Source organism: Bos grunniens, chromosome 8 (genome assembly GCF_055505025.1).
Source record: "Bos grunniens cultivar Pamir isolate PY7600 chromosome 8, Bosgru_T2T1.0, whole genome shotgun sequence".
NCBI classification, from domain to species: domain Eukaryota; kingdom Metazoa; phylum Chordata; class Mammalia; order Artiodactyla; family Bovidae; genus Bos; species Bos grunniens.
This window is the reverse complement of record NC_141172.1, coordinates 28,818,598-29,955,323: the sequence shown is the minus strand read 5'-3', so window position 1 is coordinate 29,955,323 and position 1,136,726 is coordinate 28,818,598. Positions and strand designations below refer to the sequence as shown.

Sequence of the window (1,136,726 nt, the reverse complement as noted above, 5' to 3'; positions counted from 1 at the left end):
ATAGCAGCAAAAAAGAATTGAGTGTCTGGTTGCCTTGTGGAAAAGGGATTTGCATAGTAACAGCCTTCTAGGAACGATATATTTGCCAGTTTTGAATAAGCAATAACATGTGATTATTTTCATATTGCTCTTCAATTATCTGAGAAGTATAAAAAACATTACTTGAGTCATTGAAGTTAAAATAAACATTAGGGAATTCATTCTAGGCAGAAAATGTTTCCATTGGCAAAATACTGAAACAATTGATCTCATAATTATGTAACTCTTCCTTTCTTTTTAGATAAACTTTATTTAAATTAATATGACTTTTGCCTGTTTCCTTGAAACACCAACCTCGAAAGACATTTGGTAGCTACACAGTGTAATCTAACAGAGCACTTACTAAATTTCTTTGTCTTCTGATTCTGCTTTTAGTCCAGGATGTGCTGACATAAATTTCTATAACTCCATCTCTGCTTTACTCTGGATCATAATAATCAGCAATTTCCAAAAATCTTTTTTCTAAATGGTAAGATAGGGGGCATTTCAACAGTAAGAGCAAGAAAAATAACAATGCCAGCAAGTTTACTTTCTCATGCTCTGTTTCTCATAACTGGAACCAAAGCATGATTCTAGTTGGAATACCTTAACAAATTACCTGCTTACTTTACGTTTATTAATAATAATGGCATACATGCCAGAACAGAGTTCTCAGGTCTGTCCTGCCTCACATTTACCCCTCATGGGAATACAATTTGTTAGCATACTGACATCAAAGTTGTACAATGACAAGCTGTCTGTATTGATATATTAGTAAGGATATAATTTGTTTTATAGCATTTTATCCTGAGGATAAAACTTGCTGAGGAAACAGAACTTGAATATATAACCTCAAAGAATGAAAGCGCATCAGAAGGGTAGTGGGGGCAGAGAGTCTGTCAAAAGGATAAAGGTAAGTCTTTCACTGCAAGGCAGTCAGAAATAAATAAGAAATATTTGCGTGATCCTCTGGACAGTAAATGTACACTCGGTGAAATATCAGGAAATCGAAGACCTTTCTGGAGATATTTTTTCATCACATTGGCAAAGAGGCAGAATCATGCTTACTTATATGGTGCTTGACAGTCCATGAAGCACTTTCACATAATTGTCTCCTTTGACCATAATGATGACCCCAGAGCATAAGAAGAATAGGGACAATTCCACCATATACAGATGGGAAAAGTGAAGCCAAACAACTTATCCAAAATGAAGTACTTACCAAGTGACAGCAGATTGGATATTGAGCCTGAGTCACCTCTTTCAAACTGCACTAATTTCACTTTCCCATACTCTCTCTGATTTTGAGTTAATCTAATTTACTTAAATTGTTAGTAGAAAAGGCATATCTTAGATTCTTTCCTGCTTATCCTTTGAGAAATAACTCTGGAAGGAATGATTTAGTGCTTTTGAATATGTCACTCTTTTCAAGATCAGAAACAAAACTGAATCAAAATCCCCAACTTAAAATGAAAACATCCACAGAGCATCATACCATTTATTTACTGTTTTCCCTAAATTCTGACTCTAATCATAATTTTTCAATACAGCTGGCTAGACTCATCAAAATTGTGTCACTAAAGACCACAAACCTAGACAGCATATTAAAAAGCAGAGACATTACTTTGCCAACAAAGGTCCATCTAGTCAAGGCTATGGTTTTTCCAGTAATCATGTATGGATGTGAGAGTTGGACTATAAAGAAAGCTGAGCACTGAAGACTTTATGCTTTTGAACTGTGGTGTTGGAGAAGACTCTGAGAGTCCCTTGGACAGCAAGGAGATCCAACCAGCAAGGAGATCAGTCCTGGGTTTTCATTGGAAAGACTGATGCTGAAGTTGAAACTCCAATACTTTGGCCACTTGATGTGAAGAACTAACTCATTGGAAAAGACCCTGATGCTGGGAAAGATTGAAGACAAGAGTGGAAGGGGACGACAGAGGATGAGATGGTTGGATAGCATCACCAACTCAATGGATGTGAGTTTGAGTCAACTCCAGGTGTTGGTGATGGACAGGGAGGCCTGGTGTGCTGCAGTCCATGCGATCACAAAGAGTCAGACACGACTGAGCGACTAAACTGAACAGATATGTGGCAACAAATATTAACTAAACTTATTGTGATAATAATTTCACAATATAGACATGTATCAAGTCATTAATTTGTACACCTAAAACTAATACAGTGTCAATTATATCTCAATTAAAAAGATGAAAACATCCCTAGGCCACTTCAGTTCTACCTATTTTCAAGAATATTAATCAAATCTCGTCTTTGAAACTTGCTCTGTTTTCATCTTATCTTCACTTCCCATAAGATCACTTGTGTTTGCATTGTATACAATACAAACTTTGACCCTCCATCTGGATAAAAGTTTCCACATTTGTATATAAGGGCTACAAAAATGCAACTTAAAGAAAGAGACAATGCTCTTGGTTTAAAAAAAAAAAAAATCATGGGCCTTAACTCTCACTGTATATGAGAATTATCTGGTGAAATTTTAAGAACACAATTGCCTAGGTTCTCAGTCTGCCCTCCCAGACTCTAACGCTAACAGATGGGGTCTAAGCATTTTCAAGAGCCCTCCACTTCACTTGATTCTAATGTACAGCCAAGTTTGGAGGCCACTACCTTATACATTTACATGTGCCTCCAATACACAATGAACAGAACGATCATTTAGAGAATGTGGTCAATGTAGATTCACAAGTCTTTGAATACATACACTTAGTCCATATAATTAGCATATAAAATATATTTAAGGTGCATATAAAAAGTACTAAAAATTGTACTTTGTTATATACATATTTAGTATACATTATAACACATACATTATATATGTAGTATTTAAAATACATAAACACATATACATATATATGATATTACACTGATGGCACCCAATTGCTCATCATCTATTCTAAATGGAAATTCAATATAACTAAGATACTAGAGAATCAGCCAAGATTATAAGGTGGCATTTAACAAATTATTGATCTGTGACACACTATCAGGACTGTTAGTATTGAGGAAGGGTGGAAGTAAAAGATGGCTTCATTCCTAGGGAAGGTGTTTAGCGTTAAGATGGACTATAAGAGGGTAGGGAATGCAAGCAGTCATATTAATATAGCTAAATAGTCCAGTATTTTATTTTCAGAATAAAATGTTAAGTATTAATAACCAAAAATGCTGCCAAACAGGAAAGAGTCCCTGCCCTCTAGGAGCTCAGCTTAGTGAAGGAAACAGTCATATAAAGCAAAACAAAAATTTAAATGCAATGTATTATATAAAAGTAACATTTCAGAAGATCCTAAAATTTAAAATGTGCATATCCTCCAAACTAGAAATTTGATTTAGTGAATTCTAATGAAATATAGTTCTATGTAAGAACATTTGTACATAAACATTTATCTGCACATTATTAACAGGGAGAGGATGTAGGAAAAAAATAGAAAAGAGAAAAACACAAATATCCACTAGTAAAGGAAGACTGAGTAAATAATGGAACATTTATCTACAGAAAGAATAATATTCATGAAAATCAAGTTGTAAAATAAAGCATATTGCATGACCATATTTTGTTTTAAAAAAAGAAATATGTTTTTAACTTATTTATATTAGCACAAAGATGGAAGAATTCAAAAATAATTGCCTTGTGTATACTGCATTATCTTTTTCAAGTACATATCTTTATAGTTTGGCTTTTGACAAAAGGTGTATTATTATTTATTATTTTTTAATTAATTAATTAATTAATTAACTTTACAATATTGTATTGGTTTTGCCATACATTGCCTTGAATGTGTTCCCCATCCTGAACCCTCCTCCCACCTCCCTCCCTATCCCATCCCTCTGGTTCATCCCAGTATTATTTTTGTAATTTAAATACTTAATACATGAAAATAAGAACATTAACCGTGATAGAAAGGTACTCTTACTGAGGTATGTACTATGAAAGAAATTATATTTTATGTAGTTATATTCTATTAATATTTCAAATTGATTGGGACTGTTGTATAGATACCAATAGGATCATATGTTTTTTTATCAATAATAGCTGAGATATATAGTAGCTAATAAAAGTGTAAAACACACTTTTCAAGGGAATTTGCATATGAGAGGAGATGTAAACTAGATTAAAAATATATTATTCTATAAATTGGTTATTTTCACTGAAGATTGAAATCATATGGGTCTCATTATTTTTTCTTCCAAAATACTTTTTACATGTCCATTTTCTTTATCATGACAAAACCACTCAATTTAGTATTGGTGTGAACATAATGCACTGATAACCAAACACATGAGTGAGATTTTTAAAAGCCAGAGATTTATACACATATTCTAATAATCTCCCTTGTTCCAGAAACTTCAGCCTCTTCTCAATTCTGAAAGCCAGGAGTGAGCCAAAGATAATCACCTGTGAGCATTAAACTGAGAAAGAAGAAGCAGGGAGAAAAACCTCCAATAATTGCTCCATGACACAGTTGTTTATTCTTTCAGAGGTTTTGCTGCCCCCCCCCACCCCCCGTCCTCCAAGAAGTTCTTAAGTGTATGTCAATTAGTATCTGACCAACATCCTTCAAGGAACGCCCATTCAATTATAGTATTTCAGTAACAAATTAAGAGAGTCCATTGTTCAGATTCAGAAGAGAAACCAGAAGTTTTACAGATAAGCAAAAAGCCAAGCAAATTCAGCACCATCAAACCAGGGTTACAACAGATTCTAAATGAACCTCTCGTGGAAAAGAAAAGGCCACAATTAGAATCAAGAAAATGACAAATGTGAAAGCTTACCAGGAAAGGTCAAAATCAGCAATAATGAGAAGTTCAGTTCAGTCGCTCAGACGTGTCCGACTCTTTGTGACCCTACGAAACGCAGCACACCAGGCCTCCCTGTCTATCACCAACTCCTGGAGCTTACCCAAACTCATGTCCATTGAATTGGTGGTGCCATCCAGCCATTTCATCCTCTGTCATCCCCTTCTCCTTCTGCCCTCAATCCCTCCCAGCATCAGGGTCTTTTCAAATGAGTCAGCTCTTCACATCAGGTGGCTAAAATATTGGAGTTTCAGCTTCAACATCAGTCCTTCAATGGACACCCAGGACTGATTTCCTTTAGGATGGACTGGTTGGATCTCCTTGCAATCCAAGAGACTCTCAAGAGCCTTCTTCAACACCACAGTTCAAAGGCATTAATGAGAAGAGGAGAGTACAAATGCAAGATACTGGCAATGTAACTTAAAACCCTCATACATATATATGTAGACTGAAAAATTAAAATTTCATAGGAACCACAACCAAAAATCTAGAATAGATACTGTAGGGTAAGGAAGTTAGAGAAGGTGAGCTTCAGAAAAAGAATGAGACCGGCACTTTACAGCAACAGATCACCTTTAATGAGGCAAAAAGGGGCAGCAGTCAGATTAGTGAGCTGCTGCACTAACCCAAGAAAAGAGTAAGTATATATAGGCATATATGTGGAGAGGTACTGTCTTAAGGGGGTGTGTTCTTCTCCAAGGTTGTTCTGAGTAGTTATCTCTTAAACAGCTGGGGCAAGGAATTCGGGAGATCTGCCAGAGGCTGGGTCGGGCTGGGAGCTGAGTGTAATGAACCTTAATGTGCATTATTTTTCTTCCGGTGAGAGAGTTCTTTGTTTTGCATTGAATGGTGGGGAGGACCCGGAACTGTGTTTTAACTCCAGGCTATTTTGAGCCGTGGAACTTTCCTTCAGATACACAAAAAAGAAAAAGCAACCCAAACACATCACTAAAAATAGACATCGAATCACAAGAGAACAAAAGAGGAAGGAAAGAAGAAAGACCTAGAAAATAAATCCAAAACAACAGACTGGCAAGAAGAACATCCATATCAATAATTACTTTAAATGCAAATAGATTAAATGCTCCAACCAAAAGATACAGACTGGCTAAATGAATATAAAAGTAAGAGCCATATACGTGCTGTCTAGAAGAGACCCATTTAGATGCAGGGACACATAAAGATAGAAAGTGAGGGAATGGAGAAAGGTATTCCATGCAAATAGAAATCAAATAAAGTTGAAGTGGATTTATCGAACAAAACAGACTTTAAGGAACATTACAAGACACAAAGAAAGTTATGACATAATGTTCAAGGAGTCAATCCAAGAAAAAGACATAACAATTATAAATACATATGTACCCAACATAGGAGCACCTTACTATGTAATGCAAATGCTAACATCCATAAAAGAAGAAATAGACAGCAACACAGTAATAGTGGGTGATTTTAACACCTTGCTTTCATCAATGGATAGAGTATCCAGACAGAAACTCAATAAGGAAACACAGGCCTTAAATGATACATTTCACCAAGTGGACTTAATGGATATTTATGGAACATTCCATTCTAAAGCAACAGGATACACTTTTTTCTCAAATGCACATGAAAAATTTTCCAGGATAGATCACATTTTGGGCCACAAATCAAGCCTTGATAAATTTAAGAAAACTGAATCTATATCAAACATATTTTCCAATCACAATGCTATGAGATTATAAATCAGTTACAGGGAAAAAACTGTAAAAAATACAAACATATAGATGTTAAACAATATGTTACTAAACAACCAATGGATGACTAAAGGAATCAAAAAGCAAAAAAAAAAGATACCTAGACACATGAAAACAAAAACACAACAGTCCAAAACCTCAGGGATGCAGCAAAAGCAACTCTAAGTTCATCAGTTCAGTACAGTTCAGTTGCTCAGTCGTGCCCAACTCTTTGCGACCCCATGAACTGCAGCATGCCAGGCCTCCCTGTCCATCACCATCTCCTGGAGTCTACCCAAACCCATGTCCATTGTGTCCGTGATGCCATCCAACCATCTTATCCTCTGTCGTTCCCTTCTCCTCCGGCCCTCAATCTTTCCCAGCATCAGGGTCTTTTCAAATGAGTCAGCTCTGCACGTCAGGGACGAAAGTACAGGAGTTTCAGCTTCAACATCAGTCCCTCCAATGAACACCCTAGACTGATCTCCTTTAGGATGGACTGGCTGGATCTCCTTGCAGTCCAAGGGACTCTCAAGAGTCTTCTCCAACACCACAGTTCAGAAGCATCAATTCTTCAGCGCTCAGCTTTCTTCACAGTCCAACTCTCACATCCATACATGACCACTGGAAAAACCATAGCCTTGACCAGATGGACCTTTGTTGGCAAAGTAATGTCTCTGCTTTTCAATATGCTGTCTAGGTTAGTGATAACTTTACTTCCAAGGAGCAAGCATCTTTTAATTTCATGGCTGCAATCACCATCCGCTGTGATTTTGGAGCCCAGAAAAATAAAGTCAGCAGCTGTGTCCACTGTTTCACCATCTATTTGCCATGAAGTGATGGGACCAGATGCCATGATCTTCGTTTTCTGAATGTTGAGCTTTAAGCCAACTTTTTCACTCTCCACTTTCACTTTCATCAAGAGGCTCTTTAGTTCCTCTTCACTTTCTGCCATAAGGGTGGTGTCATCTGCATATCTGAGGTTATTGATATTTCTCCCAGCAATCTTGATTCCAGCTTGTGCTTCTTCCAGCCCAGTGTTTCTCATGATGTACTCTGCATATAAGTTAAATAAGCAGGGTGACAATATACAGCTTTGACGTACTCCTTTTCCTATTTGGAACCAGTCTATTGTTCCATGTCCAGTTCTAACTGTTGCTTCCTGACCTGCATATAGGTTTCTCAAGAAGCAGGTCAGGTGGTCTGGTATTCCCATCTCTTTCAGAATTTTCCACAGTTTATTGGGATCCACACAGTCAAAGGCTTTGGCATAGTCAATAAAGCAGACATAGATGTTTTCTTCTGGAACTCTCTTGCTTTTTCGATGATCCAGCGGATGTTGGCAATTTGATCTCTGGTTCCTCTGCCTTTTCTAAAACCAGCTTGAACATCTTGAAGTTCACAGTTCACATATTGCTGAAGCCTGGCTTGGAGAATTTTGAGCATTACTTTACTAGCATGTGAGATGAGTGCAAGTGCGCGGTAGTTTGAACAATCTTTGGCATTGCCTTTCTTTAGGATTGGAATGAAAACTGACCTTTTTCCAGTCCTGTGGCCACTGCTGAGTTTTCCAAATTTGCTGGCATATTGAGTGCAGTACTTTCACAGCATCATCTTTTGGGATTTGAAATAGCTCAACTGGAATTCCATCACCTCCACTAGCTTTGTTCATAGTGATGCTTCCTAAGGCCCACCTGACTTCACATTCTAGGATGTCTGGCTCTAGGTGAGTGTGATGGATCACACCTAAGAGGGAAGTTTATAGCAATACAATCTTACTTCAGAAAACAAGAAAAATCTCAAATAAACAAGCTAACCTTATATCTAAAGCAAGTAAAGAAAGAGGAACAAAGAACCCAAAGTCAGGAGATGGAAAGAAATCAAAAAGATCAGAGCAGAAGTAAAACAGAGATTAAGAAAACAGTATTAAATAGAAAAGATCAATGAAACTAAGAGCTGGTTCTTGGAGAAGATAAACAAAATTGAAAAACCTTTAGCCAGACTTATTAAGAAAAAACTGAGAGTGCTCAAATCAATAATAATAATAAAAAAGAAACAGGAGAAAGTACAACAAACACCACAGAAATACAAAGCATCATAAGGGACTATTGCAAACAACTATGTGTCAATGAAATGGACAACCTAGAAGAAATGCATAATTTCCTAGAAAGGGAAAAACTTTCAAGACTGAACCAGGACAAAATGGAAAATATGAATAGACCAACTACAAGTACTGAAATTGCAACTGAGATGAATAGAATTCAGAAAAAATAAAAATCCAGGACTAGGTAACTTCACTGGTGAATTCTATCAAACATTTAAATAAGAGTTAACACCTATCATTATGAAACTCTTTTTAAAATTGCAGAGAAAAGAAAGACACACTTCCAAGCTCGTTCTATGAGGCCACCGTCACCCGAATACCAAAACCAGACAAAGATACCACAAAAAAAGAAAATTACAGGTCAATGTCACTGATGAACAGAGACACAAAAATCCTCAAAATACTAGCAAACCAATCCAACAATACATTAAAAGGATCATACACCATGATCAAGTGGCATGTATCCCAGGGATGCAAGGATTCTTCAATATTCACAAATAAATCAGTGTGATACACTACACTAAACTGAAGAATAAAAACCATATGGTCAACTCAATAGATGCAGAAAAAGCTATTGAAAAAATTCAAACACATTTAAGATTAAAAAAAAAAAAAAACCTCTCCAGAAAATGGAAATGGAATCTGTCTCAATATAATAAAGACCATATATGAAAAAAACACAGATAACATCATTTTCAATGGTGAAAATCTGAAAGCATTCTCTCTATGATTAGTAACAAGGCAAACATGTTCATTGCTGCCACTTTATTCAATATAGTTGAGGCATTCAAGTCCGAGGCATGGCAATCAGAGAAGAAAAAGAAATAAAAGAAATACAGATTGGAAAAGAAGTGAAATTGTCACTGCAGATGATATGACAGTGTACATAGAAAATCCTAAGATGCTACCAGAAAACACTACATCTCATCAATGACTTGGGTAAAATGGCAACCCACTCCAGTGTTTTTGCCTGGAGAATCCCATGGACACAGGAGTCTGGCGGGCTACAGTCCATGGGGCTGCAAAGAATCAGACACAACTGAAGCAACTGGACACACAAGCATGCACACAGAATACAAAATTAATACATAAAAATCTTTTGCATTCCTGTATACTAACAAAGAAAGAGCAGAAATAGAATTTAAGGAAACAGTCCCATTTATCATCTCATCAAAAAGAATACCCAGGAATAAATCTACCTAAGGAGGCAAAAGACCTGTACTCTGAAAACTGTAAGATGCTGATGAAGGAATCTGAAAATGACACAAATAGATAGAAAGATATAGCATGTGCTTGCATTAGAAGAATCAATACTGTGAAAATTACTATAATACCCAAGGCAATCTACAGATTCAATGCAATCTCTATGAAAAAACCAATGGCATTTTTCATAGAACTAGGACAAAAAATTTTTTAATTTGTATGGAGATTAAAAAAAAAAAAAGAAAGAAACAACCTCCTAATAACCGAAAACAATCTTGCAAAAGAAAAACAGAGCTGGAGGAATCAGATTTTCTGACTTCACACAATACTATAAAGCTCCAGTCATCAAAACACTCTAGCAATGGCACAAAAAGAGAAATATAGGTCAATGGAACAGGATACAAAACCTATAAATGAACCCATGCACATAAGGTCAATTGATCTACAACAAAAGAGGCAAGAATATTCAATGGAGAAAAGACAATCTCTTCAGTAAGTGGTGCTGGGAAAACTGGACAGTTACATGAAAAAGAAGGAAATTAGAACATTCTCTAACATCATACACAAAAATAAACTCAAAATGGACAGAAGACCAAATGAAATGCCATATACTAAAAACTCTTAGAGAAAAACACAGGCAGAAGACACTTTGACATTTATTGCAGCAATATCTTTTTGATTCACCTCCTAAAGTAATGAAAATAAAGACAAAAATTAAACAAATGGGACCTAATTAAACTAAAAGCTTCTGCACAGCAAAGGAAACCATAAATAATATGAAAAGACAACCCAGAAAATGGTAGAAAATATTTTTAAACAAAGCAAGCAATTAATCTCCTGATACAAGGGCAGAAGATCTAAATAGACATTTCTCCAAAGACATACAGATGGCCAAAAAGCACATGCAAAGATGCTCAACGTCACTAATTACCAGAGAAATGCAAGTTAAAACTACATGAGTTATCACCTCACACCAGTCAGAATTTGTAGTTGTTCGGTTGCTAATTCATTCTTTGCAACTCCATGAACTGCATCACACCACGCTCCCCTGTTCTTCACTAACTCCAAGAGTTTGCTCAGATTCATGTCCACTGAATGGGTGATGCTACCTAACCATCTCATCCTCTGCTCCGCCCACCTTCTCCTTTTTCCTTCAATCTTTCTCAGTAACGGGGTCTTTTCTAATGAGTCAGCTCTTCAAATCAGGTGGCCAAAGTATTAAAGCTTCAGCATAAGTCCAAATGAACACCAGTCAGAATGGCTGTCATCAAAAAGTTCACAAGCAATATATACCAGATAGTGTGTGGATAAAAGGAAACCCTCCTACACTGTTGGTAGAAATGTAAATAGGTACAGACACAATGGTATGGAATTTCCTTTAAAAACTAAAATAGAGCTACCATGCTGCTGCTGCTGCTGCTGCTAAGTTGCTTCAGTCGTGTCTGACTCTGCGACCCCATAGACGGCAGCCCACCAGGCTCCTCTTTCCCTGGGATTCTCCAAGCAAGAATACTGGAGTGGGTTGCCATTTCCTTCTCCAATGTATGCATGCTAAGTCGCTTTGGTCCTGTCTGACTCTGTGCAATCCTATGTACAGCAGCCCACCAGGCTCCTCTGTCCACAGGATTCTCTAGGCAAGAATACTGGAGTGGGGTGCCATTTCCTTCTCCAAGAGCTACCATGATTCAGCAAACTGTAAGAGAAAACCATATTCCGAAATGATACATGCACCCCAATGTTCACTGCAGGACTATTTACAATAGCCAAGTCATGGAAGCAACCTAAATGTCCACTGACAGAGCAATTGATAAAGAATATGTACATATATGCAATGGAATATTACTCAGCCATTAAAAAAGAATGAAATAATGTCATTTGCAGCAACATGGCTAAACCTAGAGATTACCGTTCTACGTGAAGAAAGAGAAAGACAATTATCGTATGATATCACTCGTGTGAAATCTAATTCAAAATGATACAAATGAACTTATTTTAAAAATAGAAACAGATTTACAGATATTGAAAATAAAATTCCAATTACCAAAGGGGAAATGTGGGGAGAGGGAAAAATCAGGATCTTGGGATAAATAGACAAACACTAAGATAAATACTACAGAGCACAGTGAACTGTATTCGATATTCTGTGATGACCTATAGGAGAAAATAGTCTAAACAAGAATGGGTATATGAATAACTCAATCACTTTTCTGTACACCTGAAAATACAGAACTTTCTAAATCAACTATACTTCAACAAAATTTAAAATTAAAGGGTCCATTGTTGCTTCAGTAAAACAGCTTTACAGTTCATAAAATTTGGGAAGCTGATCATTTACTATTAATTTTGTAACATCAATTCTTTATTAATGTGGTAAATAGAATTTAATCATATAAATTATTTACCATGCATTTTTGTAATAGTTGTACAATTTTAAATGGAAATACAGGAACAGAACACTCCTGGGTTATTGGACCTTCATTGACTGATTTCTGTTTGCTGCTGTTTATATTGCTGTTGCATGCTTCCTACTGGATCAGTTCTTATAATTCAGAAGACCTAAAATTAGAACTAAGTTATATGAATATGTACTAGAAACAGAAGAGATTAAAAAAATTTGGCAGGAATACATAGAACTATACATAAAAGGTGCTGCGTGCATGTAAGTTGATCAGTCATGCCCAACTCTTTGCAACCCTATGGACCGTAGTCTGCCTGTCTTCTCTGTCCATGGGATTCCCCAGGCAAAAATTTCAAAAAAGGCAATGCTAAAGAAAGTTCAAACTATTGTACAACTGAGCTCATTTTGCACGCCAGCAAGGTAATGCTCAAAATACTGCAAGCTAGGCTTCAACAGTCCATGAACCGAGAACTTCCAGATGGACAAGCTCGATTTAGAAAAGGCAGAGAAATCAGAGATCAAATTGCCAATATCTGCTGGATCATAGAAAAAGTAAGGGAATTCCAGAAAAACATCTACTTCTGCTTCATTGACTACACTAAAGCATTTGTGTGGATCACAACAAGCTGTGGAAAATTTTGAAAAAGATGCTAATACCAGACCACCTTACCTTTCTCCCGAGAAACCTGTAGGCAGGTCAAGAAGCAACAGTTAGAACTGGACATGGAACAACTGACAGGTTCAAAATTGGGAAAGGAATACATCAAGGCTGTATATTGTCACCCCACTTAATTTATATGCAGAGTGAGTGAATGAGTGAGTGAAGTCACTCAGTATTATCCGACTCTTTGCGACCCCATGGACTGTAGCCTACAAGGCTCCTCTGTCCGTAGAGTTTTCCAGGCAAGAGTACTGGAGTGGGTTGCCATCATTTCCTTCTCCAGGGGATCTTCCCGACTTAGGGACCAAACTCGGGTCTCCCTCATTGCAGGCAGACGCTTTACCATCTGAGCCACCAGGGAAGTCCCTTATACGCAGAGTACATCAAGCAAAATGCCAGGCTGGATGAATCACAAGCTGTAATCAAGATTGCTGGGAGAAATATCAACAACCTCAGATATGCAGATGATACCACTCTCACAGCAGAAAGTGAAGAGAAACTAAAGAGTCTCTTGATGAGTGTGAAAGAGTAGAGGGAAAAACCTGGCTTAAAACTCAACATTCAAAACATGAAGATCATGGCATCCAGTCCCATCACTTCATGGCAAATAGATGGGGAAAAGTACAAACAGTGACAGATTTTATTTTCTTGGGCTTCAAAATCACTGTGGACAGTGACTGTCACCATGAAATTAAAAGAAGCTTGCTCCTTGGAAGAAAAGCTATGACAAACCTAGACAGCATATTAAAAAGCAGAGACATCATTTTGCTGACAAAGGTCCATATTGTCAAAGCTATGGTTTTTCCAGTGGTCATGAATGAATGCGAGACTTGGACCATTAAGGCTGAGCACTGAAGAACTGATGCTTTCAAACTGTGGTGCTGGAGAAGACTCTTAAGATTCCCTTAGATAGCAAGGAGATCAAACCAATCAATCCTAAAAGAAATCAACCCTCCATATTCACTGGAAGGACTGATGCAGAAGCTGAAGCTCTAATACTTTGGCCACCTGATGTGAAGAGCCGACTCACTGGAAAAAGACCCTGATGCTGGGAAAGACTGAGGGAAGGAGGAGAAGAGGGCAGCGGTGGATGAGACAGTTGGATGGCATCACTGACTCAATGGACATGAATTTGAGCACACTCCAGGAGATTGTGAAGGATGGGAAAGCCTGGTACGCTACAATTCATGGGCTCACAAAGAATTGGACACAACTTAGTGCTTGAACAACAACTATTACAAATTAAAGTCCGTTTTTTATTTACCGTAGCAATCTCTCAATTTTTAACAACTAAATTACATTGCCTCCTCAGAAATTCCAGCCAGGAAGCAGAATAGAGTATTTCCAGGGAAATGAGGAACTTGCGTAAATATGGACTTGGCTTCCAAGTTGAAGCTAACACCAATTGCATGAATTTAATTTTTGTTTTCCAAGATCATGAACTTACAGTAAAACTAAGAACTAGTTTTCAAGCAACATTGAGCCTATATATGTATTTGGATGAAAACTGTGCAAAGGTGGAGGTGGGTGGTTTCAGCTGAATTACACTATGTTCAAGATGTGATAAAATCACTATTTTGGAACCTATTTCAATGGGTCTGCATCCATGAGGGCTAAATCAAATAAAGAATTCTGTCCAAATTCACATCGGGTGAGGCTGTCAGATTTCACAGTTTTCATTGCCAATGGCAAGCATTTCTCAGAGCAGATCATAAAGTTAGCATTTTTCAGAGTTGAAGCTCATTCTTATAAGAAATGTAACGTTGGAAAAAAATTCAAACACCTGTGTCCAAAACCAGCCCAAATATATGTTTCATATATACAATATATTAATTATAATCAAAGCCAATAAAGTAACACAAGTTTATATTGCTTTTTCTAGTAATGCTGAGGAATATTCCATGACTTTCCAAATATATTTATCATGTTATGAATCACACAATATTATGAAAAAGCTATGATTCTTATAGCTAAAACCAAAAAAACTACTAGTCAAAAGATATAAAATGTCAGTTACACAAATGAATAAGCCCACTGTAACTAGTACATATGGTTAACAGTAATGTACTAAATACTTAAAGATCTGCTAAGAGGATAGCTCCTATGTTAAATGCTTTTATCAAAAATTTAATAATAAACAGGAAATTTGGGGACATGATGGACATATTTATGGTATGCTTTGTGATGATAGTTTCATGGGTGCATATTTACCTCCAAATTCATCAAATTGTATACATTAAATATACACAGCTTTTTTAATGTCATTTGTCCCAATAAAACAGTTAAAAAAATAAAGCAGGAAAATCTCAGGTACTTTTAGAAAAAATACAGCAAAGCTGAGGTATAAAATGCAGAAGCATAACTTGACATCCTGTTTCTTTTAACTTTTTATAAATCTATGATTCTACCCTTTTTACTAAAATAAATAGAATTATGAAAACACCAGCTTAGGCCAAGTATACATGTTTTTAATCCACTTTAAATGAGGTGGCCTCTGGATGGAACACAGAGCCAAGTTTAATGAACAAGTAGATAAGAGTGAACATTAGAAATTCAATTACAAAATTGCATAAAATGTTAGCAGCAAATACCCACAAGGAGGGACTGTTCAGAAGGGGAAAATTCAGTTTTGGAAGAGATGGACTAGACTGGTTTGTATAAAACTTGATGATTTTCTTAAATTAAATATATGGCTCTCTGAGATCAAAAGAAAAAAATGATGAAAGAAACAGAATAAGTTAAACCCACATTCAAATAAAACCCAAGTTATTGTCTTATATCTATGTTTTATTAAAAATTAACGTGCCAATCTCCTTCCATAAAGTAAAAAAATAAAATGTGCATAATGTTCCATCTTTCCACAGGATAAAATTATATTCCATTATGTCACCCAAAGGATATTGTTATCCTGAAAAGTAATCTGGAGCTTAAAAAGACTTTAAAGGTCTTAACATTTGCAGCTATACTGCTTAATTGCTCAGTTAAATTAAATCTCTGAAATCCAAGATTTTTTAAGATTTAAGAAAAATAAAACTGGGTATGTCTGTGTGTGTTTCCTACTCATTGAGACCCCATGGACTGTTGCCCACCAATCTCCTCTGTCCATGGGATTTCCAAGGCAAGACTGCTGGAGTTGAGTTGCCATTTCCTTCTCCAAGGGATCTTCTCCACTCAGGGATCAGAATCCATGTCTCCTGCATTGGAAGGCATATTCTTTATCATTTAGCCAGTGGGGAAGCCCCATAAAATAGACGCCTGTCAACAAAATTCCCACATAGAAATAACCACTAATGTTTACTAATCAAGAACAGAATAGCAGCAGTGCGCTGGGTGGTCCCACAGATCTGTCTCTTCCATCAACAGTGCCTCCACGGAACAGACTCACGGATGCCCCCCACCCTACCCCCCACCCCTTGTGCCAGTCTCTGACCACCCTTCATTCTTTTTTTTCAGTGGCAATCTTGGGAACAAATCACTCAGCTCTCCTACATCACCCGAACCAGGCAACATCATTTTTTTTTTTTTTTTAGCGTAACTCTCTATTACTGATCAACCGTGAGCTCCCAGTTTCGTCAGAATTAGCCTGGTCAACCTAAAACTGCGGGCCTCCTACACCTACCTCTCTCTAGGTTCTATTTCCACCGCGATGCTGTGGTCCCAAGGGACTCTTGAAAATGTAAAACCACCATGCCCTCTTCCGGGACGTGCAGAAATCTCTCAAGATAAGTGGGATAAAACCAGGATGCTTTGGAAGCCGCCATTCTCGGGGTGAAGAACGTGAACCACGCCCTTTTGGATCTCCCTGCCCTGGGTTCTGCCTGCTGCATGCCCTACATCTCACTTCCAAGAGAGCTGCTTTCTGGGGAGCAGGTGAAACTCATCAAGAGAATGGTGACCACCTGACCAACTTACACAGGCTGGTAGCCCCACCATCACCCCCATGCTGGTATCTCTCTGAAAAGCTCACCCTCAAGCCTGACCCAGAGCTTCCAAAACCCAGCAGCCTTTGAGCCGCCCCTCTGGTTTCAGGGATTCTGCCTGAAGCTTCTCTGCAGCCCTAGGCCAGAGAAGGCAATGGCACTCCACTCCAGTACTCTTGCCTGGAAAATTCCATGGACAGAGGAACCTGGTAGGCTGCAGTCCAAGGGGTCGCTAGGAGTCGGACACGACTGAGCGACTTCACTTTCACTTTTCACTTTCATGCATTGGGGAAGGAAATGGCAACCCACTCCAGTGTTCTTGCCTGGAGAATCCCAGGTACCGGGGAGTCTGGTGGGCTGCCATCTATGGGGTCGCACAGAGTCGGACACAACTGAAGCAACTTAGCAGCAGCAGCAGCCCTGGGCAGTTTTTTACTGGACCCCTCTTCCATGCCTTGTAATAAATGGAAACAAAGTGTTTTGCAGCAAAAAAGAAAGAAAGAAAGAAAGAAAATCACTGGGAATAACAGCCTTGTAAACTTTCAACCCAAAAGAGACATATGAACACTTAGAATGGAATGGCTTTTAGATGAGACAGATTATGGTAACATTTTTTTCCCAATTCCCTTATAAATGAATCCAATACTTTACTCATACTACATTTTAATGGGAACATATCGCAGGAAAAGTATGTATTTCTTTTTCTGAAAATACTGTAGAATATGTAAAACTTACCATTCTTATTGTCCATTTGGGTCAATTCTAATTTTATAAGTCAAATATGAGCTACTCATAAAAATGAGAAAAATGGAAAACTGAAAATAACATGCAATAAACTGAAGTTGAAAAATGATAAGGATTAAGCAGTATTTATTCCCTCATCACTTAATATAATGTTAAAGTATGTAAGTTTGTTTGGAAAATGCATGTGGAATCATTTCATTTAAGGTGGAAGTGATCATGGCTATTTGTCTGGGGTGAGTAAAGATTCAGCTTTACTTATTACTTCATTCAGTAAACTGAATGAAGAAGCAGGAATCAGCAGAGCTGTATTCAAATACTTGAGAAACTATTTTTGCATAAGGAATTAGGCATTTCATAGAGCTCTAAGAAAATGGTACTCAAACTGTACATAAGAATACTCATAAATATTATTTGAAGTTCCTATTTCTATCGGAGAATCTGATTCCGAAGGTAAAAATGACTCCCAGGAACTGTCATTTTCAGAAGTACCAGAAATGACTGTGATGAATATGGTTGACTAATTCTAGAAAATCAATGGGCAAAAACTTTAGGATCACTTCCATATATGAAAAACAAACCATTATACAGTCTGCTCCTCATCAGAAATAAAAGTATGAATAGCCAACAAAACATCTTTTCTCTCATAATTGAAACCTTATTCATTTGGTCATCTGTATCCTCAACTAGAATCTTCAGTGGTTCCCAGAAAGTTGAGACCTGATAAAATACACATCTTATCACTTATATTTTCCAAACGAAAGTTTTAAAGCACTTTTGAACCGGCCTTTTCTGACTGGGAATTTACTGTCTTTTACACATGAATTCTCTCTTGCATTTATTTCACTATTCTCAGTGCCATGTTTTGTGATTTTTTTTTTTTGGTATGCTTATTGATGTGAAGGAAATTTCTTATTTTATTCTAGTACTAAGAGAATAGATATATCACAGAGCTCCTTTCTCAGTTTGCTTGAGAATTAACCCCAGAGATCCATTCATAAGACCATGGACTAAGTACATTCACCCAACAATTTCAAATAAACTGCCCTTGACCTCCATGTGATAATGGTGGTACTATTGCATATCACTGCAATCTAGAAAGCAGATTTCATAAGGACAGAGATTCCTGCCTGTTTTTGGTCACTACAGTATCCTCAGCAAATATCCTCAGCAAACAGGAGCTCAATAAATACTTGTTGAATGAGGAATATGGAATATGGGGGAAAAAAACTCAATTTTGAATCAACAAAAATTATGGATTAAAATATTTCTGCATGCATCTCTGAACAGTGAGACAACTGTTTTTGGTGATGGATTACTGCCAATCAGTTAGTTTTGTGTGTCATTGTAAAGGCTATTTCAGTTCAGTTCAGTTCAGTTGCTCAGTCGTGTCCAACTCTTTTCGACCCCATGAATGGCAGCAGGCCAGGCCTCCCTGTCCATCACCAACTCCCGGAGTTCACTCAAACTGAAGTGCATCGAGTCGGTGATGCCATCCAGCCATCTCATCCTCTGTCATCCCCTTCTCCTCCTGCCCAGACATAAAGGAATGAGACTATTTTACTTTAAGATATTATGTTTAAAGGCCTTTCCACAGTTAACATTTCTACCATCTCTATACACTATCCACCCAAGCAAATACACTGTCACACACTGATTAGCCACCTCCCTCTCCGTATATATACCACATCACTGTCCCCTTCTTCTACAGTATTTAAGTTAAACATGATCTCTTAGTTAAACACCCCAGTCTACACTTCCTAAACTCCTTTTCATTTTGATGTAACCCATGTGACTGAGGATGTGGGTGACTGTGTGCCTGAAGTCAAAAGTAGCCCTTAAAAGAAATGGATATACTTGTACATTTCTCTTTCCCATGTTTCACTGGCTAAAGGAAAGATATGAGGCAAGCATAGCTGGAAGATGGGAAGACCTGGACTTAGCAATTCCATTAAGCCACTAAATATATTACTCTGAACTGTTTTGAGAGAGATGAAGTAAATAAAACTCTCTCTTTTTAAGCCAATGTTTTTATTAGAGCAGCTTAAATTCTGGCCAAAATTTGAAATAATAAATAGCATTTTCATAGATAAAATAATCCTTAAAACTCTAAAAGAAATAAAAATCCCAATAATAAAGGCAAGGACATTGTGGCAGCAGCTCATCAGTTTATTTAGTGGAAATGTAACTTGAATTAACTATTTACTAAATGTAAGCCACAGTGCTAACATTGTATGTAAATTAATCTTTAATCTTTATAGTAACCTCCAAAGGTAGATGTTATTATAATATATGCATTTTACAAGTGAAATTGAAAGGGTTCAATATGTTTAGATTTTTTTTAAGGAAAGACTGAAAATAAGTGCTAGTGCATAAGAGTTTTTTTTTTTTTTTTTGAGAGTTTAAATCTAAGAGCATTCCTCAAAATATTCCTTTCCCATTCTCTGTTCTTGACTTTGACAATTCTTTCCCTCCAGAGGTCCTTGAAACTTTAAAATCAAAGTAGTTGATTTAATCACTTGACAAACACATCTCTACTTTCCCTGCTCCAAAATGAAATTCTGCAGAAGTAATGTGATTCAAAACTCTGAGCAGTGAATGGAATAACTATCAACTTGAGGTCTAATCCTCAACTTGTATTTGGATTTCCAGAGCAAGATACTCAACCAGTCTGGACCTGAACTCCAATAACTTGGTCTGCCTGAGTCAGCTACAAAAGCATTGGCATTAAGTGGAATCTGGTTACCCCAGACAGAATTCCCATTCATTTGAGGAGTCTGGAGTCAAAAGCAAGATCTGAATCCAAAAAACACATACACAGTTCAGATTCAATAATTCTACAGATGTGGTTACAAAGTGGATTTAAAATTTTAATGTCTTTTTTTCCTGGCTAGGAAGAAGGGAAGTTACTCAAGAAGATTAACAGAGAAAACTAAACTTAAAAGAGTTTCCAGGCACACACACACACACACACATAACCTGATAATTCTCTGCACCCAAGTAAACTGTGATTGCCCAGGCTGAAATGCATTGTAACAGAAAACCAGTGTACCACATGCTCAGCAGCCTTCAGACCTCAAAGACAACTCGACCACTCAGGGCACTTATCTTTTGAATCTGGAAGGCTTCCACACTGGCAAGAGCTCAGTCTCAGCCTGCTGAGGGTACTAATAAAGCATGTAAGACTTGACTTTCATATAGCCATAACAGCCAACACATTTGTTTGGCATCCAACTTAGAGTGGAGACTGTGGCCTTAATGTTTAGAGGTAAAAGAGAAAGAATACTTTTCTCTCTGAACTCTCTTATTCATCGTTATGGCCACTGTCAAGGCAAGCATTTTTTTCCAGGCCACTTTAAAAAGCTGTTACATCCTCCTCCCCATCTCTCCTCTTGTTTCTCTCTACTTTTCTTCCAACTTCTGTTAGCATTCTCAAAGGTTTTTCATTACATCTAGATCACACTAAACTAAGGAGTTATTTATGTGATAACCTGATGGGATAAATACAGAAGAATACTGAACACAATTTAAGTCTGAATTTGGCAATAAGGAGTTCATGATCTGAGCCACAGTCAGTTTCTGGTCTTGTTTTTGCTGACTGTATAGAGCTTCTCCATCTTTGGCTACAAAGAACATAATCAATCTGATTTCAGTATTGACAGTCTGGTGATGTCCATATGTAGAGTCTTCTCTTGTGTTGTTGAAGAAAGTAGGGAAAACCACTAGACCATTCAGATATGACCTAAATCAAATCCCTATGATTATACAGCGGAAGTGACAAATAGATTCAAGGGGTAAAATCTGATAGAGTGCCAGAAGAACTATGGACAGAGGTTTATAACATTGCACAGGAGGCAGGGACCAAGACCATCCCCAAGAAAAAGAAAAGCAAAAAGGCAAAATGGTTGTCTGATGAGGCCTTACTAATAGCTGTGATAGAAGAGAAAAGGCAAAGGAGAAAAGGAAAGATATACCCATTTGAATGTAGAGTTCCAAAGAATAGAAAGGAGAGATAAGAAAGCCTTCCTCAGCGATCAATGCAAAGAAATAGAGGGAAAAAATAGAACAGGAAAGACTAGAGATATCTTCAAGAAAATCAGAGATACCAAGGGAACATTTTGTGCAAAGATGTGCACAATAAAGGACAGAAATGGTATGGACCTAACAGAAGCAGAAGATATTAAGAAGAGGTGGCAAAAATATACAGAAGAACTATACAAAAAAAGAGACCTACATGACCCAGATAATCAGGATGGTGTGATCGCTCGCCTAGAGCCAGACATACTGGAATGTGAAGTCAAGTGGGTCTTAGGAAGCATCACTACAAACAAAGCTAGTGGAGGTGATGGCATTCCAGTTGAGCTATTCCAAATCCTACAAGATGATGCTGTGAAAGTACTGCACTCAATATGCCAGCAAATTTGGAAAACTCAGCAGTGGCCACAGGACTGGAAAAGGTCAGTTTTCATTCCAATCCCAAAGAAAGACAATATCAAAGAATGCTCAAACTACCGCACAATTGCACTCATCTCACATGCTAGCAAAGTAATGCTCAAAATTCTCCAAGTCAGGCTTCAACAGTAAATGAACCAAAAACTTCCAGATGTTCAAGCTGGATTTAGAAAAGGCAGAGGAACCAGAGATCAAATTGCCAACAACCACTGGATCATCAAAAAAGCAAGAGTTTCAGAAAAATATCTGCTTCTTATTGACTATGCCAAAGCCTTTGACTGTGTGGATCACAACAAACTGTGGAAAATTCTTAAAGAGATGGGAATGCTAGACCACCTGACCTGCCTGTTGAGGAATTGGTATGCAGGTCAGGAAGGCACAGTTAGAACTGGTCATGGAACAACAGACTGGTTCCAAATCGGGAAAGGAGTATGTCAAGGCTGTATATTGTCACCCTGCTTATTTAACTTTTATGCAGAGTACATCAAGGGAAATGTTGGACTGGATGAAGCACAAGTTGGAATCAAGATTACTGGGAGAAATATCAATAACCTCAGATATGCAGATAACACCTTCCTTATGGCAGAAAGCGAAGAAGAACTAAAGAGCCTCTTGATGAAAGTGAAAGAGGAGAGTGAAAATGTTGGCTTAAAACTCAATATTCAGAAAACTAAGATCATGGCATCCAGTCCCATCACTTCATGGGAAATAGATGGGGAAACAGTGGAAACAGTGACAGACTTTATTTTGGGGGCTCCAAAATCACTGTAGATGGTGACTGCAGCCATGAAATTAAAAGATGTTTGCTCCTTGGAAGAAAAGTTATGACAAAACTAGACTGCATATTAAAATGCAGAGACATTACTTTGCCAACAAAGGTCTGTCTAGTCAAGGTTATGGTTTTTCCAGTAGTCATGTATGGATGTGAAAGTTGGACTATAAAGAAAGCTGAGCACCAAAAAATTGATGTTTTTGAACTGTGGTTTTGGAGAAGATTCTTGAGAGTCACCTGGACAGCAAGGAGATCCAGCCAGTCCATCTAAAGGAATTAGTCCTAAATATTCATTGGAAGGACTGATGCTGAAGCTGAAATTCCAATACTTTGGCCACCTGATACGAAGAACTGACTCATTGGAAAAGGCCCTGATGTTGGGAAAGACTGAAGGAGGGAGGCAAAGGGGATGACAGAGGATGAGATGGCTGATGGCATCATTGACTAGATGGACATGAGTTTGAGTAAACTCCAGGAGTCGGTGATTGACAGGGAGGCCTGGCGTGCTGCCATCCATGGGGTGGCAAAGAGTCGACATTACTGAGCAACTGAACTTAACTGATTGAACACAATTTTCTTCCACTCACTGTAAATGATTAAAATATTTGCATCATCCTCCAAAGTACCTTATAGTATTTATCCGAAGAGTTTAGAAAATACAACCTACTACTTCATCTCCGTCCAGTGCTCTGTTCATTCTATACTGGCAATCTTCAAGGTACTCATGGTTATCTATTCGATCTGTGTCAGACAAAGCTGTAATCAATTATTTCATGTCTGATTCATTATGTGAGCTATTACAACTGTTTAGAGAAACCAAACTTTGCTAGAGGAAATTATCAAGATTCTCTGAAGATTGGTGACATTTACAAAAATCTATCCAGAGTCATTTTCTCTTTGGGAATTTTCTTTCATCTTGCTTTTTATATGCATGTGTCTAGGAAGTGAGAAAAAATTTTATGTGTACTACTAGAAATATTGTTAAAGGTGAGAAAAGATTACAGAGGATGTACAAAATAAATTAAAAGTTTTTTGAACATTTTCCTCTCATCTCTCAATGTAGTTTTCTTGACAAATTTAGGAGATATGGCTGGATAGGAGTCTTTCTCAAAATATAATAATAATAATAATAAACTTGTGGGAAATGTCCAGATAGATCTTAAGAATTTAGTTATGTTCGAGGCATAGAAGGAACATACCTCAACATAATAAAAGCCATATAAGATAAACCCACAGCAAACATTATCCTCAATGGTGAAAAATTGAAAGCATTTCCCCTAAAGTCAGGAACAAGACAAGGATGCCCACTCTCATCACTACTATTCAACATGGTTTTGGAAGCTTTAGCCACAGCAATCACAGAAGAAAAAGAAGTAAAAGGAGTCCAGATTGGAAAAGAAGTGAAACTCTCACTGTTTGCAGATGACATGATCCTCTACATAGAAAACCCTAAAGACTCTACCAGAAAATTACTAGAGCTAATCAATGAATATAGCAAAGTTGCAGGATATAAAATCAACACACAGAAATCCCTTGCATTCCTATACACTAAGAATGAGAAAACAGAAAGAGAAATTAAGGAAACAATTCCATTCACCACTGCAACAAAAAGAATAAAATACTTAGCAATAAATCTACCTAAAGAAACAAAAGACCTATATATAGAAAACTATAAAACACTGATGAAAGAAATCAAAGAGGACACAAATAGATGGAGAAATATACCATGCTCATGGATTGGAAGAATCAATATAGTGAAAATGAGTATATTACTCAAAACAATCTATAAATTCAATGCAATCCCTGTCAAGTTACCAACGGTATTTTTCAGAGAACTAGAACAAATAATTTCACAATTTGTATGGAAATACAAAAAAAACCTCGAATCGCCAAAGCAATCTTGAGAAAGAAGAATGGAACTGGAGGAATCAACCTGTCTGACTTCAGACTATACTACAAAGCCACAGTCATCAAGATAGTATGGTACTGGCACAAAGACAGAAACATAGATCAATGGAACAAAATAGAAAGCCCAGAGATAAATCCATGCACCTATGGACACCTCATCTTTGACAAAGGAGGCAAGAATATACAATCGAGAAAAGACAATCTCTTTAACAAGTGGTGCTGAAAACTGGTCAACCACTTGTAAAAGAATGAAACTAGAACATTTTCTAACACCATACACAAAAATAAACTCAAAATGGATTAAAGATCTAAATGTAAGACCAGAAACTATAAAACCCCTAGAGGAAAACATAGGCAAAACACTCTCTGACGTAAATCATAGCAGGATCCTCTATGACCCACCTCCCAGAGTAATGGAAATAAAAGCAACAATAAACAAATGGGACCTAATTAAACTTAAAAGCTTTTGCACAATGAAGAAAACTATAAGCAAGGTGAAAAGACAGCCTTCAGAATGGGAGAAAATTATAGCAAATGAAGCAACTGACAAAGAATTAATCTCAAAAATATCCAAGCAGCTTCTGCAGCTCAAATAAGTGACCCAATCAAAAAATAGGCCAAAGAACTAAACAGACATTTCTCCAAAGAAGACATACAGATGGCTGACAAACACATGGAAAGATGCTCAACATCACTCATTATCAGAGAAATATAAATCAAAACCACAATGAGGTACCATCTCATACTGGTCAAAACGGCTGCTATTAAAATGTCTACAAACAATAAATGCTGGAAAGGGTGTGGAGAAAAAGGAACCCTCTTACACTGTTGGTGGGATGCAAACTAGTACAGCCACTATGGAGAACAGTGTGGAGATTCCTTAAAAAACTGGAAATAGAACTGCCTTATGACCTAGCAATCCCACTGCTGGGCACACACACTGAGGAAACCAGAATTGAAAGAGATAAATGTACCCCAATGTTCATCACAGCACTGTTTACAATAGCCGGGACATGGAAGCAACCTGGATGTCTATTGGCAGACGAATGGATAAGAAAGCTGTGGTACATATACACAATGGAGTATTACTCAACTATTAAAAAGCATGCATTTGAATCAGTTCTAATGATGTGGCTGAAATTGGAGCCTTTTATACAGAGCGAAGTAAATCAGAAAGAAAAACACCAATACAGTATATTAACACATATATATGGAATTTAGAAAGATGCTAATGATGACCCTATATGCAAGACAGCAAAAAAGACACAGATATAAAGAACAGATTTTTGGACTCTGTGGGAGAAGACAAGGGTGGGATGATTTGAGAGACTAGCATTGAAACATGTATATTATCATATGTAAAACAGATCCCCAGTCCAGGTTCAATGCATGAGACGGTGCACAGGGCTGGTGCACTGGGATGACCCTGAGGGATGGGATGGGGAAGGAGGTAGGAGGGAGCGTCAGGATGGGGAACACATGTACACCCATGGATGATTCATGTGAATGTATGGCAAAAACCACCACAATATTAATAAAGAAAAAAGAAAAAAAATTCAGTAATGGTACTGCATAGATGCAGTGTCATACATTGGAAAGACTATCCTGTGTAAGGGTTAAATGTTAACATATACAAAATGTCCTGTGGACGGTATACCTTATATGGTGTATATTATTTTTAATTCATTTTAATTGAGGTATAATTGACATCATATGGATTCAGATGTACAACATAGTGATTCAATATATACATACATTACAAAATGATCATCAGAAGAAGCTTCTGTCACCATCTACTATTATTATTAGTTCGTCTCTTTTAAAAGTAGGTACAATTTGTTTTTGCTTCCCTAAGTTGTGTCCAACTCTGTGCAAATCCACGGACTGTAGTCTGTCAGGCTCCTCTGCCCATGGAATTCTCCAGGCAAGAATACTGGAGTGGGTTGCCATTTCCTTCTCCAGGGGATCTTCCCAACTGAGGATCCACCCTGTGTCTCCTGCACTGGCAAGCAGACTCTTAAACTATTTAGATCTTTGTATTCCTTAGCTGGGCTTACCAGATGGCACTTCTGGTAAAGAACCTGCCTGCCAATACAGGAGACATAAGAGATGTGGGTTCAATCTCTGGATATTGAACTACTCCAGTATTCTTGCCTGGAGCATCCCATGGACAGAGGAGCCTGGTGGGCTGCAGTTCAGAGAATCGCACAGAGCTGGACATGAAAGAAGCAACTTAGCACACATGCGTTATTTATCTACAGCTGAGTAATCACCCCAAAACTTAATGACTTAAAATACCAACCATTTTTTATTTTTCATGAGTCACTGGGCCAGCTGTGCTGTTCTGCTGACCTAAGCTGGGCGCATCTGATCTCAGCTGAGTTTTGTTCCTGCGTCAGCATTCCGCTCACAGGTTAGTTGGAGGCTTAATGCTCTAAGATGGCCTAAGCTACAAGACTGAACTCTACTCTACCATGGCAGTCTCTCTCGTGGCAAAAGCAAGGGTTGAAGAGGATGAGTAGAAACCTGCAAGGCCTCCTGGGACCTTAGTTCAGAACTGGAGTGTCATCATTTCCACCATACGCTTTGGCCTAAGGACCTGATGAGATTGGTCTAGAGTCAAGGAATGTGGAAATAGACCCCACCTTTGTATGGAAGAGCTACAAAGTTAAACTCCAAGTAACATAGATGTAGCAAAGGGTGGATTATTGGGGTCATTTTTGCCATCAATCTACCAATGCATTCCTAATACCAGACACCAAAAATTGTAATAAAGTTTGTGAAATTCCCATACGATGTTTTACACAGAACTTTTTTTTTTTAACCAAATTTCAAGATTCTTCAAGCTTTAAAGCTCTAGATAGACGTCAAAGTACCCTTGTGTTTCAAGTCCATTGTTTGCTTTCTTAAGACCAGTCCTTTTTTTTTAAGGAAAAAATATTTCTGAAAATGTCTTACTATAATTTAGCCTCCATATATAACTTACCATATACTTTTTTGATGATAACTCTCTGAAGTGTTTCATTTGTTGGACTTGGGGTAAGTCATACTGGAACTACTGGTTGCTTAAATGTATCTCATAAGCCAACAATGTATAGGTTAGAGATGAAATTTTAGAACATGAACAGGGAGTTCAAAGTATGGCATGGCCTTTTACATGGAAATATGTGTGCTATTTATATAACTCTTCACATTAACTTCCCTGGTGGCTTGGAGAATCTACTGGCAATGTGGGAGACCCAGTTTCAGTCCCTAGGTCAGGAAGATCCCCTGAAGAAGGAAATGGCAACCCACTCCAGTATTCTTGCCTGGAAAAATCCCATGGACAGAGGAGCCTGACACGCTATCATCCATGGGGTCACAGAGTCGGATACAACTTAACGGCTAACACTCCTCCTTACACTCTGTTAATCTTTTAAGTGGATGCCCAGAAGTCCCTAGGGTCTGGACCCACCAAAGGACATAAGAGCAAAGAAAAGTGGATCTCCTACAGTTCCCTTTCCTAGGAAGTGGATCTCCTATGGTTCCCTTTCCTAGCAAGGAAGACTGAATCAGGGGACTCCAGAATTCTTCAAGATCATGTGAACTAAATTAATTTTATTTGGCTTCAAATTACTGAGGCAAGGTCACTGCATATAGCTGAACACAATGCCCCTGCAATGAAGTCTTTCACAACATCTGCCCAACGTTCACATATCAGTGAGGGAGGAATGGAAATCCACATTTTGAACCTCAGGTCTTCTTGGCAGTTTTAAATCTCGAATGTGATGGCTGTTTCTAGATGTTGCCTATTTCTATAGGCAAAGAAATCAATAAGGCAGTGTTGCCCTCTGAGCCAGCCAAGGAAGTATATTCTCAGCACTGGAAATCCCTCACAATGGTCTTCTAATCTCTTTTCCCAGAAGGTCAGTCTAACAAAAGAGATCTGAGTGTTTCAGCAGCATTCATAAAACTGATTGTTGGGCTTTGAAACTGGAGCTGTATTTCTTTACTCATAAAAAAAAAAAAAAAATTGAATGAATGCATTCATGAGGCTGAATCTCTACATACACCACAGTTTGAATGAAATAATTCTTATCAAATTATTCAGAGGCATTTTGTGGGATTCAAAAAGCATGAGACTTATGCTCAGAGATCAGTGAAGCATATCAAGATACGACCTATGAGAAGTCAGTAAACATCTGTGAATTAGATAAAGACTGTTTATTTTGATCCTTCATTGAGAAGATGATGATTTATGGCCCCAGTTCTCACACTGTCAGCAACTTTCATGGAGGGATAAGAGTCCTATTTCAGATTGCTAGTGGTATTATTTTTATTATAATGTATCCTGATGTAGATTAGAAAAGACTTAAGTCACAATGGTGAGTAAAGCTTTTTTTCCTTCATCCAAGCCATGAAGAATAAAGGCTGCCAAGCCCTTTTGGTGCTACACCACGTGAGCAAGATACCAAGAGTTTCATACAGACAAAATTGTGCTTGGCAAATAAATTTTATACCATTTGAAGACCTTTGACTATTACCAATGAGATGCACAGAACAGGAATTCTTCCTTAATGACATGACTATACACATTGCAGATGAAAACCAGAAGCTGGCTTCCCCCAGAAACAAGAGCAGTCTCTTTCAGTTGTTGCCAATTCTTCTATGACATTCTTCTAAGTTATAAAAGAAATGTCACTAACTCTGGAGTTGATGACAATGGTTAACTAAGGCACTGCCTCCTAATTTCCTCTTGCTCCTGGTTACAAATCATCCACTAATTACCAAGTTCTTTCAGACTGTAGCTTCCTTTATTAAGGGATGCTCTGAGCTGCATTTAGAAGAAAGTCATATTACAACATATACGATTACTTTTCCAATTTCATTCATTTCAAGTTGAAAATTGTTCCCTTAGGGAAGTTAGGCCTAAGTCAATATATCTTCAAGGTGGAAAAATATCACATACATTCAACTTCATTGGCTCCTTTTTTCCACTGTCAAGAACCTTACTGTCTGTGAGCAGTGCCTCAACAGTGCTGCAGTGATATAATGTGTGAGAAACTCCATTTCTCTTTTAACACCTTCTAATTAAGCGGACCAAACGCAAAAGGAAGACAGATGTCCCCAAGCATCATATCAGGATATATTTTATTTAATTTCTATAAAGGAAAGTCTATTGTACACACCGTAAATCATTTTTTTTTCTAAGTAAAACTTGCATGCATGCTAAGTCACTTCAGTTGTGTCCAACTCTTTGAGACCTATGGACTGTAGCCTGCCAGTCTCCTCCATCCACAGGATTCTTCAGGCAAGAATACTGGAGTGGGTTGCCATGCCCACCTCCAGGGGATCTCCCTCATCTAGGGATAGAACCCACATCTCTTATATCTCCTGCATTGGCAGGCAGATTCTTTACCACTAGCGCTACCTGGGAGCATGACAATTTTTTGGTGTTCTGTCACTAAGTTGATTCCAATTCTTTGCAACCCATGGACTGTAGCCGGCCAGGTTCCTCTGTCCATGGGGATTCTCCAGGCAAGAATACTGGAGTGGGTTACCATTTCCTTCTCCAGGGAATCTTCCCGACCCAGGGATCAAACCATGTCTCCTGCTTAGCAGGTGGATTATTTACCACTGAATCACCTACTATTCAAATTAGAGAGGGTTCTCCTACCATACAAATTGTTTGGTGGGAAAGTTGCTTCCATAACATAATTTGTTACAAAAGTCATTTCTTTTAAAAAAAAAAAAGTCACTGCAACAAGAAAAATACCAAAGGAGAAAATAAGGATAACTGAATGTGGCTTGTGGACCTTGGAAGGAAAGTTATGACCAACCTAGATAGCATATTCAAAAGCAGAGACATTACTTTGCCAACAAAGGTCTGTCTAGTCAAGGCTATGGTTTTTCCAGTAGTCACACATGGATGTGAGAGTTGGACTGTGAAGACAGCTGAGTGCCGAAGAATTGACGCTTTTGAACTGTGGTGTTGGATAAGACTCTTGAGAGTCCCTTGGACTGCGAGGAGATCCAACCAGTCCATTCTGAAGGAGATCAGCCCTGGGATTTCTTTGGAAGTAATGATGCTAAAGCTGAAACTCCAGCACTTTGGCCACCTCACGCAAAGAGTTGACTCATTGGAAAAGACTGATGCTGGGAGGGATTGGGGGCAGGAGGAGAAGGGGACGACAGAGGATGAGATGGCTAGATGGCATCACCGACTCAATGGATGTGAGTTTGAGTGAACTCTGGGAGTTAGTGATGGACAGGGAGGCCTGGTGTGCTGCAGTAATGGGGTCACAAAGTTGAATACAACTGAGCAAATGAACTGAACTGTGGGCCTCTAATTAAAAACCTCTAGGACAGGCCTCCCATTCTTTTATTATCTAATTACTTTCAAACTTTCTGAAGCAAAAAAAGGCTTAAATTCTCATTTTAAGAGCTCCTGCTTCTGCATCCAGGGGCATGGAATACACCCTCTGTAATCCATGGGGAAAAGAATAATCCTTTTATTTTAACCTGGCTTACATCCACATACAGGAAACTGTTCAGTCTTTTCATAACTAACACACATTGTTAGCTCGGTCTTCAGAACACTGCTCTGTACTAATAATGATAATAAGGATAACAACTATGTGGTTCACAAAATTTATAAAAGGTCAGTGAATTGTCAAAAAGTTTGAATTATGGACAACGTATTTTTAGCTTGGGAACTTTGGGGATTTTAAGTACTCCTGGCACTTCCCATCAGCTAATGTCTTAACCAGCCAGGGCTGCCTCACCCTTTCTTCTCTAAGGACTACTTCTAGGAGACAGCACATAGGAAGCACTAGCTTTTATCTGTATTTCCTACAGATATGTGTTCTGCAAACATTTTGACCATGACACCAAGTAAGGAATATATCTTGTTTATATGTATAATACACATGTGTATATGTATATAATTTAAAGACATTAGCCATAAAACCCTTGTTGTCATTATTAAGTGAAATACATTCTAGTATTTTCTATTAAATACTAATCTATTACATTGCAGTCAATCTAATAGATTGACCAGTCAATCCTAAATGAAATCAGTTCTGAATATTCATTGGAAGGACTGATGCTGAAGCTGACACTCTAATACTTCGTCCACCTGATGCAAAGAACTGACTCATTGGAAAAAACCCTGATACTGGCAAAGATCGAAGGCGGGAGGAGAAGGAAACGACAGAGAATGGGAAGGTCGGATGGCATCACTGACTTGATGGATGTGAGTTTGAGCAAGCTCCGGAAGTTGGTGGTAGACAGGGAAGCCTGGCGTGCTGCAGTCCATGGGTCACAAAGAGTCGGACATAACTGAGCGATTGAACTGAATGACTGATTACACTGCGTGCTAAGCCACTTCAGTAATGTCTGACTCTTTGTGACCCTATGGATTGGAGCCCGCCAGGCTCCTCAGTCCATGGGATTCTCCAGGAAAGAACACTGGAGTGGGTTTCCATGCCCTCCTTCAGGGGATTTTCCTGACCCAGGGATTGAAGCTACATCTCTTATGTCTCCTGCACTGGCAGGTATTTTAGCTTGTAAAACACTGGCAGGTATTTTAGTTCTCTACCACTGGTGCCACCTGGGAAAACCATAATCTATTACATTATGTTACATTTATTATATTTCACAATGTTAGCTCCACATGAATTTATTTTACCAACCAAGAATGGGGTGCAACCTATAGTTCAGATGATACCAGCCCAAACCCAAAGAAATGTTTTTTTCGCCCTGTGAGATTAATCAGTTTACTTATTTCCATGTATTCCTAGAGCTTATCCTTTGAAACTGAGGAGCCTTTATTATATTCTCTTGAATGTTTATAATTCTTAATTAACAGGAACATTCTACTATCCTGAGCACAATATTCTTTAGGTAGTCAACTTTTTTGGACAAGATTAAAAGTTTATGTGAAATGAAGATTTTCATTGATAAATAAGAGACTACAAATGTACAAATTTGAAGCAGTTTTTTCCCACAAATCAGCTCTAATAATTGATGAGAATATTTTGTTGCTGTTGCTTACTATTCTTATGAATCAATACCTATTATACAAATTTATTCGAGTTCTTATATCTTGCTGTTCTTTGTATGTTTTACTCCAAAGAACAAAATTCACTTTTCCTTTCCTTTTGAAATACTTATCTTTTTTTAATTTTAATTTTTTAATTTTTTATATATATTTTTTTACTTTACAATATTGTATTGGTTTTGCCATACATCAACATGAACACGTGTACATCCGTGGCAGATGCATGTTGAAATACTTATCTTTAGGTTGGTCATGTTATCACATGAAAAGCACTGTTCATATGAGAATCATGGTATCAACTCTCTTCAAAATCCCTTCTCTTCCACTGGCAATGGATAACACAGTGTGAAATCTGAGATGGACAGGGAGGCCTGGTGTGCTGCGGTTCATGGGGTCGCAAAGAGTTGGACACGACTGAGCGACTGAACTGAATTACGTGTGCTTTCATTTTTTCTTATTTAGCAAACCAATTAATAATTTAAAGCTAACAGATGATCCACCATAGAGATGCTTACTACTGTGAAAATTACGGAATTTGTAAAAGAGAATTCTCTGTTCTTTCCACCTGAGTTAATTCTACTGTCTTTATCTTTGCTGCCCTCCTCTGGAGTTTTGTATCACCTGGTTCTCTCTTCCAAAGGGTACAAGCTTCTTACTTGCCTTGGGAATAGAACTACAGGGAGGCAGTCACAGTTTAAAATTTCTATTCAGCAGTGCATTTTTATCTAGTTTTCTAGCACAGCTTGGGGGAAATACTAGTGTAAATAATTACATAGGTTACAATGTAAATAATGTGTACATAGCTCTATAGTAATTGCAGGTTTCACATTTGAAAATAAGCTTTCAAATGCTAAGTCTTTCTTGTTCCAAAGATGTTTCTAAAGGCTGCCAGGAATCTGTTCTTTATTTTGTTTGGAATTTTTCTTTCTTCATTATTTCCATTTATCCAAATCCTATCAATTCTTTGAATCAAATTGTCACCTTTCCATGAATGCTTCCCTTATTTTCCCATGGAATTAATAGTGCATATCTCTAAAGCCTGTAACAATTGTTTCTTAGTAATTTAAAATACAATGTACAACTTTGTAACTTGTAATATTTGGGTTTATAGAATCTCTTCCTTAATGAATTATAAGCAATTGAATACAGAGTTTATATTTGATCTCTTTTTGAGTTATTGCACGATTTACCTAAACAGGATGAAATATATGAATAAGAGTGAAAATGTTAATATAATTTAGTATTACATTTAATATTGTGGCATACAGAGCTAAGTAAAGACAAAATTAAAGGCTGAGAGAATTTAAGAGATTAATTTAGGTACTTGTTGATTGTCTACCTTTAGACTTTTCAAAAATCAGTTCCATAGGTTAGGTGTGGTGGAACAGTTTCTCAGTAATTTATTGCAAATAACAACTGCATCTTAATTTCGGAATGATCTTAATTTCAGCAACAATCCTTTGCAACTCTTTGTTCTTATAAAGAGAGAATGTATCCTCTCTCTGATTCTTAATGGTATATTTAAATTATCTAAACACAGCAGCAGCTGAATGTAGAAAACTATCATTTTAGACTTGAGCCAAATGCAACATACAAAAAGATACAGAAAAATGCTGAAAACAAACATGCAAGATAGTGAGTATGATGCCTCCCATATACAAATTGCTTCGTCTTTTCTCTCTTTTGCAATACAAATATATTCCAAAGCATTATATTTTCATAGAAATCAATACCAAGTAATTCTTTAATGTCACTAAGATCTGCTTAATCATAAAAATTCCTCTAAAAAGAGATGATACCATTAAAGAAGAATGTCCCAATTCAGTTACACAACAAACTAGTCTTTGAGAGAAAGGAATCATGTTTATCCATTATCTATTGGATTAATTAGTTGTGACATCACTGAGGGACAACAGAACTGACACCTCTAAGCTACAGAGACCAGCTTTATACACACCTGAATTGCACAGACTCCTCTTCAGAAAGAGCTATAATATACATGAGACAGTAACAGGCATAAGTTTTCTCAAATAGGTATATCTATAGGCCCCTGGCAACTTGAAATCAACTCTTTCAGAAGATTATTGACTGGTTCCTTTTTTCACTGCCTAAAGATGTGTGCCAGCATTTCAAGAAAACTGCAATAAGAAAGGAGAAATAAGTATCCACATTCTAAGCAAGATAAAACCAAAACTGATGATTTAAGCAGAAGACTGTGAAGTCAAAAAGCATTTGAAATGTAATGAGGAGGGTTCAGGATGGGGAACACATGCATACTAATTAAATAATTTTCTATTAAAAAAAATAAATAAATAAAAAAGAAAAAAAAAAAAAAAGAAATGTAATGAGATGAGACCAGGTCACCCAAAGACCAGGAAGAAGAGTCCCTGGGCAGAAAAGGGCAGAGAGAGGACAAAAGGGCAGGATACATGAAGCCACTCAGAGGTGTGAACCTTCCTTTATCTCTTGAAATTGTGATCAATTCCTAAAGATCAGTTGAGACTAGATTGACAGTTCAGGATCTCTAGAAACCCTAGATACAACTGGAGTCCATATCCACTCGAGGTATTTTCCAAGGGCATCTACCAAGCACTGATAAAGACTGGAGGCAGGGCAGAGGACCTGTGTGCCTCCTATAGTAATACAAGTGTGTGAGGTTTACCAAAGATTGAGAATGAGTGGGAGTACCTGCAGAAGCCCATCTATTCTCTAGATGTTTTGAATATAAGGAAACGATTGGCACAAAACCTCCTGTGACTTGAATCCTTTTAAAATGCGAAGCAGAAGCCACGTGCCAATGGAGAAGGAGTAAGAAGCTTCTCTACGTCCCAGAGCTGACCTTTGTTTACCATGAGGCAAAGCTGAGTTGCTCTGATAGAGGACAGAAAACACTTTCATCCCCCATCCAGGGCAAAGATCAGCTACAACTGGAAGTGGCCAAAGTCCCGTTTGTGCAAAAGCAAAAAAAAAAAAAAAAAAAAAACCTGTCCCTTTCAAGGCCGTACTCAGCTGCCAAACAGGAGGGGAAAGATGTAATTGCACCCAAGATTGCCCACCTATATGTGGCAAAGTTTAACTGACACCAGGGGAAGAAGCAAGCAGCTTTGCCTGCACTCTCCATGTGCACTCGGAACCAGGTAGGGACGCTGAGAAAACCCTAGTCCTGAGGCTCAGGTGTACAGGACCTGCCTAAGACTGAGGGTGAAGCAGAAGTGAGAAACCACCTGTTACCTTCATAAGTCTTGCGCAAAATATCAAGAGACAAAGTTGTGCATTGTAGCATGGAGAAAGCACCCTTTAGTCATACAAGTGTGCAAGGCCTGCCAAAGGCTGGGGGTGGAGCAGAAACACTGAGAAATGTTCTCCTCTGGGACCTAAGCCCCATGTGTTAGGCCAGGATAATGGTAGTTCAACCTGGGAGGATATCCAATCGGAAAATGAATGAACCACACCCTTAGCTCATCATGTACAAAAAGTAACTCAAAATAGATTACACACTCAAGTAAAAGAATTAAAACTTTAAAACTTCTAGAAAAAAACATAAATAATTTTAAAAATTCAATAAGAAAAGAATCCAAAGAAGATATACAAATGGCAAATAAGCACATAAAAGATGCTCCTCATCTTTAATCATTTGGAAAATGCGATTTTAAAACCAGCATGATACTATTATCCAACTACTAGAATTAATACTATAAAAACACTGGTCTTAATAAGTTTTGGTAAAGAATTAGAAAAAAACTGAAACTCATTTATTGCTAGAGGGAATGCAAATGATACAGTCACTTTGAAGAACAGTTTGGCTTTTTAAAAAATAAAAGTAAACATACATTTACTATATAAATCAGGTGTATATACCCAAGAAAACTCAAAACATATGTCCACACAATAACCTGTATGTGACTCGTTGTAGCAGTTTAAAATGCAAATGCCCCAAACTGTAAACAATCCAGACGTCCTTCAACAGGTGAATGGATAAGCAAATTGTGAGTTATCCATAAATGAAATACTATTCAGAAATTAAAAAGAATAAACTAGTGATATATGCAACAAAATGGATGACTCTTAAAAGCACTATATTAATTTTAAAAGCTAGACTATGTAACAACATTATGTAACATTCTGCAAACCAATATTATGGGAACAGAAAACAGATGGGCAGTCTCTAGTGACTGGTGATGAATGAAGGAGCTTGACTTAAAAGGGCATGAAAAGAGCTTTTGGAGCGATGAGAATTCCATATCTTCATTTTGATGGCCATTATACAACTATAAGGGCTTCCCTGGTGGCTCAGACAGTAAAGAGTCTGCCTACAATGGAGGAGACCTGGGTTAGATCTCTGGGTCAGGAAGATACCCTGGAGAAGAGAATGGCAACCCACTCCAATATTCTTACATGGATAATTCCATGGACAGAGGACCCTGGTGGGCTATAATCCATGGGGTCACAAAGAGCTGAACACTACAAAGCCACTAACACCTTCACTTTACAACTGTAAACGTTTGTCAAACTTATAAACGGACTTTTGAATGTAAATTATGGCTCAAAAGAAATAGAGAAAAATGAAAAGCTTCCATATTTAACCCTGTATAGTCAGGGTTATGAGGCCCTCCCTGGTAGCTCAGCTGGTAATGAATCCGCCTGCAACGCAGGAGACCCCGTTTTGATTCCTGGTCGGGAAGATCCCCTGGAGAAGGGATAAGCTACCCACTCCAGTATTCTTGGGCTTCTCTGGTAGCTCAGGTGTAAAAGAATCTGCTTAAAATGCAGAAGATCTGGTTCAATCCCTGGGTTGAGAAGATCCCCTGGAGGGCACAGGAACCCACTCCAGTATTCTTGCCTGGAGAATCCCCATGGACAGAGGAGCCTGGTGGGCTACAGTCCATGGGGTCATAAAGAGTCAGACATGACTGAGCAACTAGGCACAGTCAGGGTTATAAACCGTTGCAATAGCCGAGCAAAAAATAGTGTTGCATTCATATGTAAGAAGTTGCTGACTGTCCAGCTGTACCTGAAATTTCTTGGTCAAAACTTGTTCTTACTGGAGATGGACCAGATGCATCCTGACTCCCAAAAGTCTATTTAATTCACGGAAGCAGGTGTGACTTATCTTACATGACTTTTTCCCCAAAGAAAGAATGAAGGAAATTATCACTACAGGATGTGCAATTGCTTAGAAAACTATAGAAACTAAAGTTTCTATAAAGGAACTACAGAAATAAAAGTTAGCAGAAAAACACGGAAGGCTGGTTTGTAAAGTTCTCAGAAAAAACATACACAAAGCTTAAAAGTAAACTTCCTTAGCTTTGTTTTCTTATTATCCTGGGTAAAAATAAATTTCACCCAGCCACCCAGCTTAATTTGGGTGGGTGGATGTGTGTGTTTTAGCAAAACAATTTTTCTAATGTATGTGTTTTCAAGTTCTGTAAAACCCCAAGAATGGAAAGAAGTTGGCCCTAAGGAATAGGTATTTTATTTTGTTTTATTTGTATTTATTAAAAATGTTTAATAATTTATAATCAGTTATGGAAGTGATAACTCAGAAAGACGCTGGGAAAGATTGAAGTTAGGAGGAGAAGGGTACAACAGAGGATGAGATGGTTGGATGGCATCACAGACTCGATTGTCATGAATTTGAGCAAGCTCTGGGAGTTGGTAATGGACAGGGAAGCCTGGTGTGCTGCAGTCCATGGGGTCTCAAAGAGCTGGACGCAACTGAGCAACTGAACTGAACTGATGGAACTGATAAAGATAAGTAATGTCCTGCATCAATAAAAATACTTGACTCAAAAAAAATGTTTAAAGAAGACTTGTAAGATAAGCCCTTACCTTTCCGGCGTCAGCCGCTCCTAGCAGGCTTGAGACTGGAAGCTGGGAGACAGAGCTCTGAGTAGCCTTTATAGTCTTTTCTAATGAGGAAGACCCTTCAGATCCTTAATTACAAAAGTACTTAAATGTTAATTAGCTGAGTTCCAATTAGAGTTGGTTCCAACAACACATTTACCATGGGAGGTGATATGGCTAGAGGTGACTGCCAGCAAGTGCTTCGGAGGCAGAATTTATTACGCATAGTTCATATTGTGAACTCCTTTTCAGTATTACCTGATGGACACTAAATACCACTTGCCAAGAAATGCTGATTTGAGCTTACAGATGCCTCATCACATCCCAGAATTAATTTCCAGTTCTCCTTTAACACACCTTCCAACTTCTTACATCTTTGCAGTGGTTTTTTTTTTTTTTTTTTTTTTGACAATATTATATTTGTCTTGTTGGCTTTAATATGAATTAAAACTCTAAACTCACTGAAGAGGCTCCTTCCAGATCTGAGAACCTTGAGTATATGAGATAAACTCTATTAAAATAAATATGCGCAATGACCAGGTACGAAAATCCACCCAAGTGTTAAGAATAAATCTTTCTGAAAAAAAAAAAAAAATCAACTTTCAAAAAGGCTTTAAAAAAAACTCTGAATGTACATTGGGTATGAAATACACATTTTAAATCATTTTGGAAAAATGATCACCTGAAGGAGATTTATATGCCTTTGATATTTTATTCAGGTTATTTTATTTTTTGTGTTTGTTAAACCCAGTAAATATATATCTGATAATATTTTGTAATATAAATGCCTGTTTTATAACAAGATGTTGTGTTTCTTTTTCTTGGTGGGCTCTTAATTTAGCATAGAATGACTTGTAATAAGGAAAAGAAATTACTGTATGAGAATTTATGTTTAGAAGTCATTACTAATAAACATAGCCATTATTTATCAATGTCATGGGATGTTTTAAAATGACTTATAGGTCTCTGACAGCCTCATTTTTAACAAATAACATCTTAAGTGGGACATTTAACTCATCCACAGTGGGATGTGAAATTCGCTCAATCATGTCCAACTCTTTACAACCTCATGGACTGTGGCCTGCCAGGCTCATCTGTCCATGGAATTCTCCAGGCCAGAATACTGGAGAAGATAGCCATTCCCTTCTCCAGGGTATCTTCCCAACCCAGGGATCAAACCCAGGTCTCCCATATTACAGGGAGATTCTTTACCAGCTGAGCCATCAAGAAAGCCCACTGGAGTGGGTAGCTGTTCTCTTCTCCAGGCAATCTTTCAAACCCAGGGATCAAACCCAGGTCTCCCACATTGTAGGTAGATTCTTTACCATCTGAGCCACCAGGGAAGCCCAAGAATACTGGAGTGAGTAGCCTATCCCTTCTTCAGGGAATCTTCCTGACCCAGGAATTGAATTGGGGTCTCCTGCATTGCAGACAGATTCTTTACCAGCTGAGCTACCAAGGAAGCTTCAATGGGAAAGTACTTTGATTATGCTATATTTAATTCTCTGAAATCAGTCATTGTGCAGTTATTGATAAAAGTTTCCATTTTTTTCTTTTGATATTTGTTACAGCTTTATTTATAATGCACAACATTGAAACAGATTAAGTGCTGACAGAGAGTAGCTTTAAAAGATTTGGTACATACACAAAATAGAATATACAAAGGTAGTGTATAAATCTATAACTAAAGATATGGCTATATGTTCATGATATATTGCCTAGTGAAACAATCAAAGTTATAAAGTAATATGTATAACAAAATACTATTTGGAGAGGAAAAATGTGTTTTTTGCACATGGAGGGATTCAGAGGAAGAATATTTAAAAGAAACAAACACTAAGTTAACAGTGGCCATCATCTGGTTATATTCTGGCCAATAGTTTCCTCTTTTATTTAAATTTTCTCATTTTTATGATGAATGTGAAATACTTATATAATCAAACAAATATATAAAACTCATTAAATCCTTCAATTCAGACTCTTGAGCAAAAGAAAATAATTGGAAACTAACATCCATTTAAAATAAATACCGAAAGCCATATTTTAAATCTGTAAGTGCTAAACACATGCCGAATGATTTATCAAGATAAGCCTGTTCTGCATAACTAATGGCAAAGTCAAGAACGAGGCACAGCAAATATGCTGATTGGAATAGCATATTTAGGTAAATTAGCATAAAAGGTAAATTAATTCCTATATCCGCGTAAGCACTCCATGACCTTCGGGTAGTTTCTTAGAAAGACTCACAGACTATTACCTGTGAGTTGAATCTTTTCTCCTAATGACCCAGAAAGCTATCTGTTGATCAAAAATAAGGTACAATTCCTACTGTGAAATACAAACCTGAAGCGTGTAATAGTAGTAATCATAAGAGCATGTTTTTAGTGTTTCACTCTGTCCCAGGCAATGTCCTAAATGAAAAAGCCATTTAATCCTCAAAACACTATGCTATAGTACTACTATTACCCTAGTTTTTAGATTAAGAAACTGAGAAGCAATTTATCCAAATATAGCTCACCCGTGGTACAGAGGATTTAAATTTAGGCAGCCAGAGCCTGTTTGTCAACCACTGTGACATACTACTTATCAGGAGAAAATGAATAGAATATTAACAGAAAAATATCCAGATGTATATATAACTTGGATTTCTATTAGGAACTATTTTGGTGACCTGTGTATAATTGCAGACTACTATCAGGCAACCTCATGTGTTAGTTCTTGGAAGCTTCTGTGCTGGATCTCGTAAGTTTTCTCTCTGCCCAATTACTTACCCAAGGCTCTCATGGGGCTTGCATGTCCCAAGGCTGGATAATCTCCAAGGTCTCCGTTTTGCTTACACTGTCCATGGATACTTTCCACTTTCTGGATATACTCAGCATATGTGGCTTAATGGAATAGTCTTGACAAGCAGAATAAGGAGAGGAAAGAAGAAAACAGTTCTGCCACATCTCTTCTGGAGAAGGTGTCATGAACGCTCTCAGTTCATTGACCATCTCCCATATTTTCTGGTCTTTGCACTGAACCGAGGAGATGAGGAGCATAATTCCCTCTATGGCCCCATATGTAAAGGAAATTCTTGAACTTGGCCAACACTTTCCCTGGAGAAAAGCTAATTAATCCTACCATATTTTTACTATTTAATAGGTTTCATATATTAGAGCTCAAGACCATGTCTGATTGATTTAAAATTGTAAGCCTGGTGAAGTCTGGTGAAGTCCAAGCAGCAATACTGATTTAAATAACTGAGATACTTAAAAGATTAAACAACAACACAACTTATATGTATTCTTTTCTCATTAATTATCTTAACCATTTTATAGTATTGGGGAAAATATGTATTTAATAATATGAAGAAACTGAAATTAACTTTTGGTATTACCTTTTGACCATTTGATTAATGGTTTGTAATGTCCTAGGACCAAATGTTTATAGTCCATGGGTATTCTTCAGGCAGGAATAATGGAGTGGGTTGTCATGCCCTCCTCCAGGGGATCTTCCCAACCAAAAGATCAAACCCAGGTCTCCCACACTGCAGGCAGATTCTTTACCATCTGAGCTACCAGGGAAGCCCTAAGCACACAATGTCCTAGCACCAAATGCTTATAGTATCATTCAGCTAATGGTTCTGATACATATTCTGTGAACATTCTGGAGACAACAGTTGGAGTGGGTTGCTATCCCCTCCTCCAGGGGATCTTCCCAATCCAGGAATCCAACCCAGGTCTCCCTCATTGTAGGCAGATTCTCTACTATCTGAGCCACTAGGGAAAGCCCATTCTTACCCATCAAATTCTCTGCCAATATGTGAGTAGATTCTGTAGCTGGGACAAACAGAACAAAGAGTTGGGGAAATGTAGCAGCTCAACCAAAGTCTTCCTGTTTCTATTTAATTCTGAACTTGCTATTGTATTAGGACCATGCTCAGTCACTGATTTCAAACCTGGGTAGAAGTCTCAGAGTCAGAATTATTCTTATTTAATCACTCAGTTGTGTCCAGCTCTTCTGCGATCCCATGGACTGCAGCCCACCTGGCTCCTCTGTCCATGGGATTTCCCAGGTAAAAAGACTGAAGTGACTTGCCATTTCCTTCTCCAGGAGATCTGTCTGACCCAGGGACCAAACTACATCTCCTGCAATGGCAGGTAGATTCTTTACCACTGAGCCATCAGGGAAGCCCAAGCGTCAGAATTACTAGTTCCCTATAGGCATCAACTAAAAAAAAAAAAAAAAAAAAGCACAACCTAAAAGCTGAGAAATATGTTTTATTCAGGGAATTACATCCACTGGATCATTGAAAAAGCAAGAGAGTTTCAGAAAAACATCTATTTCTGCTTTATTGGCTATGCCAAAGCCTTTGACTATATGGATCACAATAAACTGTGGAAAATTCTGAAAGAGATGGAAATACCAGACCCCCTGACCTGCCTCTTGAGAAACCTATATGCAAGTCAGAAAGCAACAGTTAGAACTGGACATGGAACAACAGACTGGTTCCAAATAGGAAAAGGAGCACATCAAGTCTGTATATTCTCACCCTGCTTATTTAACTTAAGCAGAGTACATCATGAGAAACACTGGGCTGGAGGAAGTACAAGCTGGAATCAAGATTGCCAGGAGAAATATCAATAACCTTAGATATGCAGATGACACCACCCTTATGGCAGAAAGTGAAGAGGAACTAAAAAGCCTCTTGATGAAAGTGAAAGTGGAGAGTGCAAAAGTTGGCTTAAAGCTCAACATTCAGAAAACTAAGATCATGGCATCTGGTCCCATCACTTTATGGGCAATAGATGGGGAAGCAGTGGAAACAGTGTCAGACTTTATTTTGGGGGGCTCCAAAATCACTGCAGATGGTGACTGCAGCCATGAAATTAAAAGACGCTTACTCCTTGGAAGGAAAGTTATAACCAACCTAGATAGCATATTCAAAAGCAGAGACATTACTTTGCCAACAAAGGTCTGTCTAGTCAAGGCTATGGTTTTTCCAGTAGTCATGTATGGATGTGAGAGTTGGACTGTGAAGAAGGCTGAGGGCCAAAGAATTGCTGCTTTTGAACTGTGGTGGTGGAGAAGACTCTTGAGAGTCCCTTGGACTGCAAGGAGATCCAACCGGTCCATTCTGAAGATCAGCCCTGGGATTTCTTTGGAAGGAATGATGCTGAGGCTGAAACTCTAGTACTTTGGCCACCTCATGCGAAGAATTGACTCATTGGAAAAGACTCTGATGCTGGGAGGGATTGGGGGCAGGATGAGAAGGGGATGACAGAGGATGAGATGGCTGGATGGCATCACCGACTCAATGGATGTGAGTCTGAGTGAACTCCGGGAGTTGGTGATGGACAGGGAGGCCTGGCGTGCTGCAATTCACGGGGTCGCAGAGAGTGGGACATGACTGAGTGACTGAAATGAACTGATAAATGAGGAAGGCAGCCTCTTAAGATAGTTCTGAGCAACTGTGCTGAAGTGGTAAGGGAGGAGCCAAGATATATAGGAGTTTTTGCTGGGGGTAAAAGAAAGTTTGAACATCAAAAGATAAGTGCTAATCACAAAAGCTAGACATTTCAAGTTAATGATTTTAGAGTTTTTCTATATATGGGAAGATGCAAGTGTCTAGGCTCACTGAAATTACTACTCTACCCTGTATTCCCTCAGGGTACATCCCTGGCAGCAGCAGCAGAGTTTGATGGTTTGGTGGCAGGCAGCATTCTTTGCTTACTGAAATGATAGTCAACGTTTTTTTGTTCACACAGATAAAATGCAAAATCTCTGAGGCAAGAGTTAGAGCACATTGTGGTGTTGTCTGTCTCAGCTCTCCCCTATGCCTTCAATTTTACTCCTTTCTCAAGGTCAGTATTCAACAAAATACTTAGCTTCAAAGGTATCACAAGAAATCTTTACGCCAATACCTAAGTGACTTGAGCTTTTTCTCTTTTTTAATGCATAAAAGCATTTGAAGTCTGCATTCTTTGATAGCCTTGTCCCTAGATGATTGAGCAAATTTGTTGATAAAGCAGAATACTTACATTTGAATATCTTATGGAATAAATATAGGACAGATCAAGTTTTTAAAAAGAAATTATGCTTTTTAAAGAATGTTTGAGATTTTCTCAATGACAAACACTCTTTGATCTTTGGGGTGGTAGAAATAGTCATTAAAAAGTGAAAGTAGGTTAATTCACACTGCAATAGTTCTCAGTTGACTGACTCACTCTTATTCAGTATGGGTAATGACTACAATTATATAATAATCCAAAATTTCCACCTCCAAGCTGTGCATTTGTCCTAAGGCTGTTGCTGAACAACAAAATTGCCTCAGGTGACTATGCCTTGTGCATGGAATTATTTTCAACAGCCTGAAGCATAACAGAATGTTTTATGTGACAAGTTCAAGAAATGTTTCTTATCAGACGTCACAGGAGTCACTGTTTACCTCTGTTGCCAATCTGATTTGTCTGGTATGAATTTTTGTAAAAAAAAAACTTTCATTATACATGCTCTGCTTCTTCCAGATACAGTGTCAGACTAACACACAAAGTTTCTTTTTAAAGCATGAACACCTTAATTTTCACGACCTCCATCCAATTGAGTCTTAGCCATTTACTAGCTTCTCCAGGATTATTATGCACTTTTGAAGAACTACAGAGCCAAACCTTGTCAAAGGACATGAACTAGTAACTAAAAATGACATTTTGTTAACTCCTGAAAAATACTGGTGTGATGCTTGGCAATATTCAGAAATACAGCAGCACAGTTCGGAAGAATCATTTAAATATTGACTGTGCTCTGGAGCTATAGAATGCCTTTCTTCAGAAATCTCTGAGTATATCCAAGTATAAACCTGTCCAAACTAGAATAACAATGGGGCTAACAACTGAGAATTAACAGAAGCCCAGGGGCATGTGTCCTGTTTCCTTCATTTGCAGGCAGGTGATTTACCTCGGGGACCATCAACCACACAGAGTACAGAAAGCAGTAGGCAGCATCATTTGAAAGAAACTGAGTTTGTTAAGCTCCCTGTTATGATTGGTGTCAACTAAACTATTTTAATCTTATCAATTCATCATGCATTTATTCAAATGCATACTGCAAAAATATCTACGAGGGAGTAATCTGGTTGACTTGGTAGTTTTCATTGTCCAAGTTTTCCATAGTGAGCTGGCATGTCAGCTCATGATAGCTAACAGTATACTTCCATAAGTTTTTCTAGCAGAAGTAAAAGTAGGAAACAAAAAATAATGAAAAGAAAAGGAAACATACAAAAATAAAATGGAGACGAGTTAGAATGGAAATTGGTACTAAATCCCAATGGAAATTGGTATTAAATTTGTGATGACACATTTGGAAATTTAAAAAACCAATTTACCTGGTTTCCTCAATGATTTTCACATTCAAACTCTGATTTTTTCCCTGTTTCTCTCTCTGTTCAATCTTTTTCATTGAATGAAGTCCATGTAATTTTAAACATTACGTGCAACCAAAAGTCACAGCAGGCTCCAAGGAGAAGGCATGAAGCATAGAGGTTACCTGAAGTTTGTGGGGAAAGGTGGGGAAAGGACTAAAATCAAGGATATAACAATAGATACTTTATCTGGTGAGCAAGGAAACCTTTTAGTAGCAACAGGTTCAGGTAGGAAAATGGTGGGCTATTTCATTAGGTAAATATGAGACAACTTTTAGAGCATTTGTTCCCTATAGGACGACTTAAACCTCTTCCACTATATTAGTTTTCCACTGTTGTTATAATAAATGACTACAAATGATGTGGCCTCGATGGACGTGAGTCTGAGAGAAGTCTGGGAAATGGTGATGGACAAGGAGGCCTGGCGTGCTGCTATTCATGGGGTTGCAAAGAGTCGGACGCGACTGAGCGACTGAACTGACTGACTGACTGAAAGCAACATCAATTTACTGTCTGACAATTCTGTAGGTCAGAAGTCCACATACACTGTGGCTCAATGAGGTCATCTGCTTAGTCTCAAAGCCCAAAATCAAGATGTGCACAAGACTGTGTTCTTTTCTGGAGACTCTGGGGATAAATGCAGGGTCATTTACATTGCTGGCGGAGTACAGTTCCATGTTAAGGAACTGAATTCCTGACCCTTGCTGCTGTCAGCAGCCTGTCTTTGCGCCTAGAGTGTACCCACATTTCTTCTCATGCCTTCCACTGACATCCTCTAAACACTGGCTGGAGGGCTTCTCAGGTGGCTCAGTGGTAAAGAATCCGCCTGCCAATGCAGGAGATGCAGGTTGAATCACTAGGTTGGGAAGATTTCCTGGAGAAGGAAATGGCAACCCACTCCAGTATTCTTGCCTGGGAAATCTCATGGACAGAGGAGCCTGGTGGGCTACAGTCCATGGATTGGACTTAGCAACTAAACAACAATTCTGGTAGGATGAGTCCTTCCCACATTTCAGATCTTTTTGACTCCTCTTGACAGATTCCTCTGAGTCCAGCCAGAGAACTTTACTTTTAAGAGCTCATGTGATTAGAATGGGTCGACCCAGATAATATAGGATAATCTATCTATTTTAAAACTCAAAACCTTACCTACATATGTAAATTCCCATTGCCATGCAATGTGACACATTCACAGGTCTCAGGGATTTGGCCAAGGCCATCTTTGGAACACAATTATCCAGCCTACCATATGCACCTTTGCAGATTCCCTTGCTTGCCTCCTTCTTTCTCTCTTTGTCAGTGTCCTTTCTATTCAGGCTGCCTTTCCCTGTTAGGACTAAAGTGAAACACCACCGCACAGCCATTGATGTCGGGCTTCCTGTGTGACTACTGAAAGCCCATATGATGTAATTTGAAATGTGAGGAAGTGTATTCCTCTAAGGCAACATCTTTCAGGGATGTACATGCTGATCTACCTGCTAAATGACTCCCTCAGTTTCTACCAGCCTCTTGGGAAGTGACAGCAGAATGGTAAAAGACCAAGTCACATTGCTTCATGTCTTTATTTGCTTCATAACCTTTTTTATTACATCCTTGCCACTCTGGGTTTCTACCTCCCAAATAAATCATTAGCTCTATAGTCTTTGCCTAAGGCTCTACTTCCCAAAGGACATTGATGAGACTTTAAAAAATACAACAACAAAAAAAAACTATTCCCTGCAGAAAAGTGAACTCTAGTAAGGCAGCATTTGACCAACTGACCAAAACTGACTGGAGGGAGCTTGATAGAATACCTTGCTCCCAGAAATATAAAATTGAGTTGATAAATACTCATCTCAGTCTCTGTTTACAGACAAAATTTAGGTGCTGCAGGTCATCATATGCACTGTAAAGCAGAGAAGGTCAGCCTGCTAAGAGTGAAAAATAAATAAAATAGAGAGGCAGAGATCAGAGACCAGATCTCAGAGAAATGAACTGACTCACAAACAAATGGAATGCTCACCTTTGTTCCTCATCAATTTTCAGTTTCTCTTTTCAAGCCCTTAGGATGAGATGCACTTGTATCCTCACCATGATTTCCTCCTCTTAGATGGTAATAGTCTGAAATATGGTTTTGCAAAGAGCATTCCAGTTGTTACTATGTACTAGACCATCCCAAACCTTCATGGTATGAAACAGCCATCTTATGATGCTCATAGATGCTGCAGGCCAGGCATTTGGACAGGGCACAGTGAGGACTGCTTACCTATGCTTCACAATGCCTGTGACCCAGCTTGGAGAACTTGAAAGCTAGAAGTGATTCAACAGGTGGAGGCAGGAATCATCTGCCAGTGTCACCCCCATGTATCTGAAGAAAGATGCCTAATGTTGGCTATGGCTGCAGAGAGGCTGTTACCTGGAATGTGTAAGCATAGGCTTTCCAAGCGTCCTCTCCACGTGGGCTAGTTGGGCTTCCTCACATCATGGCTAGAAGGTTACAAAAGAACAAGGAACTGCACTGCATTTTTATAATCTAACCTCAGGAGTCACATAATGTCAATTCTGCTATATCCTAATGGCCAAACTAGTTACAGAGGTCAGCCCAGTTTTCAGGGGAGGGGATACAGACCCCACCATTTCATAGAAGGAATGCCAAAGACAAATTTAATAATTACATGTGTGATGTGAAGTCTTGTTATAGGCATATTAAAAAAATTCAGTCTGACACAGGAAATGATCCTAGAACAGTAGGTAGGTTGGAGTCAGAGTCTAGAGGTATTGGTGCCAAGGGAGAGAGGTTTGGAGTCCATCTGGCAGTCAATGAAAAGTGGTGATTTTTTAAAGGAGGAAGTAAGATAGGTAAGAAGAGGAGGAGAAAGTGAAGATAGAATAAGAATTGCGGTCCCCTGAGGTTGTTCCATTTAATATAGCCAGAATTTCTACTATGTTTTGAAGGCAAGCCAGACTGACACTATCATTACCTGTACCAAAACCATTGGTCACTGGCTATCTATTTTACATATACTAATTTATATGTTTCCATGATACTCTCTCAATCCATCCCGTTCTCTCCTTCCCTCACTGTGGATTCTATGGCTGCATCTCCAATTAAAAAAAAAAAAGATTTCAATATATATATATATACACACAACTTTCATTTGTCAATGAAACCTCAATAAAGCTGGAAAAAGGCCAAGAAAAAAAAAAAAACACAACTTCCTAGTGCTTTTGTGTTACTCTGCCAGTATGGCTTCATTTGACCCTGTATTTCACAATAGGAGTGTGCAGAGTACCAGGTACCACCAGGTATCAGGGCTTACTAAATCAATTCAAGATTATGTTGTTTTATTCTATTGGGAGGAGGATTTTCATTGCTTATCACAGCACTGACTGCACACAAAGTGAGGACTGCTTCCCCCCTCCCCCATTTAAGCTTCACATTAAAGCGTTTCCACTCAGGAAATTTTAACTGAAGGGGAGAATTTTGAATATGTGACATTCTCTCTCTTTCACACACACACACTCTCTAACTGTAATTTCAGGTTTAGAATGAAAGCCTACAAGTCAGTAAGGAAAGGCAGTAACATAAATCTTTAGCAAGTTCTTAATCAAAGAAAATAGTACAAAATCCTTCACCAACAGCATTACCTTTTTTCTTTTTGTCATAAAGGTATTTTTTTCATACTACAAAAATATTCCCCCTAACATCACCAACCTATAGTACTGAATCTAAAGACTTTTAAAAGAATCTTTTAAAGTAACATGAATTAAAGACACTATGTAGACTTTTTTCAGATCCAAATATTTTCTACTACATTTATTTCATCAATTTTGAAAACTGTTGACCCAGCTCTTTCAATGTACTAGACATTTCTCTGCTTGTTTAAATTTCTGAATTGTATTTGTCCACTTTTTGCTTAATAGGAGGGTACAGAGATAAATTCAGCCTTTTTTTTTTTTTCCAAGTGGCTTCCTTAAAATATCACGGGGAATGATTCTGGAATAAAACAAAGGTTAAATGTACCTCTGATTGTCCTATTCAATACTTATATAAAAAGAGACTTATTGTTTCATGAAAAGTTATTGGTTAAATGAGCTACATGGAAGCAATATTTCATCTCTTAAAATAACTCTTCAGTTTTTAAAAGAGTTCCAGTTTTTGCACTCATAGTGTGCTCCATACTGGGGCAATCTGCCATTCCATAGGACCTGTTTGCACTGTCTCTTCTTCCTAAGCCAAGACACTGCACACAGGCACTCAGGAGAATAGTATGCCCTATTTGTTTCACATGTTAAATATTGTCTTTTCTTCTGGGTATTTTTTTTTAAACTAATGTCTGAGACAGTAATTTCATGAAGGCATTAAATAAGAATTTATTGAAATTTTTCATTTTCATTCAGCAAGATTTAACTAAGCTTACTGAAATCTATTGGGTTGGCCAAAAAGTTTGGATTTTTCAGTAACATCTTACAGAAAACCCCAAATGAACATTTTGGCCAAATAAATGATCAGATTGGCTATTTATATCATGTATGCTCCCTCTGTTATTAAATTTTTTGAAGGCTTGGCTAGAAAATCCCAAGTGTATGTGACGTTAGTATATGTATGATCTTTACTAGTCACATTAGAAGACATATTTTTAATCCTTAATTATGTTAGCAAGAGTCAGAAAATTTAATTCATCTTGAGTACACTGTGACATCTAATTTCATTAAATCACAAAGCAGGAAACTAAATTGTGAATAAGAATATCAGTATCTTCTCCTTTTATTAATATTGTTAAGAATCTATTTGACATATAATATAAGAACTCACTTGCCAACGCAGGAGAGTAAGAGGGAGATGTGGGTTTGATCCCTGGGTCGGGAAGATCACCGGGAGGAGAGCAGGGCAACCGACTCCAGTATTCTTGCCAGGAGAATCCCAAGGACAGAGGAGTCTGGTGGGCCACAGTCCTTGGGGTCACATGATGTGGACATGACTGAAGTGACTTAGCATGCATACACACATACGGCTCCAGATTCTTTGGCCTTCTTGAGTTTTTCATTTGTAATTCCTTACAAGTGCTGTACTTTTGAGAATTTGTTTGCAATGAGAAAAAAAAAAAACATAAATGAGCCAGTATTTGCAGCACAAAAGCAGCATGACCTGTGGGGAAAGTGTAGCTGGACTCATCTAACTATTCTCCTTCCTTTCTGGGAAATCTGAAGCAAACCACATATTCTTGCTTAACCCTACTTTTCTCAGCTAAAACGAGTATATGATATAACAGGCCACTCAAGATGGCTGTTCTCTTTGTCTCTGCACATCCCCTCCTGGCCCAGCCCCTGCTTCACCTACACCTGACTCACAGGACTTCCTACATATTTGACCCAGGCCCTAGCTTTTGACTGTTCTGACCTTTAGATCAGAACCTGTTGGCTTATCAAAGGGACGATGAGGGGTGTGCCCTTCTGCTGGTTTTCCTGGTAACCAATGAGCCAACTTGGTGTATTCCCCCAATAACTAGTAACCTCTCCCTGTCCCTGAGAATGAAGACTGCGGCCCTGTCCTGCCCCACCATCAACTGTACATGATTGGGTGTCATTCTAGGACCTTGCTTCAGATGTGCAAGCTCCCCAACTCATTAACCCGCTGATTCTCTGTGTCTGATTCTGGGCTCCTTCATTGGTTTTGAAGCTGGGCAAGCACAGGGCTTGCAGGCCTGCAGGGTGCAGTCCAACACCTCCATAGTTCTTTGAACAGTGTGTGAATTAAGTAAGACCTTCTCGCTACCTGTAAGGCTCCTAGCATAGTGCTTGAATGCTAATAAGTATTCAATAAATGATACCTGAGTCTGTGGGATTTATGGTTATGTTTACTAGGAAGAGATTTTATTCATTCATGGCAGAAAGCTTACAGATACCTACTTTTTAGGTGATGGGAGAGTCCCTTTATGGAGCTTACATTCCAAAGAGTGAGATAGAAAATGAATAGATAAATAACAAAAGGGCTTTTTCTGTCTTATTTTAATTTTTTTATTATTTTTTTTTATGATATCATACATGTTTTAATGCCATTCTCCCAGAGGCAGCAGTTAAACACCATAGTCTGTTCTCTGCTGCTGCTGCCTTCCTGACCTCAGCCACAGAACCACAGCTCTCCTCAATCCCAGGCCATGAGCTTACCCAGTTTTTCAATTTGCAACAAGACATCTTGGATAAGCTATGGAAATTAGTCACTCAGGCACTGGTTCGGGGGCAAAAACAGCAGAGACTTCTAAGGGCTCATGCACCAAGCACGCCAAAGGATGAGCCACTGCAACAAGAGACAAACTAGAAGCAGAAAAGCCATGTTGACCAGCCTGCCAGAAATGTGAGACAGAGGTTTAAGGAAGAACAGATGGGAATAAAGCCTGGCAGCTCCTCGTGTCCTCAGATGTGTCTCTGTTCCTCTGGGTGTTTGCACCACTTCTTACAAACTGATTAACTAGAGGATGCAGATGGGGGAGAAATGGGAGTCTCTATTTTCTGTTCCAATGATCTCAAAAATTGAAAACATAATGATTCAATTATCATTTGATTTCTGAGGTCAAAAATGTTCACTCATAATTTTCAAACTTGTATATTTCGCTGTGATACCTAGTGGCTACAAATAAATAACAACAAGGTTTAGCCCTGATTAAGAGTACACACAAGACAACTTGATTTTCCTCCCATTGCCACCTGCAGAACTCTGTGTGCTCCCCCTTCGCCACACCTCAAAGACACCACCTCTGTCTGTGAAACACTCATTCAGGTATTAAAATGTCCAGTCTGTTCCAATTTCATTCACAGCAGACTGTGTCTGTACATTGATTTTCCATCTGCTTTCATCCGTAGAATGAAAGAAATGTCACAGACATTCATACTGTGATAATTGGAGTAAGTGGGCTCTTTAGCATCCCTAACATGAGCAGTGCACTTCCTGGCTGACCTGTTCAAATCCTTCCTCCCATTGGGTCTATCTCTCCTTACAGCTAAGGACCTGCAGGCAGGATCCTCTCTGTGGCTCAAACACACATAGCATCTTTGTCACATCTAATGTGGATCTACAGTTTACTACTCGGCCCTCTGTCTCCACATATGTCTATTTCATCCAGCTACCCCTTCCCTAGCTAAAAACAGACACTGATTTAAGTCACGCTCCTAAATTCCTGGAGACACTGTTAGGTTCTTCTGAGAGAACCCTCACCAAGTTCTATCCCAGTGTCTTCCAGAGACTGGCCTGAGAGCTAAAGCTTACTCCTTCTCAGCTATCAGGAAGAAGGCAGATTCAACTTTTTACTAGCACCACATTTCTACACTGCATTCTTTTAGAATTTCCTTATTTTGACTTGAATGGGAGTGGGGATCAGCCAAACCTCTTCCTTTCCCTACCCCTGCAAGCAAAAAAGTCAAAACTCTCTCTTCCCCTAAAGATACCTTTCAAGGGATCCGCCTCTTGGGCTTCTAGACAATGTACCAGTCACTGGACCAGTTCTTCTCTTGTTAGTAAGTCCAGGATGCGTATATCTAACAGCCAGCTCTTTTGAGAATATGGATAAATTACCACCTATTGTCCTAAATTTGAGGCTTAACTGAAATTTCAAGATAGCAAGAGAATTCTATTCCATATTCTATTCTATATTTGTTGTTGTTGTTTATTCACTAAGTCATATTTGACTCTATGCGACCCCATGGACTGTAGTCCGCCAGGCTCCTCTGTCCATAGTATTTCCAAGCCAAGAGTACTGGAGTGGCTTGCCATTTCCTTCTCCAGAGGATCTTCCTGACCCAGGGATGAATCCCACACTTTCTGCATTGCCAGGCAGATTCTTTACCACTGAGCCACCTGAGAAGATCCTATTATATATTACCCAGTTTATTTGCACTATGATCTACATTCAGATGGCAATCAAGATTTCTAACTTTGGAACTCTAACAGAGGAGCCCACAAGACTTAATCAGATACTATCTTATCTTTAAAAAGGAATTTGTCTGAATAAAAGATCATCTTGGCAATGGGTTCCCATTTTCTTCTGTTAATTCTTTATTTGTAATATAAGGTTTTACCAGAGAGAGAAGCAGAGGCTCATAGGGAAAAAGTAGGAAAAGTCAAAGAAGAGAATGTTAATGAGTGAATCAGAATTTTTAGATGATCATTCTAGCCTCTTATTCTCAATTCTTCATGCCACTTGTTCCCCTAAAGAAAATAAAATAGCAGCTGATGTATAATGTTGCCCACTTTTTTGTGACATGGCCTGTATTTTTTGGTGGATGTGAGCTTCAGGAGTATTTTGGGAAGAACATATGTGCATTTATCCTGATAACAGCAGACATAATCTTCTCAGATGCTCTCATTCTATTCTGAGTATGGCAGGTTGTTCCCAGCTGAGCCTCAACTCCCTTGAAAATGCCTGGCTGACAGCTGACTGTTTGGGATGATGGCCTTCAGGCATTGTATTTGCAAAAGTTGATAAGCCAGGGGACGAGGAAACCTTCTAAGATTTTGCCAGGTACCTGGAGATTTTCAAAATACCTAAACTGAAGGATTAAAAAGCATCAATGTTTCAGCGGCTAGGTTAGATCCTCATCAGAGAGGTTTGGATTTCTTGGAGGATTTTCCTAACCACTTTGCAATTTCCTTCAATCCACTCACTAACCTTGAATCAGACAATGTGTCTGCATTTAATGGTCCTTTGACACACATATGCTCTACATTTGAGCTGGAAAGGCTATAAATATTTTTTCCTTGTCTTGAGCCAAATATCTTGCCTACTGTGGATAGCTACAGGGTATTTAAAACAATAACAAAAATGTTCATGTACTTAACTGTGAGATATAGCATGTTAAAATATTTACAGTTAATACAACAATGCTTCTGTACTTGTTTTATGAACTTGGCCTCAAAAGAGTAAGGGGAACAAAGTGTTAAACATGCATGAGCTATTATTGTATTTGTCTCCCTCAACAAGGAGTAATATTGACTATAGGACTTGAGAAACTATAACTAATCCCATGTCTAAGAAGAAAAATCTCTACTTATGTAGAGGCCATGTTCAAATGACCCAAATGTCCTCAGACCCCATAAATCATGAGATAAAATGAGTGAAAATTAAGTACTATTAACAATCACTACCTACATCTCACTACTCTTTGGCCTTTTCTGGCCTCACCACACAGCCTCAGTATCCCATCACCCACCCCCACCAATGTCCAGTGTCCTTTTTCCTCTTAAGAGCTTCCTTATTTTTTCATCACAGGCTTTTTTCTCCAATGTAGCAAAATATAAGGTCACTGAGAATTCCCACAGTTTGTATTTTATAGACTCAAGCACACAGACAGACTAGACCACCAATCTCCTGAGCCAAAGTGAAAACCCTAAAGGGACAGATGAACTGGTCTAATACAACCAATCCCTGGGTCAGTTAACTGCAGCCAGGGGGCTGAGCCACACTGGACATAGGCTGCTTTTGTTTCTGCGGCAGCCTGTGGAAAGTGAATAACATTTCAATAACAGTAGAACATCTTTCCTAGTGAAAAAATAGCAGCTTAAGTTTTCATCCTTACATCCATTTACTTATTGTTTGCCAGACATTTTACTAGATTCCAGGGATGTACCCATTAATAAGAAAGATAGCTCTTGTCAGTAGAACTTGTTAAATGTTATGGTAGAGAATGATAAACAAGAAACAAAAATTCAGTAAAGGAGTAGCTATCATGAATACTAAAAAACTCTTGTACCATGCTAAACAGTTTATATGCATTATCTCTTCTAATTTTCATAAAACTTAGTAGAGTCACTTGACAACGGAAGAAAACTGAGGCTTAGTTTGCAGTGTTACTTACTCCAAGTCATACAGCTAGGAAAGCACACACTGAAGATTCTGAGAGAGGTCAGCTTGACACCAAAATCTGCATCTATCTAAATGAAATCACACTGGTATTCTGATAGTAGAATCACACGGGAACACATTAAAAATGACTTCCACAGTCAAGGCAAGTTCTGTAGAGGAACTGAAGTATACACTGCAAACTCAAGGATGAATATAAATTAGCTCTCTAAACAGGAAGTGGTGTTTTCTAGGTTAAAAAAGAAAACACACAAGTAAAGAGACGGGAATGAGATGGTCATGGCTGAGCAAGAAGACGACCCACAGTACTGCTGACACAGAGGAAGGGAGAAATGTCAAAACAAAAGCTAGAGGAGAATCCATCCACACCAGTGCATGTATCAACAGTTCATTCCTTTTTATTGCTGAGTAATACTCACTGTATGGGTATACCAAAATTTGTTAACTCTGCCCATTGATGGGCAATTTGACTCTTTCCCACGTACAAATAAATCCGCTATAAACATTTTCATGTTCATATATCACTGTATAAACATATCTTTTATTTTCCTTCTGCTGCATCACTTCAGTCGTGTCCGACTCTGTGCGACCCCATAGACGGCAGCCCACCAGGGTCCCCCATCCCTGGGATTCTCCAGGCAAGAACACTGGAGTGGGATGCCATTTCCTTCTTCAATGCATGAAAGTGAGAAGTGAAAGTGAAGTCGCTCAGTCGTGTCTGACTCTGTGTGACCCCATAGATGGCAGCCCACTAGGCTCCTCTGTCCCTGGGATTCTCCAGGCAAGAACACTGGAGTGGGTTGCCATTTCCTTCTCCAATGCATGAAAGTGAGAAGTGAAAGTGAAGTCGCTCAGTCGTGTCCGACTCCTAGCGATCCCATGGACCGCAGCACACCAGGCTCCTCCATCCATGGGATTTTCCAGGCAAGAGTACTGGAGTGGGGTGCCATTGCCCACCTAGAAATATCATGACTGGATTATATGGTACTACATGCTTACATGTACAAAAAACTGCCTAATTGTTTTCCAAAGTGCCTATATCATTTTATATTCTTTCCAGAATATGAGAGTTGAGATTCTTCCATATCTTCACCGATACTTGCCTTGGGCAATCTTTTTAATTAGAAATTCTAATAGATACAAGGTAACATCTCCCTGTCGTTTTAATCTGTGGTTCCCTAAAATATGGAACATCTTTCCATGCTGTTATTTGCCATCTAGATGTTTTCTTTGATGAGGTATTTCTTAAAATAATTTTCTTATTTTTGGGGGGTTATCTTACTATTGAGTTTTGAGTGTTCTTTAACTCTCTGTAATTCAAGTTATTTATTAGACATATGATTCACAAGTATTTCTCTGAGTTGTGACTTTTCATTCTCTTACCAGTATATTTTAAAGAGCAGAAGTTCTTAATTTTGATAAAATCTAATTTATCTATGTTTACTTTTATGACTCGTGCTTTTGATATCATATGTAAAAGTTCTTTGCCTAAACATGCAATCACAAATATTTTCTCTTGGGTTTTATTTTAGAAGTTTTACAGTTTTAGGTTTTATATTTAGGTCTAGGATCCATAACTTTGAATCAGTTGTAAGTTAAAATAGCCAAAGTAAACTTGGGGAAAAAGGAACAAGGTCAGAGTACTACCTCACTCCAAGAGTTACTATGTAGCCACAGTAATCAAGAGTGTGACATTGGTCTAAATAGAGACATAAAAGAACAGAATAAAGAGTCCAGAAGCAGACTCATTCAAACAAGATCAACTGATTTTCAACAAAGTTTCATAGACAATTAACTGGCAAAGGATAGTCTTTTCAACAAATCAAGCTGGAAGAATGGAATGATCATATAGCTCATATACATAAATAAATAATAAAATTTGATCCATATTTCATGCTATCCAATATTGTTTTTAACTGTTAACAAACTATTTACAATAGCTAACAAAAATGTGATTAATAGAATCTTGATTGACATTGTAGAGAAAAGGGAACCCTACTATACTGTTGGTAGGAATATACTAACAAATTGGTACAACCACTATGGAGAACAGTATGAAGGTTTTTTTTAAAAATGAAAAATAGAACTACCATATGATCCAGCAATCCCACTCCTAGGCATGTATCTGGAGATAAACATAATTCAAAAATAGACATGCACCCCAATGTTCATTGCAGCACTATTTACAATACCATAGCCAAGACATGGAAGTAACCTAAATATCCATCAACAGAGGAATGGATAAAGACGATGCAGTATATATATACAATGAAATACTAGTCATAAAAAAAAAAGAAAGAATGCCATTTGTAGTAATTTGGCTGGACAAAGAGGTTATCACACTAAGTGAAGTAAGTCATACAAAGAAAGACAAATATCATGTGACATCACTTATACATGGAATGTTTAAAAAAGAAAAGATACAAATGAACTTATTTACCAAACAGAAACAGATTCGCAGACTTTGAAAACAAATGTATGGTTGCCAAAGGGGAAACGTGGCAGGGGGATAAACTAAAAGGTTGGGATTAAAATATATACACTACTACATATAAAATAGATAACTAACAAGGACCTACTATATAGCACAAGGAACTCTGCTCAATATTTTGTAGAAGAATCAGTTCAGTTCAGTTGCTCAGTTGTGTCCGACTCTTTGCGACCCCATGAACCACGCACAACAGGCCCCCCTGTCCATCACCAACTCCCAGAGTCCACCCAAACCCATGTCCATTGAGTCGGTGATTCCATCTAACCATCCCATCCTCTGTCATCCTCTTCTCCTCCTGCCTTCAATCTTTCCCAACATCAGGGTCATTTCAAATGAGTCATCTTCATATCCAGTCGCCAAAGTATTGGAGTTTCAACTTCAACATCAGTCCTTCCAATGAACACCCAGGACTGATCTCCTTTAGGATGGACTGGTTGGATCTCCTTGCAGTCTGACTCTCAAGAGTCTTCTCCAACACCACACTTCAAAAGCATCAATTCTTTGGCACTCAACTTTATAGTCCAACTCTCACATCCATACATGACTACTGGAAAAACAGCCTTGACTAGACGGACCTTTGTTGACAAAGTAATGTCTCTGCTTTTTAATATGCTGTCTAGGTTGGTCATAACTTTCCTTCCAAGGAGTAAGAGTCTTTTAATTTCATGGCTGCTATCACCATCTGCAGTGATTTTGGAGCCCCAGAAAAAAAAGTCAGCCACTGTTTCCACTGTTTCCCCATCTATTTGCCAGGAAGTGATGAGACCAGATGCCATAATCTTAGTTTTCTGAAATTTGAGCTTTAAGCCAACTTTTTCACTCTCCTCTTTCACTTTCATCAAGAGGCTCTTTAGTTCTTCTTCACTTTCTGCCATAAGGGTGGTGTCATCTGCATATCTGAAGTTATTGATATTTCTCCCAGCAATCTTGATTCCAGCTTGTGCTTCCTCCAGCCCAGCATTTCTCATGATGTACTCTGCATATAAGTTAAATAAGCAGGGTGACAATATACAGCCTTGACGTACTCCTTTTCCTATTTGAAACCAGTCTGTTGTTCCATGTCCAGTTCTAACTGTTGCTTCTGACCTGCATAAAGATTTCTCAAGAGGCAGGTCAGGTGGTCTGGTATTCTCATCTCTTTCAGAATTTTCCACAGTTTATTGTGATCCACACAGTCAAAGGCTTTGGCATAGTCAATAAAGCAGAAATAGATGTTTTTCTGGAACTCTCTTACTTTTTTGATGATCCAGAATATACATATATATATATATATATATACATATATATATATGTAAAACTGAACCATTTTGCTGTACATCTGAAACTGCTGCTGCTGCTACTGCTAAGTTGCTTCAGCTGTGTCCGACTCTGTGCGACCCCATAGATGGCAGCCCACCAGGCTCCCCCATCCCTGGGATTCTCCAGGCAACAACACTGAAACTAACACATTGTTAATCAAATGTAATGTTTACTAAATAAATAAATATAATGTTTACTAAAAAAGTAGAAATAAAAGTTAAAATAGCTAACAAATAAGTGATTAATAGAATCTTGATTCAAGCAATAGATACATTAGTACTACGAATTTGTCTTGAATAAAATGACTTATATAGGAGTAAAAATACCAGGAGAGAGAAAAGGCTTCACCAAATTATAACATGTATAATAAAAAGATAAAAGTACTTATACAAAAAGCAGGTGCAAATTAAAAAAGCTGTAAATTAGATCAAAGGGCTTATACAAAGGAAATGTCATCACTTTAGAAAATAACATTTTCTGATTCCAGTTCTTTTCAAGGTTATTGTTAGTGATGGAAGTCTTTATTTAAGGGAAATGTTAAACAAAACCAATAAACAAAGCTAAGGTGAGAGGCCAAAACCATATTAGCTCACTGCTCTTTACCCTCCTCTTTCTGTATGCATATAGCCATCTCTTATCAAGGTCCCTAGGATACTTCTATGGACACATCAGTTATTGCAGTCCATACATAACACATATGACCATCTCATATTCAGGTCCCTAGAATACTTCTGGCAAATCTTAGTTTGAACACTAGGTTCTTTGTGTGAATGCGTGAGAAAGGTAAGTAGGATTGGGGACTATCAATTGCACGTTGTCAGCTTTAGTAGATACATTTGTTTCTATGGCTATCAAATCAAGGTACTTGGAACTGGGGTGACTTAAAGCAACAGAAACATGTTGTTTTCCAATTCCGGAAGTTCTGAAATTCCAGGAAGTCTGAAATCAAAGTGTTAGCAGGGCCATACAATCAACAAAATCTCTAGAAGAGGACTCTTTCTAGCCACTTTCAGCTTCTGGTAGCCACAGACATTCTCTGGTTTGAGACAGCATAAATCTAATCTGCCTCCACATTCAAGTGATTCTCCTTGTATCTTGACATGGCCACCTTCATACAAGAGCATCATTCATGTTAGATTAGGTGCCCACTTTACTCAAGTATGACATCATCTTAACCAATTACATCTGCAATAATTCTATTTCCAAATTAAACCATATTGTGAGGTACCAGGTGTAAAGAATTCAAGACATCTTTTTTGGGTAGACACCCTTATGGCAGAAAGGGAAGAACTAAAGAGCCCCTTGATGAAAGTGAAAGAGGAGAGTGAAAAAGTTGGCTTAAAGCTGAATTTTCAGAAAACTAGGATTATGGCATCTGGTCCCATCACTTCCTGGCAAGTAGATGGGGAAACAGTGGAAATAGTGGCTGACTTTATTTTCTGGGGCTCCAAATCTCTGCAGATGGTGATTGCAGCCATGAAATTAAAAGACTCTTACTCCTTGGAAGGAAAGTTATGACCAACCTAGACAGCATATTAAAAAGCAGAGACATTACTTTGTCAACAAAGGTCCGTCTAGTCAAGGCTATGGTTTTTCCAGTGGTCATGCATGGATGTGAGAGTTGGACTATAAAGAAAGCTGAGTGCTGAAGAATTGATGCTTTTGAAGTGTGGTGTTGGAGAAGACTCTTGAGAATCCCTTGGACTGCATGGAGATCCAACCAGTCCATCCTAAAGGAGATCAGTCCTGGGTGTTCATTAGAAGGACTAACGTTGAAGCTGAAACTCCAGTACTTTGTCTACCTGTTGCGAAGAGCTGACTCTTTTGAAAAGATCCTGATGCTGGGAAAGATTTAGGGCGGGAGGAGAAGGGGATGCCAGAGGATGAGATGGTTGGATGGCATCACTAACTCAATGGACATGACTCTGGGTAAACCCTGGGAGTTGGTGATGGACAGGGAGGCCTGGCATGCTGCAGTTCATGGGGTCACAGAGTCAGACATGACTGAGCAACTGAACTGAACTGAACTGTTCAATCCATAACACTAAATAACTAGAAACCATTCTACCAATAATCAAACATTGATTCTATCATATTCACTTCTAGTAACAATTAGAATTTACTTTCTGACATGCTAATCATTATTATTAGATTTTATAATTATGTCTAGTTTTATGGCTACAAAATACTATTTATCTGTTGCATTCTCCTGATTACTAGTGAAATTGGACATCTTTTTATATGTATAATGGGTATCCTGATTTCCTCTTTTGTAAACTGCTTGTTCATATCCTTCTTCTATTTTCTTATGGGGCCATTTATCATTTTTTATTAATTTTCAAGATATCTCTATAGTTTTTGGATAGTAATAGTGGTGTCAGCTAGTGGTAAAGAACCCACCTGCAAATGCAGGAGGCATAAGAGACACGGGTTTGATCCTGGGTCAGGAAGATGCCCTGGAGGAGGAAACGGCAACCCACTCCAGTATTCTTGCCTGGAGAATCCCATGGATAGAGGAGCCTGGCGGGCTACAGTACCTGGGGTCACAAAGAGTCGGACACAACTGAAGAGATTTAACACTTAGCATGCACATGGTGGTTACTTTAATTAAAACAATATTTAATGCAACCAACTAACTCTATCAACCTAAAAAGACAGAAATGAAAAGCTGAGAATGGAGGAGCAATACATAACATTTGTGGTTCACCATCAGACACAGACATACCCGTAAACATCTCCACACTTTTTAACTATTCTCATTCCCAAGGTGAAATTGCTACTTCAGGTTAGTAGGAAAACTTCACATGTTACCAGGATCCACGGAGGGGTTTCCATGGCTTGAAATAACATTAAGGAAAGCACCAGAATAAGCCTCAATAACTGTTTTCAACAATTTTCTCCATTCTTCATATAAAGCACCATTCTACAGCTAAGGAGATCCAACCAGTCCATCCTAAAGGAGATCAGTCTTGGGTGTTCATTGGAAGGACTGATGTTGAAGCTGAAACTCCAATACTTTGGCCACCTGATGCGAAGAGCTGAGTCATCTGAAAAGACCCTGATGCTGGGAAAGATTGAGGGCTGGAGGAGAAGGAGATGACAGAGGATGAGATGGTTGGATGGCATCACTGACTCAATGGACATGAGTTTGGGTGAACTCCAGGAGTTGGTGATGGACAGGGAGGCCTAGCATGCTGAGGTTCATGGGGTCGCAAAGAGTCAGACATGACTGAGTGACTGAACTGAACTGAACAGCTAAGAAAACAACCTGGGTGTCAAAATGCTGGGAAATTCACATGTGTTTGAAGTAAAGACTGGAAGCATTTAAGGAACAACTTGGAAGAAGCCACCAATATGAAATCTGAACTCTGGCAATAGATAAATGCCAGCTTACTTTAGAGTATATTCTATTTGCAAAACATCTGGGAACAGAACCAGAAGACAGAACACAAAGATCTCTTGGAGTACAAAGCGGTTGTCTTCACTTCGCGCTCGATATGATTTTTTGAGATAACAATTTTTAAAGTAAAATTTGTCCATCCATGAAAGTAGTTTATGGATACAAACATATACAAATAAATTAGAAATATACAAATATAAAAAATACATGCAAAGTCACAGTACTGTTAGCCAAGTAAGTTTCTCTCCAGTTTTTTCTAAACATAAATTTTTGTTTGCCTATTTCTTTATTCAGTTGACTAGTACAGAATTAGTCAGTATAAACTGCAGGTTATACTATAGTAGCAAAGTAACGTAGCAAACTAACTCTGCTATCTAAGCATCTTAATACAACAAAGGCTATTTCTTGTTAACTCTGAATGTTCAATACAAGAGTACTTTTTTCTGCTCCACAAAATCTGTAGCTCATGGAAGCTCATTAAAAAATATATAGTTTCAGAACTCCTTTCAAGAGAATAGTAGACAACCACACAGAGGCTTTTCCAATCATATTTCATGAACAAGAATGAGTCAATGGCCTGACCTCATTGCCAGGGATCTGGGAAGGGTAGTCTGCCCTACACTCACAAAGGCGAGAAAACTGAATACTGGAAAGCATTACAATGTCTACCGGAGCTAATATGCTTTGTTTCCTTTTTCATTTGGAAGCAGCAGTGTTTTTCCTTGGCAAACACTGAAGAATTTGGCCTGATGTTTTTATCTTATACAACCCAAACTTGTCTCGGAATCATTAGGAATATCCATGTGTAATGTTTTGTTGGCACTTTTTAATCTAAGCATATTACTTAATAAATTCCTTTTTGGAAAGGGTCAGCTTAATATAGTAAGGATACAGATGACAGATTTGAGCAGAAAGCAGTCCTGGAAGGTAACAAGCAGGGAGTATTCCATGGCCATAGCCTGTGTGAGCTTACCTCTTACAGAATATCCAGCCTCAATATTCCAACTAAACAGGAGTTTCTCAGCCTTGTGAAGAGAGAGTAGTGAATTTTAATTTACTATGAATTTGAACTCTATTCCTCCTTCACTAATGTGGTCATTTACCATTGATCTTTTTTCAAATATATAGCCCTGTCTCCTTTCCTATAAAAAAGAAGCCATTAATCACCTAAAAGAAAAACTGAGATAATTCAGAAGGTAGATAGAGTGGGAAAAGTAATTTTCAGATTTAATACTGTCCAATGTACATTTTCAGGCTTCCCAGGTAGCACAGTGGTAAAGAATCCACCTGTCAAGGAGGAGACATGAGAGACACGAATTAGATCTTGGGTCGGGAAGATCCCCTAGAGGAGGAAATAGTAACCCACTCCAGTATTCTTGCCGGGAGAATCCCATGGACAGAGGAGCCTGGTGGGCTACAGTCCACAGGGTCACAAAGAGTTGGACATGACTGAGCGACTGAGCACAAATGCACAATGAGCACTTTTACACCTTTGGGAGGAAAAAAAGAGGATAAAGATAAAATAAAACTTTTTTTTAAAGATCTGACTTTTGATCTATTCTATAAATTTTGAGAATGCTTACTTTATGTTTTATAAATGGAGAAATTTGACAGAAATGCATACCTTTATCATTAGACAAAGTGATCTTTGCTCACAGGCCGGCCTAGCATCTTGTCAGGGATATTTCACTTACTTTCAGTCTGTTTTTTTTAATATGTTATTTTCACTGAGGAGAGAGGAAGATACAATGTATCAATCATGCACTTATGGGCTTTGTCACTTGAAATTTTAAAATATTCTCTAATTGTGTTTAACTTCAGGGCCCAGTTCTAAGGCTGTCTCTGTACTATGCTTAGTTGCTCAGTCATGTCTGACTCTTTGAGACCCCATGGACTGTAGCCCACCAGGCTCGTCCTGTCCATGGGGATTCTCCAGGCAAGAATACTGAAGTGGGTTGCCATGCCCTCCTCCAGGGAATATTCCCAACCCAGGGATTGAACCCAGGCCTCCCACACTGCAGGTGAATTCTTTACCGTCTGAGCCACCAGGGAAGCCCAAGAATACTGGAGTGGGATAGCCTATCCCTTCTCCAGGGGATCTTCTTGACCCAGGAATCAAACTGGGTTCTCCTGCATTGCAGGAGGATTCTTTACCAGTTGGGCTACCAGCTGTCTCTAGCACATATTTTAGAACACACTAGGTGAGATTATATATTCATTCTTCTGTCAATTTGTGGCCATTTGCTAACCAACCCTTTACATAAGGAATTTATTACTTTTTTTTTTTTTTTTTAAGTTAACTATGTGCTTGATTTTCCCATCTAATTGCTTTTTAACTACCTGGAAACAGAATGTTTCATTTTGTGCTAAGAAAATCCCTGTATTAGTTTCCTAAAGCTTCAGTAACAAATGACTACAAACCCGGTGGCTTAAGCCATCAGCAATCTATTCTCAGAGTTTTGGAGGCCAGAAATCTGAAGTTGATTTCATGAGACAAGATGGAAGAAGGGTCTGTCAGTAGCGCTGCATTTCCACTGGAGGCTCTAGGAGAGAAGTTGTCCTCTGATCCTTTCAGCTTCTGGGGGTTATCGGCACCCTTTGACTTGTGGCCACATCACTGCAATCTCTACCTCTCTTGTAACATTGCCTCATTCCCTTCTTTGTGTGTCTTATCTTCCTCTGCCTCTCTTTTACCAGGATGCTCATGATGGCATTTAGGACATACTCAGAAAAGCCAGGAAGATCTCTCCATCTTAAGATTCTCATCACATCTGTGAAGACCCATTTTCAAAATATGGTAGTATTTACAGATAGCAGGAATGAGGACATGGGCATGTCTTTGAGTGCCTCATTCACCTACCACACTCCCCAACTCTTGTCCAGCTTGGAGCTCAGTCCTCTGAACACAATACACACTCAGGAACATCTTGAGAGCAGTATCTGCCTGTTTCTGTCTCTGGTTGCAATGTTCCTTATCTCCACTTCACTTTTTGGGGGACTGACTTATTTGCACACCATCAAAGTCAATCTAAAATGGCAGCCTTCATCTGAGGGACTGCCTAAGTGTTCCCCGCCTTGGTCTCCACAGATTACTAATTCATTCTCTCAGTAGCCTCATTTCAAAACTCATGAGAGAGACTATCTAACCCCTTCTTTTTGTCTCATATTCACTATTTATGAAGACAGCTTAGGCCAGAAGGAAGAGCTCAGAATTACAGATGTTGCAGATTCTCTCTTAAAGAAGAGGGGATGGGAGAAGACATAACTCGAATATAGTGGAGGCATATGACAGGCACTTCTTTTACCTTTGGTTTGCAAGATTAACTTCAGTCTACAGGCTTGCTAATCAGAGTTTTAGGACCTAGATTAGAGGAGGTTTAATGAATAACATCCCTTTCTTTTATTTCCTACATACCGCCTTCAGAAATCTGGAAATTGTTTTTCATTTGCACATTTTGCTGGGCAACCCAAGGATCGAACCTTGGACTCCCTGTGTCCTCAGGGCAAGGTATGTGGTGTCTAACCCCAGCTTAATCTCTACTTCTCTATATGACATCTTTTGTCAAAATACATTCCTTCTAGTTCTGATTTTCTAGCATCAGTAGGGAAACACCGTATCTTAATATACCATTCTCCACTAACTTGAAAAACTCCAAACTAATGTAAATGTATACTTCTATATTATTGTTGTCCAGTCACTAAGTTGTGTCCAACTCTCTGCAGCCCCACAGACTGCAGCATGCCAGGCTTCCCTGTCCTCCTCAGTCTCATGGAATTTGCTCAAATTCATGTCCATTGAGTTGATGATGCTACCTAACCATCTCATAATATAAATTTCTAAATGACTGCATTTTATTGCTTCTCCAAAGAAAATCATATGGTACATTGTGAAATCCAATAATAGAAACAGAAACAAGGAGGAAAAAAACAGAAAAATTCTATTTTGTTGCTGCCAACAGCCTGGAAATTCCCTTTAAGAAATATTTTAAAATTAAGATAGCAGCTGGAAACATTTAGATATTCCAAAATACTTCAACATTCCTTATGGTCTGACATTTAAATAAAAATTTTGGTCATGTATTTTAAAAAGAAATAGAGTGGATTTCTTAGAAAAACAATTTTTAGAAAAATTAATTTCTTATTTCTTCTGCATCTTCAAGAAAATATCTCTGATTGTGCTTGCTCCTTCTCTTCTTCCCACTCCTGTTTGAAACGGGTAAAGGCAGAAGACAGGATATTAATCCCACAAACACTGAACCAGTGATTAAGTAAAAATGTTTATGGTATTTCCTCTTAACATTTTACATGTATTTTTGTCTGCTATTTTATAGTTTGGACTTTCTTCCCCCAGGAGACTCCTAAGCCTTTGCCTTAAAATGCTTCTATCCCTTTTGTTTTATTTTGCTCAAATTTTCCCAGGGCATTCTTTTGCTCTCTAAAAGCAGAGGCCTTAATTTTAGGAAGCTGGTTAGCTTTCCACATGTGAGAGTTGTCCTGGGTATTCAGCACAGAATACCTATCTATAGGAGATGGGGTCTAGTTTGAGGTCTGCATTACTTTAATGTCTGCTTGCCTACCACTAAATTGACCATAAAATACATGCTTAATGAAGCTTAATTATTGCTAATTAAGCATGCTCACATCCTCACATGAAAGATAATACTTAAAATTAAATTTTGACACTTATATAGCTATAAATATCCTTTACGATCGGAGAAGGCAATGGCACCCCACTCTAGTACTCCTGCCTGGAAAACCCCATGGATGGAGGAGCCTAGTGGGCTGAAGTCCATGGGGTCGCTAAGAGTCGGACAAGACTCAGTGACTTCGCTTTCACTTTTCACTTTCCTGCATTGGAGAAGGCAATGGCAACCCACTCCAGTGTTCTTGCCTGGAGAATCCCAGGGACGGGTGAGCCTCGTGGGCTGCCGTCTATGGGGTCACACAGAGTTGGACACGACTGAAGCGACTTAGCAGTAGCAGCAGTATACTTTACGAGGAAAGTACTATAAATTCTTGGAGAAATCTTCCCTGACACTATTTTCACTTTTCTCTCCAATTTAGAAACTTCACCAACAAAGACTGATGTGAGAGCAAGACAAAGAAAGATTAGAGTTTAAGAATTCTGATTAAGGAGAAGAAAGTCTGGATTTGACAAGAGATCTCTTTTTCTTTCTGTTCTGAAAATTCCAAGTTCCTAAAAGCTGAGAATTAGATTACTGTTAGGAAACCTTACACATGAACAGTAATCCTGGGCAATCAAAATGTACCTCTGTCAAGTGTGACTAGGGATGCCTCACTGTTAGTCTACATCAGGCTGGAATATACATGCACAGTAATTCTGTGTCCAGTTCATGCGTGCATATCCATTGTCACGCTGAAACAGTCCTAAGAATCCCAAGTCTGTCTGACTAGACAAAGTAAAAAATGGCCCTTAAGTTGCTAGTTTCCACCCTGTGATACTAGTGAAAAATTAAAATGAGCCTGCAAAAGCTTGAAATTAAATATATCATGTGTTAATCTTTTCTCTATAAAACGCAAATGTTCCTATCAAATTTAATAGAGCATATATTTTTAAATTTCTTTCAATGGTTTATGCCAGAAACTTGAAGGGACAATGAGCCAAGAGTACAGAGGCAGGAAGTCTTTAGTGTGTCCTTGAAAATTTCCTTGCCATTTGGCAAGAAAATAATCCGGAAAGAAATTTCTATATTATCTACATTTTGTACTAGAGAAGAGATAGGCATAAACTTCTAATTTGTCTTTACTGACTAAATACCTCCATTTCTCAACATTTTAGAGAGAGAGAAAGAAGGCAGAGCAGACAGAGAAGGAGGGGGAAAAAGCAGAGAGGAAAAGAAGGATCATAAGATCCTTCTTATCATAAGATCATAAGACTGAGTTGTGCTTCTTGTCTTCTACACTCTCCTCACAATACCAATTTAATGTTTGAGAGTAAAATTTTATAGAAAGCAATGGAATGAAAATAAGGTAAAAAAAAAAGCTCTCTAAAATGATATTAATGTATAACTATAAATGAAAGCCCCCGTTTCTTGTTATTATGGTGAATTCTATTTTACCTTTAAAACTAATATACAGAAATCTGTTATATTTGTATACAGTAACAATGAACTATTAGAAAGAGGAAGTAAAGAAATAAGCCTATTACCATTGTATCAAAAAGAATAAAATTCCTAGGAATAAACCTAATAAACCCATATCACAGTAATCCAAGTCTATGCCCCAACCAGTAATGCTGAAGAAGCTGAAGTTAAACGGTTCTATGAAGACCTACAAGACCTTTTAGAACTAACACCCAAAAAAGATGTTTTCATTATAGGGGACTGGAATGCAAAAGTAGAAAGTCAAGACACACCTGGAGTAACAGGCAAATTTGGCCTTGGAATATGGAATGAAGCAGGGCAAAGACTAATAGAGTTTTGCCAAGAAAATGCACTGGTCATAGCAAACACCCTTTTCCAACAACACAAGAGAAGACTCTACACGTGGACATCACCAGATGGTCAACACCGAAATCAGATTGATTATATTCTTTGCAGCCAAAGATGGAGAAGCTCTATACAGTTAACCAAAACAAGACCAGGAGCTGACTGTGGCTCAGATCATGAACTCCTTATTACCAAATTCAGACTGAAATTGAAGGAAGTAGGGAAAACCACTAGACCATTCAGGTATGACCTAAATCAAATCCCTTATGATTATATAGTGGAAGTGAGAAATAGATTTAAGGGCCTAGATCTGATAGATAGAGTGCCTGATGAACTATGGAATGAGGTTCGTGACATTGTACAGGAGAAAGGGATCAAGACCATCCCCATGGAAAAGAAATAAAAAAAAGCAAAATGGCTGTCTGGGGAGGCCTTACAAATAGCTGTGAAAAGAAGAGAAGCAAAAAGCAAAGGAGAAAAGGAAAAATATAAGCATCTGAATGCAGAGTTCCAAAGAATAGCAAGAAGAGACAAGAAAGCCTTCCTCAGTGATCAATGCAAAGAAATAGAGGAAAACAACAGAATGGGAAAGACTAGAGATCTCTTCAAGAAAATTAGAGATACCAAGGGGACATTTCATGCAAAGATGGGCTCGATAAAGGACAGAAATGGTATGGACCTAATAGAAGCAGAAGATATTAAGAAGAGATGGCAAGAATACACAGAAGAACTATACAAAAAAGATCTTCATGACCCAGATAATCATGATGAAGTGATCACTGACCTAGAGCCAGACATCCTGGAATGTGAAGTCAAGTGGGCCTTCAAAAGCATCACTACGAACAAAGCTAGTGGAGGTGATGGAATTCCAGTTGAGCTATTTCAAATCCTGAAAGATGATGCTGTGAAAGTGTTGCACTCAATATGCCAGCAAATATGGAAAACTCAGCAGTGGCCACAGGACTGGAAAAGGTCAGTTTTCATTCCAATCCCAAAGAAAGGCAATGCCAAAGAATGCTCAAACTACCACACAATTGCACTCATCTCACATGCTAGTAAAGTAATGCTCAAAATTCTCCAAGCCAGGCTTCAGCAATATGTGAACTGTGAACTTTCAGATGTTCAAGCTGGTTTTAGAAAAGGCAGAGGAACCAGAGATCAAATTGCCAACATCCACTGGATCATGGGAAAAACAAGAGAGTTCCAGAAAAACATCTATTTCTGCTTTATTGACTATGCCAAAGCCTTTGACTGTGTGGATCACAATAAACTGTGGAAAATTCTGAAAGAGATGGGAATACCAGACCACCTGACCTGCCTCCTGAGAATCCTGTATACAGGTCAGGAAGCAACAGTTAGAACTGGACATGGAACAACAGACTGGTTCCAAATAGGAAAAGGAGTACGTCAAGGCTGTATATTATCACCCTGCTTATTTAACTTATATGCAGAGTACATCACAAGAAACGCTGGACTGGAAGAAACACAAGCTGGAATCAAGATTGCCGGGAGAAATATCAATAACCTCAGATATGCGGATGACACCACCCTTATGGCAAAAAGTGAAGAGGAACTCAAAAGCCTCTTGATGAAAGTGAAAGTGGAGAATGAAAAAGTTGGCTTAAAGCTCAACATTCAGAAAACGAAGATCATGGCATCCGGTCCCATCACTTCATGGCAAATAGATGGGGAAACAGTGGAAACAATGTCAGACTTTATTTTTCTGGGCTCCAAAATCACTGCAGATGGTGACTGCAGCCATGAAATTAAAAGATGCTTACTCCTTGGAAGGAAAGTTACGACCAACCTAGATAGCATATTCAAAAGCAGAGACATTACTTTGCCAACAAAGGTCCGTCTAGTCAAGGCTATGGTTTTTCCTGTGGTCATGTGTGGATGTGAGAGTTGGACTGTGAAGAAGGCTGAGCGCTGAAGAATTTATGCTTTTGAACTGTGGTGTTGGAGAAGACTCTTGAGAGTCCCTTGGACTGCAAGGAGATCCAACCAGTCCATTCTGAAGGAGATCAGCCCCGGGATTTCTTTGGAGAGAATGATGCTGAAGCTGAAACTCCAGTACTTTGGCCACCTCATGCAAAGAGTTGACTCATTGGAAAAGACTCTGATGCTGGGAGGGATTGGGGGCAGGAGGAGAAGGGGATGACAGAGGGTGAGATGGCTGGATGGCATCACTGACTCAATGGATGTGGGTCTGGGTGAACTCTGGGAGTTGGTGATGGACAGGGAGGCCTGGTGTGCTGAGATTCATGGGGCCGCAAAGAGTTGGACAGGACTGAGTGACTGAACTGGACTGTCCTGAAGGAGGTAAAAGACTTGTACTCAGAAAACTTATAAGACATTGATGAAAGATATTGAAGATGACACAAAACAGAAAGATACACCATGTTCTTGGATTGATAGAATCAATATTGTTCAAATGAGTATTGTATCCAAGGAAATCTATAGAGTCAATGCAATCGCTATGAAATTACCAATGGCATTTTTCACAAAACCTGAACAAATAATTTTGATGTAATTTGTATGGAAACACAAAATACCCTAGCCAGAACAATCTTGAAAAAGACGAAAAAACTGGGGGTATCATATTCTCTGACTGCAGACAATGCTACAAAGCTAAGTAATCAAAACAGTATGGTACTGGCATAAAAACAAACACACAGATCAATGGAACAGGACAGGGATCCCAAAAATAAACTCACACTTATTGTTAATCAATCTATGACAAGGGAGGCAATAATATACAAAGGAGAAAAGACAGTCTCTTCGATAGTGGTGCTGAAAAAATTAGAGAGCTAAATGTAAAAGAATGAAAATAGAACATTCTCTAACACCATATATAAAAATAAACTTAAAATGGATTAAAGACCTAAATGTAGGAATGAATGCTCCTAGAGGGAAAATAGAGGCAGAATACTCTTTGACATAAACCACAGCAACATTTTTTAATCCATTTCCTAAAGTTAGGGGGGGGGAAAGCAAAAATAAATAAATAGGACCTAATTAAACTTAAAAGCTTTTGACAACAAAGTCATTGAAAAATAAGACAACATACTAAACAAGAGAAAATATTTGCACCAATATGACCAATAAAGGATTACTATCTAACATATATAAATAGTTCATACACTTCAACATCAAAAAGCAAACAACCCAATTTAAAAATAGGCAGAAAAATTTAAATAGACACTTTTCCAAAGAGGAAATGCAGAGGACCAACAGGCAATAAGAAGATGCTCAACATCACTAATAATCAGGGAAATGCAAATCAAAAGCACAATGAGATATCACCTTTTATCTGTCAGGATGGTATCATCAAAATAAACACAAATAACAAATTTTGGCACAGATGTGGAGTAAAAGGAACACTTGTACACTCTTGGTGGGAATGTAAATTGGTGCAGCCACTGTGGAAAACAGTATGAAGTTTTCTCAAAACATTAAAAACAGAACTACCATTTGATCTAGAAATTCCACTCCTGTGCATATATATTAAAAAAAATATTAAATTGAGAAGATACATGTACCCCAATGTTCCTAGGAGCATTATTCATAATTGCCAGTATGAAAGCAATCCAAGTGTCCATCAGTAGATGAATGGATAAAGAACATGTGTGTGTGTGTGTGTGTGTAGTCCATATAGCATATATAGTCTTCCCAGTTGGCACTAATGGTAAAGAACACTCCTGCCAATGTGGGAGACATAAGAGACACAAATTCCAACCCTGGGTCAGAAAGATCCCCTGGAGGAGGTCAAGGCAACCCACCCCAGTATTCTTGCCTGGAGAATCTCATGGACAGAGGAGCCTGGCAGGCAACAGTCCATAGGGTTGCAAAGAGACAGACACAACTAAAGGGACTTAGATAGCAATGGAATACTCTGTTGTGTGTGTGTGTGTGTATAAAACAGAATAGTACTAAGCCCTAAAAAAAAAAAAAAAGGAATTTTGCCATTTGCAACAACATAGATGGACTTGGAGGATATTATGCTAAATGAAATAAGTCAGACAGAGAAAGGCAAATGATACCACTTATATGTGGAATCTGAAAAATACAAAGGAGGCAACATAGGCATTGGGGCATGGGAGGTACAAACTATTTCCTATAAGATAGACTACAGAGGAATAAGATGGTGGAGGAGTAGGTGGACAGGAAATACATTTCTCTCCATGGATACATCAGGAATACACCTTCAGACACAGAAATGCATACAGAACACCAACTGAGAGCAGACAGGAGTACCTGACCAGCAGAAAAGAATATACAGACCCACACAAAACTTGGTAGGATGAAGGAACTAGGGGGAAAAATGGGAGTGTTAGCACCCCTGAACCTGCCCTCAGTGGGTGGGGGAACTGAAGCAGGGGTCTGATCCCCACATCGAGGCAATTGTCTGCGTCAGAGGAGAAACATTTAAGGCTGAGAGGGAAACAGCTGATCTGTGGCAGCCTAAATGGAATGAGAATCAGTCCTTGCCACAGCCATACATACCCTAGATGGCACAGTGGCTGGGAGCTGAAGTTGAGGGACTGTGGAGCAATCCCAGGGCGAGGGCTGCTGTTGACTGCGGAAAGACAGATCAAGGGGATGTAAGGGAGGAGACTGTGGTGGGAAATGCCTGTGGGGGTAAGCCAGGCAGCCAAGGAAGCAAGGCGATACTGCCGAGTCACGTGTAGAGGGTGGAGCCATCACCATAGCCCTTCTCCCCACCACACGCCAGCATTGGCAGCTGAACAATAGAGAGGCTGGCCCATCAAATGCCTGTTGCACTGAACTACAGAGTAGGACCCCACCCAGGGTGCCCCTTTAAGTGCTTGACAGGCCGATCTACAGAGTAGGACCCCAGGTGGGGGGGGGGCCTTCTGATGTGCCAAACAACAGAGAAGGACCCCAGGCAAAGAAGCCTTCTAAGTGCCCGAATGGGCAGAGCTATGGAGAAAGACTGGCCAAAGGGGCCTTCTGAGCGTCAGGTACAACAGACCACCAAAAAGACTCTGATAGGGCCATAACTCCTGTGGTGGTAGCAGTCTGTGTCTCTGCACACTTGGCACTGCCAGGGCCCTCGCAAGCCAAGCAGCTATGCTACCTTCACCCTCAATTCTCACTGGGGGCAGAGCTGCCACAGGCAAAAAAATTCTTGCATCTATGCTCACAGGGTCGCTTCGGTAGTGTCCGACTTTTTGTGACCCTGTTGACTGTGGCCTGCCAGACTTTTCTGTCAGGTACTGGGGTTCTCCAGGCAAGAATACTGGAGCACATTGGCCAATACTCGTTGTCATACTCTTCTAGAGCACTATATTTCCTGTTGCTCTAGCCACCAACCCCCCTGAGTACTGGGTGCTGCCAGAACCCCTGCGAACCAAGCAGCTGCACTACCTCCATATCTGGCCCCCACAGGGGCAAACCCAAGTCCTCCAGGGCAGCCTCAGGAGCAAACCCCAGTGGACGACCCATATCCAGAGGTGGAAATAAAGCCACAATTGAAACCCAGGGGCGGTGTGACTAAGGAAGAAGATCCAAAACCCTCCCACCAGTTGTACAAAATGCAGATTAAATCCACATGATCAACTAGGCAGACTCTGTGTCTGTGAATATATGAAGACACTGAGCGCTCCCACAAAAGAAAACACACTAGTTTTGATGCTGTGGACATTGGAGGCAAGAACACAGAGGAGTAGGAGCAGATTAGAACCTGAACTTCCCTCACAGCAGGTCCAGCGGGCATCCTAGGGAGATGAGGTAGACTGTGACTCTCAGCGAGGGAAAGGACTCTAACAGCAGTGACTCAAGAAAAACATTTATTATTCTTATGTTTTGACTTGTTCTGTAGATTCTTTTGGATTTCTTTCTTTTTTTCCCTTTTTTTCCTCCCCTCTGTGATAGTTGGGTTTTATTGGCACTATGATATCTAAGCTTTTGAGCTTTTTTTTTTTTCCTCAAAATTTTTATTGTTGTTATAAACCTCTGCTGCTATATTGGGCTTTTGCAGTTGTGGGGAGTTTTTTTTTCTCTCTCTCTCTTACTTTGATTTTTTAAACCTATTATTTTTTCTACATTTATTCTTTTTTTGCTTTTCCTACTGTTCTTTCCCCCTTTCAGTTAATCTTCAATATATATAAATCTTCTTTACCTACTTCCATTTACTTTGCATATCTATTCTTTCTTTTCCTCTCAAAATATTTGTTAGTTTTGTTTTCATTGCTTTATTCCCCACTTGGCATCTTGCTTAGATTTGATTTCCAGTTTATGCTTTAGTTAGTTTTGTTCCTGACTGGTAAATATAATTTTTAATTTCTTTTGTTCTCCAGGTCAATCTATTGTACTTTATTTTTGTTGGACTGTTTTGACTTTGCTCATGGGTGTATATGTATATGTGTATATTCCATTATTTTAATTATTATTTGCCTGATTTTGTAACTGCCATTTGTCTGGGGTTCATGTTTGGTTTCTCATTTTGGGGTATTTGTTTTAATCTCTCTTAATGCCATAACAAACTACTTGTGGTATCTTATTTCCTGATCAGAGATCAAGCCCTGAGCCTTTGGAGTGGGAACACTGACTCCAAGACCCTAGACTACCAAAGAACTAACCCTGCTGCTGCTGCTGCTGCTAAGTCACTTCAGTCGTGTCCAATTCTATGTGACCCCATAGACAGCAGCCCACCAGGCTTCCCCCTTCCCTGGGATTCTCCAGGCAAGAACACTGGAGTGGGTTGCCATTTCCTTCTCCAATGCATGAAAGTGAAAAGTGAAAGTGAAGTTGCTCAGTTGTGTCTGACTCTTAGTGACCCCATGGACTGCAGCCCACCAGGCTCCTCTGTCCATGGGGTTTCCCAAGCAAAAGAGTACTGGAGTGGGGTGCCATTGCCTTCTCCGGAACTAACCCTATGGGGTATCAAATAGTGAGAACTCACACAAAGGAAACCACTGTAATATAAGACCCAGCATCACCCAACCACCAATAGCACCCTGAGCAGGACACCTTATCTAAATAGCAAACAAAACAAAAATACAAACCCAATCATCAGCAGACAAGATTGCCACCTCATTCAGCCTTGCCCATCAGAGGAAAAACAAACAAACAAACAAAAATTCAGCACAAATCTCACATTATAAGAAGCTTACACAAACCACTGGACCAAACAGAGACCAAAAGGAAGAAAGAATTCAACCTTGATGCCTGGGAAAAGGACACCTCAAACATAATAAGTTAAAAAAAATAATAATGAAAAGGCAGAGAAATACTGCACAAATGAAGGAACAAACTGGAAACACAGAAGTCCAAACAAATGAAGAGGAAATAGGCAAACTACCTGAAAAGGAATTCAGAATAATGATAGTAAAGATGATCAAAAACCTTGAAGGCAAATGGAGAAAATGCAAGAATCAATTAACAGAGACCTAGAAGAATTAAAGAATAAACATGCAGAGACAAACAACAGAATTACTGAAATTAAAAATACTCTAGAAGGAGTCAATAGCAGAATATCTGAAGCAGAATAACAAATCAGTGAGCTGGAAGATAAAATGGTGGAAATAACTTCTGAAGAACAGAATAAATTGAAAAGAATGAAAAGAACTGAGGACACACTCAGAGACCTCTGGGATGATATCAATGCACCAACATTTGATTAAAAGGGGTCCCAGAAGAAGTAGAGAAAATGAAAGGTTATGAGAAGTTTTTTTGAAGAGATTATAGTTGAAAATTTTCCCAACATGGAAAAGGAAATAGTCCATCAAGTCCATGAGGCATAGAGTCAGATATAGGATAAACCCAAGGAGAAACACACAAAGACACACACTAATTAAACTAAAAAAGACTAAACCCAAAGAAATAATATTAAAAGCAACAAGGGAGAAGTAACCAGTAACATACACGGGAAACCCCATACACTTAACAGCTGATCTTTCAGCAGAAACTCTGCAGGCCAGAATGGAATGGGAGGATATATTTAAAGCACTGAAAGGGAAAAATCTACAACCAAGATTACTGTACCTGGCAAGGATCACATTCAAAATTGATGGAGAAATCAAAAGCTTTTCAGACAAGCAAAATTTAAGAGAATTCAGTACTACCAAACCATCTTTAAAATAAGAGTTGAATGGACTTATAAAGTCAAGAAATACAAGAGAAGAAAAAAGATTTACAAAATCAACCCCAAAGTTTTAAGAAAATGGCAATAGGAACATATATATTATATATATGTAATATATATAATATATATAATACCATATATATATATATATATATAATTACTTTAAATGTAAATGGATTAAATGCTTCAACCAAAAGACACAGACTGGCTGAATGGATACAAAAACAAGACCCATATATATGCTGTCTACAAGAAACCCACTTTAGACCTCAAGACACATATAGACTGAAAGTGAGAGAATGGAAAAATATATTCCATGCAAATGGGAAGTAAAAGAAAGCTGGAGTAGCAATCCTCATACCAGAAAAAACAGACCTTAAAATAAAAAATATTACATGAGATAAAGAAGGATACTACATAATGTTCAAGGGATCAATCCAAGAGGAAGACATAACAATTGTAAATATCTATGCAGCCAACATAGGAGCGCCTCAGTACAGAAGACAAACGCTAACAGACATAAAAGGAGAAACTGACAGTAACACAATAAGAGTAGGAGTCTTTAACACCCCACTCACACCAATGGACAGATCATCAAAACGGAAAATTAATAAGGAAACACAAGTCTTAAATGACACATTAGATGAGATGGATCTCATTGATAGCATCAGAACATTCCATCCAAAGGCAGAAGAATACACCTTCTTCTCAAGTGCACATGTAACATTCTCCAGGATAGACAAAATCTTGGGTCACATATCAAACCTCAATAAATTTAAGAAAATTGAAATCATATCAAGCATCTTCTCTGACCACAATGCTGAGACTAGATATCAATTACAAGAAAAAAACTGTAAGACACACAAACACATAAAGATTAAATAACATGTTTCTAAATGACCAACATATTACTGAAGAAATCAAAAGGGAAATAAAAAAATTTCTAGAAAAAAATGGCTATGAAAACACAACAACTCAAAACCTATAGGATGCAGCAAAAGCAGTTCTAAGAGGGAAGTTTATAGCAATACAATCCTATCTCATAAAACAAGAAAAACATTGAATAGACAGCCTAACTTTACACCCAAAACAACTGGAAAAAGAAGAACAAAATAAATCCAAAATTAGTAGAAGGAAAGAAATCATAAAGTTCAGAGCAGTAATAAGTGAAAAAGAAATGAAAGAAATAATAGTAGAGATTAATAAAACTGGTTCTTTTGAGACGATAAACAAAACTGACAAACCTTTAGCCAGACTCATCAAGAAAAATAGAGAGAAGAATCAAATCAACAAAATTAGAAATGAAAAAGGAGAGGCTACAACAGACAATGCAGAAATACAAAGGATTATAAGAGACTATTATGAACAACGATATGGGAATAAAATGGATAACCTGGAGGAAATGGACAGATTCTTAGAAAAGTTCAATCTTCCAAGACTGAACCAGGAATAAATATAAATTATGAACAACTCAGTTACAAGCACTAAAATTGAAGCTGTTATTAAAAATCTCTCTAAGAAACAAAAGCCCAGGACCAGATGGCCTCTCAGGAGAATTCTATCAAACATTTAGAGAAGAGCTAATGCCTATACTTCTAAAACTCTCAAAAAACTGCAGAGGAAGGAACACTTCCAAACTCACTCTATGAGGGCACTATCACCCTGGTACCAAAACCAAAGAAAGACAATATGAAAAAAGAAAACTACATGCCAATAACACTGATGAACACAGATGCAAAAATCCTCAGCAAATTTTTAGCAAACAGAATTCAGCAACACATCAAAAAGCTCATACACCATGATCAAGTTTGGTTTATTCCAGGAATGCAAGGATTCTTCAATATACACAAATCAACCAATGTGATACACAATATTGACAAATTGAAAGATAAAAACCAGATGTAAATCTCAATAGATGCTGAAAAAGCCTTTGACAAAATTCAGCACCCATTTATGATTAAAACTCTTCAAAAAATGGGCATAGAAGGAATCTACCTCAACATAGTAAAGGCCATATATGATAGGCCTACAGCAAACATTATTCTCAATGGTGAGAAACTGAAAGCATTCCCCCTAAGATCAGGAACAAGACAAGGGTGTCCACTTTCATCACTATTATTCAACATAGTTCTGGAAGTCCTAACTAAAGCAGTAAGAGAAGAAAAAGAAAGAAAAGGAATCCAGATGAGAAAAGTAGAAGTAAAGCTCTCACTGTTTGTAGATGATACATAGAAAACCCTACAGATAGTATCAGAAAATTGCTAGAGCTAATCAGTGAATTTAGCAAAGTTGCAGGATATAAATCAATACACAGAAATCACTTGCATTTCTATATACTAACAATGAAAAACCAGAAAGAGAAATTAAGGAATCAATCCCATTCACCACTACCACAAAAAGAATTAAATATCTAGGAATAAACTTACCTAAGGAGACAAAAGAACTATACACAGAAAATTATAAGACACTGATGAAAGAAATCAAAGATGACATAAACAGATGGAGAGATAGTCCATGTCCCTGAGTAGGAAGAATCAATATTGTGAAAATGACTGTACTACCAAACACAATCTACAGATTCAATGCAATCCCTATCAAATTATCAATGGCATTTTTCACAGAACTAGAACAAAAAACTTCACGATTCATATGGAAACACAAAAGACTGCAAATAGCCAAAGCAGTCTTGAGAAAGAAGAATGTACCTGGAGGAATCAACCTTCCTGACTTCAGATTATACTACAAAGCCACAGTCATCAAGACAGTATGGCACTGGCACAAAAATGGACATATAGACCAATGGAACAAGATAGAAAGCCCAGAAATGAACCCTTGCATGTATGGGTACCTTATTTTTGACAAAAGAGGCAAGAATATACAATGGGGCAAAGACAGCCTCTTCAATAAATGGTGCTGGGAAAACTGGACAGCTACATGTAAAAGAATGAAATTAGAACACTTTCTAACACCATACACAACGATCGACTCAAAATAGATTAAAGACCTAAATGTAGGACCAGAAAATATGAAACTCTTAGAGGAAAACATAGGCAGAACACTCAGTGACATAAATCAAAGCTGGATCCTCTATGACCCACCTTCCAGAGTAAAAGATATAAAACAAAAGTAAACAAATGGGACCTGTTGAATTTAAAGGCTTTCGCACAGCCGAGGAAACTATAATCAAGGTGAAAAGACAACCCTCGGAATAGGAGAAAATAATGGCAAATGGAACAACTGACAAAGGAATAATTTCCAAAATATACAAGCAGCTCATACAACTCAACACCAGGAAAGCAAACAACCCAATAAAATGTGGGGGAAAGACCTAAACAGACACTTCTCCAAAGAAGACATACAGATGGTTAACAAACACATGAAAAGATGCTCAACATTGCTCATTATTATTAAAGAAATGCAAATCAAAACCACAATGAGATATCACCTCACGGTAGTCAGAATGGCCATCCTCAAAAAGTCTACAAACAATAAACGCTGGAGTGGCTGTGGAGAAAAGGGAACACTCTTGTACTGTTGGTGGGAATGTAAATTGATACAACCACTATGGAAGACAGTATGCAGATTCCTTAAAAAACTAGGGATAAAACCACCATATGACCCAGCAATCCCACCCCTACGCATATACCCTGAGGAAACCAGGGTTGAAAAATACACATGTATCCTATCGTGCATTCCAGCGCTATTTACAATAGCTAGAACATGGAAGTAACTTAGATGCCCATCAACAGATGAATAGATAAAGAAGTTTTGGTACATATACACAATGGAATATTACTCGGCCATAAAAAGGAATGCATTTGACTCAGTTCTGATGATGTGGATGAAATTAGAACCTATTATACAGAGTGAAGTGAGTCAGAAAGAGAAAGATAAATATTGTATTCTAATGCACATATATGGAATCTAGAAAAATGGTTCTGAAGAATTTATTTACATGGTAGCAATGGAGAAACAGACATAGAGAAAAACTTATGCACATGAGGAGAGGGGAGGAGAGGGTGAGATGTGTGGAAAGAGTAACATGGAAACTTACAGTACCGTATGTAAAATAGATAGCCAATGGAAATTTGCTATATGGCTCAGGAAACTCAAACAGGGGCTCTGTTCAACCTAAGGGGTGGGATGGGGAGGGAGATGGGAGGGAGGTTCAAAAGGGGGGGAATATATGTATACCTATGGTTGATTCATTTTGAGGTTTGACAGAAAACAACAAAATTCTATAAAGAAATTATCCTTCAATAAAAGAAAAATTGAAAAAAAAAAGTAACTTAAAAAGCTGAACATATTAAGAAGAGGTGGCAAGAATACATAGAGGAACTATACAGAAAAGATCTTGATGACCCAGATAACCACAATGGTGTGATTGCTCACATAGAACCAGACATCCTGGAATGTGAAGTCAAGTGGGCATTAGGAAGCATCACTATGAACAAAGCTAGTGGAGGTGATGGAATTCCAGTTGAGCTGAAAGATGATGCTGTGAAAGTGCTGCACTCAATATGCCAGCAAATTTGGAGAACTCAGAAGTGGCCACAAGACTGGAAAAGGTCAGTTTTCATTCCAATCTTAAAGAAAGGCAACATCAAAGAATGCTCAAACTACTGCATAATTGCACTCATCTCACACACTAGTAAAGTAATGCTAAAAATTCTCCAAGCCAGACTTCAGCAATATGTGAACCGTGAACTTTTAGATGTTCAAGCTGGTTTTAGAAAAGGCAAAGGGACCAGAGATCAAATTGCCAAAATTCGCTGGATCATCGAAAGAACAAGATTTCCAGAAAAACATCTGTTTCTGCTTTATTGACTATGCCAAAGCCTTTGACTGCATGGATCACAACAAACTGTGGAAAATTCTGAAAGAGATAGGAAAACCAGACCACCTAACCTGCCTCTTGAGAAATCTGAATGCAGGTCAGGAATCAACAGTTAGAACTGGACATGGAACAACAGACTGATTCCAAATAGGAAAAGGAGTACGTCAAGGCTGTATATTGTCACCCTGCTTATTTAACTTATATGCAGAGTACATCGTGAGAAACACTGGGCTGGAGGAAACAGAAGCTGGAATCAATATTGCTGGGAGAAATATCAATAACCTCAGATATGCGGATGACACTACCCTTATGGCAGAAAGTGAAGAAGAACTAAAGAGCCTATTGATGAAAGAGGAGAGTGAAAAAGTTGGCTTAAAGGTCAACATTCAGAAAACTAAGATAATGGCCTCCCATCCCATCACTTCATGGCAAATAGATGGGGAAACAGTGGAAACAGTGGCTGATTCTATTTTGGGGGGCTCCAAAATCACTGCAGATGGTGACTGCAGCCATGAAATTAAAAGATGCTTACTCCTTGGAAGGAAAGTTATGACCAATCTAGACAGCATATTCAAAAGCAGAGACATTACTTTGCCAACAAAGGTCCATCTAGTCAAGGCTACGGTTTTTCCAGTAGTCATGTATGGATGTGAGTTGGACTATAAAGAAAGCTGAGTACCGAAGAATTGATGCTTTTGAACTGTGGTGTTGGAGAAGACTCTTGAGAGTCCCTTGGACTGCATGGAGATTCAACCAGTCCATCCTAAAGGAGAACAGCCTGAGTGTTCATTGAAAGGACTGATGTTGAAGCTGAAACCCCAACACTTGGGCCACCTAATGTGAAGAGCTGACTCATTTGAAAAGACCCTGATGCTGGGAATGATTGAAGGCAGGAGGAGAAGGGGACATCAGAGGATGATATGGTTGGATGGCATCACCAACTCAATGGACATGATTTTGAGTAAACATCAGGAGTTGGTGATGGACAGGGAGGTCTGGCATGCTGCAGTCCATGGGATTGCAAAGAGTCGGACACGAATGAGTGACTGAACTGAACTTAAAAGAATAATATAGACTATGGTGATTTATTTTATAACATGGGGAATATAGCCAATATTTTCATAACCATAAATGGGTATAACCTTTAAAATACATTAAAAATAAAATTTTTATTTAAAAAAGAATCTTTGTCAGTTTGTTAGGTGAAAGCTTGCATAATACTTAAAATTTGCTTTTCTAATTTTATAAACTCACATCTATTGTTCTCTAGAGGGAGGAAGGTATTTCTAAAAAGAAATTACACATCCATGTAGCTTTTTATGTTGAGAATGATATTCTAATATTTATCTTTGGTTACAATTTCAAATTCTACATTTTCATTTCTAATACAAAGAAAAGTGAATGATTTTTGTATATTAACCTTGTATATTGCACCCTTGCTGTAATTGCTCATTTGTTCCCAGAGTTATTTTGTCAGTTCTTTTGGATTTTTAACATAGGTGATCATATCATGTGTGAATAAAGACAATTTCATATCTTTCTTATTAATCTTGCCTTGTCTTATTGCATTAACTAGAGCTGAACTGATTTTAATGTAATCAAATAACAAAGTTTTTCCTTATAATATCTACATATATCATAAAGGAAAGGAAAAAATGTGGGAATGAAATAAATTCAAGTTTAATAGAATATAGCAATATAACATCTCTATTAAAAAAAAACTATATATATTCTAGCATATGTGTATGTTTACTGATGTATTTAGCTAACACCAGATTTGTTAAAAGAAATTATTTTAGGTCACAGCTCTGACCTTTGTGAGGTTACTCAGAGTCCAGCAACAGGTTTCTCAACTGTGCAGGTGGGAGACATTCATCGTTAGCTCATTCCAAAAGGATAAGGCTTAAGATGAATACCAATGAGACCTCCAACCAAATGTATTCACTTAAAATGGGAAAAAAATTCATAAGCAATCAGTTAATTGATCAGCTGTACACAGCACCCATCCCCTAATATAAGAGAGCTGTAAATAAGTGTAAGAAGTTCCTCGGAGATTGTAGAACTTAAGAAAAAAAGGAGTTTTGAATGGTTTATATAGTCTGTCACCTGCCCAGAAATGTATGGAGTGAGACATAGTCTTCAATAGGATCTGAACAGATTCTTTTGACTTAATTACCATAACTGAGTAAACTAATGATTTCCTTTCTCTTCTCATCATTATTATGACTTGGAGTAGTTTCTATCTGTGAATACAAGGCATACTGATGAGCTCCTTTTTGCATTTTTAAAGACCTCCAAGTCAAATGTAAGATTCAGGTTCTTCTCAACCTAAATGAATTGACTTGATAGTTTTGTGATTTAGTTGAGGGGGGGGTCCTGCATATCAAGCACCATGTTAAGCAAAATTTCCCCCTAAAGGGCAGCTTTGTGGGGCTGATGGATAGAATATACAGTCGTGTATAAATTGCAAAACTAACTGACAGATGACAAATGCTTCACTGCTCTGTCCTGGAGCCAAAGAACAGCAGGTAACTTATCTTTACTGTTTTGTTGTTTCCCTTTTCAATATTTTCTTTGTCAATAGTGAAATCTCATTATTCCCTATGCATTTATAGTTCGGTATTTAAAAATTTCCCTTATTCATTTCCAAAACCTCTTAAAATTTGTCACTTTTATTTCAACCTGTTACAAATACTGGCTCATGGTTGCAGCTTTATATAAAGTAGTAACTGGTTTTCAGATGAAGACAGTAAGTACATAAACACCAGTCCTAAGTAGAAATATTTCTTTACTGACAGCCAAGAGCCCACATGCATTATCAGGCCTGACCATAATCAGGTGAAGAATGAAGGTTAAAACTTTGCTTTCAGTATATCTTTCTAATTAATCAGCAGCAGCACTTATTATAGCAGGCATTAATTTTAGCAATTCCAGAAGAGAAACACAATTCCTACTTTCAAGAAGGAAATGGCAACTCACTCCAGTAATCTTGACTGCAAAACTCCACAGGCAGAGGAGCCTTGTGGGCTACAGTCCATGGTGTTACAAAGAGTTGGACATGACTGAGTGACTAAACAACAACAAAACCTTCAAGATGGTAATTAATTCTTTGAAAAGACAAAATATTCACACATGAAAAAGTGAACTATATGAAAGTTAGTCTGTTTAAAAAACAGCAGAATAGATGTGTGCAGGTATTATGCATGAATATGATACAGACAATAAATGCTATGGAATTCAGATGAATTCAGGGAGCCAACTCAGAGAATGTTTCATTGCTCGTCAGACTTGAAAGATAGGTAGGACTCACAAAAAACAGAGGACAAGGGTGGATGTCTGGATGGGTGAAGATTGAGTAAATGGTGTGAACAGCTATGTTGGCAAAAAGCATGCTGTATTAAAAGAATGACTTTATCAGTCTGAATAGATAAAGCAGTCAAAGATAGAATGCTCTCTTTCATGTCTTACAGAACATTTGAACACTTCTTCTTTTGTGTTCTTGGGTGCTGTGTTAACAACTTTACAACAAAGCATATCCTATTGCTTGAAGTTTTGTTGTAGAGATTTGTTCTTCAGCTCATCTGAGACCTCTGAGACAGAAGCTGTATTCTTTCTCTACCATGAGCATCTAGTACACACCTGGTACACGGAAGTCATTTACTAGAATTTAGGTGAATGAAAGAAAGCACGATAAATACCGAGAAATGTTTCTTTTAGTAAAGATTGTCGTGCATGCGTGCATTCTCAGTTGTGTCTGACTCTTTGCAACCCTATGGACCATAGCCTGCTAGGCTCCTCTGTCCATGGAATTTTCCAGTGAAGATCATTTTTCATTAATTACTGGAGTTTTAATTCTCAGTAAGAAAGGCATAAGATATTTGAAGGGTTTCTAGTTTCCAATGAAATTTTATCTAGCTTTCCACTAAAAATGGGATCAACTAAAAAACGTATTTGAAAATGTTGACTTAGACCCCACTAAACAGATTTATTTTTATGTATTCATTCACAAATATTTATTGAGTACCTACTATTTACAGGTCACTGTTCTATGTGAAAAAAAGTAAGGAGCTAAAAAAAAAAAAAAAAAACAGATTAAAAAAATGAAAACAAAACCCTTGCCTTTAAGGAGCTTATATTCTAGTAAAGGGAAACAAAAAATTTAAAGTTCCAACAGGTATAGTAGTTTACAAAAGGACCCTGAATTGCTCACCTCTTGCTATATCCACATTTTCTTTGTATGTATTTTTTAAATTTTGTTTATTTTATAATGGGTCCTCACTGTTTATCTGTTTTAAATATAGCAGTGTGTATGTGTCAATTCCAAACTACCAATCTATCCCTCTCTCAACCCTGCCCTCACCAACCATAAATTCATTCTCTAAGTCTGTGGGTCTGTTTCTTTTTTATAAATAAGTTCACTTGTATCATTTTTTTAGATTCCCCAGTGATATGATACGATATTTGTCTTTCTCTGTCTGACTTACTTCACTTAGTTTAAGGATTTGTAGCACTGAGTTCCTGCCTGCTCTGAGCTTGCGTCTAGCCAGGTGACCTGCTTTGGCCAATAGGACATTAGCAAACTGATACAAGCTCATAGAAAGGCTTGCTGGCTCTTGCATCTCTGTCCAGAGACTAGTCCTCTGCTAGTTGAGGAGTCAAGGCTGAGAGGCACATGCAACAGAGCTAAGATGCTCCCGTCATCCCACTGAGGCCCCCTGGAATACCTAGCATCCTGGAGACCCACAGATAGTGACTGTGCCCACCCCAGGGACGGACCCAGTGACTGTGCCTAACCCGTTTCAATGGAGTTGCCAGAGAGTGACAGAAAGACATGGGAGATGAAGATAGGAAAGTAAAGGGAATACGTCAGAGCCAATTTTGCAGAGCTCTAAAGTCCATAGTGTCACAAAGAGTCAGACATGACTGGACTGAGCACACACACAAGCACAGGAATTCTCAAAGCCTTAATATGCTAATATGTCTTATGAGTTTCCAAACAGGAGACTTAGAATTCTGCAATTCCTCAAATGTATCTGGTAACCCAACACATTTTCTCTTTTTCTCACAGAGCATCTCAAAGCTCTGCCAAATTCGTCAATGGGGGGTTTTCTTCTTTAGGTCCCAGGCTAGGCTGAAATGCAATGGTTGGAGACATGCTGAAACTAGCACCCTGACAACATTCCAGAAGATCCAAACACGTAGGTGGAGTCAGCTCCAAGTCGTGTCTCTCCCGGCTATGTAATTTGACATGCAGCAGATATACTGGCTTTTTTCATTAAAAAAGTTTCATATGTAGCATATTACATCATCACATAATGGTTCCAAATGAAATAAAGTTCTACCAAGAAAAAAATCAGATGTCATGTTAAAATACACAGAAGTTATAAATCACTAAGCCTTATAAGCTTTCCAGTAATTAAAAAAAAAAAAAAGGTTAGGTTCTCCAGATGTTCCTAATCCACAACACTTGGATGAAAACCCTACCTTAACCTGTCTCAGCAAAGAACATCTTATTCCTACATAAAAGAAATGGAATTGCTGTGATAATTTTAAAGATGGATTAACATTCAAGTGACTTACATATAAATGCACATGACTGTTGATTTGTTACAGGAAGTATTGTCTCAACCCAAGACCCTGATGCCAGGGAGGTTTGGCTCTCTCTGCTCCATTTAAGACCATGTATGTATACACAAGACAAGAATTTTCATTCATACTGTATTATTTGATCCCAAACTCTGCTCTTTCCCTAACTTGTTCATTATACCTTTTCACTCCAACTCCTTCCAATTACAGCTACTTTTTCTGAGAATACAAATATTAAAGGTGAGAATGTATAGCATCTCCACCCAAACAGTATCCCTTGTGTATATTATATTTAAACTGAAAAACTCTTGGCCATTACAAAACTATTTGATCAGTTATATTTTCCACAATTTCCCTCTGTCATATGGTATATGAAAAAATATATGCAGAAATAATATAAATTAAGCACTTTAAGGAAATGGATTCTCAAAACAACATATCATACACACTTTTAAAATTGTTGTTTAATGGCAAACTTCCTTTCTGTAAACTGAGAAGAGGCACCTTCTTTCTTTGCTCCCCTGAAAGGCCCATATTCCCTCTCTCTCTGACTGATCACACTCTGTCAGTTCCTTTTCTGTAGGCCAGAAGGGAGACTCTCCCCAACAGCCCCCCACTTCTGTTCCACGTTGCTAATGGCAGGGGAGACTTATCAAAAACGTGGAATTGCCAGAAAGCACATACAGGAGAACCCAAAGCAAGTTCCTAAGAGTCTCCCGCTGCAGAAACTCTGTTTCCTTCCCAACACAGGACATACTTCCTGCTAAGACGGAGTCCTCCCAGGGAATCCACATGTGAGCATGGCACTACATCCTTCAAGGGGACAGAAAAGAAATATCTACTCAATCAAGAAACATGTATTTATTACTTACCCGAGAAGCCATGTACTGGGTATTTTGGAGACATCCACTGTATAACACCAATCCTGGCCACAAGGCAAATTCCCTACAGTTGGGGGAATAAGGTAGCACTTTCTCTGTAAAAAGTATTAACTGTTCAAAATATATTGACTTATTCAGAGAATAACATTACAGAGTTCAGTGGAAGAGATACTATTTGGGATGAGTCAGGTCATCGGGAAGGAGAAAGTTTTATTTCAGTCACGCAACATAAGCCTCAATTCAGTTAGTTAGAGAAATACGGAGATGAACACAAGCAAGGCTTTTGGTAGGAACATATATTTCCTCCAGGGGAAACAAACAAACAAACAAACAAAGTTCATTAAGTGTATCAGGTAATATTCCAGGTGGAGAGACAGTAACACCAGACAAGGCTGGTTCCCTTGGCTCTTACGTGCTAGAGAAAAGATAAACGAAGCGACTAGCAGTAAGCACCATGACATCAAATCATGACAAACGTTGTGAAGAAAACAAAACCGGAGGATGGCACGGGGAGGGATGACGACTTCCAACAAGATGGTCAAGGAAGGCCGTTCTGAGGTGTCCTTGCACCTGGGCGATGAAAGGAGCAAAGGATGGGGGTTAGGGGTAGGATTTCCTAAACTCTAGGTCAGAGAACTCTGGGAAATACCAAAGAGCAACTGAGGAAAACAAAAACAATCCATTTCCATAGAGATTCTTTTTGAAGTTTCATAATACACATGGGAACACTGAAGACATCTGAAAGTCCTTGAGGAAAAAGAACCTATTAATATTTGGCCCAGTGCTTCCCCAGTACACTACAGAAAGCAGTGATCCTTCCTTTACTGGTGGTGGTGTCTGCATTGCAGGGGTTGGGAGAGGGCAGGGTGGTTCTAATACAATAATATTTTTAGTAATGGCTCTCAAAACACTGCTTAATGCTAAACTAAGAAGTCTGCAGACGCCAGTAGAATAAAACCTGAATAGGGTTCCCTGGAGTTATGCCATATGGAGACCTCTTTGGAATTTGATTTATAATAAAAAGGAAGTCCTTCTAACTTTTGAACAGAGAATTGATAAGGTAAAAGCATGTGTTTTGATGCTGTCACCCTAATACTGATAACGCTGAGTGAGTTTAATAAAGGAGAATGTAGAATGAGGTAGATTAGCTAGGAAACATTTTTCTAGCCTAAGTGAGAATTCTTGAACCAAGATTTAAAGTGGATGAAAGGGAAGGGAGAGAGATGAAAAATTAGGAAAGAAGACGTGGCCAAACAAGTGGACATCTCTCTAGAACTTGGGAGAGACAAGACACTCAGTAGTGAGTTGGAAGCAGTGGGCTGGTACTGCAATGGTGGATCAAACACAACAAAATCAAATTGATTAACATTTCACAAGCAAACAAAGGATATGCAAAGACAGAAGCATGAAATGGCAAGAAGGAAGCAAACAAGGATGAGGTTATGATATGAACGACCTACAGGGGAACGTTCAGGAGTTTACTATGCATTTTATCAGCAAACTACTAGGAATTTCTCAGAAAAAATGATTTGAAGTATGTTTTATTTAAGTTCCACTGAGTACAGTGTGTAGGATTCCCTGGAGAAGAGAGAATGAAGATAGAGCCACTCAAGGTCAATTTCAAAAGTCCAGGTGAAAGGTAAGCAGTTGCTTAGGAGAGAATGGAACCTGCGGATGGGGATGAGGAAAGAGATGCTAAAGGTGTCTCACAGGTAGAACATGGGAACTGAAAGACATCAAGTTTGGTGAGGCAGCATTGATGGGGATGGAAGAGATGACGGCATTTTCATCACAACTGAGGAGGTGAGTCAGCCAATTGAAGTCAAGGGTGGAGGCAGCAGGTACGTGGGAGCAGATCCTCCATTCCATCTGGAATGTGCTGAATTTGATGATCCAGGGGGCCGTTTGGGAAGAGATGTTCTGCAACCCAAGTTGGAGATGGAGGAGGAGTTCAGCCTACAGATGGGGATCCATTCAGCAGGAAGAGCAGGTGACAAGTCTCTGTCCTGACTCCACCACCTCCTCTCGTGATGACTCTGGATGTTACTCCTCCTTCCTTTGACTCAGTTTTCTCAATAAAATGGGAATAATAATACTACCAACCTTACAACACTGTCATAAGGGTTAATTAAGTCAGTATATGTGAGTTGCCTAAAACGGTATCTAGCACACAGTGTGACCACAGTAGTGTTATTATTTTATTGTGGTTATTGTTATTTTATTGTGTTATTAACAACATAGTTGAGGAACTTTTAAAGCAATGAACTAGAGCAATAATCTTTAAAATAACTTTCTGCTCTCAGTGTCCAATTATACAAACTTTCTTTTCCTTCATGAGAATGGGTACATAATGCTATTGCTATGCAGTTGGTATTTTGATTTTCAAACTCAGGCTCAGAAAAATAGCCTCATGAAAGCATAATCTACTATATCATTCACTGCCTTAGGTACAAAGCTATTATTTCCTTTGTTCTATTTGATTAATTAGACCCTTATAGTAACATAGAGACTAGACTTACATTTTGAAGGGATTTTAAAGACAATTCAAGACTCTGTAAGACTGGGATAGACCTGGGGGTTCAGGGGGATGAGTTGAGAAAGTGTGACTTTATTCCTGAAGATTCTATATCAACTGTTTACAGTACTGATGACCTTCATCAGACACCTCAGGTACCTTAGGGTTAGGCTGAGGGAAATTTTAAAGAAATAAGTTCTCCAAAAATGTATGACCATGAGAATACTAATTGTTTTCAATAGAAAAGTCTATTTATTTGACGTTAGAATATCACTAGTTACTGTTACAATAAAACTGCAAAGATTATAAATACTGTTTGATGAAGCTGGCTGTGAACCACCACCTTAAAAACGCATGCCTGTTAATCTGTCTCTCGAAGCAGCCCTTCACAAAGGAAAGGATTATCTCATCAGTACATTCTATTGTGCTGTGCAGTGAGGACACTTCATTGGTTCAACCAATGATGGTTTGCAGGATATCCTGAAGAAGCATGCTGGGATAAGAACAGCACAGTTTCTCTTCACAAAGGTAAAACAGCTCATTCATATGTCTTAAATGCGAAGACCTCAAAAATAAAATTGCAAGGCATGCTTTCAGGTGACTTTTTAAGGTCTGAAAAGTATTTAAAATATGCATTTGAAAATGAAGATGCAGTTCTCTTACTGGACTTATTTAATAGTCACCAGTAAAGAATTTGCTTGCCAACACAGGAGACTCAAGAGATGCGGGTTTGATCCCTGGGTCGGGAAGATCCTCTGGAGGAGGGTATGGCAACCCACTACAGTATTCTTGCCTGAAAAATTCCATGGACAGAGAGCCTGGTGGGCTACAGTCCATAAGGACACAAACAGTCAGACATGAGTGAGCAACTGAGCACAGCACAATAATACGTTTAAAATTCTGATGAAACATAACTGTTCTTATGTATAAGCATACATAGATCAGATTTATGTCCTTAAAGGTTAGAGTCAGAGATACACAGGAGAATTTTCCAATATTTCAGTTTAGTTATCAAAAGTATGTAGACAGTACCTATTTTAGCAACTGCAACCAATGTAAATATACAGAGATTTAGGCAAACGATATTTTCCATTGTTGATCACAAGTTTTTTTTCCAAAGATTTTGTTTTTTTCCTCTTGGATGGTACTGTGAATCCAAAGATATTTTCCTTGAAATTCATAAAGAGTGTAAGGTTGGTTTGGTGTTTAATGTTTGAAACCCCTAGAACTATAAGGAAGTTGCCAAAACATAGAATTTTCAATTATATTTTAAATGAAATAACACAGTCTATATTTGCTTCAGATTAAAAAAAAAAAAAAAAAAAAAAACAACTCTCTACAAATTTAAATAGAAGATTCTTTCCAAAGAAGCCAAATAGGAAGCTGAAAAGACTTACAGGTAGGAGGCACTGCGTGCGTGCTAAGTCACGTAAGTTGTGTCCTTTCTGTGCAACCCCATGGACTGCAGCCCACCAGGCTTCTCTGTCTAAGGAATTCTCCAGGCAAGCATACTGGGGTGAGTTGCCGTGCCCTCCTCCAAGGGATCTTCTCGACCTAGGAACCAAACTTGGGTCTCTTGTGTCTCCTGCATTGTAGGTGGGTTCTTTACCACTAGCACCATCTGGGAAGCCCCAAGAAAGCTGTGGCCCTGGGCTGTTTAACTTGGTGGGAAGGGTAGTTCAGTTTGAAGGGCTTCCTGGCCCTTACCTCTAGTGAGTTCCATATGATTATTTCAGTCTTCTTTCATGTCAGGTCACTAGAAGAGTTTCCCTTGCCTGCTCTGGCTCCCAAAGCTGGAGCAAATGGAAAGACAGCCTATTCTGTGTGTGACTAAGGGGCTGAAGCTGTGGTCCTCTCCCTGACAGCCGTGAGCGCAGGGGCTGGGGGTGTACGCAGAGTGCTGCCAGCTTCCTACAATTTGCTATTTCGATCATAAAATTCTGAGACTGTTCATGTTTATCACATGCCTGACCCTAAAGCAGCTGGGAGAAACTGACAGTAAACCTGACAAATGAAGCGTTTAATGGAACCAAGGTAGCAGCTTAACTGATAAATGAAACCCTTCTGAGCAACAGGAAGTGAAGTCAATTTCCCAGAACCCCTGAGAAAGAAGTCTTGATTTAACAGTTTAAATCAAAAATTTAAAAATCAAGCAGTTTGACTTAAAAATCTCAAACTAACCTGAAACAGTTTAGAATTAATTGTTCACAAGCTAGTAAGTGGGGAATGGATAACATGGGTGGGAAAGAGAAAATAAAAACAAAAAAATGGCCAAAAGTAAGAAAATAGCATATATATGTATATACATATATATACATGACATATAAATATTTTTTTCTTAATAGTTTACTCCTCAAACATAAGCTTAAAAAAAGAAATATTCCCTGTCTTTTCCCTTTGTATCTGCATCTCCTGGCACCTAACAATAATGCCTGGTATATAGTAGAATCTCAATAAATAATTATTGAATCAAACAATATATCAATCAATAATTATAGCTAGATTTTAAGGTCTATGGGAAAATGACACAAGCAATAGGATCAACACAGGCTTTTCAGGGAATAAGATTAGAACACCAAATATGGGGGGGCTTGGGGGTGTAACACAGCAAGTCTGGCAAATATTAAAAGCTTCCAGTTGGCTCATTTCAAAGGCACTGTCCCTCTCAGTCCTGCATTAGAGCATTTGTGTGATTGCTCTAATATTTTTATCACAGGTCTGTCTGCCCCATAAGACCATGATGCCTGCTTTCCTCCTGCTTAGTACCGTGTCTGGCACAGAGTGTTTAGTAAATGTTCCATGAATGAAGGAGCAAATAACAGATAACCAGATAGCAAACACGATTCCAGATGTGTTACTAATTTAGATGTCAAGAATTCCTTCGGTTTTTAAATGGAAAAGAATTATAGGGTGATATTCCTTTCAAGGTTTTTCAGACCCTTGGGATGACTTGGATTTTTTATTCCACTCTTCAAAGGTATTGAGGAAAGAATGCTTTTCGTCCTCTGAAATTCCACTGATGACCACATGATGGCGCTGGCACTGCACCATAAATACAGAAGCAGCTGAGCAACGCGGATTCCCTCCAGGGGCCTCCCTGTCTCTTCCTCCTGCCCCCACTTTTCTGCTGTGTTTCCCCTCAGGTCCTCTTTCCATCCAGTCGCACTTGATACATATAAAACTTGCCAAGAAGCTGTCAGACCGGAACTGGATACTGCCCACCTGAAGCTGGTATGTTCTTTGTTCTCAGACAGGCCAAATTCTGTCTGTTCCTCCCATCTGCAAATTGCCTTAGAACACTTCGAAGGTTATTTAAAGCTGTGCATTCTTAGTTTGCAGTACAGGTCTTTTTATTTCACATTTGACTAGCCCTTGAAAGTGACCTATGCCTTCCTAACAAACTAGCTAACATAGCAAATTATGTCCTGAATAATTATTAGAATTCTCTCAATTAAGGAGATTGAAATCTAAGGTTTTGCCAACATTTACAGAAGTGGACTCTGACAGAGGTTCATATATTCAAGGTATACTGGATAACTCAGAAAAGAAAAAGTAAATTACTTGATAATAACAGCTTTCAAAAACAGAACAGGGATAAACATTTTCATAAAATTAATCTCTCTTTAAATTGAGGGAAATATCATATGTGGTGAAATACTCCAAGATTTATGATTCTTTATAACATTTGTTGAGATATGAAAGTGGTGGAATTTGCTCAGTTGTATTTGACTGTTTGTGACCGCATGGACTATACAGTCCATGGAATTCTCCAGGCCAGAGTACTGGAGTGGGTTGCCTTTCCCTTCTCCAGGGGATCTTCCCAACCCAGGGATTGAACCCAGGTCTCCCCCATTGCAGGTGGATTCTTTACCAGCTGAGCCACAAGGTAAGTTGAGATATAATTTACATTTAATAAAATGAATCTACTTAAGTACCTAGCTCAGTGGCTTCTGATAAATGTCATATCAAATGTTATAAACTAACATAAACAACACCGCATGTCCAGAGTGGAGATACAGAACTTTCCCAGTACCTAAGATAGTTCCTTCAGGCCCTCTCAGGTCAACTGCCTCCCACACTGGTCTGATTTTTATTGCCTGAAAATAATTTAGCTTGACCTTAACCTTCATATAAATGGACTTATATACTCTTTTTATTTCTGGCTTCTTTTACTATCTTCTCTGGTTTGGTTTTTGATGATCAACCATGCTATAGACTTTATTCTTTTTTTATTGCTAAATAGTGTTTATTTTACACATTTGTTTCCAGTTTTGGCTATAACAATTAAAGCCACTATCAATCAGTTCAGTTCAGTCGCTCAGTCGTGTTCGACTCTTTGCAACCCCATGAACCACTGCACGCCAGGCCTCCCTGTCCATCACCAACTCCTGGAGTCCACCCAAAACCGTGTCCATTGAGTCGGTGATATCCTCCAACCGTCTCATCCTCTGTCGTCCCCTTCTCCTCCGGCCCTCAATCTTTCCCAGCATCAGGGTCTTTTCCAATGAGTCAGCTCTTCGCATAAGGTGGCCAAAGTACTGGAGTTTCAGCTTCAACATCAGTCCTTCCAATGAATATTCAGGACTGATCTTCTTTAGGATGGACTGGTTGGATCTCCTTGCAGTCCAACAGACTCTCAAGAGTCTTCTCCAGCACCACAGTCCAAAAGCATCAATTCTTTGGCGCTCAGCTTTCTTTATAGTCCAAGTCTCACATCCATACATGACCACTATCAATATTCTCATACAAATATTGTTGCACACAAATACTTTCATGTCTTTGTGGTTAAACACTAAGAAGTGGAATTGCTGAGTCATAAGATAGGTCTTCCCAGGCGGTGCGAGTGGTAAAGAACTCGCCTGCCAATACAGGAGACATGAGAGATTCAGATTTGATCCCTAGGTCGGGAAGGTCCCCTGGAGAAGGGAATGGCAACCCACTCCAGCATTCTTGCCTGGAGAATCCCATGGACAGAGGAGCCTGGCAGGCTACAGTCCATGGGGTCGCAGAGTCAGACATAACTGAGTGACTAACGCTTCACTTCAAAGCAGATATATATGTGTGTGTGTGTGTGTGTAAGGTTATCACTTAAGTTTCTAAGGTGGTTGTATTCATTTACTATGAGTGCCATAACAAAGTACCACAAACTGGGTAGATGAAAACAACAGAAATGCATTGTCTCAGAGTTTGGGAATCTAGAACTCCTGAAATCAGGTAGTGTGATATCAACGTGCTATCACAGACAAACTCCTTCCAAAGGTTCTGGGGAAGAATCTTTACTTGCCTCTTCTGGCTTCTGGTGGCTGCTGGCAGTTCTTGGCACTCCTCACCTTATGTCAGCATGAGTCCAATCTCTAGTCTTGACATGACCTTCTTCCCTGTATATCTCCTCTGTCTCTGTGATTCTATTTCCCACTTCTTACAAAAACACGAGTTATTAAATTTAGGATCCATCCTAATCCACGTTGGGAACTCCAGTTGCTCTGCATCCATACCAATCCTGGGTATGGCCAGTTTTTAAAGTTTTGGTCATTCTAGTGTATGCATAGCAGTACCTCATTTTGGTTTTATTTTGTAGTTCCTTGATGACTCCTGATGTTGAGCATCATTTCACATACTTACTGGTCAGTTAGGAATCTTCCTTGGTAAAGTTCTTTAAGATATTTCCCAATTTAAAAGTTAGGTCATCTTTCTTTTTTTTTTCTGATTTGTAGGAATTAGTTACATAATCTGAATATAAATCATTGGTCCAATATATATTTTGCAAATATCTTCTCCCTGTCTATGGCTATGCTTTTTATTGTCTACAGCGGTTTTCAATGAATGGAAGTGTAATTCTGATATAGTGCCCCCTCTAGGGAACTCCCCAAACACAAGGTTCTGAAGATGTTATGTATTTTCCAGGAGCTTTGTGACTTTAGCTTTTTTGTTTAGTTCTATGATTCATGTTGAATTAATTTCTACATACTGTGAGGTAAGAGTAAATGTTGATTTAGCCCCACGTTTATTTAATAGGCCTGACTACATTATTGAGAAGACTCTTGTTATTTAATTATAAAGCTCTGCCTGAAAATCAACTATTTTATGTTGGTACATGGTCAGTTCCAAGGATCTCTGCCTATTCTTGCCACATTAATTTAACTATGATAGTTTTATTGTTAAGTCTTAAAATAAGGTAGTTCAAGTGTTTCAGCTTTGTTCTTTTTCAGGATAATTTTGGTTATTCTAGGTACATTGCTTTTTCATATGAATTTCAGGGTTAGTGTTTCAATTTCCATCAAAAAATCTGTTTTGATTTTATTGGTTCAAGTCGAATATATAGTAACTAGGCTTTTAAACAGTTATTTTGTTAAGTCCATTTCTTGCTAAGAAAACCTCATTTTCTAAAATTTTTTATTTTTACCAAATTGCCTTGTCTTTGAAAAATATGTGTTAACAGTCTTAAGCTAGATCAGAACATATTTTTAAAAATCTTGGAAATTATCCAATCCATTTTAAGCTACTCTTCCTTGAAAATAAAATAAAAACTTCTCAATAATTCAAGTATGGGAAAGAATTTTTCTGACATTAGAAAAAAATGTACCTATTTATGATAAGTAAAAACCATAACTCCCCAAATGTTTTAGAAGCATTATTTAAAAACACACACACACACACACACACACATGAATTTCCGTTTCATTTAACTGTAGCGTCTAAATACATCTCCAGACTAGATTTGATAGAAAAGTATGTTGTCTATTTATTTTAATTCAGTATATTCAAATCATGGAAAGTTAAAACCACAGTTACTTTTCTTCACGTATCTCTCTTATTTTTCATTCCACTTTAATTGTATATTTCACAATCCAAGGGTATAGAATGTTGAGAAATCCACCACACAGAAGAAACACCTGGCACACTTTACTTTGCAAATGTTTTCAGCCTCAGGTTATTCCTGTTCTTGTTTGTGTTTCTTCGCACATGAAATATTTCAATGTTCAGAAAGTAAAAACTCAAAAACAAAGCCTTAATTATGACTGCCCCATATTCCTTTCAAAAATCTTGTTCCCTGGTACACTTTGAAGAAAGGAATCCAACTGCTACCCCTTCCCAGACATCTCTAAGCACTTTATCCCAACCTCACTTCAACTTTCAGTGCATGAAATATCTGGATTCTAACATGCTGTCCTTTATCTTTCCAAATTAAAAGTGACAAGAGCTGCAAAAGTAAGGAATTTTTCTGTCTACAGAATTACAATGATTCAATGAAAACTGCAGCTCTCCCAGGGTGCAATTTAAGTCTCCATGGTGAAGGCGCCATCTGCTGGGCGGGCCAGGTAGCACAGAACTGCTGCTCATCTCCCTCACTGATTCAAACAGGAGTGCTTCCTGTTTTTCTTCCATCATGAGATGTAGTATCCCCACAGTATAATATTTTCTAAAATTAAAATGCACTGGAAAATCTCCGTTAAAATTTAACCGGAGTAAGGAGTAACATCCCTCAATCAGAGAAATACATAACTGACTTTAAGCTGAAGTTAAACCAATACAACAAAGCTTTAAGATTAGATCTGTTTGGGGAATGCCTTGGAGATTACTTATAAAGAAGCTAATTTAATGAATTATGAAACATCCATATAATTAATGTTTAATAGTTATTAAAGATATTTGAAAATGTCTAATGAAAAATAAAATTATTTTTATTTTAATACTGCATTTTAATATTAATGGGAAAATAAAGATAATGAAATATATGTACCATTTAAGCCCCAACTAAGGCATTAGTATTTCCTAGTTCAGAATGAATCAGACCTGGGTTCCAATCCTATCTCTGACTTTATCTCCCACGTGACAGTGGGAAAATTAATGACTCTGAGCCTCTGTTTCCTCATCAAAAAAAGCTAAAAATTACAAAATTCATAGCATTGTGAAAATTAACTGAAGGTAATGCCCTTAGAATGATCCCAGGCAGAGATTACACTTTTATGGAAAGTATTTATGAGTTTATAGGAAAAATAAAATAATTCAGGTCAAAACTTAAAAGTTTGCTTATGAAAAACAATTTTAATTCTTCATTAAGTATGTTTGCTAGAGTCAGACATGACTGAAGCAACTTAGCATGCGTGTGTGCATTGCAGAAAGAAATGGCAACCCACTCCAGTGTTCTTGCCTGGAGAATGCCAGGGATGGAAGAGCCCGGTGGGCTGCTGTCTCTGGGGTCACACAGAGTCGGACACGACTGAAGCGACTTAACAGCATCAGCAAGTATGTTTGCTATTGTTGTTTAGTCACTAGTTTGTGTCTGACTCTTTTCTGACCCCATGGACTGCAATCTGCTAGGCTCCTCTGTCCATGGGATTTTCCAGGCAAGCATACTGGAGTGGATTGCCATGCCCATCTCCAGGGGATCTTCCCTGACCCAGGGACCAAACCCCAGTCTCCTGCATTGGCAGACGAATTCTTTACCACTGAGCCACCTGGGAAGCATCTAAATATTTTTCCACTTCCTAATTTTTTAAGAGTAAAAATATTTGCTTTCAACAATCAAGGAAATGAAGTAAAAATAAAAAATAAGAGATACCTATTAATATTAGTGTTTACAGGCCTATGGACCAATTACAAAAATAAGAAGAAAATAACTACTATCTGGTTCTAATGTAGGCTTCAAGAGTGGCAGGCCAACTGTCAGAAAAGCAGCTCTTTCCATGCAAATCTTACACTAGTCCTAACTATGTTAGAGCTGTCGGTAGCAAATGCAGTGCAGTGCATATAAGAGACTTGGGCACCTGGGACCATCAAGATGGACAGCCATCACTTCTTCTAGAATCTTATATACAGTTTTGGAAAAGCACAAAATAGTTAATATTAAAAGTGATGGGTCCATACCTTTATCAGCAAGAGATGATGTTCTTCATTTTTATAAGTACTAAGAACTGCACAAACCTAAAATTTCCCAAATGTATACCAAGTAGGTAGGTGCGAACAACTTTATTTCTTATCCTAGTAGTTCTTATTTCCCTTTAGATCCCATAAAAACAAATAATTCTTAATTATACAAAGATGAAAGGGAAAGTTATAATAAAGGCATTGTAAAGAAGGTATGAAGGAGCATTATAATGTTAAACCCTACACTGTGGCAGTTAGGAAATGCAGAGTGTATCAATTTTAACAATATGTAACTGTTCATGAGCTCCTTATTGCAAAATTCAGGCTTAAACTGAAGAAAGTTAAAGAGGGCAATTGCACCCTACTCCAGTACTCTTGCCTGGAAGGTCCCATGGATGGAGGAGCCTAGTGGGCTTCAGTCCATGGGGTTGCTGAGTGTGTCAGAGACGACTGAGCGATTTCACTTTCACTTTTCACTTTCCTGCATTGGAGAAGGAAATGGCAACCCACTCCAGTGTTCTTGCCTGGAGAATCCCAGGGACGGGGAAGCCTGGTGGGCTGCTGTCTGTGGGGTTGCACAGAGTCGGACACGACTGAAGCGACTTAGCAGCAGCAGCAGCAGCAGGGAAAACCACTAGGCCATTCAGGTATGACCTAAATCAAATCCTTTATGATTATATAATGGAGATGACAAATAGATTCAAGGGATAGATCGGGTACACAGAGTTCCTAAGAACTATGGACCAATGTTTGTAACCCTACAGGAGGTAGTGACCAAAACATCCCAAAGAAAAAGAAATGCAAGATGGCCGAGTGAGTGAGGAAGTTTTACAAACAGCTGAGAAAAGAAGAGAAGTGAAAAGCGAGGTAGAAAGGGGAAGATATAACTAACTGAATGCAGAGCTCCAGAAAAGAGTAAGGGGAGGTAAGAAAGCCTTCTTAAATAAACAATGCAAAAAAAAGAAAAGAAAAATAATAGAATAGGAAAAACGAGAGATCTCTTGCAGAAAACTGGAGATATCAAGGGAACATTTCATGCAAGGATGGGCATGATAAAGAACAGAAACGGTAAAGATCTAACAGAAGCAGAAGAGATTAAGAAGAGGTGGCAAGGATACAAAGAACTATACAAAAAAGGTCTTAATGACCCAGATAATGAATGTAGCCACTCATCTAGAGCTAGACATTCTGGAGTGTGAAGTCAAGTGGGCCTTAAGAAGCATGACTATGAACAAAGCTAGTGGAGGTAATGGAATTCCAGCTGAGCTATTTCAAGTCCTAAAAGATGATGTAATTAAAGTGCTGCACTCAATATGTCAGCAAATTTGGAAAATTCAGCAATGGCCAAAGGACTGGAAAAGGTCAGTTTTCATTCCAATCCCAAAGAAGGACAATGCCAAAGAATGTTCAAAGTACTGTGCAAGTGTGCTCATTTTACATGCTAGCAAGATTATACGCAAAATCTTTCAAGCTAGGCTTCAGCAGTACATCAACTGATGTACCAGCTAGGTTTAGAAAAGGCAGAGAAACCAGAGATCAAATTCACTGAGTTTGAGGAACCAGAGACAATATTCACTGGATCATGGAGAAAGTAAGGGAATTCCAGAAAAACATCCACTTGTATTTCACTGACTACGCTAAAGCCTTTGACTGTGTGGATCACAATCAACTGTGGAAAATTCTTAAAGAAATGGGAGTACCATACCACCTTACCTGTCTCCTAAGAAACCTGTATGCAGGTCAAGAAGCAACAGTTAGAACTGGGCAGGGAACAACAGATAGGTTCCAAATTGGGAAAGGAGTACGTCGAGGCTATATACTGTTGCCCTGTTTATTTAACTTTTATGCAGAGTAGATCATGCTAAATGCTGGACTGGATGAATCACAAACTGGAATTGAGGCTGCCATGAGAAATATCAACAACCTCAAATATGCAGATGACACCACTCTAAAGTAAAGAGGAACTAAAGAGCCTCTTAATGAGGGTAAATGAGGAGAGTGAAAAAACTTGGAACTCAAGTTTGGAACTCAAGTTTGGAACTTGGCTTGGAACTCAACATTAAAGAAGCTAAGATTATGACTTCTAGTCCCATTACTTCATGGCAAATAGATGGGGGAAAAAGTGGAAACAGTGACAGATTTTAGACAGTGTATTAAAACGAAGAGATGTTACTTTGCCTACAAAGGTCCACAGAGTCAAACCCATGGTTTTAGGTGTTATTGTTCAGTTGCTAAGTCGTCCAACTCTTGGAGACCCATGAACTGCAGCATGCCAGGCTTCCCTGTCCTTCACTCTCTCCCGGAGGTTGCTCAAACTCATGTCCATTAAGTTGGTGATACCATCCCACCATCTCATCCTCTGTCGCCCCCCTTCTCCTCTTGTCCTCTATCTTTCCCAGAAATCAGGGGTTATTCCAATGAGTTGGCTCTTCCCATCAGGTAGCCAAAGTACTGGAGCTTCAGCTTCAGCACCAGTCCTTCCACTGAATATTCAGGCATGATGTCCTTTAAGATTGATTGGTTTGATCTCCTTGCTTTCCAAGGGATTCTCAAGAGTCTTCACCAGTACCACAGTTTGAGAGCATAAATTCTTCAGTGTTCGGCTTTCTTTATAGTTCAACACTCACATCCATATCTGACTATTGGGAAAACCATAGCTTTGACTCTACGGACCTTTGTTGGCAAAGTGACATCTCTGCTTTTTAATACAATGTCTAGTCACGTAAGGATGTGAGAGTTGGACTATAAAGAAAGCTGAGCACCGAAGAATTGATGCTTTTGAACTGTGGTGTTGGAGAAGACTCTTGAGAGCCCCTTGGACTGCAAGGAGATCCAACCAGTCTATCCTAAAGGAGATCAGTCCTGGTTGTTCATTGGAAGGACTGATGTTGAAGCTGAAACTCCAATACTTTGGCCACCTTATGCGAAGAGCTGACTCATTTGAAAAGACCCTGATGCTGGGAAAGATTGAAGGCGGGAGAAGGGGACGACAGAGGATGTTTGGATGGCATCACCGACTCAATGGACATGAGTTTGGATAAACTCTGGGAGTTGGTGATGGACAGGGAGACCTGGCGTGCAGCAGTTCATGGGGTCGCAAAGAGTCAGACATGACTGAGCGACTCAACTGAACTAGGTTTGTTATAGCTATTTTCCAAGCAGCAAGCATTTTAATTTTGTGGCTGCAGTGATTTTTCCAGGAGTCCTGTACAGATGTGAGAATTGGACCATAAAGAAGGCTGAGCATCGAAGAATTGACGCTTTCAAACTGTGGTGCTAGAGAAGACTCTTGAGAGTCCCTTGGACTGCAAGGAGATCAAACCAGTCAATCCTAAAGGAAACCAATCCTGAATATTCACGGGAAGGACTGGTACTGAAGCTGAGGCCTCAATACTTTGGTACCTGATGTGAAGAGCCGACTCATTGAAAGGTTCCCTGATACTGGAAAAGACTGAAGGCAAAAGGAGAAGGCATTAGAGGATGAGATGGTGAGGTATCATCACCAATTCAATGGACATGAATTTGAGCAAATTCTGGGAGATAGTAGAGAACAGAAGAGCCTGGCATGCTTCAGTCCATGGTGTCACGAAAAGCCTTATAGCACTTAGCTACTGAACAACTGTTCACATATATTGCGGTTGTACAATTCCTACCAATATAAAAGTCTATTAAACTTACACATGAGGCAGGAATATAATGATGTGATTTCAGATATTTAAAATATTCAGATATTTACTCTGATAAGGGAATTAGCTTCTTGCAATGAAGATTATATCTTAATATTTCTATCTTCTTAGTACCAGACATTAGCTTTAGGCTATGCAGCAGGTATGAATTTGCAACCTCATATTTAGGTAACAGAAACAGCACACTTTATTTTCTTTAATTCACTTAAATTCAGCTCTGAGCACCATCCCAACAACAGGCTGTCAAGAAATCTAGTCTCAATCAGTATGGGGACTTCTGCTCCAAAGTCAAATACTGCAGCAAAGCTTGAGAGTTTTGTTTGGCAAGGGGTACAGGATGAGAGTAAATACTAGTCTTCTGGAAAAATAATGACAGCTGCTGAGATGCAGAATCCAGGCTCTCACGGTCATCACTGCCTCTATGTCATCCTCAGGGCATGTGAACTTGTGCCTTGCATGGGAACCTGAAGGCTGGGAGGACACGCTCCCCTTCAAGCCTCTCTCTCATATCTTGCTGTCACAATCCTTCAGGCTAGAAGGAGTTGGCCTTGGGCTTCCAACGTCCTTTACATAATTTTTATCCCACTTGGGCATAAGATAAAATTTTATGTTTTAATCAGGGAATGATAGAAAAATGGAGATACTTTTTTCTATCCTTTGTCAATCCTGACTATCTAATGCCTGGATAAGATGTCCAAATTTCTTATTGAAGGACAGAAACTTAAAAGACTCTGCCTGCCAAGGCAGGGACAGATTAAATGCCTGGTCCAAGAAGACCCCACATGCAGTTGAGAAATTAAGCTCATGTGCCCCAACTACTAGGGCCTAACGAGCTACAACTACCAAGCCGGTGTGCCTAGGGCCTGTGCTCTGAAACAAGAGAACCACAATGAGAACCCTGAGCACCACAGTGAAGAGCAGCCTCCACTTGACACAGCTACAGTATGTCCGCATGTGGCAATGAAGACCCAGCACAGCCAATAAACACATCAATAAATGGAAAGCAAAGAGGAGCAGAACACTTTCTTCCTGAGTGCTAGCCCATCCAATATGATTTCCCTCCTATTACCTCTGCTAAGACCAGTTACATAATTTGCAGAGTCAAGTGCAAAATTCTGGGTCCTTTTATTGAAAATTATTAAAAGTTTCAAGACAATGACAACAGAGCATGAAAGCTAGCCCCGGACCTTTCTAAGTGGGGGACCATGCTTATGTGACTGCACAGGTCACATGACCTTGAAGCTTGTCCCGACCTCTGTTTACTTCAGCCCTTCACCATCTTCAACAACCTCCTAACTGATATTCTTCAGACTTACTCCCTTGAGAATCATCCTGTACACATTATCCATATAAAATGCTAAAGCAGACATCTGGTTCTGTCACATCCTTATTTAAATCCTTCAATAACTCCCTGAAAGGGGGGAGTCCCTGCTGTAAATGTGAACTGCAGCACACTTCTCCGCCTGGCCTCTGATTGACTGGTCGTCTCCTATCTCTTTCCACTCTCTGCTTCACATGGGATGTTCCAACTAGAAGTCAAAATTCAGAGCCATCTATCAGATTCCATCCAAACCACCTGAGAAAGATGGTAAATCAACATGAGATTATGTTATATACAGGCCTTTGTTTCATGTTGATAGCAGTCTGTCCTTCCAGAAGAAACTGCTTCCAAAGATGTTATTTTGTCAGCATAAGAAAGATCAGGAACCATACAATTAAATGATTGAGATTTATAGACACTATCAATGTCATTATTTCTAATCCTGCTATAGTACAAATTCTCAAAGAGATTTCAGCTTTCATCTTTTTTTTTTTTTTGATCTTTTGAGCAAATATGTATTATACAATTGCTATGTGCCAGGATCTTTGCTAGGTCCTGAGGCCAGATTGATGAATGAGAAGAAATAAGATATAATCCCTTTTTCCAAGGAGGTCACTGTTTAAACAAGATGAGGAAGACAGTTAACAAAGCAATTAGGATGTAATCTATTGTGGCTGTTGTATGTTGAGCCCTTACAAGTATAGCATGGTGTATTTCATTACATGCTGTTTTTAATCCTGATAAAAATTAAGTATGCTTTTCCTTTTTGACAAATGAGAAAACTAGGTTTCCAAGAGTATAAATAACATGCTATGTAGGTTATAAACGGGGACTTAAGTTCAAGTTTGATTCCAAAGCCCCCTTCTTTCTAGTATGTTACGATGCTGTATCTCATATACATTAAGAGTGGTACTCTAAAAGCTGGCATGTGCAGAGAAGTGACCGGCAAACCCAGCCCAGGTTTATCTATAATAATAATCTAAAGAGAAAAGGATAAGAAGTGACTGGTCTGTGGACAAGAGTAAAGAATGGCATACAAAGAAGTACACGTTGCCCGGCACAAAAGAGTGTCATATTCTAGCAACTGCAAGTAGTCTGGAAGGAAAGGACCATATATGAAGTCAGGACACACGGAAGCAAAAAGTCACGCAAAGGGCCCTATCACAAGTGCTCGGCAGGACACCGAAAGAGCTCAGGCTTTGTTCATTAGGTGCAGGGAGTTCCTGGAGAAGACTGCAGTGGGAAATGATACATCAGATACAAATTTTAGAAAAACATACTGTTACCTATTTGGGGAACATACCAAAGGAACAGGAGACCACAGGCAGAAAGACTTTAGCAGGTCACTGAAGTCTAGACAAAAATGGAGACAGCCTGGACAAAGTCAGTGAGGAGAATAATAAGAGGAAGCCCATTTTATGACATAGATAACAAGAAGAGGGATTTGGTGATCAGTTAAATCAGGGCTTTGTGATAAATGTGAAAAAAAAAAACCCCAAAACCTACATAACTTGAAGGGTTCTAATTTAAATACTGGAGTGAACGGTTCTTAACCCAATTGCTCACCTAGATTGACAACCCCAAGCAGCAGACGTGTGAAGTTTTATCTTCTGTCATAACTTTCCATGTAAGAAACCATTACAGCCTTTATCTTCTTCATAATTGAAGCACATCTTCATTCCCACTTTCTTGAATCACACAACCTTGTTGCTGTGTCTCTTCTCAACAGAAGAGTCAGTGATTACTTAGGGATGTTGCCTTTCTTCTCAATTATTTTCTAAGAAACTGTTAACTGTTCCAGGATAAAGTGTTCCACAGCTTGTGTACTGGGACATCTTTACCCTGTTATACACTATACACTGCATTTTCATGAAAAGTTTCTGTTTGAATTCCCTGTGAGATGGGAAGGAATTGAATTTCCTATTTTCAAATATGGAAAAGGAAACTTCCAGAGAATCTGTGTCATTCCTGTTCAAACAGGGAACAGAACCTAGGTCAGGCTGGTTTTCTGAAAAGGTGGGCATTCATTGCCATGACTCCTCCCTCTAGCAGCCATGTCTGAATTTTACTGACCAGCAGCAAAGTCACTAGCATGTGCCCTGTAATTAAACATGAAATTTTATTTTTTTTTAATGTATAAGGAGCCAACAACTGTCAGGATGTGGGGAAGCTAAGGCTCAAGCCAGTTGCTGTTAAATAAGGATTCATCTGGTCACTTGAATTTCCTCCCCACCCTCCTGAGACATTACGCGTGACTGGATCCAGGCAGTTTGCACAATGCAGTGCATCAGCTAATTGCTCCTCCGCTTACGATAAGTACAATTGGCTACACGGGTTGGAAACCCAACCCAGGGAATAGGCTATGAAATTGGTATTGAAGCTTTGGCAGTGGACTGGCTGATCAGGATACTGAATGAAAAGCTGAAACACAAAGCACAGCTTGTTTTGTTTGGTTCGGTTTTTTTAACAGTAATTTCTAGTGGCGGAGACAGATGTTTCTTGAAGTGGCAAGAGATTTGCTAAGCAGAACGTTATAGCACTTACTGTAATTGCTTTATTAATATTGTATGCGTTTATGGCTTCTATCTGTTGGCTTGTGGCACCTCTTATTTCAAATGACTTTAGGTTTCCTGATGACTGGCAGTTAATCTTTACTCCAGAGATCCTTTGAGTCCCATATTCAGCTTTGTTCCTGCATAGTGAATTATTTCATATGAAGTCACATTTTCGTTTGCTTTTATTACACTTAGAAGCCCTCAGGGGGCACTGGAACACCATCAGAGATGGCAGTCCAGTATCTGCCAAGGAACCTCTAGTCTGCAGAGATATAAACAACCAGATGCAAGCCCATCCTTGCGAAAGAAATGACCTAGAACATCCTTAGCCAAGTCTCAGAGCTTAACATCAGCTACCATATCAGGTGAAGGGCCTAAGAAATTTTAGTCCAGGGTCTTGAAAATACTGGATTCATTTGGGAGGGTCAAGTTTGTAATAGGCATATTCTAAATAACCTGTTTTTTGGTGCATGGTTTACTCTGCTTGGAAAAACAGGGATGGTATATTGATTCTCTTTTAGTGTGTGACCAAAAAAAAAGGGGGGTGGGGTGGGGAGAAGGAATCGATATGGAAATTGACCAACAAATGCAAGTTAAATTTGGAGGTGATATTTTAAGAGAAGGTTGGTTGTTTTGTTCGATAGCTATTGTGTTTCCTTTCTTCCCTTCCCAGGCCCACCTGAGTGGCTCTGAGTGGGTCCTTCATCTTCTCTCAGTAGACTTCTGCTGTTTTCTGTGCTTACTCACTGGGCTTTCCTGGGTGAGGAGGGGAAAGGGGAATCCTTTGGGATGTTTTCCTCTGAGTTTCATGACTGATATCATTATTGTCGCAATTTGATTTAGAATTGCCCCCCATGGATCTGTGGGTTCAGTGCAGGCCCCACTCAAACAAAGGCCATAAAGGGCGCAAGGAAAGAGCAGCAGAGTTACAGAAAGATTCAGATCATCAAGTCCTTTCCAAGAGCTGCTGCTGCTACTAAGTCGCTTCGGTCATGTCCAACTCTGTGCGACCCCAGAGACGGCAGCTCTCCTTATAACACCAACCTGCGTGGAGGACGGGGCGGGGCATGGCGTCCTCCTTATAACACCAACCTGCGTGGAGGACGGGGCGGGGCATGGCGTCCTCCTTATAACACCAACCTGCGTGGAGGATGGAGTGGGGCATGGTGTCCTCCGCATAACACCAACCTGAGTGGAGGATGGAGTGGGGCATGGTGTCCTCCGCATAACACCAACCTGAGTGGAGGATGGAGTGGGGCATGGTGTCCTCCGCGTAACACCAACCTGCGTGGAGGACGGAGTGGGGCATGAAGTCCTCCGCATTCGATGCCATGTTGTGACAGTCATTCCTTTGTGAATCCTTTTGCAAAGACTCACAACAGGAAGCTTCCAGACTCACTGGTGATAAAGAAGCATCTTTCTTTGATTCATTTCTCTAGGAAGACGCCTGCTCAATATTTAATTTTAATCTAACATGTCACACTTTTTCCATGCCAAGAACTAACCCTCCGGTTATGCATAATTCATCGTAGTGGACAAGCCTGACAACAGCGCTCCTGCAGCGGATGCCGTCGGGAGGGGCGTGTGGTAGCCAGCACTGTCACCTTCCCGCAGACTTTCAGAAGGAGGCATTTCTAAAACCAATCAACACATACAGAAATTATCTGATGCAGAGAAGAAAACACTAAAATAGAGTAAAAACATGTAGATTTTTTTTAATACACTCTGAAAGACGCATAAATAAGTGCAGCTTAGAGCTAACCACTGCTCAGAGCTATACTTTCTGTGCTTCAGTTTCTCCATCTGTCCCAATGGCCCTTCTTTAAATAATGTGTGTGAGACAGACTTTAGAATAACTCAAGACAAAGAAAGAGGACAGCAGATATACTTCCATGGTGCTCCATTATTGCTGCCTTTCAGCTGTAACTAGTAAGAAATTCAGTCAGCCTTCTCATGGTGAAAAAATATAAAATAATAAGAATTAACTGGAGCCAACATCCAACCCTCACAACTACAGTCACGGTTGTTTTTATCTTCAACAATCATCATTCCTCGCCTCCAAATCTAATTCCTCTCCTTAAAAAAAGACATTAATGCTACTTCATTAATACAAATAAAAAATCAAATAAGGATACATATCTGTAGAAGTGACATTTCTGTACTTAAGCTAATACCATCTTGCAGGTAAACAAAGATGATTTATAAAGGCCAGGTTACCACATAATATTATTAAAATACTGCCATTCCCTCAAGCTGTTCCACAGCACAACCAATCTGACGCATTAACATACTGCATAGTGAAAAGGCTGCACTTGCAAAATCCCCAGATTTTGTTTCCTTTAAAATATTGTGTACAAAAAAAAAGTCATATTCAAGACATTGCTTATCCACAACATCCCTGAAGTGCTTTGACAGCTATGAGAGTTTTTTTAAGTAACTGAGCCATGTATACATGCATTTGTTCCTCCTTAATGCTTATTCTTTTTGTATCACTTACCAGCATTTAATTTCACTTTTCCTTATGGTTAGTTCTTAACGTTGTACATTTTTTTTCTGTGTGGTAACAAACTTTCCAAATGGATACTTCTGTGAGGAAGCTACTTTATCTGTATATTACATCTGATGCCTTCCTGGTGCACAGTTACAGTGTCTTAAATTGTTTCCTTTAAAAAAAAAAAAGAACAAGAAGCTCAGGTTAGTATTTTGTGATGACCTAGAGGGGTGGGCTTGAGTAAACTCCTGGAGTCGGTGATGGACAGGGAGGCCTGGCGTGCTGCAGTCCACAGGGTGGCAAAGAGCTGCACAAGACCAAGAGGGGTGGGATGCGGGATGCATGGGAGGGAGCCTCACAAGGGAGGGTATATATGTATACTTGTAGCTGATTCATGCTGTTGTGCAGCAGAAATTAACACAACATTGTAAAGCAATTATACTCCAATTTAAAAAAAAAAAAAAACAAGAAAAAGAGAAAGAACGAGTGGAGGGTAGTGAAGGAAGGAAGGAAGGAGAGAAAGAACCTCATGGATATTTTCCCTCCAATTTCTCATTTTCTTCAAATCCAAGATGTGCAATTCTCAAGAATATTATGTTCCCTGGGCTGATCAGTATTCTCTTTCAATAAAACCACAGGACATAGCTGTTGGGCACAGAAACTAAATGTCATGAATTCAGTGCCTGCTAGTTGGCAGGAAACTCTGGCTGCATGCTTTTTATGTAATGTTTTTTTCACCTTCACTCCTTTATTGTGCTTTCTTTCAACAAAAGTTAGACAGTAATAACGAGCACATTTACACACCGCAGTTAATGATTATAATAGTATAAAGTAAGAGGATAAATACTTATTAACACAAAAAAAATACAGTATAACCCTGCAATGAATAGAAAAAATTATTTCAGCAGTTAATGAAAACATGGATATATTTGACAGAATTACTTAGGGGAAGAAAATCGCTTACATGCCTCCTGGGGTCAAATTAACTGGGTGTGTATGTGTTTAATCCTTTCAGGACTATAAAATATAATTGTTGTAAACTGCCATCCTCCTTGCCTCCTACCCAAGTCTGAGTAGGCACCTCCCAGTTCTATCTCACCTTTCAGTAGCTAATCTGAGTTTCTCTTCCCAAGAAGCACCACAATGTCTGCAGGAAAGGAGGCCAATAATGCCTTCCTGGGAAATCCTATATTCTGTTCCCTGGGGTTAATTGTTGATCGAATAACAGACAATCAGAGCAGTAGCCACTTGGATGAAGAAGGAGGAAGGTGGGGAGCCATGGATAGAACAGGGGGGAAAAAAGGATACTTTCAAAAACATTCAAAAAATTATCAAAGTTAATTTTTCTTTATTAATTAGCATTTTTATGTCTTTTGATACTGCACTCTGTTAACTTGATGGCCCAGACTAATAAAATTAAATATTTAAATACATATTAATTAATGGTCTTTCTATAATCACCTCATTCCTTGTTAATCTAGGCATTAGCAAATAGCTTTCCCCCAGTATATATGGAATATATATCCCCAAGGAGAAGGCACTCATCATATATATACAGCCAGTCTATCAAGCCTTAGATGAGTAAAATAATCTTAAAGACATTAGCAAGTAATTGAACAAAATTAGTAAAGGAGCAGTCTAGGGTTAGGATCAATCCTTTCTGATTAGAAATGTCATGAAAGTGAAGAAATTCTCTTGAGACAATTCACTTATGATGGAAATTTTTTCTATAATTTTTGCAAGTTGAGATGAATCACTTAATTACTCTGGCTCTCAACTAAATCCTAGCATCTATAAAAGAGCACAGCTGGGCAAAATGGCTACAACTCTAGAGTTACTTGATTTATATAATGTTAAAAATTTGTGGTTATCATAACTAAAAGAGGTGTATATATATACTCCAATGTTCACTGCAGCACTATTTACAATAGCTGGGACATGGAAGCCAGAGAAGGCAATGGCACCCCACTCCAGTATTCTTGCCTGGAAAATCCCATGGACAGAGGAGCCTGGTAGGCTGCAGTCCATAGGGTCTCGAAGAGTCAGACACGACTGAGCGACTTCACTTTCACTTTTCTCTTTCATGCATTGGAGAAGGAAATGGCAACCCACTCCAGTGTTCTTGCCTGGAGAATCCCAGGGAAGGTGGAGCCTGGTGGGCTGCTGTCTATGGGGTCGCAGAGTCAGACACGACTGAAGCGACTTAGCAGCAGCAGTAGCAGGACATGGAAGAACCTAGATATCAACAGATGAGTGGATAAGGAAGTTGTGGCATATATACACAATGGAATATTACTCAGCTATAAAAAGGAATGCATTTGAGTCAGTTCTAATGAGGAGGATGAACCTAGAGCCTATTATACAGTGTGAACTAAGTCAGAAAAAGACAAATATCATATATTAACACTTGTGTATGGCATCTAGAAAGATAGTACTGGTGATCCTATGAGCAGGGCAGCAAAGGAGAAATAGAAATAGAGAATGAACTTTTGGACATGGTAAGGGAAGGAGAGTGTGGGATGATTTGAGAAAATAGCACTGAAACACACATATTACCATATGTAAAACAGATGGTCAGTGGGAGTTTGCTGTATGACACTGGAAACCCAAAGCCAGAGCTCTGTGACAACCTGGGGAGAGAGGTGGGAGGAGGCTACAAGAGGAAGGGGGCATATGTATATACCTATGTCGGACTCATGTTAAAATAAGGCAAAAACCATCACAATATTTAATTATCCTACAATTAAAATATAAATAAAAAAAAGAAAAAGAAAACATTTGTGGTTATTAGCAAAAAAGGAAGACTTCAGAATATGAGGACATGAATATATCACCTTAGATTTCTTGATAACATAAACCTTAGCAATGTAGATTTCAGTAAGTTGTGTGTAGAAATATGTGGCATTTTACTGCCAGAGAATCTAAAAACATCCCTAAGAAAGGATGGGAGACACTAAATATTTCAAGCAATCACAGAGCAGAATAAAAGGGAAACAACTCAAGGAACTGTGTCTCTTGGAAGCAGACATGAAAAGGGAATTTGGGGACAAGATGTTTAACAAGGGAGAAAGGGTGATGATGTCCATCGGGGACCGGAAGGAGCAGGAAGTAGGTGTGGGTAAGGAAAGGCATCAGGTGACAGTGCTGATGACCCTTGAGGAAGGAAAGCAGGGAGGGGGCAGGAGGGGCAAAGTTGCTGGAGGCAAATTCTCCACCAGCCCAAACAGGAACTATAGATGGAAAACTGATTAACCAGGTCCTGCCAAAATGGTCAGGTTCTAGAATCCCCCTGCCACCACATGCTCAGACATTGGCTGGGGACTTCCAGGCAAGTCTGAAGTCTTGATCCAAAGCAGAGGTGATGATGTCTCACTGTGGATTTGATTTGCATTTCCCTGATGATCAATGATGCTGAGCACCTTTTTATGTACCTGTTGGCCATTTGTATGTCTGTTTTGGAGAAGGATGGCTATTATCAAAAAGTCTCAATAGACAACAAGCATTAATGAGGATGTGGAGAAAAGCAAACAGTTGTGCTCTATTGGTGGAAACAGAAAGTGGTATAGCTACTATGGAAGACAGTGTGAGGATCCTCAAACAATTACAAATAGAATTACCTCTGGCTATATATTCAAGGGGATTGAAGTCAGGATCTAGAAGAGATATATGCCCATGTTTGTTATAAATTATTCACAATAGCCATGGAAACAACCTAACTATCCATCACTGCACAGTGCAAATTACTTTTCAATTTAATACCATTTCAGTCTTTCATTTTTCTCTATTGCATCTTATTAAATATTGAATTATACTGTATGTGAGGTATGAGTGCATCTTTTCAAGTATCAGATATAAGCACATGGCTTGTTATTGCCAATGAATTCAATTTTTTTTTTCTAGGCACCAATGCAATATTGTGATGTGTTATTTGACTATCTTAAGAAAACACCACAGATTATTATGATATCTATGTAATTTTAATTGATAATTAAATTGAATTTTACAATGATATTACAATGATATTATCAACTTATTTGTATGGAAAACATCATTTAAAATAAAGACTGAAAATGGTACAATTAGTATTGTAACTGAAGCAATAAAGAAAAAAGAAAGAAGAATATTTGCCACAAATACACTAAATGCAAAGTGAAATCTGCTGGGGCAAAAAGAAGAGCTGTTTATTGTATAAAATTTTTACAAATAAGATACATGACTATGCCTTTGCTAAAACCTATTCAGAGTGGATGTTGCTGTGAGGGTAGTTCTCCATAAGATTAACATTTAAATCAGTCCACTTGAATAAAGCACACGTTCTCTCATAATGTGGGTGGCCCTCATTTAATCAGTTAAAGGCCTGAATAGAATAAGAGACTGACCTCCCCTGAGCAAAAAGGAATTTTCCAGCAGATGGCCTTCAGACTTGAACTGCAACATCTGCCCTTCCCTGGGTCTCCAGCCCGCCAGGCCACCCTGTGGATCTCAGACTTGCCAGTCTCCATAATCACATGAGCCAGTTCCTTAAACAAATCTTTATATACACATCCCGTTGGTTCTGTTTCTCTGCATAACCCTGACTAGGGTACACTGCAACTCATACCACCGCTGAGTAGGCAAGCCCCATTGCCCAGCCCTATCATACTTTTAGTCCCATGTCTGACCAGAGCAGGAATCTAAGAACTTTAATTTCCTTCCCTTAGACTTCTCTTTTGATGGCTCTGTTTCTGAGAATGACTAACTCTAATGACTGACATCCTCAGAGACTGTCAACCTGGGTCCCCACAGAAAGACAGTTCAAGGTTAACCCTTGGGAAGCACAGAGTTGAAGGGGCAGAAACGCACCTGTTGAGTGTTCCATCTTCCTATCTTTGATCCTCTTCCTGGCCTTGTGGTGATGTGAAAGACAAAAAAAGGATGAGAGTTGGGAACTTCATGTCATTCCCCTCTATCTAGGCAAGATGAAGATATTCGTCAATCACAAATAAATGCTTTTCGGGATTGAATTCATTACAAGCATTCATTACAATCAGTTTCCCACTTCTGTTATTCATTTAAAGTGGATAAACTAGGACTTCCCTGGTGGCCCAGTGACTGAGATTCTATGCTCCCAGCAGAGGGGACCCAGGTTTGATCCCTGACCAGGGAGCTAGATCCCACAATCCCACATGCAGCAACTAAGACCTGGCACAGCAAATAAATCAAGTGGATGGAATAATTTTTCATTGTTTCTTCTCTGAAAAACTCAAGCAACAAAGGTTTCCTTGATGTGAGGCCTTCAATTGACGTGTCCTTGGCTGAAGAAGGCACAGATCCTCAGAAACATCTGTGCCTCGTTCAATGGGATTCTGTTCCCCACTGTCCTCCAGGTCAGCCCTCACACAGGAAGAAGATTATCCCAGAAACAGCTGAGGTAGAAGGCAGCTGATGAACGATGTAGAGAAATATCACCTTGGGTGTTATGAAATACCTTAGAAAGACAAATTATCACCACTGATTAATGGTGTTTGGGATTTTCCCTGGTAATTCTACCACGCCTGGGAAGATGGTCAGTGAATCTTGCATGGGAGTCTCCAACTCCACTCTGACCTCTTTCCTGCCCAGCTTTTTCCCCTAGAAGGATGGTGTCATATTACTTTCTGAGAGTTTTCATTCAAGTGTCTTTCTGCTCCTGGGAGCTGTTCCAAATTAAAGGAGACTAAAGAAACACTATAAGTAAAGGATCCAAAATATGTGATCCTTAATTGTATTTTGAACTAGAGGGAAAACGTGCTGCAAAGGTCATTGCTGGGTGGGTGAACTGATAATACTGAAATAAAAGTGGTAGATAAGACAGAGCAAATAGGACAAATTATAAACAATAAGTGGATCTGGGTACTGTCTTTACTAGTCTTGCAAATTTCTATGTTTCAAACTGATTCCTAATGAATGGTATTAAGAAACGGTCCAATGATCATTCCTGCTGAGTTTTAACAATGTGTGTTTGATACACACACATTGATGCCCACAGCTGTCAATACCACATCCGACTCTTCAAAGTGAGAAATTCAAACTTTAAAAAAGAGTATTTATTTATTTTTGGCTGTGCTGGGTCTTCATTGCTACACGCAGGCTTTCTCTAGTTGCGACAGGTGTGGCCTACTGTCCAGTCGAGGTGCATGGGCTGCTCATTGCTGTGGCTTCTCTCGTTGCAGAGCTTGGCCTCTAGAGCTCAGGTTTCGGTGGTTGTGGTTCCCTGGCTTAGATGCCCTGCAGCATGTGGAATCTTCCCTAAAGAGGGGTGGAATCCATATCCTTGTACTGGCAGGCAGATTCTTAACCACTTGACCACCAGGGAAGTCCAGAGATTGCAACTTTAAAGGAGTTTTATTAGATCCTGACTCAGACAAAAACACCAAGACATGATTGCAACTATGGTTCTAACATTTTCCACATGGATTTTAAAAATGACTGGAAAATGCAAATAAAAGAAAAATACATACATGTAAACATACAAAAAATAAAAGAATCATGTAAATATGATTTTAAACCTTTGCCCTGTAACATACCTGCGGTGTGGCCTGGGAAAAGTCATTTAACTGCTTCTCTCTCAGTTCCTTTATCTGGAAAATAGAGATAAAAATCCTTTTTCACAGAAATAGACTTATGATTAAGAATACTAACAGAACCAATAGAAGATTTTCTGGACCTAAAATGCCTCTCTTCAGAAGATTCCAATTTTTCTAAATGCACCTGGCACAGTTCCCAGTCCACTAATACATGGGACACAGTCCTACAAGCCGATAGATTGATTCTCCTCAACAAGATGAAGTGCTCCGTTCTTCAAACTTTTGCATGTTGATATCACTACCTCGTAATGCTGGTGTGTTGAGGACCAGCTCCAGGCAAACGTCCCCCCACTTCAGCCTTTTATGCGATTCTCCTGAGAGTTCTTTCCCCTCAGCCTTTCTCTTCCACTAAAACCCACTATTGGGTGAGCAGATTTCACTTCATTTCTATCTCTCTTCAAAGTGTTTCTACACTGGGGTAAAGCTGCCACATGTTCACTTTACCATGCCTCCTGTGACTTGTGGAACATCTCCCTTTTAATCTATAGTTGTCATTTTCTACCAACAGAAACATTTTGTTTCCAGCCTCTTACAGAAGAGAAATAAATATTCAGGTATAGGTATCCATGGCTTGCCCTCTGTGCATCACTGTACGTATCTAAAAAGAAATCTACCTCTAGAAAAAAGTCTATAATTGCATGGAGAGTATGAATGGTTATTTGAAAGCTGCAGCCTGCCAAACCTGCGGATGAAGGGTGTGTTTCACTAAATTCTTGAAATTCCCAATTTGAAAGCTTAAACCAATGAAACATAAGGCTCTATCGTGTATTCCAATGCAAAATATTATTAAACAGTTTTTATTAAAAAGGAAAGAATACAAAAGTTTTGGCACTTTTGCTTATGTAGTTTCAAATGCATACTAAAATATTGACATTTTTAAGATAAGTTTATTTTAAAGTAATTTTTTGCCTCAAACCCAACTTCTTTCCCAGGTGTTGCTTTTAAGAAATCCTATGGAGACTTAGCATTTGAGGGTTTCATATAATAAAATCACATTTGAGAAACAAGAAAAACTGCAAGTCATTCATGGCACAACTGAAGATAAAATGATAACCAATATTTCTGCTCTCTGCCTACGTTCCCCCAAAGAGAAAATAATTACCTTTATTTCTAGGGAGTTAGACAAGGGACTTCTGGAATGAAACATATGGATTACAAAAATGTACATTAGACTTAGGAAAGGATCTATGGGGTAAATTAGATTAAGGATTTAATATAATACAAAACTGAGTCCTAAAGAAGGTTTGTCCATGGCTCCACAGTTAGAAATGGCACCTCCACAACTACCTTGGTCTCCGTGCTCCCTGCCTTGTCCTATTTCATGGGCCTGCATGTTCTCCCAGTCCTATAGTCCTATCTCCAATATCCCTCCCCTTTAACAAGGTCCCCTTAGGCCTTCCTAGACAGGATGCTTCAGAATAACATCTTTAAAAGTCCTTATTTCCACCCTAGTTGCTTTCCTTCTGTAATATTGAGTCTTCGATTCTAACAGAAATACCCCATTTTTTGTTCACTGAAATGCAATTTGATAGCCTTCACATCACTTCCTTTTTTCTTCTACCTCCTTTTATCCAACATTATTCAACTACTGCTGAATGAGAGGAACCTTGACAGATGTGGAGGATGTAAAGTTAGACCAAGTCCCTGCCAGAAAGAACCCACAGTGTTCTTCGAGTTATTTCTACTATCATTATTGAGACTATCTACCAATTTGCAATTCTCTTGTTTCTTCCTGATTTTTTTCTATTTGACTGGGTGACATTTGTTTACATGAGTACTAATATTGCCTGCTCATCTATCCATCAGTTCATTCTTCTATCTGTCCACCCATCTATTTATCCCATCAGCTAAAGATACCACTCTTGCCGAGGGCACCAACCTGCCTGATTTATTAGTTGGCCTAGCATAGGCATGTTGAATTATATCACCTACTTCTCATAATGAATGGGCTTTTGTCCATAGGGGAAATAGTTTAGAGTTATGTAAGATGAAAATCTGTAATACAGTGGTTTTTACTCTTGTCCCCTCAGGATGATCATTTTGTTAAGGTTCTTCCTCTGTCATTTTTTAAGCTATAAAATGACATTTAAAAATAGTACCATATAATCAAAACTTCTCAAAATACCAGAAAAGAATCAGTAAACCTCTGGAAACCTGAGTCTTCATGTTCTTAATGGTTAGTCTCTTAATTAACAGCTTAGAGATCCCACCTGCTGTCAAAATAATTGTGCCATCTTTTCAGTTAATTTTTATATGACCTCAAAAGCCTCCCATTTTTTTCCTTCTTGGAGATTAACTTTAGTTTTTCATACTACTTTTCTCATAAAGTGTTTCAATACACATTCTAACTCAAAGGAAAACTGGAGAAAAAAAAGAAAAAAGAGTGTTTTCTTTGTTAAAATACAAGAGCCTTCTTGACAGGGAGGGGCTCTGAAATAAAGAGAACAGCCTTGTTAAAACTTTGAGCTGTGCTTGAACACATCCTACAATGTTTAAATTGTCTGTTCCGGGAATAAATTATAAGCTTGGTAGTTTAAAGCCAACTCCCATTGACTAATAAAATGGAAAATACTGGAGTAGGCCAGATACTAGTTTTTAGTGAACAGCTTCTCCATGAATTGCAATGAGAAATGTTCAGTACAAGCGACAGTAAACAAAAGTTAGATTTAAAAAATGCCTGGAGGATATGTGATTCATGAGAACTACAGAATTTGTTTCTGCTTCCCAATAAAGACGACTAATAAATTATAAGCACATCAAATGTAGCTGCTGATACAATAATAAATATTGATATAAAACAAAACTCAGAATACCTTCTTTTGCCGCCTGAATCTTGCAGTCCAGTCTGGCAGCTCTGTGTTACTCAGACTTTACTAAGGGAAATGTTTTCCTTGTTTTTCTTCAGATTAAACAGCAATAATAGAAAGCATTGTGTCTATCTAACAAGGCATTGCAGTTCACATGAGAGTAATAGTCTCCGGTAGATAAGATTTTATATAATGCTAAGTCCCCAAAGGTCAAATAATTGATACCTCGAAAAGAAACAATCACAATAGCAATAAAAGAAGGTGAGCTTATATGCTTTCATTCTTGGTGCTTCATGTAAACCACAAAATTTAAGAACCTATTTCTACTTTTCTTCACCAAACAATAATATCTGATCTTTAATTTTCAACTGGTTATTCCTACTCTTTGCTTTCCTCCTCAGCGTTCTTCCATTCTGAAAACTCCATGAAAAATATTTTGTGTGTGTGACTGGCTTTGAATTTCACTATACACTAAAATCTGGAAAGTGATATGTAAGAGGACCCCCAGTCTGGAAATTGGAAAATCTCCACTCTGGTTCAAGGCTTGCCTTGCATTAGCTGTGAGGCCACGGGGAATTCACTTCTCATCTCTGTACTTCTGTTTCCACTTATGACGTGATAAAACTGGCCTGGATGGCTGATACAATTCCTCCCAACTATAAATTGTGACTTAGGAAGCTCAGCTTTGCATATCCAAGAAAATGGACAAGTTTGAATCCATCCTATCTTTGACTTTTTTAAAGCTTACATTAGTTTCAGAGTGACTTCCCAGAGAAAACTAAAAATGGTGTGAGACATGTTCTAGCTTTTTGGACTAGGTCTTCATTCCATCTTCCTGACTGAGCCTGGTACAAAAGAGGATGTTTTTGAATCAGCTTTGCAAATTGCAGTTACTCTTTCTTCCATCCATCCTCAATTATGCCAGGCCATTTTCTTTAACACAGTTCTCCTTTTATCATTCTTCTATATCCAGTCTTTGCATACTCCCTGGTTGCTATCACTTCAAACCTAAGTATTCTCATCCACCTGAGGGACCTTCACTATCAACATCTCCCACCCTCCTCACATACTTTTATCACAAGTTCCCACTGCTCTCAGCAGCTAATCACTGCTCCCCACAGCCACTGATGTCACGCCTTCATTCATATTATGATGCACTTCTTCATTTATCTAGTTCACATTCCGATAGCATTTTTGGCAAAGATGGAAATGTTCTGTGCTGTCCAATTAGGTAATCACCAGGCTCAAATGATTATTGAGCACATGAAGTGTGGTGAGTCAACTGTGAACCTGACGTTTATTTCAATTAATTTCTAATGGTCACATGTGGCTAGTGGTGAACGTATTGGCTAGCACAGCTCTAGACAATACTATGATGTGACATCTAGCTCCAACCCCACTTCTTGCAGGATAGGGCTCATTAAACTTACCTCCAAAACATGAAAAAGAGAATTGTCTAAACTCCATCCATTAGATTCTCTAATCTAATGGGTCTGGGGTGTGATCTGGCCATGGATATTTTTGAAGGCTTCCAGACCAGGGGGCATCAAGTTCGGCCACTGCTGCTCCATGAAACTCACTCAGGCTTCCCATGTCTCAGTATTTATTGCTGGATGTCCCTTAAACTCTGCACAATAGTCTGATTCATTCAAACTGCCACTTTCAGTTTTCTTTAATTGGAAGCATCTTTCTCCTGTTTTGTCCACTAAATCTGCTGCCACTCATGACAGGTTCTGAATACATTTTTGAGTATTGAACACTTTTTACTTAGTTACACATAGCCTTGAAGTGAGAAATATTTATAGTTATTGGATTTAATAAACCCTAAATTAGGGTTTCTATCCTGCCTGAAAATCATTATCATGTACTGTACTGAGTGTATGAATGAGACTTGTGTGCTAGATGGTACACTCCATGAGAGGAGAGGCCACAGCCCTTCAGCAGTGTACCTCTAATGCCTAGTGCCTAGTCTGACACACAGAGGCACTGAATAAGGCATTGCTGAATGAGTCATTTAATGAAGTATTTGAATGAATGCTTTTAACATCAGTATATTGTCTTATTCATGGAAAGTGAGCATAGAGTCATCTGTACATTGAGGTGGTGTGTGTGTATGTGCATGCACATGAGTGTATACAGCATGTGTACACACATGCATGAATGTATGTACTTGCAGGCATGTGATACATTATGTGGTGCGTATGTGTGTGTTTCAGATGCACAATCAGTGTGAGCATCCATAAGGGGATCCGAAAGTTGCTGAGTATTCCAAAGGATCCCTTAGCACCTCTTGATTCTGCACAGCTGGTAGCTCTGCTCTCCATAGCTCTCGTCCTGGGAAATATGGTATTAATACTGAATGAACAGATGGTGCAGGGTGTGTTACTTAAGACAGTTTTGCCAGGAGGTAAATTTATGCTTTATAAATGTACTTCAAAACTATGCTATTTGATTTAATCACTTAATGCAAAGACAGCTGCATACTATATTTGCCTTAACTACAGTTATATGGGTTATCTGCCAATCTGTTAATTATAGTATTTTGAAAGGCTTCAGAAAAAAAAAAAAACAGTAATTACACAGATTGGGAAAGCGGGAGGAACATTTTTGAAGCCTAAATTCAGACATTCATTCCCAGTGAACACAAACTTATTGAAGATTTAGAAAACCTGTTAAGAAAGTGGGAGTAGATGTGATGGCTTTCCTTCGAAAGGGGCTTCTGTGCATGTTCAGTCTGCATTAGCCACTGTGGGTAACTGCCTGGGAGATGGGAACTGTGTGATGTTCCAACTGGGTAGAGCCCCAGCCCATTTGCCAAGGTCTTAGAACCACTGCTCGATTCTCTGAAATTAAAAAGAGGAGGAGGATGGTGATGAGGAGGAAGACCACGATTAGGAGGAAAAGAGGGAGTAAGAGGGGGAAGAGGAAAAGGAGGGGGAGGACAAGGATGGGGAGAAGGTTCAACTTTAATTGTAAACATGATTCTGTCCTTGCTGTTCTCATAATTTTCCACAATCTGCTTGCTCCCTGAGTTTTCTTGCCTAAATCTTCTTTGCTTAACAGTTGCAGAAATGATTAAGCAGATTTAATTAATATTATATCAGTGAAGAGGAATATTTCAAGTTTTAGTCTGACAACTTCCTTTTCTTGCCAAGGACTAAATGCCACCTACTTGAAGGAGAAGTCTGGCCCATTTCTCCTACCCTCTGGGGATTCATGTTCAATGAATTTCATTGTCATTTTAAGAACAAGATTTCTTCTGTGTGTACCAGGATGAAAGGACTGAATGGGATCCAGGCTGTAAATCAAAAATTGGGGCAAAAGTATTACAGGTTATCTGATCCACTTCTCTATTTTCACAGATGAGGAAACCAAAGACCCTTTAAACTGATTCAGTTTCCCAAATTAGTTAAGGAATAACGGGGCTTTGACCATGAACCCTCTTCTATCAGTTAAAGCTCTTTTGACACACTCCGACTCTCTATAAATTATAAAGTAACAGCAAGTAAACAGAAAGAGCAGAGAATTAATTTTCCTGTATTAGTCCATAGGCTGAACTGGCTGGAGCTGTCTTTGGGCAAAATTTAAAAGCAGCAATAATAACAGTCCCCATAACTGTCTGCCTAGGACCTCCATGTTCCACAGCTACCGGCGCCATTCACACCTGGAACGCTGCCCCGTGGGCATTGCAGCGTGAGTGCTGCCTACTCTGATCTAGGTTTTTTCCAAACATCATCTCAATTAAAACTGCCAAAAGCTGACAATGCAAATATCATCTCCTGCACTTCACAGACAGTGCTCTCAGAGCCTGAGTCACTTGCTTAAGTCACACAACTGATTTCTAGTAGGGTCTTATATTCAGACTTGGATTTACTGAATCAAAAAATACTATATTCACCATCCCAAGAAAATGTGCTTGTTTCTTGGCAACCTCCTTTCAAATATTCCCATTAATTCTCTGAGGCCCTTTACTATATCTGTTCTCCCTAGCCAAGAGCCATTTTGTGGCTTGTTACTCCTAGGAGTACCCTCTGCACCACAGTTCAACAGACAGACATCTCACCTGCACAGCCAGGCTATATGCAATGTTCAACGAGCCTCAAGTGATGAACTGATACATGCTTAGACAAGGGCACCAAAGCACACATTGAGAACTCACCTCCTTTTTTTGTTGTAAGTATACATTTCCATACAATATTATCAATGCTGATACATGGGTGTCCAGCTGACCTACTGGAGTAGAATTACTTCAACTTCTTGTGTTAGGCAGAAGGAGAGGATAATACCAGGACTGGCAGGTGAAGAGGAGTTAGAGGGGGCAGGCCTGGCTTTTTGTACTTCTCAAGTAATATTTAAATGAATATTGTACCGAATCTATGAAGAAGCTAGAAGGTACTTATTTCTTTAGTGGTCTCTAGTATTTCCATTTCTTTGAGATAAAAATTATGGACAATGCAATCTCTCTGAGCCTTCACATCTCTGCTTTGAACCCATGCCATATATTAAAAACAAGTGTCTCATTAAAATTTTAAATGTATGCCTACAACCACAATCTTCATGTTTTAGGGCAATATAGTCATCAATATTCTCTGGCTGCTCTGTTTTTTTTTTTTTTGTAATATCTCAAATTTTTCAAAGAAATATTAATCATCTTTGAATGAAGCAACTTTATCATCTACCAGTTAAAAAAATGGTTTGATTTCTGGTGTATTATAAATATTGATATTTTATCAACAGTTTTTTCTATAGCTTTTGAGATTATCATATTTCCCTTTATTCCAAGGGTAAGCAACATTTTCTAGAAAGGATCATACAGTATATATTTTTGGCTTTGTGAGCTATATTATCTTTGTTGCAACCAATCAACTCTGCTATTGTAGAATGGAAGCAATTACAGACCACAGGTAAAGGAGTGGGCATAACTGTTTCCCAATAATACTTTATTAACAAAAAAAGGAAGTAAAATGGATGAGAGACTAGCATTTCAAAATACGAAAAATTCTTTCTGGTTGATATTGAAGTACTTTATGTAACAGAGTTGAGTGTGAGAGAGAGTGTGTGTGTGTGTGTGTGTGTGCTTCTTTATAGTATAAAATTGCTTTCAGGAAAGTTGTGCAACCAACCCAATTACCAATTTCTGTTCTTCCAAAGAAGGAATTACTCCTAGGAAGTATATTGACTCTGGGGAATTCCGGCTGGTTAGATTCACAGCCCCACATAGAAAACCTAGGTGCCTCCTGGCATCGTTGTTTAACCAGTACGACTTCTCCCAATCCTTCTTCTGGATACTGTGATTTAGAGTTTAAAAAAATCTCCTCCAGTTAGCAAAGATAAAATCTGTGTCTGCCATTATCCTTATTGCTGTGGAGTGATTACTGAAACAAAGGACCAAAATTACCTTTATTCAATCATCTAACAAATGGAAGCCTTCTCTTTATAGATCATTTGTGTTTTTTTAATTATATTTCATTTTATTTTTTAAAATGTAGAAAAAACACCAGGTCCACTCAAATACAGTCATTTGCTTTGTCACCAAAAAAGCAAATTAATAGAAAAAAGATAAGTCTTTTCAACAAACGATGCTGGAACAATTGGCCATTCATATTGAAGACTATGAATTTAGACACAGATTTTATACTCCTCACAAAAAATAACTCAAAATGGATCATAACCCTAAATGTAAGATGCAAAACTACAAACCTGCTAGAAAATAACACAGGAGTACCTCTAGGGGACCTTGGGTCTGACAATGAGTTTGTAGATACAACAGCAAAAATATGGTAATTCATAAAAATTAAAAATTTTTGCTCTGTGAAAGAGAATGAGCAAGTAAAAGCACTCTAGACCAACTCGTGTATGCTAAGTCACTTCAGTTGTGTCCAGCCCTTTGTGATCCCATGGACTGTAGCCCGCCAGGCTCCCCTGTCCATGGGATTCTCCAGGCAAGAATACTGGATTGGGTTGCCATACCCTCCGCCAGGGGATCTTCCTGACCCAGGGACTGGACCTAAGTCTCTTATGTCTCCTGCATTTGCAGGTTGGTTCTTTGCCACTAGCACCACCTGGGACTGCTTAAACCCAGGATTGCTTTAGACCAAGACTGCTTAAAAGTAAGACTCTAAAAGTTCAAGATGATGTGTTAAGTTGATAAGTAACTAGCTGTCAGAACCAAGCTCACCACTATTTTAAGAAAAACAACAAATTCAAACATTCAATTCTATATAAACATGATCCTTGTGAAAACTACAATGTTGAGTGTCCAATATACAGTAAAATAATTACTAAACATGCAAAAGAACAAAACAATATATACTCATTAAGAGGACAGCAATCTTAAATATTCTAATAATATGACTTCAAAATACATGAAGCAAAAACTGATAAAACTATAAAGCAAAAGAGACAAAGCCATAATTTCAGTAAGAAATTGCAATAGCCTTCTCTCAAAATTAAAAGAACATATAAATAGATCATCATCACTATAGATACAGAGGATCTTACGCACTGTCAACCAACTTGACCTAATCAGCATTATAGACCACTCAACCCTATGAGAATGGAATGTGTATTAATATTAGTTCACAGCCCAGCCAATCCACAAAGAAAACTCCAAGCCCAGATCACTTCACTGATAATTTCAACCAAATACTTAAGGAAGAAATATTATCATTAAACATAAACTCTTTCAAAAAACTGAAAAGGACAGAATATTCCACAATTTATTTTATGAGAACCACATTACTCTGATATCAAAACATGAAGACATTAATAAGAAAACTAGATGCTAATATCCCCCATGAATGCAGATGTAAAAATTCTAAACAAAATTTTAGCAAGTTGAGTCAAATAAAATATTAAAACTATAACACATTACAACCAAATTTGTTTTTTTCTAGGAAGTCAGGGTTGGTTGAACATTTGGAAATAAAAATAAATGTATTTTAACATATTAATAAACTCAACAAAAATACCAATTTAAGGGAAACAAAAAAGTCACTGAACAAAATCTAACATACTTGGTATATATTCCTAGCAAACTAGAAAAAAAGGAATTTACTCAACTGGATAAAAGGCACAAACAAAAAACTCACAGTTAATTTCATACTACATAGTGAAAAACTAAACACTTTGAAATAAGACAAAGATTTCTAGTCAATATTATACTGGAGATTCTAGCTAATGAAATAAATCATGAAAAATAAATTGAAACCATTCAGATTGGAAAGGAAAAATAAAACTCTTTTATTCATAGATTACATGATTTTCTAGATGTAAAAGCTAACAGAATCTGCAAAGAATGCTGTCATCACTAATAAGTGGTTCAGTAAGTTTGCAGAACACAAGAACAATAAAACCAACTGTATTTCTATATAACAAGCAAAAAACCAGAATTTGACATTTAAAAAATATCAATTACAATAACAAGAATTTAAGAGTGATTAATAAAAGAGGCAAAAGACTTGTACGCTGAAAACTACAAAAGATTGGTTAGAGAAACCAAAGAAATCTAAATAAAGAAGAAACAGACTTTGCTCATGGTTCAAAAGACTCAGTGAGGTTAAGGGATCACTTCACCCCAAATTGATTTACATATTCAACATGCTGCTGCTGCTGCTAAGTCACTTCAGTCGTGTCCGACTCTGTGCGACCCTATAGACAGCAGCCCACCAGGCTCCCCCGTCCCTGGGATTCTTCAGGCAAGAGCACTGGAGTGGGTTGCCATTTCCTTCTCCAATGCAGGAAAGTGAAAAGTGAAAGTGAAGTTGCTCAGTCATGTCCAACTCTTAGCGACCCCATGGACTGCAGCCTACCAGGCTCCTCCATCCATGGGGTTTTCCAGGCAAGAGTACTGGAGTGGGTTGCCATCGCCTTCTCCAACATATTCAACATAATCCCATTCAAAATCTTCAAAGACTTGTTTTTCAGAAATTAAAAATCTGATTCTAAATCTCATGGAAATGCAAAATTCCCAGAATAGCCAAAAGCATTTTGAAAATTAAGATCACATTTGGAGGATTAACACTAAAAAAGTTTAAAGCTTAATTTAAAGCTAGAACAATAAAGACAGTGTGATATAAATGTAAAGACAGCAAAATAGATCAACAGAACATAAATAAGGTCACATGTAAATGAACAACTGATTTTCCAAAAAGTGCAAAGATAATTAATTCAGTGGAGAAAGGACAGTCTTTTTAACAAAGGTGCTGAATCAACTGAATATACACACACCAAAAAAAAAAAAACTCATTCATACCTCATCCAAAATATAAAAATTACATAAAAATTAACTGACAATAAGTCATTGACCGTAATAAAAACTTATATCTAATAAGCATGTAGTAAATTAGAAAAAAATCTTTGTGACTTTGAGTTAGGCAAAGATTTTTAGATATACAGAAAAATGGATGACCCATGAAAGAACAAATTAATAATTAGACTGCATCAAAATTAAAATTCTGCTTTTTGAAAGACATTGGGAAGAGAAGGAAAGGACAAATCAAAACTGGGAGGGAAATTACAGATAAAATAAAGGATCTCTTAAAACTCATTAATTAGAAAAATAAACATGCCATTTAAAAATCTGCATAAGAGATATGGAGAGACACATCTAAGAAGACATACAAATAGAAATGAAATAGAAAATAAACACAGGAAAAGTTGTCCAAATTGTTATTAGCGAGTTGTAAATTAAAACCACAATATAACATCACCACATGCCATTTAAATGACTACAATTAAAAAAGACTGATCATATCAAATTTTGGTGACTGTATCAACTAAAAGTAGAACTCATGCTTTGATGCAGGGAATACAAATATTTCCCTTATGACCCAACAATTCTATATAGGCCTTATCCAAGAGAAATAAAAGTGTTATATGGACACAAAAACTTTTTTAAGAATCTTCTTAGTATCTTTATTATAATAGTTGAAAACCTGAAACAAATGTCTATCCTAGTGGTATGAATAAGCAAACTGGACACCTCAATAGTGCACTACTACTCAGAAATGAAGTACGAAAACATACAGCATATATCTCACCAATGGGCTGAGCAAAAGACGTCAATACAAAGGTAACACATACTTCATGTAATTTTACTCATATGAAATTCTAATACAGAAAATTGGTTGTACAGAGAGCAAGTCAGTGGTTGTCTGTGACCAGGAGTGGTAACTTGCAAATGTGGAATTTGACTGAAAAGTGACACAACTAAACTTTTGGGGATATTGGAATGATTGGCATGAAGATTTATCAAAGCATATTAAAATCTACAGCTAAATCTGGTACATTTCACCGAATATAAATTATACCTTATTAAAGGTGATTTCAGCTACAGTTCATCTTATCTCCACGAAACATCCTGACCACAATACCCATTCGATAGTGAACAGTGACTCTACATAATTTTCTGTACTTAATGTAATTGAATTCACCTTTATTTCAAAAAAAGAATGGGCATCAAAGGAAAGTTTGAAAATAACCTTCTAGAAATGTACCGGCTTGTTTTCAAAACAATCATTTATGTAACTGAGATTAAAACGTAACTGGCCATTTCAGCTGAAGCAGATAAAAATCTGGGTTGCTGAAACTTGTTTAGCTGCTCTATAAAACAGCTGCAGTATCACTGGCACTTATTAGGCACGAATCGTGGTGCAACCTTCCTGTTTAAAGACATTAGCAGAACAGCTGCATCCCGACTTATAATGATGTGTTTGAGGACAGCATAAAGTCTGTAGGTGCAAGAAGGCTATGGGGGTTCATGCAATGGTTCCCATTAATAGCAATGACTCTTAACTTGGCTTTTGCTTTCAAAACCTCATTTAGTCCAGTTCATACCATTCTCCCTCCTTGGCATGGAACTACAGCTACAGTTTTGGCCAAAGCAAAAATGGAACTTGACATCAAAAGATGTGGCTTTGATTCTCACTCTTGCCCTTTAAACTGTGTGACCTTAGATTGATAATTGATTTATGTTTTTTTTTTTTTTATTTTCTTCATCTGTAAAATGGAGATCACTGTTCCCATCACATGAGTGTTTTAAATATTCAATTCTGTAATGTAAAGAGGGAATTAGTCATTATAAGCTCTGAGTAAACAATGGTTGGATAGGAAATCAGAGTCTGGTGTAAAAAGCTAAAATGTTGGCGGCCACTCAGAAATGATGCTACAGATACCAGGGGATGACTGAACTACGAGCCTAGAAGAGGATTAACTGAAGGTTGCTCTCCAGGGCAGGCTGGCTCTCAAGTCCAACAGAGGAAATATTAGCAAAGTGGTAGTCTAGGCTGCAATGTTAGCTGAACTGGATTAAATACTGGGTTAACTCAGGTTACCCTCTTTCCAGCTTAATCTGATCAAGTATCTCTTTTAACTGTAATCCAATCCACAGAGAGGAAGAAAAGGACCTCTCCCAACCCTCATAAAAAACCTTCCTCAGGAATAATTGCCAAATAAGAATGTCTTATTTAAACTGGGCAATTTCATGAGATAAACAGCAGCTCTGACAGGCTTCCATTTTCGGAAAAGTCACTTGACAAATGCAGGTCTTCATACCTGAAATACCAACGTTCTGCTTTAGGGTCTGAGGATTTCTATTCCACTCTGAGGAGAACAAAGTAGCATATTTGAGGTTAACCTGGATTTTTTTTTTTTTTTTAAGAAAGAAGTGTTAGAATCTATGGTGGCTGCCTCCCAAGAAATCTTGTTAAAAAATAAGACTGGATTCTTTTGATATGTGTGCACTGTTGCCTTAATATCATGTCCTCCTAGTTCCCTAAGAAGGGCCAATGTAAACTGAGCCACTGCGTGAGTAATAGACTTACACACCAAAGAGAAACTTAACCTGAACCAGGACAATTTTTGTCTACAAAGCTCTTACTGCAAAGCCTTTCCAGGAAGTTGCCTATCAAGCCCTAGGCCACATCCAGAACTAAATCTTTTGCAAATTTACAAAGTAAATTTGTGCAGGAGGGGCAAAGTACCAAAACTATGTATGGGAGTTACCAAAAAAAAAAAAAAATCCTGCTGACAACACACAGGGAAGTTGGAGAAAATTTATCACTTAGGCCAGTAATTGACAACACTGTCTTTGAGACACTGCAGTTTGCTTGCAGTAATAGTCTTAAAGTTTGTTTTACAATGCTCTGCAACAATAACCCAATTCATTTTCACTGGAAAAAAACTTATCCACTTATCATGGAGCACTTTTGTGAGGAGATTGGGAAACTTTAACCAAAATTAACAAATATAAGTTTTAAAATTAATTTATCCTAGAGTTAGCAATACAATGGCACCCCACTCCAGTACTCTTGCCTGGAAAATCCCATGGACAGAGGAGCCTGGTAGGCTGCAGTCCATGGGGTCGCTAAGGGTCGGACACGACTGAGCGACTTCACTTTCACTTTTCACTTTTCTGCATTGGAGAAGGAAATGGCAACCCACTCCAGTGTTCTTGCCTGGAGAATCTCAGGGACGGGGGAGCCTGGTGGGCTGCCGTCTATGGGGTCCCACAGAGTCGGACAGGACTGAAGTGACAGCAGCAGCAGCGGCAATATTGAACATTTATTACTCTAGAAACTATTAACTTCCATAAGGAAGGGCTAAGAATTCCCAGCACGTTTGGAATTTCGATACAATCAACAGATGCTAATTTTTCTTGAACAAATTGAGTATCTGCTCTATGCCCAATACTGTGTGGGGAATAAATAGTTGCTTAAGAGTATAGGTGAAGGTTTAACCATACTTAATCAAATTTTCTAAGGAAAGCTCATATTTCTCAAAAAATATTTCTCTATCGAATTCCATTCTTTGGCAAGTAAAACTACCAGTTCTGTAACTATGTTCATAGAAAAATTTAAATTAAAATTAAAAATTTAAGTATTTCTACTCCAAAGATCCTAGCTAAGTTTACTTTATTTTTTCCCCTGCGGAGGAAATTTTATGCACAAAATGTTGACAAATGCAGTGATGATCACTGATAGAAGTGGAAGCAGAAACCAAAGAAATTATTTTAACTTATCAGTGATGTATTAAAACATAATCTTTCTTTATTGGATAAAACACAAAGTACTCACACAATCAGTTTCAACTTGTCAAAGAACAATTTCGACTAAATCTTTTGTTTTGCCAAAGATAAAAGCTTTTGTTAGCAGAGAGAAAGATAAAGAAAACTGAAAAATAAATTTGAAAAAGCCTTTTTTCTCTTCCAAATTCTAGCAATTATATGCAATGATAACATCAATGAAAATCTAAGCTTATAAGTTTCAAGTATTTTGTGTGGTTATTATTTTATCTTCTTCATACAGAGTTTCTTATTAAGAATACAAAGAGCTTGGCTTTATCACTCTTGTATTTTCTCACTTTAAGTTAGCTTTTCAGGAATGGAAGATTTCTTAAGAATTGACTTAAGAATTAACTAATTTAGCATTTTATATTAATTTTTTCAATAGCTACAGAAAAGCCTGTGGATATGCTCCCTCCTTTTTTTGCCCCAAGTACTTACTTCAAAATAGAGCTAATTTTAATAGAAATAAAAAGAATATAATCACACCCTTAAATCTGGAAAAAGATGCATCTCATATTCTACTTGTATCTCAGATATGTTTCTACAAAATGTTATGCTCCAGTATTTTAGAAAGAAGAAACAGCCTCCTTTCTGAAAAATACATTTATCTATTCAGAAAGAGAAAGATGGGCTGAAGACAGAGTGGGGAAGGGGGTCTGAGGAATGGGGCAGGTAATGCCCATCAAAGTCAAAGTACCGTGGACTCTCCTGCCCTCTAGTGGCTGGATCCTGGGAAAAAAATTAAACTGTTCCATGGATTTCTTTTCTTCTCATGGGTTTATTTTCTCTTTGAAAATGTAAACTAAATACAAAGGTGTTTGGCCAATTGGCAACATTTTTTGGAGTATTATGAACAGCCTGATTTTATTCCATCAGGCATATTTATGATCTGGTCTGTATTTTTTCAGTCATTGAAGTAGCATTCCAAACACAAAGTCAGCACTTTGTAAAAGGCACTGGTGGAAAGTCATCCCCAGTTGTCCCCCAAATTCAACAGCATAGTTTCATAATCATCCACGCTTTACTCAGTTACCTCCATTTCTCTTAAACATCTAACTTGTTTTAATACCTTGAAACTTAAGAAGTAAGATAAGTCTGACCCAGTGGTGTCAGTGTTGCACCGTTATATACATACAGGAACCAGCGACGGCTGTCAAAACCAACACAGCTAATGTTTACGTCGTGAGCCTCATATTTAGGTGCGGGTGTAAGGTTAGTTCATCTGCTACACTTAGTATTGTATCTCTAAAAGTTGTATGCTAATCCTCAATGTATTTATCCTTAAATTTTCCCTTTAAATGGGACTTGTACTTGCAAAAACTTACCCTGAGATATCTTAATAGTGTTCATTGCTAATCTCAACCTGTAACGCATTTCCATATATTGAATGAGCTTTATAATCACATATGATTCCAACTGACTATACATGCACAAATGCTTTGAAACTTCTCAAAACATTAATTTACCACAAAATGGGTTTGTTCTATAACTTAATATTACAATCACTATCAAACAAACATAGACATTTAATCAAGCTTATGCAGGACTCTTGGCTCAGTAGTAAACAGAGTAATAATCAAAATGTAATTTTGTTAGGATTCCCTGGTGGTACGGGGCACGGGTCTTGAGTTTGATCTCTGGCAGGGAGCTAGATCCCACATGCCTCAACTAAGAGTCTGCATGCTGCAATGAAGATCAAAGATCCTGTGTGCCGCAACTAAGACTCAGCGCAAATAAAAAATACATATGCATGCTGCATGCTAAGTCACTTCAGTGTGTCCAACTCTGCAATTTCATGGACTGTAGCCCAACAGGCTCCTCTGTCCATGGGGATTCTACAGGTAGGAATACTAGAGCGGGTTACCATGCTCTCCTCCAGAGGAGCTTTCTGACCCAGGGATTGAACCCTCGTCTCTTATGTCTCCTGCCTTGGTAGGTGGGTTCTTAACCAGCAGCACCAGCTGGGAAGCCATATAGTATATATATGTGTGTAGATAGATATATATGTAACATTGCTTATTTTGTTTTTCCGTATCTGTCACAAAACTTAGTTGCTAGAATGATAGTATACTGATGGGAGGTTTGCCTTACATTTTAATGGAGAATGTAGATGAAAAGAAATTAACGCCAACTCACAGACACAATCTGAGAAACAATAAACTTCAACAGCAACTGAAAATGTTGTTCATCTGCAGCTTACTCCTGTCAAAGAACGAGCTGAATCCGAACGATCTTTCAGATAGCATTCTTCTAGAAATTTATACATAGTGATGATGATGAAGTCTCATGGTTTAATGTCTGAACTTTTCAAAGTACAGCTCAATAAGTTAATGACAATAATCAGCTATTATCCATTCATCTTCTTGGCTCCAATTTCAAATGTACAACATTAATACTTGGCTAATTCCCCTCAATGAAATTAATATGGGAAGATACTATTATTATAAATCATTTAAGTACTGAATTCTTTTAAAAAGAATTCAAATCACATTTAAATACTTGTGTTCAATGAAAAGAGTCACTCATTGTCAGGAAACCTGAGTTTTAGTCCCAGTTTAACCATAGATTGCTGGTAATTTTGAAGATGGTTCCTCTATAATATCAGTGGATTAGATTCTTCTATAATTTAACATTTTTAATCTTATGGAAAGTCAAGGATTTTCAGGCCTTTTATTTAGTATTCACTTTAGAATGACCACATGCCAGATCCATAATATGTGATCAAGGTTTTGGTCAAATTTAATAACCTAGAAAGATGTAGATATTGGAATACTAAAATATACCCATACATAAGAACTTACCAAGGAAGAGCAGCCAACTTGGAACCATATTTGACTGTAAAAGGACTGGCTTGTACTCTACAACCTAATCTTCTAATATCAGTTAAATTACTTTGTTGCAACTTTGTGGGCATGCCAAAAGCTGACCCAGTATTTCCCTGTCCAGCTCCATGCTCTCTGTGTGCTGGACAGGCACAGAGGGTTTCCTTTGTACCATTCACAACTCAATTAATTTCTTAAACATAATAAACACACGCTCTCTAACTTCCTTGCTTTCAACTCCTTTCCAGTTCCTTTAGGAAAAAAAAAAATCTTTCTCTCTCAAAAAGAAAATGTAATATGGCCTGCTATATGATACATGTAATATTTCATGGGGAAAAAAAATTTGATTCTGGCTGGATTGGTCCAGCCAGAAGCTTAAAATTTATTGGGGAAGAGAATATATAGCCAAATGACTTTATTAGATCAAAGTCTAATGGAGTAGAGATGTGCTTCCTTACAATGTATTCCTTGGAACTTCAGTCTCACCAGATATTTTTGGTCAATTTGGTTTGGAAAATGGTATCCCACACTCAGTGAAGATTTACAATATATTGCTGTATTTGACATTCTGAGAAGCCTGACATAAAACAAATCTCTTTAACTGAGTTTAACCAACGATCCAACAAATTATTTTTAGACCATACAAGATTTTTTTTAGTAGGTAATATGTAACACTCAAAAAATTCTATGCCAGAGATAAATTTTTTTTTAAGTTTTACCTGTTTATTGCTACCAACCCATCTCCATGGAGAATTCCATGGACAGAAGAGTGTGACAGGTTACAGTCCATGGGGTCACAAAGAGTCGGACACAACTGAGAGACTAACACTTTCACCATCACCCTTACCCCCCATCCCCTGCATACATGCGTGCTCACTCATATAATCCCATGGACTGCTGCCCACCAGGCTCTTCTGTCCATGGACTTTCCCAGGCAAGAAAAATGGAGTGGGTTTCCATTTCCTTCTTCACAGAGATGAAATTTTATGAGCATAAGAAGAAAGATGAGTTCTGATTAACAATAATCAGTGTTCTAAGTACTTGCCATGGGAAGCACTTTAACACATACTAGCTCAGTAAAGAGATAACTTGATGAAGAATAAATGATTTGAGCTAGGTCTCAAAGAATGAATCCAGGGACAGGTTAAAGAAAAGGTTATTTCAGAAAAAGGTAAGTGTTAATAGAATCATGGAGGCCAGCATATACCAATTATGTTTTGAAAATTATAAACAGAGTGATAGGACTAGCACTTCTCTGAAACAGAACTGGAGAATCAGATTGGAAAACTCAGGGCCAAGCTGTAGACTAAGCAAAGCATGGACATGTTTCTACACAGCGGAACACCTAAGATGCATCTGAGTAGAGTGGCATGATTGCACAACTAGTCCAAACGAGTAGTGTTAGTGACACAAGTGGATCAAAAAACTTAAAAAACACAGAAGTCTTACACTTGGAAGCAAAATCAGGACTCACAAAGAACCAGCTTGCATTTCACTTCCAGAGTTCTTGAGCACATCCAAGGCTTTCTTTGATCTCCACAAAAATGTTTGACTTATCTTCCTCCTCTAACAAAGTCTGAAAGTGAAAGTTGCTCAGTCATGTCTGACTCTTTGCGGCCCCATTGCACCCCACTCCAGTACTCTTGCCTAGAAAATCCCATGGATGGAGGAGCCTGGTAGGACACAACTGAGTGACTTCACTTTCACTTTTCACTTTCATGCGTTGGAGAAGGAAATGGCAACCCACTCCAGTGTTCTTGCCTGGAGAATCCCAGGGAGGGGAGAGCCTGGTGGCTGCCGTCTATGGGGTCACAGAGAGTCAGACACGACTGAAGTGACTTAGCAGCAGCAGCAGGACTATACAGTCCATGGAATTCTCCAAGCCAAAATACTGGAGTGGATAGCCTTTCCCTTCTCCCAGGATCTTCCCAACTCAGGGATAAAACCCAGGTCTCCCTCACTGCAGGAGGATTCTTTACCAGCTGAGCCACAGGGGAAGCCCCTTCAAACATGGTATTTAACACATACCAAACACTAGTTTTTCTAGGTCAATTGTTTAAAAATGTAACAGAATACAACATAAGTAGACGATCTAGGGGCTTTCCCGGTAGCTCAGATGGTAAAGAACCTGCCTGCAATGCGGGAGTTCTGGGTTTGATCTCTGGCTTGGGACGATCCCCTTGAGGAGGGGCATAGAAAGCCACTCCAGCATTCTTGCCTGGAGAATCCCCATGGAGAGAGGAGCCTGGTGGGCTACAGTCCATGGGGTTGCAAAGAGTTGGACATGTGTGAGCAACTCAGAACAGCACAATCTAGACCAAGGACAAAGACAAGAACAATAAAAGGTCTTCATAAGAGACAGGAAATGTGAAGTGGGGCTTTGAACCAAGGGCACGCTAGGAACCAAGATAACCATTTTGACCGGCTGATTGCAGAATGAAAGTAAACTCTTTCCCTTCTGGTCTCTGCTCAGGACACACCCTGACAAAACAGGGATGCTATGCTATGCTAAATCGCTTCAGTCATGTCTGACTCTGCGACCCCATAGACAGCAGCCCACCAGGCTTCCCCGACCCTGGGATTCTCCAGGCAAGAATACTGGAGTGGGTTGCCATTTCCTTCTCCAATGCATGAAAGTGAAAAGTGAAAGTGAAGTCGCTCAGTCATGTCCAACTCTTAGCGACCCCATGGACTGCAGCCTACCAGGCTCCTCTGTCCATGGGATTTTCCAGGCAAGAGCACTGGAGTGGGGTGCCATTGCCTTCTCCGGACAAAACAGGGATAGACACCCTCAGTGATCACAGAGCACTGCCTTGTGGGAGGACAGTGCTGCTAGGTTATATGAAGTTCAAGCAAGGGAAGTTTCTCCCTTTAACTAACCAGTCTGTGCCCAGGCTAACCATTAGCTAGAGCAGTGGTAAACCATGTCCCAAATGCTATTCTCAACCACCATCCTCTTCATCTCCAATTATTCTCCTTCTACAAAATTTTGAAATGCTAGCCACTCAGGAATTAGAGATACCCTTTGTATGGGGACTTCAATGTTTGCTTGTGAGAAACAGAAGTGCCATGGTCCTTGCTCCCCTCTTACAGAACTTTGTAACTGATAATGATATGCACTCTCCCTAACCAGGGAGGAAGACCTTTCCCTCATGTTGCCAAACCTACCCAAGTCCTTCAGTGCCCCTTCCTCCAGTTCCCCGACCTGGAGTGTCTGTCAGAATCAGGGCACTGCTGGTGGATCCAAGCAAACTGTCAATGGGAGACATTCACTCAAGGACAAGAGGGCCCCAAGCGCCCTCCCCTCAGCTTCTGGGTCTTACATCAGGCAATTCTTTCCCCTGCATCCCACTTTAAGGCCTTTAATTCCTTCTATTCCTTCTTCCTCAGCAGCCATATTCTGATATTGTTTGGGGAGATGAAAACACTGTGTATTAAAAACTTAAACTTCTTCCTCCAATACTTTTGCCAGCAGCTACTTTGAGAGTTTGCTTATATTTTACTGTGGGCTGGGGAGGGGGGAAAGTTGTTTGTTTGTTTGTTTGTTTGTTTAGGAGAGGGAAAGAAAGAAAGATAGGTGAGGGGCAGAAGGAGTGGAGTGAGAACTATGCAGTGCATAGAAAAACAGGTATTCCACAGTTCCAGATACAATCTCACTACATATTTATGCTATATTCACATAAGTCCACCTAACCTTCCCTATACATTCTTCCAAGACAAGATTTCTTTTCTTTCTTCTTTTTATCTTTTTTGCTTGCCATCATTTATGTATGTGCTGAAACCAGATAGATGATTTTGCCAAGAGAGGTGATCAGAGTTATCATTTCCTATGGGCTACTCTGCATTTCCCTCCATGACAGTCAAGGACTTTATGTAGAGTTTCTGAGTTAGCCAGAAGTCCTGGGTCAACCTGCCCCACTTGCCAGACATACGTGGCCATTCTAGCCTGAAGATGGAGCAAAGAAACGGCGCAGCACGTAGTATGGGAAAAAGACTAGGAAATGAGCAGGCGAGGGGATGGAATTTGCAATCCTTTCTTTGAGAGTGAAGACTGGAGTAAGATAGAGATCAGTCAAACGATATTTAAGAAAGTTTAATGAGCATAAACCTAAAGTTCCATAAATGAAATAAACACTTCAGTCTCCTTTCAGTTGCATATTTTAGTTGCCAGTCTGTGCTTCTTCCAATACAGCCCATTTATCATTAATTATAGTTCATCCACTGATCATGTTATGGAAATCAGCTTTAGACTTCAAGTCTACCATATAATATGTACTGGCAATCTGAAGAGGGCTGACAGGAAAGCAAAAGTGATTGAGAAGTTGATAAATAAGCTACGGACAGAAAAGACTGAGTTATCAGGGATGGCGCATTTTGCTATCAGAGAGTAAAGACAACGGGACTTCATGCAACTGTCTGATCCCTTAACTTCCACAAACTTCATTTCCTTCCTTTGTCAAAAAGGTGTTGAGAGCACTTCTAGATGAAGTATGACAACAATTCCGAGAATGAGCTGTGGTTCTTCAGTCTTTGTAGTAAAACAATGGGTTGGAACTGGGGTTCTCCCTGACAGTCACAGTCAGATGGCCCTTCCCTTCAGTTTACCTTAGCAATGAGCTCTCTTAGTCTCACTAACCAGAGTCCTTAAGGTTATGACATGTCTCGAGGAAATGTTTGTACTCACTGCTCCTTCTCTTTTTTTTTTTTTAATCCAAGGCAAAGATTAAAAGATTTCCAGGAATTTAGCTCTTATCTACTTTTTTAAGAGAGGCATCAAATCATCTTTGACAGTTGTGAACAACACTGGAGAGAATAACAAGGACATAAACAGCGTTGGTATTGCAAGGGAACTGCTACAATGGGGATAAATATTTTCACTAAAAGGAGAGGGTTGTTTGGTGGAGGGAGAAGGGAAGACTGGGGAAGATCCTACAGAGGCTGTCCTGACAGTCACTGAACCGCTAATCAATCATCTATTTCCAGGAAACATTCACTGTCTAAAGAGTTCATGCAGAACACAGGTGAAAAAAAAAAAATATTGGGCCAAAGAGTACTCTGGTTATCAACTCATACCTCATTTATCAAACATTACATCTATAACTCTAGGTGTTGAGTACTTTGTTAATACTTTGATTATACATCAAGCCAAATCTACACTCTATAAACTAAAATATCTAGATTATGGCTTTACTTCACTTTTTCATCATGCCACCTCTAAGGATGCTTCTTAAAGGATTTCAGATGGTTCACAGATTAAAGTACAGAGGAAATATTCTCTGCATGGTATCAACTGGTACCACTGGAACAGACTATTCTGATTATCATTAGTACTACCTAAGGTAGAAGTCAAAGAGATAAACAGGGCCTTAGTACTAACATTTATGAAGATTTACTGTTTGTCCAGTAGATGCTGTTCTCAGGTTGATATATTGTGGAAAGTGGGCTTGATTAAATAAGATACATATAATATATTCTTTTTTATAATAAAGACTATCTTGGGGAGTAACTTCAATTGAGTAAGAGGTAACTTTTCTTCAAGGACATTCTGGAAAGGTTAAAACCATTCTGCTAGCTTCTACCTAGATACCAAGCGTTCCTATGGAAACCATCCACTAGCCCTAAGTTTCAGCAATATCTACAGGAACAAACAGCAGCAGCATTCTGCCCTTCAACCCCTTGAAACCTTGTGTAATTTTCCTACTTCCTCAGAGAGTGAAAAACATCCATGATTTATCAAAATTCTCTTCAGTTCAGTTCAGTTCGGTCACTCAGTCATATCCGACTCTTTGCGACCCCGTGGACTGCAGCATGCCAGGCCTCCCTGTCCATCACCAACTCCAGAAGTTTACTCAGACTCATGTCCATCGAGTCGGTGATGCCATCCAGCCATCTCATCCTCTGTTGTCCCCTTCTCCTCCTGCCCCCAATCCTTCCCAGCATCAGGGTCTTTTCCAATGAGTCAACTCTTTGCATGAGGTGGCCAAAGTATTGGAGTTTCAGCTTCAGCATCAGTCCTTCCAATGAATACCCAGGACTGATCTCCTTTAGGAGGGACTGGTTGGATCTCCTTGTAGTCCAAGGGACTCTCAAGAGGCTTCTCCAACACCACAGTTCAAAAGCATTAATTCTTCAGCGCTCAGCTTTCTTCACAGTCCAACTCTTGCATCCATACATGACCACTGGAAAAACCATAGCCTTCACTAGATGGACCCTTGTTGGCAAAGTCAAAGTTAAATAAAAAGCCTGAAAAGAAGGAAAAGAGAAAAAAGTTGCAGAAGATGAAAACTAGCATTGGGCCCACTGGTATTATTTTTGGTTTCTTTTACCTTGATCTGGTCAAGTCTGTTCCAAAATGATTCTATCATTTATTTATTTGTAGTTACTAAGTACTTATAAAGGTCTTATTATTTATTTATATGTAGTATGTGAGCTTTTGTAAAATCTGCTTTTTTTCCCCCAAAGTGTAATTGGTCTTGTCTTTTTGTTTTCCATTGACTCTAAGGAAGAAAATATTTAACTTTCATATTCAATAGTAGAAATTTTATAATAGTCTTGGGGCTAAAGATCTTCTCCTTTTCTCTAAATCAACTTTTTCTTTCTTCCTGCCTTCTTTCCCTCACTCACCTCTCTCTACTTTGCTGAGTAACACTCCTGAGCTAATATTATTTCCCTCACCTCTGTATGGGATAACACTTCTAAGAGGGGACTAGAGAAAAGATATTGTATGACAATCCTAGAAAGCATTCATCATAGTCCTCCTTTTAGAAATGAGGGCACTGAAGTTCAGAGAAGTCACCTACTGGCACAAGGTCACAGGGCAACTAAAGAGCCTCTTGATAAAGGTGAAAGAGGAGAGAGAAAAAGCTAACTTAGAATTCAACATTCAAAAAACTAAGATCATGGCATCTGGTCCCATCACTTCATGGAAAATAGATGGGGAAACAGTGGAAACAGTGACAGACTTTATTTTCTTGGGCTACAAAATCACTACAGATGGTTACTGAAGCCATGAAATTAAAAGACGCTTGCTCCTTGGAACAAAAGCTGTGACAAACCTAGACAGCATATTAAAAAGCAGAGACATTACAATACCAACAAAGGCTGGTCTAGTCAAAGCTATGGTTTTTCCAGTAGTCATGTACGGATGTGAGAGTTGGACCATAAGGAAGGCTGAGCACTGAAGAACTGATAATTTTGAACTATGATGTTAGAGAAAACTCTTAAGAGTCCCTTGGACTGCAAGGAGATCCAACCAGTCCACCTAAAGGAAATCAGTCCTGAATAGTCATTGGAAGGACTGATGCTGAAGCTGAAGTTCCAATACTTTGGCCACCTGATGCAAAGCACTGACTCATTGGAAAAGACCCTGATGCTGGGAAAGATTGAAAGCAGGAGGAAAAGGGGACAACAGAGAATGAGATGGCTGGATGGCATCACCGACTCAATGGATATAAGTTTGAGCAAGCTCTAGGAGTTGGTGATGGACAGGGAAGCCTGGCGTGCTGCAGTCCATGGGATCACAAAGAGTCGGACATGACTGAGCTACTTAACTGAACTGAATAAAGCCCATAAGGTACAAAAATTAAAGCAACATGATTTAACTATCTGCTGTAAATGGTTATGTTCAAGACACATTAATGGGGGAAAGATCATGCTTGGGAATGAGTGTGGTTTTGCTCTTTAATGGATTTATCATTATTAATTTTTTAAAAATTACATAACACAAATTTTAAATACATACACCACCTAACACTTTTGGAAAAGAGTGGCATATATAAATGTTTCATTCATTAATAAAACATTGTATGAGTAGGAATATTTCTAGAGCTATGTAACAGGAAAATGACAAAATATATTATTTTGACAGGACTGGTCAATTTGATAACTTTTAATCAAAAAAGTCATAAATGTGTGGGTTAGCTAATAGATAATAATGATCTATGCTTTGAGCTATTTCAAATCCTAAAAGATGATGCTGTGAAAGTGCTGCACTCAATATGTCAGCAAATTTGGAAAACTCAGCAGTTGCCACAGGACTGGAAAATGCCGGTTTCATTCCAATCTCTAAGAAAAGCAATGCCAAAGATTGCTCAAACTACCAAACAATTGCACTCATCTCACATGCTACTAAAGTAATGCTCAAAATTCTCCAAGCTATACATGAACCATGAACTTCCAGATGTTCAAGCTAGTTTTAGAAAAGGTAGAGGAACCAGAGATCAAATTGCCAACATCCACCGGATCATCAAAAAATCAAGAGTTCCAGAAAAACATCTATTTCTGCTTTACTGACTACGCCAAAGCCTTTTGACTGTATGGATCACAATAAACTGTGGAAAATTCTGAAACAGATGGAAATACCAGAACACCTGACCTGCCTCTTGAGAAATCTATAGGCAGGTCAGGAAATAACAGTTAGAACTGGACATGGAACAGCAGACTGGTTCCAAATAGGAAAAGGAGTACATCAAAGCTGTATATTGTCACCCTGCTTATTTAACTTCTATGCAGAGTACATCATGAGAAATGCCGGGCTGGAAGAAGCACAAGCTGGAATCAAGATTGCTGGGAGAAATATCAATAACCTCAGATATGCAGATGACACCACCCTTATGGCAGAAAGTGAAGAGGAACTAAAGAGCGTCTTGATGAAAGTGAAAGAAGAGAGTGAAAAGGTTGGCTTAAAGCTCAACATTCACAAAACTAAGATCATGGCATCTAGTCCCATCACTTCATGGGAAATAAATGGGGAAACAGTATCAGACTTTATTTTTGGGGGCTCCAAAATCACTGCAGATGATGATTGCTGCCATGAAATTAAAAGATGCTTATTCCTTGGAAGGAAAGTTATGACCAACCTAGATAGCATATTAAAAAGCAGAGATATTACTTTGCCAACAAAGGTCTGTCTAGTCAAGGCTATGGTTTTTCCAGTGGTCATGTGTGGATGTGAGAGTTGGACTGTGAAGAAAGCTGAGCACCAAAGAATTGATGCTTTTGAACTGTGGTATTAGAGAAGACTCTTGAGAGTCTGTTGAACTGCAAGGGGATCCAACCAGTCCCTCCTAAAGGAGATCAGTCCTGGGTGTTTATTGGAAGGACTGATGTTGAAGCTGAAACTCCACTACTTTGGCCACCTGATGTAAAGAGCTGACACATTTGAAAAGACCCTGATGCTGGTGAAGATTGAGGGCAGGAGGAGAAGGGGATGACAGAGGATGAGATGGTTGGATGGCATCACCAACTCGATGGACATGAGTTTGGGTAAACTCCGGGAGTTGGTGATGGACAGAGAGGCCTGGCATGCTGCGGTTCGTGGGCTTGCAAAGAGTTGGACATGACTGAGCAACTGAACTGATGCTTTGGGACTAAAAACTTTCACATCTATTACCTATTTCGACTTTAAAAACCTTAGTTGGAAGATATTATCCCCATTAAGAAAAATAATTGTCAAAACCTAGTATCTGGCCTTAATAAAGGAAAGACTTATATCTCTAATTTCATTTTTTTCTCCTTCAAGTAGGGAACATTTTCCACAATCCCATTCAAATTCTTTAGCAACTAAACTATCTTCTCTAGTATTTAGAATCCCTGTATGGAAAGTTAAAGCTACTTTAATAATTTTTTCTTGTTTTCACTTGAAAAATAGTTAAGTTTTCTAAGTAACAACATCATCACAAGTGAAAGTTTCTCAGTTGTGTCTGACTCTTTGTGACCCTATGGCCTATACAGTCCATGGAATTCTGCAGTCCAGAATACTAAAGTGAGTAGCCTTTCCCTTCTCCAGGGGATCTTCCCAACCCAGGGATCAAACCCAGATCTCCCACACTGCAGGCAGATTCTTTACCAGCTGAGCTACCAGGGAAGCCCAACATTATCACAAAGTATGAAGAAATATGTGATCCATGGTCATCAGGGAAAACCTACCAACGTTTTTCCACTTTAGGACTTCCATTTCCAACTTTCTCAGGAGCTCATCTACCTGCAAAGGATCACTTCTGCACAGCTGGTGTAAACATATACATTCATTGGGATTTCAGTGCCTTATAAAGGTTTAAGATGATTCTCTGCTCTTAACTGACTTCTAATATTTAAGTAATTGAAAAGCATGATTTCTTTTGTAAATACCCATAAACCATTTTATTAACAAGTGGGGACTGAGAATGCTTTATAGGCTTACCCCTCCCAATGTCCAAACCTAGAAATTAGGCTTGCATGTACTAGTCATCTGCTCTCTAGTACGGAAAAACATCACCCTTCATCACACCTAAAGAAAAGCATGCTGCAGGATCCAAACAGAGGCCCTCACCTCAATCTTTTACAGTATGAACCATCAAGAGGCAGATCATACAACTTGAAGCTGATTTTATAATCAACTGTGATTGTCACTTGGGAGTAGTCCTCTTTAAAACCTAATAATGTTTCCTTAAATCCTTGGGCAGGGGGAGGGGTGGTGGAAGGGAAGGGACTAAAGCATTTAATCACTAGCAGTGCATACAATTTCCACCTTACATTTCCCCAACTTGTTCAGTATCAATCACTTGATAAATAATATCTAAGAAAGGAGGATCTGACAGTCTGATCTCACCAACTTCCTTCTAGATGACTGTTTAGTCTACCAAGCTCATGTCTTCATTCCCTCCCTTCTGAAAAGATTGTACCTAAAAAAGATGAAAATAAAGTTTACTTTTCCTATTAATTGAACACAGAGGACTAGGAGAGATTATGGGGTGATGAATATTGAACAACTTCCCATTTACTTTCAAAATTAGAAACTCTGCTTATTATGCAAGAGATGGGGCTCAGATTGATGATAAAGCCTCTCACTAGGCTTAAATAACTCCCATACCAAAATATCTTATTTAAAATGTTAAGGAGTGACACATTTGCTTCATCAACGAATGAGATTATGTCGTTCTCAGCTCTTCTGGAGTAATTTCTGACTTTGCTTTCCATTCTAACAGAAAGTATGAGGACATTTCTAGGATGAGAAACTAAGAGGACACTTGACAAGTTTATTTCAAAATTGGGATATAATTTAAGACTGGTGACAGCACATTCTACTCTAGATGAGCCCCACAATTTCACTACAGGTATCATAGCAGCCCTGAAGTTATACTAACTTAAGAAATACTAAAAATATATCTATCAATTTACCTAGTGCCACCAGGAGCAGATACATCACCTCATTTGACACTAATGAAGCTGAGAGGAAGACACTATTATTTCCCTTTTACAGTCAAGGAGGCAGAGACTCCAAGAGGTCAACTGCCCTTCAGTCTGGGACCAAGCCAGGAAATGAATCCAGGGCCTTGAGACCCAGAGGCCCACGATGGATTTCAGAGAAATCTAGAGCTCCTTCAGTGTAAGACATTCATCAGCTCTGACTTACATTCATTCAAGGCAGTCAAAGTGGGTGTTGAGACTTGATGACTTTGTTACATGAATACCTGTAACATACAGAAAAGAAAAGCTATAAAAAAATTAACTACTGAATAGGACTAATAGGTACTTAACAATAAATGTAGATGACTGAGTTGAACCTAATTCCTATTTTTTTATCCAAATGCCAAGAAACATTACAAATGTATATTTTAAAATGTATAATTCCTTTACTCATTAGCTCTAAGAACAAAAGATGAAGAAATTATATGCTCCCTAGCCCTGAATTTTTTTTTAAATGAGCCAGCATCCTTACCATAAAATGAACATCTGGCCTTAGATCTATTTTGATAAAAACTGTCTGAAGAAGAGTATTTTACTTGTCATTTTTTAAAATGTAGGCTATATAAATGGGCTTTCCAGGTGGCACTAGTAGTAAAGAACCTGCCTGCCAATACTGGAGTTGTAAGAGACAAGGGTTCAATCCTAGGTCGAGAAGATACCTGCAGGAGGGCATGGCTACCACTCCAATATTCTTGCCTAGAGAAACTGACAGAGGAGCCTGGTGGGCTACAGTCCGTAAGTTCACGGAGCTGGACACAAGTAAACTGACTCAGCATGCACACAGGTTACAGACATACATCTAATTATAAGAAAAATAAGGGATGTATATAAGAAGTATCATAAAAGCATTTAAAAAATCATTCTGAAGCTAAAACTTGGGAAGTTGCACTTTTAAATGCATAGGTATCCAACTGTAACAAAACAAAGCCAGAATTCACATTCCTTGAAGGAAGAAAATACATAAGTTTTATAAAGTTCAGTGACATCTCTGAAATACCGGTAGTAAAAAAAAAAAAAAAAGATTATCTAATTATTACATGTTATCTAGAGTAACTACTTCTTAAACAATTGAGCAAATTTATACATATCTGAGTGATATTTGGCCAGTCTAATTTGTACCTAGGGTAAGCAATCAGATGATTTAGGATTCTATTGTAAATTTATCTTTATAACTAGTGTATAGAAAGTAAAAATGTAAACTTAAACTACTTCCTAGCTCGTTTGAGAAAATCTTTTCCTAATGGAACTGACGTATATTCTAATATACACAGAAAGGACAAAGACTATGACTCTAAGAATGATTTACTTTAAAAACCAGGCAAATATTTAATCATTTAACTTACAGAATTGCATCAGAGAAGGCAATGGCACCCCACTCCAGTACTCTTGCCTGGAAAATCCCATGGACGGAGGAGCCTGGAAGGCTGCAGTCCATGGGGTTTCTAAGAGTCGGGCATGACAGAGAGACTTCACTTTCACTTTTATGCATTGGAGAAAGAAATGGCAACCCACTCCAGTGTTCTTGCCTGGAGAATCCCAGGGACGGGGGAGCCTGGTGGGCTGCCGTCTATGGGGTCGCACAGAGTCGGACACGACTGAAGCGACTTAGCAACAGCAGCACAGAATTGCATGTTTTCCTCAAAAAAATATATGTTAGGCTATGTTTTTTTATGTATTGTGCTTAATCAAATGTGTCTGGAGCCACTGAACGAACATATTTTATACTCAGCTGAGAGATTTTTATCAGTACACTTAAAGGCAGCAGGGTGCATAATTAGGTATGCCTACCATCTGCATCGCCCTCCAGGTGCAGGAGACATTAGCTTTATTTAATATTATCACAACATTAATTTTACTCCATTAATTTATGTCATTTGTCCTTTATTTCAAACTCAGATTGCCAATACTAAAGCATTGGAGGTGAGGACCCAATTCCGATTTCAGTGAAAGTCTTATACACAAAATCTTAACCTCATTAACTAATACTCTTAAAATAGGAATTGAATGGCTTCCTTTTACATTTTCAAAAGGAATCTACAAACAAAACCATTCAGAGTTTTTTCCAAACAGATAGTATATTGAGAGATCTTTTTTTGTAAGGCATAATGACAAGGCACTAGAAAAATCACATTATGAACAAGCTATTTTTCTTTCAGTTCTTTTAAGTCCAGGAGTGTCTCCACTGAGTCATTAACACCATTCTAGTATTTGTAACTCTCCCTCACAGAGCGTAGACTTCAAGTTTTCATCCTTGGTAGGCAATGGTATTTTGACAATTTAATAACATTGCTTTTGCTCATAGTTACCCTAAAATTTACAGCAAATAACATGGTTTTCCACTTAAAGTAGTGAGAAACAACTCTGCTGTTAAGCACACTTAAGTTAAATGGGAGTCTATTTTAATGATAAATATTTAGTAATTAATAGCAGAGTTGTCGGAGAAGGCAATGGCACCCCACTCCAGTACTCCTGCTTGGAAAATCTCATGGATGGATGAGCCTGGTGGGCTGCAGTCCATGGGTCGCTGAGGGTTGGACACGACTGAAGTGACTTAGCAGCAGCAGCAGCAGCAGCAGTTGTATGAGGACATGGTAAACACCATGAAGAGTCTATGCAAAACCACTCAAACTGTTTTGTTGTTTAGTTGCTAAGTTGTGTCCGACTCTTTGCGACCCCATGGACTGAGTGCACCAGGTTTCCCTGTCCTTCACTATCTGCCGGGGTTTGCTCAAACTCATGTCCATTGAATTGGTGATGTTATTTTGCATCCAACTTCAGAAGCAAAATGACATGGTTATATAAAAATGAAAACAAATCTATTTAAAGAAAGCTACTGAATTTATATTACTCTATGTCTTTCAGGATATACCACTACAATAAGCATCACATTCCTTGACAGCTTATCATAGGCATGGTTTAAACAGTTATCTAATTTTCCAAAACAAGGCAAATCTGTTAAGTTTTACTGAATGCATAAAAGACCTTTAGGGAAATGAAATTTAGAGAGTGGAATTTTGAATGCCAAATACTTCAGGGTAGACTCACGTGAAAAATCACAACTTCTAATACATCAATAAGAAAAAAAGAGAAAAAGCAGGTTTTCCAAGGGTAATTGTTTATTTCAGAAAATACACATGTGAGGAGGGGAAGGATGTCGGAAGGAGGGAGAAACGATCACGAAGAATCAGCAAATGACACAACTTTCCAAAAAATGTCCTTTATTAAATGAACAAGTTAAAGCACCCTCTTAGAAGCTGCCTTTTTGATGATGGTTGTAATTTTTTTTGAAACATCAAGAAACATTTTCAGTGAGAGAATTCTGAGGTCATTACCATTGTCTGTCACTGTCTTGAAAGAATTCCTTTGTAGGGCCTATGACTGAACTTACCAGTACTTGAATGCTAAATAAAATTCCTAGAAAAATGATAAAATTTTTTTTTCTAATTTACATAAAATGGAGGAACTATATTTTGAAGGCAAAAAGCTGCAAGGTCAATTATACAAAAATCATAGTAACCACATTTGCTTTCCTAGTCTCCACACACTTCATTTAGAAATGTTCCTGCCGCCAACATTTTTTCTTTACTTGAGGTAACAGAGTCCAATCCCGCCGTAAAAATAAAATAACTCCCTTTAGGAAGAGTCAAAGTTAAACATTACTTTTTGGTAGACAAAGTTGAGGAACATCTTTGCACAAATCAAATGCATTCCAGAATACTTGTCACTGACACGAAACAACACACCAGGGCTGCTGAAAGCAGGTGATGATAGTTTTGACATTTCCACACCTAGACCTCAAAAGCTTATTGATTCTCGTCTCCCTGCAGGCATCCTTTCAACTTCTCCACTCACCATAATGGAGATCTGAAGAAAGGCACTAAATCACCGTCTGGCATTCTCAGACAGTAAGCTAGATGGCCAGATCTAAGGCAGCTTGGCACAGTAATCTCAGAGCAGGGAAGAGCTTCCTTTGCTTCTTTGAATCAATCAAAATCTGCTTTATCAAGAGCCTTAAAATGGGAAAAAAAAATCTTTTTCTTGTCTTTCATGAATCTTAATCTTTCATGTTTCCAATTCCACCACTATTCTGATAAATGGGTTCTACTGACTTGCTACACCGCACTGCAACATCAGCTGCTATGTATCAGTAGATGTTGAAATTAAACACATCATCATTTTCACCATCATCATCATTCAGAAGATGTCACAAAGAAACCAGAAACGTCTGGCATTCATCGATGTGATTTAATCACACAAGCAAATATACTGAACCTATTACGGGCAAGCCACAATCGTGAGTTGTACATGGTCTTGAGTTGCATTTGGCATTAATACTATAATGTTCAAGTCTTCAAACTCTTTGCTCAAACACTTTCTTCCTTCCCCACTGAGAAATCTTAACGTTTCCAAGAAGGAATAATATAAGAAGCATAAGCCTCTGTCATTCTCCAATGCTGATGTATCTATATTCTTTTCCTCTCAAATCTTCTTTTCCTTCCTTTCTTCCCTCCTTCTCTTCATGTCCACATGCTTCGACTTTGTTAATTAACGGCAGTTCAGGAGGGACGCTTTCCCCTAGTATTCCACACCCCTAAGTGGCATTCCCACTGCTTTGTTTTGAATTCAATATAAAGGCCATAGCTAGCTTAACTAAAACAAGGTAATACCATGAAATTAACCACAACTTATAATTCAATCATCTACATACTGAATAAAAATGTATACAGTCTCTCGTATTTGCCAGGCACAGCAATGGTAGCTAAGAATATAAAAACATCCAAGATACTCTGTTCAGTGTGTCCTAGGGCTTCCATTGCAAACTACTACACATGAGGTGGTTTAAAACAGCAGGAATTGATTCTCAGTGTTCTGGAGGCCAGATGTCTGAAATTAAGGGACAAGGTGTCTCCGAAGACTCCAGGGAAAAATTCTTCCTAGTCTCATCGAGCTTCTGGTGGCTGCAGATATTTTTTGTTTGTTTTTTGTTCCCTATCTTTACATGGTCTTCTATGTCTTTCTGTCTCTGCCTGGCCTTCTCTTAAGGATTTTGGGCCTACTATAATCCGGCATGACTTCATTTTAACTGAACTGACTACATCTACAAATACCCTGTTTCTAAATAAGGTCACATTCTGAGGTTCCTGGGAGACATAATTTTGGGGGCAATGTTACACAGAATAGTACAGTTACCTGTTGGGCTGCTGTCACTGTAGCACTCTCACACACATACTCAAGCCAACATTCATTGGTTAACTTGCCTTCCTAGGGCATGCCACAGAGTGGCCTCCATAAGACCTTTGCTAGTTAAAACATAAAAGTGGGTGGCTCAGCTTCCAGCAGCCAACCATGAGAGGATCCTGACATGCCTTCATGCTGAAGGGCCATTCCTTGGCGACTAAGAAGTTGACTGTGTCACTGAGATCCTGAAATGTATTTTGCAGCATCAGGTATCTCAGTTTACAAGAGTTAGTTGGGAAGAATATCTCCTGAATTCTTGGAACATGTAGCTCTATCCATTCATTTTGTATATCTAAGAATCACAGAATTTTTATATTTTAGAACTTGACAATAAGATTTGGGATAAAATAACCTATCACTTCACACAGGAGATAAATCAGAGGGAATGCATATGTTCATTAGTTAATTAGGGAAAGAAGTGGCAGAACAAAGGTTCCCCAATTCCTTGTTCAGTGCTCAACTCATATTTCTCATGCTATTAAGAATAATTTTCATTATGACTTTTTCTATCTGAACATGCTTTAATTCTTGATCCCTCTAAAGAACAATTCAAAACATTGCTTCACTCATAGCATTTCAGAAAAGCACATACAGGCACAACACCTCTCTTTCTTCAATACTGTTTTCTTCCTCTATGCAGAGTTTATGAATCTTTAACATAAAAAATCTGGGCATAAAAAACATTGAGCTTTTCATAATGCAGTTGTCCAAAGTTCCTCTAACTGTAACTATGGACACCATATGTTCAGTTAGACATGATAAAAACCAATTTTAAATTGCAAATTTTGAACAATAAAGCTCTTTCCCAGTGAAAAGAACAAAAAATAATATGCCTGCCTTTTTTTTTTTGGTGTACCATGAAACTTATTTATTCACTTCAATTCTGCATTTACACAAAAGTGCTGTAATAAAATATCTGTACACTACTTTTGTTACAAATATAGATAATATTCAAAATGACTTTATATATTCTAATGTAGGAGTTTCACGCTCTAAAATGGGAATGAACACATGATAATTCCTCACCAGTTGTCTCAATAAACAGTTCCATCTGTTTCCCTTATTCTTAAACTATTGTATTACAAGATGTTAATATAAAGCAATGAAATTAAGTTATGTTAATCCCCTTAATTTTTCTATCAATTTACTAATGGCATACAACCAAAATAATTACTAACACATTGCTTTTTTCTCTGTCATTAAGATTAATACTAACTGAAAACCAATTGCACAGCACACAGACACATTTTCAGCAAAGCATCCCTTAATACCAGCACTGACAATTCAGAGACCCTTCCACGCTCCTGCATGGTTAGCATGGAGGCTTTCTAGAGAAACCACAGTCAATACAGGACAAGGCCATCATTTTACTTATAGAAAGGTGACGTAAAATATGAAAATGAACCTCAAGATGTGCAATAAATGGTTTCTTTACAAATTTAGGGACATTGATTCCTATTGCTGCTATTTTACTCAATCATGAAGCCCATTTTTGGAGAAAACTATATATGTATATATTAGAGCTAGGAGATGCAATGTTTTAATAAGTAATATTTAAAATAATTAAATATTGAAAGAATTTTTAAAGATTTCAGTACAACTTTTCTTAGTTAGAAGTGGGGAGAGAAGGTAGATTAACAAAATACATTTTTATAAAACTTGAGATTTTCTTCCTTATACTTTCATTTTTCACCTTAATTTCATGAAGCCACTTTTCCTCGGTTAGCTTTTGAGTGACTTTTTCTTTCTCTACTAACCACTGATCACACATTAAAATTTGCCCACCTGATTATAAAATGTCAGGTATCTTCAGGAAGAAAGACCAGCTTTATCTATGCAAACAAAGAGCCCTTCTCTTTGAGTTTGCATCACAAAATATAAAGAGAATGGGAATGTGATGCTAGGGTGTCAGTAAGAAAATCATTTCCATATGACAAAACAAACTTAAATATTATTTTTTTTCCTACAGTATTGAAGAGCCCAGTGAACACAGCCTGGGAAGAATGTGCAGGATCACTCTCTTTATAGTGTGGGATGAGAGGGAGAAGTTGTAGTGGCTCAATTCTGGCAGCAAATTCAGGAGAGCACCATCAAAGTGACAGTGCCTTTTGTCCGCTTAAGGATGGCAACGGCTTCTTCATGGGTTACGCCTTCCAGACTCTGCCCATTGACAGCAATGATCTGATCACCCCTCTTTAGACGGCCATCTTCGGAGGCTGCTCCCTGCAATTATAAAGTGGGCTTATTTACTACTCAAAAAAAAAAAAAAAAATGCTGCCTCACAGCTACACAACAGAAAAAGATCCAAACAAGAATGTAAATTGCTCTGCGTGTACACACACATTGCTCTCAGTGCTCCACGGGTGCTCCACAGCCATTAAGCAATGATGAACAGACACAAAGGAAGCCTTGCTCCTAAATGGCTTTAGCACTGAGATTCCAATTTGAGGGAGAATTTAGCAGTCAGTAGATTTGTTGGATGGTTTTTTGGCTGTTCGGCACAGCAGTTGGTGGGAACTCAAATTAATAAAGAATATTTGGGAATATGCCTAGTAGGAATGATTTCATAGAATCTAAGATTTTTTTATCCTGTAAAGAAGACCTACAGAAAGAAAACAAAGGATTAGCAGTTTTGTAGGACAAAAGCGATTTTATAGGACAATGACATGAGGGCCACTGAACCCAAAGTTCTGCAGAAGCACAAAAGCCCACATGTATGTTGACAAGCGCAGGATGAGGCCGAAGTCATGCAAACTCTAATCCTAATTCTTTCTGTGGCTTCAAAAAGGAAGCTTAAGCTGCTTGATTCTTTACTTCCCAAGCGTAGATGGAGTCTTCATATTCCTTATGGGCCCTAAATGATTAAGACTAAGCACAGACACTGCTGTTTGTAGAAGAACCCTATCTTAAGGCATACTTACAGTAGGCAATTATGCAATTAAATATAAGATAAAAAATATGGAAAAGTTAATGAGGAATCCATAATGATGAAATTCTTAAAATATGCACTAACTAGCATGCCTTAAATAAACTGTTCTGAGGCTGAGAAAAAGGATTGCATGACTCTTTTATTTACTGGCAAATGCTATTTGTGTTTTTGGACATACCAATGGCTTTAAAAAAATCTCACAAAATAGGCTTATTGTTAGATTGCTATAGATATAGCACTTTATATTGGTTAAAAATAATAACAGAATGAAACCTCCATAGGTAAGTACTCAAAAGAATGATACACTAATCTAAAGCCCCTAAATGAAATCTTTTAGTAGGTTAAACATATTGTTTCTTTGTGCTGCAAAATTTTGAGAATCTGAATTTTCTCCTGTAGGAAATTTCATCTAATTTTATAGTTCCTAAAAATTGTCTTCACAACAAATTACCAAATAATAATTATATGGGTTTAAATTATTTTAACAGCCTCACTAATGTTTTAATAACTTGTATCCTAAACATTCTTCCCATCCAACAGGATGCTATATGATTATAACTATATATAATGGTTTTCTTTTCTTCACTGAATCCACATACACTGAATACACATAGCTCATTTGTGGTAGGTGACAGGGCTGCTGGATACGCAAAAAATTTTAGCAGTTATTTTTCTATTCCATTTAATGAAATGAAACTTGCAAAATAAACACATCTTAGCTATTCTGCATATGTATTACATGTACTCTTCTGTGCCTATTTTATATTTCACAATAAAAAATGCAAAAAAAAAGAAATGCCAGAGCTCTTTAACATACACATTTAAAATGTCCTATTTTCAAAAGACATTCAACTATATGCATCTTGTTTGCAAAGGAAAACAATCAGGCCTGACTGTCTAACTCAAGTTCATGAATTTTATGTATATTGTTGAGAGCACCCATGGAACTTCAGTTTGAGCCTATATTCCTTTAAACATAACTAAACCTTAAATTGGACAAAAATACTTAATGACCTGTTCCTGTAGGGAGTTGTGCAAGAAAATAATCAAATGTTGACCATTTGGCATTACCTCAGGCCATAAACTAATAAGCCAGCTGCTGACCACTATTAGTGAACATTTTGGGGGGGAAAGGGTAGTTAAAATTTGAAAGCTTACCTTCGCAAACACTGTTTTAACGTAAATGGGTAAGTCTCCATGAGGACTGCCATATCCTCCTACTATACTGAAGCCTAAGCCATCTGGTCCTCGGTCTAGGGTAATAGACTTACACTGAGGAGGCCTACAGTAAAGGCAAGAAAACAAGAGCCATTAGATCTTCTATGTATATCAATGGGTTATCTGAGACCCACCTAAAGCTGATATAATTCTCTGTCACCAACAGTGAGAAAACCATGGGTATTCGGGGATGCTTCAATTGTCAGTGTCTGCTGTGCTACATATCTCAAATTTACATAATCTAATAAAGTCCTACTTAACTCCCTGATTCTATTACCCATGTATACTACCCTTAACCTAACATATTTATGGCAACTTCTCATTGTACACTGTAGCAGCTCTTTCTTTTTCCAGTTCATTTAAAGTGAGAGGAACAAGCACCGAAGACTAAGATGGAATAAGTCATAAACATCAGTATTCCCAAGCTCAGAGACAAAAATAGATAAAATAAAAGCAGCATCAAATAATTTAAAATTTCTAATATGCTCCTCTCTTCTCTCTCTATATTCTAATTCTTTTGTACTCAAGTTTTGGGTAATTGTCAAGTTTTTTTACTCAAAAGTATGATCTATTAAATGATTATGTAATATAGACATTTTTAAAAGGATAGACTGACCCCAAGACTAAAATGTTCCTTCAAAAAACTCAGGAGATGAAAATGTAGGAAGAGCAGTAGCACACATACATGCCTGTCTGTCATCTACCTACCTACCTGTCTTTGATAAACTAAATCCATACCAAACTTAAAGAGCTTAGACACACGTGGCTTTCAGATTTTATACTTTATCTCCCATCATTTCACCTTGATGTGGCTCATAGGGACATACAAATGATAGTATGTGAGCTCACCCTAAGTCATCCTGAAATATACTACTTGACGTCAGCCCAGTGAAAGAAAGACTAGAACTGGCAGGCTCCTGTTGATGACCTGTGACCACACTCACATCTCCTCCAGCAACCACCTGAACACAGAAGAAATATAAATAGAAAAACACGCTCATGTGGCTAGGAAGACATCAGTAATTCTTCTTCAAAAAGAGCACTGGGATTAAAAATGTGTATTTCATCATTCACTTAATCATTTTTGTTAACATAAATTTCATAAGGTCCAGAGGTATCTTTGACACTAAGGATATTCTACTGATTCCATTCTATCAAGTTCTTGATGCTTTCAAACATGGTATCACATGCAATTGATTTCTAAAGATCTTTAGAATACAAGCCACTCAATCACACCACTGAAAATTTCAGCAATTAATCATATTCTGCCAAGACTGAGAATCTTCCCCCTTAGATATAAAAACTATGAAATAATACATACATTAAGAAAAAAAATATGACAGAATGTATTTCCTATGTACTTTCTTGGAACTCTCAATGTAATCATTTCTGTTCAAGGGAAACAGTAAATAAAATACGAGCAGGAAATTTCACTTTATAGTTTTAACATCAAAGCTCATGTGTCCTCAAGCTACTCACAATCGGAAGAGTTGGGATAAAAATCTTACCTGCATTTCAATGGAGCCAGAGGCATTTTTCAGTAAGTTAACTGCCTGGGTGTGAGTCATCCCCTCAGTGGATGTGCCGCAGATAGTGACAATCCTATCCCCAACCTGTGATGGAGAGAAATAGCCATCTACTACAAAGCCATGGAGAGGGGGACCATTTGCTTCCCCAGCCTCCATGCGACACATATACTGCTAATCAGCACCAGAAATAGAACCAAGGAAACCTCCGATTCCTAGCAGCAGCAACCACAGAGAAGCTGCACATAATGGCTATGTTCTATCATCTCTGGGACCAGGGGCAGGGAACCAGACTTCCCTTCTCTGCATTTCTCCCGAAGAACACTGCATCTGTTATCATTTGTGAACAGGAATTCCTCTGGATATTGTTATTATATACACTATCTGTGACTATAAGTCAAGGGTTGGCAAACTGTGGCTGATAGGCCAAGACTGGCCCCCCATTTATTTTGGTAAGTAAAATGTGGTTGTAGGACAGGCACAATTATTTGGCTGCATTCACAGGGTAGAGTTGAGTAACTGCAATACAGACACATTAGCCCTGCAAAGTCTAAAATATTCATCTTTAGAGAAAAGTCCTTTAGAAAAAGTTTTCTAACCCCTGTGTTATCCGTACAATTAGTTCTAAAGTGCTAGTCAGAAATTCACATATCAAAGGGAGATTGAACCATTACTGATTTACATAGCATTTCCAAACAGTGGTCATTGTTTGAGACAATTTTAAGGCATGAGGCCATACAGATTTTACTGTGTAGAGACTGAGTTACTAATGGAATAGTCACATGATTTCAGAACTGGGCAGTTAGCATAAATTCTATCATAGTGCTCTACAAATGAAAAATCCCTCAATATTGAAGCAAGTTTTGTAGTTTCACATTATAAATCACATTTACATCAAACTTCTGCAAAACAGATAAATAAAATAAATGCAACATAAATGATAATTTGAAATTTAATAAAATACCAAAAAGACATGTAAATAAAAAATTTCACTTCAAAAAAATAATCTTACTTCACTCTGCCAATACTTTCTGAGAGTACTTTCTGCTTTCTTTTAACTTCTTCCACAGGATTTCAAGCAAATAAAAATATTAAAAAACAACTACAAATTATCCCATTTCATTTACTGACAAATTGCTTACAACAGCAAATTCTTCTTTTAAAATTTCTTCATTTTTTACTCAAAGCAACCCCTGTTGCAGCCAGATTAGCTGATTTAAAAGCTGATAGAGACACTTCAAACTACTTGCAACAGTTGGCCAGATGCAAAGGGTTTATAAAACCTATTGGCAGATTTGCTAAGGCTACCAGGGACTTTGTAGAACTTACTCTGAGTTTCTGCGTCTGAGCTGCAACTCCATTCGGGTGCATCATTGCAATAAATATAGGAACATCACCCAGTGGACTGCCCACTCCTCCAGCAATGCTGATACCCAATGAGTCAGTGGGCCCCTGCCACAGGACAGACAGAGTATTTTGGTCAAACTGTTATCTTTCATTGGCTTTTGTTCTCTTTGGCACAGAGTTCTATAGTTAATTCTGATCTAGACTTGAGGGAGGAAAAGGATGCCCAAGAAAACTGCATTAATTTATCTGATACAAGTCCTTAATGTGACAGAAAACTAAGCATCTGTTCGGGAGGTAAAAGAAACCACAACAGGCTAAATAAAAATCATGTTACAGGGAATGAGGACAACAGGGACCTGCATTCAAAGCCTCAAACCCACACTAACAAATGCTGGGACCTGGAACAAGTCCACTGCTTTCAATAAGTCTCTAGCTCTTCATGGACAAAATGGAAATAACCGGGCCTCTTACAAAGAGCTGCAGTGACTACTGAATGAAATGGCGATGGTATGAAGTGTCTACAAGCGTGCTCAGCACTTAAATTTGCTTTTCTTTTCTCTGTTGTACATAGCTGTCAGAAGAATCTGTTTCAGAAGAATGGGAAACTTCTGAAAGTCTGAAGAAGGCAAAGGTTTACTGATCCATAAAAGAAGTCAGAGAGGCCCGGCATATTTTGTGTGGGGCTGGGTTGATACCATTTTGGGCAAAAAAGGGTATACCAAAAATGATTTTTCAAACAAGGAAATTCAGCAGAGTCTAGATTGTGCTATTTTCACTGCATGTAATACATATTTTATCAGATGGTCCCATAAAGCAGTGAGGCAGCTAACAGGAAAACATGCAGACGACCTTGGAGCCATCAGCGTGTATACTATTTTCTCTCTCCCCATTACCTTTTTAATTTCAACAGTTCTTAATCCCTGTATTTCAGATGCCACTGTAAATGAAAAAAACAAGAGAAAAATATGATTATTAACACATTTTTAATGTTAATAATAGTTTAAATTTTAGTTGATTCTAAAACTAAATGGGACTAAGTACCTAAGTGAGGTACCCCAATGTTTTTGGAAATAGGGTGTTCAAAGTTACTAGCACACATGATTACATTTGTCTTACAGAGGGGCTCCCAACTGAAAAAATGGCACACCATCCCATATCTTCCTTCTTATTTCACGCACCGCTTATACAACTGCATAATCCACTCTGAATGAGGCAAGGACAGGATGTGTTTTGGACAGAGAGACACATGTGCACAGCTGAGAGGAATAAAGTCATGGAAACATTAACAAGAATCCATGGACTTAAGTGCCTAAACTTCTAGAATATTAGTCACACTGCACACAGAGACTGCCATATGGTTAGTTTCTTCAATTTGAACAACTTTCAACCAATGCTCCAAGCCAAAAAACCCTCTGCATCATGATTTCATGTAATTAAAACACAGGAGGATCATATTCATTTTCTCAATCAACATTTTTGCAATCTTATGAAAAATAGATGGCTTCAACTAATGGCATCTTCTGATTTATTGCTATTACATTAAATAGAGAACAGGGATAAAAATAAAACACACCAATCTTCTTCGTAAGAAAAAAATGACAGAATACTGATTCTAATGTTAGTAGGTCTCCCAGGGAAAACATCAATGGGACACACTGCCACAGGCATTGCTTCACGCTATTCTCAGTTTTTGCAGGCACTCACGTTTGCACCTATGTTAGAGTTTAGGATGATTTAGAGGGAAGAAAGCTTCAGAGGTAAAGTAAAACAGGGGGAAAAAACCAGTGTTGATGGCCAAAATTCAAGCCAGTAAATCATGCTCAACGTTTCAGTCCAATCTTACGTGCATTCTTCTTTGAACTACTTTCCAGTAACTCAGGTGTACCGGATCCCGAAAGTGGAAAAGTGAATGAGGACAGGCTGGCTTCACTCATCTACAAAGACATAACAGTTGTCTTAGAGAGTTTGGGAAGTAATAATACCCCTATGACTTATTTCATAATTACTTTAATGCACTTAGAAATACTTGTTAAGCAATAGTAGCATTTGATAATTAGAAAGGTAATCAATACACACAGTTTCCACTGAGTTTTGTTTTCTTTTTAAGGAAGAATGTGCCCAGCGACATAACTAATTAAAGGTAAAAGAATTTGATTCCAACATAATCTCACCCAAGCTAATCTTCTCTAAATTTAATCTAGTTGCACACAGATGTGAACTTACACAACTGCAGAAATAGAGCCAGGGGACAGGAAACAAATGGTAATCATTTAGGGGTGACTGTGAGGTCTTTAAGACAGGCTATCACTGTGTTTTATATGTAGTGGTGAGGTTGTACAGTTCACCTACACAAGATTCTTTTCAGTTGAATGCTGGCTGATAAATGTTTGCTATAAGAATAGTTTAAACATATGCTATCTTGGTAGGCTTTATAATGTATTAATTGGTTCACTTTTGAGATTATGCAAAAAGAATCATGTCAGAAAAGAAGAATGGTTGGGATTGTTTCTCAGAATGACTCACAAACTACTTAAGAGCTTCACCTTGCTTGCCTGTCCATTCCCATCTCTCAAACTCTGTACCCTAGCTGCTATGCCATGCTGCCAGGCCTGCGTACAGGACCTTGGACAGACTGACAGGAAAGGCCATCTTTGAACTCCTTTCGGCCTGTGAACTGCATCACCTTGATGAATTCCACAGCTACGTACCTGGCTGCTTTGAGAAGGTCTCCTCTCCGAATGGAATGGACCAGTTTTGACTCTTCCAACTTCCAAGGTTACTGTGCCTAGGGAACACTAGGGGGAGGTTGTTTGACAGAAACATTTAAATAAAATGCTACAGTCAGCTTTAGGATTACACTTTATTCTTTACGGCTGGGTTTTTGAAAGTCATGTTTCCTTTGGAATTTCTACAGGCAAGGATATCTCCCATCCTTTGTGGAAAGGTTTTTCTAAAACATTAAAACTAGTAAAAACTGTAACAACAAATCAGTAGTAGTCTGTCTTACTAGCTCATGATTTACATGGAGAGGGTGTCTGTCCAGGCAAAGAGAAATGGAGAATCAACCAATTCTCTCATGCAACACACTAATGTAGAGCCAAATGAGCTAAGGAATTTGGATTTTAAACAACATAACAAAAGCAATAAATAACCACTACTGCAACAAGTTGCTTTGCTTTCAATAGCAGAGGTACTCAGATAACATAAGCTCTCTACTGCCACACTGCACCTGAATAGACCTATTACGCAATATTTAAGCCATACTGCTGTAGACATCAAATGAGAATTGAGGAAAATTTCCCTGTTGCCCTTTACAAATAAATCACAGGCATGCAAGAAGTGCTATACAGTCTAATGTGGAAGCAGCAAAATGAGGTGGGTGAGAACCGGCTTTTTGGAGTCAGATACACTGGTTTAAATCCAGTCTGTGTGATTTACTCACTGTGTGAACTTAACAGACATCTACCTTGATAAGTCTTTTACTCTGCATTTTAAAAAACAGAGATCATTATAGGCTGCTGTGATAGAATAATCCACATACAATGCTCATCAAAATGTCAAACACATGCAGTATTGTCAACTGTGTTGCTTCCAGATTTTCCATTATAACAAACAGCACTGCAATGAACTTTACCTATGTAAAATTTTTTGTGTACTGAGGATTACTGATGCAAGACTTTAAAATGAAGAATTACTAAGTCAAAACAACAAAATGCAGCAGCAGTTACAAATAGCAAAGCTACAGGGATATTTAAGGCTCTCATCATATACTGGCAAACTGGTTTTTAAATGAGGATTTAACTGGTTCTAAAATTATCTGTGTTACATTATGGATGCCTCCTTCTGTATCTTTGAGAGGTTTTTGTCTCACAGAATTAACTATCATTTTCAATTTATCTCCTGAAGGAAGAGACTTTTCCTTAAAGAACTCTAATTACTTTATTTTTTGAAAATAACTCCAAGAAGAAATGATATTTTAAGTGTGCTTTATTAAAAACTAAATTTATATATACATACCAGGTCCTATGCAAACCAGAGGTTAACTACAATATGCTCACTTGAAATCCCTCTGTGAAGCTCAGCTTAACGACTGAAGAGGTTCTGACTAGAATCTGAGACCTCTGACATTATCCACTGCTGCTTAATAATATCATGAAGTTATATGCTCGTGTTACTGAATGTGTACCACACGACATGGATTCTGATGGCAATAGGTGTCTAGTCAACTTTGAACCACACTTCGGGTCATAAAAACACGTGTTAGGTAAAGGAAAACAATGAGATAAGAATTGAGAGGAAATACATCTAAATTTCCAAGAACTGTATTTTTAAGTGACCAGCCTGTATTTTATAACTCACTTTTTAAATTAGACTGGTGCTGCCTTTCCAATCAGCAAATGATTCTTCATGGAATTTACTTTGGAGGAAAGAGACTTCACAGCGTAAAACGAACGTATTTAAGGTTAGCAACTATACCTTGGGATGGAGGCCTTATAATTACTGAATTAACAACAGTGGTAACTGTTGAAGGAACTGCCAGGTAAATCTGCAAACACTCTTACACATTCTTCATCTCTGGGGAAATACTGGGTTGGCAAAAAAGTTCATCTGGGTTTTTCTATAAGATGGTACAAAAAAAACCTGAATGAAATTTTTGGCCAACTCAATATAAAGATGTCCAACTTAGTGTGCCCAGTAAAGGGTTAGGGCAGGGCGGGGCAGTCCAGAAAGCATGACTTTCAGAGGTACTCTGCTTGCCCCCTCTGATCTCCCGCCTTTCTGTGGGAGCATCCCCGCCAGTATGAGATTCTCCCCTTATGCCAGAGGTCGTAAGAATACATCCAGATATAAATATGGAGGCGGGGTGAATTGACATAAAGACATTTTTTCCTCTTTTGTGGCCTGAAGATGTGCTTTTCTTTCAAGAAAAGAACCACATAACAATCACTTTATGATAAAATATCTGCTAAGATCACAGATATTCAGTTCATAATTCTTCTTACTGTGTGTGCTCCCTCACTCAGTCGTGTCTGACTCTGCAACCCCACAGACTGCAGCCTGCCAGGCTCCACTGTCCATGGGATTTCCCAGGCAAGAATACTGGAGTGGTTTGCCATTTCCTTCTCCAGGGGAAAATACTTACTACTACTCTATAAATACATAACCATATAATAAAGAGCTGATCATAAGTGTAGAGATTTACCACTGAAGTATGTTGTCTAACATATGTCTTATTTGAGAGAACATATTAAATGAATACTTGTTGCATGTGGCAGCTCCTCCTTCTCCTACGCTATTACACATAACCATCTATGGCACTGGATTTCTACCTTCAGCAGAGCCGCAACGGCTTCCTGCGTTGCATGACGGACGTCCTCTCCATTCACCGTCAGTATCTGGTCTCCCTGTAGCAGTCGCCCATCAGCATCTGCAATGCCTCCTTTGACAACATCGGACACAAACACTCCAGTATCATTTCTGTAAGTGTGATTTTTAAATACCACCATTATTATTTTTTCCCAATTGGAATGCAATGCTTAAAAAGGCTAACATTTTAGAATTGAAAATTTTACTTCTATTTTTATGACTTTAAAAGTTTTATTGCTTTATCAACACTGGTGAAACTGAGAATTTGGTATAATAATAGTATCTTATGTCTTTATAATATTTTATAGATTAAACATATCTTCCATAAGCATATTTATTCAACACTTAAAAACTGTGAGTAGAAGTGGTTATTATACACATTTTATAGGTCACATAGCTACTAAATGGAAAAAAAGGGACTTAAGAGTCAGTCACAGGGAGAAAAATCTATTGTTCTTTCTACACCATATTGAAGCCTTGAATGGATATTGACCTGTGCCTATATAAATATGTTGCTATCATCAACAACATCATTAACATTACTTAAAAGAAACAACGGATGTGTCTCAAACTAAAACCATTTGTTACTCAAAATTACATACCTTTGCTGTGATGTCTCATTTAAATCATTACGGGTCTAACTTTCATACAAGATAGGTTTATGCAAAATGAACAACTATTAAGCTTATTCACAACCTTCTTTTCATAAAAGTAAAAATAACTCAATGACTTCCGGTTGAGATATAAAGACGACCATGTAGAAACATTTAGTAAGGTTTAATTGCATCACTTCTTCTTGCCAAGATCTTGACCTCAAACAAGTCATTTCATCATGTGATACGGTTTTCCCATCTTTAGAATAACTGTGTTGGAATTTACTAAATTATTTTTAACATTACCAATATATACATATTTAAATAAATTAGGTATTCAATTTATGTAAATTCACTGACCTACTACTCCAGGCCTCTTAATTTACACTCTCTGTTTCCTTCAGGTGGTGTGCTCTTGTCATGCTGATGCTTCTCTCTAGAATATCCTCCTTCTCCTTTTGTTAGATCACCTCTCACATATCACACTTTTCGCTTCCTCTCAGGCACTTTTTTTATAAAGCAGTTTTCCTAACCTACTTTCCTTAAATAAGGTCACATGATCCCTTTCTCCTTTGCTTCCATGGATTCCTCACAATATGTTTCTGTCTCTCATGAATAGATTCCTTTGTTGCAAGAATATATTTAATTCTCATTTACCAAACTGAGTTTTCAGATGTTAGCATTCATGCCTCTTTTAACTTTATTTCCCAGAACCTTAGAGATCTCTTGGCACCCAGCAGGTACTCAAAATTACCAAATGCCTTTTTGTCTTGTTGCTGTTGCTCAGTTGCTATGTCCTACTCGTTGAGACTCCATGAATTCCAGCATGCCAGCCTCCTCTGTCTTCCACTATTTCTCGGAGTTTGCTCAAATTTATGTCCATTGAGTTGGTGATGCTATCTAAACATCTCATCCTCTGTTGCCCCCATCTCCATTTGCCTTCAATCTTTCCCAGCATCAGGGTCTTTTTCAATGAGTTGGCTCTTCACATCATGTGGCCAAAGTATGGGAGCTTTAGCTTCAGCAACAGTCCTTCCAATGAATATTCAGGCTTGATTTCCTTCAGGATTGACTGGTTTGATCTCCTTGCAGTCCAAGGGACTTCCAAGAGTCTTCTCCAACAACACAATTCATCAAATCTTTGGCAATTAGCCTTCTTTCAGCCTTCTTTATGGTCCAACTCTCACATCTATTCACGACTACAGGAAAAACCACAACTTTGACTATACAGACCTTTAACAGCAAAGTGATGCCTCTTTTTAATATACTGCCTAGGTTGGTCATAGCTTTCCTTCCGAGGAGCAAGCATCTTTTAATACCGACTAAAAAAGTCTAAATTAGTATCTTCTGATGTTCTACTGCTGCATGGGCTGACAGTTCAGTTCAGTTCAGTTCAGTCACTCAGTCGTGTCCGACCCTTTGCGACCCCATGAATCACAGCACGCCAGGCCTCCCTGTCCATCACCAACTCCCAGAGTTCACTGAGACTCACGTCCATTGAGTCAGTGATGCCATCCAGCCATCTCATCCTCTGTCGTCCCCTTCTCCTCCTGCCCCCAGTCCCTCCCAGCATCAGCTGACAGTAGTTACCTACAGAACACAAGCAGGTGATAAAGATTCTACTACTACTAGTACTCTTCAAAGAAATTTAAGTTCAATCCTTTCCAGGAAATCACTGCCTTTGCCCTGATTAGTCATACCTTTTACCAACAATACTCAACCCCAGGCCTTTCCCTGGCTTCTTCTGCAGCTCGACGGTGAGAGTGTCGTACACGTCCTCCTCTTTGTATGGGGCCTCATCTCTGTACAGCGTCAGGCGCACCCTTTGTGGTGTCTGTCTTAGGACATTTATTGCTTCATCATGTGTGGCCTTCCTCAAGTCAATTCCATTTACCTGTACAGAAGAGGGACACAGATGGTGAGGAAGTAGATGAGTTGAGTAAAGTGAAGAAAGATGGAAAAGGGAAGGGGTGGGGAGAAAGAGAAAAGGAAGGGGCAGGGAGAGAAACAAAGACCACCCTCTCCACAGTTGCCTTTCCTTTGAGGTAAAGGTCAAATGCACAGCATTCTGTACCTCTAAAATCTGATCTCCAGCCCAGAGTCTTCCATCTTTACATGCTGCTCCTTCCTCGTAAACTTCATGGATAATAATGGCACCCTAAGGGCACAAACAAAACAAACCATGCTTTACCCCATCCTCCCTAGGAATGGTGAACAGAAATGCAGTCAAAGCACACTGTACTCTTAGAGACACTGATAAGGGTTATACACTGACTACATCTGTATGTGAGGCATGCACCAAAATTCAAAGAAAAGCATAACAAGACAAGTTGCTGTAAGTCTTAAAGAAATTTGTATTTCTTTCAAATGACAGGGAATTTTAAAGAAAAAATTTATAAAATACATAAATCACCCACACACTTATTTATAATAGATACACATCACCTTTCCTATCCACAAATGAAATTAACAGATATGCCTCACGTTTCCTATCTATAAGTGGAATGAATGGCTTTTAAATGCATTTTTTGACAATTAGAAATTTTTGTCTATAAATTATCCAATTTATCAAATGTTTTCTCAGTACGGGTCTAACCCAATGATATCCAGTCAGTAAAAAGACGATTAAAATATGGCAGGAACTGGTAAACTAACACAAACATTTTGAACCTAAAGGGCACAATCACAAGTATAAAGGAATATTACTAAGTCAGTGTTGACTTACTCAAAGTAAATGAGTAATTGCCCCACAAATTAAAGTAACAAGAAATGGTACACTGCCTAAGTCTTTGTATTTCATTTCATACAGCTGATGGAAATTTCCCTGCAGTGACCTCTCAGGGACCACTGAAGAGGCTGCATATGTGGAGCATCTCTGACTGCATCCTCACCAGCAGTGTGTCGGACCCCCCAACGATGCTCAGGCCCAGTCCTGTCCGCCCTTTGGAAATCTCAATAGTTGTTTCACAGCCTGGGATGATGGGGCAGGTTGCAGGATCAGAAGCAAAGATTGCTGGTGTTGACGACCTGCTTGTACCTAAAAGTAAGTTTAAAGTGAAATACAAATAAAAATTGATCAGAAGGCATATACATCAAACTCACCACACTGGTTGCCTTGGGGGATGGAGCAGAAACATGGGCCCGAGTTTGGGGACAAAGAAGACTTCAATTCCACCGTAATCTTTTAGTTGTGTTTAAAACCATCCAACAAATAATTACATCATCATTGTTACCTTAGTGTGGTGGGTACAAAATTACCTGTAAATTATTTTCTGCACTATTCTGTATTTTTCTTTAATTACTGGAGATAATAGGTAAAAGGAATGAGAACAGAGTTGAACTCAGCTGCTAGTTTCACTCTGATATTCTGTTTCATGGGAGCCAAACAAATCTCTTAAGAAATTTTGATTCGTAAAACTTAGAACTGAGATATGCAGTGGAGACCTAACTCACATTCAGGGAAGACAAAACATAAAGAACATCAGTAATTCTGGTCATGGTGCCTGCCACTCATGGCTTTTTAGGTTCCTGATTTGGTTTTCTCCTTATGTAATCGAATTTGTAATCAAATCATACATGCAACCAGATTTAATATCTGGGTTTATAACACATTAAGTGAGCCCCACCGGAAGTTTGTTTCTTAATGTCTCAATGTGTTATAAACTTGAATATTAAATACTGGTGCATATATGCTCAAAATTAAATAAGATTGGATTATGAAAAAATAAGGAGAATATAATCTCATACTCTGCTGTATGAGAGTCTTCATATTACGTTTAGTGATATACCAAAAAGCATATTCAAAGAAATATTCATAAGCAAATAGCATATTCAGAGAAAGTTGGTAGACTTGATAGATTAGCTTTAGAGAAAACGTTCTTTTTAGGAATCAGAGGCAGACTAGTTTCTTGCTCCTGAAATGGTAAGAAGAGGTGAAAGATATTTTCCTTTATGCTATGTTTCCATTTAGCATCTTATATGTTTATAGACACGCTATTTAGGGATCAACTTAATATTGAAAAATTACAAAATTACTATATTTTTTAACATTTTAGAGAATTATTCAGTCTTTCTAAATAAAGGATTACTTCCATTAGATGTTTATTACTTTAAGATTTTTTAGCAATAAAGTCCAACTGTATAGTACAGGGAACTATATTCAATGTACTGCTGCTGCAGGCGCTAAGTCGCTTCAGTCGTGTCCAACTCCATGCAACCCCATAGACGGCTGCCCACCAGGCTCCCCTGTCCCTGGGATTCTCCAGGCAAGAACACTGGAGTGGGTTGCCATTTCCTCTCCAATGCATGAAAGTGAAAAGTGAAAGTGAAGTCACTCAGTCATGTCCGACTGTTAGCACCCCCATGGACTGCAGCCAACCGGGCTCCTCCGTCCATGGGATTTTCCAGGCAAGAGTACTGGAGTGGGTTGCCATTTCCTTCTCCGATTCAATGTACTAGGATAAACTCTAATGGAAAGAATATAAAAGAATGCGTGTATATATATATGTACACACACACACACACACACACACACACATATATATATACAACTGAGTCAGCAGAAATTAACACATCATAAATCAACTATACTTCAATTTAAAAGCTGTGGTACATATACACAATGGAGTATTACGCAGCCATTAAAAAGAATACATTTGAATCAGTTCTAATGAGGTGGATGAAACTGGAGCCTATTATACAGAGTGAAGTAAGCCAGAAGGAAAAACATAAATACAGTATACTAACGCATATATATGGAATTTAGAAAGATGGTAACAATAACCCGGTGTACGAGACAGCAAAAGAGACACTGATGTATAGAACAGTCTTATGGACTCTGTGGGAGAGGGAGAGGGTGGGAAGATTTGGGAGAATGGCAATGAAACATGTAAAATATCATGTAGGAAACGAGTTGCCAGTCCAGGTTCGATGCACGATGCTGGATGCTTGGGGCTGGTGCACTGGGACGGCCCAGAGGGATGGTATGGGGAGGGAGGAGGGAGGAGGGTTCAGGATGGGGAACACATGTATACCTGTGGTGGATTCATTTTGATATTTGGCAAAACTAATACAATTATGTAAAGTTTAAAAATAAAATAAAATTAGAAAAAAAAATAAAAATAAAAACAGACTTTTAAACCAATTATATTACAAATGTTTTAAACTGCTGTTTCATTAAAAACCTGTCAAAAGAACTGAAAGTTTCAGTTTAGAAACTAAAAGAGCTTTTTTCTCCAAATGCAGAAAAAGTGTTTTTAACTACTTTTTTTAAATGCCACAAAGCTTGAAATGTATTCTTTTACTGAAAATCAGTGTGATTTTTCTGAAAAAGAACCTCAAAGGAATAATTTGCCTCAATGTACAAGACTGACATTTCAATGACATGTGAAATGGTCAGCCCAAGCTCCATATCCAACCATTTCATCTACTTCGTTCTCTTCAACAGTATCTGCTGTTTACACCCAAAGGAAGAACTCATATCCACTGTGTACATGTGGCAATGAGCAACATTTTAGGAGTTTGATATAGTGCCAGGCAAAGTTGATTCTACCAATGAAGTGGTATCATTGTATCCATATTAAAAATGAGAATACTGATGTTCCAAGAAGTTACATTACTTATTCAGTAGTATAAACAAGGAATGTACAAAATGAGATATCTCATGTATTAGTAAGATACCTGGAGTCACAGATACTCTTAGCAAAAGGTCCTTGGAGAGCAAAGAGTATCACTCCTTTGTCTTAGAGTTGGGTGAGCAGAGGCTTAGAGTGGCTGGATGGGTTCCCCAAGGTTCTATGGCTGGTTAATGTACAGCACCAGATCCCTTCTCTTTGTATCATCCTTTCACCAAAATGCTGTCGGACTACGGCCTATCAAGCAGTGGACTACATACAGGCAGATGGCTCCCAAGCAGGGACTTGATACCGAGTCTGAACATGCCATGTGTGAGAACCATCAGGAGACAAGCCCTTACTTCGCATGGGCTCTGGTTCCGGAGAGCTAGACGGTGGGGCCACTGGAGACTGGGGGCTGCTCTTTTTCTCTCCGTTGGCTGTACCAGTTCCTGAAGTAGTAGCCTGGGAGTCTGGATTCTCAGCACGAATCGTCAATTTCACTTTTGTCTTTGCAGTTTTCAGAAGGTTAATAAACTGGCAGGGGGTTGGGGTGGAGAAGAAATAAAATTAAAGGCAAGTTAGTAGACTTACACACAAAAAAAAGCCACTATGATAGCTGTAATTGGAAACATCTATGGTTGAGAGAAGAGTCAGAGGCAAACTTTTTCCCTGCCAGGACTCAAGAGGTCAAGAAAGAATGGCTGCAGTTTCTAGTTTTTTAAATTTCCTGATACTGATTAAGGCCAAAAAGTCTACTTCAGACTATATTCTTCATTATATAAGAAAGAGCTTTCACTTGTAACATTTCTAATTAATACTGTTCATTTCTCTGGATCCTTACAACCTTAGAAGAATATGGGGTGCTTTACCCACTTCTGATCATAGGAAACACCCTCTTCCAACGACACAAGAGAAGACACTACACAAGGACATCACCAGATGGTCAATACCGAAATCAGATTGATTATATTCTTTCCAGCCAAAGATGCAGAAGCTCTATACAATCAGCAAAAATAAGAATAGATGTGGCTCAGATCATGAACTCATTGCCAAATTCAGATTTAAACTGAAGAACCTGTAGTTTCCCTACCTGTAGTAGGGAAAATCACTAGAACATTCAGGTAAGACCTAAATCAAATCTCTTACAATTATACAATAGAATTGACAAAGAGATTCAAGGGATTAGATCTGATAGACAGAGTGCCTGAAAAACTATGGACAGAGGTTCCTTCCTGACATTGTACCAGAGGCAGTGATGAAGACCATACCCAAGAAAAAGAAATGGAAAAACGGTTGTCTGACAAGGCCTTATATATAGCTGAGAAAGAGACGCTAAAGGCAAAGGAGACAAGGAAAGACACACCCATTTGGATGCAGAGCTCCAAAGACAGCAAGGAGAGAGAAGAAAGCCTTCCTCAGTGATCAGTGCAAAGAAATAGAGGAAAACGATAGAATGGGAAAGACTAGAGGGCTCTTCAAGAAAATTAGAGATACTAAGAGAACATTTCACGCAAAAATGGGCAAAATAAAGGACAGAAATGGTATGGTAACAGAGCAGAAATATTAAGAAGAGGTGGCAAGAGTACACAGAAGAACTGTACAAAAAAGATCTTCACGACCCAGATAATCACGATGGTGTGATCACTCACCTAGAGCCAGACATCCTGGAATTTGAAGTCGAGTTGGCCTTAGGAAGCATCACTACGAACAAAGCTAGTGGAAATGATGGAATTCCAGTTAAGCTACTTCAAATCCTAAAAGACGATGCTATGAAAGTGCTACACTCAATATGCCAGCTAATTTGGAAAACTCACCAGCGGCCAAGGGCTGGAAAAGGTCAGTTTTCATTCCAATCCCAAAGAAAGGCAATGCCAGAGACTGTTTAAACTACCACACAACTGCACGCATTTCACATGCTAGCAAAGTAATACTCAAAATTTTCTAAGCCAGGCTTCAACAATATGTGAACCATGAACTTCAGATGTTCAAGCTGGACTTAGAAAAGGCAAAGAAACCAGAGATCAAATTGCCAACATCTGCTGGATCATCAAAAAAGCAAGAGAGTTCCAGAAAAACATCAACTTCTGCTTTACTGACTGTGCCAAACCCTTGACTGTGTGGATCACAACAAACTGTGGAAAATTCTGAAAGAGATGGGAATACCAGACCTCCTGACCTGCCTCCTGAGAAATCTGTATGCAGGTCAAGAAGTAACAGTTAGAACTGGACATGGAAAAACAGACTGGTTCTAAACAGGAACACGAGTAAATCAAGGCTGTATATTGTCACCCTGCTTATTAAACTTATATGCAGATACATTATGTGAAATGTCAGGCTAGATGAATCACAAGCTGGAATAAAGATTGCTGGGAGAAATATCAATAACTTCAGATATGCAGATGACACCACCCTTATGGCAGAAAGCAAAGAGGAATACAGATGACTAACAAACACATGAAAAGATGCTCAACATCACTCATTATCAGAGAAATGCAAATCAAAACCACTAAGAGGTACCATTTCACACCAGTCAGAATGGCTGCGATCCAAAAGTCTACAAGCAATAAATGCTGGAGAGGGTGTGGAGAAAAGGGAATCCTCTTACACTGTTGGTGGGAATGCAAACTAGTACAGCCACTATGGAGAACAGTGTGGAGATTCCTTAAAAAATTGGAAATTGAACTGCCTTATGATCCAGCAATCCCACTGCTAGGCATACACACTGAGGAAACCAGAAGGGAAAGAGACACGTGTACCCCAATGTTCATCACAGCACTGTTTATAATAGCCAGGACATGGAAGCAACCTAGATGTCCATCAGCAGATGAATGGATAAGAAAGCAGTGGTACATATACACAATGGAGTATTACTCAGCCATTAAAAAGAATACATTTGAATCAGTTCTAATGAGGTGGATGAAACTGAAGCCTATTATACAGAGTGAAGTGAGTCAGAAAGAAAAACACCAATACAGTATATATGGAATTTAGAAAGATGGTAACAATAACCCTGTATATGAGACAGCAAAAGAGACACTGATGTATAGAACAGTCTTTTGGACTCTGTGGGAGAGGGAGAGGGTGGGATGATTTGGGAGAATGGCATTGAAATACGTATAATATCATATATGGAATGAGTCGCTAGTCCAGGTTTGATGCACAATACTGGACGCTTGGGGCTGGTGCACTGGGACGACCCAGAGGGATGGTATGGGGAGGGAGGAGAGAGGAGGGTTCAGGATGGGGAACATGTGTATACCTGTGGCGGATTCATTTTGATATTTGGCAAAACCAATACAATATTGTAAAGTTTAAAAATAAAATAAAATTTAAAAAAAAAAGAAAAAAAATGTGGAAAAAAAATAGACTCTTGACGAAGGTAAAAGAGGAGTGAAAAAGTTGGCTTAAAGCTCAACATTCAGAAAACGAAGATCATGGCATCTGGTGCCATCACTTCATGGAAAATAGATGGGGAAATAATGGAAACAGTGACAGACTTTATTCCTTTGGGCTCCAAAATCACTGCAGATGGTGACTAAAGCCATGGAATTAGAAGATGTTTGCTTCTCAGAAGAAAAGCTGTGACCAACCTAGATAGCATATTAAAAAGCAGAGACATTACATTGCCAACAAAGGTCTGTCTAGTCAAAGCTATGGTTTTTTCAGTAGTCATGTATGGATGTGAGAGCTGGACTATCAAGAAAGCTGAGTGCTGAAGAATTGATGCTTTTGAACTGTGGTTTTGGAGAAGACTCCTGAGAGTCCCTTGGACTGCAAGGAGATCCAACCAGTCCATCCTAAAGGAAATCAGTCCTGAATATTCATTGGAAGGACTGATGCTGAAGCTGAAGCTCCAATACTTTGGCCCCCTGACGTGAAGGCCTGACTCATCTGAAATGACCCTGATGCTGGGAAAGATTGAAGGCAGGAGGAGAACGAGACAACAGAGTATAAGATGGTTGGATGGCATCACTGACTGGATGGACTGAGTTTCAGCAAGCTCCAGGATTTGGTGATACACAGGAAATCCTGGTGTGCTGTAGTCCACGTGGTCACAAAGAGTCGGACACGACCGAGTGATTGAAATGAACTACTTCTGTTTCTATAGACAACCTGAAGCAGCTTACATAAACATTTTTAATAAAACGGGAACATTTATGCTAAAAGCAAGATAAAGAAAACTATGCAAGAGAAGAATCAAGCCAAATGGAATGTTAAAAACATACACATGTGGGTTAAAGAATAAAACCTATACAATTATTAAAAGTGGTGCTGGAAAGAATGGACAGCTACGTGTGAAAGAATGAGAACACTTTCTAACACCATACACAAAAATAAACTCAAAATGCATTAGAGACTTAAATGTAAGGTCAGAAACCATAAAGCTCTTAAGAGGAAAATAGGCAGTGCACACTTTGACATAAATCACTGCAAGCTCCTCTTTGACCCACCTCCTAGAGTACTGGAAACAGAGAAAAATAAACAAACGGGGCCTAATTAAACTTAAAAGCTTTTATATAGCAAACTAAACTATTAATAATATAAAAAGACAAACCTCAGAATGGGAGAAAAAACTGCAAGCGAAACTGACAAAGGATTAATCCCAAAATACACAAGCAGCTCATACAGTTCAATAATACAAAAACAAAAACTGTCCAATCACACACTGGGCAGAAGACCTAAAGAAGAGATCTTCTTCTCCAAAGAAGATATATAAGAAGATGGCCAATAAATACATAAAAAGATGATCAATATAGCTCATTATTAGAGAAAAGAAAATCACAACTACAATGAGGTATCAACTCACACCAATCAGAATTGCCATTATTAAAAAAAAACAAAAACAAAAGAAACCACAAGCAAAAATGCTAGAGAATATGTGGAGAAAAGGAACCCTCTCGCACTGTCAGTGGACATGTAAACTGGTACAGCCATGAGGGAGAACAGTATGGAGAGTCCTTAACAAACTGGGAATAAAACTACCAGATAAAAACCCAGCAATAAAACCCAACGATCACACTACTGGGTTTATACCCTGAGAAAACCACAAGTCAAAAAGACACATGTACCCCAATGTTCAATGCAGCACTATTTACAAGAGCTAGGACAAGGAAGCAATCTAGACATCCTGACAGATGAATGGATAAAGAAATCGCACACATACACACAGGAATATTACTTACTCAGAAAAAGGAACAGATCAGTTGTAGTGAGGTGGATGAACCTGGAGTCTGTTATACAGAGTGATGTTAGAAAAACAAATATCATATATTAACGCATATATATGGGATGTAGAAAACTAGTACTGATGAACTTATTTAGAGGAAAGAAATAAAGACGCAAACATAGAGAACAGACTTGTGGACACAGTGGGTAAGGAGAGGCTAGGAGAAATTGAGAAAGTAGCACTGCCATATTTATACTATCCTGTATAAAATAGATAGCTAACAGGAAGTTGCTATATGACACAGGGAGCCCAGGCTGGCACTCTGTGATGACCTGGAGGGGTGGAATTGGGGGTGGGGAGGCTCAAGATGGAGGAGATACATATATAGTTATAACTGATTCACATTGATGTATGGCAGAGACCACCACAACACTGTGAAGCAATTTTCCTCCAAAATAACACAAACTGAATTTTAAAATGATTTAAGCACCTTGCTGGCCAATGTATAAATGGACACAGTGACACACCAAATCTCAAAGAAACACAGTTTGTTTGTTTGTTTGTTTTTCTAGCATTTACCAAAGGCTCAAGTGAAACTCCCAGTAAGTACAGTATTAAGATCACTTTTGAGAAGGAAGAAACTCAGGCATAAACAACTATTTATCCACTTAAAAGTTATAATAATTTAATGTCTGAGTTTTAAAATCTGTTTATAAAGCAATATAAATAGTGGATATTTATAGAAGCAAATCCATAGACAGTATATTAAAAAGCAGAGACATCACTTTGCTAACAAACGTTCTTATAGTCAAAGCTATGTTTTTTCCAGTAATCATGTACGGATGTGAGAATTGGACTATAAAGGAGGCTGAGTGTTAAAGAACTGATGCTTTCGAATTGCAGTGCTAGAGAAGACTCTTGAGAGTCCCTTAGACAACAAGCAGATCAAGCCAGTCAATCCTAAAGGAAATCAACCCTGAATATTCACTGGAAGAACTGATGCTGAAGCTGAAGTTCCAATACTTTGGCCACTAGATGTGAAGAGCCGACTCATCTGAATAGACCCTGACAATGGGAAAGATTGAGGGCAGGAGGTAAAGAGGGCAATAGTGCATAAGATGATTGGATGGTGTCAATACTGAAGGACAGGGAAGCCTGTGCTGTAGTTTACAGAGTCACAGAGACAGACACGACTTAGTTCCTGAACAAAAACAACACAGGAGCAAATATTCATTAAAAATATTCCTTTGGTTTTAATACTGAGTTGTCATTTGTTTAGAAGTTTGAAGTTTTCCTACAGGAAAACTGAAATGATATTTATCAAAAATGCCCACTGAATACTGAATTTATCAGGTAACAGGAAAAATATCATCTTAATTAGAAAACAGAAAGTAGAAATTAAGTACTTTTCAAATCTCCTCTCTTCCTTGCAGGTATCTAATACAGCTACACAGGTTTGATCCCATGACTGACCCCCACCCCCACACACTTAGCCATTTCCAAGGATGAGTTCACAGTACCATTTACTTTCTTTTGGATAACTACCTTTTCAACAGGATAGCCAACAACAACTTCATCATCTACAGCCAAGATCTGATCTCCAACTTTCAGCCGTCCATCCTAGATGGAAACATGGAAACTTTTGAGTGATTTTACAGACAGAATTCCCTTCCTCACCAGTTTCTGACTGTAAGAAGGGGGAGGCCTCACCTTGGCTGCTGCCCCGTGCTCTGTTAGACTCTTTATGATGACCCCACTGACTGTATCTTCTTCACTTATGGCAATGCCCAAACCCCCCTGATCCTACAGAAACAAAAACAGAAACACTTAGGAAATGTGAAACATGAAATTTATCCAAACAGAAAGGTATGTGACCGAAACTTCTGAACATTCAAAGGCTAGAAAAGCAATTAAAGGTGTTCTAAAATCCACTCTTCGAAATCCCCTTTTCTTAAGCAAACTTTGAATTACTTTAGTCGGATTAAATTTCTCCTCCATCAAATATTCAAATGTTCTCATTCCTCCCCTATGTCTAGTATCTCTAGTACTCAGTCGTGTCCGACTCTTTGCGACCCCATGGACTGCAGGACGCCAGCCTTCCCTGTTCATCACCAACTCCCAGACCTTGCTCAAACTCACGTCCATTGAGTCAGTGATGCCATCCAACCATCTTATCCTCTGTCGTCCCCTTCTCCTCCTGCCTTCAATCTTTCCCAGCATCAGGGTCTTTTCTTTTCAGCACATACACCAACTAACATATCTCTAGTCACTTTATCAGTAGATTCAGAAAATAAAAATGTATTCAACAACTTAATGAATGTACGTTTGAGAATTCAGTTCTGTGTAATTGGTTAAGTGACTCAAAACCAAAGCACACTCCTGCCTCCTTCTTCTGGCTTAGACATAACCACTAATACCGGTCCCTGCACGCCTGTTCCACTATCCCTTATCCTTCAGCAGACAGGCTGCCCTGACACATGCTCTGTGCTTTCTGGGGCTGAAAATCCACACTGGTTACTTCAAAGACTCGGGTTTTGGTTTGATACAGAGTGAAAATGCTCTCAACTCATGAGTCCAAAGACTTACCCTGAAAACCTGCCAAGGCTAGAAGAGCTACACTTACTTTAGCTATATTTTCCATACTTTCTTTTATCAAAACCAGGTGTTCCATAATGCTGGCTTTTACCTCTTCTTAGCATTTATATGAATAAAATCTACCATAGGGTAGTGAATATTTTCATTCTGGTTAGAGCAACTTCCCTTATTACAGTTTCCATCCAGGCAGACAGAAAGCAAGAGACAAAGGAGCTTACATGAGAGCCATGCTTGCCATGGACTTTCAGGATCATGGCATCGAGGTAAAGCTTCATCATCATTTTAAAGATTACGAATACCGCTGCTTTGCTGACAGAGACCATTAATGCTTGATGACATTCCAGACTGTCATTGCACGTCCTCCCTACCACCACTCTTTTCATGTGCGTAATACAGAGACAATTACACAGGTTTACAGTAAGCAGAACTCAGCTATAATATACTTTCGGGCTAGATTTGGAAATCTGGATATGTTACTTAACATCTCTAAACCTCTAAAATATCCTGTCCCCTCTCCCCTGCTGTCTCAAAGGACTCTCTCTGACATGGCAACAGAATGAGGGATGCTGGAATGGACATGTATGGACTTTTTGACAGAAAAGCTTTAATGACTTCTGTTCTTTTCCCTTTACCCACAACACAAACTGCCCATGACAATGTTTCTTAAAAGTATATGATAAGATCATAAAAAAAAATAATTAAATAAAAGTATATGATAAGATCAGAGCAATCCATTTTTGTACAGGGTTATTTATTAAAAAAAAAAATAAACCAAGAAGAATCAGTATTTTTTCCCACTAAGTGCTTAACAAATTTTGACCACATATCAGGCATTATGCCCACCAGTTTATAAACAACTCATTTAACCTTTCTAATTACAATATCAAAGGTAAGACTATCATCTCCAATTTACAGGTAAGAAAAATGGAGGCAAAGCAAGATCACAAAATGTGTTAAGTCTGTAACTGATGAAATAGGATTCAACCCAGTCAGACGGCCTTTGGTGCCCTGCCTTGGAGCTGGGAGTCTCGGAGGAAAGCACTCCTTTCTGCTGTAGCATTACACACAAAATCCCTCTGTCCCCCCATTCCACCTCCTCCGTTCCCCTCCTCTTCCCTGAGCATGTCACTGCTCTTTCTGTTTATTCTGTTCATCCACTGTCCACCTGCATTCCAGCATGAACCTGCAGCACCTAAAAGCATTTACAGGATTCTGTTCAACAAACCACCTCTTTCAAGTGGTCACTTGAATCCAAGGTTCAGATATTTTCAAAAGCAAATACCTCAACGATGCCTATCAGTGAGACTTCTAGGCATTTGGGCTTTCGGTCTGACAAAGGACAAAGCCTGTAACTTGTTTAATGTTTTACATCGTCCATAGCAAGTCCTTGTAAATAAATTAAACACAAGATCACTAAATATCATACCTTGGGATAATCATAAAAGCAGGAGAAGCTGGGCCCCTGCTCAAGTATCAATTAGCACAATGGTTATCAAACGTTAGTGTATGCTGGCATCATGGAGAAGGCTTATTAAAACATGAGCTGAAGGCACACCCCAGAGCTGCTCCTTCGGGAGATCAGGGTGGGCCAAGCACCTGCAGTTCTAACAAGCTCTCAGGTGATGCTGATGCTGCTGGTCTGTGGAGACTAGTTTTGGGAAACAGTGAATCAGAACACCAGTGTCACGGTCCTCACATCATTTCAGTCCAATTCTAAGCAGATTTACCTTAGGAAGTTCTAGGTGTTGCACGTTTGTCAACGAACTGAGGTCAACAACTGCCTCAGAAGTAGTAACACTCGGTTCAGCCTGGCAGAGGGAAAAAGGCGACAAAATAGGCAAATGTTATGTTGTTTTGCTTGACCAAATAGTTGTTTATTGTTGTCTAGTCACTAAGTTGTGTCCGACTTTTTGCAACCCCGTGGACTGTAGCCCACTAGGCTCCTATGTCCATGAGATTTTGTAGGTAAGGATACTGGAGCGGGCTGCCATTTCCTAACCTGGGGGATCTTCTTGATCCAGGGACTGAACCCATGTCCCCTGCATTGGCAGGTAGATTATTTACTGCTGAGCCACCAGGGAAGCCTCAAAGGGGCCGCTTAATTAACATTATTTCATATGCTATATTCCATCATTATAATTTTAATACTTCATGACGTTTATGAACATTATATCTTAAAGATATGAATGAGGTGTGATTAGACAGTAATTATTGGAGCACAGAAACATAAAATGCTTCACAAGACTGTATGGATTTACTCTACAATGATGCCTAATAGTTACCCAGCTCCGAACAGCACAAGCACTGACATATAGAACGCCAGCAGAGGCACCATTCACTATGTTTCACTGTGCTAGACATCAAGTGAATGTAGGAGCTGTTAAATGTTTTACCTGAAAGTTACTAAAATCCATTTTCTTGATGGACATTTTTGGTACAACTCACATGAAAATAAAATTTTCTCCTTTACAATCTTGAAAAACCACTTGATTCACTCAGTTCCCCATTATGATCAGTGAGTCCGTTCACCAGCATGAGACAAGTGATTTGTGCATCTTGCGTACAGAAAAGCCTAATGTTTAGATATTAATTTAGGGAAGAATGTTTCCAATTCATACCCTTTTCCACTGACAGTATCATACTTCCTCTAACTTTAAGTTTTCATTCTCTATCTCCTTTTAGTAATTCTAAACAAAGTAAACACAAAGCTTTCACCAAAACTCTCTTAAATTTGTGTCATCCTCTGGCCACTGCCTTCTCTTTCCTAAATTTCTTATCCACCATTTGCTTTATCAAAATCACTAATAATCATCTATTGGCAAATACAATGAACCCTCTTTATTCACCTTCTCGCAGGAGCCCTCCTCAGCTGCTGTGCGACCCACCCGCCTGATTCTTCATTTTGGACTTGTCAATTCTCCTTACAACTGATATCATACAATTCTGCCCTCGGCTCTCATCTTTTCTCAATATCCTCCACAGACAGAGCCTGAGCTCCCATGGCTCCCAAGCTGGCATCTATGGGGATTCATCTCTAAACTCGAGACCAAACATCCCTGTGAACACTTCTACCGAGCTTTCCAATAGACACTTCATTCTTAAGCTGCCTCAGAGAGAAAGTTCTCTATTTTTAAATAAATACCTGCTTTTCTTTTTTACTTTTTCTATTTTGATAAAAGATAACCATCTATTAAGTCACCAAATCAGACATCTGGAAACCTGGTACATCTCATCTGTTTCATTCTCCAGCCTATGCTCAGCCCCCAAATGGTACCTGGTGGTGGATGAATACATTCTCAACCAGTCATTTTTCCTCACTGAATATATTTAGTTAGGGATGAAGTAATATCTATTTGGGTTCTAAAGACCTGACACAACCATTTCTTCTCTCTCTCTCTTTTATTTTTGGGCATCAGTTCAGGTCCTCCATATCTATCCCGTGAATTACTTTAATTCTCTTGCTCCCTTCAACTTCTCTGTCCTGCAACCTGTGATTTTTCTCTGTACCATTTCCAGAGTTCTTAAAAATAATCATTCTTTGAGTCTGCAAAGATATAGCCTAAAAGACAAGGTCTGCATGGTGATCCTCATGATCCAACCCTACCTGTTCCCTGCCTCCCACTGTTCAACAGGGCTCTGCAGTTATCAATTCTCTGCATTTGCCAGAGCCTCCAGCCCATCCCTCAATCCATGTCCTCTGCTTGCAGTGTTTACGGGCCCAGACACCTACTCTCAATGTACATCTCATGTGCGACCTCCCCTATGTTTGCATTCTCTCCCCAGAGGTAACACTGTCAACTCCTTTTCTGCCTTCATTATTCCTTTGACAGGCTCTACTACTGGGCTTCATGTAAGCTGTGCTTATTTACATGAGTGTTCCATAAACTAGGCTATAAACATATTGGGGATCAAGAGGATCAAGAAATTCACTTCTCTCTTATATCCCTGAAAGGGCTCTATAATTGTTAGCTAAATTAATAAGTGATGCATAAACTAAGGCTTCCCAGAGAAACAAATATAAGCTACAAACCTCCTTGTTTTGAAGATTCTCTGAGGTAGCAGGCGAGGGTTCCACTGTATGTCCAGGACATACAGCCATCTGACTCACTGCATCTTTATTTCTAAAGGAAAAAAAGCACTAACCTGTAACATCATGACCATTCATACTATTTTCATTCTTTAGCTTGAAGACTCAGATAATTAGACAAAATTCTGTAGCCACAAAGGCTTGGAACTACAACACTTACACGTTCATATATGTTTCATTTTTATTCAAAAGAATCAGAATTGAACGGCTAAGGAAAAATATTTATAAACCAGGAAAAGAAAATGCTCACCTGATAAAAATTATTTTTACTTTAGAAGGGGCACATTTGATGATTGATGAAGCATTCTGATGACTTCTTCCATATAAAATTTGACCATTGATCTATGAGAAATAAATATCATTAATCGAGTCCAGAATTTTAATTTTACAAATTTTTATCTCCTTTCTAATGAAAAGGACTTCCCTGGTGGCGCAGTGGTAAAGAATATGCCTGCCAATGTTTGATCTTCTGGGTTGGGAAGATTTCCCCGAGAAGGAAATGGCAACCCACTTCAGTATTCTTGCCTGAAGAATCTCATGGACAGAGGAGCCTGGTGAGCTACAGTCCATGGGCTCACAAGAGTGAGCTAGGACTTGGCTACTAAACAACAACAATTTAATGAAAAGCATATTTTTTTTTATTCCTTTAAAATAGTACATACATTTTATTTCCCAGAACATGAACCTGGCTTTGATGCTGAGTTAAGAAAAAGCTCATGTTGAAAACCAACATTAAAATTCCATGGGTGTAGTCTGATCTCCATGGACTAATGAGGCATCACTTGGACTGACTACAGGAGAAGTATCCAGGCAGGCAACAAGCTTCTAGAATACTCTGCACAAGCAAGGGCTCTGCAGAGGCACCTGTGATCAGCACAGATCATCCTGGGAAGGCCTATCACAGTTCACAGTTAATGTCAGCACTGAAGGCCTGGGGGTGGGCCACTGGGAGAAGCAGTGCTGGTATACCCAGGCTTCAGGCAGTGGAAGGTGCTTAAGCAGCACACTACCTAGCGGAGACTGCCAGTCATCCTGTCAGTTAGCCGCTGCTGACTGAGCCTTCCTAGCGAAGAGGGAAACGCAGGAGGCATGGGAAAATGTGCTAAAGCAGTGTAAAGACACGTGGATCCCAGCCTATAGGAGGCAAGGACAAAAAAATCAAGCAAACACAATTCCAAACACTATAAAAGTATAGTCCGCAAGTTTATTCTGCTTGGTGGGCTGAATTACTGTTTTTGGTTTTTAGCCTTAAATTCAACCCCACAACAATCCACCCCCATCAAGTGTATCATGAGGGATTCAACTTCCAAAAGGTCCAGTGATCAGTCTCATTACAGGGGCATGATTGGTCATTTGGCTTTTCAAAAGCTCCTAATAAAAATGCAGCACACACTAAAAAATGTTTTTGAAGTGTGATCTTTATTACTGTCTTGGGGCAAAAATTTTTTCTGGTGCTACACAGTCACAACCTTTAATGGAAGTTAATGGGAACATGGGTGGTACTTAGTAGAGACTTGCTCTCGAGCCAAATTTGCTGCAGTACATCTTTGTTATTAGGTGAGTGATAGTTTTCTCAGTCACCATATGAGACCCAGGTGGGTTTTCTGGAAACTGATGGCTCTGTCACACCAATTCAGTGGGAGTAAATGCAGTGTTTGCCGTAAGAACTTACCTCTAGAAGCTCATCTGCAATCTGCAGTTGACCATCTTTCCCAGCTGCTCCATTTGGATCAATCCCCACTATAAAAACACTCATCCTCGATCGGTCTTTGTTCCCAGCAAGACTCAGACCCAAACCACTACGACCTTTCTCTAGTTCGATCATGTGGAGCTCGCCTGTGAGGGTTCCGTAACGTTCTCTGATATTTTCTGCACACAACAAGAACAAAAAACCACAGGGAGTAAGAGATAATTCACAGCCAAAGGCTTTACTCTGGAAGGTTATTGAGAATGGCATTATAAGGCCATGACTGTACCAAAAACTAATTCTTAGCGGTTAAGGAAAGCTAAACAGACTGGCCTCCTGGGCGTCAAGACTGGTTTCCTAGAGCACCCAAATTGTGAGTAGCTTTTCTGCCTCTAGGATGCAGAGTACGGTGTCTGACTCATCAGTTCACCTGAGGTGAGCAGACCCAAAGAAGTGAACCATGTGATCACGTGAATAAGCTCTCCAAAGACTGTGATTAGAACAGAAAGTTACTTTATCATTTGCAGAGAACAGAACATCCAGAGGATTTGTCTTCCCTGGTCAGGGGAAACTTTTCTCCCACAGCAACACGGACACTGCACATTGCATTATGCTGGGTGGTGCTTGGTACACAGATCCAGATTAGATGGAATGGGTTTTCTTATTGCACAGAGCTATCCAACCAAGACACATGGACGTAGCTGTTCTCATTAAATGAGACCTTTCCTATCTCCCATCTCCCATGTTCAAAAGGTAGCATTTATTCTGTAATCTGGTAGGTGTCCCAGGCCCAGATGACAACCAGCCAGCGGCTAACACTTACCACCAGGCACGTGAGGGAGCTAATAACCTGCTTTCTTGAGACATTAAGTTTTGGAGTGGCTTGGAATATGATAATAGGTAACTGAAACATTCCATTTCATGTTTTCCTCAGAGTACATTCTGGCCAGTTTGATGGATTAGCAAAATATTCTAATTTAATTAGAAATAAGACTAAGAAAACTGCAAACTTTACAAATCATCCCTTAGAAAATCTTACTAAAGTGTTAATGTCATGCATTCTGTATTAATTCTTAATTGCATCAATTTCATAAACTGCCATCTCCTGCTTCCTTCTAGAATCTAGCAGTACAAATTTTATACTTTGTACTTCCCCAAAGCACATACCACAGTATTCTTAAGGAAAACAATTATATTTTTTTAAACAAAACTTTTTAAAGCACTGACACATAACTTTGGTTTAACCTCTATAAAATGGCTTATTTTGTTAGGAAACAGAGACACTCCCATGATTCTATCAATAATTGCCCTCAAATGATTCCTGTGCATCAGGCATCATGCTCAGACATTATCTAATTAACCCTTAGCAACCTGAGGCAGAAAATGCATTCAAGTAGAAGCTTCAGAGGACAGCGATCAGGAGGTGGCAACAAAGGTAACAGATTTCAAAACAAAGGCCAGAAGCGAGTTTTAATAAAGCATTTGGACAGTAACCTGAAGTAGAGGATTTATTTGGCAAAAACAGAACTATGTTCAGCAATGTGGAACTGAACATTATTTTTCATACAAAGTTAAAGCACATTGTATTTCCTTCCTGACCACTTGCCCAGTCCCCATCTCTTTGAGAGAGAAAAGCTTCATCTAAATTATTTCATCTGATTGATGACTGTCATTTATAACTTTATTGCTACTTCCGTCTTGGGTATTCCTTTTGAAAAGGTGTATGGATTCATTACATATTCTAATGTATTGTTTATAGAGTATAAGATAAAGTGAAGCATGTATCTGCTGGAAAAAAAAAAGGGGGGGGGAATAACCACCATGCTACAACTTAAGAGGTCGTTAACCAACTTGCCAAATGCCCCAACTTTTTAATCTCAACACTATGTTACCGTGTTACCTAAATTCCAGGCTGTTTAAATAGCAACAACAAATGCATTTTATAATGAGGAATCTGAGGCCTAAAAGGGGTGATGCTCTGTTGGAGAGCATGAGAGAGCGGATCCAATAGAGCTTCTGAGAGAGTGCCCTGACCACCTCAACTTGCAGAAAAATGCAAAGCGTGCTTGAACAGGGTTGCAGATTTACAAAACAGAAGAATGTGATGTCAAGCCTCAGGAATGTGTGCTATACTCAACTACAACAAACATTAGTTTTTTTCTACACAAAACTGCATTATGTGTAACTGAAGATTAAATGTATTTACCCATCTGGGGCATAAGCCTTGAGAGAACCAGAGCTATGAACAGTTTGATACCTCTTACAAGTCAATGCATTTGAAACAGACAACTTACTCCAGCTGTAACCAAACTCATCCTCTTCATCCACATCTTCTGAGGTTTCATTTGCAGATGACAGAGCGTGATCCCCACTCATTTCTGCCAACACTGGAGGCTGGGGTGGAGGCGAGTGGCACAGAGGAGGCTTTTCTGGCTCTGATTCTGACTGACTGGGCACCTGTGGGAACAAGAAGAATGCAGTGGGTATGTGCAGTCTAAGGAAGGAAAACTCAAGGAAAAGAAATAAGACTGCAACATCAAAAACCAAACTACTAGCTTTAAAATATCTAATATATTAAATAATGGGGAAATACACATATATAAAAATGGCAGACAGGATTCAGGTAAAGCTTAAATACACTAAACAAATCAGTATGTTCAGAGCACAATCCATTAAACGATTACATGGTATTTTAAGGTGAAGAATTACTCAATTTGCAGGCTTAAATAACTGAAGATGGAAAGCTGTACAAATTTAGTGTTTTGGGAAAAAAAATCTCATTCAAAACTCATCTAGACAAGATTGTGGAAGTCTAAAAAAGTCTTCCAAGAAACTGGAAACAAAATAAAAATGGTAATCGAACAAAGCAGTTCAAAGCTTGTTAGTGAGATTATATATAAATACTTTTATTGCTACCTGAATCCTCTCTCCACATGACTCAACAAATTCATGAAAAAGCACTGCACATGCAGGATCCTCTACCAGAGTGACTGCTTGTTAGCAAAGAGCACACAAATTCAGATCTGAGGGGCTGGTTTTAAGGGACAAAACCACCATCCGCTTGCCAAGGTAGCCCTAAACATAAATGGAAAAACAGGGTTGAATACTTCATAAAAACCCAAAGCTTGATTGGTATGTTTGCTGTCACTTAAATCTACAAGTCTTAATTAAAAAAAAAAAAAGAAAAAGGGGGAGGGGGGGATTTGGTATCATCAGGTTCTTTCCTATTCTTAATTGAAACGTAGTGGGTCAAGGTTTGATATTATAGATTCTCAAGCAGATTACAGTTAGAAACATCTTTACGTCACTGAGTCCATTTTATTCATTTACAGATTAAACGCCAAGGCCACGAGAGGCGAAAGATTTTATTCAGAATAACCCTGCGAAACTAAACTTCTCTTTGCTTAATTTCTAACCTAACCCAATGCACTTTCCACTGTGTCATGTTTTCTCCTCCAGTTTCCACAGTAAGATACAGAGTACCTCAATCAAGGGTCACAGATGCCCAGCTAAAGTTCTAACCCGTTGTCAGGTTGTCCCTGATGCCTGGAGCCCACATTTCTCCTTCTTTGTCTATTTTACTGTTTGTTTGTTTGTTTTTTTTCCCTATACAAAAATCCCTCTGATATGCCTCATTTTATTCTACATGTGTATATCTGGAAAAAATGTGATTAAAAGTACTTCTTACATGAGACACATGAAAAGAATGTACAAATACTTAGAAATGATTCAATGGTGTTAAGAGTCAAAATACACCTAAAAATAAAACCACAGGGCGCTGAATATGATCTTTCTTTGATGATTCAGACACTACTTCAGGACTCTAAGCTGCCCTAAAAACGGTCCAGGTAAACATGAATTATTATTTTTCTGGCAAAGCACAGGTGAGCTGATTGACAGCCACTAATGGATGGGCAACAGATTTTCAAGTCACAGAATCTTCTGTATTTAAAATGCTTGGTTTACATACCATTGGTCAAACAGACAAAAATTATTAGTGCCAACAGAATCCTGTTATCTTCCCAAGTGCTGTGCCATAAAACTTTCAAAAAAGCAATGCACAAATACATAAGAACAAAAAAAAACTTCATTTGATCCAGAAAGGTCAGTAATGATACTAAACTAGGGAGAAACATGTAATTTAGAATTTTTCTCATTAAAATTCTTTTAAAAATTTACTAACAATGGAAAATTTGAAAAGCATGAATTAAGCCCATTTCATTTTCAAAAAGTAGAATCAAGTCTAACTTAAAATTGTCATAATTTTAATAAATTTACAGATGCAAATTTTATAGATCTTACTCTCTGCATAACTTTCCTGAGCTGTTATTTTCCTTAAAAAACAAATGAACAAACAAAACTTGCTTGCCTAAAAACTATTCATTATCTTACTTAGGCAGAACATTTTCATACTGTGAATAAACTCAAATGTTGCCCTAACATAGCTGGTTAATCATAAAGTCAATTTAAGCCTGCATTTACTAAAAAGGAAATAAGTGTTCTATTTTGTTATGCCTGATACTCTCATTCTTACTGAGATTGTAGAATTTAGCTTGCTGTTGACACTTCTAAAAATTTATCCACAAAAACACAATTCTTTAACGAAGACCATTCAGCCTTCACTGGCAAAAATGCAGTGTACTTGAAATCACTCCATGCCATGTATGCACACAAGTATAATGTACACGCATAGCACACTGTAACACACTCACTGACTCATGAGAACTTCACACTAAGACAAACCTTAAACGGTGTGGGAGCAAAAGGATTAGTTGGGGAACAACGGAAGAGAACTCTACTTGATTTCTGTAATGCCTATAGTAACAGAAAACATATTCCTTCAGATACAGTATCTTTGATTATCTATATTACAATAACATGAAAATCCAATGAATATTCATAAAAATGCTTCCTGAAAAAAATTAACAGCTTTTCTCCTTTCACAATCAAGTTATAGCGTACAAATTCTCGTCAGTTTTTCTTTCATTTTTGGATTTATAATTTCATCAGAATATGACAAATCCTAGTATAGATTTATAAACGTTGAAACAGTTCCCTGCTTCCTGATCAGGCATTTACATGGACATCCTTTATGAATATTCAACAGATTCTCACACATACACAATTATGTGCGGGCTGATTAAGGAAGAGCTTTTAGGACCACCTTGTATAAGTCTAAGAAGGACTTAAATCAATACAAGGTTTTTAGAGAAATTATGTATGAAAGTAGCTTATATGTTTTGCAACTAACAAAAATTTATATATCTGAAAATTCAATTCACACCAAAATATAAGAAGGGCAGTAGACTCACGATTTTCCCTTACTCTTCAGAAGGGCCATCTAATTTCAGCTATAAAAATGAATAGGTTCTGGCAAGAAAATGTGCTTAAGAAAGGATTTGCATGCCCACTCCAAACACACAGTTGTTTTTTGTCCTTGCCCAAATTCAGTCAACTCTGAACTGGGACAAATGCACACTAGCAACACAGAACAAAACATTGGCAAAAGGCAATGGCAAGACAACGGTCATTATCCAACCTTGTCAGCGTTGAACTGTAGAGAACCAGCAAATGGGTTAGTGCTGCTGAACTTGTACTTAGGGTAAAGGTTGTGCGGCAAGGAAGGCAAAGGGGATTTCTAAAAGGAAACATAAGAGGCGCTGAGCGCAAGAGAAATGTATTTAAAACAACTCCAATATAAGGATAAAGTAATTACTGATTTAAATAACTATGTGACACCAGATCCTATCAGATTTCATCATTAATAACAACATCTTATCAAATAGTCTAGAACTAAGTGTTTCCTAGAGCAACCTGAATCCACACTCAAATCTAAATCTGGCCACAAAACACATAAGGAAGCAAGTCTATCAAACTGGCCCCAAATTTCTTTCATTTTCACTGAATATTGTCACTATCATGGACAGATAAGCCTATATATTTCACCCACTTATATTAACATATGTTCCATGCATATCAGTAAACATGCTTCAGTATTAAAAACCATAAATGGCTTTTTATTTACACTTAGAAGCAAATTATGCTGTTTTGGTTAAAAAAAAAAAAAACACAAAAATAAGAGTCTATCAGTTGCAGAATGCAAATTAAACATGTGTCTTCTAGTCCACTGGTAATCTTCAGTGTTCTGTTATTTTGTTTCTCAGTTAGGAGTCTTTTTATACCTTGATTAGGTTTTAAGGTTGCTTCAATCAACAGTATTATTTAAACAAGGAAATCAATAATTTTTAAAGAAATGAACCACTTCCTACAGTGTTGTTCTCTATTTCTGCCCACTTTTTGTGGTGCTAGGAACACCACAAAATACAGACAGACAGCTATTTTTAATTTCCTATAAAAGTTCCCATCTTATTGGGGAATTTATGAGGTTTGGGTAATATCTGAGGTCCTGCCTTAGAGTGTTCACATAGGTTTTATGGCTCGCCTGATATGTCCTGAGCTTGAACTATTGGAGTTGAAATATACATATTACAGGCAGGATGACTGCCAAAGAGAATCTAGCATTTTCATAGTAAAAAAAAAAAAGTAATTTCCTTAGCACAATAAATTTTTTTTCACACTACTTTTTCTTTTATTGACCATATCTTTCAGAGGAAATTGCAGACATTTAAAATTCAGTTTGGCTCTAATTAACTGTTTGTGTTACTTCTCTCTATAAAAAAGCCCTACTGGCAAGCATCGAGAGTAGGAAGAGGTTGTCATGTGACACCACCCTGCACTCTACAAAGACCATCCTCACTCAGAACGGCTATACTGAAGCTTATGCCACATCACTCTTTCAATCTGCTCTTCCTACAAAGTTTTTTCCTACAGAAGGAAGATGGTCAAAAGAAATGGGCATGCTGACATTTCTGCTCATCTCAACTTTCCCTCTGCTTTTCAATTTAAAATGTCAACTCCTGCTTTACAAAAGGGAAGATCACAAATGCAAAAAAAAAAAAGACCATTTATTAAGGTGAAAGAAATGACCAGGCAGAGATTAAAAACACACCCTAGGCAAAATAATGTTACGGAAGGCAGATTATTTCTAATCCTCATACATGGAATTGTACGGTTTTACATTTCCTTTATAATTCTGTAGAACAAGATGAATCAAAATAATGACGACAAGAAATGGAATATTTGAAAAAAGCTCTGGTTTTTTTGTTTGGCTTTGCTTTTTGCATTTTCAACTTGCAGCTCACATAGGATTAGAATTTGGCCCTGAAAGGAGAGTATAAAAGTGCAGGATGAGCACAGCACATGAAATAGCAGAACATTCTATTATTAGGGAAGGATTTATAGGGAGAGTGTATTTCTCATTAAAAAATCAATGACAAAACTGTGTTTATAGTTCCAAGGGCTGATAAAAATAGAAGTGTTATTAACTAAGAAGCACAGGGATGACAAAATCATCCTCTGGCCCAAATTAGTGGGGCCCACTCCTTAATATGACAATGTGGTCAGACTGAATTGTGAACTGTCATATCAGTGGAATTATCAGGGTTAGTTCTGGGAACTTCTAATTCTTGAACAGTTGAAGAGCTAAAAAGACTGACTAGTTTTTAGTCTATGTACAATATTTTCTTGATGCTTTATTACATCCACAAATAAAACATTTACCATTAAGAGACTCTTGTTTGGTCGCTAAGTTGTGTCCAACTCTGAGACAGACCCAATGGACTGTAGCCTGCTGGGCCCTTCTGTCCATGGGACTCTCCAGGCAAGAACACTGGAGTTGGATACTATCTCCTCCTCCAGGGGATCTTCTCAACCCAGGGATTGAACCCATGTCTCCTACACTGGCAGGCAGATTCTTTACCACTGAGCCACCACGGAAGCCCAAAGAGACTCTGAAGTATTTAAGATATTTTTCCCTGTAGATTCCTGGAGACACGATTATTTCCACAGATAAGTAAATTACTAAAAACTAAGTATTACTATCTCATTTTGTTGTACTGAGCTAAGGTGTGCATGCTAAGTTGTGTCCAACTCTTATGACCCCATGAACTGTAGCCTGCCAGGTTCTCTGTCCATGGGATTTTTCAGGCAAGGATACTGGAGGGGGTAGCTGTTTCCTTCTCCAGAGGATCTTCCTAACCCAGGGATCAAACCACATCTACCTGCATTACAGGCAAATTCTTTATCCACTAAGCTATTGGGGAAGTCCTAAGTCACTATAGTCATATCCAACTCTTTGCAACCCTATGAACTAAAGCCTGCCAGGCTCCTCTGTCCATGGGATTCTCCAGGCAAGAATACTGGAGTGGTTGCCATGCCCTCCTCCATGAGATCTTCTGGACCCAGGGACTGCACCTGCATCTCTCATGTCTTCTGCATTTTCAGGTGGGTTCTTTACTACTAGCACCACCTGGGAAGCCCAATATCTCATTTTAAAAACAATTTTTTTTCTCATTTCCCAAAGCAAAATATTACTGTAGAGGAGGAGAGAGGTCTTTCCTGTACCCATCTTAAGACTCTTGGTTGGATCTCTGTAACAACAAATTAATGAGAAAAAAACATGCATATTGATGTAACCTAAGCTCTGTGTGACACAGAGCCTCCACTGGGAAATGAAGACCAGAAGAAATGGTTAAGTCTGAGTGCTTTTATAGGAGGTCTGATGAAGAGTAGAAAGTTGGGGGAAATATGACAGGACAAAACAGCATGAGCTAAGCATAGTTAACTGGGGAAAACTTAGCAAGGCCTGTTCATTCAGATTCCTCTCAGGGGTCCTCCTCATCTGGAGGTAAGGCTGCGCCTCTCCTGAAGATCTCTCAGGAGAGTCTTATGACCCGCTTCAGGGGGGAAAGGAGAGGTCAGAGTCCTTCTAGCACCTGCCTTTTCTCAAATAACTTCCATTAAATATTCAGTGTGCCAAGGTGTTTTGTTTTAGGGTATCAATCCTAAACCTTGTCACGTATCATTTGACTACACATGTCATTCTAAGCAAGATTTATTCTGGAATATTACTATAAATCAGGCGTCATTATACCTCAGATAATAAAATAGGGATATTTTCCAGGTGCATGAGAAAATATCTTCCTAGCACATTAGAAAATGCAGCTTGGCATTGAAAGAAATATTTGCAATTTAATATTTAAAAGTAATCTGAGAATCCGACTCAGCAGTTTGTAGCACTGTCCTAAATGATACAAAAGTTGGAAAGTAAAAATAGAAAAAGAATAAAACCCACCCACACACACAGAAAACAGCTTTAACTTAACTTAAACAGCCATTTACCAACATCATCCTGCTGTGTCTATGTTTAACACAACAAATGGAAACAAATGTAGAAAGACCTGTAGTTATTTAAACAAACTGAACAGCATTTGAAAAGAATGCAGGATGATCTGGTCCCATCATTTGGCAGATTTTCTTATCTGAATGTATAATTATCACCTAACAATAAATAACTGAATGATTAAAAACTGCAAATGTGAAGATAACTGCTTACATTAGGAACTACTAATTCATTTCTTAGCATGAACTCAGACCAGAGCTACACCTGTCTTGACAACAAAAGGAAAAACCAACAACATAAATCTGGTCACTTTGTTTCCTGGGGCACCGAATATTGAAAAGTTCCTTTTACTAATCACTAAGAACCTTTTCACTACGCTGCTTCCTCCGTAACTTGAGCATTACTATCTTAAATTTTAATTTTAAAAATTAAAATTAAATATATTGTATGAATAAAATTACACATTTTAAATTTCAGATGATCTTTTTCACTTTTCTTACATGTGTTAACATTGTCTTTTTAAAGACAACAAACACTAAAAGCTAATAAGCAGTTATTTCAAAAAGAATCAGTATGACAGAGATTCTTATATTCAGAAGTGGACCCTGTATGAGCCTCAGGACATCTAAGAAACTCCTGAAATGCTATGTTAACTTCTCAGTAAATCTCAAGAACTTTCTAAGGCCCAGTATGTTTAAGAGGTACTGAACAGGAAAAAAAAATTTTTTTTTCCATTGAGGCATAAAGAAGATATAGAAAAAATACTTTTAAACTACTGGCATAACGTTCATCTTTGGCGACATATCAAATATACAAAGCTTCTCTTAGTATCTTCATCAACAACATGCGCTGGATGTGCTTAGATTTCTAAAATATTTTTAAAGCCATTTCACTTGTAATAACCAACAGTAAAATGGATTAATAGGTCTCTGTCCACCAGTGGCTACACAGTGATCAGAGCTACTCAGTGATGGTGGCTGGGAAACAGCAGGTATGAAATTCTGAGTATATAAACGTACAGCTTAAACAAAAACAAACAAACAAAAAAATCCATCATATGGAAAGTTAATGTCCACTCGGATAGACAGATGCATTAAAGACCATGCACAGGAAATCACAGATTGCATACTGGAAATTCTAAATTTATAAAGAAAATGAACTCTCTCTAGTTTCTCAGAGACCTGACTAGATGTCACAGACTATCAACCTGAATAACTCCACCACATCCTTCTTAACAACTTACATATTTTATGACTATAGTGAAACTAATGATTATCTATCTAGATGCCTATGGGCCACCAGTCAATCCTACTTTTATGTGTTTTCAACAGACTTCAAGTGTCTGTTATACATGGTAGAAGGATTTTCAGGATAACTCAATGGGGGGGAAAAAGCAAAATAAACTTTTTAAGTCTCCTGAGATTTTCAGGCTTGATCTCGGGTCCTAGAAGCAACTTGGCCCTGGAGGCGGCAGATTCCAAGTTGAACGCTGTTGGATGCGCCTACCTTGCCCTTTGTTTTCGCTTACCCTTGGTCTGTTTATAATGCTCTGTACCAGAAAGACTACAGGGTTGCCTGCTTTCCGAATGGCTTCCACAGCTTGTTCATGGCTTGCATCTCTGAGGTCCATGCCATCCACCTGCAATGGAAGGCCTCAGCTTAACATTTTAAGAAGCTATAGAACAACAGAACAATTTGCCGATCTGGAGTTTTGAGAATCCTGGGTGAGGTTCCTAAAAAATCTTTTTCAGATTCAAAAATATTTGAGACTACTTGTGAGGCTCCAGAATTTTTCATCTGTCCAGCAGACTTCTGGTCCCTTTTCTTGGACACAGATTTATGTCTCCAAAAATCAACTGAAATAATAATCAATTAGAATGAAGGCCCTGCTTCTACTTCCCTTACACTGCCCAGTTGTTCCTTTAAATTGACAAATCAGCATCATCAAAGAAACAATACAAGGGAACTGCCTAGTAGCACTGTTTTCATCATAAAAGTCACTGTACAAATTTTCTTCCCAGTCATCACAGAGCGGTCTGGGAAGTGGCTATGTGATGCTTTGTGTTTTTCTATTAGGGAAGCTTGAAGTTAAAAACAAAATTCTAATGTACAGAAAAATCAGCTTATGGTAAGGTTTGTTTGGCAAAAGAATCTTTGCAATAGACATGACACGAGCTGGAAGCCAAGAAATTGTGCTTACTTGTTAGCAAATCTTGTATAAATAGCTTGAGAATAAAAGTTATTTTGGAATTTTTTATTGACCACGTCTTGCCTGGGTGATGATCAGCTTAGCTTACGCACTACATGAACAGGAAGGAAAACAGTCTGAGAGGCCAAATGCTAATCTTGCCGGAAAATTATAGGATACTGGTACACTTTTAACATTTCCAATTACCAGAGAATGATATATACAATAAAAATAGCAAAGTAAGAGTAGACACAATTCTGAAAAATAAAATTATTAGATCTCTGCAAAGAACCTTATCACCTTTAAAAGAATTATACACCGTATTTTATTGAAAACTTCCCTCAGGTTGATACTTAGATAAAATAGCAAAATCTCTTTCAGTGCATATTAAAAATGGCTTCTAACTTTTTGCAAAATAAAAGTATATATGTTTACTATATATTTCATTTGTGGGAAAATGTAATAGAAAATTAAATATCTTTGCTCAAGTCTAAAGAACTGTATACTTTCCACGGAATATTTCATAGGTCTCTAGTTTACACACACTGTCAGAGATTCTTAGCAGAGTCATGTTCTGGAATTCCAAGGATCACAGAGGTCTAAGGCTTTCTTATTTACTGAAAAAGGCCCCTGCACATAACTGAATTCAAGAAACTGCCACTGAGCAGTATTTTACCACATGGAAAAAAACCTTCATTCCAATTTCAAAGGCGTGTTTAACTCTACTGATACATTAAAACAACATTTTGGTGCAAAGTATGATTAATCCTTTCTCAAAATAATTATAAACATTTCTTAATTTTTCTACTTAGGTCAAAAGTATTCAGTAGTGAAGTACTCATAAAATAAATTGCCTTAGATAAACTTAAATTAGCAATTTTATGTAGTACTCTAATGAAAGACTTCTTTAACATGGGGCTAAGGTATCATTTAATGAAGAGCAAAGATATAGGAAGAGAGAAAAAAAAAACCCATAATTCTTTCTTATAAATGGTCAGAAGGAAAAAAAAAATGAAACATCAGACAGAGCCCTTGCTTTCTCGCAAATCTCAATCTTCTTTCTTCAGTTCTCAGTGTACATATACTTTAAACAATAAATCAATGCCCACAGTGTTCAAGTTGTGGCTGATTCTTACCAACTTCTTCTATAAAATTAAGGCATCTTAGTGTGTAAGTTATATGGATTTAGAAAATGAGAGACAATCACTTGTACAAAATAAAACTAATGGTTGCCAAAATAACAAAGTGATCATATGTTTTTTGTTTGGAAGTTGTCTCTCTTAATTGACTCTCTACCTCCTGACAACCCAGCAAATCTGGGTCAGGATTTGCTGGCCTTCCTCTACACATTTACTAAAACCATGCTTATGTTAATCAAATAATTCATCACACTATCCTGAAGTGACCTGATTACTTGTCAGGTCTGTCCCGCTTGACAGGCAGGCTGGATGTTTTATTTACCTGGGATGCCCAGAGCCTGTTACAGCACCTGGAATGCAACAGTTGCTCTAGGAATACTTTTTGAGTACATGAGTAGTGACTTGTGAGAAGAGTAGATATAAAATATTAAACTTAGCTTTGAATGAAGGGATTAGATACAATTTGACCAAATGCTTCTCTCTTACATATAATGAAATGTGTACACACAAGCACATACATACCAATACACACGTGCACACTCATACACACAGCCCTCTGTGATGAGTGGGGAATGGGCAAAGCCATGATATGGAGGAAAAGCCAAACTTGGGGTGGTGGGGGTGGTGGGGAGACCTTTCACAAAAGGTAATGAGGATATTAGCACTAAAAACTTTACCAAAAAGACTCATTTAAAAAAATCTTATCCAACAACATTTAGGTATTTCCTGAAATAACGTCTCATTTGAGGGTTCATCTGTGATGTGTACATTTTGTGTGTGCACACATACATTAAACAATTATTCCCCAAGAAATTTGCTTTGTTTTTTTAACTGAACTTAGTAATTTATCTCAGCACCGACATTTTTTAGAACAATTGGTTATACCTCCAAACACCTATCAATATATATATAATTTGTCATCATATACTGAAGATAAAAATTATGGATGAAAACAAAAAAATAAGAAAGAAATTCTTTAACAACAAACATATTTTACTCGAGTGTTGAGTCAGTGTAAAGATGATGATTCCCTTGGTAAAGAGGATGGCCCAGGTGAGTAATTTTAGCACAGAAAGCTAACTGGAGGGTACCTCTACTATTCTATCGCCAGGTTTCAGGGTTCCATTTTTGCCAGCTGGACTATCTTCAAGAACATGTTTGATGAAAATGCCCCTCATCACTTCACCATTGCTTAGACGACTCCCCATCCCTCGTCCACCAACAATGCTGATGCCCAAGGACTTGCTTGGTTCTCGCCAAAGTTCAACCCTATAAAAAATAAAGAAAATTTTAAAGTCTCATAAGAAAGTATAGGGAGAAAGCCTCGTAAAGTTGGGTTTGGCAATGATTTCTTGGCTATAACAACAAAGGCAAAGACGGCAAATTAAAAACGGACAAATTTGGTATCAGCAAAAGTAAAAGCTTTTTTTCATCAAAAAGTACTATCAAGTGAGTAAAACAGCAACCCAAAGAAAGGGAAAATATTTGCAAACCACAAATCTGATAAGGGATGAACATCCAGAATATATATAGAACCCCTAAAACTCAATGATAACAAAGAAAATAATCAAAATTGGGCAAAGAACTTGACTAGATATTTCTCTGGGGACGACAGACAAATGTCCTATAAGCACATAAAAAGATGCTCAATATCACTAACCATTATGTGTATCAACACTGCTATGAGCCCACGTGCTGCCACTACTGAAGCCCGTGCACCTAGAGCCCGTACTCTGCAACAAGAGAAGCCACTGCAAGGAGAAGCCCACACACCACATCTGGCGAGTGGCCCCCACTTGCTGTAACTAGAGAAAGCCCACGCGCAGCAATGAAGACCCAGGGCAACAACAAAAAACTACTAAGAAATACCCCCTCACACTCAGTAAGATGGCTAATGCAAAAAACCCCAAAAAAACAGAAAATAAGTTTGGCAGCGATAAATTGTACAAATTATGGGGAAATTAGAAGCCTTGTGCACTGTTTGTACCCATGTGAAATGTTACAGCTGCTATGGAAAAAGAGTATAGAAATTCCTCAAAAAATTAAAAAAAGAATTAACGTATGATCTGGCAATTCCACTCCTGGGTATATACCCAAAAGAATTCAAAGCAAGGTCTTGAAGACATACATGTATAGTATAGTTCATAGAAATATTTTTCACAATTCACAATAAGAAAATATTATTTACAAGCCAAAAGGTAGAAGCAACCCAAGTGCCCATGAATAGATGAATGAATCAACAAAAGGCATATAAATACAAAGGATAAAGTTTAAAAATAAAATAAAATTTTTAAAAAAAAGGAAGGAAATTCTGATGCATGCTAAGACATAGATCATCTCTGAGAACACTATGCTAAATGAAATAAAGGACAAATCCTATATGATTCCACTTATACAATGTACCTAGAATAGTCAAATTCACAGAGACTAATGGAGAACAGTGGTTGCTAGATGATGCAGGGAGGGGGAAATAAGAGGTTACTGTTTACTGGGCACAGAGTCTTAGTTCCGCAAGATCAAAAAAGTTCCAGAGATGGATGGCGGTGATGGTTACAAAGCAACGTGAACACACTTTATGCCACTAACCTACAAGATTAAAAGTGGTTCAAATGAGTAAAAATAATACTACTAAATACATTTTTAAAAATTCAAAGGAATAAGATATTATACTAAATTTTGTAAATATCATTTGCTCAATTTGTTAAAGTTTTACCCATATTAAGACAAAATCACTATAAATTAATTTTCCAATTAAGTGTTTTATAGAGTCTGATAAATACTATTAATAATGTATTTCTGAAACTGATTTGTTACAAGTTAATATTAGGCTCATACTCCAGGCTGAGGCACAAATAAATATAAAAGGGCCACCTTCCAGGGGCTCTAATACTGCAGACATTAAAAAATTCAGCTACTCTCAAACAGATGGTAGCTTCTAAGCTTAGCAACCCAGTTAAGAGAGAGAACATTTCTGAATATACTGAATGAGAAGCTTACCTCTGCAACAGTCTGCCTCGCCAACACAGAGCTAGAAACTAACAGTTGGGGCATGAAGAGCGGTTGCTAACACAGTCCTCTGTGACCTGAGCCCATCGCCATCTCCTAAATACATCCTCCTCAGCTCTCCACTCTGCTCTTTCCACTCGGCGACCACATCCTCCTGCTGTTGCTAAGGTTCATCTCCCGTCCTGGGGCCTTGGTGCTTGCTACTGCCTCTGTCCTAAATGCACTTCCTCCACCCACATAATAAGTGCATGAACTCATATCCAATACCTGTAGATAGAGGTCAGAACCATGGATGAACTGAAAGTACATGTCTTATGAAAAGGCCGGGACAAAGTGATTAGCACCAAGGTGTTCGGCCAAAATGAAGGGGCTCAGATGACTGGAAGCAAACAGGGATACCAAGTAGAAAGTTCTAAGACAGGTAATGAGACTCTGCATTCTACTCTAACCTGCAGGAAGGGAGCCGATGCTGGACATCAGATAGGACAAGAAAGCTTGGTTCAGCATACCCTCAACCTTGACATGTGAAGTGCTCCCAGAGGAAACCAAAGGTTGGAGGTAGGACTCCTGGGTGCTGAGGGAGGTCCTGGTAAGAAAAGACGGGGGTTAAAAAGCACCACGGTGAAGTGAGAGGAGGGACAACTGGTCACAGGAAGCAGATGAGGAAATACTTCTTTTCTCTGATCAGCACTTTTTTTCTTTATTAGAAATCTAAGACCTAAAGATCTGTGGTTTAGTTTAAAGGGATCTCACTATGATTCTTCATCTTAACAAATCTGTGAGAAAAGCTTAAACTAGTTAAAATTCTTTTCATCACTTTCTTTCATTCTAGGAATTCTGTGAAAGACAAGAACTAATTTCTTCCCACGTCTAAGGTAAAACAGCAAAGTAGTAAAGTCAGTAGAGTCAGCCACTGTCTTTAATATTTAAGAATCCAGAATATATAGGTGGGACTCATTCTCTCTTAAAAATAAAAAAAAAATAAAAGAACAAAAGAAAATGTCTCATAGATTCTTAGTAGTGGATATATGTTAGAGAATGGTTCTCATGATTCTCTGGACACTAAAAATAGCAGTTGCAGCAAAAACTCATTAAGGGCTTATGTACTCAGCCTTATTCTCCAAGTGAGTTCCATATACTTTGATTTTATTTTCAAGTCACTCCTGTGAGGTGGATGCTCTTGTCACTCTGTTTTACAAAGGGAAGAGGCACGGAGGTTAAACAGCCTTTGGATACCAGTACCCTGTGCCTCCTCAGGAGGTAGCATAGACAGCAAAGTGGTATTAGATCCAGTCCTAAGAGGAAATGCTGTAATTCTTCAAATCATCAGAGCAAATAACCAAAAACAGAGCTGCCAAAATGACCCCAGCACTGAGGAACCGACCCAGGATTCATGAAGCAGAACACGGTCAACATTCCATGTTAAGAAGAAAATAAGAGACCTATAAAAGAAAAACCGTGCAGAACACATGCAGAGCTGGTTTTACAGAAAAATGTCAGCCTTTTTGGAGAACACAGATTTTCAAAAAGTGAAATTAATAAAATCAAAGGTAAAATAGAGCTCTGAGGCCAGGTTGCCTGAACACTGAACCAAGAGTTCCTGGGCTTAATTCCTGCCCTTCTGCTACTTAACAACTGGGTGACCCTCTTTTAGTCCCTTAGTCTCTCTTTTCCTTACCTCAGCTGGAAAATGGATCAAACAAGAGCCCCAACATCAGAGAGTTGCTGTGAGGATTAAATTCATGAATGTATGTCATGTGCAAAACCATTTTACAAATCAATAAAGCAATCAATAAATCTGATTGCTCTTATTATGATGATGATAACTATGATTACTGAAGTAATGTCAACAAGGTATAATATTCAATTCATATGACAAATGAACAAACCTGTACACCAGCACCTCAATCTGTTATGCTTACACATTGTTTACTAAGAGTAACTGGGCTCAATGTACCATATTCTATCCATTGGGTTAATAAAAGCATTTTTAAAGATGATCATATGATGTGGTAACAAGGATATGGGGGAAAAAAGCTCTCATATATTGGAAATAAAACTAAAAATTGGTACACCCACCTTAAAAAGCAATTTGACAACTTCTAGTAAATAATAGAATTAAATCTACAAGTCAGCAATTTCCCTTTGGAATACATATCTAGACAAATTCTCCAAATGTGTAAGAAAATATACTTACTACACAAGATTATTATAATAATTAACTGTTAACTACTCAAATATCAATCTGAAAATAAACTGAGCTATATTCATATACTGAAAGGCACTGCCACAAGTAAACTGAATGAATTGGTATTTTTGTATCCACATGAGAGTGTACAGAAACATTCATTTAAGAGTAAGTAAGCTGGAAAATGATACATACAGTATGATATAATCCTGCACATGAAAATCACATGCAAAATAAAAGTGTAACACAGGTTATTTACAGATTTTTCTTGACTGCATGAAAGAATGTCCAGCAGGTTTCCAAAGCTGTAAAGCTTATTCATGACCATTGTTCCTTATTTACTAAAAGCTCTAATTATTTTGGTAAGCTTCCTCATGAACTTCTATGAACTTCTCCCCTAAAAAAAATTGAGGGATTCCATATGGTTAGTGAGGGCAGATTATCTTCTTTAAGATTTACAGAATCTGTAGACATACTGTCTCGGTAAACTAGTTACCACCATTAGAGACATCACTCAGTGTGATGTGAAGGTTAAAATTGAGAATTAAAGTATAAAAATCTTCTGGTCCAGAAGTTGTACGCAATTTCTCCTCATAAGAAAATTTCATAATGACTCCTGTGCTCAACAATTTTCACTTGCTCTGGTATGAGTAATAATGAAGAAGACGCTGGTGACTGCTAGGACCAACCACTGACTTGAGTCCTCACTGTGTACCAAGCATTGTACTAAGGACTTTAAGTGCATTATGATATTAAATTCTCTTCCAAATGTTAATGGTTCTACCTTTTTATTTTTAAATTAAGAATGTAATTACTCTTTCAAAAATATGTTATTTAAGTATACTGACACAGTACAGTGATTCAGTATTTTTACAGATTAACTCCATTAGAAATTATTACAAGATTATGGCCATAATTCCCTGTGCTATACAGTATATCCTTGTTACTTATTATTTTATACATAGTAGTCTATATCTCTTAATCTCTCACCCCTAATTTGCCCCTCCTGCCTTTTCTCTCCCCTTTGGTAATCACTAGTCCGTTTTCTGTATCTGTGAGTCCATCTCTGTCTTGTATAGACATTGGTTTATTTTTTAGAGCCCACATATATGTGACAAAATACAGGATTTCTCTATCTGACTTATTTCACCCTGTGGAAGAATATCAGTATTTTATGACTGAGTAATAGTATTCCATTGTATGTGTGTGTATATATACATATATTTCCATCTAGTATTGTAATTCCATCTGTATTTATAATTCCATCTAACTTACTTCTGCCTCTATCTTCAAATAAACAAAAAACCTAACATCTTATAATTGGAGTAGGAAATGGCAACCTACTCCAGTATTCTTGCCTGAAAAATTCCATGGACAGAGGAGCCTGGCAGGCTACAATCCATGGGGTTACAAAGAGTTAGACATGACCAAGCGACTGAGCACACTTACAATATTTTTTCTGCTACAAATCTAACACTTCTATTCTCAATGTGGGCAATAATGCAGAAAGACTTTGATTTTTAAAGCAGTCTGAATAATTTTTTAAAAATTGAAATCAAAAAGTCATTTTATTTGGCCTGAGATGCTGTTTCTTATGAAAGCAACATAAAAGGTTTCCTATACTTTGAACATGATTCAACCTAGAAATTGTTTAAAGGTTATGCAGCCTAAAGTTCATTTATGAGCTAGGCAAATCATCAAACTGTATTACACATCAGAAGAGTAGAAATTTTTCTATCTTGAGAATTTTATTTTTTCATTGTAGAATAAATAGTGAATAAATATGTAAAAGGCACCTCTCTGACATTCAACTTTAAATCTGTTTAGAGAAAGTGTCCACTGATTATATTTTACCCTTAATGCAAAATATCTTACATTTTTCTTTCATTATTTTGTGTCTCTCTACACCTTGCCTAACTCAATACACATCAGCTTCCATAAAGGCAGGATTTATGTCTTACACTTCCCTGTTATTTACAAACTATCTGCCTCTCATCTTGTCAATAATCAGGACTCAGTAAATTCCTACTAAACTGAATCTTCTACTCAGAACAGGAAAATACACCTTAGTGATATACAGAGGTATATATGAGTAGATTTAGGAAAGTCATCATTCCTATTATATATGAAATTCATTCTAGAAAAACCATGTGTTAAAATAACCACAGCCTATGATAATACGCTCACACATACATTTTGAATTTATATGTTTGAATATCTACTTTCTACAAATAATAGAAAAATTTCAAGTTAACATTTGGTTGTTTGCCTAAGATAATCTCCACAAAAAATATTCCAACTACCTATGCATAATTTTCTCTAGTCAATTTTATTTAGTCCCTGCTGCTGCTGCTGCTGCTGCTAAGTCGCTTCAGTCGTGTCCGACTCTGTGGACCCCACAGAAGGCAGCCCACCAGGCTTCCCTGTCCCTGGGATTCTCCAGGCAAGAACACTGGAGTGGGTTGCTATTTTCTTCTCCAATGCATGAAAGTGAAAAGTGAAAGTGAAGTCGCTCAGTCGTGTCCGACTCCTAGCGACCCCACTGACTGCAGCCTACCAGGCTCCTCCGTCCATGGGATTTTCCAGGCAAGAGTACTGGAGTGGGGTGCCATTTGTGCCAAATCCTCAAGTACATATTAGTGTTAAGCCTGTGTGATACATACTATCTTCTCCACTCTGTGGCCACAGAGAAATGGACGGTGAGCAATATTAAACAGCTTGCTCAAAGTCACAGTAGCAAGTTGTAATCTAGTACTTGAAACCACCCCTCTCTATCTTTAAACCCTGAGTAGGCAGAATACAGAAATAGTCCTTACCGCCTAGGCTGATTCCAGTTGCTGTAGGCTGCATTTTGAAGGTCACTTTCTTCCCCCTCTCCTTCTTCTCGCTCTGGTAGCTCCGGAATATCTCTGGTAAAGAGTTAGACAGTGAGTACTCCACAATCCTAGTAAAACCACACAGGCTGTCTTCTAGGTACTTTATTATTGGTTTGGCTAAAAATACAGAACTGCTTCATATTTTCATCACACTTGGCTAGTAAGTATATAATATTTTACATTAAAGGGAAAATAAAACCTGATTACATAAAATAAAAACCTCATACTGGAATCAATCTACTATACCTGAACAAACCCATGTGGGTTTGATCACTCAGTTGGAAAGATCCCCTGGAGAAGGGAATGGCAACCCACTCCAGTATTCTTGCCTGGGAAACCCTTGGACAGAGGAGCCTGGCTGGCTACAGTCCATGGGGTCACAAAGAGTCAGACACAACTGAGTGACTGAGCACCCAGCACTGTAACTGAGTCTGGAGATACAGCAGAACACAAAGTGTCTTGTCTAGTCTTTTTCTTTCCTAATGAAACATGGACAAAGGAAGGGAGGGAGTGAAAAGAATGGGGAAATGCCAGAATTTTTAAGAGCAACTATTCAAAAACTATTTCCTAAATTTTTCCCATGTGTGAGAAGGCAGACCCCCATGTGTGTTATAAGCTTGTACAGTCCCACTGGATCCCTGGCCTGACAGAATTGAACATCAAGTATGCCAGGAGTGCAGCATCTCTACCTCCTCAGGACGGACCAATGTTTTCCCTTCATCTTTTGAAGACAGACGGAAAATGCTTATGGTCCGCTTCTGCCCATCCAAAGGAGCCAGCCACGGTATTCTTACGGAAGCAGTGTACAGGCACTTGAGTCCAGGGTCAGTTGTCAATTTCTACAGGAATTCACATTTTGCCAAATGCCAAGCATGTAACAAAATGCGTCCAACTCTTAACTAACTATAAATATAACTGTAAGATAATAATCTTGTCCAAAAATATTTGGTTTTTACCAAAGGTACACTTTGCATCAATAAATGGTATTGTCAGGACAACAAAGAATGGTTAAATCAATTATGGCATGGTCTTATGCTATTAGGAAAAATTGGATTTCTAAAGAAAAATATTCTTCTTAAAATAGAGAAAGCTTTAAAAACTCTAATTCAATAAATACTTGCAACTGATACTTACAGAAATTAAAAAAAATCTGAAGACAGCATATGTTCAAATTATATCCATTCTCCCCCAACAGGAATACTGAACTCTGTCAAATTATATCATCTTCAGACCTTGAGATCAGAAGTCATCTAATCCAATAATCCACCTGTGCCTCAATGTGTTTCCCAACATTTCTGCCAAACAACTGTGCAGGCTCTCCCAGAATGTCTCACTCTCTTTGACCTGAAAGTTAGATCTTTGCTTTGTCAGAGGGAAATCCACCTGCCTGTGGTTCCTACCTATCGGTCGTGTGACGGAATTCTCCTTCTGTAATTGAGAAAGGAGACTCTGAATGAGGCTGGGCTCACAGAGACTAATCCTGACTGTGGGACAGGACTGTCAGGAATGGAGCCAAAGAAAGATTTTCAAAATGACGTTAAGAAGCTGACTGAGAATGAATAGTCTGAGTGAACCTCAATCTGAAAGATGCAAGGTAGTGGGGGGAAGCAGAGCCTAACCCTCTGGAAATACCACTGGGGAGAATATGACAGAAAAAGCAGGTACAGAATACAGAGAGGAATGGGAAGTAAGAAAGAGTCCTTCTCTAAAATATCCAGTTATTACCCTAAAGCCCAGGCAGGGGATGCTGCTCAGATGCAGTCACACAGAGCGCATCATACGCTCCTGGCTTGTGAGCTGTACGATGACAAACACCTGGAGTCTTCTCATACAAAAAGCTCCATTCTCTTCAGATGACTGTCCAGTCTCGAATCATTTCACTAACCCAGATACGTTCCTATAAATGTGCTGATTATTCTTTATCCATCTTCAGGCGAGGTTTACAGGACTCAAGCCGTGTGCACCTCAGCAGAATGAACCTGTTCTGTGTCCCCACACTCACTCAGCCAAGAATGAATTAGACTTCTCGGCACTCATGTTTGATTGTTGAATATCAAATAAGTTCCTGTCAGCTATAACAAGCAACACTCTATATGTGCATTAAGATTCCAGAAACTGGCACAAAGTCACACAGTAAAGGAACAGAGATGAGACTTTAATTGGGCCAGTTTACTACAAAACCTGAGCTCTTAAACTCCATGCTATGCGGCCCCATAATTTCATACAGGACTAGTATAATTCTTTTTTTGGATCCAATGGTTAAGAACATGGAGCCCAACCATGATTTAACCTTGATTCTTCCACCCATTAGTTATGAAACTTGAGGAAGTAACTTAATCTCTCTGGTGCCGATTCCTCCTGCATGCTTAAAGAGAAATCTGTTACTCAGTTGTTAATATAACTGAAAAAAATACAGGCCCACAACTGAAAACGTATTGTGCATTCTTTTCCGGATAGCAATTTGACATTATTTCTCTCCCTGTTCTGAACTCAGCAGCAGCATCAAAATCTAGTTTCTGCCTTTCCTAAGGGAGGAAAACAGGATGCACACTGTTTTTGTTTTGAGCATCCTTATATTAGCAGTAAATACACTTTTTTGCAGGGAAGCAGTTATTCACAGCACTGACAGCTCAGGTCCTTTTCCTTTGTGTGCTAGGAGAGCACCAGTGTGCTGAAACTGGCCTTTTTGTTTTAATATTAACATTTTGAGTGCTTTTAAGGCCTCAGAATTTAGTAAGAATATCATGTTATCTTGTCATATTCTCTAATTAAGCCATGTGAAATGGTATTTCAGAGGGACACTGGAAATTACTGCATCTAGCTTTTTAACAGGAAGTACCACGTAGTTGTAATCAATTCATGTCATTAGCCCTAAGATGGAAATTCTACAGAGAAGTATGGCTGAGCTTTGCAAAGGGTGGAATGAATAGTCTTTCCCATAAAATTCAAGGGGCCCTTTGGGCCATGACATTCCTTCCCTTTATTAAACACATAACAAACCTCTCCTTCTTTAACACTGTCTGCATAGCTGTAGCCACATACAATTTGCAGAGGAAAGAGTGATGTGATGTTACAATGCCTGCAGAGTCACTGGACACCAGAATATTATGGGTTGTTAGAACTGTTGTGAGCAGACCTCAGAATGTTTGCAAAGCTATTTCTTCTTTACAGCATGCTTAAGGAGAAATCTGTTACTCAGCTGCTAATGTAACTGGAAAAAAAACAGGCCCACAACTGAAAATGTATAGTGTATTCTTTCCAGAAAAGCAATTTGACATTATTTCTCTCCTTGTGCTAAACTCAGCAGCAATATCAAAATCTAGTTTCTCTCTTTCCTAAGGGAGGAAAAAACTATATTTCCTGTATATTCAAAGGTTCTCAATACACTGTGTATAAAGAGGCTTTAAAAAGCCAAACATTCTGTACCTAAAATGTATATACACAAAGACGTTCAGCTCAACATTCTCCAAAAGAGGAAAAACATAACCATTAAAAATGTTTGTGAATCTGTATGTATGTTAATGAGTAAATAAATAAAGTTTGAAAATGTTTATGACAGAGGAAAAGTGATACAATACCATAGAAATTGTAGGTTCCAGGGAGTGAATGAAACCATAGTCATATCTGAGGTAAATTCCCCAAAACTCAGTAAGTTGACAGTGGTATATGGACTGATACAACTAAAGACAGATTTAATTTCTTGCTTTTCATATTTTCCCCAAATTTCCCACAATATGTGATCACTCCTTAAGTAATATGGGTTGCTGTTGTTTAGTTGCTAAGGCACGTCCAGCTCTTTTGTGACCCCATGGACTGTTGCCCGCCAGGTTCCTCTGCCCATGGGATTTCCCAGGCAAGAATACTGCAGCAGATTGCCATTTCCTTCTCCAGGGGATCTTTCCAACCCAGGGATTGAACTTGCATCTCCTGCTTGGTAGGTGGATTCTTTACCATGGAGCCACTAGGGAAGCCCAGTAATATGGGAAAGGGGGGTGATTTTTTTTTTTTTTTTAATCTTGAAAGAGAGAAAAAGAATCCAGTCTTTTTCATTGCTAGGCCTCCCTGACACTGGATTCAAAACTCTTCTTTATAACTTGCTGTATTGATCATTCACACAGCAGACTTACCTGCCAGTGTAGGAAGCAAAAATATCCAGTGCCATTATTCCTCCAGATTGCTGCCCCAAGCTTATTTTGAACTCTTCCAAATATTCTGCGGGTACATAAGTAATTCTGGAACAAGACACAATCCATGAAAGCAAAGCTCGCTTATTGGGAGAATCTTCCAAAATATGAAATAAACTTATTTTGTCCCTCATCTCTACTTTTTCACACAACTCATTTAAATCAGCTTACTGAGTAGAGACTCTAAACTTCAAAAGAATCAAGTATTCTATAGGCAATAATAACAACAGAAATTAAAAATTTAAAGGCTGCTGATAATTATCTGTTTACTGATAATCATATGGGGAAGAAAACAGCATAATATATATTTCAAAATGAGAAGACTAACAGCAATTTTTTTTTTAATTAAAGAGATCTAGAAATCCTTTGAAAAGTAATTTTCAGTAATAACATTTATTTTCTCCAAATATTTTTGGGTGCCTTAGCAGAAACACACTGGGTAAACTCTACTAAACACTGGGCATTCAAAATTACATTCTCCCATAAGACACAATTAATTACGGACATTAACAAGTACTATCAGTAATCATATCCTAGCTTTATTAAAGTATTAACTCAAGTCTGAGTTAAACCATTATCAGTGCATAGAAAGATTTGCTTACTAATATGTAAAAATGTTTATGTTCATTTTGGTTCCAGAGAAGACTGACACTTGAATGGTCACGCACTAATTCAACACGTGCTGGCTGAACGCCTATATGTGGAAGGCACTGAGCAAGTTGCTGACTATAGTTATAATGCTTAGAAATGACATCTGAAAAGTCAAGTTTACTGCTGTCCTAAGAGGCGACACAACTGATAACACCTGTTGAAGTAGTCTGTTCCGGATCCTCAAACTAACACGTGGCATGGCAAGTGAAAGAAAGAACTTCAAGGCATTTCAGGATATTTGTGCAAAGAAACAAAAGCATGTATCAAAAATGCACAACACAAAAATCATGAAGACTGTTATGCCGGCTAACCATAGCTTACGCATGAAGATGGTAAGTAGCAAAATCTTAGCACTGGAGGGCAAAGATAAAGGATTACCTTTCTTGTTATAAGAATATAATATAATAATAGAAGTATACTAATGGCATAATTTATTGAATAAGGAGGATATATAATATATACCGGTGATTCCATAAAAGGCATTCACTCTGTGAGGTCGCTTATGTTTAGAGTCAGAGGACAGAGTACTGTTGCTTCTCTGGAGTGTTCTGGTAAGGTAAATCACCCACTAATGGATCTCCATATCCCCAATAATGAAAAGATGTCACTTTTGATGAGGCTGTTGTAAGTCAAGAAGCGCAACACACACGTAAAACAGTGCTCTAATAGAGCTTCAGCCAGCCTGGCCCCGACATCCGATCATTCTGGCAGAAACCGGCACCCTTATGACATTTTGTGACACCTTCGCCTCAAGGATCCAACTGAAGTGAAAAACACAATTCAGTGATTTAGGACTAGTGTGGGTGAGAGAGCTGTATTCTAATTCTGGCCCTACTTTATTTATTCATCTACAAAAACATCATTTCCACAGTGTAACAAAAATATATTGAATAGCAAATCTGCATTTATCCCTTCAAAAATAATGAGTCAAAAATGCAGAACACATTATACTTGGAAAGAAGACTGTCTTTTATACAAAGAAAAATAAATATAAATCATAAATTTGAAAAGTCTATTCAAGAAAATTATTTCTGAATTATATCTGAAAATTATTTCTGAAGGTTCAGTAAAGGTAAAACTCATATAAATATAACCTTAAGAAAAAGAAAAGCTCGGTGAGGTCAAAAAGGCTAGAAGACAAGAAAAATAAGAATAATCAGTTCAAAGTATTAAATTTTTTAATTAAATACTGGTTTGGTTTGAGAAAGAAATGATGCGTCTATCCGAGACACTGTTGAAAATGAATTCTTCTCTGTATTTGTTCAAAGGTGTTAAGGTTTACCAAGGAAGAGTTTTAGAAATGTTTTTCTGATATGTTAGGGGGCAGTGAGAAAGAAAGCAGTTTTCATATATTTAGCCTAATTCGGACAGCAAGGGCACTGGAACAAGCATCCCACAGCGCACTAGCCCATGCAGAGCAATTATAATACACGCCTGGTCACACGGCCATACAAAACCTCCAGACACCAACCGAGAACACCAAAACACACACCGAACTGCATAAACACACTAAAGCAGCTTCTCTGAGTGTTAAAAATTCTTAAAGGCAAAAACTAACCTTAGGTTATATACATGGAGTACAAGAAAACAGAGCAGCATTAGTGATGCTGAAACGTGACAGTTGTTAATCCAGAGGTGATCGCCCCCAACAAAAGAGCCAGAAAGCTTCAGTAGGAGGAAAACATGATTTTCAAATGAGTTCACAATCACCACTGCAATGTGAAAATGTAACCATCTCATAGCTCTGTTGGAAATATGCTCTTATATAAAGAAGAAAAAAAAAAAAAAACGGAAAATGTATATACACTGAATCTCTCTCTGGATCTAGCCCCGCATAGGGATGTTACAAAAGCATGAAGTGGTTTTCACAGACAAGTTGTAACACACAGCCATAATGAGCTTTTGAATCACCGATACTCACACATAAAAGGGGGCTCAATCGTCAGCAGGTGCTGCGGAGAATCTAGAATGTGAAGCATACGCCGTGGCATCTTTTTACAATGGTGTTAACAAATGTCAGTGTCTTGAGCTGAATGTGAGATGCATACATATGGAGTTAAAAGTGGGTGCTCCTGGTTGTTTCTTCCCCTTTCCACAGCCCTCCTATCTACACCTCCCCCAGAAAAGCATCTGCTCTTTACTGGTGTCTATAGCAGTAATTATTAACAAGCACAGAAAAATGTAACTGCAATCAATCTTTTATTCCTTGATCAGGAATTCATCCCACACTTTAGGTTAAGGCAGGTGAATTCAGATTCAGCTTGGTAATTATCTGGCAGATGTTACAAGCAGCTGCCGTGAAACACAGAACCCTGGCTATTATTACAGAAATATAAGCGCCCCTGGCAAGGTGGAGTGTGAAGTGAGACAGAATGCATTCTGGTGAGGCTTCACATCTGGTTTTCCATAGAAAATAATGAAACCTGGAACTTCAACTGGCTGTTTCTGAACTCTTGAAATGCAAATTATCTACCCAGGCATGCACGAAGGCACACATGTTCAGTTCCTAGCCACCTCTCTTAAACGGCAGTAAAGAAAGCCAGTTCACTGTCTCAATAAGCAATGCTTTACTAAAACCAATCAGTTATGTAATTGAAACAACCAAAGTACATTTTTATTAAGTACCTACAATATATTTCTCCACCACTACCCCAGATTAAGCCAGCTTCCTCATGAGAAATCAAGAAGAGGCATGGATGGAGCCTAGATCAAGGCAATGGCTACAACATTTGACTGGCACTTAGGTCGTGGTTTCATTCACAGTAATGGAAGGATTAGACGTTCTGTTTGGGAGAAATCACCCACATAGTTTTCAAAGTAATTTTAAATCTTTTGTTTGTGAAAGCAAGTGAAAGGGAGAAGAAAGGGCCAAAACTACTTAATGCAAAATGTATATGGAACACGCTGCTCGGCCCTGGTCAATCTAAATGGCTATTTGTTTTATCATCTGACAAATTTACTTGAAAAAGGATGCTATTATTCTCATTTCTTTTTATCATTTACCCAATGAGTCAAAACTATAGCTATGTAAATCACAGCTTTAACACTATGCCCGAGAAGGAATCAAGGTGATTTGTGGGTGTGTTTGTGAGAGTGTGTGTGTGTGTGTACGCACCCACGTGAACTTGTAAGAAAGACTGATTGATAGACTGATTTCCAGAGGAGAGAAGGTTGTAGGATTTTTATTTTCTCTTTCTAATGTAAGATACTACATTACATTTTGCTTCCTGGGATACGAAAGCAACTGTTTATGAATCTGTAGATATATATGGATTTCTAGATACCCTTTTGGAGAATGCAATGGTACCCCACTCCAGTACTCTTGCCTGGGAAAATCCCACGGACAGAGGAGCCTGGTAGGCTGCAGTCCATGGGGTCACTAGGAGTTGGACAAGACTGAGCGACTTCACTTTGACTTTTCACTTTCATGTATTGGAGGAGGAAATGGCAACCCACTCCAGTATTCTTGCCTGGAGAATCCCATGGACAGAGGAGCCTGGTGGGCTGCCGTCTATGGGGTCGCACAGAGTCGGACACGACTGAAGCGACTTAGCAGCAGTAGCAGCAGAGCAGATACCCTTTACAGTCATAATAAACCTGCTGAAGGCATAAATGGGTAAATTCTGGTGCTACACCAGAGGATGGGGAAAAAAAAAACAACAAAACAAATCAAAACAAAACAGGACAGGAGAAAAAGATTGTAGCCTGAATATGTGCTGGATAGCTTTTCAGCTCTTCTAGAGTTGACTAGGAACAAGATTTAAGCTAAATCATTGTCACAGTGGTCTTATTTTCTGGCCAGTTTTTAAATTCTGCAGGACATTTACAACTCGGAGGTAAAATTAAAACCAAGTACCAATTCTAGCGCTCAGAGTGCCAAAAAGTGAACAGGAGACTTGCATTAGGGTTCATGACATAAGACAAGCATTATCGCACAAAAAATCAAATGATCAGTCATGAGGTCATCTGTTTAGATTACCTCTAAAATAAAGAGCCTCTTGATGAAAGTGGAAGAGGAGGGTGAAAAAGTTGGCTTAAAGCTCAACATTCAGAAAACTTAGATCATGGCATCCCGTCCCATCACTTCATGGCAAATAGATGGAGAAACAGTGGAAACAGTGGCTGACTTTATTTTTCTGGGCTCCAAAATTACTGCAGATAGTGACTGCAGCCACAAATTAAAAGATACTTACTCCTTGGAAGGAAAGTTATGACCAACCTAGACAGCATATTAAAAAGCAGAGACATAACGTTGCCAACAAAGGTCCGTCTAGTCAAGGCTACAGTTTTTCCAGTGGTCATGTACGGATGTGAGAGTTGGACTATAAAGAAAGCTGAGCACCAAAGAATTGATGCTTTTGAACTGTGGTGTTGGAGAAGACTCTTGAGAATCCCTTGGACTGCAAGGAGATCCAACTAGTCCATCCTAAAGGAGATCAGTCCTGGGTGTTCACTGGAAGGACTGATGTTGAAGCTGAAACTCCAATACTTTGGCCACCTGATGCAAAGAGCTGACTCATTGGAAAAGACCCTGATGCTGGGAAAGACTGAGGGCAGGGGGAGAAGGGGACGACAGAGGATGAGACAGTTGGATGGCATTACCGACTTGATGGATGTGGGTTTGGGTGGACTCCGGGAGTTGGTGATGGACAGGGAGGCCTGGAATGCTGCAGTTCATGGGGTCATAAACAGTTGGACATGACTGAGCAACTGAACTGAACTGAACTGAAAATAAAGAGTTTGCATGTAGATCCTTATCGTTCATCTTTGAAGGAAAAGGAATGGACACTAGCCTGCAAGTGGTGAGGAAAGCACTTAATATTTCTCTTTCATTTACTGTAGAGGCACTGAAATTTTTAATGATCTTCACTCTTACTTGCATGATTAAAAAAATAATCATGAGAGTGTCACATGACCTGATGATCTGTTTATTATAAAATAAAAGCCAAAAAGGCATTAAAAATATGAACGCCCCTTAGTGAAATTCCACCCTAAAAATAAAAATCTCCTTTATATAAGACTACAGAACCTACTCTAAACAGCATGTATTTGTCTGCTTTTTATCAATGGAAAAATGAAAAACAGATTTTAAATACAATCTTTCTTACCTAAGCTCTACCAATATGTATTTTATAAAATAAAAATACAGAATGCAGTCAGTAAGATCATATTAATACAAAAAAGTCTTCCATACTAGTATTCATCACATCAATTTAAACAATCTTTCTTTGAATTCTTATTTTACTATTTTATCCCTTATACATTAAATGCAAATATTTAATTATTAATGATAGAGGGAAAAAAAGGCAAGCTATTACATTCTTCAGGTGTGACGATCTGACAATAAGGCTAAGTAGTGATTTTTATGCTGGCTCAAGAAATGTTTAATGATTTAAAAAACAAACCACATATATGACATGCTTTTAGTACATTATGAGATGATGAGATATTTAAAGTCTTCTTCACAAACTAGCCTGCATGAGCTACCATCAGACCATAACAGCATTTTTGTGAATTCTCTTATATGGGTTGAAAAGCAGTTCAACAAAGGGAAAATTATGGGTCAGATTGCTTCTATACAATCTTGGCTGACCCCTAAAGAACTGGCTTACTTGGGAATATTCATACAGATCATTAGGTAGTACAATTTGCTATACTGAGGCCAATCCAAACTTCTATGTAAGTTCCTAAGTGTGGACCATCCTGCTCAATAAAAGAGATCTCATATCTCATATAAAGATTTTTGCAGAAATCACTGGAAAATTAAAAATAATAATGGTAGGCAACATGGTTTTGAAATATTGTTGTCGTTAGGTATCTGCAGGGGATTGACTCCAGGTGCTTTGGATACCAAAAGCCATGGATGCTCAAATCCCTTATATATGAAATGCCAGAGTACAGCTGACCCTCTGTATCCACAAGTCTTACATCTACGGATTAAATCAATCTCAGATGGAAATTTGGATCCAAAGTTGGCTACAACTTAGGATATGAAACCCACAGAGAGCCAACTGTATATTTACTGAAACAAATCTATGCATATATGGACCTGAGAAATTCAAACCTGTGTTATTCAAGGGTCAACTTTTTTTCAGTACTCTTAGTATTAAGAAGGAGAAGGCAATGGCAATCCACCCTAATACTCTTGCCTAGAGAATCCCATGGACAGAGGAGCCTGGTAGGCTGCAGTCCATGGGGTCGCAAAGAGTCGGACACGACTGAGTGACTTCACTTTCATTTTTCACTTTCATGCATTGGAGAAAGAAATGGCAACCCACTCCATATTCTTGCCAGGAGAATTCCAGGGACAGAGGAGCCTGTTGGGCTGCCATCTATGCAGTTGCACAGAGTTGGACACAACTGATGAGACTTAGCAGCAGCAGCATTAAGAAGTTATTGACTGCAGATAAACTCTCCTAAAGTCTACAATCAATGCAATCAATAACTTTTCAGGAATAGTCAAATTCTTCAATGATTAGTATTAAATATATGATCATTTTTGTATATCAAACAGAAGTATGCACTGAGAAAATTCTGATTAATAGATTGAAATTCCTTTATTTCCCAAGCCAAACTATGGTCCAAATGATACTTACTTTATGTCAGGCCCAATAAGAGAATGTCTTCTCAACAGGGCTCGTGCCTGGGCATTGGTTAAACTGATAGTAGATTCTTCATTAATACACAAGATGCAGTCCCCAACAGCAATCCGACCATCTCGGCTAATGGCACCTCCGTGAATAATGCTTCGAACAATCACCCCCAAGCCATCTTTATTAGCACTTACTGTCATTCCTATGGAAAAGGAGGAACACATGTTAAATACATGACTTTCACAGTCCCCCACAGCAATAAAAATAAAAACAAAAATAAACAAATAAGATCTAATCAAACTTACAAGTTTTCTGCATACCAAAGGAAACCATAAACAAAAAGACAACCTATAGACTGGAAAAAAATATTTGCAACAAGAGCTTAATTTCCAAAATATACAAACAGCGCATATAACTATAACAACCAAAAAACCAACAACTCCATCAAAAAAAGAGCATAAGACCTAAATAGACATTTCTCCAAAGAAGACATACAGATGGACAACGTGCACATGAAAAGATCTCAACATTGCTAATTATTTAGAAATGCAAATGAAATGGGTACAATGAGGTACCACTTCATACTGGTCAGAACTGCCATCACTAAAAAGTCTACAAATAACAAATGCTGAAGGGAATGTGGAGAAAAAGGAACCCTCCACATTGATGACAGAAATGCAAATTGGTACAGCCCCTATGGAAAACAGTATGGAGAAACCTCAAAAAACAAAAAACAGAATTGTCATATGATCCAGTAATCCATTCCTGGATATATATCTAGAAAAAATTGTAACTCGAAAAGATTTACACACACCATCTATAATACACAGCAAACCACTTGCAATAAACAAGACACAGAAACAACTTAAATGTCCAAAGATAGATGAATGGATAAAGATGTGGTGTGTGTGTATATACATATATGTATATACATTATACACACATACATACACAAATACATACATACAATGGAACAGTACTCAGTCATAAAAAGAAATGAAATAACGCCATTTGCAGCAGCAAGGATAAACCGAGAGATCATCATACTAAATTAAGTCAGAAAGACAAAGACAAATACCATTTGATCCCACTTACATGTAGAATCCAAAATATGACAAAAATTAAGTTATTTACAAAAGAAACAGACCCACAGTAAGTACAGACTTGTGGTTGCCAAGCGGCTGGGGGGTGGGGCATGCGGATGAATTGGGAGTTTAGAATTAGTAAATGTAAACTATTATGTACATTTATAACTGAACCACTTTGCTGTAAACCAAAAACTAACACAAAATGGTAAATCGACTATACCTTAATAAAATATTTTTTAAAAAGCATGACTTTCAAATTCATTTAATTTGAACTTAATAATCTCTACAGATTCATATATAAAAGAACGAGAGTAACTTTTTAAGCTTTGGACCATAAAAAAGGCTGAGTGCTAAAGAACTGATGCCTTTAAAGTGTGATGCTGGAGAAGATTCTTGAGTCCCTTGGACTGCAAGGAGATCAAGCCAGTCAATTCTAAAGGAAATCAATCCTGAATATTCACTGGAGGGACTGATGCTGAAGCAAAAGCTTCAATACTTTGGTCACCTGATTTGAAGAGCCGACTCATTAGAAAAGACCCTGATGCTAGAAAAGATTGAAGGCAGGAGGAGAAGTGGACGAAACAGGATGAGATGGTGGATGGCATCACCAACTCAACAGACATGAGCTTGAGCAAGATGGTGAAGGACAGGGAAGCTGGGCATGCTGCAGTCCATGGGGTTGCAAAGTGTTGGACAAGACTGAGCAACTGAACAACAACAAAACTTTTTAAGCAGTAAAAACAATCAAAAGGAAAGGAAAACATGAGCTTCAAATATTTTTAAAGTCAATTTAGAAATGTTTCTGAGATTTTATCTAAAGACACTCTACATTAAATATGTTAGAGATGAAACAGGGTCTACACTGTACAGTGAATGTAGCTCAGCAATGGGATCATACTTATCAGTAATTACCTTAACGTAAATGGGTTGAATGCCCCAATCAAAAGACAAAGACTGGCTGAATGGATACAAAAACAAGACCCTTACATATGCTGTCTTCAAGAGACCCACCTCAAAACAGGGGACACATACAGACTGAAAGTGAAGGGCTGGGAAAAAATTTTCCATGCAAATAGGGACCAAAAGAAAGCAGGAGTAGCAATACTCATATCAGATAAAATAGACTTTAAAACAAAGGCTGTGAAAAGAGAAAAAGACGGTCACTACATAATGATCAAAGGATCAATCCAAGAAGAAGATATAACAATTATAAATATATATGCACCCAATACGGGAACACCACAATATGTAAGAAAAATGCTAACAAGTATGAAAGGAGAAATTAACAATAACACAATAATAGTGGGAGACTTTAATACCCCACTCACACCTATGGATAGATCAACTAAACAGAAAATTAACAAGGAAACACAAACTTTAAACGATACAATAGACCAGGTAGACCTAATTGATATCTATAGGACATTTCACCCCAAAACAATGAATTTCACCTTTTTCTCAAGCACACATGGAACCTTCTCCAGGACAGATCACATCCTGGGCCATAAATCTAGCCTTGGTAAATTCAAAAAAATAGAAATCATTCCAAGCATCTTTTCTGACCACAATGCAGTAAGATTAGATCTCAATCACAGGAGAAAAACTATTAAAAATTCCAACATATGGAGGCTGAACAACACGCTGCTGAATAACCAACAAATCACAGAAGAAATCAAAAAAGAAATCAAAATTTGCATAGAAACGAATGAAAATGAAAACACAACAACCCAAAACCTGTGGGACACTGTAAAAGCAGTCCTAAGGGGAAAGTTCATAGCAATACAGGCATACCTCAAGAAACAAGAAAAAAGTCAAATAAATAACCTAACTCTACACCTAAAGCAACTAGAAAAGGAAGAAATGAAGAACCCCAGGGTTAGTAGAAGGAAAGAAATCTTAAAAATTAGAGCAGAAATAAATGCAAAAGAAACAAAAGAGACCATAGCAAAAATCAACAAAGCCAAAAGCTGGTTCTTTGAAAGGATAAATAAAATTGACAAACCATTAGCCAGACTCATCAAGAAACAAAGGGAGAAAAATCAAATCAATAAAATTAGAAATGAAAATGCAGAGATCACAACAGAAAACACAGAAATACAAAGGATCATAAGAGACTACTATCAACAATTATATGCCAATAAAATGGACAACATGGAAGAAATGGACAAATTCTTAGAAAAGTACAACTTTCCAAAACTGGACCAGGAAGAAATAGAAAATCTTAACAGACCCATCACAAGCACAGAAATTGAAACTGTAATCAGAAATCTTCCAGCAAACAAAAGCCCAGGTCCAGACGGCTTCACAGCTGAATTCTACCAAAAATTTAGAGAAGAGCTAACACCTATCCTACTCAAACTCTTCCAGAAAATTGTAGAGGAAGGTAAACTTCCAAACTCATTCTATGAGGCCACCATCACCCTAATACCAAAACCTGACAAAGATGCCACAAAAAAAGAAAACTACAGGCCAATATCACTGATGAACATAGATGCAAAAATCCTTAACAAACTTCTAGCAATCAGAATCCAACAACACATTAAAAAGATCATACACCATGATCAAGTGGGCTTTATCCCATGGATGCAAGGATTCTTCAATATCCGCAATCAATCAATGTAATACACCACATTAACAAATTGAAAAATAAAAACCATATGATTATCTCAATAGATGCAGAGAAAGCCTTTGACAAAATTCAACACCCATTTATGATAAAAACTCTCCAGAAAGCAGGAATAGAAGGAACATACCTCAACATAATAAAAGTTATATATGACAAACCCACAGCAAACATTATCCTCAATGGTGAAAAATTGAAAGCATTTCCTCTAAAGTCAGGAACAAGACAAGGGTGCCCACTTTCACCATTACTATTCAACATAGTCTTGGAAGTTCTGGCCACAGCAATCAGAGCAGAAAGAGAAATAAATGGAATCCAAATTGGAAAAGAAGAAGTAAAACTCTCACTGTTTGCAGGTGACGTGATCCTCTACATAGAAAACCCTAAAGACTCCATCAGAAAATTACTAGAACTAATTAATGATTATAGTAAAGTTGCAGGATATAAAATCAACACACAGAAATCCCTTGCATTCCTATATACTAATAATGAGAAAACAGAAAGAGAAATTAAGGAAACAATTCCATTCACCATTGCAATGGAAAGAATAAAATACTTAGGAATATATCTACCTAAAGAAACTAAAGACCCATATATAGAAAACTATAAAACACTGGTGAAAGAAATCAAAGAGGACACTAATAGATGCAGAAATATACCATGTTCATGGATTGGAAGAATCAATATAGTGAAAATGAGTATACTACCCAAAACAATTTATAGATTCAATGCAATCCCTATCAAGCTACCAACGGTATTCTTCACAGAGCTAGAACAAATAATTTCACAATTTGTACGGAAATACAAAAAACCTCAAATAGCCAAAGGGATCTTGAGAAAGAAGAATGGAACTGGAGGAATCAACCTGCCTGACTTCAGGCTCTACTACAAAGCCACAGTCATCAAGACAGTATGGTACTGGCACAAAGACAGAAATATAGATCAATGGAACAAAACAGAAAGCCCAGAGATAAATCCACGCACCTATGGACACCTTATCCTTGACAAAGGAGGCAATAATATACAATGGATTAAAGACAATCTCTTTAACAAGTGGTGCTGGGAAAACTGGTCAACCACTTGTAAAAGTATGAAACTAGAGCACTTTCTAACACCATACACAAAAATAAACTCAAAGTGGATTAAAGATCTAAACGTAAGACCAGAAACTATAAAACTCCTAGAGGTGAACATAGGTAAAACACTCTCCGACATATATCACAGCAGGATCCTCTATGACCCACCTCCCAGAATACTGGAAACAAAAGCAAAAATAAACAAATGGAACCTAATTAAACTTAAAAGCTTCTGCACAACAAAGGAAACTATAAGCAAGGTGAAAAGACAGCCTTCAGAATGGGAGAAAATAATAGCGAATGAAGCAACTGACTAACAACTAATCTCAAAAATATACAAGCAACTCCTACAGCTCAATTCCAGAAAAATAAATGACCCAATCAAAAAATGGGCCAAAGAACTAAATAGACATTTCTCCAAAGAAGACATACAGATGGCTAACAAACACATGAAAAGATGCTCAACATCACTCATTATCAGAGAAATGCACATCAAAACCACTATGAGGTACCATTTCACGCCAGTCAGAATGGCTGCGATCCAAAAGCCTACAAGCAATAAATGCTGGAGAGGGTGTGGAGAAAAGGGAACCCTCTTACACTGTTGGTGGGAATGCAAACTAGTACAGCCACTATGGAGAACAGTGTGGAGATTCCTTAAAAAACTGGAACTAGAATTGCCTTATGATCCAGCAATCCCACTGCTGGGCATACACACTGAGGAAACCAGAACTGAAAGAGACATGTGTACCCCAATGTTCATCACAGCACTATTTATAATAGCCAGGACATGGAAGAAACCTAGATGTCCACCAGCAGATGAATGGATAAGAAAGCTGTGGTACATATACACAATGGAGTATTACTCAGCCACTAAAAGGAATACATTTGAATCAGTTCTAATGAAGTGGATGAAACTGGAGCCGATTATACAGAGTGAAGTAAGCCAGAAAGAAAAACACCAATACAGTATACTAACGCATATATATGGAATTTAGAAAGATGGTAACAATAACCCTGTATACGAGACAGCAAAAGAGACACTGATATAGACCAGTCTTTTGGACTCTGTGGGAGAGAGAGAAGGTGGGATGATTTGGGAGAATGGCATGGAAATACGTATAATATCATATTTGAAATGAGTCGCCAGTCCAGGTTCAATGCACGATACTGGATGCTTGGGGCTGGTGCACTGGGACGACCCAGGGGGATGGTATGGGGAGGGAGGAGGTAGGAGGGTTCAGGATGGGGAACACGTGTATACCGGTGGTGGATTCATTTAGATATTTGGCAAAACCAATACAATATTGTAAAGTTTAAAAATAAAATAAAATTAAAAACAAAAACAAAAAAAAATGAAATACATTTATACAGTAATGACTGGACAAATTCTTCAAAAAGTTATTTCTAAGTTGTTAACTAGCCTTTCGAGATTACTAATTAATAAAGCACAGTTACCTGGGTCTTTGGGTTAGCTATAAGTTGTGAATATGTATGTAGTACTGAAAAAAATCAAATATTTGGCATCTGATAATATAAAAATATGTTGATAATGCCACTTAAAAATAAATTTAAATATAAATATTCAAAAAAAAAAGGAAGAAATATGAGTCTGTAGTGAGGTAGATGAACCTAGAGCCTGTTATACAGAATGAGGTAATTCAGAGAAAAACAAAGATAGTATATTAAAGCATCTATATGGAGCCCAGGAAAATGGTACTGATGAACCTATGTGCAGGGAAGGAACAGAGACACAGACACAGAGAATGCACTTGTGGACACAGCACGTGGGACGAACTGAGAAAGTAGCATTGACATACATCTACTGCCGTGTGTGAAACAGATAGCTCTGGGAAGCTGATATATAACACAAGGAGCCAGCCTGGCACTCTGTGATGACCTGGAGGGGTGGAATTGGGTGGCGGCTCAAGATGGAGGGGATACATACATAGTTTTGATTCATTACACACACACACACACACACACACACAGAGTTATGACTGGTTCATGATGTTGTAAGGCAGAAACTAACACAATTATCCTCCAGGGGATATTGCCAACCCAAGGATTAAACATGGGTCTCCTGCATCACAGGCACATTCTTTACCATATGAGCCACCACAGAAGTGCAACAAAAATAAATAAAAATAATCTTTTTAAAAAAGCATAACAGAATTACTAAGAAGCTTGTATTCAAGTCTTATCTGCAGTGCCTATCACAGTGCCTAAATGTACAGTAGTCAGCTGAATTAAACTGATGTAAACAATAATCTATTACTGCATTATTTCCAAATCTGAACTTCAATAGCTCCAGATTTTGATATTCACTTGTGCTCTTGACATGGTCTCTGGATGATTCGTAAGAAATACAGCCCTAGTAAGTATAAAATTGAATTCCCTAGTCTCTATTTACCCTCATTTCTCCATCTGTCCTCCCGTTTTTGTTTACAGCACCACCATACTACTCTTCCTTTTTCACTACAGGAGAGTGAAAAACCTGGCTTAAAACTCAACATTCAAAAAACTAAGATGATGGAATCCAGTCCCATCACTTCATGGCAAATAGATGGAAAAACACTGACAGACTGTTTTCTTGGGCTCCAAAATCACTGCAGATGGTGACTGTAGCCATGAAATTAAAAGACGCTTGCTCCTTGGAAGAAAAGCTATGACCAACGTAGACAGCATATTAAAAAGCAGAGACATTACTTTGCCAACAAAGGTCCATCTAGTCAAAGCTACAGTTTTTCCAGTAGTCATGTATGGATGTGAAAGTAGACCATAAAGAAGGCTGAGCGCCAAGGAATTGATGCTTTTGAACTGTGGAGTTGAAGAGTCTTGAGAGTCCCCTGGACTGCAAGGAGATCCAACCAGTCAATCCTAAAGGAAACCAATTCTGAATATTCATTGGAAGGACCGGTGCTGGAGCTGAAGCTCCATTACTTTGGCCATCTGATGCGAAGAGCCGACTCATTAGAAAAGACCCTGATGCTGGGAAAGACTGAAGGCTGGAGAAGGGAACGACAGAGGATGACGTGGCTGGACGGCATCACCGACTTGATGGACATGAGTTTGAGCAAGCTCAGGGAGATGGTGAAGGACAGGGAAATCTGGCATGCTGCAGTCCGGGTGGTCGCAGAGTCAGACATGACTGATCGACTGAACAACAACACTACTCTCCATTATTCAAAGCAGTAATGTTGGTGTTCTGGATTCTTACCCCTCCCACTCCCAATATTTAATCCATCAGCAAGTTCCATCATCTCTATCCCCAAAACTTACCTTGAATTCGTTCACTTTTCTCCTTGTCCATACTAAACTAGACCAAGCCATCACTTCTCACCATCACGCCTCACCTTTTGAACCAGCATTGTAACTGGTCTCCCGACTTCCAAAGTTGTTCCTGCCATTTCATTCTTCTCACAGCAGATAGATCATATCACATCATTCTCTATGCTAAGAATATTTTTAACAGTTTCCTATTGTGCAAATAGTGGAGAAGGCAATGGCACCCCACTCCAGTACTTGCCTGGAAAATCCCATGGAGGGAGGAGCCTGGTAGGCTGCAGTCTACGGGGTCGCTAAGAGTCTGACACGACAGAGCGACTTCACTTTCACTTTTCACTTTCATACATTGGAGAAGGAAATGGCAACACACTCCAGTATTCTTGCCTGGAGAATCCCCGAGACATGGGAGCCTGGTAGGCTGCCGTCTATGGGGTTGCACAGAGTTGGACACGACTGAAGCGACTTAGCAGCAGCAGCATTGTGCAAATATACAACATACCTACAATACATGGCTCTGTCTATATGGAACTCCTGGCCTGGTCCTCCTGATGGGCACCCTTCTTCTGCGTCATGTCCTACTTGCCTCCCCACCACGTTCTAGTAACAATGCCTTTCAGAAATACACTAAGCCTCCCTTTTCAGAGTCCTTGCCTGATACCTCCTTTCTGTAGCTCTTGCACAGCTAACAACTTCTCATTCTTGAATATCACTTCTTCAGGAAAACATTCTCAACAATTCCATTTGAATTGTTCCTTCTCCCCCTACTCTCAACTACACCTTTAAAAATATCAAACCTACTGAAATTTTTGGCCACCTGATGCGAAAAACTGACTCATTGGAAAAGACCCTGATGATGGGGAAGTTTGAAGGCAGGAGGAGAAGGGTACAACAGAGGATGAGATGGTTGGAAGGCATCACCATCTTGAAGGACATGAGTTTGAGCAAGCTCTAGGAGATGGTAATGGACATGGAAGGCTGGCATGCTGCAGTCCACGGGGTAGCAGAGTTGGACACGACAGAGCGACGGAACTGAACTGAACTGATTGAAATTTTAAAATTTACATACAATAATATATAAATAATATAATTTCATTTAGAATCAAGTACTAAAATTTCCTTTCAAAACAAGATTATATGATTAAACAATATAAGGAGAGATATAAGTCGATAAAGACATTTACAAAGACTTTGAGAGAAGCCACTAACTCATTTTTAGGTTTTATAATTTTTAATAGAAAGAAATCCTCTCTAACAGTCACGTCTGACTCTTCGGGACCCCATGGACTGTTGTCCACCATGCTCCTCTGTCCATGGAATTCTTCAGGCAAGAATACTGGAGTGGGTTGCCATTCCCTTCTCCAGGGAATCCTCCCAATTCAGGGATCAAGCCCTGGTCTCTTGCAGATTCTTTAATATCTGAGCCACTAGAGAAGCCCATGTATTAACTGTAATTATACCACATTACACATGATATTTCAAATATTTTTAAAGAAATGATCCTGACTGCAATATGTTCCCAGCCTGATATTTCATGCCTGGAAAGGAGCCACCCAGACTTCTAGTTACCATATGCAGATAGACATGAGCTATTAATCAAATATACTTTAAAAGATTCTGTTAAGACTCATACAAATGAGTTTTAAGTATATTGTCATTAAGGAAACACCTCTGCTTATCATAAACCAATAAACAAGTTTAGACACATTTTCAAACGAGGTGGGTTTCTTTTGAGCAGAGAGGCTGGTTCTGAAATGTTTCAATAAGCACTTTGGTTTGCCCTAATGCTGCCACGTTAACTACCAAGTCCCGCGAGACAACTATAGTTTAAAAAAAAAAAAAAAATGCAAGACTACAAAACACAATTTAACTCAGTGGCCCATCCTGGGAATCTTGCCCACCATGGATCCTACAATAAAACAAGCCACAGACATGGGACAAGTTTTCACAAGCTATGGCCAACATGACCTCTAAATTCTTTCTTAACAGCATATTTAACTCATGACTCTACCAGTTATGAAAGCTGTCAGGTCATGTCAACAATATTAAAAAAAGAAGTTGACATCAGTTAGCTCAGCTTATACTTTCCTTTCACCAAATGATCACTTTTAGGTTTCAACAACTTCAAGGTAGTGCCTACTGACTGGATTTTGGTTGTAACTTGTAAGATCTCTCAATTTTGTCCTAAAAGATGTACAGGACAATACTGCAAACCATGTACTGCAGAAACAGAGAACTGGTTCCAAACCTGACTTGCAGCACTTCTCATCACTGTGGCTTTGGGCAACGGACTTAACCTCACACTGGTCTGCAGTTTACTCATCTAATCAATGGGGATAATGTCCACATTTGGGGTTATTCAAAGAATTTTTTGAGAAGAGCACATGCAATGTTCCTTTCAAAGTGCTCAACAAAGTACAAAAGAAAAACAGAAGAAAAGGCACAGAATATATTTTAAAAGGCATCTCTACTCATTTCTACAAATATATCGCTTTCTAAAGGCTAAATGCAAATTGTAATTCAGCTTCAAAATTACGCTTGCTATTACAACAGTGCTAACACAGCCTTGGGTGACTTGATGAGCAAAAATCAGAGACAGATTCCGGTGTGAGCTCTGGTTCCACCTTGTAAGGGCTGAGTTCTTCCAGAGAAATTCCTGAGTCTGTTTATGTTCTAGTACTTCATCGGTGAAGAAAAAGTAACACTTTCCTTCTTCCTGTTTTACCTTTGCTTTTACCTTTCAGATTCTAATACAACGTAACTAGCCAACGTACAACAGATCTATCAAAAACCATCAATTAAATTTTTAAATTAATTTTTCAAAGGTCATTACACCTATGTGTACATATAATACCCCCCGCCAACTAAATGTAACGAATTTTGTCACTCCTTCAGCTTCAGCTCTTGCTTTGCCTGCCACTGTGCCACACTTGATCCACACCAAACAAACCCACCGATGCTTTTCTCTGCCTTGGCTCTAGCAGCTTCCAATGTTTCCAATGCCCCAACGAGGTGGTAAAATCTATTTCTTTTTCCAGGATGAAATCAAACATCTTCTCTTCTTTAATATCTGTCTACACTCCTCCAAACTCAGAGAGGAGGGCTTGGCTACTCCTTCATTTACGTCTTCAGTGTTCTTGGTGTGAATGCCACTCATGGCAGGTATGATATGTTAATGCAATAAGGGATCTATACATCAGTCAGTCTACTCTCTTAAACTCATGCTCCTTGAAGAAAACAATTATATCATGGAGTCTAGAATAGTGGCCAGAATACAGAAATAATGTTTGAGAGTTGAGTCAATACATAAGCTAGAAGAGGGTTTCTCATACAGGCTCTGCAAAATTTCTGTCTTATGAGTTAATTTTAAAAATGGGTTCTGTGGCCAATGATGTGTGAGAAGTGCTGCATCTTGGAACATGTACTTACAGATACACAAGGCACAAGTGCAGAGCTACCGAGCGATGCTAACAGAAACACCTGTCTCCCTAAGTTTATCACATCCCAAGCTTGGAACCCAAGTATAACTCCTGTTAACATCCTACAGAACTAGTGTTCCAAGTAACATGCTCTCACAAACACTGCATTAGCAGATGAAATAATTCTGGCAGTTAGCTGTTTACAGCACGTATCCCATAATTAATGATTAGAGAAAGTTCTGTAGCTTAAGTTTTGTAACATTCTATTAAATGTAATATATAAGAGATATTATAACCAACGAGAAATTCTCTGCTACAATTCTCCTTTTAGCTACTGTTGGTAGGACCCAGCTACCACCAAATGGAAAAAAATCTAGGAGACAGATTGGAATCCCAATCATCAGCTACAGTGGTGTTGCCGCTCGACTCCTCTGCCAACTCCCAAATATAACAAGGAAACCAAATCCCACCATAGATACCAACATAAAGGGTACTGGCTGGTTACATCCTAAGAGAAAGAAGACCTCTGACACAGAGCTAACCAGAGTCTTAGACTGCAATCAGGCTTCTGGGGGAAATTATTCTTGACCCTATTTCAGTACTGAGCACTAAACACAGAGCTGAATCATGTCACTGCCTAAGTCAAAAGAAGTATAAATGTGAGCTGCCTTGAAATAATTTTAGCTAGTGTAATTAGGATTTTATTTCTACAGACAGTCTTTGCCCAAATCAGAAGATTTGAGATTTTTAATCAGTCACAATCTTTTATGGGTGGAAAACCCTCACACCTGGGAAGGACTGTTGAAGAATTGCATTAATGCTTTGGTAATGGCACACCTGTCTTTTTAGTCTTTATTTCAGTGAATGAAAGAAATTAAATACAAACTAACGCACACATAACTGGTACCATTCAAAGAAATTAATAATTTACTTTTCCAAAGAATTTAGAATTCCAAGTCGCTGACTTCTCATTTTCTAAAAGTACCTTCCCTTTCCTTACTTTCTGTCTAATACACAATTTGTATATCTTTCACTTGAATGGAAACAAGGCTTGTAATACTTTTAATTAATAAGAGAGTGACGGATTTAAGGTAGTCTGAAGTAAACCTGTTAACCATTTCAGATAACTGTAGTGAGTACAAAAAGAATTAACATTAAAATTATGGTAAATTTTATCACATCTATCTTCTTATCTACAGTTAAAAGTATTGACTCTATGTTCAACACTTCCTCTTGGCAAGGGGGTTAGGACAGAAGGTGTATGTGGAAAAGATACTTACCTAAGCTAGAATTGCCTTTTGCTATCACAATAGTCCTCTCGAAAGATTCTCTGGGTGTATTTTGGAGCATGACACACTCAGCAGCAGAGGCCAGGGAGCCTTGTGGAATTAAGAACTCGGAGCCCTGTCAGAAAATAAAAATAAGTCATGTGGAAAGGAAAACACTAGACTTTGGAGTGTGATTTCAACATCACCCATACTCTCTAGCTGGTTGTGCTTTACTCAGCAAGAACTTACACAACAAGTTCATAGGTTGTATTTTGAAAATCGGAGCTTCAGGAGAGCACTGGCTCCAAATGAGAGAGAAGCCAGAGTAACCAGAGTAACCAAAGCCTTCACTGCTCCCAACCTCACCATCGTACACAGACTGTATCTTTAGAATGTCACCTTTCCAGTCGAATCAGTCAGCACAGGAGAACTCAGCTCTGCACTTGACAGAACTTCATTTGGTAGGTGAGATTCAGTCCACGCTCTTAAGCCGTCACATTCGTACTGCTGTTCAATAGCATTTGCAGGTGTATAGTCGTTCACGGTAAACCCAGAAGCCGGCCCCATGCTCAAGTCCACTGAAGGCGCACTCTCGTCCTGTCTTTGCAAGAGATTTTGGGCATATAGCTCCTCCAAGGACATCTGCAGATCAAGTACTGAATCTGAGGAATTTTCAGCAATATCCTGATGATTAAAGAACAAAATTAAAAATTATGGCCAGAATTCTATCAGTGCATTTCCTATGATCTTAATGAACAACTATTTAGTAAAAAACAAACACAACACAATATTACTCAAAAAGTATTAGCAGATGTACAAACTCACTGCTCAGCTCATATGTTGCATATGTTTCTTTTTATAAATACATATACTCTTCCTGCAAAACATACATCTACTACTGAGTCATACTACTACAATATACTAGTACTTAATAAGCTTATTAAGATACAATATTTTGTTATACTCACAAATAAAATTATTCAGAGTTCCATAAACATAGGAAAGTAAATAACTTATATTTCTAAATATCATTTAAAAAGTAGTTCATTTCCAATCTATCTGAAATTCTTATTAGTTCTAAGATTCAGAATATAAAGAATATGACATTGATTGAGTAGTTTCTACTTACAAGAACCTCCAAGAAAAAATTATTTGGATAGGGATTTGTAGGTATTTATGTAGTCAAACAGAAAGTCATACAATCCACATTTTTACAGGGAATTTTTTCTTAAGTACTCTGAAAGTTGCAGCAGAAGGAATAGTACTAAGAAAAGTTGTCCTAAGATGTGGATTCCAATCCAGGCTCTTTATTAATAATAATATCACAGAATTTTTCTTTGTTGTTGTTGACAGTTGCTCAGTCATGTCCAACTCTTTGCGACCCCATGGACTGCAGTATGCCAGGCTTCCCTGTCCATCACCAACTCCCAGAGCTTGCTCAAACTCATGTCCATCGAGTTGGTGATGCCATCCAACCATCTCATCCTCTGTCGTCCCCTTCTCCTGCCTTCAATCTTTCCCAGGATCAGAGTCTTTTCTAATAGGTGGGCTCCTCGCATCAGGAGGCCAAAGTATTGGAGCTTCAGCTTCAGCATCAGTCCTTCTAGTGAATGTTCAGGACTGATTTCCTTTAGGATTGACTGGTTTGATCTCGGCTTTATGCAAAGTAATCTCTAGAATTCCATGAAATTCTAAAATTCTACAGCTCTACATAAATATATATTATCTACTTACAACACATATATTGTATCACTTCTGTGCTTTGGACAAGTAGTGTCCCACGAACTGCTGTTGAATAAATGTATCAACTGTTCTTTCAATCCTTTTACTGATGTTTTTAAAGTATAAAATCAGTGTATGAATATATTATTATCAAAAATAATTTGGACCATACTGCACACAGATTACAGTATGAAAGTCTTCCTTCACTGCTCATTCTGCCAGTCCTTTCCTCAGTAGAAATAAATGGCAATAAATGTATCAACTGTTCTTTCAATCCTTTTACTGATGTTTTTAAAGTATAAAATCAGTGTATGAATATATTATTATCAAAAATAATTTGGACCATACTGCACACAGATTACAGTATGAAAGTCTTCCTTCACTGCTCATTCTGCCAGTCCTTTCCTCAGTAGAAATAAATGGCTGGCATTAGTTGGGTGTTTATTCATCAGAGTTTTTTATGTATCTGTATAAGTACACATGCACACATATGCACATATTCATATCCATTTTTAAAAATTATACTAAATACTATATTCCTACTTGATTTTTTGAAGTATCTTTATACCTCAATATGAGAGATTTCCAATGTCAGTAAATATGTCATCATTGATATATTCTGAGTCACTGTGATATATACCGCAAGTACTTCCAAGGTTGTCAATTGTCTTTTAAGTCTGTATATGTCATATACATAAATGTGCAGAAGTTAATGCCTTATGTAATCAAGAATTATGTAATTCTTTATTAAAATTATTTATGCAATCAGACTGGTCAATTTCTTTATGCTTCTGGTTTTATAAGCTGCTTAATAAGTCCTCTTTCTGCACAGAATAAATGAAATACTTTTTAGTATTTTTCTCCAACTTTATAAATGGTTTGTTTTCCGATACGGTTTTAACCCATCTAGATTTATTTTTCTGGAGAAGGCAATGGCAACCTACTCCAGTACTCTTGCCTGGAAAATCCCATGGACGGAGGAGCCTGGTAGGCTGCAGTCCATGGGGTCGCTAAGAGTTGGATACGACTGAGCGACTTCACTTTCACTTTTCACTTTCACGCACTGGAGAAGGAAATGGCAACCCACTCCAGTGTTCTTGCCTGGAGAATCCCAGGGACGGGGAAGCCTGGTGGGCTGCCGTCTCTGGGGTCACACAGAGTCGGACACAACTGAAGTGACTTAGTAGTAGTAGTAGATTTATTTTTCAGAGTTTGATGTGAGATATGCATCCTTTTCATTTTTTTTTTTTCTAAATTGGCAATCAATCGCTTCAACACAATTTATTACACTAGTTCAATCAAGTGTCTGTCTCTTTGGAATTATCAAACATTCGTGGTATAAAGAATTGAGGCAAGTGGGAAAATCATGCAAGCAACTAACATCTTTAAAATCCTCAGAAACAAAGGATAGAAAAGTATCATCCTCCACAATCCCAAAACCTAAATAATAACCTGTTGGCTCATACAACCAATTTTTAGTCTTTTGGAAAAAAAAAAATACAAAGTACTTAATAGAATAGTGGTTAGCTTCTGTATTTCTACATTAATTATAATAATTAGCAGAGATCATCCTTACTGCTCCTCAAATAAAGGTGGCAATCAAAACTACTTTCCACCGGAAAAAGAGGTCAAGTTGCCCTTGTTAGCTGGGGTTTACTAGAAACCATGTAACAGAAATCTCCATGCATTATTCATGAAGGAGTTAACACTGCCACATATGAAAGAAAGAGCTCATCAACACAGCAGACAACACACGCCTACTTCAGAAACATTTCTGGTTGCTGAACAACAACTGAGTTTTATTTTTAAAAGTCTTATGGATCTAAAAGAAAAGCAGTTCTTCCCTCATAAGATGTCCAAAAATAACTACAATTTCCCAGTACAACTTGGTTATCTAAACTGGAATCTTTCAAAAATCCACCTTAATAGGTACTTCCACTTGATACATTTATGTTCTTAGGGAAAATGGGGGAAAAGTTAAATGAAAATGACAATTATACTTGAAAACATAGTGTAATGCATATTAATGTTATACTTAGGCACATTATTTACCCAGAGAACATATTTACATAGACAAGATTAAAAACTTGAGCATTCAGTGGACACAACCTGCTTTTTTTTTCAATAATCAGTCTACCACAGAAATCTTTCTATACTTTAGAAAAATATACCATAAGGACAGCTGCTCCAACTTGCATTGCACTCCCACTCTTTCTGAGATAAGGTACACTTCCTTTCCTATCTGTACTCTTACCCTACTGAGAGAGAAGGTAAGATCTTTAGTACCTTTGCTAGCTCATAGTTTTATCACTACGATTTCCACAATCACTATAATCATCTTGATTATAGTGATGTAATCAGTTTTTGAGATCCTTTCTCCACAAAGTAATAAAAACTGGTATCAAGATTTAAAACATAACTGTGAAGGTAGCAATATTTTATGCTACAGAATGACACTAGTGGAGATTTATTCCTACAAATAAGTAGATTTTTATTTTTTTTTTAAAGCATGGAATCCATTGGTTTTGTTTGATTTGTAAAGGTATGAAGAGGGGTTTCTATGGTGACAAACATGAAGCTCAACTTACACTAGAATCAATCGCATTTCCGGGGACCAGCATTCAAGAATGCAGGACATGCACCAAACTGGTAATCTTTTCATCGCTGGAGCAAGAAGAGAGACCATGGGTACACTAGGGAGTGTGGTGCATGGGCGTGTGGATAAGAAGAAGAGGAAATGCATTACACAGCTACTGAATCTTTACTGATTGGACTATTAAGTGAAAATAGAGAAAAAGTATCTTCTCCCACAAAACCATTATTGAGCTTTAAAACAAAAGTGTACAAGTATTTAGTAAGTTTCTAAAACAACTATTTCTGCATTCTATTATGTCTTTGGAGTTTAGAAGGAAACGAGGATAAAAACAGTAATGCAAAACCTAGAAGAATGAGAAAACCCACCAGCTTCTTGCCTTTAATGTCCACCTTTCAGTGACCTGACTCTATTAATCCAAATACCGCTGGAAATGGCCATATTTTTCAGATTCTTGAGTAATGTTTTTTCCCCTAAGTCCCTAAATGATTATTAATCAAATTAAGCAAACACAACTCCTTTATTAAAAAAAAAAAAAAAAGGCAGAATGATCCCCCAGATGGGAGAATTCTGTGCAGAGGAGCTTCAAGGTATGCCTACGGTGCTAAGCTAGGCAGTGAGTGGTCTAGGTCCAGGCTCTGCGCTTAGGAAGAAGGCCTCCCTCTATAATAAGACCCTGTTCTGGGTGATCAGCTCTTAGAGCTTCCAGCAGCATGCCTGGCAAAGGTCAAAGCCTTCTCATCAGGGTAAAGAAAACAGGTAAACTTATTTGTGCATTTCCAGTCACCATTTAAGGCTACGAGATTATTACATAATTAGCAAAGTCAAAAATTTGAGGAATCACTGAGATCCTCTCACTCTTTTATCCTTCTTTCAAATCTGTATGGAGGTTTCTCTTTTTCTTAAAGATCACATGTGGTATCATTTTATCAATTAAAGAATCCCCAAATGAGCTCACTTTTCTTTAAGAAAAATGGTAGGCTCTAAGTTCTATAACAAACTGCCGCTCTGTCTTTTAAAAATAAATTTAGTGCAAAGAAATAGGAAGATGAATGAATAATCTAACTTTTCAATTTTCCAGCAAAATATCTTAGTACTAAAAAAATGCCACAAAACAAATACAAACAAGCCAAAAAAGTGGCAAAGATGCACGACGATACACAAACAGTCCTACTTTCTAAGAAAACCGAAATCACACAGGAGTTTCACAATGTGTTTTAAAACACCCTCATTAGTGGTTCCTTTGTTGTTTTGTGGTTTAAATATTTCAGTTGATAGGCCAGCGTGCCAAAATTTGCTTCAACAAGAGAGTAAACTGCCTTGGACTTCAGTAAGCCAAAATGTTGTGCTGCGCATAGCCAGCATTTGCCCTGTAAAATATATGCTTCTCAGTATGCACATTGTGTAATCCCTTTAAGTAACAATTACTAAGTTAAACAATGCAATATGTCCCACTGGCAAGAAGGAGCGTGCTATGCAGCAGATTAGAAGATTCCATTAGGAGATGAACTCAGCTTTCAGCCTTGAGGCCACTAAAGAAGGAGTATGTTCCAGACAGGACTCAGTCAGATAGTCTCAGGTGTGGTGAGAGAGGAGCAGCTGCTCCATTCAAGATTATACCTTGCAAACCAATTCAAGGAGATTGCCCAGCATCGTTTGCAAGGATAACAGGTGCATCTTGAACATAAAAGAAAATGCTTTGAAAATGTTCTGGCCAAAAAATTTTTTGTTAATCAGAAAAGGAGGAAAATTGTCCAAGGCCTACTGAAATTCTACTTTCCAACCGACTCATAAATACAGATTTCCTTCCCACTGAATTTATGTGGAAAATATATACTTTATATATTTAAAAAAGAATTATTTTCCAATCTTTTACTGTAATGATTATGTTTATTTACAGTATACTTCCAACATGGAAAAATAAGGAAAATATATCCATATATGAACCTTTTGCCCAGATTTAACATACAGCAATATTTTGGCATATTTTCTTCAATTTCTCTTTCTTCTTAAAAGGATATAATGTACTGATATTACAGATACAACCATTTTCCCATGCTTTCATTTTTTCTCCAAGAATAACTTTCCTGAAGTTAAAAGGAATCATTCCTACACATTTTCAGATTTTCAAAATATACACACTCATAAATAAATACACACGAAATTGCTCTGTTTATTAAATTTCTAGGAAATATAAATGAGTCCAAGATATCAATAGAAAGATAAGCAACTCCATTATAAAATGACCAAAAGATATGAAGATGTCATTGCTGGATATGAAAAACAGATGGCCAATATATGAAAACCTGTTCCACTTCATAACCAATTAGAAATCCAAATTCAAACAGTGATATATCATCTCACACACAAAAGACTGAATAAGCTTTATAAAATGTTACTTATTAAAAATTACAGAAAAAAATTAAATAAAGAAAGGAAAAAAAATTATAGAGTGTGTCACCAAGAAAATGAATGGAGTTGGATGAGGCACTTACACCAGTAATCTATTTCTAAAATGTCCATGGCACAGACATATCATACAGTAGCTAAATTCTTCATTCACTTCCAGTGACTTAAACATTCTTTGCTATTCACTGTGGTTTTTACATAAAGTATTCTCTGGCATTATTTTATATAAAAATATATGACGGCATTAAGTTCAACTTAGATAATAAATAATAAACTAATGCAAGGACTATTTTACTAACCAACTTTCCATGGAAATCAGATTTAAAACCGTTCAGAAAATAAAGTTACTCTTGTAATTTTTCCAAAGTAGACACTACCAAAAACACAATTTAAGAAATACATTTCATTAAAATTTTTGTCTAATATGCAAATCCTAATCAAAGTTTTGAACTCTTGTATCTATCACACTGTATCACAGAACCCAGATTTAAATAGTACCTTGGAGTCTACAAGATACTCAGCTAACACTACCTAAAGGAAACTGCACTTTAAGAGTGAAGTCATCACTGCATAAACATAAGGTCTTTAACATGCCACTCCCACAAAATCCCATTAGCAATGATCTCTGGGCAATAAGTTCTCTCATAAATAAAATGGCATTTCCTTTGTACCTTGGGAGGAGAAGATGGAAGGGAGGGACCATAATTCAGGTTATCACTACAAGCACTGCCATGAAGAGATAAAAGAGAGGCTTGAGTAGAGTAGATACTGTCATTATCAGGAGAGTACTGTGACTCAAAGGCAGATTCATCTGCTAAGTCAGCATCATTTGCGTTCACCTAGGAATAAAAACAATAGTATCAGATGGGAATTCTGTTCTGTTACTAAGACTAAAGGGCATACTGGTATCATTCTCTGGTCTATTCTATTTTCTGCAGGACCTCTTCACTCTCTTCAACACATCAGAAACTAACCACTGTAATAGAACAAAGACAAACTGGAGCTAGCATAGAGGGTTATTCTGTCTCATCAATGAAAGGGCAAAAGGTAACAACCAAGGGCTTGGAGCAATTCTAAGTTTAAATATTTCTATAATTTAAAAAAATACTTTTTCCAGTTACCTGGAATTATAATGTGAAATAACTGTACTGATTACAATATATACCAAAACTCCAAATGGCTGATTCAGGAGCTGGCAATTGAAAAATAACTAATAAGAAGAACCATATCTTTCAACAATAGGATTATTAGAATCAAAGCAAGATGTGCACAATTAGTTATAAACACCTAACGGAGAATTTCACAGGTTTGAAACCTCTCTCTAGTCCAACACCACTAAGACAAGAATTTAAAATACTCCTTTCTAGTCACACTAAGGAATGCTGCCCAGCCCTCCAAAAAAATTTTAGGTCAGGAACCTGGCTTTAATGAAAGAAGTACTAGGAACAGGATGTGTAATTTTTACACTTGTATAAATGTCATATGCATATGCATATTTATATCTGGTATTTAGTTTTATACTTTATTAGGTATTAACATAGCACTGGCTCCTCTACCAGACCATAAGGTTCTCAGGAGCAAGAACCATGTATTCAGCCAACAAAGTTGGCCTCTAGTGGTCCCTAATGGTAAATCAATAATGTTAACAAACACGTATTCATAGAAAACAGGAACATTCCCTCTTTTGGAAGCTTTTGTACTCTTAATCCGTAAGCGAACCAATGTATGTGACTTTCATATTATTAATATCTAATGAAATAATATAACTGTTACATCATTAAAAGGAAGCTAAAATAACTGATCTATGAATACTGAAAACAGTTAAAGTATGCTTAGAGATACTCAAGTATGTATTTAGAGCAAACAAGTGCTTTAATAACTTTTGGTATGATGTAAAGATTAAATTTACATGTTGACATAATACACTGCTAACTGAATTTCTGCCACAAATCCAACATTTTTCAGGTATATAATGGTTTGCTTTTCTTCTCATTTTGAACTGTGAGAACTACTGAAGTTGAAAACAAAATGTTAAGTTTTCCAAAATATAATGAACAAAGAATACAGTAAGACTTCAGAATGTTTTGAAAAGCAAAAATAAGACATTTAAGATTTTGAAAGAAAGCTTGATAAGCCAGTGCACCACTAACCAGAGCCAAGTCAGCCCTGAAGAGGGCTTTATCAGCCAGCCCTTCCTCCTCGCAGGAATGTGGCGGGTAGAGAAAGGAATCCTCCTTAGCAGAAACATAACCCTCTTCTGGGGACAGCTGCAGGGAGAATGAAGCTCAGTGTTTGAGGATGAGTTCATGAAAAAGAGGAGGAACAGGAAAAAGGGAGGGAAGGGAAAACAGAGGAGAGGGGAGAAAAAAGTAAAGTGGGGAGGAAAAATTGGAAAGTTTTCAAATAATGTTTTCAAGTTATAAAGTCATCATAAACAAACAACTTTAACATAAATGATGAGCAAGAAATATAATAAATATTCATGTTGAACAGTTTTATATTTTAAGACACAGTAAGAATGTTTATCCCAATACCAACATCATCTGTTAGATGAGAATCCCTTTCTACAAATTTTTTCACCCTTCTTAAAAAGATTATCAAAATCAACAATTTTTTACATTATAATAATCTTCTGGTCACTTCTGGTCACCTACCAAATACTCAAGTTAAACAATGACTTCTGAATACAGAAATAAGGCGACTTTTAGGTGTTAAGATATAGAAGAATTTGCAGAAAAAGAAAACATTAAAAAGAAGGACAAATATCTCTCTGTCATTCCTTACTAGAATATTACTTTAAAGAATGTAATTTCTCTGACAAGGATAGTTAGTGAACTCTCAACGGAGTCTCTTAATTTAGGATGGCTCAAAATACAACCATCACCACCAACTCTGTATGTATACAATATACTTATACTGCACTCCTGATTATTTTAAAAAATGTTAATTTCTTTGACAAGGACCTTTAGTAAACTCTCAATGAAGTCTCTTAATTTAGCATGGCTTAAAATACACCACCAACTCTGTATGTATACGATACACTTATATTGCACTCTTGAGGAGTCAAATTATAACCATGATCACAGTGATGGAAAACCTAGCATTCTTCTTACAATATCAGGAAAAAACAGGCTAAAACATTTAGATTGTCTTGCCTACATCACCCTGTATCACCAATATGTGCAAAAGTATTTCAGAGAAAGAAAATCCTTATCTTCTATGCCCATACATATGAGCTTAATTTTTTGTAAAACTGACTTCATATAAATGAGATTTATCACAATTGCAATGCATATTCAATTTGAAATACTAAATACTCATATGAAAGAAACTTATTTTGGAACTAGCTAGGGAAAAAAAAAAGATTGCTTCAGAGTTAAGTGGCACAATTTTTCCTTAAGGGAAGTAAAACACGTGTATTGATCATGTTTGGCATTTTCTTTGTGTAACAGAAAGACCAGAACCAAATGTATGGTCAATATTAATAAATATGTAGAGTCCCATAATGCACTATCTTCATTCTTACACTCTTCATACTGAACCCTTGTTCTGATTCCTACAATCCTGGTTTAATTTAAGGTTTGCTTAATATTCCCTTTCTTCTTCCCTTTCTTCCTGTTTTCATAAATACATTTTCACAGCTTACCAAAATCTGTTATGGAATGAAAAGCAGAGCATAAAAAATCTACTCAATATTTTAAATACATCAACAAGCTTACAATCTAAATAAACTCTTTGACGTCAACAGACTTTTATTCGATGTTTATGCAAATATATCTATGTGTCTATGTTTATTTAAGAGAAAATATTATTTGTCTTTTCTACTTAAAATATATTTATACACTGAAAAAAAACACAAATATTGAGACTGTCTCTAATATTTCATTGCAATTCAATGATAAGTGCTACGTTGCAATCACTGTACCAAATAATCATACTGACATTACGTAGCATGAATTTATTAGTTGTTTTTATATTGCAGTAATTAATAACATGAATGCTATTCCCTCCCAGGAGGAGAACTACAGGCTGATGTACCTAAATTAGAAAGTTCAATTTCTTGCTCTGCAGTAATTATACAACAAATATTTTGAAGTCAACAGAATACCGGGACTTAATCCACTCTGACAGAGATTCTATTTCTTCCCCTATAACTGAAGATTCCACCGTTAGCTCTTGTTATTAATTTCTCTAATACGTCAACTTATTGGTATAGATATTTTAAAGCCTATTTCTTTGAAAACATTTCTTTGTATATTGATCATGACCTTATTTTTGAATTAAAAAAAGCTAAAAGTGAACCACAGAACATTAACTTTTAAATTTATTTCTGAACTTCCTGGCTGTTTCTTTCCTTTATCCTTTAAAAAAAAAATTACTCAAAACTAAATTTTTACACTCATGAAGCCAATAACCATGCTGATGAAAAGTATCAAAAGTCATGATTCAATCATGAAAATACCTGAAGCAAAAAGGCTGAAATTCACTTTTATTTGTAAATAAAAAGAAATCAATAAAATCTGAATTCTTACAGGCAAAGGCTTGGCAACTCCTATTCTCACAGTTCCTGATGGTGCACCCTTCAGGGCCTGGACAGCTTCTTCGAGACTGCTGTTTTCCAAGTTAACATCATTGACAAACATGAGTCGATCTCCAGGGAGAAGTCGTCCATCCTTTTCAGCAATTCCACCAGGCACCAAAGAACGAATGACGATCACAGTGCTTGCTGGATCGACTGGATCCTGAAAGGACGAGAAAGCAAAGAGCAGGCAACTCCTCTCTACACTTAAAAATGTTATTACAGGTTGCACTCTCTGCATTGTAATGGATGGGTAAATTTTTCAAAGTGTCTTTTACAAATTCCATACAACAATTCCAGTGAATTGTCTGGGTGAAGGCAATCTCCATTTTGAAGAGTTTAGGAAGAGTCCACCCTAAACAATGGCATCCCCACTTTCAATGGTTCCCAAGTAGATGTTTTAAATTTTATAGGTAAATTTAAAAGTGTGACTTCAGCTATTGATAAACTGTCCAACTTTATAACTATCATCTGAGATGAATGAATTATTAACAGCAGCATTTACTGACAGGCTGTTACTATTGTGGAACATTAGTAGATATGAGTGTTCTGAGGAAAGGGCTTGTTTTAGGAATGAAGAAATACAGAAGGAGGCCATATCGTAATTGATAATGCAGTTTTCTGATACACAGCAACCTTAATATTAGAATAAGACTCTAGAACCACGCCTGAGAAAGAATACAACTCTCTGGAGTCATCTGAGACAGCCTTCCAGCTCAGTATTAATTAATGAGGAGCAGCAGCTGCACCTCATCACCCAGCAGTAGCATCCCCTCAGTAACTCGGCACCGAGTGCAGCACGAGGATGCTGCTACACCTGACCTGACCTAATTTAAGATTATTCATCAAGTTTGGTCAAATAATATGAGAATTTACAATATATCCAAAATGATATATCTATCATTCACTTCAGACAAAAAAAGTATTGATAGTTTCTGTCTTACCAAATATGGTTCAAATATGAACCATCCATTAAGAGCAAGGAAATAAAAACAATTTAGATATATTCCCCAAAGAAACAGGAAAACTGTATTTCTATGATATTCCTAAAAAAGTATTCTGCATAGTCTTCAAATTTCCAAGAGCTGAAATATAAAAGAGCTCAAAAATCTCAATGTCAAAAAAATGCTTTATAATATTCATCTTATTATAAATTATTATTCTGAAAGATTAGAAACAAGAACACATATTTGATGACTCTAAAGTATTACCTACTTTTGCTCTGCCAGTAACAATATGCATTTAGCATCTGTTATCTTTTTTTTAAAAAATTTGTTAGAAGTAGGATATATTTACCTGGTAATCTAAAATGCTAAAACCAAGTCCTTGGCTCCCTTTCTCCAGCTCTATGTTCTGAATATCGGCTTCCCACATAGCCAAAGGTCCTTGAACTTCCTCTGCATTCCGACCCACATCAGTCATTGTCAGCACAGGATCCTCTGTCTCCGAGGACCCGATGAACTCACCTAGATCTATGTGAGGCTGGATAAACAGACCAGACAGCTCTTATTTCAGATGTACTAGATCTGCAGATGTACATACCAACACTATGAGGAAAAGGGAGATTCCCAGCATCTGTCCAGAATATAGCATTCACATATGAGCAGCAACAGTTTACCAAGAAATCTTTATGAATTAAGGTAGCAACTTAGAAATAACCTAACTTGTAATAGGCACTTAAAATGTATGTTTCAAAGAGCTTCCATAAAAATATATAGTGATTCTATCTTAGCAGCATAATATTGTCTAATTTTCACCTTTTTTCATCAGTGTCTGAATCACATCTGTTGTTAGAAAAAGAAATGTAAAGCTATTTTTGATATTAAAGAAAAAGAATGCTTATGATAAATTAGAACAATTCAAGAGGAAATGGCTGTATGTATAAGTTCTACACACTGAGCAAACAAGGTTTCTAAAATCCTGTGAGTTGTGCACATGATTATTTCATTAATAAATTAACAAGCACAGTGGCAGGATGATACTTGACACACTGGCCTTAGCTTGAAGACTTCCTCTATTATTTTTATTGTATCTGTGTTGCCTTGAGCTGCATTCTTAACCTGGGCTTCACAGTTACCCATCTCAAAGAATTTTTGTGGATTAAGTAAGGTAATATTTAAAAAGCACTTGGCACAAAAATAGGGGTTCAAACATTAGCATCTTTTAGTCAAATATATTACAGGGAATCTAGATTAATTCAGTTTTGTATATCTCTTGAAGACACTAGATAGGAAAAACATGTTTTTGACGATGAAATGTTACTTTAAATGTTATCTTTGCTTTTTTAACAATTACTGTACAGTAGGACCATGGATGCAAATCTGTCCACCTGGTTTATTGTAATAATTCCATTTATATCACATAAAATATATCTGGACACGTATGGTGCTAGATTGATTTCTACAGAATTTGGCATTATGTTTCTTATTTTCCCCTATTCTTAAGGCGAAGAAACCCAGCGCAGGGGAAGGCCCATCGTACTGGAAACTGGGACAGCGACAACCGAACTCAGCAGAAAGCTCACGCGGCCCAGTCTCAGATTCCAAAAGACCTCCGGTTAAGGTTAGAGGTCCTCGCTCCTATGGCTGTAGGGACCTTTACAATCTCTCATTTCTTGTTTCCTCGAACCTCCCGCGAACAGGCGGGCGGCAGGGGCACAACTGAGGGACTCTGGAGAGCCTACTCCGCAGCATGTCCCAAAGGTGCTGTCTGCTGAGCCCCAGTAGCTGTTACCCAAGCCGGTGGGGGTTCTTCTGTCCTTTCTCTTCTCTGTGCCGAGGATCAGACCAATGAAACTGTGAGCACCAGTCAGATATTTAGCAAATCTTCCGGTGGGCTATGAAGGGGATTCCTTGGCACATTTTTCCCACTGCTTTTTCCTCCTGTCCTTCAGCTCTCTCCCAGGACTCAAGCTCAGCCAAAACGAATGAAACTCAGGTTCTCATGTCTCATTGCAAAAATTCATTGAGAGACAAAGTGATAAGAGGTGGATTTATTAGGATCCAGAGAGAAGCCACTCTTCAGGGTGTGAACCACTGCCGAGGGCAAGGGCTAGGGCCAGGGCCATGGAATTAGGCCTGGCTAGGTTTTATGAGGACTTCCCTGGTGGCTCAGACGGTAAAGTGTCTGTCTACGATGCGGGAGACCCGGGTTCGATCCCTGGGTTGGGAAGATCCCTTGGAGAAGGAAATGACAATCCACTCCAGTACTATTGCCTGGAAAATCCCATGGACAGAGGAGCCTGGTAGGCTACAGTCCATGGGGTCGCAAAGAGTCGGGCACGACTGAGCGACTTCACGTTCACGTTTATTCTTATCACCCAAAGTATCTTTGACTAGATATGTACTATATATTCACTACTTTCATATTTCAATTTTCCCTCTGTTAAGGGGGACAAGTGTCTATTTCATAGGAATACTAAAAATAAATTATAGAAGCACCTATTTTGCAATAATACCTAATGACTGACACTTTACCTCAAGAAAAGTGAGATTCAGAAAGATGAAGTGACTTGCCCATGGTCACAGAGAGAGTAAGGGTCAAGCCTGATTCAAACCTATGTCTATCTGACTCCAAGATCTATCCTATACGCCACAGGATTTGTGAGGAAATCAGTACCAAGTAAGAGAAAAAAAGGCTTAAAGATTTTTAAATGCCATATAGCCTTCCCATTATACATTCAGATTAGTCTCCTGTATCTGCGTGTCTGATACCTTTTCTGTTAGTTCAATGTCACATAAGTCCAGGCTCTCCAACTCTGACGGGGCAGTAGGTGGTACCGTTCGACGACAGCACACCATTGTCACCTCTATAGGCAGCTCTTTTAAAATAGTCACCACATCCTGGTGATTCTCCCCAAGTAGAGTTATGCCATTCACCTGTGTAAAAAGAAAAGTTGACCAAGAAAGAACACTTCCTAACACTTCAAAGCAATTTTTTATGACATTAATATAAATTGTACTCAAGGGATGATCATAGCTATACTACGCTCAGAACTATGTCCGGATCTGTAGTAGTGTTGCCTAAAATAATTTACATACAACACTACACTCTTATTGGAACTAGACTGTCTAAAGTAGTCACAGAAAGATCACTAGCTTTCACCCATGTTTCATATGCCTGTGTAATAGTTTGGAAAGGGAGAATTAATAAAATTATTCCCAAAGAATAAAGCTTGTTTTAAAATGATATATTACCATTAAATGAAAAAATTCAAGATAAAAAATGGCATGTATTTTATTATATACTAATACCTTTTAAAAGTAGGATAAATTAATAAGTTCAAATTTCATACATATTCATTAAAAATATCTGGAAGATTGCATAGAACCAATAATAAGCAGTTACACCTAATGAAGGGTTGGGACAGAAAAAAAACACTTCTCACTGGAGTATATTTTTGTCTTATATGTGATTATGAAATGTGAATATATTACCTATTCTAAAATTTGAATGTTTAAAAAAATGTAAAGACAGTTTTTATATTCTTTGGACCTAAAACAAACAAAAACCATGCATGGAATTAGGTCTGATGATCAATGTACATACAGATTGGAAATTTCTGCTCTGTGTAAAGTTTTACTTGTGTATCTCTCTCAAGTACCCTTTGGAGGAGGAACTTAAAATAAGAACTTAATTGTTTACCACATTAAGCATCCCACAGCCTTTTCAGAATTTTATTTATGAAGAGGAAGATGGAATAGCTTGCTTACTTCCAACAGCTCATCTCCACTGAAAAGCTTCCCACTGTGTCCAACAGGACCTTCTGGGAGGACAGATCGAATAAAATGATGGCCTACTGTTGCTTCCAGACTTATTCCCAACCCGCTGTTCTCGCTGAACTTGCTCACATGAGCCACCTGAAAGGAGAAATATCATCAGGATTTTTAATATTCATTTTTTTTCTTTTTCTGTATATGTATTTTATGTTCACCCCCCAGAAGGTCAAATTTCTCACAAAACCTTCAAAAACCTTATTTTAAAGCTGCAAACCTTTAGCGTTTTGCCTAGGAAAGAGTACTGATGTCTATTAGTTCCCTGAACCAACACAAACCAAGAGGAAGCAGCCAGGTGCAAGCTTCCAAGACACTCTGTGTTATGGAAGATGCTGATACCAGACGGAGGGTAGTCAGAGGACCATTGATAAAACCAGAAGCCTGAGCTCAAACCACACACAGAAAGACACACCCTTACCACCTTCCATGTGCTAGGACTACACTAATCCCATTACGCAGATTATCTCACTTACTTTTCATAAATAGGTCCAATGTCTATCCCTGCTTCCAAACTTACAAAAATGAGGTTCTGAGAGGTCAGTTTCAATAGTCACGCAGCTAACAAAAGCGCTTTGAACCTCAGCAGTCTGAACCCATGGCCCAGGCTCTGGACCGTACACTGTATCAAGGGGACAACACTTGTCTTTAAAAGTGAATCAAAGCTTAAAACAGGAGAGTAAACTTTTTATTTTCTACTGTTACTCTAAATAACGAAGAACATTAGGAAATCACTATTTTTACAGACAGTGCAATCACTATAATATTAAAATCAGGAAGTATACTAAAGACGATCTGCTTTATCCCCTTTATAGTTAAGGGAATTGAGCGATAGAGAGACTGAGAAAAATACTGTTTAATTATAAAAGATCTTTTTCAAATCTTAATGATAATGAGCACAGAGTTAATACTGGAAGCTGCATTATCTGAGTTTTAAATCTGTTGTTGACAAAATCCTTCAATTCCTTATTTAGGTTATCACTTCCTCCATGCAGCCATCCATGTCCCCAAATACAACATCTATCAATGCTTCTCTCTACTACCCCACTCCTCCTATTACTTCATTTGTGCAGTGTAACTACATAGGAAGCAACTGTAAATCCAGACCTGTCATATTTTGCTGTGTTTGATAAGGGCCTATAAACAGCTTAGCCCTTTCTGACTTATAATAAATTTTCAACCTTGATACATTACTGGAAGTGCCACCAAAATAACACGTAGACAAAGGGCAGTTGAAAGTCCACTCTCCGTTCTGACCTCTGTGAGGAGTGGCTAGTGAAAGCGTCCTCTTACCACTCAAGAATGACCCAAAGGAGTGCAGTCTCCGCTGTGCGTGCCAGCCATGTTAACCCCACCCCACAGAGGAGCCTCCCGACTTTCGTTTCATGCTAAACTAACCATAATTAAGCTGGACTTTGTTGTATTCTTTCTTGACTCAATTTAAAATGGTAGTCACAGCTGTACTTACTCAAATCTTATTTGATACAAATTGATTAAAAAAAAAACTTTATAATGAGGATTAAAAGAAACACTGAGAATACTGCTTGACACAAAGTACTCAGTAAATGTTATTTTTATTAATATTATATGTAATTATCTCTTGGGTTTTATCACCTTTAATCTAGAGCTACTTGAACATCATAAGCAATACCAAATTTTTACCTAACCAAGTACTTTATTGTTCCTTTTGAAATTCCTGAAATTTGCTGGTACATACCTAAAGATTCATAATCAATGTCCACTTCATTAAAACACTTTTTAGAATAGCAGATTACAATAGGTATGCAAGTCATTAAATAAACATGAAATGGTTCACTATGGCCTAAGTAAAATGAAAAAAGCATGCAGACTAAAAACCCTCAAGAAGAGTAAGAGCATAAGAATGATAAAGAGTAAATAGGAAAAAGTTCTTTTTACAATTCTGTACTAAGTCATGATGATTTTTGTTTTATTTTCAAGTAAATTCTGTCATTCTATACAGATTATTTCCATAAATGCCAGGAATGAGAATCAGAAAAACTCTTCCTTTTACCTATATAATATACACTACAACCAGAAATAGTGATGAATTATAAGTCCTAAAACTTCCATTCCATGTACTTTAGCACCTTGGTTATTCACTATCCAACTTTCTCCAATTTGAATTTTTTAATATCTGAATAAGCACATATAGGTCTTTGAAAAAAACCCTGGTGTTTGCAACTTCTCTAGGACTATTTACAATAGACATCTTTGACTATTTGTAATAGTCACCTTTATTACTGTCAGAAACTCCCCGCTCAAATACAGTTCACAAGTTAGGAAGTTGGGGAGGGGAAGCTAACGTACCACAATTTCATAATTAATCCCCATAACCCTTTGCCACTTGGTCAGCAGGGCAGCTTCCTGTTGTTGAGCATCTTCTGTTTCTTCTGTCTCAGCTGACACTAATGGAAGAGGAGACACAATTAGTGACACACTACAAAACCTCCATGTTTCAATATTCTGTACCAGAGAGACAGGACGAGAACCTGTCTGTCATACTCTTAGGCAGGAAGTTAGGCATAAGCAATGAGGGTGGCCAGGCTGAAAAGGATGCAAGCTGATCTCTAAAGCCCATCCTAGACACACCCAGGGGAGCTCACAAATATGTTACAAAATAACCACAGATTTGTCCAACTCGGGCACATGCGCCCAAGGCACACTAACCACAGGAGCTCCTCCAGGAAACCTTGAGGTAGCTAGGAAGGAGCCCACTAAGGGTCCATAAATCCTCTACACACACACACACACACACACACACACATCTGACAAAAGACTGAATTATGGGAAGGCGTAAACAACATATCCTGCTGTTATATAACTTGCAGTTGTCAACAAGCTTTGAGAGGGTGCCCATTTGCATTCACTTTCACTAACCAGTGGTGAGTACAAGCCCTATTTTGCATTTTGCACAGGGCATAACCAAAAGGAGGAGACAGAAAGTATAAAGAGGGGGACACCAAGAGGACTCAGAAGGAGGATGACAACTCCTTTGGGGTTGGCCTGCTCCCATGTCTTCGGAGTGTCTGTCTGATAAAAGATCTGTCTGCTTGAGCTGAACTGAGCTGTAACTGTCTGTTGTTCTAAACCCTTCAGTCCGTCATACCAAATTTTTGTTGAAATGACACAAGAACTGAGGAAGAACCGACATGACAATAATAAGTTTGACTCTTCTAATATATGATTTACTCTTATTTCTCTACACATTTTAACAATTCACTTTAGAACTGTATATTCCAACACTATTCTCTTTTAAGAGATATCTTTTAGGTCTTAACTGTATTTCAATTAAAGTATCCATATATTATCTAACTTTTATTTGAAAGAATAAGGACTCTAAGTAGCTCTAGGATTCACTTGATGGCCCTCTAGTGCCTATTAAAAAACTATGCTGCCTTCTATGTTAATCTCTTTCATTTTCATTTGGTTCTGCACAGTACAGAAGGGAACATGCTATGACTCAGAAAAAAACAAACAAAAGAAATTAACAAATAATATATGCAACTCCATGTACTCCATGTACAATGAGAAAATATAAATAAAAAATAAGAAACAAATGGGAAATGTAGATTAAATTAAAACCCTATAATAGGAATCATACTAATTGGTTGAAAAAAAAAAAGGAAAGTGAAATCTATTTTGTGAAGAAAGTCACAAAATAATTATGTAAACAATACTGAATTAAAACAAAATAAACTGGTTGAGGATAATTTTCAAGTCATAGTCAAGGATTTCCTATGCCATCATATTTCTCACTCATAAATGCTGTCTTTTAAAAAAATCTTTACAAGGCACTACTCCCTAAATTAGATTTTCAACATCACTTTTAGCATTCAATTCTCAAATTTAAAGAGTATTCTAAAGTTCAGATGTCTCATTAACTGCCTGCTTGTTAGTGGAATGAATGGGCTTTCACTCCAGGCCTATTCAGGTTTTTTATGCTTTAAATTAATAATATTCAGCTTTCTCCTTGAGAAACTAGAAACAGTAAACTATGTATTTCTTTAAAAATCTGGAGACTAGCTGCCCAAAATAAGTATTTTTCTCTTCAAAAGCATATTCAGTGCTGAGAGGATACATGTGCAGGAGTGAACACAAATTATAGGAAACCTTTCAACCTGATGAGAGTTAAAAACAGGAGGGTCAGTTCAGTCCCACCTCCTCCCATAACCCATTTCTCTGATTCTGCAGTGGTTATGCAAGTGAGCAGTGATTCAAGGAGGGTGAGATTCTGAATAAAGAAAGTAGGAATCTGTAAGCTAATAATAAAAGATTTGTATTCATTCAACCAATCTACAGTCACAAAAACCCTCCATGTTCCCCCTTCCCCAAATGCCCCAAGATGAGATTCCAGGCATACTTAAAAAAACCTGGAAGTCCAATTCTGATGTTACTGAAAAGTCAAATGACTTGCCCAGGTTCACACAATGAGTTGAATTTCTGTGGAAGAGGCAACGATATCATATCCCTTGTCTGAGGACCAGCACTTGAGTAGAGGCACTAGAATCATTTAGATATTTTTTTCCTTTATTTTAAAAAGATTGTGGGACTCCTGATCCCAAGTCTAGACCCTCTCACTCTCAACGCACATCACCGAAGTAAAACAGACAGTTGAGCCTTTAAGGCCCTCCACTACACTCACTCCATCTACTATCTCGAGTTTCATTCTTTGAAACATTTTTTATCCTTTTCCAGAAACTGGTGCTAGAGAAGACTCTTGAGAGTACCTTGGACAGCAACGAGTCAATCCTAAAGGAAATTAACCCTGAATATTCATTGGAAGGACTGATGCTGAAGCTCCAATACTTTGACCACCTGATGCAAAGGGCCAACTCATTGGAAAAGACCCTAATGCTGGGAAAGATTGGGGGCAGGATGATAAAGAGGCAACAGAGGATGAGATGGTTGGATGGCATCGACTCAATGGACATGAGTTTGAGCAAACTACAAGAGATAGTGAAGGACAGGGAAACTGGCATGCTACAGTCTTTGTGGTCACAGAGTCGGACATGAAAGAGCGACTAAACAACAAAGTTCTTGCGATATTCACTTTATTCTAAATAATTCCTACACTTACTAGTGTAAAAATTGCAGACTGTGATTAACACCTGAGAATCCTACTCACTCTTGGGATATCACTGTGAAAACAAATATTCACTTAAACCAAAAAAGTTAAATCACAATTTTCAGCAAGAAAACTACTTAACAATGAAGGAGCAAATATTTTAATGAACTGCAGTGCTTTGATATAACTATTTAGTGAAGGGCAGAATTCCCATAAGGAAATCTGTCTTGGGCTTCATTCAGTGGATTTAGTATGCCAAACACCTAAAGCAATATGACAGGTAAAGGAAGCATGGACCACCCAGCCCAGAAAGATGGCAGCAACATGTTGACATAATTATGTGTAACAATGCTGCCTTAAAATGTCTTTAAGCAGCGTGAAAAAAATTTGGAGAAAAAGCCTGCAAAATAGTCATACTTTCATTTAAGAGTTTATACTTTAAAGATTCATTTTTTATGTTTATTTTTTAAATGCTTTAACCCTTTACTGTTGCTTGTTCAGTAAGAGACATATTGGTGCTATCTTAAGAAATAAGGGGAATGAAATAAAACCATGTAGGTAACAGAATGATTTCTAAAGGTTCTAGTTTTTAAAAAACGAAGAAGACTGATTCAGCAAGAAAATCGGCCAGTTATAAATAAACGATTTTAAACAACTAGAGCACTTAATCACATCTCTAAACAAGGATTTAATACTCTTTTTTGAAAGCTATTTTTCTAATAATTTATAATATATCCATAGAGGTTGAACCACATCTGTAAAAGTCATTTCTCTAAAAAAAGTAATAAATATCATAATAACCTGGCTCCATGTGTTTACCTTCTTCTTCAATTGGTAATATGCTGGTGTTTCTCCTCAGAGATAAAGAATCTTCATCTTCTTGATAATTATCTTAAAGATAAGAAGATTTTAGCACTTGGGCCTGTAATATAATCAAGCAACTTGACTTTTTCAAACTCCACTTTATTTGAACACCTAGGTGAGAGCTAACTTTTTGTATCTAAAGTTTTCAACAATCATAGGTACTTACAGGAAAGTTCTCCTGCTAATGTAACAAAGAGGTGATAAAATTCCCCTGGGATTTGCCTCCCTGTTTCCTGGTCTGCAATTAGTAGTGTGTGGAATAAATGGTCAACAGTTTGAGAAATGAAACACACTTTCAAACCAGCAGCCTGACTTCTACAAATAAATGCTTACATCAGAGGGCTACGTGGGAATTTTGGTAATTTTCAGAGATGTTCATGTACAAACACTTATGAATGACATTTCTAAATGTGGAAATGAGGGTCTCACGGTCTACTGACCGAGCTAGTCAAGCCTAGACACTGACTTAAAGCGGATTCCTTCGAGAAAAGGCTGGGCAATTTGGAAACATTACAGGGCTCACATACATAATCTAGGCAGAACAAACTTCCCCCTAAAGAGAAAATGTATCAATGACACCCCAAAGTAAGGCAAAAGCAGAAAGGGAAATGACTGTACATGATTCTAAATGAGAAGTGGTAACTGAGAAAACAGGACAGAAATCTGCTTTATTCAGAAGCTGTTTCTACAGTTAACAGACAAATCCCTGGTTGCAGTTAATCCCCATTGTATTAAAATCCCTTTTTACTTGGTTCCTAATGAATAGTCACAACAAAGATATTATTTAAATAATTTCAGAATTAGAAAAAAACTGATATGAGTCCAACCGAAAAATCAGACTCACGTGTCCTCACCTTTGCTAACATTTGCATTAACAGGAGACAAAACTGCGTCTTTTGTGACGTCCTCCCGTGACGCCAGTTCAGCATCCTGCTTAGTTCTTCTCATTAGCGTCAGGTGCACAGTCTGCCCCGTGTGTCGCAACACCTCCACTGCTTGTTGATTGGTAAAACCCTGAAGGTTTGTGCCATCTACCTATGGTATGGTTAGAACAAGACATGGTAAAAATAAAAGGATACCAACCCATGAGACACGTGGTTACTGCTGGTCAGTGAGAACAGAATTAGGAATGAGTACTCCCCTAGTTAGGGAACGGGCTAACACCTGTTTGGGGACCAGTACTAGCTCAGATGCACTGGAATCACACAGGGGTGTTTCATTTGTTTTAATATAAGTGATGGAGTCCCTTTTCTAGAAATTATAAGCCAGCGGGTCTCAGGGTAAGGCCCAGGATTCTCTATCTCTTAAAATATTCTTCTATATTTCTCAGATCAGATCAGATCATTCGCTCAGTCGTGTCCGACTCTTTGCGACCCCATGAAGAGCAGCACGCCAGGCCTCCCTGTCCATCACCAACTCCCGGAGTTCACTCAGACTCACATCCATCGAGTCGGTGGTGCCATCCAGCCATCTCATCCTCTGTTGTCCCCTTCTCCTCCTGCCCCCAATCCCTCCCAGCATCAGAATCTTTTCCAATGAGTCAACTCTTCGCATGAGGTGGCCAAAGTACTGGAGTTTCAGCTTTAGCATCATTCCTTCCAAAAAAATCCCAGGGCTGATCTCCTTCAGAATGGACTGGTTGGATCTCCTTGCAGTCCAAGGGACTCTCAAGAGTCTTCTCCAACACCACAGTTTAAAAGCATCAATTTTTCAGAGCTCAGCCTTCTTCACAGTCCAACTCTCACATCCATACATGACCACAGGAAAAACCATAGCCTTGACTAGACGAATCTTTGTTGGCAAAGTAATGTCTCTGCTTTTGAATATGCTATCTAGGTTGGTCATAACTTTCCTTCCAAGGAATAAGCATCTTTTAATTTCATGGCTGCAGTCACCAATCTGCAGTGATTTTGGAGCCCAGAAACACAAAGTCTGACACTGTTTCCACTGTTTCCCCATCTATTTCCCATGAAGTGATGGGACCGGATGCCATGATCTTCGTTTTCTGAATGTTGAGCTTTAAGCCAACTTTTTCACTCTCCACTTTCACTTTCATCAAGAGGCTTTTGAGTTCCTCTTCACTTTCTGCCATAAGGGTGGTGTCATCAGCATATCTGAGGTTTATTGATATTTCTCCCGGCAATCTTGATTCCAGCTTGTGTTTCTTTCAGTCCAGCGTTTCTCCTGATGTACTCTGCATATAAGTCAAATAAACAGGGTGACAATAAACAGCCTTGACGAACTCCTTTTCCTATTTGGAACCAGTCTGTTGTTCCATGTCCAGTTCTAACTGTTGCTTCCTGATCTGCATACAGATTTCTCAAGAGGCAGATCAGGTGGTCTGGTATTCCCATCTCTTTCAGAATTTTCCACAGTTTATTGTGATCCACACAGTCAAAGGCTTTGGCATAGTCAATAAAGCAGAAATAGATGTTTTTCTGGAACTCTCTTGCTTTTTCCATGATCCAGTGGATGTTGGCAATTTGATCTCTGGTTCCTCTGCCTTTTCTAAAAACAGCTTGAACATCAGGAAGTTCAAGAGATCCAAATACACAGTCAAGCTTGGAAACCAATACAAGGTAGGACATAGAGGTATAGATGATCGTAAAGAAAGTGGTCACTGAGAGTGCTGACAAATTCCAAAGAAAGATAACAAAACTACCTTCCTTTTTTATATCTTTGCCTCTTCAAAAAATATTTTCCCTTTTTCCTGTTCACAAATGACAAAACACTTGAGGATGCCCCAATGATCTTTGCAAACTACAGATATGATCCTATCACCCCACCCCGCCTTACATAGAACAATCCTTAAGATGTGCTCCCAATTCTCAGTGTGGCTTAGAATGGCCTGTGTCAACCCCACCTTGCATAATTGACCTTGTCCTGCAGCATCCTGTCTATTTCTCTGCCCTCCAGCTCCAGAGGATCCTTTCGCTTTCTCTGACTTGCAGCACTCCTTCCAGTCATGAGGTCTTTGCAAATTCAGTTCCCTCAGTCTAGATTCTCTGGACAGCCCTCTCCAGCCCACACTATTTCTAATTTATTCACTGAGGAAAAAGCCCATAACTGCTTAGTTCAATAGTTATTTCCACAATTAAGCTATTGATGCCCATGACTATAGTTAAAGCCCCCTTTACCAATTCTCCTTCATGGCATTTATCAGAAATTTAATTTTATGTTTTCCAGCATTATTTGGTCTATGACTGCATCCTCCAAGAGGACAGGTTCTGTGTGTCAGCAAAACAAAATGCTGGGAATTCCCTGGTGGTCCAGTGGTTAGGACTCTGTGTTCTCACTGCTGATGGCCCAGGTTCAGGCATCTCTGAGCGGGGAACACAACCCACAAGCCATGCGGCCACACACACACACACACACACACACACACACACACACACACAAACACAACAAAACCAGTGCTGTTTTCAGAGTAGATATTCACAAATGGGAAACTGGCTCATATAGCAAAGATTTACTTGTGAAGCAAATTATATTTCTGAATAAATAAATGCAGGTTATAACGCTTAATTTTTAAAATACATAAAATTTTAAAAGGAAAAATTTGGAAAGTTGAAAAAGTAGTACAATACAATTAATGCTGAAATTCAAAGTCACTGATACACTTTTTGAATTGTGAAATAACTGTAAAATGGCTATGCAAGTATCATGCTTTTCTGAGCACAGTCCTGACCATAGTAGGCATTCAAATATTTACCAAATGAATGAGAACTACAATAAGACCTCTTATCAGTGATCTCCAAGATGAAGTACCTTTACTGTAGAGGTTTCTGGAAGAATGTAATAAAATTCATAATTATATTTTTAAATCTCATTTAGTTCTATATACACATATATATAATTCATATATTAACTGTATATAAAATAATATATAATAAATATATAAAACAAGATGCATTATATATCATATAGCATATATAAATACATAGGAGAAAAAAGGAAGGAGAAAGGAATAGATTATAGATCGATTGATCGCTTGATAGACTGACATAGTTAGTTTTTTTTTAAACAATGAGGATATTCAATAAAAAATCAAGACCTCTGATTGAAATGATCAGTTTGATACTCTGCAAGTTAAGTTTTGTATGATACTTTTGTACTAAATGGCAACTTTAACATAGGTGTTTAACTCTCTCCTCTTTCCTCCCATCTCTATCTTATTGATCCCCTTTTAGAAAGATGAATTAAAATATAACAACAGAGAAAACACTAAAACAAAACTGGAAACCATGGAAGAAGACAAGTCCTTATACCAGTAACTTGGAGGAGCTTCTACGAGGAATGGTCTGAATATGACCAGATTGAAGGCAGGGCAGCTGCATCTACATGTGAGGGAACATCTTGTGTGGTCTGCCAGATGAAACATCCGTAAAATCCAACAACTGTCTTTCATTAACAGGAGCCAGTCAGAAGGTACATGTGCACTTCAACTGGTGATTCCAAAAACCAATCAAGTGCCAGGCATCACACCAAGCTGGGAGCATACGCCACACAGAACCATATACACGCAATGAAGTCACACTATGCACACACATGCATCCACACACGACCCCAACCAAGTCCACAACACGCACAGAAAACCACCCATCAGTACAGACACACCTTGCTCTTGATCCTGTTCTCCTGGTTTCCTCTACAGTCTATCAATCTACAAGTGAAACTGACTTGCAAATTTAAACTGTCTCCTTCCTTCTTGCTTTGCAATTCCTGAACTATTTATATAAAAATCCATCTCATCCCCCTTTTGCACAAGCATAGTTCTCACAGATCTATGAGGGAAAAAAAAGGTCACAGGAATAGAATACCACAGTCTGAAAGAAAATGTGTGCCCTGAAGTGTGAGTACAAATATCTTCCAATGAGACTGTCACTGCAGGGAACAGAATGATATTTTCTGAAGCTTCTTTTCAAAGAGATTCATTTTTCATTGTATTTATGGAAGTGGAGAGAATACATACAAAGAAGAAACAAGTATCTACCAAAAAAGAAAAAAGAAAACTATTGCAATGAAGGCATCAACAGCATTTTACATACTGTACAAAATCATGGAATGGAAGATAGGAATACGCAATTTTCCTATGTTTTCAGAGGATAAGAACAGGTAGATAAAAATGATCAGGGAAATAAGACTGAAGACATATTAAGGCTTATCTAGAAGGAAATGGCAACCCACTACAGTATTCTTGCCTGGAGAATCCCATGGATGGAAAAGCCTGGTAGGCTGCAGTCCACAGGGTCGCACAGAGTCGGACACGACTGAGGCGACTTAGTAGCAGCAGCAGCAGCAGAAAATCAATATAATTACAAAAAATTACATGGGAGAAGGAAATAACTAAGGAAAAATAATCAAGGAAATTATGAGGAGATAAAGAAATCTGCCTCTATAAATCAGAGGTATATGAAAAACTAGAAACAAGACTAACACTCAGACAAATCTTAATTAAATTCTTGGATTTCAAAAATCAAAAGAAAAAAGGCTATTACCTTCTAGGAAACAGAGTGAGCAGATAACTTGTGAAAGAAATTATGAACCCAAAATTTTATACTCAGTGTAACATATATGAAAATGGAAATTATGGTTGAGATGCTATGATGTTATCCTATAGTATCATAAGATAGCATCTGATAGCATCAATTATAGCATGAGATGTTATAATTATATCTTATACCAAAGTGTGTTATGAGAAGACCACAAAGCAGAAATTTAAGCAGTCTGGAATTATAATCTGTACACATTTAGGACATTAAAGGGCTGGGCTGTTAGAGATTAACAAAGACTTAAGAGGAGGTCGGAGAAGGCAATGGCATCCCACTCCAGTACTCTTGCCTGGAAAATCCCATGGACGGAGGAGCCTGGTAGACTGCAGTCCATGGGGTCGCTAAGAGTCAGATACGACTAAGCAACTTTCACTTTTCACTTTCATGCATTGGAGAAGGAAATGGCAGTCCACTCCAGTGTTCTTGCCTGGAGAATCCCAGGGACAGGGGAGCCTGGAGGGCTTCCGTCTATGGGGTCGCACAGAGTCGGACATGACTGAAGTGACTTAACAGCAAGTAAGAGGAGGTTGCTTTGCTTTTTTAGAGAAGAGTGCTATAAATCCCTACACAGATGTTCAACCTATGACCACAAGTCCAAAGAGCTGTGTCACATGTTGTAAGGAAGGATGCAGTAAGTACCTTGTGTTTAGCTCTATCAGGAGGTTAAGGGCGAGGCTCTTTAACTGCTCTGACAGTGAAACAAGAGAAAACTGCTATTATTATCGAGAACTGTTTGACAGCCTGACTCTGTCTGGGCACAGATCAGAAGGGGGCCACACACACACACAAACATGCATACACACACTCACACACACGAGAAAGCCAGGCTGGAGCCACCTTGAAACCTACCCAAAAGTACCCCTAGGGAATGATGGTGCCCCAAAATGAGAATTTATGGAGCAGAATGTTGAGAAACTGCAGCCAAAGGGAAGAAGAGTCAGTCAGATGAAAAATCCACCATCTGTCATGGAACGCTCGGTCAAATATCTCTAGTAGAGTCTCCCAGAAACCCAAGAAGGAACCCTAAGTGACTGTCACATTTAAGCATGAGCCAGGCTCACAGAGCAAAAAACCATGTTACGGAAGTGCCAGTCAGGGATGAAGTGCCTTGCTGTCTTTTACTCTCTTCCTTCACGCTGGTAAGGGTCAGCAGGCATAACAAGAAGGGGAGGGAGGAAAGGAAAAGCTCGGTATGGAAGACAGACTAGGAGTGCACTCTCTGTCTCTACCAGTTCACAGTAGGCTTCTGCCAGGCCAGGGTGGGGGTTGAAATTAGAATATCATTTAGGATGGGAAATCTTTAATTACTAAATTAGAGCTGTATTTGGTGATCCTGATTGGCCATAGGACATTTTACTCTGAGAATAATAACTTGACCAAGATTTCCTCCAGGGGAAAAGGAAGACCTTTGCCTATAGAAGACAGACATCTAAAGACAAATTTTAAAAAGCTGTTTAAGACTATCCCCCCAGGTCTTCTTTATGTGAAGTCTATGTTATTGCCAGCCAAACTGTCCAAGTGTGCAAAGACAACATAAAAGGTTCTCAGAGAGAAAAGCTTCTGAAAGTCTACCAACCATTCTCTTCCTATGAAATTTACTCAAAAAACACTCTAGCTGACTGAGCAATTAATCAGACTTAAAACTCCAAGTGAGAAAAATGTGACATACAAGGTTTAGTGCTGAGTAATAAGTAAAATTCAAATCCAAACAACACTATTACAGCAAACTTAGAAGTTTTAAGTCTTGGTCCATAAAAGATATACAAAATGGTATGTAACACAGTTATTTATAATAGCAAACCACTATAAACAATATATCTCTCCATGAATAAGAGGTGCTTAAGTATATTATGATAGATCCAACTGTGCTGATACAACTATACATACCAGGTATATTTCTAAACTAAATAAATAATAAAAAGGTATAAACTAATACAATCCTAAGTACAGATATATGGAAATTTTCTGAAATGTTAAATCATAAAGTATTAAGAGTGGTTTCTATTAGAAGAGCTTTTTAAGCCATGTTCAAATTTAATGTCCTTTAGACCTCAAAGATAAAAATTACTCTAAAAGAAATAAACATGTTATTTATTCTCAGGGTAACCATAGAGAAAAATCTCACAAAAATCTCAACTTTGAGGTGCCATAAAAATTCTTAAAATGCACATAACTTAGGCTGCAAGTTTTCATGTGCAATAGATTTCTACAGCTCAATCTTTTAAATATGTGGTTTAAGAAAAACCAAATGTATATGATTTTGTCTACTAAGTAGCAATAAAGTTCATTATGTAAAGAAAAAACATGTTTCCTTTTTCCCCTCAAAACCTGATGACCTGAATTTAAAAGTATATTCCTTACTCAAATCTCACAGATGGTAGGTACTAGCACAGAAGAAATTGCTATAATGGAATAATTACAGACTTTTAATCCTAGACTTTGGTTCAAAGTTTCTCAGTATCCTCATGTGTAATGTGCGAATAATGGTACGTACTTTTCCAAAATTATAGTGCATGGCGCTTTGTACTGAAAAGTTACTCAGAAACTTTTATTAATATTTGATTTAATAGCAGATTTCAAGAGGTACTATTATTAATAAAATGAAGAAGTGATTAATAAACATAAAAACCCCAAGCCTTATGGAAGCACTTTCTGCTCAACATAATTGCACACGTCATACATATGAGACAAGGCACTGAAACCTGAATGAGGGCTCAGGCCAGCTCTGGTTCCTCATTATCACAATAAGAGACCCAAGTGTCGCAGAGACAAAAGTGCTGTGGAACGAGGCACAATGACAGTAAACTGTCTGGGTGCCATCTTGAGGAGATGGCAGTGCAGTGTAGACACTGCTATGAATAATTATAAGGGAGAAATCCTAGTTAGAACAAACGGAAAAGCCAGCTCCTCAGTACACTCAATCTAGCTGGCCAAGCCCTCCTCCAACACGGCCTATAACTATACACACGTACAAAGAGGGAAATTGAGACTACTAACAAAGTCACAGAATAGCAAAGGCAACATCTGATACCTTTCCATATTTTCTTTTCATGATACATTTCCTGTGTAACATTTTTTAAATCAGATGCATAATTCTATACTGCTTTTATCAAAGATATCTGTATACCAATCTAAAAAAATGAATATATGACTTTTTGTCTAATGACAAGTTTGGTTGACTTTACAAAATAGAGTTGCCTTATTAAATTAATTCTTATGTAGTAAAGAAAAAGTCTCATTGGTTCTATTCCCTGCCCCTGTAATACCTACAGTGACACCCTAGGGGTTAAGAGAGCATAATTCATAAAACAGGAATCTTATAATAAAAGACTTTATTTTTTTAAACAATACATCCTTAAATAATAGAAAATAATTTCTTAATCCTCTCTCCACTTAAACAATTAAAAATAAAAACATTATAGTTCAAAATAGTTGCTGCCAAGACAAAATTGAAAAAAAAAAAAATTAAAGACAGCAGTCGTGAAAAACAACTAGTGTTAAGAACTTCCCTACCCATCTCTCAAAAGACTATATAAAATGATGGCATTTTACACAAAATTAATGGATGATCAAAGCACTGCATGATATTTCTTAAAAATCAAGGTGCTTCTAACTTTGAAGTAAGAGAATGTTGCTAAAAATAAAAAATCATAACACTGATGAGAGCAAAGGCAGTGACTTTATTGAAAGCAAGAAAATAATTCAGAAAAAAGGTGCTTCCACTTATGAGTCAACAATCTCCGTTAGCACTTGTCCAAGCAAACTTATATGAGATTCCAGTTATAAATCAATGCAAATAATCACAAATTTGAAGGGAAGATTTTGCGAGACTTACATGTGTAATCATTTCAGACTCTCAATAAATATCTGCTTAATTAACTAAACCATACTTATGTACGAAGTATACTATGTATTTTAAATAAATAACTCATTTGGTTTTCTTAAAAATCATACAAGGAAAGTTTCTTTATCTCAATATCATAGGTAAAGGAATCCTGCTTCTCACTAACTGGTTAAATATAGAGGTATATGATTTAGCAATTATACTCCCAAATATACACTCAGGAGAAATGAAAACATATATCCACACAAAATCTATACATGAATGTTTATAGTGGCATTGTCCATAATAGCCAAAAAGTAGAAACAACTCAAATGTCCATCAACTGATGAATGGATAAATAAAATATGGTGTGTTAATACAATAGAATATTATTCAACTAAAAAAATAAACTCAGAATTGATGATGCTACACATGGATGGACATTGTTCCACCCTACTTGAAAACATTATGCTAAGCAAAAGAAGCAAATCACAAAGCACCACTTATTGAATGAGTCTATTTACATGAAATGTCCAAAACAGGCTAAAAAGACAGAAAGTAGGTTGGTAGTTGTTCAGGGCAAGGAGGATCTAAGAACTAGGGAGTAACTGCTAACGAGACAGGATTTCTCTCAAAGGAAATGAAACTGTTCAAAAATTGACTGTGATCATGAAGACACAACTATAAACATACTAAGAGTTTCTGAATCATATACTTTAAATGAGTAAATTGTATGTTCTCCTGAGTTTTAGCTCAAGAATGCTGATTTTTAAGAAAGCATTCTATTGGTTTAAAATATATAGCCTGGGGGGCCAATTAGCTACGTATTCAATTTTTAATTCTTTATCACTTATATAGATTTAGAGTATGTATATATTATATTCACTCTCTCCTTCTCTTTTTCCTCCAAAATAAAAAAAAAAAAGTAGCGAATTTTCACTGTATGTTAAAACAGAGATACAACAGGAGAGCTCTTTTACAGAATACGGTCAGCTTATGTGACGTGCACAACTTGATCTTTAGAGCAGATTTCAAGAGGTGAACAGGTGTAGTTAGGAGTTTTATAGAACTAAGATGAAGCAAAGTCAGGGAATTGCGATGTAGAAGCAAAGGACACATACAGATAAAGGACATCTCTATCTTTTAGTTTAGTTGTGAAAGAAAACACAAAAACATAAAATTTACCATCCTTCCCATCTTTATGTGTATAGTTCAGTAGAGTGAAGTATATTCAGGTTGTCATACATTTCTGGAACATTTTCATCTTGCAAACTGAAACTTTAAACCGACTGAACAACAGCTCCCCGTCTCCTCCTCTAGGCCGCCCCTCACAGTAACTGTTCTACTTTCTGCTTCCATAAGCATGACTACTTCTGATACTGCATACAAGTGGAAGGACACAGCCTGGCTGATTTTACTCACCATAATGCTCTCGAGGTTTATCCATGTCATAGGATGTAACAGAAATGTCTTCTTTATAAGACTAAGTAATATTCTACTGTATGTATATAACACATTTTTATCCATTTATCTGCAGATGGAACTCTGGGAACTCTGGGTCACTTACTCATCTTAGCTCTTGTGAATAATGCTGCAGTGGGCAGGACTCTTCTATCTTAACATTCTATTTTCTTACTATTATTAAGACCTCAAGGGGAAAATCGAGACTTCATTAAAATATAAACAAATGCATATTAAGATAAATCAGCATTCCCCAAATCTACTACAGAGAATATTAATATATGTTTGGGGGAAGAAAAAACCCATGATTACAAAAGTTTAGGAACCTCTGAAATAAAAGAGTTAAACAAGATTCTTTATTGGAAAACTTCTCAGTTTTTTTATTTTTCAGTGTGTACTGTGAATCCCTAAGAAACTGTATCCCAGGAAGCTTTTCCTAAACTTATTTAACCAGAAAGCCCTTGATGCGGGGCTTCTTGGATTCATGTTCTGAAAAGTAGTTAGGGTAGGTCAGTTTACAACTAAACACAGAACTGAAAGCTGGATTCTTTTTACACCACCTTGAACAGCTATATGGTCAAACATACTAATGTTACTAGGAAAACAATGCTGCCTTGATCTAACTAAGAGGGTCTGACTCTCTTTATACTCTTATGGCTAAAGAAGCCTTGGTCATGGTGCCAACAAAATACTGTCATTCTGCTGATATTAAAAAATGCACACAACTCAAATTCAGATTCAAATACACTAAAAGTTATAATGTATGGTCTTTATCTTCAGAGTATCTGCAGCTAAAATACAAGAAAGATTATTAATGTACCAAGCTCATTAAAACCAGAAATCAGATCTATCAGAAGCTATTCAAGAAAGAGTCCCACTTTCAGAAATGACATCAATAAACCTTCTATCCAATGCTCTGATTTCCACCTAATAATATAATGAGTAATACTGACACCTAAAATCACAAAAGCAAGGTTAAATTAGTACAGAGCTACCTGTAAACCAGGTGTAAACCAGGAGAATGCATCTCTCAACCCTGAAAATTAACAAAGCTGTCATTAAACGTGTTACTTACTGCTATAATTTGGTCTCCAATTTGGATTCTTCCATCATGTTCCACAGCACTGCTCTTTGTAATGCTCTTAACAAAGATCCCTGAAGGTTCTAAGATTAGAAACAAGTTCGTTTTGTTTTACTATTTACGAAATGCACTCAAAGAATACCCATCCTCCATTCTCCTAAAAATAAAGTCCTAATTCTAAGTAGATATAAATCAACAAACCACACAAACAAAATCACTACTAGAAACCTCGGCTACAGAAAAAGACAATGGCTTTGTTTATGTGAAATAAAATATCACAGTAACCTGCACTATTCCAAAGAAAAACTTCCATCAGTTTATCATGAAAATACATCATCAGACACATGAAAATATATTATGTTGATTCAGTATTTCATAAGACAAAGACATTAGAGGCAATTGCCAAGATAAAAGAAACAGAATATTAATATTTAAAAACTACCTAATTTTTTATCTCCAATGTATCCAGCAATGGTAATTCCTAATCCTTGGACATTTTTAGTGAGTTCTACGTCAAATGTCTCACTTTCTTCACTTTTCTGAGTTGAAGCATCAACCTGAAATACAATTTAAAAAAAAAAAATACATATAAATAAACACACAAACAAAACAAGCTTTTTCAAGCCACACTCTTCATTTAGAAAAGGTATGATGTAATTAGTTCTTAAAGAACTCTGCTAAAGAATTATAGTTAGGGATTACTCCTTCAATCTTGACAACGTGGCCTCAGCATCACATTTTTTACTCAAAAGCAATGTCAGGAGCAAAGGTGAACACCCTCTTCAGAGAAATACATTATTGGTTTTTTGTGAAAATCATAAAAAAATTAGTTTCTTATTAACAGATTATATTTTCAGGAGTGGCTCAACTTCCTTTTTGAAGAAGTTAGAGGATATAATAGAGTTGAAATAAGGCTTTGAATGCACATTAACAAGCTCAAATCTAGCTTTGTCATTGACTTTTTCTAAGCATCACTTTGCTCAGCTGTCTATCAGGAATAAGAAAAAGTCCAGCTAACATTCATTGAGCAGTTTCTACATAATAGACATTTGATATGTCTCAATCAATTTACTCCTTAGAAGCCTATGAATCAAGTACAATTACTGTCAGTTTTTATCCAGGGGACATTTGATATGTCTCAATCAATTTACTCCTTAGAAGAAGCCTATGAATCAAGTACAATTACTGTCAGTTTTTATCCAGGGAAACTGAGGAACATAAACTTTTCCAAGGACTCACAGTGAACCATCTAATAGAGGAAGAATTCAAACGCAGAGGCGCTGGTTGCAGAGCCCCTGCTCTTAAAAGATGCACAGTATGCAAACCCCCTTAGAATGTAAGGGCCACATTGCCTGCTCAAGACATGCCATTATTCCTGTCTTAACTTAGAAGCTGATTCGAACATCATGAAGGTGAACCTGTCCTCCAGATAAAATATTAATAGACCGATGGTTATTTTGAAATCCAGTGAAAGGTACCAAATATTAATTAAAACTGTCTTTGTATTTGCTTTATAAATTCAAATTTCAACATGAAAAGCCCTTTAGAAGGAAAGCATGCCTTCCCATGCTGATTTCCTTCACCCTGGAATGATATTTGGAAGCAGCGTTCTCTAATATGTAGACTTGTTATTATATACTGGACTAAAGGGCAAGGCTCCCTGAATAAAGCATGAATGGATTAGTGTAGTAAGTCATCAACAAGTTGCTGGTATTATATACTGGTGTGGTGTCAGCAGATTCCAGAAAGTACCCTGGGAAGATCACAGAAGAAAGAAGGCTATGGTTTGAATAGACAGGCAGAATGGGGCTAGCTGGTAATGCTTTTTGATTTTCTTTAAGCATACTCTATATCTCACTGATATTCACCTAAATGAGATATAAAATTTTATAGTAAAGTTTGATTTATTTTTTCATTGCACATAATTATCCATGCAAACTTAGCAAAAGCTTAAAGTTTAGATAATTACAAGAAAATGACAGGATGAAATCTGCTTCAATTGTAACAAATGTGTTTTCTATTTTTAATAAGACTTATGCAAGTGCTATTTTAGAGGGTGGCAATTTGACTATCGAATGGTTTTAAAAGGGGCACAAGCTTCAGAAATGATGATATGCACAGAATAGATATTTTTCTAAGCTTTCAATTACATCAAGTGGTTTTCGGTATTGCATTCATTTATATATTGCTGAATAAAATGTTTTGTTTACCACAAAAGAATGCCACTTAAATACTTTCATAAACAGGCTTTCTTTACTTTTTTCTCCCTGCAAAAAATAGCAACCAAACACAATCCTAAAAACAACAGATTCATGGAAATTTCAAGTGTTCTAATAAAGTTTTAAAGGGCTTGTAGAGGAGGTTAGAATAATAAAAAAGGAATTGGTAGCAACTATTTGGAAAAAAAAAAAAACTGTAATAGAAAAAAAACCTGCTTTTAGATCTACAAGAAAGGAATGTAGAACTAGAATTTGCTAGAAAACATATAGAAAGTGAGTATAATTCTCTTCTTAAATATTCAAGAAATTTCTGGATAAAATCATGTTGTTGATATTTAATCCATGATACTGTGTGACTTTAACTATTTGAGATAACATTACACTATAATAATTTTGAAATATTCTAGCTTTTTGCAGATCAAGAACAAAGATGGAATGCTCTGTCTATGAATAAAGCTTTTGTTACCACCCTGAAAGCATAACTTGTGTCTAAAAAACTTATATAAGTAGGTCAAGAATAGCGACTTCTCATTACAAATCTTATAACAATTATATGACATACCTTAAAACAATAATATTGAAAGGTTTTATAAGTTTTATTCATCCACCTTGCCCTCCAAAAGACACTAAGAAGCAAGTTGTTGAAAGGGAAAGATTAGAACTTACAACCCACCTAACAGAAGACCTTCTAAATAAGAAAAATATAGAATAAAACATTTTAGGTATTAGTAGCATATAATTCATTTAAATTTATTCATACTTCAAAACACTTATCCTCATAAAAGTGTTGCTTAGAAAAAAATGTAAAACATTAATCAATCTATCCTTCATTTGTGAGATAGTAGTCCTATTCAATAAACTATTATTAGTGCTAAAACATTCTCTATTTGAATTTTGTTTCATTCTTTAGCAATAATACACTAACGTTAATAAATCTAGTTTCTAAACAAACATCACTGTCATCCAAGTGCTATAATCGATGACCTTCCCATTAACTTTTTATGTCCTTACCCGCATTTCTGGCATAGAAGCTGGGGATGAGGAAAGGGTGATGCCCAAAGAGGTAGGTGCTGTTGGTTCTTCAATGGCACCTCTTGCAATCATCAACTTCACTCTATTTCCACACTGTCTGAGGACTTGGGCTACCTGCTCACTGCTCATTCCTGCTAGATCTGTATCACCAATCTTTAGAATGTGGTCTCCACTGCATAATCGCCCATGCTAAATAAAAAGGAATTGGTTAATCAGCTTGTTGTTATTATTACTAACTTCATCAGAGAAACTCTAAATGAGAGAATGGGAATAACAAAAAAGAGCCATACTGTGAATTATTGGTACATTAAACATAGTGTAGTGTTAACTCTCTTTTGAAGCATTCTAACATCATTCAATGTGATATAAGTAACCAAAATATTTAAATAAATATTATTTAAATCAATAACTTATATGAGCTTTTCAATTTGATTTCAATACACTCGATGCAAGAAAGCACTTGCCCTTCTTTGAATTTTTTGAGAAAAATAAAAGAGAGAAAATGCCACTAGGTAAAGCTGAAACTCCAATACTTTGGCTACCTGATGTGAAGAACTGACTCATCTGAAAAGACCCTGATGCTGGGAAAGACTGAAGGCAGGAGAAGGGGACAACAGAGGATGAGATGGTTGGATGGCATCACTGACTCAATGGACATGAGTCTGAGTGAACTCCAGGAGTTGGTGATAGACAGGGAGGCCTGGCGTGCTGCAGTCCATGGGGCCGCAAAGAGTTGGAGCAACTGAACTGAACTGAACTGAAAGATGAGGTATAACTCACTATACAAACATATATTACTCAAAATGCAGTGTGAACCACAAAAAAAGCTCTGAGTTAATATCACAACTTTCTGCCTTGCCATTTCAAAGATAAATATCCCTAAAGGACTCGCTTGCAGATGAAATCTTTGCAAGATGTAAATTCAGATAGACCAGGGAAGTGAACACCGATCTGGTAAGCCTCCATACAAGCACTGTCCACAAGAACATTCTGCAGTCATTAAAATGTTCTGCAGTGTCCAATATGGCAGCTACAAGCAACATACTGCTCTAGAGTAGAGATCCCCAACTCCAGGCTGTGAACCGGTACCTCCTATCATATCAGCAGCAGCGTTAGATTAGAAATAAACTGCACATAAATGTAATGCACTTAAATCATCCTGAAACCATCTGCGTCACCCCAGTCTGTGGAAAAACCGTCCTCCACGAAATGGTCCCTGGTGTCAAAAAGGCTGGGGCCTGTTGTTCCAGAGCACTTGAAATATAGCTCATCTTATGGAAAAGCTGAGGTGGTAATATTATTTAATTTTAATAAATTCAAATTTGAACTTAAAAGTGGTATGTGGCAAGTACCTACAGTATTAGTGCAACTCTATACAGAAGAGAAAGCTTATTCATCACAAGTCTGTCAATTAGAGAGATTTCACTTGATACTGGCTAATATTTAAAAGTGAGAAAAGACACATGCTATTGAGTTACTCTCAATACCTCTACTAATAAGGTTGCCCATAAATTTGCCTTTTATTTACCAATATGAACAATATTTGATAACCCTGACTTCCTAAGTTCAAATACACATGCAAAAGCAAATAGCTTCATACACAAAACATTATTATCAAGGCAAAGACGACACGAGAACTTGTCAAATTAAAATATAAATCACAATTAGTAACTATTTTCTCACATATATTCCAACAATTTTATATAGCATAAATGGCAATGGCTTAATGAACTACTCTAAGTAATAAAAAATAAGCTGTACTCTTGTTTTTCCCCCTCAGTAATGAAATATTCTTTTTTTCCACAATACCTTGTAGCTATAAAATAGATAGATAGGCTTATAAAAATGACTTACAATCATAATAAAGAATATCTACCTTTAAAATGATCAAAATCACAACCTGGGCTTTCCTCTCTGATTTGAAAGTCTTAAGATCACTGGAACTGTAAATGAAAATCAAGGTCTCTTCTGAAATGCATTTCACCCCAAGTCAAAGAAAATAATTTTACAAACAAGCCCAGTGAAACAAAAGAATCCGACCTTATCTAAAGCCAAAGTCTCTTCTTTTTGACAGAAATATACAAGATGAAGCTGTATTATCATATAAAACATAAAGGAACTGCTGGAATAGCTTACCTGATCAGCTACACCTCCAGGCAGAATGGTCTTCACAATCACACCAGTTGCTTTTCCTCCTACGATGCCAAAGCCCAGACCAGAACCATCATTGACCAATTCAATGGTTTCCACATGCTGCCAGTGAACCTGAAAACAAAGTCCTCATGTGAATTTGAAAACTAAAATTTTATTGTAGTTGAGATTTCTATGAATATTATTTTGTGATTAGTATTAAATGAGTGAAACATAATAATGAGTTTTAACAGGGTCCCTTTTATTTAGTACACTTTTCTTTCAACAGGTTGTTACTACTGTTGATATAACCATTCTTTTTTTTTTTAATTTTATTTTATTTTTAAACTTTACAAATTGTATTAGTTTTGCTTCTTGAAATTATCAATATATCATTACAGTGGCTCCATTTAACCAGTTAAAGATACAGACTGGCAAGATCCTTTGTAGAATTTAAAAAAAGATGATCAAAGAAAAAGAGAAAAAAAAATGTTAGCTGTTAAAAATTTCTTCTACATAAATCTTGTTGCATGAGATTTCAAGTTAAGTGAGAAAGTGTTAATCACTCAGTCGTGTCCAACTCTTTGCGACCCTATGGATTTTAGCCCGCCAAGCTCCTCTGTCCAAGGAATTTCCCAGACAGAAACACTGGAGTGGGTAGCCATTCCCTTCTCCAGTGTATCTTCCTGACCCAGGGATTGAACCTAGGTCTCCTGCACTGTAGGGGGATTCTTTACTGTCTGAGCCACCTGGGATGCCCCCAAATAAAATGACCTGTTAAAGTCACTGATCGCTAACTCTAACAACTTAAAAAGTAAAGTCAAGATTTTATTTGTTTACAGATAGCCAATTTTTTAAGGGACTTTTTCCTTTTTTTAGGAATGAATTCAAGTTAAAAAGCTACATAAATAAAGATAAAAGTTTTTTGGAAGCCAGAAACTTAATCATAATTGCATAAAATATATTCTATGCACAGAAGGGAAAAAAGAACAAAAAGGCAAAAACTCAAGAATTACAAAGAACCTACAGGAATTGCAAACCTGTGCAAAACCTTAAAGAATTAGAAAAATATGCTCTGTTCCCCTTGAAAAACTTATGTACTCACCGGGTTAGAATGAGCTGAAATTGTGCTCGCCGCAGATGGAGAACGGGAAACTATGGGGCTGATAAGCTGAGGCAATGAGCCTCTGGCAATAACCAGCTGGACAGTATCTTTGGCTTTCTGCAGGATGCTGATGGCCTGCTGATGTGTAATTGTCTGATCAAGTGCCTGTCCATTAATAGCAAGGATTTGGTCAGTTTCCTTCAATCTTCCATCTCTAACAATGAAAAGGGGAATAAAGAGAACTGATAGATCTCAAGAAAATGACCTCTTCTTTGGCATGCATTTTCAGGTTAGTTTTAATTCTATTTTCTAATGTCCACACTACGTAAGTTTTTTCTTGCAATTGTACTCCTAACATATTTTTTCTCTATTTCTTTAATTTTGTTCTATGTGACATGCTGTTCACAAAACCTACCATGATATTCACTCCATGATGTATGTAAGTCCAATCATGATGCTATACACCTTAAACTTACATAGTGCTATATGTCAATTATATCTCAATAAAAATGGAAGGGAAAAATATATATGCTTTGGCCCCAGCTGACCGAACCTAGTCAACCACTCCCAGTCAACAGCCATCTTCTTTTTAGCTACTCATTCAACCTATACGTTGTATTTTAGTACTGCTATTATCTTCTACAGATGAATGCAAAGAAGGATATGTTTACTTTTTGCTTTGAGCATATTAATAAAATACAGCTCTTAGTTGTTGTTTTGAGCATGTTAATAAAATCCAGCTCATATTATCATAGACCACTTGAATGCTTTTCTATAATTTTTAAATTTAATCAAAAAGAGCCTGTTTAAAAACAACGGGAATAATGTCCTAGTCAAATTTCTATTTCCTTACTAAAAAGTGATTAAGTCATGACTATATTTAAAAGTTACTCTGCTTTCAAAGGACTTTCTTGTTATTGTAGCAATGTTAATGATTTCTAAAAACTGTTTAATAACATTTTATATTGTTTTTAGGCATTTTTGTTTCTTGAAATTCTTCTAGGGTGAGCAGCCCCTTCTGAATGTGGTATCAAAAACAGGGAAGTCACAATGACAGTCTCACCTGTGGGCCACACTGCCCTCCTGGATCTCCTGCACAAATATACCCAGCTCTCCCCGGTTTTCACTCCTCAGTCCCACCACACTGAACCCAAGGCCTCCACATGGAGGTTTGAGGAGGTCAAAAACTTCTATCTGGCGACCCTATCCAGAAAAAGAAGCAAGGAATATAATTACATGCCAGCCACTGCAGTCATAGTCTTATTAGTGGCATTAATCTGTTTAAATTTTTTTTTAATTTTTTCTAAGATAACTTTCATTTAGAAAAATCCCTGAAGCACTAAAACTTACATGAAATCTGCATCTTTTTCATTCTAATTTTTTCAATGTTAAAAATGTCTTCATAAATAAGAATATATATCATAGTATAATATACATTTAAGATATACTTTACATTGTTGTTCAGTAAAATGTTCAGGTTTCCCTGGTGGCTCAGAGGTTAAAGCGTCTGCCTGGAATGTGGGAGACCTGGGTTCGATCCCTGGGTCGGGAAGATCCCCTAGAGAAGGAAATGGCAACCCACTCCAGTATTCTTGCCTGGAGAATCCCATGGAGGGAGGAGCCTAGTAGGCTATAGTCCATGGGGTCGCAAAGAGTCGGACACAACTGAACAACTTCACTTTCACTTTCAGTAAAATGTAATAAAATTTATAAAAGAATATAAAACAAAATATATTGTTGCCATATTGTCTATTATAATAATATATTTAAAGTATATATTTAACATATGCAATATAAATATGCAACTATTCTTCAAATTATCCAGGACACATTCTATCATAACTAACAGGAACAAATGCTCTTACCTGGGCCATATTTTTGATCAGTTGATCAAATTCATCACAAGCAGGTTTCCCATTGATATGTGCAGTACCGAATCCTGTAAGAACTTCCAGATTTCCATTATTTGGGGATGATAAAAATGATTCATTTTGTAGAGTAGGAATTACACCTGGGCTGAGATGAGGAATGTGACCATACTCGACATTTGAAATTGTTGAAGTTGCAAAGTTTACCTAAGAGTAATAAGGAGATTATTAATAATTTTGATATTCCAGAAGCTACCTCATAGAAATCATCCCAAGAGGGGTAATAATGAAGCACTATGAAATTTCAAAATGTCCATACTGTTTTATTCAGCAACTCTATTTCAAGAAGAAAAATTAGAAAAACGCACAAAGATGTACATGCAAGGATGTTCAATGAAGCACAATTTTTAGGTGGAAAAAGTTTTAAACCCTAATTATATGGAAAAAATTAGCATTCAATGTCAAGGTACTCTTTTAAACACACAAAAACACATACATCTATACATAAGGTTCTTAAGTGAAAAAGCCTTGTTAATGAACAATAACCAAAGTATAGTTCAATGTACATTCAAAAAATTATTAAACACCTGGAACAATATATACTAAATAACCAATACAGCAATAGTTGTCTCCAAGATATGGCAATCCAGGGAGACATAGTTGTCCCCAAGATATGGGAATCCAGGGAGACATTTACTTACTATATTTCTCGAATTTTCATAACAACTTATGCAGTAAAGAATTTGGTCTTTCCCAAAGAGAGGCCTGGCCTTTGTCTCCAGTTCAGAGAAGTAATTTCTAAATCCTTGGAATGTTTCCAGATGACAGAAGCGTCTCTGTTGTTCACAGTGGGCCCCAAGGCCACATGATATCCACTCAAATTCTGAAACCAAGTCATCTCACATGGGCAATTAATCATACATATGAAATGATGTCCCAATAAATACTATGTACACCAAGCTCATGTGAGCTTCCTGAGTTGGCAATACTCCATATGAACTGTCACACACACAAATTTGGGAAGAGAATACTTCCTGAGGAACAGAAGCTTCACATCAGGAATGCTCCCAGACTCGGTGCTGTGCATCTCATTCTTATGCTAATTATTTACCTGTATCCTTCCCTATAACAGACCATAATCATGAGTCGAACAGCTTTTAGTAAGTTCAATAGGTCCTTCTAATGAATTACTGAACCTGAGGGTGGTTTGCGGAACCTCCTCAACATACATGGCTGGTATCAGAAGTGAGAGTGGTCCTGTGTGGACTCTTCCTACCAACTCTGTATTTGGAGCTTAACTCATTGCTGTTTATGTCTCAAGTTTGGGCAGAGCTGCCATTCTGAAGGACAGTGCCCGTAAACTTCACAGTATGGCTAGCTCCAGGTACAATAACATTAGTAAACAACAACAAAAAAGATCATTCCATTTTGGAAAAATATTCTAGTTACTTGCATGTGCCTGTTATACAGACCTAAATAATCTAATAATATAGACACCATATTAAAAAGCAGAGACATTACTTTGCCAACAAAGGTCCATCTAGTCAAGGCTATGGTTTTTCCAGTAGTCATGTATGGATGTGAGAGTTGGACTATGAAGAAAACTGAGCGCCGAAGAATTTATGCTTTTGAACTGTGGTGTTGGAGAAGACTCTTGAGAGTCCCTTGGACTGCAAGGAGATCCAACCAGTCCATCCTAAAGGAGATCAGTCCTGGGTGTTCTTTGGAAGGAATGATGCTAAAGCTGAAACTCCAATACTTTGGCCACCTGATGTGAAAAGCTGACTCATTTGAAAAGACCCTGATGCTGGAAAAGATTGAGGGCAGGAGGAGAAGGGGACGACAGAGGATGAGATGGCTGGATGGCATCACTGACTCGATGGACATGGGTTTGAGTGGATTCCAGGAGTTGGTGATGGACAGGGAGGCCTGGCATGCTGTGGTTCATGGGGTCGCAAAGAGTCGGGCACGACTGAGCAACTGAACTGAACTGAATATATTATCAAACAATATTATACTAAATATTAATATATCTATAAAATTAAATGATAATATTAACATATTAATACTAAATAATAATAAATATAAACAATAATAATATTTCATTAAGGTAAATAATCATTCAACTAGTGCAAATAATCAGACCTAGTTTTATATAAAGTATATGGAATATAACTTTTTTTTATAATTAATCAGAAGACTATATCAATGATATAGTCTTCTGATTTTTGGATCACTCTCTAAACTCATCAGCACTCTGTGCTTCACACACAGAGCTTCAGCTATAACTGATCGCTGTTCCTCAAACCACCAAGCTGCTCTCTCTAGCCATCAAGGCTAGACATCTTTCCCCCAATAATCTACATGCTTACATCTTTACTTCATCCAAGTGCACTCAACATCATCACCTCAGAGAAGGCTCCCCGACAGTGCATCCCAGAATTACACTCCATGAGTTGACTCTGCCCTGTTTTTCTTCATGGTGCTTATTATCACCTACATGTTCTCTGTTGTTAAGTAGCTTCCATCCCAATCTGTAGAGACAGACTAGAACATAGAATACTGCAGTGGATCAATAAAACCTGATTATTTTATTCTCTGCAGCAGCTGCTGCTGCTGCTAAGTCGCTTCAGTCGTGTCCGACTCTGTGTGACCCCACAGATGGAAGCCCACCAGGCTCCCCCCGTCCCTGGGACTCTCCAGGCAAGAACACTGGAGTGGGTTGCCATTTCCTTCTCCAATGCATGAAAGTGAAAAGTGAAAGGGAAGTCGCTCAGTCGTGTCCGACTTTTAGCGACCCCATGGACTGCAGCCTACCAGGCTCCTCCATCCATGGAATTTTCCAGGCAAGAGTACTGGAGTGGGGTGCCATTGCCTTCTCCGATTTTATTCTCTACTGTATCCTCATTCTCTATGGTAGTGTCTTGCATGGAGCTGGCATTCAATATCCATTTGCAGAATAAATGTTTATTCAATTTTTAAGGATCTACTCCAATTTAATCTGCCCAACAAACCTCCAAGAATCACCATTTCCATTTTACACATGAGATGATTACACAAAGTCACACACTTAGTAAGTAGATTATGACCTATATCTTTTCCTGTCATCTTTGTATTATACACAAGGAAACAATCATTTAGATATCAATTTCTAGGAAGGAGACATTAGTAAATGGCTTCCACTAACAGAAGCAATCAAAATACTTCACAATATGTCACCAACTGATGCCTAAGAGTTTGTTACCTGTCGTGAAAAATAAAACAGGAAATTCAGTAAATCACCATAGTTACCAACAATCCACAATTATTTGGTTGGCTATCAATAAAGGCAAATGAAAAAGACATCAGTGTGTTCGAGGAAGAAGCTTCAGGGAATTCTTTCAAATGCTTCTTTTAAAATCTACAGCAGACATGATCAATTTTTTTTTTTTTTTCCCGAAAGGAAGCTTCTTACTCCAAACCTGATTTTTTTTTAAACCTGAGCATGACAACTTCAATAAAGTCTGCCAGAAGAAGATACACTGTACAGGTTGAAGCAGACAGGATCATGAAATCTGTGACAGGCTGAGGATCTCGCACACCAAGACCTAATGCCTATGGGATGTTTGCATAGGGAATAAATAATTGGAGCTTTGCTACAGTGAGCTAGAATGAACAAGTCATGTTATAAGAACAAAGAGTCTATGTGAAGTTAACTGCTGAAGAAGCTCTGAAACTATGTTAGACAAGGTGTGAAGGCATTCTAAGAGTGAAGTTATATATACACATTAAGCTATATGATACTAGATATTGACTGTCTTCTCCAAATTTGTTAAAGGCTTAACCAATGACAATGACTCCTCCTATCTCCATCCAGCCACTGAGGTCTATACAAATGTAAAAGCAAAGAGATCACGTATGTAAAAACTATAATTTAATTATACCATACAAAAGACGTGTTTTTTAATTTGAAATTTTATTCCCATAGGGAAAAACACAAAGGCACAGCTATGACTCTGCTACAGCTTTATTAAAATGGTTTTCTGAAATAAAATCTCCTGGAAGGATAGGAACAAATCTTCTCTGACATGACTAGTCAGTTCACAGCAGACCCAGTACAGATGGTTAATAAAAAGACCTTGACTCCCATCTTGGTTTACACAATATAAAATAAGCAGAAGAAAACACAACTATCTGGTGATTTGTATATACAGATATACAATCTGTATTATTTAGGGAAGTTACTCGTAGATGAACAAGAGTCATTAAATAATTATGTTTTCAGTTTAGCTTCTGGCTATTTCAGTCTAAAAAGATCTTTCATGTTCTTACTAAATAAACATGTATTAATTTAATTAGGGATGTTTCATTAGTGCCAACACCTAAGATAAATTAAATGAAAATTAAGTAAGGTATTCAGTTAAAAACTTGTCAAATTCTTTGTGAATGGTAATATGAAATACCATCTCAGTATTTACGACAGGAAGAGGCTCTCTTACAAGCCACAGTCAGAACCAGCAAAAGGTTCACTTACTCTAAAAGGTCAGATAAGGCAAAAATCATTAACAAAGGACAATTATACAACTTAAGCACACTGTTTTAACGCAAAACACATGCACAGCCATTTACAAATACCTTAATGTATCTGAGGTCCCCATCTTCTTTCTTGTATAAATCACACTCATACAATATGATTTTTTTCAAATTTAGTCACTCTCTCTTTAAAAGGTGAAGCAAGTACATGGGCACGTGAGAAATAACTTTAATAAAGAACCTTTAATGAGATCTTTCTTCTTCACAGTTTTATCTAACACAACCAACTCACCAACAATTGTTTTATCATCTATGTAGTCTTTCAAAAGAATTTAAATAAGTTTTTAGAGAAAAATATCTCATCATATATTTTATACATGATAGAACCCTACAAATATAAAAATAATTATGACTGGCATAAGCAACTCTAAAATGACTTTTTTAATAAATCTATACTTACAGAACCAAACAGACTACTCTAAAATGACTTTTTTAATACATCTATACTTACGGAACCAAACAGACAAGAAAATACCTGAGTAAACAAGTGTTTAGTCCTCTGACCATCAGTCAATATATGTTACAGGAGAAAAAGACCGCATCTTTTCCACCTAGCAAACAACTAATTTTCAGGTGTAGTAAGACAGCTGCATCTTCTATAACAGCATTCCAAGAAAACAAGAATTCTCTTTAGTTCTAAATACAATTAAGCTCACCCTCTGGAAATAACTATATCAGAATAACCCTTCCTCTGAGATTAATCAGAAAATGTGCATAAAATCTGTAACAAAAAAAAAAAAACTTTAAAAGATCAAAAAGAAAGTGTCAGATCTGCTCTAGTCTATTCATTAGAAGTAAATCAGTAAGCCCAGCCCACACTCAAGAAGGTTATCATACAAGAGCACAATTACCAGAAAGTACAGATTATCTGGTGTCCATCTTCCAGGCTGTCTACACAGTACATCATAGTAAAGCAGCTGAAAGCCAAGACAGAGGGAAGACCTTAAAAGCTACCGGAGCAAAAAGGGACCTTATCTTCAAAGAAGAATAAAGCTGACATCTGACTTAAAAATTTTAAAGAACTGACAACCCAACATTTTCAGAACAACTCCCCCACACACACACTCACACACAAAGCATTGTCTCAGTTTGGGACAAAATAAATACCAAAATGAATTCTCTGGCAGAAAGAAAATGGCCTCTGATGGAATTTCCTGAATGCAGAAAACACTGAAAAGCACAGGAAGGGGTTTAAAATGTGAGTGAAACAACAGAAATTGGTTATGACACATAATCTAAAACTTGTGAAGTTTTAAATTCATGTAGAATTAAACTACATGAACAATTACACAAACTACAGGAGTAGGTTAAAGGGGTGGAAATATATTAAATTCCTTTTATTTTCCAGGAAGTAGTGCAAGTACTAAAGTAAAATCAAGTTAAGGATATGTATATCTGACAAAGAAGTCAGACCTAAAATACATAAAGAAAATCCAAAACTCAAAAGTTTAAGAAATTCAATTAAAAATGAACAAAAGACACAGACATTGAACCAAAGAGGACACAGAGATGACAAGCAAGAACATAAAGGTGTTCAGCATCTGATCCATTAAAGAAATGCAGATTACAAGCACAATGAGGTATCACTCTATACCTGAAAGAATAACTAAATAAAAACAAGTAATGGCAATGGCACACCCGGATCAGGATGTGGAGAAATGTAAAGACTGTAAAACAGTAGAGTGCCTTTGGAAAACAGTTTGGCTGTTTCTGAAACAAACAGTGTATTTACCATATGACCCAGTAATGGCACTCCTGGACACCTGCTATAGAGAAATGAAAAACAAGAAAATCTATGTCCACAAAAAACATGTACAAAATTGCTCACAGTACCTTCATTGATAAGAGTAAAATATTGGAAACAAAGTATCCCCCAGTAAGTACATTCATAGCCAGAGTAATTCTAAGCAACAAAAAGAAACAAAATATTAAAATGCACAATAACTTGGAGGGATCATGCTGAGTGAAAAAAGATAATATCAAACAGTCACATAATTATTAAATTTTTAATATTCTTTAAAAACTATATACATAGAAATAAACTATATACATATACACCATTCTAGGGTCAGGAATGGTGTGGAATATATGGCTGGATACAAAAGGTAGCATAAGGGAGATCTTTGTGGTGCTAGATAGATCAGTACTTAGATGGTGTGTAGTTACACAAATCTACACGAGTAGAAAAATAACACAAATTTGAAAAATTAACACACATTTTATCAATACCAGTTTTGTGACATGATGCTTTACTAAGATTGGAACCACTGGAAGAAACTTGATGAAGCACACATACCATACTGAAAATTTTCTGTGAATACATAATTAACTCAAAATAACTTTTTAGGGTTAACTGAAATAGGTCAGGGATACTATATCTTTAAGCTAATCAATAAAAGAATAATAAAACTAAGTATAAATAACATGCTAATACAGGAAGAAGATGATATTAAAAACTTAACTAATACAAAACAGGCATAAAAGAATATGAAAACAAAAATGTCAAATTTATAAATAATTAAATATGAAGGAGTTAAATACCCAAAAGACTAAAATTGTCAGATTGGATAACACAGTAAAAATCAAATGCATACTGATTACCAAAGATATAAATTAATAATAAATAAGAGATATAGTAAAGATGAAGTAGGAAGAAGGGAAAAAAATACATCACACTTCAATTAACCAACAGAAGTCTAGTACAACAGAACTAGTATCAGACAAGTAGATGTCAAGAAACACTACTGGACACAAAAATGGACAATCCCTAGAGACAAAGGGTCAATTCAACAAACAAGAAGAAACAATCTTGGCAATCTAAAAAGATAATCTCAAAAAGATAGGGCATTCCCCCTAAGATCAGGCACAAGACAAGGATGTCCCCATCTCACCACTATTATTCAACACAGTTTTGGAAGTCCTAGCTACAGCAATCAAGTGAAGAAACACAAATAAAAGGAATCCAGAGCAGAGAGGAAGAAGTAAGGCTCTCACTGTTTGCAGATGACATGATACTATACCAAGAAAACCCTAAAGATACTATCAGAAAATTATAAAGCTAACCAGTGAATATAGCAAAGTGCAGCTCACTTGAGTTGCTCAGTTGTGTCTGACTCTGTGACTCCATGGACTGCAGCAAGTCAGGCCTCCTTGTCCATCATCAATTCCTGGAGTTCACTCAAACTCACGTCCACTGAGTGGGTGATGCCATCCAGCCATCTCATCCTCGGTCGTCTCCTTCTTCTGCCTTCAATATTTCCCAGCATCAGGGTTTTTTCAAATGAGTCAATTCTTCATATCAGGTAGTGAAATTACTGGAGTTTTAGCATCAGCGTCAGTCCTTCCAATGACTGTTAAGGACTGATTTCCTTTAGGATGGACTGACTGGATCTCCTTGCACTCCAAGGGACTCCCAAGAGTCTTCTCCAACACCACAGTTCAAAAGCATCAATTCTCCAAGTGCTCAGCTTTCTTTATAGCTCAAATCCATACATGACCACTGGAAAAATTATAGCTTTGACTAGATGGACCTTTGTTGGCAAAGTAATGTCTCTGTTTTTTAATATGCTGCCTAGGTTGGTCATAACTTTTCTTCCAAGGAGCAACCATCTTTTAATTTCATGGCTGCAGTCACCATCTGCAGTAATTCTGGAGCCCAAAAAATGAACTGTCACTGTTTCCATTGTTCCTCATCTATTTGACAGGAAGTGATGGAACCAGATGCCATGATCTTAGTTTTCTGAATATTGAGCTTTAAGCCAACTTTTTCAATCTCCTCTTTCACTTTCTTGAAGAGGCTCTTTAGTTTTTCCTCACTTTCTGCCATAAGGGTGGTATCATCTACATATCTGAGGATAATGATAGTTCTCCCGGCAATCTTGATTCCAGCTTGTGCTTCTTCCAGCTGAGTGTTTCTCATGATGTACTGCATATAAGTTAAATAAGCAGGGGACAATATAGCCTTGACATACTCCTTTTCCTTTTGGAACCAGTCTGTTGTTCCATGTCCAGTTCTAACCGTTGCTTCCTGACCTGCATACAGGTTTCTCAAGAGGCAGGTCAGGTGGTCTGGTATTCCCATCTCTTTCAGAATTTACCACAGTTTATTGTGATCCACATAGTCAAAGACTTTGGCATAGTCAACAAAGCAGAAATAGATGTTTTTCTGGAATTCTCTTTGCTTTTTTGATGATCCAGTGGATGCTGGCAATTTGATCTCTGGTTCCTCTGCCTTTTCTAAAACCAGCTTAAACATCTGAAGTTCACGGTTCACATATTGCTGAAGCCTGGCTTGGAGAATTTTGAGCATTACTTTACTAGTGTGTGAGATGAGTGCAACTGTGTGGTAGTTTGCGCATTCTCTGGCATTGCCTTTCTTAGAGACTGGAATGAAAAACTGACCTTCCACTCATGTGGCCACTGCTGAGTTTTCCAAATTCGCTCGCATACTGAGTGCAGCACTTTCAGAGCATCATCTTTTAGGATTTGAAATAGCTCAACTAGAATTCCATCACCTCCACTATCTTGTTTGTACTGACGCTTCCTAAGGCCCACTTGACTTCACATTCCAGGATGTTTGGCTCTAGGTGAGTGATCACACTATCGTGATTATCTGGGTCATGAACATCTTTTTTGCACAGTTCTTCTGTGTATTCTTGCCACCTCTTCTTAATATCTTCTGCTTTTGTTTGGTCCACACCATTTCAGTCATTTATTCAGCCCATCTTTACATGAAATGTTCCTTTGGTATCTCTAATTTTCTTGAAGAGATCTCTAGTCTTTCCCGTTCTGTTGTTTTCCTCTATTTCTTTGCATTGATCGCTGAGGAAGGCTTTCTTATCTCTCCTTGCTATTCTTTGGAACTCTGCATTCAGATGCTTATATCTTTCCTTTTCTCCTTTGCTTTTTGCTTCTCTTCTTTTCACAGCTATTTGTAAGGCCTCCTTAGACAGCCATTTTGCCTTTTTGCATTTCTTTTTCTTGGAGATGGTCTTGATCCCTGTCTCCTGTACAATGTCACAAACCTCCATCCATAGTTCATCAGGTACTCTGTCTATCAGATCTAGGCCCTTAAATCTATTTCTCACTTCCACTGTATCATCATAAGGGATTTGATTTAGGTCGTACCTCAATGGTTTAGTGATTTTCTCCACTTTCTTTAATTTCAGTCTGAATTTGGCAATACGGAGTTCATGGTCTGAGTCATAGTCTGCTCCCAGTCTTGTTTCTGCTGACTGTATAGAGCTTCTCCATCTTTGGCTGCAAAGAATATAATCAATCTGATTTCAGTGTTGGCCATCTTGTGTGTCCTTGTGTTGCTGGAAGAGGGTGTTTGCTATGACCAGTGTGTTCTCTTGGCAAAACACTATTAGCCTTCCCCTGTTTCATTCTGTACTCCAAGGCCAAATTTGCCTGTTATTCCAGGTGTTTCTTGACTTCCTACTTTTGCATTCCAGTCCCCTATAATGAAAAGGACATCTTTTTGGGGTGTTAATTCTAAAAGGTCTTGTAGGTCTTCATAGAAAAGTTCAACTTCAGCTTCTTCAGCATTACTGGTTGGGGCATAGACTTGGATTACCGTGATATTGAACAGTTTGCCTTGGAAACAAACAGAGATCACTCTGTCATTTTTGAGATTGCATCCAAGTACTGCATTTCAGACTCTTTGTTGATTATGATGGCTACTCCATTTCTTCTAAGGGATTCCTGCCCACTGTAGTAGATATAATGGTCATCTCAGTTAAATTCACCCATTCCAGTCCATTTTAGTTCACTGATTCCTAGAATGTCGACATTCACTCTTACCATCTCCTGTTTGACCACTTCCAATTTGCCTTGATTCATGAACCTAACATTCCAGGTTCCTATGCAATATTGCTCTTTACAGCATCAGACCTTGTTTCTATCACCAGTCACATCCACAACTGGGTATATTTTTTGTTTTGGCTCCATCCCTTCATTCTTTCTGGAGTTATTTCTCCACTGATCTCCAGTAGCATATTGGGCACCTACCAACCTGGGGAGTTCATCTTTCAGTGTCCTATCTTTTTGCCTTTTCATACTGTTCATGGGGTTGTCAAGGCAAGAATACTGAAGTGGTTTGCCATTCCCTTCTTTAGTGGACCACATTCTGTCAGACCTCTCCACCATGACCCGCCCATCTTGCGTGGCCCCACACACCATGGCTTAGTTTCACTGAGTTAGACAAGGCTCTGGTCCATGTGATCATATTGGCTAGTTTTCTGTGATTGTGGTTTCAGTCTGTCTATCTCAGGGAACTCAAACAGGGTATCTGTATCAACCTAGAGGGATGGGATGGGGAGGGAGATGGGATGGAGGGTCAAGAAGGAGGGGATATATGTACACCTATGGCTGAGTCGTGGAGATGTTTGACAGAAAACAACAAAATTCTGTAAACCAATTATCCTTCAATTAAAAGATAAATTAATTTTTTAAAAAACAGGGCAAATGAGAAATAGATAAATCCACAATCATAATTAGAATTTATAACATGTCTCTCTCAGACGTGACAGAATGAAAAAAAGATCGATAAGGAAACATTCTAAATAATGTTGACCTAATTAACATACATAGAACAGTGAGCTCAACAATTGCTGAATGTTAAATTCCTTCCAAATGTAAAAGAAATGGTTATCAAAGTAGACTATGGGCAGTTCACAAAGCAAGTGTCAACAAACCTCAAATAGAGACCTCGGAATACAGTAAAGTAAGCTAGAAACCAATAACAGAAAGGTAACATGAAAACCAAAGCATGTCAATTAAGCAATACATTCTAAGTAAACCATGGATAAAAGAAACTATATTAAAAATTAAACATTTTAATTAAATGATAAGATACAACAAATCAAAATTATGGGATGCAGCTAACACAATGCTTAGATTCAGACTTAAATGAATATATTCAGAAAAATGAAAGCATAAAATGCGATGAGCTAAGCATATTGTATAAAAGCTAAAAGAGAACATGCAAAACCCAAAAAAGGAAGAAAATAACATAGGTTGGGCCAGAATTGAGGAAAATTTTTTAAAAATACAAAGAAAATTCAAGAAAGGCAAAAGTTGGTCTTTTGAAAGAAATGGATTAATAAAATAGATAAATCTCCAGCAAAGTTTTAGAAATTGGACATTATACATTTTTTAAATGTCTGGTCATCAAAAGATATAATTATGGGAGTCAAAAGGCAAAACACAAAGCAGAAAAAGACAGGTGTGATACGTATGTTCAACAAAAAAGTTGTATTCAGAATATATTAAAAAAAAGAACCTTGTCAGTCAATAAGAGAAGGACTGACAATGTCTATAGATGGGGAAACAGTGTCAGACTTTATATTTTTGGGCTCGAAAAACCACTGCAGATGGTGATTGCAGCCATGAAATTAAAAGACACTTACTCCTTGGAAGGAAAGTTATGACCAATCTACATAGTATATTTAAAAGCAAAGACGTTACTTCGCCAACAAAAGTCTGTCTTGTTAAGGCTATGGTTTTTCCAGTGGTCATGTATGGAAGTGAGAGTTGGACTGTGAAGAAAGCTGAGTCCCGAAGAATTGATGCTTTTGAACTGTGGTGTTGGAGAAGACTCTTGAGAGTCCTTTGGACTGCAAGGAGATCCAACCAGTCCATCCTAAAGGAGACCAGTCCTGGGTGTTCATTGGAAGGACTGATGCTGAAGGTGAAACTCCAATACTTTGGCCACCCCATGCAAAGAGTTGACTCATTGGAAAAGACCCTAATGCTGGAAAAGATTGGGGGCAGGAGGAGAAGGGGACGACAGAGGATGAGATGGCTGGGTGGCATCACTGACTGGATGGACATGGGTTGGGGTAGACTCCAGGAGTTGGTGATGGACAGGGAGGCCTGGCATGCTACAATTCATGGGGTCACAAAGAGTCGGACACGACTGAGCGACTGAACTGAACTGAACTGACAAAACAGAAAAGTGGACAAAAGACATAGAAATTCCACGAAAGAGGATTTCTAAATGTCCAACAAACATGCAAAAAGGTATTCAACATTATTGAGAAATGCAAATTAAATCAATAATGTGATACTACAAGTACCCTAGAGTAGTTAATGGGGGGAGGGGGAAGAATACTAAAGCTGTCAGTAGCAAGTAAAGGCAATGATATGGACGAGGATTTTCATACATTATAAGGAGAGATTAACAACTGATTTGGGAAACAGCTAGACAGAATATACAAATGCTGAATATATACCTTAAGACCCAGAAATTTCACTCCTGAGAAATGCAGACTTGTGAACATCAAAAGATACATGTTAGAACATTTATGGAAGTTTTATTTATAATACAGTCAAACACTGGGAGGGGGTAGGCAAAATTATAGTCAACAGTCCCTGATAGCTCAGTTGGTAAAAGAATCCATCTGCAATGCAAGAGACCCCAGCTTGATTCCTGGGTCGGAAAGATCCACTGGAGAAGGGATAGACTACCCACTCCAGTGTTGTTGGGCTTCCCTTGTGGCTCCGCTGGTAAAGAATCTGCTTACAATGTGGGATATCTGGGTTCAATCCATGGGTTGAGAAGATCCCCTGCAGAAGGGAAAGGCTACCCACTCCAGTATTCTGGCCTGGAGAATTCCATGGACTCTACAGTCCATAGTGTCACAAAGAGTCGGACACGACTAAGCAACTTTCACTTTCACTTTCTTTCACAGTCAACAGAAGAAAGGAAAAATATATTCCAGTGTACTCATGCAATGAAAAATGAAAGACAGCTACAAAGAACAAGATAATGAATCTCACAGACACTAAGCAAAGACAAAGACGCCATGTACAAAAGTATATATACTCAGACTCTAATATATAAAATTCAAATACTTATCTATGGGATGGAAGTCAAAACAGTGTATGATCTGACTTACATGTGGAATCTAAAAAAGCCAAACTCATAGAAACAAAGAGTAGACTGGTGGTTACTAGGGACCGCAGGGTATGGGAAATGGGGAAACGTTGGTCAAAAGGGCACAAACTTTCAGGTAAGAAATGAATAAATTCTAGGATCTAACGTACAGCAATGATGGCTACAGTTAATAATCTGTATTATATACTTGAAAGCTAATAAGACAGTCGATTTTTAAAGTTTTCAGCACATAAACATATAAATGGTTAATTATGTGAAGGGACAGATGTATTAACTGGCCTTACTGTTGATAATCATTTTGCAATGTATACATGTATCAAATATCTCAAATATCACGTTGTACATCTTAAACTTATACAACAATATATGTCAGTCATTCGGTTCAGTCACTCAGTCGTGTCCGACCCCATGAATCGCAGCACGCCAGGCCTCCGTGTCCATCACCAACTCCTGGAGTTCACTCAGACTCATGTCCATCAAGTCAGTGATGCCATCCAGCCATCTCATCCTCTGTCATCCCCTTCTCCTCCTGCCCTCAATCCCTCCCAGCATCAGAATATATGTCAACATAACTCAAATCATCTGGAAAAAATAGGTGATTCCTTTGGGATTGTTAGGACTGACTGCGGGAACAGAGAGTATTATAGAGTGCTGGTAATTTTCTACACTGTGATTTATGGAAAGGGTCATACTTCTACATTCAATTTGTGAAAAATCCTTGAGCTATGCAATTTTCCTTTGATTGTACTGAGTATGTTCTTGCTTAATATTTTTAAGTTTACAAGTAAGTTTTACAATCAGAGCAGAGAACCTGGGGGTGCCCCAATGAACGATACATTTCAATGATACAACAAAAAAAGAAGTGTGAATGATACACACTTCTCCTAAATGGGGGGGTTAGGAATAACCTCTATGTATCGAGCTAAATCTTTTCTGACAGAAACTGAAAGTTCAGTTATCTAAAATTCACCATAAACAAAGGAAAATGAAGAAATGGATCTGAAGATGAAGTTTAGTCTATTACTGTGATAGATTACCTTCCACAGGCTTGATATAGATTCAAGAGGCTAATTCCCATTCCCAAAATAAATTTTTACAAGTGCTCAAGTCAAGATGAATCCTCAGCAAACATGTCTTAACTGCTGAAGCACATCTAAATTTGTTCCTTAAAGGTTATAAATTTTTAACACTCGTATCATTTAATTGCACATCAAATTAGAAGAAAAACAATCATTACACTATCTTATACTTTTATACTAAGGTATTTGACCCACCCTACTACAAGGCTGATATACTTGTAAGATTTTTAAATTATAAACTGCTTTTTATTATGTTTTCAATAATAAATATACTATTCTTCAAAATAAACATCATTCCAAAAATAGTCAAAAAGATCAACAGAAAATTTTCAAATAAATTCATTTAACTAAAACAGCTTCAAAATGCTGAATACTGACTTCTTACTTTTTATCTATCCCTTTTAGGCTGTTAACTGAAAAGAAGTTAACATTACTAGCTCTATTTAATGGCAAACATAAATCTTTCCAGAAATACTTGTGTAATTGTCTATGAACATGATTGCTTAGGATCAAACTGAATTTCCCAAAGCATTACTATATAAATCATCCAAACCTAATTTGTGGTCCTGTTATTTTGACTTAATCTGAATTCATAGTACAGCAATGAGAATAAAATCACCCAAACACTTATATACATTTGATAAATATTATATTTCTATCATTTACAAGCTAAAATATATTATTTAAATTAAGTAAGAAAAATGACTACTGCTTTTACAACCCCAGTTTTAGTTAGATTTTAAACAAATTTATAAATATATATTGCTAGTTCAATTCTCCAATTTTCTGTTTGTTACTCCTCAACATAGTGAAAAATAAGAAGCAAGGCTCACTCTGAGGATTTTGCCATAACAGGTGCACCTCACAGAACTGCGGACTTTTTTTTTTTTTTTGTATTCCACACCTTGTCTTTTCTTCATGCAGAGCAAGAAAAGTGCTTATTTTCTTGTGAATTTACAAAAATGCTGTAAAACACTCTCTGGAACTGATCCCAAATATGAACTGCAAAGAGGGATAGAATCCTGATAGTATTCAATGAAATACAGCACCTAAAATGGCAGAATAGGAAAAAAATTTTATATATAATAAAACTCTATTTCAAGTTTGGAACCAAGAGAGGGGAGGTCTCCTTTTCCATAAATCTTTCAGAGAAATACTGAGTAGAGCACAACTCTGATGCATTATTGAACAGGCAAACCCTAGCACAGTAATTGATGGTGGCACTCTGATTTAATGATCCTTATTTTTAAAGCTAATTAAAGAAATTGAATTGCATGTTCAAAGCAGATTTGCTTAATGTGACGAGACTATTTTGGACATAAAGTAGCTCACAGTTCCTGAACTAAACAAGTTACAAAATGGAGCAGCGAGTTTTAAGGAAGGAAAGGGGCTTGCGGCGAGTGGGGCTTTAAGACAAAACAGTGTATAATTTTACATTTTCTATGAGACCTTCCTTTCTTTCATTGGAATACTTATTCAGCACCTGAAATGTTCAAGACATTCGGCTCTAGGGGATGGGACAGTAATAAAAGAGGTGTCTGTGGAAGGCTGTGAAAAAAAAGGGCAACAAATCATTTTCAGCTCCTCTTCGCAAGAACAAGTCTATTCCCCTACCACAGAATCACATACAAAAGTCCTTTTTTGTGTGTGTGATTCAAAAGTAAATCAGTAGTAAAGTAGTAGTAGTAAAAACTATTAATTTTATTCAATATTGACTCTTAAAAGTATGTCTTTTAAAATTCTGTGATTCAAAGTGGTAAGTAAATATGAAGTACTTCTCATATATTAAAAATGCAATCGTCACAAGAAAAGCACTATTGTTTGAGTTGCAAGCTAAACTAGGTTATTTTTTTCATCGGCACTGTATTACGTGAAAAATGACTTAAATCCAAAAACTGATTATACAGACTTTGGTTATATGGCAGACACTTTCTCAAAAATAAAGTATGCCTGACACTTCAAAGAAAACAACTGACAGTAATTGTTGCCAGTAGTAAAATTTGAGCTTTCAAGTAAAAATTAAGAATTTTGAAAAACTTGCATCTGCCAACCTGGGCTTGACACTTTTCCATAATTTAAAGACTCTATTGATAAGATCAGAAGCAATACCAGCAAGTCTAATTTTCTGATACTATGTAATGAAAGGTGAAGTGCAATTTTTCTATTTTTCAAATTTTCCAAATGACCAATGTAATATAAAATTATGCATGGGTAATGAAAGTAAAAATTCAAAGCACAGGGAAGTATTCCCTGTTTTGGTTTCAGATTCCACACTGCAACTAGCCTCTAAGAAACTAACAAGAGACTGGTGCCCTATCAAATAAGGATAACTAACCACAATTATCTGAAGGCTATATACACCCCTCTCCTTTTCCGTCTACATACTTGTGTGAAGCCAGATTTTCTCATGTTCATAAACTAAAACAACAAATCCAAACAGATCAAATCCAGAAGCAGATATGAGAATCCGATATCTTCTACTGAGCCATGTTAAAGAAAAATGCAAAAATGTAAAACAATGCCACTCTTTTCACCAACTTTTACATGTAATGGGCTTATTACTGTTATTTTTTATGTACTACTAAGTAAATATTTACAAAAGTTCTCAATTTTAATGTCTAACCTGATATAAATATTGATGGATAAAACCACAGAAATAAAAGCTCTTTGAGGTCCTCAGAAACGTTTAAGAATGTAATGGGGTCATGAGAGGAAACTGAGAGCCACGGCCTTAGAACATTAAATCTCCACAGAAGAGGAAGCAATAAACAGAGAACGGGTATTTACTGAGCTCTTGGTAAACACTGGGCTTAGGCCTTCCATTTTTAAAATCCATGCTATTTAGCTCCCATTTTACAACTAAAGGAGGAGCAAAAAAGGGCTCAGTCAAGATTAATATATATTTTTTTCATTTAAACAAATAAACTCATGGTTAAGATCATTGTCGGTCTCTGAACAACACTACAACACTGCCAGCATGTGAGAGCAGATAATCAAAACGAAGGCCTCGAGATAACCAGGAATTCCTTAAATTATGTTCATTATACTGTTTACAAGGACAGTGAAACCAAAAGCAACAGAGTTTTATGATTAAGACCTGAGCTCTGGAGTCAGCTTGCCTGCATTCAAATACCAGCTCCCTCACCTAACCTCTCTGTGCTTCCATCACCCCTCTGTAAAACGAGGAAAATATTATCCTCTGCTTTATAGTATTGTCGTAATGAGGAAACACGGAAGAGCTCCTGGCACGCAGTAAGAACTCCTTCCAAGTGAATTATGATGATGATGAATGATGAGTGATGTATCTATTTAATATGGTTCCTAAGAGAAAAATGAGGGGTCTTCAAAGTAACTGTAGTTATGTGGCTAGTTTATTGATATAAAAAACTAGTTATCTAGCAAGGAAAGACAAATTATTAATGCGCAACAGTTCTGAATATTCAAGAACATTCATGTAACCATTAATTGTTTACTGAGTCTGAGTTAAGTGTCATGTTAGGGACAAGGTATTCAAAGATGAACGTGTCATGGATTTTATCCCAAAAGTGGGAAATGGATTCCAAACAAACCTCCAAACAAATGAATTCTTCAGCCCCTTCTCGTGCTTGTTAAGAACAAATGGCGCAGTGGCGCGCAGCATATACACCACTAGTCTAGGCATGTGTGTTGATGTGTATTTACAGAATGTCTTTCCTTTATTTAAATCTCAACACTTCTGTGCTTTCTGAACAAAATTTCCAAAGAAAAAGAGTGTAAAGAATGTAGCTTGACCAAAAATAATATTCTTATCAAAGTATGCTGGAATTTTCTACAGTAAAGGGGCAAAGGTATAAAAATTAACTTTATTTTGAATGTCACCACAAATTTTAGAAATTAAAAATTTAGACAAATGACATGTTAGAATGTTTGCAGTGTTTTTTCTACCAGTCCCACATTTCTAGAAGATAAAATTGATTCACTGTTCACAGTCTGCTTAGAGAAAAATAAAAATAAAACCCTCTAGACAAGTATAAATATATGAAAATGGGCACATGAAAACTGATGTTACTTTACCATGCTGGCTCTCCATCTTACTATTACTCTACCCAGTCCATTTACTTTAGAAGTTTGCCTAATTATAAATAAAAGGAGAATGAAACTTCTGGTTTATATTTAAAAAGATTTCTGATTAAAATTTAGGAGAGATAATTCAAGGGAAACAGCAAATTTTAATACATTTGAATTTACAAAAGACTTAATTTAAATTCATTTCTCTTTATGATTGCTATTAACTGTTTTTTTTAAACCTATTTTTTCCTTTATGTTATAGAACTAAGGACTTAGAAAAAGTGTAAATTAGAAGGAAAAAAAAAATATTGGCTTCAGAGTCACACAGACCTAGATTCTTCCCCTAAATCTACCAACGAATAACTGTATGGTCCAGATAAAGTTATATAATCTCTCTTAGCCCCTATTTCCTCACTGGACAAAGTGCGGAGAAACCCCACCTCAAAAAACTGATGGACTGAATAAATGAGACAGAGTCCATAGCACACAAGGGTTTCCTAAAAGGAATGGTTCTTACTGTTGCCATACTTCAAATGCAAATCAACCTCTATTGTTCTAAATTTGTGGGTTAAAAAACTGATTTAGATTATACTCAGTAAATTTCTTTTTTTTTTTCCCTCTTCTCCGAAGACCATTTAACTTTGTCACAAAAACACCATACAATTAGCACCATTTGCTGTTTTAGACACACATGCATACTCAATGGCAAGATGGTGTTGCATTTTAATCCAGCACTGTATAAAAAGCTTGAACATTGCCTTCTTGCCCAGGATAAAACAAGAATTTTAGTCCCTTCAAAGGCTCTATATTTACAAACTTTTAGTTAAAGGAACAAACATTTAAAAGCTGTTATTGTACCAAAAATAAAGTATTTGAAATTCTGACAGTAAATAAACTTTATGGTAAATGCAAAAACATGAGACTCAACTCTTCTCGTAACTTCTCCTAGATAATGTACATTGAAGTCTTACAGACACTTTCTGTTTGGCTGCTGTAATGCTCAATCATAAAAGTAAAACCATTTTAAGGGTAAGAAAAATATTTTTTAATTCTCACAGGCAACATCAACTGGGAAGAATTCTATTTGACTTCTAGATAATTCTTGTTAATAGGTTGAGGCATATATTCTTTCTCTCCATTCCCCTCCCTTCACACCAAGTCATAATTTAACCTAAGCATTCTTGAGAGACAGTAGTCATTTCCCTTTTCCTGACAGCAAGCTTACAGATGAATCATCTTCATTTCAGTCTCAAATTAGAAACCATCAACACAGGGTTACATTTTCATCTTTTATATAGTTAATAAATCAGGCTGAGGAAACACAGGCATTTCTGCTCTTTGAGACAAGAATTACACAAAATAGTGGGTGTTTATTAATTACCTAAGTCAAAACAGAGCAAGCAAGTGCTCAATTATCAAAATTTTCAACTTTTCATCAATCTAAAAATCATAAATGCAAGATGTCAGAGGTGTTGATATTACTGCTTAAAAGCAGCATACCTCAACACTTTGGCCATGAACTTGATTTATCGGTCCTACAAATACAGAAGAGTGGCTCTTTGGGCAGGCCCCAGCATGGTGATGTTCCATCTAATACCCTCTGCTGATGTCAGGTATTTGAAAGTGACCTTCTGAAGTTTACTGTCAGTGCCTGGTGGTTCAGACAGTAAAAAATCTGCCTGCAGTGCAGGACCCAGGTTCGATACCTAGATCAGGAAGATCCCCTGGAGAAGGGAATGGCAACCTACTTCAGTATTCTTGCCTGGAGAATTCCATGGACAGAGGAGATTGGTGGGCTACAGTCCATGGGGTGGTAAAGAGTTGGATACAACTAAGCAACTAACACAGACATAAAACTCTGAAGTACACACTGACTGCCTGCTTCTCTAGGTTCTATAAAGTGTGCTTTTGTTTTAAGACAGAGGATCAGAAAAATATACATGGGGTACATTATCTCATGCATGCTTTAGCAGAAAAGTCATTACTAAATTAGTGTGTATCCTTAGTGTATTTCAGACTTCAAAAGATGAAAGAAATAGCCCTTTGAAGAATGATTCATGTATTTTACAATTATATGTGAGGGTCTTATCCATCAAAATGTCATTAAAACCTTTACCTTCATTTTATGTGGTATGTTTTTTACCACAGTCTTTAAAATGTACAGAAATAAAAATAAATAATTGTTAAAATATTGTATTAAATAGCACCTTTAAAAAAAAATAAAAAAAATAAATAGCACCTTTATGTGGTATGTTTTTTACTACAGTCTTTAAAATGTGCAGAAATAAAAATAAATAATTGTTAAAATATTGTATTAAATACAATATTTTGTTTTTGTTGTAATAAAGCAACATAAACAGAAAAAAAAATATTGTATTAAATAGCACCTTAAGAGATAAAGTTGATACAACTTCAACTTGTTACAAAAAAAAATGATATGGAAAGCTGAGTGCAAAAGAGCAATGATGATAAAAAACAGAAAGAGAAAAACAGAAAACCTTACTAAAGCCTTCACAGTCTGGCTCCAAAGTTTCCTCTTCTGTCAATAGCCTCCCATACCCTATTTCTCTGATAACACAGGTATATCCTCGACTCTCTGTCAAGATTTGTCAACCTCAGAACTGAAGACTCTCTAAACCCAGCAATTCCCTGTTTGAGGGGCTGTCCTCTATATTGAGGATGTGGAGCAGCATCCCGGGACTCCATATATTACACGCCTCTAGCGTTGTCCCACCCCTCCAACCCACAAGTGCGATCATCTAAAGTGTCTCCACACACTGTTCAGTGTCCCCTGGAGAGAAAGTGTACAGTAACCCTGAACTGAGAACAGCTCTACATTTTCAAACACTCTTCCCATTACCTGAAATAATTCCCTCTATCTCTACAGAAAACTTCTACTCATTTTTCAAAACCCATCTTCGATGTCACCTCCAATGTGAAGTTTTCCTCTAGTCAAAGTTAGTAATTTCTTCCTCCCTCTTCCTTTTATACCACTTAGCTTGTTTTTCTATTTAATGACATAAGATTATATATGTTCTTTCCCTCTAGATAGGTAAGAATCTCCATCTTACTTATTCATTGCATTTTTATTTAAGTGTTCAACAAAGGTTTATTACTAAATGATTATGAGCTTTCTACTAAAAAAAAAAAAAAAAAAAACATGAGCTCCCATACCCTTCCCACTGCCAAGGGGAAATTTGGTTTATTGAATGATGTCTCATATTGAGCAATATACAATCATCTGGTTCTTTTTTGCCTTTGTCCTGGGAAATGAGAATTAAATTATATACTCAATTTTAGCCACCCAAGAGACTTGGTATATCTAGTTCTCTAATATTTTTATTTGATCTTTATTTAGATTTACATTTGCACCATCTATTAGGATGTTTTGCCCTCAGGAGTTGTCCCAAACTTTTTTCAGAATGTGAAAAGATAAAACTTAGAAACACAGAAATATAAAACCATGACTTTTATACCGTGAAGACCATATTTTTCGAGAATAAAAATGAAAAAGGACTGAATTACTCTAATCAACACTGAAGAATAATTTCCAATACTTGTTTTAAGTTAAATCAATGTCTCTCCAATAATTCCAAGAAATTTCATAAAATTTCCAAATAAAAACCTAGAAAAATCTGGCTTAATTTTTTATATATATACACATATGCATCTAGATGATATATAGGTAAGCCAACACTTCCCTGTGAGAAAGGTGAACAAACCAGGAACCTGGAAATCAAACAACAACAAAATAAGGAGTGCCATACTCCAAAAAGGCTGGAAATCCCTGACAAGGAGAAACCTCCAGAATACTGTGCCCCAAGGCTAATTTTCCAGATCAGCAGCTTTTGTAACCCTGATATCCACATCATTTCTTCAGTGTTAGAATTGGTCTCTGTAACCATAATTTTAAAAAAATCTTAGCAATGACAATTTTAAGTATCAGTCCTTTCTAATAAAGTTAATAATTCTAATTCACAGTTTTCCGATTTAACTTAGTACCCTTAGTCATTTCAGAAGGCAAGGCAATTAATTAATCAGGAAAGTAGCATCCACCTATATTGGGTTGGACAAACGTTACAGAATAAATATGCTAATCCAATATCCTCTCGTCTGACAAGTTTCTATTATTAAATTGCTAACGTGTTTATTTCCTCCACAATAGCTGGATTTTTGTCATGAATATGCATTAAGCCCTGCAGTTATTAGCCTGGATGACTAGGTGACAGAGAGGACACTACTTGAGAATTTGCATTTGACAGATCATTGACACAAAGTCACAGTTATCCACCCCCCTTCACTTAAACAGGATCATGCAATAGGAAATGAACTGGAGCTATTAGAGATTATTCAGGTTTAACAGCACACATCCTTTTAGCTGGTGGTTAGAACAATACACAATGTGGCAGAGTTAACCAGAGGCATCAATTATACTCTCAGACCTGTTAATATTTTTGACAATATTTAAATAGCACATCCCTTCAGGGCATGGCTTTTTTGCCCTCTCAGTTACACACCTGTCAAGTGTTTAATTTGCCAAAGGGAAACAGTTTGATTTCTAAGGGCTGTCTTAATACTGAAGAAGCAAATTGGAAAAATCAAACATTACTGAAAAGAAGTAATGAAAAGGGGAAAAAAATAGTAGGTTTAATTCAACAAGGCATGTTAACATCTGTCATTAATACAACAATATGATCATGTTCCCCATATGGTGAATATACCTTGGGCTTTTCAATTATTCACTCCCTTTGCTTTTAAAAGGCAGAATGATGGCAGAGAAAAATTAAAGGGGTCAAACTTTACAGTAATACTAAAAGAGACAGAGATAGTAACTTGCTCCTATCATGCATATAAAATTAAATACTTGAAAATGTAATTTAGGTGAAAGATAATAAATAAAAGTTGGCCATTCATCAGATTTGTATAGCTACTCACTCCTTAGATGCACTACTTAAATATTAAATTACAAATAATAATAAATTAGCAGTTGGTAAATGATATAGAAAATTTAAATCTAACATGATAACACTTAGAATATATACGTTTAACTTTAAAACAGAAAATATTACAAGTTTTTGAAAATTTTCTCTAGTCAGGCAAGGGAAAAAAATAAATGATTTTGAACTGGTAAAGAATGGAGAGTAAAGTGAAGAGTACAAAAACTGTGGGACGTTATCTATGGTTTCAACAGACACTAAACTCATGGCATCCAGGCACTGTTAACCTTGGTCTGGGGGAGATGTGAGACAAGCTTCAGGGTCAAACATGGGAAAGGACTGCGCCTTGGGAGCCAAGAAGTCCAAGTTCCACCTCTGGCTCTACTCTGTAAACTAATCTGTTATAATCAGCAGGGGGATGAACAGATAGTTTCCACGGTCCCTTTCACTATTTGAAGAGGTGACCAATGAGCCAAAAACAGGAAAGTCATGTCAAACACACCTACATAATTCACGAACATCACAGCCTTGAAATACAGTTGACCCCTGCACAACACAGGGGCGAGGAGTGGGGTGAGACATCAATTACGATGCAGTCAAAAATCCAAGTATTATAGCTTTGACTCCTCCAAAAGTTAACTACTAATAGCCTACTACTGACTATAGTCTCACCTATAACATAGTCAATTAACACATATTTTGTATGTTATATATATTATATACCATATTCTTATAATAAAGCAAGCTAGAGAAAAGAAAATGTTATCAAAAACATCATAAGGAAGAGAAAATACAAGTTTGTACAGTTCAAACCCAGGTTATTCAAGGGTCAACTGTATAACAGCATTTGTCATTAATAAAATGAGATCATACTGTCCGTAGTCCTAGACTACGAGGCTCCATGATATTATCCTCAATAATTTCCAAAGAAGTTTTAGGTTGAATTACATGGGCCCCAAATAGTTTCAGATCCCATATCCTAGTTCCATTTGGAAAGGGTAAAACAAGCTCAACAACAAGCAGTCCTTTTTCTTCCCTCCTTTCAGCAGACCTGTCAAGTACAAAAGCTATTCCCCTTACATAAGACTAGATAGCAGGGACATTTTGACAGCTGCTTCACTAGACTAACAGCATTTCCTAACATAATCACTAGTAATTTTTCTTTCAGCTTTCCCTCTCATTCAAGTCATATTTCCACATAATACAATAAGGGGAGAAGATATCTGTAAAACATCTTCACATTGTTTAAAAACCAGGTAATTTTCTATACCATAATTATACTAATATCCATAATACTGGTTTCTCCAAAAGAATGCCAATCCATTCTGAAAATGAGTACCTGAAACCAATTTTTTCAATAATTTACAAAGGAAAAAAACACAATTATATATAATGAATCCACCTCTTTTTCTTAATTCATGATCATCACTTTTAAAATTAGTGTGTACAAATTCACTTGAGAGAAATATTTTTAAAGATTCTTCTTGATCTATGTACTTAATTTGGGGGGGGTCATTAAAATAGCTAGATTAAGAAGTTATATGACATTTAACAAATTCCTTCTCTATTGCTACTACTGTTCTTTTTCCATTTGGCAGATTTTGGGGTTTTTGTTGTTGTTAATTGAAGCTGTTCTTCAACTGAATTATGAAACTAATCTTCAGGTTTCATGTTAAACTTTTAAGGCAGAATATTGGCTAGCCATAACCATTAGATTAATGCTAAAAACATCAGAATGAGAATTAACTTGGACTGAAGACATAATTAGATTAACTTCAAACCTTGTGAGGATAACTACCATTTAAAAACCATTTTTAAAAAACCTGAGAAATGGTGATTACATTAAGTAAGTTCAGTGACCATATGACTTCAGTTTTCATTCTGTCATTGCATTATGTTTCAATTTTAATATAAACGCTAGGACTTTTTAATGCTCATAATTTTTACAGAAATAAACACTGTGTTACATTTAGAAGTCCTAATGTTTATCACCATCTGATGCTGTCATGGTAGCAATTGCTACTTACACTCTTTTTAGAAGTGAGAATTGCAATGCCTCTAACTGATGACAATGTAATTATTCCTTCTATTGTCAACATAGAGGTGATTTCCTTTCTTCACATACATGATTATACATGCAAATCTAGGCTCATCTGAAATCTTCTAAGTGTGATGAATGTCTGAATTTGAATAAGCACAATCACATGAACCATGAGTCACAGTGATGATGGAAACCAAGCTACAGCCATCCACCCTAAACATATTTTTATCATCTTCCTCTCCTGCAGGAACTCATTCTTCCATTTTCCCACAGCTTTCAACACAATGTCATATCATTTACAATATACAGCCATGACCATTAAGAAAATAACTGAGGGCACAGCCGAGTGGGGAGCCACAGTGAACATGAAGTCTCACTTGGAGGTTTAAATGACCTCATTAACAATTAATTCACACATACAACAATCAGCCTTTCAGAAAAAAACAGGAGACTTTACAAGCTCTATGCCATGCTCTGCAGGCCTCCTGTGGATACACACCATGTCTTACCTGGTCTTTCAGCTGCTGTATGGAAGTCTGAAAGTTCAGAATCTGGCTGAAGAGCGGGCTCTGCAGCACTGACTTGAGAAGGTTCAGTTTGTCTTCATTTGCTGCATCCCCACGTTCCCGCAGCTTGGCCTGCAAGCGCTCTGCTGCCTGCAGGGCCCGATTTTTGTCTAAACCAAAGAGCAGTGTTAGTCAGTAACAGGATTCAAAAGACAGGCATCAAACCACGCTTATAGAAATTCTAAAACTATTTCTTGGGAGACATGAAAATTGACTTGGAAAAAAGAAGGGACTAAAACATGTCACTCTAAATACATTCTTCAAACCTTGAAGCCTCTAATAAGAAAGTTTGTTTAAAAGCAGCCAACTGGTTATAGTGTACGGTACATGCAACTAACTAAGGATGGAAACAAATTCAGATGATGCATATCTGACATGCTTCTAATACCAGCTGTTTCAACTTTTATAAAAATTAATTAAAACCAAACATTCTGTGATCTTATAAATGCTATTTCTTTTTTATTAAAAATGTATATATAAGAAAAATTAGAAATATAACTAATAAGTAGAGGTAAATAATGTCACTGATGAAGTATAACAGTTAAAATATAACAATTTCATGTATTAAGTAAGAGGCAATGCATTATATATTTTTGCATTTACTTGAAAATACATTACAATAACACATATTCCTTCAAAAACACAATTTTTTAGTGCTTGAAATGTCTTACCTCCAAGTTAAATAGCATACGTACATAAGCATAAAACTGAATACAATTTATTTATTAATCACCTGTGTAAGGTACCAAGGTGCCAAAGTTAGTATTTTCCATAAGGGCATCCTTAATAATCCTAACATCCAACATGCAAGACTCTAGACAGTTCAATGCTACCATAAATAACAGTTAAAAACATCTCTCAAAATCCCACTTTCACTCCCTCTCTCCCTTCCATGTAAGTGAAGCTACAATTTTTAAAAAATACTGGAGACTGCTAAGATATATGCCCTAACATATTCTCGACGATATCTATTAAAATATATTTGCCATATCATAGTAATAAAAGAGTGCGAACTATCACTAGAGACATTTTTTGATAGCAAAAATATGATTATGCAGGAATGGAGAAACTAAAATATTAACTAATGCTGACCATGAGTTCATGCACAAAGTTAAACACTCATATGCAGAATTTTAAAAGCAAACAGTAATAAAGGTATGCCTAAGAACTGATTTTAGGTCATATTTCCCATGGTATCTCAAAAAATAAATCTAGTATGAATTCTCACATCAATTCTTGAAAGGTGTACAACTCAGTAATAACTTACAAAATGAAGATTATAGGTAATGGCTTAAATAATTCTGTATTTCCCCTTTGCTGTCCACTTTCTTATGAGGAACTTTCCTATGTAAACTATTAGTCTTTACTCTGTGTGACTTTAGTATAAAATAGGTGATAGGAAATGTGCACCCATGCATTCTTATTATGGTCATAGTACCAGGAACAAAAGTCAACAGTAATGATCCTCATGATCACAAAAACAGTTCCTCCTTTCCTGCCACCCACTTCCCACTACTCCTCAAAACCTGCAGGTGTCAAGGTATCAGCCATGATCATCAAGGCATCACAGATACCTTCCAATACCTTCCAATAATCACACCCAAAGCGTTCCCAGGAAAAGGTGAAGACTGCAGTGTCAGATAAGGGACCATGACAGACTGGATGTTCCATACCTGACATATCTGAAACCAGTTCTATAAACTAGCTTCTCTAAAACTAAAGAGCAGTACAGTGTGGGGGGGAAAAAAAAGATCAACACAGAAGTCTAGAAAATTTGTTGGCTATTTCAACCTAAATTATCTACTGCAGAAATTAAACTACCATAAATTGTCACTCAAGTTTGTCAACCTATTCGGTACTGTTATAACAGTTTTACAAACTTAAAAGCTCAGTACTATTTAACCTGCCAAGAGTAAAGTAAAAGTAAGACACAGGCAATGACCTTCAGTATTAAAAATACTGTTATACTTCTGGTGCTATCCAGAAACAAACTTTAACCAGAACTGAGTTCATAAATCGGAACTGGGTTTACATTAAGCTTTCTTAAAACCCAAATTTGGTAGAACACTTCATATGCTTTTAACTTTTGCTTATAAATGATGTGATTTGATAACACTTCGTATGAAACCATCTAAATATCGAAACACATTGCCCTAGTACAATGATAGTGGATAAAAAAAATAACCAAATTATTATAGACAGAATTTTAATATGTAGAACATATTTCAAAGATCCCAATGGAAGAATTTTAAATCATTATCAAAACAGGAAGAAATAGGTCTTACCTATAGTTTCTAACATTTTTTTCCAAATTTCAGTGTTCTTCTTTAGAATGATTATAAACCAACGACTACAATGGAACTCTAGGGAGAAAAGAAAATGAAATGGTTATGTTTTACAACTTTAAAGTTATGTTCTAAAACTAAATATTTTAAAAACCACTTGATACTACTATGATTCCTCTGACCATTAAGATATTGTAGAGATAACTTAAGATAGTTTTCTGTATAGGTTAAAAAAAAAGTATTCATTTTAGGATTTATTCAAAATTATCTTATATTTGAATAAGATTTGCATAAATGTATACAGATTGCATTTGTATAATAAGGTAAAAGGCATAAAATCTATTTTAAATAAGTTGGTGCTCAGTTGCTCAGTCATGTCTGACTCTTTGGGACCCAATGGACTGTAGCCCACCAGGCTTCTCTGTCCATGGAATTCTCCAGGCAAGAATATTTGGGGTAGGGTTGCCATTTCCTCCTCCAGAGAATATTCCCAAACCAGGGATCAAACTCATATCTTTTGCATTGGCAGGCGGATTCTTTACCACTGAGCCACGTGGGAAGCCCCAAGTAAGTTGGTGGAAGTATCCAAAATATTTCCTTAAAAGCTCCTCAACAGAGACCACTATAACTCTGGATTCACTTACAGATCCTCACCCAAAGTGGAAGGAGCTTACTAGGCTCTGAATAAGAAATTCTGTAGGCAAAAAAATATTTTTAAGATAAAAAGTAGAAGATATGACCCTGCTGTTGAATGCTCCTAGTCTTAACTGGGAAGACAATTCAGACACACCAATTAAGAAATGAACTGTGATGCTCAATCAGCGAGTGAGTGCAAGATATATTAAACAATGGATGAAAAACTGAATAAAGGAGAGCACAACATTCCAAAGATATTTTACATTTTTAAAATACCCTCCTGTCAATAATCTTTTTCCCTACTCAAAAAAACTCCTTCAACCCACACAGATCTCATCTTTCTCTGATTATACTCATCTAAACTCTTTCAAGTACGGGATGCAGGTCTCTGACAATACCCACATCACTAGCTCATCCTGAATCTCTGCTGTCCAACAGTTTTGTACAACTGACTCCAAGTTATACTGATCCTTCCCCTTGAAGAAAACCCACAGTCATCAGAAGTCAGTGGGTCATTCCTTCAATGGAGAAGAGGAATTCAGAACCAGAGATCCTCACTTTTCATCTAAAAGATGAGACAGGGGACTTCTCTGAGAAGGAACAAGCTGACCCCCTGTTTGAGAAAGAATGCCTTTGGGAGAAAAAGAAGAATCTGGTATGCAGGAGCAGATGCACAGACCATTGATGGTTAGCTCTGTGTAAACTCTGAGAATAATACCTATTGACCTTTCTTAAGCCAGGTCGGATATACAATTTAAAATGACTCCATTTCAAATAGTCAAACAGCTCAAGTACTGACACTTGTATTAGAAAATCTCATAAAGTTTTGAAAAAGTAAAATTATATACATGAGTGCTTGGTATGCACAATAAAATTTAATTCTATGCTCTTTCCCCTATGAAAACTTAACTCAGAAAGATAAAAAGTTAAGAAAAAAGAGCATTGACTCTAATGTGAAATTAAGAGTGATACAGCCTTGAACAAGGGGCCTATCATATGAACCTCAGTTTCCTAGAAAATACACTTACTCTTTGGGTTTGTTATGAGAAGTGAGATAAACATACAAATTTCCAGCTCACTGCAAAACACCTACCTCTCTGTTTTTATGATTAATGTTGATCACATGTAGATGACCATTCCAAGGCCAAGCCTTGCATGGTTTCACAGGGAAAAATATAGGAAGATCTTAAAGGACAATATAAGAATCCTTCATAAAACAGTATTATTAGGTCCTCTCTCAAAAAATTATTAACTTCTGACAAACAAACAAATGGAAAGATACCCCAACAGCAGGAAGTCCAGGACTACAAACATGTAGTTAATGCAACTGCCCCGGAGGAAGCGTGACGGTAATGAAAGGGCATTGACGAGAGAGTCTGATGACCTGAGTTAAAATTTCAGCCTGACCATTTACTAGCTCTACACCCTTGTTATGTCACTCATCTGTCTTTTCTGAGCTTGGAATCTATAATTACAAGTGAATGGTATTCATAAAGTTTTGAAAGAATACAATTACTTACATGACTACTTGGTATGCACAATAAAATTTAGTTCTATGCTCTTTCCTCTATGAAAAATTAACTTCAAAAGATAAATAGTAGTCATGGCTTGGTGGGGGATGGAGGTTGACCTATGGATTCAGAGGCCCACTGATTCATGAGGAGTCTGCAGAGAAAGCACAGAGTAAGTAGTTCTCAATTGTGAAACACCCTGGCATCCAAAAGTTCACCTAAAGTCAGTTACGTGGAAGTAGAATTGCTTATTCTTTCAGAGAAACCCTTATCATAAATGTTTATATATATAAAAGCCTAGACTATTCCTGCAAGCTTTCCAAAGACACTAGTGGTTGGATGTCAAGAGGTGGAGAACAGAACATTTTGAGCTGCATTTCTTCTGGATTTTAATATTTTGTGTCAGTATACGGTGGCCAGATTTAGCAAATAATAATAAAGGATACCCAGTTTAATCTGAAATTCAGATAAATGAATAAATTCTAGTACAGGCATATCCCACACAATACTTGGGATATAATCGCACTAAACACTAACTTGATTACCTGAAATTCAAATTTAAACAGGGATCCATTATTGTATCTGGCAAGCCTACTTTGTGTATATTAGCTTAGGAAAAATGCAAATTTTAAAAACCATTTTTAATCTAAGGACTCTATGATTCCTGAAGAACTTTAATGACAAATCCTTTAAAAATCCTCTTAATGATTTTAGCCGTGACCTTTCGATTCTCCATCAAGTGGTTGATAACACTGGTTCCAATCGAGGATAAAAATCAAACAGCTTCTTTCATTTCTTTTAGAAACAGAAACTGATTAATTAGGAATCATTTTACTTTTCAACAAGTTGTACTGGTAATGTGTAGGCACAGCTTTTGTGTAGTTGAGAATCATTACTTGAAACATAAAACAAATCATTCTTGCCCAACACAGATTATATGGCAACTAACAAGTGAAAATGTCTTATGCTAAAAATAATTCTACTAACAGAAACTGCCCCAAATGCATACAATTTTCTAGATATCTTAACTATTTTGACTGTAAAAGAAGTACACCACTAAAAGAGCTTGCTGCAATGGTTCACGGCTTGTCAAAGTTGCTCAGCATCCGTTAATGCATTTAAATTTAACATTCATCTCATTCTTAGCTGCCTCAGCACTACCTGAAGTTAGCAGACAAATGCAAGGCTGTAGTCATTTGTAGGCAATTTGTCGTAAAGTCAATTGGCCATGACAGAAAAACTGACACTGGCAGTCATAATTCATATTCTAGGGTTACTGAACTACTGTTCCAAGAGCACAAAACTGTCCAGCTACCCACCAGCATCATGCAATCATCCAACAGAAAATAGTCAGCTCTTTTTAGCATCTGTTCTGTAGGACTTCTCCCTCATTTTTACAGGCTTGATCAGAAAAGCATTTGTGAACAAAATCTTTCTTTTGAAGTTGACATTTATGAATCTCTCCAAACTCCTTCAATAATAATAGAATTTATTCATTCTTTTTGCTCTTTCAAATCAAAGAAAATCTAGTATCCAGGAACCTTGCCTTAATGTAAGTCAAATACTGATTGATGGTCTCATCCTTCTTTTATAAAATGAAAAGATAAATTACCTGTCCAAAATGAATATGCTGAGAGGGGTCACAAGCTTACAAAAGAACTCAAATTCTCTTATTTATTGATTCAGCAACTCACAGAGTGCCTACATGATGAGCATGTTTCTGGGTGGGAGAATTAGAGGAATGAGGACACAGTCTGAGAACTCATGGGCCAAGTGAATGGAAGAAGAAAAAAAAGCAAAAAGACATTGGAAATAATAAGAATACAAAAGAGAGATGCCATCAAACCCAAACTGAAGAGAAAAGGGAAAGCTTCCTGGAGGCAGCGACCCGTGCATGGAATTTTAAAAAACAGTTGGGAGGTAGGACAGAAGGGGTGATGGAAGGCTGCCCACACAGAGGCAAGAGCACACAGTACCTTCTGAGTACTGCAAGCCCTTACTTAGGCCTGGACTGGGCCTGAAGGACAAGGAAAAGAGAGGTGGCGAGGAACAGATGTGGCTACAGGGTAAATCACTGAGGGCCCTGGGTGCCATTCGTGAAGAGTTTATTTAAAACTGAAGCTTCTTTTGGTAGAGTGAGTGATACAGCCAATCTTTGGTTTAGAAAGATCATTCTGGTGATGGTGTGGAGTATCTATAAAAGAAATAAAAACTGGAAGCAAGAAGACCAGTTAAGAAGCATTTTCAAAGAGATGAAAGTGAAAAGTAAATGAAAATGGGAGACAGATCTGAGGATTAAGAGCTGTAAGCAACAGGACCTGGTGATGTGAAGATAAGGCAGATGAGTCTAGGAAGAATCTCAGCTTTCCTGCTTGAGTTACTGATCGGATGGTAATATTAACACCATCAAGATTGAGAATATTCAAAAAAAAATAGTAAGTGATATGATGTTCTAGACATAAAGCTCTGTCCTGATCAAGAGTTTAAAAGGCTGAGTGAGTGTTACAGTGCCTTATAAGACTGCTAGGCCCCCAAACTTCATTTGTTGAAGCTGTAACCCTCAATGAGATTATATTTGGAGATAGGGTTTTTAGGAAATAATCAAGTTTAAATGAGGTTATAAGGGTGGGGTCCTAAACCAAGAGGACTGAAAACCTTATAAGAAGACAAAGAGATATCTATGTTCCTCTCCCTCCTTCCTTATCCCCCTCTTATCACACGCAAGCAAGAAAGAAAAGCCATGCTTTTTCTCTGCAAGTACACAGTGAGAAAGTGGCCATCCACAAAACCAGGAAGAGAGCTCTCACCCGAAACCAAACCCTGCTAGACCTTGAGGGTGAACTTCCCAGCCTTTTACAGCAGTGGGGAAATAAATTTCTACTGTTCCAGCCACCCAGTCTATGGCATTATTTACAGCAGCCTGAACTAATTACTGCAGACTGCAACCTTCCCACAGCCCCTGCTCCAAGGAATATGCCATTGCATACTATGCTATGCCCCCCTCCTCCAACCATAGCCAAGGAAGCAAAGGGTGGGCCCCTCTCTCCATGGAAGACAACCTAAGTGCTGACCTAAGAGGTAAAACTGGGCTAGAGTCTCTCTCTTGAGAATTTGAAAGAATTAACCAATTAGTAGTAGAGCTAGAGTTGAAAAGATAGAAGCATGAGTAAAAATGAAGAAGCCAAGGTGGGGCACACATAGGCTTGAGTTATGAGAGACAGAAACAAATCAGTGGACAGAGACAGAAGAACACAGCTGACATTAGGAGAGAGGCAAGTATAGCCTGGGAGACCCAACACAGTGAATGAGAGGAAAACTAAGTAAAACTGGCCCCCAAGAAACAGCCACTGACATCCATTTTTACCGTGCACTCCACTTTGCCAAAGGTAATCTGTATGAGGCTCTCTGTTCCCAAACACACCTATCATACTCTGCTTCGGTACAGCATCATACTATCACATCCCAAATAAACCAGTATCTTTCTTAAGATGAACCCTTCCTCCTTTAATTCATGAGGATACTCAACTTCCAATAAAGATTTGAGGGGACTTACAAGCAAATACAACTTTAATATGAAAACTGAGACAATTAAGAATTTTACAAGAGAGATAGTTACTTCAAAAAAACAGAGCATGGGGAACTTCTACTACAGCAGGTGAATAAAATACTGTAAAGGATTCAGTTTTGATCAGAGCCTGAGAAAAGTCATGAGGTTTAAATCAAAGAAATCATAAATCTACTGTTGATAAAGGAATGTGAGATCTGACTAATAAGGTTTCATTCTATAAATGAAACCATAGTAACTGAGGAAAACATTCACAAGTAATGAAAATATTCCTGGCTAAAATATTCTAGTCAAAGGAGAATAGAAATACTTTCACTTCAAACTCCACTAGAAAAATAAGCCAAACATGTAGGTTAAAATTAAAACACTTAAAAAAAAAAAAAAATAGAATTTACAATTTATAAACCAGGAGGAAAAAAGATGGAACAAACCATACTCAAGCAATCTAAAAGAGTTTGGGAATATAGAAAATAAAGAAAAAGGAAAAAGCATCATTAAAAAAAGAGAAATGAAATAAATTCAGATATCCATATTCACAATAAATATAAACAGGTTAGACTCACTGAAGAACAGGCTCACAATCTGTATCTCAAAAATGAAAATGAGAGTTGTAAACAGTCTGATGTCAACCTATAATTTTTAATATATAGAATAATAATATATGCTACACATAAAAAGGTATTTATGTGATTTCATCATTACAACAATGAGTTATTGATAAAAGGACACGTTCTAAAATCAATTACAGTTATAGTTACTTTTAGGAGTGGACAGATGGAAGTGGTAGCTTTTGATTAGAGAGAGGTCAAAAGGTGACTTTAGCTTTCTCTACTTTTTTAAGGAAACTATAATTTTAGAATGTTTTAAAATGTCTAAAATGTTTAAAATGTATAAAAATTAATTGAGTTGAAGTATTTATGGATAAAGTGGTGAAATGCATGGTATTTTCTTCCAAAAAATGGAAGAGGACAGAAGAAATATGACTGGACATGAAACAGTGGCTATTAAAAGTGAATAGTGGATACATGAGGATTCACTATAATATACACATCATAAAATGTACATTATAAAGTTTTCATGAGGAATCTGTATTTGTACCATTAAAAGCAAATTTATTCTGATTTTCTGATGGCTAGAAGTACCGCTTCTAGTTTTACCAAGCCCTGTGAGATAAGAGCCTCCGAAGCAGATCTATGGCCCCGGATTAGCTAATTCCAAGTGAGACTGAGCAGCAGGGCAGGAAGTGATAAATGACTATTACTGTTCTACTTCCAAACACACACACAGAGCAAACTAAAACCCCACCACTGGAAATGACGGGTCAACCCAAGAGAGTACATAAATATAAATTTGTTTCAGTTGAAAGAAAACTTATCTTTCATGTATATGTAAATGATGATTCAATATTATGAAAAGTCACACAATATATTTAAGCTAAAATTATAATATGGGCAAATGGCATATTAATCCACATTTGGAAATACATAAATTATAATCATTACTCTGATCAGGAATCTACATACTCTAAACAAATTTGGTGATAATAATCATCTCATTCCTTTTCCTAGGAATTTTCTAATATGGAGAAAAGAACTTACTGAAAATACATATAGATATTAGGCTATTTAGTAACTTACAGACACACTTACACAACAATGTGTTTATACTAACAAACATTAACTTTATTTAATGTTCATTAACTTTATTTTGGTTTTGAAAGCTACTTCCTTTTATTTTTAAAACTGTTGGCCTGAAGTGAAAGGTTCATTGTCCTTTCAAAAGGTATAACATGTTCTGTCCTTAACTGCGGATTTCCTAAAAGCACAAAGATACTAATTTTATACAGACATTTTGCCAGATTCATATCCACTTCTAGAAACACACACATAAATTATATTTTGTGATGATTTTGAGTCAAGCTCCTTATTTATTGCTCACACTCAAAGATGAAGTCAATTTTATGATTGAAAGCAGCCTTAAAAAACACATAGGGCACAGACAAATGCAAGTTTGTGAAGGTCTGGTGAACTATAATTTAAAAAATAACTATAACAATTTAAACAATAAGAATCAGCAGTGTGTCTGGGATTAGAACCCCAGGCTGCTTTATTACTCAATTGACTTTTTGAAAGGCCGGACTTTTTTTAAATATACTACAAACCAATTAAGTTTATAGTCCGTTGTACTATATTCATTTCCTTCCTCCTCCATCATCCATCTATTTTTTTTTAAAGAACAACCAAGGAGACACACACATACACACTGCTAGAGAATTGGAGATTCCAATCCCTTCTCTTGGGCAACCATTTTTATGTATTTTCCATCCATTTTGTTCTCTCTTAAAACAATCACCCCTACAGGAAAGGGACCCTCTGCCCAAATCAACTCACACCAAATATGGTGACTCCGTAAAAAGATTTAGATGCTTCTGAGAATAAAGATTTAGCCTCTTCTGTGCTCTCATCCCCTAGCTAAACGCAGGAATTGAGGTTGGTGGGCAGTTTGCTCCTGTTTGCCACCACACTGTCAGTGTTGAGAGCCAAGCAGCAACAGGCTGGGCGCACTTCTTGGACAGAACCAGGCAGGGGAATCCCTCCAAGGGCTGCCCCTGCAGGCAAACAACACTGGGTCCACATCAGACTCCAGAGGCAGCCAGCTGTTCACACAGCACTCACTCCAGCCGTATAACTGAACTGAGGGAAACCAAAAATGGACAGGGGGATTAACTCTGCCACAGGATCCTCAGGTGTCATTCCTCTAGCTGGCAAAATCCACCAAAGAAAGTACTGCAGGCGCCTGCCTCCTGCCCTTTGCCTGCCTGGAACGAAGCAGTTCTCCAGTGGGCAGGGCCAATGGTGTCCCTGGTGCTTAGAAAAAGCACGAATACACAAAGCGTCCCCACAGGACCCTGTAACACGGCCCGGCAGCTGCCAGTCAGTTCTGTGTTAAGACTGACCAACTGCAAGAGGAGGTGATAGACGAAGCTCTGTCGTTCCTGGCTGCCCTCTCAGAGATGAGTTTGTGAGATCTCAGTAACAATACTGGCATATAACAAAACAATTGATGGCTTCGTCAGTTGTGACTCAATGATTCCTTAGGGAAAAGCCCTAAAGAACAGTAAAGAGAGACAGACTTTTCAACACAGATACACTGTGGAACTAGGAGATGGAAGGTCAGAATATCACAACCATACTGCTTCAACTTACCTCCCCATCCAACTAGTTCATGCTATTCATCAAAGGTCATCCAAGGGCTTTGCCCCATAATTTAAAAAATAACTCTACATCCACCATTCCCAAACAGTTTTTCCTGTTCTGGAATCTTTTCTACAAAAATTATGAAGCGTTGTCTATAATATCGCCACTTAGCTATCATTTAGCTGTAAGTACTAAACGTAGTTAGATATTTTTATTTTTCCCCATCAATCAGTGCTTCCTAAATTCCGTCTGTGGCTTTCATGATTTCCCTTTGCTGAATCTGGATGGAAACACAGACAACGTTTACAAACTTTAATCAGAAAAGGGCAGCCTCAAATTTCTAACAGGAAACCCTCTGGGAAGAAAACGGCATACTGAAATGTGACTTAACGTAGCTGTTTTTCTTTCCTAGACTATGCTTGTGGTGACTAGAGGTCTGCACCCATGTTGACTCAGTTACAACCCTTTGCTATGCTGAGAAATACCAGGCATGTGCTGAAAAGTACCAGGCATGTGCTGAGAAGGGCTCACGAAAGATCATGCTCTCTTGCTCTGAGTCCATTCTTTGCCATATTTGTCATGGAGCATTTAGAACCCTTAAGTTTAGCTGGCAGAAGAAACTAATGCATTTTTGCAATTATTAATGCTTAATAATTTCAAATATCTTATTTAAAGACATCAGAAAAGTTTGTGACCTTTTACCAAAACAACTTGTTAACACCTTATTTTGTTGATAAGGAGTAAAAGGTCAAAGAGATTACTAACTTTCCCAAGATTACATAACTCAGACCTTTTATTAAGCAATCCTATTTCTACAGCCATTATTATGCAGGGGCACTGTAAAGTTTACATAATAAAACATCAATAACTATCTGAAAGTTTCAACCAAAGGTAGTCTTAATTCATCTACAAGAGGATACGGGGGCAGAAGAAAAATGGAGAAATAATAAGCTTAAAAATCTTACTCCGTTAGATTGGGTGTCTATTAAATTCCCTAAACAATGAACTGTTTCATTTTCCATGTCATTTTGTGGATTTTTTTTTTTTAAAGCAACTTTATTGCTCAGGTACAAATTAACCACCAAATATTCTCTTAAAGAGCCAAAGGTTTCCTAATATATATTCACCACTGGAATATTTAAAATGCAGGTGTGTTGTAATCCACAACTAAGCCAATAATTTGTCATTTAAGACTGTTAAAATATGCTCTTCAATAACAACTGATAATAAAACTGTATATAAGAATTGGTTTCTGTTGCATCTAGTATAATAACTCTTCCATAAGTGAGTTTTTTAGACAATGAACTGGCATTTATTGTTACTCTTTGAAATGAAACCATTCATGAAATAGCTGTCATATATCCCTATCTTCTTAAACACAGCATATGTGCTTCACAAACATGCATATGTTTAAACCTACCAATAGCTGAATATTAGATATACCCACTTTCAAGTAAGAAAACTGAGGCTGAAAGATTGAAGTATTTTCTCCTATACTCATGAAGTATGTAAGCAACAGAGCTAACATTAAAAGCCAATCTGAGTTTGACTGACATGAAAGTCAAGTGCTTTCCACCAAATCATAGCTCTGTGCTCTAATAATACTACTACAGGAAAGAAAATAGCTACTTACCTTCAGATAAGTAGCCTCAAACAGCCATGCTTTCAGAGGTCCCAAACTGCTACTATAAGGCTCTCTTGAAAAAACATTCTTACCATTTCACTAGTTGAGATTCTGGGCAAGTTAACTTCTTGGAGCTGCTGTTGTAAAGTAAGCATTAACAGTAACATATGCAAAATGCCTAGAAGAAACAGGCATACAAAAGCCGCTGCTATCATTATTTCGTCTTCTAGTGTCTGCACCAACTCAATGGACATGAGCTTGGGTAAACTCCGGGAGTTGGTGATGGACAGGGAAGCCTGACGTGCTACAGTCCATGGGGTCGCAGAGTCAGACAGGACTGAGAGACTTAACTGAACTGAGTGTCTGCTGTTTCCAATTTGAACGTAACTCTTTAACAGGAGTGAAAATTTGATCATTTCTGACCTTGGTCTTGTAAGTTACACTATGTCTTATCTATGTAGTAAATAAAGCATTTAGCTTTAGGACAGCTTTCCCATTGCTGAAAAATACACGTACTTTTTGTACTACTGAAGATCCCACAAATCACTCGCTCTAAAATACTTCAAAGAAGTAGAAATGAACCCAAAGAAAGTGTAGTCCAAAATTCAGCTTAGTCAAATAACTGACACTTTAAAAAGTGTTAAGTTACCACCCAGAGGAGACAGACGGAGAGGGAATAGATGGGGTGTCTGACAAGACAGAGATAAACGAACAGGAAGAAAGGAAGAAGAAATATTGAGGTGAAGAAACTGAAAGGGGGAAGAAATAGAAAGCTGAAGGACAGCAAAGCAAGTTAGAAAGCCCTGAGAAAAGTCCTTAGCACTGGCCAGGCTAACAGGAGGTGGAGGGCGTGCTGACTAAGGTCACAGATGCCCAGAAGAACTGAATCATCTCCCTGCCAATGTAAAATCTGATCTCAAAGGAAGAACTGCAACTCAATTTTCCTGTATCCAAACACAGTAAAACTCATTACATTTGAGTCACTATCTTTTGAGTCAGTTATCAGAATCTCCTGAGATAAAGTATGTGAAAAAGTTTAGAAAATGGGAAGTTATAGAAGCAATGGCACCCCACTCCAATACTCTTGCCTGGAAAATCCCATGGACAGAGGAGCCTGGAAGGCTGCAGTCCATGGGGTCGATAAGAGTCGGACCTGACTGAGCAACTTCACTTTCACTTTTCACTTTCATGCATTGGAGAAGGAAATGGCAACCCACTCCAGTGTTCTTGCCTGGAGAATCCCAGGGACGGGGGAGCCTGGTGGGCTGCCATCTATGGGGTCGCACAGAGTCGGACACGACTGAAGCGACTTAGCAGAAGCATTAGGCATTATTATTAATATCAACGGTATTGGTATCAGAATGGCTGACTGATGCTGTTGTTTCCTATCCCTAACTTCAGAAAATCAATAACGATAAAAAATTATATATACACAGCACTATTTTAGCAAGTTTTAAATAAGCACTTACATTTCCCAAAGCATAAGGCACAGGTAGATTCAGCAGGCAGATACTTGCACCAGATACTTCCATTCTCATACAAATAAATACACACTTTCACATCTAATTTTGCATTCATAATTGTGTTTTTGTTTTTTTTAAGAAAGCCATCCTAAATTCTATAAACTTTAAGCCCCCCCTCAAAAAAAACAAACTGTACTATCTGCCTCTATCACTAAACCATATGGCAAAGAAAAATAAAGACAGGTACCTTGCTTCCAAGCTCTCAATTTTGTAGAAAACAGTACATAATTACACTGCAACAAGATGTGCTAAATTTTGGGAGAGTAAAAGGAACCAATGCTATCAGAATGAGTCAGAAAAAAAAACTGAGAACGTGACATGTGAATCGTCCTGAAAGACCTGCAACTTGGGATATGAGGGACAGCCAGGAGAGGGAATGGCATCTCTTATAAATGGAAAGACACCTGCTAAGACAACAAAGCCACATAATTTAATGACAGTGGCTCTGTAGCACAAGGCTGCCACGCTAGACAGGAGAGGAAAGCCATGTTTTCATGGCCTTCGTGGGACTTTGCCCTACAGGGGGAGAGCAGTGAATTTTAGATACATGGGGCAGGGGTGGCAGGGAAGAGGGGGAGTTACTAAAATTTGTTTTCTGGGGGAAAAAAAATCTGGCAATAGGCTACATAGTTCATCAAAAATAGAAAAGAACTAGGGATTTCCCTGGAGGTCCAGTGGTTAAGTCTCAGCGCTTCCAACATAAGGGGCCCAGGTTCCATCCTGCAAACTGAGGGTTCATGAGCCTCAACTGAAGATTCCTTACGGCATAACTAAGAAAAAATCCCACAATTCTCAACCAAATTGTGACCTGGCACAGCAAAAGAAATAAATAAATACGTTTTAAAAAATAGAAAAGAACTAATAATAGAACAAACAGACGTTAGGTTGTTAAAAACAGCCCAGACCTGGGGTAGGGTGGGGGGTGGAGGGGGGCGGGAATGCAGAAATGTGAGCAAGATTAATGACAAGAAACAAGAGAAGTGATACAGACACACACATTAGAGAGTATTACAAGGACCAATGACCACTAGTTGTGTGTGTGGGACAGGTGTAATGTTTGAATGACAGCAGCAGAGGTCAACTCTTAGCATTTCTAATCTGGGAAACTAAAATTACCAGAGCATCATTAGCTTAAAGAGCAGAAAAAGAAATGTCACTTAGAGAAAGGGGGTAGAAATGCATTCCTTTTGGGCATATTGAGCTTGAAATGTCTAGAAAACAGGAAATAATAGAATTTAGGCTCCATGAGGGTAGGAACTTTTATTTGTATTTTTAAATGTTGTTGATTTCTTTTTCTCACTGGACTATATCACCAGCCCCAGAAACAGTGGCTGGCCCAAAGTGGGCACTCAATAAATATTTGCTGAAAGAATGAATCAATTACATAAGTGAATCTAAGGAGAAAAAAATTTGAAAGTATAAATCAGGGAATCCTTGGCCTAAAGATGTTGCTGAAGATAAAGAAGATTAATCAGGGAGAAAATAGAGATTAAGGAGAGAACAGACTGGAACTCTGGGAAACACAGACATTTAAAAATAGAACATAAGAATTACTTTAGGAGTAAAAATCCATTAGAAGTAAGGGCTCTTCATGCTTTATCACTCTCAACAGGTACTTAAAAACTCCCACCAGGGCCAACACTCTAGGCCAAGTTACTGTTTATTTAGCTGACCCTAAATAAGGATCATCATTGACATCACATTTGACATCACTTTGGTTCCTATACCAATGTGATAACAAATGACTTATGGAAAGTGAAAGGCGCTCAGTTAAGTCCAACTCTTTGCAACCCCATAGACTATACAGTCTATGGAATTCTCCAGGCCAGAATACCGGAGTAGGTAGCTGTTCCCTTCTCCAGGGGATCTTCCCAACCCAGGGACCGAACCCAGGCCTCTGGCATTGCAGGCAGATTCTCTACCAGCTGAGACACAAGGCAAGTCCCTGACTTATGGAAAATAACCTTAATCAAGTCAAATTAAATACAGAAAATCAAAATATCTTAGACATCAAGCAATTATTTGTAAGAAAAATTCAAAATCCTAGTGGAATCAAAATATTCCAGCCAGATCCAAGATGAAATAATATCTACATACATGGAAAATCTGGGCTTTCCAGGGAGCTCAGTGGTAAAGAATTTGCCTACCAAAGCAAGAAACACAAGAGACACAGGTTCAATCCCTGAGGGAAAATCCCGTGGAGTAGGAAATGGCAACCCACTCTAGTACTCTTGCCTGGGAAATCCTACAGACAGAGGAGCCTGGTGGGCTACAGTCTACAGGGTCGCAAAGTGTTGGACACAACTGAGCACACACGCACGCAAAACATGGGGAAAAAAAAAATCTAAAAAATCAGTGATCAGGCTCTCTTATTTACCTCCATGCTGCTGCTGCTGCTAAGTCGTTTCAGCCGTGTCCAACTCTGTGTGACTCCATAGACGGCAGCCACTAGGCTGCCCCGTCCCTGGGATTCTCCAGGCAAGAACACTGGAGTGGGTTGCCATTTCCTTCTCCAATGCATGAAAGTGAAAAGTCAAAGTGAAGTTGCTCAGTCGTGTCCAACTCTTAGTGACCCCATGGACCACAGCCTACTAGACTCTTCCGTCCATGAGATTTTCCAGGCAAGAACACTGGAGTGGAGGGCCAGTGCCTTCTCTGACCTCCATACTAAACCAAAACAAATTCACCTCTAGATTGTCCATTAACTGAACAGGCAAACACTCAAAAATAAAGTCTGTCCATAGTAACTGAAACCAATGTTTTTCATAACCTGTACTAAAAGCTTTCTAGAGAGAATGCAGTATCCCTCTGACAGCAAAGAGATGCCACTCTCTAAACCAGCTGATACGCTCCTTAGGCAGTGGTAGTCTACACTGCTGAAGACACACTGAGGAAAATCAGTTGATAATTTCCATCATGCTGGCCAGATTCCAAGTGGCTCAGCTAAGGGAAAATTATACAAAGAAGTCAAAAGTAATATGAACCTACTCAAACACAAACCTTAGCCATATAAGATAAGTAAGTGTGGACCAATTCAATCCCCTCATTACTAATTCAGAAATAATTATAACAGGCTACACTATTTAGTTACCTTATGTAATTCCATAGGACTCACTAAGGCCATCCTAACAACCTGGTATTTTCTCTCTAAAAACAATTTAAAAGATCTTACTCTTTCAATAAACATGACTATTTGCTTCTTAATTAACCCATCTACTATTTAATCACATACATTAACTGTATTTTACTATGGCACTCAAAGGGCTGTTAAAAGTAAGATTATAAACCAACTTTTACTTTTGTAATAATCCAGAGAGTGCACCTGCTTTAATGGTGGTGTTCTGGGGTTTGTAGTTTTTGTTGTTACACAAAATTTCAATCAAGTGATGAGAAAGTAGCAACAAACATATACATGTTAAAAATGGCCTGAGAAATCTGAATGACCCCAGTAAGAATAACATGTTTTCATAAAATAATGACTATCCCTTCTCCAATTCCTGGTGTGTCCAATGATCTTAGGTGTAACATAAACCGGGGGGCAATTATTTGGATAATTCAGGCACCAAATTACTCCTTTGTTATCCAATTCACTATATGATTGTTACATAAAGTTGTCAAAAGAAGTTACCAATAAAACTTTCAAAAATTGTAAGAGCTACCAAAAATATGTACAAAGGTCAGGAGAACTAGGCAAGTACTCTGGAATAAAGCTCGGGGCTCAATACTAAGAGTGACTTCATAATGTCATATACAAAAGCTTGTGGAAAGCCTCAATACTCATGCAACTTTTTTTTTTAATTAGCGGACATCTTCAAAAATTAGAAAAATTTAAACCTCCTTATTTTACAATTTACTAGGCTTTTTTTTTAAACAAAACATAACTTACATATTTTGAAACTTCAACTAACATTAAATAAGGGTATTCAAATTTTATGTTGATCAAAAAGGGACAGGAATTTAAGAAGATAGAGTAAAACTATCAAATACAAAAGTCTGACTCAACACAGTTGAAACCAAACAAGCACACTACAAGACAACGAAGTATAAGAAAATCCTGAATTATTAAAAAAAAAAAAAACTCTGAATGGTATATTCATACAATGAATTAATACTCAGCAATAAACAGTAAAAAAAACACAAGTAAAGGCAACACGGATGAACCCAAAATAGAGTCAAAACAGTCAGACACAAAGAACACACTGTATGACTCCATCTATTTAAAGCTCTAGAGAATGCAAACTAATCTATAGTGACAGAAAGCAGATCAGTGGTTACTTGGAGATGGGGAAGTAGGCAAGGCAGGAAAGGATTACCAAGGGGCATGAAAAAAAATCTGCCAGGGATAGACATGCTCGGTCTTGACTGCCAGGATGTTTCACAAGGGCCAAAACCCAACAAGCTATACAATTTCAATACATGAAGTTTATCATATGTGAATTTTGATTATATTAATACCTCAGTAAAATACTTAAACAAGCCCTCCTCACTCCTTGAGAAAACGGGAGAGCCTAAACATCCTGAGTTTAGTACCCAACAGATATTCATTGAATTTAACAGAGCAGCCTAGGGAGAAAAATTCAGGCCAAGGGGGACTGTTTACACAGACAAAGATATTGATAGATATATGGCTATGGCTATAAACAAACAGCTGAGAAAAGAAAAGAAGCTAAAGGCAAAGGAGAAAAGGAAAGATACACGCATTTGAATGCAGAGTTCCAAAGAATAGCAAGGAGAGATAAGAAAGACTTCCTCAATGATCAGTGCAAAGAAATAGAGGAAAACAACAGAATGGAAAAGACTAGAGATCTCTTCAAGAAAATCAGAGATACCAAGGGAACATTTCATGCAAAGATGAGCACAAAAAAGGACAGAAATGGTATAAAACAAACAGAAGCAGAAGATATTAAGAAGAGGTGGCAAGAATACACAGAAGAACCATACAAAAAAGAAGTTCATGGCCCAGACAATCATGATGGTGTGATCACTCACCTAGAGCCACACATCCTGGAATGCAAAGTCAAGTGGGCCTTAGGAAGCATCACTACGAACAAAGTTAGCGGAGATGATGGAATTCCAGTTGAGCTATTTCACATTCTAAAAGATGACGCTGTGAAAGTGCTGCACTCAATATGCCTGCAAATCTGGCAAACTCAGCAGTGGCTACAGGACTGGGAAAGGTCAATTTTCATTCCAATCCCAAAGAAAGGCAATGCCAAAGACTGTTCAAACTACCACACAATTGCACTCATCTCACATGCTAGCAAAGCAATGCTCAAAATTATCCAAGCCAGGCTTCAACAGTACATGAACCATGAACTTCCAGATGTTCAAGCTGGATTTAGAAAAGGCAGAGGAACCAGAGATCAAATTGCCAACATCCGCTGGATCATCAAAAAAGCAACAGAGTTCCAGAAAAACATCTACTTTTCCTTTATTGCTACGCTAAAGCCTTTGACTGTGTGGATCACAACAAACTGTGGGAAATTCTTAAAGAGATGGGAATACCAGACCACCTGACCTGCCTCCTGAGAAACCGTATGCAGTTCAAGAAGTAACAGTTAGAACTGGACATGGAACAACAGACTGGTTCCAAATCAGAAAGGAGTACGTCAAGGCTGTGTATTGTCACCCTGCTTATTTAACTTCTATTCACAGTATTCATGCAAAATGCTGGGTTGGATGAAGCACAAGCTGGAATTGAGATTGCCGGGAGAAATATCAATACCTCAGATATGCAGATGACACCACCCTTATGGCAGAAAGCAAAGAAGAACTAACGAGTCTCTTGATGAAAGTGAAAGAGAACAGTGAAAAAGTTGGCTTAAAGCTCAACATTCAGAAAACTAAGATCATGGCATCCGGTCCAATCACTTTAGGCCAAATAGATGGGGAAACAATAGAAACAATGAGAGAGATTATTTTTATGGGCTCTAAAACTACTGCAGATGGTGACTACAGCCATGAAATTAAAAGACGCTTGCTCCTTGGAAGAAAAGCTATGATGAACCTAAACTGCATATTAAAAATCAGAGACATTACTCTGCCAACAAAGGTCCATCTAGTCAAAGCTATGGTTTTTCCAGTAGTCATGTATGGATGTGAGAGTTGGACTATAAAGAAAGCTGACTGATGAAGAATTGATGCTTTTGAACTGTGGTGTTGGAGAATACTCTTGAGAGTCCCTTGAACTGCAAGGAGATCCAACCAGTCCATCCTAAAGGAAATTAGTCCTGAATATTCATTTGAAGGACTGACGTTGAAGCTGAAGCTCCAATACTTTGGCCACCACTGTAAAAGACCCTGATGTTACCATCTTTCTAAATTCCATATATATGATGGTAACAATAACCCTGTGTACGAGACAGTAAAAGAGACACTGATGTATAGAACAGTCTTATGGACTCTGTGGGAGAGGGTGAGGGTGGGAAGATTTGGGAGAATGGCATTGAAACATGTAAAATATCATGTATGAAATGAAAAAATAAATAAATAAATAAAAGACCCTGATGCTGGAAATGACTGAAGGCAGGAGGAAAAGGGGACAACGGAGGATGAGATGGTTGAATGGTATCACTGACGCAATGGACATGAATTTGAGTAGGCTCCAGGAGTTGGTAATGGACAGGGAAGCCTGGCTTGCCGCAGTCCATGGGGTCACAAAGAGTCAGACAGGACTGAGCAACTGAACTAATTGATAAGAGAGATAAATACACATAAATATATGTATATTCTGCAGATTTAATCAGTATAAAGAGGCATTCCAGCACTGCACTTTTTCTAAAAGGGAATGGCATGAATACATTCACCACTCCCAGATAAATCATGAATGAAGTAGCCAAGCAGGGGGTCAATGTCAGTCAAAACTTCACTGACTCCTATAGATGAGGCTCCTCCAGTGCTAAAGTAGGAAATAAATGTTGCCCAGAGGCAGACTTCATGTTTGACTTACTAAAACAAATTACCTTCAAAAGCCTGGGGTGGATGGGGGGAGAAAGACGGGATACTTGACTTAAACCTTTTCAACATTATCCAGTAAAGCCTCAGACAAACTGGACCTGTTGGTGAAGAGGAGAACTAGCAACATACAAGAGAAGCTAGCCATTCCTTGTATAGATCAGAGAGGACCTTTTCAACTGTAGAATAATCTTTAGTATTTATGGTTCTATTGTCACAGTTTTGTCAGTTTAGTGATGTCTTATAAGCAATGGATAACAGATTCCCATTATCATTTTTTTTCAGCTAGGTCCCTGAAGCAAGGCATACTACTGCTGCTACTGCTGCTAAGTTGCTTCAGTCATGTCCGACTCTGTGCAACCCCATAGATGGCAGCCCACCAGGCTCCACCATCCCTGGGATTCTCCAGGCAAGAACACTGGAGTGGGCTGCCATTTCCTTCTCCAATGCATGAAAGTGAAAAGTGAAAGTGAAGTCTCTCAGTCATGTCCGACTTTTAGCCACCCCATGGACTGCAGCCTACCAGGCTCCTCTGTCCATGGGATTTTCCAGGCAAGAGTACTGGAGTGGGGTGCCATTGCCTTCTCCGAAGGCATACTAGGGCCCACCTAATTACATATTGTAAAGTTAATCCAAAATTAACTATATAGGTCTATAAAAACATTTACTTTTAAGCCCAGATCAAGATTTAAACACGCCTTCTCCACTGGCATCCTGTGTACCACATGATGCTCAGCCATATTATACCTCTTTAAAGAGTCAAGAGACACTGCTTCTAACGGATGCTGTTAATGTCAATTCAAATGTATGGATGTTTAATAATCTCAAATTATCCTCACTGAGAAGAATGACAATTAGTGAAAACTACTGATCAACAGTTGTACTTGTTCATTTGTATATCAAAACAAGCTGGGCGTCCTCATTTCACAAAATACTTGTTTTCTTTAGGGAGGGATAGCACCTAGGTGTGGAGAAGGCAATGGCACCCCACTCCAGTACTCTTGCCTGGAGAATCCCAGGGATAGGGGAGCCTGGTGGGCTGCCGTCTATGGGGTCACACAGAGTCGGACACGACTGAAGCCACTTAGCAGCAGCAGCAGCAGCACCTAGGTGAGAGAACTATAGCTAAGTTTTCAGTTTCTTTGCACCTGTCTATGTCATCCATATTTTTCAATGTGCTTTCTTAATCATCAAAGTAAGTCACTAAAAGAAAAAACTATCTTATGTTTTAAAACATAAGTAATAAAGTAAATGGAAAGCATTCCTAAATGTATTCTTACTGTCAACATTAAATCATCAGCACAAGCGAAATAGGTTTTTCCTTAAGTTTTTGTTTTGTTTTTTTGTTGTCTAGTAACTGATGTTTCTGTTTTATTTCCTTTCTCATAAGTGTTTTACTTTTCACTTTCCCCTCCTGCATTTATTTATTTATAGCACCTCAGATATGGAGGTAGACTGGTTTACAACAGCATAATAATGAATGCTGATTTTGCAGATGTAAATAAAACTAAAAGGAAGATATAGATAACAATTCCCTAGACCAAACAAATTTAACCACCACAGTCAAGAAGAAAAAAAGCAGGAATTTAAGTATTGTTTTACCTTTTTTTAAAAAAAACTCAGCTCTCCAAGAACTGCTTTAACATTTCTCTAACAAATATAATTTCATCACTTCAAAAAAGTTTTTTTATTTTATGATATAGGATATAAATTACTTTTTAAATTATATTTTTTCAAAATGGAGAATAAATTTCTGGGGGGAAAAAAGACTATGCCAAATATTTGCCCACAAAAATGTGCACAGGATATACACACAATTGTCAGGCCAATATAATCTAAATAACAAATTATACTGTTTTAATCACACTCCAAAAGCATCACGAGATGCTGACAATGCTAATAGTTCATCTTTGCCAAATTTAATGTTTTACTCATTTTGTGAGAGAAAAAATATTTTAAGAAAACTGATGCTTTTATGAAACACTTAAAACGAATTCTGTCTACAAAAAGAAAAGGCCAATTTCCCAGTGAACATCAGAAGAGACAAAATGAGTGGCCTCAGACCAAAGATAAAATACCCTTTTCCTCACATAACAGTTTTCCTTTCTTTCCAAACATCAAATTACCACAGTAATGCTTAGTTACACCACTATAGCAGCCTCCTACAGGACTTCCCTCCCTGACTCCGAAACAGTCCAGTGTTTCAAGGTCTCACGAGTTTACAACCTACAGTCTGAGAGAGCCTTACGGTGTCTGTAAGAATCTATCATGAATTGTGGGTCCCCCCCAAATTTATATGCTGAAGTTCTAACCTCCAGTACTTCAGAATGTGACAGTAATCTTCTGGAACGTTGTGTTTATTTTGTGCTCTCTCCAGTGCCTAATTCAGTTTCTCATATCTCCTAATCTATTACTATCTACTCAATGAATGACTATCTTAGACCTTCTTGGGAAGTATCTCACAGGAAAGCAAGGATATCAGTTTTCTCTATCTAGAAACAGTTCATCTCCTTATTCTTAGCTGCCCATGTGGAAAATGAAAGTGAAGTCGCTCAGTCGTGTCCCACTCTTTGTGACTCCATGGACTACCAGGCTCCTCATCCATGGAATTTTCCAGGCAAGGAATCTACAGTGGGTGGCCATTTCCTTTTCCAGGGGATCTTCCAGACCCAGGGATCGAACCCCGGTCTCCTGCACTGCAGGCATTCTCTTTACTGTCTGGGCCACTAGGGAAGCCCCACCCATGTGGAATCCACTATAATTATTTAAGCACAGTATATCAACTTCACCATACTACATGTCATTTCCAATTGTATTTATACTGATGCTCTTTTATGCAGGAAACTAATTTACAAGACAAAATAATTCCATTCTTGTTATAAAGATGGGGTTGATAATGTTATGTAACAATGTATTAATAACAATATCAAATGAACTGCTACTTTAGGCCAAATGTGTTTTAAGAGCACATGTGACTGTTTAGAAAATACAACTGGTGCTATATCATCATTCACATGCACCATCAAGCTGTCCTGAATTGTACAGGAAGGTGTTTACTTCTTCACTCAATTACAGAATCTTTGGCTGATAGATGTGTATCTTGCTCTAATAACATATAGGGACATTTCCAATCCAATATGTTATCTCTGCCCAAAGATCTTTTGTGAAAAGCACAGAGGGCTTTGTGCATATTGTAAATATACAAAATGGAGCAACTCAACCTGAATCAAGTCTATGACATCAGATTTCAGATGTAATCTGGAGAAAATCATCTGCTCTTAACGCAGGACAGTATCTTCCAGGCAATTCATTGCTACTCTCCAGCTTCAAATCCCTTAATCTAAACCCTAGACAATGGGTGCATTTCTTTGGAAAGCAGAGCCCCTCCACCACAGCAGCTGAAGACCTGAATCAATGTGAAATTACATTTCAAAGTGAGTGAAGTGAAGTCGCTCAGTCGTGTCCGACCCTCAGCGACCCCATGGACTGCAACCTTCCAGGCTCCTCCGTCCATGGGATTTTCCAGGCAAGAGTGCTGGAGTGGGGTGCCATTGTCTTCTCCAAATTACATTTCAAGGCCTTCCATAAATATCTCAGAGCACCAAGCCTTGCAGACATGTAGTCAACTCTGGGGACAGCCTCTACTCTGACACCGTATTTATGCATTCAAAAGTTACCTAACACACAAAGAGGACTGCAGGGACCACACAGGGCACTGCCTACATGCCAGAAATTTGGAACACAACAAAACCTGACTTCCACCTCTCCCTTCCCCAGCAACAACCACCACTGCGCTCAGGCAATACAATGAAGTGTGTTAAAGGAAGAAAGGAAACCAGAAACAAGTGAAGGGAAAAGAAATACTGAAAAGAGCCAAGGAAACGGGAGGGAAGGTATCACATGTGAGCAATCTAGTAGTAATACGTTGAGATAAACTTCATCGATTTTTTGTTTGTTTTACAAATAAGGTAGGCAAGACGAGCGATGATAAGTCAAGGAGCCCCCTAAAATACCTTTGTGTAAGTGACAACTCACTTGTGGAAAGGAATTTATGACACCCCCCAACCTCTGCTTCTCTCTACATAAATAAAGATATAGTTATCAAAACTGCTCAGGTAGCAGAGTAACTAGAAGTCACCAGAACTCACTGCAGAACACCCTGAGATATAGCTATCTATATTAAACTTAAAATAACTAAATATATAGTTTCTGCTCATCAGAAACCCTACTTTAGGCTAGATTCTAAAAAAGAAAGATGCCAAAAGGTTAAGAAAACTTTTTGAGAGTGAAACATGGAAATGAGAAAATCCAACACATTAACTTGTCCAACTACTGGGGAACAGTCTGCCATTTCCTAGGATACCAGAAACAGGACTTAAAAGGCAATGAAATTAAACAATACACTCATCACAAGAGGGAGTATGTAAGAGATACTTCTGAAGCCTGATCTTGATTGGCAACTTTTTCTGTAAAGTAAGACAGTAAACTTTTCAGACTCTGAAGGCTATCCATCTCTATCTCAACTATGCAACCAGTCAACTATGTCACTGCTTCTGTGAAAGCAGATACCAACAGTAAGAATGCATCACAGACAAAAGGAATGAATGTGGCTGTGCTCCAATTAAACTTTATGGGCACTGAAATGTGATTTTCATGTAATTTTCACGTCATGAAATGTTATTCTTTTGATTGTGTTTTTCGACCATTTAAAAGTGTACAAACCATCCAAAGCTCTTAAACTTTAGGGGAAAAAAACAGGCTGCGGCAGAAAGATTTGGCCCATGGCCCTTAAGTTTACAAATCTCTGCTTTTAAGGATTTTCCTGTCAACTGTGAGGAGCAGAGTGTGCAGTACAGCCCAGTCTAGATAAATGTCGCCCATGTGTAAACTAGCCCATTAGCAAGCAGGAAATCTGGGCACCCCAGACAAAATTATCTCCACCACCCTCCAAAGCTTCCAGCCCCTCCCTCAGGCAAGAGTGCAGGTGCATTCATCTTGAGCTTGGCATTGCATTAGAACTCTAGCCAAGGAACTTCAAGTTTTGTGGGGTTTTTTAATTCAACTGCCTAAATTCTACCAAGGGCTAAAGCAAGTATTAAGAAAATTTAGATGATGCAATTCTTACATAAAGTTCACTTTAGTCACCTATACCCAAATGTACATGTAATCCTGAAATCCCACTGCCATCACCTTGTAAGTTTTTCAGACTAGATATTATTTATTCTTAAAAGGCAACCTAAATGAGAAATGTCCAGAGAAACACAAAAAGGGATGTTTACGCCACAGCTGTCCAACAAAGCCGGATGACAAGTTTGGCCACTTTTCAGATTATTCCCCTCTCGACATCAAAAGAACTTGGGAGAGGTTTCCTTCTAGGCCGGGGAAAGTAAGGACCTCTCATCTGGTATCTCTGAAACACTAGCTGCCACCCGCTCCCATTCCGCCCACAGCACATAGCGCCCATACCCAGGTTCTGCCCTAGCAGAGCGACCTCAGCAACCCCAGCCGCGGAGATGGAGGGAGACGTCCCGCCTCCCTCGACTCGCCCCCGGACACTGAGCAGAGTCGGCCACCCTCGGCCTTCGCACGGCCCCTCCTCCTCTCCGCAGTCCCAGCTTGAATTTCCACGCGATCTACAGGAAAGAATAGCCTAGCCTTTGTGCCTCCGTAAGAACGCAAGCAAGAATTTACACCATCACCACCGGTGAAACAAACATACACGCACAGCGTATTCAGAGCAGCGCTTCCCTAGAAACATCCGGCATCCCGAGGCTGCGAAATTGCAGACAAAGGCGCCCCACTGGCGCGGGCTGGGGGTGGGGGGGCAGAGTGGAAGGAGGAGAGAGCAAAATGCGCCCATCAACGCGGACACGAGATGTTAAGGGCACGGGCGCTAGGGGAAGGGGTGAAGAGTGGGGGCGGGTACCAGTGAGCCGCCGGTTCTGGGTGCCTCGCTGCAGCCGAGGCGAGGATCGCCAGTCTAGGGGCGCATCCCCATCCCCTGCCCACCCTCGCGGAGCGATGGAGTGGGCGTCCGGCCTGGGGCGCGGCCAGTGCAGCGAACAGCAACAGGCGCCCGTGCCAGGCCCGGGACTCCTCTCCCTGGCACCCTTACTATGCCCTTCCAGGCGAACGAAAAGATGAAACTTTTCAGCCTCTTAGAGTCAACAAGAGCAGAAGAGGAGGGAAGTGGCTGAAAGAACCAGGACAACCGCTCGGGAACCCGGCGAGTCGCAAAGGAAACTTCCAGACTCCCCTTATTTCAAGAGCCAAAGCAGCGTCTTCTAGGTAGCGCGGGGTGGGGCAAGCGCACCCCTCCCGCCGCCCGCCCTGAGCGCCCAGCCCCCGGCACCCGCGCACCTTCCCAGCCGGGGTGCGCGCAGGCCGCGGGTGCGCGCTCCGGCCTCCCGGCCCGGGCCCCGGCGCGGCTTACCCGGCTCGCGACGGCCGCCCCCGGCGGGAACGCTAAAGGGGCGGAGGGTGGGGACGCGGGGAGCTTCGCCTCGCCCACGCTTGCTCTCTTCTGTCCCGAAGTAACGGCCCGGGGAGGAGCTTCGGGATGAACGCGCACAGACGCTCCCGTGCGACCGAGAAACTTAATCCCGCCCGGCCACCAGCGGCCCGACGCCAGCTTCAGCCTCCGTCGCCCCCTCCCCCTGCGCGCGCCGCACTTGGGCCAACCGGGGCTGCCGCGGAGGCGGCGGCGTTGGCGGCGGCGAGGCTCGGGCCGCCCGGGCTGCGTGACGCCTGCGGCCGGCGGGGCGGCGGGCGCGCCTCGGCCAATCAGGGGGCGCGGCCCAGCCGGCCGGCCCGGGGTTTAAACCAGCTCGGCGGGCGCTCGGCTGGGATGTGGGGAGTGGGCTCTGCGAGGTTGCTGGGGTGAAGCCCGGTTTAATTCCAATGTCAAATTTTTTTAAAAAAAGAAGCGTTCATTTGGACAAGCCTGCCCCATGCAATATTTGGAATATTCTTCTACACTAAATTCTTACACTTCCCTGGTGGCTCAGACGGTAAAGCATCTGCCTACAATGCGAGAGACCTGGGTTCAATCCCTAGGTCGGGAAGATCTCCTGGAGAAAGAAATGGCAACCCACTCCAGTATTCTTTACTGGAAAATCCCGTGGACGGAGGACCCTAGTAGGCTATAGTCCATGGGATCGCAAAGAGTCGGACACGACTGAGCAACTTCACTTTCACTTTCTATACACTAAAAAATTGTTTATCTGAATTTCGGATTTAACTGAGCAGCCTTGATTTTATTTGCTGAATCTGGCAACCTTTGGAAACTGGTAGGCCCTATTACTAAATCTGAGAACCTCTTTTTTTTTCTTTTTAATCCCAACGGAAAGGGCCACCCACTCCAGTATTCTTGCTTGGAGAATTCCATGGACTGACTACATACAGTCCATGGGGTCACAAAGAGGTGGACACGACTGAGCGACTAACACACACACACACTGTCTCTCTCTCCCTCACTCTCTCACAGTCTGTCTGTCTCTCTCTTTGCTTGTTAAAGTGATGAGAAGCACTTTAATGAGGATGCCTGGGCGCTAATCTCACTTTGTAAAAAAGTAACTTTTAGCTCATCAGTGTCCATTTTTTGACAATAATCGAACTAAAAGACACAAAGAAAAAGAATGTAAGAAGGCTTCAGAATTACAAGGTGCCAGAAAAAGCATACTTATTTCTATCTTGTGCCGATTAAGATTATCTTTCTGAAATCCTCGATTCATGAGTCCCAGGAATCTTGCCTGGGAAAGAAAATTGCTCCCTTTTCAATACATAAGTATAACATTAGGGCATACATTAAAGGATACGCAAAAGCCCAATTAGAATGTTTAAAGAATGTATTTAATATCCTGAATTAAAAATCTATTTTTCCTTGGCAGAATTGTAATTTTTGATTTGTCTTTAAAAAGCGATTTGTATATATTTCTACAATATTTACCAACTATTTGAGGGGAAATAGGTTATAAAATAGACAAGACTTCAGGGGGAAATTGGTTTGAGTTTTTAAATGGATATTTTCAGAAAGCTACAAAATAAAACATTTGCCTGCAAATGACTAGGAATTGAGTAAAGTGACCTCAGTGCCCTGGATGGAGTATCCTCAGCCCAAGGACCCTTGTGCTTTTATAAACATTATGAATTCGTCTAGTTTTTCCCACCAGTGAAACAAAAATACTGACTAGATTTCTTCATAGTATATGGATATTCATTTCCTCTGAGTCTTTTGAAAATAAAAGTTGATATAATAAGCGGAAAACTCAGCTCAGCTTAAGGTTTCCCCTTGTCTTCTCAGCACACCTCTGCGTTGTGTAACCTTTCAATCAGCACTTTCAGGTTTCACCATTCTGAAAGACAGACAGAAGAGGAGGAAGAGAGGAGAGAGGGAAGGAGGGAGGAAGGAAGGAAGCAAGGAAAAAAGAAAGGGAAGCATGGAGGGACAAAGGAAAAAAGAAAATAACCTTCCTGAGCAGCTCCTTTCTCATCAGCTACCACACTTTCCCCTTTTCCTTCACAGTTAAGTTTGTTGAAACCAACTAACCGAACCTGGCTTCCTGGCCCATCAGGGCACTGAAGGGACTTTACTAGGGACACAGTGGTCTTCCATCCACTAAATCCAATGGAAATGTTTCTCGCCTCCTATTCCTGTCTTCTCAGGTGCATCCATAAGTGTTCACATTCTCTCCCTGAACTGTTTCCCTCCCCTTGTCTTCCCATGCAATCACCTTCTCTTGGTTTTACGCCTTCCTCTTAGGGGCAGATGTGTGAGTCCTGAAGCTCATACAATTTGAGACTCTGCTTTAAGAAAAGAAAAACAAAGATATCCTTCCTGTGAAAATTTTACAGAACTACGGTACCATGTAAACCTGTTGCTAGGGCTTTTCCCAGGCAAAAGAAGGACCCAGAATCATTACCTTTATTAGCTGCAAAGCTGCTCTGCCTCTGTCAGACCACTCTTCGATATTCTTTGCCAACTAATCACTCTTTAATCTTTAAATGGAATTCCTCAAGACTCAATGATAGGCCCTGATTTCTTTTTAACTCTATCTCTAAGTCAGTTCATTCTCACCTCTGGTTTATCATTTATTGGTTAAGGATTCCTAAACTGTTATCTTCAATCCAGACGTCTTCATCTGAGTGTTTATTTGACTTTCCTCTATATATCTGTCTCAAACCTAGATTACTCAAAATGAAGCCATGATATTTCTGCTCAGGCCATCTTTCACAGTTCAGTATTTCAGTGAATAGCACTGCCATGGACTTTACTCCATGTTTCCCATAATTAGGATAAACCCATTGAGATACATTCTCATCTATACACTTGTTCCATAGTATTCATCCTACTCTATAATTATACATTTAGTTTATGCATTTAGTTATATATGCAATCTTTCCATTCTCTCTGAGACCATAAACTACTTGAGAGAAGTGCCCACATCACATTTTATCCTCAGAGCACAGAAAAATGTTTCATATCTAATTAGTGTTCAGTTGACATGGGCTAAATACATGAATGCAGAAATGAATGATTTATCTATATAACTTTTGTTTTCTTGTCGTAAAGACATCTCCAGGTATCCCATTTGGAAAGAATTCTCTTATTGCTTAAAAATTCCAGATGATTCCTCCTCTTTGAAGAGCAAAGCCCTTCCATTTGTCCTTTTCCAAATCTGGTAATTCTCAGATGTAAAGGAAGTGCATGAAATACTAGTTTGTAGAAGTACAGAAGGAAAATGATGCCATACCTAGCGACTAAAGGTATTCTGAGAGTCTTGAAAGGCAAAATGGCATTTTAAGCATACACAAATTTAATATTTTGGTTTGTCGCAAGTCTATACATGAGATTAAAATAATGAATTGGTTTAAAAGATACTGTTGTTCTGGTCTCATTTAGCAAAGCAAATTGTACATGCCCACCTTAAATGGTAATACATCAGTAGTCAAAAAAGCATTTTGTTTCCATTGCTTCTTCCATAAAACTATCCAGCACTGGGATGATTCCACTCAAGATCATCTCCTTTCGAAGTAAACCCGTATTATTACTGCTGTTTTCTCTTATGCTTGTTCTAACCTAGACACACGCTTTCTGGTAGAAACAAGACAGTGTGGTTTATTGCACTGGTTTAAAAAATGTTTTTTTAATTAAAATAAAATCTTACAGAAAAAGCCCAAGTATAAAGCAGATAAAGTATAGATTAATGATTCTTTCTATTCTTTCTATTTCATGTCAAGCACAGTCTTCAGATCTGATGATGAGGGAATTAGGCACATTGTCTACATCCCAGTTGTTTTCCCAGGGAAGCATTCTGCACACTAATTTGTTTCTATCAAATCTGAATAATGTTCAGACCAATTTTGTACGGGAAAAATTCTGTGGACTTCCAGTATTAGCTAGATTTTTTAATAATTTAACAAGTATTGATACAAATATCAATTAAGTATATAAAACTCGGATACTGGCGAATGATCCAATTTGTCTACTCAAAACCCTTAGTGTCTGCCAGAAAGAAATCCTGGAAATTCCATGTATGATCCATCAAGATAGAAAGTTGCCTCCCAGGCAAAAGAGTCTTTGTTCTGCTTTCCTGACAGCGATCCAGTCCCTCCCTCACTTGGTAGATGTTACTACAGGGCCCCCAGGTCAGTATTGTGTATGAACCAGATCCTTTTCCCAGGACTAAATGACTTTGGAGGAATTCTAATTGTAGGCCAATGGTTTATTTCCATATCTTTAAACTGCTGTGTCATTATTATTAACTAATAATGCTCCATTTAAATGCAAACTAGTTGATGTATTTACATTTCTTCCTGCCTAAGGATTAGCAGGAATATATAACAAATATTCATTTTTTATTTATTATAGTTTGTAGAGGAGAAGGCAGTGGCACCCCACTCCAGTACTCTTGCCTGGAAAATCCCATGGATGGAGGAGCCTGGTAGGCTGCAGTCCATGGGGTCGCTAAGAGTCGGACACGACTGAGCGACTTCACTTTCACTTTTCACTTTCCTGCATTGGAGGAGGAAATGGCAACCCACTCCAGTGTTCTTGCCTGGAGAATCCCAGGGACGGCGGGGCCTGGTGGGTTGCCATCTATGGGGTCGCACAAAGTCGAACACGACTGAAGCAACTTAGCAGCAGCAGCAGCATAGTTTGTAGAAAGGTTTTTATATTCAGTGTTGGCTGGATAACTTTATGATTTTAACTGGCCTCTGGTTGGAGAAGGAAATGGCAACTCACTCCAGTATTCTTGCCTGGAGAATCCCAGGGACAGAGGAGCCTGGTGGGCTGCCGTCTATGGGGTCGCACAGAGTCGGACACGACTGACGCGACTTAGCAGCAGCAGCAGTTTCTCAACTAAAAGAAAGGAGTTTGGATACTTTTTTTTTTTTCTTCTGTTTGTTCAATGTTAGAAAAAAATAGGCTATTTTAAACAATCTTTAACTTTTTTTGATAATTGAAAACAGACAAGATTGAAAAAAGAAGAATGTTAGGATAATAAATATATGTCTACAAGAAATCCATTAGAAGGAAAGTATGGCTGAGAGAGAATGCCAGGCATGTGAAAAATGTAAAAATTATATCTCCTTTGAGAACATGTAGAGTAATCTGTCTCTCTTCATATAACAAACTGTTTATAGAAGAAGAGAGGGGGAAAAAAAAAAAAGATGAAGAAGACAGGCACTGCATACTGTGTGTGAAACTGGGTTTTATCAGAGGAAGAAAGAAAGGGCATTGGGAGGTCATGACCATCTGACCTTGACTCTATTTACTCATGGTCCCACAGAATTATGGTGCAGTGAGGAAAAGCTAAGAGAAAGCTTTAGGAAGAGCTTGTTTTTGGGGTGGAACACATCCAAATAATCTGACTTGAGTTTATACCAGCTAGAATGACATTTGGAATCTCTCTCCTGTAAAGTATTTCTTCTGCATCATGTATACTATTAGAGTATAAATCAGTCATCCAAAAAAAAGTCAAAATAAATAAGCAATACTCATAATGAGAACTTGCTTAAGTCATATCATAATTTTTAGGTAATACACCTCCTTTGTGATGACAGAAAGAATAGAGAAAAGAAATTGTGTTTTTGAGAGTGCCACTGGGTGACTAGATCTGAAGTCCGTGCCCTCTTTTCTATTTTCATTTACGTTAGACAAAAAATATCCTTTAGTTCTTAAACTAGTGTGAATTGTGTCTTCTGTAATTTGCAACTAAAAGCTTTCAAACTGATAAAACATACATATTAAGCCATTCACAGTGATCTAAACAGTACTTTCAACTTCCTAGGAACACATGGGGTTCTGTCATCTAGTAGGAGTTGTTAAAGAATAGCTAGGAATGCGGGAAAGACAAGAGTTTCCATAGGTGAAACTCACCGAGAAATGTGATATATTTCTGGTTATACTACAAATGTGCAGAGAAAACTGTAAGCTTATTTCAAAGGATGTAGCACTACAGACCAGGTTTTCTTTGAGTCTCTGCATTTCTACCATAATTTTGACTCACTGTAGTCCTTACCCTATTTCACTTGTTTTCCATCTTCCTCTGAAAATATTTGTTTAAATTGGTTCCTTGGAAGTCTGGTGATCCTTAGTGTTCTGATCTATTTAATAAAGAGGCAATAAACAGTTCTAGTCTCTATTCTTGGGGCGCCTTCTTGACCCATGTGTTTCACTTTTGAGGAAATAGCACTTAGGAGACTCTAATTTCCAGAAGGAGGAAGTCTTGGCTTATAGTCATTGAAATGTTTACAAAGGATATTTCTGGGTGTTTATCGGAGAAATAGATGATAGATGCCTGGCTGCCACGAGTTCTGTATGGAAGCTTTGTGTGTGTGTGTGTGTGTGTGTGTGTGTGTGTCTAGCTATCTGTCTGTCTGTCTTTATGCATGTGTGTGGTGATAATGGTAATGCTGATTGTCCTAATCCCCATTTTTTGCACCTGACATTTTATTTCTAGTCTCCATCATACCTTGTTTCCAACTTCTTTGCAGTTTTTCTAGCTTCTTTGCAGTTTTTGTAGCTTCTTCACAGTTTCCAGCTTCTTAGCAGTTATAGAAGATAATTCAGTTCTCTCCAGCTGTAGCACTGTAGGCTCTCAGGTAGTGTTTCTCAAACTATCTATGCAGAGTCAGATTTTGCACTTTAAACTCCCAGTGTATCACTGCCCATTGTGCTTAAAATGGATTACTAAAAAAGTGATTACATGCATGGATGTTGCATCAATGTTAAATTAATATAAAGATATTCAAAGTAACTTGAAATGTCAATGTGGACCAAGCTGTAGACCACACTTTGGGGAGCAACTCTGTAGGGCCTTGCTACTCTACATATGGTCCATAAACCAGAAATATTTGCATTGCTTGGGAGCTTGTCAGAAATGCAGAATCTCAGTCATCACCCCAAAATTCTGAATTTGCATCTTCAGTTTAACCAGACCTCCAAGTGCACATTAAAGTTCTTCGGGAGTTTCCACTCTTTCATCTCTTTCTTGTCTTCTGGGAATGTGCTGCTATATCTTTACCTGAAAAGATTTTTCTTCAGAGCTTCATACAGCTCACATCTCCTCCTCATTGAAGTCACAGGTCAAATATCACCTCTGTGAAAAAGGCTTCTCTCCTGCTCCAACAGAAGCAGTAGTCTCTCTCAGGCCACATTACCCTGTATTACTTTCTTTTAAGTGTTTCAGTCAGTTCAGTTCAGATCAGTCGCTCAGTCATGTCCGACTCTCTGTGGCCCCATGAATCACAGCATGCCAGGCCTCCCCGTCCATCACCAACTCCCGGAGTTCACTCAAACTCAAGTCCATCGAGTCGGTGGTGCCATCCAGCCATCTCATCCTCTGTCGTCCCCTTCTCCTCCTGACCCCAATCCCTCCCAGCATCAGTCTTTTCCAATAAGTCAACTCTTCACATGAGGTGGCCAAAGTATTGGAGTTTCAGCTTCAGCATCAGTCCCTCCAATGAACACCCAGGATTGGTCTCCTTTAGGATGGACTGGTTGGATCTCCTTGCAGTCCAAGGGACTCTCAAGAGTCTTCTCCAATACCACAGTTCAAAAGTATCAATTCTTGCATGCTCAGCTTTCTTCATAGTCCAACTTTCACATCCATACATGACCACTAGAAAAACCATAGCCTTGACTAGATGGACCTTTGTTGGCAATGTAATGTCTCTGCTTTTGAATATGCTATCTAGGTTGGTCATAACTTTCCTTCCAAGCAGTAAGCATCTTTAATTTCAGGGCTGCAGTCACCATTTGTCCAGAATGGTTGCTTGTCCTTCCTCCTGTCTCCCAACCCCAGCTAGCCTCTAAACCCCATGAGAGCAGAGATCTTGTCTGTCTCATGTCCTGTCTTTCAACCTGTGGGAGCACAGTGCCTGGAAAATGGTAGGTTCTGTTCACAACGCTAGGTGTATTACTTCTGTTGACTCATGACTTCTGCCCACCACTGGCTCCTCTTGCCTCCTGTTTCTGTTTATTGCTTTCATTGTGTGTCTCTCTGAATTTGTAATAGAAAATCCAACATAAACTGACTTTTAAATAAAATGGATGCTGGTTCATGTCCAGAGGAAACCCAGTAATCAGGCATAGATCAGTTAGGGTTCTGGCCCTTTTGGCTCTGACTCTTTTGACCCCACCCATCTCCATGTGTCAGCTTCATATTCAGGCTGGCAGCTAGGTAAACAGGGCAGTCCCAAGTGTCACATACACACAGAATACTGCTCACAGATCATCCAGTGTGCTCACTTGCTTTTAAAAACCAATGAAACTCTGTCCCTCACACCTCCTGCAGCATTCCTTCAACACTCCTTAGACTGAATTAGATTCCATGCCTATTCACAATTCAAATACTTATACACAAATAGAGAGTGGTATAATTACAAACAATAAAATGTACACATCTCAAATGTGCATTTCAGTCCATTTTGATAATTATATAGACACCAACAAATCAAGATGTCAGATATTTTCATCACCCCAGAAAGTTGCCTTGGGTCCTTTGTAGTTAATCAGATGAGTACCAGCCTTGCTGAGTGAGCCATACTGAAGTGGGAGGAAAAAGGAATAATCAGGAATACTGATCCTGTCCTTATTTAAAGTGCTGATGTTTCATTCATTATTTTCCTCAAATTTATTTTTTAACATTGCATTAAAATATGATTTATTTTGATCATTAGGTTTTTTTGGTACCCCTCCCTTAAATTTTGTGCCAAGGCAAATGCCATACGCACTTCACTCACCTCTTTGGTTGCAGCCCAGTGTTCAGTGAACCTCTACCTCTGTCTTGCTATCTCTGTCTCAATATGGTTTCTGTATGTGACCTGCATGAATGGCCAAACTTCTTCCACTGTAGCTGAAGGCTCACAGTGTAAGTGTCCAAGAGAAGCCAGAAGGCCAGGGGCATTCCCTATTTGATTCAGGCTCAGAAGTCACCCAGAGCTACTTTTGCTGTGTTTCATTCATAATGACAGTCACAAAGACTCACCAGGTACAAGGAGAAGGGGCAGATACTCTATCTCTTGATAGGAAGAATGTCAAAGAATTTGAAGACATATTTTAAAACTGTCATGGAGCCTGGTGGCTTTTATGGCCAATTTGAGGTATTAATAAATAGACCTTATTTTCAAGTACTAAAATTTCCCAACCAAATGAATTTTTTAAATGTGTACCTTACATTCAATTTAAAGTATCTTCTCTTTGCTCCAAGGTGCAGTTGGTTGGTTTTGGTTTTATTCATTACTTCCTTTCCATTCACTCACTGCTATTTCTGGCCCTTCTAAGTTAAGGATAAGAGAAGCTGGGAATCAGACAAAAAAGAGCACAAACGTATTTTTTTTTACTTGGCCAGATGTTGAAAACTCTCTTCCATGGCAGGTAGCCAAAGGCTAACTCCATCTCTTAAGGGGTGATTTAGTGATCTGAAGACCTCTTCCTCTCTGGCTCCCTGGACCTCTGCCCAGTTTAGAGATGATGTACACTCCTGCTGACCTCCTAAGACTCCCAGTCAGCTCCTGCTTTCCTAGTACACCCTCTACAGCCTCTTCCTCCTAAAGTCTGTTCCTCCAGGCAGGAAGTTCTTTGGAGAAAGCCTTTCAAAATGGGACTAGTCTAGAAGCATTACTTTCCAAGGTGTCTTTATGACAAACAAACCCCCAATCCATTCAAATCTATAGATTGGTTTTTGACCTGCCATCTCAGGCAATTCAAGACAGCCTGTCACATTCAAACTTTGCTATGGGAGAATCAGGCTCTCATCTCTATGATACACTTCTCACACTCTAGAGAACCTCGATTAAGTTCCCTAAAAGATTTTCACACCACACTCTGTTTTAATAGCAGCACCAGATCAGACCTAAGTTTTCAGAGCTCAGAAACATCCAGTCTGTGTGAGGAAATGCCTCCCCTCCACAGACTTTCTTTTCTCGGGCTCAAATATCATTGCTGATGGTGACTGTAATCATAAAATTAAAAGACACTGCTCCTTGGAAGAAAAGCTATTACAAGCCTAGACAGCATATTAAAAAGCAGAGACATTACTTTGCCGACAAAGGTCTGTCTAGTCAAAGCTATGGTTTTTCCAGTAGTCATTTTGGATGTGAGAGTTGGACCATAAAGTAAGTTGAGAGCTGAAGAATTGATGCTTTTGAACTGTGGTATTGGAAAAGATTCTTGAGAGCCCCTTGGATTGCAAGGAAATCAAACCAGCCAATCCAAAAGGAAATCAGTTCTGAATATTCATTTAAAGGACTGATGCTGAAGCTGAAACTCCAATTCTTTGGCCACCTGATGTGAAGAACTGACTCCTTGCAAAAGACCCTGATGCTGGGAAAGATTGAAGGCAGGAGGAGAAGGGGACGACAGAAGGAGAAGGGATGGTGTAGTTGGATGGCATCACTGACTCGATGGACATGAGTTTGAGCAAGCTCTGGGAGTTGGTGAAGGACAGGGAAGCCTGATATGCTGCAGTCCATGGGGTGACAAAGAGTCAGACGTGACTGAGCAACTGAACTGATTTTTGTTCACACAACTCAGAATTGGTGAATAATTCTCTTGAAGTTCCATTCACTTTGGTGGAAGATGTTGAAAAAGCATGACTTTGCCCAGTATGAGCAAAGAAGAGAAATGTGTAGTATTTTCTACCAAGGGTACAATTGTCTCCAAAGAAAGCCTCACTCTGAAAAACCCCTATGAATTCCTTATCAGGATTTGTGTTGATTTCTTAGTACGTGCCATGGGGAATGTGTCTAGTTCTTCTGTTTAGAATATGTGAAACAGATATCCCTGGGGTCCTGAGATTGGGATTTCATCAAAGTTTCAAGACAACAAAAATATCCCAGTTGACACTGATACAGATCCTGTTATCCCATATTAAGGATCACATCTTACAATATATGTTGCTTTATCATGTCCCATTTGTCTCATTTCATGCATCAATATCAATTTGTTTGAACTGATATAGCTTTATATTGTATTTTAATAACTAGTACCCTCCACTACTATTTTTTTTCCTCAAAATTCTCATAAATTTAATCACCTGATAGAATTTTTAAAATATATACGTTAACTTATGGAAATCAAGAATATTAGAAAATCCAAATGCAATTTGTACTTTGTTTTTTTCTTTTAATAGAGTCTAAAGTTATTTGCATCTCTTTTAAAAGTAACAACATAAGCAGATTTTATGAAATCTATATTTTAGAGGCAAATACAAAAAGCAGTAGTGGCTTTGAGATGTAGTTCTCCACCCATCCCCCAAATTCCCTTTAAAAATGTAATGTCAGCCAGAGGTCAACTACCAAGTTAATTCATTATACAGATATTAAGTGAGTTATGAGATCTGCTTTGTCATTTATAGTTTAAAAATACATGCTTACCTAAGGGAAGTTGGAAATTGAAGAACAGTGATGAAAAGGAGAATAGAAAAGTGAAACAGTTTTAAACTATATGCTGGATCTATATTATCATCCATACCTTTTAAAGTCTTTGCTTCCCACTATTAGTTCTTAATCTTCTCAGCGTGGTAATGATAACTGAAATTAAAAAATATTTATCCATGGATAAAGCAAAGGATTTAAATTATCTGTAGACTAAATAATTCACCTATGAAAGGTCTTATCTTTGTTTTCAGGAATGATGCATTTAATGAACACAGAGATTATATTTTCTAAAAAGGTTTATAAAATGAATGAACATGCAACATTCTTAGCAATCTTGGTTCAGTAATAAGATTGTAAAATTGAAAGGAGCAAGGTGAAAAATTTGACAAGAGCAAACTAACCCATCAGTAACATTATCTCAAAGAAATAGTTGAGATATTTCAAATTTTGCAGGGCTTTACCTCTTCATAATATTCTCTGAATTTTGGCTCTTTATCTCTGTGATACATGCCATAGTCTTTATGAAATAGTTCAATGATTGAAGAAAATTTGGTCTAAGCTAATCAGTAAGTACAGGTTTACTTATATTTGATATCAATTATAAGTTTGAGGGTTTTCTCCTTTATCTTATGTTGCAATTATATTACATATAATATGATTGGCAACATGTGAAGACAAAGCTCACATGAACAATATTCATTCAGTACATTTAGTATATTATTTAACATTTTTAGAATAAGAAAATTTTAAAAGATTAATTGGCATATATGTAGGAATGTGTATTATATGATAATTATATGTGTGTAGCAGGCAAGTTCACTGAAATATTTTAAAGGGTTTTTTTTGCTTAGACATATCAGGTAAACTTGGAAGAGAAAGAGGAACTAGATTAAGAACTGTTCTGTGTTCACTTGAAAGACAAGTAGGAGATAGAGCTCAGAGAAATTTGGTACTGGGTCACTGGACAAAATGCCTCATTTTATTTAAAGTAGATTTATATCCTTTGCTCTATTGTTTCACTTTAATTAAGTATGAATATCCAGGTGATAAGGGGGTGACTGCCATTCATTATTTAGTAAATGATAACTAAGTACCTGGTAAGAGCCCCACTCCGAGTTCCTTACAGGAACAGAGACTATGTAGGTCCTGCTCCCAAGACACTCATATTGCAAAGGGGAAGGCAGGTAGGATGACAGCAATGTGGCTATATTGTCCATGCAGACAAGGCCTCATTAGCATTTCTGTAATGGCATTAGACAGAGAAGTCAATGGCACCTCACTCCAGTACTCTTGCCTGGAAAATCCCATGGACAGAGGAGCCTGGTGGGCTGCAGTCCATGGGGTCGCTAGGAGTCGGACACGACTGAGCGACTTCACTTTTACTTTTCACTTTCATGCATTGGAGAAGGAAATGGCAACCCACTCCAGTGTTCTTGCCTGGAGAATCCCAGGGATGGGGGAGCCTGGTGGGCTGCTGTCTATGGGATCGCACAGAGTCGGACACGACTGAAGCGACTTAGCAGCAGCAGCAGAAGGGCTTTAAGATGGAGAAGAACATTATCAACTTGGTAAATCTCAGAGACCAAAAAAGAGAGGGAAATTATCTTTTCAGGAAAAGACCTTCTGTCTCTTCTTTTTGAGGTCAAGTGCAAAAGGCTTTTTTTGCACTTTGTTTTGAGGCTTTTTTTTTTTTTTTTGAAGTCTTTGGACAGACCCGGACTTAGGGTTCTGAGGCAAGGAGGGGAAGGAATGCACCTGCCAGAGAGAGCTGATTGCATACATGATACGTACATCATGTACATATAGGGTGATATGTACATCAAAGAAGTACAGAAATATTAGTCCCTTTCTACGGCCATGTCAGGGCTTCCCAGGTATCTCACTTGGTAAAGAATCTACCTGCAATGCAGGAGACCCTGGTTCTATTCCTGGGTCAGGAAGTTCCCCGGGAGAAGGGATTGGCTACCCACTCCAGTATTCTTGGGTTTCCCTGAAGGCTCAGATAGTAAAGAATCTGCCTGCAATGCAGGAGATCTGGGTTTGATCCCTGGATTGGCACAATCCCCTGGAGGAAGGCATGGTGACCCACTCCAGTGTTTTTGCCTGGAGAATCCCCATGGACAGAGGAGCCTGGCAGGCTACAGTCCATGTGGTCACAAAGAGTCAAACATGACTGAATGACTATGCACAAGCACATGGCTGTGTTCATAACAGTTTTCAGCAAAAATCTGGCTTCCGCCTATCATGTGCCCAGTATCTATCTGTTGCTTATAAGAATTGTCCCAGCTCCTAACTGAAAGTCATCTCTACAACCAATGATCTATTATCTCAGATATCTGGACTTCTCAGGGTCCCCACCAATGATGTCCCAATACCTACACATACTATACCTACTACTTACAGCAAGGACTGTACTGTCAACTCTTTTCCATACCACCTCTGCTATTACCAATACCACAACCACTACAGTTTCCACAATCATCTCCACTACCATGCACCCTTATAATCAACACCAACATCATCCTAACCACCAAAGTAGAATGTAAATGTATACATTTTGCTACCATTCAAATACCCTGGAAAGCATAAATTTTGTTGGGGAATGCCCTTGGGATCAACATCTGGATGAGGGGGTTGTGACAGAAGTACGACTGGGCAAAGGGAGGTGGTGAATGTTGTAGAATTAAACCCTCAGTAGATTCTACAGGCTGCTCTGAAAGTAAAATGGCCCTTTAGAGTAGTCCCACCTTGAAGAAAGGGGTCTAGTCTTTTATAAGTTTATGGAAATTGCGTAACTTATTAGCAGTATTCCCAAAGACTGTTTCAACATCATCATCCTTGCCTGTATCTTTGTGGACTTTGCTTTTGTTTGTTAATGTTTTTCATATATTTTCCTAATTCTGTATTTGTTCTCCAAAAAAAATTATATTTCGTAGGGTCTGCCCAATTGCTCTTCTCTCTAGACACAAAAGTATAGTACAAAAAATGCAATGCTGAGTACAGCAAGATTAGAGTGCAATCAGCTCATCAAAGTATCCTCAGGTGGAAGGAGACAAATACCAATACCATGACTGACTCAAGCCCGAGAAAGCAAGTATAATGTGAAATCCAAAGGCAGAAGCAGGGTAACAAGCAGGAAACAATTGGGTATCAGGAACAGGATAGAAACTGGAGCAGGGAAGAAATTGGAACAGACCAAGAATAGGTCAGAAACAAAGCAGTTGCTACAAACAGCACCAGTTACCACAGTTTGCTTTTAATGGTCAGTCAGTCCTCATTATGTGGAGAAATGGAGTTGTTAGCATGGCTTAAAAAAGACACAGAAAGGAGGGATTTTAATATTTGGGTTTATTTCAAGAGAAATGGACCAGGACTGAGTTATGAAGAAATAAAAAACCTAAACAGCTCTATTACTAGTGAGGAGATTAAATCAAGAATTAAATAAAAAACCTAGGACCCAATGGCTTCACTGGTGAATTCTACCAAACATTAAAAGAAAAACTAATAACAATCCTTTTCAAATTCTTCCAGAAAATACAAAACGAGGGAATACTTCCAAACAAGGCCAGCATTTTCTTGATACCAAAACCAGACAAGGACTCAACAAGAAATTTACAGGCCAATATTCCTGATGGATGTAGATGCAGAAATTCTCAACAAAGTATTAGCAAATCAAATTTAACAGTACATTAAAAGGATCACACACCATGATCAAGTGGGACTTATTCTAGGGATGTAAGGATGGTTCTACATCTGCAAATTAATCAACGTGATATACCATATCAACCCAAATGAAGGATAAAATGATATGATCATCCCAATAAACGCAGACAAAGCATTTGATAAAATTCAACATCTGATTTTGATAAAACCTTTCGACAAGTGAGTATAGAAGAAACCCACCTGGGTGCAATAAAGGCCATATATGACAATCTCACAGCTAACATAATACTCAACAGTGAAAAATTGAAAGCTTTTCCTCCAAGATCAGAAATAAGACAAGGATGCCCACTCTCACCACTACTATTTAACATAGTATTGGAAGCCATAACCAGAGTAATTAGACAAATAAAAGTTACCCAAATCATAAAAGGAGTAAAACTGTCACTATTTGCATATGATGCAATATTATGTAAATAAAACTATAAAAACTCTACCAGAAAGCTATTAGCATTAATAAATGAATTCAGTAAAGTTGTAGGATACAAAATAAATATACAAAAATCAATTGTATTACTATACACTAATAATGAACTATCAGAAAGAGAAATTCAGAAAACAGTCTCATTTATAATTGCATCAAGAAGAATAAAATGCCTAGGAAAACATTTAACCAAAGAGGTAAAAGACTGTTACTGAAAACTCTAAGACTCTGCTGAAAGAAACTAAAGAAGACACAAATAAATATAAGGATACTTCATGCTAATGGATTGAAACAATATCATTAAAATGTCCAAACCACTCAAAGCAATCTCTTACTACATATTCAATGCAATCTCTATCAAAATTCCAATGGCATTTTTACATAAATAGAACACATAATCCTAAACTTTGTATGCAACTGCAAAAGATACATTTCTTACCCATCTCTGCAAACAATATTTTTTAGGTTCCTTGGTCAACTGTATACCAGCTCAATTCTAGAATGGAAGGAAAGAAAAAATGGGAGAAACCAGGTTTTTGCCCTCTTTCTCTTTGCTTTGGGCAGCTCAGGCAGTGCCTTTTTTCCCTGTAGATTCCTGATCCTTCTGGATGGATACAGAGGTTGCCATTCATCATACTCTTGAGTTCTGGTAAACACTGCCTTATCCTTCTTTCTCTTTACCCTTAGGCACAGTAGAGACTTACTGTTTTAGGTTTTAGAGGTCTCACCATCCCCACCTTGGTTTGTCTGCTTTTCCAATATACTTGTAACTCATATCTCATGCAAAAGTCTTTTTATTAAACCAGCTGGCATGAGTTCTGTTTCCTTCCTGAACCTTGATAGACCTAATTTTTTCTGTTCCCTTGTGCAAAATGAGGATTGCATTGACTTCTAAGGTCATTTCAGCTTTTTTGGAGATTACTGCCAACCAACCCTTTCCCAGCAATGTAGTACACCTGTTCATGCATTCATTTAACAAATACTGATCTTTCGACTATCAAATGTGAGGCCCTATTCTAGTTCCTGAGGAAGCAAACAACAGTGAAAGCAAAATCTTGCTCTCAAAGAGCATGCATCCTATCGTGGGGGAGGATAAACAAGTGTTACAGTTTGATTAGTACTGAGGTTTTATTTATTTATTTTTCAACTTTAAGTATACAGTTTTTTGTACTGTATTTTATACAAATTGTTAAGTATACACTTATACATTTCATAAATTTTACACTGATAAGATCCCATGTGAAATCTCCTAAAACATATGACTAATCTAACTCATATCCTTAATCATCATAATAAAATACATTAATAAATGGTTGCCCATTACAGATATCTCTGAAAATTTCACACATGCATTTTAATTATCACTTTTGTAAAGGACCCAGTTTAAGACATTTAAAAAAATACTGAAATCTATATATTCTAATATCACATATGAAATCTGTTCTCAGAAAATAAGACATTGATGAAATATGAAGTCACATGATCAGTGCACCCTTACTACAAATAGGAAAAGAATTAGAACCTAACAAAACATCCAAAGGTAAGGAGGTGCTGAAGTAAATGTTTTGTCCATGCAAGAGAATATTCCACAGCCATCAAAATATAAGGGCTTCTTCGGTGACTCAGCACTAAAAGAATCAATCGACAATGCAGGAGATGTGGGTTCAATCCCTGGGTCGGGAAGATCCCCTGGAGAAGGAAATGGCAACCTATTCCAATATTCTTGTCTGGAAAATCCCATGGACAGAGTAGCCTGGCAGGCTACAAGTCCATGGAGTCACAAAAGAATTAAACACGACTTAAGCGACTAAACTACAATGGCTGATTTGCACTTTTGTATGGTAAAAACCAATACAACATTGTAAAGCAATTATCCTCCAATCAAAAATTAGATTTTAAAAATTCCTGCCCTCATGAACTCATTGGTGGAATCATCTAATGTGTAAATACATATAGAGCCTAAGTTATCTAAAATCTAATGAGTACATTTCCTTTAAAATTTATTAAATGAACTGGTAGAAATAAGAAAGGGATGGGATGCGATAGTAATGGGGAAATATGAGGAACATATCAATGACTTTCAGTTCAGCCCCCAATTATTTCCTTCATTAATTATTTATGCCATCATGTTTGTAATGTTTTATAGTACCTTATTGGTCATTTTAAAATTGAAAATACTACATTTATAGTGTCTACAAATAAGATCAAAGTTCAGAGACTATAATCACTTCTGCATATACCTTTGATAACCAAAACCCCACTATCATAATTGCACCACAAAATGCTTTAACTGTGGCTGTGATTCACCTACTCTGCACCTACACTCATGCTGGAGAACAGTCACACAGATAATTTATGACCATGAACATCAGGTGAGCCATTCTTTCGGTACTGAGGTATTTTTGTTTTTGTTTTTGTTTTTGATACAGAACTTTCAGTACTAAAATGGGGAAAATTCTAGGTAATTGGGGCAAGATGGTCACCTTTGTGTGGGGAGATAGTTAAGAAATATATTGTTGTTGTTCAGCCTCTCAGTCGTGTCCAACTCTTTGAGACCCCGTGGACTGCAGCATTCCAGGCCTCCCTGTCCATCACCAACTCCCAGAGTTCACTCAATCTCACATCCATCGAGTCGGTGATGCCATCCAACCATCTCATCCTCTGTTGTCCCCTTCTCCTCCCACCTTCAATCTTTCCCAGCATGAGGGTCTTTTCAAATGAGTCACTTCTTCACATCAGGTGGCCAAAGTGTTGGAGTTTCAACTCCAACATCAGTCCTTCCAATGAATATTCAGGACTGATTTCCTTTAGGATGGACTGGTTGGATCTCCTTGTTGTCCAAGTTACTCTCAAGAGTCTTCTCCAAACCACAGCATCAAGTTATGCTAGGTGAAGCCTAGCTTGGAGAATTTTGAGCATCACTTTGCTAGATGTGTAATGAGATGGTCAATACCAAAATCAGATTGATTATATTCATTGCAGCTAATGATGGAGAAGCTCTATAGAATCAGCAAAAATAAGACTAGGAGCTGACTGTGGCTCAGATCATGAACTCCTTATTGCAAAATTCACACTTAAACTGAAGAAAGTAGGGAAAACCGCTAGACCATTCAGGTATGACCTAAGTCAAATCCCTTAAGATTATACAGTGGAAGTGACAAACAGATTCAAGAGATTAGATCTGATAGATAGAGTGCCTAAAGAAGTATGAATGGAGGTTCCTAACATTGTAATCCAAGTAATCCAAGTGATCCAATATCATAGTAATCCAACTCTGTGCCCCAACCACTAATGCCAAAGAAGCTGAAGTGAATGGTTCTATAAGACCTACAAGACCTTCTAGCTGCTGCTGCTGCTGCTAAGTCGCTTCAATCGTGTCCGACTCTGTGCAACCCCATAGACGGCAGCCTACCAGGCTCCCCTGTCCCTGGGATTCTCCAGGAAAGAACACTGGAGTGGGTTGCGATTTCCTTCTCCAATGCATGAAAGTGAAAAGTGAAAGTGAAGTCCCTCAGTAGTGTCCGACTCTTCACGACCCCATGGACTGCAGCCTACCAGGCTCCTCCGTCCATGGGAGTTTCCAGGCAAGAGTACTGGAGTGGGGTGCCATTGCCTTCTCTTACAAGACCTTCTAGAACTAACACCAAAAAAAAAAGATGTCCTTTTCAACATAGGGGACTGGAATGCAAAAGTAGGAAGTCAAGAGATACCTGGAATAACAGGCAAGTTTGGCCTTGGAGTACATAATGAAGCAAGGCAAAGGCTAACAGAGTTTTGCCAAGAGAATGCACTGGTCATATTAAACACCCTATTCCAACAACACAAGAGACGACTCTACACATGGACATCAGCAGATGTTGTTTTTCATTCACTCAGTCATGCCCAACTCTTGTGACACCATGGACAGTGGCACACCAGGCTTTCCTGTCCTGTAATCCAAGTAATCCACTTACTTGGATTACTGTGCACTGGAATCGAACCAAGATCATTCTGTCATGTTTAAGATTGCACCCAAGTGCTGCCTTTTGGAGTCTTATGTTGACTATGAAGGCTACTCCATTTCTTTTAAGGAAATCTTACCCGCAGTAGGAGATATAATGGTCATCTGAATTAAACTTGCCTAGTCCCATCCCTTTAAGTTCGCTGATTCCTAAAATGTCAATGTTCACTCTTTCCATCTTCTGTTTGACCACTTCCAATTTACCTTGATTCACGGACCTAAAATTCCAGGATCCTATGCAATATTGTTCTTTGCAGCATCAGACTTTACTTTCACCACCAGACATTTCCACGACTGGGCATTGTTTTTGCTTCGGCTCAACTTCTTCATTCCTTCTGGAGCTATTTCTCCACTCTTCTCCAGTAGCATATTGGGCACCTACTGACCTTGGGAGTTCATGTTTCAGTGTCATATCATTTTGCGTTTTCATACTGTTCATGGGGTTCTCAAGGAATCCCATCAAAAATAAAACAAAAGATATAGATCTCTAAAAAGTCAGGTGGTAATAAGTGGGATGACAAAAAATGAACCCAAATATAAGAGAGGAAGGGTAGAGTTGCAAGAGGTCTCTTTCAATGGTGTGGTCTAGGAGACATTTTGGATAAAATAACATTGAACAGAGACCTGAATAATGTAAGAAAACAAATACTACAGATATCCAAATTGAGAGGTCATCCAAAGGAAAGACCCTGGTACTGAAATATGTTTGACCTATGTAGTATCAGCCATAGTTCCAGCAGGAAACAAATGGCATAAATATAAACAGTAGACAGGAAGTAGGAATACCTTGAAGGATAGAGACTCTAAACCAGTTAGTGAGGCTGGGTACCTGAGGAGATGCCATCTCAATTTCTCTATGATGTTTCTCAATATTTCTATTAAGTTTCTCAATTTCTCTGCTCTGCTCACCTCAAAGCCATCATCAAAACAATCCCTTCCCACAAAATAAAGGGAAAATATATGCACAAAAACATCTCACCTCAAATTATATACCTCCTGGATCAAAAGGCTTTTAGGGAAGTGATACCTTTCATATATTTATTCAAAGTATCCAGGTACCATTTAAAATCTAGCCAGAATTCTAAATTATAATGAAATAATTATAATATTTTAGAATATATTGGGCTATTTAAAGCTTTGTTAAAATAAATATTATTATATAAAATAGCTATCTCAGGAAATAGGTTATACTATAGGCATTACTTATTTGTATCCAACTTTATTCCTCCTTTCTCCATTGGTGACAGAAACCTGAATTTTTTCAGGATGGTATTGTTTGTTGGGAGAGGCAGTCCGCCACGAGCCCTGCACATTCTTGTTGGGTATGCTAAGAATGTAAGGTCCTGATAGCTCTTGACCTAGACCATTTTTCAGGGCTGCTTTTGCAGCAAATGGGGTCAAGAACAGGCTGGCTTACTGCTTGCCATAAAATGTTGCATTTTTTCCAAACCTCATGCTCTTCTCCTGTAATAATGCAACCCATGGCTCAGTCATCCAAGCCCATGGCATAATTCCCATGGGACTTAAGGACCAGGGTATTCTACAAGAAAATGCTGTGCAATGATTAATAAAACCCAAGAGTTTCTTATCTTCTTTTAGCCACCATGAAACAGGATAACTTAATAGGTTGTAGGTTATTAAGTTATAAAAATCAACCTTATGGACCTGACTTGTGAAAAAGTTGTTCGCAGCTAGTGTGACCAGGTGTCTACTTTCAGGGCAAGGACTGGTAAGTAAAAAAAAAATTTGTGCAGAGTGCTTAAAGGCAGATAGATGTCTAGGGTATACTTGCTTTTTGTGCTTTATCTCCTCTTTCTCTCTATTGTTAGAAAAAAGGTAAGATGGGGGGAGACCCAGAGGCCATCTTGGACCACACAGTGATCTTGAGGATGGTAGCCTACGCCAATGCGGCAAAGGAGAAGGAAGAGCCTCAGGTCTCTGTGGACCTTTGTGGAGTCTTCATACCTATGTTAGTCTACTTCCCTGTCTCTAGATGGCTATTTTTGGTAAGAGAATAAAGGAGTATGTCTCTGTTAGTCCTTTAGGGCTCTTCTACTCTCAGAATTATTAAATATTTTTAAAATTATAAACATCTAATAAATGAGAGAGCAGTGGATTTAAGTGTCTCAAGGGCATTAACAACTTCTTATAAATGCCTCATGGACCCCTCTGAAAAAACAACTAATAAAATTTTTGGAGTCAGAGTGTTTGTTGGGTAGGCTTCTGTTTTATATCAGCTGATCTTCTTGGTAAACTTTTATTTGAAGAAGGGGTCCACCTCTATAAGAAAGTTTGAAAACTACTGTGTGAGAGAAATAGTTTATGGAGTACCATTCACGTTATTATGTGAACTTTAAATTAGGAAAATTTATCTTAAGTTTGCTATCTGGACTTTATTTGATATTTTTATAATTGTGTCTGCAAGAATAGAAAATTAGTTTTAGTTGTAACGAAATGTGTTTTGGCAATTCTAGTGCATGGATTTCCATTTGTAAGCAATTTTAAAAGGTTATATTCTTCCCTGAGTACACATTTTCAAGTACTATTCCACTTTATTCATTAGTATCTTGGGAAGACTATGGCCCTTAATGTAGGACCAGGAATTATAATGCTATCATTTTTGAGATTTTTAACAACTAAGAGGACTCTGCAATTACAACACATTAAAATAGTTTTACTATTGCACAAAAATAATCTTATAATAACTGCTTCAGCATTTATCATAGTAAACACAGCAACACTTCTGATAAAATACATAGCATGTTAAATAAGCACAAAAGCTTTTTTTAAGGTGCTAACTTCTGGAGTAGAATATGATTTTATTCTATTTTATTTTTAAATAGTCATGTATTTATTTCTTTTGAATTCAGATCTAATATGCAATAATGAGATGGGGGAAGCAGCTACGTAATAAACTGGCTAGTCTCAATAATGCACCATGATGTCTCCTGGATAGTAAGCATTTTTCAAAAAATTACAATGGTGTTTCTAACAGTTGGCCTAGTAAAATAGCAATAAGACCATTTGTCATCTAGATGGCCACCAGAAAATATGCTATCATGAAACATTCAAAATGGCTCCATTTCCTTCCACCAAAGGCAGATTATGTAGCAGAATGATCCAGAATCAGCAACTGATTGAGAATGAACAGTAGATTGAGAAGGGGTCTATTCTAACTGTTTAATAATTGGTATGACCTGGACACTAGGGAGACAGTGAAAAGAGACTGCACCTCTTTATGGGAAGAGTCATGTATTCATTCATGCATAATGTGACATGATATGAGAGGGACTATTGTAATTTCTTCAGCTTTTGTTGCTCCAATTGGTGTATATCTGCAAATAAAAAGGCTCTCACAGATGGGCTAGGAGAAGAAGCATATTATTCTCTTGTGGAAATAAGAGATATTCTTAAGATTCCACATGAGCTATGGTAAAATGCCTGAAAAGATCCAAGAAAACACAAGCCATAGTCCCCCCAGCAAGTAAGAACCAAGAAACCACAGTGGAATTCTGAGACTGAATTCTACTATCTTTGGCTTAGCATTATAAAGTGTGGTAGACAGGAAAACTTATAATGTGATCCCTATGACTTGTCTACCATTTCTCAGATGTCATCTATGTTGTCTCTAAGATGGGAGTTTCTCCTGCCTCATTCCTGTTACTGAACAAAGCTTCATAAATAACATGATCAAATACAAAATTAATATCCCAAACTCAATCTCTTAGTAAATATTATGGAAGATATTGTTTATAAAATCAATCAAAAGTATTAAAAAACTAGGAATATGGTTTTATAAACATAGGATATATATTTAACACTATATTACTTGACTGATATACATTAAAAGACTTGAATAAATGGAGAGTTATGCTTTGTTGTTAAATAAGAAGACTCAACATCTTGTCTGTGCCTTACATTAATTTAGAATTTAAATGGATTCTAATAAATATTTCCATATCTTTAAGAGCAAAGTTGATAATGCTAATGCATATACAAAAGGATAAATATATGGAATTTCTAATTTAAGACAGTTGATAAGAACACGCATATTCCACTCCATTTTTGAACCACACAAAAATGGGAGTAAACAGATATGACCACATTAAAAGTAGTCATAAATACTTCTTTTAATATAATGGAAGTAAATATATTGCGGGTAATTGGGAGACAAGACAACAATAACAAAATTCTGTAAGTTGAAAAGAGATGGCAAGCTATAAAAATGCTTTATTTTTCTCGCAAACTTGGGTACCTGGGAATTGTGGAGAGGAAAACAGCATAAAAATAGTAGCAAAGTATCTTGTAGCAGAAGCAAGCTCCCATCATCTGCCCCACTCCACAAAGCTGGGATTGTTGCCTCTTTCCCATCATGGCAGAAGACAGGCAGTTTATTCTTTGTGGAGAGTAGAACCAAAGGGCTCTGGCCTGGGGAATGTGGGGTAGAGCTGAGAGACAAGACACTGTACTGAAAATAGGGATATTAAAGTGAAGGCTTAGAAAGTAACTGTTAATACACAACAGTCTTCTCACTCAATTCAGCTTCCAGATTGCTAATAGCCTGACCTATTAGAGTACTAATATTTCTTAAGTGCAATGTTAGAAAATTCTTTATTGAGAATGCCAATCAATCCAAAGTAAATTCCTAAAGATATTGATATTATGTACTCTCTAAATTTTTAATAACAAAAATTAAGACAACCTATTGTAGATGTTCAACATCACCAACTGTTAGAGAAATTCAAATCAAAACTCCAGTGAAGTATCACCTCACACCAGTCAGAATGATTATCATCAAAAACCCCACAAATAACAAATGCTGGAGAAGGTATGGAGAAAAGGGAGCCCTCTTACACTGTTGATGGAAATGCAAGTATGAGACAAGTATGGAGTTTCTTTAAAAAACTATAAATAGAGCTACCATATGTTCCAGTAATCTCACTCTTAGGCATACATCTGGAAAAGAGTAAAATTCTAATTCAAAAAAGATACATGCAACCCAATGTTCACAGCAGCATTTTTTACAATAACCAAGACATTTAAGCAACCTGAGTTCTACCAAGTGGATAAAGAAGATGTTTTGTATACATATATAATATATATATAAGATGTTGTATATATATATATATATACACACACATATATATGATGTTTTATATATATGTGAAGGCCTAAGGCTACCTTAAATATATATATATATATATATATATATATATAAAACATCTTTTATATATTTTGGCCACCTCATGCGAAGAGTTGACTCATTGGAAAAGACTCTGATGCTGGGAGGGATTGGGGGCAGGAGGAGAAGGGGACGACAGAGAATGAGATGGCTGGATGGCATCACTGACTCCATGGACATGAGTCTCAGTGAACTCTGGGACTTGGTGATGGACAGGGAGGCCTGGCGTGCTGCAATTCATGGGGTCGCAAAGAGTCAGACACGACTGAGTGACTGATCTGATATACATATATATATATATGTTTTTGAACTGTGGTGTTGGAGAAGACTCTTGAGAGTCCCTTGGACTGCAAGGAGATCCAACCAGTCCCTCCTAAAGGAGATCAGTCCTTAAAGTTCATTGGAAGGACTGATGCTGAAGCTGAAACTCCAATACTTTGGCCACCTCATGTGAAGAGTTGACTCATCGAAAAAGACCCTGATGCTGGGAGGGATTGGGGGCAGGAGGAGAAGGGGACAAAGGAGGATGAGATGGCTGGATGGCATCACTGACTCGATGGACATGAGTCTCAGTGAACTCCGGGAGTTGGTGATGGACAGGGAGGCCTGGAGTGCTGTGATTCATGGGGTCGCAGAGAGTCAGACACAACTGAGCGACTGAACTGAACTGATATATAAGATAAAATTCTTAAATACCATGCCTACCTCTCGTACTTATTGCTTATTATATATAAGATGTTATATATATATATATATACACACACACACATATGCATACATACAATGAACTCTTGCTCAGCCACAGAAAAGAATAAAATAATGACATTTACAGTAACCTGGATGGACCTAGAGATTATCATACTAAGTGAAGTGAGACAGAGAAAGAAAAATATCATTTGATATCATGTATAGGTGAAACCTAAAAAAATATAACACTAATGAACTTATTTACAAATCAGAAATAGACCTACAAATACAGAAAACAAACTTATGGTTACCAAAATGGAAGGGAGAGGAAGGATAAATTAGAATTCTGAGATTAACAGATACAGACTGTTATATATAACATAGATGAACAAATAAGACCTCCAGTATAGCACAGAGAACTATATTCAATACCCAGTAATAATGTGTAATGGAAAGAATCTGAAAATGAATATATATGTGTGTGTGTATATATATATACACACAGCTATATTCCTGAAACTAACACAACATTGTAAATTACTCTACTTCAATAACATTATATATATATATATATATATATATATATATATATATGTATTGGAGAAGGCAATGGCACCCCACTCTAGTACTCTTGCCTGGAAAATCCATGGACGGAGGAGCCTGGTGGGCTGCAGTCCATGGGGTCGCTAAGAGTCAGACACAACTGAGCGACTTGACTTTCACTTTTCACTTTCATGCATTGGAGAAGGAAATAGCAACCCACTCCAGGGTTCTTGCCTGGAGAATCCCAGGGACAGGGGAGCCTGGTGGGCTGCCGTCTATGGGGTCGCATAGAGTCGGACACGACTGAAGTGACTTAGCAGCAGCAGCATATATATATACACATACATATATATATATGTATGTATATATATCTCACATCTTCTTTATCCATGTTGATGGACCTCAGTTGCTTCGATGTCTTAAGGCCTATGTCTGAAATTGCCATCACATCTGCTGCATGATGTGGGTCAGTCTTTTTCGAGGGAGGAGATGTAGAAAGCTATGAGAGGAATTGCTGGCAGCTGCCATTGCAGGCCATTTATTCTACTTACTCTTAACAGGTAGGAAGACAGAATTACATGGTGACTGATCATAATATTTTTCACTAGAGAGATACAGAAATCAAGTGTCTGAGGAAACCTCAAACATGAGACAGAAACCTAAACACACTGAATGAGAAAAACAGCTTGGAAGAAACCACATAGAAAGAGGAAATTGTAAATACAAAAACAGAAAAACCCACTTAAAGTTCAAAGAAAAAAAAAGATTTCATCCATAAAAAGATAACATGATTTTTTAAAAAAGAGAAGGCAAAGAGGGTTTTGGAATTTTAAAACAATGGTAGAAATTAAAAAATTGCATTAGACATTTTGATTATTAAGATATCTGCCAGGAGATAAGGCACATATAAAAAGTGGAAAATAATTGGAAAAAGATAAGAAAACAAGAGCATCAGTCTGGGAAGTCCAAATTTACAGTAATCACAGATGCAAAGATAGCGAACAAAAGAAATAGGGGGAGGAAAATCACTAAATAAATAATCCAAGAAAATTTCCCAGAACTAAAGTTCATGAGTTTTCAGACTCTAAAGTCCCCTGACAGCAAAATGGATCAAAACAGACTTAAACTAAAACACACATTATGTAATTTCAGAAATTTAGAAGATAAGAGTCTACAAGTTCTAAAGAGGAAAAGATGTTTCATATAAAAGATCAAGGATCACAATGGCACGGAACTTATGCATTAGTGATTCTGTGTGGGAGAAGACAGAGGTGATTAGCCTTCAAATTCTAAGAGAAAGAGATTTCCAGTCTAAACTCAATTAGCTATCTAACTGATCCAAGGAATGTTTAGAAGGATATTTAACAATAGTTTTCATGTGTGCAGTGTCTCAAAATATTATCCTCCATTGATCTTATATTTAAGGGAATAAATCAGAAAAGAGAAAGAAATGGGAGCCAGAAAGTAAAAGACTGATTCAGAGGCAAAAGGAGATCCAAGATAACGTCTGACTTAGCAAAGACAAACAACTCAGAAGAAGAAAAAAAAAAGACGACTCATTGAAGACAATATATTTGAACAAACAGAGAAGATAAAGACTTCTCAGAGAGAGTTTGTGTGTGAATTAAAAATGAGTACTTATATTGCTCATGTCTGAATGGCAGCTACATAGCTTGCAGAAACCTTGAATATTAAACTATACTGCAAAGTATGAGAAAGGAAGCATGAGAGAGGAGTTCAAGGAGGCCTGGAAGGGAAAGAATTTGGTGATAAACTAAGTTCTCATCTTCCACAGTAGAAAGTCAATAGATAAGTCAAGACATGAAGAATTAAAACTACTCGTGTTATTTAGAAGTAGGAAGCGTAGCCCAGTCAGTTCAGTTCAGTCACTCAGTTGTGTTCGACTCTTGTGACCCCATGGACTGCAGCATGCCAGGCCTCCCTGACCATCACCAACTACCAGAGTTTACTCAAACTCATGTCCATTGAGTCAGTGATGCCATCCAACCATCTCATCCTCTGTCGTCCCCTTCTCCTCCCACCTCCAATCTTTCCCAGCAGCATGTCTTTTCAAATGAGTCAGCTCTTTGCATCAGGTGGCCACAGTTATGGAGTTTCAGCTTCAGCATCAGTCCTTCCAATGAACATTAAGGACTGATCTCCTTTAGGGTGGACTGGTTGGATCTCCTTGCAGTCCAAGGGATTCTCAAGAGTCTTCTCCAACACCACAGTTCAAAAGCATCAATTCTTCAGCACTCAGCTTTCTTTATAGTCCAACTCTCACATCCATACATGACTACTGGAAAAACCATAGACTTGACTAGTGGGACATTTGTTGGCAAAGTAATGTCTCTGCTTTTTAATATGCTGTCTATGTTGATCATAACTTTTCTTCCAAGGAGTAAGCATCTTTTAATTTCATGGCTCCAGTCACTATCTGCAGTGATTTTGGAGCCCAAATAAATAAAGTCTGCCAGTGTTTCCACTGTTTCTCCATCTATTTGCCATGAAGTGATGGGACCATGAAGTGATGGATGCCATAATCTTTGTTTTCTGAATGTTGAACTATAAGTCAATTTTTTCACTCTCCTCTTTCACTTTCATAAGAGGCTCTTTAGTTCTTCACTTTCTGCAATAAGGGTGGTGTCATGAGGTTATTGATTTCTTTCCCAGCAATCTTGATTTCAGCTTGTGCTTCATCTGGCCCAGCATTTCTCATGATGTACTCTGCATATAATTTAAATAAGCAGGGTGACAATATACAGCCTTGACGTACTCCTCTTTGTATTTGGAACCAGTCTGTTGTTCCATGTCCAGTTCTAACTGGCTTCCTGACCTGCATACAGGTTTCTCAGGAGGCAGGCCATCTCTTTCAGAATTTTCCACAGTTTATTGTGATCCACACAGTCAAAGGCTTTGGCATAGTCAATAAAGCAGAAATAGATGTTTTTCTGGAACTCTCTTGCTTTTTCGATGATTCAGTAGATGTTGGCAATTTGATCTCTGGTTCCTCTGCCTTTTCTAAAAACCAGCTTTTTTCTAAAAATGGTGAACATCTGGAAGTTCGCCGTTCACATATTGTTGAAGGCTGGCTTGGAGAATTTTGAGCATTACTTTGCTAGCATGTGAGATGAGTGCAATTGTGCGGTAGTTTGAACATTCTTTGGCATTGCCTTTCTTTGGGATTGGAATGAAAAATGACCTTTTCCAGTTCTGTGGCCACTGCTGAGTGTTCCAAATTTGCTGGCATATTGAATGCAGCACTTTCACCGCATCATCTTTTAGGATTTGAAATAGCTCAATTGGAATTCCATCACCTCCACTAGCTTTGTTCGTAGTGGTGCTTCTTAAGGCCCATTTGACTTCACATTCCAGGATGTCTGGCTCTAGGTGAGTGATCACACCATTGTGATTATCTGGGTTGTGGAGATATTTTTGATAGTTCTTCTGTGTATTCTTGCCACTTCTTCTTAATATCTTCTGCTTCTGTTAGGTCCGTACCATTTCTGTCCTTTATTGTGCCCATTTTTACATGAAATGTTCCATTGGTATCTCTAATTTTCTTGAAGAGATCTTTAGTCTTGCCCATTATTGTTTTCCTCTTTTTCTTTGCATTGGTCACTAAGGAAGGCTTTCTTATCTCTCCTTGCTATTCTTTGGAACTCTGCATTCAAATGGGTATATCATTCCTTTTCTCTTTGCTTTTAGAAAACTACTAGACCATTCAGGTATGACCTAAATCAAATCCCTAATGATTATATGGAAAAGGCAATTACACCCCACTCCAGTACTCTTGCCTGGAAAATCCCATGGATGGAGGAGCCTGGTGGGCTCTAGTCCATGGGGTCACTAAGAGTTGGACACGACTGAGCGACTTCACTTTCACTTTTCACTTTCCTGCATTGAAGAAGGAAATGGCAACCCACTCCAGTATTCTTGCCTGGAGAATCCCAGGGACAGGGGAGCCTGGTGGGCTGCTGTCTATGGGATCGCACAGAGTCGGACACGACTGAAGTGACTTGGCAGAAGCAATGATTATACAGTGGAAGTGAGAAATAGATTTAAGGGTCTAGATCTGATAGACAGAGTGCCTGATGAACTATGGATGGAGGTTTGTGACATTGTACAGGAGACAGGAAACAAGACCATCCCCAAGGAAAAGAAATGCAAAAAAGCAAAATGGCTGTCTGAGGAGGCCTTACAAATAGCTGTGAAAAGAAAAGAAGCCAAAAGCAAAGGAGAAAAGGAAAGATACACCCATTTGAATGCATAGCCCAGTAGAAACATCTAAAAGAGTAGACTATTTAGTTATGTAAATTAATAAATCTCCCTCCTTTTTTTTTTCTTGTCAGTTTGAGTTGCAGTTTCTATTTTTTTTTTATTTTTTGTTTAAACTTTGCTTTTTGTTTCTGTTTTATTTTTTACACTGAAAGAGTCCTGTTCAATACATATATATATATTCTCAGATTCCACATCAGAATTTTTGGGAAAAGGTATTTTGAAAAACTTTCTGGGCAATTCTGATGCACAGCCTGTTTGGGCATCAGCCCTCTGAAGAACAATACTCTTAGCAATGATCTGTATTCTTAAATAAGGATTCTAGTGAGCTCATCTTTCAAATTCAGATGGAAATGATAGCTCATGTTCCAGTACAGCTCTTGACATTTCTTCTTATCTTCAATTCAGAGGTAAGATTTTATCTTACTTATTCAAGTATGAAATAGTGATGATGGCAGTAGCAAGAAACACATTGCTTTCTTAGGGGAAAACACAAAATACAAAGAACTTGAAGAAATTAGGAATTTTGTTATCTGATAAACTTATAAATTGCCTAATGTTCTTTGAACTTTTCTGTTTTCCTAATACTCTTTCACCTCCCCTGCCTTCACCCTGGAGAAATGTCTTCATGTTTTATTCTGTATAAATAAAGGTCCACCCTTTATTTATGAACTTTATTATGAACTTTCACCCTTCATTCTATGAAGAATCTATTTCTTCTGTCAGGAGATGTTTTTCCAGTTGAAATGACTCTAAATTCACTTAATAAAATGGCAAGCTGGACTTTTTAAAATTCTACTTCAACTGATGAAGCAATGTCTCTGCACCCCAATTTGCTCTGTTGAAGGTAGAATTTTCATGAGACCTACCATATTAGAGTTGCAGACATTAAAATGCTCATGAAGTGCTTAAATATTAAAACTACCAAACTTCTTCAGTGAGAGAGGAAAGTTCTAGTTATCAAATGCTGTATAACAAACTATCTCCAAACAGTGGCTTAACTATTTTTTACTATCTCATGATTTTGTAGGTTAGGAACTCCAGCTGGCCTGTGATTATTCTGTTCCACATTCATGAATACTGAGTACTCAGTAGTCCTCAATGAGTAGGATGGTCTGCAGGGTTTAAGGTGGCTTCATTTGCACGTCTGTCACCTTGGCAGAGACGACTGGAAGGCAGAGCTCCCCGGGCCCTGCTGCCCGAGCACCTCCACATGGAACCTCCAGAATGGTGGTCTCGGGATAGTCAGGCATTTTACCTGACTAGCCAGGGCTCCCAAGAGGGCTTGTACCAAGAGACTTGCTTGCATTTTGCTAATATCTGAGAGACAGTTATTCCAATGATGTTGACAGAATATGTGTTGAAGTATATAGGAAAAGCGCATATTGCTCTTTTTCTTATGAAATATAAATGATGGTGGTGTTGACCCTGAATGTTCTGGGGTGTAAGAATATCAGACATGTTAGGAGATTGAGTCTCTCAGACTGGCAGGTGTCCCAGGAAGGAACTGTATTTCAGGAATAAAAAGGGGAAATGTCACAGTTTGTAATACAGTAAATGGAAAAGGAGAGAGCAAGTTGTCAAACATGATTATAAATCAGGACAAATGGATTTTTTTTTAAAAAAGAAACTTTCCTGGGTAGTGATGGATAACTTTACATAACTTAGAATTGGGAAACAATGGTCATAGTTTAGCTTCCTGAGAACTATGATAAATTTGCTCTGTATTGCTAATAATACTAGCTGTATAGTATGGTAGGGGATGATACATACTGGAGGCAGGCCAGAAATAACCAAATGAATGGTTTTTATTTATATAGAATTATAATTATGCAAATTAACACTTAGGTATAGTTACTCTTGCCTTGTTGTTTAATGGACTACAAGCACAGATCTTAGGGAAGATTGGAATTATGTATATAGCACCTGTATGGGAGAAGGCAATGGCACCCCACTCCAGTACTCTTGCCTGGAAAATCCCATGGGTGGAGGAGCCTGGTAGGCTGCAGTCCATGGGGTTGTTAAGAGTTGGCACGACCGAGCAGCTTCACTTTCACTTTTCACTTTCATGCATTGGAGAAGGAAATGGCAACCCACTCCATTGTTCTTGCCTGGAGAATCCCAGGGACATGGGAGCCTGGTAGGCTGCCGTCTATGGGGTTGCACAGAGTCGGACACGACTGAAGTGACATAGCAGCAGCAGCATAGCACCTTTTACCAGGAAAGGGCTTGAAATGAAAATGTAGAAATAAGAGTGGCTTTGGTTGTCAGATAGCTCAGTTGGTAAAGAATCTGCCTGCAATGCAGGAGACCCCAGTTCGATTCCTGGGTTGGGAAGATCTCCTGGAGAAGGGAAAGGGTACCCACTCCAGTATTCTGGCCTGGAGAATTCCCTGGATTGAATAGTCCATGGGGTCACAAAGAGTTGGATATGACTGAGCGACTTTCACTTTCACTTTGGTTATCAGAGTAGTTTCAGACTCTGCATTTTATGTATTGGTAGCATGACTTCTTGCTGCTGCTGATGTTGCTAAATCGCTTCAGTCATGTCCGACTCTCTGCAACCCCATAGACAGCAGCCCACCAAGCTCCGATGTCCCTGGGATTCTCCATGCAAGAACACTGGAGTGGGTTGCCAGTTCCTTCCTCAATGCATGAAAGTGAAAAGTGAAAGTGAGGTCGCTCAGTCATTTCTGACTCTTAGCGACCCCATGGTCTGCAGCCTACCAGGCTCCTCCGTCCATGGGATTTTCCAGGCAAGAGTACTGGAGTGGGGTGCATTGCCTTCTCCGAGCATGACTTCTTAGAAAGACTGAAATATTTTTTACCCAGGGATGATTGCTCAGAATTTTGTTCTTAACCTAAATATGTCTATGCTTTTGATTCTAAAATTAGTATTTTCATAATGAAAGAAACTTGGAAATTTTCCAAGAGTAAAATAAGACACGCAATATCTACCACCTCAGGATAGCTATCATTTACATGTATCTGCTTTTCCTTTCAATGTCTCTTTTTATATATCTGTGTGAATACTCTCACTATTTCAGAAGTTAGAATAGCACAGTGGTTGCAGGTACAAGAAGTTAGTATAGCATAGTGGAGCCAAAGTACTTGGATTACATTCTAGTCTCATTAGCTTTTTTTTTTTCTTTTTCTTTTTTTTTTCTTTTTTAAATTTTATTTTGTTTTTAAACTTTACAATATTGTATTAGTTTTGCCAACTATAGAAATGAATCCGCCACAGGTATACCTGCATTCCCCATCCTGAACCCTCCTCCCTCCTCCCTCCCCTACCCTCCCTCTGGGTCGTCCCAGTGCACCAGCCCCAAGCATCCAGTACCGTGCATTGAACCTGGACTGGCGACTCGTTTCATACATGATATTATACATGTTTCAGTGCTATTCTCCCAAATCTCCCCACCCTCTCCCTCTCCCACAGAGTCCATAAGACTGATCTATACATCGGTGTCTCTTTTGCAGTCTCGTACACAGGGTTATTGTTACCATCTTTCTAAATTCCATATATATGCATTAGTATACTGTATTGGTGTTTTTCTTTCTGGCTTACATTCTCATTAGCTTTTTATCTGCATGATCTTATATGATGTCTCAGTTGTCTCATTTTTAAGAAAATAGTCTATGGGGTCGCACAGAGTCGGACACGACTGAAGCGACTTAGCAGCAGAAGCAGCAGAGATAATTATTACCTAGAGTTTTTATTGTATAGGCATTAAATGACATAATCCTCATTAGAGCTCTCAAGAGAAAGTTCATACCCTTCTCTTAGCCCAACCTTATTAAAGAGGGCCAGGTTGTGGCTCACTGAATGGAAGAGAATGCTCTGTGGTGACACATTGAAGCATTAGCAGAAGTTGCCAGGAATCTGCCCTCTAGGGTCCCCTGTGATCATGTAAGATTTTCATAGGAAAGTGTCTCACAGGAAGCTTAGCTACAAAACTGACTGGGGAAAGGGCAGGTACCAAGGGATGCCACTGGTCAAAGGTATTGCAGGACCTAGGTGCTAGAGAAACCTATGAAACAGGAGGTAAAACCCTTTTCTCCAGCAATCTCTCTCTAGCACCCTCTACTGCCAAAGCTTAACACTGTGACAGATGGTAAAGGAAAAAATGTTAAAGGGCCTAGTCCCTTTTTCACAGGGCAGACAAAAAGGGTAAATTTGGAGCCGAGAGGCAATATATTGATAACTGGCAGACTGAGAAACAGAACAATGACTAGAATATTGTAAGTGCTCAAGAACTATTAGTTTTACTTTTTTTAGTCACGTATGCATGCATGTGTGAAAATATGGGATCACATCTACTGGACACATATTTTGAATCCTGAATTTTCATTTAGCATCTTCTATAGCTATTTTCATTAACATTTCTTGGAATCTCAATTTCATGTCTGTTTAATTATCCATCATGTTGAGATGTCATAATATATTTAGTTATTTTATTATTGTGCATAGTGTGGACATTCTAATTTTCAGGCTGATAGGTAAAGCTAGGTGAATGGTCATGTTTTTAAGGTATATTAGATAATTGCTATGGTTAATTCCCCAAGATAGAACTCAAAGAATGGATATTCTTTTTTTTTTTTAGATTTTTGTTTTGTTTTGTTTTGTTTTTTTGAGAGTTCAGGTTTATTTATTTTTTTAAATTTTATTTTATTTTTAAACTTTACAATATTGTATTAGTTTTTCCAAATATCGAAATGAATCTTACTTTATGTATGTTGCCAACTTTCTTTGCAGAAATATAATTCATTTTTATACTTTCTCTTGAAATTAGTTTCTGCCAACATACATTTTATATTCTATATTTTTTAACTTTGACTCTATGATAAGAGAAAAAGTATCTTATGTTTGTTTAAGTTTCTAGTCTATTAATGAAGTTTGACATTTGTCATTTTATACCATATATGTGTCCATATTTAATTGGATTATTAGAGTTCTTATAGTTTTGAAGAATTCTTTATGCATAAAGGATAATAGTCATTATCTATTAGATTTGTAATAAATGGGTTTCTTTTTTTAATTTTATACTTGAGATTTCTTATGTTCTTTTAAAAAGCCAAACTTAAATTTTATAATTCCTATATATTTTCCTTGATGATTTTTCTCATTTTTTCATGACAAGAAAGAAACTACTTCCATTTTCTAAAGATTTTTTTTTTACATATTTACAGTTTCTCTTGGTTTTTGATTTTATCTATTTGATATTTAAAGCACCTGAAGTCAAGTTTGGTGATCATATAACATTGTGTTTTTTCAAAGTAAGTTAACCATAATTATTTGCTTAATAATCTAGCATTTTCTGATTGGCTTGCAATATCCCCTTATACACATACATTTTCTTACATCATTCCATTTGTAAAATTTATGCTAGTTGCAGATATTTTTAAATGTATGCTTTGTGAAAATAGGTTTTTATAATTTATGCCAGTGACCTTGCACCAGGAGAGTAGTATTGCTTATTAAATAGCTCCCTTATTAATTACTTCCTATTTTCCTATGAAAAAGAGTTGAAGGAAATTGTGTTCCTATATTTGTGAAATTTTGTTAGGTAAAATAATTCTGTCCTGCTGTTATCTAGGGGATAGTTAACAGAATTGACCTTATTTTAAAACTACTGAAATTTTGTCATCTGCATAATTTTTCTCCCTTTAATTTAAATTCTTTCTTCACTTTAGGATCTACTTTATCCCTACTTTTATAAAAATATGTGCATTGGACATCAGCAGTGTACAGTAACACTATACTTTAGCCTTAATGAGTTTTAATTTTAGCAGTTTAATCAGTAAAAATTAAATGTTTTCTAAGTCATACACACACACACACACACACACACACACACACCCCTCCTGATTATATACCAATTTGTGAAGACAGAAAATCTAAGCAACACAAAGACAAAAATGAAGAAAATGTAACATTATTTAAAACTAACCACCAGGGAAAACTGGATGTTAATATTTTGGTACATCTCTCTGCCTTTGCCCCACAATTTTCCTGTGAATGCTTAGTCAAAAGAGACAATGTTTTGAAGCAAATTTATTTTATCCAATATTTTTCAATAAATGCTTTTAGAGTTTATGTAGCATTTTAGTACATAATAGTTCCATAATTTACTGAATTCCATATTATTGAATATTTATTTTGTTTACTTTACAAAGCTATTAATGCTATGAATATTTGTCTATAGATCCCTATGTGGTCTAATTACCTTCTGAGGATAAAATACTAAAAACTGAATTACTGGGTCAAAGGGTATGGACATATTTAAGGTTCTATTCCATATTACTAGATTACACCTCACAAAGTTTATACAAAGTTACGCTTTCAGCAGCTATAAGAATGATCTTTTCTTTACAGCTGACTTTGCACCAGATGTTTAAAACAGAGAGAGGCGGAAACCCTGTTAATTTATTTAGTAAAATGTGTATTTCATAGTTAGAATACTATTTTATTTTATCAAATATCCCAATTGAGTGGGTGAGTACATTCTTCAATAATCTTTAGAAAAATCTTAGGGCTTTTTTTTTTGCCAGTTTTCTTTCAAAACAATTTAAAAATAAATTTTAATTTAAAAAATTTTATGAACTTAATCAGGATTAGGTCAAGTCTAAAACTGATTTGGGTCAAAATGATATCCTCACAGTATTCCAATTGAGGAATATGCTATCCTTTCCCTTTTATTCAAGGAATGATTTTTATTTATTCTATATATTTTAAATTTCATTACTTTAGTATTTTATGATTTTTGCTGCCACTGAAATTGGAATCCTTTTATCGCCTTGGATCATCTAAAGGGCAGTCTGGAGATTAGGGAGAAGCAGTAAATGTGGTCACTGAAAGCTCATGTTCTGTATCTAGATTTCTCATCTGTGTCTAAACACACATCTTAGAATATAACTTGGCAAGCTGGTGTGCTGAATATGTCTCTTAAATCTCTTCCCGACCCTCAGAGACTTCTCCCAGCTCTGCACCCTGCTCCATGTCTAGGGAGAGGGGAAGCCTGCTCTGACTAGGGCTCCCTTGCTTCCTGGCTTCCTGGTAGATTCAGCCAGTGAGGGCACTGGCAGGAAATGAGAGTGGCAGGAAAGTGAGAAGGTACTTATTCCCACACTCCCTCTCTGCTTAGTTGCTGTCTGACTCATGTCCTGCCAAAGGCAGCAGGTCCTGCCAGGAGTCCTCTCCACATTGTTACCCTATCCCAGTCTGAAAAAGCGTCCCTCCACTAGCCCCTTCAGCCTTGCCAGTGGCCTCAGGCTCACTGCTGCTGCTCATTTAGGATGCTGCAGAATCCTTTGGTGTTTCTCTAGACCTGTTATCCAGCCTGAGTGTGTCATCTGTCTCCTGGTAGGAACTTGACCAAGAGGAAAAATAAGCACATACTCTGGCCCTTTTTTCTCATATTATTCAGAATGCCTCTTGGTTTTCATCATAAGGATAGTTTTGACAATTGATGTAAGATAGGTGTTCTACATTATGTTCAGAAAATATCTCCTTCTCCTTGATTTTTTTGTCAGTTATATTTTATATTCTGCATATATGTGATATATATTGAGTTTCTTTTGGACGTATTGATGTATTCTTTTATATTGTGGAGCTTTTATTAGTCAATAAAATCCTTTTATTCCTGGAATAATAAAAATTAAATTCACTTTACTAATATTTTATCTTAAATTTAAAACAACATCTTTCACCTGGCTACCACAGGCACCTTAATGGATCACAGCCTTGTCGTGGAGAAGGGGCTTGCATAACTCAATGAAGCTATGAGCCATGTCATGCAGGGCCACCCAAGATGGACAGGTCACAGTGGAGAGTTCTGACAAAACATAGTCCACTGGAGGAGGAAATGACAACCCACTCCAATATTCTTACCTGGAGGACCCCAGGATGAGAAAGCAAAAAGATATGACACCTGAAGATGAGCCTCCCAGGTCAGAAGGTGTCCAATATGCTACTAGAGAGAGTGGAGAGCAATAACTAATAGCTCCAGAAAGAATGGAGCTCCAGTAAGAAGAGAGTGAAGTGGCTTGGCCAAAGCAGAAATGATGGTCAGTTGAGGATCTGTCTGGTGGTGACAGTGAAGTCTGATGGTTTAAAGAAATTGATCCCTCAATTGTTTCACTTTGGGAAACGTTAACTAGTTCCCCATGGTGGACAACTATCTTAATTACAATAATTCTGGTTGTTTTGTTCTTGCTGTTTGCTCCCTACATCTGTAATTGTATAACTGGATTTGTTTCTAGCCGCATGAAAGCTTTTAAGTTACAGATGGTTGCTCAAACTCCTGCTACTGCTGTAGCTTCCTCCAGCTACTATTTGGGGCCCCTGGATCAGATATCCTCAATATGAGGATTAGGAGAATATGTTGCCTCACCAATTTAGGGACAACGCCCCTTGTCAGCTCGGAAGTAGTTATGGAATGAGAACGACGCCCCTTTTCCCTAGGCAACATAATTCTCCTAAAAGAAAAGGGGGGAATGATAGAGTCATTTCCTAGGCAGGTTGATAGGGAGTCTAGGGGTCCCCAAGGAGAGAGGGGTCTGGACTTCTCAAGGAGGAAAAAAGGACAAACTTTTTTTCTTTCTCCACATTCCTTAGCATTATATACCAATAATGTATCTTGCCTAAGGACAGTCTTTGGATTCAACCTTCTGTTATTTTAAAATGTTAATTATGGGAGTATACCTGGTCTTTACAAGGATGTATCTTGCCTGAGGACAGTGTTATCTTAAAATGTAAATTATGGGAGTAGGTTGGAGGAGGTCTTTACAACCTCCAGACATTCTTTGGATTATATAACCTCATTGTTAACACTAGTAAGCAGGTACTCTTTCTGCCCCCTTCTGATGCCTATGTCAGAAGCTTTCTCTATCTCCTTTATACTTTAATAAAACTTTATTACACACACACACACACAAAAGAAAAATATTGCATAGGAATCTGGAATGTTAGGTCTATGAATCAAAGTAAATTGGATATGGTCAAGCAAGAGATAGCAAGATTGAATGACACCTTACGAATCAATGAACTAAAATGGATGGGAATGGGCAAATTTCATTCACATGACTATTATATCCACTGCTGTGGGCAAGAATCCCCTAGAAGAAATGGAGAAGCCCTCATCAGTTGTGTCCAACTCTTTGTGACCCCATGGACTGCAGCATGCCAGGCTTCCCTGTCCATCACCAACTCCCGGAGTTTACCCAAACTCATGTCCATTGAGTTGGTGATGCCATCCAACCATCTCATCCTCCATCATCCACTTCTCCTTCCACCTTCAATCATTCCCAGCAATAGGGTCTTTTCTAGTGATTTAGTTTTTCTCATCAGGTGGGCAAAATATTGGAGCTTCAGCTGCAGCATCTGTCCTTCCAATGAATATTCAGGACTGATTTCCTTTAGGATGGACTGAATGGATGTCCTTGCAGTCCAAGGGACTCTCAAGAGTCTTCTCCAACACCACAGTTCAAAAGCATCAGTTTTTTGGTGTTCAGTTTTCTTTATAGTCCAACTCTCACATTCACGTATGACTACTGGAAAAACCATAGCTTTGACTAGACAGACCTTTGTTGGCAAAGTCATCTCTATGATTTTTAATATGCTATCTAGATTGACCATAGCTTTTCTTCCAAGGAGCAATCGTCTTTTAATTTCATGGCTACAGTCACCATCTGCAGTGATTTTGGAGCTCATAAAAATAAAGTCTCTCACTGGTTCCATTGTTCCCCCATCTATCCACTATGAAGTGATTGGAGTGGATGCCGTGATCTTAGTTTCCTGAATGTTGAATTTTAAGCCAACGTTTTTACTCTCCTCTTTCATTTTCATCAAGAGGCCCTTTAGTTCTTCTTCGTTTTCTGCCATAAGGGTGATGCCATCTGCATATCTGAGGTTATTGATATTTCTCTTGGCAATCTTGATTCCAGCTTGTGCTTCATCCAGACCAGCGTTTCTCATGATGTACTCTGCGTATAAGTTAAATAAGCAGGGTGACAATATACAGCCTTGACATACTCCTTTCCTGATTTGAAACCAGTCTGTTTCATGTCCAGTTCTAACTATTATTTCTTGACCTGCATACAGATTTCTCAGGAGGCAGGTAAGGTGGTCTGGTATTCTCATCTCTTTCAGAATTTTCCACAGTTTGTTGTGATCCATCCAGTCAAAGGCTTTGGCATAGTCAATAAAGCAGAAGTAGATGTTTTTCTGGAACTTTCTTGCTTTTTTGATGATCCAGTGAATGTTGGCAATTTGATCTCTGGTTTCTCTGCCTTTTATAAATCCAGCTTGAACATCTAGAAGTTCATGGTTCATGTACTGTTGAAGCCTGGCTTGGAGAATTTTGAGCATTACTTTGCTAGCATGTGAGATGAGTGCAATTGTGCAGTAGTTTGAACATTCTTTGGCATTGCCTTTCTTTTAGACTGGAATGAAAACTGACCTTTTCCAGTCCTGTGGCCACTGCTGAGATTTCCAAATTTTCTGGCATATTGAGTGCAGCACTTTAACAGCATCATCTTTTAGGAGCCCTCACAGTCAACAAAAGAGTCTGAAATACTTGCGTGCAAACTCAAAAATGACAGAATGATCTTGGTTTGTTTTCAAGACAAATCATTCAATATCAGATTAATCCAAGGCAATGGCACCCCACTCTAGTACTCTTGCCTGGAAAATCCCATGGACGGAGGAGCCTGGTAGGCTCCAGTCCATGGGGTTGCTAAGAGTCAGGAATGACTGAGCGACTTCACTTTGACTTTTCACTTTCATGCATTGGAGAAGGAACTGGCAACCCACTCCAGTGTTCTTGCCTGGAGAATCCCAGGGACGGTGGAGCCTGGTGGGCTGCCGTCTATGGGGTTGCACGGGGTCGGACATGACTGAAGCAACTTAGCAGCAGCAGCAGATGCCACTAACTACTGATGCTGAAGAATCTGAAGTTGATCAGGTCTATGAAGATCTACAACACCTTCTAGAACTAACATCCCCCGCTCCCACCAAAATATCCTTTTCATCATAGGGGATTGGTATCGAAAAGTAGGAATTCAAGAGATACCAGGCATAACAGGCAAGTTTGGCCTTGGAGTACAAAATGTAGCAGGGCACAGGCTTATAGAGTTTTGTCAGGAGAACATGCTGATCATAGCAAATACCCTTTTACAACAACCCAAGAGACAACTCTACTCATGGACATCACCAGATAATACCAAAATCAGATTGATTATGTTCTTTGCAGTCAAAGTTGGAGAAGCTCTCTACAGTCAGCAGAAACAAGACCTGCACCTGACTGTGGTTCAGATCATGTGCTTCTTCTTGCAAAATTCAGGCTTATATTGAAGACAATGGGGGAAACCACGAGGCCATTCAGGTATGACCTGTATCTAATCCCATATGATTATACAGTGGCAGTGATGAATAGATTCAAGAAATTAGATTTGGTAGACAGAGTACCTGAAGAACCATGGATGGGGGTTTGTAACATTTTACAGGAGGCAGTGACCTAAACCATCCCCAAGAAAAAGAAATGCCAGGAGGCAAAGTGGTTATCTGAGGAGGCCTTACAGATAGCTGAGAAAAGAAGAGAAAGGCAAGGGAGAATGGGATACACTCCACTGAATGCAGAGTTCCAAAGAATAGCAAGGAGAGATAGAAGACCTTTAAATGAACAATGCAAAGAAATAGAGAGAAACAATAAAATGAGAAAGATTAGAGATCTCTTCAAGAAAACTGGAAATACCAAGAGAACCTTTCATGCAAGGGACAGAAAGAGTAAGGACCTAACAGAAACAGAAGACATTAAGAAAAGGTGGCAAGGATACGCAGAAGAACTATACAAAAAGGTCTTAATGACCTGAATAACCACAATGGTGTGGCCACTCACCTAGAGCCAAATGTTCTGGAGTGTGAAGTCAAGTGGACCTTAGGAAGCAGTATGAAGAACAAAGCTAGTAGAGTTGATGAAATTGCAGCTAAGCTACTGAAAAAGCTAAAAGATGATGCTTTTAAAGTTCTGCGTTCAATACGTCAGTAGCGGCCACAGGACTGGGAAAGGTCAGTTTTCATTCCAATCCCAAAAAAGGGCAAGGCCAAAGAATGTTCAAACTACCATACAATTGTGCTCATTTCTCATATTATCAAGGTTACCCTCAAAATCGTTCAAGCTAGGCTTCAGTAGTATGTGAACTGAGAAATTCCAGATGTACAAGTTGGATTCAGAAAAGGCAGAGGAACCAGAGATCAAATTGCCAACATTTGTTGGATCATGGAAAAAGAAAGGGAGTTCCAGAAAAACGTATACTGCTTCATTGACTCTGCTAAACCCTTTGGCTATGCAGATCACAACAAACTGTGGAAAATGCTTCAGGAGATGAGAGTACCAGACCACTTTACTTGTCTCCTGAGAAACCTGTATGCAGGTCAAGAAGCAATGGTTAGAACCAAACATAGAAACACTGACTAGTTTCAAATTAGGATAGGAGTACAACAAGGTTGTATATTGTTACCCTGCTTATTTAACGTATATGCAGAGTACATCATGCAAAAATCTGGCCTGGATGAATCATAAGTTGGAATCAAGATTGGTGGGAGAAATATGCACAACCTTAGATATGCCAATGATATAATTCTAATGGCAGAAAGTGAAGGTGAACTAAAGAGCCTCTTAAGGAAGGTGAAAGTAGAAAGTGAAAAAAACTGGCTTGAAACTCAACATTCAAAAAACTTAGATCATGGCATCTGGTCCCATCACTTCATGGCAAATAGAAGGGGCAAAAGTAGGAGCACTGATAGATTTTTATATCCTTGGGCTCCAAAATCACTGCAGACAATGACGACAGTGCACTGGGACGACCCAGAGGGATGATATGGGGAGGGAGGAGGGAGGAAGGTTTAGGATGGGGAACACATGTATACTTGTGGCGGATTCATTTTGATATTTGGCAGAACTAATACAATTTGTAAAGTTTAAAAATAAAATAAAATTTAAAAAAAATAAAAAAATAAAGTTGTACAGACCTTGATATATAAAAAAAAAAAATTCTTGCTCCTTGGAGGAAAGGCTATGACAAACCTAGATAGCATATTAAAAAGCAACGACGTCACTTTGACAACATGGTTAAGTGTTGGTTTACCATGGTTTTTCCAGCTATGGAAAAAGCTATGACTTTTCCAGCAGTAATGTATGGATGTGAGAGTTGGACCATAAAGAAGGCTGAGTGACATAGAACTAACTGATGCTTTCAAAATGTCATGCTGAAGAAAACTCTTGAGAGTCTCTTGGACTTCAAGGAGATCAAACCAGTCAATCCTAAAGGAAATCAGCTCTGAATATTCTTTGAAAAGACTGAAGCTGAAGTTGAAGCTCTAATACTTTAACCATCTGATATGAAGAGCTGACTCATTGGAAAAGACCCTGATGCTGGGATTGAGGGCAAAAAGAGAAGGGGACAGCAGAGTATGATATTGTTAGATAGCATTTCCAACTCAGTGGACATGAATTTGAGCAAACTCTGGGAGGTAGTGGAGGACAGAGGCGCTTCAGATGCTGCAGTCCATAGGGTCGCAAAGAGTTGGACATGACTGAGGAGCTAAACAGCAACAACTTCAGGTCATCTCAGATAATAGATGAAAAATGTAACACACTTAAATATACTTTTCGCTTAAGCACAAATTGCTTTGAATGACTGAAAGTCTTAGACACCCTTTATCTTCCAAAGTCCTTTTGTGTGTTTTTCAGTTTGGAGTTCAGAATAAAGTTGTTTATCCAAGTTTTCAAGGTATGATGTTTTGGTGGGATACAGTAGGGGTGGTGGAAAGAAAGATGAAAAAAGAAAAAAGAAAAAAAAAAGAATAAAGCAGACCACAATGTATCTCAAAATTAAGTCTGAATCAGAGAGAAGAGGATATAAAATGACTAGAGTGTCTTCTCCCCTTCCTTCATTTTTTCTCTAGAAAAAATTACTGTATTCTTTCAACTGTGTTTCTAATTCTATCAATCTTGCATTCAGAATGTGCCAATAGCTTGAAAGCCTATGCAATAAAAACCTTTCCTAGGTGATTACTGTAATGTATATTAGATCATAAAATCTAGAACATCAACTTATAGCAATTGATAATTCCAATATTTTATACCTGTTATACCATGCTGTACCATACCATTTCAAGCATGAATTTTAACTTTGATTCCCATAAATCAGTTCCATCATGGCAGAATCCTGAGCACAAAAATCTCATAGGGATACAGATATTTTATTTAAGTTTTTAATAGTGCTTATAAATTTAGTGCCTAGCCCTGGAAACATTAGAATCAAAACTGATATAACGCTGAGTCATTGATGTAAGGAAATACAGGCTGTTTAGTTCTTGAAGAGTCTGACATTGAAAACAGAAGTTAGCACCATGCTAAGTGAAACAAATCAGAGTAAGATAAATACTGTAGAATATCACTTATTTGTGGAATCTGAAAAAGACAACAAACTAGTGAATGTAATGTAAAAGAAATGACTCACAGCTAGAGAACAAACTAGTAGCTACTGGGGAAAATTGTAATGTAGGAGTGGGGAACTGGGAGCTGCAAACTATTGGTTGTAAGATCAGGTCAAGGAAGTATTATACAACATGGGAAATATAGGTAGTATCATAAATATAAAATAGTACAAATATTTTGTAGTAACTGTAAATGGAAAGTAACCTTGAAAATTGCACAAAAAAATTTTTAAAAAGGAAACAGAAGTAAGACTACAAAGATTCTATCTGAACTTCCAGATGATTATCTGACTTGGTCTGACTTAATAGAACCTGTAATTACTAAACTTTACATATTCATTTCAAATTTTATCAGGCAAATCCCTAGTAAAGATAAAATGTCATTATTTATAATCAAAGATAGTTATAGTTGTCAAAGAAGTTTTAGAATTTGTTTGAGAAGGGGCAAGTTGCTAAATTCCAAGTGGAGAGTTTACTTTTGGAAGTGTTTTCTTGTTTACTGTCTCTCCTTATTTCCCACTCCCCACTTAAGGAGCTGTTTCCTCACTCTGAACACATTGGCATTTGAGAATTCCATTCCCACAATCTACTTGATTCACAGACTTTCCAGTACTCTGTTGTGGTTTAGAGCTGAAAAACCAAGCATGAGAACATACAATATCCAGTAAATGCCAGGATTACTGAATGAAATCATTAAAGTCAAGTGGGGATTGCAAACTCTGAAAATTAAAACATGAGAACATCTGTTAAAATTCAATTTGTGTTTCTTTGAGAAAAATAATAAATCTGATTAACTCAGTGTAGCATCATAAAAGAATAAACAGAAGATCTTGAGTAAAATTTATTTGGCAGATGGTTCAACAAGTTAGGATCTGGGATAATTCTTGGCAAGTTTCTTTAATTTCTTTGAAAAGTGAATATAAATCAAGAAAATTCCCAAGCAACAATAAAGTGAGCCTGAGAAACTGTAGTCACATAAGTTTTAAGAAGTGGTGGAAAACGATGAAGGTCAGCCAGATTATTTGTAAAGAAAAGGAAGAAAAATCAACTGAGATGCATTTCATCAGCAAATATTTTAAGTTACCAGGAAAGTTAAAAGCTTAGTCCTTTTAAAGTTGTTTGTTTACTTAAGCTTTATTTTTACAAACTATTTCCCCCCCCACTCTAAGAATGGCTTTGTTAGCTTTTCATTCTTCTCCTCAGCACTCCTTTATGCTTTATGGTTGGCTCTTTCTCATAATGACAAGATGAAATCTTTGTAGGATTTCACCAAAGATCAGGTTTCTATACAATATATATCATGTACATGCAAAAAGTATCACATATTCCAGGACTGGTGTAAACAATACGTTTAACTTTTACTGTCTCTGTGTGTGTGCTCAGTTGCTCAGTTGTGTCTGACTCTCTGTGACCCCGTGGATTGTAGTCTGCCTGCCTCTATCCAGGCAATTTTCCAGGCAAGAATACTGGGGCGGGTTGCAATATCCTACTCCAGGGGATCTTCCTGACCCAGGGATCAAATCCGTGTCTTTTGCAACTCCTACGTTGGCAGGAGAATACTTTACTGCTGTACTATCTGGGAAACCCTTTTACTTTTTAGAAACAGTCAAATGCCTGACAGTCCTATCATAAATATTTATCATTGATCTTTCTCTGACTTCCAAATTAAGGTGTGATATCTCTGTTCTCTGCTCCAGAAATTCTTATTTTTTTCTTGTGGTGGCAAGTTTAAAAACAGTAAGAAAGAAATATATGATTGATTTTGCATGCTTTATTATGGAATATGATTTCATTACTGAAAGTACAATTTCCTTAAGCCACGCCAGCATAGGTGTCAGATGGTTATCAAGTACCCCTTCTGCAGCTGACCCTTATCATCTAGGGTCCTAAAACATCAGCTCTATGCCACCCACTCTCATCCCTTTCACTTGAAGCAGAACAAAGGAAGCTGGGATGCTCACAAAATTCTCCTTGGCCTTTGATTTTGTTCTCCGTGATATCAGGTGCTGCAAATAAGGCTATTTGGTGTCCAGTTTCAAGCCCTCTGGTCTTTGAGCTCCTAGCTCTAGATTTCTCAAGGATGCCTGGTATTTTTGTTGAAACCATCTGGAAACATAAAGACCTGCTACAAGTCATGAAACAAGCCTCTCCATGAGGATACTTCCACTTGTTCACTTTTACCCAGATGCTATTTCCAGGCCTGGTGCCCCTCCAGTGTCAAGTTGCAATGTTGTCATCTGTCCTTCTTTTTTTTTTTTAGCTATCTAGGCTCTAGGCTGAAGTTGAGACAAATTCCTGGGAAATTTCACTGTTCTCCCCATTCATGTCTTCTCTTACACAGGGAAAGCTCTAGCCCTTTTTGCTCCACTTTCCTGGGTTACCCCAGCTCCAGCTAACTTCCCCCAACCTCATTCTAGACAAACTCAATGCTGCTGCTGCTAAGTCACTTCAGTTCAGTTCAGTTCAGTCGCTCAGTCGTGTCAGACTCTTTGCGACCCCATGAATCGCAGCAGCCAGGCCTTCCTGTCCATCGCCAACTCCTGGAGTTCACTGAGACTCATGTCCATCGAGTCAGTGATGCCATCCAGCCATCTCATCCTCTGTCGTCCCCTTCTCCTCCTGCCCCCAGTCCCTCCCAGCATCAGGGTCTTTTCCAATGAGTCAACTCTTCGCATGATGTGGCCAAAGTACTGGAGTTTCAGCTTTAGCATCATTCCCTCCAAAGAAATCCCAGGGCTGATCTCCCTCAGAATGGACTGGTTGGATCTCCTTGCAGTCCAAGGGACTCTCAAGAGTCTTCTCCAACACCACAGTTCAAAAGCAGCAATTCTTCGGCACTCAGCCTTCTTCACAGTCCAACTCTCACATCCATACATGACCACAGGAAAAACCATAGCCTTGACTAGACGGACCTTTGTTGGCAAGGTAATGTCTCTGCTTTTCAATATGCTATCTAGGTTGGTCATAACTTTCCTTCCAAGGAGTAAGCGTCTTTTAATTTCATGGCTGCAGTCGTATCCAACTCTGTGTGACCCAATAGATGGCAGACAAACTCAATACATTGCCAGTATTTTCTCAGTCTTCCTTTTGGAAAGGAAACAGCGCAGTGCTGACTTTAGATACAGAGTATTTCCATGTAGCATTTAAACAAATAATGATACTATGTGCAGTTGTGTACAAGTGGTTGTTGTTTTATGTTTTAAATTTTGTACATAGTTGACACAGCATATGATAAAGACTGAAAGTAATAAAAAAGTGCAGCATTAAAAGTGCATTTTCCTCCCATCCTTGGTCTCTATGTGTGTGCTTCTTCACCTCAGAGGACACTCCTATACTTAATTTTCTATGTTCATTTCTAGAGATAGGTAAAAGACATACATATATAAAGGAGCAGGAAATGGCAACCCACTGCAGTATTCTTGCCTGGAAATTTCATGGACTGAGAAGCCTTTCTTGAGAAATTTAATGGACAGAGGATAAATCTCATGGGACAGTCCAAGGGGTCCCAAAGAGTCAAACATGACTGAGCATGCACACACACACACATACACACACACATATATAAGCATATTTATGATTTTCATACAAATGCTAATATGCTTTATATCTTCTTTCTCATTTTGCTTTTTAAAAGTTTGTGAAATACAATAGAAATAATTTCATATCAGTATCACAGGTCTGTTTTATTCTTATTAGTGGTTAGAGTACTCTGTTGCATGAATATACCATATATTAAAAATAATCCTTCACTGATGATCATTGATGTTTCTTTCCAGTCTTTTTATTACTACAATGATGTAGTCAGTATCTTTGTACATTTGCTATTCAATAAAAGTTGAAAATGAGAAGGGAAATTACTGGGTCAAAAGATATGTGAATTTTATATCTGGGTAGAGATTGTTAAATTTCCCATGCCAGAAATCATACCAATTCATACTCCTTACAATGAGTGGCTGCTGCTGCTGCTGCTGCTAAGTTGCTTCAGTCATGTCGGACTCTGTGCGACCCCATAGATGGCAACCCACCAGGCTCCCCTGTCCCTGGCATTCTCCAGGCAAGAACACTGGAGTGGGTTGCCATTTCCTTCTCCAATGCATGAAAGTGAAAAGTGAAAGTGAAGTCTCTCAGTCATGTCCAACTCTTAGCGACCCTTCTCTAAACCTCACCAACATCATGCATATTTTAAAATGAAATAGTTGGTCTTTGAGACTCATAAACATTGTTATTTCATTGTTATGCACTAAGAGAGCAAAGAGGTAAACTGTGATCTTCCTAAGAGTGTATAGGCAGAGTCAATGAGTCCTGATTGCTCCTAATTCCACTCCTCACTAGTTTTACTAATATTGTGCATTCAGGCGTGTTTTTTACTTCTCTAAATCTTATCTCCTTGTTTCAAGTCAGTAATATTAATAACTTACTATGTGTAACTACTATTATATACTTAATTCAATCTTTACAAAAAATCTATAAAGAAGCTATTAGCATCTTCATTTCACAGATGTGAATAGTTTTCTCATCTTTATAAAAACCATTTTTATAGGATGATATGAGAATTAAAGGATAAGCTTCATGTAAAACAATTAGCAAAATACGTGGTTGTAATGCAGTATACATTATTATTTTTGTATTAATATAGATAAAGGAAAAGGATTTATCACTATAGGTATGAAAGAATAGATCTTAAAAATATGCTTAGCACATTTAATTTTTTTTATTATACAAAACTTCCAAAAGCTAGAGTGAAATGTTTAATATTAATTTCTAGCTGATGACTTTCAGCCTCTATTTCTTCAGTTATCTCTAGGGTTAGCCTCTAAGTCTCAACAAAATTAATTTACATGTACTGATTTTAAAAAAATGCTGAAATTGCTCATCAGAAGTAGGAATGCTGTTGCAAAATAAGAATTAAATATATGAAATCCATAAGAAGATATCAATTTTCCACTTTCTTTCTGGAGGGCATAATCTAATACTCCTTTAGTCATACCCAGAGTTAACAAATGATGATATTTTTGCCATTTTGCTTTAGTCTAAGTGATTTACCATTACAAAGATGAAACCTTTCTTCTCCCATTGTGGAGAAAAATTCTTGACCTGCCCCCAAAGCTAATCTTGTCATGAATTCAAAACATATCCAGGTTCTGTTTTCATATATTCACATATATTTCATCCTATAAACATATGTATTTTGAGATGTGAATTGCTTATTCACTTTCAGTTCAGTTCAGTGGCTCAGTCTTGTCTGACCCTTTGGGACCCCATGGACTGCAGCACGCCAGGCTTCCCTGTCCATCACCAAATCCCAGAGCTTGCTCAAACTCATGTCCATTGAGATGGTGATGCCATCCAACCATCTCATCCTCTGTTGTGCCCTTCACCTTCCGCCTTCAATCTTTCCTAGCATCAGATCTTTTCTAATGAGTCAGCTCTTCACATCAGGTGGCCAAAGTATTGGAGCTTCAGCTTCAGCATCAGTCCTTCCAAAGAATATTCAGAGTTGATTTCCTTAAGGCTTGACAGGTTTGACCTCCATGTAGTCCAAAGGACTCTCAAGAGTCTTCTCTAACACCACAATTCAAAAGCATCAGTTCTTCGGTGCTCAGCCTTCTTTAAGGTGCAACTCTCACAGCCATACATGACTACTGAAAAACCATAACTTTCATTATATGGAGTTTGTTGGCAAACTAATGTCTCTGTTTTTTAATATGAAGTCTAGGTTGGTCATAGCTTTTTTCCCAAGGGGTAAGTGTCTTTTAATTTCATGGTTGTAGTCTCCATTTACAGTGATTTTGGAGCCCAAGAAAATAAAGTCTGTCACTGTTTCCATTTGCCATGAAGTGATGGGACCATCACTTTAGTTTTTTTATGTACTCTGCACACAAGTTAAGTAAGCAGGGTGACAATATACAGCCTTGACATATTCCTTTCCCAATTTCCAAAGAGTCTGTTGTTCCATGTCCGGGTCTAACTGGTACTCCTTGACCTGCATACAGATTTCTCAGGAGGCAGGTAAGGTGGTCTGGTATTTCCATCTCTTGAAGAATTTTCCTCAGTTTGTTGTGATCCATACTAAGGTCAAAGGCATTAGTGTAGTCAATGAAGCAGAAGTAGATGTTTTTCTGGAGTTCTCTAGCTTTTTCTATGATCCAACAGATATTGGGAATTTGATCTATGGTTCCTCTGCCTTTTCTAAATCTGGCTTGAACATCTGGAAGTTCTTGGTTCACTTACTGTTGAAGCCTAGCTTGGAGAATTTTGAGTATAACTTTGCTAGCATGTGAGATGAGTAAATTGTGTGGTAGTTAGAAGATTCTTTGTCTTTCTTTGGGACTGGAATGAAACTGGACCCTTCCCAGTCCTGTGGCCCCTGCTGAGTTTTCCAAATTTGCTGACATATTGAGTGTACTACTTTAACAGCATCATCTTTTAGAATTTTAAATACTTCAGCTGGAATTCCATCACCTCCACTAGTTTTGTTCATAGTGATGCTTCCTAAGGCCCACTTGACTTCACAATCCAGGATGTCTGGCTCTAGGTGAGTGACTACACCACTGTGGTTATCCAAATCATTAAGATCTTTTTTATATAGTTCTTCTGTGTATTCTTGTCACTTCTTAATATCTTTTGCTTCTGTTAGGTTTATAATGTTTCTGTCCTTTATTGTGCCCATCTTTGCATAAAATGTTCCCTTGGTATCTCTTATTTTCTTGAAGAGCTCTCTAGTCTTTCCCATTCTATTGCTTTCCTCTATTTCTCTGCATTGATCGCTGAGGATGGCTTTGTTATCTCTCCTTGCTAGTCTTTGGAACTCTGCATTCAGATGGATGTATCTTTTTTTTTTTCTCCTTGCCTTTTGCTTCTCTTCTTTTCTCAGCTATTCACTTTAATTAAAATTAAATTTATTTATCCTGGCTTGTAATATTAGAGATTTGAAGCATTTCCAAGATGTACTATTATAAACAACGTTACACAAATATGAAAGTGAAAGTATAAGTTGCTCAATCATGTCTGTCTCTTTGTGATCCCATGGACTGTAGCCTGCCAGGCTCTTCTGTTCATGGAATTCACCATGCAATACTAAAATGGTTCCCTCCTCCAGGGGAACTTCCTGAGCTCAGTCAGTTCAGTTCAGTTGCTCAGTCATTTCCAACTCTTTGTGACTCCATGGACTGCAGCCAGGCTTCCCTGTCCATCACCAACTCCCAGAGTTTGCTCAAATTCATGTCCATCAGGTGGCTGATGCCATCCAATCATCTCATCCTCTCTCATCCCCTTCTCCTCCTGCCTTCAATCTTTCCTAGCATCAGGGTCTTTTCCAATGAGTCAATTCTTCACATCAGGTGGCCAAAATATTGGAGTTTCAGCTTCAGCATCAGTCCTTCCAATGACTATTCAAGACCAATTTCCTTTAGTCTTCCCTTCCCAACCTCCTTGGGCTTATTTCCTTGTTTATGGAGAATATTTACCTAGAAGCCAAATTGCTAGGTTATAGGAAATTTTTTTTCACCTTTACTGGATATCGATAAATTTCCTCTTATTTAATTGATGTGTAGTTGATTTACAGTGTTGTATCAATCTTTGCTGTACAACAAAGTGATTCAGTTAAATTTAAATGGTTGAATTATTCATATCATTCAAGAAATATATGATAGCTTCCATTTTTTCAACAAATTCATCAATACTATGTATTGTCAACTTTGAATTCCACGTCAATCTGATAAACATGAAAAGCATCATGCTTAAATGTGTATTTTTTGTGTAATTCTCTAGTATTATATTACTAGAGAAGATGAATATTTTGTATTTATAAGCTTTGGGTTTTCTTTTCTCTGAATTGATCATTTTCCTATTTGGCTTTTTATTGTTTTGTTCTTCTTATAGTCACCATGTGGTCTAGATACTAAATATGATTCATCTGTCACATTTTTAAGTTTATCATTATATCCTGGGTAGTTTTCAGTTTGGAAGTCATAAATTTTTTTGTATACCAATCTTTTCTTAAGGTTTTGGGGTTTTTTTGTATCTTGGTTAATGAATCATATCTTGATCCAAATTACTAAGATAATTTTCCTCCTATAGTTTAAAAAAATGTATATGTATCTTTACATTTTTTTTTTCTCATTTGAAGCATTTTGTTTTGCTATTTGTGCTAGAGGGTTATTCTTGTTTTCAAATCTGTATGGCAAGCTGATAGTCCCAGTACTGTGTATTGCTATATCTGTGTTTCCTGTACTAATTTGTAATATTTTCATCATATATTAAGCCTCCTTGATAATTCTAAGCTTTCTACTGTTTCATTGACCCATTTGCTTGTATAGTACTGTATAGTACTGAGAGTACTATTTATTAAACAATATAGATTTGTATGTCTCAATGTAAATGTTCCACTTTGTCAAAGTGTATTTGGCTAGCCTTAGGCTTTGCTTCCATAAAACTTTCAGTAAAAGTGTGTCAAGATAGATTATTTAATAATTTTTATTAGAACTTGTATGTATTTGTCATCTTAATATGCCAAATATTTCTGCCCATCGTTTCTTGCCATTAATTCCATGCTTTTTAATGTTTTTCTATAACATCTTGTAATTTCCACATTAAGATTAGGCATATATTTTATTGCATTTATTTTTAACATATTGTATTTTTGTTGTTATGATAAATGAGATATTTTTTCTATTAAATTTTCTATTTGGTTAGTGATAGTGATTAGAAGCATCATTGATTTTGTCTGCTGATCTTATATTCAACAATTTTGTTGAACTTACAAATTCTATTAATATCTATAGATTTTCTTGAATTTTCTAGGTAGACATTCATGTTGTCTACAAATAATGCATTTTATCTTTATTTTTCTATGTATTTTCATTTTGGTTAGAAATTTCAGTATAGTACTGAATAGCTGTAGGGTCATCCTTACCTTTTCCTGATTTGCATTAAATGTGATGCTTGCCATGAATTTTTGGTGATATTCTCTATTAGACTAAGGAAGTCTACTCCTAGTTTTCTGAGAATTTTTATTGTGAATGTGTGTAAAATATTATCAACTGATTGTTTTTGCATCAGTAGAGACAATTGAAGTTTTTTTCCTTTACTCCATTAATACAAATCACATTTATTGATTTTATAATATAAAGGCATCTCTATATAGCTGAAATAAATCAGTGATAAAGAATCTGCCTACCAATGCAGGAGACTCTAAAGATGTGGGTTCAATCCCTGATCAGGAAGATTCACTGGAGTAGGAAATGGCAACACACTCCAGTATTCTTGCATGGAAAATTTCATGGAGAGAGGAACCTGGCAGGCTATAGTCCATGGGGTCACAAAGAGTTGGACATGACTATGAATGCACCCACATATCATTATCATATATATTATATGATTCTGATGAATTGTTATTATTCTTAGTTTACTGTTGGATCATACTATTATATTAACATGTTTATGTCTGTATTCATAACTGAGGTTAGTTTATTATGTATTACAACTGCCTGTTTTTAATGTTAGTCTCATGAAATGAATTAGGTAGCTTTACCTCCCTCTTTTATTCTTTCACACTTTTCCTTCTTTCTTTTTTGGTTTATTAAAAATACTGAAACAGATTTTCTTGCAATGGTACATGGTAAGGCAAGAGGATTTGACTACTAATTGTTTGGTAGTTGATTATTCAGGGTTTCTGAATTTCTTTCTAAGTCAACATTATTAAGTATTGTGAAGAGAACTTCTATTTCTGTTGTCTGAAGTTTTCTTGATGTAAAATTGTTCATTGTATGTGAACCATGTTTCTTTTAACTACTAAAATTTGTTATTGTATAAACTACTTTTCTTGGTTGATTTACTGAATTATTTTCTGATTGCATTGACTTTTTCAAATAAATTGCTCTAATATTTGCTTATTTGTTTGGCTGTTTATTAGTTTATCAATTTTGCTCTGTTTGTGATTGTTTTGTTCTTTTATCTTCTATAGGTTTTCTTTCTAGTTTTTCGATTTTAATTTTTGCTATTTATTCTGTATATTTTACAATTTCCACTTTAATTTTTCAGTTATTTGTGGATGTGATACATAGTTTCAAAAATATGTTCAAACTAAAAAATATAATTTATTGCTAATTTAATTGCAGTAATGGCTAGAATGCTTTCATTTAATCTTTTTCTACCTAGCTTCCCCATTAATGTTGCCAAATGGTATTTTACTGTCTCCTTTAACAATATTTTACTTTTATAATCAACCATTATTTTTTCCATGCATTTTCCTATTATTTCAGAGCATTGGTTTTATGATTTTAAAAATCTGCTTCAAAATTAAAAATGTAGAAAAGGGCCTGTGGTGAATTTCTCCATCATTTTGTTCTATCTAACCAGTTCCCTTCTCCTCAGAAAGTTTCAAAATTATCAATTTCTTAAATACATGGAGGTAGTTAATCAGGGAAATATATTTCAATAAAACTCTTAAATACATGTCATTATGGGCAGAGAAAAGTGTATATGTGCAGTTAATAAACCCCAACTTGAGGGGATATAAAGATTAAATAAAGCATTGTGTATAGATATGAAAGTACTTAATATAACCAACACAGTACATGTTCAAGCAATGAGAAAAATACGTACAGATTGTAGTATTTTTTTTTGGTTTATGCAATTTCACTGAAGAAATATAAATGAATTACTAGCAGAGCTATTAGTTGATCACTCATCCACTGACAACTTGCATCATTTATTCAGTGATATATTAAACAGAGTATTGGAAGATAGATTAACTAATAGCTCCAAGCCTCCGAACAATTTAAATGAAAATCACAACATGTTTTGAGACCCTATTTTGGAATACAAAGGGTGTTTGACTTCTAATATCCATTCTCTGTAGAACAAGAACAGTTCATTCCTTTACTGACATGCATAAAATACATCACATTTTCTGTTCTTCTGCTGCTTTAAATTCAATGTCAATTCTCCAGCCACATCAGTTATGAGTGTAAAGTATATCAGATCAGATCAGATCAGTCGCTCAGTCATGTCCGACTCTTTGCGACCCCATGAATTGCAGCATGCCAGGCCTCCCTGTCCATCACCAACTCCCGGAGTTCACTCAGACTCACGTCCATCGAGTCAGTGATGCCATCCAGCCATCTCATCCTCTGTCGTCCCCTTCTTCTCCTGCCCCCAATCTCTCCCAGCATCAGAGTCTTTTCCAATGAGTCAACTCTTCGCATGAGGTGGCCAAAGTACTGGACTTTCAGCTTTAGCATCATTCCTTCCAAAGAACACCCAGGGCTGATCTCCTTCAGAATGGACTGGTTGGATCTCCTTGCAGTCCAAGGGACTCTCAAGAGTCTTCTCCAACACCACAGTTCAAAAGCATCAATTCTCCGGTGCTCAGCCTTCTTCACAGTCCAACTCTCACATCCATACATGACCACAGGAAAAACCATAGCCTTGACTAGATGAACCTTTGTTGGCAAGGTAATGTCTCTGCTTTTGAATATGCTATCTAGGTTGGACATAACTTTCCTTCCAAGGAGTAAGCGTCTTTTAATTTCATGGCTGCAGTCACCATCTGTAGTGATTTTGGAGCCCAGAGAAATAAAGTCTGACACTGTTTCCACTGTTTCCCCATCTATTTCCCATGAAATGGTGGGGCCGGATGCCATGATCTTCGTTTTCTGAATGTTGAGCTTTAAGCCAACTTTTTCACTCTCCACTTTCACTTTCATCAAGAGGCTTTTGTGTTCCTCTTCACTTTCTGCCATAAGGATGGTGTCATCTGCATATCTGAGGTTATTGATATTTCTCCCAGCAATCTTGATTCCAGCTTGTTTCTTCCAGTCCAGTGTTTCTCATGATGTACTCTGCCTCAAATCTCTAACAGTGGAAGGCTTAAACCAGAATGGATGCTGCTAGAATAATGCTGCTTCCTTTGATGTGACAACTCAGAATCCATCTCCCTCCCTCTCAGATGGTTCTTCAGCATGTTAGAGCAGTGAGGACTGGTTTTAGTCTCATAATCAAGTTAGAGTGAAGACATTGGCCCCATAATACACATGTTCCATTTTTTAAAAAATTCTGAATCTTGGGCAACTCTTCTCTTGTAAGTACATTACAGTTTCTAAAAGCAGATATTTTCTAAAGCTGGAAGAACTTAAGTCTTCTCAGATGAACATGTGAATGAAAGGAGGAAGGTAAACAAAACATAAAATTAAAAAAGATGAGGTCTGATAGGGGAGCAGCTCGATAAGAAAATCAAAAAAGGAACAGTAATTTAAAGTTTATTCCAGATACAATGCAGGTTATTCTGACTTTAAAGAAGCATCACATGGCATACTTCTGAGTCCATCCCCTAGATATTCTGTTGTACTTATCTCTGTTTTACAGATCCATGCCATCTTTGGCACTATGGGGTCATCTGGGTTTGGATCACATAGCAGTGAACAAATGGATAAAAGTACTTTAGAAATAGATAAAGCAGGACACCACTGTGATCTTAGACTATCAAGACAAATGCTGCCATTACTGTTAATATTTGGATGATAAATTCTTGTTGTAAATGCAACCTGAGGTGATTTGAATGGGTAGTCTGTAGGAAAATGAATTGTCAAAAAGAATACACCTCCTTGATATGGGCTGTCACTACGTCCCATAATTGTGGCTTGCCAGTGAAACATATCATCCCCAACTGGACCTACAGAACATTGTGCTGGAGGGTCATGGGCCAAATCACTAAGTTCCTTATTAATCCGTTTCAGCGCCATAGTCTGCTTTCTGTCTGGTTCCTCACTATCATGGTTTGTGCTCGAAGATCCAGCCAAAACTCTTGATTATTCTGGCGGCTTGGAAGGATTGTCTGTTTCACACTGGCTCTGTCAGACACAGGCGCTTGGTATTGAGGAGGCAATCTCAGGAGAACCTCAAGGCTGGCTAACAGGAACTGTCTGTATTAATTATTATTAGGGACAATTGATGATTTTTATGGGAGGCGGAGAAGGCAATGGCACCCCACTCCAGTATTCTTGCCTGGAGAATCCCATGGACGGAGGAGCCTGGTGGGCTGCAGTCCATGGGGTCGCTGGGAGTCAGACACGACTGAGCGACTTCACTTTCACTTTTCATTTTCATGCATTGGAGAAGGAAATGGCAACCCACTCCAGTGTTCTTGCCTGGAGAATCCCAGGGACAGGGGAACCAGGTGGGCTGCCGTCTATGGGGTCGCACAGAGTCGGACACGACTGAAGCGACTTAGAGCAGCAGCAGCAGGATAGTCATTAGGAAGACAGATTCATCATCAGATACTCTTGGTTTAGAGTCTCTGCTTTGCCACTTTCTATTGTGTTGTCTTAGACAAGTAGTTAACCTCTTGAATTCTTAGATTTACTATGAAATGGATATCACAATTATATTTAACCTATTCGAATTTTCACAATTAAGTGAAATCATGGATATAGAGTATAGACACCTAAATTACGATATTGCTTGTAAGATAATAGGCTCTTCTTCTTCTCCATCCCCTCCTTCTCCCCATCATCACCATAATCATACTAGTGATAGTAATTAGTGATAATTATAATTTTAAAAATTACGCTGTTTATTTGAAGGACCAGAAAGTGATTAAGTTTAAACTGGTAAGATAGGCTGACTTCAAATTAGGAAATTTCAAGACTGACAGCAGTGTGGCTCTCCCAGCCTTAAGGCATTCAAACAGCTGTATTCAATTAGTTTATTGGGGGGAGAAGGCAATGGCACCCCACTTCAGTACTCTTGCCTGGAAACTCCCATAGACAGAGGAGCCTGGTGAGCTACAGTCCATGGGGTCATGAAGAGTCGGACACGACTGAGCGACTTCCCTTTCACTTTTCACTTTCATGCATTGGAGAAGGAAATGGCAACCCACTCCAGTGTTCTTGCCTGGAGAATCCCAGGGACAGCGGAGCCTGGTGGGCTGCTGTCTATGGGGTCGCACAGAGTGGGACATGACTGATGTGACTTAGCAGCAGCAGCAGCAGTTTATTGAGAGTTATTAAATTGTGTAATATAAAATATATTTGTGCCCATTTTGCAGAACATGAAAACAGAACTACGTAAATGACAGATGGTCAATCTGTGGATTCCTAGGGGACCTTGGAGATCATGGGGGTTGCAGCCACGTTAATAAGTATTGCCTTATGCAACTTTCTGTGTCTCCACAACACTAGCTCCAGGCAAGACTACAGCTTTAAGGTATGCATATGGTGGGTGGGAGAAGACTGGGGTAGATGGCGAAGATTGATCTAGGTAGGAGGTAGGCTGATTGCCAGATTCCCCAGGGTGATAGAGAAAGCTTTTTGTTATAATTTAATAGAAAGTGTTATGCCAAAAATGTTCCCATAAATAAATACATATGTTGGTTCTTGCTGAAAAATGCAAATCAGATGGTTTTGATGTTTTAATACTTACTTGAAATACCTTAAATAACAATCACAAACATTTATGTGTGTACATATATACATTTCAATGTATACCACATTAGGCACATAGAAAGCGTTTTATAAAATGGCATAATAAGACCCACCAGTGTCCTGACATCAGGCTGAAATTCAAATCAAATAATGCAACCCTGGAAGCACTGTAGGAACTTTCATCACCATATCAAGTATTCATCAGACTTTACCTTAGGCTGTATTTAAAAAATCACAGTCTGAAACAGACAGAAACAAATATCTGGTTTGTCTGGCTGCATCATTACTATTCTAAAATGTTATAACCTTATACTTAGAGGGCATCAAAACAATCTTGGACATATGAAATACACCAGTATTGGATCCAAACTCTGACTCTTCTCTATCTAGTAGAGCTGACTTGATCTTTCTTTTCTATTGTGAAGCAGAAATTATAAAAAACTGTCTGAGAATTAGGATATTAGCATAAATTATGGAGATCTGGTAGTTAAACTGAACTAAGATTTTCCATTCCTCATAAAACATCTGTAGAACACAATGGTGCTCTTTGGATATTAGTTGATTGGCATAGATGACAAATATATACAATTTGCTTTATTGAAACTTTCCTGACATAACCAAAATGTTTTCTGAGCTATGGTGGTCAATGTACTTCTGAATAATGCATTCATGGCAATGAAAGATTGCTTTTTAAGGCTACTGACTGATTAGCAAATTGCAAACTTTACCAAATACAATGTAGATTGATAATGGATTTTATCTTTGAATTGTAGGATAAATCAACATTTAACTTTTTATGGAGAAGTGACTAAAATCAATAATAATGATGACTATAATGATTGCCATTATTGTTACATACATTGTAACTGATACATAAGTCTTAGTACAAAAAAATACATACTAATTACCCCACAATGACACCATTAAGTAACTTAGAAGTGGTCAGAGAGCTAAGAAATAGCTGAAACTTAATAATGGGCACTATGTTCAGCCTTAAGAAAAGAACCCCTTTTCCTATTGGGGAGTAATTATCATCTATTCCCAAATCAAATTAAGTGCTCAATAAAAAAATATATTATGACCTTCTGGTGCAACTTTTTATTGCTTAGAATGGAGTGCCAATGACACCAGATAGTTTATGTAACTATCTCACAATCTGACTTTTCTCAAAAATGTTCAGGGGAAGCACAGGAATAACTTAGCAGAAACTCTCATAATCACAAATTGGAAAAAATAGCCCAAGTCCATATTTTAATAATGGCAGAAGGTAGTGTCAGCTCTCTAAACATATTTCAGAGCCTCAGGAAGGAAACATGAAAGGCTATTCATTTACAATATTTAAAGAGCACATGGATGATCAATCATGTCTGACTCTTTTGCGACCCCATGGACTGTAGCTCACCAGGCTCCTCTGTATATGGGATTTCCCAGGCAAGAATACTGGAGTGGGCTGCCATTTCCTCCTTCAGGGGATCTTCCTGACCCAGGGATTGGACCTGCATCTCCATTTGCCGACAAAGATTCATGTAGTCAAAACTATGGTTTTTCCAGTAGTCATGTATGGATGTGAGAGTTGGACCACAAAGAAGGCTAAGCACCAAAGAATTGATGCCTTCAAACTGTGATACTAGAAAACATTCTTGAGAATCCCTTGGACAGCAAGAAGATCAAACCAGTAATCCTAAAGGAAATCAACCCTGAATATTCATTGGAAGGACTGATGCTGAAGCTCCAATCCTTTGGCCACCTGATGTGAAGAGCCAACTTACTAGAAAAGACCCTGATGCTGGAAAAGATGGAGGACAAGAGGAGAAGAGGATGACAGAGGATGAGATGGTCTGCTGGATCATCGACTCGGTGGACGGGAGTTTGAGTAAACTCCAGGAGACAGTGAGGAAGAGGGAAGCCTGGGGTGCTGCAGTTCATGGGGTCGCAGAGTCGGACATGACTGAGGACTGAACAACAACTTCTCCTTTAGCAAGTGAATTGTTCACTGTACCAACATTTAAATACCTATTTAGCTGTATTTAGTGATAGAGATGAATAAGGTAAGCCTTTTGCCCTCAAAGAGCTTATAGTCTAGTGAAATGAAGTAGGACTGAGTATGCTCACCCTTGCCTAGGAGTCTACAGGTGGGGAGGGGATGCGCTTAGAGCTCTGTGTCATCTTTAGCACCAAGGTCCATGAACACTTTCATGACTGCTAAACCTGGAGTTAATATTTACCAGGTTAACAGTTCAGGAAGCAGCATGCTCAGGGCTCCCATGGGCAGGGAAGAAACACTGCAGGAAGTTCTTGATTTCTATGAACACATGTGAATACATACAAGAAGGAAAAGGATGGCAAGAGAGCAGACAGTAGCTGTAGGTCTTCAAGGCCAAATCTGGGGCTAGAACTCAAACCCACAGTGTAGAAGTTGGCAACTCCAGTCTCTCAGTGGAAACCAAAAAAAAAAAAAAAAAAATCAGACATCAGGGCCTCTGGGGCAAAGACTCAGAAGTGAGGTGAGTGGTTGATGCTATGTTACGGCATACCTGGTCACCTACTAGAGACATGTATTTTCATATATATATATATATTTATTTAAATAAAATATGCTTTATATAACATATTTTATAAAAATACACACACACTTAGTATATATGTTCCTGTATATATGATTACATTATTTTTATATATCATATATTGCTTCCTGATTGAGGAATCACCGTGGGGACGACTCTAGTGTGTCTGTGATTAGAGTGAACTTAGCAACCTGAAGGCCAGGGGCATGCCAGATACACAGGAGACACAGCACAACAGTTTTCAACCCTGGCTGCATGTTAGAGTTCCCTGGGGAACTTTAAACAGATAATAATATAGAGGTCTGACCCCAGGAGACCCAAGTTCGATCCTTGGGTCATGAAGATCCCCTGCAGAAGAAAATGGCAACCCACTCCAGTAATCTTGCCATGGACAGAAAATACCATGGACAGAGGAACCTGGTGGGTACAGTCCATAGGGTTGCGGAGTTGGAGACAACGTAGCAACTAAAGCACAACTGACCCCTAGAGATTCTGAATTTATTGTGTGGAGTGAAATTAGGCATTGGCAGTTGTTGTTTTTTTTTCTCATTAATACACTTTAATTTTAGAGCAGTTTTTAGTTCACAGAAAAACTGAGCAGAAAGTACAGAGATTTATTATATATAAGTGGCACTAGTGGTAAAGAACTTGCCTGCCCATGCAAGAGACACACACGGACGTGACCCCTGGACCAGGAAGATCCCCTGGAGGAGGACATGGCAACCCACTCCAGTATTCTTGCCTGGAGAATCCCCATGGACAAGAAGAGCCTGGGAGGCTGTAGTCATAGGGTTGCACAGAGTTGGACACGACTGAAGTGACTTCGCATGCACACACAAACCTCGTTCATATGCAGCCACAACCTCCCCTTCTATCAACATCCTGAACTACAGAGGTACCTTTGTTACAATCAATGAGCCTACACTGACACATCATCATCACCCAAAGTCCACAGGGTGCACTAGGTCTCACCCTTGTTGTTGTACATTCTATGGGTTTGGACAAAAATGTAATGACAGGTATCGACCATTGTAGTATCATACAGACTGGCTTGGCAGCTTTTATAAAGGCTCTTGGTCAACCGCTGTACCACCAGTAAGAAGCCACAAAGACAGGTATGACATTTAGAAGCTGCCATATGACACTGTTAACAAAATTACAATAGGTCTATCACCCTCTATTATCTTTAATTTTTAGGCAAAAGCAAAAGAGTTTTTCTGAAACTCCACCAATTGATGGAGGGTGCAGTGACTTACTAGAAAGTTATCACTCCTTGTGGGAAAGAATGGGGACAGCCTGCAGAGGATGAAATGGTCCCAACAGCCACAAGGGCTGGAGGATGGGGGCGGGGATAGAACTTACAGATAACACACATGTGTCATCACTGAAGAAGAGGTTTAACACATGACAGATTTGGTTTTTAATCCTAACTTTGTCTGATGTGTCAACTGGAACAGAGGATCTGACTCCTCTGAGCATCAGTTTCTTCATCTGAGGAATGAAGATGGTAGTACCGAAATTGAAGGGTCATTATAAAATTCAAGTCATTCCCTCTGGTTTAGCATATTTCCAGAACTTTATGGATCAACTATACATGGATTATATTGTAAATATTAGTAGTAGTGATTAAAGAAGAGTATGGAAGCAATTTCTTAGTGGTGCAATACAGACTGGAGAATATGAGAGTTCAAACTCAGAGAAAGTATGGGTGGTAGAACAGTCAGAAAAGGCCTGTTAGGATTTGATTAGTTTATACAGTTTTATAGAGGAGTGAGGGAGAGAAGGATATCACTGAATGATGTGTCTGGGGGACACATGTGTCATGGGAGACAAAGCTGCATGCATCAGGCTTATGGGAAATGTGGGGCCACAGAATTTGGGGAGGCTTCAGCTTGGCCTTGAGGAGTTGATACTTATCATGTGTGCCAAACCTCTGTGAAAACACCACATTGTTAAAAGGGGATATGGGTTTTATTCAGGGGCCCTCAGAGATGACAGTAGAGAAGACTGTCCCATAAACCTGCCGTTCATGGAACGGCCTTCGTTTCCCTTCATCTTCTCAGTTTGTCAGAAACGCTATCTCTCATGGGCATCTTGGCTAAGAGGAGACATCTGGTTTTGCATAGGCATAAATGAAATGATTTGTGACGATCTGTTACTAACATAAAAGGGCATGTCTTCATCATACTCAAAAAGATAACACAAACTACTGCGTGCCGAATCCTCACTCTCTAAAAGAAGATATTATTTGCATGCATTTTCTGTTACCGAAAAGCTAATCAAGCGAGTTTTCTGATGAGAAGAAAGAATTTGCTGTGGATGGTGAATTTGGGCCCTGAGAATGAAAAGTATGGACCTGTGATATTATTACTTCAAATATCTTTAAGAATTAGGTGTACTTTATTACCAGTAGGTGTCACTGCAGGCATTAAACACAGTCTTTGTTTCTAGAGAACTCTGTCCCATAAATGTTGGTGTAATTTAATTGGTAGAACATAGTTATGATAGGCATAAAGGATATGTATTCTGAAAAGCAATATATTTCATCGTGGTCATGAACTTGTAAAAACATTGGCTTAAGGAAGCTAAAGTGTATACTTTAAATGGGCTTACTTAATACAATATACAGCATAAGTAATAGAATCTTATGAGGTTTTAAATATATACAGTGGGTTTTCCTGGATAAGATAAGGCTTGCTTTTCAGAGTTATTCCATAGAGTCTGATTTATGGAGCTAATTTAATGAGAATTCATAGACCCAATTGCTGCCTTCTAAATCTTTGGGCAATTGACATTTTTTTTTTTTCCCCTTAACAATGTTCTTGTAAGTTTTGCTAGATGAGGGAAGGAAATTAAGAATTTTAACTTGAATTATATTAGTTACCATCTTTTGGGTTTCTTAGACCCTTTAAACATCTGATCTGATATCATATAGTATCTGATATCAGGAAGTTAAAATCACTAAAGTCTTTTAGAGAGGCACAATTTAGTGGCTTCCAAGCAACTTACATACAAAAATATTGGTCATAACCAAACAGTGATCTCTGTTTCATTTCCACTGTGGCTTTAGAGCTGATTCATTAGTACAGTCATGCTGGGATTGTGAAGTTGAACTTTTGAACAGAATATTCTCAATAGAAAAATCTTTGCAGTCTGAAATTAATTTGCCTGCTGGAGGTGGTGGTGGTTCTTATTTATGCAAAATTTAAGGGCTAGGTGTGTAAATGTGCCCCTAGCGACTATTTCATTGGTTCCATTTTACAAATTGAAACTGATGATGGTGGTTATGGTACTTTTCAAGTGTGAATTGGGGGCAATCTAATTTACGTAAGCTGTTCAAAGGTGAACTCAATTTTTTCAATCATAAATTAAAAATCTATTCCAGTTTTCAAATCACAGACAGCAGCACAAATTACATATCTGCAGGCCATAAGGATTCTCCTGCTCTAGCCTACCTCTATTGATTTCATTAGGCTAGACCAGACATTGCCAGATGCCTTATATTTTAACATGTCCCTATAAAATTGAAAGTATTTTAGGAACATCCCATTGCCTTCTTTTCTGTGTATACTAACAGGGACTTGGTGAGCCACTTGCCTTTTCTTGTCTAAGTAAACCATCTATGGTAATATTTTTGACCTGTTAGATTACTGGACTTTCATAATGTGAACAAGATTTCACTGAAAGTCGTAATATTTTAGACTAAAAATCCAGACCACTGGAAACTACTTAGCAATATCAACTATGTGTATCTTCTTAAGACATAACAATACATCCTTGCTAATTACAAGGTGAAGACACTGCTCTCTATAGAAGCCTACATTCTGCACCTATATCATAGATCATACAATGAGGACAGAACAAAAAGGTTTGTCAATCAACTGTATGACTCACGAATCATAGTATTTGCAGTGTTTTTTTGTAGCATTCTTATGTGAAGTCTGTTGCATGGTAGTTTAAAAAAGCCAAGCTTCCAGATATTCTAAAATTACCATCTATGCTAAATTGGGCTTCAGAGATCAATATACTTCAGTCATATCATTGTGGTACCTGCTGCCAAGTCACTTCAGTCGTGTCTGACTCTGTGTGACCCCATAGACGGCAGCCCACCAGGCTCCCCCGTCCCTGGGATTCTCCAGGCAAGAACACTGGAGTGGGTTGCCATTTCCTTCTCCAATGCATGAAAGTGAAAAGTGAAAGTGAAGTCTCTCAGTCGTGTCTGACTCTTAGCGACCCCATGGACTGCAGCCTACCAGGCTCCCACGTCCATGGGATTTTCCAGGCAAGAGTACTGGAGTGGGGTGCCATTGCTAGTGTCCTTCTTTTTAATTCATTTTTTGGGATGACTCTGGCTTTTTTTGAAAACCAACATAGGAAATAAATTTTTGGAAACTCGATGTGCTAAAAGTAAGGACATTGTTGAAAATGCTGATTGTTATGTTTCGTGGGGTTCCAGCTTTCAATCTTAGTGTTAATAGAGTTTTGTTTCTCTGAGCCCTTTACAATTCTTTTTTATTTAATTTTATAACATAGTAGATGGTCTAAAACCAGAATCCTCTCTTTCTCTCCCTTACCTTTGGCTTATAAGTAAGCATAGAGCCAAACTTATGGTCCTATGTCAAGTAGAATGACCTTTATGGTTTACATTTGTAGAATAACTTCATTCCTAAGCACTCTTTGTTTTCATTCTTTCTCAGATACTTTTCCTCTCATATTGCTATATATTATATATCCTTGTAGGCTCTGGGAATTTGGGGACAAAGTGAGGAATAGTGAAAACAAAATACAACAAAAATAAATAGGGTATGTTTCCCAAATAGACCTTAACCTAAAAGTCATACAGCTCATCACACCCTAACCTCTAGAGTTTACAATAAAAATATGAGGGGATACTCTCCATAGCTAAAAGAAAAAAATAAGCAACACTTAGAAAAATACTTACATTTTTATGCTGTATAACATTGTACTAAGAATGGAGGTTATAGGTCCATTGGCGGGGGAGGGATCCATGCAATAATTATTTTTTCCCAGTAATTTGAAAGACATACAGTAAGACTTCCTCAGTTTAAAGCAAGAGCATCTGTTAAACTAGAAAAGGAACTCTTGAGATTCGTAATATATTGTTGGAGTTTAAGAAGTAGGCGTAGGTATTTTAAAATAGTTTAAAAGTGTGAGACTGAAGTTTACAGCATCTATGAATTATAAAAGCAAAGAACTTCACTGAGTCAGAAACGAGTAACCTTTCTAGGCTCAGTGTATGTGTTGCTGGAGAAGCAGCAGCTAAATAGGGGAGATAAAAGCAGGTCTGGATGGAGAAGAAGGATTAGACAGAGGGCTAGGGGAAGGGAAAGTGACTCACTGAGATCCCTTTCAGCATTGTGGTTTTGTTATTTGACTTTGGATTCAGGGTATTTTGGCAAAACTTGCTAAAGATGAGACAGGAAGTTAGTCTTCATATACAAAGCATTTGAATGATTTTGGAAAGGGGAAAGACATTGTCAAAATAGAAGTAAAAGATTTCTTTGAATTTAGTAATAAAGTGAGTAAGTAGTAAGGATGATGGGTAGATAAGTGCTCTTAATAGTGGATTTCCTATTAAATATTTATTGTTCTATTGACACGTTGGACAACTGATTGATAAGAGCCTTCATCTCCAGGAATGAATTCTATATTTAAAGATCTTTTCCTCCACATCTCAATAATTTTATATGATCAGCTTTTATCCTTATCTTTATAAATTCCCTGAAGTTTCTTCCATCTAGCCTACATGGATTTCTCTAGAATTGACAAAGGAAAATTGTGTTTTAAAAATGCTACTTAAAAAATTAAATTCCGAAAGAGTAAGAAAAATAGTACCATACATAAAGATTTGAGAATTTCTTCTGAAATAATATGCCCCCACTTTGCTAACTCTGTAGATACAGTACGGTAAAAAAATGGACAAAAACACATATTTGTTATTTAGATTTATATATCAAGTGGACACAGGAGAAATAAATTATTTTGAATTTTGGTTTTGTCTTGAAATATGTTTATCCTTTTGGCATATGGATAGGTTTAGTCATTATCATTTGTCATCTCAGAAGAGATATAAGCAATCATTTTATTGGAAACCATGCATTTTCCAAATGACCAATCTAAATTTTCTGTTTTGTTGTTTCTATAAATGAGAAAGCAGAGGCCACTCCATTTAAGTGACCGAGACGCTATTACTCACTGAACCAGCAGCAAAGTTGAGGTTGTATTCCTCTCGTTTCTTTATGTCCCACAGCCTGATTTCAATCACGGGATAATTATAACTGTAAATATTCATGGGAATACAATACAATACATAAACACTTACATTAGTCAGCTGTAATAGAATACTGGATCTGGAATTAGATCTAGATTTGAATTTTTAGCCTCAACTTCCTAGATATGTAATTTTGGGAGAATTATTTTATTTCTCAGTTGTGTCCAACTCTTTGCAACCCCATGGACTTTATAGTGTCTGTGGGATTCTCCAGGCCAGAATACTGGCGTGGGTAGCCTTTCCCTTTTCTAGGGAATCTTCCCAACCCAGGAATCCAACAGGTCTCCTGTGTTGTGGGTGGATTCTTTACCAACTGAGCTATCAGGGTAGCCCATTTATTTCTCTAGATTTCAGTTATCTTTTCCATAAGGCTATTACAGGAACCCAATGAGAAGATTTATGGAAAATACCTGGCAATTTTAAATGTTAAGCAAATGGTAACCTCTTTCCTGTTCTGTTCCCATCTATTACTGTCACAGTGAATCTTACCATTTTTAAGTGTGACTCATTATTTTGGTAAGATTACATTTATGCAAGCGGAAGTGTCAGGAGTCTAACCTAGATAGCTGTTTTGTCATTCTTCATCCTGTGTGTAAACAGTGTACAGTTGACACAACATGTTGAGAGATAGACACAAACTTGGAATCTAAAAATCTGCCTAAATGGTTTTAATTTACTCCAAAATATAAAGTTTTTGAAGTTCAAACTGACAAATTAAGAACTTAATTGTAACACTTTTTATTGCTATCATTTTATCTAATTCTAGTTTCTTCATCTAGATTGTGAAGTAAAAAAAAAAAAGAGAAAATAACATGCTTCAAGGAGAAGTCTACATTCCTTGACTTATAGTTTTATCCTCAGTAAATACCTGAGACTGATTGTATGAAAAGTTTAATAATTAAGTTTTTAATACTGAAAGAATAGCATTGAAGCTAATAGTATTTTTAGAAAAAAAAGACTATTTCCCTAGATTTACTTGATTTATTTTTTGAACTTTAAGGAACATCACCATACATAATGTTCATACATTTTGCATCACTAGTCTCTAAAAGTATTTGCATGAACAGAATTAGGTATCATTTGACTTGTGTGGCAAAGAGAAAAAGAGCCAGTTTAGTTTTTGTTGTCTTTATGATCTTAAGAACTCACCAAATCATATGAAGGATCGAGGTAGATTAGATTCACAGCAGTACATTTTAAGAATATGAAGATGCCATAAAAATCACGCCAAAAGAAAGCAGTGATATTTCTAGTCCCATTAATCTAAAAGCTCTCCTATTAATTTCAGGTCCAAGGAACTTAGCTAATACATTTTCCATTGATAGGCACTCTAAATCGTTTTCACATGTATATTGTGCGAATGAACGTTTGTCCTTGGAAAGTGGTAGAACTCTAGAGGTAAATGAAAAAGCCTTTTATTTTTTCCCTTTTGGGGAAAACTGAGGACTCTTAAGAACTTTTCAGTGTCTTTTTATTTTTTGCCCTATCCCCAAAGACCCAACCAATCAATTACTAAAAATTAAAAATATTATAACTCTATCTTTCAAACAACAAACATGACTAACTGAACAACATTCGATAAAAATGACTTTACCTCTTGGGTTCCTAATCACTGTTTATCTCTCTTCCCCACTGCTGGACAGAGCTATCTTCACTCCACTGTCAGCTCTAAAATGGAGCAAGAGGAGAATCTCTAGGCCTCTTTCCAGGTCTGATATTCTCAATGAGTTAGTTCACTTATCCATAATTTTCCAAACATTTTAATAAAAGCCCAAAGTAGAATGAATATGCAGCTGTTTGGCACCATATGGTCAAACATCTGGATATTGGACTACATTTTTCAGTCTTTCAAGGTGTTTAATTTTTTTCGAAGATACTGTCTGCATCTGAACTTCTGATTTAATTCCAGAAATGTGAAATGGTACTGTTAACTGCTCTCTAAGGAATGCAGTTCACCTGAGCCACACAGAATTAACAAATCAGAAACTATTTCAACCTCTTTTCATTATCTTTTAATAGCAAACATCTAAAACCAGTACCAAAGGGTAAGTATCGTGATTCACTGTTGCAGTTCTGCACAGCTGCTCGCCCCACGTCTTACCCATCACTGTCCGGTCGTAACTATAGCAATAGAGTCTGGCTTTTATTAACAAAATGAGAGAAACCTGTGCAGTAACAAGAAGGTAGCCCACCTCACCCTTAACAGTAGTTGTAAGGCTCAAATACCTTAGAGGCTTTTTCCTTTATGTAGACTTTCTTGCTCTGCTACACATAACCAGGACTGCATACCAAAAACATGGAGTCATCAGCCACATTCACTAGATCGGAATTGGGCCTACAGCCATACCACCAACAGACTACAAACTTGCCAAGGCTCACAAAAAAGAGTTAGGCCAGCTTTTCTCCGGATAAATTAACTCTGAAATATCAGGTCAGGAAAATAACAGGATGTCAGAATAAACAGATTCTAGAGAACTGAAGTCTCTAAGATATAATCATATTGTGTGGTCACAGTCTGAAGAGGTTCCATAGTGGCCCTCATCTTTCCTAAGATAATTTTTTTCCAGACAAAATCCAATTCAATAGCCTCTTCTAGTATGGGCAACTTTAACCTGGGCTTTGCTTCTCTACACGCAGATTGCTTTTAAGAGCAATCTTAAAATTTAGTGAATTTTTCTTAAAATTTTAGAAATTGGGGATTGTGTTTGCTTAATCAGCCTATCAACACTTCATCTTCTCAATCTTCTATGATATTTATTTTGCCCACTACCCTATATCATTCTCTCACTTCTGGAAGTTCTCTTGGTACTTCTTCCAGGAAAATTTTGAGATTGATACATCTTCCGGTTATGAAGCTCTCTGAAGACTCCATTTCTTACCTGTGCTAAACTGGAATTCACTTCTCCAATCATACAGTACAGGACCCCAAAACTAAAATTATCCAGAGCAAGTGAACATGATACTTAAGAAAAAAATTTAGATTTTTCCTAAAAATATGATTTTTTAACTATTCAGATGTGATTTTTCAATACTAATGCCCATGGTTATCACCATGATGGTTATCACCTGATGCTGATATTCAACTGCATCAGACCCAACTGAAATGATCACTTAGCTCTATTACTTCACCAGCCATTCCATTCCTGTTATTTTCATCACTGTTATCTCATGTTCAAAACTTTTTCCTAGTGGGAAGCAATGATCTTTAGGTTGTCTACCTTCTATCTCCTTTTCAGCTCTCTCTCTCCATCCTGCTTCCAGGTGACCCATTATAAGTTGCAAATGTAGCTGTTGTCACTAACTTTCAGCGACTTTCAACTGCTTTCTGATGAAGGTCCAATCCTTAGTCTGACATTCAGTACCTCTGCCTATTTTCCCCAAAGACAATTCTACTGCTCTTCACCTCTTCAATTCCAGTTGAATCAGGTAATTTCGTGTTTTTTAAATATGCTGTGTGCCTTCACATCTCTTGGATCACATTATTTCCTCTACCTTGAAATACCCTTTCTGAAATATTATCAGAAATTGAAGTCAGGTTTTAAAAATTTTACCCAGTGCTCTTTCAGCAATTATATTCTGTCTCTCTGTAAATGCAGTTTATGTCTCATGTGCATAAAGTGATGTTCTGCTGGGAATCCTGGTGTAGTAGAAAGAATACTGCCCTGTCCCCCACCCCATGATGTCCATATCCCAATCTCCAGAATCTGTGAATATGTTACTTTACATGGCAAAAAGAACTTTGTGGACATGATTAAAGTTGTCTGGGTGCTGCGCTCAGTTGCTTCAGTCGTGTCCAACTCTTTGCAGCCCTATGGACTGTAGCCTGCTAGGTTCCAATGTCCATGGGATTCTTCTGGAGTGGGTTTCCATGCCCTCTTGCAAGGGATCTTCCTGACCGAGGGATCGAATCCACATCTCCAGCATTGCAGATGGATTCTTTACTGCTGAGCCACTGGGAAAGCCCAAGATTAATGGCTTGGATCTGCCTGCAATGCAGGAGGCCTGGGTTTGATCCCTGGGTCAGGAAGATCCTCTGGAGAAGGAAATGGCAAGCCATCCCAAGATTCTTGCCTGGAGAATTCCATGGACAAAGGAGCCAGGTGGGCTACAATCCATGGAGTCACAGAGAGTTGGACATGACTGAGCAACTAACACTTTCTTTTCTTTCATGTTGGATTATCTGGGTAGGTGTAATCTAATTCTATGAATTCCTAAAAGTGAAAGATCTTTGTCTACTGCAGTCAGAGAGAGATGTGAGGACAGAAGGTGGCTCAGAGAGATGAGACCTTGTGGCTTTGAAGACAGAGGAAGGGTGCCACAAAGGAAGTGGCCTCTAAAAAAGTTGGACTAGCAAGGAGGTAGATTCTCTCCAGAGACACTACAAAGGGGCAAAGTTTTGTGTAACCTTGCTTTTAGCCTGTGAAATCTCTGTCAGACTTCCGATCTCCATGGCTGTAAGATAGTAAGTTTGTGATGCTTAAACTACAAGGTTTGTGGGAAATTGTTACAGCAGCAAGAGAAAGCTAATATATATGGGTTCATATTCTAGAGTTTACTGAAGTAATAGTAAGTCAAGGAAATTGGAACTCCAAAATGGCTATCCTAGGCTAAGCTATCTTTTCCTTCCAGATCAGGACACTAATTAGTTAATATAATATCAAAGTGAAAGTGAAAGTTGCTCAGTCATGTCTGACTGTTAGTGACCCCATGGGCCATACTGTGCATGGAATTTCCCAGGCCAGAACACTGGAGTGGGTAGCCTTTCCCTTCTCCAGGGGATCTTCCCAACGCAGGGGTCAAACCCAGATCTCCCGCATTGCAGGTGGATTCTTTACCAGCTGAGCCACAGGGAAGCCCAGGAATACTGGAGTGGTAGCTTATCCCTTCTCCAGTGGATCTTCCCAACCCAGAAATCAAACTGGGGTCTCCTGCATAGCAGGTGGATTCTTTACCAACTGAATTATGAGGGAAGCAATATAATATGAATATATACTAAATGTGCTAATCAGTTTTATCTTATAAACTCAGAACATTTTCAAGTGATGAAAAAAAGAAAACTTTTAAGGGTGCCCAAGTACATCATTTAAATTAAATCAACTAAATTGATGTGGAAAGATACTTAAGGTAGAGGATTAGGTGCCTTGTATACATGAGGTGCCAAATGAAGATTCATTAAACTCTTATGTAACACATTGAAAGTGAAAGTGAAAGTTGCTCAGTCCTGTCTGACTCTTCGTGACCCCATGGACTTTACAGTCCATGGAATTCTCCAGGTCAGAATACTGGAGTGGGTAGCCTTTCCCTTCTCCCAGGGATCTTCCCAACCCAGGGATTAGACCCAGGTCTCCCGCATTGCAGGCAGATTCTTTACCAGCTGAGCCACAAGGGAAGCCCAAGAATATTGGAGTGGGTAGCCTATCCCTTCTCCAGTGGATCTTCCTGACCCAGGAATCAAACCAGGTTCTCCTGCATTGCAGGTGGATTCTTTACCAACTGAGCTATTAGGGAAGCCCATGTAATTAAGAAGGCTCAGAATATTAACCCACCCTGTCATAGTCACTGAGTCAGTAGACTCATTCATGATTTCATTTATTCAACAGCTATTAAGTATCCAGTATTAAGTATTAAGTTATTAAGTATTCAGCTATTATCATCCAGTTGTAATTAATGGAAGATCAGAACTCTAGACTATGTCTGGTGCTAAAGAAAGGTAGATTTATAAAAGTAAACACAAAATTATAATCCCTGGGCAGCATAAAGTTTTGAGGAAATCAGGCAGGCCTGAGGTTATGGGAGGCTTGGTGGAGCAGAATGTTTTAATGAAAGGAAAGTCACAGAACTAAAATGAAGGAGTCACTAAAACAGTTTTACATAGTGAATGGCTATTATTTAGGGTTGGCCTTTAGAGACTGAAGTAATCTCCTTGGAAGTTTACACTCAGCAAAAATTACACAACACTATATGCTGGATGTCGTATAACAAACATATAACCTATAACTCTTATGTGAATTATAGCCCCTGCTTTTCTGAAGATTATAGTCATGCTGCTGATAAAGAATTGAAGACACTTAAAAAATAATGGTAAATTACATGCTGGTAAAGAAACAAAGACATTTAAGAAATAATGGTAACTTATGTTATACTTAATGAGGGTAAATAGGCCCCTCATCAAATATCCTAGATTTGGGGGAGCAGGGCTATATACACTGAGATCCAAAGGATGAATTACAGAAGGTAAGATTCTGTTTACGGAACACTCTTCACAGAGAATATTTCCCTTGAGACATTTTTTCCTTTCTGAGGGCTGATTTCCTCAATGAATTAGTGTGCCAGTTGCATCACTTAAGAGGATTTAAACTACAAGATACCAAATAAACCCAAATACATCCCTTATTCTCCAAAGAAGTAGGTGAGAGGTAGGAAATTCAGGGTGGATGATTTCAGCAGTTTAACAAAGCTGTCAAGGATCTAGGATTTTCCATCCTTCTCAAGCACCCTCAGCAGGCTGGCCTTTCTCCTCAGGTCTGCACAGTCATAAGATGACTGCTTGTACTCCAGGTTTCACACACAGCTTCCAAAGGCAGGAAGGAACTGGGATGCAAACGTTCTTCTCTTTTTTTAATTAGAAAACAAAAATTGTTACCAGAAGCTACTCATTCTCTACCCTGCCCCTAAGAATATTCCTTTTTCCATGGAAGGCTGTGACCAGGTCTTTTATAGGCTACATGATGCAGTTAAAAACAGAACGTGGAGATGGTGCAGAAGGGAATTGTCTTATAATGTAGTAGGTGGACCCTCTAACCATCATCCCATGTAATCGTGTAAAGTACTTGAAACTGCAGTTTTTTTGGCACCTCAGAACCGTTGGGTTTCTCATTCTATGTGGGTTCCACTAAGCACTGACTTCAGAGAGGCTCCGGAAGCTGCTTACACACTTTCTTATTTATCTAATGTATGTATTAGATAAGTCTAATGTATGCTTGTTTCCTCGTTCAGGCATAAATCAAAGTAAAAGTAAGCTTGAACCCAGTCCAAATCACTCTTCTCATCTATATTTTCACCTGAACCAGTCCTTTGTTGTCTGATCCAGACTGCTACCCAGAAATCATATGGCTACACTTACCTGCAAAGAAGTTGGGAAAATGAGTATCTGGCATTTTAAGACTATATTTTTATGAATTGAAGGGGAAGAAATTGACAGTTAGGCAGCCAACAGAGTCTTGGACCCCATATAGAGTTTCAGAAACCAGAGAAGAAACATTATTTCTTCAAAGGAAAAGCCTACCAAAATGATATGATGGAAAAAGTCTTGACGTTTCTCAAGAAAGTGATTTAAGATGAGAGCTCCTTTAGTTCTGTAAGTGCAGGTTCTGTACACGACTTAGTGTTTCTCAGGTGAATTCTAGGTAGTCCAAGCTGTTTTGCTGCTTGCCAAGCCTGTCATAGATTAACTCAGGCTTAGAGAAAATGTTATTGCTCTTTTTCTTCAAGGACAATGGATTCTCAGCTTAAGACAATTGATACTGAGGCTAATTTCCAAATATCAACTGAAAAACTACAAACACTGCAGCAGAATAGTTTGCATTCTGTGTGTAAGTGTTGCAACTGCCCACAGAGCATCCTGTGTATGATTCTGGGATTACTGGATGCTCAGCATTAATGAAGCTAAGGTTGTGGGTGATCCACAGATACAGGTCAGTTCCTGCATTGCAGAGTAAGGTGTGGGGATAGTCCTGTATGCAGTTCCGTATTACTAAGTCTGTCTCAGCTGCTTTTCTATATCATTTCTTCAGAAGAGAGGGATGCCGTCAGTTTTATTCCTGTATCTCTCACAGGGCATGGATTCAAATCCTAGCTCCATTACTCAGAACTAGTGTGACCTTGAGCAAGTTACTTGATCTCAGTTTCTTCATAGATCTGGGAATATAATAACACTTGCCTTGAGGGCTGAGCACGTGTGTGTGTGTGTGTGTGTGAATACAATATGGAAATTTGTGTAAAGACTTTAGTGCAGTGTCACTTAAAGGAAGTGTCCGATACATATTAGTTATTATTAAGAACCAAATATATTTATTGAATGGACATTAAGCCTTACTTTTCACATTAGCTAGCTGTGTGTTTTTAGCTAAGATGCTAAACTGGGCCTCATTTTCCACTTCTGTTAAAGGCGGGAGGTGTGCTAGAATCTTGGAGCTCACTTGAAGCCTTAAAAATCAGTGATATCCCTGGGCGTGCTTCAGTGGTCTAGGAAAAGAAAAAAGAAAGCTCAAAACCCACCGAAGAAGAAAATTACTATACTTAGGCAATGTGGAAACCTCATCATGTAGCTTCATAACCAAATCTATCCATTCATCATTCTGTTACCAAAGACAGAGACAAAATGTTGACTGTAATGGGTAGAACGTTCATTAAGTGGCAGGACCCTTTAAAGAAAGAGAATCTTTTCTCCCTCCTGTCACGTGGGAAAAAGGATCCTTCCATGGCATTTTGTAAATGAGCTCTTGGCTATTGCTGGGTAGTGAGTTCCCAAGTTTAAGGTTTACCATTTATTGGCATCCAACAGAGAAACAGAGTACTTTTATTTGGAAATACATTTGGAAAGGATTCCAGAAAGCCCAGGCAGCATTAATTGTACTCTAGTTTGAGAGATTTTCACCTTCTCTGTGCTCTGTAACTAGCTGGCATGCTTCCAACTGTAATTTAGACTTACCATGAACTGTGGGTTGTTTTTTTTTTTTTAATGTGTGCAGTGATTTTTTTTTTAATCCAATAACTTCTTTTATTTGTTGTTCTAAATTTTAATTTTGCATCTGCCTTTCTTATTTTCCAGCACTCTCTAGCCCTTGTAAGTTTATTCTCAAGAAAGTATATATTTTATCTGTGGTTTTTAGTGATATTTTAAAACTTTGGCTATTTGGTGAATTTGGGTTCACTTGTGAAACCTTTACTAATCCGATTATGAGCTCCCCTCGGTATGTCTCTTACCCCAAGACTGCTTTATTTAAATTACAATAGGAAATGCCTCTGAACCTTCAAATATCCAAATTTATGCTCTTTTAATCAAACAACTGCAAGCCAGGGTGACTCTCCTAGTGAATTCATTAAGGGAACCAGATTTCATATGGGCAGGACTTTTATTTTCTAGAAGATTAAAAATGTAGGATTCTATGCACAATCTGATCTTATAGCTGCCTATGTGTTATGACCAACTAATCTGTGGTATAATCAACCAGTCAGCATGAGCATTATTTGTACAAACAAGTGAACAGACAGATGCACTTTGAATTGGAATCAGATCCATGTTCAAATTCTTATTTTGTTAATATGGACTCATGAAAGTGATGGTTAAAGTTAGGTTATATATATATTTTTAAATCTAAGAATGGACTCTACTTTGGAAAAGTGGAAGAAATATATAAGATTATAGAACACTTATTTTATTAGGTAAAGATTATGTTTTGGTAAGCATGGAAGATAGCAGTATTTGCCTCATATATATTCAATTAGAACAGGAGACTGATTCAAGGACATTTTTTAAACATTGGTTTATAACATTATATGCATTTCATATGTACATTATATTTCTACTTCAAAAGTAGAAATATATTGTACATGTGAAACATATAATACACTGCATATACTATTAATATATACAAGTGGTGCAGTGGTAAAGAAGTCATCTGCCAATGCAGGAGACAGAGGAGACATGGGTTCAATCCCTGGGTTGGAAAGATCCCATGGAGGAGGAAACAGCAACCCACTCCAGTATTCTTGCCTGGAAGATTACATGGACAGAGGAGCCTGGCAGGCTATAGTCCATGGGGTCACAAAGAGTCGGACATGAGTGAGCATGCATGCATGAGTATCTATCTATAGCATAGTGATAGTGATAGTGAGGTCACTCAGTCGTGTCCAACTCTTTGTGACCCCATGGACAGCAGCCAACCAGGCTCCTCCGTCCATGGGATTCTCCAGGCAAGAATACTGGAGTGGGTTGCCACTGCCTTCTCCAGGGGATCTTCCTGACCCAGGGATCGAACCCGGGTCTCCTGCACTGTAGGCAGACGCTTTACCGTCTGAGCCACCAGGGAAGTCCTTCTTCTATAGCATATTCACCACCAAAAATTCAGTTTCCGTCTTCTACCTTACAGGTGTTCCCCTTTACCCATTTCACTCTCCTCCACCGCTTCCCTCTGGTAACCGCTATTGTGTTCTCTGTATTTTTTTTTTTTTTTTGGTTCATTTATTTTGCTTTGCTTTTTTTTTTTTTTTTTGGTATTCCACATATGAGTGAAATCATATGGTATTTGTTTTTCTCTATCTGACATATTCATTTAGTATGATACCCTCAAGTTCTATCCAAGTTGCTGCAAATGGCAAGATTTCACCTTCTTATGGCTGTGTAGTATAACTTTGTATCAGTTCAGTTGAGTCGCCCAGTCGTGTCAGACTCTTTGCAACTCCATGAATCGCAGCACTACAGGCCTCCCTGTCCATCACCATCTCCCGGAGTTCACTCAAACTCATGTCCATCGAGTCGGTGATGCCATCCAGCCATCTCATCCTCTGTCGTCCCCTTTTCCTCCTGCCCCCAATCCCTCCCAGTATCAGAGTCTTTTCCAACGAGTCAACTCTTCACATAAGGCGGCCAAAGCATTGGGGTTTCAGCTTTAGCATCATTCCTTCCAAAGAACACCCAGGACTGATCTCCTTTAGAATGGACTGGTTGGATCTCCTTGCAGTCCAAGGGACTTCTCCAACACCACAGTTCTAAAGCAGCAATTCTTCGGCACTCAGCCTTCTTCACAGTCCAACTCTCACATCCATACATGACCACTGGAAAAACCATAGCCTTGACTAGATGGACCTTTGTTGGCAAAGTAATGTCTCTGCTTTTGAATACGCTATCTAGGTTGGTCATAACTTTCCTTCCAAGGAGTAAGCATCTTCTAATTTCATGGCTGCAGTCACCATCTGCAGTGATTTTGGAGCCCCAAAAGATAAAGTCTGACATTGTTTCCACTGTTTCCCCATCTATTTCCATGTATATACACAGTATTTTCTTTATCCATCCATCAGTTGATGAGCACTTAGGTTACTTGCATGTCTTGGCTATTGTAAATAATGCTGAGATGAATATAGGGGTGCCTGTATCATTTCTAATTAGTGTTTTCATTCTTTGTGTTAAACACTCAAAAGTGGGAGAGCTAGAACATACAGTAGTTCAATTCTTAATTTTTTTAGGAATCTCCATACTGTTTTCTGGAGAAGGCAATGGCACCCCACTCCAGTACTCTTGCCTGGGAAATCCATGGACAGAGGAGCCTGGTAGGGTCCATGGGGTCTCGAAGAGTCGGACACGACTGAGTGACTTCACTTTCACTTTTCACTTTCATGCATTGGAGAAGGAAATGGCAACCCACTCCAGTGTTCTTGCCTGGAGAATCCCAGGGACGGGGGAGCCTTGGTGGGCTGCTGTCTATGGGGTCGCACAGAGTTGGACACGACTGAAGCGACTTAGCAGGAGCAGCAGCATACTGTTTTCCACAGTGGCTACACTAATTTACATTCCCACCAGCAGTGTATGAGGGTTCACTTTACTTCAAATTCTTCTTCATACTTATTGTTATTTTTTGTCTATAACAGCCATTTGAACAGGTGTGAGGCGATTTCTCATTGTGGTTTTAATTTCATTTTCCTGATGATTAGTGATGTCGAATGCCTTTTGGCCATTTTTTCCTTTGGAAAAATGTCTGTTTATATCCTTGGCCCATTTTTTAATCAAGTCTTTTTTTTTTTTTTTTTTTAATGTTGAGTTGTATGAGCTCTTTTTAAATTTTGGATCTTAACCCCCCTATCAGATTTCTGTTTGAAAATAACTTTCTCCCATTCAGTAGGCAGCCTTTTTGTTTTGTTGATAGTTTCCTTTGTGGTGCAAATATTTTTTCTTTTGATGTAGACCCATTTGCTTTTTTTTTCTTCTGTTTGCTTTGCCTGAGGAGACACAGGCAGAAAGTAATTGCCAAGACTAATTTCAAAAAGCAAACTGCCTCTTTTTTCTTCTAGGAGTTTTATAGTTTCAGGTCTTACATTCAAGTCTTTATTCCATTTGAGTTGGTTTTTATGTAGGGTATGAGATAGCAGTCTAGTTTCATTTTCTTTTTTTGCATGTGACTGTCCCATTTTCCCAACACCATTTATTAAACAGAATATCCTTTTTCTATCATATGTACTTGGTTCTTTTGTTGTAAATTAATTGTCCATATGTGTATGAGTTTATTTTGGGGATTTCAGCTCTGTTTTATTGATCAACGTGTCTGTTTTTCTGTTGATATTATGCTGTTTTGATTACTACAGTTTTGTAATATAGTTTGAAATCAGGGAGTGAGACATCTAGCTTAAGGACAGGTGTTTTTAAAATTAATTAATTTAATTGGATGCTAATTACTTTACAATATTGTGGTGGGTTTTGCCATACATTGACATGAATCAGCCATGGGTGTACATGTGTACCCTGGTTCCAAGTCCCCTTCCCACCTCCCTCCCCATTCCATCTCTCTGGGTTGTCCCAGTGCACCCAGGCTTTGAGTGCCCTGTTTCATGCATCGAACTTGGACTGGTCATCTATTTCACATATGGTAATATACATGTTTCGATGCTATTCTCTCAAATCATCCCATTCTCGCCTTCTCTCACAGAGTCCAAAAGTCTGTTCTTTATATCTGTGTCTGTCTCTTTTGTTGTCTTGTATATGCTATGCTATGCTATGCTAAGTCACTTCAGTCGTGTCCGACTCTGTGCGACCCCATAGATGGCAGCCTACCAGGCTCCCCCGTCCCTGGGATTCTCTATATAGGGCCATGGTTACTATCTTTCTAAATTCCATATATATGTGTTAATGTACTGAATTGGTGTTTTTCTTTCTGACTTCCTTCACTCTGTATAATAGGCTCCAGTTTCCTCCACCTCATTAGAACTGACTCAAATGCATTCTTTTTAATGGCTGAGTAATATTCCACTGTGTGTATGTACCACATCTTTCTTATTCATTCATCTGCCAGTGAACATCTAGGTTGCTTCCATGTCCTGGTTATTGTAAACAGTGCTGCGATGAACATTGGGGTACATGTGTCTCTTTCAATTCTGGTTTCCTCGGTGTGTATACCCAGCAGTGAGATTGCTGGGTTGTATGGCAGTTCTATTTCCAGCTTAAGGAATCTTCACACTGTGCTCCATAGTGGCTGTTCTAGTCTGCATTCCTACCAACAGTGAAAGAGGGTCCCCTTTTCTCCACACCATCTCCAGCATTTATTTTTTGTAGACTTCTTGATAGTAGTCATTCTGACCGGCATGAGATGGTACCTCATTGTGGTTTTGATTTGCATTTCTCTGATAATGAGTGATGCTGAGCATCTTTTCATGTGTTTGCTAGCCACCTGTATGTCTTTTTTGGAGAAATGTCTGTTTAGTTCTTTGGCCCATTTTTTGATTGGGTCGTTTATTTTTTTGGAATTGAGCTCCATGAGCTGCTTGTATATTTTTGAGATCAATTCTTTGTCAGTTGCTTCATTTGCTATTATTTTCTCCCATCCTGAAGGCTGTCTTTTCACCTTGCTTATAGTTTCCTTCATTGTGCAAAAAGGTTTAAGTTTAATTAGGTCCCATTTGTTTATTTTTGCTTTTATTTCCATTACTCTTGGAGGTGAGTCATAGAGGATCCTGCTGTGATTTATGTCAGAGAGTGTTCTGCCTATGTTTTCCTCTAGGAGTTTTATAGTTTCTGGTCTTACATTTAGATCTTTAATCTGTTTTGAGTTTATTTTTTTGTATGGTGTTAGAAAGTGTTCTAGTTTCATTCTTTTACAGGTCGTTGGCCAGTTCCCCAGCACCATTTGTTAAAGAGACTGTCTTTTCTCCATTGTATATTGTTGCCTCCTTTATCAAAAATAAGGTAAGGACAGGCATTTTAAAGTATGCCTTCTGTTTGAGTCAAGATGGGTTCAGGAACTGGGAAGGCTGCAACTAAAGTAAAAGACTTCAGAGATGACAATACGTGTCACTGGGGTCCTCTGGCTCATTTGTGTAGTTGAAACCAGCATAGGGTGATGGTGAAGCTGGCTTGTAAAGAGGAATAATCTCTTCCTTTCTTATGAATCTTCAAGAGGTAGCCATACTTCATTTCTATACCAAGGTTCTTAAAGAAATTTCCATTGCTTTTCCTTAAATTTTATGAGTTATATTTTTACTGTTAAATATTTGAAAACATTTCAATCTTGGACCTGGACGAGACTGCTGTGGGGAAGTGTGGTCTCCGCCTCTGGCCACAGACCTCAGGACAAAACCTCAATTTAGAAATAGGTTGCCAGCTGCAGACCAGGAGGTTTGGCCGACACCCCCTCCCCACCGGGGACCCCCGTCATTCCCCGGAGGGATGGCCGTGGGCGTGATTAGCCAGATGCTGGGGAAGCCCCAGCCGGAGGAGGAGGATGAGCTGATGGGGCTAGTGGACCACGGAGACGGGTCCCACTCCTCTGACACCAAGCTGGACACCGGGGCGGAGGAGGGAGTTCTGGACGTTAGCGACCCCCTTAGCACAGAGGTCAAGCCAAGGATCCTGCACACAGGCCTAAGAAGGAGCAGCAAGTCATCCATCCAGAAAGTCATCTTTCATAAACTGTTTCCCAGGGAAACTCTGTTCTTGGAGAGCACGAAGAAGATCTGTCGGGAGGACATTTCCAACAGTTTCTTTGTTAATTTTCAGATTTGGGACTTTCCAGGACAGATTGACTTTTTTGACCCCACCTTTGACTATGAGATGATCTTCCAAGGGACAGGAGCACTGATATTTGTCATAGACTCCCAGGACGATTACATGGAGGCCTTGGCCAGATCCACCTCACAGTGACCACGGCCTACAAAGTCAACAGCGACATCAACTTTGAGGTGTTTATTCACAAAGTGGATGGATCTATCAGATGACACAAAATTTAAACCCAGAGAGACATTCACCAGAGGGCAAATGATGCCCTTGCAGATGCTGGGCTAGAAAAAATTCATGTCAGCTTTTATTTGACAAGCATATATGACTATTCAATATTTGAAGCTTTTGGCAAAGTGGTTCAGAAACTGATTCCACAACTTCCCACCCTGGAGAATTTGCTAAAAATCTTTATCTCAAATTTTGGAATTGAAAAGTTGTTTCTCTTTGATGTGGTCGGTAAGATTTATATCACAACAGAGAGTACCCCTGTGGATATGCAAACCTAGGAGCTCTGCTGTGACATGATGATGTGGTCATTGATATTTCTTGTATTTGTGGCCTCAAAGAAGATGGAGCAGGAACCCCCCATGACAAGGAATCAACAGCCATTATAAAGCTGAATAATACAACAGTTCTTTATTTAAAAGAGGCGACAAAGTTTCTGGCTCTTTTTTGCTTTGTTAGAGAGGAAAGCTTTGAAAGAAAAGGGCTGATTGACTATAATTTTCATTGCTTCTGGAAGGCCATCCATGACATTTTTGAGGTGAGAATGAAAGTGGTGAAGTTGTGAAAGGTTCAGAAAGACTGCGGAAAAAAAAGGAGCCACCCCCAACAGGACACCTAGGGTGCTGCTGTAGGTGAGGTTTCAGGAACATCTTTTGAAATTGGATGTTTCAATGAAGTTGGTGCTCTGTACTGCACTAAAAGAAGAGGAGGAAGGAGACTGGGACACAAGACATATGTTTGTTTAAAAAAAAAAAAAATCCTGCCACCCTTTCTTTTAATCTTCTCTTTTTTAAATAAAGTAAGCACTTTCAAGCAAAAACTTGTATATTAACAATGAAGTGAAATCTACTCTAACTTCATTACACAAATGTAAAATTTTATGGTTTTTATAAGAAAAAATCCTGTGTGTGTACTGTCAGGAACTGTGTATATTTTGCACTTTTTCATGGTTTTGTTTTCTCATGGAACTAAAGTTTGATAAAACAACTTTTCTAAGCTTTGTTCTGTCCTTGGTGCCTAGGACATGCATACTGAGTACGTAAATATGGGGCAAATGGAAATTAGTCAAAAAGTGATGTGTTAGCAATGACTTTTTTAAGCATGGGAATCTTTGCTACCAATTTTTGAGAAAAATCAGTTTTCCATGGAGGAACAGATTGGCGCGGCAAGCTCCAGGAGCAATAAGACCTGTCCCCTGTTTATAAAGGATATAAATAGAAGTTTTATAGAATAATATTAGCACCAAACTTATCCAACACTTCTATAGTTGTGAGAGTGCTTCCCTACCTGACAGTTTTGTACAAAATTCTACCTCAACAGCCATCTCTAAAATCATTTTATACAGAGAGGTTATTTCTTTCTGCTGTGTTATTGTTGCCCTTTGGGACCATATTTCCAAAATGGTGCCAATCACTGGAGAGAAATTGGAATGTCGCTGAATTGCAGGGTTTCTGAATGCTATTCTGTACCTGCCACTGAGGCTAAAGTAACATCAGAAGATACATGGTTTCCCAAATTGAGGTGACTGGCAATTGCAGATTTAAAAATATATCCTATATGCTGCTGCTAAGTCGCTTCAGTCATGTCCGACTCTGTGCAACCCCATAGATGGCAGACTACAAGGCTCCCCCGTCCCTGGGATTCTCCAGGCAAGAACACTGGAGTGGGTTGCCATTTCCTTCTCCAATGCATGAAAGTGAAAAGTGAAAGTGAAGAGGCTCAGTCGTGCCCGACTCTTAGCGACCCCATGGACTGCAGCCTACCAGGCTCCTCTGTCCATGAGATTTTCCAGGCAAGAGTACTAGAGTGGGGTGCCATTGCCTTCTCCGTGTATCCTATATAGTCCTATACAATTTTTCACCTCTGTGGAATGGGCCTCTTGCCATGCAAGACTGCAAATGTTTATTTAGGACTGGTTTCTTTTCTTTCTTTCTTTTCTTTTTTTTTACATTGCTCCACAATGTAAAAAAGGCAATATTTCAATTCTCTGCCACAGAACTGAATCCTGGTGGGTATATTTGTCACCTCTGAGTCTCCTTCTCAGTTGTGACAGTGTGCCTCATGGACTCTGCTTGTTTCCACCTTATGATTGAACTAGAGCTCAGCTTGCCAGCAGCATGCTCTGAATAGCTAAAAAAGTAGCCCTGAAAACTGCTAAAGGGCAGTGGGCAAGGATGATCAGAGGAGGCATTATAGTTAGCTCTGTGTCTGTTTCTATTAAATTCTTCCTTTTATGTTTACTTTAAACCAAGAGCAAGTGAATAGATTCTAAATCTACCCCATCCCAAACTATTTCAAGTAGATAATTCTAGGTCCATCCCAAGGCTCAGTGCCCTAAAGCATGTAGGCAAGTATTAGAAAATATTCATATGTATATATTTTTAGCAGAGCCTCATAGGGATAGCAATGCTGAGCCTAGAAAAAATGGATAGTTCCTAAAGCAACTTTTCCTTAAGACTATCCCTGGCTTCTTTCTATCCTCTCCTCATCCGTTCTTCCCCAAGTCCTATTCCTTTGAGGTTGGAAACTGCAGTTTAAGATGGTAGCTGATTTAAGGTTTGAGCCCTCCCAAGGATCTGTGCATTTTGGAAGGAAATTTCTAAAATCATGAAGGTGCCCTAACTCCCTTCCTCATGATTCCTGCTCAGAAGCATTGTGTAGGAACCCAGGGCTCCAGGGAAGTCTTTTTCTTAATTTCCAAACCTATAACTTATTGGACATTTGCCAACATGATACCTGGAGGCTATTCTTACAAATCTAATTCTTTAATATTTTTTGCACAATGTTTCTTTTTAATAGGCAAACAAAGAATCCCTTTTCTGAAACAACTTTATCCTCAAGATAGAGACATTTGCCTAACTGGTAAAACACTCATTACTTAGGTGTATATATATATATATATATTATTGTAACCAGGTGGAGCTTCCATTTTTAAGCTAGGTTTATGATGGGTTTTTGATAAAATGTGCCTGAAATGGCTACTACTTCAAAAGCAAATGATTCTTTGGGGGAAAGGCAAAGTTAATGCTATTGCATCAGACCCAAGTTTATGGTAGTAAGTGCACTCTTTGAATAATGACACATTGATAAATACACTACTGCCTCAAAGCCTTCAGCTTGATGATGACCTCTTAGTTAAAGAAAAATGGAGTTATGTCTAAGCATTCAGTTTCTGAAGTCTGTTACTGAAATCAAAAAATCTCTTCAATTCCTTTTTCATTTTGTTTTTGATATGGGACTTATCTTTCTTGTGTGTGGTCACCTTTATGTCTCAAATCCACCATTATAAATACATACAAGTATACAAAATAATCTGTAAATATGAAGCCCAAATACATGGCTATGGTGACTGCTCTGGAATATTTCTGCTCATTTTCAAATGTTGAGAACTTGACCTACAGATTTTCAGGGCAATTAGAACTTCTGTGTGGGAGTGAGACTCTGAATTATCATCTTTGGTTAGTTTCAGTAATATAGATTAGCATATATGGCCAGAATGGCATATTTCTTTTTTCCTTTTTTTTCAGAGTGGTGTATTTCTGATGGAACAGACATTAAAAACTGGTTGACATTCATTGACAGTACTATTTTGTGAATATAATATATTTTGGGCCCTTAAATATAAAATGAATAAAAACACAGCAATATTGTTATTTACAGGTTATATGCTAACTCTGTTTGAAATATATTCAAGAAAAATAGCTGAATTGTCTTGATTATTAAAGTATGGTATGTATTAATTTTTTAAAATCTTATGTCATTGTTAATTAGCAGCATTGTGTTAGTTTCAAGTGTACAGCAAAGTTATTCAGTTACACATATACATGTTTCTATTCTTTTTCAAGATTTTCAGTTGATTACAGAATATTGAGCAGAGTTCCCTATGCTATATAGTAGGTTCTAGTTGGTTATCTATTTTAAATATAGAAGTGTGTACATGTCAGTCCCAGTCTCCTAATCTATCCCTCCTCCTCACCCTTCCCCTCTGGTAAACATAAGCTAAATTTTTGATTTATTAGAAATTTACAAGGGCGGTCCTAAGATGGCAGAGGAAGAGAACGGGGAGACCACTTTCTCCCCAAAAAATTCATCAAAAGAACATTTGAACGCTGAGTAAATTCAACAAAATAACTTCTGAATGCTGGCAGAGGACATCAGGCACCTAGAAAAGCAGCCCATTGTCTTTGAAAGGAGGTAGGAAAAAATAAAAGATAAAAAGAGAGACATATATATGGAATTTAGAAAGATGGTAATGATAACCCTGTATGCGAGACAGCAAAAGAGACACAGATGTATAGAACAGTCTTTTGGACGCTGTGGGAAAGGGAGACGGTGGGATGATTTGGGATAATGGCATTGAAACATGTATAATATCATATATGAAACGATTCATCAGTCCAGGTTCAATGCATGATACAGGATGCTTGGGGCTGGTGCAATGGGATGACCCAGAGAGATGGTATGGGGCGGGAGGTAGGAGGGGGGTTCAGGTTGGGGAACACGTGTACACCCGTGGTGGATTCATGTTGATGTATGGCAAAACCAATACAATATTGTAAAGTAGTTAGCCTCCAATTAAAATAAATAAATTTATATTTTAAAAAAAGGAAAAAGAGGAGAGAGAGAGAGAGACAAAAGAGGTAGGGACGGAGCTCCATCCTGGGAAAGGAGTCTTAAAAAAGAGAGAAGTTTCCAAACACCAGGAAACACTCTCGCTGCCGAGTCTGTGGCGAGCTTTGGAACCTCAGAGGGCAACTTAACCGGGAGGAAAAATAAATAAATAATTAAAACCCACAGATTACGTGCCCAATGGTACCTCCCCCAGAGGAGAAGCAGCGAGATGCCTGCATCTGCCACTAGCAAGCGGGAGCTGGGCAGGGAGGCTCAGACTGCATTGCTTAGAGTAAGGACCAGGCCTGAATGCCCTGAGGACAATCTGAGGGAACTAACTTCAGATAGCAAACCAGACTGTTGGATAGCTACTCTGCGAAAAGCCCTAACCTAAGACACCGCAAGGCTCACTCACAGAACAAAGGACTGAGCAGAGCTAGCTGGCTGTGCACTGGCCCATCCTCCACTGGAGACAGGCAGGCAAGGGCAGCCAGAGCCCGAAAGGGGCAATCTCGGCCCCAGGGAGGTATCCTATACCAAACTGCAAGCAGGCTTCATTGCTAACCAAGACTTCTTGGGATTATGGGCGGTCAACATCCACCTGAGAAGGTGCCCCGGTTGTACACCCAGAAAACAGAGCGGCAGGGACAGGGAAGGCGATAAGTTGCAGCGACTGCGCTCGCCAAGCTGCTCGGACCTGGGAAGGACACAAAATGCAGGCCCAACCGAGCCTGCGCCTTTGAGGAGTACCCGAGTACCTGAACCTGAGCAGCTTAGACCTGGTAAGTGCATACATCCAAGGGCCTCAGACAGTTCCCGGCAGAGCAACCTAGAGCCTGTGCAGTGTAGACTGGGAAAGCACACTTGCTGTGAGTGGGGACAAACCCAATGTGGCTGAAATACTGTGAGCACACCCCACATAGGCCAGTGATATTGGTTTGCAGTGTTCCTTCCTCCCCACAGCACGACTGAACAAGTGAGCCTAAAAAAGTGGCCACCACCGCCCCCTTGTGTCAGGGTGGAAATTAGACACTGAAGAGACCAGCAAACAGAAGAAGCTAAAACAGAGGGAACCACCTTGGAAGTGACAGGTGCAATATATTAAAACCCTGTAGTTAGCACCAACTTCATAGGAAGGGGCCTATGGATCTTGAGAAGTGTAAGCCGGATCAAGCAACTATCTGAAAATGAACTGACCCCACACTGTCCACAACACCAGAGAAAGTCCTAGATATACTTTTACTATTATCATTCTTAATTTTTTTATTTTTAAGTTCTCTATTACTCCTTTAATTTTAATTTTTATAACCTACTATTACTTTGCAAAAAAGACCCTATTTTTAAAAGCAAACTTCATATATATATTTTATAATTTTTGTGACTTTTTTAAATTTAATATTGTATTTTTGAGAATCCAACCTCTACTGTAGATTTTTAATCTTTGCTTTTTGGTATTTGTTATCAATTTTGTATCTTTAAGAATCCAATCTTCAGTACCCATTTTTACTTGGGAGCGAGATTACTGGCTTGACTGCTCTCTCCCCCTTTGGACTCTACTTTTTCTCCACCAGGTCACCTCTATCTCCTTCCTTCCCCCTCTCTTCCCTATCCAACTCTGTGAATCTCTTTGTGTGTTCTGGACTGTGGAGACCACTTAGGGAACTGATTACTGGCTGGATCTGTCTCTCTCCTTTTGATTCCCCCTTTTATCCTCCTGGCCACCTCTGTCTCCTTCCTCTCTCTTCTCTTCTCTGTATAACTCCGTGAACATCTCTGAGGGATCCAGACTGTGGAGAGCACATAGGGAAGTCATTACTGGCTAGCTTGCTCTCACCCCTTTTGATTCCCCCTCTTCTACTCCTGGTCACCTCTATCTCCCTCCTCCCTCTTCTCTTCTCCGTGTAACTCTGTGAACCTCTCCTGGTGTCCCTCACGGTGGAGAAACTTTTCATCATTAACCTAGGTGTTTTATCATCAATGCTATATAGACGGAGAAGTCTTGAGGATACTGCAAGAATAATACTGAAAATCAGAGACAGGAGGCTTAAGTTCAAATCCTGAGAACGCCAGAGAACTCCTGAATCCAGGGAACATTAATCGATAGGAGCTCATCAAACGCCTCCATACCTGCACTGAAACCAAGCACCACCCAAGGGTCAACAAGCTCCAGAGCAAGACATACCACACAAATTCTCCAGCAACACAGGAACATAGCCCTGAGCCTCAACATACAGGCTGACCAAAGTCACACCAAACCCACTGACATCTCAAAACTTATTACTGGACACTTCATTGCACTTCAGAAAGAAGAACTCCAGCTCCACCCACCAGAACACTGACACAAACTTCCTTAACCAGAAAACCTTGACAAGCCACCCATCCAACCCCACCCACACTGAGGAACCTCCACAATAAAGAGAAACCACCAACTGCCAGAATATAGAAAGGCCAGCCCAAACACAGCAATATAAACAAGATGAAGAGGCAGAGAAATACCCAGTAGGTAAAGGAACAGGATAAATGCCCACCAAACCAAACAAAAGAGGAAGAGATAGGGAATCTACTTGATGAAGAATTCCAAATAATGATAGTGAAAATGATCCAAAATCGTGAAAACAAAATGGAGTTACAGATAAAAAGCCTGGAGACAAAGATTAAGAAGATGCAAGAAAGGTTTAACAAGGACCTAGAAGAAATAAAAGAGTCAATATATAATGAATAATGCAATAAATGAGATCAAAAACACTCTGGAGGGAACCAACAGTAAAATAACAGAGGCAGAAGATAGGATAAGTGAGGTAGAAGATAGAATGGTAGAAATAGATGAAACAGAGAGGAAAAAAGAAAAATGAATGAAAAGAAATGAGGACAATCTCAGAGACCTCTGGGACAATGTTAAATGCCCCAACATTCGGATCATAGGAGTCCCAGAAGAAGAAGACAAAAAGAAAGACCATGAGAAAATACTTGAGGAGATAATAGTTGAAAACTTCCCTAAAATGGGGAAGGAAATAATCACCCAAGTCCAAGAAACCCAGAGAGTCCCAAACAGGATAAACCCAAGGTGAAACACCCCAAGACACATATTAATCAAATTAACAAAAATAAACACAAATAACAAATATTAAAAGCAGCAAGGGAAAAACAACAAATAACACACAAGGGGATTCCCTTAAGGATAACAGCTGATCTTTTAATAGAAACTCTTCAGACCAGGAGGGAATGGCAGGACGTACTTAAAGTGATGAAAGAAAATAACCTACAGCCCAGATTACTGTACCCAGCAAAGATCTCATTCAAATATGAAGGGGAAATCAAAAGCTTTACAGACAAGCAAAAGCTGAGAGAATTCAGCACCAACAAACCAGCTCTCCAACAAATGCTAAAGGATCTTCTCTAGACAGGAAACACAAAAAGGGTGTATAAACTCAAACCCAAAACAATAAAGTAAATGGCAATGGGAACATACTTATCAATAATTACCTTAAATGTAAATGGGTTGAATGCCCCAACCAAAAGACAAACACTGGCTGAATGGATACAAAAACAAGATATGTTGTCTACAAGAGACCCACCTCAAAACAAGGGACACATACAGACTGAAAGAAGGGCTGGAAAAAGATATTCCACGCAAATAGAGACCAAAAGAAAGCAGGAGTAGCAACACTCATATCAGATAAAATAGACTTTAAAACAAAGGCCGTGAAAAGAGACAAAGAAGGACACTACATAATGATCAAAGGATTGATCCAAGAAGAAGATATAACAATTATAAATATATGCACCCAACATAGGAACACAACAATATGTAAGACAAATGCTAACACGTTTGAAAGGGGAAATTAACAATAACAATAATAGTGGGAGTCTTTGATACCCCACTCACACCTATGGATAGATCAACTAAACAGAAAATTAACAAGAAAACACAGACTTTAAATGATACAATAGACCAGTTAGACCTAATTAATATCTATAGGACATTTCACCCCAAAACCATGAATTTCACCTTTTTCTCAAGTGCACATAGAACCTTCTCCAGGATATCACATCCTAGGCCATAAATCTAGCCTTGGTAAATTAAAAAAAAAAATTGAAATCATTCCAAGCATCTTTTCTGGCCACAATGCAGTAAGATTAGATCTCAATTACAGGAGAAAAACTATTAAAAATTCCAACATATGGAGGGTGAACAACACGCTGCTGAATAACCAAGAAATCACAGAAGAAATCAAAATATGCATAGAAATGAATGAAAATTAAAACACAACAACCCAAAACCTGTGGGACACTGTAAAAGCAGTGCTAAGGGGAAGGTTCATAGCAATACAGGCATACCTAAAGAAACAAGAAAAAAGTCAAATAATAACCTAACTCTACACCTAAAGCAACTAGAATAGGAAGAAATGAAGAATGCCAGGGTTAGCAGAAGGAAAGAAATCTTAAAAATTAGGGCAGAAATAAATGCAAAAGAAGCAAGAGACCATAGCAAAAATCAACAAAGCCAAAAGCTGGTTCTTTGAGAGGATAAATAAAATTGACAGACCATTAGCCAGACTCATCAAGAAACAGAGGGAGAAAAATCAAATCAATAAAATTAGAAATGAAAATGGAGAGATAACAACAGACAACACAGAAATACAAAGGATCATAAGAGACTACTATCAGCAATTATATGCCAAAAAATGGACAACTTGGAAGAAATGGACAAATTCTTAGAAAAGTACGACTTTCCAAAACTGGACCAGGAAGAAATAGAAATCTTAACAGACCCATCACAAGCACGGAAATTGAAACTGTAATCAGATATCTTCCAGCAAACAAAAGCCCAGGTCCAGATGGATTCACAGCCGAATTGTACCAAAAATTAAGAGAAGAGCCAACAGCTTTCCTACTCAAACTTCCAGAAAACTGCAGAGGAAGGTAAACTTCCAAACTCATTCTATGAGGCCACCATCACCCTAATACCAAAACCTGACAAAGATGCCACAAAAAAAGAAAACTACAGGCCAATATCACTGATGAACATAGATGCAAAAATCCTTAACAAAATTCTAGCAATCAGAATCCAACAACACATTAAAAAGATCATACATCATGACCAAGTGGGCTTTATCCCAAGGATGCAAGGATTCTTCAATATCCACAAATCAATCAATGTAATACACCACATTAACAAATTGAAAAATACAAGCCATATGATTATCTCAATAGATGCAGAGAAAGCCTTTGACAAAATTCAACATTCATTTATGATAAAAACCCTCCAGAAAGCAGGCATAGAAGGAACATACCTTAACATAATAAAAGCTATATATGACAAACCCACAGCAAACATTGTCCTCAATAGTGAAAAATTGAAAGCATTTCCCTAAAGTCAGGAACAAGACAAGGGTGCCCACTCTCACCACTACTATTCAACATAGTTTTGGAAGTTTTGGCCACAGCAATCAGAGCAGAAAAAGAAATAAAAGAATCCAAATTGGAAAAGAAGAAGTAAAACACTCACTGTTTGTAGATGACATGATCCTCTACATAGAAAACCCTAAAGACGCCACCAGAAAATTACTAGAGTTAATCAATGAATATAGTAAAGTGGCAGGATATAAAATCAACACACAGAAATCCCTTGCATTCCTATACATTAATAATGAGAAAATAGAAAGAGAAATTAAGGAAACAATTCCATTCACCATTGCAACAAAAAGAATAAAATACTTAGGAATATATCTACGTAAAGAAACAAAGGGCCTATATATAGAAAACTATAAAACTCTGGTGAAAGAAATCAAAGAGGACACTAATAGATGGAGAAATATACCGTGTTCATGGATCAGAAGAATCAATATAGTGAAAATGAGTATACTACCCAAAGCAATCTATAGATTCAATGCAATCCTATCAAGCTACCAACGGTATTTTCAATAGAGCTAGAACAAATAATTTCACAATTTGTGGAAATACAAAAAACCTCAAATAGCCAAAACAATCTTGAGAAAGAAGAATGGAACTGAAGGAATCAATCTGCCTGACTTCAGGCTCTACTACAAAGCCACAGTCATCAAGACAGTATGGTACTGGCACAAAGACAGAAATATAGATCAATGGAACAAAATAGAAAGCCCAGAGATAAATCCACGCACCTATGGACACCTTATCTTTGACAAAGGAGGCAAGAATATACAATGGAGAAAAGACAATCTCTTTAACAAGTGGTGCTGGGAAAACTGGTCAACCACTTGTAAAAGAATGAAACTAGAACACTTTCTAACACCATACACAAAAATAAACTCAAAATGGATTAAAGATCTCAACGTAAGACCAGAAACTATAAAACTCCTAGAGGAGACCATAAGCAAAACACTCTTAACATAAATCACAGCAGGATCCTCTATGACCCACCTCCCAGAATATTGGAAATAAAAGCAAAAATAAACAAATGGGACCTAATTAAACTTAAAAGCTTCTGCACATCAAAGGAAACTATAAGCAAGGTGAAAATACAGCCTTCAGAAAGGGGGAAAATAATAGCAAACAAAGCAACTGACAAATAATTAAACTCAAAAATACATAAGCAACTCCTGCAGCTCAATTCCAGAAGAATAAACGACCAGTGAAAAAATGCGCCAAAGAACTAAACAGACATTTCTCCAAAGAAGACATACAGATGGTTAACAAACACATGAAAAGATGCTCAACATCACTTATTATCACAGAAATGCAAATCAAAACCACAATGAGGTACCATTTCAAGCTAGTCAGAATGGCTGCTATCCGAAAGTCCATAAGCAATAAATGCTGGAGAGGGTGTGGAGAAAAGGGAACCCTCTTACACTGTTGGTGGGAATGCAAACTAATACAGCCACCAAGGAGAACAGTGTGGAGATTCCTTAAAAAACTGGAAATAGAACTGCCATACCACCCAGCAATTCCACCTCTGGGCATACACACCGAGAAAACCAGAATTGAAAGAGACACGTGTACCCCAGTGTTCATCACAGCACTGTTTATAATAGCCAGGACAATGAAGCAACCTAGATGTCCATCAGATGAATGGATAAGAAAGCTGTGGTACATTTACCCAATGGAGTATTACTCAGCCGTTAAAAAGAATGTATTTGAATCAGTATAATAATGCATATATATGAATTAAGAAAGATGGTAATGATAACCCTGTATGCGAGACAGAAAAAGAGACACAGATGTATAGAACAGTCTTTTGGACTCCGTGGGAGAGGGCAAGATTGGGATAATTTGGGAGAATGGCATTGAACATGTATATTATCATATGTAAAATGAATTGCCAGTCCAGGTCCGATGCATGACATAGGATGCTCGGGGCTGGTGTACCAGGATGACCCAGAGGGATGGTACAGTGAGGGAAGTGGGAGTGGAGTTCAGGATGGGGAACACATGTTCACCCCGTGGCAGATTCATGTCAATGTATAGCAAAACCAATACAATATTGTAAAATTAAAAACAAAAAAAACCAATAACCACTAGTTTGAAAATAATTAAAGCTTTGAATATATGTATAAAGAAAAAATAAATAAATTTACAGTTGGTGTAAAGTGTCCTGTATGTATCCAGTTTATGTTTTCAAGTGACTACATAATTGTCTCAACACTACTTACTGAGTATTATTGATATTATCAACTGGATTCAGTTGCCCCTCTTTTACATTCTAAATTGCTGTATGGTTTTGAATTTATTTCTGGGTTCTCTGTTGTACATCCTTGCCCTCATTCATCTATACCATGCTGGTTTAATCATTAGAATTTAAATTAAAAAAAAAAACAAAAACCTTGGATGTTCCTGGTGGTACAGGAGATGGAGTTTCAATCCCTGGTCTGAACAAATTCCACAAGCCTCAAAGCAATTAAGGCCATGCACCACAACTACTATGCCTGCACCACTACTATTGGAACCTATGTGCCCAGAGCCTGTGCTCTGCAGCAAGAAAAGTCACGGCAATAAAAAGCCTGTGCACCGCAACAAACAGTAACACCCCCATCACTGTAACTAGAGAGAGCCTGTGTGCAGCCATGTAGACCCAGTTCAACCAAATACATTAATTAATTAAAAATAAAGTAATAAATCTGGTATCACTTATCTCTAGATCATCACTGCATCGCATACTCTTAAAAGACAAATTCTTTATTATTTTTCATATTTTCCCCTAAAGACAATTTGTTATCATCATCTGTTTCTCCACATAAGCATTTACCCAGAACACATTTACTGTAAAAATTGGGAATTGCCAAAGTGTGCTTTATCAAATGACAGATGTGGCAAGAAGCAGCCCTGTTGTAGAAAAGAAAAAAAGAAACAATTCTATCATATGAGAGAAATATTTCCAGAAATATAAGCTGTTTCCAGAAAGTTCCCTCCACCAAAAATGCCTCATCATTCTTTAGCAGTGACATCAAGAAGATAAACAACTTTCATACTTTAGAATATATTAATAATAAAGTTTGAATATGAAATATTTGAAGCTCCTTCTAGAAGCAAACTATTCTGTCATTATGGTATATAATATCATTTTCACTCAGTCATTTCCTATATAAGTCTGTTCATGGTAGATAAGTTTATATGCAAAGCAGTGGATGCAAAGTACTTTTTCTATTGTTTCTAGTTTTAACATAATAGTTACACTTTTAAAAAGAGGTAGTTTTTAATTTATAAAAACCTTAATGAAAATTTTTTAAAAATCAGGGAAGCTTTCTACAAAACAAGACTTTGATAAATCTTTGTTCAATAAGCTACCACTGTTTTGTATTTAATAAGGCTAGATCTTTATTCTTCTAAGGGCAACATATAAAGTCATAACTGTAGCAAATGCTATTTTCTATGTATTGCAGAATTTTTTGGAACCTTTAGAAAGAAGGGAAACATATGGATCCAGTAATGATGAGAGATCAAAACAGCGCCTTCTGTCAACAGTAGCAATTCATGCAGATCTCTAACATTGCAGATTCTCTACAGCTAAAGAAAGTCCACCAGAGAGATCAATGTGAAAAATGCATCTTACAAAGTGGTATCATTCTCTAAAGTTTCTGTTGTAAGTAGATTCTGCTTAAGGACAACCAAACTTGCTGTAGGAGAAGGGAAGTAGAACTCAGATTACTGGGCACTAAATGTGGTATTGTACATGCCTGCTGGCAGGACTTCCATATTTGTTCCACTAAGGTGTGGTTGCAAATAGTGGACTCCTGAGCTAAGCTGAGTGGATATGAATTTACTCCTGGCCACTTAGTCACATGGCTTGGGTGCAGGTTATTTAAGCTTTCTATAATAACATTTTCATCATCATGAATAGTAAAATTAAAGTATTGTAAATATTAAAAGAGTTAATATTATAACAGTGCCTGGCATAGAATGCTAATTAATATTATCATAATTTCCACTTTACTGACAAAGAAACAGTTCAGAGTTATGAACAGTTAATTCACATGCTGATTAAGTGGTGGAGTTTGGTTTCTAGTACTATTCTCTCTGAAGCCCTGGTTAACGATTTCCTCTAGACCTTTGCTACTCACAGAGAAGGAGATGGCACCCCACTCCAGTACTCCTGCCTGGAAAATCCCATGGATGGAGGAGCTTGGTAGACTGCAGTCCATGGGGTCGCTGAAGGTCAGACACGACGGAGCGACTTCACTTTCACTTTTCACTTTCATGCATTGGAGAAGGAAACGGCAACCCACTCCAGTGTTCTTGCCTGGAGAATCCCAGGGACGGGGGAGCCTGGTGGGCTGCCATCTATGGGGTCACACAGAGTCGGACATGACTGAAGTGACTTAGCAGTGGCAGCTTGCTACTCAGTGTGTGGTCCTTGGATCACAGCAGCATCAGCATCACTTGGGAGCTTGTTAGATGCAGAATCCTGGGTCTGTTTCAGACTCCCAGAGCCAGAATCTATAGGTAAACAAGATCCCAGGTGATTGCTATGCACAAAATGTTGAGAAATACCACAGAACTCACCACCACCCAATCAAAGCTCTGCTAAAGATTCATCTACATGCAGTCTTTTGCTATAGAAACCTCCATTATCCCAGAAAAGGATATATCTTCAATACTTTAAGCTCTATTTTCTTCTTTGTAAAGTGTACAGCCTAGAGGCTAACTCTCAGGACTGGTGGCTAATTTGTCTGTAGTTGAACTGTTTCTACTATTTTCTCTCTCTCTGTCTCTCATTTTTTTATTCCTACATTTATATGTTGAATTTATTTACCACTGCTCAAGGTTAGTTGTGCTCCACGGTTCTTAGCAAAATTCCACTGAATTATTCATTGTTAGGGGCAGGATTTTATGAAAATAGAATAGATTTGATAGATTGTGTAACTAGACAAAACTGAGTCCAAATGGTAATCCTTTAACTTAAAAATGATACAAATGAACTTATATACAAAACAGAAATAGACCAACAGACATAGAAGACAAACTTATGGTTACCAGAGGGGAAAGGCAGAAGGGATAAATGAGTTTGGGATTAGCAGATACAAACTACCATGCATAAAATAGGTAACCAAGGACTACAGTACAGCAAAGAGAACTATACTCAATATTTTGTAATAACCTATAAGAAAAAAATGAAAAAGAATGTACATATCTATGAAGGGAATCACTCCCTATATACCTGAAACATTATAAATTAACAATACTTCAATTAAAAACCAAAAGGTCATGACAGCAAGAACAACAAAATATGGAAACAAATATAATTTGTCTCTAAACATTTTATTTAACCTCTGTGATATTTTGCGTCCTTATCCTTAAACATGGAGATATTAATAGGTATATCTCAGGGTTGTGAATGTTAAATAAAATCAAGATACAAAAAAGCACACAATGCATTAATAGGTACTCAACAGATTTAAAACTAACTCTGACCTACAGCAGGATGCTTCCTGTCGAAGTTAAGGAAACTCACACAGAAGACCCACAGCATTTAAAGGGATGGAAGACAATGGCTGCCTTCAGGGAAATCAGGGTGCTCAAATTGTATTTAAAGTAATATCTTCTACATTTAGAAGAATTGGAACAAGCCCTAGGAGGGCTCTGTTTCTTAGAATCATTAGTTTCATTTTGGGCCGTACAAATGTTATTTTAGGAGGATATTTTTCATGAATTGAAAGAAATCTTGTCCTTTTAATCACATCATTTTTTTTGAATGTTGCCCCAATCTTAAGAGGAATTTTTATTTCATATCAGAGCTAATTCTTTACTTGGGAGCATAGCACCAATTGTATTAACAAAAAACTGAGGTCAGTGAGCAGAAATTTGCCTTCTGTTGTCATGTAGGAGAGAGTGCTCCTTCCTCATGGCAGGAAGGCCCAGCAGTGTTTGTGAGGCCTCTTCTATCCTCTGGTTCTCAGGGCCACTGTGCGGTACACAAGGATCGAAATGCTGGTTAGGCATACAGCTGCTTTGCTCTATGAGGCACCCAGTGAGTTAAAGGACAAGGACTCCAGATATATGCAAAATCCTCAGGTTCCACAGCTCAGGTAAGTCCCTGAAATCTATCAAAAATGATAGAATCATGCTTATAAAAGTGTACATATAATTTAAAATAAAAAAGAGTTTAAAAGTAATTTGAAAAAAAAAATATTATATTTCACACAATGTTATTACCTTCTTTTCACACTCCTTAAACATTAAACTTAAAAGCAACCTAAACCCTTTGCCTCACAGTTCAGCTGAAGTTATTTCAGGGTTCTGTGGAGTTTGGCACACTGGAAGTTGGGTTTCCTTGTGATTTGCTGTTTGTGCACATTGAATAGGTACACAGTTTCTGCACATTTTTTCTTGATGCCGTTTCCTTTTTTTTTTTAACAAAGGAGAAAAAATATAGAAAAGAAAAAAGAAATAGTAAAGACTCTGCACAGTTTGGGGGCAACTTTCTGCTCACATAGGTTCATGGAAATTTGGTGGACTATGTACATGTAAGTTGATTTAGTCTTTTTCTCCTTTTCTGAAGTATTCAAATATGAAGATGTCTGGATATGAACAGCTCTTCTATAATGTCTGCAAAATTTAGAATTTTTTTTTCAAGTATATCCTGGAGAGATGATGCCCCTAGAATTTCCTTCCCTTCAGAAATCTCATTTATTACTGGGAGTTGAGAAGAAGGAGCTAGTTAAGAATGCTGCTGCTGATTGCCTCATTTCTCACCCTGTAGAATAGGGCTTGTACTGTGTGCATGCTCAGTCCTGTCTGAACTCTTTGCTATCCCAGGGACTTTAGCCTGCCAAGCTCCTCCGTCCATGAAATTTTCCAGGCAAGAATACTGGAGTGGGTTGGTGTTTCCTGCTCCAGGTGATCTTCTCAACTGAGGGATCGAACCTGCATCTCTTGTGTCTCCTACATTGGCAGGGGGATTCTTTACCACTGTTCCACCTGGGAAGAGAATAGGGTTTATGCATCTCCAAACATGCTAGATGTATGGAAAAAGGTTCTAAGATTCTTGTATTACATCTACAATACATTCAAATAAACTTCGTTTGCTTCCTTTACCACTACTTGTTAGCATTCTTGTTTCCATGACCTGTTTTGCATGTATGTGTGTGTGTGTGTATGGCTCTTTTACTGTTGTCAAGCTAGCCCTCGAATACTCAACTATTTGGATCAACTGTCTTGATTTGAGTTTTCCAGGTGGCACTACTGGTAAGGAACCCACCTGCCAATGCAAGAGAAGTGGATTGGAGCCCTGGGTTGGGAACATACCCTGGGGGAGGGCATGGCAACCCCCTCCAGTATTCTTGCCTGAAGAGTCCCATGGACAGAGAAGCCTGGTGAGCTACAGTCCATGGGGTCACAAAGCTTAGGATATGACTGAGGTGACTAAGCACACAGCACAATCCTTTGGAATATGGTTTTCAGTATTTGTCCTCCATCTCCCTATCCCCCATAGTACATTGTACTTGTCCCAATTGGCTTAATGAATTACAATGTGGCTGGTGGGCAAAAGGGAGATTTGAAACATTCACTTGCCTTGAAAGAACAAAACTCTCATATGGTTCCAGAATATGAAAGCCTATATAGGTCATGGTTCCTCTAAGATATCAGTGATTTATCATTCTTTAGGCCTCCCTTTGCAATACCTTTATAAGTAATTTTATTTAAATGAGAATTAGAATTCTTTTTTGAACCTTCTTTGTGCAAAAGTGGCAGGGGACATTCAATCAGCTGGTCTTGTAAGCTGTGAATATTTTCTTTGCTCTGGAATTTGCACTGGCAGGTAGAAGAGAGTGAGTAGTGGAGGTCTCTTGAACTTCTAGGGTACAGAATCAAGGATCTATTTCATAGGGTAGTTCCAAAGCATCCATAGTTGTGTGGGAGCTCCTCTATGCCTCCTGAAGTAATCAAGTTCCCAGGCTTTCTCTATATGTGGTTTTCTTTGAATGCTTCCCAGGTGATGTGGCTACATTTTATCATGGAAACTACCATATTTTATCAATCTAAGTTATTTATATTTTCACATTTTAGCTTCTCAGAAATTGAAATGCAATAATTGATGGTGCATCATAATTTGATTGCCAGTATATTTTTGTTCTTAGTGGCACATATGTTTGAGGTTCCATTTTATAATCAAAGTCATCTTAGATTCAGTGATTTACAGTCACTTCTTTAAGTGCACCTTCAAAGATTGTCTACCTTTCAAATCTAGAATTATAACAGGAATCACAATCTTGGCCATCTCTGTATTCTATTCCCCAAAGAAGAGCATTTTAAAACACACTTTAAAATAAAATGAATTTAAAAACTCACAAAATGTTTAGAAAACATTTCATGTTTCAATTTTTGTCATTTACTGTAAGTTGTTGTTCTGAAAGCTCTTTTCCTTTTAAACTCACTGCAAGTGTCCATAATAAATGAGGCCTTCATTTGAGAATGGTGAGCCATGGTAGTCAAATAACTACTGCTATATCATGTATCTTTACTTCCAACAAAAGAACATCCTGAATTGGATCCATGCATTTGATCTTGTCAATTACTGTGATAGTGAAAATGTCTACAATTTTGAATCAACTGTCGTGAGCCATTTAGTTATACTAGGGTCATGTCATGATATCATTAAACCTTAAAGTCCTTGTTCCAAAGATAGCTTATATATTAGATTATCTTCAAATATGCAAGACAAGTTTAATATTGCTCTCTAATGATTTGCTATGTTCTCTAGATATTTAATCTTTGTTTAGATTTGTGCTTAGTTTTGAATAAAGTTAGGAGAGGAGGATGGGGGACTAGAGGCGTTTATTGAGTGAAACCACCCTGAATCCTTCATGGCTACTGACCAAGCAGTAATGGAAAACGTGAACCAAGAAATAAAAATCTCAACAACATAGTAAAATCTGTTCTTCTCTGTCTATATATAAACCTTATGTGTTGGCTTTGGCAGTAGTTTGAACTTTGTCATTCCAATTAAGTTCCTGAAATTCACTAGATATCCCTTCTTTTTACGGGAAAACATCTGCAAGTGTATTTATCTGGTTATAAACAAGAATATGTTTTACTTTTCAAATGACATAGCAGAAATATTTATTTGTTACTAGCAATATATATCATTAGCCCACCACAAAAACCTGTGAGCACATGCTCATTATGAAAATAGCATTCATAAGTTTAAAAATATACTAACTAGAGAAACACACAGAGTGCTCTGTACCTTAGAACATTTTGATTGTACTGTTGAAAGAATTTCACTTTGTTGCACAGAAAACTGCTCTTAAACTTTCTTTGGGAAAGAAAAGTTTAAATCTTTGAAAACACACACACGCACACACACACACACATGCGAGTGCATATCTGTACTGTATTTTATGTACTTAAGATGAAACTTTTTTTTTTTCACTTTGTTAAAATTCTTGAATTTGATGCATCTTATAGTCAATGGCAAGGCAGGGTTGGATTGAAACCTTATCCCTTCTTTATGGTATAAAATAGGAAGTATTACAACCAATGCTCTTATAAATAAAATATAAAACTATGATAATGATGATGGTAAAGTAATAACTGCCAGTTATTATTTACCCTTGTGTAGGTACTATTTGAATACCTTATGTGATTTATTTAATATTCACAACTATCCTAAACAGCAGTATTGTTAGATCATTTCTATAGGTGAGGAAACTAAGATCTTGAGTCTAACTTGCCCCTACCACTAATGATACAAGTTGAGGTTAGGATCTGGATTCAGGTGTGCTGATGTGAAAGCTTGATCTTTTAAGAGGGGTGCAATTGACCAACTTAAAAAATAACAACTCATGTTCGCTTTTGTCTGAAAGCTTGCACTTACCAAGTATTGTACTTTCTGGGGCACTCACAATGATAATAAAGCTCGATTAATGATGTCATCATTAGGTGGTAAAACCCATCTTACTGTATCTTTAAAATTTCAGCTATTCAGGCAGAAAAGCTTGTCTTCTTTCAATTTATGTTTTCTGTAGACCTTTTTTTGGGTTAGACACAGAGCTGAGTAAATACTGCAGGCATATGATAAGGAAAGAGATTCAATTTAAATAAAACTAAGGAGCAAGACCTGGGTCAAGATTGAGGATCAGTAGCTCTGGGTTCTATTGTGGTGATCTTCTATCACTGTATTGCTGTGAACTAGGACCTCAAAGTCCTTTCCCGTGACTGGGCTTTTGCATAAGAATCCCTGAACTACATTTCAAGATTGTGATCATAAAATGAGATTAAATAAGAGAAAGTAGTTTACAAAGCACAAACAGCAGAAGATATATTTGGCACTATTCATTCCTAATGGATTCATAGACATAATCACTGACCAGAGATTTTTTTTCATGTAGATCTTGAGCCTCACAATAGAAGGCATGTGTGGGGGAAATAGAATTATGGTCTGATAATCTCAAATAAAACATTTCAGAGCTCTGTATAGCCATTTCATTAGCATCCATTAAATTAATATTGCTTCTATTTTAAGTTGGTGCAGAAGTAAGTGCAGTTTTGCATTGTTGAACTTTGCTGTTTGTAATTGGAATAGATTATTAAATAAATGCAGTTATGTTATACATCATTTTAATGCATATTTCTGGCTTTATGTTTTTCTGCTAATGACTTATTAATTGCTATTTATTTGAAATTTATTTTAGACTAGGGAAAGTATGTTAGACCAAAAGCAAATTTGAGCGATTTTCTTATTCCAGTTCAAAATGGGTTGTAAAGCCAGCCAAGAATGCAACAACAACGAATTTGGCCCAGGAACTACTAATGAACATACAGTGTGGTGGTGCTTCAGGAAGTTTTGCAAAGGAGACTAGAGCCTTGAAGATGAGGAGTGTAGTGACCAGCCATTGGAAGTTGACAATGACCAATGGAGAAGATCATTGAAGCTGATTCTCTTACAACTATATGAGGAGCTGCCCAAGTACTCAACATCAACCTTTCTATGGTCATTTGGCATTTGAAGCAACTTAGAAAGCTGAAAAAGCTTGATAAGTGGATGCCTCATGAGCTGACCGCAATTAAAAAAATAATAATCATTGTTTTTAAGTGTCGTCTTCTTTTATTCTACACAACAACAAACCATTTCTCGATCTGATTGTGATCTGTGATGAAAAGTGAATTGTATACGACAATTGGCGACAGCCCACTCAGTGGTTGGACTGAGAAAAACCTCCAGTACACTTCCTAAAGCCAAACTTACAACAAAACAAGGTAATGGTCACTGTTTGGTCGTTTGCTCCTGATCTGATCCATCTCAGCTTTCTGAATACTGGCGAAATCATTACATCTGAGAAGTGTGCTCAACAAATTGATGCAATGCACCAAAAACTGCAAGTCCTGCAGCCGGTGTTGGTCAACAGAAAAGGCCCAATTCTTCTCTACAACAACACCCAATTGCAAGTCATACAATCAATGTTCCCAAAGTTGAACAAATTGGACTTTGAAATTTTGCATCATCTACCATATTCACCTGACTTCTTACCAACTGTCACTTCTTCAAGCATCTTGACAAGGTTTTGCAGGGAAAGGAGTTCCACAACCTGCAGGAGGCAGAAAATGCTTTCTAAGAGTTCATCAAATCTGAAGGATGAATTTTTATGGCACAGGAATAAAGAAACTTATTTCTTGTTGGCAAAAATGTGTTGATTGCAATGGTTCCTATTTTGATTAATAAAGATGTGTTTGAGCGTATTTATAATGATTTAAAATTCACAGTCTGAACCCGCAATTATGTTTGCACCAACATAATACATACAGGTACAAATGTTCAGTTCTCTGTCTCAGTCTCTCTTGGTCTGTCTCTGGTATGGTGGATAATATATTACCTTTGGTTCTAGAGGCAAATAAATTTATTTGAGTTGCAGCTTTACCACTTATTCCACCGTGAACCTGTTGTATAACTTCTAAGAGTCTCAATTTTCTTATTTTAAAATGGGAATAACATCTTCCAAATAAGATCTTGTAAAGGACTGAATGGCATCAAGCACTTAGAGGAAGGCCTAACACATAGTAAAGATTTAATAAATATCGACTATTTTTGTCCTAATATGTTGCAACCATCCATTACTATTTTAATTGCACTGTAAATCCCATATGAACTCAGCAATTCTGATATGAAAAATGTGAAAATCCTATTCTAGGCACAATGGATGATATAGAAATAATTAAATACAGTGTATGATCTTGAAGAAATTACATGTAGTTTAATTTCTGCCAAATCAATTACTTCGCCCATTTAGTTCATCCAATTTAATATATTATAGAAAACAATGAGCTAGCATTTTTTAAAATGTATAGGCTGCCATTACATAATCTATAAAACCAACTTGGTCTAAGTAATTGTTCTGGACTAACCCCAGACATCCCCTTCTCTAGATGAGTCATCATGTTTACATCAGCAATTTGTCCTTGTAGCACTGGTTGAATGGCCAATTTCATTTCTTCTATTCTTATATGAAGCCAGCTATTTCTGAGCCTCTAGAAATCTTCTTCATTTTATCCATCTATCATTGGCCCCTAAATGGCTTTGCCAGACTAAATTCCTATGTCTGCTATATTACTGGCCATCCTGGAAGTCTCTTCAAATTTTTCCTGAAAATTTATTCAAGGCACCCTAAGATGACTTCTTTTATTCTTATACCCACACCGTCTTCATCTTTGGAAGGCAGTTAAAATCTGACTTTGGAACCACACCCCCTAAATTCAAATCCTAACCAGATTTATGGAGAAGGCAATGGCACCCCACTCCAGTACTCTTGCCTGGAAAATCCCATGGACAGAGGAACCTGGTGGGCTGCTGTCTATGGGGTAGCATAGAGTCGGACAGGACTGAGCGACTTCACTTTCACTTTTCATGCATTGGAGAAGGGAATGGCAACCCACTCTGGTGTTCTTGCCTGGAGAATCCCAAGGACGGGGGAGCCTGGTGGGCTGCCGTCTCTGGGGTCACACAGAGTCGGACACGACTGAAGCGCCTTAGCAGCAGTAGCAGTAACCAGATTTATGAACTTAGGTGAGTTACTTCTTTTTGCTTCAGTTTCCTCATCTATAAAACAGAATTCTTAACCATGGTACCTATTGTAGAGGGTAGTTGGAATAATTAAATAAGATAATATGTGTAAAGTAAATTGTGCTTGACACATAGTAAATACTATGTAAATGTTTGTTGTTTTTATTACTACTTTTGGTCAGTCACTGTGGGCTGTTGATACTGTCAGATGTCTTTATAATTTTATAATTTCAATCTATTAGATGATGTGAAGTAAGAACCAATCTGAAGATGGAACAAATATAGAAGAACATAGATCCAGATTAAAAATGATAAAGCTACAGTGAGGTGGGAAAGTTAGATAGGACAGTATTTCCAGTAGATGGAATCAAAAGTTGCCGGGGTCCAGACCCGGTGGATCCAGGGAATTCGAAGCGGGGACGGCGTCGGCGAGGATCAGGAAGCAACTGCTTAATTAAACGTTAATTAAGGATATAAAGAGTAATAAAATAAGGATAGCTCAGTGAGGAAATTCAGTGGAGAAAAGAGGCTGAATAATTCAGCCAGAAGGTGAGAGAAAGAACGACATGGGGAGACCAAGTTTCAGTGAACAAGGCCCGCACTTTATTTTCCAAAGTAGTTTTTATACCTTAAGTTATGCATAGAGTATAACGGGGGAAGGGGTAGAGTCATGCAGTAAGCCAGGCTTTCTTCCTGCTAACTTATCATATGCAAAAGCTTAGGTGATTTGCATCATTTTCTGGCCTGGAGGCCTGTTAACATTTTAAGACCCTTTCTTCAGAAAACTTATTTTTCTCTAAAGGTGATTAGTCAGGCGCCACCCTCAAAAGCATTAGATAAAGTTGCATTTCTACAGAGCAAAGGTGTGGTGGGCTATAACAAGAAAGAGAATTAACTCAAGGGTCCAAGGTTACAAACATTAAAGCTACTACTTACACCAATCATATTAATCAATACACTGCCAGGGACACAGCAGGTAAGGGATATGGAGACTTAGCAGCAAACATTGGCCCAACAAGTGAAAAACCCTTCACCAATACAATTTCTAATCAATCTTTTAACTGCTCAAAGGAATCTGTATTTAGACAGTTTAGAACATCTCATGCCTCTCACAGTTGGGAGGCTCTGAGCAATCACATGTGGCTGGAAAAACCTATTCAGGCAGGCTAGAGGACTTCCAAAGGAGTTTGTAGATTGAAACACTATCACACCCTGGAATTATTAACTGGAGCTGTAAGTTAACTCTTTCTTTCAGAGAGAGGTAGTGGGGTACAGCCCCCCGTAAAGTCAGAGGTGTAGGTGAGAGCACAAAGCAGAAAGTAGTCAGACTCTGGTTTTGGGGGTAGATGCTCAAGAATTACCAGGGGGACTCCTGAGGCTCGATCCTGCCTTTGCGTATGCCCAGCCTCCTTCCTCATGACCTTTGCCAGGGGCAGAGCTCCTGCTCCCGGCAAAAAGTCTCAAAAATCTGAAACTAGGAAGCTAGAAAGATAAACTGGAAAACAAGCATTTAAGCACACATGTGTGCTCAGTCATTACTTGACTCTTTGCAACCCTGAAAAGGTTGCAAAGGTTCCGCGTCTCCTGAATTGACAGGCAGATTCTTTACCACTGTGCCACCTGGTATTATGCTGTTCTTAGTTACTCAGTCATGTCTGACTCTTTTGTGACCCCATGGACTGACTGTAGCCCGCCAGGCACCTCTGTCCATGGGATTCTCCAGGCAAGAATACTGGAGTGGGTTGTCATGCTGTCCTCCAGGGGATCTTCCTGACCCAGGGATTGAACCCAGCTCTCCCGCATTGCAGGTGGATTCTTTACTGTCTGAGCCACCAGGGATGTCCAGTTTAAAACATAGCTGGAAAATTATCAGTAATCAGCATGGTGATGGGGATTTCATAGAGTGATGTACTGAAAGAGAGATTTGAAAGTCCTGAGGATGAATTAGGATGAAAGGCAGCAGTAGGGGTTTGGGACAAAAGGGAAGTGAGAACGAGCTTAAGCCATGTTGCTCAGGAGATTACCAACAGGGAAGATGAGCTTGCCTATTGCTTCTCAAAAAAAAAAAAAAAAGTAGGAATTATAAATGATGGAAAGGAAATAAAAGAGAGACAGGAGCAGGAGGTCATGGAGAGTCTTTTTGATGGGAGTCAAGAGACCGGGCTCTCCTAGTCCTAGCTTTTCTAAGGACCAAGGGCATGATCTTAGGCCTATTTTTGACATTACTGAGCTAGATATTTTTAAGATCCTAAAGTTATTTTGGGGCTTTACAGGTGGCTCAGAGGTAAAAAAATATCTACCTGCAATGTAGGAGAAGCGTGTTCAATCCCCAGGTCAGGAAGATCCCCTGGAGAAGGAAAAACTCCCTGGAGAAGGAAATGGCAACCCATCTCAGTATTCTTGCCTGGGAAATCTCATGGACCGAGGAGCCTGGTGGGCTATACAGTTCATGGGGTCGCAAAAGACTCGGACATGACTTAGCAACTAAACAACAACAAAAATTCTTTTTACCTCTAAATGCTGATGATGATATATGCTGAGACGAAGCTTGATAGGGAAAAGGTACAAAGGTCAAGTAACTTTTGTTCTTCTGAAAATGAAAGTCAAGGTCATCACCATGGACCAATATCACATACATGCACTTGGATGAATCTCATATGCTGAGTGAAAGAAGCCCACTGCAAAAACCTCACACTGTATCCTTTGGATTATATAGGTTCAAAAACAGGCAAAACTGACTTTGCATGCTAGAGGTTAGAAGAATTATTACCTTCTAGAGATGATATTGCCTTGGAAGGAACATTCTGGGGTGCTGAAATGTTCTCCAATGTCATCTATGTGGGGAATACACAGGTGTGTCCATAGGTAGGTAACAGGGATGGAGGTGTACCCTTGAGATTTGTGTACTTTATTATTATAAGTTGTACCTCAATAACAAAGGAAAATAAGGGAAAGTTCTACTTTTATTAAGTGAAAAGGTGAGAAATTGAGGGGCAAGTCAATTTCTACGGGAATAGTGCCTAGGTTACAGAGAGATGAATCAATTGTCTTGTAGAAGGTACATCGGAGAAGGCGATGGCACCCCACTCCAGTACTCTTGCCTGGAAAATCCCATGGATGGAGGAGCCTGGTGGGCTGCAGTCCATGGGGTTGCGAAGAGTTGGACACGACTGAGTGACTTCACTTTCACTTTTCACTTTCATGCATTGGAGAAGGAAATGGCAACCTACTCCAGTGTTCTTGCCTGGAGAATCCCATGGACGGGGAGCCTGGCAGGCTGCCATCTATGGGGTCGCACAGTCGGACACGACTGAAGCGACTTAGCAGCAGCAGCAGCAGGTACATGGATACATTAACTGCTTTCCAAGGTACATAGCTACTATTACTCATCTATCCTTCATTTGTACTAATTTTACAAATGTGTTCCGTATGCACTCATGGTATATAGTAATAATTATGCACAACATATATATAATATAAATATATGTATATATAGGCATTATATATGTACACATAAGAATAAATGTATTAGAACAGTGATATTCCAATAACTTTAAGTCCTGATGCTTCATGGAAGATATTCAAGGTCACTTTATAGGATGAAGGAAAGATGATCCAGCAGTTTGAGCTCTCTGCCCCATTTTATTTATTTATTTTTATTTTTTTGCCTCACAACACAGCATGTGGGATCTTAGTTTCCTGACTGGGGATCAAACCTGTCCCCAAATGTCCCCTGCATTGGAAGTATGGCATCCTGACCTCTGGACCACCAGGGAAGTCCCTCCCTGCCCATTAGTGGTCAGTGCAGTTCTACTTTAATCTGTTGTATAAATTGTGGTTTGGCCATTAGAATTAATACGTAAACAGATTCCACTGCTAAAAATGCTTGAAAATATTGTGGGAAGTTGCACATGAGATATATATAACTTACCTGTGATTTAAAATCTCATTAAACACACACACACACACCAGACGGTGGGGAATTTTGATTGAAGCCCTGGTAGGAACTCTGAGAATCAGAATTCAAAGTATGTTTGTGTCCTCTTCTAACTAAATGCCCTATGCTTGCTTTGGGGTGTTGGAAACATGAATGGGTAAAGTCTTTATCCTTAAGTGGTTCAAAAGCCATGATAAAAGGCCCCTTAAATCAAGTCACAGTGTTTCTGATCTTCCAACGGTAAAGATTCAGGATGAAAGAAGTGTGGCATTTTTTCTGTTTTGTGTGTCTTTCCTGATTTCTCATTCCCTGATAAAGAAAAAGCTTTAACTCTCCCTTCTGGCAGAAGAAATTTTGCTCTTTTGTTGAGTTTCTAGAGCAGGGTATACATAAAGAAAGCTGGAAGGACAATGTATTTTATGAGAGTTTTATGGAGTGATTGTTGCAGGGGAGGAGGAAGGAGGCACCTACAATGAACGCTGTTAGTACTATATTCCTAACCATGTATCCTACCAGCTGAAGCTTCCTGTTTTCACCACCTTTGACAGCACCTCTGTCTCCCCACCCTGCAGGTTCATTCTTCTTTCCATCTGTTCAGCTGACACTCATGACATTCATCAGGCATTTGTTTTCATATCTTTCTGGACTTAAATACTGTTCATTGTTTTTGTGCTTACTCAGAACTCATGTCCATCATCGGCATGGTAACTGCCTGTAACACGCTAGATTTTATCCTTAGTAAGTTTCCTTTTCCAGGGACCTACTGGATATTTAAAAGTTCCTAATCATGAAAGTTGGCAAAGACTTTTACCAAGTCTTTGTCTGAGTGTTTATGTGTGTGTGTGCATGTGTGAGAGGGAGAGAGAGAGAGAGAGAGAGAAAGAGAAAGGAGAAGAGAGTCAAATCGTCTTCTTAAATACCTATATACCTTGATTAATGAGGCTGGCCACATTTTATGTTTATTCCTTTTCAGGTACCTTGGCATCTTTATGTACAAACACTGCTTCAATTAAAATAAATGGATTTAAAATATTTTAAAATTATAAAATCATTTCAGTTGCAGCATTTTATTTTCCATTAAAAATTCCCAGTGTGGGCTGTATGAGCCAATGGATGCTTTGGCTATCGTCTTATTATTTTAAGTATCTCTGTACTTTATGTTAAATTTTTGCTCATAGGTTTGATGCTGGCTAACCAAAATCAAGGGAAAAAGTCTCTAATTTGTACCTTCATACTATGAATTATTTTCCAAAAGGTGAACATGTTTTTAATCTGTGATGATATAATTTATGTTCTAATGAGCATGGAGTCTTAGAGGATCAGATTAGTGAAGCATTGAGCAGTTGGAACAGCAGATCACATTCCTGGACTTCCCACACAAATGTTTCCATGTACTTCAGTCCTTTCCAAAACCTCAGATTTCCTATAACCTCATGAGAAGCCTCCTGCTGCTATTCTTTCCTGATAAGCTCCAGATATATTTATTTTACTGTCTCACCTTCTCCATAAAATGGAATTAGAAGGAAACAAGGGGCTCTTGGCTTTTACAATTTATTACTCTTCAGAGAATTAATGTTTGTACTTTTGAGCCACAGCAACCTTTGTTCAGACAAAACATTATACTAAAGCGAAGGGTGGAAAACAGATAAAACTTAGCTGCTCCAGGTGAATTAGGGTGGGAGCCCACAACTCTGGCAACTGGGTCCATTCCCATCTAACACAAGTTCCAGAACAGCTCCCCTGGGCAGTATGGAATCTGTAGGCTCTGTTGATTGAGCACAGTGGTCCTCAATCCTGTTTGCCTGTTAGATTACCTGAGGAACTTGTTAAAAATATCCCTGCTCAGAACCCACACCCAGATATTCTGATCCAACCGATACGGGTTAGGGAAGACAATCCTCCCTGCTGCCCCCTACCACCACCAGGGCTCCAGATGTTGTAATATGCAGCCATGGTTAAGAACTACTGCTTCAAATCAGTGCTGCTCAAATTTGAGTGTGTATTAGCATCACCTTGGAGCTTGGTCAAATACAGCTGGCTGGACACCACCTCCAGAGTTCCTGATTGGGTAGGCCTGAAGACCCCAGGGGATACTAATTTTGCTAATCATTGAGAACCACTGCTTTGGAGAAGTGGTAAAAATTGGTCTGGATTATATCACCTCTGCTAGTGTTAGGTCACTTCAGTCATGTCCAGCTCTTTGAGACCCCATGGACTGTAGCCCGCCAGGCTCCTCTGTCCATGGGGATTCTCCAAGCAAGAATACTGAAGTGGGTTGCTGTGCCCTCCTCCAGGGGATCTTCCTGATCCAGGGAGTGAACACTGGGTCTCTTATGTCTCCTGCATTGACAGCTGGGTTCTTTACCACCAGTGCCACTTGGAAAGTCCAAAAAAATACAAGGAAGTAAGAGGAAATCAGTGGTGGCCAAGGGTGGGATGGGGGAGGGATGAATAAGTGGGATAGGTGGGCTATGTGGCTGCCACCCAGACTCAGAAACCAGGACCATATGGCAACAACCCTGTGGGCACACAGTCCACTCTGCTTCTCAACACCCTCCTCTCCTTCTGGCCCAGGCAGGTGCTGGGAAGCTTCTGGGCCGACCTACACCTGAAGAGGAGAGCTCAGATCAGGTGAGCGCTGTCCCTTGGTCACAGGTGCTCTGATTCACAGACACGGGCCCTGCTGCCCCAGACAGGTGGTCCTGAGAGGGCATGTGCACCCCTGAGAGGGGTCCAGGGACCCCCGGACAGAACACCATCCCCTTCTCGATGGTGTCCTTCAATGAAGGAGTGAATATAAAGTCCAAGCAATGAGAAGGTTAGGAGCCCCAAGACAGGCTGGGCCACTGAGAAGTTAAACACACTCTGAAGACTGGGTCTGGCAAGTTTAAGGACAACAAAAAAAAGCAGTTTTTTTTTGTTTTTTTTTTTTTACCATCACTGACATGTCTCACAAAAACAGTGCAGACTAGCCTGGCTGCCTTTGCAGGACTTGGCAATGATTCAAGATGGGTTGAAAAAGAAGGACCATGTTTTGTAATGTGTTTCTGAGGTCTCCAGGAGAAGGTTTGAAATCTACACTCTGGTAATAAGCAAGCAATTCAGGGCCAATATAGATCTAATCTTAAATTACTATTTTCTATGTTACCCAACTACATGGAAAGTAAGCAAAAAAAAAAAAAAAAAGGTTAATTCTAACTTGGACCCAAACTGTATCAAAACCCATTGCCACCGGCCACTTCTGCAAGGACTTGAGGAAAAATCAACTTCTATTGTGTTTGCTCTTCTCTACCCTTTTAGGAGTTGAAAAGTGTAAATCTTACGTCCAGAAGTGCCATTTTATAAGATAGCACTTGTTCTGGGAAGGCACGTGGGGTCTGGGACTGTGATTCTTTCTCTTTCTCAGTGAAGCCTCGACCCTCAAATCTACCACAGTGTTTTACAGAACAACAAGTTATACTGGAATCAACTTCCCAAACTATCGGACACTGAGACAATAAAAAAGAAGACTTAAAGTTAAGAAATGGACAAACATGATAGAATCGGCACAGAGTGAATCATATAAGTCCATGCATCATGTTGGGCAACTCAGAACAGATGAAGAGCTGCATTTGCTTTGAGAGAGTTGACCAAAGCATCACTAGGCTTCCACTTGCCATTGGTATCTCTTCCCATGCCCTTCTACTAGTTTCCGGACAGATGAGGTCTAGGGAGTGGGGTAGTAAAATATCCATTTCATGCCAATCATTGGAAGGCAACCATTTGGAAAAATTCATTAACAAATATGAAAGGTTAAACAATTTAGGGACTCAAGTATACTTCCCTCCTGAATATCACCTTGGATACCTGACAAGCTCAGTTACTTAGAATCACAGAGCAGATAAATTCAAGCTAGGTGTCTACAAGGCATCTCCTTGAACTGAGAAGATGGGTGGTTACAGAGCCTTGGTACTGAATCCTACCATAAACACAGGCGTAATAAGGCAGGAGTCAGTGAGAAGGGTCCATCCAATGAGCCCCCTCATTGCCTGCAGTGTGCACACTAACAGAGGCAAGAGCTTGGAGACAGGCTGGTTGGCACGGAATGACTGATGCTAACTCCTAGGGGTTGAATGGTGTCTTCTCGAAATTCATATATTGAAGTCTTAACCATCAGTATCTCAGCATGCAACTAAATTTGGAAATGGGGTCCCTGCAGATGTAAATAGTTATTAATATCATGAGATCCTTAGATTAGGCCCAAATCCAATATGATTAGTGTCCTTATTAAAGGGGGACATTTGGACACTGAAACAAATACACACAAATGCCAGGTGAAGATGAAGGCAAAGACGGAAGTGATGCTTCCACAGGCTAAGAAACCATCTTGTAAACACCTTGATATTAGACTTGGCTACTATGAGACTGGTGGCAATAAAAGCAATAACAACAATAATGCCTAGCTAGTATTTCTTTTGCACTTTACATTATATTCTGAGCTATTTACATGTGTTTTATTTGTTAATTATTATGGAGCCCCAGTGAGATAGAGAATAAAATATTACATATTAAGAAACCGAGTTTCAAAGACGACAACTTGTGTAAGGCCAATAAGCCAGCAAGGGTGAACAGCCAGGTTTGAACTTCTGCCCAGGAGACCCACAAGTGCCTGAGCTCTCCATGGCACTCCAGGACTCCTGGATGCTTTGTTTCTAAACTTCAGTGCATTTGCCTTCCACCCAAGAATGGGCTCTTCTAGGGCCTTCTAGGAAGTGCTCACTTAGGTATGTGAAAGAAATTGCTTATGACATGCAACTAAGAGATATGGCCACTAGAGATGAAAACAGTCTTCAGATACTAAGATGGTTTTCAGTCTTCCTCAGAGTTACTGAAAGCAAATGCTCAATTTTACTATTTCATCTGAAAACAAAATAATAATCCTCATTCCAAGGAATAAGTCAACCCACCTTGATTCTGGGTAATATGGCCTTAATCATGACTTGACACTTCATAAAAGATGTTAGGTTGATGGGAAAGATATAATTGTCACCAATATTAGGCAAAATACAGTACATCAGACTATAACATTATGCATATACCACAGTTCCAATCAATCCCCAAAGAAAGAAATGATTCAGATCATTAACAATGGTTATTCATGGCTGATATAGTGAGCAATCACTGTTTATTTTTTTTATCCCTCTGAATGTTCCAATTTCCTTAAAATGAGCACATACGTCTTTTTTAACCAGAAAAATAGATTATCACCAGATACTGTAGGCCCTGCCAAATATCTCAGCACAGCAAAATGGTTACCTCCCTGAATTTCAGTGGCTAAACCTTTCCTGGTCCCATCAATATTCCTGTAACACATTTTATCCTTAACAGTTACATTTCTTCCCTTTTCCATCACTTTCAAAACATTTATCTCCTTTGTCTCTGTTTTTATTAGTGTGGGCATATAGTATATTATGATTGAATGTACTAAAGGAGATTTGTGGCTTTGATTTCATTTTTGGTGAGCGCGTAAAAACAAAACTGATGGTTTTTCCTTATGCATAAAGTATCTTTTATGGTGCAGTTGGTTTTAAAGTATTCTCAAGTTCCACTCCAAACCCCACCCATGTGCTGAAGTTTATTAGAAAAGGAATTATCTGAAAGCTCTGAATAGAATAAAGTTACTGAGTAAGAAGGGGTTTTCTGACCATCTAGTCCAACTTTCTTTACAACTGAGGGGATAGATACCAGAATGACTCGTCCACAGTCATTCAATCACCCCAGACTAGAAATCCAGTCAGATCAGATATAAATGAGGGGCCCACAAGGTATTGTAGTAGGTAATAGTCATCTAATTGGATGAAAACTTATTTTATTAGCTGATGCCAAGGGTCTTCCTAAGGAAGAAATCGTTTGCTTTAGGAAAACGCCTTGGAAACCTGCTTAGGGCTAAAGTTGAAGACTTAAGGCAACGGGAGAGAGAACTATCCTGCTCTGTGTGAGAAATGAGCATGGTTTTAGTGTGGAAACTAGAGCCCATTCAGTTGAAATAGCCAAGGGGATTTTAAGAACAGAGATGTCCAATATTTGATTTTATGTTGTCCCAACAGTGGAACAACTGTTAATATGAGCTGCAGAGTGAGCACAGATTTACTACAGTCAGGGAATCATGGGAAACATCAACCACTAATTAATTACAGAAATATGGGGGACGGCATTGAATTTGCCATAGGGCAAATAATGGCGTTTTGATACAGCTGTCTCTACATTTTTGGATACAGGTTGTCCCCAACGATCATATGAGGTGTACAGTATAGTAGCTATCAGCGATTATACAGCTTTTAATGCAACAGGTACTGCCATAGCAACTTTTCATCTATTATTTATAATACTTAGACCATCTCTACAAAGTAGGTGCTATTATCCCTTATTTTTAGATTAGGACATACAGGTTCAACGAAGTACATAATTAGATGCAAATGTTGCCTTCTCCATGTACTTAGCAGGGTAATCTTGAACAGGTCATGTAATCTCTGAGCATTTGTTTTCTTATTTATGTAATGAGGATAATAAGTGCCTGAAGATTTAACATGTAACCTACTATGAAAATCACCTAACACAATGTCTTAAATATAAAGAATGCTCAATAAATGGACTAATAATGGACAATAGGACAAACTAAACAAGTTTGTAAATGTTTCTTAAAATAGAATGGGGCATAGTTAACAGAACTAAAATACAATACATTCTCTATTCATTCTTATTGACATGATTGATGAAAAAGTTAAATGAAATAGCCCATTATAACCTGACACCAACACATTTTCTCCCATTTCTAAAATTTAATTTGATATAGACTGGGATTACAAAAAGCTTCATTATATTTTATACTTTTTACATCCCTCTCTTAGTTCCTCTTATTTTCAATCTCCTTCCCTGTTCTTCCTTAAAAGGTTTTTGACATTAGACAATGGTTTCAAATAAAGTGAATATTATTTCAGAACTCAAAGCAGGTTCCCTGGACTGTAGCCCTTGCAGAAAGATGTGAGGTTTATGTTCTTTACAGCTGCAGTGTAAGGTCCTTGAAAGTAGAGATTTTGGTTTTGTGCATTGATGTCTCTCAAGTGCATAGGACGGTGCTGGACGTGTAGGAGACCTTCAAAGAGTATTTATAGAATGAGTGAAAAAGTTTCTAAAAAATTCAATGTATCAATTCTTCTTTTGTTATACCATGGAATTGTACTGCTGGTAATAGGGCTCTAAAATAAGTTTTTGCTGGCAGAGCTCAACAGTGGTTTGTAGTGGAGCCTCTAGAGGTGATGGGAGACAGGATGCTCCTCCATAGGGAGAAAACACCGCCTGCTCAAGAGCTGGTCCCAAACACAGGCAGTGAACATCATAATCTCTAAGGTATTAGTGACCAACTGTAGCTCTGTTTCCTGGATGAGGAAAGTGAGCTGTAGCAAGAAAGTTATAGAATGAAGTACAGAAGTACTTATGTCATTTGTGGTTTTCAGACCTGTTGACCAAAAAGACTCTGTTTATTTCAACAGTTGTTTGAACTGTCTGACATTTAATAGCCTGGTTACTTTATCAGCTCATGGGAAAGAACAAAGCTTGAATTCTGATTTACCTTTTCTTCTTTCTTTATTCCTTACCCTACTTCCTTCTTCTTCTTTTTTTTTTTTTTTTGGTAATCCGGTAATTCTCCCCAGAGACTAATTTAACTTCATGGATTTCTAAATTAGAAGGGTTTACTGAAGTCTTTCTTTGAAGACTCTGTGCAGGCTAGCTGTGGCACTCTGACAACAACAATTTGAATTTAGTGTCATTCACGGGAAATGCTTAAGAAGCTGGCAATCCCAACATCTCTGCTATCTGCTGTGTTAAAATTTAAAGAACCCTCACTAGTGCTTTTGCAGCCCCCAAAGTAGACACCCCGACCTTGAACTTTGACTTTCCAACTCCCTCTGCTCACTTTGGAGAAAGAAATGCTGTTCCCAGAATTGCTTTTTTAGAGAAGTCCGTTGTCTTAATAACTTTTGATAAAAGCCCAACAATTCTTGCTTACTCTCACACAGGTTTTAGTGGAGGTAACCTGGGAGAGACTATGGCACCATAAAATCTCAGCACCAGTAAGAAACTGTCCTTGGACGGACAATATCCTATGCCATTGTTAAGAGGTTTAGCAGGAAAACTGGAGTCTCCTTGACTCGATCAGGCAGCTACAGGGGCGTTCCCAGAACCCCCATCAGAAGATTGTTGGATTAACACTGGAGTCAACCAGTCTCACAGATGATCTCTGGGGACTAGAAAGCTAAAAATATATCCCTAAGACACTGATAGTTTATAGAGAACAGACGGGAAGATCTGCAAGCTTTGCCATATAAACATCTGTGAGATTAATAATGAATTTTAGAAACGGTACACATATAGATGATATTACAAGGATTTGTAGGTAAGAAATAAAGCATATCAGCTTCTAAGTCCAATCTCCTCCAAATCTTTTTCTCTTCTCTGTTTTTCATCAATCAGTTGAGGTCACACAGCTGTGATTCAGACTCTGGTGACACAGATGAATCAGAGATGGCACGGGAGTCCAGAATTCTTGGCCAGCCTTACAACAGATTGTTCATCTATCAACCAGAAATGATGCCGTTCTCTGATTCAGCTATGGTGGGCCCAACTGTGGGCTAGTCTATTTTGGAATTATTCCTGTTACTTAGGAAGAACCTTTTATCATCTTGCTGTTTCTCCACTTAATACCTATTGAAAAAAAATCAATAATAAGAAAAGTGTCCATAATTCTTCAAGTGTCCCCCCAAATGCCTGGGTGCTACCATGTTATTTTCCATTATGTAGCTTTGTATATGAAACACTTCTCTCAGTTCAGGTTGAAAAAATAACATCTGATGTATCCAGAAAAACAAAGTAAAATTGGTGTTATAAATTATTAAATATTTTATTGAGCCCCAACTTTAGACATTGGATTCCTTACTAGCCATGTACTAGGTCTTGGGTATCTCTCAAGCAGGCTTCCGATCAAGTTAATTTTAATTCACTTTCACTTAAAAAATTATTGGTTAAGAGTTGGACTTTAGAGTTTACCTGTCTACAGTCCATTAGCAGCTGAACCACTTATTTGTTAGAAATATTTGTGCCTTAGAAAAGTTGTTTAACTTTGAAGAATCACTTTCCTCATCTCTAAAAAGAAGAGAATAATATTTTACTGGTTGGCTATGAGAAATAAATGAGATAATGTACATCAAATGCTTAGTCCCCAAGGTAAATGGCAGTGGGCCAAACAGTTTCATGTTAGAGGCCTAGGACTTGACTTAGAAAATGAGGCTCACAGCTCAGAATAAATCAAGCATTGAGAATCAAATAAGTGCTGGATATTCAATGTTTAGAGTAGCAGTGTTTGTAGAGGACTGCCAGCTCTCATCCAGCAGTTAGGAGAAGCAAGTCCACTCCTGGATAGAAGTGGGTGACAGGGGAGGAGCTGAAAGAGTCAGTTGTAAGTTGTGGGAGTACAGTGCTGGTAAGGAAAAGCCAATCCTTCATTTCATTTTCTTGTAGAAGAGAGGACAGTAGTATTTCCCCTCATTTAAGTCAATTGAGAGGTGCCTCCAGATTTGGGGGAGCAGTAATATGGCGCCCCACATGCTTTCTGTCTAGCTGCCAGCTTGGCTACCTTAATTTTCCTTCTAATGTAGGGGTAACAGTATTGGAGAGAGACATGGAGATTTCTAAGTGGGAAAAAGGGTTTCTGTAGGACCACATACACTAAACGGGAAGGAAGAGCTCATAGGTCAGATGAAAACAGAGGACCAGTGATGCCAGGAGATCCAAGGGAGCACTGGGGTCCCTTGGGTGAAGACAGGGAGTTTCCCAAGGAATTAGTAATGAATGCTCAGAGAGAAGACGGCTTTGCATAGAATATGAAGGTGAATCTCTTAAATGAATGACTGAATAATAAGAACAAAATAAAGCCATTTAATAACTGTCATGAAACAGAATGTGTAACATTTTAAGCATTTGTGAGGGCCAAATAGGATCAATCTATTTATAGAGCATCCCATCCAACAGCAGCATTTTTCTCAAGTGCACATGGAACATTCTCCAGGATTGACCACATGCTGGCCCACAAGGTAAGCCTTGGCAAATTTAAGAAAATTGAAATCATATCAAGCATCTTTTCTGATCACATGCTATGAGATTAAAAATAAACTACAAGGAAAAAACCCTAAGAAACACAAACCTGTGGTGGCTAAACAAAATGCTACTAAGCAGACACTGGATCACTAAATAAATCAAAAAATAAATTTAAAAAATTACCTACAGACAAATGAAAATGAAAGCACAATGGTCCAAAACTTATGGGATGTGGCAAGAGCAGTTCTAAGAGGGAAGTTTAGAGCAATACAATCTTACCTCAAGAAAAAGAAAAATCTCAAATAAACAACCTAACCTTGCACCTTAATAAATAGAGAAAGAAAAACAAACAAATCTAAAGTTAGTAGAAGGAAGGAAATCATGAAGATTAGAGCAGAACAAATGAAATAGAGACAAAGAAAACAATTATATAGATAAATGAAACTAAAAGCTGGTTCTTTGAAAAGATAAAATCAATATATCTTTAGCCAGACTCATCAAGAAAAAAAGGGAGAAGACTCAAATCAGTAAAATTAGAAATAAAAATGAAGTTACAACTGACTCCACAGAAATACCAAGGCTCACAGGAGACTACTATGAACAAGTATATGCCAATAAAATGGACAATGTGGAAGAAATGGAAAAATTCTTAGTAAGTTACAGTCTCCCTAGACTGAACCTGGAAGAAATAGAGAATATGAACAGACCAATCACAAGTACTGAAATTGAAACCATGACTAAAAACCTCCCAAAAAACAGAAGTCCAGGACCTGATGGCTTCACAGGTGAATTTTATCAAATATTTAGAGAAGGGTTAATGCCTATCCTTTTGAAAATGTTCCAAAAATTCAGACAGGAAGGAAAACATCCCAACTCATTTTATGAGGCCACCATCACCCGAATACCAAAACCAGATGAAGATACTACAAAAAAAGAAAATTACAGGTCAGCATCACTGATGAACAGAGACAAAAATCTTCAACAAAATACTAGCAATCCATATCCAACAATACATTAAAAAGATCAGACACCATGAACAAGTGGGATTGATCCTAGTGATACAAGGACTTGTCAACATTTTCAAATCAATCAATGCAATACATCATATCAAAAACTGAAGAATAAAAACCATATGATCATCTCAATAGATGCAGAAAAAGCTTTTGACAGAATTTAGCACAAGTTTATCATAAAAACTCTCCAGAAAGTGGGCACAGAGAGTACATACATTAACATAACAAAGGCCATATATGATAAACCAACAGCTTGCATCATACTCAATGGTGAAACACTGAAAACATTCCCTTTAAGATCAGGAATAAGAGAAGGATGTCCACTCTTACCATGTTTTATATAACATAGGTTTGGAAGTCCTAACTTCAGCAATCAGAGAAGCAAAAGAAGTAAAGGGAAACCAAATTGGAAAAGAAGAAGTTAAACTCTCACTGTTTGCAGATGACATGATACTATAAGTAGAAGATCCTGAAGATGCTGCCAAAAAACTACTAGAGCTAATCAATGAATTTGGTAAAGTTACAGGTTACAAAATTAATCTGCAGAAATATGTTGCATTTCTATACACTAACAATGAAAGATCAGAAAGAGAAATTCAAGAAACAATTCCATTTACCATTGCATGAAAAAGAATATAGTACCTAGGAATAAACATACCAAAGGAGACAAAAGATTGCACTCTGAAAACTATAAAAAGCTGATGAAAGAAATTGAAGAAAAAATAAACACATCAAAAGATATACCATGTTTGTGGTTTGGAAGAATCACTATTGTCAAAAGGACTATACTACCAAGGCAATCTACAGATTCAATAGTATCCCAAATTACCAATGGTGTTTCTCATAGAACTAGAAGAAAAAAAATCTCAAAATTTGTATGGAGACACAGAAGACCCTGAATAACCAAAGAAATCTTGAAAAAGAAAAAAATGAAGCTGGAGGAATTGGCTCCCTGACTTCAGACTATACTACAAAGCTACAGTCATCAAAACAATATGGTACTGACCCAAAAATAGAAATACAGATCAATGGAAAAGGATAGAAAACCCAGAAATAAGCCCATGCACCTGTAGTCAATTAATCTATGACAAAGGAGGCAAGACTACACAATGCTGGAAAGACAATCTCTTCAACAAATAGTGCTGGGAAAACTGGACATCCACATGAAATAAAATGAAATTAGATCATTCCTTAGCTCCACACAAAAGTAAGCTCAAAACAGATTAAAGGTCTATATGTGAGACCAGACACTATAAAAATCCTAGAGGAAAACACAGGCATGACACTCTCTGACATAAACCGCAGCAACATCTTTTTTGATTCATCTTTCAGAATGATGAAAATTAAAGCAAAAATAAACAAATGTGGCCTACTTAAACTCAAAAGCTTTTGCATAGCAAAGGAAATAATAAACAGAACAAAAAGACAACCCACAGATTGGGTGAAAATATGTGCAAATGATATGACTAATAAGGGATTAGTCTCCAAAATTTACAAACAGCTTATGATCCTTAATAGCATCAAAACAAACAACCAACTCAAAAAAGGGGCAGAAGACCTGATTAAACATTTCTTCAAAGCGGACATACTACAGATGGCCAATAGGCACATGAAAAGATGTTCAACATTGCTAGTTATTATAGAAATGTAAATCAAATCTACTGTGAGATATCAGCTCACACTGGTCAGAATGGCCAAAATCAAAAAATCCACAAACAACAAATGATGGAGAGGGTATGGAGAGAAGGGAACCCTCCTGTACTGTTGGTGGGTATGTAAGTTGGTACAGTCATTATGGAGAAGAGTATGGTGATTCCTTACTAAAAATAGAGCTACTATTTGGCCTTACAATCCCACTCCTGGGCATATATCCAGAGAAAAGCACGGTCTGTAAAGATACATGTACCCCAATGTCATCGTGGCACTGTTTACAATCACCAAAACATGGAAGCAACCAAAATATCCATCAACAGAGGAATGGATAAAGATGTGGTACATCCATACAATGGAATAATACTCAGCCATTAAAAAGAATGAAATAAGGCCCTTTGCAGCACATGGATGAACATGGAGAGTGTCATACTGAATGAAGTAAGTCCCAGAAGCAGAAATATCATATGACATCCTTAGATGTGGAATCTAAAAAGAAATGATACAAGTGGAAATAAAAGTCACTCAATCATGTCTGACTCTTTGTGACCCCATGGACTGTATCCTCCAGGCCAGAATACTGGAGCGGGTAGCCATTCCCTTCTCCAGGGGATCTTCTTAACCCAGGGATTGAACCCAGGTACAAGTGAACTTACTTATAAAACAGAAAGAGATTAACAGACTTAGAAAATGAACTTACGGTTGCTGGAGGAAGTGATAGGAACTTTGAGAAGATCACATACACACTGCTACATGTAAAACTGATGACTGACAAACATCTATTGTACAGCACATGGGACTCTGCTCAATGTTATGTGCCAGCCTTGATGGAAGGGGAGTTTGGGGGAGAATGGGTACATATGTATGCATGGCTGAGTCCCTCTGCTGTTCGCCTGAAACTACCACAACTTTGTTAATTGGCTATACCCCAATCCAAAATGTTTTTGGTGTTAAAAATAATAAAAATAAAAATTAAAAAAGGATCAGTCTAAAATATTGGTATGTTTCTTCTGATTTTGTGATGTGTATTGTCTTCATGAAATTTCTATAGGCTTAGACCAGTGTTTCTCAATCTTAAATTTTCTTTTGTCCTCATAGAAGCCTTTTTTTTTTTTTAGTGGGTGAACAATCCAACGCTTGGTGACTTCTGCTTCACAATGATAGGAAGAGCCGAGATGGAAGGATCAAAAAGCGACGTCGCTATGAACGCTTGGCTGCCACAAGTCAGTTATCCCTGTGGTAACTTTTCTGACACCTCCTGCTTAAAACCCCAAAGGTCAGAAGGATCGTGAGGCCCCGCTTTTACGGTCTGTATTCGTACTGAAAATCAAGATCAAGCGAGCTTTTGCCCTTCTGCTCCAAGGAAGGTTTCTGTCCTCCCTGAGCTCGCCTTAGGACACCTGCGTTACCGTTTGACAGGTGTACCGCCCCAGTCAAACTCCCCACCTGGCACTGTCCCCGGAGCGGGTCACACCCGGCCGGCGCGTGGCTGGGCGCTTGGCACCAGAATCATAGAAGCCTTTTTAGTTTTCCCTCCCTTATGAAATTTTAATACCCAGCTATACTGTATATCGGAGAAGGCAATGGCACCCCACTCCAGTACTCTTGCCTGGAAAATCCCATGGATGGAGGAGCCTGGAAGCCTGCAGTCCATGGGATCGCTAAGGGTCGGACACGACTGAGCGACGTCACTTTCACTTTTCACTTTCACGCACTGGAGAAGGAAATGGCAACCCACTCCAGTGTTCTTGCCTGGAGAATCCCAGGGACGGGGGAGCCTGGTGGGCTGCAGTCTATAGGGTCGCACAGAGTCGGACAGGACTGAAGCGACTTAGCAGCAGCAGCAGCATACTGTGTATCTTTTAATGTACTCTCTGTATATCTGTATTTTATACATGATAAGACTTAGATTTTTTTGCCCCTCAAGAACCAATTTTCACTCTGGGGGCAACATTATCTCAGTTGAGAATGCATGAGTTACATTGATAGAAGACAAGTTTCCAGCCAGAAAATGGGCCTGGGTTTCCTCATCTCTATAATTGAGGTCAATTCAATTTAACTAATATGTTTCATGTTCTAGGCACTGTTCCAGGTCTAGGATACAAAAATGAAAGAGACATGGCTACTATTTTTAAGGAGATGGTTGCTGGGTGTGCTACACAGAGCATTTCCAATATGTAATATCTGTGCCTTCTAAAGCAAGATCTAAGATGGGCATACTGCTGCTGCTAAGTCGCTTTAGTCGTGTCCGACTCTGCACGACCCCATAGATGGCAGCCCACCAGGCTGTCTCCTCCCTGGGATTCTCCAGGAAAGAACACTGGAGTGGATTGCCATTTCCTTCTCCAATGCATGAAAGTGAAAAGTGAAAGTGAAGTTGCTCAGTTGTGTCTGACTTTTCACGACCCCATGGACTGCAGCCTACCAGGCTCCTCCATCCATGGGATTTTCCAGACAAGAGTACTGGAGTGGGCATGCTAGCTTTCCTTTAATGGTGACTTTAAATATTTTTTTATTTTGTTTTATTAAAAAATTTATTCTAAAATAAAATTTTTAAAGTTTAGTTTTGATTGAAAAAAGACTTCTCAAAATGCTAGCATTAAAAGAACCCTAGAGATCATCTACCACATCCAAACTACCTGGGTCCTCAGACACATACAGAAATGTTGCTGCTGCTGCCTACTACACAGGCTGCAATTATTCATCCGGTGCCATGGTTTTAGCCCCAACTCTGTTGCCAATGAACTAAGTGACCATAGTTGAATTACTGACCCTTTCTGGGTCTTAGGATCCTGATCGATAAAATTTAGAGGTTAAGCTAGAGAACTTCCCAAAGCTTCTTTCAATAAGAATATTTTATGAGTCTAAAATTTTTTGTATGTGCATGACAAAGTTATGCCACTATTCAAAGTAAAAACTCAATGTAACGGTTTATTTCATAAGATAGTACAATATCTTCACTTTGGGAATGAAAACTGCAAGTAAGCTAGTATGTTAGCCAACAATACTGAGTCTTCATTTCATTCCTCACATATTTTCCTAGATCAGTTGAAATCATTATCTTAGTTCTGTCAGTATTTTTGGGTGCTTGCTTTCTCTACCTTCAAAAAGCACAAATGAAGTCCTACCTCAACTGATTTCTTAATTATGTTTGAACTTTGATTTTGAATATACTGCCTAACACTTCCAAATTTAATGATTAGCAATTTACACTACTAATAACATTATATTGACCTGCCATTATTGGAAAATTATTGGCAATAACCTGTTCTGCTCCCTTCTGGATCTCATTTACCTTTGTGATACTCCTTAACATCTTCTTTTTGTCTATAGGATTCAGGCCAAGACTGGATATTTCTTTGTCGTGATTTAGCACTGAATCATTCTGATTATTCTCTGATGTGTGTTCTTAGAATGTCCTACTATATCATTTTAGGCAGAAATGCACATAACTGCATTCCCTAGTGAAATTTCATCATTATTTTATGTGAAGCCAAAATAACATCATCACCATAAAATATACTTCATAATAATCTTACTTGCTTTACTTTCTGAGCTGTCAAAGATCATACAGATGGTTTGGTGAAAAGCCTACATTGACTCCCAGAGAGTACTCATCACATTTCTATTTGATAAAAATTTTAAGCTTTCATTCCTAATCATTTTTTAGAAATTAAAACAGTTTTGTTTTGAGAAGTGGGATACAAACAATTTTCTCCAGATAAGAGGATGGTGTGCCTTTCCTGGGAGGTGGAAGGAAAGATTCATCACAGCCTATCAAAGTATTTTCTGTGGATTAATGCTGGTTTAGGATACTGTAAGGAATGGAAGAGAAAGTTGACAGCACCATCAAAGGAAAACCAATATCCTCAGGTGGTGATGTCTAAAGAATTTTCTGTGATGTTGGAAGTGTCCTATCTGCACTATAAATTACAGTAGCTATTGCATACTTAAAATGTGGCTACTGTGATTAAGGAAATGAATTTTAAGTTTAATTTTTGTTAATTTAAAGACCCACTCATGGCCTAGGAGCTACTGTATTCATAGTACAGTCCCAGGAAGTAATATGACCAGAACTGGGGTCCTGAGACTTGTTAAAAGTTGAAAATACATCTCTGATTGACTATTTCATAAATCTGTTCCTGGGGGATATTTTACCACATCTTTATAATGCAGGACAATCACTGTACTTTCTTCTTAGGACTCTCGTGGTGAGCCAAACAGGTAATACTTCAAAACCCTGGGCATGTTGCCTTTGACATTACACTTGTTACACATATTAGGTATTATTTTATTCATTTTTAAAAGAGATTTGATTTTTTTAAAAATATGATTTAAACACTGAGTCAGGATGCTAAAATAATGTATGCAGAACCTGAGGGAAGTCCTCCTCCAAAAAATTGGAGTTCTCCTCCATTTTTCTCTCAGAAGAAACACCTTCAGTTCTATAAGAACTGAGAAGGCAGAAATGTCCTTCCTAAGCAAACGTTGGGTATCGGGGCCTTAGCTTCCTTGCATGCATGTTAAGTCACTTCACTCACGTCCAGCTTTTTGTGACTGCATGAACCATAGTTCACCAGACTCCTCTGTCCATAGAATTCTCCAGGCAAGAATACTGGAGTGGGTTGCCATGCCCTCCTCCACAGGATCTTCCCAACCCAGGGATTAAATCTGCATCTCTTACATCTCCAGCATTGGCAGGCCAGCTCTCTACGACTCGTGCTGCCTGGGAAGCCCCTAAGCTTCCTTAAGTTAGTATTATTTCTTTTGAATACCCTGTGCTTCTTCTCAACATTTTCCTTTCTTTCTGTTTCATTTTGTGTTACTGTTAAAATTTTTTAAATGAGGAAATTCTTCATAGAACACTTTGCTGGCAATATTCAAATTTCTTCTGGTTTTAACTACATGTTCCCTCTTAAGAATTTGAGGAAATGATTAGATTTTTAGAGAAACCATCAAAAGCCAGTTTGATGAACAACCCCCTTCGTGGGTTCATTTTGGGAAGAGCTTGTGTTTGTACCCATTGATTTGTGCTGTCAATTCTTTCCAGCCTCCTCAAAGAATTAAAGCAGTCACTGAGTGTTCAGTTGTATGAATAGAGATGTTCTTAGAATTGTGTCACAATTGGGAAGGGCAAATTTACCTTCTTACTGACCATCATGACTCAGCTATCTTTCATTTGATGCTTTTGAATATGCACTATGTAATTTCATAAACCTTGTCTTTAGAAGCTGCAGGGGGATCTAAGGGGCATTTAAGTTACTGAATTGTTTTGAGTGTCAATGAAAGCTTTTCTAGCATCTATGTTAATGGTAGTTAAATTCATAATTAGTGATATGACAATCAATACCTCATGTTGACCCAATATACATTATTTCTTTTCCTCTTAAGAGTCAGAATAATAAGAAACAGCTTTCTCCTTATCTTGGGCTTCTTTTTTGCTTTCCATTTTTGTCTGCTGTCAATGTAAATGAAAAAGGATGTTTGGGGTTTTCTCCCCCTTTCTTCCAGAATTAAAGCCAACTTCTTTATTCTACATCCTGCTCCAAATTGTACAGGGTCTGATGTCTACTACGGTTGTGCCCATCTCCTTTTAGTAACGTGTGAACAGATGTGTCCTGACTCCTCATTTGGAGCTGAGTATACCCAATGCCCAGCTATGCTTTTGTAGATCTAAGCTCATAAGCAGGGGTGCCAGAGTATCGTAAGCAATAAAAAAAAGAAAAAGAAAGAAAACCTGTTGTGTCTGGCTGAACACGCTGTCCTTCTGCAGAAGATAATTTATAGTTTGTTTTCTTTTTCTTGCTGAACTGCCATGCTCTACCTTTTGACCTCTTTTTTTATGGGAACGTGGGCAGTTCATACCATTCTCTATTTTCCTAATGATTCTCACTGATAATGAGAAAATGAAATTCAGATATAAATTAATTAAAGATTTTCATTAAATTTCAATCCTGGAACATTTTAATAGATGAACTATCTCAATAGTTTTTGTTTTAATTTGTGAAACACAGGGCTTCTTGAATCATGAGTCCTAATATTTTCCTAGGAATGAGGCCACATTACAATCTTAATTAGTCCCTTAAACTTTACAGACATTATTTTATTTTTATGTCTGATGCCAGTTTAGCACAAAGTACTTTTGCAGTAATTTTCCTTTGGAATTCTATTTTTAATCTTTGAGGTTAGACTTAGAGGTTTATGGAGAATGTGTACAGGGGAGGGTAACTGTTATATCAATCATATTTAATCAGTCCGTTTATTCTGAATTTCTTGCATCCTGAAAACAAAAAGGATATTTAAACTAAAATAAGAATTATTACTAAAATCATTTTTTAAAATAATACATACATTTGACTGTGGAATACACAACAAAGAACTAATTTATTATTAATATTATAAGAATGCTGTTCACTTTGCTACACTTAGATGTTTTTCAATAAGATGTGGTGTGTTTTCATTAAACAAGATAGATTAGCTTATTTTCACTTGTCACTTCAAAATTGTTAAAATACAAGCTAGGAAAGAGGTCTTTGTCTTGTAAGTAAGACTTTCTTGCTTTTTCCAGACCATTCACACTACTGCTAGCTTCCTGAGGCTGTCCCGATGGGGTATTTATATAAATCAGTTTGACTCTATTAATATACTGTATTGATCTACAATTCATCTAATTGTTGAAAGGATATTAATGGGTTCCATTAGTCCATTTTCTAATTTCCACATGTTCTGAGGACAATAAATCTTTAGTTCTTTTACTTGTAAGAAAGAGCTAATTCTAATAGAACCAGATGAAAATAGGACAAAGGATATATCTCGTAAAATTCATTAGCACAAGTAAGATCTATTAAAATATTCTTAAAGTTGCTTTTTTAGAGATGTCAATTCCTTACAAAAACTACTCATAGCAGCATATTTACAAATTTGAATTTGGGATAGTTGCACAATATCTTGCTGTGACTCTATGGGTTACCATCTAAGGAAGAATAGAACCTGTCCATAACCCCTAATCCCAGATGACCACCAGCACTCTTTCTTGTGATTATTATACTTATTTCAAGGAGTGTTGCCACTAAAACAATGAGGCCCGCTTCTCAGGATTGCCTGTGTGCCTTCTCAGTCACTTTAGTCATGTCTGACTTTGCAATCCTAGGGACTGTAGCCCACCAGGTTCCTCTGTCCATGGGATTCTCCAGGCAAGAATACTGGAGTGGATTGTCATGCCCTCCTCCAGGGGATCTTCAAAACCCAGGGACTGAACCCATGTCTCCTGTGTCTCTTGCTTTGCAGGCATATTCTTTACCCACTGAGCCACCTGGGAAGCCCACTGACCGGAATTATTATAAGCAGAAAAGAAAATGTTTCTTTTATGACCAGCACAGTGCCTAGGACCCACAATAAACAATGACTGTACAATAGCTCTTATTGTTACTGGGGCTACTTCATCACCTCTGGTCATTTAAACAACGCGGGGTGGGGGGCTGCTTCCTAGGTGGCACTAGTGGTAAAGAACTCGGGCCAATGCAGGAGATGTAAGAGAAGCCAATTTGATCCCTGGGTTGGGAAGATCCCCTTGAGGAGGGCATGGCAATCCATTTCAGTATTCATGCTTAGAGAATCCTGTGGACAAAGGAACTTGCCAGGCTATGGTCCGTAGGGTCACAAAGAGTCGAATGTGACAAGCTTATCATGCACACACCACATGAGTTCTAAACTAGTGCTTTTCATCACCCTTCTTTCACAGTATTATCTCAGCTGTTTATCTTAAAACAATAAACAATGGGAAACCAAATATAGACTTGAAGAACTCTAGAGTAGAACAGATGGAATCCGGGGCTACACAATGCTTATGATATCTACGCCAAATAAAATTACCTGGAAACTTATAAGTGTACAGTGTTGGACTTAGAATGTTGGACAGGCAATGAGAGATGACCCAGTCAATGCCCTTATGATCCAAAGAAGGAACGAGATTCTAGGAAAGAGAAAGAACTTGCTAAAGGTTCCAAAACCATTGAGTTTAATAAGACAAGGAGTATAGCTGAGATGTTTTCATGTCAACAGACATATATTCTTTCCAGCATATCACAATGTTTCCAGGTTAGTAAACACTAGTTTGAGAACCATACTTATTTGTGTGACTTTAGTGAATATTTATTGAGTACCTGCCGTATGCAAAATACTATGCTTGGTGTTGTGGAAAATGTAAGGATAAATAAGAACTTGGCATTGAAAATAATATGTATATACATATATAAAAACACCTTCCTATATATAAATTTGCATCCCATAAACACCTGAGGTGCCATATGGTCTAATCTTTATGTGGTACAACATATAAAGGAACAGCAGTGTTTACTGGCTCTTTGAAGAAAACTTAAATTTTAAAGATTCGTTGAAGGAGTTTTAGACAGCCCACATGTACATTAGAAACCTTTCCCACTTTCCAGATCTCCCACTCCTGATAGGCACTGAGCCTCTTCCCCTTTCTCTCATCCTCATGGTCACTTACACCACGTGCTCTCCCCCCATTACCACCTTCCTTACTATACACATTTTTTCCTGAAAAAAGAGAGTAATTTTCATATCACCTGCTCTTTAAGGGTGATAAATACTAGCTCTCCTGTCTTCCTAATTCCTTATTAGAATGTTTGTAAACTTTATTTTCTTTTTTTAAACTTTACTGTGTTTTTTTAAAAAAAGGATGAAGCTTTGGCAACAGAAGATGAGAGATCTTTGGAAATGCTGGATAACTGACTATTCCACGTGTCATTATCAAGGGTGTTATTACCAAACAACACTCTGGTCATGACCTTGATTCACAAGTTGATGATAGATGGTCACATAATTTATAGCTGAGGTCAGCTGCTCTTCATCCCCCACCTTCTAAAGCTTTACGATTAAGCCAACAGAAAAAGGAAGATATGTGAATTACTACAATTTGTAATGTATTCTGGAGTGCTCAAATAGAGAACACAGTATTCTCTTCATTTCCTTTTATTTTAATTGAAGTATAATTGATGTGTAATATTATATCAGCGTCAGGTTTACAAATAGTGATTTGGCATTTATAGACATCATGTGTTGATCACCATGATAAGTCTAGTAACTACCTGTCACCATACAAAGTTGTTATAATATTAATGACTATATTCCCCATGCTGCATCACATTCGCATGGCTTATTTATTTTATAACTAGAAGTTTGTCCTTAATTTCCTTCACCTATTTTGCCTAAAGCCCCAACCCTCTCCCTTTGGGTAACCACTAGTTTATTCTCTGTATCTATGAGTCTGTCTCAAACATAGAATTATCTTAACAGTTTGCACTAGGATTTCTCTTCCATGCAGGAAAAAAAATGTCATTTTTGAAAAGTTACTGATATTCTGGTTTGGGTTAGAAGATGTAATTCTACGGGAACCAAATGTGAAAGATCATTTGTTTGGTAGGAAATAAGAGGAAGATACGGTGATTTTGGAAGGTGGAGAAGATGAGGAATGGAAGAGGGGTCAGGGCCACTGAAAGAGTGTGATCAGAGTCTCCTTATGACCTACAGATTCTTGAGTCATTTTATTACTCCCTCAAGGTCATCTCACATTCCTTTATCAATAAAATAAACCATATCATGCCTCATGGATCTAAGACTTCAAGCAAGAAAGGATAGTTTCTCTCCCCTAAATACCGTTGACCCTAATATGTGAACTAAGCTAAAATTAGATATCTGATTAGCTGTCTGCTATAGTAAAGATTTGATGCTTTTGAACTGTGGTGTTGGAGATAACTCTTGAGAGTCCCTTGGACAGCAATGAGATCCAACCAGTCCATCCTAGAGGAAATCAGTCTTGAATATTCATTGGAAGGATTAATGCTGAAGCTGAAACTCCAACACTTTGGCCATCTGATGTGAAGAACTGACTCATTTGAAAAGACCCTGATGCTGGGAATGATTGAAAGCGGGACAAGAAGTGGACGACAAAGGATGAGATGGTTGGATGGCATCACTGACTCATAGGACGTGAGTTTGAGTAAGCTCCAGGAGTTGGTGATGGACAGGGAAGCCTGGTGTACTGCAGTCCATGGGGTCTCAAAGAGTTGGACACAACTGAGTGACTGAACTAACTAACAGTAAAGATAATGTGGATTTTAGCTTATTTGCTTTTTAACCTACCAAATTAGCAAGGTGATCGAGCTTTTCATTTGAATATATTTCTTCCAGATATATTTGCCTAGTCTTCTTGTCTTTAAGCTATCTTAGAATTTATCTGAATTTTAATATACCTTTTGTGGTTTTCTCCTCATCTTATTATGGATGCTGTTTCTATGTTTCACTAGTATCTTCAGGCTCATCTTTTCCGAATGTTTTTCATCAGTGGTTTTATGGTACCCACTATCATTCATCTTCTTCACCACCCTTTAGTCATAAGGAAATCCACACTTCTTGCTAAAACTGTAAAACAGGGGTACAGGGTTCTTCTCATGTGAATATTATTGACATGTCAACATTCTCTATGAACCCTTCTTCTCTAGAGAAGGAAATGGCAACCCACTCCAGTGTTCTTGCCTGGAGAATCCCAGGGACGGGGGAGCCTGGTGGGCTGCCATCTATGGGGTTGCAGAGTCGGACTCAACTGAAGCGACTTAGCAGCAGCAGCAGCTAGACCTATCACATCATTCAATAAATATTTATTGAGTTGAGTTACTGAAATTTATGAAATTTATGGAGAAAGTGAAAGTGAAAGTGAAGTCGCTCAGTCATGTCTGACTCTTTGTGACCCCATGGACTGTAACCTACCAAGCTCCTCTGTCCATGGGATTTTCCAGGCAATAGTACTGGAATGGATTGCCATTTCCTTCTCCAGGGTGCCTTCCCGACCCAGGGATCAAACCCAGGTCTCCCGCATTGTAGACAGATGCTTTACCATCTGAGCCACCAGGGAAGGAGAAAGTAGAAGTAAATCATCAAGTAGACTCTAACCTGCATGTGTGCGTTGGAGAAGGAAATGGCAACCCATTCTAGTGTTCTTGCCTGGAGAATCCTGGGGATAGCAGGGCCTGGTGGGCTGCCATCTATGGGATTGCACAGAGTTGGACATGACTGATGTGATTTAGTAGCAGCAGCAACAGACTCTACCACATAACTAAAAAGTAAGCTGCTGCTGCTGCTAAGTCGCTTCAGTTGTGTCCGACTCTTTGCAGCCCCATAGACAGCAGCCCACCAGGCCCTGCTGTCCCCAGGATCCTCCAGGCAAGAACACTAGAGTGGGTTGCCATTTCCTCCTCCAATGCATGAAAGTGAAAAGTGAAAGTGAAGAGGCTCAGTCATGTCCGACTTAGCAACCCCATGGACTGCAGCCTACCAGGCTCCTCTGTCCATGGGATTTTCCAGGCAAGAGCACTGGAGTGGGGTGCCATTGCCACTACTACTCTCTGGCTGCTGCTACTAAGTCGCTTCTTTGGCTATATGGGACTTATTTTAACCAACCGATGATTGAACATACTTGATGTGCCAGATGTTTGTATAGATGAGTTCATTTAATCCTATTGATAACTATAAAAGGAAATATAATTATCATTATTTTATGAATGTAATGTAATTAACTGGATGTTTAAAAGGTTGCAAGTATAAATAAAAGTTTGAGGGCCATGTTTCTCAAACTTAATAGTTTTTACTGCATGCTTCCAGATCCTGGTCATACTCACAAGGTACAGATGGATCAATAGAGTCAATAGAAGTGAATCAAAAGGAAAAAAATTAACTCTATTATTTTCCCTAATTTCCAATGAAGTTAGGATTTTCTTAATCATTTTAATTAACTCTATAAATTAAAGATTATAAACAGACTCTGAAGAGTAATTTCAGGCAAATGTAGAATTTATAGATGGATAAATATTATTAAAGTTTTCAGAGTTCAAATGCATATTTCACATTCAACTTCAGTGTGAATCTGTTGTGATGTTGGTTGGAACAGTACAGAGGTCTCAGTCTCAGGATCTTCCATATTACATGTGTATCACATCTTAACTTCTCTCTTCACAATGCTATCAAGGTATGTAGATACAGAAAATAGTTCTTATCGTATAATAGTTTACAGTTATGCTGTACTCTAGGACTTAAATTCACAAGATGTTCAACGATATATGTTTCATTTGAAAATTATGACATAGCTGTTTAAATTTGAATGAAATCTTTCCTGAAAAGTGCCCTATTCAGGGAGCTTGGTGTTGGAATACTCATGAAATCACATTTTGGAATTTTGACATTTTGTGTATCAGAAGTGGGATTTCCAGGTGTTTGTTGATACTTCAGGATAATATAGCAAACAAACTCTAATGGGCATCACATTTTACTAACAGAATTGAGCATATATATTTTTTAGTATTTATTTGTTAATAAAAATGTGTAGAATATTTAGGCGAATATCTTTTTAAATTCAGGGTAACATCAAGGGTATAATTTGAGGAATTCCATATCTTGATTACATGTAATCTCTTCTGTTTCTTCTTTTCCTTCTATCTTTCCTTCCTTTTTTCTTTTTCTCTGTTTTTCTTGTCTCCTATGCCTCTACCCGCCTGTCTCTGTTGTCACTGACATGTGAACTTGATGGTTCATCCAAAGAGGTCCAGAGTAGATGCAATTGAAATGATTTGAGTAGAATTTTTTCTGAAAAAGACATTCCCTTATGGGTCTCTTCTGACCAAAGCTATATATTAATTGTATACACAAGTTTTTTGGATCAGTGTGTCTTACCAAAACTCTGCTTCACTGGCAAGTCAGTATTTCAACTCCCATTAGTTGGAGAGTAGTAAGAATAATCTTTAGTTATTACAATAAATATTTCTGCTGCTTTATTATGGTACACATATATTTCCTCAAAATTTCACACACATTTTACTTTTATATAATGGTCAATTTCTGCCCCATTCAAACATTTACAAAACACGTTGGTGGGAATAAACTCATCTTCAGAGGGAGAGTATAGTTGAAATGGGTATGAAAACATTATCAGCTTCTGCTTGTCTTATGCTATTTTCTTGTGAGCGTACTCAGTCCCTCAGTCACGTCCCACTCTTTGTGACCCCATAAACTGTAGCCCTCCAGGGTGCTCTGTCAAGAATATTGGAGTTGATTGCCATTTCCTCCTCCAGGGGATTTTCCCCATCCAGGGATTAAACCTGTGTCTCCTGCAATTCCTGCTTTGGCAAGTGGATTCTTAACCACTGAGCCACCTGAGAAGCCTCAGAGATATTTTACTCAGGTCTTTGTCTTCAAAATTCTAAAATATACTGCCTTTTTACGTTTCAAAAATCCAATATGCCATCAGTTACAAAATGTACCATCACTTTATAACAATAAGAGAGAAAAAGGTGCTACCAAAGAAATGTAGGCAGATCACTTATAAGACATATCCAAATTTTAGAGATATCAACATATGAAAATCTTTGCACCTTAGAATAGATGAATGCTGTATTTCTTTTTATCAGTAATTCTCTCTCCCCAAGTGAAAGCAAGATCCAGAGGATACAACTTGTACTTAACTTGGTGGATGAAACTTAATTTGAGGCACTTTAATAAATGAGCTTTGGCTCCATCCCTTCATTCTTTCTGGAGTTATTTCTCCATGGATCTCCAGTAGCATATTGGGCACCTACTGACCTGGGGAGTTCCTTTTTCAGTATCCTATCATTTTGCCTTTTCATACTCTTCATGGGGTTCTCAAGGCAAGAATACTGAAGTGGTTTGCCATTCCCTTCTCCAGTGGACCACATTCTGTCAGACCTCTCCACCATGACCCGCCCATCTTGGGTGGCCCCACATGGCATGGCTTAGTTTCATTGAGTTAGACAAGGCTGTGGTCCGTGTGATTAGATTGACTAGTTTTCTGTGATTATGATTCGTGTGTCTGCCCTCTGATGCCTCTCGCAACACTTATTGTCTTACTTGGGTTTCTCTTACCTTGGACATGGGGTATCTCTTCACAGCCGCTCCAGCAAAGCACAGCCACTGCTCCTTACCTTGGATGAGGGGTATCTCCTCACAGCTGCCCCTCCTAACCTTGAACGTGGAATAGCTCCTCTCGGCCCTCCTGTGCCCGTGCAGCCACTGCTCCTTGGACATGGGGTAGCTCCTTTCAGCCCTGCCCGTGACCTCTGGCGTGGGGTAGCTTCTCTCAGCTGTTGCCCCTGACCTTGGATGTGGGGTAGCTCCTCTTGGCCTCTGCCCCTGAGTTTGGGCGAGGGGTACCTGCCTCTTGAGAAACCTGTATGCAGGTCAAGAAGTAACAGTTAGAACTGGACATGGAACAACAGACTGGTTTCAAATAGGGAAAGGAGTATGTCAAGGCTGTATACTGTCACCCTCATTATTTAACTTATATACAGAGTACATCATGAGAAACACTGGGCTGGAAGAAGCACAAGCTGGAATCAAGATTGCTGGGAGAAATATCAATAACCTCAGATATGCAGATGACACCACCTTTATGGCAGAAAGTGAAGAGAAACTAAAAAGCCTCTTGATGAAAGTGAAAGTGGAGAGTGAAAAAGTTGGCTTAAAGCTCAACATCCAGAAAACGAAGATCATGACATCTGGTCCCATCACTTCATGGGAAATAGATGGGGAAACAGTGGAAACAGTGTCAGACTTTATTTTTCTGGGCTCCAAAATCACTGCAGATGGTGACTGCAGCCAGGAAATTAAAAGACGCTTACTCCTTGGAAGGAAATTTATGACCAACCTAGATAGCATATTCAAAAGCAGAGGCATTACTTTGCCAACAAAGGTCCGTCTAGTCAAGGCTATGGTTTTTCCTGTGGTCATGTATGGATGTGAGAGTTGGACTGTGAAGAAAGCTGAGCACTGGAGAATTGATGCTTTTGAAGTGTGGTGTTGGAGAAGACTCTTGAGAGTCCCTTGGACTGCAAGGAGATCCAACCAGTCCATTCTAAAGGAGATCAGTCCTGGGTGTTCTTTGGAAGGACTGATGCTAAAGCTGAAACTCCAATACTTTGGCTACCTCATGTGAAGAGCTGACTCATTGGAAAAGACTCTGATGCTGGGAGGGATTGGGGGCAGGAGGAGAAGGGGACAACAGAGGATGAGACGGCTGGATGGCATCACCGACTTGATGGACATGAGTTTGAGTGAACTCCGGGAGTTGGTGATGAACAGGGAGGCCTGGCATGCCACAGTTCATGGGGTAGCAAAGAGTCGGACATGACGGAGTGACTGAACTGAACTGAGCTGAACTGAATAAATGAGCAACTGAAGTAGGAGGTATTGAAACTTAATAACCAACTTAGTTAACCTAGATAAAGCTTTGCTGTGAATCAAGGAAGAAGCAGGATATAAGTTGCTGTCAGAACTCTCAAGATATTTAGAACATTATTCTAACTTTGGATAAATGTGCTTTGTACTATGGAAAAACCAGTGATGTGAATCTGGAAATCCTTATAGCTATGAAGCATTACTAATTACAATAAAATGTAAGACTATCCTATAAATAAAAAGAAATCCAAAGAAATAATTGTTTTGTGAGATAAACATCTGTTGTGTGGATAGGATAGACAACACATTTATGCAACATTTCATTTCTGTATCTGCTTGATGACACTATCTTATTTATTTATTCAATAGTTGTTGCCTGTCTGGAAACATATTTATAAGCATACCCAGCCTCCTAGTGCATTAATTATTTTGTGGAAGAAAATTAAGAACTTTCAAAATAACATAAACTTTTTGAGGTCACCAAGTTACCACTAAGTAAATTATTGCTCCACAGCCCTAAATGGTACCTAGTAGCCAGGAGGAGTTTAATGCACATTTCAAAGTGCCTAATTTACTCTCAGGGAGTAGTGGAAAGGCCCTGAATGATAAATTGCATTGAAATGCATTTTCCCAAGTGAATTGGGCTCAGTGTTGTCTGACTAAAATTAATGCCTCACATTTATTTCAAACATGTGAAGGGAGAGGTTTACAAATAGTTTCAGAAGTCTAAAACAAGACCATTTCATCTATATAAATTCAGTAAAGGGCAAGATCAATTCAGTTACAGAAATCTAGGATTTCTGAAGATAAAATTGGCCAAAGCAAATGAATGAAAAGTATCCTATGTGCAGTTAGGAAGGGTCACTGAACAAGAAACACTGCAAATAAAATCTCATCTGAAGGATAGCTACACTTTTTGTAATCCTTGGGTGTTCCAAAAGAAGATCTTCTCTGTAAGAATATAACTTGCCCCATCTTGTAGAATCTATGATACCTGCCAGGATCACAACCCAAGGAGGTATGTCTCCAGGCCATGAATGATGTATTTACTGAATAATGTTTATTGAAAAGAAACTATGATATTTTTGCCTTTTGAAAACTTTCCTCTGTTAGCCTGTATGATCTCATAGGGATTGCATAAATGTCTGGTATCCTACTTATTCTTGCTTTGCCTTTGGGAAATGATGAAAGAATCTGGAGATATTTTTGAATCCTTGAGCCCTGAACTCATATGATCCTCAATTCCAAATAATCTCAAGGAACTAACACTTAAAAGCACACTGACTTTGTACTATCAAATTTGTGCTTTCACTGATGTCTGCATGTTTACTCCAAAAAGTATCATATTTAAGACTAATTTGACCAAATGAAATTCTACAAGATAGATTACATGGCAAGTCAATTGTGTTGCTGTTGGCTGAAAATTCATGTTTCCCCCACCCCTGGTCTTCCACTCTGTAAGAGATCACATAGCCCTGCTCTGTTGAATTCAGAGGGTCATGGAAGGAGCTGACACATAGTCCTTGAGCACAGAGGGGCTTCATCATTCAACTAGTGCTTCACCCTTTCTCTTCTCTCTCTAGTATAAGGCCATCAATATACCACACAGAAGTTCCTCCATTGGCTGCCTCTTGTAAGTGAAGATGATGACGGAGGAGAGTCATTGTTACCATGAGAGACCTATGTCATAGATGAAGAATGATGTTTGTTATTATAAATCAGTGAGATTTGGGGGTACTTTGTTATGATGATATCACCTATCCAACTCTCATTGGTACAGTAAACAATGCCTCGAACAACAATTATAGCTGTTCAGTAAATGCTTGTCAAATAAACCAATTTCTGGACTTTTGTAGCAAACCATTATTCTATTCACACCTCTAAAACTTGGTGCAATATATCATAACTGTCTGTGGGTGAAATTAGTGCCACAAAACATTATTTTTCAGTAGCAAATCCCCTACCATCAGGAATAGACCCTCTAAATTTCTTCTTTGAGAATTTTGGGAAATTTATTTTTTCTTTTTTACATTTTCACTTCTCTCTAGCCTTTTTAGGATCATGTCTTCTTTGCTACCAGTGGCAGATAGGCATGTGTGGTTATTTGTCACATTAAGGCACTGCTGTAGGTGATTTTAGTCAATGACAGCATCGAAGATGATCGTGTTGACTAATGTGAGGATCCCAGTGTCCTCATCTACCACCTGGGAGGCTTTGTCTTTGTCACCTGGTTACTTTCTCTTCTAACGAGCTGAAAATTTTCACAAAATGATTCTTTTTGTTTTCATTTTTTATTTATTTCAGTAGATTCCCATCCTCAGAGTTTGTCATGAGTTCCTAGGAGATGAACTAGAAGACCATCAGAATGACAAACATCATGCCTTTCTTGGAATCTTATCTCCCTCCAATCCTGGTTCGTTGTCTTTGGAGTAAATTTGTATAACAGTAGCTAAAATGTGTTGAGGGATTATATGTTAGACACTGTTCAAAGAGCAGTTGAGTCTTTATATCACTTATATGATGAGGAAACAAAAACAGAGAAGTTAAATGACGTTGCCATGATCACACAGCAAGGTTACCCAAGCTGTCTTATTTAAAAACCAATCTACTGTATTTTTCAACTATATTTCACCTCTTTTTACAGACTGTTCACTTAGGAGGTTTCTTGTATACCAGAGAGAGGGGTGGTAACTCATTCCACTAATTCTCCATGAATGCCCAGTGGAGGTCCATAGCTATAACGGTGTTGGCTCGTCATGCTGACAAAATTTAAGATGACAATAAATGTTTCAGATATCATGATGACATTTTTTATGGCACAATGTTTAAAGGAATGTTTTTATATTCATTATATCAAAACTCTATGACATTGTTGAAAGCAATGAAATTATTTATTTCAAAATGTGATATATATAAAATATTTCACCCAGGATATATTTTTTTTAAACAATTTTTTTAACAATTTTTTAAACAATTAATGATGGACTATGGAGCTTGTTTTTCTACACGAAATATTTTTCTTCAATGTAAAAGAGCAAAGCTCGATTGGTCTGTGTAGTATAACTTGTTGGAATGTGTAGACAATCCTAAGTTCAAACCATAATATGGCTCTGACAATATAAAAATTCTATAAGAAGCAAATGGCTAATCAGTTCTGATCCAAACGTTGATGACATACTATGCTACGATTAGCATGACCTCTTCTGTTTATAATGAAGATGAAAAACACAGGAAAATATTTATAATTCTGCATGAATGAGAATTTAAAATTATAACTGTTATATTCACAACCACTAAGAATAACTATACATATGTAAATATACAACACCTGGAATAGAATAAATTCTAATCATAATAGCTGCATTAAGTTTGAAACCTTTTGGGGTAGTTAAAAAATAATATTTAAAAGAATTTTTACATAAACGTGAAAAACTCATGAAAACAGAACTTAATATTTAAAACATTAGTCTCAGTAAATTCAGTAATTATACATGAGGATGCACTTAATTTCTGAAATTACTTTTTATACTTATTAATGATCTGTTGACTACATTTCATTTATCCCAATCACATAATTCCTCGTCTTCCTCCTGTGAAATTCAGAGAAGTAAAGTAAGGTGAGTGGAATGATTTAAAGAAATAAGATAAGCAGAGATCTTATCATGACTCCTTTGGGAATATATAAGGTAATAAAACTCCACAAGGTTGTTTTTACTGGCAAATATTCAAATACCAGCCATTGACTTAGAGCTTCACTGGTCAAAAGTTAGCAAGGCAAGCTGCTGTGCAATGTCTGCGAGCAAAAGGCCCTAAGCTGAGTAGGGCAATTGCCAGGCTCTGCCCAGTTTTATTAGGGCTGCTTTAAAGATCTAGTAACAATGATCCTAATTAGCTTTCCTTAATTTTCCCCCAGGTAATTCATAAACACAGAAGGCAAGTTCAAAATCAGAGACTCTAGGATTTGGAGTTGGGGTGGGGGTTGGGAAATAAGTACCACATGGGCAGCCATTTTTCTTTTTTCATCCAAGGCAGACGTGAATAATCTATCTAGCATTTTCAGACACACTGGATTTCAAATCCTTTTCAGGGCACACTCCAAGAAATTAATATCAATTGGCTGGGGTTATCAGGTGAAATGAAACTATTTGACATTTCATGTCTAACGACTATTTTTTTTTTCCATATGAGGGAACTGAAACCTCTAAATGGAGGTAGAAAATGAGTTTTAAGCATTTTCTATTTTCAAAGCATTCTGATAGGCATACAGCATGTGGCCCTGAGAAAAACACTGTTAACATTCCCATTTGACAGATGAAGAAACTGAGACTCAGAGAGGCTAAGCAAATGCACCCACTTCCAGTTTTTACTTGTTACAAATGAACAACCATAATGCAATTCTCTTGATCTCTGTTCTAGTACATTAGTGTACTTTGTAATACCACCCGCTGCAAAATACTGTTATTCTTTCTCTGAAGAATTTAATGGGTGATGTTAAAGGAATCCTTCCTGGGTCAATGGCAGTCACTCATCTTCCCAAGAACCAGAAGAAAAAGACTCATAAATAATAAACCACTATGCCTAGCAGCCACCTGGCACCTAAATATTAATAGTGTGTATGTGAAATACTTTTACATAACCACATTAAAGGCATTAAATAAATGTCAGGGTTTGAAAAATTACCACTCTGGGTCACTGCTGGTCACTAAATTCTACAGTCTGGCTATTACAGCAGGATTTTTAGACATTCCACTATCCTGGGCTTTTCTTTCCAGGAAAAATAGTATCTTCCTGGACAATAGAGAGAGCAGTTTGAGGCCTAAGATTTGCTAATTTCATTACTATTTATGAGGTTTCAGCCAGACTCTTAACAATTTCCACTCCCTTTACCCAGCTCAAATTTTACAATTTCTCAGCAACCTGGACAACTCAGTCTGGAATATTCTCCACAGTACAGAGCAGAATCAGGGTCCTTTGCCTGGATGGAGGAGTAGGCTTTTATCATCAATGATTTAAATATTTGTTCCCTTCTCCAGCTCTTTCTGGGAAAACTGACTTCCCAAGAGGGAAGTTTTTGTGATTAGGAAATTTGTCAGCTTCTCTCTTGGATATTGTGAATTACTTTTGTTGAATTCCTTTCCATTTGTTTTCTATTTAGTTCTTGTTTCATTCCCTCTAGGTCTCATCCATCCCCTCTGTATACTAAATTCTAATATATTTTCAAAATAAATATACAAGCAATAAAAGAAATATTAGGAGAAAGTGTGGAATGAAAAGGAATCCAGCTAATCTTGACTCTGTGTGTGTGTGTGTGTTAGTTGCTCAGTTGTATCCGACTGTTTGGGACCCCATGGACTGTTGCCCTCCTGGCTCCTCTGTCCATGAAATTCTGTAGGCAAGAATACTGAAGTGGGTTGCCATGCCCTCCTCCAGGAGATCTTCCCAACCCAGAGATCAAACATGGGTCTGCTGCATTACAAGCAGATTCTTTACCATCTGAGCCATATATTTAAGGCTTCTTTGAGAACTAAAATTTTCTCCACATCTCTATCCTCACATCAATACATTACCTACCTTCTGGAAAAACAAAGGTAACAGAAATATACTTTTTTCTTGTTAATTATGAGCAAGATGCAGAAAATGCTGTCTACGCACTAGTGTATTTCAACTGATGTACAAAACTCAGAACCTTCTGCTGCCCTGATCTCCAGCATCTTTTCTACTTTTTTCTTTCCCAAGCGGAGCCAGGACAATAGGGAAGAAATTATCTGGAACATGGCAAAGCTAGTATAATGGGAACCTTAGAAGGTTTGTGCTGGCAGCAAATTCAAACTCACACCAGCTAGGAGGGTTTCCATACCACATGTGGTTTCATGGTGTGTGTTTGGGGTTCATGGTAACTCGTGTCCATGGTGTAACCAAAGGTGTATGATAATTGACCACATTCTAATAAGGAACATATTATTCTAAATATCATTGTATGTACTAGCCTAACTTCCTAGGCTAACTTTTGATCCCTTCCACATTTTAGGACTATAATAATAATGCCAACTCCTAGTAAATATGAAAAAATCATGTTTGTAATTAATTGTAATAAATTTTACTCCATTTACATAATATTTGACCTTCAACTTAATGGCACCCCACTCCAGTACTTTTGCCTGGAAAATCCCATGGATGGAGGAGCCTGGAAGGCTGTAGTCCATAGGGTTGCTGAGAGTCGGACACGACTGAGCGACTTCACTTTCACTTTTCAATTTCCTGCATTGGAGAAGGAAATGGCAACCCACTCCGGTGTTCTTGCCTGGAGAATCCCAGGGACGGGGAAGCCTGGTGGGCTGCCATCTATGGGATCGCACAGAGTCGGACACGACTGAAGTGACTTAGCAATAGCAATACTTTCTTTATTAGAATAACGTAAAATAAAAAGAAAATAAAAATAATGCCTAATCTGCTTGCTGAGATGATCACTGAGAACATTTTCGTTATTTCATTCTAGCAATTTCCTGAACATTTAGTTACATATCAATAATCTCATAACTAGGAGAATACTGCATAAACAATTTGTTCTGATCTTTTTTACTTATAATAGGTATTTCCCTTTATACTATTTGAAGTCAAGTTAATAGACATCTTTGAGAAAGTGAGGATAGTATTTAAGAGTGATCATAAAGTAGGTTTTTGGTATAATGGGAATAATTTATTTCTAAAAATTTGATGGTGATTAAGAGTGTAATTCTCTGATAACTTATTGAGAGCATAGTTAAGGTTTGTGTATTTTTCTGTTCTGTATGTTATACTTGAATAAAATATTTATTTAATAAAAAATTATAAAGTAATGGAAAATGATTCATAATGACTGCATTAAGCCATACTTCTATTGTTAGGTATTCAGTTTATGACTTTCTAATTATTTCTAACAATAGTTTTCTGAATATATTTGTATATATTCATTAGTTGTTATATATTCATTAATATCATATTCACTTGGGGTAGAGTTCTAGAAGTATTTGCCCCTTTCCTGAGAATAAATTCTACCATAATCGGGAGCGAGATTAATGTAAGTAAATTTTCTGCAGTTGCATTTATTGATGTATTCAACACGGTGTGTGTTAGTTGCTCAGTTGTGTCTGACTCTTTGCAAACCCATGAACTGTGGTCCACCAGGCTCCTCTGTCCATGTGATTTCCCAGGCAAGAATACTGGATTGGGTTGCCATGCCCTTCTCCAGGGGGTCTTCCCAACCCACGGCTCGAACCCATGACTCCTGCATCTCAGATGGGTTCTTTACCACTGAGCCACCGGGGAAGCTTATTAAACATGGTGGAATCTTCAAATTCTTAAAGCTGTAGCCTGGGACAGAAGGTATGACTATGAAATCCTGAATTGATTCCCCATGGAATCTGGACAAGTGAAATATTCCTCAGCCCTCAAAAGATGAGCAACCCTCTGTTCATTTCAATGGAGTAAACTAATTTTGAGCACCAACTCCCTGGCAGGACTCCCCTGGATACTAGGACACAGAGATGACAAACATACAGCTCTGCTACTGTTTTGTAATAAAAGTTGGCCCCAGAAGAGTACTTTCAAATCAGCTTGGATATAAATGTTCCCCCTCACTTCATAGCTCCTTCATCTGTAAATTGGGACAATGATATATCAAAGGCTTGGGGTGAGGATTAACAGTGTTTTTAGACAACAGTATGGGGAATCTTCAAAAAACTAAAAATAGAGTTGTCGTACAATCCAGAAAATCTCCCTCCTGGGTATATATCCAGACAAAACTATAATTCAAAAAGATATTGATTTGGTCAAAAAGTTAATTTGAGTTTTTTCCATAAAATCTTTCTGACCAACCCAATACATGCATAACAGTACTAGTTACCAAAATCCAAGATATGGAAATAACCTTAATGTCCATCAACAGATAAGTAGCTAAAGAAGATGTGGTATACATGTACAGTGGAATATTACTCAGCCATAAAAATAATGAAATAGTGCATTTCCAGCAACAAGGATAGATGTAGACATTATCATATTAAGTGAAGTAAGTCAGAAAGAAAAAGACAAATCCCATATGATATCACACTTACATTTGCAATCTAAGACACAAATGAACATATCTATGAAACAGAAACATTCTTAGAGACATAGAGAACAGACGTGTTTGGCAAGCTGGAGGGAGGGTGGGGAAGGGCTAGATTGGGGGTTTGGGATAGCAGACGTAAACTGACATATATGGGGTGGATAAACAACAAGGTCCTACTGTATAGCACAGGGAACTATATTCAGTGTCTTGTGATAACCCATAACAGAAAAGAATATGAAAAACAACACGTGTGTGTGTGTGTATAACTGAGTCCCTTTGCTGTGTAGCAGAAAGTAACACAACACAGTACATCATCTATACTTTGATAAAATTTTAAATATTAAGTAGCATTTTCAAAGCACTAGTGGTCAGGAATACAACTCAAAATATTTAATAATCCATATATATCGACATTAACCAGCCAGAACAAATGCTGGTTCAGATAAAATGGAGGCCAACGGTAGAGAAGTGTCCTTCTTCTAAATGCATTCTGGCTAAATACTTTGTACTATAGCCTAGAGTAGATCCTGACAAGGATTAGTTTTAGGTTATTTCTTTCTTTCTAGATGATGTAAAAATTCCTTCAAACTGATATTTGGTTTTTGGATAAAGGTATCTTGGTTTCAAATATTTGGAGAATGTAACCCAGATGTGTGCTCTGTGCTCAAACACTTCCTTTAATTTTCACCAACTATTTGTTGGTGAAATATAAATACTTATATTCATTCACAACAGTCAATTGTAATTATTTATACATTATGATATTAGTTATTATTACTTATGATTCTATAATGTACCAGTCACTGTATCAATTGCTTCTAAATTTTATACCAAAATTATAAATGTGTTGTTTTCCTCGTTTTCACAGATAAGGAATTTGAGGCTCTAACTTGGGTCACACAGTAATTGATGGAGTTGGATCTTTAAACTTTATTCATCAGATACCAAATACATTGTTTCTATAAATAATATAAAATTCTGGGAATCAGGAAAATGTGGGAGACACTTAAAAATAAACCCTTCCCTTGTGTATATAACCCTTCCCATATATGTATCTTTAACATATATGTCAATGAGGAAATTCACTAGTTGTGACTTAACAGAGATAAAATTAGGAGAATACCGCTTAACCAACATTGTTAGAATGAGAGCTTCAATTTCCTCCTGAAGCTTCTGTCAAGTAAAGTTGATTTCCACTATCAGCCAGTTTTAAACTGCAAATAGTGATGCTTTGGTCTTGGTAGGAGGCATTATCTGTGAGTTCCTGGACTATAGGTAGGTAAATACCTAAATAGTAGTTGCCCCAGGAATCCAAATATTTCACATTTCATCCATCTTCTCATGAAACTTCTTTGGATCAAACGTTGTAGGCAAGGATTCTTTTTTTTTTCTAATACCCTGATCTAGCCAAATTATCTCAAGGCAAAAAAATGCTTAGATTGTCAATATAAAATCTAAAGCTAGAAGTGAGGTGGAATAGAAAGATAATCTTCAGAACGGCTTTAGTTTTATCCTTTTTCTCTGTCATGATTGCGTAAAAACTGCTGAAGAAGGGTTTCCCTCTGTCCTTGCCTCTCAGTTTCCAGGACCAGAACTTTCCTTGCATTGTCTGTGCTTTGCTCTCTTGAATTTCCGGCTATCCTTAGTCGCACATCCCAGGAAGGATCAGCTGTTTCTCAGCCTCCTCTTCTCCCCAGCAGAGTCAGAGCTCCAGCTGGGACCTCTGTGAGAGGATGAAAACTGATAGCCAATGGAGCTCTGATTTACCTTGGAATATGGTACTTTGGGCCTTCCCAAGTGGATTGCATTGTGCCCGCCAATGCAGCAGACATGGGTTTGATTCCATTGTCAGGAAGATCGTCTGGAGAAGGAAATGGCAATTCACCCGAGAAATCCCATGGACAAACGAGCCTGACAGGCTACAGTCTATGACGCCATGAAAGAGTCCGACAGGACTTGGCAACTAAACAACAACAGAAAACAACAACATCATGGTACCTTTGAGAGGTGGGCAATGAGGAGGATTGGAGTAATGGCACAGAGGAGTTACATGGCCATCCCAGCTTCACAAAGAGTGGTGGGTGCAATGCAGGTTTAGACACACACACATCCACACACACAACCACACAAAGCCTCAGGTAACTTCATTTTCTGTTAAGGTATATAATCACTTACATATATATGCAAACTCTGGGAGTTGGTGATAGACAGGGAAGCCTGGTGTGCTACAGTCCACGAGGTTGAAAAGAGTCAGACATGACTGAGTGACTGAACTGAATGGACTAATATAATTACTTATTGGGGTCAGGTCAAACTGTTGATATCATACTTTATTTAGCTACCAACATCAATAAAATACTAGTAACAATAGTTAACTTGCTCTCCATGTGCCTAGTTGTGTGCTAAGCATTTTATATTCATTAATACAATTACTCCTCTTACTTTCTGAGGAATGTACTATTATCAACATCTCACATTGATGTATGTAGTCTCTCTGGTGGTGGACAATGAAGCCAGATTTCAATCTATAGAGCCTGACCCCATAGCCTAAACTCTAAGCTTTCCATGTATTCTTCTTTAGCTGTGTCCCAGCTAGGATCTATTAAAAGAAATGGGGCATAGTGACGGATGAGATGACAAGATGCATGTACTATGCTAATACTAGTTCTGAGCTGTACGTGAGTGCCTGCCCAGCAGGAAGATTTCTTTTGCACAAAAATTGGGACATGGGAAGATAATCTGGCTTTGTTAGCTGTTCTTGCTTTTCTTTTCTGTACCCTACTCATTCTAGTTTATTCTGAACATGGCCACTGATTATGTTCAGTTCAGTTCAGTTCAGTGCCTCAGTCGTTTCCGACTCTTTGCGAACCCATGGACCGCAGCATGCCAGGCCTCCCTGTCCATCACCAACTCCTGGAGTTTACCCAAACTAATGTCCATTGAGTCGGGGATGCCATTCAACCATCTCATTCTCTGTTGTCCCCTTCTCCTCCTGCCCTCAATCTTTCCCAGCATCAGGGTCTTTTCAAATGTCAGCTCTTTGCATCAGGTGGCCAAAGAATTGGAGTTTCAGCTTCAACATCAGTCCTTCCAATGAACATTAAGGACTGACCTCCTTTAGGATGGACTGGTTGGGTCTCCTTGCAGTCCAGGGGATTCTCAAGAGTCTTCTCCAACACCACAGTTCAAAAGCATCAATTCTTTGGTGCTCAGCTTTCTTTATAGTCCAGCTCTCACATCCATACATGACTACTGGAAAAATCATAGCCTTGACTAGGCGGACCTTTGTTGGCAAAGTAATGTCTCTTCTTTTTAATACACTGTCTAGGTTGATCATAACTTTTCTTCCAAGGAACAAGTGTCTTTTAATTTCATGGCTGCAGTCACCATCTGCAGTGATTTTGGAGCCCCCAAAAATAAAGTGTGTCACTGTTTCCATTGCTTCCCCATGTATTTGCCATGAAGTGGTGGGACCCAATGCCATGATCTTAGTTTTCTGAATGTTGAGTTTTAAGCCAACTTTTTCACTCTCCTCTTTCATCACGAGGCTCTTTAGTTCTTCTTCACTTTCTGCCATAAGGGTGGTGTCATCTGTATATCTGAGGTTATTGATATTTGTCCCGGCAATCTTAATTCCAGCTTGTGCTTCATCCAGCCCAGCATTTCTCATGATGTACTCTGCATATAAGTTAAATAAGCAGAGTGACAATAAACAGCCTTGACGTACTCCTTTCCCTATTTGGAACCAGTCTGTTCCTCCATGTCCAGTTCTAACTGTGGCTTCCTGGCCTGCTATAGACTTCTCAAGAGGCAGGTCAGGTGGTCTGGTATTCCTATCTCTTTCAGAATTTTCCATAGTTTTTGTTGTGATCCACACTGTCAAAGGCTTTGGCAGAATCAATAAAGCAGAAATAGATGTTTTTTTCTGGAACTCTCTTGCTTTTTCCACGATCCAGCGGATATTGGCAATTTGATTTCTGGTTCCTCTGCCTTTTCTAAAACTAGCTTGAACATCCGGAAGTAAACCAAAAGCAACACACTTTTGGATCCAGTTTGCATAGAGCAAAGTAAACTCAATTGCCTTATATTATCAACTAAGTGTATGCCAAAGCCTTTGACTGTGGATCACAACAAACTGTGGAAAATTCTTAAAGAGACGGAAATACCAGACCACCTGACCTACCTCTTGGGAAATCTGTATGCAGGTCAGGAAGTCACAGTTAGAACTGGACATGGAGCAACAGACTGGTTCCAAACAGGGAAAGGAGTACCTCAAGGTGGTATATTGTCATCCTGCTTATTTAACTTATATGCAGAGTACATCATGAGAAATGCTGGGCTGGATGAAGCACAAGCTGGGATCAAGATTGCCAGAAGAAATATCAATAACCGCAGATATGCAGATGACACCACTCTTATGGCAGAGAGTGAAGAAGAACTAAAGAAACTCTTGATGAAAGTGAAAGAGGAGAGTGAAAAAGTTGGCTTAAAACTCAACATTCAGAAAACGAAGATCATGGCATCTGATCCCATCACTTCATGGCAAGTTGATGGGGAAACAGTGTCCGACTTTATTTTTGGGGGCTCCAAAATCACTGCAGATGGTAATTGCAGCCATGAAATTAAAAGACACTTGCTCCTTGGAAGAAAAGTTATGACCAACTTAGCATATTAAAATGAAGAGACATTATTTTGCCAACAAAGGTCTGTCTAGTCAAAGCTATGATTTTTCCAGTAGTCATGTATGGATGTGAGAGTTGGACTATAAAGAAAGCTGAGCACTGAAGAATTGATGCTTTTGAACTGTGGTATTGAAGGAGATGCTTGATAGTCCCTTGGAGTGCAAGGGGATCCAACCAGTTCATCCTAAAGGAAATCAGTCTTGAATATTCACTGGAAGGACCGATGCTGAAGCTGAAACTCTGATCCTTTGGCCACCTGATGCGAAGAGCTGACTCATTTGAAAAGACCCTGATGCTGGGAAAGATTGAGGGCAGGAAGAGAAGGGTACAACAGATAATGAGATGGTTGGATGGTATCACCGACTCAAGGACCTGAGTTTGAGTAAACTCCAGTGATGGACAAGGAGGCCTGGCATGCTACAGTCCATGGTGTTGCAGAGTCAGATGTGACTGAGTGACTGGACTGAACTGAACTGAAGTGTATGTTGTTTGGTGTTTAGTCGCTAAGTAGTGTCTGACTCTTTGTGACCCCATGGACCATAGCCCACCAGCCTCCTCTGTCCATGGGATTTATCAGGCAAGAATACTGGAGTGGGTTGTCATTTCCGCCTTCTGGGAATTTTACTGACCCAGGGACTGAACGCATGTCTCCTGCTTGGCAGGCAGATTCTTTAACACTAAGCCATCTGGGAAGCCCAAGTGTATACTACAAGCATATTTATTAAAAGAAAAATAAACTTATTAAAGCAAACACTGAAACTCCTTTGTTTTAACTCTTTCCATCTCTCCCAGACCGTTGTCAGTTTAGCATCAAAGTTCAATGTTGTAATTAGGTTCCATCTAACCTTCCAGTCCCTTTTACCACTGTACTTGTTTATAAATCCTGCTCTCCAATCGTACTTGATGATTTACTTTTCTCTTGTATGGTCATTGCACTTCCTTTGCTTTCTGCATCTGTTGATGTTTCACTCTTTTCTCTCAACCCGATGGATCCTTTCCATTCTTCAAGGTTCCATTCAAATCCCGTTCTTTCCCCTGAAAACTGTTTCTCTCAAAAGTCAAACTCATAGTAACATATGGTTGTTACAAGAGGCTGGGGGCTGAGGGAAAAGAATAAATATTGATCAAAGGGTACCAACTTTCAGTTGTAAGATCACTGGAAACCTAATGTATAGTACAGTGATTATAGTTAATAATAATGTATTATACACTTGAAACTTGCTAAGAGAGTAGATCCCAAGAGTTATCACCACACACACACACACACACACTCCACATGTAACTATGGGAGGTGATGGATATGTTAATTAGTTTGATTTTGGTAATCATTCACAGATGTATACAAATATATCAAAACATGTTGTATGTCTTAACTATATATACAATTTTGTCAAAAATAAATATTTAAAAGATTCTTGTCTATTTAATACAGACAAGATCAAAAATATTACATATTATCTGTGCACCTGAGACTTCTTTATATTATTCACCAGGCAATTAAATATATATAACCTCAGAGAAGGTTGCAAGGAGTACACCTAAAAGTCAGAGCTGAAAATCAGGCAATTTGTGTCCCTCTCTAACTTCTGAAGCCAACAATAACCAACCTATCTTCTACTCTTTGCTGAACCAGGATAGCATACAGACTTCTCAGGCTGGGTCAACTAACAGAGTGGGTGCAAGCGATGCCAAACTGAACTGGAAACATCAGTTCTGTTTCTGGCTGCATCCCTTCATAGCTTGTGAACTGAAGGTTCTATCTGAAAATAGTAATGCATATGAGATAGTTTCTGAACTTACAGTACTATTAGAAAGCCATAAAATACTGTCTCAAGTCTCATTTCAGTCTACTGAGACAGAGCTAGTGGTATGCTGGTTAAACAACCAGCCCTCCAGAAAGAAAAAATTCTGGTCTGTCGCCTCCTTAGTGCGAACACTTCTACCTGGCAGACTTCAAACCGCTGATGGGACATTACTAAGCACAGCCTTGGGAAGGGTGTGCAATAAAACACCACTATCCGGTATTTTCCCACTCAGAAAAGAGGCTAGGCTTGCGGTGCAAAGGGCCCAGCTGCTAAACCTGCCCATGGCCAGGAGGTCATGCACTTAGACTCTCATGTAACTTCCACAACCTCCCTGGAAGGCAGGCCCTGGTCTTATCCCCATTTTATGAGCAAGGAAACAGGTCCTGAGATACTGGTTATCTTGCTAAGAGGCATCTAATGAGTAAGAATTAGAACTGGTCAAGTTCTTCTTTCCCCCCCTCCCCCACCCATCACACCACTTTTTCACCTATTGCTTCACATAATGTTACTGAGCAGGACTCTCTGGGTCTTTGCCAGGACAGACCCCTACCCCATCCTCTGCTGTAGCTTCTCTCTCAAATGTCCAGATAATAGTATCTCATGCATATTTCCTGAATTCTTTCAGACAGTAAAAGTCAAATGGAAGAGTCTAACTACTTATTGATTCTGAGCTTGTAGCCCCAACCTTTTAGTCCCAAAGGATTGATAATCCTGACTGCCCTGTTACCTCATTATTAACTAATCAGAGAATTGTGTACAAGCTGATCACATACCCTGGGCCAGCCATCCCTCATCTGACCTTAAAAATGCTTTACTGAAACCCTTTGGGGAGTATGGGCGTTTGTGGGCATGAGCTACTCTTTCTCTTTGCATGGCCCTGCAAGAACACTTTCTCTGCTCCAAACTCCAATATTTTGACTTTGTTGCCCTCACTGGGTGCTGGGCACACAAACTTGCATTCATAACAATAACACATAAATGACTTGGTTCAATTTTTTACATATGGCAGGCCGGAGGATCTTTTTAAAACAAGGGAAAGAGGTGGATAGTACTGATATATTATATTTAAATCTGCTTTTAAAAATAAAAGTTGTCTTAACAGCTTTTATTTGAATATCTCCTCATTTGAACATACAGAAAACTGAATAGTGATGTCTTGAAATTTGAGGGCAGATAACCACAGATTCTGACATTCTTACCTGAGGTGGGTTACAAGCTGTATTCTGGAATGGTAACTGTGAGCCAAATGGAAAATTAGCCCTTTTTCTTTTTCTTTTTTTTTACTTTTTATTTTATGTAAACATTTACATTACTGAAGTAAGCCATAATTATTATTTACTTTTTGATGCAAGAATCATACTACCACATATGGACCACAAATTATATTGCAAATATTTCCTCTGGGATTTCAGTATCAAGTTTAAACAACTTGATCCTGAAGGATTTCAGATCCTTTGTTATAGATAGGCAGGAGAGATACCACTAAGACTTTTGACTCCAGAGATACAGATTCATTTTTCAAGACCCTGCTGAAAAGGAGACATCAAATATTTGAGTTAAAGAGAGGGGAAAGAAAGATCCGTCTAGCAGTCCATCATTTGGAAATACATGCTTATGGAACCATATCCAACATGATACAAACTCTTGAAATAAAGCACAGGGGGAAATTCAACAAAGTAATAAAACCCACATCAACCATACTGGCCCAGATTGGCATTATGATAACACTAAGAGAATTTTCACCTTCTTGAGGGATATGTTCCCAAATAATCACTGAGAGAAAGAAAATAATGTGACAAGGAAATTTTTCAGAAAAAAAAATAAGAGAATAGTTGGTACAGCTATCATACCAGTTGTGGTATGACCAGTTTTTAAAAAATTTTTTTTTATGAGAAGTATCTTGGATACTCACACTATTAATAGGGTTCATGCTTCACTGGATTTTTATGCAATGTGGTTAGTTATAGCACAGTTATAGCATAGGTGAGTTATAGCATATAGTTATAGCATCACTGTCTTATGACCAAGACAGTGATGAGGGGGAACAGAGAAGTGTCCCCATCCACCCATGCCAGGACACCGGCCAACAGCCTTCTGCTTTCCTGGCCAGACATTCTGTTCCAGGCCACAAAGAACCTGTACAAACCATAACCAGAGAGGGCATCAGGCCTGCCTTAAAGGGAAGAACTCTGACTAATTTTTGTTTTCTCTGTCCTCTAAGGAGTATGAGACTTTGGGTTATGGACCCAAAAGAGGAAAAGCAGAGATGATTGAAAACACAGAAGTGGTTTTAAGTTTCTAATAGAATTCAATGACAGAAAAAAAAAAATCAAGGCTCTTAATAAATACATTCTATTAAAAATAAAGTCAGTTCCCAATCTCAATACATTCCTTCTCTCCATGGGGCACAAATAGTCCACTATGTTTTTTTTTTTTTTAGAACAAATAGCGCCTCTGTGAAATCTGTAGACATTTCTATGTATTGAAAAGGATGGACCCAAGAATTTTCTGTGATTTTTCTTTCTAAATAAATACATTTTTTTAGACAAGTATAAATAATAATAATATAGTATGTACAGAATGCCCTGACATTTAATTCTCACCACCACTCTACAAGACAGTAGAGAAAATATTGCTAATGATTTACAAAAAGGAAAGTCTAAGTGAAAGTCACCCAGTTGTGTCTGATTCTTTGAGACCCCATGGATTGTAGCCCACCAGGCTCCTCTGTCCATGGAATTTTTCAGGCAAGAATATTGGAATGGCTTACCATTTCCTCCTCCATAGGATCTTCCTCATCCAGGGATCAAACCTAGGTCTCCTTCATTGCAGGTGAATTCTTTACCATCTGAGCCACCAGGGAATGAGACTTAAACAAGGATCAGTTTTCTTTGCTCTAAATATAGTCACGGTAGTAAATGGTAACCATGATTAGAATCCTGGACTTTTGTCTACCCCTATCTGTGACACCACGTTACCTTTCTTAAACTAGTGACCAAATCTGGTGAAATGACAATGATGTACAAGGGTTCATTCTTGGCCTGCAGGCACTTTAGTGAGGTGGGCAGCTGTTTTTTCAATCATTGTTAAGAAATAATAATGAAATGGCATAATGAAATGGACTGGAGGATTGTTACAAAAGTCTTTTTTTTTTTAACAAGGTCTAAATCACAAGGGATACATCCAGAAGATTATATAATATCTCCTTCCTATGATAAGTAGTTTATATAATAAAGATTTTAATGTATATATTCCTGTGTTGTGTGCTTAGTTACCAGACTTAGTCCCTCAAATATGGCAACTGCTAATTTGTAAGTTCTTTTTTAATACTTTTCTGAATTGTTCAAGTTTTCTAAAGGCATTTGTCTGTTTCCTCATCAAAAAATAAAAACAAAAGTACAAAAGCTTTATAAAAAGTGTTTAAACTAATGTAACTAAATTTTTGTAATCCATGACATGGTAGGAGGAAGGGTGATAAAGTAAACTGTTGCTAATTCACCACATTTTAATCCATTTCAATTCTAATAATTTGGTAAGATATCTATAAATGATCTAGATCCTGGAAGTAAGGATCAAGAAATGGAATTTCAAGTGAGTCTTTCTCCTGCAAAATCTGTATGCACTTTCAAAGTCTTTAGTGTTCTTACCTAGCCCTCTCCAACGGGTTCCTACGTCCAAGGTGGTTGAGAGAAAAATGAATATCAAAAATAATTCACAAACATGCTAGTAAAGTAATGCTCAAAATTCTCCAAGCCAGGTTTCAGCAATATGTGAACCGTGAAATTCCTGATGTGCAAGCTGGTTTTAGAAAAGGCAGAGGAACCTGAGATCAAATTGCCAACATCCGCTGGATCATGGAAAAAGCAAGAGAGTTCCAGAAAAACATCTATTTCTGCTTTATTGACTATGCCAAAGCCTTTGACTGTGTGGATCACAATAAACTGTGGAAAATTCTTCAAGAGATGGGAATACCAGACCACCTGACCTGCCTCTTGAGAAGTTTGTATGCAGGTCAGGAAGCAACAGTTAGAACTGGACATGGAACAACAGACTGGTTCCAAATAGGAAAAGGAGTTCGTCAAGGCTGTATATTGTCACCCTGTTTATTTAACTTACATGCAGAGTACATCATGAGAAACGCTGGACTGGAAGAAACACAAGCTGGAGTCACGATTGCCAGGAGAAATACCAATAACCTCAGATATGCAGATGACACCACCCTTATGGCAGAAAGTGAAGAGGAACTCAAAAGCCTCTTGATGAAAATGAAAGAGGAGAGTGAAAAAGTTGGCTTAAAGCTCAACATTCAGAAAACGAAGATCATGGCATCCGGTCCCATCACTTCATGGGAAATAGATGGGGAAACAGTGGAAACAGTGTCAGACTTTATTTTTCTGGGCTCCAAAATCACTACAGATGGTGACTGCAGCCATGAAATTAAAAGATGCTTACTCCTTGGAAGGAAAGTTATGACCCCTAGATAGCATATTCAAAAGCAGAGACATTACTTTGTCAACAAAGGTCCGGCTAGTCAAGGCTATGGTTTTTCCTGTGGTCATGTATGGATGTGAGAGTTGGACTGTGAAGAAGGCTGAGTGCCGAAGAATTGATGCTTTTGAAGTGTGGTGTTGGAGAAGACTCTTGAGAGTCCCTTGGACTGCAAGGAGATCCAACCAGTCCATTCTAAAGGAGATCAGTCCTGGATGTTCTTTGGAAGGAATGATGCTAAAGCTGAAACTCCAGTACTTTGGCCACCTCATGCAAAGAGTTGACTCATTGGAAAAGACTCTGATGCTGGGAGGGATTGGGGGCAGGAGGAGAAGGGGACGACAGAGGATGAGATGGCTGGATGGCATCACTGACTCACTGGACGTGAGTCTGAATGAACTCCGGGAGCTGGTGATGGACAGGGAGGCCTGGCGTGCTGCATTTCATGGGGTCGCAAAGAGTCAGAGCGACTGATCTGAAAGAATGCAAAGAGGCATAATGGAAACTCATAGAAAAGGTCAGAGTGTCCTGGTGTAGTCAGAACAGGGAGGAGGTGGAAACTGTGGCAGGCCCTGGGGGATCAATATCAGCAATATATGTTAGAGGGATATGCCTATAAAGGCATTTGACTAAAAAGGCAATAAAGCGGCAGCATTTCCTGCCTTTCAGGTCTCTGAGGGTAATTTTTTTTTAATGAATGGAAAAAATTTTGTTAAGTGTTTCTACAGTTTTACTACTACACTTTCTTTCTTGTGTTGCCACACTCCTGGTGACTTTTACTATGGCACTAAAATGTTACCCAGGCATTATCGCCATTTCTACCAAGTGACAGAATTTGCAGGAGATAGGAGTTGAGTAAATACACAAATAGTGGAATAAGGAACATCTGAAAATCCAGCTCAGGACTCCCCCAGCCCCATAAATACGTACAGCATCTCACAGTATACAAAGTCTTGTGCAGAAATTCCAACAGGATTCTCTCCCCAAAGTAAATGATTTCCAGGCCCATCTCTACATAAAATCCCCCACTGGAGGGCATAGTTCAGAGTTACTGTCATCACACTCATAGTTCTTTACAATTGAGACATTGTTTTAATTACAAAAGAGAATGTGATTTAGGAGAACCAAGGGAAATGTGGATGCCATTGCATAATAAGTGTAGATTTTAACAGACATCCATTGATTTTGAGGTCTTGATGCCTTGCTCATGGATCTAAAGAGGGTGTGACATAGTGACATAGTGGAAGGAAAAGTGATTTAGACTAATCTCTAGAGGACCTCTAAGTTCCGTTTGATGCTAAGCTTTTGCAGGAATAACTACCATTTTGCAAGTATCTCTTATGGGTTGGATTTCCATTTGTTCAAAAGTAATTAGTAGGTACCTATATTTTGCTGCTAGGGGATGCAATGGTAAACAAAAACAGACACTTCCTATGCTAAAGTGGCTCATAGTCCAGTAGGGAGAGAGTCAGTCAAATTACATTAAACCTGTGAGAAGTGTCATGATAGAGGAGAACTGTAAGGTAGTTGAAGAGGACATGGAAGGGATTTGGCCCACTCAGCAAAATCAAGGAAAGTGTCCACAAGAAACCATGGCTGAGCTAAGAGATGATGATGGAGCCACCATTAAGAAGACGATGTGCTGTGAGGAACATGGCAAGAATGAGAGCCTCAGGCTTTCAAGAAGATGCTTTTGTCTGCAGTAGAAGAAGCAAAGAGGAGGACTGGAGAAGGAGAAAAGCTATAAAAGAAAGAGGAGTTGGATCAGGTAGAATCATTTATAATAATCCATTGACTACAACTTTCTCATCTAGCTCTGTGAGTTAGACAATATTCTTACTTCTCAGAATTGGAAATTAGGGCTCACACTGAGTGAGGAAATGGTCCAAAATTCACACAGTTCAAAGGTACCCAGCAGTGGGATTGGAACAAGGTCTATGCACTTCCAAAGTATGGATTCTCAAATGATTCTCCCAATGATTCACAGAAGCAGAAGATATTAAGAAGAGGTAGCAGGAAAACGCAGAAGAACTATGCAAAAGAAGTCTTAATAACCAAGATAACCACAATGGTGTGATCACTTACTTAGAGTCAGACATCCTGGAGTGTGAAGTCAAGTAGGCCTTGAGTTCAGTTCTGTTCAGTCACTCAGTCATATCCGACTCTTTGAGACCCCATGAATTGCAGCACACCAGGCTTCCCTGTCTATCACCAACTCCCAGAGCCCACTCAAACTCAGTCCATTGAGTAGGTGATGCCATCCAACCGTCTTATCCTCTGTTGTCCCCTTCTCCTCCTGCCTTAAATCTTTCCCAGCATCAGGGTCTTTTCAGATGAGTCAGCTCTTCACATCAGGTGACCAAAATATTGGAGTTTCAGCTTCAGCATCACTCCTTCCAATGAACACCCAGGACTGATCTCCTTTAGGATGGACTGGTTGGATCTCCTCGCAGTCCAAGGGATTTTCAAGAGTCTTCTCCAACACCACAGTTCAAAAGCATCAATTCTTCTGCACTCAGCTTTCCTTATAGTGGGTCTTAGGAAGCATTATCAGAGAAGGCAATGGCACCCCACTCCAGTACTCTTGCCTGGAAAATCCCTTGGACAGAGGAGTCTGGTAGGCTATAGTCCATGGGGTCGCTAAGAGTTGGACATGACTGAGAGACTTCACTTTCACTTTTCACTTTCATGCATTGGAGAAGGAAATGGCAACCCACTCCAGTGTTCTTGCCTGGAGAATCCCAGTGACAGAGGAGCCTGTTGGGCTGCCGTCTATGGGGTCACACAGACCTGCACATGACTGATGTGACTTAGCAGCAGCAGCAGGAAGCATTATATGAACAAAGCTAGTGGAGGTGATGAAATTCTAGCTGAGTTATTTCAAATCCTAAAAGATGATGCTATGAACATGCTGCACTCATTATGCCAGCAAATTTGAAAAACTCAGCATTGGTCACAGGACTGGAAAAGGTCAGTTTTCATTCCAATCCCAAAGAAGGGCAATGGCAAAGAACGTTCAAACTACTGCACAACTGTGCTCATTTCTCATGCTAGCAAGGTAAAGCTCAAAATTTTCAAGCTATGTTTCAACAGTATGTGACCCAAGAACTTTCAGATGTACAAGCTGGATATAGAAAAGGCAGAGGAACGAGAGATCAATTTGCCAACGTCTGTTGAACCATATAATAAGCAAGGGCAGTCTAGAAAACATCTACTTCTGCTTCATTGACTACACTAAAGCCTTTGACCGTGCGAAGTGAAATTGAAAGTCGCTCAGTCATGTCCAACTCTTTGTGACCCCATGGACTATACAGTCCAAGGAATTCTCCAGGCCAGAATACTAGAGTAGGTAGCCTTTCCATTCTCCAGGGGATCTTCCCAACCCAGGGATCTCCCACATTGCAGGTGGATTCTTTACCAGCTGATTCAAAGGGAAGTCCAAGAATACTGGATTGGGTAGCCTATCCCTTCTCCAAGGGATCTTCCTGACCCAGGAATTGAACTGAGGTCTTCTGCATTGCAGGCAGATTCTTTACCATCTGAGATATCAGGTAAGCCCATTGACTGTGTGGATCACAACAGACTGTGGAAAATTCTTAAAGAGATGAGAGTACCAGACCACATTACCTACCTCCTGAGAAACCTGTATACAGGCCAAGAAGCAACAGTTATAACTGGACATGGAACAATGAACTGGTTCAAATTTGAGAAAGAAGTTTGTCAAGGCTGTATATTGTCACCCTACTTATTTAAATTCTATGCAGAGTACATCATGCAAAATGGCAGGCTGGATGAAGCTCAAGCTGGAATCAAAATTGCCGGGAGAAATATCAATAACTTCAGATATGCAGATAACACCACCCTAGTGGAAGAAAGTGAAGAGGAACTAAAGAGGCCCTTGATTGAGGTGAAAAAAGAGAGTGAAAAGTTGGCTTAAAACTCTACATCAAAAATGGAAGATCATGGCATCCAGTCTCATCACTTCATGTCAAATAGGGGGAAAAATGGAAACAGTGACAGGCTTTATTTTCTTGAGCTCCAAAATCATCGTGGACAATGACTGCAGCCATGGAATTTAAAGACACTTGCTGTTTGGAAGAATAGCTATGACAAACCTAGACAACATATTAAAAAGCAGAGGCATCACTTTGCCAACAAAAGTCATATAGTCAAAGCTATGGTTTTTCTAGTAACCATCTACAGATATGAGATTTGGACCATAAAGAAGGCTGAGCATCAAAGAATTGATGCTATCCATCTGTGGTGCTGGAGAAGACTCTTGAGAGTCCTTTGGACTGCAAGATCAAACCAGTAAATCCTAAAGGTGATCAACCCTGAATAGTCATTGGAAGGACTGGTGCTGAAGCTGAAACTCTAATACTTTGGCCACCTGATGTGAAGAGCCAACTCACTGGAAAAGACCCTGATGCTGGGAAAGGTTGAGGGCAGGAAAAGGGAGAAACAGAGGATGAGATGTTTGGATGGCATCACCAACTCAATGGACATGAGTTTGAGCAAATTTTGGGAGATAGTGAAGGACAGGGAAGCCTGGGGTGCTGCAGTCACTGGGGGTTGCAAAGAGTCAGACATGACTGAGCGACTGAAGAACAACAGCAATAACAACAATGATTCACAATCCTTTGTGGTCATATTGTCTAGTAGACATTCCCTCCAGATGGTTCCTCGAGGACAACTTTATTCTCTGGCTCTAGGTTCTAACCTACTGCCCTACTGCAAACCAGTACCTGTCCCATCACCGGGAAGAATTCTACTGTGCTCTCCCAGATGAGCAGTATGTCTGTTTTACCCATCAGATTTGAATCCTTGTTTTAGATAATGTCTTCTTTTCAATTTTCTAGTCAAAGTCATCAGTATCCAATTCTCCCTTGCTTGACTATAATGGTATTTTTTTCCTCAGGAAATAAAATAATCAATTACACTGTTTCATTCACATAAGACTCCTTTTCTTATTTATTAAGCAGGAATAGAAACATTGGTTGCTCGTTAGGTACAATGTTGCTAGAGCATTTTATACATATTGTCTCTTGGCAACTGCAGTGAGCCATCCAATGAGGCAGAGATGTTATTATTATCCTCTTGCGAAGAGTTGACTCATTGGAAAAGACCCTGATGCTGGGAGGGACTGGGGGCAGGAGGAGAAGGGGACGACAGAGGATGAGATGGCTGGATGGCATCACCAACTCGATGGACATGAGTTTGAGTGAACTCCAAGAGTTGGTGATGGACAGGGAGGCCTGGCGTGCTGTGATTCATGGGGTCGCAAAGAGTCGGACACAACTGAGCGACTGAACTGAACTGAACCAAAGAGGAGGCAGAGGCTCCCAGTGTTTAAGTGACTTGCCTTAGGTCACACAATTTATAAATGACAGAGGTGAGGCTTAAATCCAGACCCATCTAATTCAAAAGTCATGTTTTTAAGTTAACATTTCAAAAATTCAACTTCTGAAATAAATTTAGTGTTCAAAGTGAATTAGTGAAATAAGAAAACCCTAAAAATGTTGCATACCAATATGAACTGTAATTCAACAGTGATTATACTGTTAAACAAAGAAGAACCTGTCATAAAAATCTTCTCTGAGGCTTTTGACACCAATTATGGATGCTTTAGGAAATAAGTGTGATTTTCTAAATTAAGATATCAAGTTTAAGATGCAAGATAGTTCTTTTAACAGAAATGGGCCCATTCCCAAACATGAAGGATACATTCATACAGTTTGAGGCTGTGTGGGTGGAAGAAACGGGGTGGCAGTTTGGTAGAGCGAGAAAGAGTGAGAAAGAATAAAGTAATTATTCTACCTTGGTAATCTTTCAAAAATTACATGATTGTTTTCACTATGCTATGCTATGCTAAGTCACTTCAGTCGTGTCCGACTCTGTGTGACTCCATAGACGGCAGCCCACCAGGCTCCCCCGTCCCTGGGATTCTCCAGGTAAGGACACTGGAGTGGGTTGCCATTTCCTTCTCCAATGCATGCAAGTGAAAAGTGAAAGTGAAGTCACTCAGTCGTCTCTGACTCTTCTCGACCCCATGGACTGCAGCCCACCAGGCTCCCATGTCCATGGAATTTTCCAGGCAAGAGTACTGGAGTGGGGTGCCATTACATGTTAAACTGAGCTGGGGGAGGGGGACTGCATTGTTAAAGCACATCCATAGAATGGGATGTTGATGTCTCTGCTGTGCTCCATTCTTTTCCTAATAAAGGAGAGTTTTTTCCTTCATGGTGCATTTACGTCAAAATTCTAAAACTTCTCGCACACACCTATCATATTAATCTTTTCAAGTCTCACTTGTTGAAATGAGTGGGATTTAAAAACTTCTGAGTGTGCTATTACATTTTCCACTTACGTTCCAGGAATATGGCTGTGTGACCATGAGGCCAAGAGTTACAGGCAGTTGGGAGGAGATTTGAGGGAGAGACAGCTCTAAGTGAGTGAAACCAAATAGATCGATTGTTTCAGGTGGGAGAGGATGGCACTCTTCAGGAAGGTTGAGGCACAGAGTTTGGGAGGAGAATGTAGCTTATTTTTTACATGTTTTACTTTTGTTGTCCCAATTAGATTCTTTATTATACCAAATTTTAAAGTTTAAATAAAAGAAACCAACATTATTGCTTCCGAATGGCATGCAACTTAAAAGTGATCTTTCTATTCTTAATGAAATAACAATAAAGGTAGTTCTTGTTTTCTTTCTTTCTTTCTTTCTTTCTTTTTGTAGAACTCAAGTGACAAATAACGTGGAAAAAATGGCTACTTATACTAAGATTTTTCAACTTCCAGAAAATAAATGTAATATTTGTGTTAGATTTGGGAAAATGAAAATCTAAAGGTAGCCTTAATAATATTTTAACTGTAATCCGAAGTCTATATAATAGATGGCCTAGGGCAAGAGAATGAGCAGATGATTTTTAGTGGAGACAGGAACTCTTTGTTGATAGTAGAAAATTCACATGACTATCAATTTCTGTAATTCTTAGTGGTTTTCTTTCTATCAGCACATATGAACGTCTTTCATCTTTCCCCAGCAGCTTCAATGTTTTCCAAAGAACTTAATTTGATGAAGACGCTTTTCAAATAAACAGCAAGTTTTCATTCAGTTCAGTTCAGTTCAGTCGCTCAGTCCGACTCTTTGCGACCCCACGAACCGCAGCACGCCAGGCCTCCCTGTCCATCACCAACTCCCAGAGTCCACCCAAACCCATGTCCATTGAGTCGGTGATGCCATCCAACCATCTCATCCTCTGTCGTCCCCTTCTCCTCCTGCCCTCAATCTTTCCCAGCATCAGGGTCTTGTCAAATGAGTCAGCTCTTTGCATCAGGTGGCCAAAGGATTGGAATTTCAGCCAGAGATCAAATAATTTCCTCCAGTAGCCAGTAGAGGGAGCTGTTGGCATTTGATTTGGCCTTATAACTCGACCTGGAAGTTCCTTTAATTAATTCAATGTTTGAAATCAAACACCCTTTAAATGTAATGATATTAATATGCAAGGATAGACGCCTAAACATGGAGATTTTCCATTCTCATTAAAATTTCTACACAACCTCAGATTTCTGGTTCTTGTGGGCCTCCTTTAGAGAGCTTATATTATAGAAATGTTGGCTGCTGGAAATTAAAGCTGCTCAGAACTGAGTTCATGCACCTAAGCAATGATTCAACATTTCTAAGGCTGACTGTAAGTCAGGAAAGAAAGTTTCTTCTTCTTCCTACAAAAGAGAGAAAGAAAGAGGAAGCAAAAAGAGCTATTTAACCTAGAACAATACTTGAAGTTTTCAAAGAAAAATTTTATATACTAGATTTACAGTAAATTTGAGGATCTTTAATCCAAGGGAAAGATCTCTTGTAGTTAACATTCTGGGTATATCTGACATGGCCCTTGTGATGAAATACAGTATACCAATTTTTCTTATATTCCCTCCACTCTAAATTTATTTCCAAAGCTGTGGGTTAGAAATACTCATTCTGCTTCAGCTGATTTTTTTTCTTCTAAAATGAACACAAAAATAAACTAGTAAACATTTAAACTAATGAGATGAAAAATATGAAATCTCACCAAACTGGAAATGCTAAATTACTTGAAAAGATAGATAGAGTTCTATTTTGATCTGCATGAACAAGTAACTGTTAAACACACCATCCAGACATTGCCAATAGACTTCCGATTTGTCCATCAAGGAACTCTGAAAGCATAATGGAGAGAAAGGGTTAACAGTGTTCCAGAGAACGTAAAGAAGTGCTGTTTTCCTGGGACACCACAAGACACTGCAATTTGCAAACTAAATGCTTAACCAGAGTCATTTCTCATGTTCACAAAATATGAAGGGGAGTTTCTTGGAAGAAAAAAATGACTTTTTTCTCTCAAAATCTGAACGTGGACAATATTCTAGGCTATGTCCAAGTGGTGTGTAGTTCTTCAGATCACTTCTGCACTTCCAAGTGTCTGGCTTGGTCTCTGTTTTGTGTTGCTTTCTGGGCCTTCCAATCAACATTAATTTTGCTGCTCTTTCTGAGAGTTGTTAGAGGGGAAAATGAACCCCGCACTCAGGTAGTTGGAAAGCAAGGGACAAAAGTGCCCGTATTGTCCTTCTTGAGTGGTTTGGACAGCTGGAACAAAAAAGCCCAACACTATTAAACATGCAATTTTAGGTGAAATTTTGTTCCATGTGAAACATTAATTTTAATAGAGACTTTATATATAAGCTCTCGTTTGAATAATAATGTAAAATTAAATTTAAATTGTAAATAACGTCCAGATACTAGTTGTTTCCTGGCTCAAATTCTTCAGCACATATGGTGCTAGCATAAGCTTGTGCCTGTCTGCCTACTCTGGGTAATTTTGCATGCAAATAGTTTTAGTGCCTATGTTGAGGTGCTAAAACGTGTTTAGTACACTTGAAAATATTTGCATTGCAAAAGGAGAGCAAATCTCCTGAGGAAAATCAAATTGATATTTTGTATTAAGAGACCACTCTGGGCACTGTGTGGCAATCTTCTATGGAGAATTCTGTTTACAGTGCAATGAACATTTTTAATTGACCTTTAGCAAAGAAGCTCTGGCTACAGCTTTGCCAGGTTTATAAACCATTGGGCCATCTTCTGGCAACACTCACCACATTTATCATGAGGAGAGAGAAAGCTAAGGAAAGAATCGACTTGCCTTGGCTGGACGGTAGATTTTCATGCCTCAGTTTGGTGGACTGGTAGGATAAATGTGTTAATTATAATGAAAACTTTCAGTTGGAGTGTGCCTAACTAATTAGCTAACTAACTAACCAGCTAACTCAGGGAAGGCTTTAGCACAGGGAAGCAGCCGTGATGCTGGGTGTGAGGCCGCACACACGCTCCCATTTGCTTCGCTCCCATCTGCTGCATTTACAGGAATCAGTTCGTTAAGAGTCTGAATTGAATCCAAATAAAATGAATTTCTGATGCAAGCCCGATGACTGGTGCCATTCTATGCCGCATTATGTCAAGTTAGAGTTCGGTTGGAAGTGAGGGGACAGAGATCTTACACAAACGTCATACACATAGAACAGTGAATGTGAGTCTGCCGAATTCAGTATCCCATTTCTGTAAATGGGCGCCCCCAGCTCCTGATCTGATCCCTATTCACCAAGACCAGTTACAACATTAGAATCCCCTAATAATGTAATGAATAGAATTCAAGAGCTGTGCTAGTAAGACATCTATGAAACTTTCCTTGTAAGTATCTTTCAACATTTATGGAGAATTTAATTTTATTATATTGACCAATTCAGTTATTTACAAAATGAAAGTAAGTCAGTGCCTGTAAGATAAACAGATGATCCGAGGTCTATGAGAGGAATTCTTACTGTGGGATGTTTTTCTGTCTGCACCTTGCTCTTCTGCAAAGAAATGATACCAGATGGAATTTTAACAGTGCATTGTAGTGGAGTTTTTCTATCACTTCCAGCTCAAGCTCCAAGCAAGGGATTGCCTACTATAGATGATTATATTGACTGTTCGATGCTGCTGTTCGATCCAGATTTTCTCCCCATATTTTACCCTTCCATGCCTAATAATTTTTTCCACACTTGTCACTTCCTATTGTGTACTAGGTGCAATATTTTGTGTCAAGGAATAGCCACAGACAGGTAGCAAGCAAGAACAGAGAGGAATTCGTTATGAATACACACCATTAAGGAGGCCTTGACTGACCGTGTTGTGGAACACCTGATGGCTATCTATTTCCTTTAAAATAATCTTTAAAAAAAGTGTTTGCTGCCTGTGGGATCCTGGCACATCAATCAATGCATTAAATAAGTAAATAAGGAAATCATGTCAATTTCATGCATGCACAAACTTTTTGATACATAAATAACAAGAAAGGTTTAGATTCTGAGACTGTACCTGCTATCCAATAATTTTGTATACAAGATAAAGAGCTATTCTAAACTGTGGTGCATTGCTCATTTTGGTCCCCAAATCGTGGGGCTTCTTAGCATCCCTTCGGTGATAGTGTGTGCATGATGCATGGCCTGGGAGTGTGTGTGTGTGTTGAGGGGGGCATGCTGTTAGGGGGAAGCCTACCACACATTTCTGCCATCACAGACTGTGGGCAAACAGCTGTCTCCACAGCTGAGGCCACTGGAGCCGCCTGCACTGCTCTAGTAACTCGAGAGCACACGGCTGGTCCCTGGGTGGCACAGAGCGCTGCGCCTGCAGCAGAGTGCCCGAGCTTTCCTGGGGCTGAACAGGCGGAGATTTTGCCACCAGACACAATAAGCATCTGAAATGGGGGCTCATGAATAATTCATGCTTGGTGTCCTACGAAACAAAGAAATGATATGTTTGCTGGTAGATAACTGTGTTGTGGCATTTGTAAATCTTTCTGAATGTGGAGTGGATCATGTTTCTTGTTGGTAGAGAAATATGTTTTTTTATTTTTTTTTCACTTTCCTAAAACAGAAAAGTTGGTAGTTCCATATAATAATCCTGCACTGAAGGTCTTCCATGAAATGCTGGATGGGTTAGACTAATTTGGCTCATGATTTAGGAATTTTAAAAAATCTCATTCAGTGAAGAGGAATGGCGAAATGGTTTTACTGCAGTAAAATACAGCGGGATACCAAGTTCTCAAGGACATTATTTTTTTTTTCTTGGTAGGCAACCAGCTCACTTTTGCTAATGCAAGTTTCATTACTAGAGACTAGAAAACAGTGGTGCCTCCACATGGCAGGATAGTATCGGGAGGAATAATTCTTCACTTTTCACTAAAATATTAGTAAAAATGATACTTTGGTGAATTGAGCCCTAAATTGTTTTAGTGATAGTTAAATACCCACTAATCTGACTCTAGTTAAATTGGCAATAAAAATGACCCCCAACCAAGTTGGGCCTCTATCCTGTTTCTGCACAATAGCTTTGGACCTAATTCCAGGGATCTATAAAACCGTTGGGTAGACTTTGTGCATTTGCATAACGAGTATCTCTAGTGTTGTATAAAGTAACTAGCTGTTCAAACTTATCATAATTAGTATTTATAATTAGTATCTGAGTATTCATTTCATTTATTCTTTAATATCTGTGTACTCATTTCCTTGAGGGGGGGAAAAGAAATTGATTTAATAGTTTTTCATTATCTTTGAAATGACAATCTGGCAAAACAAATCATGGTGATTATACTCTGTCATCTCTCCAATAATTATCTCAAATCTGTCTTCTGTTATTCACTCATACTTTCGCCACATTTTTCCCTTTGTTTTGCAGTATCTCCTTGTTTGTCTCCCTCATTTTCAGGTTGCCCAGGAATGACTGTACATCCGTAAAGCTCACACAGTTTGATATGGTTGGCAGGGAAAGTCAGAAAGAAGGCAGGCTGATTTTGCTGAAAGAAAGAAACAAGCAAAAACAAAATATGGGCCTGCCAATTATATGCTGGCGTGAGAATATAATTCCTTCTTGCTTTCAGGTAGGTAGCGGGATCTTCCATCAAAAGAAGAACAGTAAATGCTGAGTGAGGTGTATTTTTGGTTTTTGTTGTTGTTATTTTTATCCTGAAGCTCCAATAATGTACCAAATAGAAGACTCACAATATGTACAGGTAACGACTCTTTTTTTGTTTGTTTGTTTGTTTACTTTGGCTGTGTAGGATTAAGATGGTAAATAGAATGATGGTGGGACATAAATTGCTCCCTACCTTTTGAAAAGATAAGTAGATTTCCAGTGGAGATAATAACTAAATAAGTGGTAGGAATGTCCGGGGGCCAGGGAGATAATCATAAGAAATAGAGGTAACAGCCTTAAGAACAAAATACAAACAAAACCTAAAAGGCCCGAGGCAGAGACTAATAGAAGTTCCCCCCACTTCTCATCGGTCGCCCAGGTTCCTGTTCCTCCGTCCCCTTCTTTGCATGTGGCTGTAGTGAGACAGCAGTCGTCTCTCAGATCTCTTCTTCCCGAGCCTCCACATTTCTTCAGTCTCCATCACCTACTGACAGAGCCTGATTGCTCTACCTTCCCAGAACGTCACACTTGGACTGCCAAGTGGTAAAGAATCTGCCCGCAATGAAGGAGACACAGGAGACGCAGGAGATGTGGCTTCAATCCCTAGGTTCGGAGGACCCCCTGGAAAAGGAAATGGCAACCCACTCTTGTATTCTTGCCTGGAAAAATGTCATGGACAGAGGAGCCTGTAGAGCTAAAGTCTATGAGGTCGCAGAGTTGGATATGACTTAGCTACTGAGCACACATGCATGTTAAAGAATCCTTTATAGGAATAACAAGCAAATTCATAACCCTTATTTTGTGTTTGATTCCATTTATATATTTGAGAACTATAAAGAAATTTAAAGAAAACACATTTAAGGGTGTGTGCTTTGATTACAAAAATAGGAACCAAAGAGGACCAATAAGTCAGTCAATAGCAGATAAAACTGATAGTATATTTAAGGTTAAGAAAACTCAGGTTCTTTGGATCAAAAATGCTTAGAAAATATCAGTTTTCCAAAATTTCAATCCTGTCTCTGTCACATTTGTATTATGACAGACACTGAAAGTCCCTAAATATATTTCCTCATTTGTAAAATGGGGACAAAAATGCATGCTTCACAGAGTATTTTAAAATATCAGAACTAGTGATCTAATGTATGGAAAGCATGTTGGTAATTTATAACTTTGCATCCAATTGAATCAGAATCTCTGGAGAACAGGCCCTGACAATATACTTTGGAAAGCTCTTCAGGTGATTCTGCACCATAGCCAAGGATATGAACCACTGATGGAAAAGCCTGAGACTATATGAACACTCAGTAAATATTATCCATTTCTTCTCATTCATGTCGCATGAATATTTGCCCAATAAGAACACAGATTTTATCACTGGAAGGAATTTACAAGTGCAGCTAATCCATCTCCTTTCTTTGAAGGTAAAGAAGCTGATGGCAGCTGGATTAGTGATGTGCCCATCTCACTTTCTCTCAGATGTGTCCAGCTCTTCGTGATCCCATGGACTGCAGCCTGCCAGGCTACTCTGTCCATGCAATTCTTCAGGCGAGAATACGGGAGTGGGTTGCCATGACCTCCTCCAGGGGATCTTCCCAACCCAAGGATCGAACCTGCATCTCTGGCATCTCCTGTATTGGCAGGTGGGTTTTTTTTTTTTTTAACCACTGGCACCACCTGGGAAACCCTTGATCTACCCATGGTCACATAGTTAATGGTGAGACTGGGATCCTGGTATTCATTCTAGAATTTTAAAGCTGTCTTCTCTGGCACAGCTTTTAGGAAGGAAAGTGAGATCTTAGATGAGGCTAAGTCTTATCTTTCCCTTGCTTCTTTGGTTTCTCAACAGTATTTTATGGCAATGAGATTATAACTAAAGTCAGAAGCAAAGGACTACACATTCAACTACTATCCTCATGAGCTGTAAAGACCTTGACTTGGTAGCATTTATTCATAGACACTTGAGCAGAAAAAACACATCTCAGCAATGCTTCCTCAGAGAAAGCACATGCATATGTGGTTGGACTTCTGATATGTGTTGTCATACTGCTTCTCCATCTTACTGATTAGTTCCTGTGTGATTGATATGGAAAATCTGAGCAACTGACTACCACACAGTTATGAGCCATCATACAGGTGCATTTAATTTTTAATTACTCTTAAAAATGTTTTTAATAATCAGTAGCAATAACCACTAATTGGCATGTAAACCATTCTTGCATCAGCAGGCAAACTGTAGGTTTATGTCCGCACACCCACACCCAATCAACTGAAAATGGCTTCAGTGCTTATCTTATAATTACTGTGCTTAATGCTATTTGCATTGTTTGGAAGCTTTTGTAATTAATTGCCTTTTTTTTTTTTTTTTTTACCTCTGGACCTGTACATGGAAGAGTAAAGATTAGTCCTTTACTCAGTAACATCTTATTTACATTGAATTGTTTAGACACACATAAGAGGGAAAATAATGGGTTTTGTTTTTACCTGCCAGATGTATTTCCTCTGTTTATACAATGGTTAGATAGATCCCATGTAGAATTTGGAACTGCTCTAGCTACCTTCTTGACTTTCTGGTTCTCCTCAGGGCTGTTGGACTTTGGCACAATTACATTTTCAGGCAGACTCTCAGACTCTGTATTCCTTTATCCCCTTCCCCATTATTGGTTCTGCAAAGATTTATGGATAAAGGAAAATCATTTCTGAATGTCTCTATTGAAGTGAAGGCCAACATAGCTAAAGTTTCAGTTTGTTTCTTGGCAGTCAAAAATTTATATTTTATATACATATATATGTATGTGTATATATATATGTATATATATATCTGTGCCAGTCATTGTGCCTTTGATCTTGAAAGTGACAGTCACAGAGTACCACTAAAAATATCATTTAATAAATTGAGATTATTGGTATGCTAAGCCAGTTTTAGAAATAAGTGATGAATCTGCCAATGTTTTCATAGTAGTAAATGGCAAATAAAATTTTATGATGAGAGAGGCAAAAGATAAAACTTGACTTTATAATTATCAGCCATTAGGTATTGGTTATGAACTGCTACTGGATGAAGACATGGGTAGGAACATTCCTTCTTTATTCAATCACTCGCTGAATAGTTACTGGGAATACAATGTGCCCGGAAATGTGCTAGACAATTGGTATACACAAAGAACAACAACAACAAAAACAAAACCAGTGTGGTCTTGGGAGTCGGAAAAAACCTTAGTCTGAAAATCTTGATTCCATAAACAAGTAACTGGGAGACTTTCACAAATTATTTGATCTCTCAGAACTTCATTTGTGTCATCTAAAAAGCGGAGATGGTGACACTCTTGAAGGTTCATTTTGAAAATTAAAAGAAATCCCATATGTGAAACACTTTGCACTTTTCTGTATTTATTTAGTGTGTGTGTGCTATAATTTTAATTAGACTAAAGAATCTCCAGTCCAGTAAGAGTGAGATACGCTATCACTCACAGTGTTCTTTGACTGCAAGCAACAGAAACAAAATTTTGGCTGCTTAAGTAGGAGACAAAGTTATGGGAAAGGTCTTGGGACATTCACAGAACCAACTGGAAGCCTGGAGAATCAGGCTTAGAAAATCAGGCTTAGAAAATAGAAGAACTCAAAAACTAGCACATGTATACCTGTGGTGGATTCATTTTGATATTTGGCAAAACTAATACAATTATGTAAAATTAAAAAAAAAAAAAAAAACTAGCACACGTGAGGGTGTAAGTATCAGAACTTCTCAACAGCCTTGGAGGGCACTGCCAGGGACAAATACATTACAATTTTTTTTGTCCTTATTCTTTATCCTTCTCTTCAAGATTCAACAACTGAGGAGAAGGAGAGGAAGAAAGAGAGAGAGAATAGATAGGAAGGGAAGAGAGAGGAGTTAATGGAGTCTATTCCTTAGAAGGAGAGGCTGGGGCACCTTGATTTATAGATGCAGTGAGACATCCACAGTGGGGAAGAAGTAGCCCCTCAGTGGGACTCTGGATGCCACCACAAAAAAAGGGTGACTGGTGATTAGTAGCCTGAAATCCACATAGAATATGTAACACAGGATCTGATTACAGCATCAGAAATAGGGTTGGCTTCACGAACATTTCATCTGTGCAATCACAAAGGTTCCATTTATAAATAAGGGACCCATATTTTCATTTTGCACTGGGCTGTGCAAATTTTGTAGTGTGTCTTGGTCATATGTTCTATGGTAGGGATCTACACACAGCTCTGTGGAAGCCCAAAAGGTTCCCAGAAAGAATTCCCAGAAAGAATTCATTGGAAAGCCAGAGGAGTGTTCAAGGGGTGAAAAAGTATCAGATTTTGAAGAGTGGAGAAAGGGCGGAGAGCATTCAGGTAATGAAAACTGAGAAGCAAAAGCCAACAGAATTTTCTATGATCAAGGATACTAAACACAATTCTGACACAGTTGTGACTAAAAGTGTTCTCTTCAAGAATGGTAAAGCAAAGGTATTATGACTGTAGACTGGAGAAATATACTCTATTCTGTAGTACAAATCAGCAGAGGACACCTGTGAGCTATGAAAAGGCTCCCACTAGAGCCGAATAAACCAGGGTGCTTCTACTACACTAGAAACACATGGATTAAACATCATCTAGTTCTTGCTTGCAACTAGCCTCCTCCTGAAGTCGCTGGAAGCAAGCACTGTCCCCAGTGAATGCTCTTAGCTTCTGGACACCAAACTCCTGTGTTAACGGCAGGGCTTCTGAGTGGGACGGCAGAGAGGAAAGCAGAGCAGTTCAGCTTTGCTTTCTACAAACAATTCAATGCAGCTTTTTTTTTCAGTGTTTTCTGATATCAAACCTTTTCTCTTTTATCTAATATTTTTATAGTATTTCAGGATTCTAGCCTAGTTACTTTTCCAAGGTATAAATTTTCAGAACATGCTCACTCAGTGCTTATTCAGTCTTTGCTGGAATACCTTCAGCACCTTCCAGTTTGGGCTTCCCTCATATCTCAGTCGGTAAAGAATCTGTCTCGGTGCATTAGCCCTGGGACTGATTCCTGAGCTGGACGAAACCTTGGAGAAGGAAATGACAACCCATTCCAGTATTCTTGCCTGGAGAATCCCCATTGACAGAGAAGCCTGGCAGGCTACAGTCCTTGGAGTCACAAGAGTCGGACACGATTTAGTGACTAAACCACAACCATTCCAGTTTTGGATAGATGTAAATGTCAGAGTTTATCCTCCTATTGAGCTAAATTTGACCTGCCTGTTACATTCACCAAGAAATGTTTTGGAATCACCCAGATTAAGCCTCATTCATCTTATGCAGGCAAATATCAAATTTATTTTCTAATTACAGTAAAAATTTTCTCTGTTTTTGAGGCTCATTCTAGTGGGAAAATGTCTATTAGGTTTTCTTTTAAAAAGCTTCTTTTAGCACTGTGAGAACTATGAACCATATTGTGGAGCCCAAGAAGTTCCTCCTATGGGCTGGATTGGATTGTCTTATGTTTCCAGGGTCATGCAGGCCTGCAAGTTTCTCCTGCAGATTCAGTTTGCCTTCTGAACTTCATCCTCTCTGTGGGAAACAATTTTCTCCATTCCCTCCATCATTTGTAATGGGCTAGGCTCTTATCCAGTTTAATCCGTTGCATGGGACATGGAGCTGGTCACAAACATGCCTATGCCAGGAAGGATAGCCCAGACATTTGCCATCTGTATCTCAGCTTTCTCCAGTTCTGTTCTTGGGCTTCTTATCTAGGGACACACTCATAGGCACTATTTCCCACTATTTCCTGGAAAAGAAAGAACTGGTAGACTGCTCAACACTAGGTTTTTGAGGGAGGTCTTCTTTTATAAGATTTCCCCTAAATTTGAGTAAGACTCTTTTTTTCAATGTGCTAGAGTAGTGTGCCTTCAGATGGGTGTGCTGAAACAAACCTACTCAGTAACTACAAGGTCATCTTCACGATGGCAATTTTGTTTTGTAGGGAAATCAAGTCAATGCTTATAAGCTCTTTTCATAAACATAAACATTCATTGAGTAAAAAGGAATTAGAATCGTACATTCTTGGATAATATGACTTGGATAGTCATATTGACAAAGGACTTCTGCAACCAATGTCTTACTCCTGAGTTAGTTGCTTGACAATTTGCCACCTCTTAGCACTAAAGATAAAACTGTCACGTGCTACTCCCTTACCCCTCAAATATCAGGTTAGGAAAACAATAAGAGATAACTCAGCTTTCTTGTCTTGATCTTCTCTTTCTCAATCCCTATACCATCACGTCCTTTGTATAATTTTTCCCCGTGATTATTTGCTCTCTGACCAAGGTAGAAGTATACAATCTAATCACAAAGAGCTTGACTGGACTTGAGATGGTATTAGCAACATACAGCTAAATAGATAATGTAAGGTAGAAATAATTATAGAAACAGCAGCTATATTATTTATAGAGCAACTACTATGAGCCATGCCTTCTGATGGGGACAACATACACGTTTTCTTCAATTCTGGTAATGCTGTAAAGCAGGAATTGTTACTCATGTTTTGAAGATACGTAAACTTGGGCTCAAAAAATTTAAGTCACTCTCCCCAGTTTGGGCTGCTCTTAAAGGGTGGTATGAGAGTTCAAAGCCATTTGCCCTAACTTCTGAACTTTATGTTGCAAATAAAGAATTGAATAGAAAATTCTGGGCTTGTATCTTCAAATTATGGTTTTCTCTGTGTATATGCCCAGGGGTGGGATTGCTGGGTAATAGGGTAGATCTATTTTTAGGTTTTTAAGGAACCTCAATACTGTTCTCCATAGTGGCTACACCAACTTACATTCCCATCAACAGTTTAGGAGGGTTCCCTTTTCTCTATGTACACCAATGCTCATTGGAGCACTATTTACTGTTAGCCAGGACACGGAAGCAATGTAAATGTCCATCAACTGCTAAGTCACTTCAGTCGTGTCCAACTCTGTGCGACCCCATAGACAGCAGCCCACCAGGCTCTGCTGTTCCTGGGATTCTCCAGGCAAGAATACTGGAGTGAGTTGCCATTTCCTTCTCCAATGCATGAAAGTGAAAAGGGAAAGTGAAGTCACTCAGTCGTGTCCGACTCTAGCAACCCCATGGACTGCAGCCTACCAGGCTCCTCCATCCACGGGATTTTCCAGGCAAGAGCACTGGAGTGGGGTGCCATTGCCTTCTCCGAAATGTCCATCAATAGAGGAATACATAAAGAAGATATGGTATGTATATACAGTGAAATATTACTCAGCCATAAAAATAACCAAATTGTGCAATTCGCAGCAACATGGATGGATGTAGAAGCTGTCATACTGAGTGAAGTACGTCAGACACAGAAAGACAAGTGTCGTATGATACCACTTATCTGTGTAATCTAAAACAAAGGATACAAACAAACTTATTTACAGAGCAGAAGGAGAGTCACAGATGTAGGAAACAAAGTTTTGGTTACTACAAGGTAAGATGGGAAACTGGGATTGACATATACACACTAGTAACTAATAAGAATTTGTTCTATAGCACGGGGAACTCTACTCAATATCCTATAATGACCTTTATGGGAAAAGAATCCAAAACAAAGAGTGGCTGTATGTATATGTATAACTGACTCATTTTGCTGTACCCCTGAAACTAACACACCATTGTAAATCAACTACTGAAAAAAATTTGAAACAAAAAAAAAAAAAAAAAAAAAAAGGACAATCCTAGGCTTGACACACCTAGCAGAAAGTACTCTAGACTTGGCTGCATAGTATACTGTTTTACGATGTCATAAGCTACATGTGCATGTATATGAAAGTGAAAGCTTTAGTTGCTCAGTTGCGTCCGACTTTTTGTGACCCCATGGACTGTATCCTGTCTGGCTCTTCTGTCTATGGGATTCTCCAGGCAAGAATAGTGGAGTGGGTTGCCATGCCCTCCTCCACGGTATCTTTCTGATCCAGGAATTGAACCTGGGTTTCCCGCATTGTGGGCAGTTTCTTTACTGTCTGAGCCACCGGGCAAGTCCATGTACATGTATACTTCACATTATTCCCAGCATAATCTGGAGTTCTTTTCACTAAATGTTGAGCTTTTAACACATTCTAGTAGTGATCAAGATTTTGGTAACACATGTCTTGCATTACACCATCCTGATTAGATGAAAAGGATATTTATATGTAGAGCTATAATTGATATTAATAAAGAACCGCAATTTGTTAATTATGCTTAATACTGCTGGCATTGCCATTTATTTTCTTGAGGAAAAAATTAAAAGATATTAATATCAAAATATATTTTGACATACTTTCTTTTTTTAACTTTTTAAAATAACAAACAATATTCATATTCTGAGTTAATCCAGCTTCAACTCCATTTACTATTTCAAAATTCACTCACAGTTTTAAATCACGCTGAGCTTCCCTTTTCCTTTTAGTTCAGTGGAGACATGTGCTTGATGGCACTGCTTTAATAAAATAAAATGTCAGTCCTCCAAGGTTGGCAGTACAGAAGGAATCAAAACCTAGGGAGGGTGGCTAGACCGGGCAGCTAGGACTCTCTCCTCAATGAAGGAGTCACTTGTTTCTTGGGCAACTATTAAAGGGTTAGATTTGGTTACAATACTAATTGAACTAGAGGTTTTAATCCACCTGGTGACAGTGGTAGAGTAATAGTAACAGCCTTAATACAACTTGAAGGAGGTCTCTCAGATCCACACAAGCCAGAGATTCTCCCACTGCTACCAAATTTAGATCCCGGTTCGCTATCTTAAGAGGAGCTAGTGGGTTTTCTTATATAGCTTGCTAGGATGTAAGTAGTGCCGAGTAAATTTTCTTAGAAACAACCTAAAGTAAAAACTATGGGTAAGAGAAGGAAGTGTTAACTTGTACTTTTCTAAGATCTGGATGTTTTTCTTACTTTTCAAAGTCACTGGGAAATTCAAATCAGAACAAGATGTGAAATCACCATCCAAAGAGTAAAACATTCTTATTTTTAAAACTGGCGAATGGCAGATAGATGTATCTTATCATCTGAGTTAGTAGTCATAAACCCTAATAGCTGGTTGGGAAGCTTTTCTGACTTTACTTTTTAAAATTTATTGTATGGAATAAATTTTATTTTTATTTTTTATTTTACTTATTATTGGAATTGGGTCCTGGCATGACTGCTCGGGGACTAGGGGCTCTAGTTAGAGGAAGACTGGATTTCAGCATTAGCTGTACTACTTCCTTATGATGTGACCTGCACCTCGGTGTCCAATTTTCCATCTGAGACATGGAAGAAAAATGCCCTTAGAGGGTTTGGTGAAGAATCCACAAGTTAATATATGGAAGGCACTTAGAAAGCAGCATGGCTCAGAGTAAGCGCTCAGGACCTGTTAGGTATTATTATCATTAGACAGATAGAGTGTTAAATCTTTTCGACACTCATAGGTAGAAACTGTCAGTGCTGATATCTAGGGAAACTGTGTAGTGCATGGGTGTTTTATCTTCCACACTGACTCCAGTTGAGAAGCACATTGTTTTATATAGTGTGCTCTGGTCAGAGGACAGGAGAGACTCTCCTGAAAAAGAAAATGCAACTTCAGCTCCCAAGAGCATCTCCTTATGCCTCTGTTTGGTTTTGGGTTTTTAAATGTTAATTTAATTTTATGGAATGGATTAAAATACTCCAGAGAGCCAGGAAGGCTGATGGTCCAGAGAAAAGAAGACATAGATCCCTGAAGACAAGTTTATGGTTTGTCTCATCCCTAGTTTTGATCTAGGTAACAATTATTCTCCAGAGAGATAGAAACTGAGAAGAAAGCCTCTAAAGTCAGCCTTAGACCATATTGACCCTCAGCTATTCATGGTAGCCCCAGTATTTTATGCTGTGGCCCCTTAGATTTTGAGGCACTACATACAGAAGGTAAAATTCTCTCAGGCACGATTTGGGAGAGGGGACAGTTTTGACACTTTTCAACCCCTCTGCCCTGAACTTCAGCTCCCCTGAATCACTTTTTCCTTTGTAGCATCATTAGATATCCCTAGTCAACTTGTGAATTATTGTAAAAGGTTTATGTTCTAACATGTAACTAGACTCATAAATTATCTCTTAATTTCCCCTAATTTTACAGCTAAAGAAAACAGAAGATCGAGACAGGCTAAGTGAAGATCACAAAGCCAGTCAATGTGGAGCTGAATCTGAGACTGAGGACTTCTAATGCTTGGTTCAAAGAGCAAGCAGAGAGATAAAATAGTAGCGTACTGGATTCATTAAATAGTAATGATAATGATGATGATGATGATGATAGTAAATACTTATTCAGTACTTATGTGCCAGGCACTGTTTCAAGCACTTTACATTTATTAACCCATATCATCCTTATGAGACTATGAGGAAGGTATTACCATCATCTCCATTTCACAGATGGATAAACTGAAGCATGGTGAGGTTAATAAACTTGCTCAAGGTCCCAGCTATTAAATGAAAGTGTAAGGGTTTGAGTCCATATGATCCAGTTACCACCGAGGTCAGGCTTTCAAGCACAGAGCTATACTACTATACTACATCTAATTTAATTAGCTGTTTCTGCCCACATGCAGTTTAACTAATTCTGATTAATTTGTTTTTCTTAAAACAATTACTAACTGTTCAGTCCACTTATTAGGAATCAAGAATTCATGAAAAGCCACAAATGCCCATTTTGTACCTTTTATATCAGTTTATCTACGTACAAAGAACTCTTTTTCTGAATATACACACATATACATACACACTGCATTATGACATCCAGGGCATTTATCTAGGATACCTAGAAGTGAAATTCAGATTGTTACTATATTCTGGCCAGTTAAGTTAACAAAACTGTCATGCATATGATATCCACTTCTAAAAATATTAAAATAAACGACACTAAAACTGTACTCATAATTCAATTTCATTTAAATTCTGATTTGGAGGGCATGACAAGTTTTGTAGTGCCTCCAGCCTTCCCTATTAACAGTACTTTATATTCCAAAGAAGGAGATACATAAGAGGGGTAGACAATTAAGTCATCTTTAAATAATATTTTAGAAACTTTCTTTAAAAGTTATTTCATATGAATTTATCCTTGAGGTCCTCTGTTTTTGCTTGTCATTTCCTAATGTCAAAATGCAAAAAGTGAAAGCAAGTTTGAGTTTTTTAAGCCTAATTGTCTGATGAATTCCTTGAAATGAGATTTCCCTCTTTCATTAATCCTTACATATAGTACAATGGGATTTACAAAAAGGGGAGAGGTCTGGGTGTATTCTATCATCAATAAGAAACATCAACCTTAGAAATGATAGAATGCTTACATGATAAATGGACATTTCAAATAATAATGATGTCTAATCCACAGATTAAGAAGACAGTATCTGTACTTCATATCTGAATATACAATATTTTTCATGTGGAAATTTGTTGTCTTTCTCAAAATAACATCTAGAGGTTAGTAGGTATTATTCTATTTATTTTAATTTTGCTGCTCACATGTTCACAAACTAAATTCTCTCACTCTCCTTACCTTAAAATAAGAAGATCTGTGTAAAAAACATCTTCAAAAGACTACATCCTAAAATAAGGGACATACTCTTATTTTGCCGTAGAGTTTTTTCTTTTTTAAAGGAAATACTGAACATGGCCAGAAATAATTCTTTTCCTTGCCGGGGTACTAAGGCTGAAAACTGGCTACGTATTGAAGGTAGCAAACTTTCCCTAAGTCTTTAGGTCTTTATTTGGAATTTACCCTATAGCAAAATAAAAAAGGAATAATAGGGAACACACACACACACACACACACACACACACACACACACACACTCAAAAAGGAAACCTCCACTGAGGATCCAGCCATCCGGCCCCTGAAGAGATATAATCTACGCGTAACAATGCTTAAATCAGCACGACATTTACAACACATATTAAGCGGTCTGTTATTTATTTCAAGACTTTAATTGGCACAATATATTAACAGCATTGTTGCAACAGTTTCACTTAGGGCTTTCTTTTTTTTTCTCTCTAAAAAGAGAAAAAGAGCGAGAGAGAAAAGGGGAGAGCTAGAGAAACAATCACCCAGAATTACGCTATAACCCGTTACATTATTCCTTTAGCCTAAATGAACTGTTAGAGTTGAAGAAAAGAGGAAAAAAAGGAAACTAGTTTCAGAAACTATATTTTAAACTTGATTCCACTTTATTAAGCCCAGACTAGTGTTTTGTTTTTTTTTTTTTCCTTGCCATTACTGCTATAACCTATTATGAGAATTTTTTTCCCAGGGACAAAAACAACACCAACTTTCTCTCCCTGAGAGCTTCTTATTGTTCATTTTTGTTGCTATTTGGAGAAAAAGCTCATTAAAATATTATGAAGCACAGAGCGTAATGATGTGCCAGCCTCCGCCAATGAGGAACATCTGTAGCGCAGCGTATGTATATTTATATTACAGTCAACTCGAGTGCAGACTCTCGCTCTCACCCCTTCTCTGCTTGCCTCTGCGCTACAATTCTTTGTCCCGACTACAGAGCCCGGCAAACATGTGAAGCGCACAGGCTACAGTGCACTCATTGTCAGTCTCTGGGGCTCTGAGTGCCAAATGTTATTATTTCATCATTAGCCCGGAGCTCACGCCAGGGTAAACTGTGCTCTGCTAAATGCCTCCAAACCTTCGTTCTTTTTATTCTCCCGGTTATTTTTAAATTGTATCTTTTCCCTCCTTTCAGTTCTCTGGCACAAGAAGGATCTGCAAAGTGCATCCAACACGCACCCAGTTCCCAAATCCATGCTTCTCTCTCTTCTTTACGTTATTCCACTTGCTTTCAAACCAAAGAACCTTGGGCATAATGAAAACATTGAGAGCTTGCCTATACCACAAATATTTGTGGAAAGCACACGGTGCCATTTTGCCAGACTACTCTTATTTGTTAAACTGAGTTAAGTGTAACGCGATTCCAAAAACTGCCTTTAGAATGAGAGACAAGGCTTGTAAAGCCAGGGAGATAATTACCGCAATCTGGGTTACAGAAAATGCAAAACAAAGGAGCACAATCCCATTTTGTGTGTGTGTGTGTGTGTGTGTGTGTCTGTGTGCCGTGTGGTCTTTTTATTTTGTTTTGTTTTGTGTTTTTTCTCTTTGTTAATGTACCCAAACATGTAAATATTCCATGGCATGTGTTGTTCGGAGATAAAAATCAACCTGGAATCCTGCAAGGACAGAAAAAAACGCATCTTCTGTAGTGGACAGTGGCATGTTTGTGGTGGGAATATCTTTTCAGAAGGGACAGCTTGCTTTCTGTTTTTTCTTCCTCCATCTAGCAAACACCCACCCAAGTGTGGCAGTTATCACCCATTGGCAAGATTCTGACACCCACCTACCTTCCTTTGAAGCTATCAATCTCTCTTTGCATAAGGATATAAAAGTTGATTTGAAAAAAACTTGTGTTCTAAAATCTTTCCTATGAATCCATAAAAATACTGGAGAATCCTCCACCCTCTCCTCCCCATGGTATTTTATGGGGATTATTATGCTATCAGCCTTCCTATTGTTGGGACTGTTGTCCTTTGGGATGGTTTTGCAGACTGGACTATTCTCAGCTTTCCTTTCTTTGTCTGCCAATTGTTTCTAGATCTAAACCACTTTCGGAGACAATTATTTCCATACGTGTACGTGTATGTAAATATTAATAATCATTGCATATATGTATACTTACGTGTGCATAAATAAACACCATCCCACATGTATTTCCCATTTTTAAAGAGCTAGTTCTTACTCCATAAAAAGATTTGTGTTCCCCAAAGCAGGCTGTTAACGTTCTTTATTACAGAGAAAGAGCAAACCTTCCACGTCTCCTTGTTTCATGTTTAGAAGGAGTGAACCTTGCAAGTCTGAGCTAAGCTTCTTGGTATGTTTTAGCCGAGTCTGGATTTTGGGCTGTAGATTTTGAAACGTACATCACCCAGTTTTCTCAAAAACAGTCACCGCAGTTTCGTCTTTAAATTTCATCTGGACTGTCTCTAACAGTCCGGCTGACCCCATCATTTCCTTGTCTTATTACTAACATGCTTCCCCCGACATGCACAACAGGATATTTTTCAGAGGAAAAGGCAAAAATATATGAGGGGTTTCTTTCCTTCCAGATGTAGACATTGTGTCGCCCGCTTAGCAATAAGTAGACATAGAAAATGAACTTGAGTTTAGAAGAGACAAAATACAGGACGTCACTAAGGTGCATGTAAGGATAAACCCATGAAGCCCTCGAAGCAGAATTTGGCAGCAGAAACGTCCCATTGAGCCAAAAAGCCAGCCAGGGCATAGAAGCTTGTTATTACGACTTGCTCTGTGAGTAAGACCCACAGGGAGACTGTGAAGGCTGCTTAGTGTGAAGCCTGTTTAGAATAGTTGGGGGGTGGGGAGTGTGCAGTGAGCCTAATCAGGCTGTTTGCAACCATCTTAAAATCTTAAAAAAAAAAAAAAAAGGCAAAATAACAGTTTTATGAAAAAAATTCCTAAATAAGATCATGGATCCCATTTTGAAATCTATTCCATTAAGGACAGGTAGTTCCAAATATGGAAACATTTAAACTACCTGTTAGAAAATGGATCAGAAGTGATGCATTTGAAAGAAAGTAGTAACAAATGCTCAAGATTAGAAAGGCGTGCCAGGCCAGACATAGATGAACCACTTTGAAGCTTTGGTGAAGAAAGCCTCCTAGGCAAGTCATACTCTCTGAATTATGTAAAGCATAATTGGCTCTTTCCCTCTATCACTTCCATTTTTATTGGAAGTGATTGGAATTTTGGAAGTTTATTGGAATTTTAACATGATTGAATTGTTTTTTCTAACACTTAATATTAGATTGAATCATGTGAAATTTAGACTCTTTGACAATTTTTGAATTACAAAAATGTAATTTTATACAGTTCAGCCTAATCATTCCTTCCCTGAACATTATCTGTCTATTTCCTTCTGATTGACTCATTTTAGAGTCCACTATTATTTTTGTATTGTTTTCTTTCTTTTTCTCTGCTTTCACATATAGTCATTCTTCATATTTTAATGCCTGTTGAAAATTTAGAGAATAGTTGGTTTAATGAATAGAAACCATTTAAAACTAGTGTTTAATGTGGGGTCAAAATGGGATTGTTTTCCTTTCAGTTCTATTCTGAGGCCCTCTGTATATAGTTCAGTTTTCCAAATCATTCACCCATTACAAATATTAGGGGCAGGATGTTGTATTTGATGGCCTCAAGGCTTTTACTTCAAGTCTTATAAAGGAAAACTTGGTTTTAAAAATAATCCATGCAAAAGAAATGGGTCAGAGTAAATACGTTCATAGTATCTGTTACAGATTTAAACTGATCCTTTCGTAAATTCAGAAGTCCCAAGGGTGGGGAAGGGAGTTTCCATAGTGTTGTCCATGTGCTGTGGGAAAGAGATGATGGTTCTTTCCTTCCCTGCCCCTAGGAAGGGCCATGCATTCTGGAGAAAGATGCAAACTGGAACATGCTGGAAGCAGAGTGGAAAGGAAGCATTTCTAAGATTCCCACAAAGTCTCCCTCATTGTTATGAAGGCTGGATTGAAGAAAAGTGTAAAAACTATCCGAATGAGAGGCTAGAGTAGCCAATGTTACCAGAGACTTTCAGCATCTTTCCCAGCTTTTATGGAAGGCATGAATGATGAAATTAAAAGCCTGGTGAGTTTTAACCCAACTGTTCTAGTTGTCCAATAGAAAAAACGCAGTCCAGTACACTTCATTGGTTTAGAAATAACACTGAACAGGTAATTAAAAAAACTTAATACAACTAGGCATAAGCAATGCAAGAGTACAACTCTCAACTCTATTTTACTTCCCTGGCATATAAAAACTTTACTTTGTATTAGTCCTACAAATGAGTTTTGTTCAAAAAATTTTCATAGTATCATTCATTGGGAAGTAAAAAATTAATCTTCATACAATGACTCAAAATTATAGTAATGCCTCTGTATGCTATTCTTCATAATTAGTAAAAGTAGAAAAATTTCAATATTTACTTTGAAACCAATAGGTGGTGCTATAAATTTCTAGATTTTGCAATATGCTCTTTTATTTTCCCATTTCTCAGTGGCATTAGAAATTTCTCTAATTATCACAGTAAAAATTTTCATTGCAATAAGATAAAAAAAAATGCCTGCACTAACTTTCCTATTCACTTAGCCACTGTGATATGTCTCTCTTCCACTGGAAAAATAAACTATAACTCAGAGTGTAAACTAAAATGCAAGGAATCTGTATAATTTTTGGCAGAAATATTTGTTTATGGAAACAGATCCATCTATAATGCTCTTTGGTCTTTCTTTTGCTAGTCTTTCTACTAAGGGGAATGCAATAGAGGAACATAATTTTACTATTTAATATTTCACTGTATAAAATATCTTTAAAAAAATATCTTACGGTGTTAGATTTATGGAAAAAGCAGTAACCACAGTATCATGGGATCTTGATTTTCTTATCATGGTATCAGCGACTGCCAGAATCACGGGACACAAGAGGACCTGGAAATCAGGCAGCTATTTCTGAGAGAACTGACTAAATAGAATCTGAAAATGTTAGAAATAGGCACTTGATATTTGTCATCATAGGAACCAACACACTTTTCGGTATAAGACAAAAAAATTCTGAAGGTTCACAGACACCGAAAAACTAAAATCCAAATTCCACTGTAACTTTCAACTGTAAACAGTGATCTCAAACTGACGAGTTTCATTGATGAGCTTCTTTGAACTTTAAATTCGTTTCCTTCCCTTGTAAAAGGTATGGACGTTCTTTACAATCTTCTAGGTGTGTATATGTGCATGTATATATGTTTGCATGTGTGTGTGTGTTTAAAGCTGATACACTGGAAAAACTCAAGAGGTTCAGTGATGTCTTACAAATGTACCGAAAAAAGGACTAATGACAGCTGCAACTAGTTCCCATCTTAATTCTATCGTTCATCAAACATCTGGGTGATTTTTACCTCTCTTCTTCCAGATGCTTTGGTAGCTTGTAGAAATAGCCCCAGATGCTTCTCAGTGTTGAATGAGCAGCCTCGTTACAACTGGAAGATGTGTTTGCAGAAGACATCATAATTTGCATAAGATTATATTTTGTGCAGCAAAGTTTCATCCTTCTCAGCTGGAGCACTTTTTGGCCTGGTTAGTTACTTCCTGCTTCCTCTAGGCTTGCTCTTCAGCATCAAACTGCTTCTTCCTGGCTTAACTAACAGGGATTGGACTGAACCAACTATTAAATAGTCATTTTATATTTACATTAAGTATTCCATAATGTTTAGGGTACAAGTAAGGGGAAGACATGACTTAAGAATAGAAGCAAATGTCTCTTAGGAAGCATTAATAAAAACATGGTATTCAGGAAATCGAATTGAGAGTACTATTCTACACTGTGCTGGGCACTGTATTTTAAAATGAATTTATGATCAATTAGGGTACACTAAAGGGGAGAAACAAGAATGACAAAGAGACATGATAAGCCACATTAGTTAGAATTTAAGGAATTGTAAACTTTTGACAGAATAAGCAACTATTGGTGAAGGTGTAGAAGGGGTAGCATAGGATAACTGTCTCCTAGTAATTGCTGAGCTATCGTATAGAAAAGGTACGAAAGTTATTTGATATGATTCCAGAATGCTTATCAAGAATTAATTGAAAGAAGTTGTCATTTAGTGTCTTATTTTACTGTCAAGATATTAGCATTAGATATAGACAGCTTTCTTTCACCATTATAAAGTGAAATATAACATAAAGTGAATCCAACAATAAACTGAAATTAAATAGACTTAATAAGGGCATGTTTTGGCTCAATAGCAAAAAGAACCTTTTTAAAACAAATCTATTCACTAAATATTTATTGAAAACCTATGAGGTACCAGGTACTTCTCCAGGCACTGGAAAGAAAGCAGTGGACAAAAATAAGAGTTCTTACTATCACATTCCTTTCATTCTAAGGTGAGGGGGATGAGTTATTAACCAGAGAAACAAAAATACACTATGTAATATATCTGGAGGTGATTAAGTGCTGTAAAGAAAGGGGATAGAGCAGCAGGGTGCCCTTTTAGATAAAGTCGATTAGTACCATCTGCTCATGGAAGAGACCATGTAGGAGGCATGGGATAATAAGATCCCATCATAGATAATGTTCCAGTAGAAACTGAGTAACCCGCTTGGAGGGATACATAGTGTTTCTTCATATAAAGAAACTCATGTTTCTCTACTTGTGTATCCCACCAGTTTACATATTCATTTCTGACCTGGGGAATGTGTAACTCACCTCTACATGGCTAACGCTTACTACTTACTACATAGTGATGTTTCATCTAAGTGTGTGGCATGAACATTCTACAGGGAATTAAGCAATGGATTGAATGTACAATCCCTCAAATCCTGTCTCAACTCAGATGATATAGATTTCCTTTTTGACATTCGCCCTCTTCCAATTCTTTGCCAATTCTATCTTCATGTTTCTTCTCTAGGCCCTGAACAAGTGAGTATTAGTTTGGCTTTTTAAAACTGTAATGATGTAAGATATGATTGATAATAGGAAGTATGGGAAAAATAAAGTTGCATAGGAAAGCACCTGACTCCTCTGGTCCCAGTACTTCTGTTTAAAGACCCCTCCCTGAGCACGTCTGATAGTAAACAGGAAAAGTAATTCAAAGTTTTTGAGGAGGGGGGTTCACAACTTGCTTAGTTAAGATTAGATTCAGTGACATGGAAAGAAAATTGAAATTAATTATGGCTTAAATACTTGAGGTTTTATTCTCATAAAAATCCCAAAAGTTGGACATTCAGATTTGGTAAAGCATTGCATAAAATCTTGAGCGAATAGGCATTGTTTGAGGTTTCCATTATAACTAGAATGAGGTTTTCTCATATATATGATCTTAGGGGTTATTGGAAGACCAGTCAACATACTATGGGTCTGAACTTAGAAAAGTCAACACTAATGTCTGTGTTACTTTCATCTGTTTTATATGTTAGATGTGTTGTTGCATAAATGAATTTTGGTGCTAAAGAAATTGGAAAATTGCTGATCTCTTTTCCACACAAGGATACTGAGGCCCAGAGAAATTAAGTGCTTTGCCTGAGAACTCAGGGCCAGCTATTGGCAGGGCCAACAGGAGAACTCAAATCACCTAATGGTATCAGTGCCATTTCCACTGTTAGGATAGGCAATATCTTGTTCAAATCCCATGGAACAGTAAACATAAAAGAGCTGAGGGATACCACACTGTTGAATCTATGAATCTATGCACCAGACATTACATTTCTTCAGTGTTGCCTAAGTATTACCATCCAAATGAATGATGAAAACTTTTAGAAAACAAGGATGCTGTCTTTATTAACATCACACTGTTCTGGACAACATGAGAAAGTGCAGAAGAAACTCTTTCTGGCTGAGTAAGAATATCACTAACGTCCCTTTAAGAGAGTGATGTTTCATTACTACACCAATCTGGTCTAAAATAGACCTGTTTTTCCCTTCTTTTATTTTCTTGTTTTAAAGAACTTCCGATGATATTTGGAATAAATTTTGTCCATGAGCTACAGAACCATGAAGTTGTAGTACAATTGATTTGCTAAGCCTGGATGGGAATTGCTTCCTTTTTAAATCAAAACTACTAGAGAAAGTCAGTGCTTTGCCTTTATGTAGAAGTAATGCAAGCCATTAATGTAGAGCCTCCCTGAAAATCAGGCGAAATTGTTTCAAACAGGGACTGGGTATGTTTGAAACTGAGCAATCTGTCAGAATCAGTTCCTATTTTGTGTATAGTTGAACTGATTGAATTACCATTTCTGCCTAGAACCACAGAAGCCCAGGAGAATTTTGGGGCCAAAATCTCACAAACAATAGTTCTTTGTCCAAAGGGAGCCCATGGCTGGGGTTTTACCTGCAACCATGTGTGATTTCGATGTAGAGCAGAATGATTGAGAATTCAGCTCCGTTCCAGAACAGGTCATGCATCTGTTGATTACTGCTCAGCCCAGCCACTCGTGTATGAACAGAGCATTCTACTACACATAAAAGCATGGAAAAATCTTTTCCATTTTCCCAGTAATTTAGAAGTGAAAATTCCCTGTGCCTGTGATCTATTCCTTCTCAGTTTAGCAACATGTGAAGTGAACCAATTTCTCCCATGTACGAGAGAATGGTGTGAAAGTAGGTGAAGCTGGCAGGAAACCCAGCTCCGCCACTCTGGATCCACTGGAGAATCCAGGCAAGGGAGGTGATAGCCAGATGACACTGGTGGGGTGATTTCTTCCAAGGGCTGCACATCTGGGTTGTGCTGCGGCCAAAAATAAGTCTTGTGCTCTGATGAGCTGCAGCTCCAAATTACAATGTGGAGAAGCAGAGTGTGCTGTGTACCATGGCCAATAATGCAGAAATGTTTGAGCAAGGTGCTGACTGTGTGTGTGTGTGTGTGAGCACGCCTGTGAGTGTGTGTATGCACTAGCAGAGTTTGCAATATCACGTGTTCATGCTTCTGAATAACAACATCTAGTCTTTTAAGCACAAGATTCCATGGGCAGTGGAGGTTTAGGTAGGATTCATGGGGAAAATCCACTTTATGTGTGTCAGGAGAATAATGAAACAGCACTTTGTCATAAGGTCTTTGTTTGGAATGATGATAGATCCATGGCTGGCTGATTAAAATGATATGAAAAGATATTTCCTTTCTCCTTAAATCCATCAGGGCTTGGTGTTTGGAGAAGGTGAAGAAAAGATTGTAATATTTTAATAGATTCAGGTATTCTTTGAATGTAGCAGGTATTATTTATGCAGTTAATGAAGACACATCATATATGCACATTTAAATTACAATGACTGCACTTTTCAAAAGTCATGTTTATTTTCCCACTCTTGTTTACCAAGTAGAAGGACTTTTTAAATCACATAACAGAGCCTAGAGTTGATCAGGTAAATAACTAATGAGGCCCATGGATTGGACTCATTGCAAAGAAACAGAGGAAAACAACAGAATGGGAAAGACTAGAGATCTCTTCAAGAAAATTAGAGATACCAACGAAACATTTCATACAAAGATGGGCTCAATAAAGGACAGAAATGATATGGACTTAACAGAAGCAGAAGATATTAAGAAGAGGTGGCAAGAATACACAGAAGAGCTATACAAAAAAGATCTTCAAGATCAAGATAATCATGATGGTGTGATCACTCACCTAGAGCCAGACATCCTGGAATGTGAAGTCAAGTGGGCCTTATAAAGCATCACTACGAACAAAGCTAGTGGAGGTGATGGAATTCCAGTTGAGCTATTTGAAATCCTGGAAGATGATGCTGTGAAAGTGCTGCACTCAATATGCCAGCAAATTTGGAAAACTCAGCAGTGGCCACAGGACTGGAAAAGGTCAGTTTTCATTCCAGTTCAAAGAAAGGCAATGCCAAAGAATGCTCAAACTACCGCACAATTGCACTCATCTCACACACTAGTAAAGTAATGCTCAAAATTCTCCAAGCCAGGCTTCAGCAATACGTGAACTGTGAACTTGTTCAAGCTGGTTTTAGAAAAGGCAGAGGAACCAGAGATCAAATTGCCAACATCCGCTGGATCATCAAAAAACCAAGAGATCCAGAAAAACATCTATTTCTGCTTTGTTGACTATGCCAAAGCCTTTGACTGTTTGGATCACAATAAACTGTGGAAAATTCTTCAAGAGATGGGAATACCAGACCACCTGACCTGCCTATTGAGAAACCTATATGCAGGTCAGGAAGCAACAGTTCGAACTGGACATGGAACAACAGACTGGTTCCAAATAGGAAAAGGAGTACATCAAGGCTGTATATTGTCACCCTGCTTATTTAACTTATATGCAGAGTACATCATGAGAAATGCTGGGCTGGAAGAAGCACAAGCTGGAATCAAAATTGCTGGGAGAAATATTAATAACCTCAGATATGCAGATGACATCACCCTCATGGAAGAAAGTGAAGAGGAACAAAAAAGCCTCTTGATAAAAGTGAAAGAGGAGAGTGAAAAAGTTGGCTTAAAGCTCAACATTCAGAAAACTAAGATCATGGCACCTGGTCCCATCACTTCATGGCAAATAGATGGGGAAAGAGTGGCAACAGTGGCAGACTTTATTTTTGGGGGCTCCAAAATGACTGCAGATGGTGACTGCAGCCATGAAATTAAAAGACGCTTACTCCTTGGAAGGAAATTTATGACCAACCTAGATAGCATATTGAAAAGCAGAGACATTACTTTGCCAACAAATGTCCATCTAGTCAAGGCTATGGTTTTTCCAGTGGTCATGTACGGATGTGAGAGTTGGACTGTGAAGAAAGCTGAGCACTGAAGAATTGATGCTTTTGAACTGTGGTGTTGGAGAAGACTCTTGAGAGTCCCTTGGACTGGAAGGAGATCCAACCAGTCCATCCTAAAGGAGATCAGTCCTGGGTGTTCATTGGAGGGACTGATGTTGAAGCTGAAACTCCAGTATGTTGGCCACCTCATGAGAAGAGCTGACTCATTGGAAAAGACCCTGATGTTGGGAGGCATTGGGGGCAGGAGGAGACGGGGACGACAGAGGATGAGATGGCATCACTGATTCAATGGACATGAATTTGAGTGAACTCTGGGAGCTGGTGCTGGACAGGGGGGCCTGGCATGCTGTGATTCATGGGGTCGCTAAGAGTGGGACACCACTCAACGACTGAACTGAACTGAACTGAATTCAGGTTAGACAGCTCATATTCAGATTGAACGACCAGGTTCCTAATGACTCGGGAAAGCATAGGATTGTTCAACATTGCAATCAGTTGGGGAGATTCAGTACCAATAGCCCGGATGGCTTGAGCACTCCAATTTTATTTATTTATTTTTATAATAGATATTTGGTTTGAATGAGGCTAAGGACCTTTGTATCTTGACACTGAATATTGTCTTATGACACGATTCTGATATTATACTTCACAGCTCTAGTGACTCAATGCAGTAATAGAAACAAATGGTTAATTTTGCAAGACTTATCTTGGCCTACAGGCTGGGCATGTACACAGAAGATCATAGAGATATTCTTAGAGCCCTGGCCCTACCATAAAATTAAGGTGTAATGGAAAATGAGATATAACACATGTTTTCTATTCCCTTATTTATGGTTCTCCCAGAAATCAGTGTAGGTGCTTTGAAATAGTAGCAACAGAATCACCAGTTACTTATGTATTATAATTATTGAATCTGAGAGCTAGAAGGAAATTTGGAGGTTTCCAATGAATCTCTCTTATTGTAGATGAGAAACTCAGGACCTAAAAAATTACCTTTTTTACCTCCAGAAACTAGAGGCCAAAATACAAGCCACAATACCAATGTTTTTTCCCCTTTTCTGCCCCATTGACTCATCAAGATCAAGTGCTTCTAAATTAAAATAAGGTGTAGTGTGTCTTTGCTATCCACATAATTTTTTGGTTGAAACTTCAAACTTTCATTGCTTCCATATTCCCCACTGCCACCCAATTCTCTCTGGTTACCAGAAATTTCCATTTTTATCCATAGTTAAAATGTTTCCAGTGGCTTCCCCGGTGGCACCAGTGGTAAAGAACCCATCTGACAATGCAAGAAACAGAAGAGATAGAATCAATCTGTGGGTTGGGCAGAACCCCTGGAGGAGGGCATGGCAACCAACTCCAGTATTCTTGTCTGGAAAATCCCACGGACAGAGGATCCTGAGGGGCTACCGTCCATGGTGTCGCAAAAGAGTTGGACATGGCTGAAGTGACTCAGCATTCACACATGCTAAAGTTTTCTGATCTATAAACACTATGCAATTCTTGTTTTTATCCTGGAAGTTCTTACAGATAAGACAAATCTAAAGAAAGGGATATTTCTGAGGTTATTCTAGAGATTATGATTGGCTCCATGGGGATTCCGTCATCTAAATCAAAGTCACTTCTGAATTTTAGCCTTTTGTTATTCCCTAGACCTGCCCATCCAGAGTCTGTTATGCTACATCAGCCCACCAGAGGGTTCTTCCCACAGTGGATGCACAGAAGGAAGCTGCTCTGAAACCCTCTACAGTCCTCTGGCCCAGATCCCCACTGCTGTGGGGTCAGATAAATATAAGGGCTCTGTAGCGCACTGTGGCAAAGGGACTTAAGACATTTTATGGTGTGTGGTGACCCAGCATTACCTATGGCTTCTAAATGAACAATGAAAATCCATCAACCATTTATGCACCTAATGAGTAAGTTACACACACACACACATTTTCATTTGTTGTAAACTAGTTAGGTTCTTCAAGGGAAAAAATTGTCTTAGCGGAAGTATTCAATCTGTAATTTGCTTCTTATTTAATGCCAAAATGAGCATAAGATGAACAATGAGATGGTAAAGCTCTGATACCCTGTGTTGAGAGTTGCCTTTTTGCTCAAGAAGTGTTTTCCGGGCTTGCTTTGAATGGGCCCTCAGGCACCACTTCGACATTAATGCTGCTGTGATTTGGGGGTTTATAATGAAGTAAACTAAATGTCCATGTGTTTTGCTTAATATTGAAAAAGATCTTGTGTATGTTTAACTGGAGAGTTGCGTTTGTGCTTGGAGCTCATTCATTGATTTTTCTTCATGGTCCAGACACAGTTCCACCAACTGTCAGCCCACATCTTTGACCCTGAATCACCCTGGAGGGTGCTGCCTAGTGGGACTGTCACATCATAGCATTCAGGAAGGTACCTCTGGGAATGCCATCTTTCTGATTCAAATCTGCTTTTTGATTTTTAAACATGTCCTCAACTTAAAACATGCATTTTACTCCTGAGTGGTTAACTAAGGAGTTTGTATCTCATCATTTCCTGTTTAGAACAATGCAAACAGCTCAATCTCAGATGTGCAATAAGACCTTCCCATGGCAGATCCACAACTAGAACTGGGGACAACCCACATATGCCTATTCTATTAAGGCAAGTCTGAGAAGGCAATGGCACCCCACTCCAGTACTCTTGCCTGGAAAATCCCATGGATGGAGGAGCCTGGTAGGCTGCAGTCCATGGGGTCGCTAACAGTTGGACACGACTGAGCGACTTCACTTTCACTTTTCACTTTCATGCATTGGAGAAGGAAATGGCAACCCACTCCAGTGTTCTTGCCTGGACAATCCCAGGGACGGGGGAGCCTGGTGGGCTGCCATCTATGGGGTCGCACAGAGTCGGACACGACTGAAGTGACTTAGCAGCAGCAGCAGCAGCAGCAGAGATCATATCAAGTATTGTTAAGATACTCAAGAAATTTGGGGGCAGGAGATGTAAATGGATAGGGGTAAAGTAATATCTTTATAAGTCTTGTAGAATACTAGGTTATGCTTTCTGAAATTCTGCCATTTGATAAAGTCCAAGAAAGAGCTCTAGAAATTATTCTAAGAGGATCATTACAAAATTTTATTTGTTCTTCCCAGTAAGTTAAAGGAATAATTATTATAATTGAAATAAAACTTTGAGAATGAGATGTGCTTTTAAGAATTGGCAGATATTTCAGATGAAACTTGCAAAGGCTATTTGTAAAGATTCAAATTTGGCCCAAAGGTCATTTGTGGAGAATTTCATTGTTATACTGTAAGGATCTTTGTTTATATCTGTATACCTGTATTTTACATATATTTCTATGTATGTATCTCATACCTTAAGTATATTGAAACTTAAGTTTTAGTAAAGGACTATAATTTCAAAACCGTAGCATACAAAGTGATGCATAATTCCACCAGAACATCAGAATGCAAAAGGCTCAGACAATCTTTTCGGAATTAGGATAAGCTTTGAAGAAAATTCCCAAGTTTATCATAACCAATAGGAATAAAAACCGCTCTAGCTGGAGAGAGATTCAACTCTCTGGTAGATTAGCTAGTCAGTTAAATTCAGCTAGTAAATTAAATTTATATTCTCTAATAATTAGCTTTGTTAATCTTGGGCCATAAGAGATTTTCTATTCATAGAGTAGCAAATGGTATTTCTTATTGAAAAAGAATCACTCCAGTGAAATCCAACACCCAAATATGTTCTATATAAAAATATGGCCAAATTCGTTTAGAGTGGTGGGATGGGGTAGGAGGGTGCCGCTAACCATGAGAGGTTTAATTTTTTGGAATAGCATGCTGTGTTTCTATCACCTCCTAAATGGTCACTGGAGAAAGTAAAGTCAAAGACCAGGATTGGCACACTGTGTCTCTGTCTCTCACATCTGATTTGGTCCCCAAGTTACCCATGAATTCAGTGCAGCTGACAGCTGGTTTTGATTGAGAACCACAGCATTAAAAGCAATAGTAGCAGCAGACCATTGCATATAGTCAACTACCTTCTCCTGGGGAATGGAGAGCTAATTGCTTGTCTTGCAATTTCTTCTCCTCTTCAAAGGAAATCAGTTTGATTCCTCCAAAGTTATCAAGCATAAAAGAACTCTGCCCCCAAATCAGGATTGCCCTTTTTCATTTTCCTCATGATTTCTGAGATTTTCACTGCTGGTACTCTGGTCTTCATATCCTGTTTTTCTGCTTCCACTTAGACGTGCCAATTAAAGAAAGATATGGTTTATTTAAAAAATATGGTCCTAGTGCCGACTGTAAAGAGAGCTCTTAAACAGGCCTGAACTCTTCATCAGAAGTAGTTGAACACAGTAAGTAAATCCCATGTTGAATGGTGACCTTGTAAAGTCTCCAAGAAGCAGGACTGTACTGGGCTTTGTAGTAGCTTAAATGAAACAAACCTGCTTCTTCCCTTGGGTCTCACCAATCCTGGGCCAGGCTATGTAATGGGCAAGGTGCCCACTTCAAGGGGCTGTTAGAACAGTCTAATGAAGTGGTTTCTCTAATGTGGACCCTGACCAGCAGTAACACAGGACTTATTAGAAATGTACAGTCTCAGGCCCCATCCAGCCCTGATGTGGGGCCCAGCACACTGTTATAACAAGCACTTCAACTGACTCTGAAGTTATATGTTCGCATTTGTGAAACACTGATCTAGAGCATCAGCAGGATTTCTGTTGATGCCTGTTGGCTTAAACCTGATTTAACTTCACTTAGGGGGAATGAAGAAGCCCATGTGAGCAAAGTTGAATGGACAGATAAAACAATGGCAAAAAGTACCAACGTATGTTGATTATGTAAAGACAGCCTGATATTTAGGCCTCTCTCATATGCACACAAACATATCAGTTTATAGATACAAAACCATTCATTTACCAACAAATATTTGTTGCAGTGTATCACATACCATAAAAAAGGCTGAGCATTGAAGAATTGATGCTTTTGAACTGTGGTGTTGGAGAAGACACTTGAGAGTCCCTTGGGCAGCAAGGAGATCAAACCAGTCAATTCTAAAGGAAATCAGTACTGAATATTAATTGGAAGGAACTGATGCTGAAGCTCCAATACTTTGGCCACCTGATGCGAAGAACTGACTCATTGAAAAAGACCTTGATGCTGGGAAAGACTGAAGGCTGGAGGAGAAGCAGACAACAGAGGATGACATGGTTGGATGGCATCACCGATTTGATGGAGATGAGTTTGAGCAAACTCTGGGAGTTGGTGATGGACAGGGAAGCTTAGCATGCTGCAGTCCTTGGAGTCGCAAAGAGTCAGACACAACTGAGCAACTGAACTGAATTGATCACATACCATTCCGGGTTGAGAATATCGTAGTAAATGAAATACACTAAACCGTGATTCATGCTACTTACAGTCTAGTAGGGAAGAACTTTAAGTCTATAAGCAAATGAATACATGAGATAGTAATAACTAGATAGGAATGACAGGGTAGGGGTTGGGTGCTATTTTGGATAAAGGAGTTAAGGAGGTAGAGGTAACTCTTAAGCTCTTGTCTCATATCCACTTAGTCATCTCTTATTTTATCTTTTGCTGCAGCAGCCAGATTCCTGTCATCTAAGAGCTTATCAATTTAGTTGTACCTTCATCTCTAGTCTCCTTACAGTGGCTTCTGTGCCCCACTGAGTTTATTCTTCTTGACTACCCTAGTAAATGGGCTTCCCAGGTGGTATTAGTGGTAAAGAACCACCTGCCAATGCAGGAGAAGTAAGAGACATGAGTTTGATCCCAGGGTTGGGAAGATCCTTTAAAGGAGAGCACGACAACCCACTCCAGTATTCTTGCCTGGAGAATCTTAGGGACAGAGGAGCCTGGTGGGCTACAGCCCATGTGGTCACAAAGAATCAGACACGACTGAAGCAACTTAACCCACATGCATGAATCCTGGTAAATGCATGAACTCACTTGGTCAAGGGAAGTAATATTCCCTTCAATAACCTTTGACTGGATGGAGAGGGGAGTGGTAGATACATACTTGCCTCTTCCTCATCTGAGTAGATGATTCTGGAGCACATTCTTCATGAACCACAGAGCGAGCTAGCCAGACTGAGCTCTATTAGGTCACTAAGATACCCTTGGTTTAGTTTTCTCTCCCTCCTTGACTCCTTTCCTTGGGATCAATTTCCCCCCAAAACCATGTGCATTCAAACTTTTGTTTCAGGCTCTGCTTTTGGGGAAATCCAGGCAAAGACAGTAGTACTCTGGGTGAGTACTGAGTGAGGTGTTATTTCAGAAGAGATGTCAGAATTCTGAGGGAGGAAGTCAGGCAGGTATCCTGAGGAAGAGTGTTTCAGACCAGAGCAAATGCTGTGAGACATATTGGCATGTTTTAGAATCAACATGAAACCCACGCAGGTTGTGTGGAGTGGACACTGGGGAGTAAGCATGATAAGAGGTTGGGTACCAGAGGAGGCAGCATGCCAGATTAGTGGAACCTTACATGTCATCAAAAGGACTCTGGCTTTTGTTCTGAGTGACAAAGGGAGTCAATGGGAGATTTTAAGCAAACACATGTATCTGAAAGATGTTTTTAAAAGATTCATTTTGTTTCCTCTTTTCAGAATAACCTACAGGGTAGCAAGGATAGTATTACCAAGACCACTTAGGAGGTTTTTGCCATAATTCAGGCAACTTGGACTATGATGGTAGCAGTAAAGGTGATGACTTGACAGAAGTGGTTCTTGGGTTAGATATAGAGTGAAAGAGGAATTAATGGTGTCTTTGAATTTTTCAGTCTAAATAATTGCTATCAATGGAGTTGGCAATATAAGTATCCAAGGGAGAATTCCTAAGCAAAATGAAGAGAATCTAATTTAAAGAAAATGAAACCACAAAATAGCTAATTTATATTCTGGTTCATCAGTAATAATCTAATAGTTGTGGCCAGGGGTGAATCACAGTTTATTCTTAGCCTATAAACTGCATGGACACCATTCAGAAGAGTAGGAGTTAGGCCTCCATCTTTTCATAGGCCATATCAGACACAAGAAAACTCTCAGATCATGTTATACCAACTATTCTCCATTAATTATTATATTTAATCCATAAGTCAACTTGAAAGTTAGGTATATTTATTCTCATTTTATAGATAATGAAACTGACACATAGCATAGTCAAGTCACTTCTCCAAAGTCTCCCTGCCTAAAATGGTTAGGTCTTAGATTCCAACCCAGGTCCTCTTAACTCCTATTGTCTCTGCTCTTACCACCAGTATCTCCTCCTCTTCTCCCATTCCTAGGGTAATGACTTGTCAAACCTGGAAGTTCTGACAAGTTTTTTCTCTCTTACTCTTAAAAAACAAAACAAAACAAAACACAGTTTATTCCTCTCTCACATAACAGTGAAATATAAGGATTCTGTAGGTGATACACTATTTCAGCGTATTGGGCTGAGACTCTTTCTGTTTTATTTCTCTGGCAGTTTCTTTTAAATGTCTTTGCTTCTACTTCTTCTGCAGGTAGACTTGGTACCAGGTGCAAAACTCTTCTACCTTAAATATCCCACCAAAGATAATTATACCAAATTGCTTTTCTTTTACCGTTTTAATTCATCCCTTTATCGTCTTTATCTACACCCTTCTAAGATATGTTTCTCTTCCCTCATTTCAGTGCATCTTTCTCTTGATGACTAACAAAGGCCAAGTTTTTTTTAGACGAAGGCAAATAGTTCTACAATGGAATAATATGTACCAGTTGACATGGTGTATGTATTACGGTTTTCACCCTACATTCCCTGTCTTTTTAAAACTTTGCAGTACAGCTCATTTTCCTCAACTAGTGCTTCAAGGTCATCCCTCATATTTGTGTTGCACTCAGAAGATTGGACATGTGTTCAACAAGAGGATTAACCAAAGGAGTCCTCAGAACGGGCTGGATACTAAGAGAACCTACTCACAGAGAATCATGAATGCAAAGAGAGAATTCAAATTATATACAGTCAAGGAGAAGAACTCAGGCCTTAGCAGAGAAAACAAGACCAGGTTTAGGCCTACAGAACGTTGTGAGGTTGTAAACAGGAAATCATGTAATGAGGTCATAGGCCAGAAAAATCAGGAACACATGGAGTATAGTATATGAAGTAGGTTAGGACAAGTAGTTTAGAAATAGGATTGTGACCAATCAGAGGCTGTTGGAAACCTGTTTGTATGTGATGCCATCTGCTTGGTACAAGGATAGAGTTAATGGATTAAAAGCCTAGAAACTAGATCTTTTTCATAAAAGGAGTATTGTGGGAACTATAGGCTAATAGATTACATGTTCATCATTTAATTAGCAAAGTCAGATCTGACAGCAATTTCTTTGTAAATGGGCTTCCTGGTGGCTCATATGGTAAAGAATCTGCCTGCAATGCAAGAGACACAGGTTCAGTCCCTGGGTAGGGAAGATATCCTGGACAAGGTAATGGCTACACATCCAGTATTCTTGCCTGCAGAATTTCATGGACAGAGGAGCCTGGCGGGCTACAGTTCATGGGGTAGCAAAGAATCAGATATGACTGAGTGACTAACATTTTCACTACTTTTTCATAGGCTAAGAGCTTATATGTTCATCATTTAATTAGCCAAGGTCAGGTCTGACAGCAATTTCCGTGTAAGTATCTTCACACGGTTGATTCTTTCAATGTCATCAGCGTTTTCAGATGTTGTATTGAGCCCGTGTTTTATATCCAATATTCCTTGAAAGGAAAGTTATGACCAACCTAGACAGCATATTGAAAAGCAGAGACATTACTTTGCCAACAAAGGTCCATCTAGTCAAGACTATGATTTTTCCAGTGGTCATGTATGGATGTGAGAGTTGGACTGTGAAGAAAGCTGAGCACCGAAGAATTGATGCTTTTGAACTGTGGTGTTGGAAAAGACTCTTGAGAGTCCCTTGGACTGCAAGGAGATCCAACCAGTCCATCCTAAAGGAGATCAGTCCTGGGTGTTCATTGGAAGGACTGATGCTGAGGCTGAAACTCCAATACTTTGGCCACCTCATGTGAAGAACTGACTCATTGGAAAAGACCCTGATGCTGGGAGGGATTTAGGGGCAGGAGGAGAAGGGGATGACAAGAGGATGAGATGGCTGGATGGCATCACCCATTCGATGGACATGAGTTTGGGTAAACTCCAGGAGTTGGTGATGGACAGGGAGACCTGGCGTGCTGCAATTCATGGGGTTGCAAAGAGTCAGACACAACTGAGCGACTGAACTGAACTGAACTGAACTCCATTTAGGAGGAGAAGTGGAGGTAGGTAAGTGAGCTGGCATAGTCCTTGTTCTTAAGACCTTTTTAGTTTTGTTTGGAAATATATATAAAACATAAATGACATGATTTGATAATGCTCTGATGGAGTTAGATATGAGGTTCGGTGGAGACACAGAACTTCATGCTCCTATGTCAGAGGTCACTTTCCAGAAAAGACTGCACTGCACTGATTTTGGAGCATTAATCAGTTTGCTGGGCATACAGAGGGGAGGGGACGTGTGGCACAGGAGTAGGTGTCCAAGCGGAGCAACCAGCAAATGCTTAGGAATGATCAGGTCTGATGTGCTCAGGAAACTTCAATGAAGTTGGTGTCACTATATCATTAAGGACATGTGGTGGCTTCTGGGTTGAGGGATTAGCCAAAGACAGGGTTGGAAGAGCTGGGAAGGGTAAGATCCTGGAGGGGCTTGCACTCCATACCATGGAGTTTAGACTCTATTAGTCAGATGTTGGTGAGTCAAGGCACGATGGCGGGAGGGGAACCGTATGAATTGAAGGTTAGAGAAAGCCTTCTGGGGGCACTCATGGCTATTTGAGCTGTCCTTTGGATTATGTAAGCAAGCAATTACTAGGTGGAGCTGCAGTGATTGGAGACCCTTGGAGAGCATAATAAGCAAAAACAGAAGGTCCCTTTCCCTCAGAAATTTAGAATATTATACCAACAAAAGTTTGGAAATATTTTGGCAAGACTGTTTCTTTCTCTAGGCTTTCTTTGAGTGAATAGTCTGAGAAGTACCACTGATACAGTTTTTTCATCTTCCTTCTTTTTCTCTTTAAAGAAATGATTTTCAGATAATTTAAATCAAATCATTTCTTTTCTGCACAGTGCTAGTGTTTTGAATGGAAAGAGCTGTCTTAAAGGAAACTCATGTATTTTTCAGTACTAATATTTGACTAGTGAGCAAAATCACTTCTTTGTCTGAAGAAGACATTCTCTAAAGAACATTGTTTTGTAGACGTGGGTCATGGAGTCTCTTGCCCCAAGTACCAAGGGTGTGCTGTAATCCCTGGCTCTATGAGTTAAGTGTTTTTCTTAAGGTGAGAGTGTTAGGTGTGTTTACCCCCATTTGCCTTAGGGGAGTGTAAATATCACTCCCAATTCTTTCTAGACTGGCTTTAATTGAAGAAGAAAGTAAAGCAACACTCACTGGGGAGGTGACTGAGTGACTATGTTTCTATAAATAATATGCAGATTCATTTTGATATTCGGCAAAACTAATACAATTATGTAAAGTTTAAAAATTAAATAAAATTAAAAAAAAAATAAAGGTAAGATCCTCTGAATGCTCTACGGGAAGTACTGCCTGTAACCCTGATGCCTTGAACCAAAGATCCTTTAGGCCAGAGACAGCATCTTCTATACCCTTATATCGCCTTGTATTGTACTGTATTCATGGCAGAATCTCAATAATGTTAATCACTCCTGAGAGTTACAGAAAACTGGAGGCTGATTCTGTGTTCCCAGTGCTTTCCAAACTTGCTTGATCATAACAGTCATCTAGGGTTTTTAGCACACAGATTTTGGAGCCTTATCCCAGATCCTTAGATGAATTAGGATCCCCAGGGAGAGGGGCCTGAGAAACTGTATTTATAGCAAGTGTCCCAAGTGACTCAATTTAAGCCAAGGTAGGGAATGCAGGCTTAAAGCATTGGCTCTATCAATGAGGCATAAATTCCTAGGGGTAATTGGGAGAAGATACACCAAGAGTCAAATATGAAAATAACATTTTTAGTTGAAAATATGATATATCCCCCCTGAGACTCAAAGTGTGATCCAAGGACAAGCAGCATCGGCACCACCCAGGAGCGTGTCAGAAACGCAAACATCTACCTCTGACCGACTGCATCAAAATCTTCATTTTAACAAATCTCAGTGATTTTTGCATATGAACATTAGAGGAACATTTGTCTAGATCCGGGGCAGTGAATTATGGCCAGTGGGTCAAATCTGGCCTGTTTTTGTAAATAACGTTTTGTTGGAACAAGTCACATCCATTTAGTTATATATTGTCTATGGCTGCTCTTGTGGTTCAGCAGAAGAACTGAGTAACTGAAGCAGACTACCTCATGACCTACAAAGCCGAAAGTGTCTACTATCTGATCATTTACAGAAAGTTCCTTGACCTCTGATCTTGAGTACAAGGTGTGCTTAAGAGTTTACCAAAATAGTAACAGAATCAATAGTAACAATTGCAATAGCAGTTCACTTTAAACATAACTTGTGAAAAAAAAAAACCTTATCCCATTTTCTATCCTGTTCATTGTAAGTAAGATATAAAGGCTCCTCGGGATATTATTTATTTTATAATCAATGACTATGTCACATCTATCTCAAACACTTTAATCAATCCTGCACTGGCAATGAAACCTAATTCATCACATAGCACTAACAGTTTTGCAGTACCTAGACCCAGCCTCCAAACTCCTCTCCCGTTAACTTCTCTTGCACATCATGTCTCTTGTCAAACAAAATTTCTCCCTGTTTCTATCATCTAAACATTACCATCTTTTGCTTTTTAAAATCCACACAAATTCTTCTTTATGCAGAAAGCTTTCCATTTCTCCCTGATGATATTTAATGTGCACCACCAGTATTTAACTTTCTTATGCAATGCCCATTTGGTCCTACTTTATCTTGTCCAGTAAAGTAGATAGGTTTAAGAGTTGGGATGGTATTTTGATTCATTGTGACTATGCCAAAGCCTTTGACTTTGTGGATTACAACAAACTGTGGAAAATTCTTAAAGAGAAGGGAATACCAGACCACCTGACCTGCCTCTTGAGAAATCTGTATGCAAGTCAGGAAGCAACGGTTGGAACTGGACATGGAACGACAGACTGGTTCCAAATGGGAAAGGGAGTATGTCAGGGCTATATAGTGTCACCATGCTTATTTAACTTATATGCAGAGTACATCGTGAGAAACACTGGGCTGGAAGAAGCACAAGCTGGAATCAAGATTGCCAGGAGAAATGTCAGTAACCTCAGATATGCAGATAATACCACCTTTATGGGAGAAAGTGAAGAAGAACTAAAGAGCCTCTTGATGAAAGTGAAAGTGGAGAGTGAAAAAGTTGGCTTAAAGTTCAACATTCAGAAAACTAAAATCATCGCATCTGGTTCCATCACTTCATGGCAAATAGATGGGGAAACAGTGGAAACAGTGTCAGGCTTTATTTTGGGGGGCTCCAAAACCACTGCAGATGGTGACTGCAGCCATGAAATTAAAAGACACTTACTCCTTGGAAGAAAAGTTATAACCAACATAGACAGCATATTAAAAAGCAGAGACATTACTTTGCCAACAAAGGTCCACCTAGTCAAGGCTATGGTTTTTCCAGTAGTCATGTATGGATGTGAGAGTTGGACTATAAATAAAGCTGAGCACTGGAGAATTGATGCTTTTGAACTGTGGTGTTGGAGAAGACTCTTGAGAGTCCCTTGGACTGTAAGGAGATCCAACAAGTCTATCCTAAAGGAAATCAGTCCTGAATATTCATTGGAAGGACTGATATTGAAGCTGAAACTCCAATCCTTGGGCCACCTGATGCAAAGAGCTGGCTCATTTGAAAAGACCCTGATATTGGGAAAGATTGAGGGCAGGAGGAGAAAGGAACAATAGAGGATGAGATGATTGGATGGCACCACTGACTAAATGGACATGAGTTTGAGTGGGCTCTGGGAATTGGTGATGGACAGAGAGGCCTGGCATGCTGCAGTCCATGGGGTTGCAAAGAGTCGGACATGACTGGGACTGAACTGAACACAATTTCAGATGGGACAAATATATACAGGTGATGCATTGTGGATATTTATAAACTGGATGTAATTCTTTGTATTTAAAAGTGACTGGATTTCAACCAGACTCTTGTGAGTGGTATGTGAGTGCCAAGGAGGAAAAGTCCCAGGAGCCAGGTCAAATAGTCTGGGGTAATCCCTAAGGTCATGGCAGCAGGTGTTGCTGGTTCTTGCCCATATCCTTGCAGACTATTACAAGTAACCCTGAAGCAAGGTACAGGAAATGCTGAATAAATACCCCAACTTCCTTATTCCTTGTTGGGGCAATTCTGAACTGTGTTCAGCTCAATCTATTTAAATCCCAGAGGGATGGAGCCCAGTGGCATAGAGCTGTAATCACCCCTTAGAGATCATTATTTTAGTCCTTTTGAGCTACTATGGAAGACTGCCATCGAAGAGGGGTGGTGCTTATACACAAAAAATACGTACTGCTCATAGCTCTAGAGGCTGGGGAATTTGGGATCAAGTGCTAGCCATTAGTGTGTGGTGAAGACCTGCTTCCCAGTTCATAGATAGCCTTCTTATCACTGCTTTCTCACATGACAGAAGGGGTGAGGGATCTCTCTGGATCCTCTTTTATAAAGGAACAAATCTTATTCATGAGGCTAGAACCCTCATGACTTACTCAGTTCCCAAAGAACCCATCTCCAAATACTATCACATTAGGGATAGTTTTCAGTGTATGCATTTGGGGGAGATATAAACATTCAGTCAATGGTAACCACTTACTGGTTGATCTCCCTTTCCTGTCTCATTCCCTTGCTTCCTCACAATACTACTTGTGATCAATTTCCTATAAATTCTCTGGACCAAACTCCTCATCTCAGGACCTGCTTTTTGGAGAACCCAAACAGCAGTGGCCACAGGACTGGAAAAGGTCAGTTTTCATTCCAATCCCAAAGAAAGGCAATGCCAAAGAATGCTCAAACTACTGCACAATTGCACTCATCTCACACGCTAGCAAAGCAATGATCAAAATTCTCCAAGTGAGGCTTCAACAATACATGAACTGAGAACTTCCAGATGTTCAAGCTGGATTTAGAAAAGGCAGAGGAACCAGAGATCAAATTGCCAACATCTTTTGGATCAAAGGAAAAGAATGAGAGTTCCAGGAAAACATATACTTCTGTGTTATTAACTATGCCAAAGCTTTGACTGTGTGGATCACAACAAACTGTGGAAAATTCTTAAGGAGATGGGAATACCAGACCACCTAACCAGCCTCCTGAGAAATCTGTATGCAGGTCAAGAAGCAACAGTTAGAACTGGACATGGAACAACAGACTGGTTCCAAATTGGGAAAGGAGTATGTCAAGGATGTATATTGTCACACTGTTTATTTAGATCATATGCAGAATACATCATGTGAAATGCTGGGTTGGATGAATCACAAGCTGGGATCAAGATTGCCAGGAGAAATGTCAATAATCTCAGATACGCAGATGATACCACCCTTATGGCAGAAACCAAAGAGGAACTGAAGAGCCTCTTGATGAAAGTGAAAGAGGAGAGTGAAAAAGTTGGCTTAAAGCTCAACATTCAGAAAACTAAGATCATGGTATCTGGTCCCATCACTTCATGGCAAATAGATGGGGAAACAATGGAAACAGTGACAAACTTTATTTTCTTGGGCTCCAAAAGCACTGTAGATGGTGACTGTAGCCATGAAATTAAAAGATGCTTGCCCCTTGGAAGAAAAGCTATGACCAACCTAGAAAATGAAAGTGAAAAGTGAAAGTGAAAGTTGTTTAATCGTGTCTGACTCTTTGCGACCCCATGGACTGTATAGTACATGGAATTCTCCAGGCCAGAGTACTGGAATGGGTAGCCTTTCCTTCTCCAGGAGATCTTCCCAACCCAGGGATTGAATCCAGGTCTCTTGCATTGCAGGTGGATTCTTTACCAGCCAAGCCACAAGGGAAGCCCAAGAATCCTGGAGTGGGTAACCTTTCCTTTCTCCAGGGGATCTTCCCAACCCAGGAATCGAACCAGGGTCTCCTGAATTGCAGGTGGATTCTTTACCAACTGAGCTATGAGGGAAGCCCAACCAACCACCAACCTACACAGCATATTAAAAAACAGAGACATTACTTTGCCAGCAAAGGTCCATCTAGTCAAAGCTATGGTTTTTCTAGTAGTCATGTATGGATGTGAGAGTTGGACCAACCATAAAGAAAGCTGAGTGCCAAAGAACTGATGCTTTTGAGCTGTGGTGTTGGAAAAGACTCTTGGACTGCAAGGAGATCAAACCAGTCAATTCTAAAGGAAATCAGTCCTAAATATTCATGGGAGGGACTGCTGCTGAAGCTGAAACTCCAATCCTTTGGCCACCTGATATGAAGAACTGACTCATAGGAAAAGATTCTGATGCTGGGAAAGATTGAAGGCAGGAGGAGAAGGGGATGATAGAGGATGAGATGGCTTGATGTCATCACCAACTCGATGGACATGAGTTTGAGCAAGCTCCGGGATTTGGTGATGGACACGGAAGCCTGGTGTGCTGCAGTCCACGGGGTTGCAAAGAGTTGGACACAACTGAGTGACTGAACTGAACTGACTGAAACTATCATGGACAATCTCTGAGGTGGCCCCCAGTGATTCTGCTTTCTGGTACTCATATCCTTGTGTAATCCCTTCCCATCAAATGTGTAAATGTGACTTAGTAGCTTGCTTCTAATGAGTAGAAATATGGCAGAATTAAAGATATGTGAATTCTGAGCTTAGGTAATCAAAAGACTAAGGGTCTGTCTTAGGAGCTCTCTCTAGTTCTCTTGTGTATTATTCACACAGAGGAACCCAGGTGTTGTGTTGCAAGGTAGCAAGGTGGAGAAGTTTAGCTGAGTGAGCTTAAAAGAGAATCTTCTGAAGCTGCTAGCCGGCAGACCCTTCCTCAGCTGAGCCTTGAGATGACGACACCCTTGACTGCAGCCTCATGAGAGAACATGAGCCAGGATCAGGCAGGTAAGCTGCCTATGGATTTCTGACCAACAGTAACTGTGAGAGTAAAAAAAACAAAATCTGTTTTTTCAGCTATTAAGTTTTAGGGTAATTTGTTGTATGGCAATAGATAACAAGTACACAATCTAAGACAAGAGTGCATGTAATGGATTTATTTTTTTTCTCTTTTTTTATTTTTTTAACTTTACAATATTGTATTGGTTTTGCCATATATCAACATGAATCCGCCACAGGTATACACGTGTTCCCCGTCCTGGACCCTCCTCCCTCCTCCCTCCCTGTACCATTCCCTCTGGGTCGTCCCAGTGCACCAGCCCCAAGCATCCAGTATCATGCATCGAACCTGGACTGGCGACTCGTTTCATATATGAATGGCATTGAAACATGTAAGGGATTTAGTTGAGAGATTTTCTCTAACCCTTTTAACTAGATCAAGCCCTCATGCTTTGTGCATCCAGGTACCCTGTTCGTCTTCCATAGTACCCACTACTCTTTTTTTTTTTTTTTTTTTAATTTAAAATTTGCCTTCCTAACTAGACTGCCAGCTCCCTGACAACCACTTCCATTCTTTTTACCCTCCATTCCCAGTGCCTCTAAGAATTATTGATTAAATAGATAAAGCCATTAGTCTGACTGGTTTTATATGGCCACCTGATGCAAAGAGCTGCACTGGAAAAGACCCTGATGCTGGGAAAGATTGAAGCCAAAGGGAGAAAGAGGTGACAGAAGATGAGATGGTTAGATAGCGTCACCAACTCAATGGACGTGGACTTGAACAAACTCTGGGAGACAGTGGAGGACAGGGAAGCCTGGTGTGCTGCAGTCCATCAGGTTGTGGATAGCTGGACACGACTTAGCAACTGAGCAACAGCAACAATAGAAACTCAACTATCTGTGTTCCAACAGTAAGTCTAGAGGTGGATTTTCAGGTCCAGCTGGACCTGAAGTTCAAATGATGTTCTAGGAATTCTATATGCCTTGTTCTGTCATTTTGTCTTTGTCTTTTTTTTTTTTCTCTTGCTCTGTCACTCTCCCTCCCTCTCTCTTCTCCCTTTTCCTCCATCCTATGGGTCTGCTCTCCTTTGTCAGCCTCGTCTCCAACCAGACTCTTCTCTGAATATTGGCTGATGAAATACCCAGACTGAAGTACTCACAGTGGAACAAACCTAGCAGAAAGAAAGCATCTCCTCAGAATTTTAGAAAATGTACTGGAGTTGAATTTTCTGAGCTAATCTGTGTCACAAGATCATCCTTGAACTGGTCACTATAACCAGGGAAACAGAAGCACAGACCAGCTGGGCCTAGGTCCAAGATCAACTTTGGATAGTGGAGGATGGGCTGCTCCATCAAAACCGTATGGATTGAGCAGGTTGTCCCCCTAAAGAAAATCAAGGTGGTGTTGCCAGAAAAAGACATCATGGTTACAGAGCAGGAAACATAACCATCCAACCAAACAAACATTAACAACAAAACACAGCAAGACATTAAAAAAAATCTTAGATATCCCCAGTTAGTATGTAAACAGAAATGTCGGTGGGAAGACCAAAGATCACAGTTAAAAGAAAGATAATGGTATGAGTCAAATATGAAAGGCAAGATGCTAGCAAGCTAATTGGAGCAATTGTAGGGAAAGGAGTCATGAAAGAAGTGTAAGGTTATGATCATGACTAAGAGTATGTACAGAGAGAATGTGTCACGATTCCCTTCCCACTTCCCTGTCCCCACCTTTCTCCTACTCCACACTTGCATTCTTGGGCAGTGCTTAATGCAGATCACTGAACATTTAAAGAAACTGTTTACAGATAGACAAAAATTGGTATTTGATACAGGTAGTTTTTTGTGAGTATAAGTCCCTTTCCCCAGAAATTAGTCATTGCAACAAAAGTCACATGAATAGTCACTGCTAGTGTCTGTGCAAATTAGCACAGTGATAATTTATTTTCAGTTTCTCCTAAACTAGACAACTAATATAAACCATAAGTGTCATGGTGTGATATCAATCCAGACACACCCTAACATGAGATGCAAAACAAAACTTGCAGAATAGGCATTTGGGACTCTGTGTGTCAGCAACTCTTCCAGGGCCCATGAAAAGGCATTAACTTGAAGAGTTATTAAATTTGGGATTAGCAGATGTTGAGCATCTGCATGCTATTCACACCCTTATTATCCTGGTCATAATTAAGTTGCATTACTTCATCTGAGAATCATCACCCTGACGAGGCAGTTGCAGAGGAAAGATGGTGGATACCACTGACAGGATAGTGTGGTGGTCTTTTTTGGGGTTTACTAAAAAGGGAAAATAATCAAAGGCATTTTGCATTCCGTATATTTTTGTGTAGTCCTTTCAGAATGCATTCTGTCTCTCCCTGCTGACAGCCGGGTTCTCCTTATCCCTTTCTCAATGTCTCCTTCAGCTTTCACTTTGGTCCAACCCTTTGGTCTTCACCTAATATAGGATGTTCTGTACAGTTCATTCTCCAAAGAAACCAGCTTTTGTAGAAATAATTCACTTCATTTTGTACTTTTGTCATAGAGGTTTTTAGACTTGTACTAATATAAGCAGGATTGTATCAAGATCTCTCAAGTGTCCATCAGCCATATTTTAAAATGAGCTGCTCATGGCTAATCTATGTGGCTAAATTGATTCTCTCACCTCATATTTTAAAATGAGCTGCTCATAGCTAATCTATGTGGCTAAACTGATTCTCTCACCTCTGCTTTATCCCACTCCTGGACGCTGTTTTGAAGCAAACCCTAGACATCGTCTCTTTGACTATTTCTACACAGGTCTTTAAAAGATAAATACTATTTTTTAAAAAACATAACTGTAGCATCTGAACACCTGAATTTTAACAATAATTCTTTAAAATACCCAAAGTCAGTCAGTATTCAAATGACTTATTTATTGTTTTTACCATAAGATCTATTTTAATCAAGATCCAAAAAAGTTTCGCTTTGCAGTTAGTTGATAGATCTCTGAAATAAATTTTAAATCTAGGGATTTCTCTTTCTCTTTTGTTTATTTTTACCATTTTATTTTATATTGGCATACAGTTGGTTAACAATGTGATAGTTTCAGGTGTACAGCAAAGTGATTCAGTTATACATACATTACTATATGTATCTAGTTTTCAAATTCTTTTACCATTTAGGTTATTATGTAATATTCAGCAGAGTTCCCTGTGCTTTACAGCAGATCCTTGCCTTCCTTTTTTTCCCTTGCAAGCAACCAGTAGAGCTATTTGTACTCGATAATTACTCAGTGTCTGCTTATCCTGGGTGTTTCTTTATATTGGTAGTTGAATCTAGAGCAGTGACCCTCAACAGAGGGTGATTTCACCCCCCCTCTCCTGCCCTGCCACACAGCCCATTCCAGGAGACACTGGGCAATGTCTTGAGATATTTTTGGTTTTCATAACACAGGATTATTACTATCTGGTAAGTAGAAGCCAGAGATATTGCTAAAGATCTGAGAATTGCAGGAGAATGTTGTCCGGACACACACCGCCTTCCCCCTCCTGTCCCCCGCCCCCACCCCACCACCACCCCCCACACGCAGAGAACGATATGGCCCAAAGTGAGTGGTGAGGTTGAGAAACCCTGATCTAGTAACTTAATCAGATTCAGGCTCACAGTTTTCAGCAAGACAGTATACTACAGTGGTGTTGAGTGCCTCCTTCTACTTGCTACTGATGCAAGGAGCTATTGATAATCGTGTCTACAAGCATTAATTCACGAGGGGTTACAAAATGGTAATATTCTAGGTACAGCATTCCTTCTTCATTTATTAGCTGGAAAAATTCAATAAATACATCTATTATTTGGTTATCCAGAGAGATGATTTAGTTTAACATATTAAAGACTGTTGAATATCTAGTCAGTAAGTATATTCACCCAACATGCTGCATATGCTTTCTTCTCAAAGTACTTAGACTCAGATCCAAAGTAGTGAAATAATGGAAATGGAGTCAAGATTAATTGGTTTTGAATATACAAACCTTCCCCTTTTCATTTGCTAGACAATCCAATAGAGGATTTCTACTGAGATATTTTTCCCCTCAATAACTTTAGCTGTATTTAAAGTTAATGAGCTTTTTCAATTAAAGCCACAGATATTTAGTCTTTGGATAGCATTTGGATGAATCAGAGTGTATCTAATTATGCTGGGTAAATTCTTAAAAGGATGAGAAGATTCTTTATTCAGAACAAGCACATCTTAAGTGGGAATCATGTAGTAGATGTCATTTCCAACTAGAACGTGAACTACCTTTGTAAAAGGAACCTCTAGATGTGAATGAGAGTTTGAAAAAATGCATACAATGGAAAGCATAAAAATTATTCTTTTAAATGGTAATTTACCAATTCTAGGACTAGAAGGCAAAGAGGCAACATTTTTTGGCATGAGTGTCCACAAAGCAATCATGGTGCAGTTGTCAAGAAGACCCTTGTTCCTTGACTATCATCGGTCTAATTTTAGGTACCGCTATATTCAGCTGTCAAAGTCAGGAATTTGTTTCAGAATGAGTTCTCAATGGTTTGGGTAGGGTTAAGGGCCCATCCTTGAGCCTGTTGCTATGGTTAGCAGGAGTGAATATTTTGACCAGGCCTGGGGCTTGTGGTCACTCCTAGAACCATGGGAGAGCTTCAACTCCAGCAGAACTACATGACTGGGGAGGAAGACAGTGGTCCTACAGAGGTGCATTGAACAGTCAGATACAGTTTTTGTCCACTATGCTTCTGCTTTATGGTTTTTCAGTTCTTATACACTACGACTTTCTCACCAAGCATCTTACTGCATCTTTAGTGTCTTTAGCAATCTGTTTACACAGATTTTCAGAAAAAAATGGTACTCAAAGTTATTGGTTGTTTCCTGACGAGTTTAGTATTTTACTTTTCAATTTATCGATTATTTCCTACACAAAAATTACTAAGTTATCTTTCAGGCAGTGACAGTAGTTTAAATTGTAATTTTGAGCTTCCTTTCTGAGAATTTTGGCTCATGACCAGATCACTCTAGACAGTTGCTTTATTTCAATCATTATAACGTATCATTAAGGACACTGGGGAAAAATTTTGCATGTGTGTATGTATTTGTGCTTACATGAGTTTTATTAAATATTGGAGAAAAAATTTAAACTTCCTCTCTGCTTAAAGGTAACCACAAGGAATTCTTGTATTTTATACTTTATTGTTATTATTCTAATTATTTTTTATTAATACAGATATTAGGGTATTTGTAGCAGCGGAAAATGGAAATAAAGGATATTTTCTAGAGTGTGAAATTACTAAATGTTTACTGGAGGTGGAAATCAGGGTTTCATGTGTTAAAAGTTTATATGAATAGCTGGTTTCTAAAAATTACAGGTTAAATAATGATATGTGATCATGTGTACTACTTATGAAGATCTGTCAACTAGTAGCAATTATATCATATGGTAGAGATGTAACAGCATCTCTTCCTTCTAGAATACCTGGCAGGATTTGAGGAAAACATTTAGAGAAGAGTTGTTAGAACATTACTCTTTCATGCCATCTCAAGCTGTGCACACATAAGTACTTGTAGTTTATAATCAACTCAGGATACAGTGAGCTGATAGAAATGGTTACCAATTTGTTGTGCATTCAAAGCTTTTTATCTTCAATTAATTTTATAATATGCTCCTATATCCAACAGTGGAATTGTTTTAATACTTATCTTAGAGTGTGTGGGAATTAAACAAATTACACGTGCAAAATGCAGGAAGAGTGTATAAAGTAAATGGTATAATTAAATGCCTAGGCTAATATCTCATTCAATTCACTGAGTATGCACTCAGTAGATGGTAGTTATTATGTCATAGTACAAACACACAAATAAAAATAGACTTAATTTTTCAATATCTCCAAAAATATTCCATAATCTCCTTAGTATTAAATCTGAGGCTGTCCAATCTTCATTATTTGTAACTTTTTCTACGTCTTGGGTTGAAATTCCTGATTCTTCAATATCTGTTTTCTTAGGGTGATGATAAGCAGCTAGTTACTAATTTCAGTGGTAGAAATTTTCAAGCCTATGGTGAACCATTAACCCCTCCAAGAGTGCTAGAATAAGCATTCTTCATAAATATGATTTTTGAATCTTGTTTTCTGAAGCTTCTCTCACTTTCTTCACGGGCCTCTTTGGCTGTTTTCGATGCTTCTCACTAAACTGCCTTTCCTTCCTTCCTTCCTTCCTCTTACAGTAGGTTTGCTTTCATTATCTATTTTAAATATAGCAGTGTGTACATGTCAATCTCAAACTTCCAATCTCTGTCCTTTTAACTGGAGATCACCAGTAACTTTGGTCACTGATGATACCTGTAAAGAAAAATTCAAGAATAAGAAGAATGTTGTAGTGTATGCTGTTATATACCACAAGAATGAAGGCCCTCATTTCATTAGCTTCTGGGAGGGATGGCTGATGTCTCAGAGCTGAGAAATTCCCTAAGCTTTGCTCTCTGCTGATGGGGGCTATTAAAAGTTATGCTTCCTCTACAACAGGGCAGCCCACATTCAATGACTACTCATGGGGAGGCTATAGTTGCCTCAATTTGGGACCCCTCCAAAGGACCACCCTCACATCAGAATTCCCTATTGGAAGTGCATTATGGTTCAACTTGTTCCTGTGCCCAGTTCTGTTTCCATGACTTCTTGACAATTGTTATTACCAAAAGCATTGGTAACTAACTTCTTGCATGCAAATCTCCATGGAGGGCTCTCAAGCTCTAACAGTTGGTGCCAGAAATAGTCCTTAGGAGCAGATGTTGAATGTGATTTTGGAGTTGGATCTGTGTCTGACTGGCTGGCAATGAGGACTTGACCACAGACCATAGAAGCAATATTGACAGCTCCTGGGACATGATAATAGTAGAATTTTTAAAACTTTCACTAGTACTTAACTAGGAGGGATACTGTGGAAGAAAATGCATTGACTGGAGCAACATCATTGGCATTCATCATTATTTAAGTGTTGATAGGAAAGGTAGTTCTTATAACAACTAAGAAATTAGCTATTGGTTGAAACAATCAGTGCATTGGAAAAATTACAATAAATGCTTATGAGTAATTTGTCACCAATTTAGGGCTAATTGAGAATCAGAGTACTTCAATAGCATATAAAGAAGCTTTCATCTTCTGACCAAGAGGACAAAGCTGAGGATCAAGCCCAGTTAGTTTCCTGACCCTTTTCTGTAAGTTTCACAAGACCAACTAGAATCCTGGAAGAGCTGTTCCCAGGTGTAATAAATTTATTATATGAAACAAAGGGATCTTAGAGCTATGAGGTATGGACTATAGGACATAGTGTGCTTCACAGTCCCTTCCAGGGTTCAGTTCAGTTCAGTCACTTAGTTGTGTTTGACTCTTTGTGACCCCATGAACCACAGCACGCCAGGCCTCCCTGTCCCTCACCAACTCCCGGAGTCCACCCAAACCCAGGACTCCCATTTTGCAACCACTGTGAGCATTCCTGCTGAAGGTTCACGGCTGAGGCCCTTCTGAACCTTGTGCTCAGTTGCTCAGTCATGACTGACTCTTTGAGACACTCATGGACTGTAGCCCATTGGGCTCCTCTGTCCATGGGATTTTCCCAGCAAGAATACTGGAGTGGGTTGCCATTTCCTCCTCCAGGGGATCTTCCTGACCCAGCGATCAACCCACATCTCCAGCACTGGCAGACAGGTTCTTTACCACAGAGATACCTCGGCAGTCTTCTGAACCTTGCCCTAAGCTAAAAGAAACTTCTTCACCCAAATTTACACGTCTTCCTAGGGGGCAGTTTCATTCAATAACTGTTCCATACAAGGATGGGAAGACAAGTTTTGTGATTGCCAAACAAACCAGAAGAAAAAACAAAAGACTCCCTCTAAGTATTGAAGGGCGTTATATAAGGGGCCACTATTGTTTTTAATGGGTAATATTGTGGTATTGTTCTGTTTTGGATGCTATACTATAGACATAAATAGTAATGAAGATGTATAATACAGACCAGAAGTTTTCAAAGTTATTTTAAAGTAATGAAACTGTTTTTTGGTGGGGGAGCAGGGGTAGTGTGTGTGAAGGAGGCAGAATTCCTATATACAATAAGACCGACAATGGAGTTGCTCTATTTGGAGAATTACTTTTTTTCCCCCTCCTTGGAGTAGTTCATAATTTGTGTAGCAGAGCCGCCTTCTCATTTCCTTCTTATTCTCCTCCTTCTTCTTCCCTTTTGCTCCCTTGAAGTGGCTTCTGGATTAAGTTGGAGGATTTAAACACTGGGTGAGGTGTAGAAATTAGAGATTTCTTGTTTTTTCTAGACTTGAATTCTGTGCTGTCCATTAAATCCTCTTGGTTCTTTGCTCTTTATATGCCAAATCCTTTCTTAGCATCTTTTTTGGCAATCTCTTTACTCTTTCAGTATTTTAGAATAACTCAATTTTGTTTTTGATTTTGTCTCCATTTCAACAAATCCAATCCAATACCTAACCAAGTTTGTTACCTTAGTCTTCTGTTCAATTAAAATCATAAACATAATGCCAGAGCAGTCATTGATGAAAGGGTTCCATTAGTTTCTGTTACGGAGAAGGCAATGGCACCCCATTCCAATACTCTTGCCTGGAAAATCCCATGGACAGAGGAGCCTGGTAGGCTGCAGTCCATGGGGTTGCTAGGAGTCAGACACGACTGAGCGACTTTACTTTCACTTTTCACTTTCATGCACTGGAGAAGGAAATGGCAACCCACTCCAGTGTTCTTGCCTGGAGAATCCCAGGGACAGAGGAGCCTGGTGGGCTGCCGTCTATGGGGTCGCACAGATTTGAACACGACTGAAGCGACTTAGCAGCAGCAGCAGCAGTTTCTGTTAGAGATAGATTTTTTAAAATGAGTTTGAGCATAGCGAAGTTAAATGACTTGTCTGTCATGGATTTAAATGGCAGAGCCAGGCTGGACTGTAGGTCTTTGTTCTCTTGGTCAAAATTTTCCAGTGTATCATTTCGAGCACTCTATCAAGTGAATTCAAATTTATCTTACCAAGAATTGCTTTCCCACTCCATTATTCAAGTAATATCAAAGTGAAAAATTATTAAGAAAATCTATTCTGAAATTCTAACACATCTAATATCTTCCTTTTCTGTATCTTCTCCCTTTATTATTCCATACACAGAGTACTTTTAAGTTACAATTTTTCCAAAAGGGATCTCTTCCTCTTTCTTTTTCATCTCATCTCCTTTTTCTTTTTTCCCATTTCTTCTTCTTCTCCCCTGTTTGTCATCTTTGTTCCTTTCTTCTTCTTTCTTTCATCCATGTCCTGCTCTTCCTCCTCCTTCACCCAAGACTCAGTAGCCAGCACACCATGCATGCAGGGATATCCTGGAGCAAACATTCCAGGTCTCTCTTTTTCTGGAAAAAAAGGAGTGGGAGGATCTTTTCAACTAATCAAATTCCACCCTTTCCTATGGATGAAAACTCTGAGGAGTGGAAGGACAAACTTGGGGTTTGGGGGCATAGCAGAAGCAGGTCAATTAACATCTGTTTTTGGAGATCTGTAGGAAGGAGCTCTATCAGGTGGGTTAAGTTGGCTACAACCAAGTCTAAAGACTGTAAATTCCTGAATTTTGTTTCCATGAGGAAACAGATTAAGATTTAAAAAAAGACAGATTAAAACGTATAAGAGTACTGAAACCAAAAGGACTTTTCTGCTCTGAGCAAAGATGACAAGCAGAAGGGGTCCGTTGATCCTGTATCAGGGAGGATTGACTCCTATTTCAGTCTTGTTCCATAAGAAGGGACTGCTTGTATATGTGAACAAGAGCTAAATGTACAATGAACTTGTATACTTGCAGCTCAGATTCCTAATGGATGAATTCTCTTAAGTAAGCATAACAATAAAGGATCAGTCTTCCACTGAAGAACTTGCTATAATTAGAAGAGGGCTCCAGTGGGGCTTTCATGGTCAGACCCAGTACATAGGAATGCAGCTATATCCTGAGAACAATATTTACCTTCCTGCCACCTTGAGGTCTCCTCAGAGTTTCCTCGGTGTTTGGCAATTTCCAATCATCTCTGCTTTAGAACCAGCACTGTTTCCATGACCTCCATTTCCTCCTGGAAACAGTTTGGCCACATGCTTTCAAATAGGGTTTTCTCTAAGTGCACCATGATGGCACTACAGCCCCTGTCTCCAACAAAACTGGCTTAGGAGGGAACTGACACTAGATACCTTCTGACTACAACTCTGGGGCATATTTATGTCCTGTAGGCATAAGTGGGTGACGTAACGAACAACACCTGCAGACCAAGGGCTCTGCTTATTTTGGTGGCGAGTTCCCACTGTCAAGTGTTACTGGAGAGTAAACATCATCTTGGCCCCTCTGACACCTACTGAAGCAGGAGACTTTTCCTCAGGTACTTTCCTTTGGACATGGCCAGAAAAGACTGTATTCTGTTCAGAAGCTAACAACCTTCAGCTCAGGGAGCACATGGAGAGATTACTGAAGTCGAACAGACTTCTTCCAAATCTGTCACTGGGATGCATTTGAGAATCTCTGATCACATTATGAGGAGAGAGCAGAGGACTTTGGTGAGCCTGTCAAATCTAGACAAACCTAGACAGTGTATTAAAAAGCAGAGACATGACTTTGCTGACAAAGGTCCATCTGGTCAAAGCTATGGTCTTTCCAGTAGTCGTTTATGGATGTGTGAGTTGGACCATAAAGAAGGCTGAGCACCGAAGAACTGATGCTTTCAAATCGTGGTCCTGGATAAGATTTGAGAGTTCCTTTGGTCAGCATTCTAGTCAATCCTAAAGGAAATCAACCCTGAATACTCATTCGAAGAACTGATGCTGAAGCTGTAATACTTTGGCCACCTGATATGAAGAGCAGACTCATTGGAAAAGACCCTGATGTTGGGAAAGATTGAAGGCAGGAGGAGAAGGGGGCAACAGAGGATGAGATGGCTGGGGGATCACCGAATCAATGCACATGAGTTAAGCAAACTCAGGACGGTAGTGAAGGACAGGGAAGCCTGATGTGTTGCAGTCCATGGGATCACAAGGAGTCTGAAATAATTTAGTGACTAACAACAATAACAACTGGACTTTATGACACTACTTGCCAAGGCACCAAACAAAGGTATATGAATTGGACCCCAAACCACGAAACAAGACACTGTAGCTAAACTTGCAATCTACTTTTTCACTTATTTGTGCATCATAAACATTTCCCATCTTGCTACATGGTTTTGTAAACTTGTTTATTGAATGACCTTCATAATTATGATTTGATTGCAGCATAATGATTCCCTTAAGAGGATATGCCATAATTTGTTAGGCATTCATTGATTGCTGGACATTTAGGTTTTTTCCAGTGTTTCATGATTACAAATAATATTGAAAAAATAGGCCTATTGCTTCTTTTCTTATGTTAAAGCATTTCCTTTGTGTACATTCCCAGGAGTGAGATTACTGAGTCAAAGTATAAACATTTCAGTTAAATAAGTACAAAGGAAAGATACTTTCTATACACTTAAAAAGTATACTGTGAATATGAAAAATATAAATTGACTGGGTTTGAACATTTACTCCATTTGATTTAATTTAAAATGAAGATAAATGGTCCTTTTCTCTAACTTTATCCTGTGAATTAGCATCAAATACGTAGACTCTACCAACAGACTGACCGAACGCTCTAACTGCAGTCCTGTGAAGCAGCACAACGGAAATTATCTCGCCCTTGGGTTCGGTACAACATCCACTCGCATTATCATTTTCCCAGTAAATAACTCTCGCCATCCCCAACTACAGCTGTGTGAGACTAACGACGTCCACTTGGCAGTGAATCACATACCAAAGTGTTGCTCAATTATCCAGAAATAAAACTGAAATCATTTCTCCTGGCTAACTGAGTGTAAGGTACTTTTTATGTACTAAAGGGTAAAAATCATGCCTCTTAAGCAAGTTTTGGCTTTAAATGTTAGTTTTCTGATAGGAGAAGCTATTTTGATGGCCTCAAAATATAATGTGGACTTCTAAAGTTCTCTCTCCTTTCTCCCTCTTCTCATGGTTTTTGGCATTCAGAAAGCATTCCTGGAACCTCACCTTAAGGCACATTCCGCATTTACCTTAGTATTTCTCAGAGGGAAAGATATTTCACAATAGCTACACTATAGTGATATTTGTTTTCCTTCAACAAAAATGTGTTGAGTGTGTATGCAGTAGGGCACACGGAGGGAATGTGGGCATGAGAATCATGCCAAGCTGCTGTACATTCGTGACAAATTTTTCTAAGTTCCGATGCCTTCCTTTATTAAATGAAAATAATAACACTGGTTTCACAAAATAATTGTGAAATGCAAATAATATAAAAAGTGAAAAGTGCTTGGTATACAATAAACACTCAATAAATGCTAGTTCTCTTTCTTGAGGTCTAAATGGAATGCAAAACAGAAAGACATGGCTCTTGTTCTCAGAGCTTACAGAATGGCAGGGATGAGCAGATAAGGACAAACATCTATGAGACCAGTCTGTAGCATGTCTCATGACAAAGAAACAAAGTCTGAGGGAAAAGATTAAGGGAAGGGAAGGCTTCAGGGGTCCCAGATTTCACCAAGCAATCTAACTCTTGAGACTAAGTTGCTTAACGTGGAAATGAAGTACATTAATCTGAAGAGGGTTTGAAAACCAACATCATGTGTATGAAATCTCTTTGTCATTGTAACAACCTTTGGGTTTCTTGTTTTAATAATGATAATTCCAAATTTAGCTTTATCTGGAAACCTTATATGGCAGTTGGTGGGATATGAATAGTTCTTACCGAATGGATTGCATGTTGATCACATATTTGAAGAACTGGCTGAGGGAGTAGCTTACGATTCCTGGGAAAACAGATGCACCACAGGGTGAATAAGTGGCTTAAATGGAAATAAAAGTGTGGCATTGGGACCATATGAGAAAAACGGATGGATGACTTGCTAAGCACATATCTGCATTTTGTTTTACATTATGGGCCACTCTTAAAGTTTTTTGAACTAGAAGCAAAACCAATCTCATTTCAGAGCTGAGTTTTAGAAAAGAATTCTCACAGTGGTATTGAGGTAGCACATGCCCTGTCCCTTGCTGAAAAGGAATTTATATCACACATCCCAGAATCAGCAATTTAATTAGAGAGTTTAGCTTAAAACATGCTGTGGTAGCTGAATAATGGCCCCCAGAGATGTCTGCATTCTAATTCCCAGAACTTGTGAATATGTTACCTCATATGGAAAAAAAGGGGGAGTGGATTTTGCTGGTATGATTAAGGATCCTGAGGTGGGAATCGTGTGCTTGGTTATTCAGGTGGGCCTAATGTAATCACAAGAGTCCATACGAGAAAAAGGGAGGGGTGTCAAAATCAGAGGGGGGCATGTGTGAGCAGAAGTCAGAGTGATATGCTTTAAGAGGTACAGGAAGGGGTCAAGAAATGCAGTCTCTAGAAGCTGGCAAAGGCAGGTTATGGATGCAGCCTAGAGCCTCCAGAAGAAATGTAAACTTGCCTGCCAGCATCTTCACTTTAGAGCTTCAGCCCTCCAGAAGTGTCAGATATTTTAATAGCTTTGTGTCATTGTAAGTCACTCCGTGTGTGGTAATTTGTTACATCAACAATGGGAAATGAATATGTATCCACATCCTCTATCTCTGTTGTTTTTGGATTGTTATTTTCAATTTCTGTCCTCAACCCACTACCCACACCCATTATAAATAAATTAAAATACCAAGACTTTTCTCCCGAGATTTCTTTGGGAACACAAGCACGTAGCATCAAACCAAACATTTTAGTATCTGTAAAAAAGATCCAGATTCGACTTAGAAAAAAATCCAAGATCTGTTTGTAAGTTGTATTTTCATCTACTTGGTTTTTCTCATCAACTTGACAATACATGGAGTCATGAATCACTGAACTGTCCATTGCAAAGGAATCTCAGCCTAGGACCAAAGGGGCTCCACAGACACAGTCAAATTCCAAATGCTACTTTCCAGAGTCCTTTCATATATACAACCATTCAGAAGACTTTTTTTTTTTTGGCTACTCATTGTTCAACTTGGCCTTTGTACAGCCCAGAATTTGGAGGGAAAAAAAAATCACTATCTTTTAAGCACAGTTAAAGTAACAAAAAACTGGAAAGGGGAAAAACATACCACAAACTAAGGGGCTTTAAGAACCTCCCAGGATTTTTCATGGCCATTCTTTTGTATTCCTATTCCCTATGACTTCAGCCAAAAAACATTAAAATGAGTTCCTTATACTGCGCATGGTTTGCAGGTGAGGGTTGTCTGAGCATTAATTTGCTGTTTGATTCGCCCCAGGATTTTCAGGTGTTGCATGAGGGAGTAGAGTACAGAGCGTACCTTAGTTCTTGGTTGTCAGCCATTGGACGGTGGCCATCGTATTATTAAACTGTCCAAGTACGCTGGGTCTCAACCACAAAATTTAATTTTCCCTACTGCAGGGACTAATCAACTACCATAGACTTAAAGACCTAAAGAGACTGTTTTTATCTGCAAAAAATATCCCCCCATCAGACTGAAGTGGAGCTAATTTGAGCTTTGTCTATCCTCAGGGTTACAAACATTGAGAGAAATGCAGCTTGATGAGAAACAGATAAGAGATGGAATTTATATGAATACAATCTGTGACATAAATTAAAGAAAGATGAAAGCTTCAAGATTCTTGGTAACACCTCAGTAAATAATGTTCGAGGACTCCATGATGGGCAGTCCTTAACCTACGTGTTAACAATATATTTTTACAACCTCAAGCTACCAGGGTGTCGGATCCGACTGAGCAACTGAACTGAACTGAGCTCGCAGGGAATGCCACCCTATCCTTCCTTCTGTCCAAAGAGGATTTCCCTTGTTTCCTACTCCCTTCCTTTTCATTAGTAACTCCTCATCGTCCACCCTCATCAAATCCCACTTCTCTATTGTGAACCAGAGCACAGAACTGGTGATAATGAAGCAGAAACAGGGAAGAGAACAAATTTGCATGCATGGAATGCCCATGATATTAGATCTCTTTTTATGATAGGGGACACTAACCCCTGAGATATTGGGGCCACTAATTTTCAGATGCCTGTTAGCTGGTAGACAAGCCACTCTAACAGATTCTTAAAGCATTCCATAATACAATCAAGATTTTTTCATGATAACAAGGAACGTGTAAATATTCTAAACCCTAAACCTTTATCTTTAAAATTATTTAAAATAAATAAGACCCCCAAAGGTACAAATAAAACTCATGGGTTTGGCCACCAAAAGAGCTACCGAAGCAAGCGTTGCGGCATGGTACCCATTGTTCCTAGGCTGATGCAATCAACATGGAATAACAAAATGGAATGGGCTGAGTCGTGAGGTGGAAAAACTTTTGATTATGTGGATTACACGATCAGAAGCAGCAAATCCACATGGCACTGAGCCAAGTGACAATTGCAGGAAGGACACTGCATCTCTTTCAAATACTTAAGGATGAGCTCACTGAAACATCAAAGAAATATGTTTTAACTATACCAAAGGGTTGATTTGATTGCTCTAGGACACAAATTGTTTGGCACAGAACCAGAGATTGGGGGTAAATTCCAAGCACTTTTTACAGGTGACCCAAAACTTACAGCTGCTTAGCTTGTAACTATCATTCAGGAAGCAATTAAGATTTAAGTTCAGGGGTAGAGTCAGGATACTCCAGGGATCTCCTGGGAGGTATAGGGTTTGGGTGGTTGGCTGGAAGACCAATCATAACATTTGATAATTTCTTTTGAAGCCTATAATCAAAATTCTGTATAACCAACTTTAACTAGCTTTTCAAAGCAATTTATATATTACAATGCCAAATAGGTCCAGAGAAAACAAACCAGTGTCTTACTTACTGCAAGCATTTTATAGATTCACCACCACCCTCAGTGGAGCAGAAAGTTGATTCTGACTGAGTACTGAAATGCCTGTTAACCAGACTGCATTCGCAAGATCTTCTCAATCTGATTAAGAGTCTTTGTATTTAGCTGAAAGGGCAGTGAATTTAATGGTAAAAACCAAAATGGTTAATTGGTAGAAGACCTAGTCTTCGTCCTCCTTTTATATTTTAATGGGACAAACATTATGAAGCATCTGTCCACTATTCCACCTTTTTTCTTTATTAAAGGAGAAAAAAAAAAAGCAGTTTTGCTGCACAGCTAAGTGCTCAGTTCCAGGACACTCCTCCTGCTATCTTACATAGGTAGCTCTTTCCCCTCTGCCAGTTATTGCTATGAGGGTGGGTATAAGAGCCAGTTTTGGCTAATTGGATGATATAAGACATATGAAAAGGAAAGTTTTTTTTTTTTTTCTTTTAAGCCACCACTCCTTATTCCCCTCTTCTGTTTGAAATGTAGTTCCAAAAAAACTTTGATGACTGGGACGTTGACAACCATTCCGAGCGCATCAAGGGAGATGTCACCTCATGGAGACTGTGCAGAGCAGAAGCTTGGGAAGAGCAGAACCCTTAGGGATATCATTAAATCCCAACATAACCCCAGAATCACCTTCTCCAGGCTTCTTGTTCTGGAAACAATAAATGTCTTCTATTTTAAGCAACTTTTGGTTGAGCATTTTATTAACGCGTAACAGCAAGCATTGGAAATGATAAACTTAATAGACTCTTCCAGAGGGTGACACACTTCATCATGCAGCTCAGGAACTCAAAGAATATTAGAAAATAGATTTGAAAACTTTGGGTGAGAGAACCAGAGTGATAACCCAAAAGTGTTTTCCTGCAGGAGATCATGGGAAGAGTTTGGATCAGAGTGATCTTCCACTTATGAAATATTAACCCACAGGTAAAGGAATAGCTGAGTTGAAGAACTTTTTAAGATTAAAGAATCATATTGCACTGCTGCTTTGAAAGTTAAAAGGAATTGAGAAGTCAGAATTCCTGCAAACATACAGGATGCACTGAATAACAAAATGGTTGAAATTGCTTTTGGGGAAACTCTCTGGTAAGTTTCATACCTGTGTTGCAGGAAGTCAAGACATCTTAATTTTACTTATTAAAATGAGACTTGGTCTCAATTACCTTTTAAAGGGAGGAAAAAACATTAGGAAAATCACTATGAGTCTCCCAGCTGTAAAATTAACTTTTGTTACCTTAACCATATAAAAATTATTTTTCAGACAATTCTTGAGAAAAGGAGAGGGTGGACAGTCAGTGGAAAGGGTAGACAGAGGGCAGTCAAATAATGGTCCCTTTAAATCTTCTGGTTCTAGTGATAAAAGTTGTACTACACACAAGTTAAATTTATCAAGAGGAAGCAAGATAGTTACCAAGACCAAGAAAGAAAGCCATTCTTAAGAGTTCTTTCAAAATGATTGCTGTTGAGGCTTTACAGGAAACATTAGCTTTAAAGGAAAATTGGAAATTGAAGGAAGTTCCTACCAAAGAAAACAATTATAAGTATTCTTAATTGCCTGGAAATGATTTGTCATGCAAAATTGAACCATGTATGATACATTTATATAAACGGTTTAGAGGCAGTAATGTTGTAATGTGGCATATTTTCTTTGCACATAGTGTTCTGATAACACATTCAAGGCAAGGGATCTGACTTTTACTTTTCTTTCTCCTCCCCTTCCTTCTCCACAACCTCTACTTGCTTTTTGAGGCTGGGGAGGATCAGTGGGAGGAAGAGCAGACATAAAATAACTGCAAGAGTCAGTGACTGCTACTCAGTGTATTTTATTATTTCAGGAATTCATTCAAAGCTGGGCTGCAATTACATTTAAAACAGGAGAATAATGGGCTATTGACATGTATATGGTTTTAGAAATATAAGGCATCATTTTCTCAGCTGGAATTTCCCCCACAATGTGCATTTGCATTACATTAGAGATGTTCTTTTGGAACAAGAGGATCACATGCATTCAGACATTTTGACATTATCTGGGTCACAGGCAAGGTTTAAAAGCAAGAGCCCTACAAGTACCAAAGCTCTCTTACAGGCAAGCACTGCAGTGCATTAGAGGAGGAGGCAAGCCCAGTGTGTCTCTCTGCATTGGCCATGTTTTATGACATACCTGCCTAACCCAGACATTAATCTACTGAAGATGAATTGGCCTGGTCATGGTCCTCTGCTAACCTTCAATAGCATGTACATTACCTAAATTGAAATCTGCTCTTTTTCATGCCACGTGTGGTTTGATGTGATGGTCCAAGGAATGTAGGGTGCATTAGAGTCTCCCCTCCTCTTTACCTTTCAGCAAGGCAGCTGCAGCCTTTCCTTCTCACTTGACAATGGAGGCATTCTTCCGTACTGCTTTGCCCAAGAGCGGCTACACTGGCCGGGTCAAAATTGTATGGCACTGTTCAGGTATGTAAGCAACTCAGTGCTTTTCCTGTTCCCAGAAGTGCCAAAGATATAATGAGAAAGGAATGCAGAAGTTTTCACCTGTTCTAATTGTCTAATAAAGCCCCGCACAATGAATTCTTTGTCATCTTCCAAGAAGAGGTCAGTGGTAAGAGTCAGGGATTACATGAGCCCTTTATATGAATAGAAAGACCTGTATGTATAATTGGCGTGGTACTACAATTAAAATCTCCCCAAAGTTGCATAAGATGTCTATGATTTTCTAGTTCCTCACATCCTAGTTTCCCAGACATGCCATTCTTTATTTACTATGCACTTAGGTTTCTTTCCTGAATGGAGAGAAATGAGACTTATACTGGCCCCTCTGTAATTAGTGGAATAAGGTGAGGAAAGCTAGGAAACAGTGAATCCTTGTGAAGTTGCTTTTCCTGAATTTTCTGTGTTCTTTTGCAAGAAAAAATTGAAAGGGTAGATGGACACGATATAGGGGTCCACAGCATAGGCTTTATGGATGGGCAACCTGTCTTCCAATCATACCCTACATCAGTTACAGAGGTGTGACCGGACATGACTGAGTGGCTGAAGTGACCTTTGAGCCTAATTTCTTATAGGTAAATTGGTGATAGGATCAGATCAGATCAGTCGCTCAGTCGTGTCCGACTCTTTGCGACCCCATGAATCGCAGCACGCCAGGCCTCCCTGTCCATCACCAACTCCAGGAGTTCACTCAGACTCACGTCCATCGAGTCAGTGATGCCATCCAGCCATCTCATCCTCTGTCATCCCCTTCTCCTCCTGCCCCCAATCCCTCCCAGCATCAGAGTCTTTTCCAATGAGTCAACTCTTCGCATGAGATGGCCAAAGTACTGGAGTTTCAGCTTTAGCATCATTCCTTCCAAAGAAATCCCAGGGCTAATCTCCTTCAGAATGGACTGGTTGGATCTCCTTGCAGTCCAAGGGACTCTCAAGAGTCTTCTCCAACACCACAGTTCAAAAGCATCAATTCTTCGGCACTCAGCCTTCTTCACAGTCCAACTCTCACATCCATACATGACCACTGGTAAAACCATAGCCTTGACTAGATGAACCTTTGTTGGCAAAGTAATGTCTCTGCTTTTGAATATGCTATCTAGGTTGGTCATAACTTTCCTTCCAAGGAGTAAGCGTCTTTTAATTTCATGGCTGCAGTCACCATCTGCAGTGATTCTGGAACCCAAAAAAATGAAGTCTGACACTGTTTCCACTGTTTCCCCATCTATTTCCCATGAAGTGATGGGACCAGATGCCATGATCTTCATTTTCTGAGTGTTGAGCTCTAAGCCAACTTTTTCACTCTCCACTTTCACTTTCATCAAGAGGCTTTTGAGTTCCTCTTCACTTTCTGCCATAAGGGTGGTGTCATCTGCACATCTGAGGTTATTGATATTTCTCCCGGCAGGCTATCCTGTCCTATCCTACAGAAGGTGATGGGATTCTTTAATCATTTATTTATAAAAAAAGTACTTATGAAACACTTCCAAGTACCAAGCTTCACGTTTCTGCAGCTATTCGGGATGGAGTGCTTTCATGGAGCCCATCATGGTTAATTCAGGAAAACATTTAGCATACAGGGCTTGGCACATAGTAAACACACCATAAATTTGCTATTATCATCATAATTACAGCAATAAAAGTATGCCCAGTCACATCTCCACACTTCCTACTGAAGATATTCCATGCTATCCTTTAAAGGAACAACAGAAGGCTTATTTTAAATCATTGTTTGAAACACTCAAGAAAAACATCATTTGCAGCTCTGACTACTCAATTTCTCAGTAAAGATACTGTTGTAAAACCACCAAGTCTCTGTTTTGGCCATCAAAGACAATGGCGCACGCTGGGTGTTTTCACTTCAAGATTGCTGAGGGCCAACTATGGGTGAAGCCCTCTCATTGGGGCAGTTTGGAAAGAAGTGTTTGATCCTTTCCTGTTATTAAAATCATTTTTCTTGTCAATAACATTCGTCAGAGCAACTTCAAAGCAGTTACCTTGTTCCTGGGTATAAATGCTTCCCATGTTTTAACCCATGAAGCACCTATTCTGTATTAGTGATCAAGAGTAGCGACATTTAAGCAACTGGAATTTTAATACTATTAACCCTCCTATCATAGAACTGAGTTCATTTGTTGACCAAAGTCACTTAAAGTGAGAATGACATTGCCTGGCAGGTTCCCATGGCGCTGCGTTAAAAATGATTGAAACATAAATAAGGAGTCTCTGGCAAATGGGTGCTAAAGAACTGAAGGGAAATGGGTTGATGTAGCTGGACAGGAAAGCTGTACACCTGCTGTAGTTCTACCTAGCATAAACCAATGACATTTGTTTCCACTCTTTTAAGCAATAAATTTGTCTGGTGAGTAATGGTGCATACCTACCAATTTAGAAAATTAGAGAGAGAGTTTCCATTCCAGGGAATTGGCTCCAATGGGTGTGTGGAGTGCTGGAGGCTCTTTGAATAATCCAAACTCTCCACAAAGTAATTACTTAGACTTTGTCTCACTGGCATTGGGAATTATTTGCAGAGAGTACAGAACATTTAAATATAGACACTCTATTCTTGAGCCTTTGATGACTGTATGAAGGGCTCCGCAGAGAACATGGTGAAACACTGTAAACTTCTACCAGAAAATAACCTGAAGAGTTCTAAGTACTGTTTTCTTAAATGTGATTTATTTCCTAAACTTGGAGACAAATGGCCTTTAAGAAAGGTCTCAGATTTGATACAACGAATGACTACATCATGAAATGTTTTTAGAAGTACTGATAACAGCAAGTACTGGTAAAAGCAAGACCAAGTTTAGACTGAATTTCAAGTTTAAATGCAGTTCTCCATGATTTTTCCCCCTGAAATTTGAAGACCTTTGTTTTCTTTTGAACTTGCTTTGTTGTTTCTGAGAGTTTGCTAGGGATAGAATATTTTAAAGATGATCCAATTATATGAAGCATCCTTGCAGAAGTAAAACCATGAAATAGATACAGGAAAACCTATACTTCAGCTTCTAATGGAGATTAGAATAGAATCCTCTCTTCACATAACCAGAATTTTTAGTTCCCAGTTCCTTAACTGGTATCTGGAAGTAAAAACACAGATGAAAAGTGTCTGCCAACTTCACTTGCCTAGATAACTTTTTGCTCACAATTTCCCTCAGAATTGAGGCACAGAAGACTCACACACAGAAATTAGAAATTGTCTAATTAAGTCAGGGTACAGAGGCAGCAAAATATTTCTCTTATTGCTTAGATGCAGTACATACCAGTCAGGATGAACTGAATTATGCTTGATAACAAAAATCCAAATATCTCACTGGCTTAAAATATTAAGTTCATTTCTAGTTTACACTGCAGTCAACTTGGCTTAGTAGGGATGCTGCTCAACTAAGTCACTGGAAGATACATCGACAGGTAGCACACACTTCCAACCTCCCCATGTAAGAGATAGAGAACACAGAAATGTGAATATTGACTCTGGCTGCTCCTACTTAATAGGGACACATATCATGTTTTCTTCTATTTCTCTGGCCGAGTAAATTCTATATCCAAGCCTAATTTCCAGGGGATGAGAAAATGTAATTCTCTGGTGTTTTCAGAATCACTATACCCAGGAAAATCTCAATCAATAGTAGGCTTCTTGAGCCTTTCTCATCACACTAGTCTCTTAATTAGGCCACTGCGTCTCTCAACTGGGGGCAAATTTGCCCACCCACCCCACTCCCCAGAAACATTTGGTAACATCTGGAAGCAGTTTTGGTTGTCACATTGCGGGGAGTGTGATACTGGCATCTAGTGGTTAAAGGCAAGTGGAAAGTGAAAGTGAAGTCGCTCAGTCGTGTCTGACTCTTAGTGACCCCATGGACTGCAGCCTACCAGGCTCCTCCGTCCATGGGCTTTTCCAGGCAAGAGTACTGGAGTGGGTTGCCATTGCCTTCTCCTGGTTAAAGGCAAGGGAGGCTTTTAAACATTTTGTAGACAGGATGTGTGTGCTAAGTTTCTTCATTCATGTCTGACCCTATGACATGAAAAACAGCAATGCCAAAGAACGCTCAAACTACCACACAATTGCACTCATCTCACACGCTAGTAAAGTAATACTCAAAATTCTCCAAGCCAGGCTTCAGCAATATGTGAACCGTGAACTTCCTGATGTTCAAGCTGGTTTTAGAAAAGGAAGAGGAAACAGAAATCAAATTGCCAACATCCGCTGGATCATGGAAAAAGCAAGAGAGTTCCAGAAAAGCATCTATTTCTGCTTTATTGACTATGCCAAAGCCTTTGACTGTGTGGATCACAATCAACTGTGGAAAATTCTGAAAGAGATGGGAATACCAGACCACCTGATCTGCCTCTTGAGAAATTTGTATGCAGGTCAGGAAGCAACAGTTAGAACTGGACATGGAACAACAGACTGGTTCAAAATAGGAAAAGGAGTACGTCAAGGCTGTATATTGTCACCCTGCTTATTTAACTTATATGCAGAATACATCATGAGAAATGCTGGACTGGAAGAAACACAAGCTGGAATCAAGATTACCAGGAGAAATATCAATAACCTCAGATGTGCAGATGACACCACCTTTATGGCAGAAAGTGAAGAGGAACTCAAAAGCCTCTTGATGAAAGTGAAAGTGGAGAGTGAAAAAGCTGGTTTAAAGCTCAACATTCAGAAAACGAAGATCGTGGCATCTGGTCCCATCACTTCATGGGAAATAGATGGGGAAACAGTGGAAACAGTGTCAGACTTTATTTTTGGGGGCTCCAAAATCACTGCAGATGGTGACTGCAGCCATGAAATTAAAAGACGCTTACTCCTTGGAAGGAAAGTTATGACCAACCTAGATAGCATATTCAAAAGCAGAGACATTACTTTGCCAACAAAGGTTCGTCTAGTCAAGGCTATGATTTTACCAGTGGTCATGTATGGATGTGAGAGTTGGACTGTGAAGAAGGCTGAGCGCCGAAGAATTGATGCCTTTGAACTGTGGTGTTGGAGAAGACTCTTGAGAGTCCCTGGGACTGCAAGGAGATCCAATCAGTCCATTCTGAAGGAGATCAGCCCTGGGATTTCTTTGGAAGGAATGATGCTAAAGCTGAAACTCCAGTACTTTGGCCATCTCATGTGAAGAGTTGACTCATTGGAAAAGACTCTGATGCTGGGAGGGATTGGGGGCAAGAGGAGAAGGGGATGACAGAGGATGAGATGGCTGGATGGCATCAGTGACTCGATGGACGTGAGTCTGAGTGAACTCTGGGAGTTGGTGATGGACAGAGAGGCCTGGCGTGCTGTGATTCATGGGGTCACAAAGAGTCGGACACGACTGAGCGGCTGATTTGATCTGATCTGATAGCCTATGACTATAAACAACCCTATGACTATAGCCCACCAGGCTTCTCTGTCCATGGGATTCTCCAGGCAAGAATACTGGAGTGGCCTCCTGCAGATGATCTTACCTACTCAGGGATCAGACCTGTGTTTCTTAAGTCTCCTGCATTGGCAGGTGGATTCTTTACCACTAGCACCACCTGAGAAGCCCTATATACAGGAGTACCTGCAACAAAGAGCTATCTGGCCCCAAACGTGAGTACTGCTGAGGCTGAGAAACCCTGCATTAGTATTTTTCTCAATCCTAGGCTACGGCCAAACAGAGATCAAGACATATTACAAAGCTACAGTAATTGAAACTGTGATATTGATGAAGGAGCAGAAAAATAGAGCAGGGAAAAGAAAAGCAAGTGAATGTGGTAAATTATAGAGATGACAATCCCAAGCAATGAAGAATTGTCTTGGTAATTACCTGAATGGGGAAAAAAAAAGCTGTATCTTTTCTTCATTTCATATGCAGAGATAAATTCCAGATGGATTAAAAATGTAAAATTAATAATAAGATTGTCAATTTACTAGAAGAAAATATAAGCATGTTTTTATGACCAAAGGGATAAAAAGGTCTGCTTAAACAAACAAAAAGCCTGAAAATAGGCATAATTATGATTATGTAAAAGTTATAGGACAAGCAAGGAACTGGGAAAAGCACTTAAAAATATTTACACAGCACACATCTAAAATATATAATGAGAAATCATATAAAATATATAAAGAAATTTATCAAATATGAAAGTAAGAGAGGGAAAACACAAACTGAGTCTGGAGCATCTTACAATGTCTCCAAGATGTGCTCAAGAAACAAGTGATGGCATGTCAGAGAGAGAGAACACAAACTGCAAGAGCTCCTGATGGCAAAACTGGAAAAGTTTGAGTAATGAAATAAATAACATAGCACTGGATTATAACACAAAGTATAAGATAAATATACAGGAGTCTATACTTGCATTGATAAATGATGGAACAAATAAGTAGGAGAGAAGAAACAAACCTTCCTTCCAAACACTTTTTGTAGGTAGCACCTCCTCCCCTCCAATTTGGTGGCTCTTAACCACCCCTTCCCAACCCTTGAATGTGGGCTGGACTTAGAAAGCTCCTTCAAAAGAGTAGAATATAGAAAGGGGGGAATAACATAACTTTACAGGAGAAAAACCTAGCAAACAATATTGGTCAGACACATATAATATATTAAAAAAAATGAAAAAGCCTGCAGGGATCCACATTAAAGTAAAAAATGGTCATTAACTTTGTTAGCATACAGGGGTAGAAAATGTGATATAGAAATATCTGGAGAGAAGAAAGGAGTGGTACTTTGAAAATAATATACTTCCCCATCAACAGATGAATGCACAAAGAAGATATGGAACAAATATACAATGGAATATTACTCAGCCATAAAAAATAAAATAATGCCATTTGCAGCCGTATGTATGGACCTAGAGATTATCATTGGAGAAGGCGATGGCACCCACTCCAGTACTCTTGCCTGGAAAATCCCATGGACGGAGGAGCCTGGTAGGCTGCAGTCCATGTGTCGCTAAGAGTCAGACACGACTGAGCGACTTCACTTTCACTTTCCACTTTCATGCATTGGAGAAGGAAATGGCAACCCACTCCAGTGTTCTTGCCTGGAGAAACCCAAGGACGGGGGAGCCTGGTGGGCTGCCGTCTATGGGATCACACAGAGTCGGACACGACTGAAGCGACTTAGCAGCAGCAGCAGCAGAGATTATCATACGAAGTCAAGTAAATCAGACAGAGAAAGACAAATACCATATGACATGAGATGTGGAAAAACAAATGAAATTTACAAAACAGAAATAGAACTGCAGATATTGCAAACAAACTTATGGTTACCAAAGGGAAAACATGGGGGAGAGGGATATACTATATACACACTACTATATATAAGATAGATAATCAATAAGGAGCTGTTTATAGCATAGGAAACTCCACTCAGTATTCTGTGATAATCTTTTTGAGAAAAGAATCTGAAGAAGAATGAATATATGCATATGTGCAACTGAATCACTTTGCTGTACACCTGAAAGCAACATAATATTGTCAATCAACTACACTTCAATAAAATAAAAAGAAAATAATATACTTTCTTTCCTTATATAATTAAAAAGCAATTTAAAATTCATAACCATCTTGTGTATTTATTAAAAATAATCAGTTATTTGACCCTTACTCTCAGAAATTTAGTAGGTCTGGGTGGGGGACCAGAAGTAAGAATTTTTAACAAATGATTCAGATGAGTATGGTGGGCACAGTAGATATTGCACTTAAGAAAACAGAATGGAATAAGTACATTTTAAATTTATATTCCATATATTACTTACAACTCTGAGCTGGACAGGTTTAATGTCATATATCCCTACAACCAAAGTTAGGATTTGAAGGGAACCAAATTCTGATTCAAATGAGACAGAAGACAAAGATGAAGGCAAATGGGAGATAAAAATATCACCTTTATTACATATAAAAATGGTATTGGATCATGTGGCTTATAGCTGTGGACAGGTGATCTTTGCAATATTGAATTACAGACTTAAATAGATTTACCTACCAGTCATACCGGGCATCTCTCTGCTTTTACCTCATGCAAAGAGCATTTGCTGTCTTCAGCTAGCTTCACCTCCATAGGTCAGAAGAAAGAACTACCCATATATTCTTGAACATATCAAAGATAATTCATCCCTCCTCCTGAGAGGAGCAATGAATGAGGGGCTATAGAGAGGCCAACGGTGTTAACTTAGTGGAGTTCTTTCTACATAGAAATAAGCATATTGGACTAGGGAATGACTGAACTCCTAACAGTATAGGATGATGTGAGGGAAAATGATGCTATTCAAAGAAGCTGCTCCCTTAGAGGCAGTTATATCATTTAAAGGCATCAATTCTTAAAATTGATGCTACAAATTTTAAATCAATTTTCTCCATAGGTTATTAAAATTGAATTTACACATGTTATTAATATGTATGAGAGATCAATGAAATAATGGTCCTGAAATTTTCACTTGTTATATCTGAGACCTTGCATGGACCTGACCCACACTTGCTTTGGGCCTAACCACAAATATTTTGGTCAATGCAATTTGAAAATGGGACTTAAAGTCCTTTTTCATACTGAGTTTTGGAACCTCTGCCAGTGCCACCATTTGAGTAGGGCTGGGCTAGCCTAAGGGATGATCAGAGCCAGAGAGCCAAGACACTCCACTGCTCCAGCTGACACATTGCACCATAACCACCAGACCTGTGAACAAAGTCATCTGACACCAGTCAGCCCCAGATGAACTGCCAAATGACTGCAGTCAGTCACATGAGAGAACCCAGATGAGGTCATGAGAAGTCTGGCCTGAACTAGAAAAAGACCCACCCTGCAGTACTGTTAACTAATAAAATGGCTAAGACATTGAGTTCTTGAAGTAGTGAGCTTTTGAGTGTGCATGATACTCTGTCTGGCTTCAAGTACATAATAAAATAATATCCTGCAATTTTCCTTTTATATTTTGCGTGGCAATTCTGAAACATCCTGATACTGAGACTTTAAACACTGTATGTTTAAACACTTTATGAAATAAAAGTAGACAAAATTCAAAGGTCAGTCAGTTTAAAGCTACAGGGTTTGTTTTTTGTGACGTCCTCTTGACACTCACACAAAAATTATCTGAACATATTTTAGGTGAATACAACTTTGACAAGAGACCTCAGTGTGACTAGGTTAATGGCTGTGCATTCAACTTGTATAGGCATTTTCACCTTCAGGATCACGCATCTAAGAAACCTGAAGTTTCAATATGCCTTGAGGTATGGTTTAAAGAATTCATTATCAAATGTGGTAGTTGCAAACACATTTCTATCAAGTACTGGTTTGAACTGTGTATTGGTGGGAGCTGCTTGAATATTCACACACAAACAATTGTTCACATCAGTTTGCATTTGAAACAGGTAAATGTGATTTGTTTCCTCTATGGATTCGATACAACTTTGCCTATAAGTAACATAATGTTTTGCCTATAAGTAACAGAACTTTAGCATTTCATGCAAAGATGGGCTCGATAAAGAACAGAAATGGTATGGACCTAACAGAAGCAGAAGATATTAAGAAGAGATGGCAAGAATACACAGAAGAACTGTACAAAAAAGATCTTCACGACCCAGATAATCACGATGGTGTGATCACTCACCTAGAGCCAGACACCCTGGAATGTGAAGTCAAGTGGGCCTTAGGAAGCATCACTACGAACAAAGCTAGTGGAGGTGATGGAATTCCAGTTGAGCTATTCCAAATCCTGAAAGATGATTCTGTTAAAGTACTGCACTCAATATGCCAGCAAACTTGGAAAACTCAGCAGTGGCCACAGGACTGGAAGAGGTCAGTTTTCATTCTAATCCCAAAGAAAGGCAATGCAAAAGAATGCTTAAATTACTGCACAATTGCACTCATCTCACACGCTAGTAAAGTAATGCTCAAAATTCTCCAAGCCAGGCTTCAGCAATACGTGAACTGTGAACTTCCAGTTGTTCAAGCTGGTTTTGGAAAAGGCAGAGGAACCAGAGACCAAATTGCCAACATCTGCTAGATCATCAAAAAAACAAGAGAGTTCCAGAAAAACATCTGTTTCTGCTTTATTGACTATGCCAAAGCCTTTGACTGTGTGGATCACAATAAACTGTGGAAAATTCTTCAAGAGATGGGAATACCAGACCACCTGACCTGCCTCCTGAGAAATCTGTATGCAGGTCAGGAAGCAACAGTTAGAACTGGACATGGAACAACAGACTGATTCCAAATAGGAAAAAGAGTACTTCAAGGCTGTATATTGTCACCCTGCTTATTTAACTTATATGCTGAGTACATCATGAGAAATGCTGGGCTGGAAGAAGCACAAGCTGGAATCAAGATTGCCAGGAGAAATATCAATAACCTCAGACATACAGATGACACCACCCTTATGGCAGAAAGTGAAGAGGAACTCAAAAGCCTCTTGATGAAAGTGAAAGAGGAGAGTGAAAAAGTTGGCTTAAAGCTCAACATTCAGAAAACGAAGATCATGGCATCTGGTCCATTCACTTCATGGCAAATAGATGGGGAAACAGTGTCAGACTTCATTTTTTGGGGCTCCAAAATGACTTCAGATGGTGACTGCAGCTATGAAAGTAAAAGATGCTTATTCCTCGGAAGAAAAGTTATGACCAACCTAGATAGCATATTCAAAAGCAGAGACATTACTTTGCCAACGAAGTTCTGTCTAGTCAAGGCTATGGTTTTTCCAGTGATCATGTATGGATGTGAGAGTTGGACTGTGAAGAAAGCTCAGCGCCAAATAATTGCTGCTTTTGAACTGTGGTGTTGGAGAAGACTCTTGAGAGTCCCTTGGACTACAAGGAGATCCAACCAGTCCATTCTGAGGGAGATCAGCCCTGGGATTTTTTGGAAGGAATGATGCCAAAGCTGAAACTCCAGTACTTTGGCCACCTCATGCGAAGAGTTGACTCATTGGAAAAGACTGATGCTGGGAGGGATTGAGGGCAGGAGGAGAAGCGGACGACAGAGGATGAGATGGTTGGATGGCATCACTGACTCGATACGTGAGTCTGAGTGAACTCCGGGATTTGGTGATGGACAGGGAGGCCTGGCGTGCTGCGATTCATGGGGTCGCAAAGAGTCGGACATGACTGAGCGACTGAACTGAACTGAACAGAATGTTATTTAATATCCCAGGGTTCCCCATGAAAAGGGTCATCAAAATGGAACCATGATATGAAACAGATCTGTAAAAAATGAATTCGGGTACTGTCTGCCAGGAATGACCACACACTGTCTTCTGATTCACAGGCATCTGGAGACCAAAACCCATCCCCTATATCATCCTACTGGAAGCTCAGTGACTTACCAAACATGGAGCTGGGACAACAAGAATTCAAAACCAACACTAATAATCCTCTCATCCTCTGCTTCTTGCTTCTTCTCTCCAGTTTATTCAAGCTACTTTGGAGATCTTTGGCTCAATGCCATAAAACTTGGTTAACACATATCCTTGGTTATCAAGAATCAAAGTTATTTTTTAAAAAATCTGCTATGTGGAAAAATATTCAGGATAAAGTTGACACAATTGAAATCTTTCATTAGTTTTAAGTTGTAATGTACCTCATAAAACTGTCCAAAGCTTAAACGGAATAAATAACTTTGCCAAATTCAGTCTTCTGAAATAATGTGTCTGATAATGTGATAAATAATAACATGTTGAAGAATCACCAACAAGAACTACAACTCCTTAAACATTTGCGCCTATTTAAGCCATTATTTTTGTATTGGCGCAGATGTAATTCTCTCTGTAGATATTCCTAATGCTTAAAAATTAGGCAGTGGCATCCATTTCACTTATTGTAGTGGTATGATTGTCATTAAAGGAATATGTTCAATTCTTTTACATTTACATTCCAACAAGCAAAACAAAAAAAAATTTTTTTATTGCAAAATTCAGACTTAAATTGAAGAAAGTAGGGAAAACCACTAGACCATTCAGATATGACCTAAATCAAATCCCTTACAATTAGAAGGTGGAAGTGACAAATAAATTCAAGGGATTAGATCTGATAGAGTGCCTGAAGAACTATGGATGGAAATTTGTGACATTGTACAGGAGGCAGTGATCAAGACCATCTGCAAGGAAAAGAAATGCAAAAAGGCAAAATGGTAGTCTGAGGAAGCCTTACAAATAGCTGAGAAAAGAAGAGAAGCAAAAGGCAAAGGAGAAAAGGAAAGATATACTCATTTGAATGCAGAATTCCAAAGAACAGCAAAGAGATAAGAAAGACTTCTTCAGCAATCAATGCAGAGAAATAGAGGAAAACAATAGAAAGGGAAAGACTAAAGATCTCTTCAAGAAAATTAGAGATACCAAGGGAACATTTCATGCAAAGATGGGCACCATGAAGGACACAAATGGTAGGGACCTAACAGAAGCAGAAGATATTAAGAAGAGGTGGCAAGAATACACAGAAGAACTTTACAAAAAAAGATTTTCATGACCCAGATAACCACAATGGTGTGATCACTCACCTAGAGCCAGACATCCTGGAATGGGAAATCAAGTGGGACTTACAAAGCATCACTGTGAATAAAGCTAGTGGAGGTGATGGAATTCAGTTGAACTATTTCAAATCCTAAAAGATGATGCTGTGAAAGTGCTATACTCCATATGCCCCCAAGTTTGGAAAACTCAGCAGTGGCCATGGAACTGGAAAAGGTGTTTTCATTCCAATCCCAGAGAGAGAGAATGCCAAAGAGTGTTCAAACTACCACACAACTGCACTCATCTCACACACTAGCAAAGTAATGCTCAAAATCCTCCAAGCCAGGCTTCAACAGTACATGAGCCATGAAATTCCAGATGTTCAAGATAGATTTAGAAAAGTCAGAGGAACCAGAGATCAAATTGTCAACATCTGTTGGATCAGTGAAAAAGCAAGAGAATACCAGAAAAAAACACCTACTTCTCCTTTATTGATTATACCAAAGCCTTTGAAATATCACAATAAACTGTGGGAAATTCTTAAAGAGGTGGGAATACCAGACCACCTTACCTGCCTCCTGAGAAATCTGTATGCAGGTCAAGAAGCAACATTGAGAACTGGACATGAAACAAAAGACTGGTTCCAAATTGGGAAAGGAGTTTGTCAAGGCTGTATATTGTCACCCTGCTTATTTAACTTATATGCAGAGTACACCATGAGAAATGCCAGACTGGATGAAGCACAAGCTGGAATCAAGATTGTTGGGAGAAATATCAATAACCTCAGATATGCAGATGATACCACCCTTATGGCAGAAAGTGAAGAAGAACTAAAGAGCCTCTTGAAAGTGAAAGAGGAGAGTTGGCCTAATGAGGTGGATGAAACTGGAGCCTATTATACAGAGTGAAGTAAGCCAGAAGGAAAAACATAAATACAGTATACTAACGCATATATATGGAATTTAGAAAGATGGTAACAATAACCCGGTGTACGAGACAGCAAAAGAGACACTGATGTATAGAACAGTCTTATGGACTCTGTGGGAGAGGGAGAGGGTGGGAAGATTTGGGAGAATGGCAATGAAACATGTAAAATATCATGTAGGAACGAGTTGCCAGTCCAGGTTCGATGCACGATGCTGGATGCTTGGGGCTGGTGCACTGGGACGGCCCAGAGGGATGGTATGGGGAGGGAGGAGGGAGGAGGGTTCGGGATGGGGAACACATGTATACCTGTGGCAGATTCATTTTGATATTTGGCAAAACTAATACAATTATGTAAAGTTTAAAAATAAAATAAAATTAGAAAAAAAAAAAAAAAGCTCAACATTCAGAAAACTAAGATTATGGCATCTGGTCCCATCACTTCATGGCAAATAGATGGGGAAACACTGCAAAAAGTGAGAGACTTTATTTTTGGGGGGCTCCAAAATCACTGTAGTTGGTGACTGCAGCCATAAAATTAAAAGACACTTGCTCCTTGGAAGAAAAGCTAGATAGCATATTAAAAAGCAGAGATATTACTTTGCTAACAAAGGTCCATCTAGTCAAAGCTATGGTTTTTCCAGTAGTCATGTATTGATGTGAGAATTGGACTATAAAGAAAGCTGAGCGCCAAAGAATTGATGCTTTTGAACTGTGGTGTTGGAGGAGACTCTTGAGAGTCCCTTGGATTGCAAGGAGATCCAACCAGTCCATCCTAAAGGAAATCAGTCCTGAATATTCTTTGTAAGGACTGATACTAAATCTGAAATTCCAATCCTTTGGCCACCTGATGTGAAGAACTGACTCATTGGAAAAGACCCTTATGCTGGGAAAGATTGAAGGCAGGAGAAGGGGACAACAGAGGATGAGGTGGTTGGATAGCATTACCAACTCAATGGACATGAGTTTGGGCAAGCTCCGAGAGTTGGTGATGGACAGGGAAGCCTGGTGTGCCGCAGTCCTTGGGGTTGCAAAGAGACAGACACAACTGAGCATTGAACTGAACTGAACTGAGCAAGCAAACTCAAACCAGAAGATGTTTCTTGTGCACAAATGTAAGCATGCATGCTCACACCAGGAAATGAAACCTGAATCTTTTGATCCATTGCAAAATGCTAATTATGACTATTATACCACCTTATGTGAAATCCCAGCTTAAAGAGTGATAGACTTTTCAAGTGTTACTTGTGGAAGGAAGTGGTTGTGAATATTGGTGATTTGTCCTCTCTGCCTACCTTCTGAGACAGGTAAATTATCTAGTTTGTAACTAGAAAAATTAGATATTCTTCATTAATTCTACTTATTGTTAGCTTAGATTGCTGCAAAACCTTTAAAATTAGAATACAGTGGTTACCTCTGCCATTGAGGAGAGCTGTAGGTGGGAGGACCGATCACTGCTAAAGTACACAAGAGAGCTTTCTGCAGTGAAGGAAAGTTTCCTGGATCATAACTGGGGCAGTTCCATGGGTGTGTGCATTTGCCAAAACCCACTGAACTGTACACTTACAATCTATATTGTATTTTAAAAAGAGAAAACAATAAAGACAAGGGGCCAGATTGAGAAGGGCCTTCCAGATTATGGTGAAGGATCTAGATTTCACTATGTCTAAGATGAAAATTCACTAGAGGTTTTCTAGCAAGCCAAAGATGTGATCTCATGTTTTGAGAGGTGGACTCTGTCTGAGATGTGGCCAAGGTACTGGAGCAGGGCAAAACTGGAAGTCAGGATCCCATCCAGGGGATATTGCAAGAGTTCAGGAATGACTGTTGAGGGCTTAATGGAGGTGGTCCCAGTGGGGCTGTGGAGAAGTGATGGTGCTTCTGCCTTGGATCTTGTGCTGAGCTGCTCTGCTCTCCCTGCTTATCATGGGAAGCAGTTACATCCCAGCTGCTGGGAAGCTCTGATTGCCAGAACTCAGGTGTTTATCATCTTTGGGATTGGTATCTTCTAGAAAGAGCCACTTGTTCCTTTCCTGGGGCAGCCCAAACACAATGATAAGTTGACACATAGGTATACAGACCTGGCTCTCTGGATCCAACAGAAGAAGGACAACATTGAAGGCCTATTCCAGTCTTAGAGTTCCCTGCAGGGTTGGGAGCTTCTCTCTTTGCTCATCCTGTTTCTGTTTCTTTCCCCACACAGATGTTGATTCTAAAAGCACTTTCTCCAAAAGAGATTGTCTTTAATCCATTGTATATTCTTGCCTCCTTTGTCAAAGATAAGGTGTCCATATGTGCATGGATTTATCTCTGGGCTTTCTATTTTGTTCCATTGATCTATATTTCTGTCTTTGTGCCAGTACCATACTGTCTTGATGACTGTGGCTTTGTAGTAGAGCCTGAAGTCAGGTAGGTTGATTCCTCCAGTTCCATTCTTCTTTCTCAAGATAGCTTTGGCTATTTGACGTTTTTTGTATTTCCATACAAATTGTGAAATTATTTGTTCTAGCTCTGTGAAGAATACTGTTGGTAGCTTGATAGGGATTGCATTGAATCTATAAATTGCTTTGGGTAGTATACTCATTTGCACTATATTGATTCTTCCAATCCATGAAACATGTATAATATCATGTATGAAACGAGTCGCCAGTCCAGGTTCGATGCATGATACTGGATGCTTGGGGCTGGTGCACTGGGATGACCCAGAGGGATGGTATGGGGAGGGAGGGAGGAGGGTTCAGAATGGGGAACACATGTATACCTGTGGTGGATTCATTTCGATATTTGGCAAAACCAATACAATATTGTAAAGTTTAAAAATAAAAAAAATAAATAAAATTGAAGTAAAAAATAAATAAATAAAAGCACTTTCTACTAAATGCTCATCTCTGTTTCAGAATCCACCTTGTGGAGAACCCAATCTGTGATGCTTTGCAATAGATGTTGATTTCTTTTTTCATGTAAAACTGAAAGGTATATTTCAGGGATCTCATCGGCTCATCCAGTGATAAATGGTGGGTCGTGATGGTCTGGAAATATCAGGCAATAAGGAGTGCCCTCCAGCCACTTTTTTTCAACTGGCTGTGGGACATAGTCCCTCAACTTTTGTGGTTTTCAGTTCCATCTGCTATAAAATATGAAGGAATTTAATCAAAGGAGATACTCTGGAAAAATTTTTTTACAACACCATGGTGAAATTTTTTAGAAACATTTAAAGTAACTGAAAATCAACTTATCATTTTTTTAATGGTACTAGGATCTCAAGTTACCTTGATTCACTCGTTTTACTAGCTGTTTCTCAACGGTCGTGTTTATCTTTTAAGAGGCACATAGGAGACATGAAAAAGTATGATACTAAACCTAGCCAATTCTACAAATTGCAAATCTGATAAGATTTAACTGGAGAATATTGCTGTGATTAATGAATAAAGTCAATTTCTTGGCTTTCGATTTTGATTCTATTTTTGAGTATTCCATATCTGCCCATGTGATTCGAAACGACTTCAAGTCACTGCCTAGCATAACTTGACTGTCCCATGTCTTGATCTTCTTCCATGCTATTTGTTTAAGACAAACTTGTTTTAGTTTCAAGACCTTTATATATATTACCTCTGCCTGAAATACTCTTAACTCAGCACAGTTAACTCCCACTCATCTTTTGCATGTCAGCTGAGAAGTTACATCTGAAAAGGAATTTCTTTCTTCATCACCAGGACTGCATTGTGATTTGTACCTACTTGGAACTTTCCCACAGGCTTAGTCTATACTGGGGGAGACATCTAGGAAATTACTACATGTAACCCTATGTGTGTGCAAGAGTGACATTGAACCCAACTCTATTTTCAATAAGAAGTAAGTTATTTGAAAAATTATTTTAGTTACTATCAACTCTATATTATTTGCAATACACTTCAAAACAAGCTAACATATACCAGAGGGTCATTATACAGAAAACAAATTTGGGATCTTTGCTTGAACGCCATACCGTATTAGTAAGGAAAAAAGAGTGAATCATATTAGTGAGAACCCTGATTTCATAAGTCTAACTATCCTTTGAAAACTTTTTCACTTTGTAGGTTGGGTAGGGGAAGGAAGCAAAAATTACAAATGCAGCCATCCTTGATGTCTGAGGATGCCATCAAAGAATGAAATATTGTATTAATCTCCACAGCCATTTTCAGTGGTAGACTTAAGCTATCTGGGTGAAAATTCTTTGACACTTCCTTCCTTGAGAAGCAGGGTCTATCCTCTGCACTTGAATCTGAGCATTGTGACTGCTTTGACTAATAGAATAGGACAGAAGTGACACTGTGTTTCCAGTCTCAGGCCTTGAGAAGTAAGTGGTTTCTTCTTTCTGTTTAAATACCTTGAGCCTGCCATACAGCAGAGGTTATATCGAGGTACTCCAGTCCTAGCTGAGCCCAGCCTTCTAGTCCTTTCCTCCAATGAGACAGACATGGAATGAAGCTATCTTGGACACACTAAACCAGCCCATCCCCCACCTGAATACCACCAGTAACCACCACTGATACCATGTGGAACAAAGGAATCATCCGGCTGAGCCCAACCCAAATTTCTGTCCCACACAATTGTGGGATATGATAAAGTGGCTGTGGATTTTAGTCATTAAGGTTGAAGTAGATTGTTATGCAGAAACTGAAAACCTAAGCACACTTCTTCTCTGTTTTGTTTTCCCTTTTCTCACGGTGTTAATTTATCTTGTTGCAAACAAATGTCTTTTCTTTGTTTCAAAGTCCTCTTATATACAAAGAGTCAAAGAGAAGCTTAACTGAAAAGGAGACCACCCATCATTTATTGGTTATTTATTCCATTGTTTATTGGTTAGGTATAAAGTATTAAAAAACAAACCCCGTGTTTCTCTAGGATGATTGATAGGGTTTATAGTAAGGCACCCTGTTTTGGAGGATCATTCACTTTGAAGGTAACTGCCTCCTCTTTGGTCTTTTTTTATTGCTAACGTTGAAGGAAATTTAACATTCTTCATGCATGCATAAAATAGATAGCTAGTGGGAACCTGCTGTATAGCAGAGGAAGCTCAGCTTGGTACTCTGTGGTGACCTAGATGGACGGGATGGGAGGCAGGTCCGAGAGGGAGGGGATATAGGTTTACATATAGCTGACTCTCTTCCTGGTACAATAGAAACTAACAACACTGTAAAGCAATTATACCCCGATAAAAAAGCATGGTATTCATTATACACAATGATAGTGGTATTTGTTGTCACATATTTGCTACAGCTGATGTATGGGATAGGGTGGAATGCTTAGCTAGTTCTGCTCTGATTCATCAGATCAGATCAGTCACTCAGTCGTGTCCGACTCTTTGCGACCCCATGAATCGCAGCACACCAGGCCTCCCTGTCCATCACCAACTCCCGGAGTTCACCCAGACTTGTGTCCATCGAGTCAGCGATGCCATAAAGCCATCTCATCCTCTGTCGTCCCCTTCTCCTCTTGCCCCCAATCCCTCCCAGCATCAGAGTCTTTTTCAATGAGTCAACTCTTCGCATGAGGTGGCCAAAGTACTGGAGTTTCTGCTTTAGCATCATTCCTTCCAAAGAAATCGCAGGGCTGATCTCCTTCAGAATGGACTGGTTGGATCTCCTTGCAGTCCAAGGGACTCTCAAGAGTCTTCTCCAACACCACAGTTCAAAAGCATCAATCCTTCGGCGCTCAGCCTTCTTCACAGTCCAACTCTCACATCCATACATGACCACAGGAAAAACCATAGCCTTGACTAGATGAGCCTTTGTTGGCAAAGTAATGTCTCTGCTTTTGAATACGCTATCTAGGTTGGTCATAACTTTCCTTCCAAGGAGTAAGCGTCTTTTAATTTCATGGCTGCAGTCACCATCTGCAGTCATTTTGGAGCCCAGAAAAATAAAGTCTGACACTGTTTCCACTGTTCCCGCATCTATTTCCCATGAAGTGGTGGGACCAGATGCCATGATCTTCGCTTTGTGAATCTTGAGCTTTAAGCCAACTTTTTCACTCTCCACTTTCACTTTCATCAAGAGGCTTTTGAGTTCCTCTTCACTTTCTGCCATAAGGGTGGTGTCATCTGCCTATCTGAGGTTATTGATATTTCTCCCCGCAATCTTGATTCCAGCTTGTGTTTCTTCCAGTCCAGCATTTCTCATGATGTACTCTGCATATAAGTTAAATAAACAGGGTGACAATATACAGCCTTAACGAACTCCTTTTTCTATTTTGAACCAGTCTGTTGTTCCATGTCCAGTTCTAACTGTTGCTTCCTGACCTGCATACAAATTTCTCAAGAGGCAGATCAGGTGGTCTGGTATTCCCATCTCTTTCAGAATTTTCCACAGTTGATTGTGATCCACACAGTCAAAGGCTTTGGCATAGTCAATAAAGCAGAAATAGATGTTTTTTCTGGAACTCTCTTGCTTTTTCCATGATCCAGCGGATGTTGGCAATTTGATCTCTGGTTCCTCTTCCTTTTCTAAAACCAGCTTGAGCATCAGGAAGTTCATGGTTCACATATTGCTGAAGCCTGGCTTGGAGAATTTTGAGCATTACTTTACTAGCATGTGAGATGAGTGCAATTGTGAGGTAGTTTGAGCATTCTTTGGAATTACCTTTCTTTGGGACTGGAATGAAAACTGACCTTTTCCAGTCCTGTGGCCACTGCTTACTTTTCCAAATTTGCTGGCATATTGAGTGCAGCACTTTCACAGCATCATCTTTCAGGATATGGAATAGTTCAACTGGAATTCCATCACCTCCACTAGCTTTGTTCGTAGTGATGCTTTCTAAGGCCCACTTGACTTCACATTCCAGGATGTCTGGCTCTAGGTCAGTGATCACACCATTGTGATTATCTGGGTCGTGAAGATCTTTTTTGTACAGTTCTTCTGTGTATTCTTGCCATCTCTTCTTAATATCTTCTGCTTGAAACTAAGCTCTGATTCATACCCTCTTCCTATTCCTCTATCCAACCCTCTTTGCCCTCACATTTTGCTGTGATAATCAAGGGGTTCTCAAAATGTGTCTCACAATCTACTTGTACCAAAACACACATTTACTGGCACTATAAACTTTCTGATTAGAATTCTGGGAAGGAGGGAGGCTTAGTAATCTACATTTAAAACAAGCTCCCAGGTGATTGTGTTCCTTGGATTAGTATCTTTGGGGACATTTTACTGTCTTTTTTCTTAGGCCCCCACTTTCTCCCCTGAATTATGGCATTTCAGTAGGACTCTGTTAATATTGTTTAACAGCCTTAATCTGTTGTGGTTTCCAATTTGTCTTCCCTTTCCCATTGTTTCCTGGGTTCTTTTCTGTGTTCTCTCACTTTAGTTCTCCTTTGCTTCTTATTGTTTGACTCACTAATCAAAGAGCTCTGCAAATTGGACACAACCTAGTGACTGAACAGCAACATACAGTATTTAAACCTATAGGTTTCTTCTTTGGCTAGGTATTTGTTTTTGTTTCCATTAAAGGTTTGGAGTGTATATCTCTCAAAGATATTATTACTGCAGCCATTTAAAACACGTAAAGGAGGCAAACCTCCTCTTCTGCTCTTCAGGTAACTAACTGTGGAAATACGTTAATGATCCTTAGATTACCACTTATTCCTTGAGAGCTTGCTTGAAGGTTCTAGCAGGGGAGCACAGCGACTCGTATACCCTTGACCGAAGAGCAGTCCTCCTCCATCAGGGATGGTTGTCCTCTTCAACTGAGCATGCAGCCTTGGTTGGCGGGGAGCGGGGGTGGGGTGGGGGGGCGGGTGGCGCACATGGAGCCATGAGGGAGGAAGGGGACACTGGCCTAGCCAGCTAGATCAGCTGAATCAACCCTGATGATCAATGGGGTGACAGATGTCACAACCAGATTGCCCTCACATCCTACCACTTACTCCTGATTCCCATTGTTTCAGTTAGCTGGGGAAAAAAAAAAAAAAAAAAGGATGCCTGATACGATTCTGCCCTTCCTCTGAAGATTTTGATATGTGGATTGTCCGTTTTTCAGAACAAACCTGTGTCTTTTCCTCACACAATCTGGTAAATATTATAATATTTAAGCATCACAAGGGCATTGATGCATAGCTGAACTCTGGACTGGCCAACCAAGACTCACAAGGAGCAGGTTTCAGGAAACCAAGATGATGGGTCCTCAGCCACCTGAAAAAATATGCAGCAACTCAGGTTACATCTGGAATTCATTGGGTATTTTTCTCTGTCTCTTCCTGGTCAGTTTTCTCACCACTCTACCCATGAAAATGCAGCTATCTGGGTGAGTTCGTGCACATGCTCTGATTCAGTTTTTCAAGGAGCAAATATTGATCACTGCCATAGTTCAAAGCAGGGCCTCGAGTGTTAAGGTGGGAGTGGGGGTCTTTCAGGGCAGTAGGGAGAAGTGGGAGGGGCCCCCTTAGCAGCTGGGATTCTTGAACTCCCAGGTAATGCAGAGAATGCAATGATTTATGAAGTGTACTTTACCAAGTAACAGTAAAATTGTGTGATACCATTTAGACCATACTGTATTTCTCCAAACATAGTGATTGCATTTTTTACCTTAACAGTTACTCTGCAGTCTATAAAATATTTATGTTGCCTTTCTAAACATATACATTATTTACTGTACAGTCTGTAAAATATTTATGTGCCTTTCTCTAAAGATACTGTATATGGTATAGTATTTTTATTCTTTTTTCCCCTTCCTGAACCATGCACGCAGTGAACTGGGACACTTTGAAATCAAGGACAGTGGCAGGAAAGAAGACACAATGCCACAGAAAGAAGAGATGGGGTCTTTGTTCTTGTTGGTCTTATTCTCATGGGCCCAAGTGCTGTAGACCTCTGTTGGCAGAGAAAATAAGATATCAGGTGCTTTGGGTTCAACGTGAAGGACTAAAATGGAAAGTCAATATACATCCATACAAATTTCAAAGAAAGGAAGGATCACATCTGTGTGTATTCACACAAACACATACAGGAACATACACACACATGCTCCTAAGACATAAAATGAGTTGTTCATCTGGCTTGATTGCTTAGAGTAGAGACTTTTTGCTCTCTAATTGGGCTAAATAATTGTTATTCTCTTTCCTCACTTGGTTGAGTCCTGAGAAATTTCCCTATGATGAAGGAAAAATGTGAATGGGAGAACCGAGGCATTTATTGAGGAAGTGCGGCCTGATAAACACTACCACTATCTCCAAATCTTTAATAAAATTTATACAACATTCCGAGTGAAAGAATTTGACTGAATTTCCCAAAGATCAAATTTTTCAAATAATTGTTAAACTCTTCACATCATTTGGAATATATACTCTGATACAGAGCCTATGTTTATGGGTTGCCAATAATCAAGTGAAAAATTAAGAAAAAACATAGTCAGTCATAAGAATGTTTTGTCTTCATGATAGTAATTTAGTTTGAAGTTATCCAGTTAGGATCCAGACTTGTTTCATTCTTTGGAACGCACAGTATCACTAGTTCTCTGTATTATAGAGAAAATGGGCTTCACATGCAGAAACACAGGATGGAGGGGGATGGGGTGGAACTCATTAAAAACCATTTAACGCTAAACTAAATGTCGGCATACTTTGAAAGAGGCCTATTAGTTAATGTACACAAGAAGATATCAGTATTTATGATAAGCCAAAGAAACCAAACAGTGAAACCCATTACATAGTGCTTATAAGACACTTGAGTTTTAAGCAATGTTTTAGATAAATTAGATTGGAATTGACAGAAAGAAAAATAGCTCTTATGGGGAAGGATTTTTATTTAGACCCCTTACCTGGAGCCAAAAATCCTGAGTTTTGACTGATTCTGAATGACTAACTTGTCTGCAATGAATGGGTGACCTCATAGCAGACAGATAAAACATAATTACATTACAACTAGAGGGTACTTTTTGTTGTTGTTTTTATGGATATAATAGACAAGATCCTCACCAACACATAAATAATGCTATTGTTTCCAAAGGCTGCAATTTAAAACCTCCCTTTCTTAGTATAGTCGGTTAGCATTAAAATAAAAAAGCAGTTCTGGTACATACTTCCGATAATCTGGCTTGATCTAAGAATAACATTAAGAACTTTCAGAGTAATATTAATTCTCTCAAAGGGGCCTGCAGTAAATAGAAGGATGTAATCTCTGACAATGTTCTATGGTGACAGTTGAGAGAAGAGAAGCATAAGATCTGATAGTCAGTTGAAAAGGACATGGATAAGGAAAATTAGTGGGTATACCCCCAAAACAGGACAGAGTGGATGATCACTCCACATCAGAGAAATATCTGTAGAAAGGCCCAACATTTTTATAAATGAATAATACAGACTATAGTAATAGGCCCTATTACATTATCATAAAACATTTTAGATGTAAAATATTAAAACGGATATGATTACCAGCTATCATCAGTGGAGGGGAAAAAAAGTGATACTTAGGCATATGTCAAATTTTAATCAATTTAGATATTTGTGAGGCCTCTATTATTAACTAATTGAAAACTGTGCCTTTGGGTAATTGAATGATTTGACCTCATATAAAACTTTTGGATAAAAGCCAATTAAATGCCAGAGAATGTATTTGAAGCTGATAATTTAAGTTTTAGTGTACTTAATCTTAAATGATTCTTTCTGCTAATAATTAGATAGCAGAACCTGTTTTGTTTAGTAAGGTCACTGTTAGACCATAGTAACAAAAACATGTTACTGGTTTCAGGAAGAATCTTAGTCATTTTGCATCTCAATTAGCAGGAAACTATTTACTTAGATCATCCAAAAGTCAAATCAAATTATCAGGATAAGTTAAAGGAAGGGGATCCAAAATAAAAGTATTAAATTTAAATCTTTTAATTTTTTGTCTCAATTTTTATGACTTTCAACTAAACTCTAGTAGTTGAATAACACAATAATAGCTAAATATTTTATGAATTTCTATTATTTATCAGATACTACTCTACATTGTCTATAAATCAAAAGAGAAGTTGCCCAGTCGTGTCCGACTTTTTGCGACCCCATGAAGCCTACCAGGCTTCTCCATCCACGGGATTTTCCAGGCAAGAGTACTGGAGTGGGTTGCCATTTCCTTCTCCAGGGGCTCTTCTGACCCAGGGATCGAATCCTGGTTCCCCACATTGCTGGTAGATGCTTTACCCTCTGAGCCACCAGGGAAGCCCACATAGGCATACATTTATTTAATTCTCAAAATAATTCTAGGAGGCGGTTACCACTGTGATCCCCACGTCACAGATAGAGAAACTGAAGCTTAAAGTTTATACCTGGCCCAATATCACGTATCTAATAAATGGGAGAGTCAAGATTCGAATGTAGGCATACTATGCTGCTGGAGAAGGAAATGGCAACCCACTCCAGTACTGTTGCCTGGAAAATCCCGTGGATGGAGGAGCCTGGTAGGCTACAGTCCATGGGGTCGCAAAGGGTCGGACACGACTGAGCGACTTCAATTCTTCATACTATACTGCATTTGGTTTAACCCAAGTAACCTGATAAAGTAGCCTCCAGAGAGTGTACTATCAAACTTTTTATGTACCCAAAATAAATACCTCTTTATTCAGAAAATGCTAATTAATTGTAATGTTGTAGTAGATTATAAAGGGAAATAATTATTAAATGATACAGATATGGCAACATTTAGAAGAGAAAAAAGGATCAAAAAGAAGTGCGTGTATGGTGAGGAAGAATGTGAAGGGAGGTATCGAGGATGTAGACAAGACAGACATTAAAAAACAAACAAACAACTTAAGGAAGAAAATGCCTCCTTTTAGTTCACAAGAATCATACACAAAGCAAATTATCCTCAGGAGATAGTTCTAAAAATGGGAAAAGTTAAGAGGAGGCGTGAATTATACCCTGTTTGTTCTACGTCTTGACGACTGACGTGGCTTCTTTTCTCCCCAGGAGCCCATTAAAATGTCTACAGTAACATCACTTTGATATCCACAGATCAGCCCTTGAACTCTCGGCATTTGATATTGAACACCTGTCTGTTAGGAGAATAGTTTGTGAGTGGATACTCTCAGGTACCACATTATTAAGTAGATAACACAATATTTCTGGACCAAGTTTGCCTTATTTCAAAATAAAGATAGTTTTGTGAACTGTTGGAGACATTGCTAGATTTGCCACTTAAGGACAGCTAAGTTTAAATTTTGGCCTTTCCACTGATTAGATATCTGATTTTCTGAAAGATCCACAAACATTTCTCTAGCTTTCTTTCTAAAGTATTTTTAAAAGTTAGAATGAACGATTAGCTTTTATTATTGTATAGTTTTAGTGTGAACAAAAAAAAAAATCAGTGAGCAAAGGAGAAACAGACATAGAGAATAGACTTATGGACATGGGGAGAGGGAAGGAGAGGGAGAGAAAGAGTAACATGGAAACTTACATTACCATATGTAAAATAGATAGCCAACAGGAATTTGCTGTATGGCTAGGAAACTCAAACAGGGGCTCTGTATCAACCTAGAGGAGTGAGATGGGGAGGGAGATGGGAGGGAGGTTCAAGAGGAAGGGGATATATGTATACCTATGGCTGATTCACGTTGAGGTTTGACAGAAAACAACAAAATTCTGTAAAGCAATTATCCCTCAATAAAAAATTAATTAATTAAAAAAATCAGTGAAATGATCATTTGCTTCCACTTATTAAAAGTATAAAAGACAGGTCATAATATTTTTCCTCTCATCCAGGAACACTATTCAATAACCATACATAACTGAACTGAACTGCACAGTTTCAGTTCACAAACACCTATGACCACATTATCTGCCTTACGTATAATAAATGATTTTAAGACATCAAAAAGAAGAAAAAGTAAATATCATACAACAAAATTATGCTTCATCAAACATGTCATTTATCACTTTAAAATCTAACACTTTGGGTTATAGTATGTTCAGACAATGTATACATAGTTAACATGTATACACAGCTAAAATCAGCAAAAGTCCAAAATTACACTAGTCAAAGGACAGTGTATTTTATATCTGTTGCTGTAATAATTTGAAGACCAGATCACCTGTTATTGGTCCCTTAAATTAAGCCTGGTTTGACTTCAAGCAACAGAAACCTTTTAGTTCTGTGCCAAGGAAAAAGGGGAGTCCATGGTAAAGCAAGCTTCCAAACATAGAGTCAAAAATAGTTGGCTCTTCTGTAAACCGGAGCTGGGTAGATGTAAGAAACAGAATCAGTTCTGGGTCTCCCAAGGGTCACATAATGTCCTTACTCCATTTCTCAGGCTCTGCATGCTTTATTTCAGCTCTAGTTATCTTGATATTGTCTGTCTACTCTTTCACTAGACTGGCTTTCATTGCTTACACGTGGTCCAACATGGTGACCTCAAGTTTATTTGGTCTTACAGATCGGATATTCCCATTTGCTGACTGCAGCCCTGATTTTCAACTAAGGAAGCATGTCTACTCCAGATGGCACATGCATGTCTGACTCTTTAGTGATGGAGAGGAAGGGCATGAGAAGCTTAAATATCCATCCTTCAGATTTCAATTGGACTTCCCTGGTGGCTCAGACGGTAAAGTGTCTGCCTGCAATGCAGGAGACCTGGGTTCGATACCTGGGTCAGGAAGATCCCATGGAGAAGGAAATGGCAACCCACTCCAGTACTGTTGCCTGGAAAATTCCATGAACTGAGGAGCCTGATAGGCTACAGTCCATGGGGTCGCAAAGAGCCAGACACGACTGAGTGACTTCACCTCACTTCATATTTCAATAAGAAATTTATATTTGTAAAACCTAATCAAAGTTTTATCATGCAAATTATGGAAACTAAAGCACCATCAAGTTTTCTTGGGGAATGAGAGAAAATATTAGAATTTAGAGGCATACTTGATTGAAATCTGTTTCCATGTTTTTTTTTGGTTCAAACTCATGAGAGAGAGAGAATTAGTTGACTGACTCATTCTAGGTAGCCAATGAATCAACTGGCTAGGGTAGGTTTTTCAACTCTGGTCAAGTTTATTTGCTGTGACAAAAAAAATGGATCCTGTAGAACAAACTTGACTTTCGGTGGGGGATATGGAGGTTGGAGTTCCCAGAGAAGAGCACTGTAGATGGTTAGTTTTTCCCCCAAACATGTTAACTATACAGCTACAGTGATTGAGTTTCATGAAAAGATAAGTTTGAAGGAAGGTGCTTAATTTAAATAAATCAGTAACTGAGAAGAGATCACTCTGTGCAGGAGATATTTCAAAAGCAAAAGTATCCAAAATGGAGTTCATACAATATGTTTCGAGGGTAATGGCCATGCTAACGGATTTATGGCTGATTAGCTTTTGAGGAAGGGCTTGAAGCAGTTTTGCAACCAAAATCACAGATGCAATTGCTCTCAGGACCACATTCTTTGCTGCCAATGAACATTTCTGTTGGGAAAGGATTTTTGGCTGAAAGTTACCAAGTTTGCAAAATATATTTATCCATTAGGAAAAAGTAGCTGGATCCTGCTAGAAAGGAAGAAGCTCCAGGCCTACTTATGCTCTCAGCAGATTTTCTTCCAAATGTGGTTTTCCAGCTTGAAATGGAGAATAGATTTGTGAAAGTCAAAGTCGTTCAGTTGTGTCCGACTCTTTGCGACCCCATGGACTATACAGTCCATGGAATTCTCCATGCCAGAATACTGGAGTGGGTAGCCTTTCCCTTCTCCAGGGGATCTACCCAACCCAGGGATTGAACCCAGGTCTCCCACACTGCAGGTGGATTCTTTACCAGCTGAGCCACAAGGAAAGCCCAAGAACACTGGAATGGGTAGCCTATCCCTTCTCCAGTGGATCTTCCCGACCCAGGAATCCAACTGGGGTCTCCTGCATTGCAGATGGATTCTTTACTAACTGAGCTATGAGAGAAGCCAGAATAGATTTGTACCTATCTCTAAAAGATGGGGATTCATATATTCAACATTTCCAAAAGAATTTGCTCAGATAGGCCTTTACTTTTGTCCTTATTTTTCCAAGGAAGTAACTAAGTAACTTTTGCTGGGAACCAAGAAAGGCAAATAAAGCCCTCAAAGGGTGTGTGTGTGTGTGTGTGTGTGTGTGTGTGTGTGTGCAGCACAGAAAGACAGAGATGGGAGGAAGGAGGGAGGCTATAGAGGACAGTGATGAACACTAGCTTTTCTTTATCACTTTACTCTCAATGGCCATTCCATGTAACCTCTTCCTAAATATGTAACTTCTTCCTAATGTATCTTACATATGGGATAAGTAAAGAAGGCATGTGGGACTCCTGATTACTAAGACAATGGCACCCCAATCCTGTACTCTTGCCTGGAAAATCCTATGGATGGAGGAGCCTGGTAGGCTGCAGTCCATGCAGTTGCTGAGGGTTGAACACGACTGAGCGGCTTCACTTTCACTTTTCACTTTCATGCATTGGAGAAGGAAATGGCAACCCACTCCAGTGTTCTTGCCTGGAGAATCCCAGGGATGACAGAGCCTGGTGGGCTGCCGTCTATGGGGTCGCACAGAGTTGGACATGACTGAGGAGACTTAGCAGTAGCAGCAGAAAGGAAATTAGTAATTTCAGTAAAGTGGGATGGTTCAGGAAACCACGGAGTTCCTTTTGTAGGGGAAGAGAGTGCTCTGAGGAATTTTCTTTTTTATTTTTCACTATTGACATCCTCATGTGATATGTACGTTACATTACTGTGGGTGACCCAGATAAAATTTAGGTGCAGCATTTTTATGGTTCTCATTCATTTCTCCTGTTTGGTGGAGATATGGATGATCTTTTCCCATACAGATTTGTGACAAGGCTGGCTTTTTCTCTGCCCAGGCCTGCTGAGACAGCTCCTGGTACGCCTGCTTTAACTTCTCCCTCTGTTAGTCTTCCTGGCCCTGTTGTCAGTTTATTTTGCCTTCAGGCTGAACAGGGCCTCTCCCTTCCTGTGAACGCTTTGTCACTGCTTGGTCAGCAGGTTATCACCTCTTCTGCCTCTGCAGTTTCTTCTCTGGCCTCACTTTCAAGTACACAGGGCTGTCCAGGAGTATCCCAGCGGTTCTCTAGGATTAGCTATTCTTTATTCCAAAGCCTTGAGGAAGAGCTTTGCTTTGTTTTTTAAACTTTTCACGAGGTTGTGAGGAACCAGGCTTTTGGAGGTCTCTGTGAGGGAGAAGATTCCTAGGGCTCATGCAGGCCAGAAGTCATTGGCTTGGTGAAAGCTGTTACTTTGTTTTGAGAACAGGCATGAGTCTGTTATTGTTGGGGACCCCAGAGGCTAATCACTCAGAGGAAGTTTGATCCTGTCCTGTCTGCAAAGGAACACTGCAGAGCCTTTGTCTCCTTGCTGCTGGCCCTTCCAGCACAGCCCTGCCCGCCTGCCTGTGCCTTCCCAGCATCCCCTGCTCACCCTCCCTGAGGCCAAGAAAACCTTCACACCAGAACACACAGAGGTAGAAGGGCCAGGGGACTTGTGATTGTGAAGTCCATTTATCAGGTTGTCTTGAAGCACGATAGTAAAGGGGTTGACCTCTTGGTTTTCTGTCTGTATTCACGAAAGTCCTGCTGTCCATGGTTTTTAGAACATTTGTTTTCCTTCCTCTATTGTGAAATATAATATGCATTGAGAAAAAGTACAGAAAACATATTGGTTCAAGTTACTAAAGTACATATACACAATGGAGTGTTATTCAGCCATTAAAAAGAATACATTTGAATCAGTTCTAATGAGGTGGATGAAACTGGAGCCTATTATACAGAGTGAAGTAAGCCAGAAAGAAAAACACCAATACAGTATACTAACACATATATATGGAATTTAGAAAGATGGTAACAATAACCCTGTGTACGAGACAGCAAAAGAGACACTGATGTATAGAACAGTCTTATGTTTTCTTTCTTCCAAGAAATGCTGATATCGACCAGGTGGCATCCTTGGCTGGGCCTGGAGGGCAAGTGGAAATAGAACAAAACTTTCTTAATAATAGGTTGAAGACAATCACTGCTTATTTTGGGGACCTGATCCGAAGATCAACCTCTGAATCGTAAGTGAGGTGGGACAGAGAGACCAAAAGATCATGTAGCAGTCAGATTATCATTCACCGGAGTTACTCTCTGTGCTCACTGATGTTTTGTGCCCAGAGTCTAGTGTGTATTTGTGCCCAAATACACATTTTCCCTCACTGGTACAGTACTATGTGAAATTTGCCTTTAAGCATCCATTTATTTTATAGTTAGTGTTTTTTAAGTTTCTATGGAAAAAAATGAAATATATTTTATAATGTAAAAATTTATATTCTTTTTCTATTAAAATGACAGTCATTAGAGGAAAAAAAAAAAGAACAGTCTTATGGACTCTGTGGGAGAGGGAGAGGGTGAGAAGATTTGGGAGAATGGCATTGAAACATGTATAATATCATGTATGAAATGAGTTGCCAGTCCAGGTTCGATGCACGATACTGGATGCTTGGGGCTAGTGCACTGGGACGACCCAGAGGGATGGTATGGGGAGGGAGGAGAGAGGAGGGTTCAGGATGGGGAACACATGTATACCTGTGGCGGATTCATTTCGATATTTGGCAAAACTAATACAATATTGTAAAGTTTAAAAATAAAATAAAATTAAAAAAAATAAAATATTACAATGTTGCATACCTACCACTTTATTATTTGAAGTATTACTTTAGGCTGGGGAAAAAAAATCCTTTAAAATGTGCTCCCTTTGGACTTATGGAGAATAATTAGGAATGTATACATAAAAATATGGATTTGGTTTTTAATATCTCAATGGTGCAATTGTTATTTTATGTTCATATATTCTCTTGAGCGATTGACTCAATTATTTGCCTGTTGAACAAGCACCTCGTGGTTATCTGAGAGGAATTTTTTATTCTAGGCAACCTCCCCTTATTAAATGGCTATATTTTAGCACTTTTTCCATCTTCTGCAAAGGTTAACTCAAGAAAAGCAAATGGGCCTGCCTATCAAGGAGGGCAAAATACAGGTTTTTATACTTAAAAGGAAACATAGCAAAATTTAATCATTCTTCTCATTCTCATAAACAATGAATAACTTTGCAGCGCTGACTAAAGTGACATCTTTTCACGTCCATCAATAGTTACTGTGTGTCTACCATGTGCTAGGCAGAGTTCTAGATGCTTGAACTATATGAGTGAAGAAACAAATACCCCTGCTCTTATGGGACTTACATGACAGCAGTCAAGAAAAAGGTTGTAAGGAGAAACATAGAATATAGGTAACTCATACAATATGATAGAAGGTGATGAGTGCTATTAAAAAAATAGAAAACAGAGAACAGGGTCACAGAATTGGGACACAGGGCTGGGGTGAGTGAGCAAAGTGCTGTATTAAATAGTGTCATCAGCCCAAGTCTTTTTGAAAAGATAAGATGCGATCAAAGGCTTAAAGAAGGTGAGGAGGGAGTTAGCCCTCCGGATCTCTCGGGTAGAACATTCCAGAATGGCAGAGGGAAGAACTAAGCAAGGGCCATTGTAGCGGTGCCATGCTAAGTGTGTCTGAGAAAGAGCAAGAGCAGGAGGCTGGAAGAGAGGGAGTGAGGAATAGAGGAGCTGGAGGTAAGGACAGAGATCTGGGGAGTAATTTATATAGGGGTCACTTTCACTTTTCACTTTCATGCATTGGAGAAGGAAATGGCAACCCACTCCAGTGTTATTACCTGGAGAATCCCAGGGACGGGGGAGCCTGGTGGGCTGCCGTCTATGGGGTCACACAGAGTTGGACACGACTGAAGCGATTTAGCAGCAGCAGCAGCAGCCATGGGTCACTGTAAGGACTTTACTCTAGGAAATGGTGAGTGAGTCCTTTCAGGATTTTCAGCAAAGGAAGTCATGATCTGATTCAATGTTTAAATGGGTATGCCAGTTAATAAGCTATTGACTCTCAACTCCAAACTCATCCTTCTTATATTTGACTTTGTGATGCTGGGTTTGGCACTCTGTGAAGCACATTTCTGCTTTGCCAGTTGCCCCTTGTTAGACTCGGACAACAGGCAGAAAGAAAGGGGAAGTGCCAGTAAGAAAGGGGAAGAAGGGACTTACTCCTTCCTGTTGGCTTCCTGTGATCTTCCCATCTGCTTTCTTTCTTAGAGGTCTGAGACACTAAGTATTCGTATTGCCAATCTCTTGGCCCTGTTCCTCAGCCGTGGTTGTTGCTTCCTGCCCTTGCACTTTTTGCCTATTCAGTTACTCAGTTAACACACGTATATCCAGTAGCCAGTTATTTATATTATATTCTCTCTGTTAACATAACTGGTGTGATTTCAGATTTTTCCTAGTTAGGGCAAATAGAAGGATAGATTTTCCATCAGCCTAAGTGAGGAAAGTTGTAGGTGGAGCAGTTTTAAGAGAAAACATAAAAAAATCCAGCTTTGGACTCTTCACTTATACAAACAGAGATGTCAGTTAGGCAACTGGACATTAGCACAGAGCTAATTTTCATTCTTTTCTCTGTGGCCCCTGGGCCACATGCATACTTTTCACTAGACTAGAAATATTCATTGAGTGATTTATGATCTTGAAGTTAAACTAATTTTAAGGATTGAAATCATTCAGTTAAGAATACAGATGTTGGAATTTGGACTAGATTCGAACCCTGGTTCTTTGGTCAAAGGTACATTGTACAACATATGTGACCTCTCTAAGAAATCTCCATTTCATCAACTATAAAAAATAAGGGTAAAAGTACCAAAGCTTGACAGTCATCAGAAAGTGGAAATTAAAAGATGAAGTAGCATTTACATAGTAACCTTTGAGTGCAAAATGTCACCCTCTGCAAAATGGGATGATGTCTATTTCATAGACTTCTCTTGATTACTAGATCAGAAAAAAAAATCATGTAAATCACTCACTGGAGAGTCCTCTACACAACACGACCTCAAAAATTCTGAATTTCCCTCTTGGCATGCTATCTCATTTTATCTTCCTCATATCTCTCCCATTTACAAATTTAACAGCATTAAAAAAAATCATTCTGTACAGCATTAATTCCAGAGCATATTATAGGGTTAATATAATAAAATCATGAGCCTCCCTGGTGACTCAGAGGTAAAGAATCCACCTGCAATATGGGAGATCCAGGTTTGATCCCTGGTTTGGGAAGATCCCCTGGAAAAGGGAATGGCTGCCCACTGCAGTATTCTTGCCTGAGAAACCCCATGGACAGAGGAGCCCGGTGGGCTGCAGTTCATGGAGTCACAAAGAGTTGTCCACAACTGAATGACTGAGGCACACAATAAAGTCATAAACATATATTTAAATATGATTAATATGTTCAAATGTGTATATTACAATCAGTATAAAAATGCATTTTTATTCCTCACTCACCCTCTATATGTAGTGAGAGTAATCCTTTTCTGGTAGTGGACTCGCTACTTGGACACTCTGAAAGGCTGATGACCGGTTTGCTCATTCTGAGTAACAAGCAGTGTCACAGTCATTTTAGGTCATAAGTATATGCCGATTCCCATTCAGGTATGACCTAAATCAAATCCCTTATGACTACAGTGGAAGTGACAAACAGATTCAAGGGATGAAATCTGATAGACAGAGTGCCTGAAGAACTATAGACAGAGGTTCATGATGTTGTACAGGAGGCAGGGATCAAGACCATCCACAAGGAAAAGAAATGCAAAAAGCAAAACAGTTGTCTGACGAGGCCTTACAAATAGCTGAGAAAAGAAGAGAAGCGAACGGCAAAAGAGAAAAGGAAAGATATACCCATTTGAATGCAGAATTCCAAAGAATAGCAAGGAGAGATAAGAAAGCCTTCCTCAGCGACCAGCACAAAGAAATAGAGGAAAACAATAGAATGGGAAAGACTAGAGATCTCCCCGAGGAAATGAAAGATACCAAAGGAACACTTCATGCAAAGATGGGCACAATAAAGGACAGAAATTCTATGGACCTAACAGAAGCAGAAGATATTAAGAAGAGGTGGCAAGAATACACAGAAGAACTATTAAAAAAAGATCTTCATGATGCAGATAATCAGGATGGTGTGATCACTCACCTAGAGCCAGACATCCTAGAATGGGAAGTCAAGTGGGACTTATGAAGCATCACTGTAAATAAAGCTAGTGGAGGTGATGGAATTCCAGTAGAGCTATTTCAAATCCTAAAAGATGATACTGTGAAAATGCTACACTCCATATGCCAGCAAATTTGGAAAACTCACCAGTGGCCACAGAACTGGAAAACGTCACTTTTCATTCTAATCCCAAAGAAAGGCAATCCCAAAGAATGATCAAAGTACCACACAACTGTACTGATCTCACACACTAGCAAAGTAATGCTCAAAATTATTGAAGCCAGGCTTCAACAGTACATGAACTTCCAGATATTCAAGCTGGATTTAGAAAAGTCAGAGGAACCAGAGATCAGATTGTCACATCTGTTGGATCATTGAAAAAGCAAGAGAGTTCCAGAAAATAATCTACTTCTGCTTTACTGACTACATGAAAGCCTTTGACTGTCTGGATAACAACAAACTGTGGAAAATTCTTAAAGAGATGGGAATATCAGACCACCTGACTTGCCTCCTGAGAAATCTGTGTGCAGATCAAGAAGCAACAGTTAGAACTGGACATGGAATATCAGACTGGTTCCAACTCGGGAAAGGAGTATGTCAAGGCTGTATATTGTCATCCTGCTTATTTAACTTATATGTAGAGTACATCATGAGAAATGCTGGACTGGATGAAGCACAAGCTGGAATCAAGATTGCCAGGAGAAATACCAATAACCTCAGATATGCAGATGACATCACCCTTATGGCAGAAAGTGAAGAAGAACTAAAGAGCCTCTTGATGAAAGTGAAAAATGAGCTTGAAAAAGTTGGCTTAAAGCTCAACATTCAGAAAACTAAGATCATGATCCCATCTCTTCATGGCAAATAGATGGGGAAACAATGGAAACAGTGACAGACCTTATTTTGGGGGGCTCCAAAATCACTGCAGATGGTGACTGCAGCCATGATATTAAAAGATGCTTGCTCCTTGGAAGGAAAGTTATGACCAACCTAGACAGCATATTAAGAAGCAGAGACATTATTTTGCTGACAAAGGTCCACCTAGTCAAAGCTATGGCTTTTCCAGTAGTCATTTATGGATGTGACAGTTAGACTATAAAGAAAGCTGAGCATCGAAGAATTGATGCTTTTGAACAGTGGTGTTGGAGAAGACTCTTGAGATTCCCTTGGACTGCAAGGAGATCCAATCAGTCTATCCTAAAGGAAATCTGTCCCGAATATTCATTGGAAAGACTGATGCTGAAGCTGAAACTCCAATACTTTGGCTACCTGATGCGAAGAACCGACTCATTTGAAAAGCCCTGATGCTAGGAAAGATTGAAGGTGGGAGGAGAAGGGGATGACAGAGGATGAGATGGTTGGATGGCATCACCGACTCAATAGACATGAGTTTGAGTAAACTCCAGGAGTTTGTGATGGACAGGGAGGGCTGGCATGCTGCAGTCCATGGGGTTGCAAAGAGTTGGACACAACTGAGCAACTGAACTGATCTGAACTGATATCCCAATTCAGGTATTAGAATAAATGTGTTAGTCACTCAGTCATGTTCAACTCTTTGCAACCCCACAAACTGTAGCCATCCAGGCTTGTCTGTCTATGGGATTCTCAAGCAAGAATACTGTAGTGGATTGCCATTCACTTCTCCAGAGGATCTTCCTGACCCAGAGATTGAATCTGGGTCTCCTGAATTGCAGGCAGATTCTTTAACATTTGAGCTACAGGTTCAGGTGGATTCTTTACTGTAAGCCACCAGGGAAGCCCAGATATTAGAATGCCTAGCCTAAAGACGTAGCAGCAGGCTGCACATCATGCTTGGGCTGTAGCTGTAGGCATCTCTGCCCTCCTGGTCCTTTACCATTCTTGCTCAGCATCCTCCATTGCCATTTGGCAAAACAATCTTATAAGAGCCCAGAAAATGGCAACATATCTTCCAAGGCATTATTCTGCCTTTAAAAGTTCAGTCAATGGAACAAATTTATTAAAGGTCTATGATTAAATCTAATTAAGCCCATCTTCTTTACCAGAATCTAGATGCCTGGAATCCCCAATACCAGAGAGTACTGTCTTAGGTTTCAAGGAGGCGATTTAAGTTGTTTTCAGGTAGAAATGTTTTTGAGAGAGTATAGCATTCTGATTAAGGACATAGACTCTGTACCCAAATCCTAGCTCTACTTTTTGCCAACTGTGACTTTGAACAAGTTACTTTACCTCTCTGAGTCTATTTTGCATCTCTAGAATGAGGATACTAATAGAGCTGTATGAGGATTAAAGGAGTTAACACATGTAAAACATTAACTTATACATCACAGGTACTGGTGTTAGTGGTTAATATTAGACGATTTACAATTCGGTTAAAAGGAGAAAAGTAATCCAACAACTAGTGCTAAGTGGCATGTCCCAGTTGAAACATGAAGCCAGAGTTGAAAAAAATTAGAGTGTGGGTCACAAAAGTCAAGAGAGATATAGAAGAGGAAAGAAGGGATCTGAGCCTTCGATAATGGAGAGGAAATTTGTGCTACTTCTGGTTTATTATTTGGTTGTTGATTTTGGAATAAGGACAAGGAGAGTTAGAGATTATGGCAGTATAAGGAGGGGAAATATTAGAAAGAGACAGTAAATTTCTGTTCCTATTCTGGAGGTCAATATTATTACCTTCTGATGGAAAACTGGCTTTTAGTCTACTGCTGAGTAGGTGGGAGGTTACATTTTTCATTATAGTCTAGATTTTTTTGTTCATTATCCTAAGTTAATTTTTTAATTTTTTTTTTACCAAAAAAGGTATGCATAACTTCACTTTCTTTAGCTAACACTTATATCCCTAGCAATATTACATAATGTAGCTTTTAAAATAATCTCAGTTTGGATCAAGTTCATATTTTCTTTGAGCTGTTAGTCTCCAAACCAGAACTGCAGTACCAATTGGCATATAATTTTAGAAACTGTCATAAAATGCAAAAGAAAGAATCAGATATTTAATATGCAATATCCCCCAAAGATTACTGTAATTATTTCTTTTTAAAAAAAGAGATGACTAGAAACTTGGATGAGACATTTTTTCAGTGCAAATGATCAATGAGATAAACAAAAATTATTCATTGAAGAGGAACATTGCTTATCACTCATTGGAGAAATAAGGGGAAACATTCCAGTTCTGTGGATTTACTTATCCTGTAATTCACTGTGTTTTCAAAATGAGCAGCTTGGCAACATAGAAATTTAGACTCACATTTCTATCTATAAATCACCAGTTTGTCCCTTATGTTGACAGTTTCTGTACAAAATCAAAGGATTTCAAAGTGTTCCAGCAACAAAATGTAAGAAATTGCAGAACACATAAATTTCAAGTGTTTTTTACCTACATCAGCAACATCATTCTAGCAAAATACAGACAGGATATTCAAGTGCCAAAATGGAACATAAAATAAGGTAAAGAGAAAAACAGAATTTAAAATTAGGGGTGTTCTTGGATAACCAAACTCATTATTGGGAGATGCCATTCTGGCTTAGCAAGCTGCTTGTTAGCTACCCAAGTGAAGCAAGCTAAGTTGGAAATATAAAGGAAAACGTGCCAAGTTCAAAATCAAGAATTTAGACAAAAAAGTTACTATTTTGGGCAAATGTTAATGCTTTCATCTGTCAGCTATTAAGCAGTTTTAATGATATGGGCCACACTGTGAATCATTAGGGAGGAAAAACAAGATAAATAAACTAGGTTCTGCCCTCAAGGATCTTATAACTTAGTATTTTCGTGTTTAGAAACATTAAAACAACTTTAAAAAATGCAAAATTCAAATGAATATGAAGATTATATAATGAGAAACTATGGGATCAACAGCCTAACCATCCGGGTGATCGAAGAAGAAATATTCATCATTTTCCACACAAATTTAACAGGAGTACCTATTAAGTACTTGGGCACCATTAAAAGGAACAAGCCAACTTTTTTTCATGAATAGCTTATTCACATGTAGATATTTGGGCTTTTATATTGACTGCTACCATTTCTAATTTTTTTTTTGTAAGTGTAACAAAAGAGAGGCATTTTATTTAAGAAAGAAAAAGAACTTTTAAAAATCAACTCTTGAAAAATGACAGTTTCACTTTTCTTTTTCATTTAGTTTAAGTGCCTCTGCTATTGCCTTTTTATTGGTCTTATTTGTAACGATCAGTGAAATTGATGAATAGCAGAAATAGTAAATTTAATAGATTGTGGTTCATATTTTGCTCTTGAGCTAATGTTCCTCTATTAGTTAGGTTTAAATGATTATGTCTTCCTTTACAACTGCTTCAAATTCTAAAAATCCTTGTACCTAGATTAAGGACATTGAAAGGAAATGTTGCAGGAGGAATGGGCTGGGCTGAGTGTTACCGAGAGCAATATCTTAATGTATTGTTATTGCTTTATTGATTGAAATAAATCTTGTTCATTTTCATAGGTGCTCTCATTGTAACAGCAATTGTGAAAACTGCCAAGTATCTCCTATTCACAGATTTCAGTATTTTAACAAAAATCTCAACTCTGGTTATAAAGTGTCTTAGACCAAATATGAATTATTTTGGAGAGCTGGTCATAATTCCTTCCCTCCAGTTATTCTTCCTAGGTTGTTGAATTTTAATATTTATCGTTGAAAACATATGTACATATATCATACATATGTGTATATATATATTGTAATTCATATGACTAGGGGTTCCTTGTGGAGAATTTTTGAACAAACCTGTGATGTAAAAGATGACAATAATTATGAAGGACATAAAAACCACATGATGGGCTTCAGACCGTGGGTAAGAGGGTATCTGACGCACGGAAGACCATCCCTAAGTATTATATTCAGGTGAAAATGGACCAGTATGAGAAGGAAGGTGGAAATTTTGGTTTATGGGCAAAAAATAACAATAGTATTTGCACAGTCATTGTTTTCCTTTTGAACCCATGCTTTTCTTCTGACTTTCTGAAAAACACCAGGCCTCTATTCATCTTCTGGCTCTGCCTGTGGTTTGCAGAGGTGTCATTGTTCTTAACCACGTCCTGTTTTCCCTGAGATGGCCTTTTAGTTTCATTGGGACCAGAGGGTCAACTCTGTTGTGTTTTACGAGGGAGAAAAACACTGTGTAGTTCAGGAAAACCAGAATCCAACTTTCAAATCCTCCTTTCGGTTTGCAGTTTTGAAAATGAACTTTATTTCCCATTAACAGTAATTGCTGTAAAAATACCCAGGCACTAAATTGGTGGTGGCATTTCTCAAATCTAGAGGGACACAGAATTACTTGTGGTCAGTAGTAATCAGTTTTCTGTTAAGTATAAATTAACTCGCAATTTACCCTTCCTCAAAGGGTTGACTGGCCTTCAAAAAATATTCAGGGAAAATATTTGGAGTTTGCCGTATTTCTTCTAAAGGGGTAGATTTTCTCTTTCTTGTCTCCACTGAGGAGCACTGTGGCAGGTAGCACTGTAGAGGGTTGCTGCTATACATGACCCAGAAAAAGAATGTGAATATGGGGTAGGTCTCTACATTCCTACAGATATTCATACATCCCTGCTCTCTCACTACTCCACAAAATTATTGTAGATAATAAATGAGTGATGGTATTTAACATGGAACATGCACTAGTGGTAAAGAACCAGCCTGGAGATGTGGGTTCCATTCCTAGGCTGGAAAAATCCCCTAGAGGAGGGCATGCGACCCACTCCAGTATTCTTGCCTAGAGACTCCCATGGACAGAGGAGCCTGGCGGGCTACAGTCCATAGAGTTGCAAAGAGTCAGACATGACTGAAGCGACTTAGCATGCACAAGTATATATGACATGATCATCCTCATAGTTCAAGAACCAGAACCAGGACAGTTTGAAGACTTTGCAACCTGTTGGCATCCTCTCCTGGGTGCATCCAAATCTTGCAGGGCTGCCTTCAGGCCTGCTGCTACTGCTAAGTCACTTCAGTCATGTCCGACTCTGTGCAGCCCCATAGATGGCAGCCCACCAGGCTCACCCATCCCTGGGATTCTCCAGGCAAGAACGTTTGAGTGGGTTGCCATTTCCTTCTCCAATGCATAAAAGTGAAAAGTGAAAGTAAAGTCGCTCAGTCGTGCCCAACTCTTAGCGACCACATGGACTGCAGCCAACCAGGCTCTCCCGTCCATGGGATTTTCCAGGCAAAAGTACTGGAGTGGGGTGCCATTGCCTTGGCCTAGCACCTCCTTATCTAGCTTAGGAAAACTCCCTCTGCCCCAATGCACAGTCTTTTTCTAGCACTCCATCTGTCTGTTTTTATCGATAGCACATTTCCCTGAATCTGAGTAAAGTACCCAGTGGGCTTTGCCACTCCAAATTCCTCAAAAACTGTCCAAAGTGGACTTGGAAGCCCCTTGGGTATCTCTCCACCAGTTAAAGTTTCAGATATTTCTTTTATTCTTCCAAATATCCAACAAGAACTCTTGTGTCTTTCCTCCCTTAGTTCTCAGATTTTTCCATTGGTCCTAAAAGGGATTTTTTTTTAAACTAGGCTTAGTATCTGCAAGTTACCATATTGTTGTAACCAATTTCTTTTTTTTTTTTTTTTTGACCCTTTCCAACTCCTCAAGTCTTTCATGAGCAAAAAATAAGAAAAAAAAAAAAAAAACCTAAAAACTTTAAATACCTCTTAAGGATTGCCTCCTCCTCTGGCTAGGTGAAGACAGCCAAAGTTGTGAAATTACTTTCCTAGTTCCTGATTGTGTGGGTATGTGTTGTGTGTGTTAGTCTCTCAGTAATGCTGGACTCTTTATAACCCCATGGACTGTAGCCTGCCAGGCTCCTCTGTCCATGAGGATTCTCGAGGCAAGAATACTGGAGTTGGTTGCCATTTCCTTCTCCAGGGGATCTTCCTGACCCATAGATCAAACCCATGTCTCTTGCATCCCCTGCATTAGCAGGCAGTTTCTTTATCAGCTGAGCCCTACAACAAATTAATTAGTTTGCTTTATTGTGTATGAGTAGAATGTCAGGCTTCAAATAGGAAGGCCTGATGAAAATACCAGCTTACCTATTTGCATTGCTGTTTGATTTTACATAGTTTTTAAAAAATCCTTAGTGGTTCAACTTCCTTTTGTGTAAAATGTAAGGCTAAATGAGATCATTTAGATGAGAGCAGGTATCATAAATCCCAGTACATGATAAGGGCTCTATAAGTGGATTTATATATGGTTTTGCTGTGAGGGATTGGGGGCAGGAGGAGAAGGGGACAACAGAGGATGAGATGGCTGGATGGCATCACTGACTCGATGGATGTGAATCTCAGTGAACTCCGGGAGTTGGTGTTGGACAGGGAGGACTGGCATGCTGCGATTCATGGGGTTGCAAAGAGTCGGACACGACTGAGCAACTGATCTGATCTGATCTTGCTATATAATGATAGAAGGTTCTTATCAACCTTGTAAGCAACCAAACTTTAAATGAAATTGCTAGTGATTTGTAATATTAACTGTGTTTTCATTTTCACCCTAATTTGGTAATGCCATGCATTTGGTAATTTGGTAATGCATTAGAGCTTTTTACTCTACATTCACTTTTTTTTTTTCCTTTAGAATTTTGCTCAGACTAATTGGTGGGATACTAATCATAGTTTATAGGCAGGTATTAGGTTATAATCATTTTACCTGAAATTTTATGTAGGGACTATTCTAGGAGCACATGATTAACTTTCCTCATTTACTATTTATAATGACAGGAATATTCCCCATTTACCGAGCCAATAAATAGACGTGGCTCTGTGGCTGGGAGATTAAATGCTTAATATACATTATCTCCTTGAATCCCAACTTCAGTTCTGTGATGTTGAGAATATTAACATCATTTTACAAATCGGGAATCTGATGCTCAGATAAATTAAATAGGTTGCCCAAGATTTAACAGCTAGAAGGTGGGAAGGCTATATCTGAAGCCATTTCTGAGCCCTATGCTTGAGTGTTCAGTAACTACCGCACATGCGTCTTATGCTAACTTGATAATTTCCTCTGAAAATATTGTCTTCACAAATTAGTGGTCCTGCCTGATCACAACCCTGCCCAGCTGAGTGCTGTTCTGTTGTCAGGTATGCGTGGCATCCCAGATGGCAATCCTCTTGGCCTCCGCACTAACCGGAAAGAACTCTGCCTACTTCTTTCCCTCTGTGTCCCCAGATCTAGGCTACACTTGTCACACAAGACCATGCAGGTTAGAATGCTGCTGTTAACAACCTTTGAATGAGATTCTTGATCTAGAGATAGTATAAAACAACAGAAAAAATTAATTGAGGATGAACCCATTCTATGACCTAAAGTTTAAGCTTGAGCAAATTTTTAACCAAACAGGTTGAAATGGCATCACAGCCATAAGCCATTAGAAATTGGTCAAAATGCTAGCCAAATGTGACTGAAAAATATCTGTCCCTTCATTGGTATTATAGAAAAAAAAAAAAATCCCCCTGGTATTTGCGTCCTTCTTGTTCTGTGACTCCATTCTGATCCAAGAGGTATGTTTCTCTATTGGGACATCTATATCAAGTAAGACAATTCCTCTGCCTTTCAATTTTGAACCAGTCCATTGTTCCATGTCCGGTTCTAACTGTCACTTCTTGACCTGCATACAGACTTCTCAGGACGCAGGTAAGGTGTTCTGGTATTCCCACCTCTTTAAGAATTTTCCACCATTTTTTGTTATCCACACAGTCAAAAGCTTTAGCATAGTCAGTGAGGCAGAAGTAGAGATTTTTCTGGAAAGCTCTTGCTTTCTTAATGATCCAGTGGATGTTGGCAATTTAATCTCTGGTTCCTCTGCCTTCTCTAAGTCCAACATGTACATGTGAAATTTCTAGGTTCACATACTGCTGAAGCCTAGCTTGAATTATTTTGAGCATTACATTGCTATCATGTGAAATGAGTGGACTGTATTATCACATAAGAATCCTTGAGGTAGTCTTATATTGTAATTCTTTCAGCTATAATGTAGTCTAAATTTAAGAGCCACAACTGAACAAGACTGAACACTTAACCAGTTTGGAATAGGATGAGTTTTTATAAGCAAATTCATGAAAAGATTAATAGAGTTGATTATATAAATAGTTAAGCTTTCTGTAATACAAATGGATTGGGAGAAGACAGTCAAAGAACATGAAGAGGCAATAAACCGAAAAAGAAAACTAAGATACTAAATATATTAAAAATGTTTAACTCTACTAAAAATTAGGGAAATAAAACATTTTTCTTGTTGGCTCAGACAGTAAAGTGTCTGCCCACAATGCGGGAGACCTGGGTTCAATCCCCGGGTCGGGAAGATCCCATGGAGAAGGAAATGGCAACCCAATCCAGTACTCTTGCCTGGAAAATTCCATGAACTGAGGAGCCTGATAGGCTACAGTCCATGGGGCCGCAAAGAGTTGGACACGACTGAGTGACTTCACTTCACTTTATACATAAAGTTATCCGTCTACGTGTATATCTATGTGTGCAAAGACCCTGTTGGTGAGTTGTACTAACAATATTAGTGCAATTTTTCTGGATACCATTTTGGAAATAGATTTCCAAATTCCAAAATATGTGTTTGGCCCTTGGTCGAGTAATTCAGTCTAGAAAACTATCCTAAGGAAAGAATTAGGGATGTGCACAAAGATTCATGTAGAAAAATGTCAATTGCAGATCTGATTACAATAACACAAATTTGAAAATAATGTGTATTCAGATGAAAATAAAAGAAGTGTTAAGGGAAGAAATTCTATGTGGACGTAATAAGGAATAATCTACGGCAATTTAAAAAAGTATGCTTAAGAACAATATTTAGTAATACAGGTTAAGGATAACTTGGACTTGCTAAGTGAGAAATGATGTTACACAGTAGTTTTTACAAAATGGTATGAATTAGAAAAAAATTAAAAATATTGTGTGAATATGCACAGAAAAGAAGCAGATACTTCAGAATATAACAGTGAACATTTAGTAGGTATTGGGATTTATGAGTGATTTTCATTTTTTTGGTTATACTGATTTCATTAGTGGGCATAAGTGATTTGGAAAAAGATAAATACATTTAAAAAAATTCAAAGATTTTATTCTCTATTTAAATGACTAGGACTGATGTACTTTAAATGGAGTATCTTCCTTGCTTGCTGTATAGACATTTTCCTTCATATTTCTAGCCATAAATCTATCCTTTTGTCTCCAGAGTGAGTTCCTAAATCTCTATTTCTCCTTCAGAACTCAGAGAAAAGATTAAAGGCAGTCATTACTTTCTACTCTTTTTATGCAGGCTGTGGAATCAACTTTTAATGGTCCTGCTTGAAATCCCTGTTGTTAGAAACATTTACTTAACCTCTACCTCTGCTCTACTAAGACATTTTTGTTTACATCAGGTTAGACCTTGACCTTCACAACCTCACACTCAGGGGAAATCTGTTGTTGTTGTTGTGTTTTTAAAAAGATTTACTATAAATTGTTTTGGCTGATTCTTTTAGGTTTGGAAATAGCCAAAAGCAATCTTACTTTGGACTATTTGGGGAGAATTTATTTTCCCTCCTCTGGCTTAAAAAGATTTCATTATGAAAGTGAAATTATACAGACAGTGAATAAAGAAAGTGTCAAAACTTTTTTTTACTACTAAGCTCTAGTGGTAAAAAAAAAAAATCATCTATTGCCATTTCTGGCAACTAGTCAGTTCCCTCCTGTTTCCTTGGGGGACCAGTGGCCTGCAGAGTGGAGCTTCAAACAGAATCTTCACTGTCTTCCAGATAATTTGAAAGGAACAGACTTGGTGTCTAGTTTTAGGCAACTAGCATCTGGTAGCCTCTCACAGAGAATTCTAAGGGATTTTTGAAGAGAGGTAAAAAACTTTACTCCACTTTCTAGAGAATGCCATGAGTTGGTACAGATGTCTGTTATTTATTGCAAGGAAAGTGATACAATTGTCACTATGGGAAGAATTTTTCATATGTGCAGGGAAAAGTGTGAGAAGGAAAAGTAAATCCAAATAATTTCCACCCATCTCTTTATCTCCCTTCAACCCACCCAGACTCTGAGAAAATATCCTGAAGGCTCCCACTACATCTAGTTTTCCTGTGTATCACAGACCACTCCCAGGACACAGGGGAATAAGAGACCATGACAGACTCACGACTCTGACCCTGACTCCCTGTCGTGGGATCTCCTGACTAATTATTACTGAGAACGTTTTATGTACAGTCAGGCATAGAGTCCTCTCACTTCCCGCATGATTCCCATGGTTTTGTTTTTGTTTTTTACTTTCTTTTCTAATTCTGGCCCCTGGGGCAATGTTGGACTCAGGCCTTTGATGACTTTGAAGCCATACTGATGCCAATGTCAGTTCAGCAATCATGATGACCATGTAGAGACTGTTGCTGGCCACAGGGAAGCTGCCAGCTCCTGCAGGCCTGAGCAGTTTATCATCTTGTAAAATGCTCAGGCTTTGGACTTAGACAACCGAGGCTCCCCAGTTTACTAGTTGGGAGACCTGAGATAAATATACTCTTTGGAGATAAATACTGTCTCCCACTATCAGTAGAATTCTTCACTGAATTCAGAGCAGTGTGCCCAGGAAAAACTTGACATTCATCAAACTCCTGGACAGCAGAGTGTGACTGTGTGGCAATTTGGGCCACAACAGAAATGAACTTTGAGAATTTGGGGCAATGTTAACTAGAGGGAAAGGGAGGAATGTCCTTAATTTCTACTTCATTCCCTTACTCTTGCCTGGAAATGTAACTGTGACACTGAAACTCCAGCAGCCAGCTTGGGTCATGAGCTGATTTTAGAAATTCAGTTCAGTTCAGTCACTCAGTTGTGTCCGACTCTTTGCGACCCCATGGGGTGCAGCAGGCCAGGCTTCCCAACTCCTAGAGCTTTCTCAAATTCATGTCCATTGAGTCAGTGATGACATTAAGCCATCTCATCCTCTGTCATCCCTTTCTCTTCCTGCCCTCAATTTTCCCCAGCATCAGGGTCTTTTCCAAAGATTCAGCTCTTTACATCAGGTGACCAAAGTACTGGAACTTCAAGCTTCAGCATCAGTCTTCCCAGTGAATATTCAGGACTGATTTCCTTTAGGTTGGACTGGTTGGATCTCATTGTTGTTGAAAGGTTGTTGCTGAACCACAGAAAACGCCGGGATTCTTGGCCTCCAGAGGAGAAGAATTCAATCTGGGGCCAGAGACGAGGCTTGATTGCTCAGAGCTTTTGTGTTATAGAGTTTTATTAAAGTATAAAAGAGATAGAGAAGGCTTCTGTCACAGACATCAGGAGGGGCAGAAAGAGTGCCCCTCACTACTGTCAGCAATGGAGTTATATATTTTTAATTAGTATTACAATGAATCAAAAGAATGTCTGGAGGTTGTAAAGACTTTACTAGACCCACTCCCATAATTTACATTTTTAAGATAACAGGATAGGCCATAAGGTTTTTTCCAGAAACTGTCCTCAAGCAAGATACATTATTGTTATATAATCCTCAGGAATGAAGGGGGAAAAGAAAAGTTTGTCCTTTCCTCCTCCTTGAGAATTCCAGATCCCTCTCTCCTTGGGGACCTCCGGACTTCTTATCAACATGTCTAGGAATTGACTCTCTCATTGTCCAAGGGACTCTCAAGAGTCTTCTCCAACACCACAGTTCAAAAGCATCAATTCTTTGACACTCAGTTTTCTTTATAGTCCAACTCTCACATCCATACATGACACTGCAAAGACAATAGCTTGGACTAGATGGATCTTTTTTGGCAAAGTAATATCTCTGCTTTTTAATATGCTGTCTAGGTTGGTCATAGCTTTTCTTACAAGGAGCAAGTGTCTTTTAATTTCATGGATTTTAGGAATGGAAAGTAGTTAATTAAGGAAGCAGAACAGAAAGAAAAAAAAGCACGGGCATCCCATGATGTGCTCTGAACAGCATATTTTCAGGTATCTTTTTATGGGAGGAAAATAAACTTCAAATTTATGTAAGCTGTTGTCATTTTGATCTTACCTGTAATATACATCCAAGCTAATCCTAACTGTGTGTGTTGTGCTCAGTCGTGTCTGACTCTTTGCGACCCTTGGACTGCAGCCCGCTAGGCTCCTCTGTCCATGGGATTTCCCAGGCAAGAATACTGGGGTGGGTTGCCATTTCCTACTCCAGGGGATCTCCCTGATCCAGGGACTGAACCCACATCTCCTTCATTGTCAGGCAGGTTCTTTACCACTGCACCACCTGGGAAGCCAATCCTAACTAATATATTGTAATTTATTTATCTAGAAACAGGGACAAAAGCTATTGCTAAACCATAGGGTTATTGTAAGGATATAAGGAAATAATACAGATAAAGCATTTTTACGTTCATTAAACGTTAGATATTATCACTAATAAAAGCTTAGTTTTCACTTTAAGTTACATATTATAACCTGAATGAAACTTGAATTCTATGAGTCCAATCTTAAAATGGAATTGCATATGTAAAACATGGTCTAGCCACAAAAATAATTAGAAGCAATTTACATTTTAATTGGAGTTACTAAAAAATATCAAAGTGTATCCAATTTGAGATTCAGAGACACTTTACTTTAAATGGGGAAGATTCCTTTTATTTTTGGTTAGTTCTTTTGAAAAAAAATGTCAGACTTACAAAATTTGCTGGAATAGTACAAAAAACTTCTATAACTTCTTCACCCAGATTTCCTAAATGTTAACATGCTATTGCATTTCCATAATCACTCACTTATATGCCCATTTTCATAAATTTTATTTTGAACTTGTGTTTCCCAAACAAGGAAATAACTAGCATGAGAGAGGGATGTGCTCAGTTATGTCTGACTCTTTGCGGCCCCATGGACCGTAGCCTGCCAGGCTCCTATGTCCATGGAATTTTTCAGAAAGAATACTGGAGTGGGTTGCCAACTTCCTTCTCCACGGGGTTTTCCTATCCCAGGGAGTGAACTCGCGTCTCCTGAAGCTCCTACATTGCAGCTGGATTCTTTATCTACTGAGCCATCTGTGAAACCCAAAAACTAGCATACAATACTCCAAACCAGAAAATCTACACTCCTGATACTATACTACCATCCTTCCATGGGGACATTCACATTTCAGCAGCTGCCTCAATAATAACGTATTTTCTTCTGTTCCAAGATCTTCTCCAGAAATACTTGTGCATTTAGTTATCATGTGTCTTTAGATACTTCAGTCTGCATCACTTTCTGTCTTTCCCCGTCCTTGACACTTTTAAAGAGTATAGATTTTTGACTTTATATATTCATTCTCTGATCATGCTATTTCTCATGACCAGACTCAGATCATTCTTTCTTGACAGGAAATCATGGAAGTGATGCTGTTCTTTTCCTAGTGCATCAAAAACAGGAGGCATAACTGTCAGATCCATCTCCAGGGATCTTAACTGTGGTCACCTCATTAGTATATTCATTCTCATCAACCTTCTCCAAATTAAATTCTTAACTTTGCTCTTAAAAGTGGACTATTAATATATTATAGGGAAGTATCATGAGATTATGCCAACATTCTCTGCCTCATCAAACCTCCACCCATTAGTTTTAGCATACTCTAAAGACTCCTATCTGAATCAACCTGGACTGTGATATTTGCCAAGTGGTGATTCTGTAATTACGTCATTCCTTTTACACTTATTCATCAGCATTCATGCTAGTGGACAGCATTAAGAAATATATGCATATATATGTACATTTAATGTACATATATGTGCATACATATTATGTAAATACTTCCCCTCATTCATCTTTATTTCTATGTTTATGCATGTATGTGTCACAGACACACATCTATGTGTATACCACCGTCTTCAATATATTGAATTATTTGTTCAATTTTGCTTACTTACTCAATGTAATCAGTCCCCCAACGACAATGGCCATTTCCTCAACCATCTCTGCTCCTCCCTGTCATAGTCTGTTTCCCTGATTGGCTTACTGGCCTGTGCCAAAGAGAAGAGAAGGAAAGAGAAAGAAAAACAGAGAGAGAAGCAGCAGCAAACACTTAAAATATCTTTCCCCTCATTCCTCTTTCTCATGGTAGTTTTCACACTACACCTGTCGCAGAGGAGGGATGTCTCAACTCAAAATACATACTCATTAATATGACTTTTCTTGCACACGCACACGTGGAAAACTGAACATTCAAAAGTGAAGCTTGATCTCTATATGAACCTGTCTCCACCCTCCATGATCCCTCAAATCTTCTGCACTTTAAATCAAACATAGTAGCTATAAACAACTGAACAAGACTTCATTTTTTATTAAAATATATAGAAAATAATGTAGTTCTAGAGAAACTTGACCTTGCCTGCAAAAGTCTTTAACTGTCAGTGAGAATTAAATATACGAAGGTAAATGCAGGCTTTCACATTTGTATTTCAGACAAAGCCATAGGATGTGTGTGCGTGTGTGTGTGTGTGTGTGTGTGTGTGTGTATGCTTGCTCAGTTTTTCTTCTATCTGCAACTTCTACCATATGATATTTTGAAAAAAATAATGAATGCTAAAAAAAATCATATAGTCAAGAAAAGTTTGTGTGTTGCATTATTTAACCTAGAATAGGTATATCTTTTTCTTGACAATGAAAAGTTCATTCCCCTCTTCCATTGTGCAAATTATTTCCCTAAATTTTGACCCACAGTAAGCTTTGTGTAGAAACTGTTAACCCGTAGTTTTTCGTTTTCACTAGGCACATAACTCTACTACATTTCCCAGCCTCCCCATGCAGTTACAAAGGCCAAAGCAGCTTGAGTGAAGCAGAGGCTCACTGATCTTCTTCAGGCTGAGCCCATAAAAGCATTGGTGCAATGCTCCTATTCTTCTTCCCTCAACTCTGGCCAGATGCACAGCATCAGCAGAGGACTCCAAGCCTGATGCTAGGGCCACTAGAGGAAAAGAATCTGTTTCTGCTTGGAGCTAAGCCCCTCATCCTTCACACCCCCCCAACCTACACAGGACAGCAAGGTGTGTAGGTAATACAACACCTTTTGGTGATTGAGATTTGACATTTTTTTATTATAATCCTCAGTCTACTTTGATTAACAAAATCTCTAAAACAGAATGCAGTATGCTTTCCTACTAGGGAATAAGTCAGAAACAATATTCACTGATGGATAGATTTCCTCAGTTGCAGTAGATAGCAAAGGCTGGATGACTTAGATAGCAAAGTTTGGATGACTGAGCAAGATGTTTTATTTCACTTTACCATGAAAGTTTCCTACAGTTTTAGTGAGTAATGTTACAATACTTTTTAAGGCTCTTGAGTTTTAGTTCCAAGCAAGGCGCTCAGTTCCATGTGAAGCACTCTAATGCGACCAACTTGAATGGCTCATCTGCAGATTGTGAAACATGACCCTAGTGGAAAGTGTCAAGTGAGAACAATGGTGGTCCCTTACACAAGCCAGCATACTGATTCATAGAGACATTTCAGATCTGGTCAAATATTGACACAATATTACTGTAATACATATTTTCTTTTTCACATTTATTGAGTGAAAGTTGCTCAGTTGTGTCCAACTTTGCAACCCCATGGACTATACACTCCATGGAATTCTCCAAGCCATAATACTGGAGTGGGTAGCCTTTCCTTCCCCAGGGGATCTTCCCAACCCAAGGACTGAACCCCAGTCTCCCACATTGCAGGCAGATTCTTTACCAGCTGAGCCACCAGGGAAGCCCAAGTGTACTAGAGTGGGTAGCCTATCCCTTCTCTGGAGGATCTTCCTGACCCATGAATTGAACTGAGGTCTCCTGCATTACATGCAGATTCTTTACCAACTGAGCTATCAGGGAAGCCTTCACAATACATCTTTGAGTTACATAAGGATTAATAGTCTTTCCTTTGTGTCTTTAACTAGAAAGAATGATTAAATATCAGGGAAGACTAAACTCAACATCACTAAGGCACTTCCTTTCTTCAGAATGCTTCTAGACATGAGACGTGGATTTATTTGCACTTGCAGTAATGTCCAAGAAATGAGAAGAATGACCAAGACGTCAACTCTCTGGATGCATGAATCCTTTGTGCTGCTCTGTTCTGTTGGGATGTTCCTCCTTGCTTTTTAATCCTGGGTCCCATTTCTCCTTGGAGTGGGCCTGGGGACATTCTCTACAGACGGCCCTTGACACTGGAAATTCTTCCTTTTGGTTGATCAAAGCTGGTATGGCCTGACCCCACCCCAGGAAGTGGTGGCAGACACATCTGTTCAGTCTGGCTTTCTGCCAACAGGGGATTTACTCTTGGGTGAGAGGGGGAGAGGGGACTTTCATGTCAGGAGGGGATTTATTGTTGGCTAATGGGGTGTGGTGAGTGTGAAGGGTGGGAACCACTTCAGCTCCTTGGCTGGACTGTCTGACTTTTTGTGCAGCAGGGTTTAATCTTTGTATGTGGGTTCCAAGACTTTTGTGAAGGGCAAGTTGCTGAATCGGTGAACTTTAAGGGTAAACTGAAAAACTTTGAGGGGAGTGAAGTATATATAGATTTGTGAAAAACCATAAGATTAAAGTGAAAGCTTGCTGACTACATTCAGTAAGATACTGTTTAGCATTAGACAATTGAAGATGCAATTCTGAATTCTGATAGTCCTCACTACTTAGCTAGCACTGCCTCACAGACCAGGGGAAAGAAGGGAAATAGGGCTCCAGACCCACTCTGTGTTCTGGAATTCTGGCTTTCATTGCAGGGAAGCCATCAGACTCTTCACATCTTTTTGTCATCTTATCAACAATCATAATAGCACTAGAATTTTATGTTGAATTGTGAAAAACATTTTCTATTTTGTGAAATGATTACATGATGGGGGAGGAGGGACATGGCATTATATTATACAGTTCCTGGACGATTTAATGCCTGGAGGACTAAGGTTGCCTGATGCAATAATACTAGAATATGGTCCTGACCACAGCATTGTGTCAATGATTCAGTACAGGAATAGGAAATAAATACTGTGGGGTCTGAGTTTGATTTTAGAAGTTGAGAGAAAGTCACTATTTTGTATTCTAAGAAACCCTTTACTTTTCTTACCTCTATATTGTTTTCTAAGATGCCAAGGCCAGAGAGTTTGCCTAGATCAGAACCATCTGCCCCATCAGTGATTTTATCTAGCTTATATGTCAACTGTTCAGTCATATGATGATGTTTATACAAAAGAAATACAAGTTATGGTCCCTTCTTGCTATATAGCAGAAGTTCCTTTTTGAAGTCTAGGTCTAAGAACTCAAGCAGGGCTATAGCCAATATGTAAATTAGAAAAGGATACATTCTTTGGCACACAAAATCATGATTGCATACTTTAGTGAGTGGAGTGTAGACTGCATTTCATCCCTCTTTGGCCCTTTGTCTTTGCCCCACACATCTTTGTGTGCTTTGGATTCCATCATATCTTATGGATATGAAATACCATATCTTATGTAACTCTAGGATACATCTGTTGGGAATCTTGGTTGCAAAAGGGATCACAAACAAACCTTCTGGTAAATAAATCATCTTAAGGGAAGAGACATTAGAGGCAGACAACTTGAATCCAAGAGCCACACATCCTAGTAGATCAGTCTGAGATATTCCAAAGGTAACATGGCATCTGTCCCTAGACTGTTTGCTACTGAAAGAATTGTTTCAAGAAAAAAATTTCAGTTGGTAGGACATTGAGAAAACAAGGAAGCCCTTCTTGGGCTCCGTATTAGAACATTGTACAGAGCTAGAGGACAGAGGGGAGTGTGTGGTAACTTTAGCATTGGGGTGGCCTTGGCGAGTTTGGTTCATCAACTCAAGAAGTTTCAGTACAGATCAGCTACAGAAGTGGCTAAGTGACAACTTCTCCCAAGTTAAAATCAGTGAAGCAGAGTGGATAGCATGAATTCCATATATCAGCATACAAGTACTCATTGGAGAGTTCCAAAAATACCTGGGAGAGAGGGAGATATTTAAAAAAGGGCTGAAGTTTCTGAAATTGTGAGTTGAGGATGAGTCATAAGAATATTATTTGTTGCTGTTATTAGTGTCAGGTATTATTGTTCATCTGTAGGTCAAGTGGGAAACCAGAATAGCACACGTGTATGTGAAAGTATGAAGTAACCATGCATGCCACTCTAGGGTAACTTCCTTACAAAAGGGTGTGAAATACAAGATAGTGGATTGTTCCAAGAGGCAAATCAGTGTAATTTGTATATATTCCTCTTGAATTGGGTTTCACTAGTTGGGTTTGATAGAGTGAGCAATTTATAATAATTAATGAGAGAAGGTTCTTGGTCAATCCTCTCATATTTTCATTTCAGTAAAGGGAGAGAAAAGAGGAGGAGAGGGGATTAAGGGCGGGTAGGGGAGGGAGGAGACATCATGTGACACTTGTACAGTGGAAGACATGTGAAGGGAATCTCCCTAAAGTGAGAACCGGGACTTCTGGCTTCTATACCTTGTTCCGCTCCAGCTAGGAAAGTGGTGGTGGGAAAATCATTGATCTTCTCTGAGCTTGGATTTTCTCATCTGCAAAATAAACGAATTGAGCTGATTGATGTAGATTTCCTTCCTGAGTCTGATGCTCATGTTTGTCTTTGACTACAGTCATCACTGAAAAAAGAAACTTTGCCTACAAACCCAGTGAGCAGTTTGTGGCTTATTTTAGTAGGATAGAACTGCAACCAAATCATGAAGTAGAAGATTCAGCTTTTTGACTAGAGCATTTTGGTCAGTGGCTAATTCAAACCAAGGCTCTACAAGTCCACATGAACCAATGTTTTTCTGCACTCCTGAGTATGCATGTTTTGCTACCTCTTTGTCCATTTTTCTTTCCTCTGTTGCTTCCCCTGTGTCAGGTTCCTATTTTCTTTGGGTCTCTGTATACATTTGTAGGACTTCTCCTAACCCTCTCAGACTGGCTGGGCATTTAGTCAGCGCTTTTGCACATCCTGCCAAAATAAGCTTGATTATTTACACCCTGTTTATTTTCCCTTCTCAGACATCAGGTATTGTCTGCATTGCAGTGCCCACATAAAAGTAAGATATCCCCAATTAAGGCTGCAGTGTCTCTGCTGCTAAATTTGATAGACTTAAAGTCAGACCAACCAGAGGTAGCCATCAACCAACAGCATTTAATGTCTCCAAGAGTTTTCAAGTTCTCTGCCATAGTAATTCAGAAGACATTTCAAATAAACAATCTTATGCAAAAGAGAAGAGGTAATGGGAGGGAAAGGAGAAGAGGTAAGAGAGAGAAGAGGCAAAACTGTAAGGGAAAGAACCTGAAGAAATGGCGCCTTACCACATTTCTTTTCATCATATGTATTGGATTGGCCAAAAACTTCATTTGGGTTTTTCCGGATGTTAGAGACAAACTTATTGGCCAACCCAATAATATTAGAACTTTGTCTTTTTAAGATACATACACTTGTGGATCAAACTATAATTTCCACATTAAAAAATTAATATTAGGTTGATTCTAGTTCCCGATATTTTGGCTAGAGTTCACAATGTATCAGGTTCTGCCTGACCTGAGGAATTTCACACTGTTTTCTCAGAATCATTTTCTCAAAGCAGGATCCTGGTTGTATGTCTCCCCGACTGAGAAGCACTCACTGGCTCCTTAAGCCAGTGTACATTTGTAGTTTTGAGGCAAACTGATTTTCTTCTGTCTGTTTCCATTGCTTTTCTATAGTAGCTAAAACCTTTCATATAATTAAAGGTAGTCTTACATATCTGTATTCATGAAAATGCTACAACTACTATTTCTATAGCTAAAACTTCATTTTAATTCCTTATTGAAACAATGTTGAATTTTGAGTCCACATACTCCTAAATGGCTGAAATTTCCATAAGTACTCTGATGATCTCTATATGAATAAATGAGGTGACTTCTATTGTTTTCATTTGAGAGTTGATGCAGGAAAAAAAAAAGGACAAAGACTATATAGTTTGAGGATCTATTGACCAACACCTATATCAAAGAGAAGAGGAGAAAAATATGATTAAATGAAGCAAAATAACTTCTGTCTTATATTATTGAAAGTATTAGTGACATTAAGGTAGTAAAATCCTGTGTTCAGGTGATAATTATGGAAGTTGCTTTCCAAGACATCTTTTGTGTTGTGATAATTAAAGTCACATATAAAACTGTGCAGAAAGTATAAGACAGGTGGGTTTGATCCAGGGTCAGTAAGATCCCCTGGAGCAGGGAATGGCAACCTACCCAAGTATTCTTGCCTGGAGAATCCCATGGATGGAAGAGCCTGGTGAGCTACAGTCCACAGGGTCTCAAGGAGTTGGGCATGAATGAAGCGACTTAGCACACATACACACACACACACACATAAAATTGTTAGAGATGATTTGTTTCTGAAAAGGCTAGAGGGAGAAATTTCATTAAATCACCAATGTATATAAATATAAGCAAAAAATGCCAGAAACAAATGCATGTTGATGATGGTTTTCTGCTTCCACTGAAAATTAGTAATGAGAAAGTAAAAGAAAAAGATGAAACAAAAATTTAAGTACCTTTTATATGACAGTCTTGTGCTTGGCAACACAATAGAACATTATTAAGGCATAAAAAGATAAAATAATGTCATTTTCAGCAACATGGATGGACCTAGCGATTACCATACTAAGTGAAGTAAGTCAGACAGAGAAGGACAAACGTCATACAGTAATGCTTACACGTGGAATCTAGAATGATACAAATGAACTCATATACAAAACAGAAACAGACTCACAGACAAAGAAAACCTACTCATGGTTACCAAAGAGGAGTGAGAGGAGGGATAAGTTAGGACTTTGGGATTAAAATATAAACACTATATATATAAAATATATATACTACTATATCCAACAGCCTACTGGGAACTATAATCAATATATTTCAATAACCTTTAATGGGGAAGAATCTAAAAAGTATATACATCGATCCATATATATATATATATATATATATATATATATCTATGTATCTATGTATATGTACTCTTGCTCAGCAAATCCCATGGAGGGAGGAGCCTGGTAAGCTGTAGTCCATGGGATCACTAGGAGTTGGACACAACTGAGCGACTTCACTTTCACTTTTCACTTCCATGCATTGGAGAAGGCAATGGCAACCCACTCCAGTGTTCTTACCTGGAGAATCCCAGGGATGGGGGGGCCTGGTGGGCTGCCGTCTATGGGGTCTCACAGAGTCGGACACCACTGAAGCGACTTAGCAGCATGCATATGTCATTTTGCTGTACGCCTGAAACTAGCACAACTTATAAGTCAAATATATGTCAATGAAAACTAAAAAAAAAAGTTTATAAAAATTTCTTACCCAAACCTCCCTAATGGAATTTCCATTGTTCTTATTTTACGATGAGGAAATACACTGGGAGACATAAAGTAATTGGTCCAAAATCACTTAGCTAGCAAATGGCACAGCTAAGAATTTTAGCTGGGCTCAGATTCACTTCAGAGATTCTGTTCTTTCTACTTTGATTTATTGTGATTAATTTTATATTTAATTATTCAGTTCATTCCTTCTTGTTCTAAAGATATTACACAGGATTTGATTACCATTACCTGCACAATTCCCTGTAATATGGTAGCTTCCAATCTGAAATCATGTTAGCATTGAATATTGAACAATGCACCAGTTTCAACATGGCATTGCCATTCTGGATGTACACACATTTTTCAAAATAAATAATGTTTTTTTCATTTTGACTAAGGCATTATAGTTCAGTTTCTTCCTACTCAGTTCTGACCATCTGAATAGTTCTGTTCCACTCTCCTGTGAATGTGAAAGCCCAATACATACCTACTTAAATACTTTCTCTGAAAACCCATTGAACCATTCTCCTTGGCCATAAATGTATTGTAAGCCATTGTTCAACTGTAATCTTTGGAAACACATTCCTTAGATACTAGAGTCTTTCATAATTTAAATTTTCAATATCATTAAGGATTTGTGAAATTATGAAGGTAGAATTAATGTTGAACCAACTGAAAATATTTCCTGGAGAAAGGCATGGCAACCCACTCCAGCATTCTTGCCTGAAGAACTCCATGAAAAGAGGAGCCTGGCAGGCTACAGTCCATAGGGTTGCAAAGAGTTGGACACAGCTGAGATAACTTGGCATGAAACTGAAAATATGAAATAGGCTATTCTGTCTCATGCTCTGGAAGTTGAGAAGTAGCTACAGCAAACATAAGGATAGAGTATTAAATTTCCAAAGAATAAGCAATTACTGTTGAAAACAGTGTATGCCTCTTTGATATGCCACATGAAAATACAGGACAATGGCTTTCTTGATAGCTGTGAAAAGTTAAGGCAAGTCATCAATCAGACAGATTTTCTGTTTCTCAGATGCCTTTCAGGAAGGTTTATCTCTTGCTAGAGCCACAAGAGCCGTAACACCAAATGTCAGAGACAGAACAAACGCCACAAATTTTACCACCAAGAATCCCTCCTGAAGGATATGATTTCTTGTGACTGCTGAATTGCTAAGCCAGAGGTGACCCAAATTTTATGTATCTTCAATTTTATGTATCTTAAGATATATAAAATATATGCTATATACATATATATGTATATAGCATACAATTTACATCTTAAAGAATCATCTTTGGAGAAAAATTTGGGAAATATACACATGAAATATTGATGCTTATCTGTGGTGAGTAATCAGGTTAAGCCTACTGGTAGAATGGATTGAGATAATTAATAGGTGGATGTGTCACAATGAGTAAATGAATCCATTATAATACATTATGTCACAATCCTATCTTTGCTACCATCATTTAAAATAAAAATAACATTTAACAAGTTCTGTGCCACAAAGTTGAAAATAGAATGTTATAGAGTTGTCATTATTTCTTTTCTGGGAAGGATTGTGACTGATAAGATAACTATTGCCTAAACTATTTTAGTATGTGGAATTGGCACAGATAAATTCTCTGCTCTATGTACTAATTACTGTAATTTGATCATTATAATGATTATAATTTCATATTCACTTTATATGAGATATTCTCTTAACACTGCCTGTCATATCATAGTAAATTTGCTTGTAAGATTCTTTTGGGGGGGAACCTATTGTACCTTATCAACAATTTCTTTAGTAGCTTAATTAGGATATATGTTCAAGTTATTTGTAACACCTCTGGTAAAGCCTGTTTTCTAAATGAGAATGTTATCTTTCTAAGAGCTATGTTGAGACACTGTTTTCAATAGCTGCATTTCTAACATTTTTTGTAAGAAAAAATATTTTTTAAAAAATCCCCTAAAATACCATCAAGGAGGTATGTGCCTGCTAAACTGCTTTAGTTGTGTCTGACTCTTTGAGACCCCATGGACTGTAGCCCTGCAGGCTCCTCTGTCTACGGGATTCTTCAAGCAAGAATACTGGAATAGGTTGCCATGCACTCCTCCAGGGGATCTTCCCGACCCAGGGATTGAACTTTTGTCTCCAGCTTCGCCTGCATTGGCAGGTGGGTTCCTTGCCACTAGTGCCACAAGGGAAGCCCATTAATGGGGTACTTTTAAAATTAATAATAATATATGCATACAATAGAGTATCAGATATTTACCCCCCAAAATGAGAAAATTCTCTATGAACTAATTCAGAAAGGTTTCTGAGGTACATTATGGAATGAAAATTGCAAACTGCAGAATAGTACATACAGAATATTATTCATATAAAATAGAATATATACAAAAATCTATCCCTATTTTCTTGCATTTTCATAAGAGAAAACTCTGGTAGGATAAATAAGAACATAATGAATGGTTTCCTGAATGTCAGAAGAGGCATATATGTGGTAATTGAGTGAGTAGAAGATGGAGTTAAAGACAAACTTTCACTGTATTCTTTTCTTTAGAATCTCTATTTATAGCTCCTGGTGCCATGAAAAGCTTTTGATATTCATATGGCCCACTGTGGCTTGCTTTATTTTATTAATATTTATTTAAAATTTTGAGTCATACATATAAAAGCCTTTAACTTTTTCATTTAATCACATACATAATTTTCATAATTAAACATGTGATTCATTTGTGATTTATTATGGGACAGATTATGAGAAATAATGGTTATCCAGCTGCCTCAAGACTTGAATAAATTAACATTTGGCTATTGATTAGCAATGTCATCTTGGGAACTCCCTGGTGGACTAGTGGATAGATTCTGGACTTTCACTGCTGTGGCCCAGGTTCAATCCCTAATCAGGGAACTGAGCTCCTGCAAGCCTCCTGGTACATCTTCTTCACATATGACATTCCCTCGGTATTTTTAACTTTCTATTCTGTTGCCTTGGTCTGTCTTTGTATATGCCCCATGTTTTAATTACTAAGAGTCTATGCTTTAAAATTAATGGGTCTAGTCTGCCCTTATTGTTCTTCTCTTTGAGGTTTGCTAGCTTTTTAAAAGCTTTTTTTTTTTTTTTCAAAAAGGTGAATCATTAATAGTACATGGGGTCACAGAATCGGACACTAGTGAGTAACTAAGCACGCATGGGCTGTAGTTCACCATGCTCCTCTGTGCACGGGACTTCCCAAGAAAGAACACTGGAGTGTGGGGCCATTTCTTTCTGCAGGGTATCTTCTGACCTAGGGATCAAACATGTATCCCCTGTATTGGCATGCAGATTCTTTGCCACTGAGTCACCAAGGAAGCCCTCAACATGACCTATAAGTTAGAGACTTTTCTTGATGCATTATTTTTAAGGAATGAAAAATGATTTTGCCTGTCATTAAAACAATATTCAGTATATTAATTTGGAGTTATTCTCAAGGAGCAGCTTACAAAGGGTCATAATTCTTCTAAAGTATGTTAAGGGAACAGACACAGATAAAATAGAGACTAATTTAACAGTTACTTGGTTAATTCCTCTTTTCCCCAAGGCAGGTTTACTGAAAATGGTTGGAGCAAAGTATGTGATTTACATCTCATCCCCAAACCTACTATGCTTAAGTTAAATTCTTTTATTTTTTTCACTTTACAACATTTACATTATTTTCTTGAAGAGTAGATGGGTAGTGGTTGTATAATAAAGTGTGCTAGTAGCTTATTTTTCTTTTTAATGTTATTTTAAAAATAATTTTTATTGGAGTATATTAAGTATAGCACTTTAAAAGATGGTGCTGTTAAAGTGCTGTACTCAATATGCCAGAAAATTTGGAAAACTCATCATGGCAACAGGACTGGCAAAGGTCAGTTTTCATTCCAATGCCAAAAAAAGGCAATGCCAAAGAATGTGCAAACTACTGTACAATTGCACTCATCTCACACGCTAGCAAAGTAATGCTCAAAATTCTCCAACCAAGGCTTCAACAGTACATGACCAAGAACTTCCAGATTTTCAAGCTGGATTCAGAAATTGCAGAGGAACCAGAGATCAAATTGCCAACATGCGCTGGATCATCGAAAAAGCAAGAGATTTCCAGAAAAACATCTACTTCTACTTTATTGACTATGCCAAAGCCTTTGACTGTGTGGATCACAATAAACTGTGGACAATTCTGAAAAAGATGGGAATACCAGACCACCTGACCTGCCTCTTGAGAAACCTGTATGCAGGTCAGGAAACAACAGTTAAACTGGACATGGAACAGCAGACTGGTTCCTAATAGGAAAAGGAGTACATCAAGGCTGTATATTGTCACCCTGATTATTTAACTTCTATGCAGAGTACATCATAAGAAACGCTGGACTGGAAGAAACACAAGCTGGAATCAAGATTGCCGGGAGAAATATCAATAACCTCAGATATGCAGATGACACCACCCTTATGGCAGAAAGTGAAGAGGAACTCAAAAGCCTCTTGATGAAAGTGAAAGAGGAGAGGTAAAAGTTGGCTTAAAGCTCAACATTCAGAAAACGAAGATCATGGCATCTGGTCCCATCATTTCATGGGAAATAGATGGGGAAACAGTGGAAACAGTGTCAGACTTTATTTTTGTGGGCTCAAAAATCACTGCAGATGGTGACTGCAGCCATGAAATTAAAAGACGCTTACTCCTTGGAAGGAAAGTTATGACCAACCTAGATAGCATATTGAAAAGCAGGGACGTTACTTTGCCAACAAAGGTCCATCTAGTCAAGGCTATGGTTTTTCCAGTGGTCATGTATGGATATGAGTGTTGGACTGTGAAGACAGCTGAGTGCCTAAGAATCGATGCTTTTGAACTGTGGTGTTGGAGAAGACTCTTGAGAGTCCCTTGGACTGCAAGGAGATCCAACCAGTCCATTCTAAAGGAGATCAGTCCTGGGTGTTCTTTGGAAGGAATGATGCTAAAGCTGAAACTCCAGTACTTTGGCCACCACATGCGAAGAGTTGACTCTTTGGAGAAGACTTTGATGCTGGGAGGGATTGGGGGCAGGAGTAGAAGGGGACGACAGAGGATGAGATGGCTGGATGGCATCACCTACTCGATGGACATGAGTTTGAGTGAACTCCGGGAGTTGGTGATGGACAGGGAGGCCTGTAGTGCTGCAATTCATGGGGTCGCAAAGAGTCGAACACGACTGAGTGACTGAACTGACTGACTGAGTGTACATCATGTGAAATGCTGGACTGGATGAAGCACAAGATGGAATCAAGATTGCCGGGAGAAATACCAATAACCTCAGACAAGCAGATGACACCACACGTATGGCAGAAAGAGTGACTGAAGAGCCTCTTGATGAAAGTGAAAGAGGAGAGTGAAAAAGCTGGATTAAAACTCATCATTTAAAAAGCTAAGATCATGGCATCTGGTCCCATCACTTCATGGGAAATAGATGAGAAACAATGGAAACAGTGACAGATTTTATTTTCATGGGCTTCAAAATCACTGCAGATGGTGACGGCAGTCTTCAAATGAAAAGACACTTGCTCTTTGGAAGAAAATCTATTACCAACCTAGACAGCATATTAAAAAGCAGAGACATTACTTTGCCAACAAAGTTTCGTCTAGTCAAAGCTATGGTTTTCCAGGAGTCATGTATGGATACCAGAGTTGAGCCATAAAGAAGGCTGAGTGCCAAAGAATTGATTCTTTTGAAGTGTGGTGTTGGAGAAGAATCTTGAGAGTCTTTTGGAGATCCTACCAGTCAGTCCTAAACGAAATCAGTCCTGGATATTCATTGGATACTGAAGCTGAAACTCCAATGCTTGGGCCACCTGGTGCAAAGAACTGACTCAACTGGAAAAGACCCTGATGCGAGGAAAGATTGAAGGCAGGAGAAGAAGGGGATGACAGAGGATGAGATCATTGGATGGCATCACTGACTCGATGGACATAAGTTTGAGCAAGTTCTGGGAGTTGGTGATGGATAGGGAAGCCTAACAATTCCATAGGGTTGCAAAGAGTTGAACACAATTGAGTGACTGGACTGAACTGAATTGATTGGAATATAGTGGATTCACAATGTTGTGTTAGTTTCAGGTGTACAGCAAAGTGAATTAGTTATATGTATACATATATCTGGAGAAGGAAATGGCAACCACTCCAGTGTTCTTGCCTGGAGAATACCAGTGACAGACGAGCATGGTGGGCTGCCGTCTATGGGGTCGCATAGAGTTGGACATGACTGAAGCGACTTAGCAGCAGCAGTAGCATACATATATTCAGTCTTTTTTAGTTAAGTTTCCTGTGCTATACAATAGGTCTTTATTTGTTATCCATTTTATGTATAATAGTGTATATGTTGTGGCTGAGCATGCATGCATGTGCAATGTGTATATGTCAATCCCAATCTCCCAATTTATCCCTCTCCACTGCTTTACTGCCTAGTAACCACAAGTTTGTTTTCTACATCTGTAACTCGATTTCTGTTTTGTAGATAAAGAAAAAAAATGATCATTTTAATATTAACAGTGAAGAAAAAGGTTTTGACCAAATTCAATACTCAATTATGGTAAAAACTCTCCAGAAAGTGGGCATAGAGAGATCCTACCTCAAAATAATAAAAGGTTTTCCATATAAGACAAACACACAGCAAACATCATTCTCAATGGTGAAAAACTGAACGAGCTTCCTTTAAGATCAGAAACAAGACAAGGATGTCCACTCATGCCACTATTACTCAGCATAGTTTTGGGAGTCCTAGCCATAACAATTAGAGAAGAGAAAGAAATGAAAGGAATCCAGACTGGAAAGGAAGAAGTCAAACTCACTGTTTGCAGATGACATGATACTAGAAAATCCTAAAGATGCCAGCAGAAAACTATTAGAACTCATCAAAGAATTCGGTTAAGTTTTAGGATACAAAATATAATACGCAGAAATCTCCTTCATTCCTTTACACTAACAATTAAAGATCATAAAGAGAAATTAAGGAAACAATCCCATTTATTATCACAACAAAAAGAATAAAATAACTAGGAATAAACCTACCTGAGAAGGCAAAAGACCTAGAAAACTTTTATATGAGATACTGATAAAGGAAATCAAAGATGACACAAACAGATGGAGAGATATATCATGGACTTGGATTGGGAAAATCAATATCGAGAAAAAGACTATACTATGCAAAGCAATCTACAGATTCAATGTAATGCCTATCAAATTACCAATGGCATTTTTCACAGAACTAGAACAAAACATTTTACAATTTTTATTGAAACACAAAAGACCCCAAATAACCAAAGCCATTTTGAAAAAGAATAATGGAGCTGGAAGAATCAGGCTCCATGACTTCAGACTATACTACAAAGCTACAGTAATTAAGTTCAATTCCTATATTTAAATATATCCATCATGGTAGGTATAAGAATGTTCTTTAACTATCGTAGCAAGATTTCCTGATGTGATGAATGAGGATATTTACATTTATATATTTGTCTAAAATTTTTATAGCCAACTCAGGGCTAAATTTGGTCCCAGTATGAAGCAAAAAATATTTTACAACTAAATGAAACAAATAACAGCTAACAGTTGTTAAGTTTAGGGATTCTTCATTTGAGAAATGTTAATCAATACTTTTGAAAAACCAAGGCTGGAATTACCTGTTGCAAGATGAGATTTCCACAATCAAAACTCACAAATGTTAGACACAAACCTTTAACATATGTGAAAGATGAGGAAGTTCATTACAGAATGACAGACACATACATGAATAATAAAGGAAATGCTTGAAGACTACCAAAGTTAAACAGGACACTGTATAGCACTGATACAGACAAATTAAAAACAAGTCACACACAAACATTTCAAGTCAACCTCCTTGCAAGTCAGTAGTCACTTGATTTAAACTAAAGTATCCTCTCAGCCCCCAGGGGCCACAAAGTCTCACGCTCTGGTTTGAAGAGCCCTTGACCTAGATTTGATCCCTGGGTTGGGAAGATCCCATGGAGAAGGAAATGGCAACCCACTCCAGTATTCTTGCCTGGAAAATCTCTTGGACAGAGGACCCTGGTGGGCTACAGTCCATGGGGTTGCAAAGAGCCTGACATGACTGAGCAACTAACACTACCTTTTAAGAACTGATTTACTTCAAATCTCTTAAAGCTCATTTCTGAACAAAAATCAAGATAATTAAATCTGCCAGAAAGCAAGATCAGGGTAAAACTTCCCAGTTTTGAGTTCTAACAAGCCAGCCCAATCCACTGTCTTTTGTAGATTATGAAAAAAAAAAATTATCATCTGGGAAAACTAATGAAAGCTGGCTCCTTCTTCTAACTCCCACATTTAGCCAAGTTACCACTCCTTTACAGATCTACAGGAAACAGGGAGAATAGAGCATCCATTTGATCATGGAAATCCACCAATATATATTATTTTAGGTTATTTGGATGAATGTTTCTTACTCATTATGTCTATCAACTTTGTAACACTAAAGCCATTCTGCCATATCAGAGAGTTTATATTTTGACCTGAACTTCCAATGATGAATAAGAGGGTGATTTCTACCAGGTGAAAATCTTATTTATCTATCCTAGGTTAAGAGTAAAAAATCCTGAAGGAGAGCCAAAAGACACATGAACTAGATTATATGTACTCAGAGGAATTTATAAATCAAGTGGTGATTTGTAAGGAGAGTCTCGTGTGCGTGTGTGTGTGTGTGTTGTATTTAACTTGTCTGTATCAATGCTATACAGTGCCAGGTTTTGTAAATTATCCAATGTATAGTCATTACCTATTGAAAAGACTAAATATTGGCTTGGAGGCATTGGCTCAACTTTACCATAGGTCTTTTTATAATTAGATTTTTAAAAAGCTTAGCCCCACATGCTGCTACTTTTAGCCTGGTACAGCAGGGTCTAGTTAAGTTATGCTATATGCTTTTCAATTAAACCATAACTTTCACATGTGCACTTTGTTGTGCTCACCCAACATTAAATAAATGGATAACACCTGAGTAAATTCAGAGTCCCAGCATACTCCAATACTTGGGACTAATTTACCAGTGAGAGGTTTTTCATTTTTGTTTCATCAAGAGTTTTGCTGAATCGAGGTAAAGCAAGAGTTACTTAAGTACAATCTCTAAAAACAGGTAATAGTAAATTACATAATGGTATTTATGACTGTTTGACCCATTGCTCAACCCATTTAAATCTGGAAATATATGTAATAAATTTGAGTCTGGTTTATACACTTGGACTATTCATATATACAGTCAAGCTCTTTCATAAAGCTTCTTATCAGGGGAAATGTCTTAGAAAGGAAATGGAAAATTATGGGCATGGAGATAGGACATGAGATTTCAGCCTCCTATTTTACATTTATATCTCCTTATTTGTATTAAAAGACACAGCTACTGACAATGACACTGTACATGTGCATAACGTGTCAAGGAGACATATATCCTCAGAAATTCTTGGAACACTGAGAACTCTATGGCCTGCCCCTACTGCTGATGTCATTTTTCTAGTAGCTTTTTCTTGGTAAAGCTGAATGACAATGACAATATATGTGAATCTTCTCATTTGGAAAGATTTAACATGATTTTTTATTAGGTATCTGTTGTGAGGACTATTGTAGAGAAGGTATCTAGTGACTACCAGTTAATGATGATAACTTTCTGCCAAATAAAATGAAATATGCATGGTGTAGATACTGACCAACTGGGTGAAGAAGCTGAAAAATTCTGTGAAAGATGTAGATCTTCAAGTTGTAGTCTGTGAACTACTTGTCTTTTAGGATTCCTACTAAAAATAAAAATTCCTAGCCCATTCCTTAGGCCCTGTGATTAAGAGTCTAAGGTTCTGGAAACTTAAATTTTAACTACTTCTTTGGTGACACTCCTACACTATAATACTTGACAACTATTAAATCTTGGATTCTTAAAAGACTTCTGATTACCTAGATGTTCATTTTCATTTAGATTACTAGAAAGAAGATCTACAGAGAACATGATTTTCAATACTAGATTCTGAATTTGTTTTCACATGGTAACAGTAATATTTTACTCTCTGAAAAGTCTTAAGCTATGCCTATAAACGTTTTAAAACTACAGCAGAAAACTGAAATATTCCCAATGGGAAATATCTGACTTTTGAAGAAAATCTCTGATTTTTGTTCTACCAATTTTTTTAAAGCAGTAAGCTTGGTACTTAGTAAACAAAGAAGTTTTGAGTCAATTTACTAATGGAAAGATCAGGAAGAAAAAGACCATAGTGTAGAACAAAACTTTTTCCTTTACCATGAACAGTAGGAAAATGTGTGAAAGGTATAACTAGAGAATTTTTAGAATTAAATGCAATATAGAATGATATCATGGAGAAGGCAATGGCACCCCACTCCAGTACTCTTGTCTGGAAAATCCCATGGATGGAGGAGCCTGGTAGGCTGCAGTCCATGGGGTCACACAGAGTCGGACATGACTGAAGCGACTTAGCAGCAGCAGCAGCAGAATGATATCATACCACCACTTCTTAAATACAAAAAGCAAATGAAAGGGACCCAGTAAGAATATCTGGGATGGAAGAAAGATTTCCAGAGTGAGGAAGTTAACTGACCACCTCTGGAATGCAGTTCATATCTAGAAGAAATTTATATACTGTAAAGCATCCAGGACAGAAAGCAGGGCTTGTTAAAAATTAAAAGAAATTGGATACTTTTTGAAAATGATGAGTTTTGACCTGAGTGTAGCTCAGGGTTGGGGACATAGTCAGAAGATGAGAATGGTGATTTCATATCTAAACTGATAGCTGTACTCAAACATTAAAGGAATATCATAAGAAGACGGGTTAACCTTAAAAGGCTTTGAAAATAAAACCTGAAGACCAAAAGGTAGAAGTCATAGGAAACTGAAATATGGAGAAAAATTTTAAAAGAAAAACATGTTTAAGGAAATTCAGTGAAAGTCATCCTACAAAGGAATAGGATGACAGTCTGTTAATGAGTTCCCTGTGTTAGAAAAACAATTATCTGGGATGTTGTGGAATAGTGCTTCTCAGATTAACTGTCATAAGGACCATGTAAGGATCATGTTAAGTTTCAGATTCTGATTCAAGAGATCTGGGTGAGACTTGAGTTTTCTATGTCTGACAAACTCCCAGGGGAAGCCAGTGCTGCAGCCCAAGTATAACATTTTGACTAGCAGGATTCTAAGATTCCATGAGAAACGCTGGGCTGGATGAAGCACAAACTGGAATCAAGATTGCCGGGAGAAATATCAATATCAATAACCTCAGATATGCAGATGACACCACCCTTATGGCAGAAAGTGAAGAGGAACTAAAGAGCCTCTTGATGAAAGTGAAAGAGGAGAGTGAAAAAGTTGGCTTAAAGCTCAACATTCAGAAAACGAAGATCATGGCATCTGGTCCCATGACTTCATGGCAAATAGATGGGGAAACAGTGGAAACAGTGGCTGACTTTATTTTTTGGGGGAGGGGGGGTGGGGGGCTCCAAAATCACTGCAGATGGTGACTGCAGCCATGATATTAAAAGATGCTCACTCCTTGAAAGGAAAGTTATGACCAATCTAGACAGCATATTAAAAAGCAGAGACATTACTTTGTCAACAAAGGTCCATCTAGTCAAGGCTATCGTTTTTCCAGTAATTGTGTATGGATGTGAGAGTTGGACTAAAAAGAAAGCTGAGTGCCTAAGAATTGATGCTTTTGAACTGTGGTGTTGGAGAAGACTCTTGAGAGTCCCTTGAACTGCAAGGAGATCCAACCAGTCATTTCTAAAGGAAATCTGTCCTGAATATTCATTGGAAGGACTGATGCTGAAGCTGAAACTCCAATACTTTGGCCACCTGATGTGAAGAGCTGACTCATTTGAAAAGACCCTGATGCTGGGAAAGATTGAGGGAAGGAGGATAAGGAGACGACAGAGGATGAGACGGTTGGATGGCATCACTGACTCAATGGACATGAGTTTGGGTGGGCTCTGGGAGTTGGTGTTGGACAGGGAGTCCAGCGTGCTGCAGCTCATGGGGTCGCAAAGAGTCAGACACTACTGAGAGACTGAACTGAACTGAAGATTCCAGAATGGACTGATACCATGGCTCTCTGTTTCTGTGTAATCACTGAACTAGTTCCCTATCTTTGTCTCAGATGTCCCCCTTTGTAAATTGGAAATAATAAAGATTTTGCCTTGTGGGAATGTTTGGGGGATTTATTGAATTAATGCAGGTAAAACATGCAAAGAGAGCCTGATATACAGTAAATACTCAAATGTCAGTCAGTCTCATCACAGTCATTATTATAAAATGAAAAAGTTTAAAAAATGCACTGTGCATTGACTTTTTCTGATTTCCATCTTAACTTATATTATCAGATTGTGTTCATTGTTTCAAAGGAGCAGTGATGCCATAGACTTTATCTTGCTCACTGCCAGAGAGAACTCTGATTTCAGCCTAAAATCACTTGTAGGTTTTGCTCAATGCCAAAGAAAATGAAATCTGCAATGACTATTATGCAAATAACAGAAATGTTGAAGGAATATTTAAATAAATTTCTAGCGACTCAGTTTTTAGTCCTGTCTCTAAATAGCCATGTAAACAAGAAGTATTTACCTAAGCCTAACAATCCACAGTACAGACGAGTATGCTGTGCTCTTTTTGTAGTTGACTTGAACCTCCAGGATATCTTTCATGAACAGATGACATAGCTTCCAAGAAATAGAGCTTGTCATCATTCTTTGGACTCCATCATCTCCATCATTGCCTCTGATTTCTGGCTAATGCCCTGCTTCTAGTTATGAAGAATTTTTGGCACTTAAGCTGATACCAAAGTAAAGGCCTAGGAACCCTAACTAATGGGTGACTGTGGCTTAATGGAAACATCTGAACTTTAAAATTTTTGGTACGCAAAAAAGATCTAAACCTTACTCCCCAAATGTTTTAGCTAATTAAGAAAAAAGCTAAACTTTTAAATGATCATTTAATGTCCACTTAATGTGTCACTTCCAAAGGCCAATTTTAATCAGAACATTGTTTTAAGAGATGACTATCCATTAAATAAATAACCATGTACTAAATCATCAACTATTTATTGAATTCCTATCATAAGGTATGGCCCTATGGAGACTGTAATAAAAAGTCTAAGACACAGGAGTTTAATATAATAGCTAAGAATACAATATTTATATCCATGGAAAAGTTAGAAACAATTCAATATTGAAATAAGCAGATTAGCTTTGGGAACCACAACCTCCATAGCACCTCCACCTGCCTCTCTCTCTCCTTTTCTTTCCCATTCACTTTACTCAGTCTTTATTTTTTTTCCACAACATTTCTGATATCCAATAAAAATTACTTACCCATTACATTTTTGTCTATTATTGCTTTCCCTGTGAGAACGTAAACTCCACCAGAATGGAATTTTTGTCAGTTTTGCTTATTGAGGTATTTCAAGTCCCTAGAAGAGCACTAGGGACCACAGCAGTGCTCAGGAACTATATCTTGAGTAAGGGACTCTTTCATTAAAATTTTTGACATAAGGTTTAATGCTGTATTTCACAGTTCATGGACCTCTTTTTTCCCCCTCACATGAAAAGGTGAGTAGAAAATATTTTATAACTGACTAGTTTATATAACTATATTTATCTTTTATTTTCTACAAATCCTGTTGACAGCTAAAAATTAGACTGATCTAAAGATGAAAAATATTAGAATAAATTATAGAGCTTTATTGCACTGCCATTCCAAAAGGAAATGAAATCTGCAATGATTCCAATATGCAAATAACAGTAACACTGAAGGAAAATGGGAATGGATTTTTGGAGTTCTTATTCTGTGTCCCACCTCCAATTAGCCATGCAAAATAGTAGTATCTCTTGATCTCAGAGTTCCGATGTCTTCAACTGAAATATGAAATTATATATAAATGATAACTAATGACATTTAACTTTGCCATCTAATTTTTTAGCACCAACTCCATTTTGCCCTCTCCAACCCAGTACCACCCCTCATTCTATTCATAGTTCAAATTTAGTGAATTAGAAAAAAAGGTGAAGAAATGAACAGAGAAGAAGGAGAATAATGTCTGATAGGTGATGTTTGCTGCTATCATCATTATAAGCATTAGTTAGTGTTAGTCGCTCAGTTGTGAATGACTCTTTGTGACCCAGTGAATTGTAGCCCTCCAGACTCCTCAGTCCATGGAATTCTCCAGGCAAGAATACTGGAATGGGTTGCCATTGTCTTTTCCAGGGGCTCTTCCCAACCCAGGGCTCGAACCAGGGTGTCCTGCATTGCAGGTAGGTTCTTTACCGTTTGAGCCACATAAGGTGCAAATCATTACAAGGTGCATATCGTTATAAGTAGGATGATAAATAAAAATGAGATTAAAAAAAAAAAAAAAAAAAAACTCCACTGACCAAGAATCAGATTTCTGGGAATTCTAACCTGGTCCTGCTTCCCCTCTGCAAACAAACAAACAAAAAACTTGAAAGGAAATTTAAAAGGCCCTTGAATGCTGAAAAGAGTCATTATATTTATCCTTTAGACCTGTTTGGTAACCTCAGACTCTTACTCAGAGTCTATTTACTTTACACATAATTATTTTGGGCCCCAATGTGATTTTCCCAAAACAAAGAGAATAGAAGCAGCAAATTTTAAAATGTTACCACAGAAGGACATATTTATCGTCAGAATGAATAAGCTAAAGCTGTTAAGAGTTAAAGACTTTCATTCAGAGATAAGTTATTATAAAATTATTTTATTAGTATCATTATATTATAGCAAATTAAAAATGTTTTCTGACAATGATCCTACTTATGGGTAAATTATATTGATCACGTCGTGTAAGAAGGTAGGTTCCAGTTTTTGCTAGAAGTGTCTCTGTTAAAAATGCCTGACATGTAAATAATTTTGTTTGAGATGTCTGGAAAGATGACCTCATATCAAACTTTTAAGCCTAAATGATGTCAGATAATGAGATATCTATATATTATGTCTCCCTGGATTTTTCTTGTTATGATCAAATAGAGATATTTTGGCACTTCTCTTGCATCAACACATTTTCTCTTTATATTCAGTAATGTATCAGGCAATGTATCAGTAATGCATCAGGCAATTCAGTAATGTATCAGGGGACCTGCCATGTAAGGCATAGTACCGGATAATACAGGAGTAGATTCCATTATGAAGGAATGGTTTAGCACATGGGCTTTGAAGAAGTTCAGTAATGGATTATAAGTTCATGCTTATAAGATATGTGATGGTGGGCAAGCTACGCAGTATCTCAGGTTCCATAGCTGCGTAACAATGATCATGATACCTGTTTCCAGAGACGTGAGGATTAAATAAAACATACATGCCAAGTACTTAAATTTAGAGCCTGAGATATGGATGCTAGACAAATATTTGCTGGTGAATGAATAAACCGGGTTATCTGAGGCAAGTTATTCAAGAACTTCTGTGGTTTCTTTTGTAAATTGGGGGAAATGGTGCTTAACTTCATAGTTTTTTGTTAAAAATAAATGAAACTACACTATTAATGTGCTTATGTACATAGAATATAATGTATCCCTGGAGTCTAGTAAAAACCTAATAAACTGTATTCATTAGAAAATTATGTTTTAATACTTAGAAAACAAATGCCAAGTTACATGGTATAATATGAGTTCAGAAAAAGGGCAGACCAGTGTGGGTGGGAGTCAAAAGGGAGGGCTGTACTTAGAAGGTGCAGCCCTGAGTTATAGTTCTGTAACTCTGATGGGGCCTGATGGAATCAGCCCCTTTGTCCGCTCTCATAGCCCATTGTTACCAGGCACCTTTTCTCAAACGAAATAGCAGGTGCTGAGAATTAGTGTCCCCTCAAATCTGAAAGGAGGCACACACCACAGGGAAAGGCTGATGTGAGCTCCATGAGGGGCCTCTGTGTTCCCTTGGCAGAGGGCCGCAAAGCACGGATTACCTTGCTTTTCTGAACACTATCACTGCAAAGGTGTTCCTTTGTTTCCTCACCATTCATCTGCTTCAGTTACATAGTTTTACACTTGGTTCCTTAGTTTTTTGTTTTATCCTATTGAATATATAAATACATCTTCAGTTAGGAGTCAGAGATATTGAGTATCCTTTTTTTTCCTCAAATTGCAAATACCTTTTTTCCCCCTGATGATAAAAGTAGCACAAATTCATGATAATTAAATCAAACTGTAGAGAAAGTTTGAGGAACATGTATAAAGGTCTTTGGAAATGCGTCCCTATGAAACAGAATTGCTTAAAGAGAAGTAGCAAAGGTCTTGGCTTCCCATAAACACCAGGGGCTGTTAATCTTGATCCCTCAGATCAGCCAAAATAACCTATCTAAAATACAAGTCTGATCATATCATTCCTCTGTTTAAACTCTTTTTTGTGTGTGTGGTGTATTTTATTGTTTTTGCAAGAATATCCTTAATGCTGAGAACGATATACAAAGCTCTTCATGATCTGATTCTTCATCCCCACGTTGTTATTTACCACCATACTCCCTTGAACATGAATTGTATGTTCTGGCCACAGAACATTATTCTAAATTCCCCAAATGTACAAATCAGCTTTAAAGCCATTTTCACTTCTGAATTTTTCATATCAGAGAATGAAGAAACTAACAAAAGCTCCTCTCACAGCAAACACATAGAAATGCTGCCTAAGATGGAACTAAATGAAATTAAGCATCTGGGTTTTAAAAGTCAAGACAACATTCCAGATCCCAAAACAAGAGAAGAATTTGAAGACAGAATTGCAAACTCCCTGAAGCCTTGGTAGCTGAAGGGGATAGGGGACATGGATGAGCCCCAACAATTAGATCATGAGGGGTAATTATCCACAAAGGAGTTGGAGATGCAAATCTGATAAAGCAAAGAAGAAAGGTGGAGTAAAAAAAGGGAACTAGAAAAAATGGAGAAAAATTAAGTAAATGTATTTGATTTATCTAAAAGAATGTAATAAATAAGAAATAAAAATAAAAACATGGTCTAAATGGAAAACAAATAACAAGAAGGTAAATTTAAACCAAACTAGATCAGCAATTCAATTAAGTATAAAGGAGTTAAACAGACCAATTAAAAAATAAAGATTGTAAATTGTATTAAAAAGAAAAAAAGTTTTAAAATAAGTAATATTTTAAATATAAAGTCACAGAAATTTCGGTTCAGTTTAGTTGTCACTCAGTCATGTCCAACTCTTTGCGACCCCATGGACTGTAGCACTCGGGCTTCCCTGTCTATCAACAATTCCTGGAGCTTACTCAAACTCACGTCCATTGAGTCAGTGATGCCATCCAACCATCTCATCTTCTGTTGTCCCCTTCTCCTCCTGCCTTCAGTCTTTCCCAGCATCAGGGTCTTTTCAAAAAGATCTTTTAAATATAAGGTCACAGAAAGAGGAACAGAAAAAAGATACTTCATACCAACACTAACCTAAATAAAGTTGATGTGACTTTATTAAAATCAGATGGACTCCTTTTTATTCTTTTATTAAGCTGTAAAACACTTATAATAAAATTCACTTTTTTTTTTTTTTACTGTACTGGTTTGTGGGTTTTGACAAATACAGGTCTCCAGCCAGCACCACAGTCAAGATAGTTAAGTGTTCTATCACCCTCCTCCCTTCCCAAATAAGCCACTGGCCAACCCCTTTGTGGTCAACTCTTTTCTAGTAGCCCATGGAAATCACTGATCTGGTTTATGTCCATATAGCTTTGCCTTTTCCATTATGTAATATAAATGGACTAATACAGGATGTAGACTTTGAATCTGACTACTTTCAGTTACCGTAAAGCATTTAAGATCCATCCACACTGTTGTATAACTTCTTCATTTCTTTTTATTCTGGTAGTATTCTGTTATATAGATGTACCAGTTTGTTTAACTGGTTCCTAGTTCAAACATTTGGATTGTTTCCAGTTTTGTACAATTACAAAATAAAGCCACTAAAAACATTCACATATAAGTTTTTGTGTGAACATAAGGTTTCGTTTCACTTGAGTAAATAGCTAGGAGTGGGATTTCAGGGTTGTATGATAAGTGTATTTTTAACTTTATAAGAAACTGCCAAGTTGTTTTCTAAAGGGTCTGGACCATGTTGCATTCCTACTAACAATGTATGAAAGTTCTAGTCGCTCTGCATCCATGTCAGCCATTGTTATGATGAGTATTTTCTAAAACTTTATCCAGTCAAACAGGTGTATGGTGGTATCTCAAGATAGCTGTAATTTTCATTCTCCAGACAAATAATGTGCGTAACATTTTATAGTTTTAGATATTACACAAAGGCCTATTATTTATTTGCTTTTGTTAATTTTTGTATAGCTGTGAGGTGTAGACTGAGGGGTGTGTGTGTGTGTGGCATATGAGTATTTAATTATTTTAGCAACTCTCTTTTTTGGAAAATGCTATTCTTTCTCTATTGAGTTATATTTGCCCATCTGGTAAATACCACTTATTTATATCTTTGTGGGTCTGTTTCTGGACTCCATTGATCTCTAAATCTAGATAACTAGATAGTCTTTAATATAATACATGGTCTTGATTTCTTTAATTTCATAGTAAGTCTTAAAATCATGTAGAGTGACATTAGATAATAATATAAAATAAAGGAAGACCTATAACTGATTTATGAATTGAAATAATTTATACTGCAAAATTTGTCACTTTTTGCACATTGGTTTTATGGATATAAAAATAACAATAATAGTTTACTTGTATTCCTCTTTTATTTTCTGAAGCATTATAAATTGCTTCTGAAATGTCTATATGGAATGAAATGGGCAAGAATAATCTAGACAACTGTGGAAAAAGAAATATTAGGGACTTACACTTTAATTTTTCAAAATTGTTACAAAACTACAGTAATTAATACTCTATATCATTCACTCAGGGATAGACAAAGAGACCAATGAAACAGAGTAGGAAAAAATCACCAGAAAGAGACCCAAACATAAGCAGACACTTAATATGACAGATAGTATTACAGGTAGTTGAAAAAGATGGACTTTTTCATAAAAAGTTAGGACAGTTGGATATTATATGGAAGAATAAATTCAGACTTGTCTTTCCAAAATGTATAAAAATAAATTGGCAGGTAAAATTTTTAATGCAAACACAAATAATAAGTCTGTGGTTATATAGAGTATCTTTACAAACTTGGTGCAGGAAAATATTTCTTAAACAAGTCTGAAGAATGCATAAACCAAAGAAAAGGATGGATAATTTTGATGTCACCAATATTGAGAACTGTTCACCAAATGACAATATGACAATATAGGAAGACTTAAAATGCAAGCCCCAACATACTGATTTGGTATTCATATAGATTTCAAAGTGATCACCATGGTTAAGTCTAGTTACCATCTGTCACCATACAAAGATAGTACATAATTACTGACTATATTCCCCACAGTGAGCAATATATATTTTAGGATATAAATGTATGAGACATACTTAAAGGAAATTAAGTCAGTGATTATCATGAATCTTATGACTGTGCTTATTCCTATTGGGTTGTACAGATAATATAATTGGAGAAGAGGATTCAGGGGTTTTAAAGATATGGCTGTTGCTCTATTCTTTAACCTGGATAGTATTTACATAGATGTTTACTTTGCTACTATTTTTTAAAAATTATATATTTCTGTATATCTGTTTACTTTACAATAAGAAAATTAAAAAGAAAAAGAGTATGACTACAATTTGACATCCAGTCTTGATACAGCAAAAAAAAAAAAAAAAAATTCTCCTGCAGATATTATCCTTAATGTAGAAAATGTTCAGTATTCTCTTTAAAGTAAATCATACAATTATGACTATCATAACTACTTATATTCTGTATTATACCTAATAAGAAAATTCTGCACAGTTACTAGATATAAGATCAATATAAAAAACAATGTTAAACACACAATTAATAATTTAAAATAAACCTTTTCAAATGTAGTTAAGTAATTCCATTCAAAAGAGCAACAAATATGATAAAACATTTATGAGTCCTTCTGAGTAGAAAATTTTAAATTTTGTGGGAGGATCCAAAAAAAGACTACTATAAATAGACACACTGTTTTCATGATAGAAAAACATGCACGTTAAAGGTAAATTCATTTTCTTATTTTGATAGCAATTTCATAGAAAATTGATGTTGATGTTAAAACTCATATTAAAAGCTAAAGAACCAGAAAGACCCAAGACAACTTGGAAGAAGGCTGAGAAGGGGGAATTTTCTCCAATGAGTTAACTGCTGCTAAGTCGCTTCAGTCGTGTCCGACTCTGCACGACCCCACAGACGGCAACCCACCAGGCTCCGCCATCCCTGGGATTCTCCAGGCAAGAACACTGGAGTGGGTTGCCATTTCCTTCTCCAATGCATGAAAGTGAAAGTGAAAGTGAAGTCACTCAGTAAGGGTCCAACTCTTAGTGACTGCATGGACTACAGCCCACCAGGCTCCTCCATCCATGGGATTTTCCAGGCAAGAGTACTGGAGTGGGTTGCCATTGCCTTCTCTGAATGAGTTAACTATCTAGTGTGAATTGCCCCTTATCTAGTGTCACCTACTTTAAGATTCTGTTGAAATGTCTTCTATCCTGTGAATCCTTCCCAGCCTGGAGCACATTCCTTCCCATGTAATTCCACTGCATTGTGTCCTAATCTTTAGTGCAATATTTATCACAATCACACTGAGATTTATGTTTATTCCTTTATTTCCATCTCTGGTCTATGACCTACCTGACTATGTGGTCCATCTTTATACACCCAGAGTATGATACTGAGCCTGGTTCACAGAAATCTGGTTCAGTTCCTTGCTCTTTCACATTGCCAATATTATTGCTTGGTAGGATGAGCTTACTGTTTTCATTAAGTTCTCACCTAGTCTCCAGATTTGGGCAGAGGACTTTAAATTTTGGTCATTGTCTCTACTCAACTACCTGGGTTAAAGTCATTTCTGAAAGTAGCAACTGGTTACTATAATCCCCTCCCTTTTCTCTATTACTGAATGTAATCATGCAAAGAAGGCATTATAGAATTTCTCACCTAAAAAAAATCCTTAGGTTATATTCCTTTACTTCACCTTTTATAGATGAAGAAACAGGGACCCAGGGCATTCAGACAGGCACTTCATTTGAATATATTTCCAAGTTTATCTATTATATAATATTTCTATTTCCTGACATATGTGGAATTAAATGAATTAAAATTTTAAAGGATGGATGTGGAATTCGGACAATGAAAATAACCAGGACATTGATAGTATAGAAAAATATATAGAAGCTAAAAGGATAAGTAGGGTATGTGATGTTTAAAAATATATGAAAGTGAAAGTGAAGTCGCTCAGTTGTGTCTGACTCTGCGGCCCCGTGGACTGTAGCCTACCAGGCTCCTCCGTCCGTGGGATTCTCCAGGCAAGGATACTGGAGTGGGTTGCCATTTCCTCCTCCAGGGATCTTCCTGACCCAAGGATTGAACCCGGGTCTCCTGCATTTCAGGCAGACACTTTACCATCTGAGCCACATTTTGCTAATAATAAATAAATATGTATAGCCTGATATTTTTTCTCTACTATATTCTCTTATCTTGCTTTACAACATACACATATCTTATTAAAAGTTATAGGGAGATGAAGGAACATACTTAAGAGACGTTCAAGAGAATTTCAGCTCATACTCTCAAAACTTGTATAAAAATAGTCTATATTTCTGTACAAGCTCTCCTAAGACAGCTGCTTATGTTTAGCAAAGAGTTGTGTAATCTTTTGACTTCAATTTTAGCTACCTCTTTTGTTAAAGAAGTAATTTTCAATATCATTATTTATTTCCTTTTGAAATCTTATCAGGTGAAAAGATTAATTCTCTATGTATCTTGGCTAGCACAAAGCTGTGGTGTTGGATTTGCAATTTATACATCCTGTTTGTATTCGCTCACATTGTTAGCAGATTTCCTATTTACTTATACAATACGCCTTTCCACTCCTACAACCCTCCTTGTTTGTCTTATGCAATTACAGCTTTTTTGTTGTTGTTCAGTCATTCAGTTGTGTTCAACTCTTTGCAACCCCAATGGCTGCAGCACACCAGGCCTCTCCTTCACTATCTCCTGGAGTTTGCTCAAACTCATGTTACCTATTTTAAAATTCAATGAATGCCATAGCCAGTATATTTCAGTTTTTGGGATGTTCTTTGGAGGAAACCATCTACAATAACATAATCTACTATTAATTTAAACAGAAAAAGAAAGAGCTATTTACATAAATGAAAGCACTGTAGGCATAATGTAGTTTTGGCATCTTTATATCTGAGAAATTGACTTCAGTGAAAAGAGACAGACGAAAAGTTTTAACAAATGCAGCCTCAATAAAATTAAAAGGACCTGTTGTTGGAAATTAAGGTATGCATTTTCAAAGAGTATGGTCAAAGGAGTAAATAAAAAATATGGAATGCTATCATATTTGGTCAAAATAAGTGTGGATTAATTCTGTGTTAATGTGAATAGTAGTTGCAATCTGGAGAAAACCTGAATGATTGATAGGAGTTGATCTTCTCTGCCAATCAGCAGGAGGCAGGAATGAGTCCCACCTAGGTGGAGACCATGGGCAGACCCTCATAGAGGAAATGCTTAGTCATTTTGTCCTGTGGGAGGACTCATGCTTCTGCTTCTGGTTGCTTTACAGAAGAATGTGGAAGCTTAAAGATTTTTTAGCTGTGAGGAAAGAAACTCCATTACATCCAAAAGATAGTTTAATGAGAATATCTTCCATACAAATTATAAGAATGAGGTGCGGGTTATATGAAATGAAAATATAGGAACTAGAACACACAGGCACACTTCCACATATAAAATACTGTGGTTCCACCACTATTCAGTTTTTTAAAAGTCTGCACACGATATAATGAAAATAAATTCATAAATAATTAACTTTAATCTATTTTCCCTGTCTCTCAACAGGCAAAAATTCTTTCTGTAACTTATCAACTTAACACCAAACACATAAAAGAACATTTTTTAAAAAGCCAAACTTTGTTGTGGCAAATGGAGTATACGCTTGAGTTTTTCCATTCCTTTTAAAATCTTTGGTATTGTTCATGTAAAGTCAGGGGGTAAAGTAGAAAAAACCTGGAAACATGCTCTTGCCAAACATTAAACTTCTGTAAAAGGATTTAAAAGCAAAACCCAAACAAAAGAGGGGGCGTATTCACCAAAGAATGTGATATAATTCTGATACATTTACAGCAGGATGTGAATGCTTTCACTTGGAAGATTGCAATAGGTAGAATATTTCTCTTTTCACTCCTTCTCATGAATTTTAGCAATGGATTAGTATTTTTGGATATTGTACAAAATTAAAATAACCTGATGATATAAGTTCTATCATCTGCATTTTCATTTCATGAGCCTAGCCTGAACCAATAATTTTGGAAATGTACTTTTGCTGACCTATTACTGCTTTTGCTCATCAGTTCAGTTTACAAGTAACGTACGAATAGTGTATTTTACGAGGAGCCGTAAATTTTATGTTTCTTTCAGAGTTAATCTTATTCATGTTTTAGACTTCTTGATGCTTAAGGGTTTAAGTCATTCTCCAAATCCCGTAAAGTATATATAATTTCAGATCTTTTTAGTGTTCTAAATAAAGGACCATACTATTTTCCTACCAGTTTGTCCTGCAGTGTGTGGCACTCCTCTGCTGTACTTGGCACACAGATCAACAACCAGGAGGAAAAGGCTGTAGATCTGCCCTCGGCAGCTGACCGTTGTGCTGTTTGTTTATTGGTTTATTTTTCACCATATTCCTCACCACTTCCTCCAAGGAATTCTTTGAAGTTTTTTTCTCATTTTCTTACATGTCTCATGTATCTGAAGAAGTCACTGGGCAACTGTTTTAAAACCTACTCTGCCTTGTTCAAGTTGATTTTAAAAGAGGTTTTGTCCCCTTTAAAAAAAAAATGACCTAATTCAAATTGTAAAGAGCAGAATCTGGTTTAGATTGTTGAGCAAATCATTTTTGTATAAATGGAGCACTGATGATGGGATTAGGCATGAGCCAGACTTGTGGCTTTTGGTATTTTCGTTATTTTTCTGTCATGGCCACAGAAGTAACACTGAGTCTTAGAGAGGGTTTCTCTCAGGGTGATGATACAAGGACTCCAAGTCCTTTGCTCTAGAAGGACACATGAACAGATAAGTTTCTATTTAGAGTAATTAGAATAAGTAGCTAATTAAAGGCTTCTTGGCACCTAAGTACAGAGAACAGACTGAAATGGCTCTGCTGTCCTCAGGCTTGAAGTACTGCCAATGTGAACACATCAGACAATTTTTGATGCTAGGAAGGCAGTCATGTTGGGTTCTATTTAGGTCTGGGAAATAAAACCACCTTGCCTTGTAAACTAAGCAAGAATAAAGAGAAATATTTCATTTATCTTGAGTGAATGCAGTGTGTAACTAGGTATTTGACTTCCAATTTTGCTTTAAATTTTATTTTTCTTAAGTAATATTAACATTGGTAATGCAATAGTAATATTAATTTATACATGATATTTATACCATAGATGGATAAGAGCAATCTCCTTAGCTTTAAATTCCTAAGGACCCCTGACTTTTATTTTTGGTTGGTATTATAACATTTATTAAAATAATACTATGAGTTAATAGAAACAGCAAAGAACCAAAGAATTAAAATGAAAGTTATATAAATCCCAACTAAAACCCAAAAGTGAAAGCAATGGGCAAATCACTATCAAAACTGCTATCAATTATCAAAATTTGGGATTTTGCATTTTGTATCCTTTTCTCAGTCAAGAAAAACATTCTTTTTGAATAGTATATAACATACATATAAAATAATATATAAAAATACATTATAAACTTACTATAAATACTAAAACTTACTAAAATACTTAACTTACTAAAAATACTATCAACAATGGCTGTAAATACATTATCTTACATTTTTCTTATAGTCAATAGGTTGGTTATGGTACATATACAGCATGAAAGCACTGAGATAATAAAGAATAGATAAAAACATATGTCAGCTGTATAGTAGCATACAAGTGACACTCCCATCTACCCATGCTAAAAGAATTCCATAATATTATCATAAAAAATGTCTTAAAAACTGCATATTTTAATAAGAAATAAATTCAATAAAGAATGAGAACCAGGGCATTCAGAAGGACCTTTAACATTTGATTTTTCTTTTAGGGACACTAAGGAGGCTTTGCTGGAAATTAGTCATTGGGCTACATAGGGTGGCTGGTGATCCACACAAGGGATGAGAAAGTTGAAGCAGCAATAGAACTATTTCAAGCAAAGTCTTGGTGGAGAATGTGTGACTTGACACTGAATGTAAAAACCTTGTGTAGATATAGTCATGCCACTAGTCGCAGGTCTTTCTTCTTGGTTGACCTCCCTTTTGCAATTGTTTGCTGATTCTTCCGCACTCCCTTCTGCCAACTCTGTGGCTGCCCCGTGTTGTTCCTACTTTTCCTTTGCTCCAGTGTCAGTTCGTGTCTGGACCAGAGCTAGCTCTGAAGAAGTGGGCTGGAGACAGTGAGGAAGAGAGAGGAAATGAACGTCTTGCCCCTTTTGCCTGCCATTGTTCTTGGCTCAGCTTGAATAGATGCAGTTAACAGGTAAAGTTAGGGCTTTTTAACCAAGGAAGACAAGTCCCCTGACTGAATATGATCATTCTAGAAGAAACCCAGCGCTGAAATGGAAATCATCCTTAAAGCTCACACATGGGAAGAAAATATAATTCCTGCACCCTGGGGAAGCAGATTTCCTTTACTCTGAGAAAAAACCAGAAACGATGAATCTTCCTCAGTTCAACCTGGCACGCAGTACTGAAAAAATGTCCAACCCAGAGCAGGAATCCATAATTTTTGTGTAAAATTAGTTTTGTCCCTTTAGTGAAGGAAGTATATACCTTTATCAGGCACTATAACTAGAGATGGTTCTAATGGAAGAATGCCTAAAACTGATAATAATTATTGAATGAATGTCAAGTTAGTGACAGAGAAGTTAAAGGACCAGGCCAAAAGCTGGCAGTAATATCAGCAACGGTATGGCAGAAAGTATCGTTACTGCTTGGGACAAAAGAGGTCATGTGAGTGGCACCAACTGTAGTGAGGAAATGTTGCTAAGTGACAGTGAAGTAACAGAACTATTATATTAATAAGGAGAGATTGGCTGCTAACCAGGTTCATGGATGCAGTGACAAGAGTTTGTGAGTTCCTTCCAGCCCCATCACAATCTTCTCTGCTGCCCTTCTCATCCTTGCACCAAATTAGAAGCCAAGAAAGAGAAGACACTAAGGAGAACTAGGGTTCCATTATTTATTTTTATGAGGATTTTTCTGTAGGAAATTTTTTGTTTGCCTTACTTTTGTTTTCTTACTCAATTTGTTATTCAGTTGTTCTGCTCAGCCCTGGTGGCTTCATCAAGTAGCCAGCTTCCTACTTCTCTGAAAGAACACAGTTTATTGTGGTGGACATGAGCAAGGGTTCATGAGTCTCAGAAGTCTAGGTCAGAGTTCAGATAAAAAATTCCTGCTAACCTTCTTAAGCTTTGGTTTTGCTAAACGACAAATAATAACAAATGATCATAATAATAGTACCAACCTCTTGGAAATGTGAAAATTCAATGTAATAATACACATTGAAGGCTCAGACACTGATACTAGCTAACAAAATAAATCAGATATTTTGTGTGATATCAAACTCATTTTTTTTTCATGTGGTTGCAAGCAGAAAAGACAAGAGTAAAAGTACCCTGAGGGATATTAAGAGTGATGATTTATTGATTACCTACCCTGTTAGGTCAGAGATGCGGAGGTAATAGCAGGAAATAAGAACTATTTCCTAATTGATCTTTAGAGCTCTCAGTTTAAAAGGAGAAAAGTCAACCATTTAAAAAACCTAAAAATAACACATGAAGAAGAGGATATGGAGAAAAGGGAATCCCAGTACAGTGTTTCTGGGAATGTAAATTGGTGCAGCTATTATGGAAAACATGATGGAGGATCCTTTAAAAACTAAAAATAGAATTACTATATGATTTAGCAATTCCACTCCTGGGCATATATCCAGAAAAAAAGAAAGCACTAATCCTAAAAGATATATGTACTCCAATGTTCATAGCAGCACTATTTACAATAGCCAAGACATAAAAGCAACCCGATTCCCCATCACTGGATGACTGGATTAAGAAGATGTAGTATACATACACAATGGAATATCAGACATAAAAAAAATGAAATATTGCCATTTGCAGAAACGTGGAGGTACTAGAGAATATTATGCTTAGTGAAGTAAGTCAGAGATAAATACTATATATCATGCATATGTGGATATACAGTATTAAAAAATAATACTAATGAATGTATATATAAAACAAATGGATGCAGATATAGAAAACAAACCTGTGGTTACCAAAGAGGAGAAGGAAAGGGGAAGGAGCAAATTAGGGATATTAGGATAGGATAGGATTAACAGATACAAACTATTACATGTAAAATAGATAACAAGGACATACTGTATAGCACGAGGTACTATACCCATTGTATCATAATAACCTCTAATGGAATATAATGTATAAAAATACATTACTGTGCTGTATACCTGAAACTAATACAATATTGTAAATCAACTACACTTCAAAAAATATAAAGAAGACCACTACTAAAAATATAGCTTTTCATAAGATTATTACAAACCAGCAATCAGTTAAAAGTGTAATACTAGGAAATTATATTTGTCAAATAATAATGACTAGTGGAAAATCAAATTATAACTTTATTTACCAAATAATAAAATAAATTTACATTTTAGAAAAATGCAGTATGACAGTTCCAAGTATTATGTTAAGCGGTAAGTAAAGGAAACATATGAAAAGAGTAATGGTAGGACCTGTAACCAAAACTGTCTAATTTCCTATCAGGTATAAACAAAGTTTTAACAAATCTACTGACAGCTAGAGAGGAGTTTCAATTTGATTGCAGATATAATTGAAGGTGTTAAATAAGAGGTGGAGGAATAGATGAATCTTCTTCTGGATTAACATACTGCCATATTTTTTTTTTTTACTTGTACTTCTCCTGCTCGGAGAAGGCAATGGCACCCCACTCGAGTACTCTTGCCTGGAAAATCCCATGGACAGAGGAACCTAGTGGGCTGCAGTCCATGGGGTGGCTAAGAGTCGGACACGACTGAGCAACTTCACTTTCACTTTTCACTTTCATGCATTAGAGAAGGAAATGGCAACCCACTCCAGTGTTCTTGCCTGGAGAATCCCAGGGACGGGGGAGCCTGGTGGGCTGCCATCCATGGGGTCGCACAGAGTCGAACACGACTGAAGCGATTTAGCAGCTGCTGCTGCTGCTGCTAAGTCACTGCTAAGTCACTGCTAAGTCACTTCAGTCGTGTCTGACTCTGTGTGACCCCATGGACGGCAGCCCACCAGGCTCCCCCGTCCCTGGGTACACAATGATGTAAATGAAAGACTGTGGGTTTTGGAGTCAACACAAACTTGAGTTTATCCTGTATGATGATTACATTTACTTAATGTCTCTAGAACTCAGTTACACAATCTGAAAAATGGGATAATAACAACTAACAGGAAAATTGCCTAGTGTATTAAATATGTATAGGCAGGTATAAGTGCAAAATAGGGGTAAAGTCCATTAATATTAACTTTCCTTCTCTCTCATTTTCTTTCTCTATTTGCTCCCCTTCTCAGTTCAGTTCAGTTGCTCAGTCGTGTCTGACTCTTTGCGACCCCATGAATCGCAGCACGCCAGGCCTCCCTGTCCATCACCAACTCCCGGAGTTCACTCAGGCTTATGTCCATCAAGTCAGTGATGCCATCCAGCCATCTCATCCTCTGTCGTCCCCTTCTCCTCCTGCCCTCAATCCCTCCCAGCATCAGAGTCTTTTCCAATGAGTCAACTCTTCGCATGAGGTGGCCAAAGTACTGGAGTTTCAGCTTTAGCATCATTCCTTCCAAAGAACACCCAGAGCTGATCTCCTTCAGAATGGACTGGTTGGATCTCCTTGCAGTCCAAGGGACTCTCAAGAGTCTTCTCCAACACCACAATTCAAAAGCATCAATTCTTCATAATCCAAGTCTCACATCCATACATGACCACTGGTAAAACCGTAGCCTTGACTAGACGGACCTTTGTTGGCAAAGTAATGTCTCTGCTTTTGAATATGCTATCTAGGTTGGTCATAACTTTCCTTCCAAGGAGTAAGCATCTTTTAATTTCATGGCTGCAGTCACCATCTGCAGTGATTTTGGAGCCCTGAATCATCCCAATTTTGCAATACCTAAGAGAAGACCGAACAGCTACTTTCTTACTAAATACAAACTAAAAGGAAATGACACTAAGATCTGATCAATGTAACACTTCTACTAATATATGGTAACATTCATACTTTAGGGGTTGTTACAACCCATTTGTTGAAAAATACTCATGAACTGATCAGATCAGCTCAAGTTCAGAAAAAATAATTCCTCTTTGCATTTAGTATGCTGATCTGTGAATTTATAAAAGTGAGCATTTTGAAAGACATATTTCTTTATTTTCATTACATTAGCTTTACAACATAAAATGAATTTAAAGTTTAATACAAATGGCACAGGTTTACAAACTGTTCAAGGGATTTTTAATTCTAAAATGAAAAATTAATTCTAAAAATTATTATGGGGTTGAGTAAGCTTTCTCTTAATTGACAAATATAGAGGCTGAAATTGAGAGTATTTAGCCTTAGGAAAGTTATTTCTTTATGAGCACAGATAGAATTATAAGAAAAAAGCGGTAGACCTGTATTCGTGTGTTAATTCCTCAGATTTTAATGCAGATGAAATGAAGGGGGAAGATTGGCATGCTGGGCTGGATATAAGGTACTATGTAGCACCTGTCTCAAAATCTCCCAACACACACTTGGGAATTGCTTCCACACACACGAAAAGGAGAAAGAGAAATGCTTATATTAATCTAAGGAACAAAACTCATGTGTGTATGTGAGTGTGTGTGCATTTGGTATGTGTGTGTGCATGTGTGCATATGCTCATCTATGTAGAGTGAGGAACAGATAGAAATAGTTTCTGGTTCCTTCTCCCAGCAGGTGTGGGCCTTTCATTTTTTTCTTTCTCCATATTTCTTGAGTAATCACATCCATTTCCATATTTGAACTATTCTGTTTACAAATTCCTGGCTGCAGCACACACAAAATTCCGTCGTCTCTAACTATTTACTAGCCACATTTTTATCTCAAACTCTACATGCCACAAGTAGAATGCTCCTTGTTTTTGCCCCAGGCAAACTCTTTCTGACATTAAAACTTTAGGTTTGGATGTACATTACCATATGTGAAATAGATCGCCAGTCCAGGTTCGATGCATGAGACTGCGTGCTCAGGGCCAGTGCACCGGGATGACCCTGAGGGATGGGATGGAGAGGGAGGTGGAAGGGGGATTCAGGATAGGGGACACATGTGCACCCATGGCTAATTCACATCAATTTATGACAAAAACCACTACAATATTGTAAAGTAATTAGCCTCCAATTAAAATAAATAAAATTTAAGAATGCTCAAAAAACAAAACAAAAAAATTTAAGTTTGGGATTGGAAGGAAAATGCAATTTATATAGTCCAACCTCCCATAAACCGCAATGGAATGCCACCCACAGAAATCTTGGTCTTGGTCATCTATTTATTTACATTTACTTCATCAGGTAACTCATTACATTATTTTAAAAGAAGGCATTACCTCACAAGACGATCTTTATCATATATAGAGAATAGTACATCGTAGGCTATGGCCTGGCTACAAATCTCAGCTCTGCTCCTTACTTACTAGATCACATCTAGTGCTTTGGTTTGCTTATCTGTTAACTTATGTTAATGACAGTGCCTGTGTATTAGGACTTTTGTGAGGAAGAAACAAGTTAATTCATACTAAATCCTAAGCATAGTAAGTGCTATGTAAGCTGTTATTGATATCATTATTATCAATATAATTGTGATTCTTATATAAAACATTTCATACCTAAAGGTATAAAACTTGTATGTTATTACTCATGTACCACCATCTAGCATAAAAAACAAAGCATAACTGATATAATTTAAATCCCCTGGTATACTTCTCTAATCCCATTTCTCCTTTTTCCTATAGGCTAACTATAATAGTAATATACCAAATTTGGAACTCACCATTCCTATGTATCACTTAATAACTTTGTTGTATAAACACCTATCCATAAACAATATAGACTATTAGGTTACATATTTCCTAACTGCCTATCTCTGGTATCTTATCATATGTATTCTTTTTACAACTTGCTCTTATGGCTCACCAAAATATTTTTATTTTGAGTTATACCAATGTGGATAAAGCGAGCTCTGGGTCACTCATTACCACAGTAGTATTTTATTCCATTGCATATTTTGTTTTATTCTGTTTTCTGTTGTAAGACACTCAGGTCGATTTCAACTTTTTTCTTTTGCCAATATAAATAATGCCATTGGCCATTTAATTATTAGATGGCAAAGAACTTCTTGCTTCTACTGACCCCAAAATTTGCCTCCATACAATGTCTACATAGTGTTTCTAGCTCTTACCTGTAAATACATATAGGATTTTCTTATATCCTGCATATTCAGGTCTTGCTACTCTGATCTTGAAGAAACTCATTTATGTTACACAGAAACTCTTACTTACTAACCTCATTTTCATTTAATATCATTGAAATTGTATAAGAAATACAAGCTTGTCATAAAAATCATCCTACAACATAAAATGGAATAAATACCCTATGATTGGTGAGCATATTTTCCCAGTCTTTTCCTTTGCCTGTAACCATGTATTCAAACATAGGTGTGTTCACATTGTCTTTCTATTTTATCTGTGTCCTAGTCTTTTCTTGTTGTAAGAACACCAATCATTTTGGATTAGGGCTCACACTGATCAGTTCAGTTCAGTTGCTCAGTCGTGTCCGACTCTCTGCGACCCCGTGAACTGCAGCACACCAGGCCTCCCTGTCCATCACCAACCCGGAGTTCACTCAAACTCACGTCCATCACGTCAGTGATGCCATCCAGCCATCTCATCCTCTGTCATCCCCTTCTCCTCCTGACCCCAATCCCTCCCAGCATCAGGGTCTTTTCCAATGAGTCAGCTCTTTGCATGAGGTAGCCACAGTATTGGAGTTTCAGCTTTAGCATCATTCTTTCCAAAGAAAGCCCAGGGCTGATCTCCTTCAGAATGGACTGGTTGGATCTCCTTGCAGTCCAAGGGACTCTCAAGACTCTTCTCCAACACCACAGTTCAAAAGCATCAATTCTTCAGCGCTCAGCTTCCTTCACAGTCCAACTCTCACATCCATACATGACTGCTGGAAAAACCATAGCCTTGACTAGACAGACCTTTGTTGGCAAAATAATGTCTCTGTTTTTGAATATGCTATCTAGGTTGGTCATAACTTTCCTTCCAAGGAGTAAGCATCTTTTAATTTCATGGCTGCAATTACCATCTGCAGTGATTTTGGAGCCCCCAAAAATAAAGTCTGACACTGTTTCCACTGTTTCCCCATCTATTTGCCATGAAGTGATGGGACCAGATGCCATGATCTTAGTTTTCTGAATGTTGAGCTTTAAGCCAACTTTTTCACTCTCCTCTTTCACTTTCACACTGATAATCTTATTTTAATTTAATTACATGTTTAAAGAACCAAATACAGTCATATGCTGAGGCAGGCTTTAAATGAGCATGTATTCATATATTATTCCTTTGTAAACCTTGTAATCTATATGGAAATTAATTCAAGAATCTCAGTCATACAGTGGGACAAGGTACCACCTGACTCAAATTTGTTAATAGTTTGGAATCATTAAAGTTCTCTTCTGAAGAATTCATTTCTCCAATCCCTATAACAACATATTTTCCTGAATTTAAAAAACAGATTTGAACTAGACAATAAGCCCAGTTGTTGTAAACATAAAATTATAAAACTTAATTTCCTTTAATACTAATAGAAAAATCTTTAAACAAAAGGATAAATTGTGTATTTAAAATTATTTGATTTATGATATTTGAAACCTGTGGGAATTGATCCTGGAGGCACAAGTAGTAAAATAATATTTGGAATTCCATATATTACTTCATGTTAATTTATCTGAAAGAAACTTATTGAAATTCAGTTCAATCACTCAGTTGTGTCCGACTCCTTGCTACCACATGAGCTACAGCACGCCAGGCCTCCCTGGCCATCACCAACTGCTGGACTCTACCCAAACCCATGTCATTGAATCAGTGATGCCCTCCAACCATCTCATTCTCTGTCATCCTCTTCTCTTCCTGCCCTCAATCTTTCGCAGCATCAAGGTCTTTTCAAATGAGTCAGCTCTTCATATCAGGTGGCCAAAGTATTGGAGTTTCAGCTTCAACATCAGTCCTTCCAATGAACACCCAGGACTGAACTCCTTTAGGATGGACTGGTTGGATCTCCTTGCAGTCCAAGGGACTCTCAAGAGTCTCCTCCAACACCACAGTTCAAAAGCATCAATTCTTCAGTGCTCAGCTTTCATTATAGTCCAACTCTCACATCCGTACACGACCACTGGAAAAACTATAGCCGTGACTAGATGGACCTTTGCTGACAAAGTAATGTCTCTGTTTTTTAAGATGCTGTCTAGGTTGGTCATAACTTTCCTTCCAAGGAGTAAGTATCTTTTAACTTCATGGCTGCAGTCACCATCTGCAGTGATTTTGGAGTCCCCAAAAATAAAGTCAGCCATTGTTTCCACAGTTTCCCCATCTATTTGCTATGAAGTGATGGGACCAGATGCCATGATCTTAGTTTTCTGAATGTTGAGCTTTAAGCCAACTTAAAATTCAATAAAATGTGTTCTTTAAAAAAATTATTTATTTTAATTGGAGGCTAATTCCTTTACAATATTGTGGTGGTTTTTGCCATACATTGACATGAACCAGTCACAGGTGTACATGTGTCCCTCCGTCCCCAACCCTCCTCCCACCTCCCTCCCCATACCATCCCTCTGGGTTTTCCCAGTGCACCGGCTTTGAGTGCCCTGTTTCATGCATCAAACTTGGATTGGTCATCTATTTCACATATGGTGACATACATGTTTCAATGCAATTCTCTCAAATCATCCCACCCTTGTCTTCCGTTCTTTATATCTGTGTCTCTCTTGCTGTCTTGCACATAGGGTCGTTGTTACCATCCTTCTAAATTCCATATATGCGTTAGTATATGGTATTGGTGTTTTTCTGACTTCCTTCACTCTGTATAATAGGCTCCAGTTTCATCCACCTCATTAGAACTGACTCAAATGCATTCTTTTTAATTGCTAATACTCCATTGTGTATATGTACCATAGCTTTCTTATCATTCATCTGCTGATGGACATCTAGGTTGCCTTCATGTCCTGGCTATTGTAAACAGTGCTGCAGTGAACATTGGGGTACACATGTCTCTTTCAATTCTGGTTTCCTTGGAGTGTATGCCCAGCAGTGGGATTGCTGGGTCATATGGCAGTTCTATTTCCAGTTTTTTAAGGGATCTCCACACTGTTCTCCATAGTGGCTGTACTAGTTTGCATTCCCACCAGCAGTGTAAGAGGATTCCCTTTCCTTTTCCACACCCTCTCCAGCACTTATTATTTGTAGATTTTTTTGATAGCAGCCATTCTGAACATCGTGAGATGGTCATTGTGGTTTTGATTTGCATTTCTCTGATAATAAGTGATGTTGAGCATCTTTTCATGTATTTGTTAGCCATCTGTATGTCTTATTTGGAGAAATGTCTGTTTAGTTCTTTGGCACATTTTTTGATTGGGTAATTTAGTTTTCTGGTATTGAGCTGCATGAGCTGCTTATATATTTTTGAGATTAATTCTTTATCAGTTGCTTTATATGCTATTATTTTCTCCCATTCTGAAGCCTGTCTTTTTACCTTCCTTATAGTTTCCTTCCTTCTGCAAAAGCTTTTAAGGTTAATTAGGTCCCATTTGTTTATTTTTGCTTTTAATGTCCATTACTCTGGGAGATGGGTCATAGAGGATCTTGCTATGATTTATGTCAGAGAATAAAACTCTTGTAGGAATTTTATAGTTTCTGGTCTTACATTTAGATATTTAATCCATTTTGAGTTTATAAAATGTGTTCTTTTATCAACTATACACAAAAATAGATTGACAAATTTTCCTATTCTGTATATTGAACATGAACATGTGAAGATCGATTTTGACAAAGCCATCAATGAATCTATACAATCAAAGCTTGAGGAATTAAACTATAATATTATTAACTCTTACAACAGACTAACATCTAGGTAGAAACTTTTATCTTTTCATCTAAAAAATTTGTTAATGTTATAAAAAGTTTTAAATCACTACCACTACTGAAATATATATTTTATTCCTTCAGGTATGTTATGATCATTACTTTATTTTATATCAAAATTATTAGGTAATTTTTTTATATGAAGGAGGATGATGTTTAGATGGTGATACCTTCTTGATGTCAAATACACTGGTTATACTATTGCTACTGGTTCATCTTATTTACTTTGCTACTTAGAGTTACTGGCCACACCAGTTATTAGACATATTTTCTCCCACAGAATGACTGGAATGAGGACAATCCCAGGCCCTGATGGTGAGCAACACTGTAGAGCATTATGATACAGTTTCATCAAAGAAAGAGATTTATAAAGAGTACTGTGACAAAAAAAAAATCATCACTCTTATGCTCAGTAATCAAACACTGTACTATTACATGTCAAGCACTATGTTAGGAGGGGAAATCCAAAGAAAGGGAAATACGTATTTTGTATTCTCCAGGATGTTAGAATCCAGTGAAGAAATAAAATGTGAGCAAATGAGAGAATGGAGTACAGTAGAGAGGCCATTCAACAGAGCATCTAGGGACCTTGGTAGAGATGCGTATTCCATCACCTTCTAGATTTACAACCTAGGGAAAATTACTTGCCTTCTCTGTAAAATGAAGATAGCATTATCTTACAGACATAATGTATCTGGCACATGTTAGACATCCAACTAGTAGTTAAATATGAACAAGACATGACAAATTAAACCTAGAGGAAATGATTAAAAATTTCATGCAACAGTAAATAATATGGTACCCATTAATTTCCTAATAGAAGATGCACATAGTATGAGACTTCAGAAAAGGAAAAAAAAAATGTAACTGAGAGATCTCAATAGGTTTAGACCCAGTACTGGATTCAAAGTACACACAAGGGAGGTGGATAGGAACGGGGCTGGTAGCAATCCCAAGAAGCCCTGGTATAACAAACTGTCCTGCACAAATTGTCTCAACTTGCCCTTGTTCCTCCTGGCTTAAAACAAGATCTATTTCAATGCTGAGTGAAAGAAGCTGGACACAAAAGATCCCCTATGAAACATTCTTTTATTTACCCTACAAAAAAGGCAAAACTCATCTGTGAGTTTTGTTACAGGCAGAGATGGAGTTTATGAGGTGGGAGCAGTAGAGATGAGGAAGTAGCACTAAGAAAGTTTCAGGAGTTAGGAATATTCTGTTTTCTGATGAGTGTGCTGGTTACATGGCTGTCTTCAATTTCTTAGAATTCATTAAGCTGTATTCTTACTTATGTACTTTTCCATATACAGAGTACTCTTCAATAAAAAGATTCAAAAATATAAAATTTTAAAATCTGAAAAATTTGAAAAAAGGATATAGGAAGAAAATTAAGAATAAAAATCAACCATAATCCTGGAATTCAGAATAATTATTATTAACATTTTAAGGTGGGTGCTTCACACATAATTAAGATCATCTCAAATATATTACTTCACAAATATTTCTTTTTTCACTAAGCAAATATATTTGCAAGAAGAATCCCATGCTGGAGAATATTTTTATAAAGCATGATTTATGGATATTCTATAATTTCCTCAACTAGTCTCATATTTTTACAAATAGAAAATTTCTATAAATATTTAAAAATTACCACAATAAATTCTTTTGTATATAAATATATCTCTCAATTCTTGAGCAAGACAAATTCAAGTAAGTTAAAAAGTTTAAAGTTTTCGATGCACATTTTTTCCAATTTCCCTTCAAGAGTTGAGTTTATTTTGCTCAAATCCTCAGCAATATTAAGAGTACTTTTAAAAAATCTGTACATATTGCTGTTGAAATGGCTTTTTCTTTCAAATGCTCCTTTTTTTAGTCTGGAGCTTGAACTTTGTTTTATGCTATTAGCTATCTCTGTTTCTTTTTTTGGAATGCCTCTTCCTAGGCTTGGCCAATTTCCCACCGCACCCCCCACCCATTAGAGCATTTTACTTCTCTCAGACTTCTCTGCTTTGCTGTCTCCAGTTATCTCAACTCAATTTCATTCCAACTAAAACCCAGACTCTGCTATGAACTAACTTCCTTTTCATCCACTGACTCTTTTGGCATGTGACCTCATTTATGTTTCTGGTTTGACTTTTTAAACTTTCTCTGGGTTTTAAAAGCTTATAATAATCAAGCTTACATGTGGAAAGACAGTAGCACTTGGTGGTAGAAGCAAAAGAGATTGAATATAAACTCTACCCAAGCCTAAGGTCATGAAACAAACCTAATTCTCACTACCATTCCCCAAGTCACTATACTTAGTCATCTTATATTATAATTAAAATTGCTGACCCCAAAATTGTGGCATCATAGTTTTAATAGATGGAACTTTCTAGTTTGTATGGAACATCTGACTTGTAGAAGTCACATAAAATAGACACACTCTATTTGTCATATACATATAGAGTTGTATGTCTATTTTTTCTAAAAGCCTATAAAAGCAAACAAACATACTTTTTATTTCTCTTATTGCACTAATGTCCATTAAGGGGGAAAAAAAAACCCCACTATTTTCCACCAAGTACAGATTGCCTGCAGTTTCTTCTTCTGCTTTGCTCCCTCTCCATCCCAGTTGAGATACGGCTGCATGTGATCTGTATTTTTGTCCCATCTCCTTGAAAGATGACTTTCACATTCTGCAGTGACCAAATTCCTGCTGGGAGTGGCTCAGCCAGGCAAGGCAGCAGAGTGGGCAGCAGACAGTTTTCCGTTTTATTCTTGATTTGTAGTGTGCCCTGCGGCAAGCCTTAGTTCTTTTCCTCAGTTGGTCCTGAACCTTTACCTTTCTTTCTGGTTTTTCCCCCTCACTTATCCCATTGTTTCTTTTCCTGCTGTCATTTGCGGTGGGCTTAAGGAACACAGAGCTTTTGAGGGAAATGTAAATTGCAGGCAGCACTAAGTTCCGTCTGTTTTCTCATCAGAAAGCAGCATTTCAGAGAGCTGCACTGGTGACAGGGCTCTGCAAAGACAAGCCGAGTTCAGGAATATTCCCTGTTCGCAGGCTCTGGTTGTGTAGAAGTGGGACTTTCTGAAGAGGGGGCACTTTGGGAGGGAGTGGAGGTAAAGGGCACTTTCAGAAGCAGATGCTCCCAGCTTCGGATGGAAAGCCGCTCTAATCAGAGTTCAGCAGTCTTGCAGACAATCCACAGCTTTGGAGAGAGACCAACAAAACCGTCTCTTTGCCCAGTCAGTGCATAAATGTAAGAGGCTTGCCTTAAGTGTGTGTGCAGGACTCTAGTGGGCTAAAAATGTTATGCAGAGTTAAAGTAAGGTATTGTTTAGGTTTTAATGAAGGCAACCAGTTTTTCACAACAGAAGTTCTGTTGCTGAATCCCCCACTACCCCCGCCCCAACATTCAGTTCCTCTGCCCCTGCACCTGCTTTCGTTTTTGGCTTCTTGGCACCGATGTTCACAGAGACATCAGCTGGCAGTGGCAAACTGCTAAAAGCTCCCCTGCAATGCAGCTCTGCAAATGCCAGCCATTTATCCACTGGTGCATGCCAGCTGAACGTCAGATCTCCCTGTCTCCCTCCAACCCCGATCCCATCAGCCCCCCAGTTTTCCTTCCAAATGACAGTAAACGATCCCAGCCAAGCAGTGGTCTGGCCCTTTGAGTATCCATTAAGTGTGGCCGCATCTATTTGCTGCATCTATTTGCTGTGATTATAATATTTTGATCCAAAGAGTCTTGCAGAAAATTTAGATGACAATACTATTTATTCTATTCAATCAAAGCTCTCAGCCCACAGGCTCATTTCTCTCTCCTCAGCAGATGGTGGGATAGTTTCTTGAGGTCTCTTTGACTTGAAACAGCCTTTTTGTTTTTGTTGCTTATTGAGAGTCAGTTGCCCCAAATTCATTGAATAGAGACATCCATGTCTCAGTCTAAGCTAAGCCCCAAATGATAAATACTGACTTCGAGTTGGGGGCTGAAGGACAAGCTGGAAAGGCAAAGGGCTGCTGGAAGTTAAGTATTCAGCACAAAGCTTTGCAGTTTCAAAAAACGATGGCTTTACATTCTCCATTCAGCACAGCGATTCAGGCTGGAGACTGAGAAAGTGTGAGAAATCTGTGAGAAATTCAACATATATTTATTTTTCTTGGAAATTAGAGAATATCTTCACAGTGTACACTCTGAAGGGCTTTTGTTTTGTTTTGTTGTGTTTTTAATGATCTAAACCATCTGGGGAGTTGATAAAGAATGTGATTTTCACAAGCTGAGCTAGCAAAGCCTATTGCTAAATCCCAAACCTTTATCCAGCCTACAGATAAAACCAGGGTGGGAGAACTTCCCTTCCAGCTCTAAAATACTAGGATCCCACGTATGCCAAATGCTTCAGTCTCTGGGTGGTAAGAAAAATACAGAACTGACTAAGAGAACCTGGCCCAAGCATGTAGAAATGTATGGTACCTTATTATTATTACTATTTTTTTAAAGATTGTTGGAGGTCACATATTTCTGGAGAATCTGTTTGAAAATCAAATCAGCATTGTATTTTATCTAATGCCTCCATGGTCTTTTGTGATTCAGGGATAAGAATCAGCACATGCAAGTGTTTCTTAATCATCTGTTTCTCAGATCTGGAGTTCAAAATCTATCTAAAGAGAGCACATAGAGAATAATACAGGGACACTCTGATTATGGTGGCCATCTTGCAATAATTATAGTCTCATATCAGAAGGTGTATTAACTTGGGGTTTTTGACAAATGAGGGTTTGCACTTAGTATTTGATCCAGGAATATGGATAAGATAATCAGAAAATGTCCTTCCCAAGAATAGGCCATACTATGGAAGTATAATCATATCATGGTCTTTGACACTCCCCTCCTTTTCCTCTGAGTTTGATTTCTTCTTTTCTGATCACAGTAAACTGGAAAATTCTGAAAGAGATGGGAATACCAGACCACCTGACCTGCCTCTTGAGAAACCTATATGCAGATCAGGAAGCAACAGTTAGAACTGGACATGGAACAACAGACTGGTTCCAAATAGGAAAAGGAGTACATCAAGGCTGTATATTGTCACCCTGCTTATTTAACTTCTATGCAGAGTACATCATGAGAAATGCTGGGCTGGAAGAAGCACAAGCTGGAATCAAGATTGCCAGGAGAAATATCAATAACCCCAGATATGCAGATGACACCACCCTTTGGCAGAAAGTGAAGAGGAACTAAAAAGCCTCTTGATGAAAGTGAAAGTGGAGAGTGAAAAAGTTGGCTTAAAGCTCAACAGTCAGAAAACGAAGATCATGGCATCTGGTCCTATCACTTCATGGCAAATAGATAGCATATTCAAAAGCAGAGACATTACTTTGCCAACAAAAGTCCATCTAGTCAAGGCTATGGTTTTTCCAGTGGTCATGTATGGATGTAAGAGTTGGACTGTGAAGAAAGCTGAGTGCCGAAGAATTGATGCTTTTGAACTGTGGTGTTGGAGAAGAGTCTTGAGAGTCCCTTGGACTGCAAGGAGATCCAACCAGTCCATTCTAAAGGAGATCAGTCCTGGGTGTTCTTTGGAAGGACTGATGCTGAAGCTGAAACTCCAATACTTTGGCCACTTCATGTAAAGAGGTGACTCATTGGAAAAGACTCTGATGCTGGGAGGGATTGGGGGCAGGAGGAGAAGGGGACGACAGAGGATGAGATGGCTGGATGGAATCACTGACTCGATGGACATGAGTCTGAGTGAACTCCGGGAGTTGGTGATGGACAGGGAGGTCTGGCGTGCTGGGATTCATGGGGTTGCAAAGAGTCAGACACGACCGAGTGACTGAACTGAACTGAAGTATAAAGGCACCAAGATCAAACTGGGAAATTATCCATTTCTATTGAAACACATGCATGTTGACAATTATAATATGCTTATGGTATGCACAAACATCTCTAGCCAGAAGTTTTAACAATATTTCTAAGGCTTGGTCAACAGTTAGTATTCTCTATGAAATTTACCTGTTAATCAGTCAATATTTTATGCTTATCACAGGTTGCTTGTACTTTATTCAAAAGCAGGTGAATTGTGTCAGAAATGTCATCTTATTACTTTTGTTTAAGATCCTTTTCCAGGGCTCTTCCTGACCCGGGCTTGATCCCTGGGTCAGGAAGAGCCCCTGGAGAAGGAAATGGTTACCCAATGCAGTATTCTTGTCTGGAAGGCTACAGTCAATGGGGTTGCAAAGAGTCAGACACAGACTGACTAACACTAAGAGTGAGTGACTAACACTAAGTGACTGACTAACACTAAGTGACTGACTAACACTAAGAGTGAGTGACTAACACTGACTAACTAGAATTAGGAATGCTGTTAAGGGATCAGGGGTGTCACATGTCGACTGAATAGGGCTCCTACCCAGAAGATTGAGAGACAGTCACAATGAAAAGCTCAAAGTTCCAGGCAGTTCACAGGAAATTATCATTGGGTAATACAATTTTGAGTAATGAGGACAACTTTAGTTGTCCTAATTTATAAGTTGTCTTGTTTTACAAAGCAAGAGAGCTATCTTACCACTGTACTCCTCACTCTAACTGTGATATGTTTCTGATTCTAGAAGAAGCAGAACAATGAGGAGTAGACCCTAGGACTGCAAATCATGACCCCCAAGATCTCCTTCCAACATTTCCTTCTACATCTTTAACCCCTCTGAAACTTAACTTTCTCATCTACAAAACGTAAATGACAGTATATTGGTCCTTGTGAACTCATATCCTTGTAAGAAACAAACTAAACTTTATGAGCTTTAGATCACTATACAATGGTTTATTCTTATGACTATTACTTGTGTTAGAGTGCTTTGTGACCCACGCAGATATGTATGGCTGTTAGTCATAATTATTATTATTTATATTACAATTATTTTGAAAAGCCTTCTCAACTCTGGCCTTCTTCCTCTCTCCCCTAATTCAGAAAATGGCACCATCCAAATAGTTGCATGAACTTTGACACCTCCTAATTCCTCAATCTCATATTTCATCTATCCCAAATTTCATTGATTTAACTTTTCAAGTCAAATGAATTTAGGGCAGTGTATTGTATTTGGTTCTGATTTATTCCTAGATCCATTTTTTTGAATGAATGAGCAAATTTATTTGACAACATATTTTATAGGTGATTACTTTTACTCTATCTATTCTCAAAGAGGGACTTTAGAATATATATATATATATATGGAAGGTTATATGATACATAAATACAAAAAAAAATAGCATATATCAGAAGTATGTGGGAAATACAAAGGAAGATAGGTACTTGAACTTGACCCAGAATTAAGGCTAATATAAAAGCATTTGCCACTGAGTTCTTACTATAGATGTGTTCAAATATAACGGGTAAGACACAAAATACAATGATTATGAAATGAAAGCAAAAATCTAGTCTAAAAGAAACACATGCATTCTGGATATAATTACAGAGAGAGATTTTTGGAGAAATATTCTAAAAAGGATGCTGTGGGCATATAATCTAGAGAAAACTATAATATGAAAATATACAAGCACCCCAATGTTTATAGCAACACTCTTTACAATAGCCAAGTCATGGCAACAACCTAAATGTCCATCAGAAGATGAATGGATGAAGAGGATGTGCTACCTACATACAATGGAATACTACTCTGCCGTAAGAAAGAATGAAATAATGCCATTTGCGGCAATGTGGATGGACCTGGAAAGTATCCTACTAAGGAAGTAAGTCAGGCTGAGAAAGACAAATACCATATGATATTACTTATATGTGGAATCTAACATATGACACAAATGAATTTACTTACAAAACAGAAACAGACTCATAGATATAGAAAAAAACCTTACAATCACCAAAGGGGATAACAGGTGGGAAAGGAATAAATTAGGAGCTTGAGATTAGCAAATACACACTCTTATATATAAAATACATAAACAAAAAAGTCCTACTATACTCAATATCATGTAATAAACCATAATGGAAAAGAATCTGAAAAAGAAGATATTTTGCTGTACACCAGAAATGAACACACTGCTATAAATCAACTATAATTAAAGAAACAAAGAAAAAAGGATGCTGTGAAATGTAATGAATAATGTTTCTAATAATACCTTTATAGAAGATACACAGTAGTTTAACAAGATTATTTCTTTAAGCATTGTACGTGCTTGGTATTAGAAATACAAAAATACTAAGACAGGCCTTGCTACCAAGAGATCACTGAGAAAGATAAATCTATAGTATAAAAATTAGTACCATTCACTAAGATGAATTCAGTAACAGTAGGAGGGTGCACGGTGCCGTGGGGCACAGAGGAGGAAACGATCAGTTCTACTGGTGGACCTAGGAAGGCTTCTTGGGAGAGATAGCATCTGATCTCCTGGGTTTATTCAACAAGTGCTACTTGTCAATTGCCAGCTGTATGGTATGCAAAGGGATGGGTGCTAAGATTGCAGGGCTGAGGAGAACAATGACTTTATAAGCAGATTATTCTGAACAGAGTTTCAGTGAGAAAGACTCCTACTTGCTGGTAAGTCAGTGCCATCCCCGCCCCCAGCCTTAGCAACTATGAACCTTTAAAAACAGATGGCTTGCTTTCTCCTGCTTCCTGAAAAGGAATAAGGAACAATATCAGGAACTGCATGAGAAGCTCTGGCCACAGTACAAAGTGGCCTTGGGAAAGGAAGTAGATAGGAAATACACTTCTAGGAATGTATGGGGAAGCCTCAACTTTGGACAGAGGGAACAGTGACCAAACCAGGACAAAAAAGGCCTAGGTGTTTCATATTTAGGGAGAGTAGTAAATATTATTGAACACTGATTGAAACAGCATGCTGGGAACTAGACCCAGAGGTCTTTTTTTGTTTGTTTGTTTACAGGAAAGGAAAGAAGATACAACCTGGGTCTCTTAATCTGAATAATTGAGATGACCCAAGTTAATCCTAATGTCAAGGGTAGATAATCTTGATTTTTCCTGTGATTAAGCTTTCGAGGTACTTCTCAGTGTAGAATGTTAGGCCAAAACAGTCAGAACAGTAGGAAGGAGTCCTATGTTTCTGCCTAATAAAAAAATGCTCTGATATATTTTTTGAATATTATCTTGTATGATTATTTCCTACATATAAGAACAATACTCCTTTCTCTGCATTCCTCAGAGGATAAAAGCACATATTATTTGCAAAGTACTTCTTGACAATGAGGAGAAGATACAGAAATATTCCATAGAGACTCCATTAGTATAAGGCTTAGAAGAATTAGGAAGAATTCTTAAATTATTCCTAAAGCAATATATTAAACTATGACACAGCATTCGTGTTCAAGGCACAGTACAGACAGTAACTCATAGACAAAAATGAAAGAAAGACTTCGTGGAGCAGAATGGATCAGGGAAAATTTTATTAAAAAAATGGGACCTGAAGAATACGGAAAATTTAGGTAGAATATCAGGCAGGAGTGCTCTCAGTCAGAAAAGGAAAGCTTATAAAGAAGTGGAAAATAATTTTAAAAATTCACCTATTCAAATTAAGGAATCAGAAAACTATTAACACAATTGCAGAAGAGATCTCTGGTTACACACAGACACACACATATGCAAACTACATACATACTAAAAAGAGTGTTTCTGGGAAGTGTGAAACATTTGAGAAAGTAAACGGAAGTGGATTCAGAAAGAGAAATATTAACCCTCGTAAAGAAACATCAATCTGTGCATATGCCTTCAAAGGCACACATATTACAGAATGAGAGTTCTTCTAAACAATCTTTTAGGGGAAAAAACTAACTTATTGTTAAATATGTCAGCGTTGGTGTGTTAAATCTAGGCAGACATGGTGTAAAACGATGATGGACCTGAACAAACCTTGTTACTTTGTTAAATCCAAAATTGATTAGTGGTACATATCAGACCAAATCAAATTTTGATTGTAAATAAAATTAAGTTGTATGTAACTTAAATTGCAATAAAACTGGAAACAATGACAACAACAATAAAACTAGCACTTGTTTTCAGATGTTTGATTTAAGCACAAAGTGGAAATTGTTCCCTGAAACAAACTGGTATTTCCACCTATTCAAATGTTCTCAGATGATAATTCTACACAATTAAAAATGGATACTTATATATATATAATAAATCAATTTTGACATATATATATATATATATAAATACACGTAAACATTAAATATATAAAAATGAATATATATATAATATTCAGACAAGGTAAATAACTTGCCCAAGGTCACAATCAAGTCTGTAGCTGCAGAGGCCTGAGCTTTAAGTTATAAGAAGTTCTCACCTAATACTGTGTTGTACACTGGTTCCACAGGGAGCTTCCTATATCCGGATACCAGACCTAGCCCTGATCTCCTGAATCAGGATCTCCAGCACTGGGACGAGGTATGTAGCTTTTAAAAACCTACTTGACAATTTTCAGGCTGGAGATCCCTGTTTAAGATGCTACCTACCAAAACTACCAAAAAAAAAAAAAAGACAAGGGACTAGGAACCCAAGTTTGTCACAGAAATGTAGCAAGATGGAGAAATGTTTATCTTTGTACAGTTCTTTTCATTTTCCAATCTTCCTCTAATTAGTCAGAACTATTTGTATCTACTGAAGGTGAGCTTGGATTATAACAGCAGGAAAGTAGGGGAAAAGACACAATTTATGTTCATGTTTGACTTTACCAATGAGGCTCTAGAGAATCTTTAGGAAAGGCCTGGAGGGGAGGAGAGCACTGACTGAAAAGAACCAGAGACGGGTTGCTGCCCTTTTAAGGTGTTCACGCAGATGGCAGGCAGAGGTGGGAAAGGTGAGAGTGAGACAGGGACGCCATCTGCTCCAGCTAATGCGGAGCAGAGTGAAGAAAAGAAACTGAGGCATGGTGATGACATGCTATCAGCATGCCGAGGAAGAGGAAGTTAACTCTGGCTTGTGACATCTGAGCGAAGACCTGAAGAAATTAGCCTTGGCATTAAGCATTGATGATGTATATGGTTTTTGCTGATAGACACTGTGGGAAGGAGCACTGTGGGCCTCTCAGTTAGGCAGTATAGGATTAGTTGTATACAGGCTTTCCTGGGCTGAGCAAAGCAGACTCAAGAGAAAAATATTCTTGTACTTTTAAATTGTATTTTCTACCAAACTGAAAGATAGAAGTGGATAATATTATCACAGTAACTATTGATTATCTCAGTCATATTGGCTTTGCCACCTCCAAGTTTGCAATGTCTGCCAGATCTGCCAGATCACTTTCACCAGGAAGGTTGCTAGCTGACATGTCTTTGGTGGCACCCCATTTTCCTCTGATGCTCTCCTCTTTACTCCCTTTGTCCACCATTCCTGATTCTATTTTCTGAAGCTGCTGGGTTCTCAGACGTACTCTCTACTTCTAGTAACTCAAGTCATTAAACTGAAAATACAGTTGCTTGTTGGTATCTAAGGGGCATTGCTTCCCAGATCCGTGTAGATACCAAAATTTGTGAGAGTCTCTTACATAAACTGTCCCTACATAGAGCCGAGCCTCTATAGCTGCAGGTTCAGCATCTGCAGATTCAACCAACCACACACAGAAATTCAAATTTCAACAAAGATTGAAATTCTGTTAAAATGCTCTTTGCACCTCAACTGTGAAAGTAGAAAGATAAGGCTCCAATCTTCACGGTCCAACATTCAGTGACTCATTAGTAATTAAAGGGGAAAAAGATCTGATAGAAGATTTGCAGAATAGTTTATAAAAGTGACTTTTAAGATAATCTAATGTTCCATTTTGTAGTCTACTGATATTGAGGCCCAAGTTCAGTTTGGTCACTCAGTCCTGTCCGACACTTTGCGACCCCATGAATCGCAGCACACCAGGCCTCCCTGTCCATCACCAACTCCCGGAGTCCACCCAAACTCACATCCATCGAGTCGGTGATGCCATCCAGCCATCTCATCCTCTGTCGTCTCCTTCTCCTGCCCCCAATCCTTCCAAGCATCAGAGTTTTTTCCAATGAGTCAACACTTTGCATGAGGTGGCCAAAGTACTGGAGTTTCAGCTTTAGCATCATTCCTTCCAAAGAAATCGCAGGGCTGATCTCCTTCAGAATGGACTGGTTGGATCTCCTTGCAGTCCAAGGGACTCTCTAGAGTCTTCTCCAACACCACAGTTTAAAAGCATCAATTCTTCGGAGCTCAGCTTTCTTCACAGTCCAACTCTCACATCCATACATAACTACTGGAAAAACCATAGCCTTGACTAGACGGACCTTTGTTGGCAAAGTAATGTCTCTGCTTTTGAATATGCTATCTAGGTTGGTCATAACTTTCCTTCCAAGGAGTAAGCGTCTTTTAATTTCATGGCTGCAGTCACCATCTGCAGTGATTTTGGAGTCCAAAGAAATAAAGTCTGACACTGTTTCCACCATTTTCCCATCTATTTCCCATGAAGTGATGGGACCAGATGCCATTATCTTCGTTTTCTGAATGTTGAGCTTTAAGCCAAATTTTTCACTCTCCACTTTCACTTTCATCAAGAGGCTTTTGAGTTCCTCTTCACTTTCTGCCATAAGGGTGGTGTCATCTGTATATCTGAGGTTATTGATATTTCTCCCTACAATCTTGATTCCAGCTTGTGCTTCTTCCAGCCCAACGTTTCTCATGATGTACTCTCCATAGAAGTTAAATAAGCAGGGTGACAATATACAGCCTTGACGAACTCCTTTTCCTATTTGGAACCAGTCTGTTGTTCCATGTTCAGTTCTAACTGTTGCTTCCTGACCTGCATACAGATTTCTCAGGAGGCAGGTCAGGTGGTCTGGTATTCCCATCTCTTGAAGAATTTTCCACAGTTGATTGTGATCCACACAGTCAAAGGCTTTGGCATAGTCAGTAAAGCAGAAATAGATGTTTTTCTGGAACTCTCTTGCTTTTTCCAGGATCCAGCGAATGTTGGCAATTTGATCTCTGGTTCCTCTGCCTTTTCTAAAACCAGCTTGAACATCAGGAAGTCACGGTTCACTTATTGCTGAAGCCTGGCTTGGAGAATTTTGAGCATTACTTTACTAGCATGTGAGATGAGTGCAATTGTGCGGTAGTTTGAGCATTCTTTGGCATTGCCTTTCTTTGGGATTGGAATGAAAACTGACCTTTTCCAGTCCTGTGGCCACTGCTTACTTTTCCAAATTTGCTGGCACATTGAGCACAGCACTTTCACAGCATCATCTTTCAGGATTTGGAATAGCTTAACTGGAATTCCATCACCTCCACTAGCTTTGTTCGTAGTGATGCTTTCTAAGGCCCACTTGACTTCACATTCCAGGATGTCTGGCTCTAGGTGAGTGATCACACCATCGTGATTATCTTGGTCATGAAGATCTTTTTTGTACAGTTCTTCTGTGTATTCTTGCCACCTCTTCTTAATATCTTCTGCTTCTATTAGGTCCATACCATTTCTGTCCTTTATCAAGCCCATTGCATGAAATTGAGGCCCAAAGAGGTTAGTAATTTGTCCTAATGTAGGTCAGCTGGTAAAGAATCCACCTGCAATGCAGGAGACCCCAATTTGATTCCTGGGTCTGGAAGATCCCCTGGAGAAGGGATAGGCTACCTGCTCCAGTATTCATGGACTTCCCCATTGACTCAGACAGTAAAGAATCCACCTGCAATGCAGGAGACCTGGGTTCAATCCCTGGGTTGGGAAGATTCCCTGAAGAAGAGGATGGCTACATACTCCAGTATTTTTGCCTGGAGAATTCCATGGACAGAGGAGCCTGGTAGGCTAAGGTCTATGGGGTCTCAGCGTCCAACACAACTGAGCAACTTTCACTTGCACTTTCAATCTGGAAACTTCTATAGGTCAGAAATGAAATTTGGACCTGAATCTAAGACTAGTAATCCTTGATACTTTCCAATGGAGGGGAGGGGAGGACAGGGGAGGAGTCAGTGGCCACACTTAGGTAAGACTTTTTAGGTTGTACCTCTTCTACCTACTTTACCAAAGGACCAACCCTCACTCTGAACTTGGTGCTTTATTTCACCTAATTTACTTTTCCAAACCAAATCAAAATCCCATATATTATTAATTCTATGTCATCACACAATACAATTTATCTACCTTGAATTCATTATAGACTACACCAGGGAGTGACAGAGGAACTGGGTAGGCTCAAATTTAATAAAACTAGATTGTAATTAGCAATAAAGGTCTTATCTGATATCACATTAAAAATTGTTGACAAAATGAGAAATCATTTTCTTCCCATATTCATGTACTCGGTAAGGAGCATGAGTATGCCAAACAAATTATTAATGAACTTTGCAAATCCATTTTTAGAAATCAGAGCTATAGAGTGGGGGGTTCAACAATAATAAATGACTTGGAAGAATAGATTTAAATTTTTGAACAGCAGTTCTTAAATTACAGATGACTATATCTGTAGGTAGAGAACCTTAATACTATTAGTACAAAAAGTTATGTCTAGAAAAAAAAAGAGGCATAAAGTCAAGCTAATCTTTGGTTAATTTATAAGATAATATTGCAGAAAAGGATATATCATGAAGTTGAAACTGGGACAAGAAAAGTCAGTATTGGGAATTAAGACTAGATTTTCAGAAAAATGTAGAGAAAGAAGAGGTAATTCAAAACAAGGACAATGGAGTGAGTATATCATTTGGAGACTAGTGTACCTGAAAGTAACACAAATATTGTGATCAAAGATTTGGTTAGGCTAAGACTAAAGTCATAAAATATGAATAGACATGATAACAGAAAGGGGAAAGTATAATGAAATAAGTCTAAAAAGAGGAAATTTTGAAGGTATTTAGAGAAATTTCTGTTCCAGTTACTATGAAAAAAAAAAAAAGACAACATATAGAAGTCTCATGGTTGAAGATATGTTTCTAAAAATGAACTGGAATCCTAAAATTTCTAAAGAAAAAAAATCACATGATGATTGGGATTGTTACATTTATCAAAAACTGAGTTACCAAAAACAGCTACCAAAAACAGCCTTTGTAAAGGCAGGTTTGAGGGTCAGGACAAAGTTAAGCAATACTAATCTAATGAAATTTAAGCTGCAATAGAGTCTTTTGATAAATGAAGAACTATATTATATTAGTCCAGTTTTACTGCCTGGCTTGTCAATACTGCTGTCAGACCCCACCCAGCAAGAGTGCCTCTCTCCTGGGCTCCATACTGGGAGTGCCCAATGCTTGCCTTCCTGAGCCATGCCCTCCTCTACCAAGGCAGGTGAGTGAACCTCCAGGGTTCCTTTTCTCCTGTCATCTACATCTCCTCTTCCAAACTTACTCCAGATACCCAAGACTTCAGAATTTCTTCCCCAGGATTCCCTGTGGCAGGCCTGTTCTGGCCTCTTTTTCAGGTCCTTCTCTCAGGAGGATGGGATGTACCTGGCACTAGGCCTAAGGGAATATCCACGAAGGAAAGCAGTAGACAGAGCTTGTGAGAATAGGCTAGAATATCTGCTGCTGTGTGAGGCCCCTCATGAGGCAGGAAGGAGCCCTGAATAGACTGGAGATCCAGTTTCCACTCTCTGAAAGCCACCGTGTTCCTTGCAGTATCTCTAAGGAATCTCAAACTTGTACGCATGTACTTTGTCTTCCAGATCATTATAGAGATTTTTTTTTCAAGATTTGAAGATACAACACATTTAATTTAAAAGTCATTAACTTGAGTTCTGTATTTGAACTATTTAGACATATGGTTTGCAGTCTTGCCCTGGGCCTGCAATATTTTTAGAGGCAGACTTTTTCCTTGCTCCTTCCCAGACTCTTTGAAATCCCTAAGTACAGAGACTATTCCTATCAATTCAGTGATTTTGAATTGTACCTGAAAAGAGGCTTCACCCATGTGAGGGGATTCAAATTTAAGAAGGGAAACATAACGATACAGAGTCTGAAGGTAAGAGAAATGAGGCAAATATTTCCAGCAGTTAGACTTTTCATTAATCCACCCTATTTCTCTGACTTCCCCACTACAGAGAGGAACATTCAGGAGCCTTTCTCCACACTCAGAACCTGTAGCCCCAATGAACAAAGTCACCAGGACTGTACGCAGTATTTTACAACTTTGCACCATGTGCATCATATACTAGTGGGGTCCTTGGAAACTCAACTTAGCCTGTGGTTAGAATCTCAAGGACAAAGCAGTTTGAGTTCCACTTGGCTGTTTCTCCCCCACAAGGAAATGAACAGATGCTTTAGAACTTCTAACTTCATATTTTTGGACACTGCATATTTCAAGAAAAATTTATTGCTCCTTTTATTGAGGTTTTAAAGGACTGTTGATAATATATTTTCAATGCATAGTTTTTACACCTTACTAAAGAAAATGGACTTCTTTCCAGTGGCTCCTGTATGACCCAGTGAGTCATTCTTTTTTCTTAACAAAAATCAAATCATTTAAATTATTTTTTTAGTAGAACCACACTTCATTCTTAGCCCTTTGTAGGTCATTCTTAATATGTCTGGTATCATAGCAGTTTTGTATGGGTGGGGGTGGTTTAGTCGCGATGCTGTTTCCAACTCTTGGACTCCACATATTGAGCCCACCAGACTTCTCTATCCATGAGATTTCCAGGCAAGAATACTGGAGTGGATTGCCATTTCCTTCTCCAGCGGCATCCTCCCAACCCAGGAATTGAACCTGCGGACCCACATCTCCTGCATTGCAGGAGGATTCTTTTACCACTGAGACATCAGGGAGGCCCACATTACACAATTCAAAAAAAATATGCTCTTCATCTTGAATTCTTCCTGGAAAACAATGGTATTTTTTCTGTCTGTTGCTATTCATGTCTATCACTCTGTCTCAGTAAATGGTGAACTTGGACTGGGGTCATTAATGAAGTAATAATTATCAGCAAATTAATGAACCAGGAACACATTTATATTTTGTTGTCAGTTGTAATTCTATGTTTATGAAAATGAGACTTCTTTGTCTCTTAAGGTATTTCTGGTTGACTGTCAGAGATGATGTCTTTTAAATTCCTTTGCATAGTTACATTCGTCCAAGATTTACTGAAGCTAGGAACTCATTACCCTTGTTGACAGACTGGGCAAAAGACCTCCAATTCACAAATTTTCCTAGAATCTCTGTTTGCTAACTATAGGTCTGGGACAATTTTATAAGCTCCCTGAGCTCCAGTTTCTATGTCTGTAAACAGAGGGGTTTCAGCTATTTCTTAGGACTGCTATAGGCTAGAGATGCTTTCAAATGTGCCTGGCATGCAATTTGTAAACAGTTAAGTGTGGTTTTCTTCGCCTTTCCCTTTCTACTTTTCCCCAACAAAACATTCTCAATTAGATATTACTCAAAATAGTGTTTTAGCCCCTAAATTGAAGAATCCAACTTCAGTTGCTTAAACTACTTTCTTAGTTCTGAATTGATCCCCTTGCAAGTGGTTTGATGATCTTGTATTAGGACTGACAGAAAAGTGGTTTTTCTTTTGGCATATTATTTATCATTTGTCCTGATTTTATCAAAAATAAGAAACATTTCTTTTATTTTTTATAACAGATAGGAATAGCAATTAGAGGCAGTTATAATCCTGACCCTCAGTAGCAGTTCAGTCCACTGTGACAGAACTGGGTGGAAGATTATTGGGAGATTATAAGTGGTGTGCACTTGCTGAAAGCAATCCCTCCTATTAGACAACGATTCACTGGGTATCTTGCACAAAACAGAGAAAGAAATACCAACACACAAACCCTGGATTTTCGTCTTATAACCCATTTCCATAAATGATAACTTTTAGATGCAATCCTCCCTATCCTACACACAATTTAAATTTTCCCAGGAAAGCATCAAAAGACCCATAATATTTCCAAAAGGAAGACTTTACTGATATACGACTTTATCAGTGACATCAAAAGTATCTGTCCAAAGACATTATAATTCCATCTGGAAAATGACTTCTTGGAATGGATCCCATTTCAAAATTCCTCATCATTTTAACATAAATTATAGGTATTATCTAGATTAAATCTTAATCCCAAATTATTTTGTGCTTATCACAAATCAAAAATGAAAGCATCAGTTGGCTTTTATGCATAATATTCTGGTTAACTTAGTTCAACCTTACATTTAATACTAATTGACTAGAAAAGTAGGACTGAGTTCTTGCATCTTCCTTCTTCTTTACAAACTGTCAGTAGGGGGACAGGAAGCTCCTATTCTGAACCTTTTAGTACACTTCATATTTTCAGAAAACAAAACCCTATCCTTTCTCCTATATAATCCTCATATCAGTTCAGTTCAGTTGCTCAGTCGTGTCCGACTCTGTGCGACCCCATGAATTGCAGCATACCAGGCCTCCTTGTCCATCCCAGCTCCCGGAGTTCACTCAGACTCACGTCCATCAAGTCAGCAATGCCATCCAGCCATCTCATCCTCTGTCATCCCCTTCTCCTCCTACCCCCAATCCCTCCCAGCATCAGAGTCTTTTCCAATGAGTCAACTCTTCGCATGAGGTGGCCAAAGTACTGGAGTTTCAGCTTTAGCATCATTCCTTCCAAAGAAATCCCAGGGCTGATCTCCTTCAGAATGGACTGGTTGCATCTCCTTGCAGTCCAAGGGACTCTCAAGAGTCTTCTCCGACACCTCATATTAACATATATTATTGACTAAATGGCTACTTTGTCTACATTGGTGTCCCAGACGAAGTAGTCCTGGGTCTTTGTGCAGCAACAAGGTAATACGTTTAAGTTGGTTCATCTCAGGGAAGGACCATAGTAAGTAATATAACTTGAAGTTCCTGAATTTGTCAGGTTGGGAAGAATTGCCATAATTTTAATTGCACACTGTCTAAAACAAAAACAAAAACCCCTAGATTTTCCTCAGGTTTCTAATCTGGGTGTTTCTGGTGTGCTCCTCAAGAAATTCAAATCCATTCTTCCAATCTTTTCTTGTTGTTTCTTACCACCAAGTCTTATGGGAATGCTGTGGATTATGACTACTCTGCTTGACAGTCAACCTGTCCAATTTTTATGTATTACCCAGTGGTAGACAGTAGGAGTGTTCCTCTGGACAAATTCCATCTCTATGAATAAAGGTAATCTTTTTCTAGGTTTTCACTAGGGTAAATTTTCAAAACTCTATAATCAGGTATCAATGTAATTCCCAAAGAATGGGCTCTTTAGTCATGAACAAGGCCACATATGGGGCCTCAACATTACAAACACATTGGAATTCATACACTGGAATGAGGTGAACATAAGTCCTCACTGCTGTCTGTATGCAAAATTATAGCAAACATAACACATAAAATTCTTAAAAATAAAGGATAAATTTCAGAGATGGTAATAATGAAAACCCTTATTTAGAAAATAAACCATTTTCAGAATGAAATGTAGAATTACACATGCAACTCCTTACCTGCTGACTTCTCTAACATGAGTTGCACTGCAAAATGCTTGAATCTTTGGAGACAAATCCTCCACTTTGAGAGAACTGGCAGGGAGTTCTGGTCACTTTTACATATGGTACTCATTGGACAAAATGTTTAAATGTGCCACTTGCCTCCCTGTGATAAAAGACATTTTGGCACAAGACTCTGTAGAAAATTGGGTACTAAATAGATATTTAAAACTCATGACCATCAAGAAGGGCAAATTCTACTCTTTCTAAGTGTAAATGTATATAAATGGTCATTTATACACACAGGGTTCAGGCATTATATTAATAAGACTAAATAGCCATGTACAGCAACAGTTCAAATATGCTCTATCCTTTTAAAGTGTATTCTTATTTGATTTTTTAAAACAGAATCAGGAGATTCTAGTCTCTGAGCAGATTGGATACTTACTTCAGTTGAATTAGTTTGCTGCTTATTTGTTCTTGGTTACTGAATATCAGTGTAATATTAGGAACTAAAAAGAATGATATAGAATAGTGAAATTTTTCTGAGAGAGTTACAGAGAATTCTAACTTTTTCAGTATTTTTTTCAACTAGAAGACAGATCTAGTGCCAGGGGTTGGCAAACTATGGCATACAGGCCAAATGGACACAGGCCTATGTATACAGGCTGCCTATTTTTGTAAATAAATCTTTATTGAAACATTGCTATGCCATTCATTTACATGTTGTCAATAACAGAACTTTGTTGCTACAGGCAGGATGGACCACAAAGCTTAAAGTCCTTAGCTCTTTACAGAGAAAGTTTGCCAAGCCCTGATCTAACATGTATCTATCTTTCTTGTGAAAATATTTTATAGACTTTCGATGAAAGAAACAGACAAATACATACGTCCACAAAAAAAGAAAAAAAGCTATACTCTGAAATTAGATCATCTTCCTACATTCATTATGTTGGAGTGAATATGAGGGTAGGTAAAGACTTTAGCAACAAGAGTACAGTGTCATTTGTGTATGTGCTGATGGAACAGTCAATTGTCTCATCTCCATCTGTTGTAGCGCAGTTTCCCAAGAAAATGCACTTGGTTTTAACCAGACCGAAAGTGGAAGACATAAGGCCCACTGACTGCTAATCATGTTGCTTAAAAAAGAGAAAAAAAAATGAAAAGAATGTTTCTCTCTAATCATCTCTTCCTGTAAGTGGATTGTTTGAGATATAATAAAATAGCTGAAGCAGCCTGGAGAATCAGGCTTAAAAAACAAACAAAGACAGCATGCTCTAAGTTCAGAAGGTCTATGGCATGTTCGCCATCAATCACTCTATCCATATTTTAGTTAACCTTCTGTAAATATTGTCATGTACAGTGCTTTCGACAGGCTAATATGTTGTGGCGTTTTGTTAGTGGGCACAGAGACAGTAACACAGAAAGCCATCACCAGAAAGGAAGAGGAGGAGGCAGATGAGGGAGACACAGACGGAAGGCAGAGCCTAGGGTGTGTGAGAGAGGTGAGGCCGGGACACTCTGTGGAGCTGACTTCTTCATTAGCACAATCTGGAGCCAGGCCAGCACATTCCAAAGGACTATACTCCACTTCGGCAGCCCATCAGTCTCTCTCCCCTGCCCCCACTTCCCCTCTTCTTTCTCTCTCTCAACTTAAAAAGAAAGCATACAGTCTTATTTTTTTTTTTTCCACATTAGAAAGCATTCCTTTCCATTAGAAAGCTGGTCTGCAGAAATGGTAAATCTCTTTTAGTATGGGATAATCACAGAGTATCTTTCTACTCAGCCCTCTGCTTCTTTAGTTTTAGTTAAGAGCTGTAGCTTTCAAGTTTTCCCTGCTTTTAGGGTATCGTTCCTTCAGGTTGTATGTAGTTGGTGGTTCCAGGATGTGGGTATATGTCTCCCCACTTCCTGTCATGCCCAAACAGCCCCACAAGGCTACTTGGGCTGAGGTTCTGGGGCACCATCTCTACATCACATGGGTTCCTATTCTGTTTCATGGAAGAACATCACATCGCTGCCATCGCTTGAACTCGTGGTGTGTTTTCTTCCTTCTCTTCCTCCCTTATTTCCTTCCCTTCCTCCATGTCCCTCACTGTTCCTTCAGCTTTTGCTGTTGTTGTTGTGTTTCCCAGAGCAAAAAAAAAAAAAAAGCCTTTGGGAGAGCCTAAGTCCACGCTGGCGGGCTCCCCGTTTGTGGTGCAGGTGTGAGGGGAGCCCTCCTCCGTGTCGTCGCCACAGCAACTCGCCTGCTCTAATCTGCTGAATATGAAAGGACCAAACAGAAAGAGAAAAGCCATCCACCCCCTTCTGCTCCATCCATGAGTCCAAAAGAAGGTTACTGGGCTCCAGGCATTCCTGGTAATCCCTCAGCCATCGCCCAGGCAACAGTCACAGGGAGCTGGCGCGCCTGTGGTGAGAGAGAGAGACGGAAAGAGAGAAAGAGAGAAAGAGAGAGAGGTCCCCTCCCAAGTTCAGACCTCCTCTCGCTCCTCCTCCTCCTCCGCTTCTCCCATCCTGGGTCTCCTAATGGCCTCTTACAAACCCATGTCCTGTTCTGGTCTTCCTGCTCCACACCCTTCCAGCTGGTGACCAGCACACAGAGGGGGATCGTTTCATCAGATTCTTCTAATGGAGCTGAAACAACAGTGTGTGTGTGTGTGTGTGTGTGTGTGTGTGTGTGTATGCATGTGCATGTGTGTATTTATGTGTGCACAGGAAATTTTCATCTCTAGTCCTTTCAGATGAACTGTGCAATGGCGGGAGGATTTTCCTTCTCAGAGCGAGTAGTTTGAAAAAGCAATCCCTTGCTACTTTGCTACTTGCATTAATTCAGCTGTTACTGGGCTTGCAGAAGGTTTACAGGCTGGTTGTCCTCTAGCCTCATATCCAGCAGTGAAAGCTCACATTTGTCTTACTACCATCATGTTGATGCAGCTGGGCTTGACACTGCTTACCTCAGCAACTTTTTTTTTTTTTTGGTTGAAAGACAGAAGGCTTCCTTGTGATCCCAGCCTTTTCCTATCAAATGACACTCAGCCATGGTTTGGGTGACTTATTTACTGGCACTGGACCAGGAAAAACAAAAATGAATGTTCACAACTAATAAATCCTCTAGCTTAGATAGCTGGAGCAACAGTGGTGGGATTACATCAAAATGTTCAGCCTGATACCACAGGGCTCCCTGGCAGTGTGGAACCTCATAAGTCAGGAGTAGGAAAAGGGGGTCAAAAAAAGACAGGAACAGAGAAATGTCTTATATTCTGGATCTAGACATGCTCAAAACTTTGAGCTTGGATAATATGATGCACTTTCTTAGTTGACTATTCTAAATTGGGATAGGAGGAAGCAATGTATTTAAGCCATTAGAATAGGAGATGGCTAAACTCGCCACCTTTTTCTTTTAGAAAGTCACACCCATCTTCACCGTGATGAAGGAGCCTAGTCTAGACTGTCGAGACAGCAAAATCACAGTTTTCTCAGCTGCAATGAAAGAAACTATTTTTATAGAGGACATAAGGTCAAGAATGTTTAGCAAACAAAATTGTATGTCATCCACTCCTAGATAATTCTCCAAGGACCTTCCTCCTCCCAGGCCCTTATTGAAAGTGAGGGCATCTCTTTAAGGCTAGTGTGACAGTGTTTTTATTTGTTTTGGAATTGATCTTCTGGACAGAAGCACATTTTTTTTCATTAGTATAAATCCAGAAAAATCCAACCACAAAACCATTGACTTTGGCTAAGGTTTTTCTCATTTTCTCACCCTATGACCACCTCTAATTCAATAAGTGACTATACTTTCTGTGATGATTAACTCTGTTGATTCAGCTTTTGTAGGCTAATGGTTGAGTTTTCCATAGAGGGTTCAATCTTTGGGTAGAAATGTGCATAAAAAGTGAGGAAAAGTTTAACTATCCCCTAGATGTTTAGTCTATATATGGCTAATATTTGGCTGTTTGGAAAGATAACTATGATTGATTTCACTCTTCCTCTTTAATTTTTGCTTTGTTTTCATGACCTTCAAAGAAACAGTGATGGAGGACACTTATCTGATGACAACTTAAACCATGCCCACCTAGTAGTTCTGTTTATTTGTTAGAATATGGGGTGGGGGGAGTTGATGTGGGGGAGAGGGTTGGTAGTAGTAGAAAACACTTTTATGTTTTTTTCTTTTTTTTTTTGTATTGTGATACAACTGAGCTCTGATGCCTTATGAGTACCTGGAAAATGCCTATGGGAAGTAGGCAATTTGATCTACTTGCTTTCCAAAGCACCTGGTAAAAAAAAAGCATCATACACTTCTGCAGAGCTCTGTGCAATTATTATCTTTAAAATCTGTTCCATTGCCACTCTTTAAAAAATATCTGGGATAAAACCAGTAAAGGAGATATACAAAAGTTAATACTGCCATCTAAAAGTATTTCGAATTCTTACTATTTCCCAATGAAGTAGCCATTTCAAATTTTTCCATTAGTCTCAGGAAACTTAATCTCTCTGTGATTGAATCTAGTTATATTATACTCTCTGTCATAGAGATATTGTCTATAGTCATTGCCTCCTAAGAGAATAAAATATTATTTGAATGCATTTTGGAATCCTTAGGGAAAAAGGTATTGTGTGTTCAAATCAATTTCAGTTCTGTTTAATTCCTAGAATCCTTATTTTGATGATTTTTTATCCATTATTATACCAATATTTTTGCCAGAACCCACTCCAGTATTTTTTCTTGGAAATCTAAGCATGTATGAATATGTGCCAGACACTGTCTAAGCTCTTGAGAGTCAAGGAGCATGTGGACTAGAGAGGGAGAAATTATGGCCAACTTTTATTGAGTTCTTACTAGGTGCCAGGTACTGCTTTAGACATTTTATATGTATTAACACATTTAAGCTTTAAAACAACTCTATGAGGTAGGCAACATGGTTTGTCCTGTCTTTCAGAAGGGAAACCAAGGCACAGGGAGGTTAATTTACATGCTTCAAATCACATGCCACCTTATTTTAAAAGCAATGTTTAGAAAGTATATAGCAATTTATGTTTAAAGTGATTTATAATCCACTGAATTCAGTATCCTCAATACACAGTTAATAAGCAGAAGCCTGCCAGATGGGAACAGGGAAGGGGACTACGTTAGTAGAAGGAATTTCAAATTTGAAGATTAAGTTCTGACACCATCCTAAACTCTCAGGTTTTCTAAGAATTCCTCACATAGGTGATGGATAATATTTGGTAGTAAAATGTGTTTGTGGGTGTCTCTTTGTAGTGTCACTCATATATATTTCAACTTAGTTTCAGGGAAATTTGTTTTTAGATTGTTTCAAACTTCAATGAGTTAAATGAGTTAAAATTTATAAAGTGCTTAGGTGAGCATATGGTATAAAGTTTTGTTAAATAAAATAAATGAAATTCGTTGAAGTTTAGGTGACACTTAAAAAAAATAAGAGTTGTAATGTGGGTGGCAATATAAAGAATAGGAAGAGAAACCCCTTTGTGTGAGTTGAGATGCAATCCTAATGCAAGAGAGTTTTCCCTCAAGTGAGTAAACACTTCATCAACAATATATGGGTGCCAAGTGCTAGACTGGAGGTCAAAAGAAACATTATATATTAAAGCAGGGCAAGGACACAATAAAATTGGGTTTCATTTAGAAAGCTAATTTCTGTATCAATGCAAAGCATTAAGAAAGAGATTATACAGGTGTGGCAGAAGGGCCAATTTAGATATCAATGCACAATCCAGATGAGGGATGCTGCTGCGGCTGAGGTGCAATGGGATAGAGGTGCAATCCACAGAACGTTGTCCCTGATTGGATGATGAAATATGGTCCTTGGCAACATGAAGAAATATGGTTTCTGGCAGTATAAGGAAAAGGGGATGAGTTTTTGTCTTAGGGCATATATGACTAGTACATGATGACATTCACAAAGAGCAAGCTATTTGGAAGGCACGGTGGTTAGTTAGCTTTAGGCATGTGGAGTTTCAAGTACCTAACCCCTACTGTATGTGGGAGCATACAATAGGTCGTTACAAGCATAATCAAGTTTCTGAAGAGATATACTGGAGTCATTCACATAAGGGTTAAGTATTTTAATAGATGGGCACATATGGGAATACCAAGATAAAACAGAGATGGAGAGAAATGATGTGAGGTCAAGGACAAAATTGGGAAACTCAGGGAAAATCCAAGGAGGCCACTTTAAAGATTACAGACAATGAAAGAAGCTTGGTCAATTAAAAAATAGAATAAAAAGCCTTTTCTTAACTCAGATTTACTGTTCCTCCATAATTTTCTCCCTGTACCTTCCAATCCATCATCAGAGCTAATCTCTATTTTGAAACCATCAACCAATTCATGGTAATGTTGGTCTTGAAACTTCCCAAGCTTAGACAACTTAGCACTGTCAAGCTTTTGAAACATAACTCAGTACCTCAAGTCTGTAGAGGTCACTAAGAATATTCAGCTTGTTCTTAAAGCTGTGGGTGCTATCAATCACTGATTAAAAATGTCATTTTTGCAAAGGCTTGCTCAGCAGAGGGTCTTGATAAGGAGAAAAAACGAATTCTAATTACTACCTTTGTTCTCTTAAAGTTAGTTACGAGAAACACAAGAAGACTACCTTCTTCTGTTTGCTTACCACTCCTATGGAAATATTGGGCAGTCTATTTGTCGAATTACTGCAGGGGCCAGCTTACTTCCTTCACCAGTGATTATCACTGAAAAGTGTATTCAGCCTCCCAAGGCACAATGTTTAAACATAAAAAATAAAATGCAGCCTCTGTGTGATTCATTTATAATGGGATAAATTGGAAAAAAATGCTAATTGGAATAAAACATTCAATAAAATTGTAATGAAATGAGATACCCTATGAGAATTTACTTTCTTTTTATACTAATAGAAGCAACCAAGCATTCATGGATAAGGTCACCAATTTGGGGCAGATATTAATGGACCCTTCTTAGTTTTATAAGTGTAAGGGAAGCAGGCTATTGGCCCTGGGACAAACGAATATGGAAACTTTTGTTTGACTTAGTAAATAAATGCCCTTCATTCTGTTATACAAACTTCTGGGGAGGAAATAGGCAAATCTGAATAAGGAGAGAGGCCCAATAAATCTCAATCTTATCTCTTTGAGATTGAGACAGATTCTAAAGATCTATGGAAAAGACTAGGATGGCTCTATATGTACAAATACATATATATATATTGTATATGTATATATATGTATATATTCAATATATATATATGTATTTGTACATATATATGTATATATATATATACACACACATTTATTTTTGGACTCTGTTCTACTTGTCAGTCTTGATGCAAATATCACACTGCCTTTACTATTATAGTTTCACAACAAATCATGAAATTAAGTACTATAAATCTTCCCACTTTGTTCTTCTTTTTAAAATTTGTTCTGTCTATGCTATGACATTTGTAATTTTATATGAATTTAGAATCAGCTTGTCAATCTCTACCAAAATAAGCCTGCTATGATTTTGACTGGGCTTGTATAATACCTATAGATTACTCTGAAGATAGAAGGAAACTGATGGCTTGCCCAGGGTCATCTATAAAGTGAAAATCACTGTAGACCTTCTCTCACATGGATGTAGTGAGTATACAAGTAAATTTATCTAGAGTACTTAGAACAACATATGGTATATTTCAACTGATCAGTAAAGGATCTTATTACTCCTCTGTTTTTGCCTAAATAACAAAGTCCCAAAACCCTAACGTTTTATCTAACATGCACTATCACCTGGATATTATTTTCCTTTACAGACTCACTTAGCATCACTCCATCCACTAAACACTGACTGTTATTCATACTAAAATACTATCCATTTCCCAAATATTCCAGGCTATTTTTGGTCTTTGTTCCTTTTTTTACATACTGGCCCCACTTCCTAGAAAGAGTACTCTTCTCCTTCTTCTAATTCTACTTACCCTTCCAGAACCTCATCAATATCACTTTCTCTATGAAATTGTTGTAAGGCAAAAGCAGTCAGGTTTTATTCTTTCTCTGAATTACAATAGTATATTCCATTATAACTATATATTTGCATACCTGTCACCTCCTTACTTCTCAGGTGGCATGAGTGGTAAAAGAACTTGCCTGCTAATGCAGGAGGCGTGAGGAAATGTGGGTTTGACCTTGGGTTGGGAAGATCCCCTGGAAGAGAGCATGGCAACCCACTCCACTATTCTTGCCTGGAGAATCCCCACGGAGAGAGGGGCCTGGTGGGCTACAGTCCATAGGATCGCCCAGACTTGGACACGCCTAAAGAGATTTAGCACACATGCATGCACCTCCTTACACACATGTTCCAGGAGAGCTTGTGAGTATTTTCAGAGAAGGACCAGGTATTATCGATTTTCACAGTCTGTGCTTAAAACAGGATCTAGTATATAGTATGTATCTAATGAATATATACTAAATAATATATAAAGTTTCATTCCATACGTAATACAATTGAAATCTATCTTGGATAAGCACTCATACTTGCTATCTGCTTTGTCATTGTCTTTTTAAAATAAAAACTATATTATTTCTATTTTGGTGATATACATGATTTTTGTTTATGCATTAAAGTTAGAGCTTGAATAGTAGTACTTTGAGACAATAAAAGCTTGTAATCTTTGCCTAGTATGAAAAACAAAAATAAAACAGAACTGTGAAAACACTTGGCACAGAGCTAGAAGGGAATCCCTCTCTTCTGCTCTCTTGGCTCCAGCAAACATGAGGGTATAGGTGGGAGGCAGTCTAGCACTAGCTGGCCCTAAGGCGCTGCCAAAGAAGCCCTTGACAAGAGAAAGGGCTCCCTGTTCCAAGTAGGCACAGGGATAGAGAGAAACTCAAAGGAGGCACTCAAATAATTCCCTCTGCAACCTCAAAGGGTCACCACAATTCCCCTGTGTTTAAGGGGACCTCCACAACCAGGAAAAAAGGTTCCAGCCTGTGGAAACAGCCCCCAGCCAAAGGCCTAAGCCTCCCCATGGGGGTGTGCAGCAGGAGATGCTTCTTGGCCAGGCAATGAAGTTCTGCACTTTAAATCCCCAGAGATATGGGTTTGTGGTTTACATAAAGGTAGGGAAATTCTACTTTGGACCCACACCTTAAATAATTAGCTTTCCCAGTGGTATGTGGTGCAATTAGACTAATATGTTTACAGTCAAGAATATGGCATATATATTTGACAAGAGAAATTCTCCATAATTCAGGCCTAGAAAAATTATCCTTAATCCAGATGTGAGAGAAAATAAATTGAGAGCATAAAATATTTTAAGTCTAGTCCCATGATAGGCCAAACCCAATATTATGGTGAGCCAGGGCCCCTCTTTGGAGCAAAGTACTTTCCTGCATGAAGTAAATAACTTCTTCCTATGCATGAAATGTTACTCTCCAGAGGGTATTTTAGTTGCCTGGAGTTCCTGTGCCATTGAGATTGTTTAGTAAGCTTGAGCTGAGCCTTGTTTCTTTTTCCATCTCTCTGACTCTAGTCTAATAGTTAGCCAATGCTTACATTTAAAAAGAATAAAAATCCTGTTCCATGCAATTCTTCACAAATGATAGAAATTATCTCATTGAAACAAACAAACAAATAGTAATATTTTAAAAGACAGTTAAAGCTCGGGGGAGAACACTCAAACTTTAAAGGAGATATTATAAACAGGAATCGTTGCAAGCATTTTAAACTTAGGAAATTTGGGTTTATTTCCACCTGCTGTGTCTCTCTAGGAGACAGTCTAAGGAAATAGCTGCCCAGAGGGTGAAAAACAAAAGTGTGCTAGAAATTTCCCACTGGAGAGAACATTCATCAGCCTCCAAAGAAAGCATTATCCACTCATTTGCTCATGGTGTTTTGCTAAGGCATATACAAAGTGAGTTAAAAGTTTACAACCATAAGCGTCATATTTATGTGATAAATAATTCATGGAATTAATGATTAATGTCAAATTAAAATATATGCTTTATATATTGAGTGTGTGAATGTAATGGAAGGAAATGAAAAGGAAGAGCATGAGATATTTCATCCACCATGATTCCTCAAATATAAGTAACATTGTAAACCAAACTAAATAGCAGCCTCCTTTTCCCAAGAATAAAAATCATTCAAACTGATATGTTTTCATATTTGCAAGAGTTTCCAGGGAGCTCAGATTCAAATCTGAGGATCACAGAATTTGAAGTTTATCCAAGGCATGCTAATCACATTCATTTATTCAAATTTTTCATTTTTGTTCTGCTCCATTTGTCAGTTCTAGGGAAATGTGTCAAACTCTTGAACTAGAATTGTATATTTATCCACCATCCTGTAGGATTTTGTCCATTTTGCTTTATATAGATGAAGCTTACACTTAGGTGTATACAAGTTCAGCATCATTATATTTTCCTAATGAATAACAGCTGACTCTAAACTTACTGGGCTTCCCTTATGGCTCAGCTGGTAAAGAATCTGCCTGCAATGCGGGAGACCTGGGTTCGATCTCTGGGTTGGAAAGATCCCCTGGAGAAGGGAATGACTACCCACTCCAGTATTCTGGCCTGGAGAATTCCATGGACTATATAGTTCATGGGGTCGCAAAGAGTTGGACATGACTGAGCAATTTTCACTTTCATTAAACTAACTATGTGATACACATAGTAAGTGTGTGTGTACATATACACATACCTAACTATGTTACATATATTAGCTTTTTTAGTCCTTTTACAATAACTTTAGGAGAATGATATTATTACCATCATTAAATACTTAAGGCAAGAGTTTAATTTTGGAGAGCTTTAAATAGCTTACCCCTAATCACACATCAGTACATGGCAATGTCAGGATCTGCCTCTAGATATATGCTCCCAAAATTGTACTTTTAGCTGATATACTATATTGTCTTCTATATTCTGTTATTATCTAGTGTTCTTCTTTATCATTAAGAATAACTTCTACCATGGTTTATATTGTCTGATATTTCTGTAGCCATTAAAAGAAATCCAGAGTTTTGCAGCCCATGGCTGGTAAGGGAATTGTACAGGATCCAGAACGAGATTTCTTTTATCTTTCTGTTCCATAGTTTGTAATCTTAAGGAATATTCATTATCTAGTAGAGCTTGTGAAATTCCAGCCAACACAGATATATTTCATCTTAGAAGAAGTAACAGAAGCAGAAGAGCAAAAAAATGCTCATTTATCTAAAACTGTGCTAATATAGAAACCACCAGCTACATATGGCTACTGAGAGTTTGAAATGTGGTTAGTCTGAACCGAGATGTTCTGAATGTATAAAATATGCACTAGAACTTGGAAGACTTCCTACAAAAAAAAAAAACAAAACATGTAAATTATCTCATTGATAATTTGTTTTGTTGATTTTGTGTTGAAATGTAATATTTTGGCTCTACTGGGTGGAAGTATACTATTAATGCCATCTTATTTTTAATGTAGCTACTAGAAAAATATAAATTATATATGTGGCTCTCATTTGTGGCTTTCTTTCTATTAATATTTCTGTTGAACACTATGTTTCAAACAGCTTCCTTGGAATTCTCACCCAACTCCTGCTTACATTTCACTGACAAGAAGTCAACCCCATGGGTACCTAGTAAGGGAGATTGCAGAATATGGTATTCTGACCACGGCTATTGACACTTCCAATTATTACTATGGGAGCATTGGAGAATGGAGAAGGGGGAGACACTGGAATCCTCTCCCTCACTTCAAGAAACTGCCTCCTTTTTAAGAAACTATAAACTGTTTCCAGAGTTGCTATACTATTGTGCGCTCCCAACATCCTCACAGCACTGACATCGCCTGTCACTGATTTTAGCCATTATTAAAAGTGGTATCTCACTGTGGTTTTAAGCTTGATTTTCCTAATGAGTAATGATGTTTGGCATCTTTTTATATGCTTATTTGGCATTTGTATCACTTCTTTGGTAAACTATCTTTTCACATTTATCGTTATTTTTTTTCTTACTATTTAGTGGTAATAATTCTTTACGTATTCAGGACACAGGTTTTCATAAGTGTTTCACACACATTATCTCCCAGTCTCTTACTTGTCTATTTATGTTCCTAACAGAGTCTTTGGTAGAGTTTTGTATTTTTGATAAAATTTAATATATCAATATTTTTATTTAATAGTTTCTGTACTTGTCTTTTCTCTCTGCCTGATGACAAAGCACAAAGATTTTCTCCTATATTACTGATAGATTTTCTTTTTAGTTTAGGCACTTACATTTTGGGACTGTTTTTGTTTTTTGAAGTTAATTTTTCATATGATGTGAGGTAGAGAATCACAGACCAGTGGTGTACCTTGTCCCTCAAGTCTAAGACATTAAGGAGATATCTTCTGTGCCCAGATACTGCCTAAAGAGAAAGGAAAAGATAGGCAGAAAAGGTGAACTGAGTATTCATCTAAAGAGTCTGATTTAAATTGGAAAACTCTTAATCAAAACTTAAACCAAAAGTGACTAATTACTTGATTGGGAAAATTTAAACTCTTTCCATAAGTAGGCAGAAATAGGAGCTTATGAACAGATATTATTACAGAAAATGAAAATATCTCTTTATATATCTGAGTTATAGGTCATCGATTTTAAAACTGCTAAACTTAAATCAGTATGTGAATAATATTACTAATAATGTGTTAATCCATCCTTGATATTATATATCTTTTAATAAGAATTTAAAGAGAAAATGTTAATCTTATTAATAAAGTAATGTAAACCCCAAGACTTAATTTTGATGCCCCACTCCAGTACTCTTGCCTGGAAAATCCCATGGGTGGAGGAGCCTGGTAGGCTGCAGTCCATGGGGTCGCTAAGAGTCGGACACGACTATGCGACTTCACTTTCACTTTTCACTTTCATGCGTTGGAGAAGTGTTCTTGCCTGGAGAATCCCAGGGGCAGGAGAGCCTGGTGGGCTGCCTTCTATGGGGTCACACAGAGTCAGACACGACTGAAGTGACTTAACAGCAGCAGCAGTGAGGAGGAACTCTGGACCCATATTTCTTGGATTGATATGTCTCTCTATCCACTGTTGCTATCATCACACTGATGACAAATGGAAAAAATTTGCCTTTTAACACAGAATAGATGACCATTTCTATAATTTCCCATAGTTTATCTAACACATGGTTGTCATTCATCATAACTTTACTAAAGGCTTGAGGATAGCAATAGGAAGCTAACAGTAGGATCTAGACAATCTCTGTTATATAATACGGCTAATTTGTTGAAGCCAGCTGTCAACTATATAGGCTCTTTCCCTGCTGGGTTTTTCATCTGACAGATACTCTAAGTAAGAATCCCTTCTCGGATAGACTGTTTAGAGTGGAGAACAAGAGAAAATGACCAAGCTTTCTTTCTGCCATGTCTAGCTCAGGCTGGAGAGCCCATCCTCACCATGAGTTATTGAATGACTTTGTTCTTTAGGAAACTGAAATTATCTCAGCAAAAGAGTATTCTTTTTGATAACCCTATATTAATAAAGTAGTTCAAACATCCCTAAAGAAGGAATTGTTTCTTCATGCTAATTGTGGACAAACACTACATGGGGAATAAAAGGATTTTGCAAGACCAAGTCTTTGTTCTCAATAAATTTACGGTCGAGTTAGGGTTATGAGGTCCATAAGCAAAATAAACCAATAATCCAAAGTAAGTGGTTATTATTTCACAGCACATCAGAAAAAGTAGAGATCGTTGTGGAAGAAGGTTGTCCTTAAATTAGAACTTGAGACATCAAGTTCAAGAAAGGACATCCTGAGCGGGGACATCATGTAAATAAAAGCAAAGGCAATGAACATGAAAGATTCAAAGGATAGCTCATATCAAGTTTGGTGAGAGGAGTAAGTAGACATGAAATTAGAATGGCAGAACAAAGTTAGAATTTGAATTTTCTCCTTTAGTAAGTGTGATGCCAAAACAAATTTTGAGCAGAGTGAAATCATGATATAATGCTTGGTTTTAAGATAATTAATTCAGAAGTTCTGGGGAGAGCTTGAAGGCACTCAAGCCAGTTCAGAGGCTATTTTAATGATACATTTCTGAAATGGTAAGAAGTTGACCTAGGGAGGTGATAATAAAAATGAAAGAGACAGAAACTAAACAAATGAGAAGGAAAATTACTAAAATTCACGAGACTCTTAAGTACTTGCCTACTGAAAAGCTAAAAAGTAATTGTTAACATAAAAATTTCATTTATTAATTTACCCCTTGAGGGGGTCTTTAGAGTTCATGCTCTTTTTATAAATCCTTGGCATGTGGCTAAGTATATATACATAAGTTATCCAAATATACAAATTGGTTTACTTCTTTAGGTGCTAAAAGTGAAATGGAGCTAAATGTCAGTGCTCCAACTGGATACAATACATATTATAGAGTCATCTGACACTTTCCCACCACTGACCTTTGTTTTTATCTATCTCACTAAAATGCAGATTGAAGCCTCCAAAGAATAATTTAAATTAGTAAATTTCCTACAGATTATCGAAAAGAATGTCAAGCTATCTCACAGTAGATGATGGTCAGTTTTGCCTTGGTCAAATGTTGGCCTTGGAACACATGTCATTACTGACATCAGTTACATGTGTCTCTAGGAGTCAGATACTGAAAGTGGTTTTATCTGTAGCCTACAGTACCAAGAAGCAACATTTAGAACCGGACATGGAACAACAGAATGGTTCAAAATTGAGAAAGGAGTATATCAAGGATATATATTGTTACCCTGCTTATTTAACTTATATGCAGAGTACATCATGAAAAATGACTGGCTGGATGACTCACAAGCTGGAATCAAGATTGCCAGGAGAAATACCAATAACTTCAGATATGCAGATGACACCACCCTATGGCAGAAGGTGAAGAGGAACTAAAGAGCCTCTTGATGAAGGTGAAAGAGGAGAGTGAGAAAACTGGCTTAAAACTGAATATTCAAAAAAACTAAAATCATGGCATCTGGTCCCATCACTCCATGGCAAATAGATGGGGAAAAGTGGAAACAGTGACAGACTTTATTTTCTTGGGCTCCAAAATCACTGCAGATGGTAACTGTAGCCATGAAATGAAATGACGCTTGCTCCTTGGAAGAAAAGCTATGACAAACGTAGGCAGCAGTATTAAAAAGCAGAGACATCACTTTGCCAACAAAGATCCATATAGTCAAAGCATAGTTTTTCCAATAGTCACATAGGGATGTGAGAGCTGGACCATAAAGAAGGCTGAGTGCCAAAGAATTTATGCTTTTGAAATGTGGTGCTGGAGAAGACTCTTGAGAGTCCCTTGGAAAGCAAGGAGATCAAACCAGTCAATCCTAAAGGAAACCAACCATGAATACTCATTGGAAGGACTGATGCTGAAGCTGAAGCTCCAATACTTTGGCCACCTAACGTGAAGAGCCAAATCATTGGAAAAGACCCCGATGCTGTGAACAATTGAAGGCAGGAGGAGAAGGGGATGACAGAGGATGAGATGGTTGGAGTGAATCACCGACTCAATGAACATGAATTTGAGCAAACTCCAGGAGATGGTGGAGGACAGAGAAGCCTGGTGTGCTGCAGTTCATGGGGTCACAAAGAGTCGACATGACTTAGCGAGTAAACAACAACAGCACCTAGACATCAGGCAGAGGCTATGAATATTAGGGTTGTCAGAATATTCTATGTCCTTTTTGTTTTCTCACTCCTCTTTAGTCGTTAGAACGTCAGGTAAGCTGGTTTTCTCCTGGTGTTTCAAAAGGGATAGTCAATTTCCATTCAGGTGGGATTTTTTTTTTCCTTTTTCATTTGGTTTTGTTTTGCTCTAACTGCACGTTTTTCTGAAAGTGCTTTTATGCTTGTGCAGATCTAGACAAAGAAAAGTTTTATGCGAAATAAACAAAATAGAATGTACTGAGCCAGGACTTCTTTGCAGGACATGTTCCTTAAGCTATTTCTGAGAGGTTATTTATGGAGGGCTGTTTATCCCCTGGAGCCTGACTTCATCTCTCGGTGAAGTGAAATGACTCTGTGTTTAGTATATTGGTCTGCCACCCCTGGGAATGGCAACATGTCAAATATTTATCCCTGTGGGATCAGACAGAAATCAGAGATGCTCGGAGAAAATAGAGCTCAAATCTAGTGTCCTCAGGAGTTAGTAAAATTTCAAAATAAATGAATTTTTAAAGAAAATAAAACATTTGGAGTAAAATGATAGCACAGTGTAACTTCCTTTTTTGGAATGGTGGCAGGGGTTGGGGGCACTCTGAAATATAAAGTTACTTGAAGCAGAAGGGTATTTCATCTTATTACTTTCTCGCTGACCACACCCTTTCCATTCCATTCCCTCACCTGGCTCAGTACCATGCCCAGAGGGAGAGGTTTTAAATTTTTATTTTTTTAAATCAAAAACGGATGCTGCACCTTGTTTTTCATGCATGCACTTTTCATCATTAAAAAAAAAAAAGAGCACCTAGCCAAGGATTAGTTTTGTACCTCTGCAACCTCATAAAACCTAGGAATCAAAACTTGGCATTTGGCTTTATAGATATAGCTACATTGGAAAAACTGAGAAACTACCAAGTAAGTTGACTGTCTTCCCAAGACTTCTTATTTCAAATCACGTGTCTGCCTCCTGCATCAACCCCTCATGCAGAGTTTTCCTTCAGCATTATACTTCCTGTGCTGTCAGAAACAAAGCTACATTTAAAAGGTTAAGTCAAATAAACCAAGCTACAAAAGGGCTTACAAAATAATCATAGTCGTGAACAGCGAGGAAAGAGGACAGCCACTAAAACCATAAAGGGAATCCTTTGTGGTTGGCTGTGCTTTAAATAAGGTTCACATGAGCTCTGTAACATTAGATGCTTTTAAAATTCAGAGGACAAAGCACAGACATGTTTGTGCATTTCTCTTTCATTTGACAAGTCTTTTTGGATCCAGTCTGGATTACACTCTCTCTGCTGTTTGCACACACAGGGCTGGAAGTTGGCTTTCGTGTTTTCTACTTTTAAGCTTGCGCGCTATCAAAAGGCAAGAACAATTCTATCTCCCTCGTAAGACAAAAGTGGCATCAGATTCTGGGCTTGATGTGCTCAGGCTCTGAACCAGCATACGTTTGAAATACTGTCCAGGCAACTTACTAGAACCCTTGGAGACTGGTAGTCACAGGCTGCCCTGCCCTCTGTGAGAATGGTGTCACTTGGAAGGCGGCTCAGTACACAAAATTTAAAAATAAATGACTATATATGCATTAGAAAAAGGTATTTATTTTTCTCTTTCTGACTCACTTCGGGCAAGGTGAGTGTCCTCCACAAAGGGGCGTTACTTTTCAATGTATTTTAAGATCTCAGTCCCTGTCAACTCCAGAACTGTGTTCCCCTTTGCATCAAGCCAGGGGACATGGCTTACACAAGCAGGCTTTGTTTAATGAACGCAGCAAGGAGCCCTCCCCACCACCCTCTCCTCCCAGTTCTCCTTCATTTACAATAGTCCATAACTCCCTCAGCTAAAAATTGTTGCTAAGAAAAATTCCACAGAAACCAAAAGAAAAGGGCCAGGCAGACTGTGTTTTTAAAGAGCTTTTCCAGACTGACTCTGCAGAGCCTGTCTTCAGGGAATGAGTTGCTGAGCTATTATTACTTGAATGAGTTTCAGCTCCAGGGATGTCCCCTAAGGTTAACAAGATAGTTCAGTTAAAAACAACATTAAATTCTTTACCCTACCCCTTATCCCAAAAGTGGATATGGAGGAATGTTGTTTCAAAGGGAAAAAAAAATAAGTTAAGGTGGGGATGAGAAGTATGATGTCTGAAACAATAGCCTCTGACCAACTTTGATTTAGATTTAGCAAAGAAAAGCACTGGGTTCTCATGCACTTGGCAAAAATTCTGTCGTCTGATGAATTGTGTTTGGGATTTTCTGTGATGAATCCTTTCCTTTTTATTTTCAACGCTGCATGTACACACAAAAATCCATTCTTCATTTTCACTGAAACCTTTTAATTAAAAAAGAGATGCTCAAATGGAGCAGCAATTTGGGTAAAGTATACGAAAGCCATGGCTTGTTGGATCACTAGATAACAGCATCTGCAAAGACGTCATTAGAGACTGTGCGTGGCTAGTGACTGAGTAGAAATCAATATCACTCACTAATTTTGAAAAGGAAAGAGGCTGGTTCTGAAACTATTTCCATGATTTTCTTCAAGGTACACCATTATTTCAACTAAGTTCTTTGCAAACTAGTACTTTAAGCTAAAGTATTTTCAAGTTAAGTGCTACAAAGTGTTTACGATGTCAAACTACTTTGATTCCATTATGTTTATGCAGATTTTGACAATCAAATATATAGTTTTAAAAAGTTTAAGAAGAAATATTATGTACTTTCTGGAGTAGGAAATGGCAACCCACTCCAGTGTTCTTGCCTGGAATATTCCATGGACAGAAGAGGCTGGCATGCTGCAGTCCATAGGGTAACAAAGAGTTGGGCATGACTGAGCACTGAGTACACACGTTATGTACTTTATGCTTAGTGTCAATGACATTCCATGTAATATCAGTTTTGGTAAGCCTTTTTTTCATTTTGAAAACAAGTATAGTTTTCAGACAATTACCAATTCACATTTTATCTCTATGTGAGTAAAAAGAGGAAATTTCTACTTTTTGCCTTGTATGACTCCAAAATTCTTCATATGGACTTTTTAAACTCTTTAATTTTATGCTAAAACTAATATATCTCTTTTCTCAACACTGATTTAATATTCATGGAACAAAAGGGGTCATAAAAGCCCATTTCTTATGTATTTGTTAGTGAAAATTTTAAGAAATTATCCCATTTTTTTTCTGTGGGCAAATAAGAATCTCCTTATAGCATGCTTGGTGCCTAAAACCATATTTGGGAAAATGCAATAACTGGAGTTTTCCAAAACTGGACAGATAACCACAAGAAACAAACTGTTCCACTAAGGCCATGTCATAAACAAAGAGAGCTTTGTGCTTGGCTCATTGAGCTCCTCAGTGATAGATTTAACTTCAAGGTTTTATATAACCCTGGCCTTCTCAGGCAAAGATTATGGCATTAACCAACAACAGCAGTACTTTCACCTTACAAAGCTTTTTCTATGTAGTTTTGATGGATTTCACAAAGCCATCTACATTGCTTTGCTATCTAATCTCTTACTAAGTGTTAGTGTTAGTCGCTTAGTCGGGCATGACTACCTGCGACCCCATCGACTGCAGCCCACCAGGCTCCTCTGTCCATGAGATTTTCCAGGCAAGGATACTGGAATGGGTTACCATTTCCTTCTCCAGGGGATCTTCCCAACCCAGGGATAGAACCCATGTCTCTTGCACTGCAGGTAGGTTCTTTACCGACTGAGCTTAATGGTGGCCAGCTGACAAGATTAGAGACTCAATCTTGGCCAGAAGAGAAAAATCAGCAGGCCTACATATGTACTAGAACTCTAATATCTGGCTTTATTGATGACATTAATTTAAGAAAAAAACAATTTCATTGATATAGAACATATCATTATCTGATCTTTTGAGGAGAGGGTTCAATTCTGAAGTCCTAGGAGTGAGTAATACAGATCCTAAGTGTGTGGTCTTAAGAGGGAGAGTTGGGTGGTCTTCAATCTCTGCACTGGCATTTCACTAGTTGTGTGACTTAGGTAGGGCTAGATATTTATTACTCCTTTAAGCTTTGTTTTTGTCATCTAGAAGATCTAACTCATAAGGTAGGGTTACACAAAATTGTGAACAAGTGTTTCTCTGGGTAACTGAAAACAAGCATTCTATTGAATACAGCTATAATGACTGTGGTGCTGGAAAAGACTCTTGAGAGTCCCTTGGACAGCAAGAAGGTCAAACCAGTCAATCCTAAAGGAAATCAACCCTGAATATTTACTGGAAGGACTGATGCTGAAGCTGAAGTTCCAGTACTTTGGCCACCTGATACAAAGAGCTGACTCATTGGAAAAGACCCTGATGTTGAGAAAGATTGAGGGGAGGAGAAGGGGATGACAGAGGATGAGATGGCTGGATGGCATCATTGACTAGATGGACATGAGTTTGAGTGAACTCTGGGAGTTGGTGATGGACAGGGAGGCCTGGTGTGCTGTGGTTCATGGGGTCGCAAAGAGTCGGACACGACTGAGCGACTGAAATGAACTGAGACCTGTTGTAAAAATAAAGAAACAAACCTCAATTAAAATAGAGTTGGGAGGCCAGAAGGGGGAGCTGTAATGCCTTACTAGTCATTTGAGCCCAAAAGGGAAAAAAAAAAGACTTTCTCTTCTTGCTTGGCAAGTACTCAGCCAATGAGAAACTGTCACAACTCAGCCAATGAAACGCCACAATTCTTCTAAGTCTCAATTCCTCCAATGGACTCTTTGTTTAGGAGAGAGCCCTCTCAACTTCCTTTTTCCCTCTTTAAAAGTGTTCTCCTCTGCTTGCTGTTGGGGAAATTTGCCCAAGATTGGCCATGGTTGTAGACCCTGAATTGCAATTCTTTGTTGATCCTGACAAAACCCATTTTTGCTGAAGCAATAATTGGCAGGCTATTAGTTTTAGATAAATACTATTCAAGAAATCATTGAGGTATCCTGGTGAATAAAGAAGGAGACAGATTTCTGGCTAGAAGCTGTAAATTGCCAAAAAAGGAGGGTCTGGGGAATTGAGAGCTGTGTTTCCTGCTCCAATGTGACTGACCCAAGAAGGCAGAAGAGTTGTAACTTCTAAATGGGGAGGGGAGATCCTGGCCCTACTTAACTTCACCCTCAGATTTCACTTTTTTTGTTTGTTTTTTGCTTTCTTTCAGTTCAGTTCAGTTCAGTCACTCAATCATGTCCAACTCTTTGTGACCCCGTGAATTGCAGCACGCCAGGCCTCCCTGTCTATTAACAACTCCCAGAGTTCACTCAGACTCATGCCTATCGAGTTGGTGATGCCATCCAGCCATCTCATCCTCTGTCGTCCCCTTCTCCTCCTGCCCCCAATCCCTCCCAGCATCAGAGTCTTTTCCAATGAGTCAATTCTTCGCATGAGGTGGCCAAAGTACTGGAGTTTCAGCTTCAGCCTCAGACCTTCCAATGAACACCCAGGACTGATCTCCTTTAGGATGGACTGGTTGGTCCTTGCAGTCTAAGGCTCTCTCTAGAGTCTTCTCCAACACCACAGTTCAAAAGCATCAATTCTTCGGTGCTCAGCTTTCTTCACAGTCCAACACTCATATCCATACATGACCACTGGAAAAACCATAGCCTTGACTAGATGGACCTTTGTTGACAAAGTAATATCTCTGCTTTTGAATATGCTATCTAGGTTGGTCATAACTTTTCTTCCAAGGAGTAAGCATCTTTTAATTTCATGGCTACAATCACCATCTGCAGTCATTTTGGAGCCCCCCAAAATAAAGTCTGACACTGTTTCCACTGTTTCCCCATCTATTTCCCATGAAGAGATGGGACCAGATGCCATGATCTTAGTTTTCTGAATGTTGACCTTTAAGCCAACTTTTTCAGTCTCTTTTACTTTCATCAAGAGGCTTTTAGTTCCTCTTCACTTTCTGCCATAAGGGTGGTGTCATCTGCATATCTGAGATTATAGATATTTCTCCTGGCAAACTTGATTCCAGCTTGTGCATCCTCCAGTCCAGCGTTTCTCATGATGTACTCTGCATATAAGTTAAATAAGCAGAGTGACAATATACAGCCTTGATGTACTCTGTTTGGAACCAGTCTGCTTTATTTAGGACAGAATAAATATTGACTTAAAAACCTGAACACTTTGAACTATCAATTCCAAGGATACAGAGCAGAGGTGAATGTTGGCGAATTGGGTTTGAACTCTGCATCTTCAGTAGCTGATTGGTAACTGTCAACGTTACTGAAAATGAGATCTTTTCCAGGGGCTGGTGGCTGGCTATCCTTCCAGTCATTTCACCTCAGATAGTCACCTCTATTTCTTCCTTTTCAGAAGAAAAGAGCCAGGAAATCTTCGATGAAGACTAAGCATAGATGTATGACCTTGATCACATCATTTAATCTCCTTGGTTTTCCCATGAAAATGACATTAATAACACTCTGCTTAGAGAAGGCAAAAAGAGTTGTAGCAGAAAACCACTTTAAGTTCTTTTCCAGTGATAAAATCATAATAAAAAGGAAACAAGTTTTGTGTTCTTGGTGTATTCCAGGTATGAATAAGAATGAAAGTGAAAATGTTAGCCACTCAGTCTTGTACAACTCTGTGTGACCCTGTGGACTGTAGCCCTCCAGACTCCTCTATCCATGGGATTCTCCAGGCAAGAGTACTGGAGTTGGTAGCCATTCCCTTCTGCCAGGAATCATTCAACCTAGGGATCGAACCTGGTCTCCTGCATCACCGGCAGATACTTTACTGTCTGAGCCACCAGGGAAGCCCAAAAGGATAACAAAAATTAAATAAGGTTTGTGTTTTTCTTGTTGTATTCAAGGTGATGGATAAGAATAGTATATTTTGAAATCTACTCATTCAATCAACAACTGTTACATTATTGCTATGCTGCCTAGTCACTATATTTAGGTACACAGAGAAAGGAGGTCTGTAACTAAATTGTGTTTCCTTTCTCTAAGACAGTGCAGTCAAATGTATTGAAGTAAACGGAATCATTTTGAGTGTATGTCAGGCCAATGAGAACACAAGCAACAAGGTTTGATTCCTATGAGAACTGGGTTTCTAACATTAATAGAAGCACAATGGAATCACTGAATTAAGTCATATTTGTATTGTTTTACTATCTACCTGACAGGCTTTCATCTTAATAATTCAGCAAACATTTCCCCCAAGTACTCCATTTTCTAAAATAGTACTTTACCCATATGTCTGTCTCAAAATTATGAAATTCTGCACTTCATAGAGAGTTTTCCATGGAACTCTAGTTCTGAAAAATGTTTTTAAAAAGTATGTAAGGAAAAGCAAACAACAAATCTTTTTCTCATTAAGTTTGGTAGATGTTGAGTAAACAAGTTTAGTCAGTTGTATATTATATTATGTATGTTATAGTTCATCTTGGAAACTCTAACGTCTTAATGTGCATTCTGGCTTTCAAGAAGATAACAAACTACTTAGCATTTCCCAAATTTATTTTCCCAAGGAAATATTTGTTTCAAAGAGCATCTCCTAGAAACACAATGGGACAAACTCTGGAAAACTCTGGCTTGAATATAAACATTTTTAAAAATCTAAATTCATAGCCTCAAGACAAGTACAACTTCTGGACCCAGGCATCAGCAAGAAAAATGTGCCAGGATGTCTCCTATAGAAAACTTGAAGACTTAAAAGAAATAGTCAATTTCCGCCCCCATCCAAGGGGAGCTTCCAAGGACAGCCATATCTCCACATAATTTTTAAAACATTTTTTTCCATATATAGAAATGATAGGTTCTCACTGTGGGAAATTTGAAAAACAAGTAAAACAAAGGAAATAAAAATTATCCATCACTTCACTTCTAAGCTATTTGATGTAAATTCCTTCAGTCTTTTCTCCGTGGTATGTATGAACAGGATACATCTTTTATATATCTTGTATCTATAACTTTTCAATTGCTTTCTCACTTTATTTTCACTCATTAGAATTCTCCCTTCTTATTAAAAATCTTTAACATCAGAGTTTACAATGGGTGAAAAACATATCATCATATGGAAGCACGGTAATTTCTGTTGTTGGTTATTTAGGCTGTTTCTAATTTTTTACTATTATAAATAGAGCCATTGTGAATATCCTACTCATAAATCTTTGTCTGTATTTGTTTATTTCCTTAGGATGGATTCCTAGAAGTGGAATTATTGTGTCTAATGGCATAATTTTTTTCAAGGCTTTTTATACACTAAGGTCTAATAGCTTGCAAGAATATTTATATCAATCTACAGTCCAACTGCATATGAAAGTAGGCAATGGAACAATGGCTGTGGTAGTTTAGGAATCTCCAAATAAAAGTATCTAAAGGAATTCTTTACCTGATTTTGTAAAGATAAGAATTGGTCAAGAATTATTATACTCTGTATTACAATTCTATACATTTTTATCATACATGCATATATATATATCAATTTACAATCTTGCTATATGAAGGAACCATTAATAATCTGCAAGTAATAATGAATAACTAGTTCTAATTCTGGCATTTCTTAGCTTTGCTCCGTGAAAATTTTTCCTCCATAATCTGCTTTAATCTGGGGTTTCAAGTACTGCTTTGAGAATTTTATTATTAACTTTTGAGTTTTTAAAATATATTTGTTAAAAATACAATCTTATCAACTATCAGTTTTCAAGAGTTAGTATACTCTCTCCTTTGCTCACTACCCCAATCTCCTTGCTGTTCCTAGAATATATCTTTGTATCACTGTTTTCTCTTCCCAGAAACTCTGCATTTATTCATTCATTGACTCTCTTATGTTGTTTAGATGTCTGATCAAATATCACCACTGTAAGTGCATACTTCTTGCATTACTCTTTCTTTACATTATTTTCCCTTAACAATTATTATTACTTGACTTCATATTATTTATTTTTCTAATTGTGTATGGTTCTCTCCTCCCTCTCAGCAAGAATAAAAGCTCCATAAGGGCAGGAACTATATCTGCTTTATCCACTATGGTAGCTCTAACATGCACAGAGTGTCTGGCACATCGTAGCAGCTAAACAAATATTTAAAAAATTAACGAACAAATAAATGTCCCTACCTTTACCATGTTTTGACAAAAGCCGTGTATCTGTTGAATTTGCTAATAAACACATCTGTGTGAATATACAGCTATACCTTTTCTTAAATTCATTTTCTAGTTCTGCCTTCTTCCTGGACTACGTATTTTCTCCTGTGAGATCAGAGATTTTAGTCACAGGAAATGCTGAAAGGAAGAGCACTTATATACCATTTAATGAGAAGACTCATTTCCTACTTAGCATCTAATCTGTAAATTGATCTCATGCTGAACATAAATATGAATACTAATATGTTTTCTATTCACCACTTTTACATCTGCCTGATTCAGGGGTGTTATTACTTACTAATGTTATAGCTGACATCAGGAGGCTGGACAAGCAGCCAGTTCTAGCACAGATCTATGGTGGCCAGTGTGCTTGGTGGGGATCTGGTCAATATAGTGCTCTTGGTAATTTCAGTGCTCTTGGTAATTTTACCATCTTCAGATATCTCTAGAAGTTTCTGGCTTAGATATCTTCCTTAAATGTTAATCTTCACTCTGCACCTAGAAGGAATAACTGATTCATCTAATGTCGCCTTTTAAAAATAGAGGTTGTCATTAGAATTTTCTCTTGTTCAGAATAAATATCCCTCAGTCCTTTACTTTAAAGGTAGCAAATTATCATATTCAATGATTCCATTTCATTTAGTTTATGTTTTTCCATTCATCTCTTTTTTGATGTTCTTTCTCAAGCATTTATCAAGAGTAGTAGAAAGGCTTTTGTACATGTATATATAAACAGTGTTTATAATATATGTATTTTAGAAAACTTACATATTTTTATGTAAGTAAAATATTTGTGACATTTTGATTCCACTTGTTTGACTTAGTATAAATAGAATGCTAGAGCTCTAATTTTAAAAAAGTAGATATGCAACAAGCAACAAAGATTCATTGTATATCACAGGGAGCTATAGTCAATACCTTGTAATAACCTATAATGTGCAATAATCTCAAAAATAATATATATGTATATGTATAACCGAATCACTTTGTTGTGCACCTGAAACATTGTAAATCAACTGTACTTAATAAAATATATATACTAAGAAAAAAAAGGTTAAAAATTGTTGGCTTGTGGGCTTGATCAAGTTTGGAGACCGTTTATTGATTTCACACAGTGATTTTTGCTGTTGCTATTTGCAATGTGCTTTATTAACTGAGCGAATGCATAAGAATTGGATGATTTGGCATAAATATTCAAATTTCAGTTTTGCTTGAAAAATATCAGAAGTCCTGGTACCATTGGGTCAACATTCCTACGCAGCAATGATTATCTAGAGGTGAGTGGTGCTTGCCTTCCTTAGAACAGACCCAAATTTTCTAGTGCACCATGGTCCCCATCATTCAATTCTCCACTGTGTGGCATATCCCAGGGCAGGCTGCCAGTTTCGCTCATCATCAGGCTTACACCGATTCATCCCCTGAAGGAAAGAATTATTTATCTACAGATATTCCATACTGCAAAGGCCTTAATAGTTAACTCACGCTTTAAAACTTGTACAGATGACGTAGTTTCAAATCTTAATTCTGATCTCTCTTTTGAATGTGGTTTGTAGCCTGTCTTTGTTTTAAAAGCAACCCATAAGTGATGACAGCTTCCCTGAGGTTGTCTAGCCAAAGTCCAATAGGAGAAGTAGAGTCAAGGACTATTTACCTGATATTAAGCTGAGTATGGAAGAGAACAGTAAGTCTGCTGAAATGGCTATTTTTAAACATGCTGCTCCCTTATCCAATACGTGTTTAGTTGTTTTCCAGCCCTAAGAACAGCCCCTTATATGTTGAGGTCAACTGTGAGATGTTCATCATTTCATCAGTGAGGAAGACACGGGACTCACATTCAGAAGAACTGGGGCTGTCTTCACTAGTCTATTGATTGTTTTTTATATTCTACATATAAATTATATATAGATTTGTCTTTGACATATTTTACTTAGTGTGATACCCTCCAATTCTATCCATGTTGTTGCAAATGGCAAAATTTCATTCTTTTTATGGATGAATAGCATTCCATTGTGTGTATGTGCATTTAAATGTATGTATATATGTATATACATATACATACATATACACATACCACATCTTCTTTGTCCATTCATCTGCTGATGAACACTTGGGTTGCTCCCAAATTTGGCTACTATAAATAATGCTGCAATGAACATAGGGGAGAATGTATTTCTTGAATTAGTGTTTTTGATTTTTTTTTGATATGTACTCAGGAATTGCTGGATCATATTGTAGTTCCATTTTTAGTTTTTTGAGAAACTTCCATACTGTTGTCCACAGTGGCTGCACCATTTTACCTTCACACGAACAGCATATGAGTATACTATTTTCTCCCTGGGCTTGCCTTGTATCTCAGTTGGTAAAGAATCTGCCTGCAAAGCAGGAGACCTGGCTTTGATCCCTGGGTTGGGACGATCCCCTGCAGAAGGAAATGGCAAGCCATTCCAGTATTTTCTCCATATCCTCACTAACATTTGTTATTTGTAGTCTTTTTGATGATAGTCCTTCTGACAGGTATGGGATGATACCTTGTTGTAGTTTTGATTTGCATTTGTCTGATGCTTAGCTATGTTGAGAAACTTTTTATATGCCTATTAGCCATCTGTATGTCTTCTTTGGGAAAATGTCTATTCTGGTCTTACACTCATTTTTAAAATAAGGTTGTTTGCTTTTTGATGTTGACTTGTATGAGCTGTTTGTATATTTTGGATATTAACCCATTATCAGGCATATTATTTGAAATATCTTCTCCCATTCAGTGGGTTGTCTTTGTGTTGTCCATGGTTTCCTTTGCTTTGCAAAAGCTTTTAAGTTCACTTAGGTATCATTTGTTTGCTTTTATTTCCTTTGCTTTAGGAGACAGATCCAAAAAATATTGCTATAACTTATGTCAGTGTTCTGCTTATGTTTTCCCATACAACAAACTAGTGAATATAACAAAAAAGAAGCAAACTTATAGATATGAAGGACAAACTGTGGTTATCAGTGCTGGGAGTGAAGTGGGAAGGGACGATAAAGGGGTAGGAGCTAAGAGGTACACACTATTATGCATAAAACAAGTTACAAGGGTACAACACAGGGAACACAGCCAGCATTTTATAACTATAAATGGAGAGCAACCTTAAAAAGTTGTGGATCACTGTACTGCACACTTGTAACATACAATATATTGTACATCAACTATAATAAAAAAGAAAAAAGAAAAGAACAACTGAGGTATGGCCTGGATTCTTCCACAAATGATCTTGTATTGTTGGTGATATCTTTGCTTCCTGGGCCTCAATTTCTGTATCTTTAAGAAAAGCAATCATACTATATTCCTATGATTAATAATAAAATAACTTTATCCTACAAAGCTTGTTTCAACTCTGAAGATACCTTCGTTGGGTTAAAAGTCTTCTTCAACCTTTTCTTCCCCTAATTTTCCAATGCTTTTAGCACATGCCAGAATCTAGCCTATTTTGATACTCTTTTAAAAGTTTATGCTATTTCTAAACCTTCCTGATTAGCAGCCTTCCTGGTCACCTTTCACACACATTATTCTAGTCGATCTTGTTTCCCTAACATTCTCTAAATTTCCAATGTGACACTAGACCTTGCTGCAAGGCCCAAACATCTGCTTCTGGTCAGCAGGATGAGACTTTTGGCTACAGGTCTCCTGGTCCTTGTTCTTCACTCTCCAGGGCAACTACATTTAACATTGCTGATTAGGGAGATTTCCCAGGGACTGGTGGACAATAGTAATTCCTGTAGTAAAGTTGCATCACACAATAAGCACAAACTAGTAAACATTATCTTTTCCAAAGAGAATGCTGTGGCCCCATGGCCTTGACCTGGTGGTCATGTTAAATCACTGACAAGACAAAGTAGTAAAACTCACACCACAGTTGGCCAACCCATGTTAGGAAACTCAAATGTAAAAGCAGAGGGCTGGATGATCATTCCCACCTTGAAAATAAAAGTCACAGGCAGCTACATCATACAGCATATTAAAATATTAATTATTTTCTGTCTATAGTCTTAGCATATGAAACAAATTGCCTAGAATAATTTAAATATGCTTTATATATAAAGAGACATAACATTTTATTGCTTGTCAGTATTGCTCTATTAAATTTCAAAACAAGCTCTTTTTGTCTAGAAGGACAAACATGGAAGATGGTACACATGTGTCCATCAGGGAAAAAAAAGGGCGTGTATATTACCTTGACCATGCTGCTAAGTCACGTCAGTCGTGTCCGACTCTGTGCGACCCCATAGACAGCAGCCCACCAGGCTCTGCCGCCCCTGGGATTCTCCAGGCAATAACACTGGAGTGGGTTGCCATTTCCTTCTCCAATGCATGAAAGTGAAAAGTGAAAGGGAAGTCGCTCAGTTGTGTTCGACCCTCAGCGACCTCATAGACTGCAGATGTCCAGGCTCCTCTTTCCATGGGATTTTCCAGGCAAGAGTACTGGAGTGGGGTGCCATTGCCTCCTCCATACCTTGACCATACTGCTCTTCAAACTTGAAATGAATCACTAATACCATATTAATTTTCTCTACAAGCTTATTTTACTTTCATCATGAATTAATGGAAATTAGCATATTGGTAAATTTTAAATTAAATCTGCCAGATAGTTTATACTACAGTTTCATACAATCTAAATTTTTAGTTTAGAAAAAAAATTGAATCTGAAAATCATTTTTAACACAGGCACTGATTAAAGCATGATCCTTGTGATGACTATAGATATTATTCATTAAGTTTTAATGCAAGAACCCTTTAGAATAGAGATTTCAGAGTTTGTACTTTTAATTCAAAATGGGACTAAATTTAATACTAAATTAACAGGTTATTTGTTGTTTAATGATGTAAAGTTCCAGTAAAAATCATGATTCTTGGAAACTTAAAATACACTTAACAACATTTTGAAAGGTAGAAATCTTATTTTCCTTCATGGGCTCTTAGAAATTATTGTTGAATGAGTTTGTGAATCTAAATAAAACTTTTTCTCCTTACTAGAGGTGTTACCCTCCATCTGGCTACCTTCCTACTCAGGTAATTACACCAGGCCTTTTGAAATTACCCCTGAAGTTCTAATTAGACACACAATCTTCTTTGCTTCCTGTTGTAAACTGCTGCTTTGAGTCTCTCTCTGAAGTGTGTTTCAAATCCATGCCCACTCCCCATCTTCCTGACTATTCTATGACTTTACTAATTAATTCTCAAAATAACACTATGTGATCTGAAGGGAGGTCATGAACTTGCAATATTTTATCACCAGCTTCACCACTGACATTGCACAATGGTCTCTGAAGTTAAAGAAAGTGAAGTTGAGATGGAAATAATAAACATTCAATGACAATTGTGGTGCATAGCATTAGTAATATTGCTTATTTTCCCCTGAGTGATTCTCTAGCACCTGTTAGGCCCTCTAGAAGGAGAAGTATTGAACCAGATGCTGAATCATGTTGCAAGTGTGAATGATTATGTTATTAACAGTTCACTGTATAAGGTAACACCTGCAGCAATGAATCATCTTAATCAGCTTAATAGACTATTTTTTAAATGGTCTCAATGAAGCACCAAAACTAAGAGAATTTTCTTGAAAAGTGAAAAGGTAAAGAAAAATCATGAAATGTGCACATTCTCAAATCTAAACTAACTTTACTGCAATTTTTTTTTATGAAGGTTATTTAGCTATAGGCCACATTATCCAGGAAGCTTATATAAAACTTTCTGGAAACGCATAAAATCTGGGAATGTTAAAATGTAATTCCATTGTTGAAGCTGTTTGAAAATCATCACCTAAGATACAGATATCTTTTATGCATATTGGTATACGTCTTAGACAATGACTTTAAAGCAACCCCAATGAAGAATATATATATGTATATAAATAATTGAAAATCTTCATTTTTTCCTAATTAAAATAGTAAAAATTTATGCAAATAGTCATGCTTTATGTGTCTGACAGCCTAAAGAAATATTATTCTGCAAAATTCCATGTGTCAGTTAAGAAAAACTGAGGGAAACTGCATCAGAATAAGCTCTCATTGAAACTGTAACTTTTTGAGATTTTTAGAAATGGTTTAAATTATAGGGTTGAGCTAGGTCAGAACAAGAATTTTTTTTTACTTCTCTATTTTTGGTAATTGGCTACGATTTGCATTGTTTTCAACTACTTTTTAATAAATTCCAAGCTTTGGACACTGAGCATTTCTATATAACATTACTGACAGAATTAAACAGACACACTACAGAAAGAGGTAATTCAGAAATTTAAACTCTTTTACAGGGATAATGAAGTGAGAGTTTCTGGAAAAAATATCTGATGGATTATTTCTTTTCCAGAAATCTCCTGTTGCTTGGAGAAAGATTTAAAATGTTAGAGGTTGATTTTTTCATTCAAATATGTGATTATTTTTCTTTCTTTCGGTGGGGAAACACTAATGGACTATTCCTTAGTCTCAAATGTGGTCAGTGTAGGATTAAAGCAAGACAAGGTCAAAAGTGGTCATCCGACAAGAATAAAGTTGTACTTTACAGATGTAGGTTCTGAGAGACTGGTGTTGAGTATCACGATGTTGTTACCAACTACAATCTGGTCAAGAAAGTAAGTCCATGGAAAGTAAAATGGGCAAAAGCTTCTAAGCCATGTTATGCTGTCATCAAATGTTGGGAAGTTTGTTCTACTTTCTTCCTCTGCCTTCAGAGCCCAAGATTCCAAAACCAGAACAAGAACTGGATGGTTACTCTTGGTGATGTGGCACACTCCTTACAAATATTTTCATTATAAAATTTATAACCTAACATTTAGGTCTGAGGTTGACACTCCTGAATGCCACTTCCCAAAGTTTCTTCACATGGGATCAAGGCAAATAAAAAAAAAATAATAAAAGAAAAATATTTGAAGAAAAGAGACGTGATTGTAATGAATTAAATGCTTCCTAGTACTTACATCAAGCAGGTTTTGAACATGATATTAAAATATCTGGGCAGTGGAGGATACCTTATTTCCATGGAGAAGGTACTAGTCTACTTGGGAGGCAATGTGATGTAGTGGAAAGAACAAAATTTGGAGGCTCATGGAACTGAATTCCCATCCTAGCTCATATACTTAATAGCTCCATAAACTTGGGCAGTTACTTCTTTGTTATAGTCTTCTCATTTGAAAAACACCCAGCAGTGTCTTTTGAGGGCTGGACGTGACGATGGAAAGGCCCTAACAGAACACCTATGGCATTGCAACAGTCAGGAATGACAACAACGTGGTTTTCTCTTTATGAAAATTGAATTATTCTACTTCATTGCTTGAATTGACTTCACTGAGTAATGTCAGCAAGACATTCATACTTCTACATAACTCATCTTAGTGATGGTATCTCACATATATTTAAAATGTAATCGTCTTTCAACTAACAATCCTTTTCAATTAATAACTGAGCTTCCCTGACTTGCTGTCTTACATTTCAGCTTTCTTCCTCTGATGCTGGTATATAATCTTTAACAGTGATACTCTAGATGCGGTCTTCCTAGATGATAATTTTTATGAGAGAAAAAACTGTGCTGATGTTTTTACCACTTAGCATGATGCAGTTAATGAGTACTTGCTGAAAGTAAGTATATAAGTATATAAGTAAAGGAAGGCATAAAAAGTTCTTCTTATTCCCGTGTAGTATATTAGCCTATTAACTTGGGCTTCCCAGGTACCTCAGTGGTAAAGAATCCACAGGCCAATGCAGGAGATGTAGGAGATATGGGTTCAATCCCTGGGTTGGCAAGATCCCCTGGAGAAGGGAATGGCAACCCATTTCAGTATTCTTGCCTGAAAAAGTCCATGGATAGAGAAGCCTGGAAGGCTACATTCCATGGGGTCACAGAGTTGGACATGCCTTATCACACACATGCACATTATTAGCCTAAGAATGTGATTCATTGATATATATTAGGCAAAAACTACTTATTAGATCAAAATTAATTTCCATGACAGTAGGAAGAAGTGAACTTCTAAATTCTAAAGTAATTCTAAATTACCTTATCTTAATATCATTAAATTTTTAAATATACATGAAAGTAGAGGGAATAGTATAAAGCCTCCAAGAACTCAACATTCTGCTTCAGGAATCATTAGCTTCCAAAAGATTTTGTTTTATCTATTCATACTTCAAATCTTGAAACACAAAACTCTAATGGGATAACTCTCTCTACCCAGGTTGTACAGGTATAAGCTTCGCTCTTAAATTACAGACTCACAAGGGTCTAGTCAACTTGAACATGAATTGACAGGTTCAAAGAAATGAAATTCAGATCACTATGAACTACAGTTAAAAGAACATGATTTTAAAGATGACAAAATAATCATATTAAAATTATTAAAGACATAAATTAAGGAATCAAGAAAATCAAGTTGCAGGAATCAACCATTCTAAGCTTCAGAATAAAACCAAGAAAGGCAAGAAATGGCCCTGAGGGAAATGGAGCCCATGAATAAAGCAATAGTGATAATGACAGAATTTTTAAAAAATTAATGAACAAAATCTGTGTAAGAAGTAGAGTAGGAAAAAAGAAGTACAATAAGTTACATAGAATAAGTAAAAATAAATCCACATCAATTTTACCAAAATTTCTGAACATTAATGACAGAGACAATTGTAAATACAGTGAGAACAAAATTTAATTTTCAAAGGAATGTAAATTATTGAGAGAGATTTCTCAGCAACAATAAAGAAGTCAAGTAAATAGAATCCTTTCTTTTTTGATCCAAGAGAAAGTAATTGTCAGCCTGGAATATCCAGCTAAACCATCATTTGAGAGAGGGTGAAATAAGGATATTTTCACATAAACACAGAGAGGAACACACTCAAACCTTTGCTCAAAGAGCTACTACTATACCATTTAATTCAGAAAGAGTAAATGTAAACTCAAAATGGTGTGTGATACAAGAAAGAATAACAAAAAATGATAAACATTATGATAAACCTAAATAAGCAGTGACTGTATAAAATAATAATAATTTGGGGATAAAGTAAAGCTAAAATAATGAAAATAAAACTAAACATAATGAAAAATATTTAAATGTCAGGTGAAAAGTAATTACCATCAAAGTGTTTAAGACATCATTGTGCTGATAGTATCTTCTGTTTGCTCCACCTGATAGCCTTTACACTTCTCTACCTATCGTTGGCCCTCAAAGGCTGACTTGAATATATTATGTTACATTATTATAATCCTAAATCCTCTGGCTTCTGGCTGGGTTCAGCCAATTGGTGGTCCTGGCAGAAGATCAGAGGGAGAGAAAAAGGAAGGTCAAGTATACTTATTTCCCTGTTCTCTTCCTAAGACTTCACCTATGACTGACTGTATCTTTCAATAAGATCACTACTGGATTCAAGGAAAGAGATGCTTCCAGTTTCCTATCAATTTTCCCTCTTTGTTTTGAGACTAGAAATAGTGATATTTCCAGTACTACTTGAGCCAAATTCTTTTACTCTCTAAGGAGAATCCCAGGACCATTCTTATCTTTGTAAATAGCCTCTTGATAAATCAGCCTTCTTCACATTAACTTAGCTTGAAAGTTGTTGCTTTCCTTTTGAACTTCAACTGATACAGAAGGCAAACATATTGATTAAGTTATACTTTGCAAAGTTAAAGATGAAAAACTAAATGGTGGCAATAAAAAGAAAGAGGATGATCAACCTGCAAAGAAAAGGAAAACAAAGCAGATTAAAAGATAAAACTCAATCCAATAAAATGCTGGAAAAGAGAGGCAAAAAATATAAGCAAAAAATTCAAAATAACATTGTAGAAAATAAGCAAGAATCTCAGAGCCAGTCATGGTGGAGTAGCCTATACTAGACTCACTGTTTATAGATGAAAATTATAAGAACTGAGTAAAAAACAAATACAAAGAAAACCCGTCACAACACAACAAACAGAACCCTTGATTCTTTGAAGACATTAGAGAACATCCCAAGTCGGCAGAAACTGTAGGAAATATAGCTCTGAAAGAAGGGATGTTAACTAGGTGACCTCCATGTTTACCTGGGCTCCCTTTTGAGGGTACTTCCCAGTTCTCTGTGGGTCGGGGAGGCATCTTACTGCACTGAAAACATTAGGGATTTGGGGCTGCCATAGAGTCTTGAAATAAACGGGGAGAAAACCATGGAAAGGAGAGAATCACAGGGGAGAGATTTAAAAATCTGCATACAAATGCCCTCAAAAACTGTGTTAGGGCCAGTTGCAGGAACTGAATGGAAAGCATTATCTGAGAGGTTAAAGGGACTGATGGAGAAGGCAATGGCACCCCACTCCAGTACTCTTGCCTGGAAAATTCCATGGAAGGAGGAGCCTGGTAGGCTGAAGTCCATGGGGTTGCTAAGAGTCAGATACGACTGAGCGACTTCACTTTCACTTTTCATTTCCATGCATTGGAGAAGGAAATGGCAACCCACTCCAAGGTTCTTGCATGGAGAATCCCAGGGACCGGGGAGCCTGGTGGGCTGCCGTCTATGGGGTTGCACAGAGTCGGACAAGACTGAAGTGACTTAGCATAGCATAGCAAAGGGACTGAAGAGAGCAGCTAGGGAGAGAGCTTCAAATTCAAGTCCCAATGACCATTGCAACCATCTCTAGCTTTTTACTGGGGTTCCAAAAGGCCAAGCACTAGAAATAAGGGCAAAATTAGAATACATAAACTATTTTAAGTCCTCTATAGCAAGATTTGCAAACTATGTCTGTTTTTGTAAAAAAGGTTTTATTGGATCATAGTCGCACACAGCCATTGCATATACGTTGTCAATGGCTACTTTTGGGCTACCCTGATGGCTTAGAGGGTAAACGTTCAGGCTACAACAGCAGAATTGAGTACCTGTAGCTTCTTCCCCACAATAAACCTAAAAGATTTGCTATCTGAATGTTTTATTGACCACTTCTGTGTGCGTGTGTGTGTATGTGTGTGTGTGTGCGCTCAGTCAGTCAGTTGTGTTTGACTCATTGCCACCCCATGAACTAGGACCCACCAGGCTCCCCTGTCCATGAGATTTTCTGGGCAAGAATAGTGGAGTGGGTTGCCATTTCCTCTTCCAGGGGATCTTCCAGGTGAAAGCTAACAGATCCACTGGGCTACATTTACCTGAAAAGGAATTACTTACACTGGAAGAAAACAGCATCTGCTAGAGCCTGCTATGGAGAAGGAAATGGCAACCCACTCCAGTACTCTTGCCTGGAAAATCCCATGGATGGAGAAGCCTGTTAGGCTACAGTCCATGGGGTCGCAAAGAGTCAGACACGACTGAGCGACTACTTTGGCCACCTGATGTGAAGAGCCAACTCATTGGAAAAGACCCTGATGCTGGGAAAAATTGAAGGCAGGACCAGAAGGGGTTGATAGAGGAAGAGATAGTTGGATGGCATCACTGAATCAATGGACATGAGCTTGAGCAAGCTCCGGGAGAAGGTGAAGGACAGGGAAGCCTGGCATGCTGCAGTCCTTAGGGTTGCAAAGAGTTGGACACGATTGAGTGACTAAACAACAAAGAGCCTTAACGATTTTCATGCATGTTGATACTACATCAAAAAATCCTGAGGCATGCTTAAACAGTTCACATTGAATGGAAATCAAGAACAATTTACAATGGAAACAAATATTGTTTTTGTCATGGTTTAGATATTCAAAGTTGGAGTACTTAATTCTTAAATTATTTTATTTTGCAGTATTATATACACAAAAATTTGCAAAAATAGTATATCAGTTTTTTCTTCACTCCTTTTCTTCAATGTTACCATCTCATCTTATATAATCACTGTATAATTTTCAAAACAAAAAATTAGCATTAAAGTAATATTATTAACCCTGGACCTTATTTGAATTTCATTAACTGTTTCACTAATTTTTTATTTGGGATCCAATCCAAGACTCCACATTGCATTTATTTTTCACGTCTCCTTAATTTCTTCTAATCAAGAGTACATTTTCAGTATTTTTGCCTTTTATGACCTTGATACTTTTGAAGTATACTGGCTAGATTGTTTTGTAAAATGTTCCCCAGTTCGTGTTTGTATAATATCTTCTCATGATTAGATTGAGGTCATATTTTTTGGACAGTAATATCACTGAGGTTGTTTTACACCCTTTGCTGTGAATAATATCAGTATGTACATGATGTCAATATGCCTTATTACTGCTGATGTAAACTTTGCTTGATTAAAGGACTGCCTGCCAGATTTCTCCACTGTAAAGTTTTTATTTTCCCTTTGTAATTAATAAGTATCATGTGGGGAAATACTTTGAGACCAAGCAAACATCCTGATTCTCATCAGACTTTCACCTACAAGTCTCATCAGCCATTGATGATTTTTATCTACAAAAATTATTATTGTTTTGTTTGCCAAATTGGGATTTTTATTTCTATTGCAATCATTCCTCTGCACTAATTAACTGGAATTTTACTGCCTGGAACAGTTATCCATTTCATCATTTATTTCTTGATTTAATGATTTATGTATATCAGTATGAACTCATGGATACGTATTTTATGAGTTATAATTCATCACTATCATTATTCTTTTGTTGTAGGAATTGTCTCATATTTAGCCACTGGAGGCTATAGTGACATTTTAACATGCTTGAAAATTTTTTGAACACTTTCTTATTTTCTGGCCCATAAGCTGTTGCAAGATCATCTAAATCCAGGGAAAGATAACATATCTAATTGAGAGACAACAATATTAAAATTCATATCAGAGTTTTAAAGACATATAGAATATGGACAAATGACTTAAAATTTATGGAACTGGAATTCCAGAAGGAGAACACAGAAAATGGAACAGAAGAAATATTTGAAACAATAATGATGGAGAATTTCCTAAAACTGATTACAGAAATCAACCCACAAATTCAAAAAAGTCAGGGAAACCTAAGCAACATAATTAGAAAGAGAATCACACTTAGACACATCATAGACAAATTACCAAAAAGCAAATAAAACAACAAAAATATAAAAGCATTAAAAAAGATATATTACTTTTCAATCAACAAAAATTAATGTCCATATTCACAACAGAAACAATGAAAGCCATTACACGATGGGATGACATTTAAGGCGAGTCCTGACAAATTTAAAAATATTGACATATTTGAATATGTTCTGTGATATCTATTGAAATAAATTAGAAATAATTTGTAAAAGAGATGTGTAAAACATCCACAGATGTTTTAAATTAAAACAACACACTAAAAATAATCCATTAATCAGAGAAGAAATAAAAATAGAAAGTAGAAAATGTTTTGATGTGAACAATAAAAAAATAGAAAAATCAAAATATGAAGATTGTAAATAAGACTGTTTACAAAATGTAAAATTCAATATAAATATTTGAATAAAATAAAGAAGATCAATGATATAAATTCTTATCTTGATTGAGAGAAATAACATCAGATTAAACCCAAAAGAAACTAAAAGGAAGTAACCAATATGAGAACAGAAAAAAATTAAGCTTAAACAACAGTTATAAGAGAGAAAATAAACAAAGTCAAATGTATGTTTGGTGAAAAGTGTTATATAAAGTAATTAATATAAATAACAGAGACGGCAATGGCACCCCACTCCAGTACTCTTGCTTGGAAAATCTCATGGACGGAGGAGCCTGGTAGGCTGCAGTCCATGGGGTCGCTGAGAGTCGGACACGACTGAGCAACTTCACTTTCACTTTTCACTTTTCACTTTCATGCATTAGAGAAGGAAATGGCAACCCACTCCAGTGTTCTTGCCTGGAGAATCCCAGGGACGGGAGAGCCTGGTGGGCTGCTGTCTATGGGGTCACACAGAGTTGGACACGACTGAAGTGACTTAGCATAGCAATATAAATAATGCAAAAATAAACCTTTAGAAAAAGATATTTTACTGCACAAATAAAGAAGACATAAAATTATTAATCTTAGAAATCATATTGGAGATATCACTACAAATTCTGTAGGTATTACAAGTGATAATAGGTGTATTATAAACAAATGTATGTCAATAAATTCAACAATTTAAATAAAATAAACATAATTTGAAATTCACAAATTCCTAAACTAGCAAGTGAAAAGAAAAAACTTGGGTGGGTGCCATATTGGTTAAAGAAATTAAATGTATAATTAAAAATCTCCTCACAAAGAAACCTCAAGCCAAGATTTTTTTTAATGAATTCTCATAAACATTTAAGGAGGAAATAATATCAATCTTACTCAAACTTCTTCAGGAAAAAGAAAGAACACTTCCTAATTCATTTATGAAAACTTGATGCTGATGACTGACATGGAATAGTAAAAAAAAAAGTTACAGATCAAGATTCTTTACAAAGATATATGCAAAAATGCCTCAATAAAATGTTTGAAAACTGACCACAGAGATAACATATAAAGTATAGTACATCATAATCAAGGAGGTTTAATACAGATATTAAAGGTTGATTTAACACTCAAAATCAATCATATAATTTGTCACATTAAAGTAATAAAGGAGAAAAAATTTTATACATAGAAATTTTTATTTCTATAGATGCAGAAAAAACCCTGATAAAATTTAATACCTGTTCATGACAAATTTATCAGCAAACTAAGAATAAAATGAAATGGTATGGACCTAACAGAAGCAGAAGATATCAAGAAGAGGTGGCAAGAATATACAGAAGAATTGTACAAAAAAAGATCTTCACGACCCAGATAATCACTATGGTGTGATCACTGACCTAGAGCCAGACATCCTGGAATGTGAAGTCAAATGGGCCTTAGAAAGCATCACTATGAACAAAGCTAGTGGAGGTGATGGAATTCCAGTTGAGCTATTTCAAATCCTGAAAGATGATGCTGTGAAAGTGCTGTGCTCAATGTGCCAGCAAATTTGGAAAGCTCAGCAGTGGCCACAGGACTGGAAAAGGTCAATTTTCATTCCAATCCCAAAGAAAGGCAATGCCAAAGATTGCTCAAACTACTACACAATTGCACTCATCTCACATGCTAGTAAAGTAATGCTCAAAATTCTCCAAGCCAGGCTTTAGCAATATGTGAACCATGAACTTCCAGATGTTCAAGCTGGTTTTAGAAAAGGCAGAGGAATCAGAGATCAAATTGCCAACATCCGCTGGATCATGGAAAAAGCAAGAGAGTTCCAGAAAAACTTCTATTTCTGCTTTATTGACTATGCCAAAGCCTTTGACTGTGTGGATCACAATAAACTGTGGACAATTCTGAAAGAGATGAGAATAACAGACCACCTGACCTGCCTCTTGAGAAACCTGTATGCAGGTCAGGAAGCAACGGTTAGAACTGGACATGGAACAACAGACTGGTTCCAAATAGGAAAAGGAGTACATCAAGGCTGTATATTGTCACCCTGCTTATTTAACTTATATGCAGAGTACATCATGAGAAACGCTGGACTGGAGGATGCACAAGCTGGAATCAAGATTGCCGGAAGAAATATCAATAACCTCAGATATGCAGATGACACCACCCTTATGGCAGAAAGTGAAGAGGAACTCAAAGGCCTCTTGATGAAAGTGAAAGTGGAGAGTGAAAAAGTTGGCTTAAAGCTCAACATTCAGAAAACGAAGATCATGGCATCCGGTCCCATCACTTCATGGGAAATAGATGGGGAAACAGTGGAAACAGTGTCAGACTTTATTTTGGGGGGCTCCAAAATGACTGCAGATGGTGACTGCAGCCATGAAATTAAAAGACGCTTACTCCTTGGAAGGAAAGTTATGACCAACCTAGATAGCATATTCAAAAGCAAGGACAGTACTTTGCCAACAAAGGTCCATCTAGTCAAGGCTATGGTTTTTCCTGTGGTCATGTATGGATGTGAGAGTTGGACTGTGAAGAAGGCTGAGTGCCGAAGAAATGATGCTTTTGAACTGTGGTGTTGGAGAAGACTCTTGAGAGTCCCTTGGACTTCAAGGAGATCCAACCAGTCCATTCTGAAGGAGATCGGCCCTGGGCTTTCTTTGGAAGGAATGATGCTAAAGCTGAAACTCCAGTACTTTGGCCACCTCATGCGAAGTGTTGACTCATTGGAAAAGACCCTGATGCTGGGAGGGATTGGGGGCAGGAGAAGGGGACGACAGAGGATGAGATGGCTGGGTGGCATCACTGACTCGATGGACATGAGTCTGAGTGAACTCCTGGAGTTGGTGATGGACAGGTAGGCCTGGCATGCTGCGATTCATGGGGTCGCAAAGAGTCGGACATGACTGAGCGACTGAAATGAACTGAACTGAAGAATAAAAGGGCCTTTCTTTAATCTGATAGTTTCTAATTTTTAAATTACAGCAATGCTATACTTAATGGTGAAATATTGAATTTCACCTTTAGACTGGAATGAAGGCAAGAATTTCTTTTCTTACTTCTGTTTCATATTGCAGTAGAAGATCTACTCACATATTATAGCATAAAATAAAAGGCATAAAGATTGGACAAAGACATAGAATTATGATTTTTCTTTTAACAGCAGATGTAACATATTCTACCAACTATCAGAAGAAACAAAATTAAATTAGATTTCCATATACTATTAACAAAAACTATAGAAAATAAAATTTTAACTAAGTCCATTGATAATAGCATTGAAAATTTTAGACACTTAGAAGTTTAAATATCTATTTAAATTTTAAAACATAAATTTAAAAGCTTCCCTAATGAAAACAACAAAACTTCACTGAAAAAAATAAAACATAAAAGATCTAACTAAATGGAGCAATATGCCATGTTCATGGATTGGTAGACTTAGTATCAGTAAGTCTAGAACCTTTATAAGATCAAATGAAAATGCCAGATGTTTTAAGTGTGTATGTAAATTGATGAGTTGACTCTGAAATTTATATGGAGATGCAGAGGATCTAGAATGATGGCTAACACAGTCTTGGCATATTGAAGTGAAGTTTTAGATCTTATACACCATTTCAAGATTTATTACAAAGATTATATTAGTATGGCAAAATGGTAGTGTCACGAAGTGAACAAATATTTTAATGGAATAGAATAGAGGGCTCAGAAACAGAACCACACTTACAGCCACTTAATTTATGAGAAAAACACTAATAAAATTTATTGAGGAAAGGTTTGTCTCCTCAATAAAGGATGCTGAAGTATAGAAACCATATGGGAAAAAGAAATCTTGACTCCTTCCTCTTACTATTCACAAAAGTCAATTCAAGATGGACCATAGACATAAATGTAAAAGCAAAAATTATTAAGTTTCTAGAAGCAAACATTAGAAAATATTTTCAGAAGCTTGGATTACCAAATGTATTTTAAATGCCACACAAAAAAGAACTAATTATAAAATTTTAAATGGTAAATTAGATTTTATAAATATTAACTTTTGTTATCAAAAGTTTCTAATGAGAAAGTGAAAAGGCAAACCAGAGACCTCAGGAAGGTATTAGCAAAAATGCATGTAATAAAGGACTAGACTTTAGAATATACAATTTCAATTAGAGAAAGACTGAATTTTTATAAAGGAAAGGAGTTGAACAAGCACTTTACAACAGACACTAAGAGGATATCCAAATGGCCGAGAGACATACAAAGATATTCTTTACATCATTACTTCTCAGAGACAGACAAAATAAATTCACGATGACATAACACAACATATTCACCAGAATAACTAAAATATAAAAGTATTGGCAAGGAGTGGAGCTCTACTGCATCACTGCTGAGACTGTAAAATGGCAAAATACTTCAGGAAATTTGCAGTTTTTACTAAACGTAACTATGTTTTTGATATGATTGGCAACTCTAATTATAGGTATATTAAGAAATAAGAAATTCATCAGAATACATAAAGAAGAATTTCCATGACAGTTTGATTCTGAATGGCATCAGATGGAACAAGCCCAAATTTGCATCAATAGGAAAATAGATAAATTGTGATATAGTAATAGCAAACACCCTCTTCCAACAACACAAGATATGACTCTACAGATGGACATCACCAGATGGTCAATACCAAAATCAGATTGATTATATTCTTTTCAGCTGAAGATGAAGAAGCTCTATACAGTAAGCAAAAACAAGACCGGGAGTTGACTGTGGCTCAGATCATGAACTTCTTATTGCAATATTCAGACTTAAATGGAAAAAAGTGGAGAAAACCACTAAGCCTTTCAAGTATGACCCTAAATCAAATCCCTTATGATTATATAGTGGAAGTGACAAATAGATTCAAGGGATTAGATCTGATAGACAGAGTGCCTGAAGAACTACGGACGGAGGTTCGTAACATTGTACAGGAGGCAGTGATCAAGACCATCCCCAGAAAAACAAATGCAAAAAGGCAAAATGATTGTCTGAGGAGGCCTTACAAATAGCTGAGAAAAGAAGAGAAGCTAAAGGCAAAGGAGAAAGGAAAGATATACCCATCTGAACGCAGAGTTCCAAAGAAGAGCAGGGAGAGATAAGAAAGGCTTCCTAAGAGGACAATGGAAAGAAATAGAGGAAAACAATAGAATGGGAAAGACTAGAGATCTCAGGAAAATTAGATATACTAAGGCAACATGCAAAGACGGATACAATAAAGGACAGAAATATTATGGACCTAACAGAAGCAGAAGATATTAAGAAGAGGCAGCAATAATACACAAAGAAAGATCTTAATGAACCAGATAACCATGATGGTGTGATCACTCACCTAGAGCCAGATCTTGGAGTGTGAAGTCAAGTGGGCATTAGGAAGCATCACTAAAAATCTAGTGGAGGTGATGGAATTTCAGCTGAGTTATTTCAAATCCTAAAAGATGATGCTGTGAAAGTATGCACTCAATGTACCAGCAAATTTGGAAAACTCAGCAATGACTACAGGACTGGAAAATGTCAGTTTTCATTCAAATCCCTAAAAAAGGCAATGCCAAAGAATGTTCAAACTACCACACTATTGCACCCATTTCACATGCTAGCAAAGTAATCCTCAAATATCTCCAAGCTAGGTTTCAACAGTATGTGAACCTAGAACTTTCAGATGTTCAAGCTGGATTTAGAAAAGGCAGAGGAACAAGAGATCAAACTGTCAACATCTGTTGGATCATAGAAAAAGCAAGAGAATCCAAAAAAAAATCTACTTCTGCTTCATTGACTACACTAAAGCCTTTGACTGTGAGGCTTACAACAAACTGGAAAATTCTTAGAGATGGGAATACCAGACCACGTCACTGGCCTCCTAAGAAACCTGTTTGTAGATCAAGAAGCAACAGTGAGAACCAGACATGGAATAACAGACTGGTTCAATATTGGGAAAGGAGAACATCAAGGCTGTATTTTGTCACCTTGGTTATTTAACTTATATGCAAAATACATCATGTGAAATGCCAGGCTGCATGAAGCACAAGCTGGAGTCAAGACTCCTGGGAGAAATATCAATAACTTCAGACATGCAGATGACGCCATTCTTATGGCAGAAAATTCAGAGGAATTAAACAGCCTCTTGATGAAGCTGAAAGAGAAGAGTGAAAAAGTTGGCTTTAGACTGAACATTCAAAAAACAAAGAACATGGCATCCACTCCCATCACTTCATGGCAAACATATGGGGAAACAATGGAAACAGTGACAGACTTTAATTTTGGGGCTCCAAAATCACTGCAAATGGTGACTGCAGCCATGAAATTAAAAGATGCTTGCTCCTGGGAAGAAAAGCTATGACCAACCTAGACAGCATATTAAAAATCAGAGATATTACTTTGCTGACAAAGGTCTGTCTAGTCAAAGCTATAATTTTTCCAGTAGTCATGTACAGATGTGAGAGTTGGACCATAAAGAAAGCTGAGCACTGAAGAATTGATGCTTTTGAACTGTAGTGTTGGAGAAGACCCTGAGAGTCCCTTGGGTTTCAAGGGGAGATCCAACCAGTCCATTCTAAAGGAGATCAGCCCTGGGATTTCTTTGGAAGGACTGATCCTGAAGCTGAAACTCCAATACTTTGGCCACCTGATGTGAAGAGCTGACTCATTAGAAAAGATCCTGATTCTGGCAAAGATTCAAGGCAGGGGGAGTATGGGGCAAAAGAGGACGAGATGGTTGGATGACATCACCAACTCAAATGTCCATCTCTGTCTTTCCAGGAGACAGTGAAGGACAGGGAGGCCTGGCATGCTGCAGTCCACGGTGTTGCAAAGAGTCGGACACAACTGAGCAACTGAACAAGAAGAACATACCAAGAAATACTAAAAAGCAATAAAAAAAATCAACAAATTTTTAAAAACCCAACCAAAAAATTACTGGTATTGGCATAATGGTAATAAATCTGACAGGAATTATAAAGAACAAAAGGCACAGAAGAGTACCTATTTTATGATTTTATTTATAGAAAATTATGAATAGGCAAGGGCTTCCCAGGTAGCGCTAGTGGTAAAGAACCTGCTTACCAATGCAGGAGACCTAAGAGTTACAGGTTCAATCCTTGAGTTGGGATTATGCCTTGGAGGAGGTCATGGCAACCCACCCCAGTAGCCTTGCCTGGAGAATCCCATGAACAGAGCAGTCTGCTAGGCTATGTTCAATAGGGTCTCAGAGTCAGATACCACTGAAGCGACTTAGCACACATGCATGCATGCATGAATAGGCAAAATTCATTGATAATCATAAAATCAGATAGTAGTTAGCATTGCAGGGAAGTATAGGCTTAGATAAGACAAGAAAGTGTCTTTTGAGGTTCTGGGTATGTCCCATATCTTGTAGCTGTAACTCCATAAGATATATATTTAAAAATCAAGCCTTACACTTAAAATTACATGTTGTATCTGAAACTTTTAATTAAAAGTATAAAAATAATCACAATAAGTGTACCTGAACAAAATTCGTATGTAAAAATATATTCTTAAATTGAAATATAAAACAATCCATCTATGTGCTGTTTACAAGACAGTCTGAAGCATAAAGTCATTAAAATGTTGAAAATAAACAGGATTAAAATTCACAGAGTGAGTAAAGCAAAGGCAATCTTGAAGAAAAAATGGAGAAGACAAGGATGGTGAAAGGAGGATTTGACTTACTACATATGAAGATTATTATAAAGCTATAGTAATTAAGATACTGTGGTACTGGTAATGAAAAAAGATTCATCCAATTGAATAGAATCAGTAGCTCACATATATATAGGATAATGTATTTATGAGTGCTTGTTATATGACTGAGAGGAAAAGTATTTTGTATACAAATCATCCATAACTACGAACAAAAAAAACCCATGCCATTTCTAGTTTGTAATATATAAATATATTTCTAAGCAAATAAATCAGCAAAATTTGAAAAGCAGAACTGTAAAATATAATAGAATAATATATGGAAAAATATCGTATACATTTTTAAACAAGATGAACAGCAGAAACCATAAGGAAAAAATTATAAATGAGTACCTTAAAATGCAGTATGATTAAATGCAGTATATAAGTGAAAATCAGCTTTACTTGTCACCATTGGGACTATTTTAGCCACACAGGGGGAAAAAATACTTTCAAGTATTATAACAAAGGATTCATTTCTAAGTTACATGTTTAAAAACTCCTAAAACCTTTATCAAAAGGGACAGACTACATATACTAAAATGGTAAGGCAAAGAACATGAAAGGAAATAAAATAAACTTACATGTGCATGCCTAATCAAAATGATGACAAACCTCACTTAGCAGTCAAAAAACATGCAAATTGAAATAATGAGAATTCATTTACATGTATCAGCTGGGCAAAATTATACATCCTTTTAACACAAAATGTGTGGAAAGAGTGAAATTCATCTAATTTTAGGGTGAGAATATTTAGAACAACCAATTTGTAAAGAAAGTTGGCAATAGCTAGTAAAGTTGGATGTGTACATATGTTACCAACTATGTGTGAGGTCTGATAATGGTACATCAAAGAGGCCCACATCCTAATTTCTGGAACTGTGAATATGTTACTCTCCATGGCAAGAGACTTTGTAGATGTGGTTAAGGATCTTGTCATAGGAAGACTACCCTGGATTATCTAGGCGGACTCGTAATCAAAAAGGTCCTGGTAGGTGAAAGAGAGGACGGGAGAAACAAGAGATATGATGACAAAAGCAGAGTTCAGAGTTATTAAATTGCTGGCTTTAGAGATGAAAGGGGGCTCCAGGCTAAGGAATGTGAGCGGCCTCTAAAAGCTGGAAAGGTAAGAAAATAGATTTTTCCCTGAAGCCTTTCCTCTAAAAGGAACACAACCCTACCAATACATCGATTAAGCCCAGTGAAACTGATTTCAGACTTCTGACCTCGAAAATTGTAAGATAAAAATGCTGTGTCACTCTGAACCATGAAGTTTGTGGTACTCTGTTGCACAGCAATTGAAAACTAATACATTCTAGCATTTCCATTTCTAGATATCCACCTTAAAGTATCTGAAGGCATATGTAAGAGACCCTTGGAAGCAAACTGTCTCTAAGTTGGAAAATGAATTACAGTTCATTTATATTGGCACTTTTGGATGACAGTTCAAAAGAATTAGTCAGGTGTGAGTTTGAGCAAACTCCGGGAGATAGCGAAGGACAGGGAAGCTTGGCATGCTGCTGTCCATGTGGCTGCAGAGTCGGACGCAACTTGGCAACTGAACAACAGCAAATATACTCAAAATGAAAACATTTCAAAAATACATTCTTGAGTAGAAAAGGAAGTACAGAAGATGATATAACTATCTTTGTAACAATTTACTACAAATACAGCGGGTTAAACTGGCACGGATTTATTCTCTTGCATTTCTTTAGGTCAGGATCCTGTCCAAAATGAGTCTTACATGGTCAACACAAGAGTGTAGCCAGGGCTAGTTCCTCAGGAATCTCTAGAGCAGGATCCATTCCTTTGTCTTTTCTAGCTTCTGGTTCACATCCATTCAACACATCACTTCTCTTTTCCTCCCTCTGCTTCCATTGTTACACTGCCTTCTTCTATAGTCAAATTTCTCACAGCTTTCCTTTTGTAAGGACACTCGTGATTACATTTAGAGTCTGCCTGGATAATTCAAATACTTTCCCGTCTCAAGATACATAAGTTGATCACACTTGCAAAGTCTCTTTTGCCATGGAGGAGAACTTTCACAAATACAAGGGATAAGGACCAAAGTATTTTTGTATTCCATTTAGTCCTTCAGTGTATGATAAAAATGAGCTATTTTTAAGGTATGAAAGTTCAAGATATATATATATATATATATATATATATATATACACACACACACACATACCACACATATATACAGTTATATATACACACACACACACAGAGTTAACAGATGTGAATACATTCAGTGAAAACAACAAAATAAAGGCCTTTGTGACTAAAATGGCACAAAATATCAACTCTAGTTTCCTGATAATGTTTTTCAACTTTCCTAATGTTTTAATATTAGTGGGCAAAAAACAAATGACAAGCAGATCAGCTGCTCCACTACTATGATACAAGAACCACCAACGCCCCAGGCTGGAATACTAGAGCCCTCACACTATCTTCTAACTCTCCCGTCAATCAATTCTTCACATGTCACTTGTAACATATCCATGTGTAGATTTAATCTTCCATTTTGGAGTTCATTAATTAAGCAGAAACTGATTATTATTTTTTTTTTCAAATGGTACCTTATCAACTTGGCATATGAAGACTCAGACTTAGAAAGGAACAGAAACCAGAGCAATTTCAGAGAGCTAAGTAGAAGGACTGTGTGTATTAGTTATTCAGTTTTGTCCAACTTTGTATGATCTCATGGACTATAGCCCACTAGGCTCCTCTGTCCATGGGATTCTCCAGACAAGAATACTGGAATGGGTTGCTATACCCTTCTCCAGGGAATCTTCCTGACCCCAGGGATCTAACTTGAGTCTCCTGCACTGCAGGCAGATTCTGTACCATCTGAGCCACCAGGGAATCCCAGGGGACTGCAATGCAGGAGACCTGGGTTTGATCCCTGGGTCAGAAAAATCTCCTGGAGAAGGGAATGCCTACCTACTCCAGTATTCTTGCCTGAAGAAACCCATGGACAGAGGAGCCTGGCGGGCTACAGTCCATGGCGTGAAAGAGAGTCAGACATGACTAAAAGAGACTTGCTGCTAAGTCACTTCAGTCGTGTCCGACTCTGTGCGATCCCATAGACGGCAGCCCACCAGGCTCTCCCGTCCCTGGGATTCTCCAGGCAAAAACACTGGAGTGGGTTGCCATTTCCTTCTCTAATGCAGGAAAGTGAAAAGTGAAAAGTGAAAGTGAAGTCGCTCAGTCATGTCCGACTCTTAGAGACTCCATGAACTACAGCCTACCAGGCTCCTCTGTCCATGGGATTTTCCAAGCAAGAGTACTGGAGTGGGGTGCCATCGCCTTCTCCGAAAAGAGACTTAGATGCACACAATTAGAAGGACTAAGCTGGTTTAGGGAAGCTTCCATCTGGATAAGTGAGTTTACAGAGGTTTGAGGAAAGTGAAAAGATACAAGAATGGAAATATGATCATACCTACAAAATTGCAACATCACCTAGTAATACTGAATATTTAGTTCAGGCTAGCAGCCATGAATTTGTGAGTGATATCAATTTTTTGTGTTGTACTTCTTTTTCCTAACAACACTCAGTCTTAAGATGAAGATAGTAATTTAATTAGGGAAACTAGAATAAGATAAACCAAGTTTATATAGACTGTTTAAATTCTATCAAAAAAGTTACTTGTTATGTGTCACTGATTGTACTATTTTAATATCTGAAAATCTGCTTATAATTGTATGTGGAGTTATAATTTATATATCCCTTACATACACAGTTTCATCAACTTGATCTAAAGGTTTTTAATTGCCACACATGTTTCATAACTGCTTTTGTTTCTACAGTGCTTAATAGAGGAGAGTGGATATAATAGATAATATATATTTGTCTTTGTCTTAAATATGCAAATATTCAGTCTAGCTTTAACGTAAGCTTTTGAGATTTTTTAATGCAGATCCCAGGGATGGCAGAGCCTGGTGGGCTGCCACCTATGGGGTCGCACAGAGTCGGACACGACTGAAGCAACTTAGCAGCAGCAGCAGCAGCAATGCAGATAGCACAGTTTGCATTGCTGTATTTTGATATCAATGTATTTCATCTCTGTTCACTCTCTTTAGGAAACAGGCTCTGATGAAGTGAATATTTAATTCTCATCTATAGGTATCCTGTGTTTTCACCTCTTGCTACTGCAACATAGGTGTATTCTGTTCAGAATGGGTCACACACTGACGGAAGAACAGCATTAAGAAGTTGGGCAGTGTCAATAACAAGGGAATATAGTTTCTCAAGCTAATTACATTTTTATGTGTGAGACTAAGCCCTGACCAAAACTTGAGAACAAATTTGAATCTCTACAAGCAAGATGGAATTAATATAATCAATTTTCACAGTGTACCACAAAGCCATGTACATGGAGAGAGCAACGGACTTAAAATCAGAAAAATCTCCTTTCAAGTTTTACTGCCTCTTACTTACCTGTTTCTCTGAACTTCAAGTTTTTTTTCCTCTGAAAAATGAAGATAATGAATTGAAAGATATCAGACTATATTGTTCATAAAGTCTTTCTACAAGAGTGTTGGGTTTTCCAAGGGACGTAGTGCTAAAGAATCCTCCAGCCAACTTAGAAGAGGCAAGAGACGTTTGACCCTTGGGTTGTGAAGATCCCCTGGAAAAGGAAATGACAACCCACTCCAGTATTCTTGTCTGGAAAATCCCATTAACAGAGGAGCCTGGCGGGCTACAATCCATGGGGTCATAAACAGTCAGACATGACTGAGTGCGCATGCACACATACAAGAGCATGAGATATAATTAGAACTAGTAGAGAACTATAAGTTCATTCAGTAGAATCACATTGTTTGGCAATCTCTGCTGAGGTACCAATACAATTTAAGGAAGATCTAAATTCCTCTCAAGGGTGCCATAGAATGGGATACATGTGAGTTAATTCACTCAAAAATTGTATTCATTTATTTGACAGTAAACTAAGAGAAAAATAAATTAGATGTAAAAACTTGAGGATTCAAATAATGTAAGGGAAAGTATGATTCATGGCATTGCTCTTTGTGGTTATCATGATTAGCTTGCATTGGTTTTTGGTTGTCAAATTTTTCAAAAGTCTCAAGGATTTGCACAAGTGTCAGTGAAGACCCTGAAATTCTTAATAAGTAAGTTCAGGTATAAGAAAAAAAAAAATCAGCTCACTCAAGAAGAGGAAGATGAGAGATCAGTAAACCTCTCCCTTGATTACAAGTGTTTAAAATAAGACCAGTGCTGCTCAGTCCCGGGCACTCAATGTTTGCTGCCAGTGACAGAAGTAATTGTTGAGTTGGTTGTTCTTACAAAATACTGCTTTTCCATCTGTCCTAATTATTAGTCCTGTTCTTTCTACACTCTTAGGCCAAGACTTGGTCTGTTCTTAATTTAGGGTCTGCTGCATGGGAATACTTAGCATTGCTAATTTTGGAATAAATTACTTGAAACAGAACCTTTGACAGAAACTAAATACCAAAACCTGAATTCTTAGGTCACTTATCTAAAGTTTGCTATGCTATGTTTTTCAAAATGAAGATATCATTGCAGGCATGCTGGGGTCCTGGATTCTGTGTCAGAAGAGATAACACAGCTATGCTTCATACAACTTAGTGTCAATTGTTATCTATAGAAGTAGTGACCTTTACTATGACATTAATGATCTTCCGTGGTCACTTAGAGGTAAAGAATATGCCTGCAGTGTCAGAGACCTGGGTTCGATCCCTGGGTCAGGAATATCCCCTTGAGAAGGGAATGGCAACCCACTCCAGTATTCTTGCCTGGAGAATTCCATGGACAGAGGAGCCTGGCGGGCTACAGATCATGAGATCACAAAGAGTCAGACACGACTGAGCAACTAACACTTCACTTCATGGGGTTAATACTTATGAAAAGAATATGAACGTGGGACTGAAACTGAAGTTCAAGAAATTCAGCCTTCAGAATATGAATCTGCAATGGAAAATCTGTGATTTTATTCAAACTTTGACCTAGTAAGCTTCCCATAAGTGGCAGAGGTTTTGTTCTTCCTGTTTGGATGATGGGAAGCAAATCTGCTTTTTACCTGTTGATGTATTAATACTTTGCCTACAGTAGGTGTTCTGTTCTGGAGGGGTTGAAGGCAGGGTAGAGGAAGCCCTGCTGAGCCTTTTGACTGTGTGCATTTAATTAGGTCATATGTTGTTTAGTGGTTGCAGCAGTACAAATAGATTCTTAGCTAGCCTTTAACTTTAGGGTGTTAGTATCCAAACAGAGAAAGAAAAGTATATATATATTTTTTTTTTTCATTTAAAAATCAATGTTATTCATTAAGAAAAATAAATTGGAAAAAATGTACAGAGTCCTATAGATCAGCCATTTGATATAAAATGTTACTCTCTGATTGACTTCAAGGATTATCTACATTGTAGTTTATAACTGACAGTTTCTGGGTTACTAAAAGATTTACCAGTTGAGACCTCAGACTCCAGAATTTTCACGTTTTCTATCCAGTTCAGCTGTAGGGACCATCTACTTCTTAGCCTAGGCAAGGTGTGTACTAATAGAAGCAGTACTGGGTAGAAACTCAAAGGGCCGGGATGCTATTCCCAGTCCATCTAACTAATCATGTGAGCAGAGGCCACCCTGGTAACCATGTGAGATTGAATTCCTTGTTTATAGAATCCCAAGTGCAGGGTGGGAGCTCTGCCAATGGTCAGATAAGTGTCTCTGGACAAGTCACTTGACCTTCCTAAGCTTATACTCATATTATAAAGTGAAAATCATCAATACCCACCTTCATGAGGTTTAAGTGAGAAAATCTATACAAAGGATCTTTCAGAAAAACCCACAACAGAGTATCTACCATTATGAAGTAGATAGTGATTAATCATAAAGATAGATAATGCAATTGTTTAATTTTCATAAGGTTAATGTGTTCATAGCTATTTCATATTTGCTTTAAAGTATTTGCAGTTCCCAGAAATATTTACATTAAAATGTTACTTTGGGATGGGTCTTCCTAAGTTAATTCTCTACTGGATTCGACTTTTCTTTCTCAAATTAAAGCTGTTAGAGTCAGTTGGATGGAGAAGTAGAAAATATAAATACAAAGTGATTATGGCATCTCTGTTAACACACTTCCTATTCAGCACAAGTTCTAGGTAGAGCACGGAACCAAGGAATGTGTTACGAACGGGATTTAATTAAATATTTCATTGGGAGTCTACAGACAGTTTTCTTTTTTTTTTTTTTCACTTTTCCTGTTGTATTTTGAGAAAAAATCTGGTATTAGAGAGAACATGCTCTTCGGGGGATATACTAAAAATGTGGACACTCTTACTTTTAAGGTAAAAGCACACATCAGTCAGCAGAAGAGATAATTTTGGATCTTCTTCCCACCCCTCCCATTCCTTGGCCTTGAGTACTTTATTTTTTAGGTAGTGTTTTTTTTTTTTTTTTTCTTTCATCAGCTATGTTTTGGCACATGAAAGGGAAGGATACAGACAGAAAAGCATTTACATTCTCTAAAGCCCAGAAGCTATATGTCTTTAGGGTAATTAAATTATGATTTTGTGACTCTTTCAATATGGAATATCAAACCTGATGTCTTTAGAGCCTGCAGTAGATCCTTTGAAAGCCATGACTAACATTTCACTATTTTCCTACCTGGAGACCTACCTATCTCAGAAGAGAAAAATATGCTTTTCTACTTCAACTGTTGAATAGCACCTTCATATGTTACATCCGGAAAACAAAACATACACATTGTGGAAAGGACAAAACATGCAGTGTGAAATGGAAGCATGTAGCTTACATAGGCACATATTTTTACATATTTGTTTCTAAATGTACAAACAGGATCTGCTCTACAAAATGCTCCAGAATCGTATTTGTTTCAAATTTATGTAATCAGCCATGTTGCAAGATGGTATTCAAAAAGAAGCTGAAAGATGTGTTATCCTTGTTTCATATCTAACATCCTTTCTCTCTCTCTATGGACCAATAAAAAGCAGAGACAAAAAAAATACTGAATGTCAAACAATACAATAAAATGCAGAAATGTCTCAATGTTTAAAGAGCATAATCATAACTACAAGATAAGCTGTAACTGGGAGAAAACCTTTGGTGTTAGAGGAGAGAGCTCAATTAAAGTTCAGGGGTTTCTGTCTAGTTTGTAGACTTGAAGTTTATAAGCAGATTCCAGATGTTATATTATCAAATGATAATTCAGTTCATTAAATTCAGTAAATGAATAAATGAACTCAAATTCAGTTCATTAAAATACAGCTGTTGATCAGGATCTCAATAGAATTCCCAACATTATCTCTCTTTTGGATATGTATTTGAACGGTCCTTTGGCAGGCTGGATCTTGCATTTGGAGTTTTAATAATAGGCCTCACTCTTTAACACGATTATCTGAATCCTGAACCAGTGCATGCAAAACAAGACAAATGTGCTTCTAGAAAACCAGGCCTCACCAAAGAGTGGCTGGCATAGTCTTCCACCAACAATCCAAGCCAAGAATTGTTTAATTATGAAATATAGCTGGGGGAAAAAGAGCAAAAGAAAAGAAAAGAAAATGATATCCTAGAAAACTAGATTCTTACTGTACTCCAGTCTTATTGGTGTATCGCAAAAGGTTCCAGCAATGCTTATCCTAAACATAAAGGTGTCTCTTAAGTATGATTTAGAGTTTTCCAAAGATAGAGATTATTCTAAAATAAGGCCATGCCTTGATCTGACTGAGGAAGACTGAATCTTCTTTTACTAAAAGAAGGCTAAAATCTTCTTTTACTAGGAAACTTTATCTTTTCCTGGGTTACTGAAGTTGTTATATAAAGTCACAATTAGCACATTGGCTAACCCTGATCTCAGAGAGAGAAGATCAAATGCCTGATATAGCAAGATAGAAGGTATATACTGATAGAGAAAAATATTCTCCAGTGAGTTTATAGGTATGGTAGGAATGCTGTCTGTGCTGACCAATGGTTTTAGTAGACCTAACTTCAGTTTAAATAGGCTTCATGCTCAAGTTTGGAAAAAGCCTGCTTGCTAGTATGTCTACTGGATGAAATTACAAATATTTCTTCAAATCAGAGTCCAAGGCAATTTAAAAAAAAAAAAAAAAAAAGCTACCCACAAACCTGAATTTGCTATGTGACTCAGGGAACTCAAAATAGGGCTCTGTAATGACCTAGAGGGGTGGGATGGGGAAGGAGGGTTTAAGAAGACGGAAATAGGTATACCTATGGCTGATTCATATTGATGTTTGGCATAAACCAACACAATGTTTTAGAGCAATTATCCTTCAATTAAAAAGAAAAAGCTATATATTAAAGCCAAGCAAAGAGTTGAACACCACTGAGCAACTGGAAGCATGTACACACATTAAAACCAAATAGAAAACAAGTTTAAACCATTATCTGGCTCATTTGGATAATGAAGATAATCTTTACAATGTCTATTAAAAGATTAAGTCAAATGGCAGAAAGGCTCATATGTGTTATGAACCAGTAGGTATTATGTCCTACTATGTAGGACATGTCCAATTAGATATCCTAATTGGTTCCGGTTATATTCTGAAATAAAATTCATTTTGTGAATTAAAAAAGTGATATAATAAGTAGGAGAGGGACTAGTTAATAGGATAAATAGATTAAGTACCCTATTCCTTTTCAATCAGCTTCATGACTTATGGAAATTTGGATCTATTCTTGTCTGCTTTCTGATCACATCTTATTTCACAAATGGTATTAGAATATACTATATAACTTTAGACGTTAGGTACCTTTCTCACGCTGGTTAGCTTATAAAATCTTCTCTAAGTCTGTGAAATAGGAATATGCATTTTATTTACTCTTCATAAACTTGTATTTGAAAAAAGAATAAAGCCCATTTTAGTTGGATTAGAGAAAGAGAAAGCATATGATAATCCTTCTATGGGAAAATATGTAAATAGCATTTTTAAACTGGATTTGACAAAATATAGGCACAGCCTATTGCATACAACCCTTGAGCTGAGAGTAGTATTTATTTTTTAAATGGTTATTAGAGAGAGAATATGAAATTAAGACTATGTACTCACTAGTCCTAAAACATCCATCCTTTTACAGAGAAAATCTGTCAACACCTGCTCTACATCAAATGGTATTCCAAGATACAGTTTTTAAATTATTTTCCTCCTACATTATGTAATTGTAAATATATGAATCATAAAACTGAAAACCAAGGAAAACTAAGAATCATTTTTCAAAAAATAACAGGAGTACTTTACATATATATTGTGTGAAATTCAAACACAGGCAAAACTAAGCTGTGATGATACCAGTCAGATTGCTGGCAACCTCTTTATGGTACTAACAAAGAAGCTACATGAATGAACTTCTCGGGGTGATGGAAATGTTCTATACCTTAGTTGGATTAGTGGTTATATATTTGGCAAAACTAATACAATTATGTAAAGTTTAAAAATAAAATAAAATTAAAAAAAATTATTTTCCAGCAAAAAATAAATAAATAAATAAAGTTGAGCACTGAGAGAAAAAAAAAAAGGGTATTATGGACTTAAAATTTCATTGAATTGTTCAAACTACAGTAGAGTTTACTGAATATGTTATAACTCAATAAAAAAAAAAAATTAAAATATACATATGTTAATACTAATTACACATCTACACATTTTGTAGTATAAGATAAATGATAGAAAAGGGGAGAAAATTTAACAATACCCACAAAAAGAAAAACAAAACAAATTATGAAAAGTAACATAATTAGACTGACAACAGATTTATCAACAACAATAGAGGCCAAAATACAGTGGAATAATTTCTTATGAATGCTGACAGAATATAAATGTCAGACTAAAATTCTCTGACTAGATATACTGTCATTCAAAAACAAAAGCAAAATTAAGCCTTTTCCTGGAAATATAATAAGAAAACTTTGGACATACAGGCCCTCCATGAAATAACTACTCAAGAATATACTTTAGGAATAAGACAGTAGAATCTACAAAGAAATGGAATTAAATAATCAGTAAAACTTGGAAAGAGATATATGAAAGTGAAAGTGAAGTTGCTCAGTCGTGTCCAACTCTTTGCAACCCCATGGACACCAGGCTCCTCCATCCATGGGATTCTCTAGGCAAGAGTACTGGAGTGGGATGCCATTTCCTTCTCCAGGGAACTTCCCGACCCAGGGATTGAACCCAGGTCTCCCACATTGTAGACAGATGCTTTACTGTCTGAGCCACCAGGGAAATCAGATATATAGGGGATAGATATAAATAAGAATTTGTTGTCAAAACTAACCCTAATAAAAGTCATTAATTTTACAAAGCAAGCTGAAATGCTATATAGCTCATATGTAAATTCATTGAGCTATATACCTAATATTTGCACATTCTGCACATAAATTTTTAAAATGATCCTGAAATAATACCTTCCCATCCTACCATATTTACCCCCAAATAAGGATAATTATTGTTTTAATGGCCTCTATCCAATCATTGGTGAAAAACAGATTTCTACTCTTGGATTATGGGAAGGCCTGAACACATAACCCCTAATGCTGGACAGATGAGATCAAAAGCTTATTAGTCATGTACCCACAGTCCAGAAAAGATAGATACTGTTCACCATGCAGGACCACACAGGGGTTGTATTTTGGAGACTTCTCCTTTGTAGGCAAGTTTGAAATAAATCTTTGATATATACTCACAATTAATTCATCTGAGACGTTGCTTTAAAAAGAGACAAATGAAAATTTAGTTTTCATTATAAAAAAATTTGATGGTAGAATTTATGACTGTGACCACTTTCCTATGGTCAAATAAAACCCTCTTAGCAGAGAGCTTTGGAGAAGTAGGAAGGATAAACTGTTAAGCTTAAAACTGCTAAAGATTAGATTTTAATTTGGGTAGCTGATCCTTGCAGAGAGGTATAATAGCATACAAATAGCATGTTCATTTGTATGCATATGCAGAGAATCTTGTGTCTGCTTTGGTGACTGAAATCTTCATATGAACCTCAGAAAATGATAAAAGCCAGTGAGGAATTTGAAAAGCTGCTAGCAGACAATCCATAGCCACCTGGGACATTTTCTCTTGGTGTATCAAACGGAGTTCATCAACCACAGGTGTTTTCAGCTGGAGGTAACTACCCTCCTTCTCTGAACCTGAGGGCATTTGACAAGGTCTGGAGACATTTTTGATGGTCAAGACTGGAAGTATGGTGGGGGTTGTCACTGATAATTTGTTGGTAAAGAGAAAGGATGCTGCTAAATATCCCATGATTCGCAAGACAGCCCCAGATGCCAGTACTGCCAAGGTGAAGACACCAGATCTAAAACATCAATCCTAGTGCTTAATTATGATTATGTCAAACGTGGCCTGGGTAGGTGTGTGAAGCAGGTGAAAGAGGCTAGGAAAAGTGATGACCAAAGAAGAACCAATAAGTATTTTTCAATAAGAAAAGTCTTATGCAAATGATGTTATTCAAACTCAGACTGAATTTTATTGTTGTTGTTCAGGCACTAAGTCATGTCTGACTCTTTGTGACCCCAAGAACTAAAGTACACCAGTCTTCCCCATCCTTCACTATTTCCCACAGTTTGCTCAAATTCATGTCCATAGCATCACCGAACAATGAACATGAATTTGAGCAAACAGTGAATAATATAATCGTAGGTCAAACATGAAGTCTTTCCTATTTTATGGAGTTAATGAATTTCAAAAGACGAATTTGAATAGGAATAGGACCGCTTAAGTTTGAAGGCGAGGGAAGGAGAGAGGTAGAGAAAGAAAGAAAAAAAGGGAAAGAAGTGTTTCTAGCAATTAATAATATCCAGTGGAGAAGAGTTAGCCGGTTTAAGATTCTGGCTGCTGCTGCCTGGGGAAAAGGCCTTTCTCTCTGGGAAGAAACCAGTGACCACATTCAGGATAGTGTCAAATTAAGGTTTTATTTCAATAGAGGGGTTATGAGTGGGAGCCAGGGAAACAGATTATTGGGGAAGTTGGGGGAGGGGTGCCAAGATAACCAGCTGAGTGCAAAAAAATTAGAAGTGAAGCCAAGAGAAGCAGAAAGTCACATGAAACACAGCACGGGAACTGAGTGGTAAATTTGGCAGCTGGTTTGAGAATCCCAGGAGAAACACTCTGCGGATAAGTCTGTGGGCACAGCCACATTATGAAGCTTGTGCCCAGGGCCTTAATCGCACTCCTCTGGCTCATCAGACCCAGTCTAATTTTATCCCAATGAAAACTAAAAGATCTCATCTGACATTTCCTTGGACGTCCTTGTGTAATGTGTAATGAACCCAGACAGGAATAAACCTTGTTAAGGTTCAATTCTCAATGGAGGCAGCTACCTGCTCTATCCATTCCAAATCCCCAAATCTTGATATAAAAGTGTGGTGGGTCATATAACGCAGACATTTTTTTCTAAAGTGATACATTGAGAGTTATTTTATTCTGATAGTTATTAAGGCAACAAGAAAACTGACTGAATGTGACTGAACCATAAGATTTTACTCTTTAATGATTTTACTACCAAAAACATCTGGGTTACCCTTGCAACAAAAAGGAAGAGAGCCCAAGAGACTTTTATAAAATAACTTCGCCGAAGGTAAACAGGAAAAATAAACAGGATTATAGAAACCGTGAGTGTAATAGCCCTTGACAAACGAATACTAATAATGAGTTGAACTAGTGGAATAGACATTGTATCATGCACAATATAGACCTTTGCTATTTTATTCAGTCTTCACAACCGGTAAGGTCAGCGTTGCTTTATTGTATATATGAGAAAACTGACCTGCAAATCAAGTAGGTGGGCATGAGAACAGTGAAATACATGGGAGCAGTATTTGATGTACACTGGATTGTTTAATTTGGGTCAACGAAAGACCTACAGATGGATTTTAGATTTTTAAGAGGATAAGTGTTTCACTGTTACAGTGAGAGAACCAACCGGTGAGTAGAAATATGCTTCTACCTCAGCACAAAAAGACACACTCACTAAGTTGCTGACTGCTTAATACAGTGGCCTCACTTCTTGATTCCAAGATGAGAGAGTGATTCCACTCACACAGGGGTGGAAAATGGCAAGTACCAAGGGCAATGTATACACAAGGGCAAAAATCAGATCTAGGCAGGCTTGTATTCAGTTAAAGAATAAGAAAAAGCAACACTGAAAACTAAATGACATGAGAAATTTGAACCACACGTAGAAAAAGATATCTAAAGACACAGAAGATGAAAATATTTCTGAGACTCGTTAATCACATGAATCAGGATACAGGGACAAAATATTAGTCAATGTAATCTGGACTATGTGAAGTGAAAAATAGGTCACCAAATATGAGTAGCTTACAACAAATCAGTGCAGCATTTGCTCATACGACATGGCTATCACAGGTCATGGTGAAGGCTTTGGTTATTTTTATGTCTTGACGGACCTAGGCTGATAGAACTTCCTCTTATCGTTATGCTTCCTTGATTGCAATATCAGGAGAAGGGAATATGGAGAATTAAATATTGACTCTTCAAGCTTTTACCCAGAAATGACATGAGTCACTTCCACTCATACTACACTTTCTAAAGCAAGTCACAGAGCCAGACCTGAGATCAAGTTAGTAGAAAACAGTTCTACTTTGTGTTTAAAATGAGAGAAATGATATTTGTCAAAAATTTTTCCTAACAACTACCAAAATCAGCTCTTCTGGTCAGAAATATATGGTTGGCTTTTCTTTTAACCAACAAATTATACTTGCCCCTTCCCATGACCTATCCAATCACTAGAATGGGTTAACACTCTATAAGAAGCTCTTCTTGGTCTGGAAATCTCTAAGCCAAAATGGCAATTTGTCCTGATGTGAAACTGCAGAAAACATCAGGTTATCTAGATAAAAATTCTAATTTAGAATGGGGAAATACTCTGTAATCCCTTACCCAAGGGAGTTCTGAAATTCCATTAGACTGTTATTTCAAGGTCACTCTATTCTAGAGGTGGGGAATACTCAGTTGTTAGCACTTGATTTCATGCCAAAAATAGTTCCCAATTCCTTCACTCTCAGGACGACCCCCTGGTGATATTTTCCTTTTTACACTATCATCCTTGGACACATGTGAAGATATTTTGGAAACATCTCTTTTGAGACTGATCAGTTTCCTCACCTGCTTCCTGGATGTGTAATTTGGGAAGAACCAATGGATATTATTTATAACAACCACAAGTAGTGAAATGAGCAGTGACCAAGCAATAAATGCGCAAGATCTATCTACTTACCTATACCTATCAATCTATCTATATCTTTGATAGTTTAGATACAGTAATGAATGAAAGAATGATATATGTATGTATGAAAGTAGGTAGGTAGATAGACAGAGATACCTAGAGAGAGAATAAGACTCTAGAAAAAGATCTCAATAAATAGACTAAATAAATGCACTCTATCTCCAGTTGAAATTCAGATTCTGTGTATGTCATTTCCAAATACTGTAAATATATAAATTCACTTCATAATTTCCTATGAAAACCACATATATTCAAAAACATTTACATTGATTTATTATGAAATTGAAAAGTTTAGAATAATATTCAGGTGGAAGGCAAGAACATAAGAATATCCATGGACTTATAAATAAAAGCATCATGTAGCATCATCCCAGGGATCAGTATATAATTTAAGAATAGGGGGATGATTATATATAAATTTTAATTTGTTTCTTATTTAATTTTTTAGATTAAGTGGAAAATGATCAACTATTCCAGAAATGTGGTTTGAAACAGTCTACTCATTCAAAATAATATTTGGACTTCCTACTGTACAACACATACAAAAATAACTTTTGATAGGTTAAAGAGATAAAAGAATATCGTATAACTTTTAGAAGAAAACATAAGCAACTACTTTTGCAAAGTCAAATTTCTGAAGGCCTTCCAAGGGAACATTACAAATCTGGAAGATATAAGGTATATTGAAGGGTTTTATATCAGTAGAATTACCACATTCTATATGAAAGAAAAGACTGCATTAACTAATTGATAAAAAAAACTGTTGGAACATTTAATAGAAGACAAAGAAAAATTATCAAGACTATACTCTCTCCAACAAATCACTAAGAAAAAATGATAATGCAAGCAAAATGGGCAGAAGATAGAGAGTTGAGAATAAAGAAATTCAAATGGACTTTCAACATTACTGGTAACCAGGAAAAGAAAAATACAAACAACAATTAACATCGCTTTTATCTTTTCTATTGGTAAAAATAAATGTTTAGAAATAATCAATGATGAGAATGCAATGAAATGGGCACTTTGATATATTGTTATTTGGGTGCAAATGTTTAAACATTTTTTAGATGACAATTTAATAAATTAATAAAAAATAACAATTTCATATTAATAAAAATCATAGTAATTAATTTTAGTAACATTAATAAAAATTAGCATGAATGAATCCTTTGGTAGAAAACCAGAGAAATAACACTCATAAGTATTTTATAAGTCTGTATCATTTTATATATATCTCAACGTCTTTGTACGTCTCTTTGCGTATGCATTACAATTTGGTTTCTAATATCAAAATATTATGATCAATTAATCAACAGGTCAAGTTATAAAATACATAAGGTACATCTATAATATACAATAGTTGGCTATTTGGGGAATAGTTTTTAAAATAAATATTGTTATAGAAATATTCTTGACATGTTGTTTAATAAAAATAAAGTATCTCACTTAGAAAGTGAAAACTTGAATTTTACAAAATGTCTGTATATGTATATAGATAGAAAAGGAAGTAGAAGGACACTTCCTGAATTTCTAACAGAAGAAATTGTGAGAAGGGGAGTTGGTATGTTAAGGAGACAATTATGAAGGACATATTTCTGATTTTACCTTATATATTATGAATATTTTATAATAAAAGTTAAAATGAATTGACAGGGACTTCTACTCCTGTTCAAGATGGAATTTCAACAGTTACATTCCATCCTGAAACAAAAAAATGAACAAAATATATGAAGTGGTGGTTTCAAGAAATTAGACATCATGCAATCAATGATATCAATCCTGAGAGAGAGGAACCCAATGAGACACGCACTGTACCTGTCCTCTGACACCACCTTGGAGGGATTCCAGGCCACAGTGGAAGATGGCAAGTGGAGCCTGGCAGACTCCCTGAGTTGAGGAGATGGAGCTGAGAGTCCAGGCAGACTTTGTGGCTAGAGTTTGCAGAACAAAATGCTGGAGAAGAGAAAGTTGCAGAGAGACCAGCTCTAGCCCTCTGAGAAGGAGCTCTTTCAAGCACTCAGCTGAGCGCTGTTAAATGTAAGCAAGTGAGAAAACTGCCAGAGTTTGGGGAAAGATCCACTCAAAAGATTAATGGTAACAATTTTTAGTTCTCATATAAGACTGAAATAGTACCTGTTCTCACACACCAGTGTGGAAAGTGTCAAGATTCATTGGGAATTTGGTAAAGTACACACAGGGTCTTGCCTAGGTTGTTGGGAAGAATTAGTCCTACAGTAAGCACTACTGTGCCCACTCCTAATAGATTATTAAAGCAAGGCTCAAAAGAGTAAACGAGTTTTCAAGGAACTTAACTACACCCTTGAACAAAACTCAGGAATATTTATGAGAATATCCCACACTGCTAAATAAAATTCACAGGATCTAGCATTTAATCAAATATTACCAGACATTTAAAAAAGCAAGATAATACAACCCACAATGAGAAGTAGCAATTAATCAAATCCAACAGAGAACTGACACAGATGTTAGAACTGACAAAGAAATTAAAACAGTAATTATAACTGTATTCAATATATTCAAAACTTTAAGTATAAACATGAAAACAGACCCAAAGAGAAATTTTTGAGATGAAAACTACAATTTGTGATTTTAAAAATATAGTGGAAAATATTAATAAACTTGGATACATACAATAGAAACTACCAAAAAAGGATCACAGAAGGAGAAAGAAAAATGGCAAAACTGTAAGCTGTGAGAAATTTTTATGCTGTTTAATATATATGGCATTGGCATCCCTGAAAAGGGAAAGATTAGTGACAGAAAAATATATTTGAATGAATAATGAGCAAAGTTTTCCAACTATGATAAAAATGATAAATGCATGGATCCAAGAAGATCCATAAATTCCAAGCACAAGAAACACTATATCAAGGCAAACCATGTAACACTGTTTAAAACCAGTGGTAAAGAGAAAACCTTAAAAGCAGCCAAAGGAAAGGGAAAAAAAAAAAGTGAACCAAGACAAGAATGATATCAGGATTTTCTTTCCAGAAAAAATGTCAATGAGATGACAGTGGAGCAACATCAATCAAGTAGTTAAAAAAAAAAAGTCAACCTAGAATTCCATGTTTAGCAAAAAGATCTTTCCAAAAAGAAGTCAGGAAAAGACTATTTTCTGACTTGACCACCAGAAGACTTACACTAGAAAAACATTTCAAAGAAGGTCTTTTAGGCAAAAGGAAAACAATACCAGATGGAAATTTAGGTCTACACAAAGAAATTAAGATCACTGGAAATATTAACAACAAAGGTTAACAACATAAACTTTTTTCCTAGTTATTTCAATCTCCTTAAAAGATAATTGACTTTTAAAGCAAAAACTAACAATTTAGTGAAGAGTTTATAATATACAATAAGATAATATGTAAAAGTAAATATATAACAACAACACAGAAAGGTCAGGAAAGGATAAATGAAAGTCTAATGTAAGTCTCTTATACAACATGGAAAGTGATACAATACTACTTGAAAGATACTGTAATAAAATAAAGATGTATATTATAAACCACTAAAATGACAGAGTTATAGATAATAAGCTGCAAAGGAGATATAGCAGAATTATAAAATTACGAATAAACTTTTAAAAGGCAGAAAATGAGGAAACTTGGAGCACAGAACAAATGAGACATATAGAAAACAAATAAGATGATACTTGACTAATATATTAACAGTCACATTAAATGTAAATGGTGTAAATACCTCAATTAAAAGGCAGAAGTTAACAGATTGGACAAAAATAACTAGAATAGTGAGACCCAATTATATCCTGCCTATAATAAATGCACTTTAAAATACAGACAAAAATAATTTACAAATAAAAGGATGGAGAAACACAAACCATATCCTAACACTAAGTAATCAAATCTGGAGTAGCCATGTTCATATCAGACAAAGCAGATTTCAGAACAAAAAAAATATATAAAGAAAATAGTTTTCTAATTAAAAAGGGCACAGTTAGACACAATAATCCTAAAATTTTATTCACCTAATAACAGAGCTTCAAAATAAATAGAGCCAAAATAATAGGACTGGATGGAGAAACAGGCAAATATACAACTACAATTTAAATTTAAATATCCCTCTTTTCACAGTTGAGAGAACAAGTAGATAGAAACTGAGTAAGGATGCTCAGATTGTGAACAGTACTATTAGCCAACTTGAGCTGTGATGGTTATAGAACATTCCACCAACCAGAGCAGAATATTCATTGTTTTAAAATGCACAGACATTTTTTTACCAATATAAACCATATTTTGTGCCACAAAATAAGTATCAATAAATTTAAATGATTTGAACGTACAAAATAGTTCACTAAACACAGCAAGAATTAAGTTAGGATTCAAAACAGAAAGATACCTGATAAGCCCCCAAATAATTGTAAACTAAAAATAGATACATTATTTATATAATCAAAAATCATTTAAAATATTTGAAAGAAATTAAAGTATCAGAGCATTATTTACATTGCTCAAACTTAGAAAGAGTAAAGACTAGAATGAAAATCAGCTGATAACGAGAAACAAGGTCACTAGTTCTCAAAGAATACAGAGGAAAAAAGAAAATGAAAAGAAATAGTGATAGATAAGGTGGGCTTCCTTAGTGGCTCAGACAGTAAAGCGTCTGCCTGCAATGCAGGAGACCTGGGTTCGATCCCTGGGTTGGGAAGATCCCCTGGAGAAGGAAATGGTAGCCCAGTCCAATATTCTTGCCTGGAAAATCCCATGGACCACGGAGCCTGGTAGGCTACCGTCCATGGGATCGCAAAGAGCTGGACATGATAGATATACAGATAATGTAACATGATTATGAGCCAAGTTCCAATTTAAAAATAGCTTTAATTTTTTGGAGAAAAAAATAAATTTCTGGAGAAAAAAAATGGTACAAGTCTAGAAATAAGTTTAAAACATTTTTCTGAGTAGAAAATATTAGGGGGTAACAAAATTAGAAAAACTCTATCCAAAAATGTTGCCAACCGACCGTAAGGAGGCTATCAAAATCTGGGGAATCTATTAAAATCGCCTCAAATGAAGTAATGAAAGTCTGAAATGAAAGCATCATGGCAAATTACTTTCACAACAGAGATGGTATATATAGGTCAGATTACGTCCCCCAGGTAGAGCAGAAACCTATCTATTGGAAAACTTATGTTATTATCTCTGAGAGTGGAGCGTGTCTTGATACGCTCAGATATGTGACAAATAATTCATCTCTTAAGCTGTACATTAAAACTCATACAGTTAAATCTGAATGTTTTAATATATAATATTGTTTTGAGCAAAGGATAAAACATCAACAGAAAAATTACTTTTGATTAGTCTTTGGGTTTCTTAGAGGATTTCAACATTGGCCTCACTGTTAAATTAAAAGAATTAATCTCAGTCTGACCCAGAGAAGAGAGCCACCTCCAAGATATTAGAAATTGCAAATAGCATGATGTACAGAATGGTTTTAAGTCAGGGCTGTTTTGTCCCAAAGATGACATTTGGCAACATCTAGAGAAGGTGATGGCACCCCACTCCAGTGCTCTTGCCTGGAAAATCCCATGGATGGAGGAGCCTGGTAGGCTCCAGTCCATGGGGTTGCTAAGAGTCAGACACGACTTAGCGACTTCACTTTCACTTTTCACTTTCATGCATTGGAGGAGGAAATGGCAACCCACTCCAGTGTTCTTGCCTGGAGAATCCCAGGGATGGGGGGAGCCTGGTGGGCTGCCGTCTATGGGGTCGCACAGAGTTGGACACGACTGAAGCGACTTAGCAGTAGCAGTAGCAGCATGCACTTAGGGATAAAGCTGTATCACACATACTACAGAAAGTTAACAACAGACAAAAGTAAATAGCCAAAGGATAAATATAGAAAGCAAAAAGTAAGAACAAATACATTGGTTAAGAAAAAAGACAAGTATAAAACAAGTAAATTTGTTAAATAAAAAAGAAGCTGACTACTTGAAGATAACTGTGAAATATACAAAACCCCAGCAGACTTATAATAGTTTCTAAATGAAGGAAGAAATATAGAAAGAGAAAAACAAAAACAAAAAACAACCTTAGGAGTGAAAGAAGAACATCAATCCACAGGCATGGAAGAAATTAAAATTCATAAGTGAATGCAATATACAAATATATAACACAGATACCAATCTGGAAAGATTTGTAACACACAAAATTATACTATATAGTTTTGCGAACACCTACATACATAATCAAATATAAAACAATGTTACATACAACTTCAGAATAGTGAGTATCCCTAGGGAATGAGAGAGGGGAAAGATAGAGGTGAGAATTTAGCTCCATGTACAATATTTTATTCTTATTCTTAAAAATAGGATCTGAAGCAAACTCAATAAAATGTTAACATCTGTTAAATCTGGGTGGTCAGTGTTTGGGTGTCTGTTATCAGAAGTTCTGACCTTTTCAGGATGTATGAAATGTTTCATAATTCAAAATAGAGAAAAATTTTAAAATAGCTCTTGCTCATAGAATTTTGGCAAATGTCTTCTAAATAGCTAAATAAATTAAATTTGCTGATTCTTCTCAGGCCTATTTTCTCAGTCAAATAATTCAAAGGGATTAATCAGTGATGATTTCTATTTTTAAAGATATTCCCACTTGATTTCACTTTGATAAGTTGTAGGAGTAGGTTAAGCATTTTCCGGGAATACTCATACACAATAAATGTCATATGTCTAAATTCTGAATCCCACTCAAGATACTTGAAGCATTTGATCTTAATGATTATTGGACAACCAAAAACAGAGGTATCAGCCAAGCTGTTAGTTCATGGAAAAAAAATTACCATTAATGCCATTCCTCTTCTGATTAGCTGACATTCTGCCAAGCCTGCCCTTGCTTCAGGGTTGACATTCTGTGTCAGAACAGAGTTATCTATCCTAGTGTCTGATTTGCCAACCCCAGACCTAATCACTGAAATCTTCACGACTGTTCACAGCACCTCACGATTCAACAGCTAACCTATATATGTACGCCATAATCATCTCCCCTCTCTTCCCAGTCCAGGTCCTGTCTGCCATTTGTGAAAACCACCTAAGCCCTCTTGTTTCTCTGGAGTCTTGGAGAATCTTTACCAACCTTCAGCAGACCATAGATACATATTTTTTTTCTTTCTCTTACCTTCAGCTTTCATTTCCTTTTTCCTAAGGACTATTCGAGAAGGCAATGGCAACCCACTCCAGTACTCTTGCCTGGAAAATCCCATGGACATGGGAGCCTGGTGGGCTGCAGTCCATGGGGTCGCTAAGAGTCAGACACGACTGAGTGACTCCACTCTCACTTTTCACTTTCCTGCATTGGAGAAGGAAATGGCAACCCACTCCAGTGTTCTTGCCTGGAGAATCCCAGGGACGCGGGAGCCTCATGGGCTGCCGTCTATGGGGTCACACAGAGTCAGAAACGACTGAAGTGACTTAGCAGCAGCAGCAGCAGCAAGGACTATTCAGTTTAACCCACACCCAGTGATCTTAGACTCTCCCCAAAGAGAATTTTGTATAGTTGTCATGGTTTGAGTTAAACTTATATTTCTTTCTGACTTGCAGAAACTGTTAATGACTACTTGGAATGGAAAACTCAGAATTCAAAGCATAAAACTTGGCTACTCTCTTGTAAAATCTGGGAGAAAGAAACAACACCTTCTATATACCAATCTATGATTGCAGCTTGAACAAAAATCGCAATCAGTAACTCAATCATATGTTATATAAATATCACATGATCCTACTCTTTTATATAGTTTCTGCAAGTGTTCAGATGTAAAATCAAATGCCGTTTGAGATGAGTGCTCTATTACAGGAGAGTCTTTTGCATATTTTGTTTGGGAAGAGCTCTTATCTGAAGAAATCCTTCGGTTTCTTCAAAATACCAGGTTGGCAATGTACAAATGATCTACTTTCAGTTTGCCAATTCATTTCAGCACACCTTTGCTTTTAGCAATATTTGTTCTCTTACCTCTGACCTGGTTCTGTCAGAAGACAATTTCAGAGTGGGAAACTCCCTAAGATCTTCCTCAGGAATGATTACAGCCAAGGATTAATTGAGTCTCTGTTATCTTCTCTCCCATTTTTTTTGATAGACTTTTTGCACTGTATCCATCTCACTGTTTCTGGCTGACTTCCTCCCTCTAATTTATTCAAAGAACTGCATATTATGGACTTTGCTGTTGCCTATAGAAAACTCTTAATTTGGGGGGCTCTATTTAGTTTTTAGTCTGTGTCTGACTGCCCTCATATCCTGGGCTCCCTTATTGCTTCTCTTGGGCAGTCTTTCTTAATTTTTTTTTTCTTTCTTTCTTACGTTTTAAAAGATGCTTTCCCCCAGAATAGCCTCTTAGATATTTATTGCCAGTAAAGCAGGAAGCATTTTGTTTGAAGTCTAAGATTTATATATATAGCACACATCTTTCCTGGACTTCTAATCAGTAATTGCTATTTTTATAGTTACCAAACTTTGCTAGATATTTGAATTATTTATTAATTATATTCCTTTTAGTCCCTCAAACTAATGCCTACAGTTGTATTATAGTTTTCTTTTCTAAAATTGAGTAATCTAGTGATCTAAAAATTTTCCTCTTTGAAATGCTAAATTTCTCTTCTTGTGATCACCACTGAAAACATAACACAGTGTTCCTGAATTAGTCCCTATGCATTGCTTAGAACCTAATCTAGTTGATATACCAGTTATTTCTTGCTATGCCAGAAGCAAACCCCAACCTCACTGGATTCAAACAACAAGCGTGTATGACTGCTCATGAGTCTAAGGGTCGGCCAAGCAGTTATTCTGATGTTGGCTGGGCTTACCCATGGATCTAGGGTCAACTGGAGGTTACGAAGGCAGCTCTAGGCTGGGTTCTTTCACATATTTTGAGGCTGGTTGGCTGTAAACTGGTCTGGGATGAATGACCTCAGCTGGGATAACTGGATTTTCCTTACATGATCTCTCACTTTCCAGCTGTTGAGTTCTAGTTTACTTAAATGATGGTGGCAGAGTTCCAAGGAAGTATGGACACAGGAAAGGCCTCTTAAAGTCAAGACTCACAAGTGGCATATGGTCACTTTGGCCTCTTTCTATGAGTCAAAGCAAATCATAAAGCCAACCCAGATCCCATGGGAAAGGACACAGAGTCCAATTCTTGAAGGAGGAGCTGCAGTGTCATGTTATAAGTGGTGTAGATACAGGAGACAAATTGGAGCCATTTTTGTACTCAACTGCCTGCCACAGTTGATTTTCTTTCATTTCTAATTGTAAAAATCAAAGTAAACCAAAAAAGATTTACCAGGTACCTCCTGTGAACAGAGCACCTTATTAGTCACTGATAGGACTCTATTCAGAGGAAATTAAAAATCTTAGATAGGACATAAGAAGGTGAAAGTTAAGCACTCCTAGCAATCTTGATTTATGACTAGGCTGTGATACAATTTCTTTTTCTGAGTTGATTATTTAAAATCTGGAATGCATTTTCCCATAGAAATATAAATGGTAATTTGGAATGCAGACAAATCCATTTTTAAGCCATAATTTATGGTATACCACATAGTACTCAATTATACCATAAATATTATAGAAAATGATTACCTGTGTGAGAGGTTTATATTTAAACATTTGTCCCTTAATTAGTGCTGAGGAAACACTATTAAGTCTATTACTAGCATCCTTCCCACCCCCTAATTTGGGGATGAAGTCAGAAAATGACTCACTCTGAGGGCAGAAAATCTACATTGCACACCTTTATATGTTACTCCCTTTTAGGTACCTTATCTGTTTAATTTTTATGATAGCCCACTGAATACAGCTTTAGTTTACCCCTTTTTATATTTGAGAAAATTAAGACCAATAATGCTACATGACTTGCTCAAGACCGCAAAGCAGGAAATAGTTGTTATGAGTATCTATACAATGGCAAAGTCTTGCTTTTCCCACAGTCTCACTTGTCCTGATGAAACGAGTATTGTGGACAAAGTAATATCAAATGTATTATCTGAAATGAAATTAAACTCATGGGATAAAACTGAAGATATATACCAAATGTAAATAAAATGTATTCAGAGATGACTTGTAAATATGCCACCAATATGGCCATTTTGCTTCCCAAGCATCTATTAGAATATGTGATGCTCTCCCAAATAGAATTGTTGGATCCGAGTTTCCTTCATTTTAATCACTGTAAACAATGTGCAACATTGTGCAACGAGCATCAACCAGACTACAGAGCAACTGATGTAACCACAGAAGGAGTGTTGTTAGTATGGATTATTTAAAAAAAAAAGAAGTTTGAAGAATAAGAATCTGCCAAGGAATGATCAGCCTGAAAAATACTGAGCCTAATAAAGGTGAGTTTTCTGGTCACTGATGTGGGAAAGATTGAAAGCAGGAGGAGAAGGGGCCGACAGAGGATGAGATGGTTGGATAATATCACCGACTCAATGGACATGAGTTTGAGCAAGCTCTGGGAGTTGGTGATGGACAGGGAAGCCTGGCGTGCTGCAGTCCCTGGGACCACAAAGAGTCAGACATGACTGAGCAACTGAACTGAACTGATGTGGCATATGGTGTTGCAGAATGGGGATAACTGATCAAGTTTGACATGCAAAAATTTTCTTTTTTACAATCTAATATTCTTTCTTATTCAAAATGCTTGTTCAGCTTCTTTAAGAAACCTTGCTAAACCTATTGTGGCTTTTAAGTACTTTGGGAAGGAGAAACCCTACTTCACTTGTACTAAATCTTGAAACTCTCTCCCCTGGACCTTAATATCCAGTTTCCTGTGTGTTTTATTGGCAAGTCTTAAAAAGCCCTGTCTAATCGTCTTATGGTTGTAAAAGTTTGTTTGTAAGTTCATTTATTTGAACTTAGAATTGATTTGTTTTTGTTGCAACAACATTATAAGCCAAGAGTCACAAGTTTTAGTACTTTGGCCACCTCATGTGAAGAGTTGACTCATTGGAAAAGACTCAGATGCTGGGAGGGATTGGGGGCAGGAGGAGAAGGGGACGACAGAGGATGAGATGGCTGGATGGCATCACTAACTCAATGGACATGAGTCTGAATGAACTCTGGGAGTTGGTGATGGACAGGGAGGCCTGGCATGCTGTGATTCATGGGGTCGCAAAGAGTCGGACACGAATGAACCACTGAACTGAACTGAACAGGAAAACAGGCAGGTTACATAAGTGACTGAGGCAGGGCCAAATATCAGACAATAGAGGGTATGGGCACAGTGAGGAATAGGAGAGCACAGATCTCCATGGAAGGCACTCTAATTCTCATTAACAATAACAACAACATTGCTAGCCAAACTAAATAAGACTGCAGATCAGATTTCTGCCAACATGCCATCTTGATTAAAAATGCCATGTGATTTGTAGAGTAGCCCCCAAAGCCTTTCTACCCTTTAGCCATTGTAAAATAAAAGAGTACTTTACTGCATCTTTAATAACCTAGATTTTGAAGTTCTTCTTTTGCAAAGTCAAGCTTTATACTCAAAACTAAAATGATCTCAACAAAATACTTTCCCCTCAGAGTTGATGTCTGAGTAGCTCCCAAACCTCCTACTTGAGACACATTAGGTGCATTTCTTAGTTCCTCATTTTGTGGGGAAAGAATTCAGTCTTTCACTATTAAGTATCAATATAAAGTTAGCTATAGGACTTTTATAGATGTGCTTTATGACATTGATTGAGTTCTTCTCTAGAACTATTTTTTCACATTTATAACTGAATGGATGTTGAATTTTGTCAAATGCTTTTCCTGCATCAATGGATATGATCATGTAATATTTATTCTTTATTCTGTTAATATAGCAGGTGACTTTGAATGATATTGAACCAGCCTTGTATTCTTGGAATAAACCCACTTGGTTGAGGTGCATAAATCTTTACGTATGTTTCCCAGTTTCATTTTCTAATATTTTGTTAAAGATTTTTTTTAAAAAATCTATAGTTAATAGGAATAGTGGCGTGCAACTGTCTTTTGTTGTTTTCTTGGTATTAGGGTAATACTAGCTTCATTTGGAGAAGCAAACGGCAACTCACTCCAGTATTCTTGCTTGGAGAATCCTGTGGACAGAGGAGCCTAGTGGGCTGTTGTCCATGGGGTCTCACAGAGTCGGACACTACTGAAACGACTTAGCATGCAGCATGCATTGGAGAAGGAAATGGCAACCCACTCCAGCATTCTTGCCTGGAGAATCCCAGGGAGGGAGGAGCCTGGTGGGCTGCCATCTATGGGGTCGCACAGGGTCGGAAACGACTGAAGCGACTTAGCAGCAGCTGTAGCAGCAGCAGCAGCTTCGTGAAACAAATTGGAACCTATATCTTTATCTTCTATTTTCCATAGGGTTCTCGGTCTATTTGGACTTCTATCACAGATTGGCTGGCTGATAAACAACAGAACTTTATTTCTCACAGTTCTGAATGTTGGAAGTCTGAGATCAGGGTGCTAGCACAGTTGGGTGAGCACTCTCTTCTCATTGCAGACTTCGTGCATCCTCACAGGTGGAAGGGTCTGGGGAGCTCCATGGGATCTCTTTTATAAGAGTATTAATCTCATTGTGAGGGTTCTGCCCTCCTGACTTAATCTCATTTCAAAGTTCAGTTCAGTTCAGTCACTCAGTCGTGTCCGACTCTTTGAGACCCCATGAATTGCAGCACGCCAGGCCTCCCTGTCCATCACCAACTCCCGGAGTTCACTCAAACCCATGTCCATCGAGTATCTGCCTCCTAACACCATCATGCTGGGAATTATGATTACAGCATGAGAAGTATGGGGGGACACAAACACGGAGACCAGAGCAAGTAAATTGTGGAGAAATGGTGCTAATTCTTTAAAGTTTGGCAGAATTCTCCAGTAAAACTAGTTGGGCCTGGGGATTCCTATTTTGGAAAATTTTTAAATTACCAGTTCAATATTCAATAGTTAAAGGACTATTCAAATGATCTATTTACTATTTGAGTTTTGGTAACTTGAATTTTCCAAGGTATTGGTACATTTTATCTAAATTGTCAAATTTATGTGCATAGATTTGTTTGTGATATTCACTTACTATCTGTGATGTCTGCACGGTCTGTAGTGATAGCTCTGTTTCATGAGTAATTTGTGTCCTCTCTTTTTCTGTTGGTTAGTCTTCTAGGGGAGTGCCAATTTTATTCTTCAAAGAATCAATCAACTCTTTGTTTCACTGATTTTCTCTACTGCTTCTGTTTTCAATTTCATGGATTACTGCTCTTGTCTTATTTCTCTGCTTCCATTGGCATTATTTTTGCTTACCTTTCTTTTTAACTTTTAAGTTCTTTAGATGAAAGCTTAGATCATTGATTTGAGATTTTTCCTCTTCTCCAATGTATGTTTTTGAAGTTATAAATTCCCTTCTTAGCGTGATTTTAGCTGTGCCTCACAAAATTTTTATACTTCCATTTTCATTCAGTTAAGTGTATTTTTCAAAATTTCCTTTGAGACTCTTCCTGGATCTATTTACAAGTGTGTTTTTAAGTGTTTGGAGATTTTCTGCTTTCTTTTTATTGTTGTTTTTTAGTTTGATTCTATCAATTCAATTGATTTCATTGTACATCCATGTAGATAACATATGCTACAGAGTTTAAATTTTTAAAAAATTGTTGAGGCTTGATTTCTGGCCCTGGGTATTGTCTGTTTTGGTGTATGTGTGTTGAACACTTGAAAGGAATGCATATCATGCTTTTTTGGGGTGGCATGTTCTATAAACGTCAATTTGATTCTGTTGGTAAAGATCTTTTGGAATTCCTCCGTATCGTTGCTACTTTTATGTATACTTGTTCTGCTAATTGTTGATAAACTTTTTTTTTTTCTTTTCTATTATAGTTTATTACTTGATAGTGAATGTAATTCCCTTTGGTATATGTAGAATTTGTTGTTTAATATTTGAGTATAGTTTATTAACAATTTTGTGATAGTTTCAAGTGTACAGAAAAGTGATTCAGTTATACCTTTTTCCCATTTAGGTTGTTACATAACATTGAGCAGAGTTCCCTGTCCTATATAGTAGGTCTTTGCTGGTTACCTATTTTAAATACATCAGGGTGTACATGCCAATTTCAAACTCCCTAACTATCCCTTCTCCCCATACTTCCCCCTGGTAACCATAAATTCATTCTCTAAGTCTGTGAGTCTGCTTCTGTTTATTTGTATCATTTCTTTTTAGATTATGCATATGTTATATCATATGATGTTTGTCTTTCTCTGATTCATCTCACTCATTATGACGATCTCTAGGTCCATCCATGTTGCTGCAGATGACATTGTCTCATTCTTGTTAATGGATGAATAACCTGTTGTATGTATGTACCGCATCTTCTTTATCTATTTCTCTGGTGATGGACAATTTAGGTTGTTTCCATGTTTTGTTTATTGTAAACAGTGCTGCAGTGAGCACTGGGGTGCATGTATCCTTTTGGACCATATTTTTCTCTGCATATAACCCAGGAGTAGAATTGAAGGATCATATGGTAGCTGTTTTTAATTTTTTAGGAACCTCCATACTGTTCTCCACAGTGGCACTACCAACAGTGTAGAAGGGTTCCCTTTTCTACACACCCTCTCTAGCATTTATTGTTTGTGGATTTTTGATGAAAGTCATCCTGACTATTATGAGGAAATATCTTATAGTTTCAATTCGCATTTCTCTAATAATTGGTGATGTTGAACATCTTTTCATGTGCCTCTTGACCATATGTATGTATTCTTTGGAGAAATATCTATTTAAGTCATCTGTCCATTTTTTCACTTGGCTGACAGAAGTGTTTTGATATTCTCATACATAATTGTAAATTTTACTATTGCTCATTCCCGTTCTATTTCACATATCTTACAGCTCTGTTATTTGGTACACACACACTTAGGATTTCTATATTTTCTTGGTGGATTGACTGATTTATCACATAATATCTTCATCTGTCTCTGGTAATTACCTTTGTTCTAATTACTCTTTCATTCAATATTAATATAATAACTCCTGCCTTCCTTTGTTTAATGTTCACATAATATAAAATGTTCCCTAGTCAATCCTAAAGGAAATCAATACTGAATAATCATTGAAAGGGCTCATGCTGAAGCTGAAGATCCAATACTTTGGCCACCTGATGCAAAGGGCTGACTCATTAGAAAAGACCCTGATGCTGGGAAAGACTGAAGACAGGAGAAGGGGACAACAGAGGATGAGATAGTTGGACGGTATCACTGACTCAATGGACATGAGCTTGAGCAACCTCCAGGAGATGGTGAAGGACAGGGAAGCCTGGTGTGCTGCAGTCCATGGGGTTGCAGAGTTGGACATGACATGACTGAGCAACTGAACAACATATTGTTATACTAAGGATTTTGAAGATAACTCATACACGGGTCATGTCTTAATACACTCTACCAATCTGTCTTTTAAATGGTATACTTATGCCATTTCACTTAATGTAATTATTGATATCTAAGGTTCAGGTGTGCATTATAATTTTTGTTTTCCACTTGTATCCCTGTTTTTTGTTTTTCTGATTTTTCACCTAACTTCTTGCAGGTTAAAAAAATTTTAGATTCCAATTTTTTATATATTTATAGTATTTTTGAGTGTGTCTCTTTTCATATCTTTTTTTGGTGGTTGGTTGATGCATTTCATAATATATACATAACCTACACAGAAATAGAGGAAAACAACAGAATGGGAAAGACTAGAGATCTCTTCAAGAAAATCAGAGATACCAAAGGAACATTTCATGCAAAGATGAGCTCCATAAAGGACAGAAATGGTATGGACCTAACAAAAGCAGAAGATATTAAGAAGAGATGGCAAGAACACACAGAAGAATTGTACAAAAAAGATCTTCACGACCCAGATAATCACGATGGTGTGATTACTGACCTAGAGCCAGACATCCTGGAATGTGAAGTCAAGTGGGCCTTAGAAAGCATCACTACGAACAAAGCTAGTGGATGTGATGGAATTCCAGTTGAGCTATTCCAAATCCTGAAAGATGATGCTGTGAAAGTGCTGCACTCAATATGCCAGCAAATTTGGAAAACTGTGGCAGTGGCCACAGGACTGGAAAAGGTCAATTTTCATTCCAATCCAAAAGAAAGGCAATGCCAAAGAATGCTCAAACTACCGCACAATTGCACTCATCTCACACACTAGTAAAGTAATGCTCAAAATTCTCCAAGCCAGGCTTCAGCAATACATGAACCATGAACTTCCTGATGTCCAAGCCGGTTTTAGAAAGGCAGAGGAACCAGAGATCAAATTGCCAACATCCGCTGGATCATGGAAAAAGCAAGAGAGTTCCAGAAAAAAATCTGCTGCTGCTAAGTCACTTCAGTCATGTCCGACTCTGTGTGACCCCATAAACGGCAGCCCACCAGGCTCCCCCGTCCCTAGGATTCTCCAGGCAAGAACACTGGAGTGGGTTGCCATTTCCTTCTCCAATGCATAAAAGTGAAAAGTGAAAGTGAAGTCGCTCACTCATGTCCGACTCTTAGCGACCCCATGGACTGTAGCCTACCAGGCTCCTCCGTCCATGGGATTTTCCAGGCAAGAGTACTGGAGTGGGGTGCCATTTCTGCTTTATTGACTATGCCAAAGATTTTGACTGTGTGGATCACAATAAACTGTGGAAAATTCTGAAACAGATGGGAATACCAGACCACCTGATCTGCGTCTTGAGAAATTTGTATGCAGGTCAGGAAGCAACAGTTAGAACTGGACATGGAACAACAGACTGGTTCCAAATAGGAAAAGGAGTTCGTCAAGGCTGTATATTGTCACCCTGGTTATTTAACATATATGCAGAGTACATCATGAGAAACGCTGGACTAGAAGAAACACAAGCTGGAATCAAGATTGCCGGGAGAAATATCAATAACCTCAGATATGCAGATGACACCACCCTTATGGCAGAAAGTGAAGAGGAACTCAAATGTCTCTTGACGAGAGTGAAAGTGGAGAGTGAAAAAGTTGGCTTAAAGCTCAACATTCAGAAAACGAAGATCATGGCATCCGGTCCCAACACTTCATGGGAAATAGATGGGGAAACAGTGGAAACAGTGTCAGACTTTATTTTTCTGGGCTCCAAAATGACTTCAGATGGTGACTGCAGCCATGAAATTAAAAGACGCTTACTCCTTGGAAGGAAAGTTATGACCAACCTAGATAGTATATTCAAAAGCAGAGCCATTACTTTGCCAACAAAGGTTCGTCTAGTCAAGGCTATGGTTTTTCCTGTGGTCATGTATGGATGTGAGAGTTGGACTGTGAAGAAGGCTGAGTGCCGAAGAATTGTTGCTTTTGAACTGTGGTGTTGGAGAAGACTCTTGAGAGTCCCTTGGACTGCAAGGAGATCCAACCAGTCCATTCTGAAGGAGATCAGCCCTGGGATTTCTTTGGAAGGAATGATGCTAAAGCTGAAACTCCAGTCCTTTGGCCACCTCATGCAAAGACTTGACTCACTGGAAAAGACTCTGATGCTGGGAGGGATTGGGGGCAGGAGGAGAAGGGGACGACAGAGGATGAGATGGCTGGATGGAATCACTGACTCGATGGACATGAGTTTGAGTGAACTCCAGGAGTTGGTGATGGACAGGGAGGCCTGGCGTTCTGCGATTCATAGGGTCGCAGAGTCGGACACGACTGAGCGACTGATCTGATCTGACACAGTCTACTAGTGTCATCATTTCACCAGCTCAGCTGAAATATGGAAAACTAATCTCCCTATCGGAGAAGGCATTGGCACCCCACTCCAGTAGTTTTGCCTGGAAAATCCAATGGATGGAGGAGCCTGGTAGGCTACAGTCCATGGGGTCACTAGAGTCGGACACGACTGAGCGACTTCACTTTCACTTTTCACTTTCATGCACTGGAGAAGGAAATGGCAACCCACTGTAGTGTTCTTGCCAGGAGAATCCCAGGAACAGGGGAGCCTGGTGGGCTGCCATCTATGGGGTTGCACAGAGTCGGACAGGACTGAAGCGACTTAGCAGCAGCAGCAGCAATCTCCCTATACTGTCCTGCATTTTTAATATGATTGTTGTAAATATTTCCTCTACATACCACAATGACTATATTATAGTTTTGTTTCAGCTATCAAACATAATGTAGAAAACACAAAAAGAAAACATTGAAAAAGAAAGTTGATTTTATTTACCCATATTTTGCTTATTATGTACTTTCTTCCTAATATTTAAAGATAGCATCTTTTATCATTTCTGTTTAGAAAAATTCTTTTAGGGTAGATCTTGATGGAAAATTCTCTTGCTTTTTCTTTATCTAAAGATACATTAATTTTCACCCTCATTTCTGAAAGATATTTTTACTGGACATAAAATTTTGTATTGACAGTTCTTTTCTTTCTGCACATAAAAAATTTCTGACCTCCAAGTTATTGTGATGGAACTTAACTATAATTCAGATCTGTTTTTTTTTAGTCAGTAGATAAGTTGTGAAAGAGAAATTATATCTTTTAAGACTTTATTCCTTGATTTTAGTTGTCATAAGTTTGATATTTCTTTGTGTGGAATTCTTTGGGTTTGTGACTTGGGGTGTTTACTCGGCCTCTTGAATTCATAGGTTTTTGTCATTTGCTAAACATGAGAAGCTGCAGTTGCAATTCTTCAAGTCTTTTCAGTCCTGCTCTCTTTCTTTTCTGCATGTAGGACTCTAATGACACAAATGTTCAATCTTTTGTTATAGTATCACAAGTTCCTGAGGTTATTTTTACTTTTTCAATGTTTTCGCTGTTATTTAGGATGCATAAATTCTATCACTTACTTTCAAGTTTGCTGTTTCTTTCTTAAATGCCCTCCATCATGGATTCATCCTGCTGTTGATCCTATCCAGTATTTATTTTTTGAATTGTTATTATATTTTCCAGTTCAAAATTTCTCTTTGGTTCCTCTTTATATCTGCATATTTTCCATTTCTTTGCTGAGATTTTCTTTTTTTCATTTTTTTCAAGTGTATTTCTAATTGCTTACTGAAGCATTCTTATCATCAGATCAGATCAGTCGCTCAGTCGTGTCCGACTCTTTGTGACCCCATGAATCGCAGAACGCCTGGCCTCCCTGTCCATCACCAACTCCCGGAGTTCACTCAAACTCACGTCCATTGAGTCAGTGATGCTATCCAGCCATCTCATCCTCTGTCGTCCCCTTCTCCTCCTGCCCCCAATCCCTCCCAGCATCAGAGTCTTTTCCAATGAGTCAACTCTTCCCATGAGGTGGCCAAAGGACTGGAGTTTCAGCTTTAGCATCATTCCTTCCAAAGAAATCCCAGGGCTGATCTCCTTCAGAATGGACTGGTTGCATCTCCTTATCATAGATGCTTTAAATCTTTATTACAGAATTCAAGTCTCTTCCCTCATTGCTCAAATGCAAGAATTGCATCTATTGGCTTTTTTAAAAATTATTTTATTTATTATTTAGAACTTCACTATGATAAGTAACTTTTACTTAAACAGAAATTTTAATATTCTGTTATAATACTCTAAATCTTACTCAAACATACTTTATCTGGCTGTGCATGATACTGCTATGCCAAAGGTAGGGAGGTGCTGCCTTATTATTGACTGTTGGAAGTTCAGGTTCCCCACTTAGCCTCTATTGACATAGAAAGGAGTGTTCCTCGTTATAAAGGGGTGGAAATGGGTGCACAGACGTCTCATGTCATCTCCACCAACACAAGTAAGGAGGATCAGGACTTTATTTTTCCAAGTGATGATGACAAAAGTTCCAGCTGTATACTCAATGTTCTCTAATATCACCTGTGTGTGGATTTGCACAGGGAGGGAGGATTCTATTTAATTTTCATACTCTTTTTATTTCGTTTTATATATAATACCCAAGGCTTTGAGTTGTACTTCAGATCAGATCAAGTCAGATCAGTCACTCAGTCATGTCCGACTCTTTGCAACCCCATGAATTGCAGCACGCCAGGCCTCCCTGTCCATCACCAACTCCTGGAGTTCACTCAGACTCACATCCATCGAGTCAGTGATGCCATCCAGCCATCTCATCCTCTGTCGTCCCCTTCTCCTCTTGCCCCCAATCCCTCACAGCATCAGAGTCTTTTCCAATGAGTCAAGTCTTTGCATGAGGTGGCCAAAGGACTGGAGTTTCAGCTTTAGCATCATTCCTTCCAAAGAAATCCCAGGGCTGATCTCCTTCAGAATGGACTGGTTGGATCTCCTTGCAGTCCAAGGGACTCTCAAGAGTCTTATCCAATACCACAGTTTAAAAGCATCAATTCTTTGGCACTCAGCCTTCTTCACAGTCCAACTCTCACATCCATACATGACCACAGGAAAAACCATAGCCTTGACTAGACGGACCTTTGTTGGCAAAGTAATGGCTCTGCTTTTGAATATGCTATCTAGGTTGGTCATAACTTTCCTTCCAAGGAGTAAGCGTCTTTTAATTTCATGGCTGCAGTCACCATCTGAAGTCATTTTGGAGCCCAGAAAAATAAAGTCTGACACTGTTTCCACTGTTTCCCCATCTATTTCCCATGAAGTGTTGGGACCGGATGCCATGATCTTCGTTTTCTGAATGTTGAGCTTTAAGCCAACTTTTTCACTCTCCACTTTCACTTTCATCAAGAGGCTTTTGAGTTCCTCTTCACTTTCTGCCATAAGGAATAGGGAAAAACTGGTCTATCTTCTGATAGGAAGCTCCTCTACTAGGTCCTTTAAGTCATGGTTTAGTCTATGTTTGTGAATTTAAACTTGTTTCTCATCTTTGCAATGATTTAATTTTGCTCTTCATATTTTCTCTGAGCACTGCAGGCCCATTATTCATTTCTCTGTTGATTTCTAATCTATATTTTAAAATATTTTGGTAATTTTCCTGGTAGTGAATTCTCTTCTTCTAATTTTGATTATGCTATCAAAGTACTATTACATTTTTATTACTCAGTGTTTTTATGTACAAGTTCAAGGGTCTATTATACACACCATAATTGGTTATAATACACATAATCCAAAACTGACAACTTGGGAGAAAGAGAAGGGAAAATAAGGCATCTCAACAGCAACACATTTGCTTTGAATGATGAGGTGAGGGGGGCTGCTCGAGAGACTAGGTTCCTTTTTAGCTGTCCCAGAGGGTCCCAGCATACAGTGGACTGCGGGTTACTAAGAGCAAAATAATAATAATAACTAGACAACTTGCTGATACTTCAGAAAACATAAAAAGATCAGTGGTTGCCAGGAATAATGTGTAAGGAAGGGACAAACAGAATACAGAGGAGTTTTACAGCAGTAGCTACTCTCTGTGATACTGTAATGATGGATACATGTCGTTATACATTTGTCAAAACACATGGAATGTACCACATCAAGTGCAAATGTAAACTACAGACTTTGGATGATTATATGTCAACGCGGATTCATCAATGGTGACAAATGTACCCCTCTGGTGGAAGATGTTGATAATGATGTAGGCTGTGCATTTGTAGGGACAGTGAATATATGAGATATTTCTGCACCTTCCCCTCAACTTTTCTGTGAAACTTAAACAGGTGTAAAAAAAGTTGTCTTTAAAAAGTGAAGGAGAGATACAGACTTTTTCAGATAAATAAAAGCTCAAGGAAGATAATCACTACTGCGATCTGCTTGTAAGTGCTAACATGAGTCCTTCAAGTTGAAAGATAGTAGATAGCAGCACAAAAGCACAGGAAAATATAAAGCTCACTGGCAAAGATAAATATATAGACAAATATATAATACTATAATGGTGATGCATAAATAACTTTTAATTCTGACACAGAAGTTAAAAACTAAATGTAAAAACAAACATAACTACAAAAATATGTTAATGGATATATAATATTGTGTAATTTGTGACACCAACAACATAAAATATGGGGGTGGGAGAAAAACAAAAGTGTTTTCATATGCAACTGAATTCAAGAAGTTATCAGCTTAAAATAGATTGTTATGTTTTATGTAAGCATGAAAGCCCATGACAATCAGAAAATACACAAAAGAGAATAAGAAAAGTATAAAAACATCACTACAAAAAAAAAATCAGTGAAACACAAAGAAAGTGAAGAAAATAAGAACAAAAGAACTACATGACAGAAAACAATCGACAAAATGGTAACAGTCTTTCTCTATCAATAATAACTTTAAATGTAAACAGATTGACCCCCTTCTTCTAAAGACGTAAAGTGACAGACTGGATTAAACAATAACAACAACATCCAATCATATGATATCTACAAGGACTCACTTTAGACTTAAGGATAAATCTTTTACACTTTTAGTGTAAAAGTGAAAGGATGGAAAAATATTCCATGCAAATATTAACAAAAAGAGAACAGGGGTGGATAAAATTATATCAGACAAATTTACTTTAATTTAAAAACTGTCATAAAAGACAAAAAAGGATATTTTATCATGATAAAAGGGTCAATTCACCAGGAAGATATAACAATTATAATTACATGTATATCCAACACCAGAACAGCTATACACGTGAAGCAAGCACTGACAGAATTAAAAGGGCTTAGACAACATAATGTTAGCAGATTTAAATATTCCCCTTTCAATAATGGTTATAATATCCAGACAGATCATTAAGAAAACAGAATAGTTAAATAATACTGGACTAAATGAACCAAACAGACATATACAGAATGCTTACAGTCTTAGCTAGACCAAAAGAAAAAGAGAGAAGATTCAGATAATATGAAAAATTTAAAAAGATCCAATACAACTAAAGTGACAGATAAGTAAAGGATCTTAAGTAACAACTATAGGCACTTATATATGTGAACAAATCATATAATATAGAAGAAACAGATAAATTCCCAGAAACATACAACCTACCAACAAGAATCATAAAGAAGTACAAAATCTGAACAGACCTATAACTAATGGGAGAGTGAACCAGTACTCAATAATCTTTCAACAAAGAGAAGCCTAGGACCTAATGGCTTCACTGGTGAATTTTACCAAACATTTTGCGGAAGAATTAATACCAATCCTTCCCAATCTCTTCCAAAAATGTGAAGATCATGGAATATTTCCAAATTCATTTTATGAGGACTTCATTATCTTGATAACAAAAGCAGAAAAAGACACTATCAGAAAAGAAAACTATAGGTTGATATCCCTAATGAATAGAGATGCAAAATCCCTCAATAAAGTGTTGATACTATTAAATTAAATTCAACAGCACATTAAAAGGATTATACACCATGGCTAAACAGGTATATCCCTGGAATGTAAAGATGTTTCAACAAATGAAAACAAATCAATGTAATAAAGCACATTAATAGAATGAAGAATGAAAATCACATGATTATCTCAATAAATGCAGAAAAATCATTTGACAAAATTCAACAAACTTTCATTATAAAGAAACTCAACAAGCTAAAAATAGAAAGATGTTACCTCAATATAATGAAGACCATGTGCAGTTGATCCTTGAAATATGCAGGGGTTAGGGGGGCTAATTACCTGGAAAATCAAAAAATCCACATAGATCATACCTTGGTAGCTGGGAGGAATTGGTTACAGGAACTGCTGCAGACACCAAAATCCATAGATATTCAAGTCCCATAATCAGTTCTCCATATCTGCAGTCCTGCATCTGTGGATTCAACCAACATTGATCATATAGTAGTCTATGTATTGAAAAAAATTGAGGTATATGTAGAACCATGCAGTTTAAATCCATGTGCTTCGAGGTTCAACTGTATGTGAAAACCCTACAGCTAGATCAGACTTAGTGAAAAACTGAAATCCCTTCCTCTAAATCAGGAACAAGCCAAGGATGTCCACTTTGACCACTTCTATTTATGTAGTATTGGAAATCCTAGACAGAGCAATTAGGCAAGAAAAATAAATAAAAATATTCTAATCATAAAGAAAGAAGTAAACTTAAACTTATGTTTGCAGATGAGATGCTGTTATATGTAGAAAGGCCTAAAGAGTCCACAAAAAGGTGTTAGAATTAATGTATCCAATAAAATTGTAGGGCACAAAATAGACATTAAAAATGTTGTTGTGCTTTTTACAAAATACCAATAGGAAATCTGAAAATAAAACTAAAAAAATAATCTCATTTATAATAACATCAAAAAGAATAAAATACTTAGGAATAAACAACCACTAGGCAAATATTTGTACAAGGAAACTATAAAACATTGTGGATAGAAATTAAGATATAGATAAACAGTAAGATAGGCTGAATTTATGAATTGGAAGACCTAGTATTGTTCAAATATCCATAACCCAAAGTAAACTCCAGATTCAATGCAATTCCTATAAAAATCCCCAAAGCTTTCTTTAACAAAAACAGAAAAAAAATTCTTCAGATTCATGTGGAAAAGATACCAAATAGCAAAGCAGTCTTGAGAAAGAACAAATTGACATCTCCCACATCTGATTTAAAGTATATTGTAACTTGTAAAAGGATGAAGTAAGAATATTCTCTAACATCAGATACAAAAATAAACTCCAAATGGATTAAAGACCTAAGTGTAAGATTAGATACTATAAAACTCCTAGAAGAAAACATAGGCAAGATACTCTCTGACATAAATTCCAGCACTACTCTTTTTGGACCCATCTCCTAAAGTAATGGAAACAAAAGCAAAAATAAACAAATGGGACCTAATTGTACTTAAAAGCTTTTACATAGCAAAGGAAACCATAAACAAAACAAAAAGATAATCTACAAAATAGAAGAAAATATTTGCAAATGATGTGACCAATAAGGGATTAATCTCCAAAATATACAAACTCCTCATACAGTTCAATATCAAAAGGACAACCCAATCACAAAATGAGCAGAAGACCTAAATAGACATTTCTCCAAAGAAGACATACAGATGGTCAAAAGGCACATTAAAAGATGCTTAACTATTAGAGAAATGCCAATCAAAATGGAAATGAGGTATCACCACACATCAGTCAGAATGAACATCATCAGAAAGTCTATAAATACTACATGCTGGAGAGGGTGTTTAGAAAAAGGTACCCTCTTACACTGTTGGTGGGACTGTAAATCAAGTATGCTGCTGCTGCTGCTAAGTCAATTCAGTCATGTCTGACTCCATGTGACCCCATAGACGGCAGCCTACCAGGCTCCCCTGTCCCTAGGGTTCTCCAGGCAAGAACACTGGAGTGGGTTGCCATTTCCTTCTCCAATACATGAAAGTGAAAAGTGAAAAGGAATTCGCTCAGTCTCATCCGACTCTTCGCAACCCCATGGACTGCAGCCTACCAGGCTCCTCCATCCATGGGATTTTCCAGGCAAGAGTACTGGAGTGGGGTGCCATTGCCTTCTCCAAAATCAAGTATAGTCACCATGAAAAACAGTATGGAGTTTCCTTAAGAAAAACTAAAATTAGACTTATTGTATGATCCAGAAACCCCACTCTTAGGCATGTAACTAGATAAGTCAAAAGTCTAATTTGAAAATATTCATCCATCCCAGTGTTCACTGCAGCACTATTTACAGTAGCCAAGAAATGAAAGCAACCTAAATGTCCATCAAGGGATAAATGAATAAAGACGAGATGGGGTCAAATACACTGACATATACCCACTATATATATATATATATATATATATATATATATACACCACTATACATATATATGTGTGTGTGTGTGTGTGCGCGCGCGTATACACACACATATGTAATGGGGTAGTGGTGGTTTAGTTGCTAAGTCATGTCCAGTTCTTGTGACCTCATGGACTGACTGCAGCCCACCAGGCTCCTCTGTCCAGGCAAGAATACTGGAGTGGGTTGCCATTCCCTTCTCCAGGGGATCTTCCCGAGCTCGGGATCAAACCCATGTCTCCTAATCACAGCAAATTCTTTAACACCTGAGCCACTAGGGAAGTCCCAATGGAATACTACTCAGCTATAAAAAATGAAATAATGCCATTTGTAGCAATATGGGGAAAAGGCAATGGCAACCCACTCCAATACTCTTGCCTGGAAAAATCCCATGGATGGAGGAGCCTGGTAGGCTGCAGTCCATGGGGTCTCTGCCAGTCGGACACAACTGAGCGGCTTCGCTTTCACTTTTCACTTTCATGCATTGGAGAAAGAAATGGCAACCCCCCCAGTGTTCTTGCCTGGAGAATCCCAGGGATGGGGGAGCCTGGTGGACTGCCATCAAAGGGGTTGCACAGAGTCAGACACAACTGAAGCGACTTAGCAGCAGCAGCAGCAATATGGATGAACCTAGGTGATCATACTAACTGAAATGAGTCAGATAAAGATAAATTTATATGATATCACTTATATATGAAATCTAAAACTATGATACAAATGAACTTATTTACAAAACAGCAATAGATTCACAGACCTCAAGAACAAACTCATGGTGATCAAAGGGAAAGGGATAAATTAGAAGTTTGGGATTAACAGATGAACATTACTACATGTAAAATAGATAAACAAATATTATGCACTGTTTAATATAGGACACTATATTCTATTTCTTATAATACCCTAAAATGAAAAATAGCCTGAAAAAGAATATACATACCCACACACACACTCATATACATATAAAACTGAATTATTCTGCTGTATACCTGGAACTAAAACATTGTAAATTGATTATATAACCATTAAAGCTAAATTTCAAAAAAGTTTATAATTCATTATGTGCTAATTTTTATATAGTTCATATTTTTGCATAGGCATATCCAACATTCCTATCACCAGATGTCAAAAAGACTATTTTTTCTCCAGTGAATTTTCAGTTGGGTGCATAAATATGAATCAATTTCTAGATTCTATTAGGTTCTATTAATCTATTGGTCTATCTTTATGCAATACCACACTGTTTCAATTATTGTATAGTGACTTTAATATTTGGAGTTAGGAAGAAGTTCTCTAACTTTGTTTTCCTTTTCAAAGTTATTTTGCCTATTCCAGACATCTTGCATTGCATTTCTACAATAATTTTAGAATCAGTTTAAAAATATCTACAGATAAACTGTGCTGATATTTTGATTGAGATCACATTGATTCTACATGTTAATTTAAAAGGGATGGACATCTGAAAAAATTGTATCATTTGACTCATAAACATTGTATATCTCTCAATTTGTTTCCATCTTCTTTAATTTCTTTCAGTGATGTCTTACAGTTTTCTATACATAGACCTTGCACAATCTTTGTCAGTTTGATCCCAAAGCATTTTATATTTGTTATACAATGTTGAATGGTATTTTTCAAATTTTAATTTCTCACTGTTTTTTATTTATTTGTTGAATTTTGTAAACTGACCTTATATTCCATAACCTTGCTCAATTCATGTTTTATTTCTAGTAGCTTTTTTTGTCGAATTCATATTTTCTTTATAGAAGATCATGCTGTTTGTGAATAAAGACTGTTCTCATCTGGTGGTTCAACTGGGAAAGAATTGCCTCCAAGAGCACTTAGGTTGTTGTAGGAATTCATTCAGAGGTTATCCTCAGCTTCAAGATGTCACTTCTAATTCAGTGACTCACTTAAGCCAACAAGCAGAATATCCAGAGCAAGTCTATCTTCATGGAAAACAGAGGCTTATATAGATAAGGTTTTTATAACTAGAGTGATGTCCTGTGACCTTTGTTAAAGTCAAGTCATTAGAAATAAGTCACAGGTCTTGCCACACTCAAGGGGAGATTATACAAAAATGCAAATACTAGAAAGTAAGGATTACTGAGGATCATCTACGGCCTGTCTACCACAGATTATGACATAAAATAGTAGTATTCTGGATTCCAAGTGTTTTCTGCTTAGGCATAGGAGTGAGTTGTGTGTGTGTCTTGCATGTGTCTATGCCTGTGTTTCTGAGAAGGCGATGGCACCCCACTCCAGCACTCTTGCCTGGAAAATCCCATGGACGGAGGAGCCTGGTAGGCTGCAGTCCATGGGGTTGCGAAGAGTCGGATACGACTGAGTGACTTCACTTTCACTTTCAATTTTCATGCATTGGAGAAGGAAATGGCAACCCACTCCAATGTTCTTGCCTGGAGAATCCCAGGGATGGAGGAGCCTGGTGGGCTGCCGTCTCAGGGGTCACACAGAGTCGGACACGATTGAAGCAACTTAGCAGCAGCAGCATGCCTGTGTTTCTTAATTTCTTAAAGGGAAAATGATCAGTCCCTCTGGGTTGTAGCCATTTCCATTTACAATTTTCATCTCCCTGCTTCTAAAGTCACATTTGCATGGGCTAGTTTATGATCAACTTGGCTGGGTTATTATACTCCATCATTTAATCAAATGCTAGTCTCAGTGATACTGAGAAAGTGTCTTGTAGATGTGGTTAAAACCTACAAATCAGCTGACATTAAATAAGTGAGATTCTACTCCATAATGTGGGTGACCTTCATCCTATCAGTTGAAGGTCTTAAGAACAAAAACAGATTTCCCAAAGGAGACATTCTGCTTCAAACCAGCAGCATCAACCCCTGCCTGATTTTCAACCTGCTGGTCTCTCCCGATTTCAAACTTGACAGAACCCACAACTGCATGAAACCATCCTTAAAATAAATCTCTTAATATCTAAAACATAATCATAAACATAAAACATATTGCAAAGTTTTAGTAATCAAAATAATACAACATTAGCATAAACAGGGACACAGACCAATAGAATTATATAAACAACCCAGAAATAAACTCATACTTACATGTAAGGTCAACTAATATTTAACAGGAGTGACAAGAATACATATGGAGAAAGAATAGTTCCTAATAAATGGTGCTGGGAAAACTGTATACTCACATGCAAAAGAATGAAATTAGACTTATGTTACACCACACACAAAAATCAACTCAAAATGGATTAAAAACTTTTAACTCATGATCTCTTAGAAAAAATATAAGGAAAAAGCTTTATGACATTTGTCTTGGCAATGATTTCTTGGATATAGCATCAAAACACAAGAAATCAAAGCAAAAATAAACAAGTAGGAGTACATCAAACCAAAAGCTTATGCATAGGAAAGAAATCAGAGAGAGAAAAGCAGTGGAGTAAATTAGTGGCATGCATACTAAGTTGCTCAGTCATATCCGACTCTTTGCAACTCCATGGACTATACCCACCAGGTTCCTCTGTTTGTGGAATTTTCCAGGCAAGAACTGGAGTGGGTTGCCATTTCCTTCTCCAAAATTAGTGGAGTGTAAGGCAATTTATAGAATGTGAGAAAATATTTACAAATCATATATCTGATAATAGGCTAATATTCAAAATATAAAAGGGAATTCTGCAACTCAATGGGGAGGTCCTTAGCAAAAAACAAGAAATCTAATTTAAAAAATAAACAAAAGAGCTGGACATTTCTGTGGTGAAAACATATAAACAACCAACAGGTATATGAAAGGATAATCAACATTACTAATTATCAGGAAAATGCAAATCAAAATTACAATGAAATATTATCTCACACCTGTTAGAATAATAATTATTTAAAATGAAAATAATCTGTTGGGAAGGAAGTGGACAAATTGTAACCTTGTGCGCTGTTGGTGGTGCATATGGAGAATAGTAAAGGGATTCTTCAAAATCTTAAAAATAGATTAATCCAGCAACCCTATTTCTAGATATTTATCCAAAAGAATTGAAATCAGATCTCAAAAAGACAACTACACTTCCATGTTCATTGCAGCATGGCTCACAAGAGTCAAAAGGTAGAAACAATCTAAATGTCCATTGACAGATGAATGGATAAAGAAAATATGGTGAGATATATATATATATATATATACACACACACAAAGATACACAGTGGACTATTATTCTGCTATAAAAGGAAAAAAAAATTCTGTCATATGGCCTAATGGGGATGAATCTTGGGGATATTAAGCTCAGTAAAATGATTATGCTCAGTCACATGATTCTACTTATATGAGATATCTAAAGTAGTCAAATTCATTGAAGAGAAAGGAGAATGTTGGTTGCCAAAAGCTGGAGGGGAGAGGGAACCAGGGAATTGTTGTTCTAATGAGCATAAAGTTTTGATCATGCAAGATGAGACAGCTGTGGAGATATCCTCTATAACACCGTGCGTAGTTAACAATACTGTACCATACACTTGAAAATGTAAGAGGGAAGGTCTCATATTATGTATTTTAAATACAATAAAAAAGAATGTATAAGTAACACTATGCTAATAATAGTACCCATGTTAATACAAAAAGTACTGTATTGAGCCAAAGCTTGATATAATCCAGAAACACATATTTTTTTTTCCTCAGTGATCTTTGCTTATACATATGTTCACATAGAACTCTACACATAATTTTATTATTATATTTTTGTAGGAAAATATCATTATTGAAATGTATGTATGACATTGCTGTCTCCCAGCTTTTCCTTCTCCCTTGGAAACATTTATTTTTAAAACACAGTCTTTGTGCTCACAAATGTCTTTAGGACTTAGAACTTCCTGGCCCATTGCTGATCGAATGTATGGCAAAGGGAAAGTGTCTTCATCGCTCTGTGCCTAAGAACGAAGTTTCCTCATATGTACACTAGAGTTAGTTAGTTTTCCATATTTTATGGGAGATTTTGGACAAATCTAATAAGACTAATCCACGCAAATGTATTAAAGAAGTGTATGGCCTGTAAAACGCACCCTGTAAATGACAGTTCTAATCATGCTTCCCTAAAGTATAGTATGATAAAGTCAGCTTGCTCTGACCTCAGTACTACCAGAGAGCAGAGTGCTTGCTAAGCCAGCATCAAAGCATGAGTCATGTCATGCTTTTACTATAGATAACTTGACTGGCTCATGCTCTGATCAATACGTGGCCCAATCTATTGTGACTCAGTAACAAATGGCCTATCACTTAGAATGCTTTCACTTGCAAAAACCATCTTTAAATATCAAGAAATGTATTGTATCACATAAAAAGAATTAAGAGGGCAGTTTGTGAGATTTATTTAGCAATTCAATGAAGTCAGCAAAGACATATGTCTTTCTGTCTTTATATTTGACTACATTTTGTGCATAATCTTTGTCCTCATGTTGTTTCTTATAATCATCCAAGATGACTGCAAGAAACGGAGCAGCAGACTTGATAGATATGTGATCTACAGGAGAGAGAGACGTTTATCTCCCAGAATGTATATATGTCTTTCCTTTCTGTTTGACTGGGTTCTTTAGGGAAAGAATACACTCTTGGATGACAGGAAAATTCAAATTGATTGACTTATTCCAATCAGGATTCCCTCTGATATTGGAGAATGATGAATATCTGAACAAAACTGGGATAGAGTCAAGAAGAAAGAAATGAGGATACATGCAGTTTAGTCTGCCTACCATATTGGCTAAGCTCAATTTCCCTGAAAATACACAGCAAACACTAAAGCAATGTATGTAGGAAAGAAACAGTTCAGGTTAACATCTTAGAAGGATCAATTTATCAGGTAATTATTTGAGGTTTCATTCACTTCTGGCTTTGTAGTATATATATCTCACAAGGATTTTGAAAAGATTTCTCCCCAAATTATAGGCTAAGTTATGTAAATATTAAGTATAACATATATGTAAGTCAAAATAATTTAATTTTATTTATTAAACTTATTCCTTTCTTGTTTGTTTTTTTCTCAGAGCTGACAATATATCTAGAATCTAGATGTTGGCAGGATGTATTATAAATTGAGTTTATAGGTATTCTTATTTTAAAATTATTAGTGAATTTGAAACTGCACTGACAATGATTTAAATTTTACAATATTTTTCTGCACTTTACAAAATACTAAAAGTATATTTAGAACTAGCTACACAGTCAGTTGGAAGAAAGTGTGAAGGAACAAGAGTGTAGGTGGTGAGCGAATGTCTTTTAGTACATGATTGGACTTTGAGTGTATTTTAATATACTGTGGGTGTATCAGTTAAAAGACTAATTGTTAGCATGAGAGAAGAAATGGAGACAAGTTTAAAAACAAAATCATGAGAATCATTGATCAGTTCTCTTTTTTTTAATAAAAGAAAGTGTGATTCAGATATTTAAATTTTGAAGTAGCTTTCAGGGACTTATTCAAAGTTCTCTGATATTCTTTTACCTATATTTAGTATAAAAGCAGTCATTAGTCTTAGCATAATTATTCCATTCTGCTCCATATAATTTCATTGCTCTTGGTCTGAACAGTGACAAACTAATTATTTCTGCCCAGATTTTCAAGGATTAACAACTCAGTCGATGACACTCTCATGGGCTACACCTCAGCAGCCATTGTTCAGAATGTAGACTCTGCAAGATCAAAGTACAAGCAAGATTATTTAGATTAAAAGAACATCTCTAAGCTTCATGAGCTTGTGGGTAAAAAATGGAATCAAATTAATCTCTTGACCTCTAGAGCTAAATATCTTAGGCTCATTGAGGTCTATATTTATAGTAATCCCAGGACCTTGATCACCCTCTGAAGTGTGCTATATTTGTTGACTAGGGCTGCTGTAACAAAGTACCATTAACTGGTGGCTTGGGACAACAGCATGTATGATCTCATAGTGCTAGAGGCAAGAAGTTAAAAATCAAGGTTTCAGCAGGGCCATGCTTCTTCTGAAAGCAGCAGATATGGATCAGTCCCTGGAATCTCTCCTAAGTTTTGGAAGCCTCAGGCATTTCTTGCTCATAGATGACTTTCTTCCTGAATCTCTTCATATTAACGCTCTGTGTGCATATTTCCCTTCTTATTAGGATACCAGTCCTACTGGATAAAAATATATCCTAATGACCCTATTTTAATTACAGTACTCATAAAAATCCATTTTTTTCCCAAAAAAAAAAATCTTATTCTGAGGTACTAGTGATGAAGACTTGGGGGTGCAATTCAACTCATAGCATATTCTTTCTTGCCTTGGCATCAGTGGGCATCTCCCAGTCACATCTGGGACACAAGATGTCTAGAGTTACCACCCACCTGCTTTTCCACACATATTCTGGTTCAACACACTGCTTAGTGGCAGATCTGTTCAACCATTATTCACTGAATGACTACTATGTGATAACACTGGGAATGATTCAGAAAACAAAAATGAAATGGTTGTTGCCAATGAGTAAACAAATAATAGTATAAGAAATGAAGTTATCTACTTTGAAGACTATGGTAGGGTGTAGGGAAAGAGAGTAAAAGTGGTAGGGGGAACTCACATAGGGTCATCACGAAAAGTCACCCTGAGGTAACGTTTTAACCTAGACCTAAAGGGCATGAAAAAATCAGCAGAAGGTAAAAACCAGATAATTTCTTATGCTAGGCACAGGAAATAGTATATGCAAAGATCCCATGGTAGGAGAGAACTTGGTTTAGTTTAAGATATGAAATGTAAATAAATACTCTAGATTTTTGCTATATCCATTTGACAGCAATATAATAATATTCCCTAATTTACACAGCAAAGAAAAGCAGAATTAGGATTGAATCTACTTTCTCTCATCAGTGTGTCCTCCTCCCCTGTGCTGATTGATGACAGACTCCTGCTGGGTATAGCTGTCTTTCCCTTGATCCCTCCTCCTTGTCCAGAAGATTGCCACCGGGCTGTGAGAATCCTGCAGCAGGTTTCCCATCTCCAGTCCTCTCATTTAAAATTCATTCTTCATAATTCCAGCAAGAGAAACAGACAACTGAGTCTCAGCTTAATGCCCTCTGCTGAATCCACAACTTGTACAACATAACTATAGAAGGCTTGTTCAATTCAGTTCACTTTGTCCAACTCTTTGGGACCCCATGAATTGCAGCACGCCAGGCCTCCCTGTCCATCACCAACTCCTGGAGTTCACTCAGACTCACGTCCATCGAGTCAGTGATGCCATCCAGCTATCTCATCCTCTGTCGTCCCCTTCTCCTCCTGCCCCCAATCCCTCCCAGCATCAGAGGCTTTTCCAATGAGTCAACTCTTCTCATGAGGTGGCCAAAGTACTGGAGTCTCAGCTTTAGCATCATTATTCTTACTGTGATCTATATGAACTGCCATGCTGTAATTTCTGTTCCCAATGGTTAATTGTCTGCCACTCCTGCCATCAACTTTGAACATCCCTGACACTTTTTGAAGTCCTTTCCATTACTTTCTCATTTGTACCTCTAGCTATGCTCATATTGTTTCCATAGTCTTGCCATAGTTATTTTTAGTGAACTCTCATTACTTCTTTCGGAGAAGGCAATGGCAAGCCACTCCAGTACTCTTGCCTGGCAAATCCAATGGATGGAGGATCCTGGTAGGCTGCAGTCCATTGGGTCACTAAAAGTCGGACACGACTGAGCGACTTCACTTTCACCTTTCACTTTCATGCATTGGAGAAGGAAATGGCAACCCACTCCAGTGTTCTTGCCTGGAGAATCCCAGGGACGGGGGAGCCTGGTGGGCTGCTGTCTATGGGGTCGCACAGAGTCAGACATGACTGAAGCGACTTAGCAGCAGCATTAATTCTTTAGGGGCTTCCCAGGTGGCGCTAGTGGTAAAGAACCTGCCTGCCAATGCAGGAGACATATGTGTTGGATCTCTGGGTTGGGAAAAAACCCTGGAGGAGGTCATGGCAACCCACTCCAGAATTCTTGCCTAGAGAATCTGCATGGACAGAGGAGCCTTGCAGGACAGCGGGTGGGCTACAGTCCATAAGGTCTCACAGAGTCAGGCACAACTGAAGCAATTTAATATGCACACACACAGGCACACTTATTATTTCTTTAACATCTAACTGACATGCTTCCTCCACCAAAAGGCTCTCCCAGAAATTCTTGACTAAACGACATGGCTTTCCTTGAGGTTTCCATGTACAAATACCTATCGTTGGAATCAGTACATAGCTATATTATAATCTGTTTTGGGGTATGCTCAATGAGAACAACTTCAGGGCAAGTGCTTTCTTCATATTTGTATGTTTCCAAAACAGTTTCTGCAACACAGTGGATGTGTATCAATTTTCTGCTGAGTATGTGGATAAATGGCACTATCCAAAATACAGTTAAGAAAGAAACTTCCTAAATGTGAAGTTATGCCACAACCATTTTATTCTAACTCATTTCTTTTCTTCTTGCTTAAAACATCTTTCCTGTACCAGTAACTTCTGAGATTCAGAGACTTGATCATACTGATTCGTTTTTCTGAAAATAGCAACTCTAGAAGTTTTGAATAGCAATTCTCATTGGAACTTCTTCCCATTACTTCAAACTCAACCTGAACTCAAGTACAACTTTCCATAGGGAAATCATGGCCTCTCTCTGCCTCTGGATGATGGTGTTTATACACAATAGTATCTCAAAGGTTTCTCCAAAGATGTGTGAGTACATCTTACCGAATTGTCATAGTGAACTCCAGGTGTCTCCAGTTAGACTGTTCCAGGATTACAGTTCCTAAATCTATTTCCAATATTTAAAACAGGTGTTGCCTGTACATTGTACATCTCTGCATCTTCCTATTTAGTTCAGAGCACACAGTATCACAGGGAATGTATAAATAGACTCAGTCAAATTTAAGGGCTCTAAGATCTATTCATTCTTGTGAAGCCTGTTAAAGAATATTTCTCTTCAGCACAGCATATGCACAAGATTATGTACTTGGAGAGGAGAAGCAGCCCTTAGGCAAAACTGTAAGGCCTTGCAGCTCATTCATTTTGAGACAGAACCCAGCAAGGTGTGCCCATTGCTGTGCTACATTCTGTGGCTATTTTGGGGACAAGTGTCAGAATATGTTTCATGAGCACAGGTGTATTCTATTTGTGACAGCATCTGCAGAATAAAGAAGGGCATTGAAAGAAAAAAGAACAGAGTCTTCTACTAACTTCAGTGAGGCTACCACTCAGAGAGGCTTATCTTGGCCCATCCCTGAATGCAGCCCAGTAATGCTCCCTAGAGCAATGTCCCGAGAACAAGTCATTTCAAATCCAGAACAACCCTATTCTCAGTTCAGTCGCTCAGTCGTGTCCGACTCTTTGCAACCCCATGAACTGCAGCATGCCAGGCCTCCCTGTCCATCACCAACTCCCAGAGTCCACCCAAACCCATTTCCATTGAGTTGGTGATGCCATCCAACCATCTCATCCTCTGTCATCCCCTTCTCCTCCTGCCTTCAATCTTCCCCAGCATCTGGGTCTTTTCAAATGAGTCATCTCTTCGCATCAGGTGGCCAAAGTATTGGAGTTTCAGCTTCAACATCAGTACTTCCAATGAACACCCAGGATTGATCTCCTTTAGGATGGACTGGTTGGCTCTCCTTGCAGTCCAAGGGACTCTCTAGAGTCTTCTCCAACACCACAGTTCAAAAGCATCAATTCTTCAGCGCTCAGCTTTCTTTATAGAGCAACTCTCACATCCATACACGACCACTGGAAAATCCATAGCCTTGACTAGCCCTTGCTTAAATTGGATTGATGTTGCAAAAGCAGTTAGTCTTAAGGCTATTTATTAAATTGTGGCTCAGCTGGTATAGACTCTGCCTGCAATGTAGGAGACCTGGGTTCGATACCTGGGTTGGGAAGATCCCCTGGAGAAGGGAAAGGCTAGCCACTCCAGTATTCTGTCCTAGAGAATTCCATGGACTGTACAGCCCATGGGGTTGCAAAGAATCAGACACTACTGAGGGACTTTCAGTCACTCACTTACAGATGGAAACTTTCTCACCAAGGCCACAGCAACTAGGATTAGAGATGGGTGGTGGGGTGGCAGCATTCAAAGGAGGTGAGAGAAGACAAGCAGTGTGTGGATAATAGTCTTTGGCTCTGGTTTTTACCCCATGGATTACAGGAATATTTCCTTTGCCAGGTAGAGCTTAATGTGTTCTATCTTCTCCTTGGTGGTTGCCAGTGCTGCTGCTTCAGTGGTTCTGAGACTCTCCCTTCCCTGTATCTCCTCTATCTGCATCACACTGCTGAGACTGTTTGGCTCAGCACATCATTCTCACAGCTGCCTGCAATGACCTCATGAGACACAAGGATGCCCACACTGGTCCAGTTCCTTGAATTAAATTTTGAGTGATGCTTTGGATGAAATGGGGAAAGTCCTTGCTCCCAGAAAAATGATAAATTTTAATTCTTTCTGGATTTTAAAAAAAGAGTAGCCTTGATTGCCCAACTTCATAGAGTTCCTGTCACTAGGAATCCAAGATAAAATTTCCAAGTACTAGACTGGAGAACATATGAATTGTATTACAAAGTGTCTGAAGTGGAAACATCCCTCCCAGGCCTTAATCAACTCCTGTCCAAGAGTTAAGAACAAACATCATTTTCTTTCTGCCTTCCAGTAAGTTACCTAACCACGTTTTACACTTTCAGAGGAATGGGTATTTTCTCTTGCTAAAAATATCTTAATCCTGAGTCCTAAGAATATAATTTTGATTATTTTGTTTTAAGTTTCTGATGTAAGCTATTATTTTCTCTTCTGAAATCCTAAGTGTATATAATATCTTTCCATGTAACATAAATACCAAGTATATAATAAAGTAATTGGTAATAACAGCAAATTTAAGAAGTTTTTAAAACTGTGAAAATAGTTTCAAACTTAAAGAATAGTTGCAAGTAGAATAGTATAAAGAACACCCATTAAATAGAGATTCAGCTATTATTATCTTATTCCATTGGCTTCATCAGTTGCTACATAGATGGATGAATGGATGGATGGTTGAAAAGATACATAGGTATATAGAATGTATATTAATTTTTCATAAACATCTGTAGTTGTTAAATACACCTATGCCCTTTACTCCTAAATACTTTGTGTGAATTTTTCTAAGAATAATCATAATATAGCAATCAACCTCCCTTAATATAACAGGGGTATATCAAACAAATCTAAAATAAATCTAACTTGCCCTCTCTACTTCAACTTTTCATTTGAGCCAATAATATCCTTTATCGTATTTTCCACTTCTCCACTACAGGATCTGGTCTAGTTCATGTAGTTTATGTGGTGGTCACGTACTTTTAGTCTCCCTTAATCTGGAATATTTCTGGAATTTTTCTTTGTCTTCTACCACCCTAGCATTTTTGAAGAATACAATCCCTTTCTTATTTTTCTTGTATAAAAGGGTGTGTCTTCTCACTGTCCATTTGTCTGATGTTTTTTCGTGACTAGGTTTAGGTTACATATTCTCAGCAGGACTACAACATAAGTGATATCATATTGGGAGATACACAATGAATGGCATTCTGTCTCTCATTGGTGATATTCATTTTTATCCCCCAATCAAAATGTAGCTTGATTTCTCCACCATAAAAAATATTCTTTTTCTTTTGAAACTGATTAGCAGTTTGTGATGAGATGATTCACAATGATGCAGATGTCCAGCTGCTCATCAAATTTAGCAGTTAGTAATGTTTACAAAATGCTAGTTTTCCAACTTCTGCATACCTTCTGGATTACCACTTGACTCTTAGCAACCTACTTTGCGTAGGTTTCCTCCCTTCTTTCCCACTTATTGATTTATCTACTTATTATTTGTTTGGACTCAGGATTTCCTTTTTAAATGGTTTTTAAATTACTACGGTTCTAAATAGTACTTGTAATCAAATTGCCCCAGATTTGGCCAGAAGGAGCCTATTCATCAGGTTCTCTATCCTTTCAGTATACCATTATCTTTCTCTTTTTTTTTTTTTGGAGCTCTTTCGAACTTTTCAAAAAAATAAGATCTTCTACACTTACTCCTTGGAAGGAAAGTTATGACCAACCTAGATAGCATATTGAAAAGTAGAGACATTATTTTGCCAACAAAGGTTCGTCTAGTCAAGGCTATATTTTTCCTGTGGTAATGTATGGCTGTGAGAGTTGGACTGTGAAGAAAGCTGAGTGCTGAAGAATTGATGCTTTTGAACTGTGGTGTTGGAGAAGACTCTTGAAAGTCCCTTGGACTGCAAGGAGATCCAACCAGTCCATCCTAAAGGAGATCAGTCCTGGGTGTTCTTTGGAAGGAATGATGCTAAAGCTGAAACTCCAGTACTTTGGCCACCTCATGCGAAGGGTTGACTCGTTGGAAAAATCTCTGATGCTGGGAGGGATCGGGGGCAGGAGGAGAAGGGGATGACAGAGGATGAGATGGCTGGATGGCATCACCGACTCGATGGACGTGGGTTTGGGTGAGCTCCTGGAGTTGGTGATGAACAGGGAGGCCTGGCGTGCTGCAATTCATGGGGTCCAAAGAGTCGGACACAACTGAGCGACTGAACTGAACTGAACTGATGCTGCTGATACCTACCCTGCCCAAGCCCTGGCATCAGCCAACTCTCCCAGGAGTTAGAGTCCTTTTAGCAGTAAATAGTATTAGAGACCAAGATCTGGGTACTAGGTGTGCCCAGCTGGAGCGTCTTTGCTTCTTGGTGCTTACAGAAGAAGACAGAACTAGGAAATATATGCATGTATATAGACAAATATGGGCTTCCTAGGTAGCACTAGTGGTAAAGAACTGACCTGCCAATGCAGGAGACACAAGAGATGCGGGTTCGATCCCTTGGTTAGGAAGATCCTCTGGAGGAAGGCATGCAACCCATCCAGTATTCTTGCATGGAGAATCCCATGAACAGAGAAGCCTGGCAGGCTACAGTCCATAGGGTTGCAAGAGTCAGATACAACTGAAGTGACTTAGAATACACATACACACACACACACACAAATACATAGACTAATTTGCAAATATACACATACACCTACATAAATACATGCATACATATACTTGTGAATATATTCAAGCATATGAACATATATATTCACATTGTAACAATTATGAGCTCATATCCACACTCCAGTATTCTCGCTTGGAGAATCCCATGGTCAGAAGAGCCTGGCAGGCTACATAGTATGGGGTGACAAGAGTTGGACACGACTGAGCGAGTAAACACATAGCATATATATCCGTACTCCAGCTCCAATTCATCAGCACAGGACTTCATTAACTTTTCTTGTTTCATATTTTTAGGCTTCCTCTTCCTGAGTGTAAACTTGACTTATAACAATATCAACATATTTATTTGCTCATTTATATATCCAAAATCATTTTAGAATTATCTATAACAAAATGGTTTTAATTAGAAAAAATGATACACTCCTTTCCCTGGTGCTGTTCCACTCCTCCCTGACACTTTACTTTTGTATTTCCATAGCCATAGGAAGCAGAAAAAATACTTTGATTCCATCAAGGTCAAACAGTATTATTGTATAGTCTTGTATCTAGGAATATTTATCTTGTTACTAGGGAGGAAAGTGGAAATGAATGTGATCACCTTTTCTCCTATGCCCAGTATTAATTTTGAAGGGCAGAGGTTTTGGAATTGGTTTGAGAAAAATGGATTGTAGAGGAAGCATCTGTACCTCTCATAAGTCTAGAGGTGAGGTCCTGAGATGTGCAAACCAGTTTGTATTTTGTATCTGTTTAAAGATTTCAACTTATTTGATTTTCTTTCTACCTAAATGTGTTTTGCTTAAGTTCTAGATGACTGGAGAGGGAAGGTCACACATAAACTTGGATGGTGTAGTTTAAATGCTAATCCCCAGTCTTTGCACAAAGAAGGGGCATTTAATACATTTAATAGTACTGATATAACAAAAGAAGCTACCATGAAACAACACTTCCTAAAGCATGATTCCTAGAATACTAATTATATGGGAACATTATTATGACTACTTGAAAATCGGATTTGGAAAATTTGTGGTCAAACATACTATTTTTTCCTCCAAGAATTTGTAGGGTCTTTATTTTGATAATGTACACTATGAAATGTCAAGAGAAAACAGAACTCATCATGTCTCTATACCATATTTTAAAAGTAATTATTTGTCTGTGGATTATGTCACATAGAATCAATAGTCAAAAAACACACTTTGGTGATGCTGTAAGAAAGCACTGTGGGAAAATTTGAGTACTTTTTCTTGGTAGGAAAGTAGGCTGTGATGCTGATTAAATTGACCCACATTTAAAAATAATTTTATACATAGTGAAGTAAGTCAGAAAGAGAAAAGCAATTATCATATATTAACACATATATATGGAATCTAGAAAGATAGTACTGATGAACCTATTTTCAGGGCAGCGATGGAGATGGGAGCCCACCACCAATGGAGGTGGGAGGGAGGTTCAAGAGGGAGGGGGCATATGTATATCTATGTCTGATTCATGTTAATCTATGGCAGAAATCAGTACAATACTGTAAAGCAATTATCCTTCAATTAAAAACAAATTAAAAAGAAGCAAAAGATAACATAAAAAAATAAATTGAGATATCAAAAAAATAAAACAAAAAACTGGGGGGCCCAGGTGACATGGGCTGGTCATCTTGAGCATTCAGAGACAGGAGACAAATACCTTCCAAGCTCAGTTCAGTTGCTCAGTTGTGTCTGATCTTTGTGACCCCATGGACTACAGCACCCCAGGCTTCCAAGAAGCAGGGCCAAAACTGAAAGTCAGAAAAGCTGAATATGTTCAAATAGTGAGGACATGAAGTGAAAAAATAAAGAGTTAGTGAGAATAGAAAGAGAAGAGAAGGCACAAAAGTGGAAATTAAATGACTAGGTCACAGGCTTCACTCATAAACAAGGAGAGAGGTACAGAGATTCCTTATTAAAGGTCACAGTCACTTGGTACCTGAATTAAAAGGAACAGGGTCAAGGAAAGTATTTCTTGATATTTTGTCAAACCAGAAGCTATGTTTTACTAACACTAAAAGTTATTTTCTAGTCACCCAAATTTAGGGTGGGATATAAAACCTAGCCACAGAAGCTTCACTGAGAGCAGAAGCTATCCTAGAGGATCAGCAAGCAGCTGCCATCAGTTGCTGGCAAAGAATCATATCTCCTCAAGTTCCAGAACACATAGGTCTGAGCTCTAGCAATTAGGAACAGAAATAGCCCAAATTACATCAATACAGAAGTTGTACTTAAAAATCTGAACTTGAAGCAACTGCAGTCAGGGAGAATAGAACTCACTGCATCGGACTGAGAGAGATCATGGAGGACCAGAAATGGGAACCAGGACCTGGAAAGTGGCCTTTCCCTGGGCTGATCTTGGCTAGGCCCTGCACCACTTCCCAAGGAAGAGGCACTGGGGTTAACAAGAGAAGCATTCTCTAGTCAGATGATTTTATGCTTAATTACTTAATAAAGAGTATAGAGATTGTTCCAAATGTTGCACGCAGTCTTTACTAAAAAATCTTTCCATTTTATAAGATCCAAAAAATGACCATGCCAATGACTTCTCGGAAATGTCAAGCATTATCAACTGCCTTTAGGATTCTAGAGACCAGAAAAGAGAAGCCAAGCAAACCATTTCCCCTATATAGAGAAGCCTCCTCTCCATACATCACACATGCTTCATAGGCTTTTATGAGAGAGATCCTTGCTGACCCACTGTTAGAAGTATCCATTCTTTCAATAGTGAAACACACTGAGGCATCAGCAACTAAGACATCCAGAAGGCAGGCAGGTCTTAGGCTTCTAGAAGTTCTTGTTAGTTAACTATGCCCAACCCATGGCTATACCTCCAGAAAGCTGGAGGTATGAACTGGCTTATAACTGGATTAACATTTCAAAGACTAAAGTATTTAAATACCAAAATTAAAAACAACCAAAAGGAATAGTTTGAACTAGTTTTCCTAAATTAATTTCAGGCAAATGAAATGATACAGATTTTATTTATCTCTTTGAGCCTCTGATACCTATCAGGGCCCACCTTCTTCCTCTCACTTAGTGGACTTGCCACACAGGTCTCCTGTCAATGACTTAAATCCACTGTGTTCTTTCCCACCTTGCGGCCTTACACATGCAGTTTGTTCTGCCAGGAACACTCTTCTGTAGCTTGTCCTATTGCTGGTCCCTTCTTGTCTTTCAGATATTTGCTTTTCAGAGGACTCTCTTAACACTGGTCCTAGACCACCTCCTTCTATTGTAACACCCCTTTTCTAATTTCTTTATAGGATAAATCACAATTAATAGTAATACATTATTTGTGCTGATGGACTCCTTTCTAGTTTAGCTTCCCTATGATCCTATAAGTGTTCACAAAGGCAGGGACTTTATATTATTCACCAGTGCACACCTGCTGCGCTGCATATTCTCCACCACACATGGTGTTCAATATGTATTTGCTGAATACATGAGGATGATGAACTACTTTGCAGGCTTGTTTTGAGAGTAAAATGAATGACATATATGTAAAAGATCTGGCTCAATTCTCGGCCCATAGTTAGTATCAAGAAATATCAACACCCTCCTCGAGTGCAGTGCTCATAGAATGCAAACTTAGACGACACAGAATGTCCAGGAGTAAAATTTACCTGTAGTTGCTAAAGATCACTGCTCATGCTTGGAGGCTCTGAAAGAAGACGAATATTATTTGCAAATACTTTATGATATCACAAAACACTCCAGTACCTAAAGTTGGTAGCATTACCTTTCCCCATCTGCCTTTTTTATGTTTTAAAGCCAATTGGTAACAGAAAGCTAGAAATACAAGATATATTTATTGTGTGAAGAAATATTAACCATGCTATTTGACAAGCTATAAATTGGAACCAGACTTCTGAATCTCCAGCCTGAGCTAATTATTGCTTTTTTCCAATGAAAATATACAGTTCACTTTGCAAAGATTGAGCTATATTTCAGCAAGGCTAAAAAGTATAAAATTTTTTTCTTTTGCCTCTTCTGAGGAACTTCATTACAAAAGGTTCTTTAACTCTCCACTAGCAAAAGTTCTATCTTTAGAGAAAAATGCTGATTAAGATCATCAAATGAGACACAAACCTATTGGTACTCTGTCAGCAGAAAGAACTGTAGAATTAGCAACAGTACTTGCTTTCGGTCAATTTATACAAATAAAGGGAATTCATTTTGGTTTTGGACCAAAAAAATCAATGAAAGTAAACTCTGATATTTGTTAATTATGTGGTTTTGATATCCTCAGAGAAATAAATACTGAACATAAAATCATTGATGTGATTTTTTTCCTTCTGCAAAGTGAAAAGGGACCAAAGAGATTGCTTTACAGTCCTTCAATTTAAAATTGAGGAAACAGACCTCAAGAAATTAGGTGCATGCCATGGGCTTCCCGGGTGGTGCTGTGGTAAAGAACCCCTCTGCCAATACGGGAGACATGAGAGAGACAGTTCAATCCCTGGGTTAGGAAGATCCCCTGGAAGAGGGCACAGCAACCCATTTCAGTAGTCTTGCCTGGAGATTCCCACGGACAGAGGAGCCTAGAGGCTATAGTCCAGAAGTTCGCAAAGAGTCAGACACGACTGAAGTGACTTAACAGGCATGGACTAGGTAGAAATGGGTCACACATCATTCAAGTCACCAAGTCTACTGGTCTTCTACTTCTATGATTTATTTTCTCTGCCTTGGCCTACTTTTCCATCAGAATAATTGTTCCTAACTTCTTTGCCATTCAGCTTTTGCTCTGGGACAAGATTCTTTACCAGATGGCCCAGAGATTGAAGTCTAAAATAAATTTACATTCTTCTAGAAAAATTTGTATTGTTTATTTCCATTATTGCTAATAATATGTGCTTGTTTTGTTTTCCCCCCTTCACTTACTTGCTGTGAAAATACTCATTCCAAAATAAATTCTCAATCAAGACTATTCTCTTCTCAGTGTCCAGGAATAAGCAGTCTTCAGGCACACTGAGGAAAACAATCTTGTCATCCCCCTCTACAGATTTCTCTTTGCCAAAGCATTAAAGTTAGAAAAGAAGGACTGGCAGGGCCTGGGGCTGTCAAATGAATACTCTTTATCCAGTGCAAATGCTTTTGCCTATGTACAAAGATCCTTCCATATCAGAATCAAGGAGCAAATCATAAGGAGGAATTCTAAAGTGGGAAGGTATGTAACTGTGGAGAGCTTATTAGCTCAAGTTGGCAGGTACTCTGTGGGGCACCCTGTTCTTTCCATTCATTTATAAAGCAGGAAGGGAGTGCAGTGATATGCCATCCAAGGAAAATGCTCAGTGATATCATGGGAAAATTTGCAGCCTGATTTCCAGAAGTAGGATACTACTGCTCCTTCAAATGGAGACAGTGACAGATATGAAAAGATTTCAGTTAAGAGAATGCACTTAGGGTTTACAATGTGCCAGGCTCTGTGCCAGAGAATAGAGGCACAGGGACAAACAACATATCTTCACCTGGAGGCTGCATATAATGTTCTGGTTCTGCTCTAGGGTTTGGAGACTTCCCTCATAAGAAACAAGTCCTTTATTTCCTATCAATAACTATTAATATTTCTTGATTACCTACTCTGCCCAGGGAAATACAAAAAGTCCTTATGATCAAACTCTACATTATTTTGCCAACAAAGGTCCATCTAGTGAAGACTATGATTTTTCCAGTGGTAATCTATGGATGTGAGAGTTGGACTGTGAAGAAAGCTGAGTGCTGAAGAATTGATGCTTTTGAATTGTGGTGTTGGAAAAGACTCTTGAGAGTCCCTTGGACTGCAAGGAGATCAAACCAGTCCATCCTAAAGGAAAGCAGTCCTGAATACTCATTGGAAGGACTGATGCTAAAGCTGAAATTTCAATCCTTTGGCCACCTGATGCAAAGAACCAACTCACTGGAAAAGATCCTGAGGCTGGGAAAGATTGAAGGTGAAAGGAGAAGGGGACGACAGAGGATGAGATAGTTGGATGGCATCACCAGCTCAATGGACATGAGGTTGAGTAAGCTCCAGGAGTTGATGATGGAAAGGGAGGCCTGGCGTGCTGCAGTCCATGGGGTCGCAAAGAGTCGGACACGACTGAGCGACTGAATTGAACTGAGCTAATGCCATAGGGCAACCCAAGACGGGTGGGTCATAGTGGAGATATCTAACAGAATGTGGTCCACTGGAGAAGGGAATGGCAAACCACTTCAGTATTCTTGCCTTGAGAACCCCATGAATAGTATGAAAAGGCAAAAGGATAGGATACTGAAAGAGGAACTCTCCAGGTCAGTAGGTGCCCAATATGCTACTGCAGATCAGTGGAGAAATAACTCCAGAAAGAATGAAGGGATGGAGCCAAAACAAAAACAATACCCAGCTGTGGATGTGACTGGTGACAGAAGCAAGGTCCGATGCTGTAAAGAGCAATATTGCGTAGGAACCTGGAATGTCAGGTCCATGAATCAAGGCAAATTGGAAGTGGTCAAACAGGAGGTGACAAGAGTGAATATCGACATTCTAGGAGTCAGCAAACTAAAATGGACTGGAAAGGGTGAATTTAACTCAGATGACCATTATATCTACTACTGCAGGCAGGAATCCCTTAGAAGAAATGGAGTAGCCATCATGGTCAACAAAAGAGTCCAGAATGCAGTACTTGGATGCAATCTCAAAAACGACAGAATGATCTCTGTTCGTTTCCAAGGCAAACCATTCAATATCACAGTAATCCAAGTCTATGCCCCAACCAGTAATGCTGAAGAAGCTGAAGTTGAATGGTTCTATGAAGACCTACAAGACCTTTTAGAACTAACACCCCAAAAAGATGTCTTTTTCATTATAGGGGACTGGAATGCAAAAGTAGGAAGTCAAGAAACACCTGGAGTAACAGGCAAATTTGGCCTTGGAATACAGAATGAAGCAGGGCAAAGACTAACAGAGTTTTGCCAAGAAAATGCACTGGTCATAGCAAACACCCTCTTCCAACAACACAAGAGAAGACTCTATACATGGACATCACCAGATGGTCAACACCGAAATCAGATTCTTTGCAGCCAAAGATGGAGAAGCTCTATATATTCAGCAAAAACAAGACCAGGAGCTGACTGTGGCTCAGATCATAAACTCCTTATTACCAAATTCAGACTGAAATTGAAGAAAGTAGGGAATACCACTAGACCATTCAGGTATGACCTAAATCAAATCCCTTATGATTATACAGTGGAAGTGAGAAATAGATTTAAGGGCCTAGATCTGATAGATAGAGTGCCTGATGAACTATAGAATGAGGTTCGTGACATTGTACAGGAGACAGGGATCAAGACCATCCCCATGGAAAAGAAATGCAAAAAAGCAAAATGGCTGTCTGGGGAGGCCTTACAAATAGCTGTGAAAAGAAGAGAAGCAAAGAGCAAAGGAGAAAAGGAAAGATATAAGCATATGAATGCAGAGTTCCAAAGAATAGCAAGAAGAGATAAGAAAGCCTTCCTCAGCGATCAATGCAAAGAAATAGAGGAAAACAACAGAATGGGAAAGACTAGAGATCTCTTCAAGAAAATTAGAGATACCAAGGGAACATTTCATGCAAAGATGGGCTCGATAAAGGACAAAAATGGTATGGATCTAACAGAAGCAGAAGATATTAAGAAGAGGTGGCAAGAATACACAGAAGAACTGTACAAAAAAGACCTTCATGACCCAGATAATCATGATGGTGTGATCACTCATCTAGAGCCAGACATTCTGGAATGTGAAGTCAAGTGGGCCTTAGAAAGCATCACTACGAACAAAGCTAGTGGAGGTGATGGAATTCCAGTTGAGCTATTTCAAATCCTGGAAGATGATGCTGTGAAAGTGCTGCACTCAATATGCCAGCAAATTTGGAAAACTCAGCAGTGGCCACAGGGCTGGAAAAGGTCAGTTTTTATTCCAATCCCAAAGAAAGGCAATGCCAAAGAATGCTCAAACTACCGCACAATTGCACTCATCTCACACACTAGTAAAGTAATGCTCAAAATTCTCCAGGCCAGGCTTCAGCAATACATGAACCGTGAACTTCCTGATGTTCAAGCTGGTTTTAGAAAAGGCAGAGGAACAAGAGATCAAATTCCAACATCCACTGGATCATGGAAAAAGCAAGAGAGTTCCAGAAAAACATCTATTTCTGCTTTATTGACTGTTCCAAAGCCTTTGACTGTGTGGATGACAATAAACTGTGGAAAATTCTGAAAGATATGGAATACCAGACCACCTGACCTGCCTCTTGAGAATTCTGTATGCAGGTCAGGAAACAACAGTTAGAACTGGACATGGAACAACAGACTGGTTCCAAAGAGGAAAAGGAGTTCGTCAAGGCTGTATATTGTCACCCTGGTTATTTAACTTATATGCAGAGTACAACATGAGAAACTCTGGACTGGAAGAAACACAAGTTGGAATCAAGATTGCAGGGAGAAATATCAATAACCTCAGATATGCAGATGACATCACCCTCATGGCAGAAAGTGAAGAGGAACTAAAAAGCCTCTTGATGAAAGTGATCGTAGAGAGTGAAAAAGTTGGCTTAAAGCTCAACATTCAGAAAACTAAGATCATGGCATCCGGTCCCATCACTTCATGGGAAATGGATGTGGAAACAGTGGAAACAGTGGCAGACTTTATTTTGGGGGCCTCCAAAATCACTGCAGATGGTGACTGCAGCCATGAAATTAAAAGACGCTTACTCCTTGGAAGGAAAGTTATGACCAACCTAGATAGCATATTCAAAAGTGGAAACTACTTTGCCGACAAAGGTTCTTCTAGTCAAGGCTATGGTTTTTCCTGTGGTCATGTATGGATGTGAGAGTTGGACTGTGAAGAAGGCTGAGCGCCGAAGAATTGATGCTTTTGAACTGTGGTGTTGGAGAAGACTCTTGAGAGTCCCTTGGACTGCAAGGAGATCCAACCAGTCCATTCTGAAGGAGATCAGCCCTGGGATTTCTTTGGAAGGAATGATGCTAACGCTGAAACTCCAGTACTTTGGCCACCTCATACGAAGAGTTGACTCATTGGCAAAGACTCTGATGCTGGGAGGGATTGGGGGCCGGAGGAGAAGGGGACGACAGAGGATGAGATGGTTGGATGGCGTCACTGACTCAATGGACATGAGCCTGAGTGAACTCTGGGTGTTAGTGATGGACAGGGAGGCCTGGCGTGCTGCGATTCATGGGGTCGCAAGGAGTCGGACACCACTGAGCGACTGAACTGAACTGAACTGAATGCAGTGTAGGTGGGGAGTCAAGAAACCTAAACAGGCAGAAAAAGATAATAATGAAAGTAAGTGGTAACTTCTGACATTCTAGAATATTTTATATCTTGATTTGGTGAGGGTTACCTAGTTGACTACCTAGGTAAAATTCCATCAAGCTCTGCAGTTAGGATGTGCATACCATTAAAGATTCCAAATAATGGAAGTCTTTACTTGTTTTACATTTATATAAATCCTCACCAATTACCATAAACTATTTGAATCTTTTCACAAAGATATACAAAATTACCACAATATAAAATAAATAAGGGAGAAAGCTGAAGGAAAGAAAAATAAAGACAGAAAGAAAAATAAGCTGAAGCTAATGCTGTTACCCCCCTGTTACCCCCAAATACATGCTGTTAAGTCTCGTTACTTGTGGTGGGCTGAAATTTTGGCTCTGAGCCTATGAAAAGAGGGAGACATGACTCATGATGACCACAAGATAAAAAGAAAACAGCAGCTCAGGAGAAGCCCAGCTATTCTTGGTTTGGAGGACTGAGAGACCTTTTTCCCTTGGGCCTGCATTAAAATGACACGGAGAAATGTACTGAACTATGTTCCCCAAAATATTCATACCATAAATTTAATATTGCTTTTCACTGGATGTTGTCACATAGAGTTGTTTTTTTTTTTTTTTTTAATGTGGGCCAATGATATAACAACGGAGCGCAGTTCATTAAAAGCAGCAACACAGGGGTTAAAATGAAAAACACCAGGCAAGGAAGTATTCTACAAGTAGAAACGATCTTCTCATAGTTTCAAAGCAGGGGAGCAGCCATCTGGAGAAATTCAGAAAGGCTTCCCAGAGAAGGGGATTTCAAGGGCCTTGAATAAAGATCAGAAGATATCAGATAAGTTGACAGCAAAAAAGAAGCCATTCCTGCTAGTAGGGGACCAGAAGAAGCCGAAAGGTGAAAGAAAGAATGTGATAGGAAAATTTAAGGAAACAAGAAGGCCAGGGTGGTTTATTATATAAAATGGTTAAGATGACAAAAATGAGATGTTGAGGCTAGAACTTGGAGGTACCAGAACCTAGGCTAAAAGGTTAATTCTTTATCTGAAGGACAAAGGGCAAGATACTAGCATTTCAGATTTCTGAAGGAGTGTTATAATAAAAGCTGTTTTTAGGAAGATTAATCTGACTGTCTTTGGCTTTTTGAGAAAAGCAGAAGGAAACTAAATTAGAGGGCTCTTCCCCAAGGCTCTAGACAATACCTCTGTGGTGAAACATGGACACATCCTCATTTTACCTGTAGCCAAGGTTGAAGGATTGGCTGAAAGTCATTGTCTCCAAGGCAACAATGAGGAACACACCCATAGCCCTCAGTTAGTTCCCTCTCCTGGGCCATAATTTAAATTTAGGCTGTGGTTTGAAACAACAACATAAAGCAGCTAAGAAGAGCAGGAAGGAAGTTTTGGATCTTTCTCATAGCAACATGGAAAAGAAGGGAGAGATGGAAAACCAAATATTTTAGAAGGGAGTGGAAAAGATGACCCCCTCATGGCACTTAATGCATACAAGAATGTTTATGCTTAAAACTCAAGAGCAGGACTGCATTCCTGGCCTCCCCACTGGACAGGAAAGATGCTATGCAGACCTGTGTAAAGGGGGCATTGCTCCCTCACATGGCTCTAGTTGCTATTTACCAGGCAAACACTCAGGGGCTCCAACTGTCTTCTCTTTAAAGAGAAAGCCAGTTGCCCGCTGTTTCTGGATCCAATGCCTGCTGACAGCAGTATGGAGGCGCATACCACCCTATGTGCTACTCCTCCATTCCTTTCTGTGTTTGCAAAGCTGGCATGCCTCACCGAACATATTCACTGTTCTCTACCATGCACAAAACCCTCAGATTCCTTTCTGAAATGGCTTTGTGTCTCTGTGTACTTGAACCTCCAGGTCACTGATCATGAGCTTCCCACTCATCACCTGAGGAAAGTTTAAACAAATGCAAAGGCATAAGAATCTTGCTCTACCCTGAGCTGGCTGACTAGTATTTTACATATATACATATATATAATATTATAAATATAAAAAAATATATATTATATTAAAATATATATATATATATATATATATATATATATATATTGTTTTGTTTAAAACTGGGGGAAAAAAATCTCTGTCTTGGAAATGAGCATGGCAAGAGGCTTTCCTGCTGGCATAGGTGGCTTCTGAAAAGCTGAGACCCATCATTTCAAATTAGAAATAACATCCACTCCTAGTCTTCCTGGGCCCAAAGTCTCCCATTGAAACTTTGAAAGACAGCACAATGGCTACAATGCGCATGGACATCCCTTGGTTTCTCCACTTTTCCACCTATTAAAACAGTCTATAGGTCAAATACTTCTGCTGTCATAGAAAAAGCTCCTGACAGATTCAGAATTCTTGAACTCTAATTCCAACTCTACCACTTACTATCATTACAGTGACATTGGCTAAATATTTACTTTGCTTTAATTTTTCAGTTTTCAACTGTAAAATGGGAATTACTGTTCTTTTCTTGTCCATTTTACATGTTGACATCGATAATTGAATGGCGATTATTCAGGACATGAAATACTTCAAAGTCATAAAGCTTTGTACAAACAAACTGGGAAGATTTTAGCTTAGTGGATCTTTGCTGGAGAGAAGAGGCTTTAGAAAACCTCTTGTTGGAGGGAAGCTTTTCTGTTAGGGTACTTTCTCTGGGATCTTGGATTTTTGTTGACAAGAGGAGATTCTTCAAATTATAGCTTCACTGTGACATTGCTCCCACCTCATTCTGTGATTATTCTGCTACTCTGTGAAAGAACTGGGAAATTTGCTGAAAAAGCCCACCTCCTTCCGAACTTTACATCCTCTGTAAGGCAAATGATGAAAACGGTCCCTTTCTCTTAAATTTATACATTGTCTCTTTTCCATCCTGTTAGTCACATATATCTGAGGACTGGAAGGGAACCTGGGGATTTCGTATGGCAACCCTCACACCTGAAAGAGGAGTAAGAGGTAGCTATGAGTGCGAGGGGCTTAGAGTTACACAGCTAGCCAATTGGGCTAACAGTTCTCAGGCTCACAGATGGCTAGGTCTAAACTTCGCTGAATTTAGAAAACTGGGTAGCTCTGAGATAGTTACTCACCTTCCTATGACTTTGTTTACTCATTTAAAAATAGAAATGGAAAATGACCCAATCTTAAAGCCCTCTAGGGTAGAACCGGCAAGAAGAGAACATGCTTTGTCAATTTACATCCCAGTATAAATTATTATTTATGATTATTATAATTTAAAATATTAAAAGCCAGAATTAAAGCCTAAAGTGTTAGGATAGTTACATGAATATAATTAACTTATTTTATATACTTTATATATATATTACTATTCTATATATTGTATATAATAGTGTGTATATATACAATACTATATATAATATATATTATATATTTATATATATAATTTAAATTATATAATTTTGTAATATATAGTACATATATCCTATGTTTATAACAGAATATAATACTATAGCTAGCTACATGTATTATATTAATGTTTCAGTAATATATTAGTCATATCTTAAAATACATTCAGACCTATTTTAATAAATATAAAATACATTCAGATAACTTGTATACATACATACATACTGTATAAACTTGAACGTTTTACAATAGGCCATAGGCACTGAAAGCTATTATTATTATTTTGGTAACAGATTCAAAATGGATTGAGTATAAATTACTAACATAATTACTAACTTTTATTTTTTAGCGCACTTTTATATCTGCAGCAAAATTGAGCAGGAATGACAGAAGGTTCACTTTTTACTATCCCACACACTCACAATCTCTACCACCATGTAAATCCCAAACCATAGTGGTTCATTCATTACAACTGATGAACCTACACTGACACATCATTATTACCCAGAGTCCACTTTTCACTGGCGTTCATTCTGGGTGGTGTATATTCTGTGTATTTGGATAAATTATGACACGCATCCACCACTAGAGTATCATACAAAATAGCTTCACTGCTTTAAAAGTCCTCTGGGCTCTGCCTATTCATCCCTCCTTCTGCTCTAAGTGCTGGAAATCACTGATCTTTTTACTGTTTCCATAGTTTTGCCTTTTCCAGACTGTCGTATATTTAAAATCATACAGTGTGTATTTTTTTTGAGATTGGCTTCTTTAACTTAAATGCATTTAAGATTCTTCTGTGTCTTTTCATGGCTTGAAAGCTCATTTCTTTTTATTACTGAATAACATTCCATTGAGGGCTTCCCTGGTGGCTCAAGTGGTAAAGAAACTGCCTGCAATGCAGGAGACATAGGTTCCATTCCTAGGTTGGGAAGATCCCTTGGAGGAGGGCATGGCAACTCATTCCAGTATTCTTGTCTGGAAAATCCCATGAACAGAGGAGCCCAGTATGCTACAGTCCATGGGTCACAAAAGAGTTGGACACAACTTAGTGACTAAACAACAAAAACATTCCATCATCTGGATGTACCACAGTTATCCACTTACATATCAAAGGACATCTTGGTTGCTTTCAAGTGTTGGCAATTATGAATAAAGCTACTATAAACATTGCATGCAGGTTTTTGTGTGGACAAAATTTTTCAGTTCATTTGGGTAAATCCTAAGGAGTTTGAGCACTAGATTATGTAGTAAAAATGTTTTAATTTTGAAAGACTGCTAAATTGTCTAAGCAGCTGTACCATTATGCATTTTCATCAGCAACATATGAGCATTCTTGTTAACCCACATTCTCATCAGCATTGGGTGTTGTCAATGTTCTGAAATCTAACCATCCTAGTATATGTGTAGTAGTATTTCATTGTTATAATTTGCAATTCCCTAATGACATATAATACTAAACATGTTTTCAAATTCTACTTTTCATCTGTATATCTTCTTCAGTGAAGTGTCTGCTCAGGTCTTTTTTTTCTGTTTGTAAAAGACTATTTTTAGAGCAGTTTTAAGTTCACAGAAAAATTAAGAGGAAGGTACAGAGATTCCGGTATACTTCCTGAGTTGGCTTTTCTGGGTCTTTTACCTCTCCATATAAACTTTAGAGATCAATTTGTCAATATCCACAACACAACTTGCTAGGATACTGATTAAGATTGTACTGACCCATAGACCGAGTTGGGAAGAATTGGTATTTAGACAATATTGAATCTTCCCATCAATGAAAATTTCTGTGAATAACACTCCATGTATTTATCCCTGCATCAGAATTTTGTTGTTTTCCTCATACTGACTTTATTCATATTTTGTTAGATTTATACCTAAGTATAAGGACTATTTTGAGGGGGTAATAATGAGTATCATAATTGTTGTAACTTCAACACAACACGTTGTAACTTCAAAGTCCACTTGTTCATTCTGGTATATAAGAAAGTAAGTGATGTTTATCAACATTATTTGCTCTGTACCATGTACCCTTGCTATAATTCCCTGTTTGTTCCAGGAAGGATATTTTTGATTTACACTTTCAGATTTTCTATATGAACAATCATATCTTCTGTGAACAAAGACATTTATTTCTTCTTTCTTAATCTGTTTATCTTTTCTTATATTACTGTATTTTCTAGGAGTTTTTGTACAATGTTGAAAAGAAGTGTTGAGAGGACATACTTGTCTTATTCAGGAGAATAGTGAGAAACTGAGTTTCTTACCATTAAGTATGACAGTATGATGTTAATTACAGGTTTTTTTGGAGATATTCTTTATCAAGTTGAGGAAGTTTCCCCATTATTCCTTTTTTGATGAGAGCTTTTAATCATGAAAGACTAGTTACTTCTGTCAAATGCTTTTTCTTCATCTATTAACATGATCACGTGATTATGAGAATATTGATATGATGGTTATATTAATTAATCCTCAATACTGAACCAGCTTTGCATATCTGGTTGTGCTGTCTGATACTTTTCATACATTGCTGGATTTGACTTGTTAATATTTTGTTGAGAATTTCACACCTATGTTTACGAAGGATTTGGTTTCATAGAACCATGAAGGTCTATGGTGTTCTTCAGTTTTGATATCAGGGTAACGCTGGCCTCATAAAATGTTAGGATGTACTCCCTCTGCTTCTGTCTTCTGGAAGAGACTGTAGAAAATTGGTACAATTCTTCTTTAAATATTTTGTAGAATTCACCAGTCAAACTATCTGGGTCTGTTTTTTGGTTTTGTTTGCTTGTTTCTTCTGTTTTAGAATTCAATTAGATTTAATTTCTTTACTATATATCAGCCTATTTATATAATCTATTTCTTCTTGTGTGAGTTTTGGCAGATTGTGTCTTTCAAGGAATTGGTTCATTTCATCTAGGTTTTTAAGTCTGTGGACATAGATTCGTTCACAGTATCCCTTTACTTCTTAACATCCAAGGGATCTCTAGTGATGTTCCCTATTTCATTTCTGGTATTAGTAATGTTTATCTATTTTTTTTCTTAGTCTGGCTAAAGAATTATACAGTTTATCAATCTTTTCAAAGAAACAGCTTTCCTTTTACTGATTTTCTCTACTGATTTCCTGTTTCCAATTTTATTGATTTTCATCTTAACTTTTATTATTTTCTTCTCCTTACTTTGCATTTAATTTGCTTTCTTTTTCTAGTAACCTTAAGTGGAAACCCTAGTTATTGACTTTACAACTTTCTTCTTTTCTAATATATGTATTGAATGCTGTAAAATTCCCTCTAATCACTGTTTTCATGGCATTCTACAAATTTTGATATGCTGTGTTCTCTTTTATTTTGTTCAAACCATTATTTAATTTCTCTAGAGAGTTTTTCTTTGACCTATATGCTATTCTGATATGTGTAGCTTTATCTCCAATTATCAGGGGATTTTTCTAGTTAACTTTCTGTTATTTCTAGTTTAATTTCATTGTGGTCTGAAAGCAGACATTGCATTATTCCTATTTTTAAGCTTTGTAAGATATGCCTTATGGCTCAGAATGTAGACTATCTTGGTGAATGCTCCATGAAGTTTGACAGAAAGCATAATTTGCTATTTTTGGATGAAATTATGTATGCTGCTGCTGCTTCTGCTCAGTCGCTTCAGTCGTGTCCCACTCTATGCAACCCCATAGACGGCAGCCCACCAGGCTCCGCCATCCCTGGGATTCTCCCGGCAAGAACACTGGAGTGGGTTGCCATTTCCTTCTCTAATGCAGGAAAGTGAAAAGTTAAAGTGAAGTCACTGAGTCGTGTCATGTATAGACGTCCTTTATATCCAGCTGATTGATGGTCCTGTTAAGTTCAACTCAATCCTTACTGATTTTCTGCCTGCTGGATCTACTTCTGATAGAGGCATGCTAATGTTTCTAAATACAATGGTGGATTCATCTATTTTTCTTTGCAGTTCTCACTGTCAGGCACATTCACAGTAAAGTTGTTACTGCTTCTTGGAGTGTGGACCCTTTATCACTATGTAAGGTCCCTCTTTATCCCCAACAAATAACTTGCACTGAAATCTGCTGTCTGAAATTAATATAGTGACTATCGTTTTCTCTTGTTTAATATATTTCTAATGATATACTCTCTCCGTATTCTATCATCTCTGATGGTATACCCCTCTTTATCCCTTTATGGCTAATCTGTCTGTGTCTTTATACATACAATGAGTTTCCTGTACACAACATAAAATTGAATCTTTGTTGTTGATCCATTCTTGCAATCTCTGTCTTCTAATTAGTGTATTTAGGCACTGATGCTTAAAGTGTTTATTGAGGATTAATATCTACCATATTTGTTACTATTTTCTACTTGTTGCCTTTGTTCTTTATCCCCACTTTTGTCTTTTACACTTTTCCTGCCATTTGTAGTTTTAGTTGAGTATCTCATGTAATTCTGTTTCCTTTCTTAGCATATCAACTTTAATTCTTTTTAAATTTGAATTCTTCTTTAATTCAACTTTTTTTCCTACAAGTGTAGAGGTTTCAGTATACATTTATGCATGCTAAATCACTTCAGCCATGTCAAACTCTTTGCGACCCTATGGACTGTAGCCCACTAGGCTCCTCTGTCCCTGGGATTCTCCAGGCAAGAATACTGTAGTCAGTTGCTGTGCCCTCCTTCAAAATCCATTTGAAAGAAAGTGAAAGTGAAAGTCCCTCAGTCCTGTCTGACTCTGTGCAACCCCATGGACTATATAGTCCATGCAGTTCTCCAGGCCAGAATATAGGAGTGAGTAGCCTTACCTTTCCCCAGGGTATCTTCCCAACCCAGGGATCAAACCCAGGTCTGCCCACATTGGAGGTGGATTCTTCACCAGCTGAGCCATGAGGGAAGCCCAACAATACTGGAGCGGGTATCCTCTCCCTTCTCCAGCAGATCTTCCTGATCCAGGAATTTATCCAGGATCTTCTGCATCGCAGGACCCCTTTCAAATAACACTATACTGCCTCACAGGTAGTGCAATTATTGAAAATTTGCCATATTTTACAGTGCATCTTTCTTTCTTCTTTGTATTTAGAAAAATGTTTAATCTTATCCCTCAAATGATTTAAGATAGCTTATAAGTTTTTAGATAATGCTATAAGGCTTTTCACAGAAACTGCACAAAAATAATACTTATAATGAACTGAATATTTATCATAAGACTTTAAAACATGTGGATCACAGTTCAGTTCAGTCACTCAGTTATGCCCAACTCTTTGCGACCCCATGGACTGCAGCAAGCCAGGCCTCCCTGTCCATCACCAACTCCCAGAGCTTGCTCAAACTCATGTCCATCGAGTCAGTGATGCCATCCAAACATCTCATCCTCTGTCGTCCCCTTCTCCTCTTGCCTTCAATCTCTCTCAGCATTGGGGCCTTTTCTAAAGAGTCAGTTCTTCATATCAGGTGATCAAATTATCGGAGCTTCAGATTCAGCATCAGTTCTTCCAAATAATATTCAGGACTGATTTCCTTTAGGACGGACTGGTTGGATCTCCTTGCAGTCCAAGGGACTTTCAAGAATCTCTCCAATACCTCAGTTCAAAAGCAATAATTTTTTGGCACTCACCTTTCTTTATGGTTCAATTCTTTCTTTTATTTTAAGAGCTTATGGTCCAATACCAATGCATACTCAAAAGTCAATCTGTATGCCCATCTATCATTTAGGTGATTCTGTCATATTGAAATGACAGGTGCTTCACTATGATCATCATCCTTCAGCAAATACTGGGACAGAACCAAGCTTTCTTTGGTGTCTTTCAGTGCTGCATACCCTCTTCCTCTCTCCTGGTTCCTCACCCTAATCACTCTCCACTGAGGAATCCATACTATAGCTGGACCATTTCTGTGCTCCTCAGGTTGTTTTCTGATCCCTGATAAAGTGGCAACTAAAATGTGAAGTATGGTATTGATCAGAAAGAACATGGATTGAGACTAAGGCTGTCACTTACTATTTGCCAAAATAATAAACTACTCTCCAATTTTCACATTTATAAAATGAGGTTGATTTTAGGGCCTCATAAGATTGTTCTAATGACTAAATCTTAAGATCAAGTTAATGTTCATGACTCAGCAGCTCCATGTCTGGATCTCAGTTCCGGCTCAAGCTCATAATTCAGGCTCTCTGAGCATAAATTTATTCTTCAGCAGAATGGAGAAAAAGATACCTTTTTCATGGCAGTTTTGTTAGATAAAATAAGATAGCAATGCGAAATGCCTCACTCATAACTAATCCTGAAAAACCATTAGCTTCTGTCTCCTTTCCCAATAGTTAAAAATTTTCAATAACGTTTTCAATGTTAATGTAGCAAGGCAATTCAATAATTGCCATTTAGAGGAAAATTTCATTGGACCACAACTTCTACACCCAAAGGAATCAGCTGTAATGACAGAATGACAATCAGTGAAGATTGGATTTTGAGGTACAGAACTATGCTCCTATAATTATAGTCTACAAACAGTTATGTCATCATTTCTATAGTGTTGCCCTGCTTTCCATATATTCTCAGGAATCCTAATCCTCTACATTTTGCAATATAAAAATAACTGTAATTCAGTATGTCTAGAAATGGCTGAACAAATGTTCCTCACCCTTACTAGAGCACAAGTATCTCTTTTAAAGAAATCCTAACAATGATGGCCCCTTTATCTCTAACCCAGATTTGGCTATTTGCACCTCATTCTGTGTGGGTGTGCATGCTCCATTGTGTTCCAACTCTCTGCAGCCCATTTACTGTCGCCAGCCAGGATCCTCTGTCCATAGGATTTTCCAGGCAAGAATACTGAAGTGGGTTGCCATTTCTTTCTCTAGGGAATCTTCCAGATCTAGGGATCGATCTTGTATCTCTCATCTCTTCTTCATTGGCAGGCAGATTCTTTACCACTGTACCACCTGGAAAGCTCCATCTCAAACTATAGTACTTCCCAAAGGGTATAGCAGTTAGTATTTAATCTGTGTTCTGCATCCACTCAAGGTCTTTGCCAGTCCATCTGTTTATCCTTGTTTCTCTAGCAGTCATCATAGTTTCTAGCAAAAAATATGTACTCTATTAACATAATGAATAATGATACATCTGATTAGAGGTAAATTTCTGGCTGGGCAAAATGCTTAATTTAATTCTCACAGCAATGATATGAAATGTGATACCATCCTTAATTTACCTATAAGGACACCAAAGTTAGAGGGCTTTGCTTCTTCAAATTCCTATGTCATACATGGCAGAGGCAGGAATTTAAGTCAGATTTGTTTGTCTCTATGATGTGTAAATTGGCTTCCCTGGTGGCTCAGTCAGTAAAGAATCCACCTGCAGTTCAGGACACTTGGGTTCAATCCCTGGGTTGGGAAGATCCCCTGGAGGAGGGCATGACAACCCACTTCAGTATTCTTGCCTGGAGAATCCCCAAGGACAAAGGAGCCTGGTAGGCTACAGTCCATGGGGTTGCAAAGAGTCGGATAGGACTGAGTGACTAAGCACAGCATAGCACATGACATGTAAGTAAAGGTTAAACAACCAGTTCTCTGAGGGAAAAAAAAGTGTTGTTAGAAGCATATGCAAGTTTCATGGTGTAAATACTCCCACCATGGTCAATTTTAAGCTACTAAGGTAACATCAGTGGGTTCACAAAATTTAACAATTGACTCCTGTAAGCTGCTACACACTTGATTCAGCACATCATTAGTTTCACTGCAAGTTTAGGGTAATTTCACCTAAGCTAAGGCTGCTAGTGAGGCTTCTAGTCCTATCTTGGTGGCTGAGGATCTTACCAATAACTAAAACACAATCACCCCCTGTAACTTTTGGCTGTTGGTGACCGCTATATTCCAGACTACTTTGCAGCTGGTCATATTAGTGACAAACCCCCTCATTAGGGATGTTCTTCCTTCCCCCACAGATCAGCCACCCACTTCTGTTTCAGGCATGAATTAAGAAGAACAGATTTTAAAGTAACAATCCTGAAATATCCCAGTCTTCTGACTTCCCACCTTTAAAAAGAGAGAGAGAGAGAGAGAGAGAGAAAGCAATACCCTCTTGGGTATTTATCATGGAGGCCTTCTTTGAGCTGTGTAGTTGTTTTGTGATAGGAACGACAGTTGAAAAGTTGTGTTCATTTCCAAATAACAATGTTATTACTGAAGCTGCTTATTGTTCATGTCTTCAGGCAGTTAAAAATGTTTTAAAAACCTCACTGAGTCCTGAAAATTTCCTTGGGATTGTCTGGAATGACTTGGAATGCTGGTGGAATCCACACAGGATGATTAGAGGGTAAGCTTTCGGCACTCTTAAAAACTCACGTTATTTTCTCCCTTGGGAAACTGCTCAAGAACACGTTGTATTGGGAGTGAAAAGCCGCTAGGTAAATGGAATCATTTCTTTGTGACTTGGGATTTCTCAGAGCCAGAATGCTTTCCAAGCTTCATCCCGGTGACTGAAGAAAATTGCATCAGCTGCTCATAGGATACCAGTTTTCAATATGACATCTATTTAAGCAATGCCCTGGATGGCAGATGTTGGATCTTGGTTACTGGATGTGTGTGTGACTAAGTGCATGGGAACCTGGCTTCGTCTCTCTGGCTTACTAGCAAAAGTTTGAAAAATTATTCGGGAAAAGACAATGTCAGAGCAACATAGATTTTCAGGAAGAAAAATGATGCTATTTATCTGTGCGCCGAAGAATTGATGCTTTTGAACTGTGGTATTGGAGAAGACTCTTGGACAGCAAGGAGATCAAACCAGTCAATCCTGAAGAAAATCAACCCTAAATATTCATTGGAAGGACTGATGTTGAAGCTGAAGCTCCAATACTTTGACCACCTGATGCAAAGAACTGACTTATTGGAAAAGACCCTGATGCTGGGAAAGATTGAAGGCAGGAGGAGAAGGGGACGACAGAGGATGAGATGGTTGGATGGCATCACTGACTTGATGGTCATGAGTTTGGGCAAGCTCTGGGAGTTGGTGATGGACAAGGAAGCCTGGCGTGCTGCAGTCCATGGGGTTGCAAAGAGTCGGACATAACTGAGCAACTGATATGATCTGATATGTATATATAAGTTGGGTATTTATGATTCTTTGTGTATATGTGTAAAACTACACATGACTTGGATGAAAGAAGACAGAAAATAGGTGAAATGGAGTCTACAGCTTAAGGCCGAGAGACTTTATCCTTTCCTTGCTATGCTATTAACTAACTCTATATTCTGGAAACATTACTTAGCTTTTCTTATCCTTAATTGTTTTGAGTAGAAACATAGTAGTTTGAAATCTACAGATTCACCAATCTTTTTTTAATTCCTAGATTCCAGATGATCAAATTAAATAATGCTTTTGTCATTATTGTCAAAATTGGATTGAACAAGACATATCTCAAAGGAAACAAATGATATCCAAATCATAGCATTCTTGGGGAAAAAGTTATTAAATTTTAAATAAAACCCCTGTGATTCTTTTTCCTTTGACCAAGACTATATTCACATACATCTGATGAAAATGAAAAAAATATGTCAATCATCCAGATGGTTCTAAGTGTTTGATATCTGTCATCATACCAGCCAAACACCTGGATGATTGCATTCATTTTCATTCTTTACCCAGATGTTTTGAAATCATAGAGGTATGACTCAGATAAAAAGTAGATGCTTTTAATCCACAAGGCAGAATAAGGTACAATAAAAGGTAGAAAAGGAAGAAAATGATCAATTTTTGAGCACCTACTCCTTGTCAGACACATTTCCTCATACATTTAACCATCATAAGAACATCATGAGGCATTATTCCCAACTTACAGGTAAGGAAACTACAACTCAATAATTTAAATTATTTGTCAATGTCACATATCTAAGAAGCAGTAAACCTGGGACCTGAATTTATTATGGAGAGAACTATTTAAAATGAATACAATTAATTTATGACTAATGAAATTAAGAGCTGCAGACAATAGAATTTCTGCATAAATTAAAAAAATGAACATACATGTAGACATAGAGACAGACATAACTAGCTTCTATTGTTCATTTGAAGGACTTTTTAATCCAAGCCCGTAATAGATGTCTGTAGAGGGAGTAACAAAACCAACCCAGGAGAATTGGTTCAGTGTTGCATAGATCTCCTGGTTGCTCCATGGTTTTTTTTTTTTTTTTTTGCTCTGACCAAATGGTAAAGGGCTTCCTCATGGCTCAGATTGTAGAGAATCTGCCTGCGGTGCAGGAAAACCAGGTTCCATCCCTGGGTCTGGAGGATCCCCAGAAGGGAATGGCAACCCACTCTAGTATCCTTGACTGGAGAATACCATGGCAGAGGAGCCTGGATGGCTACAGTCCATGGAGTCACAGAGAATTTGACATGACTGAGTAATACATACACAAATGGTAAAATTGAACACAATTGCCTCATTTTTTCATCTCCCTGAAGTTAGAAAATTTGGATGGCTTTGTAGAAATAATGTAGCTCATTATACAAGTGTATGCAAAACACTACTCAAATATATGTGGTGATTTACTAGGGGAAAGATTCTGAAGATTTGGATTTTATATCTCCTAGTAAATAACCTGGTGGGGCAAACTTCCCTCTGTACACAGTAGAATCAAGTTGGCCCATCCTAAGATTCTCAACAATGGCTTAATCTTTGGGGAAACAATGAATCAGATTTTTTCCTCTCTCTATGCCAAGGAACATAAATTCTTGAGCCCACGTAGAAAGGAAATCTAATGCAAGTCCTATAAGACTGCTCATCTATAGGATAGAATTGATGATTCACAGCCAACAGCTATGTTCTGATCAGCATGACTGCAAAGAGAAGAGCTGACGGACCTTGCAAAGAATTGTCAAGAAAAAGATACCTCACATTTTCTAAGACAGAGAGGAGAATAATTCTTATGAGGTTACTCTACTTGGCTCTCATATTGAAGAAAAGATAAGTTCTCAGATGTTGAAGATGATTATGCAAATCCATGAAGGCAGATCTGGTCACAAGCTTTCAGTACCCAAGTTGCTGACCTGTAGGTTAGAAAACTGGGAAGAACATTCATTTTCTAAATAAATATAGGGACGAGAATTTACAGGATAAGGAAATGAGGGTGAGGGAGGGCAAATGAGTGTATAAATGTTATTTCCAGAATGTGAGTGAATGGGTTGGAGATAATGCACCCTTTGGAAATACAAAATGTTGGAAGTTTTCAGAGAGGGAAATAAATCATATAAGAATTTGGAGTGCTTTTTATGGGCTGAAATAGAAGGAAATGAAACATCTTCAATAAATTTTGGATCGAAACTTTGTATATCTGTGTTATTTAAATATTAGGAAAAAATGATCAAATCAGCCAAAATTCAGCCAGAGTAATCTCTTTGGAAAACTTAGCACGTACATGTCTCAACTATGTAGGAGACAATGAAAAACTGTGGAAACAAATTGTGTATCTTTATACTCAGATTCTTTCTGACCTAGCAGACACTGGGAATGTTCTGTGTTTAAGTTCAGTACTGCCCTGAACCCATGCAATTCAAATCTGAACACTGCTTTAGAGTCTTATCTCCCTAATCAGTACAGTCTGAAATTTTTCTCACTGCCCTGATATAATGTCTTAGATGCCTTTCTGGAGTTGTCCTAAGCTAGCAATAAAAATGGCTAAAATGTGCTAAGCTTGTTCCAGTTATTTTTTTTAATACCATACCTAATCATCTTATTTAAATATCAAACAACCCTCTAAGGTAGATATTAGAACTCTCTAAGATAGGTATTACTATTTATCTCTTTAACAGATGGAGAAGAGAAAGTTCTAAGTGGTGAATTAACTTGTTCTAAGACACTCAGCTAGTAAGCAACAGAGCAGGGAAACAAAAGCTCATGCTAGTTACCATTACACAGGACTGCTCTTCAGTTTCACATGACACCCCAACCCAGTACACTCTCATGTTTTCTTATTTATAAGCACTACTAATTCCTCCAAAGGGCTTAAAACTCAACTTGATCAGGGTCTCCTCCCAGCAATGTCTATACATTTGTCATTTTATTTCCTAAAACTAAAGGAATGACAAAAATCAGCCAAAGCCATGAACCTATCATCTATCTGAACATACTTTTTCTGCTCCAGCTTCAAGAATCATCTCCTGAGATGCAGAGCCAACAAAAACTAGCCCAGAGTTCCCTGTAAGCCTTGGTACTGTGATTTCTACTTTTGTCATCTGACACCAATCCCGACTATATGAGGGTATTTCTTTTTCCTCCTATACACCCTACCATTTCTTGATAATTAATCACCCATTCCCCAGTGAACACAATTTGTGTCCAAGCAGGTCTCAGGCTGAGAACACAAAGTTTCTGATGTGTATAAATCCACTGTTCATAGACCGATAAAATAGCAAAGTTCTGTTTCATTCCTCATATCCATGACAAGATGCACCCGCATCAACTTAAGGAAACACTTAGCCAACAGGGTGGTCTTATTTCTTTCTAGATCAAGAAACTCAAGTCCCAAGTTTCTCTCTCTGTGAAGTTTCCAGGATCGAGAACAAATGATGGGAAGCAAAGGATATTAAATACTTTAAAAGATAGCAGTACAGGTATAAAAACATATCAACCCCTACTTCAAAAATCTAAAGCTGAAAACAGAAAATTCTACTGACATTAATAGATACTGGCTGGCAGAATGGACAAAAAGTTCCTAAGAAAGTTGAATTATAAATGCAATTCAAACTACTTTAACCCTTTGATTGTCTGCATACAAGCTATATTTGCTTTCTTGATTATATACCTATAAAATGTTTTTAAAAATCTTTATTAAACAAGACAATTCATATAGAAAAATTTCATAAATGTACAGCTCAATAGACTTTTTACAAAGTGAACACCCTTGTATGACTAGCATCCAGATCAAAAAAGAGACCATTTGTGCCTCACAGAAGATTCTCATGCCACTTTCCTGGTCCTTACCCACCTGTGTTCTGCCCAAGGGTAATCACTTTCCTGTGATTTCTTACATGGAGATTTTTGTCCGTCTCAGAATTTCACTTGTATAGAATCATGCTATATGTGCTATCTTGTGAGTAGCTTTTTCTCATTCAACGTTAAATTTGAGAGTCATCCATGTTGTTATAGATGAATGGACTTTCATTTAGCATTTTCTGAATAATATTCCATATGAATACATCGTGATTTACTTATGTATTCTATTGTAGAGGGACATTTGAATTGATTTTTCATTATTATGAGTGTACTTGATGTCCTGTTAATATACATGTGCTTGTGTGTGTGTGCTCAGTTTGACTCTTTGTGACCCCATGGACTGTAGCCCACCAGGCTCCTCTGTTGATGGGATTTTTCAAGAAAAATACTGGAATGGTTGCCATTTCCTCCTCCAGGGGATCTTCCTGACCCAGGGATTGCACCCACATCTCCTGTGTCTCCTGCATTGCAGGTGGATTCTTTACCCTCTGAGACATCATAAAAACACTTTTGATGAAAGCATGATTACATGGTTCTATTTTTCCCAGTAATATTCCCAGTAATTCCAGTAATTAATAAATAATTAATTAAAAAATTCCCAGTAATATATGCTCAGATTAATAGTTATCAAACTTCTTCTCATTGGTTTTGATTATATATCCAATACAATAAGGTGATTTTATTTTGTATTTTAACTCTGAGCTCCATAGCACTGGCAACCATTTTCAGTTTTTAATATCTGAAATATTTAAAATAAATGTCTTTATTCTTCTGACATATCATCTTAGAACATTAAATATTTTTAAGTTTAGTATAAAACATTGTATTAGGCTGTTTGTCAGAAGCCCTAGGAAGAATGTGGGAAGTATTAAAATTTGTTTTTGTTGCTAAGAGGCCAGAGGGTTTTTTTAAAAACAACTTTTTCCCAATATTCAGTTGTCTGCTTTATCCTTATCATTTCTAACCCATATTCTAGGGCTAACTCAGATTTTTTTCTTTTCAAAGAAAAACAATATAATGCATTACAGTGAGTTTATTTTATATATTATGCCCTCCTGAAAAGAAAAACAAAACAAAACTACTGTACAAGGAGCTCTCCCCAAGAGTTTTTCACCATTTGTACATGTTTCAGACACTGTGATCTGAATTAAGTCGATATTGCGGTGTCTTCCCAGAAACATCAAATGCATGATATTGGCATGTATGTTGTATTTATAACTGAGCTGGACTAGTCCATTGAGTTTCAGTTTCAAAACAACTCCATCCTTACTTGAGAATTATTTAAACTTTATGATAAGTAATTTTAAATTTTCAGGAGTTTCCATTAATAATTTTAGCTAGGGTTGGGTGGGACCAGTGGTTGAAGAATAACAGAGGAAACAGGCGTTCTGACCCGATGTTTTTTTCCCCTTCTAAAGTTGGCTCCTTGCTCTAAACATCAGATGCCTGTCTACTGTATTCCAATTTCATATTTTCATTTGGATGAAACAACTTAACATGGAATTAGAATTTCATTCCTGATAGAGAAGTCTTTCTGTCTTCTTCCATTGCTGTCTTCCCGTATATAAGAATAACTGAGTCAACTTCCTTCCATAGACTCCTATGTTGCTAAAATACATGATGGAAATAGTTACCAGCTTTTTTTCCCATGAGATAAGAAGGTAAGTTAATAGTATAAAGAAATCAAATTAGCCACTAAGAAGTCTTTAAAAAATTGGTTACCCTGCGATTTATTAGATGATGTTAGATTCAGTTCAGTTCAGTTCAGTCGCTCAGTCCTGTCCGACTCTTTGCGACCCCATGAATCGCAGCACGCCAGGCCTCCCTGTCCATCACCATCTCCTGGAGTTCACTCAAACTCATGTCCATCGAGTCAGTGATGTCATCCAGCCATCTCATCCTCTGTCGTCCCCTTTTCCTCCTGCCCCCAATCCCTCCCAGCATCAGAGCCTTTTCCAATGAGTCAACTCTTCAAATGAGGTGGCCAAAGTACTGGAGTTTCAGCTTCAGCGTCATTCCTTCCAAAGAACATCCAGGGCTGATCTCCTTTAGAATGGACTGGTTGGATCTCCTTGCAGTCCAAGGGACTCTCAAGAGTCTTCTCCAACACCACGGTTCAAAAGCATCAATTTTTCGGCACTCAGCTTTCTTCACAGTCCAACTCTAGCATCCATACATGACCACTGGAAAAACCATAGCCTTGACTGGTGGTATAAGGGTATCATCTAGAGGAGGCATTCCACATTTTCTCTCTGATGCCCATAACTTATCAGTCATGTAATTCCACAGTGAGCAAGTTCATTGGAATATTTCTCAAAATTGTTTTTCAGGTATCTTCTAAAAATTAGTCAAAGTAGGTGCATGGAATAAAAACTTATTGCCATTCTTAATAGAGCAACTCTAAACCTAGCTGATGAGTTAGTCCTGGCACTCAACATGACCCAGTGAAGATATAATATGTTTATTTCTTTAATTTATATTTTTATATCTACTTGAGAACAGGAAATAATAAAAACTGTGGTAGAAGTATGGGGCTATAAGAATCAAATGAAATATTATGGGGTTGGGGGGAAACCAGGCAGCTAGGGACCTGTTAGTGATCAGAGCATGTAAGTAGCCATTGTGTGTTAAAGTGCTTATTAGCATCTACATTCTAAGCAGTAGCTGAGTATACTTTGGAATACGTAAGAATAGATACGTTGGAAATGACCTAAGAAAGCCATAATTTAAAAAAAAAAATGATTTAAACAAGATTCAGATCAGATCAGATCAGTTGCTCAGTCGTGTCCAAATCTTTGCAACCCCATGAATTGCAGCACGCCAGGCCTCCCTGTCCATCACCAACTCCCAGAGTTCACTGAGACTCATGTCCATCGAGTCGGTGATGCCATCCAGCCATCTCATCCTCTGTCGTCCCCTTCTCCTCTTGACCCCAATCCCTCCCAGCATGAGAGTCTTTTCCAATGAGTCAACTCTTCGCATGAGGTGGCCAAAGTACTGGAGCTTCAGCTTTAGCATCATTCCTTCCAAAGAAATCCCAGGGCTGATCTCCTTCAGAATGGACTGGTTGGATCTCCTTGCAGTCCAAGGGACTTTCAAGAGTCTTCTCCTACACCACAGTTCAAAAGCATCAATTCCTCAGCACTCAGCCTTCTTCACAGTCCAACTCTCACATCCATACATGACCGCAGGAAAAAACATAGCCTTGACTAGACAAACCTTTGTTGGCATGGTAATGTCTCTGCTTTTGAACATGCTGTCTAGGTTGGTCATAACTTTCCTTCCAAGGAGTAAGCGTCTTTTAATTTCATGGCTGCAGTGACCATCTGCAGTGATTTTGGAGCCCCCAAAAATAAAGTCTGACACTGTTTCCACTGTTTCCCCATCTATTTCCCATGAAGTGATGGGACTGGATGCCATGATCTTCGTTTTCTGAATGTTGAGCTTTAAGCCAACTTTTTCACTCTCCACTTTCACTTTGATCAAGAGGCTTTTTAATTCCTCTTCACTTTCTGCCATAAGGGTGATGTCATCTGCATATCTGAGGTTATTGATATTTCTCCCAGCAATCTTGATTCCAGCTTGTGTTTCTTCCAGTCCAGCGTTTCTCATGATGTACTCTGCATATAAGTTAAATAAGCAGGGTGACTATATACAGCCTTGATGTACTCCTTTTCCTATTTGGAACCAGTCTGTTGTTCCATGTCCAGTTCTAACTGTTGCTTCCTGACCTGCATACAAATTTCTCAAGAGGCAGATCAGGTGGTCTGGTATTCCCATCTCTTGAAGAATTTTCCACAGTTTCTTGTGATCCACCCCATCAAAGGCTTTGACATAGTCAATAAAGCAGAAATAGATGTTTTTCTGGAACTCTCTTGCTTTTTCCATGACCCAGTGGATTTTGGCAATTTGATCTCTGGTTCCTCTGCCTTTTCTAGAACCATCTTGAACATCAGGAAGTTCACAGTTTGCATATTGCTAAAGCCTGGCTTAGAGAATTTTGAGCATTACTTTACTAGTGCGTGAGATGAGTGCAATTGTGCGGTAGTTTGAGCATTCTTTGGCATTGCCTTTCTTTGGGATTGGAATGAAAACTGACCTTTTCCAGCCCTGTGGCCACTGCTGAGTTTTCCAAATTTGCTGGCATATTGAGTGCAGCACTTTCACAGCATCATCTTTCAGGATTTTAAAGAGCTCAACTGGAATTCTATCACCTCCACTAGCTTTGTTCGTGGTTATGCTTCCTAAGGCCTACTTGACTTCACATTCCATGATGTCTGGCTCCAGGTCAGTGATCACACCATCATGATTATCTGGGTCATGAAGATCTTTTTTGTACAGTTCTTCTGTGTATTCTTGCCATCTCTTCTTAATATTTTCTGCTTCTGTTAGGTCCATACAATTTCTGTCCTTTATTGAGCCCATCTTTGCATGAAATGTTCCTTCGGTATCTCTGATTTTCTTGAAGAGATCTCTAGTCTTTCCCATTCTGTTGTTTTCCTCTATTTCTTTGCACTGATTGCTGAGGAAGGCTTTCTTATCTCTTCTTGCTATTCTTTGGAACTCTGCATTCAGATGTTTATATATTTCCTTTTCTCCTTTGCTTTTGTTTTTTTTTTTTTTCTCTAATTTTATTTTATTTTTAAACTTTACATAATTGTATTAGTTTTGCCAAATATCAAAATGAATCCACCACAGGTATACATGTGTTCCCCATCCCGAACCCTCCTCCCTCCTCCCTCCCCATACCATCCCTCTGGGCCGTCCCAGTGCACCAGCCCCAAGCATCCAGCATCATGCATCGAACCTGGACTGGCAACTTGTTTCCTACATGATATTTTACATGTTTCATTGCCATTCTCCCAAATCTTCCCACCCTCTCCCTCTCCCACAGAGTCCATAAGACTGTTCTATACATCAGTGTCTCTTTTGCTGTCTCGTACACCGGGTTATTGTTACCATCTTTCTAAATTCCATATATATGCGTTAGTATACTGTATTTATGTTTTTCCTTCTGGCTTACTTCACTCTGTATAATAGGCTCCTTATTTTCACAGCTATTTGTAAGGCATCCCCAGACAGCCATTTTGCTATCTTTTCTTTTGCATTTCTTTTGCATTTCTTTTCCATGGGGATGGTCTTGATCCCTGTCTCCTGTACAATGTCACGAACCTCATTCCATAGTTCATCAGGCACTCTATCAATCAGATCTAGGCCCTTAAATATATTTCTCACCTCCAGTATAATCACAAGGGATTTGATTTAGGTCATACCTGAATGGTCTAGTGGTTTTCCCTACTTTCTTCAATTTAAGTCTGAATTTGGCAATAAGGAATTCATGGTCTGAGCCACAGTCAGCTCCTGGTCTTGTTTTTGCTGACTGTATAGAGCTTCTCCGTCTTTGGCTGCAAAGAATATAATCAATCTGATTTCGGTGTTGACCATCCGGTGATGTCCATGTATAGAGTAGCAACAAAATTTAAATGGTTAAATTGATTTAATTGGCTGTACTTAGGGATTTTTTTTTTCCTGTAGTATCTTTTTCAGTCATTATATTTCAAAAATTTAAATGAAATATCTGATTAGGTCTAATTTTTAAATTATAAATCATATTTTTAAGAAATAAGATATGAGACCAGTTCAGTGAATTAGGTGACAAAATTCAACACTAGAAATTTTCTAGAAGAATTATGTTTAAAATCAGCATTCCAAATAATTTATGCATATACTTCATCTCAGAGAGGTAGAACATCACTCTTCCCTCCTTAAGGATAGGCTGGCTGTGTTTAGTGACTACCTTCCAAAGAGAACATTTTAAGGGGTTGGAGGTAGGGAAACACTTCCCTTTCACAGTGAGAAAACCTGATGAACAATACCTTAGTCAGGTAATGAAGGTCAACATCAATAGTGATAAGTCATATTAACAGTACATATAAAAGTGTTGGACACGACTGAGCACACATACACACACACCATACACCTTTGATATGGGGCTTCCCAGGTGACATTAGTGGTAAAGAACCTGTTGTCAATGCAAAAGGTATAAGATATGCATTGCAACCCACTCCAGTATTCTTGCCTGGAGAATCCCATGGTCAGAGGAGCCAGGTAGGCTACAGTCCATAAGGTTGCAAAGAGTCAGACATGACTGAAACTACTAGCATATATGCACAACACCCTGATATGAGGTGATGAGAACAGCACTACCTCAGTGGTCTTCTCCCAAAACTCATACGATGGAAGGACATTCTACAAAATGTCTGACCAGTATGCCACAGAATTGTCAATTAAAAGTCATCAAAAACAAAGAAAGTCTGAGAAATTATCATAACCAAAAGGAGCCTAAGGTAACATGAGAACTAAATAGGACTTTAGCTAAATACTAAGGAAATGTAGATATCAGTTCAGTTCAGTTCAGTCGCTCAGTCACATCCAACTCTTCGTGACCCCATGAACTGCAGTACGCCAGGCCTCCCAGTCCATCACCAACTTCCAGAATTTACTCAAACTCATGTCCACTGAGTCGGTGATGCCAGCCAACCATCTCATCCTCTGTTGTCCCCTTCTCCTCCCGCCTTCAGTCTTTCCCAGCATCAAAGTCTTTTCAAATGAGGCAGTTCTTTGCATCAGGTGGCCAAAATATTGAAGTTTCAGCTTCAGCATCAGTCCTTCCAATGAATATTCAGAACTGATTTCCTTTAGGATGGACTGGTTGGATCTTCTTGATGCCCAAGGGACTCTCAAGAGTCTCCAACACCACAGTTCAAAAGCATCAATTCTTCAGCACTCAGCTTTCTTCACAGTCCAACTCTCACATCCATACATGACCCCTGGAAAAACCATAGCCTGGACTAGACGGACCTTTGTTGGCATAGTAATGTCTCTGTTTTTTAATATTCTGTCTAGTTTGGTCATAACTTTTCTTCCAAGGATCAAGTGTCTTTTAATTTCATGGTTGCAGTCACCATCTGCAGTGATTTTGGAGCCCCCCCAAATTAAATCTGTCACTGTTTGCATTGCTTCCCCATCTATTTGCCATGAAGTGATGGGACCAGATGCCACGATCTTAGTTTTCTGAAAGTTGAGTTTTAAACCAACTTTTTCACTATCCTCTTTCACTTTCATCAGAGGCAAAAGCCTTCTTCTTCTCTTTCTGCCATAAGGGTGATGTCATCTGTATATCTGAGGTTATTATTATTTCTCCCAGCAATCTTGATTCCAGCTAATGCTTCATTCAGCTCAGCATTTCTCATGATGTACTCTGGATATAAGTTAAATAAGCAGGGTGACAATATACAGCCTTGGCGTACTCCTCTTCTGATTTGGAACCAGTCTGTTGTTCCATGTCCAGTTCTAAATGTTGCTTCCTGACCTGCATATGGATTTCTCAGGAGGCAGGTCAGGTGGTCTGGTATTCCCATCTCTTTAAGAATTTTCTGCAATTTGTTGTGATCCACACGGTCAAAGGCTTTGACATAGTCAATAATGCAGATGTAGATGTTTTTCTGGAACTCTCACTTTTTCCATGACCCAGCAGATGTTGGCAGTTTCATCTCTGGTTCCTCTTCCTTTTCTAAATCCAGCTTGAACATCTGAAAGTTCACAGTTCACGTACTGTTGAAGCCTGGCTTGGACAATTTTGAGCATTACTTTACTAGCATGTGAGATGAGAGCAATTGTGCGGTAGTTTGAGCATTCTTTGACATTGCCTTTCTTTGGGATTGAAAGGAAAACTGATATACTGTATGTGAAATGGAGCATTATAACAAGGATGTCACAGCCATCAGAGATTCCGGCCCTTCAGATGTGAATTCCTCAGCCCAGGAAGAAGAATGCCTGCTATCTGGCAGCCATCAACCACTCCCATGTAAGCACTGGCCCCAGATAGCTGAGATTCATATGAAAAGAATGATTTCAGTAAGTCCAGAGTGTTGCATCTTCCTATGCATGGTAAATTGTTAAATTCCTTAACTTGAGATATCTGGTTTTTCATAATTAACAATACTCTTTTGATGTTCAAACTACCTCCCATTAGTTACAAGCCTCCATATAACCTGACTCCTTTCTCTGCCTCCTCAGAACAGTTCTCTGAGAGTCACTTGAGATGTTGTCTCCTGTGCTTCAAGTCATAAAAATTCCTACCAAATAAGACATAAGTCTCAGCTTCTAGGTTGTGACTATTTTTCAAGTCAGCTTGAGGACTTTAGCTAGAAATAATGAATCAGTATTGGTTCACTAACTAAAATGAACCATGGGTGACTAAAAGTCTCTCAGTTGTGTCCGACTCTTTGTTTCCCCATGGACTGTAGCCTTTCGGGCTCCCCTCTCCATGGAATTCTCTAGGCCAGAATACTGGAGTGGATTGCCATTTCCTTCTCCAGGGGATCTTCCTTACCCAGGGATCAAACCTAGGTCTCCCGTATGACAGGCAGATTCTTTACTGTCTGAGCCACCAGGGATGCCCAAAATGAACCATACCACAGTAAATTGTTAATAATAGGGGAAACTGAGTAGAGGGTGTATGGAAACTTCCTGTACTATCTTCACAGTTTTTACATAAATCTAAAGACTATTTTTAAATGTGTTTATTTAAAAAAAAGAAAAAAAAAGGAATGAATGGTGTCCTCCAGTTTTGGTGATGTACACATGACAACCATATATGGGGATTATGGTATTGGAGGTATGAGTCCCTGGAACAACTTGACCCAGAATCTTTCCTGGAAGTCTTTAAAGTTTAGTTGAGCACCTTCTAAAACTTGCTTAGATCTACTGATGTTTTAAGACAGGTAGACTGGGCTTAATAAACTCTGTTTCCCTCTGGCTTCATACTTTTATGATCCTGTAATTTATTTAACAACACTGAATATCATTTGCCCAAGCATAGTTAACACTCTCAGAGGCCTAATTTCTTTCCGACTTGGGTTGAATCCTATGTTTGTATGATAATAATGTGAAAAGCATCAGCACCCATTTAGGTAGACCAAGTACTTTACCTCTTCAAATGCAGTAGCTCAGTCAGTAAAGAATTGCCTATGGTGCAAGATACCTGGGTTCCATCCCTAGGTTGGGAAGATCTCCTGGAGAAGGAAATGGCAACCTACTACAGTATTCTTGCCTGGAAAATCTCATGGACAGAAGAGCCTGGTGGGCTACCGTCCATGGGGTTACAAGAGTGGAACATGACTTAATGACTAAACCAAAGTACTTTACCTCTTCCAATAATACAAGGGAGAAAAGCTAGTTTTACATAAATTTCTTTCCAAATAATATAATAACTGCTTCTTAGCATCTAGTTAATTTCCAGGTTCTGGCAAATTAATACTAAGGCTTACACAAAATTCTCCTGACCCCTCTTTAAAATATACAGATATACCAATATGATGGAAGAATCCTACACATGTAATTTTACATACTTCAGCTTGGTAATTATATGAGGACTGGGCTTATCTACATTTCTCTCTAGTGTAACATGCTTTTGTTTAAGTTGCTAAACAAGATTAGAAAAGTTGACAGGAAATCACAGATCTCTTTTGGAGCTATAAATTAAAGAGTAAAACTAGGCTATAAAACACCAAGGCAGGTTTTTCTTTTAAAGTATCTGAGAATTATTCAGATACTTGTTCATTTTGATCTCTACACTTACTCCTCCTTACACTTACTTTCACTCAAAAAAACTGTGTGTGTTTTAAAAACAAAACCATGGTTAGCCTGCATCTTCTATGCTTTATTCTGGCAAAGCCCCCATATTTCTTTAAGGCAAGCTATTCCCAGGGAAGGTCATGTTTCCAACCTTCATTAGAGTGATGAACATGTCTTGAATGCTTAATAAACTTTACATAATAAGATCAGTATCATTTGCCCAAGGGGCAAATAGATGAACCATGTAAGGATTTGGCCAACAGAGGTAGATGAGGAGGGCTCCACGGGTCCCATATTTCTTCCTCTGTTTTCTGTGACCACTGTTAAATTTATTTTCTTAGTGGACTGGCCAGTTGTGTTGCAAGGCTGTAAATGAATCCCTTCCTTGCCCTTGAACTTGTTAAGCTCTCCAGCTTCTATGACTTTGTCTGGCAGGCTGCTCCACATCCTAATGACTTTTTGCAAGAAACAGAACCTCCTGGTATGTATGTGCTGCCTTGCCATCTACTATTAGGCAAGCTCACTTCTAAAGTTCAGGACTTGAAGCTTCTCCTGCTATTTCTCTTTTGATCAAGTTTCATCTCTGAATAACTGAAAAAGGAGATGATATGGGGAAGGAAAAGAGGGAAGAAATTGGAAGAGAGAGAAAGAGGAGAAATGCTTTAAAAATGGGCCAGTACCTAATTATAATTCAAGACACCGACAATTTAATAAAAACAACTCCTCCAGAATGCAGCCATAAGGAAAGAGTTTCCACAATCTGTTCATCTGCATAATTAGTGATGGAGGACCTGGGAACAGTTGGAACATTGCTGAGGAAGGCCCAGGTCACATTATTGATAACATAAATAACAAAGATACAGATTTTCCCAAACTACAAACATCAGAATGTAACTAACAACAACCTAATAGGAGCACAGAAAACAAACAGAAAGCAGATAAACTCTGGAGCCGGGCAGGCAGAAGCCTGGAGTCAAGCACACCATTCATCAATCTAAATACCCTCAGGTTTCTTAGAGTCACCCGAAAACAGGAATGTGGGAAACACTCATCTGTGATGCTCTCTGCAAGTATGTGTGACTACAGCTGTGAGGATGCACGTGACACGAGTCAGACGCTCAGTCTTCATGCATTTACACATGGGACCATAATTCATTTAGAAAAAAATTGCCATGCTAAACTTAGTTATTTACTGGCACAGGGAGACCTGGCAAGCAAGCGCTGGAGACACAGCCTGCATTTCAGAACCTAGCTGCATTCTACGTAAGGGGCTGATAAGTCTATTTAAAACCTTTAAATTTAAAAAATGAGTTACTTTCTTGTCTGCATTATAAGACTCTGTGCATCCTGCTGCCAGTTTGAGAAGGGCCATGAGAACCACAAGCACCCTATCTGTCTTCTTACCCTCTGTATTTCCAGCTCTTTCCAGAAGGCTGAGAAGATAGTACACTGATATTTTTTTTAGAGGCTGCCTAGAGACAAATAAAGCAAAAATAAGGCTGAGTTAAGAATCATTTAGAAATCTACTATCCAAATACTATCACTATTTTGCAGCTCTTGGACCTGAACTTCTATGCAGACAGAGATACAATTTCCAAATATTTTTTTTCAAACCAAAGATTGCCATGTAGAGGTTGTAGATACTAGAGGCTGCAAGATCTATTAGTGGCAGAGAAACCAGTCTAAGGTGTATATACACATCAACCATCAACCCTGGCAATCTGACTCCTTGGTGTCTTCAGACTGTGAGCCATCCTTCGCTGTGTGAACAAAGAACTGTATTCGAGCCCAAATAGTATAGGTGAGAGCAGAAGGGACAAGTAGAGAATGTTTACTGCACATACCTCTGTGTCATGCATGACTGTCCCTGGAGTAAATACGTGAATAGTTTCAACCTTGAACAATAGAAAGGAAAACAGTAATAACCTTCTAAAAGTATATGTGGCTTTGGGCTGTAAGGCTATAAAAACCACACACATACTTGCGGTTTTGAAAAATCCTTCAGACTACAGAGGGGAAAATCCTGTCAGACTGGGTGAAGGAGATAAAAGGCAACCTGTGCTTTCAGTAGCAAATTAACCTGTTCCTGTAGAACTGTAGTAATTGGACACTGGTCATAGACTAGAAGGCCCCTAAAGCTTAAACCTACCATTATTAACAATTGGAAGGAATCAGAGGAATTTGTACTTTAAAAATTAAGTAGCATATCATTAGTACATGAAATACATAGATTTTATTAGTTTATTTGGCAAATATTTACTGGGTTCCTACTGCTGCTGCTGCTGCTAAGTCACTTCAGTCGTGTCTGACTCTATGCGACCCCATAGACGACAGCCCACCAGGCTTCCCCGTCCCTGGGAGTCTCCAGGCAAGAACACTGGAGTGGGTTGCCATTTCCTTCTCCAGTGCATGAAAGTGAAAAGTGAAAGTGAAGTCGCTCAGTCGTGTCCGACTCTTAGCGACCCCATGGACTGCAGCCTACCAGACTCCTCCGTCCATGGGATTTTCCAGGCAAGAATACTGGAGTGGAGTGCCATTGCTTTCTCCGGGGTTCCTACTATGCCCAATATATTCCTCTCAACACTGAAATGACCAATTAACAAAGTAGACAAAAATTTCCCGCTATTACCAAACTAAAATCCCTGTGAGAAAACAGAGAAACTTATCATATCTCCAATGTTATTTCCATGATTTAAAAATTATGCTGTCCCTGGGCAGGTGCATTTAACTGCCAAATGGTTTAGCACATTGGGCAAAAACCATTGAATAAATGCTTGCAGGTGCCGAGAAGTAAAACATAGGAAGCCTCAAAGGAATAGGGAATAAAAAAGCTGAGCCTTTGTATATCCCTAGGCAGTGGGACAAGAGATAAGGTTAGAAGTTGGGCATAGCCACGAATTATATCTGCTATAGAAGAACTTGAATCTAAAGAACTAAGGGCTTGTTTGAATCTAATAGACTACCTTAGAAAACTCTGGAATGTCTCTGTACTGTTTCACTGGGTCATAGAAAGAGCTTAAAGCAGTGGTTCTCAGACTTCTAGATTTCATAGGTAAAACTAAAACTCAACAACAACAAAGAAAGAAAACTGTCATAAGGTTACTATATTTTAATTTCAAATGAGGATATTAAAAGACATTTAAATATTTTTAAAGGAAAAAATAATACCGGAATAAATCCAAGTCACTTCTAAGAAGTACACCTGGTGTTTATACCAATGAACACTGGCTGATGAATCAGGATAGGGTGATGTATGGTATAGTAACAATCTTCCCCCAACTCCCAGTCAGTCTTAGCAGTTTAAGACAACATGCTACATATTTTTCATGCTTAAGCAAGAATGGCCATTCCTTAGAGATCAAGAGTGACCAAGAAACCATCACAAATGTGGCTGCTGTTGTGCTAGAGGGAAAAAGATGGCTCTGGATGTCCCCTGATCAGCCATGAGCACTTCAGAAGTAATACACATCATTTTTCTTACAATTCATTGGCTGAAACTAGTTACATGGCCCTATTCAACCACAAGAGGCCAGGAAGTGTGCATTTACTCTCTGCCAGGTGTGAAGACAATATCTGATGAGCTGCACAGAGCTGACAAGCAATGCTGATGAGAGCCACAGCTCTGTGTGACATTGTTCTCATTTTCACAATTCAGTATGAGCTAGTGAAAACTTGGCCACACTCTTACAGGGATCTAAGTCAGTATTTGAGAACAACCTGTGTGTGTGTGTGTGTAATAGTTGGAGGAACAGGGAAGAAGGGAGAGGGGCAGAGAAGAGGGGAGGAAAGGAGAAAAATGATGAGCATTTATAGACCAAATACAATTCTCTCTGGAAATTGAGAGCTTTCTTGGGAATGTGTGCAAATTAACCCTGGATGCCCAACCATAAAGAGAGAGTGTGGCCCCTGTGACCAAAGATGAAGAGCCCTGAGAACCCAGACACTAGGAGCAGCAGCGCGCAGGAAGGGCACTGCAGCTCAAAGCCTGTCCCAGTAGCATAGGCTCCTGCTCTTGCACTGAAAGATAATTTGCTTTAGCTGTCAACAATGTCATGCTTTATAACTCATTCTTAATCCACCCCCTCAAGGATGATTATTTCAACGTTAACTCTGCAACCCTGAACAGGTCTGAGTTGGCCCAGCAAAACCCAGCCACATCATGTTGACCTAAAGGTTGCATCAGAAATAAAAAGAAGCTTGGTTTCCTGTGCAGTGTGCTCATTCAGTCATGGTTGTTTTGCTCTGTGTTTTTTTTTTTTTTTTTTTTTTATCATTGTTAATAAATATGGCAAGACTAACCCTCCAAATGAAGTTAAATCTCTTTGCTCAGCCATTCTATTGTAAGCTATGAGGCAGGGAAGTCTTAGGCCGTTTTATGGAAATTCTGATTTTCAAAGTAATAAACAAATCTCAAAGGAACCAGAAAGGAACTATTGGACCCATGCCACACACTCTGTGTGGGCTCAAGAAACTGCATTTGATGATGGCAAATTTCCCTTTCAAAAACACCCTCAAACAAAGCCTAAGTTCCAGAAATGTTTTCTGGGCCAGACTTGCAGTAAATTTTCCTTGGAGAGCCTAAAGCAAGATGAAGGACAAATGGAACTCAGAGAAACTTGGTACCCAAATGAGGGAATGAAGGAGTTCAAACAAAGGTGGACTACAACTAGATTTAGGCTCTTTATTTCATAATTTAAATAAACAATAGTCAATTTTGTAAGGGGAAAGGGCCAGTATTTGAATATTGCAAGATATTAACAGAATTTAACTTTTAAAAGTTCTTGATAAAATTGGTCAGAGTGGTATAAAATGAAATGCAAATTCCTCTTATCACCAGGAATCCTTAGTTCTTCAAAAAAGTAAGCACTTTTATGCATTCTTCAGAAAAATTATAACTCCTCTATCAGTGTGTATATCTACGTGGATTTTTCATGTACCCAGATGGGATCTAGTAAACAGTTTTGGTTTCTTTTTTCCATTTAAATTTCTCAGATATTTATCTTAACATCACACAGACACAGCCTGGGTAGATTTTTCTTCCCTGCTGGAACTTAAAAGAAAAAAACAAAACTTAGTCACCTTTCCCTTTGGATTCATTGAGGATTTGCTCATGTGGACACCAAGGATTCATATAATATGTTGTACTGACCAAAAAAAAAAGAAAAATAAATCTCTTGCATTGAAATATTTCAGGATTAAATGTTAGTTGCAAATGAGTGAGGCTATCATCTTCTCCTGAACTAAATTACCAAAGTACTAAAAAAGTGTTTTTGATCAATAAATTTGCCTTTGCAACTGGCCCAAAGGGCTGTCAGATAACCCAGAACAGATAGAACAGAAATTCCAAAGTGTGTTTGTACTATTGAAAACATCCTTGGATACCCTCCAAAAAATGAAGTGAAAGTTTAGAAATCAGAATGTATCTCTATATCAGGTTATTCTGAACTTTGATCAAAAACAGAAAGAGCAACATGTGGAGAAGAGCATCAATGCACTGGTCCCTTGAGCAGACCCAACAGCTCAGCATGCCAACTACTAGATCAATCCAAGTGCACAGGGACACTGGAGAACATTTAATGCTTTAACTCAAGCTCTTTACAGATCAATGTATTTATCACTGAGGCAGATTATGAGAATGCATACAGCCAGAGAGGAATGAGACTGACTTACAGGAATGATAAACAGCTATTTATTGAGCATCTACTTGTCAGATACTACTCAGCTCCTTACTTTAACTTTCTCATGTAATAAATGTCCCTAGAAAATATACTTCCTCCAAGATAAACAGATAAACAGATTACTACCTAACAGAAAAGAAAAGTCATTCTAAGTCACACAGTCAGTGATGGGTTGGACAGGGCTTCGGATGTATGTCTCTGGTTACAAAGACATTTCCCTTCCCACTGTACAACAAACCCTCTTTGAAAATTATCTGTTCACTAAAATATGTGCCAGGCCCAGATGGTTTTACAGCTGAATTTTATCTAACTTTCAGTGAACAGATAATCCTTATGATATTCAAAAAATTTCTGACCATAACAAAAGATGGAAAGCTTCCCAATTCAATTTACAAAGCTAGCATAACCTTATTTCCCAGACCTGATGAAGACAGAATTAAAAAAAAAAAAAACACTTTAAAAAATTTTACTCATGAATATGAATGCAATACAGAAACTAATTTATATACAAAAATCATCAAATTAAATCCAGGTGCACAGGACAAGAATAGCATCCCATGACCAAGGAGAGTATATGGCAGGAATGCAGGGATAGTTCAACATTAGAAAACATGGCAACATAACTCATCAAATTTACATAATAAATGAAAAACAATATAAACACATTAATCTAAGAAATATCTCTAAAATGCCATTTTAACTTAAAAATAAAAAAATATTAGGTTAAAAAAAGAGAAAATAGCAGAAGTGCAAAGACTTTATTTAACACTGATAGCATACATCATACTAAAAATAATGTATGTGATTTTTTTCAAAATGTATGTAAATCAGTGATCACAATTTAAACAATGCTGTTTAGGGGATTCTAAGATAAAATAATAAAAATAAGTGGTATTAACAAGGCAAAGAAAGAGACAAAGCCATTACATGCGTATGTTTTCCTGACTAGTAACTCAAAAGACTGAAAAAAAAGAGAAGCTAATAACATTATAAGACATTTTATAATGTGAATGAATAGAAAAGAAATAAAATGAAGAAACTATTATGTCCCAGGATCCAAAAGTACACCTTATAATAAACTCATTTTCCATCATATTAATACATAAATTGAATGAATTCTAATGAAAATTCATTCATTTAGTTTTCTTAGAACTAAAAAACTTATTTAAAGGTTAATTTGGAATATAGATGTATGATAATTGGCAAGAAATTTATTAAAAATAAGAATAATGAGAGAGAGGGCTTTTTCCTGCCAGACACTCAAACTTTTTTAGATATGATTCCAGAGGGAAGGTTTTCTGTCTGTGTTGTTCCCCAGGACCAACACAATGGTGGCCGCATCAAGTATAGTCAGTGATTACTATCTTAATATATAAATGAAGCAAGCTAATGTGATTAAAGAGCTTCCCTGAAAGCTCAGTTGGTAAAGAATCTGCCTGCCATGCAGGAGACCTGGGTTCGATCCCTGGGTTGGAAAGATCCCCTGGAGAAGGGAAAGGCTACCTTCCCATATTCTGGCCTAGAGAATTCCATGGACTACAGTCCACAGGGTTGCAAAGAGTTGTACACAACTGAGTGAATTTCACTTCACTTTGCTTCAGTGTGATTAAAAAAGCAAGATTCTGGCCCATGCAAAAGCAAATAAATCAGCAATAGGGATGAGAAAATCAACCAGCTGACTTAGAGTCTATTTTATTACACAGCAAAGTGGCTTTTCATTTTGGCAGGGGGAAGCCTCAGTATTTAATCAATGGCTTTAAAAGTTTTGACTCTCCTTCTAGAAGAAATTAAGTTGAATCCCTACATCACCACAAAACAGAAAATAAATGTCCAATAAATTAATGATTTAAAATTTGAATATAAACGTATTAGGCATGCATTACCTACAATGTTACTTAGACATCCCTGACCCTCACCTGCCTGTACCTCCCAGTTCCCAGCTTTCACTGGCCCAGTGAGACTTCCTTGTCCAGATTAAACTTGGCTTCTTTCACCCACTCTTCACCATCCAACACCTGCTCTTTTTTTCTGGTGTTTGTGACTATTGTCCAGATCCCTACTCCAATGGGATGAAATGTTCTTAGAAGGAATTTGCTTTCCAGATGTGTCTTCATGGCCGTATTATTTGTGTCCTAATTTGGTAAGTAGTATTTGACAGAATAATAAATGGGAACAAATTAGTGGGATTGTAATATTAAGGTTCCATTGCATAATTCTGTGTTCTAAAATCATTTGTGCCAGGCAAGTGATTATTAGAGGAGGCAAAAAAAATGAACTTCCCTTATATGAGATATTGCAAAATATGCTGTAAGGTAAACTTAAAGAGAACAGGGAGTTAGTTGATTAATCATGAAAGAGAAAATAGGGATATAATCATCACAATTGTCACCCTGTGCTGAAAACAAAAATCAAATGATCATTGTCAAAAGTCCTCTGTGGTCTTACAGGAATCTTCTAGTAATTTCAGATACAATAACTGAGTCCCATTTCTTCTTCTTAAACTTCTCTGGGGCTAGAAAGTGTGAAACTAAATTAGACTCTGAGAGTCTTTTTTAGTCTCTCAAAAAGGCTGCAATTTTGTTCATTCATTACTTCCTGGAACAAAACTGTGAGAAATACCTTATCCTTAAGACCAAGCAAATATATGACCATTCTGTGCTTCCTCGCTGCACAATAAGATAGTTTACATTTTAAGAACCTCATGTAAACAGAATAAGGAAATTAGATATTAGAGTAACTTAACCAGACTGCACTCACCTTTCTTGAGAGATGACGTAATAAAATAGATGGAATATAGACCTGGATGTCCTACAGTCCTGAGTTCAAATACCTGCCGACTTTTAGGGAAATTCTTTAACTACTGAGAATTTCAGTTTTCTCTTCTCTGAAACAGGCATACTAAATAATCATGTCTCTTATAAGGGAAGTGCCTTGGACAAAACTGCTCCTCCCGCTCCCTTCATGTCCCTTCCCAGCAGAAATTTTGAGGGGAGAGAAAGGACATTTTCAAAAATTCCATCTCTAATAGAGAGAAAATGCATATCCAATTTGCTATTAGATAAGGCTCATTCAAAAGAAAGGTCCAAGACATTTTTAAGCACCAGTTTCATCAAAAGACATGTATTCCAACAACAGCATATTGATTTTATTCTACATAGGCTCTCTGTAGATTCAAACATTTGTTTTCATGTGGGACAAGATTTTTGGCATCCATTTAGTAAAATGTTGGGTTCTTAGTTTGCATAACTGTTGCGCCTGTAATGAGCAGACACAAAGCCTTGGCTCATTTTGCTGCCCTCCCCTCCTTTCAGAGCCGCGGCCGATTCTCTCACCCATCTGCAGCCTAGGGGAGGCTGTTCAAGGCCCTACACCAAAGCCTGGAGATGGATGCTGCACACAGCAAAGCAATCCGCAGTAATGCTGTCCTCCATTTTTCAGCATCCTGAGAATTTGTGAGGTCAATGTCATCGTCATGGAACAAGTATTCACCACCTGGGTTACTACAGCTCTTCCCAGATGCAGTCAGTGTAGAAATTCTTGTGAGCCCCATGGACATCACCAGAAGTGGTATTCATGGTGATCACACACCTAGTTTTCTCTCTGAAAACCAGCATGCACTTTGTTTGGTATGAAATAAATTCTTTTTACATGAAACTGGTCATTTAGTGAAAGTCTGGTGTGAGGTGATGTCACTCAGCTTTTTATTAAGCAAAGGGTTAAGTAGTTTTTTCTTTGTTAGTAGTATTAAAAAAAAAGTGGGAAACGCTGTATGTCACAAGCGTTACTACATTTTACAATAATACCCAGGGAGTGTAACAACATTCCTAATAACTTAACATTTTCACCTATGTCACCTCGTCAATTCTAATTTATTCTCCCAGTAGCTATGTGTTATTTAGACTTTGTGTTTCAAGAACTACTAGGTGCTAGGGACAGAGGGATAAGATCAAGCTCCTGCCCTCAAGGGGATGAAGGTTCACAGATGAGTACACAGGCCTTTCCAGGACAGTGTGGCAACTCTTAAAATAGCAGTCAGAACAAAGAGCTGACTCATACCTAGAAGGGATGCTTAACCCAACTTTGGGAGGGAATGGACCAGTTCTTCCCTATTCAGCCCTCCATAACGAAGTGAATAAAGTCAATTCTTTCTTGAATATGATTTTCAAGATGAAACCAGAAAAGTGAGAGAGAAGCAGCATTTCATATAGAAGGCATATATTTTTTTCAATTCTCAAATATAGAGTGCTCAAGGTCAGTAAGGCCAGATCATAGCTGTTAACGTTTTTGAGTATTGGCTGTGGGCAAGGTATATGACATTAAGCACTGTAGATAGAATATGTTTTTCATTTTTCACAACAGACTTTTGAAGTAAGTTCTATAGCCCCCTATTTACATATGAGGAAATTAAAACTTCAGTTTTGTTACTTGCTTCACCAACATCCCCCAGCCAGAAATAGTGAGGCTGGGAATCAACTCAATCTGTGCTTTGATCTATTAAGTGGGTTTCCGAATATTGCTTCCAAAAAGTCATTTAGTCTGAGTGGGGTTTGTTTTTGGAGACTCTATACTACATCATCTTATTTTATTATTTTTCTTTAATTCTACGTTACCTAATTCCAAAAGAATCAAAGTATCATTTTACTTTGATACAAGTAAGTAACACCACACAAGTAAGTTACTTAGACAAGCTAAGTAACACCACACACACACACACACATACATACACACACACACACACATATATATACATACATACACACAGAGTTTGACCAAAAATGAACAATTTTTCACTGTTGCCAAGGACACAGAAGGAACCATCTTGTCATAACCCAAAGTCAGAGGTAGAAAACTGGGCTCTCCAAAGATTATATTCAGGTTTCATTGATTCTCAACTTCCCCCTCCACCCTCACAACAAAGAAAGGGCACGAGTGATGTCCTGTTGCCTTAATTCACCAGCAAGAGGCTCCCAGGAGACATGTAGGTTCTCCTCAATGTTGAATGCAGCTGAGATTCTGTGACAGGTACAGACATTCAGGTCCAGAGAGATAAGCGAAAGATAGATGGAAGTGGTTTGACAGGATATCCCACACATGTGTTCACACAATCCTCTCTGCAGCCCTGGTTATTCATTCATGTGATAAAAACACTATCTTTTGTAACAAATTTGTATAATCAGCAGCATAAAAAGAATCTGGGCTTTGGAGGGGAGAAACTAAGGATTGAATCTTTGTTCTGTCGCTTACTATATATCTGTGGTAACTTAACACACCTCTCTGAATTTTGTTCCACTTACCTGCAAAGTGGAGCTAAAAGCCTTACCCAGAGGTTCGAAAGGGCATGAGATGAGAGCCTTTGTGTGAGGTGCTGAGTACAATCCTGGCACATAGCATGTACTATATAAGATGAGAGCTGCTATTAATTATGAGGTTTACGATTCTAAATCTTTGGTAAAAAGTAACCATCAAGGCATTTTAAAGCCATACATTTGTAAAACTAATAATATACCCTCTTGGTAACATTATTGTTTGTATCGGTCCTTTTCAAATGAAAAAAAAATCTATATATTTTTAAAAAATTCTTTGAATTGTCAACTTCCACAACTTATTCACAAAGGGCTCTTGATTCATGGGTGATTTAATATCAAAATCAGACTCATAGAATTTAGGGTTTACTGAGCTAAGGGTACAGAAAAAATGGAAAATGGTTTATGCAACCGAGAAACAGCAACTCTTCATTTGCCTCATTCAGGGGATAAATTGCTCCTTCTCTTCCTCTTCATCCCCCACATCCTAAACAGATTTCCTGAAAGACCTTCTGGTTAAGTTCTCATCCCCTTGGCAAGGCAACTTGTCTGCTGAGCCAGTCAGCTGTCTCATTGAGATTCACTGCCAGGTGGACAGCTTTGATGGCAAGGAGGTGGCGTTCCGCCCAGTTAAGCAGCTTTCAAGCCTCAAGCCATAAAGATGAGCTGCTGGCCCTCCTTCCTCCAGGAGGATGCTGCAGACATATTGCCTGCCCTTGGAAGTATTGCTTTCCTGGGGTGCAAATTATTGAGCTGTGCAGAGCACCTTACTTACTGCTCTCTCCTCAGATTACTTGAAGCACAGACTGTGTCCAGTTTCTTGTGTCAGCTTTTCTTTGCTAAAGGTGCTGTTTGGTTAATTAGCTTGAGTTTGAAGCAAGCAGAATGTTAGAAGGATATATGATTTTCTCAGTGAAAGTTGACTCTTCTATTCACCAGAAATAAAAAATTACTCTGAGTTATAAGAAATGTAGGAAATAAAGACCCCATGCTTCTGAATTAAACTTTCTATGTTCAATTGGTCTTGCCTAAATTTAAGCTAAATACACCAATTACTATTACATCCCTAGTAATGATGCTATGCTTTCTAGCCCATTGTAGAGATGTGAACACTGACAATAAAAGACGATCAATGATTCAAAGAGCAGCACATTTAAAAACTGAAAGAGAAACTTTCAAGTATTTTTCTTATCTTTTATGTAATATATGTCCATTAAAAAATACAGATGGGAGGAAACAAAAATCACTTATTAAACTGTTAAGAGAGAGAATTGCCATTGGAGGAGACTTATTTGGATGACCCATCTACATACAAAAAATGGGCAGTTGGAGATTTTTCCAGGAGGACTGATTTGGGGTCACCATCTCACAGTCCTTCATAAAGAGGGTGAAGAAATCTTGTGAGAAAGGTTTTCAAGGAAACTTCAGGCCTCCCTGTGCTTATGCAAGAGTTTGGTAAATAGAGTATACCAATGTCTGACATCCACCTTGATAATCTAGAAGGCAGAGATGAGTCATCCAGCTGTTTAACTAGTGAAGCAAAAATAAGTATTGCCACGCTGGGGTCAGCTGCATGCCCAGAGTGTGTCAGCTGAAATATGCATGGATATTTAACATGGGACACCCTGGGGATTCAGCCAAACTTGAAACACTTAAAAACCTACCCAAGGGGACAACCTGGGACCCTGATAGAGATCATTTACATGGAAGACCAGGGGAAAAGCCAGGGGTATAGAAAGTGAAGGATAATAGGCTGGATACATCATGGATATACAATCAAATGTGGGCTCTGCAAAGAAACAAATCTTGTAGGTATCCAACAGAGAATGCGCCCCTTCCAGAGATGGTGGGTCTCATCTTTTAAAAGCACTAGCTATGTAAGAAGGTCTCTGTCTTTATTTTTCATCCTCCCTATCTTCTGTACCTTTTTTTCCCCAGTCTTCTCAAGGTGAACAAGATAGAGAAAAGAAGGTGGAAATCAAGAGCAAGGAAAGAGGAAAGAAAGGCTGGACTGACCAATATTGGTTGTAGCCAGCCCGACCAAAGTTGTTCCTAGCTGTCTCGCTGAATGAGGATGGAGAATTCCTATGGTTAAGATTGAAGTATTGATTTATATATTAGACAGGATCTTCTTGATTTTTAGTAAATACAGTGTCTTGCAACCCAAAATTACTGTAAGATTTTGCCTGGCTAGTGATCAAAAATGTCATGGCAGCGTCTTCCTTGGTGATCCAGTGGCTAAGACCCCATGCTCCCAATGCAGGGGACCTGGGTTCGATCACTGGTTGAGGAAGTAGATACCACATACCTCATCTAAGTGTTCACATACTGCAACTAAGGCCTGGTGCAGCCAAATAATAAAAATACATAATTTGTTTAAAAAATGTCATGGCAGTCCAGCGGCAGAAAAAGAACTTGAATAAATAGTAAAAGGATATTAAGAGACATAAAAGATAGTATTATGGTCTCTGGCACTAGTCAAATTGGCCTCTGTGGCCCAAAAAGCAGCCATTGATGATACATAAATGAACAGGTGTGGCTCTGCTCCCTTAAAACTTTATTTACAAATATAGGGAGTGGGATAAGTTGGCCAGTGGATTGAAATATGCCAATTCCTATTCTGCATCATTATTTTTAAATGGCTGCATGGAGTTCAGTTCTGCAGTTTCAACCAAATCTCACTTAACCATTCAACTGTTGTTGGACATTTGTTTTTCAATTCTGCTATTAAGGATGGTACTTGGGTGCACACATTCATACACAAAATTTTAGACTCATTTTCATTATTTATAGTTTGTCCCTAAAGTGCAATTCTGTGGTCAGATTTCATTTTAAAGGCATTTCAACCGTACTGCCAGATTGCCCTCAAGGAAAGTTGTACTAGATTTCACACTCACAGGGTGGGGGTGGGGGTCGGGGGCAACGCAAGAGTGGCCATTCCCCCAAAAGCTCAGCAAAAGCATACACATGCAAAATTTAAAAATACAAGAAATGGAAGTAGGGGACATTGTATGCCTAAAGCAGTTTATGAGTTTCAATCTTTGGTCCAGAAGACAGCGAGGTCCACCTCTCTCTACTACATGGTGCTACTTCTAAGAGACGTACTGAGAAGAGATTAGTAGTCACCTCTGAATTCTCTGGCTACTGGCTGGCCTCATATTTTCTTGACTGTGTTTCCAGAGACTGCCATGATTACAAGCAGAGTAAACCAGTGAACCAAACTGAGAGTGGGCACGCACAGTAAATGCTAGCCCTCCTCTCACCTTGTCGCACAGTGTGACCCTGGGCAAGGCCCTCAACCTCAGCTGTGTGATGGCCTCTCTGCAGAAAAATGTGACAGCACCCTCCAGGAAGGGAGCTGAGATTAAGTAACTACACTCTTCCCTACAAATACAGAATGCTAGTAAAAAGCATTTGGGGACCCACAACAGTGAAGGAAGGGTTCAGAGACAGACAGCTACTGCTTTATCTGAAGGCATCAGTACAATGGAATCCACACCATGGAGAAAGTTCACACAGTGCTCAATCTGGCCATGAACGAAGAAAACCTCCTGGCAGTACACCACCAACCTACATCATGGTCCCCTCATTCTGGTCTTTTTAAGGCCCCTGGAAAACACACACTATGAGCATATAAATGAACTGCCACACCTCACCCCCAGAATTACCCAAACCAGCTCCCCTCACTGTGCTTATTGCTTCTTCATTTCTTTGGTTTTCTAGAGGGTCACTCTGGCCCTTCTTGTTCTAATATCACTTCAGCACAGCTTTATGGCTTGACTTCTCTTTCCTAATTTTGATAACCTCAGTTAGGTCCCTCTTCAATGGTCCATTCAACTCCCAGGGCCCTGGATGAGGTCATCTCTTCACATTACCTCCCAACTAAGGTGCCCTGGCAGTGATCTAACACTTACCTCCAAAGATAAAACTATAGCTCAGGGGCTATTGTCTTCAAAACTTTAAAAAAACATTTTCATAATATCTTGAATTAACCAAGGCAAGTTAAGCACACAGTAGCTTAACCACTAATCTATGGCCACCCCACATAATAATTTTGATTTTCTCGGGGATTCTTCCATAGTCACATTTCTAGCTTACATTCTTTCTGGCATGGACTATTTCAATAGCCTTTAATCTAAATTGACTTCATCCAATTCAACATGTTCCAATCACATATGTTGTTGTTCAATTGTGTCTGACTCTTTGCAACTGCATGGACTGCAGCATGCCAGGCTCCCCTGTCCTTCACTATGTCCCACAGTTTGCTCAGATTCATGCCCATTGAATTGGTGACAGTATCTAACCATCTCATCCTCTGCTGCTTCCTTCTTCTTTTACCTTCAATCTTTCCCAGCATCAGAGTCTTTCCCAATGAGTCGGCTCTTTGCATCAGGTGGTCAAAGTATTGAAGTTTTAGTTTCACAAAGAATCAGACAAAACTGAAGTGACTTAGTTGCTTCATGCATGCACGCAGCTTCAGCATCAGTCCTTCCAATGAGTATTTAGGGTTGATTTCCTTTAGGATTGACTGGACATCAAGGACATCTCCTTGATGTCCAAGAGACTCTTAAGAGTCTTCTCCAGCACCGAAACTCAAAAAACATCAATTCTTTGGTGCTCAGCCTTCTTTATGGTTCAACTCTCACAACTGCACATGACTGGAAAAACCATAGCTTTGACTACATGGACCTTTGTTGGCAATCATATGTGTGTGTGTGTGTGTGTGTGTATACACACACAAAATTTTTAATTAAAAATAATATAATAATGTATAACATTTACATTATTATATTATTTTAATATAAATATATTTATATGAATATATATAATTTAAGTTTTTATATATTTATTTTTAATTAAAATTTATATATCATATATATTTATTAAAAATTTAAATTTGACTATTTAAATTATATTATCTTATACCCTTTCTTAAAAATCTTCCAGTGAGTCACTGCAACTATTATTTACAAAAGCAAATTTCATCCCCTGTAATATAGTGTTTAAAACCCTCCAAAATACATAGCCCTCAAAATGTGACCCTAACACTTTACAAAGTGTGTACATCTGCTGCTGCTAAGTCTCTTCAGTCGTGTCCGACTCTGTGCGACCCCATAGGCAGCAGAATTCCCCATCCCTGGAATTCTTCAGGCAAGAACACTGGAGTGGGTTGCCATTTCCTTCTCCAATGCATGAAAGTGAAAAGTGAAAGTGAAGTTGCTCATCCATGTCCGACTCTTAGCAACCCCATGGACTGTAGCCTACCAGGCTCCTCCATCCTGAGATTTTTCCAGGCAAGAGTACTGGAGTGGGGTGCCATTGCCTTCTCTTCATCTTCTACAGATGGTCAATAAGCTAATGAAATGGTTAGCTGGAAAAAGGCTAACAGCAATGTGAATACAGGCTACTGTTCTATCTCTGTCCCTAATACTTCTCTTCATACATTCTAAGTTTCAGCCAAATCAGACCACTCACCCTTTTCTGAAAAGACCTTACCCTCTTGTCTCTGCCCTTCTCACAACCATCTCGAATTCCCTGGTAATGTGATGGAAACAGAAGTCTAGTGCCAGATGCACAGTGAGGCTGAATGATACCAAAACATCGGAGTTTGGAACAGAGAAAGTTTTATTGAGGGCCTTGAAAGGAGGTGGGTGGCTCTGGCCTTAAAAATCCCAAACTCCCAAAAGCTATCAGCAAAGTCCTTTTCTAGGAAAGGTGGTGAAGGAGTGTAGTTAGTTGTTGCAAACTTCTTGGTGTTAGAGCCTTTGTTCTTGAGGTCAGGTTATGGTCAGGTAAACATGCTCCTGTAAATCTCTTTGAAACAAACATTATTCTCTGTTCTGACAAGAAAGGGAAAGGTCCCAAGGCATAGCTTTCACCCTTTGAGTTACAGGTACTGGCTGAAGAGGCAACTCTCAGCTGGCGGCTCTCTCAGGGCCAAGTCTTCAGACCCTGCCCAGCTGTCATTGCTGAGGGAACCAGGCACCCTGTAACCACCTGGTTCTCAGGCTCCTCAGGCTGCCCAAACAGTGGGGCCAGGTCCCGCAGACAGTGTCCCAGGGAGAAGGCCAGTTCCATTAGGTTGCCAGGGCTGGGATTGGGTTCACCCAGAATATAGCCCCCAGCCCACCCACTGGGTCAAGGCAGGGTGAGCTGGAGGGCCCAGGGAGAAGGCCAGAATCTGCCTCTTCCCTCACGCTCTCGACCCTTTGACCACCACTCCACTGAGAGTTGGCTGAAATGCCTACTAAGGGTTGCTCACTGACAGTTGTTCATTTAGTGGAGGGGCCACTACAGCATGGACCTATGGCTGAGCAATACCTCTAACAGTTGGTCACTCGCTGCCAGTTGCTCACTTGGGGAAAGCACCAATCAATGGCTAAGCAGGACTTCTAACCACTTAGCCCTCTGGAGCAGGTGGTCTCATGGTAACACGTGCTTAGAGCTGTGCATTGCCCTGCTCTATTACAGTTGTAGGGAGAATAGTCCTCCTAGTACCCCCGTGATATCCACATCCTAACCCCAGAAACTGTGAATGCATTCTATTCTATGACAAATGGGAATTAAAGCATCAGATATAATTAAGACTACTAAGCAACTGGCCTTAACATACAGAGATAATGCTAGATTATCCAGGCCAACTCAATGTCATGAGAGGGGTCTTAAGATGTGGAAGAAAGCAGCAAAAGTGGAGGTCAGGGTGATGTGTGATGCCCTGGGGTAAGAACTCTACCCATGATTGTTACGTTGAAGGTGGAGAAAGAGGTCCACAAGTTAAGACAGGAGTGATCTTTAGAAGCTGGAAAGGGCAGGGAAAGGATTTCTCCCCTAGAGACTCTAGAAAAAAAAAAAAATGCAACCATGCTGACACCTTGGTTTTAGCCTGCCAGACTCTTCTGGGACTTCTGACATTCAGAAGTGTTAGAAAATATATTTCTGTTGTTTTAGGCTACTAAGCTTGTGGTAACTCATTAAGGCAGCAAGAGAAAACAAATGCAGCCCTCCTTCTAAGTTGCTGGTCATCGAAACACTTTTAAGGAAGGTCAATCCACCCAGATTTGACCCCTCTGTTCTTGGACTCTCCGTGGAGATTATTTATCTCTCTCTCATGGCACATAACATATTTTGCCTTGTAGTCCTTTCCCCTCCCATCTAATCAATCACTTGTGCTGTCCATTTTTACTAGACATATTTATGGTACCTGCCTTCCCATTGTCCTTCCATCAAAGCTCTCAGGCTCTGCACCATCTGACTACTTCCCTCCCCCACTCAGCTAGATGTGAGTGAACTGGGGAGGCCAGTAGGCTGGCTGGGGCTGGCCTGTTGTGAAAGGATGACGTGAACTACTTGGTTAGCTCCCCTTTGGAAATGTGACAGCAACTCTTGAAGAGGATCATCAGAGTGGACAGGTCTTATAGAATCGGAGTGGGGACAGTCATTCAAAATAATGAAGCTGACTTAATGAGGGAACTGGCCAGAGAGGAGAGGAGACTAAGGCAGAAATGAAGGGGAGGCAGCAACATAGTGGATGGAGAGAAAGGTGTGTGCATGTGGGTGTGTGGGGTGTGTGTGTAGGGAGAGACAGAGCGAGACACTTCAGCATCCCGGTTTTATGAAAACTAAAGCATTGCTTCCATCTATCAAACATGTAATACAGTCTCTCTCTTTTCTCAACAGCCCCACGGTTCTCTCCCAACCAAGATAACATAATTCTCTCTTAAGGGCCCAGCATGGCCCTTCCAGCTTCAGCTTTCTCCTTAATCATCTCATGCCTGAGCTTTTTCAACATTCTCTCACTTCATTTTTACAGTCTTCCCCTCTTCCAACTTATAAGCCACAGTCCACACTTTGCACCGATCTCTTTTGCTAATATATGAATCAAAACACGTCACTTCTTGGCCTAAAACATTTCAGTGGCTGCTTACTATCCTCAGATTTAAGTCCCATCTCCTCGGCAGGGCCTAAAGGGGCCTGTTGCCACCTGACCTTGATTTTGTTTCTTTGATCATTTCACTCATCCTTTCCTTCCATTCTCTGAACCCTTCACCCCTCAAAACACACTGCTCTTACAGTCCAGATTTTAGCCAAGAATGCTGTTTGCAATTTGCCTGGAGTGTTTTTAAAACAGATCATATACAGGGTAGAGAAGTTCCCTGTACTATCTGCTCAATTTTTCTGTAAACCTAAAATTTTTCTGAGAAACAAAGCATATTAAATGCATTCAGGAGCCACCAAAGATACTTAGAGTGAATTGGCTGCTTATCTTTTTCACATATAGTGATAAACCACCACTTGGTCCATAACAACCACTCATTACTTCCTCTGGAATACAGAACACTTCCATACTTCCATAGTGGGCTCAGACTGTTATTTCTGGAGAACAATTACATAACCCTCAAGATTTAACTCTTATGTCACTCTCTTTTAAAACCCTCCCCAATTTTCTAGATAGAACAGATTGCTCTTTCCACACTATTCACCTATTTTTTTGACAATCCTCTACCATGACATTTATTACAGAGTGAAATAGTTTTCACCCATGTTAGAATATATATACCCACTTCTTTTCTCTGTTTGCATTCTCCACTGTCTAAGTGCAATGCCAGATATACTGTGATCTTGCAATCTTCAACAGAGTAATGTAGATTATTGGATAAATGTGTGGTTGAATGATTAAGAGCTAATTCTATTGAGTATTTACTATGTGTTGATTCTTTCCTAAGAGCTATACAGATATTCTCTAGGCCTACACTTACAAGTTGAAACAGGCACTTTTATCTGTCATTTTGCACAAGAGTTAAGTAACTTGCTTGCTACACAGATGATTTCAAATCAGAGCAGCCTGGACCCAACAATCACTACTTTTGCAGCCTTCCATAAACTAAATGAACAGCAAAATTTCAAAGTATTTGGTGTGAGGGTATCTTTATTCACTCTGAAGTACTGTGTGTCACCTGTTTTGAATGTCCAATATTCAAAACTGTCACCCATTGTCACACATGTATAAGAGGTTGGTTTCATCAAAGTTTCATCAAATTCATCATCATAAATGGTTTACTACAGTATATGCAGAGCACAGAATGGCTCTGGAAACCAGGCAACTTAAGTTCAAATCCTAGTTCTATTGTTTCCTAACTGTGCAATCTTGAGTGAATCATTCAACCTCTGTCTGCCTCAGTTCCTCTCCTTAAGGCAGGGATATTAATAGCACCTGCTTCTTATGGCATGTTTTTCCCCCCAAATTCACATGTTGGAATCATCATGCCCGATATAATGGTGTTAGGAGGTGAGGTCTTTGGGAAGTGATAAGGTCATGAGAATGGAGCCCTTGAATGGGATTAGTGCCCTTCTGAAAGAGAGAACACAAAGCTCCCTCATTCCTGTACCAAGGACACGGTGAGGAGGTGCTGAGTATGAATCAGGAAGAGGGCCTTCGCCAGAACCTGAGGATGCGGACACTTTTATCATGGACTTCCTAGCCTCTAGAACTGGGAGAAATAAATTTTTGTTGTGGTTTAAATTTATAAGCTGTGGTATTTTGTTATAGCAGCCCCAATGGACTAAGGCACTACTTCATTATTATAAAAATTAAATGTTAAGCAGCCCATGTTAAGCAGCTGGGACAGCGAAAATACTATATAATAGCTATGTGTCTATTTCATGTAACCAAATCTAATTGGAGCAGATTTCAGCCATAACAAGGAAAGACCCAATCATTCAGAGAGAGGTCTTGGAACATTTCCCCTCAAGAGTTCTTTAGGTTATAAAACTTGCATGAGTAGCATGTTATATGTGTTACACAACCTCTGATGGTTCTTGACCACTTTTTTTGTGCTTGATTGAAAATTCAAAGCACAAATAATGTGCTTTTCTGATCTACCTACTTCAAATCACCTTTGTGGATGCTGTTTAGTTAGAAACTTAAGATTTACTGCATATTCATATGAAGACTGTAGTTTATGGTTCTTTTGCAGTCGGTATTGAAGCCAGCAGGAGACAGGCTCTATCACAAGGGCAGATGTACTCAAGTCCTCTCCAGGAGATAGGCCAGGAAGCTGCCATAGCCATTCTAAAGTGCCACTTGTCAAGAATCACAGCAGAACTTTATCAGAAAAAAAAATTTGTCACCTGAGTTCATGCCAAAGGTGCAGGACCAAGGATTCACCGTGAAAGACTGGGAGATGAAAGGAGGCCCAAGAGACCAGTCAGAAAGCAGAGGACCCTGTTTAAGTGCCAATGAGGATGACTTCAGGCTTCCCTGGTGGCTCAGACAGTAGAGAATCTGCCTGCAATGTGGGAGACCTGGATTCAATCCCTGGTTTGGGAAGATCCCCTGGAGGAGGGCATGGCAACTCACTCCAGTATTCTTGCCTGGAGAATCCCATGGATAGAGGAGCCCGGTGGGCTACAGGCCAATGTGTCACAAGGAGTCGACATGACTGAAGCAACTTAGCATGCATAGATGACCTCATTCAACACAAAACAATGGCAGAAAGTTGCCAGACAACTTAGAAAACTCACAAAATGCTAGGCAAGTCAACAGATATTAACTGAGCACCTACACTGAACCCCCACGCTCCCTTCAAGCCCTGCACCCTAATACTACACTCCACAACCTGCTAATGCAATTGCAACAGCCGGACAGTTTCTACAGGCGTCTTATAGTTAAATTAATGCTTTTGTGCTTTGCTCATGCTGCTGCTTCAGTCAGGAAATTTCTCAGAAGTCCACCCTTTGTTAAGCTGACAAACTTCTTATATGACTCAAGACCTACAGAAAGACACAATTTTCTGAAATCTTCCCACCCTTACTGCCTCTGCATCTTCTATCACACTGCCCAGGGGAAAAACTAATGCTTATACTTAGTGGTTCCTATCTCTGTGACAAATGCTTCAGCATATGTGTTTTCTGTACATATATCTTTCCTACCACAATGGGAAGCATTCTTTGTGTTCATAGAATGTAGTATGGTGTCTATTCCTCTGTGTTTAGATAATAGCCACCCAGTATTAACTAAGCATATGTCCTTATTTTTCCTACACTTTGACTAACACACAATTTTAATAATAAAATAATAATAACAACATTTTAGCTCAATAGCCTTGAATAGATGCATACACAATGGTACTTGTCCAAACTATCTGTTGAAAATATCCAAAATGAGGTTATGTTGAAGGAATTTTCTTCCCCCAATGTTTATTAAGATAGGAAAAACAGTTCTAGTAATAAATGTCTTGGATATGTTTAACCTTCATACTTTTCAGAAAAAGCTGATATGGACAGTTAAAGGCAAATGTGGTTAGCTCTCTCCTCCCCCTCCCAAGATATATACGTAATTTTGGTCCAAATTATTTTTAAATTTTGTTGCTGTTGTTGTTTACATGCTAAGTCATGTCTGACTCTTTGTGACCCCCCATTGACTGTAGCCCACCAGGCTACTCTGTCCATGAATTTCCCAGATAAGAATACAGGAGTGGGTTGCTATTTCCTTCTCCATGGGAACTTATGACCCATGGATTGAACCTGTATCTACTGCACTGCCAGGTGGATTCTTTACCACTGAGCTACCAGGGAAAAAAAAAAATCTGAGTGGTAAGTTCCCTAAAAGCAAGGCTATTTATCTATTTTGTTTATTAAGGTATATCAACCTTTGGAGGAAGACATGGCACATTAGAAATATTCAGTAAGTATTTACTGAATAAACATATGAATATATATGGAATGCACTGGAATTTTAAGCACTTGAGAAGAGGTGACATCACTCTATGTGACAGTCAATGTGAGGGTATCTTGCTATGTCTTAACCTCATTTATTTTCATAACTTCCCTGTGAGGTTGGTATCATTTTCATTATTATTTGACTACAAAGGTTTTGCTCTCTCCACTCCACCAACCATGCCTATTTTGAAGTTTGTATCTATTTTTTAAAAAAAAGGTAAATATAGTAAATATGTTTTTATGGTACCAAGGGCAAAGCAGAGCCATGGGTATTTTTCCTCTCTTCAAATCATACAGTTGTTAATGGACACAGGCTACAGACAGAGGGTTGTGGTTGAATTTTCCAACCAATATGACAGAAAGAGTTTCCCAGGGGGTCCTAGTTGTAAATTACCCACCTGCCAATGCAGGAGATGGCAGACACATGGGTTGGATTCCTGGGTTAGGAAGGTTACCTGGAGGAGGGCATGGCAAGCACGCCAGTATCCTTGCCTGGAGAATCCCATGGACAGAGGAGCCTCAGATCAGATCAGATCAGATCAGTCGCTCAGTCGTGTCCGACTCTTTGTGATCACATGAATCGCAGCACGCCAGGCCTCCCTGTCCATCACCAACTCCCGGAGTTCACCCAGACTCACGTCCATCGAGTCAGTGATGCCATCCAGTGATCTCATCCTCCGTCGTCCCCTTCTTCTCTTGACCCCAATCCCTCCCAGCATCAGAGTCGTTTCCAATGAGTCAACTCTTCGCATGAGGTGGCCAAAGTACTGGAGTTTCAGCTTTAGCATCATTCCTTCCAAAGAAATTCCAGGGCTGATCTCCTTCAGAATGGACTAGTTGGATCTCCTTGCAGTCCAAGGGACTCTCAAGAGTCTTATCCAACACCACAGTTCAAAATCTTCAGCGCTCAGCCTTCTTCACAGTTCAACTCTCACATCCACAAATGACCACTGGAAAAAACATAGCCTTGACTAGACGGACCTTTGTTGGCAAAGTAATGTCTCTGCTTTTGAATATGCTATCTATGTTGGTCATAACTTTCCTTCCAAGGAGTAAGCGTCTTTTAATTTCATGGCTGCAGTCACCATCTGAAGTCATTTTGGAGCCCAAAAAAAAGTCTGACACTGTTTCCACTGTTTCCCCATCTATTTCCCATGAAGTGGTGGGACCAGATGCCATGATCTTCGTTTTCTTAATGTTGAGCTTTAAGCCAACTTTTTCACTCTCCACTTTCACTTTCATCAAGAAGCTTTTGAGTTCCTCTTCACTTTCTGCCATAAGGGTGGTATCATCTGTATATCTGAGGTTATTGATATTTTTCCCGGCAATCTTGATTCCAGCTTGTGCTTCTTCCAGTCCAGTGTTTCTCATGATGTACTCTGCATATAAGTTAAACAGGGTGACAATATACAGCCCTGACGTACTCCTTTTCCTATTTGGAACCAGTCTGTTGTTCCATGTCCAATTCTAACTGTTGCTTCCTGACCTGCATATAGGTTTCTTAAGAGGCAGGTCAGGTGGTCTGGTATTCCCATCTCTTTCAGAATTTCCCACAGGTTATTGTGATCCACACAGTCAAAGGCTTTGGCATAGTCAATAAAGCAGAAATAGATGTTTTTCTGGAACTCTCTTGCTTTTTCCTTGATCCAGCGGATGTTGGCAATTTGATCTCTGGTTCCTCTGCCTTTTCTAAAGCCAGCTTGAACATCAGGAATTTCATGGTTCACATGTTGCTGAAGCCTGGCTTGGAGAATTTTGAGCATTACTTTACTAGCGTGTGAGATGAGTGCAATTGTGTGGCAGTTTGAGCATTCTTTGGCGTTGCCTTTCTTTGGGATTGGAATGAAATCTGACCTTTTCCAGTCCTGTGGCCACTGCTGAGTTTTCCAAATTTGCTGGCATATTGAATGCAGCACTTTCACAGCATCATCTTTCAGGATTTGGAATAGTTCAACTGGAATTCCATCACCTCCACTAGCTTTGTTTGTAGTGATGCTTTCTAAGGCCCACTTGACTTAGCACTCCAGGATGTCTGGCTCTAGGTTAGTGATCACACCATCATGATTATCTGGGTCATGAAGATCTTTTTTGTACAGTTCTTCTGTGTATTCTTGCCATCTCTTCTTAATATCTTCTGCTTCTGTTAGGTCCATACCATTTCTGTCCTTTATCGAGCTCATCTTTGCGTGAAATGTTCCTTTGGTATCTCTGATTTTCTTGAAGAGATCTCTAGTCTTTCCCATTCTATTGTTTTCCTCTATTTCTTTGCATTGATTGCTGAGGAAGGCTTTCTTATCTTTTCTTGCTATTCTTTGGAACTCTGCATTATTTAGATGTTTATATCTTTCCTTTTCTCCTTTGCTTTTTGCTTCTCTTCTTTTCACAGCTATTTGTAAGGCCTCCCCAGACAGCCATTTTGCTTTTTTGCATTTCTTTTCCATGGGCATGGTCTTGTTCCCTGTCTCCTGTACAATGTCACAAACCTCATTCCATAGTTCATCAGGCACTCTATCTATCAGATCTAGGCCCTTAAATCTATTTCTCACTTCCACTGTATAATCATAAGGGATTTGATTTAGGTCATACCTGAATGGTCTACTGGTTTTCCCTACTTTCTTCATTTTAAGTCTGAATTTGGCAATAAGGAGTTCATGGTCTGAGCCACAGTCAGCTCCTGGTCTTGTTTTTGCTGACTGTAGAGAGCTTCTCCATCTTTGGCTGCAAAGAATATAATCAATCTGATTTTGGTGTTGACCATCTGGTGATGTCCATGTACAGAGTCTTCTCTTGTGTTGTTAGAAGAGGGTGTTTGTTATGACCAGTGCATTTTCTTGGCAAAACTCTATTAGTTTTGCCCTGCTTCATTCCGTATTCCAAGGCCAAATTTGCCTGTTACTCCAGGTGTTTCTTGACTTCCTACTTTTGCATTCCAGTCCCCTATAATGAAAAGCACATCTTTTTTGGGTGTTAGTTCTAAAAGGTCTTGTAGGTCTTCTTAGAACCATTCAACTTCAGCTTCTTCAGCGTTACTCATTGAGCCTGGTGGCCTACAATCCATAGAGTCACAAAGAGTTGGACAGAACTGAAGCAACATAGCATGAATGCATGGCAGATATGTTCTTTCTAGTCTTGATCTGGTTCCCTCACAAATTGAAAGTAATTATCCCTTGACACCCATAGTTTTTATGTCATGTATTACCTTGTGAACTTAATTTTCATTTATTCTAAATCCCTTTCACTGGAGTCAGTCATCTTTGAAAGAGAATGTCCAGGTTTGTCAAAAACAGTGGTAGTTTTCAGTTTTGTTGTGATGCTGTTGTTATAGGGCTCCCCTTCCCTCAGTCTACAAGGATCTCAATGAGAAGACTTGTGACCAATCTAATAACACAATACTTGGGCCAATGAGCATTGAGCCAGTTGTTCTCTTGTAAGTTACTATTTGCAACTGCTATAATAATAAAAACAAAGATGAAGTCTTTCTCAACAATGTTATATAAAGATGTAATCTAGTGGTATAGAAAACAATGTTTAAGTCCAGAGGAAAACTGACACCTAGGTCATTTGATACAAATTTTATCATAATACCCATCTTCCTAATTCCCTTTCCTTATCATCATATTTGGATTGAGTAATTTATCCCAGGTGGAGAATGATCATTTCACGGTCTTTAATGAGCTGAGACCCTGGCCTTAGCTATTTCACATTTTATTCATCCAAATTACAGAAGTATTAAATCTAAAATATTATGTCCTTTTCTTGCCTTATAGTTGGAAATCTGAGATTTTCTAGCTGATAGACTAACAAACAGCAGGCGTCTCCAGGAAACTACTTTTACTATTGATGACTATGTGTTTTTTGCTTTTGCCTAGAGAAATCTATGGGTAATAATAATTCTTTGCAGGTTTTACTGACCTACTCTTTGAGTCCACAAATGGGGATCAGTTTGAACTAGACTGTAGAGACTTAGATTACACACTTGGCTATTTATGCCTCTACATGGCATCTATTACACTGGTATCAAAATTTGACTTCATGTTAGCTACCTCCTGTTGAATCAGATAATTTCTACTGGGATAAACCATGGGTATATGCTGTTTTCACATCTTTTTAATTTGTATCTAAATTACCTAAAGCCATTTTGCATGAATTGAACATGTAGACAGCCAAGACATGAAAGCAACCTAAATATTCATCAATAGATGAATAACGAAGCTGTAATACATATATACAGTGGGGTATTATTTGGCCATAAAAAAGAATGAACTGATGCCGTTTGCAGCATCATGGAGCTTCCCCAGTGGTTCAGCAACAAGAATCTGCCTGCAATGAAGGAGATTCAGGAGATGTGGTTTTGACCCTGGGTTGTGAAGATCCCTTGGAGGAGAGCATGGCAACTCACTCCAGTATTCTTGCCTGGAGAATCCCATGGACAGAGGATCCTGGTGGACCACAGTCCGGAGGATCACAAAGAGTTGGACATGACTGAAACAACGGAGCATGCATGCAATATCATGGATGGACTTAGAGATTATTATACTAAAGTGAAATAAGTTAGACAGAGAAAGACATATATCAAATGGTAACACTTATATGTGAAATCTGAAAAAAAAAAAATGATGCAGGTGAAACTTGTCTACTGAACAGAAACAGATTTATGGACTTAAAGGGCAGGCCTGTGGTTACCAAGTGGGAAAGGTGTGGGGAGGGATGAATTGAGGTTGGAATTGGCATATGCACACTACCATATGTAAACCATATAATCAACAAGGACCTACTGAATAGCACATGGATCTATACTCAATACTCAGTAATAACCTATATGGTAAAAGAATCTGAAAAAGAATGGATATATAAATATGTATAACTAAATCATATGAATATGTATAACTAAATCACTTTCCTGTATACCTGAAACTAACATGACACTGTGAATCAACTATACTTCAATATAAAATAAAAATTGCAAAAAGAATGATATATATATAAATATATGTATATATTCTCATTGTTGCTATATTCTAAAACTGCATAAAACGTCACCCCAAATCTTAGTGACATGAAAAACAACCATTTTAGTAATCAGCTCAGCATATTAGGAACACATGGCTCTGGAGGAATGGTTTGTCTTCTCCACAGTGTCTAAAGGCCTCCAACTGGGGTCAACTCAAACAACTGGAGGCTGACATAACTGGGACTTGAGGATTTACTCCCAAGATGGCTTCTTTACCCTCCTGTCTGGTATATTGATGAGATAAGATTGAGCTTAGCTGGGAATGTAGGTTCCAGTGCCTATCAGTACCTTTTCCATTAAGGTCATTCAAGGAATCCCACCCCCATGCTGCTGCTGCTGCTGCTGCTGCTAAGTCACTTCAGTCGTGTCCGACTCTGTGCAACCCCATGGACTGCAGCCTACCAGGCTCCTCCATCCATGGGATTTTCCAGGCAAGAGTACTGGAGTGGGGTGCCATAGCAGCCCAATATTCCAGCAAATGAGCTGAAAGCTGCAAGCCAGGTGGTCTTTGTATATTATCACCCCAGAAGTTGGCTGGTGTCATCTTTACCGTTCTCTGTGCGTGGAAACATTCATAAGACCACTGGGAAGAAAGATGGAAAAAAATAGAATGTACTTTTCAATGAGAGGAGAATTGAAGGGTTGTTAACCATGTTTAAAACCACCATACTCTTGTATAGCCTTGTATCTTTTTCCTTTAACTTTTTATTTTTGTGAACTATTTCTTTTCTGAGAAAGAAATATTACAAATCAACATTTCTTAAAAAAAAAAAAAACCAACAAGCTCTTTGGTAGAAATTCTTACATTTAACTATATTGTATCTAATAATTTTATGCAGCATACCACCATATTTCAGAGATATAAGAGTAATTTTTAATTAGAGTCTCCTAATGGCACACACAGGATGAAACTAGACATTATATAGGTGATTTATTGGAACTTTCTTAATGGCCAAGGTGGACATATGGCTATAATTGATTAGACATTTTTCCAGACTGTTTTCATGTACTTACACTTTAACACAGCAGTTAAATAACTAAGGGCTTATAGATTTATTTTAAAATATTTTCATCATAGAGTTACTGGTGCAATACTTAAAAACTGGAAAAATCTAAGGCTACCACGAAAGACTGTTTAAAATTTTTCTGGTGAATCTATTTCATAGAATACTACAAAAAATTGTGTTGTAAAGAGTATTTAGTGATAAAAAGAAAATGTTCATAAATTGCTTGCTAGTGTTTTTTAAAAAGGGAGCTACAAAATAATTCAAATTGTATAAAACCTATGTTCATTGGTCCACATAAAAATAAAATCATACACTCAGAAGACTGACAGAGATGGCATCTTGGTCTAAAGTTTGGTATAATTTTATTTTATTCTTTTTGTTGTGCCTTGTGCATTTTCAAAATTTCCTAAAATGACTATGTATTGATATACTGCTTTCTTATTTTTATAAAATGAGTGAGAAATTGTATTACTTTTTAAGACATATTGGAGAAGGAAATGGCAACCCACTCCAGTATTCTTGCCTGGAGAATCCCATGGACAGAGGAGCCAGACAGGACACGGTCTGTAGTGTTGCAGAGAGTTGGACATGACTCAAGCGACTAAGCACAGCACAGCACGTAAGATATATAAATTTTAAAAATAAATCAAATTCATGTATAATCTCTTTACCCTGGATAATCACATTCATTTAAAAATCTTGTTGTTTTGTATTTTGCCTTATTCATTCTTTGTAAAAATGATATATGGTATATAACTATTTTATTATTTGACTTTTTACCTTTACACTGGGAGAAGCTAACCAAATTATCTTTTGACCTTCATGCTTCATTGAATTTCCTTAAATAACCAAAGATCCTTCCTATGAACCCAGAAAAATAAACATATAGCCCCCAAAGTAATTTGTAGCAATGAGACCACAGAAAACAGGTATTAAATTTTTGACTTAAGTCTCAAAAAGCTTCTGTCTAGGATTGTCATTGAAATTTTTAGGAAAATGCTTGCTGAGCTAGTTGTGCTTTTCGCCCCGCTCCCCCAGGATGGATGAAAAAGTGGGGTCTGTTTAACCAAGCAGTGTTATAGAGGTGAACAATGAAAAGAAGAAATATAACCTCTCCCTATAACCCACAGAATTAATTCCAGGGGAGACTATTAGAAACCAAAAATTGTCAGGATATCTGGGAATATATAAGATTGGTATCCCAGTTTCCTGATGATCGTTCTGTAAAATGACAAGCATTAAATCTAGATCCTTAATCTACCAGGGGACAGCAGAGACATAGATGACTGCAAGGTCTAGGTCTCTGGACTCTAAATGTGATGGAAATGAGACAAATGTCTTTGCAGTTATCTGGTAGTGGGTAGATGGGACACCAGGAGTCATTGACTGGGAAGGGAACTACAGCTCTGATTAGAAAATGTCACAGTAGAGAGCTTGATTCTTATAGTCCTGTTACTAGAGAGGAACAGAAGATGCCATCATCTTGGCATAACCATACTCAAAAATCATATAGATTTGTGCTTCATCTCACATAATGAAGATGGCCACATACTAGCGAGAGAGCCTAATGCCACCATTATGGCTCCCAAGATGTATCATGAAGCAATAAGGAAACTGGGAAGCCTAAATTGACTAGAGGGAAGGAATGGGCAAACATTCTGAACTGTGTGTACTCTAAATGACTAATTTACCTGTTAGACTAAGGACTGAATTACCCAAGTTAGACTGAGGAACGGGGTTCAAAATGTAAATCAGTTTTCTGAAAAATAAAATTTCATTTTTTGTATGCCTTAATACACAGATTGATATATTCACAACATTTTTATATCCCATTATGAAAGCATTTTCATGTGAAAAATTTCATATGTAAGGAGCACTACTTCACTGAGTCTTGCTCTGGTATTATGCTCAGCTTACTGTGTTTTAAAAGGCATTAACACACAATTTGGGGCTTTCTTGGTGGTCAGTTGTAAAGAATCCTCCTGCAATGCAGAAACCACAGGACACATGGGTTCAGTCCCTGGGTTGGGAAGATCCCTTGAAGGATGGCATGGAAACCCACACCAGTATTCTTGCCTGGAGAATCCCATGGAAAAAGGAGCCTGGTGGGCTACAGCCCATAGGATCACAGAGTCAGACATGACTAAACTGATTAGCAGGCATGCACCCAACATGCCATTTCACTTCAAACCCCAAATATCTGTGCAGATTATAAAATAACAACATATGTGAAGATGAAAACAGAAAACACCTTAAATATACATCATTGTTAATCTCAGAGTAGGGAAGTCCATTCAAAACCACCAGATCTCTATGTTATGAAAGAACAATATCTGACAAAGTAAAATTAGAACATTTTTATATAAAAAACGTACCACCAAAAAAGGACAAAGCCAAACAGGGATCAGGGGAAAACATTTCCAGATTCTACCACAGAAAAAGGGCTACTTTTTAAAATATAAAAACTACTGAAAATAAATAAGGAAAAGGCCAACCCAAAGAAAAAAATCAGAAGGCATAAGAGGATACCTGCAAGCAGTTCTCAAACCATATGAAAAATACACAAACCTATTCCCAATTTTAAAATGCAAATTAAAGCTATAAGAAAATATTTTTCACCTTTTAAATTGCTGAAAATTAAAATGTTTGGTAACATACTATGTTGAGGAAGGTGTGAGGAATCAGGCACTATTATGTGTTGCAGGTGGCAATGTAATTTTGTGCAAACTTTATGGAGAGAATTTGCCGCACTTATCTAACCTTAAAATCCATATGCTTTTGGATAGAGGAGTTATGCTGTACATATATAGAATCTCATGAGTAGTTAGTAATTAAATATACAAAAAATCATTATTGTGGCATTGCTTTTATTAGACAAAGAATGGGAATAGCCTACAGGCTATGTTTTTCTGATCATTTGGTTTGATCATTTATTTTGTTTTCATTTACTAGATTTTTATAGCCCACATGAGTGAAATCATATGGTATGTATCTTTCTTCATCTAACATATTTTAACTTAGCTTAATACCCTCAAGATCCATCTATGCTATCACAAATAGCATCTTTTTATGGCTGAGTAGTATTCCTACAATGAAATTATTAAAAAGAATAAGGCAGCTCCATAAAAGCAAATGGGCTTCCCAGGTGGCGTTAGCAGTTAAGAAACTGCCTGCCAATGCAGGAGATGTAAACAACATGGGTTTGATTCCTGGGTTAGGAAGATCCCCTGGAGGGGAGGAAATGGAAAGCCTTTCCAGTATACTTCCATGGACAGAGGAGCCTGGCAAGCTATAGTCCATAGGGTTGCAAAGAGTCAGAAATGACTGAAAAGACTTAACATAACATATAAGCAGATATGGAATGATTCCAGACAGATTTAAGTGAAAAAAAAAAACAAGATAAAACAGTGTGTGTAATGGGTACCCGTTGTGTTATATCACCAGAAAATATACACTATATGCCTACATGTGCACAGAATCTCTCTTGAAAGAAATGCAAGAAACTAGTAGTAAGTAGTTGCTGGTGGAGGGTAAGCGAGTGGTTTAGGAATATTGGTGGGAGAGAGACTCCTTCTGGAGTTTACTTTTGAACCTTTCTGAATTTTATACCAAAATCCTGTATCACCTCCTAAAAAATAAAAGAGAGAAGAAAAAGAAAGGAAAGGTAAAATAAATAAAAAGAGGAGAAGGGGAACACAATGTAAATTAAAAAAGACATTTCTTTGCACGGCATACAGAGTGACTGCAGCCATGAAAATTAAAAGATGCTTGCTCCTTGGAAGAAAAGCTATGGCAAATGTATTGCATTTTAAAAAGCAGAGACAGGAAGCTTGGGGCTGATGCACTGGGATGACCCAGAGGGATGGTATGGGGATGGAGGTGGGAGGGGGGTTCAGGATGGGGAACACATGTACACCCGTGGCGGATGCATGTTGATGTATGGCAAAACCAATACAATATTGTAAAGTAAAAAACAATTAATAAATTAATAAATAAAAAGCAGAGACATTACTTTGCTGACAAAGGTCTGTACAGTCAAAGCTATGATTTTTCCAGTAGTCATGTATGGATGTGAGATTTGGACCATAAAGAAGGCTGAGCACCAAAGAATTGATGCTTTTGAATTGAGGTGCTGGAGAAGACTCTTGAGAATCCGTTGGATAACATGGAGATCAAACCAGATCAAACCTAAAGGAAATCAGTCCTGAATATTCATTGGTAGGACTGATGCTGAAGCTGAAGCTCCAATACTTTGGCCACCTGATGTGAAGAACTGACTCATTGGAAAAGACCCTTATGCTGGGAGAGATTGAAGGCAGGAGGAGAAAGGGACTACAGAGGACAAGATGATTGGATGGCATCCCAGACTCAATGGACATGAGTTTGAGCAAGCTCCGGGAGACGGTGAAGGACAGGGAAGCCTGGCATGCTGCAGTCCATGGGGTTGCAAAGAGTCAGACACAACTAAGTGACTTCGCAACAACACTATCTTCAACCAGGTGTTTCACTAAGGTTCTCTTTCTTGTGCCCAGAAATATCTTAGCTCTGTCTTCCAAAACTCCAGCCTGCTTTGGTGTTTTTCATTGCTCTGCTTGTTGTGAGTTCAATTATGGCTCCCTCTCCCCTCCACCGAAAAAAAAGTATTTCAGAACATTTATCCTCATTACCTTGGAACAGGGAGTTTACAGAGGTAATCAAGTTAAAATAAAGTCGTGAAGAGAGTCTTAATTGTGTATGATTGTGCCCATATAAAAGGACATAAAAGGAGAACTTTGAATATGGAGATAGAGGGAAGACAATATGAAGAAGCATGGGAAGAAGACGGCAAAGGGAAAAACCAAGGAGAGAGACTTGGAACAGACCCTCCCCTTTGCCTTTTGAAGTCTACCTTGACTAGACTTTTGGCCTTTAGACCCATGAGATGATAAAATTCTGCTGTTCTCTATGTGCTAAGTTATTTCAGTCATGTCCAACTCTTTTTGACACTATAGACTGTAGCCCACCAGGCTCCTCTGTCCATGAGATTCTCCAGGCGAGAATACTGGAGGGGGTTGCCATGCCTTCCTCCAGGGGATCTTCCCCACCCAGGGATCGAACCCATCTCTTCTTCATCTCCTGTACTGGCAGCAGGTTCTTTCCCACCAGTGCACTCGGGAAGCCCCTCTGAAGTTCTAGGCCACCCAGTTTATTAGAAACCTTGGGCAACTTACACAGTGCTCTATTCCACTCTCTCTTTCCCCAACTTTCCAGCTCTATTCCTTTCCCAATTCCTTCTTCCAAAAGCAGTAGTTTCATGCCCGTAAGACATAAATCAACTTCGCCTCCCTCTGTTCCATGTAATTCTATAGCTTTTCCTGATCAGCAGAACAGAAGCCCAAGCCTATTAATTTCCCCACAAAACAGAGGATTTTTTCCTCCTAAAAATGTGGTGACAGTGCAGGTGGGCTGAGCATATTCTTTCACTATATTTCTGTCCTTGATACATAATCTAATCATCCTTATAATGAGTGCAGGCTATGTATTTGTATAATATACCATAATTCATTTTATCATTATCTATATTGTAGTTACCTATGTTGTTTCCCACTTTCCAATACTGGATAAAGTCTTAAAAATGGAAGCTATGAGGCATAGGGCAAGCATGCCTTATGTTCTTTGATGAATATTACCATATAGCCCTATAGAAAACATAACCAACCTTGAATCTGCTTTATTTTGGTAACAACAACAAAAAAAGTCAATAATACTCTGGTCATACTCTATTGTTTATCGTATTTATCATATAGGACAGGGCTTGGCTAACCCCTTCTGTAAAGAGCCAAACAATATATATTTTAGACTTTGTAGGTCATGCAGACTCTCTTGCAATTCTTCAGAAAGACACCATGCAGGATATATAAATGAGCGGACATGGCTGGATTCCAATAAAACCTTATTTATAGATACTGAAATCAAATTTCAAATCATCATCACATCTTAAAAAATACTGTTCTTCTTTGTTTTTTTCCTTCAACCATTTGAAAAAAATGTCAAAACCATAGTTTGTGGGCCACATAAAAACTGGCAGCAGGATCAGACCCACAGGCTGTGGTTTTCCAGTTTCTGGTAGAGAGCTTAGTACTAGATTACCCGTTTTGCAGCACATTATAAAATTCTTCGCTGAGGACAAGCTTGTATTTTTCTACTGGTTCCTGTTGGTTTTTTAAGAGTCACATGATATTAGGATGACCCTGGGCACTACTGACTGTCAGGGCAGCCAATGCGTAAATTCATGTTGCTGTGCCTTAATTGCTATCGATATTGATTCAAATCGCTGTTAAGTGTATTGCCTAAAGGATTTAGAGAGTATCTGTTCCTGAATTTTCTCTCAAAGCTGTTCCTAGATTAAGCCAGACCATTAGGGCTGTGTTTGGGACCAATCTGTATTGATTCACCTTGCTGACATTTCGGACACATACTCCACAAACTCCTGACTCCACAGATTTCCTCTAGAAGAGTTACGCTTTTGCAAGATTCCACAAGCCTATACTGAGAGATCAAGAAACTGTCAGTCATCTATCACTGTGTCTTCTTGATGAATCTTGTTGAGGACATTGTCGATTACATCACAATACATTCTTTGTAGGAGGAAGACCCTTATCTCAGTTAAGAAACTTGGTAAGATGACTCATTTTTAGTGTGCTTTTAGTGCTCTCACATTGCCAAGTCTCTTTCTGACTTCCTTACTCTTAATCTCCTCTTTAATTAACTTTGTTCATACATATTTATGATGCTGTATCTTCAGTCAGTTCAGTTCAGTCACTCACTTGTGTCCGACTCTGTGACCCCATGGACTGCAGCAAGCCAGGCTTCCCTGTCCATCAGCAACTCCTGGAACTTGCTCAAACTAATATCCATCAAGTCAGTGATGCCATCCAACTATTTCATCCTCTGTCATCCCCTTCTCCTCCTGCCTTCAATCTTTTCCAGCATCAGGGTCTTTTCCAATGTAAGATATGCTGTATCTTACATAACTTTATAAGCTATACCTTCTCTTCCTCCTCTTGTTCATTTTTGAATAGAGACAGTTTACTTTCAAAGAGTTAAAAATGAGGGGGTTGCAGAAAGGGTTGTGCATACTCCAGATTTGATAGGTGGCTGGGGTGAGGAGGGTCTTTAGGCCCCAGGGTAGACTTCTTCTTTCTCCCGTAATTACATTTGAGGCTCTGTTCTCAGTATAGTATTGCAGAGTCATTCAGAAAAAAAAAAAAAAAACAAAAACAAACACATTTATTTTGCCCTTCTTTAGCCTTTCATCTCATGGTTCCACACAGAAACCATGATGCCTTGGAAGCTCAGATGGGCATCCCTTCCTATGGTCTCCGGACCCTCAGCCTGAAGTTCTCTGTGCCTCAAGGTCAGAGCCGGGGAAGCCGGAATCTCTGGGGCTAGCAAGCCTGCCCTGGGGGTTTATCTGCCGGGTTGTCAGAAGTGACAGCAAAGAGCCAGGCTGCTTGATGAATCCAAGGAGCAGAAAAATCTGTCAAAACACGCAGAACGTGCATTGCAGGGATCGTGGAAACATTGCCTATTTGTTTGGAGCGCGTTTAATTATTTTTAAACATATGCAGTCTGTAGTTCAGTGAACATGTCAGGGATAATAGAGGGAGAAAAGCAAATAAGGGGAGAGGCGCTGATCCCGGAGCCGCTTCTCCCCGCAGCTGGTGGATGGCTGGGGAGAAGCAGTTGATTCCCTCCGAAGTGTGGCTCCCTGTCTGTCACCTAATGAAACCCAGTAGGGGGATTAATGTCATTAGCTGGAGGCCAGCATGCTGTGTAGTAAACAGATATACACCCTCGCTCATTTTGGGGGAGCATTTCCCAGCTCCCACCCCCAGGCCTGCCAAGGTCACTCCCAGCCTTGATTAGTTAAATAGGAAGAAATTACGTCGGTTGAGAGAATCTTGTGGTCTGTTTAGTAAGAGCAGCCGCTGGGAATTTGGGCCCCTAACTCTGCTCCTCCCTCCCCTCACTGACCCTAATTGGGGCTTATATTTCTTCTTTGGGGGAAATCTGAGGTAACTAGAGAAGATAAAAGCCCTACGAGTAAATGCTTTACAGAAGAAAAGAATTTTATTGTATTTTGATAACCAAATTGACTAAGGAGTGTGGAAAACATGGGGATTGTTTTTTGGGTATCATGACCATCTCTTTTCTTTCTAGAACCAGAAGTTCTTTCCATGTATTAGGGCACAAAAACCTGAGGCCCGAGAAATGCATGTGTTCACTTTTCCCTAACCCACAGGAATGTGCATGGCAAGCAACCACAAATGAATCCAACTTAGGTATTTTGTATTCTTAGAAAACACAGAGATCTTGACTTTAAGGAAACAATGGAAAATATTGGGAGATGGGGGAAAGACCAGAACAATGTCAGGAGGAAGAATAAAAAAAATCAGAAAACTGGAAGGAACTTTTGACCAAACTGTTACTTTCTGAGCATGACTATGACCAAGATTCAGACACAAACAGACACCATCAACTAAACCCAACACTATCCAGATACAATGAGGAGAATCTGGGAAGGAGGAGAAACAAAACAAAGAACAACCAAGGAAAAGAGGAATGTTCAGGGAAATACAGCAAGGAAAATTTAGATTTCGGTTAGTATTGCTCAAATACTGAAGATAAACATCCACGTTTCCTGGTAAGAATTTACCTTAATTCTTTTCTTATCAGAGCAGAATATTCAATGTCATAGCCTTGAGCTGTGCTCTAATGACGGTGGGCAATATTTTGTAGCAATTGACTATACAATCAAAGAAACAATGCAAATGAAGAATAAAGAAAGGACAAGGAACTCAGGCTCATTTGTACTTGATACATCACAAACTCAATTCTGGACACCGCTTTCACATAACCACTACTTCCAGTGGGTCACTGGACATCACATTTTTTTGTAGGACAGCATTGCAGAGTTCATTTTCTCTCCTAATGGCAGGTCAACAAGGGAGAAAAAAAGCAGTCGATACATGTACACACACATATGTGTACACATGTATACACACACTGGAAAGAAACAAGGTAAAATTTAGCTTCACATTTTTAGGATTAATGTAAGTCTCCAGGCCTAGTGATCGTCCAGGGAAGAACGGAGTCCAAGAACCAGTGTTCAGACTGTTACTCTCTAGGTCGATGCAGGGCCTCAGACCCCTCTCCTAAGCCCTGTCACACAAATACTTGAGAATAAGTCAATTGTGGTGTCTCTGGGTGCTCTAGGGAGCCAGACACCTGAGAACCATCCTCCATATCCTGAGGTGTGCCCAGTGTCCAGTGTCCCAAGGTGTGTGATGACCCCAGCCCAAAGAGACGACTGTCCTGGCCAACCAGCTGCTTCCTGATCCTCCCTGTACCTCTCACCAGCCCACACTTGAATCTGTTGCTCTCATAGAAAGGATCCCCATTGTCCTTGATGGGCAGATTTGGGCCCAGGGTCCAACCTAGCAGTTTGCATAAATGATAAAGCCTTCCAGCTGCAGAATGCTAGGGCTCTATTTTTATCTGTGGTGTCTGGTGACTACATAGACTCTAAGAACAAAGCCAGAGTGATTTATATGCGTCATTAGAAATTTAAGATTTTTTAAGTGTTTCGTAAACATGTACAGTATGGGACATATTAGATATACCATTTGGATAACAGAAAACACTCATAACAGCCCTGCCTAGTCACAAATTTGATCCAGAGCACAGTTGGAGGTACTTTCCTTTCCCCTTCAGAGAACAACTCAGGGTCCCATGACCTCCGTTGACCTGGTGTTACAGCACCTTCAATACGAGGAAACAGGAGAGTAGTGATCTGTGCGGTCCTGGCTGCATTTCAGAGTAGGAATGGGATCCTGGATTTTTTCTTAGACTTTTAAATTTTAATGTGTCTCAGAGTCACCTGGGAAACTTGTTTTTAAAAAGTACTGCTTAGATTTTACCTCCAGAGATTCTAATTATGCAAGTCTGTGGGTTGATGCCTAAGAATGTGCATTTTGAGAAGTATTCCCCACTCCCACCAACACCCCTCCCCAATGATTATACAATAAAGAAACACTGATTAGATCTTATAATGCTGGTAACTCTCTAAAGACTATTGCATTTGGGGGAGCAGTTTATTAGGAAGGTGTGAACCGCTGCACTTAGCACGGAGCAGAGGCCAAGCCCCCTACGGCATTACTTTGGGAAAACTATTCTTTTCTCAATGATATTGTTTAGTATACACTGCAGATGGATTATTTACTCTGTCCTCCCTGGAAGTCCTTCTAGAACTGGAAGCGAGTGACTGCTAAATATCACAGAAACTTGGGAGTTACTCCATTTCAGTCTCCCTATTAGGGACCCAGGACCAGGGCAAAATGTGTGGGGCTTAGGGAGCCTGATGGGCTGCCATCTATGGGGTTGCAGAGTCAGACACGATTGAAGAGACTCAGCAGCAGCAGCAGCAGCAGCAGCAGCAGCATGTGACCATATGCATGTCATTATCCTGATGCATACAACTTGTAGCCATGGGTCTTGAGCAAGAAAGGCCATCTTTCTTCTGGAAAACAACTTAGAGGGAGGTGCTTCATAACAACATAAGAAGGCTATGCATACACACACATAACGTGGGAGTTATACTATTTGGCACATAATTGTTTGGATCCACCCCAAAGGCCAATCACAGTGGAAAAAAATCTTGCCATTTCAAGGACTGCATAAGGTGGCAGAATCTATCCTGACACGTCAGCTTCACTTTCTCTGCCCAGCTGGCCAATTGTTCCAATCCAGTAAATCACAGATTCGGCAAACACACTTAGGGAAAAGGGGCAGATGAGTAACCCCAAGCTGTGCTGATAAGGCGACCAGGACTAAGTCTTTGAATGTGTGCACAATGGAACAAACACCTTTTATCCCTCCAACCCACCAGGCAAGCCACACCAGGAAAATCATTTTCCAATTAGTCAGCAGGTTTCAGCGTCATTACCTTTGAGATCAGATTTGCTACCATTCAAAAAGGCATCAGAGACAGTGGAGGAAGAGTTAAGCATCATTTCTGGCATCTGAGGTCTGGGAGGAGGTGCAATTAGATTAGCTGCAGGAAAATGGGAGGGTTTACATTACCAGAGGGGCTCTACCTGGCTCCAGGCTTCACAGTGAACAACGCTTTCACCATATGGCATTACAATGGATTAGTGATCAAGTACGATTAATCCTAATAGATCGTCTTTTCAACCTCAGTGGCTTGTTAGGTGAGAAAAAAATTGTCTGTCCCCAAAGTGTCAGGTGAAACTCTCATTTGAGGTAAGACTACCATGTGGAGATGGGTCTCCATCTGGTGGCTTCCTTTTGTGAAACTCCACCAGAAGGTGTTTTAATGAGGCTTTTATAGCAGGCACCACCTGCCACTAATCTTCCCCTCTAAAAAGGTGTAATTGAGGGTTGGTTTTACAGTATGGCTCATATCCTAACCTTGGGAATTCATCAGGAAATGCAAATCTGGGTGGGATAGTGTGTAATCATGAAATGCCATTTTGGCTTTTGGTTGAGACTGAAGTGGTTATAGAAATTTGTGGTTGGCTAATTACAACCAGCTATATAGTAGCTTCCCCTTTCAGTTAGATTAATACGTGTGTCATCTCAGAATTAAATAACCAAGTTGATGGTGACCATATGTCTTCATTCAATTCTTTGCACATGTAAAGAGTTGCAAGGCTGCTAGTGGTTCACACAATTTAAAGGTTTCATTTACACGATTAAGGTTTAACTGGTTCAGATGTACTGCACATCCGTTCTCTTGGTAGATGTTTCAGTTCCAAGCTGCATTTATTTCAATAAGACATGAAAAAATTACAAAATCACCAAGACATTTTCTATCTCGAGGACTCTGGGAATAGTGTTATTTTTCCTTTCTCCCCTAATTTAAGACACCAATTTTGTCACACTCTTATCCTGGCAGACTGATTATTGACTACACTGATATTCCTACCTAGGATTTCATTTGAAATAAAAGATGCTGAAGAAGGTGGAATATAATAGAATAACTTTGACTTTTTAAAAACTCAACAACCATGAACTGAATCCTTGCTGTATACCAGGTAATGCTGCTACATTAGGAAACAACAACAACAACAGGAATAGCAACATTATACAGATGCTGCCTTCCAATGGTGAAAGATCATTCTGCTTTTCAGTCCTTTTCTATTTAGAATATTTCTGAAAGTCCTTTCCCTTTGCTAGAGTCATCTAAGAATATTATGTTGAGAAATATTTTAACTCCATATAAATCAACCAACAAAATAGTATAATATTAAATACTTAAATTCCAATGTTTGAGATATATTTATAGTCTATTTTAAAAGTCAAAGAAATGCATAGCCCTTAGTTATTTGCCTTTCAATCACTAGTTTAGTTTTAAAAATATAACAAGAAAGGTAAGTGACCCCAATATGCCACAATCCCAAAGTGGTTTCGTTTTGAATTTGGAATGGCACATGTAAATATGAAACAGGATTTAAAAGCAGGAGTCGTCAACAGGAGCCCCAGAAATTGAATCTGATTAGTAGTTTTATATTTGAGGTTTTATTGTTGCTGTTGTCTTTTTCGTTTGTTTGTCTGCCCAGGTTTTTGGTTTTTCATACCTATTCTAATCCATGTGGGCATGACATGCTCTCTTCTGATTACCAAAGGCCCCGTGACAGCTTATGCTCACACCCAACTGCCCTGAAAACACTCAAGCCCAGTTCCAAAATAATGAGGCTGACTTTCACACGAGTTTGTGACTATTGGTCCCATTACTTTAGAATCAGTCCTTGAATGTATCAATGAGGGAGAAGGTAGACACACACCCAAGTGGCAAGATCTCTGGACCCGAATCCGCCCCTTGGTAGAGCTAAATATTTTACAATCATGTTGCTGCCACATCCCCAATGTCCTTGGTGCACAACCAAGAATCAGAAACTCAAGTAGCAGGACAGGTGAGAAGAAAAAGAGAAGAAGCCATTGTATCTCCTCTTTCTCACTTAGGAAAAAAAATTATGACCAGGGTTTAAAAACCTATAACTTCAATTTTCATGATACTTTTCTCCAGGAAATTCAACTGTCATGGACATGAACCATTAGAACTAATCCTGCCAGAGGAGAAAAATTACATGAATTTTGTTCTTTCATTCAAGGTTAGGAGAATAAGGTCAATTATCTTTTCTTTCAGCTTGAGACAAATTAAAGGAATTGATTCATCCTTTCTCTATAGTAATCCATCAGTGTAGGTTCAATGTAGAGAAAATAATAGTTGGCTAAAGGCTACACAGCAGAGTGACACAGGCTATGACTCCTGTTCCAGGTTATGTCTGTGCGTTACATTAAAATGGACCCAACTTCTCCCTGCCTCAGCTTCTGCACCTTTTTTTTTTTTTTTTTCCCATTCCAATAAACCCACAATCAGGTCTAGCCCAGCAGCTGATCAGGAAGCAAGAAAATGTTGTCTTCGGTATTTTCTCCCTCAGCACTGCCTTTAAGTTTCCTTTATTGCCTGATGCTGGCCTCCTGCCCTCACTGTGTGACATTCAGGTCAAGTCTGCCTTCTTCAATCAATCGCTCACACCTCACACCTCTCCATCCCTCTCTCTCTAATCAAAAGTCTCCTGGCCATCACATTTTAGGGTTGAAAGTTACCTACTTTCACTAAGTAGCTTGTTGTGCAATGGTTCTTCAGCCTCAGTGATGTAGGACTTCTAAGTATAATGTCTAATCCAAAGGACTAGATCTTCTGATAGAATTAACAGAAGCACTGGAGGCTGGAAGGTGAAAAAGAGAGTACAGGGAGAGGTCTCAGGGTGCCCCCTAATCATATCATGTTTTGTCACTACTTAATGCAAAGTGTTGGGCTTCCCTGGTGGTTCAGACGGTAAAATCCACTTTATCTGTCAGTGGACATCTAGGTTGCTTCCTTGTTCTAGCTATTGTAAATAGTGCTGCAGTGAACATTGGGGTACATGTGTCTTTTTCAATTTTGGTTTCCTCGGGGTATATGCCTAATAGTTGGATTGCTGGGTCATATGGTGGTTTTATTCCCAGTTTTTAAAGGAATCTCCATACTGTGTTCCATGGTGACTGTATCAATGTGCATTCCCACCAACAGTGCAAGAGGGTTCTTTTCTCTACACTCTCTCCAGCATTTATTGCTTGTAGATTGGATAAAGAAGCTGCTGTACATACATACAATGGAATAACATTCAGCCATAAGAAGGAACATATTTGAGTCAGTTCTAATGAGGTGGATGAACCTAGAGCCTATTATACAGACTAAAGTAAGTCAGAAAGAGAAAAACAAATATCATATATTAATACATATATATGGAATCTAGAAAGAAAGTACTGTTGAACCTATTTGCAGGGCAGCAACCAACACAATATTGTAGAGTAATTATCCTTTAATTAAAAATAAGTAAACTTAATTATTAAGAAAAATAATCCACTTTAGAGTGCTTCCCAATCATATCATGTTTTGTCACTACTTAAGGCAAGTTCAGAGTAAAATATTTGATTCCTCTTAGTTACACATACTCACATTTACCTGAATCACAAAAATGGAACCTAATTTTGACACGTGCTCTGTTAAAGATGTTTGTGAGAATGAGACAGTTACCCAGGTACATTTCCCTGTTACTTTTTAAGATTTTATCTTTAGGATTTGGAAGTGATCAGAATGAAAGTGCATTGGCTAAAACTTCATGTGATACCATGTTTCTGGACATAAGCAAGTGAATAATCATCTCTTTGGCTCAATCAGAAGTTAAAGCACTTCTCTGAACACTTGCCTTCCTCATACATCATACGACCGCCTCCCACACAGTCCCACTAGGTTGTATTTTGTGCAGAATTGCATACTTGGACATCTTCCATTCGCAACCATTTTATCCTCCCTCGCAGATTACATCTTTGCTTCCTTCTTCAACATTCAGCCTTCCTTCTCTCCTGTGCTCTCCCCAAGAGCCTTGCTATGTGCCATGCTCCCCCTGGAGAACCCACCTGCAAATAACTTCTCCCTCTCACACTTTGACATGAACACCCAAAACGAGGTTGGCTCACCTTGACATTTCATTGTGGTCTGGCATATTCTCCTCCATCTTCCTTAGGATGTCACATATGTTTGTAACTGAGGCCAGGAAAGTTTTCAGAGAAGAAAGGAGAGAAGGAAGGGTGGGGAAGAGGAAGAGAGGGTCGGGAAAGAGATCAAAATCCTTGTTTCCGATCTAGATAAATCATTTAGACAACTATGTACCTCCCATGATTCAGACAAAACATGGGCAGCCAAAAATTAGGTGAATTTTGATATAAGCGTGGCAAATATTCACCCAAGACTCTACAATACATGCAGCATGTGTCCATGATAAAAATCTGGTGGCACCAGGCAGAGGTCTACAAAAATGCTTATCAAACTTGTGTGTATGAGAATATTCCTGAGCCAGCATTATAGATTTTGATTCAGGGACCTGCACTGAATTTCAAGAATCTTGATTTTGAACAACCACCCACCGTGATTCTGACACTATTCTAGAGAAGGAATAGTTCAAAGCTGTGGCCTATTTCATCAAAATCTCCATGACTCTCCTCGGCCCTTTGAGAATCCAGAGTGAGTAGTTTCAGAGATAAATATGTCCTCAGCAAGCCAGAGCTGCATAGAGAAACAGTAAATTTTAATTTAAAGAAGGTTTTTTTAATTTAAAGAAGAGCTATCTTGGACCCATTTTGCTCCATAAAGCACCCTTCAACAACTCAAAAAGGAAAGGTTCCAACCTTTGCAACAGTTACTGTCCACTCACCAAAGGAACTAAAATAATTATAGACAGCCTGGGCCAGATACGTAATGTGTGTATTAAGATTCTGCTTACAAAACCACTGTGGGAAGGCATGGAATTTCTAGGCTAAGCCGTTTGTGTGCACAGTTCCTCAGGATGCATTCTAGACAAACCCAAAGTTTGTTGGCTGCAGGTGCAAGTCTCACATTGCCACAAAACTTGCACACTCCATGGTCAGTGACACTCAGGCTATGAGGTTTCCCTGAACTTCCCACTTTTTCCAGTCTGGCCACTTCTTTAAACAGCATCTGATTCAGACTAACTGTCATTCATGGAAAGCATTATTACATCAGATTTCTAGGCTACCTGGCAACATTGCAAAATCTGAAACTATCAGTCAGGAGTTAATTATCCCTAAATATTCATGGCATAAGAAACTTGTGGCAAAAACCAGTTTTTGTTTCTAGAATAGCCTCTTTGTGTTCTTTTAGGATGGTAGTGATGTTTATGGTCAATGGAGGGTCTCATACACAAAGAAATTCAAACTTGCTGAAGAGCAAGCATCTAAACATGAAGGGCAATGATGCAACTCAAACTTTGGCCTATGGAATTACCTGATTCAGTCACTTGGGGCTGGCCAACCAACACATGAAATTTGAGGTTTTCACTCATGCATTTCAATCATATGAGGAAAGGTTGCAGACAGACATGAACTACTAGGATATAATATAAACTACTCTTCTTTTTGATCTTTGAATCTACATCTGCATTCATTCCAGAGCTTATCTTTTATTCCTGGTAAACTTGATGCAATATTAACTGTCAGCCACCCAGCCTGGTGCTTACAGCAGAAAGAAATTTTTCTCCTTGACTTTCATCCACAGGACTTTCTATGCTGACGGTGTTTGACTTCATCCCTGATTGATCTTGAACTGGCTCGAATTAAAAGGCTCTCCCAAAATGAGAAGTACCATGGAAATAGGCACCTTTCATCTTCAGAGGCGAAGGAGCCCTGTGCCACATGGTGGGGTAGCAGGTCCTTTGATCAGAATTTCTTTGTTTGAGCCCAGGAATTGAGTCAGCCTACCAGACATAGCAATACAATAGGGCAGCCAGTATCCCAATGGAACTAGTGCTCAGCAATGATTGGGAATTTCCATCAGAGCATCTTAATCCACTGGCATGAGTTGTCACCACGGGCTGGACTAGGCCCATTAAAATGACTTCAGGTCACCTCCACTGAGCTGGCCCATTCACTCCAAAACAATTATCCTAATCCCCTTAGCCGAACCAATCCCTTAACAGTTATGAAGTGCCCTCCTATGCAGGGTGCTGACATTTTCCAACAACACCAGCCTCTTTGAAATGCCAATCAAAAGTCCCTCTTGTTAAAATATGTGACTCTGTCTGCAAGTATAAACAGACCTTCATACATCATCAGCACCACCATCATTAAAAAGCACTTACAGAACACCCACCTTTGTGGGATGCTGTGCTGCTGGGCCCAGAACACACAAATGCATGAAGTGCTGACCTCAGGAAGAAGTGGTTACAGAACTGCCACTTCAAGGTTCTCCTGCTGCTTATTTAGCACAGACTGTGCCTAGAGGCAGGGGCCCACAGCAGATCTTTTCTGGTGGCCGGGTAATTGCCCCAAGAGAATTAATTAACTGCTCCACAGAACAGATCTTAGAACAGTAGTGTGGAAGTGACAAAGCTTACCATTAAAATTTGACCAAAATACTATTTTCCAAACTTTAGTTACTGCTGCCTAGTACACCACAACTTGGTTCAGCAGGGGCCGATTCAGAAGGAACTTTTTTATAATCTTTGTCATTTAACTTGATGTCACCCTTTCACTATTCACCACTAAGGAAAGAAGGATGAATGGAGTCTATGATGAGCCAACATCAGGCTGCTGGCTAGCAAAGGAGGCAGTTTTATCCATCATGTACAACTTCCCAGCAGGGTACTCTTGGAGAAGTCATTGGATGCTCTGGCCTTCTATTGCCTCCAGTGTAAAATGAAAACCATCCCATGCATTGCAGGGTGGTTTTGGAAGGTGAAATGAAACAATATATGGAGGAAACACAATGTGTGGGACTTGGTGGTATCAGGCTAACTTGGCTTAACCAAAACTGTTTACTAAGACTGGGAAGTCTTCTGAGAGGTAGGGCTTTGGGAAGGGCTTCACAGAAATGAACAATCATAGCACCAGGGGAGTGAGTGTGGAGTTCCAACTAGAGAAAATAACACAAGAAAAGAGCAGATATTTAAAATTAGGGAGAATAATGAAGAGGAGGAAAAAGAACAAAAGTCCCTGAAACAGAGGCATTTCACTGGAAAATATTCTATGAGAAGGTGAAAGCATGAGAGAGAAAGAGGGAGTCCATGTTGGAAGGGATCTGTTCCATTATCCTTTTTTTCATTAGTTTTCTTGTCCATGCATTGTGGCTAAGCCTGTGCCTAACACTGCTTGGCTAATTGACATGATTTTTACTGCAACAAGCAGGGTGGTCAACTTGAAAGAACTGCTATGCTGCGTGAACAAGAACCCTGACTCTCACCTAGGTTTTTAGGTTTGTCTCTAACACTATTCTAATCCATCTTTAGCTGTGTCCTTCCAGAGGGCCCAAGAGAAACATATATTTCACACAATTTTAAATCTGGGCATTATGTAGGAAGACATCAAGCTGGATCCTCCCTGGTGGTCCAGTGGTTAAGAGTCCACTTTCCAAAGTAGGGGAGGTGGGTTCGATCCCTGGTTGGTGAACTAAGGTCCTGCATGGTGCAGAGCAGCTAAACCTATGCACTCTGGAGCCCACACACTGCAATTGGAGAGTCTGTGTGCCACAGTGAAATATATCACATGATATCACCTGAGGCAGCCAAGTAAATAAATATTAAAAAAGAAAGAAGACATCAAGCTGCTGCTCCAAACCTTGCTCTAAACAAGTAGGTTTTCACAGAGATTTCTAGAACTTAATTTCTTTCTTCTCAATGCAGTACTTTCCCCACAATACAAGTTTAATTTCTACCTTTATTTAAACCATGTACATTAAGACAAGTAATTAAAGGCATTAACAAGAAACTTGAGAATAAATCTGAATGTGCCATCTTCTCTTCCAAATCCAAGGTGTTCCTCTGAAATAGTTCCGTTCAACACTATTAACTTTATATATAAGTCTTGGTTTCTTATGGAATAAACATCCATTGCAATGGTAAAGAATCTGCCTGCCAATGCAGGAGATACAAGAGACATGGGTTCAATCCCTAAGTCAGGAAGTTCCTTTGGAGGAGAAAATGGCAACACACTCCAGTATTCTCGCCTGGAAAATTCCATGGACAGAGGAGCCTGGCAGGCTACACTCCATGGGGTCGCAAAGAGTTGGACATGACTAAGCAACTAAGCACAACACAACAACAACAGACATCGCACCTAAGATCCTAGGAATGTCTACAACTGAGCTTCAGGCAGGTGTCTGTAGCATAGCACTCTGATTCTCTGTGTATTCTCCAGCTCTCATCAATGGCAGATAGCATAAATGCCAAAGATATAAGCTAGTGTCATTTATTATTGCATGACTGAATTTACAAGTGAAGAGGAACTCAAATGCCTCTTGATGAAAGTGAAAGTGGAGAGTGAAAAAGTTGGCTTAAAGCTCAACATTCAGAAAACGAAGATCATGGCATCTGGTCCCATCACTTCATGGGAAATAGACGGGGAAACAGTGGAAACAATGTCAGACTTTATTTTTGGGGGCTCCAAAATCACTGCAGATGGTGACTGCAGCCATGTAATTAAGATGCTTACTCCTTGGAAGGAAAGTTATGACCAACCTAGATAGCGTATTCAAAAGCAGAGCCATTACTTTGCCAACAAAGGTCCGTCTAGTCAAGGCTATGGTTTTCCCTGTGGTCACGTATGGATGTGAGAGTTGGACTGTGAAGAAGGCTGAGTGCTGAAGAATTGATGCTTTTAAACTGTGGTATTGGAGAAGACTCTTGAAAGTCCCTTGGACTGCAAGGAGATCCAACCAGTCCATTCTGAAGGAGATCAGCCCTGGGATTTCTTTGGAAGGAATGATGCTAAAGCTGAAACTCCAGTACTTTGGCCACCTCACGCGAAGAGTTGACTCATTGGAAACGACTCTGATGCTGGGAGGGATTGGGGGCAGGAGGAGAAGGGGATAACAAAGGATGAGATGGCTGGATGGCATCACTGACTCGATGGACGTGAGTCTGAGTGAACTCCGGGAGTTGGTGATGGACAGGGAGGCCTGGCGTGCTGTGATTCATGGGGTCGCAAAGAGTCAGACATGACTGAGCGACTGAACTGATACACATGGGCTCTAGCAAACAATATTCAACTAAAGAAGAAAAGTGGAGGAAACATACATGAAGATGGGCTGGAGACAGCCACTGATCTCAGACATTCTCTGACCACAGAAGATGAGTGTTCAGTGCAGCTCACCAATTCTGCTTGAAGACCCACTTTTGGAAGCCTGGCCCATCAGAGCTAACCTACAGGACTTCAGATTCTCTGTTGGTAAGTAGGGACAGTGATGCTGAAGCTCCAATACTTTGGCCACTTGATGGGAAGAACCGATTCTTTGGAAAAGATACCAATGATGAAAAGGTTGAAGGCAAAAGGAGAAGGGGGTGGCAGAGGATGAGATGGTTAGATAGCATCACAGACACAATGGTCATGAATCTGAGCAAACTCCAGGAGATAGTGGAGGACAGAGGAGCCTGGCATGCTTTAGTCCATGTAGTTGCAAAGAGTCGGACATGACTTAGTGACTAAAAAACAAGTGGGGACCATAGTGCCTACCACAGAAGGAGTGCCTGGAAAAATGGAATGATAAACAGTATGCAAATATCCGGGAACTATTCTACATGAAGCAGCCTTTTTAGTTCACTGCTATACCACCCTTTAAAATTGTTATCATAGGCCTCCTCACAATTTGAAAATGTCTTATTCATTTACATGTTTCATCCTCAGTTGCTTTCCTTCACTCACTTCAATATAAGCTCCAAGAGAACAGATTACTTGGCACGCCTATTTAATACCATAGCTAAAAGATAATCAATAACTGTTTGTTGATTGCTTAGTAGTTGACCAATAAATGACAAATATACAGATGAATGAGCTTCCCTGATGGCTCATTGATAAAGAGCTTGCCTGCCAATGCTGCCTACCAATGCAGAAGATGTGGGTTCAATCCCTGGGTTGGGAAGATCCTCTATAGGAGCAAATAGCAACCCACTCCAGTATTCTTGCCTGGAAATACCATGGACAGAGGAGCCTGGCGGGTTACAGTTCATAGGGTCACAAAAGTGTCTGACATGACTTAGTGACTAAACAACAACAGCAGCATACAGATGAAGGCATATACATATATATTAATGTATTCATAGCTTATCTATGTAATAATACATGCCCAGGTGGCGCTAGTGGTAAAGATTCTGCCTGCCAGTGCAGGAAACATGGGTTCATACCTGAGTTTGGAAGATTCCCTGGAGTAGAAAATGGCAACCCACTCCAGCATTCTTGCTTGGAGAATCCCATGGACAGAAGAGCCTGGCAGGCTATAGTCCACGGGGTCGCAGAGTCAGACGTGACTGAGCAACTGAGCACACACACACACATATATTCATAATAAGGACATTTCATATGAGATATCATAATCCTCATTCTATAGAAAGAAATGAGTTTAGAAAAGTTAAGTGATGTGCCCAGTGGCTGCAGTGCTATAGAGAGGGGCAGTCTTGTGAACTGAATGCATCAATTCCACGCTCAGTCTGTTTCCTCTATGACAGCACAGTGACCTACCCACGAATTTTCTCTTCTCAAGAGACAGCAGCCATTCTTCCTGACCTCATCCTGTTTTACAGCCCTTTGTAATTCCAACTGTCCTGTCCAATGCTTTCATAGCCCCCTTTCCAGCTCCCAGTAGCCAATTCCATGTGCCCAGGTGACCATGCCTGGGTTCATAGCTCTCATCTTATTATTAGATGCTATGATTTCTAAGAACTGGCTACTTAGCATTCTTAGAGTACCTTATTTGATGATTTTTTTTTAATCAGGGGCTCTTAGCCCTAACCAGCAGAGGGTTAAAGCTTCCCCCACCACGAAACCCCCAGGTTTGTTTACAGCTCATGACAAAGAGTCTGAGGCCGCACGTGTGCCAGCCTCCGAAGGACTCCACACCACAGCTGTGCCGCTGAAGGGTGAGTGTACGCGGGCAGACGTTTCCAAATCGAGCTGCTGAAATGGGGCCTCACAGGTCTTTGACAGTGTTAATTACCAAATCCTCCTGGCCTGCCAGCCAGGCTTCTTCACGGAAGGCCTTGCCATGTGGAACTTGCTCCCGGTGGCACTCCCTCTGAGCCCTCATTTGGCAGCAAGCAGGCGACATTTTAAAAGAGGTTTTTGTTTGCTCTAGTGTTTGGTTCCCTTCCCACCCCCACCACGCTGACACTCTGGGGCTGAAATATGTATTTTCCAGTGGTGGCCAAGTTCCACCAGGTTCACAAATACTCCCTTTAATGAGACGGCTGTCTGAGGGGAGCCCACTACTGGAAACGTTGACCTAGGCTTATAGGCAGGGTCCTGAGTACAAGGACCTAACACACAGGATGATACAGGTAAGGGTATGGGACAGTGCCTTTCCCACCAAAGTCTGACTCACTCACTTCTAGAGTCAGAGACATGGTGAATGTTCCACATTCACGTGCAACATTTACCATTCGTTTAAGAGCTCATACAAAAGCGAGCATTGGTTGGGCCAAGAGTCCTTTTGTGAAAGGTTTCCGAAAGAAAAGATTCCACATCACTTTTCTGCCTGATTTAACTTGATCCTTCAGGAACAGGAATTTAGCCAGCCATGCTACGAAACAATGCAAATCACAAAGTCTATAATATGCCATTCATTAAGATGAGTCTCTTGGCTTCCACTGTGGGTGTCCTCTTGCTCCACCAGAAGACCTCAGGGAATAAAAAAGAGCCAAGCCACTAAAATAGCTGCAATAGAAAGCTCTGTGGTCAGAGGGCCAATGCCAACACCAAAGGCATGTACCAACCAAAATGCAGATGTGCAATTTGGCAGTGGGACATGGCACGCGGGCCTTTCAGAGTCAGTGAACCAAACAGGGTGATGAGTATTTTCATCTTCCAGAACTTGTGCTCATAATTCTAATTGCTAGATTAGATTCTCTTTCTCCAGGAGATTAGCTGTAACCAGTTACCATGGACTCATGCAGATAGGACACCTTATTCTTTTTCCTCCTTTTGACGCCATGAAGTTTTCAGATGGGGCAAAGGAACAAGTACATGTCAGGGCACAAATGGAGTCGTGTTTTCTGCCACTTCCTCTAATGCAACCACTGGGGAAATGCCCTAATCAGCAAGTGGAAAGAAAGTCACTGTTCTTAAACACAGTAATTTAAGTTTCCCATTAAAAAGAAAAAAAATCCCAGCAAGCCTACTGCCTTTAAACTTTATATTGTCTTCCACTTAATTTTCCAGAGAAATATCAAGTTCAGCTAAAATTTGAATTACATCCACTTCAAACTTGTATATTGATGTCCTAAACTCCACCACCTCAGAACATGACGTTATTAGGAAGCAGGCCTGTTGCAGCTGTCATTAGTTAAGATGAGGTTACACTGGAATAGAATGGGGAGCCTAAACTAATAAGATGGGCGTCCTTATAAAAAGTGGCAATTTGGAAGTAGGGACACTCACCCAGGGAGAATCCCGTGCAAAGATGAAGACAAGAGATTGCAGTGATGCCCCAGAAGCCAAGAGATGCCAGAGCTGGCCAACAAATCGCTGGAAGCTAGGATATAGGTGGGGAACAGCTTCTGTCTCTCAGCCCTCAGCAGGAACCAGTCTTGCCAATACCTTGATCTCAGACCGCTAGCCTCCAGAAGGTGAGACAAAATTTTCTGTTGTTTAACCCATTAGTGTGTGGTGCTGGCAGCCAAAGGAAAGTAACAAACTCAGCAATTGCTTTTTTTCTTTTTTTCTTTTTGCACGTGTTTTATCTTCAATATTAAAATTTATAGGCAGAATTCTCTTTAACAGTTTACCAAGGAAGTTTAGACAAAGAAATCTAGCATAAAAGTTGAAAGTAAATGGCAGAAATGAGGAAATCATAGTACATTTATTCAGGTCAGTATACTTTAAATTTCTTATTTATTTGCCACATAGCTTGTGGAATATTAGTTGACCAGGGATTGAACTCAGGTCTTCCGGCAGTGAGAGCATGGAGTCCTAACCACTGCACCACCAGGGGATTCCCTCAACATACTTTTGTAAAGTGAAAGTTGCTCTGCTGCTGCTGCTAAGTCGCTTCAGTCGTTTACAACTCTGTGTGACCCCATAGACGGCAGCCCACCAGGCTCCACCGTCCCTGGGAGTCTCCAGGCAAGAACACTGGAGTGGGTTGCCATTTCCTTCTCCAATGCATGAAAGTGAAAAGTAAAAGTGAAGTTGTGCAATCATGTCCAACTCTTTGCGACCCCATGGACTGCAGCCTACCAGGCTCCTCCGTCCATGGGATTTTCCAGGCCAGAGTACTGGAGTGGGTTGCCATTGTTGCTCAGTCCTGTCCAACTCTTTGTGACCCCATGGACTAATGGACTATACATACCATGGAATTCTCCAGCCAGAATACAGGAGTGGGTAGCCTTTCCTTTCTCCAGGGGATCTTCCCAACCCCGGGATCGAACCCAGGTCTCCTGCATTGTGGGTGGATTCTTTACCAGCAAGGGAAGCCCAAGAATACTAGAGTGGGTAGCCTGTCCCTTCTGCAGCGGGTCTTCTGGACCCAGGAATCGAACCGGTGTCTCTTGCATTGCAGGCGGATTCTTACCAACTGAGCTATCAAGGAAGTTTGATACTATCCTAAGTAGAAGCCTAATACTTTTGTAAGCTTTTCTCTAAGCTCTCTAAGCGTTGTGTTTATCACAGGGTCTTCAGTGTCCTTCTGAGGCAAAGGGGAATGGAGGTGTTGACGCTCAGGCTCCTGGGAAGTCACACTCACTGGATGAGATGCACACGCATACTGGAGCTTGCTCTCGGAACAGACACCCGGAAGGAGGTAAAGGAGCAGGACCCTTCAGAGAATTTGGTGAACTGTAGTGTGTTTGTAACAAAGAATGAGATGATGAGTAACGGTCATAGCTTAGGACCAGCTGCAATATGAGAAGTGTAATTTGCTCACTAATTGCCTGTAATTTTTCTCAAGAAAAGAAACCAACCAGAATTCTGAGGGAGTCATTTCCAGTTGGGATAAAATTTTCACACAAGAAATATGTATCCAAGCCATGCAAGGAACAGACTGCTGTGATGGCGGTGGTTGACACCCCAGCCCATCTTCAGGATGGAGTCACTCACTGCCTCAGATGCCAAGAGCAGCTTGGCTGCTGATGTCCCAGAACTGTCTCTCCCTTAGCAGTGCCCTCAACATCACCTCAGGACACACTTTACCTAGGAGAAAGCCCACATCTAAGGAGCACAAAGGAACCAGGTGGCACTCATAACTCAAAGTTTAATATTACCCTTTCTGTGTCCTCTGATGGAAATAGTCCCTCTCTAGGGTCCAGGACTTCTAAACCCACAATGCTCAGAGCTGTAAAGATAGAAAGCATAAATTCTCCAAATGGATCAATGGAAATAATCAGGGTCAATTCTAATATCATTTTTGTGTCTTGGGCCTGGGTATTTCATGTACTGGGGACATAACACCCTAGAATGGTCACTGATTTACACTGTATATCGTATCTTGGAGGATAGAGTGCCCCGTTTGCGGTGTCTTCTCCAAGCTGGTAGCTCCGAAGCTATTGGAACGTGCTATTCCTCTGGTCCATCTGGGAAGAAGCTACAGTACAGTGAAGTGTTAGGATTAGCAGACCCTTGGTCACAATGGTCCCTCCCTCCTTTGCTGTAAAGTAAGCCCCTTGGACTAATGTGATATCATGCATTATCCTGGTGGGTTCCTAGGTTCTAATGCCCTGGAACAGAAAAACCATATCCATGCTCACAGTGTGCTGATTCTAGTCAAGGTAAACAGCTGTTCCTTTTTAGGTAGAAACAATCCTATGGAATCAACTCACCATGAAGTGGCTGGTTGATCTTCTAAGAGTGTTGCCGACTGGTTTCTAGCACCAGTAGGTTGGATATTCAGCATCAACTTTGGTGAGCAGAAGCTCCCCTGTAGTTCTGAGTTCACATATAGCTTCCAGCCCCTCCACCATAGTTACTGTATTCATGAGTCAACCTGACCCATATCCAATCCCAACCTTACAAGAGAGTGTTGTTGTGTTTGTCTCATCTTATGACTTAGTGCATCAGATAGAATGCAAACAATGATGGGAAATTCTAATCTCAAAGTCACTTCACATCCTATTATCTTATTACCAGAGCAGGGGCATGCCAAGACCTATCTTTTGAATGGTTTATACTTTTATGGTACAGATAGTGCATCTTTGCTCCAGAGGCATATGGGTCTGCACTGTGGTTCTCCTATTGTGGCTTTCCATGAACTTCATAAAACATCTCTTTCACCATGATATCTCTAGTATCACACTATCTACCCTACATAGTACCACAGCATCTGCCAGATCTTATGGCTCAAGCAAGAGAGTCATCTGTATCACAACCTAGACCTGCCTCAGAGCTTTCCAGTTAGGTCCCTTCAAACCTGGGGCCTCCTTCCATGTGATTTATTAAATGGGTTGGAGAAGTTTTCCCAAAGTGGAACACAATGCTTCCTGAATGCAAAAAGTTCTACAAAGCATTATGTTTTCTTTTTAGTTAGTGGTCAGAGGTGCAAAAAGCAGTAATTCCTCTTTTACTTTCAGGGGGATATTCCTGCACGCCGCACTGCTATCTAAAATTTTATTGTTATGGCTCACCCCTTTATAAAGTCTGTCTCTCTTCCCCTGGAATCAAAGCATCTAACATACTTGCTTTTTGTTCCTCTGGTTCAATTAATATCATGCCTTTGATATCCTGAGCCAGTGCAATGCCTTGCAGAATGTCCAGATAGTCCTTGTCCCTTTGGACTAATTATGAGAGAAGATGAGGGATTCAAACAGCTCTGGGCAAGAGAGCATATGCATACTTTTGTCTGCTCCATGTAAAGGCAAACTGCTTCCCATCCTCTTTCCTGATAGGGTTGAAAATGAATGCATTCATCAGCTCAGCAGCTGCAGACCACATCCTAAGGCTGAGCTATTCTGTGCTTGCAAAGACACCACATCTGACAAAGGCATGAAAAATGGGGCTACCAATGTCCTCCTCCTGAATACATTTTTCAGTGACAAGACTCATGAATTGGGGATATACCAGGGACACCAGTTTTGCAATCTTTTGGTCCTTATCTAAAGCACTGATTTCTACAGTTTCACCAAGATGAAATATTTTTTACTTTCTTCATAAGCTGGAATGGAATGGCACTTTCACATTAGACCTTGTGTCCACAGTACTTGAAAGGACCTGAGTTTCCATTTTTCCTAATGTATGGTTACCCAAGCATACAGCTTCAACACTTTCGGGTGGAGGGAACTGAGGAATCTTAATTTCCCCAGCCAAGATTCCACCTGTTGTGGAGAGGTAGCATCTTTCTTTCTGGGAACCTGGCCTTTTTTTTCAATATGTGGGTTCTGAGTTTGAAAACCAATATAATTTAGGAAACGGGGCAACAGGGATCACAACTATTGGGGTGGTTGCCCACCATTTTCAGATTTTTTTTTTGCACAGACTGATTAATACCCTTGGCAACTGCCCACATATCTTGTCCCTGGATTCTAATATCTCCATAGTCTCATGCAACCCAGGTACCCTAGACTGCCACATTGACCATGTTGTCATTATGTGCTGTGCTGTGCTTAGTTGTTCAGGCATGTCCGACTCTTTGCAATTCCATGGACTGTAGCCCACCAGGCTCGTCTCTCCATGGGGATTCTCCAGGCAAGAATACTGGAGTGGGTTGCCATGCTCTTCTCCAGGGAATCTTCCCAACCCAGGGATCGAACCCAGGTCTCCTGCACTGAAGACGGATTCTTTACTGACTGAGCCACCAGGGAAGCCCAAGAATACTGGTGTGGGTAGCCTATCCCTCCTGCAGGGGATCTTCCTGACCCAGAAATTGAACTGGGGTCTCCTGAATTGCAGGCAGTCTTTACCAGCTGAGCTACCAGGGAAGCCTCTGTGTTGTCATTATATCCACACCTATTCTGGAAAGCCACCTGGCCATCTATCATTTGGGAATTCTATCATCTGCATTGCCATCAGAAGTCCAATTCTGGAGCAGCATCTTTGATGATCATTTATTTTCTTCAAAGTTTCAGATGATGTGAGTGCCTCCCTAACAATGCATTCCTCATCCTCTGTTAAGTGGTGTATACCCTGGGTTTCCCCATGGAACAGAGTCAGATGGACGATTTGCTGGTCTTTTGAAGTATTAGCATGTCCCCTTCTGTCAGCCTCTTGATGCCACCATCCGCTGCTCACCATGGGAGTTCTGGTATCCCCACTCCATTTAGGGTGAATCTTCCTTTCTTTAAGTTGACAGTAGGGTCATTAGCAGGATATTGAAGATTGTGACCTTGAAAATTGCTCTCATGTTGGCAAACTCTCCATTAGTCAACTTTATAACCCCAATTCTTGATCCCATGACACTGAGGATCCAATTACTGTCTCAGCTACTTGATCTGCCACTTATTTGTGGTCTAGTCTGTGTCCTCTATCAGATTCAGCCCTTTTGTGCTTCTGTTAGGTTGTGGCATATAAGTACTTTTTGTTTTGTGGCTACTGGAAAAGGGAGGCTAGATTCTGAGAGGAGTTTATATGGTCTTATGAGATGGAGATGCCTGCATCATTTTCAGACAAAAGGAGAAAGATAGCCATTGCAGGAAGCAAGGACCATTCTTACAGAGGGGGACAGGGAAATCTAGGATTTCATGATTTTTAAATTCATTGGTACAGATTCCCCTCTCAAATCTCAGGATCCCATTCTGCTAATCAGAGACCTGACTTTGGAATAACAGACTTGCTGGAGTTGAGAATTCAACCACCTCTGGTCCTCTTATATCCTTTTAGTAAATATCCATTGTTGATTCTCACCTTTTTCTGCTTCTAGAATAAGCAAAGTATCTCTTCATATGCTCTCAGTGATGCCTCTAAGTTTTATATCTTACCATAAGGTGATGAAAATTTACCCTTAAATTTTATGTTTTCTCCAATGTACTAATGGCTCCTGGAAAACAGAAACCATCTGATTTCATACTCTTTATGACTACTATATCACCCAAACTGTTCAAATACTTGAAACATTGAACTGACCCATTCTTTTCCTTTTACCAGTATCAATCTGAATCCACTTACCAAGAGTTATCAATAAGACCCTGTCTTACTCTGCTCAGGCTGCCATAGCAAAACACCATTGACTAAGTGGCTGAACTAATAAAGAAATTTATTTTTTTTACAGTTTTGGAGGCTGGAAGTTTGAGGTGAGAGAGCTGACATGGTTAAGGTCTTCTAATAGTTTTCTTTCTAGCTTGCAGATGACTGCTTTCTTGTGTTCTCACATGGTAAAGAGAGAGAGAGATGTCTATCTCTTCCTTTTCTTACAGAGCCATCAATCCCATTGGATTAGAATCCAGTTCTTTTGACTGTAACTTTAATTATCTCCTAAAAGCCGTATCTCCAATACAGTCACATTAGAGTTATGGATCCAAAACATCAATTTGGCAGGGGACAGGGGTATAATTCAGTCCATAGCATCTACCTACCACCAGTGATGAAATCCTGTTCCAACATCCCATTTTAGGACCAGCTTCCTCAGACTATTACTAACACTAATTGTTGTTTTCCCCAGGAGACAGTGAGATACTGAGATTTTCATCTAGGTGATTTACAGGGGAATATTCCAGGGAGGAATACTTTCAGGATGGTAATGAAAACAGGACTGAAACCATGATGCTGCTACAATAGAGTTATCAGTGGATCCCATGGAGCGCTTGGGACCTGCAGTGGTCATTCAGAAAAGTCCTAGATTTACCCAAAGGAAGTAATCCTTTGTACTTCTCTGTGAACAGTCTTTGGAACATCTGTAAAAGCCTGGCCTGCTGCAGTCCACGAGGTCACAAAGAATCAGACATGACTTATTGACTAAACAACAACAACAAGAAAAGCAGTATAATCTTGACAGAGTTTTTTCAGCCAAAGGCAATTACCATAGAGAAATCTAGTTACTAGCCTCAGAAGCTATCACTCCCAGAAAACAATGAGTATGTTAACTCTGGGGGAGATCTGGGAGACACACTCTAGTAATCCTCACCACCCCAGACAAAGAAAAGCAATTGGTCAAAGATTATATAATATAGTAAGATTTAATTAATTATGGATAAGAGTTGGGCTTAGCTGTTAAAGAATGGTGACTCAGGTGTTAAAGAATCTGCCTGCAATGTGGGAGACCTGGGTTCAATTCCTGGTTGGGAAGATTCCCCTGGAGAAGAGCATGGCAACTGACTCCAGTATTCTCACCTGGAGAAATCCATGGACTGTGTAATCCATGGGGTTGCAAAGAGTCAGACGCGACTGAGTGACTTTCACTTTCAAGAGTAGGAAAGAGGAAGGTGATTTTACTTAATTAAACTACTAAATTTTAAAATGCTTTTTGAAAACATTTTTGTTTGCTGTATTTATATTACACTAAGATATAAATGGATATCACCTAATAAATATAAAACACTTACAAAATATTGGGTTAGCCAAAAGGTTTGTTCCAGTGTTTTCATGAGATGTAATAGAAAAATCTGAATGAACTCCTTAGCCAACCCAATATTATAAGCCACACTGATTTTAGATAACATAATATATGAAAAATAGAGCTGTTCTGAAAATTATTTTCTGAGAACAGAAGCTGAAAGCATTTGGAACATTTTAGTATTACTTCATCCTTTGATTTTCTTTTTTAAAAAAGTAACTATTAATTCAACTGCTTTTAAACCAGTTCTCCTTGGTGAATACAACTTTCATAATTAAAAAGTAAATCAATTGTTTTTCAGCTTCATTATGTATCAGTTTATTAATAAGTATTATCTGAATCAGCACACATTTCTAATTTGTTTAGTCCAAGATAGTGAAACTAAGGTGTGCATTATTGATATGGTGTGCTGCAGTCCATGGGGTCACAAAGAATCGGACACGACTGAGCAACTGAACTGAACTTTAGGAAGTTTCACCTTGATAATTTAAAAAGTCTTTAATCTTCAAATAGTCCGTCAAAACTTATCTTCAGAAACTACAAAATATTTCTATTTGAATGTGACAACTTGAAAATACAGTAATTAATTAGAACATATTTAGAAAACCTCAACCTTAGTATGACTTTATATTTGGGAGGAAATATTTATGTATTATAATTCAAATACTTTCATTCCCTAAATGTATGTATTTAAAATTTACTTACATATCAGTGCAAGAGATAGAAAAATTGTATAAATATAATACACAGAATAAATATAAGCAATAATAAATATTAATCGTTACCTTTTTTTTGAACATTTTAAGTCTTACTTAAAAATGGCCAAATTTAGAAGCATAACTCTAAAAGATTCATGTAAAGTTTTTGGAAGATTTAAGACTTTATTCTAGAGGTCTATCTTTGTTAGTAGAAAGAAGCACTTCAACTTTTCTTTTACTTGCTTGTGACCACTTTAAGATGCTCTTCCAGTAGGGCATTTTACTTTTGCCCAAATACAAGGTGTTGGATGGGGCGATGGTTATACACGCTACAATAAATATGGCTTAATGCTGATTTATGTACTATGACAGGGACCTTTACCAATACCTTTAATTATACATATTAATCATTGAAAAATGGATCTTTGAAGGGAGAACACTTTTATTCTGTCTGAAGAAATCCTTATTACAGAATTTCCATGATAACACATTCAAAAAAACAAGATAGTCAATAAATAACAAAAATTACGCTGGTGATTCAAGTTATGGCGCCAACATTCATCACCATTATTTAACTAAAACTAATTTGTCATAGGAGTGTCTTGAAACTTTTTTCACCAAAGCTGTTTCCATTTTGTTATCCCACATTCTCACATTGTCCTAATAAAGTTAGAACAGGTTCCAGCTTTGGACTCTTTCTCTTTGTGTTTAAGACCTTCCTATTTTTACTCACTTGGAGCCCATACTACTTTTCTGAGCTCCTGATCTATATGTCCAACCACCCACTGAGTATGATCTAGAATTTTCTTTTTCTCCTATCCTCCAAATCAGATAAGCCTTTAACATCTATCAACTCCTTTAGGAGTAGCCTTAAAAACTTTTCTCTATCCTCACTGCTTCTGCTTCAACTTAGGTCCTCAGTACCTCTTGTGTGGATTATTACAATAGTTTCCTAATTATTCTGTCTGCCTAAAATTTTATTCACTACTCATCCATTCTGCATATTATTTCTATATGATGTTACTAAAATGCAAATTAACCAGATCAATCTTATGGTTAAACACTTTAATGTGACTCTGTAAGAAAAAGTTTAAATGCCTTGGCATTGCAGAGAAGACTCCCACTGCCAGCCTCTGGTGCTTCTCCAATCCTTAGCATCCCGGCCCTCCCCCATGCTGCACAGTCATGTGACTTCATGGCATTCTCCAGGTCCACACATTGCTCAGGTTACTAGGCCTCTTTTCTCTGCTGGTAATTTCCATCTCTGCCTCATCAAATTGGCAAAGTCCTTGCCATAATTTTGATCTCATTTCTTCCATCTTCTTATAAAGTGTGTTTGGATAATCCACTCTAAGTAGGGTCACCATATAATTTTTTTTGTCTAAATTGGGACACACTGAAGGATGAAACAAAGAGAGAATAATCCTAAGTCTAATGGATGTCGGGACAGAAGTCATAAACCAGGACTTTCCTAAGCAAACTGAAAAGGATGATCTCTTATCTAGAAGTAGAGTTGACTTGTTCCCTTTTCTTTGTGCTTCTTCTTACCTTTTTGTGGTCAATTGCTACCCCTGTACTTATTAAACTGTATTGAAATTATTTCTTTCTATGTCTCTCTTTCCTACAATGTCCTTGGTGATTAAATACTGCACTTTGCTCATCTTTTTATACATAACAACACAGCAGATCTGATCAGATTATTGATATATGGTATGTGACAAAAGCTCTATAACTGGATTATACAAATAAAGCAGCCAAGTTTACTAAATTTCTTCTGGGGAAGTCAGACATCTGAATAAATTTTAGATCCCTGTTCAACCAGTCTGGAGGTAAGAAGTTCCATGTGCTCACTTCAGGATAATTCTCGGAACCAAATTTTGGAGACATTGTGAGCAGCTGGGATCAGGAAGGTGTAGACATGTTTGACAAACAATATAAAGGGCTAGGTAGTACCCACAAACCACAGATCAAATGGAAGCCAGATGTAGGTGGATTCAGGGTCGAGGACTTCCCAGTATAAAAACAAGGTTAAGGTAAAAGAGAGGGCCAAAATCAGGAGGAGTCAAAACAGCCCAACATGTGGCACTAATGACAAAGAATCCCGAGGGGTGTGTGTGTGTGTGTGTGTGTGTGTGTGTGTGTGTGTGTGTAAATCACAGGTGTATACTTTAATGAGGTCCATACACATAAATGCAAATGTGTGCAATTTTAGTATATACATCCAGTCCTATGTGTTTATCAAGTTATATGCTATACATGAGCAACAAATAATTTTTCACTTCATCCATTTATTTCATTTCTACACATTTTGGTTTTCTTAAATAGGCCACTTAAAAATTAGATTATTTCTAGAAATTAGTTAAGCCAAAGATATTGCACATTCTTCCTTGTGAAAAAATGATTCCTTCATAAGGGTCAGAATATCATTTTGATTACTCAAAGGGCTATTGCTCAACTTCTATATTCCCTCCTCACGAGCTCATCTTAAACCTTCACTTCAGTTATCCCAGATGAGCACAAAAGGTTCCCAACATAAAACGCATTCTAGCCTGTAACACTTTTTGTTTTGAATTAGATATATTTTAGCTCTATTCCCTCATCAATCAGCAGGGAGGCAGAAAGTCTGAAAAGAGCCAGGGAGGCACATGATGCACTTGATAAAACTATCTCTCAGGAAATTATTTCCATTTTATCATTTCCATTAAGTTTTTTTTGTTTTAATTCTTAGTGGTTCATTCTTCAAGAAATGTTAATAACTTGTCCCTTGGTGTTTTGCCTCTTTGAAGCTTATTCTGATCATCTTTTCTCCACCAGTGTTGTTTCTTTTGTTATCACTGAAGCCACATCTGCTTGAAAAGAAGTGTCCTTTGATGGGACTTGAAATGCTCACAGTGTTGCCTGAGGCAAAAGTCTCAAGTTAGAATTTGGCGCCCAACCATCTTTGCTTTCAGCACCACCGACGCAGCAGCCACCTCCCGTGGGCACCCAGCATTCCCCTCATCTCTGTTTATGGACCTCCCTGGTAGCACTGCCTTTCCAAGACTGCGTTTTTCCTGTCAAAGTCTTTCCCTTGTCCCATTCCATCTGAAGCAACTGTCTTCCAGAAATCAACATGACGGACAAATTCATGCTAAGTATTGTTAACTTATTCCTTAAATCGAACAAACTTTTTTCCAAGGGAAAAGGATAAATCTCCATGGTGTAATTTCTGGCCAGAAAAAGAAATACAGTTGATAATTCAACAATTCTGTTGCTCACTCTCCCCTCCTTCCCCCAAAAATGTATGACACTGGTGACTGTTAATTCTCCTGGTGATGACTTGGTGTGACATCACCATTTAGTTTTAATTTTTGTGAATTGTTGCTTTGTGAAACTATTCTAGGAAAAAAAGTCTTGCCAGCTCTTTGTTAAGAAAACATAAACAGACATGAGATGGCTAAGAATCTAACTTCCGAGAGGTTGGCAATTTGGGAAGATGAGATGGTTGAAAATTCGTAACCACCACAAAGAAAAGCCTTTAGAGCTTTCTCTGCCTAGAAGATATATTGCCATCACCCTAATCCAGGTTGGTCTATAAAAGCTCTTCCCTGGCAGCTGCAGCAGGCATTTTGTAAATGACATTATATAGGAGGCATTCTGTAGAGGACATTCTGCAGTGCACATTAGCAAAATGTATTTCCGTACTTCCGTGATTTTGTGAATTAGCAGATTGCACTAATGACAGCCATGGCAATAGAACTACAGTTAATGAGAAATTCTAAATGAGGGGGAAGAGGCTCTGTACTTTAAGAAACTACAGCCACAAATACTGAGAACTTTCTTAAGTACAAGGAAATAATCAAAACAACATGGATGAACACAAGAGCAAAGTGGAAAATGAATCGGATCCACAAACATTGCTAGACCAGCTGGTCAAAGCAAAAGTAGTATTATGATAGATTACAGTTTCCTAGAGGGGCGCGGGTGGTGGTTGCAAGCCAACTCACACTCTATATTTCTACTTATATTTGACGTACAAGTGGATGTATGCTTGTGCTAACTCACAGTACAGGTTATAAAATTTAATCCCATGTATTTATTCCCATCATCCTTTTTGTTGTTGTTGTTGTTCTTTTATTATTAGAGTTACAAGTAAAATGTTCTGTTCAGATACATTAAGGAGAATCCTGAATTGGAATCAAGATTCTGCTGCATTCTACCATAGCATCTCTGCTGAAAACATTTTCGTGTTTTCAGTGGCACTTGGGTTAAAATCCAACCTGATTCAACAGCTGATAAAGTCCCCAGCATCTAGCTCCTGCATTCTCCCTAGCCTCAAGTCAGTCACTTTTCACCTCGATAATGATGCTCCAACCATACTTCTTTTTTTGTCTATTCATAGCTGCTTTGTTCACAATAAAAAAATCTGGAAATATCTCTGGTGCCAACCCATAACATCCCTATCTTTTTTGAAGGTCCCTAACACTCAAAGCCTGTTCTTGCTTTAGGGGCCTGCCATGTGTTATCTCCTCTGGTGGCTGAGAATTCTCTTCTGTCTGCTCCTATCAGTTGGAACAACTGATTGGTTCAAGATCCAAGATCAAGAAAGGAGTATAACAGGGCTGTCTGCTGTCACCCTGTTTGTTTAACTTATATGCTGAGTGCATCATGAGAAATGCCAGGCTGGATGAGTTACAAGCTGGAATCAAGAGAGGTGGGAGAAACATCAACAACCTCATATTTGCAGATGATACCTAATGGCAGAAAATGCAGAGTAACTAAGAGCCTCTTGATGAGGGTGAAGAAAGAGAGTGAAAAAGCCGACTTAAGACAAAATATTAAAAAAAATAATAATAAGATCATGGCATCTGGTCCCATTCAGTTCAGTTCAGTTCAGTCGCTCAGTCGTGTCCGACTCTTTGCGACCCCATGAATCGCAGCACGCCAGGCTTCCCTGTCCATCACCAACTCCTGGAGTTCACCCAGACTCACGTCCATTGAGTCAGTGATGCCATCCAGCCATCTCATCCTCTGTCGTCCCCTTCTCCTCCTGCCCCCAATCCCTCCCAGCATCAGAGTCTTTTCCAATGAGTCAACTCTTCGCATGAGGTGGCCAAAGTACTGGAGTTTCAGCTTTAGCATCATTCCTTCCAAAGAAATCCCAGGGCTGATCTCCTTCAGAATGGACTGGTTGGATCTCCTTGCAGTCCAAGGGACTCTCAAGAGTCTTCTCCAACACCACAGAAGGGGAAAATAGTAGTAACTGATTTCCTCTTCTTGGGCTCCAAAATCAGTGCATACAGTGACTGCAGCCATGAAATTAGAAGAAAATTGCTTCTTGGCAGGAAAGTGATGATAATCATGGACAATATATTGAAAAGCAGAGACGTTATTCTGCCAACAAAGGTCCATGTAGTCAAGACTATGGTCTTCCCAGTTGTCACGTACTGTTGTGAGAGCTGGACCATAAAGAAGGCAATGTCCAAAGAACTGATGCCTTTGAACTGTGGTGCTGGAGGAGATTCCTGAAAGTCTTTGGACAGCAAGGAGATCAAACCAGTCAACCTTAAGGGAGGTCAACCCTGAATATTCACTGGAAGGACTGATGCCAAAGCTGAAGCTCCAATATTTTGGTCATCTGATGAGAACAGACAGTTCATTGGAAAAGTCCCTGATGCTGGGAAAGATTGAGGGTGAAGGAGAAGAGGGCATCAGAGGATGAGAAGGCTGAATGGCATCACCAATGCAATGAACACAAACTTGGGCAAACTCTGGGAGACATTGAGGGACAGGGAGGCCTGGTGTGCTACAGTCTATGGGGTCGCAAAGAGTCGGATATGACTGGGCAACTGAACAACAACAACTTCTCCTATCATGCCTGGCTCCTTCTAAGGCTCCATGTCTCAATTTAAACATAACCTCCTTGGAGAGATCTTCTGAAAATTCCATCTTTCATTTCATTTCATCACCTCCCCCTCCCCACATCACTACTATTACCTACTAGGAGTCAATTTCTTTCCTTTATAACACTGATTACAAATTGTACTTTTTTGTCTTTATTTTAGTTTGGTAGTGTCTCCCCTGCCTATTCCACTCTACCGAAAACTGTCTGCCTTGTTTACCACTTTATGTATCATACCTAGCACTGGGTTCTCTTTGCTGGTTATCTTGGCTGGGATGGGTTCCATAGAGAAATGCTCAAGGCAGCCCTCATGTGCCAATCCTTTACTGAGAGAACCCATCCCAGGATAGCAAGACTGAGAGAAAAAGAAGTGAAATAAAGATGAAGGAGAAATGAATGTAAGATCACTATCTGGTCTCTCCATTACCAAATCACCTGCAGCTTCACCACACAGCCAGTTGCTCAGCCATCAGAGGTGTTTCCAGATGAGCTAAACACAATCATCATGCCTAGGAATCATGGAATAGAAGGGGGAAAGGAAAGGATCTCTTTTCTCTCATTGATCAAGGTTCTCCAACAGGGAGTTCACTACTCAAGCTCTTATACCACCACCCTGCATGTCTAGGCAGCTGCTGGGGAAGCCAGATTCCTTCCGTGCCCTGTGTTGTGGGGCTTCATTTGAGTTCTGGAGTACTAGGAGAAAGAAGAAGCTCATTGGGTCTGGTCAGGTCGAGCCTGGGCTCCAGATTGATGTGGTTTCCATCACAAGTGACATCACAGCAATAGTGCCAGAGCTCAGCACCACTGGGAGAGACTGAGAAAGTGTGTGTTTCCCACAGACGCGTAACTGAAGCTGCAGCCACAGCAGTACTGCTAGCAGAAAGAGCTCTCCATGACCAAGTGGTCAAGGGCCTGGGAGACGAGTGAGGCCAAGGAAATTGGAGGAGGTGCATAAATTGAACCTTATTTGGTGCTCAATCTGTTTGTTGAATGCATAATGAAAAAGTGGATAAATTTAATGCTGGTAGAAGGCCATCTTAAGAAGTAGATCCACTTACAGCCTAAATAAATTGAGCAATCCATTTTTAGAAAGAAACTACACCTGCATACTACCTTTTAAAATATACTATAATACTTATCACCTCCAGACTGTCCATAGAACAGAATCTACTCAATATATCCCAGTTCAGTACTTTGTTTCCTTCTCAATATGCCAACACCCTCATCATCTTCTCAATACATTTATAGTCCTTCACCCACTCACCATCAGTCACAGGTTCATCTGTTTTGGTCTGGTCCATCTCTCTATATCTCAACAGATCTTTAAGCATCTATTTAAGAGGTATCGAGTGTGGACAGGCAGCATATAAGGAGCAGTTGACAAGTTTTAGGGGAGCTGGATTCTAATCTTATCTCAGCTCTAATCATACAAGGAAGTCTCAGGGTAGGCATAGGCATTGGGCATCCCAGCACTGGATCAGTGGGAAAGGGAAGAAATGTATGAATGTGTGTTTTTGAGGATGGAGTATGAATCTGGCTGACTGTCAAAAAGGATAGGCACCAGTTCAAATTATAAAGTCCTGATGACATGAAAATTTGGGGCTCAAATTGAATTACCACTGATATATAAATGGAGTTGATAAAGCAGGTGAAGAACTAAAGAACTGAAGTTCAGGAGAAAAGAGAACAATTTGCAGGTGGCATGTTTTATAATTTGGTTTAGTTTATAAAATATTTAAGTCCTGAAGCTTGAAATATATGAAGCTGATAACAGCTGCCGAATAGTAAGGCCTGGTAAAGAGAAGAAGAGAACCAATTTTACTGAGCATCTGCTGTTACTCAGCTGCATACACAAAACTACTCCAATCAGACAATCATCACCAAACTTTATCTGGTAGTTTTATCATTTCAGTTTTAGAGATGAGTATATTGAGGCATGATAAGGTCAGTCAGCTTCCCTAATTGAAGGCATTCAGATTTGTCTGCCTTCAAAGTTTCTGGTCTCCCATGATATCAAGCTAACTTATACAGAGGCAAGTCCTGAGAAGGGAGACTTTCAGACTCCTAACCTAGCATTCTTGAGACCAGGGCAGAGCTCCAGTCCCAACAGGACTCAGGGGCTGAACTCACTCCAGTACCCTTGCTCCACATCCCCCAGGTAAAGCATCCCACCCACAATGCCTCCACCTCCTCTCTATAAAGAAGGTACAGTCTTTCCAGGCATACCTAGACTTTTCCTTTTTGTCTGGTTTACTGGTACTGCAATGTGATTTAAAACAAAACAAAACACAATGAAAACATCATGAGGTCTCTGCCCTCAAGGAAGCTACAATCTTCTTAAATAAGGAAGAAGATCCATGAAATTGTTATTAGGAAAACCATATAGGATGCAATGACTCTCAGTAAGTGTGTATGGGTGTATGAAGTAGATAAGACGGAAGACGTTTCCAGGAAGGGTCATCATTTTAGAGGTGGAATGGGAAAGTCAGAATGAGATTCTGGTGTCAAGAAAGTGTGCACAAGTGAAGGGCAGGGGGGATCTGAAGCACTTGCTGTCTTTGCCCAAGACCACTGGACTAGCTGACAGCCCTTCTAGCAAAGACCAAACGTTTGGTTATAAGAGCTGCCACCTGCCAAGAAAAATACACACACCCACACATGGGGAAATAAACTTTAACTTTCCCCCCAAACTCTGTAATCCCTTTCCATTTGGTTTCCTGTCCTATGTGTTAGAATAAAAGGAAAGCTTCCTACTCTTTCTCATCTCAGGATTGTGTGGCCCGTGCCTTAACAAAATGTAGCTGATCTACTTGATTTGCAACCCCCTAAAATGGTCAACAGAAAGGGAGGGGAGAAGAATACTAGGATACTGAAAATACAAAATCCAAGCCTTTGGATTTTCTTCAAAGTTAAGGACTCACTTAATTAGGATTTTATTTTCTGTCCTATTTATTTGAAATAAAAGCAACAGAAATAAAAAACCTGTGTCAAAAATGTGACACGCATATGTAGAGAAAAATAGCTTAGTCTGAAGTAGAGTAATAGATAATAGCATTGCTGGTTGAGTAGCCAGTACTTTAAATTACAATCAGACTTCTCACACAAGATAGTTCCGCTTTCAATCAGAACTTTCCTATACATTATTATTTTTGGAGTCTGAACACTTTTAAACCTTACCTTATCCTAAAGGTAAAGTTTTCAGAAGTTGAACATCATGATCTTAGTTGCTGTTGAGCTATGCATGAATAATGAAAAAAAAAAATCGTGTTCCAACTTTCCCAGCAATTAAAGATAACTTTTTGTGTATGGATAACTCACACGCAGCCAAATTATAAAACTGAAACTTTTCATATGTCTAATCCTCAAGGAAAGTAGATCCTTGGGGAAATTTAACACCTTTCATTAATAACAAAGTTATAAGTGTAGCCTAAGGGCCCCAGACCTCATCAGTCTGTGTATACAAATATTTTAAAGCAAGAACTAAGCCTGATTTTTTTTTCTATTTGAAAAATATTTAACTACAAAACTTTTCAAATATGTTAGAAATAAGAGGGAAATAGAACCCATTGCCTAAATGTAACAAATTAGAATTGTGCCAGATTTGCTTCAGAATGTTTCAGGGGGAAAATGTAATGAATAAAGTTGAAGCATAGAACACCCTCAGTCAGGTTCAGATTATCTCAGAAATAATCTTCTCAGAGGTAACTAGCATCCTACATCCTGAAGCAATCTGTAATCTTCTTCATCCCTGCTTTGAAAATGTTTACCCTGAATATATGTATATGCATGCATAAAAAATATATTCTAGTGTGTCATGCATTCTAAACATATATGAAAATGGTGGCATATTGTACTTACCCTTTTGCAATCTGCTTTTTTCACTCAACATTTTGTTTTTGAGAATTACCCATGTTGATGCAGATAGAAAGTTAAACATTTTTTCAGACAGTGAAAACATCCCAGCTCACTGAAGAAATCTTGCAAAGTTCACAGGGTTTTGTGGACATCCCCAGAAGCCTCTCCACCCTTGGGTGCCTCAGCCACCCTTCCTTTGGTTGCTGACTCCAGATTCTTCCCAGGTCACGGCTGGTCAAGTGGGACTTGTGGGTCCAGCTCTCCTCATTGCTGCCACTCACAGGCTAAGCAACCATTCTGCCCTTACCCTCTGTTCTGGGACACAGACCTCATCCATATCTTCAGACATCAGTGTCGCTAAGACTTACTCCCCAGCCCCCAACCCAAAACCAATAGTCTGTTCTACTAAAGTAAAGCTCAAAATTCTCCAAGCCAGGCTTCAGCAATACATGAACCGTGAACTTCCAGATGTTCAAGCTGGTTTTGGAAAAGGCAGAGGAACCAGAGATCAAATTGCCAACATCTGCTGGATCATTAAAAAAGCAAGAGAGTTCCCAAAAAACATCTATTTCTGCTTTATTGACTATGCCAAAGCCTTTGACTGTGTGGATCACAATAAATAGTGGAAAATTCTGAAAGAGATGGGAATATCAAACCACTTGATCTGCCTCTTGAGAAACCTATATGCAGGTCAGGAAGCAACAGTTAGAACTGGACATGGAACAACAGACTGGTTCCAAATAGGAAAAGGAATACGTCAAGGCTGATTATTATCACCCTACTTATTTAACTTATATGCAGAGTACATCATGAGAAACACTGGGCTGGATGAAGCACAAGCTGGAATCAAGATTGCCGGGAGAAATATGAATAACCTCAGATATGCAGATGACACCACCCTTATGGCAGAAAGTGAAGAGGAACTAAAGAGCCTCTTGATGAAAGTGAAAGTGGAGAGTGAAAAAGTTGGCTTAAAACTCAACATTCAGAACACTAAGATCATGGCATCTGGTCCCATCTCTTCATGGCAAATAGATGGGGAAACAGTGGAAACAGTATCAGACTTTATTTTTGGGGGCTCCAAAATCACTTCAGATGGTGACTGCAGCCATGAAATTAAAAGACGCTTACTCTTTGGAAGGAAAGTTATGACCAACCTAGATAGCATATTCAAAAGCAGAGACATTACTTTGCCAACAAAGGTCTGTCTAGTCAAGGCTATGGTTTTTCCAGTGGTCATGTATGGATGTGAGAGTTGGACTGTGAAGAAGGCTGAGCACTGAAGAATTGATGCTTTTAAACTGTGGTGTTGGAGAAGACTCTTGAGAGTCCCTTGGACTGCAAGGAGATCCAACCAGTCCATTCTGAAGGAGATCAGCCCTGGGATTTCTTTGGAAAGAATGATGCTGAAGCTGAAACTCCAGTACTTTGGCCACCTCATGGGAAGAGTTGACTCATTGGAAAAGACTCTGATGCTGGGAGGGATTGGGGGCAGGAGGAGAAGGGGACGACAGAGGATGAGATGGCTGGATGGCATCACTGACTCAATGGACATGAGTCTGAGTGAACTCCGGGAGTTGGTGATGGACAGGGAAGCCTGGCGTGCTGCGATTCATGGGGTCGCAAAGAGTCAGACAAGACCCAGCAACTGAACTGAACTGAAATGAAATTGATAAAAGGCTTCCATACTTCCACTTGACTATTAAGAGACCTGTTTTGGAGTGTTTCTTTGGGTATTTTACAGCTTGAGTGTACTCCTTTAGAGCACAACATCCAAAACCACCTCAGCAGGACCATCACCTTGGGACTGAGTCCAGCTGGGTTGCATGCTGGAATTCCAGTGCTCAAGATGGCCCCTCATTCTCCTCCAGCCCCTGGCTGGGTTTCTGAGTGAACTGTTTTCTTTCAAGCATCTTCTGCTGCTGCTTAAAATAAATGCTTTCAGTTTTCCACTGTTATTGTTGCTGAAGATGTTTCAAATATTTCCTTTGGATTCTCATCTTTGACTCTAGTGTGAATGTGTGGATGCAGTAGATTATTGGGCAGGGTATTTGACGGGGGAAGACTGCCACTCAATTCCATTCATCAGAAACAAAACTGAACCTCAGCTCCTCTGGCTCAGCTTAGGACTCCAAGTATCTCAGAATATACTGGATATGAGAGGTCGATTATGTCTGGGGTAGGTAAGCCAGGGAAGGCATTAAAAATGTGTTAATAATGACCTGATCTTTTATAGCTCAATTTCCCTTCATGGAAGAGCTACATAAGATCTGGGGGTAAGTGGAAACACTGAGAGATTCTCTCTCTAAACTGTTACTGAAGAAGTTCCTCTGAAGATAGCTGATTAAATTTGCTCAAGTTCCTGGATACAGTCTAAATGTCTCTCAACAGATGAATGGATAAAGATGTGCCTTCTTCTTTAACATCCAGCCAGTGGCCTGAGCCCAGCCCTGCTTCCTGCCCCAGCCCGACTGACCCAGCCCTGAGAGCCAATCCTTATCCTGAAATCCCTTACCTACTTTGTTCCAACATGTCAGAGACTGTACGCCTTGGAGACATGCTGAGGATATGGGTACAGTGCAGCAGGAGATTTACAACCTCTCCCCAGGGAACAAACAATGTTTTCTAAGGCACAGGCCCCTCTCTTCAGGCAAACCCATTCCAGGGTGCCCTGCCCTTGGCAAAGAAAAGAGAACTAAGAGAACTCCCCCGCACCCCACTGGCTCCCATCAGCCTCTCGAGGATTGGTTGCATTATTAAACTGGACACCTCCTGGAGCCCATCTCCACCACTCTGGATTGGGGATCTGAACCCAACTGACTCTCTTTTAATTGGCTGAGGGCAATTGCCTATGCCTTCTGAACAATGCTTGTCGATCTCTCAGGACTAACCCATGTTCAACTGCTGTTCACATGGAACCCTTCAGCACTTCAGCCTTCAGAGTTCTCATCTGAATATTTGCTACTCCCACCAAGATCTGCACCTGTGGTGGTTCCACCAAGGCCCACACCACACCCTAGGCTTCAAGGCTCACTGCAGTGGTCCTCCTACGTTTTGCTGTATAGCATCCTCAGGGCTTGGTGAGGGGATGTGTGTGTGTGTCGGGGGGCAATTCTGGCTCCCATTCCTCTTGCTCCTGTGTATGCATATATATATGTATACACACACACACACACACACACATACACACACAATGGAATATAAGTTCAGCCATCAAAAAGAATGAAATAATGCCATTCTCAGTAACATGGATGAACCTAGATAATATCATACAAAGCGAAGTCAGAAACAAATACCATATGATATCACTTATATGTGGAATCTAAAATATGATACAGATCAATACATTTATGGGAAAAAAAAAGACTCACAGAAAACAGACTTGTGGTTGTCAAGAGGGAAGATGGGTGGGGGAGGGGAGGATTGGGAGTTTAGGATTAGCAGACACAAACTACTATATATAGGATGGGTGAACAACAAGGTCTTACTGTATAGCTCTGGGAACTATATTCATTATTCTGTGACAAACCACAGTGGAAAAGCATATGCAAAAGTATATATATATATATAAAAAACTGAGTCACTGCTGTCCAGAGTAAATCAACTATACTTCAAAACATTTTTAAAAATTAACCAAAAAATACTCAAAAAATGAATATATAAATTTACTCAAGCCCCATGCCATTGCTTTTACAAATTGTCTTGTTCTTGGGTGAATATCTGGTTGTTGACAGAGGAGCACTATCCCAGAGTTCATGTTCAAGGGTGTTTTTATATTCATCAGCCAATTTTTCACATATATTCTCTATTCACTAATACAATATCCATTTATAAAATGCTGACTACATGCAAAGCTCTAAGATATATACTCATTATGATTAATCTTGATCTATCTTAAATTTCAATCATCTGTTGATATATCACTCTCTTAGGTGTGTGGGGTTTCTGAAGGCATCTTTATATGACTCTCTGATTCAAATTACAGTTCTTTCATTCACTGTGCTAGCTTTGGTGAGCTATGTAACACCTTAGAAACCCTGGCTACGTGAAATTAATATAGGGGTATTACTGTAGAAACACAGAGTGAGGATTTTATGTATGAAGAAAAACAAAGCTAATACTTAATGAATATGAGTGTCTTTAGATCCAGAGCACATTCATTAAAACTTTGAAGAAGAGGAAAAGGATAATAAATATTATTTGAATTAAAGTATACAATAAAATGCAAGGAAACTGATAATAACCACATGATATATATATAAAGCTTAGAAAATGCTTTTAAAGCTTCACATCAGCTCCCAGTATATTTCCTCACTATTGTAACTTGCTTCTAAAAGAAAAAGGATGCACTGAGACCCTCAACCTTTGTGTCTGCTAATCTGTACATTGTAACTACTTAGTACAGAACTGACTCAGTGTCTGCAAGGGTCAGCACAAGCCAGCGTGGGGCTGTGGCTGCATTTAATTTGGAATCCTGAGCGAGCCCCTCAGCGGGACACCTGAGCCCGCATCACCTGCCCTTGTCAATCATTTTGCCTTTCTCTCCAATTCGATTTCAGATGAGACCCCCAAGGAACAATGGAAAATCATGCCATCCTCGGAGGCTGAGAAAGTTCAGCCTAATCTGAAACCCAAATTGGCCTAAAGTGTCTTGTTTCAAAAATAATTTTTAGGGCTTTGAAAGTGGGTCTCTCAGGATGGATTTTACCATGGGATGGTTGTGTATGCACAATTAGCTGACTGTAGAAGGGCCTTATTTTTAACAGAGTAGATTCAATTTATCCTGCAACCAGGAATGCCCAGAAAAGGAAAAGGCCGAAAGCAACAGAAACAACAGAGTACTGACAATGTGCGGCGTCAGCTTTTCTCAGGTTGGGTTCAGGCTGTGACAATCTTCCGCGCAGCCCTTTTCTTCATGACCTTTCAAGACTTTTCCAAGTGTCATGATTTTTCACAACACACACGTCAGTAACTATGAAAGTCATGAACCAATAAGGGAACATGGCCAGGGAGGCAAGTGATATTGGGTGCAAAACAGCCCACGTTGCTCAATGACTCCTTTCCAAGTATCCCTAAAGGCTGTACTTCTTGCTTTTTCTCCATTTTTTCTATACCTCATGTCTTTTCTTCTTTTACTGTTCATTTTTTCCAACACATCACCTATTTATTGAACACTCCCAATTTTCCCAGCACTTTGAATATGGCTCAGTGGTAAAGAATCTGCCTGTCAATACAGGAGATGTAGGTTAGATCCCTAGGTCAGGTGAAGCCCCTGGAGAAGGAAATGGCAGTCCTCTCCAGAATTCTTGCCTGGAAAATCCCATAGACAGAGGAGCCTGTTGGGCTACAGTCCATGGGGTTGCAAAAAAAGGGTTAGACATGACTTAGTGACTGAACAAACAGCTTGTATGTGCTTTAGGTGGATCTTCATATTCTCCTCACATATCAGCCCTCTGAGTTAGTCATCATTTTTCACAATTTTCGTATGTGATGACTGAGACTGAGAGGTAAATGATTTGGCCAATTATTCAGCAAGGTAGTGGCACAAAGATTGTACACCCTTATCTGACTCTAGCAGCTATATATGTATTTTCCTAATCAGTACTTTCTCTGTGGCTCCCACTCCTGAGCTTTTATCCTTGAACTTTCAGAAACTAAAAATGGCACTATCAAATGTCCATATCAGGATATATGACTGCTTACATTTTAATTTTTCTTAGGAATTTTGTAACATGAGATGAACAGAGGAAAGTGTCAAACTCAAGTTTCCTGAAAATATATTATCTTATTTTTTATAAAAGAATTTTATTTGGGCGTTGAAATCAGAGTCTATAGAATATTAAGTCTTTCGGTCTTCAACATGCAAGGGATTACTCTGTAAGCCTGGCTGACACTGCGCTGCTTGGTGAAACAGAAATCTTCCTACCCTCCAACATGTACCAAAAGTTCTATCTTGAGAAATAATGTTCAGAAAGAATCTCTTGACAGATGCATGATTCCTTATTTTATCTTTGGATGAGTCCATGGCAGAGGAGAGCAGAATAATGTTAAGCTCCTCTCATTTTTTTAATTTAAAAAAAATAAAAATTATTCATTTTTTTAGATTTTGACTGTGTGGATCACAATAAATTGTGTAAAATTCTGAAAGAGATGGGAATACCAAACCACCTGACCTGCCTCTTGAGAAACCTATATGCAGGTCAGGAAGCAACAGTTAGAACTGGACATGGAACAACAGACTGGTTCCAAATAGGAAAAGGAGTACGTCAAGGCTGATTATTATCACCCTACTTATTTAACTTATATGCAGAGTACATCATGAGAAACGCTGGGCTGGATGAAGCACAAGCTGGAATCAAGATTGCCGGAAGAAATATCAATAACCTCAGATATGCAGATGACACCACCCTTATGGCAGAAAGTGAAGAGGAACTCAAAAGCCTCTTGATGAAAGTGAAAGTGGACAACATTCAGAAAATGAAGATCATGGCATCTGGTCCCATCACTTTATGGGAAATAGATGGGGAAACAGTGGAAACAGTGTCAGACTTTATTTTTCTGGGCTCCAAAATCACTACAGATGGTGACTGCAGCCATGAAATTAAAAGACGCTTACTCCTTGGAAGGAAAGTTATGACCAACCTAGATAGCATATTCAAAAGCAGAAACATTACTTTGCCAACAAAGGTCCATCTAGTTGAGGCTATGGTTTTTCCAGTGGTCATGTATGGATGTGAGAGTTGGACTGTGAAGAAGGCTGAGCGCCGAAGAATTGACGCTTTTGAACTGTGGTGTTGGAGAAGACTCTTGAGAGTCCCTTGGACTGCAAGGAGATCCAACCAGTCCATTCTGAAGGAGATCAGCCCTGTGATTTCTTTGAAAGGAATGATGCTGAAGCTGAAACTCCAGTACTTTGGCCACCTCATGCGAAGAGTTGACTCATTGGAAAAGACTCTGATGCTGGGAGGGATTGGGGGCAGGAGGAGAAGGGGACGACAGAGGATGAGATGGCTGGATGGCATCACTGACTCAATGGACGTGAGTCTGGGTGAACTCCAGGAGTTGGTGATGGACAGGGAGGCCTGGCGTGCTGCAATTCGTGGGGTCGCAAAGAGTTGGACAAGACTGAGCAACTGAACTGAACTGAATTTAAAAATTATTTATAATTTTTCCTTACTTTTATGACCTGAGCTTGATTAGCAAACTATCTACAGGGCCACCGAGTATGACACAGGTACAGTTACAGGAGGCATCTTCCATAGACAGTGACAATGACATGAGCAGTGTCTTCTGGAACTGTTCAACAGATGGCCCTTTCTATGGAACACATCTACAAATATCACCAACAATTTACTAGAAAGATGTTATAAGCCTGCTGCTGACTCCTTCAACTCTGTACCTACGGTTCATGAATTTTTAAAAAATAAAAACCACTGAGGCTTCAATGCCTAGAGCAATGAGCTCTTGCTGATTAATTGGTATACTTCCAAATCACAATGAAACATTTCTATGATATTTTTGTGTAGTTCTCCAGAAGTTTGGAATAAGATGTAAGCCAACCTTTAATAATTTCAGGACTTTATGGCATACACTTATATTATTATAATTCCCTTTCATTATTTTTATCCTAATAACTTTATCTTCATCTTTTAAAAAGTTACAGGATTTCACAGTTTTACCCTGCTTAAATCCTTAAGGAATAAGACAAAAATAAAATTATTGATAAATATATACATATACAGATATATATGATGTTCAATTTTTTTTAACTTTAAAGCAGTATATGCTACAAGAGGGTTTGCCTTCTGACTCAGCTGGGAAAGAATCCACCTGCAATGCAGGAGACCTGGGTTGGTAAGATCCCCTGGAAAAGGGAAAGGTTACCCACTCCAGTGTTCTGGCCTGGAGAATTCCATGAACTGTATAGTCTATGGGGTCGCAAAGAGTCAGACACGACTGAGTGACTTTCACTTTCCCTTACATGTGCCATAAGAACAGATTCAAAAATTCTCATCTCAAGAAAAAAAATTTGTAACTACGTGTGTGGTCAAGGATGTTAACTAGACTTATTGCCATGATCATTTCACGATAGCTACATGTATCAAACCTTTATGTTGTATATATGAAACTAATATTTTATATATCAATTGTATCTCAATAAAAAGTAGAGTTTAAAAAATAGAAGCAGAATATATTGTTTTTATCATATCACAGAAGCAATATATGACTATTATGGGGGTATTAGATAATGTGGATTATCTAAAGAACATCAGGAGAAAACAGAGGATCAAAGATTATAAAAAAGAAAGTATATATACCAATAGCCTAAAACTCAGATATATACTATAGCCTATTTTTTCAAGGTATCAATGTATGGAGTACATTTCCATGATCTTTGGATGTCTATGTAGTACATCTGTTGATTATTTCTGATGTGTCTACTGTATTCGATAGCATGTATACACTGAAATGTAATTAACAGTCTACTAATTTGGGGCCTTTAAAATGTTGTACAACTCTCACTGTTAACAAAGTGTTATATGAAGATCCCTGTAGACCAGTCTTTAAAAATTGTATCGTAACAACTAAAGTTGTCTTTAAAGTATTTATTTCTAAAGTGTTAAGAGTTCTGATGTAAGTAAGACCAACTCAACCAATGTAGCATTTATCTCTCCTACATCCTCAATCTCTAGTTGTATTTGATTAGATTCCCAGAGTTCCATATAACTGAAGATAAAAAATATTGGCAATCTCAATGGTTCTTAGTTAGGTTTTTAATCACAGAGTTTCTTACAAAAAACTCTAAAGTCAGGAAAGTTTCCACATGCCATAGCTAACAATAAGTTATATCCATCATCTATGCAACATGGTGGCTCTTCAGTTTCCAGAGTAAACAAATGCTTTGTTGATTTTGGTGAGACATAAAAGGTAGAAGCCTCTCCAGGACTGTGATGAGTTCTCCTACAGAGTTCACTAGTCCTTATAACCTTTTTTTTTTTTTTTTTTTTTAAGAAAATTTATCATTAATAAAACACTTTTAACTGACTGCTTCCTAGCTTTGCTTCTGTTGAGATTACCTGGGACTTGGAGCCCCCAGATAACTCCTGTGAACTAAACTTCAGTCTTCTAAAATGCCCACCCAAAATACTACCCACTTCTCAATACAAGAACTAAAATCAATGTCAAAAGTTCAAAACAAATGTCTGATTTTAAAGAGGCTTTTTTGTACTGTTAAATTCCCCCCTCCCCAAAAAAGGAGTTTGGTGCTCGTCTGTGTACAAGTTAAGTAAGCCTTTAGGGGAATGTTCCAAGAATGACTGCTGTCATGGTGAGTAATGGTTTTGTTGGTGCTGGTTTGTGGGGTTGTTATTTGGATTTAATCTCTTTTTCATGGCTAAGGGTGACAACTCAAGTTTACATCTGTTGTACTGTAGTTCAGGCAGAAATCAAGCAAGGTTTTCTACCAGGAAAAAAAATATTGGCTTGGCCTCTCTTTTGCCTCTTCTTTCACCTACCCCGATGGAAGCCTGGCTAGTGGGGAGCACTCTCCCCACCATGAAAGGGGAGCTTCCTCAGTGGGGTCTGTCTTATATATTGTCTCCATCTGCTGCTGAGAAACCTCTTCTTGAAGTCAAGTGATAAAGTCGCACTTCTGTTTCCAATGGCACCCGTCCAGCTGGGAGGGAGACTGGCAGCTTTGTGAGCGCACTTGCTTCTCCACTGGGTCGCCAAGTACAGTTGGGCAGCTGGAAAGCGTTTTCTCACTGCAGTGCCCCCACACTGTGGTTAGGCTTGAATTCCTGTGAATGTGACTAAAAAATGTTTGCGTTTTAGCCACAATCATGAACAAATTATGCTCAGCTCTTCAACACACAGACCAAGAGAGAGCTTGACCCCATTATCAAAACTCCAACCCAGATGGCAAGGAGTCCCTGCCTAATGAGGGCCTCTCAGTCATTTCAAACAAATTTCTTGTCAATCATGCCACATGGCAGACGGGGGCTCCTTTCAAAGGCATCAGAGTTGGAGGATTCAGGGGTCTTCAAGAGCCAACAACACCTTCCTCCTAAAATTACGTATTTTTCAAGAGTCTAGAGAACACTTCTCCTTTTCTCCTCTTCTTTGTCCCTTCCCCCCTCAAAAAAAAAAAAAAGATTCTCATTTGTCTAGGCAAAATGACTATCAGACTTAGAACTCAAAATGGAACAGCCAAAAAGTCTGAACAATGTTCCTGGCTCACTCCTTGGGGTGGGGAGCTGGGAGTTGGGGAATAAACTCAGAGAAGGGGATTATGAAAAAGCTTTACCAAAACACCCAGTGCTTTGGAGTATCAAACAAAATTACCAGAAACTGTCATTCCAAGGATCCTCTTCTCGCTTTGGTTATAAAGATTCAGAAGGAGACATTGTCTGGAAGTTGAAAAAGGTACACAGATCGTCCCTTGTAGGATCACCTTTCTGGAAGAGATGCAGAACTCTGCTCTTGGCCCCAAAGTTCCTGGCCACATTGACCAGTCTGGACTCTGCCTTTGCTCCTCCCAGACTTGGTTACTTCTTTCCTCTCTGTGAGTTGAACTTTGCCCCCCTCCTTCTTGGCTTTGTCCCCCCACACACACACCAAGCACACTTCTCTGGCTATGAGGGGTCGCCCTGCTCTTCCTATGGCCTCTCTTGCAGGCCAGGCGGCCATGCTCGGTAGTGGATCCCCTCCCTGAGAGAGGAAGCCACAGCTGTGTGTCCCGTCAAAGGCCCCGACTGCTCGCTGTGCACGAAGCAGAAGAAAACCAGTTAACTGTCCATCCATCCTCACTGCCTATGTGGGAGATGTGCAAAGAGGGGAGTGAGGAACATGGAGAGCAGGGCAGGTCCTGAGCAGAAGCCCAAGAACACAAGGCTGAGGGACGAGGTGGAGTCTGATCGGCAAGCTCTAGAAATGGTTGTTCCTCTTACTGCTGCTGAGGATTCAAAGAGGCTTTAGAGTCAGACAAAAAGTCCGATGGTGGGAGCACTGAACTCCATTTTCTGTGTGAGTCTGAGGCAAAAAAAAAAAGATAAACAGAACCTTTCACCGACAGGCATATTTCAGAGTTCAAGTGTGACATGACGGGTCCAAAATAGATTCCACATGATTGGAGTGGATCCAGGATCCCAGTCCCTGAATAGCAATCAGTGTTGGAAGCTAAGAGCCGGCCCCCACTATCATCACATAAAATATGGGAGAAACGGCAAATCCTACACAGCTGTTAGTGAATAAGGACAATCCACACGAGGAGTTTTATGCTATAGGCACATTTTCTTAAATTACTCAGCTTAGTTGAAATTGAGGGTCTCTTTGACTTTCTACATCTTTAATGAACACCCAGAACCTTACAACAGCTTTCTTTTCATGAATTTTCCTTTTAAAGAAGGAGTGTTACGGTCTTTGCAATACTCAATCCGGGCAGAACTAACCACCTGAGGGCTTCATGCTGGTTTATTTTTATGGAAGGTGTCTCATAATTTGAAAGCACTTAGGGTCACAAGCAACTCAGAGAATACAGCCAAAAAGTCCCAGAGCTGACAACTTCATCATCAAGGATGTTGATAGATGGGGGAGTGGGGTGGGGCTTCTCTTTCATGGCCAGGGTCGGCTACTCTACCTTGGTATAAGTGACCCTGTCAGACAATCAGCAGGAAGACAGCAGGAGAGAAGAGAAATTGAAGATGGGAGAGAGGCATGGAGGGAGGAAAAGAAATGGGGGCTCCAGGAAAAAGAATAAGGGACTTTCAGTGAGATGGAATCCAGGTCACCCATACATTTCCCCTTCCATTAACAGAATATTCTCCTTTAAAGCAGTCATCAGAAGGCCTTCATGATCAGGTCTTCCACATTTGGCTCATGCTTCACACATTTAAGAAAGCTTTCAAATGATCATCATTTGAGAGGCTGGGCTATAGGTCACTCTCCAGCCCAAAATGTACTCTAAGGAGTTCTGTTCTAGATATGCATTTGTGAGAGACCATCGAGCCAGGGGTGTTCTCCTCTGCCATTTTGGGGGAGCCATACTACTGTGAAAGGAAGCAAAATGTGATCACATGGAGAACAGAACACAGAGAGGAACAGCTGGGGCAGCCTGTGTTACAGCTCCATGCAAACTGGCCAGGGAGTCCGAGTCCTGCCTCAGACCAAAATGGCAATGAGACAAGTGGGTTTTTCCCCTTTATGTTGATAGTTTCTTCATTATTTAGGCATCCCCATATGCATTTGAAATTCTTTGGCACACCATGGACTGTTTGTCTTTCCAGATATTCCTCTTTGGTTATATGAACAGGAATTGTTTTTCAGTAACTAAGGAATAGATCAAACCACAGATCAGTAGTACAGAATTCCTATGGGTTATCAGTCCAAAAGGGTGGAAAATACATGGGAAAAAGTGACACACTCTTTGTCTCCGCCTATTATAGTATGACTAATGGAAATCTTCACAACCCACAGAAATGGTACTTTCAAAAAAATCTCTGGTCACTTCGGAGCTTTGCTTTTATTTCTCTGTATTTTGCCGTGTATACAGGCACTATGGTGTATTTATTTAAAGGTAGGCCTGTGATGGCCTGCTGGAGTTTAATTACCAAGGTTACAAACAAATAAAGCTTTAGTGTATTATAAAGTGTTAATACATGGTTTTCACAAAGAGCATAACGTTACCTAATCAAAAAGCTTAGAGCTTCAAGTGACCTTTAAAGATATGCCTTCATAGAAATAGGTATTACTATTTATAGTTGATACAGCACACAAACTTCAGAAAGGGAAAACAGCCATACTCAATTTCACCAGCTAGTTAAAAGTATTCTAGGGATTAGAACTCTTTTGCTTCTAATATAATTGTTAGTGTAGAATGGCAATCCAACCAGCCTTAAATCTGTACAGAATAGACTAGTGGTTTCCAGGGACCAGGGGAAGGTGAATGGGTGTACATGGTTTCCTTTTGTGGTGATATTCTGGAATGAGGCAGTGGTGATAGTTGTATAATTTTATAAATGTACGAAATGGCACTGAATTGCTCACTTTAAAATAGTTAAAATGGTGAATTTTATGTTCTATGAATTTTATCCCCCTACCCAATACATCCGCAAAAAATCAGTCAGTCATAACATGCTGCTTTTGACGAAAAGAAATCAAGAGTAAGATTTTGCTAGTAACTGTTCACCTTTCCATCTCTTCTACATCCTATAAAGTTCTTTCAGCTAAGGGGATGTTCCTTATGACTGTATATTCCTCTAGTACCCAGCATAAGGGGCTTGCCTGGTGGCACAGTGGTAAACAACCTACCTGTCAATGCAAGAGATGTGGGTTCAATTTCTGGGCCAGGAAGATCTCCTGGAGAAGGAAAATGGCAACCCACTCCAGTATTCTTGCTTGGGAAATCCCATGGTCAGAGGAGCCTGGCAGGCTACAGTCCATAGGGTCACAAAGAGTTGGACATGACTTATAGACTGAGCATGCACCCAGCAGGTGCCCAATAATTTTATTGAAATCTCCTTCCCTTCAAATAATTCCAACCAGCCTTTGAATCATCTCAAAGTAACACAAGCTTTTTTATCCATCTAGTGTATAACATCACCTCAATTTTTTATCAAACATGCCTTACTCCACTATTGAGTAAGATGAGATTATTTGAGTCCTGAAGGAGCCAGTCAACCTCCTAGAGGTTAATGATGTACCCTGGTGGTTCCTAGAACAGGGCTGTGCCCAGAGGAGACCTTCATTTAGTTTATGTCGATGGGATGAGGAGTGAATCTCTGGAAATTCCCAATAACTAAGAAGGGATATTCTGGTACAGTAACAGAAATTTCAACCTATCCATACTGCTAGCAAAACATTGTTTTTGCTACTATTTGAAGACACTACAACTTTAAATTTATTAAGACCAGATTCAAGGGCAACCCCCAGATTAATACACACCAACCCAAGAAGCTCAACACTTACTCCTCAACCAGAGAAATGGGATGGCCAAAGCTCTACCCTTTATAGTGATACTTTCTCAGACAGAAGGACAAGAAGCAAATCTATTGTTTTCAATACACAACTATCTATTGCCCTTGACTTTAGTTTTCTCCTGAAAACTCTATCTGTAAATGGAAAACTATCAATTGAAAACATCTACTAATTTCAGTGGAAAAGATAATAAATTTCATTCTAATTTCTCAGAAGAATATATTCTTGAAGAATGAGAGCAAGTTTATGTAAGAAGTAAAAACGCAGAAGTTGTATATAAAATATAATAAAGTACATCATACTGATTTTTCTTTCTCCCACTTTTTTTCAATTTTTCAAAACTTTAGGGGATTATAATTATGTTTAACTCAACTGCTTAAAAATAAAAGAAATGTAGCAAAAATATTTTTAGGGCAAAGTGAAACCTAAATGTAAGGGTGTCAAAACACATAGAAATAATGCTCCCACATAATCTTAGAAGATATTATTTCTCCATCCCTTCCACTTGACCTGTATATATATATATACAGTGGTGTACTGATAAATGTTTAATAATTGGCTCTACAGAAGAACAATACACATAAATACTTTACTACAAATTTCACCGATATAAGGACTATGTAGAAAATAACTAACACATAAAATGTATATACCACTCTTTCTTGTGCTATAATATCCACAAAGCTAATTGATTCTGAAAGAATGGTTTCATTGTATTTTGCCTAACTCGTGAATCTATAGCTAACCAATTGACAAACAAGTTCAGAATCTACAAAACGAAAGTTGGTTGACATTTCTCTTATGTTTATATTAATTAGTAAGACAAAAATGAAACAGTGAAGACACATGTGAAAACTTTCATTGACTGTTGATGACAAACTCCCTTGCTAAACTGAACAATAGATTTTCAATACTAGAGGAAGACTTCCTCAATTCTGTGCTTTCTAATTGTAATAGTAATTATGTATAGTATAATGTTTCACTTTATTGATATAATAAGTATAAGTAAACTTAAGAGCATAGGTAATTTTAAAATGTAACAAAATAGTTAGTGATAACTTTTGGTATGTATTACCTTGTTTATGGTATGATTTGTTAAATTACAAGTCAATATGATTTAGTTTTTAATGATGACTATATTTAAATAGTTCCTTGGACTGCAAGGAGATCCAACCAGTCCATTCTAAAGAAGATCAGTCCTGGGTGTTCATTGGAAGGACTGATGCTAAAGGTGAAACTCCAATACTTTGGCCACCTCATGTAAAGAGTTGACTCATTGGAAAAGACTCTGATGCTGGGAGGGATTGGGGGCAGGAGGAGAAGGGGACGACAGAGGATGAGATGGCTGGACGGCATCACTGACTCGATGGACGTTGAGTTTGGGTGAACTTCGGGAGTTGGTGATGGACAGGGAGGCCTGACATGCTGCAATTCATGGGGTCACAAAGAGTCAGACATGACTGAGCGACTGAACCACTGAACTATATTTAAAACTAGATAGTGAAACTCCCGATAATTGAAGTCAGTTCTTAAGAGCTGCTCTGAGCTGACTTGTACATCATTGTATGTACGGAAAGCAAATGTTCTCCATTCATCTGAGCATGGCACACAATTTAAATTTTCCTTAGGGTAGTCTCTGACTAAAAACTGTCAGGATCTAATCATTGTTTTCTCTTTCCCTATAAGCATGATGTTATCCCAACCTTATAGCACATTATTATGACTTTTGGTTGGGGGGAAAGCCATTAAAGCAACAACAGGAGTTGTTCACAAAACAGTATAACTTTTCAAAAGCCAATATGGCAAACAGTCATTCATAGTCACTTTTTGAGATAACTCAGCATGATGAATTAGGAACAATTAAGCACATGTTGATATCAGATGATACCATAAAATTAAAGAGGAGTTTTCATCTTTTTAATTCATTTCCTTACTTGTTCTTGGGCTGTCTCTGCCTCTTAGGAACCAATCCTGAATGGGTTGGTCATATCATTTGAGAGATGGTTATATCATTTGAGACTGCTTATACAATGCAGTCTCAAATGTCCACGAAATCCTGAGAGGATTACTACTCCATTTTCATGGTCTACCTAACCAAACTATTGCAATTCAAGCTTTCAGGCTCTTAATTTATTCTCATTGCTCTGAATGTATATCTTCTATCTTCATGTCTGAGGCCAGAATAAAGAAGCTGTGTGAACAAGGCACTGGAAATTATGGCCATCAAACCGAGAGTGAGGACAAGTCCTTTAACAGAAGGATGGGAACCATGTTCAAATGCATGATCTTACTTTTTTCAAGAATGATAGTATGGGAACTGCCCTGGTGGTCCAGTGGTTAACACTTTGCCTTTCAATGCAGAGGGTGCAGGTTTAATCCATGGTCAGAGAGCTAAGATCCCACATGCCTCGTGGCCAAAAAAATTGTCTAAAGGAGCAATATTTAAAAATAAAAATAAATGAAAAGGAACAAATTCATAAGGATTAAAAAAAGAATGACAGTATGATTAAAGTCAAAGGAAAATAAGATAGTAAGACTCTTTTAGGGAATTCCATTTTTTATCTCAGTGTTGCATCTGAGTTTCTTTGTAGTTGGAAGAGAGCCATGAAAAAGAAAAACAAGCATCTTCCTTCTCAATGCATATTTCAGTTCTGTATTCTGGTAGAGGAGGGTGGCCAGGGGCAAAGAGATAGTTTTGCATCTCATCTTGGTTTGCTCAAAAGCCAAAACTGAGAAAAAGACTCTGATGCAGGTAATTTATGAGTGGTACTCCCAGGAATTGGGGGTTAGGGTGTGGGAAAGTTTAGAAGGGGAGAGGGAAAGGCCCAGTAAAGCATGTGTTATGACCTGGTTACCCACAAAGACAATGTGACTGTATTCCACTGGGGATCTCTTGAGGAACACCCTGCAGATTTATCCTCCAAAGGCAATGAGACTGAGGACGTATCCTCTGCCTCTGTTCCCCACTAGCTGAAGGAACGTTAACTTAACCGTACTTCCAGGCTGTGCCACTCTTGGGCTGAGTGAACTCTAGCATTTGAGAAGTTTCGCTCCCAGCCCATCACCAAGATCACTCCTCCCAGGGCAGCCACAGGCATGGCACTAGCTCTAAAGCAGCCCACCACTACCACATAAAGTGCTTGGCAGAAAGCCTGTGGAGGAGAAACCGAGGTGGGACATTGTTGGTGCGCGTAGACAATTCGACCACAGCTACACCTGAGAGCGGAGTTGGGCTGAGGTTTAGCACAGGTCATAAAATGCTCTGCTAGGATGCCCAAGATTTTTCCCATTCATTTAACATTTACTGAACAGAGCTACGTACAAAGAACGTACTGTACCAATTACCATTGGGTTATATACTCATTGGAAAAGACCCTGATTCTGGGAAAGTTTGAAGGCCAAAGGAGAAGAGGGTGGCAGAGGGTAAGATAGATAGAGAGTATCACTGACTCAATGGACATGCATTTGAGCAAACTCCAGGAGATAGTGAAGACAGGGAAGCCTGGCATGCTACAGTCCAGGGGGTCACAAAGAGTCAGTTACGACTTAGCAAATGAAAAACAACATGTGTACAAGCACTACCCACCACCCACTCTCTGCTTTCTGGCACTCATGTTATAGCCATACCTGGCCTTTGAGCTGGCACATGAAACATCAGAGTAGTCACAGAAGCCTATGTCCTTGCCTTTACCCAACCTCTGTTGCCCAGAAAGGGCCTCCATCACTGGCCAGTAAGTGTCTTTCTTTCCTTGTTAGGGAGTCAAAGTCTCTGTGACCAGCAGTTTCTTCACTTTGGTATTTATTCAATAAACAATTATTGAGATTCTTCTTTAGGCTAGGTACAACACTAAGAATGTGAATTACAGAAATGAATGAGTAACATCCTGCCCTAGGAAAAACGGGGACAGTTAACAGGTGTTGAATGGCTACTAAATACAGCCTACTGTTCTCAGAGCTCTGTACTTTAACTGATAAACATTCTCCTACAACAGGACTGCAAAATAGATGAGCTGACCCCCACTTCATAGATGAAAAAATTGAGAACAAAATAATGTTCACAGAGCCTTGAAATTAGCAAATAGTAAAGATGCTACTCTCTGGTTGGTTGGCTCAAAACACTGTACATTGTATAAAATGCTATTCTATTTTATGGACAGCATAATATTTTGATTAAAATTTAATTGGGGATAAACCAACAATTTTTGAATTTTCTTAACCCTTTAGAAAATTAATAAAATAAATTATATAAATACCCATAAAAAGGCAAATACTTAATATATGCTATTTTAAATCCAATGATAAAAGTAGGACAAGTCAAATTAACAGAAAAGGTTAAGAATGTAGCTTATACAAATACTGTTCAACAGAAAACATTAAGGGAGACAGAAAGTAATACATCTATTAAAGTTATAGATCTTAATGATTGTATATCCACCACAAATGAACCTAAAAGATCAGAGAAAACCAATAATAAGTTATATTACAAAAATCTATTGTAAATATAAGAAGAAATTGACAATAATGAAAATAAAAACAAAATTAAACAATGGGACCTAATTAAACTTAAAAGCTTTTGCACAGCAAAGGAAATCATAAACAAGATGAAAAGACAACCCTCAAAATGGGAGAAAATATTTTCAAATTATGCCACCTACAAGGGATTAATCTCCAAAATATACAAACAGGTCATGCAGCTCAATAACAAAAGAACAAAAACCCAGTCCAAAAATGGGTGGCAGATCTAAACAGACATTCTACAAAGACATACAGATGGCCAAAAACCACATGAAACTATGCTCAACAATACTAATTATTAGAGAAAGGCAAATCAAAACTACAATGAGGTATCACCTTACACTGGTCAGAATGACCATCATCAAAATATCTACAAGCAATAAATCTGGAGAGATTGTGGAGAAAAGGGAACCCTCCTCCGCTGTTGGTGGGACTGCATTAATAAACTGGTACAGCCATTATGGAGAACAGTATGGAGGCTCCTTATAAAACTTACAGAACTACCTACTCTATGATCCAGCAATACCCAGAGAAAACCATAATTCAAAAAGATTCATGCACCCCAATGTTCACTGCAGCAATATTTACAATAGCCATGAAAGCAATCTAAATGTCCATAGGCAGAGGAGTGAATAAAGAAGTGGTACATATATACAATGGAATATTACTCAACCATAAAAAAATGAAACAATGCCATTTGCTGCAACATGGATGGGCCTGAGATTGCCATACTACGTGAAATAAATCAGATGGAGAAAGAAAAATATCATATGATATGGCTTATATGTGGAATCTAAAAAAACATGGTACAAAATGGAAACAGAATCAAAGATGTAGAAAACAAACTTCTGGTTACCAAGGGGAAAGGGAGGGTGGGATAAATCAGGAAATGGGGATTGACAAATACATATTACTAAATATAAAATAGATAACGAATAAGGACGTATTATATAGCAAAGGGAATTCTACCCAATACTCTGTAATAACTTTATGTGGGAAAAGAATCTTAAAAAGAGAGGATATATGTATATGTATAAGTGATTCACTTTGCTATACATCTCAAACTAATACAATGTTGTAAATCAACTATAATACAATAATTTTTTTAGAAATGAATACATTGACAGAATAAATTGCGGTAAAGCATTTTATGGCAATTAAAAATTTTTTGATTGATCAATTAAATGCAAAAATGTAGCTGGAGAGAATTTGGAAAATATAATGAGCAAGATTTAAATATATTAAATATTTCATACTACAAACTTAAACCATATATTTTCCAAGTGTTCAGTTTCGATGCTTAAAGTTATTAGGTCGGTCATAAAGAAAGCATCAACAAATATCAACAGCAATACATTTTACAACATCTTCTGAACCTGACAAATCTAGGCAATGAACACCAAGATGGTCAGTTCAGTTCAGTCATTCAGTCATGTCCCACTCTTTGCAACCCCATACACTGCAGTACTCTAGGCCTCCCTGTCCATCACCAACTCTTGGAGCTTATCAAACTCATGTCCATCAAGTAGGTGATGCCATCCAACCGTCTCATCCTCTGTCGTCCCCTTCACTCCATCCTTCAATCTTTCCCAGTATTAGGGTATTTTCCAGTGAATCAGTTCTTTGCATCAGGTGGCCAAAGGATTGGAGTTTCAACATCAGTCCTTAAAATGAATTTTCAAGACTGATTCATTTAGGATTGACTGGTTGGATCTCCTTGCAGTCCAAGGGACTCTCAAGAGTCTTATCCAACACCACTGTTCAAACCCATCAATTCTTCAGTGCTCAGCTTTCTTTATAATCCAACTCTCACATCCATATATGACTACTAGAAAAACCATAGTTCTGACTAGATGGACCTTTGCTGGCAAAGGTCTGTCTCTGCTGTTTAATATGCTGTCTAGGTTGGTCATCGGAGAAGGCAATGGCACCCCACTCCAGTACTTTTGCCTAGAAAATCCCATGGACGGAGGAGCCTGGTAGGCTGCAGTTCATGGGGTCACTAGAGTCAGACACGACTGAGCGACTTCACTTTCACTTTTCACTTTCATGCATTGGAGAAGGAAATGGCAACCCACTCCAGTGTTCTTGCCTGGAGAATCCCAGGGAGGGGAAGCCTGGTTGGCTGCCGTCTCTGGGGTCGCACAGAGTCAGACACGACTGAAGTGACGCAGCAGCAGCAGCTAGGTTGGTCATAGCTTTTCTTCCAAGAAGCAAGCATCTTTTAATTTTATGGCTTCAATGATTTTGGAGCCCAAGAAAATAAAGTCTCCCATTGTTTCCCTATCTATTTGCACTGAAGTGACAGGACTGGATGCCATGATCTTAGTTTTCTGCATGTTGAGTTTTAAGCCAGCTTTTTCAGTCTCCTCTTTCACTTTCATCAAAATGCTCTTTAGTTCTTCTTCACTTTCTGCCATATGGGTGGTGTCATCTGCATATCTGACATTACGGATCTTTCTCCCAGCATTCTTGATTCCAGCTTGGGCTGAATCCAACCCAACATTTTGCATGATGTACTCTGCATATAAGTTAAATAAGCAGGGTGACAATATACACCCTTGACAGACTACTTTCCCAATTTGGAACCAGTCTGTTGTTCCATGTCTGGTTCTAATTATTGCTTCTCAACCTGCATACAGATTTCTTAGGAGGCAGGTAAGGTGGTCTGGTATACCCATCTCTTTAAGAAGTTTCCACAGTTTGTTGTGATCCACACAGTCAAAGGCTTTGGCGTAGTCAGTAAAGCATAGGTTGATGTTTTTCTGTGACTGCGCTTTTCCAATGATCCAACAGATGTGGGCAATTTGATCTTTGGTTCCTCGGCCCTATCTAAATCAAGCTTGAACATCTGGAAGTTCTCAGTTCATGTACTATTGAAGCCTGGCTTGGAGAATTTTGAGCATTACTTTGCTAGTGTGTGAGATGAGTGTAATTGTGCAGTAGTCTGAACATTGTTTGGTATTGCCTTTCTTTGGGATTGGAATGAAAACTGACCTTTTCCAGTCCTGAAGCCACTGCTGAGTGTTCCAAATTTGCTGGCAAATTGAGTGCAGCACTTTCACAGCATCATCTTCTAGGATTTGAAATAGCTCAACTGAAATTCAATCACCTCCACTAGTTTTGCTCTTAGTGATGCTTCCTAAGGCCACTTGACTTCACATTCCAGGATATCTGGCTCTAGGTAAGTGATCACACCATCGTGATTATCAGGGTTGTGAAGATCTTCTTTGTATAGTTCTTCTGCGTATTCTGTTCTATTCACCTCTTCTTAATATCTTCTGCTTATGTTAGGTCCATAGAATTTCTGTTCTTTATTGTTTCCATCTTTGCATGAAATGTACTCTAGGTATCTCTAATTTTCTTGAAGAGATCTCTAGTCTTTTCCATTCTATTGTTTTCCTCTATTTCTTTGCATTGATCACTGAGGAAGGCTTTCTTATCTCTCCTTGTTATTCTTGGGAACTCTGCATTCAAATGGGTAAATCTTTCCTTTTCTCCTTTGCCTTTTGCTTCTCTTTTTTTCCTCAGCTATTTGTAAGACCTCCTCAGACAAGCATTTTGCCTTTTTGAATTTCTTTTTCTTGATGTTGGTCTTGATTACTACCTCCTGTACAATGTCTTGAACCTCTGTATATAGTTCTTCAGGCATTCTGCCTGTCAGATCTAATTCCTTGGATCTATTTGTCACTTCCACTGTATAATCGTAAGGGATTTGATTTAGGCCATATCTGAAAGGCCAAGTGGCTTTCCCTACTGTCCTTAATTTAAGTCTGAATTTGACAATAAGGAGTTCATGGTATAAGCCACAGTCCATGCCTGGTCTTGTTTTTTGCTGACTGTATAGAGCTTCTTTATCTTTGGCTGTGAAGAACATAATCAATCTGATTTCAGTTTTGACCATCTGGTGAGGTGTATGTGTAGAGTCTTCTCTTGTGTTGTTGGAAGAGGGTGTTTGCTATAACCAGTGCATTCTCTTGACAGAACTCTATTAGCCTTTGTCCTGCTTCATTCTGTACTCCAAGGCCAAATCTGCCTGTTATCCAGGTATTTCTTGACTTCCTACTTTTGCATTCTAGTCCCCTATGATGAAAAGGACATCTTTTTTTGGTGTTAGTTTTAGGTCTGCATAGAACCATTTAACTTCAGCTTCTTCAGCATTACTGGTTGGGGTATAGACTTGATTTACTGTGATCTTGAATGGTTTGCCTTGGAAATGAACAGATTATTCTGTCGTTTTTGAGATTGCATCCAAGTACTGCATTTCAGACTCTTTTATTGACTATGAGGGCTACTCCATTTCTTCTAAGGGAATCCTTGCCCACAGTAGTAGACATAATGGTCATCTGAGTTAAATCCACCCATTCCAGTCCATTTTAGTTCACTTATTCCTAAAATGTTGTTCACTCTTGCCATCTCCTGTTTGACCACTTCCAATTTACCTTGATCCATGGACCTAACATTCCAGGTTCCTATGCATTATTGTTCTTTACAGCATCGGACTTTACTTCCATAATCAGTCACCTTCACAACTGGGTATTGTTTTTGCTTTGGCTCCATCTCTTCAGTCTTTCTGAAGTTATTTCTCCACTGATCTCTAGTAGCATATTGGGCATCTACTGACCTGAGAAGTTCATCTTTCAGCATCCTATCTTTTTGTCTTTTCACACAGTACATGGGTTTCTCAAGGCAAGAACACTGAAGTGGTTTGCCATTCCCTTCTCCAGTGGACCTTGTTTTGTCAGAACTCTCCACCATAACCTATCCATCTTGGGAGGCCCTACATGGCATGGCTCATAGTTTCATTGAGTTAGACAAGGCTGTGGTCCATGTGATCAGTTTGGTTAGTTTTCTGTGATGATGGTTTTCATTCTGTCTGCTTCTGATGATAAGGATAAGAGACTTAAGGAAGCTTCTTGATGGGAGAGACAGACTGAGGGAGAAACTGGGTCTTATTCTGATGGGCAGGTCCATGCTCAGTAAATCTTTAATCCAATTTTCTGTTGATGGGAGGGACTGTGTTCCCTCCCTGTTGTTTGACCTGAGGCCAAACTACAGTGGACATAATGAAGATGATGGTGACCTCCTTCAAAAGGTCCCATGCAGGCAGTGCTGCAGGCCACCACAGATCCACTGGAGACTCCTGGACACTCACGGGCATGTCTGAGTCAATCTTTTGTGGGGTCACTGTTCCTTTCTCCTGTTTCTGGTACACACAGGGTTTTGTTTGTTCCCTCCAAGAGTCTGTTTCCCCAGTCCTGTGTAAGTTCTGACAGCTCCAAGGTGGGGTTAATGGTGACCTCCTTCAAGTGGGCTTAAGCCATACCTAAGTCTGCTGCACCCAGAGCCCTTGTCCCTGAGGCAGGCCACTGCTGACCCATACCACCACAGGAGACAAACACAGTTCTGGCTCAGTCTCTGTGGGGTTTCTGGGTGCTGGTGCACACAAGGTTTTTTTGAGCCATCTGAGTGTCTCTGGGGGCTAGGGGTTTGATTCTAAGCATGGTTTTCCTCTCCTACCATCTTGCTGGGGCTTCTCCTTTGCCCTTGGACATGGGGTATCTGTTTTTTGGTGGGATCCAACAATCTCCTGTAGATGATTGTTCAGCAATAAGTTGTGGACCAAGATGTTACCCAACCCCAAAATGTCATCCTCTCCTCCTCTGCCCTTCTCCCACTCCCCAACCTCTTTCCATGCCCAATTCCAACAACTGGGACATTATAAAACATTTTAAACACTATTAGAGGAAAGAAAAATTAAAATTTCAGTAATAAAAAGGAACAAAATTGAAAATATTATTTATCAAAACAAATAAAATAGCCAAACCATGTTCAAACTCAGAGCTATGTTTTTCAGATTTTAAAGAACAAAATAACCAAGTTAAATTAAGACATTGATCTAAGATGTTAAAAAATACCCAATAATATTAAGAAAAGGAAATGTAGAAGTAGAAACAAAGCAAAAATAGAAAAGTAGAATAGGTAGATAGGATTTTTTTCAAGTTACAAAGTCCACTAAGCAGCAAATATAATCAAGGAAAAAGGAGAAAGATAAATTTACAAAAGGAGAAGGAAGAAAAGAAAACAAGTGCAGACTTGGAGTTTAAAAATAATGAAAATCAAGTGAATTTACTCAAACTAAGTCCAAATAAATATAGTGTGACAAAACAAGTGCATGGAAGAAAATGAAAAAATTATGAAGAATTACCTCTAAAATGTTTCCAAACCAGATGTGTCTTCCAATGAGACTAATTACATTTTGCAGAAAGAGGTAATTTCCATACTGAGCAGACTATACCTCAGCTCATAGAAACAGATCAGAAGTTTTAAAATTAATTTTGAAAAGCTAGTACTATCTTGAAAATATCATCTTATGCGAAATAACAAATATATAGCAAGAGCAATTCCATTATGATTGCAGAAGGGAAATCTTAAATCAATAAGATAAGTACACTGCAATAATAAAGCAAAAGAATAACTACTGTAATTACAGACAATACCAGCAATGAAGGGACAGTTCCTTAATAAGAAGCATATTAATAGAAATATCAAATAGATAGGAGGGAAAATGATCTCAAAAGATAAACTATAGACAATTGATAAAACTCAACATCGATTTTGGTTTAACAACAGTAATAATCATAAAAAAGTTACCAGTAAATTAAAAATACCAAAGCTATCTAACATGGTTTGGATCATCAATCTCAGCAAAGGGTTCCTGCTACTGCTTAAGCTAATAATACTGTGAGTCTCAAAGTTTAGTTCTCAGACCACTAGCATCAGCAACACCTGGGAACTTGTCTGAAATTCCATTTCTCAGATTCCATGCCAGTCCTACTGAATCAGAAACTCTGAGGGGGTGTTGCTTTTTGACCTGTGTTTTATTTTTAATTGGAGGATAATTGCTTTACAATACTTTATTGGTTTCTGCCATATATTAACATGAATCAGTCATAGGTAGACATATGTGCCTTCCTGTTTTGAAAAGTTTTCGAGACAGTCATGTGTTTTAACTGGTACATATTGATTCCTGAGAGAAATCAATTGTTAACATTTAAGGAATTTTGTGTGCCAGCTATTACATATAGACAATATTAAAAATTAAATATGCAAACTTACAATTAAAGTATATTAAAAATCAGAGATAAAAATATTTGAACTGTATTACTTCCTAAATATTCTGCTGCATGTTAATATTATCTATGTTTCCAAGACTTTTGCAGCTAGTGTATTCTACAGCATATCTATTTCCAACTGCACTTTGATACTGAATAACTTAAAGTTGGTCACGGTAAGAGTATTTCCAGAATTAACCCCTGAGATTGGTAAAAGCAAAAATTCTCGATTTGATTTATTTTGATGATTGTCTAGATCAGAGGTTAGCAAATGTCTTCTGAAAAGAATCAAAGAGTAACTACTTTAGGCTCTGTGGGCCATACAGTCACTATTGTACCTGACAGGGTAATGTGAAAACCACCACAGACAGTAGTAAACACGTTTGGTGTACATGGGTGTGACTGGGTTCCAATAAAATTTTATTTTTTTAAAGCACTGGGTCAGATTTTTGACTATTTGCCATAGTTTGCAGACTCCTGACTTGTATTTTAAAAGAAAGATAATGAAGAGGAAAAAGATGGAGAAAATAAAAATTCAAATTAAATTTAAAGATTTGTTGTGAAAGCAGTTATTACATTCTATTCTGAAAAACACAAAAACTTGAGGGATATTCTTCTAGAATTAGGAGACAAATGATTCAGCAAGTAAGCCCCTCACACTGTTGACAACCAAGTGAATATTCAACATATCTATACTGTTTCTTTTCTTTTTTTTAATTTTTAAACTTTACATAATTGTATTAGTTTTGCCAAATGTACTGTTTCATCTTTTATATTAATCTGTGTAAACTAATATTCAAACAAGAATTTCCATTCATCACTAATTGCAACCATAGGTTAGCTAAGGATACAAAAATCTTCTCAAAGCCAACAGAAGCATTCTGTAAAAATTAATTGTTTAATGGAAATTGCAAGGAAGGTTTTTGAGAATCACGGTTTTAGACAATATACCAAGATAAAAGGGAAATGAGAGATAAAAAAATCATTATTTGTAGATGCCTTTATTGTGCACATAGAAAACTCAAGAGAGTCAACTGAAAATTACAAAAACCATAAACAAAGCTCAACAAACATGTCAGATTCAAAATAAATAAGGACAAAAAAATAAAACCTTCTCTATCATGAAAAGTCAACCAGAAAAATATGATACAAAAAAGATAATATTTACAAATCCTAAAACCATATAAAATACTTACATGTAAGTTTCAAGAAATGTGTAAGATAAAAAGTTCACCAACGGTCTTGAAAGAAGATTTACATAGAGAAGAAATTAATATTTTAAAGAGAACTCCTTCCAAAGTTTGTTGTTTTATGAATTAATATATTAACAGAATTTGGGGGCCATTTGACCCAGTGATTTTTTCAAAGTTCCCTGGAAAGAATACATGAGCCATATTTTAAGATATTAATGAGAATGGGGGAAGGTCTAAAAATTATACTAACATGTTTTTAAAATACTGAAAATGAGTTTAAATAGCATGAGTGAAAGTGAAAGTCGCTCAGCCTTATCTGACTCTCTGCCACCCCACGACCTGTAGCCCACCAGGCTCCTAGGTCCACAGAGTTCTCCAGGCAAGAATATAGGAGTGGGTAGCCATTCCTTCTCCAGGGGAACTTCTGGACCCAGGGACTGAACCTGCTGCTGCTGCTGCTAAGTCGCTTCAGTCGTGTCCGACTCTGTGAGACCCCAGAGACGGCAGCCCACCAGGCTCCCCTGTCCCCAGGACCCTCCAGGCAAGAACACTGGAGTGGGTTGCCATTTCCTTCTCCAATGCATGAAAGTGAAAAGTGAAAGTGAAGTCGCTCAGTCGTGTCCGACTCCTAGCGACCCCATGGACTGCAGCCTACCAGGCTCCTCCATCCATGGGATTTTCCAGGCAAGAGTACTGGAGTGGGGTGCCATTGGCCTCTCCGAGGGACTGAACCTAGCTCTCCTGTATTACAGGCGGACTCTTTACTGTCTGAGCCACCAGAGAAGTCCCTAAATAGCATAGAAATTTGTAAAAATGAGCTGAATGTGACATCCAATGTGAACTATAACAGCAAGCTGCCACTCTCTGCTTATTAGCAGAGAATGTCTTTAAGTTTTTATAGTGAGAATAATATCCATTTGAAGGAAAAGTAAACTATGCTGAATTCTATAAACGTAAAGAGAAGCGCTTCACTTATCTTCCTATCCTAACCTGCCTGCCACTGATACACACTCCCACTCCCTAGAGGTAGTCACTGGCAAATGTTGACAATCAGATATCCTTCATAGCTTATACACAGATATAATATTTGAATATCTGTATATAAAAACTCTTTATGTAAATAGAGTCATAGCATATACGTTATTCTGCCCTCACTCTTTAAAATCACTGGTAAATAGTGGACATTTCCCCATACTGATACAAAGACTTATTTGATCCCTTTTATTGGTAACACATTTCTGAGCTACGCATTTATATCACAATTCATCTATTTAATCCCCTTTAGATGAGTACTGAGGAAGTTTCCACAGCATCACTACTGCAATCTATTCACATATCACACATACATACACACATATACATAACATACACACATAAAATGTATGTATTTATGGACAGTTCTGTAACATATTTTGAGTGAATCCTTCGAAGTGAAATTATTCTGTCAAATGATGTACACATTTAAAATCTCCATAGATATTGTCTAATAGCATCACAGAAGATGTATGCCAATTTCTACCACCAGTATATAAAAATCCTGGATAAACAAGATCCTACTGCATAGCACAGGGAACTATGTCCAATCTCCTAAGATAAACCAAGATAAAAAATAAGACTGCAGCCATGAAATTAAAAGATGCTTGCTCCTTGGAAGAAAAGCTATGACCAACCTAGTTAGCATATTAAAAAGCAGAGACAGACCTTTGCCGACAAAGGTCCGTCTAGTCAAAGCTATGGTTTTTCCAGTAGTCACATATGGATGTGAGAGTTGGACTATAAACAAAGTTGAGCACTGAAGTATTGATACTTTTGAATTGCTGTGGTGTTGGAGAAGACTCTTGAGAGTCCCGTGGACTGTGAGGAGATCCAACCAGTCCATCCTAATGGAAATCAGTCCTGAATATTCATTGGAAGGACCGATGCTGAAGTCGAAATTCCAAACCTTTGGCCACCTGATGCGAAGAACTGACTCACTGGAAAAGACCCTGATGCTGGGAGGGATTGGGGGCAGGAGGAGAAGGGGATGACAGAGAATGAGATGGTTGGATGGCATCACCGACACGATGGACATGAGTTTGAGTAAGCTCCAGGAATTGGTGATGGATAGGGAAGCCTGGTGTACTGCAGTCCATGGGGTCGCAAAGAGTCCGACACGATTGAGAGACTTAACTGAAGATAAACCATGATGGAAAAGAATACCTAAAAAAGAATATATATGTATGTGTATAAGATAGTCACTTCACTATACAGCAGCAATTGACACAACATTGTAAATCGACTATACTTCAATTCTTAAAAAAAGAAAAAAAAAATCCTTTTTTTGTCTATGAAATCATCAATATAATTTGTTACTGTTAATCTGATCAGTGGTAATTGATCTCTCAGTTGTTTTTTCAATTCTTTAAAGTTACATTGAATATATTACATTTATTAAATTTTTTCTATGAATGGTTTATTCATGTTACTAATTTTCTCTTGGATTGCTTTTATTGATTTTTTTTTCTGTATTGAGGAAATTAGTATCGTATATAATGCATATTGTAAAATGTTTCTTTTTTCCTGTATTATGGTAGATGTTTTTGTCATATTAGAAATCTTGGTTTTAGATAGCAAAATGTAATTACTTGGAGGGAACTCCCAATCAAAGATTGTTTTACAAATTATCCATGATTTGTCTTGTTATTTTTTAATTAATTTTGAATTTATTTTTATAAAGTGTTAAGTAGAGTTTCAGATTCCCCATGCCCAGTATTTTTTCAAGATGCTGGGAGCTGTTAAAAGATTTAATGATGGCCAAAAATATACAGATGCCCATTTTAAGGTATTTATAGTCTATTTGGGTAAGACTTCCAATAATCATATATTCCCACGAAATTTGTGATCCGTGCTAAAAATGAAAGGTATATAGTGCTAAACGAAATGTTTTAACTTAGAGTCAAGAAAGGCTTCATGAGGTGAAGACATTTGAGCAAAAAGGACAAAGAAAGGGCTATAACTAGGTCTGTACCTTTTAACCACCTTCACCACGTTCTCCCACCCCCTACTCCTTGCCTCTCAACTACATACCTTAGCTTTATTTCTATGAATTTGGCTTTATAGATTTCACATTTAAGTGAGATAATATATCACTTGTATTTCTCTCTGACTTATTTCACTTAGCACAATGCCCTCAAGATCCATCTGTGGTGTTGCAAATGGCAATATTTTCTTCTTTTTGTGGCTGATTAGTATCAATCATATATTTATACTGCATCTGCTTTATCTGTTCATCCATCAGTGGACACAGGTCATTTCCAAGCCTTGGCTATTGTAAATAATGTTTAAGGGAGCAAGGAGGTATCTGTACAAGGAGGTATGGATACCTCTAAGATAGTGATCTCATTCCCTTCAGTTATACACCCAGAAGCAAAATTGCTGGATCATATAATATTTCTATATTTTAATTTTTGAAGAAACTTCATACTGTTTTACATTGTGAAAGTGAAAGTCGCTCAGTCGTGTCCAACTCTTTGCGACCCCATGTACTATACAGTCCGTGGAATTCTCCAGGCCAGAATACCAGAGTGGGTAGCCTTTCCATTCTCCAGGGGATCTTCCCAACCCAGGGATCGAATCCAGGTCTCCTGCATTGCAGGTAGATTCTTTACCAGTTGAGCCACAAGGGAAACCCAAGAATACTGGAGTGGATAGCCTATTCCTTCTCAAGTGGATCTTCCTGACCCAAGGGGTCTCCTGCATTGCAGGCGGATTGTTTTACATTGTAGCTATACCAATTTGCATTCCGATCAACACTGCATAAGCATTCCCTTTTCTCTACAGCCTTACCAACATGCTTTACCAGCTCTGAGGCAATGTCTCATTCCGATTCTGATGTGCATTTTCGTAATGATTAATGATATTGAACACTTTTTCAGATACCTGTTGGCTGTTTGAGTATCTTCTTCGTAAGCAAGTTTATTCAAATCATCTACCCATTTTTTCAATTGGATTTGGGGGGATTTTTGCTACTTAGTTGCATAGTTTCTGATATTTTGGATACTGACCGCTTACCAGATTTGTAATTTGTAAATATTTTCTCCCATTCCATAGGCTGACTTCTTGTTTTGTCAATTATTTCTTTTACTGTGCAGAAGTTTTTTTAGTTTGATGTAGTCCCACTTTTTAAAAATTCTGTTGCTTAGTCTTTAGGTCTTATAACAAAAAAAAAAAAAAATCATTGCCAGTATCCAGTCAAGCGTCTTCCCTGTGTATTCTTCTAGAGATTTTGCTTTCACATCTTACATTCAACTTTTAATCTCCTTCAAATTAATGTTTTGAGAGACATAATTGATATATCTCATTCTTTTGCATGTGAATATCCAATTTTCCCAGCATTATTAAAAAGAATATCTCTTTCCCCTTGAGTATTCTTGGCTCCCTTGTCAAATACAAGTTAATCATGTACACATGGGTTTCTTTCTGGGTTCTTGATTATCTTCCATTAATCCTTCAGTCTGTTTTAGGGCAGTACTGTATTGTTTTATAAAATAAATTCTAGGGAGGTAATGTATAACATAAAGACTATAGCAAACAACAACATGATGACATCTTAGGAATCAGTGAAATAAAATGGATGAGAATGGTTAAGATTTAATTCAGTTGACCATTATATCTACTACAGTGGGCAAGAATCCCTTAGAAAAAATGAAGTAGCCCTCATACTCAACAAGATTCCAAAATACAGCACTCAGGTGCAACCTCAAAACTGACAGAACTCTTTCCTTCTACTAACCCTGCGGTTCTTCATTTCTTCTTTTTCCAGTTGCTTTAGGTGTAGAGTTAGGTTATTTGTTTGACTTTTTTCTTGTTTCTTGAGGTACGCCTGTATTGCTATGAACTTTCCCCTTAGGACTGCTTTTATAGTGTCCCACAGGTTTTGGGTAGTTGTGTTTTAATTTTCATTTTCATTCATTTATATGCAAATTTTGATTTCTTTTTTGATTTCTTCTGTGATTTGTTGGTTATTCAGCAGCGTGTTGTTCAGCCTCCATATGTTGGAATTTTTAATAGTTTTTCTCCTGTAATTGAGATCTAATCTTACTGCATTGTGGTCAGAAAAGATGCTTGGAATGATTTCAATTCTTTTGAATTTACCAAGGCTAGCTTTATGGCCCAGGATGTGATCTATCCTGGAGAAGGTTCCATATACGCTTGAGAAAAAGGTGAAGTTCATTGTTTTGGGGTGAAATGTCCTATAGATATCAATTAGGTCTAATTGGTCTATTGTATCATTTAAAGTTTGTGTTTCCTTGTTAATTTTCTGTTTAGTTGATCTATCCATAGGTGTGAGTGGGGTATTAAAGTCTCCCACTATTATTGTGTTATTGTTAATTTCTCCTTTCATACTTGTTAGCATTTGTGTTACATATTGTGGTGCTCCTATGTTGGGTGCACATATATTTATAGTTGTTATATCTTCTTCTTGGATTGATCCTTTGATCATTATGTAGTGATCATCTTTGTCTCTTTTCACAGCCTTTGTTTTAAAGTCTATTTTATCTGATATGAGTAAAAATTAGGGCAGAAATAAATGCAAAAGAAACAAAAGAGACCATAGCAAAAATCAACAAAGCCAAAAGCTGGTTCTTTGAAAGGATAAATAAAATTGACAAACCATTAGCCAGACTCATCAAGAAACAAAGGGAGAAAAATCAAATCAATAAAATTAGAAATGAAAATGGAGAGATCACAACAGACAACACAGAAATATAAAGGATCATAAGAGACTACTATCAGCAATTATATGCCAATAAAATGGACAATGTGGAAGAAATGGACAAATTCTTAGAAAAGTACAACTTCCCAAAACTGGACCAGGAAGAAATAGAAAATCTTAACAGACCCATCACAAGCACGGAAATTGAAACTGTAATCAGAAATCTTCCAGCAAACAAAAGCCCAGGTCCAGACGGCTTCACAGCTGAATTCTACCAAAAATTTAGAGAAGAGCTAACACCTATCCTACTCAAAGTCTTTCAGAAAATTGCAGAGGAAGGTAAACTTCCAAACTCATTCTATGAGGCCACCATCACTCTAATACCAAAACCTGACAAAGATGCCACAAAAAAAGGAAACCACAGGCCAATATCACTGATGAACATAGATGCAAAAATCCTTAACAAAATTCTAGCAATCAGAATCCAACAACACATTAAAAAGATCATACACCATGACCAAGTGGGCTTTATCCCAGGGATGCAAGGATTCTTCAATATCCGCAAATCAATCAATGTAATACACCACATTAACACATGAAAAATAAAAACAATATGATTATCTCAATAGATGCAGAGAAAGCCTTTGACAAAATTCAACATCCATTTATGATAAAAAAAAAAAACTCTCCAGAAAGCAGGAATAGAAGGAACATACCTCAACATAATAAAAGCTATATATGACAAACCCACAGCAAACATTATCCTCAATGGTGAAAAATTGAAAGCATTTCCTCTAAAGTCAGGAACAAGACAAGGGTGCCCATTTTCACCATTACTATTCAACATAGTTTTGGAAGTTTTGGCCACAGCAATCAGAGCAGAAGAAGAAATAAAAGGAATTCAAATTGGAAAAGAAGAAGTAAAACTCTCACTGTTTGCAGATGACATGATCCTCTACATAGAAAACCCTAAAGACTCCACCAGAAAATTACTAGAACTAATCAATGATTATAGTAAAGTTGCAGGATACAAAATCAACAAACAGAAATCCCTTGCATTCCTATACACTAATAATGAGAAAACAGAAAGAGAAATTAAGGAAACAATTCCGTTCACCATTGCAATGGAAAGAATAAAATACTTAGGAATATATCTATCTAAAGAAACTAAAGGCCTATACCTAGAAAACTATAAACCACTGGTGAAAGAAATCAAAGAGGACACTAATAGATGGAGAAATATACCATGTTCATGGATTGGAAGAATCAATATAATGAAAACAAGTATACTACCCAAAGCAATTTATAGATTCAATGCAATCCCTATCAAGCTACCAACGGTATTCTCCACAGAGCTAGAACAAATAATTTCACAATTTGTATGGAAATACAAAAAAACCTCGAATAGCCAAAGCTATCTTGAGAAAGAAGAATGGAACTGGAGGAATCAACCTACCTGACTTCAGGCTCTATTACAAAGCCACAGTCATCAAGATAGTATGGTACTGGCACAAAGACAGAAATATAGATCAATGGAACAAAATAGAAAGCCCAGAGATAAATCCACGCATATATGGACACCTTATCTTTGACAAAGGAGGCAAGAATATAAATGGGTTAAAGACAATCTCTTTAACAAGTGGTGCTGGGAAATCTGGTCAACCACTTGTAAAAGAATGAAACTAGAACACTTTCTAACACCATACACAAAAATAAACTCAAAATGGATTAAAGATCTCAATGTAAGACCAGAAACTACAAAACTCCTAGAGGAGAACATAGGCAAAATACTCTCCGACATACATCACAGCAGGATCCTCTATGACCCACCTCCCAGAATATTGGAAACAAAAGCAAAAATAAACAAATGGGACTTAATTAAAATTAAAAGATTCTGCACAACAAAGGAAATTATAAGCAAGGTGAAAAGACAGCCTTCAGAATGGGAGAAAATAATAGCAGATGAAGCAACTGACAAACAACTAATCTCAAAAATATACAAGCAACTCCTACAGCTCAACTCCAGAAAAATAAATGACCCAATCAAAACATGGGCCAAAGAACTAAATAGACATTTCTCCAAAGAAGACATACAGATGGCTAACAAACACATGAAAAGATGCTCAACATCACTCATTATCAGAGAAATGCAAATCAAAACCACTATGAGGTACCATTTCACACCAGTCAGAATGGCTGTGATCCAAAAGTCTACAAGCAATAAATGCTGGAGAGGGTGTGGAGAAAAGGGAACCCTCTTACACTGTTAGTGGGAGTGCAAACTAGTACAGCCACTATGGAGAACAGTGTGGAGATTCCTTAAAAAACTGGAAATAGAACTGCCTTATGATCCAGCAATCCCACTGCTGGGCATACACACTGAGGAAACCAGAAGGGAAAGAGACATGTGTACCCCAATGTTCATTGCAGCACTGTTTATAATAGCCAGGACATGGAAGCAACCTAGATGTCCATCAGCAGATGAATGGATAGGACATCTGTGGTACATATACACAATGGAGTATTACTCAGCCATTAAAAAGAATACATTTGAATCAGTTCTAATGAGGTGGATGAAACTGGAGTCTATTACACAGAGTGAAGTAAGCCAGAAAGAAAAACACCAATACAGTATACTAACACATATATATATGGAATTTAGAAAGATGGTAACAATAACCCTGTATACGAGATAGCAAAAGAGACACTGATGTATAGAACAGTCTTTTGGACTCTGTGGGAGAGGGAGAGGGTGGGATGATTTGGGAGAATGGCACTAAAACATGTATAATATCATATATGAAACAAGTCGCCAGTCCAGGTTCGATGCACGATACTGGATGCTTGGGGCTGGTGCACTGGGACAACCCAGAGGGATGGTATGGGGAGGGAGGAGGGAGGAGGGTTCAGGATGGGGAACACATGTATACCTGTGGCGGATTCATTTTGATATATGGCAAAACCAATACAATATTGTAAATTAAAAAAAAAAAAAAAAGCTGACAGAACGATCTCAGTTCATTTCCAAGACAAACCGTTCAACATCACAGTAATCCAAGCCTGTGCCCCAACCACTGAATCTGAAGAAGCTAAATTTACTGGTTCTATGGGCTTTCTTGGTAGCTCAGCTGGTAAAGGATATGCTTGCAATGCAGGAGACCCCAGTTTGATTCCTGGGATGGGAAGATCCCCTGGAGAAGGGATAGTTTACCCACTCTAGTATTCTTAGTTTTCTCCCAAAATAAAGCCAACTCTCTTCTGATTTGGGGGCTTCCCAGGTGGAACCAGTAATAAAATACCCACCTGCCAGTGTAGGAGACATAAGAGATATGGGTTTGATCCCTGGGTCGATAAAATCCCCTGGAGGAGCACATGGCAAGCAACATCAGTATTCTCGTCTAGAGAATCCCATGGACAGAGGAGTCTGGTGGGCTACAGTACATGGGGTCTCAAAAAGTAGAACATGATGAAAGCAACTCAGCATGAAGACCTACAACATTTTCTAGAACTAACACCAAAAAAATAGATGTTCTTTTCATCGTAGAGGATTAGAATGCAAAAGTAGTAAGTCAAGAGATTCCTTGAATAACAGGCAAGTTTGGCCTTGGAGGACAAAATGAAACAGGGCAAAGGCTAATAGAGTTTTGTCAAGAGAACATACTGGTCATATCAAACACTCTTTCTCAACAACATAAGAGACAATGCTACACATCAGGTCAGTTCAGTCTCTCAGTCATGTCTGATGCTTTGCGACCCCATGGACTGCAGCTCACCAGGCTTCCCTGTCCATCACCAACTCCCAGCATATGCTCAAACTCATGTCCATTGTGATAGTGATGCCATCCAACCATCTCACCCTCTGTCATCCCCTTCTCCTCCTGCCTTCGATCTTGCCCAGCATCAGGGTCTTTTCAAATGAGTCGGTTCTTTGCATTAGGTGGCCAAAGTATTGGAGTTTCAACTTCAGCATCAGTACTTCCAATGAATATTTAGGACTGATTTCCATTAGCATGGACTGGTTGGATCTCCTTGTAGTCCAAGGGACTCTCAAGAGTCTTCTCCAACACCACTGTTCAAAAGCATCAACATTTCAGTGCTCAGCTTTGTTTATAATCCAATTCTCACATCCATACATTACTACTGGAAAAACCATAGCTTTGACTAGACAGACATTTGTCAGCAAAGTAATGTCTCTACTTTTTAATATGCTGTCTAAGTTGGTCATAGCTTTTCTCCCAAGGAGCAAGTGTCTTTTAATTACACGGCTGCATTCAAAATCTGCAGTGATTTTGGAGCCCTCAAAAATAACGTCTCTCACTATTCCCATTATTTCCTCACCTATTTGCCATGAAGTGATGGGACTGGATGTCATGATCTCAGTTTTTTGAATGTTGAGTTTTAAGCCAGCTTTTTCACTCTCATGTTTCACTTTCATTAAGAGGTTCTTCAGTTCTTCACTTTCTGCTATAAGGGTGGTATCATCTGCATATCTGAGGTTATTGGTATTTCTCCTGGCAATCTTGATTCCAGCTTGTGCTTCATCCAGCCTGGCATTTTGCATGATGTACTCTGCATATAAGTTAAGTAAGCAGGGTGACAATATACAGCCTTGATGTACTCCTTTCCCAATTTGGAACCAGTCTGTTGTTCCATGTCCAGTTCTAATTGTTGCTTCTTGACCTGCATACAGATTTCTCAGGAGGCAGGTAAGGTGGTCTGGTATACCCATCTCTTGAAGAAGTTTCCACAGTTTGTTGTGATCCACACAAAGGCTTTGGTGTAGTCAATAAAGCATAGGTTGATGTTTTTCTGGAACTCTCCTTTTTCAATGATCCAACAGACATGGGCAATTTGATCTCTGGTTCCTCTGCCCTTTCTAAATCAAGCTTGAACATTTGGAATTTCTTGGTTCACATACTGTCAAAGCCTGGCTTGGAGAATTTTGAGCATTAAGTGTGAGATGAGTGCAATTGTGCAGTAGTCTTAACATTGTTTGGCATTGCCTTTCTTTGGGATTGGAATGAAAACTGACCTTTTCCAGTCCTGAGGCCACTGCTGAGTGTTCCAAATTTGCTTGCAAATTGAGTGCAGCACTTTCACAGCATTAACTTTTAGGATTTGAAATAGCTCAACTGGAATTCCATCACCTCCTCTAGCTTTGTTCTTAGTGATGCTTCCTAAGGTCCACTTGACTTCTCATTCCAGGATATCTTGCTCTAGGTGAGTGATCACAGCATTGTGGTTATTTGGGTCATGAAGACCTTTTTTGTATAGTTCTTCTGTGTATTCTTGCCATCTCTTTTTAATATCTTCTGCTTCTGTTAGGTCTATAGAATTTCTGTCCTTTATTGTGCCCATCTTTGCATGAAACAGTCCCTTTGTATCTCTAATTTTCTTGAGGAGATCTCTAGTCTTTCCCATTTTATTGTTTTCCTCTATTTTTTTACACTGATCACTGAGGAAGGTTTTCTTATCTCTCCTTGCTCTTCTTTGGAACTCTGCATTCAGATGGGTATATCTTTCCTTTTGTCCTTTGCCTTTTGCTTCTCTCTCTCTTTTTTTTTTTTTTTTCTCAGCTGTTTGCAAGGCCTTCTCAGACAAGCATTTTGCTTTCTGCATTTCTTTTTATTGGGGATGGTCTTGATCAGTGCCTCCTGTACAATGTCACAAATCTCTGTCCATAGTTTTTCAGGCATTCTGTCAGATATAATCCCTTGAATCTATCTGTCACTTCTACTGTATAATCTTAAGGGATCTGATTTAGGTTACACATACCCAATGCTACACATACCCCATGCTACACATGGACATCACTATATGGTCAATACCAAAATCAAATTGATTATGTTCTTTGTAGCCAAAATGGAGAAGTTCTATATCATCAGCAAAAATGAGACCAGGAGCTAAATGTGGCTCAGATCATGAGCTCCTGATTGCAAAATTCAGGCTTAAAGTGAAGAAAGAAGGAAAAACATTAGGACATTCAGTTATGAGCTAAATAAAATTCCTTATGATTATACAGTGGAGGTGACAAGTAGATTTAAGGGATTAGATCTGGTAGGCAGAGTGCCTGAAGAACTACGGACAGAGGTTTGTACATTGTATAGGAGGCAGTGACCAAAACCATCCCAAATGAAAAAAAAAAAAAAATGCAAGAATGCAAAGTGATTGAGGAGGCTTTACAAATAGCCAAGTAAAGAAGAGAAGTGAAAGGCATGAGAGGAAAGGAAGGATATATCCAACTGAATGCAGATTTCCACAGAACAGCAAAGAGATATAGAAAGGCTTTATTAAATTAACAGTGTAATGAAATAAAGGAAAGCAATAGAATAGGAAAGACTAGAGGTTTCTTCAAGAAAATTGGAGATATCAAGGGAACACTTCATGCAACACTGGGCATGATAAATGACAGAAATGTTAAGGATCTAACAAGCAGATGAGATTAAGAAGAGTTAGCTTGCATACAGTAGTAACTATAAAAAAATGACCACAATGGTGTGGTCATTCACCTAGAGCCAAACATACTAGAATGTAAAGTCAAGTGGGCCTTAGGAAGCCTAACTATGAACAAAGTGATGGAAGCTGACAGAATTCCAGCTGAATTGTTTAAATTCTTAAAAAATGATGTCACTAAAGTGCTACATTCAATATGTCAACAAATTTGGAGTACTCAGCAGTAGCCACAACACTGTGAAAGGTCAGGTTTCATTTCAATCCCACAGAAGGGCAATAACAAAGAGTGTTCAAACTATCATACAATTTCATTTCACATGCTAACAAGACAATGCTCAAGATTCTTCAAGCTAGTCTTCAGCAGTATTCAGATGTATGTGAACTGAGATGTACAAACTGGGTTTAGAGAAGGCAGAACAACCAGAGATCAAATTGCCAACATTTGTTGGGTCATGGAGACAGCAATAGAACTGCAGAAAAATAATCTACTTCTGCTTCATTGACTATGCTAAAACCTTTGACTGTGTGGATCACAGCAAACTGTGAAAAATTCTTACAGAGATGGGAGTACGATATTACCTAACTCCTAGGCAATCTGTATGCAGATTAAGAAGCAACAGTTAGAACTGGACGTGGAAGAACTGATTGGTTCAAAATTGGGCAAGGAGTATGTCAAGGCTGTATATTGTCAACCTGCTTATTTAACTGCTAAGCAGAGTATGCCATGTGAAATGCCAAGCTAGATGAATCACAAACCAGAATTAAGACTGCCAAGAGAAATATCAGCATCCTCAGATAATGCGGATGATACCAATCTCATGGCAGAAAGTGAAGGGAAACGAAAGAGTTTCTTGGTGAGGGTGAAAGAGGAGAGTGAAAAATCTGGTTTGAAAATCAACATTCAAAAACCTAAGTTCATAGCATCCAGTCCCATCACTTCATGGCAAATAGGAGGGGAAAAATTGGAAGCAGTGACATATTTTATTTTCTTGGGCTCCAAAATAACTGTGGATGGTGACTGCAGCCATGAAATTAAAAAACACTTGCTCTTTGGAAGGAATGGGCTTCCCTTGTGGCTCAATTGGTAAACAATATGCCTGCAGTGCAGGAGACCTGGGTTTGATCCCTGGGTTGAGAAGATCCCCTGGAGAAGGGAAAGGCTACTCTAGTAATCTAGCCTGGAGAATTCCATGGACTGTATAGTCCATGGGATCACAAAGATTTGGACATGACTGAGTGACTTTCACTCACTCACTTGGAAAGAAAGCTATGAAAAATCTAGACAATAGTTTAAAAAGTAGAGATATCACTTTACCAACAATGTTTCATATAGTCAAAGCTATGGTTTTACCAGTAGTCATGTACAGAAGTGAGAGCTGGACCATAAAGGAGGCAGAGCACCTAAGATTTGATGCTTTCTAATTGTGGTGCTGGAGAAGACTCTTGAGAGTCCCTTGACAGCTGCTGCTAAGTCACCTCAGTCATGTCAGACTCTGTGTGGCCCCACAGACGTCAGCCCATGAGGCTTCCCCGTCCCTGGGATTCTCCAGGCAAGAACACTGGAGTGGGTTGCCATTTCCTTCTCCAATGCAGGAAAGTGAAAAGTGAGAGTGAAGTCGCTCAGTCCTGTCAAACTCTTAGAGACCCCATGGACTGCGGCCCACCAGGCTCCTCCGTCCATGGGATTCTCCAGGCAAGAGTACTGGAGTGGGTTGCCATTGCCTTCTCCATCCTTGACAGCAAAGAGATAAAACCAGTCAATCCTAAAGGAAAGCAACCCTGGATATTGATTGGAAGGACTGATGCTAAAATTGAAGTTCCAATATTTTGGCCACCTAATGCGAAGAGCGGAATTGGAAAGACCCTAATGCTGGAAAAGATTGAAGATAAGAGGAGAAAGGGTTAGCAGAATATGAGATGTTTCATTAGATAGCATCACTGCCTCGATGGACATGAATTTGAGCAACCCCGGGGAGATCGGTCCTGGGTGTTCATTGGAAGGACTGATGCTGAAGCTGAAACTCCAATACTTTGGCCACCTCATATGAAGAGTTGACTCACTGGAAAAGACCCTGATGCTGGGAGGGATTGGGAGCAAGAGGAGAAGGGCATGACAGAGGATGAGATGGCTGGATGGCATCACCAATTCGATGGACATGAGTTTGAGTGAACTCTGGGAGTTGGTGATGGACAGGGAGGCCTGGCATGCTGCAATTCATGGGGTCACAAAGAGTTGGACATGACTGAGCAACTGAACTAAACTGGGGAGATAGTGAAGGACAGAGGAGCCTGACATGCTACAGTCCATGGGGTCGCAAAGATTTGGATACTATAGATCTGATAGATAGAGTGCCTGATGAATTATGGAATGAGGTTTGTGACATTGTACAGGAGACAGGGATCAAGACTATCCCCATGGAAAAGAAATGCCAAAAAGCAAAATGGCTGTCTGGGGAGGCCTTACAAATAGCTGTGAAAAGAAGAGAAGGGAAAAGAAAAGGAGAAAAGGAAAGATATAAGCATCTGAATGCAGAGTTCCCAAGAATAGCAAGAAGAGATAAGAAAGCCTTCCTCAGCAATCAATGCAAAGAAATAGAGGAAAACAACAGAATGGCAAAGACTAGAGATCTCTTCAAGAAAATTAGAGATACCAAGGGGACATTTCAAGCAAAGATGGGCTTGATAAAGGACAGAAATGGTATGGACCTAACAGAAGCAGAAGATATTAAGAAGAGGTGGCAAGAATACACAGAAGAACTGTACAAAAAAGATCTTCATGACCCAGATAATCACGATGGTGTGATCACTCATCTAGAGCCAGACATTCTGGAATGTGAAGTCAAGTGGGCCTTAGAAAGCATCACTACGAACAAAGCTAGTGGAGGTGATGGAATTCCAGTTAAGCTATTCCAAATCCTGAAAGATGACTCTGTGAAAGTGTTGCACTCAATATGCCAGCAAATTTGGAAAACTCAGCAGTGGCCACAGGACTGGAAAAGGTCAGTTTTCATTCCAATCTAAAAGAAAGGCAATGCCAAAGAATGCTCAAACTACCGCACAATTGCACTCATCTCACATGCTAGTAAAATGCTCAAAATTCTCCAGGCCAGGCTTCAGCAATACATGAACCGTGAACTTCCTGATGTTCAAGCTGGTTTTAGAAAAGGCAGAGGAACCAGAGATCAAATTGCCAACATCTGCTGGATCATGGAAAAAGCAAGAGAGTTCCAGAAAAACATCAACCTATGCTTTATTGACTATGCCAAAGTCTTTGACTATGTGGATCACAATAAACTGTAGAAAATTCTGAAAGAGATGAGAATACCAGACCACCTGATCTGCCTCTTGAGAAATCTGTATGCAGGTCAGGAAGCAACAGTTACTACTGGACATGGAACAACAGACTGGTTCCAAATAGGAAAAGAGGTACATCAAGGCTGTATATTATCACCCTGCTTATTTAACTTCTATGCAGAGTACATCATGAGAAATGCTGGACTGGAAGAAGCACAAGTTGGAATCAAGATTGGGGGGCTCCAAAATCACTGCAGATGGTGACTGCAGCCATGAAATTAAAAGACACTTACTCTTTGGAAGGAAAGTTATGACCAACCCAGATAGCATATTCAAAAGCAGAGCCATTACTTTGCCAACAAAGGTCCGTCTAGTCAAGGCTATGGTTTTTCCTGTGGTCATGTATGGATGTGAGAGTTGGACCGTGAAGAAGGCTGAGCACCGAAGAATTGATGCTTTTGAACTCTGGTGTTGGAGAAGACTCTTGAGAGTCCCTTGGACTGCAAGGAGATCCAACCAGTCCATTCTGAAGGAGATCAGCCCTGGGATTTCTTTGGAAGGGATGATGCTAAAGCTGAAACTCCAGTACTTTGGCCACCTCATGCGAAGAGTTGACTCATTGGAAAAGACTCTGATGCTGGGAGGGATTGGGGGCAGCAGGTTAAGGGGATGACAGAGGATGAGATGGCTGGCTGGCATCACTGACTTGATGGACATGAGTCTGAGTGAACTCTGGAAGTTGATGATGGATAGGAAGGCCTGGCGTACTGTGATTCATGGGGTAGCAAAGCGTCGGACACAACTGAGCGACTGAACTGAACTGAACTGAACTAGTGACTGAATACCAACAGTTAACAATACTGTATTATATATTTGAGAGGCTGATACTAAAATATCTTAAAAGTTAACACTGCTGCTGCTAAGTTGCTTCAGTTGTGTCCGACTCTGTGAGACCCCATAGACAGCAGCCCACCAGGCTCCCCCATCCCTGGGATTCTCCAGGCAAGAACACTGGAGTGGGTTGCCATTTCCTTCTCCAATGCATGAAAGTGAAAAGTGAAAGTGAAGTCGCTTAGTCGTGTCCGACTCCTAGCGACCCCATGGACGCGCCTACCAGGCTCCTCCATCCATGGGATTTTCCCGGCAAGAGTACTGGAGTGGGGTACCATTGCCTTCTCCAAAAGTCAACACAAGTAAAGAAAAATTCTTATGTATATAAGATAATGAATTTTAATCTCATTTCATTGATCACTTTACAATACATATATCAAATCATTTTGTTATACACCCTGACCTTATACAATGTTATATGACTATTTTTTTTAAACACACAACAGTCTTTACTTTTAAATGATTATCAGTACAGTATCAGTACACAAGTAGTTAACATGTAACAAGTTAGTGAATTCTACCACCTAGTAAGTGTGTTTTTTTTTTTATCTCAATCATATTGAAGGAAAATAAGTTAATAGGTAGTTTAAAACAAGAGAAAAGAATGAGCTACATTTAAAGATATATGGTTGGATGGAATAGGAAGTCTTTCAGACAGAAAACTTAAATGAGGCTTTATGGGGAGATTACAGCATATTTTGATCGTTGAAATCAGAGTAAATGATTTAGGTGAAGGGTCCAGGGAAACAATGGAGGGGGCTGAAAAGGTCAGCAAGAATCTGACTGGGAAGAGTCTTGGTGGTATGCTAGTGATGCCAAATTTTTTCACAAGAATAAGAAGTGGCCTTTAAAGGGTTTTAAGCTGGAAAGTGACATAATCAGAATATTTTGTATTCTGAAAATATTATTCTTATGATAAGAAAAAGAATGAATACAAGATGGCTAGCTATTAGGTTATATTATTTGTATAATATACATTTATTTATAATAATCTATTTAGAGAAAAATTAGAAAATTTCTGAAGGATGTTTCCATAAATTATATTCCTCATATAATCACAAAGAAAATGTCTTAGAAGACTATGTAATGACTGGGAAATGCTTACATTTAAGACAGGAAACAAAATTATATACATACATATATATGTGCATGTATATATAATATATACATAAAGTGGTCATGTGTCTGTATAATTATACGTGTATAATTATACACACACACACACACACTATGACCATTTTACACATATGACTAGAGTAATATACAGCAACATGTTACTCTAGGTTTACTTTGGATAGTACATTTATAGTCTCATTTCTATTTTTTAATTTTATAAATCTAATTTCAGTGTATTATCTATGTAGGTACAACCTTTCATAAAGAGTTTTATATTCCATAACACAATTTCATCCTCAAATAAAATACATCTCAAAGAAAATCTTTGCTGAAATATTTTCAGAAGTAAAAATTGAAGACGTATAAAAAATATTTTCCAAAAAAACCCCAAGAGCTCATCTCTCCATTCTGAACACTCACACACAACAAACAAGGCCATAGTCCTATTCCAACATGTGTGTGCACGTGTACACACACACACACACACACACCTGTACACATGTCTATGCAGTAACCTCAGTGCGAACCTCCTCTAGTTCTCTTTCCCTGCCCTCCTAGGTAATGGCTGGTATTCTAACCCAATTTTGCCCACCTTGCACATTCCCATGCGTCCCCAAACATGCTCAAATTAATGTAGAGTAGATTGAATTCCAGGCTGGAGGACAGGAGACCTCCTGCAAAATAATCAGATCAGTTCAGTTCAGTTGCTCAGTCGTGTCCGACTCTTGGTGACCCCATGAATAGCAGCACACCCGGCCTCCCTGTCTATCACCAACTCCCAGAGTTTACCCAAATTCAAGTCCATTGAGTCAGTGATACCATCCAACCATCTCATCCTCTGTCGTCCCCTTCTCCTCCCACCCTCAATCGTTCCCAGCATCAGGGTCTTTTCAAATGAGTCAGCTCTTCGCATCAGGTGGCCAAAGTATTGGAGTTTCAGCTTCAACATCAGTCCTTCCAATGAACACCCAGGACTGATCTCCTTTAGGATGGGCTGGTTGGATCTCTTTGCAGTCCAAGGGACTCTCAAGAGTCTTCTCCAACAACACTGTTCAAAAGCATCAATTCTTCAGCACTCGGCTTTTTTCTCACAGAAGAAAGTCCAACTCTCACATCCATACATGACCACTGGAAAAACCATAGCCTTGACTAGATGGATTTGTTGACAAAGTAATATCTCTGCTTTCTAATATGCTGGTCAGAACTGTGGTCATAACTTTCCTTCCAAGGACCATGTCTTTTTATTTCATGGCTGTAATCACCATCTCCAGTGATTTTGGAGCCCAAAAAAACTAAAGTCTGACATTGTTTCCACTGTTTCCCCATCTATTTCCCATGAAGTGATGGGACCAGATGCCATGATCTTAGTTTTCTGAATGTTGAGCTTTAAGCCAACTTTTTCACTCTCCACTTTCACTTTTATCAAGAGGCTTTTTAGTTCCTCTTCACTTTCTGCCATAAGGGTGGTGTCATTTGCATATCTGAGGTTATTGATATTTCTCCCGGCAATCTTGATTCCAGCTTGTGCTTCTTCCAGCACAGCGTTTCTCATGATGTACTCTGCATATAAGTTCAATAAGCAGGGTGACAATATACAGCCTTGACGTACTCCTTTTCCTATTTGGAACCAGTCTGTTGTTCCATGTCCAGTTCTAACTGTTGCTTCCTGACCTGCATATAGGTTTCTCAAGAGGCAGGCCAGATTGTCTGGTATTCCCATCTCTTTCAGAAGTGATCCACACAGTCAAAAACTTTGGCATAGTCAATAAAGCAGAAGTAGATGTTTTTCTGGAACTCTCTTGCATTTTTGATGATCCAGCGGATGTTGGCAATTTGATCTCTGGTTCCTCTGCCTTTTCTAAAACCAGCTTGAACATCTGGAAGTTCACGGTTCATGTATTGCTGGAGCCTGGCTTGGAGAATTTTGAGCATTTCTTTACTAGCGTGTGAGATCACCTCCTGCCAAACACTGAACCTACCACCTAACTAACTTTTCCACTGCCCACTGGAGTAACAAAACAGACAAACATTATCCTTTCCCAAATACCAATTAAATGCCAAGCACATTATATGAATTATCTTATATCTTTATAACAATCATGCCAATTAGATGTTGTATTTTTACTTTTTGGCTTGTGAAGTGAGAGAACACTAAAATGAACACATTCCAGATCAATGTTTATTTTTCACTCACAAAAAGCATTTCATTCAGCTCATTAGGCAGCACTGGAAATAGCCCTTCAAGGACCAGGTTCCTTCCCTCTTGCTTCCCCATATCCTGCACCTGATTTGTTCTTATATACATAGTGAAAGGTACACTCTGCACGTCCAGGCTGTAAGCCAGCAGAATGCAGAGTGTGGATGCAGCTGGACTAAACTAGAGCAAGCACACCATCTCTGTGCATTCTATTGGTGAGAACTTAGTCACAAGAAAGTTCCTGCTGATAAGAGAGGCTGGTGATGTGGTCTAGCTGCGAGCCCAGGAAGAAGGGGAGGACAATGCTATATGCAAAGCTAATAACTTTGCCCTAGATATTATGACTGCTCTTTTAAGGAAGAGGAAAGTACAGCTCAGAGAAGTTTGGTGACTTTCCCAAAGTCACACAGGAGAAAGTAGCTGGACCAAAATGCACTCACTCATCTATCTGACTCCAGATTCTTTACCTTTTCAATATGCCACGGTACTAATGTGCTAACATTCCAGCCTTCATAATCCCCTCTCATCTCCTGAGAAACTGTTATCCAAAGTGAGGGAAGAGAGTAAGTCCACTTTCCTTGGCCTCTCTAAACCATGGGTTGGCAAACATGGGCTGCTAGTCTGGCTGAGCCTACTACCAATTTTTGTAAGTAAGTTTTTATTGGCACACTCTTATATGGATTGTCTATGGCTAGTTTTACACCATGATGGGAGAGCTGAGGACCTATAAAAGGATTGTTCTTGTTGTTCAGTTGCCAAGTCATCTCCCACTCTTTGCAACCCCATGGACTATAGCATGCCAGGCTCCTCTGTACTTCACTATCTCCCTGAGTTTGCTCAGATTCATGCCTATTGAGTCCGTAACACAATCTAATCATTTTATCCTTTGCCACCCCCTTCACCTTTTGCCTTCATTCTTTCCCAGCATCAGAGTCTTTTCCAATGAGTCAGCTCTTTGCATCAGTTGGTCAAGGTATTGGAGATTCAGCTTCAGCATCAGTCATTCCATGAGTATTCAGGGTTGATTGCCTTTAGGATGGACTGGATGGATCTCCTTGCAGTCCAAGGGACTCTCAAGAGTCTTCTCCAACACCAAAATTCAAAAATATCGATTCTTCAGTGTTCAGTCTTCTTTATGGTCCAACTCTCACATACATACATGACCACTGGGAAAATCATATCTTGAACTATTCACACCTTTGTCAGCAGACTGATGTCTCTGCTTTTTAATACACTGTCTAGATTTGTCATAGCTTTCCTTCCAAGGAGCAAGCGTCTTTTACTTTCATTGCTGCAGTCACTGTCTGTGGGGATTTTGACCCCCAGGAAAATAAAATCTGTCACTGCTTCTACATTTGTCCCTCTATTTGCCATGAAGTGATGGGACCAGATGTCATGAGTTTAATTTTTTGAATGTTAAGTTTCAAGCCAGCTTTGTCACTCTCCTCTTTCACCTTCAGCAAGAAACTCTTTAGTTTCTCTTCACTTTCTGCCATGAGAGTGGTATCAACTGCATATCCGAAGTTGTTGATATTTCTCCTGGCAATCTTGATTCCAGCTTGTGATTCATCCAGCCGGGCATTTCACATGATGTACTCTGCATAGAATTAAATAAGCAGGGTGACAATACATAGCCTTATCGTACTCCTTTCCCAACTTTGAACCAGTCAGGTGTTTCACGTCCAGTTGTGTTATTTGTTGTCCTGCATACAGGTTTTGCAAGAGACAAATAAGATGGTCTGGTACTCCCATCTTTTTAAGAATTTTCCACAGTTTGTTGTGGTCCACACAGTTAAAAACTTTATATCTTCAATGAAGCAGTAGATGTTTTTCTGGAACTTCCTTGCTTTCTCTATGATTCAGTGGATGTTGGTAATTTGATCTCCGGTTCCTCTGCCTTTCCTAAACTCAGCTTGTATGTCTGTAAGTTCCCAGTTCACCTATTGTTGAAGCCTAACTTTAAGGATTTTGAACATTATCTTGCTAGCATGTGAAATGAGAGCAATTGTTAGGTAGTTTGAACATTCTTAATTCTGGTTCTGATTTCTGGTAGGGCTGAGTTCCAGTCCTCCCTTCTCTGGAGGCCCCGGGAAAAGTCCCATAATGCCTGGGTATCTGTAGGTGGCAGGAGATGTCTGTAAGACCACCCCTTTCACCCCCCTCTCCCGCCTCCTCCCCTTTTTTCTTTCAACCTGACTTCCTTTCCTCCCTTTGAAATCTTTGATGTTAGTACTTGGATCTGAATTTCTGTGTCTCTATAGGAGGTTTTCTGAGAGACTGTATTCTTGTATTTAAGGGCTTCCCTGGTGGCGCAGAGGTTAAAGTGTCTGCCTGCAATGTGGGAGACCTGGATTCGATCCCTGGGTCGGGAAGATCCCCTGGAGAAGGAAATGGCAACCCACTCCAGTATTCTTGCCTGGAGAATCCCATGGACGGAGGAGCTTGGTGGGCTACAGCCCACGGGTCACAAAGAGTCGGACATGACTGAGTGACTTCACTTTCACTTTCACTTTGAACATTCTTTGGCATTGCTCTTCTTTGGGTTTGAAATTAAAACTGACGTTTTCCAGTCCTATGACTGCTGCTGAGTTTTTCCAATATGCTGACGTATTAAATACAGCATTCTAACAGCATCATCTTTTAAGATTTTAAATAGCTCAGCTGGAATTCCATCACCTGCTTTTTTTTTTTTTTTTTTTTTATTCTTCCAATTTTATTTTATTTTTAAACTTTACATAATTGTATTAGTTTTGCCAAATATCAAAATGAATCCGCCACAGGTATACATGTGTTCCCCATCCCGAACCCTCCTCCCTCCTCCCTCCCCATACCATCCCTCTGGGCCGTCCCAGTGCACCAGCCCCAAGCATCCAGCATCATGCATCGAACCTGGACTAGTAATGCTTCCTAAGGCCTTCTTGACTTCACACTCTAGGATGTCTGGTTCTAGGTAACTGACCACACCATTATTGTTATTCTGTTTATTAAGACAGTCTTCGTATGGTTCTTCTGTGTTTTCTTGCCACCTCTTCTTAATCTCTTCTGCTTCTGTTAAGTCCTTTCTGTTTCTATCCTTTATTGTGCCCATTCTTGCATGAAATGTCACTTTGATATCTCCAATTTTCTTGAATAGATCTCTAGTCTTTCCTTTTCTATTGTTTTCCTTTATTTCTTCACATTGTTCATTTAAGAAGGCCTTATCTCTCCTTGCTCTTCTTTGAAACTCTTCATTTAGTTGGGTATATCCTTCCTTTTCTCTTCTCTTCTCTCCTTGGCTATTTGTAAAGCCTCCTTGGACAATTACTTTGCCTTCTTGCATTTCTTTTTCTTTGGGATGGTTTTATCCATTGCCTCCTGTACAATGTTATGAACCTCCACCCAAAGTTCTTCAGGCACTCTGTCTACCAGATCTAATTCCTTGAATCTATTCTTCGCCTCCAATGTATAATCATAAGGGATTTGATTTAGGTCATACCTGAATGGCTTAATGGTTTTCCCTACTTTCTTCATTTTAAGCCTGAATTTTGCAATCAGGAGCTTATGATCTGAGCCACAGTCAAGAAGCTCTACAAAGCCCCAAATCCTTGCTATTTGGCTCCTTACAGACAAAGCTTGTGACCCCTAATCTAGATGATCTTTGTTCATCAAAATCAATCTTGCCGCCATGGAGTTTGTTAACCAAATACATTATAAATCTTTATCAGATAAATAGGAAAGTATAAGGCTGCTACTTGCTCAACAAAGAGACCAAATTTCAACTCAGCAAACAAAGTAAGAATTTCACAATGAAGCCTTTTAAGAGAAGAAATTAATGTTAAAATCAGCCTTTCAAACAGGACCAAAGAGAGGCAATATCAGTGCCATGCTGAAAGGCAACAGAGTAACTGTAAGAATAACAGAAACACATTCTGAAGCTGTTCCCTTTATACAGTGTTGATAAAATTTGTTAATACCATATGTTAGTCGTATGGAGGGAGGCATGGTCTGACTATGAATTTTGGAATTTTACCAGCAAACTTGTAAGATCTGAAGTTGCAGATTTGCTGAACTGCTCATCTCTGTGCAGGCTGTGGCTGGAGGTTGAAGGAGGTGAACAAGAGGGAAGCAGGAAAGCTGTTCTATGTGCAGCTTGAGTGGAGTGGGGCTGGACAGGACACCTTCTTGTCAATCTCCATCAGCTCTACATGTCGACACTCAAAGGGAGGAAAATGCTGCTCCTTCCTTTCTAGGTGTTTTCTGATAAAAATGGATTTTTAACTGAACAATCTGATTGGTTCTCAAGTTATCCAGCTGTGGGATTAACAAGAACACATTGGGACTTGTTAGGTATACCATCATTCATTAACTGATATACCCATGAAAGGGGGAAAAAAAAGGTTAGGAGAATCTCTCTGGGGACCTAATTTTGTGCCTTCTTTTTCATATGTGCTATTGAATGCACTCATTCTATGTGAATCTTTATCTTGTGATTTTTGCACTGTTTCTCTTTATTTCTTTAGATCAAACTGAAGCTGTGGAATATCAAGCCTGCTTCAGCACCTTATTTCTGAACCAGAAGCCAACCTCAGTTTGATATGGTACCAGTCAATCCTAAAAGAGATCAACTCTGAATATTCACTGGAAGGACTGATGCTGAGGCCCCAATACTTTGGCCACTTGATGCGAAGAGCTGACTCATTGGAAAAGACCCTAATGTGGGAAAGACTGAGGACAAGAGGAGAAGGGGGCAACAGAGGATGAGATGTTTGGATGGCATCACTGACTCAGTGGACATAAGTCTGAGCAAACTCCAGGAGATAGTGAAGGACAGGGAAGCCTAGCATGCTGCAGTTCAAGGAGTCGCAGAGTCAGACACGACTTAACTACTAAACAACAACACTAGAGAAGCAAGTGGTGTTTTTCTGATGCAGGAGACTCAGGTAACTGGACCCATGTTTCTCATGACCCATGAGGGCTGATTCTTAGGACAGCTTTTTCCCCCAAATCAGACGGCAGAATATAAAATTTCAGAAGTTGTAAAGAGATAACTTATTTTCCCCCTTGTGTCAGAAAGACTCCATCCCACTTGAGGAATGTCCAAGTGCCTGTATTTTTCCCAATATGGTGTACCCAGCCCTAAGTTAAAAGTTTATGGTGTCTTCTCAAAGCTTTGAGAAAGGACTGAAAGAATCCCAGTGAACTTCACCCCCAAATTATTGTCACTAATGTCTTTAACGGCTGCATATGTAATTTTTAAAAAATGACCCTGTGTTATCCTCTCTTGCTTGTTAGAGATCAATTTTTGTCCTTGGTTTTCTCCCCCTACTCCCACAGACCCACAACCCCACTTCAGTGGAAACCTCAAAGCTTGAGTTATTATAGCATAATTCATGCCTAGATGCTGAAGGGGTCGTTAGCCTTCTGGTTTACACCTAGCCACACCAAAGGTATGAGTTATTACACAATAATTCATGTCACATAATTTCTTATTGCTTAATTAACTTTTCTATCAGATGAAAGCATTTTTGCATCAGCAAATGTGGTGCCCTCATATGACTTAAAAGCCTTTCTTTATTTTATACCAGTGGGTCAAAATTTATTAAAAGTAAGTTGAATCTCAGGGCTAGAATAAAACCTATCATCTTTTATGTAAATAAAGTGTCAAAATTGCTCTCTGGATTAGGGGAAACAGAAAAAGACAGGACTGCTGGTCTTTCATATCACAACAACAAGAGAACTTACTTTCTGGCATTTGAATATATAAAGGAATAGTGGAATATTTTTGTTTTGTTTTGTTTAGTTTTTTCCCCCTATCCAATGATGTAATTTCCAATTTCAAAACATCTGCTCTCCTGTTGTTTTTTGTTTTTTTTCTTAAAAAAAAAAAAAAGAACTGGTTTTAGGTCTGCAGGTGTGATCACAAGGGATAAAACATCTGTGGTTTGCCTTAGAAAATGAAGAGGAATATATGCAAAGCTGGCAGATGATATCAGCTGCCACTAAGTCACAACCGTCACAGTACTCATTATTGAGCCTCCCAAATTCACAGATCGGGAATCTGTAGTTCAGGGACAAGCACATTTTCCCAGCTGCACATCCCAAGCTTATGTTCCATCCATGGGCCGGGAGCAAACTCTACGTTTACTTTCAAGTTTTCTTAAGCTTGACTCTTATCAGCTAAAATATTAGTCCCTTGAAACAAAAAAGAAGCCCAAGTGACATCTTCAATTTGTGGAAAATATAGGCATAGTAATGATTGTGGCAGATAAGATGCATTTGTCTGACGTAGAGGTGACCAGCAGGAAAAAGCTGAGGGCTGAGGTGAGCCAGCTGGTCGGTCATAATGAGGTCACGCCAGTCTCAAGGGTCCTTACTTTACAATCCATGAGGAATGTTGTGAATAAGGAACAAAGTCCCCATTAGTCACTGAGATAGCTTTCAAATTTGAGGGGAGAAAAACATCAAGATTTATTCATCACAGCATGTCATTCTTGGCCAGATTGGTTGAGTGGAAGGAACACAAAATTTAGAATTAGACAGACTTTGATCAGAACCCTGAGACAGCTATGTGCTGACTACATTACTTCAGGTGAATTATTTAACGTATCTAAACTGCAGGGTCTTCAACCACAAAAGAGGGCAAGTAATCGTCATCTTATGGGGTCAAGGTGACAGTTAAACGTTATTAGGCCTCCCTGGTCGTGCAGCGGTAAAGAGTCCTCCTGCCAAGCAGGAGACTTGGATTTGATCCCCAGGTCGGGAAGGTTCCCTGGGGGAAGAAATGGCAACCCACTCCAGTATTCTTGCCTGAAGAATCTTGTGGACTGAGGAGCCAGGTGGGCTACAGCCCATAGGATCACAAAGAGTTGGACATGACTTAATGACTGAGCACAAGCAGGATGCAATGTAAACCAAGATAATTTTCATAAGTACCTCAGATTTCCAACAAAGGAATGTGAACAATGTTTCCTTACATTCTTTACTTATGGGCTTATGCAGAAAGGGAAAGGATCCAGTGACAAATATTTCCTATAAACTTTGGTAATTTTGAGCCGATGACCTTGCTCTATGAGCAAACACAGACTGTAGGAACCAGGCCATCTGTGTTTGAGAGAAGGTGAGACCATTTCATCACACTTCCCAACAAACTAATTTATTGACAAGTGAAGGATATAGGAGGGCAGGCTAGTGAGGGAGACCACACTCCTAGGATTAGGTTTCATTCTCAGGAAGAGACCAAATAGTAGTTATCTGGAGGGTTACAGTATCAGTCCTTGGAAGGATAGGTGTCCTATGGAGGGAACAAAGAAATAAAAGCATTGATGTCAGAAGACCAGAGATATGTCAGGCAGATTCCTTAAAAATTGAGAACCTGGAAAAGTGTTTTCTAATTCTAGAACAGATTAGAAAAATAGTCCTCTCCTTCTGAAATACATCTTTCAGAGTTAATTAATTTGGTAATCTAGTAGTCATTCACACTTTAGAATGAATTCTTTCATTCAGATAGCAGCCACTGAAGAACAGAAGTACTTTTTCAATTCCAATACATTTTAGGCTTTGTTGCCTTGTTTTCCTGTCCAAGGAGGGAATCACATGGTGGGAGAAAAGGATTTGCAGCTGCTGGGGGCAGATGGATTCAGCTTATGAATTTATCCACAGTGGATGTGGAGACTGAAGTCAAATTGAGAAGGCAGCTGTTGCTGAGAAGATGGCCAAGAAGTGAAATAATAAAAAATACGGCTAATTCTTGTGACTAAATCAAAGACAAGGAGCAAGTGAACTAGAAAGCAGGACTGGATGAAGGAAACTCGAAATTTGGGGTATATGTGCCACGGATGAATGAGTCTACCCAACAGTTGGCTTGTCATTATTTGCTAAGCCTGGGTTTTTTATAACCACAAGTCTTTGCACAGGCATATCAGTGCAATGAATTAAAACTGACTTTGGGAACACTGTTCTGCACAGGGCAGCTTCACAGAGGCCTGTGGGACTGTCAAAGAAGCCGCAGAAGGGTATGAGTCAGGTAGGAAGTGGGGAGTAGGACAGTGAAAAGCTATAATGAGGATCAAAAGTGGTAGAAACTAGCAATTGATTGAGACATTAGAATAATCTCGGTAGACCTTTGCATCAAAGATCATGACTTATTTCTTGGAACTATAGTTGGTGTTTAAATAGGAAGCCTGGACCTTACTGCAGCCTTATCTGGTGGCTCCCAAACATCAAATGTTTCTGAACGACTGGAAGTCCATGGCCCCTGTGGCCTCCTTTGACCTGAAGTAAGTCATCTGGAGCAAGAAGACAATGATGAGTGCAGTGAATCAGAATCTAGACTAAAAGAGACATCTGGCTTCTTGATGATAACTGGAGCATGAGCTTCACAGGCAGGCAAGGGTGTAAGTGAGGGAATCTGGGGGTGTTTAGCTGACCCCTGCTAACTCTCAGCCTCTCCTACTGGGTAGATATCTTTAAAGTTATTCCAGAGGCAGCAGTCTCTAAGTACATGAGTAAACATATGCTTGCATTATGAAATCAGTACACTCACATGTATGATCACACTGTGGTTCTCATAAAGCATTTCAACCAACTGGGCCAAAGCCATTTGACCAAAGTCCTTCCCAAAGGGCTAGGAGAGTCAGCCACCTCCTACCATTTCACATAGGCATTGGACCAAGGCTCACACTCTGGGGAGTGACCTGGCGGTGCCCTCCAGACCACAGCAGCAGCTGCTTCTGAAACTAAGCTCTGCCTTCTCATTTTTTGGGCATCAGCAGTGCACAGCTGTCTTTGGTCAGCTCCCTGGGAAAGGAGCTGAGCTTCCCATCTTCTTCTTGAAGTGGCATTAGCTGTGCTCCTTCTTCTCTGGCTCCACCCACATTCCACAGTGACACTCACTAGCTGCTCACTCAGGCACCTCTAACGCTGCCTTGGCAGAGTGTCCTGGCCAAGTTTCTGACCACAGCTGTTCCACCTAGAGTGTAGCTGGTGGGTCAGAGAATGACCTAAAACAGCTGTCTGTTTCAGGGTAGGCTAGGAAGAGAAGGAAAACGTGTTTGATCCCAAGGGTTGATGAAGATGTGTGTATCTGCAAGTGTGTATGCCTGTTTGCAGGTAGAAATGAGTTAGCAATGTGTGGTCACGTCAGGACAAGTGTGTGCACATCTGATGGGGGAGGGCAGGGGGGAGGTGGCTAAAAATATATGTAGTTTGTATTTATAGACTGGGTAATGCATGTACATTGTTAGATCTGGCTCTTGAAAGTTTGGCAAGCCAGATTATATATAAGTGTGTCAAGACAATCTTCCAAATATAGTTAGAGCACCATATATTCATGCCAGTCTCATTGTTTATAGGGTTCAGGCATGTGAAGGGAGCTGTTTAAGGAACATCTAAGCCTTTATTCATATAAATTCAGGTTTTTCACTTTATCCCAAGTCTTCAAGTGTTGCTCAGAGCTTCCTGAGCCCTCCTTAAAGCCCTCTGCCTAAGGCTGCCTGTGAAGATGAAGTTTATTCAGAAGTTATGCTTTGTCACAGCCCAGATGCTCAGATGTGTGATGGCACCAGCCACATGGCTGCATGATGCAGGATGCACAAGCTGCCAATTGATGTCCATATGGACTTCATTCCCCTACCAGGATTTGGCCCTGATCACTTCATTTTCTCCTCCATCCCACCTCCGGCCTAATGAATCCCGGCATCTGGCATCCTGCTAATTTTTGGGGACAGACTCATCTTTGGGCGCCTCCACACTTGATCTTCTTTCAGACTCAGTTGGTTTTAGATCCAGCAAATATGGTTTTAGTTTGTCCCCCAGATACTGACAAGCAGAGAGTGCCCTACTGGCCAATCATTACTTGTGAGTTGAATTTCTCACTATTATGTTTGTGGTTTGCTTTGTGTTATATGTTCCTAAGCTATTTTTTTTAATTTTATTTTTAAACTTTACAATATTGTATTAGTCTTGCCAAATATCGAAATGAATCTGCCACAGGTATACGTGTGTTCCCCATCCTGAACCTTCCTCCCTCCTCCCTCCCCATGTCATCCCTCTGGGTTGTCCCAGTGCACCAAGCCCGAAGCATCCAGTATTGTGCATCGAACCTGGACTGGCGACTCATTTCATACATGATATTATACATGATTCATGCCGTTCTCCCAAACCTTCCCACCCTCTCCCTCTCCCACAGAGTCCATAAGACTGTTCTATACATCAGTGTCTCTTTTGCTGTCTCATACACAGGGTTATTGTTACCATCTTTCTAAATTCCATATATATGCGTTAGTATACTGTATTGGTGTTTTTCTTTCTGGCTTACTTCACTCTGTGTAATAGACTCCAGTTTCATCCACCTCATTAGAACTGATTCAAATGTATTCTTTTTAATGGCTGAGTAATACTCCATTGTGTATATGTACCACAGCTTTCTTATCCATTCATCTGCTGATGGACATCTAGGTTGCTTCCATGTCCTGGCTATTATAAACAGTGCTGCGATGAACATTGGGGTATATGTGTCTCTTTCCCTTCTGGTTTCCTCAGTGTGTATGCCCAGCAGTGGGATACACTGCAGTTCTATTTCCAGTTTTTTAAGGAATCTCCACACTGTTCTCCATAGTGGCTGTACTAGTTTGCATTCCCACCAACAGTGTAAGAGGGTTCCCTTTTCTCCACACCCTCTCCAGCATTTATTGCTTGTAGACTTTTGGATCGCAGCCATTCTGACTGGTGTGAAATGGTACCTCATAGTGGTTTTGATTTGCATTTCTCTGATAATGAGTGATGTTGAGCATCTTTTCATGTGTTTGTTAGCCATCTGTATGTCTTCTTTGGAGAAATGTCTATTTAGTTCTTTGGCCCATTTTTTGATTGGGTCATTTATTTTTCTGGAGTTGAGCTGTAGGAGTTGCTTGTATATTTTTGAGATTAGTTGTTTGTCAGTTGCTTCATTTGCTATTATTTTCTCCCATTCTGAAGGCTGTCTTTTCACCTTGCTGATAGTTTCCTTTGATGTGCAGAGGCTTTTAAGTTTAATTAGGTCTCATTTGTTTATTTTTGCTTTTATTTCCAATATTCTGGGAGGTGGGTCATAGAGCATCCTGCTGTGATGTATGTCGGAGAGTATTTTGCCTATGTTCTCCTCTAGGAGTTTTGTAGTTTCTGGTCTTATGTTGAGATCTTTAATCCATTTTGAGTTTATTTTTGTGTATGGTGTTAGAAAGTGTTCTAGTTTCGTTCTTTTACAAGTGGTTGACCAGATTTCCCAGCACCACTTGTTAAAGAGATTGTCTTTAACCCATTTATATTCTTGCCTCCTTTGTCAAAGATAAGGTGTCCATATATGCATGGATTTATCTCTGGGCTTTCTATTTTGTTCCATTGATCTATATTTCTGTCTTTGTGCCAGTACCATACTGTCTTGATGACTGTGGCTTTGTAGTAGAGCCTGAAGTCAGGTAGGTTGATTCCTCCAGTTCCATTCTTCTTTCTCAAGATAGCTTTGGCTATTTGAGGTTTTTTGTATTTCCATACAAATTGTGAAATTATTTGTTCTAGCTCTGTGAAGAATACCGTTGGTAGCTTGATAGGGATTGCATTGATCTATAAATTGTTTTGGGTAGTATACTCATTTTCACTATATTGATTCTTCCAATCCATGAACATGGTATATTTCTCCATCTATTAGTGTCCTCTTTGATTTCTTTCACCAGTGGTTTATAGTTTTCTATCCTATAGGCCTTTAGTTTCTTTAGGTAGATATATTCCTAAGTATTTTATTCTTTCCGTTGCAATGGTGAATGGAATTGTTTCCTTAATTTCTCTTTCTGTTTTCTCATTATTAGTGTATAGGAATGCAAGGGATTTCTGTGTGTTGATTTTATATCCTGCAACTTTACTATAGTCATTGATTAGTTCTAGTAATTTTCTGGTGGAGTCTTTAGGGTTTTCTATGTAGAGGATCATGTCATCTGCAAACAGTGAGAGTTTTACTTCTTCTTTTCCAATTTGGATTCCTTTTATTTCTTTTTCTGCTCTGATTCCTGTGGCCAGAACTTCCAAAACTATGTTGAATAGTAATGGTGAAAGTGGGCACCCTTGTCTTGTTCCTGACTTTAGAGGAAATGCTTTCAATTTTTCACCATTGAGGATAATGTTTGCTGTGGGTTTGTCATATATAGCTTTTATTATGTTGAGGTATGTTCCTTCTATTCCTGCTTTCTGGAGAGTTTTTATCATAAATGGATGTTGAATTTTGTCAAAGGCTTTCTCTGCATCTATTTAGATAATCATATGGTTTTTATTTTTCAATTTGTTAATGTGGTGTATTACATTGATTGATATTGAAGAATCCTTGCATCCCTGGGATAAAGCCCACTTGGTCATGGTGTATGATCTTTTTAATGAGTTGTTGGATTCTGATTGCTAGAATTTTGTTAAGGATTTTTGCATCTATGTTCATCAGTGATATTGGCCTGTAGTTTTCTTTTTTTGTGGCATCTTTATCAGGTTTTGGTATTAGAGTGATGGTGGCCTCATAGAATGAGTTTGGAAGTTTACCTTCCTCTGCAATTTTCTGGAAGAGTTTGAGTAGGATAGGTGTTAGCTCTTCTCTAAATTTTTGGTAGAATTCAGCTGTGAAGCCGTCTGGACCTGGGCTTTTGTTTGCTGGAAGATTTCTGATTACAGTTTCAATTTCCGTGCTTGTGATGGGTCTGTTAGGATTTTCTATTTCTTCCTGGTCAAGTTTTGGAAAGTTGTACTTTTCTAAGAATTTGTCCATTTCTTCCACATTGTCCCTTTTATTGGCATATAATTGTTGATAGTAGTCTGTTATGATCCTTTGTATTTCTGTGTTGTCTGTTGTGATCTCTCCATTTTCATTTCTAATTTTATTGATTTGATTTTTCTCCCTTTGTTTCTTGATGAGTCTGGCTAATGGTTTGTCAATTTTATTTATCCTTTCAAAGAACCAGCTTTTGGCTTTGTTGATTTTTGCTATGGTCTCTTTTGTTTCTTTTGCATTTATTTCTGCCCTAATTTTTAAGATTTCTTTCCTTCTACTAACCCTGGGATTCTTCATTTCTTTCTTTTCTAGTTGCTTTAGGTGTAGAGTTAGGTTATTTATTTGACTTTTTTCTTGTTTCTTGAGGTATGCCTGTATTGCTATGAACTTTCCCCTTAGGACTGCTTTTACAGTGCCCCCAGGTTTTGGGTTGTTGTGTTTTCATTTTCATTCATTTCTATGCAAATTTTGATTTCTTTTTTGATTTCTTCTGTGATTTGTTGGTTATTCAGCAGCGTGTTGCTCAGCCTCCATATGTTGGAATTTTTAATAGTTTTTCTCCTGTAATTGAGATCTAATCTTGCTGCATTGTGGTCAGAAAAGATGCTTGGAATGATTTCTATTTTTTTGAATTTACCAAGGCTAGATTTATGGCCTAGGATGTGATCTATCCTGGAGAAGGTTCCATGTGTGCTTGAGAAAAAGGTGAAATTCACTGTTTTGGGATGAAATGTCCTATAGATATCAATTAGGTCTAACTGGTCTATTGTATCATTTAAAGTTTGTGTTTCCTTGTTAATTTTCTGTTTAGTTGATCTATCCATAGGTGTGAGTGGGGTATTAAAGTCTCCCACTATTATTGTGTTATTGTTAATTTCTCCTTTCATACTTGTTAGCATTTGTCTTACATATTGCGGTGCTCCCGTGTTGGGTGCACATATATTTATAATTGTTATATCTTCTTCTTGGATTGATCCTTTGATCATTATGTAGTGATCATCTTTGTCTCTTTTCACAGCCTTTGTTTTAAAGTCTATTTTATCTGATATGAGTATTGCTACTCCTGCTGTCTTTTGGTCCCTATTTACATGGAAAATCTTTTTCCAGCCCTTCACTTTCAGTCTGTATGTGTCCCCTGTTTTGAGGTGGGTCTCCTGTAGACAACATATGTAGGGGTCTTGTTTTTGTATCCATTCAGCCAGTCTTTGTCTTTTGGTTGGGGCATTCAACCCATTTACGTTTAAGATAATTACTGATAAGTATGATCCTGTTGCCATTTACTTTATTGTTTTGGGTTCAAATTTATACACCGTTTTTGTGTTTCCTGTCTAGAGAATATCCTTTAGTATTTGTTGGAGAGCTGGTTTGGTGGTGCTGAATTCTCTCAGCTTTTGCTTGTCTGAAAAGCTTTTGATTTCTCCTTCATATTTGAATGAGATCCTTGCTGGGTACAATAATCTGGGCTGTAGGTTATTTCCTTTCATCATTTTAAGTATGTCTTGCCATTCCCTCCTGGCTTGAAGAGTTTCTATTGAAAGATCAGCTGTTATCCTTATGGGAATTCCCTTGTGTGTTATTTGTTGTTTTTCCCTTGCTGCTTTTAATATTTGTTCTTTGTATTTGATCTTTGTTAATTTGATTATGATGTATCTTGGGGTGTTTTGCCTTGGGTTTATCCTATTTGGAACTCTCTGGGTTTCTTGGACTTGGGTGATTATTTCCTTCCCCATTTTAGGGAAGTTTTCAACTGTTATCTCCTCAAGTATTTTCTCATGGTCTTTCTTTTTGTCTTCTTCTTATGGGACCCCTATGATTTGAATGTTGTAGCGTTTAATATTGTCCTGGAGGTCTCTGAGATTGTCCTCATTTCTTTTAATTCGTTTTTCTTTTATCCTCTCTGATTCATTTATTTCAGCCATTCTATCTTCTAATTCACTAATCCTATCTTCTGTCTCTGTTATTCTACTATTTGTTGCCTCCAGAGTGTTTTTAATTTCATTTATTATATTATTCATTATATATTGACTCTTTTTTATTTCTTCTAGGTCCTTGTTAAACCTTTCTTGCATCTTCTCAATCCTTGTCTCCAGGCTATTTATCTGTGATTCCATTTTGGTTTCAAGATTTTGGATCAATTTCACTATCATTATTCGGAATTCTTTATCAGGTAGATTCCCTATCTCTTCCTCTTTTGTTTGGTTTGGTGGGCATTTATCCTGTTCCTTTATCTGCTGGGTATTCCTCTGTCTGTTCATCTTATTTAAATTGCTGAGTTTGGGGTGTCCTCTCTGTATTCTGGCAGTTTTTGGAGTTCTCTTTATTGTGGTGTTTCCTTGCTGTGTGTGGGTTTGTATAGATGGTTTGTCAAGGTTTCTTGGTTAGGGAAGCTTGTTCTGGTGTTCTGGTGGGTGGAGCTGTATTTCTTTTCTCTGGAGTGCAATGAAGTGTCCAGTAATGAGTTATGAGATGTCTATGGTTTTGGGGTGCCTTTGGGTAGCCTGTATCTTGGAGCTCAGGGCTGTGTTCCTGTGTTGCTGGAGAATTTGCTTGGTATGGCTTGCCCTGGAACTTGTTGCCCTTGTGTGGTGCTTGGTTTCAGTGTAGGTATGGAGGCGTTTGATGAGCTCCTGTCAATTAATGTTCCTTGGAGTCAGGAGTTCCCTGGAGTCAGGGTTTGGACTTAAGCCTCCTGCTTCCAGTTATTGGTCTTATTTTTACAGTAGTTTCAAAACTTCTCCTTCTATATAGCACCATTGATAAAATATCTACATTAAAGATGAAAGGTTTCTCTACCATGAGGGTCACCCAGAGAGATTCCCAGCGTTACATGGAGAAGAGAAGAGAGAGGAGGGAGTTAGAGGTGACCCGAATGAGATGAGGTGGAATCAATAGAGGAGAGAGTGGGCTAGCCAGTAATCACTTCCTTATGTGCACTCCACAACTGGACCGCTCAGAGATGTTCACGGAGTTATACAGAGAAGAGAAGAAGGAGGAAGGAGACAGAGGTGGCCAGGAGGATAAAAGGGGGGAATGAAAAGGAAGGAGACAGATCCAGCCAGTAGTCAGTTCCCTAAGTGTTCTCCACCGTCTGGAACACACAGAAATTCACAGAGTTGGGTAGAGTGGAGAGGGGTTAGGGAGGAGACACAGGCGACCTGGTGGAGAAAAAGGAGAGTTCAAAGGGAGAGAGAGCAGCCAAGCCAGTAATCTCACTCCCTAGTGAAAAATGGGTACTGAAGATTGGGTTCTTAAAGGTACAAAATTGGTAACAAATACATAAAAACAAAAATTAAAAATCTAGAGTAGACTTTCGAATTTCAAAAATATGATGTTAAAGAAAAGAAGAAGGGAAAGAAAGAGAGAAAAAATGAACAAACAAAAACAAACAAGGTCATGAAAATTATAAAGAAAATATAGGTACAAAATTGATAACTAATACTAAAAAGCAAAAGTTAAAAATCTAGAGTAGAGTTTGGAATTTCAAAAATACAATGTTAAAAAAAAGAAGAAGGAAAAGAAAGAGAGAAAAACAAAAACAAAGTCACAAAAATTATAAAGAAAATATAGGTACAAAATTGATAACAAATACCAAAAAGCATAAATTAAAAATCTAGAGTAGAGTTTGGAATTTCAGATATATGATGTTATATAAAAGAAGAAGAGAAAGAAACAGAGAAAAGAAAAAAAAAGTCACAGAAATTATAAAAAAAAAAAAACTATAGGTACAAAATTGATAACAAATACCAAAAAGCTAAAATTAAAAATCTAGAGTAGAGTTTGGAATTTCAAAAATACAATGTTAAAGAAAAGAGGAAAAACAAAAACAAACAAACAAAAAAAAACAAGGTCAAAAAAAATTATAAAAAGTATATATATGAAGTTTGCTTTGTAAAAAAAAGGGTCTTTTTTTTTTTGCAAAGTAATAGGTTATAAAAGTGAAAATTAAAGGAATAATATAGGACTTAAAATTTTTTTAAAAAATTAAAAAAAAAAGAAAGAATGATCGTAAAAATAGTAAAAATATATCTAGGACTTTCTCTGGTTTTGTTGTGAGTATTGTGGGTTCAGTTCATTTTTGGCTAGTTCCTTGGTCCGACTTATATTTCTCAAGATCTATAGGCCCCTTCCTATGTAGTTGGTACTAACCACAGGGTTTTAATCTATTGCCTGTAGCTTCCAAGGTGGTTCCCTCTGTTATAGCTTCCTCTGTTTGTTGGTCTCTTCAGTGTCTGGTTTCCGCCCTGACACAAAGGGGATGGTGGAGGACACTTTTTTTTTTTTTCAGGCTCACTTGTTCAGTCACGCTGTGGGGAGGGAGGGAGGGATGCTGCAAACAAATAATACTGGCGTGGGCTCGCAGTGCCTCAGCCACACTGGGTCTGCCCCCGCTCACGGCGCATGTAGCCTCCCTGCCCACACTGCTCAGGTTCTAGGTTGCTCCGCTGGGAACCATCCATGGCCGGGCCTGGGCTGCCTGCACCTCCCAGGTCCAAGCCGCTCAGGTTCAGGCACTCGGGTAGTCCTCAGAGGCGCAGACTCGGTTGGGCCTGCGTTTTGTGACCTTCCCTGGTCCAAGCAGCTCAGGTGATGCGGTATTTGGTGAACGCAATTGCTGCGACTTATCCCGTCCCCGCCACTCGGTTATCTAGGTGTACAACCAGCGCACCTTCTCAGGCAGATGTTGACCGTCCAGACCCCCAAGAAGTTTTAGTTAGCAAAGAAGCCTGCTTACAGTTTTATAGATAATGTCTCTCTGGGGCTGCGACTGCCCCCTTCCGGCTCTGGCTGCCTGTCACCGGAGGGGGATGGTCAGCAGCCGGCTATCTCTGTTCAGTCCTTTGTTCCGTGCATGGGCCTGGCGGTGTCTTAGGTTAGGGCTGGCTTTTCGCGTGGTAGATATCCCACAGTCTGGTTTGCTAGCCCAAATTATTTCGCTCAGATACCGCTCAGGGTATTCAGGCCAGATCTTTACTCTAAGCGATGCAGCCCGCGCTGCGCCTCCCTGCCCAACCCCCGCTTGCTAGTGGTGTGTGCTGGTGTCTGCGCTGCTTCTCCACTGGGGGAGTTACCGTAGGGCTCGCAATCTGCGGGTTTTAATTGTTTATTTTTTTTTTCCTCCCTGTTATGTTGCCCTCTGTGCTTCCAAGGCTTGGCACAGATTCGGCAGTGAGAAGGTTTCCTGGTATTTGGAAACTTCTCTCTTTTTAAGACTCCCTTCCCAGGACAGGACTCTGTCCCTCCCTCTTTTGTCTCTTTTTTTGTCTTTTATATTTTTTCCTACCTCCTTTTGAAGACTTGGGTTGCTTTTCTGGGTGCCTGATGTCCTCTGCCAGTATTCAGAAGTTGTTTTATGGAATTTACTCAGCGTTTAAATGTTCTTTTGATGAATTTGTGGGGGAGAAAGTGTTCTCCCCGTCCTACACCTCAGCCATCTTAGCTCCTCCCCCCCAAGCCATTTTTTAATCAAATCACAAAAATAAAGAACTCCAGGAAACGTTCGGTTCTTGCCCTAACTCTTTGATGGATACCATCAGCTGAATTTGAGGTCATTTAAGCCTTTTTGCAAGGAAATGGCAATCCACTCCAGAACTCTTGCCTGGAAAATCCCATGGACAGAGGAGCCTGGTAGGCCACAGTCCATAGGATTGCAGAGTCAGACACGACTGAGTGACTTCACTCACTCACTCACTCAAGCCTTTTTCCATAATCTGACTCTACCTTACCTATCATTTCAGTCTCACTATATCGTTGAATGTTTACTAGGTTCAAGGTACTTTGCCAGGTTTGTGGTGAAAATGTGGTGAATAAGGTACACATTCGCTTTACAATTTCTTACAATCTCTCAGTATAATAAGGCAGAACCAGAGAAGTAAAGTATAATGTGAATGGCATGGAAAGCATTAATTCCTACTGAAGGAAGGGGTAGGACATTATGGAGAAGAGGACAGGTTGAGGATAACCTAAAGAATGAATAGAGATTTTTTTTCAGTCAAACTTAAAGGATATTGCAGATGGAAAGTACAGTATGAGAAACACCCCAGAGACGTGATAGAGTAAAACTTCTTTGAATAGGCCCATATCATTGGGTAAGCTCATGGTAGGAGCCAAAACTACAATTGTTTTGGGTCAGTGTTGTCAAAGACTTTAGAGACCAGTCTAAGGAGATTTTTTTTGACCATAGAGAGTTGCTGAACTTAGAAATAATAGAAAGGATGTATGGGAAGGACAAGAAGTTCTATCATGTGTACCAGTTAAGAGGTTAGTAACATAAGGTTGCTGTATGCATGGAGACCCCTTCCTAATGGAGTTACCAACTGGAGACGATTTAGCTGAACAACAATGATACTTGACATCACTCAAGTACAACTTTCTAAGAATGAGGACTTTGAGAAGAATCAATAAAGCAACCTCCTATGCAGTGGGTAGAGAGTGGAAGAAGAACCATCTTTTGGGGTAAAGTTTGTGAATCAGCATTTACTCTGTCTTCTGTACAACTGGGATGGGTGGGGTACAGTTCGGCTTCCTTCTTTCCTTCCCAACCAAGCCAGATGTCCCCCAGAGAATCAGTCAGTGTACTGAAAGCATTATTGGGATTGGAAGAATGTTACCAACTTTTGCTGCATTTGACTATTAGATCTTCAGACAGAGGTGGTAGTCAGAAGATGTTAAGGTTGCTCTCCACTTCCTCCCAGTTTCACTCAGAGTGAGGCAAGTTTCTTACAGACTAAGCCAAGCTCACCAGATGAGGGGTAGGCACAACTAGCGGCTCATACTGATCGTGATGGGCTGGTGTAAGGAGGGTACAGAGAGCCTACCAAGAGCCGCTCACACAGCATCAGCCCCCTGAGACTTCTGGCTGGACATCCAAGACCACCGAAGACACCACACTGCATAACTGGAAGCTGGTTACCAATACCGAGAAGTTAGACCCAGGTAAGGCATCTGCCAACAACAAGGCAAAAATGGCGAGCTTGCTATCTCCAATATGCTGCCAATCAAGAGTGAATTCCCCTCACTTACCCTTACCTACTTAACTCCCTCATCATCATAACAGCTTGAGATAGGAAGGGAAAAAGGTCAAGAATCAAACACACCCCACTCCTCTGAATTCAGCTTCTAGGAGTCTTGCAAGTCTAACCTTAAGGTACAATGATTTGTACTGAAACAAGTCTGATATTTTAATAACCATATTGCAAAAATCAGTAAACTAGGCTGGAGTCTGACTTTACCCCAAACCTATGACAAACTCTGGAGCATGAATTTAACTTCAGAATTGGCCATACCTTGAGAGAAGGGCTGACTTTTCTAGCCATTGGCTGTAAGTGGTGTGTGGGTGTATCTTCCATAGTCCAGAGGTTCCCATTAGCCAAGGGGGATTCTACAGAGAAGGGACAGCTATAAGTGGATAGTGAACATTCTCAGAAGCTGGCATATGCAGACACTGATCTGGTCAAGAGCATCCATACCAAGAGTATCCATAAAAGATGAGGACAAAACTGTTCTTAGCAAGATTATGCTCCAGCTAGTAAATCTGGGAAAGAATCGAGGACAATCTTTAACATGAAACAGAGCGATGGCCTGGTTTTAGCAGAAGACAGTGGAAGGCTGCGTGAGATAAGAGATATAGTTAGAAAGGTCACACATTGCTAAGGGAACCAGTCCTCCTAAATAGTTTTCTGTTTAGAGAACAATTTTTAAATTGCAGATAATTCTGCAAGAAATCTACTCTGTTTTTAATCATAAAAGAAAAGTATGGGGATTTGGAGAGATGATTTAAGATGTGATCAATGCCAAGCTAACTAAAACTATTCCAGATTTATAAATGACCTAACTTTGTTTTCTATGTTGACTAACACCAGTCCAGTTATCCCCAGCATTCCATGAGAATCTATATGGAGCAATGGGAACATCTGAAGCAAGCACTCATTTTGGTTTAATGCCTAACAATTTTCCATTCCTCTATCCATCACAGTGTTCCTGTTATCAGGCCAACATAAGCCACAGTCATTTAAAAAAAAAAAAAAAAACGATTTTCAAACTTTTGTTTTAGAGTGCCTTGAAAATAAGCTATTGATATTTCTCTCTGATACAGAAACATCTTGAACTCAAAACAGACATCCCATTAGGCAGGGAAAGGTTTACTCACTGCCTTCCTACTCCAGTGCTCAAGAGCAAACTCTGACAGAAGGAAAACAGGATTTTCATAGCCACTCCCACGTATGCCCTTGGCAGGTAGTTTCTCCTTTGGCAGAACTGGCTGTGCGTATGGTAGTGCCTTTCAGGGTTCTGGCTGAGAGTCTTCCACTCACCAGCCCTTGTGTGCATGCGTACTGGCATGACAGAGCCATCTATCCATTTCAGGGTGTAGCAGGATTATGTTTCACGGGACCACGTTTCTGCTAAGCTTCCTCAGGTCCCTGCATGCCAGCCAAACACTTTGTAGGCTGAGGAAGAACCATTCAAGAGTACAAAGAGACGGCAGTCACTGACCCTAAATTATAACAAAGAGCATGCCATTAAAAATGTTTGTAGCGGCTTATAGATAATGCAGAGCAATTAGCCATCAATTAACATCTCAATGGGACAGGATACAGAGTATCCTTAAAGAGTGAACTTTACCATTTACTGGGTTAAAAAAAAAAATAGTTTTAAGCGGGTCTCTGAAACTCTCAAGTCTTCAATTGTCTCAGGGCTCTATGTGAAAGATCTAATAATCACATATGCATTCGTACACCTACCTGGCAATGCAAAAGGAAAAATGCAGGGATTAAATAAATGCCAGGTTTCCCTGATGAGCAGAGACTTGTCTTATTTTGTTTGTACATTCAATGCCTGTTTCCCAGGTGGTGCAGGGGCAAAGAATCTGCTTGCCAATGTAGGGGAAGTCAGAGACGTGGGTTGGGAAGATCCCCTGGGCTAGGAAATGGCAACTGGCTCCTGTATTGTTGCTTGGAAAATTCCATGGACAGAGGAGCCTGGTAGGCTATAGTCCATAGGGTCCCAAAGAGTTGGACATGATTGAGTGACTGAGCACATAGCCCAAGCCTGGTATAAAGTAGACACTCAATAAACGCTTGCTAAATGAAACAATTCTTTATGTAGGTCCATTTCCCTAATTTTCCTGGTTCATAATTAATTATATCAATCCTACTCCAATTATTAGATCTATAAAAACTGGGGGGAAATGCCCAATTCAATTAATCTTCATAAATGTCTATTTGATTATTTATATTGACCTTTCTAATCACTGATGTTTTTGTCAAATGTTAGGAATAAAGACCACTCTCATCTTGGAGGTTGAAGTGGGGACTTAAAATTAGTCTCCTACTTGGACCACTACATTAAGGATCTGGTTTATTCAGAGACAGTGTGTGCTGCCAGATTTCTGAGGCTTGCAAGCACCAATATACCTTAATTAAGGAAGTGATAGTTTGTTCATTATATTACTTCCTGAGCTGTCTTCATCTACGCCAAGACTTCCGTTTATGCACAGAACATAAAGGAAAATTGTTATGCAAAAGTCTCTGAAAAGAAAGGGAATCATTTAGATCACTTTCATAGTAACATTCAAGGCTATCTTAAAAGGCAAGTTTTCACTCCAATGGGAAATGTTGACCTCGCCGTTTTGAAGGTGAAGATATTCTTTCTTTATTTTTTTTGCTCTTATTTTGCTAATGATAATGACTGTTAGTAACATACAAGAGAGGAATTATTCTTAATTTTATTACAGATTAACCAAGAAATAAACTAAAAAGCCTTTTAGCTCAATTCACAGTTAATAATAACCATCACAAAACAAAAATGGCAAAAACTACACTTGGTAAAATTTGTTGGAATTTTGAAAACAATGAAACCTGACCTAAAAAAAAAAAAAAAAGGACTTCATAGGAAAAATAGGAATAAAATGTAAAACTGAAATATTACATGGGAAAATCAATATTTTACTAAAAACTATAAACAGAAGAATTATTTTTGGTTCAAATGTTATTTTTGAATTGGTAATGTATGAATATGGTATAAAACTGTGAAGACAAAACATATATAGAAAAAAATTATCTCACTTATTCATTGACTCTAGCCATTTACACTTCTTTACTGGAAATAGCAACTATAAATAAGTTCTTGTACAAGTTCCAAAGATGCAATTCTAATATAAATCAAAAATAGAATTGCTATGCCAAAGGGTGTGGTCATCTCAAATTTTGAGCAATTTGGACAAATTGCCCATGGAAGTTACCCCAAGTTATGCTTCCCCCAGTGTATGAGAGTGTTGATTTCCAAAACCATTGCCAATATTTTCATGTTTGCAAGGTTTGTAGGCAAAAAAAAAAAACAGTTTTAATATGCATTTCTCTTATCATAAGTGAGGTTGGTCATTTTTTCATATGTTTAAGAGTCATATGAATTTGCTTTTTTATGAATTGACTACTTCAGCACTATTTATCAGTTGCCCCAGAATTTTAAGTGCCATTTGTATTATATACTATTTTATGAGTTTGAGTTTATGGATTTTGTGTTTCCCTTATTGATTGATCTATCCATGTTAGGGGAAGCATACTAAGTGTAACCGCCCACCCTGGCCAGGTGCCATAGTAACCATTTGCCTGAGTTGTTTTACAATAGGATGTCCTGGTAAGGAACAGAGAACTCATAAGCCACCATCAAATGGAAGAGTTCAGGAAAGGTCAAAAGGAGACACCTATGTCCGACCACCTCCCAGAATCCTTCTCTCTGGCATCCATCTTCACTGAACAAGGCCTGCTCCACCAGGAAGGATTCTGAGTCAGAATGATTGGCTAAAGACTAATTGCCAATTAGATTGGCTAAACTAATCCCATCAGCATAAAACCAGAGACTGCCACATGGCAGAGCTGTTCTCCTGGGTTCCCTTACCCTACTGCTCTCCATCTGGGTGCCCTTTCCCAATAAAATCTCTTGCTTTGTCAGCACATGTGTCTCCTTGGACATTCATTTCCAAATCTTAGACAACAGCCCACTTTCGGGCCCTGGAAGGGGTTCCCCTTCCTGCAACATTCATATTCCAGGACTATGCTATTATAATTATTGTAAATTATAACAGATTTTAATATCTGATAGGGCTAGTACCTTCTCATTGTGTGTCTTATTTGGCATTTTCCTGGCTATTGTTGTTTTTTACTAGGAACTTTAGAATCAGGTGTTTGGTTCAAGAAAAAAATATATTACTATTTCTAGGGGGTCAAAATTTCCTTTAAACTTGCAATATTAAATTAGGTCAAGATAATAACTTAAAAAAACAAAAGCAAAACTCAATAACAGAAGCTATATCTGATAAAATTTGACATCTGCCTCATCCTTGTAAAATATACTTGAACATTATCACAATAAAAGTAATTTTATTAAAATAAAAGTCAAATTTGGAAGTTGTTTAATGGCTCTGAATAAAATTGATTAAGGTATTTGATTAGATAAATGAGGATTTTAATTAGAAAAGTTGATCATTATTTGTACAATTATTATTAAAATAAAGAGTAAAGCTGTTCTTTGAGTTAAAAAGGTATAAAAAAATTTTTTACCATTTCAAGATGATAAAGTTATAATCTCTTCTAATGAGTTGAGGAATACATTTTGATGGAAGTTTACAGACTAAACTAGAATACTATTTTGTTAACAATTCTTTAGGAAATTCAGGTTTCCCTGTTTACATTTGTGGTAAGTCACTTCAGTCATGTCTTAGTCTCTGCAACCCCACAGACTGTAGCCCACCAGCCTCCTCTGTCCATGGAATTCTCCAGGCCAGAATACTGGAGTGGGTTGCCAGTCCCTTCTCCAGGGGGATCTTCCCAACCCAGGAATGAAACTGGTGTCTCTTACGTCTCCTGCATTGGCGATAGGATTCTTTACAACTAGCAGTGCCTGGGAAGGCGATATGTTGACATATCAAACATTTCTTAAAATTTCAGTTTTGGTAAATTTAATAAAAAAAAATCTATCAGCACAGTAACCACAATAACTTGTATTTTGTGAATTAAAATCTTCTATAAATTAATTAAGTCTTCTTAGTGGTCACCTCTAGCCAATTGCCATATTATAGGGGAAAGAATTCTGAAGTTAGACTCAGAAGCTCTAGGTTTGAATTCTTTTTTTTTCTTTTTTTGGTTTGTTTTTTGCCTTAGAATTAACATCTTTATTTTTTTAAATCTATTTATTTTTTAATTGACGGATAACTGCTTTACAAAATTGTGTTGGTTTCTGCCAAACATCAACATGAATCAGCCATAGGTTTGAATTTTGATTTGATGTTTGGGCTTCCCTGGTGGCTCAGCAGTAAAGAATCTGCCCACAGTGCAGGAGCTATAGGAGACACAGGTTTGTTCCTGGGTCAAGAAGATCCCCTGGAGAAGGGCATGGCAACCCACTCCAGTATTCTTGCTTGGAGAATCCCATGAACAGAGGAGTCTGGTGGGCTACAGTCCATGGGATTGCAAAGAGTTGGACATGACTGAAGCGACTTAGCATAGAAATATTAAATTAGGGATTGAGGTTGTTGTGAGATAAGGAAGTTGTGAGAATTATGTATCATGATATGAAATCCTACTAAACGAACAAAAAAAGCAGCTCAATATATGTTTAGGGAATAAGTCAATGAAGAAAGAAAGCAAGGAATAAATAAGAGCTTTGATTTACAATTAGCAAGGCATGAATGAATTTATTGCTGGGGTCTTGACCCATTCTCCACTTTTTCCACAGCTAGTGTATAACTGTTTGAAAAAAAGAAAGAAAAGCCAGGTTGGCCACTTCCAGAAGTTCTACCTAAGATCTTTAATGTAAGAAAAATCAATTGACCCAAAGAGTTATCAAATCCCTGACTTTTTCCTTCATTAACATAATTTTCTAATCAGCTAGGTTAATCTTGACTGCTAAACTTTTTATTGAATTATAAACAATTCTCAGGGGGAAACTGACATCATTCACCTCTGTTGAACTCATTTGCTTTCAGTCTGACACTGAGTTTCACAACTACAGATGGGCTGTAAAAAGTTTATGAAATAGTAGTAAGTTGTTTTTTGTTTTTTTTTTTTTAAAGAAATTAGTACAAAGTTTTGTAGGTTTTTGGAACAGGTTTATTTTAACTGATCTTTAGGGGTCTTTTTGGATTTCAGGTTCTAGCGTATGCAGTATATCTGATGTGCTTCTCTGGCTGGCAGTAACAGAGCTCCCTGGAAAATCACTGCATTTCTTTGGTGAACTTCAGGCCCAAACAGAAGGTAACTTTCAATCACAGCCAACAAATGAATCATGTGTAGACACTAAAAGACATGACAGAAGCTTAGTTTTGGGTCAGAAGGGAAGAAAGACCAACCAAGAAGGCAAGACAGTGGGTAAGCGGTCTAACTCCAGCATCAGATTTGTTCCCAAGGACAATGGCCAAAGGCTGAATGTGCAATGTGCATTTATCCAGTAGCAGAGTCAGGCCTCCGTTGAGGCTGTCACTACTCTTTGGGGGTATCCATGCTGGTGGATGTCACACAGAGTTCAAGTCTCCTAGCAGTGTCATAAAGACTTTGGAGTCAGAGATACTTGGGTTCAAAATCCTAGTTATCTCCTGTGCAGCCCAGAATATGTTAATTCACATCATTGGGCCTCAGGTTCCCTATCTATAAACAATATCTATTTATTATAGGTATAATAAATATCACACCAGGGTTGCTGTGAAGGAGTAGAAATCATGTGTATAAGGATATGGGGCAGTACCTGACCCATAATCCATACTGCAGAAACAACCAAAATGGCTGTGCTGCTGTCATGAGAATTAGTGAAGTCCTAGGAGAAGGCAATGGCACCCCACTCCAGTGTTCTTGCCTGGAGAATCCCAGGGATGGGGGAGCCTGGTGGGCTGCCGTCTATGGGGTCGCACAGAGTCGGACACGACTGAAGCGACTTAGCAGCAGCAGCATTTTGATTCCAGGAAAGACTGTAAATGTAAACCAGCCAGAGCTAGGGGGAGAGGAGACAGGAGCCAGGCTGCTAGGAGAGGGGTCAATCAGAATCAGGTTGTCAAGACTCCCAACTTAGTGTTAGAGGCATGTTCCTTCTCAGAAGAGGAATGGAACTCAAACCAAGATATACAAGGGCAGTTTCACAGATACAGGTCTCTTGGAATTAACTGTGGGAAGATGGATGTATCATCTCTGTGGACACAGGTTTGCCTAGGATCTTATCCCATATACAGCCCCATTCACCCCTGTAGGGGTCCAGAGCCAAACCGAGGTCTATATACAATAGAAACAAAATTTAAAATTCAAGATAAGAGCTAGCTGTTTAATGCAATAGAGTCTCTCCTTCTGCCTTCAAAATATAAAATCCGGAGAAATATATTAGAAGTTTGGGACTGACATATGCACGCTGCTATATTTAAGACAGATAGCCAACAAGGACCTACTGGATAGCACTGGGAACTCTGCTCAATATTCTGTAATAACCTATCATAAAAGGGAATATAATTTGAAAAAGAATAGAGATAGGTTTATGTATAACTGAATTACTTTGCTGTACAGCTGAAACCTATCCAACATTGTTAATCAACTATATTCCAATATAAACTAAAAATTTTTTTTTAATTAAATTTAAAAACAAAGAAGAACCTAGAAGGTCAGGCTTCAATGAGGAGTTCTCAGTCTCCTTAGAATTCCACCCTGGAACATGATGGCATGACCCTTGGCCCTTGGTTCCTAGTCTACCTCCCTGTCTTCTCACCCCAGCTCTGTCTGGCATGGAAGTAGGTCTCACGTGATCATTTGCTGACACCTAGCTCATATATTCTGGAGAAGGCAATGGCACCCCACTCCAGGACTCTTGCCTGGAGAATCCCATGGATGGAGGAGCCTGGTAGGCTTCAGTCCATGGGCTCGCTAAGAGTCAGACATGACTGAGTGACTTCACTTTCACTTTTCACTTTCATGCATTGGAGAAGGAAATGGCAACCCACTCCAGTGTTCTTGCCTGGAGAATCCCAGGGATGGGGGAGCCTGGTGGGCTGCTGTCTATGGGGTCGCACAGAGTCAGACACGACTGATGCGACTTAGCAACAGCAGCAGCAGCAGCTCATATATTCAAGCATTAGTCATATCCCCTACAGTCACTTCTCTCTTAGCCACTTCTCCATCCATACCCAGCAGAGGGAAACACCCCCAGGAGGGGAAGCAAGGGAAGAGAACCACACGAATTCATGATATAGGCTTGGGGCCACTTTGAATGGAAATCCTGGGGTCTGGTCTGAAGTGTAGGTGACACAGGCTACTGCTAGGCATGCAGACAGAGCCTCAATCCCACGGACACGGCCAGAGAAGGACTACAGGGGAGTGTGACATTGGACCAAGGCAAAGAGCTCTCTTGCTAGAGTTTAAGTCCGGCACCGCCCACATACACCAAGTTTGGAATAACCCAATCCATTCTAGACCCTCCTACCTGAAGGCAATGGAGCACGCTGGGTACTTCTGGGCTTGCCTAGGTCTGGACCAGGAACTCATGTGCCATAGAAACTACAGCTGAGTGTCAACATGGAGACAGATATGAGGGCGCTTCTTCTAACCCAACACTTCATCCCTGGAGCATTACTAACCTAGTGGCTGCCTCCTCACAACTTTTCCTTTAGAAAAAATATATTTTTAAAGAAGTAATAAAAACCAATGATCATATATTTTAATAGAGATCTCAGAGGCTTCCATGTTAAGATGAGGGGCTGAAATACGCATCTCAGTTTTCTTCATCTGAAACTCCATTAAAACTTCACTCAAGGAATTCTTAAAAAGACAAACCCTCAGATACAGAGAGAATGAGAAAGCAGATATAGCAAACAAATTTTGGATCTGGAAATCAGGTGGTCCGGTAATCCCATAGTTAGCCAAGACAAGCAAGCCTATTTCCAGGCTGGCACTAGAGAAAGCTGAGAACCAACATGATTTGTGCCAGACCATCTTCAAAAGGCACAGGGACCTATAGCTCTAGAGGTCACTGAATCCAGAAATGAACAGTGGAGGGCTTGAAATAAGGAGAAACTTACTGGAAATATGGGAATGAAAAAGATGCTAGCAGCACTGCATCAGCAAGAAACTAGATTTCATGGAAAAGGGTATCTTCTTCAGGCAGATTAACTGGCTGAAAAGATGAGTCCCTTATAGGTGGGGGAATTTGGAAAGCAAATACATCCATGAGGTGAAGGTATTACAAAGAACCTCTCCCAGCATCCATTCCTTAGGGAAAATTGCATGTGCTGAATTTCAGCACCACCAGCCAACCTCCAACCTGCTGCCATCTTACCAGGCAGATCTGTGCTGCACAGAAAATGCACAAGCTTATGCAAGAAACCTGAACCTCTGCAAACTCTCTCCAACTAACCCTAACCCTAATCCTAACTGCCCCTCCTCCATTCCTGTAGGGACAAATTTAGTACTTCATCAATTTCCCCAAAGTAGAGTCTTGTCAACTCGCAGACGGGAGATACCAGTGAATAACTCTACTCAATTCATCTTTTCTTGGGAGCCTTCAACTTATGAAGGCAATTAGGTTTGTGCTCAATGTTTCATTTATTTAATTTTGCTATCTGTGAACACTTGAGTGTATATTTCCAAAAATCAAGGATTTTCTATAACTTAATCACAGTACGTTTAACAAACTCAGAAAACTTATTATTGATATAATGTGTGCTCAGTTGCTTCAGTTGTGTCTGACCCTTTGCAACCCTATGGACCATAGCCTGCCAGATTCTCCATGCAAGAATATTCATGGGGGTTGCCATGCCATCCTCAGGGGATCTTCCCAACCTAGGGATCAAACTATGTCTCTTGAGTCTCCTGCACCTGCAGTTGGGTTCTTTACAATACTATTATCTAAATAGCCATTCCACATTCAAGCTTTCCTTGTCACAAAAAAGGTTTTTTTCGAGTTTGTTTTTCTCTAGATAAGGAGCAAATCCAAGATTAGGCACCACATATAATTCTAAAAATAGGTAGTGTCTTATTGAGAATATCTCCACATTGGCAAAGCTATTAAATTAAAGGGACTATTCAGCACAAAAATCTACATAGTGATTCCTTCAATCAGGGTTGGGGGATTTGGAAAGGAGGGACATTCAGATACATTCCATGGAACCAAAAATAATTTATTTCATATTTTTGGTAGTAGTTTTCCAAGTGTCCATTTTATTACTACTTTTTAGTTAATGCATGCTCATTTTATATGCTTTCTGTCTGAATAGTGTAGTGTATATTTAAAAATATCTTCTATCTTTTAGGGACAGAATAGCTAAGCTACTCTTAGTTAAATCAGCACATATTACACAGCTTGATCTGTCTTAGAAAATACTCCTATCTTAAGAGTCAACTTGGTGTCAGGAAACAAGCATGACCTTTCTATGAAATAGCCTATAGCAAAAATAACTGGCTCCACTAGTTACTAGTTTACAACTCAAAGCCTTTCCTCAATCTGAAAAATTATGACAACACCAACTTCAAAGCCTTATTAAAGGTTTTAAAGATAAATGCATATAGTGCTGAGTCAAGAAAACTGATTCATAGTACATTACCCCAAAAGGTAAATTTCCTCTTCCCAGGGGCTCTCTTATCTCAACTCAGTGGTAAATTGTCAGTAGTTTAACATATAATAAATTGACTAGTTTTATTGCTAACTGTTCCTTATTTATCAGGTCAAAAAATATCTCTTTTGCCCATTTGGGTGCTTAGAAAATAAAATCTCTTTACACTGAAACTTCAGTCTAATTATCCTTACCTTAAATCTTCCTGCATTTTATACCGTCCAAATTCGAAGGATGGGTATTTTGTTGCCATCCAAACCCTGATCAGAAGAAGGAAGGAGTCTCTCAGTATCTACACTGTAGAGATTTGATTTCCATATTGGTTCCAGAGTAGCCTTCTAGATTTTCAAGATCATATTAGGCTTAAATACAAAGTGAGTTGGGGAGGTTTCCCTATGTTTCCATTATTTGAATTATTTGTAAAAGCTTGGAATTATCTGTTTCATGAATATTCTGAGAGCTCATTCCTAAAACTATTCAGTTTCTATATGCTTTTGTATGTGCCACTATGTATATTAACTGATTCAGTTATATTAATGATTATATGTTTATTCAGGTACTTCTTCAATATTCTGTTTTCTATGGGGCCATTTTATCTAAAATTTCATAACACTAGCATAAAAATTTTATGATCACTCACCTAGAGCCAGATATCCTGGAACGTGAAGTCAAGTGGGCCTTAGGAAGCGTCACTATGAACAAAGCTAGTGGAGGTGATGGAATTCCAGTTGAGCTATTTCAAATCCTAAAACATGATGCTGTGAAAGTACTGCACTCAATATGTCAGCAAATTTGGAAAACTCAGCAGTGACCACAGGACTGAAAAGGTCAGTTTTCATTGCAATCCCAATGAAAGGCAATGCCAAAAGTTCAAACTACCACACAACTGCACTCATCTCACACACTAGCAAAGTAACGGTCAAAATTCTCCAAGCCAGGCTTCAGCAGTAGGTGAACCGAGAAATTCCAAATGCTCAAGCTGGATTAAGAAAGGGCAGAGGAACCAGAGATCAAATTGCCAACATCCACTGGATAATCAAAAAAGCAAGAGAGTTCCAGAAAAACTTCTACTTCTGCTTTATTGACTACATCAAAGCCTTTGACTGTGTGGTCACAACAAACTGTGGAAAATTCTTAAACAGATGGGAATACCAGACCACCTTACCTTTCTCCTGAGATATCTGTATGCAGGTCAAGAACAACAGATAGAATCAGACATGGAACAGCAGAATGGTTCCAAACTGGGAAAGGAGTCCATCAAGGATGTATATTATCACCCTGCTTATTTAACATATGCAGAGTGAAAAAGTGAAAGTAAAAGTGAAGTTGCTCAGTTTGTCCAACTCTTTGCAACCCCATAGACTGTAGCCCACCAGCTTCCTCCATCCATGGGATTTTCAAGGCAAGAGTACTGGAGTGGGTTGCCATTTCTTTCTCTAGGGGATCTTCCTGACCCAGGGATCGAACTCAGGTATTCTGCATTGCAGGCAGACACTTTACCATCTGAGACAGTAGGAAAGCCCTATATCATGTGAAATGCTAGGCTGAATGAAGCTCAAGCCAGAATCAAGATTGCCAGGAGAAATATCAATAACCGCAAATATGCAGATGACACCAACCTGATGGCAGAAAGTGAAGAAGTAAAGAGCCTCTTGATGAAAGTGAAATAGCAGAGTGAAAAAGCTGGCTTAAAACTCAACATTCAAAAAACTAAGATCAAGGCATCCAGTCCCATCACTCCATGGCAAATAGACGCAGACATAATGGAAACTGTGACAGACTTTAATTTCTTGGTCTCAAAAATCACTGCAGATGGTGACTGCAGCCACGAAATTAAAAGACACTTGCTCTTTGGAAGAAAAGCTATGACCAATTTAGACAGCATACTAAAAAGCAGAGACATTACTTTGCCAACAAAGGTCTGTCTAGTCAAAGTTATGGTTTTTCCAGTAATCATGTATGGATGTGAGAGTTGGACTATAAAGAAAGCTGAGCTCCAAAGAATTGATGCTTTAGAACTGTGGTGTTGGCAAAGACTCTTGAGAGTCCCTTGGACTGCAAGGAGATCAAAGCAGTCAATCCTAAAGGAAATCAGTCCTGAATATTCACTGGAAAGACTGATACTGAAGCTGAAACTCCAATACTTTGACCACCTGATGCAAAGAACAGTCTCATTGGAAAAGACCCTGATGCTGGGAAAGATTGAAGGTGGGAAGGGAAGGCAACGACAGAGGATGATGATTGGATGGCATCCCAGACTCAATGGACATGAGTTTGAGCAGGCTCTGGGAGTTGGTAATAGACAGGAAAGCCTGGTGTGCTGCAGTCGGTGGGGTCACAAAGAGTTGGACACAACTGTGCAACTGATCTAAACTGATGGGACCATTTCATCTAAAATTTTTGAATATTACCACAAAAATTTTAAGCATATTAGTAATTACTTGAAATTTTTTATGCTAGTTTTTCCTTTTTGTCCTTACCATTTCTTATCTCTCATTTCTTTCAGTCTTGCCAGAGCTATCCTAGATTTTCCAAAAATTGATTCTGTTGATTTATTGATTTTACCTATCATATCTTCTAAAATTAATTTCTGCTTTTATTATTTAATTCATCTTTCTTTGTGATAATTTTGTTATTCTTTATCTCATTTATTAGGTTGCATCCATATGTCACTAATTTTTAGCATTTCTTTTTTCCTAAATGAGTTTGTTTCCTTCAGTGTAGTAATTTGATGTACCCTACAGAAACGTGGCCGAGAGGAGCTACCCCACGTCCGAGGTCAGGGGCAGCGGCCGAGAAGAGCAACCCCATGTCCAAGGTACCGCAGCTACAGGGGTGCAAGAGGGGCGAGAGGAGCTATTCCACATTCAAGGTCAGGAGGGGTGGCCTTGAGGAGATAGCTTTTATCAAAGGTAAGGAGCAGCGGCTGCACTTTGCTGGAGCAGCCATGAAGAGATACCCCACATCCAAGGGAAGTGAAACCCAAGTAAGATGGTAGGTGTTGCAAGAGGGCATCAGAGGGCAGACACACTGAAACCATAATCAAGAAAACTAGTCAATCTGATCACAAGGACCACAGCCTTGTCTAACTCAAAGAAACTACGCCATGCCCTTGGGGCCACCCAAGACAGGCGGGTCATGGTGGAGAGGTCTGACAGAATGTGGTCCACTGGAGAAGGGAATGGCAAACCACTCAGTATTCTTGCCTTGAGAACCCCATGAACAGTATGAAAAGGCAAAATGATAGGATACTGAAAGAGAAACTCCCCAGGTCAGTAGTTCCCAATATGCTACTTGAGATCAGTGGAGAAATAACTCCAGAAAGAATGAAGGGATGGAGCCAAAGCAAAAACAATACCCAGTTGTAGATGTGACTGGTGATAGAAGCAAGGTCTGATGCTGTAAAGAGCAATATTGCATAGGAACCTGGAATGTTAGGTCCATGAATCAAGGCAAATTGGAAGTGGTCAAACAGGAGATGGCAAGAGTGAACATTGACATTCTAGGAGTCAGTGAACTAAAATGGATGGGAATGGGTGAATTTAACACAGACGACCATATATCTACTATTGTGGGCAGGAATCCCTTAAAAGAAATGAAGTAGTCATCATGGTCAACAAAAGAGTCCTAAATGCAGTACTTGGATGCAATCTCAAAAATGACAGAATAATCTCTGTTTGTTTCCAAAGCAAACCATTCAATGTCATGGTAATCCAAGCCTATGCCACAACCAGTAATGCTGAAGAAGCTGATGTTGAACGGTTCTATGAAGACCTACAAAACCTTTTAGAACTAACACCCAAAAAAGATGTCCTTTTCATTATAAGGGAATGGAACGCAAAAGTAGGAAGTCAGGAAACACCTGGAATAACAGGTAAATTTGGCCTTGGAGTACAGAATGAAGCAGGGCAAAGGCTAATAGACTTTTGCCAAGAGAATGTACTGGTCATAGCAAACACCCTCTTCCAACAACACAAGACTACACATGGACATCACCAGATGGTCAACACCGACATCAGATTGATTATATTCTTTGCAGCCAAAGATGGAGAAGCTCTATACAGTCAGCAAAAACAAGACCAGGAGCTGACTGTGGCTCAGATCATGAAGTCCTTATTGCCAAATTCAGACTGAAATTGAAGAAAGTAGGGAAAACCACTAGACATTTCAGGTATGACCTAAAACATATCCCTTATGATTATACAGTGGAAGTGAGAAATAGATTTAAGAGACTAGATCTGATAGATAGAGTGCCTGATGAACTATGGACGGATGTTCGTGACATTGTACAGGAGACAGGGAGCAAGACCATCCCCTTGGAAAAGAAATGCAAAAAAGCAAAATGGCTGCCTGAGGAGGCCTTACAAATAGCTGTGAAAAGAAGAGAAGCGAAAAGCAAAGATGAAAAGGAAAGATATAAGCATCTGAATGCAGAGTTCCAAAAAATAGTAAGGAGAGATAAGAAAGCCTTCCTCAGCAATCAATGCAAAGAAATAGAGAAAAACAACAGAATGGGAAAGACTAGAGATCTCTTCAAGAAACTAGAGATATCAAGGGAATATTTCATGCAAAGATGGGCTCAATAAAAGACAGATGGTAGGGACCTAACAGAAGCAGAAGATATTAAGAAGAGGTGGCAAGAATACACCGAAGAACTGTACAAAAAAGATCTTCATGACCCAGATAATCACGATGGTGTGATCACTCACCTAGAGCCAGATATCCTGGAATGTGAAGTCAAGTGGGCCTTAGAAAGCATCACTACAAACAAAGCTAGTGGAGATGACGGAATTCCAGTTGAGCTATTTCAAATCCTGAAAGATGATGCTGTGAAAGTGCTGCACTCAATATGCCAGCAAATTTGGAAAACTCAGCAGTGGCCACACGACTGGAAAAGGTCAGTTTTCATTCCAATCCCAAAGAAAGGAAATGCCAAAGAATGCTCAAACTACTGCACAACTGGACTTATCTCACATGCTAGTAAAGTGCTCAGTGCTCAAAATTCTCCAAGCCAGGCTTCAGCAACATGTGAACCATGAATTTCCAGATGTTCAACCTGGATTTAGAAAAGGCAGAGAAACCAGAGATCAAATTGCCAACATCTGTTGGATCATCAAAAAAGCAAGAGATTTCCGGAAAAACATCTATTTCTGCTTTATTGACTATGCCAAAGCCTTTGACTGTATGGATCACAATGACCTGTGGGAAATTCTGAAAGAGATGGGAATACCAGACCACCTGACCTGCCTCTTGAGAAACCTATATGCAGGTCAGGAAGCAACAGTTAGAACTGGACATGGAACAACAGACTGGTTCCAAATAGGAAAAGGAGTACGTCAAGGATGTATATTATCACCCGGTTTATTTACCTTATATGCAGAGTACATCATGAGAAACGCTGTGCTGGAAGAAGCACAAGCTGGAATCAAGATTGCCAGAAGAAATATCAATAACCTCAGATATGCAGATGATACCACCCTTATGGCAGAAAGTGAAGAGGAACTAAAGAGCCTCTTGATGAAAGTGAAAGAGGAGAGTGAAAAAGTTGGCTTAAAGCTCAACATTCAGAAAACAAAGATCATGGCATCTGGTCCCATCACTTCATGGGAAATAGATGGGTAAACAGTGGAAAAAGTGTCAGACTTTATTTTGGTGGGCTCCAAAATGACTTCAGATGGTGACTGCAGCCATGAAATTAAAAGACGCTTACTCCTTGGAAGGAAAGTTATGACTAACCTAGATAGCATATTGAAAAGCAGAGACATTACTTTGCCAACAAAGGTCCATCTAGTCATGGCTATGGTTTTTTCCAGTGATCATGTATGGATGTGAGAGTGGGACTGTGAAGAAAGCTGAGCACTGAACAATTGATGCTTTTGAACTGTGATGTTGGAGAAGACTCTTGAGAGTCCCTTGGACTGCAAGGATATCCAACCAGTCCATTCTAAAGGAGATCAATCCTGGGTGTTCATTGGAAGGACTGATGCTAAAGTTGAAACTCCAAAACTTTGGCCACCTCATGTGAAGAATTGACTATGGAAAAGACCCTGATGCTGGGAGCGATTGGGGGCAAGAGAAGAAGGGGACGACAGAGGATGAGATGGCTGGATGGAATCACCGCCTCGATGGACATGAGTTTGACTAAATTCTGGGAGTTGGTGATGTACAGGGAGGCCTGGAGGGCTGGAGTTCATGGGGTCACAAAGAGTTGGACACGACTGAGTGACTGAACTGAACAGAACAGGTTGGATATGCATTTTTGTCTCATTGAGTTCTAAGAATATTCTAATTGTCATTTTCACTTGTTCTTTTTCCCCAAGATTTACTTGTTGAGGTGGGCTGTTAAATTTTTGACACATAGGGCTACTTAAATTAGTAATGTCAGAAAACAATCTTGAATTAAATATAATGCCAGTTTTCCAAAATTTGTTGAAACATGTTTTGTGGCCAAGTGTAGGATCAATTTTCATAAAGTATTTTCTATGTGACTAGAAACATTTATTCCTCAATTGTTTTATATGTGTTTATTAGATCAAGTTCCTCATTTACATTTTTTCAAATTGTCTATAAATATACCCTTACAACTTTTTTCTGTTTTACCTACTAATATTTAAAACACATGTCTCACATTCTCCCAGTTTTATTGTTGAATTACCATTTTGTAATTCTCCTATTTTTTTTTTTAATTGTGGATATACATTATTCCGGAGAAGGCAATGGCATCCCACTCCAGTACCCTTGCCTGGAAAATCCCATGGATGGAGGAGCATGGAAGGCTGTAGTCCATGGGGTCCCTGAGGGTCGGACACAACTAAGCGACTTCACTTTCACTTTTCACTTTCATGCATTGGACAAGGAAATGGCAACCCAATCCAGTGTTCTTGCCTGGAGAATCCCAGGGACGGGGGAGCCTGGTGGGCTGCCGTCTATGGGGTCGCACAGAGTCGGACACGACTGAAGTGACTTAGTAGTAATAGTATACATTATTCAGTCTTTTTTTTTCATATGGTTCTTATGAACTGTAAAAAAAAAAGTCTGTCTCATTACATTTATTATGATTAAGAAGTTTGATTTTCTCATCTATCTTACAGTTTTTATTCAGCCTGTTTTTATATGCTGTTTTTCCCCTCATCTTGAGCCTGATTTTGATTGACATTGTATTATAAATTTCTATTATCTTAGCAGTTAACTTAAAATCTAAATATGCATCTTATATAACAGAATCTAAAGTTAATCATTTTAGGTTCCTCTTCTCAAACAATATTTCACAGAATACTTTCACTCTGATCATTCCTTTTTATCTTGCATTTTATTATACTTCATATTTTAATTCTAACTTGTTTTTTAAATTTCACAACTGGTCACTAATATAGAGGTAGTTGGGTTTATTTTTTCCAGTCAATATTTTGTTACATTTATTCCTGTTATTTACCTACTTGCTCCTTATTCCATTTTGCATTTCTGTCCTTTATGGCAGGTTCAGTTTCTGTCTTCCTGCAATTTGCCATATATCCTACAAATGTCCCCTTGGTGAATATATGTTGGTAGTAAATGCTCAATTTTTCTTTATCTAAAACATATATATTCAATCTGTTAATGATAATTAAGCTTGGACTAAGTTTGAACTATCAGAGTTTTCAAGATCTAATTACTGTTTCTGATCTAATTACTGTAACAGATCTAATACTGGTTCTGTTTTTGCAACTCAAATGCCTGATTTCAGTCTAATTACACTTTATATATATTTTATTCTATCTCTCTAAATTATTTCAAGTAGTTCTTCATCTCTGGTGATCTATATTTGTATTTACTCTGTTAAGAGTCCATTTACCTCCCTGAATTTGAAGATTTGTATCTTTCATTGATTCTTAAAAGACTTTCAACCATTACCTCTTTGAATATTACCCCTCCTCTATTCTCTCTGTTCTTTCACTCTAAATTTTGTTTGGACCTTCTCTTCTCTTCTTCATCTCTAATCCTTTGTCATTTTTCTAGCCTTTTTCCCTCTCTGTGCATTACTATGGGTCATTTATTCAAAAGCAATTTCCAGTTCACCAATTTTCTCTTTACCTTTAACCTATTTACTGTTTAATCTCTCCATTGAATTTTTCATTTTGGTATTAATTTTTCATTTATACCTACATATATTTATTTTCTTCTTCCAAATATGCCTATTATTATTTGGTGACATTTGGTTTTTATAATATCTTGATTTGTTCTGTATTTCTAACTCTAGTTTCTATTTCTATCAACATTTTCTGCATGTAAATATATATAACATTCTTTAATAATTCTAGTATCTGAAGTCTTGGGTGTCTACTACTGACAGTCATTGATTCTGTTGACTTTGTTCATCATAGCTTGTTTCCATTTGTGTTTTATAATTTTTATTTGTCAATTTTGCTGATAGGGCTTTATCTGGAGTATTTTTTGCCATTCTGAGTTAAAGGTTCAAATGTTCAAAAAAGATTTATGTTTGTTTTCCCTAGATGTATAAGGGCACTGAAACTGAGGACCTCTTTAAATTAATGTCATGGCTTAACAACAACGTAATGATCATGTCAGTGGAATGAGGAGCTTTTTTCCTGCCATACAGATCCCTGACCAGGACAGACTAATTGTCACCTGTCTTTGCCAGCAGATATGTTTAAACCCACTGCCTCACTCAATTGCACTCATCTCACACGCTAGTAAGTAATGCTCAAAATTCTCCAAGCCAGGCTTCAGCAATATGTGAACCGTGAAATTCCTGATGTTCAAGCAGGTTTTAGAAAAGGCAGAGGAACCAGAGATCAAATTGCCAACATCCGCTGGATCATGGAAAAAGCAAGAGAGTTCCAGAAACACATCTATTTCTGCTTTATTGACTATGCCAAAGCCTTTGACTATGTGGATCACAATAAACTGTGGAAAATTCTGAAAGAGATAGGAATACCAGACCGCCTGATCTGCCTCTTGAGAAATCTGTATGCAGGTCAGGAAGCAACAGTTAGAACTGGACATGGAACAACAGACTGGTTCCAAATAGGAAAAGGAGTTCGTCAGGCTGTATATTGTCACCCTGTTTATTTAACTTATATGCAGAGTACATCATGAGAAATGCTGGACTGGAAGAAACACAAACTGGAATCAAGATTGCCAGAAGAAATATCAATAACCTCAGATATGCAGATGACACCACCCTTATGGCAGACAGTGAAGAGGAACTCAAAAGCCTCTTGATGAAAGTGAAAGTGGAGAGTGAAAAAGTTGGCTTAAAGCTCAACATTCAGAAAACGAATATCATGGCATCTGGTCCCATCACTTCATGGGAAATAGATGGGGAAACAGTGGAAACAGTGTCAGACTTTATTTTTCTGGGCTCCAAAATCACTACAGATGGTGACTGCAGCCATGAAATTAAAAGATGCTTACTCCTTGGAAGGAAAGTTATGACAAACCTAGATAGCATATTGAAAAGCAGAGACATTAGTTTGCCAACAAAGGTTTGTCTAGTCAAGGCTATGGTTTTTCCTGTGGTCATGTATGGATGTGAGAGTTGAACTGTGAAGAAGGCTGAGTGCCAAAGAATTGATGCTTTTGAACTGTGGTGTTGGAGAAGACTCTTGAGAGTTCCTTGGACTGCAAGGAGATCCAACCAGTCCATTCTGAAGGAGATCAGCCCTGGGATTTCCTTGGAAGGAATGATGCTGAAGCTGAAACTCCAGTACTTTGGCCACTTCATGCAAAGAGTTGACTCATTGGAAAAGACTCTGATGCTGGGAGGGGTTGGGGGCAAGAGGAGAAGGGGACGACAGAGGATGAGATGGCTGGATGGTATCACTGACTCGATGGACGTGAGTCTGGGTGAATTCCGGGAGTTGGTGATGGACAGGGAGGCCTGGCGTGCTGCGATTCATGGGGTTGCAAAGAGTCAGACACGACTGAGCGACTGATCTGATCTGATTTGATCTGATAGATGACTCCATTTTCCATACTGTAGAAAATAGAAACTTTCATTCATTTTATTAACACTCTATCCTAGACCCATTCTTTGTTGGTTCCCTCCCCTCACCACCACCTTTCTGGCCTTACCAACCCATATCAACTGTAGCAGTAGCTACCAGAGCAATAGCATTCTCTAGTTTCTCATCCAAGACCATCAGATTTCATTTAGGGTCAAGTTCCCCAGGCCCTTACCTAAAAGCTTTCCTTTACCCAAACTAAAGTCTTGACAAAGGCACAGCTAAAACTCATCTGCATTTCATTTACTGAGTCTGATTCTTGTCAGCCTAAGTATGTTCTCAAATTCACAGATGAATATGGGAGAGAAAGGCGGAGGTGGTGGTGTCAACAAGTTTTTGCACAGAATTTAATAACAAATTTGCCTTTTTCAATCTTGCTTAATGTCACATGAGATTGAAGAAACATGCCCTAAATTTAGCTAAAATAGAATGCAGTATGTAATCGAACATGCAGTTAAAAAAAAAAGAGGGCTTGAGTTATGATACAAACATAACATATAGAACAGTATTTCTAGTTAAAGAGATATGTGTTCTAAAAGCTTGTCTCAGACCTCTAAGAGCTACTGAAGGAAAAAAATCAAATCTTTGAGGAAAAAAATTAACGATTAACGTATGGTTTTCCTGACAACTTGTCTCAAATTTTACATTTAGCCGTCAATCAAATATCCTCCAAGTTTTTATTTTGAAAAGTTGGGAAAGATCTGATGAATTTCAAATATGTCATTAGTTTTAAAATTGACACAGTCATACCTGAAAGTAACTCTGTTGATGCACACAAACATTTATAAATGTCACCAAATCAAGAAGAGATACTCATCAAAGGTACCTAATTGCTCAATGAATCAAATTAATATGCATTCTTTCAAATATACTGTAGTCACATCTGGACATTTTCATAAAAATTTACTCAAAATTATTAAATCTATGCCATAAATTAACAATGAATGACTAGCTAATGAATTTTTAACAAAAGGACAACAAAGTATTCATATCAGTTATTTCCAATATTTCACACCTGTCAAGAAGCACATGTCTTACCAGAGAAAGAAATAGCAAAGTACTTAATTCTGCACCTCTCTTGCCCCAAAATGCCTATTTTCTACTCAAAGTAAAGGAGTATCACTGTCAAATCTTCTAGAAAATTTACCTACATTCATTCTAGGTAAATTCATTCTTTCCACTAAGTACTCAGTCCAAATCCACAGTCTTGACTTTCAACATTCCACAGATACTGCTAGGCAAAGGTCAGCAATCACCTCCATTTTCCCAAACCCAGTGAGCCTACTTCCATCCTCATTCCTGCCTAATTTGCCCACCTTGTTCTGCCTGATTTCCTTAACATTAACTTTCTTCACCTAACCTTTCATCTAGGCCCTGTTTCTGCCTCTCTCTGAAATGCTGCTGCTTTCCTGGGCTCTGACTTCTTTAATTCTCAAACTGCATGATCTATCTGAGTACATACCTATACTTTAAACTTTCATATTGACATTTTCTAAATCTCTATCACTAATTGATTTTTCTTTTGCACTCAAACCTGCACTCTGGACCCTTTTTGTATGTCTCATGATAAGCTGTCCAAGACCCAAAGCAGACTCATTATTTATCCTGAACTCTCTTGTCTACAAGTGAACAGTAACATTAACCTACTGCCTCAGCCAGGTAGACATTTAAAGAAGAATCCTCCTCTCCTCCTCTCTAGAGGCAGTTGTTTGTTGCAAACTACCACTCCCAGCTCCTTAACATGCTCTCTGTTCGATCAGTGTTGTTGCTCTCATCACACCTTTCGTGGGCTCTTGCAGTAGCCATTTAACTCTCTTTCTGACTCTAGCTTTGTGTATCTACATTTCACCTGTCTAACCTCTACGCTGCTGTCAGGGTGGTCTTTCTAACATGCAGATCTGATCACATCATTCCTTGGCTTAAAATTCTTCAGTAGCTCCCATAACCTTGTTTTCCAAACTAGTCTCTCAGAGATTCTGAGTCATTAGATCACAGTCAGGACTTAGGGGCCTGTATTTTAATGAGAGCACTGGGGCGGTGGCGGGGAGAGGGGGTGGTGTCCTATAATTAAGCAAGGTAACACTAACCCACAGAATTAAATCTCAACTTTTTGCATAGCTTGTAAGCCTACTTCATCTCTCCTACCTTCTCTTTCCAGAACACTTCAATACACACACACACTGCAGTCAACTTCTAATTACACTGAGTCACGTAGAATTTCCCCAAAGTGCCCAAATGCCGTGTGCTCTTACACCTCAACACCTTTGCATGTGTTGCTTCCACCACCTATCGTGCAATCTCTGGCTTATCAAACTAGTCCTGCAAGTCTCAGTCTAGACCTTACCTCATCTATGAGGACTTTTCTAATTTCCTCAAACAGATTTAGGGATGCCTTTTCTTATATTTTCATGAGTTTTGTGTATACTGCCACTGTAGCATTTTAGCACCCTCATCACTGCATTCTGTTTAAATGTATATTGACTCACTAGACTGGGGTGTTTGAGAGAAGAGAAATCCTTACTTCTTATCTATAACACATTATACAGAGACAAGTATTAAATAAATATTTAAGGAATTACCGGATAAATGACTAAAAGCCACGTTATGTAGAAAGGATTGGCTGGGGCCCTAGCTCCATTCTGCTAATCACTAATTGTCTCATTACATAACAAGTAACATACCCTCCCAGGATCTTAGTTTCCTTATATATAAAAGGAAAAAGTTAGCACATAATTTCCTTTGGCCTATTTTTTAAACATTTATATGGAAAAGTTCAAACATATACAGAAGTAGAAAGAATGACATAACGAACCCCATTGTACTCATACACCTAGCTTCAATCACTGACATATTTTTTCTTTATACCTCCAGTTACTTCTCCCACTTCAGATTATAGGCAAATTCCAGACATCATATCACTAAACTCATAAATATTTCAGAATGTATCTCCAAGACTAAACCTCTTAGAGTATCTATAATGCCATGTCATAATCTTATACTTCATGTCCAGTTCAGCTCAGTCGCTCAGTCATGTCTGAGTCTTTGTGACCCCATGGATTGCAGCATAAATCACCTTGGTAGGTCAAATTATAGTTATAACTCCTCACGTACATCTCCTTATTAGAACTATTCATCCATACACTTGCCTTGGCCTCATGTACTTCCCCACTCCTTGAATTTCAGTTTGGCTATGTGAATTATTTTCATCAAAGAGATGTTAGTGGACATAAGTCAAACCAATATTGAAATAGTCTTGCGTATTTGGACTTCTCCTCACATGTTCTAGTTTTTTGAATAAGAAGAACATGTCACTGATAACCACTGGTTCATGGAAGATAAGAAACATGTGGTGAAATTTTGAACCCTACCCAAAGCTTGGAGCCACCCCAACAATTGTAAATTTACAGGCTGAAGCACAGCTACCTCAGACAACTCACAGAGATGTGATCAAGAAAGGAATGCCTATTACTGTGTGCCCCTGATATCTGTGGTTGCTATTCAGAAAAAGCTGAAACAAAATGTTAAGTTTAGCAATTCCTTAATATCAAATATATGATATGCTAACACATTATTTTTTGGTGTAGAGTTATTTATATCTTTGGAGGTAAAATTTACACATAACGAAATGAATACATCTTAAATATCAGTCAATAAGCTTTGACAAATAGTATGTAACTGAGCAATTCAAAACACTATCAAGATAGAAACATTACCATCTCTGAAGAAAGTTCCCTCATGCCCCATCCCAATTTATTCCCACCCATCACCCATAAATACTGTCTTAATTTTTTGTTCTACCATAGCACAGTTTTATCTGTCCTAGACTGTCATATAAATAGAATCCTAAAGTAGGTACTTTTTGGTTAAGCCTTATTTACCTCACCATTATGTTTTTGAGATTCATCAATGTTGTATGCATCAGTAGTTTGCTCCTTTTTATTGATGAGTACTATCCCAAGTTACAGATTTACTGTGGTTTGTTTACTCATTCTTGATGTATACCTGGACTCTATCCATTCTGGAATCTGATGAGTGAAGTGTCTATGTCATTTTAATGCATTTTAATGCAACATTTTAATGCAAGTCTTACTGTAGATGTTTATTTTCATTTATCTTGAGAAATTAAAATAAAAGATATACAGTGCTCAGGGAGGCAGAATTAATATTGTTCAGATGACCATATTACCCAAAAGCTATCTACAGATTCAATGCAAACCCTATGAAAATACCAATAGCATTTTTCACAGAACTGGAATAAATAATCCCAAAATTTGTATGGAAACAAACAAACAAACAAAAAGAACCAGAATAGCCAAGATAGTCTTTAAAATGAGGACAAAGCTAGAGGTATTGTGCTTCTTGATTTCAGCCTATACTTCAAAGCTACAGTTATCCAAATAGTATGGTACTGGAACAAAAACAGACACATAGATCAATGAAGCAGAAGAGAGAGCCCAATGCAAGCCAACACTCATATGGTCAATTAATCTATGACAAAGGAAGCAAGAATATATACTGGAGGGAAAAACATCCTCTTCAATAAACAGTGTTGGAAAAACTGGATGGCTATATACAAAAGAACAAACAGGACTACTTTCCCATTCCAAGTACAAGATATAGAAGCAACCTAAGGGCCCACCAATAGATGAATGGATAAACAAGATATGAGATGTATACACACATACCATACACACACACACATACACACACACACACACATATATAATGGAGTATTACTCAGCCATTAAAACAAATGAAATCTTGTCATTTGTGTCAACTTATATGCACCTATAGGGTTATTCTCAGTGAAATAAGTCAGATCAGATCAGTCGCTCAGTCGTGTCCAACTCTTTGCGACCCCATGAATCGCAGCACACCAGGCCTCCCTGTCCATCACCAACTCCTGGAGTTCACCCAGACTCACATCCATTGAGTCAGTGATACCATCCAGCCATCTCATCCTCTGCCGTCCCCTTCTCCTCTTGCCCCCAATCCCTCCCAGCATCAGAGTCTTTTCCAATGAGTCAACTCTTCGCGTGAGGTGGCCAAAGTACTGGAGTTTCAGCTTTAGCATCAGTCCTTCCAAAGAAATCCCAGGGCTGATCTCCTTCAGAATGGACTGGTTGGATCTCCTTGCAGTCCAAGGGACTCTCAAGAGTCTTCTCCAACACCACACTTCAAAAGCATCAATTCTTCGGCGTTCAGCCTTCTTCACAGTCCAACTCTCACATCTATACAGGACCACAGGAAAAACCATAGCCTTGACTAGACGAACCTTTCTTGGCAAAGTAATATCTCTGCTTTTGAATATGCTATCTAGGTTGGTCATAACTTTCCTTCCAAGGAGTAAGCGTCTTTTAATTTCATGGCTGCAGTCACCATCTGTAGTGATTTTGGAGCCCAGAAAAATAAAGTCTGACACTGTTTCCACTGTTTCCCCATCTATTTCCCATGAAGTGATAGAGAAAGACAAATATTGGATTATCTCACTTACATGTGTATACTCAAAGATAAAACAAATGAACAAAACAGACTCATACAGAGAAAAAATTGGTGGCTGCCAGAGGAGGTAGCAGGATGAATTAAGTAGGTGAGTAGTATTAAGATACATGGACTTATAAAGAGATACAATGTACACATAGGATATACAGCCAATTATATTGTAACAACTTTTTATGGTGGTGGATAGTAACTAACTTTTATTAGGTCATCATTTTGCAATATACAAAAATATTGAATTGCTATATTTTTTTCTTGAAACTAGCATAATAAGTCCACTGTATTTAAGTAAGCAAAGAACAAATGGTTTGCCAGTTTTTTATTAGGTTAATTGTTGTTTTATCATAGAGTTGTAGGAGTTCTTTATAAATTTTGTATGTAAGTCCTTTGTCAGGTATATATATTTTAAATATTTCCTTTAATTCTTAAATATATTCAGATATTGATAGTGTAGTTTTAAAAACAGAATATTTATTTTGAAATAATTTTCTTCCCAAATGGTAACTTCTTTAAATCTATAGTACAAAGTCACAACCAGAATATTAAAATCATAGAGTTAAATAAAGCTCTGAAAAACATAAACAGAAATTCTAAAATTTATTCAAATAATCCTTAAAAATATGGAAAGAAGAAATAGAGAATCAAATTAGAAATGAAACCAACAGAAAATTAAAGAGAAAAATGTAGACAGAAGCCTAATCATATCAATAATTACTTATATTTTAATGGACTGCACATTCCAATTATGTTGGCAAGTCTCTTGGAATAAACTGAGAAGTTGGTTCTAAACTATACAGATACATATATGGAAAGTCAAAAGAACTAAAATGGGCAAATCTTTAAAAGAAAAGCAAATTTAGAATCCTCATACTATCTGACTTCAGAACTTACTATAAAGCTACACTGATGAAGGCAGTGTGGTATTGATCTATGTCCTTATTGATCTATATTCTTAGGCTAATAGTACAGAATCACAAAGCAGACTCAGACTTATACAGTTAACTGATTTTTAACAGTTACCAAGGTAATTCTATGAGGAAAGGATGATTTTCCAAAAAAAAAAAAAATGTTTTTCCATGAGGGAATAAATGAAAGTGAAGCATTTTCTTTTTATAGCACTTAAAAAAGTAACTTGAGATGGACCAGAGACCTAAATACAAGAACTAAAATCAAAGTTTCTAAAGGGAAAAAAAGACAGGAGATCTTTATGATGTTGGGTGAGATAAGAATTTCTTAGAACACAGAGGGTACAAACTATAAAAGAAAATAAAAATGATTGACTGAACTTTCAAATTCAAAATTGTGCTCTTTGAAAAACAAGGTTAAGAAAGCAAAAGGTGAGACTTATATTCGGGAAAGATACTTGTAAAACATATACAACATAAGTTTGTATCTAGAGTATACACAGAACACATGATTCAATAATAAGACAACTCTATGACACCTATGAATGTTTTTTTTTCATGCGCAGAAGATTTGAACATACTTTCCCACCAAAAAATAACCATTTAATTCTTGAAAAGATACTTAACATCACTAGACATTATAGAAACACAAATTCAAACCATGAAGAAATACCAATATTCATTCACTAGAAACATAAAAACTAAAAAGACAGACAATTCCAAGTGTTGACAAGGATATAGAGAAACTAGGATTCTCATAACATGCTGGTTCCACATACACAGTGAGAGAGCGTTAATGGAAGACAGTTTGCAGTGTCTTATACAGTTAAATATATATTAACCTTATATCCTAATATCTCTCATCACAAATATTTACCTAAAACAAATGAACATATATGCCAGGATAATTTCTGTACATGACTATTCATAGTGGAATTATAAATAACCAAAGACTAAAAACAATACAAATGTCATTCAACTGGTACATAAAGAAAATGTAGCATATCCTTAGAATGGAATAGATTCAGCAATAAAAAAGGAAAAACTATAGGTACGTGCACCAACACAAACTTCTAAGTGAAATAAGCCAGAGACCAAGGTGATATAGTGCTGATCAGTGGTTACCTATACCCAGGGGTTGAGAAAGATAACTGACTTCAAAAGAGGTAAGAGAAAGCATTTGAAGTCACGGAAGATACTTGATTGTGATATTGATGAGACAAATGTCCACAATGGCCAATATCGAACTTCACATTTACAGTGAGGCAATATTATTTACAGTGAGGCAATATACCACACACACACACATGCACACACGCACACACACACAAAGAAAATACATACAGGGGAAGTTTATCAAATCAGATAATATCAACACTAAAATCCTCTAATTCTTTAACTATTTGGTTTTGTGTTATAAGGGAAAAAATAATGAATGGATGACTGAGCATGAGCCCAACCCATCCTTTCTCTTTGCTAGAAATGAATGACTCCATCTGGGTGGGGAATTCATCAAAATGATGCCATGTTAAAATGCAACATGAATGGAATACAAATTAAAATTATTTCTACTTAAAAATTCCTTTCAATTTTCAGATAATTCACAAAGAGAAAGTTGACACAATCATGTGAAATTCAATAGCATTTTAGGCCTGGTTTTTCCATTCTGGCTTCCTTTATTTTGGTACTGGGAAGCGGTTTATCACATCTGCACGCACGCAGGCATGCTAAGTCCCTTCAGTCGTGTCCGACTCTGTGCGACCCCATGGACGGCAGCCCACCAGGCTCTTCTGTCATGGAATTCTCTAGGCAAGAGTACTGGAGTGGGTTGCCATTTCCTTCTCCACATCTTCAGCCACTCTCAAACACAGGACACACTAGTTTCCACCAAGGACCACCTTGACAGGTATGAGAAAGTTATTAATAACAAATATCATCATAACTCTTTCATCGTTATTATGTCTTGCCTCATTCATCTGAAAAAATTGACTCAGTGCTTACATGACAGGGGTAATATAAGAAGGCTGGTTTGGTAGTTAGCCACATAAACAGACAAATATAATTGATATAGGGAATATATATATATATTATATTAACCATATATGCAGGTCTTCATTGAACACCAGTAGTGGGACACTGTTGCAGCTGCTTTATAAAAATTATCCCATGTAATGCTCTCAATAAACCTATAGATTTATAGTATTATTCCCATGTTACAGAAAAGGAAATGAGTCAAATAAAGTATGAAACTTGGCCAAGCTACGCATAAATTTCATGTTCTCTCTACTATGCCACGTGCTATTCTGAATATTATGAGAATAGCAAAAATAAATAAATGAATAAATAATTAGATAAAATAATCAGTATTGTACTTCCCTGGTGGTCCAGTGGTTGATAATTTGCCTGCCAATGTAGAGGAAATGGGTTTGATCCCTGATCCAGGAAGACCCCACACGTCACAGAGCAACTAAGCCTGAGCACCACAACCACTGAGCCTGTGCTCTAGATCCTGCTAGCCAGAACCACTGAGTCCACATGCTGCAACTATTGAAGCCCATGCACCTAGAGACTGTGCTCTGCAACAAGAGAAGCCAACTCAATTAGAGCCCATGAACCACAATGAAGAATAGCCCTTGTCCTGGGTGTTCACTGGAAGGACTGATGCTGAGGCTGAAACTCCAATACTTTGGCCACCTCATGTGAAGAGTTGACTCATTGGAAAAGACCCTGATGCTGGGAGGGATAGGGGGCAGGAGGAGAAGGGGACGACAGAGGATGAGATGGCTGGATGGCATCACCAACTCGATGCATATGAGTTTGGGTGGACCCCAGGAGGTGGTGATGGACAGGGAGGCCTGGCATGCTGCGACTCATGGGGTCACAAAGAGTCAGACATGACTGAGCAACTGAACTGAACTGAACCACAACTAGAGAAACCCTGCATGTAGCAATGAACACCCAGTGCAGCCAGAATAAACATAAATAAATAAATAAAATTTAAAATAATCAGATATATTATTCCTGCCTTTAAGCAACTGACAATTTTATAATCTATGAACTCAAAACAGGCAGGACAACTGACTTACAGCATGAATAATGCACTTACATGCATGTATATACACGTGTATGAAACAGGTGGGTACACAGACAGACTCATCTGAAATGATACCTAACAGCACAATTTAAAATACAGTGGTCACAGTTCAAAATTAAATGCTCAAGCTGGAAATCTCTCCTCTCAAGGAATCTTTTTGAGTTGCCAGGCATAGTGCCAAAATCTGACTGCAAATAGCTTTGCTTTATTTTCAAAGCTTTTCTTTTTACTTCCTCTGTTATAAACTCCTTAAAGATAGGCACAGTGCCATATAAGTACCTTGAAGTCCCTGCAATGTCTTTATCGAAGCTAATTTGAAAATATTGTTTAAATGCTAACTGAGTACATGCACACGTTTTTAAGAAAAAAATGGACATTTGGGTTCTGATTCTTAGCAATCCTTATTTATTTCAATCTGACGTTGGTGTCCTCTCAGCCCTAACAACTATATTCTAATTAAAATTCACACTAGTTTCAAATCCTTAATACAGAATACAGCATGCTTGTCACACAAGTGGCTTCAGTTCAGTTTTTGTCCCTCAGTCATATCCAACTCTTTGCGACCCCATGGAGTGCAGCACACCCGGCCTCCCTATCCTTCACCATCTCCCAGAGCTTGCTCAAACTCATGTCCATTGAGTCCGTGATGCCATCCAACCATCTCATCCTTTGTCATCTCTATCTCCTTCTGCCTTCAATCTTTCCCAGCATCAAGGTCTTTTCTGATGAGTCAGCTCTTTGCATCAGGTGGCCAAAGTACTGCAGTTTCAGCTTCAGCATCAGTCCATCCAATGAATATTCAGGATTGATTATATTTAGGATTGTCTGATCTCCTTGCAGTCCAAATGACTCTCAAGAGTCTTCGCCAACACCACAATTCAAAAACATCAATTCTTTGGTGCTCAGTCTTTTTATTGTCCAGCTCTCATATCCATACACAACTACTAGAAAAACCATAGCTTTGACTAGACCGACCTTTGTTAGCAAAATAATGTCTCTGCTTTTCAATATGCTGTCTAGGCTGGTCATAACTTTTCTTCCAAGCAGCAAGCATCTTTTAATTTTGTGGCTGCAGCCACCATCTGCAGTGATTATTGAGCCCAAGAAAATAAAGTCTGTCACTGTTTCCATTGTTTCCCCATCTTTTTGCCATGAAGTGATGGGACCGATTGCCATGATCTTCGTTTTCTAAATATTGAGCTTTAAGCCAGCTTTTTTACTCTCGTTTTTCACTTTCATCAAGAGGCTCTTTAGTTCTTCTTCACTTTCTGCCATTAAGTGTGGTGTCATCTACATATCTGAGATTATTGATATTTCTCCTGCAATCTCAATTCCAGCTTGTGCTTCATCCAGCCCAGGATCATGTAGTCTCCATGTGAGTTAAATAAACAGGGTGACAACATACAGCCTTGACGTACTAATTGCCCAATTTTGAACTATTCCATTGTTCCATGTCCGGTTCTAACTGCTTCTTCTTGACCTGCATACAGATTTATCAGGAGGCAGGTAAGATGGTCTCTTATTCCCATCTCTTTCAAAATTTTCCACAGTTTGTCATCATCCACACAGTCAAAGGCTTTAGTGTAGTCAATGAAGCAAAAGTAGATGTTTTTCTGGAATTCTCTTGCTTTTTTGATGAGCCAATGGATGTTAGAAGTTTGATCTCTGGTGCCTCTGCCCTTTCTAAATCCAGCTTGTACATCTGGAAGTTCTGTTCTTGTACTATTGAAGACTAACTTGTACTATTGAAGACTAACTATTGAAGATTTTTAGCATTAACTTGCTAGCATGTGAAATGAGTGCAAATATGTGGTAGTTTGAACATTGTTTGCCATTTCCCTTCTTTGAGACTGAAATGAAAACTGACCTTTTCTAGTCCTGTGGCCACTGCTGAGTTTTCCAAATTTGCTGGCATATTGAGTGCAGCACTTTCACAGCATCATCTTTTAGGATTTGAAATAGCTCAACTGGAATTCCATCACCTCCACTAGATTTGTTCATGTGATGCTTCCTAAGGTCTACTTGACTTCACACTCCAAGATGTCTGGCTCTAGATGAGGGATCACACTCTCATGGTTATCTGGGTCATAAAGATCTTTTTTGTATAGTACTTCTGTGTATTCTTGCCACCTCTTCTTAATATCTTCTGCTTCTGTTAGGTCCATATCATTTCTGTCCTTTCTTGTGCCCATCTTTGCATGAAATATTCCCTTGAAAATATCTCTAATTTTTTTTGTAGCAATCTCTTATCTTTCCCATCCTATTGTTTTCCTCTATTTCTTCGCATTGTTCACTTAGCAAGGCTTTCTTATCTTTCTTTGCTATTTTTTGGAACTCTGCATTCAGATGTGCATCTGTTTCTCCTTTGTTTTTCTCTTCTCTCTTTTTTTTCAGCTATTTGTAAGGCCTTCTAAGACAACCATTTTGCCTTTATGCATTTCTTCTTTCTTGGGGATGGTTTTGATCTCTGCCTCCTGTACAGTGTCATGAACTTCCATCCATAGTTCTTCAGACACTCTTTCTAACAGATCAAACCCCTTGAATCTATTTGTCACTTCCACTGTAAAATTGTAAGGGATTTGATTCAGGTCATACCCGAATGGCTGAGTGGTTTTCTCTGCTTTCTTCAATTTAAGTCTGAATTTGGCAATAAGGAATTCATGATCTGCACCACAGTCCACTCCTGGTCTTGTTATTGCTGACTATATAGAGCTTCTCTATCTTTGGCTGCAAAGAATAGAATTAATCTGATTTTGATATAGACCATCTGGTGATATCCAGAGTCATCTATTGTGTTGTTGGAAGAGGGTGTTTGCTATGACCTTAGAGTCATAGCAAAGTCAAAGTCTCTTAGCAAAACTCTTAGCCTTTGACCTGCTTCACTTTGTACTCCAAGGCCAAACTTGCCTGTTACTTCAGGTATCTCTTAACTTCCTACTTTTGCATTTTAGTCCCCTGTGATGAAAAGGACATCTTTTTGGGGTGTTAGTTCTAGAAGGTTTTGTAGGCCTTCATATAACCATTCAGCTTCTCCAGCATTAGTGGTTGGGGTATAGACTTGGATTACTGTCATATTGAATGGTTTGCCTTGGAAATGAATGGAGATCAAACCAAGTGGCTTCAGGGACAGTCATTTCAACCTGAACGCTAAAAGACTGGTCTAGGGTCCAGGAAAAGAAATAGAAAGTAAGGGAAGAAGTATTCCACATCTCCAGACTCTGCTGTTTTTAGGGAAGTAGCTACAAACCAAGGTTTGTTTCTTATTCACCCATCACTTCTGTACTTCGTCTTGACTGTGAACTCCCAGTCAAGTCATTAACCTCCCAGAGTCCCAATTTTCTCATCTGCCAAGTGTAGGTAATTAAAGTAATCCTAATTTTGCTGGGCTGTTGCAAGGTTTATCTGTGACAATATATATGAAGACAAATGAAAATGTCTCAAATATCTTACAAACATTTACCTATTATAAGCATATGCATTTAAATAGCATTGCTACAGCTGAGTTCATGCAGGATTGATAGAGGACTTAAGCTTAGGTGAAATCTAAGTCTCCTTGATTCTTGCATTTAAGAAGCCTGAAAGTTGGGTGATTCAGCTGGAAAGGAAAGTGACCCTCAGCATGAGGATAGAGTGAGATGCCGAAGAAGGGGAGAGAGCAGAAACAGGAGAGAGGCTGTTTAATGTTTGAAACCAGTTCCAAGCTAATTAGAAACATGAGCCTACATACCTGTAACTTACCTCATTGGTATATAATCTGTAACCTGAGAGCCCCTCACAGAGAAGTAAAAATAGCAATGCTCTTCAGCAGCCAGGGGCTCTGCTAAGTGAGTGAGGGTGGGCATGGGGAAGGGCAAAGGGACCAAAAAGAGAATTCCAGTCCTCTGGTACAGAGGAGAACTCTTCCTCCTCTCTCCTCTGGGTGATGGGAGGGCGTGAGTGGCCAACAGAGGTGACATCAAGGACGGAACAAGGCAACCTTCAGGGGAGAGGAGGTCATGCTGCCTTAGAGTCACCCAATGCTATGATTTTTCCTCCAAACTATGATTTTTCCTCCAAACTGGAATGTCATTAAGTTCCAAGACTCCCTGCTCCTGCCACTATTGAGATGAGTAAATTCATCTATGAGAGGCATGGCTGGTGCAGGCGCAGAGCAGAGGAGGCTGCCTCTCCAGGCATGGAGCTGGCATCCAGTGGGATGAAGCAGCAACTGGCTGAATGGTCACCCCACTTTCCACGAATACTTATTCCCTCATTGAATGAGTGAGTTTGTGCAGCCCAGAGAGCAATGAGGTCCCCTCCCTCAGTTTAGGAGCCAACCCTGTGCCACACTTCACCATCAACTGTTCATGTAACTGAGGAAAGCTTTGGCCTTGGTTGCGTCTGTGTGTACTCAGACACTCAGTTACCTCCAACTCTTTGTGACCCCATGGACTGTAACCCACCAGGCTCCTCTGTCCATGGGATTCTCCAGGCAAGAATACTGCAGTGGGTTGCCATTTCCTTCTTCAGGGGATCTTCCCCACCTAGTGATCGAACCCATGTCTTTTGCACTGGCAGGCGAATTTGTTACCACTGAACCACTGATGAAGTCCCTCATCCTTGGTTAACACCTATTATATGGAGAAAGCAACCGAGTAGCAAGGGGGTGAAGCTAATTTTTCATTCTTCACACTAAAAAATAGCACTTGGGAATGTTTTTCCACATTCTCTGGAATAATCATATACTGGATGCTTTTAAAAGAATAAACACACTTTGCTGAACTCCTAATGTTGATTCAACCTTACTGGCATGAAAAAAAAAAAGAACAGTATCATGGAAGATGTTAGATATCAAGATGGTCCAGAATTTCAAATCCTCTAAAAAATAAAGAAAACCAAACCAAAATTTTAAATTGTATAATCCATGCCCTTTGGCTAAGTAAATTTCACTCTGCTATTTCAAACAAGTTTTAGGCTTACTTTGTAAACCTCTGTTTGGTCATGTAAATGGGCTTTGTTCATTCACTTTGTAAGAACTCAAATCATCTTCCTGTCGCCATTTGAAGAAGGTAGAATCTTGTTTTCAATCTGCCTCTTCCGCATAGATGACTTACCAAAGCTTTATTTACTATGAAGAAGTCACAGAGAAGGCTCATGAGCTCTCCCTGGCTTCCCGAGAAGAAGGGAGGTTCATTCCTCCCAAAAGCTGTCAGGAAGATGGTACCAGGGACATGGAAAAAAAGTCTGTCACTGTTTCCATTGTCTCCCCATCTATTTGCCATGAAGTGATGAGACAGGAGGCCATGATCTTAGTTTTTTGAATGTTGAGTTTTAAATCAGCTTTTTCACCCTCCTTTTTCACTTTCATCAAGGGGCTCTTTAATTCCTCTTTGCATTATATCTTCCTAGATGAGATGAGTATCTGCTGTTGCTGCCTGCCCAGCATCCCTTCTTCATGTCCCTGGTACCATCTTCCTGACAGCTTTTGGAAGGAATGACCCTTCCACTGACTGTAGCCTTGTAAGTTTTCAACTTCTTACATACTACCTGTGAACAAATATGTGTTTGACTCAAATTAAACTAACCAGGTTCTCTTTCCTTGAAATCTGAATCCTAAGCAAAGTGTTACAAGAATGTTACAAAGAATGTTATGAGGATGTTCAAATGGCTAGCTGTCTTTTATCCTGACACCTTACGTTTTGACTTTGAAGACTTTCTCCACGAGTTGTGCCATTAGATTCCAAAAGCTTCCATGCTTCTTCTCCATTCCAAGGACTGGTCTTAGTCTTGAGCTTTTTCTTGAATCCACAGTCCCACAGCCTTCAATAAATTCATTTCTTTTGTTTCTGATGTTACCCAGAATAGGTCTGTTGCTTGAACTCAAGCATGCCTAATTGGAATAATAGGTAATGTTCTATTATAGAATATGAAGTCTCTCAAGTCTAGGCCTGCTTGGCCAAAATGAACTTGCTGCTCTTTCTCCAATCATGCAGACAGAGAGATGCCCAGTAATGAGCTCATGAAGTTGAGTAATAATTTCAGACAATTGCTTTTCAGTCTCCCTAGAGCTCTAATTAGAATCATTTATTTGTCTTCAGTTCAGGCAACCTTTGCTGTGGAGGTGAGGATCCTTGAAGGACATGGGGAGGATCTTCACATTATTTTGATCTGAGAAAAATCCTTCAGAATGATGTTGAAAACTTTGTAAAATACAGCCATACTGCTAAGCAATATTGAGCTAGACCCCAAGCAAATATTTTTTCCACTTTCAGGGAAAATGGTCTTCATATGGAACTCCTCGCTTATGTTACGCCTCCTTGCTACAGTTCATTTTTTCTACCTTGGTAGTTACATTAGGATGTCATAGAGCTTTAAGATGTCTATACCATCTGAAACCATCAAAAATGTAACAATTGAATGTAAATAACAGTCTACCAGAAAAACATTCACAAGTACTGACTTCTGTACATAGAATGTAGTGAAATAGTTAATAGTGGAAAGATATTTGTGTGCTCAGAGAAAATATAGGCCTAATTGTTCTACAAAGCACAGCAGGAAATGACTGTCAGAAGTTATATACAGTACAGGGTACAAGCTAGTTTTTTGGCCTTCTACGTTACCAAATATCATTATAAAATTGAATCTCATAATTCTATAGCTATTCCCTGCTCCCATTTACTTTTCTTCGGGAAAAATTTTCCCCCTCTGTGGCATTAGTAACAGCACCCATATTTCAACCTTCTGTGTTAATCTCAAGATCAAGCCACAGCTTCTACCCCTTAGCTAAAGAGTTGCTTGGGATCAACTGTGCTTTGACACTTTCTTCCAATTTATTATCCTTGCCTTCATAAAAATATGCATTTGGAAGTTTCATAAATTCTTTCTGGTCATTCCAGTTCCATTTGAAATCGTAATGTTATAATTTGTAGAGCAGAAGCCCAGTAACCTACAAAGGTGACTCGAATAACAGCTACATAGATTTGAGTTAGGCGGTAGAAGAGTCCTGTCCAGTAAGTCTTCTATTCATGCATCTCATGGATTAGTCCCATTCATGGTGACTAATGTGGGACAACCTTTTAATATTAGAAAAAACTTTACAGAATGGTGTATCTAAAGCACTTTGTAGAAAGATAAAGTACTTGCGTATTCATCTTGGGAAAATGAGTAGTTGACTTCATTATTACTTGTCAAAAATCGTGAAGGATCTGAGATTTCACTCTACTGGCAAGCTAACAAATTAGCCTGCCACAGTTTCAGGAATACTGGCAGAATACACAAGATTCACTCTGAGTCAGAAACAAAGAACTCTGTTATTTGTAGCACATATCAATGTCAAGAACAATATATCTGTAACAGTTCTCCTGAACCTCAAATATCACAGAATGACATAGATGGGCCCAGTGGGCTGTATTACAGAAAAGGAACCCTGATCTCAGGGAACTCTCATGTTTTATAATGGGCGGTAGGCATGCCTGCCCTCCAGGCATGTTCTCGATGGAATGTCATGTTTATTATACTGAACTATAAGGAAACATGCTCCTCACTCAGCAGTGAGCTACTGTATCTTCTAAGACTGCTCACTATACAAACATCTTTGTAAACAGGATTCAGAGTCAAGGCAATCACTGCCTCTGCATGCAAAACATGCAGAAACATGAGAGACCCAAGAGAGGATTATCTCATGTTACTGACCTACATTCAGTGTTCTGAAAAATTTTAGAGACTGTTTTTAGATAAAGTGCAACCAAAATTGACAATACCCATTTAAGCTTAGTTCTCAGTAAGAGACCCATGACTTGGTCTTCCCACTCCAGACATCATGATCTGAGATATAATTGTCAGAAGGATGCATCTGACTCTGGAATCTCTCCATAAGAATAACTGCAAAGCTTATTTTCTTCAGTTTGAGATATTAAATGTGTTCTTGTGAATGACTGACCCCACTCTATTGAATTAACTGTATGTTTGACTTACTGAAACTGTAGATGTACTTGCCATTTACCGTAAACATAGCATGGCACTTACTGTAGTGAGTACTTTGTGTACATTGTTTTACTAAACCTTTATAAAAATCTCAGTGTTAACTCCACTGTTGATATGTTAAAAAAAAAAAAAAGCTTCAATGACTAAAATACCCAATGTAACTAGTAAATGGCAAGATTGGGGTTTGAATTGAGGTCTGGCCAACCCAATTTGGGTGCTTTACTGCCTCTCCAAATAGCTGCTGCTGCTGCTGCTAAGTCATGTCAGTCGTGTCCAACTCTGTGTGACCCCATAGACAGCAGCCCACCAGGCTCCCCTAGCCATGGGATTCTCCAGGCAAGAACACTGGATTGGGTTGCCATTTCCTTCTCCTCCAAATAGCTACTTAGTGCTTAAATGTATGTGTATACATGGAAAAAAAAATCATAAAGTCATCAATACAATGAGAATCTGTCCTTAACTATCCATCTCATCTTTCTAAAGTATTGGTTAAACTCTTAATTGGAATCAGTCCATCTCATATCTTAGTTCTGCAACTCAAGACTGAGCTGTAATTAAAGATCCTTACTTACCATTATTTTTAAACCCTCAGGACTGACAATGAAATTCCACCAAAAAGATTTGCCCAATCAAAAGTGCTACTATATCTTATACTCCAGAATAAGAATTAGGCTCTCTTAGATCTTTGGCCTGGAGAAGGCAATGGCACCCCACTCCAGTACTCTTGCCTGGAGAATCCCATGGATGGAGGAGCCTGGTAGGCTACAGTCCATGGGGTCGCAAAGAGTCAGACACGACTGAGCGACTTCACTTCCACTTTTCACTTTCATGCATTGAGAAGGAAATGGCAACCCACTCCAGTGTTCTTGCCTGGAGAATCCCAGGGACAGGGGAGCCTGGTGGGCTGCCGTCTATGGGGTCACACAGAGTCCGACATGACTGAAGCAACTTAGCAGCAGCAGCAGCAGCAGATCTTTGGCTAAAATCAACTTGCTGATTTTTCTTGACTAGTACAGATATGATAATAGTACACTGATAAAATTTGATAGTTTGTATTTTATGTTATTTGTTAATCATCTTTGACCTACAAGTCTACATCCCTTCTGATCTATACTAGCTCCCTGGAACCAATCAATATTTTGTCTAAGAGGTAACATATCTAACCAAAAGTTAACATTGTATTGGAAATTGAGAATGGAGTAGGTGACAACACCACAGTATGACTCATTACAAAAAAATAAAATAAAATTAACAGAAACTGGTTCCAAACCTTGATTAAACAGGGAGAGTATTCAAACTAATTTATCATTGTAACGTCAGATCATACTGACTCAAAGTCAGAAGGGACAAACACACACCATTCCAGGCAAAAGATGAAGATCGTTGTTTCAAAGAACAAGTCCTGTGCTTTGATAAGAGAAGAAATATTTTATCAATATAGAGGGTCTTGACTTCCAGAAAAAAAAAATTATTTACCTTTGAGAAAATATTTACTAGCTCCACTAGTAAGGAAGCCAGCATGTACCTGTTGGAAAGTTTGAAGAGAAACTTGAATTTGTATCCATGCTTACCCTCACTACAATACTTTGGCCACTTGATGCAAAGAACTGACTCATTTTAAAAGACCCTGATGCTGCAAAAGATTGAAGGCGAGAGGAGAAGGGGACAACAGAGGATGAGATGGTTGGATGGCATCACTGACTCAATGGACATGAGTTTGAATTGGTGATGGACAGGAAGGCCTGGCGTACTGCAGTCCATGGGGTCACTAAGAGTTGGACATGACTGAGCAACTGAACTGGACTGAACTGAACTTACCCTCAGTTGGCTTCCCTGGTGGCTCAGAGGGGAAGCATCTGCCTGCAATGCGGGAGACCCAGGTTTGATCCCTGGATCAGGAAGATCCCCTGGAGAAGGAAATGGCAACCCACTCCTGTATTCTTGCCTGAAGAATCCCATGGACAGAGGAGCCTGGTAGGCTGCAGTCCACAGGTTAGCAAAGAGTCGGATGTGACTGAGCGACTTCACTCACTTCACTCTTACACTCACTCACAGGACTGAAGTCCACCCTTCTTTGTCCTGCTCCCACTTTGGAGGACAGCAAGAAGTAATTTCCCCCCTGGCTAAAGCCCAGGGTACTCAAAAAGTAGAAAAACTTTGTGCTATGGCAGAAGAGGTAATTTCTCTAGGGAACTGTTAGAACAGTCAGATGAGAGCCTTGCAAAGTGGGCATGTGGATTGTGAGCACAAACCATAAGGCAGAAGAGCCTGGTTGGGAGTATAGGGAACTCCCAGAAAGCCATCATCATCTCCTTGCAAAGACCTATGGCTTTGGGAGCTATCCTTTTAGATAGAAAATTGAGTGGGTTAGACCATAATCTTTGTTTCTCCAATAGTATAACATTTCTTTGAAATTAGGTTAGGCTTTCAGTAATTAACCTTGTATGTGCCTATGAATTCTAACCAATGAGACTGAGATTGAATAATAGTACTCACCCCCCACCCACATTTCTTCCTGCATTTAAATGGAGAAGGTGATTGTACTTCTCAGATGGTCCAAAGTCACAGTCAACAGTAAGGACCCTCGATCCTGCAGTCATGTTCTTCAGGGAATAGCAGATGATTGTTCCCAAGTCTTGTGAAGGCAGTTTTGGCAACAGGGCTCACTGACCTCTAGGCTACATCTGCAAGGCTCAAAATTCAACTTTGAAAGTGCATTGTGTAATTGTTATTGCTGTAATCCTTTCTGTTTGCCATTGCATTAATTTCTGCTAGTATTGGACTTGCAAAGTGGTGAAACCCAGAAATGATAGTAAACAAATGCTCCTTCTTCCAACAGAGGACACTCTATAGATCTATTTGCCCTTTGCCAGGAAGAAAGTAGCTTTCAGACAGAGTTCTTGATTCTCTGAGATATTTTAACTGCTTCATGTTAACTGGTATACATGTGTGTGTGTATTTTACAAAACTAAGATGAATCATTGACATATACACACTGCTGCTGCTAAGTCACTTCAGTCGTGTCCAACTCTGTGCGACTCCAGAGATGGCAGCCCACCAGGCTTCCCCATCCCTGGGATTCTCCAGGCAAGAACAATGGAGTGGGTTGCCATTTCCTTCTCCAATGCATGAAAGTGAAAAGTGAAAGTGAAGTCGCTCAGTCGTGTCCGACTCTAGCGACCCCATGGACTGCAGCCTACCAGGCTCCTCTGCCCATGGGATTTTCCAGGCAAGAGTACTGGAGTGGGGTGCCATTGCCTTCTCCGATATACACACTACTATATATAAAATGCTTCCCAGATGGCTCAGTGGTAAAGAATCTGCCTGCCAATGCAGGAGACATGGGTTTGGTCCCTAGGTTGGGAAGATCCCCAGGAAGAGGAACCGGCAACCCACTCAACTCCAATATTCTTGCCTGGAAATCTCCATGGACAGAGCAGCCTGGCCAGCTACAGTCTATGGGGATGCAAAGAGTCAGACACAATTGGGTGACTAAGTGCAAGCACATACATAAAATAGATAACTAATAGAAACCTACTCTATAGTGTAGGGAACTCTACTCAAAAATCTGTAAGGACCTATATGGGAAAAGAGTCTAAAAAAGAATGGATATATGTAGATGTATAACTGATTCACTTTGAGATACAGCAGAAACACAATATTGCAAATCAACTGTACTCCTATAAAGATCAAAAACAAAACTAGAATGAATCAATAAAGGAAACAATAAAGAAGACAAGGAGCTACTATTTAAAGTCTCTTGCTATCTGCTTTATTTATGTGTATTTAATAGTTTAACCACACATTTGTGTTTCAAATTGGAGTGCTAATCAAAGGAACAGAGGTTCAGAAATTTTAGCACACTCAAATTCATGTAATTATTTAGGGGAGACCTAGGATTTAAACTGTGGTATGAGTCCAAACCCCACACTAGTTCTACACCTGTTTGAATGTATTTTGTAAATCATAGACAATAAACATCTCTTGAAGATGGGTTCTCATGAATTTATCTTTGGAGAGTTTTTAAGGAAACAGAGAAGAGAGGTTTGAAGTTGGGGGAATAAAATGATTTCTGAAATATATGTATATATATTTCAGCCTCCCTCCAGATAAGGGCATGCTTGAACTCTATAGTAAATACCTTTAACAAAAACATTCCAGATCATGGCCAGTTTTTCCCTCAAGCAAACCAATCCTTACTAAAAGAACTCCAGGGGCATGTCAGGTGACCTGACATTTCTAACCCAGGACAAAATCAGCAGAATCTAGGGCCAGGGACAGGTATGAGAATGTGGAGTAGTGTTGTTCCCAGATCTTTTCACCAGGCATGGAGGTGTCACACAATCCTACAGTTAGCAATATTTAATTACTAGCCACCAGGGTCCTGGAGATCATTAACATACAAAAAATTGTTCAGATGTGCACATCAACAGCCAGGTGGTGAAAACCAGACATGATGAGAAATCAGAAGACAATGAATAAAGTTTCTTAATAAAAGCATTGGGGGAGGGTGGTTGGCAGTCTGAGGGAGAAGCCGGGAATGCACAGTTATTTTCTCATTTTCCCAGAATGCAACTTAAGATGTCAGTGAAACACTGCCCATTCTCCCCAGGATCTCTGCTCTGTTCACTGCAGACTTTCCACAGGCTGAGCCCAGAGATCAGGGTGGTTCTTAAGGAGAGGTGATGGTAACCAGCCAAGGCTCCATGCCAGTCTGGAAAGGAGCTCCGAGGAGTTTTTCTCCAACAGTTCCATGGAAAATTTATGGACCCCAAAAATATCAAAAAGGAGATTATGAAATGTACATACAGTGAAACACTTCACTTGATCTCAAAGTTCTAGTAAATTATTGACTGGTTACTATGTACCAGGTATTCTGCTAGGCTCTTCCTGTGCTACATAAAAATATCTCATCTTCACAGACACACACTCACACACACAAAATCAAAAAAAAAAAAAAAAACTAAATAGGCTATTACTATTCTCCTTTTACCCATTAGGAAACAGAGTCTCAGAGAGATTAAGAACCAAAAGAACAAACTAGTTAGGGGTGTAACTGGGTTTCCAAGCCAGGTTACTTTGATTCCACAGCCCGTGCATGTTCCAAGAAACCAACAGCTTCCTGCTAGTGGGGAATTGCAGTCAGATGTGGAGGTTGGTTAGATTACCCTTAAGTTTTGTATTAAAACTCTTTAAACCAAAGAAATTAATAAATGCACCCATCGTTGTGCACTTTCAAACATTAGTGATGGAGGATATTTTCAAAACCTGTAAGGAATCTTCTTTCTTAATGGCCATGGGGATGAAGCCAGCCAGGTCTGGGGACTGAGTCTCTGGGTGTGTATAAGCTGTACCAAGAAGATAATGAGCTTTGAGCCAAGTATTTGCACAAAGAGAAAAACATATCTTTTCCCTTAAAAGTATGACACCAGCCCTCTCTTCAAGGCCAGTGGCACAGATTCACTTCAGAGAACTGTGAGCCTCCTCCACCTGGTGGCTTTGGGCTCCGCTTGATTAAGTCATCATCCGACCCCACCTGTTTCCTCTCAAGAATGCATAGAGTTCCAGGTTCTGGCCAGCCACTCCACTTCTCTATCTAAACTGCATTCCAAGCAAATCCTGGAATAGATGTCCCGAGGAGCCCGTACCCTTTTCTCCTTTGTGTGACTGGTGTCACGGAAGGATCCGAAGTCCTTTCAGAGATGAACCTGGCCTCCTGTCCATGTGTCCCAGTCACGCCAGCCATCTCTTCAAGTCCAAACGTGCCACACAGTTTAATTCCCCACGGTTTAATTTGTACACACTGTTTCTCCCCATTGAGTGCCCAAATGCTTTCTCCATTGAATAAAAGCAAACACATTTATTTTATTTTTAAGCATCAAACTGTACATTTCCCCTCTGTTGAATTTGGAGAACTTGGTTTGGAGCTGTGACCCAAAACTAGTCCTTGGGACCCACCACACAGGAGAGCCAGAAAAAACTCCAGAAGAAGACTGCAATCAAATTGAAAGAAAACAAGGATAAACTACCTTCCTATCTACCATTACACTCTGCGGTGGGAAAAACTAGGATAATTTAATTTGGGGATTGAATTTTCTCTGATAACCAGGGACCAGGAATCATTTTCCAGCTGGCTTCATGAACGTGTATCAAACATAGAAATGTGGCAGTTTGAGGTCTGCTCATTAATTTATATGTAAGTTTTTACTAAGAAATTTATTACTTTGACTTATTGCTTTACAGCTTTAATATTTTTAGGGATACCTGGAAAAAATGTGTAAGTGTTATAGTATGGGTGAATAGTACACAGAATGCCATGCTCAAAAGTTTAAAATAACAGGTAACAATTATTCAGCACTTACTACATGCCAGATGCCATTCTATGCACTTCAGAGAGTGATTTACTTATTCCTCCCAACAGCCCATGAGGCGGGTGCTGTACTTACCCCCATGATATAGCTTAGGCAACTGAGGCACACAGAGGTTAAATCCATGCCCCAGAGCCATGGCCAGCCGGGATTCTAAGCCTAGTGTCGAGGACAGGGTTTTTATAACTAATATTGCATATATCAAGTCTTTGATGTTTAGATCCTCCAACATCACATTACAGTTAGTTTCTCTTCTGCTTGTGTGCCCTGTGATCTGATGAAACCCACGTAATTATTAGCAACAATGAGGGTAGGTTGAGTAAGGTTATTTGTTCACCCATTCACTCTGTACATCAAGTACACTGGCAATTCCATGCCAGGCATATGAGAGACAAAAATGAGAACACACAGTTCAGGTTGCAAGAACCTCAGCCAACTGGGGAACAATAAGAAGTCTGCAGTTTATAACTAATTGGATCACTCCACTTCCTCTTTTCTTGCCTCTCTCCCACCTTCCAAGCCCCTCTGATTTTAGCTTGACTCCAGTAATACAACATTGTGAGCACTGCTGGAAAAAGACCACTTGATAGAAAAAGAGCCCAATTCCCTTATCTTTTATAATGCAGATTCTCATCCAAACACACACTTGCTTTCATGCCGGGCTCATTGGTACTGGATTTGCACTGAGCATTCTATCCATAGTAACTTGCAAAACAGGAATCATCAGCTATCAGTTTTTAGAGAGGAAACTCAGGGAAGCTCAGGTGAGTTGGATAGCTTTTTGAGGTGACGGTAAGTCAAAGAGTCAAGAGTCACCTGAAAGTAAAATCCCAACTCTTTCTAGCAGGCTGTCTTGCCTCTTCTTTACACATCTCTATGTATCCAGTCTTTTTTCCTGAATATGGTTTTGGCTTTGAACATCGGTTTCCTTCCCTTCTGTGGTCAGACTGAACAAACTCCTGTGGTACAGAGTATTTAACATTGGACTGACCTGGAAGGGAACCGCAGTCTGCTTTGCCAGCCTGAAGCCGCCAGATTCCCTTCTTCTCTCATCTGAGGCCCACCCTGGCCCCCTTTGAGATTTACAGAGCCAAGTATACCTCCCAGGCAGCAGACAGCTGCAGCCAGACCCAAGTCTTTGAGAGAAATAGGCCTGGGCTTGTGTGTGTGTGTGAAAACAGGGAAAAAGTCTTCTGCCCATGCCCCTAGTCCACCAGCATGGCTTTGGTCCCATATCCTCTAAGTTCTTCAACTTAGGACCACCATAAAGTGCAGGCTGACCCCCAAGCATCCTGTCCTCTTCCTCCACAGAACATCCTCACAGCCAGGAGCCCCTCTCAGAGAGGCTGGGCCTAGGGAAAAGGGTGTAGACCAACCCACTCTACCCATTCTTCTCTCAGGTAGAACAGTGTAGATTGGCTTTCCTGTTTGGACTGCCTACTACAAATTTCCATGTCATTCCCTACTTCAACAGCTTTTATCTAACCCTGGAAGGCACTCAGAAAACCTTATCTTTGTTCAAACTTCCCATTGAAATATGAGAAGATTGGGCTGTAATCTTGTTTGGACTGAAATCCTATTCTTCAATCATATTCTTTATAGCATTTAGCCTAATAATCAAGCTGGAAGCATCAGAGTCTTAGTTGTAAACATACAAAATGAATGACTACCTAAAAACCACTGCAGATGGTGACTGCAGCCATGAAATTAAAAGACGCTTGCTTCTTGGAAAAAAAGCTATGACCAACCTAGACAGCATATTAAAAAACAGAGACATTACTTTGCTGACAACGGCCTATATAGTCAAAGCTATGGTTTTTCCAGTAGTCATGTATGGATGTGAGTTGGACTATAAAGAAAGTTGAGCACCAAAGAATTGGTGTTTTTGAACTGTGGTGTTGAATAAGTCTCTTGAGAGAAGGAGATCAAATCAGTCAATCCAAGGAAATCAACCCTGGATATTCATTGGAAGGACTCATCAGATGAAGCTGAAGCTCCAATATTTTGGCCACCTGATGTGAAGAGCTGACTCATTGGAAAAGACCCTGATGCTGGGAAAGACTGAAGGCAAGAGGAGAATGGGACAACAGAGGATGAAATGGTTGGATGGCATCACTGACTCAATGGACATGAGTTTGAGCAAGCTCTGGGAGTTAGTGATGAATGGGGAAGCCTGGCATGCTACAGCCCATGGGGTCATGAAGAGTTAGACATGACTGAGAGACTAAAGTGAATTGAACTGAACTAAGGAGAAACGGAAAGGTTGCTCATTGCAAGAAAGGTGAGAAATGGCCCTGGTCCACTGTACCTTGAACTTGAATCCTAAACAATGAATTCTGCTTTTTGCCATGACCTGGGTCTCCCTCTGCAAGACTCTGGGTTTCAGAGGTGTACTGATTTGTGAGTTTGTGCTTTTACACTTACACACACACACACACACACACACATTCTCTCTCTCTCTAATTCCTTTTAAAGGGTGAAAAAAACTGTGTACTATTCAGGTCTGACATTTCCTAAGTGCATGTGATTGTTGTAGGTAATTCAAATACTCTGTCTCAACAAACCCTCAGAATGACAGTTATCTCCATATTAAAAATGAAGAATCTGCACCTCAGTAATGTCAAATACTCACCAATGTACCAAACACATGTACACAGAATAAGAGTCAGGACTGGAGATTTAAATAGAACCCAGTGCTTCTGACCATCTTAAACTACTGCCAGTCCAGCCACAAAAGAGAATGACTTGGTCCAAATTAGAAGTGAAACAGAAAAGTACAAGGGAATTGACATTTGCTGAGGAATAAAATGGACTGGAATGGGTGAATTTAACTCAGATGACCATTATATCTACTACTGTGGGCAGGAATCCCTTAGAAGAAATGGAGTAGCCATCATGGTCAACAAAAGAGTCCGAAATGCAGTACTTGGATGCAATGTCAAAAGCGACAAAATGATCTCTGTTCGTTTCCAACGCAAACCACTCAATATCAGAGTAATCCAAGCCTATGCCCCAAACAGTAACACTGAAGAAGCTGAGGTTGAATGGTTCTATGAAGACCTCCAAGACCTTATAGAATTAACACCCAAAAAAGATGTCCTTTTCATTATAGGGGACTTGAATGCAAAAGTAGGAAGTCAAGAAACACCTGGGGTAACAGGCAAATTTGGCCTTGGAATATGGAATGAAGCAGGGCAAAGGCTATTAGAGTTTTGCCAAGAGAACATGCTGGTCATAGCAAACACCTTCTTCCAACAACACGAGAGGAGACTCTACACATGGACATCACCAGATGGTCAACACAGAAATCAGATTGATTATATTCTTTGCAGCCAAAGATGGAGAAGCTCTATACAGTCAGCAAAAACAAGACGAGGAGCTGACTGTGGCTCAGATCATGAACTCCTTATTGCCAAATTCAGACTGAAATTGAAGAAAGTGGAGAAAACCACTAGACCATTCAGGTATGACCTAAATCAAATCCCTTATGATTATACAGTGGAAGTGAGAAATAGATTTAAGGGACTAGATCTGATAGAGTGCCTGAGGAACTATGGAATGAGGTTCGTGACATTGTACGGGAGACAGGGATCAAGACCATCCCCATGGAAAAGAAATGCAAAAAAGCAAAATGGCTGTCTGAGGAGGCCTTACAAATAGCTGTGAAAAGAAGAGAAGCAAAAAGCAAAGGAGAAAAGGAAAGATATACCCATTTAATTGAAGAGTTCCAAAGGATAACAAGGAGAGATAAGAAAGCCTTCCTCAGTGATCAATGCAAAGAAATAGAGGAAAACAACATAATGGGAAAGACTAGAGATCTCTTCAAGAATATTTGAGATACCAAGGGAATATTTCATGCAAAGATGGGCTCAATACAGGACAGAAATGGTATGGACCTAACAGAAGCAGAAGATATTAAGAAGAGGTGGCAAGAATACACAGAAGAACTGTACAAAAAAGATCTTCACAACCAAGAGAATCACGATGGTGTGATCACTCAACCAGAGCCAGACATTCTGGAATGTGAAGTCAAGTGGGCCTTAGAAAGCATCACTACAAACAAAGCTAGTGGAGGTGATGGAATTCCAGTTGAGCTATTTCAAATCCTGGAAGATGATGCTGTGAAAGTGCTGCACTCAATATGCCAGCAAATTTGGAAAACTCAGCAGTGGCCACAGGACTGGAAAAGGTCAGTTTTCATTCCAATCCCAAATAAAGGCAATGCCAAAGAATGCTCAAACTACTGCACAATTGCACTCATCTCACACGCTAGTAAAGTAATGCTCAATATTCTCCAAGCCAGGCTTCAGCAATACGTGAACCGTGAACTTCCAGATGTTCAAGCTGGTTTTAGAAAAGGGAGAGGAGCCAGAAATAAAATTTCCAACATCCTCTGGATCACGGAAAAAGCAAGAGAGTTCCAGAAAAACATCTATTTCTGCTTTATTGACTATGCCAAAGCCTTTGACTGTGTGGATCACAATAAATTGTGGAAAATTCTGAAAGAGATGGGAATACCAGACCACCTGACCTGCCTCTTGAGACACCTGTATGCAGGTCAGGAAGCAACAGTTAGAACTGGACATGGAAAAACAGATTGGCTGCAAATAGGAAAAGGAGTACGTCAAGGCTGTATATTGTCACCCTGCTTATTGAACTTATATGCAGAGTACATCATGAGTAACGCTGGGCTGGAAGAACCACAGCTGGAATCAAGATTGCCTGGAGAAATATCAATAACCTCAGATATGCAGATGACACCACCCTTATGGCAGAAAGTGAAAAGGAACTCAAAAGCCTCTTGATGAAATTGAAAGAAGAGAGTGAAAAAGTTGGCTTAAACTCAACATTCAGAAAACGAAGATCATGGCATCTGGTCTCATCTCTTCATGGGAAATAGATGGGGAAACAGTGGAAACAGTGTCAGACTTTATTTTTGGGGGCTCCAAAATCACTGCAGATGGTGACTGCAGCCATGAAATTAAAAGATGCTTACTCCTTGGAAGGAAAGTTATGACAAACCTAGATAGCATATTGAAAAGCAGAGCCATTACTTTGCCCACCAAGATCCATCTAGTCAAGGCTATGGTTTTTCCAGTGGTCATGTATGGATGTGAGAGTTGGACTGTGAAGAAAGGTGAGCACTGAAGAACTGATGCTTTGGAACTGTGGTGTTAAAGAAGACCCTTGCGAGTCCCATGGACTGCAAGGAGATCCAACCAGTCCATTCTGAAGGAGACCAGCCCTGGGATTTCTTTGGAAGGAATGATGCTAAAGCTGAAACTCCAGTACTTTGGCCACCTCACGCAAAGAGTTGTCTCATTGGTAAAGACTCTGATGCTGGGAAGGATTGGGGGCAGGAGGAGAAGGGGATGAGAGATGAGATGGCTGGTTGGCATCACCAACTTGATGGACATGAGTTTGGGTGAACTCCAGGAGTTGGTAATGGACAGGGAGGCCGGGCGTGCTGTAATTCATGGGGTTGCAAAGAGTCGGACACGACTGAGCAACTGAACCAAACTGAACTGAGGACCCACTGTGGATCTGGCTCTGTCTTCAACATATGATTGGTTCCAAATTATCTACACTTGCAGGACAAGGTGTTAACGGCATCCAAGTGTCAGATTCCCCTAAGGTTTTGTGACATCCTAGGAATGGGAAGATTTGGGGCTCAAACTAGGTCTGTGTGATTCCCAAGTTAGTTCTTCGTAATGAAGGAGTTGTTACTAATGTCACAGCTGACTTTAGAATGAGGTAGTTTATTAGGTAGAAGGCTCTCTCTGTTCCCATACTTCTTTCACATCAACTTCAGGGATCCAGTCACAGGAGACAGGATTTACCCTACCGTGTCTGACTAAATTATGAATTTCTTGAGAGTATGCATCATCTCCTTGAAAAGTCCTAGTATATTGTCTGAAGCTAAAATGAGCTCAAATAAATACTGGGTGAATGAATAAGTGAATATGTGTTTCTGGAAGTATTAACATTTTATATCCCAGTACCTGTATGCAAGTTTTCATTAAGTGGACCCCTTGATGACCTGTATCACATTCACCTCACATGCTTGAAAAAAATGATGCATCAACGCATCCCAGATCTCATGAATCGGAATCTTTGAACTCAGTCTCATGAATGTCTGCATTTTAAGAGGTGATGATTCCAAAGCTATGAAGTTGGTAACATTTGCACGGGGACAAATAAGCTTAGCAAAAATTTCCTTTGGGAAACGGGAAGTTGGAGTAAGCTTCAGGTCTCCCCTCTTTGGACAGGTCTTACAAAGGGGTAAAGGAGAGTGGAAAAGGGAATTTCTATATTCACATCTAACCTGTGCCCAAGCTGATAAGCAGGGTGGAATACTGGTAGATTTCCTTGAGGTATTTTTTAAATTAATTATTTTAATATCTTAATTTTGAGTATAATTGATGTATAATGTTTTGTTAGTTCAGGTGTATACAGCCAAATGATTCAGTTATACATATATTCATTTATTTTTTAGATTCTTTCCTCACATAGGTTATCGCAGAATATTGGGTAGAGTTCCCTGTGCTATAGAATAAATTCTTAATGGTTCAGTTCAGTTCAGTTCAGTCACTCAGTCATGTCCGACTCTTTGCGACCCCATGAATTTCAGCACGCCAGGCCTCCCTGTCCATCACCAACTCCCGGAGTTCACTCAGACTCACATCCATCGAGTCGGTGATGCCATCCAGCCATCTCATCCTCTGTCGTCCCCTTCTCCTCCTGCCCCCAATCCCTCCCAGCATCAGAGTCTTTTCCAAAGAGTCAACTCTTCGCGTGAGGTGGCCAAAGTACTGGAGTTTCAGCTTTAGCATCATTCCTTCCAAAGAAATCCCAGGGCTGATCTCCTTCAGAATGGACTGGTTGCATCTCCTTGCAGTTCAAGGGACACTCAAGAGTCTTCTCCAACACCACACTTCAAAAGCATCAATTCTTCGGTGCTCAGCTTTCTTCAGAGTCCAACTCTCACATCCATACATGACCAGTGGAAAAACCATAGCCTTGCCTAGACGGACCTTGGTTGGCAAAGTAATGGCTCTGCTTTTCAATATGCTATCTAGGTTGGTCATAACTTTTCTTCCAAGGAGTAAGCATCTTTTAATTTCATGGCTGCAGTCACCATCTGCAGTGATTTTGGAGCCCCCAGAAATAAAGTTTGACACTGTTTCCACTGCTTCCCTATCTATTTCCCATGAAGTGATGGGACCAGATGCCTTGATCTTCGTTTTCTGAATGTTGAGTCTTAAGCCAACTTTTTCACTCTCGCCTTTCACCTTCATCAAGAGGCTTTTTAGTTCCTCTTCACTTTCTGCCATAAGGGTGGTGTCATCTGCATATCTGAGGTTATTGATATTTCTCCCGACAATCTTGATTGCAGCTTTTGCTTCTTCCAGCATTAATGTGTAGTAGTGTCTGTCTGCTCGTCCCAAGATCTTGATTTATCCCCTTCCCCTATGTTTCCTACTTGGTAACCATAAGTTTGTTCTCAGTATCTGTAATTCTGCTTATATTTTGCAAATACGTTCATTTTTAACTTTTTTAAAAAATTAGATTCCACACGAGTGATACCATATAATATTTTTCTTTCTCTGACTTAGTTCACTTAGTATGATAATATCTAGGTCCGTCCATGTGGCTGTAATGTCATTATTCTTTTTCATGGCTGAGTGATAGTCCATTGTATATATGTATCACATCTTCTTTATCCATTCTTCTTCATTGGACATTTCGGTTGCTTCCATGTCTTGGCTATTGTAAACAGTGCTGCAATGACCATTGGGGACATGTATCCTTTTGAATTATGATTTTCTCCAGATATATGCCTGGAGTGAGATTGTTGTATCATATAGTAGTTCTATTTTTATTTCTTTAAGGTAACTCCACACTGTTCTCCTTAGTGGTTGTACCAATTTATATTTCCACCAAAAGTACGTGATGGTTCCCTTTTCTCCACACCCTCTCCAGCATTTATTTTTTGTAGCCTTGATGTATTTTTAAATCTTTTTCAACCCTAATTTATGTTTTATTTTTAAGTAAATCATGATTTTGATGAAAAGATGCATATATGCAATTTGAAAAGTCAATTTGTACTAATAGTCTTGTAAAAAGGCACTTAGCCCCTCTATTTCATATATTCCATATCCTTCTCCCTAGAGATAACCATTTTTAACTTTTAAACTTATATCTTTAAATATATATCTCTATTTCTCTAGAACTACATGTATTTACTCACATATCTTGATTCATCAAAATCAACATTTTGATTTTTTAGTCCTATTTTAATAAATAAGTTTGTACTCTCTCTTCTCCTGCCCCTTATAGTTATGTCACAGTATTTTCATTGTGAGACCATATGACAATTGTTCAGTGCTCAGTCATGTAGACTGTGGCTATACCACTCTATTTTTGCCTGGGATGGACAGGGAGGCCTACATGCTGCAATTCATGGGGTCGCAAAGAGTCAGACACGACTGAGCGACTGAACTGAACTGAGCTGAACAATTCCCTCATTTAAAAAAACTTCTATGTATCTATTCAACTTTCTAGTCAAATCTCCCCTTAACTACCAAAAGCTTTGATAAAGTCCATAGATAATTTATCATTTTCTTTTTTTTTTTTTTTGACATAGGTAATCCTACTTGGGTTTTCCATCCACCAGTTCCAATCTACATACATTCCTCTTTAGACTTTGACTCCTATTATTTTGTAACTTCCCTTTCAAATATCCTCCCCCTCTGATGAGCTGTATTGAATCCTACTTCTGGTTTGTTTTTTTTTTTTCTTGATTTAGTGGAAAACACCCTCCAGTAACTTATAAAAAAACTATGCTGGAGTGAAAATGTTTGAGTGCTGGCATGTCTGAAAACACCTTTAATCTACCATTATATTTGATTTGCAGTTTTTAAGAGCAAAACACTATAAATTGAAGACCACTTACTTCAAAATGTCGGTGGTATCATTGTCTTGTCTTCCAATAACACTGTTAGGAAGTCAGCCACCCTTCTCCTAGCAATCTGATTCCTCATTCACCTTATGTGTGAATCTACTCTCTATTCTTTGGAAATTTGTAGATGCTTATTTGTTTTCAGTGTGCATTGGGATGAGTACTCAGTAAGCCCTTTCAATTGGCAAATATTTGCCCTTTGCTTTTCTTATTTTCCTTTTTTGGCATTGTTCTTTTTCATATTTCTTACCCTTTTGGCATAATTTATATTCAATTCATTCTCTAATTTCATTACTCTTTTTCTCATTATGTCTGTTTTGTTTTATTTCCGAATAACACACATATTCAAATATTTCAATGGGTTTTTTATTTAAGCTATTGTATTTCTAATTCCCAAGAGTTCCACATCATTCTCAGATTATCTTTTTTTAAAACACAGAGATTGAAGATATCACCTATTCAGTTCTAAGACTGTGATTTCCCTATTTTTTCTTGTTGCACTAGACCTGAGAAAAAAAAGTTATACATCTTTTTACTTACAAAATTTGAGACCAGTTGCTTAATTCTATAGTGCAGAGTTTAAAGAGTTACTTTCACATAGCTTATTTTCACACACATGATTACAGAGTTTCACAAAATGTCCCATGAGAAATAGAAGAACCCATTTTGTTATTACTGTGGGCAGTTTTACTGATTCTAGTTTGGTGAATCTGGCAGTAGACACCAGGTATCCAGAACCCCAGTTTAAGACTTTACCTTAATCAGAAAACTCGTTCCCAAAGTATATTCCTTGTCATAGTTTCTAGAGCTTTACAAAATCATAGGCCTCACATTAGGTCCATAGCATCAGGAATTCTTTAGAGTGAGAACCAGATATCTGAAAATTTTGAAGAAGTCTCCCAGATGACTACAAGGCCGAGTTGGCAAACTACTTCATGGCGATATGGTTGTGCCCTCAGCCCTTCTCAGGTGATGGTGACTAAGCCTTTTTTATCTGTTTCTCAGAATAATATTCCCTCAAGACTCACTCATTTGCAATTTGGAACACAAGGGAAAGATTGCAGCGATGTCAAAGGTCTATTGCATCATTTCGTTCTTGAATGTACCCATAAAACTGCACCAGTCTCCTTTGCCTTATATTCTATTTGTCATAGACCGACAATAAAGGTCTTTATTCAGTACAACTGCATTTTATTTTCCTTTATCCAGCCTTATCCAATGCCATTATTTTCCATTTTGACCCATAAGGCTCATCCAACTCAAATGAAGAACTATACTCTGTACTCCAGACTGGTCACCTTCCTGCCTTTAGCCCACCATGACACAGGCTATCACATCCCCTTACCTCTCCATATATTCCAACAATAAATGGTATGGTGTTCATGTCCTATTCCCTGTGCTTTATATTTACCAAAAATAATAATAATCGTGGTAAATAATAATTATGGTAAATATCTTTACCATAATAATATGTGAGATAGATCAGGGTAAGGAACTTCCGTGGAACTTAAAATTTTATCTCAAGTACACCATCTTCTGCTTGTTCTATTTCCTTACCCCTCAACACACAAAACTCCCCACCTATTTTTACAACCTCCAGTGTGACACCAAGAATGTCTCTCCTTTTTTTTTTTCTCATCATAGTCACTTGGAGTCAACAGTCTTCAAACAATGAAGACTCTCCAAATTCCCATTTGTTAAGAGATACTAAGCCTAATACAACTGCCTGACACCTTTTTTATTCTCTTAGCCTTGCAACTGCTGGAAAAATTAAGTCCTATATTATTAGTCCTATACTACCTGTATATTATTAGGTTGGATGGCATCACCGACTCAAAGGACATGAGTTTGAGCAAACTCCGGGAGATTGTGAAGGACAGGGAAGCCTGGAGTGCTACAGTCCATAGGGTCACAAAGAGTTGGACACGATAGAGACTAAACAACAATTACTCATCTTGAACCTCCATCATAAATAAAATATGACAGCAGATTTCATTGTTGAGGATCAAATCCTCAGTTACTTAGAACAATACTCTACCAAGGAATTTTGTAGGAAAAAAAAAAAAAAGAAATACTTTTATCCAACAGATCTGTCCTCATTGCAAACAGAGCAGAGTACACAGGTAACAGTGTCAGCCTCTTGCCTACACCCCAGGGAAAATTCCAAGGCTGCAGCATCAAAGTTGCTATCGTATGATATACAGCTGAATTACACTTTCCTCTGCCACACATAAGAAAGGGCAAAGGAGGACAATCCGCTGGGTTTAGAAATTAAAGGGTCTGGACAGGGACTGTCGGTTCCATTTTATAGATGGAAAAGTCAAAGCCCAGGAAAGCTAAAGGAATTATCCAAGGTCATATAGCTGACAGCCAAGATCCCATGCTAAGTTTTCTGACCTCAGAACAAAGTGTTTTTTTTTTTTTTAATCAACAATGAAAAATTTGATTTGAAACAATTCTATACTGTTTCATGCCTTCTCCCACATCTCCATCCCATACCCTTTTACGTGATAATGTTTCGCATGAGAGTTTAACTACTTAATCTTTAAGGTTAGAGGAGACTGCCTGTTCACATGAATCCCAGGACCACTAACACTGCATTAAGTCATCTGCAAAGATGGCCAGTGTTGAGAGCTGGCTGAAGGCTCCCCTGTTGCTGCAAGTCAGTGTGAAATTCTACAAGAGGTGGCATCTCACAGAGCATTCCAACATTCCCCCATCAGGGGTTCCAACTTCATGCTCTGACTGCATTATACAAAAAGCAAACCCAGGGACTGACCTTCTTTAACAGGAAATCCCTACTCTAACAACCTCTGATAGAAAGTGGCCTTAGGGTTCCCTACCTGAAATAAATAGGGTGGATCAATGCATTGGGCTTTTCTAGCACCCCTGAGGACAGAGACCGCCCTCCCCCAGTGATTCCGTGCGCAACACTGAGAGCATGGGTCTTGGATGCAGTTTCAGAAGGAACCACGAGCCATTTATTCTCAGTCTGCAATTGGCAGCCTTTATGTTTTGGGGAATTTTTAATAGGACTAGCAGAGGAACCAACATTAGGGATTATTCTCTCAGTGTGGGGTTAGATGTGTAATGCATATGTTTGCCCTGAGGACCCCAAACCACATACTATAAAACTTGGTTAAAATGCCTTTCTCCTCAACTATTAACATTTTCCTGTGTACATTGTTCATTTCTAACAGTCCCAGCCAAGAGCTTATAAAGCTATGTTCCCCCACAGACCATTACTTTTGTGCTAATTAATTAGTGAAACCAATATCTCAGATATGAAATTCCAAGCTCCAGTTACTCAGTTTGGCTGAAAATCTGCTTTTCTAATTATTGACTACTTTCTGCTACTTTCAGTCCAACCACCTAAGTTCTTGGACAGAGCCAGCTTCAGGGAGCTGGGGAGGTCTCCAAGGACAAGGCCATCTATGTTGAATGGGGGAGTGGGAGGAAGGCCTTGCAGCTGTCCAAGTCACTGAGGATTTGGGAGGAAGTAAGAGGAAGAAAAAAGATTTGCAGGACAGACTTAGGAGAAAGCCTAAGACTTTTAGACAAAATTTCAGGAGTTTTCGTGCTCTAAAATTACTAATGCACTGACATTCTTAAAGGCAATGTAGTCTTCCAAAGGTACATGTTGAGGGAGTAAAGTTTTAGACTCATCTGGGGAAAAAAAAAAAAATCTGCATACACATTGTTCTTTTCTTCTGCCCTTGATTGGCTTCATTTTATTCCTGAGTTGCTGAAGTGGACTGAATTTTTATTCCTGATTTGATAGGAATTCAGGCAGATGGCTTTCTCATTACTCCCAGTATTTACAATTGACATTGCATATCTGATTGCTTATATTTGGGGATACACACACACACGCACACATACATATATACACATATATACACATACACATATATTTGTGTATATACATGCATATACTTGTGTGTATATATATGCATATATATGGGCATCCCTGGTGGCTCAACTGGTAAAGAATCTGCCTGCAATGTGAGAGATCTGGGTTTGATCCCTTGGTTGGAAAGATCCCCTAGAGAAGGAATGGCTACCCAGTCTAATATTCTGGCCTGGAGAATTCCATGGACTATATAGTCCATGGAGTTGCAAAGAGTCAGACATGACTGAGCGACATGCATATATATGAGAGACATTTTGAAATCTGCCCAAGATGTGATTCAGTAAACTGTTCACAGAAGGAGATCTGACATAGCACAATGAGCAATGATTTGTAAAAAGAAAAGCTGTAGCATGTTTTTACCCCACTAAGTTAAACAGTAATAAACCACTCAACTGTTACCTGAAAAAACAAATATAAACAGATATGTATCAGTAAAAAATACAGGGATCTATATAAAAAGCAAAGATATTTGGGGGTTATATGTACATATATATATATATATAATAAATATGGGAAATATACATGTTATTTTTATATATAACCCATGTTTATTATATCGGTTATAATTATAGTAGTAATGCTTTATACACTCATAGCTATTAGTATATATTCCTGTATTTCTTTTCTGATTAGGTTGATTTTATTATAACAGCGAACAGGGAAGGTCACTAATGTTCCTTGAGCATAAACCATGCTGGAGGCACTAGGCAGTGTGTTCCATATATGCTGTTTCATTGTGAGTTTCTATCAACCAAAGAGGCAAAAGTCATTATCCCTCAGTGACAGATGACAAACCTAGATGTTACATAATGTATCTAAGGTCAACTTCTTAGAACATAGGCGAGACAGGACTTGAACTCAACTCTGTCCTAAGAGAAACCCAGGCTCTTCTCCCGAACAACTGGTTCTTGGAAAAAACAGTTGCATAGCACATATATGCACAAAGAACTTGTTCTTAAAATTCTGCTTTTAATTCTCATCACAGATGTTTATTTCCAATGCCCCAAAACATCATTTTTGGGGAGGCATTTTTTTCCAATGCCCAAAAACAACACCTGAGTACATACAAAAACATCTTTGCCAGAAGATGTGTTTACCTGGCCAAACGGGGGAGGCTATTCCTGAGAGCAGTCAGCTCTCAGGGCTTAACCATCAAACAAAAGGACACCCCGGGGCAATACAAAAGGGCAATAGAGGACAGAATTGACACAGTCAGAACAAAATCAGTCAGGGACCTAAACCATGGAATCACCGTACTGCGGGTATTTTTCCTGGGGACCCCATCTCACTCAACGTTTGGTGCCCTCTCTGGCACACATGAAATCATTTGGCAGGAGAGCCTCGAGATCCAGAGACGCTCTAAGTTCACAATACAACTCTATAGCCACCGATTCTCTGGTAATCAGAAAGTGGAACTCATTAGTGACAGTAACTAGCAACAAGTCAAGACTCCTCCCTCACTACCAGAGAAGTTCTTTAGCTTTCAATAGAACTGGGAAAGCTCTAGACTACTAAAAATAACTCACTATTACTCATTCATTGTAGGCATCATGGTAGAAATTCTCTCATTGTTTGCATTTTAATGTTCCCCTAATTTTAATGATGCTTGCGCCACCAGTATGATTTTGCCTGTTCTATTAGAGGCTTAGTATTTTTTATTTAATATTTTAATATTGGCCCCTATTTTTTGCTGATATATATTTCTTTTGTTTTGTTGGTTTTTTTTTTTTCCTGTTTTTAGATGATAGCAAAGTAATTTAATTGTCTCAGCTAAGTGGGGTAAAAGCACACTCATTTTATTTTTCAGAAATCACTGCCCACTGTGCTATATCAAATCTCTCAATCCTGCCAACAGATGCCTGAATCACATCCTGTACAGGTTTCAAAATTTCTCTGGCACTCTTGGTTATTAAAGTTAAAATTTTCCATTTGCAGTCATGAATTTTTATCTGGTTTAACACTTCTTCTTCCACCCCATGTAAACATGTCAGTTCACCTACAGTGGCCCCAGTGACCTGTTTCAGGGACTTGAAAAGGGAGGTAGGACCCAAACTGGTCTTCCACTCTCTTCCCTCATCCTGGACCTTGTTGATCCCAAGGTGAGGTTGGAATCCACAATCTGCTCTAGGGTCCTCCACACTCCATCTTCAAGGCTTATTTCTGGGAACATCCTCTCAGGGTTGGGTATCTCTACCCTCTGGCTGTTGTGAATCTGGATACAGGACAAAGACGCTCCAAATCAACCTCCTCCAAATACATCCAGCTCCCTGGCCTCATCAAAACATCAGATAGCAGACACTTCTGCCCCCACCCGCACCGCCCTTCTTCTGCCCCCATCAAAACATCAGACACTTCTGCCCCCAGCCCCACCACGCTTCCTTCTTGGCCTCATCAAAACATCACAGAGCAGACACTTCTGCCCCTACCCTGCCCCAATTCTATGGTTTTAGGATGTACACTATGCTGTGCGACCATCACTACTCTACGTTTGTTTGAAAACAAAGACTTATGTCACAAAGGATTTTTTTTTTGAACTATTACTTGTCATAAATAGAAGGTAATAGTAGAAAAATGTTACAATGGAAACAAAACTGTGTTGTTCAGCTCTTGCAAAACTATGCTTCCCATCAAAGGAATTGGGTTTCCTGCCTGTTTGGCTTGCTGAAGTCATCAAGGGTTATACTGATGCTGAAGACATACCAGTAGCAGGCAGATTTTCCCCTTTCATGAATTGTCAAAAGGATCCAAAGTGAATTATTTTTTTCCAAACATATGACTCAATACTAGTCTTACTCAATGTTCAGTCTACTTAAAAATCACCAATGACAATGTGTTACGTGCTTTGGGAGAGGCTGTGTCAGGTGCCTCCTGCTATATGTAAGCCTGGACTTCCCTTTGCCAAGATCTCTACACCTCCATAGTTTTCTTTAGTTCTTTTCACTTTTGATTCCCTACAGTTATACCATCTTAGTCACAGCAAAGCCCACATGGAGAGCAACTGAGGAAGCCAGCTCACAACCAGGACTGAGGTCTCTGACATATGGCCCAGTCAGGTTATCCCAAGATCTCTAGCCATTCCGACTACAGTCCTAGTCATCATGAAACAGTGATGAGCTGACCAGCTATGCTATTTCTGAATTACTGGCCCACAAAACTGTAACAAAATAGTTACTGATTTCTGGCAGGAGATTTCAGGGTGATTTGTTATATAAAAGTAGATAAAGACAAATTCATAGGATGACCATTGGCCCCCATTGGTTCAAACAGTCCCAGGATATACAACTATTATCCCAACATTATTACAAATAGGGCTGGTCTCACTCTCTCAAGTATCCACATGTGGATAACTTTATGTTCACCTACCTAATGTGTCATGTTTTGAACTTGAACTATGGTCTTACCGAATTGTTTTGTCTTACAACATCTTAAACTCCACACAAGAGGAGGATGGGATATGGAGCTGAATGTTGCCTATAACTGAGCATGCACATCACCCCTGAGGATTCATGATTCTTTAAGCATACACTTAAGAAGAAAAATTTAGAGATAGATGTAAAATAAACCTCAAAAGAGGATAGTGAAATGGCAACATATTGGAACTTTGTTTATACTCTGATGTTGGAAAACAAATCAAAGAGACATGAAGAAGAGATGTTAGACAACATTTTTAACATTTATTAGACTGAAAGACAAATCAGAAGTTCAAAGATGAAGGACAGTGTTGCTCATACTTCCTCACAGCTATTATTTCTTGTATTTATATAGCAAGCACAACTACAAGCATTATTTTACTTAATACTCAAAACAACCTATTGGAGTTGGTACTATTATGAATCCCATTCTACAGATGGGAAAACTGAGGTTTAAAATGTTAAGCAACTGGCATAAATATCCAACGCTAATAGGCAGCCAGCTTGTCTAACCCAGCAAATCTGATTCCAGAGCTGGTTCTCTTAGCCTTTAGCATGCAATGTCTCTCTGCTAAAACATAACATAGAAAAATAAATTTTTAAGTACCTAAAATATCACAGAATACTAGGTTAAATATTTATGATTTTGTGAAGAAGATGAATTCATATTTTCAGGTTAATTTATTTCCTTTAGATGAATCCATTTATGTTCTGAAAAGTTATGAATGCATAGCAAAATCAAAGGCTATTAGGTCTCTTGTTTGTGATAACATGAATTTTTAGATGCTTGACACTTTATCAATAACTTAAGAACATTTTATTCAGATTATATACTAATTATAGCTGCATACTGCAATGTTTAAACTGTACATAATTTATAAGAGGCCACATCAGTGTCACACACAGTTCAGCAGGGGCTGGTTCTCAGCCTGACACTTTACAACTTTTTTAACTTGATAAAATATTCTTCTAATACTTCTTGTGATACTAAAAGTGACAGAGAAATATTTGAGTCTAAAAAGACAAAGATGGAGGAGTGGTTATAAAGGAAATGCTCAGGGAATGAATATTTGAAATAAACATACCTGCACATATGTGCATTGTTTTATTCAAGTACAACTTACCTTAGGAGAAAGGGGTAAGGCTACAACTGCTGGAAAACTGTTTACTAGTAATTCAGCAGGAAAAAAAAAATCAGTCTTAAGACTGAGAAGGGAGAAGGGAGAAGGGGTTCACCTTGAACTCAAATCTGGATACCGCTCTTCTCAATAAAAGGGACCTAGCACACATCTCCTTCCATTGTTATGATATGGGGCAGGACTCTTCCTTTGGCCAGAACCAAAGAGAAGAGAACAGAACACCCCCAGCAGAGAAAGACAAACAACTTCAGGCTGTGCAGATAGAAAAATCAGCCAGAGATTCTGCAGGGGGATGCAGTTGAATAAAAATAGCCAGTATCAAAATATAGCGACTTTCATAGCCACATGTACTTCTGAGTATTTGAAATATACTAACCCTTTTAATTCTCTTTACTAGGTATTAGGGATGATTTCTATCCCCATTTTGCAGAGAAGTTAAGTAAATTGCCCAAAATCACAGAGCCAAGATTTGAACCTACACAGTCTGTGTTAATAACCACAACATCATTCTGCTTGTCAGGTAAAAAAAAAATGTATCTATTTTAAGTGCAACTTGGCCACTACGTGAAAGCCCAGTGGATATAGCAGAGAATACGAATTAGGTAAAGTATTTAGGAGATTAGCAGATCCTAAATAAGGAAGGAGAGAGATATAGACAAGAAGGAATAAAGAAAACAGTATCATTTTACCTTGTATGAGTTTTGAAAAAAAATTCCTAGTTCAGAGGTAAGGTGGAAGGCAGAAGGAGGGGAGAGGGAGAGAGGTTTCGAGAGAAGCTGGAGGGGGTGGGGTAGACATTAGAAATAAATATCAGGACCTCACAGAATAGAATTTACAATGGACCCTGTAGAATTATGTTTCAGTAAACCATATTTTGTGTCATCCATAATTCTGTTACTCTCAATAAATCCTTTTGTTTTCTGAGCAAAATGCTGAGTTATGATTCCATTATTTCAGGGGATAGATGTTTATCCTGGGCAGACCCATATGGCTATTGGCAGTCAAAATTGCAGTGCTTAAGTGTTCAGCAGGGCCCATTAGGGAATGTGTCCTTCACAGGAACTAATTCTTTCTCTGCTTGTGCTTGGTATTTTAGACTCAGAGACTCAGAAAGATCTCCAATATCACAAGAACTAAAGCTTAGTACAAGGCAACAACCAAAGCCTGGGGGATGAAAGTGGGGGTTGAATAATCATTTCATTTTTTTGTAGGCATGGATATGATAATTAAGTTGTGAAGAACCCAGAGGGGCCCAGAGAGAACTCTCAACCTCATCAACAATGCAACAGAACCTGAAAAGAAGCAAACAGAATCAGGTTTTCTAAGCAGAAGAGAAGGCTATGGAGTAAAGATCTACGAATGTGAGAGCAAGCATTATGGATACACTGGTGACGCTCAATTAGGGTGAATTCCTGACCCAGGTTTTGTAAAGCACTGGAATGTATTCCAACAATAGGTAAGCGTCTCCAAGTTAGTGACTTTTTCTGTTTTATCTTTTGAAGGAAAGAATACACTGGCCTGGGGTGATGTGAAGGCAACTTTTCCTTGAGACTGGAACTTGGCGAGCTGGTGTTGCAGGGTCTGGTAACTGACCATCATGGGATCCGGCTTCTTCTAGGAACACAGCGAGGGCTGGCAGGCACGGCTGTAGGCCCTGTTCCCCGCCTCGTCACTCCACGGGCCGTGATTATCAGGACCCACAACTGTGCCAAGAGCAGATTTTTTTTTTTTTTCCTGTTGTCACTGGCGTGGAGTCCTGTATCCCACAAATGTAACTAGGTTTAATTAAGACTTTTATTTAGAAAAGAAAAAGTCGGTTCTTAAGGGGAAAGGTTTCATAGGACCTCCCTCAATACTATAGAGCAAAAACACAGAACACGCCATCTGAACCCCGCTTGGGAAATTTAAATAAGGAGCTTTAGAAACATAACGTGATCTGGCAAGAACCTGGTTTGAATGCGGTCGTGAAGTTCCGCTAGCAACATATGCTTTTACTAAAGCCGCGCTGTGCCTTTCTTTAGCAGACGGAGCTTTTAAAACGTTACTTTTTTTATTTTCTACGATTATCATCCTGAACCCGAACCAGAGTAGTCAACGCTGAGTATAAAACGATCCTATTACGAAATTAGAGCTCATCCTGAGGAAGAGAGGGGGGAAAGATGTTTAAATTTGACCCTCTTTCTCTTCTCTCCACCCCTTCCAAATACACTTAGAAAAACTGGAGCAGTGAGGGGAGAAGGAAGTGGGGAGAAGTCTGCTTATGATTATGAATTGAACTTTGAACCATTCCTATTGTTCCTGCCAAGGATTTTTGAATGCTAATGTAAAAAGATGTATATAAAGTTAGATCTGCTAAGGTATTTTAAGAGTCTACTGTAACGCACCAACCTCCCTCCCCCCAACTCCCCCGGCCTCATTGTTAAAGATAATATGCCTTTCTAACAAAAATGCTTTCAAGATGTAACCATATTTTGAAATGAGTATCATAATACATCGCTTGCAAGCCTGGAATTTGGAAACAAAGAACTTGCTTTAATCTGTTTTTTTTTTTTTTCCTACCTGACAAGAAGGGTGGCAATGCTGCTGGAGGAAGTTTAGACATGTCCCCAGTCTCGTTTGCTTTTTTTCTTTTTTTCTCCCCCTTCTTTCTTCATCGTGTGGGCCCTGACAACCTTTCTTTCTGAAGCTACATAAATTACCCAGGGTTAAGACTATCGGCTCTAGTCCTAGCTCCAAAACAAGCCGAGACAGGACAGGATCCTCCAGTTGACAAACCTGCAGTGTTTCTGCTGATCCAGTAACACCATCAGCTCTCCATGCTTTCCTCCCCAAAGTAACAGCTATGACAGCCTGGGCTTTCTTTCCTTTTGCTCCCTTTTACTTAGCTAAAGGACTATTTTCAAATCACGTAAGAAGGAAAATAAGCCAAGTATGTAGCCGTCTCCGTTGTGAATTCTCATTCTGTTTCACACATACCTTTAGCATTGGAGAACCACCTCTCATGAAAGGCACTCTCAGCATGGCAGTCCTGACTGAAGTGCCTCTGCTCATTGAAATGGTTTTTGGACTTGCATGAGGTGATTTTTCCCCGTGGGGTCCAGGTCAGCAAAAATAATGTGTGATTTTTCAAGTTGATGCACAAAAAAGGATGACCACAGAAGGGAAATATGTCTCTGTTTGCAAAGTAAATGACACACAGGTATACTCATCTGATCAGAGAGGCTAACCAGTGACAACTCAGTGAGACAAGGGGATGTGAAAGTTCTTGGGAAAGGACTAGAGGACCTAGATATTTTCCAATGTATTTTAGTTGAACCTGGGTCCCAAATCAGACTTTTAAGAATTAGATTTCCATATAGCCCTTAAGAAAAACCGAGATTAACTTCACTAAAAGAGGTTTTAGTTACGATTTCAGGCCTTCAGAGGACAACTTAAGGATCTAGTTTATTCATAGAGCGTATTAGTCATGCTGAAAAACTTTCCATTGTCAACACCCTTCAGGCCTCTAGAAAGAACATTGTTATGAATTGCAAAGCCTCCCAATCTTCTCCAACAGTGTACGACATCGCATTAGGGGAAACCTGATCTCTAAAAGAATAAATCTCTATTACTTCCAATAGACATAGGGACTTGCATATGGGGGATTTCTAAACAAAATTATTTTAGAGTCTTGGCTTTCCTCTACTATATTCTGCCTAATTATTGGTGGTATTTAGGCTCCAGCAAAAGCCCCCTACATGGAAAGCCTATGAGCCCCTCTTCTTCTTCTAGCCAGACTCAAAATACTGGCAATATTATTCTAACATTGTGGAATTTAGCAAAACCACTGCATTACCAGACACTTATGTATGCAATAGTGTCTAATTGGCTAACTTCAGGAATAAGAGTCAGACAATTGTGATGGTTACATACATTCTGATGAAATCTGGATAAATATGTCTTGAATCAGGCAACACAGTGACCCTAAATTTAAAACTTAAAAACAAAAAAAGCAAAATGATTAGTTACAGACTTTTTCTTTCTTTTCTGTGGACATTAAAAATGAAACATAAAAACCCACTCAGCTTTTCAGTTGTCTGAAATGGTGTAGATTAGAGAAGATTTTGGACATTTTGAATTAAAGTCAAAAATAATACTGTTAAAATGTATTAAATAGATGAAGCAATTTCCATATATTAGCAAACTTCATTATCAAAATATCAAAATAACTATGGGATAAATACAAATGGTAACTCAATGTTATACATGAGGACACTGAAGCTTAGAAAGGTTGAATGATTGGTCAGAGACAGACAACTGGTCGATGAGGGTGACCCGGAAAGAGAGAGAAAGAGTGTGTTGGAGAGATAGAAGAGGTTTAGAGAGAGGTTCTTGTTCCTCTCTGCATTACTATTGTACCATCTATAAAACATTGACTTCCCAAGTGGCATTAGTTGTAAAGAATCTGAGTGCCAATGCAGGAGACATAAGAGACATGGCTTTGATCGCTGAGTCAGGAAGATTCCCTGAGGTAGGAAATGGCTTCCCACTCCAGTATTTTTGCCTGGAAAATTCAATGAGCAGAGGAGCCTAGCAGGCTATAGTCCATGGGACCGCAAAGAGTCAAACATGACTGAGTGACCGAACACATAAAACATTAACTCTTTGAGGGGATTATAACCCTGGGCTTGCAAATCCTCCCAACATCACTTATTAATCTCATCCGCTAATGGGTAAGGTTTTATAATTTATGATAGCATTTTCCATAGTATCTTCCTAGAGGAAAGGAACCCAGAAGAAGCAAAAACAAAAACCAAAAACCAACTCTGAGAACAGAAGAATCCATCACCAGAGGGAACCATCAGAACCAAGAACACAGTGGGATGCCTTGATGTCCCCTGCCTTAGCACTGTCTCGGCTCCCACTGTGAATTCCACATTCCTCAGGTGGAAGAGAGATGAATTCTCTCTTTCTCTTTGAGATATCATCACTTTCTCCAAAGGGTTGGACCTTTAGTAGACACTTGGTCAGCATTCCAGCCAACCATGAAGAGGAAAATAGTCAGCTGTAACACAAAATAAAAATAGAATGTGTTGGGAGATAAGAAGGTGTCTGGTTTGAACTTCTCACACTCGTCTTTACCTTAGCACAATGTGATCTGTTCCAAGTACATGAGAGCACTATGTTAAATGTCCGACTACAGTCACTCTTCACATACAACTACATTTGAAAAATGGCAGACGAAGCAGTTAAAGAAGACATAAGAAAAAGAATGAGATGGCCCAGGCCCAAGGCATCACCCTGCTGTATTTACAGACATCCTACTCTGGACAAGACACAGCATCTGATAAAAGAAAAGTAGGCCCTGGAGCTGGTAAGAAGTAGGTGCAAACACCAGTGTTAAGATCTAGTATGTGTGTCCCATTATACAGCCTTTAAATAAAGGTTTCTAATTTCAGAAATGGGGAACAACAATCCCTATTTTGAAGAATTTGCATGTGAAACAAAACATCCTTTTCTCTGTGTGGGAAGTCTGATGGTTGTCACCAACATCTTCCATAGTAACTAAGTTGAACTGTAGCTATTTAGCTAGAAACTAAATTTCCCAATGACCCTGGCAGGGAGGTATGGCCACATCACTGACTCTTGTCAGTGGAATATGGATGAAAATTGTGTTTCTTCCCAATTTCATCCATAAAATTTGCATGCACACTCCAATCACAGTTTCATCTTCCTGCAGAGTGGCTTTGCAAGGCACAAAGTAACCCTAAGGATGACGAAGTTACGTTGGTGCAGGTCCCAGACTAAGACTGTAACAAGGCTTTGTATTTCCATGGGACAACGTGACTAGTTATGGCCAACAGAATGTGGGATCAGGTCATTTATGCCAATTCCAAGCCTGATTCCTCAAACGCCCAGTGGAGTTCTTGCACTAACACTTCCTGCTCTAACTGGAGAAAGTCCATCAGCAGCCTCAGAGGTGGCCTAGGAGATGTGGTGGTAGAAGGATCATCCCTCCTTGTGGAAGAATGCAACTTTATAGAGCCACGTGGCAAGAACTTGGGTGCTGGACCTTGCCTCAAGGTGGAATCATCTTTCTAACACGATAAGACAGGGAGACTTGTTTGTTACAGCCATCAGCCTATCCTGACAAACACAATAAAGCAAACAAGTTATGAGAAAAAGAAAATCTGTTAGGTTTAGGAATGGTCAGAGAAAGTTTCTTTAGGAGTTAGTATCCGAGCTCATTTAGTTACGCAGAAATGAGGGAGAAGGATGCATGGTGAGTTCAGGTATTGGGTTTAGATTTTATTGTGGTAATTTTCCCAGCTTCTCCAGACCAAAAGCTTGCTGGGTAAAGCACTTCCCATTTAGCTTCTCAGAAGTTTTGAAGGCAAGAAATTATTCTTTTGGAATGAAGTCTTACACAAAATCTTAATATTTCAAGATACTGGTGGTGCTGCTAGTAGTGAAGTAAGGACAGGACTTTCTCTGTTCTGGTAGTCATGACTTCTGTGAACACTTTCTTGGCTATTTCCTTGAGATCTTTCAACTAATTGTATGGTACTGAATCATTCCTGTGGAACCTTCCAATGCTGAGGAAGAGAGCTTGACCACTGCTGTATTAGATCACATTCAGATGTGATCCAGTAGACTTCTAACTCTTCATGGGGAATTAGTGTGCACTGGGTTATAAAGAGGATGGTGGCAAACTCTGGGTTAACCAGGAGGCCCATCCAATTACCCAGAAGAGACCACCCTAAGACAATTTCATCAACAAAAGTAATCTATTTGAGTTGCCGAATCTTTTTATTCCTCAACTAAGTGCCTTAGCTATAGAGTTAAATTCTGCATGGCTTTTCTGTGAGAATAATAATTTCAAACCAAGTTAAAGTGCTCCCCAAAAAGACAGCTATTATAACAGGTCTGTTATGAAATCACTAAGTCCTGGGGATGTAACATAGAGCATGGCAACTGTAATTGATCACTGTGTACTGTGTACTTGAATATTGCTAAGAGGATAGATGTTAAAAGTGTTTACTATGAGGGAAAAATTCTATAGCCACATGTGTGAAGGATATTAAACAGACTTATCATGCTGATTATTACACAATATATACAAATACCAAATCATTATATTGTACACCTGAAACTGATATGATGTTATATGTCACTTATATCCCAATATTTTAAAAACTGATCCAGAAATGGAATATATGAAGAGTAGGGAGGGAACTGCTTGATTTATGCTTGCTTCTTGGTCTTTATTCCGAATTTGCTTAAAATGTGATTGCTACAGTCCCCTGCATTTGTATAGAACATTCTAGTTAACCAGGTGGATTTTCATTTACTGGTTAAACTGACTCCAGTAAACTGACCCCATGGGTGAGTCTTACAGAGGAGGAAACCAAGGTGAAGTCGGTAAACACTGCAGGTACAACTGGAACTTGGTGCTCTCTGTGTTTATTCAACTCAGTGGTTGTGCTTTAAGAAGAAAGGACTGTTCTTTAGTCACTTTCCCATCTCCATGTTGATTTTGTTTGTTTGTTTGTTTGTTCGTTTTTCTCTCACGTCACTTTTCTGGGATTTGAAAAATCTGTAAGCAAGTATTCCTGTTATAGTAGAATACAATAATACATCATCGATGGTCTCAGAAATGACACAATCCTGAGAACAGATTTCCACAGTTTATTATGATCCACACAGTCAAAGCTTTGGCATAGTCAATAAAGCAGAAATAGATGGTTTTCTGGAACTCTCTTTCTTTTTTGATAATCCAGCAGATGTCGGTAATTTGATCTCTGGTTCTTCTGCCTTTTCTAAAATCAGGTTGAACATCTGGAAGTTCATGGTTCACGTATTGCTGAAGCCTGGCTTGGAGAATTTTGAGCATTACTTTACTAGCGTGTGAGATGAGTGCAGTTGTGCAGTAGTTTGAGCATTCTTTGGCATTGCCTTTATTTGGGATTGGAAGGAAACTGACCTTTTCCAGTCCTGTGGCCACTGCTGAGTTTTCCAAATTTGCTGGCATACTGAGTGCAGCACTTTCATAGCATCATCTTCCCGGATTTGAAATAGCTCAACTGGAATTCCATCACCTCCACTAGCTTTGTTTGTAGTGATGCTTTCTAAGGCCCACTTGACTTCACATTTCAGGATGTCTGGCTCTAGGTCAGTGATCATACCATTGTGATTATCTGGGTAATGAAGATCTTTTTTGTACAGTTCTTCTGTGTATTCTTTTTTTTTTTTTCAAACTTTACATAATTGTATTAGTTTTGCCAAATATCAAAATGAATCCGCCACAGGTATACATGTGTTCCCCATCCTGAACCCTCCTCCCTCCCCCCTCCCCATACCATCCCTCTGGGTCGTCCCAGTGCACTAGCCCCAAGCATCCAGTATCGTGCCTCGAACCTGGACTGGCAACTCGTTTCTTACATGATATTTTACATGTTTCAATGTCATTCTCCCAAATCTTCCCACCCTCTCCCTCTCCCACGGAGTCCATAAGACTGTTCTATACATCAGTGTCTCTTTTGCTATCTCGTATACAGGGTTATTGTTACCATCTTTCTAAATTCCATATATATGCGTTAGTATACTGTATTGATGTTTTTCCTTCTGGCTTACTTCACTCTGTATAATAGGCTCCAGTTTCATCCACCTCATTAGAACTGATTCAAATGTATTCTTTTTAATGGCTGAGTAATACTCCATTGTGTATATGTACCACTGCTTTCTTATCCATTCATCTGCTGATGGACATCTAGGTTGCTTCCATGTCCTGGCTATTATAAACAGTGCTGCAATGAACATTGGGGTACACGTGTCTCTTTCCCTTCTGGTTTCCTCAGTGTGTATGCCCAGCAGTGGGATTGCTGGATCATAAGGCAGTTCTATTTCCAGTTTTTTAAGGAATCTCCACACTGTTCTCCATAGTGGCTGTACTAGTTTGCATTCCCACCAACAGTGTAAGAGGGTTCCCTTTTCTCCACATCCTCTCCAGCATTTATTATTTGTAGACTTTTGGATCGCAGCCATTCTGACTGGTGTGAAATGGTACCTCATAGTGGTTTTGATTTGCATTTCTCTAATAATGAGTGATGTTGAGCATCTTTTCATGTGTTTGTTAGCCATCTGTATGTCTTCTTTGGAGAAATGTCTATTTAGTTCTTTGGCCCATTTTTTGATTGGGTCATTTATTTTTCTGGAGTTGAACTGTAGGAGTTGCTTGCATATTTTTGAGATTAGTTGTTTGTCAGTTGCTTCATTTGCTATAAGAAATATAGATCAATGGAACAAAATAGAAAGCCCAGAGATAAATCCACGCACATATGGACACCTTATCTTTGACAAAGGAGGCAAGAATATACAAGGGATTAAAGACAATCTCTTTAACAAGTGGTGCTGGGAAATCTGGTCAACCACTTGTAAAAGAATGAAACTAGAACACTTTCTAACACCATACACAAAAATAAACTCAAAATGGATTAAAGATCTAAACGTAAGACCAGAAATTATAAAACTCCTAGAGGAGAACATAGGCAAAACACTCTCTGACATACATCACAGCAGGATCCTCTATGACCCACCTCCCAGAATATTGGAAATAAAAGCAAAAATAAACAAATGGGACCTAATTAACCTTAAAAGCTTCTGCACATCAAAGGAAACTATTAGCAAGGTGAAAAGACAGCCTTCAGAATGGGAGAAAATAATAGCAAATGAAGCAACTGACAAACAACTAATCTTCTGTGTATTCTTGCCACCTCTTCTTAATATCTTCTGCTTCTGTTAGGTCCCTACCATTTCTGTCCTTTACTGAGCCCATCTTTGCATGAAATGTTCCCTTGGTATCTTTAATTTTCTTGAAGAGATCTCTAGGTTTTCCTATTATGCTGTTTTCCTCTATTTCTTTGCACTGATCGCTGAGGAAGTCTTTCTTATCTCTCCTTGCTATTCTTTGGAACTCTGCATTCAAATGGGTATATCTTTCCTTTTCTCCTTTGCTTTTCACTTCCCTTTTTTTCACAGCTATTTGTAAGGCCTCCACAGACAGCCATTTCGCTTTTTTGCATTTCTTTTTCTTGGGGATGGTCTTGATCCCTGTCTCCTGAACAATGTCACAAACCTCTGTCTATAGTTCATCAGGCACTCTGGCTATCAGATCTAGTCCCTTGAATATATTTATCACCTACAATGTATAGTCATAAGGACTTTGATTTAGATCATACCTGAGTAGTCTAGTGGTTTTCTCCACTTTCATCAATTTCAGTCTGTATTTGGGAATAAGGAGTTCATGATCTGAGCCACAGTCAGCTCCCGGTCTTGTTTTCGCTGACTGTATAGAGCTTCTCCATCTTTGGCTGCAAAGAATATAATCAGTCTGATTTCGGTGTCGACCATCTGATGATGTCCATGTGTAGTGTCTTGTGTTGTTGGAAGAGGGTGTTTGCTACGACCAGTGCATTCTCTTGGCAGAACTCTATTAGCATTTGCCCTGCTTCATTCTGTACACCAAGGCCAAATTTGCCTGTTACTTCAGTGTTTCTGCCCGTGGCTGCACGGGCGCAGGAGGGCCTAGAGGAGCTAGCCCACATTGAAGGTCAGGAAGAATGGCAGTGAGGAAATACCCCTCGTCTAAGATAAGGAGCAGTGGCTGCACTTTACTGGAGCAGCCGTGAAGAGATACCCCATGCCCAAGGTAAGAGAAACCCAGGTAAGAAGGTAGGTGTTGCAAGAGGGCATCAGAGGGCAGATACACTGAAACCATACTCACAGAAAACTAGTCAATCTAATCACACTAGGACCACAGCCTTGTCTAACTCAATGAAACAAAGCCAAGCCCATGGGGCAACCCAAGATGGGCGGGTCATGGGGGAGAGTATTGACAGAATGTGGTCCATTGGAGAAGGGAATGGCCAACCACTTAGTATTCTTGCCTTGAGAATCCCATGAACAGTATGAAAAGGCAAAATGATAGGATACTGAAAGAGAAACTCCCCAGGTCAGTAGGTGTCCAATATGCTACTGGAGATCAGTGGAGAAATAACTCCAGAAAGAATGAAGGGATGGAGCCAAAGCAAAAAGAATACCCAGCTGTGGATGTGACTGGTGATAGAAGCAAGGTCTGATGCTGTAAAGAGCAATATTGCATAGGAACCTGGAATGTCAGGTCCATGAATCAAGGCAAATTGGAAGTGGTCAAACAGGAGATGGCAAGAGTGAACGTTGACATTCTAGGAATCAGCAAACTAAAATGGACTGGAATGGGTGAATTTAACTCCAATGACCATTATATCTACTACTGCGGGCAAGAATCCCTCAGAAGAAATGGAGTAGCCATCATGGTCAACAAAAGAGTCCGAAATGCAGTACTTGGATGCAATCTCAAAAATGACAGAATGATCTCTGTTCATTTCCAAGGCAAACCATTCAGTATCACAGTAATCCAAGTCCATGCACCAACCAATAACACTGAAGAAGCTGAAGTTGAATGGTTCTATGAAGACCTACAAAACCTTTTAGAACTAACACCCAAAAAAGATGTCCTTTTCATTATAGGGGACTGGAATGCAAAAGTAGGAAGTCAAGAAACACCTGGGGTAACAGAAATCTGGCCTTGGAATACGGAATGAAGCAGGGCAAAGGCTATTAGAGTTTTGCCGAGAGAATGCACTGGTCATAACAAACACCCTCTTCCAACAACACAAGAGAAGACTCTATACATGGATATCACCAGATGGTCAACACCGATATCAGATTGATTATATTCTTTGCAGCCAAAGATGGAGAAGCTCTATACAGTCAGCAAAAACAAGACCAGGAGCTGACTGTGGCTCAGACCATGAACTCCTTATTGCCAAATTCAGACTTAAATTGAAGAAAGTAGGAAAAACCACTAGACCATTCAGGTATGACCTAAATCAAATCTCTTATGATTATACAGTGGAAGTGAGAAATAGATTTAAGGGCCTAGATCTGATAGATAGAGTGCCTGATGAACTATGGAATGAGGTTCATGACATTGTACAGGAGACAGGGATCAAGACCATGCCTACGGAAAAGAAATGCAAAAAAGCAAAATGGATGTCTGGGGAGGCCTTACAAATAGCTGTGAAAAGAAGAGAAGCGAAAAGCAAAGGAGAAAAGGAAAGATATAAGCATCTGGATGCAGAGTTCCAAAGAATAGCAAGGAGAGATAAGAAAGCCTTCCTCAGCAATCAGTGCTAAGAAATAGAGGAAAACAACATAATGGGAAATATTAGAGATCTCTTCAAGAAAATTAGAGATACCAAGGGAATATTTAATGCAAAGATGGGCTCAGTAAAGGACAGAAATGATAGGGACCTAACAGAAGCAGAAGATATTAAGAACAGATGGCAAGAATACACAGAAGAACTGTACAAAAAAGATCTTCCAAACCAGATAATCACGATGGTGTAATCACTGACCTAGAGCCAGACATCCTGGAATGTGAAGTCAAGTGGGCCTTAGAAAGCATCACTACAAACAAAGCTAGTGGAGGTGATTGAATCCCAGTTGAGCTATTCCAAATCCTGAAAGATGATGCTGTGAAGTGCTCACTCAATATGCCAGCAAGTTTGGAGAACTCAGCAGTGGCCACAGGACAGGAAAAGGTCAGTTTTCATTCCAATCCCAAAGAAAGGAAATGGCAAAGAATGCTCAAACTACCACACAATTGCACTCATCTCACACGCTAGTAAAGTAATGCTCAAAATTCTCCAAGCCAGGCTTCAGCAATATGTGAACCGTGAACTTCCTGATGTTCAAGCTGGTTTTAGAAAAGGAAGAGGAACCAGAGATCAAATTGCCAACATCCGCTGGATCATAGAAAAAGCAAGAGAGTTCCAGAAAAACATCTATTTCTGCTTTATTGACTATGCCAAAGCCTTTGACTGTGTGGATCACAATAAACTGTGGAAAATTCTGAAAGAGATGGGAATAGCAGACCACCTGATCTGCCTCTTGGGAAATTTGTATGCAGGTCAGGAAGCAAAAATTAGAACTGTACATGAAACAACAGACTGGTTCCAAATAGGAAAAGGAGTACATCAAGGCTGTATATTGTCACCCTGTTTATTTAACTTATATGCAGAGTGCATCATGAGATATGCTGGACTGGAAGAAGCACAAGCTGGAATCAAGATTGCTGGGAGAAATATCAATAACCTCAGATATGCAGATGACACCACCCTTATGGCAGAAAGTGAAGAGGAACTCAAAAGCCTCTTGATGAAAGTGAAAGTGGAGAGTGAAAAAGTTGGCTTAAAGCTCAACATTCAGAAAACTAAGATCATGGCATCTGGTCCCATCACTTCATGGGAAATAGATGGGGAAACAGTGGAAACAGTGTCAGACTTTATTTTTTGGGGGCTCCAAAATCACTGCAGATGGTGACTGCAGCCACGAAATTGAAAGACGCTTACTCCTTGGAAGGAAAGTTATGACCAACCTAGATAGCATATTCAAAAGCAGAGACATTACTTTGCCAACAAAGGTTCGTCTAGTCAAGGCCATGGTTTTTCCTGTGGTCATGTATGGATGTGAGAGTTGGACTGTGAAGAAGGCTGAGCGCTGAAGAATTAATGCTTTTGAACTGTGGTATTGGAGAAGACTCTTGAGAGTCCCTTGAACTGCAAGGAGATCTAACTAGTCATTCTGAAGGAGATCAGCCTTGGGATTTCTTTGGAAGGAGTGATGCTAAAGCTGAAACTCCAGTACTTTGGCCACCTCATGCGAAGAGTTGACTCATTGGAAAAGACTCTGATGCTGGGAGGGATTGGGGGCAGGAGGAGAAGGGGACGACAGAGGATGAGATGGCTGGATAGCATCACTGACTCGATGCACGTGCGTCTCAGTCAACTCTGGGAGTTGGTGATGGACAGAGAGGCCTGGCGTGCTGTAATTCATGGGGTCGCAAAGAGTCAGACATGACTGAGTGACTATACTGAACTGAACTCAGTGTTTCTTGACTTCCTACTTTTGCATTCCAGACCCCTATAATGAAAAGGATCTCTTTTTTTGTGTGTTAGTTCTAGAAGGTCTCTTAGGTCTTCATAGAACTGTTCAACTTCAACTTCTTCACCATTACTGGTCAGGGCGTAGACTTGGATTACCGTGATATTCAATGGTTTCCCTTGGAATTGAACAGAGATCATTCTGTCATTTTTGAGATTGCATCCAACTACTGCCTTTCGGACTCTTTTGTTGACCATGATGGCTACTTCTATCTTCTAAGGGATTCCTGCCCACAGTAGTAGATTAATAAATTCTGAAAGAGATGGGAATACCAGACCACCTGACCTGCCTCTTGAGAAACCTGTATGCAGGTCAGGAAGCAACAGTTAGATCTGGACATGGAATAGCAGACTGGTTCCAAATAGGAAAAGGAGTACGTCAAGACTGTATATTGTCACCCTGCTTATTTAACTTATATGCAGAGTACATCATGAGAAACATTGGGCTGGAAGAAGCACAAGCTGGAATCAAGATTGCTGGGATAAATATCAATAACCTCAGATATGCAGATGACACCACCTTTATGGCAGAAAGTGAAGAAGAACTAAAGAGCCTCTTGAAGAAAGTGAAAGAGGAGAGTGAAAAAGTTGGCTTAAAGCTCAACATTCAGAAAACGAAGATCATGGCATCTGGTCCCATCACTTCATGGCAAATAGATGGAGAAACAGTGGAAACAGTGGCTTACTCTTTTTTTCTGGGCTCCAAAATCACTACAGATGGTGATTGCAGCCATGAAATTAAAAGACACTTACTCCTTGGAAGGAAAGTTCTGACCAACCTAGACAGCATATTAAAAAGCAGAGACATTACTTTGCCAACTAAGGTCCATCTCGTCAAGGGTATGGTTTTTCCTGTGGTCATGTATGGATGTGAGAGTTGGGCTATAAATAAGGCTGAGCACCGAAGAATTGATGCTTTTGAACTGTGGTGTTGGAGAACACTCTTGAGAGTCCCTTGGACTGCAAGGAGATCCAACCAGTCCATTCTGAAGGAGATCAGCCCTGGGTATTCATTGGAAGGACTGATGCTAAAGATGAAACTCCAATACTTTGGCCACCTGATGTGAAGAGCTGACTCATTTGAAAAGACCCTGATGCTGGGAAAGATTGAGGGCAGGAGGAGAAGGGGACAGCAGAAGATGAGATGGTTGGATGGCATCACTGACTCAATGGACATGGGTTTGGTTGGACTTTGGGAGTTGGTGATGGACAGGGAGGCCTGGCGTGCTGTGGTTCATGGGGTCGCAAAGAGTCGGACACAACTGAGGGACTGAACTGAACTGAGAAAAGATAAAATGTGACATTCCTATACTCTCAAAGAAGGGAAAGTTACATGATAAATATTTTAGCAAGTAGCCAATATCTAGCCTTTTAAAGAAAAGTTTCTGTTCCCTAAAATTTACTTATATGAAACTCTTCATTGCCTAATGGCATACAAATAAATTAATAATAATACTTTTCATATTAAAGATAATAATAGTTGCCATTTATTAACTGCCTACTATTCATGAAGCTAGACATGAACCACCAAACCTTACAACAGCTCCAGAATTAAGTATTAATATCCCTGATTTACAAGTGGAGCAATTGAGGTTTGGCAAGACTCTCTTTCAGTTCCACCCAGCTGTTTAGCAGTGAAATTGGTACTCAGACCTATCTCTTTTCCATTCTAAGAATTACACACCTTCCACTGAGCCACACTTGCCATATTTTTTTTCTCACTCGGGGAGAAATAGGTTTTGCAGGCGCTCACATGGCTTATTTGCAAAACACACATTAATATTTTCTGTAAAGCAAGCAGACATAGACCTGAGCTATATCTGTGAAAGTTGTCTGCGTGAAATACAGGCTCTCCCATCTGTCAATATCAGAGTGATGAGCAGAGGCCCCAGTGTGAAAGCTGAGAAATAAAAATGTTGTTTCTAACATCATTTGCTCGTGTGCTCTTTCTGTAAGTCCTCCCACTCTGCCTCTAGTAGTTTTTAATATCCCGAAGTTTCTTAAGAGTGAATCACATTTTTAAAGAGTGCAGAGTTCTTGGCCATGCCTCCAGGAGAGACAGCACCTGGTGAATAACCCACAAACATCCTTCTTGAGGCCAGCTCTTTGCCTCATCAATCTATAACATATTTGTTCTGGTTTCAGATGTTCCTTATCACCAAAATTTGATTTCATTCTACAGACCTTCATCATAGCCCCACTCTGTCTTATTTCTAATTCATACCAAATCCTTCCAGTTGGTTCAAGTATTTAATATCCACCCATAGGCCATATTTCAAAAATTATATATATTGACAGAAAAATTCAGTAGCTTCCCACACCTGGAATTTAAGCATGAGCAGTTGAGATAAACTCTCATGGATGGGGTTCTTTCACTAGAATTGAGCACTTCTCTTTGTCCCTGCCTTCAATGAATCGTTTGTAAATTTCAGTGGCAATTTAAAGGCAGATAACCCCCCTGAGAATCTAATTTAAAACTAATTCCTTTCCCCCACAAAATGCACACACACCCAAATTTTTGGCAATACTTTCATTGGACTCACAGAACTCCTCAAGTGTGTAATCCAAACTTAAGATCCCTTGTTTTATAAAATTAAATTTTATTGGAGTATAGTTGCTTTACAATGTTGTAGTTTCTACTGTACAGCAAAATAATTCAGCCATACATGTACGTACATTCCCTCTCTTCTGGACTTCCTTCCCATTCAGGTCACCACAGTGCCTTGAGTAGAGTTCCCTGTGCCATACAGTATGTTTTCATTAGTTATCTGTTTTATATATAAAGAAATTGGGTCGTTTGTAAAGATGTGGACAGACCTAGAGAGTGCCAAACAGAGTGAAGTCAGAAAGGGAAAAACAGATATTATGTATTAACCATATATGCAGAATCTAGAAAAGTGGTATAGATGATCTTATTTGCAAAGCACAAATAGAGATACAGAGATAGAGAACAAATATGTAGATCCCAAGGGGGAAAGTGGGATGGGAGGAATTGGCAGATTGGGTTTGACACACATATAAACTGATACTATGATAAGTACCTAACTTGCTTTTAAAGGGAATAGAAGACAAAACAACTTCCATTCTCCTTATGTTGATGTGAAACCAATGAGTCACAAGTTTTTAATAAGTTACCTATAAATGCACAGTTTCTATGATGTGCTGCTCTAGAGTAGAGAGAAATGAGAATGGCCCTGCTTTCAGCTACTCTTGCAGTCACACTGAAGACCTAGGTATGTATCCTTCTATGCTGGAAGTCTTACAAACCAGTTCAGAGGGCAATGGCCTAGCACATTTTGAGAAGTGTTCACTCAGATCAGTGTTCAGATCAGCTAAAGCATATTAAGTGCCCATGCCCCAGGCAAAGGAAATACAGTGAGGATTAAAAGATGAGTAAGGCAGCCCCTGATAAATTCTGTTGTCAACCCCTTTCCCTCTCCACTTTTTGCCCAGCCTTACTTTTCCCTCCTACAACTTTCAGAGCAAGCTATTTGTCATATGAACAAGGAAAATCTTGAAGAGTGAAGATTTTTCACATATGGATAAAGTTAAAAAAAAAAAAAAAGTGGAGTAGGTTATTCCTCACTCTATAGCCCATTGCACTAGCAAGATGTCCTGGAGAGAGCTAACAAAATTGAGTTGAACCTGTGAAGTCAGAGGTGGATATGCATATCAAGGAGGAAAATAGCTCTTAAAAGCCTTGACCCTGATGAGAAAGAGGAAGCTGACCTAGCTTATCACACCTAGATATAGATCTGATGATAGTCAGTGATTATATGAAGTGGCTTTTTCTTCAATAACAGCAGCAACAACTGTTCTACAATTTATGGGACTTACTCTATGGATGGCACTGTGCTAAGTAAATGCTTTACATAAATCACCTAATTTATTGTCTATAACAACCGTGAGTTGTAGACAAGGATACTCTCTGCAAGATCTCCTGGAGAAGGTATAGGCTACCCACTCCAGTAGTCTTGGGCTCCCCCAGTGGCTCAGCTGGTAAAGAATCCGCCTGCAATGCGGGAGAACTGGGTTCAATCCCTGGGTTGGGAAGATCCCCTGGAGAAGGGAAATGGTTACCCACTACAGTATTCTGGCCTCTGTGTCCTATCGCATTTAAACAGGTTTGCCAAGATAGTAAAAACACAGGATTTAAAATAGAGACCCCAACCCAGTGCTGTTGGACCCAAAGTCAGTGCTCACAACCACTGCAGTGTTTTTCTGTCCTTAGAGCCCAGGAGGAACACAATACCAAACAGATACTTTTTAAAATTATGAATTGAGTATGGAAGAAGGGTATCTAGACTCAATTAACAGTTACCTCTTAAGTGAATGAGTACACATGGGCACACATGTATGTGTGTAAGCAAGAGGGAGTAAGGGAATGATTTTGGTGATCTGAATCCAATACCTCTAAAGCTGTTAACACTTGTAGGTGAGGAGAGCCACAGAGAAGTGACACAAAAGAGCACAGGATTGCTATACACACACACACAAACACACACACACACACCGTAATTTATCAAGCTTACTTTTGTGCTGCATAACACCCTTCAAAGGATAAAAGCTGTGGCCATTACTGTTGCTGTTCAGTCGCTCAGTGGTGTCTGACTCTTTGCGACCCCATGGACTGCAGCACGCCAGGCTTCACTGTCCTTCACCGTCTCCCAGAGTTTGCTCAAACTCATGTCCATTGAGTCGGTGATGCCATCCAACCATCTCCTCCTCTCTCATCCCATTCTCCTCCTGCCTTCAATCTTTCCCAGCATCAGACTCTTATCCGATGAGTTCTTTGCATCAGGTGGCCAAAGTATTGAAGCTTCAGCTTTAGCATCAATACTTCCAATGAATATTCAGGATTGATTATCTTTAGGATAGCCTGCTTGGATTTCTTTGCAGTCCAAGGGATTCTCAAGAGTCTTCTCCCACACCAAAGTTCAAAAGCATCAATTCATTGATGCTCAGCTTCTATCTGGTCCAACTCTCACATCCATATATGACTACTAGATAAACCATAGCTTTGATCAGATGGATCTTTTTCAGCAAAGTAATGTCTCTGCTTTTTAATATGCTGTCGAGGTTGGTCATAGCTTTTCTTCCAAGGAGCAAGGGTCTGTTAATTTCATGGCTGCAATCACCATCTGCAGTGATTTTGGAGCCCCCCAAAATAAAGTCTGTCACTGTTTCCATTGTTTCCCCATCTGTTTTCCATGAAATGATCGGACCAGATGTCATGATCTTAGTTTTTTGAATGTTGAGTTTTAAGCCAGCTTTTTCACTGTCCTCTTTCACCTTCAACAAGAGGCTGTTTAGTTTCTCTTCACTTTCTGCTATATGGGTCGTGTCATCTGTATATCTGAGGTCATTGATATGTCTCCCAGCCATCTTGATTCTGGCTTGTGCTTCACCAGCCCAGCATTTCACATGATGCATTTTGCATATAAGTTAAATAAGCAGGGTAACAATATACAGTTTTGACGCACTCCTTTCCCGATTTGGAACCAGTCTGCTGTTTCATGTCAGGTTCTAACTGTTGCTTCCTGACCTGCATACTGGTTTCTCAGGAGGCAGGTAAGGTGGTCTGGTATTCCCATCTCTTAAAGAATTTTCCACAGTTTATTGTGATCCACATAGTCAACGGCTTTAGCATAGTCAATGAAGCGGAAGTAGATGTTTTTCTGGAATTCTCTTGCTTTTTCTATGATCCAACAGCTGCTGGCAATTTGGTCTCTGGTTCCTCTGCCTTTTCTAAATCCAGTGAACATCTGGAAGGGCATCCTAATATCCAGTAAAGGGCCATTTTGAGATGCCTCAATTATTTGGTCAACTCTAAGATTCAGGACCCTCCATCCATATTGTCAAACTATAGCAGAGATAACATGACTATCTTTATCTTAAAGAAAAAACTCTTAAATGAAAGCATTTTACAAATATCCTCTAGGAACACAAACACACACATAATCATATGTACAATTTCCCCTCACCATTGGATAAAAGCCAATCTTTCCCACATATTCTTTAGGAAAAGAGCAGTAAGTAATATTTAGAACGGGTAAGAGTCCTCTGCCAAGAACTGTTCCAGAAACCCTGGAATGTTGGAGAATAGTGTTCACAACTAGGTTTGAGAAAAAGGAAACATTTTGCTTGAAGAAAGCAAATTGCTGTATGTCTTGAAAAATATTTATTGATAACGGATTCTGATGCACCAAATAGAAAAGCAAATTGTCTTCATAATGTTTTGCCCTTTCTCACTCCAACTCCTATCCCTGGGCCCACAAACCCTTGGGAAAGGCTTAATTCCATACACACTGTTTTAACTTTATAACATATTTCTTATTTCCATAGCCTAAAACTGAGGTCATAAATTACTGATTGTGCCTCTTTGAGTCTCTCCCCCTCTTCAGTACTGCTGTGCATATCATATTACTGTGGAAACTAAGGAACTGGAGGGAAGTTGGGGGAAAATATTCATTTTATGCCAGAGTTAAAACAAAGCTACTAATCTCTGGTAAACCCCCTCAGGAGTGACAATGGTAATGAAATAATTTCTTAGGGAATTCCTTAGGAAAGAGCAAGTCACAGAAAAATCAAATGGCAGTCTGAGATCCTCCCCATGCAAACCAAGGGGCCCCTGTCTTGTGTGTGACTCCTCATTTGTCAGAGTGTTGGCAAAAGGCTCCAATCAAAGACCTTGGTTTTTTCCCTTTCCATTTCCTAAAATAAAATATAATCAGTAACACTTAATTAACAGTCTTTGTCAATGTTCTTCCTCAATCCTAACTAAGGGTAACGTTATAAGTTTCTCAACTCCCTTAAGCCCTGTTAATGCCACGTGTACCAAGTTGGAAAGTAACTCTTTGTTTGGATGTAATAAGTGAGTTATTGCACATTAAATAATTATAAAAATGCTTATTAAAGCCTACTTGAGAAATAACAAGTCATATCAATTGCATCACTTTTAACCCTCAGTAATTATGTCATTTGTAATCAGTTGCCTTTTTCATCAGTCATATTATTCTATTCTGTAGCTGGTTTCTATTACATAATTGTTTGCCCTCAATAAATATGTTTTAATAAGCAGTTGTATTTATACTCCATGAAATAACAGTCTTAATTAATCTAAGTTGAATACTCATTTGGGAACTTAAAATCAAAGTACTGCCAAACATTCTGTAAGCATGATTCACAACAAGTTGAATAACAAAAGGTGTGCAATGTGCTAATAAGTACATATTACAGTAACTCCATTTCACAGGACGGTTATGGAATAGTTTTCTTATTTTTAAATCTGGTGACATTTCAGTAAGGATACATTTCTTAAGACTTCACAAGGACATCCTTGTAAGTTCCTTATATGCTACTTAGCAGGAATGTATCACCTGAAACAAGAATGCTTTGGCTTATTATTTTTGGTTCTTCTACAACCAAACTACTTTATAATAGCACAAAAAGAGATTGACTTTTTTGATAGTTTGGGACACATGATATTTTTGGATGGCATCATTTTAAATAGAGTTAGAGGTAAAATGTCAAATTTCATTTAACAGAAAATATTAACCAAAGGCAAAATACATGGTTCATGCTTTCATTTTTCAAAACTGTTAAACTAAATTGTCTGACTGGCAAAAGAAATTAATCGGAAAGAAGTTTTCCTGGTAACTAGTCTGATCTTCCTCAGGCAATCCTAGGAAATTAAGAACTAAAAGGAGTATAAAACATTAAAAACAGAAGAAAAAGAAAAGAAACAAAGCACTGTATCTGATTTTTAATTTTCTTCAGACAATCAAACCCTCCTTTGTGCTGCACTATGAAGTTCAGGATGTTATGAGATGAGGAATGTTCTAGAATTACTGAACCCCCCCGCAAACCCCCCCTCCTATAGAGAATATATTTTAAGTTCATCTGATATGTATCATACATACATCGACTTAGACCAATTACATGCAACTGGTGGCAAAACTGGCCTGTGGGGGCCTTCAAAGGCAGAAGCACGTGAACAGGGAATATGACCTGACCACAGAAAGGCTTGCCCACATGAGAAAATAGACAAGAACACAAGATTTGGGCAGAGCAGAGGTTCTTGGGCAAATCATTTTGCTCTTGGAACCTCGTTTTTAATAGATGGCATTTTGAAATCCCTCAGTGCATGTTACTATTGCTTTTCAACACATATTTTTAAAATCTTTAGAACCATCAAATAACTTTCAGTGATTTTTGTGAGGTCATGTTAAGGTTAGCATAGAAAGAGGACCACCCACATAGCCAAACTGGCATGTCTCTCTTCAATTTTCATTGTCAAAAGGACAAAGGAACTGTTTTAATGAAGTGTTTTTCAGTTGTCTTTTGTTTCATATTTTACACAGGAAAAAGGAAAATGTTTCCTTAGTTCAGGGCATCTGAATCATATTTCCAAGGGGACAGGCATTTTCAGGACAGTAAGTACTAAATTATAAATAACTTTCAATAAATTAAACTGTAGTCTGGCTTTTTTTTTTTTTTCTTCCTTGGAAACATTTAGCCTTCAGAGGACTTAATTGTTCTTCAAGATAAAATGACAGTTGCTTCTCAAGTATATAAGGCAATTGGGCATATGTCAGTTACAAAATAGTGACAAGATAATATGGTACAACATACTTCAGCAAGAAACTCAACTGAACCAATGAATGCAAATATATTCTAACTTTCTGCCTCTTGTCAACTAATCTAACTTGCAAAACTGGACAAGCTCTGTATTAGTGGTTTAAAGACCATAACAATCCTCGTTATAATCCAATACCATCTCCCCACATGTAAAGTGAAAGAGACAAATGAGGCAGTTATCCTGATAATCAGAGGCCAAAAAATGAACTGGTACAATTGTCTATACATTTCACATGAACATGTTCAGTTTCTACTATTCTTCACTTAAGTATTCCTTTTCCTTTTTACTTTTCATCAAGGACATGACCCGGCGTCATATCTGTGCAATTTAATCCAGTAGTCTGTACTCTCTTAGTTACACATAGTCACATGGATGGGATTAGCTCATATGTACAAAGAGCAAAACTCCAATTTGTTACATTCAGAGTTCAGAGTTTGGGCATCTTTCTCAACTCTGGAGGAAGGCAATTTTAAGAATTTTCTCAAGATTTTGGGATTGATTTCTTATCCTGCCTAGAGGAGTATCATTTTCAAAAAAAAAGAAAATTGACCAAATAGGGGGCAGTAATTAAGACAAGAATTGTTTATTTTTTGAGCTTTCAGAAATCAAAGGAAGAAATTATTTTGGACTGGAACCTTTTTCATACTCTTCAAATTCTCTCACAATATACCACGTCAATAGTGGTCCCCCTATATAAAAAATCAGCCTACTATGAGTAGTAGCCTACTAAAATCTGCTCTATGAGTAGAGAACAGATGGAAAACTGCATTTATTCTTCCCTTCTACAACTAGACCAAATTTTACTTCTGTGTTATTGTTTCAAAATATGTTTACAACCAGTTTTTCCCAACTCAGCCCTCATTTCCCTCTTCTGTCCAGCACCATCAGAAAGAATCACTTTTGATGCTGAAATTTTAAAATACTTTTAGATATAAGCAAAGCTGCTTACTTAGCATGAAAAGCTAGAAGTATGAAGAAGCCCCACATAAAATTATAGGTGTGGGTATGTAGAAATAGGAGAGAGGAAAAGTCAGCTTTTCGAGGCATTTTATATAGGAACTCCATTTCCTAGATTCTGTGAGAAAGCAGTTCCTGGCCATCCTCCCTAGGATGATTAGAACAAAGAATCTTGCTTTATTCATCTCACCTCCAGTGTCACCTTGGTTCTAAGACTAGAAACTTGATGTATGAATGAACAAAAGAATGAGTAGCATGGCAAATAATGAGAGAAAGGATGAAGAGAGAAGTAGAAAAAGAAGAGAAAGAGCAAGACACTGGATCTCACTGTTCCCACCAAGAACAGGACCCAGGACCATATTCCCTAAGAACAGGAGCAGATTTTCTTGCCAGAATGCAGAATTTCTACAAACAAAAGATTAGCACTGCTTCCCCTCTTGCTTCTTCTACTTCCCTTCCCTTCTTTTCTAACTAGGGAAGTTCGTAAAAGTATGTGACTGCACAGACCACTGGGCAGACAGCCAACTGTCCTCTGGGGAAAGCCAACTTGATTCTCATATTAAATGGATACTGACTTTATGGCCCTAAGTTACTGTAATCAGAGAATACATGTTGAACACTGTTAAGATATGTCCAGAATTTTTGTACTGTATAATGTGGATCCTTTCCACCTGAAATTTTCAAGTCAATAGAATTATATGAGCCCTAATGTAAAAATATTAAGATCACAGAGACACATGCTACAGCGTCCTTATCTGCAAAGTCTTCTCTGACTTCTTTCAGTAAGTCCCATGCCTATGAACGAGTTCCACGTTTGAAAGTCCAATTTGTTCGTAAGTCCAACAAAGTTAGCCTAGGTACCCAACTAACACAGTTGGCTATAGAGTACTATACTATAATAGACTTATAATTCTTTACATATAAATAATGCATTAAAAAAACACAAAAAAAATAAAGAACACATTTTCAATCTTTTGGTACAGTAACCTGAGAAGTGCAGTAGTACAGTACAATAGCTGGCATACAGTGGCTCGCATTGAATGAACAGGTAAGAAGAGTTGCTGGCTGGAGGAGGGAGAGGCGGTAGGGTAGAGCTGAGGGATAGTTAGCAACAGAAGACACAGGGCCAGCTGCAATTTCAGTCATACCTGACGTTGATGGGACACGTGTTCACATCTTCAAAAGTTCACGGTGTGAAGGGAACGTATGTAGGGAACTTAGTGTATTATAATCACCCCCTCCTTTGAATACTTTACCCACATTTTCTGATACCCTTACCACTTTCTACTTGGTATTATTGTTATTCAGGTCCAAGTCACATCTCCTCCACTAGAGTCAAGTTACTGGAGCACAGATGACCACAGTTTCCTCTTTGTGCCTGGATAGCTTGGTCCCTTGCCATTAGAAGGCCTTCACGTTTTTTCGTTTTCACACAAATGAGGAAATCTCTTCTAACTGTAGTTCAGTTCAACTGTTGGGCGAAAGAACTTCAAATATTTTACAGTCCAAGATGTCCTAGAATTAACCCTACTAGCTACCTCTCCTTGATAGTTCATTTTACTCTCCACAACATACTGTGCCCTTTATTTGCATTTCCCCATTCTACTTTCCACTGGAACCCTACCAGATAAAGTTGTTTTCTTTACAGTTGAGGAAGTTCAGTCTCAAAGAATAAGTAAGGTCATCCTGCTAGGGAATTAGCAGAACTGGGTTTGAACCCAGACCATCAGATTCCAAACTCCACACTCACAGTCTTTACAGAATCCTACCTCCTGGTCAGTAGAGCGTGGCCTTCCAGGCCCTTATTCCAAGAATCCTTTCTTAGAAAGAACCTGGGCATAGCTTACACACAAACCAGCCAGCTGCTGTGAACTGAAAAAGCAAGGTACTTCCTCCCCCAAAGCAACACATTTTTTAAAGCCTCTGAAAGCTCCTCCTCTGCACAGAAGTGCCAGGAACTTTGAAGGGAGAGTGACAGTAAGTGAGGTTTAAACCCAGGATGACCTGGAAGCCCAGATTGACTGCAGGCTCCTGTGATACCCAAAAGCCTATTGTGCTGTAAATGTATCATCTGGGAAGTTGAGTTTTTGTTTTTGAACAGGAAAAGGACTTCAAAGCTTCGGTTCATACTGGAATAGATCTTTCATAACTCAATTTGCCCAGATTTATTTTTCATGATGTATGAACTTTTTCTTCCAGGGAGATTATTTTTCACCATTTCCTTGTAAGTCATCTTCTTGAAGAAAAAAAAAATGCAATTAAATATTCAAGGCCTTGAGCTATTGTGTAAAAAGAATTCATGCTTAAGTGGGGGTGAGCTGCATTTAGGCTCAGAGTTACTATTGAAGCACAACAGGTATGAATTATTACCCAATCTTTCATGCTCTAACGTGTCTTCCTGCTTAATTGGAGCAGTAAGTCTTAGGATTCACTTGGGTTTTTTCCTGACTGACATCACCTTCATACCTGAAGCAAGCTACTTACAAAGAAATCCTCAAAACAACAATGGAATATTCATTCACCTACACCAACTTATCCCCAGGGGTCACTTGGGAAATCTGCAGCCCTGGGAATCTTCTTTGTCCTGAAAATACCCTGTGAACTGCCATTAGTTTTTCCTTCTCACACTTTCTTGTGCTTTAGGTGAATGAAATACCTGAGGTAGGTGGATGTAAGTGAAATTTTGAGGAGGTTCAGCTTTGTCTCAGTACCATGGGATGTGATCCTTTTTGCATTCTCCCTCTTGCCTTCTGACTTTTGTTCTCACTCCCAGGAAACACCTAGACCCTCTGGCTTTTGAATCACAATTGTTCTTTCTTAAGTCCTTTTTGGACTCAGACCAGAGTCTGTATAGTTCCCTCTTTAGGCATTTGATGGTGAAGGCAACGGCACCCCACTCTAGTACTCTTGCCTGGAAAATCCCATGAATGGAGGAGCCTGGTAGGCTGCAGTTCATAGGGTCGCACAGTCAGACATGACTGAAGTGACTTAGCAGCAGCAGCAGCAGCAGTAGGCATTTGAGGAGTGAGAGATTTTGTTCCCTGTTGAAGACTTTTTGGGCTCTGGTGAGTACAGGGGGTAAGCATTTGGGGTTTAGGCTTCCTTGGGACCATGTCTACAAGAATATTACCCCAAGGAGCAACACGGCTTGCCTAGATATGAGGCATGACTCTTAGGAACTTCATGAACACCAAAGAAAAATGACCTCCTTATAAAATGAATGATGTCATAATTGTTTTAATTTTTACTATGTGCAAATCTCTATTCTGGGGTCTTATTTGTGTCCCCTCATTTAATCCCCAGAAGAACACCTTGAGAGGAAGACTTGCTATGCTCATTTCACAGATGGTTTAAGTCATCTGCCAAGGTTACACAAGGAGGAAATGTGGAACGAGAATTCAAAAACTCAAGGAAAGTTGGTGCTCCGTTATGCACATTACCTGTCTGATCCCTTCCATTCACTGTTTGGTCAGGTCACTGAAGAGGGCAAGAGACAGATAAAGTGGAATATGTAGCTTTCTCAGCTACTTATTTCTATTTTTCCTTCTTTCTTTTTTAAGTTTAGAAACACTTTCCACCCTTCTCTCCACCCTGCATGCCCTAAAATCCCTTTTATTGAAGAGATGTGTTGGGTTGGCCATAAAGTTCATTTGGATTTTTCCATAAAATATTACAGAAAAACCAGAACAAACTTTTTTGATCAAGCAGTACATGCTGTTTTCATGAAGACTAGAAGTTTCCCAATAGGCAAGAAATAACGGGTCATCTATGCCTTGGCTCTCCCTTGATGAGGTGCTTGGTGATTGTCAGACGACACTCAATGGCTCTTCATGACCTCAGTAAGAGACCAGATATGCCTTCATGACCTATGCTGTGCTACCCATCCTGCTGGGAAGGATGATCTAAGTTTGAGGGCCCTAGGGATAATTTTTGAAAGACTATAGAACTGGTCAGCTGCTTTAAAAAAAAAAAAAATCAGGAATAGATCAATTAGTATGTATCATCAGACTCCTAGTAAGTACCAACTACAGTTTTAGGCTCTAGGAGAAAAGAAGGAAAAACGCCAAGGAAGGAAGAAGAAAAGAAAGGAGGGGGAAGGAAAGAAGGAAGCAAGGAATGGAAGAAAAAGGGAGGAAAAGAGGTAAGAGGCCCCCAGCAGCATCCATAGGCAACTGACATCACTCTCACCTCATGAGTCTTTCATTGAGAAGGATTCTTAGGAAATCCTTCATTATCCTTATATGTTCTATTGTGATATTATAGATTCTCCGTATTTTTTGGCTCATTACTAATACAGAAAAGTAGAGAACAGATACAGTTAATCTTTAATCTTTAAAGATCCCTGTAGGTAGTTTCTCTGGACCCTTTAGTTCACTCGCTGAGTTGTGTCTGATTCTTTGTGAACCCATGGACTGCAGCACACCAGGCTTCCCTGTCCATCACAACTCCGAAAGCTTGCTTAAACTCATGTTCATCGAGTAGGTGATGCCACCAGCTCTGGATCCTTATGTACTGGCTAAACAAGCACAGGCTGCTTTGAAACCCTGTTTATTAAAGTTGCTTTGAAATCCTGCTTATTACGGTTTTACAAAGTCTTTCAATGTGTATTCAGTGATTTTGTTAATATAGAGTGTGACACTTTCCTTCTGTGGATATTTTCACCACTGACCCAAATTATATACCAGGGAATCTGACTAAGGAAGGGTAAATGACAAAATATGTCTCTTCCACAAGGGGATGAAATGCAATTTGAAATTCGATAATTATTTTGTGTTCTCTTGTCCTATGACCAAAAAGTAAATATTTTTGTATTTACTTTCCTTTCCTAGAACCCTTTTCTCTAAGTTTCAGTTTAAAAGTACTGCTTTTAATCTGCTGATGTTAGTCTAAAAATAAAGCTGATTGAGAGGCCATCCCGTCTCATGAAATTTGAACTTCATCAAGGAGGACCCACATTCCTGTTTGCTTAACAGCCCCAGTTTATCTCTGTGGTCCTTATAATTTTTAATAGCTCCTCCTTTCACTCCCAAACAAACCCCAATTTGGATGACAAGTTTCATGGCTACCTAGAACTTAAATCTGAAAAGATACATAAGAGAAACACATTTTATATTGAGTTAGAAAACTCGAGTGCCTTGGACTCAGTATTTGTTATATGATCTTACATAAGTTATTATCACTCTGAGCCTTGGTGTCAGTGTTATAAACTGGGAGATAAAAGTATCGCCTTAAAATACTGTGTGAAGATCCAAAAAGACAAGGTCTATGAAAGTGCTTTATAGATTGTAAAGCTCTCACAATTCTTGGCAATCGTTATTGTTCTAATTTAGTTTTCCATAAATTACTTAGAAGAAAGAACCAAAAAACCACAAAACCTGCAGACCTGGGGAAATATGATTTCAAAAGAATAGTTGAATCAGTCTTCATACTAGCACAAGGGAAAACATTTCCATGTTCAGCTTCTAGGTCACCCATCTTGGCAATCAGAAACTAACATTAAGAAACAAATTTGTTGAATGTTAAAGAGGCCGTGTATTTTGTCTTTTATACTTTATAACATCTTTATTCTTCAGAGAGTGCTTTGACTCTGTTTTACAGATTAGGAAACTAAGACTAAATTCAGAAATTTTGCCAATATCACATCTCTAAGAAGCAGCAGAGCTGTACCCTGATTCCCTTCATAGGGTATAAGTGGAGGGAATTTATCTGACTAAACCTTGTCTCTGTGATGTGGTAACATCTGATTTCTTGATTGCTCTTTTATTCAGAGACCTAAAGTATTGGTACATTTAAATTCATCTGAAAGAATCAAGTTGAGGTGATCCCATTACTACCTTCTAGGCATTTGCACTAAGGTTATATTTTGATAAGAAATTTAATCAACAGTGTTGTTTAGGGTAATTGATAGATACATATAATAACAGATTTTTATTTCTTCTCATCTGTCATGAAGGTTTTAATGATATGGGATGTTTTGGCCAGAGGAGTCTATTTCACTAATGCCAAAGACATAAGTCTATCTACTTAATTTTGCATTAGTAAAGCTCAGTGTGTTTTGCATGGCTCCTCCTGTTCATATAAGTAAGCAGATAGATATTTTATCGATTTTCTCAAGGGGTCACTTATTTGTCACAATCCAATATTGCAAGTCCCTGTGATCCTCTTTTATCCAGTTGGTGCTATTAGGAACCTCTGAGCCGTAAGTGAGCCAAAATGATAAGGGTCCAACTTGCTCTATTCTGGTCAGCAGGCCAAACTTAAGCCAGCTGTTCACTTGCTTTAAAAATAACAAGTAAACAAACAAAACAAAATGAGAAGACTTGAAGATCATGAAAACAGTCTCCTTTCCAAACTTTTAAAATTATTTACTTTAAACTCTAAGGTTTTTTATTATTTTATTTTGATTATGAATTCTTCCTGCTCAAGAACAGAGCTATATATTTGGCTCCCTGTCCCAGAAAAGAGTAGAATTTTTGGCACTGAATCATTATAACAACATAGTTTTTTAGTTCAGGCCTACCCATTCTCTAGCTTAAAGAGACATTTACTTTTAAAGCAAACCTAGGATCCTTAAAATGAGAGGTGGTAATACTGCCTGATAAACAGTCAGTTTGAGGATTAACCCACTAAGCAAGTGGCTTATGGTGAATAAACTGGCAACCTGGAAACATATAAGGATCTTATAATTTATACATAGTGCTTTTTTGCCATCATTGTTGAGTTGGTAGAAATCAAAAAGTGAAAAATAAACACAAATATTGGCTCTAGAGACTTCAACCCAGTAATGTTACTGGGAGTAATTCTGGGAGTAATACTGGGAGTAATGTTACTGGGAGTAATAGAGTCACTCTGCCTCTTCACTCTCCGCAGGCCCTCTTCAAGTTTTGTTAATTTTGCCTTAGAAGTGATGTCTGAATCCATCCCTGTTTTCTCCATCCCCCCCAGCACTCTTCACAGGCACTTAGAAAGCACTGCCACACCTTCCAAACGACTTACCAAACAATAGTTTCACCAACTTTTGGTCCCATGGTTTGTCAAACTGTTTTTAGCTATGGAAATTCTTGGTCAACCTAAAATCTTATGGGAATGTTCAATAGAGAAAACAAAAAGGAGATGCTTTGTTTGAAGAAAGTTCAGTAGAACCTGTCCCATAGGATGGTTTGAAAGTCGATGCTCTGCTCCAATTCATTTTCTAATCTTAGTGTCTATCAAGACTCATCTGAGAGGCACAACCTACATATTTCCTGGCCTGCTCCCAGTGAGACTCTTCGGTAAGTCTGGGACTGGACTCAGGAATCTTCATTTTAACAAACATCCCTTGTTCCATACTCATTTTTGAGAGGGACTGCCAGTTTTATCCATCTTCTTATCTTGATTGTGTTACTTCTGTACTTAAAGAATCCCACCAGCTTCCCACGTATTAACTGTTGGGCAACCTATGAGACTAGACCCTTCAAAACCTGACCTCTATCTGCCTCTTAAACTCTGAGTACAGCTCCACTGGCCCAGATTTGTCATTCTTCCTTGAGCACAGCTTGCCCTGTGCTCAAATCAAAGTGCTCAAATCAAGTCATACTTTGATTCCTTTATACATTCACTTTCCACCACCATCTTTCCTTTCATACACTGTTCCTTTATATGGTCACTTTCCGCTGCCTGAGATATTTCTGCAATTCGTTTAAGGCCTAGTACAAATATTGTCCTCTCTATAAACCCTTTCCTGATCCTTCTATTTCCAGAGTTAGGTAATCACTTTCCCTTCTGGGATATTCAATTTATCGTAGCCCTTTACTTTGTATCAAAAAACCCATATTTTATTTAAAAAGTTCTTCTCTCTTATATCAGATTATGGGATTTCTGAGGCCAGAAGATGTCATCATAATCATCAGCATTTCCATAGCATAGCAAAATTTGGGTACATGGTAGGAGATCAACAGATATTAACCAAGTTAATTAAGCAATCATTTGTGTCATACAGTAGAATAGTAGATAAAACACTGGACATGAGTTCCAAAGATCTGAGTTACTTTGCTCATCTACAACTTACCAATTTTGTGAGCACAGGAAAATGATTTTATGCCAAGATTGACAACTTAAACAGATAGTTTTCCTTAAAATCACAACATTCTAAAACTGACAGTTAAGAAGCAGGAAAAATATGGGTATATTAATTGCCTAATATGAATGAATGCACTTATATCTGGCAAGGAAATTGAATTTATATTTTTTCCTAAACTTCTCAAGGAAATTTCAAGTCAGGATAGTTTTGCCAGTGAATTATTTCAAAGATTTGAGGAAGAAATAATACCAATCTTATAAAAATTATTTCAGAAAACAGCTTTGGGGGAATACTAACTTACTGTAGTATCCATATTATTATCCTGATACCAAAAGCTGATTTAAAAATTATAATACAGCAAAACACCTAATGGAATGTAACTTATACAAAAATCCTTAGTAATGTATTAGGGCATCAAACCCAGCAATATACAAAAGGGGTATTACCTTATGCCCATGTTGGGTTTGTCCAAAGAATGAGAGATTAGTCTGCACTTTATCAATAAAATACACACTTAACAGACTAAAAAACAAACCAAAAAAAGCTATATGATCTCTTTATAGATGTACATAAAGCGTTTGCCAAAATTCAATGCCAGGCAACATTCAGTTCAGTTCAGTCGCTTAGTCATGTCCGACTCTTTGCGACCCCATGAATCGCAGCACGCCAGGCCTCCCTGTCCATCACCAACTCCCAGAGTTCACTCAAACTCATGTCCATCGAGTCGGTGATGCCATCCAGCCATCTCATCCTCTGTCGTCCCCTTCTCCTCCTGCTCCCAATCCCTCCCAGCATCAGGGTCTTTTCCAATGAGTCAACACTTCGCATCAGGTGGCCAAAGTATTGGAGTTTCAGCTTTAGCATCATTCCTTCCAAAGAACACCCAGAACTGATCTCCTTTAGAATGGACTGGTTGGATCTCCTTGCAGTCCAAGGGACTCTCAAGAGTCTTCTCCAACACCACAGTTCAAAAGCATCAATTCTTCGGTGCTCAGCTTTCTTCACAGTCCAACTCTCACATCCATACATGACTACTGGAAAAACCATAGCCTTAACAACTCTCAAAACTAGAAAGAGGAAATAGTTCTCAATTTGATATAATAGTATCAGCAAAACCCTATGATCAGTGTAACTAATGATAAATATTGAACAATTCTCCTCCAAGATGAAGAAATAGCCAAGACTGTCTCCTCTGACTGCTTCTATTCATCATTGTACTAGCAGGAAAGGGAGACAACCATGGTAGGAACAAATAGATTCATCAAGACATGCAAAATGTTTATAGACACTAAAGCTGAGTGACCATTATTTATGACAAGTACGTAATTCACTCTACTTTTATGTGGAATTTTCCATAATCAAAAAGATGCTTCTCTATAAAAGGGCTAGCTTTCTTTATTCTGTTCACTACTCCACAGTGCTTTCATAAAGGCTTGAGCTGAGGTCTGAATGATGGAGAAGGCCAAGAAGAAATAAAGGAAGCGGAGATAGGGTAGGAACAGAATAGAAATGAGAACAAATTTTCTGTAAGGTAAAGGAAGATGCCTTTTCTGAAGTAGAAGGTACGAGTTGTAGAAGAGAGGGAAAGATGCAGAGGATGGTTGGAAAAGTGGTGTGGAACTCAGTCATTAATAACCTTGGAAGCCAAGCAAAGAACATTCCAACTTCTTTTTCCTTATTTCAAGTGTTACCTCAATCCTTTATGAAATATTTAGTGAGAAACTTCAAAGGCCTAAGGAACAATTTAGTTCAAATATTGCCACAATAAATATCATAACAACAACAAACCACACACAAACCTCTTTCCAAAAAGACTAGTGTGGCAAAAAAAGGGAAAAAAAAAAAAGTAAGAACTCATCTGCCACAAGCAATTATTGATTCAACAATATTTCCGCATAACCAAAATTTGGCCTTCCTTTGGAGTTCACTGTTTTGGTGACATATGGAAGATACAATAATGTCAAATCCTGTAGATTCTAAATTCACCAGGATTCAATAGAAGAAACAAGTTGGCATATTAGGAAGATATTTCAGGCCAGATGGACTAGAGACTGAATACTGAGTCCTCCTTGTCATAAACTTAGACAGCTGTTCAATGTCATCTCGTGTGTAAATGCACAAGATAATGTCTCCCCAGAAGTCTGGTGTCATTAGATTCAGTACAGGTGCCCAGGGAAAGGTAACATCATGGAACTAGCACAGTGCCTGCCACATAGAAGCGTTTTCTTTAACTTTGACTCAGTATCAAGTCATCTGATCCCTTGTCACATCTCAGAAGCTGACTGTCAGAATAAATAATATAGAAGCTTAATGGCAAAGCACCCCACTGGTCCCGTCCACTGGTTTTCCCTCTCTTCAGATGGCCCCCACTGCTTACTTGCCCCTTGTAGTCAACCATGAAAGGCCAAACAGACCTGAAGCCCAATTAGAAAGCTTTTTCCACTTACAAAATCCTACTCAAGGAGAATTCTTGCCAACCAAAGACTACCACTGTACTTCTTTTGAGCCTATAAAATGCACTCTCCTTTCTAACACCTTTCTATGAGATCTGCTGAAACAAAAGTGACTACAAATGAGTTCCCTTGATGCAAGTTTATGAGTAAATAACCACTGTTAATTTTTTTCCTGACACTGTTTTGTCCCTGACACGTTGCTTTCTCCTGGCTCTGAAAAAACAGGGGATAAACAAACCCAACCCCGTACAGTGAAGTGTGGTCTCCAGAACATTGTTCTTCCACCAAAAGAGGTTCTGAGGCTTGTTTGACACTGTACACTGAGTATGTTCCCACACCTTAGAGTGGCCATTAGGATATGAAAGGTCTTTTGTTTAAGCTCATATGTTCTAAGTTTCTTTCACACCAGGGAATCCTTTTTTCTCTCCTACATAATGCTGTAGCCAACTAATCACCAAGCTCTTCATTCTGGGGTCACTATCAAGGGCTTAATAACATACCCAGAGTATAAAAACTAGCTCGTTAGAGTAACATGGGTACAAATGAAGGATAAGTTAATAGAGGAGAGAAACAAGGAAAAGGGGGTGGGTAGAGGAGTCAGTGGAATGACAAGCAGTTTGGACATATGTGGGAAGAAATAATATACTAGAAAAATTCATGTAAGTCTTTCCAAAATCCTATTAGGTTCAGGGGTATTGCATTGGGATCACTGAAACGTCAGTTACTTCAGTCCAGCAGAAATTGAACCCCTTACCCTAATCTTTCGTTAGAACTAGTTTTCGGTCATCCTTTAGGCCTACATGAGGATACAGTTCAAATTAGGGCTTTAAAGTTGTCTGGCTTTGAAGAGCACTTAAGCTTACAAAGGAAAGAAATTGGTACATTGCAGTGTCAAGCTAAATAGATGATTTATTGATACTTTTCCAGCACTACTTCAGGTTATTTTTTGTGGCATGCATCCAAATAGAATAGCACCAAGGTATTCATATAGGCTCTGATTTCTACACAACTCTAGTATCTGGCAGGAACTATTTGTATGCCATATAACCTTTTCCTCTAAAGGGTGTATTTGGTCATAATTTAAGCTGAAAAGTTAATCAGTATGTGGATATTGAGGAGTTATCTTTCTCTCCAGCAGCTTGCATGGCTGGAGGCAAGCAGCCTAAAAATGACCTTGCATTGCTCTACTTTGGAGCCATTCAGGCAGAATAGATGCCATGTGTATAGAATAGTGTCAGTCAGAATCTCGATAAGTTGTCTGTGCGCTGAAGGTCTTGCCCAACAGAAATGTGCTTGTTACTCCATTCAAGGGCACCATACTCCTCTGTGCAAGTACTTTCCTGTACAAGGTGCTAGACTGGAGGGCAAACGGTGGGGCAATCCAGATTACCTTTTTGTCAAGTCATTTGCCCATGGGGCTGCGTAGGCCCAAATTTCATTTTTTCTCAATTAGCACAAAAGTGCCATGCAAATGAGCAATAGCCCAGACTCCCTCCGTTCATTCACTCAATATTTTCTGAGGACACGTTGAACATAGGCTCTGCTGTATATATTGGAGAAGATACAAAGATGAAACCCAGCAGTCTAAGGTAATCGAGCAGGTACACAAATATAAAGTGAAAGAGGACCAACGTAAAAATGAATTATTAGGCATGGGCCTTGGATATAATGTTAGTCTCTTCTCTGAACTTTGATCGTCTTTCTCTTATCTGTCTCATTACTGGTATGAGAGGTCAAGAGCCTGGTATTAACTTACCTGGTCTTGTCCCCTTTCCTACTATGTTTGTAGCATCCCAGAGCTTATTTATCATACCTGTGTCTCACAAAAGGGACTCTCTACTGTATTGTGAGCTAGACTAGTGGTCTGCAAACTGTTTCTATGACTGACAAGACAGTAAAGATGGGTTCAAACTACTACTTAACTCTGTAGTGATAGGCAGAAGTAGCCATAGACAATACACAAACAAAGGAGCACAGCTGTGTTTCAGTGAGACTTTATGGATGCTTAAATTTATATTTGTGTAATTTTTAAGGTTATCTTAAAAATTAAGGTTTTATACACAGAAGGACTATACAAAAAAGATCTTCATGACCCAGATAATCATGATGGTGTGATCACTGACCTAGAGCCAGACATCCTGAAATGTGAAGTCAAGTGGGCCTTAGAAAGCATCACTACAAACAAAGCTAGTGGAGGTGATGGAATTCCAGTTGAGCTATTCCAAATCCTGAAAGATGATGCTGTGAAAGTGCTGCACTCAATATGCCAGCAAATTTGGAGAACTCAGCAGTGAACACAGGACTGGAAAAGGTCGGTTTTCATTCCAATCCCAAAGAAAGGCAATGCCAAAGAATGCTCAAACGACCGCACAATTGCACTCATCTCACACGCTAGTAAAGTAATGCTCAAAATTCTCCAAGCCAGGCTTCAGCAATATGTGAACCGTGAACTTCCTGATGTTCAAGCTGGTTTTAGAAAAGGCAGAGGAACCAGAGATCAAATTTCCAACACCCGCTGGATCATAGAAAGAGCAAGAGAGTTCCAGAAAAACATCTATTTCTGCTTTATTGACTATGCGAAAGCCTTTGACTGTGTGGATCACAATAAACTGTGGAAAATTCTTCAAGAGATGGGAATACCAGAGCATCTGATCTGCCTCTTGAGAAATTTGTATGCATGTCAGGAAGCAACAGTTAGAACTGGACATGGAACAACAGACTGGTTCCAAATAGGAAAAGGAGTTCGTCAAAGCTGTATATTGTCACCTGGCTTATTTAACTTCTATGCAGAGTACATCATGAGAAACGCTGGACTGGAAGAAACACAAGCTGCCATCAAGATTGCCTGGAGAAATATCAATAACCTCAGATATGCAGATGACACCACCCTTATGGCAGAAAGTGAAGAGGAACTAAAAGCCTCTTGGTGAAAGTGAAAGTGGAGAGTGAAAAAGTTGGCTTAAAGTTCAAGATTCACAAAACGAAGGTCATGGCATCCGGTCCCACCACTTCATGGGAAATAGATGGGGAAACAGTGGAAACAGTGTCAGACTTTATTTTTCTGGGCTCCAAAATCACTGCAGATGGTGACCGCAACCATGAAATTAAAAGACACTTACTCCTTGGAAGGAAAGTTATGACCAACCTAGATAGCATATTCAAAAGCAGAGACATTACTTTGCCAGCAAAGGTCCATCTAGTCAAGGCTCTGGTTTTTCCTGTGGTCATGTATGGATGTGAGAGTTGGACTGTGAAGAAGGCTGAGTGCTGAAGAATTGATGCTTTTGAACTGTGGTATTGGAGAAGACTCTTGAGAGTCCCTTGAACTGCAAGGAGATCCAACCAGTCCATTCTGAAGGAGATCAGCCCTGGTATTTCTTTGGAGGGAATGATGCTAAAGCTGAAACTCCAGTACTTTGGCCACCTCATGCGAAGAGTTGACTCATTGGAAAAGACTCTGATGCTGGGAGGGATTGGGGGCAGGAGGAGAAGGGGACGACAGAGGATGAGATGGCTGGATGGCATCACTGACTCGATGGACGTGAGTCTGAGTGAACTCCGGGAGTTGGTGATGGACAGGGAGGCCTGGCGTGCTGCGATTCATGGGGTCGCAGAGTCAGACACGACTGAGCGACTGATCCGATCTGATCTGAAGGTTATCTTAAAGGTTACAATATATTATTCTTCTTGGGTTTTTTTCAACCATTCAAAAATAAAAAAGCCTTCTTACTTCAAGGGCCATACTAAAACAGGCAACAGGCTTCCTTCTAGCCCAGAGTATATGTAGGAGACAGAGTAGTTCCCAACCCAAGCAAGGTGGGTAAAACAAAGGAGAAGGGAAGAGTGATGGATAGAACCTATCATTTGTAAATCTTTTGGGAAGTTAAATCATACGTATAATGTCCTTGCACTGAACTCAAGTTTTTTTCTGTGCAGAATTGGCATGGTAGAACAAGCAAATTTCATGTGAATGCTAACAACTCTTTTCACACAATTAGTTCTAGGTTGGTGAGAATACTAGCTATTCACCAAAACTCTAATTCCTTTTCTTTATGGCCAAGCTTAGAATATATCTCCCAGTCACACTTGCTCTTAGCTGTGGCCAGGTAACTGATTGTCAAAATGGGACATCAGCCAAAGTAAAGTGAAACTGTTAGTCGCTCAGTCATGACTGACTCTTTGCTAACCCATGAACTGTAGCCCGCCAGGCTCCTCTACCCATTGGATTTCCCAGGAAAGAATACTGGAGTGGGTTGCCATTCCCTTCTCCAGGGGATCTTCCTGACCCAGGATTGAACCCCAATCTCTATCCTGCATTGCTGGCAGATTCTGTACCATTTGGGCCACCAGGAAAGCCCTAAAGTGAAATGAATCCCATGTCACTAGAGGTTCTCGATTCCCTCATCTATTAGCTGAACGTCAGAGAAAACAGGGTTTCAGTAGATGGTGGAGATGTAAATTTGAAGGAGACTTGGTCCTTCAAGGAAGACACAGAGAAGAGTGTTTCACTGACCAGGATCATCTATCAGAAACCAATATAACAGGCAATGATTTTGCATTGGAACACTTATGCATATAAATTTAGTCAGTTATAGCATCCGATGCTACCTTAATTTACTGTCAAGTAGGAGAAGGCAATGGCACTCCAGTACTCTTGCCTGGAAAATCCCATGGGCAGCGGAGCCTGGTAGGCTGCAGTCCATGAGGTCGCTAAGAGTCAGACACGACTGAGCAAATTCACTTTCACTTTTCACTTTCATGCATTGGAGAAGGAAATGGCAACCCACTCCAGTACTCTTGCCTGGAGAATCCCAGGGATGGGGGAGCCTGGTTGGCTTCCATCTATGGGATAGCACAGAGCTGGACACGACTGAAGTGAGTTAGCAGCAGGACCATGTCTTATTAACCTTTGTGCTTCCAGCATCTGTCTCATTGCTTGGTATGTAATTGTTGACTAAATGACTGATAAACCATGAAAAAGCATCATTGCCATGTTGTAGTCTCCTAACTGCCCCTGGACTCCCTTCATCTCCTCTTCTGAATGGTACCATTGCCTTCATATTGCCACTTAGTCACCCAAGTTTTCTGTATTTTTCTAACCCCTTTGGTTTTACTGAAGTAATGCTCTTGTAATATTTTTATTTTGTTTTTTTTTTTTAACTTATGCTTATTCAGCTAAACAGAGATGTTAAACTCTTTGACATGAAGGTATAAATGGCTAAAATGGCTTCATGTACAATCATTATTCACAGAATACAAAATATATACTTATTTTTTTTAAAAGGGAAAACTATGCCTTATTTGGAAAAGGCAATGGCACCCCACTCCAGTACTCTTGCCTGGAAAATCCTATGGACAGAGGAGCCTGGTAGGCTGCAGTCCATGGGGTTGCTAAGACTCAGACATGACTTCACTTTCACTTTTCACTTTCAGGCATTGGACAAGGAACCGGCAACCCACTCCAGTGTTCTTGCCTAGAGAATCCCAGGGATGGGGGAGCCTGGTGGGCTGCCGTCTATGGCGTCGCACAGAGTTGGACACAACTGAAGCAACTTAGCAGCAGCACCAGCAATGCCTTATTCTAAAAACAAGCACAGAATTATTTTCACATCAATGAATGGTTCAAAAAGCTGTATTTTGGGACACACAATACAGATGACTCTTTCCCACTTAAATAGACAGGATGCAAAGACTGGAAGAAGGAAAGACCAGTAACATACCTAAAGAGCCAAAGGACAAAAAAGTTCTTATCGGGTTTCCACTGTCCACAAATCCTTAGAGTATGCTCCATTCTTCATTTTCATAGATGTGAAATTTTAGATTTTGAAAGGATGTGGCTGTCATCAGGCCCAACCTCTCACCTTGAGACACACACATGTTGCCATGATCAATAATATAATCCTTTACATAGTCAAAGAATTCTATCCCCCATCTTCTCTTCTCCAGGCTAAGTAGCCCCAATTCCTATAGGAATTTTTTACAAATATGCTTTAATCCATTAATCTTTTTCATTTGTCCTCCAGTTGTTCACTCTTTCTCAGATTACAAGGTTCAAAAAAGGACACAAGATTCTAAAGAAAGACATAACCAACAAGGCTGGCCAGCTAGGCCTATGTATAGAAAGAGTTGAAAGCTGCCAGCCTGGTTTGATTTGAGATGCAGAAATCTCCCAGCTCTCCTCCCCTCCAGCCCCACTCACCAAGCCAAAAATAGCTCCCCTGTCTTGCCTGCCAAAGCTGATTTTCCCATCACCGAGGGGCCCCTGGGAAAGGCGCAGAGGAAAGACGTCTGCTATTTCTTAAGAAAATGTGCTTGACTGTATGCTAGAGACATAATATACATTATTTCATTAAATTGCACAAGTATTTTAAGATGCTATTAGTGCATATAATATGAAGAGGGCAGTAAGTAGTGAGGGAAAGATAAGAACATAAGCTCTCCCGCCAGACCTTGAAGTCCAGCTTCAACATTTACTGGCTGTCAGACTGTAGCTAATTTGTTTCTCCTCTCAAAGACTCAGGCCTGACCCACACTGACTACTAAACCTACCGTATAAGGATGCTATCATAAAAAAAGTGAGATAATCTATATGCATAGCTCAGTTCCCACAAATACTGACACACACTCAGTATATTAGAGCTACAGTTATTATCATCCCTATTTCATTGTTGTTTTTAGTTGCTAAGTCGTGTCTGACTCTTGTGACCCCATTGACTGTAGCCTGCCTGGCTCTTCTGTAGATGGGATTTCCCAGGCAAGAATACTGGAGTGGGTTGCCATTTCCTTCTCCAGGGGATCATCCTGACCCAGGGATCGAACCTGCATCCCCTGCATTGCAGGCAGATTCTTTACCACTGAGCCACCTAGGAAGCCCCATCCCCACTTTAGAGATAAGGAAATTGAGAGTCAGTGATATGAAATCATTTGTCTCAGGGCACAGAGCCAGGAAGAAACAGAATCTGAACCAAAGTCTGCCTCCATATCTTGTGTTCTTTCCACTAGTTGTCCCAAAAGACCTCTAGTAAACTCTTTTGAGTTGCCTGGGAGAACTCACCTAACAAATTATCCTGTTAGCCCAAGTTTGGTCTGCCCAACTTAGGATCCTAAGTATGTGGCCTTGACATGATATCAGCAAGCAAATAAATAGGTAAGACTTCAGAGTCGGAGAGAATAAGTCAGAAGACAAGTTTCTGAGAAAATTTGGCTCTGAGAGAGAAGGGGCCAAAAGTGCGTTTTTGAGGGAACTGAACCACGGAAGTCTGCTGGGAAGAGCCCCTGGGAACATTTGATAACTGAGCACCAAGGACAAGGTCGGGCAGGCAAATTTCCCCTAGGTCACAAAGGCTCAGACTGGAAATTGAGAGTTTCTCAATAGTTCATACCTGCCTTTGAAAGCATCTCCAATTTTCAGATTGATACAAGAGAAAATTCCTAGGTCCTTAGTCCAGGAAATAGAGACATAGGGTAGCCTGAAGGTGAGATTACCTTCTTCACTTTCTTAGCGTTAGCAATCAAACTAGAATCCATACCACGAGTTGGTATTTGTTTTATACCTTGTGCTGCCTTACTATACAATGTCTGTTCATTCAAAACACAGTGATGAAATTCTTGATTCCCAATCTAGACATGCAGAAGTCAAATCCTGGATCTTTCACTCATACCTGTATGATTCTGAGCAAGTTACTCCATCCTCTGAAAGTGAAAGTCATTCAGTAGTGTCCGACTGTATGCGACCCATGGACTGTATAGTTCCTGGAATTCTCTAGGCCAGAATACTGAAGCCTTTCCCTTCTCCAGAGGATCTTCCTAACCCAGGGATTGAACCCAGGTCTCCTACACTGCAGGCAGATTCTTTACCAGCTGAGCCACCAGGGAAGCCCAAGAATACTGGAGTGGGTAGCCTGGTTTTCAGGAGACCCTGAAAACCAGGGTCTCCTGCATTTCAGGTGTATTCTTTACCAACTGAACTATGGCTGTGCCTCATTAAATGAGATAAATGTATATCTTCATCCATTCAATGGGAATTCTAAAAGTACCTATCTAATAGGATTGAGTGAGTTTTCAGCAAGTTCAAATATATAAGCAGGAGATGCTCAACACATTTTAGCTATTACTATTCTCTCATTATCCCTCACACTGACTTAGGAAATTCAGATTGATGTGGTCCAGGTTCTTGACCAAGCTTTCCCCAGCTGGCAATTAGCGAGATGAAAACCCAAAGAGATAACTTAAGACTCCAAGTTTAGTTATCTTCTACCAAATGTTGTTTCCCAAATAATATGAAATTTCCTTCTGCTCTCATACAAGTAAGGCTGGGACATCAGGACTTGTCTTTACCTGATAACTGAATGGCCATTCATATGTGGCCAAATGCTCTCATTAGAGACAGAGTCAAACATCAGCCTACTTGCTCATAGTACAGAAAAGAATAGACTAAATAAATGGGGAAGCAGAAGATACACAGGACACATTATTTTTTGAGTTGCAACTTCTAACAGCAGTGACTCATACTGAATGAATGAAGGCATCACGTGAGGAATGATCTCCCTCTTCCCTATTGCTCAGGAACTGGAGTGGTGGATGGGCCCTGGCTAAAATGATAAATGGTGCCCTTCAGATGCATCCATTTCAAGTTTCTGGAGGGGTCACTGTGTATTTAAGGGAATGGCTACAAAAGCAAGGAGATGAACGAAAAGAACCAGCATAGTTCTACATAAGAATTAGAGGTACTAACTTAACTGTGAAAGAAGCTGCCTTGCAAATTATGGGCAGTTTCTCTTGCTCCCTATTATTTAATGGACACTTGTTTTCAAAATAAGTGTGTGTGCATGTGTATGTGATTCAACGGCTATTGGCTGGACATAAATAAGCATGCCAGCATGTCTGGTACCACAGTGGTAGGAATACTTGGAGAAGGTGCACACGCTTGCAGAGACTACCATCATCTGGCCTTTCAGGAGGATGTGGAGTACCATTAGCCATGCTGAACTTTTCTGTGACACATCTGGTCCATTACTCTGAGCCTAAATGGATTAGTTCAGAGTTCAGGAGGTATTAACACTATGCACATGAAAGGGCCATGTTCACTGGTCAAAACTTGACAATCAACCATGGCTTGTGGTTCAGTTCCATATATTACTAGGATAATGGAGATGAGGTAAGAATAATCCCATTAAATAGGAAACAGAGTTTCTCAAAAGGTAGATGGTAGTAATTAGGAAAAAACAAAGTGCTTCTGTTGTAGACAAATGTGGACCTGTTCATATAAGTTGGACATGGAACAACAGACTGGTTCCAAATAGGAAAAGGAGTATGTCAAGGCTCTATATTGTCACCCTGCTTATTTAACTTATATGCAGAGTACATCATGAGAAACGCTGGGCTGGAGGAAACACAAGCTGGAATCAAGATTGCCAGGAGGAATATCAATAACCTCAGATATGCAGATGATATCAACCTTATGGCAAAAAGTGAAGAAGAACTAAAGAGCCTCTTGATGAAAGTGAAAGAGGAGAGTGAAAAAGTTGGCTTAAAGCTCATCATTAAGAAAACTAAGATCATGGCATCTGGTCCCAGCACTTCATGGGAAATAGATGGGGAAACAGTGGAAACAGTGGCTGACTTTATTTTTCTGGGCTTCAAAGTTACTCCAGATGGTGATTGCAGCCATGAAATTAAAAGACGCTTACTCCTTGGAAGGAAAGTTATGACCAACCTAGACAGCATAGTAAAAAGCAGAGACGTTACTTTGCCAACAAAGGTCCGTCTAGTCAAGGCTATGGTTTTTCCAGTGGTCATGGATGTGAGAGTTGGACTGTGAAGAAATCTGAGCACTGAAGACTTGATGCTTTTGAACTATGGTGTTGGAGAAGACTCTTGAGAGTCCCTTGGACTGCAAGGAGATCCAACCTGTCCATCCTAAAGGAGATCAGTCCTGGGTGTTCAGATGTTGAAGCTGAAACAGATGTTGAAGCTGAAACTCCAATACTTTGGCCACCTGATGCAAAGAGTTGACTAATTTGAAAAGATCCTGATGCTGGGAAAGATTGAGGGCAAGAGAAGAAGGGGACAGCAGAGGATGAGATGGTTGGATGGCATCGCCGACTCAATGGACATGGGTTTGGGTAAACTCCGGGAGTTGGTGATGGACAGGGAGGCCTGGCGTGCTGTGGTTCATGGGGTCACAAAGAGTCGGACACAATTGAGCAATTGAAGTGAACATATAAGAGCTATTCTAGGTGCTGGGGTGCACAACCCTGCCAGACCGTCCATAAAAGTATTTCATAACCAGAGGCTGGGCTTCCCAGGTGACGCTAATGGTAAAGAACCCACCTGCCAATGCAGGTAGACATAAGAGACACAGGTTCGATCTCTGGATAGGGAAGATTCCCTGGAGGAGTGCATGGCAACCCACTCCTGTATTCTTCCTGGAGAATACCATGGACAGAGGCGACTGGAGGGCTACAGTCCTTGGGGTTGCACAGAGTTGGACATGACTAAATTGACTTAACAGACAAGCAGAGGCTACCCTTGGACCAGAGGAAAACTCATGTTCAGTTTAACTTTGAATGCTTATTTTATAATAAAATTTCCTTCATTTTCTCCCAGATAACCATTTTAGACCTCAGGATGCCTATCTTTTGAAGAAATGGAAGGATGAGAGGGAAAGTAGTTCCGTTTGCTTGTGAGACGCTGGACTCTGCAAAACATTCTAGACTTTTAATCCCTGAGAGTGAGAAGAAATAAAGTCAGTTGAGTCAAAGCACATTTCTATCAACCAAAACAAATGGTCAACTATTTTCTCTCTTCAGTTTTCTCTGGAACTTCACTGCTCCTATTCATTGACAACACTTTCCCTCAGTAACCTCTGGTGGACACTGGATTTTCTTAAAAAGGGAGGAGAGATGACAAGCAGGGCTGAGGAGTGGAAGAGAGTTTTCTTAATGGTTCTTCACACAACGTGAAGATGAGATCTAACTTGAACATTCTTACCATTCAGCAAAATGAAGTGAATGTATTTAGTCAAAATTCAGCCTCGTAGATGAGGGAGCCAGTCATGATGATTGTGCCAACCTAGTTATTTTTTGAAAAGTCACAGAGAAAGTCCCCTGAGAGAAAAGTTCAGTCTTTCTTTGGTGCTGCTTTTCTCTGAAACACAGAATTTTAGCCCAAGCCACAGGTCTTCACATCTATAAATACTCAATGTGCTTCCTAAAAGAACTTTGGTAAGAAATTCTCACTTAGGGCAAGTTGGTGTGAAGAGCACAGAGGTGTCAAGCTCAGAGGAGGTGAGCCCCTTAACTGAACAGTGGCAAGAGACATGCAGTGTGGCCCTGGTAATGGAGAAAGAGAGGCATCTCCAGCTACCACAACTGCCTCTGCAGTGACACATCACCACCTTCGTGATCATCCAAAACCCTGAAAATAAGGCTGACCAACTTGGGGTTTGCCTAAGGGCCACAGACCTAGAAGTTAAGCCAAGGTCAACATAGGCTGGTAACTCTGATGGCCACAGGCATAAATGGGAATAAGGACATCCACTGTCTACCCAGCACCCAACGCCACAGACCTAATGCCCAAACCCTCACATCTGTCTGGCTTGCCCTGCGCTTTGAAATAAAGGATTTAGAAGATCATAAATCATCTTCTTCAAACTAGAGGTTACACAAAGCAATTACTACATGAGATTATATGTTAAGAACTCTCTGGAGCATTTCACAAAAGTGTGTGGACGGAAATACACTCCCACGACATCTTGGGTACACCGTTTCGTGGGCATTTTGCATTGTACGTTCACATGCCTATCTTTCCAATTTGTCAAGAAGATTCTTCAGAACAAGAGCCATGTCTTAAATATCTCTCCATCACCATGCCTACAATAGAGTCTGACACATTCTGGGAATGGATGGATGGATGAATGTTCAGTTTTATAGCAGTGTTGAAAAGATGTCCTGTCTTGACAACACTGCTTTCCTTTTTCTCTAAAGATGGGGAGAGCTCTGACCCCAAATAAAAAACATGATTTGTACTTACTACATTCCAGCCTAAGATCCACATTTGGTACTCAGTATATTTACAGTGAGAAAAATGCAAAAATAAAATAAATAAAATACTCCTTGCCAAGACACGCCAGCCATGATGAGGAATATCATCCTATCTTGCTACAATAATATTTCAACTCCTCCTGTGAGGGCTCCTGTATGGCTTCCTGCTTGGGGAAGAGTATAATAAGTGGGATGTGGTTAAACAATGTCCTCAAAGGATCTGAAACAGCTCTGAATAATACAAGCCTCAATAGGTCTTCAAGAGTTTTAAAAGAGAAAAAATGATTCTCCCCTACTTTTCAAACAACTGACTTTTTGAGAGTTTGTTTTTTCTGAATACAGTGAACCCTGCTATGTGATAAGTGGAAACACAAAAATGTGGCAAGAACACTAGAGAATAAGGAATGAAGGATGAGAAGGGTATGAACCCAAATAAAACTAAACAATAAGAATGTGTTGCTTTCAGTTCAGAGCAGGTAAAATAGGTTCATGGTAAAAATAAAAAAACAACATTAAAAACAAAGAATCCAGGAGAATGAATAAGCAGTTTGGAAATTCAGATTTTATAGTTAAGAAGTTCAGGAATGCTAGCCAAGTATAGATAAGAGAATGCCAAGGAAAAGTAACACCCAGTAAAAGCAAAAAGCAAAAAAAAAAAAAAAAAAAGCTAGACATTTCACTTTGCCTCCTCGTACTGAAGTTTCTGTAGAACTTTAAAAAGCATATTGGAGGAAAATCCTTCTATTTCCTTTACCATATAATTTTAGAGAGCTATACTCACTGAAGGTAGTATCTGGAGGCATTATATTAGAAAAGTCCATCGTAGTTTTGGCAATCTTAAAGGGATTCTGTAAATGAGAGACTTATTTTTCTTTATAAAAAAAATCTTCTAAATTAATCCACAGCATCAGATCTTATATATATATACTATGTCTATGACCTAGTCAAAACTACTATGTAAAAACTACCTATTGCCAAAACTACTATGGACTTTTCTAATGCAATGCCTCCAGATACTACCTACTTTCAGTGAGCGTAGCTCTCTAAAATTATGACCTAGTCTTTTCCTTGAATGATATGCTTGGCTTTAAAAATATAAAATTATTTTAAAAACACTGAACAAAATCTTAAAATATTTTTAAATGAAGAGATTATATATAATCACAATATCTAATAAAAACTGAACATGGAGCATTTCCTTTAAAAAAGATTTTAATAGTCCATAGTAGAAATTTTGAAAGAAAATTTTACAAGTTTTACAAGTTTAGCTATGAATACAGAAATAAAAAAAATTTTCAATCTTAAATTTGATTTATTGAACTATAATGGTATCAGTGTGTATTTGAGATAATAGAAACCAAATATCTTAAGAACATGTTCACAGTTCTAGGCTATAGAGAGGTTCATATGTCTACCCTTTGAGGATTTTTTTAAAAAATATTTCAAGGATAACTTCAGATTGTCTTCATTTCTTCCTTAATATTTAAAAGAGTCAAGCAAATGGTCCATAGTTTCTACTTTTCCAAGAATGTAATTGTGGGGAAGACTCCCTGGAGAAGGGAAAGGCTACCCACTCCAGTATTCTGGCCTGGAGAATTCCATGGACTGTATAGTCCATGGGGTTGCAAAGAGTTGGACACGACTGAGCGACTTTGACTTCACTTCATTTACATGGACTTGAATTAGCAGAGATTGACTGCTTTGCTGCTCGTATCAACAATGTTACCCAAATATGCTTTAAATGGTGACTTAACAAAACTCAAATTTTAACACAATCACTCTAATCAAAGCTGACTGTGGGAAGTACACAAAATACAAAACAGGGACCTTAAGTTACAAGATGAATAAGCTTCAGGGTTTTAAACAAAAACGTGGTGATTATAGTTGATAATATTGTATGTATATCTGAAATTCACTGAGAGTTGATTGTAAGTGTGATACCACAAATACAAAAAAGCTAAGTCTGTGAGGTGATGGATTTATTAATTAACTTCATTGTGATAATCACTTTCCAATGTATGTGTATATTAAATCATTTCACACACTTTTTAAAAATCATGTTGTATAAATTTATACAATTTTTATTTGTCAATCATAACGTAATAAAGCCAGAGAAGGGACAGTATAAAACTGAAAATGCTTTTATATTAAATAACTATAATTCACACTCTATTATGGATATTATCAACAGAGTAATTAATAATCAGAGATATTTGATGTGTTTTAAAACTTGAGATATCCAAAAGATATTTGTAACATGGCTATCATAGTTTAAATGCCAATAATGTGTGGGCAAATGAGACAAGGCTCGGTTTATCTGTTAATCCTCTTTGTTTTTAGCAGATATTAACCCAGGCTAAATCTCTTGGATTAATGCTAGTAAAAGACAGTGAAAACAACATAAAAAAAGAAGCAAAAAATAGGAGAGTAGACATAAGAACAAACCAAAAGAATCTCTGAACAGAATGTTATTTACAAGGCTGACACTTTCTGGATAGCAAATGGGTTATAATCTTGACTAATTATTGTGTTGTGTTTTTAGCATCATTTATTAAAACATCCAAAAGAGAGGACTGAAGTTTATGCTGGTGAACTCATAACTTATGATAGGACTCATACGTTATTCTCATGAGAAAACTATTTGAGTACCGTCATCCTTCTTTTATAATTGAAAAAACTTACATATGGAGATTGCGCTGAGGAATATCTATGTCATTAAAAAGGAAGTGGTCTCAGTCTTGAGACATTTTTTGTTTGAATTATGATATAAACATCTTTTATTTACCTTTTTAAGATGATACCACGCAAATGCCCTGAACATGCTTTTAATTTAAAATAGTCTCCATCTAAGAACAAATCTAGATAGGATGTGAAGCTAGTATTATTAGAGATATTAGACGTTCTTTCTGGGTTTCTTCAATTCCTTTTAGCATTGCCAAACAAACACCAGTAATGTCTCTGTCTTGAGGAGGCTGAATTTGAATAGAAAATTACTGGCTTTATTATAATCACTTACAGACTTTTAAATAAGCTGTCAATATTTTCAATAATGTATTTCACTCTTATTTTAAATATGTAGTTAGATACATACTTCCTTTATCCACTTGCTCAGCTATTGCTAATTTAATGTTTCACTGAATAGAATCTCATGCTTCCCACAAACAGGCAAGAATTAAAGACACTATCCATAGGCAAAAGCTCATTATTGCTGGCTTGCTTAGCCCTTGGAATCAACCACATTTAAAGCAGCAATTTAACCCGATAACCCTCATCAACTTAACTATCTCCATTGCTCAGTCTAAAACTATTCCTTATCTTCATACCACTGCAACTTGCAACTTGTTTTTTTAGAAGTCTGATCTTATGACACAGTTTGTTTCTGTAGGCTAGCACTCACTGAAATTCCCATGCAAAGCAAAGTCCAGAATCATCACTGTATTTGTACTTAGATTGTTCCAGAAGAAGGGTCCCATGATATAGCTTCATCAACATGGTATCAATATATTTGATAAAGATTACAAAAATATCGGTACCAATTGGCATTATCAACAACAATATAATTTGAGAAAATTAAATATATTTTTGTATGTGTTTGTACTAGCTGTAAGTTTATACTTTGATTTCTCCATGTATGCCTTTATAAAGGGGGGACACTGGAGTTTCAATTAAACTGTACGTTTTAGGTGTTCATTGGTATTAAGGATAGGTTATATCAGAATTCTTAAGAATTCAACTTAGATATTTTGGTAGAAAAAAAAAAAACAATAGACAGAGTATAAAGTCTTAAATTTGAGCTCTTATCACCAGACCCGTTCTGGGTCTCAGTTCCTCTGTGTTTTAAATGAATAGGGCTTCCCTGGTGGCTCAGATGGTAAAGAATCTGCCTGCAATGCAGGAGATTCAAGCCCTGGGTTGGGAAGATTCCCCTGGAGAAAGAAATGGCAATCCACTCCAGTATTCTTGCCCAGAAAATTCCATGGACAGAGGAGCCTGGCAGGCTACAGTCCATGGGCTCTCAAAGAGTTGGACATGACTGAGCGACTAACACTTTCACACTTTTAAATGAATGGGTTGAATTAGATGTCTCTGAAGTCTCCTCTAAGTCCAACATCCTGAGATCATTTAAGATTTTGATGAATTTTTTTTTGTTGTTAAAGTTGGTGATTGTAAACTCCTCCCTTGAATCCTCACTTTCAGAGAGTTTGCTTTCCTGGGTTATCAATTGTTGAGAAGAAATATTATATACAGAACAAAATTCATTGCTAGCAGATTTGAAAAGGATCTGGGACATAACTATCCCTTAAACATTCAGGTTGTAAAAGAAACTATTTTATAGCCTTAATATAGCTTCTTACAAACTGGTCTCCCTCTTTGTGTATTGACATTGTTTTTGAAAACTTTTTTTTTTGTATTTAGGTACAGCTGATTAACAGTGTTGTGATAGTTTCAAGTGAACAGCAAAGGGACTCAGCCATACATACGCATGTATCCATTCTACCCCAAACTCCCGTCCCATCCAGGCTGCCACATAACATTAAGCAGAGTTCCACGTACTACAGAGTTGGTCCTTGATGGTTATCCATTTTAAGTATAGCAATGTGTACATGTGCTTCCCAAACGCTCTAACTTCACCCCCGTCCTTTCCCCCATCCTTCAGCCCCACAACCAGAAGCTCATTCTCAAAGTCTGTGAGTCTGTTTCTGCTTTGAAAGTAAGTTCATTTATATAATTTCTTTTTAGATTCCTCAAAAGGAATGTCATACAATATTTCTCCTTCTCTGTCTGACTTTACTCAGTATGACACTCTCTATATCCATCCGTTTTGCTACAAATGGCATTATTTCATTTTTTTCAATGGCTAAGTAACATTCCATTGTATATGTGTACCACATTTTCTTTATCCATTCCTCTGCCGGTAGACATTTAGATGGTTTCCATGTCTTGGCTATTGTAAACAATGCTGCAGTGAGCATTGGGGTGCATATATCCGTTCAGATGGATGTTTTTCTTCGAATATATGCCCAGGACTGTGATTGCAGGGTCATATGGTAGGTCTATTTTTAGTTTTTGTGTTGACACTATTGATACAGTCTGAGACTTAGCTAAGTTCCTGGGCACATAAAATCATAATAGGTATGGACTGATTCCACTGTTTTCTCAAAATCTGGGGTTCACCTTACCTTCCTGACCATCTTCAGAAATAACTTATCACTGAGTTGTACTAATAAAGCAATTCAACTTCCTAAATTCAGTGGTGAGTAACTTGCAAGCTTCAGTTGAGATAGAAGAAAGTGGGAAGAAAAGGGAGAGATGAAGAAGGGAAGGGGAATGGAAGAAAGAACAATAGTCATAAACTCATGTGTTGCTGGTGGGAATGTAAAATGGTATGGCCTTTGTAGAAAACAGTATGCAAGTTCCTTAAAAATTTCAATCATAGAATTACCGTATGAGCCAACAATTCTATGCTGGGTATATACCCAAAAAGACCTGAAAGCAGGGACTTGAACAGTATTTGCACACCAGTGTTCAGCACATCGTTATTCATAACAACCCAATGAATAATTAAGGTATAATAATTAAAGAAGAAACAATCCAATCCACAAACAAATAAATGGATAGATAAAATGTGGAACAACCATACAACAGACTTTAAAAAAATGAAATTCTGACATGCTAAAATGTGGCTGAAGCTTGAAGACCTACTAAGTGAAATAAAGCCACTCACAAAAGGACAAAGTATGATTTCACTTATATAAGAGGTACCTAGAGTAGTCAAATTCATGGAGACCACAAACAGAAGGGTGGTTTCCAGGGGTTGAGGGGACAGAGGAATGGGAGGTTATTGTTTAATGGGTATAAAATTTAGTTTGGGAAGATGGAAAAGTCCAGGAAATTAAAGTGATGGTTGCACAATGTGAATATACCTAATGCCACAGAATTATATACCTAAAAATGGTTCAAATTGTAAGTTTTATGTTATGTGTATTTTACCACTCACAGTGGTATCAAAGTTTTGTTATTCGTTCTTATTCCCCTCATCTAGGAAAGTTGAGTGCACGCTCTATTTCAATGTCGCCCCATGCCAGGAATTGCCGGGAAATAAATTTGATATTCCAAGCAATTCCCCCATGGTTTAAAGAGATGAAGGAAAAGAAACAGCTGGTTTAAAAGTAGTCATAGAAGCTTCCACATGAGTCCCATGAATGAACTCAGTGCACACATTTAGCATGCAATAAAAACAGGAACCAGAACCAAAGCAATACTCTCAATGGAATGGGCATGTTCATTGTTAAGGCTGTGGCCAATTCCATAGGAGTTCGGAGACCCAGAAGACTGTTAGATGAAGCAAAAAAAAAAAAAAAGGATCTGAGATCAGGATTAGAAGTGAATGAAGTAGAATGACAATGAGATTATGTGGAAATTGAAATTTGAAATTCTACTGTAAAGTTGTTCTGGATAGAATTCAGTAGAATTCAAGAAATTATGCAGCTAAACCAAAGAGAAAGAGAATTTTCACCATACTGTTGAGAATAAAGGCATTGTGGAGATTAATTATCCAGACTGCCTTTCATACTGATTAAACTGTCTTATTGAGTATGAAACTCAGTTCAATTTGTCCATAGCCAAAGACTAGTAAAATCAAAGGATATCAGAGGAGAAGGAACCATACATTTTATCTTATTCCATCACACCACGTTGGAGATAAGAGTTGACAGAGCTTAAATGATTTGCTTAACAATAGAGAGCATAGTGCAAATAAAACCAGAAGTCTTTGAATCTCCTAGCTAGTTCTTTCCACATTACACAACTTAAGTTATTGCACAGAAGGAAGAAAGATTGATATCACAAGAATAAAAATCATGTTCAAAGAAAAAGAGGAATGTGGTTGCTTCATTCAGTTATCATTTCCAAACCAAAAGGTTAAATAGGTTTAAACCCAAAGGAGATAGTTTTAAGAAGTAGTATAATGTAGCAAGTGAAAAGATAAAATGAAATGATGTTCAGTGTGTATTGCAAAATGATAATCTCTAAACAGATTTTTGAAGATTCATAGCTTTCCAGTGATGGTTTTTTTTTTTTTTACCACTTGTTCAAAAAGCAATTGGAAAGGAAGATATAATGAAGTCTTTAATATCTGGGATTCTAATTTATACATTTCATAATGTTTATTGGAAATATCAAAAGAAAGCATATACTTTAAAAACTTTAGAGAAGCTATAAATTAGTTGACAAGCCAAGGCCCCTGTTTCTGAGTCATTCTAATGACATTTTCCAATTTCCCTGTGGCACACAGGCAGAATATGGAGAAAGTGTTTAAGTGAACAGATGAGGGTGCAATTGCGTGTATGAGCTCTCAAATCTACACAATGTATTTTTCAGATGTTTGATAATGCCTCTGACTGCTATAAATTCACCTGACAAGGAAAATAAGACTACTTAAGAAAATAATATTTTTATTCCAAACATTCCAAATAATAGAATGTCCAAGTTGATCAGGTGACATCAAAGAGAGCAGAGCTCTCTAGCCAGCTTACTCCCAATGTTAGTATAATTATCACAGTAATCTATGGCTCCTCACTGAGGTCGGGGCAGAAGCCTAGCATCTTCCACCCTCAAATCTGAACGGCACTTCAATACTGTGTTCATCACATTTATTCAACAAAAGGAGAGGACATTTGCAGTTTCACAACTAATTGGTAACTGCCCAAGGACCAAAATCTAGTCCTTCTGCTCCCAACATGTTTTTCCCTATAAATCTCACTTTAAGAATGGCTCCAATAATCTTGCAATTTGAACAATTTTTTTCCACCATAGGCAAATTTTTAAAAATTTTTATGTCAGAGAAAATCAGGCAAAACTCAGATGCAAATTAGTATGTGTGTGAAATAAATTTCCCTGCCACAGACAAGCTTAATATCCAAAGTCTGATAGATGAGATCTGGCTCTGTTTGTCATGTTAGGACTGAAGCCTTTCACCTTATATCAAAATTGGATTTTTAGAAAATGTGGCTATTTGAACAAAATATCTCAACCCAGAAGATCTGCTGTTAACTAAAGTTCAGCAAGGAATTGAGCAGTTGAACTTGGATATATTAATTTCTGCATCAATGCCTTCTTTCTCAGAGAGGTTCCATTCTTCTTTCTCTCCACTGATTCTATCATCTAGTTCATTGCTTCTAGTAACTGCCCCCAGCAATTCTAAGACTTTTCCTCCATCATACTATGCTCTACCTTTCAACCTTCTTCTCTTCCCATTCTACTGTTGAAAACAAGTTTACAAAGAATTTTTTTTCATCTTCCAAGGATCTTCCAACAATGGGATCTTCCTCATTTGTGGGGTTGTGGCCAAACTGCTACCACTCAAGCTGCTCATCCAGGTTCCTGCCTAATGCCACTGCTGTCCCTTCACAATTTCTCTCCTGGACACAAGCCACTGCTTCCTGTGCAAACCACCTTCAGCCAGGACAAGCAACAACGGGACCAGCAGACAGACTCAAACATCTGTTAGTAGAACTACGGCATAAGCCGTGTCAGGAAGCACAGCAAGTTAGAAAACCATGTAGGTTGTTACTGACAGCAACAAGGGTAGGGCTGAAAGAAATGCTTTTGAGTGCCTAATAGGCACCAGGTCCAGAGTCTAGACAACAACTTTGTAAATAGGAATTTTCTTTCTTTTACAGTTTGGAAACTGAGACTCAGAGGTCCTTGAGAGTCCAGTTTGGGTCAGTTTTTTTAAATGGCACGAACACACCCCTGAAGATGGTAAAGTACTTGCACCAGCATTTCATTCTAGGTTAAGGTTCCCACAAGCAGAATTAGAACCAGCTTCTAATTCATTCATCAAGATGCGTTGCTCCTTCTCATCTTGCCTCTTGCCTCTCCCGATTCTGAACCTCCTCCCTTTTTGCTTCATTCTTCCATTCAAGGGATCCACCACAAGTGCCCTTGTATGTCGGTATTTTCTGGCTAGACCATTTCGTACAGCACATTCTTCACAGGAAAGTGACAAGTGATGGATAATGATTCACACCCCACCTTTCACAGATGTGTCATGAAACTAGCCTGCCTGTTAGCTAATACGTGTGAAACTGTCTTGACTTTGTTTTCTTCCTTTAAATACATAAACCCCACTATCCGGGAGATGCAACTCTGAAAAAAAGTTTTTAAAAGACCACATGTAGCATCTTCAAAACAGTCTTATGTACTTCTAAGTTTTTAAATAACTTAGCTTGCAGACATGAGAACAAAAGCTTTAAAGCCAATTCATTCGATTTGATGACAATGCTTCTAAATAATTATGTATAGTAGTATTTTGAACACTGCTATGATCTAATATAAATGTGTGGATCACAATAAACTGTGGAAAATTCTGAAAGAGATGGGAATACCAGACCACCTGACCTGCCTCTTGAGAAACGTATATGCAGGTCAGAAAGCAACAGTTAGAACTGGACATGGAACAACAGACTGGTTCCAAATAAGAAAAGGAGTACATCAAGGCTGTATATTGTCACCCTGCTTATTGAACTTATATGCAGAGTGCATCATGAGAAATGCTGGGCTGGAAGAAGCTCAAGCTGGAATCAAGATTGCCTGGAGAAATATCAATAACCTCCGATATGCAGATGACACCACCCTTATGGCAGAAAGTGAAGAGGAACTGAAAAGCCTCTTGACAAAAGTGAAAGAGGAGAGTGAAAAAGTTGGCTTAAACCTCAACATTCAGAAAACTAAGATCATGGCATCTGGTCCCATCACTTCATGGAAAATAGATGGGGAAACAGTGCAAAAAGTGAGAGACTTTATTTTGGGGGGCTCCAAAAATCACTGTAGATTGTGGTTGCAGCCATGAAATTAAAAGATGCTTACTCCTTGGAAGGAAAGTTATAACCAACCTAGATTCAAAAGCAGAGATATTACTTTGCCAACAAAGGTCCATCTAGTCAGTTCAGTTCAGTTCAGTCTCTCAGTCGTGTCTGACTCTTCGCGACCCCATGAATCGCAGCATGCCAGGTCTCCCTGTCCATCACCATCTCCCAGAGTTCACTCAAACTCACGTCCATCAAGTTGGTGATGCCATCCAGCCATCTCATCCTCTGTCATCCCCTTCTCCTCCTGCCCCCAATCCCTCCCAGCATCAGAGTCTTTTCCAATGAGTCAACTCTTCGCATCAGGTGGCCAAAGTACTGGAGTTTCAGCTTTAGCATCATTCCTTCCAAAGAACACCCAGGGCTGATCTCCTTTAGAATGGACAGATTAGATCTCCTTGCAGTCCAAGGGACTCTCAAGGCTATGGTTTTTCCAGTGGTTCTGTATGGATGTGAGAATTGGACTGTGAAGAAAGCTGAGTGCCGAAGAATTGATGCCTTTGAACTGTGGTGCTGGAGAAGACTCTTGAGAGTCCCTTGGACTGCAAGGAGATCCAACCAGTCTATCCTAAAGGAGACCAGTCCTGGGTGTTCATTGGAAGGACTGATGCTGAAGCTGAAACTCCAGTACTTTGGCCACCTCATGTGAAGATTTGACTCATTGGAAAAACCCTGATGCTGGGAGGAATTGGGGGCAGGAGGAGAAGGGGACTTCAGAGGATGAGATGGCTGGATGGCATCACCGACACAATGGACATGAGTTTGGGTAAACTCCAGGAGTTGGTGATGGACAGGGAAGCCTGGCGTGCTGCGATTCATGGGGTCACAAAGAATTGGACACAACTGAGCGACTGAACTGAACTGAACATAAATATGCAGATAAACTGACTGAAGAAGTTTGTTTTCTGCATTTATTTCTAGATGAGCTCAAATTATTTCTAACTTCCCTAAAATCTTGGTTATCAAAACAACTAAGTTTTAAAAGTAGAGCATTTATTTAGAGCATAAATAAACAAAATATTCAAATGGACAGTAAAGACATTGATCATATCTATATATCTACAACTCACACTGCCTAAAACAAAGACTAAACTGAGGTCTTGCAGCTGTTTCAAATAGGCTGAGTAAAATACTTTATTTCAGGTAAAGAGAATATGTAGAGATTTCTATACTGATAAGTGAAATTGTTGACTAACAGTCACCAGGTGAGAGAGAGTGCAATAATTTTAAACTATCAATAAAAATATATGTATATTCATCAAATAGGCAAATAGTTTTGGATATTGCAAATATAACTGGATATAAAGATACATGCATGACATGCCTCCAATTCTAAAAGCATAGCAATAAGTATCAAGTTGAACCCCATAAAACAGCCATTGTAAAGATCAAAACTTAGTGAATATGAAGCTAATACTAGTAAATTAATGAATAAACACATGGAGAAGGGAAACTTTCTTATGTTTTCAATGTCAACAAATAAAGGAATGCAAAATAATAGGGTTAGAAAATCATCAATGCATGAGTGAAGTTTGATGAGGACCAAGATATTTACATGGTCTTGAAGCTTCGCTCCACAAATTCCTAATTATAAAGGCAAAATGATAGCTGTAGAGAAACTTGATTCCACCTTAATCAAGGATTAAAAGTAACATCATTGACAAGAGGACAAACTGACATCACCTGGCAACTGATAGGATGTACTGAGTAGGACAAAATATCACTTCTGCAGTATCTCTTACAAAAAGCATAAACTGAATCTAATCATAAGGGAATATCAGACACACCCAAATTGGGTTATTCTTCAAAACAACTGGCCTGAACTCTTAAAATATGACAAGGTCAAGGAAGACAAAGAAAGGCTAAATAACCACTCCAAATTAGACTACAGAAATATAAATAGAGCATGACTCTGGACTGGATCCTATGTCAGGAAAAGTTTGTTGAAAAAGATATTGAGACAAGTGACAACAGAATGAATTTGGACTGTGAATTAAATAATCACATTGTATCAGTGCTGAATTTTCTGGTTTTATAATGGTACTGTGGTTTTATAAGAGAATGTCCTTGTTCCAAGAAATAAAAACTATAGTACTTAGAGGTTAAGAGGGAAAAATGTCCCCAACTTGCTCTTAAATATTTCAGAATATGTGAATGTACTGAGGAAATTGTAAAGCCAATAAGGCCGAATGTAAGCAATTCATGATTACCCATCAAAAGAATTTACTAAGAAGTTTTTAAAAGTTGAACTACCCGTAATACCATATGATTTGGTCCAATACATAGATGTTTATCAAAATAACCAATCAACTAAAAACCATAGGTTAGGAACTAGAAACTAAGGTAATGCAATTAAAAGCATCAGGAGTTCAGTATGTGACCCTGGACTAAAATCAAATCAATATATAAGCCTGCTGAATATATTGTCAATAGTTGATATTTCACAGAAGATATTACTTTCTTGAGATCATATTCTTTCAATAGCTTTTTGGCCCAAGACACAACACAGGAAATTGTTCATGTCGGTTGAGTGGACCATCCCCAAATGAGCAGTCATGTCACCGCTGATACTGCATCTCTCTTTTCAGCCGAGTTCATGGCATGGAAAAGTAATTCATCTCCCTGACTATGTTTCATAAGAAAAACAGAACTCTTTACATTCTTTTCCAAGTAATTCTGGAGCAATAGTAAATTCTATATCCAAAATTTAAAATGAGATTTTTACTACTTGAAATCCTACCATCAAAATGTACCCAGTGAATTATTGAATTATTTTCCTGAAACAAATGGTCAAATAATGTCCAATTTTTTTAAAGCAAAATTTATAAATACCTATAACCTCAGCTTGCAAAGATAATGCCATGATTAAATTTTGGTCTGCTTCATACCAGCTTCAATCCATCCATCTTTCCATTCTTCTATTTTATGTGCAAGATACATAAATGTAATGTATATACAGTTTGTACATTGCTATTTTTATAACTATAAGCAGTTTTTTGTTTTTTATATTCCTTCTTCACCTCCCAGTAAGGTCACGCTGAGAACTGACCTCCACAATTATAGAAGGCACTGTAATTCTGTTTTGGGGCTTCCAATATCCCTGCATGGCATCTCTTGGCTCATTATGTCAATAACCTGATAAGTCTAGAGTTATAGTTTCTATGATACATTTTTTTTCTCTGTATAAAGGTAGCTGACCACTATGAGCATCCCTCCCATTGCCCTGGTTCCACGAGCACTTGTCACTAAACAAATGGTCCACACAACAGCTGGCTGGCCCTAGCCTAATTTCCAGTGGTATCTTCCTCCTGTATCTCAAACAGTAGGCCCTTGGCTCTAGCCAATGGTGTTTGAATTTACCCACAATTCTGCCATATCCCCACTTGAAGTCATTCTATGCCCTCAGAATATTCTTTGGCCCATTCTCTATAAGTTGAAATTAGATAGGACAATTTATTCGCCCTGCCTCTCCTCACCCTCCCAATCAGATTTATCCTGCTCTCCCAGAACACTGTTATAGCTCAATTAATGCATTTATTCTCTCAAGTTATTGTTATATGTTTTGTTGTTGTTGGGGATTTTTTTTAATGTTTTGATATCTCTAGAGAGAAACATTTTTATGGGTATGGCTGTGTTTCATTCTTTGCCATTTCTATGGCAATTTTAAAATACCATCCTCATCATATTAAATGTTTATGTAATAAATGAACTGATGAACTAAAATAGGAAAATATTTAAAAAACTTTAGACCAATTAAGCAAAGCAAAGTAGAGAAAATCTGGTGCCCTCTGGCTAATTATTCAGAATGTGAAAAATGGCTCAGTTAATTGTGCAACTTTAGACTTTTCAGGGGAAGATAAGCCTCAATACATATTTTATTCAAAATACAACTATTTCCTGAAAAAATCTTGGCCTAAGAGACATCAACCTATTTTCAAAGTTTTGCATTAGCTCCACCTACCATTTATATGCTTTGCTTTCCAATGCTCCTCTTCAGGAGTGGCTGAATAATATAATATTCATGTATATATATTATAATAATATAATATTCAAGCTGACACATGGAGCCATTTGTTTAAAATTATCAAGAGTTTCAGTATGGTAAGAGCAGAGCATTAAACCAAGTGGAAGGCTTCCCTAAGCAAAGGGACCTGTGGGTCTCACATGTCACAGCCCATGCAGCCATCACTGTCTGTATGAAATGTCTGTAGTTTTTCATGCTTGATCTAGAAAAAGGAAGATTCTCATACAAAGTGAACACTGATTTTCTAATAAACTCACCAAAAAAGGAAACAGAAAGATGGGTCCAGAATTTAAAAATTCTTCTTAGACATGTGATACAAATTTCTTTCCTGACCTGTGCACAGACTCCAGATTGTAATTTTTAGATCTACTTTTAAGTTACTCCTTTCCAGGCTCCCAATCATGCAACAGAATACTTGCAAACTTTTCCCAAAAGGAAGATGAGTGATGCTTTATTCCATTCCAGCCTCACTTGATGAATGTTTTCCTTTTTTTGCTGTGGAGTCTGTACATCTAAGTTGTTCCTAAATTGGGGGGATGGGAGGGCAGGGAATAGGCCCTCTCATGTTATCTCAGGCTCCAATACAAGAAAATCTCTTTCGTGAAAAGAAAAATTCAAATGTACAGAATGGACTCTGGCTGTATAAAACTCATTATTTATCAAAACATTTCATCTCTGAGTGCAGCCTGCAACCTGAGCCTTTCAGTGGGGGTGGGGATGAGGAGGGAGGAGGTGGGGAGGGAGGGAGAGGGAACCAAGGCCAATAGGGGAGCCCACCCGAAGTATGCTGAGTTATAATTAATGGCATGAGGTTACAACGTGCAGCTGACATCAGTTACAGTAAAAGGTCAGGCTCCTGCTGCAATTTGCATTTACTGATTTGGAAGGGAGTCCTGGAGTTCTCCCTTCCCCCGCTCCCTCAGGTTGGCTATTGAGCTGATCCCCCGTTGCATTCCTTTCTTTATTCCAGCAAAGATTCTTTTTCACCCTTTACACAAACACACATATCCATGCCCATACCCATACCCTCAAGCCCTGGTTCCCAGAGATGCATGTGGGTTCAGAGTGAGAGGACACTCCCACGGTTTGTACAGTCAGGCGAACCATGGTTTTTGGATGCTGCTGCCAAAACCAAATACATCCTTCTGCCAAGTCCCCTTCCTCTTCCAGTGACATTTGAAAGGACAAAGGAAGCAAGTGAGAATAGGCCTTATTTCCAGGGAATAGGACAGTTGCTGTGGACCAATTTGGGCATCCAAATCATTTTATCTGAAACTCTCAAAGCCTTGAGAAATCTCTTCCTCTGGTGGACATGAACAAGAGGCAGTTAAAGTGGAGGCAAGGGTGGGGAAGCAGGCAGTTGGAGAAATCCCAGGGCTGGAGATCCAGTTCCAGGGGAGCTGGATCTCAGGATACTGGGGGTTTCTCTCATTACACCAGGCCTGCCAGGCTCCCCTCCCCTTCTGCTGCTGCTGCTAAGTAGCTTCAGTTGTGTCTGACTCTGTGTGACCCCATCGATGTTCCTCCGTCCCTGGGATTCTCCAGGCAAAAACACTGGAGTGGGTTGCCATTTCCTTCTCCAATGCATGAAAGTGAAAAGTGAAAGTGAAGTTGCTAAGTCATGTCTGACTCTTAGCGACCCCATGGACTGCAGCCTACCAGGCTCCTCCATCCATGGGATTTTTCCAGGCAAGAGTACTGGAGTGGGTTGCCATTGCCTTCTCCACCCTCCCTTCTTACATTAGTCCTATTCCAAGAGTGAGCAGGCTTACTGGTCTCAGTCACTTGTGCTGTCCTTCATTCCCATCCCACATCACTGGGTGCCCTGTACCTACAGCTCCCTAGGGCACCTTCTCATAGCTCTTATTAGCCCCCTCACATCTCCATGTGTCCAGAAATTCAGTAATTCATGTACCATTCTTCAGGATTTTTGATCGGTTGTCATGGATATCATATTTTTATTATTTGTTTTATTTTACTGACTTGATTTTTAACTTAAATTCATGAATTTTTAATAGGAACTTTTCATCCCTACTAACTGGAAACTAGTATCACTTGCAAAGAATAGAAGGGAATATTAAAATAAATACTAGATTAGAATAAAAATGCATTCATTTAGTGACCTCCAATAGCCATCTTGCTTTACACCTCTCTTTGGGAATCACTATTTTTATCTCAGGCTACTTAAGTTAACCAGTTTATCTAGTCAACTTGAGGTGAGGGTTGTCCATCAGCCAGGTCTTTACCTAGCATCCTCAAATAACAGCTCCATAATCCTGGATGCCTTCATGGTCAGTCTAGAGGAAAAAAGAAGAAAAGCCAAAATTCTCAGAATTAAGCCACTTAGCTCCTCTGATTAGTAACCCTCTACCAAGATTTATAGACTGAGAAAGAAAGGAATAGAGAGATTTCAGATTCTGAGAAGGGTCAAAGTGATAGCTGTTCAGTCATATTAGATTATTTGTGACTCCATGGACTATAGCCCACCAGACTCCTCTGTGCATGGGATTCTCCAGCAAGAATACTGGAGTGGGTAGGCATTGCCTTCTCCAGGGGATCTTTCCAACCCACAGATCAAACTTGGGTCTCCTGCATTGCAGGCAAATTCTTTACCATCTGAGCCACCAGTAGGGTCAACAGGAAGTACATTTTGGATCTTACAGGTTTTTGCCAAACCCAGTTGGGTTTTTGTTTGTTTTTTTTTTCCTTTTCCATTGTGGTTTATTACAGGATACTGAATATAATTCCCTGTGCTATACAGTGGGACTTTGCAGTTTATCCATTCTATATGTAATAGTTTATATCTGCTAACCCCAAACTCCTAATCCACCCCTCCACGCCCGTGACTCGGCAACCACAAGTCTGTTCTTTGTGTCTGTGAGTCTGTTTTTATTTTGTAGATAGGTTCGTTTGTGTCGCATTTTAGAGTTCACATCTAAGTGCAAATCCACTTGTTAGTAATGACCCTCTCTAAGCAAGCTGCCCCTAAACCCTGGGCTTTTCATTTATTCCCTAAGTATGGTGTTCAGGTGAGGACTTGGACCTGCGCCCGGGATCTCACTAAAATCTCAGAAGGAGAACTCATAGGTTAGTAGAGAAACAACTGGACTTAGGAAATCCCAAACCCCTATAGTTTGTCAAATCTGATGACCATGGGTGGGGGAAAAAGGACATTTCAAAGCTCAAATTCACAAATCATACAACTATCTATAGATATGAAATTTGAGTCTCCAGCCCAGTCCCCAGCTTCTCAGTATAATGGTGGTCAACATACTAACACAGATCACAGCCCGTCCCAGCTCTGAGCATCCAGACCCTGTCAGGACAGGGGACCTGCCTGATGGATGGCTCACTGTCAGGAAAGGTGGCTGCACACATGGGCAGGATACACAAGGTGGCTCATAAAACTTATGAGCCATGTTCTGTGCTGTGACTGGGTGAAGGATGGTTCAGCTTCAGTGGAGGGATAATTAAAAACAATTAAGCGTCACTGAGAGATGGCACAATTCAGCTCAGGACTTCAGGGGTACAAACTCGGGCTGGGAGAGGGCCAAGAGCCTAAGGCCCACATCTTATTTGCTTAAGGAAAAAAAAGATGGCCGAGCAATGGGAAATTCCACATATTGATCAGTTGATGCCACACACAGGGTTTCATTTTATGGGGTCTGAAAAACCTTGTGTCCCTCCTGTGCTGGGTTGCCTGTCTCTGAGAGGCACACCCTGGGGTTCCCTCACTGTATCCCCAGGTGATCCATAGGCAAAAGGAAAGAGAACACTCATATTCAGTATTGCATTCCTTTCTCTGATTCCTTGGCCATCACCTTAAGGAAAACGGCCCAAGGGTACAGAGTAAAGGGCAGAAGAAAATGGTTTGGAGGAGAAAAAGTGAAGGCAAACAATATTTAAGGACAGGCAGTTCTAGGTGGAAACAGAGAGGCATGGGATTCTTGGGGGTAGGGTGGAACCGAGCTGGGAGAATCATGTGAAATCAAGGCGTCGGTGCTGCTTTAGGATCAGAGCCGACATTAACAATATATTGCCTTTATTTCTTAGGGAATGGGGAATAATAATGCTCAGAAGATGGATGTAGCACCTAGGATGTGTGCATGCTCTGTTACTCAATTTTGTCCAACTCTGCAACCACCATGGACTGCAGCATGCCAGGCCCCTCCATCCATGGAATTCTCCAGACAAAAATCCTGGAGTAGGAACCATTTTCTCCTCCAAAGGATCTTCCTGACTGAGGGATTGAGCCTACATCTCTTGCCTCGCCTGCACTGGCAGGCAGATTCTTCACAACTGCGCCACCTGGGAAGCACCTTGTAGGTGGTCAATGAATGGTAGCCCCTGTGACAATCACTTGTGATTATCACTTTATTACTCCAAATATTACAACCTACTTGATAAGTTTGAGCCCCTCTTTTAATTCTAACTGTAGTCTTTCTTTGGGGATGAAATAACAATTGTCATCATGCCATCCCCTCCAGAATGAGATAAAGAAGATGAAGGCTTGAATTAAGACTGAATGTGGGAAATCCCTACAAAGAACAAGAAACTAGGGGTTCTGGATCCATGGACTCTTTACTTCTTGCGTTTCCAAGGGAAAACAAGAGCAAAGTTTTCTGATGTTAGTTGTTCTCCATCACCACCTACACAGTTTAAGTGGCGGGGGGGGGGGGGGGGGAGGGGGCGGGGAGGGTGGTGACAAAGTTTGTATATCTTAACCATCAGCTTATATCATATTTTGCATTCTTTCTTAGGAAAGCAAAAGTAAGAGTCTATCTAGCCCCACTCCAGACACCTCAAAGGATTTCAAAATACTTTTAAAGTATCAACAGAGAAGTATAGAACCTTTGTCTTAATAAGCACAAGTGAATTTCCTTCTGAAATAAATAGGAACAGGCCTATAGAGGAAAGTATTAGTATATAAGATATGGAGAGTATCTAATATTCACTCATTTCACTTTTGACCCATTTCCCACATGCCTGTTGGAATGGTTCATCCAAAATGAAAACACAATCATCTCACACCCTTGACTTTAGGTTTTAACTTTTGGACATTTCACAGTCCTTCAAGGCTAAAATCTTTCACAAGGCTCTGTGATGCAGGCCCTGTCTATCTTGTCAGTTTCATCTCATTCCCTTCACCCAACACTGGCTGGGCTGGATCTGGATGCTGGATTCAGGCACAACTGCCCACTGGATCTGCATGTCTCTCCATTTCAACTACATCCTGAACCTAAACTCATTAGAGTAGCTAACAGGTCCTCCTAAAGCCACCTGGTACTTCTCCATTCATAGTTCATATGCCAAGACAAAGTAACTAACTGTAAAACTAAGTATTTAATGCCTAATTTTGCTGGTAAGACTCATTAGGGTTGGAATGGTGTTTTTCTTCACCATTTTCTCAGAGCCTGAAAAAGTGTATGGTACATAGAATCACTATTGAGTGCTTAGTAAGTGCTAGTCACTGTTTTAAGGGCTTACATACATTAACCGAAGTAACCCTTATCAGAGCCCTATGAGTTAGGCATCATTATTATCCCTAGTTTATATTTGAGAAACACTGAGGCATGAGGAGATAAAGAAACTTGCCAGAAAAAAAAAGAAGAAGAAGAAATTTGCCAGAGGTCCCATAGCTTTGTGTGGTGGAGGGGAAACGGGAACCCAGACAGACTGACTTATGACTTCTCTTTTCTTAACTACAATTCCACGTTACCACATAGTTGGCATTCAGAATTTGTTAAATTGGCTTGTCCATTTGGCAAGCCAAGCTCCTGTCACCTGGCTCTGTACTTGATGCAGAATAGAGAATAGCCAAAAAGACACAGAGAACCCACAATAGGTTTGTCGTTTAGTTCTTAGGTCTCTGAATTCATAACACCCTTCTAGTTTTTCATGCCTGAAAAGGGATTCTTCTTATCCTCCCAGCACAGTTCAACTGTTCCCACCTCTGTGTGATAGTCATTAACTACATCACAGATCTGCCCCCACATTTATGCCTTTGGAGAGTTTTGTTCAGTGAGTACCCTACTTATGTCATCCCAACTTGCAGCATCAGTAGTAAATAAAACGGAAGAACAGCAGTGGGATACTGATTTGTACAGCATTCATTTACTGATTAAAAAAAAACAAACGTATATTTAATCAGGAACTCATTTTAGTGCCCTAAAACTCTAAGAAGTGATATTGGACCACACTTGGACAAATTTGAACAAGCAATTGCTGACGATACACAAAATGATTTCACTTTACCTATATTCAGCAGCAGCTGCAAAAATTCAGTTCAATTATAATTTTATGGCAGCATTTCTAAGTCTAGAGTTCTGACCTAGCATAGGAGTAGTACTTGCCAAGTACTTGTAGTAATTCTTTCTTTGCAAATAGTTTGTAATATTTTTAAAAGTTGAAAGTGTATGAAACCTGCCCACCAAAAAATGGATTATGGTTGTAAACACAAACACATATGCCCTCACACAGATTCAATTTTGCCTTCAATAGCAGGGAGTTTATAAGCTTGAGACAGATTTGTGGATCAAGAGAGTCTCAAATTAAAAATGTCTGATCTAGAGGAACACATGGTCACAGAATTTCATAGACCAGTGCTGGGCAAAATTTAATACACAAATGAGTTGACTCAGCACATCAGCGTTAGGGTCTGAGATTCATCGTTTCTAACAAGCTCCCACATTAGATTATTCTTACAGATCCATACACCACACATCAATTAGCAAGGTGTGAGACAATCTCTTAAACATCAATTTGAGACTTCTGTTAAGTTTGGAGAAGAGGTTAGTTTGAAATTGAGCTCTAGGCTGAGTACCTCTAGTCTAAACTACCATAAGTGTTCATGGAAAAGACACTCATTTGCTTTAGAATAGGCTTGCAAAAAGCACCAAAAACATCATTTGTTACTTTATGAGAAACCTCAACACCTCTGCCCAGAAGCGGCCTTCAGAACAATCTGCATGTATGGCCAACATAGTCCTCCAAAAGCATTTGGATTTGCTTGAATGCTTGAGTTCAGATAACAGTGGGTTTCTGCCATAAGAGAAGATTTTCAAGCAAGTTTGTAGCAGCTACCACCATTCTTCATATGAAGTCTTTAATGAATGACAAATCAATAAAAGAAATCAAAAGGAACACGGCAAGGATGTTCTGGTTCACCACTCCTATAAAACACTGCACCCAAAGTCAGAGCTAACTCAGTAAGGAAATAAAATGACAATATCAAATGCTAGTGAAAATACAGAACTCTCAATGCTGGTGAAGATACAAAAAAAATATATCTTTTTCTTAAACCACCTTCATTTCATCACCCACCACCCACTCCCATCTATCTTAATCACCAATCTGTTTATGAATTTGGTAGGGGGCTTTTTGATGATATTCACTTTTCAAATACTGCTAAAAATTGCAGGGCACCATCAGCAAAAGCTTAAAGTGGTAAAATAAAGAAAAGGAAGACACAGAGGAGAGGAAAATCTTTGGAAGACAGCTGGGAAGTTTATTACAAAACTAAGAATACTCTTACTCTATGGTCTAGTAATTGTGCTCCTTGTGTTTACCCAAAGGAGTTGAAACTTATGTCCACAGGAAACCTTAGACATGGATGTTTATACTGGGTTTATTCATAAGTGCCCAAATTTGGAGGCAACCACGCTGTCCTTCATAGACTGGGTAAACTGTGGTACATCCAGACAACACAATGGAAAAGTATTTAGTGCTAAAAAGAGAAAAAAAAAAAAAAGCTAGCAGCTCATTAACAGATGCAGAGGAAACTTAAATTCATATTAAAAGTGAAAGTAGCCAATCTGAAAGATGATATATGGTATAATTCCAACTAATATATGACATTACAGAAAAAGCAGAACTACAGAGACAGTAAAATAATCAATGGTTTCCTGGGATTGGGCGGCAGGGGTTGAATAGGCAGAGCACAGTGGATTTTTAAGGTGGAGAAACTTCTCTGTATGATACTATAATGGTGGATTCATGTTTTTATGTATCTGTTCAAACCCATAGAATGCACAACACCCAGAGTGAACCTTAATGTAAACTGTGGAGTTTAGATGATTATGGTGTGTCAGTATAGGTTCACCAGCTGTAATAAATGGACCGCACGGGGCAGGGGGTGATGTTGATAATGGGGGAGTCTATATATGTTGGGGGGCAGGGGGTACATGGGAAATCTCTATACCTTCTCTTTGATTTAAAACTTCTCTAAAACTTCTCTTTGATCTGAAACTGCTCTAAGAAATAAAATTTTCCAATTCATAAATTAGAAAATAAAACTGCTTTCCTTGTGGGTTAGGAGAATGTGGGAGAGAGGGAAAATCCGAGTCCTGAGTTTCTCAAAACACCTCCCCATCCAGCCATACTGGTACCTCTGGAGTGCCTCTTAAAAATTTCTCTCAAGTTCACTCAGACTGCACCTTGAAAAACACTGCAAAATTAGTGGGAAAGAATGATTTGGATCTGGGTTCCTAGCAGGTCACTTCAATAGATAGGTTCTGCAGGTTTGGCCCAGATGACAATGCATTTACTTCAGGGATTTAAGAGTTAAAAAACTCCAGCGTTGAGAGCTCCTTCCCAGTCCAAGATTTACATCTGCTGCTTTAAAAGTCTACAATTCCATTCTTTTCCAGCTTAATTAGTGCTGGTTTAAATACAGCATTAAACATTTTGATATTTGTCCACCCTTCCATCTCCCAAGATAAAGAGGCTGTTTTGTTAGAGGACTCTCACCGGACAGAAGTCACTTGTAATGAGTCTGATAATTATATTCCTGCTGCTGAGAACCCAGACCTTGCCCATTCTTTTCTCCACTTTCAATTCAAGTGTGTGGTTTCTGTGTGGTTTTTTTGAGACAATATTAACTTTTCACTTAACTGCTGGACAATACAAGGAGCAAACAACGGCAGCTAAAAGTCACGAAATAAAGGAAAGTAGAGAAAAAGAGCAGGAGAATTCTCTGCTGCTAAGGGATTTGTTCAAGGGAGGGACACAAAGATTTTATATTTCATAGCAGAGAGCATTACAACGACATAGCCACACACAATGAAAACCTTGTGTTTTATTAAAATGAAAACGCTCGCTCAAGGCCTCCATTACTCATTTCCGGATAGAATGGCAAAACTTCAAGTCTGAAAAGACTCAAGTAACTATAATCAAACTTTCCCTGGTAGCAGCTGATAACACTGCACTTTCCAGAAATCCATTCTGTAGATTGTGCAGCTCAGTTCTTTTCAGGGCTCTTAGAGGCTGAATTCCACAGGAAAAGGGTAGCAGCTCAGAAAGCCAGAGGACCCTTCATGCTATAAGAGTCTTGCCCACCATCTTATGGCTTAATCTGGTGAGTGACGCAGTGGGTGAGAAAACAGGGAACTACCACCCCACGAAGGTCAACATTGCAATACATCCATCCTCCCACTCAGGAGAAAAGGGACTAGGGCCAAGCCACCCCAAAGCCTACTCACCCTGCTCAGCGTCTCCATCACCCAGAAGGCCGGCTTTCAGAGACCGAGGTAGCCCTCAGGTAGCAAACAGCAAACTTCCTGCCAGTTTCTCATTTGAGCTAGAAAACAGGCACCTGGCCTTCATTAATGTTGCTGCTGTGGTTAATGCGTTGCAGGTGTGAAAGTGTGTGGCTGAAATCTGACAAAACACCTGTCTTTTGTGGCACCATTAGATCCTCCTAGTGTGGGACACGACCCCCTCGGGTGTGCTTTCCCCTGCCTTGAAAGCCACAGTAAGCATTGTCCTGTAATTACAAAATCAGAGTCATCATTGCTGGGAAGAATTCCTTAACAAATTATACCTAATTAGTCTGAAATTACCTTTAATTCATGGTGAAACCATAGGCTTAACTGTGTTCTATAACACCTTCCTTTTTATCTTTATGCAAATATGATTATACACTATCAAACTGGCACCACCAGGCACAAAAAACAGCTGCAGCTACTTCTTTGGTTACTAAATGGGAACTGGACGGATGCCATTGATTATGTTTTCTGGAATGCTGCATCAAAAAATAATAATAATATCAGCCAGTTCCTTCCCTGTGAACTTCAGTCTTCTCCCCCGCCCACGGGCTGCTAATTGAAAGCTGTGAGATTGATCTGCCTTGCCCAACCCTCCCCCCACCTCCTCACCACATTTTCTGCAGACACATGTGTTCATCTCGCTGCCACCCAATTTTTTAGAATGTCATTAAGTGTCAAAACATGTCTCATTTTATTTCTGATCATAACATCTTATTATATAGCTTCTTCTGTTCCCATTATTCCCATCTGAGATTCACACACCTTTTGATTCAATGCTCTTGGGTTTGTGTACTTTGGCTTCAGAAGATCTTTGCATATGTGGCACTGATCTAAGAGCTTTACTTGTACCCCTTTTTAAAATATTTGCTGCAAACCTAGGAACTAGGACTCCTATTATCATCCCCATTTTGCAGATGAGAAAACTGAGGCTTAAAGCACTTATGAGGTCCAACAGCCAGAAGAGCTAAAACCCAGATTCTCACCCAAGCCACTTGCCTCTAGTTTGCCCTTATCCACTATAATATGCATTCCCAATAATGCCCACGGTCTCTCACTGATCCTCATTATTTCCAGTTCTCTTATAACAAATCTAGATACAGTATTGTAGGAATATTTTTCCAGTTACTTGGTATGTAAAGGTATAAAGCACCATTCTCATCAGAGGAAAAAATCATGGCTAGCATCTCACTTGGTACCAAAAAATTTGTCTACTCATTGTATTTCTTCCTCCGCCTCCCATAAAAACATTATCAGAACCAAAGTCATGTTTCCTGTTTCTGTTAAAATTAAACAATGTTGGATGTTATCATTGGCATATAAATAATGGAGAGCATTACAGTGATGTAGCCCATGTGTGTATATGCATATATGTGTGTGTGTGTGTGTGTGTGTGTGTGAAATGAAGTGAAAGTCACTCAGTCATGTCTGATTCTTTGCGACCCATGGACTGCCAAGCCTGCCAAACTCCTCTCTCCATGGAATTCTCCAGACCAGATCACTGGAGTGGGTGGCCATTCCCTTCTCCAGGGGATCTTCCCAACCCAGGAATTGAACCCCGGTCTCCCTCATTGTAGGTGGATTCTTTACCACCTAAGCTACCACGGAAGCCCAGGAATACTGGAGTGGGTAGCCTATCCCTTCTCGAGGGGATCTTCCTGACCCTACTAGCTGAGCTATCAGGGAAGCCCATATAGATAGGTGCACACACACACACACACACAAATATATATATATATATATATATATATATATATATATAAATTGAATCATACTTGGGTAACTTTAGCTGTAGTATGAAGAGTTTTTTAAGACACTTTTTCAAATTAAGCCAGAGTCTAATTCTTCAGAAAAGCAATTCCTCCTCCATTCTCTAGATAAATTCCTTGCAAAGTCAACACTGGCTTTCAAACAGTCATTCCCATCCTACAAACAATGACAGCCCATATTATTCCTGAATTTAACCCAACCCCAGGTTCTCTGAAGACTGTTAGCTTGAAAAAAGAAACACATATCACATCTAGGTTACTTTCTAACAAGCTATGCTTTTGTAACTAAAAGAGAGATTAATTTCTTGAACAATTTCAGGCATGGTATGCAAAGCCAAACACATATCAGGTGCGGACATTGTACCAGGCACCTCCATAGGAGGTCTTGACATTCCCCTGGAATGCAGTGGTGAACTGGTTAAAAAAATAATTACAACAGGACTAGCAGTAAGGTTTTGGCTGAATACTACTTTTGTTCAGTATCAATCAATTAAAATAAAAGCATTTTCTTGATGGTTGCTCATAACAGATATCCAGACCCATCTGTGGCTATTTTATTTATGGCATTGCTGTTCTTCGCCAATAACAAGTTGGCTAAAAATCAGATTTTAGGATCTTAATCAGAATCCCAACATTGTCTTCTTATTTAACGCCTCCATTCAAGTTCATGTTACTGCCGTGCAGAAAATGGAATCTGCTCTTTGGAGACCGACCGTTACTCCTGCACCATGGTAATGCACACAGCCGGCCCACAGCTGCAGGATGAGCTATATTTCTTTACAGTATTTTTATTAGGCTGATTCCCACAAGTTAAGAACATTGTAATTGGAGACACTTCAGGGTCACATTAGTCTGAGCCCAATAAAATGAGTGGAGAAAACTAAACTCTCCTAGCTCCTTTCCATGAAGCTTAGAATTTTCAACTCATTTCAAAGCAGAGGATGTCCCTTTCCACATCTTTCAAGTTTTGTAAACACTGCAAGTGCTACTGGCTTCCTTTTAATCAGTAAGGGCCACCAGCTTATGTTTGTTATTCCTAATTATTAGACCCTCCACAAGAGAACATTATTTCTGACAATTTAGTAATGATGCAACCTGGCTTCCCTGGTGGCTCAGACGGTAAAGAATCTGCCCACAATGCAGGAGACCTGGGTTCAGTCCCTGGGTTGGGAAGATCCCCTGGAGAAGGGGATGGCAACCCACTCCAGTATTGCCTGGAGAATTCCATGGACACAGGAGCCTGGCAGGTCACAGTCCATGGGGTCGCAAAGAGCTGGACAACGACTGAGCGACTAATACTTAAGAGTGACACCACCTAATTGGTCAGTAGTATAATCCCCTCCTCTATTCTTCCCACTCTTAATGATTATGTTCATCTAGAACCTTCACACTTTGGTGCACTATGTTTTCCCCCAAATAATTTTCTGTGACACTTGGTAGCAATTTTGAATTCCTGTAACCGTGGCTGGGTCTACTTGATGCCAAAACATGCGGTTGGGAAAATTTGGTCCAACAACTGGATATTTGAACTGCACTAGGTCAAACATCTGGATGTTCCCAAATAATTTTTTTCCAACATTTGGAAACATCCACAAATTTTTCCCTCATGTAGACAAAACATCCAGATGATTAACTGAAAGCTTCCGTTTTCATCTGAATATTTGGCCACTAAATATTCTTTGAGTCCTCTAGGTAAGAATAGCCATCCAGTTGTTTTACAGGCCATTTTTATACCAAAATAAGGGAAAGAAACACTACCCAATTCTCCAAGGCAAATACTAATCATTTTTCAATAATTTCACCACTCTCAAACACAAATTATCTCCAGAATTAAAATCCTGCATTAAAAAAAAAAACTTCACAGCCCAGTATATCATAAAAATCTAGGAAGAAGAATCCAAGTGTTGATCTCAAAGAAGCAAGTTTCTTATCCAGTTTTCACAACTTATAAAAGTATTTTGAGGCTTCCCATGTGGTTCACTGGTAAAGAATATGCCTGCCAGTGCAGGAGATGCAAGAGACGCGGGTTTGGTCCCTGGGTCAGGAAGATCTCCTGGAAAAGGAAATGGCAACTCACTTCAGTACTCTTGCCTGAAAAATCCCATGGACAGAGGACCTCGGCAGTCTAGAGTCCATAGGGTTGCAAAAGAGTCAGACATGACTTAGTGACTAAACAACAACAAAAGTATTTTTGATGCCATTAAAAGTAATTTATGAGGCTCCCATCTTTGTATTCCTTTCCTAGCAATGCTCTTTTGACCACCACCAATTGCCTTGTATCCAGAAACTGACAAAGCTAGTCTAGAAGATGGATATAGTAAAATGTTTATTATCATTCTGGTTAGATGAAGTTAATTCAACATGCATCCAATATGTAAACTAAAGAAAATGCAATTTAAAAAAAAGCAGCCTGGAAGTTGGTAACCACCCTAAAATATGTTAGCTCTCCCTAAAATTGTGTATAAACATTGACATAACTATGCATCAGGTGGGGAAGAGAAAGAGTAGCTAGAGATTTAATCTGTCAAGTACTATTTTTCAATGAGTACCTTCTCCTTAATGGGCATATTCTGAATATTCTTTATAATTATTTGTGAATTGAGAGAACAGATGCCACTGATCGTACAGAGCTTATTCCCAGTTTTTGGCTGTATTGAAAAGTAAAATGAAAAAAATTCAAACATATCAAAGACACTTTATATATAATCATATATATAATTATATATATAATCATATATATATAAATATATATATAATCACCCACAGCATCCATTCCCTCTTAGCCACAGTTAAGTAGACCTCATGAGGCTGTTATCCATTCAGGCTTGTAAAGGACAAGTAGTATAGCTTAAGGAATCAGAGGCATTTCTTGGAACCAGATGCTGGGGAATAAAACTGGGTCCCACAAGGAACGAGAACTAAGACCTGCAAAGCACAGAGGCCCAAGGGAGTCACGCTTCTCCTCCCGTTTTTCCTGAGATCGTGTGGTCATTCATCTCTCTGACCTCTGTATCCTTCTTCAATTCATCTCATCTCTCTGTGCCTTAGTTTCTTCATATATAAAATGAGAAAAACAGTAGTAAAAAAAAAATCTACCTCAAGGGTTTGACTTGCCTATGAATGACTTGATTCACAGAGGGTGCTTACTTACAAGAACACCTGTCACATGATGAACACACAATAAATGGCATACATTGTTTTGTTGTCAATTATTTTTTTTGCAGACCAACTCGCCTGCTTGTTCAGTGCTAATGACTGCTGAATAGCTGCACTCCAATGACAGCTCCCAGCTCCCCAGCTTTTTCTATTTCTTTTTCTATTTTCCTTCTTCTCACAGTTAACTGACTACAAGGGTGTGTTAGTTGTTTAGTCATTTCTGACTCTTTAAGACCCCATGGACTGTAGCCCGCCAGGTTCCTCTGTCCATGGGATTCTCCAGGCAAGAATACTGGAGTGGGTAGCCATTCCTTCTCCAGGGGATCTTCCCAACCCAGGGATCAAACCCAAGTTTCCTGCATCACAGGCAGATTCTTTACCATCTGAGCCACAAGGGAAACCCAACTGACTGGTTCTTCCAAATCTGAAATTCTCAGGACAGAGGATCTAATGAGCCCAGCTTGGGGCAACTGTGTACTTCTGGCCCCATCAGCTGTTACCTGACAAGAGATGCCAAGGTGCCCACTCACTCACTCATGAGTGATCCAGACAAACTCCTAAGGAAAGGAAAGTGGAGCAAGGAGAAAACAGAGGACATGACTAATGGGGTATCAAGTTTAAACATTTTCATCATCTGTCTTTATAGTTTAAAATTAGAACATACAGTTGAATGTAAAGAAAACAAATTTTTAATCTCTATTCAGAAAAAAATAGATTTGTAATATTTTGGTATATATTTTCTCATATTTTATACACATATTTATATCTTTTACAAATACAAAATTATACCCTCCACTTTTCAGTCATATATTTCTACTTAATAACCTACTGTGGATATTTTCCATGTTACTAATTATTTCTCTACAATATTTTTCTTAATGGCAGGATAAGATTTGATTACATAAATTGGCATACATGATTGGCATAAATCATTGTATATATATCATGTTCTTTACTTTTCTTGTCAAATTTCACCCCTTCCCAACCAATGCCTCTAGTAACAGTCAATCTGATCTCTTTTTCTATGTGTTTGATTCTGTTTATTTCTGGAAGCATAATTAACCTACAACATTGTGTTAGTTCCTGTTACACAGCATAGTGATCTTATAATTCTAAACACTGCAAAATGATCACCAGGATAAGTCTAGCTACCATCTGCATTCTTCATTTCAAATTAAACAAGAAATAAATATACACAAGGTCATTTTATTTTCTATTTTTCTGTTTATTGTATTATCTAGGGGTTATCTATTTTAGATGGGGAAACAGGGGAAACAGGGGCTGACTTTATTTTTTGGGGCTCCAAAGTCATTGCAGATGGTGATTGCAGCCATGAAATTAAAAGACGCTTACTCCTTGAAAGGAAAGTTATGACCAACCTAGACAGCATATTAAAAAGCAGAGACATTACTTTATCAACAAAGGCCCATCTATCTAGTCAAGGCTATGGTTTTTCCAGTAGTCATGTATGGATGTGAGAGTTGGACTATAAAGAAAGCTGAGCACAGAACTTCCAAGACTATGTTGAATAGTAATGGTGAGAGTGGGCACCCTTGTCTTGTTCCTGACTTTAGAGGAAATGCTTTCAATTTTTCACCATTGAAGATAATGTTTGCTGTGGATTTGTCATATATAGCTTTTATTATGTTGAGGTATGTTCCTTCTATTCCTGCTTTCTGGACAGTTTTTATCATAAATGGATGTTGAATTTTGTCAAAGGCTTTCTCTGCATCTATTGAGATAATCATATGGTTTTTATTTTTCAATTTGTTAACGTGGTGTATTACATTGATTGATTTGCGGATATTGAAGAATCCTTGCATCCCTGGGATAAAGCCCACTTGGTCATGGTGTATGATCTTTTTAATGTGTTGCTGGATTCTGGTTGCTAGAATTTTGTTAAGGATTTTTGCATCTATGTTCATCAGTGATATTGAGCACAGAAGAATTGGTGCTTTTGAACTGTGGTGTTGGAGAAGACTCTTGAGAGTCCCTTGGACTGCAAGGAGACCCAATCAGTCCATCTTAAAGGAAATCCTTTAAGTCCTGGGTGTTCATTGAATGGACTGATGTTGAAGCTGAAACTCCAATATTTTGGCCACCTGATGCGAAGAGCTGGCTCATTTGAAAAGACCCTGATGTTGGGAAAGATTGAAGGCAGTAGGAGAAGGGGACGAGAGAGGATGAGATGGTTAGACGGCATCACTGACTCAATGGACATGAGTTTGGGTAAACTCCAGGAGTTGGTGATGGACAGGGAGGCCTAGCATGCTGCGGTTCCTGGGGTCACAAAGAGTCGGACACAACTGAGCAACTGAACTGAACTGAACTGAACAAATTTCTATTTTTTTTTCATAGAAACATCTCTTGGATTTATTTATCAATCTATTAGTCATTAGGATGGCTTCAATGAGGGCCAAGCTGAGAAAGTTAAAGATAATATTTGAGAACCTATTAAGACTCAGGGTACGATGAGGTTGTCAGTTGAGTATATATATTTTTAAATGAAATTAGTGGGTTCTGTTCTTCTGGTTCCATCAAACTTTCTGAGACTGCAAAGTTCCTTTACCAGAGGGAAAACTTCAAGGCTATGTCATTACCCATTTATAGAATGCAAAGTTCTATATATGACCAATAAATCAATATTCTCAATAGTATTACTTGGATATTTATTTATTTATTCTGCTTGTTTCATGCCTCAAGTACAAAGGAGAGGTATAATAGAGATTCATACTACTATTATACCTCATCAGTTCTCCTTGCTTTTTGACATTTTCTGCATTATCTATTTTAATAATATATTTAGAACTCATTATAAATTCACTGCAGATTGAAAATTCAAATACTTACATTGACTTTCTTTTTACTATTTATTATCGAAAAAAGTGAAAGTGTTAGTTCCTCTGTTGTGTCCAACCCCTTGTGACCCCATGGACATCAGCCCACCAGGCTCTTCTGTCCATGGAATTCTCTAGTTAAGAATTATGGAGTAGGTAGCCATTCCTTTCTCCAGGAGATCTTTCTGACCTAGGGATTGAACCGGGGTCTCCTGCATTACAGGCAAACTCTACCATCTGAGTCACTCAGGAAACCCAAACTGTTTATTATTAGTTGCCATCAATTCTTGTCAGTCATATAGCAATATTACCCACCCTGTTTTTTCTGTCTGACATACCCAAGATTCTGTTCAATATATGCTAATCTAAAATAATTAGTTTCACCAAAATAAAAATTTCCAAACAAGTTCAATCCTGACTCCCAGGGAAACAGAGAAAGGAGCAGGAGTTAAAGATATTATTTAACTCATGAGGGACACAGACATAGTCATGACCAGTTCAAAAGAGGATCTGAAGGAAGAACAGATATTACAGATCAGAGATATTGACATGAATGTATAAATGGAGGCAAAGTAATGTTTTGTGGGGAAAGGGGGAGACCTAGAAAAGCAGTTTGTCCAGGTCAGGACAGAATTTGCATGCTTATAGACAAGAATTAATTTGCTTTGCTATTATTTAGCTACAACTTAGAGTTGTAAAATAACACAAAGAAAATGCAAGGCTAGAGTTAAACAATCCAGAAAGGTATGCTGTCTGGAGACAAGGCAGAGTTTTCCATTATAGCACATGTTTCCATACAAGTTTTGTGCTCTGTCAATTTTGATATGTTCTGTGTTTTCAATCTTCCCTTGATGTTTTGTTTGCTTTCTATTTTATCCAGGTTATGTCTCTCCCTCTCCCCATTCTCAATATTTATAAGGAAATTAACCTAGCGGTTGCACATTTTTCAACTGTGCATAAAAATGTATTTTCCTCTAATTATTAACTTTAGATAGATTCCTTAGATGAGAAAGTGACAACTTTCACTTCTTCCTACCACTTTTTGTGGTATAATCCAGTGTTTGAGGTCTAGTTTCTTGCTTTCAAAGAGTCACTCTTACATTAAACATGTATTTTAAGAATTATTAACATTTTGTTGTTTATTTAATTTACCATTTAAGGTCAATATTTTCCATGATAATAGCCCTCCTCTTTCTGTATTTCATTAATTCCTTATTCTTGAGTTTGTGTCTGCTATTCATCTCTTGGACTGCAAGGAGATCCAACCAGTCCACCCTAGGGGAAATCAGTCCTGGATGTTCATTGGAAGGACTGATGTTGAAGCTGAAACTCCAGTATTTTGGTCACTTGATGCAAAGAGCTGACATTTAAAAGGACCCTGATGTTGGGAAAGATTGAAGGCAGAAAGAGAAGGGGACGACAGAGGATGAGATGGTTAGATGGCATCACCAATTCAATGGACATGAGTTTGGGTAAACTCCAGGAGTTGGTGATGGACAGGGAGGCCTGGCGTGCTGCAGTTCATGGGGTCGCAAAGAGTTGGACATGACTGAGCGACTGAACTGAACTGAACTGATTCATCTCTTAGTTGTTAGGAAACTTTGTGCACATGTAATTTATGCCATGGGAGTGAGTCATTGTATAGCCAATAAAGTGTTTATGTTACTTTTGTATGTGAATAAAACCTTGCTATGGCATAGAAATCTTCTGTTACAACCTTTTCTCCCCTTTAAAACTCTTAGAAAATCACTTTATAGTCTTATGGTGCTTCTTACTACAGAAGAAAAATCTGAGGCTGGATGTCTTGGCTTTTTTTTCTTATGTAGATGACCAGTCTTGTCTTTCTAGATGCATATCAGATTATTCTTTGTTTTGTTTTGGTTTTTATCTTAAAGTTTAAGACTTTGATCAGAATACATTTATTTGTTGAGATATTTTCATTAATATTTCCTGTGATTTGTTGAGTTCATACAGTTTGCAAAATCAGAGCTGTATTTACTAGCCCAGCCAAGTGTTCTTTAGTTTTTTAATTATGTCTTCCTTTCTACTCATTCTGACATCTCCTTCAGTAACACTTACTTTCTATAAGTGGGATCTCGGTAATATACCCTTCAAATTACTTATTTCATCTCTTATTTCTTGGTCATTATCTCAGAATCCTGGAAGATTTTTATCTATGATAGCATATATCTAGCATCCATTCACTTCTCAAGGGATTTTCCCGACCCAGATATTGAACCCAGGTCTCCTATATTGCCGGAGAAGGCAATGGCACCCTATTCCAGTACTCTTGCCTGGAAAATCCTATGGACAGAGGAGCCTGGTAGCCTGCAGTCCATGGGGTCGCTAAGAGTCGGATACGACTGAGTGACTCCCCTTTCACTTTTCACTTTCATGCATTGGAGAAGGAAATGGCAACCCACTCCAGTGTTCTTGCCTGGAGAATCCCAGGGACGGGGGAACCTGGTGGGCTGCCATCTATGGGGTCGCACAGAGTCAGACACGACTGAAGTGATTTAGCAGCTTAGCAGCTCCTATATTGCAGGCAGATTCTTTACTGGCTGAGCCACCAGGGAAGCCCACTATATATTCAATAATTTTGGTTAAATTTACAGTGGTGTTATTTATACTCTTATTGCCTTTTTTAATGCTGTTCTTAAATGTTTACTTTAGCTATTTTTTTTTCTTGTAACTCATTTCAAGTTTCTGCTCATCTTTCAAACCAGCTCCAGTTTCAAATCTATTGTATTATCATCTCATCTTGCAGATTTTATTTTATTGAACCCATGTTTTACTAATAGATGCAAGATCAAAAAATAGTTTATATAATGTATTTCTCTTTCCTTTACTAATTTTTAAAATATGCTTTTCTGCATAAATAGTATGATCCTAACTGTGTGTACGGTGAATTAAAAAAGCTGAAACCTAAGACTGCGGGAAAATAACAAAATGAACCAACAAGATAATTTTGTACCCCTCAACCCTAGAGAGTCTCATAAATTGATTCATCCAGGTATTGCAAAAGCAGAATTGTAAGGTAAAATTAAAAACAGAAGAAATACTTGAACATCTCTCCCACAGATGTGCTCCGACACTCCATATATTCAGCCAAGAACCTTATCCTTCCCTAAAGGATGCTCCTAGAGGAGATTATGTCCTGGAGAAAGAAAATCAGCCAGAACCCATATCCTGAGACCTCAGGCATAGCTGAAGGTGAACATGAGATACCATGCTGAGAATGGGGTTGAGGATCCGAGCAAACAATATGTGTTAAGCTATGAAACCTCCAATATCCAGGCAAGAACCTGGGGGCTTCCTCACAGAAATGATTCCCCCCAAAACAGCTTCATATAGTGATACTTAGAGGCCACCAGCCTACAGGCCTCCTCACTTTAAATGTGAATATATGGCTGAAGTTCACCACATATTGGAGAAAAGCATCTAACAAGAAAGATCCACCAAAATAAATAAATAAAATATACTGGGAGGAAATAAAGACAATGCAGCAAGCAGAAAAAGACTTTCAAATTTAAAAAGCAGTATTATTAGTCTCTAATCAGAGGAGATCTCTGCATCATGAAATAAGAACACGTTGCCATTTAGAGGGGAACTCTCAGAGAACAATTAACTTAAAAATGTTAAAAAAAAAAAAAGGGGGGGGTGGGGAGGGGGGAGGAAGATAATGAGATAGCTGAGGAAGTCTCCAGAAAGTAAAGCAAGCACACAAGAAAATATGAGAAATAGGAAGAAAGAAAATTAGTACAATCAGACAAGGGATCCCAGAGGTCCAACATCAAAATAATAGGCATTTCAGAAAGAGGAAATTTTTAACTTATAAAGAGCAAGTAATTATCAAAGAAACAATACAATACAAAGTTCCCTCTTTACGGAAAATGGGTTTCTAGATTATGAAAGTCCAAGTGTCCTATAAAGAATAGACCTACGATGTGAAACATCTTTGTGAAATTCAGGACACCAGGAAGAAAGAGAAGAGCCAAAAGGTCCCACCCAAAAATAGCAGGTTGCTTTAGAAGAATGGCAAGTGAGAATGGCATTTGACTTAGCAACATCCGGAGATAAATGATAAAGGAGGAAGGTCTGAGCACACATGCACATGGGTCTTCCAAATTCTTTCGGCAATTATTTCCAAGTCAGAACCTTCATTCCAGCCAAATTATAAATCATTTGTTGAAGCCAAATAAAGACAGTTTCAGACTCTCTGGGCCTCAAAAAAAATGCTCTCTCTTGTTCTTTGCAAGAAGTCATTTGTGGGTGTGCTCCATCAAAACATAGACATAAACCATGAAAGATAGAAACAGAAATTAGGAAACTGGAAGTCCCATACAGTTAGAAACTATGGGAAATCCAGAAAAATGGTAGAGGGGGAGCCCAGGATGACAACTGTACAAGGAACCTAGATGGGGACAGGAGAATGGAGTGACCAGAAGGCCTGTGCCAAAACTGCTTGCCTAAAATAAGGAGATTTACTTTTTATTTGGAGAGTTTAGTGATAACTTAGTCATAGACACATAGATGCTAAGCAAATAAACAGAAAGAAGGTAATTATTACCTCTAGCTGAAACACAAAGTTGTACAAAAAAGAAAATAATACAAACGATACAAAAGTGGCTCCATGGTGAACATTATTTACATACTCAGAATAGTGTGAATCCTGGTTAATAAAGCGCTGCTATGACTGCAGTGAGAGATGTGGGCGAAAGAACTTATATCCAACAATAGGAAATAATATCTAAACCTTAAAAATGAACAGCATAATGTGGTGGTTACATTTGGACGCAGCTAGTAAGAGTTATAGGCGCTTGACTTAGAGGAATGAGAATTGGCAAAGGAGGAAAGGAGAGGGGAATTATAAATCTTTAAACTATCACTAAATACATTACTTAGACAAAAATTTAAATTTACAATAAAGGAAAGCTAAAAAGAACACACTCAAAATATTTAAGATTCAGATCATTCAGATTTAAGATTCAGATTATTTAAACTATATGCTCATTTCTTTATGATTCAGAATTATTTACAGGATCCATTTTTCCCTCTAGTTTCTCATATTGAAATAGTAAGAAGCCTATCCAGGGCTGATATTTCCCTCAGAAATAGGGTGGAGGATTTGTCTCGGCTTCAGTTAGAGGATACATTTCAGACTTCCAGGTGATGGGCTTGAAGGTCATAGTGACAGAGGTAGGGGAATGGGTTTCAACCTGAGCTCCTGGTAAGGCTGCTATTCCAAGATCAGACCAGCTGCGAGGCCATATCCTTCCAGGAACAGGAATAATCTCCCTGACTGTTCAAGGAGAGTTCCTTTCCATTTATGTCCGCCCTCTGCATCCAGTGCCTGAAGATCCCAGGCTCGATTCTTACCAGCAGCTCACACCACATCAGGGAAGAAACATACTCTCTCAGGAAGCTGCTTCTCTAGAACTACTACACCTGCAAAAGCTGGCATTTCGATATAACTACCCCTTGACAGTCTCTTGGACAGCAAGGAAATCAAACCAGTCAATCCTAAAGGAAGTCAACCAAGAATATTCATTGGAAGGACTGATGCCGAAGTTCAAACTCCACTTCTTGGCCACCTGATGTGAAGAGCTGACTCACTGGAAAAGACTCTGAACCTGGGAAAGACTGAAGGCAAAAGGAGAAGGGGGAGACAGAGGATGAGATTGTTGGATGGCATCATTGACTCAGTGGACATGAGTTTGAGCCAACTCTGAGAGATAGTTAAGGACAGGGAAGCCTAGCATGTTGCAGTCCATGAGGTTGCAGAGTCAGACATGACTGACCAAATGAACAATGACAACTTACATCCATGAATCTGCAGGTCAGATTTCTCCATTAAGCTTCCTGCTGCATCAATTAAGATCACTTCAGTTTCAGGAAATGACTTTTCCAGAGCAGCTGCCACCAGTGCTTCTAGAAGCTTCTGATCAGTTCATCCAGCCACCCAAAACTCTCACCTCAATTCTGCTGACCCCAGTTGCTGCTTTCTTCATCATTTTACACCCCTCTCTGTCTCCAGTCGGTTTTTGCCAAATTCTACCAGTGTCCCTAAGGTCCAGGATTTCTTGTTCTTGTTTTTTACAAACCCACAAAACTCCACTGCAGTTAGTATTCTGCCTTGGGGTGGGGGAATACTTTTTATATAACCTCCATTAAATCCACTAAGAATTTCTCATAGTTTCAGGCATTTGAATAACTCTATCTCCAGCTTTCAGTGCTGAGGAACATTTTTTTCATGACTCTTTTTACATTTAAATATTAAAACTTTAAATATTAATGCCAGCATAAATATGGGCTTCTCAGGTGGCTCAGTGGTAAAGAATATGCCTGCCAATGCAGAAGATGTGGGTTCAGTCTCTCGGTTGGGAAGATCCCTCTAAGACAGAAATGGCAACCCACTCCATTATTTTTGCCTGGAAATCCCATGGACAGAGGAGCCTGGTGGGCTACAGTCTATGAGGTCACAAAAAAGTCAGACATGACTGAATGACTAAACAACAACAGTAGCATAAATTATGTGACAGTAAAACTCAATGAAACTAAGCCATGCCATGTGGGGCCACCCAAGACGGGCAGGTCACGGTGAAGAGATCTGACAGAATGTGGTCCACTAGAGTAAGGAATGGCAAACCACTTCAGTATTCTTGCCTTGAGAACTCCATGAACAGTATGAAAAGGCAAAATGATAGAATACTGAAAGAGGAACGCCCCAGGTCAGTAGATGGCCAATAGGCTACTGGAGATCAATGGAGAAATAACTCCAGAAAAAATGAAGGGATGCAGCCAAAGCAAAAACAATACCTAGTTGTGAATGTGACTGATGATAGAAGCAAGGTCTGATGCTGTAAAGAGCAATATTGCATAGGAACCTGGAATGTTAGGTCCATGAATCAAGGCAAATTGGAAGTGGTCAAACTGGAGATGGCAAGAGTGAACATCGACATTCTAGGAATCAGCAAACTAAAATGGACTGGAATGGATGAATTTAACTCAGATGACCATTATATCTACTACTGTGGGCAAGAATCCCTTAGAAGAAATGGAGTAGCCATCATAGTCAAAAAAAGAGCCTGAAATGCAGTAATTGGATGCAATCTCAAAAACAACAGAAAGATCTCTGTTCATTTCCAAGGCAAACCATTCAATATCACAATAATCCAAGCCTTCTCCCCCAACAGGTAACGCTGAAGAAGCTGAAGTTGAACGGTTCTATGAAGACCTACAAAACCTTTTAGAACTAACACCCAAAAAAGATGTCCTTTTCATTATAGGGGACTGGAATGCAAAAGTAGGAAGTCAAGAAACACCTGGAGTAACAGGCAAATTTGGTCTTGGAGTACAGAATGAAGCAGGGCAAAGGCTAATAGACTTTTGTCAAGAGAACTCATTGGTCATACCAAACACCCTCTTCCAACAACATAAGAGAAGACTCTACACATGGACATCACCAGACGGGCAACACCAAAATCAGATTGATTATATTCTTTGCAGCCAAAGATGGAGAAGCTCTACACAGTCAGCAAAAACAAAACCGGGAGCTCACTGTGTCTCAGATCATGAACTCCTTATTGCCTAATTCAGACTTAAGTTGAAGAAAGTAGGGAAAACCACTAGAATATTCAAGTATGACCTAAATCAAATCCCTTATGATTATACAGTGGCAGTGAGAAATAGATTTAAGGGACTAAATCTGATAGATGGAGTGCCTGATGAACTATGGAATGAGGTTCGTGACATTGTACAGGAGACAGGGACCAAAACCATCCCCATGGAAAAGAAATGCAAAAAAGCAGAATGGCTGTCTGGGAAGGCCTTACAAATAGCTGTGAAAAGAAGAGAAGTGAAAAGCAAGGGAGAAAAGGAAAGATATACCCATTTGGATGCAGAGTTCCAAAGGATAACAAGGAGAGATAAGAAAGCCTTCCTCAGTGATCAATGCAAGGAAATAGAGGAAAACAACAGAATGAGAAAGACAAGAGATCTCTTCAAGAAAATTGGAAATACCAAGGGAACATTTCATGCAAAGATGGTCTCAATAAAGGACAGAAATGGTATGGACCTCACAGAAGCAGAAGATATTAAGAAGAGGTAGAAAGAATACACAGAATAACTGGACAAAAAAGATCTTCACAACCCAGGTAATCATGATGGTATGATCACTCATCTAGAGCCAGACATCCTGGAATGTAAAGTGAAGTGGGCCTTAGAAAGCATCACTATGAACAAAGCTAGTGGAGGTGACAGAATTCCAGTTGAGCTGTTTCAAATCCTGAAAGATGATGCTGTGAAAGTGCTGCACTCAATATGCCAGCAAATTTGGAAAACTCAGCAGTGGCCACAGGACTGGAAAAGGTCAGTTTTCATTCTGATCCCAAAGAAAGGCAATGGCAAAGAATGCTCAAACTATCGCACAACTGGACTCATGCCACACACTGGTAAAGTAATGCTCAAAATTCTCCAAGCCAGGCTTCAGCAATACTTGAACCATGAACTTCCAGATGTTCAAGCTGGTTTTAGAAAATGCAGAGGAACCAGAGATCAGATTGCCAACATCCGCTGGATCGTCAGAAAAGCAAGAGAGTTCCAGAAAACATCTATTTCTGCTTTATTGACTATGCCAAAGCCTCTGACTGTGTGGATCACAATAAACTGTGGAAAATTCTGAAAGAGATGGGCATACAGACCACCTGACCTCCCTCTTGAGGAACCTGTATGCAGGTCAGGAAGCAACAGTTAGAACTGGACATGGAACAACAGACTGGTTCCAAATAGGAAAAGGAGTACGTCAAAGCTGTATATTGTTACCCTGCTTATTTAACTTATATGCAGAGTACATCATGGGAAATGCTGGGCTGGAAGAAGCACAGCTGGAATCAAGATTGCCGGGAGAAATATCAATAACCTCAGATATGCAGATGACACCACCCTTATAGCAGAAAGTGAAGATGAACTAAAAAACCTCTTGATGAAAGTGAAAGTGGAGAGTGAAAAAGTTGGCTTAAAGTTCAACATTCAGAAAACTAAGATCATGGCATCTGGTCCCATCACTTCATGGAAAATAGATGGGGAAACAGTGGATACAGTGTCAGACTTTATTTTGGGGGACTTCAAAATCACTCCAGATGGTGATTGCAGCCATGAAATTAAAAGATGCTTACTCCTTGGAAGGAAAGTTATGACCAACCTAAATGGCATATTAAAAAGCAGAGACATTACTTTGCCAACAAAGGTCCGTCTAGTCAAGGCTATGGTTTTTCCAGTGGTCATATATGGATGTGAGAGTTGGACTGTGAAGAAAGCTGAGCACAGAAGAATTGATGCTGTTGAAATGCAGTATGGAGAAGACTCTTGAGAGTCCCTTGGACTGCAAGGAGATCCAACCAGTCCATCCTAAAGGAGATCAGCCCTGGGTGTTCATTGGAAGGACTGATGCTGAAGAAGAAACTCCAATACTTTGGCCACTTCATGCAAAGAGTTGACTCATTGGAAAAGACTCTGAAGCTTGGAGGGATTGAGGGCAGGAGGAGAAGGGGACGACAGAAGATGAGATGGCTGGATGGCATCACCGACTCGATGGATATGAGTTTGGATTAACTCCCGGAGTTGGTGATGGACTGGGAAGCCTGGTGTACTGCGGTTCACAGGGTCGCAAAGAGTCAGTCATGACTTAGCGACTGAACTGAACTGAACTGAAGCATCTGTTATAATTAGATTCAATTGAGTGACAGGAAACCCAAAACAAAGTTACTGAAACAAGACAACAGAAGTTTCCTCCCTCACATGAAGAAGTCAGGGAGATAGGCATCTCAGCTGATACAATGGCTCTTTTCATCTCACTTTTATGCCATCATTCCTAGGAAGTGGGGCTTCTACTCATGATTCAAAATGGCTGCTAGGACTCCACACACCAAAGCCGTGTTCCAAGCAGGAGAATGGAGGAAGAAACAAGGAGTTTTGTGAATGCTCCCTTTAAAATACACCTGCCAAGCAGCACCCATCTTACATCTGTTGGCTTGGGTTTACCCATAGCTTCACTGAGCTTCCAGGGAAACTTTTCAAAAACATTGGAATCATAAAAGTTCCTTAGACTTAAAATGAAAAATAGTCGTTTAAGGAAGTTAAGTGTATTGTATAAAAAAAAAAAATTCAAGGAAAAAAAGGTATGTGACCCTCTGGTATTCATAGTCTTTGATATGTTAGGAGAATAAACCACAGATTAAAGTCAGATAATATAAAGAGAAGCAGAAAGAAGGGAGGGAAAATGTATTGTTTCCACAAGAAAACTAAGTTTTCATTCTCTGAGTCTCTGCATAATTGAATTTGGGTATACTCATGCAAGAACAAAATGGTAACTCCTAAATAAGTATAATGTTGGAATAAGCAATCATAGTTTGGTCAATATATATTTAGATTATTACATTACAGAATTTCTGTCAAATTCAATATTGTAATAATTTCTTACAACTTAATACATTCCAGATTTGAGCAAAAATCCTAGCACAAGTAGATGCCTAGTAAATACATATTAACTGAAGAATTGAGTAAATGGAAATTATACACACACACACACATGTTTGTTGACATTATGACTTTAATAAAACATTTTGTCACATGCTAATTAGCAAGTGTTTATGAAGCTTCTCTAGTATGTAGGGTGTAGTTAATGGATCGTAAGAAAATAGAAGAAAATATAATACATGGTTAATACTATTCTGAATCCTAAAGCTGATCACCTGAGGAATACTTTAAAACCAATGTCAGGAGACGAATAATATCACCAGTCCCATCTTCTGCTACTAGCTTTCTAAGATAAGCGCCAACAGGCAGGCAAGAACCAATACACAGTTAAATGGAAATAAACAAGGTACAGAAGATGTAGTCTGTTTACTAATCTCTGGCCATTTTTTGGCCAGAATCCACAGATTCCCATCAACTTGAACCATGTAGTGTTGCCTATCTGCAAAGGCCTTTTTATACTGTCCATGGTGGTAGGAACTTTTCTTTCTATGATTACGCTCTCAGCATCACAAGAGGTTTACAATGGTTCCCAATGAAAGCAAATAATCAAGATTCATAATATAGGTTAAAGTCACCTCCAAAGAAAGTCTTCCCCTGCCCTTGGTTTATACTTCCAGGCACTCTTGCAACAGTGCCCAGTGCTTTACTGGTCCCGACAATATCTTAGAAAGCTTAGGACTTGAACTTTCAACTTTGCCCCCCCCCCCCCGCCCCCACCCCGCTACCTCAGCTCTTTGACAAACCATGTAGAGTCACAATCTCCTTTCTGCCACTTTAAAGAGGTATAGGACAAAGCTAGGAACTGAACACAGAGCAAATGATCCAGGGAGCCTGAGTCAAAGTCCTCTATACACATGGCCCTGATTAACAGCACCTTTGTCTGACGCATAGGACAACCCAAGTGCAACATACGAGTCAACCGCACTCTAGAAATGGCTTATGCGTCTCCTGCAGCCTGATACTGATTCCATTGTGGTCGCTCCAAAAACCCTAATGCAGACTCTGTGGATTCTTCTCTTTACTCTGTGGTTTGAAGCCAGGCAGAGGGGAGGAGATCCTGGAAAGAAAAATTGCCCAGTGCACCATGACAGCTGTATAATTAGGCAAGGCAGGCTGGTGCTTACAGCATTTGTCATTCAGCAATTGTTCACACTCCAGGTTCCCTAGCCAGGTGCTCTGAACAATGAGGTGATGATAATATCTTTATGTGACCTGAGCCCAGAGAACATTCAAATTCAAATAGGCCAGGTTGAATCCCTAGTGGAGTAAGATGAGGTCTGCATTATTTTTTTAGTGTTCACCAGCCAATGTGCTATAAAAGTGAAATTGGGTTTGTTAGCAAATTTTGGACATTACTAAAACAATATTCAAGGAAAAATTTGATATATTTTGCCTCCAAAATTTGGAGCTCAAGACGCACGGCTCCATTTGTAAAAAGAGGGATGGAGGTTCATGACATTGTACAGAAGGCAGGGATCAAGACAACCCTCAAAAAAAAAAGAAATACAAAAAAGTAAAGTGTCTGTCTGAGGAGGCCTTACAAATAGCTGTGAAAAGAAGAGAAGCAAAAAGCAAAGGAGAAAAGGAAAGATACAAGCATCTGAATGCAGAGTTCCAAAGAATAGCAAGGAGAGGTAAGAAAGACTTCCTCAGCAATCAATGCAAAGAAATAGAAGAAAACAATAGAATAGGAAAGATTAAAGATCTCTTCCGGAATATGAGAGATACCAAGGGAATATTTCATGCAAAGATGGGCTCAATAAAGGACAGAAATGGTATGGACCTAACAGAAGCAGAAGATATTAGGAAGAGGTGGCAAGAATACACAGAAGAACTGTACAAAAAGATCTTCATGACCCAGATAATCATGATGGTGTGATCACTGACCTAGAGCCAGACATGCTGGAATGTGAAGTCAAGTGGTCTTTGGAAGTATCACTATGAACAAAGCTAGTGGAGGGGATGGAATTCCACGTTAAGTTCACTTTAGTTCAGTCACTCAGTCATGTACAACTCTTCGAACCCCATGAATCCCAGCACACCAGTCCTCCCTGTCCATCACCAACTCCTGCAGTTTAACCAAACTCATGTCCATTGAGTCAGTGATGCCACTTAACCATCTGATCCTTTGTTGTCCCCCTCTCCTCCTGTCTTCAATCTTTCCCAACATCAGGGTATTTTCAAATGAGTCAGCTCTTCATATCAGGTGGCCAAAATCCTGGACTTTCAGCTTAAACAACAGTCCTTCCAATGAACACCCAGGACTGATTTCCTTTTGGATGGACACGTTGGATCTCCTTGAAGTTCAAGGGACTCTCAAGAATCTTCTCCAACATCACAGTTCAAAAGCATCAATACTTCTGCACTCAGCTTTCTTTATCGTCCAACTTTCACACTTATACATGACTACTGGAAAAACCATAGCCTTGATTAGATGGACCTTTGCTGTCAAAGTAATGTGTCTGCTTTTTAATATGCTGTCTAGATTGGTCATAACTTTCCTTCCAAGGAGTAAGCATCTTTTAATTTCATGGCTGCAGTCATCATCTGTAGTGATTTTGGAGCCCAAAAAATTAAAGTCTGACACTGTTTCCACTGTTTCCCCATTTATTTGCCATGAAGTGATGGGACCAGATGCCATGATCTTAGTTTTCTGAATGTTGAGTTTAAACCAACTTTTTCACTCTCCTCTTTCACTTTCATCAAGAGGCTCTTTCCTTCTTCTTCACTTTCTGCCATAAGAGTGGTGTCATCTGCATACCTAAGGTTATTGATATTTCTCCTGGCAGTCTTGATTCCAGCTTGTGTATCATCCAGCCCAGCGTTTCTCATGATGTACTTCTGCATAGAAGTTACATAAGCAGGGTAACAATATACAGCCTTGACATACTCCTTTTCCTATTTGGAACCAGTCTGTTGTCCCATGTCCAGTTCTAACTGCTGCTTCCTGGCCTGCATACAGGTTTTTCAAAAGGCAGGTCAGGTGGTCTGGTATTCCCATCTCTTTCAGAATTTTCCGCAGTTTATTGTGATCCACACAGTCAAAGGATTTGGCATAGTCAATAAAGCAGAAATGGATATTTTCCTGGAACTTTTTGCTTTTTTGATGATCCATAGGATGTTGGCAATTTGATCTATGGTTTCTTTGCCTTTTCTAAAACCAGCTTGAACATCTGGAAGTTCATGGTTCACGTATTGCTGAAGCCTGACTTCAAGAATTTTGAGCATTACTTTAGATAGCATATTCAAAAGCAGAGATATTACTTTGCCAACAAAGGTCCCTCTAGTCAGGGCTATGGTTTTTCCAGTGGTCATGTATGAATGAGAAAGTTGGACTGTGAAGAAAGCTGAGCACAGAAGAATTGATGCTTTTGAACTGTGGTGTTGGAGAAGACTCTTGAGAGTTCCTTGGACTGTAAGGAGATCCAACCAGTCCATTCTAAAAGAGATCAGTCCTGGGTGTTCATTGGAAGGACTGATGCTAAAGCTGAAACTCCAATACTTTGGCCACCTCATGCGAAGTGTTAACTCATTGGAAAAGACCCTGATTTTGGGAGGGATTGGAGGCAGGAAAAGAAGGGGACAACAGAGGATGAGATGGCTGGATGGCATCACCGACACGATGGACAGGAGTTTGGGTGAACTCTGAGAGTTGGTGATGGATAGGGAGGCCTGACATGCTGCAATTCATGGGGTCGCAAAGAGTCAGACACGACTGAGTGACTGAACTGAACTGAACTGATATGAGTCCAGTTGTGTGGTAGTTAGAGCATTCTTTGACATTGCCTTTCTTTGGGATCAGAATGAAAACTGACCTTTTCCAGTCCTGTGGCCACTGCTGAGTTTTCCAAATTTGCTGGCATATTGAGTGCAGCACTTTCACAGCATCATCTTTCAGGATTTGAAATAGCTCAACTGGAATTCCATCACCTCCACTAGCTTTGTTCATAGTAATACTTCCTAAGGCCCACTTGACTTCTCATTCCAGGATGTCTGGATCTAGGTGAGTGATCACACCATCATGATTATCCGGGTCGTGAAGATATTTTTTTTTATAGCTCTTCCGTGTATTCTTGCCACCTCTTCTTAATATCTTCTGCTTCTATTAGGTCCATACCATTTATTTTATTAAGCCCATCTTTGCATGAAATGTTCTCTTGGTATCTCTCATTTTCATGAAGAGACCTCTAGTCTTTCCTATTCTATTTCTTCTATTTCTTTGCATTGATTGCTGGGGAAGGCTTTCTTACCTCTCCTTGCTGTTCTTTGGAACTCTGCATTCAAATGGGTATATCTTTCCTTTTCTCCTTTGCTTTTTCACTTCTCTTCTTTTCACAGCTATTTGTAAGGCCTCCCCAGACAGCCATTTTGCTTTTTTGTATTTATTTTTCTTGGGGATGGTCTTGATCCCTGTCTCCTGAACAATGTCAAGAACCTCCATCCATAGTTCATCAGGCACTCCATCTATCAGATCTAGTTCCTTAAATCTATTTCTCACTTCTACTGTATAATCATAAGGGATTTGATTTAGGTCATACCTGAATGGTGTAGCAGTTTTCCACACTTTTTTCAATTTAAGTCTGAATTTGGCAATAAGGAGTTCATGATCTGAGCCACAGTCAGCTCCTGGTCTTGTTTTTGCTGACTGTATAGAACTTCTCCATCTTTGGCTGCAAAGAATATAATCAATCTGATTTTGGTATTGACCATCTGGTGATGTCCATGTGTAGGGTCTTCTCTTGTGTTGTTGGAAGAGGGTGTTTGCTATGACCAGTGAGTTCTCTTGACAAAACTCTATTAGTCTTTGCCCTGCTTCATTGTGTACTCCAAGGCCAATTTTGCCTGTTACTCCAGGTATTTCTTGACTTCCTATTTTTTCATTCCAGTCCCCTATAATGAAAAGGACATATTTTTGGCGTATTAGTTCTAAAAGGTCTTTTAGGTCTTCAAAGAACTGTTCAACTTCAGCTTCTTCAGCGTTACTTGTCGGGGCATAGACTTGGATTACCGTGACAGAAGTGGCGCCTGCGCAACGGCACAGGAGCAGCAGCTGTGGAAAGGCACAGGAGCTACCCCACGTCCAAGGAGTGGCCAGGCGTCCCTACCCCACACCCAAGCTAAAGGGAGGTGGCTGATAGGAGCTACCCCACGTCCAAGGTAAGGAGCAGCGGCTGCGCTTTACTGGTCCAGCCGTGAAGAGATACCCCATGTCCAAGGTAAGAGAAACCCAAGTAAGACAGTAGGCTGTTGGAGAAGGCATCAGAGGGCAGACAGACTGAAACCACAATCACAGACAACTAGCCAATCTGATCACATGGACCACAGGTTGTCTAACTCAATGAAACTAAGCCATGCCATGTGGGACCACCCAAGATGGAGAAGTCATGGTGGAAAGGTCTGACAGAATGTGGTCCACTGGAGAAGCGAATGGAAAACCACTTCAGTATTCTTGCCTTGAGAACCCCATGAACAGTATGAAAAGGCAAAATGATAGGATACTGAAAGAGGAACTCCCCAGGTCAGTATGTGCCCAGTATACTACTGGAGATCAGTGGAGAAATAACTCCAGAAAGAATGAAGCATGGAAACAAAGCAAAAACAACACCCATTTGTGGATGTGACTGGTGATAGAAGCAAGGATCGATGCTGTAAAGAGCAATATTGCATAGGAACCTGGAATGTTAGGTCCATGAATCAAGGCAAATTGGAAGTGATCAAATAGGAGATGGCAAGAGTGAACATCAACATTCTAGGAATCAGCAAATTAAGATGGACTGGAATGGGTGAATTTAACTCAGATGACCATTATATCTACTACTGTGGGCTGCTGCTCCTGCTGCTAAGTCACTTCAGTCATGTCCAACTCTGTGCGACCCCATAGATGGCAGCCCACCAGGCTCCCCCGTCCCTGGGATTCTCCAGGCAAGAACACTGGAGTGGGTCGCCATTTCCTTCTCCAATGCATGAAAGTGAAAAGTGAAAGTGAAGTCGCTCAGTAGTGTCTGACTCTTAGCGACCCCATGGACTGCAGGCTACCAGGCTCCTCCATCCATGGGATTTTCCAGGCAAGAGTACTGGAGTGGGGTGCCATTGCCTGTGGGCAGGAATCCTTTAAAAGAAATGGAGTAGCTATCATAGTCAACAAAAGATCCAAAATGCAGTACTTGGATGCAACCTCAAAAACGACAGGAATTCCAGGTGAGCTATTTCAAATCCTAAAAGATGATGCTATGAAAGTACTGCAGTCAATATGTCAGCAAATTTGGAAAATTCAGCAGTGGCCACAGGACTGGAAAAGGTCAGTTTTCATTCTAATCCCAAAGAAAGGCAGTGCCAAAGAAAGCTCAAACTACTGCACAATTGCCCTCATCTCACACACTAGTAAAGTAATGCTAAATATTCTCCAAGCCAGGCTTCAGCAATATGTGAACCGTGAACTTCCAGATGTTCAAGCTGGTTTTAGAAAGGGCAGAAGAACCAGAGATCAAATTGCCAACATCCAATGGATCATCGAAAAAGCAAGAGAGTTCCAGAAAAGCATCTATTTCTGCTTTATTGACTATCCCAAAGCCTTTGACTGTGTGGATCACAATAAACTGTGGAAAATTCTGAAAGAGATGGGAATACCAGACCACCTGACCTGCTTCTTGAGAAACCTATATGCAGGTCAGGAAGCAGCAGTTAGAAATGGATGTGGAACAACAGACTGATTCCAAATATGAAAAGGAGTACGTCGAGGCTGTATACTGTTACCCTGCTTGTTTAACTTATATGCAGGGTACATCATGGGAAACGCTGGGCTGGAAGAAGCACAAGCTAGAATCATGATTGCTGGGAAAAATAACAATAACCTCAGGTATGCAGATGACACCACCCTTATGGCGGAAAGTGAACAAGAACTAAAGAGCCTCTTGACGTAAGTGAAAGAGGAGAGTGAAAATTTTGGTTTAAAGCTCAACATTCAGAAAACTAAGATCATGGCATCTGGTCCCATCACTTCATGGCAAATAAATGGGGAAACAGTGGAAACGGTGGCTGACTTTAATGTTCTGGTCTCCAAAATCACTGTAAATTGTGATTGCTGTCATTAAATTAAAAGATGCTTGTGGGGAGGAGCCAAGATGGCAGAGGACTAGGACAGGGAGAAGACTTTCTTCCCCACAAATTCATCAAAAGAGCATTTAAACGCCGAATAAATTCCACAAAACAACTTCTGAATGCCCGCAGAGGACATCAGGCACCCAGAAAAGCAACCCAAGTCTTCGAAAGGAGGAGCTCATCAAACGCCTCCATACTGACACTGAAACCAAGCACCACACAAGGGCCAACAAGTTCCAGGGCAAGACATACCAAGCAAATTCTCCAGCAACAAAGGAACACAGCCCTGAGCTTCAAGACACAGGCTGCCCAAAGTCACCCCAAAACCATAGACATCTCATAACTCATTACTGGACACTTCATTGCACTTCAGAGAGAAGAAATACAGCTCCACCCACCAGAACACCAACACAAGCTTCCCTAACCAGGAAACCTTGACAAGCCACCTGTACAAACCCACACACAGTGAGGAAATGTCACAAAAAAGAGAACTCCACAAACTGCCAGAATACAGAAAGGACACCCCAAACTCAGCAATTTAAACAAGATTAAGATACAGAGGAATACCCAGCAGATAAAGGAACAGGATAAATGCCCACCAAACCAAACAAAAGAGGAAGAGATAGGGAATCTACCTGATAAAGAATTCCAAATAATGATAGTGAAATTGATCCAAAATCTTGAAATTTTGAAATCTTGAAAGTAATAAATCAGGTATTAACAAGTGCCATGGAGAAAAATGAAGCAACAAATAAGGAGATGAAAGTCTTATGAAATTGAAAACTGGATCAAGACCCAAAGTTGGTGAAATATAGCATTGTTTATAGGAAGAGTACTCAAGGTAAAATCAGGGTTTTGTGCAAAATCTTTAGGTCAAAGCTTGCCCAGAATGTTTGAGGAATAGTAAAGGAGGTCACTGTGTTTGGAGGAAATAATGGGGAGATGTGATTGGAGAGAAAAAGAAAAGGAAAATCAGTAGAGCCTCATAGGCTATCATAATGATCTGATTATTCTTTTAAGTCATTGGACGGCTTAAAGAAAAAAAAGTAATTGGTCAAGGAGATTATAAGGAATAAATATGGAGCAGAGGGACAAATTTAGAGATGGCTAAAATAATCTAAGCAAGAAATTTTTATGGCTTGTGGATTATGGTACCAGAGTATGGAGGTGAAAAAAAAAATTGAAATTAAAATGGAATCACAGATAAATAGCCTGGAGACAAGGATTGAGAAGATGCAAGAAAGGTTTAACAAGGACCTAGAAGAAATAAAAAAGAGTCAATATATAATGAATAATGCAATAAATGAAATTAAAAACACTCTGGAGGCAACAAATAGTAGAATAACAGAGGCAGAAGATAGGATTAGTGAATTAGAAGATAGAATGGTAGAAATAAATGAATCAGAGAGGATAAAAGAAAAACGAATTAAAAGAATTGAGGACAATCTCAGAGACCTCCAGGACAATATTAAACGCTACGGCATTCGAATCAGAGGGGTCCCAGAAGAAGAAGACAAAAAGAAAGACCATGAGAAAATACTTGAGGAGATAATAGTTGAAAACTTCCCTAAAATGGGGAAGGAAATAATCACCCAAGTCCAAGAAACCCAGAGAATCCCAAACAGGATAAACCCAAGGCGAAACACCCCAAGACACATATTAATCAAATTAACAAAGATCAAACACAAAGAACAAATATTAAAAGCAGCAAGGGAAAAACAACAAATAACACACAAGGGAATTCCCATAAGGATAACAGCTGATCTTTCAATAGAAACTCTTCAAGCCAGGAGGGAATGGCAAGACATACTTAAAGTGATGAAAGAAAATAACCTACAGCCCAGATTATTGTACCTAGCAAGGATCTCATTCAAGTATGAAGGAGAAATCAAAAGCTTTTCAGACAAGCAAAAGCTGAGAGAATTCAGCACCACCAAACCAGCTCTCCAACAAATACTAAAGGATATTCCCTAGACAGGAAACACAAAAACTGTGTATAAATTCGAACCCAAAACAATAAAGTAAATGGCAATGGGATCATACTTATCAGTAATTACCTTAAACGTAAATGGGTTGAATGCCCTAACCAAAAGACAAAGACTGGCTGAATGGATAGGAAAACAAGACCCCTACATATGTTGTCTACAAGAGACCCACCTCAAAACAGGGGACACATACAGACTGAAAGTGAAGGGCTGGAAATGATTTTCCATGCAAATAGGGACCAAAAGAAAGCAGGAGTAGCAATACTCATATCAGATAAAATAGACTTTAAAACAAAGGCTGTGAAAAGAGACAAAGACGGTCACTACATAATGATCAAAGGATCAATCCAAGAAGAAGATATAACAATTATAAATATATATGCACCCAACACGGGAACACCGCAATATGTAAGACAAATGCTAACAAGTATGAAAGGAGAAATTAACAATAACACGATAATAGTGGGAGACTTTAATACCCCACTCACACCTATGGATAGATCAACTAAACAGAAAATTAACAAGGAAACACAAACTTTAAATGATACAATAGACCAGTTAGACCTAATTGATATCTATAGGACATTTCATCCCAAAACAATGAATTTCACCTTTTTCTCAAGCGCACATGGAACCTTCTCCAGGATAGATCACATCCTAGGCCATAAATCTAGCCTTGGTAAATTCAAAAAAATTGAAATCATTCCAAGTATCTTTTCTGACCACAATGCAGTAAGATTAGATCTCAATTACAGGAGAAAAACTATTAAAAATTCCAACATATGGAGGCTGAACAACATGCTGCTGAATAACCAACAAATCACAGAAGAAATCAAAAAAGAAATCAAAATTTGCATAGAAACGAATGAAAATGAAAACACAATAACCCAAAACTTGTGGGACACTGTAAAAGCAGTCCTAACGAGAAAGCTCATAGCAATACAGGCATACCTCAAGAAACAAGAAAAAAGTCAAATAAATAACCTAACTCTACACCTAAAGCAACTAGAAAAGGAAGAAATGAAGAACCCCAGGGTTAGTAGAAGGAAAGAAATCTTAAAAATTAGGGCAGAAATAAATGCAAAAGAAACAAAAAAGACCATAGCAAAAATCAACAAAGCCAAAAGCTGGTTCTTTGAAAGGATAAATAAAATTGACAAACCATTAGCCAGACTCATCAAGAAACAAAGGGAGGAAAATCAAATCAATAAAATTAGAAATGAAAATGGAGAGATCACACAAGACAACACAGAAATACAAAGGATCATAAGAGACTACTATCAACAATTTTATGCCAATAAAATGGACAACGTGGAAGAAATGGACAAATTCCTAGAAAAGTACAACTTTCCAAAACTCGACCAGGAAGAAATAGAAAATCTTAACAGACCCATCACAAGCACGGAAATTGAAACTGTAATCAGAAATCTTCCAGCAAACAAAAGCCCAGGTCCAGACGGCTTCACAGCTGAATTCTACCAAAAATTTAGAGAAGAGCTAACACCTATCCTACTCAAACTCTTCCAGAAAATTGCAGAGGAAGGTAAACTTCCAAACTCATTCTATGAGGCCACCATCACTCTAATACCAAAACCTGACAAAGATGCCACAAAAAAAGAAAACTACAAGCCAATATCACTGATGAACATAGATGCAAAAATCCTTAACAAAATTCTAGCAATCAGAATCCAACAACACATTAAAAAGATCATACACCATGACCAAGTGGGCTTTATCCCAGGGATGCAAGGATTCTTCAATATCTGCAAATCAATCAATGTAATACACCACATTAACAAATTGAAAAATAAAAACCATATGATTATCTAAATAGATGCAGAGAAAGCCTTTGACAAAATTCAACATCCATTTATGATAAAAACTGTCCAGAAAGCAGGAATAGAAGGAACATACCTCAATATAATAAAAGCTATATATGACAAACCCACAGCAAACATTATCCTCAATGGTGAAAAATTGAAAGCATTTCCTCTAAAGTCAGGAACAAGACAAGGGTGCCCACTTTCACCATTACTATTCAACATAGTTTTGGAAGTTTTGGCCAAAGCAATCAGAGCAGAAAAATAAATAAAAGGAATCCAAATTGGAAAAGAAGAAGTAAAACTCTCACTGTTTGCCGATGACATGATCCTCTACATAGAAAACCCTAAAGACTCCACCAGAAAATTACTAGAACTAATCAATGACTATAGTAAAGTTGAAGGATATAAAATCAACACATAGAAATCCCTTGCATTCCTATACACTAATAATGAGAAAACAGAAAGAGAAATTAAGAAAACAATTCCATTCACCATTGCAACGGAAAGAATAAAATACTTAGGAATATATCTACCTAAAGAAACTAAAGACCTATATATAGAAAACTATAAAACACTGGTGAAAGAAATCAAAGAGGACACTAATAGATGGAGAAATATACCATGTTCATGGACTGGAAGAATCAACACAGTGAAAATGAGTATACTACCCAAAGCAATTTATAGATTCAATGCAATCCCTATCAAGCTACCAACAGTATTCTTCACAGAGCTAGAACAAATAATTTCACAATTTGTATGGAAATACAAAAAACCTTGAATAGCCAAAGCTATCTTGAGAAAGAAGAATGGAACTGGAGGAATCAACCTACCTGACCTCAGGCTCTACTACAAAGCCACAGTTATCAAGACAGTATGGTACTGGCACAAAGACAGAAATATAGATCAATGGAACAAAATAGAAAGCCCAGAGATAAATCCATGCACATATGGACACCTTATCTTTGACAAAGGAGGCAAGAATATACAATGGATTAAAGATAATCTCTTTAATAAGTGGTGCTGGGAAATCTGGTCAACCACTTGTAAAAGAATGAAACTAGAACACTTTCTAACACCATACACAAAAATAAACTCAACATGGATTAAAGATCTAAACGTAAGACCAGAAACTATAAAACTCCTAGAGGAGAACATAGGCAAAACACTCTCTGACATACATCACAGCAGGATCCTTTATGACCCACCTCCCAGAATATTGGAAATAAAAGCAAAAATAAACAAATGGAACCTAATTAAACTTAAAAGCCTCTGCACATCAAAGGAAACTATTAGCAAGGTGAAAAGACAGCCTTCAGAATGGGAGAAAATAATAGCAAATGAAGCAACTGACAAACAACTAATCTCAAAAATATACAAGCAACTCCTACAGCTCAACCCCAGAAAAATAAATGACCCAATCAAAAAATGGGCCAAAGAACTAATAGACATTTCTCCAAAGAAGACATACAGATGGCTAACAAACACATGAAAAGATGCTGAGCATCACTCATTATCAGAGAAATGCAAATCAAAACCACTATGAGGTACCATTTCACACCAGTCAGAATGGCTGCGATCCAAAAGTCTACAAGTAATAAATGCTGGAGAGGGTGTGGAGAAAACGGAACCCTCTTACACTGTTGGTGGGAATGCAAACTAGTACAGCCACTATGGAGAACAGTGTGGAGATTCCTTTAAAAACTGGAAATAGAACTGCAGTGTATCCCACTGCTGGGCATACACACTGAGGAAACCAGAAGGGAAAGAGACACATGTACCCCAATGTTCATCACAGCACTGTTTATAATAGCCAGGACATGGAAGCAACCTAGATGTCCATCAGCAGATGAATGGATAAGAAAGCTGTGGTACATATACACAATGGAGTATTACTCAGCCATTAAAAAGAATACATTTGAATCAGTTCTAATGAGGTGGATGAAACTGGAGCCTATTATACAGAGTGAAGTAAGCCAGAAAGAAAAACACCAATACAGTATACTAACGCATATATATGGAGTTTAGAAAGATGGTAACAATAATCCTGTATACGAGACAGCAAAAGAGACACTGATGTATATAGAACAGTCTTATGGACTCTGTTGGACAGGGAGAGGGTGGGAAGATTTGGGAGAATGGCATTGAAAAATGTATAATATCATGTATGAAACGAGTCGCCAGTCCAGGTTTGATGCACGATACTGGATGCTTGGGGCTAGTGCACTGGGACGACCCAGAGGGATGGTATGGGGAGGGAGGAGGGTGGAGGGTTCAGGATGGGGAACACATGTATACCTGTGGTGCATTCATTTTGATATTTGGCAAAACTAATACAATTTTGTAAAGTCTAAAAATAAAATAAAATTTTAAAAAATAAATAAATAAATAAAAATAAAAGATGCTTACTCCTTGGTAGGAAAGTTATGACCAATCTAGACAGCATATTAAAAAGCAGAGACATTACTCTGTCAGCAAAGGTCCATCTAGTCAAGGCTATGGTTTTTCCAGTAGTCATGTGAGAGTTGGACTATAAAGAAAGCTGAGCACTGAACAATTGATGCCTTTGAACTGTGCTGTTGGAGAAGACTCTTGAGAATCCCTTGAACTGCAAGGAGATCCAACCAGTCCATCATAAAGGAGATAAATCCTTAATGTTCATTGGAAGGACTGATGTTGAAGCTGAAACTCCAATACTTTGGCCACCTGATGTGAAGAGCTACTCATTTGAAAAGACCCTGATGCTGGGAAAGATTGAGGGCAGGAGGAGAAGGCGGCAACAGAGGATGAGATGGTTGGGTGGCATCATTGACTCAATGGACATGAGTTTGGGTAAACTCCAGGAGTTGGTGATGGACAGGGAGGCCTGGAATGCTATGCTTCATGGGGTCGCAAAGAGTCGGACACGACTGAGCTACTGAACTGAACTGAATGCCATCTAATAGAAGAAGGGCTTCTATGATGGCTCAGTGGTAAAGAAGCCGCCTGCCAATACAGGGGATGCTAGTTCGATCACTGGATGCAGAAGACCCCCTGGAGAAAAAACTGGCAACCTACTGCAGTATTCTTTCCCAGGAAATCCAGTGGACAGAGCAGCCTGGTATGCTACAGTCCCTGTGGTTGCAAAGACACAACTGAGTGACTAAACAGCAGCAACAACAGAAGAAAGGAGGAGCTTGTGTAAGAGTTCGTGAATCTGTCTTAGCTTCTCCTGACTCCCATTTACCCAAAAGAGAATATCTCTCATTGGTAATGCAATGACACATCATAATTATGGTCATTTGTTAAATGGTTAAATACTAACAAAATGTTTATTTCTTGTTGTCCAGTCACTCAGTTGTGTCTGACTCTTTGCTACCCCCATTGACTGCAGCACACCAGGCTTCCCTGTCCTTCATCATCTCCCAGAGCTTGCTCAAACTCATGTCTGTTGAGTCAAGGATGCCCTCCAACCATCTTGTCCTCTGTCACTCCCTTCTCCTTCTGCCTTCTATCTTTCCCAGCATTAGGAACTTTTCCAATAAGTTGGCTCTTCATATCAGGTAGCCAAAGTATTGGAGCTTCAGCTTCAGCATCAGTCCTTCCAATGAATATTCAGGGTTGATTTTCTTTAGGATTGACTGGTTTGATCTCCTTGAAGTTCAAGGGACTCTGAAGAGTCTTCCCCAACACCACAGTTCAAAAGCATTAATTCTTCAGTGCTCAGCCTTCTTTATGGTCCAACTCTCATATCCATACATGAATACTGGAAAAACCATAGCTTTGACTAGACAGACCTTTGTCAGCAGAGTAATGTCTCTCCTTTTTAACATGCTGTCTAGGCTTGTCATAGCTAAGGAGCAAGCACGTTTTAATTTCATGGCATCAGTCACTGTCCACTGTGATTTTGGAGCCCAAGATAATAAAGTCTGTCACAGTTTCTAGATAATACAGTCTGTCACAGTACCCATGTATTTGCCATGAAGTGATGGAACCAGATGCCATGATCTTTGTGTTTTGAATGTTGAGTCATAAGCCAACATTTTCACTCACCTCTTTCACCTACATCAAGAGGCCCTTTAGTTCCTCTTTGCTTTCTAACCAGGGCTTATTTCCTCTTCCGGTTTTACAGAGAGGTGGCAGGAAAAGGTAAAAGTCATCAAGGAAGCTTCCTTAAGCCTTCTGCCTCCACTTGGCCTCTTCCCCCATGACTTTTCATGCTTCTGACACTCTGTGTTAGTCCCTCTTGAGCCCTTATCTCCCATGACACTCAGTGCATAGAAGAGAAGCTATTCTCTCAGTTTCTCACAGGTAAAATTGGCTTAATTCATGTCTGCACTTTACCTTCTTCTTGTCGAAAAACCATATTGCCTTCTGAAGTTATTTTCAATTTGTTTCCTTTCGTGATGCTCTACCTTTACATGAACTACTGGTTGGAATCAAGGTTATTTTTTCTCTCATTTTCCTTCTTTTACTTTCAAGACCTCTCATCATGCCTTCATGCTCTGGACTTCCTGGGATACCTTATAGCAATGCCATATTTAATATTATCTACAAATATCTACAGATAATATCTGCTATAGACTGCTATATAAGAGTGAACCCAGCTCACCCTGTTCTCTAAAATCTGTCCCTTTTCCACTCTCAGTGTTAAGCACATACAGCCTTTATTTTTACCACATGAACCTTGCATTTTTTTATCCCCCATTCCCTCCATGGCTGATGGGCATGGGAGTCAACGCTGTCAATCAGATTCTCTCACCAGGGAATTTGGAAGGGTGCAGAGGATATTAGAAAATCTGAGATGGTGTCTGGAACTAGCTTCTATGAATTTGGGAGCTGTGGAGTAGCTATTCACATAAAGAAGCAGACCTAGCCTGTTTAAAGAGAAATGGGAAAGTGTGAATAGATAATGTGATACGAAAGGCATGTAGCCTCAGAGAGAGCAAGGAAGGACCAGAGATCAACTGACTTCACCACCTTCCAGTTTTTCCTCTAATCTTTACCAGGCCACTTTTCCTATACTTAGGATCTAGGAGATTCTCCCTGATCTAATCATCATTTCTAAGGTTTCTTCATTATACTCAGCTAATTTGAAGTAGGAGTCTCTTGTTTCTTTTGATGTGGGGGTGAAAGTTCTATTATTTGAAAAATTTCAAAGAGGAAATTGTCTTTCTTTTGAAAAATACCTTGATGAACTACTTGGATGGAAAGTGAAATCCAAACACCTGGCTGGTGTTAAGGTAACAAAGGAAAATGCTCAACTACTCTGCAACAGCAGATTTTTTCTGAAGAAGAATTAATAAAAAGAAGAAGCAGAGGAAAAAATAAGAACAGCTATGAAGATCACTCAAGGCTGAAAGATTTCACAGAGTGCATTTAAATTCCCCAGCAGTGAAGGTGTTCTCCCCTTTACATCATGGTCACATTTAATGTTCAGATTGACATTCTCTACTGCTAAGGAAAGTTATGACCAACCTAGATAGCATATTCAAAAACAGAGACATTACTTTGCTAACAAAGGTCTGTCTAGTCAAGGCTATGGTTTTTCCAGTGGTCATATATGGATGTGAGAGTTGGACTGTGAAGAAAGCTGAGCACAGAAGAATTGATGCTTTTGAACTGTGGTGTTGGAGAAGACTCTTGAGATTCCCTTGGACTGCAAGGAGATCCAACCAGTCCATCCTAAAGGAGATTAGTCCTGGGTGTTCTTTGGAAGGACTGATGCTGAAGCTGAAATTCCAATACTTTAGCCACCTCATGCGAAGAGTTGACTCATTTTAAAAGACCCTGATGCTGGGAGGGACTGGGGCAGGCGGAGAAGGGGACAACAGAGGATGAGACGGCTGGATGACATCACTAACTCAACGGACATGAATTTGGGTAAACTCCGGGAGTTGGTGATAGACAGGGAGGCCTGGCGTGCTGCGATTCATGGGGTTGCAAAGAGTCGGACACGACTGAGCGACTGAAATGAACTGAACTGAACTGAACTGCTACAATGCAAACCCACCCCTTATCTACATTCTACCCTCCTGTCTTCCATACCTATGCATCCTTTGTTTGCATGTGAATTTTTAAAGAGATGGTGCTATGGGCTGAATTCACATCTACTTATTATGGTATGGACTTAATTTCTAGCAGCAGGAACCAAATGTAGAGGTAGGCATGACCTCTTGGTCTAATCTTTTCAATTCTACATAGTGTAAAATAGGGATTAAAGACCATTTTATTAGAGTCCATAGAGCCTTGCCTCACATGTACAGATGCAACAACTTTGACTCAGATATAGCCTCTCCTCTGCCTGCAAATTCATTTGTTTGCAAACTTATTAAGCATTCCTATATTTGATTCAAGTACTCATGGATATATAAATCTAACTTGAATGTAAAAGCAACACTCAAAACACATTACTCACAAAGGCTTTTGAGGTCTTCAGGTACAATGCACTAGAGAAGAAAGAGGATGAGTACAGCAGTTGAACTAATACACTCAGTGGCTCCATGAAATTGGAGCCAAGATATATTAGAATTGAAATTTCATTTTAAAAACAGACTTTTTTTTTTGCTTTCCAAAAAGATTCATGCTAGCTTTCCTTTAAATAACAAACTTATCTAATGCATTTAAAATACAAGATTTCATTTTGCACAATTGATTTACAAGTAACTTTTTAAGAATCCATCTATTGACTAAGGAGAGGTATATCTGTTATGCAAAGTACCATACTTAAGTACGTTAAGGAATAATCCCAGTCCATTATTTCTTAGCCCATCATGTGGGTATTTATGTTTGTTTTGTTTTATAGCTCCCCCCCGCCCTGGCTTTGATTTACATTTACGAGACAATCGAGATGATGTGAAATGGTTTTTATTTTTATGAGCAAAAGGAACCGCACCAACCACAAGTAGCAGAACACTGCCATGACTAAATTATGTAGGTCTCCCCAGTGGAATGAAAATTAAAAGGGCATTTTGTCCCTATTTCCATATCTTATGGTGAAATCATGCCCTAAGGATGTCTACTGGACAACTCAATTACAAATACAAACTTGTGTTTGCGCCTACAGTTGTTACCAACCTAACTCAAAACCAATTTAAATGTATTAAACTTCAGTTAAGCTTTGGAGGGTTTTTTGTTTGTTTGTTTGTTTTTTCTTTTTATTATCATTTCTTTCTTTTTAATTTAATTTTATTTTTAAACTTTACAATATTGTATTAGTTTTGCCAAATATCGAAATGAATCCACCACAGGTATACATGTGTTCCCCATCCTGAACCCTCCTCCCTCTTCCCTCCCCATACCATCCCTCTGGATCGTCCCAGTGCACCAGCCCCAAGCATCCAGTATCGTGCATCGAACCTGGACTGGCATCTCGTTTCATACATGATATTTTACATGTTTCAATGCCATTCTCCCAAATCTTCCCACCCTCTCCCTCTCCCACAGAGTCCATAAGACTGTTCTATACATCAGTGTCTCTTTTGCTGTCTCATACACAGGGTTATTGTTACCATCTTTCTAAATTCCATGTATATGCGTTAGTATACTGTATTGGTGTTTTTCTTTCTGGCTTACTTCACTCTGTATAATAGGCTCCAGTTTCATCCACCTCAATAGAACTGATTCAAATGTATTCTTTTTAATGGCTGAGTAATACTCCATTGTGTATATGTACCATAGCTTTCTTATCCATTCATCTGCTGATGGACATCTAGGTTGCTTCCATGTCCTGGCTATTATAAACAGTGCTGCGATGAACATTGGGGTACATGTGTCTCTTTCCCTTCTGGTTTCCTCAGTGTGTATGCCCAGCAGTGGGATTTGGAGGGTTTTTTTGTGGTTATACCCTAGCAACTGACATGACCCTAATTAATCAGTCAAAATAATAAAGAATGGTTCAATTCACCTCTTTTCATGACTCCATGAGAATATATCATGAGTGTTGAGTTGGGATTTAGATGTGCCCACTCTTACGATGCAGGAGACATGGACTCGATCCCTGGGTCAGAAAGTTCCCCTGGAGAAGGAAGTGGCAACCCACTCCAGTATTCTTGCCTGGAGAATTCCATGGACAGAGGAGGCTGTTGGGCTTCAGTCCATGGGGTCACAAAGAGTTAGACATGACTAAGCAACTAACACCCAGCACAACCCTTCCTAAAATAAAAGCAAAGTTAAAGACTATATCACACTAGCTTCCAGTTATCCAAAATTATCTATGTACACATTTAATCAACACATTAAATATAACCCCATCACTGGTGCTACCCTACCTTGTCTGCCTGCACACACACACACACACCACCTCTGTTACACCTGAGGGTATAAACTGGCAGTATTTGAGCCAAACCTAGCTCACAAATGAGCTTCGTTTGGTTTGTATGTCAATAACCATACTGTTACAAAAGCCTGGGAATTAACATTTGAAAATTAGTACGTCACATAGAAAATCATATCTCTAGCTCTTTTAAGACATATGTTTCACGTGGCAACAACCAACTAGAGCTGAGATGCAAGGTCCCCTACAAACCCCTTGGCTTTGCCACTGTCCCTACCATACCTCAAAACATGTCAAGTCCACATGGCACACTTAGCTTGCTGGCCTCTATAACCCTTTGGGTTTGCAACTTCTTTGCCCCAATGTTTCCCTGCTCTCTACTATACATTGAAATCAAGTTCTCCTTGAATTCCCTAAAAGCTATGCTGCTTCAATCAGCGAGCCTCAGGAAATGCGAGTCCATGTTTTCACTTTCTGAACTTTTAAAAATCCAAAAATTTATCCCTATATGTAACTTTTGGCTCAGTGGTAAAGAATCACCCTGCCAAGCAGGAAACGTGAGTTTGATCCTTGGGTTGGGAAGATTCCCTGGAGGAGGAAATGGCAACCTACTCCAGTATTCTAGCCTGGAGAATTCCATGGACAGAGGAGCCTTGTGGGCTACAGCTCATGGAGTCACAAAGAGTCAGACACGACTTACTGACTAAACAGCAACAAACAACAATTTTAAGTCTTAAAACACAGGTGTGTGACTCTTAATGATTCTAACCATAAACTTATTTAGGTATCTTTTTTTCTGGCAACACATTTTCATCTACCTAAGTTGTTTATAGATCTCTTAAAGAAAATTAGAGATACCAAGGGAACATTTCATTCAAAGATGGGCACAATAAAGGACACAAATAGTATGGACCTAACAGAACCAGAAGATATTAAGAAGATATGGCAAGAATACACAGAAGAACTTTACAAAAAAGATCTTCACAACCAAGATAATCACGATGGTGTGATCACTCACCCTAGAGCCAGACATCCTGGAATGTGAAGTCAAGTGGGCCTTAGAAAGCATCACTATGAACAAAGCCAATGGAGGTGATGGAATTCCAGTTGAGCTATTTCAAATCCTGAAAAACGATGCTGTGAAAGTGCTGCACTCAATATGCCAGCAAATTTGGAAAACTCAGCAGTGGCCACAGGACTGGAAAAGGTCAGTTTTCATTCCAATCCCAAAGAAAGGCAATGCCAAAGAATACTCAAACTACCACAAAATTACACTCATCTCACACACTAGTAAAGTAATGCTCAAAATTCTCCAAGCCAGGCTTCAGCAGTACGTGAACCGTGAAATTCCAGATGTTCAAGCTGGTTTTAGGAAAGGCAGAGGAACCAGAGATCAAATTGCCAACATCCAATGGATCATCGAAAAAGCAAGAGAGTTCCAGAAAAGCATCTATTTCTGCTTTACTGACTATCCCAAAGCCTTTGACTGTGTGGATCACAAGAAACTGTGGAAAATTCTGAAAGAGATGGGAATACCAGACCACCTGACCTGCTTCTTGAGAAACCTATATGTAGGTCAGGAAGCAACAGTTAGAACTGGACATGGAACAACAGACTGGTTCCAAATGGGAAAAGGAGTATGTCAAGGCTGTATATTGTCACCCGGCTTATGTAACTTCTATGCAGAGTACATCATGAGAAATGCTGGACTGGAAGAAGCACAAGCTGGAATCAAGATTGCCAGGAGAAATATCAATAACCTCAGATATGCAGATGACAACACCCTTATAGCAGAAAGTGAAGAGGAACTAAAAAGCCTCTTGATGAAAGTGAAAGAGGAGAGTGAAAAAGTTGGCCTAAAGCTCAACATTCAGAAAACAAAGATCATGGCATCTCGTCCCATCACTTAATGGGAAATAGATAGGGAAACAGTGGAAACAGTGTCAGACTTTATTTTTTAGGGCTTTAAAACCACTCCAGATGGTGATTACAGTCATGAAATTAAAAGATGCTTACTCCTTGGAAGGAAAGTTATAACCAACCTAGATAGCATATTCAAAGGCAGAGACATTACTTTGCCAACAAAGGTCTGTCCAGCCAAGGCTATGGTTTTTCCAGTAGTCATGTAGGGATGTGAGAGTTGGACTGTGAAGAAAGTTGAGAGCCGAAGAATTGATGCTTTTGAACTGTGGTGTTGGAGAAGACTCTTGAGAGTCCCTTGGACTGCAAGGAGATCCAACCAGTCCATTCTAAAGGAGATCAGTCCTGGGTGTTCTTTGGAAGGAATGATGCTAAAGCTGAAACTCCGGTACTTTGGTCACCTCATGTGAAGAGTTGACTCATTGGAAAAGACTCTGAAGCTGGAGGGATTAGGGGCAGGAGGAGAAGGGGATGACAGAGGATAAGATGGCTGGATGGCATCACTCATTCCATGGATGTGAGTTTGAGTGAACTCCAGGAGTTGGTAATGGACAGGGAGGCCGGACTTGCTGCAATTCATGGGGTCACAAAGAGTTGGTCACGACTGAGCAACTGAACTGAAGTTGTTTTAATCCAATTGATTTAAAAAGTAACATAATTATTTAAAATGATGCTCTTTTGCAAACTAATATGGAAGTAGAAAAAGAATCATTGTACTTATAGCTTAGTGTCTAGTTTGAAAAGTATGGGACTTTTGTGTGTTTAACAAAAGGTTAAAAAAAAAGTTGATTGAAAATATGTATCAAAATGAATCATTTTGATATATGGCAAAACCAATACAATATTGTAAAGTTAAAAAATTAAATTAAATTTAAAAAAAAGAAAAAAAATTCCCAGTTAGAGACTAAGAAGCTAAAATCAAACATCTGTTATCCATAGAATTTTACATGAAAGACATTAAAAAAAAATTTTTTTTTAAGTAAATATGTAAAAAAAAAAAAGCCTGTATTAAGAAACATGCTAGTTATGTTTGGGAAATTAAGGCTATTGTTTTTAGGAAAAACTCAGTGCAATCAAATATTGGATACAGTCAGGGGATGCTAAGGTGTTATAACCATAAACTTACAGCCAAAATGCACCTGTATTATTGAAATTCCTGTATTCACAATAATAATAGTAATTTTGCTGCTGTGCCTCTGAAATGCATAACCCTTGATCCTTTCTTTTCCCATTGAAGCATTTGTTCTATGATGCATGATTTCCAGAGAGTTCTCCTATTGCTCCTTGGCAAAACATACTGCATTGGAGGATATGGTTTGCATCAAAAAATGTTATTTTTGCTCCAATTAGGGGTTGTAATATTTTATATTGAGCCTTCTCTGGCATATTCAAAGATGCCTTACTGAGGAAATTTCATTTTTATGCAACTTTTCATGTTGTTATATAGTTAGTAAAATACAACCAAATGACATAGTATTATCTGAGGAGCTCCAAGTCCCCTGGAAGTCATCTCCTTTGTTCTCACCAGACACATGGTGAGATGAACCATTATTATCCTATTTCAAATGAGGGAAGTAAGATTCTAAGTTATTTATTCAGTTCATGTGGCAAATTAATGAAAGAAACAGATTCTGTGGAACAAAGGCAAATAATATATCTAGTTCTCTGTCTGGATTACCTATATATCTAAAATTCTGTAAATCATTTTTAAATAAATTTGTCTTTGTAGAGGGATACAGTTATTGGTCCCACAGACTAGTGAAAAGAATGAAGAAATATTGGCTTGGAATGGAATCTAGCCATGTGAATTTAATCTCTTAGTTCTCTCAGAAGCTCCAATACTTTGGCCACCTGCTGCAAAGAGCTGACTCATTGGAAAAGACCCTGATACTTGGAAAGATTGAGGACAGGAGGAGAAGCGGGCGACAGAGGATGACTTGGTTGTGTGGTATCATCAACTCAATGGACATGAGTTTGAGCAAACTCTGGGAGACAGTGAAGAACAGAGAAGCCTGCTGTGCTGTAGTCCAGGGAGTCTCAAAGAGTTGGACACAACTTAGTTACTGAACAACAACTCTCAGTTATGTAGTGGGTGTGAGAATCATTCTTCATTAGTTTTGGCAAGATTTAAATTAGATGATATACCTGTTAAATCTCTTTGTTATAACAAGCTAACTTAAGATCAGTAGTGAGAGTAGTTATCTACCTACTGTTCAGTAGTTAGTTATCTTAACTACCTCACTAATTCTTAAATATGAGCATGTATCAGAACCACCCAAGGGGGCTTATTAAAATGCACATTACCAGGCTCCCTCCCCAGAGTGTCTTATCCAGTATATCTGAGGCCTGAGAATTTGTATTACTACCACAGCAAAAATTTCAAAATGAAAACTAGTCAACCTTATTAGGTTTTTCACAGCAAAGGAAACCATAACCAAAATGAAAACACAGCCTACAGACTGGGAGAAAACATATGTAAATTATGTACCTGACAAAGGCTTAAAGTGCAAAATATAAAAAAAGCCTATGTAGCTCAATAACAAAAAGTCAATCCACCCAATAAAAAAATGAGCGGAAAATCTAAATAGACAATTCTCCAAAGAAGACTTACAGATGACCATTAGGCATATGAAAAGATGCTCAATACCATCATTAATTATGAGAGAAATGCAAATCAAAACAACAACAAAGTATCACCTCACACCAGTCAGAATGGCCATCATTAAAAAGTCTATAAACAAAAAAGTGTTGGAGATGGTGTGAAGGAAATGGAACCCTCCTACACTGTTGCTAGGAATGTCAATTGGTACAGCCACCTTGGAAAACAGTATGAAGGTTCCTTAAAAAACTAAAAATAGAGTTCCCATAAGGTCCTGCAATCCCATTCCTGGGCATGTATCTGGACAAAACTCTAATTCAAAAAAATAGATGTACCCTTATATTCATAGCAACACTGTTTACAGTAGACAAAACATGGAAATAACCTAAATAAATATCCATTTACATAAATGGATAAAGATGATGTGATGTGTGTGTGTGTTTGTGTACACACATATACCTATAATGGAATACTGCGGCTGCTGCTGCTGCTGCTGCTAAGCCGCCTCAGTCGTGTCCAACTCTGTGTGACCCCATAGACAGCAGCCCACCAGGCTCCCCCGTCCCTGGGATTCTCCAGGCAAAAACACTGGAGTGGGTTGCCATTGCCTTCTCCAATGCATGGAAGTGAAAAGTGAAGGTGAAGGCGCTGAGTCGTGTCCGACTCTACTCAGTCATAAAAGATGAAGTAATGCCAATTACAGCAACATGGCTGGACCTAGCCATTATCATACTAAGTGAAGTAAGTCAGGAAGACAAAGACAAATACCATGTGACAGCACTGATATGTAGAATCTAAAACATGACACAGACGAACTTATCTGGGAAACACAGACACACTCACAGATACAGAGAGCGTACTTATGGTCGGCAAGGTCGGAGGGTGGATGGTGATAGGCAGGGATGCATTGGGAGTTTGGGATTAGCAGATGCAAACTGTTATATATAAAATGAATAAAAAGTGAAGTCCTACTATATATTAAGAGTACACTGAAGTATATTCAATAACCATTGTAATAAACATTTAGAAAATAATATGAAAAATAATATATATGTATAACTGAATCACTTTGCTCTACAAAAGAAATTAAAACAATGTTTTAAATTATACTTCAATGAATTTTTTTAAAAGAATTTGAATTTCTAACAAGTTTCCAAGTGATGCTAATACATCAAGGTCACTCACTTTGAGAACCACTGCTTTAACACTATAGCTAAATCACACTAAATATAATGCTTGAGACATAGGCCCTCAAAATAGTCATCATTATTTCACTGTTTATTGAAATCCAATGGACAAATACCAAATTACTTACAGGTCTTCAAAAGAAATTCTAATAAAATAAGGATAAAATAGCAATATCAGATGTACTCTAACTCCTATTTTCTTCAGTAAATCATTGATTTAGCTGAATAATGTTATTACCTGTCCAAAGCAATATGCTGACTTCACCACTGTTTTCTAATTCTGTTTCTATAAGTTATTCTGTGATGACCAATTCTGGTGATTCAATGGAACTCATAAAAGATAGGCCTATCTATTTTACTAAATATAGTTCTTTGATATGGGCATTTGGTTGCTTTTACATTCTATGAGTACATGAATAACTCTGGCATTCAGAAGTGATAGTATTCTCTGTTCCTAGATCAAATTAGAAAGCTGTGCACATTCAAATGAGTTTAAAAGAAAGAAGACCTGTCTGTCTCAAGTTAAAGTAAAGCATGACTAAGGCAGTGGAGGAATTATTTAACAACAGATCATCCTGGTAAAAATATTACTTCTGTAGCCATGCCAAGGTGAGTATTGGGTTAGGTTATCTGCAATTCAAGTGCCAGATGTGTGTGTGCCTGCCTGTGGGTGTGTGTGCATGTACGTGAACTCCATTCTAGACACTAAACACTCCCAGCCATGACTTCACAGAGAGTTCTTACACAGAGCAACGTTAAGTAATGTTGCTCTCTGGGTAATGTCGTGCCCTCTTCATTCTTTCCCTGTCTTCTCTTGACACTCTCTGTCGAGCTAGCTACTGTTTTTCTCCAACCCACTAACTTTTCAATAAGTTTCCTGTCGTGCATTGGGATAGCAGTGTTCATGGAAAATTGCCTTCCCTGGGTGATGTGAGCCAACTCCCTCCCACCTTTCTAAAAAATAATTTAGAGACAAGTGCTTACAGTGCAAGAATTTACTCCAGAAGACTCCAAACCATTTGCTGACATTCTACAGTTTAATCCCAGCTTCAGTTTCATAACTGGCGCTCAAAGCAGAAGAGATACACAGAGATGTGTTCTTGAAAAGACGCTTTGAGCCTTTCACTTGAGGATTTCAAAAATATTAACCAATGTACTCAAATTGCCTGGAGATTATATGGAGCACTAGTACAGTTTGCTCTATAAAGAACCTGGGATATGAGAGCCAAGAATAGTTCAATAACTAGTTGTGAAGGTAACAAAGATTGAAATCAGCATTTTCACAGGCGCCTATTATTGCTAAGAAAACCTGGAGAGTTCAACTAGTTCATTTTCCAGCCTCCACACAGGACTCTCTACAAAAGTGTCAATTTTGAAAAATACCTATTTTGGCCCCCATGTCAAGTTTTGTGATTGATGGTGCTTCAGCAAAATGACAATAAACTTAGCTAGCACATATACACTGTTTTAAGAACTGTGTTATTGTTGTTGTTGAATCACTAAGTCAACTATTTGTGACCACATGGGCTGTAGCCCGCCAGACTCCTCTGTCCATGGATTTCTCAGGCAAGAGTACTAGAGTGGGTTGCCATTTCTTTCTCCAGGGGGATCTTCCTGACCCAGGGATTGAACCCGCATCTCCTACATTGCTCGCAGATTCTTTACCACTGAGCCACCAGGGAAGTCCATTTTAAGAATTTTACATGCATTAATTCATTAAAGCCACATAACAGGCCTGTGACTTAAGTTTTATTATCGTCCCCACTTTTCCATTTGAGGAAGCTGAGACTCCCAGGGATCAGTAACTTGCTCAAGGTCACATAGTTTGTAAGTGACAGAGCCAGGATCTGAACACAAGAAATGTGGGTCAAGAGACTCTCACAGTGGAAGCTCCTTTGGACAGTGGAAAAACCACCCCTCCCCCAAATCCTTCCTAAACTGTATCATGGAAAAATATAATGAAATGCATTTACCCTAAGGCTGAAGCCCCAGTTGCTTCTTTTTTTTTCACTGGATTGATGGTCAAATTCCATCAATTTGTGGAATTCCTGAGAAGCAACTAACAGAAACAACACCAACTGTCTAGAAATGACAGTGCTTCTGCCAGGTAACTGGTTAGCCTTTTGAACTCATTTCCTTAGGGCCTGAATTAAGGCAAAGGCTAGAGGTCACCAGACTTCCAGGCCACTGGTCCTCACACCCTCCCTTCTGGGTCGCACAGCCCTGGTGGTGAGGAGAACAGCAACAGCCACCAAGATGGAAAACAATTTTAAATTTATGTTTCACCAACAAAAACTCCATCTTCCTCAGACAATAGCTCCATTATCTGACCTGAAAACTCAATTTTGACCTTTGCAAAAATCAGAGCAGTCCTTCCTGATTTTAGAATCTGAGGAAGAGTTTGTGTCAGCAACATAGTTGAGGAAAATCGGTGCTGTGTTCCATCATTCATGCCTCCGAGATCATCTGCAGAGCTCAGGGTACCCAAAGAGACTTAAAGCTGCCCTCAGGCCTTGCCTTTGACACTAGGAACCATCAGAGAAATCACTTTTACTCAGACACTTAATCTACACATTTATTGAAATCCTAGGCCAGGCTAATGCTAAGCCAGTTAAGAGCTAACATCTACTCATGAAGGCATTCCAAGTTTATTCCTCTCTGTGCCTTGCTGTCTTCCAACCAGAAATAATACTTACCCTCAACTCCTTCCCAAAGATGGCACGCAGGTATCTAGGATAAGAAAAATGCAGGAAGGAAAGTTTGTGCAAAGCCCCAATCTTAGAAATGCAAATGTCGCTGCCACAGTCCATCACACACACACACACACACACACACACACACACACACACACACACACACACACAGTCTCTCTCTCTCTCCACCCCAACCAGCATCGCTCCCTTCCAAGGAGCCGGCCAAGACACAGACTCAGCAGGAGTACTAGTGTCTCCAGCTAATGGCCCGCTTTAATTCCTCTCTTCCCTGAACACTTTTAAACTTTTTTTTCTGGAGTCAACCCAAGCTGGGCAGAATTTCCAGATCCGTGGAGGTGCAGCATGCAAGCAGCCCATTTCCTGACAACACTGCAAAGCTTCAGGGAACACATTTTGTTATTTCCACATTTATGAGTCCAGTTGAAGCCTTGAGCCTGACTCCTGACCAGGCCGCTCCCACCTGGGAGTCCTGCAGGGATTGGGGATGGGGGAAGAGGGGAGAACAGTGCTAACAAAGGAAGGGGCATGCGCTGAAGCATTAATAAAAAGAAAGTTTCCAATGGCCGCTTAGACAGAAACACTGGCATCCAAGGGGGTCTCTAAAAGGGACTGAGGTGTGAAGACCCTTCTCCAAGCCCTGTTCAAGGCTCTTCCCGCGATAATGCTCTGGCATTAGCGCAAAGAAAGCAAACCTGTGAGAAGTGTGTTTCATTCTCTAAATGAACTCTTTCTTTTTTAAAGCAATCTAAAAGAAGCAGATGGACTCCACAGTATTTCAACAATAATGAAACTGCTCAGCACTCAATATATACACAATATCGTGCTAGGCCCTGGTGGATGGTACAAATAAAAAAGTAACTGGGGAAATTATTTTTTAATAGCTCTAAGGTGTCAGACAATGTGCTAGCCACCAGAAATGCCAAGACAGATAAGACATGGCTCCTGCCATTTGAGGAACTTTTAATCTGGTTTTAGAGGAATCATAGGGAAAAGAAAGCTGGCCATGTTGACTGCTGGTATTTAAGGAGAAGCGGACGGGGGAGCCTGGTGGGCTGTGGTCCATGGGGTCGCGAAGAGTCAGACACGACTGAGTGACTTCACTTTCACTTTTCACTTTCATGCTTTGGAGAAGGAAATGGCAACCCCCTCCAGTGTTCTTGCCTGGAGAATCCCAGGGATTGGGGAGCCTGGTGGGCTGCCGTCTATGGGGTCGCACGGAGTCAGACATGACTGAGGCGACTTAGCAGCAGCAGAAGCCCTTAGATCTACTCTTGTTTTTTCTGTTTTCTTAAGCTATATTGTTAATTGTCTGAAGTGGCTTGTCAAGAAAAGAAAATGTCTTTTTATATACAGATATAAAAAGCTAACAGATACTTGGAAGAGATATTCAACATTGCTGTTTATTAGAGAAATGCAAATCAAAAATATAATAAGGTATCATCTAACAATGGTCAGAATGCTGCTGCTACTGTTGCTAAGTCGCTTCAGTCATGTCCAACTCTGTGCGACCCCATAGACGGCAGGCCATGGCCATCATCAAAAATTCTACTAATAATAAATGCTGGGGAGGGTCAGGAGAAAAGAGAACTCTGCTACACCGTTGCTTAGAATGTAATTGGTGAAGCCATGAAGCCATTTATGGAGAATAGTATGGAATTCCTTAAAAATGCTATATGATCCCACTCCTGAGGGTATATTCAGAAAAACTGAAAATTTAAATTCAAAAAGATATATGCACCCCTACATTCATAGCAGCACTGTTTACAATAGCTAAAACATGGATACAACCTAAGTGTCCACTGGCAAATGAAGAGGTAAAGAAAATGAGGTGTAGATATACAAAGGAATATTATTCAGACATAAAAAATAATAAAATGATGCCATTTGCAGCAACATGGATGGATTATCATACTAAATAACGTCAGACAGACAAAGACAAATATCACATGATACTTAAATGAAATAGGATATAAATGAACTACTTAGAAAAGAAGCAGACTCACAGACACAGAAAACAAACTTATAGCTACCAAAGAGGAAGGGGGTTGATAAATTAAGAGTTTGACAGATACACTCTACTATGTATGAAACAACAAGGTCTGACGCTATAGAACAGGGAAATATACACCAGAAACTAACACAGTATTGTAAAACAATTATACTTCAATTTTTTAATTAAATAAATAACATTTTAATTTTCAAATTAAAAAAAAGAGTCTTTTGCTGCCAAGACTACTAGGAAGGAAGGAGCCACACCATTTCTAAATTGTAACTAAAATCATTAGAGGAAAGCAAAATTTTAAAAGGTGAGTGGAGAACAAAAACGGAACTAGCAGCGTACCACTTCCCACTGAACTTCACCACGACAGCATGGCTGGTGTGCCAATACGACTGATGCTGCCATATGCGTGAAAGCTGGTACTTGTTAGTAACACATATCGAGGTAAAGGAAGACTTCACCTGTCTCTCTAGGTTTCAGCTAATGTGCAGTTTGAGCACATGACAGGTAAATTCCCCACATTCTAGTTTCAAAGAATTAGAGGCCAGCCACTTGCCTAAGATTTAACCAAGAGGCACCACATCAGAGGCAGCCCTGCATATGACACCCCTCTCTCCTTCCACACCAGTCACTATGGAAGGAAGGCTGAGGGCTAAGGGAAGTTGAATTTCTGTGGGAGGGTAGCATTGGCAAATACAGGTTCATTCCTCCTGCCTCATTACAAAAATGTTGTACACTACTTCTTCCTAGTTGGAGAGGAATGCTTTGCCAGAAGCTATCATGCAGTGCATTGTAGGAGACAAAATCTGATTCTATGTGGAGGAAGACAGGCTGGAATCAAAGCTCCCAAATCAGGGAACCTGGAGTGGGAAGCTTCTGCAGGTCCTTGGAAGAGACACACAATTCACCCAGCAGTGCACAAGCACTTGGAGATGTGTAGCAGAGTCCATGGATGGAATCTGATCAACCAGCCTCACCAAGGAGATGTCAATGTCTGCCTTCCTATCCCACCTCCCCACTCTGACAACAGACGGGCAGAACAGAGAAGAGGAAGAGGTTGGGTGGTCTTATAATTTGTCACACAAGCAGGGTAAATTTGAGATAGAAGGAAGTTGCTATTAATGGGTACAAACTGTTAAATAGGTACAAACTGAAACTAGTCCTGGACAACCAAGATGTATGATCACCTTGGTAGGCATGGAGGGTGTAAAAGAGCAACTCTGGCATCCCTTCATCTCCTTCCATCCTCATTATAACTGTATCCACTCAACCATAAATGGACCCACTTATTCTGGAGTAGGGTGGGGGAGGAGAGGAAATGTTTCAAAGCAAGTTTGAGGCTAAAGTTTAAAAGTAAATAAATGTCAGGATGAGATTTCCCAAATGACAAAAGAAGCTGAAATTGGTAGGATCTGTTCAAGATGGCATTAAGAAAGATGCCGCCTTCAGAAAGTACAATTTTTTCAACACAACACAGTTGGAAAACTAGGGGAAAAATAAATCACTTTTAGGTTTATACCAAGAAGTGGAGACTTAGGTAAATTGGTTTCAAATGCATGCCAAAGCACAAAAACCCATATTGGCCAAGCAGGCCCGTAAATGTATTCTAAGGAATAGAGAATGTACACTGATAAATATAAGGATACCATTTAATGAAAAGCAAAAGCATCAGGTGAAAACATACTTCTTTAAAAATGAGCAAGATACTGTGGAGGTTCCTTAAGGAACTAAAATTATAGCTACCATATGATCTAGCAATTCCACTCCTGGGCGTATATCCAGAAAAAAACGTTCAAAAGGACACATGCTCCCCAATGTTCACTGCAGTGCTGTTTACAATAGCCAAGACATAGAAGTAACTTAAATATCCATCAACAGAGGAATGGATAAAGAAGATGTGGTGTGTATATACATATATATATATGTATACACACACACACACACAATGGAACATTACCCAGACATTAAAAAAAATGAAATGATGCCTTTTACAGCAACATGAATGAACTTGGAGATTATCATACTAAGTGAAGTAAGTCAGACAAAGACAAATATGATATCGGTTATAAGTGGAATCTAAAAAATAATGATGCAAATGAATGTATTTATAGAACACAGATTCAGGCACTTAGAAAATGATCTTATGGTTACAAGGAGGGAGGGAGGGATGGGTGGGGGGAGATTAGATTGGGAGTTTCATATTGACATGTACACACTGCTATATCTAAAATAGATAACCAACAGGACCAACTGTATAGCACAGGGCATGGACTGCTCAATATTCCATAATAATCTAAATGGGAAAAGAATTTGATAAAGAATGTATACATGTATATGTATAACGGAATCATATTGCTGAACACATGAAACTAACACAAAATTGTTAATAAACTATGCTCTAATATAAAAAGGGGGGGAGATCTATCCCGTTAGGAACTTTATATGGAATAACATACTAGTAAATACAATACATATATGGAATAATATACTAGCAAATACCAAAAAACAAAAAACAAAAACACGAGCAAGAGGTAAATATCCAAAACACTCAGTAAAAATGCACAAGTCAGCAAACAGGGTTCAAAATCTCTCTTTATTCATTTCTCACTTGGGGATCCTGCATGAGATATTTAACCCCTCTGAGTTTCCATTTCCACATCTGCAAAAAGACAATCATGTAATTGTCTCAGAGAGCCGTGAATTTATATAAAGGCGTTGACAACAAGAGCTAGTTGTGTTGTGGTCAACAAAGGCTAGGCTTTGGCTTCCCCCTCCTCTAGTTTCTCATAATAACACCCCAGAGTTCTTTGGAGAGAGAATGAGATAATGTACTAAAAGTACCGAGTACAGGGCTGAGCACAGTAACTATAGATTTTCTTCTTCCATGCTTAGATCGCTGAGCCCCCGTGCAGCTGGACTCTTGACAGTGCCTAAACTCTGAGTTCTTTCATGCCTATTCTGTGTGTTCTAAGATCTCTGAACCAATGGATCATCTGATCTAAGATCTCTGAACCAATCTTGTGAATGTGTGTATAGACTTTGGGGCAGAAGGAGAAAAAACGTTGCAGGTCCTCACCTCCTCCATGCTCACCCCTGACCTAAACTCAGAAAAGAAAACAGGTGAAAAGCATTTAGGCTCAGGAATGGAAAGGATCGACTCTCACAGGGTTCAAGAAAAAGGAAATTAATATACCCTTTCTTCTTTCAACATAATCTCAGGAACAGGCAAAACTGGTTCAAAATAGAGTCAATTTTATTGTGCAAAGGTAAAATAAGACCAAACAAATGAAGACGCAACATTCAACTAGAGAACTGTGTGGAAAGGAGGTGAATTCACCTTCTTGATATTGGATGTGGATTTGGGGGTTTATGGGCGAGTGGTACATAAATGAGTCTGAACTTCTCTCCTGCATCCACGTGGGCATCCTTTGGATAGTCCCCAGTAGAATACATTTGATACTGAATTCAATTAAACACATTTGATACTGTATTTGAGCAATGGCCATTCATCTAGTTATCAGCTACATGGGCAGACTCTCTAAGAGATGTTTCACAAACGTTGGCTCATTCCAGTATATACCTTCCTCTGGAACGCAGCACAGAGGAAATTGATTCTATCATGGTAGGACTCAAAGCAGAAGCAATTCCTGAAACAAAGACTGGTTATAACATTAAATGGTGACAAAGCTTAGATTCATTTATAAACATTTTATGAGAAAAATATTTTCCAAATCACATGTTCACTCTAATTTTAAGGGTGTCATGGGTATTACCTGGTTTAAGTATGATATTATAGTCAATGTCTGATGACCCAGATTGGATGATACCACCTGTATCTACACGCGTTTGTGCATCTATAGTGGGAGTGGAGGATAGTGATAAGTCATTATAAGGTTTTCTAGGCAATCCTTACTGGGCCTTCAGTAATTCTCATTTTGATGATGATACCATCCGTTGGGAAGGTTGACCAAAGTGTGAGGATCTTTTTGTCATCAAAAGTGAAACTGGGAGTTTGAACTGACATTTAGTAGGTCAGGGCCAGGAAGGCTAAAAGTTATACAATGCACAGATCTACCTCAAAGACAAGAGAGTTAAAGGAGAAAAAGAAGACTTCTTAAGTATTTGCTCAAATACCAATAATACACCAGATGCTAGAGTAGGATGTTTATATATATAATTACAATAATATAATTGGGGGCAGGAGGAGAAGGGGATGACAGAGGATGAGATGGCTGGATGGCATCACCGACTCAATGGACATGAGTTTGGGTGAACTCCGGGAGTTGGTGATGGACAGGGAGGCCTAGCGTGCTGCAATTCATGGGGTCGCAAAGAGTCAGACATGACTGAGTGACTTAACTGAATTAAATCTTTAAATTTTTTTCTTTAATTTTTTAAAAATTGAAATAGAATTGATTTACAATATTGTGTTACTTTCAGGTGTACAGAAAAGTGATTTAGTTTACTAAAATTACTTCCATTACAGGTTATTACAAGGCATTGAATACAGTTCCGGGAGCTGTACAGTAAATCTCTGTTGCTTGTATAGTAATTTATAACTGTTAATTTAATCTCTAAACAACCTATGACTCATCTATCAAACATGCCAGTTGCTCCCTCACTAAGATACTTTTCTGAGTTTTCATCGGTTTCTATCTCCAGACTCTTACAAATGGATCAGACGAATGGGTGCCTGAAATTCACTAAGAAAGGATTACAAAACCCACTGAGATTTTCTTTAATATGAAATAATCTAATCTCACCAGTGGAGGTATGCAATTCCAGTTGAGCTATTTCAAATCTTGAACGTTGACACTGTGAAAGTGCTGCACTCACTATGCCAGCAAATTTGGAAAACTCAGCAGTGGCCACAGGACTGGAAAAGGTCAGTTTTCATTCCAATCCCAAAGAAAGGCAATGTCAAAGAATGCTCAAACTACCGCACAATTGTACTCATCTCTCACACTAGTAAAGTAAATGCTTAAAATACTCCAAGCCAGGCTTCAGCAATATGTGAACCGTGAAATTCCAGATGTTCAAGCTGGTTTTAGAAAAGGCAGAGGAACCAGATGACACCACCCTTATGGCAGAAAGTGAATAGGAACTAAAAAGCCTCTTGATGAAGGTGAAAGAGGATAGTGAAAAAGTTGCCTTAAAGCTCAACATTCAGAAAACTAAGATCATGGCATCTGGTCCCATCACTTCATGGCAAATAGATGGGGAAACAGTGGAAACAGTGTCAGACTTTATTTTGGGGGGCTCCAAAATCACTGCAGATGGTGACTGCAGCCATGAAATTAAAAGACGCTTACTCCTTGGAAGGAAAGTTATGACCAACCTAGACAGCATGTTCAAAAGCAGAGACGTTACTTTGCCAACAAAGGTCTGTCTCGTCAAGGCTATGGTCTTTCCAGTGGTCATGTATGGATGTGAGAGTTGGACTGTGAAGAAAGCTGAGTGCTGAAGAATTGATGCTTTTGAACTGTGGTGTTGGAGAAGACTCTTGAGAGTCCCTTGGACTGCAAGGAGATCCAACCAGTCCATCCTAAGGGAGATCAGCCCTGGGTGTTCATTGGAAGGACTGATGTTGAAGATGAAACTCCAATATTTTGGCCACCTCATGTGAAGAGCTGACTAATTTGAAAAGACCCTGATGCTGGGAAAGATTGAAGGCAGGAGAAGGGGTCGACAGAGGATGAGATGGTTGGATGGCATCACCGACTCGATGCACATGGGTTTGGGTGGACTCTAGGAGTTGGTGATGGACAGGGAGGCCTGGAGTGCTGTGGTTCATGGGGTCACAAAGAGTCAGACACGACTGAGCAACTGAACTGAAGTGAACTGAACTGATCTCATCAACATTTCATAAAACCAAAAACACCTAAACATTATACAAGGAAGAAGAACATTATCTACAATAAAAGATGGTCCGTATTGAATATGTTTAGCTGTGAATAGCTCACTGGCTCATCACAGTTTTTCTCGCTCCACCACAGAGCACTGACAACCTCATCAAGGTCCACGTCCCAGCTCTGGATCAACATTTGTGATGCTGATCCAAACATCTTGGGCAATTTAATCTTAGCCAGACCACTGATTAAAGGATGGGGTTAAAAACTCAAAGACTAATTCATGGTCCAGAGAGAGCAGAAAGGTCCCAAACCAGTGACCCTGAGTAAAAGAAAGGGAGTTGAGTGGGATGCACAGAGGGGAAAGAACAAGCAGCTATCTTTGGAGAAGGGCTATCTAGGTTTCCTGGAGCTTTCCTCTGCTTCTTAGTAGGATTATTACAATCAGAAACCTATACTCTGAAAAATTCACGCTTTAGGAGTACTCATTTCTTCTTTCTATACTTTGGCAAAAGCTTAAAAGCTTTTCTCTGACTCACAGAGTTTGTGATATCCATGGGTCTTTCCTTCTTTCTTTCAGCCCATTTGTTGCTTTCTTCCCCCTCCCCAACATAATAGCAACATTTGCTTGGCCATTGTGTAGTTGTCTTCTGACTTACCAGTAGCTCCTTACAACCAGTTCTGCAGTTTAGTTATAACAATCAGGTAAGGCTACCAGCAGTAGAGGTAGAATATACCTGCAGCAGAATGAAAAATCCACAGGATTTGGAGCAGGTAGGTGAAATCTGCTTTTGAATCTCACTAAAGAGTGCTTCTTAGAAACACTGCTTAACGTCTTTGAGCTTCAGCTTCCTTATGTGCTAGATGTGTTTAGCCCTGCCTAACTCACTGGGTTGAAGCTTAAATAAGTTTATGTAGATCTAGCAGAAATTGCATTCAAGAAAAGCTAGCTTTTTCATCTTCCTTTCCCCTTCCTTACCAAGTTTTCAGAAATGTTCTGCCAGTTGCCTGTTCTGTAGGTCTTTCTAGTCTTTTAATTTATTCATTTCCTATCATTATAAGCTCACTGTGACAGAAGATAGGCAGGCTTCAGCCAAGAGATTCAACTAAAACCCATTGGTTTGCATAAATATTGATAATTTTCAAGCACAGCTGACAACTCACAACTTGTCTCTTCTTGTCTCTAAGATGAAATTCTCCAAGACAAAGAGCCCTCAGCTTCACACCAGCATCCTAAACAAGCAACCATCCAGGGCTCATCCACCTGAAAGGAAGGCTGAAGAGGACTCAGTATGATTTTACATGGATTAATGAGATTTGGGGGAGGGAGGTTCAAGGGTTTTTTGGGGGAAGTATTTTTGTTTGTTTGATATTGGATAAAAACTCATTTAAAAGAAGTACCCAGGGTTTCCCTGGTGGCTCAGTGGTAAAGAATCCACCTGCCAATGCAGGAAGCATAGGTTCTATATCTGATCCAGAAATATCCCACATACCACAGAGCAGCTTAGCCCTGTGTACCACAACTATTGAGCCTGTCCTCTGGAGCCCAGGAATCATTACTGAGCCCACGTGGCACAGCTACTAGAACCCATGCTCCCCAACAAGAGAAGCCATGGCAACGAGGAGCCCACTCACCACAACTAGTGAGCAGAGCCTGCTCTCTGCAACTAGAGAAAGCCCAGGTGCAGCAAGGAAGATCCAGCACAGTCAACAATAAAGAAATAAAATTAAAATAAAAAAATTAAAAAGTACCTATTAATTCAACATAAGAACTATTTGTTTTCTTTCTGCCTATATTTCTCCTAATGAGTAAAAAGTAAATCAATACACAGTTCTTATAGAGAGGCAAAAAATTTTGGCAGTTAGCCAGTCAGTGTGGGTTTTAATTCCAGCTCTGCCACTTACTCTGTGTGCCTCAGTGTGCTCACCTGTATAATAGGGTAATAATATTCACCATATGGAGTCACTATAAGAAATCAAAATTCAATAAAGTGTTTAGGACAATGTCAGGTACAAGAAGACAGACGGTCAGAGATTATCATTATTATTAAGTATTGCAGTAGTTTTTCAACAATGTGAAATATTGTTAGTAGTAATGAACGTCTACTAATTGTTAGGTGCAGTCCTACAGCTATGAAAGGTTTAAAAAGGATCACCAGCACTTTGCTGTCAGGGATCTCATAGATAGGGAATAACGGAAGTAGCATAGATTATTTCATAGCTTATAAAGCACTTCCCAGAGTCAAGAGGTATAATTATTATGATCCTCAATATTTTGCACATGAATAGGTAGCTTAACATTAAGTGTCTTGCCCAATGTCACTTCACTAGCCAACATCAATCCCTGAACAACCAATGTTTCAGGGATTTTGGACTCTAGATACCCATGCTACTTCACCCCCAGGACACTGTGACTCACACCATGTGCCAGTGAGGATTTTACCTTCCTTCTTCTTTTTAAGAATTTACTTGGTGCCTAATGATTCAAGTGAAGCCACAGCAGTTAGGCAGAGCGTTCTTTCTCCCCAGGCATGTGGGGGCCAAGAACCCAGGGCGTCCTCCCCATTCAAGAAGGAGGACCTGCAAATGTGGACACTGCCTTGTCTGCAAGCACTGTCAAAAGGCTCCCTTGCCCAAACTGAGACTAGGACTACAATCAACCCTCTAAAGGAATGTTTAAAGCTTTAGATCTATACTGAGAATGAATAATTGAGTCTTTCAATGATTTCTGTCTATGGGAACAAGTGTATTTATTGATGATGACAGAAGAAAGCACCATTGGTAAAGGAAACAAGGCTCATGTGCCACTGCTTCTGGAATTTCCAAGAAATGCTTTTGGCATTATAACAACCCCAGAATTGAGCGCAGCACCTGCCACAGCGCAAGTGGTCAGTAAAAAGATATTGTGTGAATGAATAACCATATTCTGTACAAACTGTTGAAAAAGACTTTAAAAGTCTGTTTTGGGCTTTTATTAAAATGAGAAACCAAGTTGGCTTTTAAGAATACTTTGTGGAATTTCAACATGCTCTGTGTGTTCTCAGTCGCTAAGCTGTGTCCAATTTTTTGAAACCCTATGGACTTTAGCCTGCTGGGCTCTGTCCACAGGATCTCCCAGGCAAGAATACTGGAGTGGGTTGCCATTTCTTCTAGGGGATCTTCCTGACCCAGAGGTCAAACCTCCATCTCTTGAGTCTGAGCCACTGGCAGGTACTGTAAACCACAAAACATTACTTCTTGCTCACATTCTATGTCTGTCCCAGGTTGACTGATGCTCTGTTCTGTGGCATGTCAATTTGATGGGTCTTGGGCTAGTGAAGCAGCCGTCGGTCCATGTAACAGGAAGAGGGGATGACGGAAACTTACACATTGACTCAAGCAGTCCGGTAGTGACACAGTTTTCTCACTGCGTCATCCTAGGCAAGCTTTATGATGGCCAAGACTAACTTCCTAGGGTAGAGAGTTCATTCTCCCATGTGCCCAGGAAGAAAGGAGGACTGTGGGAATCAGGAAGCAAGACTGCCTTCTGAGAAGATAAAGAGTTTGTATTTCCAACCTCCAGGGGACGATTAACCTGTGACGGAGTTCTAATTTGTAGGCAAATACTTTTATTTAAGTATTTAAGTATGAATCATTTAAGATTTTTTCTGCAAATGACTGATGACATCAAATTATTTTTTACTCTTTAAAAAAACGCAATATTTATTAGAAAATCTTATCCACATTTCCTGCTGTGTGTCTCCAGGTCATCTTTTCACAAAAAGGAGTCTGAAGTGGAGCTGTGTGTGCCTGTATGTGGACATGTGTGAGCATGTTCTTGGGATGCTGGAAAACAGCAAGGCATGACTGCCTTAAGGTCAAATTTAGTCAACGCTTATAAATTTCTATTTGTAAGGTTAGTGACTTTGCCTCTTCTTATTTAGTGGCACTGAAACTTGTTAGAAACTTGTTATTTCACTTGCATCTGCTTTAGATTGGCCTTCAAATCACAGACTACTCCCCCTCTCTGCCCAAGCCTCCTCTCCCTTGGATTCATAGCACGAAGCTCATCCAAAAACACAGTGAACCGAGCCTTCATTAGTTCCGGCTTCTTGCCCCAGCTCTTCCATTAACTAACTCTATCACTTTGGGAAAGCTGCTTTACCTCTCTAGGCCTTATCTCTAACATGAAGGAGTTGACTGGAAAAATTCCTTCCAGCTAAAAGTCCTTACGGTTCTAAGTCAGGCTGTGAAGTCAGAAAGAGAGTATGTCTGTTTCTTCCTCTTTCCTAAGTTTATCAGCAAAGGAAGGGGCTATCTCAGCAAAAGCATAGCCTCCCAATAGACAGCAGAATGCCTTTGAAGCTCATTCACATTTCAGTAGCTCTCAATCTATTATTTCCTTAGATCCCTGCTTGTCAGCCTCTGGTACAGAACTTCCACGAGAAAGTGCAATTTATATGCAGTGTACTTTAAATACCTGCTTCCTTACTTAGAACAAAAAAGGTTGAAAACCATTCCTCTGAGGATTCTAACTCCAGTTTTGAGAGGTTTTGTGGTGGTGGTGATGTTGCTGATTTGACCACAGGTTAAGAAAGTAACTGTTATGTGTTTTAATTGTTTCCTCTTCTACATATTTTATGGCCATATACACAATAATTGTTGGATTCAAAACATTTCAGAGCATGGGTCTAAGAGAACAGGATCATACTCATTTGTATGGTTTTGCTGGCATGAGATCACTGAAGAAATGACTTTAGGAGAAGAAAACCATTTCTTGGGTATGTAACTATAAATAGCTTCCTAAAAAGTGGCTTTGGGACGAGTTAATGATTTGCTTGAAAATGTCTCCAACACCTTGAAAATGGTTGATCTTATATTCACAGTCTTTCCTGAATTCCTTGAGCTCCAATGAATAACTTGGAAAGTCTAAATATTTTGGCATCGTGTACATTTTATTCCAAACTCTATTGACTGAGTAATCTTGGGCAAGTTACACTAATTCTCTGAACCTCTGTTTCTTCATCAATAAAATGGAAAGGATATCTATCTAGCAAATCACTGTGAATAGTAAAGAAACTAACATAAAGCTCAGAGCATAGAAACGATACAATATAGATGACCAACATCTTCATTCATGCAAAATTATCAAGATCAAAATAAGATTTGTATAGAGTGACATTTGTCAGGCGATATATATCAGCCCATTCCAAGCTTATATCAAAATGTTTCATTAGACATGTAAGGAACAGGGGAAGAAGAGGGTAAATTATATTTTGGCAAATTTATTTCATGAGTAAAGACAACCAAGTATTTGGGTTTTGTCATAATTTAACTGGAGTGTTTTTAGCTTCCTTCCTGTTGATCACTGGGTTAGTAGTATTCATCCCAATTTTGCTTTATTCTCTGACTTCACTGGTTCCATAGTATACACGGAACCATTGTGTATGACTGGATGCGGAAGGAAATAGATGTAATGTATTAGGCATCTCTTAGGTGGGGAATAATGAAAATTAATGCATATATAACTCTTTTTATAAATTTATAAACAACTTGAGCAATTTATTCTCAAAGATCAAACATTTCATCATCATTCAAGTAACTACTCTAAGAAATTCCCTCCTAGTCATCAATTACATCTGAATTGGACCATTAATTACCTTGTATTATCAATGTTTTCAAATAGAAATCCTGAGAAGACATTGAACAAAGTAAAATTTCACCGTAGCAAAGTTGTATCCGTCTTTCTGCGGCTGTTGCTGTTTGATCTCTATGCAGTGATCGATTCTGCAACCCCATGGACTGTAGCCCACCAGTCTTCTCTGTCCATGGGATTCTCCAGGAAAGAATACTGAAGTGGGTTGCCATTTCCTTCTCCAGGGGATCTTCCTGACCCAGTGATCGAAACTGTGTCTGCTGCCCTGGCAGGTGGATTCTTTATCACAGAACCATCTTGGAAGCCGATCTATACTTAGGAGCTAAAAAAATTCTTAATCTCCATTGGTCAAGTTTATACTTCAATCTTTATTTCATGTATTCAGTTCATTTCTTAAATATCTTTATAACTTCCCCCACCATTTTCTGAGGAAAAGAACCAATGCTACTTCCCATGAGTTTCATGTCTTTTTTGAAAAACTCAACTCGAGGCTCTGTTTCCAGGTCTCTGCTCATTCTCGAGCATTACAATTTCTTACTTCAGCACAATTACCCTCATACTTGCATTCTTTTGCTCCTCTTGTCAAATTCCATTTGATTTTCTCAAGCCCCAACCAACCACAGAATCTTAGCACTAGAAGATTTTCTCTAGTCTTCTTTCTATATGTGAAGAAACCTACACCTTGAAAAATTACCCGAATGGTACTTTCTAGCTCCAAATGCTTTTTCATATGAACCAAGCTTAACCTCTCTTTTTTTCTGGCTAAATAGAAAAAAATTAAAATAAAAATAACTTCCTTTAAATTGAACATGTACTTTTGATTCTTTGGATTATTTCTCATCAATGACATTTGGATGCTTAGATTAAAGAGCAGTATGGAGGAGAATCCGAGGACATAAGCTACATGGCATATAAATACTTTTCCAGGTTCAAAATTCACGGTTAATGTAGAGTGTAGTCATTTAATCTAACGAGAAGGGGAGATAACTGACAGACTTATTTCTTTTTGTCCAATTGCCACCTTACATCTGTGGTCTTGTGGTAACATGGCTGGTACAATTAGAAACCAAAATTAGAAACCAAGCAACCACAAGAGGAAAAGACTTCAGAACAACTCTAGGCCCTGACCCAGAATTTCCAGCACAGGACATGGCAGAAGCCGACGCTCTGCTGCACACAGGGGCTCCAATCTGTGGCTCTCTGGACAGTGAGCAATCTCCACATACCTCACATGCATACCTGGAAACCTTCAGGCTCATTTAACTGAGACTTTTCAACAAATCTCAGAGCAAAAGAAAACTGGATAACCAGTTACTTATCTACGGGCCATAACTCAACTCATCTTCAGGTGTCATCAGCCCTTCTACTGCTAAGATACACCATCCGAGAAATATCCAAGTGTTTCTCATCAGAACCACTGATATGAACTTCCCTGACATTGACCTATGGGCTTTATTGTTATTTTAAAGAAAAATTATTGTCAAACACATGAATTTTTAAACATCTGTTTTTGTTCTGAATTCCTCTTTCCAAAGAGGTTTCATCAGTGAGAATTACTATCGAAGACTCAGGAATTTGAAAATATTCACAAACCCGTACACGAAATTTAAACAAGTTGTCAAAGTCATGGATTTTGGAGTGAAGGGGAGGAGGTTACAAAACATTTGTCCATGGTGATTTGGCCTCCAGGAACACCAAAGATAAAAAGGATCTGCTGGATTTTCCTCTTTCTATCCAATTGTGTAGTGACATAAGGATAAATTCCAAGATTCACCACCAGTTTAAAACTATTTCATTATGATCCTTGGGTTGTCTGAGATGTACATCACAAGTTCATCCCCCAGAGAGCCACAGTGAATTAAAGAAACACTTCAGAACCCTGCAGTCCAGAACTCTGGCCCTTTACCCACCAATGACACTCAGCTGGGTCAATAATATTTGCTTTCTAAAAAAATACAGGCTTGTGATATTACTCCTTTATTAAAACAGCCTTTTGAGCTGGTCTGTTTATGCGAATTTTAGAAAAACATTGTGCTGGTGAATTATGTTACAATTAGTGAAATTTCAGGAAGGAAAGCATTCAGGACGCATATTTTATGGCCACGTCACCAGAAATATTATTGCTAGTGTCTGATTTATCAACAATCTGCTAGAGGGATGATGTTCTTTTCTGTTTTTTTAGAGAGCAGGAGGAAGACTTAAGCAGTTGTGATGTGGCCAGAGACTGATTTATGTCTTTATTATATTGCTTCCCATAACAGTCAAATAATTTTGTGCAAAAAAAAAAGAGGGGAGGGAGGAGTCATTGTACAGTATAATCACTATAAGATATACTATGTCTCTTTACACAGCTTCTCAGTGTGAAGTTCTGTGTGACATTTAGAACTGCAGCTGGACTTTCAGGTCTGCTGAAATCACAATTCTCAGGTAATTACACAAGTTACATCCTGTGACTTTGCAACCACAAAGAGATGGCACAGAGCACAGGAAAAGATATCTTGGGGGTGGAAGCATGTGAAATCCTGTGTTTTTTTCTTCACAGCTAATGAGCAAAAATAAACGCCACCCTGAAACTCGAGGTTTTGATTCAAACATGAGTACCTGCAGGCTCAAAGGATGCCACTGAAATCCACCTTGGGCCTGTTACTGACCACATGAGTCACGTATGGTGTGTTTTAGGAATAGGGCTCCACGACCAGGGACAAGCTTAACTCGGACTACACTGTGGCTTAGGAGAACGTGCCTGCCAGGATCCTGAATGCACTTATACCAGCCAGGGCTGGGTCGAGAGAGTATCGTTTGGTCCAAGGATAGGAGGCAAAGGCTATTTTAAGAACAATATGGTTTGGGGGGAATCTCTGGGAAGTTTATGAGTTGTCAGAGAACACAAAATTTGCTCTACACATATAATTAAAATACAGGGTAACTGAATTCATGTGTAAGTCAGAGGAGAGCAGAATGGAGCCAGGGCATCATAATAAGCATTCTGGTTGAAGTGAAAAGCAATTTGTGGTGGGCCTTTCAAATTCCTACTTCAGCGGACCAACTTGGAAAGCTCACAGAGAGTCTTCCTGGCTGGGCAGGCTTACTTGCAGAGTTCTTTCATTTCCTACTCCCAGCCCACCACCCCCCAACAACAACAAGAAAAAAACACCTCTAAAAATAGCAATGGGATTTGGTTTTGTTTCTTTCTGAAGGACAAATCACACAGTTCTATAAATGATGAATGCCTATTTCTTGAGAGCAAACAGCTAAGTCAGACAGTAATCAGCATTCCTGTTCATAATGGGTGAGGGAGGGAACTAGGCCCTAAACCCCATCTCCTCCCACACTTCCACTGTGCCTATCAAATTCCAAAGCATATTCTAAAAGCAGATTTGTGAAATGGAGACAGTGGAATGGGGGAAGGGGACTTTACAAAAAAAAAAAAAAAAGAAGAGCTCACTAACTCTCATAAAGCTTGCCATTCTGTGGACCAAACATCTGCCCACTGGACAGAATTATTCACTTTGTCCCAGGAGAGTATGGTGTCAGGAACCAGCCATCATCCCGTACAGATGGGTTCATGGAGATGGCTCCACTGTTAACCATGCTACATGCTACTGCAAATTGGTGGGCCTCCTACATCAGCAAGACTTGGCACCATATAGAACTATTTGACTGTTATTTCTAATAAGCCCTATAAAATAGATCCCTCACAGTTACAGACCAAATTTAGAATGTGGTTGGGCATGGGAGAGATAGAAGACTACAAACAGATTCGTAAAGAACAAAGGGTCCTCCACATGGTTTTGTATTAAAAATGATCTGTAAAAAGGACAATCAAGCAAAAACTCCTAGATGTGGGCCATTGCCTCCAGAATCTCAATGTCCAAACATTTCGGGGAGGGCAGTCTCCCTTCCTTTTAAGTGAACTATTAGCTTCAACTATAATCCATACTGAACTGCAGAACATTCAAGAAGAAAGGGCTCTAGATCTCATCTAGACTACTATCATCATTTCCCCTCCTAGGGAAAAAAACATCTGAGGATACAGGGAGGACAACTTGCAAAACTACAGCCCAGCCGTCTGTTCTGGAAGCAGAGTAGCAGGATTAAGACACAAGCGTGGGTTCAGGATCAGAGAGCTCTGGTGTCAGATTCCAGCTCTGCCACATCCTAGCTGTCACTTAACCTCTCAAAGCCTCCATTTCTGGCTGTCAGGTCAGGATAACAAGATCAAGGTCAGCAAAGGCTGCTCAGCCGTAATTGTGGCACCAGCCCCTGCAAAGGTGGAATTCATAATGGGAAAAGTGTTTGCATTGGGTAAGATGAGAAGAGTCGGGGAAAAATTAAATAAATAACTTTTAGTGGATTGGCAGGAAAGGGGGGAAAAACAAAACATCAAATATTCTGGTGCTGAAGCTTTCCCCAGAATCCTGGGGTTTCTAAAGCCTATCTTCTAAGACAAAAGGGGTGAAGAGAGGCTGAGAGGATAGGATTCCAGGACCCCACCCGCCACCTTACTCCTATGTCTTCCTTCAACCAAAGTAGCTTTGTAACGTCCTCATATTGGGCTTTCCAGTTGGTGTCAGAGGTAAAGAATCTGGCTGCCAATGCAGGAGATACAAGATATGTGGATTCAATCCCTGGAGTAGGAAAACAGCAACTCATTCCAGTATTCTTGCCTGGAAAATTCCATGAACAGAGAAGCCTGGTGGGCTACAGTTGATGGAGTTGCAAAGGGTTGTTCATGACTGAGCATGCATGCCATGCTGTGACATTTTGGGCTTCTGAGTTACATCCCATTGGAGAAGATATATAAATATCATCCTCCCACCCCCATCCTAAAATGTTTGCGGGGAAACAGCACTGAAATGGACAAGCTGGGCAGCCTCCGACAAGTCACCTACTATCTCTGCATCTCACATCTAACATGAGAGGTTTGGACCAACAGTTCTTTGGGTCTCCTTTTGGAGTCTCATCTCTTTCCCTTTAAGGAGCAGCCCCCACCCTGCAATGGGAGAGGCACTTTCCTTTCCCTTCTTGATGGAGAGAAGCCAGTAGACTGAGACCCAAACCCCTCATCATTCACTCCTTCATGCTAAGGGGAGGTTTAGCCTACCCAACTCTCCTTCCCCTGACCACTGTGAAAGAAGGAGAGGAGGGAAGTCAAAATGAACAAGGTGTTTCTCTTTCTTCTTCCTAATTCACACTAGACCCCCAAATATTGTCCTAGTAAGGGGAGAGGTGGTTCTGAATCAGCCCTCGGGGGCGTGAAGCAGCTTTGAGTCATCCTGAGGATGCTCGTCATCAAGTGCCGGCTGCCTGTGTTTGTTGAACTCGGAGACTTGAATAATATTGTGCACTTTATCTTTATAGCCTCTTTTATGCTAACAGGCCTAGGGGTAGCAAAACAGGGCAATGTACTGCAGTCTGCTAAAAGCTCTGCCATTTGATTGCTTCATAATTTCACCATTCATCTAATTTGGAGTGCACATTCGTGCCACAAACCTGTCTGTCACCCTTAACAAGCTCTTTGGTACAGACCGGAACAATCCCCCATAATGTAAACAGCCTTCTCCTTCAGCAGAGAAAGAAAGCACACAACACGTTTTTAACACTCACAGATGTAATTGCTTTGGACTTTCCCACCCATGGTATTGGATTTCTCAATTCCCAGGACTCCTCATCAACGGATAGCTTTTAAAACATTCTTGTCCCTATTCTTTCTTCAAAGCTACTTCAGGCACATTTTCTTAACACCTTCTGTGCACAAGCCACCACAGCAGACAAAGCCAGCAATGGGACTCTCTGTTAAGATCTGGGCTTTGCTTCTTCGAGAAGCCAGCATCTGAAGGAGTAAGACACATGTGGTTTTGCCTTCAGATCTTGCACCCAGTAGCTGGGTGACCCTGACAAGTTAATCATCCTCCTCCATCTAAGTTTTCTCATTTGCAAAGTGTGGCTCCAGATATTATCGTCTATAAATTAGTAGAGATCAACAGGATAATATATATGTGTATACACATGTATATGTGTGTATATATCATCCCATTCCATAACTTCCCACTGCACTCCCTGTCCCAGTCACTCTCCACTTCATAAACATAAAATCAAAGACATAACCCAAGGGAAAAAAAGTGAGTGAGGGAGAGTGAGAGGAAGAAGAGTTTACCACCAAATACATGTGGATTCCCTTTCAGTTCTTCAAGTGCTTCCCTAAAGATCAAGACCCTTCTTCCATTAACAAAATCCCCTAATCTGTACTATGTGATAGCTGACAAAATTGAAGAAGGATAGAGAGTAGATCATACCACATTGCCATCTATCTGTGTAAAATGTCAAATGTCTCTAAGAATAGAAGCTGTGTGAAATAAAGAAAATTCTCAAAAGAGACCTACCAAGTCACATGGGAGAAAGTGAAGGGATGTCAAATCGAAGATGACAATGTAAATACTGTTTCAAATTTAACAACCAGCTTGACTGATTTATTTCACTGTTTTGATGAGGCTGACTATTGGTTTATTATCATAAAAAAGCAAATGGTATATTGCAAATTCTGTGAGCGTCATGGGACCAATGCTTAATTATAGCCATCAAAAGTGGGTCAATAAGGGAAGAACCTCCTTCTTGAATGAATGGATAAAAAAAAAAAAAAAGATAATAAATGATATTGAAAAAACGGGGCCCTGAACATCATCTTTATTTCTGGAAATATTCAGTGCTTACAAAACAATGAATGAGATAATGAAATAAGAAGTGGATAAATTACTGTAGGAGAGCAGAGAATGACCAAAAGACTTAATGTGTAGTTGAGCCTGGAGGCAGGTATTTTAGGGAAACTAAGAAGCTAATACAGGTCAAAGAATTGTTTGTGTGTTTTGTTTCATTCTGGTTTAGAATGAAACATCTGCTGGAGACTTCAATCATAAAATTTCTTATCTGTCATTCCTACCAAACCAAAAGATTCTAGAGATAGTTTCCCAGGCCTCAGAGCTAGGCTCAGTCTGTAGGAGCATTTAATCATGATGATGACAAAGACTACAATAAGAGCAGTAAGAACAATAGCTATTACAACTGAAATAATAACAGTTAACATTTATTCAGTTCTTACTATGTTCAGACATATTTCTAAAAATTATATGTACGTGTATATTTAATATTTACAAAATCCCTCTATAAAGATAATATTCATTTTCCACCATTTGCAGAATTAACTTAGTGTCTTTTTGTTCTTGATAATACACAATTACTTTTCAACTTACTATTCCACTGCCAAGGGCCACGACTGTCTACCTTGGATCATAGCAAGTCTGCTATAGATAAAGGCCTGCAGCAGGAAGAGGCCAAACCTAACAGAAAACCAACCTTTCGTGCCCTAGAAGTCATGAAGCCAGCATCTAACTGGGGGGGCTATTCCTAAATAGATGGAGAGTATGTAATTTTTTTTCCTCATGTGCTTATTTATAAATTCCAAAATATGTAAACAAAAAACTGAAGAACCATTTTTTTTCAAAGAAAGAAATACGCCACAGTCCATGACATGAATTTGAATCAACAGTAAAATATATGATGTCCAGACATATTACCACCAGTGTCAAACACACATACAAAGAACGCAAGAAATAATGTCATGACAAACACTGGCCAGGAACTCAAGAATTACTTTATTTTTCTGTCCAGTTTAAGGCCTGAATTCTCTGAGCCCTGAAAATGGTAATAAAAATGATTTTTGGAAAGAAAAACAAAACTCTCTAGGAAGGTTAAGAAAGCTGGGATGAAGGAAAATAAGAGAGGCAACCTATTAACTGAATTCAAGTGTATGAAACTTGTCATAAAAATGACATGGACCAGCTGTTCAATATCCCCATTTAGGACAAAAGAAAACAAGTCTCACTTGGCAGTGAGAGTTTGGTGTGCGACGAGATGATCTTCTTAAAGATAAATGTGATAGACATGGAAAGTTCATAGCTCTCTCTCCCTAGAAATATTTAAATCTAATATAAACAGGCGGCTCTTTGGAGGTTTGCATGGAATAGTTTTGCATGGAGCCTGACAAGTTCCAATCTTGCGATTTTAACCTTGTTCTGATGGACTTAATCTATTAGCATTAGAGCTGGGATGGAACACTTTTCATGTAGGGTGTGAGTAAAACAAACTTCTCCATGATGTGCTTGAAAGTTCACTCAATTGCAACCACATTAACAGTCCATAGACGAAACAGCTGACCAAAATGTAGGCTCCTCCAAAATGTTCCCTCTAAAAGAAACTTTTTAACAGAAACTATTTTAGAATAATACTGAACCACCACTCATGTCTTTTCTCTTGCTGAACTATATTAAAAACTAGAATTGTAATTGGACATGGTAGAGTCGTTCAACTGGAACCCATCAAGTTGATTTCGCCAAAACCCTGGTATTTTAGTTTCCTTTTGGGGGGTAAATTAAAAGAACATCCATGTTCCTGCAAATAAACTCAATAGATCTAGTTTCTTATGTTTCCTGTGTGTCCAGTATTTATTTAATGAATACTCATTAAACATATAACAACAGGCCAAATACTTATGTGATACTTTACAATACTTAAAAGAATGTTCCTCTGTAAATCTTATCTGATCTTTATAACAACAATGCTAAGCATATATATTATCATTTTAATGATTCTGAAATTAAGGTTCAGAAAAGTTAAATGACTTGCTCATGTCCCCTCAGCTAGTAAGCATTAAGGACTAAAACGGCTGAGGCCATGTGGCCAATCTTTCAAGTCTTTTGTTTTTTCACCATTCTGTCCTACTGTCTCCATTTTTTAAGGGCTTACAGCATAGCTGGTGACATGCAGTTCACAAATTAGAGAATATTAATATCAAATAATTCCGTGAAGTAGAAATGTTAGTCGCTCAGGTGCATCCAACTCTTTGCGACCCCGTGGACTGTAGCCTGCCAGGCTCTCCTGTCTATGGAATTCTCCAGGTGAAAATACTGAAGAGGGTAGCCATTCCCTTCTCCAGGGGTTCTTCCCAACCCAGGGATCGATCCTGGTTTCCTGCATCGCAGGCATATTGTTTACCACCTGAGCCACCAGGGAAGTCCAAACGATTCCATAAGGCTATTCAAAAGTCACAGGAGTCTATAACCGACAGGCTCCTCTGTCCATGGATTCTCCAGGCAAGAATACTGGAGTGGGTTGCCATTCCCTTCTCCCAATCCAGGGATCAAACCCGGGTCTCCCACATTGCAGGCAGACGCTTTACCACCTAAGCCACCAGGGAAGCCCTTATAAACAAATGGTTACATAATGGCATAAATCACAAGAGCTGCCAGAATTTAGAAAATGAAGCAGTCATGATGGCCAGAGAAGTCCAGGAGTGACGAAGGAATGGGACTTGATATCCTAGAGTATGAATAAAGTTTTATAGATTAAGCAGTGAAGAGAAAAAGTTTCAAATAAAGGAAAGAGCAGAAGCATTGGGTGGGAACATCAGTGGGAGTTTCAGAGGATCATGAAGAGATTTGCAGGAATTGCCATGTATGATAGAATTGGGGAGAACTTTGGAGATAGAATTAATGGTGACTAAATACCATTGCTCTAGGCACTTTAGAAGTCTGATATTACTTATTTCTCTACCCTAGAAGTGGTTATTATCCCTATTTTTCAAATAGGGAAACAGATTTCAGCCATGCTAAGTGGCTTGTTGAAGATAGTTTTGCTTCTTTGGTGCATTTTAAAACAGTGGCCACAATTGCTTCTATATGGAAAGCACATCTATTTTCAATATGCCTTTACCTCTCCTTCAAAAAAGAGGTGCAAAATATAAATTGGTGCAACCACTATGGAGAACAGTATGGAGGTCCCTTAAAAAACTAAAAATAGAGTTTCCATATGATCCTGCAGTTTCACTCCTTGACATATATCTGGAAAAGATGAAAGTTCTAATTCGAAAAGATACATACATCCCAATGCTCATAGCAACACAATTTACAATAGCAAAGACATGGATACAACCTAAATGTCTACCGATAGATGGATAAAGTTTAGGTGTGTATATGCATATTCATAGGAGAAGGCAATGGCACCCCACTCCAGTACTCTTGCCTGGAAAATCCCATTGACGGAGGAGGCTGGTGGGCTGCAGTCCATGGGGTCGCTAGCAGTCGGACAAGACTGACTGACTTCACTTTCACTTTTCACTTTCATGCATTGGAGAAGGAAATGGCAACCCACTCCAGTGTTCTTGCCTGGAGAATCCCAGGGATGGCTGAGCCTTGTGGGCTGCCGTCTATGGGGTCGCACAGAGTCGGACACGACTGACATGACTTAGCAGCAGCAGCAGTATGAATATTCCTATATATGTGGAATATTACTAAGCCATAAAATATAACGAAATAATGCCATTTTCAGGAATATGGATAGACATAGAGATTATACTAAGTTAAGTAAGTCAGACAGAAACACAAATATCAGATGATGTCACTTATACATGGAATCTAAACAATGATGGAAATGAAATTACTTACAAGACAGAACTAGGCTCACAGACAAGAAAACAAACTTATGGTTACCAAACACGATAAAGTGGGGGATGAGGTTCAATTCAGTCACTCAGTCATGTCCGACTCTTAGAGACCCCATGGACTGCAGCACACCAGGCTTCCCTGTCCATAACCAACTCCCTTAGCTTATTCAAACTCATTTCCATTGAGTTGGTGATGACATCCAACCATCTCATTCTCTGTTGTCCCCTTGTCCTCCACCCTTCAATCCTTCCCAGCATCAGACTCTTTCAAATGAATCAGTTCTTTGCACCAGGTAGCCAAAGTATTGGAGTTTCAGCTTCAGCATCAGTCCTTCCAGTGAATATTCAGGACTGATATCCTTTAGGATGAACTGGTTGGATCTCCTTGCAGTCCAAGGGACTCTCAAGAGTCTTCTCCAACACCACAGTTCAAAACATCAATTCTTTGGTGCTCAGCTTTCTTTATAGTCCAACTCTCATATCCATACATGACCACTGGAAAAACCATAGCCTTGACAAGATGGACATTTTTTGGCAAAGTAATGTCTCTATTTTTTAATATGCTGTCTAGGTTGTCATAGCTTTTCTTCCAAGGAGCAAGAGTCTTTTAATTTTGTGGCTGCAGTCACAATCTGCAGTGATTTTGGAGCTCAAAAAAAAAAAAGTCTGTCACTGTTTGCACTGTGTCCCCGTCTATTTGCCATGAAGTGATGGCACCAGATGCCATGATCTTAGTTTTCTGAATGTTGAGCTTTAAGCCAACATTTTCGCTCTTCACTTTTATCAAGAGGCTCTTTAGTTCTTCTTCACTTTTGGCCATAAGGGTGGTATCATCTGCATATCTGAGGTTATTGATATTTCTCCTGGCAATCTTGATTCCAGCTTGTGCTTCATCCAGCCCAGCATTTTCATGGTGTACTCTGCATATAAGTTAAATAAAGAGGGTGATAATATATAGCCTTGATGTACTCCCTTCTGATTTGGAACCAGTCTGTTGTTCCATGTACAGTTCTAACTGCTGATCCTTGACCTGCATACAGATTTCTCAGAAGGTATATCAGGTGGTCTGGTATTCCCATCTCTTTCAGAATTTTCCACAGCTTGTTGTGATCCACACAGTCAAAGGCTTTGACGTAGTCAATAAAGCAGAAGTAGATGTTTTTCTGGAACTCTCTTGCTTTTTTGATGATCCATCGGATGTTGGCAATTTGGTCTCTGATTCCCCTGCCTTTTCTAAATCCAGCTTGAACATCTGGAAGTTCACGGTTCATATACTGTTGAACCATTGGCTTGGAGAATTTTGAACACTACTTTACTAGCATGTGAGATGAGTGCAATTGTATGGTAGTTTGAGCATTCTTTGGCCATTGCCTTTCTTTGGGATTGGAATGAAAACTGACCTTTTCCAGTCCTGAGGCCACTGCTGAGTTTTCCAAATTTCCTGGCCTTTTGAGTGCAGCACTTTTGCAGCATCATCTTTTAGGATTTGAAATAGCTCAAATGGAATTCCATCACCTCCACTAGCTTTGTTCTTATTGATGCTTCCTAAGGCGCACTTGACTTCACATTCCAGGATGTCTGGCTCTAGGTTAGTGATCACACCATCGTGATTGTCAGGATTGTGAAGATCTTTTTTGTATAGTTCTTCTGTGTATTCTTGCCACCTCTTCTTAATATCTTCTGCTTCTGTTAGGTCCAAACCATTTGTGCCCTTTATTGTGCCCATCTTTGCATGAAATGTTCCCTTGGTATCTCTAATTTTCTTGAAGAGGTCTGTAGTCTTTTCCATTCTATTGTTTTCCTCTATTTCTTTGCATTGATCATTGAGGAAGGCTTTCTTATCTCTCCTTGCTATTCTCTGAAACTCAGCATTTAAATGGGTATATGCTCGAACAACTACACAGTTGTACTCATCTCACACACTAGTAAACTAATGCTCAAAATTATCCAAGCCAGGCTTCAGCAATATGGGAACTGTGAACTTACAGATGTTCAAGCTGGTTTTAGAAAAGACAGAGGAATCAGAGACCAAATTGCCAACATCCAATGGATCATTGAAAAAGCAGAG

General features: G+C 38.6%; 2 protein-coding genes, 1 long non-coding RNA gene and 2 pseudogenes across 40 annotated transcripts; 1 reads left to right on the top strand and 4 right to left on the bottom strand.

The window, feature by feature from the left end:
- Window positions 1–15,361: 15,361 nt before the first annotated feature.
- Window positions 15,362–16,895, bottom strand: LOC147366888 (uncharacterized). Its single transcript, XR_015168828.1, has 2 exons — window positions 16,534–16,895; window positions 15,362–16,108 (listed from the first exon to the last, which is right to left on the bottom strand). It is a non-coding gene; the product is annotated as an uncharacterized LOC147366888 (long non-coding RNA).
- A 132,143-nt stretch (window positions 16,896–149,038) lies between these two features.
- On the bottom strand, window positions 149,039–324,504 carry MPDZ (multiple PDZ domain crumbs cell polarity complex component). 36 transcript variants are annotated; one of them, XM_086415112.1, is made up of 50 exons: window positions 324,200–324,448; window positions 300,913–301,057; window positions 298,757–298,834; window positions 296,415–296,581; window positions 270,325–270,534; window positions 269,523–269,662; window positions 268,460–268,673; window positions 267,361–267,489; window positions 265,204–265,413; window positions 262,416–262,530; window positions 261,968–262,056; window positions 250,911–251,091; window positions 249,994–250,083; window positions 246,435–246,532; window positions 244,047–244,193; window positions 243,048–243,212; window positions 240,631–240,816; window positions 239,288–239,497; window positions 236,906–237,022; window positions 235,427–235,594; window positions 228,431–228,715; window positions 228,044–228,167; window positions 215,276–215,474; window positions 207,972–208,076; window positions 203,785–203,877; window positions 196,866–197,043; window positions 193,976–194,086; window positions 188,746–188,844; window positions 187,950–188,021; window positions 185,501–185,663; window positions 183,192–183,388; window positions 181,770–181,861; window positions 181,463–181,553; window positions 179,160–179,240; window positions 176,548–176,640; window positions 176,383–176,457; window positions 170,030–170,204; window positions 166,947–167,092; window positions 166,130–166,213; window positions 165,756–165,949; window positions 163,426–163,573; window positions 160,804–160,890; window positions 159,939–160,029; window positions 159,274–159,351; window positions 158,989–159,032; window positions 158,078–158,200; window positions 156,731–156,835; window positions 156,072–156,184; window positions 155,163–155,286; window positions 149,039–153,298 (listed from the first exon to the last, which is right to left on the bottom strand). In XM_086415112.1, the coding sequence occupies exons 3-50, from the start codon at window positions 298,770–298,772 to the stop codon at window positions 153,152–153,154; spliced, it is 6,369 nt and encodes a 2,122-aa protein (XP_086271238.1). In that variant the 5' UTR covers window positions 298,773–298,834; window positions 300,913–301,057; window positions 324,200–324,448; the 3' UTR covers window positions 149,039–153,151. The 36 variants fall into 36 exon arrangements, 34 of the variants coding, with proteins under 34 accessions (XP_086271238.1, XP_086271240.1, XP_086271237.1 ...); XM_086415114.1 differs by having other exon boundaries at window positions 250,012–250,083; window positions 324,200–324,398; XM_086415111.1 differs by lacking the exon at window positions 300,913–301,057 and having other exon boundaries at window positions 324,200–324,504.
- Window positions 324,505–381,170: 56,666 nt separating this feature from the next.
- On the bottom strand, window positions 381,171–381,765 carry LOC147366886 (ubiquitin-conjugating enzyme E2 D3 pseudogene; annotated as a pseudogene).
- Window positions 381,766–406,717: 24,952 nt separating this feature from the next.
- On the top strand, window positions 406,718–408,240 carry LOC147366885 (ras-related GTP-binding protein D pseudogene; annotated as a pseudogene).
- Window positions 408,241–428,346: 20,106 nt separating this feature from the next.
- Window positions 428,347–1,065,103, bottom strand: LOC147366884 (uncharacterized). 3 transcript variants are annotated; one of them, XM_086415110.1, is made up of 4 exons: window positions 1,064,743–1,065,103; window positions 746,057–746,157; window positions 461,019–461,322; window positions 428,347–428,868 (listed from the first exon to the last, which is right to left on the bottom strand). In XM_086415110.1, exons 1-4 carry the CDS (start codon window positions 1,064,758–1,064,760, stop codon window positions 428,782–428,784), a joined length of 510 nt encoding a protein of 169 aa, XP_086271236.1. In that variant the 5' UTR covers window positions 1,064,761–1,065,103; the 3' UTR covers window positions 428,347–428,781. The 3 variants fall into 3 exon arrangements, 1 of the variants encoding a protein (XP_086271236.1); XR_015169570.1 differs by lacking the exons at window positions 428,347–428,868; window positions 461,019–461,322 and adding an exon at window positions 630,788–632,322 and having other exon boundaries at window positions 1,064,743–1,065,093; XR_015169571.1 differs by lacking the exons at window positions 428,347–428,868; window positions 461,019–461,322; window positions 746,057–746,157 and adding exons at window positions 875,918–876,973; window positions 877,506–877,618 and having other exon boundaries at window positions 1,064,743–1,065,099.
- Between the last annotated feature and the right edge of the window lie 71,623 nt (window positions 1,065,104–1,136,726).

Bases quoted from the DNA above. Each gene is read 5' to 3' on its own strand.
- MPDZ (XM_086415111.1), bottom strand. The intron at 239,498-240,630 runs GTAAATATATCC...TCGTCCTTTCAG, and splicing joins TTAGCATTTTAGATTACCAG to GATCCAGTCGATCCAGCAAG. The intron at 197,044-203,784 runs GTAAGGACTATT...TATTTTTTATAG, and splicing joins AACTGGAATCAGCCTAGGCG to GGTTGAACTTTGGCGAGAAC.
- LOC147366884 (XM_086415110.1), bottom strand. The intron at 461,323-746,056 runs GTATGATCTATG...ACCTGCATACAG, and splicing joins AATTCCTCCCAGCTACCAAG to GTTTCTCAAGAGGCAGGTAC. The intron at 428,869-461,018 runs GTAAGAGAAACC...TGCCTCCTGCAG, and splicing joins AGAGATACCCCATGTCCAAG to GTTGTGGAACTCCTTTCCCT.